Genomic DNA, 1,153,433 nt, shown 5'->3' on the forward strand with positions numbered 1-1,153,433 from the left:
TGGTAGAGCACTTGCCCGCGAAAGGCAAAGGTCCCGAGTTCGAGTCTCGGTCGGGCACACAGTTTTAATCTGACAGGAAGTTTCATATCAGCGCACACTCCGCTGCAGAGTGAAAATCTCATTCTGGAAACATCCCCCAGGCTGTGGCTAAGCCATGTCTCCGCAATATCCTTTCTTTCAGGAGTGCTAGTTCTGCAAGGTTCGCAGGAGAGCTTCTGTAAAGTTTGGAAGGTAGGAGACGAGATACTGGCAGAAGTAAAGTTGTGAGGGCCGGGCGTGAGTCGTGCTTCGGCAGCTCAGATGGTAGAGCACTTGCCCGCGAAAGGCAAAGGTCCCGAGTTCGAGTCTCGGTCGGGCACACAGTTTTAATCTGCCAGGAAGTTTCATATCAGCGCACACTCCGCTGCAGAGTGAAAATCTCATTCTGGAAACATCCCCCAGGCTGTGGCTAAGCCATGTCTCCGCAATATCCTTTCTTTCAGGAGTGCTAGTTCTGCAAGGTTCGCAGGAGAGCTTCTGTAAAGTTTGGAAGGTAGGAGACGAGATACTGGCAGAAGTAAAGCTGTGAGGGCCGGGCGTGAGTCGTGCTTCGGTAGCTCAGATGGTAGAGCACTTGCCCGCGAAAGGCAAAGCTCCCGAGTTCGAGTCTCGGTCGGGCACACAGTTTTAATCTGCCAGGAAGTTTCATATCAGCGCACACTCCGCTGCAGAGTGAAAATCTCATTCTGGAAACATCCCCCAGGCTGTGGCTAAGCCATGTCTCCGCAATATCCTTTCTTTCAGGAGTGCTAGTTCTGCAAGGTTCGCAGGAGAGCTTCTGTAAAGTTTGGAAGGTAGGAGATGAGATACTGGCAGAAGTAAAGCTGTGAGGGCCGGGCGTGAGTCGTGCTTCGGTAGCTCAGATGGTAGAGCACTTGCCCGCGAAAGGCAAAGGTCCCGAGTTCGAGTCTCTGTCGGGCACACAGTTTTAATCTGCCAGGAAGTTTCATATCAGCGCACACTCCGCTGCAGAGTGAAAATCTCATTCTGGAAACATCCCCCAGGCTGTGGCTAAGCCATGTCTCCGCAATATCCTTTCTTTCAGGAGTGCTAGTTCTGCAAGGTTCGCAGGAGACCTTCTGTAAAGTTTGGAAGGTAGGAGACGAGATACTGGCAGAAGTAAAGCTGTGAGGGCCGGGCGTGAGTCGCGCTTCGGTAGCTCAGATGGTAGAGCACTTGCCCGCGAAAGGCAAAGGTCCCGAGTTCGAGTCTCGGTCGGGCACACAGTTTTAATCTGCCAGGAAGTTTCATATCAGCGCACACTCCGCTGCAGAGTGAAAATCTCATTCTGGAAACATCCCCCAGGCTGTGGCTAAGCCATGTCTCCGCAATATCCTTTCTTTCAGGAGTGCTAGTTCTGCAAGGTTCGCAGGAGAGCTTCTGTAAAGTTTGGAAGGTAGGAGACGAGATACTGGCAGAAGTAAAGCTGTGAGGGCCGGGCGTGAGTCGTGCTTCGGTAGCTCACATGGTAGAGCACTTGCCCGCGAAAGGCAAAGGTCCAGAGTTCGAGTCTCGGTCGGGCACACAGTTTTAATCTGCCAGGAAGTTTCATATCAGCGCACACTCCGCTGCAGAGTGAAAATCTCATTCTGGAAACATCCCCCAGGCTGTGGCTAAGCCATGTCTCCGCAATATCCTTTCTTTCAGGAGTGCTAGTTCTGCAAGGTTCGCAGGAGAGCTTCTGTAAAGTTTGGAAGGTAGGAGACGAGATACTGGCAGAAGTAAAGCTGTGAGGGCCGGGCGTGAGTCGTGCTTCGGTAGCTCAGATGGTAGAGCACTTGCCCGCGAAAGGCAAAGGTCCCGAGTTCGAGTCTCGGTCGGGCACACAGTTTTAATCTGCCAGGAAGTTTCATATCAGCGCACACTCCGCTGCAGAGTGAAAATCTCATTCTGGAAACATCCCCCAGGCTGTGGCTAAGCCATGTCTCCGCAATATCCTTTCTTTCAGGAGTGCTAGTTCTGCAAGGTTCGCAGGAGAGCTTCTGTAAAGTTTGGAAGGTAGGAGACGAGATACTGGCAGAAGTAAAGCTGTGAGGGCCGGGCGTGAGTCGTGCTTCGGTAGCTCAGATGGTAGAGCACTTGCCCGCGAAAGGCAAAGGTCCCGAGTTCGAGTCTCGGTCGGGCACACAGTTTTAATCTGCCAGGAAGTTTCATATCAGCGCACACTCCGCTGCAGAGTGAAAATCTCATTCTGGAAACATCCCCCAGGCTGTGGCTAAGCCATGTCTCCGCAATATCCTTTCTTTCAGGAGTGCTAGTTCTGCAAGGTTCGCAGGAGAGCTTCTGTAAAGTTTGGAAGGTAGGAGACGAGATACTGGCAGAAGTAAAGCTGTGAGGGCCGGGCGTGAGTCGTGCTTCGGTAGCTCAGATGGTAGAGCACTTGCCCGCGAAAGGCAAAGGTCCCGAGTTCGAGTCTCGGTCGGGCACACAGTTTTAATCTGCCAGGAAGTTTCATATCAGCGCACACTCCGCTGCAGAGTGAAAATCTCATTCTGGAAACATCCCCCAGGCTGTGGCTAAGCCATGTCTCCGCAATATCCTTTCTTTCAGGAGTGCTAGTTCTGCAAGGTTCGCAGGAGAGCTTCTGTAAAGTTTGGAAGGTAGGAGACGAGATACTGGCAGAAGTAAAGCTGTGAGGGCCGGGCGTGAGTCGTGCTTCGGTAGCTCAGATGGTAGAGCACTTGCCCGCGAAAGGCAAAGGTCCCGAGTTCGAGTCTCGGTCGGGCACACAGTTTTAATCTGCCAGGAAGTTTCATATCAGCGCACACTCCGCTGCAGAGTGAAAATCTCATTCTGGAAACATCCCCCAGGCTGTGGCTAAGCCATGTCTCCGCAATATCCTTTCTTTCAGGAGTGCTAGTTCTGCAAGGTTCGCAGGAGAGCTTCTGTAAAGTTTGGAAGGTAGGAGACGAGATACTGGCAGAAGTAAAGCTGTGAGGGCCGGGCGTGAGTCGTGCTTCGGTAGCTCAGATGGTAGAGCACTTTTCCGCGAAAGGCAAAGGTCCCGAGTTCGAGTCTCGGTCGGGCACACAGTTTTAATCTGCCAGGAAGTTTCATATCAGCGCACACTCCGCTGCAGAGTGAAAATCTCATTCTGGAAACATCCACCAGGCTGTGGCTAAGCCATGTCTCCGCAATATCCTTTCTTTCAGGAGTGCTAGTTCTGCAAGGTTCGCAGGAGAGCTTCTGTAAAGTTTGGAAGGTAGGAGACGAGATACTGGCAGAAGTAAAGCTGTGAGGGCCGGGCGTGAGTCGTGCTTCGGTAGCTCAGATGGTAGAGCACTTGCCCGCGAAAGGCAAAGGTCCCGAGCTCGAGTCTCGGTCGGGCACACAGTTTTAATCTGCCAGGAAGTTTCATATCAGCGCACACTCCGCTGCAGAGTGAAAATCTCATTCTGGAAACATCCCCCAGGCTGTGGCTAAGCCATGTCTCCGCAATATCCTTTCTTTCAGGAGTGCTAGTTCTGCAAGGTTCGCAGGAGAGCTTCTGTAAAGTTTGGAAGGTAGGAGACGAGATACTGGCAGAAGTAAAGCTGTGAGGGCCGGGCGTGAGTCGTGCTTCGGTAGCTCAGATGGTAGAGCACTTGCCCGCGAAAGGCAAAGGTCCCGAGTTCGAGTCTCGGTCGGGCACACAGTTTTAATCTGCCAGGAAGTTTCATATCAGCGCACACTCCGCTGCAGAGTGAAAATCTCATTCTGGAAACATCCCCCAGGCTGTGGCTAAGCCATGTCTCCGCAATATCCTTTCTTTCAGGAGTGCTAGTTCTGCAAGGTTCGCAGGAGACCTTCTGTAAAGTTTGGAAGGTAGGAGACGAGATACTGGCAGAAGTAAAGCTGTGAGGGCTGGGCGTGAGTCGTGCTTCGGTAGCTCAGATGGTAGAGCACTTGCCCGCGAAAGGCAAAGGTCCCGAGTTCGAGTCTCGGTCGGGCACACAGTTTTAATCTGTCAGGAAGTTTCATATCAGCGCACACTCCGCTGCAGAGTGAAAATCTCATTCTGGAAACATCCCCCAGGCTGTGGCTAAGCCATGTCTCCGCAATATCCTTTCTTTCAGGAGTGCTAGTTCTGCAAGGTTCGCAGGAGAGCTTCTGTAAAGTTTGGAAGGTAGGAGACGAGATACTGGCAGAAGTAAAGCTGTGAGGGCCGGGCGTGAGTCGTGCTTCGGTAGCTCAGATGGTAGAGCACTTGCCCGCGAAAGGCAAAGGTCCCGAGTTCGAGTCTCGGTCGGGCACACAGTTTTAATCTGCCAGGAAGTTTCATATCAGCGCACACTCCGCTGCAGAGTGAAAATCTCATTCTGGAAACATCCCCCAGGCTGTGGCTAAGCCATGTCTCCGCAATATCCTTTCTTTCAGGAGTGCTAGTTCTGCAAGGTTCGCAGGAGACCTTCTGTAAAGTTTGGAAGGTAGGAGACGAGATACTGGCAGAAGTAAAGCTGTGAGGGCCGGGCGTGAGTCGTGCTTCGGTAGCTCAGATGGTAGAGCACTTGCCCGCGAAAGGCAAAGGTCACGAGTTCGAGTCTCGGTCGGGCACACAGTTTTAATCTGCCAGGAAGTTTCATATCAGCGCACACTCCGCTGCAGAGTGAAAATCTCATTCTGGAAACATCCCCCAGGCTGTGGCTAAGCCATGTCTCCGCAATATCCTTTCTTTCAGGAGTGCTAGTTCTGCAAGGTTCGCAGGAGAGCTTCTGTAAAGTTTGGAAGGTAGGAGACGAGATACTGGCAGAAGTAAAGCTGTGAGGGCCGGGCGTGAGTCGTGCTTCGGTAGCTCAGATGGTAGAGCACTTGCCCGCGAAAGGCAAAGGTCCCGAGTTCGAGTCTCGGTCGGGCACACAGTTTTAATCTGCCAGGAAGTTTCATATCAGCGCACACTCCGCTGCAGAGTGAAAATCTCATTCTGGAAACATCCCCCAGGCTGTGGCTAAGCCATGTCTCCGCAATATCCTTTCTTTCAGGAGTGCTAGTTCTGCAAGGTTCGCAGGAGAGCTTCTGTAAAGTTTGGAAGGTAGGAGACGAGATACTGGCAGAAGTAAAGCTGTGAGGGCCGGGCGTGAGTCGTGCTTCGGTAGCTCAGATGGTAGAGCACTTTCCCGCGAAAGGCAATGGTCCCGAGTTCGAGTCTCGGTCGGGCACACAGTTTTAATCTGCCAGGAAGTTTCATATCAGCGCACACTCCGCTGCAGAGTGAAAATCTCATTCTGGAAACATCCCCCAGGCTGTGGCTAAGCCATGTCTCCGCAATATCCTTTCTTTCAGGAGTGCTAGTTCTGCAAGGTTCGCAGGAGAGCTTCTGTAAAGTTTGGAAGGTAGGAGACGAGATACTGGCAGAAGTAAAGCTGTGAGGGCCGGGCGTGAGTCGTGCTTCGGTAGCTCAGATGGTAGAGCACTTGCCCGCGAAAGGCAAAGGTCCCGAGCTCGAGTCTCGGTCGGGCACACAGTTTTAATCTGCCAGGAAGTTTCATATCAGCGCACACTCCGCTGCAGAGTGAAAATCTCATTCTGGAAACATCCCCCAGGCTGTGGCTAAGCCATGTCTCCGCAATATCCTTTCTTTCAGGAGTGCTAGTTCTGCAAGGTTCGCAGGAGAGCTTCTGTAAAGTTTGGAAGGTAGGAGACGAGATACTGGCAGAAGTAAAGCTGTGAGGGCCGGGCGTGAGTCGTGCTTCGGTAGCTCAGATGGTAGAGCACTTGCCCGCGAAAGGCAAAGGTCCCGAGTTCGAGTCTCGGTCGGGCACACAGTTTTAATCTGCCAGGAAGTTTCATATCAGCGCACACTCCGCTGCAGAGTGAAAATCTCATTCTGGAAACATCCCCCAGGCTGTGGCTAAGCCATGTCTCCGCAATATCCTTTCTTTCAGGAGTGCTAGTTCTGCAAGGTTCGCAGGAGAGCTTCTGTAAAGTTTGGAAGGTAGGAGACGAGATACTGGCAGAAGTAAAGCTGTGAGGGCTGGGCGTGAGTCGTGCTTCGGTAGCTCAGATGGTAGAGCACTTGCCCGCGAAAGGCAAAGGTCCCGAGTTCGAGTCTCGGTCGGGCACACAGTTTTAATCTGTCAGGAAGTTTCATATCAGCGCACACTCCGCTGCAGAGTGAAAATCTCATTCTGGAAACATCCCCCAGGCTGTGGCTAAGCCATGTCTCCGCAATATCCTTTCTTTCAGGAGTGCTAGTTCTGCAAGGTTCGCAGGAGAGCTTCTGTAAAGTTTGGAAGGTAGGAGACGAGATACTGGCAGAAGTAAAGCTGTGAGGGCCGGGCGTGAGTCGTGCTTCGGTAGCTCAGATGGTAGAGCACTTGCCCGCGAAAGGCAAAGGTCCCGAGTTCGAGTCTCGGTCGGGCACACAGTTTTAATCTGCCAGGAAGTTTCATATCAGCGCACACTCCGCTGCAGAGTGAAAATCTCATTCTGGAAACATCCCCCAGGCTGTGGCTAAGCCATGTCTCCGCAATATCCTTTCTTTCAGGAGTGCTAGTTCTGCAAGGTTCGCAGGAGACCTTCTGTAAAGTTTGGAAGGTAGGAGACGAGATACTGGCAGAAGTAAAGCTGTGAGGGCCGGGCGTGAGTCGTGCTTCGGTAGCTCAGATGGTAGAGCACTTGCCCGCGAAAGGCAAAGGTCACGAGTTCGAGTCTCGGTCGGGCACACAGTTTTAATCTGCCAGGAAGTTTCATATCAGCGCACACTCCGCTGCAGAGTGAAAATCTCATTCTGGAAACATCCCCCAGGCTGTGGTTAAGCCATGTCTCCGCAATATCCTTTCTTTCAGGAGTGCTAGTTCTGCAAGGTTCGCAGGAGAGCTTCTGTAAAGTTTGGAAGGTAGGAGACGAGATACTGGCAGAAGTAAAGCTGTGAGGGCCGGGCGTGAGTCGTGCTTCGGTAGCTCAGATGGTAGAGCACTTGCCCGCGAAAGGCAAAGGTCCCGAGTTCGAGTCTCGGTCGGGCACACAGTTTTAATCTGCCAGGAAGTTTCATATCAGCGCACACTCCGCTGCAGAGTGAAAATCTCATTCTGGAAACATCCCCCAGGCTGTGGCTAAGCCATGTCTCCGCAATATCCTTTCTTTCAGGAGTGCTAGTTCTGCAAGGTTCGCAGGAGAGCTTCTGTAAAGTTTGGAAGGTAGGAGACGAGATACTGGCAGAAGTAAAGCTGTGAGGGCCGGGCGTGAGTCGTGCTTCGGTAGCTCAGATGGTAGAGCACTTGCCCGCGAAAGGCAAAGGTCCCGAGTTCGAGTCTCGGTCGGGCACACAGTTCTAATCTGCCAGGAAGTTTCATATCAGCGCACACTCCGCTGCAGAGTGAAAATCTCATTCTGGAAACATCCCCCAGGCTGTGGCTAAGCCATGTCTCCGCAATACCCTTTCTTTCAGGAGTGCTAGTTCTGCAAGGTTCGCAGGAGAGCTTCTGTAAAGTTTGGAAGGTAGGAGACGAGATACTGGCAGAAGTAAAGCTGTGAGGGCCGGGCGTGAGTCGTGCTTCGGTAGCTCAGATGGTAGAGCACTTGCCCGCGAAAGGCAAAGGTCCCGAGTTCGAGTCTCGGTCGGGCACACAGTTTTAATCTGCCAGGAAGTTTCATATCAGCGCACACTCCGCTGCAGAGTGAAAATCTCATTCTGGAAACATCTCCCAGGCTGTGGCTAAGCCATGTCTCCGCAATATCCTTTCTTTCAGGAGTGCTAGTTCTGCAAGGTTCGCAGGAGAGCTTCTGTAAAGTTTGGAAGGTAGGAGACGAGATACTGGCAGAAGTAAAGCTGTGAGGGCCGGGCGTGAGTCGTGCTTCGGCAGCTCAGATGGTAGAGCACTTGCCCGCAAAAGGCAAAGGTCCCGAGTTCGAGTCTCGGTCGGGCACACAGTTTTAATCTGCCAGGAAGTTTCATATCAGCGCACACTCCGCTGCAGAGTGAAAATCTCATTCTGGAAACATCCCCCAGGCTGTGGCTAAGCCATGTCTCCGCAATATCCTTTCTTTCAGGAGTGCTAGTTCTGCAAGGTTCGCAGGAGAGCTTCTGTAAAGTTTGGAAGGTAGGAGACGAGATACTGGCAGAAGTAAAGCTGTGAGGGCCGGGCGTGAGTCGTGTTTCGGCAGCTCAGATGGTAGAGCACTTGCCCGCGAAAGGCAAAGGTCCCGAGTTCGAGTCTCGGTCGGGCACACAGTTTTAATCTGCCAGGAAGTTTCATATCAGCGCACACTCCGCTGCAGAGTGAAAATCTCATTCTGGAAACATCCCCCAGGCTGTGGCTAAGCCATGTCTCCGCAATATCCTTTCTTTCAGGAGTGCTAGTTCTGCAAGGTTCGCAGGAGAGCTTCTGTAAAGTTTGGAAGGTAGGAGACGAGATACTGGCAGAAGTAAAGCTGTGAGGGCCGGGCGTGAGTCATGCTTCGGTAGCTCAGATCGTAGAGCACTTGCCCGCGAAAGGCAAAGGTCCCGAGTTCGAGTCTCGGTCGGGCACACAGTTTTAATCTGCCAGGAAGTTTCATATCAGCGCACACTCCGCTGCAGAGTGAAAATCTCATTCTGGAAACATCCCCCAGGCTGTGGCTAAGCCATGTCTCCGCAATATCCTTTCTTTCAGGAGTGCTAGTTCTGCAAGGTTCGCAGGAGAGCTTCTGTAAAGTTTGGAAGGTAGGAGACGAGATACTGGCAGAAGTAAAGCTGTGAGGGCCGGGCGTGAGTCGTGCTTCGGCAGCTCAGATGGTAGAGCACTTGCCCGCGAAAGGCAAAGGTCCCGAGTTCGAGTCTCGGTCGGGCACACAGTTTTAATCTGCCAGGAAGTTTCATATCAGCGCACACTCCGCTGCAGAGTGAAAATCTCATTCTGGAAACATCCCCCAGGCTGTGGCTAAGCCATGTCTCCGCAATATCCTTACTTTCAGGAGTGCTAGTTCTGCAAGGTTCACAGGAGAGCTTCTGTAAAGTTTGGAAGGTAGGAGACGAGATACTGGCAGAAGTAAAGCTGTGAGGGAGGGGCGTGAGTCGTGCTTCGGTAGCTCAGATGGTAGAGCACTTGCCCGCGAAAGGCAAAGGTCCCGAGTTCGAGTCTCGGTTGGGCACACAGTTTTAATCTGCCAGGAAGTTTCATATCAGCGCACACTCCGCTGCAGAGTGAAAATCTCATTCTGGAAACATCCCCCAGGCTGTGGCTAAGCCATGTCTCCGCAATATCCTTTCTTTCAGGAGTGCTAGTTCTGCAAGGTTCGCAGGAGAGCTTCTGTAAAGTTTGGAAGGTAGGAGACGAGATACTGGCAGAAGTAAAGCTGTGAGGGCCGGGCGTGAGTCGTGCTTCGGTAGCTCAGATGGTAGAGCACTTGCCCGCGAAAGGCAAAGGTCCCGAGTTCGAGTCTCGGTCGGGCACACAGTTTTAATCTGCCAGGAAGTTTCATATCAGCGCACACTCCGCTGCAGAGTGAAAATCTCATTCTGGAAACATCCCCCAGGCTGTGGCTAAGCCATGTCTCCGCAATATCCTTTCTTTCAGGAGTGCTAGTTCTGCAAGGTTCGCAGGAGAGCTTCTGTAAAGTTTGGAAGGTAGGAGACGAGATACTGGCAGAAGTAAAGCTGTGAGGGCCGGGCGTGAGTCATGCTTCGGTAGCTCAGATGGTAGAGCACTTGCCCGCGAAAGGCAAAGGTCCCGAGTTCGAGTCTCGGTCGGGCACACAGTTTTAATCTGCCAGGAAGTTTCATATCAGCGCACACTCCGCTGCAGAGTGAAAATCTCATTCTACATTCTTATTACGTAGGCTACAATTCTGAATACGTAAAGGGAATACAACTATCCCTTTTACCGGCTTCTTATGTTTATCGAGAATTACTGATGTTCATATCAGACGATAGCCTTTTATGGCAACCTTTCCGTGAAAATGCTTCGCCGTCAGATATTACTGTCAGACTTATATGAAGTTTTACTACACTGGCAGTACACAATCAATGTTGGACTGTTTAGTGCACGAATCGTAATGTAAATGAGATTTTGTGATCTTTTTCGCACTGTAATCTAGACAATCTAGAACTATTTAGCGAAATGCTTTTTTCATAAATTGTGCATAGACAGTAACGTAATACAAGGCGAGAACTAGGTGTACAACTTGGCAAAGAAAGTGCATCAATTAGTCATGACATAATAAATCATGAACTGTATGTTATCAGTCGTGCTGATAAACGACTGAACTTGCACGTTAATACACCTAAGGCAATTTAAAAAGGCAAGGGCCGATTGATTATATCAAATTACGAAACAAACTGATCAAAAATTGATTCTTATATCCACACAGAAAACGATTCCAGCATATTTTTGTACATAGCATTAGTCTGAAAACAATTTTCGTACCATGAAATAGGCTATTTGACGGACCTCTTTACTTAATTTCACAGAAGGGTTGTCCAGCGAGCCCGTTAATAAGGTTCTCGATATTATCTCCAAACTCTTGAGTACAAGTTACTTTACCTGGTGATGTAAGGAGTTTATAGGAATAGTTGCAAGCCCACGCTGTTGTATCTGTCATCTTCCCACGATACTACATCGAAAGATAATACTTGTGGCACCTGTGGAAACATTACGAAATTTCATTGCTGTAATCTGCCTAGAATCTCTAGAATTTTTCAGATTACTTTTAAGAGTAGTGCGTTACTAAACACAGCAAATAGGATCGTCCTTCAAAAGCAGTAATAAATTAGTTAAAATTTTATGTCCTACTTTTCTGTCATTTGCGTCATCGACTGGACCTACTTTCTCCTCCATTTCTTTAGGTTTTCACTTAACGGAAGCTATCAAAGTGACCACGATCATTTCATAATATCTAGAATTCCATGATCTACAGTTTACCATTACGCATATTTGTCAATCTTTCACACGTAAGCTGATTGGCATGCAGCGAGATAATCCACACTAAAAGAAGATTCTCACTCAAAACAAAGAGACAAATTAAAGCAAGTGAGATGAGTAACGGTCTATTTCTTATCTGAAAAAATATTTGCTTTCTCATAAGAAGTGCGGCTCCCATCATTAGGTCTTCTGAACTGATCGTCATGTCATAGCTGTTTCTTCTTTTTTTTTAATGGGTCTCTTTCCTTCTCTTCAACCTATCCTTGCACTCGCCGTATTTGCCTTCGCAGTCTTGCTTCAGTGCCATTTGTTGTCATGTTTAATCAACTTATAAAATGTAATTTTTATAATTTTTTCTTGTTCTTTTTTGTTTTTCAATTTATCTTTTTGTTAGTTCCTATAGAATGACAGACACTCACTGCTTGGGAACAGTCACAGCTTAGTGACGGCTTTAAGTTTAGCTTCTCGGAGATTTGGTTTTCGGTTTATTTCTCAGTCGTTTCCTGATTATTCCTGTACGCAGGTTTCCTTATCTTTGTTTTCGTTTCCATTTCAAGTTCTCATAACTTGGAGTGCAACAAAGTTATGCACTTCTATCTTGGTTGATCCGGAAGACGATGAGGATACGCTCCAGTTTTTCTATTTAATTTAATTTATTTATTTTTATTTGAGCAAATGTCCCATTGAATACTGAAATAAAATCAAATGGTAATACGGCAATTAAATACAAATGGGCACAGGCATCCCTGTTTCAAAAATGGTTCATATGGCTCTGAGCACTATGGCACTTAATTTCTGAGTTTATCAGTCCCCTAGAACTTAGAACTACTTCAACCTAACTAACCTAAGGACATCATACACATCCATGCCCAAGGCAGCATTCGAATTCGCGACCGTAGCGGTCGCGCGGTTCCAGACTGTAGCGCCTAGAACCGCTCGGCCACTCCGGCCGGCGACTCCTGTTTCCTGAGGACTGTAATGTTTCCACATATTCCTCAGAAAATGAAACACGTTCTTAGGGAACTCAAAGAGTGTTATGCACACCTCGGTGAATAAATATTCGGATGATTTAAACATAGTCTTCATGCAGGAGTAAAATAATACCGAGATAAGAAATATTTCTTTAAGAAAAGAGTGCGTGTATAAATTCAAATAATAGGGTATATATAAACAGCGCTCTTTGTATTGTCACTTTAAGAACTGCCGGTAAACAGCCGCCCATCATTGTTTTCCATTTTCTGTGTTAAGAAATTTTTTCGTACTCTTGCGTGATGCAATCCTGAAATCCCAGTAGAGACCTGCTCTACCTGCCCAACCAGAATTCAATAAACTTACCCATAACCAATTGGAGCTAATAGTTCCTCAGAAGTTATGTTTTCAGAGGTGCATTGTGGCCAATGGAAGCTACACCACGTACTCATATGACTGTTTCACCATGGGTCGATACTTTCTGCCTTGGAACCGCTTCTCTTACTGATCTGTAAATATAATCATTTCACCCACTCCATCTACACTGCAGCAACAGTAAAACATGAGTGGATTGGAGACTTCTAAAATGGGGTGCTAATTTTTTTTAGCAGTGTATTACTTATTTACTACTAACTCTATTCGCAGCAAATTTTGCTAACATTATTATTCATACGTCCTGGAGTGTATCTGTAAATATACAGCATTGACGTTCGATTCTTTGAAGGATGGCGGGTGGGAGGGGAGTGGGTTGCTGGTAGATAAGTCGAGACTAGAACGAAGGGATGGAATGACCCTAGTTTTCGGCCTGATGACTGCGACACCACTTCTGTCGGCAGGGGTGCGAGGCTCAGTGGGTAGCCACAGCGGCCACCCCGTGAAGTGGTCAGCAGGGGTGCTCGCCGCCGCTGTATCAGCACTGCATCCCCCAATTAGCGCAGCATGCATACTGCACGCGCACCTTGAGTGGCCGCCATGATGACAGCTGCGCGCCGGCTGACGGCCCATGTTAGGCCACCCCGCGACACACACAAAGGGCACCGCGGAAATGCGTGGGACGCGGCGCGGCTGGCTGTGTTTCCCAATGGGACAGGTCGCACTGCAAGTAAAAGGAAGCAACGTTGGGGTTTAATGTCTCGTCGACGACGACCTCATCAGAGACAGGGAACAAGCCTGGATTAGTTTCAGTCACTCGTCGACCACTCTGATGCGCCAATGAAAGACAGCAAAAAGAAAGCGAAAGTTTTAAATTTCGCACTTGAAAAATAATTCACGGAGCACTGTCCTAAAAATATACCATCATTTGACCGACACGTAGTCTTCCATAAGGAGGATATAGGAACCGGTTACACTCGAATTGCGAAGCAACCGAAAGAGTTTCAAATAAATACGTCGCCAAGGCTGGATAGAACCCCGTTCGGTTTTACGTAAAGCACTCTTCGACATTGCCCGATTACTTAAGTTTATCGCTAACCTGTCACCTACCGAAAATTCCCAAGTGACTAGGAAAAAGCGCAGGTAACTTCCGCATGTAAGATATTTAAATGGATAGACCCACAAACTTACAGGTCAATGTCCTTAACATCGGCTTATGGCAGAACTCTTGGACATGATCTCAGTTCGAAAATAATACATTTATTTGAGATGGAAAAACTTGTGTTCACAAATTAGCACGGATTTACTGGAGTGCCACTTGTGCGAAACTCACTTTGTCGTTCCTCACATGTTATCCTGCGAAGCATGAATGGAGGGAAAAAGGCAGATTCCTAGATTTCCGAAAAGCGTGTGACACGTTGCGTGACGGCAGACCTGTCCGAGCATATGGAATAGGATCTCAGACATGTGAGTGGCTCTAAGCCTTCGTATGAAACAGACGAAAGTGTTCATCAGACACAATGGTATCGTTAAGAGTGCCACATGGAAGTGGTATGGGACCATTTTTATTCTTATAAACGATCTAACGTATACGATTAGCAGCAACCTGTGACTCTCTGCTGGCGACAGTGTAACTGCGCGAGGAAGTGTTGTAGTTGTGTGTCTGTAGTGTGATACAGGTTGACTGAACCCAAATTTGTTTGGTGTGATGAATGGCAGCTATCTCTAAATGTACAAAAATGTAAGTTGTGCACATTACTATGAAAAGCAACCCTGTAATAATCGAAGTCATTGTTACTGATGTGTTGCTCGACAGAGTTATGAAAGGCAAATGTCTAGACGTAACATGGCAAAGGGATATGAAATGGAACGAACACGCAAGGACAGTAGCGGTGAAAGTGAATCACATACTTCGGTTTATTTGGAGAATTTGAGTAAGTGTAGCTCATCTGTGAAGGAGATTGCATAGAGAACTGCTCAAGTGTATCGGTTCCCCACCAGGTCGGATTAATGAAGACATCGAAGCAATCCTGAGGTGGCGAGCTCGAGCCTTGTTACTGGCAGGTTAAACAAACACACAAGTATTATGGAGATGCATTGTCAACTCAAATTTCTGTCTTTTCGCAAAACACAGTTGAGAACGTCTAGAGAACAGGCAATTCTGGCTCCCTGCAGTACGATTCTACTGTCGCCGACATATATTTCGCCCAGGGATCGCGAAGACAAGATAAAAGAAACCATGGCGTGTGTGGAGGAATATACATATTGTTGTTTTTCCCTCGCTCCATTTGCGAGTTGAATGGGAAAGGAAAGGAGTAGTATTAGTACGTTGCGCCTTTCACCATACACCATACTTTGGCTTGTGGAGTATATACGTAGACGTCAACGTAGATTAGGAAATCTGCCATGACCTTCCGAAGTAACGACTGCTGCATTTACTGTGAAGGATTTAAAGAAATCACAGGAAAACTAAATCTTTATTGCCAGACGTGGACTTTAAGCATCAGTCGCCCGAATGCGAGTCCACTAAGTTAATCACTGCACCATTTCGCTCGTAGCTGTACTGCAGGCGTTGACTTCAAAAGACATTTGCTGTGTTTCCCATCATGTCTCCAGTACTCTTTTTCTCATCCCGAAATTTTTAATCTCGGTGCCAAGGCTTGTAAGGATCCGAATTCAGACGGTTTACCTTCTACAAAAATCCAGTTAGATATTTTCCTTCCTGCAAACTTGTGACACCACTGTTGTGATAACCTGAGTGAAAATGCCTGAAAACAGCAAGGTAAAAACTCTATAAGTTGTAATATTTGGAGGAGATCGCATGTAAACAGTAGCAAAAATCTGGTCCACATATCCCAAATGCACAAATGTCCTACTCTTATATTTTCACATATATTGTTAGAAACAGATCTCAGGAACGATCAGTTCTAGTTCTTGTAAACGTAGGATCACGCGAGGCAATGCTGGCCCCAGTCTTGAGCAGGGTGGGATCTTTCTTTGTCTGGAATCTATTGTCTTTCATCTGTGAGGTCCATAGCACTACTTCCTACAATATATAATGTGGTTCAAACTGAAAAAGCATTTTAAAGACAGGCAAAACTATACGCATCACCAGAGTGGATAAAACGTTCTGAAGCATGACTGAAAAGAAGGTTAATTCTATTGACTCTGACAGAAGCTACGAAATTAATCGAGTTCTTCGTTAAAATGTCTGTGCTGTATTATTACTTCACCAAGTCTGCCCTAAAACACAGTTGTAGGTTTAAAAGCACACAAATGCTCGTAGTTTTACTACTCCATTCAACTGCGGAGCATATTCTTTCACTAGAACGAGCATTAGCTCAAAACCCGCATCGTACTGTCCAAAGAACCACAACTTCAACCTAAAAATAGTTTGAAATGCTACAGATACTCATCAACTTTGTGTTGCCATCCAATACCACAAAATTCATTATTATTTATTACTCTGAAGTTGCTGAAATATGAGTTCACAGTATGTTTCATGGATTTCCTTTAGCTCAGCGGACGAAGCAGTTTTCTGTAAACATAGAGAACTTTCGAAAACGTTATTTACAACTGAACTCACTAGTTCCAGACTACTCAGCTCCCAACAAAAGCAATGTAAAACGTTTTTACAAAATTGCTAAAGCAGCGGAAACTATGCCCTCGCGTTACTACAACTGAATCAAGATACCGCAAAGCGAGAGCGCGCAACTCTCTAGCCATAAGAATGCGCGATCTTTCTCCCCTCTGATCAGATGGTACACACTATACCCAATTCACTTCATAGCTTTTCTTTGACTCTGTTATTTTCCACCTTCAGCTGTCCTCAACTCTGAATTTTCAGTTTAGCTATATACCAAACTTTGCTTATTACGAATTTCTTGTAACAGTTTATTTATCAATTTCTCCTTCTAAATCAGACTTGGTACACCTTGGTACACGTATGACTTGCTGTCTGAAAAGAAAGGCTACATAAGTAAGAACAACATACCTATCAAAGGGATATGGGTGGGGATGAAAATGAAACACAAAACACCACTTGCAAATACCCAAATTACATTCAACAGTATTTGAGAATGAAAGCACTCAGCGACTTGCTACAACTTTTAGACAAATTTGAAACCATTAAGAATCTTTTTCGTGTTCACAACCAACAATAAATGATGAATGTAAAAGTGATTATCTCTTGCTACATTGTCGATGTTCATGCAATAAAATTGCCACTTCAGGCGCGACATTTTAATTTATTACTTCTTTTCTACTAATAGCGTTTGCAATAGATTTTGCAGGCAGTGCCAGATTTGTGAAGAGAATGTACATAAAGGACTATATCATTTTGTGACACATAGTTCAGAAGATACGACTCCACAAACACTGAGATGAATGAAACACTATATTTTCTTAAACCAGGGTGCAAACTGTTCATCTTGTACTTGTGCAGTATTTGGTAATAACAGAACTTTAAATGTAGTTTCGAAACCTTTGCTATGCTTTCCTATGCTTTAGAGAAAGTAGAAACAGGCTACGAACAGAGAGAATGGAAGAGAAAAGGAGGAAGAGGAGATGGATAGAGAGAGGGAAGGGAAAATGAGATGGAGAGAAATGGGGGGAGGAGGATAGAGATGTACAGGAGGGAAAGATACAGGAAGAGAGTAAGAAGTGTTGGATGAAAGATAGGAGAAGTAGATGTAGACAGAGAGAGAGAGGAGGAGATGGACAGAGAGAGGAGGAGGAAGAAATAGACAGAAGGAGGGGTAGGAGATGGAGCAGGGGAGGAGGAGTTGGACAACAGGAAGGAGAGGACCAGTTGAACAGAGTGAGGAGGAACAGTTGAACAGAGAGAGAGGAAGTAGCAGAAGGATAAGGGAAGGAGGAGTAGGACATGGACAGAGAAGAGGGAGAAGGTGATGGAAAGGAACAAGGAGGGGAAGAGCAGTCGCACAGAGGCTGGAAGGCTGGATGGAGAGAGAGGAGGATATTGACAGAGAGAGGAGGGAGGAAGAAATGGATGAGAGACAGGGGAGGAGATGGGGAAAGATGAGGTGGGAGGATAAGAACAGAAGAATAGAGACAGGGGGATGGATAGAGAGAGAGAGGAGAGGAGGAAATGGACAGAGAGAGTGGCAGTGTGGAGATGGACAGAGAGACAGGGAGAATTAGATGGTGATGTTGCTATTTTAATTTATATTGCTTGAATATTAAATTTTGGTGGTTGAAATTATATTTGTCATTATGATTTTATTTCTAGTTCTTTTGAAATAAAGCTTATGGAGAGGAGGAAAAAGAAGATAGGTTAGGTGAAGATTGGAATAACTAAATACATGGGAAAAATTTGTTTTCTCAGCTAGTAACAAATAAAACCAGAACAACTCCATATTTAATCGTTTTAAGGAGAAAAGTAAAAATTATATTTTCAAAGTACCTAAACTGGCAACTTGACAATTACTATTTCATGCCATATGTGTGATTCTCTGCATGATTACACAACATTATTCACACGCTCATTTGTCATTAATTATTAACAAATTCCAGGATTGATGCGTCACATACATACACATTCAATCCTCACAAATTACAACAGTATAATAAATGAAAATAATAATGTCTGACAACTGAAAATGATCATTACAATTTGAAAACAAAGACTTTAGGTAACATATATTTTTAGGAACAAGATACTGTTTGATTAACTATCTACCAATGAAGTTTGAAATTCAAGTTCACCTTCGCATATTCACTGCAATATATTCACATGTCAGAAAGTTCCTTGTAATGGAATTTTATAAAATTTAGGTTATATGTGATTTTGGTACCTCAGAAATTACTTGAAGTATATAAGAAGCAGTCAAATGAAAACGAGACAGACAGGAAAAAGTAAGCCAACTGTCCATTATTTCAAAAGCAATAGCCGTAACTGTTAACACATTTACCCCAATACAAGACAAAATAGTCAGTGCTCGATGGAAAGATGTTTGCAGTTCCTACCGAAGCATCATTGTACCCAACGCGTATCTCTTCATCCGAAACAAATCGACGGTATCAATATCTTTCTTCAGACTCCAAATATATGAAAATTGCATGGGAGAGATCGGGACGATGTGTAAGGGCTTCCCAGCGTATCGTTCGGAGCTAGTTGAAACAGCAGGCAGGCAAGCTCCGTGAAAGTCATGATGACCTTTTTCTTTGACTGCAATGGCCCGTTCCTCGTTTACTTTCTGGGACATGGCGCCAAAATTAACGAACAGCTGTTCGTGATCACTTTACAAAATTTGTAGAGCGCCTTCAAGTCCAATAGCCCAGGAATGACGACGGACGGCATCATTCTGTGGCAGGAAAATGCCCTCCCACATGTTGTCAAAGTTGTTTCGGCTACGCTGCAGAAGTTTCTTTGGAAGCCCTTACACATACTCCATACAGTCCCGATTTCCCTATTTTTGGAGCCCTGAAGAAACACATTCGTGGCCGTAGATTTACTTCCTACGAAGATGAGCATGCTGAATACATTCAGGCTACTGCAAGCAGCCACAAACATTTTCCATGACAGCATTGACTATCTTGTCTCATAGTGGGATAAATGCAGTAACAGTTACAGCGATTACTTCCTAAGCAATAAACAGTTTACTTACTTTTTCCTTCTGTCTCGTTTTGATTTGACCACTTCTTATAAAATCGAACCACGTACAACAGTTAGCCTCTCTTGTGCGGAGAGACTACATAGTGTTTCACAGTAATTTGTGTGTGAGAAATGGTTTCTTTTTGTTGAAATACACGTTATACAAAATGTATACCAGCATAAATAGGCATGCAGAAAGTGAGCACAGAGCAACAGATGGCAACTTCACAGGGCAGAAATGCAATTTTAGGACTCATGACTTGCGAGACAGCAAAAAGAATGCTACAGTGCCCCAGTCATCAATTATGAACCCATACCGCAGTAGTAAGAGTCGAAGGACATGAAGGGGGAGTCGTAGTTGAGAAAGGAGTGACACAGGACTGTAGCCTAACCCCCATGTTATTCAGTCTGTGTAAAAAACCTGAAATATGAGTTGAAACAACAGACAGTGACTTGAAAAGAGCCGGCTGGGGTGGCCGAGCGGTTCTAGGCGCTACGGTCGCAGGTTGGAATCCTGCCTCGGGCATGGATGTGTGTGATGTCCTTAAGTTAGTTAGGTTTAAGTAGTTCTACGTTCTAGGGGACTGATGACCTCAGAGGTTGGGTCCCATAGTGCTCAGAGTCATTTGAACCATTTTTGAACTTGAAAAGATTTATAAGACAAATATAAACAAAATTACAACGAGGCTAATGGAATGTCATCAAAATAAACCAGACGATGTTGAGAGAATTGTATCAGGAAACAACACACTAAAAGTGCACTATGAGTACTGCTACTTGTTCAAGAAAGTGAATGGAGAGGACCTAAGTACAGAGAATTTAAAATGCTTTCTCACAAATGCAAGAAAAGCGTTTCTGAAGAGAAGGACTTGGTTAACATAGAATATAAATCTAAATTGGGAGAGTCTTTTCTCAATGTATTTGTCTGGAGAGGTGAGGATGAAAGGTCTTTATGACACAACTCGAATACAAGAAGGGATCGGTTGATGCTGCCTAACCTAAGGCGTCAGGGTATCATCAGTTTAGTAACGGAGGGAATTATGGGGACTCATCGGACTACCGTGAACTTGTCGCATCTTGACTGATCCGCTAAATCACAGGAACATAGTCCCATGGAAAAGACTGCGAATATTTGGAACAGCAAGTGAAACGAAGTGATTAGCATCACCACAGTTTGGTAGCACTACGGGATACGAAAGAGACCAGTTGGCTTCATCTGGATGTGGCACACCTGACGAAACGTATGAGCTCTGTTCCTTGCCGATCTGAGACCGTTGTCCAGTTCACAGGTTCCGTTAGACAGTACTGAAGATGTCTCTCCGGAGTGTTTGTGGTAGACGTTCTGCAATGCACACCATTAACGGTTGCAATACAGGCTGCTCCTTCCACTCGCCATGATGCACCGATCCCTTGACTTTTGGCTTCTCACACAACCAGTTGCAGTATTTACCGCTAGTAAAGACCTTTTAGACGAGCTGCATTAGCAGCAGCACCAAAACATGTAAACAGTTGCCTGTTGGGCTGGTATACCGAGAATCTACTGAAATTCTGACATGTATTCGCGTGCAGGTGGCCAATGCTTATTTGGTCTTTGCATTAACTGACAACTGATCAAGTGCCAGTAGACTGACATTATTTATGACGGGTATGAAGTCATCAGTCCGCTGTATAGCACACTTTACTTTAGTCGTTTTGTTACCTCGTATTGAAGTTTAAAATCTACAGCATTAAAAGTAGAATTTATTTAAGTTCTTTGTTTACAGGTGTATAGACGCACTCAAGATTTACGAAATCGTCATTGCAACTTATAACGTGCGGTTAACGAAATAAGCCGGATGACAGTGATCAGTACGGCGATATCTTAACAACGCACTAGCGAGTGCTGGAAAGTAATGCCTCCGAACTTTTTATACGAAAACTTTGTATCTTTTTAAATAAAGAAATCGTTGTTAACATTACACATTTTTATCCTCCATGTCTACATATTTATTTCTCAATATACTCACTCTTGCGAGGAACACATTTCTTGCAATGAAAGACCAGAATGTTTGACTTCTTTGACGGAGCCACAACCTCACCTCTGACCGCACCGCTTCGACACTATGAAAGTGAAGACCTCGAATGTGTTCTTTAAGTTTTGTAAACTAATGAAAATCGTATGGTGCCAAGTCGGGACTGAATGGAGAATGCTGCAAATGTAGCGGCGCTCGTGTGTGGTATGGCATTGTCGTGCTGAAGTGGATGGTGCTCCAGAGGCGAAAAAACAATTCAATCTCGATTACAGCACGCTGTTTGTCACGCACCGACGTAAGTCCGTTACACACCGCCGTGTTACACGCTGCAATTTGGGGCCCACCAACCCTATAGATATGTAGGCACGAAGAATAAATATGTATATGTTATTATCGTTTGTTTTGTTTAAAAAGCTTTAAGACTTTTCAGATAAAAAATTAAGATACATTACTTTTCAGCACGTCTTCATAGTTGCCACATCTAGCTAATACCGCATTAGTACTAAAAGAGGGCGCACTGAAAGATTTCAAACAACGGGAAGAAACCAAGTAGCCGTACATCATACCGGCTGTTTCCTAAGTATTAGTCACTATTTACCACCAAAACTTAAAATCAAACATTTGCAGCAATAAGCACCTGACGTCTTCCCCCCCCCCCCCCCACATCGGCCCCCGCCACAACCACGTCATCCAGTCAGTACAACAACAACCACGGGAATGGAAGACTGGAAGTCCATCAGGTTTTCTACAACTGCAAGAAAACCACGGTAATAGTCGCCTTCACGAAAGCTGGCTGTAAGAGTATCTGAAATGTTGGTGTTGTCATTTACATCATTCTGCGGTCACACAACCAAACAAATTTACCGAAATATTCTCTGGACTAGAAGAAATAATCATACTTTGTGTTCAGTTCTGGATGTTTTGGTTTATTTTTCTAGAGTAATAAGTTTGTGCAGGAGCGTTACGGCCGTCCTCGGTGGACGAGTGGTTCTAAGCGCTTCAGTCTGGAACCGCGCGACCGCTACAGTCGCAGGTTAGAATCCTGCCTCGGGAATGGATGTGTGTGATGTCCTTAGTTAGGTTTAAGTAGTTCGAAGTTATAGGGGACTGATGACCTCAGATGTTAAGTCCCATAGTGCTCAGAGCCATTTGAAACATTTAACTAGAATAATCGAGTAATGTTCTCAGAATTCGGCAGAGTCGCTAAGGCCTGAGGACTAAGAAATTAGAAGTAGTTGGTAACTCCATAGGTAGTGTAGTATATTGGAAGTGTGTGACTTAGTGTGTTTGCCGGCCGGTGTGGCCAACTGGTTCTAGGCGCTTCAGTCTGGAACCGAGCGACCGCTACGGTCTGTTCTAGGGGACTGATGACCTCAGATGTTACGTCCCATAGTGCTCAGAGCCATTTGAACCATTTTTAACTTAGCGTGTTATTTGAGTTGTCGACAAATATCTGTGTAACAGGTGACATGTCATACGAGTGCTATTCGGAAAGTAAGCATCGATCGGTCGCGAGATGGAAATGGAGTGTAAAAATCAAAAATGTTTTGTTTGCAACAGTTAGCTACACTTTCCAGGCACTTCTCTACATAGTATCGCTCCAACGTACAAGGAGACAGCACGACCGTGGGGTCTGGGAATTGTCCGAAATTTTGTGTGGTGAAAGGGGACCCGTAACACCTCACGTGGTTTAAATATTAGGACGCACAACCTGGAAAATCCCGGGAAAAATCGACCCAAAGTTTCTTAGGTGTCGTATGACTATAAAACGTTGGTTCATTGCCGAGCCGCCGTATGGTCTATATGGTTAGGGCCCGGACTCTTACGACAGAGGTCTCTGGTTCGATTCCTCCTCTGGAAGATTTTTGTTTTCCTTCTGTTTCATTTTCTTTTGTTATTCCACCAATTATTCAGAAAGTTTCCCAAACCTACATTATCTTTAACAAACTAGTTTCATTATTGAATAAAAATTATTTTCTTTTTGTTCAACAACACAATTCATGGCGGTGGGTTTTCCAGTTTTCATTGTAAAGTATATGAGGAGAAACATTGGGTTGGTAATCAGAATAACAAAGACGATTGGGAAACCTTCAATTTTGTACATATAACAATTATAAACAAGAACCTTAGTGGTAATTATCGTAAAAACAAACAAAACAATAATTTTTGCGACATCATGCGCAACATATAAAAGCGGATTTTTTACAATCACAGGGCGTTTGCAGTAAATCTTCACCAAAACATGCCCCATTAACATTTACGAAAATGTTTCTAGTTGTTGATAAATTTGAGGCAAACCAGGCGTATTGAATCATGTCTCGGAATATTGGTGACGATAATTGATGGTGAATTATGGAATGAGTTTTTATACAGTCTTCTCGGGTTTTAATTTCACGATTCTCCTGTAACAATGCGCTGCAATTTTGCAAGCGCTTTATGAAATTTTTAACTTGCTTGTAAAAGTAAACATCACAAGCTTGCACCAAAGAAGTGCATTTTGGAGGTATGACTTTTACAGACCAAGTTGGCATATTTTCGTCATCTTGAAAAATTGCATCATATATCTCCTGATTCGTTTGACCTCCGCAAGAGTCAATGAGAAGTAAAAATTTATCCTCCCAGATGTAAGATTTTAAACATTTCCGGAGAAAATCCGTGTATAAAACTATTGTTAATTTTCCGGACTTCGATAATGTTACGATGACGTTCGTATAAGTATTGGCATAGCCATGTATTAATTTGTGAATACGAGGTTCGAAATGACCGGTCGCTTCTTGTAAGCATATGAAGACATGTGGGAGCAGTTTTCCGGATAATGTTATTGAATATTGTGCGGTGTACGAATGCGTCACTTTATCCAAATCCGACTTTTTCACGAAAACTGTTTTACTCCCTTTCTCAGTGAGAGTCGTGTTGAAAACAGATTGATATTGGCATCCTGAAACAATATTATTTTTAATATTAAATAATATTCGAATGTGTATGTAAATATCTTTTTCTATAATTAATTTTGAATTCATATATTTTACATTGGTAAAAACATTTTGTACGCAGAAAACATGTATTTACCTGTTTGGTCAGTATTTATCACATAATCCTTATGGTATTGTGGGATTAAATGGCACGTCTGCCAACGAAAGGTCTCCGCAGACGCCTGGATGTCCTCCATTGACGCCGCTTGTTTTTTCGAAACCAGTTTCGTGATGTTGCGTTGTGAAATTTTGTGCTTCTGTTTAAATTCCGTGACCCATCGATTAGACGCCTTAAATTTGAAATCGATGAATTCTGCAGCCGCAGCCAATGTCCATTGCTGTAAATTTCTTGTCGTGACTTGCTGATATTGCTATCTTGCTTCCACAAAACGGTTGTAGGTCCACGAATCTATCACCTCAAATTTATCCATTCGCGTACCACGACTTTTAATATCTTTCTCCCATTGTGAAAGATATTCTTTTCTCTTCAATTGGCGGCATCCTTTTCTTTGCAATGTCGCCAAGGACCATGTGGGGTGCGCTTTAGCAATATTCACGACTTTGTAGGCAATGGGAATCATGTCACTTTTAAATCTTTTCGGTGGCGGTTTATATTCGTCTGGAGAGGAATCACTTTGTGGCACTTCGAACTGTTCGTCGTTCTCCTCACATTCTTCGCAATACTCATGAGCGTGAATTAATTCCTCTTCAGTTACGAATATTTTTTCACCCAAAAGTTCCAGTGTATAATTATAAAGTTCTCCGGCCAATAACATAGCATCGCGAGAGATTTCTTCCGAAGTTGTCGATGCAATTAAATTATTTTCCGTCAATAGCTTTTCGTAATACACCACTGTGTCCTTCAATCGTAATTTTGATAGGGCACTATCAATGGACTGTTCAGGAATTCCTTCTCCTATTCCAGATGAGCCAGCAACTTCTTCAGTCGACATATTTAACCTCGGATCGGAATAACACGTTGACATTTGAAACAGGCACGTCTGTTCACGACGAAATCGAAAAACAAACCGCCGTTTACTTCTCACGGCTCGCGCACAGTCCTATGCGCAGATCACCGTTATAATCCCAAGGGGACCCGTACAAAACCCCTTTAAACCTCGAAACCCCATAAAACGATACAGAATAACGATCACGAATATTTTTCAGTGAATGAAAAACTTTACGTTATTGAGCCAGAATAATGTTTTAAAACTAATGTAGGTTTGAGAAACTATCTGAATAATTGGTGGAATAACAAAAGAAAATGAAACAGAACGGAAAAAAAAGATGTACTGGAGAAGGAATCGAACTCGAGACCTCTGGCGTAGGAGTCCGAGCCCTAACCATATAGACCATACGGCGGCTCGACAATGGGCAACATTTTATACTCATACGACACCTAAGAAACTTTGGATCGATTTTTCCCGGGATTTTCCCGGTAGTGCGTCCTAATATTTTAACCACGTGTGGTGTTAGGGGTTCTCTTTCACCACACAAAATTTCGGACAAATCCACGACCCCACGGTTGTGCCGTCTCCTTGTTAGACTTCTGTCGTAGAGTTGTACCAACTCACTAATACCCTAGTCATAGAAGGCAGCCGCCTGCGCTTTCCACACAGTCTCTACGTTGACTTCCGCAGCTCGTTGTCTCGCGGTCGTATTCTCGCTTCCCGAGCACGGGGTCCCGGTTTCGATTCTCGGTGGCGTCACCGATTTTCATTTGTCTCGAGATGACTGGGTATTCGTGTTGTCCTCATCATTTCATCATCATTCCTTAAAATGGCGAGATTAGACTGTGCAATGGTTGAGAATTTGTACGGGCGCTGATAACCGCGCAATTGAGCGCCCCACAAACCAAACATTATCTTCATCATCATCTACGTTGACCTACAGCTCGTTGTCTGTGCCAAAACGTTGTCTTCATAGTCAGTGGGCAATGTGAGCAGAGATGAAACTCAGTGAGAGCCAATTACTGGCTGTAATGTGTGTCAGGGCGCTGATGACCTCGATGTTGAGCGCCCATAAGCCCCAACACACCACCACCACCACATATTGTGGGTGACCAAACACTTGCCATAGAAAACGCTGCAGGAGTATCGTCATTGCCCCTGCCAAATGTGGCCGAGAATTGTCACAACTAATGAACCGTATGACAGTTATGTAATGTGAGCTGAATGACATGAGGCGAAATCTGTCACCAGGTCGTCATACTTGGCATGAGACACTATTTTCTAGGCATCTTTACATGCTCACAATGCGCTCAAAACTGAAAAGAGCGACAAGACGCGTCCTGGAGATACTGCCCAACACATCTGTACAAAGTTTCATCGGATTTTCACAGTTGCCTACATTTCGTGACCTATCGGAAATTATTTTCCGAATAGCCCACATCTTTCCAAATAAGTGTTTCCATCACATTAGCAAAGAACAGACTTCTGGATAAATGTGAAAACAGTCAGAGACTAGTATGGCATGTCACCCTTCTAGACGTTTGGCGAAAAAGCGCAGAAAGGAAAATTCAAGGTGTATTGGACGACGATCAGTTAAGTTTCAGGAAGGGAAATGATACCACAGCAGTGCTCAGTAAAGCGGCGTATATCTTTCAACTGAACACCACTTCGATGACTTGCGTGTTCCTAACCTAACCTAGTTACACAACCAAGGAAAGGGGGCTCACAGTTCGCTTTGAATCCGGAACATGCGTCGTTTCTGGCGAATCTCCACATCATTGAGAGATAAAAGACAGATTGAAAAATCCATTCTCCGTCCGACCTTTCGGTTTCCATAGACACGCTTTATTACGAGACCACCCGGTCCGACGTAGATTCATTTCAAGTTTCGCAGCACTCTGGAGCTATAGCGGCTACTTACTGCTTTTCCCGTCATAACCCGCCTTCTCTGTGACTACCTAGCTTAAGGCTCCCATTACCACGAAAAATGGTTCAAATGGCTATGGGACTTAACATCTTAGGTCATCAGTCCCCTAAACTTAGAACTACTTAAACCTAACTAACCTAAGGACATCACACACATCTACGCCCGAGGCAGGATTCGAACATGCGACCATAGCAGCCGCGTGGTTCCGGACTGAAGCGCCTAGAACCGCTCGGCCATCGCGGCCCGCCCCATCACTAGGGCATGCCAGTCGAAACAGCAGTTTAATATGGAATTGATAACAATACAGGGTGGTTCAAATGGCTATGAGCACTATGGGACTTAACATCTTAGGTCATCAGTCCCCTAGAACTTAGAACTACTTAAACCTAAGGACATCACACACATCCATGCCCCAGGCAGAATTCGAACCTCCGACCGTAGCAGTCCCGCGGTACCGGACTGCAGCGCCTAGAACCGCACGGCCACCGCGGCCGGCACAATACAGGGTGGGGCAGCGTTCATAGTAGAATATTAAAAACACATCATCAGACATTAACTGTAATTTATTTATTACCCCTTATGTCAATTAATAGTTACAGGTATGACATTTACTAATGTGTAAGTCATTTTCCATTGCACGGATTACTTTCTGAATATGACTCCTGTCAAATGATGCCCCTCTGCAGAACACATTCATCTAGACGGCGTTGGAAGCTTTCCATAACTCGGCGTAAGGTATTCCCTGGGACATTGCCGATGGCAGTTCTGATGCGATCCTTCAACTCAGGAATGGTGGCACAACGTGTTCGGAAAACTTCTTGCTTCAGGTAGCCCCGAAGAAATAATTCTGCACACGAAAGGTCAGGTGAGCGAGGCGGCCAGGAAATGTCACCAAAATGGAAAATTACTCTACTGGGAAATGTCTGTCCCAGGAAATCCACGCAAATTCTGGCTGTATGCGAGGTCTCTCCGTCTTGTTGGAACCATAATTGTTCCACATCCACGTCGACCATACCTAATTGCGGAAGAACGAAGTCTTGCAGCATCTGTAGGTGGCGTTCACTGGTGACAGTTACAGCCACACCGCTGTCATCCTCAAAGAAGTAAGGGCCAATAACCCCAAATGAAGCAACTCCACACTACACTGTGACACGACAGCTGTGCAAGGTTCAAATGGATCTGAGCAGTATGGGACTTAACTGCTGAGGCCATCAGTCCCCTAGAACTTAGAAGTATTTAAACCTAACTAACCTAAGGACATCACACACATCCATGCCCGAGGCAGGATTCGAACCTGCGACCTTAACGGTCGCGCGGTTTCGGACTGTAGCGCCTAGAACCGCTCGGCCACACCGGCCGGCTGCTGTGCAAGGGCTTGATATGCAGTTCATGCGGGTTTACATCACTGCAATAACGCATATTCTCTTTATTCACTGAACCAGGTAACTCGAAATGAGCTTCATCTGACACCAGGATGGTGTGCACCATTTGTGGATTTTGGCGAAGGAGATCACGCATGGTTAAACAGAATGTTTCGTATGAAACCCAATCGCGAGGCCTAATTCTCTGAACAATCTGCAGCTTATATGGGTGAAAATGGAGATCTTCGTGCAATATTCTTCTGAATGAGCGATCGGACATATGCACAGTTTTCGCATGACGACGAGCAGATCTTTTTGGGCTACGCAGTAGTGCAGCACGAACATTTTCCAAGGCTTCTGCAGAACCCGTTGTTCGAAATACACGTACCCACCTCACAATGGTCCGTCCACCTGGAACTTTCCCATGACGTCCCAAGATGAAATGCTGCCGAAACAAACGCTGGGTAGCAATAACAGAGTCGTTATTCTTGAAATAACTTTCAACAGCAAAGGCACGATGCTGTGCACTCCATCGCTCCAAATCATTGTCACAGTCGAAATGGCAGTTCATTAGTACACGAATGCGGCACGAGCTGGCGCGCATTCCTGAAGTACGCCATTGTACTACGCAAGTCAAATTACGTTACGAACGCATCCCAAATGTGCTCGATGGTGTCTCATTCGGGGAAATGGGACGGCCCGTCCATTCGCAAAATATCCTCAGGTTGGAAGGGTTCCAACACCTGCGCTGTTTTGGTGGTCCAGGTGTTATGTTGTTGGGAGGCATACACTTGCGTGGGCATATTGACCTCAAAATCTTTGAAGACGCTACACTCACCGGTTAATCTTATGGTGAGGCTGTATTCCTTCCACATTTGCGACGTTTCAGGGGTGGACTGGGCATAACACGCGTGACCGCATCGAACAGCGGAAGCGGAGGAGCACTTGGTATGAAAGCCTGTACTGGCCCACCTGCCATCCCTATTTAAGTCCCATCGAGCATTATGGAGACAAACTAAAACTGTGTGCCGGACCGAGACTCTAACTCGGGACCTTTGCCTTTCGCGGCCAAGTGCTCTACCAGCTGTGAGGTCGGGGCGTGAGTCGTGCTTGGGTAGCTCAGTTGGTAGATTACTTGCCCGCGAAAGGCAAAGGTCCCAAGTTCAAGTCTCGGTCCGGCACACAGTTTTAATCTGACAGGAAAGTTTCATATCAGCGCACACTCCGCTGCAGACTGAAAATCTCATTATGGAGACATATTGCGACCCTTCCACATGCACCAACGCTCTTTCAGCAGCAGTCAATCACGCGTGTAGAGTGGAATGCCCTACCACAAGGACTCTTTAACAACATGGTTTTCAGCGTGGGAGCTCATTGCAGAGCGTGCACTGACGTCCGGTGATCAGACATCCTATTTAAGAATCACGTCTTGCCCTTTTTATTGTCCACGGGAACATCATGAATCGGGATGGCATCAATGTAATTAGTGTTTGGGCAAAAGTGTTATTTCTGTTTGTCTCGTAGCGTGTTTCTTTCAGTGATATTTTATTCTACACCGTAACATTTCTTTCTATGTAAGAGGCAAGTTTCATCGAGATATATTATTTGGCAATAAAGCATCATGAGAAAGTTACTTTCGACCTTAAGTTTTGCACACCACAGGGTGCAGATAGAAGAAAATTTTCGATATCTGCCTAGTTCTCGTGACCTACAGGAAGGCTACGATAATACATTGTAGAATCAGAGGTTCACAATCCTTAGAAGACTGGAGTTAGGGTACACATACAGACTTATGTCGCATGACACGTAAAAAATGTAAATGGCAGTAATGTGGTGGTAGAGCATGAGATGAACGAATTAAGAACGGTTGCAGTTTATCAGAACTGTTGAGAGCTTCAACGTCTAGAAAGGATCGAGAAAATTCCATAAGAGGAAAGAAACTGCTAGGTTTAGAGCCGTCATGACCCTGCTTGTTGCATATGTGAAAGATTTAGAGATGTTGAGAGACATGAGCAGCATAGTTAGCAGAGAATTTTGCTAAAGGATGAACAAAGCAAAGACGAAGTTGATGATGAGTAGTGCGATAGACAGTAACAAGCAGCTTTGACTCAAAGTTGGGTGGAACGTACTATAGTTCAATTCTTTTATCTTGGCGGCTCGCGCATGCCCGCCCACACGCGGGAGATTGCTGCGTTGCCAGTTGCACACGACCCACGCGCCAATAGAAGCAGCGCCATAGTATAGCATAGTTCGCAAGCTTACGTGTAGGGGGGAGCGCGCAGTTCATGAAGTAAAGCCACCACGGCCGCGTTAACCCTTTCGCTGCTACAAAGATGTGCTCCATGCATTCCGCGCTGTGGGCGATTTTGTCACTGCACTGCTCGCCTGTGTAGACACATTGTGTTCCGACTGCTTTGACACTCTTTATCATTCGATTCCACAAAAACTGTTTGGCTCAAAAATTAGATTTTTACCTATCTTCTTGACTGATACCTTCCCCCCATAAATGACTTAATTTTGTTTCGATGTTCAACGCAGTTATTATGCAGCATTAAATATTGTAAACCTTTGCACGAAATTTTGAAGAGTTTGCAGAGGTAAAAGTCCATAGAGTATACTTTCCGTATGGTCGATTTTAGTTGCCACAATGTTGAGAAAGAAATGTGGACAAGATACCTATATATTTCATTTAATTTAAGTACCACATAAGTGTCGTATGTAATATTGAGAAATATTCCACCTTTCGCGACTGTAACAAAAGTTTTACTTACACTGGGCACGTTTGGCTTTATTTTACAGCACTTCAATCAATCAAAAGGAAGTAGACAAAATACATTAAACAAAACTGTGGACTTACAAAAACATTAGGACTTGAACATACTGTCTGTCAGTGAAGTGCTCAGAGCTATGTCAAATATAATTTTGTGTGTGGCACACACAAACAGCATTTATTTGCTAAAACACTGATGAGCCAACACAATCGTTGAATATTGTGATACCGCAGCACAAAACTACGAAAGGTGACTTGGCAATGGAGGACACAAAATACAGTCCTCTTATGATGCTTCAAAAGAGAGAAACGCGTCTGGTCTAAATAAGTCGCTTATTACAGTTGCAGAAGAGGGATATATTTCAATACCATTGGTAAAACTGCGACTGTGGAACAAAAACAAGAAATAGAACATGAATACCATTGTGTATGTGCCATACCTTTCACCGATGGAAGTGCTTTAAAATAAAGCCAAACGCGCCGTGTGTATATAAAACTTTTATTACAGTCGCGAAAGACGGAATATTTCTCAATATTACATACGACACCTATGTGGTACTTAAATTAAATGAGATATTGTTATACAGTAAATATTATATGAAATTTAGGTATCTTGTCCACATTTCATTCTCAACCTTGTGGCAACTAAAATCGATCATACGGAAAGTATACGCTATGGACTTTTACCTCTGCAAACTCTTAAAAATTTCGTGCAGTGGTTTACTACATTTAACGCACATCAAAACAAAATTAAGTCATTTATGGGGGGGGGGAGGTATCAGGCAAGAAGACGTGTAAAAATCAGATTTTTTGGCCAAATAGTTTTTGTGACATCGAATGATAAGTGTGTCAAAGCAGTGGGAACACCATGTGTCTGCACAGGCGAGAAGTGCAATGATGACAAAATCGCGCACAGTGCGGAATGCGGGGAGGACGTGTCTACAGCAGCGAAAAAGTTAATGAAGAGGCAAAGCACTAGAAATTTCATTCAAACGAATAAAATTCGTGAAGTAAGGCACTCCAATATTGTTTTTAAATAAAGAATATTAAGCACCGCACAAGGTTTGAACTCATGACCTTTCACTTGGCAGCCCAACACCTTAACCGTTCCGCTACATCTGCTCACCAAACAATGCAACACCATAAGGACTCTAACACCTCACGCAACTACTTATAAACACTGTTGGTATGACTATGAATTACTCACGCTTCGTCGAAGTACAATAGGAAATAAACAATTACCGCTGTTCTTTATTGCGAAAAAGCTGTTCGTGAGATTGAAACAAACACCTTTCCTTGCTATCGCCTGAATTAGGAGTCTTATTGCTTGTTTGGTTTAATTAATTAATAGAATATGACGCAATTGGTATAAAGAATGCTTTTTCCAAACTTTCTGTAAAAGAAAGTCTGCTATCAAGACATTGCTTTTGTTCTATTACTTTATTTATGACTGAACGTTTCTAAAACTGAAGACACTCGTCCGTGCTCTGCACTGCTCTCGAGATCTGGCAACGTCGTTTTCTGTTCATTGGCTGACTGTGTTTTGTGACGTCAGATGTGCAGAACGAACCTAAACTCGGCCGCCAAGATATATGACGCGCACTTTAGTGGAAGACGTGAGAGATTTATCTTGTCTATGAAGCAGTATTACACGAAAGGACCTCTGAACTCGATTGCAAACGTGAAAAAAGCTTTCTTCAGTAAAATAGGTCTACTGTTTGTAGGGAGGCAGCCTACTCACGCCGTAATAAATTCGCATCAGTCTCTCCATTGTGTGCCAGCCTAGTCCGCTGTAACTACCTCTGACGTCATGAATGTTGCGCAATACTTTAAAAAATCAAGTAAATAACCTGAAACGGTTCTAGCATGTCAGGAGTAATGCTGAATCAATATGTGTTGAATGTCAGTTCAATAACTTTAACCATTTTCGAAATTTGGACGTTTTTCTGTGAAAATCATTGGCACAACAGAAAAGAGATACAGACTTAAAAATTTATATTTAGGTTCCTTTTTCATAATAATTTAGTAGAAACAGTGTTTTTGTTGAAATTCATGATTTTCTGGTTTTTGTCTTAAAAATTAAGGAAGCAAGATAGATTAAGTAGGCTAATAAATAAGGCTAGGATGTTTAAATTTAAGTAGAAGGGAGATCCGCTATAATCATAAAGATGTGAGAAATTTCAACTGAAAGACTATAAAACTATAGCGATAGCGTGTGTCCAAAGGGCAAGTTCAGAGCTCGTCTACTGCATGTAGTGTAATTAAATTAATTCTCTCGCCCAAAATAATTGACTTAGCTACGTCAGATTTTTATTATGATTACTTACCTATGTGCTGATTGCGCATATAAATTGAGAGCTTCATCTGCCATCAGCAAAGGAAGCGATGATTTATTCAGTAACTTAATGTGGTACATTACTAGCCCAGCAGCTAGTCGGGAAAGCCGATTTGATCAGGCGTTCCCTTAGCCGTCCGTACCGCGGCTTTTTATATAAGAACGCTGCGCTAGGAAGGAAGGCCCCAGTTCTCTCCAGACGCTGAATAGCACACCACCTGTGTCGGGAGTCGCGTCGCATCGGTATCATTGCTATAAACAGCCTCGGATGCCGTATTAAGTTACTCGGGATGCGCGTAACCATGAAATCATTTTCGAGTGAAGTGTTAATTCTGGGATGACTTTAATTATCTATCTTCAGTTTGCGTATGTCGTATTTTCACATGCCGTCGCGGGACAGACATTCTACCATTATTTAGCGTGGCGTTTGATGAACCTAATCATCAAATTATGGCGAGCATTCATTTAAACATTTAATTTGGACAGTTATAGTTGCATCAGCGCATTAGACTCTGAACTGCTCTGTTAGTCAGATTGTGTGGATTCTTTTTTTTTTTTTTTTCATCTGTGGCTTTCAGAATACAGAGATAGTTTTTACACGATCGTTTTTCATTATGAATCCCAGACAATCTCCTAATTCCTCAGAGCTATAAGCTGTAGCTATAAGTGTATTTCTCAGATGAAGTGGGCACTAGGAATTCTATTTACAGGCTTCACGTTTTGCTAATCACTTTCTGGTTGCCAAAACTGTAGTTAGAGAGCCAGTGTTGAGCACGGCAAAACAACAGCATAAATAATAGGAATATTTATATAACAATTAATTCCACCCGCCGCCCCACATATGGTGAAACGGCAGGGAAATGCATTCTTTTCTACATTACAAATAACAACATAAATTTCCACTAGCCGCCCCACATGTTGTCAGGTACTAATATAGAAATGAGGAGGCAGTCTCGGAAAGTGCACGGGTGAACCACAATACTCAATAGACTGTGCTTCTAATGTAAAACGTTAAAACTTAAGGAAACAAATAAATTACGAAATAAAATAGTACTGAAAGGAACTGGGCAGGAGAAAAGTCAATGGCAGATGCGTTACAAACAGAAGGAGCGTATTAGTGTCGCGTCTGTTATGACTTGCAGTGACAGTCATTCTGGCAATGGAAGAAACGCTAGAGAGAAAATTGTTGTGAGAGATATAAAACATGCTAAACACGTTATAGGGAACTTTTGATGTACCAGCTCTGTAGAGATAAAGAGATTAGCTCAAGAGAGTGAACGTTCAGGACAACTTCAAAGCAGTACAGCGTAAAAGAAACTTTCAGTTCTGGGGGCAGCTACAAGAAGCGAGGCACGTTTTCACCTGCTAACAGGATCTGATAAAGGTCTTTCTACTGATTCAGTCTGTCGTTTGTATCAAGGGTATGCCGCAGACGAGACGTGAATAGTGGAGGACGCACACTGCCTGACAAAAAAGGTGAACCACCCTGTAGATATGGTAGCTTTGTACAGGTGCACATCAGTGGATGTGTAAATGACTGTAGTTATAATTCTCTGTGACAGGAAGACAGCCACCAGATTGCATTAATGTTGATCGTCTTTCGTTTGTTAACAGGCATGGTAAATTATATAAAGGGCATAAACAGCGTCAGAATTTGAATGATCCCTGAGAAGGGCACGGAGATGGCGCGTACTCGTCAGAGATAGCATTATCAGCACTTCACAGACTTTGAAAGGGATCTCGTGGTGAGCCTCCATTTCACCGTTTGATCGAAAGGGACTGCATGGGGACGTGAGGACAGGCATAGTCGTCGTCAACGTCCACACCGACCACGTCTCACCATTTCAAGGGAGGATCGCCGTACCATGCGCCGAGCTCATCGTAACCCCTTTACTTCTGTGTTTACGATCCGCAAACAAGTAATGGACCCGCTCTAACGTTCTGTGTCACCTTGCACCATTGTCAGAGATTAGCAGCAGCCGAACCAGTCTCATAAAGTTAACACCGCAATACACACGACTGCGTTTGGAGAATTGCTGCGACCAGGAAGCATGAAATGCTGATGAATGGCATTGCGTTGTGTTCAGTGATCAATGCACTACCCCATATGATCATCGTCAGCGAGTATAGTTGCGACCTGCAGAGAGGTTCCATTCTTCCAACGTTCGGGAGAGGCACAGTGATGTTACTTCTGGCGTCATGGTGTGGGGCCCATTGCTTATGACGTCAGGTAACTTCTGCTAGTGACTGAGGCACAATGGCACAACAGTACATCACGCACATCCTAGGTCCTCATACATCGTGGAGCAAATTTTCAACAGGATAACGCTCGTGCATACAAGGCCCAAGTGTCTATGAACTCTCTCTGTGATGGTGAGGCACTCCACTGGCCAGCAAATACCCCACATCTGTCCCGATAGAACAGTTGGACCAGTCGGAAGTCAGTTCCGTCCCCGTACCAGTATCTTGCCTCAGGAGAGTATTCAACGGTTTTATGATAACATTCCCAACCGAATAAATACATACAGTCAAGCCAGAAAGCTTCATACCGCCAAGTTCCTTGTAAATGTGACTCTGTTCTGTAATCAGTGAAATTACATCACATACCTTCCCAACCCGTTAAGTTTTATTTCGTTTCCTAGTACCCTACTGGGTGCGTCACTTTTGTTCGATCAGTGTAGTACCGATGAAATAAAGTTTTATGGTGATAATTTTCAGGACACTTGAATGGATGTCGTTTCATTACGAGCACCTTTTTACGTACGACAGGTCTGCAACACGCACGGTGTTAGTCACCTCTTGGTAGCAGAAATTCGATCCGCCTGTCGACTTGTCCACTCACGTGGTGCATCTCTCTCACATGCAGAGACGTGCGAAATCCACACCGTGACGCTTAATACTTCTGCGTCGGTCAATGGGGACACAAGGCGCGTGTGATTTCGGTTGGTTCCAGTATGCGTCCTCTGCCTGAGCAGTCATTTGTCTTTTGTGGAAGATCGAACCTATTGACCTACGCATTTCGGTGTAAATGTTGAAATGTATACAGCCGCGCGCATTGCAGTCACTTTCATGCGAATGAGCTTTTTACTAGTACAGGGTTCTGAGAAAATCGTCGCCGGCCGGTGTGGCCGAGCGGTTCTAGGCGCTCCAGTCTGGAACCGCGCGACCGCTGCGGACGCATATTCGAATCATGCCTCGGGCATGGATATGTGTGATGTCCTTAGGTTAGTTAGGTTTAAGTAGTTCTAAGTGACGGATGACCTCAGATGTTAAGTCCCATAGTGCTCAGAGCCACTGTCTACATTAATAAACAATAGAAAAAAATGAAGATCGTGAGCTTGAATGTCACTACTGAAAAAACTCTCTCTCCCTTCCCTGATTAGTGATAAATCCTGCTGGGGTCTCCAATACGCAGTTGAAAATGTAATTTGTTAACTCAGCCGAGAGCGTTATGAAGAACAGCAACCATCAGCCATTTATTAGTTGTTTAGTTTATTACTTTCTTCAGTTGTGTCTTGAATAAATATGATATTTTTACCAGAGCACAAGCTTTCGTATTCCCTCGCAAACCTCCATTTTTACGACCTACTTGTATCCGTTGTGGAACAGATGAATGTGGCTAAGTTATTTATTCAGTGTTACTCAACGATCGTAAATGTGCAGATCCGGCAACTCAGTTCAATTTAACATCAAAGATTTTTCTTTCATGTATATTCAGATACCACCATCCCACTTTCCATGTTAATAGATACCGCATTTTTCACCTTCATCACGAGAACCAATCCCCAACTGGACGACAGGGTGGAAGTCAGCAGTGTTTCCTGAAGAAAGCTGGTTCTGCCTCGTTGCGAATGATGAGCGTCTGTAGGTCAGTAGGCCAGTTGAGGGCCTCCAGCTAATCCGTCTGCTTGCTACAGTCATTGGACCTACATCTGGAGTTATGGACCGGGGTGCGATTTCATTTGACAACAGGAGCACTCCCGTGGTTATCACATGCACACTGGCTGTAAATTTGTACGTCACTCTGGTTGTTTGAGCTGTTGTGTCGGCATTCGCGAACAGCATTCGAGGCATTTCTAACAGGATAACGCTCACCCACATACTGCTCTCGTAACCTAACATGCTCTGCAGCTTGTCGACATGTTGCCTTGGCCTGCTCGATCACCAGATCTGTCTCAAGTCGAGCACATATGGGACATCATAGGACGAGAACTCCGGCACCATCCAAAAAGAGCATTAAGCGTCACTCTATTGACCAACCAAGTGCAACAGTCATGGAAGTCCATCCCACAAACTGACATCCTGCACCTGTACAACACAAAGCATGCACGTTTGCATGCTTCCATCGACATACTAGTGGTTATACCGGTTAGTATCGCACCAGCATTTTACATTTGCAATGGCTTATCTTGCGCTTGCATTAACCTGTAATCTTGCAGTGTTAATTAGTTAAATATGTTACCTAGACAAATGTAATCCCGAAATTTCTTTATTTCGCATGAATTATTTTTTGGTGTTGCGATTTATTCCAGCAGTGTATAAGATGCATCTTACCACGCTGTAAGTTGTTGTATTGTGGAGTCTAAAGTTTCAGTGTTCAAATGATATTACGACAGAGCAACTTTCTCTCGTTTTTGCGCATCGCGGAAGCTTTGGAATCTCCTCACTACTAGCCAGACGTGGGATCGCGTTGTGCATACTCAGTGCTTCCTGTTTGGGGGACATATATCAGGGCATGAATGTTGCTCATATTCAGATACGAGGGTTGGAACTTAAGTAGTGGCAACCATTTATTCACAACCGATACAAAAGATTTACATATTTGCACCTGTTACTGTCCTTCAGAGTAGTCACCAGCGTTCTGCAGAACCCGTTGTCAGCGATGTGGAACACGTAGTATACCGTTAGCAGAGCCTGTTCTGCTGATGGTGCGAACCAACAGAACAGGCTCTGCTAACGGTATACTACGCCTTCCATATTGCTGGAAACGGGTTCTACACACCGCTGGTGACTACTTTGAAGACAGTAACAGGTGCAAGCATGTAACTCTTTTGCCGCGCGGGATTAGCAGAGCGGTCTCATGCGCTGGAGTCATGGACTGCGCGGCTGGTCCCGGCGGGGGTTCGAGGCCTCCGTCAGGCGTGGGTGTGTGTGTTTGTCCTTAGGATGATTTAGGTTAAGTAGTGTGGACAGTGTCTTGAAAGGAGGGTATAATATGAACATCAACAAAAGCAAAACGAGGATAATGGAATGCAATCTAATTAAGTCGGGTGATGCTGAGGGAATTAGATTAGGAAATGAGACACTTAAAGTAGCAAAGGAGTTTTGCTATTTGGGGAGCAAAATAACTGATCATGGTCGAAATAGAGAGGATATAAAATGTAGACTGGCAATGGCAATGAAAGCGTTTGTGAAGAAGAGGAATTTGTTAACATCGAGTATAGATTTAAGTGTCAGGAAGTCGTTTCTGTAAGTATTTGTATGGACTGTGGAAGTGAAACGTGGACGATAAGTAGTTTGGACAAGAAGAGAATAGAAGCTTTCGAAATGTGGTGCTACAGAAGAATGCTATGGATTAGATGGGTAGATCACATAACTAATGAGGAGGTATTGAATAGAATTGTGGAGAAGAGGAGCTTGTGGCACGACTTGACTAGAAGAAGGGATCGGTTGGTAGGACATGTTCGGAGGCATCAGGGGATCACCAATATAGTAATGGAGGGCAGCGGCGAGGGTAAAAATCGTAGAGGGAGACCAAGAGATGAATACACTAAGCAGATTCAGAAGGATGTAGGTTGCAGTAAGTACTGGGAGATGAAGAAGCTTGCACAGGATAGAGTAGCATGGAGAGCTGCTTCAAACCAGTCTCAGGACTGAAGACAACAACAACAACAACAACAACAGTGTGTAAGCTTAGGGACTGATGACCTTAGCAGTTAAGTCCCATAAGATTTCACACACCTGTGAACATGTGTAACACTTTCGTATCGGTTGCGAATAAATAGTTGCCAATATTTAAGTTCCAACCCTCGTACAACACTAGCGGCTAGTTCAGGAAGAAGTGTCCGCTTTCAGAGTGTAGCTATTCTTTCTGCAGGACAGCTGATCGTGACAGCACGGCGGATGCTACAATTAGGCAGTGTTCGCGGGAGCCGTCCCGCCGTGCAGGCGCGTCGTGCGTAGCGCGCAGCAGCGGCAGCAGGCTGGCGCTCAGCCCGCGACAAACAGCGCCGCTGATACACGCGACGCCTCGGGCGCCTTATATTTAGAGAACTCGGAATTAACTCAATCTGGCGCGCGGCGCTCGCGGAGAAGGATTTGGAGACAATTGCAGCGACGCGGCGCGGCGCGCGGGCTCCAGCTCCAGGCAGGCTGGCGCGCCGTAATCCCACGCGGTTCTCCACCTGCCGCTGGAGCGCAGGTAGCACTACTGCCTGGGCCCACATTAAGGCCCGCGCTGCTAAGGCGATTACCGCCGGTCCCCACTCTGCCACTGCCCGTCCTCTTCTCGGGTTCTCCGGGCCCTCATCTGTTAAGCACTCCACCTGCTACGGTATTCTTCAATTAATGGAACCTCTCCGGGATTTATGTCGAATTGACTCGTTTACGCAGCACAGTACCTGAAGGGTAGCAAATTGCTTTTGTTATCGTAAACTATGCCGCCCGCTCTCGTGTGGACTGTACGTGCAGCAGAAACTGAATCAATTCCTGCGATATTCATTAGTGCCCGCAACCTCTTACGAGTAATGCCTAAAGATACAACCGTAGTTTCCAGTCTCAACATCGACCTCTACAAGTTCATAAAGTTTTTAATTATTTTAAGGTTTCTCGGAAGGAATTTACACTCGGCAGCCAATTGCAGCCACAATCCCTCAGAGTTGCTGAGATTCTGATGTGAATCTAACTATCCCGCCCGCTATGACAGATACATGAGGCAGGTGAGTTGCCTTCAGATTACAAGACGAATGTAAAAGATAAAAGTTAAGACTGTGGCGCAGGCCCATAACAAAACTGTCGATCTTAATTCAGGAAAAGTACATGTCCAGTTACCAACTTTGGAAGAGGGTCTGCCTGAGTGGGGCTATCAGGGCGTTGGCGACAATGTGGGCTGTGGTCTGCTAAGCTACCCTTAACGAGGTGAGAGGGAGAAAGCCTCCTAGGTTCCACAGGTGATTTTGGAACTGAGAGAAGCCGGCCGTTGTGGCCGAACAGTTTTAGGCGCTTCAGTCAGGAACCGCGCGACCGCTCCGGTCGCAGGTTCGAATCCTGCCGCCGGCATGGATGTGTGTGATGTCCTTAGGTTAGTTAGGTTTAAGTAGTTCTAAGTTCTATGGGACTGATGACCTTAGATGTTAAGTCCCATAGCGCTCAGAGCCATTTGAACAATTTGGAAGAGGGTCTGCCTGAGTGGGGCTATCAGGACTTTGGCGACAATGTGGGCTGAGGTCTGCTAAGCTAGCCTTAACGGAGTGAGAGGGAGAAAGTCTCCTAGGTTCCACAGGTGATTTTGGAACTGAGAGAAGCCGGCCGTTGTGGCCGAGCAGTTCTAGGCGCTTCAGTCTGGAAACGCGCAATCGCTACGGTCGCAGGTTCGAATCCTGCCTCCGGCATGGATGTGTGTGATGTCCTAAGGTTACTTAGGTTTAAGTAGTTCTATGTTCTAGGGGACTGTTGACCTCACGTGTTAAGTCCCATAGCGCTCAGAGCCATTCGAACTGAGAGAAGAAGTAGTTCGCTTCACAGCAAGTGATTACGTGTGCAAACCCGTAAGAATACAATTTAAGACTCCTAAGACTCCAGCAGTTCAAGCTTACTCAGAGAGATGTTTTACACTTTTACACGCACCTTATATCTTTAAACATCAAAGATTATACCTTGCCACTCTACATGTTAATTCCTTCCATCAACTCCCGTTTCCTGAGTTCTAGCTTTCACTGTCAGAAATGAGTCTTCACTCTCCTGGTTGTCGAGCCGTATGGCGGCCGATGGTCGGGTTGGTATTCCACCCCTGCCAAGTGCGTGTCCAGACATCTCTTCGCTGATCATATTGGGGCTCAACTCGAAGCGGGACTCATCACTGAAGAACAGTCTATTCAGAAGATACCACACCGAAGACATTGCAGCAAGGTAATGACCGTATACAGAGAGAGCTTCTACTGCTTGTATTCGTGCTTGGGAATTCCTACCCTGGCCAGCAACATCGTGGGGTCTCTCCTCATGTAAGAATGTTTCGAACACAGTGGACAGGGCCCTCCAAACAGCTCGCGATTTTGACGACAGAACGCACCAGTTGGACAGAATTTGGCACAGTATCCGTCAGGAGGACATCCAACAGCCTTGTCAATCAAAGCCAAACGGAATAACTGCTTGCATAAGGGACAGAGGTGGATCAACGCGCAATTGACTTGCTCAATTTGTGGAGCTCTTTCTCTTCAATAAATCATCCAATTTTTCTGAAATTGTAATAGCTTATTTGTCTCTACATGTATATCACCTCTACCCATTTCCGTGCCGTTCGCATAATTCCTTCGTGGTGCGTCGTTTTTTGTGTGTGTTACTGTACTTCAAACGATTCAGTGTGCTGAGAGGATTACAAAACTGTAATCGGCTTTCATCTACATAAAGTAGTACGAATATTTTTGATGTTACTTTATCGATGTGTAAACAAACAAATAGATATTAAAACATAGATTTCAAAGTGAAATTAGTCCTCAGAGCGAGGTATTTTGACCTCCTGATTCATTTAAAAAACATCATTTGCTTTGGCAGGCTTTTCTTAAAAAATATCAAAATTCATATCAGGCTTTGCGGTGTTAGTTGAAGAAAGCCATCCCCACAAATTCGATAATGTCACTGCGACATGCTTTTGTCCATATATGTTAGTAAAGCTGGAGATAATTTGTGAAAGATAAACAAAATACGAAAGAAGCTGGTAATGTAAAAGGATCACTATGAAAAAGTTGATGAAAGCCATCCCCACAAATTCGATAGTGTCACTGAGAATACGAGGTATTTTGTCCTTCAATATATGTTAGTGCCGGAGATAGTTACGGAAAGATAAACAAAATAGGCGAAGGAATCTGATGAAGGAAAAAGATCACTATGAAAATGGATTGATATTTTCAAGTAACGTTATGTAATGACCAAGTGAGTGTTGATTTAGACAGAACCTAAAACAAGGGACAGTCAAATGAAAACGGGACAGTTGGAAAATGTAAGTAAACTGTATATTAGTTCAAAAGGAATCGTCATATGTGTTAGTATATTCATCACACTGTGAGAAAAGACGGTCAGTGCCTTCATGAAAAAAACTTTGCTGTTTCCTACAGAACCATGATTGTATCCAGGCGTGGACCTCTCCGTGCAAAGCAAATCGATGACCACACGTGTCTTTCTTCAGAGCTCCAAAAATATCGAAATTGTAGTATCGTAGCTTAAGGACACTGCCGGAGCCAGATGAAAATTTCTGCAGGCGCCGCTAGTGGCACTATGAACATCTCCACCCATGAAGAACCTCCTGGCCACCGCCCAATGAAGATCACCAGGACAGTACTATAAATAGAGGGCACCTGGGCACCTTCTTCTAGTTTGAGGTTAGTTCCGTGTTACTTGTTGGTGCCGAATGTTCCGCTTAGCTCTTAATAGCTAGCTCTACCGGCAAACTCAGTGTACACAGACACATGCCTGTGTTTTCGATTTTGCAGTGCCTTTGTTATTAAGAAGTACGATGCAATGTTTCTTCGAACATGCATGCATATCCGAAGAAAATGCTGGTTCGGGTCGCGGTCCGTCAGAAAATTTCACTGTCGTTGTTCCATTATCCAGCTAACGGCTGTCAGTATTCGCAGCTGCGAATATATTTCATGTAAAGCAGTTTTCGTCGAGAGCAGACGACTTGGTCGATTGGTTGTAATCGATCTTGGATTTATGAAAAGTGAAGCGAGTTGAATAGAATTATGCCAAAACCCTCAGCGTGGTTTTCTGCATTCATCTAGGTATTGATACACTGGATATGGATATCAGACTGAATTAAGTTGTATACATATAACAGAACAACGAAAATAAACGGTTTCATCAGAATTGTGGCTCGAAGACTACTTAAGTGATAGAACCCAATACGTTGTCCTTGATGGTGAGTGTTCATCGGAGGTGTGGGTATCATCTGGAGTGCCCCAGGGAAGTGTGGTAGGTCCGCTGTTGTTTTCTATCTACATAAATGATCTTTTGGATAGGGTGGATAGAAATGTGCGGCTGTTTGCTGATAATGCTGTGGTGTACGGGAAGGTGTCGTTGAGAGACTGTAGGATACAAGATGACTTGGACAGGATTTGTGATTGGTGTAAAGAATGGCAGCTAACTCTAAATATAGATAAATGTAAATTAATGCAGATGAACGGGAAAAAGAATCCTGTAATGTTTGAATACTCCATTAGTAGTGTAGTGCTTGACACAGTCACGTCGATTAAATATTTGGGCGTAACATTGCAGAGCGATATGAAGTGGGACAAGCACGTAAGGGCAGTTGTGGGGAAGGCGGATAGTCGTCTTCGGTTCATTGGTAGAATTTTGGGAAGATGTGGTTCATCTGTAAAGGAGACCGCTTATAAAACACTAATACGACCTATTCTTGAGTACTGCTCGAGCGTTTGGGATCCCTATAATGTCGGATTGAGGGAGGACATAGAAGCAATTCAGAGGCGGGCTGCTAGATTTGTTACTGGTAGGTTTGATCAACACGCGAGTGTTACGGAAATGCTTCAGGAACTCGGGTGGGAGCATGTGGAGGAAAGGAGGCGTTCTTTTCGTGAATCGCTACTGAGGAAATTTAGAGATCCAGCATTTGAGGCTGACGGCAGTACAATTTTACAGCCGCCAACTTATATTTCGCGGAAAGACCACAAAGATAAGATAAGAGACATTAGGGCTCGTACAGAGGCATATAGGCAATCATTTTTCCCTCGTTCTGTTTGGGAGTGGGACAGGAAGAGAAGATGCTAGTTGTGGTACATGCACTGTATGGTGGATTGCGGAGTATGTATGTAGATGTAGATGTAGAATACTACCACTAGAAATTTAACCATCAGGCATCCCGTTGAGATAAAATACGCACAGTAGAACATTCACACACAAAAATTGATCATTCTGTGCTCATATTGCAAATGTTAACCACAGTATTAATACCGTACAGCACGTGCCCATAAATACTGGAAACCACAATTTTCCCTTGGGTTGGTTGTAGCTGGAATAGCACCACTGCAGATGTTAATAGGTTCGGCTGTTTACCTATTGCGAGTATTAAATCTCGCCTCCACAAAATTGAAATAAAATTTAATACCTGCACCTCCTTAAGCTGCGTGTACCTTGAAACTGACTAAGCGACCGGGATGTTTTCACATGTGTCTGTATACCAGTAATTCTTGAACTGACGCAGAAATTAAACTGGGATAGTATTAGTGCACCCCCCTACGTAGAGAAACCTGCGAAACAGGTGATAATTCTCTCTTGAGATGGAGAGCTCGGTTTCACCAGAAATAGGCCGCCGTTGTTGGAGATGTCCTACATCGTGCAGGCACGTGTTTTGTGCTAGAGAACAAACACAGGAAGAGTAGCGCTTAGTGTACCTCTGCTTCGCTTTCGAACAGAACCACACAGGACGTAAAGTTTCTATACGCGCGCCCCGCTGCCTCATCTCTGCTCGCGCACTGTGTGCCATTGTGAGGCGAGGATAAAAGCGCAATTCTTGTACTCCGGCGCTTGTTTCGCGTCCTGCCGAACGCTCCGGTTCGTCACCGCGCGCAGTACTCGCATTGTGTCCCGCCACGGGGGCGCCCGTGGTCGCTGTTTTTCTTCCATCAGCGCTGCGCCGAAGGAAAAGCCACAAAAAATGAGGAGAGGGGCTGACTGGAGGGGGACAGGGTCGGTGGCACGCCGTACGAATCCCGCTGAAAATACGCAGATACTGCGACGGCGGCAATGCGTTCGAGCAACCACTGCCCCGTCTCCAGCTGTCGTCCGGGCGGCAGCTCGGAGCTAATCCTCTCGGCATCCACTTGCGGTAACCCAGATAAAAAGCTAGGAACAAAGCTTACTGCATCTGCATCCAAGTCTTGTTGTTTTAAAAATACACTTTTCTTTGTTTTACCTCCCCGATAGTCCTGTATATGCTTACTGCTTCACGTAAGAGGATTCATTTCTGAAGAGTATCTGTCATAAAGATGAAATCGACAATGAAAGAAGTCGTGGTGTGAGAGAAGATGCGCTATGGATGTGTATGATAAGGGTACATATAACACCAAACCAATATCAAATACACTACTGGCCATTAAAATTGCTACACCAAGAAGAAATACAGATGATAAACAGGTATTCATTGGACAAATATATTATACTAGAACTGACATGTGATTACATTTTCACGCAATTTGGGTGCATAGATCCTGGGAAATCAGTACCCAGAACAACTACCTCTGGCCGTAGAAACGGCCTTGATACGGCTGGTCATTGAGTCAAACAGAGCTTAGATGGTGTGTACAGGTACAACTGCCCATGCAGCTTCAACACGATACCACAGTTCATCAAGAGCAGTGACTGGCGTATTGTGCTAAGCCAGTTGCTCGGCCACCATTGAGCAGACGTTTTCAATTGGTGAGAGATCTGGAGAATGCGCTGGCCAGGTCAGCAGTCGAACATTTTCTGTATCCAGAAAGGCCCGTACAGGACCTGCAACATGCGGTCGTGTATTATTCTGCTGAAATGAAGGGTTTCACAGTGATCGAATGAAGGGTAGAGCCACGGGTCGTAACACATCTGAAATGTAACGTCCACTGTTCAAAGTGCCGTTAGTGCGAACAAGAGATGACCGAGACGTGTAACCAATGGCACCCCATACAATCACGCCGGGTGATACGGTAGTATGGCGATGACGAATACACGCTTCCAATGTGCGTTCGCCGCGATGTCTCCAAACACGGATGCGACCATCAAGATGCTGTAAACAGAACCTGGATTCATCCGAAAAGATGACGTTTTGCCATTCGTGCACCCAGGTTCGTCGTTGAGTACACCATCGCAGGCGCTCCTGTCTGTGATGCAGCGTCAAGGGTAACCGCAGCCAGTCTCCGTGCTCCTGCAAACGTCGTCGAGCTGTTCGTGCAGATGGTTGTTGTCTCGCAAACGTCCCCGTCTGTTGACTCAGGTATCGAGACGTGGCTGCACGATCCGTTACATCCATGCGGATAAGATGGCTGTCATCTCGACTGCTAGTGATACGAGGCCGTTAGGATCCAGCACGGCGTTCCGTATTATCGTCCTGAACCCACCGATTCCATATTCTGCTAACAGTCATTGGATCTCGACCAACTCGAGCAGCAAAGTCGTGATACGATAAACCGCAATCGTGATAGGCTACAATCCGACCTTTATCAAAGTCGGAAACGTGATGGTACGCATTTCTCCTCCTTACACGAGGCATTACAACAACGTTTTACCAGGCAACGCCGGTCAACTGCTGTTTGTGTATGAGAAATCGGTTGGAAACTTTCCTCATGTCAGCACGTTGTAGGTGTCGCAACCGGCGCCAACCTTGTGTGAATGCTCTGAAAAGCTAATTTCTTGCATATCACAGCATCTTCTTCCTGTCGGTTAAATTTCGTGTCTGTAGCACGTCATCTTCGTGGTGTAGCAATTTTTGTGTCCAGTAGTGTACTTTAATAAAGCAATGACAAAGTGCTATGCATAGTGATGAATACATGAGAAGAATATTTCCGGCATTTTGACATTTAAAATTGCAACTCATTGAAGACAGCATGCAAATAAGTCAAAATGGCAGGCAGAGATAACGCTATGTACATTCTGTATATTGTGAAGACAAAGGAAAGGGTTCTTCACTTAGGAAGCCATTGTGATTGATGGTTATTTGCGAGGAGACCACATGATGACGCGTGTACGAGAGACAAACCTGTAACAGCAAATGACGGGATTCGACATTGGAAGGGTCGTCGTGTACTGAAGTTGCAGTTTATCGTTGGTCTGAATGCTACTACTGCAGCGAATGTCGAATCGATGGGTATGGGAGGGTCGTACTCGATACCACATAAAATCTGAACGACTTCTCGTGAATACAGCCCGAGATGGCAGATATACACTGTCTGGTCAAAAGTATACGGGCACTTATTATTGAACATTAATATCGATTGCTCCTCGCTTCACCTTTATGACAGTTTGAACTCTATTGGGTATACTTCCAAACATACAAATTCTGTGGAGGAATGGTAACAGGCCAGACCGAGTGGCCGAGCGGTTCTAGGCGCTACAGTCTGGAACCGCGCGACCGCTACGGTCGCAGGTTCGAATGCTGCCTCGGGCATGGATGTGTGTGATGTCCTTAGGTTAGTTAGGTTTAAGTAGTTCTAAGTTCTAGACCTCAGAAGTTAAGTCCCATAGTGCTCAGAGCCATTTTTAAATGGTAACACATTATTTCTCTAGAGCTGAAACTACGTAAGGTAATGATTTTGGACACTGGGGCCTCGAGAGAATCGTACGTTGTAATTCATTTCGAAAGTGCTCAATTGGGCTAAGGTCGAAACACTTGGCAGGTCAGTCTATTTCAGCAACGCTGTTGTCCACAAATGATTGCCTCGCAGATGATTCTGAGCCGTGTGGCTCGATCAGCGATTTTCCCGCCTCGGGTATGGGTCATCTTTCCGGTGGTGTGTGCCGAGCGACTGGTGGCGCCACCTACCGGGCTGACCAGGGAGCGAAGAGGAAGCTCTGGCAAGTAACGAGGATTTTGCTTTGGGACGCCTACGTCGTTTGGGAAGTCTGGCGGACAGTACAGGCGCCGTGCGAGGCAGCAGGGAGAGCACATCAAAAAGGGGCTGTTTGCCCGGGTGACGGCGCCGTAGCAAATATACCCGGCGTGGAAACAGTCACGTTACTGGGAAGTCGTTCGCGTATTTCGCTTCCTGCATGTCTCCCGGGAACGGCATCTGAGGCGGCTGTCTTCATCGAACAAGCAAGAGGGTAAGGGCCTTGTTTGTGCTGAAAATTGTGGCTGGAATCGAATGCTGGGTTCAGTGCTGTTGACTTCATTTTCTTGGCCGGCCGTTGCTACTCCTACTGACGAGGGGAGGCCACGACGTTTGGACCGCGGATTTACTGCAAACTTCGTACACTCGTAGTACTCTTGTGTAAGCAGTAGCGCGTACTTCTCAAGCGTTATTGAGAAAATCGCAAGATAATTTCGGTCGTCAAATATTTACCTGTGCGTGGCCATTTTTATCATGAAGCACCGGCAGCCGAGTGGTTAGAGTTCAAGCCCGTAATCGCTGGGTCGCTGGATTGAGTCCCACTCGTCAGTTGTTTTCTTTTATTTCGAACACAGTCATTTTCTTTACTATTTGTATTACAATTGATGTAATAAGAAACGTAAGTGTATTCGGATGAACTTTCATTAAATTTACAATGTTATTTGGCAGTCTATAAATTTTTATTATCACAAATAATATAATATTCATAACTACCGACTAGTAAACGACCAAAGGCATAAAGTGATACTGAAAATGTATGCTTGTCCGTGTCTTCAAAAGTGTTCTTATTTAATCAAAAGGGAACGAACAATTGCTTCTCCTGAAGACGCTATTAAAATACACTCGATACTGCATGACCAAATATCAGCCCCGATATTTAAGGAAATGCTGCGTTATGCACGGTTTGCTTCCAAATTATCGGCTGAAACAGAGGTTTTTGAAAATGATAACGAGGTTTGTTTTTCCACGAAAAACCTCAAAAGACCTTGGGTGTGCGGAAAAATAGCATTTATTCAATGCAGCTGGTGCCGTTTAACTTTGTTTTTCACGTATTTACGAAAAATACCATCCCGCAACTTGTACTCGTAATGTAAAAGCGACGATTAGTTATACATCTTTCGAAAGCCGTGTGTGCTGGTCAAAACTTGGAGGTAATAAGTCGTTTGGGCTCCTTCCAGGTATGAGGGATTTCTCAAATCACGGACAATCATACAATTTCAGTATCACTTGATGCGCTTGGTCGTTTAATAGTAGGGAGTTATGAATATTATTTTATTTGTGATAATAAAAATTTGTAGACTATCAAATAACGCTGTAAATTTAATAAAAGTTCATCCGATTTCACGTATTTTTCCCATTACATCAATTGTAATATATATAGTAAAAAAAATGAGTATGTTAGAAAGAAAAACGAAAAATATATGACGAGCGGGACCTGATCCAGCCACCCAGCGATTAAGGAGTTCTAGGCGCTAAAGTCTGGAGCCGAGCGACCGCTACTGTCGCAGGTTCGAATCCTGCCTCGGGCATGGACGTGTGTGATGTCCTTAGGTTAGTTAGGTTTCAGTAGTTCTAAGTTCTAGGCGACTGATGACCTCAGAAGTTAAGTCGCATAGTGCTCAGAGCCATTTGAACCAAGCCACGCACAGATAAATATTTGAAGACCAAAATTATCTTGCAATTTCCTCAATAACACTTGATAGGTACGCTCTACTGCTTACACGTTTTGTGGTCCTAATGGAGTACTACGAGTGTACGAAGTTTCAAGTAAATCCGCGTTCCAAACGTCGCGGCCTCCCCTTGCGAGTCTGTCCTCAAATGTGTTAATTTCAACTTTCTTAATACGCAAGGTTTTAGTAAGAGCTGTATGTGATGTGATGAATAACATTTAGTAGGGCCTGGAGTGATGATACATTCTGTTTGTGCGTTGCTACTGTCAGTCTGTCCTCAAATGTGTTAATTTCAACTTTCTTAATACGCAAGGTTTTAGTAAGAGCTGTATGTGATGTGATGAATAACATTTAGTAGGGCCTGGAGTGATAATACATTCTGATTGTGCGTTGCTACTGCCAGTCTGTTCTCTAATATGTTAATTTCAACTTTCTTAATACGCAAGGTTTTAGTAAGAGCTGTATGTGATGTGATGAATAACGTTTAGTAGGGCCTGGAGTGATGATACATTCTGTTTGTGCGTTGCTACTGTCAGTCTGTCCTCAAATGTGTTAATTTCAGCTTTCTTAATACGCAAGGTTTTAGTAAGAGCTGTATGTGATGTGACGAATAACATTTAGTAGGGCCTGGAGTGATGATACATTCTGTTTGTGCGTTGCTACTGTCAGTCTGTCCTCAAATGTGTTAATCTCAACTTTCTTAATACGCAAGGTTTTAGTAAGAGCTGTATGTGATGTGGTGAGTAACATTTAATAGGGCTTGGAGTACTGATACATTCTGTTTGTGCGTTGCTACTGCCAGTCTGTCCTCAAATGTGTTAATTTCAGCTTTCTTAATACACAAGGGTTTAGTAAGAGCTGTATGTGATGTGACGAATAACATTTAGTAGGGCCTGGAGTGATGATACATTCTGTTTGTGCGTTGCTACTGTCAGTCTGTCCTCAAATGTGTTAATCTCAACTTTCTTAATACGCAAGGTATTAGTAAGAGCTGTATGTGATGTGGTGAATAACATTTAGTAGGGCTTGGAGTACTGATACATTCTGTTTATGCGTTGCTACTGTCAGTCTGTCCTCAAATGTGTTAATTTTAACTTTCTTAATAGGCAAGGTTTTAGTAAGAGCTGTATGTGATGTGACGAATAAAATTTAGTAGGGCCTGGAGTACTGATACTTTCTGTTTGTGCGTTGCTACTGTCAGTCTTAAGCGCCATTGAAAACAGTTTGGTTGGTCCTTGTGTAAGTGCCGCCTGGTTATTACATTTATACCACACAACGGATTTAACCTGACCGGTTGCTATAGATATACATGGATAAAATTTTCCTTGGATATATTTTGCTGCGAATTGCAGTAACATTATTGTAACGTTTCTATCTGAAGTGATAGTGTGTCTGAGAGACACGTGTCTAGCTCTAAATGAGTTGTTTTCATACAATCTTACAAGCTACGGAGAGACCAGTTGTTATTGTGTGTTTAATTAGTTTGAAACTGATTCTATTAATGAAAGTACAAGAATTACTTCAATGACAGTATATGGATGTGGTAATTTAAGACTACATTTCCTCATTAAATTTTAGTAAATTGTTCTTCAGGGTGTTCATAGTTTCTGAGTAAACAATTTTTAACTCATTTTAGTAAATGTGTAATAGGCCATAAGTACCGAGGTTTATAAACGTTTAAATTTTGATGTAACTTGCTCTCACCTAAATGGTAATTTTAAAAATGTGTGATGGTTTTATTTGTTATTTGTCTTGTTTAAAGGTGCCAAATAAATGTTAAGTGCAAGTGTCGATGGTGATTTCCTTGTGTGTCACTTGGCCCAGTCCTACCACCCCACAGCCTATTGTGCTGTGCTTGTTTCGTTGTGTAGAGGTTGAATTCCATGCTGTGCTGACAAATCAGCTCCTTTACGACAGGATCTATTGTCATGCTAGTACAAACTACCATCGTCTCCAGACCGAACCTCTCCTATACTCAGTACACAATGCTGTAAAATGTGGTAACATACTTCTACACCCAGAGTTTTCGTAAACACGAAAAGGCAACCACAACCCAACTATGAAAAATACCCCCATGCAATAACACCACCTCCGCCATACTTCACTTATGACGCTACTCATGACGGTAGCTGACATCCGCCATACCCAAGCCGTTTTCCACAGGATTGCCACAGGGTGTATCGCGATCCATCACTGCCAATCACTCTTCTCGAGAGTAATCGACCGTCCAGTGCCGTCGCTCTTTCCGCCACTTCAAGCATCGCTCAGCACTGACTACAGAAATACCTTGATTATGAGGAGCTGCTCGATCACTGTACACCATTGTTTTTAATTCGCTACCCACAGTCAGTGTGCGATCTCGACTGCTCTAAGCCTATTGGAACTTACCAGTGACTCCTTCCGCTGATTTCGTACTTTTTTTACGGCTACGCTCTGCAATGCTCGCTGGTACGTGTACGTCATGGCGTTTCCACCTCATAGTCACGTCACCAACAGTGGACATCAGCACGTTAGAAGGGTTCAGATGTTCCTTATGAGCTGATTACTCAGGTGACATGATGCAATGACGAGTCGACATCCGAAATCACTGAGTTCTTATGACGGACCCCTTCTCGATCGTGCTGCTTCGTATATCCATGTGTGGTGGAGCGGTTCCTTTCTGGGATCTAACCAGCACCTACCTGTGAACTCCTTGCAGCAGATCGGTGGTAGGAAAGCCGAGCAGAAACCCACCGTACTGCGACTCGCACCAGGCTGCATACAACGTCACTGTTCTAAAAATCGGGAAAAGGTCTTAATTTTGAATGAAAGTAGGCAACACTGGCAAAAGTTCGGTATATTCTGACGTTTAGAATTACAAGTTAACTGACAAGCCCGTGCTAGTCCTAACACAGTCATGCACAAACCCTTGCATTCACGTTAGCAAGTTTTTGGTAACGTGTTTCCCGAAATCTGAACAGTTAATAAACGCGGGTTGTTCTTAAATGAAAATGCTCGCCATTCTATTAAGTTTATCAGTGTCTAAAGCCCTCAACTTTTTAGTCACCAATCTGCTCAATATGCCACGCGGAATTACTGTCTTTTCTCATACACAAAGTGACTTAAGAAATCCGTACTTTTTAAAACAAAAACCACCAGAATAAATATGCCTTTACTATAAAGCACTTTTGAGGCATGTAGGACAACTAAACCCGACGAACTATAACTTCGTTCTGAGCTCATACTGCACACGACCGTACCTGATGATGATGTTTGGTTTGTGAGGTGCTCAACTGCGCATGAATCAGCGTCCGTACACATTCCTAATGTGAACACAATCTAATCTCGCCACTGTTCATGAATGATAATAGAATGATGAGGAAAACACTAATACCCAGTCCCCAGGCAGAGAAAATCCCCGAAATGACCTGAAATCGAAATGGCTCTGAGCACTATGGGACGCAACTGCTGAGGTCATTAGTCCCCTAGAACTTAGAACTAGTTAAAGCTAACTAACCTAAGGACATCATAAACATCCATTCCCGAGGCATGATTCGAACCTGCGACCATAGCGATCTTGCGGTTCCAGACTGCAACGCCTTTAACCGCACGGTCACTTCGGCCGGCCATGAAATCGAACCCGGGACCCTATGATCCAGAGGTAGCATCGCTAGTCACTAGACCATGAACTACGGACTACCGTAGACTGCTGTAAGCGTTCTCTGGCTCAAAGAGGAAAGACGTGCGAAGAATACTCCGTCCTGATTGGTCTGTTTTCTTTAAGGCCAATAGAAAAACATTATCCTACTGCGTTAGTCCGCGCTTTTCATAACACACTTTCGAATTTTACTTTTTCCCAAATTATCTATTTAACATTCTGATATTTTATTTATACTTTACGTTACTAACTATTTTCATTTGCACTCGACTTAGCTTTCCTTTTCCCATAAACTTACTTAACATATTACGACACAAAATTCTCCTTCGTCTCCATTCGCTCTGTCCAAAAAATTTCTCACGCTACTTCGTACAGGGTTTGTCAGTATAACGATGATCTACATAATTAGTTCAGATCCCTTTCACGAATCATTCACACTACTAAAACATATACAAAACTGTACAAACATAGATAAACAACAAACTCTTCAAGAAATAAACAAAACAATCAACAAAAACATTCTCTTGACTTCGCTACTGTACTCCGGTGGATGAAAATTAGAACTAAGTACTCGACTGAACCCGCTTCAGACCATATGTCACTGTGCGCACATGAGTCATTCTGCCGATACACAGGCTCCAGACAGGAGCGATATAAAGGCACTACGCCTCGCATTCAACATACCTAGGGTCTGGAAATTGGCTGATTTGCAGCAAAACAAGTGTCCACACGAATAACGTCACGACGTCTGCAGACCATGGACTGTCAGGACGATTGTTGTGGTTTCCTTTGCCAAGGCAGCAGAGAGAGACAGACCGATAGTGCTGCACCCAATGGCAGCACTGCGACAGTAATGGCACCACGCCGTCATTTCTGACAGAACCCATTCTGCGAGCCATATCACGATGAATGGGTACTAAGACTCTGAGGAGAACTAGAGTTACCACACTGCACTGATCAGCAAATAGGCCATTAGGTACTCAACACGTCACACATTGTTCGTGTGGCTGGTAATTTTAAGATTGGCACGTCCAAAAACAGAAAAGTTGGACTCAGTATTATACACTGCCGGAAAAGAAAATTAAGTGCATCTGGAAAAACGATGTCGACATTGATCCGATGGCAGTAACCTTGCCGATAATAGTTTCAGCGTCGTCCACCAACAGATAGCGTACTGCCATAGCTACCAGAGAGCCATAGTGTCCACCCTTAAGTAGGGAACTGTCACAGCTGAAGGCTCAGTGTGGTGCAAACGTGTGAAACAAGCAGGCAACCATACTACAGAGACACACTCGTGATTCCTACAGCCAACTGAGTGAGTTTGAAAGAGTTCAAATTGTGACCTTCAGTGTGACGAAATGTCCTTTCGGAGAACTGCTTCATAAGCTGGACGTGCTGCATCAGTTGTGCAACGACGCTGCTATGGGTGGCCAAGGGACGAGGTTCTGGACGTCCACGCAGCACAGATGCCCGCCAGGATCGTCATATTGTAAGGGCAACAGTCGTAAATTGTACAGCAGCACAGGTAAGGTGGCTTGTGAACCCAGGCATGTCAACAGGACCTGTTGCAGACCGGTTATTAGCAGCAGGACTAGGGGCACGCACACTTCTAACTCATCTTCCACTCATGTCACAGCATCGACGCGCACGGCTCGATTGATGCCGTCGGACAATCTCTTGGAATGGCGCGCCGTGCTCTTCAACGATGAAATAATATTCTGCCTCCTCGCAAGCGATTGTCGTTTCTGCGAACGGCTTAGACCTGGTAAGCGCTGTCTCCTAGAGTCATTAGTCCAAGACTCGGTGGCCCTACCTCAGGCCTTATAGTCTGGGGTTCGATAAGCTACAACTCTCGGTCAACTTTGTTGCTTCTGGAGGGGACGCTAATCAGCGCTCGGTATGTGCAGAATGTTGTTAGACCCATTGTTCTGCCGGTCTTGCAACAGTAGGGTGATGTTCCAACAGGGTAACGCTCGCCCACAAACTGCTCGCGAAACTCAAAGTGCTCTACAAGATGTGCAGCAATTTCCCTGACAAGCACGATCTCCGTACTTGGCTCCAATCGAGCACGTGTGGGATATTATGGGTCGAGAAGTTACTTGACCTACTAGTCAACAAATAACTCTTTCAAAACTACGTGAATAGTTCTAGTAGAAGTGGAATAATGTATCTCAGGGCAGTATTTGTTATCTGTGCAATAGACTGAATGCCAGACTCAAGTCCTGCATTGCCGCCCGTGGACGCTACATCACGTGCTGATATGGGTGTTTCAGAATGGGTCGGTACATGCTACCTCAAAACACCTTGTGCTATCGATCTGTAAACGTATTCATTTCATATTCTCTCTATGCACTGTTACAACAATAAATCTTGAATGACTTGGAAACCTCTAAAGGGGAGTATTAATTTATTTTCCGGCAGTGTATTGAGCCGCACATTTTGTCCTAAAAGCCGGAATATCTGTTTTAAACAGGAATAGAATCAGCTGATTTTTTTTGACTCGTTTATTAGTAATCAGTTACCACCAGCTTCTTGCAAGATGAACCTTACTCGTACTTAAACTAAAAAAAAATGAGTAAACTACCTTATAATTTGGCGTGTAACGTGTTTGTGATACTTCGTGTTTAGCTCGTTCTGCATACGAATACAAACGTAGGACGTAAGGTACAAGAACACCACTGATTGGCATGACCATATTTATCTTAACGGAATATCTCTTTATTACGCCTCACACATATTGCTCTTGTTTACGCCATTAGCTTGGAACGAACCATAGTTCTTCAGTCTCTGCTTCATCGCTGAAAATTTGAATAAAATTGGAGAGGACAGACACAACCGTAAAAAACGAGGGTTGTCTGTCTAAAGCCATACACCTGGCCACCCTACGTATTTTGAACAGAGGGTGTTACATTTCTGACGTGATACGGCAGGTGACTGCGTCATATCTTCGAGGGCAAAAAGATACCACAAGACCGCATGTCAATCGTGCTGTCCTGGCCTACCTTTGCAAACCAGCCCCGTGTTTGACACCGTGGGAACCCATAACTGATACGCAAGTTTGGGGGAAGAATCATGATGCTATGATCGCGCCAAGTGGGTTTATATCGAATCTGCACAATGTGTGTAACGCAATTTTATAACGGCCCTGATATAAATCCTACTTTAGGTGGCTAGTCTCTCATATAATTTATTCATAAAATTAATTGATCGAATGTCCCCTCCAAAAAATGATAGTGGGAAAGGATTCCGGTAAGTGTGACTGTTTAACAGATAAATACCATTACATTTATTTTATTGATGAAGAATTTGTACAAGGAACCATCATGAACATTCACGTAGACTAATCATTAAATAGTCAAATGACGTTGCATAGAATCTAGCGTGCTTCTCTACTATGAGAAAGGAGAGCAAAGAGAACAGGCGAGTTGCGTAATATCGATAAATAAGTGGGTAATAGGATGCAGTACCAGGATATCACCTAAGGAAGCAAAGTGTTTCTACAGACGCAACCGCTGAGAAACCTCAGTCCGAATTTCGGGGGGCTGAAAAATCGACTGAAACACTACAGGCTGGAGCTGCGTATATTAAAGACAGTACAGCACAAGGCGGAATACTTATGACGGCTGCTACTCGTGGTCGGGCGCTGCATGGGGATGGGCTCTGCCTTGGAAATCGATCGAAGCTCGAGTGCAAATATTAATAATAAGCTCTATTTTTGTCCGGGGGGCCGGACAACTGAAACTGTGATTGAAACTACACTGCATGAAGGGCGGCAAAGCAACGACCGCCTATTGCGGCGGACAGGAACCAACTCTCAAAACTCCCTTCCGCCCCATGACCAGACAGCGACCGTTGCGCTGAGCCAGAACTCGCCAATAAATAAGGCTTTCGTCTTTGACTCCCGGGCCGCGCGAGATTAGCCGAGTGGTCCAAGGCGCTGCAGCCATGGACTGTGCGGCTGGTCTCGGCGGAGGTTCGAGTCCTCCCTCGGGCATTGGTGTGTGTGTTTGTCCTTAGGATAATTTAGGTTAAGTAGTGTGTAAGCTTAGGGACTGATGACCTTAGCAGTTAAGCCCCATAAGATTTCACACATATTTTGAACAATTTTTTGACTCACACTAACATACTTCGTCAACCTAGGCGCCAAAACCGTTCCTTCCCACCAGTTCCGGAAGGTGACGTCAAACATGTGCTAACGTAACAATCGAGCAGCCTATCACAGCCACCTCCAGGACTTTTGGGCGGGAATCCTCCTGGCGACAGGCGCCAACAGAATGTGATAACTGGAGAGTGATGTGTAGCGCCGTTCTATCAGCTATCCTGTAGAGCTCGGCGAACATTTCTGCGAAACTTCCCAGATAATAGCACAGCTGTGGCGGCGAGCTGGCGTGTTCCTACCCAAGACGTATGATTTTTGTGAGGAAACTGCTCCCAGCCATTGTAAAGACAGCGAGCGTCCATCGCTCTTTACCCTAAGACCTGACAGCAAAAGGGAAAGACGCCAGCCAGAGGTCGGGACTATGTCCATGTTTCTCAGTGACCGGATGTCTCCCCACTCCCTGCCGTTATGAGCGGTTGGCCTTTTCACAGCTCAAAAGTTCCCACACATCTCCCATATGAAATGGGCACATCCTACTCTCGATATGTACATGCCGGTACATAGCATCCAATTACCTGCTTTGCATGAAAGTGTAATGCCGTTGAGAAATGGCGTTAATTTACATGTATGCAAATTCAGATTTTAGAAATGCAAGATAGGACGGTTTGATGCTCCTAAATAAGTGTGTGAAGAATCCAGAGGACATGCCATTATACACCTCAAAAAAGAGGACGTTCGTCCTGTTGCCTTGACCTCACGTTCTTCAAACGTTCCCTGGTTTGTGTCAACTGATCGTTTGTCGCCACGATACTGGTATACCAGCTCTCGCCGGCCGCTGCGATTAGATTAGATTCAGTTTTAGTTCTACTGACACAAAAAATAAATGATTCTCATGGGTGTGGAACATGTCAGAAACTATAACATGAAAAACAAAACGTTTGAATATAATACTTACTACCCTGATCATTTGTCAAGAGATCGTCAAAATAGGTGAACATAATACAGTAAACTGGAACAACTAATCATTACAGAATCAATACGCTGTCAAAATGAAACATTGTTATGCACTGTTAATAAGTTTATCATACACGAAGTACCTAATCTCGACTGTTGTGAAAAGTGCTTTGAAAACTGAAATTTAACAGACAGTTTCACTTAAGCTGGTCTAAGAGTCTCTGTTAAGATATTCATCTATAGAGTAGAAGGAGTTGCCTATCAAAAAAGTCTTTCAGACTCTGTTTAAACCTTGCTTTATCTGAAACGAAGTTTTTAATGATTGCTGGCAATTTATGGAAAATCTGTGTTCCTGAATATTGGACCCCCTTTTTGGATCAGTAAGTGGTTTTAGGTCTTTCTTATTCCTAGTATTGATACTATGTATTGAGCTGTTGGTAGGAAATAGAGATATATTACTTGTAAAAAATTTCATTAAGGAATAAATATACTGAGACACAGTGGTTAGAATACAAAGATGCTTGAACAGGTTTCTACATGATCTTGAATTTACACCACAAATGACTCTTAGTCCACGCTTTTGCACGCTAAAAACTTTTGCTCAGTTTGATGAGTTACCCCGCAATATGATCCCGTATAACATAGAAGAATGAAGGTAAGCAAACTATGCAAGTTTTTTTTATATTTATATCTCCTACATCTGACATAATTCTCACTGCAAATGTAGACTTGTTTAAACACTTAAGCAATTCTGTAGTTTTCCTTTCCCAACGGAATTTATTATCGAGTTGCAATCCCAGAAACTTAACTCTGTCAACCTCTTCGATCTGCATGTCTTCATATGTTATACACGTGCTGGAAGGAAATCTCTTACAGTTTCTCAACTGCATATAGTGGGTCTTACCAAAGTTTAATGATAAGGTTTAAAACATTATTAATGTCAATAAGAATTTGATTAACAGCTGTTTCTAAATCTGTACTTGACTTGCTATTTATTGCAATGTCTGTATCATGTGCAAACAAAACAAACTTAGCATCTGGCAATGTAACAGACGAGAGGTCATTAATGTACACAAGAAAAATCAATGAACCCAAGATGGAACCTTCAGGGATACCAGATTTAATTAACTCCCAATCAGATGAAGACTGATTGCTTACCGCACAGGTATTTCACAGCCACACCCGTTGCTTCCTGTTACTTAGATAAGGCTGAAACCATTCCGCAGCACCGTAATATTCTAAGTTACTTAAGACAATGCTGTGGTTCACACAGTCAAAAGCTTCTGACAGGTCACAGAAAATGCCTCTAATTTATTATATAATGAATTAAGTACATTCTCACTGTAAGTGTAAATAGCTTTTTCTATATCAGTACTCTTAAGAAACCCAAAGTGTGACTTGGACAATACATTATTTGCAGTTAGATTCTTAAGGAGACGCTTGAACACGCCCTTTTCAAATATTTTTGAGAAAGCCGGCAAAAGTGGAATTGGTCGATAGTTTGATGGTATATTTCCATCCCCATTCTTGTAAAGAGGCTTAACTTCAGCATATCTTAACCAGTCTGAAAATGTTCCGCTGATAAGAGACTGATTATACAAATAACTTAAGATGAACTTGAGCACAGAACTGAACAAGCTTGAATGACGTATCAGTATCTATTATCTGAACTCAGTTTGATATTATGTCTGCTTGGGCTAGAATCGTTGTGTCTACCAGAAGTGTCAGCTGAGCGTACTACGTTTCACACCTTGTACATTCCCAAATAATCTATAAATTTCTTACTGTACGGTATGTGCATAATAAGTAAAATTTCGTTATTTATGATCTTTCCTGGTTTGCAATCTCAGTGAACAGGAGTGTATACCTTCCTCATACAATGCGAAGAATGTGCTTTTTCAAAGCACAGCGCACATACAGCACATTTATATGGGATATGATGCTTGGGAACATTTAATTGGTTCATTATACTTCCATTTACTGAATTATGTTATACAGGGTGATTCAAAAAGAATACCACAACTTTAAAAATGTGTATTTAATGAAAGAAACATAATATAACCTTCTGTTATACATCATTACAAAGAGTATTTAAAAAAGTTTTTGTTTCACACAAAAACAAGTTCAGAGATGTTCAATATGGCCCCCTCCATACACTCAAGCAATATCAACCCGATACTCCAACTCGTTCCACACTCTCTGTAGCATATCAGCCGTAACAGTTTGGATAGCTGCTGTTATTTCTCGTTTCAAATCATCACTGGTGGCTGGGAGAGGTGGCCGAAACACCATATCCTTAACATACCCCCATAAGAAAAAATCGCAGGGGGTAAGATCAGGGCTTCTTGGAGGCCAGTGATGAAGTGCTCTGTCACGGGCTGCCTGGCGGCCGATCCATCGCCTCGGGTAGTTGACGTTCAGGTAGTTACGGACAGATAAGTGCCAATGTGGTGGCGCTCCATCCTGCTGAAATATGAATTGTTGTGCTTCTTGTTCGAGCTGAGGGAACAGCCAATTCTCTAACATCTCCAGATACTGTAGTCCAGTTACAGTAGCACCTTCGAAGAAAAAGGGACCAAAAACTTTATTGGCTGAAATGGCACAGAAAACGTTCACCTTAGGCGAGTCACGTTCATACTGAGTTGTTTCCTGCGGATTCTCAGTGCCCCATATACAGACATTGTGACGGTTGACTTTCCCGTTAGTGTGGAAAGTTGCTTCATCACTTAACACAATCTTCGAAACGAAAGATTCATCTGTTTCCATTTGAGCAAGGATAAAATCACAGAAATCGATTCTTTTAATCTTATCAGCTGCAGACAGTGCTTGAACCAATTCCAGACGATAAGGTTTCATAACTAACCTTTTTCGTAAGACTCTCCATACAGTTGATTGTGGAATTTGCAGCTCTCTGCTAGCTCTGCGAGTCGATTTTCCTGGGCTGCGAACAAATGCTTGCTGGATGCGTGCTACATTTTCATCACTCGTTCTCGGCCGTCCAGAACTTTTCCCTTTGCACAAACACCCATTCTCTGTAAACAGTTTATACCAACGTTTAATACACCACCTATCAGGAGGTTTAACACCATACTTCGTTCGAAATGCACGCTGAACAACTGTCGTCGATTCACTTCTGCCGTACTCAATAACACAAAAAGCTCTCTGTTGAGCGGTCGCCATCTTAGCATCAACTGACGCTGAAGCCTAGTCAACAGTGCCTCAAGCGAACAAATGTACAACTAAATGAAACTTTATAGCTCCCTTAATTCGCCGACAGATAGTGCTTAGCTCTGCCTTTTGTCGTTGCAGAGTTTTAAATTCCTAAAGTTGTGGTATTCTTTTTGAATCACCCTGTATAATAACCAGGAATTCAATCAATTCCTATCAGTATGCTACGTCCCGTACAAGTTGATGACATTCCTGCATCATCACACCATTCCATCCACATGTCATCGTATCACTGAGGAACCTTGATGTCCTGTGGTCGTGTGGCGTTTCTTCCTTGTCTATCATTGAGATGCCTCAACTGAATTTATCTCAAGGGGCGGCGAACAGTGAGGTGACAACAGTTATGGGATGGCGATATGCACATGTAAAAGTGCCGGTAGTACACAGCTGTCGTTTGTACTGAAGTGACTCATGTGAACAGTTTTATGACATTACTATGGATGCATGACGGGAATTAACAGACTTTGAATGCGAAATAGGAGTTGGAGCTAGACGCATGGGACACTGTATCCCGGAAATCGTTAGATAATTGTATATACCGAGATCCACAGCGTCTAGAGTGAGCCGAGGATACCAAATTTTAGGAATTACCTCTCACCAATTTGTACAGAGTTGTCTGTGTTAACTCAATGCACCTCTATTTATGTATTCGTTAGGACAGAGCGGCGAAGTTTGGTGCTAATGGGCTAAGAGGGCAGATGACCGTCGAGTGCCTTTGCTAAGCAGCGCGAAATCACCTGCAGCGCCTCTCCTGAGCTCGTAACCATACCGATTGGATCCTAAATGACTGGAAAACTTGTAATCTCCCCCTCACTTATCTACCTCAATGACAGTGAAAAATTAAACCGCATGTACCTAATGGAAATTTGGGAAAAGCAATCGTCACCGAAGTTAATCTGTCGGTAAAGAGGGAGGAAGGGTTACATCTAAATGAAAGCAAAAATGCAAATGAAATTGGTGGAAATTAATTTTGAAAAAGGGTAAAGTTAATAAACAAAGTAAATGTGCGGTCGTTACGTTAACAATTAACTGGCGTTAATTAGATATTTGAGATTTGGGGAAAACTACGGTCGCCAGTCCTATGGACAACTACTATAATAACTGAAAAAGAAAGGTTAATGCACAAATAATTAGCACTAAAAGCGTGCAACTGAAAGTTGACACGTGTTGTGTGAAAACTGAATGTTTGTCAGAAGTAATAAATTTCGCTACACTCTGACTTAATTTACCAAAATAATTAATAAAACTGGAAAACTGGAAGTTAATATAGTGACTGAAATTAACAGTGAACTTTATTTCTGAAGCACTACTAAATTCAATAAAATAAGGTTAGTCTTGGGCCACCTCAACAATCATTTCAAAAGCTACTTGAATCTACACAATGTAGAAATAAGAGATTTAACTTTGAACTTGAATTATATGATTCTGAACACTTAACAATAGTAAAATTCAGTATGTACCAAGCAGAGCTACAGTCACAGGTAAACTAAAATATGCTAACAAAACTCGCACTCTTAATTTGTGCTTGTGTAATCTAAATATTGTAGCCAGCTATGAATACTTTGACTGAACTTTGAAATTAAAGCAGTGAAATGGAATGATATTACTTTAATGCTGGCGTTTGAATTTTAACGACACTCACGTTCATTTCGGAAAAGGAAGGGACCCTGCTTGGGATTGCAATTGGGACAATGAGCAACAAAGGTTCATGCTAAGTTGCTGTATTTTAGTGATGCAAATGGAACAGTTTGAAAAGCTTAGGTCTGCCATACAGTTCTAAAACTTTACGTTCTTTCAGTCTTCCTTGTTGGTTTATTGAAGGTTTGAAGTTGTCGATCGAGGAGATGGCGACAATCACTTATTGTCGGCCGTCGCTGTTGCAGAAGCTGGATGTTGGCGCGCCTTCTTCTCGACACGGTCACCAGGCGAAACGGGCTCTTGAAGTGTGCCAGCTAATGTTTTCCTTCCCGTCTGCGACACCGTGCCAGAAACTATCATAACAAATTAAGCGCAATTACATGCTGCCAAACCCCGAAAGCGCAGCAACTCGCGGGAGCGTCACTCAACACACCTGCTCCACCGGGCCTACTCCAGTCAGAATCCTTTCTGCCCATGCACCACGCGGTAGAGTTAACACTACCCAAGATCCTAAACACTTTGGTTCTCCACACGACCTATCGATGTAATCGTTCGATAGCATAGTTTTCCCTAGGCAAGACCCAGCGTAAAATTAGAAATAATATTTACAAAACAAACCAATTATACATCGACATAAATGCATAAATATATACATACAAATTTTAAAACATTTACAATACATAAAGACACAGAAAAGTCATATCTTCAGATAACAAACTAAGGAAAAAATTTATGGTGCAATAGATGGAAATTGGAGGATATGCATTTCCGGCGTTACAAACTGTGACTTGTTTAGATGAGTCGCGATTTCAGTTAGCAAGTGCTGATGTTAGGGTCTGAGTGTGGCAGAGACCTCCACGAAACCATAGACCCTAGTTGCCAACAAGGCACTGTGCAAGTTGGTGGTGACTCCATAATGGTGTGTGCGGGTTGTGTTTATATGGAATCGAACCGATTGTTGACTGTAAATGATTACGCTGTGCTATTTGGAGACCTTTCGCAGTCGTTCGTGGACTTCACATTCCAAAAAACGACATAATTTGTATGGAAGACAATGTTCCATATAACTGACTCATGTATTCGGAGGGTCACAAATGTTTTGATTGGTTTGAAGTATATTCTGGACAATTCGAGCGAATGATGTAGCATCCACATCGCATGAGTTGAATCCTATCGTACATTTATGGGATTATAATCGACAGGTCAGTTCGTGCACAAAGCACTACACTGTCGACAGTTTCGCTATTATAGACTGCTATTGAGGCAGCATGGCTCAGTAGTTCTCGAGGGTACTTCCAACGACTTGATGAGTCCATGCCACGGCTAGCTGCTGCACTAGGCTGTGAAAACCGAGATCCTACTAGATATTACAAGCTATCCTATGGCTTTTGTCACCTCAGAGTAGATTAGCAAATACTAAAGTAAGTTATCTTTATATAAATGAACTGCCGCGAGATGGAACGAACACACATTGATGATGGACTTTTAAAAATTTCGGAAATTCGTGGTAAGTTCTTACGGGACCAAACTGATGAGGTCATCGGTCCCTAAGCTTACACACTGCTTAATCAAACTTAAACTAACTTGCGCTAAGGATAAGACACACACCCATGCCCGAGGGAGGACTCGAGCCTCCGACGGGACCAGCCGCGAGGACCGTCAGACCGAGAGGCTACCTCACGCGGCGTCGTTTAACTTCCGGGGAGCCGCAACGATGAAAATGACAAAATTAACGTTTTTTGTTTTTTCTCATTATAAAATTATTTGGAGTTTTCTGACTAAAACAAATCAAGTTGCACCCTTCTAAGTGAATTCTATGTGCGTTTTTTATTGCTGCAAAGTTGACGCTCCGCGTAAATGGTTGAGAAACTTTGTGTGTCACCACTGACGGCGCCGCTCGCTGGTTGCAAGCAGGGTATCTTCGCGTAATTAGACAGTGTTTTGTTTCCCAACGTTTCAAATCAAATGGCTCTGAGCACTATGGGACTTATCTTCTGAGGTCATCAGTCCCCTAGAACTTAGAACTGCTTAAACCTAACTAACCTAAGGACATAACACACATCCATGCCCGAGGCAGGATTCGAACCTGCGACCATTGTGGTTGCGCGGTTCCAGACTGTAGCGCCTAGAACCACTCGGCCACCCCGGCCGGTTTTCAAACATTTGCTTCACAACATTCACTATGTTCGTCCTTGGTGTTGCCTTTACATCTAAAATGTTTTGAGAGACTAGCAACATCAATTACTTTGCAACTGTCTCCACTGGTAGCTGTCACAACTCCATTTAGAGATTTATGACCTTTACGTTGCAATGATCCATGGTATTATGGTATTATGGGTGTGCAATTAGGCAAAATACAAGAAGCACTTAGCAAATGAGGAGAGCAGTATGGGCACTACTTTTTCATACTGCATCAACAAATGAGCACCCACAACATGCACTGTGCCCCACAGGTCATGACTCATGTTGTAAATACCAATCAGGAAAGGAATATGCCCATAAAAACAGTTTGCCAAATGCTGTAATTGATGTAATTAAGCCCATATTCTGAGATTTATCACAGCCAAGTTTATTGGAAAAGTGTTTACATGAGAAAACACAAGATCCAAATGAAAGTGTAAATAATTTCCTTTCGATTTGGATTCCCAAAAGAGTGTTTGTACAGATAAAATCATTGCATTTTGTAGTGTATGATGCAGTGGCAACATACAATGAAGGAAACATTATCAAATGTGATGTGCTGAAACGTTTAGGTTTCCAACCAGGACACAATACCATTTCCACAATGCGCCTAACTGATGAAGAAAGACTAAGAGGTGCAGGAAGAAGTGACAAAACCCTACAACATGCAGCAAAAGGGAAGAAAATACCAATGTAAAGGAAACTAACACTGGAAAAAGAAGAGGATGCTGATAATCCATCATATGGGGCAGGAATGTATTAAGAAACTGTGGAAGCCATTTCCTGTAACTTTAAAATTTTCATCTTTGAGGAACATTTTCTCAAAAACTGCTAACAGTATATCAATGAAATTTATACACATTATTTTTTTACTTTTTCTCCTTCATTTTTATAACAAATTTTACAAAATTGTATAATTCAGGACTTATAGAAGAAAAAGTGCAAATTTTAAAGAAAAAATAAGCATCAGTTTAAAAAAATTGTGAAACAAAAATCAATAAATATTTCTTAACATGGCATTATAACTTTCTAGACAAATATTCACTGAACATGTAGTCAAAATTTCAGAGCAATATGTTTAATAGTTTTAGAAAAAAATGTTTCTTCTATTTGCTAAAATTAACATGGAGGAGATGGATCGTTCTGGCTCCCCCTCATGAAAGTGCCGTATGGCGCAATTCACTAAATTTGTGTTATAGTTATATACACACTAAATTTCATAAAAGGTAGTGTAACAGGCCTTTGAGCAGGCTGGTTTCATTGTTTGGAAGTAGAAACGGATTAGATCCACACAGTTTTCATAACACGTTACGTACGATAATGGCAATGATCTAATAAAATACCTCATGGGGTTCTGGCTTCGGAAAGTGAATCAGTTAACGAATGAACAGATGTAGTAGTGTTCGGTTGATGACCTCCAAACAACCGGCCTCTAATTCAGATTAGGTATGTAACAAGGAGACATGGTGGTTGTTCTTATTAAATAATGAACGCGACAAAACATTACGAAATAGGAATCATTTAGCCATAAATGTTACACTTAACTTACGTCTGTTCAGCAGTAGATTCCAATGAAGAATGATAACAAGGGATAAAGATGACAAATGAACAGAACCTCTTGTTTCAGCGACGCTACCTTCAGAACTCGTAGTTTCTGGAAGTTTCGATGCATTAATACAGTTAGAAAAATGTTCTTTGTTATTCGACGAGTAATGTCATTCCTTACAGGTTTTCTTATATAGCCGACAGATGTGGCCGTGCGGTTCTAGGCGCTTCAGTCCGGAACCGCGTGACCGCAACGGTCGCAGGTTCGAATCCTGCCTCAGGCATGGATGTGTGTGATGTCCTTAGGTTAGTTAGGTTTAAGTAGTTCTAAGTTCTAGACCTCAGAAGTTAAGTCCCATAGTGCTCAGAGCCATTTGAACCATTTTTTCTTATAAACAAATTAGTTTCCTCTTACCATGCATTATCTCATCATCAGTTGAATGAGGAGAAAATGAAGGGAAAAAGTGAAAGGAAGCGCTTCAGTGGCTCACCAGCACGCCAAAAAGTGTCGGTATTTCTGGGACCAATATACGAAGCAGACCCAGAGATCCTAGAGTATCACACTTGTAGAGATTACCTTTCTAAAACTGCTGTTAGTTACGATAACTATCTTTATTGTATACTATGCGTTTGCAGAGATGTAACTATTCATAAAACCTGGATTACAAACTTTTAAAAGTAAATTAAACCCTGTGTCGACACGAAATTTGCCTGGAAGATGTGAAAACAAATAACTGATCTCCGATACCGCTCCGGATTAAACACTTTTTCCTTGTGGCTGCGGCAGTGTCCTTTTTGTAACAGTGAATATGTAAATGTACCCCCTCTTTCTCCGACTGATGATTGCTGGCCGGCCGGAGTGGCCGAGCGGTTAAAGGCGCTACAGTCTGGAACCGCACGACCGCTAAGGTCGCAGATTCGAATCCTGCCTCGGGCATGGATGTGTGTGATGTCCTTAGGTTAATTAGGTTTAAGTAGTTCTAAGTTCTAGGGGACTTATGACCACAGCAGTTGAGTCCCATAGTGCTCAGAGCCATTTGAACCATTTTTTTGATTGCTGGAATTTACGCAACGCCGTTTTTGCTACCACTGCGACTGTAGCCATGTAAAGCTGTCTCTATATGGAAAGAAAGTGAAATATGGTAGGGAGCTCGTGTTGAGTGGAAAGGTACTGAGGCATAATGAATTTATTAACGTTTCCAAAAAAAACTAATGAATTAATTTTTAAAAGTCAAAAATCCAAGAATAACGTTAAGAAATTGCCTCCGGAACACAAAAGACTAAATTTCAATAACACAACTGATAGCTAACACCTCAAAACGGCACAGTATAAAATCACTTCCTTTTAATAGAGAATAATATTAACACTGCAGAACATACGATCAAATAACTATGTCACAAACATCAACCATCGGCTATTGCCAGTAATTATCAAAACGCCATTGCCTTCGAAGTAGCCAAAATGACTGACAAGTGTGGTTCAAATTTATGATGATAGAAGCAGTGGCAGAGGCAATGCCAGTACCAATCATTCCTCCTTCTCTACTAACATTAAGACGGCGGCTGCCGCTGCTACAGCACTAGAAACCTTCATTAAAAAATTTCAGTTATGGTACACAGGCATCTTTAACTAGACCACAGTTAACAATAGATACAATAACCTATACGGTAACACAGAGACAACTTGTAAATTATTTAGTAAACATTAAACATACTACAAATGCCAAAAAATACGAACGTTATGGTGGAAACTATGACTTGACTACTGAGGCATAAAATTTTTCTTTACGTTTCTTTTTTGTAGATGCAAACAAATTAGTAGAGAGCTCGAGCTCGTGACAGCAGCCAACAGGTAACTATAGACTGCCTCGGAAATAAGGTAGCTACATTAAACAATTTTCACTGACCATTAAATCTCTCTCTCTCTCTCTCTCTATTCGTTTAGTCGGTTCCGACTCTTCGTGACCCCATGAACCAAATCACGCCACTTTTTCCTGTCTTGCACTTTCTCCCGTAGACCTTCCAGGTTGGAACACATTGCTTCTGTGATGCCATCGATCCATCTCATCCTCTGACGTCCTCTTCTTCTAGTTCCTTCAATCTTCCACAGCATTAATGTTTTTTCCAGCGAGGCATGCCTTCGCATTGTGTGTCCAAAGTAGGTCAGCTTTTGTTTTAAGATTATACCTTCCAGGGAGAAATCTGGTTTAATTTGCTCCAATATTGATCTGTTGGTTCTCTTTGCAGTCCATGGAACTCTAAAAAGTTTCCTCCAACACCACAATTCGAAGGAGTCAATTCTTCACCGTTCAGCCTTTCTAATTGTCCAGGTCTCACATCCATACATCACAACTGGAAAGACGATAGCCCTCACAATACGGATCTTTGTTGCTAGTGTTATATCTCTGGACCTTATAACCTTGTCAAGGTTTGACATCGCCTGTCTACCGAGCAACAGGCGTCTCCGGATTTCATGGCTGCAGTCACCGTCAGCAGAGATCTGGGAACCGAGATAACTGAATGTGGTCACTACCTCCATGGTTTCTCCTGCTATATCCCACGAATCGGTAGGTGTAGTTGCCATAATTTTCGTTTTCTTCACATTCAGCATAAGACCAGCCTTTTCACTTTCGTCTTTCACCTTCAGTAAGAGTGTTCTCAATTCTTCTTCACTTTCTGCCAACAGGATCGTATCATCCGCGTACCTGAGGTTGTTTACATTTATTCCAGCTATTTTAATTCCTGTTTCTCCTTCATCTAGCCTCGCATTCCTCATGGCATGTTCTGCATACAGAGTGAATAAGTACGGTGACAGTATGCAGCCTTGCCGGACCCCTTTCTGAATCTTTATCCATTTCGTTGTTCCATACATAGTTCTCACCGGGGCTTCTTGGTCAAGGTATAAACTCCGTATCAGATGAATGAGGTGATCTGGTACACCCATGTTTTTCAGTACGTTCCATAATTTGTTGTGATCGACGCAGTCAAAGGCTTTGGCGTAGTCAATAAAGCAGAGGTAAACATCTTTCTGGAATTCTCTCGCTTTTTCCATAATCCACCGAATGTTAGCAATTTGATCTCTAGTTCCTCTTCCTTTCCTAAATCCAGCTTGTTCTTCTGGCAGCTCTCGATCTAGATATTGGCGAAGTCTGTTTTGTAAGATTTTCAACATAACTTTGCTAGCATGTGAAATAAATGCGATTGTTCGGTAATCTGAGCATTCTTTAGAACTTTTCTTCTTTGGAATGGGGATGAATACTGATCTTTTCCAGTCTTCTGGCTACTGCTGCGTGATCCATATTTTTTGACATATTGAGTGCAGCACTTTCACTGCATCCTTTCCAGTGACTTTAAACAATTCTGCTGGTATTTCATCATGTCCACTAGTTTTGTTATCAGCCATATTTTCAAGGGCCCACTGGATTTCGCTCTCCAAAATATCTGGCTCTAGTTCTAAATTAACATTAACATCAGCGGTAGGAGCCCTGTCATGATGCAGTTATTTCTTGTATAGGTCTTCTACATATTCTGCCCATCTTTCCTTAACATCCTCTGCTTCACTCAGATCTTTCCCGTTCCTATCTTTTATCATTCCAATTTTTGCCTGGAATTTTCCTTTAATTTCTCTAATTTTCTTATAAAGATCTCTTGTCTTCCCCATTACGTTACTATCTTCAACTTCCTTGCACTGTTCATTAAAGAATGTATTTTTATCTCTTCTAGCTAATTTCTGAAAATCTTTATTTAATTCAAACATAGCTGATCTATCTCCCTTGATTTTTGCTTTCCTTCGTTCTTCTGCAACTTGCAGTGCCTCAACTGATAGCCATCTAGCCTTCTTACTGTTCCTTTTCTTGGGAATGTGTTTCTCTGCGGCCTCCTTGACAGTATTAGCTACTTCCGTCCACATCTCTTGCGAGCTTTTGTCCTCCAGCTATAATACATTAAATCTGTTTTGTACCTCTACAGCATAGTCGGAGGGTATAGAGTTAAGGTCGTATCTGCAAGTTGGGATACTTTTTGCTACATTCTGAAGTTTCAGCCGAAATTTTGCAATCAGGAGCTCATGATCTGATCCGCAGTCAGCCCCAGGTCTTGTTGTAGCTGACTGAACCGCGCTCTTCCACCTCTGATTACAAAGTATGTAATCAATTTGGTTCCGATGTTGGCCATCTGGCGAAGTCCAGGTATATAGGCGTCGTTTTGGTAGTTGAAACAGTGTATTAGTAATTATCAATGAATTTTCTTGGCAGAATTCTAGGAGTCTCTGTCCAGCTTCATTTGTTGTACCAAGACCATATTTCCCTGTTATACCTTCTACAGCTTCATTTCCCACTTTTGCATTCCAATCTCCAACTGTGAAGACGATATCCTTTTTTGGTGTTGACAGTAGTAAGTCTTGTAAATCTCCATAGAACTGGTCAATAATTTCCTTTTCAGCATCGGTTGTTGGTGCATAAACTTGAATTACTGTGATGTTGAGGGGCTGACCTTGAAGTCTGATGGACATCATTCTATCATTTTTATATTTGCATCCCATCACTGCTTTTCTCACTTTATCACTAACTATGAAGGCTACTCCATTACTTCTGTTGTTATCGTGCCCAGAATAATACACCATATGGCCATCCGAAGCAAATTCTCCCATGCCAGTCCACCTCATTTCACTTATTCCCAATATGTCGATGTTAATTTTCTCCATTTCTCTTTTCACTATGTCTAGTTTTCCTTGATACATGGATCTTACATTCCATGTTCCTATGCAGTGCTTCTCTTTGCACCATGTTACTCTTCGTGAAGCTCCTCTCAACCTGGTTCCCCCCAGAGATCCGATCGGGGAATTTGAAACTCCGGAACATTTTGAGCTGAGCGAAGGCATGGGGTTTTCTTGGGATAGTTCAGTGGTGGTTTCCCGTTGCCTTCCACTGTCCTCCAACTCCTATCTGCTCACCGACTCAGTTCCCCGCATTAAGTACAATTCGTAAATCAGAAGAATCACATCTGCATTCAATCCCCTTAGATTCTAAAATCAGTTTGGAATAGTGACAGCCACAAGCACACACACATTGACAGAACTCAAGTATTACCAGGCACAACCTTCATAAATAACACACACACACATATATATATATATATATATATATATATATATATATATATATATATATATATATATATACACAACAACGGGCAATCAGGATACAGAATCAAACTAGCCACCACACAACACTAAGTGACGTGCACACTTATCGCATGCTCACCTTGATTCCTCGTAAAATCCAAAGACCATTGGCAAACGCTTGCTTACAGAGCGCCGACAGAAAGATGTAAGGAAGATTACTCGTAGACGGAAACCCACGGGTAACATCCAGCAGAGGCCGCCGGGTCCAGAACTTGCAAGGGACAGACCGGAGTACAACCCGGCACCACAATGGACACAAACTGCTTGCAACTTCAACAGTAGGGGACAAGCCAAATACTTTGTGTTGTGACTTGGCATGACAGCCAAGCCACTAGGAGGTAACCGAAAAGCACGCGTTTAAGATCACGCAGGCTGGCGTGAGGTCTGGAACAGTTAAAGGTCTTTATAGTAGCAAAAATAGTACGTAGCTTCTGGAATACTTAACTTTAATCCATAATTGGTGAATATCGGTCTGACGGTACATGCATCACAAGATAAATAGCAATTGATAATGGCGCGTTGCTAGGTCGTAGAAAATGACGTAGCTGAAGGCTATGCTAACTATCGTCTCGGCAAATGAGAGCGTAATTTGTCAGTGAACCATCGTTAGAAAAGTCGGTTGTACCACTGGGGCGAGTGCTACGAAGTCTCTCTAGACCTGCCGTGTGGCGGCGCTCGGTCTGCAATCACTGATAGTGGCGACACGCGGGTCCGACGTATACTAATGGATTTAAAGGCTACCACCTAGCAAGTGTGGTGTCTGGCGGTGACACCACACTTTGTCCTGCCGAAGTAGCTTTTAACGAGCAAAGTTCACATCCGTGACTAACACTCGGTCTTCCGACGTAACCACAAGTACCGGAACGAAGAAGAAGAACGCAAGACCAGAGGAGGCGGTGAAACGAAGTGGGCTAATAGCGTACTGACCAGGACGTCACCACGATATGAGGGGCTAGCGCCGCTTCTGCCAGCCGCGGTCGGACATTAGTAGATTATTAGCACGGCCTAGTAGAGAGTACTACGAGAACAGTATTGGTGACCCACAAACTGTGTGTCAGACTTGCAGAAACGTTGCATACATTCAAGGACTCTGAATTATATTGCCTGTCGCCATCGCTTGTGACAACATGTAGTACGCTGAAGTTAAGTATTGTCAAATCAGCTTTATTGATATAAAACTATTAATGTTATTTGCTTGAATTTTTGTATAATATTCCGAGAACGCTGCATCCTTTAGGCACCCTATACGAGACGAGTGGGCAAGACCCCGCATACGGCGACAAGGATTCAACAGTTTTGCCGACGAAAATCCTCTGCACCCAGTGCCTTTTGGCCACGAACGTTTCGTTTATATTGTGGTGGCACTTTAATTCTCTCTTGTCTTTACTTTGCATGGACGCTCGTTTGCTTTAACAGTTTCTTGTCGTGTTTGCTAATAAGTGGTGAGCATTGCAGAACTTTCCTTTTTTTTTTTTTGTCTGTCTATTGCATTTCTGTCTTCCAACATGTCCACCCCACCTGTCCTACCCCCTGATCAGGTGCCACAGCCGCAAGCATTAGATGCCACACAGCTAATGGAGATGTTTCAGTTTCAGACGCAGCAAATATCTACACTGCTCAACATGGTGCAGCAGCTACTGGCCAACGCGGCGCGCTCGACAGGACAAGCACCTTCCACTACAGCTGCTATACAACCTTTCAGACAGTTTTGTGAACATGAAGAAGAATGGCTCGAGTTTTCAGGCACACCTACTAGCCCACAACGTTGCAGGTACTGCAAAACTTCCCTGTCTATTATCCACTGTAGGAAGTGCAGTATTCAGGTGGTTTTCCATCTGCCTCGGCGAATGCGGGCTGGTTCCCCTTATTCCGCCTCAGCTACACTATGTCAGCGATTGCTGCGCAAATAAGTTCTCCACGTACGCGTACACCACCGTTACTGTACCACGCAAACATAGGGGCTACCCTCATCTGGTGTGAGACGTTCCCTGGGGGGGTCCACCAGGGGTCGAACCGGACAATAATCTTAAAAGAGTGGTTCAGTGTGAGGCAGCGGATGGGTGAAGTGGACTGCCGTAGTCGTCGTGGGGTTGTGGACCACTGCGGCTGCGGTGGTGACGCAGCCTCTCGGTCGTTTCTAGGTCCCCGGTTAACATACAATACAATACAACTGTTATGATCAACAAGTGAATATGGTAGCAGCTAGGTATCAATTCTTCAACTGCAAAATATGGTCAGAACAATATTATCGTGAGTGCGTAACAGATTTTCAAGGTATCACAAGGAAATGCAAATTTAAATGTGCTTGCAGTGCTTTAAATTCAGATATTATGTTGCGTGGTGCGATCGTGTACAATGTACCTATTGTCAAACTCAAAGAACAGATGTTGAAAGAGTCTGCTCCATCATTTCAGCAGGTAGTGCAAATACTATATCAATACGATTCCGGTGCCTTGTCGGCTCATACATCTCAGCAGCCTGGTATTCGGCGGGTTGAGTCCCTTGCTTGCAGTCACCCCATTCCACACCGGCGGCTTGCGCTAACTACGCCGAGTAAACGAAGTTCCACACCGCATAGGCAGTTCGCTAAGCAGGCGGCTACACAGGCGAACAGAATTAAGTCTTGCCCTCAATGTTATTCATGGTACAAACGCCACGACTGCCCCTCCCGACAAGCTCAGTGTTATGTTTGGGGTAGAAAAGTAGATGTACAATCTGTTTGTTTGCAATGGAACAACCATAAGATTTCAGCATACTCACAAAAATGTAATCACTAGGGCCATGTCATTAGTGCAGTATATTTCAACTAGCAGGCATGCATTTTCGTCAGTGGTACGTCAGTAAAACATACTTTTTGTTCATTTACTTTTTTGTGGGAAATGTGGGAAATTTCAGTTGGACATGGGTGCCTCTGTCACATTACTAAATCGACACACACACGAACTGTTAGGCTCCCTACGCCTGTCTAAAACTAACACGCAACAGACGGCTTATAATGGACAAGACATTCCCATTCTCACAACATGTACTTTGCCTGCTACGTATCGCTCACATATGCGAACAGTGTTACTTTTACAGTGCTACAATCGCGTGTGTGAGAATACACTTCCTCTTGATTCATGTCATTTGTTTGACTTCAACATTCAGGACAATATGTTGTCAATGTCTGCATTCAATGCAAAAGACAGTGTAGCTTGCTTGCTAACAGAATTCCCAGAACTCTTTCCTGAAGGTTTAGGGAAGACAACACTCAGCCAAAATTTTGCCAGGCCAGACCTGTTCCCTTTGCATTACAGGACAAAGTCGCTGCTGAACTTAAAAAATTGCAAGATAACGGAGTTATTGCGCCCATATCAGCTAGTCAATGGGCACACCCACTAGTTTTGCTCCCCTAACCTTCAGATTGCATTCGCCTCTATGTTGACTTTAAGTCTGCAGTCAACGCACAAACTGTAATTGGTACGTATCCATTGCGACGCCCCGAGGATCTTATGGACAAATTAGGTGCAGGACACTGCTTTTCAAAAACTGATTTGCGCGATGCGATCTTCAAATACCGCTCGATGAAGAATCTAAAGCCGGCCGCGGTGGCCGTGCGGTTCTAGGCGTTCCAGTCCGGAGCCGCGCTGCTGCTACGGTCGCAGGTTCGAATCCTGCCTCGGGTATGGGTGTGTGTGATGTCCTTAGGTTAGTTAGGTTTAAGTAGTTCTAAGTTCTAGGGGACTGATGACCACAACAGTTGAGTCCCATAGTGCTCAGAGCCATCTGAACCATTTGAAGAATCTAAAGAAGTGTGTGTAGTAAATACTCATTGGGCTTGTTTAAATATTTGCGTTTGCCTTTTGGCAGTGCTTACCCATCCGCCATCTTTCAATAGTATTTCGAACAGCTGACTGCATAAGTGCCAAAGTGTTCAAACTATTTGGACGATATTGTAGTCGCAGATCGTTCACCAGAAGAACATATTCCAAATTTACGTGCTTTGTTTCGTGTGTTATCTGATGCAGTATAGATTGGAAAGTGTGATTTTCTTAAACCTGAGTTGCAGTATCCTGGTCATGTCATAAACATTCAAGCTGTACATCCTCTTCAGTCACATTTGTTAGCCATACGTGACCTGCCAGTTCCTCGCAATGTCACAGAATTGCAGACAGTTTTAGGGAAAATATTCGGTTCATACCGAATGCTTCACAAATCGCAGCTCCATTGCATCACTTGCGTCGCAAGAATGTCCCCTTGTTTGGACAGATGAGTGCCTAGCAGATTTTCAAAAACTTAAAGATGCTTATTTCACTTTGATCCTGACAAGCAGTTGTATTGCAAGTGGCCGCTTTCTCTTAAGGAATCGGTGCAGTGCTTTCGCACAGAATTGGTGATAAAGACAGACCTATCGCTTTCGCATCAAAAACGTTGTCCAAAGCTCAGTGTATCTATTCTCAGATTGGCAAAAAGAGGCTTTGGCTATTGTGTATGGTGTCATCAAGTTCACCACTATTTGTACACCAGAAAATTCTACTTAGTAGCAGATCACAAGCCTTTTCAGTCCTTGTTTCCTCCGACGAAAACGGTTCCTGTACGAACTACCCAAAAATTGCCAAGATGGACTTTGTTGTTGTCCCAGTACCAGTACGAGATTTTGTATCGTCCGACGGCTCAACATGGAAATGGGGTCGCGCTTTCACGTCTTCCGATTGTCTCCGATACTGACTTTGACGTTTCTGCTACGTCTTGTTGTCGCGGCTCTGTGCACTATGCGACTTAACTTCTGAGGTCATCAGTCGCCTAGAACTTAGAACTACTTAAACCTAACTAACCTAAGGACATCACACACATCCATGCCCAAGGCAGGATTCGAACCTGCGAGCGTAGCGGTCGCTCGGCTCCAGACTGTAGCGCCTAGAACCGCACGAAGGACGAAGGGGCTGCGGCCTCACCAAATGGGCCATTTGTGAACTAGAGGTCGACGAACTCACTCAGAACACGCCGAACCTGAGGGTCGCTGGTTCGATTTCGAGACGGAGCACTTGCACCACGCCATAGCCACCTGTTTATAACGCAACGAGCGAATTCACAAGGATCAGACCGCGCAGCCGCCGCAGTGGGTCACGGGTACGGTATTGAGTGGAAGAGTACGCCCTCTGGCGTTCCGCCGCTACACGAACCGTCGCCGCGTTAAGTAGTCACCGGAATCTGCACGCTACGACTCCGCGCCGCACCGCCGCCGTGAGGAATTGAGCGAGTTAAAACACAATGTATTACTGAGTATGTTTACAGAATCTTACTTGTCAGTAAATGACTGATAGTGGAACCGCCAATGTTCCACTCACACCTCACCCACTGAGCCAAGGAAAGAACCCACTCCACTGCCCACAATGTCTCGCTTTGACACCCCTGAAAAACAATGGCCTTTGCTACCCTCTGTCACTGACGCTCAATGTCCATTGTTACAAAGTCCTGACTCGCTACGATACGGATAACTGCTACTGTGTCTGACACACCTATTAAGTTAATTCAGCATTTACAGCTTCAGCGCGTTAGTGTCCAGTGTATCTGCCATTAAAAAAAATGTTAGCAGCTACACAATCTGGAAAAGACTCAGATATTCGTAGATCTTCATGTTCTTTACAGTGTTACTCAAAGCTGTTAAACGTTACAGGCGCAAGTCTCATACTATAATCACAACTGAGGTCAGCTCACAATTGCTCTAGTGAGTCAGTATCCTGTGCATATAGAGCCAGGTAACTGTTCTGGAGTCTTGATTGACCTCTTGCTGACACATAGCTACGTCTCCTGGCATATTGTTTCGCTGGAGAGTACAATCTTCCTCTGCAGACACAAGTGTCATGCACAAATGAGCGATGACTCCAAGTGTAGCTGCAAGCAACCACCATGCGTTTTGTGCAGTGGTTATGGGCTAGATTGGATCCGACGGTACGTAATGATTAGTGCTGACTAGTCGCTCTTCTAAAACGCATCCCATATGAGCAAACCAACTGCGAATTTGTCTGATATTGCTCGTACCATACTTACTTGGGCTATGCACGGCACTGTTTGGATAAGAACAGCTCGATATAGTCATAGGCTAGAGTCGTGCACCTTGCAGAACTAGCACTCCTGAAAGAAAGGATATTGCGGAGACATGGCTTAGCCACAGCCTGAGTCGTGCTTCGGTAGCTCAGATGGTAGAGCACTTGCCCGCGAAAGGCAAAGGTCCCGAGTTCGAGTCTCGGCCGGGCACACAGTTTTAATCTGCCAGGAAGTTTCATATCAGCGCACACTCCGCTGCAGAGTGAAAATCTCATTCTAGCAACCGGGTGTTGGCGTCTGGAAAAGGCTGTTCGGATAGCAGACTCGAGGCCACAAGCTTATCAGTGGTAGAGTGACCCTGGCGGGAACCTCGCTGGCATGGAGCCAGTAGGCCGCGTGACTCCAGGACCCAACACAACCACCGGCTCGCCAAACGTTCTAGCAGCTTAGAAAGAACGTTGGTGAGGCTGATGAGCCGATAGCTATCCCCATCAAGCTTGTTTTTACCTGGTTTGAGCACGGGAATGATGGTGCTTCCCGCCATTGCGATGGAAAGACGTCGCCGCACCTGAAACGGTTGAAGATGACGAGGAGTTGTCGCTTGTAGTCGGACATGAGATGTTCAGTCATCTGTAGATCCGATCTGGTCCAGGAGCTGTGTTGGAGCAATGTGCAAGGTCGCTGAGGAGCTATCACTCTGCAAATGGGGCGTTATAGGGTTCAAATAATGGCTTTGAGCACTATGCGACTTAACTTCTGAGGTCATCAGTCGCCTAGAACTTAGAACTAATTAAACCTAACTAACCTAAGGACATCACACACATCCATGCCCGAGGCAGGATTCGAACCTGCGACCGTAGTGGTCGCTCGGTTCCAGACTGTAGCGCCTAGAACCGCACGGCCACTCCGGCCGGCGTTATAGGGTTCACTTTGGCGTGTAGTGAACAAGAGAACTTTCCCTTCCATCCGACGACTTAGGTTGCTAAAGACTGTGGGGTAATTCTCCGACGCAGAGGCGCGAGCATGGTGCTCAGCAGAGTGCTCGGCAATCTCGTAGATAACACGCCATCGATGTTAACGCCAGGGACACCTGTTGGGGTCTGGTACCCAAAAACACGTCTGATCTTCGTTCAGACATGGGAAGGTCACATATGGAACCCAATGGTCTAGACATACCTCTCCCCACCCCTCAGTTTCCGTCTTTTTATAAGCTAGCGAACGCGGGCACGCAGCCGTTTAAAGGTTATTCGGAGCTCCGGGGAAGGGTGCCGCTTACGTCGCTATAGAGCCCGGCAATGCTCTTTAATGGCCTCAGCAACTTCCAGCGACCACCAAGGTACTGTCTTTTGCCGGGGCACCCTAAGGAACAACAGATCGCAATTTACGCCGCAGAAACGATCATCCTGGTGACACACTCAACCATCGCATCGATATTACCGTGTGGGAGACATTCAACAGTGACCACAGAGGTGAAAGCTTCCAAGTCTGCCTTGTTTAAAGCCCATCTGCGTAGGCGTCCGTGGGCATGATGCTGGGTCATTGATAGGAAGATGGGGAAGTGGTCACTACCACACAAGTCATCGTGAGCAGTGGACAGACGGGAGAAGTCCTGGGCTGCAAAGTGTTAAATCAGTGGCCGAGTAGCTACCGTGAGCCACACAGAAATCTGTGGGGACCCCAGCATTTAAGAGGCAGAGATCGAATTGAGACAGTAAAGTTTCTCTACCATGGCCAGTAAGTACAGTTCCACCCTACAAGCGGTAATGGGCGTTCAAATCTTCCGAAAGGAGGACAGATTTAGGGAGTTGATCAGTCAGTGCGGCCAATACGTTCAGGGGTATTGCACCATCTGGAGGAAGATATACATTGCAGACAGTGATTTCCTGCGTCATCCTTATCCCGACAGCCACAACTTCAAGAGGGGTTTGAAGGGGCACAGTCACCCTACATACTGAGTTCAGGACATAGACGCAAACTCCACCTGACACTTTATTATAGTCCCTACGGTTCCTGAAATATCTCTTAAAGCTGCGGAGGGCAGGGGTCCGCAGTGCTGGGAACCAGGTTTCCTACAAGGAAATGTAGAAAGCAGTTGTAAAGCTTAACAGTTGCAGTAGCTCAGCCAGGCGGCGGAAAAAGCCGTCGTAATTCCACTAAAGGATGAGGTGGTCATGAGGCTGGGAAGGCATGGAACATTCGATGAGGCAGTTTACGCCTCCAGGTCACATGCTGCCACGGACTTAGTTCCTGAACAGTCTATATCCATTGTGTCTGAGCTTATGGCGAGATATAGGTCCTCATTGGACGCCAGAATCTCCATCTCGCCGCCAGATGCAGAGCTTGTAGGGAGTGGTGGTGTGGCTGCCACCGCAATTCGTTGGCTTTGGGGATCTCCTTTTTGGATTTCCGTTGCTGATACTTGGGTTTCACTAGCTGGAAGGGCTACACTGATTCAGTCTCCAGGACTGAGGAGGATCATGAAGCCCTACGACCAGCTGCTTTTGGGCACTTTAGCTACTGGCGGGTGTCATCTTTCGCACTAGTAGAAACCTAGGGAGGAAGAGACACAAGCGACCCCTTCCTAGTGAGAGGAGCTAAAGACGACGCACTGCTCTTGCTGAGAAGTGGGGAATAATATCCCCGATCGTTGGGGGCCAGTGCTCCTAAGGCAGATGGTGCGGTAAAAACAGGGAGGGAAGTGCTCCCCTCCATCAAGTGGGCAGGTATAGTCTTGTGGCTCTGGGAGCCAACTGGAATAGGCGAAACGGAAGGAGCTGGAACTGTTGTTTTAGCAGCGGTGTAGGTGCATGTTATATGCACAGAATGTAGCCTCTTATCTTTTCTCTTAGCCACAGTGAAGGTCAGTCGGTCCAAGGTCTTGTATTCCATTATTTTCCTTTCTTTCTGTAAACTCCTGCAATCTGGCGAACCAGGCGAATGGTGCTCTCCACAGTTGACACAGATGGGAGGCGGGGCAAACGATGTAGTGGGGTGTTATGCTGCAAGTACAGCAGGAAGACATATGCCCAAACTTCCAGCACTTAAAGCACCACATTGGGGTGGAATATATGGTTTGACACAACAGCGATAAACCATCACCTTGACCTTTTTGGATAATGTGTCACACTCAAAGGACAAGATGAAGGCACCAGTGGCCACCTGATTATCCCTCGGGCTCCCGTGGACACGCCAGACGAAATGGACACCTCGTCGCTCGAAGTTCGCGCACAGCTCGTCTGTAGACTGTGAAAGAAGGTCCCTGTGTAATATAATACTCTGGACCATATTTAAGATCTTACGAGGTGTGATCTAAACAGAAACAAAATGATTCAAATGGCTCTAAGCACTATGGGACTTAACATCTGAGGTCATCAGTCCCCTAGAACTTAGAACTACTTAAACCTAAACAACCTAAGAACATCACACACATCCATGCCCGAGTCAAGATTCGAACCTGCGACGGTAGCGGTCGTGCGATTCCAGACTGAAGCGCCTAGAACCGCTCAGCCACACCGGGTGGCGAAACAGAAACATTGACATGAAAGATTCCCCATCAACTGTCGTACATACGATGTACCTGGGCGAATAAGCTTCACTGTTGTCGTTAGCCTGGCGTCCCTCTCATAATTTGGCCAGGGAGTGGAACGATTTGGGGTCGTATTTCGAAGCACTGAAGTTAGATCTCGATCGCTTAGAGACTGCTGGTGGTGGACCACCAGCATGGAGTGTCATCCGCCGATGCCATCCACTCTGATCAGGGGCCCTCCCCACAGGCATCATCATCCAGTCGCAGCAAAGACCACCTGGCAGGATGGCCATTGCCGTATGTTCCAATGCCCCAAGGTGATGGGCATCTACTACAACCAACAGGGTACATGGTGGCCCCACCACAAAAGACGCTACCGACCTAGATATCAGGTGCAAACGAGCAAACAAGTCCATTATAGTCATCAGCGCAGAAAGCGATACTGCACAGTGGATGGGGGGAAACGCACCCCAGAGGGTGACCTCGCCCAACAGCTGGAGAATGAGAGGAAGTGCAAATCCACGCCGACAAAGGATGCGAGAGATCTCACTGCATGATGGACATGGTGCACTATGTAAGGCACCCTTTCCCAATAGGTTCGCTCTTCGGGAATTTAGAAGAATGGAGGTCAAACCCTACAGTGGACTATCACATAAAGGCCGAAACATGTGAGACACCTTTTAGTCGTCTGTTACGATAGGCAGGAATACCTCAGGCCTATTGTAGCCCCCGGACCCGCATAGGGCTTTTTGGGGGTGTCCTGATACTTTTGACCACATAGCGTACCAATGTGTGGCATAATGCTGTCTTAAGGATCAATGCAGCCCCCAGCCTCGCTGTGTCCCACGACTCTGGTCTAGCCATGTTAACGGTGTGGGAGATAATGTGCAGGGTAGCTAGAGAGCACTCCCAAAGAATCGCGATGCGTCTGTGGAGTAATGTCTCCTTTACTTAAAGAAAGTGGCAGTTGGAAATTTTCCGTGGGAACCTCAAGACATAACACCTCAACAGCTCCACTGGAACATGGATACAAAGACGATTAGTTTCTGCTATTGCCACTTCGTTTTTTGATCATGGAGACTTTAATTTTGCGTCTTAGTGGTATACTATACCGCCTCACAAAAGGATCAGTCTAGATACAATGTGCGTCAGCGAAGTGAAAGAAGATAGGGAATTCTGGTCAGGCGCACATAGGGCGATATCAACAGCAGCAGAAAATGGTATAGCGAGAGTAGCATTCGTTATAAATAGAAATGTAATGCAGAGCGTCAGTTACTGTAAACAGTTCATTGACAGGGTTGTACTCATAAGATTTGACAGAAAACCATCGTCGACAAGGATAGTTAAGGTACATATGCCGACGGCGCAAGCAGAAGATGAAGTGACAGATATAGTGTAGGAGGATATTGAATGTGTAATTCAGTATGTAAAGGAAGATAACATCTAATAGTCACGGAAGACTAGAATATGGTTGTAGGAGAAGGAACATAAGAAAGGGAATATAGTCTAGGTAGTAGGAATGAGAAAGTAGAAAGATTAATTGAGTTCTACAATAAACTTTTGAAGGTAATAGCGAATATTGTATCCTAGAATTACAAGAGGAAGAGGTATACTTTGTAAAAACGCACAGGCATGGGAAGATTCCAGTTTAAATCATAGACAGAGATTCCGATATTAGATATTTATTCGTAAGGTGTACCCAGGAACAGATACAGGCAACTCCGATCAAAATTTAGTAATGATGAAGAGTGCGCTGAAGTTTAAGAGAATCGTAAGAAATGAAGTGGAACGAAGGGGAATACTGAAATACTGTGCAATGATGACACGTGTTGAAAGATCGCTAATGAGTTGCGTACTACAGAAAGGACTATCATAGTAGGCTATTCAGTTGTACAGGGGCACAGTTAGACGCAGGTTCAAGGAAGGTAACTCCAAAAACAGTTTGGGTAACAGAAGAAATACTTCAACTGATCGACGACGGGAGGAAATGAGAAAATGTTCAGAAACAGGCAGCAATACACCAATACAAATCACTCAGGAATCAAATAAATTGGAAGTATAAGACAGCCAAGGCGTTTTTAAATGCTTTTTTTCAAAGGTGAACTGAGATGAATTGATCCAATTTTATCCTTGTTCCACTGGAAAGGTGAGTGAAATAATTGTTAGTTTCAGTGACGCTGAGAAAGGATTGAAATTATTAAAACTGAACAAATTTCCACGGCTCGATAGAAGTCCTATCAGTTTCTACAGTAAATTTTCGGCTGAGTTAACCCCTCTTTAGCTACACTCAAGCGACAAAAGTAATGGAATGGCGCTATGCCCATATACAGATGGTGGTGGTATCACGTACACAAGGTATAAATGGGCAGATCAGTGGCAGAGCTGTCATGTGTACTCAGGATATTCATAAGGAAGTGTCCGACGTGATTATTGTCGCGCGACAGGAATTAACAGATTTTGATAGTAGGAATGTAGACGCATGGGACATTCCATTTCGGAAATCGTTAGGGATTCTAATATTCCGAGATCCATAGCGCCAAGAGTGCGCCGAGAATATTAGATTTCAGGCTTCACCTGTCACTAGGGACAACGCATTGTCCGGCGATCTTCGCTTAACGACCGAGAGCAGCGGAGTTTTGCGTTGAATTGTCAGACAAGCAACATTGCGTGAAATAACCGTAGAAATCAATGTTTGATGTACGACTAACGTATCCGTTAGGTCAGTGCAGCGAAATTTGGCGTTAATGGGTTATGGCAGCATAGGACCTACGCGAGTGCCTTTGCTAACAGGACATCTCCTGCAGCTGCGCTCCTGGGCTCGTGACCATATGGGTTGGACCCTAGACGACTGGAAAACCGTGGCGAGGTCAGACAGTTCCTTATTTCAGTTGGTAAGAGGTGATAAAGGGTTCGAGTGTAACGCAGACCCAACGAAGCCATAGACGCAAGTTATAGACAAGGCACTGTGCAAGCAGGTGGCGGGTCCATAGTGGTGTGGATCTTGTTTACGTGGAATGGACTCGATCCTCTGGTCCAACTGAACCAATAGTGAAAAATTTGCAGCCATTCATGGACTTCAAGTTCCCAAAAGAGAATGAAACTTTTAAAGAGTTTAGTGCGGCATGTAACCGGGTCACAAATTGCTGCGATTGGTTTGAAGAACATTCTGGACAATTCGAGCAGATGATGTGGCCATCAAATTCGCCCGATATGAATCCTACCAAAATTTATGGGAGATAATCGAGAGGTCGGTTCGTGCACAAAATTCTACACCGGCAACGCTTCAGCAATTATGGACAGCTATTGAGGCAGTATGGCTCAATATTTCTGCAGGGGAATTCCAACGACTTGCGCATGTGAGCAGTCGAGCAGCCGACCCGAGCGGATCGCTGCTCTCTGCATATGGTGTAGCTGCCGGGACCCCGTTCACGTTGGTCATTCTGGCATGCTGCAGGTCTTCTTTCTTCCTCCCACGGTTCCTTCAAGGGCCACGCATTGCACTCTGTGCAGGCAAAACGTAGGGACTTCCCACTTACATACTGCACATTTTAAATCTATCTTCTTCTCAGAAAGAAGCAAAAGATGTCGGATCCCTCCTTACCTAATAAAATTTGTTGCACTGGGGAGATTTTGGATCCCCCTCCCCCCACCAATCCCATCCAATTACCCGCAGCATGGCTACAGCACAAGCGGTGGTGATACCGGTTGACCTCGCCAGTGTCTCAATTCCACTCGCCACTTCCCATGAGGCAGTTGCCTTGAGGGATTGGCAGCACCTGATCGATCTGGTCGTGGACGGTGACATTACACAAAAATTGACCCTGCCGAAAATGCTCTAGACACGCCCTCTCTGTCTCCTCAGGCGGCTCAGGCGCCGAAAGAGCTGGAGCCGGAGCCGAAAGAGGACCCACACGACTGAGGAGACGGACCGTGGCAGCAGGTCCTGCCACGCCACAGGCACTGCAAAGGCGACACACAGACAAGCGAACCCACAAGATCACGAGGCAACTGCCGAGTGCTGCTGCCTACTCCATCAACCTCAAAGAGTAAAACAAACAACACAGGGAACAATACAAACAACAGGCTGGGAATGTATTCCCGTAAATCACACGATTGAGTTCAGCATGGTTAGACCTTCGCAGAACTAAATGGTTGAGGTGACCGACATAGTCAGATCGCGAGACCTGCTGAAGATGAAGTTATTTCTTCATATGATAATAAAGGTAGAGATCTGCAAAACGCCGCACAGCCCCCCAACAATATCACAACTGCCAGCGTTTTGTGCATGCGGGTATTCCATGCGGTCTCGGTCCCTAGTGCCACAAATGCTATGGTGGCCACACAACACAACAGTGCAAACTCCACCAAACGGCGCCACGCAAATGCACCAGCTGTGGTGGGCCCCATCTGGCCAACTACACGGGGTGCATCGCCTACAAGAAGGCGCTGAGGCGCAAAATAGCAAAACACGCCCAACCTATCGCCATCACAACTCCGAAACCGCCACCCCTCGCACACCCAGTAAGGAGTGGAACATCTTTTGTTGGAGTGGCAGCTGGCACCCCCAGCAACGTGGGGAGGGCAGAGGAACCTCAGATCTGCGAACCCACACAGCAAACCCCCTAGCAACAGACACACAGCCAAGTCAGACAACACCCAGCACCACACTCTCGTTGGTTATACCACAGGACACCAATAAAAATACAACCCTACCCCCCCGAGAACATGGATTGCAGCCCATCACAAGCCAAAGAAAATGCACGCACACAGGGACAGTCACCGCTACAGAGAAGGTGGAGAAGAGAAACAGTTCGAAAACAGGGGACACGACTACATGACAAAAAGAAAACACAGAAACGAGACACCAATATGCAGTCACATAAGTCGGACTCCAACCCAACGCCTCACAGAACACACCCTCTCACTACAGGGGCCCCACAAGCGCCCGCAACAACTCAACAAACAGCAGACTCACAATCCAGACCATACCCGAGGCCGCTACCGAAAACCCACAGGCTGACACTCCCAACATCAACACAACAATCCAAGGAATAGTGGAGACATCATTGCTCAGACTCACAGCCCTGATATAGTTATGAAGAATATTGGGTGTGTCTCGCTACTCTTCACGCAGTTCATGTCGGGCTCACTCAACTGGACTAACATACAAACACTCAGGTAGATGGAGTGTTTCTCGCTTTCCGAGAAGCATGAGATTCAGCAATACACTTGCGCTTGTTATCAAAAGTGTGATCATATGGGATACTAAGCGTAATTTGTGGGTGAACTGAGGATTTTTTTGTGAGAAGGTTGCATCAAGCTCTCTTGGATGGAGAGTCATCGGCTGATGTCGAAGTAACTACGAGTGTACCCAGGAAAGTGTGTTAGGTCCCTTGCTGTTCATGTTTTTATTAATAACCTTGTGAGCAAGGTTTTTCGCAAGTGACGCAGTTGTCTGTACACAAGTACTGGCTGAAAGAAGCTGCAGATATATTCAGTCAGATCTTGATAACATTTCAGCTTGCTTCATATGTTCAGAAATGTAAAATTGTTCACTTCACAAAAAGAAAAGCCGTAGTCAACGGGTCACAGTTGAAAATGGTCAACTAATATAAATACGTCGGTGTAACACTGTGTAGGGATGTGAAATGGGACGAATACATCGGCTATGTCGTGGGTAAAGCAGGCGGCAGACACAGGTTTATTGGCAAATGTTAAGGAAATGCAATCAGCCTCTAAAGGAGATTGCTTACAAATCGCTTGTGTGACTCATCGTAGAATATTGCTCAAGTGTTTCGAACCCATACCAAATAGAACTAATTTGAGTTACTGAACGTGTACAGAGAAGAACAGTACGGATTGTGACAGACTTTTTTTAGTCGTGGGAGAGTGTCACAGAGGTACTGAAGGGACTGAACTGGCTGACTCGTGAAGACAGACATGAACTACGCCGAGAAAGAATGCTTAAAATGTTTCGAGAACCAGCTTGAAATGGTGGAATATGCTACAATCACATACATATCGCTCCCGTATGGATCGTGAGGACAATATTAGATTAATTATAGCGTGCACGGAGCTGTTTAAACAATCATCCACATTTGAACTGAACGTGAAGAACCTCTGGTAACAAGTACAATAGGGCTTCTCCTCTGACGTGCACTTCACAGTGGTCTGCAGAGTATAGATGTGGATGTAGGAATTACATAAAATGGATTCCTCATACCTTTAGCTGACTCAACAACGGTCGAGAGGCAGCACCGACTATACCAAAACAAGTACCCTCACAGTCACCAACCACATCACACGACATTTCAAACCCTTTATGAGCGTTTGTTTGAACATGGGTCCTATTTGTGTCCAGCAGTGCTTCCATCTTGAGTTCCAAATGCATTACGACAACGTCTCCTCCATTTACTTGATGTTCTATGTAGTGTTCCTGTAAACCATTGTAACAATTTAAAATACTTGTAACGGAAGAAGAAAGCTTTGGTTTCGAAAAGAGTTTGTTTTCACTTAAATTCGTAAGTTTGGGGCTACTTATACATAAGAAATTTGCCATCTAGCTTGACAACTATATAGTAAAGAAAAAGAAGAAGAGAGAAGAAAGGAAAGAGTAGCACAAAATTATGTTTCTGGTAATCCTGGGATGGTTTCAAGAGATAACACACAAGTGGTTGGTGAGTTGTCATAGTTTTCTGAGCTGTGTCAGACATTTTGAAACTATAGAGGAAGTTATCAGACGAACGTGCAGGGACGCTGGGGATAGTGCGTACACCAGGTATGGAGGGCCATGTTCTACAGGATACTGAGACAAACCTTAGAACAAGCTCCAGGCAAGGGACCTGCCAACCTGGTGTAAGCCCAAGTACTATTATGTGTATCCTGTATGATAGGCATGTGTGAACGCGTGCATTGCATCCCACGGAAGCCACTCTAAGCATCTAGATAAGTGTTGAGTGTGGGTCAGGGATTTTCTCTGCCTCGTGATGACTGGGTGTTGTGTGAAGTCCTTAGGTTAGTTAGGTTTAAGTAGTTCTAAGTTCAAGGGGACTGATGACCATAGATGTTAAGTCCCATAGTGGTCAGAGCCAAGTGTTGAGTGTCAACATATTATAATTCCCACATTTTTCGGTTGCAATAATCGTATCATTTATCACCTGTTCAGAACCAAACTCATTTGTGACAACCCGTCACAATAGTGGGATGGCTTGGCATCGGTTTACATCGTAGTATCCTACAGGATGACAATTATTGAACTATATGAAAGAACCGCAAATTAGTTACTACGGCCTGCACGCAGTTTATACAACATGTAAAAGTCACTACAGATATTCGGATTTAGGTTACGAAATGTTACACATGGCTGCAATAGTTGGTGATGATGTGGCGCAGACTAATAGCGAAATTCTGCATGTCACACCGAAGTGTCGTATCATCGATGCTGTCGATGACTTCCAGAATGGCTATTTTCAGCTCCGCGATAATTTTGGGCTATTGCTGTACACCTCGTCTTTAATACAGCCCCACATAAAGGAGACGCATGCGTCTGGATCCGGAGAATATGGTGGCCAATCGAGGCCAATGCCAGTTGTCTCTGGGTACCCCATAGTGCGGTCCCCAATATGCTCCTCCAGAACATCAGTCTCCTGCTTCGATGGCGTCGAGCTCCGACTTGCATGAACGACATCTTGTCGACATCTGGGTCACTTTGGATTATGGGAATGAAATCACCTTTCAAAATCTCGAGATACCGTTCGGTAGTCACCGTGCCATCAATGAATACCGCGTCGAATGTGCCGCGACTAGACATTGCACACCACACAGTAACCTGTTGAGGGTGAAGAGACTTATCGATAGCGAAATGCGGATTCTGAGTCCCCCAACGACGCCAATTTTGCTTATTGAGGAACCTATCCATATGAAAGTGGGCTTGGTCGCTAAACCAAACCATACAGCGCATACTAATTCCCATCGTGCCCCGCAGCCAACCGTGTGGTTTTCACGTCCTAACGCAACCCGTTCAGAAGTTATGACGATACTATTTCATATACACTACTGGTCATTAAAATTCCTACACCAAGAAGAAATGCAGATGATAAACGGGTATTCATTGGACAAATATATTATACTAGAACTGACGTATGATTACATTATCACGCAATTTGGGTGCATAGATCCTGAGAAATCAGAACCCAGAACAACCACCTCTGGCCGTAATGAAGGCCTTCATACGCCTAGTCAAATAGAGCTTCGATGGTGTGTATAGAAACAGCTGCCCATGCAGCTTCAGCACGATACCACAGTTCATCAAGAGCAGTGACTGGCGTATTGTGACGAGCCAGTTGCTCGGCCACCATTCACCAGACGTTCTCAACTGGTGAGAGATCTGGAGAATGTGCTGGCAAGGGCAGCAGTCGAACATTTTCTGTATCCACAAAATATCGTACAGGACCTGCAACATGCGGTCGTACATTATCCACCTGAAATGTAGGGTTTCGCAGAGATCGAATGACGGGTAGAGCCACGGGTCGTAACACATCTGAAATGTAACGTCCACCGTTCAAAGTGCCGTCAATGCGAACAAGAGGTAACCGAGACGTGTAACCAATGGCACCCCATACCATCACGCCGGGTGATACGTCAGTATGGCTTTGACGAATACACGCTCCCAATGTGCGTTCACCGCGATGTCGCCAGACACGGATGCGACCATCATGGTGCTGTAAACAGAACCTGGATTCATCCGAAAAAATGACGTTTTGCCATTCCTGCACCCAGCTTCGTCGTTGAGTACACCATCGCAGGCGCTCCTGTCTGTGATGCAGCGTCAAAGGTATCCGCAGCCATGGTCTCCGAGCTGATAGTCCATGCTGCTGCGAACGTCGTCGAACTGTTCGTGCAGATGGTTGTTGTCTTGCAAACGTCCCCATCTGTTGACTCAGGGATCGAGACGTGGCTGCGTGATCGGTTATAGCCATTCGGATAAGATGCCTGTCATCTCGACTGCTAGTGATACGAGGCCGTTGGGATCCAGCACGGCGTTCCGTATTACCCTCCTGAACCCACCGATTACAGTTTCTGCTAACAGTCATTGGATCTCGACCAACTCGAGCAGCAAAGTCGTGATACGATAAACCGCAATCACGATAGGCTACAATCCGACCATTATCAAAGTCGGAAACGTGGTGGTACACATTTTTCCTCCTTACACGAGGCATCACAACAACGTTTCACCAGGCAACGCCGGTCAACTGATGTTTGTGTATGAGAAATCGGTTGGAAACTTTCCTCATGGCAGCACGCTGAAGGTGTCGCAACCGGCGCCAACGTTGTGTGAATACTCTGAAAAGCTAATTTCTTGCATATCACAGCATCGTCTTCCTGGCGGTTAAATTTCGCTTCTGTAGCAAGTCATCTTCATGGTGTAGCAATTTTAGTGGCCAGTAGTGTAGTTCAGTAATTGTCACCGTGTATTTATTGCCCAAGGTTGGTGTCCGTAGGAGATTTTACGAGGCAATTCCCGTAGACCAATGAGAGGAAGTAGAGACAGCCACGTGTCCGGAGTCAGTCAGTGTCCCGGACAGGTGGAGCCTCCTCCTACCGCAGAAGCGGCCAGACTGCAGCTACTCGGAAGCCACCCTACGCTCTGCCGCGCTGTTTGAATTACTGTGTATTGACAGCGCATCAGGCGAATTAATCGAATTGCCGCGACCGTAATGACGCGTTCCGGCGCGGCTGGGATATGGCGGCGGCTCCCCCCGCCACACCTCCTGCTCATCGTCCTGCTCCCGCCTGTAGCCGGCGACCCGGCGCAAAGCCCACCATATCGGCTATTTATGGGCGCCGGGCCGGCCGTTGCGCGTAGAATCAATGCCCGCTACAGATAAACCACCACCACCGCTGCTGCTGCGGCAATACGCTTGTTCCTTCCTGCCGACAAATCCTGCTGCCGGCCTGTTGCCTGATAAAGCCACATTGCCGGGGCCTCGCGCCGCCCCTATTGTTTCGTCCGGCGCTCTTGTTAGCCGCCTAGCCAATTTCTCGCTTCACTTGTTACTCGTATTTGATACGGTAACTCGGTACTTAGCAGATTCCTTTTATTTACTACTTCTTATGATGCGATACTCCTGTACAGTAGCTGCAAGCAAATTGTCTCCTTAGGTATCACCTACTCTCACGTGATAAACTGATCAGCAGCTAGTGTAAATACACTGAAGAGGTAAAAAAACGGGTAGACCTGCTAATATCGTGTAGGGCCCCTACGAGCACGCAGAAGAGTCCCAACATGACGTGACATGAACTCGACTAAAGTCTGAAGTAGCGCTGGAGGGAGGGAATTGACACCACGAATCCTGCAAGGCTGTCCATAAATCCGTAAGAGTACGAGGGGGTGGAGATCTCTTCTGAACAGCACGCTGCTAGGCATCCCAGATATGCTCAGTAATATTCATGTCTGGGGACTTTGGCGCCAACGGAAGAGTTTAAACTCCGAAGAGTGTTCCTGGAGCAATTCTGTACGTGTAGAGTATCGCATTGTCCTGCTGGAAATGACCACGTCCGTCGGAGTGCACAATGGACGCGAATGGGTGCAGGTGATCATAGAGGATGCTTAAGTACGTATCACCTGTCAGAGTCGTATCTAGACGTATCAGGGGTCCCATATCATTGCAGCTGCACACACCTCACTCCGTTACAGAACCTCTACTAGCTTCAACAGTCCCCTGCTGACATGTAGGGTCCTTGGATTCATGAGGTTGTCTCCATACCCGTACACGTCCATTTCCTCGACAAAATTTGAAACGGAACCCGTCCTACCAGGCAACGTGTTTCCAGTCATCAACAGTCCAATGTTGGTGTTGATGGTCACAGGCGAGGCGTAAAGCTTTGTGTCGTGCAGTCATCAAGGGTACATGAGTGGGCCTTCGGCTCCGAGAGCCCATAGTCCGCACGTTGACACTTGTTAATGGCCCAGCACTGAAATCTGCAGCAAATTGCGAAAGGGTTGCACTTCTGTCACGCTGAACGATTCTCTTCAGTCGTCGCTGGTCCCGTTCTTGCAGGATTTCTTCCCGGCCGCAACGATGTCGGATATTTGATGTTTTACAGGATTTATGATATTCACGGTACACTCGTGAAATGGTCCTACAGGAAAATCCCCACTTCAAATGGTTCAAATGACTCTGAGCACTATGGGACTTAACTTCTGAAGTCATCATTCCCCTAGAACTTAGAACTACTTAAACCTAACTAAGGACATCACCCACATCCATCCCCGAGGCAGGATTCGAACCGGCGGCCGTAGCGGTCGCGCGTTTCCGGACTGTAGCGCCTAGAACCTCTCGGCCACCCGGCTGGCGAAAATCCCCACTTCATCGCTACCTGGCAGATGCTGTGTCCCATCGCTTGTGCCCCGACTATAACACCACGTTCGAACTCATATGGTAACCTCCCATTGTATGAGCAGTAACTCATCTAACAACTGCGTCAGACATTTGTTCTCTTACATAGGCGTTGCCGACCGCAGCGCCGTATTCTGTCTGTTTGCAAATCTCTGTATTTGAATACGCATGCCTATACCAGTTTCTTTGACGTTTCAATGTGTTATTTACGCATTTGTTCAATCTGAAAACGTTAGTTCCTTCAGGCCTTCTCTTACATCTAAACATGCAGCGCTGTAGAGATTTGTAATTATGTTCCTGTCGAATTACAGCAATTGCATAATGCAACAGAATTAAAGGATCACTTCTTCCAAACTTTGCAGTTTTCTCCCATTCTGATGTAGTAGTTTGCGTGTCGACAACCTTCCTCCGTAACAAAGCGTGGCCCCCTACGACGTCATCCTCCGGTTCGGTGATGCTTCAAACAACAAGGCGTCGACACATATGAAAAATTGCCAGAGCTCAAACGTTCATGTGAGATGTGAGTGAATGATATCACATTCGCACCAAATTTCACCAAGTTTATGTCCAACGCCACCATGGACGTGTCACACGATGGCAAGGTCGTCACACACATTTCATCCATTATTTTGATGCATCTGCGATGGAGGTCAAAACCGCGACGCCCAGCGTTCAAATCGAGCAGTTTTCTTGTTGGTGGCTGAAGAAAACAGTTGAGACACGCTGACTCTCAGAATCAGCACGAAAAGCCCTTCGCACTTGCCATAAAGAGTGTCAATGACTTACTTCGCTTGGGTCTTGTCTGGCGCCACTGGCTCGAGTTTAGTATCGATTTACTGTTTGTTCAGTAAGCATCTTTGGTCGCAGTCGGCCTAGGAGGAAGTCCTGGCTTTGTGGCGTGTCTCTGGGTGAGAAGATGAGAAGACAGTTGGTCTGAGACAGTGGACTGGCACCGTTAGAGGCGAGTTGTTTTGTGACATCGGGTTCCTATGAGAGAGGTGAGTTTGGCTGTTTGAGCCCAGTTGGTCTGCGAAAGCCGCATCAGTCCGACACAGGAAATTTCCTATTGGACGAGTAGCGTGTGGGGCGCGTCGATCGGTTGGTGGGGTCTGTCTTCGATACATCAACCAGCTGGCGCGGGCCTCTGGCTGCGGAAAGGTGCAAATTTGTAGCCGTCCGATCGTTGGTTAGTGACACAGCAATTCATCAGGCTGTGTGGACTACTGCTTCATGTTACTTGCAACCTGGTTCATCCGCTTAACCCTGGAGCGATCTGCCGTATACGCCATCCCACTGTCTGTTTAAAACTTGCAATCTCAAGGCATCTCTTGCATCCACGCAGCGCCGACACCTTACGCAATATGAGTATTAATGTGGCTGCGTTTGATTACAGTAGTCTGAAGAGAATAACATTGTAGTTATATTGCTCTAAACTGTGGCTTTAAGATTTAAATTGCAAATTTCACCTGATCTTTAATATTTTTAAAAGTATGTAATACTACTTCCGTCCGCAGCTCGTGGTCGTGCGGTAGCGTTCTCGCTTCCCGCGCCCGGGTTCCCGCGTTCGATTCCCGGCGGGGTCAGGGATTTTCTCTGCCTCGTGATGACTGGGTGTTGTGTGATGTCCTTAGGTTAGTTAGATTTAAGTAGTTGTAAGTTCTAGGGGACTGATGACCATAGCTGTTAAGTCCCATAGTGCTCAGAGCCATTTGAATACTACGTCCAACTATGGGCTTAAGATTTCAATCGCAAATTTCACCTGAACTTTCGTGTAGATGGCCCTTTTATTATTATCATTATTACTAGTAAAAGCATGTTACATTTGTTTAAAAGTGTGGTCTTACACCCCTTTCGTTGGCGCCTCGACTGGCGCACATTTTGCTTTAGAAAATGACAGTTCGTAGGGTGATGAGCCATATGATGACCTTCTTGACAACCTCTGACGCTGCTGACCCCCCCCCCCCCCATCCCCACCCATCCCATAGATATTCATACCTTCTCTAAGGACATCGTGAGCCATCAACTCTACTGAAATTGGGCTCGCCCCTTTGTATCGTAGTACGACTACAGTTTTAGCTGTTATGTACACGGTGGAAACAGTAGGGACCCCTCAAACTATCCGAAGGATTTCGAACGCTATCCCACGCAGCAAAGGGTGCTTATGCTAATCAGTCCTCCTGCTTCTCGCCCTCCTGTGGCGTGATCACGAAGGGGTGTGACATTGACACATGGTGACCGAAATGTCAAAGGGTACCTAAGACCCCACCCGATCGGCGACCTCCTCAGTGCCAAATGCACCCATTTGTTGAGGAACTTAAAAATGTGCCTGTACAGAGGCAATGTGCGGTGACGTCCTAGACACTTGCAGACAGGCAACCCGTTGACACCCCTCCGATTCCACATGCCTATCAGGCGGCGCAAGAGCAGCAACATGCCTGTCTGCAGCTGCCTAGGTCTCTCCTCACAGTTTGACTGTGTACAGGTTGTAGGCACCATTTAGCTGAATTTCAAACGTTTGTGTACCAATGATAAATAAGGACGGTGTTTCGAAAACGTGATCCTTTAATTGTGTTACATAGGGTAGAAGAAATGCATGGGCATAGTGTAGAAGAAATGCATGGGAATAGTACAGAAAGAATCATACTTGGAGATAAGGTTGCTTGGTGCGGAAAGAGAGTGACAAATAATAGCTTAAAGTTGCCAAACGAGATATGTAAAACGTCAAATGGAAAAGGAAACGGTAAAATTGGATAGCGTCGACAGTGTGACAGAAATACTAGTTTTATATTGAACAGAAGGAAGACATATTGAATATGCCGAGAGAAAAACTATGCTGTTAATAATAGCTGAAGCTTTAATCTCTTCTTAAGTGCATTGGACATTAGCGGGTACTTTGTTCCAGACTGACGGCCGTTGTGGCCGAGCGGTTCCAGGCGCTCCAGTCCGGAACCGCGCTGCTGCTACGGTCGCAGGTTCGAATCCTGCCTCGTGCGTAGATGTGTGTGATGTCCTTAGGTTAGTTAGGTTTAAGTAGTTCTAAGTTCTAGGGGACTGATGACCACAGATGTTAAGTCGCATAGTGCTCAGAGCCATTTGAACGATTTTTTTTTTTTGTTCCAGACCCGTGTAGTTGAAACTGAGGAGTAAATGGAGAAGGACAGTATTCTATAGGTACACACAAGATGGTGGACGTACAGACTGGTAAAGAAATATCTATTCACAGGAACTGACCAAGCTCTGAGCCACCTACCTTATTTAGCAGAAATTCATATTGCAATTTATCAATTTCTAATAAGATAAATTATATTTCTGAAAAACGATTATCGGTTTTCCGAAGATACAGAATGTAGTGATTCATTTATCATCTACCACTCTGATAAACGTAGCTTTATGTATGACACCGTTCAACGTTAACAAAACAATAGCACATAATAATGGAAGAATGAGAGAAGAAATACCACTAACAGGTGGGAGGGCAAACAGTACTGGAGGGTAAAGAGAAAGTATGGTACATTGGGAAAAAAATAAAGGTTTTCGGGTGATGAGAGAACAATAAATTCTAGAATTACTTGTATGGAACATGTGATAAGAAAGGACTGAACAGTAAAACTGAAGATAATGCTGAACATCCATTCAGTATTCGGGAAAAGCGAACGTGAGCAGTTAAAGGAAAGTTTACTGGCTAAAGACGTCAGCAGATGGACAAATTAAGTCTCGACATTGATGATGATGATAATGACGATGATTATGATGAGGACAAATGTCGCCACTCCTACTACAGTTACAGATGGTTGCAGAGTAAACAACATTTGACTTGTCTCTATACATTACTGCCCGTTAAAAAACACCTTGCAGGCAGCATGCAAAAAGAATGGCACTGTACATCAGGAAATGATTTATCTGTGCCTACTCCTAGAAGAGTCAACTAACATGCTGCTTCCTTCTACGTATATGAGACTAAAGACCATTAAGTTAAACTTAGGGAGAGTCGAGTCCGCGTGGAGTCTTACTACTAATCATTATAGTAACACACCATTCGCGACTGGAGCAGCAACCGGGGGCGAGGACGAAAGGAGGGACGGTATTACCCAAAATTCCTTCCGCTACACGCCAAAAGGTGGCTTGTGGAACGTAGATGTACATTTTTTTATTTTTAGGGTTAACTGCCAGTCCACGCACCAACAGTCGATCCTATGCATGTCTTCTTGTTTTTCGTTACAGTTTTCTAGCATTGCACTTTCTCTATACGCAATCGCGTCAACTACGAACAGTCTCATGAAGTTTCTCAAAAAATGGGTAAAATGGCACTATGGGACTTAACATCTGAGGTCAATAGTCCCCTAGACTTAGAACTACTTAAACCTAACTAACCTAAGGACATCACACACATCCATGCCCGAGGCAGTATTCGAACCTGGCCACCGTAGCAGCAGCGCCTAGAACCGCTCGGTCACAGAGGCCGGCCGAAGTGTCTCACGTTATCTGCTATGTCATTCACTTGATGGCTCCCCACACAAATTAATTGCACACCAACATAACAAGTGAAATTGGTGGCCAGCTAGAATGACCTCTGCTAACAATTCTGTCAGGCGTGAAGACTGTGCAAATGTTCTCCAAATTTCGGTCCCCTGTATCTGCAGTTGCTCCATCCTGTTGGAAGTAACTGTAGGTCTTTTCCTCCCGCTGCCACAAATGGTTTCAAAATTTTGGCGGTGTAACCCGCCGAAGTCTGCGTCTTATGAAAGAAGATGGGACCAATAACGCGGCGTAAAGACACTGCAACCAAATCCCAAACTTCTGATTATTCATTAGTGTTTCGAGGAAGTTATGCGGATTCTTTGCTGCCCAGTCTGTGATTCTGTGGGTTGATATAAACACTCAGATGAAACCAGGCTTCATCAGACATAAAGAACAAATCCATGTCCCAGCGAACAACCACACTCACAACTAAGACGCTGAGGATATTCTACTGGTTTTAATCCATGAACAACAGACACTCGGTAGGAATGCATGTGCAGTTCCAGGTGGAGTATTCGTCCGCATGATCGACATGATGTGCCGGTCTATTGCCAGAGACGTTGGGTTGGTTTAGTATGACTCTGAAGCATTTTCTGTCGAACTGCAGCCACATTTTCTGGTGTGCGGACACGTTTCGGAATGTTTTTTGCCTTGTTCCGAAAAGATCCTGTCTGGTGCCTTTTTCGCCACTCATTGCTGTCACTTTGACACCATTAAATTCTCAGAAATCAACTGACCACAGCCTTTCCACGACTTTGTTGTCATGTAACTTTCCACAACGAATATACACTCGTCCAATGTGAGCACCGTCGTTCCCTTTCCACTGTTCCACTCACACTGACACAGCTCGCACTACTCTCTGAACCGGTGTGGATCACGTGTCAGGAGTACACTTGGTGTGGGCGTCATAGGGTGTGGTTATACGCATACCTTCACGTTCAATAGTATCCACTTCCGGGGAACTTTTATTTGACACCTCTGTATTTGCCTAAAGCGTTTAGTACAGTGCTCTTAAACTCTAATCATTTACACTCAACATCATGATCGTTTCTAAGTGTAATTTGATATCTGTTTCTTGTCGGACTCAAAAAAAAAGAAATATCATCCTACCATTCCTTACACTCGTGTTGACACTCTTAATCAACGACGCAATAACGGGTTCAAGATTACTGATTCCCTGCTTTACTCTGAGTCAAAAGGTTTAATATTTAAAACATTTTCCTGCCTGAACAGAGGGAAAAAAACTTGTGTACCAGAACTACTGAACGACGTTCTAGCCTTGTCAGTTTCTTGAAAACAATCCACATCCAAGTTTACATAAGCATGTAAATCTACTTTACTACTCCGAATCTACACATAAGTGCATGTCAGAGGGCTCACCGAACCATTTTCACAATCTTCCTCAACCGTTCCACTCTCAAACAGCGCCCGGGAAAACGAACGTTTCAGTCTTTCCTGCGAGCTCTGATTTCTGTTATTTTATTAAAATGACCGATCCTTCCTATATAGGAAGGCGTCAACAAAATATTGTCTGGTTCGGGGAAGAACGTTGGAGTCTGAAATATCGTGAAAAGATCTCACCGCAAGGAAAAACGCCTTTGTTTTAATGATAGCCACCACAACTCGCAAATCCATGACTCTCTCTACTATATTTTGCGATTATAGAAATCGAGCTGCCCTTCTTTGCGCTTTTTCGACATCTTGCGCCAATCTGGTCTCGTAAGGATCTAAATGGCACAGAAATACTCTAGCGGAGGAGGGACAAATGTAGTGCAACTAGTTCCTTCACTCCAATTTCAGTTGTTCGTTATTGTTATCCCTAGGTATTTACTTAAATTGACAGCCTTTAGATTTGCGTGAGTAATAGTGTAAGCAGTGTTTAATGGATTCCTTTCAATACTCATGAGGATAACCTCAAAATTTTCATTATTTAGTGTCAACTGCCACTTTTCGGACAATACAGATGTCTTATCTAACTAATTTTGCAATTCGTTTCGAACTTCTGATGACTTTACTAGATGGTTAATGACAGCATCATCAGTAAACAAACCAAAATTCTAAGAAATTTAAATTGTCTCCTAAACCATTTATGTAGATTAGGAATAGCAGAGGGTCTGTAAGACTTTCTTGAGGAACGCCAGATATCATTTCCGTTTTACTTGACGACTTTCCGTCAACTACTGCGAACTGTGACGTTTCTGACAAGAAATCCCAAATCCAATCGTACGACTGAGATTATGTTCTATAGGCACACAATTTGATTTGAATGTACTTCCACTGATCAGACAGAACGTTGTGACCAGCTACCTAATAGCAGGTATGTTTAGCTTTGGCATGGTCAACAGCGGCGATTCACCGTCGCATAAAAGCCGTGAGGCCATGGTAGGTCGCTGGAGGGTGTTGGCACCACATCTACAAGTCACCTAAATCCCGTAAATTCCGGGCAGGGGAGCGACAAGCTCTGACGCCACGTTCAGTCACATCTCAGATGTATTCGGTCGGGTTCAGATCTGGCAAGCTGGGTAGCCAGCACATCAATTAGACCTCGCCACGGTGTTCCTCTAACATCACACTCCTGGCCTGGTGCACCATTTTGTTGAAAATTGCCGTTGCTGTATTGAAGCATTATCGTCCTCAAGGGGTGAACGAGGTCTGCAACCAGTGTACGATACTCTTTTGCCGTCATGATGCATTGCACGAAATCCACTAGATCAATGGATTCCCACATGAAGGTTCCATAGAGCATAATGCAGCAGCCGCCAGCTTGCCTCCGTTCCACTATACAGGCGTCAACGACCTGTTCGCCTGGAAGACGACGGATTCGCTCCCTACCATGGGCATAATGAAGAAGGTATCGGGATTCATCAGACCCTGCAACGCTCTGCCATTGCGCCAACATCCAGTGCCCACGGTCGCCTGCCCACTTCAATCGTAGTTGCCGATGTTGTGGTTAACACTGAGACACGCTTCGGTCGCCGGCTGCAGAACCCATCGCTAGGAGTGTTCGGTGAGAAGTGTGTTCCGATACACTTGTACTCTGCCCAGCATTAAATTCTTATCTTAGTTCACCCGTTTTACAAGTTTGCCCAACCTTCGCCGTCCGACATCTGTAATGACGAGTGGCCGCCCAGCCCCTTGACCTTTGGAAAAATCTGAATAAATTGCCAAAAGGTAGGAATTTAAGAAGATGGGACCTGGTCAAACCGAAAAAACCAGAGGTTCTAGAGAGTTTCAGAGAGAGCATTAGGGAACGATTCACAAGTACAAGGGAAAGATATACAATGGTAGATGAATGGGTAGCTTTGAGAGATGAAATAGTGAAGCCAGCAGAGGATCAAGTAGATAGAACTACCAGGGCTAGTAGAAATCCTTGGGTAACAGAAGAGATATTGAATCTGATTGATGATAGGGGAAAATACAAAAAAGAAAATAAATGAAGCAGGCAAAAATGAATACAAACGTCTTAAAAATGAAATCGCAGGAAGTGCAAAACGGTTAAGAAGGGATGGATAGAGGTCAAACGGCAGGATGTATAAGCATATATCACTAGCGGTAAGATAGATACTGCACCCAGGAAAATTAAAGTGACCTTTGGAGAAAAGAGAGTCACTTGTATGAATATCAAGAACTCAGGTGGAAAACCAGTGTTAAGGAGTGAACGGAAAGTACGTAGAAAGGTGAAAGGAGTATATAGAGGGTCTATACAGGGGCGATGTACTTGAGTGCAATATTATGGAAACGGTAGAGAACAAAAATGAAGACGAAATGGGAGATATGATACTGTGTGAAGAATTTGATAGAGCACTGAAAGACCTAAATGGGAAAAAAGGCCCCGTGAGTAGAAAACATTCCATTCGAACTAATCATAGCCTTAGGTGAGCCAGCCATGACAAAACTCTTCTATTTGGAGAGCAAGATGTATGAGACAGGCGAAATACCCTCAGACTTCAAGAAGAATATAATAATTCCAATCCCAAGGAAAGCAGGTGTTGACAGGTGTGAAAATTATTGAACTATCAGTTTAATAAGTCACGGTTGCAAAATACTAACACGAATTCCTTAGAGATGAATGCAAAAACTGGTGGACGCCGACCTCACGGAAGATCCGTTTGGCTACCGTAGAAATGTTGGAACACGTGAGACAATACTGACCCTACGACTTACCTTAGAACATCGGTTAAGGAAAGGCAAACCCACACTTCTATCATTTGTAGACATAGAAAAACATTTTGATAATGTTGACTGTGTAACACTCCGGTTTATTTTTACTGACTTATCCCGCTCGATCGGGATCTGATAGCAGCCCAAATAGATAATAACTAATGTGACCGTGTACCTAATGGGGCTGGCATCGGATTGGACTGCTACGGAGTTGTTACATTCCATTTTGTCCTTCTCGAATGCTGCAATAATGAATGTCTGGTGCCAAGAAGAACAGCAACACAGCTTCATTAATCAACAACCTATATTTATCACAAAAACACCAAAATAAGGAGACAGCCACTGCCTTCGTCAATACACTGTTAATAACGGCTAATCTCAGCACAGGCCTCTTCGTTATTTATTATCGTCACACGTAATTTCAATCACTGTAATCCAACACTGCAATCTAACACTGCATCCAAATAATGCCGGCGCGGTAGACGCGAAAATACAAATATCGGCACTGAAATATCACTGAATCACACTAGTAATTGTACTTGTTCACTTTCCCGTATATTACTAACACAAAGGGGTTGAACCGCGGCGATGGCCACTCCCTTTGTCGGTAATTTCTATCAATTGCTGGCTTCTGCTCAGCTCTGCCCGCCTCGCGGGAACCTACAACAAGCACTGACTTGACTCAACTCTCGCTCTCGCGACCCGGCACACTAATCGATAGTTGCCCTGTCGACCTGTGTGAGTGCAAACCTAGTAGTAAGGGCCTGCGGACCCCTTACATCCCCGCCCTCGAAAACTTCTTTAGAGCCGCAGGCGAAAAAGAATCGGCAAGGGAATGAAACACTGCTACATTTGAACAAACACACAGTGTAAATAATTAATGAAATTACAATTCATCAAATAATCCCTCGACTCCGGTAGTGGGCTGCCTCCACAATAATTTTTACAAAAGGTTATACATCTCATAAACATGGCATTGTCCAAATTACAATTTTTATATCAACCAGCAATAGTCCTCTCTAGTCCAATATTGAATGAAACACACAACATATACACTCAAAAATTATTGCTTAAACACGGGACATATGAATTACTATACTACAAATTAGTTGTTACAGGTTTTACACTCATTCTTAGATAATCTTCGACATGAAATATGCAATTCTAATTGTAATACATCACAAAACACAATATAAATAAACCCTTTCCCTCTTTCAAATGTCCATTTTACAGCTAATGTCCTAAATATATCTTAGCAGGTTTATTCGGGTCCTGGTAGCCCTCACTCTTGACCGGACCTCACCTGGAGTGTCATTCAGTTTTTCGGTTCCTCCGCCTCTTCCTCTGTAATCAGACGAATGATTAAAATGAATCCTTGGGTCATTACTTCCCTCTCGGTTTCGATCATTAGCTTGATTGTGTCCGTGTGATCGAACAGATTCCAACTGTTCCAGTATCTCCATCAAGGCCTCCCTATTTTTAATTAGGCTCCCAGATACAGTTTCTTGCATCTTCTGATTCAGTCTTCTTTTTATCGCAGATATCATTACGTCATCACTCAGGGGTTGTTCCAAGGTCTCGTTCAATTCCCACAAATGCTCGGCAAACTCTTTCGACATTCCTCTCCATGTAGTAAGTGACTTGCGTTGTAGTAGGTTCTCAAGTGCTGCACATTGATGACCTTTGGACCAGTAGTTTTTCAAGAATCCTCCTTCAAACTGATCATAATTAGTAGTCCCTTTCTTCTTCTTGATTTCACAAGTGAAGGCCTCACCTTCTATTGCAACCCACTGGTTATCTTCTCCTCGTTGCACGGCTACAGCATTTCTAAGATAGACAGGCAATGGGTTTTGCTTATCTCCCATCTCCTTAACCGCATCATTGCATTGTTTCTGCATCTGCATCACCTCGGTGATCCTTTCTCCCAATTCGGTTTTAGTTTCTTCAACATCGTCTTCTATCTTCTTTGTTAACTTTCCTTCCATCTTCTCCACGTCTTCCTGGACCTGGTCTATATTTTTCTGTAGCTTACTCTCTCTCTCGTCGACGTTCATCTTCAGTCGTTTTGGTAACTCCTGCATTTCCTTCTTCAGATTACATTCCATCTTTGTGTACGATGTTCTGATATCTGTACTATAGTTTCTTGTAAATCTTCCTTTAATGATTTGCGAAAAATTTCTTCCCTTTCTCTAGCTTCTTGTGCACTCTTCTCTAACGATGCGTTAGTTTCTTGTAAACGCTTCTCTAACGATTCTCTTGTTTCTTGTGAATTCTTCTCTAACGATGCGTTAGTTTCTTGTAAACGCTTCTCTAACGATTCTCTTATTTCTTGTGAATTCTTCTCTAACGCTTCTCGGGATATTCTTCCCTCTTCTCTAGTTTCCTGTAACTCTTCCTTTAACGATGCGCTAGTCTTCTTTATCAAGTCTACCAACGTCGACCATCTATCGGCATCCTCTGAAACTGGCTTATTTCTCGTCGTTTGTCCCGGTGTCTCGGGATAACTAGTTGAATGTGCTAATGGGCTATCTAATGACAATCCACAATCACTGATTCCTGAATCATCTCTGTCCTCCTGTCCTATCCCTTTCCTTTCAACTACTGCCTCACAAACCTGCTTATCTTCCGTAGACATGTTTGATTTATTTTCAATGCACAGGCAAGTAATACAAAATAACCTCCAGTAACCCAAAACACTCCTAATTACCATAAAACTAATCAAACAGTACCTGAAGTATTTTTCAATTAATCCCTAAATTGATACAATATGCAGGAGCATCGAACATAACAACTCTCAAAAACCTAATAATTTCCAATAACAACTTCCACATACACAGTTTATGTAAAAATGTTTTAAACAAAATAATCACAACACTCATAAAATCTATAAATGTAAAATCCCCAAAAACGATGAGCATATCTGTATAATTACCATTTAGACAGTGCAGTGTGCATAAATAAGTATGCTATATTTCAGAGTATGCTTCGCAAATTTTTCGGAAACTACTACAATTGGGCACTTGTCCTAATGTAAATATCAGTTAAAAATTGTTTATTTATCGCGAAGACTGCACACCACAATTTAATGCTATGTCAACCAGTCGTCTTAACTCACCAACTGACGTTACCGCGAGTCACGATGTTTTGACGTTTGAGGTGGGCATGGCGCTGTACTGCCGCTGGAGCTGCGTGAGGTTGCGCTGCTGTTGCAAGTCGTCGTAGTTCTCCGTCGGCCGCTCCGTGGCGCTGCAGGCGGGCGTAATTTGTAGTTTGGCCGCTAGGTGCCGGGACTGCGCTCGGTGTCTCGAAGTCGTGTCGCTCAGCCGGCCGCTCCGTGGTGGGATGTCGTGTGAAATCACCTCGCGGATCGAAGCTCTTTGGTGCAACTGCTACACGGGTCTGCGTGACGTCACTCAATAATTGCGTCGCCACAATACATTGTCGTCCGCATAGCAGTTTATGGGTCCACACGAAGCTGTCCGATTTTCACTATTCAAAAAGCAATTTCAGTCAAAATACTACCGCTAAACACTTCTTTAAAAACCTTCGTGACGAATTCTTGGCTCGTTTTGCTATTTTACTGTTCACACGTGTCTTTCTTTGACGTTCACTTTTCACAGTTTTTCGCGCGGATTTATGCATTTGCACATTATAAAAGAGGTTATTGACACTATTGTTCTATTTAATATGGCAAGAAAAAACAGTTTAGTCACAATCGTAAGATATTATTACTTCGTATTGTTCAAAAATGCACTGTTCCTTGTCGCGATTTTACAGTTCCTACTCTGTCTCGATCCAAATTGAAAAAACACTTTCTTGCGTTAAGCAAGGTAAAATTATCTATTGTTCTTTACTACTCGTCCGAAAATTTTACTAGTCCTTTCACGGTAAGCCAAGGGTGTAACACTCTGGTTTAACCTTACTGACTTATCCCGCTCGATCGAGATCTGATAGCAGCCCAAATAGATAATAACTAATGTGACCGTGTACCTAATGGGGCTGGCATCGGATTGGACTGCTACGGAGTTGTTACATTCCATTTTGTCCTTCTCGAATGCTGCAATAATGAATGTCTGGTGCCAAGAAGAACAGCAACACAGCTTCATTAATCAACAACCTATATTTATCACAAAAACACCAAAATAAGGAGACAGCCACTGCCTTCGTCAATACACTGTTAATAACGGCTAATCTCAGCACAGGCCTCTTCGTTATTTATTATCGTCACACGTAATTTCAATCACTGTAATCCAACACTGCAATCCAACACTGCATCCAAATAATGCCGGCGCGGTAGACGCGAAAATACAAATATCGGCACTGAAATATCACTGAATCACACTAGTAATTGTACTTGTTCACTTTCCCGTATATTACTAACACAAAGGGGTTGAACCGCGGCGATGGCCACTCCCTTTGTCGGTAATTTCTATCAATTGCTGGCTTCTGCTCAGCTCTGCCCGCCTCGCGGGAACCTACAACACGCACTGACTTGACTCAACTCTCGCTCTCGCGACCCGACACACTAATCGATAGTTGCCCTGTCGACCTGTATGAGTGCAAACCTAGTAGTAAGGGCCTGCGGACCTCTTACAACTGGAATACTCTCCTTCAAATTCTGATGGTGCCAGGGGTGAAATACAGGGAGCGAAAGGCTATTTGCAGATTATTCGGAAACCAAATGGCAGTTATAAGAGTCGAGGGGCACGAAAGGAAAGCAGTGATTGAAGAGAGAGTCAGATAGGGTTGTAACCTATCCCCGATGTTATTCAATCTGTATATTGAGCATGCGGTAAAGGATTCAAATGAAAAATTTGGAGTAGAAATTAAAATCCATCGAGAAGAAATAAAACTTTTGAGGTTTGATAACGACAATGTAACTCTGTCAGAGACATCAAAAGACCATGAAGAGCAGTTGAATGGAATGGGCAGTGTCTTGAAAGGAGGATATAAGATGACTATCAACAAAAGCAAAACGAGGATAACGGAATGTAGTCGAATTATATCAGGTGATGCTGAGGAAATTAGATTAGGACATGAGACACTTAAAGTAGTACACGAGTTTTGCTGTCTGGAAAACAAAATAACTGATGATGGTCGAATTAGAGAGGATATAAAATGTAGACTGGGTGTGGTAAGGAAAGCGTTTCTGAAGAAGAGAAATTTGTTAACATCGAGTACATATTGAAGTATCAGAAAGTGCTTTCTGAAAGCATTTGTATGGAATGTAGCTATTTATGGAAGTGAAGCATGGAGAAGAGAATAGAAGCTTTCGGAACGTGGTGCCACAGAAGAATGCTGAAGATTAGATGGGTAGATCACGTAACTAAGGAGAAGGTACTGAATAGAATTGGGGCGAAGAGGAGTTTGTGGCACAACTTGACTAGAAGAAAGGATCGGTTGGTAGGACACGTTGCGAGACATCAAGAGATTACCAAGTTAGTAAAAATGTTCAAATGTGTGTGAAATCTTATGGGACTTAATTGCTAAGGTCATAAGTCCCAAAGCGTACACACTACTTAACCTAAATTATTCTAAGTACAAACACCCACATCCATGCCCGAGGGAGGACTCGAACCTCCGCCGGGAGCAGCCTCACAGTCCATGACTGCAGCGCCTTAGACCGCTCGGCTAAGCCCCGCACGGCACCAAGTTAGTACTGGAGGAAGTGTGCAGGGTAAAAGTCGTAGAGGGAGATCCAGAGATGAATGCACTGAGCAGATTCAGAAGGATGTAGGATACAGTAGTTGCTCAGAGATGAAGAGGCTTGCAGAGGATAGAGTAGCATGGAGAGATGCATGAAACTAGTTTCTGGACTGAAGACCACAACAACATCAATAACAACAACAACTGTAATACAAACACTTTTTCATTTGCATATAAGCTGCCTACTATCCGCCATGCTGTTCACTGTCATATTTGCTTACATCGGAAAATTATGCCTATGGTTAAAGTTGGATTTGACGTATAGGTTTTGAAAGTTGTAGTGAAGACAGTTGAGTGTATAGATTAAATATTTTTCAGTTTTTGTCTGACTAAAAAATTCAGTTTAATTGTTCAGTGAGTTCCAATGTGCTACTAGCAATTCAGCTCGCACAACTGCGGTGCGTAGAGAGTTAAAATAATGCTGTATAATAGTCGAGCAGCTCCTCAGAAGCTCTACATTGCTGTAGCCAGCGCTAAGCGACTGTTGATATAAACAGCGATCCACGATGGACGAGTGGACTCAAGTGATTGGGAGTGATGAATCGCTTCATGCCGTTTGGCAAGTCGATGGAAGGTTTTTGGGTTTGGCAAATCCCTGTTGAGTGCTACCTGCCGTCATGCGTAGCGCCAACTCTGACTTACCAAGGAGGTGGCGTCACGGAATGGGAGGGTTTACCGAAGTTAGAATGTGATCCGCTTATAGAGCTTATGAGAACGCTCATTGAGGAAGCATACGAACACAGTTTACAGTATTGCGTTCTGCTTACCGAGGTGAAACGGTGATTGTTTGTATCAACGTTTATATGAACCCAATCATAAAGCAGTATCTGTAAAGCAATGGATTGTGCACAAACATTCCTCAAACTGAATGGCCTGCCCACGTCCTGACCTGAACCCATGGGCTGCCATTTCTCCACAGACATTCAGACACCTCATTAAACGTGTCTGCATTTGACATCAAGCCGTTTTAAAGGCATCCTTCATTATGTGCCAAGACACTTTTGATCAGGTAGTGTACAAGTCAGTATCGTGCTCGTGGGAGGCTCATGAACCACAGTTGGGAGGGCGTGGAGGGAGGAGGATGGGGAAATGAGGGACATGCAGACTTGGAGAATCGTATAGCTCTGGCGTTAGCGAGTACGCATTGGCTATCCCCACAGACGCAAGCGCCTCTTGGTGCTCGCTGATAACAACAAACGCAGGTGGTTTATGAGCACACTTTCGAGCAATGAGCGCCTAGCAGCTCTTCATATGTTCCGTTCGCAGTGTATACCTACCCCTACGTAAACAACTGAGGAAGAAGAGAGGAAAGTATGAGTTTTAACAACCACTAGACAAAGAGGTCATTAGAGATGATGAACAGATTCGGATCACAGAAGGTTGCGGGGGATATCGCCTCTGCCCTCTTCAAAGGAACCATCCCGGAATGTGCCTGGAATTATTCACGGAAATCACGGAAGACCTAAATCTGCATGGCCAGATGGGTATCTGAACCGTCGCCCTCCCGAGAGCAAGTTCAGTGTGGTAATCGTAGCGTCACCTCACTCCGTTGTAAACATTTCAGATGCATACTGCAGATAGGAAACTTAGGTTTTATTAAGGCTATTCGCTTTACTGTCGCACTAAAGTTAGATGAAAAGTTCTATGTACGCATTCCACACGTAACTGAAGTTCAGCAAACCTTTGTGATGAAATATTTCTCATGTTCAAGAACAAAATTGCCCTGCACCTTTAATTACGTGGTTGTTTATCGTGTTGCATTCTTGCCGTGTCCGCTTAGGATAGATGAGTGGTCAGCGCGACAGAATGTCAATCCTAAGGACCCGGGTTCGTTTCCCGGCTGGGTCGGAGATTTTCTCCGCTCAGGGACTGGGTGTTGTGTTGTCCAAATCATCATCATTTCATCCCCATCGGCACGCAAGACGCCGAAGTGGCGTCAAATCGAAGGGCTTGCACCCGGCGAACTGTCTACCCGACGGGAGGCCCTAGTCACACGACATTAAAAAAAAAAATCTCTTGCCGTACCACGATCGTAGCTCTTCCCCGGCCAGTGGCCGCAGAAACCGCCTGCAGGTGCCGCAACCCGCAGCACAGGGTGGGAGCTCACGGACAAGGAAACCGATAGCGGTCGAGTTGTGGCTGTGCGATGCTATTGTGTGTACGCGTCGTGATAAGTGCTGAGTTACTCGCGCCCTGCAGAATCTGAGCACCGTTCCAGGGACCGCTATCTGTCCTCGCTCATTGTTCGCGCCGCATCTAATTTTCGCGCTTTGGTCGCCATCCAGGATTTTGTGTATATATGTGAAGGTCAACTTTGTTCCATTCTGTAGCAACTGACGCAGAAAGTGACCTGGAAAGTTGAAACAGCGTCGGAACAGAATAGCAACGTTATGAATCTTCCACGCTAATATATATTAGAACTTCTACTTTTGCACTGCCTGTTTTTCCCCTTTCCGTAGCCGATGTCGCTAACGTACACCTGTGTTGTGGCGCTGGGCTCAAAGGTAGGCAGTTCGGATCGTGTTCATAAAAGTAATTTATACCTATAGCAAGGAACAGGATGGGGATGTGTGGAATAGGTTGTCTGCCGGCGTCGGATTCCACCTCCTCCCCTCCCTTCAACAACGCAAACATCGCACCACAGTAAACACATCTATTACGGGCACTCAGCAAATACAGTAGGACATAACTGCGACACACTACACGGAGAAGTGCTACTCTTTGCGATTAGACGACAGAAAAACCGATCCTGTCTCCCGGCCAACAATGACGTACGACTGAATACACAGGTCTTCGACTAAAAAACTGCATAGGATTTTTTAACATTGTCTTATAGATTTTGACCTCCCAAAAACAGGAAAAATGTTCAAATATTTCTGTCACATAGGTTTTTATGTATATTTCACTATTTATGTTCATAAATAATAAACCTATGTGTTTTTAATTTAATAATTATAAAAATTATATCAATTATAATTGATAAAATAAACTTAAATTAAAAAATTACCGTATTAACTTTTCCTTGTTATCACTTGCAGGTTTTACCGTGAACACCTGGGCTAGCCGACCGAAGTGGCCGTGCGGTTCTGGGCGCTGCAGTCTGGAACCTCGAAACCGCTACGGTCGCAGGTTCGAATCCAGCCTCGGGCATGGATGTTTGTGATGTCCTTATGTTAGTTAGGTTTAACTAGTTCTAAGTTCTAGGGGACTAATGACCTCAGAAGTTGAGTCCCATAGTGCTCAGAGCCATTTGAGCCAACACGTGGGCTCCAGAAGCAAATGCAAAGAATCTTATTGTTCACTTTTATCGTGTTGCGACAAGTCAAATGAAATGAAGAGAAACTCTCAGTAGAAATATTGCTATTCAAGTGAACACTGCTGTTGTTTCTGTCTAGTCATGGCTACAAGAGGTTGTGTTATTTCTCCAAACAGTTTTGTTATATCTATGGTGAATACACTATTAAAAGTCAACGGAGAAACATAAGTGATTTTGTGAGGAAAGTTTATTTTGCTTACGTTAAATTAAAACTTGGTGATCAAGATAAAAAATGGGCCCCGCATAAGGTGAATAGAAGATGTGAAGAAGATCTTCGTTTGTGGTTTAAGGTTAAGAAAAATGCATTTCAATTTGGAATTCCTATGATATGGCGTGAGCAGAAAAATCATACCACTGATTGCTACTTCTTTCAGGTTGATGTAAAGGGATTCAGTTCAAAAAACAAAAGAAGTATAAGTTATCCTAATCTTCACTCAGCTATACGACCAGTGCCCCATACATCTGAAATACCTATCCCACAGCCACATTCCAGTCTGGATGAATACCCGTGTCAGTTGGAGGAGGAAGTTACATTACCTCCTCAGGGTAAATAAAGCTCAGATTTTTCTTCAGACGAAGATGAAAGGCCTCAACTATTTTCTCAAAGTGAGCTCAATAATCTAGTAAGAGATTTATGTCTTTCAAAAGATGCAGCCGAACCGTTAGGTTCCAGATTAAAAAATAAAAACTTTTTATTATCTGGCACCTCATTTTCATGGTACAGGCACCGATAAAAAGAATTTACCCAGTTTTTCTCAAAAGAATGAAATTTAGTTTATCGCAATGATGTGGAAGGACTCATTCACTGCTTTGATATGCAGTATAACTCATCTGAATGGCGCCTATTCATTGATTCATCCAAAACCGGTTTTAAAGTATTTTTATTGCACAATGAAAATAAATTTGCATTGCTTCCGATGGGACCTTCTATGCATATGGACGAAACTATAACGATTTGGCCATTACCCCCGGAAAAAATCTAATATCAGGACCATCACTGGATGGTTTGCGGGGATTTCAAAATACCCACGATGTTTTTGGGTCAGCAGGTGCGCTATACTAAATACCCATGCTTCTGATGCTTGTGGGATAGTAGAGCCAAATTGGTTCAAATGGCTCTGAGCACTATGGGACTTTACATCTATGGTCATCAGTCCTCTAGAACTTAGAACTACGTAAACCTAACTAACTTAAGGACATCACACAACACCCAGTCATCACGAGGCAAAGAAAATCCCTGACCCTGCCGGGAATCTAACCCGGGAACCCGGGCGTGGGAAGCGAGAACGCTACTGCACGACCACGAGCTGCGGACTAGTAGAGCCAGAGAACAGCACTGGACTAAAAGTGATTGGTCACCCCGAGAAACTTTAAAACCTGGAGAGAAAAATTTTATCAATACTACTTTGGTATCACCAGGAAAGGTTTCGTATCCCCCTCCCCATATTAAACTGGGGTTGATGAAACAATTCGTAAAATCGGTGCAAAAGGATGGAACTATTTTAAATATCTAGATACAAAATTCTCAAAGCTGTCAGAATCAAAGTTTAAAGAGGGAATTTTCACTGGCCCCGACATAAGAAAACTTTTAACCGATATCCTCTTTGTGGAAAGTATGAATGAGAAGGAAAAAGATGCCTGGGTATCGTTCAAGGATGTAGTACGAAAGTTTTTGGGAAATAATAAGGAACCTGAAACTTTCTGGCAGATTAAAACTGTGTGCTGGACCGAGACTCGAACTCGGGACCTTCGCCTTCCGCGGACAAGTGCTCTACCAACTGAGCTACCCAAGCACGACGCACCCCCCCTCCTCATAGCTTTACTTCCGCCAGTACCTCGTCTCCTACCTTTCAAACTATACAGAAGCTCTCCTGCGAACCGTGCAGGACCAGCGCTCCTGAAAGAAAGGATGTTGCGGAGACATGGCTTATCCACAGCCTAGGGGAAGTTTCCAGAATGAGATTTTCACTCCACAGCGGAGTGTGCGCTGATATGAAACTTCCTGGCTGATTAAAACTGTGTGCCGGACCAAAAATCGAACTCGGGACCTTTGTCTTTCGCGGGGAACTGCTCCACCACCGAGCCACCCAAACACAACTCACGTCCCGTCCTCACTGCTTTACTTCCACCAGTACCTCGTCTCCTACCTCATACTCAGGCTCATTTATGAACTTATTACATGTTGAAATGTTTCCTTGTGACGCTTTCCGGTTATTTTCTTGGCGATTATTGTTTTCCCTTTACATACACTATGTGATCTGGCGTATCCGGACACCTGGCTGAAAATGACTTACAAGTTCGTGGCACGCTCCATCGGTAATGCTGGAATGCAGTTTGGTATTGGCCCGCCCTTAGCCTTGATGACAGCTTCCACTCTCGCAGGCATACCTTCAGTCAGGTGCTGGAAGGTTTCTTGGGGAATGGCAGCCCATTCTTTACGGAGTGTTGCATTCAGGAAAGTTATGATGTCGGCCGGTGAGGCCTGGCACAAGGACGGCGTTCCAAAACATCCCAGAGGTGTTCTATAGGAGTCAGGTCAGGACTCTGTGCACGCCAGTCCATTACAGAGGTGTTATTGTCATGTACCCACTCCGCCACAGGCCGTGCATTATGAACGGGTGCTCGATCGTGGTGAAAGATGCAATCGCCATCCCCGAATCAGCACTGCCAGTGGGAAGCGATAAGGTGCTTAAAACATCAATGCTAGGCTGTGCTGTGATAGTGCGAAGCAAATCAAGAACGGGTGCAAGCCCCCTCCATGAAAAACACGACCACACCATAACACGACCGCCTCCGAATTTTACTGTTGCCACGACAGAGCCTGGCAGATGACGTCACCTGGAATTTGCCATACCCACACCCTGCCATAGGATCGCCACATTGTGTACCGTGATTCGTCACTCCACACAATGTTTTTCCACTGTTCAATCGTCCCATGTTTACGCTCCTTACACCAAGAGCGGCGTCGTTTGGCATTTACCCGCGTGACGTGTGCCTTATGAGCAACCGCTTGAGCATGAAATCCATGTTTCCACACCTCCCTCCTAATTGTCATAGTACTTGCAGTGTATCCTGATGCAGTTAGGAATTCCTGTGTGATGGTCTGGATAGATGTCTGCCTATTACACATAACGACCCTCTTCAATATTCGGCTGCCGGCCGGGGTGACCGAGCTGTTCTAGGCGCTACAGTCTGGAACCGCACGACCGCTATGGTCGCAGGTTGGAATCCTGCCTCGGGCATGGTTGTGTGTGATGACCTTAGGTTAGTTAGGTTTAAGTAGTTCTAAGTTCTAGGGGACTGATGACCTCAGCAGTTTAGTCCCATAGTGCTCAGAGCCATTTGAACCATTTTTTTGAACAGTCGGCTGTCTCTGTCAGTCAACAGACGAGGTCGGCCGATACGTTTATCACATCGGAAACAGTGGACCTAGGGATTTTTAGGAGTGTGGAAATCTCGCGTACAGACGTATGACACAAGTGACACCCAATCACCTGACCACGTTCGAAGTCCGTGAGTTACGCGGAGCGCCCCTTTCTGCTCTCTCACGAGGTCTAAAGACTACTGAGGTCGCTGATATGGCAGCCCAATGCACCTAATATGAAAAACGTATGTTTTGGGGGTGTCCGGATACTTTTGATCACATAGTGTATGTCAAAGGATTTATATGTTATGTTTTGTCGGTTGAGGGGTCTTGTCACGGTCCGCGTGGCTCCTGTCGTCGGAGGTTCGAGTCCTCCCTCGGGCTTGGGTGTGTGTGTTGTCCTTGCCGTTAGTTAGTTTAAGTTAGATTAAGTAGTGTGTAAGCTTAAGGACCGGTGACCTCAGCAGTTTGTTCCCATAGGACCTTACCACAAATTTCCAATTTTATTTTGTAAATATATCTTGTATGCTATTGTCACATGCGAGCTCACCTCCCGAAACGAACTGGAGCTGCAGCTTGTCACCGGTCATCCCTTTACACTACATCCTTTCTCTCGTGGCTGCTGATCTCACTATGGGAGAGCTTCTGCTGACGTTAGAACGAGAGAAGCTCATGGCGAGTTATGGCTGCGACTCGATCCGTATGGTTTTAACGGCAGCAACTATCCAGGTTCTGTTTCCCAGTCGATACACATTTTTAACTTAACACACGCGGTGTACGCGACATATGCTCTACTTGAAACAAAAGAAAAGGGCAGCGATCTGAATCGGCTTCCGGTCGTCTTTACAGATTTGACTTGCCGCTTAGATGCCTAACTGTTTTTACTACAAACAGCATTAGTTCTCTAAAAAGATTCATCCCGTTTCATAAGGTTTTAGTTTTTACGTGAATGAAGGTACAAACTTAGGTGAATATGAACTTACACTTGGGAATATAATGTTTTTGTGTTCATAAGGAACATCTAATTTTATGCAGGACAGAAAGAGAGTTAGCATTGATCATAACGTCATTTCCCTTTTCTGTTGTGGTACAGGTCTGGATTTCAACTGACAGTGAAGCTATTATCAGTGCGTTGTAATCATATAGACTAATGTTATTATAATCACACATAATCCAATCTAAGTCATTCATGTACAAGCATTAGTGTGAGTAGGACTAATGCACGACACATAATCCAGTCTGACTCAGACATGTACAAGCATTAGCCCAACTAACACTAACGCTTGTACGTGCCTGAGTTAGAATGGATTATGTGTCATTACGCCTCTCAGCATTTGAAGCATCTATCTTATCTCAAGCACGTAGTTCTTAATTTTATTTTTTCTCAGGTAATTCATGTAGTAAGCAAAGTCTCTTCATTACGAAAGCCGGTCCCGAACTTAGTATCATTCCTCGCATTTGACGTGTTTCTCCTTGTGCTTATGATTATTCAACGTATACTTGAGTTTTTATACTACAGTGTCGCTTTGGATCTTTCTGGACGCAACTAACAGTTTCATTTCCAGTTATTAGAACCAAAATTTAGTATCGTAAATAATGGAACCTAATAATATCAACATGAGCGACACACGTAACAGCATTTATGCGTCGGCACATAGCTGTTTGCTCGAAATCACAGCTTTAAATATAGTTAGCTAAGAATAACAGGGTAGATGATCATTCATCGCCACAGTTACACCAAAAGAATGTAGCACAGCACACGTAAATTGATATGCTCGGACGTTCCTTCCTACGCTATTTATAAAGAGCTAGAAGCAGCTGTTCTAAGAGGTTCAGCGCGTAGTTTTGTCATAACAGGAAAGCCAAAATACATAAAACCGGTGATTAAAAACGATTCGGTGAGCACACAGTTTGTTGAAAATGACTTTGAAAAATGTAAAGTAGTTTTTTAAAAACTAGGAATATTTATTACTTTCTCAAACTCGTCACAGATAAGTCGAGTTATAAGTACTGTTGCCATAAAGATTCGCGCAAATTTTATATATAAATATAGTTTTTGGGAATTCTGAAGTCATACAGCGCGTGCGTAGAAGCTATTTGACATATTTTACGAGGGGCTAACAGAGTTTGTCATACATATTACATATATGTCGTAATCATGTCTTTCAGTTGCAAAATTGATCCTTGTTTCGCACCACGCAGCGATTATATTACATCACACAAGCGGGAGACAAATTAAGCACTGCAGGCCTCATTCAGGAATAGATTCTCAAGAGTATGTTATTTTTCTCGGTATATTTACTAATAAAAGAGATGCAATACTTTTTGTCATAGTGAATTCAATAACAGCTTTATCAGTGACGTAGGCAGAGATGTTCTTGTTGTAAAAGATCAACATTACAAGTCGCGACATTTTTTATCTTCATTTAATGACTGGGGTACCATGTAACCGACAATCAGTCAGATGTTTTGTAAGTTTGACACTACAGAAAATTCGTAGGTTGACATTATCACCAGAGTTCCATTACTGCTAAGTGTTGTCCTGTCACTTCATCAGACTACGTCTACCCAGTTTTGATCAATAACGTCATGATTTTATATTGAAAAACTTCAACACGTCGTCCATATTGGTATTCTCCTACAGTAATAAGTAATACATTAAAAGAACAGGCCTATGTTGATTATTATTGTATTATTAAGTCCATCCTCATATTTTTACTAACATACGTGGCTATATCATTGATCTTAAAAGATGTTACATCCGACACTTCTGTAATGGAGTGGGCGGTTCAGACCCCGATTAATTGGCAGGTTGGCCGTCCCTCAATCCAGGATGGGCTGCGCAGGACAATCGGTACCGTAACACGAGCAGTTCGGCAGTCGCTGAACCTGTAGACCTCAGTTACAAAATATATTCTTTGTTTAGTATGACGCTTTTACAGTGGCACAATATGGAGACTTAATGACGTACGTTGTTCCCCAGGCAGCAATGGCTACCTCAGATATTCTGGGCCTTGGCGGCATATGGTCGCCTACATTTGTGCTGGCTTGGCTAAGCGGCTGCGTTAATGTGTTGCCTTGAGGACGCGGACCCGACGTCACGCTTCAGCTGGAGAGTTCGACGAGAAATACGGGCTCCCCAACGGACTTGTGACGTCACACCAGTCGCCTTGTTCGTCACACTTCGCGAACGCTTAGTTTCATGCAGGGCCCATGGGAGATCAATATTAATTGAAAAGCTACCCACTAAATATCTTAACCTCGTCGTGTGCTGTCGAAAGCTCACATGTATTTAAATGCACAATCTAGAGTTATTAAAATCGTCTGAAATAGTTACTCGCTTCCTGATGGAGACAGCTGCTGGCATTAGTAAGACCTGCAGTTTCACGTGCGCCACGGCCTGTCTTTCTGTGGGTCTCGTCGGCAGATAGCAGGTGTGTGTGTGTGAACAGCTGGCTGCTCCGGCAATTAATAATGTGTTTGCGCACTTATGAGCAGTCTCCGAACCCAAGACCCCTTGGAGACACGCTGTGACCAGATGAAGTCGCCCTACACGTGGCAGGGTATCGTAGACCGGCGGTTAGTGGATGAAGCTGAGCTGATTGCCCCACAATGGACCCAATGGTTTTTGTGATGTCTAGACGTCGGTAGTAGTCAAAGATAGGATACTGCTGAGCCTCGAGTATTGAGACTAGCTCCGGCCAGCTTTGTTATCAATGGACCCTCCTCCGGCTGCGTATGAGACCTAGACAGCATAGTGTGCATGAGATAATTCAGCTCGCCACTGTGGCAATTAGGGTCTTGCACCATGCCCTTTCAGTAATATTCCATCCGTGGTAGCAGTATTTCACAGGTAACTAGCTCACCTGCCTCGCCACGAGTGATGAAGTCTCTACATAGAGCTGTCGCCGCAACAGTTCATTATGTTTCCAGAAAATTCTCTAAAACAATATTTTTAATTAATTAAATACGTAATAAACTAGTCGTGCGGACTACTAAATTTGACACTGGTACTTAACTGAGGAATATTTCTAGTTTAAATATCAAACTTTTTTACGTTATACAACTCCCGTACAGCTGCTGTTGCAGACAACAAAATTGCTTTGTCAGTACCTGAATCAGCATTCCGATGTTAACAGACACTCAATACTCTAGTTAAAAGAATTTTATCCACAGGAAAGGCATCGCATGAAAGTCTTTATGGCAACGAACAGAGAATGGAAAATACTAGCTTCCATTTTTTAAAATAAATAAACAACGCCCTTTCTCCTCCGTGTCATATATTTTGATTACAGGGTAAAAAGCGATAGCTGTTGTACGTATCATCCCCAAGAAAAGCAAGTAAAAATAATTTCGATATACTACATACAAGGAGATATTACAAAAAAAAGCGATTGACATTTATACTTTTGAGAAACAGTGAGTTGGTAGTATCAGTCGTGCGTCCGTTTAAAATGAGTTTACATTGTAAATGCACTCGCTTTCCTCACTTTGCCAATTCAGTTTCTCTGAACGGAGTCTATTATTACATAACGTTCAGTGTGGGACTCTTCACCCATTTTTCAGAAACTAGTATAACACCAGTGTGTCAGACAGCTATACTCTAAAGACAATATGAAAAGGTAACTTTTTTTTAAATTCTAAATGATGGATCCTAAATCGACAGAACGTGAAGCTCGAACCATAATATACAGTTAAGGGATTTAATTACGAACTGGCAACAGTTGTCGGCATGTCCCTGGCACGTATGATGAACACGAGTTTTCCAATGCTGCGTAAGATACACAATCGTCCTGCATCCATCCTGCCATAGAAATCTGTAATTTAAAGATTTAGTACAGCTTTAAATTAATGTAAAACATTGCCGTCGTTTGAATCGTGTTTAACCTCATATCCACTGCCTCAGATGGACAAAAACGTCATGATTCTGATGTACTTAATAATATTTACGTAGAAAATGCAACAGATCAGTAGGCTTCGTTAGTAGTTTAAGCTTCGTGGCCTACAAATATCTGGCAGCAGTGCCAGAAATTTATTGCACACGATTAGGTCAGAGGTACGGATTTCTACCGGCAGTGCCGTATTGTAAAATATCCGGTATTTGGATAGGCTAATGGCGTGTCAGTTCCGTGTTTGTGTACCGCGCATCAAATTACAAGCGAGTGTGACACCAATCTACATTGTCACCGACTGCAGTCACAAGCCGCACAGGGATGCGGTTTGACAGTGAGACACGCCGATGCTCACAAATGGAGCTGTGATAACGTGGAAAAGAAGGGAAACTAGGGTTCAGCTTCGCGTCGTCGAGGTCTGTACAAGGGAAGTACCATACCTTCGCTACTATAACAGACCAAAAACTATTTTAAAATACGGAAGTACTTCTGTTTTGCCATCCATCAAGGTAATTTACCTGTAAAACACTGCATCTGTCTTCAATTGTCGTTTGAAGGTTAACGAATATATAGACGACAGGAGTGTTGTGTGAGACTCGGCATTTGCGTACAACCGATGTTTGAATGTTAACGAATATATAGACTATAGACTGAGGTTCGTGCAGATGCGGATATCAGTGGATATCTGCGGTAGTAATTACTTTGTGGATTAAAAACCCACGTCGTTGCTAATAACAGTGGCTACATCTGCAGGTGTTAGTAATAATAGTTACATTGCATTTGGAAAATGTCACGTTACCGCCTTGGCCTGCTGATAAACCTCTTTATTAACACAACCGGTTTCGGTCGGCTGTCCATCATCACGTTGCTGTAAACCAGTTAAAGTAATACATAAGTAAAATTACAGACTTATACTATCACAAACCTGTTAACTGATGTAACTGTTGACGTAACACACAAGTAATAAAATGTCGCTCACTTACATAAAAGTATTCCCAGCATCATGTTAGGCGAAATATAAAACCGTTAAAGCCAAATGATAAAACAATTAACTAGACAATCATAATAAAAGTATGCCATAACACAGAGGTGACTTTTCAGTCTGGAACCACGCGGCTGCTACGGTCGCAGGTTCGAATCCTGCCTCGGGCATGGATGTGTGTGAGGTCCTTAGATTAGTTAGGTTTAAGTAGTTCTAAGTGTAGTGGACCGATGACCTCAGATGTTAAGTCCCATAGTGTCGTTTGAATAGATGTGGCTCATTATGAACAACACATTAAAAAGACGTAAATGCTTCGCGTTTGTACAGAGTTACTTGTTACCATATCGCAATATAAATTACATCGCCAGTTTATAAAAACTGTTTGCTAGTGGACTCATTCATGTTATTTGCAATCGGTGTCAACGCAGTGAACAAATTCATACCACATAGGGCTTACCAAACAGCTGATCGCTGATTATTTGGTAGAGTTAAGGCTGGTCATAGACATCATACATCGATAGTGAGAAGTATGTTACCATTATCATGTTGAGTGTCGTCTACTTGATAAGTACCGTGTAATGGTCATAACAGATAATATGTATGTTCTATCTGATAGCAACCTGTCACGTGTTACAAGCACAGTTCCGGTGACAGAAAACAAAATACATATAAGTAACAGCTTAAAGGCAGTAATAGTACAGTAAGTACAGTATGAAATACGTTACAGCAACATACATGTATGCACTGCTTACATCACACAGTAACATTTATGGTTCAGGCCATACACATATATAAAATGTATGGCTTACCGAAGTGTCCAAAATTATTTCAGTGTAACAGACGTAACACGCTCCATTTCATAGACAAATAGTTATATCAACATCTCACATAACAAATTAAGGCGGCAGTTGCATGCAGTGTATGAACTTCTTTACAGAAACAGATACCCATTTTGTATTTTCTATGAATTGTACAGCTGATGCCAGTTTACTAATTATTCATATTACAAGATACACTGAAGCGCCAAAGAAACTGGTATGGGCATGCGTAATCAAATAAGGATATATGTAAACAGGCAGAATACAGCGCTGCGGTCGGCAACGGCTATACAAGACAAGTGTCTGGTGCAGTTGTTAGATCATTACCGCTGCTGCAATGGCACATTAACAAAATTTAAGTGAGTTTGAACGTGGTGCTATAGTCGGCGCACGAGCGATGGGACACAGCATCTCCGATGTAGCGATGAATCGCGGATTTCCACGTACGGCCATTTCACGAGTGTACTGTGAATATCAGTAATCCTGTAAAACATCAAATCTCCGACATCGCTGAGGCCGGAAAAAGATCCTGCAAGAACGGGACCAACGACGACTGAAGAAAATCGAGTATGGAGACAACCTTATGAATCCATGAACCCTGTATGTCAGCAGGGACACCCCACACGTCCAGAATTACTATAGAAAGGGTCCAGGAACACTCTTCTGAGTTTAAACACTTCCGCTGGCCACAAAACTCCCCCGACATGAACGTTGTTAAGCATATCTGGGATGAGGCCTTGCCATGTGCTGTTCAGAACAGATCTTCACTCACTCGTACTCCTACGGATTTATGGACAGACCTGCAGGATTCATGGTTTCAGTACCCTCCAGTACTTTAGACGTTAGTTGAGTCCATGCCACGTCGTGTTGTGGCACTTCTGCATGCTCGCGGGGACTATACACGATATTAGGCAGATGTATCAGTTTCTTTGGCTCTTCAGTGTATACATTAGGTTGTCTTCGTTTTGTTCGTGCGTTAAATCTATAGCGCCTACAAGTCCTGAATCCTTCGTGCGCCCCAGGGTAACACATTTGTGCTGGATACGGGGACGATGGAGTAAAAGCTCTGTCAAAAATAGCTCAGACGATTTAACGGTGGGAATTTCACAGTAACAGAGAAACCTGGATCTGGACGGCCACCGGTTACAGATGTGGCCATGATAGTCCACGAACGACAACGTAAATGTTAAAGTTAGAGCTCAATGTCGCTCGTACTGCTGTAGCCATAAAATTGAAGAAGCTGGGCTAGGTAAATATTCGCGATGTATTGGGTCCTCATGATCTGACTGAAGCGAATTTGATTCAGTGCGTGTCCATTTGTGACTCTGTTGAGAACCAATCAGAATGGCCCCTTTTTGGAACGGCTGGTAAGTCGAGATGAGAAGCGAATAGTGTACAACAACTCCCGGGAGAGTACATCGTGGGGCAAGACAAGTCAGCCACCACTATCGGTTCCTAAACCAGGACTGCATCCGAGAAAGATTCTGCTCTGCATTTGGTGGGATTGCAAAGACGTCCTGTATTACGAATTTCTTCCGAATAGGACTATCACTTCCTAGAAATTGTAGTCGCAGGTGTATTGACTCAAGGCAGCGGTTGATGCGAGACGACAGGATTTGGGACATGATGTCGTCTTTCACCAGGACAACGCCAGACCACATGTGTCTATGGTGACACGTCAAAAGCTGCCTTCTTGTGAGTGGGATATCTTACCATAACCGCTGTATTCGTCAGATATTGCACCTTCCGAATTTCATCTATTGCTCTTACTGAAGAATTTCCTGAATGGCAAACACCTTACCTATTTAGAGGACTGCAAACAAACTTGAAGAGTTCATCATCCTGAAAACCCCCACATTTTAGAAGAGTGGCATTTATAAGCATCCACAGAAATGGTATTATACTGTCTGTAACAATGCTGTATACTGCAGGAAATAAATAGTTTGTTTACGAAACCAATCTGCCTTATTTAATTATATTGTGCACGATCTTGGATGTGAAGTGTGTAAGCAGACAGGCTGGCAATCACTCTGTCGTAGCTGTGCTGCGGGAAGGTGCGTTCTCAGGCGTTCTTTGTCACTGCACTGTGACAAAGAGCGAACGAACTTACGAGGCAACAGACTTGGCGCTACAATGACCATGTCAACATAGCCTCTGAAACAATAAGCGTCTAAGGCTAGCTACGTGTAACTTGTATACAATGTGGTAACATAGCGATACAGATAAAACAGTTGAGTATGCAGACGTTTAAAAAAAATAAAACAATACTGCAGCTACACTACTGGCCATTAAAACTGCCACACCACGAAGATGACGTGCTACAGACGCGACATTTAACCGACAGGAAGAAGATGTTGTGATATGCAAATGATTAGCTTTTCAGAGCATTCGCACAAGGTTGGCACCAGTGGCGACACTTACGACGTGCTGACATGAGGAAAGTTTCCAACCGATTTCTCATACACAAACAGCAGTTGACCGGCGTTGCCTGGTGAAACGTTGTTGTGATTCCTCGCGTAAGGAGGAGAAATGCGTAGGCCTACCATCACGTTTCCGACTTCGGTAAAGGTCTGATTGTAGCCTATCGCGATTGCGGTTTACCATATCGCGACATTGCTGCTCGCGTTGGTCGAGCTCCAACGACTGTTAGCAAAATAGGGAATCGGTGGATTCAGGAGGGTAATACGGCCCCGTGTCACTAGCAGTCGAGTCGACAGGCATCTTATCCGCATGGCTGTAACGGATCGTGCAGCCACGTCTCGATCCCTGAGTCAACAGAGGGGCCGTTTGCAAGTAAACGACTATCTTCACAAACAGTTCGACGACGTTTGCAGCAGCATGGACTATCAGCTCGGAGAACATGGCTGCGGTTACCCTTGACACTGCATCACAGACAGGAGCGCCTGTGATGGTGTACTCAACGACGAACTTAGGTGCACGAATGGCAAAACGTCATTTTTTCGAATGAATCCAGGTTCGGTCTACAGCATCATGATGGTCGCATCCGTGTTTGGCGACATCGCGGTGAACGCTCATTGGAAGCGTGTATTCGTCATCGCCATACTGGCGTATCACCTGGCGTGATGGTATTGGGTGCCATTGGTTACACGTCTCGGTCACCTCTTGTTCACATTGACGGCACTTTGAACAGTGGACGTTACATTTCAGATGTGTTACGACCCGTGGCTCTACCTTTCATTCGATATCTGCTAATCCCTACATTTCAGCAGGATAATGCACGACCGCATGTTGCAGGTCCTGTATGGGCCTTTGTGGATACAGAAAATGTTCGACTTCTGCCCTGGCCAGCACATTCTCCAGATCTCTCACCAACTGAAAACGTCTGGTCAATGGTGGCCGAGCCACTGGCTCGCCACAATACGCCAGTCACTACTGTTGATGAACTGTGGTATGGTGTTGAATCTGCATGGGCAGCTGTACCTGTACACGCCATCCAATCTCTGTTTGACTCAATGCCCAGGTGTATCAAGGCCGTTATTACGGCCAGAAGTTGTTGTTCTGGGTACTGATTTCTCAGGATCTATGCACCCAAATTGACTGAAAATGTAATCATATGTCAGTTCTAGTATAATATATTTCTCCAATGAATACCCGTTTATCAACTGCATTTCTTCTTGTTGTAGCAATTTTAATGGCTAGTAGTGTACTTAAGAAACATCAGCAGCTATTTGCAGACGCTACAAGACGAATAAAAACAAAAACAGGTAATTAATATGCTGTGCGAAAAAATATTTCGCTCAACATGACGTTGTGAATATTTTTTGTAGCTACGTTACATTTTATTACGTGTGTGTTGTAGTCGACATTTGCATCAGCTAACTTATTTGTGGCATCTTAAGCATGAAATGTTATTTATGTATTATTTTATTGGCGTACATGGGCTGATGATTGCCATCCAACCTAAACTAGTTGTGTAAATAAACAATATTGTCAGTAGTTCAAGACGATAACACGACAATTTTCAGATGTTAAGGAGCTGCGGGACATTACCACCTAGAAATGTTAATACTTTGTACTTAAAATTACCAGTATTATGAGTACCCTGTAACTGCATTATATGCGCTCGATAATAATTATTATTGCTTTTTGAAGTTGCTGTTACTACTGATAACTTGAATAAAGGCAAACCAAGGGCAATGGAATGTAGTCGAATAATCTCCGGTGATCCTGAGTGAATAATATTTGAAACTGAGATAATGAAAGTAGTCGACGAGTTTTGCAGCAGTTGTTTGGGCAGCAAGGTAACTTATGATTGCCTTAGTAGAGAGAGCATAAAATGCAGACTGGAAATAACTGGAAAAGTATATCTGAAAAAGATGAATTTGTTAACATCAAATGTGGATTTAAGTGTACGAGGGCCTTTTCGGAAAGAATTTGCTTGAAGCATAGCCTTCTACGAAAGTAGAACGTGGGCTATCAACAGTTCAGGCCGGAAGAGAAAATAAGCTTTTGAAATAGAATGCTGCAAGAGAATGCTAAAATTAGACGGATATATCTCATTACTAACGAGGAGGCCCTGAATCCAATTGGGAAGAAAATAAATTTGTGGTACGACTTGACTACAGGAAGGGATCAACTGGTTGGACACATCATGAGCCATCTAGGATTCTCAATTTCTTAATGAGGGGTGGTGGGCCGAGGAGGGATACGAATTTGAGACCACGCCTTGACTAAAGGGTTGAGACTCAAATCGGTGTAGGGTGTAGCAGCTAAGCAGAGATGAAGAGGCTAGCACAGGATAAACTAGCTTGGAAACCTGAATGACACCTGTCTTTGGAATGAAGACCAGAACAACAACGACATATTGTTACCATTTCGGGGAGGAGTATCGTTAAGTTGGCTGGAGTTACTACAGTCCTGGAGAATTTTCCGTCGTACCTGCAGCTGTCCTTCAGGGACGAACCCTTTGCCAGAAAATGTTCGAAAGCTGTTAGAGCATACAACATTCCCGCAGAGTTATTGACATCCTTTCGAGAGCCAGCCACAACAAAACTATTCCGCCTGATGTGCAAACTATGTGAGACATGCTCTCAAATTCCACGAAGAATGTAATAATTCTCAGCCCAGAGAAAGCACATGGCTTCAGGTGTGAATATTAGCGACCTATCAGATTAATGAGTACTAGGCTCAAAATACTGACACAAATTATTTACAGAAGAATTTGAAAATTAGAAGAACTTGATCTTGTGTAGATAATTTTGGGTTCCGGAGAAATGTAGGAACACGCAAGGCACCATTGATCCCACTACGTATCTTACAAGATTTTTTGCAAAAACAGACATAATGTCTGGTGGAATACCGCAATCACTGGTTATACAATGTTACTTATAATCCGTCTTGATTGCAAAAACGTTTATTCACATTACCGGTTTCGGTTCCTCTAGAACCATTTTCAGATCTGCAATTTCGCTTACAGGGGTAACCCTTCCACACACAGCAACCTTCATGTGAAATGTGACGAAGCATGTGAAGGTTGCTGTGTGTGGACGGGTTACCCCTGTAACCGAAATTGCAGATCTGAAGATGGTTCTAGAGGAACCGAACCGAAACCGGTCATGTGAATAAACATTTTTGCAATCAAGACGGATTATAAGTAACATTGTAAATCTTACAAGATAGGTTAAAGAAAGGCAAACTTGCGTTTATAGCATTTGTAGAGAAAGTTTCAGACAGTGTTGACAGGAATACACATTTTGAAATTCCAGAGGTAACACAGCAGGAAGCGAAAGATTATACTCTGAAGCGCCAAAGAAACTAGCATAGGCATGCGTCTTCAAATACAGAGATACGTAAACAGGCAGAACATGGCGCTGCGGTCGGCAAGGCCTGTATAAGACACAAAGTTTCTGGCGCAGTTGTTAGATATGGATACTGCTGCTACAATGGCAGGTTATCAAGATTTAAGTGAGTATGAGCGTGGTGTTACAGTCGGTGCACGAGCGATGGGACACAGCATCTCCGAGGTAGTGATGAAGTGGAAATTTTCCCGTACGACCATTTCACGAGTGTATCGTGAATAACTTGAAACCCGTAAACACCAAATCTCTGACATCGCTGCGACCGGAATATAATCTTGTAAGATCGGGACCAACGACGACTTAAGAGAGTTGTTCAACGTGACAGAAGTGCAACCCTTCTGCAAATGGCTGCAGATTTTAGTGCTGTGCCATCAACAAGTGACACTGTGCGAATCATTCAACGAAACGTCGATATAGGCTTTCGGAGCCGAAGACCCAATCGTGTACTCTTGATGACTGCACGACACAAAGCTTTAAGCCTTGTCCTGGGGCAGTCAACAACGACTTTGCACTATTGATGACTGTACAACCCTCCTACTTCTACGGCTAATTATGCTTTTCTATATGACCGTGTACCTTAAGTCCCTAATCTGTTGGGAAAAAGCATCTACTCCGAAGAATAATGCAAAACCGAGAGGAGTAGATGAAGTTATAACCGAATCGCCACTTCTCAGTAGTTTAGCAATGACGCTTACTACGTACGGTTAACTTTTGAAACGTCCCCTTAGAAAAATTATACATTACTGTGCTTAAACTAATACACAATATTTTTAGCGCAACGCAATCTGATTTTTAATAATCCCTACAACAGAATGGACCTGACTAAGAATAACCTATACCTTTCACAAATCACTCACCTCACAAAAATCTTCGTTACTCGAACTACTGCAATACAGCGAGCGCCACTACTGCCAGCTAAATAAAAGATTCAAACTACTGAAGGCACTAACTACTGATAGGCATAGTTAGGAAATGAAAGATTTTGATAGAGAACAAACAATGTATTTACCTTAACAGTGTTCAAAAGTCATAATATATATAGCAGTTCATGACATCCAGTCTTACAAATGTACTGTCTCTGATGGACACACGTCCAGATCATCAGCTCTCAAAACGCCGCCATCTCACTTCCCCACATCCACCACTGCTGGCGGCTCACCTCCAACTGCGCAACGCTATGCGTTGTTAACATCCAGCTGCCCAACACTACAATGGCGAGTATTCCAACAATGCCAACCAGCCACAGACTGCACACAGCACAGCAAGTGATTTTCATACAGAGTGCTACGTGGCGTTACCAATAAGAAAACCTAAACAGCCAATGTGACACATTCACGCATTTACACACATTTCATAACTCTTAAAATACGATTCTTGGTTTCCAACATTCTTCTTCACAAGTCAGAGTCCCTAAACACTACTCATTATTCCTTACGTTATTACACGTATACATATTCGTCGACACTTCAATATTTCACCATAATAAATATATAGCATAATCAAATTTCTCATATAGCATCAGCTTATTGATCATAAACATACCTCAACAGCATACTACACACCGTCATCATAAAAAAATAACATCATAACACCTCAGTCAAATCTCTAAAACGCTGTAGTTTTCTGCAATAATGTCAAAACCTAAAAACAAAAATTTCTCTGCTCATTTCAATAGTGTCACCTACCTCAAACGTACTTTAAAAATCATGATCTCATACCAAATACATCATTCAAAGCTCTCATAGTATCACAATGGTTCTGAAAAAATACAAAGAATTTACAAAGTACATACAAAATACAGTTTCATAAGTGTGAAGTTATCCAACTGTGTAATTGCATAAACATCTGTGGTAAAAAAATGTTTGTTTCTCTGTTAAATAATCAGGTATCTGTGTAATTCTGTGTTGGAGAAATATGGTACCGATGTGTAAAGTTGTATAAGCAAATACCATATTAGCTAGGGCTCCTTGTGCTTGCCACACACATGGTACACAAAGTAAGCGTGTACCCCCCTGAGGATTAATGTAATTATACCCTCAGGTGTTACAGATTACAGTAATGCAATGAAATGTATCACGGAAAACTTTCTTTGTAATTCAAAAATCTTGAAAAATAAATGGTTTAAGTAGAAAATTAATCACTCAAATGCGTGTCCTGTAGCGTTAAATGTGCGTCTTGCTGTAAGATAATTCTGTGGATGTGTCGTAATTATCGTCCTCTGTAAGCAAAGTTCTGCTGAATTCAATGTACTTACCTCATCATAAACGAAAGTGAAATGCTTTGCGTATATATATCGTAGTTATTACGTACCCTACCGTGATCAAGAAAGTACTGTAATGTGACGTATTGTTGTGCTACGAAAAAGGCTGTCTCATTGTAGTTATACCACAAAAGTTACTACTAAAACATGTTTTACTTTCCAGAATAGTACAGAAAAACTGCGCAGATATAAAACAGATACACCGCAAAAGCAACAATGTAAATTGTGTCACATATTAATAGCGTCGTGATATAATCTTGTAGCTATCAAAGAAACCAAATGCTAAGTCAACTTTAATCTCACCGAATGTACTTCAAATAAAGAGTATCTTTTCAAGTAAACCAAAATGTTGCATTAAAATCTCATTAGCAGTATAAGTTCTAAGTATGTAAGCCTGATAGTCGTTATGTAATCGTGCAACTTGTTGCAAGAATGTACAACACCCTGTCGTCTGTTCACTAAAACAATGCATTCGTAATTACTGTCTAAATAAGTTGCCCAGGTTCTTGACTGGATATTTAACTTCAAACATTGTTGCATGGTAACAGTTTCTTAAGTCTGACAAAGCATACTAGAAATGTGAAGTGAAAAGTTTTATGGCAAAGACAAAGTAAAAAAGCAGATTATCTTTCAATAAACGGTTTTACATATGAAATGTGGTGCAGTCTTTTACTCTTTCTAGTATGCAGAGTTTCAGCTTGAAAGCAATTATCATGCAGTATACATCAGTAAAGAATACTGGAATTTTTCTCAAGGTTAGCGTCTATGTTATTTTTCTCTGAGCCAGCCGGCGCAAGTGGATGCCTGCGGTGCAAGTCATCATCTGTTTCTTTGTTGGCGCGTGTCGTTATTATGATTAGGAGACCTAACTTCTACAAATTCACCTTGTCGAGAGGGCCCTGCCCTGTTTGAATCCCGCCAGTTCTGATGCAATTCAGGTCTGTCGTTACGATTATATCGTCTGTCGTCATGTCGGTAGTTCCTATAGTTTCTTTCTTGTCGGTTAAGTAGTGGAGAATTTCTCCCTGAATTATCACTGCATGGTGGACCGATGCGTCTGAAGTTATTCTGTCTCCCGTGATACTAATAGTTCTGGTTGCCATATTGTCTGTTTCTATGATTGTCTCTGTGATAGTCACTACCATGGAGAGGTGATCTTTCCCTGTAATTATTACTACTCTGCCAGTGGTTGTCATACGGGTGGTGTCTCTTTTGGTCACGATTTGTGTTGTGAGAATAGCCTTGTCATGTCCAGTTATTATCTCTTTCATCGCGGAATTGCGACGGATGTGACCTGAAATTGTTGTGTTCCAGTTTTCGCGTTCCGCGATTGTCAGTGTCAATTTCTAATTCTTGTAAGAGTCCCTGAAAAGCTTCAATACTGCCAGATAAATAAAAGATTCAAACTACTGAAGGCACTAACTACTGATGGGCATAGTTAGCAAATGAAAGATTTTGATAGAGAACAAACAATGTATTTACCTTAACAGTGTTCAAAAGTCATAATATATATAGCAGTTCATGACATCCAGTCTTACAAATGTACTGTCTCTGATGGACACACGTCCAGATCATCAGCTCTCAAAATGCCGCCATCTCACTTCCCCACATCCACCACTGCTGGCGGCTCACCTCCAACTGCGCAACGCTATGCGCTGTTAACATCCAGCTGCCCATCACTACAATGGCGAGTATTCCAACAATGCCAACCAGCCACAGACAGCACACAGCACAGCAAGTGATTTTCATACAGAGTGCTACGTGGCGTTACCAATAAGAAAACCTAAACAGCCTACTTACACTTTATATATTTTTAATTACGTAAACTAGTTATTTAAGTAACTGTAGTTAATGGAAACTTTGGAGGAAAGGTTTTCAAATAACCTACGGTCGCTATTATCTCACCAGAACAGGAATAATTAAATTAAAACCGAACTTTATACTAGTAAGCAATCTTACGCAAGAATAGTTACTGGCCTCATGACGTAGGAACAGTACCTAACGAACACTTTTAAGTACTTCAATCCACAAATGTCACAGCAGTCAGTTAATAATTAAATAGCAAACACATGCAACATATCATATTAATTTTCAAAGATAAGTTAAAGTAAGAGTGTTTACTGGCTGTGAACAGAATCTTTTGGTTACGTTACTCACCGTAATACAGACTGTCGTAATTGTAGCAAGTAGAAAGATTGTTTGAATTTAGCAGTTATTTTGATATTTCTTTGTAATAAAAGCTACAAATTATACCACAAGCTATAAATTAGAACTGTTCTTCGACAATGAAATTCAGTGTCTAAAGTACGTGAAGGTTTAGGACCAAATTTTTATTATGAAAGTTATTTTTAGCAAATGAATTAATAGTGGCTTTTGCATCGTTCTATTTCTGACATCATTCATACTACAACCAAAGATTTCATTATTATGTAATTGTCCAAAAGTTGAAAAATTATAGTCGATAATCTATTAAATTATTATTCACTTCATTTTCAGTTCATTTTCTGATTATTTCGGTTCATACAAAGGGATAGGATGGATACTACTTGTATAATTACTTAGGAAAATTATTTATATGACAAAATACACGAAAGCAGTGTTATTCAAGCAATAAAATTCCAACTCCGCTGGACGGTCTATTACACTTCTTGTTATAAAAAGTCTAGATCTTACTTCACTTTATGATGCGGTCGGTTTGTCGAGTGGCTTCATTTAGTGGTAATAGGGCACGGGTTGATCTTCTTGCCATACCATAGCCAATAACAAGGGTCCACAGATCGATTGATGTTATGTGAATTAGCGTTGCTGCATTTGTACTGTGCCCAATCAGTTCCATAGCTTTCCCATATTAAACATCCGCCAAAACAACAATTTCAATTTTCACTGCTCCGCACTTCGGAAACAGACTTTTTGTCTCCACACTTTTCCATATCCACACCGGCGAATACACACAACCAACGACACCAATCGTCTCCTCTCGACTCCCAACTGCTACAAATTTTGGCGCGCTCGCACGCCCAGCGATAATGCATTTACAGTTTATTACATTCCTTGACAATAGCTTTTCCCTGACTAGGCCAGCGTATCTACCTGCAAACTTCACAAAAGACGTAGAAACTTTATGATCATCCACAGAGTTGTGGTGTTACAACTGGAAACATGTTACCTAGTCAGACGAGTATCGTTTCAAATTATATCGAGCGGATGGACGTGTACGGGTATAGAGAAAACCTCATGAATCCATGGACCCTGCATGTCAGCAGGTGACTGATGAAGCTGGTTGAGGCTCTATAATTGTGTGGGGCGTGTGCAGATGGAGTGATATGAGACCCCTGATACATCTAGATACCACTCTGACTGGTGACAGGTACATAAGCATCCCTTGAATCCATTCATGTCCATTGTACATTCCGACAGACTTGGGCGATTCCAGCGGAGCAATGCGGCACACCACATGTCCAGAATTTCTCCAGGAACACTGTTGTGAGTTTAAACACTTTCGCTGGCCACCAAACTCGCCAGACATGAATATTATTCAGCATATCTGGGATGCCTTGTGAAGTGCTGTTCAGAAGAGATCTCCAACCCCTCGTATTCTTGCGGATTTATGTACAGTCTTGCAAGATTCTTGGTGTCAGTTCCCTCCAGACAGTTCCCTCCAGACAGTTCCCTTCAGACATTAGTCCAGTCCACGCCACGTCGTGTTTCGGCACGTCTGCGTGCTCGCAGGGACCTTTCACGATAGTAGGCAGGTGTACCAGTTTCTTTGACTCTTCAGTGTATGTAATTTGTATAGATATCTGACAGCAATAATAAGAATCGAAGGGCATGAAAGGTATGCAGTGATAGAGAAGGTAGTGAGACAGCGTGTCCTTGATGTTATTATTGAGCAAGCAAGCAAGCAGGTAAAGACAGCAAAGATAAATTTGAAGAAAAGTTCAGGGAGAAGAAATGAAAACTTTGACGTTTACATACGACGTTGTAATTCTGTCAGAGATGGCAAAGGTACGGAATAGCCAGTGTCATCAGTGACGATACGAAAAGAACATCAAAACAAAAACAATGGAATTGGAGGTTAGGCGAATTACACTGATATGACAAAAGTCTGTGACAGCGAGATGCACATACACGTATGGCGCTAGTATAGCGTACACTAGATATTAAAGGGCAGTGCACTGGCGAAGCATTCCGACGTGATTATGGGCGTACGAGCTGAATTAACATACTTTCAACGCAGAGTGGTATTTGTACCTAGATTCATGGGCCATTCCATTTCGGAAATCGTTAGAAATATATTCCGAAATGTACAGTGTCAAGAATGTGCCGAGAATACCAAATTTTCGTCATTACCTCTCACCAAGGACAACGCAGAGGCCGATGGCCTACACTTAACGGCAGAGAGCAGCGGCGTTTGCGTAGAGTTGTCAGTGCTAACAGGGAAGTAACACTACGTGAAATAACGGAGAAATCAATGTGGGACGTGATGTACGACGAACGTACCCGTTAGAACAGTGCGGCGAAATTTGGCGTTCATAGGCTATGTTAGCAGACGACCAACGCGATAGGCTTTGCTAGCTGCACAACATGGCCCGCAGCGCCTCTCCTGGGCTCATGACCAAATCGGTTGGACCCTAGACGACTGGAAAACCGTACCCTGGTCAGACGAGTCCCGAACTGATGGTAGGGTTCGGGTGTGACGCAGACCCCACGACGTCACAGACGCAAGTTGTCAACGAGTCACTCTGCGAGCTGGTGATGGCTCCATAATGGCGTGGGCTGTGTTTACTTGGAATGGAGTTGGTCCTCTGGTCCAACTGAACCGATCAGTTACGAAATGGTTGTGTTCGGCCACTTGAGACAATGTGCAGCCATTCATGGACTTCATCTCCCCAAACAACAATGGAATATTTCGGATTACAATGCGCCATGTCACCAGGTTACAATTGTTCGCGACTGGATTGTAGATTATTCGCTACGACGTCAAACGTAGATGAATATTGCATATAGCAAGGGACTCGGATTTATATTGCATGTCGCCCATCGCTAGCGACACCATTGTTAATTCAAAGTTTGACACACAGTTTCTGGATCACTAATAACTGCTATTGTAGTGTTCTCTGCTAGGCCTGTTCGAATACTGAGTGGCAGAGGCCTGCAGTAGCGGCGCTTGTATTCTCCTTTTGTAGAGGCCGCTCCTGTCGTGATGCGGTCCTAATCAGCGCACCACTGGCCGACGTCGTTCCACTGCCTTCTTTGCTCTTGCGATCTTCGTCTTCGTTCCGGCGCTTGTGGTTAAGCCGGAACATTTACTGCAGTAACTCAGTTGTAAAGGATTCAGACGTTTGAAGCTGTTTAATACAGGGTGTCCCAAAAACAAGATGAACTTCAGGGGCTAGTTCCTTATACAGAAAAAAGTAAAAAAAAAATCTAGTAAACTGGGGCTATAAAATGCATACTTTAAGAGGTATGAACACATGGTCATCTTCCATATTATGAAACAGACCTCTTCTATTTCAAGGTCTTTGCTCTCCATATTTTGGGAGGAGGAAATATTGATCAAAACAAGAAAAAATGTCTAAAAATCATGGTGTCTAAAATGGATACTTTAAGAGCTATGAGCACTTGTCCATTTTCCCTGTTTTGAAACACATCTTCTGGACAAGGGGTCATTGCTCTTATTGTATGCATGTTAGAGCCCACGTTTACTAGACTTTTTTCCCTTGCTTTGGTCCATACTATCTCCTTCCAAAATATGGCAAGCAAAGGACTTGCAGTAGAAGAGATGTGTTTCATAGCATCTACGATGAACAAGTGCACATATCTTTCAAGTTATGAATTTAGAGCTCTTATTTACTAAACGTTTCTTTCTTGTTTTGGTGTGTGTAACATGTCCCTAAAGTTTGTCGGTCTTTTTTGCGACACCCTGTATGTGGCATTCCGATTCTTGAAACTCATGTTTGGAGGATTTACCGGTTCCATGGTGACACAGGTAAATAGTTGACAACCCGTGTCGTGTGCGCTCTGTAAGCCATATTGGCGTAAGACTTATGCATTGTGAAGGTGCCCAATGTTTGGCCGAAACCAATCATAAACACTAGTACTACGGATGCGTGTAAATGAAATGGAGTGAGCAAGGCTAATTTAACGCTGAAGATTGTTTTCTGCGTGCCTTGTTGACTTGAGTGTCAGTTAGCTATGTTTTGTTCAACTCTTAAGTACGCCAAGTAGTAGAAGCAAAAGTGTCCCAACTTTAGAGGTGCGTTAAGCCAAGCAGTATGCAACAGCGTGGTAAAACCTACACAGCAGCCAGCTTGCTACAAACTGAATTAAGTCCAAGTCGAAGCAGGGCCGATTCTCCGCCGGAAATCTCAGGATTATCCCTTCCCCCCCGGAAATGGCCTCTCGAATATTACTTAACGATTTATACATCGGGGCGGCCGACTGCGGGATCTCGCGCCGCCGGAAAATGGAATTGCACAGCAGGAAGTAATAAAAATATCGCAGGCCCCCACGGCGTCCGCGACGGAGACTGCCCGGCCGGCGCTAAATTCGCCGATATCCCTGCGGCGCCGTTCGGCGCGCGCATAAATCAGGAAATTAACGTTTTATATAATTACAGAAAGGGTCGGCGTTGGCGGGGGGCAGCAGGCTCTCGGTCCGACTGCAGATGCAACGCAATAGCACAGCGCAGGTAGGCCGGCGGCGTGGCCAGTTAGCCGTGATAAATGGCGAGTTTCATCTAATATAAGGGGCGCGCCCCGACTAATGAAGGCCGGATATGAAGATTAGTGGCACTGCGCGATCGCCCGCCGGCCGTTTATCAAAGGGATGCGGAACTTTTCGCGCCCCGTATATCGCTGTGTTCCGCGGGGTCCTTCCGGCTGTCAGCGCGCGGCGAGTTCCCTCCGATTGTCTGTTTGGCTAGACGACTGCCGCTTCCTAGGATCACAGCGAAACAAGGCCTCGGGAGTAGACAACATTCCATTAGAACTACTGACGGCCTTGGGAGAGCCAGTCCTCACAAATATCTACCATCTGGTGAGTAAGATGTATGAGACAGGCGAAAAACCCTCAGACTTTAAGAAGAATATAATAATTCCAATCCCAAGGAAAGCAGGTGCTGACAGATGTGAAAATTACCGAACTATCAGTTTAATAAATCACGGATGCAAAATACCAACGCATTCTTTACAGACGAATGGAAAAACTGGTAGAAGCCGCCCTCGAGGAAGATCAGTTTGGATTCCGTAGTAATAGTGGAACACGTGAGGCAATACTGACCCTAGACTTATCTTAGAAGCTAGCTTAAGGAAAGGCAAATTTACGTTTCTAGCATTTGTAGACTTAGAGAAAGCTTTTGACAATGTTGACTGAAATACTCTCTTTCAAATTCTGAAGCTGGCAGGGGTAAAATACAGGGAGCGAAAGACTATTTACAATTTGACAGAAACCAGACGGCAGTTATAAGAGTCGAGGGACATGAAAGGGAAGCAGTGGTTTGGAAGGGAGTGAGACAGGGTTGTTGCCTATCCCCGATGTTATTCAATCTGTATATTGAGCAAGCAGTAAAGGAAACAAAAGCAAAATTCGGAGTAGGTATTAAAATCTATGGAGAAGAAATAAAAACTTTGAGGTTCGCCGAATGAAATTGTAATTCTGACAGAGACAGCAAAGGACTTGGAAGAGCAGTTGAACGGAATGACAGTGTCTTGAAAGGAGGATATAAGTTGAACATCAACAAAAGCAAAACGAGAATAATGTAATGTAGTGGAATTAAGTCGGGCGATAATGAGGGAGTTACATTAGGAAATGAGACACTTAAAGTAGTAAAGGAGTTTTGTTATTTGGGGAGCAAAATAACTGATGATGGTCGAAGTAGAGAGGATATAAAATGTAGACTGGCAATGGCAAGGAAAGCATTTCTGAAGAGGAGAAATTTGTTAACATCGATATAGATTTATATGTGAGGAAGTCGTTTCTGAAGGTATTTGTATGGAGTGTTGCCATGTATGGATGTGAAACATGGACGATAAGTAGTTTGGAGAAGAAGAGATCAACAAAAGCAAAACGCAGATAATGGAATGTAGTCGAATGAAGTCGGGTTATGCTGAGGAAATTAGCTTAGGAAATGAGACACTTAAAGTAGTAAAGGAGCTTTGCTAATTGGGGAGCAAAATAACTGATGATGGTCGACGTAGAGTGGATATAAAATGTAGACTGGCAATGGCAAGGAAATCGTTTCTGAAGAAGAGATATTTGTTAAGATCGAGTATAGATTTAAGTGTCAGTAAGTCGTTTCTGAAAGTATTTGTATGGAGTGTAGCCATGTATGGAAGTGAAACATGGACTATAACTAGTTTGGACAAGAGGAAATAGAAACTTTCGAAATATGGTGCTACAGAAGAATGCTGAAGATTAGCTGGGTAGATCATATAACTAATGAGGGGGTATTGAATAGGATTGGGGAGAAGAGATGTTTGTGGCACAACTTGACTAGAAGATGGGATCGGTTGGTAGGCATCAAGGGATCACCAATTTAGTATTGGAGGGCAGCGTGAAGGGTAAAAATCGTAGAGGGAGACCAAGAGATGAATACACTAAACAGATATAGAAGGATGTAGGTTGCAGTAGGTACTGGGAGATGAAGAAGTTTTCACAGGATAGAGTAGCATGGAGAGCTGCATCAAACCAGCCTCAGGACTGAAGACCACAACAACAACAGGATCACAGAAAACTACTTCCACTCCTACACAGGTCGAGATCCATACTAAGCCCAGAGTCTCAATGTTTTGAGTATTTTGTGGGACCAAACTACACCTCCATTACACTACTGTCCAATTTCTCTATCGTTTGGTCCATTTAATACGAGCACTTTTTTTGTGTCCCTGCAGGTAATGATTTAGTATCCGGTTGTGTGGGTGATGCACGCTACAAGAAGGAAAGTGCGCCCAGGTAGTCAAGAACAATATAGCTTCAGGATTCACACTGAGAGTAGGCAATAAAGTTTGGCTCAGGGTAGCAACTAAAACAGTTTCTGAGTGAATGTAACTGAAATGATTGTCCTGATCATATGATAATTGGTGTAACACAGTAAGTGTTCTTGAAGGCACAAGGTGAGTACACAGTCTGTCACAGTAAGGGCAACACTGCCGTAGGTAAATTCCATAATATGCTGCGCTTAGGTTCCGACTGGCATGCACTGCATTCTCACCGAGAGACTCGCTGAATTACCAACGTCGAGTGTTCGTGTCGAGGCATCGGGGTTGCGACTGGAACGCACACTGACTGGGAAGCTGCTAGACGGAATGCTAGGAAATAATGCCAGTCGAAGCGAACTACTGCCGGCAACCGAAGCGTTATATCTGGCAGATGTGGAGCCCCCACATACTGCAGCAACTGGCATATGGAGGATGAAATAGGGTAGAGTTGCGGACGTCTTTATAGGCCAGCACTGCTTTGTGTGCCTGGTGGCCGTGTCGTAAACTCCCAGCAAAGCCGCCGCATCCCTCTTCCCTACGGCGGAGATGACAGATCCATCTCACTCCGTAACAGGCAGCTGTGACGTAGGGGATAGTTGAGCACACAGCAAATGAACTTCTGAGAAGTAACTGACTCCAGATCGCCACTGCAAGTAGTGCCCTTGGCAAGGTTCGGTCGGATCGTGACCCTACAGTGGCTAGTGAATTTGGCTGGCAGTAGGTCAGGACGTAGAGCAGTTTCATTGTCAGGGTTAGGATTGCAGTGATGGTGGATTGAGTCAAACGGTGGACCGTCAGTAAAATATCACTGGTTAAGAAAGTCTTTCATAACATTACAATGACTAAAGTGAAGCTCGAGGTCCAGACAGTAGTCTTTTGACATAATTGGTCACGGTCGCAGTTGGCGCCAGAAAAACGGTGAGTGTCGATGGCAGCGGTGACAGCGTGCTGCTTCAGCGCAGTGATAGTGTGCTGGTGCAGTGCCTCAAGGCTGCTGGCAATGGACAGTGGAAGCCAGCCCTGGGTAGTGGTCTGCTCCTGTAGTGGCAGCGTAAAGCCCTCCGTACTGAGAGGGCTACATTATGGCCTCCAGCACTGCTTGTGGCGATCACTTGTGCCTGCTCGGGATGACGAACAGCAATAATGTAGACCCACCCAGGGTAGTGGACAGCGACAGTGCGAATGGGCAACTAGATGGCCCAGACACGAACATGTGGCACACCAGGAACGTAGCCACCAGCAGAATGATTTCTCTCAGCCAGTGATACAGCAGTGAGAAGGCAAAAAATTGACTGCATACAGACAACTCAGGCAGAGGCCTCCAGCTATTGGCAGTAGAGTCTGTCGGTGGTAGCTAGCTGCTTCATCCCGGAATGCAAGTGGTCTTGCTATTGTGCTTATCAGCTGGTGTCGACTATGTCTCCTGGCATACTGTGCACAACTGAGCACTTCTGAGCAAACTGAGACTTAAGGTCTAAATTAGGTTGTGTTTGTGTGAGCTGGGCTGGCTAGTGTTTCGACAGTAATCCTCGAAACAGCAATGTGTAACTCTCTGGTGACTCTGAGTATCTGCCCTCGTTTTCCCCTCGGGTCAGCACTTCTAGAATCCCTACTTGTGCTGCAAGGTGTCGCGACTTCGGCTTTCAGGTACGCTGGATGGAGCCTTCCACATCGTCAGCATACTGAATAAGAGTTCTTGCATTCCTAACACTCACTCTTCCTCCATAGCACCTATTTATCAACCTGATAGGCGCTTCTTTCCAAATAACACTGTTCTACTGAATCGACACAGGAGCAGTTCATTTTCTTAGGTTACTGTATCATTTGACCCACTAAATACGTCCACCTTTTTGTGCGCTGGAAGTAATGGCCTTTTGTGAGATTAACTGACTCAAAATGACCACAGCATGCAGTTCCCTTTGCAAGATTCGCTCAGGAACAGGTTGAGACGGAATTGCATTCACTGACAGTAACAGTTCCTGTTTGGTTTCGACTTACTGTCACCGACAAGGTATCACACTACACTGCGATCTCTGTGAATTATGGTATTTTTACAAACATTGTTTCACGCTGTGTTACATTACTGCGAGTGGTAAGCCCTTACTTGTAGACACATACGGCAGACTGTGTTGAGATACCTATGAATAGGGCAGCACCATTAGCAGTGTGTGATTCCAGTTCTGCACAGTCAGATCGAGAGGCTTAGTAACTCTGGGATCACAATTTTGTTAGTGTTTCGTAGGTCGAGCTGGTCTACTTATGCAACCTGGTGTTTAGAAACTATATGTGTTACACAACTGACTGTTTGTGTACAGCCCGGGTTAAAAATCCTGATAATAAGGTCAGGACCGGGTCGGATACGTTAAATCGAACAAAATTTCGCAGAAAACCGTAGATCGGAAAAACACTGTTGTGGAGCTTCGGCCATGAAACCTAAGTCAATCAGCGCACACCGAAGAGATAACAATACAGTAGGACAATCGCCATGCGGCTCCGTAAGGTTCAGTGTTATTAAACAAATCTGAAAGCCACATATTTTTATCTTCTTCGTTGATCCATTATGGACCGTGGGATAACGGCTGGCATGAACTTCTTGATGCAATAATTTACCAACAGCCGTATGTATTGTAGAAATTTGTTTTATTTTGTGAACTTTTATGTGCTACTAGTTTCGGCATTACATTGATGCCATCTTCAGGCCCCACACGTCATAGTCGTAAAATCGCTATACACGGAAGGAGCCATATAACTGGATCCGTGAATCAAATCGACATGCAACAGCTCTTGGTGGCCAGGTGACATAGACCGAGGCGGAAACTGATAGCACATAGAAGTTCATAAAGTAAAATAAATTTCTACAATACATACGGCGGTTGGTAAATTATTGCATCAAGAAAAACATATTTCAGTTGTTAATGTGCAGAGAACATGAATGAACTTTCTGTTCACACAAGTATGTCTAAAGTTACTCAGTAAGCGTAGGTCAAGACAATGGCGGTACAGAAAACAGAAATTAAATTTTCAGCTCTCTTATCTTCTTCAAATCACATTTCTTTATACCAAATGCTCGGAATACTCCGCTCAACTATCGATTTTAAGTTAACATCCCAGAAATACAACCATCACAGAGTAACACAGCAACAGCTTAGGCGGACAAAATTGCACTGTTGATCCTTCGTTACTGTGCTTGGGTTTTACACTCTCCAGCGGATGGTTCTCTCTACAATGTCGCAAGATGGCACTTCAGTAGTAAGAGGAAAACTTGGTGCTGTGGCCAAAAAACCGGCACTAAGGAGTAATGGAAGAAAGTCATTATGTCAGATTTGTCTTGTTTCATACTGTTTCCAACTTCTGGCCGAGTCTGCCTTCCAAGAGTGAAACATGGTGTGGGTTCGATGATTATTTCGGATGCCATATAGTGGTACAATTTGTACAGAAACCATATGGCAGTTATAAGAGTCGAGGGACATGAAAGGGAAGCAGTAGTTGGTAAGGGAGTGAGACGGGGTTGTAGCCTCTTGCCGATGTTATTCACTCTGTATATTGAGCAAGCAGTGAAGGAAACAAAAGAAAAATTCGGAGTAGGTATTAAAATCTATGGAGAAGAAATAAAAACTTCGAGGTTCGCCGAATGAAATTGTAATTCTGACAGAGACAGCAAAGGACTTGGAAGAGCAGTTGAACGGAATGACAGTGTCTTGAAAGGAGGATATAAGTTGAACATCAACAAAAGCAAAACGAGAATAATGTAATGTCGGGCGATAATGAGGGAGTTACATTAGGAAATGAGACACTTAAAGTAGTAAAGGAGTTTTGCTATATGGGGAGCAAAATAACTGATGATGGTCGAAGTAGAGAGGATATAAAATGTAGACTGGCAATGGCAAGGAAAGCATTTCTGAAGAGGAGAAATTTGTTAACATCGATATAGATTTATATGTGAGGAAGTCGTTTCTGAAGGTATTTGTATGGAGTGTTGCCATGTATGGATGTGAAACATGGACGATAAGTAGTTTGGACAAGAAGAGATTAGAAGCTTTCGAAATGTGGTGCTACAGAAGACTGCTGAAGATTAGATGGGTAGATCACATACCTAACGAGGAGGTATTGAATTGGGGAGAAGAGGAGTTTGTGGCACGACTTGACAAGAAGAAGGGACCGGTTGGTAGGACGTCTTCTGAGGCATCAAGCGTTCACCAATTTAATATTGGTGGGCAGCGTGGAGGGTAAAAACCGTAGAGTGAGACCAAGAGATGAATACACTAAGCAGATTCAGAAGGATGTAGGTTGCAGTAGGTAATGGGAGATGAAGAAGCTTGCACAGGATAGAGTAGCATGGAGAGCTCCATCAAACCAGTCTCAGGACTGAAGACCACAACAACACAACACAGTGGTACTGCATGGATACCACGTTTGCTCTGCATGATGGCATTGGTGACAAGAAGTATGTGACCATTTTTGCTGATGAGGTCCATACCATGGTACAATGTTTGTTCCTCAATGCCAGTGCTGTGTTCCAAGACGATATGGACCCCGATCACTCAGCCTGCATCCTCCAGGACTGGTTTTAAAAGCTTGAGGATGAACTTTCGCATCTCCCCTGACCACTACAGACACCAGATCTCACTATTATTGAGCCATTGTGGTCTCCTTTCGAGACAAAGATGCGTGACCGCTACCTGAACTCACCATTATTTTACAGGAAGATCGACATCAGATTCTCTTGAAAACGATACAAGACCTATATTTATGTGTTCCGAGACGACTGGAAGCTGTTTTCAATACAAATTGTCCTCCTACACCGCATTAGGCATATCAATGTGTTCTGCTTGTGATGATTCCATTTTTCTATCCATTCCCTGTATATCCACAGTTCGGGAAACGAATGAAATACAAAAAATCAGGAAAATGAAGGAATACAGAACTATACTTTACTTAGAGATGCAATCAATAGAAAGGGTATCGTACTAAAGCGAAATGACGGCAAGTAAAATGAGAAGATATCGAAAAGGAAATCTCAGAAGAAGAAAATTGGCATGCAAAAATATAAAAATAGCATTCGGTGAGACGAAAAACAACGCCGCCAGCATTTTTAGACACAGTGTGACTGTCCGTAGACTGGACCTCTCGTGTGCAGGTGCCACAGGCGGAAACTGGTTTTCTTCCTTTCGTTTTTTGTCATCGCTGTGGTATAGAGGAGGCTTTCGACATGTATATCTCTTGCTTTTTACCGCATGTGTTCCAGGATTCTAGTGCTTTGTTGGGTTCATAACAGGCTAAGAGCTGTCATTACGTCTTCAATGAAGAGGCTTGTGTGTGCCAAGATGTAGGTTATTCTGTTTTGAGTGTATTTTGAGACGCATAGCATTCTAGACTTCCCTTAGTCGTTTCAGATTTGAGATGTGAGGTGTCTCCCTAAGAGCTGTGTGCCGTACAACGCAATGGTCGCAACCTTTGTGTTGAACAGTCTCGGCTTCTTTATTTCAAGGGTTGCCTTCATTGCTCTTACTATTTTCGCTTCAATCAGCTTGGAAAACGTACGGCAAAACGCTCATTGCTCTTACTATTGTCTTCGTTGTAATTAGAGAATGTATGGCCTACCAGCTACAGGAATTACACAGCCACCGGTTTTAAGGAACAGGTGGTATACAGTATGTACGAGGGGTTGGTGAAAAGTAACGCCTCTGAATTTTTTATGTTAAAACTCTTAAAGATTTTTGAATAAAACAAATTTTATTAACGTTCTAAATCTTTATTTTTCATTTCTCAATACAGTCTTCCTGGCGACGAACACATTTCTCCCAACGAGAGACAACGTTGTTGATACATTCACTGCAGAATGTTCTCTTTGCCAACGTAGTCACAACCTCACCTCTGCTTGCACCGCTTCGTCATTATCAGAGTGAAGTACTCGAAAGATTTCTCTAAGATCTGTACATAGATGAGAATCGGATGGGTTCAAGACAGGACTGTATGGAGGGTGGTCGATGACAGTGAGTCCGAGGTATCGAATTTTGTAGATGCCGCAGCGCTCGTGTGCTGTCTGGCATTGTCGTTGTGAAGGAGAGGTTTCTCCATGTGTGGACACATTTTTTTGCGCTTAGAAACTCGTTTCTCACGCACCGACGTAGTTACGTTACAAACCAGCATGTTATTCCCTACAATTCGGAGCTCTCTAGCTGCAGAAACTTGCAGCTTGCGTAAAAGTTGACCGAGAAGTATACCTGACACGAAACACCTCAACCGATACTGAGAACAGAATAAAAATTCGAAGGCACTACTCTGCAGCACTCCCTCGTATGTGAACCAAGGAGTATAATAAGACGGAAGATTGAGGGACTGGAGTTCGGATTAGAAAAATAGGGATGCAATTTCCATCACCTACTTCTCAACCTGTGAATCGAGGATTAATATTCAGGATGAAATGTTCAAATGGTTCAAATGGAACTAAGTACTATGAGACTTAACATCTGAGGTCATCAGTCCCCTAGACTTACTAAACTAAAGACATCACAAACATCCATGCCCGAGGCAGGATTCGAACCTGCGATCATAGCAGCCGCGTGGTTCCGGACTGAAGCGCCTAGAACCGCTCGATCACAGCGACCGGCGATAAAATGTTATCATTAAGATTTCCTGATGGCATTGTTTTCCTGATGGCATTCCTAATGACGTATATCATTGCAAGCAAGGAACAATTAAAGGATTTTCTGGATATGTCAGTTTTCCTCCTTTGATATAAGCATTTCTTTTGGTTATTTATCCTGATGGTTTTCGTACCTTGTTGAAACTTGACAGGATGCTAGTCCTGCTCCTTTAACTACTCTGTGAATATAGAACGTTTCTCATAGCATTCAAAGTACCAGAACAATCGTCCTATTAACTTAGGTATGAAAATCATCAGGATAAATAATCACAGCAAATGCCTTACCCCAGTGCTGGAAAACAATGATATTCAGAAAGACATTTCTGAGAGCAAACAGGTTACAGACGATGACACATACATTAACACAACCTCTATGACAAACCTAATACAGGAAATGATAAGATACGAAAAATATTAAAATAAAATAAAATCTATATAAGCATATCACGGATATGACAAACACACTTTAGACATTTGGTAATGACATTTAACCATTGGAATCAACATCCAAAACTTAGTGAAGTAAATGAGTGTTCATTTGCTAGTGCTGTGCAAATGAAGTTGCGAATGGCAATAACCGGAAGAACAGCTATAGAATCGGAACAAGAACACATGTGGAACAGCATATACAACATTTGTACCTAGGAATTTAAAATATTATTACGTCATAAATCATCAGAAAGTACCAGAAATGTTGTTATCGTCAATGTACAATGTGGAGTACGTAAAACAAAATAGCGTAAACACAAAAATTTATATATTTCAGAGCAGTGATGATGCCTTTCAAATATAAAGCCCAAACGCTTGTAGTACATAAATTTAGTTTCGCTCATTTGAATTAGAGGAACACAAATTGATAACAACTAACATAGTATTACATTCAACTGCGGGCGACAGGCCGGCAAAAATTACAGATTTTCATGAACTGTTTTTAGTATCTGACTACGGACTATAATTCCCACAGTATTATCTCACTTAATACACTTAAACTTCATTACCTTTGTTTTACGTTTATTCAGGTTTATCTTCTAAACTCTTTTAAAGCTATAATCCTTTCATTGAAATTGATTTTGCAAGTCATTTGAACCTACTGGCAGAATTATGTTTGGTCGACAAATCTTCGAGATTTTCCACTGTCTACTTCAGTTCCTTTCCAAAATTCCTTCCTAGATTCCTTCACTGCTCACCTTACGTACGGACTGAATAAGAAAGGCTACAACCCCGACTTAATCTCTACTCAAATGTATCTTATGTTTCATGCCCTACGAATCTTTTTCTGTGCAAGTTGTAGCTAACACTGCGCTCCCTTTGTTACGTCAAACGCTAGGCTAAGCGATCTGTACAACAGGGCAAGTATAAATGGGTCCAAAGGAACATAAGACGACAGAAAGAATTAAGAAAGTCGAAACCGTCTCAATAAAGCAGAGGGAGAAATAGTCACAGACAAGTCGGGAGTAATGTAAGCAATGTTCGAAGTAACCGTCTTACTGTTCCGTCTTCCTGTGCCTTAACCTGAAGCATATATCGAGTACGGTTCTCCAAAAATACCACAAACATCCGGCGAAACTAGCAAGATCTCCAAATATTTAGCTATCGCCAAGCAATTCGGCGTTCCTAATTTGCGTGCATCAGTCTGTAGACGTGGGAGTAGAACGACGTCGCTTATCGTTGGCCACAATGGCACGCCTAATCAATAAACAGGAGGTATGAAGATTCCTCCACGAATTAAGCACATTATCTGAGATAACATGAATAACATTGTAAATACAGATTCATTTCGGAACAGGCCACATACAGAATGTGTCTCTTACTATTTCAGGCTGTAGGGCGGCCTGGGAATTTTAAGGGGAGGAAGTATGTGAATTCTCAGTCTCAGTACCGATATTTCTGGAATCTTGATGGAGCGATATCGGGTAAACAGATATGAGAGACCGGGAAGTCGCACATGGGACTTCAATGGAATCCCAAGGAATGCCAATACGTTGGAATACTCCACGTGTTTCGGAAGCGTGCTCCACAAATTATGTGTCTTTCTTACCTGTAATTCCCCTTCATACCATGTGAAATTGTTGTAGAACATTCAAAAAAAGTGCTGAACGTTCCTTACATACGCTGTTCTTATAAAGCATATACGCACTTTTCGACAGAGGGTGCACGCACAGTTCGGGTAGAGCAAGTAACAGTTATTACCAATTTTATTAGGGACTAGCCTAGCGTCCGCTGCTTCACTTGCGTTCGCTGTATGATACTCACACTTTTTTCCTTTTTCTTTAATCGAATTTTTATGTTGTTCACAAACTGCAACATTTTCTAAACCTCTCACGGCAGTTCTAAATGTACTTCTGGCCAACAAACGATTCTGGTAACTGGAGTTGGAGTTTTTGGTTATGTGTGTCTTTTGAGTTCTTGTGGTGATATTTCAATAAAAACTTTCATCCCTAACACAAATGTCTTTAGAAGACAAATACGTCCTCATAGATTTAGGTTTACTTCTGTTTTAATATAACGAAACATTTTCGTAAAATTTTTTAAACCTTATTTCATTTCCTTAGGGATTAAATTTCCAAACAAATACTGAAACACAATATTTTATTTCTAACTGAGACACAAATTACATATTTTCAGAGACTTGGTTTCAAAAGTGCTTTCGTCGTGGAATATTTCCTTAAAAATTTCACCCCATATTTTCTCCCCTTAGAGGATTTCAAAAACAATGAGAAACACATTTTGTTAATTTCTAACTGTGAAATCGAATACAAATTTTCTTAATTTAGCTTTAAATACGCTTTCATAATGAAGTATTTTCATAAAAGTTTTCACTCTCTATTTCACGCCCTTAGTGTTGAATTTACACAAACATGTTAGTACGGTTTATTTTTATTTCCATCCGAGAGGACAAATACCAGTTTTCATAGAGTCTGGCAATTTTCGTAGTTATGGATTCAAAATTTCCTTAATCTCGACATTTCTTCAAAAATCCTTTCATCTCTCAACTCAACCCTTAGGGGTACCATTTTCGAACACTCCCTTACTAAACGATGCCTGCAGCAGAAGACCAATACCGTTTTTAAATTTCAAGTTTCTATACTTAATGGTTTCGGCTGGGCGATAATATGTCAGTGAGGCAGATCCCATTTCGCCCACTTAGGGACTGAATTTTTGCAAAAACACTGAAATATGTAATTTTTTGTGTATTACCGAGAAGCCAAATTCGAAAATTCACAGATTTATCTTTAAAAATACTTTCATAATGAAATATTTTCATAAAACATTTCATCCCATTTTTCCCCCTTACTGGTGACCTTTCAAAAATACTGAAACACGTATTTCGTATTTCTATTCGAGAAGTCAAATAGTAATTTTCATGGCAGTATCTTGAAAAATGATTTAGTATTTCTTTGATTACGATTTATTTTCAAGAAACAGTCACCCACTTTTCCAGCCCCATAGGGGTTAAATATCCAAAAATATTGAAAAACGTATTTCATTATGTCTGACCGAGAAACAATATACAAATTTTTCGCAGTTCTAGCATCAAAATGCCTTAATAGCGACATATTTTCAAAAAAACCATTCATCCCCAATTTCACCCCTTTAGGGGCGCAATTTCAAAAAGCCTTGTCTTGAACGATGCCTACAGTATAAGACCAACACCCTCTCTAAAGTTCAATTTTGTACCCCCAGCGGTTTGTGTTGGGTGGTGATGAGTCAGTCAATCAGATAGGACATTTTATTTTATACTAGCTGTACCCACAATGCACTGCAGTGCCACGGAAAGAAAACGTGTTAGGGAATTTTGATACACAATATTTTTGGTTTTTCCGTCTGATGCGTAGACAAATGAGTCAGATGGTTTCCCGACGCGTGGGAAAGCCACATACAGCTGTCCATGTGAGAAGTATTGATCATCTAAATTTAGTCCTCACATTTTCTAATCGCGAATCTCGGAAAGTTATTCACTGACTGATTCGAAATTTTAAGTTACACAACGTTCCATCGGAATACGCCTCCGGTTTTACATACTTTCTTTAAAAAAATGCGTTTGCAATGCGTTTGCAAAGCTTTAGCAGTAAAGAAGCTATAAAACAACGTCATGTCTAAAGTGGCAGTTTCTCACGCATCTCAGTGTTTATCACGTCAAATACACTGAACTGTTTGTGTTACAGTGATATAAATTTTCCAGCACGTTTAGTGATATATGGCAAAATACACTGATCATCCGAAACATAATAACCACCTGCTTAATAGCTTGTCTGTCCGTCTTTGGCACGAAATACGTCAACGATCCCGCGTATCAGTGATCCAACAGTTTGTTCGTAGGTTTGTGTAAGCATGTGGCATTAGATGTCCACGCACAGGTCATGTAATGCGCGTAAATAACGGGTCACTGATTGGCGTACCCGCTGACGTCGCTCGTTAGCGACGCAGATGAATTCTATAGGATTTACATCACGAGAATTTGCTCACCGAGTCATTACCCTGTGTTCACTATAATGCTCCTTAGACCGCGGTATCTCGGTTCTGGCTCCGAGACAGGGACAATTACACTGCTGAAAAATGACACAGCCGTAGGGGAAGACATAAAACATGAAGGGATGCGGGTGGTTCACAGTTGTCAGCGTATCTTCGATTACTATCAAAGGTCGTATGTAATTACAGCGTTTGTGGAGACGACCACCGACATAATGCAGCAAAAATGTGAATTACGCGAACAGCCGACACGTTTCCACTGATTGATGGTAGAATCCCGATGGTCCCGTGCCCCGTGTCGTTTGGACAACGTGTAAGCACATAGGGTGTCTGTTGCGGAACCCCATGTTCAACACTGTAGGATGAACGGTGTGCTCCGAAACACTTGTGCGTACCCCAGCATTGTGTTCTTTCGACAGGGATGCCACAGATCACCACCTATCCTACTTCACACAGCGGAAAAGCCCTCTATCCCCACGTTCTGTGAAGGATTGTGGTTGTCCAACTATTTAGCACATAGTGATACTTTCACTGTCCTCCAACCTCTTCCCGTAGATGCTCATGACAGTAGCACCCGGACATTCGATCAGCTTCGCCGTTTTCGAGATATTCCTTCACAGTTTCTGCGTAATAATAATCTACTCTTTGTCAAAGTCTCTTATCAATGGATTTGCCAAATTGCAGTACACATCTTGGCTAGGGTGTTTTCCCGTCCTTGTCTGCTCCGCTTACGTACTTTTGTTACGGTATCACGTGCCCGCAACCCCACCAGGCGGCACACAATGTTGTGGTGGACAGTTGTCATAATGTTTCCATTGATCAGTGTATGTTCCAGAATGGAGTTAGCAGTAACGAAGTAATACAAGTGAAAGGTCATGCCTGATGCGCCAGTTTTACGCTACGTACAGCGAAAATGTAGTAAGCGCTAGCATTTTCTCCTGTTATCATTCTGTGGAGGATGTAAGGGAGAAACATTTTTTTACTGGTTTGAAATTATAAATGAAATAAAGTTTGTTGGCAGTCGCTAAGTGTCCTCATACTCGAACAGTGGATTTATAAATATGGCGTTGTGGTATCTCATCGTTTATAACGTAATATCTCCTGAACTATTAGTCGTACTCTTTCCGGGAGAAGGGGGGGGGGGAGGGGAAGTAGGGACCATCCGCGTGTGTACAGAAGACAAATCCCTCAAATTTCATGGTAAGAGGACGAATGGTTATGAACGCTTAGAAGACAAACAAAGAAACAACCATTTTTAGTTATATCGATTTCGAGGTTTATTCGAAACTCTCTTACCGCAAGTAATGGTTATACAACAGATAATAAGGATCTATTGAGAATAATATGTTAATGAATGGATGAAGGCACATTTTGTAACTTGTGTGATGCTATCCTTACAGCTCCTACCAATATAGGTCTGGTATGTGCTGGCAACCTTTTTCTCTCTCTAGTTTTCCTTCAGAGTTCGCTGAGCAAGAGATCTTTTAGAATATAGGTTTCCTCCATGAGCCCTGTGTAGTTCAGTGAAATGATATTGAAAATACACGAGCGATTCTCAAAGCGCATGTTAAACTGGATTGAAATCCGAGAAAACAGGATGCCATGGATTGCTCTTAATGTAGAGTAGTAATCGAATACTATAGCATTAGGAAGCAGTTGTGAAATGCAGGAAAATGCGATGTAGAGTTGGTACGAGTGCTAATGTAAAACATAGCCAAGCGTCAGATAAAGCATGTCTACAGGATATAACAGAAGGGTATGGCGAAACTTTCAGGAAACATTCCTCACACGGAGAGGAAGAAAATACACTCCTGGAAATTGAAATAAGAACACCGTGAATTCATTGTCCCAGGAAGGGGAAACTTTATTGACACATTCCTGGGGTCAGATACACCACATGATCACACTGACAGAACCACAGGCACATAGACACAGGCAACAGAGCATGCACAATGTCGGCACTAGTACAGTGTATATCCACCTTTCGCAGCAATGCAGGCTGCTATTCTCCCATGGAGACGATCGTAGAGATGCTGGATGTAGTCCTGTGGAACGGCTTGCCATGCCATTTCCACCTGGCGCCTCAGTTGGACCAGCGTTCGTGCTGGACGTGCAGACCGCGTGAGACGACGCTTCATCCAGTCCCAAACATGCTCAATGGGGGAGAGATCCGGAGATCTTGCTGGCCAGGGTAGTTGACTTACACCTTCTAGAGCACGTTGGGTGGCACGGGATACATGCGGACGTGCATTGTCCTGTTGGAACAGCAAGTTCCCTTGCCGGTCTAGGAATGGTAGAACGATGGGTTCGATGACGGTTTGGATGTACCGTGCACTATTCAGTGTCCCCTCGACGATCACCAGTGGTGCACGGCCAGTGTAGGAGATCGCTCCCCACACCATGATGCCGGGTGTTGGCCCTGTGTGCCTCGGTCGTATGCAGTCCTGATTGTGGCGCTCACCTGCACGGCGCCAAACACGCATACGACCATCATTGGCACCAAGGCAGAAGCGACTCTCATCGCTGAAGACGACACGTCTCCATTCGTCCCTCCATTCACGCCTGTCGCGACACCACTGGAGGCGGGCTGCACGATGTTGGGGCGTGAGCGGAAGACGGCCTAACGGTGTGCGGGACCGTAGCCCAGCTTCATGGAGACGGTTGCGAATCGTCCTCGCCGATACCCCAGGAGCAACAGTGTCCCTAATTTGCTGGGAAGTGGCGGTGTGGTCCCCTACGGCACTGCGTAGGATCTTACGGTCTTGGCGTGCATCCGTGCGTCGCTGCGGTCCGGTCCCAGGTCGACGGGCACGTGCACCTTCCGCCGACCACTGGCGGCAACATCGATGTACTGTGGAGACCTCACGCCCCACGTGTTGAGCAATTCGGCGGTACGTCCACCCGGCCTCCCGCATGCCCACTATACGCCCTCGCTCAAAGTCCGTCAACTGCACATACGGTTCACGTCCACGCTGTCGCGGCATGCTATCAGTGTTAAAGACTGCGATGGAGCTCCGTATGCCACGGCAAACTGGCTGACACTGACGGCGGCGGTGCACAAATGCTGCGCAGCTAGCGCCATTCGACGGCCAACACCGCGGTTCCTGGTGTGTCCGCTGTGCCGTGCGTGTGATCATTGCTTGTACAGCCCTCTCGCAGTGTCCGGAGCAAGTATGGTGGGTCTGACACACCGGTGTCAATGTGTTCTTTTTTCCATTTCCAGGAGTGTATGTTATTATGTGCACACGGGTTCTCAATCGCTTATTGCCACGTTACAGCTCAGTTTCCCCAACTCTCCAACGCATTAATCATTAGAGACACACAGGAAAAGAACGTTTCAGCCTAATTATGAAGTACATTTCTAAGTGAAATGTTCAAAAGTCTTCAGTTAGCTAGGATTCGTGCGTAAACCCGTCGTCGCACCGAATTCCAGATGCGTCGCGTAGGTTTAGGACCGGAGTGCATGAAAACCAAGGATTGGTCCATCTTTACCTAATTGTCTGTCACGGAATCTGTTTTCTAGGAAGCCACAAGCGTTGATTCTGAAATGAGGATGAGTTCCGTCGTGCACGAATTACATGTTTTGTCGCTCTATAAAGGCATATGTGTTAGCGGAACGGGCAGAGTATTCTCTATGAAAGCATTGTAGGGTTTCCCCGTTGAGCCTGTGTGGAAGAATATCAGGCCCTAAGAAACAATAACCAACAATGTCGGTCCAAATGATGATAGAAAATCGGTTTTGATGACTTTATTCGAAAATTTCGTGAGGATTCTCGACAGCCTATTCGTGCTGATTATGAAAATTTACAATATGATCACGTTGAAACGAAGCCTCTTTCGTGAACATCATATCTGCACCAAAGCGAGGTTTAACACATTGCTGAATGAACAATTCGCAGAAGTGTACCCGTACAAGAAAGTCATCTACCAACAGTGCCTGCACACACTATATGTGGTACGAATATAGCAGGTTCTCGTGTACCACTCTCCAGACAGTCATGTGGTCAATAATACTTGTTGCGGCTAAATGTCTTCCGCTTACGTTAGGGTTGTCGTCAACTGCACGAAGAAGTTCCTCCTCCAGTTGAGGTCTCCTCGTCCTTCTAGGCCTTCACCAGTTGCGAGCAATAGGCTTAAAGTCACATGATCCCTAAGATGGTATTCTGAACATTTCAAGTAAGAAAATATTTCATATAATGCTGGTACTTTCTGTTGCTGAATATTTCCCTTGACTGACATGATTATGAAAAGAAGTAGAAAATGAGCTCTAACATGGAATGTTCTGGACCCATTCATATAACTTTTTTTCCCTCTATGTATGAGGAATGTTTCATCAGACTTTGGATTTACTACTTTGCTACAACATGCACAGTGGCGGTAATCAGCCTTTTTTACTTTCGTAGCTCTGTTAATAGTAAAATTTTCTAATCGTCCTCCAGTTCCATGGTTCTGTTGATTTGTAAACTAGGGAAGTAACTTTATCAAATTCATGAATCAGTGTAACAGGAAGTTAAAGCATATGATAATACTTACTTAGCAAATATCTTACGTCTAAATTGTATGAAAATTTAATGAAAATGTTTTTGAAAACCCTATCGTCTGCCACCCGGTTTGAAAGCTGAAACGCCTACTTGTGCGCGGTAGAGACGAGGTTCAGCAGAAAAAAAAAAAAAAAAAAGTTCGGTGTGATATAAATGAGTAGGATTAGTAACGTGCATCAGTGACCGTACGGCATCTATTAGTAACAGTTTAACAGTGAATTATTATTTATATACTGCCGTAAATTTGTTGGAAAAATCATTTTTGTTTCTTTGAAAAATAGGGGCTGGGGAACCGAGCGTCATCAGTCTTCTGATTAGTTTCATACTACGCATCACGATTTTCTCTATTGTGCCAACCTCTTTATGTCAGTCTAACCTAACATCCTGAATTATTTGTTCGATAAATTTCAATCTCTCCCTTCACTTACACTTCTGCCCTCCACGGTCCCCTCTAGTGTGTCCTGTTGTTTTGTCATTTCCTCTAGTCAGTGTTTTTCCACATAATTCTTTCCTCGCAGATTCTCCACAGGACAACCTTCTTTCTTGTCTTATCATTACATCTAATTTTCAGCATTCTTTCGTGAAATCACATCTGATGCACGTAGATTCTCTTTTTTCCCTGCACTCCCACAGTTCATATGATACTATTATCGACACGTACTTTGACAGATATTTCTTTGTCAAATCGATGCTTACGTTTGATATTAGTATACTTCTTTTACGGAAGAATACCACCTTCTGCTGCACTACTGTTTTTTTTATCCAACTTGTTTCGTCTTGCGGCCGTTCTTTTGGTTCTGAAGTATTATAAATTAGTATTATATCTGTGGGGAAACTGCACAACTTTTTCTTAAGTCAAAAAGTCTTAATTTGTTTAGATTTGTGGCATCACGAGTCACACGTCTTTTTCAATGACTTCACGTCGGTGAGAAATTTAAAAATTACAAGGTGGCACGGGTGGTAAATTTAAAATATTGAAAGGTATCTTTCCTTTGTGTGAGATAAAAATTAGGGAAATATCTCATTTTTGATAAAATGTGCAGAGAACAAATAAAGATTTGCCTCGGAGAAAGACGCGCTACAAATGCGTTGGCAGTATGTGTTTAGTAATATTGCACACATCGAGGTACAAGCAAACATTCTATCGTTCTGAAGAAAGTCATTTAAATTTTTAAGCCATTGCATTTCATGACCTTCTAATGTATCAGGCCCTGGTGGCTAATGAGCATCATATTGTTTGAAGGTTCGCTGATCTTGAAAATGCTATACTGGCTTTCACGTAAAATTTGGTAATGAATATCAATTCGGAGTTCGTAAAAATATACCTGCAGGTTCGACATTGCGATAAGCAATCTATCGTTCTGCCTTCAAATAATGTGCGCACTACTTCCTAATACTTCTACCTGAAAAGTATAATATCGTCGAATACAATTAATCTGGTAGTAACAAAAGGTTTCTACAATAACTGCAGACACCAACTCCACCAACTTCTTTCCTTTTCCAAGGTTGCCTGTCACAAGCTAGGATAAAGGAGGAGCTATAGAGGAGTAACACATCTTAAGAAAATATTGGTTCAGCTGGCCATGCTAATAGTACTATACAAGACCCCCTTGCTAGTGCTATGGTGAACACCTCAACGGCAGAAAAGAAGGAGAAGATAGACTTCAAGTGGCAAAAGAGGCAGTCTTTCGTCCAAGGCTAAAATGGTCAGAGAGTACGATAGTTCTACATGTTAGTGGCGATGCTCCCAACATCATGTTCCACATGTTAGAGGGGACTGAATCACTAATATTCCATGCTAACAACTTGGTCTTAGGCTAGCAACTTGATTTTGGGAGTTCAAGGATGACCCTAGATTTCCTACTGTCCACAATTTACAACTTTAAATCGAAAATTGTGAAGTTGCCAGAATGGATGCAGTATCCCAGGTGGTAACACTGATGAGGAATCCACCATCACAACTTATAATGCATTGGGATCTAGGGTTCTGAGGAGTCTCAATATTTGCAGTGATGAAGATGTGGGCTATACTGCAAAGCCTTCCAAGTTTGAGTTCAAGAAGAAGTACTTCATTAAATGTAAATTCTTCTCTGAAAATTGGGAGACAGAAGGAATTGGAATTATTTCTACAGAACTATATACAACTTACAACAGTGCAAGAAACCAGATTCTTAGATCAGAATGTATCTGACACAACATTACAGAGTTTAGAAAGGGAAATTAGCAGTAATAATAATGGAAAATATGCTAGTGTTTGGAACTGCATTTTATGCAAGCAAAAACGTCGTAGATAGTGGAGCTAAAGAATTACATAGTTGAATCAAGAATTCTAGGAAGGGAAATAAATTGAATTAAACTGCGTGGCTTTTGCAGACGAATTTGCAATACATTCAGAAAATTTGAGAGACGCACATATTCAAATAAATCTTTTGGAAGAAATATCAAATAGAACTGGTCTCGAAATTTCAGCTGAAAGAAACAAAATGCATGCCAAACATAAAAAAAGCACCAAAATTCATAGAAACACAAGAAGGTAAAGTACAGCGAGTAAGTAAATTCAAATGTCTCGGAGAAATTGTACAACAGTAGGTATGAGAGTTAACAAAATGTACAGAGCATGTGGTTTGTCAAAGAATATTTGCAACAAGAAACCAATACCGAGAAGAGCAAAACTAAAACATTAAACCACATAGGTACGACCATAATGTTTATATGGATTTGGATGCCTATCAGTGAACTATAAGAAGGACAGAATTGAGGTACTTGAAAGATGGATAGTTAGAAAAATAATGGATGTAACACATACTACATATGGCCGCAAAACGAGAAGAATCATGAGATCTACAAAAATATTGAGAAAACATCTGAAGTAATGGCTAACAGAAGATTAAACTTTTTCGGACACCTCTACCAAATAATGAGGAAAGGCTCACGAGACAAATATTCCTGTATTTCTGGAAGGAGAAACCGACAATAGCATGGTTAATAGAAATAGGGAAAGATCTAGAAAGAAAGAACATCAAAGAATCATAAATAGCAGACAGAAATCTTCATTAGAAATAAAATATTAAATTTAGAAGGTTTTCAGTGCTTAAGAAATAAGAAATCGGGAACAACATCGACATAAGAAAGGAAAAGGCAACATGGGAAGAAGATGAAAGAGCATTGAAAGCATAGAAAAGAGCGAGGAAAGAAGAGGAATTGAAGTTGTTACATGATCCTAGTTGCACAATACAATAAAATAAAAATAAAAAACCTACAGACACCACTATTCATGAATAAAATTATTATTGTTCGATAAATCAGATATTACACAGAAACGAAAACACGTATCTCCTAATACATCCAATATACAACAAAAATGAGTAGCCAGAGGAGCAAGTCTCAGATTCCTAATACATCATTTGTTTCTCAAAAAATAAATGCAATATAGAAGTTACTCATTATGCCTTTGCATACTGCCTCTGAGTAACAATTAACATCTGTTTTCCAATCATTGTTATTATGTATATATATGTTGCGCTATAGGGCTGATGGTCTCTTCATCAAAGTGACAAAAAAATAAACTCGTTTTTGTATGATGCGCTTAATATGTAGGATGGTAGTGGGCGGGAAGTTAAAAAAAATACAAGATGTCACTCTGAGGAAAAATATTCAGCCAGTCAAAGCGCTTAAAAGTTGGAAACGCTATTGTTGGTCAAATTTTAAAATTTTAGTGGAGTTTTTCTAAGCAAGGACACACACACACACACACACACACACACACACACACACACACACACACACATGCACATACACACAGTTGATTTTTCTGCACTGTTTTCAAAACAATCTCTTTAACCAGCGTTAACACATAAAATTCGGTCTTATCAGTAAATTTCGTCTCTCTCTCTGTTTTAAACTCTACTAACATTTGTATCAAATTTCCTGGAAATTGAAATAAGAACACCGTGAATTCATTGTCCCAGGAAGGGGAAACTTTATTGACACATTCCTGGGGTCAGATACATCACATGATCACACTGACAGAACCACAGGCACATAGACACAGGCAACAGAGCATGCACAATGTCGGCACTAGTACAGTGTATATCCACCTTTCGCAGCAATGCAGGCTGCTATTCTCCCATGGAGACGATCGTAGAGATGCTGGATGTAGTCCTGTGGAACGGCTTGCCATGCCATTTCCACCTGGCGCCTCAGTTGGACCAGCGTTCGTGCTGGACGTGCAGACCGCGTGAGACGACGCTTCATCCAGTCCCAAACATGCTCAATGGGGGACAGATCCGGAGATCTTGCTGGCCAGGGTAGTTGACTTACACCTTCTAGAGCACGTTGGGTGGCACGGGATACATGCGGACGTGCATTGTCCTGTTGGAACAGCAAGTTCCCTTGCCGGTCTAGGAATGGTAGAACGATGGGTTCGATGACGGTTTGGATGTACCGTGCACTATTCAGTGTCCCCTCGACGATCACCAGTGGTATACGGCCAGTGTAGGAGATCGCTCCCCACACCATGATGCCGGGTGTTGGCCCTGTGTGCCTCGGTCGTATGCAGTCCTGATTGTGGCGCTCACCTGCACGGCGCCAAACACGCATACGACCATCATTGGCACCAAGGCAGAAGCGACTCTCATCGCTGAAGACGACACGTCTCCATTCGTCCCTCCATTCACGCCTGTCGCCACACCACTGGAGGCGGGCTGCACGATGTTGAGGCGTGAGCGGAAGACGGCCTAACGGTGTGCGGGACCGTAGCCCAGCTTCATGGAGACGGTTGCGAATGGTCCTCGCCGATACCCCAGGAGCAACAGTGTCCCTAATTTGCTGGGGAGTGGCGGTGCGGTCCCCTACGGCACTGCGTAGGATCCTACGATCTTGGCGTGCGTCCGTGCGTCGCTGCGGTCCGGTCCCAGGTCGACGGGCACGTGCACCTTCCGCCGACCACTGGCGACAACATCGATGTACTGTGGAGACCTCACGCCCCACGTGTTGAGCAATTCGGCGGTACGTCCACCCGGCCTCCCGCATGCCCACTATACGCCCTCGCTCAAAGTCCGTCAACTGCACATACGGTTCACGTCCACGCTGTCGCGGCATGCTACCAGTGTTAAAGACTGCGATGGAGCTCCGTATGCCACGGCAAACTGGCTGACACTGACGGCGGCGGTGCACAAATGCTGCGCAGCTAGCGCCATTCGACGGCCAACACCGCGGTTCCTGGTGTGTCCGCTGTGCCGTGCGTGTGATCATTGCTTGTACAGCCCTCTCGCAGTGTCCGGAGCAAGTATGGTGGGTCTGACACACCGGTGTCAATGTGTTCTTTTTTCCATTTCCAGGAGTATATATATATATATATATATATATATATATATATATATATATATATATATATATATATATATATATATATATATGTTGTTGTTGTGGTCTTCAGTCCTGAGACTGGTTTGATGCAGCTCTCCATGCTACTCTATCCTGTGCAAGCTTTTTCATCTCCCAGTACCTACTGCAACCTACATCCTTCTGAATCTGCTTAGTGTATTCATCTCTTGGTCTCCCTCTACGATTTTTACCCTCCACGCTGCCCTCCAATACTAAATTGGTGATCCCTTGATGCCTCAGAACATGTCCTACCAACCGATCCCTTCTTCTGGTCAAGTTGTGCCACAAACTTCTCTTCTCCCCAATCCTATTCAATACTTCCTCATTAGTTATGTGATCTACCCATCTAATCTTCAGCATTCTTCTGTAGCACCACATTTCGAAAGCTTCTATTCTCTTCTTGTCCAAACTATTTATCGTCCATGTTTCACTTCCATACATGGCTACACTCCATACGAATACTTTCAGAAATGACTTCCTGACACTTAAATCAATACTGGATGTTAACAAATTTCTCTTCTTCAGAAACGCTTTCCTTGCCATTGCCAGCCTACATTTTATATCCTCTCTACTTCGACCATCATCAGTTATTTTGCTCCCCAAATAGCAAAACTCCTTTACTACTTTAAGTGCCTCATTTCCTAATTTAATTCCCTCAGCATCACCCGACTTAATTAGACTACATTCCATTATCCTTGTTTTGCTTTTGTTGATGTTCATCTTATATCCTCCTTTCAAGACACTGTCCATTCCATTCAACTGCTCTTCCAAGTCCTTTGCTGTCTCTGACAGAATTACAATGTCATCGGCGAACCTCATAGTTTTTATTTCTTCTCCATGAATTTTAATACCTACTCCGAATATTTCTTTTGTTTCCTTTACTGCTTGCTCAATATACAGATTGAACAACATCGGGGAGAGGCTACAACCCTGTCTTACTCCCTTCCCAACCACTACTTCCCTTTCATGTCCCTCGACTCTTATAACTGCCATCTGGTTTCTGTACAAATTGTAAATAGCTTTTCGCTCCCTGTATTTTACCCCTGCCACCTTTAGAATTTGAAAGAGAGTATTCCAGTCAACATTGTCAAAAGCTTTCTCTAAGTCTACAAATGCTAGAAACGTAGGTTTGCCTTTCCTTAATCTTTCTTCTAAGATAAGTCGTAAGGTCAGTATTGCCTCACGTGTTCCAGTGTTTCTACGGAATCCAAACTGATTTTCCCCGAGGTTGGCTTCTACTAGTTTTTCCATTCGTCTGTAAAGAATTCGTGTTAGTATTTTGCAGCTGTGACTTATTAAGCTGATAGTTCGGTAATTTTCACATCTGTCAACACCTGCTTTCTTTGGGATTGGAATTATTATATTCTTCTTGAAGTCTGAGGGTATTTCGCCTGTTTCATACATCTTGCTCACCAGGTGGTAGAGTTTTGTCAGGACTGGCTCTCCCACGGCCGTCAGTAGTTCCGATGGAATATTGTCTACTCCGGGGGCCTTGTTTCGACTCAGGTCTTTCACTGCTCTGTCAAACTCTTCACGCAGTATCATATCTCCCATTTCATCTTCATCTACATCCTCTTCCATTTCCATAATATTGTCCTCAAGTACATCGCCCTTGTATAGACCCTCTATATACTCCTTCCACCTTTCTGCTTTCCCTTCTTTGCTTAGAACTAGGTTTCCATCTGAGCTCTTTATATTTATACAAGTCGTTCTCTTATCTCCAAAGATCTCTTTAATTTTCCTGTAGGCGGTATCTATCTTACCCCTAGCGAGATAGGCCTCTACATCCTTACATTTGTCCTCTAGCCATCCCTGCTTAGCCATTTTGCACTTCCTGTCGATCTCATTTTTGAGACGTTTGTATTCCTTTTTGCCTGTTTCACTTACTGCATTTTTATATTTTCTCCTTTCATCAATTAAATTCAATATTTCTTCTGTTACCCAATGATTTCTACTAGCCCTCGTCTCTTTACCTACTTGATCCTTTGCTGCCTTCACTACTTCATCCCTCAAAGCTACCCATTCTTCTTCTACTGTATTTATTTCCCCCATTCCTGTCAATTGCTCCCTTATGCTCTCCCTGAATCTCTGTACAACCTCTGGTTCTTTTAGTTTATCCAGGTCCCATCTCCTTAAATTCCCACCTTTTTGCAGTTTCTTCAGTTTTAATCTACAGGTAATAACCAATAGATTGTGGTCAGAGTCCACATCTGCCCCTGGAAATGTCTTACAATTTAAAACCTGGTTCCTAAATCTCTGTCTTACCATTATATAATCTATCTGATACCTTTTAGTATCTCCAGGGTTCTTCCATGTATACAACCTTCTTTCATGATTCTTAAACCAAGTGTTAGTTATGATTATGTTGTGCTCTGTGCAAAATTCGACCAGGCGGCTTCCTCTTTCATTTCTGTCCCCCAATCCATATTCACCTACTATGTTTCCTTCTCTCCCTTTTCCTACACTCGAATTCCAGTCACCCATGACTATTAAATTTTCGTCTCCCTTCACAATCTGAATAATTTCTTTTATTTCATCATACATTTCTTCAATTTCTTCGTCGTCTGCAGAGCTAGTTGGCATATAAACTTGTACTACTGTAGTAGGCGTGGGCTTCGTATCTATCTTTGCCACAATAATGCGTTCACTATGCTGTTTGTAGTAGCTTACCCGCATTCCTATTTTCCTATTCATTATTAAACCTACTCCTGCATTACCCCTATTTGATTTTGTGTTTATAACCCTGTAGTCACCTGACCAGAAGTCTTGTTCCTCCTGCCACCGAACTTCACTAATTCCCACTATATCTAACTTCAACCTATCCATTTCCCTTTTTAAATTTTCTAACCTACCTGCCCGATTAAGGGATCTGACATTCCACGCTCCGATCCGTAGAACGCCAGTTTTCTTTCTCCTGATAACGACATCCTCTTGAGTAGTCCCCGCCCGGAGATCCGAATGGGGGACTATTTTACCTCCGGAATATTTTACCCAAGAGGACGCCATCATCATGTAATCATACAGTAAAGCTGCATGCCCTCGGGAAAAATTACGGCTGTAGTTTCCCCTTGCTTTCAGCCGTTCGCAGTACCAGCACAGCAAGGCCGTTTTGGTTATTGTTACAAGGCCAGATCAGTCAATCATCCAGACTGTTGCCCTTGCAACTACTGAAAAGGCTGCTGCCCCTCTTCAGGAACCACACGTTTGTCTGGCCTCTCAACAGATACCCCTCCGTTGTGGTTGCACCTACGGTACGGCTATCTGTATCGCCGAGGCACGCAAGCCTCCCCACCAACGGCAAGGTCCATGGTTCATATATATATATATATATATATATATATATATATATATATATATATATATATATATTTCTCACTCTCTCTCTTTGTATCGTTTACTTGAATGAAGTGTTAATATTATAATTATCACACATCGAATGAAAGGGAAAAAATACTCTAGATAAAATTCTACTACAATTTTTTTTATGTTTTCATACAATAAGTAATATTAATTATCTCTACACTAAGATCAGAGCACAAATCGTTCTACATCTTATGCTGTCACACAGTAGAAACAAATTTAATTCGTATTTTTATTCATCTTCAACACTTTTTTGACTATCATCTATTGCAAAGAATAGGTGTTATACATGAACATTCAGTAACTGAGTCTTTCAATTTAAAATTTTCTGCAGATAAACTTCAAGCAATAATCGACGCCTCTCGAAATTTTTCTTCAGTACATATTACTTCACTGTCAAGTGAATTATTGCCTACTGCTTTCAAAACTAGCAAGAAAACTAGTCACTCTCCAAATTCATTCAGATCATTTCAGTGGACATTTCGATATCCGCTGTCGAAATTTTGGAGACTATCTTCCAGTTGTGAACGTTAGCTTCCCGACTGTAATCGTCACTTTCTTCTTCTACTACTTTTTCATTATTGTCATCATCATCATCATCCAGTTTTTCTCGATCACCTTCCACATCGTACACATCTTCTTCTCCTCCAGTGTCTCCAATTCATGCTTTTATATGTACATTGTTTTCTTTTGCGTTAACTTCTTTGCCTTGGTTTGTCTTCTTCTCCTCTTTGCGAATTGTTGTCTCAGTCCCTGAATGTGTTGAAAAATACGTCTGATGGGAAGCTGAAGTGCATGCTTCTTGAATTGGCCCTTCTCCTCTGACAAAATCTGACGAGACTTTTTGTGTCCAGCATTAGCCACAGGTGGATTATGGTCCGAAATGCGTCCCCCCCCCTCCCCCCCCCCCCCCATGCTGATGTACTGACATTATCTCTTAAGAATGGTCTGCCAGTTTTATATTACACAGGTTTAACGAAATGGGTGTATTTATATCCTTTGTTGGAACTTGCTTGTCTGTAGGAGAGCAACGGTAGCCCTAAACATTCTATCATAATTATAACAACCTCGTGTTGTATAACTCTCTCTATTAACAATAGCCACATAACATTAAGAAGCTTTGTAAATGATAATTACATCTTATGTACAAGGTGTTTATAAATGAATATCGGGGTTTTAACGCTTTATAATATTTATTACACATTGGAGCGTGCTTGTGGCGTCCAGGTCACTGTGCGCCACGTTTTATTGGACTGCGTTTTATTTTCTGACCAGCGGGCCGCGGCTGACTTGCCAGCGGACCTTCCATCTCTTTTAGGCAACACTCGGACGAATGTGGTTAAAGTTTTAAAGTTCTGTGCCATGTAAAATGTTTTTACAAAGATTTTAGGGAGAGTATCTTAATTTGATCACTGTGTGACAAGCTCGCCCATATTTTATGTAAGTGGCCAGCCAATGACAATTTATTGTGGCATTCTTGTTGCTACGTTTTCCCTTTCCTTACGTTCTACTTTCTTATGTCGCATTTTCCTTCTTTTCCTGCGTTCTTTACGTGTGTTTTTAGTTTTATTAGGTCTATCCACATTCGTTCTATTTAATGTGTGTCAGGGCGCTGATGACCTCGACGTTGAGCGCCCATAAGCCCCAACACACGCAGACAGTATTTATTACATTAAACATACAGCTATAAATGATATGTCAAATGAGAGAGCAACTTCAACAACTGTGTTTCACACTAATGCGCATGCGCAGCGCGCGATGTTTCCGCCGTAGTTCGCTAGACAGTGGTTGTAGTGAAGATGGCGACTAGTGAACAGAAAGCGTTTTGTGTTTTGCAGTTTGCAAAGACCGAATCTATAGTTACTGTGCAACGTGCGTTCCGGCTAAAGTTCGGTTGTGATCCTCCAAGTGATAATAACATTTATAGATGGTATCATCAATTTGAAGATACCGGCTGCCTTTGTAATGGGAAGAACACAGGACGACCAAGAGTTAGTGAAGAGACTGTGGAGCGAGTGAGAGAGTTGTTCACTCGTAGCCCAAAGAAATCAATCCGGAAGGCTAGTCGTGAATTACAAGTTCCTCTGTCGACTGTTTGGATTGTTTTGAGAAAACCCGCACAACTACGTCCTTACCGTTTACAGCTATTACAGGCTCTAAAGCCGGCAGACCCTATATTACGTGCCAACATCACAAACTAAATGTTGGTGACGATGAAGATTTTCTGGATCATGTTGTCTTCAGTGATGGATCGACCTTTCACCTTAGTGGACATGTTAACACTCACAATGTGCGCATCTGGGGCTCAGAAAATCCTCACGATGTGGTACAAATGCAACGAGATTCCCCTAAAGTGACTGTCTTTTGTGCCGTATCCCGGCGGGAAGTTTATGGGCCTTTCCTTTTTGGTGCACCTACTGTAACCGGGACTTCTTACCTTGATACACTAGAGCAATGACTCTTCCCTCAGTTGGCAGAAGATGAGTCAGAGAACTTCATTTTCCAGCAAAATGGCGCGCCATCTCACTGGCATAGCGAAGTATGCGATTGGTTGTACCCAAGTGCTGCATAGGCCGCAAGGGGCCCAATGACAGGGCTTGCTTTGCATGGCTTCCACGTTCACCCGACCTAACGCCATGCGATTTTTTCCTTTGGGGATTCATCAAGGATCGTGTCTACGTGCCTCCGCTACCAGCAGACCTCTCTGAATTAAGAAACTGGATTGAAGCAGCTGTTGCTACAATAACTGAAGGCACACTTATCAGCATTTGGGAAAAACTCGGCTATAGACTTGATGTGTGTCGTGTGACAAATGGTACTCACATTGAACATTTATGAGGTTCTTGGTAAAACTGTATGAGTTTCTCTTTCATTTGACATACCATTTATAACTGTAAGGTTAATATAATAAATATTATAATACGTTAAAACCCCTATATTTATTTATAAACACACTGTATATACAGGAAGTAACATAATTAATATCACAAAACTGACACAAATGAAATTATAAAGCAGAAAAGCGTTTCTAGTAAACATAGGCCTGCAGACAAACTGTCTGCAAGATGTTAGCGGATGCCTCGTTAAGGGCCGTCACTAACTTCATTTTGAAGTATTGCTCTTTTTAGTACAAATGTATGTGAAACGTCGACAATTTGATCAAATACACATTGGTTAGGGTCTATCGTAACATGAAATATAATGCTGTTTGTTTCGGTAAGGATATATATGTTAGGAGTGAACTGGAGCTCTAGAGACTTTTTATACATCAACAGTACTGACGTTGTATAACTAATTGCCCGACGGTGGCTTTCAGATGAGAGAGCTACAGCCGGCTACAGGTGGGGTTACATGTGCTACGTTATTTAACACAATAAATTAATAATAAATATACTATACATGTAGGTTAATGGCTTAACTAATGCTTGACGAAATGGTGCTTGATGTTTACACAAATCAATTCACTGTGTTACATGGCTCACGCTTTTTAGCTAGTGCGTTTGGGTTGCGTCCCAGCGTAACGTGATAACGTGAAACGCGTGATGTTTATCAGGACAGGCATCAGCAAGCTTGAACTCGCTGGCAAAGCATTTTTGCTTGTTGGAACAAGCCACAGCTTCTCGTGGCTTCTCTGTCTGAGAAAGTACACACTCAGTTTTGTCGGGTTGGTGAAACATGACAAGCTTGGAAATTGCTGCGGTATTTACTTGTTCATTCATGTCTTCAGCTTGTTGGAACAGTCTGAACCTGTCACAGGAATACCTTAATTGTCAGAACATATCGGTAACTATCGACTTAACAGGAACAAATAGGTTTAAAAAAACAGTTACAAGTACATAGCGAGTCACTGATTCTGCTTCGCCGCTGTTGTTTCTCTACATTATGTGTTCGCCGTTGAGTTAAAAAAAGGCTAAAATGCAGTTCATACCATTACAGCAAATACAGTTTATATTTCGCATCTCGATTACTCGTTGTAATTCAAGAAAACAGTGAATTTTTTTGTAGCATTATATTGTTAATTGTTGTGCATCCTTTCTTTCCAGGATGATGTAGAGTGTCCTCTTGATTCTGCACCACATACGATCTACACTCATGCTCATAAATTAAGTATAACTACCGAATTTGGTGCCACACAACGTGGCACTACACAAAACTGTCGCTAATAGCATAGGCACATAGGGAACACACATGACACAGATGTGTAAGTCCACGATATTGGTGATGAGTTGAGAAAACCGTGTGCTACAAGACGCCACTGTTTCCTGCACATGTACCCCGATATTAATGTGGGATACTATCACCATGCACACGTACGCAGGCCGCACAACGGGTTGGCATACTTTGGATCAGGTGGTCGAGCAGGTGCTGTGGTATAGCCTCCCATTCTTGCACCAGTGCCTGTCGGAGCTCCTGAAGTGTCGTAGGGGTTTGATGACGTACAGTGATACGTCGACAGAGAGCATCACAGACGTGCTCGATGGGGTTTAGGTATGGAGAATAGGCAGGCAACTCCATTCGCCTGATATCTCCTGTTTCAAGGTGCTCCTCCACGATGGCAACTCGTTGGTGCCGTGCGTCACGCAGTAGATATTAGGAGGAAGGTGGGACCCACTGCACCCCTGCACTGGTGCAAAATGACGCCCCGATACACCTGACCTATTACAGTTCTTCTTTCGAAGACATTCAGGGGTGTACGTGCGCCAATCATAATCCAACCCCACACCATCAAACCACGACCTCCATACAGGTCCCTTTCAAGGACATTAAGGAGTTGGTATCTGGTTCCTGGTTCACGCCAGATGAAAACCCGCCGAGAATCACTGTTCAGACTATACCTGGACTCGTCCGTGAACATAACCTGGAACCACTGTTCCAATGACCATGTACTTTGTTCTTGACACCTGGCTTTACGGCTCTCCTGTGACCACTGGTCAGTGGAATGCACCTTGCAGGTCTCCGGGGAATAAACTATGTCTATTCAGTCGTCTGTAAACTATATATCTGGAGACAACTGTTCCAGTGGCTGCGGTAAGGTCCCCAGCAAGGCTACATGCAGTTCTCCGTGGCCGTTTGTGGGCAATGACAGTGAGATATCCGTCTTCTTGTGGTGTTGTACACCGTGGACATCTCGTACTATAGCACCTGGACAAGTTTCCTGTCTGCTGGAATCGTTGCCATAATCTTAAGATCACACTATGAGGCACACGGAGGGCCCGTGCTGTGACCTGCTGTGTTTGACCAGCCTCCAGTCGCTCTAGTATTGTAACCCTCATAATGTCATCAATATGTGTTCTTTGAGCCATTTTCAACACACAGTCACCATTAGAACGTCTGAAAACGTCTGCACACTTACTCGCTGCACCGTACTCTGACGTGCACCAACGCACCTATACGTATGTGGACTGCTGCCAGCACCACCGTGCGACGACCGCAGGTCAAATGCACCGCATGGTCATACCCCGAGGTGATTTAAACCCGCAAACCACCCACCAGAGCGTTGTTTCACCATGTATTAGCATTATCCTTAATTTATGAGCATGGGTGTGCTTTTTTCCGAAGGAACCCGCGTTTTGGATGTCACTCGGAGCTGAAAGTAGTGTGGTTCCTTCTGGCGGTTTCATTCTAGATTGGACAACGCCTTGCTACGAGGTGGGCATAGCCCCAGCGAAACGGTTTGTGGAAAACCATCAGCATCATACTATTGGCTCAACTGCTGTGTCATGGTAAATGACGCAAAATTGTATACACTCAGTTATTTCGTCGGAGTCACGTGTCCTCGTGAAGAGTATGGAGAAAGTGAAGTGAGCTGCCAGAACATGATGTGGATAATAGTGAGGACAAGGGCAGCCCCTGTATGTTGAGCGATACAAATCAATGACCTTTAAGTTAAATGTGAAATTGCTGGGTCAGTGGTGGTGTGACAGATACTTGCAAGATTTCCCATTCGACGCGAATGAGCGGAATGGACCTTTTCTTGAATAAAAGAATGTACCTTCTTGTAATAAGATTTATATATAGTGTGTTATTGTTTGTTTCGTTTTCTCCCCTCCATATGTAATATATTTTACTGTGATAATCAGCATGTAAACTGAAGCAGTGAACAGTAATTGATGTTTACTCCATATGTGCAATTCTAGGATTCTGAACTGTTTAAGAAGACTTAGGCAAGGATCGTATCCTTCACTTGACTAGGACGTGGACCACTGACCTGTAACTGAACTTTACTGAGAAGGCAGTTCGGCATTTGACACAAACGTGTTTTGTGATGTATAAAACAAGAAGAGAGAGAAAATTTACTGACGAGACACAATTTTATATGCTAACCTTGAGAATACTTCAAAGAGAATATTTTTAAACAAAAATACAGATGTGTGTGTACGAGAGAATTGTTTAATAACTAGTAGAATACATTTGAACGTGGTACCCAATTCAGCTGAAAGGGAAGAATAAATTTGTGGGAATATTGGTGTATAATTGGGTACGTTTGAATATGATGGACTACATACTAACTAGCTATTTCGTTTTAGATAAAAACATATGCCGCTGCGACTGACAGTGTAATTTTTGAGGGACGCTAATTTTTTTTAATTATCTTGACAATGCCACTTCGTTTTGTTTCAATGTCTGGTAAAAATACTGCTGTGTGATTAGTTGTTCATTTTAGTGGAAGCTTAAAAAATTGTTTTAAATTTTCCTAACGGCAACATCTTGCATTTTAAACCGCTGTGATCGGCTGTTTAATTTTCAATGGATGCCATAATAAAATTACTGCCAGTGTTTAAATTTTCTACCATCCCCATCTTGGATTTTTAACTTCTCTACCAGTGCTGTTTCTGATTTCTAATTTTTTCACCGTTTTTCATCTTCAATTTTTAAATTTACTGCCATCTGTCATCTTTAATTTTTTAATTTGCCACCATCCGCCATCTTTAATCTTTCAATATCCCACCTTCTACCAGGTATAATCTCCCAATTTTTCACCAACTTGACACCATTGAAAAAGAAACATTGCTTGGGTCGTTATCATAATGTGGTCACAGACCATTGGGCTTTGGCTTGTAACATCACAAATGAAAACAAATTACATTTTTCCACTTGTAAACAAAGTGGTCCAGGTTCCCTATAGATACACTACTGAATTTTCCACGGTGGCGGAAATGAGAAGGTGGTGACTCTGAAGCATAGATCAGAAACACCTAGAATATTTTCAACCAAATGTGTTGGGTTGTGAATGTAGGAGTGACATTCCACAAAATCACTAGGGCTGAGGGTGTTGATGAGAATGGGCGACATGTAAATATTCGAAAATGACCTGTTGGTACTCATTTCTTGTATTTAGTAACATGGTGTAAATCAGCAGAGAATCAGACATATGTGAGAAATATATGTCACATATGTACATATCTAGTGTCTTCTCCCAACAATCTGGATCGATTTCGGCCGATATTGATACACATATTACTATTTGGAAAGAAATACTGTGGCGGTAAAAACCACCAACCTCCCATTGGGATGGATGTTGGTTTGATAACGGGGTGATGAACAGACAGAGACGGGGGACGAGGAGACGAACAGGTGTAGAGGGAGAGAAGGAGATGTATAGAGAGAGGAGTGAGGAGGAGATGGACAAGAGAGGGGGAAAAGGGATGGATGGAATAGGGGAAGGAGGAGATGGACAGCTAGCGGAGGGAGGGAGAAATGGACAGAGTTAGCTAGTTAGTCACACTTTCCATGGATCATGTTAACCATTCTTTCATCGAAGTGGTATGGAACGTGTTACCTGACAGGAGATGTGAACATGTTTAGTGTCAACATTAATTAACACATTAATTCCCTGTCGTTGGACTATGTTAATCAATTGACACACAGTCAATCGGCCATGTGGTACAACGCACTGCACGTGAGTAATCATTTCCCTCTCGTTATAGTTTTCGCTATCTCCGCTAGCACCAAAATCGTCCTATGGGACACGACTTTGGAATCGCCCTATATATGTGATCATTTTTATTCTAGTTATCAAGGAAACATGCTTGGACGCAAGAGAAATCTTCAGCCTTTACATGTGAAGTACATGTATAAATAAAGCAGCATTACAAAAGAAAACAGTCATTTTTCAAATCAACGGTACAGGCAGCCACCTAAATCATTTTAGAGGAACTACGGAAAACCCTTATCTGGATGCCCAGAGAGAGATCTAAACCCCACTATCGGCTGAATTCAAGCCCAACGCCTTTATCACTGAATCTCCTCATTCCGTAGTATGAAGATTACAGCGAACAGAAATGCTACTCAAGATAGCATCCTGAACGTGTTCTGTGGTATTCACGTCGGTAAGTCGAGCTGGCTATTTTCTAATGTGGATTGTTTCCAGTTGAAATTAAACGGCCATTAAGACGAATGAAGCGTGGAAAAGTATTGCCATATTGTAGGATAAAATCGTCACCTATTGCGGCGTCGTTATGTTGTTCAGTAGCGTCAGGAATGTGATCTCTACATATCATTGTAGTCATAATAACACGCGGAAGACATAGACATGTAGGCCCGAATTAATGCGACAGATTTTTCATTAGTGTAATTTACAGTAGGAACATCTATACAATGTGCATACGGATGCGCACAACAGAATTTTTGACTGCCGTGATACACTCTAAGACAAAAAAAGGTAATACACACCACGAAGGAATTATCCGAGTGGGACGGAACTCGGTAGATGTGCTGTGCAAGTACAGAGAAAAAAATGAAGACAGTTTCTTAAAAATTGGATGGTTTGTTCAAGAGAAAGGGCTTCACAAATTCAGCAATTCAACAACGCGTTGGTCCACCTCTGGCCCTTATGCAAACAGGTATTCGGCTTAGCATGGGTTGATAATGTTGCTGGATGTCCTCCTGATGGATATTGTACCACATTCTGTCCAACTGAATAGGTACATCGTCAAGATTCTAAGACGGCTGGACGACTGTCCCCATAACGCTCGAAATATTCTCAATTAGAGAGAAATCCGGCGATCGTGCTGGCCAAGGCAGGATTTGTGAAGCACGAACACGAGCAGTAGAAACTCTCACCGTGTGCGGGCAGGCCATCTTGCTGAAATGTAAGACCAGAATGGCTTGCCATGAAGGGCAAAAAAAAAACGGGATGCAGAATATCGTCGACGTACCGCTGTTCTGTAAGTGTGCTGCGGATAATGACCAAATGGGAGCTGTCACGAAAAGAAATGGAACCCCAAACTATCCTGGTTGTCGCGCCGTAAGATGGACGACAGTCAAATTGGTATCACAAGGCTGCCCGGGGCTTCTCCAGTCACACACAAAGGATTTATGACATCATCAAGGTAACGTCACAAGCAATACCCCTTTTTCAAAATGGTTCAAATGGCTCTGAGCACTATGGCACTTAACTTCTGAGGTCATCAGTCCCCTAGAACGTAGAACTACTTAAACCTAACTAATCTAAGGACATCACACACATCCATGTCCGAGGCAGGATTCGAACCTGCGACCGTAGTGGTCGCGCGGTTCTAGACTGTAGCGCCTAGAACCGCTCGGCCACCCCGGCCGGCACTCCTTTTTCAATGATGTCATGTTGGCGGAAAATTTAAAAATTATGCCTAGTGGATGGCGGGATATTTAAAGATTAAAGATGGCGAATGGGAAATTTAAAAATTAAACATGACAGGTAGCAGGAAATTCCAAAATTAAGGACGAAAAATGGCAGAAAAATTGAAAATCGAAGACTGAACTCGTAGGATAGTTAAAAAGCAAAGACTGGGATTGCAGTAAATTTAAACATTGCAAGATGACAAACGCAAGGATTCATTTTTGGTATCCGTTATAAATGAAACAGCCAGCCACTGCGACTTAAGTGATGAGTCCCGCTTCGAACTGAGTCCCGATGACCAGCGAGGACGTGTCTGAAGACACCCCGGTCACCAATCGGATACCAGCCTGACTGTTGCGCACTATACAATCAGGAGGACGTTTTCCTGTGCCATTTCTTTTCATTCCAGGACCTTGTTTGGTTGTCAACTGCGGTACCCTTACAGCACAGCGGTTGCGTTTCTAACAAACAGCCGGCCGGAGTGACCGAGCGGTTCTAGGCGCTACAGTCTGGAACCGCGCGACCGCTACGGTCGCAGGTTCGAATCCTGCCTCGGGCATGGATGTGTGTGATGTCCTTAGGTTAGTTAGGTTTAAGTAGTTCTAAGTTCTAGGGGACTGATAACCTGAGAAGTTAGGCCGGCCGGTGTGGCCAAGCGGTTAAAGGCGCTACAGTCTGGAACCGCGTGACCGCTACGGTCGCAGGTTCCAATCCTGCCTCGGGCATGGATGTGTGTGCTGTCCTTAGGTTAGTTAGGTTTACGTAGTTCTAAGTTCTAGGGGACTGATGACCTTAGAAGTTAAGTCCCGTAGTGCTCAGAACCATCTGAACCATTTTGAACCTGAGAAGTTAAGTCCCATAGTGCTCAGAGCCATTTGAACCATCTAACAAACAATTCGGCAAAACCATTCCAAACACATGTGACGTTAAAGTTTCGTTCTTAGAGCAGAAAGTAAACAAACTTGTTTGTACGAAAAGTAACGTCGCATTTATCATTTGATGTGGGCGACATGGGCAGTACGCTATTCGTGTTCCACAGATATTCCTGCTCTGTGATCACGAGATTTCGACAATTGACAAGGGGAGGAAGAGAACTGACAGGAGATTGTGTTCAATGTTGGATGGACTGGGTAAAAGATGCACGAAACAGTGCAAGAACAAGTAGTTAGAAAAAAATACTCAGTTAAGCGATAAAGTCTGTTGAATCTTTGTTAGTGTCTTCTGAACTAAGGTATTACAATATGAGCTATGAACTCGAGGAAGGAAGTTGCTTTATGATGGCACTTTTTAATGAATATTCTTGAGGAATTAATTAATAAAGAAATTTTGTAAGGACGCTCCCTGTCCAATGGCTTTGTGTATTTTTATATAAATGAACATCCACTATCAAGTATATTTGGTGTTGCCTATAATTTGAAAGGAAACTCGGTATTTGTAAATAAAGTGAAAATATATTTGCCCCCCATCCCCCCCCCCCCCGCCCCGCCAATCCCGTGAACAATTAAGCATATACTTTTATGAGTTCATTTGTACTTTTCAGAAAAGCTGATTGGTTCATGCCAAAGAGCGTCAGCAGTAAAACGGGATGTATTAATGCAAACTCAGGTAGGCGACTCACAGAATAAATAAGTAAATAACACCTACAGTATCGGAGAGTGAGGCAGCGTTATACAAACAGCAAGAGTACCAAACTGGCAAACACCAGATAAGGGAGCGAGTCATGTGATTCATATATCTTTGGAACTGAAGGTGACAGACGTCCCATGGTTGAGCGGGATAAAATATGACAGAACCGTAAGGAATAAAAACAGAATAAATTAGGAAAGATATATTGCTGCGACACTGGCTAGTCTTAATTAACAAATAATTAATAAACTATGAGAAGTAATAAAATTTATAAATTTGTGGTAAGATTTTGTGGGACCAAACTGTTTAGGTCATCGGTCTCTAAGCTTGCACACTACTTAATCTAACTTAAACTGACCTACGCTATGGACAAAACATTCACCCATGCCCGTGGTAGGACTCGAACCTCCGAGGGGGAGAGCCTCGCTGACCGTGACAAGACGCCCTGGACCGCGCGGCTACCCCGCGCGACCGAGAAGTAATAGAAAGTGTGCCTTATCATAGTTGAGTCAAAGTTCATATTTCAAATCAAGTTTCAAGAAATTTTTGGTTCTCAAGTGAGTAGATGACATATTCCATCATTAAACCTTCAGTGTTTATGAGTGTGACCAATGCTTTCACAGTTTTGGCGAAAAACGATAACAAAATGTAGACTAATCGAAATCTGAACAGTTATTCTGTGCCAATGTTAATGGTACCAATATGTAAACGAACTAAGCACTCCTGTTTATTGACAGCAAATTTTAACACTATCAGCACAATCATAAAAGTTAATAGAAAGTTTTACAGAAGAATCTAGGGTAGTTTCAGAAAGTCAGAATATGCTATCAAAAACTTGGACGCTTTTTCTGCTCAGTACTCCCCTTTCATGATCGAATGATGGACAGTAATAGGTTTCGATTCCTGTTTTATGGTACTTAATGACACGGCTCTTAGACCGGGTAAGTAAACCTGGTCCCCTAGTTGAAGTAAGTTTGCAGCTTAGTTTCTTTGAATAAATTTTGGAAATTTGTGGTAAGGACTATTGGACCAAACTGCTAAGGTTATCTGTCCCTATACTTACGCACTACTTAATCTAACGTAAGTTAAGCTAAGGACAACACACACCCATGCCCGAGTGAGGGCTCGATCCTCCGACGGATGGAGCCGCGCGAACCGCGACCAGACGCCCAAGACCGCACGGCTACCCCGCTGCTTCTTTGAATATGTAACAGTAAATATTGGGCTCTGCCACCAGTCACTCAATCAATGCCAAGAGGAGGGAGGGAGTACTTTATGCCTAACTTTTTAAAATACTGTAATCTAGTCAGTTTCTTTATATATTAAAGTTTTGAAAAAGTTTGGAACCTTACTTACAAATCAATATCGTCTTTAAATTATGTTTTGAGTAACAATTAACGAACCTCGCATTTTATAAGTAATTTTCTAGGGTAGACATAAAGTATCTCCCCCCCCTCCGCCCCCCGCCCTTCTTCCCTCCCTTTGGCAGTATACGTCATTGAAAGCGCGTTAGTATTGCTAAGAGTTTTCTAAAAGATAATTTTAGGTTTTGACCCCAAGTTACACATCACTATCTCTTTAAAACGAATGTCGTTAATATAAGTCAGTAACAATTAACTAATTTTGTTTTTTTTCGCATTTTTTTGGCTAGGTATAATGTACGCCGCTCCCTCACCCCCAACTCCGTCGTTGGAAATGTGCCTGATGGAAAATGTATTGAATTGCTTGGGTTAAGCATCCCTCGATGAACTTTCTCCATGCTTAAATCGTGGTTAGAAATAGATAGCACATAGTATGAAGAAGAGGAGGGTGAAACGTAACTGACTCCCCATGTTTCACTGAGTCTGACCTCCTCCTCACAAAGAAAAATATGTTCCCTTTGAATCAAGTGGCAAATGTTTGCTCTACTCAAACGTGATGGAGCAGCAGCGTAGAATAGCACTTGTTTGATATACAACTACGGCTAATATAAAACCACACTGCGCCCAAATTTCTAGATTTCCGGAAAGCATTTGAGACGGCGCTCCATTGCAGGCTGTTAACTAACGTGCATATGGAATAAGATCACTGATATGTAAATATCTTCAACATTTGGCAGCCCTTTCAGCAACTGTATAAATATTAATTTTAATAATCAACAGCCTCAGTTGCACGGTTTACCTAGAATTTACCTAGGTTTCAGTCGGGATAACCCAACCGTCTTCAGAATAACAGTAACTACAGTTTATCCGTGGTGGACATCGTCAAGCTAAAACTACAAATCCATAAATTATCGTCAGACTATAAAACTTACCTGGAACTGCCTCGGCCCCACTTCGCGACCGCGATGCGGCAGCCACGAGTTTTATAGTCTGACGATAATTTATGGATTTTTAGTTTCGGCTTGACGGTGTCCACTATGGGCAAACTGTAGTTACTGTTGTTCTGAAGAAGGTTGCGTTATCCGGACGGAAACCTAGGTAAATTCTAGGTAAACGGTGCAACTGAGGCTGTTGATTATTAAAATTAAAATTAATCACTGATATGTGTGTGGCTCGAAGACTTCTAAAGTAATAGAGACCAGTTTGATGTCCTCGAAAGCGAGTGTCCGTCAGAGACAAGCGTATTGTCAGGAATTCCTCAGGGAAGGATTTCTGTTGTTCTTGATATACACTACTGGCCATTACGATTGCTACACCAAGAACAAATGCAGATCATAAACGAGTATTCATTGGAGAAATGTGTTATACTGGAACTGACATGTGATTATATTTTCACGCAATTTCGGTGCATAGACCCTGAGAAATCAGTACCCAGAACAACCACCTCTGGCCGTAATAACGGCCTTGATACTCCTGGGCATTGAGTCAAACAGAGCTTGGATCGCGTGTACAGGTACAGCTGTCCATGCAGCTTCGACACAATACCACATTTCATCTAGAGTAGTGACTGGCGTATTGTGACGAGCCAGTTGCTCGGCCACCATTGGACCAGACGTTTTCAATTGGTGAGAGATCTGGAGAAAGTGCTGGCCAGGGCAGCAGTCGAACATTTTCTGTATCCAGAAAGGCCCGTACAGGACCTGCAAAATGCGATCGTGCATTATCCTGCTGAAATGTAGGGTTTCGCAGGGATTGAATGAAGGGTAGAGCCACGGGTCGTAACACATCTGAAAAGTAACGTCTACTGTTCAAAGTGCCGTCAATGCGAACAAGAGGTGACCGAGACGTGTAACCAACGGCACCCCATACCATCACGCCGGGTGACACGCCAGTATGGCGATGACGAATACACGCTTCCAATGTGCGTTCACCACGATGTCGCCAGACACGGGTGCGACCATCATGGTGCTGTAAACAGAACCTGGATTCATCCGAAAAAATGACGTTTTGGAATTCGTGCACCCAGGTTCGTCGTTGAGTACACCATCGCAGGCGCTCCTATCTGTGATGCAGCGTCAAGGGTAACAGCAGCCATGGTCTCAGAGCTAACAGTCCATGCTGCTGCAAACGTCGTCGAACTGTTCGTGCAAATTGTTGTTGTCTTGCAAACGTCCCCATCTGTTGACTCAGGAATTGAGACGTGGCTACACGATCCGTTACAGCCATGCGGATAAGATGCCTGTCATCTCGACTGCTAGTGATACGAGGCCCTTGGGATACAGCAAGGCGTTCCGTGTTACCCTCCTGAACCCACCGATTTCATATTATGCTAATAGTCATTGGGTCTCGACCAACGCGAGCAGCAATGTCGCGCTACGGTAAACTGCAATCGCGCCAACCTTGTATGAATGCTCTGCGAAGCTAATCATTTGCATATCACAGCACCTTCTTCCTCTTGGTTAAATTTCGCGTCTGTTGCACGTTATCTTCGTGGTGTAGCAATTTTAATGGCCAATAGTGTACATAAATGATTTGGCGGACAGGATTGACAGCAATCTGCTGTTTTTTGCTGATGATGCTCTGGTGTACTATAAGGTGTCGAAGTTGAGTGACTGTATGAACATACAAGACGACTTAGACAAAATTTCTAGTTGGTGTGATGAGTGGCAGCAAGCTGTAAATGTAGAATATCAAACCTGTAATGTTCAGATACAGTATTACTAGTGTCCTGCTTGACATAGTCAAGTAGTTTAAATATCTGGGCATAACGTTGCAAAGCGGTATGAGCTGGAACGAGCGTGTGAGAGCTGTGGTAGGGAAGGCGAATGGTCGACTTCCGTTTATTGGGACAATTTTAGGAAAGAGTGATTCGCCTGTAAAGAAGAGAGCATATAGGAAGCCGGTGTGACCTACTTTTGAGTACTTCTCGAGTGTTTGGGATCCGTACCAGGTCGGATTGAAGGAAGACATCAAAGCGATTCAGAGGCGGGCTGCTAGATTTGTTGCCAGTAGGTTCTAACAACACGTAAGTGTTACGCATATGCTTCGGGCACTCAAATGGGAATCCCTGGAGGGAAGACGACGTTCTTTTCGAGAAACACTATTGAGAAGATTTAGAGAACCGGCATTTGAAGGTGACTGCGAAACGATTCTACTTCCGCCAACATACATTGTGAGTAAGGACCACGAAGATAAACTCCGAGAAATTAGGGCTCATACGAAGGCATATACATAGTCGGTTTTCCCTCGTTCTGTTTGCGAGTTGAACAGGAAAAGAAAAAACTAGTCGTGGTATCAGTGGCGGATACATATGGGAGGTGCGAGGGTCCCCCCCACCATCCGCCCCCCTTCCGGGGTCACCGCCATTGCTACCCGATCCGCCCCTGCCTGTCAGACCGCACGCTATTCGTTCGTTTCTTTCGTTAGTCGACTCGACTGACTCGAGTTATCGAATAGTTGCACTTTCCTATGTAACACGCGCGTCCGCGTCATCGTATTATATACGTATCGGTCTGGCACATAGATAGCTAACACATACCTACGAGAAAAGTCGCGGCCATTCTAGTGATATCGTTACGTCATGGAGGAGGATAGACTTAATGGCTTAGCTCTGTTGAACACTCACCCTGACATTGATTGTCCTATTGACGATGTAATTAACCATTTTGCCAGGAAGAATAGGCGCATAGAATTCATCATTTCAGGAAGAGAACCCCAATTGCAACTTTTTTATATCGTAAGATGGCATTGTCTTTTACATGTGTATAATCAGTTTAAATAAAACTTTATTAAATTTTGCATGTGACTTGACTTTTATTTATTACGGTAAAGGTAAAGGTAGCTCAAGGTATCTTTAGCGCCCCCTCCTTGAAGTTTCTCTGTCTCCGCCACTCACCGTACCGTGGCTTATGGAGTACGTATGTAAGTGTAGATGTAGATGTAAGAGTTGAGCAGAGTTACACAACGATGCTGATCCGTAGGCAATGTCTTTGAAATTATGGTGAGAATATATGCTTAAGTTTTGTACATTGTAATTGACGGTCTAATCGGAACCTTTCTCATTGTCCTCAAATCAGTTTCTTACAGTATATTTGAGTGATACGTTCTCTCACTTTTATATACATATAAAAGCCGGTTGTTTATCTTTGAAAGGTGACTACTATAAGAACAGATGAAAATGCGCACCAAGAATCTTACAATCACTCCAACTGGTAATTTGATAAGGATGTGCAACAGAAAATCTGCTATGATCATGGTGGTCGTTATTCCAACAATTCTTGCAATGGCAGAGATCTTTTGTTATTTATAGTATTGTACGACAAGAGCTTTGTTGCGTTCCTTTCCGTTTATACGTTTTCGTCAGACGTTTGTGCTCACACAGTGGTGTCCTAAGATTCACATCAGTAGCCGAAGAGCCAACTGCACATTTAATTGAGCCACAGTATACAACCCGTACTGAAAACATATGCACTGACGTGGTGGTATTCGCAGCGCAGTACTGTTACAAACGTAACTCGAGAAAAAACTGAACTAATTACTCTGTAATTGATGAATAACATAGAACATGTTTCCACAAATAATTCAGCTAGATATTAAATGCTAATTGTATTGCGACCACGCAGTCGCTGCTGAAATTATGCAGTATTTGTAGGTATTCGCTGGGTGAGAAGAGCTAGTGTCTATTTGTGTAAAATCATTAATTACAAATACCAAAATGTATTTGCACCTAGAAAGGCAGAGTTATGATAATATTTATGTAACGACGAGAAAAACACTTGCATGAAGTATTATAGCCTATTGTGCACTGTTTCATATCCGAACACAACATGTTTAGTTTATTGAGAGAAATTTAGACAAGGGGTCTGCAGAAACCAATCAACTGTCGAGGACAAAAAGTATCATGGCTACAAAGAACAACGAAGGAGTCATTCTTTCATTTTACGGTCACGCAAATCTGTTAATAATGATATGATACATATTGCCCTAGGACGACATCTTACATTTTCGTCATTAAATTTACCAACAACTGATTATATTGCAGAGCTAATTTCACAGCAATCCAATTTCGTTGCCGCATTATGTGTATAAGTACGTTTTCTGCACGGCCTCCATTATTTCTTCACTCCGGTCTTTATCTACCGTATTTGCTCCCTCCTGTAAGCCTCCATTCTCGCACTTTTTGAGATATTCTGTTGTCGTCTACACATCTCGTAGTGATTACCACGCTGTTCTATCTGTTTCCATTGTATCCACTGTACCAATGCACAATGTATTTCCATCATTCGCTTGATGTCTACATTCCCTACACTGTGCATTCTACAGGTTTTGAAACTCCTTCTTCAACATATCATTCTCCTTCCGTCGTGACTTTCTCGTATTTTTTATGTGTATTCACAACGAGCTGAAGTGTGGACGCCAAAATATGACTCAAGCCCTAAGTATTCACTGGGTGATAAGAGCTAGTGTCTATTTGTGTAAAATCATTAATTACAAATACCGATTTGTATTTGCACCTATACCTCAACACACAATGCTGATCAGCAAGAGCTTACGGCAAAAATCAATAAATTCATATTTGCTCTATAAGAATTACCACTGATTCGCGAAAAAGAGGAAAAAGTATTGGTTTCCACATGTTTATTTCCGTTATGTGTGTAATCCGATCAGCAAACGCAATTATCTGAGTAACAGAAATACGTCGCAGGTGATGCTGGTTTAATTTGCTCCCAGTTTACATGGGGCACAATTGCTGTTAATACAATCACAACGAATAAACGGCGCGCCGGAAACGGTTACTGCACCTAATTATAATCGTTATTGAATTAACGTGTTTTGTAAAGTGAAGGTTGCAGCGGTTTTATTCTTTCCGCAGCACTACTGCAAGCCCACATTTGTACGTTCGGGAAATTTTTCATATCCACGTGACGGTAGCGTTGCGGTTTCATTAAAAGGAGATCCGAATGGATAACATGACATTTCATTTATAGTACGAGTATATTTCAGTTCCATCCTAGCTCTGAAATCTAATTCATCCCTATTTCATTCACTTTAGTTGACAACAAAGAGGTGTTACAATATTGTGATGTCTTTCTCTGATGTTCACCAGTTGTCGTGTCACCGTTAGAAAGAAACTGAGTTCGTAGCGTTCAAATCCAAAATGGCTAACAGATTCCCTTTTGGTTTTCTGGTGATTTCCTAACCTCTTTGGCTGTACTCTAGAATTATTCCTCAAAAAGATAGCCTCCGCTTCCGCCCGATCCTCTTTTTCGTTCTCGTGTGTACATTATGTGAAGGAAAGAACAGGAGTTGGACAAAAATTCATTATGTGAACAAAAGTATCCGGACAGCTGGCTGAAAATGGCTTAAAGTTCGTGGTGCCCTCCGTCGGTAATACTAGAATACAATATGGTGTTGGCCCACCCTTAGCCTTGATGGTAACTTCCACCCTCGCAGGCATACGTTCAATAAACAGGTGCTGGAAGGTTTCATGGGGAATGGCAGTACGTTCCTTAAGGAGCGCAGTCTAAGGAGAGGTATTGATGTCGCTCGCTGAGGCCTTGGCACGAAGTCGGCGTTACGAAACATCCCAAAGGTGTTCTATAACATTCAAGTCAGGACCCTGTGCAGGCCAGTCGATTACAGGGATGTTATTGTCGTGTAACCACTCCACCACAAAACGTGCATTATGAACAGGTGCTCGATCGTATTGAAAGATGCAATCGCCATCCTCGAATTGCTCTTCAACGGTGATAAGCAAGAAGATGCTTAAAACGTCTATGTAGGCCTGTGCTGTGATAGTGCCACGCAAAGCAACAAGGGGTGCAAGTCCCCTTCATGAAAAACACGACCACACCATAACACCATCACCTCCGAATTTTGCTGTTGGCACCAGATACGCTGGCAGATGAAGTTCACCGGGCATTCGCCATACTCACACCCTGCCATCGGATCTCCACATTGTGTACCACGATTAGTCACTCCACACAACGTTTTTCGCTCCTTATACTACGCGAGGCGTCGTTTGGCATTTAACGGGGTGATGTGTGGCTTATGAGCAGCCGCTCGACCATGTAATCCAAATTTTCTCACCTCCCGCCGGTCATAGTACTTGCAGTGGATTCTGATGCAATTTGGAATTGCTGTGTGATGGTCTAGATAGAGGTCTACCTATACACATTACGACCCTTTTCAAATGTCGTCGGTCTCCATCAGCCAACAGACGAGGTTGGCCTGTACGCTTTTGTGCTGTATGTGTCCCTTCACGTTTCCACTTCACTGTCGCATCGGAAGCAGTGGATGTTTAGGAGTGTGGAAATCTCGCGTACGGGCGTATGCACAAGTGACACCCAAACACCTGACCACGTTCAAAGTCCGTGAGTTCCGCGGAGTGCCCCATTCTGTTCTCTCACGATGTCTAATGACTGCTGAGGTCGATGATATGGAGTACCTGGCAGGAGGTGGCAGTACAGTGCACCTGTCATGAAAAACGTATGTTTTGGGGGGTGTCCAGATACTTTTGATCACATAGTCAAGCCTGCAGGTTGCGTTGCTGGTATTTGACCACGAACGCCACCTGTCGCATGTCAGTTGTGGTCAGAACAGTATTTTGTGTATTTGTGAATGCGTAATAACGGAACTAAGTGAATCCCAACCTTGGGACAAATGGTGTTGCTTGTATGGTGTGTGACTCCGTAACCGAGGGAGCTGAAGAGTTTGGTGTTCCAAGAGACACCTTTTAGAAGACTTATGCCGTATACGGGTCAAGAGAAAGAAAACCATCGGCAAGTCACAATGCAGACGAAAGTGTGTGCTGAGTGATCGTGACAGATCGTCACTGAAGAGGACTGCGACGAAAAATATAGCTGCAATAGTCACTGCAGAACGGAATATTGTACTCGTGAACCCTGCCAGCACCAAAACATCATGAAGACGCTCCAGAAGCAGTGAATTTCAGGACGAGCTGGAACTACAAAATCACACATCACTGATGCGAAATACCCGTAACAGGAAAACGTGGTACCGAAGAATAAACTTGGTCGATGGGGCAATGGAAGGAGGGCATTTGATCTAATGAGTCTTGTTTCACCATGTTTACAACTTCTGGACGACTTTATACCCCAAGAGTGAAGCATGGCCAAGGTTCGTTTATCATTTGTGCAGCCATGTCGTGGTATTCCATGGTTCCTCTGCACGGTTTCATTATTGCCAAGAATTCTGTGACCAATATGGCTGATCTGGTAAATCCGATAGTACAATGTTTGTTCCAAAGTGGCATCCAGAAGACAGGCTCGTGTTCACACAGCTTGTATCGTCCAGGTTTGGTTTTGTCACCACGAGGATGAACTGACGAATCTCCATGGTGTAATGCACCTCTTCCTCCGGGAGACCAATATTAATTATTATCAGTAGTAGTATATTAAGCTACAAATTATCATTTTAAACCTTTGTGATCTCCCTGGCCGGCCGGTGTGGCCGAGCAGTTCTAGGCGCTTCAGTCTGGAACCACGCGACCGCTACGGTCGCAGGTTCGAATCCTGCTTCGGGCATGGATGTGTGTGATTTCCTTAGTTAGGTTTAAGTGGTTCTAAGTTCTAGGGGACTAGTGACCTCAGATGTTAAGTCCCATAGTGCTCCGAGCCATTTTTTGGTCTCCCTGGTGTGCTTAGTCGACCACAAGTCCCCGTCATGCTGTTCACTCTAACAACAGAGTACATAAAGGGTTGAAGACATGGAGAAAGAAAGGTATCATCACAATTTGAATTTAGAGTAATATAACTTCTTACTTTTATTGGTCGTTGTTGCACACTCGTCGTCCAGTGATGAATCTCGCCATCCGCTATTTGTTAAATCAATTTGAGGTCCAGGGTGTGTATTCTACTGCGTAAGAACTGACACATATTTAAACTTCCAACTTTTATTTTATAAATGCTGATCGTGACGATATTCAATAATTTTCAATGTAACAGCTTTTCCAATACATCATTTCGTTCCCTCTATCCTTGACCTTCTCAAAGCAAGGGTATTACAATAGGTCTCAGAACCAACCGCCCATTGTCTCTACACCCGCCAACAACCGGCTCCTGTTCACAGAGCTTACAAACTGTGCAGTACTGTCAACCTTGGTTGTTTATCGAAATTTTACACATCGCACGTATACATATATGAAAAACATAGTATGAAAAATGAAAAGTGTTTACAATATAGCTCTGTGGCAATATACCTCTTGATTGTCATATTAACTGTTTTGTAACAAAATAATAATATGTTTATGTTCACGTAGTTAAAGTTCTCTTGCTCCTTCAAGTTGGTTGATGCCACCGCACACCTCGCCAGCCAGTGGTATCGGTAGTTTCAGTAGTCCGTTACATTACACTGGCCACCGTAAGCACCCTTTCTCATTACTTATGAGCATTTGGAGAGGAGGTTGTGTGTTTGCTGTCCACCTGCAGCTGCCATTATTTTGCAGGAAGAAGGGCGTAAGATTCGCTTGAAAACCAAGATCGACTTGTATTCATCCATTCTGACATGGCTTGACGCTGTTTTGAATGTCAGCGGTTTTCTTGCATCGTATTACGCACCATAGTATGTTGTATTTTTCCCTTTTGTTGTCCACTCTTCTGTATTTTTCCTGTAAACTGTCGTTACAGTTTCGTGAGAACAATATAGTGTTGTCTCTAACGTTGCTGATTTCAGTTCCCTGAGAGTCTTTCTGACAACTGTCGAACTACGAGTCAAACAGCACGTCACTGCAATCATTCGACATCCGTTTTGGAAGAGTGCTCCATGATAATTCTGTATTTGATATCTTTAAAAAATGCACTGTGCTTTCTGAGGTAAGTACCAAGAGCTGCAGTTCTGTAGTTCGTTTCTTTCTCTGGTTTTTGAACGTTGTATACTTTTCCGGGTGTAAGAGGAGTCTGTCACATTTCCTGACACGTCGAAGGATGCTACTTAATTGTATAAAACAGCATCGTTAATGAGACTGCTTTAATATTCCTCGAGTAATAAGCACATACACAAAGTAAATAGAACTGGACACTGTTCACACGTTAGCCATAATTTTATACAAACAAATTCATTTTTTTCGTGATTAATATTTGGCCACAGCGAAGGCGTTGGCTACGGCAATGGCAAGACCTTCTTCAGAGACAGACCACCCTTTGTGACGCGATCTGCTTACCAAGTATCATCGACATCCACTACATACCTATCTGGTATCGGCATCTTCACGTGTAATCACAGCGAGGTACCTCTGAATTCATTTTGTCATTATCTTTACACGGGTTCCAGTCGGACGAATAAACTACTAAATAGAGAGCAGAAGTTGAAAATAGCGCTTCAGTTGTAAATTTCTTAATTTTCAGACGACCGGTTTCGGACTGTTATAAGCCCATCTTCAGGTATCGTACCAGGCGCGTGTGCCCATCTTCAGGTATCGTATCTGTGCTGTGCTCCCCGAGCGCCGTGTGTACTAAGCGCGGTGTGCTGTCTGTGAGCGCAGAACAGGGAGTCTACGCTCACAGACAGCACACCGCGGTTAGTACACGCGGAGTTCGGAGACCACAGCACAGATACGATACCTGAAGATGGACTTATAACAGAAACCGGTCGTCTGAAAATAAAGAAATTTGCAACTGAAGCTGTATTTTCAACCTCTGCTATAATGCTCAGTTGCGGACTTTCTCCCAACAGGGTTGTTTGTAACAAAACAAAGAGTCACCAGCACTTGTAGACGAAGCAATAAGACACAGCAAATTCTGTGCAGCGTGATGCGACAAATCACTAGTTGTTCCGCTGAGATATCATTTTAGTTTTAGAAGAATGTTCAAATGTGTGTGAAATCATATGGGACTCAACTGCTAAGGTCCTCAGTCCCTAAGCTTACACACTACTTAACCTAAATTATCCTAAGGACAAACACACACACCCATGCCCGAGGGAGGACTCGAACCTCCGCCGGGAGCAGCCGCACAGTCCATGACTGCAGCGCCCTAGACCGCTCGACTAATCCCAGTTTTGGAAGAAACTGTGGGTAGGTAATGCATTTCGGTCACACAAAGATTAGAAAATGTGGGAAAATTATGGAAGGGTAGAGTCGTTTCTTTTCCTCAAACCGAACAAACGTAGCTTTTTCTCACTTAGTTTGAATTTATCACTTCCGAAAATGGCGCATTTTAGCTGGTAATGAACATTTCAGCAAATGGTAATTCACAGGCCCGCAGATGTCTCTCCTTTACTGAATGTTAGTGGGTGCAAATTCCTGAATTAGCGTGCATTGCAAAAACGAGCTTACTTTACAAAAATGTCCACATACGAGGACACGGAAATGAATATAACTCTTAGGAGGGACCTGCTTTCCTTCCTGTTGTGTATAATAAACTGTAAAGAAGCACAAAACTGAAATGGATCTTTCTGCAAATAAAAAAATGCTTTCTTGCTCTTGACGCACATCAGCTGCCCGTGTTACCCCCTCTTGCTTCAATACCCAAAGCACATCTTCGCGACACACCTTGAATTAGCTTTCGAATGAAACCCTGTGATATTTCTTGATACTCTTCCATTTATGCTCCCTGCTGCTGCTGCAGCGATTCTGGAGGAGTTGCACGATCCCTAACTCTTCCCTTCCAATAATCTCATACGTGCTCTGTGGGGTCTATATCGGGTCTACATGCTGGCCACTGTAAAACATTTATATTGTGTTGCCGAAGAAAATTTTGCACTGATGCTGCAACATGGGCACGAGTATTATCGTGCATCAGAATAAATTCCTCCCCAAATATCTTGTGCCAAAGGTCGCAGACGAGGATCAAGCATTTCGTTGATGTACCTCTCCCCTGTTAGACTTTCGCTATTCTCTCTGTGGACCACAAGCAGCCCTGTTGTAATGTCCACTGTAATGCCCCCATACCGTTATAGCGCCTCCTCTTAAATTATTGTTGGGGACACTATATCTTCCATACTACGCTCTTCACGAGTTCTCCATACCCCTCTACGAACATCACTTCTGTGTAAATTCACTCTAGTTTCGCCTTAGAACAGGACTTTCCTCTAGTGCTTTAACTGACAATGTCGGTGGTCTCTGGCAAAGCGCATTCTCCATTGTATGTATGATATGCATATACGAGGCACTTTGTTCTGGCATCTGTGCCTAAACTGATTCTTGGGTGTGTCTACTACGGATTGTTTGATCACTTAACAGTCATCCCGCAGCTTGGCAAAAGTCTTCGCGTAGATTAAGTGCTGTTTTTGTGTGGTGCCTCGATACAAAAATTCGAAGATAGCGATCATCACAACAGCTGTTATTTTCCTCCCACGATCCGAACCTTGCTGTCTAGCAAAAGTACGCCTTTCATTGTATCGTTTCCGCAACTTAGATATTGCATTATGACTTACACCAAGTTCTCTAGCTACGTATCACTGTGAATGATTCACCTGCAGAAGATTTCCTCTACAACTGTCTTCTTCCATTGTTAATTGTCTGTTTAGCCTGTTACTGACTCTGCCACGACCTCGCATGCATATGCAATGTAGTATATTGTAATTAAAAACTCTGACATGCTGCACATTCGCATTATTTTGAGCACTGTGTACTTCAGCGCACTCTCTTGACATGGTAAGTCTACAAGGCTAACAATAGTTCCATGGGAAGTTTCCCTTACCGAGTTGCTTCATATGGACAGGTAGCGTAGGGCAAGACTAGGATTTCAACGTATGAAAATACGAAGATGCAACTCTGAATAATTTTCGAGAAAACCGAGTTTGAAAATTTTAGGTGTCCTTATATATTTTGTATGTTCGCTGACGATGACTTCCCGGCACGAAAATCCGCTTCTTCTGAGATGCCACGCGAGATTCTGGAGACAGATGAGGGTTATGTTAAGGCGTGTATAGTTGAAGGCATCACCTCCATCGTTACGTCGTGGAATAAACACCATTTCATACTGATATGCCTTCGTACGAGTATTGATGCATGATAAGAAGCAGTTCAGGACAGCATAGTCATGGGTTGAGTAGTTCATTGTGCCGCTATAATAACCAGAGGTAACTTACTGAAAGTGGTTAATTTTTAGGAATTCATATCTCATTCGGTAAAAACGGAACCCTTATAGGATCACTTTCTTGTGTATCTGTGTATCTGTGTGTCCTACTGTTAGCCACTTCTCTCAGGAACAGGTAGAGGATAGTCCAGGAAATGCCGCAATGACTACATATACACTGAAGAGCCAAAGAAACTAGTACACTTGCCTAATATCGTGTAGGGCCCCCGCGATCAGGCAGAGGTGCCGCAACACGACATGGTACGGATTCGACTGATGTCTCAGGTAGTGCTGGAGGGAACTGACACCATGAATTCTGCCGGTCTGTCCATAAATCCGTAAGAGTACGAGGGGGTTGGAGATCTCATCTGAACAGCACATTCCGAGGCGCCCCAAAAATGCTCAATAATGTTCATAACTGGGGAGTTTTGTGGCCATTGGAGGTGTTTAAACTAGGAAGAGTGCTCCTGGAGATACTCTGTAACAATTATGAACGTGTGGGCTGTCGCATTGTCGTGCTGAAATTGGCGAAATCCGTCGTAATGCACAACGGACATGAGTGGATGCAGGTGATCAGACAGGACGCTTACGTACGTGTCACCTCAGTCGTATTTAGACGTATCAGGGGTCGCATATCACTCCAACTGCTCACACCCCACGCCTTTACAGAGCCTCCGCCAGCTTGAAAAGTCCCTTGCTGACACGCAGGGGCCATAGATTCATGAGGCTGTCTCTATACCCGTACCCGTCTATCTGCCCGATACAATTTGACACGAGACTCGTCCGACCAGGCAACATGTTTCGAGACAATGTCGGTTTTGACGGGCCCAGGCGAGGCGCAAAGCTTTGTGTCGTGCTGTCATCAAGGATTGTGAGCCTTCGGCTCCACCAAAGCCCATAGCGATGATGTTTCGTTGAATGGCTCGCACTCTGGCACTTGTTGATGGCCCAGCATTGAAATCTGCAGCAATTTGCGGGAGGGTTGCACTTCTGTCACATTTAACGATACACTCTAGTCGTCTTTGGCCTCTTTGTTGCAGGATCTTTTCCCGGCCGCAGCGATGTGGGAGATTTGATGTTTTACCGGATTCCTGACATACATGATACACTCTTGAAACTGTCGTACGGGAAAATGTCCACTTCATCGATACCTCGGAGATGCTGTGTCCCATCGCTCGTGGGCCGACCATAACACCAAGTTCAAACTCACTTGAGTCTTAATAATGTAATGTAGTACACGCGGGTAGAAGAGGAAACTGTCGCTATCGCAGATAGCTTCCTTTTAGCAGGGGTTGAGTAAAAGTGCTGAACTCTAACGCAATGTGTAACACTGCTGGCGGCATTGGCGTATGAAAGGCATCTGTTATTACGGTAATCAGGTATCGTTGTGAGAAATAATCAGTTTGTGTATAATCAAGCAATTTTCTGAGATTATAGTACGTTAAGAAAGACGCACTTGACGACACTGCGTAATTACAGCTAATTATGTACTTGGTCAAATTATGGTGTGTTTCGGTACAACAGCAACGCAAAGTAACATACAGAAGAAGAGGTTTAAGCTTAGATTCCTAACAAAACCTGATGTTGACTGTAAAGTATGTAGTGTTTATTTGGTAAATTGCTCGAATCTGTACCATTCGATAGGTACCATACTGTTGTTCAGTACCGCAGCCTCACAGAATTGTCGAGGAAGAATGCTCCAGTGCATCCATTCATGTCCACTGTGCTTTCCGTCTGACTTGGGCAATTCCAGCAGGATATTACGACACACCACATATCCAGATTTGCTACAGAGTGGCTTCAGGAACACTCTTCTGATTTTAAACACTTCCGTTGGCCACCAGACTCCCCAGACATGAACATTATTCAGCACATCTGGGATGCCTTGCAACGAGTTGTTCAGAAAAGATGTCCGTCCCCTCCCCCACTTGAACTCTTACGGATCTGTGGACAGCCCCGCGCAGGATTCATGGTGTAAATCCCTCCACCACTACTTCCGGAATGAGTCGTGTAGCAGCATTTCTGTGTTCCCTTGGGGTGCTCGTGCAGGTGTACCAGTTTCTTTGGCTTTTCAGTCTAGATGCCATTTTGTATGGCCGTGAATAGCACCGCCATCTATCGTAACTTCATGAAACTATAGGGGCTGAAGGGGAAATACACTCCTGGAAATTGAAATAAGAACACCGTGAATTCATTGTCCCAGGAAGGAGAAACTTTATTGACACATTCCTGGGGTCAGATACATCACATGATCACACTGACAGAACCACAGGCACATAGACACAGGCAACAGAGCATGCACAATGTCGGCACTAGTACAGTGTATATCCACCTTTCGCAGCAATGCAGGCTGCTATTCTCCCATGGAGACGATCGTAGAGATGCTGGATGTAGTCCTGTGGAACGGCTTGCCATGCCATTTCCACCTGGCGCCTCAGTTGGACCAGCGTTCGTGCTGGACGTGCAGACCGCGTGAGACGACGCTTTATCCAGTCCCAAACATGCTCAATGGGGGACAGATCCGGAGATCTTGCTGGCCAGGGTAGTTGACTTACACCTTCTAGAGCACGTTGGGTGGCACGGGATACATGCGGACGTGCATTGTCCTGTTGGAACAGCATGTTCCCTTGCCGGTCTAGGAATGGTAGAACGATGGGTTCGATGACGGTTTTGGATGTACCGTGCACTATTCAGTGTCCCCTCGACGATCACCAGTGGTGTACGGCCAGTGTAGGAGATCGCTCCCCACATCATGATGCCGGGTGTTGGCCCTGTGTGCCTCGGTCGTATGCAGTCCTGATTGTGGCGCTCACCTGCACGGCGCCAGACACGCATACGACCATCATTGGCACCAAGGCAGAAGCGACTCTCATCGCTGAAGACGACACGTCTCCATTCGTCCCTCCATTCACGCCTGTCGCCACACCACTGGAGGCGGGCTGCACGATGTTGGGGCGTGAGCGGAAGACGGCCTAACGGTGTGCGGGACCGTAGCCCAGCTTCATAGAGACGGTTGCGAATGGTCCTCGTCGATACCCCAGGAGTAAAAGTGTCCCTAATTTGCTGGGAAGTGGCGGTGCGGTCCCCTACGGCACTGCGTAGGATCCTACGGTCTTGGCGTGCATCCGTGCGTCGCTGCGGTCCGGTCCCAGGTCGACGGGCACGTGCACCTTCCACCGACCTCTGGCGACAACATCGATGTACTGTGGAGACCTCACGCCCCACGTGTTGAGCAATTCGGCGGTACGTCCACCCGGCCTCCCGCATACCCACTATACGCCCTCGCTCAAAGTCCGTCAACTGCACATACGGTTCACGTCCACACTGTCGCGGCATGCTACCAGTGTTAAAGACTGCGATGGAGCTCCGTATGCCACGGCAAACTGGCTGACATTGACGGCGGCGGTGCACAAATGCTGCGCAGCTAGCGCCATTCGACGGCCAACACCGCGGTTCCTGGTGTGTCCGCTGTGCCGTGCGTGTGATCATTGCTTGTACAGCCCTCTCGCAGTGTCCGGAGCAAGTATGGTGGGTCTGACACACCGGTGTCAATGTGTTCTTTTTTCCATTTCCAGGAGTGTATTCACGATGCTCACATCAGATTTCGCATTACTTTTTTCGACCTAAACTGGCCGAGAAAATCCAAGGTGTTACATTACTTATTGAACTCCCTCGTAATACCCAGTACATAACGAACATCTCCACCAAGTTTGATAAATATCGGGGTGGCGCCTGGTGGACTAGCAGTTCCAGTTTCTGTCAGTTTATTTCTCCTTTCCGCAATAGCTTTCCTTGGTAAACGAACAGAAGTAGCACCAGTGCAAGCCGGCAGGGGGTGTTTTCTATCGCTCGGCGGGTGCAGGCTGCGCGCGCTGCACAGTGCACCGCAGTGGCTCGCCGGGTCACGCACGGCTGCCGGTTAGCACGCGTGCCGCCGCTCTAATGGCCGGCCGCTAACCCCGTGCTAATTGCCGGCGGGGGCGGCGCCGGCTGGCGGTGGCCCCGTGCTAGTGGTGGCGGCGGCGCCAGATAGCAGCGACTCGGTAATTAACGAGTCGCGAACTCGCGGCCCGGCGCGTGTGATCTCGCCGGCATGTGTGGCAAATGAGCGGCAGCGCGCCTCTGACAGACTTTCCGTCGGGCCTTCATTTGCGCCCGAATAAAGGCCGCAGCTTCAGCCGGCTGCCGCCGCGCCGAGCGACGCGGCGCCCCAGTCGCGCGGCCTTTCTCGTTAAGTTTCCGCCGGCTCGCGATGCGCCCGCACTTCGTTACCCTGCTCCGAGGCACGCAGCGTGCGCGCGACACTGAGATGCCAGCTTCTGCCGTCTGTGTTTTCTCCTTCCGGTCTTTTCGTCTTCACTGTGCGGGTACGGATATACACTACCTTGCCATTATAATTGCTGCACCACGAAGATGACGTTCTACAGACGCGAAATATAACCGGCAGGGAAAAGATGCTGTGATATGCAAATGATTAGCTTTTCAGAGCATTCACACAAGGTTGGCGCCTGTGGCGACACCTACAACGTGCTGACATGAGGAAAGTTTCCAACTAATTTGCCATACACAAACAGAAGTTGACCTGCGTTGCCTGGTGAAACGTTGTTGTGATGCCTCGTGTAACGAGGAGAAATGCGTACCATCACGTTTCCGACTTTGATAAAGGTCGGATTGTAGCCTATTGGTATTGCGGTTTATCGTATCGCGACACTGCTGCTCCCGTTGGTCGAGATCCAATGACTGTTAGTAGAATATGGAATCGGTGGGTTCAGGAGGGTAATACGGAACGCCGTGCTGGATCCCAACGGCCTCGTATCACCAGTCGAGATGACAGGCATCTTATCCGCATGACTGTAACGGATCGTGCAGCCACGTCTCGATCCCTGAGTCAACAGATGGGGACGTTTACAAGACAACAACAATCTGCACGAACAGTTCGAAGACGTTTGCACCAACATGGCTGCGGTTACCCTTAACGCTGCATCACACACAGGAGCGCCTACAATGGTGTACTCAACGACGAACCTGGGTGCACGAATGCCAAAACGTCATTTTTTCGTATGAATACAGGTTCTGTTTAATAGCATCATGATGGTCGCATCCGTGTTTGGCGGCATCGCGGTGAACGCACGTTGGAAGCGTGTATTCGTCATCGCCATACTGGCGTGTCACCCGGCGTGATGGTATGGGGTGCCATTGGTTACACGTCTCGGTCACCTCTTGTTCACGTTGACCGCACTTTGAACAGTAAACGTTACATATCAGATGTGTTACGACCCGTGGCTCTACCCTTCATTCGATCCCTGCGAAACCCTACATTTCAGCAGGATAATGCACGATCGCATGTTGCAGGTCCTGTATGGGCCTTTCTGGGTACAGAAAATGTTCGACTGCTGCCCTGGCCAGCACATTCTCCAGATCTCTCACCAACTGAAAATGTCTGGTCAATGGTGGCCGTGCGACTGACTCGTCACAATACGCCAGTCGCTACTCTTGATGAACTGTGGTATCGTGCTGAAGCTGCATGGGCAGCTGTACCTGTACACGCCGTCCAAGCTCTGTTTGACTCAATGCCCAGGTGGATCAAGGCCGTTATTACGGCCAGAGGTGGTTGTTCTGGGTACTGATTTCTCAGGATCTATGCACCCAAATTGCGTGAAAATGGAATCACATGTCAGTTCTAGTATAATATATTTGTCCAATGAATACCCGTTTATCATCTGCATTTTTTTTTGGTGTAGCAATTTGAATGGCCAGTAGTGTACCCACATCTACATATGTACTCCATAATCCACCGTACGGTGCGTGACGGAGGGTACCCTTTACCACTACTAGTCATTTCCTCCCCTATTCAACTTACAAATAGAGCGAGGGGAAAACGAGTGTCTACACATGCCTCCTACCTCTATTATCTTCGTAATAATCACGTGAATTATACTTTGGTGGTAATAGAAGTGTTCCGCAATGAGCTTGCAATGCTGGTTCGCTACCTTGTCTGAATAGTATTCCACAAAAAGGTCGTCACATCTCCGGCAGGCATTCCCATTTCAGTCGACGAAGCATATGCGGAACTCTCGTTTGCTGATCTAACCTACTAGTAACAAATCCAGCAACGCTCCTCTGAATTGCTTCGACGTCTTCCTTCAATCCGACCGGGTGGAAACTCCAAACACTCGAACAGACCTCAGATAGCTTTCTATACGTCGTCTGCTTCATAGATGAACCACATTTTCCGAAATTTTTCCTAATAAACCGAAGCTGACTGTTGACTTTTGCTACTACCGTCCTTAGATGCTCTTTCGATTTCATATCGCTTTGCTACGTTACCCTCAGAGATTTAAACGGCTTGCCAGTATCAAGCAGTACACTACTAATGCTATATCCAAACATTACATTTTTCCTCCTACTCATCTGCATTAGTCGGCCGGGGTGGCCGAGCGGTTCTAGGGGCTACAGTCTGGAATCGAGCGAGCGCTACAGTCGCAGGTTCGAATCCTGCCTCGGGCATGGATGTGTGTGATGCCCTTTGGTTAGTTAGGTTTAAGTAGTTCTAAGTTCCAGGCGTCTTCTGACTTCAGAAGTTAGGTCCCATAGTGCTCAGAGCCATTTGAACCATTTTTCATCTGCATTAACCAACAGTTTTCTCAAATTTAGAGCAAGCTACCAAAAATCACAGTAAATAGTAATTTTGTCTGTCATCTTGTATCCTCTTACAGTCGCTCAACTACGACACCTTCGAATATTCCCCAGCATCATCACAAAGCCGCAGACTGCTTTGCACTCGCTCCGTCGGATCATTTATGTATGCAGAGCATAGTAGCGGTCCTATCACACTTCCCTTTAGCACTCCTGACGACGCCCTTGTCTCTGATGAACACTCACTCTCGAGGACAACGTTAGGACACACATTTGCAGCTCTCTGCCGCTAGGAGCCTCCGAACTGTAGTGTGTTACAGTACTGTGTGTTACGTAACTATATCTGTGCGTAAGAAATAAAGTGCTGCAATCGAGTCTGGAAGTCAAGGAGTTCCTCCACACACGGAGTACCCTCTCCATCAGCATCACAGTGCCACATCACACACGAGTGCTGCAGCGTCTGCAGCAATCCGACGCCTTGGGCTCCCTGTCATCGATCATACTACATACAATCCCGACTTCGCACAATATGATTTTCATTTGTTTCTAAAACTTAAAAAAACACTTCCGAGGATTTCACTTTGATACTGATGAAGCGATTCAAGCACGGAGGTGAAGTTGTGGCTCCGTCAACAAGATCAAAATTTCTACACTGATGATAATAGCATACTGGCCTCTCGTTGAGAGAAATGTGTTCATTGCCAGTGTGACTATGTTGACAAATAAGTAAGTAGCCATGAAGAATAAAAACGTTGAAGTATATATATATATTTTCGTACAAATCTAAAAAATAAAAATTTATGTTTTATCAACACAGAAAGAGATCTAAAAGAAATGGACATAGATCAGGAAACAATATTTAACAGAAACCTTTTTAGAAAAAAACTGAATTCATTCACGGGTTTCGGTGTGAAAATTAAGAAGACTTGTGGAACTAAATGGTCTGAAGAGAGAAAAGCCGCCTTCAGCGCAAGAATGAAAGAAGTGTGGACAGAGAGAAAGAAGACTTCCCAGAAGCGCAAGAAATAACTGTTTTCACGGTCTTTAACGGCCAAATTTGTATTATATATATATATATATATATATATATATATATATAGGGTGTTACAAAATGGTACGGCCAAACTTTCAAGGAAACATTCCTCACACACAAAGAAAGAAAATATGTTATGTGGACATGTGCCCAGGAACGCTTAATTTCCATGTTAGAGCTCATTTTATTACTTCTCTTTCGAAATCACATTAATCATGGAATGGAAACACACAGCAACAGCGTGACTTCAAACACTTTGTTACGGGAAATCTTCAAAATGTCCTCCGTTAGCGAGGATACATGCATCCACCCTCCGTCACATGGAATCCCTGATGCGCTGAAGCAGCCCTGGAGAATGGCGTATTGTATCACAGCCGTCCACAATACGAGCACGAAGAGTCTCTACCTATGGTACCCGGGTTGCGTAGACAAGAGCTTTCAAATGCCCCCATAAATGAAAGTCAAGAGGGTTGAGGTCAGGAGAGCGTGGAGGCCATGGAATTGGTCCGCCTCTACCAATCCATCGGTCACCGAATCTGTTGTTGAGAAGCGTACGAACACTTCAGTCGAATGTGCAGGAGCTCCATCGTGCATGAACCACATGTAGTGTCGTACTTGTAAAGGCACATGTTCTAGCAGCACAGGTAGAGTATCCCGTATGAAATCATGATAACGTGCTCCATTGAGCGTACATACTGACGAAACTAAAATGAGCTCTAACATGGAAATTAAGCGTTTCCTGACACATGTCCACATAACATTTTTTCTTCATTTGTGTGTGAGGAATGTTTCCTGAAAGTTTGGCCGTACCTTTTTGTAACATCCTGTATATATGTGTGTGTGTGTGTGTGTGTGTGTGTGTGTTTGTGTGTGTATGTCTGTCTGTCTGTCTGTTCGTGTCCGCGGGGTGCGTGTGCGCGTGTTTGTATGTTTTTGTATTTATCTATTTTCTAGAGGGTGGGTGATTATTAAGTTTTGCACAGCAGTCTTAGAAATGGTTACAAAAATGAATGATAAACTAAACAATTCGCTATTAGCCAAAAACACAATTTTCCATGACCAAAAGAATGAAGAAATAGTACGCATTTGTTCGCAGTGACATACAACATAAGAGTTACGTTGCTCTGTACCCTGTTTTCGTTTGACGGGGCACATACATTTTCTCATAGTGGAGGTAGAAGAAACAGGAATACCTACAACCATTTATCTGCACTGGAGAACATTTCTATGTTTTTCGTCTGAAGTGTGGACTACAGTTTCGAATTTTTTCTAGACATGACTCCTCTCCATATGAAGCAGTTCTATACACACCATCAAATAGCTTTCGTTTTGCACCCTCAGTAGTCTCACAAGACTAAGCTTCCTAGAAGGCCAAATGATCCCGTCAATCGGTCGTTTGCGCCCTACCAGGGCCACAGTACAACAGCGAGATGGTGCACTCAACTTCCTCACTGAGTGACGACTAGCCACACACTCCTGCGGGAGTGAATGTTATCTTAATAAAAATAACACATCTTGCTGTTATTCATTAAAAGTTTTGCTTACTTGCAATATAAGCTATCTGTAGGCTTACATTAACTTTCAGTATAGGAATTCGTAAACTTTGAACATAAGAAATCGACTGCGGTAATGTATTTGCAAAATATGACTGCGAGGAAGTATAACTCGAAGGTGCGTGTCTGGTTCCCAGTCCGTTTAAACAGTCGTAATGGCAAGAATACTGTCTCAATTCAACAATGTGAAAGATTAAACTTTTAAACTGATAAATGTGCCCTTTTTTAATTTTGCGCAATGGAAACACCGTGACACTTCTCTTGTCTTGAGTGCGCGTCGCATTTGCTGAACTACAATTAACTACTGTGATGCACCTGATACAATGCGCTCTTTTTTTCTTTTTTTTTTTTAAATCCAAAGCAAACTTAATTCATAACAAATATGAATAAGTAGAAATTATAACTCATATTTCAGCACATACTTTGGATGCGGACAATGACTTGGGATAAATTATAACATCAAATGTAATCAGCTATCTGATTAGAGGAGTTCTATACTGAATAATCAACGCCTACTTCGCTTCACGAACATTATTACAAAAAATTACAGTTCTTGAATAAGTAGCCTTTAACGCCAAATGAGACCTTTTCAAAAACGCAACTCCTAAAAATTACATTAAATGTTCAACAGTAATTCCTACCACCAAATTCAAATTGAAAATTATGCTTGGCTGTTTACCTTTCCCTATATTCAAGCCTCTGGATGTTTGAACCAAGAATGCGTAACTACACGCTGCCGCGATAAGATACAAAATCTGAAGTCAATTGCCTTAAATTAAATCCTCTTCAATTATTCATGAAAAGAATCATAATAAAATATTCTTCTCAAAATTCTTCAATCTCTTTTCTCATCCCAAATAATTAGTCAGTAAATCAACATGTGGCACATCCTCAGAATATGATTGCAATCGTACCACTCGGCCTATGCCGTACTACTGCTCATGACACACCACTGCCGATAACTACGTCTCCTCATCTCTCGATTAACACTGCGCATCATCTGCCGCGCATCTTGCAAAGCAGAGATGGTCCAAGCAAGCCTCCAAGGCGAAGCAGCATCTCTGATGACAATGCGCGTTTATATTTTCAAACAATACAGAGGTTCATACACTTTCGTGGCATCCAAATACTAGAGAAATGCTCATGAAACTATCTGCAGCCCCCTATCGGCATGAATTTTAATAAAAAGCGTTTCAGACTCTGTACCGCGGCTGTGGAAAGGCGTTCCACGAACCCCAAACAGCACCGAGCATCTCACCGGAGCCACCCTTAGTCTTGCGAATAGCGTTGACGTAAGAAGCTGGAGAAAGGACGGAGTCGTCTTTGAGCCGCGGTGGCGAGGCGCTGCTAATGAATGGTACGGGACGAGCCTTTGTTGCCACCGCGCTGTCGGCCGACCCTTTCACTGGGTCCGCACTAACAGGCTCGTATGGCATGTCTGTTGCCACCGGCAAACAGCTGCTGAAAACGCCAAACTCCTAATGAGGTATTACTATCTCATCAACCAGATCAGCTACACTGATAACATTTTCAGTTAAACTTTTGTGCACATTTACATGACTACCCTTCAATTCACACGTAGTGGTTGTTAAATTGTCCATAGAATCAATTGTGACACTACGCACTGATAAGCCAAAACCTCATTACCACCTGCTTCATAGCAAGTTCGTCCGTCTTTGGAACGAAATACATCACTGACTCTAGAACGAGATTTTCACTCTGCAGCGGAGTGTGCGCCGATATGAAACTTCCTGGCAGTATAGAACTGTGTGCCGGACCGAAACTCGAACTCGGTACCTTTGCCTTTCGCGGGCAAGTGCTCTACCAACTAGGCCACCCAAGCACGACTCACGCCCCGTCCTCACAGTTTTACTTCTGCCAGTAACTCGTCTCCTACCTTCCAATCTTTACAGAAGCTCTCCTGTGAACCTTGCAGAACTAGCACTCCTGAAAGAAAGTATATTGCGGAGACATGGCTTAGCCACAGCCTGGGGCTTGTTTCCAGAACGAAATTTTCGCTCTGCAGCGGAGTGTGCGCTGATATGAAACTTCCTGGAACCCAAGCACGACTCACGCCCCGTCATCACAGCTTTACTTCTTCCAGTACCTCGTCTCCTACCTTCCAAGCTTTACAGAAGCTCTTCTGCAAACCTTGCAGAACTAGCACTCCCGAAAGCAAGGAGCACTTGCCCGCGAAAGACAAAGGTCCCGAGTTCGAGTCTCGGTCCGGCACACAGTTTTAATCTGTCAGGAAGTTTCATCACTGACTCTGCTTATCGGGGATCGGACAGCTTGTTGGTAGGTTTGTGGAGGTATGTCTACGCACAGGTCGTGTAATTCGCGTAAGTAACGTGGCCCTGACGCGGCGATGGCGCCCGACAGCGATCCTTATGGGTTCCGTAGCGTCTACATCAAGCGAATTTGGTCACCGAGACATCAACGTAAGTTCACTATAGTGCTCCTCAAAACAATGCAGCACGGATCTGGCTCCGAGACGGGGACACTTTTACTGCTGGAAGATGACATCGCCGTCGGAGAAGACATCAAGCATGAAGGGATGCAGGTGGTTCACAGCTGTTATCGTGTCTTCGATTACTATCGTAGGAAACACGCAAGCCCAGGAGAAAGTCTCCCACAACGTTCTACTGCTACCACCAGCCTGCGTTCCTGGCACGCTGCACGTTTCTAGCCGCCGTTCGCCTCGATGACGGCGTTTGTTGACACGACCATCGACCTAGTGTAGCAAAAATGTGACTCACGCGAAGACGCGACACGTTTCTACTGATCGACGGTCGAATCCCGACGGTCCCGTGCCCACTGCAGTCGTACCTGTGTCGTTGGGCCAACATATAACCGCGTGAGAGGGTCTGCTGCGAAGCTCCATATCCAACAATGTGCGATGACCGGTGTGCTTCGAAACACTTCTGCGTGCACCAACATTGTGCTCTTTCGGCCGAATGCCACAGATCACCGTCCATCCTACTGAGCCATGGCGGCTCGGCTTGCTGGCCTAACTACCTATGGCATCGTTTTCGTTAGTCACCTTGTAACACCGAAAATGCAGGATGCATAGCACTGTAAGTAACCTGTTTAGTTTTTTTTATTGGTAACGCCACGTAGCGCTCTGTATGAAAATCCCTGGCTGTGCTGTGTGCAGTCTGTGGCTGGTTTGCATTGTTGTTGGCTATTGTAGTGTTGGGCAACTGGATGTTAACAGCGCGTAACGTTGGCAGTTGGAGGTGAGCTGCCCGCAGTGGTGGATGTAGGGAAGTGAGATGGCGGATTTTTGAGAGCGGATGATCTGGACGTGTGTCCATCAGAAACAGTACATTTGTAAGACTGGATGTGATGAACTGATATATATATATATATATATATATATATATATATATATATATATATATATATATATATATATATATATATATATATATTATGACTTTTGGACACTATTGTTTGTTCTCTATCAAAATCTTTCATTTGCTAACTATGACTATCAGTAGTTAGTGCCTTCAGTAGTTAGAATCTTTTATTTAGCTGGCAGTATTGGCGCTCGCTGTATTGCAGTAGTTCGAGTAACGAAGATTTTTGTGAGGTAAGTGATTTGTGAAAGGTATAGGTTATTGTTAGTCAGGGCCATTCTTTTGTAGGGATTATTGAAAGTCAGATTGCGTTGCGCTAAAAATATTGTGTGTCAGTTTAAGCACAGTCATGTATAATTTTTCTAAAGGGACGTTTCAGCACCTGCTACCGATATGTAACTTTTTTAATTGTATGTAAATATTTGTAATTTAAATGCATTCTTTTAATAAGTAAGGACATTGTTTTCACTGTATGTGTACATTTAGGTAGAAGTCTGTTGACGTTTCATTGTATTTATCTGTGTTTTACTGAGAAACTTATAAGCTCTGCGAAAAGGCCAAAGGAATTGTTATTTGTATCGACTGGCAACGATAACAGCAGTGCTTGTGATTTGTAAAATCTTTGGGGAGGGAGTTGTTGAGCAGAGCGCGCGGAGATAAGGAGAGACGGGTTCCAGCGCTTGTAGTGTACGAAGTATGGCGTTAACGCTCTCGCAGTAGAGAGTGCCATTTTCGGCGGCATCATGTACGCGCACCGGCAAGATGTCTAGAGCAGGAATACGGACAGTGGGCGAGAGGAAGAGGCTGTATTAATTACGATTGGCCGTTCCTATAATTAGCTGTGGCTCCACAATATGCTAGTCTCTTCATCAGTCCACAGTTCGTGGTCGTGCGGTAGCGTTCTCGCTTCCCGCACCCGGGTTCCCGGGTTCGATTCCTGGCGGAGTCAGGGATTTTCTCTGCCTCGTGATGACTGTGTGTTGTGTGATGTCCTTAGGTTAGTTAGGTTTAAGTAGTTCTGTGTTCTAGGGGACTGATGACCAAAGACGTTGAGTCCCATAGCGCTCAGAGTCATTTGAACCATTTCTCTTCAACAACAGCAGCAGTTCCAGCAACACAGTATCGTCGTCGGCTCCGAGTTTCGTCGTATGCACAGCACTGAAGTAAGACTGTTCATTGGTAGAAAGTATTAACGACTAACCCAGCAGCACAACTGAATGTAATTTGATTGATAAGATTTATTTAAATAATAACCAGTTAAACTCAGGGCGATTGTGACCTCATTGCCCCAGACATTGTTACCAAGCGTGATCATTGTTCGTTTATTTCCTAATATGCTAACTGAGTGTCATAAGAAACAAATTGAATAGTTACAGCCAGTTTATTAATGAATAATTTCTCTTTTAAGATTTTTAGTGTCAGTATACTTTCAATTAACTGTTGTACAACAGAGGCTTCAGTATATCACTAAAGTAAAGCAATTTCATTTTTCAAGTTTCAGAATCAATCACTGGAAAAAATCCAAACCTAAAGAAATACACAAATTAAGAGTGCGGAAGTTTTATTTATTTCACATACAGCTTGGAGCACACGGCTGTTTGGTTTGGTACGTATTCTAATATTTAATTCTGTTCAAGTCAGCAAAAAAGGCTCAGTTGTTCAGACAATAATATGAAATCCAATTTGCAAAACAAGCAACAGCAAGTAAAAAGTACTTGCTTTTTTTCTAAATTTCTTTTATGACGTTATGTGAAGTCACTGAAACTCATTGTTCACGTAACGAAGTTCAGTACTAACATAGAGTTTAATTGCATATTTTCAAATCATTACTCGGTTGCCTTTTTCAAAATTTAATGCCAAACATAACGTAAGAGTAACGAGTGACTTTTCGCTTTTCTTTATCATTACATACTCACTTAAAATTTTTAAAAGAAAGCGGCAATCTTTAGATGACACGTCAGTGTTTAATACTACATGTTTTTCTTTCTTATCATCTTGTACAGGATTTTGGTTGTAAATTGCGCTAGTGGGCTGGCGACCGTTAATTACTTCCTCTTCGTTCATTAGTGTAACTTTTGGATTCATGATCAGTGGTACTCCTTTCTGTCCAGTGTTGTTCTTGAGTGAATGCACAAAATAACTTTCATTTTCCAAATTATAGCCCTGTTCGGTTTAATAACTTTTATTTTTAGTATACTTTCCATCTCAGATGGAAACCCAGTTCTAAGCAAAGTAGGGAAAGCAGAAAGGTGGAAGGAGTATTTAGAGGGTCTATACAAGGGCGATGTACTTGAGGACAATATTATGGAAATGGAAGAGGATGTAGATGAAGATTAAACGGGAGATATGATACTGCGTGAAGAGTTTGGCAGAGTACTGAAAGATCTAAGTCGAAAAAAGGACCCCGGAGTAGACAACATTCCATTAGAACTACTGACAGCCTTGGGAGAGCCAGTCCTGACAAAACTCTACCATCTGGTGAGCTAGATGTATGAGACAGATGAGACAGGCGAACTACCCTCACACTTCAAGAAGAATAAAATAATTCCAATCCTAAAGAAAGCAGGTGTTGACGGATGTGAAAATTACCGAACTATCAGTTTAATAAGCCACAGCGGCAACGCGAATTCTTTACAGACGAATGGAAAAACTGATAGAAGCCGACCTCGGGGTAGATCAGTTTGGATTCCGTAGAAATATGGGAACACGTGATTCATTACTGACCCAACGACTTATCTTAGAACCTAAACTAAGAAAAGGCAAACCTACATTTCTAGCATTTGTAGACTTGGAGAAAGCTTTTGACAATGTTGATTGGAATACTCTCTTTCAAATTCTGAAGGTGGCAGGCGTAAAATACAGGGAGCGAAAGGCTATTTACAATTTGTACAGAAAGCAGGTGGCAGTTATAAGAGTCGAGGGTATGAAAGGGAAACAGTGGTTGGGAAGGGACTGAGACAGGGCTGTAGCCTATCCCCGATTTTATTCAATCTGTATATTGAGCAAGCAGTAAAGTAAACAAGAGAAAAGTTCGGAGTAGGTATTAAAATCCATGGAGAAGAAATAAAAACTTTGAGGTTCGCCGATGACATTGTAATTCTGTCAGAGACAGCAAAGGACTTGGAAGAGCAGTTGAACGGAATGGACAGTGTCTTGAAAGGAGGGTATAAGATGAAATCAACAAAAGCAAAACGAGGATAGTGGAATGTAGTCGAATTAAGTCGGGTGATAGTGAGGGAATTAGATTAGGAAATGAGACATTTAAAGTAGTAAAGGAGTTTTGCTATTTGGGGAGCAAAATAACTGATGATGGTCGAAGTAGAGAGGATATAAAATGTAGACTGGCAATGGCAAGGATAGCGTTTCTGAAGAAGAAAAATTTGTTAACATCGAGTACAGATTGAAGTGTCAGGAAGTCGTTTCTAAAAGTATTTGTATGGAGTGTAGCCATGTATGGAAGTGAAACGTGGATGATAAATAGTTAGACAAGAAGAGAATAGGAGTTTTCGAAATGTGGTGCTACAGAAGAATGCTGAGGATTAGATGGGTAGATCACATAACTAATGAGGAGGTATTGAGTAGAATTGGGGAGAAGAGGAGCTTGTGGCACAACTTGACTAGAAGAAGGGATCTGCTGGTAGGACATGTTCTGAGACATCGAGGGATCACCAATTTAGTATTAGAGGGCAGCGTGGAGGGTAAAAATCGTAGGGGGAGGCCAAGAGATGAATACACTAAGCAGATTCAGAAGGATGTAGGCTGCAGTAGGTACTGGGAGATGAAGAAGCTTGCACAGGATAGAGTAGCATGGAGAGCTGGATCAAGCCAGTCTCAGGACTGAAGACCACAACAACAACAACAGACTTTCCATCAGAAGGGTCGATTGTACACTTTTCTCCTACTTATGGGTACCACTTCTTCGGGAAAGATAGCCTTATACAATTAGAAAAAATCCATTAGGAATACACGTGATCCTCGTTCACATTTTATATCGTAATCAGGATAGGCCGATTAGTAAGAGGGAGGCTACAATCTCCCTTGTGACTTTTTTTTGGTTTCCCTGGTTGACGTGCGGTGGGGTGAGTTGTGAAAGACACGTGGTGGAAGGGGGAGGGCTAGAGCAGCAGTGCCTGGCGTTGGGGTTTGGTTGGGCAGGTTTCGGATGGACAACGCACGTACCCAGCCGGATCACCGAGCGGCTTGTCGAATGTTGTACAGCCGCTAAAGAAGGTGACGAAGGTCGTGCTCTGGCGCTCTGGTGACGGGAGACTCCGTCTGTTATTTGAAAAGGAGCTAAAAGGATACTGCATATTGATCTTTAATTTTTTAAAGGAAAATTAGCGCAACATATTATCTTGTTCAGTGAATAGTATGTATTTGTTCTGCAGTATGCCTTGCCTCGAGTGGCCAATGGCTTTTAGTGCGTCTTCTTGGAAGCCACGTGATTCTATTTAGAGGTAAACCGCTTGTGTGCACCCGATTGGAGTGCGATGTCATGAATTGAAGTGGTAACACCGGTGATTCGCATTGTACCCTGTGGTAATGTCATGGTACTGGGTATGAATTTGAAATCTAATTGTGATTTAGTAAAGTGTATTTATTCTAACCTACGTTGATGTGTTTTAGTCATAATTGAATTACATAGTGCTACTATTGTGAGAAATTACTGCCTTCCTTAACTGCAACTGGCTTATCATCTTACCTAGACAGAGGCGTATGTATTTATTGTGTACGTCAAAATCCATTCTAATTATCTCTGTCAATCTTAGGGAGTTTCCCCTGATCTGATCAACAGCCCAGAAGTCACGACTGCAAACGCAGAGGTAGACTCTCGTGTTTCGCAATCAACTGCGAACATAAATCACATGCGAGGCAGCACCTTCAAACAATAACAGAATGTGCACTCACAAATGATGAGACTGGCTTTAGGAAGGTTAATACAGCTCGTAACCTTAGATAAAACAACTAGTTAAAGCCAAACTTAATTATAATATTATATATTAATATTATATCTTAAATAAATAAACTATATATAATAATTAAATAAACTACATATATATATATATAGTTTATTTATATAGTTTAAATAAACTATATATATATATATGTATATACATGGTTATTACAAATGATTGAAGCGATTTCACAGCTGTACAATAACTTTATTATTTGAGATATTTTCACAATGCTTTGCACACACGTACAAAAACTCAAAAAGTTTTTTTAGGCATTTACAAATGTTCGATATGTGCCCCTTTAGTGATTCGGCAGACATCAAGCCGATAATCAAGTTCCTCCCACACTCGGCGCAGCATGTCCCCATCAATGAGTTCGAAAGCATTGTTGATGCGAGCTCGTAGTTCTGGCACGTTTCTTGGTAGAGGAGGTTTAAACACTGAATCTTTCACATAACCCCACAGAAAGAAATCGCATGGGGTTAAGTCGGGAGAGCGTGGAGGCCATGACATGAATTGCTGATCATGATCTCCACCACGACCGATCCATCGGTTTTCCAAACTCCTGTTTAAGAAATGCCGAACATCATGATGGAAGTGCGGTGGAGCACCATCCTGTTGAAAGATGAAGTCGGCGCTGTCGGTCTCCAGTTGTGGCATGAGCCAATTTTCCAGCATGTCCAGATACACGTGTCCTGTAACGTTTTTTTCGCAGAAGAAAAAGGGGCCGTAAACTTTAAACCGTGAGATTGCACAAAACACGTTAACTTTTGGTGAATTGCGAATTTGTTGCTCGAATGCGTGAAGATTCTCTACCGCCCAGATTCGACCATGTTGTGTCTGTTCACTTCACCATTAAGAAAAAATGTTGCTTCATCACTGAAAACAAGTTTCGCACTGAACGCATCCTCTTCCATGAGCTGTTGCAACCGCACCGAAAATTCAAAGCATTTGACTTTGTCATCGGGTGTCAGGGCTTGTAGCAATTGTAAACGGTAAGGCTTCTGCTTTAGCCTTTTCCGTAAGATTTTCCAAACCGTCGGCTGTGGTACGTTTAGCTCCCTGCTTGCTTTATTCGTCGACTTCCGCGGGCTATGCGTGAAACTTGCCTGCACGCGTTCAACCGTTTCTTCGCTCACTGCAGGCCGACCCGTTGATTTCCCTTTACAGAGGCATCCAGCAGCTTTAAACTGCGCATACCATGGCCGAATGGAGTCAGCAGTTGGTGGATCTTTGTTGAACTTCGTCCTGAAGTGTCGTTGCTCTGTTATGACTGACTGATGTCAGTGCATTTCAAGCACGACATACACTTTCTCGGCTCCTGTCGCCATTTTGTCTCACTGCGCTCTCGAGCGCTCTGACGGCAGAAACCTGAAGTGCGGCTTCAGCTGAACAAAACATTATGAGTTTTTCTACGTATCTGTAGTGTGTCGTGACCATATGTCAATGAATGGAGCTACAGTGAATTTATGAAATCGCTTCAATCATTTGTAATAGCCCTGTAGTTTATTTAATTAACTTTGGCTTTGACTAGTTGGTTTATCTAAGGTTACGAGCTGTATTTATCTTGCTAAAGCGAGTCTCATCATTTGTGGGTGTACATTCTGTTATTGTTTGAAGGTGCTGCCTCGCATCGGATTTATGTTCACAGTTGATTGCGAAACACGCGAGTCTACCTTGGTGTTTGAAGTCGTGACTTCTGGGCCGCTACCTTGGCGGAACACTGCCCAACGCCCGAGGTTTAAGTTACTGATGCGGGAACGCTTTGCCGCATCCTCTGCCATACCTAGCAAAAGAAGAGTAGTTGTCTTGTTCCTTGGAGGTATACCTGGGTTGAGCGACTACTGCCGACTTTGTAGACTGTGGAGTTTGGCGGGATTAATTCATTAACTTTGTAAACTACGATTCAAATTTCTTTTTTTAATGTTATAAACTTAGACCCCTTGTGTTTATTGCATACTGTTGCCTTTTGCTTATATTGGTAAATTCCAGTAGTTTGTCACTTTATATGTGGCTATAATTCTGATGGTTTTCATGTTATTAATCTGTAACGTAATTGATCAGTATGTTTTTCTTAAATAAATGGTAACGTGGTGAAAACGACGAATTATCTGGTGGGTCTGCCTTGTCCGTGTTGATATTTGATACTTTATCGAGATTTTCACAGGCTCTGTGAAATAATGATCTGCCCTGTGTCAAAGTCGCTTATGTCAATGGATTCCTGATTTTGGGCCCATATCTTCACTAGGATGATCCCTCGTCCGTGTCTACTCCGCTTACATATTTTGTTAGCGCGTCACGTGCCAGCAACGCCAGCAGGTGGCTTCCAATGTCGCGGTGGGCAGTGGTCACTGTGTTTTGCCTGATCAGTGTAATACAGATGTGATACCTAAAATTTTTGCCCGTTGTGTTTATTGTAAATATGAGGTACTTGTTTTATTCTGTAAAGCTTTAGATGAATAAAAGCTAAGAAGAAACAGAAGCACGAAACCCACTACTGTACCATGAGCGAGCGTGGCGAGTCTTCCGTCAACGAGTTGTGTCAAGTCGCCCATTTAAGGGCATTGTTGCATATTAAGGCGTAATGTGATTTTACGGTCAATTATTCTGTAAATCTTTAGATGTTGTGTGTTAATCAGAAATGTGATACGTGTTGTAACCTGTATTAACTATTTTACATGCTGATGTTTTTATTATGGGTTAATGCTGTTAGGGAAAGTTAGGGAAAGCTATACCACTGGTACAGAGTAAAGACTTTTGTAGCAGCTCTGTCTCTGGATGGGAGTGTGACGTCAGAATAGATTGCGCAAGAGACTTGATTGGTTGTGAGACGTGATGGGGAACACACTCAAGTGGCGTTTAGTGTTGCGTCTATGTGGGACGCAGTTGTTACTAGCGAGGTACCAAGAGCATGATGAGCGTGGGCACATTAAGCTCCTATAACGTCAACATTCTGCCCCATAATTGGTCCTCGCGAATCAACGTGCGCCAGCAGTATTACATGGATGATGTGAGCATTGTAGACGACAACGAAGACGACGGCTTAACGTCTGCAACGAACTGTAAGACACCTTTATTTTCATTCACTTTAGAAACGTCCTGAGCCATTACACAGTGACATTTTCAGTGAAATTTATTGCGTAATAAGTGTTGTACGTGAAAACTGTAGGTACCTGATCTTGTCATTATCCTCAGTCATTGTCACCCACCTAGGGACCTATTCCTCTCCAGTCATTGAATACCCGACTGCCGTTGTGTAAATAGCTGAAAGAAAAGTGTTGAAATAATTGTCAGTTTTGTTTGCTTGCTAAAAAAATAATTTTAAGTACTTAATAATAAAGCCTCAATAAGTTAACCGTGTTATTCAGTAATAAAGGCGAAGTCATTCTTGCTAACTGACTGAAGAAAAAATAAAGTAAAACAACTAAACTTAAAGTAAATCTGGCAGTCTTAAATTAAAGAAAAGAATAAATTACATTCACATATTTTATATATGCGTCTGTTGTAATAATGCTATTGTGTACTGACATCGTTCGTATTTCACCGTAGTTAACAAAGTAAACGCTCATAGTAATTACGATCTGTCCACAGTACGCAGCTTGCCATGTCCAGAAATGTGATGCACGCCAGTAAAATGTAATCGGAGGTTACGTAAAGTGCTATCACAACGAAAGAGCTATCTCCAGACAATCATTTACTTCTTAATAACTTTCCGTTGCCACATGTACAGCCAAATGGTTATGTCTTCATTGCTGTCGGCATTATTGATGAGATATTGGACAGACAGCGCCAGATGGGATGACGACCGTGTTAGTTAACTTCTGTATTATTTCAATTATTTTGTTGTGGACTCCTTGAATGATGTGCTACTCCTTTTCGTTTCGTATCTAATGTGAATGACGTCACTGTCTTAAGTATTGAGCCAAATCTGTATAAGTAGAATGTGCAGGATCAGAACAGGTTGTTATTTAAAAAGATTTGTTGTATAGTTCTAACGGCTCAGATATTCTTCGCATACGATAACTTCATTCAAAAGCAAGTTCATTAGGCATTCGATATTACGGCCATATTATCCCGTCAACCGACTGGTACTGGGGAGAGGCTTACACATTATCAGACCCAATCGAATAGCATGTGTGAAAAGGTAACATTTAAAAATTTCCTTGCGAGTTCAGATTTCGCTCATTTCTTACGATGATCATTATGTACTATGCACGTGAGAGTCAACACAATATTTTCGCTTTCGGATGTAGAAGTTGGTGATTATAGTGTCGTGAAAAGATCTCACCGCAAGGTAAATGTGCTTTGTTTTAATTATTGCCATCTCAGCTCTAGTGTCGTACTTGTGATACTCTCTCACTTATATTTCGATAAAACAAAACGAGTTGCCCTTCTTTCAACCTTTTCGATGTCCTACGTCAATCATTTACGGAAATGATCCCGTACTGCGTTTCAGTAATCCAGAAGAGCGCGGACAAGCGTAACGTAGTCAGTCTGCCTACTACATTAGTCGCACCTTCTGAGTGTTCTGCCAATAAAATCCAGTTTTTGGTTCGCCTTCCTCACTAAATTTTCTATGTGATGGCTGCCATTAAACTTGTTAGTTTAGTTAGTTGAATCGACAATAATTAAATGTGCATGATTTATCGTGTAGCCGAAATTTAACGGAATTTTTATGCAGCCCCTCAAACATTTTAAGATTCCGTACATCGATCGCTAAAAACGGAACCCTTGCTGGATCACTTTATTGTCCGTTTGTTTATCTGTCCGTCTGAGGTTCAAAACAGTTTTTATCAGGAATAGGTAGGCTCATCAAGTTGAAATCTGTCACATACTAAGGTCCACGGTTCCTCAGAGATGAAAGATGTGAAACTTCTACGTCAATGCAGTCAAAAGATGTGGATACATATATCACATATTTTGACACAAATTCATTCATCAAAACCTTCCCGTTGACACAGAATCATGAAATTTGACAGAATACAAGGTTTTGCACTAAAATTAAAGTAAAAAAATCCGAAAATTATTAATCTGTAATTATATTCCACTAAAAATATTTTTTGCATTTGTTATCAGAGTGTCTATGTCTTCGTCTGTCTCTTAAGACACCTTTTTCTCAGGAACGTGTGGACGAATCGAATTGAAATTTATATCACATACTCAGCTCTGGTGTAATAAATGTAAGTTTCTAAGTCAATGTAACCAAAAGATGCGGCAATTTATATCACATATTTTGATACTAGCAAACTCAGTCAACCTATATGACAATTTCCCTTAACGTACAGTCATGCAGTTTGGCAAAAAACGAGATTTCTCGGTACAAGTAAAGGAAAAAATCTGGAAATTGTGAATTTTTTGTTGTATCTCACGAATAGATACTTTCCTCATTTGTATCCTACTTGGAACTTGAAAGTCTTGGAATCCCTGAGACCGATAACTTCCAGTATCAGTATCGATAACGGGCCAAAATCGTCGAAATCCTTGATTCCCGGAATGGATGAACCATATATATGTATGGGATAGGCAAAATAAAGTGAAAATTTGTAATAATGGAATGGTTGTGTTTGACGGTCAACAACGCAGGCAAAGCGCGTGTTGCGCTGGATTGCGCGTGTTCTGTACGGGCTAGGCATCAGTGCAGATTGTTTACGAGTAGTGCACACTTCGCATTTCCATTCAGAGGCCGAGGTCGACGTGCAGTGAAAGACCAAACAGAGCTCCAAAGAGGGAAGATTGTCGGGGCCCGGTTAATTGGAGCATCAGTATCCAAGACAGCCAACTCATTGAAAGTTCCAACTGTTCAACTGTATGTGAATTGCTGAGGGACCAAACTGCTGAGGTCATCGGTCCCTAGACTTACACACTACTTAAACTAACTTATGCTATGAACAACACACACACCCATACCCGGGGGAGGACTCGAACCTCCGGCGGGAGGGGCCGCGCAGTCCGTGACACGGCGCCTCAAACCGCACGGCCACTCCGCGCGGCGGAAAGTTTCAAGAACAACTGTTTCAACAGTTATGACATTCTGCACAAAACATGGAAAGACATCGTCGTGTAAAAGTAATAGCGGTCGCAAATCAAAACTAAATGACAGAGATCGTGGTACGATTACACGAATTGTGTCAAAACACACAATCCTACAGCGGCCAAAGTGACTGCAGAGCTCAATAGACATCCTCGAGACCTCTTTTCTATCGACACTATCCTCCGAGAAATGCATAAAGTAAATATTGGTGGAGGAGCTGGTATACCGAAACCAATACGGCGGAAACGACCATTCACAACAACTGCTATACCGCTCCTAAGACGTCATCACGTAAACACGACAACAAACACGAAAACAGATCGACAAACCACCAAACAGATATTCCTCCAAAAATATAATGAAACTCACGGGAGAAGTGGCGGAAACTGGGGTTATTTGGGTGGGGACAAACCAAATATAAACACACGCCTCTACACCAAACGACGAAAAACACTAAAATAACAAGACCCACAACCTTCCCAAATTCCACTACACAAAATCCACTGGGATTGATCACTTCCCTTGACCTATATCGGTGAACCGAATCAACCGATACCACACTATAAATCTCAAAAATTTCACCACCACCACCTCAAAAATTTCACCACCACCAAACTTAATACTACCCAAAAAAACCTCAAAAATTTCACCACCACCACACTTAATCCTACCCAAAATAACCTAGAAAATCAAAATTGGAATAGACCACTTCCCTTGACCTATAAGTTATCCTTACGACATCTCCACATATAGCCGTTCCTGGTCCGAGACGCCGGAACTTTTGTAAGCCTCATTTCTTCACGACACACTGAACACTTCACGACATCAGACAACAGGCCGAATAGCTGAAGATGTTTTATTAGAAACAACGCACTGTCCCCCATCATCACCGACAACCGGTGTCAGGAGCATAAATCCTGGACGGCTGATCAGTGGAAACAAATCATATGGTCGGACGAATCAACCTTTCCGTTATTACCAACATCGGGTCAGATTCACTTATAGAGAACGCCAAAAGAAGCCTACAATCCTGATTGCTTGATTCCAGTGGTTAAGCATGGAGATGAAAGTATGATGGTGTGGGCAGCCATGTCATGGTATTCTGCTGGTCCCATCATTACTCTCAAAGGACGTGTTACAGCCAACGATTATGTAAACATTTTAGGTGATCAGTTGCACCCCATGATTCAAATGTTGTTCCCCAACAATGATTCCGTATTTCAGGACGATAATGCACCCACTCACGCATCCAGGACAGTAAAACCCCGGTATGAGGAGTATGCAACTGAAATGCAGCGTCTTCCCTGGCCAGCACAGTGCCTGAACCCTTGTGGGCGGTACTGGAGCGGAGACTCCAGAGCAGGTTTCCGCCTCCCTCGTCACTACAGGAGTTAGAAGAGATTCTGATCGAAGAGTGGCATGACATTCCACTGGAGACCGTACACTCATTATACGGTAGTAGGTAGTATTCTAAGAACCATCGCAGCTGTATTACGGGAAAATGGGGGTCCAAACCGTACAAATATATATATATATACATATATGTGTGTGTGTGTGTGTGTGTGTGTGTGTGTGTGTGTGTGTATTTTAAAGAGCCAAAGAAACTAGTATACTTGCTTAATATCGTGTAGGGCCCCCGCGAGGACACAGTAGTGCAGCAGCACGACGTGGCACAGACTCGACAAATGTTTGAAGTAGTGCTGGAGGGAACGGACGCCATGAATCCTGCAGGGCTGTCCATAAGACCTCTTCTGAACAGCACGTTGCAAGGCATCCCGGATATGCTCGATAATGTTAATATCTGGGAAGGTCTGTGGCCAGCGTAAGTGTTTAAACTCAGAAGAGAGTTCCTGCAGCTATTCTGTAGGAATTCTGGACGTGTTGGGTGTCGCATTATCCTCCTGGAGTTGTCCAAGTCCGTCGAATTGCACAACGGACATGAATAGATGCAGGCGATCAGAAAACAGAATGCTTACGTACGTGTCACCTGTTGTCAGAGTCGTATCACATCAACTGCACACGCCCCACACCATTACTGAGCCTCCACCGGTTTGAAGAATCCCCTGCTGACATGGAGGGACCATGGATTCATGTGGTGGTCTACATACCCGTACACATCCATCCGCTCGATACAATTTGAAACGAGGCTCGTCCGACCAGGCAACATGTCCAACGCGTCCAGGCGAGACGTAAAGCTTTCTGTCGTTCAGTCATCAAGGGTACACGAGTGCGCCTTCGGTTCCGAAAGCCCATATCGATGATGTTTCGTTGAATGGTTCCAGTATTGAATGGTTCCAGTATTGAAATCTGCAGCAATTTGCGGAAGGGTTGCACTTCTGTCACGCTGAACAATTCTCTTCAGTCGTTGTTGGTCCCATTCTTGCAGGATCTTTCTCTGACCGCAGCGATGTCGTAGATTTTTATGTTTTTTCCGGATTCCACCGGATTCCTGATATTCATGGCACACTCGTGAAATTGTCGTACGAGAAAATTCCTACTTACCGCTACCTCGGACATGGTGTGTCCCATCGCTCGTGCGCGTACTGTGACACCACGTTCAAATTCATTTGAATCTTGATAACCTGCCACTGTAGCAACAGTAACCATCAAACGACTGTGCCAAACAGTTGTTGTCTTATATAGGCGTTGCCGACCGTTGCGCCGTATTCTGCATGTTATTCAACTGCTACAAATACGTACACAAAACCCCCCATGGTTTTCGGTAATGGTCCAAAGATATCTACTGCTACTACTTCTAATACTTCATCAGGTTTTATTGATTGCATGGGCCCTTGATTAGTTGCATTTGTTACTTTCGCCTTTTGGCATAGATCACAAGATCTTATCCTCTGTGCTACCCTTCGCACCATGTTGTTAAAGGTAATGCATTCATCTAACTTATCGGTACACTTCCGTCCACTACAATGGCCATATGCCAAGTGAACATAATCTATCAGCACTTCAGTGTGTTGTTCCGGCCAACATACTCTCCACTTCCCTGGATTATTTATTCTTTGAAGATACAGTACACCTTCATGGATTTTATATGAAGCCCTTATGTTAGTTGCGTCCGGATTGTCAAACTTGACCTTTACCGACTTGAGTGCATCATCATCACTTTGATATCTTCGCATATTCCGACATATTTCCCTAATTTTTTCTCTTTCTTCCGCTTTTTTTAAGTAATTCACCTCAAAAACATCTTCCCTATTCTTTACACTTTCTAGTGTCTCACATCCTTCCGGTAATCTCGACAAAGCATCCGGTACTGCATGTTCTTTCCCTTTAACATACTTGATCTCTATATCAAATTGTTGTAAAAACAGCGCCCATCTGGTCAACCTGTTATGTGACAATCTGCAGTCCTTCAAAAATATTAAAGCTTTGTGGTCTGTACGGACCACAGTCTTATGTCCCCATAAGAAAAGTTCAAATTTCCTAAAACCCCATACTATAGCTAAAGCCTCCTTCTCTGAAACCGTATAGTTTCTTTCGTACTTAGACATGGTTCTACTCGCAAATGCTATTTGTCTATGAGTTTTTTCCCCATCTATCATTACCTCCTGAAATATGGATACTCCCAATCCATAATCTGAACTATCTGTTGCCATGTGGAATAGTTCACACAGGTCAGGGTGCCATAACTTTATGTTTTTAGCCAAATTGTCCTTTAGCCGGTTGAATGCTGTTTCACATTCCTCAGTCCACATATACACACTGTTCTTCTTAAGTAGGTTGTTCAGATGTGGGCTATTGAACACCTGATCATCCACATACTTACGATAAAAGGAACAAAGTCCTATAAACGACTTCAGTTGTTTTTTATTCTTGGGAGCCGGACAATTTCTTATTGCTTTGACTTTATCAGGATCCTTTTCAATTCCCTCTGGTGTTACTATGTGACCTAAAAACTTTATTTCTTTCTTCACAAACTCGCATTTTTTCAGGTTCAGGGTCATTCCTTCTTTAATTAAAGCTTTGAACACCCTGTTGCATAACTCCATGTGCTCTTCCCATGTCCTTGTAGCAATTAACAGATCATCTACATAAACCGTGATTAGAAAACTAAGTTCACTCCCTAAAATTTTGTCTAAAGCCCGAATGAACACTGAAACGGAAGTATTTAGGCCAAATGGTACCACTGTGAAATGGTAGCATTTGCCATTGAATAAAATGCTGTGTACTTCCTAGACTCCTCACTTAATGGGATTTGCCAGTATCCTGCAGTTAGGTCTAAACTAGTCATGTACTTTACACCATTAAACTTCTGCAATAAATTATGTATGTTCTCTGGACGATCCAACTCCCTCTTCACTACTTTATTCAGAGTATGAGCATCTATCACTATTCGTACACTTCCATCCTTCTTACCTACTATCACCAGTGGGTTATTATATGGGCTAGAACTCCGTTCAATGACCCCACATGAAACCATTTTATCTATTTCTTTTTGAACTGCTTCTTTCTTAGACAAGGGTACATTGTATGGTGGTTTAAAGAAAGGTTCATGCTCCTCTACCTCCATGCAGTACTCATAATTTATCAATCGTCCCGGGTTGTCCGAAAATACCTCCTGATTTTCTTTCAGAATTTGCCATAGATCCTCCCTTTGGGCATCAGATAGTCCTTCCGTTTTATCCACTACATTTCGAAGGAGTGTCTCCTTGTTTCCATCTTCAACTATCTGCCTCACCAGAAACCAATCGAATTTTTGACCTATTCCTGAATCATGATCATCTCTAAATTCTACCCATCTCAGCTGGTTCTCTTCCATTACTCTAGATGATTCAAATGGTATTTCTAATACCGCACTATCAACTTTACAAACTATTATCCCTTTGTCACAATCTATAATTACTTTCTGTTTTATTAACCAGTCAATGCCTAAAATGATCTCGGCACTGAGCTCTGGAACTACTAAAAATGCATTCGAAAATTGCTTGTTTTTTATCTTAAATTCCATCATCACTTTATGTTTAACAGGTTTACTACATTTCCCTGTCGCCCCTATCATTTTAACACCTGTTACTGGCATCATGACTGCTCCTTGTTGCTCTTTGATCATCTCAAAAAATGCGTGCGCAATAGCACTTATTTGAGCACCCGTATCCAACAATACATATAAATCGTACCCACATACATTAATGGGTAGGATTGTTTGCATCCTATTGTCCTCTTTCATACTTTCTTTATCTTCCCATAATAAATCCTTTTCCACCGCCAAGTCTTGCCATATTATTTTTCCGGTTTTTATACTGACCATTCCATCTGGAGGTTTCTTTCTCCTTTTCATCCTAAATTCTTTCACCACTTTTTCCAATAGTCCTTCGTCTATGCTTTTTAATGCCATCTCGTTCTCATTCGAATCTGCCATGCCTGAACTCTCGGTTGCGGGATCGGAAACTTCCTCTACTTCTTTTTCTCCCTGGATGCTCTCTGATGATTCTGACGATAATTCCTCCTCCTTAGAAATATGACCTTCTTCGGATTCAAATAATTCTTGCAAATTATAATCCATTTCTCTACTTTCCCTTTGTTGGATAGTGCATTCGCCACTCTTACTTTCATTATTTTCCCCTACTAATGGAATTCCAGTATCACTCAACTCATTTGCTTCAGTACTACAGGGATCACAACACTCTTTCTCTTGGTTAGATACACTTTCTCTAATTTCCTTAAAAGAATCTTCATCACAGTCATGTATTCTTGCTGTCACTAGGTACACATCATAATCGGTATGGCTCTCTAACACTGTCATATTCGGGTCCAAACTAATCACTTGAGTGGAAGATCTTTCTAATTGTGCTGGCTGGCTTTTGAGCTGATGTACATATTCTGCATACGAGGTAATTTCTGAATCGGCATGCGTCTCTGCACTATGCCCCTTTTTCTTATCCACCCTTCCCTCTTTAATTACTTCTCGATGCGATTCGTCGACTATTCGTACGAACCTTTTACCATAAGTCACATCACTCCTACCTTGCCCCTGCCTCTCTGCACAGTTGCCATCCCTACCGACAAACAACGCCTTCTCTGACTCTTCCTTCATCAATTCATCACTCTGACCTCCAATTGTACTTATTTCATTCACGTGAGCCTTCACATCCGACCGATATTCTTTTCCTACTTCACTTCCCTTAATAATTCCTCCCTGCTCTCTCTCCTCTGTTTGTATCCCTGCATTATACTTCGCAAAGTTTCGTTTGTGTAACTGCTCTTCAGGCGAACGACGCACTGTCCTACTATAGTACTGACTACTCCGATCTTCCCTATATTTGGGCCATTTCTTTCTTTCCGCGCGCGTTACGCCCTTGACCTGCGCGGTATTTAGTTTTCCTGATTTTGATAATGCATCCCGTTTCCCTGATAGTGTCCTCTCCCTCGCTGAGAGTTACCTCCTCGACCTCTTCCTCTCATCATGTTAATTTGCGGTTCATTCCTACCACCTTTTACTATTCCATTCTGATTTCTGAAACCTCGAAACTCTCTAGTTTCACGCCACCTATCTTCATTCTCGATTTTTTCTAAAAATTCATCGAATGTTCGATGAGTGCCTCCTACATAACGCTTTGAATCGTCAGGTAGCTTTTACCACAACTCCCACACTATCTCCGATTCTGATCTGCGATCTTTAAGATACTCCAAACGCTTGAACCATCCTTCACAGTATTCTTTCATGAGCCCACGCCCATGTTCTGGCATTCTGGCGACAACGAATTCTCTCCACAACCTATCTCTCTGTTGTGTGCTCCAGAATTCCTGAAGGAACTTTTCTTTGAAGTCTGTAAACTTCAAATTGTCGATATCCAAATTCAATCCCCAACGTTTAGCATGACCTGCTAAAGTATCTATTACTAAATTAATTTTTTCTTTATCCGACATGTCTGTTGGTAAGACACGTTCACAATTTTTTATAAAATCCATTGGATGCCATCCACCTTGTTTCTTTTGAGGATCGTATTTTTCCTCCCTACTCAGTATTTCCGATTTTTGCATTACCAATGGGATACCACTACAGTCAAGAAACGTCTGATTCTGAACTTGCTGCCTTAACAATTTTATCTCATTACGCAGTGTATTTTCCTGCTCCTGCACACATGCATCAAGACTCAACATGGTATTGCGCAGTGTTTCAATATCAGCTGCCGTTTCTTTAACAATCTCTTTCTATAGAACTGGTACTATCACCTGTAATTTACTTTCAATTATCGGTTCTAATTTTTCACTAACCAAAGGTTCCATTGATTTCTCTATTCTCTGAATTTCGGTATCAAATCTTTTCTCTATTTCTGTGACTTTTCTCTGAACATTTGTTATTTCAGCCCTAATGCTATTTACTGATTTGTTTACCTCTGTGATACGCTGGCTTTGCGTATTCAAAATATCTAAATTGGCTTTTATTTTACCAGATAGGCTTTCATCCAATTGGGATATATGACTAGCCATTTCTGTTTTCAAACTGGCATTCCCTTCTCGAATTTGCACCATCATCCTATTTAACAAACTTGTTAATTCCATATCCTCTCCCTTGTGACTTGCATCCACAGATACATTGGGTTCACTTTTCACTACCTTTGGTTTCACTTCCCGTTCCTCCTGTCTTGTGGGTGTGGATTCATCTATAAGATTTTCCAACCCTACAACAGTATCTATGGTCCCTAATTCTGGGTGTGACCTTGCAATGTTTTCGTCTTGCTTGTTACTATTCGACTCCATCTTATGCTGCTGTATTTCGTGCCTAATAGAAATGTTTATTAAATCAAGTATTACTTGTTTAACTCCTACTATTGGACTTTCTTTTGCTGCTTTGCAGGTTGTCGTCTTGAACTTACCAATTGTGGTATATTCGTCTATAACAGAACTTTAAATTTAAAATTTTCTTGAAACTACAAGTTTATATAAAACACTTTTATTGCAGCCATTATTCTACAAACTTGGTAAGTCCTGACACGGTCGCCACATGCGACCGAACCGCCGAATCTTTCTACCAGTAAATCGGGTATGTTCTCAACTGACTCGGTTGTTTTAACCCCCTCCACTGACGAAATGGCCCGCTTCCTACTTCCGTATGTATAAAGCCAATACGGACTTGTAGCTGTCACGCCTTTGAGCTTACTGCTACGTATTTTAACCGTAAATAGCTCAGTCCTAATGGTAAGAGGTAGTAGTGAATTCACGTTGTTAATCTTTGAATACAGCACAGCTGCCACAAGCTCAGCTCACTTTTACTCCACTCCTACCCTCGCCATTGCACCACATTAATTAGGTGCTGCATGGACCTTGCTAAATTCACTTGCGTATACATTTTTGACCGTTACTCGCCAGTATTTACCTAATGATTAGTACACTCCTAACCGGACTATTTCCGAAAGAGCTGTGATGATCGAACAGGTTCGATCCACGGCCTACATTGCCCTACAGTTCACACGGTAACACTGCCTACCTGACCTACTTAACTTGGTAGTGAGCTTATGTATCCAATCACCACTGCTAGCAACAGTGGATAATCCTATCAGCACGACGAGAGCAGCAGACTTACCGTCGAATCCTCCTGAAAATACTTATAACTACGGTCGCCAGCTCTGAAGGAGCAAAAGAATAAATCAATTTTTTGGCTCGTTTCAAAGTGAAATGGCTTGAGTTGAATTTAAATTTAATTCTGAATATTACTATTTCTGATCATTCTAGGTGATTCTACAAAGCAAATACTCTCTCAGTTTCTGTGAGTTGGCTTGGTAATTACTACCAAGACAATTTGTGCAACTTAGGTTAACAAAATTCTATCCTTCAACTTATTTAATGATTTTGGATATTACTCTTTGGACAATTGATATAGAATTAGTTAAGTGACTTTACTTGAAAGGATACTCAGAAAAATTTAAGTAACTATAAATAGGCGACTCATTCTGGTGTGACCATTGCTCTTTTCAACATTCTTATACGCTAAAGTATTCTACAACCAAAAGAATTGTAAATGAAAGAGGCGATGGTGGCCTCAGTCTGATTTCACTACACTATGTTTGAGGTTACTACACTTTACAATGAACAACATGCGTCGTAATTTTACTCATTACTATATCCTGTCCTCTGCACTTGCATAAAAGAAAACTGGTATTCTCCATTTACATGTATACAAAGTTCGACTTAACAATTGCAAGCAGTCTTGCCTTGGGTAGATGTGTCGGTGCTGGTGGTGAGATGCATGTGGCTAACGCAGCTCTTCACGCCTCATGCCCTTAATGGCGGCTGGAACTACGAGCTGTAGCACTCGTATAAGCTACTGCATTTCCGCCATAAAATCTGGGCGCAGGAACTCTTACAATCAGCACCAGTGGCATAGAGACGGCTTCGACAACGAATCGTCGCGTTCCACTCCACAAACGGCGACGATATTCGCCTCTTCGCTGTTGCACAATCACTTTTGCGTGAGCACAGTTACGCACGTCCGATCACGTCAACACTCCCCAGGCCATTTCATTGTTCAGTCCCTGTGTCTCCAGCTACCCCTAGCTACGCTCGTATCACCAAGAGTGGGGGCGTTCCCCTACCACCTTTTCACCGAAATCATTTAGTAATTAAGAATATTTATATTTATTACCCTGAAGTTCATACCAGTCATAATAATTTACTACTCGCGCTTTATAACAATAAATCATACAGTAATAACTTATAATTACCAAGAAAAAGAATACATTTGACTCTGAGAGCTTAGTGCATTGTCTGACAGGTAGCGCTAATTCCCAGTTTCGCCAATAGATGGCATCAGGGTGCACTCCCTGGCAGTCTCACACCAGCGCGCCCGTTTCCGACGCGCGGGCTCCAAATTACTGTCAGTCCACCATCATTTCAGTTCCGTTACACCTTTCCATCAGTAAATGGGGTATGTTCTCAACTGACTCGGTTGTTTTAACTCCCTCCACTGACGGAATGACCCGCTTCCTACTTCCGTATGTATAAAGCCAATACGGACTTGTAGCTATCACGCCTTTGCGGTTACTGCTACGTATTTTAACCGTAACTAGCTCAGTCCTAATGGTAAGAGGTAGTAGTGAATTCACGTTATTAGTCTTCGAATACAGCGCAGCTGCCACAAGCTCAGCTCACTTTTACTCCACTCCTACCCTCGCCATTGCACCACATTAAGTAGGTGCTACATGCACCTTGCTAAATTCACTTGCGTATACATTTTTGACCGTTACTCGCCAGTATTTACCTAATGATTAGTACACTCCTGGAGATACTAAAAGGTATCAGTTAGATTATATAATGATAAGACAGAGATTTAGGAACCATGTTTTAAATTGTAGAACATTTCCAGGGGCAGATGTGGACTCTGACCACAATCTATTGGTTATGAACTGTAGATTAAAACTGCAGAAATTGCAAGAAGGTGGGAATTATGGAGATGGGACCTGGATAAACTGACTAAACCAGAGGTTGTACAGAGTTTCAGGGACAGCATAAGGGAACAATTGACAGGAATGGGGGAAAGAAATACAGTAGAAGACGAATGGGTAGCTCTGAGGGATGAAGTAGTGAAGGCAGCAAAGGATCAAGTAGGTAAAAAGACGAGGGCTAGTAGAAATCCTTGGGTAACAGAAGAAATATTGAATTTAATTGATGAAAGGAGAAAATATAAATGGAGCAGGTAAAAAGGAATACAAACGTCACAAAAATGAGATCGACAGGAAGTGCAAAATGGCTAAGCAGGGATGGCTAGAGGACAAATGTAAGGATGTAGAGGCTTATCTCACTAGGGGTAAGATAGATACAGCCTACAGGAAAATTAAAGAGACCTTTGGAGAAAAGAGAGCCACTTGTATGAATATCAAGAGCTCAGATGGAAACCCAGTTCTAAGCAAAGAGGGGAAAGCAGAAAGGTGGAAGGAGTATACAGAGGGTCTATACAAGGGCGATGTAGTTGAGGACAATATTATGGAAATGGAAGAGGATGTAGATGATGATGAAATGGGAGATACGATACTGTGTGAAGAGTTTGATAGAGCACTGAAAGACCTGAGTCGAAACAAGGCCCCGGAAGTAGACAATATTCCATTAGAACTAATGACGGCCTTGGAAGAGCCAGTCCTGACAAAACTCTACCATCTGGTGAGCAAGATGTACGAGACAGGCGAAATACCCTCAGACTTCAAGAAGAATATAGTAATTCCAATCCCAAGGAAAGCAGGTGTTGACAGATCTGAAAATTACCGAACTATCAGTTTAATAAGCCACAGCTGCAAAATACTAACGCGAATTCTTTACAGACGAATGGAAAAAGTGGTAAAAGCCGACCTCGGGAATGATCAGTTTGGATTCCGTAGAAATGTTGGAACACGTGAGGCAATACTGACCTTACGACTTATCTTAGAAGAAAGATTAAGGAAAGGCAAACCTACGTTTCTAGCATTTGTAGACTTAGAGAAAGCTTTTGACAATGTTGACTGGAATACTCTCTTTCAAATTCTGAAGGTGGTAGGGGTAAAATACAGGGAGCGAAAGGCTATTTACAATTTGTACAGAAACCAGATGGCAGTTATAAGAGTCGAGGGGCATGAAAGGGAAGCAGTGGTTGGGAAGGGACTGAGACAGGGTTGTAGCCTCTCCCCGATGTTATTCAATCTGTATATTGAGCAAGCAGTAAAGGAAACAAAAGAAAAATTTGGAGTAGGTATTAAAATCCAGGGAGAAAAAATAAAAACTTTGAGGTTCGCCGATGACATTGTAATTATGTCTGAGACAGCAAAGGACTTGGAAGAGCAGTTGAACGGAATGGACAGTGTCTTGAAAGGAGGATATAAGATGAACATCAACAAAAGTAAAACGATGATAATGGAATGTAGTCGAATTAAGTCGGGTGATGCTGAGGGAATTAGATTAGGAAATGAGACACTTAAAGTAGTAAAGGAGTTTTGCTATTTGGGGAGCAAAATAACTGATGATGGTCGAAGTAGAGAGGATATAAAATGTAGACTGGCAATGGCAAGGAAAGCGTTTCTGAAGAAGAGAAATTTGTTAACATCGAGTATAGATTTAAGTGTCAGGAAGTCGTTTCTGAAAGTATTTGTATGGAGTGTGGCCATGTATGGAAGTGAAACATGGACAATAAATAGTTTGGACAAGAAGAGAATAGGAGTTTTTGAAATGTGGTGCTACAGAAGAATGTTGAAGATTAGGTGGGTAGATCACGTAACTGATGAGGAGGAATTGAATAGGATTGGGGAGAAGAGAGATTTGCGGCACAAATTGACTAGAAGAAGAGGCGTGGAGGGTAAAAATCGTAGAAGGAGACCAAGAGATGAATACACTAAGCAGATTCAGAATGATGTAGGTTGCAGTAGGTACTGGGAGATGAAGGAGCTTGCTCAGGGTAGATTAACATGGAGAGCTGGATCAAACCAGTCTCAGGACAGAAGACCACAACAACAACAACAACGACTCGTGGCTCTACCTTTCATTCGATCCCTGCGAAACCCTACTTTTCAGCAGGATAATGGACGACCGCATCTTGCAGGTCTGGTACGGGCCTTTCTGGATACAGATAATGTTCGATTGCTGCCCTGGCCAGCACTTTCTCCAGATCTCTCACCAATTGAAAACGTCTGGTCAATGGCGGCCGAGCAACTGGCTCGTCACAGTACACCAGCTACTTCTCTTGAAGAACTGTGGTATCGTGTTGAAGCTGCATGGGCAGCTGTACCTGTCCACGCCATCCAAGCTCTATTTGACTCAATGCCCAGGCGTATCAAGGCCGTTATCGTGGCCAGAGGTGGTTTTTCTGGGCAATGATTTCTCGCGATCCATGCACCCAAATTGCGTGAAAATGTAATCACATGTCAGTTCTAGTATAACATATTTGTCCAATGAATACCCGTTTATCATCTGTATTTCTTCTTGGTGTAGCAATTGTAATAGCCAGTAGTGTATTTTTCATTATCACTGAAGGTCCAAAATTTTTATTCCCCTTCTGAGCTTTTGAAGTCAGTAGGAACAACAAATCACCGTTTCAAACAGCTCAACGTGCAAATCACCAGCACGTAGACGTCTTCTTCTGAAGTGTGCACACCCTTCCTGTTCGTACCGTTGAACGTCGCCAACTGCCACAGGAAAAGAGTTGTCTAACGAATACCGCATCACGACGCAGAGCCTTAATTGGCGAAAACGCATCCGCAGGGGCGGCAGCGCCGGGCGCCCGGATTTTCACAATTACAGGACGAGCATTTCGCGCGCGCCCCAAAATTGTTTCGGCCAAGATCGAAATTTAATTTCACCGCGCATAAATTTATCAGCTGATTTGTTTGACCACTTTGGCAAACACGCGGCCATGGCGGACCGCGGCCGGAGGGGTGGAGGACGCGAGCGAGGGAGGCGCCAAATCCAATACTGGAGGGTTGGGAGCCGCCGACCCCACAACCGGGCGCCGCTGCGAGCGCAAACGCTGCAGCCGGAAGAATAATCAACGCCGCGCGCCGCACCGCGGGGAAAATAACACGGCAGCCACCGCGCCCTGCTGTGTGCGCACCGATAATGCCTTCATTACGTGCCGAAACGTTCCCCATTTTTCACGCTGCCCATCGGATACGAGCAAGTGTTTTTCTCCCATTACCTACACAGTATCAGACTGTTACTTATCTAGCGCTGGTAGCTGGAAGTTTATGGATAGTAAACTTAACGCGAAATGGTTTCGTTTCATCTACATCTACATCTGCGTGATTACTCTGTTATTCACAATAAAGTACCTGGCAGAGGCTTCAATGAACCCCCTTCATGCTATCTCTCTACCGTTCCACTCTCGAACGGCTCGCTGGAAAAACGAGCACTTAAATTTTTCTTGCGACCCCTGATTTCTCTTATTTTATCGTGATTATCATTTCTACCTATGTAGGTGGGTGCCAACAGAATGTTTTCGAAATCAGTGGAGAAAACTGGTGATTGAAATTTCATGAGAAGATCCCATCGCAATTCACGTATCATGTCTGTGGCACTATCTCCCCTATTTCGCGATAATACAAAACGAGCTGCCATTCTTTGTACACTTTCGATGTCATCCGTCAGTCCCACCTGATGCGGATCCCACACCGCACAGCAGTACTCCAGAACAGGGCGGACAAGTGTAGGGTAAGCAGTCTCTTTGGTAGACCTGTTGCACCTTCTAAGTGTTCTGCCAATGAATCGCAGTCTTTGGTTTGCTCTACCCACAATATTATCTATGTGATCGTTCCAATTTAGGTTATTTGTAATTGTAATCCCTAAGTATTTAGTTGAATTTACAGCCCTCAGATTTGTGTGACTTATCCCTTTATCGAAATTTAGCTGATTTCTTTTAGTACTCATGTGAATAACTTCGCACTTTTCTTTATTCAGGGTCAATTGCCACTTTTCGCACCATACAGATATCTTATCTAAATCATTTTGCAAGTCGTTTTGATCATCTGATGACTTTAGAAGACGGTAAATGACAGCATCATCTGCAAACAATCTAAAATGGCTACTCAGATTATCTCCTATGTCGTTAATATAGATCAGGAACAATAGATGACCTATAACACTTCCTTGGGGAATCATAATATTGTGGATCATAATATGATGGAAACTACTTTACACAATGAAGAAGACAGAGTAATTAAGAACAGGTTCGTTCATTTCCATTGCTTGCATTGTTGCTATCTCAGATAAAACGGCTAGAATATTTGACAGAGCTACTGTACAGATAAGTTTCCACTCAAACAAGAATTTGGGTAGCATCCTTAAGCATATCATAAACAAAACTAATCCAGTGTGTCGGTCACTTTTGTATGATACTTGTGATTGTTGCTACATTGGACAGACGGGACATTCCTTCAAAGATAGGTATAACGAACATATTAGGCGAACAGAAAGCAACACTTCAACATTTAGCAAACACCTCAGAGACACTAATCACCCAGCAAAAAAGGTTTATCAAGCTTGAAAAATTCTACACGCAGTATCAAAATGTAAGGAAATGAATACACTGGAAGAAACTGAAGTAATAAAAGTATTAACCCCCCCCCCCCCCCCCGCCCCCAAGCTATTGAGCGACAGTCTAGAACTAAAAAATTAAAAAAAAATTAGGTAACTTCAGACCAATTTTAGTAGAAAATTAATTCATCATTTTTATTCTAGATCATGCATACTGCGTTTACTATATTTACTACAATTGTTAACCTCGTACTATAGGAGGATTACCGTTCCTTCTACTTATTTGTGTAAATAATATTGAAATATCGGTGTATATATGTGTAGCATTCTGAACATTGTGTTCATAGATTTTCTCCTTCACAACGCCTCTCCCCTTTGTCTTCACTTACCTACTCACATTACACTACCTTACCTCCCCTCCCACACCATCTAAAAAAATTTCTCTGGTGTTGTGGACCCTTCCATAATTAAAGCTGTAATATTGCTCCTAGTCTTTTAAACAACAGAACAATTCTTCTCTATGAAAATTTACCAAAAATGTGAATCTTGTTCTTTTTGTTTTATTGTCTTTTTTTTTCAAAAATTTTTATGTGATGTGGCTCCACACCAAAGCAAAATCAGGAACAGCAGAACTGGTCTCAGTGGCTTCGAACATGGACGTTAAATCCAACTGGGATATTTCGATCGTGCTATAGCCGCTCAAGGTCTTTGTTGATAGTGTGATTGTGAAGTGGAAACGTGAAGGTACAACCACACCTAAACGAGGTCAGGTAGGACAACATGTACTTATTTATTTATTTACCATATGGCACTGATCGCAATTTACAAAGAACACAAGGAAAATACATAAATGCGCAAGAAGAATACAAATAAAAGTTAGACAATAGCAAATATGCAAAGAAAAATATAAAAATTAGTTTAAACGAAGATATAAGTACACATACAGGATGACAATTATTGACATATATGAAAAAAACGTATATTAGTTACTAACTGCAGCGCGGAGTGGCCGCGCGGTTTGAGGCGCCATGTCACGGATTGCGCGGCCCCTCCCGCCGGAGGTTTGAGTCCTCCCTCGAGCATGGGAGTGTGTGTTGTTCTTAGCATAACTTAGTTTAAGTAGTGTGTAAGCCTAGTGACCGATGACCTCAGCAGTTTGGTCCCTTAGGCATTCACACACATTTCAACATTTCATTTTCAGTTACTGACTACGGAGTACACACACTTATTCTACATGTAAACATCACTATAGATATTTGGATTCAGATTATGAAATGTTCGATATGGCTGCCGTCATCGGCGATGATGTGGTGCAGACGAAGAGTGAAATTCTGCATGACCCGCTGGAGTGTCGGAACATCGATGCTGTCGATAAGCTCTTGAATGGCTGTTTTCAGCACAGCAATGGTTTGGGGTTTTTGCTGTACACCTTGTCTTTAATATAGCCACTCAAAAAGGAGTCGCTTGTGTTCAGATCCGGAGAACATGGTTGCCAATCGAGGCCCATGCCAGAAGCTCTGGCTACCCCAGACCCGGAACGTGGATCCCAAAGAGTTTCTCCAGAACATCAAACACTCTCATGCTTAGATGGGGTCGAGCTCCGTCTTTTATGAATCACATCTTTTCGAAATCAGTGTCACTTTGGGAAAGGGGATGGAATCATATGTCAAAACCTTCACGTACCCTTCGGTAGACACCGTGCCATCAAGGAATATCTCACGGTTGATTCCGTGACTGGACATTGCACACCACAGAGTCAACCGTTGAGAACGAGAGACCTCTCGATCGCGGGAATTCGGATTCTCAGTCCCTCAAGTGCGCCAATTTTGCTTACTGACCAACCCATCCAAATGATTGTGGGCTTCGTCGCTAAATCAAACCAAACGATGCTATGTGCATCTTCATATTTTCGCGGTACAAAAATTGTTCCATAAAATTTCGAGCGTGCTGCGGCATAAATTCGACTTCTTCTTCTAATACTTCGGCTGTATGCCGTCCAGCCATCTTCAGAGTGAGCCGAGGTGACTGACGCTCCAGCACTTGCTCCGTCCTTTTAAACCCGAGGACCGGACCACTGCGCATGCGGCCACAGATAATACAAGGTGCCAGAGACGTTGATCGGCGACAAAGAGGTATGACAAGTGCATCGAATTAGGTCTATGGCGCGGTCGATCCACACGGTGATATCGATGTATCATTTCGAGCTGCATCGTTGGGACGTCTTCGTGAGTTTATTACAGAAATTGCAGGATTCAATGATTTGTCCAAGCCGAAGTCGCTATTTCTATTACTTAAAAGCAGCTGCACTCCTGGATTCCGTTAAAGATGATATGGTCCTTTCCTTCGTAAGCCTGGGGTTTACAAGATCCCCGCTGAGTGTGGCCGTCCATACATCGGAAAGACGACACGTACAGTGCAGGAAAGATGCACAGAGCACCTCAGGTACACCCGGCTATATGATGGCTTCAACTCTGCAAAAACACTTTCAATGAGGTGGCTGAAGGCATATGGAGGAATGGCAGCCCATTGTTCCTTAAGAGGTGACACCAGAGAAGATAATGATGATGGACGCTGGGGTCTGGAGAGGAAACGACATGATAATCCATCCGAAGGGTGCTCCACTGGGTTCATGTTGGGACTATGGGCAGGCCAGTTCGATCCAGGAGTGTTATTGTCCACAAAGCATTTCCTGACAGATGCTGCTTGATGGCATGTCGCTTTGTCGTGATAATACAGTCAAAGTCTTCGAACTGCTCCTCTATTGTACGCTACTGCTATGAAACATATCATTATTTCCCAGCATTTAATGTTTCATTTAGCACTATACAGGGTGTCCCATTTACACTCCTGGAAATTGAAATAAGAACACAGTGAATTCATTGTCCCAGGAAGGGGAAACTTTATTGACACATTCCTGGGGTCAGATACATCACATGATCACACTGACAGAACCACAGGCACATAGACACAGGCAACAGAGCATGCACAATGTCGGCACTAGTACAGTGTATATCCACCTTTCGCAGCAATGCAGGCTGCTATTCTCCCATGGAGACGATCGTAGAGATGCTGGATGTAGTCCTGTGGAACGGCTTGCCATGCCATTTCCACCTGGCGCCTCAGTTGGACCAGCGTTCGTGCTGGACGTGCAGACCGCGGGAGACGACGCTTCATCCAGTCCCAAACATGCTCAATGGGGGACAGATCCGGAGATTTTGCTGGCCAGGGTAGTTGACTTACACCTTCTAGAGCACGTTGGGTGGCACGGGATACATGCGGACGTGCATTGTCCTGTTGGAACAGGAAGTTCCCTTGCCGGTCTAGGAATGGTAGAACGATAGGTTCGATGACGGTTTGGATGTACCGTGCACTATTCAGTGTCCCCTCGACGATCACCAGTGGTGTACGGCCAGTGTAGGAGATCGCTCCCCACACCATGATGCCGGGTGTTGGCCCTGTGTGCCTCGGTCGTATGCAGTCCTGATTGTGGCGCTCACCTGCACGGCGCCAAACACGCATACGACCATCATTGGCACCAAGGCAGAAGCGACTCTCATCGCTGAAAACGACACGTCTCCATTCGTCCCTCCATTCACGCCTGTCGCGACACCACTGGAGGCGGGCTGCACGATGTTGGGGCGTGAGCGGAAGACGGCCTAACGGTGTGCGGGACCGTAGCCCAGCTTCATGGAGACGGTTGCGAACGGTCCTCGCCGATACCCCAGGAGCAACAGTGTCCCTAATTTGCTGGGAAGTGGCGGTGCGGTCCCCTACGGCACTGCGTAGGATCCTACGGTCTTGGCGTGCATCCGTGCGTCGCTGCGGTCCGGTCCCAGGTCGACGGGCACGTGCACCTTCCGCCGACCACTGGCGACAACATCGATGTACTGTGGAGACCTCACGCCCCACGTGTTGAGCAATTCGGCGGTACGTCCACCCGGCCTCCCGCATGCCCACTATACGCCCTCGCTCAAAGTCCGTCAACTGCACATACGGTTCACGTCCACGCTGTCGCGGCCTGCTACCAGTGTTAAAGACTGCGATGGAGCTCCGTATGCCACAGCAAACTGGCTGACACTGACGGCGGCGGTGCACAAATGCTGCGCAGCTAGCGCCATTCGACGGCCAACACCGCGGTTCCTGGTGTGTCCGCTGTGCCGTGCGTGTGATCATTGCTTGTACAGCCCTCTCGCAGTGTCCGGAGCAAGTATGGTGGGTCTGACACACCGGTGTCAATGTGTTCTTTTTTCCATTTCCAGGAGTGTATCTTGACCACTCTAAATAACTGTTTGTCCAGATGCAAATTACAAAATGTTTCAAGCAAATGTTCTTTAACCATCAGTGGGACATCAATCAGCATGATTGCCTTCGTTGTAGCTCTGTTTTTTACAAAGATATGAACAGCGGTATGACTGTTTCAAATGGCACCCCGAATTTTTTTTTAATTCATTTCCTCCTCTAAAGACCTATTCAAAAATGTATCACAGTGTACCATTCACTGAAACACAACGTTATTAATTACACACCACCACATTGACGTTGACGCTGCCAGCGCTTAGTGTAGGTACTCCTGGTAATGGAACACATCCACGTACTGACGTTGGTAGAAGACAAATGTAAACGTAAGTAGAATGCACAGCCGTCATTCTGTCAACGGTCGTCAGTTGGAGAGTGTGTGAGTAGAATGTAAACCAACGAAGAGAAGGTAGAAATGCTACTCATCTATGGGAAATGTAAGTTAACAGAACAGTAATTGCAAAACTGTTTTCTTATGTAGGGGTACATTTAGTACAGTAATTTAATCCTTTTAAATACTAATGTGTAGAGTAAGCATATAGTAAAGACTGTCCTTCCTAAAAACTGCATTGACATAATCTTTCCTTTATTGTTGCAGTTGAAGGTAGGCGAAATGCTACACAGGCAGCGGAACTGTACGGAGAGCGATATCCTGACAAGAACGCACCTTCCCAACGGATGTTTTCTCGTCTTGTTGCATCGTTTCAGGGACCGGGATAGTTTCAGCCCACGAAAACGCAATCGCCATAGCACTCGCACAGACGAAGCTGCCGAAGTTACTGTTCCCGCCACCGTTGCTATGAATGCACACGTGAGCACACGACAGCTTCAACACGAGATTGGCATTCATCGTATTCTTACATGTCACCGGTTCCATTCTTACCATGTACACCTACATCAAGAATTGCAACCCGAACTTCATCTCCAATGGTCTATTAACCGATGAATGTTACTTCTCAGACAAAGGACAGGTAAATACAAGGAACATGTATTATTGGTCTAGCGACTACCCATGATGGCTTAGACGGGTAGAACATCACCGTCAGTGGAGAGTTAACGTCTGGTGTCGGATGATTGGTACTACAATTATTGGCCCTTATTTCATCAATGGTGGTCTAAATGGAACAGCGTATGCCAACTTCCTCAATGGCTCTGAGTACTATGGGACTTAGCTGCTGTGGTCATCAGTCCCCTAGAACTTAGAACTACTTAAACCTAACTAACCTAAGGACATCACACACATCCATGCCCGAGGCAAGATTCGAACCTGCCACCGTAGCGGTCCTGCGGTTCCAGACTGTAGCGCCTAGAACCGCTCGGCCACCTTGGCCGACTTGGTATCAACACGATGGATGTCTAGCACATAATGCCTTGTGTGGTGTCACCGCCAGACACCACACTTGCTAGGTGGTAGTTTAAATCGGCCGCGGTCCATTTAGTACATGTCGGACCCGCGTGTCACCACTGTGTGATCGCAGACCTGGCGCCACCACAAGGCAGGTCTCGTGATACGAACAAGCACTCGCCCAGTTGTACGGACGACCTAGCTAGCGACTAGATGTACGAAGCCTTTCTCTCTCATTAGCCGAGAGACAGAATAGCCTTCAGCTAAGTTAATGGCTACGAACTAGCAAGGCGCCATTAGCCTTACAGTGATTGTAATTAAAGTCTCCTGTGTATAGTCAAGAGCGATGTACCACAATGATTGATTAAAGATAAGTATTAATCCCGCTACGTACTTTTCTTCATAGCATTAATTACGTAGCCTGTTCCAGTACCTTGACGCCCGTCGGCGTGTGTGTACGCGTGCCTATCCTACCGGCTACCTCAAGTGGCGTAACAGTCTTGTTACGTCACAACACCTTGAGTGCACGTCGTGTTCTGAACCGAATGTATCCTGCCAGATGGATTGGCCCAGGAGGAACAGTTACTTGACCTTATAGGTCTCCTGATTTAAGTCCTCTTGACTTTTTTCTTTGGGGATGCATTAAAGACGTTGTCTATCTCGATATTCAACAACTCCAGAGGACATGCAGGAACGTAGCGTGCTTGCTTATAATTCTCTTTAGCAGGCAACACTGGAAGCAGTAAATAATTCTTTCATTCAACGAGTGCAGCAGTGTATCGGAGTCCAGGGTCACCACTTTGAGCACCTTTGAATGTTATATTCCTGGGCAATGGTACAGAAGAGTCAAAGTCAATTTTCTGTTATGTTTTTACGTGGTTTTCATTTGTTTTCTGACAACTGTAGCCAGTGGATTATTTTGCGATCCCAGGCTCAAAGCTAAAGTTGTGTATCAGTGAGTGATGCACTGTGACACATTTTTGAATGGGTCTTTAGGACAGGAAATGAATTAACGAATAAAAAATACAGGCTACCATTTAAAAAAGAGCTACCGCTGTTCGTATCTTTGTAAAAAGCAAAGCTACAGCGAAGGCAATCATGCTGATTGATGTCCCCCTGACGGCTAAAGAACATTTGCTTGAAACGTTTTGTAATTTGCATCTGGACAAACGGTTATTTAGGATGGTCAAGATAAATGGGACACCCCGTGTAGTGCTAAATGAAACGTTAAATGCGGGAAAATAATGACATGTTTTACAGTAGTAGCGTACAACAGAGGAGCAGTTCGAAGACTTTGTATTATCACGACAAAGCGACCTGTCATCAAGCAGCATCTGCCAGGCAATGCTTTGTGGACAATAACATTCCTGGAACGAACTGGCCTGCCCATAGTCCCAACATGAACCAAATGGGATACTGTATAATAATAATGTCTCTGACAAGGGAACATCCCCATCGCACCCCGCTCAGATTTAGTTATAAGTTGACACAGTGGATAGGCCTTGAAGAACTGAACACAGATCGATCGAGAAAACAGGAAGAAGTTGTGTGGAACTATGAAAAAATAAGCAAAATATACAAACTGAGTTGTCCATGCGGAAGATAACCAATATCAAGGACGGTGTGAGCTCAGGAGCGCCGTGGTCCCGTGGTTAGCGTAACCAGCTGCGGAACGAGAAGTGCTTTATTCAAGTCTTCCCTCGAGTGAAAAGTTTAACTTTTTATTTTCAGTTTATGTGACAAACTCTTATGTTTTCATCACTTTTTTGGGAGTGATTATCACATCCACAAGAAAACCTAAATCGGGCAAGGTAGAAGAATCTTTTTACCCATTCGCCAAGTGTAATAGTTATGTGGGTCGACAACATATTCCTGTCATGTGACGCACATGCTGTCACCAGTGTCGTCTAGAATATATCAGATGTGTTTTCCTGTGGAGGAATCGGTTGACCTATGACCTTGCGATAAAATGTTTTCGGTTACCATTGGTGAGGCACGTCCTTTCGTCAACTAATGGCACGGTTTTGCGGTGCGGTCGCAAAACACAGACGCTAAACTTACTACAGTGAACAGAGACGTCAATGAACGAACGGACAGATCATAACTTTGCGAAAATAAAGACAGTAAAATTTTCAGTCGAGGGAAGATTTGAACTAATAACCTCTCGTTTCGCAGCTGCTCACTCTAACCACGGGCCCACGGCGCTCCTAACCTCAATCTGTCCTTAATTTTGCCTATCTGCACATGGACTACTCAGTTTGCATATTTTGTTTATTTTTTCATAGTTCCACACAACTTCTTCCTGTTTTTTCGATTGATCTGTGTTCAGTTTTTCAAGGCCTATCCACTGTGCCAACTTATAATTAAATCTGAGCGGGGTGCGATGGGGATGTTCCCTTGTCAGAGCCATTATTATTATACCGTATTCTTTTTTTTTTTTTTTTTGGTCATCAGTCTACTGACTGGTTTGATGCGGCCCGCCACGAATTCCTTTCCTGTGCTAACATCTTCATCTCAGAGTAGCACTTGCAACCTACGTTCTCAATTATTTGCTTGACGTATTCCAATCTCTGTCTTCCTCTACAGTTTTTGCCCTCTACAGCTCCCTCTAGTACCATGGAAGTCATTCCCTCATGTCTTAGCAGATGTCCTATCATCCTGTCCCTTCTCCTTATCAGTGTTTTCCACATATTCCTTTCCTCTCCGATTCTGCGTAGAACCTCCTCATTCCTTACCTTATCAGTCCACCTAATTTTCAACATTCGTCTATAGCACCACATCTCAAATGCTTCGATTCTCTTCTGTTCCGGTTCCCCACAGTCCATGTTTCACTACCATACAATGCTGTACTCCTGACGTACATCCTCAGAAATTTCTTCCTCAAATTAAGGCCGGTATTTGATATTAGTAGACTTCTCTTGGCCAGAAATGCCTTTTTTGCCATGTCTGCGAGTCTGCTTTTGATGTCCTCCTTGCTCCATCCGTCATTGGTTATTTTACTGCCTAGGTAGTAGAATTCCTTAACTTCATTGACTTCGTGACCATCAATCCTGATGTTAAGTTTCTCGCTGTTCTCATTTCTACTACTTCTCATTACCTTCGTCTTTCTTCGATTTACTCTCAAACCATACTGTGTACTCATTAGACTGTTCATTCCGTTCAGCAGATCATTTAATTCTCCTTCACTTTCACTCAGGATAGCAATGTCATCAGCGAATCGTATCATTGATATCTTTTCACCTTGTATTTTTATTCCACTCCTGAATCTTTCTTTTATTTCCATCATTGCTTCCTCGATGTACAGATTGAAGAGTAGGGGCGAAAGGCTACAGCCTTGTCTTACACCCTTCTTAATACGAGCACTTCGTTCTTGATCGTCCACTCTTATTATTCCCTCTTGGTTGTTGTACATATTGTATATGACCCGTCCCTCCCTATAGCTTATCCCAACTTTTTTCAGAATCTCGAACAGCTTGCACCATTTTATATTGTCGAACGCTTTTTCCAGGTCGGCAAATCCTATGAAAGTGTCTTGATTTTTCTTTAGCCTTGCTTCCATTATTAGCCGTAACGTCAGAATTGCCTCTCTCGTCCCTTTACTTTTCCTAAAGCCAAACTGATCGTCACCTAGCGCAATCTCAATTTTCTTTTCCATTCTTCTGTATATTATTCTTGTAAGCAGCTTCGATGCATGAGCTGTTAAGAGCTGATTGTGCGATAATTCTCGCACTGTCAGCTCTTGCCGTCTTCGGAATAGTGGGGATGATGCTTTTCCGAAAGTCAGATGGTATGTCACCAGACTCATACATTCTACATGTGGTGTCACCGCCAGACACCACACTTGCTAGGTAGTAGCCTTTTAAATCGGCCGCGGTCCATTAGTATACGACGGACCCGCGTGTCGCCACTGACAGTAATTGCAGACCGAGCGCCACCACACGGCAGGTCTAGATAGACTTACTATCACTCGCCCCAGTTGTACAGCCGACTTTGCTAGGAAAGGTTCACTGAGAATTACGCTCTCATTTGCTGAGACGATAGTTAGCATAGCCTTCAGCTAAGTCAATTGCTACGACCTAGCAAGGCGCCAATTGTCCTTTGCTATGTATCTAATGACGCATATACTGTATCAACAAGACCAATGTTCACCAATTGTGGATTAAAGTTAAGTATTCCAGCAGCTACGTACTTTTCTTTATAGCATTCATTACGTATCCTGTTTCAGACCTCACGCCAGCCTGCGTGAGTTTAAGCGCGTGCCTTTCGGTTACCAGTCACTGTGGATTGGCTGTCTTGCCAGTCCACAACACTACACATCAACGTGAATAGTCGTTTTGTTGCCACTTCCCCCAATGATTTTAGAAATTCTGATGGAATGTTATCTAACCCTTCAGCCTTATTTGACCGTAAGTCCTCCAAAGCTCTTTTAAATTCCGATTCTAATACTGGATCCCCTATCTCTTCTAAATCGGCTCCTGTTTCTTCTTCTATCACATCAGACAAATCTGCACCCTCATAGAGGCTTTCAATGAATTCTATCCACCTATCTGCTCTCTCCTCTGCTTTTAACAGTGGAATTCCCGTTGCACTCTTAATGTTACCACCGTTGCTTTTAATGTCACCAAAGGTTGTTTCGACTTTCCTGTATGCTGAGTCTGTCCTTCCGACAATCATATCTTTTTCCGTGTCTTCACATTTTTCCTGCAGCCATTTCGTCTTAGCTTCCCTGCACTTACTATTTATTTCATTCCTCAGCGACTTGTATTCCTGTATTCCTGATTTTCCCGGAACATGTTTGTACTTCCTACTTTCATCAATCAACTGAAGTATTTCTTCTGTTACCCATGGTTTCTTCGCAGCTACCTTCTTTGTACCTATGTTTTCCTTCCCAACTTCTGTGATGGCCCTTTTTAGAGATATCCATTCCTCTTCAACTGTACTGCCTACTGCGCTATTCCTTATTGCTGTATCTATAGCGTTAGAGAACTTAAAACGTATCTCGTCATTCCTTAGTACTTCCGTATCCCACTTCTTTGCGTATTGATTCTTCCTGACTAATGTCTTAAATTTCAGCCTACTCTTCATCACTACTATATTGTGATCTGAGTCTGTATCTGCTCCTGGGTACGCCTTACAATCCAGTATCTGATTTCGGAATCTCTGTCTGACCATGATGTAATCTAATTGAAATCTTCCCGTATCTCCCGGCCTTTTCCAAGTATACCTTCTCCTCTTGTGATTCTTGAACAGGGTATTCGCTATTACTAGCTGAAACTTGTTACAGAACTCAATTAGTCTTTCTCCTCTTTCATTCCTTGTCCCAAGCTCATATTCTCCTGTAACCTTTTCTTCTACTCCTTCCCCTACAACTGCATTCCAGTCGCCCATGGCTATTAGGTTTTCGTCCCCCTTTACATACTGCATTACCATTTCAATATCCTCATACACTTTCTCTATCTGTTCCTCTTCAGCTTGCGACGTCGGCATGTATACCTGAACTATCGTTGTCGGTGTTGGTCTGTTGTCGATTCTGATTAGAACAACCCGGTCATTGAACTGTTCACAGTAACACACCCTCTGCCCTACCTTCGTATTCATAACGAATCCTACACCTGTTATACCATTTTCTGCTGCTGCTGATATTACCCGATACTCATCTGACCAGAAATCCTTGTCTTCCTTCCACTTCACTTCACTGACCCCTACTATATCTAGATTGAGCCTTTGCATTTCCCTTTTCAGATTTTCTAGTTTCCCTACCACGTTCAAGCTTCTGACATTCCACGCCCCGACTAGTAGAACGTTATCTTTTCGTTGATTATTCAATCTTTTTCTCATGGTAACCTCCCCCTTGGCAGCCCCTCCCGGAGATCCGAATGGGGGACTATTCCGGAATCTTTTGCCAATGGAGAGATCATCATGACACTTCTTCAATTACAGGCCACATGTCCTGTGGATACACGTTACGTGTCTTTAATGCAGTGGTTTCCATTGCCTTCTGCATCCTAATGTCGTTGATCATTGCTGATTCTTCCGCCTTTAGGGGCAATTTCCCACCCCTAGGACAAGAGAGTGCCCTGAACCTCTATCCGCTCCTCCGCCCTCTTTGACAAGGCCGTTGGCAGAATGAGGCTGACTTCTTATGCCGGAAGTCTTCGGCCGCCAATGCTGATTATTTATCAAAACTTAGGCAGTGGCGGGGATCGAACCCGGGACCGAAGACGTTTAGATGATGAATCAAAGACGCTACCCCTAGACCAAGTGTATACAGTATATACTATTCAAAAAGATAAAATATAATTGAAGAATGATAAATTAATAAGTGTTTTTAAAATGTGTAAAAATGTGGGCATTTTGATGTTATTTATATAAAATCAAAAAGAATGAAAGGTACAGATAAAAATTACATATTTTAAATATCTTGGAGAAATGGTGAAGACTTGTAATTGGTAAGTTAGTGTTGGATTGGGAAGCAGTGGGTTGTTCGACAGTCTGAGCATAAATAAAAATGTCCGCTGGGTTGCACAGATGGTGACAAGATCGATGATTGGGTGGACTGAGGGTAGACAGAATGCGAATTAACATTGGGTCAATATGTCCCAAATCAAAATTTTAAATCTAATCTATGGGAAAGTGTATATCTTTATCTGAATACAGGATAAGAAGGACTATAGTATCAAGAGGAGGAGATATGTGAAACGATGGAGAGGGAAGAAGGAAAGGCAAGCCCTGTTGTGGAATGAAGTGGTGGGAAAGATTTATAACTGATAGGATGGATAAATATCGGGACAGATTTCATTGCCATGGAGGAAAGATGTATTAGGATATGGTTGGGATACGACATGGAAAGTGTTTCAGTACAGGGGTATTGGAGAGTGGTAGTATAGGTGTGGCAAGATAGTGGGGTTGATGATTAGAGGGAAACAATTGGGTTTGTAAGAATTTAGTTTGCAGATAGTGTAAGGTATGCAGAAGTGTTCATTTTCGGTGAAGAGGGGTGGGAATTCAGAGCATTCCTCGACGCCACTGCCTTCACCGTCAACCGCTGCCACCCTCACTGCCTCACAGCGTTACACAATGAACACTGTGTCATCGCATCCATCACCCTCACAGGTTGCATAGCCTCCGCCTGCTCATCACCATCGCTGTTGTCAGCCGTTGTCATCATCTCAACCAACCCATTTCTAAATTCCACTCTCCCATATTCCTACTCCTTTGTTCTCTCCTCTCCCTGAATTCTACGTCATTAGCTTCTGAAATTTAAAACAGAACTCACCCAACCTAAATATATCACAGATAGTTCTCAGAAAGCCCTCTGTAGTCATAAAATCCACTGACCCTGGTATCCAGACAACTCTCTCATTAAAAATCCCAGAAACCAATTTGTAAAATATGCTACGCTATATCCACTCAATCTCCCTCAGATCAAACAGCCGAACGGCTTTACTGTCCACGAATTTGAAACGCGACAGTGGTATAGCTGCCCACTGTCCTGCTCATTGAACCCCTCGTCCATGATTGGGTAAATTAAAATAATTAAAGAGGAACTGAATAAATGTAAACTGTCTAGCTGTACAGACAATTTTATTAGAATAATGGAGGTGAAAACTGCAACATGATCCGAGTCGTGGCTCACCAGATATTAAAAAAAAGTGGTTCAAATAGCTCTGAGCACTATGGGACTTAACTTTTGTGGTCATCAGTCCCCTGTAACTTAGAACTACTTAAACCTAACTAACCTAAGGACATCACACACATCCATGCCCGAGGCAGGATTCGAACCTGCGACCGTAGCGGAGGCGTGGTTCCAGACTGAAGCGCGTAGAACCGCTCGGCCACTTCGGCCGGCTCACCAGATTTCAATGTTTTAATTCAGCCACTTGAACTTACTGTGGTGGCCGAAAATTGAAAGTCATCGGGGGCGCGAACGCAGCAAGGCTTCCGGAAGTTTCGACTTGAAGTTTCAAAGGTTGGCAGACAGATATGAGATGTGTCTTAAAATTTTGCTTAGTTTTCTGAATTGTTCCACGAGTCCAGAGTGACACAAAAAAAATCAGAGACAAAGTAGGGCCTGATAAGGTTACGGATTGTAATAGTGAGGAGAGAGGTAAAATTCTGGTTGGTTTGGAGAGAAAGGGACCAAACTACAGGGTCATCAGTCCCAGTAAAATTCTGGGAGCTACCTTTTTGTAAGGGTCTCATTTAGAGCTATCGACTGAAGGTACTCCAATATCAAGCACATGCACAATTTTTAAAGAGGGTAGCGTGACGTCATTTTCGCCCTGGTGGGGCAGCATGGATGAGGAAGCCCCATCTTGCCATGAGTACTTGGCTAAGGTCTGAAGCGGGCAGACGTATCGCGAGGTAACTTTAGAATTATGGCAAAATACGCTTGTCTTTGAGCGTATTACGACAATAAACTGCTCAAAAGAATTTTGGGAACGTGGATTTTACCTTCTGCCGTATGCCACTGAGCAATAATTGAGAACTAGGCATGTTACCAAATTATACCGTTATCATTCACAGTTTAAGTACGCAAGAAACATCATTATATCCTCGGTCTTTTACATGGAAAGAACTAAAATGTCCGACAGATGTCGAAAATAAAGTTGAAAATTTCATCTTGTCACACTGCGTGCTTTTCATTCGACTCTGAGAGCTTCAGTAACGGGTATGCTCTCCGAGAGCCGTGAGTGTTTATTACTGCCTGATACCTACATGACACGCTTCGTATAAGTCCACGAGGTCACCTGGTGGTATCGCTTCCCATTCTTCAATGAAAGCCCATGAGAGTTCTTGGCGAGTCTAGGGTGGACAGGACAACAACAAACGAGTCTGTCAGGCGTGTCCCACATATACACGATGGGGTTTAGATCGGGAGTCACCGCTGGCCATTCCATTACTTCAGTGTTCAGGTTTCGCAAGACATCCCTGTTAACGCCCGCCATATGGGTCCTGAAATTAGAAAGAATTCAGGACCACAACCGTATGCCGCATCTAACACATCGTCCAACAGGCCCTGTTCGATTTCTTGAGCGACGGTAAGGCGACCATGGACAACAAGATCCATATGGCTGTCAACTCTAATGCCTTCCCACAACGTGAAAGAAAACTGCAAATCTGATTTCCTGGATAATTGAAAGATACCACGCACCACGCATCTCCACACGAGAACTCAGCCTCCACCTTGCGTTAGAGGATATCTCGACTCGTCTGCGAAAAACATGTTTTGCCAGTGACGAAGTTGCCAGTTGACATGGGAACGGCAGAACGGAAGGCGGGCTGCGAGCTGTTGACGTCTCAAGCGTCGTACTGAAACAGGACATCTGGTCGTAAGATCGTTTCTCGTAACCCGCTTATTACAGTCTGATCGGACTCGTCAGCTGCAGTGGCCCTTCTGAGATCGTCTTGCAGTGCTGTGGCGGTATGTGTGCGACGCTGCAAAGCACAAATGGTCAGATATCGGACTGCACGTGGAGTTTTAATGCGATGGCGACCTTTTCCAACTCGCTTCTTTTACTGCAGCGTGTCCACAATCAAAGTTGACAGATGGAGAGATATTGACATCTGCACCGACACGACGGGAAGCCCATCCTTTTTGGATCAAACAGACCGCCCTTGCAACTTGCATTGCATTAAGAAATCACATTGAATATTCTTGGTTGAATACATTGTCCAAACATGGCAACTCCCATCTGTGTACCTCACTAGAAAACACTGGGATACCGGTCCTTGTTTCGTTCGGAGGGGTCATCTGACACTGTAGTGCATGACACAGCCAATAGGTGGCGAAAGATTTTAATTGCTGCATACATCGAAGGCGTCGCTCTCAAGCCATGCAATAAGAACACAGGTACCACACGTATCAAAAAAGATTTATCTAATGGGACGTTGATTCATTTGTTCACCAAATTTTTTTGAACAAAGTAGGTACGTAAGCCAAGTAGCGTACAAAATGCCTTTTTTTTGGTAACTGTGTTTTTGGCTATGTGACATAGTCGCAGGCTTAGATGATGTCAGACAATGCGCAAAGTTTTTTTTTTTTTTCATTCTCAACGCCACTGCTAGAAATCAAGTAAGTTGGTTGTTTTTACTGTTCCGACGTGGGCTATCACAGTTTCGGAATTTATAGTCGCGTTTGACCATTTGGTTGCTTCTGGGAGAGATATCACTTAATTTGTGTTCTTTGAGAAAGTGACAACATTTCTAAAGCCATTGTGGTATGGCGTGCTAGCAAGATCCGCGTCTCTGGTACTGTTCCAAATAAAGTAAAATGGTGGGAGATTATTATTGTGCCTTCTGGTTCAAGTAAATTGCCTTGCGTGTAGGGAGTTTCGCCCCAAGAGGCAACACATACGAGATTGAAGGATAGTGGACATCAAAAATATGGCAAGAATTCACCCGAATTGTGTCTATGACTTATTTACAAGGGTAACCACTTCCCCAGTGAATTATTTTCGTAGTACTTTCGTACTCAGAATTAACAGGCTGGTGTGCAACGCGCTCTGACTGTTCTGGAGGTAAGTCAGGTAAGTTTGACAGGTGTGGATAGCGCATTTGGACCTCAAAATAGTAGAAACACAAAGACAGGTGTGTTACGCATGATGTGTGCATATCGACCTAGCGGTTATCGATCCCGTCTGGCGTAGTGTTTGCCTATATACCGCGCGCCTGAGGCGAGGCACAAAAAGAAAGAGAGTGAACATGGAGCTGCTAGGAGGCGTGAGTCGCGCATGTACTGTGTTTGGAAGCACGCTAGGCGCCAGTATAAGCTGGCAACGAGTAGAACTGAGACTATTAGTACTGGCGTTGGTGATTCTGACGTTCATTGGTTGACGGGACTCTGTGGAACAGCCTTGTTTCTGCTCACGACGGCATTGGAACCATGGATAGTTTTTCAAAATTCTCGTCAGCTACTTCAATCTGTGCTCTGGGTATTGCCAACTGCCAGTCCTGAACTATTGCCTTAGTAGTGAAATGCCCCTGTTTTGATGGTTTATCAATTGTGGTTTTTTTTTTTAATTTTATTTCCTGGAACAATTGGTTGCTTGAAGTTTTCCAGGCCATTGTTTAAATTGTCATTATTGTCTGGCTTGTATTCCCTGAAGCACGTATGAACATGTTTTTGAGGCTTGTTGAATTAACACCATGTGTTTGTGTGTTTTAGAAGCTTGTCCTGTTACTCTGTGTTCTCTCCCGTGTGTACAACGACCTGCCTGAGGAGACGGGCCAGCTGGGCCTGTTGATTGTAGGAGAGTAAAAGGGTTCGTACCAAGAGCAGCAGTTCAGTGCAATGAAAGGAAAGCCGTGTAATCCTGCTTCAAGTATAAGCCTCCAATTATAACCATTATCTCTTGATGCATTTGTAGTTGAGTGAGTGGTGGCTTAATTTTAAATCCACGAGCTTGTTTAATGTTGTTTAACGACCCTGTGTTGAACTATTGCAGAAGTTAACTCTAAAGTCATTTACTTGTCAGCTTGAATTTTTTTAGAGATTTATATATTTAATCAGAGTAATGTTTTTATGAGAAACATTGTCATAAAGTTTTATGCTCTGTTTTTTTTTTAATTTTTATTTTTAATCGTGAGCTCATTGGTAGATGCTGGCTTAGAGTAGGACCAAAGGTTATATTCTGGCCTAGTTATTATTCTAGTTGAAGTACCAGCCTTATTGGATTCTGATTGCTTTGGTACTGGTTGTTCAACTATTACTATTTGGTAAAATATATTTTAGTCTTTTATTATTTTAATAGCTTACCTAAAAGTTTAATGCTAAACCAGCAGATGTTTGTCTACCCTTGCTTAAGATCAAGTCTGGGAGCGTAGTGATTCTGTATGTATAGTTTTTTTTTTGTTTTGTTTTTTTTTTTTTTTTGTTTTAAGTACCAGGGAATTAAACTTAATCAGAGAGTTATATTGTAATAAAGTCAATCATGTTTGAGAATTGTGGCCTAGTCCTTTCATTAAGTGAAGCTTTCCTGTGCTTGCGTGAAGTTGCGCTACAACGCACTTGATCCACCCAGCCCTGTCATAGTGTCCTAATACAGGCAGTAGAGGTGTTATACGTTGTCAGTTAGAGCTTGTACCATCGTTATTTCCTGTCGTCACATACTACTGTTTCTTATTTTGGTAGATACCGGAAAATAAATCAGTCAAATTCACGTGAAATACATGAAGGAAAATCGAATAGTTTACTGTCTGTCATCGCTGTGTGTCGATCCTATTTCCACGGAAGAAGAACTGAATTGCCACTCTCATACGTATTCACACAACCCACCGTATCGAAAATGATTTTGATCACTCCCACTATATTCTTGTAGATACTGAATCCACTTCCACAATATAAAGCCTTCTCTTTAATGGTACTGACGTAGAACAGCTGGAATTATGCAGAACTACCCATCTCATAAGCCGAAGCCTAGAGATGTTACAAATGCTTTCAATACTATAAAAAATTGCCCACAACTTGCAGAAATTCCCTAAACTGTCCATAAAGCATCTACATAAATAGTTAGCATCTGTAACCAGTTACATTTAATGTAAAGCAATTCACTACCCATAAAACCTGCACGTACCGTACACATCTATTCCATTCATACATCCGTTTGGCCCAAATAGCTATTTGTGTCCCAACCCCACAGCTAAAGAAGCCGTCAGTTTTTTTACCACTGCCCCCAGAACGTCCACACATTCTCTAACAGATAATGTAAGCCGCTCAATTGCCTTCCATTTCAACGTCCAGCTCACCTACTCCCAAAACCAATCTCTTTTCCGCTTCAACATTCTCTAAACTATTTTAAAACCTTTACCCAACAACACAGCAACAAATCATCGCCTAAGACATCATGGCAATGAAGCAGCACAGTATCCTGTTCCGTAATATATGTTTCCTCAGTCCCAGAGAAACTCTCTTCAGCACAACATGCATGTCTCTGTCCTTCTTTCAACTATCTCACACAGTCTGAATGCCGTCCAACGACCTACAGTCCACGCGTAATTCCTTCCCTATAGCTTGAATTGAAGTAGCTGTTGACCACGCCCAAGATATCCCCATCCGGCCACAACCCTTAATAAATCTTCCTTCCGAGCATCTGATCGTTACCATTTATCTCAAGAATTTTACTATAACTTGTCTGTAGCCTGAAAAATCGAGAATAATAGTAATAATAATGAATAAGCAAGTATGAGGAAGAAAGTAGTTTAAATTAATAATGGTATCACAAAATCAGAAGATGAGTATATTACAAAAAGCACCGGAATGCAGTCAGACCGTCGGGTATTTCTTTACAGTTTGAAAATATATTTTGTTATATACGATTCTGTTGAAGACAAAAAAAAATGTTCTTCGAAGAAATTTCAATTACATACGAAATATGCGATTTCTGTAACAATCTCTAAGGATTCCCTCTGAAGAATGTTGGTTGTCGACCTAAATTTACATTGTAATCCAACATAATCATTTTATAGTTGTCTCTGGTGTTGTTTACCTCTTTCTGTAGCTCTTCTTAGCAGTCTTTTACGTATTCATCAGAACTCGAGTATACTGGTGTATAGAGTTGAATGCTCTCAAGGACTATCATATGTAAATTTTTAGTATAAATCTTTAGATTTCGCGTGATTCATGTTGGATTTCTAGTATTCTTAGTGATTTTCTGTAATAAAGTATTTGTCTCGATATGATTACGACACTATCTGCCTACTTTTTAGAGGACATTAATATAAGGTGTGTCCATTCTTCATCTTTACGACCGCTGGAACACTGCTGGGGACACATTCCACGATGTGTGAATATTTGTGAGGGAATCACAGCCCATTCTTCCTAAATAACCGAGTAGACAGTTATGTCAGAGGCTGGCGGTCGGAGTGGAGTCTACGTTCTAACTCATCTCGAACGAGTTTCATTGATCAAATGAAACCAAATATAGTTCTAGAGATCTTTTCAAGTCTCAAACACCTATGGTGTATACATACAAATTGGAGTGATGAATGAAGGTTTGCACCAAGGCTGGGATTCGAACCCCGGTCTCCTGCTCACTAGTTAGATGCGGTAACCACTACGCCACCCTGGCGCAATAGCTCTGCACGACTGTACGGGCTATTCAAACACGCCTCCATCCTCAATCCAAATTTCCATTCATGCATCAGCCCACTTAGTATTACCTCTAAACTCGAAAGACATTGCAGAGGCTCTCGAACTGTACTGGAATAGCTCCTCAGCATCGAACGAAGCTATTTGATATCCAGGCATAGATGCTTTGGTCAAATGGAACTATAAAGCTCCAGAGATCTTCCCAATTTCAAACATCTTTGGTATAGGTATGTCCGAAGCGATGAATGAAAATTTGTACCAATGCCGGGCTTCCTCAGACTACATCAAAGGAAACCAGTGAAGTACTGAGACTAATCTCGCATATATTCTGAAAACACCCACACAGTTACTGCGCCATGTGATATCTGACTACTCCTTTAATGATAAATAAGCAGTATTCAGTTGATTCAGTCTGGCCTGGCGGAACAAGGAATTAACCTCAATCTGAAAAGAAAACGGTACGATGACTGTTGCTTTTTAGAGCTTCAGTAAATTTTCTTATCTGTATGTTCTGCTCCGTCTGGCCCTTTGTTATATTGCCTTACCTGATTAAGCCTCCTCTATTCAGGTATTGTCCGACAAATATATACCAGATGTAACACGCCACGGAGTACAAAAGGATGGGGTACGTTAAAGTGGTTGTCGTTTTGATCGTGTGCCCTGTCCACACCACGTACCTGATAATCCCGCGGCGGTTGTACTGTTCTTTATAGGAAATGCTCAATATCTCCACCATCATTCCTCAACAATAGCTGTAGTCGAAGAATAATGTTGTGAAGAGCACTGTAAATCATGTCCGGAGTTATGGTGAGGCACTTGCGTCGGATGCTGTCTTTCAGCATCCCTAGAGATGTCGGTCGATCACGATACACTTGCGACTTCAGGTAACTCCAAAGCCAATAATCGCACGGACTGACGTCTGGGGACCTGGGAGGCCAAGCATGACGAATCTGGCGGCTGAGCACACGCTCATCACTAAACGACGCGGGCAAAAGATCTTTCACGCGTCTAGCAATACTTTTTTTTTTTTTTTTGTTCTAATAAAACCCCATGTCATTCCAAGCATGTGTGTCAATTTTTACCTCTCTATCCACATTATTCCGTGGTTTATTAAGTTTTCAAATTTATACTGACTTTTTGATCACCCGGTATATTCTGAGACGATTAAAGGAAATCGCAGGTTACACTGTTTACATTCTAATTCATAAGTTTTTATCCCAATTAATGTATTATTAACAGTCCACAATATCACTTGGACGAGCGCACGCGTAATCGACATAACGCGGGTGATTGATGATGATGCGGAAGCCGAATGATCGCACGAAAGTTCTTACGCTCGTCACGCATTCACAGATATTTCGTACTAGTCCTCCTTGACACCAGTAACAAATTTTAACACTGTTCACAAAGTTAAATTTACAGTTCACAATGGTACGAGCATGCGCGTCACCGTCGCGGCGCGGCTGATTGTTGATAATGCGGAAACGCGATGATCGAACGCACGTCCTCACACTCGCTACAAGAGACAATCACTTGTTTGCACTCTTTTATGGTAACTATTTTTTGCTGATTCACATTAGTTTATTCTGAGAGACAGAACACGGCGCGGATGATTGATACTGTACGGTACGACACGCAACGAGAGGATACGCAAATACGTTATCGGCGGCACTACTCATTTTTTATTTAGTTTTTGACACACTTTCATTTGAATCACTTCCATATTTCATTACTTTATTGTAATAACACTTGTAGCAACACTTCAACTTCCATACTAACAATGCCTCTCACATGCAGAGCTACCCAAAACGCAACATAACCGTTCTGTGTCCCATGCTCGACTCTGCAGACGCAGCTGCCCGCAAAGATACTCCACAACTAAACCAGCGATATGACAATACGCTTACACAGACTGTAAAACAGCGGCCATGGATCACACAAAGACTCTATTTACACTCAGCTACAACCGGCGGTACTACACGCAGAAGAGCTATTTGACAGAAAGCGCCCTCAATCCCAGAGCCACAATTCTTCAATACGTGGTACAACGCTGTTAAAAAGACCATACTACGGAAAGAAAAACTAAGTGTATAAGAAAATGAAAAGCCCACAGCCGCCCTTCTGATGGCATTTATTGTGTGGCTACCAGTTTCGGTGTTTCAGTGGACCAACTTCAGGCCTTAGCTGATGCAGAGGTGGTTAACACCATCTGTACACAAGATGCATCAGTTGCCAACATCTATAACTGGTTTTCGCAGAATATCTGTAACCTCCCTGCTGTCTCTTCAACCGTCAACTATCAACTGAGTTGATAGCCATGAGGACGGCAATTACGTAACTGAACGGTCGAAGTCCCCGAGACCTCCAGTCACATGGATAGACACACGCAAACTTGAAAAAACTAAGTGGCATACACCTGATCAAGACTCACGCCTGCGCCACATGCAGTAAACCAAATACTCAAGAGCACAGGAGTCTGTGTCGAAAAGCCGTAGGCGTTTGAAAAACAAATTCTCAGCCCGATTAATATAATCGCACCGATCCGTTTCGCTGCAACAACATTCACGGCACCAGGCTTTAAGCCATTCAATGCCTGCACGAGATTTGCCAACACATCGATAGTCGCCCACACAGCACGCTCCATCTATCACCTGCGACACGCTCAGAAATTACAATTTTTAACCTATCTGCAATATCTTTGTCGAACCCACCCACCAGGCTGCGCACCACTCACAGCTATGAGAGAGACGGCACTTTAAAATGTCTCAAGAGCGCGCTGCCAGGTGAGGTGGCTCTTCCATCGCCCACAGTCTCTGACGGGGGGCGCCGTGAATTGCGCGCCACCAGAGGATGCGGAACTGAGATGACTCTGATTGACTCAGCTCACAGCTTCACACCAGATTCAGTGCATCTATAAATCTATCAAATTAGTATGGAAGACTGCAGTCTGGGCAATACATCAGAGGTAGCACAACGCTGCCAGGCACCACTACGAAGCATGTCATGTTGTGACTCTAATGGGATATGGTTTTCTGAAGTTTGGCGACACTGAGTGGTAGAGAGGGATGCCTGACCAGAGCGAGCATCGCCGGAATACGGTAACACGTAAACTCACGTTGCAGCGTGAAAGACGTCAGTAAGAAATCTCTCCAAGTGCGAGCTACGTGCTGTCATCCGCTTCCTACTCGCGGAAGGGAAAACACATACCGAAATTTTTTCGATAATGAAAACAGTTTACGGCGAAGGTGTTACGAACAGAACGAGTGTGGTTAAGTGGTTTAGAGAGTTTAGCGGATACAGAACAAATGTTCATGACGTACAGAGGAGTGGGAGATCTTACATTTTGACTGATGAGTCATCTAAAGAGGTAAGTGCAAATCTTAGGACCAAAACAGAGACATTGACACACCACAACATGTAATGTACTCTAATCCAGTTCCGTTGCACAAGTCAGATTCTGTATCACTTATAAATTCTTATTAAAAATGCAGTCAGCTAGGTTAGGCATTCATTGTTACAGGTTCATTTGCTCCTGTAGTTTTTCATATTCAAATACGCAGTCAGATAGCTTAGCCAAATGTAAGTTTTAAGTTTTTCATGTAACGATCTGTTGGGAGGTTAAATGATAGTGAAACTGACACTCTTACAGAATATAGGTACACTTGTTGCAGCTACGTTACAGGATGCATGGTAAAAATATCTATATCAAGTTTGGTGTGCTTGGTATTTGGCGTGAACCCACAAATCGTGCATCACTTTTTTTTGTAAAGTACTTCCCTTGAAGAAAAGATTCAATACTAAGAGAAAGAGGAATATTCAATAAGCTGACATCCCATCTGTCATCCACCCTGTGGCTTATGGAGGAGGCTTGCCAGTTCGTTTTCCCACCACATGTCCGAACCTCAAGTAATGATATCGATTACCCTCAGCTGCCAAAACCATCCGAAAAAGTGCAATCATCCACTAGTGACACTGACCCTGCTTTACACAACTGTGATGCATTCGATGATGAGCAGGGGGAGTAATTCCGCCACGACTTATTTCTCAGGGAACAGCAGTATTCAGGACGGTGGACTACTGCTGTGTCGACTCATTTCTGCTGGAAGCTACAAAGAGATGCTGCAGCCACCGCCCACAAGAGGAAGGCAAAGAAATGGAGCGAATAAACTACGTAATCTCAATTAATGTATGTATCCTATTTCTTATGATAGCAATATACGTGAACCGTTGAATCTCAGAGTACTTGTAGCCCAACTAGAAGACAATTTTAGTCATGATGTTCTTATTCGGCACATTGAAATCTGTCATAAGCGTCACTTTGGCTTCCGCAAAAAAAAAAAAGAAAAAAAAGACAGAGAGAGAGGACCTCACCGACCGAGGTGGCGCAGTGGCTAGAACACTGGAGTGGCATTCGGGACGACAACGGTTCGAACCCGCATCTGGCCATCTAGATTTAGCTTTTCCGTGATTTCCCTAAATCGCTTCAAGCAAATGCCGGAACGATTCCTTTGAAAGCTCACGCGTCAAATTTCCTTCCCAATCCTTCCCTAATACGAGCTCGTTTTATTGTATTATTTATATTATAATCAATATAATAGCGCTGGCTGTACATATATATCCCACAGGCAAGGTGATTGATCTTACATTCGTGTAACTACTATTGCCATCTCAGAACGGATGCATGAATTAACTAGCTTGGTATTTCGACTACTTTCAGTTTTCAGCTTATCAGGGTTGGCGTAACACACTGTTCTTAATAAACGAAATTTTAAAAGTGTTTTTTGAATTTCGATCATGAAAGGAGCAATGGAGCAACGTGATAATACTAAGTTTTGATTTAAATTGGATAAAGATGCGGCATTCACTTTTGAAATGATACAAACTGTTTATTATAGTGCAACAATGAGTCGTAAAGACGTGTGTGCAAGGTTTAGTGATGGTAGAGAGAGCCCAGAAGATGATCAACGTCCAGTTGTATCATCGACAGATCGAGTAGTAGCAAATACTCAAAATATGGCTGAAATTCTTCGAATTCATTGTACCTCTACCACGTCAATGGAAGAATCCACTTTAATTCCTAAAACATCTGCGCATCTGATTCTAATTGATTCTGAGTAAAAGGAGGTCTGTTGTCACTTTGCGCTTCACTCATTCACTGACGATCAAAAAAAGATTGCAGAGTGGAACACTGCACAGACATGAAAATATCGACCTTTATGGACCCAGTCTCCATGTCTCGCATCGAGAGAGGTAAAAAAATACTGCTTTAAGTACGGGTCACTTACAGAGCACCAAAGCCTGGAATGGACAGATCCAGAATCTCCGACACCGAAAAAAATGCGTACGCAGAGGAAGCCCTGTCAAGACACTGCTCACTATTTTCTTTGATTCAAAAGGAATTATACATAAAGAATTCACTCCACGAGGTCAAATATTAAATGCAGATTACAACTTTGGTGTTATAAATCGTTTATGCGATCAAGAAATCAAGGAACATGATGGTTGTTGCAGGACAATGTACCGATGCATAAAAGCAAGATAGTATGTGATTTCTTGGCTCAAAAATGTAAAGTGGTGCTTGGATACACTCCTTACTCGCCTGATTTGTCTCGCGGCGACTTCTGGTTATTTCGCTATGAAAGGAAAGCCTTTCAACGGATTTAAGAAATCCGGTGGGCTACGACCATGCTACTTCAAACAATTAAACTTCGAGTCTCATAGCAATTTAGACCAACTTTTCCAACGCTTCTAGTTGTATATTGACTCACAATGATCCTGTTTTGAATACAGTGACTCACAATGAGGCTGTTTTGAGTAAAAGGTCATGTAAACTAAAATCAAACGACGTGTTAATTTTATTTCATACTAGTCACCTTTTCTGTGGGACGAACTGTGTAAAATACGTTCTCACGTGTAAATAACAATAATAGTTAAAGGAAAAAATCGATCGTTGTCAGGTGCCGAGTGATTCAGTTATTCTGTATAAAATATTTGTCAAATTATTTATTATTTCTACTTTAGAGTTTTGTGGCCTCACCTACTTCTAAGGTCGTTTGCTGAGAAATGCGTAAATATGTTCTGGAAAGACGAAAAGAGGACCTGAAGAAGAGTTACAGTCACTTGTCTTTTCTTCTGGAATCTGTCACAGATGACTCTCTCAAGATAACCCCCAACTTCAAGTGCTTGCGCATTCTTTTCGGCGAGGGATACCATTTCCGAATTCTAAGGGAAAGTTAGGCTCGTTCTCCGACCACGCATGACCGGGTAACGATAGTTGGGGAATCTCGGTGCAAACCTCAAACAGCTTCCCGCGGTGTATTGCTAAAAGGTGATGACAAAGCCATAGCCGCCGCCCGAAAAGCTGAGCAACAGTGGAAGTGTAGGGGAGAAGCGATTCCCCAATAGCCGGGCGCAAGGCGAAGGGCAAGCAGAGGCATCCGACGCGAGCTGATGGTCACGGCTTTATCGCCCGGAAATAGAAAAAGGAAAAAGGAGAAGAATATACGCCCCCTCCCGGATGCTCCGAGAGACAGAACTGGCGCTCGTAAAATGCGCCATGAAGTTTGATTGGAGCCATTCCGGAAGCGATAGCCGGCGGAGTCTGCCGTGTCGCGCGGTCCCGCCTAATTATGTGCTCTCTGCTCCGGTGCAGAGCTGCCCCTGAAGGCAGGCTGTCCTGCAACGCCTGCTACCCGCGGCCAGCCCACGCCGAGTTGCTTTACGAGTTTACAAAGCCTCTCATCAACTAGCACTCACGATAGCTTTAGAGTATTTCACATTTACATTAGGCTATTGACAGCGGCTGTTAAATACTTAAAGAAAATCATGGCACCTCTTGACATGTGTATTTACTTCATTACATCCGATATCGGTCACTGACCATTATCATGGTTTCTGCCTGGTATCCCCAAAATTACAAAAATGCTCCACAATGTGTTCTGTTTACACGAGTTTTGGCGTAAATTTTTGTACATACATCGTGTAAAAATACAAAATAGTCATACATCATTTACGTATCACAACCAATCTTAGATCTGAAAATTTATTGCATATCATCATTTTGCAGGGGTGCTAAGACTGCAATAAGAGAATACCAAGAAATGAGTAGCGATCGGGTGTACCTTGGGCAACGCCAGAAGACGCTGCTAAGTGTGCTGACGACAGATCCTTTGACAACCGGTCTCCATTCAAATGGTCTGCATTCCGACCGGTCTTTCTCAAGACCATTTGTTTTTATTTCCATAAATATCGAGGGATTTTCCCAAGAGAAAGAAGCTTTAGTAGCAAATTTATGCCAAAAATATACATGTGACATTCTGTTAGTCCAAGAAACGCACAGGGAAAGTACTAAAAACCGTCAAAGAATTGCTGGTATGGAATTAATACTGGAAAGGCCTCACGACAAATACTGCAGTGCCATCTCTGCCAGACGTAACGTGAATATCACATCAGTCTCACTGACTGAATACAACAACATCTCATAGTGCGAACTCTATTCTTCTGTGTAACATCGGTCCACAAACCACCCAATGCCAATTTCCGCATTAAAACACCAGCCAACTTCAACGATCAGGTCGTGAACTTCGTTACAGGCGATTTCAAGTGCAGAAGCAGATCATGGAGATACCCAGATACCTACACGAAAGGAACGAGTCTAGAAGCATGGGCTGAGGGTCATGACCTACATCTGATCCATGATCCGAAGCTCCCACCTTCTTTTAACAGTGGCAGGTGGAAAAGAGGATACAACCCAGACACCATCTTTGATTGTTCAAAGGTAGCTGTACAATATATGAAGACTGTAGGAGAACCCATCCCCTGTACCCAACATAGACCTGTCATGTGCACTGTGAATCCTGTAGCAGCGCCTGAAGAGGTACCATTCAGGAGGAGGTTTAACTTCAAGAAGGCTGACTGGCAGAAGTTCATTGAAGAGCTTGACTCAAAAGTGATAAACGTTCCACCACAACCTGAAATGTACGAAACCTTCATCAAATGTGTCCAACAGTTCCAAACGACACTGTGAATCATAGGAAACTGTTAAAGAAAGCATATGACCTTACAAAGGACTGCCAACTATCGTACCTTATTAGCACCTTCCTTTAGAACAGAAGACTCCAAGTTTGATTACAGGGTAAGAGGAGTAGATGGCGAACACAGAAGAACGGTCTCCCCAAAGGCAGTGTGCTCGCTTCAGCGCTGTACAATATCTACACAAATGGTCAGCCAATACCAGCAAGTACTAGGCTCTTCGTTTATGCCGATGACACAGCAGTAGCTCTTCAGGGGCCAACCTTTCAAGAAGTAGAGGGAAAACTGTCTCTAGCAATGGATGAACTCTCCAAGTACTATGATGCCAACCACCTGAAGCCCAATCCCCGTAAACCTCAAGTGAGCGCCTTCTACTTACGTAACAGGGAAGCGCAGCAAAAGCTAGACATCACGTGGCGAGGAGAGCAACTGAAACATTGCCCAACACCAGTCTATCTAGGTTTCACACTGGGCAGGGCTCTAACGTGCAGGCAGCAAATGCCTAAACTTGAAACAGAAAGTCATTGCTCGTAATGGGATACTTAAGAAGCTGATTGGCAGTAACTGGGGAGCCAATCCGCACCGTCTAAGGACTTCTGCACTTGCGCTATGTGTACCAGCCGCTGGGTATGCTGCTCCTGTGTGGAACGCTTCAGTTCATGCTAAGCAAGTCGATATTGCCGTCAACGATACTGCAAAGATGCTTGAAGCCAACACCAGTGCAGAAATTGTATCTGATTTTTGGAATAGCCCCACCCAACATCCGGAGGGCCATTGCTACAGACAATGAGAGAACAAAGCAGGAGAATGACCGCTGACATCCCGTGTTTGGTGATCAGGCAGCAAAATCCCGCCTTAAATCCCACAAGAGTTTCCTCGCTAGGACTGCGCCACTGCAGGGAGCACCAGAGGCAATTCGTCCTGCAACATGGAAGAGCTCACAGCCCGTAGACGTCTCACCAAAAGAAGAACTAGCTCCTGGCGCAAACCTACAATACCCTGTATGGAGGTCCTGCAACCGCGTAAGAGTGGGCGTCCCCCTTTGCAAGACCAACCTGAAGAAATGGGGAATCCTTCCAGCGAGCGCTGACACCTTTTGCAACTGCAGGGCTGAAGAAGATCCAAGCCATCTTCTTGTATGTCCCCTCATGGACAACCCGTGCAAAATACAAGATTACGAAGGAAATAATAAAGCTATCGCAGTTACTACTTTTTAGAAATGCTGACCGGACACGGAAGTGAATGAATGAATTATTTTGCATCTATAAAATGACAGCAATTTTATATGACTATGAACAGTTTTCAACAATTCAAAATGTGCCCTGGTTAGCCGACAGGGGTAAAGCTACATTTAATAATGAAATAGTAGTCATAAAAGTTTAAAGCCTACTAAAAATTTATAAGCAACTACATTGCTTCTTAAATATAATTTTTTTTCTTTGTGTACTTACTTATTTATTTCTACTGCCAAAATTAGTACCTTCAGGTCCTCTCTTATATCTAGTTTGACATTCTGGACCTGACGGGATACCAGTTCGATTTTACACAGAGTACGCGAAAGAACTTGCCCCCCTTCATGCAGCGGTGTACAGTAGGTCTCTAGAAGAGAGACTCAGAGGGCCATAGACACGGGTTTCCAGATAGATGCCGTGTTCTTGACTTCCGCAAGGCGCTCAATACAGTTCCCCACAGTCGTTTAATGAACAAAGTAAGAGCATATGGGCTATCAGACCAATTGTGTGATTGGATTGTAATAACAGAACGCAGCATGTCATTCTCAATGGAGAGAGTCTTCCGAAGTAAGAATGATTTCAGGTGTGCCACAGGGGAGTGTCGTAGGACCGTTGCTATTCACAATATACATAAATGACCTTGTGGATGACATCGGAAGTTCACTGAGGCTTTTTGCAGATGATGCTGTGGTATATCGAGAGGTTGTAACAATGGAAAATTGTACTGAAATGCACGAGGATCTGCAGCGAATTGACGCATGGTGCAGGGAATGGCAATTGAATCTCAATGTAGACAAGTGTAATGTGCTGCGAATACATAGTAAGATAGATCCCTTATCATTTAGCTACAAAATAGCGGGTCAGCAACTGGAAGCAGTTAATTCCATAAATTATCTGGGAGTACGCATTAGGAGTGATTTAAAATGGAATGATCATATCAAGTTGATCGTCGGTAAGGCAGATGCCAGACTGAGATTCATTGGAAGAATCCTAAGGAAATTCAATCCGAAAACAAAGGAAGTAGGTTACAGTACGCTTGTTCGCCCACTGGTTGAATACTGCTCAGCAGTGTGGGATCCGTACCAGATAGGGTTGATAGAATAGATAGAGAAGATTCAACGGAGAGCAGCGCGCTTCGTTACAGGATCATTTAGTAATCGCGAAAGCGTTACGGAGATGATAGATAAACTCCAGTGGAAAACTCTGCAGGAGAGACGCTCAGTAGCTCGGTACGGGCTTTTGTTGAAGTTTCGAGGACATACCTTCACCGAGAAGTCAAGCAGTATATTGCTCCCTCCTACGTATATCTCGCGAAGAGACCATGAGGATAAAATCAGAAAGATTAGAGCCCACACAGAAGCATACCGACAATCCTTCTTTCTACGAACAATACGAGACTGGAATAGAAGGGAGAACCGATAGAGGTACTCAAGGTACCGTCTGCCACACACCTTCAGGTGGCTTGCGGAGTGTGGATGTAGATGTAGATTTAGTTTGGATGTTGTGGTTGTTGTTGTTGCGTTTTGGAGTAGCCGACGGAGAGGTCATCAGAGGCCGTAACGCTGTAGATGCGGCTGCTTAACCTCGCGAGTAACAGGACCTGCGGCCTGGTCCGGCCATCAGACAGCGCGTTCATTAGCGACCTCGGCCCACTGTGCGCCGCTGAAAGCCGCGGCCGACCAGGGGCCACCGACTCCGGCGTCGCGACGCCTCTCGGCGCCACTCATTAGCCGCGGCGCGCAGAAGGCCGAGCGGCGCCCGCCGGCAGTCACAAAGGCGGAAAGCGAGGAGAGGCGAAAGTGTGTGAGAGAGGGCCCCAACCCCGGACCTCCGCCGAGCAACAATCGTACCGGTCAACAGTCTTTCTCTCGATCGTATTTATCAAGCCAAAAATAATGCTCAAATGGGTGTGAAATCTTCTGGGACTTAACTGCTAAGGTCATCAGTCACTTAGCTTACACACTACTTGAACTAAATTATCCTAAGGACAAACACACACACACCCATGCCCTAGGGAGGACTCGAACCTCCGCCGGGACCAGCCGCACAGTCCACGACTGCAGCGCCTGAGACCGCTCGGCTAATCCCGCGCGGCTTTTATCAAGCCACATAAGCAGCTCAAACGTGGCAGTGTCATGAGAACGATTGTCCACACTATACATTAGGTCTATTTTTAATCTGTAACATCTGTAAATAAGAGAAATCAATTATTGTAGAAGCAAACGAGGATGCTGTAGGAGCACTGAAAAAAAAGTTATAGCAAGGAGAGCGAGTCAGAATTCAGTTTGAAATCGGACGAGTGGCGAACCGGCGCGTATTCAGGGGTGGAGTTGCCGAACGCTTCCGGAGTGAGCCGAGTCTGATTTCGGTACGGGGTCGCCGTGACCTGTACGAGCCAGGAGGTTCAAGAACGCGGCCTCGGTAGGGCCGGACAGAAACGAAAACGAAGTATCCGGAAAGCTTTCTACACTGTACCACACAAGCGGGTTGTAGTGAAACTGCTTGCTTATGGAATCTCGTCTCAGTTATCTGACTGTATTCGTGATTTCCTGTCAGAGAGGTCACAGCTCGAAGTAATTGATGGAAAGTCGTCCAGTAAAACAGAAGCGATTTCTGGCGTCCCCCAGGGTAGTGTTATAGGCCCTTTGCCGTCCCTTATCTATATAAACAATTCTGGAGACAATCTGAGTAGCCGTCTTAGGTTGTTCGCAGATGACGCTGTCGTTTATCGACTAGTAAAGTCATCAGAACGTCAAAATAAATTGCAAAACGACTTAGAAAAAACATCTGTATGTTGTGAAAATTGGTAATTGACCCTAAATAGCGAAAGGTGTGTGGTCATCCACATGAGTGCTAAAAGAAATCCGTTAAACTTCGGTTACACGATAAATCAGTCAAATCTAAAGGCCGTAAATTGAACTAAATACGTAGGAATTAGAATTACCAATGACTTAAATTGGAAGGAAGACACAGAAAACGTTGTGAGCAAGGCAAACCAAAGACTGCGTTTTATTAACAGTACGGTACTCTTAGAAAATGTAACAGACCTACTAAGGAGACTGACTACACTACGCTTTTCCGTCCTCTTTCAGAATAGTGCTGCGCGGTGTGGGATCCTTACCAAATAGGATTGACAGAGTACATCGAAAAAGTTCAAAGAAGGGCAGCACATTTTGTATTATCGCGAAATATGGCAGAGAGTGTCACAGAAATATTACAGGATTTGGGCTGGACATTATTAAAACAACGGCGTTTTTCGTTGCGGATGAATATTCTCACGACATTCCAATCACCAACTTTCTCCTCCGAATGCGAAAATATTTTGTTGACGGCGAACTATGTAGGTAGAAACGATCACCATGATAAAATAAGGGAAATCATTTCCCGCACGAGAAGTTACTGGTTTCGTTTTTTTCCGTGCGGTATACAAGATTGGCATAATAGAGAATTGTGAAGGTGGTTCAACGAACCCTCTGCCGGGCATTTAAATGTGATTTGCAGAGTATCCATGTAGATGTAGATACTTCGCGGACACTCTTCCACACTGGGAAAGGTGGACTGGTCGTAACAGTAAACAAATAAGTAGTTCTATCAATAAACAACTAACGTTGAGCAGGGAGAACCGATAAAAATTCGTGTGGTAGGGAGTCCGTAAGGACGAGACAAAGATGATGGCTAACTCACAACGGTGCAGAGACAGCAAAGGATGCCAGTAGCACCATTGTTAGACACATGGACGTCTGGTGGCGAATGGGATGGAAGGGCGTCAGCGACGCTTCCTATTGCTGCCTAATGGCACTGCCACGATCATCAAAAGTGTAAAGTCCTTTTTCTATGCCCAGCCAGTACTCTTCATCTCGTCAAGATACGTGAAAGCGAGAAGACACAACACTGTCTGTTAATGCAGTCAGTATCTGTTGATTATGTTCGTTCTTTGCACTAATTTGGGTCAGAGTCTTTCGTTAATAAGTCTAGATTCAAATTATTACTATCGGCTGGCTGCCTTGTTTAGCGGTTGCCGCCAAAGATTCTCATTAACAGTTGCTGGGTGGTCGATTCGCGTTTCAAAATGAATTGCTATCGTCGATTTGCGTAGCACATGTACATCGAGTTAATTCCGTCAAAAGTCACAGGGTCCATTTAACACAGCACGATGTTTTTCCGTTGAAAATGATTCCCTTTAATACTAATGTGAGATAAAATATAATAATAATAATAATAATAATAATTATTATTATTATTATTATTATTATTATTATTGTCCAGAGAAAATTCAACATACAGTTCACTTCTGGTGCTACTCTGTTCGAAATCATAGGACACTGCAGTTTTTTCTTAACTCGGTTTTCGTTAACACAGTTTCTTTGAGGTGATTCACTACTATAAATGTGCACGCTTTAGCCCGATTGTAAATGGCCAAACAGGGTGTATAATCGAAAGTCAAGTTGCGACGCGGTGTTTGAATAGTAGCTTCGGCAACAGCTGAAGTTCTTAAACTGGAATTAATGATCCTGATCTTTTATCGATTGAGATGTTATCTCAGTGCTGTCAGTTTCAGTACTTCCGGCAATAAGTTAAACGAACAGAAATTTTGCTACTTCCGGCAATAAGTTAAAAGAACAGAAATTTTCTTTTAATCACCCCGCCTTCCAATGAAGTTAACTATTTGACGCAGTGGTGCATGAACGCAGAGACGGAAATATTCAGGACAAAGACGTTAAAAGCTCGGACGGTAAAACCTCGAACAGAAAGACTCCCAGACATTAAAGACTGTCAGGAGCTACAGACTCTAGCAGTACGTACGTTGGGTTTATATAGTAGTTGCGAAACAGAAGATACGTTCATTAGAAACTCTTTGAATAAAGCCCCTTGCTACTTTGCATGTAATAATCTAATCCATTGGATCTTATTATTATTTTATTTTATTTTATCTGCTTTAAAAGGGAATTCACGATTTTATATGAAATTCACTTTTTTTTCACTAGCTGCTTATATTTTATGACCCACCGTCTAATTTCTTATGGTGGGTCGTATATTGCCACTTAGCCGCTGTGACTGGGTTCGGGGTCCGCAGTGACTGAAAGTAATACCACACCGGCTCCCGTCCCCACTCACACCGTTGCCCGTGTCCCGCCACGTGGAGGCGGGCTCTGTTTAGATCCATTTGATATCTTTCTTTTTTTGTGCAGCATTAGAAAAACTTATAACTAATACAAAATCAAGTAAGATATTGATAAACAAAACGAAATTAAATACACTCCTGGAAATGGAAAAAAGAACACATTGACACCGGTGTGTCAGACCCACCATACTTGCTCCGGACACTGCGAGAGGGCTGTACAAGCAATGATCACACGCACGGCACAGCGGACACACCAGGAACCGCGGTGTTGGCCGTCGAATGGCGCTAGCTGCGCAGCATTTGTGCACCGCCGCCGTCAGTGTCAGCCAGTTTGCCGTGGCATACGGAGCTCCATCGCAGTCTTTAACACTGGTAGCATGCCGCGACAGCGTGGACGTGAACCGTATGTGCAGTTGACGGACTTTGAGCGAGGGCGTATAGTGGGCATGCGGGAGGCCGGGTGGACGTACCGCCGAATTGCTCAACACGTGGGACGTGAGGTCTCCACAGTACATCGATGTTGTCGCCAGTGGTCGGCGGAAGGTGCACGTGCCCGTCGACCTGGGACCGGACCGCAGCGACGCACGGATGCACGCCAAGACCGTAGGATCCTACGCAGTGCCGTAGGGGACCGCACCGCCACTTCCCAGCAAATTAGGGACACTGTTGCTCCTGGGGTATCGGCGAGGACCATTCGCAACCGTCTCCATGAAGATGGGCTACGGTCCCGCACACCGTTAGGCCGTCTTCCGCTCACGCCCCAACATCGTGCAGCCCGCCTCCAGTGGTGTCGCGACAGGCGTGAATGGAGGGACGAATGGAGACGTGTCGTCTTCAGCGATGAGAGTCGCTTCTGCCTTGGTGCCAATGATGGTCGTATGCGTGTTTGGCGCCGTGCAGGTGAGCGCCACAATCAGGACTGCATACGACCGAGGCACACAGGGCCAACACCCGGCATCATGGTGTGGGGAGCGATCTCCTACACTGGCCGTACACCACTGGTGATCGTCGAGGGGACACTGAATAGTGCACGATACATCCAAACCGTCATCGAACCCATCGTTCTACCATTCCTAGACCGGCAAAGGAACTTGCTGTTCCAACAGGACAATGCACGTCCACATGTATCCCGTGCCACCCAACGTACTCTAGAAGGTGTAAGTCAACTACCCTGGCCAGCAAGATCTCCGGATCTGTCCCCCATTGAGCATGTTTGGGACTGGATGAAGCGTCGTCTCACGCGGTCTGCACGTCCAGCACGAACGCTGGTCCAACTGAGGCGCCAGGTGGAAATGGCATGGCAAGCCGTTCCACAGGACTACATCCAGCATCTCTACGATCGTCTCCATGGGAGAATACCAGCCTGCATTGCTGCGAAAGGTGGATATACACTGTACTAGTGCCGACATTGTGCATGCTCTGTTGCCTGTGTCTATGTGCCTGTGGTTCTGTCAGTGTGATCATGTGATGTATCTGACCCCAGGAATGTGTCAATAAAGTTTCCCCTTCCTGGGACAATGAATTCACGGTGTTCTTATTTCAATTTCCAGGAGTGTATTTAGAAAGAAGGAAGGAAGAGAACTGAATAGAGAAGTTATAGGTATAATATGGCCCGTCACCTGGTTGTGGGCGGCGGCCCGGGTCTTGGAATGACCCTCAAGACGCTGGCCGTTGCTCACCATGCTTTTAACATCTACCATCCTAAAAACTACCTTAACTAGAAGAGATTAGGGTACGTTAAAGCTAGAAACTAAGACTAAGACCTCCATGTCCAGCCTGCTAAACTATTTATGATATACAATAGAGAGGTAACTGATTTTGTGCTTGGCTCAAAGTTGCTAATGAAAGGGTACTCGTGGTAAAAGTAATAAGGTAATGACGCTAACGGTTTGTGTTGAGCCTGCAAGGCTCCTAGTAGAGTACATCAGGCGCAAGCACCTCCCGGCCCCGCCGACAACACGACCTGAACGGTGGTTTTCTCCGATCTACCATAGGTATCCGTCGGGTTGGGCTCAAAAGAGAGGAACCACAATTAAGATCCTTCCATCCAGGACGTGCGCCGCCTGTTACCAGTGGGGCGTAGGTCCCTTGAAGAGGTGCCCAACTTTAAGCTTCAGATGAGAAGTTCTTAGTATAGTGGAGGTTGAGGTATAAGCTGTGTAGGTTGGTTGTACAAACAGTTCACACTGAGCCAATGAGACTTACAATGATACGTGGTGTGGCAGTTAGCACCTTCCGGCCCCGCCAGCAACACAGCCTGAGCGGTGGTTTTCCCCGATCTACCATAGGTATCCGTCGGGTTGGGTTCAAAAGAGAGGGACCACAATTAAGATCCTTCCACACAGACTGTGCTCTGCCTCTTAACGGAAGGTGTAGGTACCTTGAAGAGGTACCTAGCTTTAAGCTCTTATTGGACATGGAGATGCTGTTAACTGTTTATATATACGGTGCAATCTGTTTTTAGGATTGTGTGTGACTTGTGCACCTCTTGTCGGTTGTTCCACTCTGTTCTTTGAATTTGACTTGGTTGACACTATGGATCATCCGCGCTGGACGCTTCAATACCTGTGTTGGTGCCCTGGTCTGTATCTGTTTCTTCTTCATCACTCGTGGTGCTAATCATATCTGTATCCCCCTGGGCGTCATGACGTCTGTTTGGACCGACTTGCCTTCGGTAGGGTCTGTTGCGCAAGTATTCTATTTGTTGGATCTTCGAGATTTCGTCCGTTAGTTTGTTGAGTCCAGTCCACCTTTCCGGGTCGCGTATTATGGCATGTAGTTCGTTCTGTGTGTTCAGGCGATTTATGTGTACTGTGTGTCTTATGTTCGTGCGTTGTCCGCAGAAGAAGACAGTATGTTCAGGGGAACCTTCTTCCCCGCATGTGCATCTATTAGTCTGCTGCAGACTCACGCGGTACAGGTGCGTGAGATAAGGGCCATGTCCTGTAATGAAATGTACCATACCGAGGCTGGGATCAATATGTTTTAGTTTTAGTCTTTCCCGGATGTCAGGGAAGAAGTTGTAGACACGGCGGCCCTTATCGCTGTTGGCCCACTCGCTCTGCCAGGTATCCACTCGCCATGCTCTGAGTTGGCGTGTTGTCTCAATCGGTACACCAGTGATCTGCCAAACCTGGTCTATTCTCCCCATCCTAAGCCAGCACATTGCTGCGCGGTACCTGATGGTGATATCTATGGGGAAAATTCCCATGACGACACATAGTGCGTCATTTGATGTTGTGTTGAATGCCCCTGTTAGTCGAAGTAGAACACTTCTTTGGCCTCGACGTACAATGGTTCTGTTGGTTGAGAGATTTAACCTGTGGGCCCACGTACTGGCAGCAAAGCATAGTACTGACTCGAAGAGAGCGCAATGGTATGTTCGTGTCACTGACAGGGGTAGTCTGAATTGTTCCGAATTTAGCCTAGCCAGTTTGTGTAGTATCTTTTCTGCTTTGTTTGTGCATATTCGCATGTGTTCGTGGAAGTTCAATCGTTCATCAATGTATACTCCTAGATAGCGTGTGACTGCTAGTCTTTTTATGTTTGTGTCCCCGATTTTGACTATTGGGTTCCTGCGCAGGATACCCTTTAGCAATGTATAAGTTGTTTTGTTTCCTGCTATCTTTAATTTATTATCTGTGCACCATTGAGTTATTGTCCTAAGTGTTCCATTGGCTCTTTCTTCTTGCTGGACACGGTTATTTGCTGAAACTACGACGAGTAGATCATCAGCATAAGCGACAGCTCCATCTGTCAAGATGTGCTCCTCTAGTAACTGTAGGAGCGGTTCTATAACTATGTCCCAGAAGATGGGGCCGCAGATCGACCCTTGTGGACAGCCTTTTGTAATTCGTTTAATCACTTTCTGGTTGTCCATTTGCCAAACGACCGTTCTGTCTCTGCAGTAGTCCATGAAACTATTATACAGAGATTCCAGTACCTGCAGGTGTCTGAGCCTCTTGAACAAGGCCGGCCACCAGAGGTTGTCGAAGGCACCTGAGATGTCTATCATAATTGCAAGTGTGTATTTGGAGGGTGTGTCGTGTACTATTTGGAGTGCTCTGTTAATTGCGTCGTCTATAGATTTCCCTTCCCTGAAGCCGTATTGGTGTGGTGTCAGTCCCCGTAGTGTTCGGTGTGCTTGTAGTCTTTTGCAGAGTAGTTTTTCTTGTACTTTACCGAGTGTATTGATAAGGCAAATTGGTCTGATGGGTCTTTGTCTAGAGCCTTTTTGATGACAACCGCCTTCGAGGTCTTCTACACTGCAGGCACACGGCCCAGCCTTAATGCATCGTTTAACAACGTTGTGAAAAACGGGGTGATCTGCGGTGCAATTTGTTTCAGTACCTCAGAGTGGATACCATCCGGTCCAGGCGCCTTTTTGTTTTTGAGTTCTGAGATCGCTGTCGCCACTTCTTCCTGTGCAAATGGACAGGTGACGGTTGGTGTGGTGTATACTGTGCCTACTTCGCGTCTCAGTGCTGCATGTTGTGGTGTGTCTGTGTCTGCGATGTCGTCGGGCAGGAGTTTGCTCAGCAGGAACTCCGCTGTGCGTCTCCAGCCCTTAGTCATCTCACCATCCTCCTGTCGCAGCGTTCCCAGAACCAGTGGGCTCTTAATTTTCTCTGTCACGATTTTGTATGTTTCCCCCCAAATGTTTAGTTGTGTTTGTGCTGCTACATGGCTGTTCCAATGGTCTTTCCTGGTCTTATTCAGCTCAAGTTTATATTTATCCTTGGCAAGCCGGTAGTCGTGTAGTCGTAATTGTCTTTCTCTATCTGAAATTGCTCGTTGGTAAAGTTTACGTTTACGTTTTGATTCTTGTTTGAGTCGTGTTCATTGTGTAGTCCAGGGAATATTTTGGTGTTTTGTCATTCTTTGTGTGGGTATGCAGGTGTTCTGTGTGTGTGTAATGATATCTGTCAGCATGTGTGCTCTGTAATCAACACTGCCGGTGATGTCTTGCGGTATGTGCTCATTTATTTTTTGTCTGACCCTGTCCCAGTCTGTTTTGTCAAATAATAGACTTTTTGGTAGTGTTTCTGTGTTGACGTTTGGTGTGCCACTTAAGGTTAGTGTGATGATGTTGTGTTCGCTAACAGTGATCTGGTCGTGTACGGTCCAGTCTCGTACGTGGTTGATGGCGGCATTATTAACGAGGGTGATGTCTATGTTTGATGAATGACCGTTGTGTCCGATGTGAGTCGGGTGATGTCCTTCCTTGTTGAGTACGTGTAGTCTGTTTTCTTGGATGATGTCATTTATTATTCTACCTCTGTCTTCAGTTCTGTCTGAATGCCACAGGGTTGATCTGGCATTTATGTCTGCACAGATGAGAGGTTTTTTGTTGCCAGCGTATTGCGCAACATCTCTGATGAGGTCTGCGTATGGTTTGATCCAATGACAGAATTGGGCGTACAGCGACGCGATGATCCAAGTATCCCCCTTGTGTGTGACTTCAACTGTAACTAGGTGCTCGGAACAGAGTTCTGTAATTTTGACTGGATGTATTTCTTTGTTTAGGATTATGACAGATGCCATGCAGCCTGTCCCCTCCGCAACTGTCACCGCACTTGGAGGAAAGTTGGGGATATGCCCTTGTCTAGTGTAGGGCTCCTGTATGCACAGAATGTCACTTTTTAGTTCACGTAGGACCCGTGGGAGCTCCGAATTTACAAGTATACTCCGCATAGCATTAAGCTGTGCTATTAGCAGTTTGGGTGTTTAACTGTGGCGTAGCACTTGCTGCCAGTTTGACTGTAATCGAAGTATGTTCTCCCATGAGCCCTTACATGATCCTTGTAAAGCTTGTCCATATCGAATGGTTCCTCCCTGCGGGCGCACACCTGCATGAGCAGGTCTAGTAGGCTGTCTGGATCTGTTGGAATATTCTCCGTTTTGAGAATCAGTCTATCAGTTTGCTCTGATGTACGGAAACAGATTGGCCGTACGGGTGTAGGGTGCGGATGAGCATCCGCTGTGCCGTCTCTAAGATGTCTCTTTTTTCTAGCCTACTTAATTTTACATTTATATCTAGCTTGTCGTAACTAAAACTATCGGTGTCGATGGCGTGTGTTGGCGTCTCTGCAGCCGTGACGTGTCGTGATGGTGTAGTGGCGTTGTTGTGCACCTCTGCGGGGGGCGCTGGATTGACTTCCTCGTTGGTTGTTGTGGGGGTTTCCTTAGGCGTCGGCATTGAGGTTGTTGGTTGGGAGGCTGCGAAGGTGTTGGTATCATCAGGGGTATGCACTTTCGTATCACTAGGTTTTGAGGCAGCCTGCGATTGCCGCGATTGGTCGTCACACGCTTTCACTTTCGGGACTCTCTTAGGCTGTTTGGGTTTCCTATGCGGTTTTAGTTTCCTAAAGGCTGCGATGATTCGTTTGTTTTTTGTGTGTGTTTCGTTTGTGCAGTCTTGATGTGTATCAGATGTGTTGGTTGTTTGTGCCTCCATTCTGCATTGATTTGACGTGATTTGGTTCCCACTTGACTGCTCGTCTGCGCTACCTGTGACAGACATAACAGCTTTTGGTATGATATGCGCACTGTCGCCTCTGTTGCCAGACCCTCCGCAGACTTTTGTTGCGGTTGTTGCTGCGGCTTTTTGTGTGGCATTCGTGATGTCTGCCGGCGCTGTGGCCTGTTCAAGGTCGGTATTACTGTTTCGAATATCATTATTATGAACACTACAATCTCTGGCGTAAGGGCAATAATAGAGGTCGTCTTCTTCCTCTGTCAGTGAGTCAGAGAGAGCTATTTTGCGTTTGATTTGATTACAGTCTGAGGTGTCTGATTTGTTCATGTTTTCCGTTTGGACTACAGTTGTGCTTGCTTGCGTTACGGTTGTGTTTAGCACCGTTGGGTTCAAGGTCTCGCCTTGTATGAATTTGATTGGTTTGAAGCGTCCTTCGCATTTTATAGTGTCGTATGTGCGTCGTTGTGCTGGAGTGGATGGGTGATCTTGAGTCGTTGGCAACGCTGTTTTGTGCAGTTGCTTTGGTTGGTCATGTGTGGTATGGTTTTCTGGTCTGTCGGTATCAGGGTTTGGGGTTATCATGTCTATTCTCAGTAGTTGGTCTTCGAGTTCGTCTATCCTGTTCATAAGGGTCGTCTGGAATGTCATCCAGTACATTATTTGTCTTTTGATTAGTTTGGCGGCTTCTGGTGACATTTGTCCTGTGAGTGTTAGGTCGTCTATGTATTCAGTGATTGCATGATGGCTGTCCTCCAGGTTTGTATTGTGTATCAAGCCTGGAATGTGACCATTGTTGGGGTAGTCGTCAGGTAATAGTTTTTCCCTCTTACGCCAGAGTATTGCACGTAGATGGTTTCTGTGCCTGGTGGATGGTGACTTGTATGATCTTATTTTTTCAGGGGTTGATTTATGGAGCATGTTGTTTGACTCAGGGGGGTGTTCAGTTGCCATAGTCAGTACTGTCAATTAGTCTATCAAGCAGCTGTTTGTAGGTCTGGCAGACGCCACCCCTGCTCTTATTGCAAATTCGGTTTCTGTTCCTGCAAGGGATGCAATCGATGGGCTCTGATGCTCGACAGTCTGCGCGTTTGTGGCCCTTTTTGCCACACCTTGAACAGGTCGTACCTGTGTCTGCGCAGGCTTTGGTTGTATGGCCAAGGTCAAAACAGTTGTAACACTGGCTCACTGACGTATAGTCTTTGACAGATAGGGATTGGAAGTCTATGTACACCCTTCCTTTTTTGGTGAGGTACCAATAAATTCTTGGTGTGACTTCCAACACTTGGTAGTTGTATCCCTTTCCTTTGGGCCCTGTGCGGAATCTGATTTTCACGTCTTTGTCGAATTCGTCTTTTGTGAAATCGTCACTGAGATTTTGGTCGTATAAACACTCAAGAAATTCTCTATCCGAGATAGTGTCTATCACTCGATAGACTATCACCAAAGGTTGCCGCTTTCTGGGCCCCTCACAAGCGATATTCTCAATATCTTTCGTCTTTTCTATTATTTTCCTACAGTCCTCCTGTGTTGCTGCTTCGACAATCACAGCTGTCTTCGTGTTTCTTATTGACTTAATGTGTAGGTTGTCTCGTCTTGGGTTGATGTTTTTTGTCAACGTTTGTTTTATTGTTTTCGTGTCTTGGTTGTCGGTAGACTTTATGAAGAGAGTGGTTGCCTGCTTGGCTTTTGCCACCTCAATGCGTTTATGTTCCTTGGGTGCGGTGGAGAGTGCCGCAGCGTATGTTAGTGTCTTGGCCTGTTGCTGTGCCTCTTCAGTAACCTTTCCTGTCAGATCCCTAATTTGGTCCCTGAGCTCTTGGTTTATTTCAGCGAGTTTTGTATTGTCTTCCTCGAGTTTGTTGACCTGTTCTGTGAGAGACTCAATTCTAAGGTCCTTAACTGGGTCAGCTGAGTGCTGAAGTTCGCGCAGTAGATCTTTGTTCTGCTCTTGCAGCAGCTCGACCTTTTCTTCTGCTGACGTGAGTTGGAAAGCCAAAGGGAATATTTTATACCTTATCGTATTCAGTACGCTACTCGATACGTGTTTGGCCTTTAATTCCGCCCCAATGTCATTTAATAGCTCGTCAATTGCAGCGATCTTCTGGCTCGGTGACATAACGGCATATTCGTGGGCACCAGACGCCATGCCTATAGGCGATACTTTGCAACTGGTGCTGCTCTGCGCTCTACTAAGCGTCCCTTTCGTGGACTTGGGTGTGGTGTTAGCATCACTTAGTTGGCGTGCCCGATCCAGGATTGCGAATCTGTGTTATAGTTCTTAAAGAGTGACCTTTATTTGGTGTGTATTGCGTGTGCGGCACCACATTGTGACACATAAGTCCCAAAAGCGATACGTCACAGAACGAGGCCGAATGTGGGCTGGGTGACTTCGCCGGCGATGTCCGATCGACACCGAGCGCCGCGGTCAGCTCCGCACGTCAGCCGGCCACGTGGTTCGCGGGACCAGGTGGGGACTGTGACCCCGCGTAAGCTGCTGACTCCCGCGGTTGGGCGCGGAAACACGAGTCGTGCTTAGCAACACAGGTTTGCTGTGGCCAGCGCAGTTTGGCCTACTTGCGAAACTCACGCGTAGTGCGTGTCAGCTGGCGCACTGCGACCTACTCTCGGGACTTTGCGTTCCGTCGCTCGGCGTATCGCTTTACGTTACTCATAATCAATTTTCTTCACTATCGACAGTTTATGACTTTTACCTATAATATGTCTATAATTCAGAATTATGATCGTTTCCCTTCACTGTATGGGTATTGTTCACACTGGTTTCCTTCATATTAAGCTAGTCTTTTCTGCGAGATTTGCTACCATTTGTTAGTCTTCGTTTTTAGTCTAAATCCGTTATTATCAGTTTTTTATTCGGGACACTTTTGGAAGCTACCCTTCACTGTTCTAACATGTTATGGTGAGTTTGGTGGATATTTAACGTCTAATTACGGAGAAAAATCCTACCATACGTTACTTTGATGATTCGTCACACGGTAACTTTCCTTTCATATTGTTTTTAACACATTCACAGCACTGCGGTTAGTAATGTTAGTAATGTCAAGCGTTCCTAATCGTATTAGTAGTGTTTTTGGATATTAGTTGTAGTGAAATACCTTTGATGAGGTCCGACATTCTGTAAATGTGCCCGCGAAGTCACTAATGCACTATTTCTCTAGTCTAAACACGAGAAAATTTTGTCGGACAGCTTCGCTTCACTATTATCCATCACTGATCATTGTTTTTTTTCGTTCACTGGCGTGATTGTTCCCGAAAGAACCGACAAAAAGACCGTAGTTGCGGGAGCGCGCGCGAGTCACGTCCGTACGTGAAATATGGGAATTGTTCATGGCCAGTTCGAATGCATTTTAGTTTCAAGAACGACCGGATATATAACTAGGGTTACTCTAATCAAGCCACGCGGGGTAGCCGCGTGGTCTCGGGCGTCTTGTCACGGTCCACGTGGCTCACTCCGTCGGAGGTTCGAGTCCTCCCTCGGGCATGGATGTTTGTGTTGTCCTTGCGTAAGTTAGTTTAAGTTAGACTAAATAGTGTGTAAGCTTAGTGACCGATGACCTCAGCACTTTGGTCCCATAAGACCTTACCACAATTTTCCAATTTCCTCTAATCAAAATCTCGTAAAAAAGCTTTGCATTTTGGTCAAATAGAGCCAGTGTGTGGGCAGTCACCTGTGCAGAGATTGCTCAGATATTGAATGGAAAGTTTGATTTGGACTGTGACGATGACAGAGACATAGGCGAACGTAGTTCATTTGGCAAAGCTAGTTCTGCGCGACAACATGGATTCCGGCAGACATGTTAAATGAGTTGTCGCTCTTTCTCCTGCTGCTGTAGTTCTCTTTTGTGGTCTTGTGGTCAACCAATAATGGATGATACCCTGTTGATTACGATCGGTACCAGTTTTAATTCTGGGACTTAAGTGGGGCAGGACGGTGTCGTTACGTATCGTTCCTTTGGAAAAGATCTTGGCATTGTGTAGGGAAGACCTGTGCGGCAAAAATATCATTATACCGGTGAGAGCTCAATCGCGATTGGCCTTATTGTGATACAACTTTGAACCGAAAAAAAGACTGCACCAGGGGCATAAGTGCCACACAGTGGGATATAACCGCTAGGCCGCCATCATAATGGATTCTGTGTCGCACAGTAAGGAAGCTATGGTGTTCGTGAAACTTTATGTTAAGGTTTTGCAGAAGCCAACGTGCCTCAAGAATGTAAGTACTTTTAATCAGAACTTTGTTTCTTTCTTCAGTAGTGCCAAACCTACACTTTTTGCATTAGCCTTATGATTTTGCACAGACAGAGGATTCACAGGGCGACAAACAACGCACGAGTTGTTGCGCTGGGGGTAAAGTCAGATAGGTTATAGGTTGGGAAAGAGCAGAGGCTGACTATGCTGCTACTGTGCAGGTAAGTCAGAGATAGGGCCCGCCGCATACCCTTATAAAGACATCGCTTACTGTGCCAATCAGGCAAGCTGGTCCAGCTGTGTTGTTACTTAGGCATTGATATGCATCGTTTCTCCTGCTGGGACGCCGATGTTAGTTCTTATTTTATTTTTAGTCAACCAGAAGGAGAAGAGAGAAGGCCGTGAGGAAATGTTACACAGTTGTGATCAACATCTCTACGACGTTATCGGATCTTTTCCGTGCGGTAGTTGCATTCTGTCATGTACAATCTGATCAGAAGTATCCTAAGCAAAGCAGAATTGGCCACTAGATGTCACGAGGCGAGGATCTTCCAGTACAAAAAGAGGCGGGGAGGATTGCGTTATCAGTAGAGAAGCAATAACAGCAGAATGGGTCACATAGAAGAGCTCAGTGACTTCGAACATCGACTGCTCGTTGGATATCACGTGAGTAACAGATCTAATCAGGGACATTTCGGTCCTTCTAAACTTGCCAAAGTCGACGATGATGCAGGGAGTTAAAGAGAATGGAGTACTGTGGTCGAGTAGATCCTCATAAGCCACACATTTCGGCAGTCATTGCTAAGTAGCGCTTGAGGTGGTGTAAGGAGTGACACCACTGCACAGTGGATGGCAGGAAACGAGTTATTTGGAGTCATGAATGACAATGTATCCTGTGGCAAAACTTAGCTCTGGTGAGCGGCTGGAGAAACGTTACATGTGTTATGGAGGTGGTTTTACGGTGCGGATTGTTTTTCGTGGTTAAGATGTGGTGCCCTGGCTGGGCTTAAGAATATGCTAAACGTGGAAGGATGTGAAGAAATTTTACGGTAGTGTGATGCAAATGGTTCAAATGGCTCTAAGCACTATTGGACTAAACATCTGAGATCATCAGTCCCCTAGACTTAGAACTATTTAAACCTAACTAACCTAAGGACATCACACACATCCATGCCCAAGGCAGGATTCGAACCTGCGACCGTAGCAGCCGTGCGGTTCCGGGCTGAAGCGCGTAGAACCGCTCGGCCACAGCGGTCGGCGATGGTCGTTACTGAATGTTTATGAGGATACGGTAACAACAAGTGCTCGCAGCACATCTGGTGTAATCAGAGATATACGTCATCGTATGCCATCCTTCAGATCAGGAAGACTCCTGGTACATTCATGATGGACACGATCTTTCAGATATCCCAACACCAGGAGTCACATGGATTTACGTTGGGGGATCTGGAAGGCCAGCTATCTAGAAATTGCTAAGGGATGATGCAGTAGTTACAGAAAGCTTCTCGAAGCAAATCTTTCATCTGACAAGCGACTGTGGTGTCGCCCCATCTTGCATGAAACTAGGGGTGTGGACACAGTTGCGTTCTTACAAAGCTGGAATATAGTGTTGCACATGGAGGTCCTTATAATGCGCAGATGTCACTATACACCTTGAAGAAAAACGGACCGAGAATGAAGGAGCTTGTGAACACACACCACAGAGTCATATAATATGAGTGCAGCGGATGCTCTTATGAAACATGTGGCGGAGTGGTATCCCATATGCGACAGTTTGTGCATGCACGGCACTGTGGAGAGTAAAATACGGCTCCTCCTTCCAAAGATTATTACACAGCTACATGTCATCCATTCCCATGCGTGTCAAACAGTGAAGGGCAAAATTGTGGCATTTTTGCCTATCTATGGACTTTATTTGGTGCACATTTTGAATCTTGTAGGGGTACCAGTGAAAAATAGGCACAAAAACTGTTGACCAGAGGAGAGACCATTCGCGTGACACAGCTCGAGCACTGGCTGCAGAATTTGACGCATCCGCTGCACGGTCGGCTGTAGCTATACCAACGTCATCAACAAGCGCCATAGCAACAATCCGCCTCCCTCTCCCCGCTGCACCACCTAACCTAGGGACATCACACACAGCCATGCCCGAGGCAGGATTCGAACATGCGACAGTAGCGGCCGGCGTAGTGTGATGCTTGCTGCGTTCTGTAGAGGAACAGTTGGGACTCGATTAGTGTTTGAATCAGCGTGGCAATGCACCCTATCATAAAGCTACATCTGTGAGCCAACGATTTGTGGACAATAACATTCCTGAAATGGACTGATCTGCCCCGTGTCTCGACCTGAACCAGACTGAACACCTTTGGGCCCAGTTGGAATGTCGACTCCGCTCCAGACCCCAGATTTCATCAGCTGGTTTCGGCTCTTGAGGAAAAATGGGCTAGCATTCCACCAAAGACGTTCAGATAGTTCACTGAAAGTGTCCCCGGCAGGATTCAAGCTGTTACAGGGGTGAAGGGTGTACACACCACGTATTAATGCTCACGAATAGGGTCCGAATACTTTTAATTCGATTATAAGGCCTGAGACATCGTTTCCCTTCCAAAGGGAGCGGCAAGCAGGATGGTGCGGTAATAGTACACTGGACTCGCATTCAGAAGGACTGCGCTTCAATCCGCAATCAGCCATCCGGTTTTCCTGAGTTCCACTAAATCGATTATATTAAATGTTCCTTAAAACCCACATGACAGTCTGAGACGACTACGCTGCCGAATGTAGTACCCAGATCAGTCTTCACTGGACGTGCTTTGGGTATGTCCTCCAGCGTGCTTATTAAGGGGCTTCGAGAAGGCCTGCCGTTCCAATGTTATAATGGTACTTATAAATTACATGTTTTCTCAAAAAGTATTTGAGCTAGTAAATTGAAATTTTTACAAGTTATTCATTGGAATATTGGCTACAAATTAATGCAATGATTTTTAAAAATTAGAATTCAGTTGCTATAGATCAATTTTTTCTATTGTAATGAAAATGCACTACATTTTTCTTTATAAATTCAACAATATACAGATCTTTGGAGAAAGGCTATGTTAAGTTACGTGGAAGGGACTGTGTAACATTTCCTGAAAAGCTGAAGCAAATTGGTTTCGTACATCATGAGACAACATGTAACTTATATGAAAAATAAAGCTTTTGCGAATCGAGCGACAAAGTTTTGATTACATTTTTAGTGCAGTCCAGGTCCATAGGTTGGATTATTACCAACTCCTCCTTAAGCTTCCCCTTTTTCCTTTTCCTGTTTACTCTGGCTTGTATTTCTAGGCTATTTACAGCTTTGTCAGCAGCCCAAAGCCGTCCGCGGTGGTCTAGCGGTTCAGGCGCTCAGTCCGGAACCGCGCGACTGCTACGGTCGCAGGTTCGAATCCTGCCTCGGGCATGGATGTGTGTGATGTCCTTAGGTTAGTTAGGTTTAAGTAGTTCTAAGTTCTAGGGGACTGATGACCACAGATGTTAAGTCCCATAGTGCTCAGAGCCATTTGAACCAGCCAGCAGCCCAAAGATGTTCCTTGTCAAAAGCAAGCATCATTCGTACCATTAACTAAACAAACACTGTTTTTAGCCTTGTTTCACAATTTCTTATTAATGTTATTGCACAACCTAGGTTTCGGGTTATAAGCCCATTTTCAAGTACATTACTGATTCCCAAAGATGGTAATACATAGATAAACATGATAACAAAGCAAAGATAATCTCATCTTCTTAGGTATCGATCCATAGCTTAATGTACACTTACATCAATGAACATTTTTGAACAAATTGCATCCATTATTACACATTCACCAATTATACTACAATGACCGGACTAAAGTTATGCATCAGCTAAGATATTTTTAACTATGATGGCTCAGGTCCAAAGTTTTGCTTCTATCCTGTGGTTGTGATCTCATCTAAAAGAGATCAATAATTGAATTAGGCTTGTTCGTTTAATAATAGGTGTGGGGATATACACATCTGTTTTATAATTTCTAAAATTTCTAATTGGTCGAGTTTGGACCCCTTTTCCTCCGTGTATACGACTTTTACATCTATTGTGTATTTGTGATTATTGTTCAGGCAATGTTCTGCAAAGGCTGAATCAGGCTTCCTCAACCTCCAGCTTTTGTGATGTTCTTTAAGCCTGGTACAGGTTGATCTCCCCATCTGTCCGATGTAGCAAGAGTGACACTCCCGGCATGCGATTTTACAAACCTCACTTTATGTGATAGCTAGTTGCTTGTCTTTTGCATTGAACAGGAAACCGCCTATTGCCTGAAGAACATGGAAAAACACAGAGAAACCCTTTGCCTCCAAGATGTTACTTATGCTATTTAATGTTTTACCAATAAAAGGTAATCTTCACCACTTCTTTTACTGGTGTCTGTGTTTTTCATTTTGGACAGAAGGGACCTGACTTACTTCTTCATCTTTTTTCCTAAAATTTTTTCATTGTTGCTGGGGTCAAATTCATTATTTATGGCTATTGTTTTTATTGTGTTAAGTTCCAGGTCAAAGTCTTCTTGGGACATAGGGATAGAAAGGAGACAGTGGATCATGTTATGGAATGCTGCAATTTTGTAGGTTGTAGGATGTTGGAAGAAAGCCGGGATGAAAGTATCAGTGAAGGGATCTTTCGGTTAATTTTAAATTTATGGTTACTGTCTTCTATCTTTAGGCTAATGTCCAGGAAATTTATGTTGGGCCCCCCTAACTCCATGCGGGTTCATATTTTCCACAAATTTATGGAGTTGTCGGTTGGAACAGTGACGGTATGAACAAACTAGTCTCTTGTTTGGTGACTATGTTGAGAAATAAAGAATAAAGCTTTGTAGTGATGATAGTGCTTGTTTTATTTAAGAAGCTTTAAGAGCTTCCAGCAAAAAAAAATTCGGAAGTTTTGATTTTTAGTATGTCGTTGGTCATTTAACTTGCCGACATCATTCCTACTGGTCTTTCCCCCATACTACCCCTCGTCTTGAGCTAGTATAGTGTTCTTATTTCACATATTTATCGGCCAGAATCAAGGCAAAGACTACACTATGAGATCGAAAGTATCCGGACACACCCAAAAACCTATGTTTTTCATATTAGGTGGACTGTGCTTCCACCTACTGCCAGGTACTCCATATCAACGACCTCAGTATTGATTAGACATCGTGAGAGAGTAGAATGGGGTGCTCTGCGAAACTCACAGACTTCGAACGTGCTCAGGTGATTGGTTGTCATTTATGTCATACGACTGTACTCGAGATTTCCACACTCCTAAACATTCCTAGTTCCACTGTTTCCGATGTGATACTGAAGTGGAAACGTGAAGTGACACGTACAGCACAAAAGCGTACAGGTCGACCACGTCTGTAGACTGACAGAGACCCCCGACAGTTGAAGAGGCTCGTAATGTGTAATAGGCTGACATCTATCCAGGCCATCACACAGGAATTCCCAACGACAGTTAGGCGGGAGATGATAAAACTTGAATTTCATGGTCGAACGACTGCTCATAATCCACATCGTGCCGATAAATGCTAACCGACGCCTCGTTTGGTGTAAGGAGCGTACACATTGGAGGATTGAACAGTGGAAAAACGTTCTGTAGAGTGACAAATCACGGTACACAATGTGTAAATCCGATGACAGGGTGTGGGTGTGGCGAATGCCCGGTGAACGTCATCTGCCATCGGGTGTAGAGCCAACAGTAAAATTCAGAGGCGGTGGTGTTACGTTGTGGCCGTGTTTTTCATGGAGGGGGGCTTGCACCCCTTGTTGTTTTGCGTGGCACTATCACAGCACCGGCCTACATTGTAGTTTTAAGCACTGTGATGGGCAATTCGGGGATGGCGATTGATCTTTCAACACGATCGAGCAACTGTTCATAATTCACGGCCTGTGGAGGAGTGGTTACACGACAATGTAATGGACTGGCCTGCACAGAGTCTTGACCTGAATCCTATACAACATCTTTGGGATATTTTGAAACGGCGACATCGTGCCAGCACCATACTGAATTCCAGAATTACCGATGGAAGGCGCCACGAACTTGTAAGTCATTTTTAGCCAGTTGCCGGATACTTTTGATCACATTGTGTATCTGTAGTAGATTGTAAAGCAGTCGTCCGTTTTTACGTAATTACTGAAGTCTTGCATTCGAATCTGCTTTTTGCACATGCGTACACTGACAACACGCTAAGGCAGTGGATACGACCATTAAGATTTCATACGTATGATTTCCACAAAATAATTATTTTATGACATTACTGTTTGCTAATATTTATATTATGACTGTTGATAGCAAGAATACACTCCAAACAGGTGTTCATATTTTATCCATAACAGAAGTAGTACAGTCTGCTAACAGCTTCAAAGGAACAGGTTATGGCTTTCAGAGGCCGGAACTCCATTGCAGCAAAATAATAATAAATAGTCAATAAGTAGAAAGAGTAAACTACTTCAACCCTTCAGAAATACTATCTCATCCATGACACGAACAGACATACAAAGAAATGAAGAAAAAATTAATTACATTACGCAACGAACTTCAGAAACCTCAGACATAAAATGAGAAAGTATTCTGTACTTAAGTCCTACAAAATCATGTGTGTGCCACCCATGACATGCGAAAACGAGTCCTGGGTTGTAACTAAATTAAATGAACAAAGAATACAAGTACTGTAATGCAGTTCCTAATAAGAGTAGCTGTGGAGGCGGAATCCCAAAATCAGAAAACTAATGGGAATGAAAAACTTAAATGAGCATATTAAATAATACATGAATACCTTGAAGGATCATGGCACTAAAATGGAAGACGACAAATGCCTACCACATACAGAAAGAAGAAGAAAAGAAGTAGTTCAAGAGAGCTGCATATTTACCGAAACCATTTAGATGGTAATACTATGCATTACGACCTGAAATTGGTACTGAGCTCTATGTCACCACAATCTGCAAAAGGAATAGATGTGAGCAGCTTTCCACATAGCATTATCCGAGCCAGTAACTGCCACAGTGGCCATTACATTGTCAGTATTACGAGGCGATGAAAAGGGTGTCCAACCGCTGATAGTCATGGTAGATACAGGGGTACTTTTTCTCGTTACTCAACAGAAAAGCCAGTGCGTCGTGATGGTCTTCAGCCTACGTCATAAGTGTAATGGGTAGTTGTCGCTAGTGAAGGCAGGACAGGAGTGCTACAGCCTCTATCTAGCACACTGTTGCGCAAAACTATAGCTGTCTATAAATATTATGTGCCCGAATTATTTGGTCATGTCGGAGTGTGTACATCTTGGGAAAATACATTGGTGAAACAGAATGCCACTTACAAACCATCTGGAAGGATTGTTTCATCAACGGAATGAAGGTATTTCCTGCACTGTGTGACGGTTGTGTTCAACAAATAATTTCGGGACTAAAGACTCAATCTGACCATCTCTGTACGAAACAGACCAAGAGTGAGGTTAGTTTATCCCATGTGAGGAGGCACGGACAGATTCTTCTGAATTAAGCTTAATTTTAAAGAAACCTGGCTTACTCTCCTTAGATGGCACTTTGTGTTTAAGCCGTCCAGTTGAACACTTCCGTCTCAGATTTTGCTCCTCAGTGCTAATAAGAGAGCCGGCAGCAAGATATAGCTAATAGGTGTTCTACAAGAAATTGTAAGGGCCCATCTAAGCCTTCTGAGCTAACACTCACTGGCTGCTGACTGATGTCGATGCCACGCGTCTCAGTCTTCAGAAACGCAACTTCAACGCTACAGTAACCGTTACAAACATCTAATATCATGTGCTAGGGCTCACGAATGAACGTAAGACTGGAAATAATTTGATTGTTTAAAACCGTGGTGTTCAGAAATGGATGATCATAATAAATACTGGGGTTAGACAAAAAATGAGCGATGTGAATTCGAACTTGGGCAAATAGTTGGTGCTGTTGTGGTTGGTGCTTCGGTAAGCAAGATAGCTGAAGTGTTTGGTGTGACAAGAGCTACTATATCGAAGATGTATACCACATACTTGGAAAGCGGAAAACATCATCTGATGAGTCACAAACGGACGAAAGTGTGTGTTGTGTCATCATGACAGATAGTCGTTGAAGAGGGTTGTGAAGAAAAAATTTAGGACGGCACATGCAAAAAACACTGCAGAACTGAAAGTCGCACTATACACCAAAATAACACGAATGGTGCTCCTTAAGCGGGGAACTGTAAGGCGAAATGGAATTTCAAAACCGCTCATCACTGATGTAAATGCCCATAACAGGAAAATGTGGTGCTGAAGCTGTAATCCCTGGACTGTGGAGCTATGGCGAACACTCATTTGGTCAGGTCAGTCTTGTTTCACACTGCTTGCAGCTTCTGTCCGAGTTCAAGACTCAAGAATAAGTTCGGTTACGATCTGCGCAGTCATATTGCGATATTGCAGGAGTGCATGGTTACTCTACAATGTCACACTACTGTCAAGGATTATATGACCATTCTTGGTGATCAGGTCCATCTCATGGTACCATGTTCGCTCTCTAGTGGTGATGCTGCGTCCTAAGACGACAGAACCCCTGTTCATACAGCTCGAATGATCCATGACTGGTTTTTTGAGCACGAGGATAAATTGTCACACCTCCCCTATGATTACAATCACCAAATCTCAGTATTATTGTTGTCCAGCTGGGAGAGAAGTCTGCGCGATCGCTATCTCTCACCGTCATCGATAACTGAAGTTGCCATTATTTTGCAGGATGGGCGATATACGATTCCCTCGAAACCCAACAGGACCTGTATTTATCCACTGAGAGACGAGTAAATGTTGCTTTAATGCCAAAGGCTTTCCTACACCATATTACGCATAGTAATGTGTTGTGTTTGTGGTGTTCCCATATTTTTGTCCACTCACGGTAGCTATGGCCTAATACTGATTCACGGATAAGGGTAATGACATTATATCTATGTCCCAACCATTTATGTTGTTATTGCGGTCTTTAGTCCAGAGACTGGTTTGATTCATCTCTCCATGCTACTCTATCCTGTGCAAGCCTCTTCACCTCCGAATAACGACTGCAACGCACATCCTTCTGAATCTGCTTAGTGTATTTTTATCCTCCACACTTCCCTCCAATACTAAATTCGTGATCCCTTGATGCCTCAGGACGTGTCCTACCAACCGATCCCTTCTTCTAGTCAAGTTGTGCCACAAATTCCTCTTTCCCCGATTCTATTCAGTACCTCCTCATTAGTTACGTGATCCACCCGTCTAATCTTCAGCGTTCTTCAGTAGTTCCACATTTCAAAAGCTTCTATTCTATTCTTGTCTACACTGTTTATCGTTCAAGTTTCACTTCCATACATGGCTACACTCTAGACAAATACTTTCTGAAAAGGCTTCCTAGCACTTAAACCTATACTCGATGTTAACAAATGTCATTCTTCAGAAATAATTTCCTTGCCATTCCAAGTCTATATTTTATATCCTCTCTACTCCGACCATCATGTTATTTTGCTACTCAAATAGCAAAAGTCATCTGCTACTCATTTCCTAATCCAATTCCCTCGGCATCACCTCATTTAATTCAACTACATTCCATTATCATTGTTCTTTTGTTGATGTTCGTCTTATATTTCAAAACTCTATCCATTCCGTTCAGCTGCTGTTCTAAGTCCTGTGCCGTCTCTGACAGAAATACAATGTCATCGGCATACCTCGAGTTCTTTATTTCGTCTCCCTGAATTTTAATTCCTACTCTAAATTTTTCTTTTTCTTCCTTTACTGGTTGCTCAATATACAGATTGAGAAACATTGGGAATTGGCTGCAACCCTTTCTCACCCCCTTCTCAACCACTGCTTTCCTTTCATGCCCCTCGATTCGCATAAGTGCCACCTGGTTTCTGTACCAATTGTAAATAGCCTTTCGCTGCCTGTATAATACACCTGCCACCTTCAGAATTTGAAAGAGAGTATTCCAGTCAACGTTGTCAAAAGCTTTCCCAAAGTCTACAAATGCTAGAAACGTAGGTTTGCCTTTCTCTATCTTCCAATATAATTCGTAGGGTCCGTACTGCCTCAAGTGTTCCAACATTTTTACGGAATCCAAACTGATCTTCCCAGAGGTCGGCTCCTACCAGTTTTTCCACTCGTTTGTAAAGAATTCGTGTTTGTATTTTGCAACCATGACTTATTAAACTGATATTTCTGTAATTTTCATACCTGTCAACACTTTCTATCTTTGAGATTGAAATTATTATGTTCCTCTTGAAGTCTGATGGTATTTCGCCTGTCTCATAGATCTTGCTCACGAGATGGAAGAGTTTTGTTATGGCTCTCCTAAGGCTATGAGCAGTTCTAATGGAATGTTGTCTATTCCCGGGGCCTTGTTTCCACTTAGGTCCTTCAGTGCTCTGTCAAATTCCTCATACAGTATCGTATCTCCCATTTCATCTTCATCTACGTCCTCTTCCATTTCCATAGCATTTCCTTAAGTACATCGCCCATGTATAGACACTCTATATACTCCTTCCACCTTTCTGCTTTTCTTTCTTTGCTTAGGATTGGTATTCCATCCAAGCTCTTGACATTCATCCAGGTTGTTCTATTTTTTCCGAAGGTCTCCCTAATTTTCCTGTAGGCAGTACCTATCTTACCCCTAATGATATATGCTTCTACGTTCTTACATATGTCCTCTAATCATCCCTGCTTGGCCAATTTTGCAACTTTCTGTCGATCTCATTTTTGAGAGGTTTGTATTCCTTTTCGCCTGCTTTATTTACTGCATTTTTATGTTTTCTCCTTTCATCAATCAAGTCCAATGCCCCTTCTGTTACCCAAGGATTTCTACTAGCTCTCGTCTTTTTACCAACTTGATCCTCTGCTGCCTTCACTATTTCATCTCTCAAAGCTACCTGTTCTTCTTCTTCTGTATTTCTTTCCCCTGTTCTTGTCAACCGTTACCTAATGCTCTCTCTGAAACTCTTTACAACCTCTGGTTCCCTTAGTTTATCCAGGTCCCATCTCCTTACATTTCTACCTTTCTCCAGTTTCTTCAGTTTTAATCTACAGTTCATAACCAATACATTGTGGTCAGAGTCCATGTCTGCCCCTGGAAATGTCTGACACTTTAAAACATGGTTCCTAAATATCTGTCCTACCATTATATATCTGAAACCTTCGAGTGTCTCCAGGCCTCTTTCATGTATACAGCCTTCCTTCATGATTCTTAAACCAAGTGTTCTGTGCAAATTCTACCAGGTGGATTCCTCTTTCATTCCTTACCCTCAGTCCATAGTCACCTACTATTTTTCCGTCTCTTCCTTTTCCTACTATCGAATTCCAAATCCCCATGACTATTAAATTTTTGTCTCCCTGTGTGCTTCGTGTCTATCTTGGCTACAATAATGTTTTCACTATGCTGTTCGTAGTAGATTATCCGCATTGCTATTTTGTTTATTCGTTATTTAACCTACTCCTGCATTACCGTTATTTGACTTTTCTTAATTTAAACTGTCATTCCTTCCCAAAAGAAGTCTACTAGTGTCAAACATCGGCCTTAACTGGAGAAAGAAATTTCTGAAAATGTACGTTTGGTGCATAGTGCCGCATGGAAGCAAATAATGAACTGTGAGGAAAGCGGAAAAGAAGAGAATGGAAGCATTTGAGATGTGCTACAAAGATGTTGATAATTAGGTAGACTGATAAAATAAGGACCGAGGTGGTTCTCCTGTAGAACTGGCAAGGAAGGGAATATGTGGAAAACGTAGAAATGAGGTAGAGAGTGGACGAAAGGAGCATGTGTGAAGTCATCAATGAGTAACTTACTTGGTACTAGAGGGAGTATTGGAGAGTAAAATCTGTTGAAGAAAACAGAAATTGCAACACATTCAAATAATGGTTGAGGGCGTTGGGTGCAAGTGCCAGTCTGAGATGAAGAGGAGGGGAATTCGTGGCGGACCGCCTCAAACCAGTTATAACACTCAGGGAAAAATAAATCAATTGCCACACTGACGGTCATGTTTTAATCATGTATTAATTAACTAACAAACTGAATATTAAAATTATTTTTACCTACTAGAGAATCGACCGCTCCAAAATTGGTTGGCCATTTAGGTGCTGAATTTTCTAATTCGCATACCCTTTTCACTGCTTATTATTCGAAATGACAAGCAGTCCATTCACATTGCACTGAAATATGTCAGTCTGCTATTGTAGCGGAGCTACCTAAATTCCAATAGAGGCTGATTCAAGGCATGAACTACCAGTCCTTTCTTCCCCTCCAACCTTCACAAAACCTCGCCCACATCAATTTCAACAGTAGAAAAATGATATCTCACGAAAGTGTGCCTAGAATGTAAATTCCTCACACCGATCGGTACTGGTTCATATTGTGTACATAGATACGGAAAACGTGCAAGAGAGAAACCATTATGTGATTATGAGAGTTGATGGCAGCAGACCGTATTATTCCCTTCGGGCCTCTTGATAAGTATGGAGGTGTGATTACACACGTCAATCACGTCGCGATTACGGGTAGCATGGGATTCACGCCTGAGCCTCAGGACGTGCGCTAGCAGCGCATGTCGGGTGTTTTAAGCGTCAACTTCGCGTCTCAATATCTCGGGATGTAATGGGAATATTGCGATGCAATCAACTCCATTGTGTATGAGCTTTGTCATGCTATGGATTTCTGAAGAAAAAATATAGAAGGTCCATTAAAAAAACATAAGTTTGTGTTAAAAAACGCATATGCTTTCGTTTTAGAATGTTTCCAAATATGTACATTCATGGGCCCCAGCCCTACATTGATACTGGTGAAAGTCGTTTTCCAACAGCTGTTATTGTTCCAGAGATATTTTGGGTGGTCAAGATAGCTGGGACACCCAGTATATATTTACGGTGGACCGAGGGGCATGATAGGAATTAGTGGGCGCTGTATGATTTAGTTTAGCAACGAAGCCCACTTTCATCAGGATGGGTTCGTCAATAAGCAAAATTTGTACATTTTCGGGACGGACAATTCGCATTTCGTGATGCAGAAGTTTCTTCACCCTCAACGGGTGACTGTGTGGTGTGCAATGTCCAGTCACGGAATAATCGGTGCGATATTCTTTGATGGCACGTTGATTACCGAATGGTACGTGGAGGTTTTGGAAGATGATTTCATCCCCATTATCCAAAGTGACCCTCATTTCCACAAGATGTGGTTCATGGAAGACGGAGCTCGACCCCATCAAAGCGGGAGAGTGATGTCCTGGAGGAGCACTTTGGGGACCGCATTCTGGCTCTGGGATACCCAGACGCCACGGGCATGGGGCTCGATTGGTCGCCATATTCTCAGGAACTGAACACTTGCGACACCTTTTCGTACGACTGTATTAAAGAAAAGGTGTACAGCAGAAACCCCAAAACCATTGCTGAGCTGAAAACATCCGTTCTAGAGGTCATCGACAGTATCGCTGTTCTGAAATTTCAGCGGGTCTACGCCGCATTATCGTCAGCGGCAGGCATATCGAAAATGTCATAATTTAAATCCGAATCTCTGTAGTGACGTTTGTATGTTGAATAAAACGTGTGCAGGCCGTAGTATGGAACTAATTGACGTTTTTTCATATAGTTTTATAATTGTTACCCTGTATCAATATGTACATTATTGTGACAGCAGAGAATTTACAAGGTACAAACGTTTCGCTACATGCAATGCACATTCAATGAGAACTGATTACAACTGAGATAAACAAATAATGGTACTGAAATGACGTTATGTAAGTATTACGATGTGTACAAGAAACAGCCCGGCCCCGCTAGCTGAGTGGTCAGCGCGACAGAATGTTAATCCTAAGGGCCAGGGTTCGATTCCCGGCTAGGTCGGAGATTTTCTCCGCTCAGGGACTGGGTGTTGTGTAGTCCTAATCATCATCATTTAATCCCCATCGACGCACTAGTCGCCGAAGTGGCGTCAAATCGAAAGACTTGCAGCTGGCGCACGGTCTACCCGGCAGGAGGCCCTAGTCACACGACATTTGCATTACACGAGAAACGAAGTAGATGAAGTAAGGTGGCAGTATCCTGGTACCGTACAAAGATTCCGTCACCTCCTATACATGCGATTATATAGTGATTAGATATCTGTTGATACGGCTGGAACCGTTTATTAGAGGTAAAGGATGTAACTACCATCGTCAAGTACACCAATATACTATCACGCAGAAGGTGTAATGAGACGAATGACGAACACTAACTTCACTTAACGAAATTTTATTCAGCACTTGTACATACAAGAGCGCGGAGAGAACTGCCTCCGGCCTGAAGACAAACAGTACATATACAGCTGCAGAAAATTCCAGTACAATGCTTCTTGACAGTTGTGGATACTTCCAGAATGTACTCGAACCGAATATTGAAATTAAAATCGCACAGTGTAGGTGAGTTTTGAACTCACGACCTTCCACGCAACCGTTTAGTATCATAACCACTACACCTCTGCGATACTCAGCTTCTTCTGCAATATTGTTCCCTCCTTAAGAGAACAGGGTCTCGATGTTACCTCGTCCTAGTCTCGGAACGAGTCATCGGTCCTGCATTCTGCGACTCCCGATGACTGATGCTCGCCCTGGCGGTGTGATGATCTTCTTAGAACTTCTTTTGCCGCTACGGTCTTCATCACCTTTCCGCTTGTTGCCTGTCGCTTAGCTTCGAATTTATCCTGTGTGGCAGGACTCTTGTAGGGCTTCATTCGAAGGACGTGGACTGTATCTCTGATCTTTCGTCGTCTTGCGTCGGGGTCGAAATCTTCAACTTCATAAATAACGTCAGACGTACAACCTTATAAGGTCCAAAGTAGCTTCTCAGAGAGACCAACCTTCAGAACAGGAGTGAAGATCCAGACGAGGTCACCAGGCTGGTAGACAACAGGGCGGTGGCTCACGTCATACTTTCGGCGATCGTTTTCTTCAGCCTGCAGCGTGCGGAGTCGAGCTAACTGCCGAGCTTTCTCAGCTCTGGTTAACAACTGGCCGATGCAGTCGTCGTCCACGTCATCAGGATGTAACGGAAACACAGTGTGCATCGTCGTAGTCGCCTCACGCCCATGCACCAAAAAAAAAAAAATGGCGTAAATCCTGTGGTGTCTTGTTTGGCGGTGTTGTAAGCAAACACCACGAAAGGTAGCACCTCATCCCAGTTGTTCTGCTCAAGATTGACGAACATTGATAGCATATCGGCCAAGAGCTAATTAAGCCGTTCAGTATGCCCGTTAGTTTTCGTATGGTAGGCAGTCATGTGATGAGTAATGTTGCACAGACGGTTTATCGCTGTCACAACAATCGATTGAAAAACTTTCCCTCGATCCGTAATTAACGACCTTGGGGCACCGTGTTTTAATACAATGTCTTCTACGATGAATTTGGCTACCTCGGATGCTTCGGCTGTTTTCACGGCTTTTGAAATGGCATAGCGTGTCAGATAATCAGTGCAAACAATAATCCATCTATTGCCACTAGCAGACGTTGGAAATCGTACGAGAAGGTCAATACCAACACGCTGGAGCGGCTTTTCGGCTGGTAGAATTGGTCTGAGTCGGCCAGGTGGTTTCTGAGGAACTGCCTTCCTACTCTGGCACTCTCGGCAGTGCGACACATAGTGACGGACATTCCTAAATAAACCTGGCCAGAAAAATCTCTTGCAGACTCTATCGTAGGTCTTAATAAATCCTAAATGTCCGGCCTCAGGTGTATCATGGAATTTCTGTAGATCATCTAAGATCTTGTGTTTAGGAATCACTGGTAGCCACCTCCTCCCAAACGGTTAAAAGTTTTTCTTGCAAAATAATCCATTAACTACCTTAAATTGTCCTTTCGTATCCTCCGACCGATTTAAGGCAAGCATAATTTGAGATATCTTGGCGTCCATCTTCTGCTCAGCAGAGAGATCCTGGAGTGCAGCGAGACAGTCACTATCTTCATCAAAGTCTTGATGGTCTTGCACAGGGTTTCTTGAGAGACAGTCGGCATCTTGGTGGTTTCTTCCACTTTTGTACACTATGGTAATGTAATACTCTTGAAGATGTAGTGCCCACCTGGCGAGTCGTCCTGTCGGATCGTTAAGACCTGTCAGCCAACAAAGTGAATGATGGTGTGTAACAACTGTGAATGGCCTTCGATAGAGATACTGTCTAAATTTGCGCATGGCCCAGATCACAGCAAGACATTCTCTTTCAGTAGCTGAGTAGTTTCTCTCGGCTTTTGTAAGTGTCATGGAAGCATACGCTATAATTTTCTCTTTTCCGTCCGAAATTTGAACCAGAACAGCACAGATCCCATACTCACTGGAATCTGTGTGTAGATCTGTAGGTGCTCTCTCATCATACAGACCAAGTACAGGGTCAGTCGTCAGAGCTTTTTGCAACACATCGAAAGAATCTTGTTGAGCACCACCCCAGATAAATTTAGCATCAGCTTTCAACAACTCTTGGAGTAACCTGGCCTTGATACAAAAGTCTTTCATAAAACGACGATAATAACAACATAATCTGAGGAAGCTTCTCACATCTCTAATACTTTTAGGAATAGGAAATTCCGTTATAGATTTCAACTTTTCTGGGTCTGGCCGCACACCTTCGTTTGACACAAGGTGTCCAAGTATTTTGATTTCTTTTGCTCCAAAGAGACACTTTCTTGGATTAAGTTTCAGTCCGGCTTGTTGGAGACAATAACGGCCCTCAGTCTTTTTATGTGTTCATCAAATGTCTCTGAGAACATTATAATGTCATATAAATAACAAAGACACATCGTCCACTTCAGGTGACGTAGAAGATTATCCATCATCCGTTCAAAAGTTGCCGGTGCATTACACAAACCAAACGGCATTACCTTAGACTCATACAGGCCATCAGGGGTAATGAATGCATTTTTCTCACGATCACCCTTACTACTTCGATTTTCCGGTATCCCGAGGACATGTCCATGGTTGAGGAAAACTTAGCCCCCTTCAGACAATCTAGTGTATCGTCAATTCGTGGAAGGGGGTTAACGTCCTTTTTAGTTATCTTATTAAGCTTCCTGTAATCAACACAAAAGCGCCAACAGCCATCCTTCTTCCTGACGAGGACCACTGCTGACGACCATGGGCTCTGCGAAGGCTGAATGATGTCATTCTTCATCATTTTCTCTACCTCGTCGTGAATTATTCGACATTCCGTTGCTGACACACGGTATGCTCTCTGGCTTATTGACTGATGGTCTCCAGTGCTAATACAGTACTTCACCGTCGATTTGTCTAATTCTCTCTTCATCTGTGGCATTCAGAGAACTCCTGAAAAACGGCATGTAGCTTTTTCTGTTGTTCCTTAGTGAGATCTGGTGATAGTCGAGCTAGAAGATCTTGTCTCGTAGTGGTAGCGCTAATTTCGCCCGCAGACTTGGCATGGGAGGTTTCTATGACGCTCAGCTGTTCTTCAATTAACGGCTCAGCGTTTGCTACGCACATGCGTCTTGGAAGGATCTGCGGTTCTCGGCGACAGTTAACTATCCAAAATTCACCGAATCCGACAGAGACGAGACGACAGAGGCTGGGATGACCAAGTTATTCTTCAGTGGTATGCTTCTCTCATATTCCACTAAAAGGTCCATGGACTGATGCATGGCATGACACGTGACAGTTACCTTTCTGGCACTGACTGCAGGAATGATCACTTCATACAGCACACACAGTCTCCACACACGCTGATGCGCATCTTCCTGTCCACAGTATCTCATCTCGGCTAGCATAATCTTCAAGTGACCACAATCTATAATTGCCCGAGTAGCTTTCAAAAAGTCCCATCCGAGAATGACGACATGACTACACTCTTGTAAGAGGATGAATTCTAAAGTCTGTGTATGGCCACTTATACGCACGCGAATGGTACATCTTTCTGTAGGTTTTACACTTTTTCCATTAGCCACCTTCAGCAGTAATGTTTTGCTGTCGACGAATACGGTTTTCTGCAACTGACGACGGTACTTCTCCGAAATTACTGAATATGATGCTGCAGAATCCACAACAGCTTGGGCTGGTAGGCCATCCATGAGGATATTGACGTAGTTTGCTATCATTTTTGTAGTGATCGACGGTGAAGGATTTTTCTCTTCGGCGGCCTCACCTCCAAGGAAGGTCGCACCCTTTAGTTTTCCAGGTTACTGCGGCTAGGTGATCGGCTGCAGCTTCTAAACGGCGATGGAGACCTTGATCCGTGTGTTGGGGAGCGTCCTCTTCAGTGGCTAGCTTGCAACCTACGTCGTCCTGCACCCACATCTTCTTGCTCATCTTCGTCGTCCTGCAGTTGGCATCGGCTAAGATCTGTCTGCTGTCTTCTGGCGCGGGCGTCTTTAAATATCCGCCACCTTTCTCGGCAGTACCGCACCACATGTCCCCGTCGTCCGCAGTGGTAACATACTGGTTGGTTATCCTGGATGCTCCAGACGTTAGTCTTTCTATCATTTTTGTAGTGATCGACGACGGAGGATTTTGCTCGTTGGCGGCCTCACCTCCAAGGAAGGTAGCAGCCTTTCCTCATGCGGCATTGTAGGAGCGTAACTCCGCCTGGGTCTCGACTTTTTCACCGTTTTAAAGGGAAATGAAGGACGAGAAATTGGATTCAATGTCTGTTACACTTCCTCCCTTATGACCACTTGAAGCGTCTCGGTTTTTTGCTCGCCATGTAATCCAAGTGTCTTCTGAACTTCCTCTCTCACTATCTGACGAAGAGCACTTTGTGAAATCAGTTGCTTCCTCCATCACAGACATTGATACAATGTTTGGAATGCGTTCAAACTTCTTGCGTGTAATTCTTTTTTGATGCATTGTCTCGATATACTGGCACCATTTTATGAAGTCGTCTGCCGTCGAAACCTCCTTCAGGAGTGGGGCTTGATACATGTCCTCAGCAACACCCTTCATGGGATGTACCACCGTATCTTCCTCCTTCATTCTAGGATCCACTATTTTACACAGCTCCAAGACGTCGTGAATGTAGGATACTGTAGTTTCTCCTGGACGCTGTTCCCTGCACCTTAATTTATTTTCAGCATTGCACTTCTGTCGTTGTGTGTCGCCGAAATACTTGCGCAGTTCCGCCTGGAATACTTCCCAGCTTGTGAACTTCTCCTCGTTGTTCTCATACCATTGACCGGCCGGGATGGCCGAGCGGCTCTAGGCACTACAGTCTGGAACCGTGAGACCACTACGGTCGCAGGTTCGAATCCTGTCTCGGGCATGGATGTGTGTGATGTCCTTACGTTAGTTAGGTTTAAGTAGTTCTACGTTCTAGGGGACTGATGACCTTAGAAGTTAAGTCCTATAGTGCTCAGAGCCATTTGAACCATTTTGTTACTTTTTACGTACAGTTTCATAGTGGATTGGTGTCTGCAAGTCGTTATTGTCAAAGAGTATAGTGTTTATTTATGCCTGAAACTGAAAAGCAGGCGAATGAAATTTAGAAGAAAGGCTGTACTAATTAACTCAACCTGTTCATTGAGCATATTACCTGGTGATTTGCTTCTATGTGCATATATCTGAATATCTTCTACGTGATGTTATATCTGGAGGTGATATTTAAGGCTTTCTATTCCACGACATGCGAATGTGTATTTCTATATGTTCTCCAAATGTATGTCATCGGTGTGCTGTATAAACCCTACTTCTGTGAATCTGATTGCTGTTTTCCTCTTAGTAAGCATCAACCTGTATTTTGTAGATAGAAATGGTCGCAAAACGTCAGTCTCATTTCAGGCGTTTGCTCTCACCACGGACGATGCGGTAACCGATGGCCTTCACTTAACGACCAAGAGCAGCGGCGTTTGCGTAGTGGTGTCAGTGCTAACAGACAAGTAACACTGCTTGAAATAACCGCAGAATACAATGTGGGACGTATGGCGAACGTATCTGTTAGGACAGCGCTGCAAAATTTGGCGGGCTATGGCAGCAGACGACTGACTCGAGTGCCATTGCGAACAGCACGACATCGCCTGCAGCACCACTCCTGGGCTCGTGACTTTCGCAATTATGGACGGTTAAAGAGGCAGCATGACTCAATATTTCTGCAGAGGACTTCTAACTACTTGTTAAGTTGCTCCACAAAGCTGGGCAAAAGGAGATCCCACGCGATATTAGGAGGTATCTCATGACTTTTGTCAATTCATTGTATTATCAATCGATGATGTTGATATGTCAGAGAAATAACCTTCCATTTTCCAAGCAACCAACAAAGAACACTCCAAGAGGTTGGCTAGAATTTGCTGGGTTTTGTGACATTCTTGAGCGTAACGACCTTGTTCGGAAAACTTTTATCTGATAGAGTACGATCTTTACGATCCCTTAGACCCTGAACAGGTGATCATTCAAATATCTGTCGTAGTAAGACGCGCACTTTAGCATGCGAATGGCGCGTATCACTGTTATTGCGATGACTGATATATATTCTAAGCACATTTTCGTGCGGTTCTGGGCGTCCAAAGTGACACACATCTCTTGTCAGACGATGACCTAATAAATATTCAGACTTCAAAACTATTACACACTTCCGCAGCTGTCGTTCTAAAGCTACATGTATCTGTAAACTCTCCTATATGTATCTTGTACATGTGTGTGAAAACCATCGTACATGTGTGAAAACAGTCTTACAAATTTTTGAAATTTAGTAAACCAGAGGTTAACTTCAGGTGTGTATCATATTAAACTTTCCTCCATAAAATCTGTCTAGTAGAAGATAGATATTTATACTACAGTCATCTACTAGCGTTAAAATGCTTGCTTTCACTGTACATTTTTTTTTGGACGAATGAGTTTATAATGATTAGGTGCAGCTACCTAGTGAGACATTCAGAGCACCAAACAGAAGGAAATGAAGATTAAAATTACTTTGCTAGGCTGAGTGAAATATTTTTTGTTTCTTTTTAATGGAGAGATCAAAACAGTAAAACACTGTAAAAAAAATTAATCGCTTAACGGATTTGAATCAGAAGGAAAAGAATATTTACAGTCCGGTTTTTGTGTAACCACTACTAAACGGATTTCTTTTTCTGCTTGAAGGGAGAGCTGGGTAGCTGTACAGGACGCAAACAAACATGTGAGGCCAGGCCGTAATGAACTGATTGCTATCGAGCTGAATGCCCTGTTGCATTCCTTGTGGTTTCTCGGAAGTCCGCTAGAGAAGTTCACAAAGAGATTGGTATCGCAGATTGCTTCTGCATGGTAAGAGGTCGCAATGCGCCACAGAAACGGAAGAGGTATTTTACATTACATTTTTCATAAATGAAACACTGGTGAACTCTTTTACGTCAACATTTAACTACGACCTTTGATCATATGTTAGCCAGTACACTTCATTTGATTTCAGTGACTGATAATTTCGATTATTTATTCATTGCTTATTTAGCCTGGCCAGATTAGGACCTCCCTTACAGAAACAACGCATACCAAAACAATTACATAACAATCGCAATATAGTAACTTTCATTGTTAGTAAAAGTAATAACTCAGAATAATAGCAATAATGAACGCCACTGGAGCGTTTAGCACATTTGAAACCGTTTAGAGCATTATCAGAAGTGGAAAGGATAATGAAAGAAGAATATTGAAATGAAAGCGACACTAAATGTCAGGAAAGAATAGAATTTCGCAGCAAGTGGTAGCCGCGTGGTCTCAGGCGCCTTGCCACGGTTCACTCAGCTCCCCCCGTCGAAGGTTCGAGTCCTCCCTCGGACATGGGTGTGTGTGTTGTCCTTAGCGTAAGTTAGTTTAAGTTAGATTAAGTAGTGTGTAAGCCTAGGAACCGATGACCTCAGCAGTTTAGTTCCACACGAACTTACCAGCATCAAATAGAGTTTCACTATAAAACTGTATAAACACAGGGCGGGGGAGGGGGGGGGGGAGGAAGGGAAGAATTGTTGTCGACTAAGGCTCTTAAATTTAACAGCTTTCCACGAATTCTTTTGGAATGGAAAGAAACAGTCATAACGATTTGTTGGGTTAGGAGACCCTTACCTAATCGGAAAGGGTTTTTCTCTTTCTCCGGTCACAAAGACCCCTGTTTTCCGTATGTGAGAGCTGCGACTTAAGTGTATCGGTTCAGTGTAGGTAGCTGTTTCCGATGTGTGTACGTGTGGTGCCATGTTTGTGTTTCATGGTGACGACAGATGAGAAAGGGTGAAACTCTGAGTTGGATATAACCTATTCATTTCCAGCAGTATCAAGATGACGACCGAACTTAACGTCCTCATTCGACTGCCGAATAGGGTCAACAGTGCCACGTGGCCTCACAAGATGGGACACCGTGGGAAGTTTTGGGACTGAATCACGGTCAGTGGCGCAAAGTTTGGAGATGAAGGACATTATGCAGCCACGCCTCCTCCCCCTGCCAGCCAAGAATCGGTGAAAATGTCTTCGACCACCTGGATTCGAATCGACTTCCTCTGAGCTGACCACCATAGCACAGACGCCTCCAAGTGACCTCAACAACGGGGACGGGTATTTTTTTAATGCTATCTTCCCTTCCTTAATACCGTCAGGCTATCGCACGACGTTTGGTGGACCTGTCTAAACCATTCCAGCTGAAACCTTCGTATAGTCTTTTCCACAGGCTTAGATTTGAAATTTCTCTGGATGGCTGTGTTTCGGATCCTGCCAATAATACATCTATATGCACATGACTATTCTGCATCTCTCACAAGGGGAGGCCACAACGTCAGTATCACGGATTTACTTCCAACTTTGTGCACCTTTAGTGGGCCATTAAAACAACATCATGTGTAACTAGTAAGGCGAACTACTCTGGCAATTCCGAGAAAATCACAAAAGAAGTTTTACGCGTCTCTTATGTGACTGATAGGTCTGTGCGTAGGTGCCGGACGTTAGAATTTAGGGTGCTCGAGTGGTTAGTTTTTGAGCTTCGTAAGACGAACGTGTATGAGGTAACGGTTCCACTCCCGCTCAGACCTTATTTTTTGTAGTACAAGTCTACATTCTGTGATATTCAGAAAAACTGCACCTACACTATTCGTTTTTGCTACATTAGCAAGGTCTCACCGCTACGCAGGTTGACTGCCAAATGGAGCTGTCTCTGTGTCTGCAGCTCGAAGCGTCGAGGTGCAAAGTAGTTCCGCAAACCTTACCAGGCTGCATGTACAAGGGATTTCGTAGATCATGACAGGCATATGCATTCAGGAAAACTCTATGCGTTTCTTCATTTACTCATCCATAATTATAATTTAATTAAAAGCAGAAAGTAGTCAAATAACATGAAATTCACTAAAACTTCATGCAAATAAACTTCTTTTTTATAAATTATATTACCTCTCAAATGTCACATACATTAAATATATAACCAGTGATGAAGAAAGTATAGATTAAAATTATGTTTGAGCAGGAGTTGAACCCTTTCTGCATACACATTCGTTTTACAAAGCTCTAACGCTATCCATTTTTTATGATTTTATTTCGGTAATGTTCGTTGTATTTGGTCGAGGTGGATGCCACATGACACACGTTCAATTTCATCGTTGAACCATTCATTCAGTTTTTTATTAAAAAGAGCAGCTAGTCCTCTGACCGAACAGGCTGAGCTACCGTGCCGGCAGCATTTGGCCACCATGAAATCTAACTTGTAGCTCCTACGTAAAGGAAGCGTAAAACTTCAAGTGCGATTTTCTCGGAATTGTCTGAGTAGTGCAACTTACTACTTGCGCATTATGTTATTTTAATAGGGTACAAAGTTTGAAATAAATCTGTGCTCCCAAAGTCTTGGCCTCCATTGTCAGTTAAGAGCCTGCTAGAGGGTTCATCAAACCACATTCAGAGTGTGTCTCCAGCCTTCCAATTTCGAACAGCGCGTGGGAGGAACGAACACGTAAATCTTCTCGTGCGGTCTCAGATTTCTCTTATTTTAAATGATGATAATTTCTTCCTATGTAGGTGGGCACCTACAAAATATCTTCGCATTCGAATGAGAGAGATCTTGACTGAAATTTCTTGAAAAGCTCTCGCAGCGATGAAAAACGCCTTTGTTTTAATGATCATTACCCCAACTCACGTACTACATCCACAGCACTCTCTCCCCTGTTTCACGATAATACAAAACGAGCTGTCCTTGAATCTTTTCATTGTCCTCCATCAGTCATGTATGGTAAGGAACTAATAACGCGCAGCAATACTCCAGAAGAGGATGGACAAGTGTAGTGTACACGATCTCTTCAAGAGACCTGTTCCGTTTCCTAACTGTAAGTGTTCTGTCCATAAATCGCACCGTTTGCTTCGCTTGCCCCACAACATTATCTATGTGACCGTTCCAGTTTAAGTTGTTCGTATCTGTATTCCAAAAGCAGGCAGTTGAATTGACAGTTTTTAGATTTGTCTGATTAAAAGTATGACCGAAATTTAACGGATTCCTTTTAGTACTCATGTGGATCACCCCACACTTTTCATTATTTAGAGTGAATTGCCAGTTTTAGCATCATATAGAAGTCTTATAAAATCATTTTTCAATTTTTTTTTTACTTTCTGACGACTTTACTGACTTTACTAGGCGGTACGTGAGAGCATCATCTGCAAATAATCCCTGTTAGTTTATTTTATTTTCTGGAGGTATGTCATACTTGGACTCAAATTTCACTCTATTATTCGCTGCCAAGCCACAGGTCAATATTGGAATGGAGGCACTTACCTTACACAGGTCGTTAACTTTGTCTCTTTCGATGTCTCTCTTGTTGGTTATTTCCGCCTGATTGCCTTAAACAGATGGCATGCTGTCCTGATTCGCTCGCTAATTTCTTCTATCTTCCCAGTTGCTCCGATCATGGACCACAAGTACACAAATTTGTAGATCTGTTCTTGTTGCTTTCGTACAAGTGTGATGTAATGCCTTTCTTCCATTTTGCTAATAATCGCAATTTTCTTTCCCCGATTTTCATTCATTCTTCTCTTCGTCTCTTCCGCTTAGATACCGATAAGTTGGGTATTTTGCTCTCTACATTTCGTCGACACAAACCCAAGCTGGTTATTAAACCGGTTTTACCTGATACATTCCATTGTTAAGCTTACGAACTTTGCTGATGCTAGCGTTCGTTATTCCATTAAGGCACATTTAGGAAAGCACACGACTGAAGCTATTGTTCTGCCCGACTCATTGCCTCGTGGAAAATTCAGTTCATCGATGAATTCATCTTCTTATGTAGTTCCTGTAATTGTCTCACAGATTCGCGATGGAGTTCAATAAAGCCTGCCTAACACAACTTACAGAGGTAAGTTTTATTTCCACGGGCAGTGCTACTAATTCAACTAAGCACGTCCCTTAAAATAAAACAGAGCAAAGTCGTCGATAGTGCAGCATCACAAATGACTAACATCGACTCTACATTGATAGGCCACAACAATTATGCCGCTCCCCACCGTGAAGTTGAATGCCACCAGGCAGCCCTGCGGGCACTTAACTCGCCAACGAAAATGTATAGTTTGTAACGGGTATAAGTGCAGATGTTATTATATGTGGTACTTGAATATGTACATATATCTCTGTGTTCGTTGTTTCTTGTCTGTGTAGAGCAGTCTTCCAGAAAACATGTTACAAACATTACAACTCGATATTTTCTGCGTGGTTGTAACTGCAGTACTAAGTAAACTACGCCTGTCTGTGCCGGCCGCGGTGGTCTCGCGGTTCTAGGCGCGCAGTCCGGAACCGCACGATCGCTACGGTCGCAGGTTCGAATCCTGCCCCGGGCATGGATGTGTGTGATGTCCTTAGGTTAGTTAGGTTTAAGTAGTTCTAAGTTCTAGGGAACTGATGACCACAGCAGTTGAGTCCCATAGTGCTCAGAGCCATTTTAACCATTTGAACGCCTGTCTGTATAGACTACGAGTTTTGCCTTCAAGCGTCCGCATTCAACAATTGACCTGCTGCCCAGGTTGTTCGGAAAGTAAGGAACGATCGGTCGCCAAATGGAAACCACAGTGAAAATCAAAACTATTTTCTTTGTACATTTAGCTACATCTACTTCTCTACATAGTCGCCACTCCGACTTAGACATTTGTCAGAGCATTATATCAACTTTCCAACACCATCGTACCGAGGTGTTGTCTTCGTATCCAGTGTTTAATGTGAACAGAGATGATACTCAGGACGAGCCAATTAGGGCTGTGTTGTGGGTAATCGAACACTTCCCATCGAAAGGGCTGCAGGAGCGTCTTCACCGCCCCTACAGAGTGCGGCTGAGAATTGCTATGAAGAAGGAAGTGCAAGGCAGTTGTGTCTACTTGGCGGGAGACATTGTTGTTCTAGACACCCTTACTCGCTCACAGTGCGCTCACAACTGGAAAGAGCGTTTTGATGCGATCGAGAGGCGTACTAGAGACACTGCCCAAAACGTCTGTGAAAAGCCTCGTCGGATTATAATGGTAGTTTCCATTTCGCGACCGATCGTTCCTCACTTTCCGAATAGCCCTCGTATTAATGGCTTGCTCTTGTACTTGGAGATACTAACCAACTAAAAATATGCAACTTGTAATAGCTATAATTATTATACTGAAAATGACATAAATACTTATCTAATGTTGTTCAGTACACCGTCCTCGATGACCAATAGAAGTATCTGCACTTACACTCGTTACACCCTGTATAAGTGGAGCAGAGACGAAGACCGATCATTCTAGCAACAATACAGGCCACAAATCTCGAAATCCACTGACAAGTGCCTTTGACAAAGGACAGACTGTTATGACCTGGTGCCTGGGGACGAACATATCGCAAAGGACGGAGCTATTCGCTTGCTACTGTGATGAGCATCTGGGGACAGTGGTTAAGGGATGGTGAAACCAAAAGAAGCCGTCAATTTTGGCGTCTATGTCTCTTCACAGGACAGAGATTTGTCAACTTGGTAAAGTTGGATATGTGACGACCTGTGGCAGGTCCGATAACAGAGTAGAAGGCCGGTGCAAGCACAAGTGTTTCGGAGCAAACTATTATGCAGACTTTGTGGACTCTGTAGCAGATGACCTGCTAGGTCAGTGGTGCCCACCCTTTCTTAGACCATTGACCCTGAGTGTAATCAGACATTAGGTAGTACTTCAGCCCTCCCCTCCCCCTCCCCCCTACCGTCTGTTGTTTCCCTTTCTCTCCCCCAAATTATCACCAACTTTAGCACCTAACTAAACTGTAGAATAAGTGGTGTGTCGCAAGTGTTACCCACAACGCCTTCTCAGATAAGAAAGCTAGCTATCCACAGTGATAGTAACCATTTATTACAAAACATAAATCCCTTGCATTGCCCCTCTCCATTGTGACACTTGTTTGACCTGCACACTATTACTCATTTAAAACGTGTGCACTATACTTACTGTATGTAAATCACTTGATTCGTGCACTCATTACTTTTTAACTGGCGGAAACTGGAAGACACTGGACTGTTAATGCTTTTCGCCTGCCCACAGCCACTAATAATAATGATGATGATGATGATGATAATAATAATAATTCTGTGTACAGCACTATAGTTGCCCTTACGTAGTTACTGCTGTGTCGAGCTGTCAATTAATTCTTTTATCTGTTTCGAAGCGAATAATGAAGCAATTACTGGACTACTGCAGGTACTATCTATAACTTGGAGAAGATATTTTGTTGAGATATTTGGCATCTGTTACGTATATGCGTCACTTTTATCATCAGCGATATACGGGACAATGCATAACATATGTGTGTAGGTGGGTCGACAATGTGAGCAGCCCGCAACTTCAACCACATTAATGCCACTAATTGAGAAAATCTAATTATTGATAGCTTATATATAATCACTATTAGATTCTTACAAAATTGTGATAATAGTAACGATTATTTGAAAATAATTTAGTTTCGTGATTATTCACAGAGTCGAATCGTTTAGTTTTTCCCACTCAGAAACTTTCATTTTACACCTCAAGAGGTAATTACCCCGAGGCTGGGAACCATTGCAGTAGGTGTTCCCATGTTGACCCAACAACATATACAGCTACGACTGCAGTGATTGGGGTGATCACTGGGACTGCACCGTGTATGGACAGAAATACGTCGTCTGTTCAGATGAATTAAGTTTCTTGTTACAGCAGATCTCTACGGTCATGGCCAGACAGTACGTCATCGAAGCGAACTGCTGTTTGAAGGAAGCATCGTGCCAGTCGTTGTGATCAGTATTATGCTATGGAGAAATTTCACGTGAACACCCTTGGGAAGTGTAGTAGTAATTAAAGTCACAACGAAAACTATGGATTACGTGAGTAGTATAACAGAGCAATTGCATCCCTTCATGAGTGATATCTTTCCTGACGGTGATGGCTGTTTCCTGTAGGACAACCTGAACATTAGAATGTTCAATATTTCTCATAAACATGACAGTAACAGAGAGTATAATATACAAGTTATTTATATCTCAAAGGGACATCTCAATATTGATTACATCTTCAAAGAACATAAGAAATGTACATGATAAATTGGTAATCGAGCCGCTAGGAAAACTAGCAAGATGAAAAGAAAGACGTCACTTGCATGAGTTCGACCAAAAGCCACGTGACGTGACGGGACAAAATCAATTGCTTTGATGTTACCCTAACATAGGAATTTAGTTACGTATGCTTGACGTGAAATTATACCTGCTCGGTAACGGAGTAGCAATCACGAATCGGTCGTTCACTCATTAGTTAGAGTGATGCGACTAGTTAGATTACAAGAATGAAGCTATGTGAAACCTGATAAATTTGGCTCGGATCTAGCGTCCTATTTAGCTAAGATGTACTTACCAAATTCAACACGCACTATTGTACAAGTGGACACGTCTTCCTTTCCCACAGGCTCGGAATGTGTGCCACTCAGGGTCGGCTGCTAAGATTGACGGCCGCCAGCGCCAAATTCTCCTGGGCTGCTCTTCTCAGAACCCGTCACAAGAGTAGACCTCTGAGTGTTTCTAGCGCTACCTCAAGACTGCCTGTTCTTATCTCAGTTTCACTTAGCCTCTCTTAAGAAAAGCAGTTAGTGTGCTTCTTCCAATCAAAATTTTGCAACAACCGGCGCGCCAGTGAGGCGAGGGGAATGAGAAGTTGGGTCTCTTTCCAGATGAAGTTCAGTGAGCGGCCGGTCATATTTTACCACCCATGAGTGGGAAGCTCGTTTGTAGCAACAATGTCTATTCTATGAACACAAGAAGGTGACATTCAGCACGTCTCACCGTGTAACGCTACATCCAAGTGCTTCACGCATTCTTCAAGTTTCATGAGTTTAAAAGCATTTTTTGTAATTTTATGGACATTAACGGGAAAAAAATCACAACACCAAAAAACAATTAATATAGAGTAATGAAATTTCTGGAGTACATTTGTCTAGGTAACCTATTAAAGTGATTAAAATTGCAAGACCACAAGTTAATCTTCTCACCAGATACGCCACGGAAAATGTGAAATTCTTGTACATTAATAAGAGTGTAACCAGCAGAATGTTGAATTCAAGCATGCAAAATGTGCAAGCATCGTTTTGTAAGGCAAGGTGTCGAGACTGTAGAACTTGCAGGGTTGCAACAGCAGCGTGCAGGTGAGCGTAATCCTATTGGAAAACAGCCCCTGGAATGTGGTTCATGAATGGCAGCACAACAGGTCGAATCACCAGACTGACGTAATAATTTTCAGTCAAGGTGCGTAGGATAATCACAGGAGTGCTCCTGCTGTCGTACTAAATCGCATTCCGGACCATAACTCCTGATGTAAATCCAGTGTGCCTGGCACTCAGACAGGTTGTCTGCAGGCCCTCAACTGGCCTTCTTCTAATACACGGCCATCACCGGCACCAAAGTAGAACCAGATTTCATCAGAAAACACAATAGACCTCCAACCTGTCCTGCAATGAACTCTCTATTTACACCACTGACGTCGCCAATGGCAATGTGTTTGGGCCAGTGGACGGCGCACTATAGGGCCTCTGGCTTGAAGCTCTCCTTGAAGTAACTGATTTGTAACAGTTCGTTGTGTCAGTGTGGTACACGATGGACTTCCCTCCTGGTAGTGCCGCGTGGTCATCCGGAGCTCGGTCGTCTTGTGTCGGTACATTCCCGTGACCACCGCTGTCAGCGTTCATGTAAAGACGCTACATCCCTGCCGAGTCTTTCTCCAGTATAGCAGAAGCTACATCCACATTCTTGAAGCTCTGTTATAAGACCACGTTCAAACTGAGTGAAGTGTTATAATAGTGTCTTTGTCGCCTGAAAGTCATTCTTGACTAGCATCAGCTTACCACGTCCAGTCTCAAAGGTAATTAACGCTCACGACCGTTACAGCGAGTATTTAAAGCAAATCTGGTTTGCATCCTTGCAGTGTTGCTATTAGCGCCACTATTATACGACTGGTACGAAAACTGAACAGACATCACCTTTCAGATGTAGGAAAATGCCTACGAACTTTCGTTTATGTTGCACAACTCCTTCTTAGTGTTGCCATTTTTTCCGTAAGTGTATTTATGAATTTCGTCAACAATTAGTGTTTATGAAAATGTAATGTATGCTGAACAAATAAGTAAGAAATAATTATGTCAAATTATTGTAGTGAATACCTGGAAATGTCAGAAAAATCTGTATTGTTCGAAAAAAGAAGAATACCTTTCATGTGACAATACCATCGTTGGTGCAAGAGCGCGCAGTCGTAGCAGTGAGAACAGAAATGAGTCGCGATGCATCTGTGGTTTGGTATAGATGTGTGTGTTGACACGCGGATGCCAAATGGAGATCGTGCTGTACATGTTGTAGTATAAGGCATGGCAAAATATACGTGAGCACATGGTCGAAAGAGTATTTTGGAACTGCTGAACAATTCTGTGTGGCCCAAATTAATTAAAGCTGCTCGTTAATCAAGAAGAGCGTATTGTCAACAATGAATTTCGTAATAAACATCACATCGTACCACAAATAGATCATTGCAAAGTAAGATCCACCCAGTATTTTGATAGCTATTTAATACGCATGTCATCGTAATAGTAACTTTTTGGAACACAAGAGTGTGTTTAGTGAAAGCATAAACTTTGCGAGTGGAAGTTTATTCACACCATCGATTGGATCCTATCCTCCTCACCGTAACTTCCGAAAAGTAATGAATAATAGAAATAGTCAAAAGAAAACAGTTTTACTTACTTTTACTCTTCATTTTTAATCAATTAACGTTTGTAATAAAAAGCAGTAGATACTATAGTTGCTCATATTGTTTTGTCCTACTACTAGAGACAATCGGGTGAAACTAAAAGTGATAAATGCAGTTCATATTTTTGTGGCGGAAGTCCGCTGAATCTCTTGTAGTTTAAGTAAGTTTACGCCGTGTTCTGTAAATGATGTCATGTACATACATTTACGTAACATTAATATTGACAAACAATTATTGCCATGAATGAAAATTTTACGGCATCATTTGAAATGTAATCTATAAAGAAAAGTATTTAAGTTTGGTCACGATTATGCAAAGATCATGACAGACAGCATGACGGTGACTTACGTAATACAGTACAGTTTCTATGAAGTGTTGCTACTTCTTGCATATTGTTCGTTTTCATAATTATAATCAGCATCACTGCATGCCAAATTAATGTCTTCAGTGTAAATGTTACATGATTTTTCTATCTCTAAGCTCGTGCGAGTACATTTTATTCAGTTGCTGCATTATTCTTCTTGCTCAGTCCTTTACCTAAAAAGCCTGTTAACTGACAGGTTCTAATAGGTCGATTGCTTCAAACGCTCTGTGTCGCAAGGCCAGAATAGTGCTATGGTGGTCTCAGGAGCATGGTACTAAACTCATGTTGATATCTTGGCCACAATATTTATAGAACCGGGTGCCACTATAATGTGCCGTTTGTGTCTTCTAACGCATTGATTAGCACCATGGATTCGCATTCCGGAGGACGATGGTTTCCCGTGATTTCCCTAAATCGCTTCAGCCAAATGCAGGGATAGTTCCTCTGAAAGGGCACGGCCGATATCTCTCCCCGTCCTTCCTTCCATCGCTGTTTGATCCTCTCCCCCAAATCAACCACCCAACCAATAAACCAACTCACAAGAAATTTTAGACATTTTTCGAACAAGTCATGTAAGAATCCCGAACGCTCGAAAGATTAATTTTCAGCTGCTGCCCATGGACTGGTGTTATGAGACCTTTCCTTGGTAGGTATTTAGTAGAATTTTTGTCAACGCTGCTGTTGTCGGCTAAACCAGTACCTACCATCGCAAAGTGAAGGGACAGACAACCTGAAACCTATCCAGGTAGGTGAATTGACTGTTTAAAGGATAATGATAGACCAACCCGCCCTGCCGCACTGTGTTTTCTAAGCATGGAGTGTCTGATAGTAAACTGGTGTCATTAATCTGTATTTCTTGCTGATAACAGGCAAAAATATGACATTAACACCCTCCGCCAATGATTCCTATGCTTCTTTTAACACTCCCCTGATGATGGTATCGTACCTCATAAGTGCTATGGCCATACTTTGGTTAATTAACGTAGGAGGAATTTTTGCCCTGAAAACAAAGTAAAACAATTTCTGTAAACTATCGCAAAGGAAGGAAGCAGCATAGTAAAGCATTGTTTAGCCGTACCTCACATATTTCTGAAACTATTGCCTGATGCATCTGTAAATGACCTTGGGGGGAGTGGCCGGGGTGGCGGGGGGGCGGGGGGCGGCGGGTTGCCTGGAGAGTGAATTAAAATCTTTGCATTCATTGACACTTACTTCTACATGAAAGAAACGTGAATTCAGTGACAAGAAATTTTCTTAAATGCTATTGTCCCTGAAGACTTTACAATAATTTATCAGACAAAACGATCATGATGGGGCGTGCCTCTTTGGGAACAAGGGAAATGATGCTACATGCGGCAACAGAGGCAAACGTCGCTGAGGGCAAGGAAGAAGAGAGCAATTTGCCATTACTCATTCACAGAGATCCGCGGAGCTGATAAACTTACAAATTCGTGAACCGATTTGTGCGGGACAAAAGCAGAGCGAGAGAAAAACGGATATGAGTTGCCGTTATTGAAGCAAGAGAAAGGATATAGTGTCCATATTAAAACAGGATGGTGTAAAGAATCTATCTTACGACACACGTGGCACAGATTCCAGCAATTTGGAAAGATTTTCGTAAACTGATTTGTGACTACGAACCAGGTCTGATCGCACCCTAACTGGCAGTAATTGTGAATATCAATTAAATTCTCCAAACGTAGTGTAACTAAGATGTCATTTTATTTTATTTTGAAGGCTACCAGTTTCGGCATTTCACTATGTCACCTTCAGGCCCCATATGCATCTCTCAAAATAAATGATAATGTCATATAGTTCCACAAATCCCTGGATGTCGTGAATTCAATCATTTCAGCAGCGCTTCATTCAAAGATCTGATAGCAACCTAGAGAGATGTATATGGGGGCCTCAGGATGGCATAGTGAAATGCCGAAACTGGTAGGCTAAAAAATAAAATAAAATAACGTCTTAGTTATAAGACTGTTGGAGAATTTCATTGATATTGACAATTACCTAATCAGCCGATGTCTCCTGTCTATGGTGGATCAACAGAGATTAACTGACAGTACGCCAGCAAGCGGCAGCATTGCGTTCCACCGTCATTGCCTCGTGGCACAGCTGAACAGTGTGTCCCCAGCGGCCAACAGCATCTGTAAAAGTCCAGACTGTAGCCTGTGCCGCCTTCCACTGCCCACCGTTCATTACTCAACATCCCCGAGAGGACGCACATTTTGGCGCACATTACAGCCAATCATGGGCCCAGCTTCTGGGCGCGAGACAACGCCTCAATCGGCTCGCATCAAAAGCGCGCTCTAAGTATCCCTCGCTCGTCTATTTTAACTGACAGAACTCGAAGCTTCTATCGCAAATTTCCAGCAACCAACTGAAACTTTAGCCCACGAATTCGGCACGAAACATCGTCTCACTTTCGCGGTCCAAGTCACGTACGTCAAGATAGAGAAGGACTGGGGTACTCTCCCAACATTTATCTCCTTTTCTTCTATTCTCTCTCCTGCCCTCCTCCCACCTTTGTATAGGTCCGTGTATTCCAACGGTTCAGCCCTCCGTTTCTAAGCTCCGAGAGACTAGAAAATTTTCCTTAGCCCACAGCCAGACTAATAGAATGGATTTCATGTAAGACAGGGAGTGTTCATGAAATACAAGCTGCTGATCACAAATGGAAAGCTAGAATAAAACGAAACACGTACGCCACAGATAGGTATTGTGCCAAGTAGGATGGTATGGCAGACTCTATGAGGGAGTGATAAGGTGCCGCACTAACATTAATTCAGACATCCTCTAATACAAATTTATTAACAAACTATTCTTACTCAACAGTTATTAAAAGCCGTATTGTCTTACCCTTTCTATTTATTTTTTCTTCTTTTAAAGGAAATCCATTACAAGCCTTACTTTCAATTGATAGTATTTAGACAGATCCAGTATCAAGGATTAAATACCGGTGATACATGAGTGTCAAATTTGAGCCCAAAGCAATTGAAACATCAATTAAAATTTCAACTCAAGTTCGATAACTACTTGTGATAAAAAAAATTTATAAACCCCAATGCTATCTTAAAAATGCAAGTAGTAACCCTTAAATTAAATTTATAATAACAAACTGACAGCAATTCAAACCTAAAAACGGTATTCACATACATCCAATTTAGCAAAAGCGCTTGAAATAGACAACAAATTACAGCGGGACCCCCTTATCATAAGTTTTGTACACGCCAGTTTTTCTCGTGCCACAATATAAAATTTGCTCATTTACTGTACAGGAGTACCGAACAGTCCTAAAACAAGTTTAGGTGTGAAACAAGTTGAAATAAGTGGTTCATGTAATGTTAAAACAACAGCTGATTCCTCAAACTGGGGGGCTATCAAGTACGGGGTCCCACAGGGTTCGATCTTAGGTCCTTTACTGTTCTTGATATACATTAATGACTTACCATTCCACATTGATGAAGATGCAAACTTAGTTCTTTTTGCTGATGATACAAGTATAGTAATAACATACAAAAACCAAGAACTAAGTGATGTAATTGTAAATAATGTTTTTCACAAAATTATTAAGTGGTTCTCAGCAAATGGACTCTCTTTAAATTTTGATAAAACACAGTATATACAGTTCCGTACAGTAAATGGCACAACTCCAGTAATAAATATAGACTTAGAACAGAAGTCTGTAGCTAAGGTAGAATTTTCCAAATTTTTAGGTGTGTCCATTGATGAGAAGTTAAACTGGAATCAACACATTGATGGTCTGCTGAAACGTCTGAGTTCAGCTACGTATCCTATTAGAGTTATTGCAAATTTTGGTGATGATAATCTCAGTAAATTAGCTTACTATGCCTACTTTCATTCACTGCTTTCGTATGGCATCATATTCTGTGGTAATTCATCATTGAGTAGAAAAGTATTCATTGCTCAAAAACGTGTAATCAGAATAATTGCTGGAGCCCACCCACGTTCATCCTGCAGACATCTATTTAAGGATCTAGGGATCCTCACAGTAACCTCACAGTATATATATATTCACTTATGAAATTTGTTGTTAATAATGCAACCCAGTTCGAAAGTAATAGCAGTGTGCGTAGCTATAACATCAGGAGAAAGGATGATCTTCACTATGCAGGGTTAAATCTGACTTTGGCACAGAAAGGGGTAAATTATGCTGCCACAAAAGTCTTTGGTCACCTACCAAACAGAATCAAATGCTTGACAGATAGCCAACCAACATTTAAAAATAAATTAAAAGAATTTCTAGATGACAACTCCTTCTACCCATTGGCTGAATTTTTAGATATAAATTAAGGGAGGGAAAAAAAACAACTTAAACATTAGTGTCATGCAATATTTTGTGTAATGTAATATCTTGTACAGACATCTTTTAATAACCTGACACGTTCCACATCATTACGAAGTGTCCTATTCATGAAACTTCCTCGCAGATTAAAACTGTGTGCACAACCGAGACTCGAACTCGGAACCTTTGCCTTTTGCGGGCAAGTGCTCTACCAACTGAGCTACCGAAGCACGACTCACGCCCGGTACTCACAGCTTTACTTCTGCCAGTACCTCGTCTCCTACCTTCCAAACTTTACAGAAGCTCTCCTGCGAGCACTTGCCCGCGAAAGGCAAAGGTCCCGAGTTCGAGTCTCGGTTGGGCACACAGTTTTAATCTGCCAGAAAGTTTCATATCAGCGCACACTCCGCTGCAGAGTGAAAATCTCATTCTGGAAACATCCCCCAGGCTGTGGCTAAGCCATGTCTCCGCAATATCCTTTCTTTCAGGAGTGCTAGTTCTGCAAGGTTCGCAGGAGAGCTTCTGTAAAGTTTGGAAGGTAGGAGACGAGGTACTGGCAGAAGTAAAGCTGTGAGTACCGGGCGTGAGTCGTGCTTCGGTAGCTCAGTTGGTAGAGCACTTGCCCGCGAAAGGCAAAGGTCCCAAGTGCGAGTCTCGGTTGGGCACACAGTTTTAATCTGCCAGGAAGTTTCATATCAGCGCACACTCCGCTGCAGAGTGAAAATCTCATTCTGTCCTATTCATGATCTATGGAACAAGTGTTAATCTAATCTAATCTAATCTACGTCTTCAGATGAACTCCAAATTAAGAGACGTTAACTGTTCCATTACAAAAGATAATGACTTAACGCAGGAACAAACGTGCAGCATTAGAATTCATCCGCTACTACCTCAGTGGGTTTATGAGCCGTAACCTTGCAATCTTATTTTATTTCACACGTCAGTCTTGCGCCCACAACCTGCAATACACTACACACACCATTAAATTGGTGATAAGAGCTGAAACATAAATCACTTACCACTGGTTCCACACACGCATTTAAAACCCTACCAGGGCAAACACAATGACAGCTTGTAACACGAACAGTTAAAACAAACAAGTGACCAGTCACGAAACAGTGGAACTAATGACACCTCACAAGGGCAGACTAAAACACACAGATGGGCAAGTACTCAACAATAAAGATACTCAGCCACACATGGAGTTATCCAGCAGTCGTGTATAAATGCAATCAGGGCGCAGCGACAGTGTAGTGGCGGCTGTACAGATCTCCATACCCCCGATCTTCTTCGGGCAACACCGGTATTGTACAACCGAAACGTTCTTGTTCAAAAATGTTCAAATGTGTGGGAAATCTAATGGGACTTAACTGCGAAGGTCATCAGTCCCTAAGCTGACACACTATTTAACCTAGGCCCCACTATCACACTAGGTGCGGCCAAGTGGTTTTCCGGCACGTACACGGGCTGTTCCCAGCACAGGGCCCCGCTCGCCATCTTCCTCGTGGCACTGTTAGCTCCAGACTCCATCCTTGCCCGAGCCAAACCGCACCGCGAACGACAATCGTACCAACAGCCTCTCAGGCAAAGAGATTCTACACAACCAGTCGAAAAATACCGAAACTTTGCGAAATGTTTCAACGCACTGCACATAATAGATGATAAAGGTGTCATACAAAGATGAAAAAAATGCCGTATCTACTTCACAGAATATACTCTTATGAAATCTGTAGTCAAATAAACGTACGTCTTTCAGCATGTACTTCAAGGTACCTACCAAGTACCTGGACGTAATCAATGGCGCCTTTGAATCAATTCTTCCAAAACCCAGGCAATCATTATAGGATGTACCACCCCCTCCTTCACACTCCACGATTTCTGTCTCACCTTCTATGACAGCCCTATCAAACTTAGCCCCCCTCTCTGAAGTACCTGGGCTTCACCCTTGACTGTCACGTCACCTCACCTGGACTCCCCATCTCTTGAGCATCCAAAGTAAAGCCCACAATAGACTCCACCTCCTGAAACTCCTGTCCAGCTGGACATGGGGATTGCACCCTTCCACCATCCTTCATATCTACAGATCCCTGATCCATGCCATCCTTTGTTGCCTTGATCTCAGCCCCTCCTAGATTCTACAAAGCCTTCCAAATCCTTAAACACCATGCACTCCACCTCGCTTTCTGTATCCATTTCCCATCCCACACGAGGATCTTCTATGACCTCATCCCTTTCCCACATCTCCTCCTTCTGCTTGAACACATCTGCATCCTCTACACCAACCACCGCCGCGATCCCCCTCACCCCCTGGTGACTATATTCCACTACCCGCCTGCTGCTGCGCCTTTACCAATGCCCCCCCCCCCCCCTCTTTCCATCTCCACACCCTCCAACTCCTCTCGCAAAGGAACTTCCACAGTCCACGTTTGACTACTTGACTACCATACAATGCCATGTTCCAAATGTACATTCTCAGAAATTTCTTCCTGAAATTGAGGCCTATGTCTGATACTACTTGACTTCTCCATCTCTTAGAAACAGTAAGAAACCAATTGTTTTGCTTATAAAGAAACAGTCCTTGTTTTGCCTTGTGCTATTGAAGGATTTTATCCAGAATCTTAACTTATGATGCAGTTCTTGTGTTTAGTAATGAGATCGGTGGGAGGATGAAGACATTAGAGAGAATGGGCTTTAAGATAGGAAATGTCATTCAAGGTATCTTGAGAAAAATAGATTTACAGCGCCTCTCTGGAGCTGAAGAGTTTATTGAAGGACTGGTAAAGGAAAGAAGGGAGAAAACGAGACACCAGAGGAAAAGGCCTGAACGGTAAGGGGACACACGGTACAAATCTGGAGCCTTCAGAAGTGGAGACACAGTAAAATCATTAGGTGCAACTTTAAATTGCGTTCCCTAAAAATAATATTTTTTGGGATTGGCCGAGCGGTCTAAGGGGCTGCGGTCATGGACAGTGCGGCTGGTCCCGGCGGGGGTTCGAGTCCTCCATCGGGCATGGGTGTGTGTGTTTCTCCTTAGGATAATTTAGGTTAAGAAGTGTGTATGCTTAGGGACTGATGACCTTAGCAGTTAAGTCCCATAAGACTTCACACACATTTGAGCATCTCCCTCCTGTCCGACTTCCCTTCTCTTGGCAGTCCCTTGATATTTTAATGCAGTTTCTTTTTTGTGCTTTGGTGTTTGCCGTGTATGTAACATCAGTGCAGTGTGTGTTCAGTGTCGTCGTCCCACACTGTGAAAGCCGTTTTTAATTGTGCTGTTCGTGTCGCCAGTGTCAAAGTTCTAGATCTTCATTGAGTGTCATTTTAACAGCATGTGGATTTTATGTAAACGTGCCTCCTTCTTTGTATATTTTAACTCCAATTTCTTCCTGCTTCTCACTTCTGTATTTCATCTTTTGCCCCATATTTTTTGTATAAGCAATGCTCGCCTGTGGTACTTCATGTAATCTCTTGGCTGGTAACTGCCTGCCCAACCGTGCACCCATGGGGCAGGGGAATGAGACGACAATAGAGGAAAATAAGTACCTGGACGCAGTATCACCGACGTACCAAGTTCCAACACATAGTTAAGCTGCCGGTCTTCGTGTTTCGGCTCATCAGTCTGTGTGTGTGTGCTACTGGCGCCTCCACTGTCTGACGTCACATGGTCCTGATGTCGCTGGAGACAGGTGTCCGGCGCATCGATGCAGCTGCCGCCCCTCTTTCCCCCATTTCCCTCTTTCCCTTCGTTTTTCCATAGGCGGCGCTCCGACGGGCACGCAACCGGTCGCCGGAAGTCGTCAGCAGCGGCGAACAAGCGCCGGCAATCGATCTTAATTAGACGCTGAAAGGCGTCCCGGCCGCCCGGCCATTAGAAGCAGCGCCGCGCCGCGCCGCGCCGCCCACCTGCTCTGCTGTGAGCGGCGAAGGAGGGCGGCGGTCTAACGGTGGGCGACGCTCCCACATCCATCACGGCGCCGGAACCTGAAAAATTAGCCCGCCTCGCCCACACCGGACCCTCCAGATCCGCTTAAAAGACCGTAATGCGCGCAGCGCAGCCACGATCACGCGGTTACGCACCCGACATTAAATCCGTGAGCAGGCCTTCAAAATTATTGCTTTTGCATCCGCGTCCGCCGTATTCCGGTTGTACTGCAATATTTATGAACTTGTACGACATTGCTCTTGAGTGTCGAAAGTGGCTACACCTGTAGTTAAATATATGTTCAAACACACTACTGTGTGGACCATAGACTGTGTGTAGCAACTATGTAGCTTGAAATGTGCTCTATGCGTTGCGACGTAAGTCTGGCAATAATTGGAGGAAAAAAGTTAGTTTTAAAATTTTCTGTTCTTCTGGCTGCTTGCTTAATATGAAAATAAAAGACTACTGGTGATGTTATTAACTGTTGCTTCCACGAAAATTAAAATCGCAAGTCCCCATATGCTCCAGCACGAACAAAAAGTTAAATAAAACAAGAAAGACACTGTTCTTAAGGCTTCCCAATGCGTGATTGGATTTCAGATAACTGGCTTCGTTACCGTCCAGAGACCAACAAAGGCATCCGTCGCATTTAGACCTGAGCGAAGGCTGTCACAAGTTTATTAAAATTTCAGGCAAGAATTTGCGGTGAAATAATTTTCTCTTCTCACTTTTCACAGAGTGCATTTATTCCAGGAAAAAACAAGTGAAAAATAGTTTCACAGTATTCGTAACAGTTTATTATTAAAATAATATTTGTCAGTGCGAGAACCAGCATGACGTGTTCACGTAACATTTAGCAAAGCCATGCTCAAAATGCTTCATTTCTGTAATCGCAAGCTAATTGTTGAAAACTTCACAGACCTTTCAGCAAACTCGTCTAACCTCAATATTATTCAGAATCCTAACGCTGAACAGTATTTCAAATTCCTTTCGATCGACACTGGCGAAATATTGACAAGTCCCAACCAACCGTTCAAGTGACGTGACTTTCTTCTAAGTGCGCAAAAGCTAAAATTATTTCAGAGTTCCTCGCGATTGTCACAGGCGAAATTTTTACTAATTTCAACCTGACACTTAGAAAATATTTCGCTACACCCACGAGGCGAGTTCCAGTTGCACGCACGGCTTGTCTGCACGCGGGTTCCAGTTCATCTCAGCGCCGAAACCTAAAAGTATCGCGCGAAAATGGACGCCGATTTTTATAGCCTCGCACTGAACGTGAGTCAACTCATGTATTTCCGACATTCAAAAGTATATATAAAACATAAATTTAGTGTTGTATGGGCATGTTACACATGAATTTCGACGTAAATTTAATCAGCTTTTAAATGGTGCACTTAGCTGTCGTGCACCTTTAATGGTTTTCTGACAAATAGTGTTTCTGTTCACATGGGCGCAATTTTGCATCGTTATATCACTAACAAATATTTTAAAGTAATTACAGTCATACATCTTTAATTACCACTGTTTTCTAATGCTGCAGCTAACTTTCACTGCTCTGTGTATTATTTGCCAGAAAATTCACTTTTTTATGTGTGGAAAGTTCCGGCGTGGAATTTGAAATACGAAATAAATACAGAAAATGCATTAGAAGAGTGAGTTCGGTGATGCTCACTAAGCTCTATCCATTGATACTACGTTTGTCTGAATCACTGAAGGTGTCAGTGAGTTATTCATTTTTAAAGATTATTTTATATCCAAAATTTTCAACATTTAATAACCTTTAAATCATATCTCGTAATGATGGCGCGTCTTCGCTCACGCATGCATCTAAGTACTGTCATTAAAACCATCTGACTGGTTTCTCTGTCACTGGTTTGGTATAGTTCTTATTTAGAGTTTCCCTCATTTCATATTTTCTTTATTCAGTTTGGCCATGGCGGCTACCTTCGCTGTACAGCTCTGACAGTCGGGTTTTTCCCACCTCGTGTTCAGAGCGTCAGTCAGGACTTCTGACACTCTTAGTTCCACCAGTCATCGCGCGTCAAAAGTGCTGCCGCCTACTGACCACGCTAGAAAGCTCGTCCTGCCAGCATGGACCTCAACTACTGTATTAAAATCGCACACCTGGCCGTCACAAACCCTGCAGATTCGGCTCCCAGAATTATAACAGGACACGAGCTCATAGCCGCTTCAGTTGTTTAAGTTCCTCATAAACAGCATTCTCTCCTTGTTTATTGTGTCTTATCAAATTTGTAGAGAAATCTTATTCCGATTGTGTTTTGGATAGAGGCAAGACGTGATGTAGTCAAGTCTCTAGTACCAATACATGATTGATGAATTGTTAATTATACAGAAGAATCATTTTCTATTATGTGCTAGAACAAGCAAAACTTATATTGAGAAGAGTAGAGTAAAAGCCAGACGCACGAAACTGATATTGAGGCAACTAGAATTCTCTGAACTTTTATTCCATTAATCTTTTGTAACAGATTGCAGAGCATCGGAACGGAGTGGTAAGGAGCTTGAACGTTGCGATCGACTCTTCCGTACTCTGTCTATGTATGGCTCTACACTTTACAGCAAGCTACAAGGTGACAATTATTGAACAACATGAAATCAAATCGTCATAACACTTGAAGGGTTCCCGTTAGGACGTTCCAACTGCACGGTTCGCTACTGGGCATGATAAGAATTAGTATGCAGTATGTGGTTTGGTTTAGCGATGAAGCCCACTTTCATTTGGATAGGTTCGTCAATAAGCAAATTTAGCGCATTTGAGGGACTGAGAATCCGCATTTCGCGATCGAGAAGTCTCTCCCCCCTCAACGAGTGACTGTGTGGTGTGGAATCGTCCAGTCACGGAATAATCGGTGCGTTATGCTTGATGGCACGGTGACTACCGAAAGGTACGTGAAGGTTCTGGAAGATGATTTCATCCTCATTATCGAAAGTGATCCTGATTTGGACAAGATGTGGTTCATGAAAGACAGAACTCGACCGAAGCGAAGCAGGATAGTGTTTGACGTCCTGGAGGAGCAGTCTGGGGACCGCATTCTGGCTCTGGGATACCCACAGGCCACTGGTATGGACGTCGATTGGCCGCCATATTTTCCGGATCTGAACGCGTGCGAATACTTTTCGTGGGGCTATATTAAAGACAAGGTGTACAGCAATAACCCTAAAACCACTGATGAGCTGAAAACAGTCCTTCAGGAGGTCATAGACAGCATCAATGTTCCAACACTTTAGAGGGGTTATGCAGAATTTCGCTATTCGTATGCACAACATCATCGTCAATGATGGCAGGCATATTGAACATGTCATAACCTAAAGCCGACTATCTGTAGTGACGTTTACTTGTTGAAAGTGTGTAATTTACGTTTTTTTCATATAGTTCAGTAATTTTCACTTTGTATATGCTTCCATATTTGGTCCTCATAGCACTACTGATTTACAATCTTTCTGTATTCCAGGTCACTGTGAATATCTGAAATTAATTCTTTAATATATCGTCTTAACATACCAACAAAGACATTGTATAAATCTGGCAAATGTGGCAGAACTGAAATTCGATTGCTTGGACTCTCTAAATAGTATGCAAAATTAATTGCTGAGATGAAAAAACTTTATACAACCATACTGAAATTTTCATAATGAGCTATCAAATAATAGTGTCTAATGACATACAGAGAGCGTCTCAGATAACTTCGCCTCCTCATATGTTTTCCAAAAGAAGTAACATGTGAAAAATGCGACTGGCCAGGGATGCATCTGTCAGAGGCTCACACAGTGAGCAATAATGCACAACCCCTACAATTAAACTTACGTCACTTTCAACAAAAAGCTACGGTTTTAAATGGCACATGTGTGTTTTTTCTGCTCAAATAAAAACTAGAAATACAGTTAGTTATGGCAGACATGGTTTCACTGCTCTAAACCTTATACCCCTGAAATTTTTACACTTTAAATAGCAGAAACGGTGTCACAATTTCTGTTGAGTGCTGTAATGCCGCGATGCTGGTTGCCTACACTGTTCTGAAGCCTAATTTAGGCAACCCTTGCTATGTACTGGGGATAGGCAAAATAGTGTGAACACCTGTACTCATTCTGGAATGGTTTATTAATAATGGGTTTGACTCCCATTTGCCCGTTGTACAGCTGCGATTCTTCTTGGAGTACTGGCATATAATAATTGTATAGTCTCCAGTGAAATGTTATGTCACTCTTCGACCAGAACCTCTTCTAACTCCTTTAGTGACGAGGGAGGCGGAAATCTGCTCCGGAGTCAGCGCTCCAATACAAGGTTTCAATAATGTTCAAGTCCGGGGACAGTGCTGGCCAGGAAAGACGCTGCAGTTCAGTTGCATGTTCCTCATACCACGATTGTACTGTACTGTCAGTGTGAATGGGTGCATTATTGTCCTGAAATATGGCATCATTGATGGGGGACAACATTTGAATCATTGTGTGCTCCTGAACACCTAAAATTTTCACATAATCTTTGGCTGTAACATGGCATTTGAGAGTAGTGGTGGGATCAGGAGAATACCATGACATTGCTGCCTACACTATCACACTTCCACCCCACTGATTAACCCTTGGAATCAAGCAATTAGGATTGTAGGCTTCTTTTGACGTTTTCCAGACGTAAATCCGGCCTGATGTTGGAAATAGTGAAAACGTTGACACGTCCGACCACAAGACGAGTTTCCCTGATCAGCCGCCCAGGATTTATGTTCTTGACACCATGTTTTACGCTTCTTTTCGTTGGTTGTCGTCACTTAAGGTTTCGGTACAGCAGCTCGTCCATGAATATTCGCTTTATGTAGTCCTCGATGGACAGTGTCGATAGATGTGGGGTGTCGAACAGAGCTATTGCGCTGTGCAGTCACTTTAGCCGCCATAGTTTTGTGTTGTTTTGACACAAGTCGTGTTAGCGTACGATGATCTCTGTTATTTAGTTTTGATTTGCGCCCACTATTACGTTAACACGATGATGTCTTTCTATGTTTTGTGTAGGCTGTCATGTCTGTCGAAACAGTTGCTATTGAAACATTTAATAAGTTGGCTGTCTTGGTTACTGATGCTCCAGCTAATCGGGCCCCCACAATCTGCCCTCTGTGGAACTCTGGGAACTCTGTTAGGTCTTTCATTGCACGTCTACCTCGGCCTCTGAATGCAAATACCAAGTGTGCACTACTCGTAAACAACCTGCCTAGTCCCTACTGCACATGCACAGTCCAGCGCGACACGTGCCTTACCTGCGTTGTTGACCGTCAGACACAAATCGTTCAAATTGCTCTGAACATTATGGGACTTAATATCTGAGGCCATCAGTCCTCTAGAACTTAGAATTACTTAAACCTAACTAACCTACGGACATCACACACATCCATGCCCGAGGCAGGATTCGAACCTGCGACCGAAGCAGCAGCGCTGTTCCGGATTGAAGCGCCTAGAACCGCTCGGCCACAACGGCCAGCGCACCGTCAGACGCAACCATCCCATTACTTCCACCGCTGACATTATTTTGCCTATCCCCTGTACATTAAGGCAGAAACTGTGGCGCCGCTGCCGTCCATTAAAGTCTTCGTATTTCAGAAAATGTGAGGTTTAGAACGGTGAAAACAAGTCCGCCGTTACTAACTGTACCTCCAGTTTTCACTTCCGTGGAAAGAACATACATTTGCCATTTAGTAAAAGTGTAACTTTTTATTAAAAGTGATGTTTGCTTACAGATTCTGCATTACTATCCGTTGTGTGAGCCTTTGACACAGGTGCATCTCTGGCCAATTGCATTTTTCACACTTTGTTTCGTTTTGGAAATATATGAGACTGCAGTGTTAGATGGGACACCTGTAAACCTTCTCTAGTTGAGATTTGCTACCGATTAACGACTTATTTAAATTAAGGCCAATTTTCAGTATTTGTATAATTAATATGAATGAAACACCCTGATGACACAGGCATTAACGTTCCTCATGACTGAAGACCTCGCTCAGTTTTCGCCTGGTTTCCCTCCGAGGTGCGTCCAAATCGGAAGGTAAATTACCTTGTCTATGACTTGCTGCTATTTTTCAGTCTTGAGATGCGTTACCGAAAACGCTGGTAAGTCACAGCAACACCCACACCTATCCACAGACAGAACAATAGAATACATATGCCACTCACCGTATTCAACCAATTTACAACACAGAGTAAGAAAACATGTGGCTACCAATACGGTACTTTGAGTTTTAATCCACTAATTCATTTGTAACCTTGAAGCGAAAAACTTACAATATAAGTAACAGTTTTAAGCATGGCAAATATTATGTGGAGGTAACAGGCAATTGGCTTCCACTGTGCTGGAAACTGGGAGAACAGAAAGGACGGTTTGCCGGTCGCAGTGGTCGAGCGGTTCTAGGCGCTACAGTCTGGAACCGCGCGACCGCTACGGTCGCAGGTTCGAATCCTGCCTCGGGCATGGATGTGTGTGATGCCCTTAGGTTAGTTAGGTTTAAGTAGTTCTAAGTTCTAGGGGACTGATGACCTCAGATGTTAAGTCGCATAGTGCTCAGAGCCATTTTTGAGAAAGGACGGTTTTCGCAGCAAAGTGGAACTCTCCAACCGTCTTATCGTACTTACCTCTGCGACAATGATCACCACCATTACCTCTCTGTTAGCCATTATGGTGGAATACAGCTGGAAACTAAATTCGCTCCACAGAAGTAAGGGATTTGAACGGGATAAGATAACTGTGGGATTCTTCGGAGACTAAGGGAAAGTATTTGCTCCGCTTCTAGTAGCACATTATCGTGGATCGCTGAAACAGTGAATGCCACTAAGCGCTTGATAAAACCGAATAGCATTCCAAGATTCACGAAGGTTCAATTGGCAGATCTGCACTGTGGGGTCTTACCCACTCGTCTCGTATAGGGCGCCTAAGAGATACTGCGTTCTCGGAATACTATACAACAGTTCAAGCAAATAACATTAGTCGTTTTATTTCAGTAAAGCAGATTGACAAGATTTAACTTTGAAATAACAATGGTGCTGCAAGCAGTGGGCAACATAAATCATGGTCCTTTGCTATATATAACGTTCCTGCACGTTTGACACACAGTTTGTGGGCCACTCATAACTGTTCTCGTGGCACTCTCTGCCAGGCCGTGCTAATACTCTGGGAATACTGTCCACTAATGTCCTGCAGAGGCTGGCAGCAGCGGCGCTTATATTCACTTCGGCAGTTGCCGCTCCTATCGTGGTGACGTCCTGGTCAGGTCGCTATTGTCCGACGTCGTTTCACCGCCTTCTCTGGTCTTGCGTTCCCCTTATTCGTTCAGGCACTTGTGATTACACCAGAACATTCTTCCCCCACTCCTCTTCCCCCAAAACTACGGGCCGTGCGACCAAGGCGTGGGATGCAACGTCGGGCCGGAAGCTGTGGCTGCAGGGGACATCAAGCTTACGGCCGTACCCCGCCATCCGGCCTGCGCTCTGGCGGAAACGTCCCCCGGAAAACGACAGGAAGGCTACTCGTCCACCTCCTGCTCCCATGAACCAAATGAAGAAGGTGGCGACAGCTGCGGTGTGGGCGGGTCCAGCTCCATCGATAGAACGAGAGGAGGCGGAGGAGGCGAAGGCTCCGTCACCATGGGGTCGCCCCACGGTGTCGTGATGACACCCTCTGGCGGTTGTTGTGGCTGCACTGTCCGCTGGATCCGTGAATCTGGACGAAGAGATACTGAAAGATCATCGTGTACATGATACAGGCGCAGTTGATTTTGATGGCGGCGCTGCAAACCACCTGGACCTGAAACAACATACATGCAAGCGCCAAGTAGACGGACGATCTCACTCGCGCCCACAGTCTGCTGCCGCAAAAACCCTGTAAAAGACAACAGCATGCGACACGAAGCGATACTTGCGGTTTTCGTTCGATGCCAGATGCTGAGGAAGGTGGAGCAGGTGGAGCAGTGTCCGATGGCACCGGCCGTGAAGCAATTCCGCCGGTGATGGTCCATCTCGTAGGTGCCAACGATATGAGGCGGGAAACAGTTGCAATGCTTGATCGCTGGCGTGTGCGGAACGAAGTCTGACCATCTGCTGCTTGAATGTTCTGGCAAAACATTCCGCTTCGCCGTTTGACAGGGGCTATTCCTTTTATAGTCCAATTACCTAAAGTATGAGTAACCAAAGGTAAAGACGCAACTTGTTTATTCGTATGGGATGCTGCTTGGAGGAGCAAGTAGTCAGCAGCCGCAATTGGGGTTTTCTCGTCATGGATATGAGCCTAATCCCTGTAGAATTGCAATTGTAATTCTAACTCGTTATAATGGTCTGTTACCGAGGTTCTAAATCTGTTGCATGATAGGCACTTTGCATAGGGGCTCCTAGCATAAGATTGTGCAGCAGTTGCATGCATGAGAATTGGTAGCACAAGTTAGGTGTGGGGAAGTTCGCCCTGAAACTTCAAGGAAGAAGAAGCAGGTTACGCAGAGGCGTGCTGAGTTCGGGTCAGCAGCGGCAACCAGCAGCGGAAATCTGGACGGTGGCATAGCGGCAATGGCGAAATTTAACCGACAGGAAGAAGATGCTGTGATATGTATACACAAGGTTGGCGCCGGTGGTAACACCTACAACGTGCTGACATGAGGAAATTTTCTAACTGATTTCTGATACACTAACAGCAGTTGCCTGGTGAAACATTGTTATGATGCCTCGTGTAAGGAGGATAAATACGTACCACCGCGTTTCCGACTTTGATAAAGGTCGGATTGTAGCCTATCGCGATTGCGGTTTGTCGTATCACGACATTTCTGCTCGCGTTGGTCGAGATCCAATGACACAGAATATGGAATCGGTGGGTTCAGGAGGGTAATAACAACGCCGTGCTGGATCCCAACGGCCTCGTATCACTAGCAGTCGAGATGACTGGCATCTTATCCGCATGGCTGTAACAGATCGTGCAGCCACGTCTCGATCCCTGAGTCAACAGATGGGGACGTTTGCGAGACAGCAACCATCTGCGCGACAGTTCGACGATGTTTGCAGCAGCATGGACTATCAACTCGGACCATGGCTGCGGTTACCCTTGACGCTGCATCACAGACAGGAGTGCTTGCGATGGTGTACTCAACGACGAACCTGGGTGTACGAATGGCAAAACGTCATTTTTTCGGATGAATCCATGGTCCGTTTACAGCATAATGATGGTCGCACCCGTGTTTGGCGACATCGCGGTGAACGCACATTAGAAGCGTGTATTCGTCATCGCCATACTGGTGTATCCCCCGGCGTGATGGTATGGGGTGCCATTGGTTACATGTGTCGGTCCCCTCTTGTTGGCACTGACGGCCCTTGAACAGTGAACGTTACATTCCAGACGTGTTACGACCCGTGGCTCTACCCTTCATCCGATCCCTGCGAAACCCTACATTTCAGCAGGATAATGCACGACCGCATGTTGTAGGTCCTGTACGGGCCTTTCTGGATACAGAAAATGTTCGACTGCTGCCCTGGCCAGCACATTCTCAAGGTCCCTCACCAACTGAAAACATCTGGTCAATGGTGGTCGAGCAACTGGCTTGTCACCATACGCCAGTCACTACTCTTGATGAACTGTGGTATCGTGTTGAAGCTGCATGGGCAGCTGTACCTGTACACGCCATCCAAGCTCTGTTTGACTCAATGCCCAGGCGTATCAAGGCGGTTATTACGGCCAGAGGTGGTTGTTCTGGGTACTGATTTCTTAGGATCTATGCACCCAAAGTGCGTGAAAAATTAATCACATGTCAGTTCTAGTATAATATATTTGTCGAAAGAACACCCGTTTATCATCTGCATTTCTTCTTGATGTAGCAATTTTAATGGCCAGTAGAGTAATTGAGCCGATAGCGTTAATATGTACAAGTCTGCAGCGTCATCGTCAGCGATGGAGCTTCCAACTATTAAGGAGTCACCCAGCATGTGTGGTTCACATAATCTCATTGGGGCATATAGTCGAAAAACTGAACGTGGTGATGTTCATACGATATTATTGGGGCACGCAGACTGAAATTAGAGGCAGGAGGTATAACTGTGGATGATTTAGTGGCCTGGGTAAGGGAAATTTTGACAAATTTCAACTCTGAAATGGGGATATTGGGAACAGAGATAGGTTCAAAAAAATCCCGGATATGTTCAGTAGAGACAAGTGTAGCAGAAACGGTGAAAGCTGCGGTGAAGGGCCGGCCGCGGTGGTCTAGCGGTTCAGGCGCTCCGTCCGGAACCGCGCGACTGCTACGGTCGCAGGTTCGAATCCTGCCTCGGGCATGGCTGTGTGTGATGTCCTTAGGTTAGTTAGGTTTAAGTAGTTCTAAGTTCTAGGGGACTGATGACCACAGATGTTAAGTCCCATAGTGCTCAGAGCCATTTGAACCATTTGAGGTGAAGGACATTAAATCAAATATTGAAGGGACGATTGACGCAACATTAGGAGCTACAAGGGCAGATGCAGGCCAAATTTATGAAGAGGCTAGGCTGGTTAACACCGGAGTCGAGACAGTGGAAAAAGATTACAGAGAAAAGTTGGAAAAGATACATTAAGAGCTGAGTAGTTACGTAAATAACTGTGTATTGAGGCAAAATACGGCAGTTTTAATACATGAGGACAGAATTACATTCTTTGGCAGCCAATCAGGCTGCTGTTGTAATAGGTGTACCATGGTTTACTTCAGGGACAACAAAGTGTTTTTCAAATGATGAAGAATACCATCCAGTTGCTTTTCATGCTGCGTGTAGAGATGGTTTTGTGAGAGAAAAGTCAGACGAGGCAAAAATTAAATTCGAGAAAAGACATCTTGAGGGTAACGCAAAAGCATGGGCAAATTTAATGAGTGCTTCATTTACTACCTTTGAAGTCTTTCAGACTTGTTTCCTGAACAAATTCTGGAGAGAAGCGAAGCAAATGCAACTTCAGAATGAGTACCTAACCGGATCATGTTTCAGACATAGAAGTATGTCTGTGTGGGATTTTTGAGTGCATGACCTATCAAGATGACGCATATAAATCATCCACTGAGAGTGTTGACGACGGCGTAGCAATAATCTCGTGAACTAGTTATGAATTTTAACATGTATTGGCAGGTGTGGGTGATTTATTATTAAAAGGTGATGGAAATGATGTTTTAGATGCTGAAGTTGCGACGGTTGAAGCTACTGATTTAGATATCTCGGAGAAAGGAATTTGTGCACTTATTTCTATTGATGGAAGTGAACTGAATGTTCTTGATGAAATCATGAATCATCAGTGGGTGTTGTAGGATGAATCTGAAAGTAATGTGTTAAGCAGTAGGTTAGAATGCAGAGTGTCTGAGTAATCTAAGAGTACAGAAAATGTAACTGAGAAAAAGGTAGAGTCATGTTTGGAGCAATTCGAGTGTACTGTAAATTCTAATGTGCAACGATGCAGAAGCGACAATATATATGATATATTGGCGGAGGGTGATAGAGTTATTGGTGATGAATTCTGTAATGTATCGACGCATGTAATGGATGTTCTTAAGCAAAGTAGATTATGAGTTACCGTATCATGTTAATGGATTTAATTGTGATAAAGTTTGTAGTGCTTCGGGGGAAATAAGAGATGATTTGTTTAAAAGAGACGAAGTTTAAAATTGTGGGGTTAATTTTGAGAACATTGCAGCTAATAATAGCGTTACTTCAAAGGGATGGAACATTATATTTGATGCTTATGAGGACGATGAAACGAAGGATAAATTAGAAGTGGATCGGGAGAATATAGAAGTGGATAATGGTGAAAGTCATTACTGCCTCACCGAGGTCGCAGGAGAAATATAAAGCAGCAAGAAGTTTTGAAGGGAGGAAAGACGAAACCACAGCGAAGGAAATGCTTAATGAATTGTATGATGGTGATAATGAAACTGAAGGGCTTCCAAAGCTGTAATGTGTACGACAGATATGGAGGAGAAAGGAACCGGTATTGAAAATGATTTTTCAGGGACCAGTGTTTAAAGAGGGGAGAAATCAAAGATGCTCAACCTCTAAGTGGAAATCAAGGATGTTGATGAATAGAGAAAGAATTCGTTTCTCGAATCTAAAAGTGGTGTTCCAGTGGTAGTCATAAATTTTTTCAGCAGAGGTAAGAGTCTGTTCGTGAACGAGGAAAGAGGGCTCGAGTTTGAGCAGATGGAAAGGCGGAAAAAAGTGAGGTTCAAACGATGCTCTCTCTGGAGGGATAAATGTAAGCGGTGACGGTGGCTGAATTGCACCCTGTAAAAGGAGAAGGGCATGTGTATTAACGTAAGTGTGTAAATGAATGTATTTCATGTGTTTTTATAAGAATTTTGGAGGCTATTTCTGTTTGTAAACGGTAAACTTGGTGAGTGTAAGATGTACGTAAGAAATATGGAGGCTCAACTCAGTACAAGAAGAGTGAGTACGCTGGCCGCACAACTCTTGGTGCCCGGAGGTTGGCAGAACTTAAGTTATTTCGTTATTTGCGAAAGGCTACATTAAATTGTACTGTACGTGAGATTTGGGGGAAATTTTAAGGAGTTCTTTACACGTGTTACTTGTAGTATTTTGGATGGGTTTCTCGTACAATAAGAGTAGTTTATTTGTAATTCTTGTTCGCACGAATTTTGGGGCGTGGACATCAGACGTAACTAAAATTTTAATTGCTTGTGGGCGCATAAGCTAAGTTCTTGGGATACATTAAGCAGTTTAATTATATAATGTAAGTTATTTTAGAAGGATTATGAGTAGATTTATGTACATAAAATCATGGGGATAAGCTCGTAGTATGTTTGTGAGAATGAAGTCTGGAGATAGATCGTAATTTAGTGAAAATTGAGTGAAAATTGACTGAAATATTTATCCAGCTATCAGCAGAGTTAAAACTGAAGTTTAAAAGGGCCATTTCTGCTTTTAGTTTTAAAGTTTCTAATTAGAGGCCGTAAAATTATAGACAAACGATAAAATGTTAGTTGATTTATGGTTTCGAACAAACTTAATAGCTCGAAAGACGTGTTTTCTAGTGGGAACATGGACAGAGTGTTTGAAATGTCGAACTGATTCAAATGTGTTTTGCCTGCGCTGCAAATCAGTATTTTGCTTGCCATTCTGTTTGTGAATGTACCTGATCTACGGGGATACGGGAAGTCATGTGATTACTGTAACTACACCATACTTGTGGTGACTGCGGACTGACGCACGTTTCGGCCTAGTAAGTGGCAAAGGGTGTCATTAATTTCGGCAGAGGCGACTGGATTGCGACAAATCTAAACTGCGACGCAGAATATCGATCGTGTGCTGTGTCTGTTAAAATGAAGTGCTATGATGCAGTGGTCAAAGCGAAAGATGCTATCAGATGAACGCAAAAGCGCTAAAAAAGCTTTTGAAAAGACTGAGAGGTCTCGATGGTTACTTAAAAGTTACGTGTTTATCTGGGCATTTAATTAATATACCGTAATTTCTATAATTTTTGTTAGATATATTATTTGTTTATTTATCGTATGGCAATACATGTGCAAAGATTACAAAAGTACTACACGCCAACATTTAAGAACAGATCTCTAGCATAAAATAACACAAATAACAACTATAGATATATATCAAGGCCTTTTATGTATTTTATAACATCGCTCGTCGCTGTGAGGAAATCTTCGAAAGGGCGATTGTAAGCACGCGCGGGACATGTCGATACAACATGAGCAACTGTCTGTCGTTCCGCATCACAATCACACCATGGGGTTGAAGATTTGCGACACTTGTAGAGAGTGTCTGCACATCGTCCATGCCCCGTTCGGATGCGGTCCAAGATAGTCCAAACTGCCTGAGGCTGGTCGAATCCAGGGGTGTTTCTTCTGGATCCAAGGCAGCTTCAGGCATTGTGGGGAATAGTTTTTTTGCCAGCAGCGTTCCCATTTATCGAGGTGATTGAATTCAATTTCCATGAGAATCCTGGCTGTGATGAAGGTGGGATGTCTTGATCTTATCCTTTTCCGTTCCACATAGAATATGTCGTCCATTATTGTAAGGTAGGTGTTATTATCAATCTTCTGGTATTCACGCAATTACGCGTTCTTCCGTCTGATACCGAGAGATGGAATGTTGCTCAAGATAGGTAGCCAGTTTGTTATAGTAGATCGTATTGACCTACTAACAATGCGCATAGCCTCGTTAAGTTGCACGTCTATCTTTTTTGCATGTGGACTATTAGGCCAGACAGACGTACAGTACTCTGCTGCTGAGTATACCAAACAAAGTGCTGATACCCAGAGAGCGTCTACTGACGATTCCCAGCGAGAGCCGCAGAGTTTATGGAGAATGTTGTTTCTGGTTTTGAGCTTAGCAGATGTTCATGTCAAGTGCTCCTTAACAGGAAGTGTTCTATCTAACGTGATCCCAAGGTATTTTGGGTGCATATTATGATGAAACTTGTCTCCTTCAAAATACACATCGAATGCTCTGTGTGCCAATCTATTGGACACATGAAAACATAAAACTTTTTTGGCTGTAACCTCCATTTGCGGAAATAGTTGTTTAATATAGGTAGATCAGAAGTTATGATTTCTACAGTTCTTTCAAACGTTTCGTGTTTGACAGCTACTGCCCAGTCGTCTGCATAGCCAAACTTTCTGGGCTGTGTTGGAGGATATCAGATATATAAAGGTTAAACAAGAGAGGAGCAAGGATAGATCCTTGCGGTAAGCCATTATTCACTATCTTTGGGCTACTAGTGTCTTTTTCTGTAGTTACAGTTAACATATTGTCAGGTTTGTTGTCTGTTTGCAAGGAATAAGTTGCAACAATTTATAAAGCAGTCCATGGCTCCAAACTGTGTCACACGCTGCATTAGATCGACGGGTTTTTCTGCCTCATTTGGTATCCTGCTTCAGTAAATGTTGTTGATGATAAGACTTGATCAGCACAGCTCCGTCCTGGACTGAATCCAGCTTGCTCAAAAGGTAGGTTCTGAAAGATTAATGCACTAATCTCACTGTATAGAAGTCCTTCAAGGAACTTATAGTGCTCAATACTACTCCTGGGCGGTAGTTCTTAGGCTGCTCTGGTGCCTTTCTGGACTTGAATATTTCAATGATTTCTGATTGCTTCAGTTTTTGTGGGACTGAACCAGGTATCATAATGTCAGAGAAGTAGTTCCCACTATGCAGAAGAAATTCTGGGTGGATTTAGTCACTTCCCTGTGCCTTTCCGATTTTTAAAGTTTTTAGAGCACCAGAAATTTCAGATATAATGTTCTTGAGTAGTCAAATTGTTCATTCACGTTCTTTTTGCGCAATTTAAGTTTGCATCTGATATATCTTGTATGAGTTCTATCCCTTGGTGTTCTTGATGTGAACGGTAGATGTGATGCATTCGTATTAGCTGATATATGAGTGTTGTTCCTTACTTTAAATTCGTTTCCATCCAACTTCCTTAGTAATGACCATGCATTTCTACTTGATGTTTGAAAATGGAGTGATTCAACAGTCTCCGCCCACCTCATTCGTCTGGTTGTAATGAGGTTATGAAATTCATCATACAGTTTCTCGGTAGTTTCATTTCAACCTGGAATATATTGCTTCCGGTAGCCCCCCTAGGGATTACCTTCTTTGCTGCACTTATCATAGCTCCAACAAGCCTCTCATAGTTTTCGGGTTTTGGGGGAATTCAACCAACACTTTTGTCCAAATATATCCCACTTTGCTTTTCTGAAATTTCATCTAGGTCATGGAAAGGATGAAACGAGTGGGATATTTAACCCAATTTCCATTAAGATTGGACGGTGTTGGCTGTGTGGAAAGTCTTGTAATACGAATCGCGAACTTTGGAGTGATAATTTATTTTCATTAGTTGTTACAAAGAAATGGAGTGGCAATAGTGGTCAGAGAGGGTCTGCAGGAGGAGGTGGAAGGTATCAATGATCGAATGATAAAAGCCAGAGTACGGGTGAAAGGAAAAAGCATTGAAATCATCCAAGCATATGCCCCACAGGTGGGGTGTACAAAAAAGGAGAAGGAGGAATTTGAAGATGACATGCAAAAGCAGCTAAATGGAGGAAATCAGATTATAATAGGGGACCTCAATGCACATGTTGGCACAGACAGGAAAGGATTCGAGGAGATAATGGGACCAGAGGGCTGGGGGAACCGAAATAGAGAAGGAAAATTGTTGCTGGAATTCTGCAAGAGGAATGGGCTGGCGATCGCAAATTCGTGGTACAAGAAGAGGAGTAGTCACAAAATAACTTGGTACAGTGGGGACTGGTCCCAAACTTCAGTAGTAGACTATGTACTAGTGGATAGGCAGATGATGAGCAGCCTCACAGATGTTAAGGTCATACCATCTGAGGCCTCAGACAGCGACCATCGGCTGTTGGTAGCCACCCTAAGAGAGAAAAAAGATAGGAGGGCAACAGATATACAGGAGAAAAGGTTGAAGACATGGATGCTGAAAGAGGATGAACGGAGGACCCAGTACCAGACACTGATCAGGAAGAAGCTGCCAAAGGAAGATCAGAGAACAGTGGAAGAAGAATGGGGCGATTTTAAGAGGGCTCTAGTTGAGGCAGCTGAGACTGTGTGCGGAAGAACTAGCACAAAGAGGAGAAGTAGGGAAACCCCATGGTGGAACAACATATGTAAAGAGGCAGTACTTCGAAAGAACAAAGCCTTCAGAGAATGGTTCCAGACCCGAACAGAGGAAGCTAGGGTAAAATATAAGGAAAGCAAGAAAGCGGCACAGACCATAGTAAGGGCGGAGAAGAAGAAGTGGATGGAAAAATGGACAAGAATGTTAGAAGAGGACAGTGAAGGGAACAAAAAAGTACTTTACACCATGGTAAGAAATAAGAGGAATGACAGAAGCGAGTGCCTGAGGATCATGGATAATAATGGAAGAGTTGTGGAGGAAATGCATGAGCTCAAAAAGATTTGGAAGGAGTACTTTGAAGATCTGTTGAATGCTGCCAAGCAGGTAACTAACAGCGATGGAGAGCCTAAGGCAGCAGACGATTATAATAGTGGGGAAATTGATGATCTAACTTGGAATGAAGTGGAAGAAGCCATAAAGAGGATGAAAGGGGGCAAGGCACCAGGTTGGGACGAAGTAACAGTGGATATGATACGAGCAGCAGGAGAAGTAGGAACCCAGTGGCTATACAGAGTGCTGAGGGTGGTGTGGAAGGAGAACAGAATTCCTGAGGATTGGAAGAAAGGAATTATAGTCCCGATCTTCAAGAAAGGGGATAAAAGGAGATGTGAGAACTACAGAGGAATCACCCTGCTATGCCACTGTGGAAAAATCTATGAAAAGATGCTGGAGAAGAGAATAAGAAGCAGTATTGAAAGTAGACTGCAAGAGGAGCAGTACGGTTTCAGACCGGGAAGATCAACAACGGACCTCATATTTGCGGTAAGGCAACTGCAGGAAAGGCACTATGAGTACGGGAAGGACTTAATCATGGCCTTTTTGGATATTGAGAAGGCGTATGACAGTATCTGTAGGGACAAGCTCTGGGATGTGCTGAACGCAAAAGGGATAGATGAAGAGATTACACGAAAAGTCAGAAAAATGTATGAGGGAAGTGAGAGTTGTGTGAAAGTGGGGAGGGAACGTACTGCATGGTTCAAGCTGGAAAATGGGCTGCGACAGGGAAGTGCACTTTCGCCTTTATTGTTTATTATTGTTATGGATGAAATCCTACAGCAAGTATCAGATGCAATTGGAGATCATAAAATGAAAGCAGTGCTTTTTGCCGATGACCTGATGTTATGGGGAAATTGCGTGAAGGAGGTGCAAGAGCAGTTAGATGCATGGGAGGCAACGGCAGCACAATATGGAATGCATTTCTCTGCAAAGAAAAGTGAAATAATCGTCACAACAAGGAAGAAGAATAGGCCAAATGTGGATATAACTTGTGGAGGGGAAAAACTACAAGTGGTAGAGAACTTCAAGTACCTGGGAAGCGTGATTGAAAGTAAGGGGGGAAACGCAATGGAAATAAATGAAAGATGCAGAAAAGCAGGGCAGTTCTACAAATGCATTAGGGGGCTTATTTGGAGCAAGGAGGTGCCACAGAAATCCAAGGGAATTATATACCGAACCTACTTTGTCCCCATATTGACATACGGAAGTGAGACATGGGTAATGCACAAAAGCGACAAAAGTAGAATACAGGCTAGTGAAATGAAGTTCCAGAGGAGCAGGTTGGGTGTAACAAGACGAGACAGATTGCGAAATTTGTATGTGAGGGAAAGACTAAAGGAGGAACCAGTACAGGACAGGATAGAAAAATCAAGACTGCAGTGGTATGGACACATGAAGAGAATGGATGAGGGAAGAATTCCAAAGAGGATGTTTGATCTGCAACTGGAGGGGAAGAGGCCCAGAGGAAGACCAAGAGATAGATGGGTGAAGGGAGTGAAGGAATGTGTGATGAGAAGAGGAGAGAACTGGACGAAGGTGGAAGAGGGGGAATGGTGGAAAGACAGAACACGGTGGAGAGGCTTGTGTTCCCGACAGACCCAGCCAGTGGCTGGAAACTGTCCAAGATGATGATGATGTTACAAAGCGTAGATTGGGATTACACTCCTGTCTCCAAGCTACTGATACGAACGTTCCTTCTTCCTTTGCATCAAACACCAAATATAAGTTGTTGTCTTCTGCCCAGTTAACAATGACTTTACCATTTCCATCACTTTTCTTATACCTCTTATTAATATGATGGCTATTACAATCTCTGAGGTATATGGCGGTGTGCTGGGATACCGGGATGACCTGTGGAGGCCAAGAAATAGCTGAGCTTTGTATACATTAATTACTGTCAGTTCACCTATATTTACTGAAACTTGGTGGATGTCATTAGATCACATACAGAGCGTAGATGTGCTTTCTTGACTTACGATCTTACGTATTTTGCCACTCAATAAGCATGGCGGTATGTTGCTTCTAGTAATTCAAACCCAGGAGTATTTCCTCTCTGATTCATCTACTCTTCATTTTCAGTATTATTTTCCTAAACAACAACAACATCGATGTTATATTTTGATAAAATGTTCCGTAACACTTGGCATTTTCATTTACTTATACCTTCAATTTTTATCTGACACATCTTGATGACTGGTCCAAAGTTAACAGCTGGATGTACCTGAGAAGAACCGTGTGAGTCCATGTCTTGTGACGATTTCATTTTAGCCCGGAGATCTTTGAAATTATCTGGCTGGCTCTGATTATCGGCTTTAGATATTTGCCTTGAAGTGACTGCTCTTTAACACCTCTCAGAGGACACGTGTGACCTATAGTATGTCTCGGACGCGAACAATCATTGTCCCCCTTATGTATAGTAAATGTATCGTGATAAGATGTTATGATCTGTCCTAGGTCATGAAGTGTCATACACTGCCGTAAAGATACTTAAACGTGTTCTAACACACTTGTAGAGTGTTAATGTATGTTGTGTATTTGTTTATCATCATGTGTGACAAATTTGGTGCGACTTAATGTGCCTAAGTAATGCTACATTAAGTGGACGTGTATAATTTTACGTGTAGGTAGGTGAGTTATTCGTCCACCTAGTGGTAGTATCGAGGATAGCTGAATTTCTTGCTTGGCTAGGAATGAGACGGTGGGACGAAATTCGTGTTAGTATTTTGCAGCCGTGTCTTATTAAACTGATAGTTCGGTCATTTTCACACCTGTCCACACGTGCTTTCTTTGGGATTGGCATTTTCATATTCTCCTTGAAGTCTGAGGGTATTTCACCTGTCCCATACATCTTGCTCACCAGATGGTAGAGTTTTGCCATGGCTGACTCTTCCAAGGCTGTCGGTAATTCTAACAGATTGTTGTCTGCTCCTGGGGTCTTGTTTCGACAGGTATTGCAGTGCTCTGTCAAATTCTTCATGCAGTATCATATCGCCCATTTCATATATCTCTACGTCCACTTCCATTTCCATAGGATTGCCCTTACATACATCGCCTTTGCATAGACCTTAAATATACTCCTACCACCTTTATGCTTTGCCTTCTTTGCTAAGAACTTGTTTCCCATCTGAGCTCTTGATATTCATACAGGTAGTTCTCTAGCCTATTAGAAATTGTAAAAAGTGAGTCTTACTATGATTTAGCGTTATTCTATTTTCTATTTTCTGCAAGCCATGAACATATGTCATGAACTGTACTATTTGAAACAGAGACAATGTTGCACACAACATCCTTTACTATCAAGCTAGTGTCATCAGCAGACAGAAATATTTTAGAATTACCTGTAATACGAGAGGGCATATTATTCATATGAATAAGGAACAAGAGTGTCCCCAACACTGGTCCCTGGTGCAACCTCCATTTGACCGTGCCCCATAATGGCACAACAGTACAATGGAGTCCAAAACCCACTGTCTTCAACATGCTAGATGCAGTCATGAATTCATTCTGTTGGCCGCCTTCTTAGGTGATGCAATGGGTAAGTTATGAACTATATTCCCATTTTTCTTATCTTTCCTTTTTGTTATGTATTAGGACGTATATGGAACGTGCTATTTGCGTCCAATAATATGACACGAAGCAGCAGGGCCAAACATACACAGCTTTTGTTAAACAATGTTTATTGACTTGCACAATTTAAATACAATAAAATCGATCAACTTAACAAGCACGATAAAAAGTTTTCTTAAACACCTATTGAAATCTGAAAACGTTAAGAAAATTTCTGTTGATGTAAATACTTAATTCACTACTGTCCATTAAAATTGCTACACGAAGAAGAAATGCAGGTGATAAACGGGTATTCATTGGACAAATATATTATACTAGAACTGACATGTGATTACATTTTCACGCAATTTGGATGCATAGATCTTGAGAAATCAGCACCCAGAACAACCACCTCTGGCCGTAATAACGGCCTTCATACGCCTGGGCGTTCAGTCAAACAGAGCTTGGATGGCGTGTACAGGTACAGCTGCTCATGCAGCTTCAACACAATACCACAGTTGGTCAACAGTAGTGACTGGCGTATGGTGACGAGCCAGTTGCTCGGCCACCATTGGCCAGACGTTTCCAGTTGGTGAGACCTTGAGAATGTGCTGGCCAGGGCAGCAGTAGAACATTTTCTGTATCCAGAAAGGCCCGTACAGGACCTGCAACATGCGGTCGTGCATTATCCTGCTGAAATGTAGGGTTTCGCAGGGATAGAATGAAGGGTAGAGCCACGGATCGTAACACGTCTGGAATGTAACGTCCGCTGTTCAAGTGCCGTCGATGCGAACAAGAGGTGACCGAGACGTGTAAACAATGGCACCCCATACCATCAGGCCGGGGGATACGCCAGTATGGCGATGACGAATACACGCTTCTAATGTGCGTTCACCGCGATGTCGCCAAACACGGATGCGACCATCATTATGCTGTAAACGGAACCTGGATTCATCCGAAAAAATGATGTTTTGCCATTCGTGCACCCAGGTTCGTCGTTGAGTACACCATCGCAGGCGCTCCTGTCTGTGATGCAGCATCAAGAGTAACCGTACCCATGGTCTCCGAGCTGATAGTCCATGCTGCTGCAAACATCGTCGAACTGTTCGTGCAGATGGTTGTTGTCTTGCAAACGTCCCCATCTGTTGACTCAGGGATCGAGAAGTGGCTGCACGATCCGTTACAGCCATATGGATAAGATGCCTGTCATCTCGACTGCTAGTGATACGAGGCCGTTGGGATTCAGCACGGCGATCCGTATTACCCTCCTGAACCCACCGATTCCATATTCTGCTAACAGTCATTGGATCTCGACCAACGCGAGCAGCAATGTCGCGATACGATAAACCGCAATCGCGATAGGCTACAATCCGACCTTTATCAAAGTCGGAAACGTGATGGTACGCATTTCTCCTCCTTACACGAGGCATCGCAACAACGTTTCACCAGGCAACGCCGGTCAACTGCTGTTTGTGTATGAGAAAGCGGCTGGGAACTTTCCTCATGTCAGCACGTTGTAGGTGTCGCCACCGGCGCCAACCTTGTGTGAATGCTCTGAAAGCTAATCATTTGCATATCACAGCATCTTCTTCCTGTCGGTTAAATTTCGCTTCTGTAGAACGTATTCTACGTGGTGTAGCAATTTTAATGGCCAGTAGTGTAAATTCATACCAAGGTATAACATTAAGGCATAACACAAAGCACACAAGTAACAATACGAGAATTTCTAGGACTTGAACGCTCGGCAATGAAGGCACACGAATTTCTGACCAAGGAATAAATCAACTGATGCCAGTACCGGTAGGTACTAATTAAAAAGCATACATTTGATACAAACAGTGCCTCGGCATCTAAACACTATCTGAGAAAAGACGCGCTTGAATCCCTCCTTTATAAGAAACTTCACAATCAGCATACAGAGTACAAATATGATAAAAATGGCTGATAAGGGAATACAGAATTAATAAGACGGAGCCTCCAGCAATCTGATCGGGCACTTATTACAGAGCGACCCAATTTTAGATGCCGAACTTCACATTTCGAGCGAAAGGTGCTTCCGCCAAGGCGGCGGAGGAACGAGCTACAAAGCTTAACGTCATGACGGAGCCAGGAACAAAGAGGACAGCAATGTTCAACTTAAGAACGAGATCGAGACAGAAGGCCAGGAACGTGGAGCCCGGTCCAATGCAACACAGTTCCACTGGCAACGGCCAAGTCGTCAAGCCCCGGTGCCACATCCCACCGTAACGGAGGAAATATACTGCACTCCACCTAACTGAAATATAAATCAACTACAACAGCACACTTGCGATTGCACATTTAAAAGGCATCAAATAATAAAACGTAACACTCAAACAGGAGGGCTAGTCAAATCTCTTTTTAACTCAACCCTTAAGAATTCGTTTAAACACTGCAATACACGCTTAAATAAGATTTCTCCTTGAAACGTAATAACAACATCTGAGTATTGCCTTGAATGGGCAAGAGTCCACCAGAACTACACTTTGATGGATTCTGATGTAGTTATACAGCACAGTATTTCGTTACTTGTTAATTAAGGTGCAAGTTTTGGTACTTAATGACCAAGATTACAACGATTTTAAATATACCATCACTCAATAATGACGAGCTCACAGGGTTTCTTTACGTACAGCTGCAGATCGGTCATCAAATCGTAGGAAACTTACGATCGAACACCCAAGCCCCGGTACCATATCACGTGTGGCGTAACTTTGACATATCAGACTCGTCACTGAAGACAACATTAGTGAACCACTAACAAATATACACTACTGGACATTAAAATTGCTACACTACGAAGATGACGTGCTACAGATGCGAAATTTAACCGACAGGGAGAAGATGCTGTGATAAGCAAATGATAAGCTTTTCAGAGCATTCACACAAGGTTGGTGCCGGTTGCGACACCTACAACGTGCTGACATGAGGAAAGTTTCCAACCGATTTCTCATACACAAACAGCAGTTGACCGGCGTTGCCTGGTGAAACGTTGTTGTGATGCCTCGTGTAAGGAGGAGAAATGCGTACCATCACGTTTCCGACTTTGATAAAGGTTGGATTGTAGCCTATCGCGATTGTGGTTTATCGTATCGCGACATTGCTGCTCGCGTTGGTTGAGATCCAATGACTGTCAGCAGAATATGGAATCGGTGGGTTCAGGGGGGTAATACGGAACGCCGTGCTGGATCCCAATGGTCTCGTATCACTAGCAGTCCAGATAACAGACATCTTACCCGCATGGCTGTAACGGATCGTGCAGCCACTTCTCGATTCCTGTGTCAACAGATGGGGACGTTTGCAAGACAGCAACCATCTGCACGAACAGTTCGACGATGTTTGCAGCAGCAAGGACTATCAGCTCGGAGACCATGGCTGCGGTTACCCTTGACGCTGCATCACCGACAGGAGCGCCTACGATGGTGTACTCAACGACGAACCTGGGTGCACGAACGGCAAAACGGCGTTTTTTCGGATGAATCCAGGTTCTGTTTACAGCATCATGATGGTCGCATCCGTGTTTGGCGACATCGCAGTGAACGCACATTGGAAGCGTGTATTCGTCATCGCCATACTGGCGTATCACCCGGCGTGACGGTATGGGGTGGCATCGGTTACACGTCTCGGTCACCTCTTGTTCTCACTGACGGCACATTAAACAGTGGACGTTACATTTCAGATGTGTTACGACCCGTGGTTCTACCCTTTCTGGATACAGAAAATGTTCGACTGCTGCCCTGGCCAGCACATTCTCCAGATCTCTCACCAATTGAAAAACGTCTGGTCAATGGTGGTCGAGCAACTGGCTCGTCACAATACGCCAGTCACAACTCTTGATGAACTGCGGCATCGTATTGAAGCTGCATTGGCAGCTGTACCTGTACACGCCATCCTAGCTCTGTTTGACTGAATGCCCAAGCGTATCAAGGCCGTTATTACGGCCAGAGGTCTTTGTTCTGGGTACTGATTCCTCAAGATCTATGTGTCCAAATTGCGTGAAAAAGTAATCATATGTCAGTGCTAGTATAATATATTTGTTCAGTGAATACCCATATATCATCTGCATTTATTCTTGGTGTAGCAATTTTAATGGCCAGTAGTGTATATAAACGCCTATTTAAATCGGACACACACCACATGCCCATGCGAACGGTTCATGCCAGGTGACACTTTGGCAAGCTCTTCAGCTCTTCTTCTTAACATGTACTGCGTGGCGAGAAAAGGCAAAAGACCGCTCCTCGAGTGGAAGCCCAAAACCTTTCCGCCGTCTCCGGCCGCAGCACTGCAATAATACCACGCGCAATGAGCATGCGGACCAGGTAAGGGGAAACCTCCCGAGCGTGTTGTAACCGCAACCGACGGACCACACCGTGAGGCCTCGACGCTGCAGACTTAAATAGCCTAACCCGCTGTGAACAATCAACTCGCGGCCGGCCAAAGTGAAATCGATGGCAAAGATAACACTACAAGAAAGGGGTACTGGCGGCAGCCGCACGACGTATCAGAAAACTACTATCTCAGATATTTTCTTCAGTTTTTCTTGTTTCTCCTTCATTCATGCTATAGGGATAAGTCTGCTGCTCAGCCATTTTCATCAGTTAACAACTATAGACTTTAAAAGAGTGATGGATGCTATGAAGAACACCACAAACGTCTTAGAGCAGTAGCAAAAAGGTATGGATTCTGTTTCCCTGCAGTTGCTCTTAGAAGCTCAAGAAATTGCTGGGCAATGGGATGCGGAAATGAAAACACCACGTATAGTTTCTCGACAGCTATAACAAAATAAACACCTGATTGTTACCCCACTGTTAGAGAATATCCTATCTGATTTGTACGAGACGTTCTCCCTATATGTGACGAATCTTTCTAGTTTAAGCATATTCCTACAACGTACGATTTACAATGAAGAAGATTTTGTGATTGTGAAAGAAATAGTAGGAGTGTACAACTAGCTTCTGGGTACTTCTGTCTCTTTTGTAGATCAGGAAAGCAATCTGTGGGTGGCTGCATTGATGGAAGCATCGTCTCGAGGCTGGTCTTGAAATTCCTGAGTCTCTGTTTGATATCATCCAGATGTCAGCCACAGAACTCTATCCTTACAATGGCACGGCTCTAAAAATTCTAAGCGAGCTACCACTTAGTGGTTCTCAATCATTCGTCATGTTCAGCACTTGGCTTAGAATAACCACGGGCAAAGAATGACTCACTTGTCTTCCTTCATTCCATATTCACTGTGATATCGAAATTGATGTATTTATTACGATATTCTCAAAGAGTGAAAGGAAACGACTTGACTTTGTTCTGTGAATTTCATATATTAAAGTAACAACGTATTTAATAATTTTTATTAACATCAGAGAAATCCTATTCAGCTATAGCACGTTTTTCTCGCGCGATGTAGGAGAGGGGGGGGGGGGGGGGGGAGGAAGGGGGAAGAGTATGAAGAATCTACATGAAAAGTATACTACTGTCTGAAAAATATTGAGGAGATGTAGATGGCGTCTTTATTCGCTCTTACACCCTCCGCCACCCTGTCCCCCTACCATTCAATAGACGCGTCGACAGCGAAACATCTTGAAAATCATGAACAATTTGAGACACCCCCCTCTTCGGGAATCGACGCCAGCATATGCCCATGAAGTCACCCAGTTAAAGACTGAGTGAAACGCTGCCTAAAAATCATGGGAAAAAGTCTGCTTTCACGTGCTCTCTTCGCCTCTAGAATATTTAGGTCAGACGTGAAAAAAATTATACAAATATACCATTAGTGCGAATTTGGAATTCAGTACCAATGGACTCGAGACAAAGATCACATGAATTCATATAAAGCAACTCGGTAAGTGTTAAACACGTGGTACAACTTTACACAGCCTGTGTAGCGCTAGTGAAGAATTCGGGTGACTGCAAATTTAACTGTTCATTCAGCAGAACACCATGTTCTCGGAAGACACACCACGTTTATAACGTCTGCAGTCATTTACGTTGTAAAGATAAACTAACAACAATAACCGGTAGCAGAGAGGAACTCCTACATGTAAAAGATGGAAAGTTAGACTTAAAACGCCTCGATAGCACCTTTTTAGATGCACTGCCGCGATCTCACCAAACCTACGACTATGAGCTTTCACCACGACCAGTTCAATTGAATGACGTATCACGAGCAAGTGTCCGAAAAGCCCAGAAAGAGCGTGTAGTTTACAGAGAACATTTCCGCTGGCTGCAATCTTTGCTGCAACAGCCCGGCAGCTTTGGCAGACGACTGGCTATGGTGGGAATGCAGAACTAAAGCACGCGAATTGGGACCATTACCCACCCTTCCTTTATTTTTTGGCAATAATACATCCAGAATATTGCTATATTACTGTGAACCAGATAATCTCTTACATGTGGGACGCTTAGATCGGTAACTACCATAAATTATATGAGAATTGCCTTTTTTGTTGTTAGGCCTCATTTCAGTACTAGCAGTTATACAAGTAACGTAGATTATGTATCGTCTTTTGCGAATTTAATAAAGGTTTCATTTAGATTCTATGTGTTCCGTTTTATTTCAAAGCATCTTCAGTGGTCCGATTTTGGCTTTCATATTTCATTCCTGGACATTTGTAATCATCTTATTACCCCTGTCAGAAACCTCTAGTTGGATAGTGAGGCAATAGTTAGACTAGATAAAACTACTTCAAGTCCTTTTGAACCATGTAAGGGAACTAGACAGGGGTGCGTTCTGTCGCTGGTTCTGTTTAACATCTATGGAGAGCAAGTTATGAGAAAGTCTCCATGGTGTGACTGGTGATATCCGAATTGGAGGACGAAGAATCATTAATTTAAGATTGGCTGATTACACGACACTGTGTGCAGAATCACGGGTGTAAATGAAAGAACTACTGGATAGAGTTACGAGAGAAAGCGAGAAACTTGTATTGTCAATTAATAAGAAAAATAACAAGATCCTGATAACTGACAGAGGTGAGGCACTGCCAGCTACTGACATACTATCAGCATATGAAGAAGTTGATCAATTTGTCTACCTGGGTTGGGTTGGGTTCTTTGGGGAAGGAGACCAGTCAGCGAGGTCATCGGTCTCATCAGATAAGGGAAGGACGGGGAAGGAAGTCGGCCGTGCCCTTTCAAGGGAACCATCCAGGCATTTGCCTGGAGCGATTTAGGGAAATCACGGAAAACCTAAATCAGGATGGCCGGACGCGGGATTGAACCGTCGTCCTCCCGAATGTCTACCTGGGTTCAGCGATTCAAAGGGAGGGTGTCTCTACATGGAAAATACAACGGAGGATTATTTTGGGAAGAGATGTTGGGCACAAGCTTACAGTGTTTCGGAAAGGCCGAGCCTTAACCAGATAAACTAAATTGAGAGTGCTGAAATCTCTGGCGTTCTCAGTTTTCTTTTATGGCTGTGAAACATGGATGATAACTGAAGGGGCTCGAAAAAGATTTATGTTTTTGAGACACATAGGAGGTTGGACAAACGGACCAACAAATCAATCCTTCAAGAACTTACTGTCGAGTAGAGGTTGTTCAGTATTTGTCTCCAGCGAATCCTGCAGTTCTTTGGTCACATAATTCGACGTCAGAATGATAACTTGCAAAACATGATCAGCCAAGGGATACTCGAAGGGAAAAGGTTTCAGGAAAGGCCACAGAGAGGATGGATAGCCCAGACAAAGGAGAAGACACACCAAACATGGGGCCATCTATTCCGTGGAGCACATGAGCGGGAAAAACGGAGACAGACTGTTAAGGAGATTGAGTGATGGGTCACTAACTTTTAATTAAAAAACAGAGGTTCGATGATGACTCCATTCCTAATGCTCGCCCTCACATAGGTCTTCGATTTTAGAATGCTGCGCTTCACTGACACTGAATATATTTTCGTTTTCTTGTTGGGCATTGTTGTATTCTCGCTGCCACTGTTATCTCTTCGTTGTCACTGTAGAGTCTTGTTCTGTAGGAATCAAGGGAGAGCATGTTGTTTGGTGGCTGGCATCCCTTTTCTACAACACAATTGTACCCACATGTGAAACAGGGTTCTTTATTTACATAAACAGGAAGCTCCTTAACTTAATGAGTCCATGTGTTGTGGAAAAAACTCTTCACTAATAGACCATGTTAGCCTCACTGCTGGTGAAGTGCAAGTCCCACTAAGTGATGAATGACAGACACCAAACTAGGATGTGAGTTAGAGTGCTATTGACTGTGGTAGTGACTGAGACTGAGCTGAGAATGGGCTCTCTGGTCTGCAGCTATAATCTAAATACCTGTGTCGAGAGGGCGTTGGCGGCGCGTTGCTTGAGAGTATGTCTCTGACCTCTTCCCTGATAGGCGCACTTGATCCAGCGCCTACTGTCGACCTTTTTGCTACACCTTTGCCGACCGGTGCTCGTAACAGGTTACACCAGCACATTCACCCCCACAAAATGCCACACCATTGTCCTTTAGGGAAGATGCGAATGACAATGGGCAGGGAGGCAGGATGCTGGACGTAGAGATGAGCCAGGAGCCATGACTGTGGAGGACGGCGTACTCCCGACCGTACCCCGCTTAGGAGGCAACGGGAACATCCTCCAGAAAACTGCAACCAGGTCACACGTCCAGGCCTGAGGGCGTGTCCTGGGCCGATGACAGCGACGGCGATGGCGGGTCTGGGTCCATCGAATCAGCGAGCAGCGTTGGCGGGGGCGAGGGTGCATCATTCATCTGCTGCTCCTGGGGTGCCCTGATGGCACCAGTGGGCGGCTGCAAAGGCTGTGTGGTCCTGACGGACAAATGACACACACGAATTTTGTTCTGGTGGTGGCGCTGCAAACCACCGGAATCTGTAATAAAGTACATATAAGATCCAATGTGTTTGTGGATCACACCTCTTTCTCATCGCCTCTGGTTGCCATAAAACCTGAAAAGAACAAGATCTCACTGCTCAAAGCGATACTTGCCGACCATTGGCGGCGCCAGATGTTGCGGTGGGTGTAGCAAGTGCAGCAGTGTCCGACGGCGGCAGCCATGCACAAGTTCCACTGGTGATTGTCCGTCTCGTGGGTGGGAGCGATATGAGGCGAGAAAGAGATGCAGCTCCCGTTCCCGTGTGTGGGTAGTGCGAAGCTTGGTCATTTGTTGTTTTAAAGTGCGTACGAAACGTTCTCCTCCTCCACTGGAGTGTGGGTATTAGTTAAATGACGAAAGCCGTTTCGTTCCCAAAACTGTCCAAAATCACGGGAAGTCAGCTGTAGTCCATTGCCCGACACAAGTAATTCTGACAAAATTTCTATGCAAAATATACATGGTGGTCCATTGATCGTGACCGGGCCAAATATCTCATGAAATAAGCGTCAAAAGAAAAAACTACAAAGAACGGTACAACATTACGTAGGAAATCAGCATACATTGCACCATTTAGATTGCCATCGATAAAATGGGGGCCAATTATCCTTCCTCCCATAATGCCGCACCATACATTAACTCGCCAAGTTCCCTGATGTTCCACTTGTCGTAGCCATCGTGGATTTGCCGTTGCCCAATAGTGCATATTATGCTGGTTTACGTTACCGCTGTTGATGAGTGACGCTTCGTCGCTAAATAGAAGGCGTCAAAAAAATCCGTCATCGTCCCGTAATTTCTGTTTTTACCAGTGGTAGACCTCTACACGACGTTCAAAGTAGTCACCATGCAATTCCTGGTGCATAGAAATATGGTATGGGTGCAGTCGTTGTTGATGTAGCATTCTCAACACCGACGTTTTTGAGAATCCCGATTCTCGCGGAATTTGTCTGCTATTGATGTGCGGATCAGCCGCTACAGCAGCTTAAACACCTACTTGGGCATCATCATTTGTTGCAGCTTGTGGTTGACGTTTCACATGTGGCCGAACACTTCCTGGTTCCTTAAATAACGTAACTATCCGGCGAACGGTCCGGACACTTGGATGATGTCGTCCAGGATACCGAGCATCATCCATAGGACACGCCCGTTGGGCATTTCGATCACAATAGCCATACATCAACACGATATCGACATTTTCCGCAATTGGTAAACGGTCCATTTTAACACGGGAAATGTATCACGAAGGAAATACCGTCCGCACTGGTGATACCACGTAGTTATACGTTTGTGACTTACAGCGCCATCTATCACAAAGCCAAAAAAGTGGTCCAACTAAAACATTCATATTTCTTTACGTTGAACACGAATGTGTAATAAAAAATGGGCGTTCCTATTTAAAAAAAAACGCTGTTGATATCCGTTTGACCTATAGCAGCACCATCTAGCGGGCCAACCATAGTTCCATCTGGTTTCCCCCTTCAAGCTAGACGAGTTTCGTTCTTTGTAGTTTTTTCGTTTGATGCTTATTTCGTGAGATATTTGGCCCGGTCACTATTAATGGACCACCCTGTACAGGTCAACGCTGGAATGGTGCTACGTGATGTGGGTGAAGCCATAGGCACCGCAAGTTGGATCATGCTAAAAGCCAACAATGCTCCAGCAAAGTCAACGTACACTCGTTGCCATGGTGACTGAGTCTTAGGCCAATCTGAGAATGTCTGTGGCAGAGCGGATTGGTTTTCCGCCTATGCGCGGCACTGTGAAGTCATCTGTTCAATATGGGCGTCCATGCCCTACCAAGTACAGTGCTGCCGTGCTAATTGTTTAATAAGAATAATTCCCCAATGTCCTTGGCGGAGCAACCGCAACACATCGTTTTGCGACACTTGGGGAATAAACACACGCCATTGCCCACTGTCATTTTAAACTAGAATCACATCCTCTTGAACTGAAAGGTTATGCCGACGTGCAAAATATAGGTGCACAACTGAGTTCTGGATACTGTTTAATGAAAGAGGCCACTGCAACGAAGTCTTGAGGTCTGGGTCTGCTTCCATGGGCTGTGCTATTTTTCTTTAGTGCAAGGGATAACATTCCAGCAATTCAGAGTCCTGCACATCGATTTCGCAATAGATGCGTCGAAATCAGAGTCTGGGCCAACCGGAGGGCGTGATAGGGCGTCTGAACTGCCATGCTTTGCCGTAGGTCTGTACACAATTTCATACTGATACTGCAAAAGCAACAAAGACCAACGCTGCGATTTTTGAGCAGTGCGTGTATGAACCAGTTTTATGAAACAATGACTGCAAAGGATTGTAGCTTGTCACTAAACAGAACTTGCGACTTGATGGAATTTTGTCACACCTACACAATAGCGAGAGCTAGCTTGTTTTTGAATTTGTGAATAAGTGCACTGAGTTTAACAGCTTTGAGGCAAAAGCAGTAGGTCTGTCTTGTGCTCCAACTCTGTGCGAAAGCACAGCGCCGATTCGGTACGAAGAAGCGTCGACTTGCAAAACTACTGGCTTGGCAGGGTCAAAATGCACTGAACATCTGTTGCTAATTAAAGCATTTTTGAGTTTCTGAAGTGCGTCTTGACAATCTTTAGTCCACACAAAAGGTACATTTTTGCAACGCAAGCAATGCAATGGAGCCGCGATCTGAGCGGTATTTGGTATGAACCAAATGTAGTACGTCATCTTACTTACTCACATTGCGAGGATCACGCAAATGAGATTGTTTATCAAATGACCTATTTTATTTATTTATTTATTGTTCCGTGGGACCAAATTAAGGAGAAGTCTTCATGGTCATGGAACGAGTCAATACATGAAATTATAACACGATATTAGAAACAGATAAAGTGAAATATAACAAAACATATTCAGGTGACAAGTCGTAAGTTTAAATGAAGAAAATCAACAATGTAACACTGGAATTTGCTTAATTTTTTAGCTCTTCCAGGAGCTCCTCGACAGAATAGAAGGAGTGAGCCATGAGGAAACTCTTCAGTTTAGACTTAAAAGAGTTTGGGCTACTGCTAAGATTTTTGAGTTCTTGTGGTAGCTTATTGAATATGGATGCCGCAGAATACTGCACTCCTTTCTGCACAAGAGTCAACGAAGTGCATTCTACATGCAGATTTGATTTCTGCCTCGTATTAACTGAGTGAAAGCTGCAAACTCTTGGGAATAGGCTAATATTGCTAGCAACAAACGACATTAAAGAAAATATATACTGTGAGGGCAATGTCAGAATTCCCAGATTTTCGAATAAGGGTCGACAAGAGGTTCTCGAACTTACACCACATATAGCTCGAACAGCCCGTTTTTCAGTCAAAAATACCCTTTTTGAATCAGAAGAATTACCCCAAAAAATAATACCATACGTCATAAGCGTATGAAAATATGCGAAGTAGACTACTTTTCGTGTTGAAGTGTCACTTATTTCAGATACTGTTCTAATGGTAAATAAAGCAGCATTTAGCTTCTGAACAAGATCCTGGACATGGGCTTTCCACAACAGCTTACTATCTATCCGAACGCCTAGGAACTTGAACTGTTCTGTCTCGCTTATAGTATGCCTATTCTGTCTGATCAAAATATCGGTTCTTGTTGAATTGTGAGTTAGAAACTGTAAAAACTGAGTCTTACTGTGCTTTAGCATCCAATTATTTTCCACAAGCCACGAACTTATTTCACGAACTACATTATTTGTTACTGTTTCAATATTACACACAAGATCCTTCACTATCAAGCTGGTGTCATCAGCAAAAAGAAATATTTTTGAATCACCGACCCTTGGGGAAGCCCCACTTAACAGTGCCCCATTGGGACTGAACATCACTACCACTCTCAATAATGTACCTACGTACTGTAGTTTAGTTTGAAGAATGTCACACTTTTCGAGACGACACTTGAAGCCTGCTTCTGTCAACACTCGAAAAAGAGTACGCAAATTGGCAGTGTGTTCTTCTGGTGTACGACAATATCGTCAAGGTAGTTCTAACAAAATGGCGCTTTTGCAGTCAGCTCTTGCAGGTAACGTTGAAAACTGGCGAGTGCGGAAGCACTGTCCAAGGGCAAAAGGAAATACACTCCTGGAAATTGAAATAAGAACACCGTGAATTCATTGTCCCAGGAAGGGGAAACTTTATTGACACATTCCTGGGGTCAGATACACCACATGATCACACTGACAGAACCACAGGCACATAGACACAGGCAACAGAGCATGCACAATGTCGGCACTAGTACAGTGTATATCCACCTTTCGCAGCAATGCAGGCTGCTATTCTCCCATGGAGACGATCGTAGAGATGCTGGATGTAGTCCTGTGGAACGGCTTGCCATGCCATTTCCACCTGGCGCCTCAGTTGGACCAGCGTTCGTGCTGGACGTGCAGACCGCGTGAGACGACGCTTCATCCAGTCCCAAACATGCTCAATAGGGGACAGATCCGGAGATCTTGCTGGCCAGGGTAGTTCACTTACACCTTCTAGAGCACGTTGGGTGGCACGGGATACATGCGGACGTGCATTGTCCTGTTGGAACAGCAAGTTACCTTGCCGTTCTAGGAATGGTAGAACGATGGGTTCGATGACGGTTTGGATGTACCGTGCACTATTCAGTGTCCCCTCGACGATCACCAGTGGTGTACGGCAAGTGTAGGAGATCGCTCCCCACACCATGATGCCGGGTGTTGGCCCTGTGTGCCTCGGTCGTATGCAGTCCTGATTGTGGCGCTCACCTGCACGGCGCCAAACACGCATACGACCATCATTGGCACCAAGGCAGAAGCGACTCTCATCGCTGAACACGACACATCTCCATTCGTCCCTCCATTCACGCCTGTCGCGACACCACTGGAGGCGGGCTGCACGATGTTGGGGCGTGAGCGGAAGACGGCCTAACGGTGTGCGGGACCGTAGCCCAGCTTCATGGAGACGGTTGCGAATGGTCCTCGCCGATACCCCAGGAGCAACAGCGTCCCTAATTTGCTGGGAAGTGGCGGTGCGGTCCCCTACGGCACTGCGTAGGATCCTACGGTCTTGGCGTGCATCCGTGCGTCGCTGCGGTCCGGTCCCAGGTCGACGGGCACGTGCACCTTCCGCCGACCACTGGCGACAACATCGATGTACTGTGGAGACCTCACGCCCCACGTGTTGAGCAATTCGGCGGTACGTCCACCCGGCCTCCCGCATGCCCACTATACGCCCTCGCTCAAAGTCCGTCAACTGCACATACGGTTCACGTCCACGCTGTCGCGGCATGCTACCAGTGTTAAAGACTGCGATGGAGCTCCGTATGCCACGGCAAACTGGCTGACACTGACGGCGGCGGTGCACAAATGCTGCGCAGCTAGTGCCATTCGACGGCCAACACCGCGGTTCCTGGTGTGTCCGCTGTGCCGTGCGTGTGATCATTGCTTGTACAGCCCTCTCGCAGTGTCCGGAGCAAGTATGGTGGGTCTGACACACCGGTGTCAATGTGTTCTTTTTTCCATTTCCAGGAGTGTAGTTGATCAGTTCTAAGTGTGTATTCACAACAAACACTTTCTGTGATTCTTCATCCAACGGAAGTTGCAAGTAGGCGTCACACAAATCTACCTTGGAAAAGTAACTCCCTAAGCCAAGCCTGTCCCTGAATTCCTAGTTCTTCAGGGCGAGGTAACGGATAAGTGTCAACTACTGTCTGTGGGTCGACTGTGGACTTGAAATTAACACAAATGCGTATGAGACTAGAAAACTTAGGCAACAAAAAGAGAAGACTTGCCCATTGACTGGTTTCAGTGGATGCAGTTACACCATTATCTTCCAATTTGTTCAATTCACTGGCTACTTTGTCTCAGGCAATTGAAATGGGCACCAGAAAAAACGAAGGCTGTGCATTGTCTTTCAGTGTAACGTTCAGGGAATTCTTTAAGCAAGATAGCTATACTGTCTTTCGGATTTATAGCAGTCACTGAAATTACATTGTCTTGGATGCCAAAGAAATCAAAGGCATCCAAACCGAAAATGTTCTCACTGTGTCTTGATTCCAGCACAGTAAAATGACTGTCTTAGTGTGCTATTCGTGAGTGGCAGGCAAACTGTCCAAGCAATGGATTATCCTGTCCGTTGTAAGCAATGAGGTGCTTGATAGATTCAGAAAGGTGTGGTGAGCCTAATTGTTCGTATATGGCACGATTAAGGAAAGTTACTGAGGCGCCTGTGTCCAACTGAAAGTTCACACGATGGCCAGCAATTCGTAGTGAGACAAATGATTTGAGCTTTGTATCACAGCAGTAGGGCGAGAAGAAGGCACAACCCTGATCTTGTTGTTGGTTGGTTGGGTTGGGGGAAGAGAAAAAACAGCGAGCTCATCGGTCTCATCGACTTAGGGAAGGCAGTCGGCCGTGCCCTTTCAGAGGAACCATCCCAGAATTTACCTGGAGCAATTTATGGAAATCATGGAAAACCTAAATCAGGATGGCCAGACATGGGATTGAACCATCGTCCGCCCGAATGCGAGTCGGGTGTGCTAACCACTGCGCCACTTCGCTCGGTATCCGTGATCTTACTTTTGTCAGAACCTGCTGTAGGTTTACAGTACCTTGAACACGGTGAACCTGACAATGTGCTTGGAACTGAGTCAGGTATTCGAGCCACTTCTGTTCTGTGTCATAAAACTGCCAGAACGGTGGTATGCTGGTCGGTGGCCCTTGTTGGGCTGGTTGGGTGTTTCGTTGTGCGGTCGATGCACCAATTTGTTGGTTCTGAAACTGAAAATCATGTGTTAGATCCATCACATAGATCGCCTGCGGCTGAGGCACGTGGGCAAGGGGTGCAGGGAGCGGAGTGCCCATGGTTTACACAAATATCTTATAGCAAAAAAGCAAGCAAACCATCTGAAAGGAGAAATTTGATTAGTTCTGTGGCTCCCCTCATGGAATACATGCAAGAACAAACAACAACAAATTAGCAAACATGATCATCCCTGCAAGATAAAGCACAAGAGAAGCAAGCAAAACCTTCGGCCAAGTTGACTAACGTCGATCGCTACTGAATTGTCCTCGTCACCACTGTTGTATTCTTGCCACCACTGTTGTCTCCTCGTTGCCACTGTAGACTCTAGTTCCGTAGGAATCAAGGGATAAGATGTTGTTTGGTAGCTGGTAACCTCTTTCTACAACACAACTGCAGACACTTGTTAACAGGGTCCTTTATTTACAAGCCTCACTGCTGGTGAAGTACAAGTCACACTAAGCGATGAATGACAGAACCCAGACTAGGATGTGAGTTAGTGTGCCAATGACTGAGATAGTGACTGAGACTGACACAGAGCTGAGACTGAGCTAAGACCGGGCCCTCCGGTCTGTAGCAGCGATCTAAGTACCTGCGTCGAGAGGGCGTTGGCGGCGAACTGCTTGCGAGTCTGTCTTGGGCCCCTTTCCTGATAGGCGCGCTTGATTCAGCGCCTACTATCGAAGTTCTTGCTACATCTTTGTCGACCGACGTGCTGGCAAAAGCTTACACCAGCTCAGGCGGATCCACTTTCACCTCGTATAGTGTGTTTTGATGACGTGGGATACGATCGTCTTTAGTTTTGTATGTGGTTGTAGCGATAGACTTTTGATTTGCTCATGTGGTTGTGACATCGCATCCCATGTCATCAAAACAAAAGCACAAGAGGTTGAAATGGACCTACATAATGTGGAAACGAAAATATATTGTCAGAAAAATTATGTGTACTCACATCGAAGAGCTATATGTAGAACAACATCATGAATGCAGTAGCAAACACAAAATCTGACCCCTGAAGATGCTTTGGAATAGAGTTGTCCCCAAATAGGTTTCGAGTTGACTACCTGTATATCAAGAGCCACCATGCTATAGTACCGATTCGACTATAATTAATATGGGTATATAAAATGATTACGGAAAGGCAAAAATAAACGGAAGGAAGCACTAATCATTTGACAGGACAAACAATGTTTTCGCAAAAGTTAGATCGGTATCAGCCCGCACGGTGAGTTGGCGCAGTGGGCACGAATAGCGAAGAAGAGCCGGCACGTGTAAGACGGGAGGAGCCAACGGTCCTGCGACTCCCTTCCCTTCCCCCGGGGACTGGCGCCATTGTTTTGGGAAGATGAAGCAGGTGTGTCCTAATTACGCGGCCCGCCGGCGCGCCGGAAGCGGCCGCCCGCCCCTGCCGCAACGCAACCTTTCAGCACAGCGGCTCTGGTTGCCTACCCGGCTGGCTCTGCCTCTACCGCTGCAGCACCACAGGAAAGTAATGGTGCTTCCCGGGACAATGGGCAGGCGGCCGCCAAAGAGCGCCGTTATTGCAGGTGTAATGAACTGGCGCGCCAGTGCCGGATTAATCAGCGCGCACGCCGCCAGACGTCGCGCGCTTCTCCGGCCGGCCAGGCGGCCGGACGGCAAGCCACCGCCATTATTGCCCGCAGCTGCGCCGCTGTTTGGAATAAAGAGCCGCCTCCCTTCCGGCCCGAGACAGCGGGGCCATCTGTCCTCGGGTCTGCCCGCTTCTGGCCGAAACAGCGGGCTCGGCGGGGGAATAAAAGACTCTTTCGTAGCTTCTGAAGCAACTTGAAGACCTCAGCTGTAAACCGTGGCAACAGAACATCAAAATTTTCTAAAGCCAAGATCGAACAAGTATTTCTTTATTTACAACAACAGGTTTCGACAGACTTTGCTGTCATCTTCAGCTCTTCAAAAATTTTTTGTTATAAAATGTGTTCATTTTGAGGGAACCTCACGCCAGGTTGTCATGTAGTTAAATTGCAGCACATTACAGAAAGTTTTGCCACAAATAAAACATTGAAAATCAAAAATCACCTGATGCACATCACCATTTCCGTATATGTAGCGCTTAAAAGTGGTTATTTCGTCATAAAAAACAAGCACACAATAAAAAGCACTGTAACACATGTGTTTATGTTAGCTGGACATCTTCCAATCACTGAAGATCCACCTTCTACACATGTGTTTATGTTAGCTGGACATCTTCGAATCACTGATGATCCACCTTCGCCTAAGATGTTCCATATTTGTCTACAGTGGATCTGCAGTGATTAGAACATGTCCAGGTAACATAAACAGATGTGCTTTTTATTGTGTGCTGTCTTCTTTATGAGGTAACAATCTATGAGCGCTACATATACGGTCATTGCCATGTACACACGGTGCTTTTTGATTTTAAATACTTTAATAATGGCAAACCTTTCTACAATGTGTTACCCTTTATCTATACGACAACTTGGCACGAGGTTGCAATTCAAAATGAACACATTTTATAACAAAAAGTTTTTGAAGACCTAAAACTACAGAAAAGTCTGAAGAAAGCTGTTCTTGCAAATAAAGTAATATTTATGCGCTCTTAGGTTTAGAAAACTTTGGCTGTTGTCTTACCACGGTTTACATTTCCGGTCTTCAAGTTCCATCGGAAGCTACGAAAGAGCCCTTTATTCCGTCGCCTTGCTTGCTGATTCGGCCAGTAGTAGGAAGAAGCCCGAGGCTACACGGCCCAGCTGTCATAAGGTGAGGTTCCAATTCAAAATGACCACATTTTTGTAACAAAAGCTTTTGAAGACCTGAAGATGACAGCAACTTCTGTAGAAAACTGCTGTTGTAAATAAAGAAATATTTATGCAATTTTGGCTTTACAAAGCTTTTACTAGGTAAAATAGATCGTTCATTCTGATTTCTCAACATGATAAAATTCAATGAAGAGAACAGTCGACGAGAAACAGAATTATTGCATGTAAACCATGGCAAATCATGTGCTACATTCAACGTAATTGATAGTTCCACGAGAAACTGGGAGACAGTAGCACTATATAAAATTTCAGATAGTCCGTAATGTCAGGATGCATAGATGTAAACAGTCGTATGTGCTAAAAACGTGGCAGCCAGTAATAGTGAATCATGTGGTGTTCGTGCCGGAAAAATGCTTTTCACAGACGGTTTGTACGAATCTGAGAATTATGCTGTAATATCCAGCACTATTTTCAATGTAAATGTATGTAATTTTAGTGCAGGAAATTAATCGCTTACGATAAGAAACTACTGCTTTAAACATTATATTGCTGATGCAAGGACATTGCTTATTATATTAGTGATGCCAGAATTATTCGCCTTCATTATTCAACTTTTTGGTCTGAGTCTTCGTACGAGCAGGATGGAAAATTCCACTGTTCCCATAATACCGCATTTTAAACTACAAACAGAAGTTTACTGTGCTGTGATATCGACTCAGGGACGAGTCATTCATGTATCACCGTCACTTACGACAAAATCAATGAGTAAGGTAAAATATAATTGCACTGAACATACAGCAGACTACCTCTATTCGCTCGTTGATACAAGTCATTTTCAAGCGTTTAAGTCTTAATCTTCAAAGAAGCATCTGTTAGGTGTTTTTCCACACAGACATGATCTAAATCACTTGCGACAGAGTAAGTAAACAGTACGTATTTTCGTATTCGCAGAATAGCTGAACTGTTGCTAATCAAAGAGCCTGCGATTATATAGTTACAGATACTAGTTTCCATTGTTATTGTCATTATACATTCATGTTCAGAAAAAACAGAACACTTTGAACGACTAGATATAGGACGTTCATTTTTACAGGACATGTACATTAGTGTGATCTGCAGAAGTAATTATCATTTTAATCACCTTGTTTCAGCATAAATCCAGTTGACTGGGAGGTACTGGGTCAGCCATGGATCTTGACAACTTGTTCCAAGCGTGATGGCATGAACGCGTATAAGGCGCCGATGGCGTCCTGTGGTATAACCATCCATGCTCCATTCACCTGGTTCCAAAGTTCGTATGTGGTGGTTGAATTGGGTCACTACACTGTATCTGTCGTTTCACCACACTCCACACGTTATCGATTGGCGACAAGTGTGGTGATATGGTGGGCCAGGACAGAAGCTAGACAACCGGTGACAACAAGGAGGAGCGTGAGGTGCAGCAACACGTGGTCGTGCATTGTCTTTCTGAAACATGGCGTCTAGAGTGTTGTACAGGAAGGGTATGGCTACACGTCGCAGAATGTCATTCATGTAGGTCACACTGGTCACTCACCAAGAGCTAGGGATAACATTAGGAGTGCCCCAGGGGAGTGGAACACGACCGTTCCTATTTTCAATACACACTACTCGCCATTAAAATTGTTACACCAAGAAGAAATGCAGATGATCAACGGGTATGCATTGGACAAATATATTATATTAGAACTGACGTGTGATTACATTTTCACGCAATTTGGGTGCATACATCCTGAGAAATCAGTAACCAGAACAACCACCTCTGGCCGTAATAAGGCCTTAATACGCCTGGGTATTGAGTCAAACATAGCTTGGATGGCGTGTACAGGTGCAGTTGCCCATGCAGCTACAATACGATACCACAGTTCATCAGGAGTAGTGACTGGCGTTTTGTGACGAGCCAGTTGCTCGGCCACCATTGACCAGACGTTTTCAATTCGTGAGATATCTGGAGAATGTGCTGGCCAGGGCAGTAGTAGAAAATTTTCTGTATCCAGAAAGGCCCGGACGAGACCTGAAACTTGCGGTCGTGCATTATCCTGCTGAAATGTAGGGTTTCGCAAGGATCGAATGAAGGGTAGAGACACGGGTCGTAACACATCTGAAATGTAACGTCCACTGTTCAAAGTGCCGTCAATGCGAACAAGAGGTGACCGAGACGTATAACCAATGGCACCACATACCATCACGCCGGGTGATACTCCAGTATGGGGATGACGAATACACGCTTCCAAGGTGCGTTCACCGCGATGTCGCCAGACACGGATTCGACCATCACGATGCTGTAAACAGAAACTGGATTCATCCGAAAAAATAATGTTTTGCCATTCGTGCACCCAGGTTCGTCGTTGAGTACACCATCGCAGGCGCTGCTGTCTGTGATGCAGCGTCAAGGGTAACCGCAGCCATGGTCTCCGAGCTGATAGTCCATGCTGTTGCAAACGTCGTCGAACTGTTCGTGCAGATGGTTGTTGTCTTGCAAATATCCCCATCTGTTGACTCAGGGGTCGGGACGCGGCTACACGATCCGTTACAGCCATGTGGATTAGATGCCTGTGTTGGGATCCAGCACGGCATTTCGTATTAACCTCCTGAACCCACCGATTCCATATTCTGGTAACAGTCATTGGATCTCGACCAACGCGAGCAGCAATGTCGCAATACGATAAACCGCAATCGCGACAGGCCACAAGCCGAACTTTATCAAAGTCGGAAACGTGATGGTACGCAGTTCTCCTCCTTAGACGAGGCATCAGAACAACATTTTACCAGGGAACGCCGGTCAACTGCTGTTTGTGTATGAGAAATCGGTTGGAAAATTTCCTCATGTCTGCACGTTGTAGGTGTCGCCACCGGCGCCAATCTTGTGTGAATGCTCTGAAAAGCTAATTTGTTTGCATATCACAGCATCTTCTTCCTGTCGGTTAAATTTCGCGTCTGTAGCACGTAATCTTCATGGTGAAGCAATTTTAATGGCCAGTAGTGTACATAAATGACCTGGGAGACAGGATGGGCAACAATGTGAGGTTTTTCGCCGATGATGCTGTGGTATACAGGAAAGTGTCGAAGATAAGTGACTGTAGGTTGATAAAAGATGACCTAGACAATATTTTTAGTTGGTGTGATGAACAGCAGCTGGCTCCTAATGTAGAAAAATGTAATAGTTAATGCAGATGAGTAGGAAAAAGAAAGCCATAATGTTCGAATACAGCATTTGTAGCCTCTTGCTTGACACTTTCAAGTCTTTAAATATCTGGGCGTAATGTTGCGAAGCGACATGAAATGAAACGTGTATGTGAGGATTGTGGTAGGGGAGGCGAATGGTCGAATTTGGTTTATTGGCAGAATTTTAGGAAAGTCTGGTTCATCTATAAAGGATACCGCACATAGGACACTTGTGCGATCTATTCTTGAGTATTGCTCGAGTGTTTGCGATAGTATTGAATGAAGAACTAGAAGCTGCTAGATTTGTTACCAGCAGGTTCGATCAGCATGCATGTCTACATCTACATCTACATCCATACTCCGCAAGCCACCTTCTATTCCAGTCTCGTATTGTTCGTGGAAAGAAGGATTGTCGGTATGCTTCTGTGTGGGCTCTAATCTCTCTGATTTTATCATCATGGTCTTTTCGCGAGATATACGTTGGAGGGAGCAATATACTGCCTGACTCTTCGGTGAAGGTATGTTCTCGAAACTTCAACAAAAGCCCGTACTGAGCGTCTCTCCTGCAGACTCTTCCACTGGAGTTTTTCTATCATCTCCTTAACGCTTTCGCGATAACTAAATCATCCTGTAACGAAGCGCGCTGCTTTCCGTTGGATCTTCTCTATCTCTTCTATCAACCCTATCTGGTGTTGATCCCACACTGCTGAACAGTATTCAAGCAGTGGGCGAACAAGCGTACTGTAACCAACTTCCTTTGTTTTCGGATTGAATTTCCTTAGGATTTTTCCAATGAATCTCAGTCTGGCATCTGCCTTACCGACGATCAACTTGATATGATCATTCCATTTTAAATCACTCCTAATGCGTACTCCCAGATAATTTATGGAATTAACTGCTTCCAGTTGCTGACCTGCTATTTTGTAGCTAAATGATAAGGGATCTATCTTACTATGTATTCGCAGCACATTACACTTGTCTACATTGAGATTCAATTGCCATTCCCTGCACCATGCCTCAATTCGCTGCAGATCCTCCTGCATTTCAGTACAATTTTCTATTGTTACAACCTCTCTATATACCACAACATCATCCGCAAAAAACCTCAGTGAACTTCCGATGTCATTCACACGGTCATTTATGTATATTGTGAATAACAACGGTCGTACGACACTCCCCTGCGGCACACCTGAAATCACTCTTACTTCGGAAGACTTCTCTCCATTGAGAATGTCATGCAGCGTTCTGTTATCTAGGAACTCTTCAATCCAATCACACAATTGGTCTGATAGTCCATATGCTCTTACTTTGTTCATTAAACGACTGTGGGGAACTGTATCGAACGCCTTGCGGAAGTCAAGAAACGCGGCATCTACCTGTGAACCCTTGTCTATGGCCCTCTGAGTCTCGTGGACGAATAGCGCGATCTGGGTTTCACATGATCGTCTTTTTCGAAACCCAAGCAGATTCCTGCAGAGTAGATTTCTAGTCTCCAGAAAAGTCATTATACTCGAACATTATACGTGTTCCAAAATTCTACAACTGATCGACGTTAGAGAATAGATCTATAGTTCTGCACATCTGTTCGACGTCCCTTCTTGAAAACGGGGATGACCTGTGCCCTTTTGCAATCCTTTGGAACGCTACGCTCTTCTAGAGACCGACGGTATACCGCTGCAAGAAGGGGGGCAAGTTCCTTCGCGTGCTCTGTGTAAAATCGAACTGGTATCCCATCAGGTCCAGCGGCCTTTCCTCTTTTGAGCGATTTTAATTGTTTCTCTATCCCTCTGTCGTCTATTTCGATATCTACTATTTTGTCATCTGTGCGACAATCTAGAGAAGGAACTACAGTGCAGTCTTCCTCTGTGAAACAGCTTTGGAAAAAGACATTTAGTATTTCGGCCTTTAGTATGTCATCCTCTGTTTCAGTTCCACTTTGGTCACAGAGTGTCTGGACATTTTGTTTTGATCCACCTACCGCTTTGACATAAGACCAAAATTTCTTAGGGTTTTCTGCCAAGTCAGTACATAGAACTTTACTTTCGAATTCATTGAACGCCTCTCGCAAAGCCCTACTCACACTACACTTCGCTTCGCGTAATTTTTGTTTGTCTGCAAGGCTTTGGGTATGTTTGTGTTTGTTGTGCAGTTCCCTTTGCTTCCGCAACAGTTTTCTGACACGGTTGTTGTATCACGGTGGCTCTTTTCCATCTCTTACGATCTTGCTTGGCACATACTCATCTAACGCATATTGTACGATGGTTTTGAATTTTGTCCACTGATCCTCTACACTATCTGTACTTGAGACAAAACTTTTGTGTTGAGCCGTCACTTTTGCTAAACAGAAAAACATGTGTTACGTATGTGCTTCGGAAGCTCTAGTGGAAATCCCTGGAGGGAAAGTAACATTCATTTCAAAAAGCATTTCAAAAAGCAAATGTATGGAACCGGCATTTGAGACTGACTGCAGAACGGTCCTACTGCCGCCAACGTACACTTTGCGTAGGGTCCACGAAGATAAGATACGACAAATTAGGGCTGATCCGAAGGCATATAGACAGTCGTTCTTCCCTCGCTCTATCTGCGCGTTGAACAGGAAAGGAAATGGCTAGTTGTAGTACAGGGTATCCTCCACCATGCTTCGTACTGCGGCTTGCGGAGTATGTATGTAGATGTAGAAGTGATTTGTGGTTGTACCCAATAGCAGCCCGCATCACAAGGCATTGAGCTGGCTCTGTATGTCTTGTACAAATGCAGTCACTGCGATCCCGCTCCACCTGTCGGCGGCGAACCAAAATGCGGCTCATTTTCAAACAAACAGAACCTGGGATTCGTCCGAAGACACTATCTGCAATGACGTCGTTGAATACACTGTTGTCTTCTAGTATGATCGTGCACATTCGTCAAAGGCAGACGGAGAAATGGACGACGTACTGTCACCCCCGATAGTATACCATGTGTTACACTGTTCCAATTTGCGCCAGAGCCGAGGAGGACGCAGATGTCCTGCAGTGCCATTCGGATGACGTCGCGATATTAACAGCGAGGGGGGGGGAGGGGGCTGGGTGGTGCGATCTAACTCATCTCGTCGTGTTCTACGGCCTTCCGTGAGCCAATCTGCACACACCCGTCGCACTGCCGGAACACTTCGTCCCGTACGAGTAGCAATTTCCCGGATGGACGTGTCACATTCTCTTATAGCAATAATGTGCCCTCTTTCAATCGCAATGACTTTGCAGCATGGTTGTCACATACGTCTGCGAGACGTCCTGCACGTCTGCTCAAATCATACTGATCCAATGGCTTCGGTTTATAGTGACAACGATAGCCGTAGGTACATTTTACCGGGAGGTGGCGTTGCGCCGCGGTATGAGAGTTGACCTTGTACCCGCTGGCTGGCATGGTTCAATGCTAATCGTCTCTTCAGAACATACTTAACGTACATGTCCTGTGAATATGAACTTTCTGTCTCTTGTTTTTCAAGGTGTTCTGTTTTTTCTGAACATTCACTGAAAAACGGTCATTATTTATTTATTTATTTGTTTAACCTGGCAAGATTAGGGCCATCAGGCCCTCTCTTACATCTGACCAGGCATTCTACTTATTTTACATTCATACGTTTTAGTAGGCATGTTAAACTACATCTAGTACAAAAAGTGAAATAAACAATTAGAAAGGTACACCTGGAAAAATACATACATATAGAGTTTATATTCGTAGATCATAAGTACTGTTATAATTAGACATTATTGAAGAGACAAATTTTAGATAGGAGTGCTGGCAGCAGGGAGTATGAGGGAGACTCATGGTGAAGGGAGGAGAATAATAGACATGATGAAACATAATTAAGGAAATATAAAGGAAAAGAAGATTCCCTGGCTAATAGAGATAGATGAAGGGAAAGGCATCTCAGGAGCAAGATAGGAGACGCTAGCTTTGCTATTTGACAGATGAGGGGATTGGCCTGGTACATTAATTTTGTGGAGAACTTTATGAGGATGATAGTAGGAAATGCTTCAACTTCTTCTTAAAAGCAGCAGGAGATTGAATTTTGCGCAAGGTAAGGGGCAGTTTGTTCCAGAGGCGGACAGCGGCAACTGAGAAGGAGTTTGCAAAAGTTTTTGTTTTGTGAGTGGGCACAGTTAGGATACCAAATAAGAGTGACCTCGTGTTTCTATTATGATGGCATGACAGGTTTTTAATCTCTGAAGCAAGGTACTGGGGTGCTTGCGCGATGAGGAGTCTGTGAAGTAGACATAGAGTGTGGTAGTCATGCAATTTGTCCGGCCGCAGCCACTTTAGCTCGGAGTATGAAGCACTAACATGATCATATCGGCGAATGTTGCAGGTGTAACGCACACAGGCATTCATGGTTAGCTCTAGCCGTCTTTTGTTTTCACTACTCGTGCCTTGTTGAATCACATCACAATAGTGGAGGTTCGGTAGAACGAGTGCTTGCACGAGCTGGCGTTTCAAGTCCTGTGGAAATATGTTCCGAAACTTTTTGAGAGCATAGAGACAAGCAGACGTCTTTCGGCACACTGCGACTGTATTCTCCGCCCAGTTGAGATGCTCATCCAAAGTTACACCCAAGTTCTTCACTGTTTTCTGATATGGTATTGGAGTACCGTCGAGCAGAATAGGAAGTAGCCGTTCGCGGAAATCTGAACTTATTAATTTCTGATGGGCTATTAAGATTACTTGCGTCTTTTTTGCATTTAGTTTAAGCCCCAGGCTTTTCGCCCATGTCACTACTGAAGACAGATTATCATTCATCTGAGCGATTGCAGTGTTTACGTCTTCAGGTCTGACGCTTAGGTAGAGCTGGAGGTCGTCGGCATAGAAATGATATTTACAGGAGGACAGAACCGACGAAATATCGTTGACATATAAAGAAAACAAAAGTGGTCCTAAGACTGATCCTTGTGGCACTCCCGAGGAAACATGTTTCCAGGAAGATTTTTCATGTACGCAGACAACACATTGCTGTCTGTCTTTTAAGTAGCTTTCAAACCATCTCATTGCACTATCAGAGAAATTAAGCTGTTGCATTTTTCTGAGCAATATGTCAAAGTTAACAGTGTCAAAAGCTTTGCTGAAGTCCAGTAGCGTCAATATTGTTGCCTTTTGATTGTCGATGGCACATTTCAGGTCATCTGTTATTTAATTAGAGCAGTGTTTGTGCTGTGATGTTTACGGAAACCGGATTGAAATTTGTCATATAGGCTGAATTCATGCAAGTGTTCAGTGATTTGGTCATGAACAATATATTCGAGTGCTTTGGAAACAGCAGGCAGTATGCTAATTGGTCGGTAATCACTAGGCAGTTGCGGGTTTTGGATCTTAGGGATGGGTCGAATTATGCTTCTTTTCCATGCAGTGGGGTATATTCCGTTCACGAGGGAAAAATTAAATATGTCAGTTAAGACAGGTACTAAGATATCGGCAACATTCTTAACCATGGTTATACCGATACTGTCGTTGCCTATTGCATCAGAAGAGATTCTCATTACTGCTTTTCTTGCCGTATTTGTTGTTACATGTTTTAGATGGAAGCTATCGTTGTTAGTTATCCTGTTTGGGGATTCTTGTGGACGGTAATTATCAGCCGTGCTGGTATTCAGAGGTGCAGCGAAGAATTCATTTAATTCGTTAGCTGAGACATGAAAAGTAGTTTCCGATTTTGCCTTTCCGACCCCCAAGCTACGGAGATTCTTCCATAGAATCGTGGGCGTCAGATCGCTGCATACAAGGGAGCGAGCGTGCCTGATTTTAGCATTGCGAATGCATTGTTTCACTCTGTTCCGTAGCTTTCTGTATTCTTCGAAACGCTCGGGTTTCGGATCTGCCCTGAAACGCCTGTGGGCAGCATCCCTATTAGTCATCATTTGACGTAATTCAGCTGTCAGCCATGGAGCAGGAGATTTTCTTACATGGATTGTGCGCACAGGTGCATGTTTGTCATAGATGGCAGTGAGTTTATCACCAAGTTCATTCATTTTGCCGTCGATTGTAGGTTCTCTGATTATTTGATGCCATGAGATTTCTGAGCAATCGGCTGTTAGAGCGTCAAGGTCAATACGTTTCATGTTCCTACAAGTTATGTAACGCGATTTGATCCTTGGGGGCTGCACAGAGTAGGCCAGGAATATTACATCATGTGCTGAGAGGCCAGGGGCCGATGTTTGACCAACATCTCTTACTTTGTCAGTCTGTTTCGTTGCGATTACGTCTATAAGAGTATGACTGTGCGCCGTATGGTGTGTAGGTTGTAATGGAAGAATGTTCATGCTATTGCAACTAAACAATCTTCTTAGGTTTATTGCGGAGGGAGTGTCTCTTAGCAGGTCTACGTTCAAGTCACCCATTACGATGACATGTTCGTATTGACACTGGAGTGAATGTAATTCCGACTGGAAGGAACTCATTGAGTTTATTTTTGGCGGCTTGTACACGACGCCAGTCAAGAATTTTCGACTTTGTATATCTGTTTCAATGAACATGAATTCAGCCTCTTTTTCTTCAGCAGGATTTGACGTACATAAGACTTTCGCTTTGAGATCTGTTCGTACATACGCGCCGACCACGCCACCTCGCTTTTTTGATCTGTCTGCCCTAAGAAATGTGTATCCTGGGAGATGAATAGATGCAGAGGATATGTGTGGTTTCAACCACGTTTCGGATAAGAGGATTACGTGGTAGTTTAGTTGGTTGAAGAGGAGGCTAAGTTCTTCGTAATGTGCAGGTAAAGACTGGATGTTGCAGTGAGCTGCTAAAAGCTCTGACGCGTTCCGCTGAGCAGCCGGGAGTAGGGTGGCAGACTGGTTTTTCCCTTTGTTAGGCACTACCTGCCGCGAGGGGCACTGGCCGGTGCTTCCGCCAAGTGACATAACACAGGGGTGTCCGAGATTTTGCGCGCCCTGTTTGTGACTCCGCGAGTGCCGAGAGAAAGGCGACTGCAAGAGATTTCCCGAGGTTGCGGGAGTATATAAAATGGATTAGTGGTATTCGGTGCAAGGAGAATATGACCAATAATAGTGACGGCTGTGTGTCACTGTGTATCCTATGTCGTAAGAGGAGAAATGTAATTAGCATATTTGAAACAGGTTAGGGTGGAAATAAGGGAAAGGGGAGTGATTTAATAGGCCGATGATGCCAGCAGAGAGAAGTAAGCTTAATAAATAATAGATTATCGTAGGAAGCTAGAATTAAATTGAAATTTACTAAAGTGATACTGGTAGTGATTATCGTAGGAAGCTACAATTAGATTGAAATTTGCTAAAGTGATACTGATGGTGATTTTTGTTATGAACAATTTAAACCAAAGAGATGGGTGATTAATGAACTAAAGGAGAGACTAATAATTGCAATAAAACTATTACAGAATGGAAGAGAATAAACTGAGAAAATGAAAAAAGTATTAGCAGTAACTAAAATTAAGTAATGGTTAGAGCTACAGACACAAAAAAATAGTGAAAAGTTAATACAGTTACAAAAACAATTAGTTGAAGGTACAAATATGGGTATAATTGAAAAGTTAATACAGTTACAAGACTATATCTGAGTATAGGGCTGTTACAATTTGCAAATGGTGTTAAGTTTGCACTTTTGGCTCGAGTAGCTTCACTTAATACTATTCAGTTCTGTCATGTTTGTGGCTGTCTTCTTTCCAGCTGCTGTCTTAATGATTTCTCTGCCATCCTGAGTCCACACATTCTGAAGACCGAAATGGGATATGGCACTGTTTAAAATCTTTAGCCGTTCGTGTGTCAGATCTTCCCTTATTGTAAGCCCTGTCCTTGCTAACTTCTTCTCCTGGGTAAAGATCTCTGCCCTTTTCCGGTACGAGAGAAATTTAATTATTATTGGACGAGGTTTGGTAGCACCTGGTAGTTTTCGTCCCACCCGATAGCTCCTGTCAATGTCTGCCTTGGTCACTTCAACACCTAATTTTTCACGCGCAACCTCTAAAGCAGGTTGTCTGTGTCTTCTTCCTTATTTTCTGCTACTCCAAACAGTCGTAGACTATTTCGTCTTTGGTACTGTTCTAGCTCGTCTGTTGCGGCAGATAGTTTCACTTCTAACTCTCGTGTCTTTTTCTCGTATTCAGACACCGACTTTCTTAGTGCTGTAATTTCGGCAGTATTGGCCTCAACAGTTTCACGCATTTTGGCCAATACTGCTGCCGTTACAGTATCTGATATAGTGCCTGCTATCAGATCGAGACTGTTTTTATCGCGAAGCGCAGCGTTTACCTCAGAGCGGACCAGCTCCGCTATACCGTGAGCCGCGGCCGCACCTTCCGCCAAGAGCAGACCCGCCGCACCTGCGGCTTCCCCGCTGCTGGACGCGCTGCTGTTCACTCTTCTGTTTACCATTTTCTCGAAGATATTGGCGGAGCACAGAAAAGAAAATAGCACTACTGCATAGAACACTGTTGTTTACACGATTTCCACTTGTACTAGACAGCACCACTTGCGAGAACACCTTCGAAATCAACTAAATTTCGCGAGCCGAACTTAACACGTGTTACACTGCAGCCGCCATGATACGAGTATTTATTTACGCATATGTTGGCGGGACGCCACGACCTGGATAACTACGGATCAGACAAAGATCCTGAATATGTTCCTGAAGGCAAACGCACTTCAAACATTTTTGTTAACTAGATGAGTTGAAATTTATTTAAGCAAATAAACAGTGTTAAGTTGTATCCCTTACCACAGTTCACCTGAATTTGCATGATAAGTTGATGACAGAAATGTTAAGGGACATCTTTATATTGTTTACATGCTGCAGTGAAATGGTTGAAGAAATTAATTTTGTATTGTGCTGAATACTGGATGAATTGTTGAGGTTGGTATACGTACTTAACGAAAAATTTTTTAATGAAAATTTTACTGTCAAAAAATGAAACAATGTAAATTTGTATTTTTGAGAGGTTTCACAATATAGCTACGTTAATTCTCCTAGCACGCAAGCGATGGTAAGTTAATGCTAACAGATGATAAGTGCAGTCAGTGTGCAACTAAAAATTGTTAAGTATCTACTGCGACGAGTTTTAAGAATAAGATTTTGCGTGGAATTTACCGTTTTAAAAATGTGGTATTGTAGATATGATGGGAAACAATGACATATACGAATAAAAAAAAATACATTGCATTTACTTGAAATATGCTAGACTACTTGAAAAAATTCGCAACACCAAAAAATAATTAATGTAGAGCAATGAAATTTCGGGAATAAATTTGTCTAGCTAACGTATTTATGTAATTAACATTGCAAGTCACAGGCTAATGTTAAACGCGAGATAAGCCATTACAAATGTGAAATGCTGGTACGTTAATAACGTGTGTAACCACCAGAATGTTGAATGCAAGCATGCAAACATGTATTCATTGTGTTGTACGAATGCCAGATGTCAGTTTGTGGAATGGAATTCCATACCTGTTGCATTTGGTCGGTCATTACGGGCTGACGCTAGAGTTGACGTCCGATGATGCCCCATACGTGCTCGACTGGGGCAGAGGTGGTGATCACGCAGATCAAGGCAACATGTCGACACTGTGGAGCATGGTGGGTTACGTCAGCGGTACGTGGGCGAGCGTTATCGTTTTGGAAAACACCCCTAGGATGCTGTTCATGAATGGCAGCACAACAGTTCGAATCACCAGTCTGACGTACAAATTTGCAGTCAAGGTGCTTGGGAAAGCGACGAGCGTGTTCCTGCTGTCATACGACATCGCACCATAGACCATAACTGAGTCTAGCTCGCAGACAGGTAGGTTGCAGGCCTTCGACTGGCCTCCGTCTAACCAACACGGCCATCTCTGGCACGAGGCAGAACCAGCTTTACCTGCAAAACAAAACAGTCCTCCACCTTCACTCCAATGAGCTCTCGCTTAACACCACTGAAGTCGCAAATGGTGGTGGCGGTCCTCCCAAATGCGACTCCAGTGTGCTAGCCACTGTGCCACGTCGTGGAGTAGATGATTGCAGTACGGACGTTAGCGTCCTAACGACCGTGGACAGAACTTCACTCTTGGCTGCATCTTCATAATAGACAGATTTGCCCCAGGGGTGTAGAATATTGGTGGGTACTGTCTTTCATGCAAATGTGGCAGCATAGATGGATGAGCAACTAGGCTTAGCTAAATTTATATGAGTTACAATGTAAGTTATTTATAAGACGTCTATGCCAGTAAGGATGCAAGCTGTCCAGCGAAGGAGTCCCTGGTTTCAAAATTAAATACCTCGAAAACTAAGGTAGACAAAAAGTCTAACAAGCAGTATGTTTATTGTGAAAGCTGTGAGGATTTTATGCAGAAGTTTCGAAACAGTTCGAAAGCTGTTCAAAGATGGCACTGTAATCGCAATACGTAGTGCCTATAAATAGTGCACCGTAGTTCGAGCTGATCAGTTCGACCGTTGAAACGTGAAAGATGGTTTGCGTACCAATAGAAGAAGTTGAAATCATCTTTTCCACTATCCACCCCTGGTAGCTGAGTGGCCAGCGCGACAGAATGTCAATCCAAAGGGCCCGGGTTCGATTCCCGCCTGGGTCGGCGATTTTCTCCGCTCAGGGACTGGGTGTTGTGTTGTCCTAATCATCATCATTTCATCCCCATCGACGCGCAAGTCGCCGAAGTGACGTCAAATCGAAAGACTTGCACCAGGCGAACGGTCTACCCGACGGGAGGCCCTCGTCAAACGACATTATTGTTATTATCTTTTCCACTGAACTAAGTGTTGTTGCTGGAGTACCACGTGTTAGGACCCAGTCCTACGACAAGACTCAGTTTTCAAACTCGATTTATGCTCCAAAGGAAATCGATGCGAAAACCATTGGCAAGCTCTTCGGCGAATTCCAACTGTCCCCTGACTGATGATCTAGCGGTCCACTCTGGGCCCAGGTAAAGTGCAGTTGCTCCTAAAAAAAGTCGCCACTGTTTCCGGAATCCAAACAATCTAACGAAACCTGTACGAGCTGTGCGACAGACGGCTGACTTACGAAACAGATTCCCACAAAGATTCATAATGAAGGTTGCATGTGCTTCACGGATGACGCACATTTCCACCTAAATGGAGTCATGAAGAAACAAAACTGACGATTTTGGGGTTCCGGAAATCCGAGTTTATGTGGAGCGAAACCACTGCATTCCTCCAAAGTTACCGATACTATTTGGGCTGTGGTGTCCACCAGAGGCATTATCAGCCTCTTTTTTCATGCGATAAACGATCACTAGTGAACGTTGCGTTGCAATTTTTGGACAGTTTGTCGCCACACTGCTAGCGTTGAAGGATCGACCAGGCACGGAGTGGTTCAAGCAAACTGGGCCAGACCACATCGCATCGAACAGGTGTTTCGTTTTCTTGATGAACATCTCGGAAATAGAGGCACTGCGATGAATTATTACAAATTTACTGGCGCAGGCATCTATTGGCCCACATATTCACCCCATCTGACTACTGGCTACTTTTTGTGGGGTACACTGAAATATATCGTCTACCGGAATCATCCACCACGCTGGATGATCTTGAATCCGTAATCTGGGTGGCCTGTGACGTTTTCGTTGAGACGCTACAGGATGAAATCGGAGATTTATTGTTCGTTTGCACCACTTCCGTACTGTGAGTGGTGGACATTTCGAGAAGACTGTGATGTGAACGCAAATGCCGCTTGCAGAAGGTGAGTTTAATTATGCACGCTGAAACTGTACGTGCTGCACAACAAACATCGCCAACTCTTAGCAGCTTTTCGAACTATTTCGAAACTTCTATTTAACTTCCGTATAAAATTCTTACAGCTTTCGCAGTAAACATGCCTTTTGTTGTACTCGTTTATTGATCTTAGTTTTGAAATATCTAATTCTGAAATCAGGGACTCCTTCGCTAGATATCCTGTGTCCAGATACAGGAGTAGTACGTCAGTAACTGTAGCAGGGAATTTTTTTAGTGTACTGGGCTGTTAAAACAATTAAAACCCATTTTGCTCACTGGTAACAAATGTTTTATTGTGCTTCACACTATAACCATCGTCGTTAGTAGATGTGATAGTTCACTTTAAAGTCTCTGACATGAAGGACAGAACAACATTCTTTCATCCGATTCTAGGTGATTAAGTCTAGGGGCAGTATTATATTCCAGAGGCACCAGTTGCGCTATCTTAGTTAAACATGCACAAGCTGTGGGACAACGTGAAAGTGAAACAGAGGTGCTAAGTTGGGAACGGAGCTAAAATTCTGGATGAGAATACATGTTACAAGATTGAAGAAATGTATGATGAAATAAAATAAACTATTCAGATAGTGAAGGGAGACGAAAATTTAATAGTTATGGGGGATTGGAATTCGATAGCAGGAAAAGGAAGAAAAGGAAAAGTAGTAGGTGAATATGGCATGAGGGAAGGTAGAATTTTGCACAGAGAATAACTTAATTATAGCTAACACTTGGTTAAAGAATCATGAAAGAAGATTTTATATGTGGGAGACGCCAGGAGACACTGTAAGGTTTCAGATAGCTTATATAATGGTAAGACAGAGATTTAGGAATCAGGTTTTAAATTGTAAGACATTTCCAGGGGAAGATGTGGACACTGACCACAATCTATTGGTTATGAGCAGTAGAAACTGAAAAGGTATAAATTTGAGGAGATGGGACCTGGATAAACTGAAAGAACCAGAGGTTGTAGAGAGTTTCAGAGAGAGCATTAGAGAACAGTTGAAAAACTGAAAAGGTATAAATTTGAGGAGATGGGACCTGGATAAACTGAAAGAACCAGAGGTTGTAGAGAGTTTCAGAGAGAGCATTAGAGAACAGTTGAAAAGAACGGGGGAAAGAAATACAGTAGAAGAAGAAGGGGTAGGTTTGAGAGATAAAATAGTGAAGGCAGCAGAGGATCAAGTAGATAAGAAGACGAGGGCTAATACAAATCCTTGGGTAACAGAAGAGATACTGAATTTAATTGATGAAAGAAGAAAATATAAAAATGCAGTTAATGAAGCAGGCAAAAAGGAATACAAGCGTCTCAAAAATGAAATCGACAGGAAGTGCAGAATGGCTAAGCAGAGATGGATAGAGGACATATGTAAGGATGTAGAGGTGTATATCGCTAGGGGTAAGATAGATACTGCCTACGGTAAAAATAAGGAGACCTTTGGAGAAAAGAGAACGACTTGTATGGATATCAAGAGCTCTGATGGGAAACCAGTTCTAAGCAAAGAAGGGAAAGCAGGAAGGTGGAAGGAGTATATAGAGGGTCTATACAAGGGCAATGTACTTGAGGGCTATATTATGGAAATGAAACAAGTCGTAGATGTACACGAAATGGGAGGTACGATATTGCGTGAAGAATTTGATAGAGCACAGAAAGACCTAAGTTGAAAAAAGGCCCCAGGACTAGACAACATACCATTAGAACTAATGATAGCCTTGGGAGAGCAAGTCCTCACAAAACTCTACCATCTAGTGAGCAAGATGTATGAGACAGGTGAAATATCCTCAGACTTCAAGGAGAATATAATAATTCCTATCCCAAAGAAAGCAGGTGTTGACAGATGTGAAAATTACCGAACTATCAGTTTAATAAGTCACTGCTGCAAAACACTAACGCGAATTCCTTACAGACGAATGGAAAAACTGGTAGCACCGACAGCGAAGGACGTGGAAGAGCAGCTGAATGGAATGGACAGTGTCTTGAAAGGAGGATATAAGATGAACATCAACAGAAGCAAAACGAGGATAATGGATTGTAGTCAAATTAAATCAGGTGTTGCTGAGGGAATTAGATTAGGGAATGAGACACATAAAGCAGTAAATGAGCTTCGCTATTTGCGACGCAAAATAGCTGATAATGGTCGAAGTAGGCAGGATATGAAATGCAGACTGGCAACGGCAAGGAAGGCGTTTCTGAAAAAGAGAAATTTGTTAACATCGAGTATAAATTTAAGTGTCAGGAAGTCTTTTCCGGAAGTATTTGTGTGGAGAGTAGCCATGTATGGAGAGAAACATGGACGATAAATAGTTTAGACGAAAAGAGAATAGAAGCTTTCGAAATGTGGTGCTACAAAAGAATGCTGCAGATTAGATCTGTAGATCACGTAACTAATGAGGAAGTACTGAATAGAATTGGGGAGAAGAGGGATTTGTGAAAAAACTTGACAAGAAGAGTTAAGCGGTTGGTAGGACACGTTCTGAGGGATTTAGAGATCACAAATTTAGTATTGGTGGACAGAGTGGAGGGTAAAAATCGTAGAGGGAGGTCAAGAGATGAATACACTAAGCAGATTCAGAAGTATGGAGGTTGCAGTAGTTACTTGGAGATGAAGAAGCTTGCCTGTAATAGTGTAGCATGGAGAGCTGCATCAGACCAGTCTCTGGACTGAAGGCCACAACAACAACAACACAACGTGTTACGACTACCCAGGAAATCCGAGTAACCTCACAAGATACAGATTCATAGAAAGCTGCAGAATATTTCTTTTACTTTATGAAAACAGCAAATTCAGCTGTAATGAATACACAGAATAATACGTGTAACTTACTGTATAGGACCCCAGAAACAAATATCATTACAATTAAACAAGTAATATTAAAGGGAATATACAACTCCAGACATATATGCGTGTGTAGTGGTATAACAGGCTGACAATTAGCGAACTGTATCAAATAAAATCGTAATAACTTCTAAACGGTTTGTTTTAGGATGTTCAAACTGCACCGTTTGCCGTGGGGAATGATGGGAATTAGTATGCTCAAGTGCATGCGCAATGGGGTTGTCAGTCATTTGGACGTGAAAATGTCACGTTGCGGCGTGCCTGAGCGTGTAGCGCTTGTGAAGGCCTACTATATGAGCAATAACAGCCCAGCTGCGACTCAAAGGAGGTTTCCGACCGAATTCAAGCTAAAGACAGCCGGTCTAAGTGTGCTGACAATCAAGGATGTGATTCGTGAGAAAACGTGTAGTGTTCGTGATGACAGTTTTGGCAATGTCGGTCGTCCAAAATGGGTGACAACGCCTGAAAACATCGAGAAGACAAGCGCTGTGTTCAAACCAGTCCCAGGAAATCGATCAGACGAGCTGCACAACAGCTGGGAATCAACCAGGAGGCACTGCGACAAATTATTGTTGAAGACCTGCATCTCATCCCATACAAAATTCAAAGCCATGTTACAGGTGTTGTGTTTCACCAACACATTGTCCACAGAATTAACGAACAAGGACTTTGATGTTAATATGATTTGAGTTAGTGACGAAGCTCACTTTCGTTTAAATAGTTTCGTCACTAAGCAAAATTGGAGCATTTGGGGGACTGAAAATTCGCATTTCGCGATCGAGAAGTCTCTTCACCATCAATGCTTGACTTTGTGGAGTGCAGTGTCCAGTCATGGAATAACCGGTGTGATATTCTTTGATGACACGGTGACTATCAAACTGTACGTGAAGGTTTTGGAAGTGAACCCGATGTCGACAAGATGTGGTTCATGCAAGACGGAGCTCGACCCCATCGAAGCAGGAAAGTGTTTTATGTCCTGGAGGAGCACTTTGGGGACCGCATTCTGGTTCTGGGGTACCCAGAAGCATGGGCCTTGACTGGCCGCCATATTCTCAGGATTCGAAAACATGCGACTCCTTTTTGTGGAGCTATATTAAAGACAAGATGTACTGCAGTAACCGAAAAACCATTGCTGAGCTGAAAACAGCGGGTCATGCAGAACTTCACTGTTCGTCTGCTCCACGTCATCGCCAATGATGGTAGGCATATCGAGCATGTCATAACTTAAATCCGAATATCTGTAGTGACGTTTACATGTTGAATAAAGTGTGTGCACGCCATATTTTACGTTTTTTTACGTGTAGTTCAATAACTGTCACCCTGTATGATACACTATCTTACGTTCTGAATAGAGAGAGACTCATCGGGTCAGGTACAGCATTTCCCTTGATAATTCCTCGCTATAGGTTCGAACCAGAATTTCTTCATTTCCATCTGGCAAATACTTATACGAGTGGTTTTTGGGAGACATCGGTGTCTGATGGACCACGCCATCGCGTCCCTGTCCGAGCGATATATCGAGCTCGTGGCAGCGGCGTTTTGCGAGCAGGGGATTATTCGCATCAGGAAGTCAAATTGCCGACTGCATAATGAAGCGCCCCATACCAGGGCGGACTTCAATTCCCTGCGAAACTCTGCAGCTGAGAGAAGTCAGAACGGCGGCCGTGTTTTCCCATCGCTCCGCGGGTATTGGGACGCACTTAAGAATGGGCGCTTCACCTCGTAATGAGAAAAACAACTTTTTTTCTTTTTGCCTTCATTTTTTATTACATATAATCCTCGGTACGGTAAGAGGTCGTCGCGCTTCGGTTTGTCTTGCTTAATTGCTACCTTCACCGCCCCCAGTAGTGCGCAAAGCGTTAGCTATTCTCAGTAAATAACGGTTTGCCATTCCTTCAGACTTGTACATACTAGAAGAAAACGTCCAGCTATGGTGTTCGTATCATCAAAGAAACTATTGGATACAGGTAAATGTAGAGTACATCTGTTTTGGCACCACTACTGAATGCACTCAAACTGTTAGTCCTAGTCATTACTTTTCTCCATTCCAGTTTTAATTTCTTCAAGAAACACTTTAACAGGACTGGGGAAACGAAACTTTCTCTCCTTAGATTGTATTTCGGAAGACTATTTAAGGATCTACGTTACAATCTGTCTTTCATTACTTCTCGTAGAATCAATACTGCTACCCAATTGTCATCTAATCTAAATGCACATTTATCAATTATTCCACATTTTTGGCTTCTTAACGTTTCGTAAAATACCTTACGTTCCATATTGGTTTCCTCAGTTGACAATTATGTCTCCCTTTTGAGGATACATTTCCTTGATTCACAGAAGATATTTATTCCTGGAGACAGATTTCCCTTCTAATTTCTTATTTATGTTGCGTCACGAAATTTTCTCCTAAGCTCTCTACCACTCTAAGTGCCATTAAGGTTTAAAATAAGAATACCGTCTGTCAAAATTTACTAAGGTAGTCATTTCACGACAAAATATCTGATAAAGGACGCGATGTAGCAAAACGGCAGGACGTAGTGCTTAGTTTCATTTTATTTCACGACTCATGAAAGTTCTCAGTAATTTGCTGTAGTAGTTAAATAATAAAGTTGTCATTCCTATGTACTGTTCCTTATAGTTTGAAAGCACACATTTCCAACAGGTGTAATGATTCATAGTTTCCAGCGTAGATGTTTACCTTACTATCATTGTTTCCTTATTCGTGAGACGTAAACATATGGTATAATGTTCGATGCAATTATACACGACGATAAGCACAGCATTATGATGAAACACACTGATTCTATTTGTGTATTAGTGCAAACATTCAGAAGGGGCAAAACCGGTGGTAAGCACGGCTTCATTGAAGAATGCTGCCAGCACAAAAACGACTCTTATCCTAGGCACATCAGTGACATCAGCTGATTCCACAGAAATAAATCTATGGAATGTAAATTAGGAGATCGAAAGAAACTATCAGGACAATACTTCGGTCTGTCGAGCAGTCATTTGAATAGCGTAGTGCAATATGTATGCGCACTGAAATCAATCACTTAGAACTAAATTATTGTTGGTGTTAAACATACGCATCGTAAATCAATTCTTCTTGGGATATCTGCAGTGACAAGGGTCTAAGTGTAATAACATTCAGACAAGTTCTCTACTTGTCATGTTCTGGCGATGAAGACACCAGGTAAGAAACGTGCCGAAATAGAAATACATACAACATTCACTGAACAGTGTGCTCCGAAAATCTTGTGCCTGCGCCTGAGTGGAGAATCCCGTAACTTTCTATTTAATGAAGTGGACAGGAATCTCGACACTGCTCCATTGACTTTCATGCCCACAGTGCAGCATACTCTCTCATTAACTGATATTTTAATTACACTAATGGCCATTAAAATTGCTATACCACGAAGATGACGTGCTACAGAAGCGAAATTTAACCGACAGGGAGAAGATGCTGTGATATGTAAATGATTAGCTTTTCAGAGCATTCACACAATGTCGGCGCCGGTGGCGACACCTACAACGTGCTGACATGAGGAAAGTTTCCAACCGATTTCTCATACACAAACAGCAGTTGACCGGCGTTGCCTGATGAAACGTTGTGATGCCTCGTGGAAGGAGGAGAAATGCGTACCATCACGTTTCCGACTTTGATAAAGGTCGGATTGTAGCCTCTCGCGATTGCGGTTTATCGTATCGCGCCATTGCTGCTCGCTTTGGTCGAGATCCAATGACTGCTAGCAGAATATGGAATTGGTTGGTTCAGGAGGGTAATACGGAACGCCGTGCTGGATCTCAACGGTCTCGTATCACTAGCAGTCGAGATGACAGGCATCTTACCCGCATGGCTGTAACGGATCGTGCAGCTACGTCTCGATTCCTGAGTCAACAGATGGGGACGTTTGCAAGACAACAACAATCTGCACGAACAGTTCAACGACGTTTGCAGCAGCATGGACTATCAGCTCGGAGACCATGGCTGCGGTTACCCTTGACGCTGCATCACCGACAGGAGTGCCTGCGATGGTGTACTCAGCGACGAGCCTGGGTGCACGAATGGCAAAACGGCATTTTTTCGGATGAATCCAGGTTCTGTTTACAGCATCAAGATGGTCGCATCCGTGTTTGGCGACATCGCGGTGAACGCACATTGGAAGCGTGTATTCGTCATCGCCATACTGGCGTATCTCCCGGCGTGATGGTATGGGGTACCATTGGTTACACGTCTCGGTCACCTCTTGTTCGCATTGACGGCTCTTTGAACAGTGGGCGTTACATTTCAGATGTGTTACGACCCGTGACTCTACCCTTCATTCGATCCCTGCGAAACCCTACATTTCAGCAGGATAATGGACGACCGCATGTTGCAGGTCCTGTACGGGCCTTTCTGGATACAGAAAATATTCGACTGCTGCCCTGGCCAGCACATTCTCCAGATCTCTCACCAACTGAAAACGTCTGGTCAATGGTGGCCGAGCAACTGGCTCGTCACAATACGCCAGTCACTATTATTGATGCACTGTGGTATCGTGTTGAAGCTGCACGGGCAGCTGTATCTGTACACGCCATCCAAGCTCTGTTTGACTCAATGCCCGTTATTACGGCCAGAGGTGGTTGTTCTGGGTGCTGCTTTCTCAGGATCTATGCACCCAAACTGCGTGAAAATGTAATCACATGTCAGTTCTAGTATAATATATTTGTCCAATGAATACGCGTTTATCATCTGCATTTCTTCTTGGTGTAGCAATTTTAATGGCCAGTAGTGTATATGAGGTAGGTTTCGATTAATAATCAACTTGTGAAGTTGATCTTCTGTGTTAACATCGGGTAAGTAATGAGTAGAATCCATCACTGTGAGAGATAAGTAATCGTTTATTCCTAAATATGCGTATTTTGCTATGGGCACAGGGTGACAGTTACTGATCTATATGAAATAAAATCGTCATAACTTCTGACCAGTTTGCGTTACGATTTTCATAGTGTACTGTTGGCCGCGGGCACTACTGGAATTAGTATGGTTTGGTATAGTGACGAAGCCCACTTTGAAATGGATGGGTTCGTCAATAAGCAAAATTAGCGCATTTGCGGGACTGAGAATCCGCATTTCGCGATCGAGAAGTCTCTTCACCCTCAACGCATGACAGTGTGGTGTGCAAAGTGCAGTCACGGAATAATCGGTTGAAACTTCCCATTAGAAAAATTTATGAATTACGGTGCTGATAAACCTCTTAAATCATTTGATTTTCAGACATCTGAACACAACTGAACATACTTAGACATTTTTCTCTTTACTTATTCTGATCAACACTATACTGACACACAATATTTTTAGCGCAACGCAGTCTGACTTTCATTAATCCCTACAAAAGAATGGCCCTGACTAACGATAACCTATACCTTTCTGGAATCACTTACCTCACAAAAATCTTCGTTACTCGAACTAGTGCAATACAGCGAGCGCCAATACTGCCAGCTAAATAAAAGATACGAACTACTGAAGGCACTAACTACTGATAGGCATAGTTAGCAAATGAAAGATTTTGATAGAGAGCAAACAATGTATTTACCTTAATAATATTCAAAAGTAATTATATATATATATATATATATATATATATATATATATATATATATATATATATCAGTTCATGATATACAGTATTACAAATTTACCCTTTCTGATGGAAACACGTCCAGATCGTCCGCTCTCAAAATTCTGCCATCTCTCTCCCCACATCCATCACTGCTGGCGGCTCACCTCCAACTGCGCAACGCTACACGCTGTTCACATCCAACTGCCCAACACTATAACAGCAAAAATTCCAACAATGCGAACCAGCCACAGACTGCACACAGCACAGTCAGTGAGTTTCATACAAAGCGCTACGTGGCGTTACCAACATAAAAACCTAAACAGCCTTCTTACACGGTGTGATATTCCTTGATGGCACGGTGACTACCTAATGGTACGTGAAGTTTTTGAAAGATGATTTGATCCCCATTATCCAAAGTGACCCTGATTTCGACAAGATGTGTTTCATGCAACATGGAACTCGACACCATCGTAGCAGGGCAGTGTTTTATGTCCTGGAGGAGGCCACTGGCATGGGTCTCGATTGGCCGTCATGTCTTCCGGATCTGAGCACATGCGACTCCGTTTTGTGGGGCTGTATTAAAGACAAGGTGTACAGCAATAATCCGAAAACCATTTCTCTGCTGAAAACAGCCATTCAGGAGATCATCGACAGCATCGATGTTCCAATACTTCAGCGGCTCATTCAGAAATTTTCGTCTGCGCCAAGTCATCGCCAATAAATCTGAACATCTGTAGTGACGTTTACATGTTGAATAAAGTGTGTGCACGATGTAGTTTGTAACTAATTTACGTTTTTTTCGTATAGTTCAGTAATTGTCACCACGTGCATACCGGCTGGTTGGAATTACACTGACGGTCTTCCGAGCGCTGCAGTGCGGGCTATATAAATCGCAGGACTCTGATATATCTTACGAGGTGCACTCAAGTTCTAAGGCCTCCGATTTTTTTTCTAATTAACTACTCACAAGAAATCGATGAAACTGGCGTTACTTCTCGACGTAATTGCCCTGCAGACGTACACATTTTTCACAACGTTGGCGCCATGATTCCATGGCAGCGGCGAAGGCTTCTTTAGGAGTCTGTTTTGACCACTGGAAAATCGCTGAGGCAATAGCAGCACGGCTGGTGAATGTGCGGCCACGGAGAGTGTCTTTCATTGTTGGAAAAAGCCAAAAGTCACTAGGAGCCAGGTCAGGTGAGTAGGGAGCATGAGGAATCACTTCAAAGTTGTTATCACGAAGAAACTGTTGCGTAACGTTAGCTCGATGTGCGGGTGCTTTGTCTTGGTGAAACAGCACACGCGTAGCCCTTCCCGGACGTTTTTGTTGCAGTGCAGGAAGGAATTTGTTCTTTAAAACATTTTCGTAGGATGCACCTGTTACCGTAGTGCCCTTTGGAACGCAATGGGTAAGGATTACGCCCTCGCTGTCCCAGAACATGGACACCATCATTTTTTCAGCACTGGCGGTTACCCGAAATTTTTTTTGTGGCGGTGAATCTGTGTGTTTCCATTCAGCTGACTGGCGCTTTGTTTCTGGATTGAAAAATGGCATCCACGTCTCACCCATTGTCACAACCGACGAAAAGAAAGTCCCATTCATGCTGTCGTTGCATGTCAACATTGATTGGCAACATGCCACACGGGCAGCCATGTGGTCGTCCGTCAGCATTCGTGGCACCCACCTGGATGACACTTTTCGCATTTTCAGGTCATCATGCGGGATTATGTGCGCAGAACCCACAGAAATGCCAACTCTGGAGGCGATCTGTTCAACAGTCATTCGGCGATCCCCCAAAACAATTCTCTCCACTTTCTCGATCATGTCGTCAGACCGGCTTGTGCGAGCCCGAGGTTTTTTCAGTTTGTTGTCACACGATGTTCTGCCTTCATTAAACTGTCGCACCCACGAACGCACTTTCGACACATCCATAACTCCGTCACCACATGTCTCCTTCAACTGTCGATGAATTTCAATTGGTTTCACACCACGCAAATTCAGAAAACGAATGATTGCATGTTGTTCAAGTAAGGAAAACGTCGCCATTTTAAGTATTTAAAACAGTTCTCATTCTCGCCGCTGGCGGTAAAATTCCATCTGCCGTACGATGCTGCCATCTCTGGGACGTATTGACAATGAACGTGGCCTCATTTTAAAACAATGTGCATGTTTCTATCTCTTTCCAGTCCGGAGAAAAAAAATCGGAGGCCTTAGAACTCGAATGCACGTCGTAGATACGATCATTAATGAGCGTGCTGTCGGTGTATGTTGAAAGGAACAGTAGTTCCACTTACTGCCAGCTGGTGAAAGTATGGTGCTCTAAGCAATCAGAATGTGAAATATTTGCTGTTTTGACATCGCATGATGTTTGTCGCCTGGCGACGCGTATTGATTTCTTTTGTGAAATGACTGTTGCTGCAAAAGATGAAGAATGTTGAAGTTCTCCGTACGAAATGCGAAGGCTATTGAGAAGGAAGATCGTGACCTGCTGCTAAAGTGGATTTATGAGAATAGCAGCAACAACAGTGCTGCACTTAGAGAATATCACCGATTGAAATAGATGTGAATAGGCCCCTCGTCAATAAATGGGCTACGTATGATCAAGAAATTAGAATAAACAGGAGAATTAGGCGGTGCAGCGGGGAGAGGGAGGCGGACTGTTGCTATGGCGCTTCTTGATGACGTTGCTGTAGCTACAGCCGACCGTGCAGTGGATGCGTCAAATTCTGCCCAGGTCAACAGTTCAAAAGATTTTGTGCCTATTTTTCACTGGAACCCCTACAAGATTCAAAATCTGCACCAAATGAAGTCCAAAGATAGACAAAAATGCCTCGATTTTGCCCTTTACTTTTTGACACACATGGGAGTGCATGACATGTAGCTGTCGAATAATCTTTCGAAGAAGGGGGCATATTTTAATCACCACAGTGCCGTGCATGCACGAACTGTCGCATATCTAATTCTACTACGCCACATGTTCCATAAGAGAATCCGCTGCACTCAGATTATATAACTCTGTGGTGTGTGTTCGAAAGCTCCTTCATTCTCGGTCCGTTTCTCTTCAAGGTGTAAAGTGACATCTGCACGTTATAAGCACCTCCATGTGCAACACTTGATTCCAGCTTTGTATGGACGCAACTGTACCCACACCCCTTTCTACATGCAAATGGGCGCGACACCTCCCAAGGGACACCGCCTTATAGTAGGCACCTTCAGTGCCAGGCGGGAGAGTTTGCGTGCTTCGGTGAAGTCGAGAGCTATGCCGGCGGTAGCATAGCTACTGGCAGGGTCTCCCAAGCCGGATTGGTCTCGACAGAGGAGCCAGACAAAGTGTGTCCCACAACATAGGGCAGGGAGGGCTCTAGAGGCGTAGTGAAGCCAGCTTCCCTAGAGGAGTAAACCTCATACAAATCCTGATCCTCCAGGTTGGGGGTTGGGCATGGGGCTAATAACCCCATACTGTAAAAAAATAATATTACGGAAATTCAACAGAAGCCTCGGAAACTCGACCCCGGCAAAGGAAACGGATAAAGGATATAACAGTAGCATCATGGAATGTGAGGACAATCCTTCAGCCTGGAAAAATGAAAGAAATAGCCAATGAAATTTTAAAATTCAAATATGATATTGTAGGGCTACAGGAAATAAGATGGCAGGGGAATGGGCAGATAGATAAACCTGGGTACTCATTGGTATATAGTGGACCAGGAGAAAGAACAGGCCAACTTGGAACAGGGTTTATAATGACTAGGGAAGTTAGGAAAAGCCTTCTAGAATTTGAACCCATAAATGAAAGGATGTGCAGACTCAGACTACAAGGTAAATTTAGGAATATATCAATAGTTAATGCACATGCACCAACAGAGGAAAAAGAGGAAAAAATTAAAGAACAGTTCTACGAAACCTTGGAAAAAGTATGCTGTGCAGTACCTAAATATGACCTGATGCACGTAATAGGAGATTTTAATGCAAAAATAGGGAGGAATGAACATCCATACGGAGGTTCTGGAAAATATTCACTACATGAAGAAAACAATGAGAACGGAGACTTACTATGCCAATTCGCAGCAAGGAATAACATGATTATTAAAAGTACCTGTTTTCCACACAAAATGATCCATCTGGGTACTTGGAAATCTGCAGCCAATGGAGTAGTCAATCAGATTGACCAAATGTTAGTGATTGCACGCCACTCCACGTCAGTTACGGATGTAGGGAGCTGCAGAGGACAAAACTGTGATTCAGATCACTTTGTGATAAAATCAGTCGTGAGAGACAAACTGTCACTAACAAATAGCAACAGAATGGGAAAGATGATGAAATGGAATACAGACAAACTGAACATCCCTGATGAAGTAAAAAGAAATACCAAGTAACACTAAGCAGAAAGTTGAGCAATGAAGAGACCACAGTAATAGATGAAAGGTGGAACAGGTCTGAAAAAGCCATTAAGGATGCTGCAGAGGAAATAATAGGCATAAGAAGGAACAGAAGAACCCAGGAATGGTTTGATGGAGATGGCAGGTCAGCAATAGAGGAAAAGAATAGGGCAAGAACAAAAGTGCTACAGAGAGAAACCAGAAATAATGTGGAACAATATAGTGAATTAAGGAGAAGAGCTAACAGACTGTGCAAGAGAAAGAAAAGAGAGTGGAATAAGAAGAAATTTCAAGAACAATAAGAGCTAAAGAAACAGATTGAAATAAGAAAATTCTTTCATGCCATAGGAAACATGAAGAATAGATTCCAACCAAAAACAATGGCCTGTTCCAGTAAAGATGGGAAAATGATAAGCGGGGAAGAACAGATAGTGGGAAGATGGGCAGAGTATTTCAAAGATATAATAAACACCAGCCTAGAAGATGAAGAGACAGCCGCACAGGAGGGAAGGGCAGAGCTGGAAGTAGATAATGAAACCAATGAGGCAAGAAAGCCAACACTACAAGAGGTCTCACAGGCTGTGAACAAGTCAAAAAACAATCGAGCCCCTGGGGAAGACAGCATAATTGCTGAATTAATAAAAACTGGTGGTGAGGCTGTAATAAAGGAACTGCACACATATATGGGAAACAGAAACTATGCCAGATAATTGGAAAATTGGAATAATAGTCACCATTTATAGGAAAGGGGACAGAACAGCATGTGAAAACTATAGAGGTGTAACACTTCTAAGTACAGCTTATAAGATCTTCACAAGAATATTAAACGAAAGGATACAGAAGTGTGCAGAAGGCATACTAGGGGAATATCAGTGCGGCTTTCGACCAGGCAGAGGAAAAACTGATCAAATATTTGTGACAAGACAAATGATGGAAAAGTTCTATGAATATGATATAGATCTGCATTTCCTATTCATCGATTTCAAACAAGCCTTTGACAGCATAAATCGGCAAGAACTATACAGAATACTGAAAGAAGTTGGTATATGTGCTAAATTAATAAGACTAATCAGAATGACAACGACAGAGACAAGAGCAAAAGTAAAGGTCCTTAGTAGAACAAGTGAAAGCTTTGGCTTTAATAAAGGTGTGAAGCAAGGCGATAGTCTCTCCACTGTCCTATTCAATATAGCCCTACATAGTGTAGTAAATAAAATCAACAAAAGAGGCACCATATTTATGAAAACTAGCCAGATATGTCCATATGCTGATGACGTTGCTACAGTAGGAAGAAATACCAATACACTCTTAGAAACATAAGGGACAATGTAAACAGAAGCCTTAAAAATTGGCCTCATAGTAAATGAAAACAAAACAAAATATATTGTAATGTCACAATCTGAGGCCAGAAGAACCCCTAAAAATCTAAACATCAATGGGAAATGCTTCAATGGAGTGTCCTCTTTTTAACTACTTGGGAGCCCTAATAACTAATGATAACAGTACTGGAAAGGCTATAAGGGAAAGAATACAAGCAGGAAACAGAGCTTACTTTGCAAATATGCAGCTTTTCAAAAATAGCCTTGTTACAAGAAAAACTAAACTGCTAATATATAATTCCCTAGTCCGCCCAGTTATCACACACGGCTCAGAGGTATGGACGTTGACAGTACATGATAAAAATGCACTAAGAAGCATTCAGTGGAAAATACTTCGCAAAATGTATGGGCCAATAAGGAAGGAAGAAGGCTGGAGAATACGCAACAATGCCGAATTGCAAGAGTTAATACAAGGCAGGGACATAGTAAAATTTGTGAAACCACAGCGAATACGATGGCTAGGACACTTGAAGAGAATGGCAGATAGAATTCCAAAGAAAATGATGAAAAGTATGATCCATTCAGTTAGGAGAAAAGGGAGACCTAGAAGAAGATGGATCGACGAGGTAATAATGGATATCACCAATATGGGAGTCCGGGGGTGGAAAAGAGCATCAAATAACCGAGAAGTGTGGAGGAAGATTGTTGGTGAAGCCAAGGCCCACCAAGGGCTGTAGAGCTACTGAAGAAGAAGAAGAATGTGCAACACTTGATTCCAGCTTTGTATGAACGCAACTGTGCCCACACCCCTATTTTCATACAAAAAGGGGGCGACACCACAGTCGCTTGTCAGATGAAAGATTTCCTTCGATAAGCTTTCTGTAACTACCGCATCATCCCTAAGCAATTTCTAGATAGCCGTCCTTCCAGATCCACCGACCTAAATCCATGTGACTTCTGGTGTTGGGATATCTGAAAGATCGTGTCCATCATGAATGTATCAGGAGCCTTCCTGATATGAAGGATGGCATATGATGACGTATCTCTCTGATTACACCAGATGTGCTGTGAGCAGCTGTCGACCTTGTCGTGTTACGGATGCAGCATGTTGCTGATTCAGGAAACCATATTGAACACTTGCTGTTACCGTATCGTCATAAACATCCAGTAACAACCATTGCCTGCCGCTGTGGCCGAGCGGTTCTAGGCGCTTCAGCCCGGAACCGCGCTGCTGCTACAGTCGCAGGTTCGAATCCTGCCTCGGGCATGGATGTGTGTGATGTCCTTAGGTTAATCAGATTTAAGTAGTTCTAAGTCTAAGGGACTGATGACCTCAGATGTTAAGTCCCATAATGCTTAGAGCCATTTGAACCATTTTTTAACGACCATTATCATGCGTTTGAGCATTCCTCCCTTTTTCTTGCACCCACACCACATTCTCAGTGCTTACAGTGCCATATTTTCATTTGCTGGCAGAAACTGTAACTATTATTTTTAACAGCACACTGCGCGAGCGCACCGATAATGAACATACCTGCGATGTATAGAACCACACTGCAACACTAGGAACACCGTCAGGTCAACTACAACCACTTGGCATCTTCATTTTTACGCCTTTTTAGATATCACGTCCTGTAAAACTTCCGTGGAAATTATTTCTCTTCTCTGTTTGGAATTTATCTAGAAAAGTCAAAACAGGAATTTTCGGTGATCGCGAATCTGTTACAAGTGTAACATTGAAATAAAATAGAATATACCCTGAAGATAGTACTGCCATAACGAAGCATTATTAACTGCCAAACGCTAGGAACCAGAGGCTTATAAAGGGAGAGTCTGCTCACCATTTGTATGGCAAGGAATCACATGCGTGTCTTGTTACAGCATGAGTCGTTAGTGTGCTTGGGAAGTGCTGCGGACCTTGTAGCTGCCGCTGTTATTCGTCGCGCTCCTTCGTGGGTCGGCCGCCCGCTGTTGATGCAGCGGACTAATCCACAGTAATAAGAGAGCGGCGTGCAGTGTGTACGTAATACCAACCCGCCACGGGCACTTTTCATTGCGGCTAAAGCGCCGAGGCGGCCACGTTCCACAGCTATGCACTGGGGGAGAACTACTTTATGCGACATATCTGTGTGTATTCGGTACAGCTGTCCGTTTCAGTCGTCTCGTAATCGCTCTGAATGCGCAGTCATATAGGTCCAGTTTTCATCTGCTGTCGTTATGACAGATTGCAGAAGTAGACGTCCTAACATTGAGGACTCGTAATGACGAACTCCTGTATTATTGCGATTTATCTGCTGGCTGGTAGTTCACTCTCCCCTTGCGTTCTTGTGTGGCCTGCAGGCAAACAAATCACATGACAATATCTAATACTGCCACCAAACGTTGCAGTTGATACATGATTGCTTCAACCGATAGCAAGCAAGACAATCTGATGAACTGCTACGTCTTTCTGTCTATTACGTAATAAAGTAGATGTAATAGGCAGTGGCCAACACCAAATAAAAGTTTTGAAAATATTATTTTCACTTTATACCTTCTTCTCACATGAAAGTTTCGCGAATTACACAAAAAATAAAAATCCATAAAATAGTTGCGTATGTGGCCTGACAGCACTGCTACAGATTTATTGAAGGTTGTTTAATAATTTGACTATTTTATTGATTTATCAGGACATTAAAGAACCAGACAGTTATAATAATTTGTCTTATATAAATTATAAATGAATTTTTATACCAGACTTTTCCGTACAGATTTTCCCACTTATATGTTCGACATACATCCTCCTCCCCCTCTCTGTGCCCAACTCTTCTCCACTCTGTCCACCTCATCCTCCAACTAGTAACTGTGTACCTCCTCATTCCTGTCTCTACCTCCCCTCATTTCCGTCACCCCTCTCCTCTCTGACCATATCTCCCTTCCCTTATCCCTCTGACCATATCCTCCTCCCCCTTCTCTCTTTCTGCCTCCTACCTCCTCTTTATCCGTTTCCACCTACCAGCTACCTGTCCACACTTTTCACCTATCGTATACAGCTCTCTCCTCGTGTTCTCAGTCCATTTTCTTCTCACTCTCGCTATGTCCATCCCCTCCTCTGTCCCTTTCAACAGTCTGTCCCAGCTGCTCTCATCGACTTGTATAACCCCTGCAATGTACTTCAATAAAGCAGGCTGATACTACTCCTGCAACCTGCCTGTCATGTAGGGCAGGCCACACATCAGAGGCCTGAAAATCATTTATTTGCCCCTGACATACAGACCACCTTGCAAAGCAGATCGATAAAGCAGCCATCACTATTCCAACACAAAATGCCTGTCACGCAAGGCAGCCTACACGTTGGGGGTCCAGAAAATTGTTTCTTGCCTCTGACATGTAGGTTGCCCTGAAAAGCAGGTTGATTTGGCAGGCCCATACTGTCCCCACAAAATATGTCTGTTGTCCAGCGCTGTCTATATTCTGGGGGCTGGGGAAATACATTTTTGACTGTATCTCCTCTCCTATTGGAGCTAGGAGGCTATAAACCACACAGTGTTGATACTATTGAGGCCTGATGTTTCTGTGCCCAGTTTGGTTGAAATCGACCCAGTGGTTTTTGAGCACATCCCAAACATACACATATACACTCTGTTTTATATAGAGAGTGAATCACGAAGAATGTCACATAATTTGTGAGTTGGTTGTACATGTAAAAATAAACTGTAAAAGCCCTATGAACATGTGTCCAAATTTTGTTTATTACGGAACTAGAGTTGGTTGTAGACTACACACATCTATAAATGAATATGAAGACAAGTGTGAATAGTACTTACCAAAATCCTGGCGATGTAGTGGACAAAATAATGGTGTGACAGATGACTGATCAATCCTACAACAGGTGTGGGGGTTCTCTAACAGATGGCAGCACTGTCATATCACATCAATGCAACAGCTGCAATCATACTCAGTGTGCAATCATGAGTTGGATCACTGATCAGTCGTGAGGCCATGTGCATGTCGTGCTTGGACGTTATTTCACTGAGCAAAACCATTATGTGCTTGAATACCAATGTGCCACACACTTTCACACGCGCAGAATATTCAGACACGTTGTTTGTGTATGGGTACTGTAATGGCAGTTTCTCTGACCAACAAACCCTATGTTTCAAACATTACGTAAATCTGGAACACCATAGAGTGTACATGTAATATGAGAACGTGACGCTATCCAGTCATCTGAAGAAAGGGGAGACATTATCGTTATGGTACAATGTAGTCCCACCACTAGCACACAGTGCATTAGCTGTCAGCTCGATAGTTCACAAATACGAATGTGGTGTATGTTACATTCTGAGGGCTTCTACCTATTCCATGGGCAGACTGTGCAACATCTGCAATCCAGGTGACTCAGTAAGCAGACAAAAATTTTTTGAATGGTTGGCTGAACATAGAGACATCATGCAATACATTTCATTTACAGATAAGGCTACATCTACACACAATGCGTGATGAAGAACCCACATTACACTATGGTAACAAGATGACAAGTTAGGTTCTCAGTGAACGTCTGGCGTGGTATGACTGATGACCTGCTGATCTTCCTGTGTTCCTGCCAAATCGAAACGACGACATATGCACGTTTCTTTATAGAAGACCTACCTGTTCTCTTATAAGACATAACATCAGAGCAACGACAGCAGATGAGCTTACTACATGATGGATCACCGATTCACTGCTCCAGACAAGTATCCGAGAATCTGAATAACACTTTTCTTCAATACTGGGTTTTCGATGGCGGACCCATAAATTGCCCTACCAAATCATTTGACCTAAACCCATTAGATTTCTGTTTATCGGGCTGATTAGAGGCGGTGTGAATGCTATGAAGGTGGATACCTGTGAAGAACATGTCGCTCGCGTCACTGATGCTGTTGCTTGCATTAGAGCTCGCCAAGATAATGTTCAGTGTGTAACCCTCAAACGCATTGACACGTTCCTTGAGATGGGTGGGAGACTTCTCAAAAACCTCTTGTATGGTGGATCATTCATCTGTTCCACGATTATTCTGTGCACCACAGCGCCTACACAGCATTTTGGTAAGTAATATTGACACTTATTTTCATAATCATACATGAATACGTGTCTTCACAATCATTCATGGATGTGTGTAGTCTTTAACCCGCTCCAGTTCCGTAGCGGTAAAAAATCGGACACATGTTTGTAATACTTTCTTGGTTTATTTTCACATGTAGAATTACCTCACTTATATGTTACATTACTCCTGAATCACAATGAATATAATACATTATTTAAGAAGTTTTCTTGGTGATCTGTCTTACTATAACACCACAACTCTGTGGATGATCATTCATTTTCATAGTGTTTTACGAAGCATCACTTCAATAATAGCTAGTTGAACAACGATTCCGTGGATTGCTTTCAAGCATACTTGAATGGGCGCATTTAGAAGGTTGTGATATATACTCTGTGGTTCTATAGATCATCTGCGACTCTCTGTGCCGTATCTTTCCTCTTTCCTTTTTTTATTTATTTTTTTAACCTCTTCATCTCAGAGTAGCACTTGAGCACTAGCATGTACGTCCTTAATTATTTGCTGGATACATTCCGGTTTTTGTCTTCCTCTACAGTTTTTACCCGCTACAGCTCTCTTTATCTCTCTAGTACCACGGAAGTCATTCCCTCATGTTTTAAAAGGTGTCCTATCATCCTGTCCCTTCTCCTTGCCAGTGTTTCCCACTTTTTTTCCCTCCCTGATTCTGCGCAGAACCTCCTCATTCCTTACCTTAGCAGTCCACCTAATTTTCAACATACGTCAAAAAATGACGAAATTCCTCCAGCTGTATTAAGGTGTTGGTTTTATTGACAACTAGTTTCGATGTTGTTACAACATCATCTTCAGGCCCATGCTTGTTGACAGCAATCATATGCGTCTAACACTAGTAGTCAGTGGTGAGATAGGCGTGTTCCATGCGGAAGGCAGGTAGTAACTGATATCAGGAATTTCGTCATTTTTTAACATATATCATACTAGCTGACGTCCCAAGTCGTCCGTTTCAATTATGGATATTCGAAGATTAATTTTCAACATTCGTCGGTAGCACCACATCTCAAATGCTTCGATTCTCTTGTGCTATGGTTTTCCCACAGTCCACGTTTGACCACCATACAATGCTGTGCTCCAAATGTACATTCTCAGAAATTTCTTCCTCCAATTAAGGCCTATGTCTGATGCTAGTTGACATCTCCATATCTTAGAAACAGTAAACCAGCTGCTTTGTTTATAAAGGAACAGTTCTTCTTTTGCCTTGTGCTATTGAAGAATTTTATAGAGAATCTTATGATGCAGTTCTTGTTTGTAGTAATGAGAGCGGTCGAAGGACTAAGATATTAGAGAGAATAGGCTTTAAGTTAGGAAATGTCACTGAATATATTTTGAGAAAAATAGATTTACAGCGCCTCTCCGCAGCTGAAAAGTTAGTTGAAAAACTGGTAAAGGAAAGAAGGTAGAAAACAAGACACCAGAAGAAAGGGCCTAAACGGAAAGAGGACGCTCATTAGAAATCTGGGGCCTTCAGAAGAGGAGACATAATAAAATCGTTAGGTGCAACTTTAAATTGCGTTCCATGAAAATAATAATTTTTTAAAGTTTATGTACCTTGTCCCAGAATCTATGAAGGCTAGAATTATGAAATTTCGTACACTTATTTCTATAGACTCAATAGATATTGTCTCGTGAGTAAATCTAAATTTCTGAGTATAAGCTGAGATACTGTGCAAAGTACTTGGAATTTTGCACGAATTTTATGTTTTACTTATAGAATTATAATTAGAAATTTATTAAAATTTTTCTATTAGACATATTCAAAAAATTCGTGAGAGAACCTTACTATATGCAAAGCGATTGACCAGAGGAAATTTTATAGAAATCTCTAGAACAGTTTCTGAGGAAAAAGTATATGTATTACTTTTTGAAACTAAAGCTTTTAGATCCCACAAAAAAGTTTAAATACATGTAATCCAAGAAACGTCACAGTAAATGTGTTAATTTCAAGTAAAACATAATCCAAAATTTCATTGCTGTATCCCAAAATTTGTGGATTTGGTGCATCTTTTAAATAGTGTGTGTTTTTCATGATCATCCGCCCTTAATACAAAACGCCCTTTAAAAGCAAACCCACCCAAGCTCGGGCTATGTGTGACTTTCAACGAACAAATGAATAAAAACTTTACATCACTTAAACATGATGTAACAGATAGATTCCAAAAATGTGCAGAGATTAACACGAGCTTAAAAATTATCTGTAGAACAAACGAAACTTTAAACCAAGGCGACGAATATTGCACTTAAAATTAACAACACGGATCTAAAATTTTGGATAGCTGTATTAACTGTTAGCCTCTCTGTTCTCAAACAAATTGCGAGTAGTCGCAGTTGTGAATGAAATTAACCAGAATATGCTTTAAATTAAACACAGGCAAATGAAGCTGCTAGTGGCTTTTCACTGCTACTTTACAATTTCGAAAGAGTGATAATTTTTTTCAAAAAGTGTAATGCTGTACAGACAGCAGGAGAAGGTGCCATAATATTATATGGACACACGTTCCTAGCAGCTCATTACAGTTAAAGCGTAACACTGACAACATTATGGGAGAGAACCACTTTCAACTTTCAACCATTTACCTCATGGTGAAGGCACGATATCATCTACATGTAAACTGATCGACACTCACCGTTTCAAAGTGCAGCACTATAGAGCCCCCACAAACAGGTTCCAGTTATCCATCAACTGTGAGTATTCAACAACCGTGAAGACAGGATTTAGCAGATGCCTCCATTTGTCCAACTTCAATCTATGGTCAGTGTCACCACACACCGTGGCTATACTGGCCAGCCCCATCTGAAGTTCAGTGTGGCAATGGATACAAAACACACTGTGCTCTATTATGGGACCCACACCTGAATACGAACTTTCAGCTACCACTTCCTATCGGCAATAATGGAGTCCACTTAGAATTCTGTCACCGGTAGATGAGCAGTCGGCAGGGCACATACGAGGAGAGCGGTAGTGGTGGTGGTTACAGGCATGCATTGTAGGGGAAATGCCGAGCACTGGAGGGGAAGTGACAGACTAAACTGAATTGTACGCTCATATTTTATGTAAATGTTAAGTGGGGACCCTATACACCCACACGTCCATGGTGACTATTCTAAAAGACCTGTCACCTCTCCTTTGTTTAGTACCTAAAAAGAATTCCATGGAGAATTCATGGTTTTATTCTTGCTTGGCTGGTCAACCTATAACTTTCAGAGAAGCGTCATGAGTGGCAAATTTTGCGTAGAACGTACATATTTCTCTTTTTACCATGTTAAAATTTGCTTCTTTTGCCAAAACAAAGCGGAATTTACACAGTGTCACCTCACTGACATGTTTTTCAGATGTAGCTCTGAAACAGTGATTTATTAAGTTTATTGAATGAGAAACTGAGGAAAAGTAAGGCCAGTAGCTTATGAAAACACACGTAGTCGGTACAAAATAAAAGTGTAATGTCTTCATTTATGTTGTTCCAAAACCCACAGCATTTCTAGTCGATGGTCACTAAAAATTATATAGTCTCATCAAAAAGGCTTGTATTTGGTGGATTAACACAGTGGATAACGAAGTTTCGCAAAATAACAATATGGCAAAATACTCTCTTCCTTGCGTGTTATTGTTTGCCAAAATCTAATTTTGATATCTCAAACCATTTAAGAAATATGACGAATGTTGTGTACACTCTAGCTTTATCACTGGCGCGGCACGGTCGCAAGTGTGTGTACTATATCACATCAGTTGTCTCGAGATTGACGACCCAAGTCCAAAAAAAACTAACTAAATTTCATATGCAGCAACATACTATGTAATATGCAACAAACGCAAAGTCATATTTTTCATTGCAAACTTTATCGAATTTTGCACAGTGTCTTACTTCCATGTAAATATCACAAAACTGTGACCATCAATGAAATGATGGGCATATCATCATGAACCTGACATATAAAGCTACAAGTAACGCAAATATGAAATTTTTTACTTAATAGTTTCTGTAAAATCGTTCGTGAAAGATTGCAGGGCGTGCGCCTCCATTCTGTCATTGCCGACCGGCCGAGAGGTGACCAAATACTGTCGGCCTTTCCTGTCCAACAAACGAATGAACTCGCCCAGCACTTTGGACGAAAAGTGGTCACTGCATATCGGTCACCTTAACCTTCACGAACTCTACCAAGCATCCACGAAGTGGAAGCAAATGTTTGGGATCAACTGCAGGCTGCCTCGACATTTACGAAACACAACCCCAAGTCACTTGCCACTACAATTAGTTCCTGCGCCACATAATCAAAAAATTATAAATCACGTGTCGAACAACACCTTCTGAGGATCAATTTATGATTCTCAGCATAAGTTTACAACAACCTTGACATATTAAAAGTTCACAAACTTCCACGTGTTTATTCCTATACAGTGTTCTCTCCTACTAGCCAACTGTAAGTTTTCATCCCAAGTCTGCCATTTACTTCACGGACGTTATAGGTTGTTAATTTAATTAAATTAATTTAGTTGAAAGATAGGACTTACATACAGGGTGATTCTCATTAACGTTTAAAAAAACCCAAAGTGACGTAGATGACACTGAGGCAAGTAATTTAATCTGAGACACATGGGCTGCAAGTGTCGGGAATACCCGAAAATTGGATGACACATGCTGAACATATGACGTCACCAGGTGACGTACCTCGCTGCAAATGCAGCAGGTGAGCCTATCGGTCTGTCTCACCTAATCATCCCAACCCACGTCAAGTATTCATCTTGATATGAGTCCGGGTCCACGTGCGCGAATTTAGCGCATGGGGCTCATAGTTCGAGTCGTGGGAGTAACAGGAGTATTTTTTTTTTGTGCCAACGGCCTTGGCGCAGTAATAACACCAGTTTCCGTCAGATCACCGAAGTTAAGTGCTGTCGGGCTAGGATAGCACTTGGATGGGTGACCATCCGGTCTGTCGAGCGCTGTTGGCAAGCAGCGTGCACTCAGGTCTTGTGAGGCAAACTAAGGAGCTCCTTGATCGAGAGGTCTCGTAAACTGACATACGGCCGGGAGAGTGGTGTGCTGACCATATGCCCCTCGGTATCCGCAACCAGTAGTGACGCCTGTCGGCTGAGGAGGACACAGCGGCCGGTCGATACCGTTGGGCCTTCGTGGTCTGTTCGGGCGAAATTTAGTTCTTTAGAAAACTTTTCGTTTACATTGAAGTAGGGTTTACTATTTTATTTATCCGTCTCGCGGTCTCTATTGGTTTGTTGCCAAGTACAGCACAACAAAAACCTAGCGTATTGCGTCACAAGTAAATGAGAATAAGATACCGAACTGCATCGCTAACAGCCGGCCAGTGTGGCCGAGCGGTTCTAAGCGCTTCAATCTGGAACCGCGCGACCGCTACGGTCGCAGGTTCGAATCCTACCTCGGGCATGGATGTATGTGATGTCCTTAGGTTAGTTAGGTTTACGTAGTTCTAAGTTCTAGGGGCCTGATGACCTCAGATGTTAAGTCCGATAGTGCTCAGAGCCTTTTGAACCATTTGAGCATCGCTATGAGTAAATGATCTACGCTTTCTTTCCTGGTTGAAATCAGCAAACAAAAAAGAAGGGACAAAAGGAACAAACACAGCGACAGCATATTTAAAAATGGTTTTCGAAAACAGAGTCGCCTAGATGAGCGACATGTAGCACTGCCCCCACTGGTGAGAGCAGGATAGACAAGCCCAAGTGCAGCACGTGTAGCGAGCTATGTCATTTGGAGAGGTCACATTTGTCATCCACCACTGGAGTATTCCCAGACATCTGCGGCCCCATGTGTCTTATATCAAATACCTTGTCTCAGTGCCATCTACGTCGCTTTGAGGTTTTCTAAACGAGAATAACAATCACCCTTTGTAGGCATACACAGGAACGTTACCAAGTGTGGCGGTATCCCTCGTACCCATCCTATGTCCCTGTTTATACACACAACAAAAATGTTTTGTACAGAAAATTGGAACAGAGATCAACATAAACATCATTTCCGCCCTTTTTATTGCTCATGAAAACCACACATTGCATGTTGTACCACCATACAGCGAGACCTTCAGAGGTGGTGGCCCAGATTGCTGTACACACCAGTACCTCTAATACCCAGGAGCAGGTGCATTGATGCATGGTTGTATTCGTCGTGGCATCCTATCCAAAAGTTCATCATGGCACTGTTGGTCCTGATTGTCCCACTCCTCATCGGCGATTCGGCGTAGATCCCTCAGAGTGGTTGGTGGGTCACGTCCTCCATAAACATCCCTTTTCAATCTATCCCAGGCATGTTCGATAGGGTTCATGTCTGGAGAACGTGCTGGCCACTCTAGTTGAGCGATGTCGTTATTCTGAAGAAAGTCTTCACAACATGTGCACGATGGGGCCGCGAATTGTCGTCCAATATGCTGCCGAAATGTTTGCACTATCGGTCGGATGATGGCATACACGTATCTTACAGCCATTTCGGCGCCTTCCATGACGACCAGCGTCGTACGTCGGCCCCACATAACGCCACCCCAAAACAGCAGGGAGCATCCACCTTGCTGCACTCGCTGGACAGTGTGTCTAGGCGCCGCTCATGTATGTTTCGTTTACATCTTTAGGTGGGTTTAGTGACTTCTCGTAACAGTCAATGGGACTGTGTCTGCGATACAATATCCACAGTCAACGTCTATTATCAGGAGTTCTGGGAACCGGGGTAATGCAAAACTTTTTTTATGTGTGTATTTACAGTGATGTGACAGAAACCATGGGACTGCGATATGCACGTATAGAGATGGCGGTAGTATCACATGCAAAATTTTTAAAAGGGCAGAGTATCTAAGGAGCTGAAATTTGTATTCAGGTGATTCATCTGGAAAGGTTTCCAGCGTGATTATGGCCGCACAATGGGAATTAAACAACAGAAAACGCTGAATGGTAGTTGAGGCTAGACGTATAGGATACTCCATGAAGATCAATATTGTGAGAGCCACAATGTCGAAATCGTGGTGAGAATAACAAGTTTCTCATTCAACGCAATGGCCGACGGCGTTCACTTAACGACCGAGAGCGACGTACGACGGATGTATCCGTTAGGACAATGGGGCGGAATTTTATGTTATTAGGCTATGGCAGGAGACAACAGCCGCGAGTGCCTTTGGTAACAGCACAACAACGTCGGCAGCGCCACTCCAGGGCTCGTGGTCACATCGGGTGGGCCTGGAAAATCGTGGCGTGCTCAGATGAGTCGCGATTTTAGCTGTAAGAGCCGATGGTGGGATTCGAATGTGGTCAGACCAAACGAAGCCATGGACCAAAGTTGTCAATAAGGTACTGTGCAAGCTGTGGTGGCTCAATAATGTTGTCGCCTCTGATTACATAAAATGCACTGGGTCCTGTGGTCCAAGTGAACCGTTCACCGACTGGAAATGGTTATGTTCGGCTACTTGGAGACCATTTGCGGCCATTAGTGAATGAAATTTCCATGGATGACAATGCGCCATATCACCGGGCCACAAATGTGCGCGATTGGTTTGAAGAACATTCTGCAGAATTCGACCAAATGATTTGGCTACCCAGGTCGACTGACATGAATTCCATTGAACATTTGTAGGACATAACCTAGCACAAAATCCTGCACCGGCAACACTTTAGCACGGCTATAGAGGCCGCTTCGCTTAATATTTCTGCAAGGAACTTTCAACGACATGTTGTGTCCATGCCAATTCCAGCTGCTGTATTATGCTGCGCAAAACGGGGACTGACATGTTATTAGGAAGTATCTCATGACTTTTGTCACCACAGTGCTAATTTCGAATGAAACACAGTCACAATGTATTTATTTCCAGCACGATTTTCAGAGGTTTAACCCACCATTACAATGTAGATTTACGTGTAGTAGTACGATATGTATGCGTTGTGTTACGACTGTCGGGTAACTTGTGACACTGCGTCCAGTCATCGCAGTCTCCTTTTGCTGTCACGTTGCATCACATACATTGAAGTGCAGCAAATATGGCGTCTAAAATCGAATAATTATAGAAAACATCTTTGCTCCCCAAATTAATATAAATTATTAGTGCAAGTTAGTAATCAAGTGCAAGTTAGTAATCGAGTAAGTAAGCTTCAGCAGTTAAGAATTAAATCATGAATAACAGTTAACAGGGGGAGACGCATTCAGCGCAATTTTGGTTACATTTTCTTGGAACGAGTTAGACTGTAGTTCCACGTATCGAAATTTTGCTCTCGGTGGACTGATGAAATTTACGAAGAATTATGAAACGTGCGTAATTGGTGAGTGCTTTCGGTATATGTGCTCTGCAGTGTTAGGTTTCAATTTGCACTGGCTGAATTGATTGCAGCTTCAACTCAGTAACGAAGCTCTATCTGATGCTGGTTCCGGTAATTCCATTAATACGCCATCTTTTATTCATGAATAGTTTTGTAGCTAAATTCTGTGTCAGTTGACGCAAATTATGCCAGCAACTTGTGTTTCGAGCCCCATTTGTAGCTACCGAGTTAATACCGCCTCCAGCGATTCACTTGCTTCTTAAGCGTTGAAAGTTAACACTGAAACGTAAATACGAATGAAATGTGGAAGACGTTTCTTTAAATGTTACATGCTCCGCGCACTTTCCTCATACCACCTTCTTCTGCCGAATGTTTACAATCTGCACCGTTCTGCAAGTGTTAGGTTTTGATATTTTGGCTTAAAGCGTAGTCTCATACCCATATATTACAGGTGACGCATTTATGTGCACCTTTATGATACCCTGTTATCAGAGGATTCGCTCTATCAATCACTTACCCTTTTAAAATACCAGGCGACTTTGAAAAAATTCCAAAGTTGCTTCTGAATTTTGTAAAAACTTACAGTAGTTTTCAGGAAAAATCAAGTAAAATAGGAAACATTTACCGAGAAAATGCACTTCGTACGAATCTTTTAGTACCATATTAAGCATGTACATGTCATCTATCTTCTGCAGGACACCTTATGGTGTGTGGTGGAGGGTACGTCTCTAATTTTCATATTGTGCCCATTTCGCCAAACGTTTGTGAGAGGAAATAGTATATTACCCAACTGTTCTTGGAATTTAGGCTCTGGGAATTCAGACAGTAAACCTATCCGTGATACACAAACCTCTTCTTTTCAGTCTCCGCCTCTGGAGTTCGTTGAGGATTTCCGCAACGCTCTCGCGCCGACTAAACGATCCCATGACGAAGCGTACTGCTCTTTGGTGAATCTCGTCTATCGTTTCTATTAGTCAAAACTGGTAAGCGTTCCAGACTCGTGAGCAACAGTCAATAATCGGTATTACAATAGTTTTGTAATCTACACAAATCAAAAAAAGTTTTACATCACCCTGTTCCCCAGAACTCCTGAAGATAGACGTTGACTGTGGATATTGTATCACAAACACAGTCCCGTTTGACTGTTCAGAGACGTCACTAAACCAGCCAAAAGACGTAAACAATCATGCATGAGCAGCGCCTATTAGACGGAGGGTGTCAGACGATCAGTTCCAGTCATTTCACTAGGAAGTAGGTACACGGCTCGTGTTGTCTGTAGTTCAACCATGCCTAGACGGCCAATACCGCGGTTCGATCTCTTCCGCATTGTTAGTTTGTGCCAGGAAGGGCTCTCAATAAGGGAAGTGTCCGGGCGTCTCGGACTGATCCAAAGCGATGTTGTTCGGACATGGAGGAAATCAGGAACTGTCGGTGACATCCCTCACTCGGGCCGCCCAAGGGCTACTATTGCAGTGGATGACCGCTACCTACGGATTATGGCTTGGAGGAACCCTGATAGCAACGCCACCATGTTCAATAATGCTTTCGTGCAGCCACAGGACGTCGTGTTACGACTCAAACTGTGCGCATAGACTGCATGATGCGAAATTTCACTCCCGACGTTCATGGCGAGGTCCATCTTTGGAACCACGACACCATGCAGCGCGGTACAGATGGGCCCAACAACACGCCGAATGGACCGCTCAGTATTGGCATCACGTTCTATTCACCGATGAGTGTCGCATATGCCTTCAACCAGAAAATCGTCGGAGACATATTTGTAGGCAACCCGGTCAGGCTGAACGCCTTAGACACAAGCCGGCCGTAGTGTCCGAGCGGTTCTAGGCGCTTCAGTCTGGAACCGCGCGACCACTACGGTCGCAGGTTCGAATCCTGCCTCGGGCATGGATGTGTGTGATGTCCTTGGGTTAGTTCGGTTTAAGTAGTTCTAAGGTCTAGGGGACTGATGACCTCAGTCCCATACTGCTCAGGGCCATTTGAACCATTTCTGAACCTTAGACACACTGTCCAGCGAGTGCAGCGAGGTGGAGGTTCCCTGACGTTTTGGGGTGGCATTATGTGGGGTCGATGTACGACGCGGGTGGTCTTGGAAGCGCTTAACGACTACGATACATGAATGCCATCCTCCGACTGATAGTGCAACAATATTGGCAGCATATTGGAGAGTTATTCGTCTTCATGGACGACAATTCGCAACCCCATTGTACACACCTTGCGAATGACTTCCTTCAGGATAACGAGATCGCTCGACTAGAGTGGCCAGCATGTTCTCCAGACATAAACCCCATCGAACATGCCGGGGATATATTTAAAAGGGCTGTTCATGGACGACGTGACCCATCAACCTCGCTGAGGGGTCTACGCCGAATCACCATTGAGGAGTGGGACAATCTAGACCAACACTGCCTTGATGATCTTTTGGATAGTATGCCACGACGGATACAGGCATGCATCAATGCAAGAGGACGTGCTACTGGATATTAGAGGTACTGGTGTGTACAGCAATCTGGACCACCACCTTGAAGGTCTCGGCGTATGGTGGTACAACATGCAATGTGTGGTTTTCATGAGCAATAAAAAGGGTGGAAATGATTTATATGTTGATCTCTATTCCAAATCACTGTACAGGTTCCGGAACTCTAAGAACCGAGGTGATGCAAAGCTTATTTGATGTGTGTATTTATTTTGCGAATAAATGACATTTCCTTAAGATTCTTCAAATCAACCTTAGTTTGGGACCTGCTTTTCCTAGAGCTAGTTTTCTATCATCTTCCACTTTGTGTATCACTGGCGGTTATGCATAGTTAGTTTGTAGCATTTGTAACCGTTTCCAGTAATGTATCCTGAACAGTCTAATTAAAGAATAGTAGATACTAGCTGAAACATGCAGAACTCACGTGTTTAGTTTAGGTGTTTGACGCTGGGTACTGGCTTGCGGGCAGCGCTGTTACTGTCCACCTGACTACCTCCATTCTCATTGGTTATCGGCCACAAAATCATTTACTATTTTGTTTAAACACTGTCGCCATAAATTCACCAGCATCAAGAATGTGCTGCACAACTAATTTTTAATCCATTAATACACACTCAGAGGATCTAAAGCATCCACTAAGGGGTAAACTGAATTATAATTGGTGTCCACCCTCGACCTTCATGCAGGCATCAGGTTAAAAAAAATACTAACAATATAGATATTCATCTGCATGTTTCGTGGCGTAATGACTGCTCCATTCAATTTGCACCTTCTTCTGATATTTTGGCTGTAAATCGTTCAGCCATCTTCAGAGTGAGCAGAAAGACTGACGCTCCAGCCCTAGCTCCATCCTCATCACTTAGAGGCAGAAGTTTTGATAGAGAGTTTTTAATCCTAATTCAGATATGTTATGACCTCGCCATACTTTTTATTTAGCAACGAGTTTTTTGAACAGACCGACAGTATCGCCATGGGTAATCCCTTGTCGTCCTCGGAGGTTTACGGAGGCTCTGGAATCATCTACATTAAAGCCCACAGTATTTTGAAGCTATGTTGATGACACGTTTGTAAAATGGTTCAAATGGCTCTGAGCACTATGGGACTTAACTGCTGAGGTCATCAGTCCCCTAGAACTTAGATCTACTTAAACCTAACTAACCTAAGGACATCACACACATCCATGCCCGAGGGAGGATTCGAACCTGCGATCGTAGCGGCCGTGCGGTTCCAGACTGTAGCGCCTAGAACCACGCGGCCACTCCAGCCGGCGACACGTTTGTAGAGTGGTCTCATAGTCTTAACAAGAATTTTTGAATCATCTGAATTCCATCCATGCAAAAATCCAGTTTTCAAAGAAAAATAAGGAGGATAGCTTTCCATTTTTGTATATTTTGTTTCGACCCAAAGACGATGCTACCTTGAGATATACAGTATATCAGAAACAGACCCATTCAGATATATATTTACGTGCAAGTATCTGCCATCATCCTTCACAGACGATGAGTTTTCTCAGAAGTTTGGTTCACGGAGTGCACATCATTGCTGTCGAGAGCAGTCTGCAGGATGAGCTCCTAATCGTAAAGAGAGTTTTTGAAGCAAACTGGTATTCTCCATAGCAGGTACATAAGGCACTACAAATGAAACCAAAGCTGGCCATAAGCAATGCACAAGAAGACAGAAAGATTTAAAATCGTGGCTTTCTTGCCATATAACGAGAGCCTAGCAGCACTGCTGGATTTCGTTAAAGACGATTTGATGCTCCTGAAGGACACCCTGCGATGTAGCCTCTCATAAATCGCACAGACGTTTTGTAAAGTTCATAAAATATGTACGGAATGTAGCGAGTACACCCGTCTCTTACAGCCAAATAAATCGACTGTAGCAGAACAGTATATTGCTACTGGTGACTTTATGTTGTATGGAAACGTCGAAATTTTTGCGTATACATCATCTTCTAGGACGAGGTGGTGAAAGAGGCTATTGAAATTCACTTGGCAACGAATTTAATTAATTGAGATAGCGGCTTCAGCTTGAATAAGTCAAGCAATCCGGCGCTTTCTGTAATAAAAGACGTCTCGACAGTGCTGCATCGACATCCCAGCATGGATCGACTGCGCAGCCACAGATATAATTCATGCACACTGTACTTCTTTCCCGCCTATCAACATCTCTGACGCCTGTGTATCTGTGGCAGCATGCACAGTGGCGTCGTCCGCGACTTCGAAAAAACGGAACGAATGCTGGAACATCATTCTTCCGGCTGACATTGAAGATGGCTCAACGATGTACAGCCGAATTATTAGAAGGAGAAGCTGATATTATGCATCTGCACATCCGAAATTTAATGTAGCGATACAGATGCTGATATGTCCCTATCGATTTTTCTTGATCACGATCACTGGTAGGTAACTTGTGAACACGTACCTCGTAGCGGAGGTTTTTCCTAAGCAGTGCGCTACAGAGCAGCGGGAGGTTTCCGAACGAGCGGCGAGGTGACACTGGATACACTGGTGCCGGCAGTGGCTCTGCGGCAGTGCGAAGTAAGTGCAACATAGGGCCAATAAGTGAGCATTGCGCGTCAGATAGACGCCTTGTTTTGGTGAGATGGAGTGTGCGAACATCCTTGTGAGATGCAGGGTGTTGTATAGCACCTTTGGGCCAGAGTTAATATTATGAGCTGGAACATTCAACTGTCGGCGATTGTGCTGGGGGTTGTGGTAGCACGAGATTGATTGTGGTAGCACGAGATTGATTGTAATTGCAGGCGGCCTGGGGCTGATTTGACCACTTTTGTCCAGGCGGATCTGTAACGGTGGTACCCGAATTTTTTGGGATTAAAATTATTAGAAAGATTCTTTTCTGCATTGTATTCCTTTAATGTCAATGGGACTATTTGTCAATGATTAAAAGTTTTGATTGATACCAGTATATAATTTTAGATTGCTATTATCGTGTTTTCTGAACTCTAATGTAAGGTATTTCGTAAAAGATTATGCTTGTCTCGCAAGGTTGGTATGTCGATGTTCAATGACAATAAAAATTTTGAGTCAATGGTTTGAGTTCCTGGCAGTGATTTCACATTGCAACCGCCACGCTATATTTTTTGTTTCTGTACGTGATTTTAGCCCAACATTATCTCCCACCCTATGAAAGTATACGCATTACCCAAACTGTGGACGGCAGCGGTGGCTGTGCGGTTCTAGGCGCTTCAGTCCGGAACCCCGCGACTTCTACGGTCGCAGGTTCGAATCCTGCCTCGGGCATGGATGTGTGTGATGTCCTTAGGTTTGTTAGGTTTAAGTAGTTCTAAGTTCTAGGGGACTGATGACCTTAGATGTTAAGTCCCATAGTGCTCAGAGCCATTTGAACCATTTGAACCTAAACTGTGTACCCATAAACTGATTTCTGACTTAAATTCCTATGCTAACCTTTGACTAAACAGAACCTAATTTGAAATAAACGGTCAACCGGTCTTAATGTAGCTTATCTTTATACTAAATGCGCAACTTTCCGGAGCTCAACAGCAAATAGCAAGCAGGCAGTGGCTAAGCTAGATTTCTATTTCTAAGTAAATATTGAAACATTGTTCAATCTAAATATCCACGGGTGTACTGCCGGCAGTACACCCGTGGATATTTTGATTATCAAATACTCCGGTAGAAACTCAAGAATCACATTGTTCAATCTGATAATGCATAATGATAAACAATGGGTTGGGGACAGTAACTATTCGTATGAAATGATATTCCAAGACAACGACTTTAGAATGAAGTATACACTCAAAAAGGCAAGTAAAACTTCGCGTGATCTTCATACATAACACCAGTCTGAACAATACTATGCTTAACGAAGTGAACAATGATTTTAAAAAAAGGTGCAACGTTAACAGGGAATTTCTATAATAGTCAAATAGCTTAATCAGTTGATGTCTCAATGCACGATTCAGGTAAGTGGGGAGGCCTTTCTCCAAACTCCGAGCACTTGAAAAAATTTAACTAGCTGACAATAACCATTTCTACCAATTAGCCCGCAGTGCTTCAGTCTTACCTCAAACTTCTTGTCTTCAAAAAATAACATTATTCGATATATATATATATATATATATATATATATATATATATATATATATATATATATATTTCGCCTTTCAATATAAACATCATACTCATACTTGCTGTCCTTTACAATAAATCTTTCTTCATGTAACAGATACAAACACAAGTCAACACAGTATTAATGTCCATCACCTACCATACTTCAACTAAGAATATATCAGACTGCACAGAGGTAAATGCTGTGCCACAACAAGATCAAAGATTGTTTAACAGTAACGTAACTTGTTCTCTCTCTCTGAAGTGCACATCGATAACATACAAAAATCAAAATCACATGTCCGCCAACAGTATTACAGACAGAGATCCCATGGCAGGTTGTTTAATGTTAAGATGTTTTGTGTGGTTTGATGTACAGCTGGGTATTTAATACTTTTCCGTCTCATCCTGGCATTTGACACATGTGTGTTGACTAACATCAAACTTCTGCATAATTACACGTGCCTCAAGTGACTGGAATTATGGAGTTTTCTTATTAATTTATATCTGCATGAAAAAGATGTTAAGCACTATTGCTGACGGTGGCGCGCAAAATGTTTTTACCACAATGAAACTTCTTATGATTGTTACGTAAGAAGTACAACTAAAATTAAGAGTAACGAGCTATAAAGTAGTTAACTGATAGAAAATAGTTAGCAATAGAATACAATGGATGTCCCGTATATTTCGAACTTCTCAAATAATCTTTGTACAGAAGCAAAATGAAAACATTACGAAGCAAATGTTTTTTACCTACCAGGGTGACATTAATCAGCCTGACCGTCTTTATAGTAACTTTGTTCGTTGCGAATATATAAATAACAGTAAGCATTTTTTAAACAGCACCCTATCTTTTATTCAGCTACCCACTTCCACTTCTCAAGACTTTTTGAAATGTATCACAGTGTCATTCATATAAGCATGACGTTATTAGAAACGTAACACAAAACTAGCTTTGACTCTCCTGTACTAGAACACACAGCAAGGTACTCGGGGTAACGTAACTCGTTCACTTACTGAACAGTAAACAAATGGAAACACAAGCAAACTGCACGCCAGTCAGTCAACAGTCTTCAGTTCAAGGTTTATGTGAGTACAGTGTACGTCAACTAAGTGACAGTAGAAATGGTACTTGTTCATGGAGAATGTAGTTGACGGAACGACCGGAGTTCATTTTCCTTGTGTTTCCATTTGTTTACACTATACTCCAGCAAGTGGACGAGTCACCTTACCCCGCGTACTTGCTGTGTCTACTAGTACAGGAGACTCACTCATTTCCGTGTTATGTTTCTAATAAAGTAATGATTAAGTGAGTGACACTGCAATGCGTATTTGAAAAGGTCTTCAGAAGAGGAAGTGGATTACTGAATAACATGCTGCTTTTTAAAGAAGGCATGGTGTGTAAACTCCCCCTCACTTGTCAACCTTAATGACAGTAAAAATTAAACCGCGTGTACCTAATGGAAATTTGGGAAAAGCAATCGAAACCGAAGTTAATCTGTCGGTAAAGAGGGACGACAGGGTTACATCTAAATGAAAGGAAAAATGCAAATGAAACTGGTGGAAATTAATTTTGAAAAGGGGTAAAGTTAATAAGGAAAGTAAATGTGCGGTCGTTACGTTACAATTAACTGGCATTAATTAGATATTTGAGATTTGGGGAAAATTACGGCCGCCAGTCCTATGGGCAACTACTATAATAACTGAAAAAGAAAGGTTATTGCACATATAATTAGCACTAAAAGCGTGGCAACTGAAGGTGGACATGTGTTGTGTGAAAAATGAATGTTTGTCAGAAGTAATAAATTTCGCTACACTCTGACTTCATTTAGCACAAGAATCAATAAAACTGGAAAAATGAAAGTTAATTTAGTGACTGAAATTAATAGTGAGCTTTGTTTATGAAGCACTACGAAATTCAGTAAAATAAGGTTAGTCTTGGGCTACCTCAACAATCATTTCAAAAGCAATTTAGAAATAAGAGATTTACCTTTGAACTTGAATTAAATGATTCTGAACAATTAACAATAGTAACATTTAGTACGTACCAAGCTGAGCTGCAGTCACAGGAAAGCTAAAATATGGTAACAAAACTCGCACTCTTAATTTGTGCTTGTGTAATCTAAATATTGTATCCAGCTATGAATACCTTAACTGAACTTTGAAATTAAAGCAGTGAAATGGAATGATATTACTTTAATGCTGGCGTTTGAATTACAACGACACTCGGGTTCATTTCAGAAAAGGAAGGGACCCTGATTGGTAATGCTATTGGGACAATGAGCAACAAAGGTTCATGCTAAGATGCTGTAATTTTGTGGTGCAACAATTTTAAAAGCTGAGGTCTGCCATACAGTTCTAAGACCTTACGTGCTTCCAATCTTCCTTGTTGGTTGATTGAAGGTTTGAAGTCGTCGGTCGAGGAGGTGGCGACAGTCACTCATCGTCGGCCGTCGCTGTTGCAGAAGCTGGATGTTGGCGCGCCTTCTTCTCGACACTGTCACCAGGCGAAATGGGCTCTTGATGCGCGCCAGCTAATGCTGTCATAGCAATTCTAGCGCAATTACATGCTGCCAAACCCTGAAAGCGCGGCAACTCGCGGGAGCGTCACACAACCCACCTGCTCCACCGCCCTACTCCAGCCAGACTCCGCTTTGCCCGCGCTCCACGCGGCAGAGTTAATCCTAAACACTTCGGTTCTCCACACGACCTATCGATGTAATCGTTCGATAGCATAGTTTTCCATAGGCAAGACCCAGCGTAAAAATACAAATAATATTTACAAAACAAACCAATTATACATCGACATAAATTCATAAATACATATATATACAAATAGAAAAACAATTACAATATATAAAGGCACAGAAATGTCTTATTTTGAGGTAACAAAATAAGGAAAAAATTTGTAGTACAATAGATGGAAATAGGAGGATATGCATTTCCGGCGTTACAGGTGCTGTTATATCTTGATAACAAATAAAGTTAAAGCAAAAGGTAATCATGCGGGTGAATGTCCCGTTGGTACCTGAACAAGAAAATGTTACTTGGGTTGGTTACGATAAAAGGAAGACTCTGCATATACCAAGCGCATCCGTAATCTATAGTTCCGCTGTTGCCATTACATGGAAAGCAACATACCAGTGTCGTGTTCGTAGGACGTAGTACCATTCAGTCACTGTGTATGTGTGTTTTGGTCATACACATAAACCGTTCAGTTTTCGTCAGCTAATGTTAGTTTAAGCGGAATAGTGCGATTCCCGAATGTGAGAATACGGATCACTTTGCTACGGCTTCTCGACAGTGACGTCATGCGGAAACGGCCGATAGCTGCCGAACGCATTTGCCGAACTTTCTGTAACACACACAGTCAGTGACGTCTGGATACCATGTGCTAAAGTGCTACACCACATTGTAAATATCGCACTAACATTATGCTATTTCGCTTCGAATGCGATCCAGAAATTGCACTAAAATTACGCCATATCTCTTCGAATGCGTGCTCGTATGCAACTAGAACGAACGAAAACATGTTTTGTAGTGGTCTACCCACGAAAACTAGGAACGATTGCAGAGTGCTGAAATGAGTGACCCACGCTAGATCAACTCGGAACAGTGACACAGTTGTCAGTTTTCTACTGCGCATGCTTTTATGTGACGTCATCCCTTCTGGCACTAAAAGTGCTACATTGCTCACAGCAACATGTCAGTATTTTTTTTTAACTGTGTGTAGCGTAGTGTGCAAATTGAGAGTATTAGGGATTTTTAAGCGCCCTGTTGCGATGATTCCAGTGTGGATAAGTGGTCTGAAGTATAGAATAGTAATCTGCAGAACTTGGTAATATTCCCACCGATACTAACATTTATTCATTTTATTTTATTCCCCATAATGTTGAACTATTAATTATAAAATTTAAAACATAACGGTTCAGTTTATACACGCAAATATAAGATATTCGATTTAGTTACTTTTACTACCCTTTTGAGTCAGAAGGCTACAAACTAGATGATAGTAAAACAAGTGCATATACAAGGAAATTTAGTATGAATGTGTATGCTGTAGATGATCGGCTAAAGAGACCCTTTTCCAATACATATTTGGAAGAGAAAGTGAAATTTAAAGAATTAAGTGCATGTACTTCAAATGTAAATATAACAACAGAGGGGCGTTGGATGAGGCTCTCCAATGTGACTTGCATAGCACTAAACATTTCGAAATACTTGTAAAATACCATGATCGGCTTTTTTAATTGTCCAGAACCAATCCATAAGATCGAATACTCAAATACCCATGAAAATGTAAAAGAAGATTTAACCCCAACTTTCAAAGGAATTGAAGAAGTTATTAATGCCTTATAAAGGTAGTGCAGAGAAGTGTTACAGTACAACTTTTGAAATGTTCTCTAGCAAAAATAAAAAAAATAGTCAAGATTTTAAAACAAATAGTCTCCTAGTAAATTCGAAGGTGGTCTTGACTCACTTACTGCTAAGGAAAGCAATATCAAGATGTTAACAACACAGGAATTTCTTTTCAACCAAATGTATAAAACATATTTTTCAGGGTTGTACTAATCAGAGAAGAAACAACACTAGAGAATAAGTTAGGTGAGCATGTAGATGGCTTTAGGAAAGGCAGTTCACGTTCTGAACAAGTATTCAGTCTGAAGTCAATCCTTTCTCATAGATTACTGAATTCAAAAGGTAGGTATTGTTCTTTGAAATTGTGTGTAGTGTATTTTGCAAGCAAAAGTACGAAGGATTTTTAAAGCCCAATTGTAATAACTCCACCGTGGGCAAGCGATCTGAAGCACAATGGCAAACTTGTCTCAAGGAGACTGGAGATTGTCAAGGTCACTCGCTAATGGTCGCAACAGGTGACACGGCGGGGGCGGCACCCCTACAAAGTTAGAAATATAATCGACGACAGCGGACTGGACGGTACCACGTAACATTTGAGTACAACATCAGATGGCGTATGCTCCCGTGGGCGATAACCATGGGAAGAAACGAAGGCAAGTATATCGGCTTGCCACTGTCAATACCAATACCATACGGTAGCGGATTAAGATGTCCTTACTCAAAGATATGCTTACATCAACATCGTCGTCTTACAAGAAGTATACGCCGACGAATTTCCTGTCATGCACGGGTAAGAATCCTACGTATCACACTCCTGCGAAACTGGCAGTAGCATATCAGTACTTATCAGAGAAGGCATCGCAGCAGAGGATGTATTGTACCTGTCGGCGGCGCGGGGATTACCAATGATATTGCTTGATATACGACTCATCTTCATCTATGCACCATCCATTACAGACAGAAGCCGAGAGCGTCCCCACAGAGGAAACTGCTGCGCTTTTCCAAGTTTGACACGGCCATTTTACCCTAGTAGACGATTTTAATTATGTACTTTCACCAAAAGATCAATATCCTCTACATACCTCACGAACAGAACTACGAATGTTGGGGCGGAGTATGCATTTGGTTGACACGTGGCAGTATGTCCATAGCCTCCATCTTGGATACATCCATACAACGAGTCATTTCGTTAGTTGTCTCGATCGAATGTATTTCACGTGCAGTCTTAACCCTGACGTCCTCGAACTGGAACTGTGGCCTACAGCCTACACCGAACATACGCGTTAGTACGTACAATCTTCCTCCTGCGGCAGCAGGTGTGGAGTTACCGTGTTCCTTGGAAAATGAACGTCGCCCATGTAGAGACCCAACGTGTCGATACGTCATTGAAGATGGTTGGAGATCTGGCGAACGACGCTTTCTGGCGCATGCCATAACCCTACAATGGTGGCTAGATTAAGGCAAACGAGCGCAACGCCGTGCAGTGATTAAATATGATCGTGAGCAGGCACAGTGGCGACGTCAGATGATGGGGCTTCTACTCGTATTTCACAGTACTACGGGAATGTACCTAGCACGTGCTTTCTCCAGAGCGCAAGCGGCGGTACAGCCAGCTAAGGCCCAAATTATATCCATCATGCGACGCCAGCTAGAAGGTACAGTGGTCGGGGCACGAGTTACAGAAGAACGCCCATCGGTGTCACATCAATGAGATCTAAAGACGACGAAACCCTCTGGTACATGCCATGGACACGGATGCTTACAGACGCCTAACATCGCAGCAAGTAATAGGCAGTGTCATTTTAGAATATTACACTCAACTTGGAACCTCCCCCTTCCTAATCGGCCTACTGGACTGCGATATAACTGACGGTGATGGCATGTGCATAATGACATTTTACAGTCAGTAAGGCTATCGTTACCGAACGAAAATGACGCCGATTAGTTGGAGGAAAGTGTACAACAGACTCTTCTGAAGTAAGAATCTATTCTAAACTTAAGCTAAATAGTGATGATAATTTTGAAATGGGTGGAAAATTGTGCAATCGCTCACGAACCGCCCAGGGGGGAAAAGGGTATCACGTAATATTTACTACAAAAATCGCTAATAACACAAAGAAAATACTGATCAGCTTAAAAAAATAATAATTACACGGTCGCCAGCGCGCTAGGGCAATGAATCTCCCGAATCTTTGGAAAAGTAATAGTTCTAATGGTTCTAATGGTTCTATGCACTAAGGGACTTAACATCTGAGGTCATCAGTCCCCGAGACTTAGAACTACTTAAACCTAACTAACCTAAGGACATCACACACATCCACGCCCGAGGCAGGATTCGAACCTGCAACCGTAGCAGCAGCGTGGTTCCGGACCGAAGCCCATAGAACCGCTCGGCCACAGCGGCCGACAAAGGTAATGGCAAAGAATTTTAAGCAAATAATCACTGGTATGGCAACAGAAGCCTGTAACGTTTTTACACAGCAAAACAGTTCACGAGAAAATAAATGAATCAGAAATCACAAAGTTTGCAGTTACTCATTCTAAGATACTAAATTTTGAAAGTAACGTTAAAAGAAATTACTGGTTAAATAAGTGACTGGCTTAACTAAACTTTGTTATGTTAAAGAAATAACTCTAAGTAACCTCCGTGGAACGTAATGCAAAACTCAGAAAAAGGCAAGCAATTTACTTTTGATTATTTAAAGATTGAACTGAATTTACTTTAAGAAAATGAGCAATTGCTTTTACTTTTAAAATAACAACAATAAATTACATACCAAGTCAAAAGAAGTAACTCGCTAAGATAATTACAGAACAAATGAAATTGCGCACTCTCGATGTGTGCTGTATCTTTAGTTATTAGTTTCGCCAGTGAAATTTTATTTTAGTTTTAGTAGCCTCTGTTATGCAATCCAAGAATGAACAGTTACTGTGTCAGAAAATTTAGAGTGAAACTGGCAGTAAATAGTTAATCACTTTTCATATTGTTGCGACACTCGGTGATTGCAACGAAAGGAAATGGACGCTGCGTGGTGACAATGTCCGAGGACAACAACAACACAGACGTCCTACAAGTTCTAACTATTGCAACATATTATTCAAGTTATTCATAATTTGTGAAAGGAACGTTTCTGGGCAATGCCAACGTGAGTTTATAATTTATCACTTAACAGTGTTACAATGTTGTAGCTGTGCGGACGACGAAGAATGTAACCGACGACAATGCTGAGCAGCTGCTGTTGCTCGTGCTGCTGTTTGAGAACGCCGAGTCGTCTCCAGAGCCACGAATAATTATTAGACAGGCAACAGTTAGAACTGCAGCTGCCTCCGCTCGTCCACTCCCACCGTGCTCTAACTACTCGCAGATTAACGAAACAGGCGCGACTGCACTGGCGCGACCACAGCTGCACACCGCGTCGGCGGGAGCGCCTAACAAACACCTCCGCTCTCTTTCGTGACTCAAGCTGCTCAGTCTACTCTCTGCTCGTAACGCGACAGAGACTGTCCATACGAAAAGATAAACAACGGCACAGCTACTACCATTTTGTCGTTGCTATCGATACATTTTAACAAAGTTCACTCTGCTATGACCCAGCAATTTACAATATTTTCATTATAATTACAATCTATTATATGCAGTCAAAAATAAATACACTAGTACATCGATTACGTATTAAACATAGTTTCTGTAATACCGCTTACAGCTTCAGAAGCAGAAGTACAGTGGAAGTTTTCAACGGATATTAAATGGTGAAAATTTTGGGTGGTGCAGAAGGTACTTTTTATCTGCATTTTCGGTGTTACAAACTTTACACCACAGTAGATACCGGTATGGCGTCAATTACTGAAGTTACACATACGATTTCGGCACCACTGAACCAGAGGCGGAAGCGCAAGTGATGGAGTAGATTAAGGAGAAGAAAGTCGTGGAGGTCATTGGCAGGAGAACGGTGAATAAATCACTGGGACCAGTTGGTTTCTCTTTGAAACTCTCTAAGACCTTTAGCTACATGATGGCACCTCCACGTATTGATATCTGCCGTGAATTAATGTCTCCTGACTTTTCCTTTATCGCCACCGGCTTTTGTGGAGAGGCTGATTGTCCCGATACACAAACCTTCCGCTGGCTCACGGATATGGGACTACCTACCACTGACCCTCCTTAACTGCTACTTCAAAATATTCAGCAGACTACTAACAGTGCGCCTTCGAAGAATACTGCGCCGAGTGTGTTCACGCGATCAAACGTCGCTCGGCGGAGATAGCGACAAGTTTCGCGATTTGATCCCTCTGACGAAGACTTGCCGCCTCCATGGAGCACTAGCGTCGATAGATTTTGATGAAGCCATCGATAAACCGAGCCATACCTACGTTGCAGAAGTCCTGTCGCACATGCGATTTCAACGACTATTTATCACTCCGCAATGCCTCCTCCAAAGTGCTTGTCAACGTATGTACGACGAAATCCGACATTGCAGCGATATCGGTCTGACAAGAATGTCCCCTAGCTACGATATTACATGCACCCGTTACTCTGCGGCCTTTGTGAGGATATACAGTTAAGATCAAAGCGTACGGCGATGAGCTGTTGTAGTGGTACCGAATGAAAACTATATGAGTGTGACTTTAGATTGGATCCTCAAATGTGGAACAGCCACAGCCAGCCACATCAACTGTGCACAAATCGGTGGCGATGAATACTGGTGTTAGTCTAATGGAAGAATATGTAGCGCCTTTACGGCTCATGGATACCTTGTAGTGCCTAGAGACTGTTTTTGCTAACGACGTACCTCGCACAGTAGTGTACAGCTGTAAGAGACTACTACAATCAGTCCTAATGAGCATCAAAGTGAACATCACACGTGCTAGTAGCCCAAATATGTTAACACCTATCTGATGTCAAAAATTCGTGCCTTGCCCAAACACTCCCGATTCCGCTGATAATAGCACGACGCATACTGGTGGCGTTGGCTTCTTCGGGAGTGTAGGTCTATTATTTAAAGTACGGTGCGTGGTCCTTACCCTCCCTCTTGGTAGTGGTGGATTGGGCCTTGTACACGTTCACGATCGAGCGGCGATACAGTATATTAGCAAGAAGTAGCAGTGGAGACACATCAGACATGTCTGACAGGTATCTTAATGGAAGAATTGAAACTAGTTTCTCGAATGGCAGCAGTTACGGTTCAGCAGTTTCCCAATCACTTCACCATGTACGCCCTTTTTTTATACAGGGTGCGTCAAAAAAATGTATACACACTTTGAACTGTCATAGACAATTTATTTCCCGTTCTACAAGGTTAAATATCTGTGAGTAAGTAATGTTATGTTTCTTCAACAGGTGGCAGCAGTGGCAAGGAAGTAACTGCAACATGGCGGACGTGCGTTTGAGCTTTGAAGCGCGGAAGCAGATAATTAAGTGGTACTGGAAGTTTGAGAATGTAACTGCGGTCCGAAGACAGTGGAGAAGTGAGTATGGTACAGAACCACCTTCAAGGTTAACAATTACACGTCTACGAGACAAATTTGAAATTCATGAAACAGTGTGTGATGTGCATAAAGGTCGATCAGGGCGACCTCGTACAGCTACAAGTGATGATTCCACAACTGCGGTCTTGAACTGTTTCAGCGTTCGCCTCAAAAATCTTCAAGGCAAGCGGCACGTGAGGGTAATGTAAGTGTTAGTAGTGTGCTACACATTCTGAAGAATGGCAAGTTTCTTGTGTACATTCCAAGGCAGGTGCAACAGCTAAGTGACGACGATCCAGATCGAAAGTTAGAATTTTGTGAATGGGTTCAGGAGATGGTGAGACGTGAACCGGGATTTATGGGTAACATAATTTGGTCGGAAGAAGCCCAATTCAAACTCAATGGAACTGTCAATAGGCACAATTATGTGTACTGGGCTGAAGATAATCCTCACATTACAGTTGAAAAGGCTGTGAATTTGCCTGGTGTAAATGTGTGGTGTGGTTTGTCTGCAAGGGAACTCATTGGGCCTTTCCGCTTGAAGGTACTGTTACTGGAGAAACGTACCTAACAATGCTTGCTGACTCCATATTCCCTGCCATTCGTCCATTATACGGTAATGATGAATTTTATTTCCAACAAGATGGCGCCCCGCCGCACTATCATAGGGACGTACGAGCATACCTGGATCACAATGTGCCAGGCCAGGGGATAGGACGCAAGGGACCAATCGAGTTTCCTGCACGCTTTCCAGACCTCACGCCGCTGGATTTCTTCTTATTGGTCACAGTAAACGATGAGGTGTACAAACGTAAACCACGCATCCTGGACATACTTTGGAATGAGATTCGGGAGGTGTGCGCAGAAATCTCATTGGACACTTTGGTACGATGTACGGAATCAGTGGTGACTCGTACTCAGAAATGTATTCAATCTGAAGGCCACCAGTTTGAACATTAATCACATTTGCAAAGTACATTTACTTTTCCAATTGGACTTTAAGCTTTCCATTTCCAGAAATTTCACATTGTAGAACTGGAAATAAATTTACTATGACGCTTAAAAGTGTGTATACATTTCTTGACGCACCCTGTATATATAGAACTCAGTTACGTTCACATGGTTCTGCGAAAAGCAGACCTGCGCAGCGCGTGACATTTGTCGGGTAGTAACGATAAGACGACCTAGCAGTCCTATTAAGAGGAGGTATAAAAAAAAATAAAAAAATAGAACTTAGAACTACTTAAACCTAACTAACCTAAGGACATCACACACACATCCATGCCCGAGGCAGAATTCGAACCTGCGACCGTAAGAGTCGCGCGTTTCCGGACTGAAGCGCCTAGAACCGCTCGGCCACAACGACCGGCGGGGAGGCATCCACATTACAATTGGGATGAGATGTAGAATTGATACACCATGTGTCTAAAGACATAGAGACACGTGCAATGAGGTACCTAACAGTTCATGGTAAAAATGGCATCCGATCCAGACCCCATGCGATTCATATGACGGATTCCCCGTTGCACCCTCAGTGCCAACCTCTGGACGACACGAACTCCGCCTCATATGCGGCTACTCGGCGGAAGAGTGGCGTCTGGAGACAAAAATGATCACTTTCTTTCTTCGAGTTGGACAACACGACATTTAACCAGGGATTATATGCTTCCCGCATGGGATATACTATTCACGTACCAAACCGAATACACTAACATGGCTTCGACGCCAGACGGTGCTCTATTTGTTCAGAGATGGCCCGAAGAAAATGTAGGAATGTTGCACCTTTTTACAGGAACGACATTTGAAGAACGTGTGCAATCCGAAATACCGACAGTATTTCTCTAACTTCCTATAGACAGTGTTTCAAGACACCCTTGCATAGCTGGAACGTTCAAGGTAGGAGAGGTTAAATTAATTCTCACTGCGATGGAAGGATAAACAGAAGATAAGTATCGGTGAATATCACGTACCTATTAGAAGGCATACCGGAATGAAAGAGCTGCAGGGAGATTGGAAATCAGGTTCTTCATTATATTGCGTGCTTGTTTCTTTATGTTACGCGAGAATAGTGTTAATGTTTACACACCTTTCAAGTAATACAGAAATGTTTTTACTGGTATGACAATGAAGTGGTTGTTACCGAAATTAAAATTTACTGAACTGTTATACACGTAACAGGATAGATTTAATTTTTTGTGTGGTATGGCGAAGATGTTCGTTAAAATATGAACCATAGGGAAAGAAGTGATATTTTTTTTGAAACTCTTACCGTATTTTTCAATGTTTGTTAAATTTTCCAAGGCATACTGCTATATTACAATGTTAACTTCATGTCAGTCATATTGTAAAACTATCAAATAAATTGTTAGCCTCATTCTGTAAACTGAACCATAAAGGCATGTTTTCTTTCATTCCTTTTTAAATGTTGATACTAAAGAAAGGAAATTACATTTCTTGCAGATAAGTAAAAAGCCTCTCTCCAGTTTAAGAAAAATCATTTGAAAAATGTTATTCCCTTGAAATCGTCTGTGAACATGTAAATAGATTGGGAAAAAGGCAAAAAAAATTGTTATAAGGACCGGTGGCGAAAAGCAGAAAATAAAAAAAGGAGAAAAAAGAATAAGGAGAAAAAAGAAAACAAAATAAATAAATTTAAATAGAATAGACTGCTAGTGTGCCGACCTGCGTTCGATTGTTGCCGCTACTAACATTTAAACAAAAATATTTTTATTTTACTTTATTCTTCGCCATGTTAAAATATTGATTATAAAATTCAAATATATTTAAACAGTTCAATTTACATATGTAAAGTTAATATATTCAATTTAGTTACGATCACTACCATTGCAAGTCAAAAGGCTATAGGCCACCACATTCTAGCACATCGGTATAATTTTGTAATGTCGCTTACACTGCAACAGCAGCCCTCCAAGCGGACAGAAGGCTAGGCTTTTGGATGCGATATCTGGCGAGAGCGAATGATATCGTTTATATTAATTTGTAACATACGTTTTTACAAGTGGGAGCGTCTGTAGTACCATAAAAATCGGCTTGTAAAAAATTACACCACTTCTGTCGTTCTTTAGTCTCCCAAGAATCCTGGTGCGTTATAGGACAGTTTTTTACAACTCTCCTGTAACCCACAGATATTTACTGCACTTCCATTTTAAATCAGTGAATGTGGAACGTAGGAAACTTCCATAGAAATCAATACGTTCATTATTTAACGCAGACAAATAAGACACCCCCACTGTAGCTGGAGGCAAAACTACACATTCGCGATAATAAAACATCGAATGCAATAAAACTGTTCCCCAGCACACCAAGCATTCCACGAACCGCAAACAGCATGAATCTTCAATACATTTGCTTCTGAAGCAAAATATATTACACTTACAAACATATTCGTGTACTAGAAAGTCGAGTGAAGTGTAAGAATGCGTGAGTCGTTAGACTACATACAGTACCGCTGTGTGTCAAGGAAGAGTGCCAATCACAATAAGAATAGGCATCAAGAAAAATACATGCTCCTCATGGATGATGTATGTGTTTATATTGTGTTGCTTTCAGTGGAGTAAGACACAGTTACATACATTCCCGTAAGTATTTCGTCATGAATGAGTTGTAGGTAATTACATTGATCAATAAGTTTCGGCTGTTCTTAATTCTGTTTCAGAATCATTCGTGTCTCTTAATAATTTAGTAATGCCTGGAACCGAGGCACATAGTAACTACTTCGTTTATTAAATAGAGAAAAATTAAAGGAAAACAAACATTAATATTATGGCTGACATTTTCGCCGTTAGGGGCGCTAGTGTCGTTCCAACTGTCGGTGGTTAACAACTTTCACAGCAGTGTGTCACAAATGTATATTGTGGCGGCTCTAGTAACCTTGATATTTTTGGACTAGGCGGTAGTGATTAGTCGTCGTTAATATTGGTTTCTTTCTGATCTCAGCGAGTTGGAATTGTTAACTTCCTTTGTGAGAAGATGCCAATGTTTACTGTCTTTAAAATTCGTCGTGAAACAGGGTTCGCAGTGGAACTGAATATGTTGTAGAATCTTTTTATCTTTAACTTTGATGGGTTAATCAATGAATGGATTAATCAATGATAATATCTGTACACGTCCTGTCCAAGTTAATTGTACACCCTTTGCAAGTAAGTGAAATTCACGTCGAAACTTATTTTGTAGTGTTATTATAAGTCAATGCCCATTAATGTAGACATTCAAAGATCATATACCTACGTTAATTTTCGTTCGACTTGATGCGAAAATGATGATCGCTGCGCTACGCTGCGTAATGTAGTGACTGAAAATAATTAAATTTCTCACAGTTCCAGCTTTGAATTAATTCTTGTGCACTGAAACTCCCAGTCTCTCTTCCCTGGATTCACTTACAAATAGTTATTCTTAAGTAATCCACAGTTACATAAAACTATTAACGAAATTGTTTAAAAGCATGACTCATGACCGTATAAAAGTGTCTGCAATATACACTCCAGGACAAAAAAAAACGACACATCACGAAGGAATTTTCCGAACCGAACGGAAATCCAGAGATGTTAAGTACACGTACAAACAAACAAATGATTACAATTTCAGAAAAAAATTGATAATTTATTCAAGAAAAAGAGGTACACAAATAGAGCAAGTCAATAAAGCATTGTTCCACCTCTGGGCCTTATGTAAGCCGTTACTCAGCTTCACATTGATTGACAGAGTTGTTTGATGTCCTCCTGAGGGATACTGCGCGAAATTATGTTCTATTGGAGCGTTCGATCGTCAAAGCCGCGAGCTTGGTTGAGGCCCTATCCATAATGGTCCAAACGTTCTCAACGGGGGGAGATCTCGATGCCTTGCTGGCCAAGGTAAGGTTTGGCAAGCATTAAGACAAGCAGTAGAAACTCTCGCTGTGTGCAGAAGGGCATTATCTTGCTGAAATGAAAGCCATGTATGATTTGCCAGGAAGGTCAACAACGCAGGGTGTAGAATATCGTCGACGTACCGCTGTGCTTCAAGGTTACTGCGGATGACAACCAAAGGTGTCCTGCAAGGAAGGAAACAGCAGCCCAGACCATCACTCCTGGTTGTCGGACCATATTGCGGGCGACAGCCAATTTGGTACACCATCACTGTTCCGGGCACCTCCAGACGCATCCTCGGCCTATAATCTCAGAATCTCATTGACTGGAGTGAAATTGTCTCCAGTGATGAGTCCCGCTTCGAACTGAGCTGCGATGATCAGCGAAGACTCGTCTGGAGACGCTCTGGACAGTGGTTGGATACCATACTGACTGTGGCCCGCCATACGGCCCAACAACCAGGACTGATGATATGGGATGACATTTCTTTCATAGGAGAACCAATTGTTCTGAAACTGTAATCATTTGTTTGTCCACATATGCACATGAACCGATTTCCGTCCCGTTAGTATAATTCCTTCTTGGTGCGTGGGTTGTTGGTCTTTGTACTAGACTGTATATGTAGTAACCAAGGGGCAGACGAATTGCCTGTAAGATTAATAGTGGTATCACATTTTTGTTTTGAACATAACATCAGTTGTAACTCTTTTGTTGTTTTCGTCGTAATGAGCATTTATGTCACTACATATCATTATAGAGGCACATAGTGAAAGTGCAGCAATGTGTTTCTCTCAACAAGGAATTAAATGTGGAGTTTTCGGTACAATCACCTGCACTTGTGAATATTGTTGTGTCCTCGACATGGACGCAACCTGAGCTGGCACACTGGGACAGTTTCTGAGTGGCATCAAGGTCGTCTCTTTGAAGTTCGCCGCCAAGCACGAACGCGGCCCTATCAGCACCCTCCGTGCCGTCGCCAGTTAGATAGACTTCTGCATGGTGATAAGTAGCAGCCGCAGGCAGCAACGGAAGGCTCATGCTAGGCGTTGACGTACGGCAGTTCTAGTGTGAAGTTCCAGGGCTGCAGTTTGTCAGGCCACCGCTTAGTTGTATCTGTCAGCAAGCACATCCAACGAGTTGCTCTAAAATTCAAGTTTCGCAGCACAATAAAGTGTATATTTGTGTGTCACTCATTTGTTTGTACTGTCTCAGTTCCCCCGTCCATCTTGGTGCACCTAGACATAATAGGATGTGTGCAAGCCGTTCTACACAGACGACCCCTACATATCAAATACTATATGACATGCATTTGTGTAAGCTACCCGTGTCTCGTCAGCGAGAACTTACATGTTTATAAAAGTTTAGAATAAGTTGAAGTGCACCTAAAACACAAGAAACAATTTTAAACAATAACGCAAATCTGATTAGAATAGCTGTAGAGAGAGCAAGTTTATACAAAAGCGGCACGTGGAGAGGAAAATCTATTAATAATGATTTTTTACAAAATATTAAAGAAAAATTGTGAACTGTGAGCTCTTCGTTTCGTTGATAAAAAGCTTGACGAAAAATACCATAGCAGTCGTTCGTTACTGTTAGTGACCGACGAATATCTGTCTTTTGGCATTTACTGATAAGTGCGAGTTGTTTGTCTCCTCCACCAAAAGATCCCGGAGGAAAACGCGTCAGAATCAGACGTGTTTTAAGGTCTGTAAATCACTTACGAAAAAGGATTCAAAGGGAGCATGCTAGTGCAATGTGTACCTGAAATACGAGTTTCTGAGGATCATATGAGCTTGTTGAGAGGTTTCGTTCAAAATTCTAACGGGGATGCCGTAACCCACGAGAAGTTTGTGAGTCAGGGAAAGGGGAAAGTAAAACTGATTAATGTTTGTACGTAAATGAAATTGCCTGGAACTGTTATCGAAAAACAAAATAAATTGTACAGTTCAGTTCTGGAGGCTGGTCTCACACAATGATATTGAACTAACCTGAAGAGTATTCTAAGATAAACCACGTTTGCTACGTGTGAGAAATATCATTTAAAGTCAGAGAACCTGGGACAAACTTACTTCCCGCTTACGAATCCTTTCACTGAAATAAATTTTGGATCTCAGATGCTAGAGAATAAGTGCTGTGTCGAAAGAAGACTCACATTTAGCACACGATATTACTAGGATAAACAAGAGCTTATTTGAAACGAGACTTAAACGCAATGCATGCACACAAGTGGCTAAGACACTGCATATTGCAATTTTTTTTCTTTACTGTTATTTTAATACCTTGCAAAAGGTATGCCGGCAGCGGTCCATCTACGCTGCCCTTCGGCCACAGAAAAACAGACAGTAAACATGGAGACAGAAAAACAGACATACATGAATGGTAAAAACAGGAGACAGAGATAAGAAATGACATGAAGGCATTCGTGGAAGGCACTGGTTATACAAGTAAGTTCAGCAGTGCACACAAATGTAGGCAGTTTCACACACCAACGAGGGAGCCCACTGAAGAACACTGACGCACTTAGTTGAAGAGAACACTGTAGCACATTGGTCATGATTTTCAGCACACTGAACACACTGAGCAGATTGGGGGGGGGGGGGGGCTACCATTGGGTGCTGGAGACGGGCAGGGGGGGGGAAGGAGGGAGGAAGAAGCAAATGGGAGAAAGGGTGAGGGGGAGGGGAATGGAGAGGGCAGGGGTGCAGCATCGCAGTGACTGCATTCGCACAAAACGTACAGCGCCAACTCGAGGCCTTATGGTGTGGGATGCTACTGGGTACAACTGAAAATCACAGCTGATGCGTTTCAAGGGCGGTGTGACCAGTGTGGGGTACGTGAATGGCATCCTGCAACCTGTAGCCATCCCTTTGTGCAGGACACCCCAGACACCATTTATCTACAAGACAATGCACGGCCACACGTTGTGCACGAATACGTGTCTTTTTGGTGTCACAAGATGTCGGCCTTTTGCCGTGGCCAGCCCGATCACCCGGCTTGTCGCCAATTGAAAATGACTGGAAATGGTGAAATGACGAGTGCAGCCCTGTGATCCAGTGCCAACCACCACAGATGAACTTTGGAACCAAATGAATGCAGCATGGATGGCTCTACCACAGGACGCCATTCGCGCCTTATATGCGTTGATGGCATCACGCATGGAACGGGTTATCAGAGCACATGGCGGACCCTGTGCCAACTAGGCAACAGGACACATGCTGAACCGAGATGACTGAGATGCTAATCATTTTTGCAGAACATACTAATGTGCATACATGTCCTGCGAATACGAACTTCCTATCTCTACTCGTTCAAAGTGTTCTATTTCTTCTGAACATGAGTGTATTTTACAGACAATAACCAGACGGCAGCCATCGCACACGCCATTGGACGCCTCGTAGCTTGTGCTGACAGCTGCTCCCGTTACTGTTACGTTGGAGACTAACTCAAATAAGCGTTTCGGCTTCCGATAAGTTTGACCGTCAGCACAAGCTTCTTCCTTTCGATCAATGGTGGTCTCCAAAATATTTAAAACATAATAATTTTTCAGTGTATTTCACTAACTTTATTTTGTTCTTCAGTCCCTCCAGGATGCAAAAATTTCCCGCATAATATTTACGAGGAGCATCGTCTGTTGCTTGCAGTAGGCCTACAGGAAGATATTTTAATTGGTAGACTGAGGACAGTCCCGTTTCCTGGCAGTTGTTCCCCATTACATGGGGACTGTCCCCATCTCTTTCTCTTTTTTGTTACTGTTTCACTGATTTTTAATCAAGGATCTGTTTCTAATTCTTATTCTATTCCTTCGTTTTTAGACTGGACATTCATCACTGACGATGGTTTGTACCAATTAAGGATGGTTGATAATTTTGCTTAGCCACACCAACTGCTACTTTGCGGCATCCTGTATTATCTCCATGTACCTTATGACATTGCATTTGAGAGTAACCTCCTTTTGGTAAGAAATTACAAATCTTATTTAGTAAATACATATAGGCCCGTTCTTTGTGGAGCGTATGTGATACATACCTAGTTTCCTAACTAGATGCGTAATATTTTCTTCCTTGTTTGGTTCTATTCGCTCAGTATATTTATGACATCTCAAATAACTTCATTTCCCCTTTATCAAAGCATAAATTTATAAACTTTCCTGTACAGATATACACCAGATGATGCAACGTCAAAGTTCCGAAACATAAATACAGCTACAGCGGCCTACTGGACTTTTTATTGTTTTATATTTTAATAGTTTTCAGAGCTACATTTAAACATCTGTTGTATTGTAGCAACTGGTCAGTCAATAATGTACAAATTGTTTTACACTTTGTCCAATTAAAATGTAATATACTAAAAATTCACTTTTGTTTAAATGATTATGTAACAATAACGTCAACATTCTTTTTTAATTTAAAGTGAATGTAGCAATGTAATTGTAGACAGAAAATACGGTATATTGTAGAATACTGGAAAATAGGCTACAATGTAGGGTAATTAAATAAATATTTACTGATGTGCTGCGTTCGCTAAATGATAATAACAACTGAGGAACTGAATAATTTAGGAAGATTTAATGAAAGACTCCTATGATATCTAAGATAAAAAAGTGCAGAACAAAATTAGGAGGAATATGGGATGGGAGGTAATACGAACATTACAGCGCTAAACGGTGTTTTCGTAAAGTAAATTTAGAGACCATAGCTACAAATGTATAACGTGATAAAAAAGTATCCACAGGCGCTCCCAGGCTGCTTTGCTGACCGGCTTTTCCCGGACACAGATATTCAACTGGGGACACGATCTGCACCGAGGAGGCAGGCGAATGAGAGGCGGTCGTACGTTCGCTTCCGGCTGATACTAAGACCCACGAACCGGCCACCGGTTATTAAAAAAAACTGCCCGTGCGCATGGCTGGCTCACTGCTCCCTTTTTTTTTCGGCCCCTTGCGAATCGTTTTACCACCAATTCTGGCGCACCGTACGAAGTCCCAGGCACGTGGCTCTTTGAGGCGCTCTTAATACGAGTGGGGGAGAAAAAAAAAGGATCGCAGCAGTGGATTTGCACACCGTAAAAAGTTTATCGCTGCAGTGCAGCTCTGATACAGAAGAGAAACGGGCGACACGATTTGCCCGATACCAGCTTAAGCTCTCATCCTAAGCGTACATTTCGCTCCTGTGTTAAAGACATGTTCTCGGAAAAAGTGGCCACTTTCTGCTAATGAAGGAGAAAACTATCCGCAGTGAAACCAATATACGGTCGCTCTCAGAATCAATATTTCCATTTGGAGTTAAATATGCACTTACAGTAGCTGAATAAGAGCGTAACTACGCGAGAAAGAGAGAGAGAGAGAGAGAGAGATAGAGCTCAGTTGTTCTAAGAAAAAAGTGTAGCGGCAGCCGCCGAGCCGAGAGAGGACGCGCAGCAGAGCAGCAGCAGCACTTGTGCGATAAACTGTTATTTAATTTAGTCTTTGTTTTTTGTTCACGTGCTTCTGCAAAGAAGTGAACTGTACGTGTGTTTTTTACTCTGTAGACTAGTAGTTAGAAAATTAATCGTAGTTTTTGTTTTTTGCGTAAGTCTTTGAGAACATGTAGGGCGGCTTCCGTGTAGAGAAATTTAATTCTGTTTAATAGCTTGCGGTCTCAGAGTTCTGTGAGAAATCGGCACACCAACTTTAGTGTTACTTTCTTCTGCTGTGGTATATTTTCAAACTCAGTAGCGCCATTTGAGACCTTACATATATTCTATGTACAGTACGATACGGCTAGGGACTGTGCTTGTTGTGAGCGGACACAAGGAGAGTTGGCTGCTGTCCGTAAACAGCTGGAAGCTGCGTGGGCTACCGTCGACAAGCTTCTAGCTAATGCTCGAAGTTGCGGTGACGTCGGGACGCCGGTGACAAGACCTGAGAAGTCTTTGGTACCTCTGGAATCCCTTGGTGACCCGGACGTCACTGCGGCTTCCTATACGCAGCATGTGACCGGTCCGCCCTCAGTGGGTGGCAGACAGTGGTGGGTTCGCGTGTTACTTGGGGGGGAAGACGAAAGAGGGAGCAGGCCGTGCGGCTGCCTCCCTACTTCTTAGCAACAGGTACGAGGTGCTACAAAATCTAAACGAAGCGAAAATGAGCGTAAGGAGAGCAACGAGAGAAGCGTTCAATGATTTCGAAAGTAAGACGTTGTCTACCGAATTGAGTAAAAACCGTAAAAGATTTTGGTCGAATTCTCTCAGCGACCACACCGGCACCGAAACGGAACATAACAGAGAGAAGGCTTAAATACTGAATTCGGTCTTCCGAAGTTGTTTCACCACGGGAGACCGTAACACTGTCCCTCCTTTCAATCGTCGTGTGAACGTCAAAATGGCAGATATTGAGATAACCGATCGCGAAATTGAAAAGCAGTTACAATCGCTTAGTAGTGGAAAGGCTTCAGGACCAGATGACATACCTTTTCTATAAAGATTATGCGTAAGATCTTGCTGCCTTTCTAACAGTAATTTATCGTAGATCGCTTAAGCAACGAAAGGTACCTAACGACTGGAAAAAAGCTCAGGTCATTTAAGAAAGGCCGTAAGACAGATCCACACAATTATAGACTTACATCGTTGACGTCAATCTGTTGTAGAATTATGGAACAAGTTTTATGCTCAAGAATTATCACGTTTTTTGGAAACTGAACAGCTCCTCTATAAAAATCAACATGGATTCCGCAAACAGAGATCCTGCGAAACGCAGCTCGCTCTGTTCCTCCATAAGATCCACAGCGCAGTGGACAACGGCGCTCAGGTTGATGCCGTGTTCGCTGATCTCAGTAAGGCATTTGACACTGTCCCGCATTGCCGTTTAATGAAAAAAATGCGAGCTTACGGAGTATCGAAGCAGACTTGCGATTGGGTTCAAGACTTTCTTGCAGGTAGAACTCAACACGTCGCTCTTAACGGAACAAAATCGAGAGATGTAAAAGTAGTATCCGGAGTGCCACATGGAAGTGTGATATGACCGTTGCTGTTTACAATATATATAAATGATCTATTAGAAAGCGTCGTATGCTCTTTAAAGTTATTCCCGGATGGTGCAATTGTCTACTCCAAAGTAGCAACGCCAGAAGAAAGTAAGAATTTGCAGAACGACCTGCGGAGAATTGATGAATGGTGCAGACAATAGCAGCTGACCCTGTACGTAAATAAATGTAACATATTGCACATACATAGGAAAAGAAATCCAATACTGTACACTATTGATGAGAAACAGCTGGAGACAGTGTCTGCCGTAAAATATCTAGGCGATTTTAAGTGGAATGACCATATAAAATACACAGTGGGAAAAGCAGACACAAGACTCAGATTCATCGGAAGAATCTTAAGGAAATGCAACTCATCCACGAAAGAAGTGGCTTATAAGGTGCTTGTTCGACCGATTCTTGAGTATTGTTCATCTATCTGGGATCCCTGGCAGGTAGGACTGATAGAGGAGATAGAGATGATCCAACGAAGAGCGGCGCGATTCGTCACAGAATCGTTTAGCTGGCGAGAGAGCGTTACGGAGATGCTAAACAAATTCCACTGGAAGACGTTACAAGAGAAACGTTGTGCATCAAGGTGAGATTTACTATTGAAATTTCGGGACAGCACTTTTCAGGAGGAGTCAGACAATATATTATTTCCCCCAACATACATCTCGCTTATTGACCACGAGGAAAAAATTCTAGAAATTAGAGCCAATAAAGAGGCTTACGGACAACCATTCTTCCCACGTCCTATTCGCGATTGGAACAGGGTTGGAGGGATCAGATAATGGTACCGAAAGTACCCTCCGCCACAAACCATTAGGTGTCTTTCGGAGTATAATGTAGATGTAGATGAAAACGTGGGTAACACCAGTCAACGAGAAGAACAGTAAAAAGGATCCACAAAATTACCGTCCACTATTACCCACATCCATTTGTTGTGGTTCAAATGGCTCTGAGCACTATGGGACTTAACTGCTGTGGTCATCAGTCCCCTAGAACTTAGAACTACTTAAACCTAACTAACCGAAGGACATCACACACATCCATGCCCGAGGCAGGATTCGAACCTGCGACCGTAGCAGTCGCGCGGTTCCAGACTGTAGCGCCTAGAACCGCTCGGCCCATCCGGCCGGCTCCATTTGTTGTACCCTTAGGACATATGCTAAACTCATATGTAATACCGTATCTCGAACAGAATGACCTACTCCATGCCAACCAGCATGAATTCCGAAAACACAGGTCCTGTGAAACCCAAATCGCAATTTCCTCAGATTAGCCAGGAAGCCATGGAGTAACGTAGTCAGGTAGTTTGAATTGTCTTCGATTTCCGAATCACATTTGGCCCAGTACCTCATCCAAGCTTACCGTCAGGAGGTGGTTCGTATGAGGTATCAAGCGAAATTTGTGATTATTTTGAGCGTTTTTTGGCAGGGAGGGCTCAGCATGTTATCTTGAATGGGGATTCATCGACAGATGTTGAAACAACTTCAGGCATACCCCAGAGACCCACACTGTTAATTTCATGTATTAATTTCCTTGCAAACTGTATAAATAGAAACCTCAGACTTCCCACGGATGTTGCAGTTATCTGTAATGGACCACTCTCTGAAACAAAACTGCACAAATATTCAGTCATATCTTGGTAAGATTTTAGTGTAGTGGAATTACTGGCAACTTCCTTTAAATGTTCAAAAACGTAAAATTATGCACTTCAGTATCAATGATACACGACTGGACACAGTCAACTCAAACAAATTTCTGGGTATGAGAGTGGATGTATATGAAATGGAACGATCACATAGGCTTAGTCATAGATAAAGCGGGTGGCAGACTTCGTATTTCTGGTAGAAAACTCGGGAAATGCAACCAGTCTTCTTAGTAGTTTGCTTACATATCTCTCGTGCAACTCGTATTACAAATTCCTCAAGTGCGTGGGACGCGTGCGAGATAGGATTGACAGGGTATACTGAACATACACAGAGAAGAGCAACGCGAATGATCACAGATTCCTGTTGCCCATGACAGTGTCTTAGAGATTACGAAGAAAGTGAACTGGCAGACTCTTGATGATAGACGTAAACTACCCCGAGAAAGACCGCTTACAAAATTTCGAGGAAACCTCTTTAAATTATTTCTGTAGGAATGTACGAAACATTGCCTTGGGAATTATGAGGACAAAATAAAATTAATTACAGCATGCATAGAGGCATTTACACAGTCATTATTTCCCTGCTCCTTAGGTGAATGGTCTGGGGAGAAGTCCTAATAACTGTTGCAATGGGAAGTATCCTCTACCAAGCACTTCACTGTAGATTGCTGCGTGTGTGTGTAGATGTAGATGCAGATGTAGATGGAGGTGCTGTCACATCGAGTTAACCACTTCGGCGTGCCACCTAGTTCAGCTCTCAACAGATCTTGTGTTGTCTGTCAGCGTGACACTTGTTGCCAAGCTGGGCAGAACGAAGGATTTCTGTGATCTATTAGTCTTTGATTACATGCAGCCTCTCACCACTTCCTCTCCTGTGCCAATTCATCTCAGAATATCGCTTAAACCTGTCGTTCTAGACTTATTTGTTTGGCGTACAAACAATAATCCTAAAAAATCAACTAGAAAAAAAAGTATGAACCATATGTGCAGACTGAAACGGCCGATGAAAATTTGGGCAAAGGTCAGGATTCGAACCCACATGCCCAGCTCACTATGCAGATGCGCTGACCACTGCGCCAGCTTGCCACAGTTGGTTTTCGCAACTGCTCGGACTACCCGAGCACACCTCGCTCCTTAATCCAAGATCCCCATTCACACTTCAGCCCACTTGGTATTCCCCCCCTAAATTCAAACAAGGTTGCAGAGAATCTGCATCTGTAATGAAATAACATCGAATGAAATACGGGATCCTGCCTGAAAGGAGGCATAGATGCCTCAGTGGAATGAAATGATATGGTTCCAGAGACCTTTACAAGTCTCAAACATTTATGGTGTATACAGGCTGAAGAAAAATTCGCGCACTCGGACTTCGCAACGCGATTCCTCACACACACCGTGTGATCAAAAGTATATTAGGTGCATTGTGCTGCCACCTACTACCAGGTACTCCATATCAGCGATCTCAGTAGTCATTAGACATCGTGAGAGAGCAGAATGGGACGCTCTGCAGAACTCACGGACTTTGAACGTGGTCATGTGATTGGATGTCACTTGTGTCGTACATTTGTATGCGAGATTTCCACCCTCCTAAACAGCCATAGGTCCACTGTTTCCGATGTGATAGTGAAGTGGCAACGTCAAAGGACACGTACAGCACAAAAGCGTACAGGCCGACATCGTCTGATGACTGACAGAGACCGCCGACAGTTGGAGAAGGTCGTAATGTGTAATAGGCAGATATCTATCCAGACCATCACACAGGAATTCCAAACTGCATCAGGATCCACGGCAAGTACTGTGAAAGTTAAGCGAGAGGTGAGAACACTTGGATTTCATGGTCGAGTTACTACTCATAAGGCGCACACTACACCCGTAAGCCAGTAAATGACAAACGACGACTCGCTTGGTGTAAATAGTACAAAAATTGGACGATTGAACAGTGGAAAAACGTCGTGTGGAGTGACGAATCACGGTGCACAATAAGGCTATCGGGCGAATGCCCCGTGAACCTCATATGACAGCGTTTGTTGTGCCAACAGTAAATTTCGGAGGCGTAGTGTTACGGTGTGGTCATGTTTTTCATGGTCGGGGGCTTGCACCCTTTCTTGTTTTGCGTGGCACTATTACAGCACATGCCTACCTTCATGTTTTAAGCACCTTCTTGCTACCCACGGTTGAAGAGCAATTTCGGAATGGCGATTACATCTTCCGACACGATCGAGCACCTGTTCATAATGCACGGACTGTGCCGGAGTGGTTACACGGCAATAACATCCCTGTAATGGACTGGCCTGCACAGAGTCCTGACATGAATCCTATAGAACACCTTTGGGATGTTTTCGAACGTCGACTTCGTGCCAGGCTTCACCGACCGACATCGATACCTCTCCTCGGTGCAGCACTCTGTCAAGAAAGGGCTGTCATTCCTCAAGAAAGCCGCCAGCACCTGAATGAACGTATGCCTGCGAGAGTGGGGACTGTCATCAACGCTAAGGGCGGGCCAGGACCATATCGAATTCCAGCATTATCGCTGGAGGGCGCCCGAACTTGTAAGTCATTTTCAGCCAGGTGGCCTGATACTTTTTATCATATTGTGTATTAGCAATGTTTGTCATCAAATTTCGTATTGCGCATACTTTGAGCAGTAAGTGGATGTTAAGGATTGGCAGTCTGGCAACACTGTAATCACCTGTATGGTACGTACCTCTGTCAGGATACAGCAGTAGTACGGTGCAGTTGGTGAAGTTCTTAGCGTTTCGGGTTAGTATGCAAGAAGAAGTTGAGGATTCGAGTCTAGGTGGAGGCTTATTTGTTTTTATTTGCGAAATCTGTGTGGTACGGTATCTGGCGTCTTAACCGTCATACTGCGATTACAGGGGGTCTTCTAGAAAATATTTGCAGTTACGTTCTACGAACAGAGAAATGGAAATACAATCGTTTTCACTGGTCAGCTTTTAAAGGAACATTTTGCAGGTTATGGACGCTAATTCTTTCGCACCACTGCATCCACATTAGCCAAATTTGCTTTCTGTGTACGCTCCCCAGTGGTCCCATCGATTAATACCAACTATTATTATTCTTGCCACGTTCAGCACCTTTACATTTTGTTACAGCCTTACGTCACCAGCAGGGCTAGCAAAGTGCTTTACAGATACTTTCGATGGGACCATCCTTCACCCTGTATATGCAGACTGAAGCGACGATTGAAAATTTGTATCAAGGCCGAGATTCGAATCAGGGAGCCCTGTTCACTATACAGACGTGCTAACCACTACACCAGCCTGTCACATTGTATTTGCACAACTGCACGGGCTATCTTAGCACGCCTCACTCCAAATCCTAATTCTCATTCAAGTCTCAGCCCACTCTGTATTCCCCCTAAACTCAAGGAGGGAGGCGTGCAACGGTAGTCGGTGCAGTTGTGAAAAGCCACTGTGTCAGGGTGGTGAAGTGCATAGCACGTCTGCATAGTGAACAGGGCACCTGGACTCGACTCCCATCCATGGGACAAATTTCATTTGTTGCTTTAGTCTGCGTATATTTATTACAGGTGTTCGACACTTGAAAAGTTCTCTGGAACCATATAGTTTTACTTGTTTAGAAAAAATCTACTGAAGGCTATAAAACTTGGTGATACGTTAGTAATCCTCCACGTATTTACCCCTTGAATGCGACACACTTTTTCCAGTGATGGATGACTCGGATGTAGAAGGCTGCTCTTTGGCTGTTTAGGAAACATTTCGCCTTGAAAACGACCTTTCCTCATTCTGGAAATACCTGTCGTGCAGTGGTTTCTTCAGCTGACGGAAGACCAAGAAATCGCTTGCAGCTTTGTTAGGATAATAAGAGGGCAGGGATAAAAACTGATCGTTAAAAGAAGCAACACGTGTGACTCAGACATGGGGAGAATAAGCTGGGACGTTTCGTGCAACAAAACCAGCTTTTTGTGACCCTTCGTCTTAAAATCCTCTTATAACGTCTTTAAGAGATTTCGGTAGTACTCTCCTGTCATAGTTTACCCCTTAAAAACACAACCTGGTAGCATTATCACCTTTCTCAATGACGGTTTGTTCTTCGCCATTGCCGGAAGTTTTGAACCCACATGGCTACTTAGCTTGCTTTGCTCCTTAATCTCGTGGCCATAGTAATACGCCAAGCACTCATCTACGGTGAATACGCTTTTAAGGAAGTCATCAGGGTGGAACGAACACTGCTAACTTTTCCGCGGCTGTCCCAGTTCAGTAGCCTTTTATAATTGGTGTGAAAAGTGACCATTGCCATTTCCAAATGTGGTGCAAGATGTTGTTAACAACTTATCCATCACAGATTTTCACATTCTCTACTATCGCCTCGACCGTCACACGGCGGTGTTCAAGCTTTCGTGATTTGTCGGTTCTTCACAGGGAGGTAGTCACCCTCTTCATTCCCGGCGTTCATACTTATTTGAGAACACTGGAAGCGACTGTGGAACCTACCCACTGTGTCACAATATGAAAGTGCATTGTTGCAAAACACTTCCATTAATCAGCAGGTATTGTTGCATCGTTATTCGCCTTTAAAAATCGAATTACCACACGATACTTGAGTCATACAGATAGCCGTACCGTATGTGCAACCACAACGGAGGGGTATCTGTTGAGAGGCCTGACAAACTTGTGGTTCCTGAAGAGGGGCAGCAGCCTTTTCAGTAGTTGCAAGGGCAACAGTCTGGATGATTGACTGATCTGGCCTTGTAACACTAACCAAAACGGCCTAGCTGTTGTGGTACTGCGAACGGCTGAAAGCAAGAGGAAACTACAGCCGTAATTTTTCCCGAGGGCATGCAGCTTTACTGTATGGTTAAATGATGATGGCATCCTCTTGGGTAAAATATTCCGTGGTAAAATAGTCCCCCATTCGGATCTCCGGGCGGGGACTACTCAAGAGGACGTCGTTATCAGAAGAAAGAAAACTGGCATTCTACGGATCGGAGCGTGGAATGTCAGATCCCTTAATCGGGCAGGTAGGTTAGAAAATTTAAAAAGGGAAATGGGTAGGTTAAAGTTAGATATAGTGGGAATTAGTGAAGTTTGGTGGTAGAAGGAACAAGACTTCTGGTCAGGTGAATACAGGGTTATTAATACAAAATCAAATAGGGGTAATGCAGGAGTAGGCTTAATAATGAATAAAAAAGTAGGAGTGCGGGTAAGCTACTACAAACAGCATAGTGAACGTATTATAATGGCCAAGATAGACACGAAGCCCATGCCTACTACAGTATTATAAGTTTATATGCCGACTAGCTCTGCAGATGACGAAGAAATTGAAGAAATGTATGATGAGATAAAAGAAATTATTCAGGTAGTGAAGGGAGACGAAAATTTAAGAGTCATGGGTGACTGGAATTCGACAGTGGGAAAAGGGAGAGAAGGAAACATAGTAGGTGAATTTGGTTTGGGGCTAAGAAATGAAAGAGGAAGCCGTCTGGTAGAATTTTGCACAGAGCATAACTTAATCATAGCTAACACTTGGTACAAGAATCATAAAAGAAGATTGTATACATGGAAGAATCCTGGAGATACTAAAAGGTATCAGATAGATTATATAATGGTAAGACAGAGATTTGGGAACCAGGTTTAAAATTGTAGGACATTTCCAGGGGCAGATGTGGACTCTGACCACAATCTATTGGTTATGAACTGTAGATTAAAACTGAAAAAATTGCAAAAAGGTGGGAATTCAAGGAGATGGGACCTGGACAAACTGACTAAACCTGAGGTGGTACAGAGTTTCAGGGAGAGCATAAGGGAACAATTGACAGGAATGGGGGAAACAAATACAATAGAAGAAGAGTGGGTAGCTCTGAGGGATGAAGTAGTAAAGGCAGCAGAGGATCAAGTAGGTAAAAAGACGAGGGCTAGTAGAAATCCTTGGGTAAAGAAGAAATATTGAATTTAATTGATGAAAGGAGAAAATATAAAAATGCAGTAAATGAAGCAGGCTAAAAGGAATACAAACGTCTTAAAAATGAGATCGACAGGAAGTGCAAAACGGCTAAGCAGGCATGGCTAGAGGACAAATGTAAGGATGTAGAGGCTTATCTCACGAGGGGTAAGATAAATACAGCCTACAGTAAAATTAAAGAGACCTTTGTAGAACAGAGAGCCACTTGTATGAATATCAAGAGCTCAGATGGAAACCCAGTTCTAAGCAAAGAGGGGAAAGCAGAAAGGTGGAAGGAGTGTATAGAGGGTCTCTACAAGGGCGATGTACGTGAGGACAATATTAGGGAAATGGAAGAGGGTGTAGATGAAGATGAAATGGGAGATACGACACTGCGTGAAGAGTTTGACAGAGCACTGAAAGACGTGAATCGAAACAAGGCCCCGGGAGTAGACAATATTCCATTAGAACTACTGACGGTCTTGGGAGAGCCAGTCCTGACAAAACTCTACCATCTGGTGAGAAAGATGTGCGAGACAGGCGAAATACCCTCAGACTTTGAGAAGAATATAATAATTCCAATCCCAAAGAAAGCAGGTGTTGACAGATGTGAAAATTACCGAACTATCAGTTTAATAAGCCACAGCTGCAAAATACTAACGCGAATTATTTACAGACGAATGGAAAAACTGATAGAAGCCGACCTCGGGGAAGATCAGTTTGGATTCCGTAGAAATGTTGGAACACGTGAGGCACTACTGACCTTACGACTTATCTTAGAAGAACGATTAAGGAAAGGCAAACCTACGTTTCTAGAATTTGTAGACTTAGAGAAAGCTTTTGACAATGTTGACTGGAACACTCTCTTTCAAATTCTAAAGGTGGCAGGTTTGAAATACAGGGATCGAAAGGCTATTTACAATTTGTACAGAAACCAGATGGCAGTTATAAGAGTCGAGGGGCATGAAAGGGAAGCAGTGGTTGGGAAGGGAGTGAGACAGGGTTGTAGCCTCTCCCCGATGGTATTCACTCTGTATATTGAGCAAGCAGTAAAGGAAGCAAAAGAAAAATTTGGAGTAGGTATTAAAATCCAGGGAGAAGAAATAAAAACTTCGAGGTTCGCCGATAACATTGTAATTCTGTCAGAGACAGCAAAGGACTTGGAAGAGCAGTTGAACGGAATGGACAGTGTCTTGAAAGGAGGATATAAGATGAACATCAACAAAAGTAAAACGAGGATAATGGAATGTAGTCGAATTAAGTCGGGTGATGCTGAGGGAATTAGATTAGGAAACAAAAACTTAAAGTAGTAAAGGAGTTTTGCTATTTGGGGAGAAAAATAACTGATGATGGTCGAAGTAGAGAGGATATAAAATGTAGACTGGCAATGGGAAGGAAAGCGTTTCTGAAGAAGAGAAATTTGTTAACATCGAGTATAGATTTAAGTGTCACGAAGTCGTTTCTGAAAGTATTTGTTTGAAGTGTAGCCATCTATGGAAGTGAAACATGGACAATAAATAGTTTGGACAAGAAGAGTATAGAAGCTTTCGAAATGTGGTGCTACAGAAAAATGTTGAAGATTAGGTGGGTAGATCACGTAACTAATAAGGAGGTATTGAATAGGGTTGGGGAGAAGAGAAGTTTGTGGCACAACATGACTAGAAGAAGGGATCGATTGGTAGGACATATCCTGAGGCATCAAGGAATCACAAATTTAGCATTGGAGGGCAGCGTGGAGGGTAAAACTTGTAGAGGGAGAGCAAGAGATGAATACACTGATCAGATTCAGAAGGATGTAGGTTGCAGTAGGTACTGGGAGATGAAGGAGCTTGCACAGGATCGATTAGAATGGAGAGCTGCATCAAACCAGTCTCAGGACTGAAGACCACAACAACAACAACAACTTGAGTCATCAATCACGGAGTACAGACAGCCTTTCGAAGTACCTTTCAACACGTCTTCCATTAACTGTCTTGAGCAACTAGTTCGGGAACCCACACGCAATGGAAACATTTTAGACTTTGCAGCTACAAACAGGCCGCACCTTCTCGATGAGTTCATTATAGAGACGCGGATTAGTGATCATGACGCCATCATAGCACCTATGGCTACGAAAGTTAATAAATCAGTCTCGAAGACTAGGGGACCGTTTCTGTCAGATAAGCTGTTGTTAGCATCTTATTTAGACAACGAATTCACGTTATTTAGCTCCAGTATGATGGACATAGAGGAAGTACGGGCAAAGTTTAAAGAGTGTAGATCGTGCCATGGACAAGTGAGTCCTAGTAAGTGGGTTGAATTAAGGATGGACAAACCACTCATGGTTGAAGAATGGAATTTAGAAAATGCTGAGGGGGGAAAAGCTCCCAGCCCAAAAGAGAACGCTCAAATGCCGACAGGAAAAGGTAGTTAGAAATTCGTGGGTCTGTACTCGGAAAGCATACAACGAATACCACTGGGATACCTTTGCAAAAGATCTTGCCGAGAACACGAGAAAATTCTGCTCCTACGTAATCTCTCTAAGTGGATCTAAGGCTGTTTGATGATTCTGTAGTCACGTGTGGACGAAATAGTGATATATATCCCTGACTTAGAGAAACAACTGAAGGTGTTGTAAGCAAATAAGTCAACAGGTCCGAATGGAATCTCAGTTCGGTTTTGCAAAGAGTACTCCACGGCATTGGTCCCTTACCTAGCTTCCATTTATCATGAGTCTCTTGCCCAGCGCAAAGTTCCAAGCGACTGAAAAAAACGCGGGTGACTCCTGTCGATAAGGACAATAGAACGGATCCGCAAAATTACAGACCAATGGCCTTAACATCGGTTTGCTGTACAGTTCTAGAACACAGTCTGAGTTCGAATATAATAAGTTACCTAGAGACCGAAAAACTTATTATCCAGAATCAGCACGTTTCTAGAAACCATCGCTCGCAAAGGAGTCTAGGATGTCATAAAAAAGGAAACAGGGAGAGAGAAAGAAAGACATAATGACATACTGATAAGGGAGGGGCATAAAGTAATAAGTGATCCACATCACATACAAAACTATGTGAACGGGGTTTCTTTCAAGTATTGCAGAGAAGTTACAGCAAAAGTTTCCAAAAAAAAAAAAATATAACACCTCAAGCAATCGCGCACTAAGTACAATGATGTTACTATAAATCACACAGCATGAAGTCAGTAAAACTGTGCAAAAAATAAAGAAAAATAGTCAGTAGTCTTAGATGAAGTTCCAGCATACATACTGAAAAAATGTGCAGAGTATAAAACCTCCTTCAGCAAACATTATAAATGAATCCTTCGCATCAGGGAAATTTGCAGAACACAGTAGAGAGCTATACCTCTGACAAAGAAAGGTAATGCAGAAGACATAGAAAATTACTGGCATATTTCCCTGCTGTCACCATAAATATAATAGAATCAGTTATGAAAGACAGATCAATGATTTTCTCAGATAAATATAAATTTTGAAGCAAATAACAGTTTGCTTCCTGCAGTAGTACGAGTACAGATTAAGCCATAATATAACTCACAAAAGTGATACTGTATGCTCTTGATAAAAATGAGTGTGTCAAGGCACAGTTTTATATCTTCCTAAGGCTTTCGATACCGTTGACCATAAGATCCTACAACATAAGCTAGCAACATCATGAACAAACGGAACAGCTAATGATTGGTTCCAGTCATGCTAGCAGATAGAGTGAAAGGGGTATAGATAACACATAAGTCTAAACAAATCTAACAAATAATCTTAAACAGTTAGTAAAACACTTTTCAGAACAAAAATACACTAATATAGCAGTTGCTTGAGGTAGCATATTACGGCCAATACTTATACATCACTAACTTTCCATGTAGTGCCAGTCATGGGGGAAAAAAATTCTCTTTCCTGATGACAGCAGTGTTATATTCACTGAGAAAAAAAGAGCACTCCCTTCAGAGAAAGCAAATGATACCCTCGACGATGTTTACAACTTGTCAATAAGCAATAATGCTACATTAACGACAAAGGAACCTGACGATGTGAATTTGAATTGAGAGAAGTAAAATTACACTGCTAAATTAGATGTAGATGACACCTCTATAGACTGTTTAACACACACAGATTTTCTAGGAATGAAAATTGATTTCGTAACTGAAGAGGCATGAACACACAAAAATACTTGCAAACAGAATATCTTCAGCATGTTGTGTCCTCAAAGTCCTGACATGAATGTGTAACAGCCAGTGTCTTTTAGTTACATACCATTCACATGTGCACTCAGTTCTTACCTCTGGCATTTTTTTTCTGGAGAACAAATTCACGCCGGCCTGAGTGGCCGTGCGGTTCTAGGCGCTACAGTCTGGAGCCGGGCGATCGCTACGGTCGCAGGTTCGAATCCTACCTCGGGCATGGATGTGTGTGATGTCCTTAGGTTAGTTAGGTTTAATTAGTTCTAAGTTCTAGGCGACTGATGACCTCAGAAGTTAAGTCGCATAGTGCACAGAGCCATTTGAACCATTTTTGAACAAATTCACAAAATATTAATACAGTTTTCAAACTACAGGAAAGGGCCATATAAATAAGACAAAAAGTTGTAGTCGAGTTCTTTATAAAGATCTATTCAAAATACTGGGGATTTTAACTGCACAATGTAAGTGCATTAACAAAGTAGTTGTACACATCAAAAGTAACATTGATAATTACTGCACAAACAGGCTCTGTCCAGGACAAAGCTACACTGTCTATACTAAAATTAAATTTTCCAAGAAAAAATAAAAATAAAACTGAAAACATCTTCTACCAAGGAATAAAACGGTGTAATTGATAACCGTAGATGGTTAAAGAAACTGCTAAAACAGTTATTTAAAAGGGCAGTTAGGAAGTACCTGTTAAACAACACGTTCTATAGACAGAAGGATTACCTAGATAACAGAGTGTAGGGATTTGTTAAAAAATATAACACAGATGAATAATAATAACAATAGTAAAGTATCTATCATTTCACATAACACTCTCACACAACCTATTTTTTCTTTCCTTTTTTCTTTTCTTGAAAAACTTACTCCAATAGCTATGCGATGTATAATACTAACACTTTAGTCCTCTTTCTGAGCTCAACATCTCACTCGTTATAGACGGATGCTGACTTAGTTTTTCAGGCTAGCAAATGGGAAGTTGCGATACACAAAATCGTACTGATGTCAGCTGACAAAGACCCGGGCGGGTATCCTAAGTATCAACAGCTTATGATGGAAAGCTCTTTGGTTAAATTCTCCGGAGGTAAAATAGTCACCCATTTGGATGTCCGGGCGGGGACAACTAAAGAGATACCAAAATCCAAAAGCATTAATGTAAGAAGGATAGCAACATGGAACGCCAACTCACTTCTTAAATGTGGTAAACTGGAAAACTTGAAAATGGAAATGAAACGAATGGATATTGATGTACTGGGAGTCTCAGAAATGAGATGGCCAAACGCTGGCGACTTTTGGTCAGGGGATTGCAGAATCATACACACTGGAACAGCACAAGACAGTCCCGAGATTGCAGGAGTGGGAATTATCCTCAATAAAGAGATGGGGTTAAGAGTTAAAGGATTTGTTCAACATAGTGAGAGGATAATTTATGTCCGATTGGAAACTAAACCAAGAGACACAATCATAATCCAAGTATACATGCCAACTACGAGGCACAAGGATGATGAAATCGACATGATGTATGACCACCTTGAAGAAGTAATTGGCAGAATTAAAGGAGCTGAAAACCTTGTCATCATGGGAGATATGAATGCCATTGTTGGGGAAGGTAAAGAAGAGGGTGTGGCAGGGAATTTTGGATTAGGATTAAGAAATGAAAGAGGGGATAAACTTGTAGAATTCTGCCAAAGAAATAAACTTTGCATTACAAATACCTTCTTTAATCATCATCCAAGAAGAAGATATACTTGGAAAATGCCTGGTGACATTAACAGATACCAAATTGACTTCATATTAGTGAAGCAAAGATTTAAAAACCAAGTTAAGGACAGCAGATCATATCCTGGCTGTGATGTGGAAAGTGACCACATACTCGTTATGATGACGACTTAACTAAAATTCAAGAACATTAAAAGAAGAAGTACATGTAAATGGGATTTGACAAACCTGAAAAACGAAAATACACTGAAGCACTATCAACTAGAAACAGACAAGAAAACAAACACACAGGGCTGCAATGACACCCAAAGCAGCTGGGAAAAAATAAAAACTGGTATTTTAGAAGCAGCAGAAGAAGTAATAGGAAAAGAAAGGACAGAGAAAAGGAAGGAATGGATCACTAATGACCTACTAAATATGATGGAAGAAAGAAGGAAATTAAAAAATTCTGTGAAGAAGGAAGACCAAGAGAAATACAAGAGTCTGAAAAACAGAATCAACAGAGAGGCAAAACAAGCAAGAGAAAAATACCTTGATGATCTCTGTATTTCAGTTGAGGACAACATGAGCAAGGGAAATATCGACAAGGCCTATAAATGTGTGAGACATTGCTTTGGAGACAGAAGAAACAAATGTAGGGCTGTGATGGATGAAAATGGCAATATGTTGGATGACGATGATGAAGTTGCAAGAAGATGGAAACAATATATAGGAAAACTGTACAGCGGACCAGATCTGTCTGAAAACATCATGGAAGAAGAAACAGAAGTAGATGCACACAACAAGGGTGAACCTATATTAAAGGTAGAGTTTGAACTAGCTCTGAAAAAATTGAAAAACAACAAATCGCCTGGTGTAGACAATATCCCAGCCGAACTTCTGAAATCTGGAGGAGTAAAACTGAATCAGGAGTTGTATAATCTTGTTTTCAACATGTACGAGCAGGGTAAAATTCCTACAGACTTTGAGAAAAACATTATGGTCCCCATTCCAAAGAAGGCAAATACTACAAGATGTGAAAATTATAGGACACTCAGCCTAGTTACTCACGCCTCTAAAATATTAACCTCAATTATCCTAAAACGCATAACAAAAAGTCGAAGCTACACTCTCCGAAGACAAGTTTGGATTCCGGAAAGATAGAGGAACCAGAGAAGCAATATTTGCTCTAAAACTAATAATAGAGAAACGACTAGATAAGAACCTGAAAACATACATAGCTTTCGTAGATGTAGAGAAAGCCTTTGATAATGTTAAATGGGATAAGATGTTTGAGGTACTCAAAAAAGTAGGAATAGACCATAAAGATAGAAAAATGATATGGAACCTGTACAAAAACGAGACAGCAGTTATCCGTGGACGGACAAAACAAGAAGAGGTGCAGATACGGAAAGGTTTCCGGCAAGGTTGCGCACTATCCCCTGTTATCTTTAATGTATTCATCGAAGAGGCGCTGAAAAAAGTAAGGGAAAATTCAGAGACAGGTGTAGTAATTCATGGGCAACGAATAGATATGATAAGATATGCCGATGATATAGCTGTCCCGGCTGAAAGTGAAGAGGGTCTTGTAGTCCTACTGAATAGAATGGATAAAGTTATGGGTGAAGAATATAATATGAGAATTAATAAAGCAAAAACAAAAGTAATGGCATGCGACAAAGAAGATCAAGTGAAAGTCCAAGTTCATGTAGGCAATGAACTGCTTGAACAAGTTGATAAATTTACTTATCTGGGCAGTAATATTACTAGGGATGGAAGGAGCAAGGCAGAAGTGAGAAGTAGAATAGCTCAAGCAAAGGCTGCTTTTAACAAGAAGAAAAACATATTAACATCTAAGAGCATCAGCCTTGAAACCAGGAAAAGATTTTTGAAATCATATGTGTGGAGTGTGGCATGCTATGGGTGTGAAACATGGACTCTCGGGACAGAGGAACAGCAGAAGCTAAATTCTTTTGAAATGTGGTGCTATAGACGCATGCTCAAAATAAAATGGACCGACAAGGTCACAAACGAAGTGGTTCTGGAAAGGGCAGGTGAGAAGAGAAGCTTCTGCAGTTTCATTGTTAAAAGAAGAGTGCAATTTACAGGCCATCTATTAAGACATAAAGGACTCCTGAACACAGTCATAGAGGGATATGTCGAGGGAAAAAGACCAAGAGGAAGACCACGACTGAGGTACATGGATCAAATCGTGAAAGATGTGGGATGTAACACCTACAAAGAAATGAAGAGAAAGGCTGAAAGACGCACAGAATGGAGACAAGCTGCCATTGTAGCTGTTGCAAACCAATCCTTGGATTGACCACTACAGAAGAGGAAGGAAGAAGTCAGCTGATAGTGTATGTAATGTAGGCAGTGTTATGAAAAAACGTGTTCATGGTGTGTGTAGTGTGTGCAATGTCTTGCGTTAGGAAATGAATGAACATAATAGCATTAGCCTTTTACATTATTGAATAACTTATTTGTAAGCCAAAGATAAACTGAATGAGATAACGGTTTAAACAGAGTGGGCCTATATCCAGGAGGTTGGAGGCTCCAGTGTTTATCCAGTCTTCCTGATTTACGCTTTACATGGTTTCTCTAAATTGCTTAAGTCAAATGCCAAGATGGTTCCTTCTACAAGGTGAGGCAAATAAAAGTGACCGAGACGAGTGGATACGATTGGACGTGAATGTATGCATTCAACCACATCCCATGACGCGGACAGCACGTGTACGCGCTCCACGTGATCAACACCGGCTCAGAGCGTATTGCGGGCTGTGTCGCTGTGAGTGGAGCATTGCAGAAGGGACGACGGAGCAGTGCGTGTTCGTTGTGGAAAGTTACGTGACAACAAAGTCATGGAAACGGTAACGTCAGTTGTATGCTGAGAAGTTTAATGGTGTCAAAGTGGCAGCAAACAATGCAATAAACGGATAGTCCGAAAATGGCGTCAGACATGATCTGTTTGGAGCAAGTCAAAAAAATTCCGAAACGTGCCCTCACGTCAGAAAATATGTCTGCAGTTCACCAGGAAATGCTCCAGAATCCTACTGAATCAACCTGACGCCTGTCGTGAGAGACCAGCATACCACGTCGATCATGCGGACGAATACTCCACCTGGAGCTATTCTCTGGGCCACTTCTATTTGCCCCACCTTGTATTACATTCACGCTCGCTTCCTTTTAGATCTTGTAGATAGGGTTATTCGTAAGTACCCGCAGGGCTTTAGAAGACGACTGCTCGAAAACTTCAAGGCATACAGAAAGGTAGTTGTAGACCCTGCGACTATGGGGAAGACATGTCGGAACGTCGGAACGTGTAGACCAGTGGTAGTCAACCCAGTCCGCTAGTGATCGTTGCAGCTTTCAATGTGGGCGGTAGGTGGTAAGTGTTTTGAAAATATTTTCGTTAGGTTGTAACAAAATTTTCCCAGAAACTACACTCAAGTTCGGAAAAAAACAGAATACCCTGAACGACTAGAGATAGGAAGTTCATATGCGTAGGACTTGAACATCCGTAAGTTCTTCAGAAATTGTCATCATTAGAACCATGTCGGCCCACTGGTTCAACGCCAACATCGATATCGTGGCGAACACTACCTACCGCTAAGCCGGCCGGAGTGGCCGAGCGGTTCTAGCCGCTACAGTCTGGTACCACGCCATCGCTATGGTCGCAGGTTTGAATCCTGCCTCGGGCATGGATGTGTGTGATGTTCTTAGGATAGTTTGGTTTAAGTAGTTCTAAGTTCTAGGGCACTGATGACCTCAGAAGTTAAGTCCCATAGTGCACAGAGCCATTTGAACCATTTGCACCTACCGCTAAACTGAGCCTGTGGCTCTCGTTGTCTCTATGAACCGAGTGTAATGGATCAGTGTGACTTGAGCTGACGTGGAGGGTGCCTCAGAGACGTTTGCGCAAACCATGCCATCATCAGAGAATTTGAAAGACGCCGCATTATTGGCGTGACAGAACGTGATGCATCCATTCAGGATATTGTTGTTTGTTTGGGAAAATGTGTGTGTGTGAATTCCAAAGGGACCAAACTGCTGAGGTCATCGGTCCCTAGACTTACACACTACTTAAACTAACTTATCCTAAGACCAACACACACCCATGCCCGAGGGAGGACTCGAACCTCTGGTGGGACGGACACAGTCTGTGACATGGCGCCTGAGGCTGCGCAGCCACTCCACGTGGCGCTTGTGTGAGACGAAGTGTTTCACCAGAGCAGCAGAACAGATCTGCGTCCTCTTCTGCTGTGGCGCATCAGCAGAACAGTGAAACACATCACATACCAGCAGGAGTGACAGTCCGTCACCGTTTATTATGGCACTGGTTACGTGTGCATCGTCCGCTTCTCTCATGAATGTGGAGAAACACACTAGACAGCATTGGTGTGTGGAACGATTTGACTGGGAACAGGAATGGCATCAGACGATGTTTTCGGACGAATCCATGTTCTGTTTGTTTGAAAACGATGGGCGAATTTTGGTTCGCTGCAGACAGGGGGAGCAACATCACAGTGCCAACTAGACGCCTTATGGTGTTGGGTGGTATTGGGTGCAACCACAAATCACAGCTGGTGCACGTCCAGGGCACTGTGACAAGTGTGGTCTACGTGAATGACATCCTACGAGCTGTAACCATAATCTTTCTGCACAAGATCCAAGACGACTTTTCTCAGCAAGACAAGGCACGCGCACATGTTACTCCCCAAACACGGTGTCTTCTTGGTGTCACAGGATATAAGCCTTATGCTCTGGCCCACCAGATCACTAGACTTGTCCCAGTTTTTGAAAACCCTCCTCATAGAGGTCTGCCGCCTGACTTGTTAACCACTGCATCGCCACTGTTTTGACTTAGTCATCGTCTTGAAGACGCTGACCGTCCAGGTGTTTCTTCAAATGCAGGAACAGATGGTAATCACTGGGCGCAAGATCGGGGCTATACGGAGGATGATCTAGAGTTTCCCATGGAAAAGATGTGATGAGATCTTTGGTCTGATTCGCCATATGCAGACGGGCATTGTCTTGCGGCAAAACTATGCCCTTAAATAACTTGCCACGTCTTTTGATCTGAACTGAACGGCGCAGATTGTGAGATGTCTTACAGTAAGTGCCTCAGTATTGACGGAAATTATGCAGAAAAATAGATTAAGGTAAAGGGTTTCGTGTAAAAATAAAATTATTGAGATATCTTAGCACGTCTTTTTTTAATTTCAAAACGGTGCTTACTTAAAAAACACGCCTCGTATATCTAGACTGGTGTCCCTGAAACTACTGAAATTGATGCTGTTCCTCTTGAGGAACATATGTTTGTCCAGCCTCACCACAGATATAACTCCAATGTGGTTGTATCTATGGTATGGCTATCTGTATCGTAGAGGCACGTAAGTCACTTTAGGTTCGGCGAGGTCCTGGCTCGTAGACATACGCAGACAAAATACGTAAATAATGTATTGTCTTATTAGTTTTTCTGCGACTGTACGTACTTTCCACTTTTTTTCAAATACACAGTAAGCTGCTGAAGCAAGCATTTCGAAGTAGCAGGAGTGTGTTGAGTGTGATGAAAGTGACCGTAGTTAAGAGTCATAGAAATGTGTTTGAAGCTAAATCAGCATAAATTTGTAACATAAATATAGAATAATTACACGCGGAGAGTGTTGCATGTAGAAGGTAGTGTACCTACGAACACCGATGTTTCCTGATCGTTACATCAGATTAGTGACAATTTTAAAATCACAAGGAGGAATGCGCACTAGAAACCGTCGTAAGCAGTTTCCGACATTCTCTACGGTTTTTTTGTTCTTAGACATGTGTTAATTCTTCAAGTACAGAATTTTATGATGAGTAAAATGCTGTATATTTTTAGGAGTCTTTATGTAATATAAGAACATTCAAGCTATACTTCGATGGATGAGCACCATCTTTCATCTTCAAGCAGAGGATGGTCTTTTACCATGGCACATTGGTTACAGGCAAATGAACTGTGTGTTTTCTTTCATTCTTTTTTTATTAACTTCTTAACAGTTTTATCTGTCTTGAATATGCAAATTTGTGTCATTTCCAATAGCTTCCATTTAAAAAAATATATTTAATTTATACTGATAACGCTTCTGTTTAATTTGATTTCTCTTAACTCTGGTTGGTGTGCAGCAGAGTAACAATGCAACAGCGAAATTAGTAAATGCCTTACTGACAAGATTTTCTCGATTGCAAAGCTTTTAAATTTCAGTCGAGTAGTTGTTCCTAGAACACGATTACATTGTACCTTGGAACATGTTTTCACATACGGAAAAATCTTACTTTTCCGGAATATTTTTTCGTAATTTTAGAAAAAGACTACAACGGATAATAATCAAAAGTCTGCAAGTGTGATAAGCTAAAACGCTCTCCCGTACTTGTAATGTGCTTACATGTATATTATATCGTTTTGTGTAATGGTTTGAGGGTAGCTAAACCAATAAATAGTCCTATCACAGCTTTTGACGTTTAAAAGGTCGTAATAATAATGTCACCCGCCGTGTAAACGATGTACACTGCTAATGACTTTCTCTCTTTCTCCCTTTCTCTTCTGTCTCCATCTTTCTCTCTCTCTCTCTCTCTCTCTCTCTTCGAGAATCGGGTTAACGATGCCATTAAAACGTAATGATTTTCAGAAAGCAATTACTTTCCTTCAAGTGACGACGAATGACAATTAAAACCTGTGCCACAGTCGCGGAAACATTATCACGTGTAAATGCCGAATGGTTTCCTCTTTCACAATGCCGTTATCGCCGACGCTCCAGCCACGAACAAAAGTAAAAGACTCAATTACAAGGGAACGGCTGGAATAAAAGACACAAAAAAGGGGGCCCGCGAAGCGCGGCATTCTTACACGTGAGCCCATTACGGCCTTTTATGCCGCCGTTCTCCCCTCGGGCAGCTAGGCGTCTCTGTAATCCGGCGCCGCGCATACAACACAAATCAAAGAGCCGTCCCCTTTTTAAAACAGCTTTCGGCGGAAAGGAACGTTGGCCGTAACGGCCGGCGCACACGGAAGCCAGCCAGGCCGACCGCAGCGCCGCGCCGCGGACCCCTCAATAACAATAATAATAAAAGCGTGGCAGGCCGCTCGGTGCAGTTCGGGACTTCTCGGGCGCGCTCGGCCCGGCCGACACGCGCGCCGCGTGGTGGACCCGCCTGTAATCGCGCCAAACAATTCGCGTCACGCGACGCCGTGATTTACGTGCAAATGACGTCGCGACGCTTTGATTCGCGCCGCGCCGCCTGCCACACGTCGCAAGCGCTGCCCAGGTGGGCCAGACCAGGGAAACCGCCGCTTAAATGAATAGCGTGCGTTACTGCAGCCCACAATGTGTTACTGGGACCTCTTCCTTTACGTGAACGTACGTGTGTGAGGGAGGTGGCTGTTTGTTGTGTCCGGGACCTTTCCTTAGAAACGGAAAAAATCTAGATTACGATTCCAGATTTTGGAATCTAAATTTGTGCCACAGAAGTTATGCGTTTGCCAGAGACAGTAATCTGATAACATAAAGTTCCGTAGATTCTCCAACGAAACATAGTTAAAATAAAGCAATATTTTATTAAAGTCTTTGTTCTTTACTGTAAGATGGCTTATCTACTACAACAAACGAAATGGCCCACTACTCTACACAGGACGAAGAAAAAATGTTGCACTTGGAGACCGACATGCGAGTCCTCGTCCACATTAAAGGCGAAAGTTTATCAAGTAAAATCAGATCGGGTGCATTTTGAAAAGCTATGAGTGAAAACGAGGAGCTGCCAACACGGTCACATAGTCTAGCGCATCGGAATGAACAGAGGAACGTGTATCACCCGCACTACCGTGGCGACCATTCGTAGCTCAGTGAGACATTGAGACATTGAGACACTTCTTAAGTAACAGAACTTATTACGTTGTCCTCGATAGTTAGTGTTCATCGGAGGTGAGGGTATTATCTGGAGTGCCCCAGGGAAGTGTGGTAGGTCTGCTTTTGTTTTCTATCTACATAAATGATCTTTTGAATAGGGTGGATAGCAATGTGCTGCTGTTTGCTGATGATGCCGTGGTGTACGGGAAGGTGTCGTCGTTGAGTGACTGTAGGAGGATACAAGATGACTTGGAAAGGATTTGTGATTGGTGTAAAGAATGGCAACTAACTCTAAATACAGATAAATGTAAATTAATGCAGATGAATAGGAAAAAGAATCCTGCAATGTTTGAATACTCCATTAGTAGTGTAGCGCTTGACACAGACACGTCGATTAAATATTTGGGCGTAACATTGCAGAGCGATATGATGTGGGACAAACATGTAATGACAGTTGTGGGGAAGGCGGATAGTCGTCTTCGGTTCATTGGTAGAATTTTGGGAAGATGTGGTTCATCTGTAAAGGAGACGGCTTATAAAACACTAATACGACCTATTCTTGAGTACTGCTCGAGCGTTTGGGATCCATATCAGGTCGGATTGAGGGAGGACATAGAAGGAATTCAGAGGCGGGCTGCTAGATTTGTTACTGGTAGGTTTGATCGTCAAGCGAGTGTGGAATTCAGAGGCGGGCTGCTAGATTTGTTACTCGTAGGTTTGATCATCACGAGAGTGTTACGGAAATGCTTCAGGAACTCGGGTAGGAGTCTCTGGAGGAAACGAGGAGTTCTTTTCGTGAATCGCTACCGAGGAAATTTAGAGAACCAGCATTTGAGGCCAACTTATATTTCGCGGAAAAACCACGAAGATAAGATAAGAGATATTAGGGCTCGTACAGAGGCATATAGGCAGTCATTTATCCCTCGTTCTGTTTGGGAGTGGAACAGGGAGAGAAGATGCTAGTTGTGGTACGAGGTACCCTCCGCCACGCACCGTATGGTGGATTGCGGAGTATGTATGTAGATGTAAATGTAGATATAGAAACCTCATCCACCAAGGAGCTGTGGTTTGAATCCTCGTCAGGTTCCGTTTTTTATTTTTTAGGCATTCGTTCCCTAGTTCTCGTCGTTTATAAGCAGGACATCGTATTGTCAGATGATAATAGCTTATCACATGATAATGGGATCAATTAAACTGTGCGTGTGTGTCTACTAACCGCACAATGCAGAGTCGTAACAGGTCCAGTCAAGTTCATGTAGGACGGCTTCCCAATGCAGTACAAAAACGATGAACACGTCGATATGCTTTTGGTGTTGGGTGGATCTGCTAACCAAGCTGCTGCTGCTGCTCGTGCGTATGCTGGGTGATACCCTCAAAGGCGCCATCCCGATAAGAATCTTTTTCGTCGCCTGGAGCAACGCCTTCGGGAAAGTGATAGCCTCATCCACAAGTAACGGACAAAAGTCGTCCAAGAACTAGACGTATTCCATGAACAGGACGGGATCTTGAAACCTTTCACCAGTCAAGTCAGTGAAACACAGGTGATATTGTAAGGCAGTTCCACATATCTCAAAGACTGGGTGTTGAAGTGTTGCACGATGAAGAACAGAATCCATACCGTTACACGTTAACTCAACATCGGTGGCCATAATACCGTATTCGACGAGTACAGTTTTGTGAATAGCTTTTGCACCAAGTGGAACAAACCCAACATTTTATAAATAACGTGATTTGGGCTGGCGAGACTAGCTTCATTCTTGAAGGTATTTTCAACCTCCAGGACAGCCATTATTGTTCGGAACACAAACCACATGTCACCGAAGATCATGGCTTTTAGGCACGCTTTGGTATAAACTTGTGGTTTGAAATGGCGGGAGGGTGCTTTTGGGCACTTACCTATTTGCGGGCGAGTTGAATGCGCCCCTGTACCTACGTCTCTTGGCAATACATTAGAAAACGTCCCTCGTGATGTTCGGCGACAGCTTTGGTTTCAGCATAATGGTGAACTGCCACATTTTGGAGTAAAAGTAACTATTTAAATCTATTTAAACGAAGTGTTTCCAGGGAAATGGCTTGGTCGCGGAGGTCCAATGTTCTGGCCTCCATGCTCCCCGGACCTCAATCCACAAAATTTTTATTTGTGGAGACACTTAAAGGAACACGTTTATGGATGTACACGACCTATGCAAGCCGTTTTGGCAATGGTGGCTCCAGGGTTTTTTGCGGAGGGTCCAGGAAAGTATGATCCAGCGAGTGGCGAAGTGTTTGCAAATGTAAAGTGATCCCTTTGAACATCTTCTCTAAAGTGAAAGTTGCTCATACATGTACGTACCGGCTCTGTGAAGATAATCCTGAAGGTCTAACGTACAGAATGAAATAACTGTGTGCAGCATATTGTGCAGTCTAGAGTAGCTTGTCTGTTTTATTTTCGTGTTCATGTAGCCACTATTATTTTCTACTGGCTTTGTTTGTGTCATACTCGAATAAACTATATTAGAATCAGTGGAATCCAGCCTAGGTCAAGTAGACACATCAATAAGTACTTACGCCTCCCAAGTAAATGATATAATGAACAGAGAAGAGAAACGATTAGATCTGTGTTTTAAACATGAGGCAGAGATGCATGAATGCCTTGAAATAGTAGAAGAAAAGCTAGTAGTAAAGTAGAACATCTACATGCAAATTAAATCTGAACAGGATAAATTAACAACATGAATTATTGTTGTAGAGAAAGAGTTATTGGGAACTAAGTATGTTTAGAATGCTCATACATGTACGTACCGGCTCTGTGAAGATAAGCCTGGACGTCAAACGTACAGAATGAAATAACTGCTGTACGGTGTGGCCGTGTGCTTCTAGGCGCTTCAGTTTGGAACCGCGCGACGGCTACGGTCGCAGGTTCGAATCCTGCCTCGGGCATGGTTAGTTAGGTTTAAGTAGTTCTAAGTTTAAGGGGACTGATGACCTGACATGTTGAGTCCCGTAGTGCTCAGAACCATTTAAACCGTTTTTTTAAATACTTTGTAGCGTGTTGAGCAGTCTAGAGTAGCTTGCATATTTTGTTTTTGTGTCGCTGTAGCCACTATTATTTTCTGATGGCTTTGTTTGTGCCACACGCGAAAAAACGTGATCGTTCACATCTGTAAGAATTTCACGTTCTGTCTTAACATTTAAATACAGGCAACAATAACAGGAAGAAATACACAAGACACCGCAATGTGGAGATGTAAACTGGGTACAAATTGATGCTTTAAATGAAAAACAGTTTGGAGCGAATGCAACTCGAACAGTGGGGAGTCTGCATGTCCATTCCCCATAGCATTCCCTCGTCTCACTGAGCTGATGGGACTACTCCGGCACAGAACAGAGTTCGTGTTACCTGTTCCTAGCCACGCTGCACGCAGTTACAGAGTTGCCAGAGCCTCGTTCTTTAAATCGAATTTCTATTGAACCTTATGGCGGGACTAGATTTTGCGAGATACACTTTTGTCTTGAACTAAGATGAGGAATACCATGCCGACCACCAAGCGCGGCAGTTGTTCTTCATCCTGTGAATTTAATAATTAAATAATTAATATGCGACTCTGTTAATCGTTTTCTAAATCACTGTTTTCTCAAAAAGTAAGCCATTTGCACAGATAGCAAGTTTGTGCAACCACCTATGCTATCTACGCAGTTCGCTTGCTCATTCAAAAACGTCGTGAGGTCTTAGCATCTTCATTTTTCTGAACCTGGAAAATGCTTTCGAGGGAGTCCCACGGGACCTCATATGGTTTCTTCTTAGAGAGCATGAAGTACCCGAAAACTAGTTGACTGGGACCGGCTGCTCTACCACAATCCTGAAAGTTTTTGTATTTACATCCGTTTAACAGGAGGTCCTGGGGACGACGGTCATTTATTATTGTGAGAAAATGAAGCGGCTGCAGACGTCCTTGTGACTGTTGGCAGTTGGTTACAGTACTGACAAAGTTTTCAGACAGTCCGCGGAACCAGTTTTCTTGGCCACTGGTGCAGAACATATAGGGATCGTGTCAACCCCTTCAGCATCAACTATAGCCTGATGATAGCGCACTGAAGCGCAGAAACTGGTAGCTACAAAATAAATAAAATCACAAGGACGGCTGTAGGCGTTCCATTTTCCCACAACAATTCTGAAAGTCTAGTATACGCTACCGCTGGGATATAATGTGACTTCCCAGTATCTATGGATATCCACCAGGGATCTGCTCTTTTTCTCCTCCTCTTCATCACTATAATGGACGCGGTCACCAGGCTTCTAAAGAAATTAACACTTTGGACACTACTAGGCGCTGGTTATGTTCTACAGGCTACCGAAAACAAGAATGACCATCTAGAACAAGTCGAAGCATGGAAGAACCCCCTTGAACAGTCCAGAATACGTTTCATTACTAAAAAAAAGGCTAAAAATCTTGCAACAGGAGTAAACAATGTGGATACTATCAAGGTGGACGGTATAGATGTATGAAAGAATATCTTCAGGCACCTTGACCGAAAATTATGTGCCAATGGCTCATTTTCTCTCAAAATGACAAAACGCACTACCAGTGCATGGTGGACATTTACTGGTGTGCTTTGTGACAAGACGATACCAGAACGACTATACTCGAAAATATACCACTCTACAGTCCGCCCAGTTACCTTCCACTGTGCAGAATATTGGTCCGCAACGTAAGAAGCATAACAACAATTCGGTAGACTTGTGGCCTGACACATCATGTGGCGAATGATGAAATTTCAGGCACTACAGAGCGGTAGCTATAGCTGAAAAGATGAGAGAAAGCCATCTACTACTCCAAAACAGTAACTTGGCATCCGGCCAGCAGGTGGCATACTGTAAGCACCCAGTGTGGCCAAAATGGACCCGTGGTTTGAGCTCCTACAAAATCGAAAATGAGCGAGGCGTAGTTAATCGTCAGTTAAATATTTCCTGTTATCGAGACTGAGATCAATGTTTCTACTGACATTTAAATAAAGACACTAATTGTCAAAAATTATGCATCACTTACCAAAAGTAAATGCGAAACTGGAAGTAAATATGCCAGACCCTGCTGTTTTGCAACAATTTCTGTCAGAATTAACTGCGACACAGATTCACCCTTAAGAATCAGTACTGAATTAAATACACACAATGGATTGAATCATTGCTTTAGAAATTTTCAGCCCTGTCGGTAGGACTTCAGGTAGGCTGTTCAGTTGTATTACCCAAAACCATTGACCATGATAGAGGGTTTGCTCTCTATAATGTAAGCAGTATCATGATTTGCGTGACTCTGAATTGATTAGAATAGCGTCGTGATATAATCGTGTAGCTGTCAAAGAAACCAAATGCTAAGTCATCTTTAATCCCACAGAAAATACTTCAAATAAAGAATGTCTTTTCAAGTAAACCAAAATGTTGCATGAAAGTCTCATCAGCAGTACCGGTATATGTTCTAAGTATGTGAGCCTTATAGTCGTTACGTGATAGTGCAACTAACAAGCAAGAATGTACAAATAACAACACTGTGTCGTCTGTTCACTATAACAATGCATTCGTAATTTCTGTTTAAATAAGTTCTCTTGGTTCTTGACTGGATATTTAACTTCAAACATTGCAGATTATCTTTCAATACACGGTTTTACATGTGAAATGTGGTGTAAACCTTTACTCTTCCTAGTACGTAGAGTTTCAACTTCAACGCAATTATCATGTGGTATACGTCGGATTCTACTGAAGGCACTAACTACTGATAGGCATAGTTAGCAAATGAAAGATTTTGATAGAGAACAAACAATGTATTTACCTTAATAGTGTTCAAAAGTCATAATATATATAGCAGTTCATGACATCCAGTCTTACAAATGTACTGTCTCTGATGGACACACGTCCAGATCATCCGCTCTCAAAATTCCGCCATCTCTCTCCCCACATCCACCACTGCTGGCGGCTCACCTCCAACTGCACAACGCTACGCGTTGTTAACAGCCAACTGCTCAGCGCTACAATAGCGACTATTGCAACAATGCCAACCATCCACAGACTGCTCACAGTACAGAGAGTGATTTTCATACAGAGCGCTATATGACGTTACCAATAAAAAAACCTAAACAGCCTACTTACAAATAGACCATTCTCTAAGAGGAGACAGGCTGTAAAAGCACTGTTCCCCAGCTAGACCTCATATTTTTACTATATTTTTCCACCTTGACTCATACTGTCCGAAATTGACTGGCTGTGGACCATGGGCGTCACTTCTCACATGTCCAATCCTTTGTTTCCCTACAGACAATGCATGTGACCCTCTCTGCTTTTACCTTAATTACTCTCGGCAGTTCACAGAACACCTCGTTCTTTAGCTGTGGGGTTCTGTTCTCTTGCATTTTTCCCTGATTCTCATATCCCAAACGGGATGCACTAGTTACATTGTAGTACAGTAAAGAAAGGAAAATGTAATGGTCCTTAACATTCATTGTTGTTGCTTTATTCAATACAAAAATGTGTTTGCATAATCTGTGTTAATTTTATTACTTTAAATCACATCTACATATCAAACTGAACGGAAAGTGACCAGCCAAAACAGCTCGACACTTTTTATCATCTTCCAGCTGTACTATAATTTTTCTTGGGAGAAATGATAGTGGGGCATAAACGAGCGAAAAATTTAAATTATATGCTCCCAGCTTTATCAGCTTGTTCAACTAGATGACCCAGCATGTCATTCTCTGAAGATAAACTAGATGCCAAAGGGCAATCTTTACAACCAAAACCAGAAAAACAAATCACAAATGTTAACACACAATCATCCATAGGGAAGCCACCTAAGTCAGTCAAAATTAAAGCTCATCATATTGATCAAGACTATCAGCTGATATTGCAATACTTTAATTACAGCATAATTTTCTTTATTAGCAAACATCAATATAAGACATTACAGGCAAGGCAGAAATATTTCCAGCTTGACAAAATAGTCATTCATTTAAAGGGGCAAGAGTGAAACTTTTATTTACAATATTAGCTGCTAACTCTGTCCTCATTCAAAGAATGATTCTCTGTTTAATCTTCATTTTAAATGACACAGGAAAAACTTGATATAAGGTCCATTCACACCAACTATATACATCGATGAGTCGATTTTGCTCGCAATGATTTGGAAATTTCATACAAATATGTCATAGAAATCAAGATATGATAAAATGTACCTCTAGTGTTGGTGTTTAGTAGCCAAATATTATGACAAGCTATATATAATTCGTAATACTATGATGACAAAATAAAATCACATGAACGTACTGGTTTCATGAAATGCTGAAAATGTGCATCAAAATATGCATAACGCTGTCAATTTGATCTTAGATCAGACAGTACTAATTATTATAACAAAAACAAAAATATTATAATAAACAATCAAAAGAAATATTTTGATTCGTATTAACACTGTATTGAATATCAGAGTGTAATTGTAAGCCTTGAATATTCCTACACAAGCAAGTACCATAAAATTTAATTGTACTATGTGAACTAATAGTGATTATTTGTAGATGTGTTGTGAACATTAAACATTAAAGGAGCAAAACAAGTAAATATATCATAAACACTGTTTGTAGAGTGAGACAAGAGGAAGGGTACATGCATTGAGGGGTGATAGAATTGATTATTCTCAACGAAAAATTTCATATTACCATATGCTCTTTTCTTGGCTGTATCCTACATACAGCTCTTGCTGAAAACCACAGGCATCAGTCATGCTGAAAGTACGTGCAACGTCATGTTGCCAAAGAAATATCCTCCAAGTATTCTGGTACCACGTTCTGAAGGAAATCAAGGCTCTGTACACCATAAAGATGGTTACCTAAAACAACTGGATACATTAATTGGTTATTAATAACATCGCTCCTCATGTTCACTGAGAGACTTCGCTGAAAATTTGTTTCCATAGTTTCTTGCAGATTTTCATCTCCCCACATGTAAGAACTGCATGTGTTATTGATACCATGCTGATCATCAGTGGACAGAATATGTGGAATAGAATTTCGTGTACGAATGAGCTCAGATAAGCAACGTAACAGTTGTCTACAAGAGCTGCAAAATAGACTGAAGTTGACGGTGGACTTTCCGAACATTCTTTATGAGGAAATTAAATAAAACGTAAGACCACAGTGTCTCATTACTACCACCTGCGTTTGTGCTGTTCCCTACTGCTTTCGTTGGTTTCCTCAAAAGCTGCTAAAAAGAGGACATACGTTCACATGACGTTTCTTGTTCATAATCTGTAGTACTATCACCCTCCAAATATATACCTTTCCTTCTGACTCACTCTGATATACTTGAATGCAGTAACACCGTTAAATGATCGTTACAGTGTAAAAAATAAACCTAACCATTGTCAATGGTCCATGAGCGTTTTGTGAATACCTATGTCATTTTGTTAATCTAGATTAAATGTTTTTGTCAGCGTTCAGTGTACACAGTGCACAAGTAAGATTAATAAAGAATAAAGATAGGAATGCATCAAATTCAAGCCAAACATAAAGTATAGAAATGGATCATAAGTCCACTGAAAGAGATAAGAAAATGTATTAAAGTAGTTGATTTACTAACATGAAAGTGAAACTTTAATGTTACACGAAATTGTGTTGCATTCACGTAGTCACATGAGTAAGGTGAGTGGCGCTGTCACTCGAGTTTGTTGAAAACCCACATGTTTCAGTTTGGTGAGCGGGCTGTGCATTTATAGGTCGTCGTCAGTACATAACGCACCTGTTAGTTTCGTCATTGTGCGTAGCAATCTGGTAGTCCTCCTTCCTTGGGCACGGATCATCAGTAGCAGGGTGTCACTGTGCTTAACGACCTTGTGGCAGCAGGTGTGCATGTAATGACGAGACATCACTTATTCCACTTTACTTCAATGTTGGCTCTTAGTTTCTTTTATGGAAGTCAATCAGCACTTCTCCTATGTGTTGACATTCATCTGTACTGACAGGCCTACTACAGTTTGCTTCTGAGAAGGAAGAGGAGATAACATACCGACGACACCGAGGTCATTTGAGACGGAGCACAAACTCCATTAGGGAATGACGGAGAAGGAAGTCGACCATGCCCTTTCAATGGAACCATCATGGTATTTGCCATCAGCGATTGAGGGAAATGAAGGAAAACCTAAATCTGGATGACCAGATGTGGGTTTGAGGCAATGTCCTGCCGAATTCGATTCCAGTCTGCTAACCACTGCACTATCTATTTAGTTTTACTTCTCGATGGTATAGTTACTGCAAGGTGAGAGCTGGGCTAACAGCGGTTTTGGAGTAGCATAAACAATTTGCTATACATAGCATTTGATCAATAGGGAAGTGCTGATCAGTACCATTTACCATGACTGGTAATGTTAAGGCATTTCCCAGCAGAGAAACAGATATGGTACTGTATAAACTATCTCTTACTGCAGTGCTGCGAGATGTTACAGACTTTACTCCTATTGCCCACCAAATTGAAAAGTATACATCTAGCCATTTGCATAACGTTGTACTTCACTAAGTGCAGTGCTTAGGTACAAGGTTCTTTTTCTATCTTGGTGCCAAGAGCCAACATTTCATGTAAAGTGTCGTTGATGTCGTAGGAAGGACTGGTTGTTTATTGTCAGCAACAAACACCACACCTCCTGGTTCACACACGCACCATGTTGGGACAGGTGAGGTGAGCTCCAGTGGTGTTGTGCTTCGTCTGCTAATGTTATGGGATGACCTGTCAGACTGCCAGAAGCTGGGCTTCTCAACCTTTCTCTCCAGTTGACTGTGAGGGACCTTGAGCTGCCAGCAAGCAGGTAAATCCCCCCCCCCCCCCACCACCACCACCACCACGGCTCGCATACCCCTTGCTGGACGACGCTCATGGCCACTACACCCCATTTGGTTATGTATGTGTCATTGACTCCTACCCCCATTCATGCGCTTCTCGATCCACACAGTTCTCAAAAGTACATGCATTACAATCCTATCTCAATACAAATTCCTACAATAAACATGCATGATATCACACTTCATTGTTATTCATTGAATCATATATGCTTTCACTTCCTATTACAGATCTTTCGTTGTAACATTATACTAATGCCACTCATTAACAAAATCAGACCCAGTTCTTTTTTATACATGTTGTAACTAAATTCCATTTACTGCCATTGAGGACTTGAAGTGGGGACCAGTACACGTATATTTAGTATAGGAACTCAAATCGTTACATTCAAATACCATAACTCAGGTTTAGAACATCTGCACTTTCGCCGCCACTGACTAGGGTATTATATACGCCATTCATCGATCACCTGATGTCCTATGCCAACTACATGTTTGTTTACATCCTATTCAGCTGAGCTTGTGATCAGACCAGAGATGTTGTACCTGCTGTTGTGTTTGTGGTCTTTGTCCATACTGTGCCACTGTTCAGTGCTAATAGTTCACTACAGTACAGAATGCAAGCTGTACAAACATTTCACTTTTAATGTGTTGCTGTTGACCACTGCTGAATTATACATTTGTGGAAAACCCAGACATGATATTGTTGTCCAGAAAAGGCTGGTGAAATGGGAGAGCGGCTCGTCAGTTGTATGTGGAGCATTTTGCACACCACCAGACACCTTTCCAAACCCTCTTTGCTTGGGAGTATACCAGCAGGCCTCTGAGACTGGTACATTCACCACCAATAGGGCCTACTGGGGTACTCAGAGGAGATGCTGCACATCTGAGTTTGATGATGCTGTATTTCATGCAGAGGGAGGGGATACAAGAATGAGTACCAGAAACATAGCAGGTAACACAATATGGGTCCCCAAACTGTCTGCATGTGCAGCAGCTATATCCATACTGTTCCCAGAAGTAACAGGCAATGTACTCACACGGTATTGTGTAATGAGCCCAATTCTGCTGGGGATTCTTGCACCATTTTGTGGAGGAATCCAACTTCCCATAGCAGATCCTTTCACAGATGAATCCAAGTTCATCAGGTAAAGTGATCTCAATTCCCACAACAGTCGTGTGTGGAATGATTAAACTCCATATGCTACAAGCCTCCATGATACAGTCTGAACATTAGTCAGGGTTCCTGCAAGGATGTGTGATTGGGCCATACCTTCTTAGCCACACTTCTCATCCTGCGATTCCTTTCACAATACTGCATAGACTATTGGAAGATATGCCACTGCAAGTGCACCAAAACATGTGGTTCCAGCATGGTGGCACACCATTGCATTTTTCATGTGTGATGCAAGATCAACGAACTGGGCAACAGTGGACAGATCATGGTGTCCTGACTGCTTGGCTTGAACATTCTCGTAACTTGAACCTGCTAGACTACTCTCTGTGGAGTCACATGAAATGCTTGATTTACTGTACCCCTATGGCATCCAAGTAAGACCGATGGGCACAGGCTATGGCTGCAGTGAATGTTGGAGGATCTCGTATTGGCAATCATGTATACTGGAACATGGTATGGAATACAGTATCTGTGTTGATGTAGGTGGTCATCATAATGAGTGGACCAGGATGATAAGCAGCAAAAGTCAGAGAGCTATGTGTGTTGTGGTAGTTTGATGTACTGGGAAAAACGGTACGTTTGTGGACCGGAGTTCCTATGCAAGATTTAACCATCTTGGTCCACACTACAAGTCTTCAAAGTCTGTAAAGGAAATTTAGTTACAAGCTATATACAGTATTCTTATTGAAACTTCCTGGCAATTTAAACTGTGTACCAGACCGAGACTCGAACTCGGGAACTTTGCCTTTTGCGGGCAGGTGCTCTACCATCTGAGCTACGCAAGCACGACTTACGACCCGTCCTCACAGCTTTACTTCTGCCAGTGCCTCGCCTCCTACCTTCCAAACTTCACAGAAGCTCTCCTGCAAACCTTGCAGGACTAGCATTTACGGAAGAAAGGATATTGCGGAGTCATGGCTTTGCCACAGCCCAGGGGATGTCTCATTTAGAATATAGGGAGTGAAAGATGGTATACATTTTGTGCAGAAGCCAGGCGACAGTTAAAAGTCTAAAGGCATGAAACAGAATCAAAGTTTGAGAAGGGGGTGGGACAGGATTGTAGCCTGTCCTCTGTGGTATTCAGTCTATACAATGAGTAAGCCGTGAAGGAAACCAAGGAGAATTTGAGGGAGGGAATGGAAGAGCAAGTGAACTGAATGGACAGAGCTTTAAACAGAAGATATTAGATGAACATTAACAAAAATCAAAATGATGGTAATGGAATGTAGATGAATTAAAGCAGGGGAGGCTGAGTGAATTCGATTAAGCAACGACCCACTAGAAGAAATAGGTGAGTTTTGCTATTTGATCTGTAAAATAACCGATGATGGATAAAGTAGAGAGGATATAAGGGAAGTGTGGAGGGTAAAAATTATACAGGGAGACAAAGAGATGAATATAATAAAAAAGGTTCAAATTCATTTGGGTTATAGTAGTTATTCGGAGATGAAGAGGCTTGTTCAGGATAGAGTAGCGTGGAGAGCTGCACCAAACCAGTCTTGGAATTTAAGAACAGAACAACAACAATATCTGTGTCTTTTTCAGTTACAGGCTATGGAGTTCATTTTAAGAAAGCACAGAGTTCCTGTATTCAGTTTCCTCATTCCTATGTACTTACAAGCTTATTTAAAATATCAACCCTCCCCAAATGTACCTCTTTCCTTTCTGACTAGTGGCTACAGGTTTTTCTATCAGTTTCCAGATTCTTAGGAAGTAAAAATACATATAAGAATTCTCTACTTTATAAACACCAACTGTCACCTTTGAATAACTCAAATCTCTTTTTACTCTACTTGTGGGTCTCAAAATAGTTTTATCTTCATGATTTGCCATAACTTTTAATGTTTGAATATTTATATTGTTTAATAAATACGAAGAAAAGTTTCCCCTTTGGCAGCTGTTGCTCCCCAATAGTCCTGCAGTAATTACTTCTGGGTCATAGAGCACGTTCCACTTGAGTATTAGAATAAAGATAGTTCTTAAGAGCCGACTGTAAGTAATTCATCTCTTCTAAAAAAAAGCCAGCTCCCTTATTTCATTTGCACTATCCACTTCAGTGTCCTCCTCTCAGCACAAAAGTTTCAATAGCAGCAAACAGTAACTGTGAAAATAATTATTGTGCTGGTAAAAGTCAGAAAAGTGTATTATAAACAGAGAATAGAGTTGTAATAACGTATTTGATTCTAGTTAATTATAATAATTATTGCAATAATTAAGATAAGCACACAATATTCTGGACGTCCGTCTCATGTTTCCTCCAAACTTTTCTTTCATTTACATCTTATTGAAGCTACACTAACGTTGTTGAGTCGCATTCGAGGGGACGACGGGTCAAATCCGCTTCAGGCCATCAAGATTTAGGTTTCCCGCGACTTGCTCCAGGCAGATGCCGGGATGGTTCCTTTGAAAGAACATGGCTGACTTCCTTCCCCATAATTCACATAATTCGAGCCTGTATTTCATCTCTAATGACCTCGATGTCGACGGGACGTTACAGACAATCTTCCTTCCATCTTCCTAACTTTGTTTAAGTGTCGTAAAAAAAGGATATTTTTCATTTTGGTTCTAAGATTACATCGTATACTCCAATGATGCTATAATTTCGTAACATACAGATTGATACACACTGTTTGTGGTGAGGTAACCTCCGTCTTCTAATATAAAGTCTACTAAAAATAAAAGTAATTAAACCGAACAGCGCTAAAATTTGGAAAATGAAAGTTCACGCACGGACAACACTGGACAGAAAGGGGTACTACTGATCCTGAATCCAAAAGTTACAGTCATGAAATGAACGAAAAGGAAGTCATTAACGGTCACCAGCCCACTAGGGCAATTTACATCCAAAGTCCTGTACAAGCTGATGGGAAAGAAAAACGTGTATTATTAAACACTGACGTGGCAACTGAAGGTGGCCACGTTTTATATTTATATATATATATAGTACTGAACTTCGTTACATGAACAAAGACTTTCAGTAACCTCAGTATAACGTCGTCAAAGAAAATTAGAAAAAAAAATGCACTTTTTACTGTACCATTACTTATTTATCAAATTGGATTTCATATTATTGTCTGAGCAACTAAGCCTTTTTTACTGACTAACAGAATTAAATACGTACAAAAACAAACAGCCATGCCCTCCAAACTATATGTAAAATAAATAAAACTTGGGCACTCTTAATTTGTGCTTTTCTTTAGATTTGGATTTTTTTCCAATGACTGATTTTCAAACATGAAAAATGAAAATGCTTTACTTTAGTCATATACTGAAGCGTCCGTTATACAACAGTTAACTGAAAGCAGACTGAGGCTAAAATTCTTGAAAGAGGAATTATTCATTAATAAACTGGCTTTAACTATTCAATTTGTTTCTTATGACACTCAGTTAGCATATTAGGAAATAAAGGAACAAGGATCACGCTTGGTAACAATGTCTGGGGCAATGAGGTCACAATCGGCCTGAGTTTAACTGATTATTATTTAAATAAATCTTATCAATCAAATTACATTCAGTTGTGCTGCTGGGTTAGTCGTTAATACTTTTACCAATGAACAGTCTTACTTCAGTGCTGTGCATACGACGAAATTCGGAGCCGACGACGAAACTGTGTTGCTGGAACCGCTGCTGTTGTTGAAGACGGTAGCATATTGTGGAGCCACAGCTAATTATAGGAACGGGCAATCGTAATTAATACAGCCTCTTCCGCTCGTCCGCTGTCCGTACTCCTGGTCTAGACATCTCGCCGGTGCGCGTACATGATGCCGCCGAAAATGGTACTCTCTACTGTGAGAGCGGTAACACCACACTTCCGCACATTACAAGCACTGGAACCCGTCTCCCCTCTCTCCGCGCGCTCTGCCCAACTCCCTACCCAAAGATTTTACAACGCACAAGCACTGCTATTATCGTTGCAGTCGATGCGAATAACAATTCCTTTGGCTTTTTTCCAGAGCTTATAAGTTTCACAGTAAAACACAGATAAATACAATGAAACGTCAACAGACTTCTACCTAAATGTACACATACAGTGAAGCAATGTCCTTACTTATTAAAAGAAAGCATTTAAATTACAAATATTTACACACAATTTAAAAACAAGTTATATATCGGTAGCAGGTGCCATGCATGCTGCATTTTGGGTGTTACAGTGTCTTTCCTAACTACGGCTCGAAATGCAATACTGATCTCCAAGACAGCGATTCTGCACTGACGCTCAAATGACGACATAGAAAACAGACGACTGGGTAGCAACTCGCAGTTTCCCAGGTCTGATCGCAGGGTTATTATAATCAGTAACCTTTACTACAGGGTTATTACAAATGATTGAAGCGATTTCACAGCTCTACAATAACTTTATCGTTTGAGATATTTTCACAATGCTTTGCACACACATACAAAAACTCAAAAAGTTTTTTTACGCATTCACAAATGTTCGATATGTGCCCCTTTAGTGATTCGGCAGACATCAAGCCGATAATCAAGTTCCTCCCACACTCGGCGCAGCATGTACCCATCAATGAGTTCGAAAGCATCGTTGATGCGAGCTCGCAGTTCTGGCACGTTTCTTGGTAGAGGCGGTTTAAACACTGAATCTTTCACATAACCCCACAGAAAGAAATTGCATGGGGTTGATTCGGGAGAGCGTGGAGGCCGTGACATGAATTGCTGATCGTGATCTCCACCACGACCGATCCATCGGTTTTCCAATCTCCTGTTTAAGAAATGCCGAACATCGTGATGGAAGTGCGGTGGAGCACCATCCTGTTGAAAGATGAAGTCGGCGCTGTCGGTCTCCAGTTGTGGCATGAGCCAATTTTTCAGCATGTCCAGATACACGTGTCCTGTAACGTTTTTTTCGCAGAAGAAAAAGGGGCCGTAATCTTTAAACCGTGAGATTGCACAAAACACGTTAACTTTTGGTGAATTGCGAATTTGCTGCAGGAATGAGGATTCTCTACCTCCCAGATTCGCACATTGTGTCTGTTCACCTCACCATTAAGAAAAAATGTTGTTCATCACTGAAAACAAGTTTCGCACTGAACGCATCCTCTTCCATGAGCTGTTGCAACCGCGCCGAAAATTCAAAGCGTTTGACTTTGTCATCGGGTGTCAGGGCTTGTAGCAATTGTAAACGGTAAGGCTTCTGCTTTAGCCTTATCCGTAAGATTTTCCAAACCGTCTGCTGTGGTACGTTTAGCTCCCTGCTTGCTTTATTCGTCGGCTTCCACGGGCTACGCGTGAAACTTGCCCGCACGCGTTCAACCGTTTCTTCGCTCTCCGCTGGCAGACCCGTTGATTTCCCCTTACAGAGGCATCCAGAAGCTTTAAACTGCACATACCATCGCCGAATGGAGTTAACAGTTGGTGGATCTTTGTTGAACTTGGTCCTGAAGTGTCATTGCACTTTTATGACTGACTGATGTGAGTGCATTTCAAGCACGACATACGCTTTTTCGGCTCCTGTCGCCATTTTCTCTCACTGCGCTCTCGAGCTCTCTGGCGGCAGAAACCTGAAGTGCGGCTTCAGCCGAAGAAAACTTTATGAGTTTTTCTACGTATCTGTAGTGTGTCGTGACCATATGTCAATGAATGGAGCTACAGCGAATTTATGAAATCGCTTCAATCATTTGTAATAGCCCTGTATTTCTCTAATTCAGGTATAACTGATTCGTAATTAAACAGTTCATGAGACACCCGCTAAACCCGCTGGGCAGAACAGGTGATTAGGATTGTGGAAAGGGTCATATAAGGTCGGGGTCAGTTTCACCTTGAAATTGTAATTTATTGTAATGTAATAACACATTTACTACCAAAGCGGCACACAGCCGAATTTTTACAACTACGAGTTTCACACTGCAAATGTTTTATGGCTGAAGGCCTCCAAACAATAAATCTTAAAAATTAACAAGGTAAAGTTCAACTGACTGAAATCAGTTACAATTACAAACAAAATAATTAAAATAAATATATATCACAGCTAGGTTGAAAGCTTCAAGGCAAGGGTGGTTAGAAAAACATACAAGATGCAATACAAACGGCTGAAGGCACACAGTAAAATTTTCAAGATTTTAAAATAAATTTCCATAACCTTTCAAAGGTAGAAGGCCGCAATGTTCAGGCTTGAAACGTAATTTTAAGAGCAAGATGCCAAGCTGCAATGTTTAAGCTTGGAAGTTAATTTTAAGAATAAGGTTCCAAGGCTGAAGCCCCCCGGTAAACTTTCCAAAATTTTTAAAAAATATAACCATAAGCTTCAAGTTTTAAGTAGCTGAATGGACTAAATGAAAACACAACACAACAGCAATAACCTTTCAGCAAATATCCATTTACCAGAATTCAAACTCACATACAACATAGTACAATCAAGAATTTTTTATCATTAGCTGTGATAGATTATGAACTGACAATTAAACACCGGGGAGAAAGACAGTTAAGACAACAGCACTTAGAAGCCTCCATGGGGTCGGTCTGCCCTCGGTCGTTTTAGTGAGACAGGTGGTAACCCCAACTACACTTGATACATCGGAACCCAACCAAGGGATAGCCACGGACCGACTGACCAAGACCTGCTTGCCACCAATCGCTACATGAGAATTCAAACAAAATGTTATGGGTGTGATTATCCACAATCAAATATGTACATGTATAAGCGGTCAAAACTACACACCATGTTGGATAGCGGCAACAGGTGAGGAAAGGACACTACCTAAAATTATGTTAGTGGCCAGGGCAGGTAACTGGAACACTAATGGCCACAAGGCAGAAAATTCCGCTGGTGCATCTGAATTGTAGAAAACCAATATAGTTAATTCCACAGCATAGCAGCTAAATTTCAGCAATACAAACACTCGGTATTGCTCACAGGAAAACCTCCCTGACAACGAACCACCAAAACGAACCACACAACATGAATGGATGTGGCTTAGGTACTTGAAACCACTAATCAACCTTGACGTCCTGGGTCGGTGCAGCACGAAGCTCTTAGCGATCGGACAGCTCCACACACTTTCCGACACTGTGCAGGGACCGCCAGCAGACCCAGCCGACCGCATCGCTCGGAGATAACTACCCTGGTCCGCAGCAACCGACCTACTACCCTCAGAATGCCGACAACATCTAAAATAGTCGTCAGTGGAAATTGTAACCTCCCCCTCACTTATCGACCTTAATGACAGTGAAAAATTAAACCGCCTGTACCTAATGGAAATTTGGGAAAAGCAATCGTCACCGAAGTTAATCTGTCGATAAAGAGGGAGGAAAGGATTACGTCTAAATGAAAGGAAAAATGCGAATGAAACTGGTGGAAATTAATTTTGAAAAAGGGTAAAGTTAATAAAGAAAGTAAATGTGCGGTCGTCACGTTAACAATTAACTAGCGGTACTTAGATATTTGAGATTTTGGGAAAATTACGGTCGCCAGTCCTATGGACAACTACTATAGTAACTGAAAAAGAAAGGTTACTGCACATATAATTAGCACTAAAACCGTGGCAACTGAAGGTTGACAAGTGTTCTGTCAAAACTGAATGTTTGTCAGAAGTAATGAATTTCGCTACACTCTGACTTAATTTAGCAAAAGAATTAATAAAACTGGAAAATTGAAAGTTAATTTAGTGACTGAAATTAATAGTGAGCTTTGTTTCTGAAGCACTACGAAATTCAGTAAAATAAGCTTAGTCTTGGGCTACCTCAACAAGCATTTCAAAAGCTACTTGAATCTACGCAATTTAGAAATAAGAGATTTAACTTTGAACTTGAATTAAACGATTCTGGACAATTAACAATAGTAACATTTAGTACGTACCAAGCTGAGCTGCAGTCACAGGTAAGCTAAAATATGCTAACAAAACTCGCACTCTTAATTTGTGTTTGTGTAATCTAAATACTGTAGCCAACTATGAATACCTTAACTGAACTTTGAAATTAAAGCAGTGAAATGGAATCATATTACTTTAATGCTGGTGTCTGAATTTCAACGACACTCGGGTTCATTTCGGAAAAGGAAGGGACCCTGGTTGGTAATGCAATTGGGACAATGAACAATAAAGGTTCATGCGAAGTTGCTGTAATTTTGTGGTGCAACAGTTTTAAAAGCTGAGGTCTGCCATACAGTTCTAAAACCTTACGCGCTTCCAGTCTTCCTTGTTGGTTGATTGAAGGTTTGAACCCGGCGATCGAGGAGGTGGCGACAGTCACTCATTGTCGGCCGTCGCTGTTGCAGAAGCTGGATGTTGGCGCGCCTTCTTCTCGACACGGTCACCAGGCGAAACGGGGTCTTGATGTGCGCCAGCTAATGCTTCCCGTCCGCGACGCCATGTCAGAAACTATCATAGCAAGTCGAGCGCAATTACATGCTGCCAAACGCCGAAAGCGCGGCAACTCGCGGGAGCGTCACACAACACACCTGCTCCACTGCACTACTCCAGTCGGACTCTCTCTCTCTCTGCCTGCGCTCCACGCGACAGAGTTAACACTCCCAAAGATCCTAAACACTTTGGTTCTCCACACGACTTATCGATGTATTCGTTCGATAGCATAGTTTTCCCTAGGCCAGACCCAGCGTATAAATACAAATAATATTCACAAAACAAACCAATTATACATCGACATAAATGCATATATATATATATATATATATATATATATATATATATTACTATTTACTATTTGTATGTATATATATATATATATATATATATATATATATATATATATACAAAGACACGGAAATGTTATATCATCAGGTAACAAAATAAGGAAAAAAATTTGCAGTGCAATAGGTGGAAATAGGAGGATATGCATTTCCGGCGTTACACGTGCCCCACATTGTCTCAGGATGTTCGTGTAACCTAAACAGACCCAGAAAATGTCCCAAAAAAGAAAAAAAAACTGCAGAAATGCATATGCTCAAAACATCGAGAAAATTTAGCCTTAGGCTAATTAACCACAAACCAATTTTTAGACCATAATAATTGAGTGGAGACACTCCTAATCTTATTCCACTCTGTCATCTTACACAAAAGAAAACAGGTTGACAACACATTAAAATTCATAGAAAACAAAGAAAATGGTTTAGCTATTCTAAAATCATCAAAATTCCTAACAGTATCAAGAAATGGAATTCTGTTTACAAAATTAACCAGAGTACATGGTCATAAAAAACAGGGGTATCAAAATACGCAAATTAATAATTAATGACAGAGAATACACATTTTTATATAACCTTTTCATAATTAATATTCTCGTCATGAGAGTCTATAACACTCCCCGTCTGCTATCTACTGTACCATAACCTCAATGCCAGAATCAGGTTGTAACATAAAACAATTTTGTAAAAGTAACTATGGCACAAAGTAACAGAGCAGTGTTACCCTCTGAGAGGAATTTTGTTAAGTAGACCGTATTGTTCCTAATGGAAGTGGCTTATCGGAAATGAAAGTCAGAATTACGTTAATATTGGAATAGTGACAAACAAAATTTTGCCTAGCTATACTGTTTATAGAATAAGGGAAACGGTCGCCAGCCTAATTAGGCAAGAGAAAGATTAACATTCTCGTTTATGAAAGTAGGTATAAGTAACTATAATGGACAACACAACATACACAACCAAGACTTAGCAACACGCGAGTGCAATGAACTCTAACACACATATGTTTTAAGATTGAAGCTAACAGTTAGAGCAGCAGGAACTATTTTCAAAATTATAACAGGTACAGAAAAAACACTATCACTTTCAGGGTTTACACAAACTGAGTGGTCTTTATACTGTTAATATGCACACAAGAGAGACAAACACTTGGCATACATGAGAATGTAACGTTTCACAACTGCAGCTTTCTCACTTTTACTACAACGAAACACAATGTTGACAAAATTGCAATGAACTGACTCTCCGTTTTAGAATTTACTACAGACAACAACGTGATCATTTACTTTATAAGACTCAGCCTAAAGTTTGAAGTTGGTAACAGCACTTTAAATAACAGTTTCAATAGGAAAATTATTATTGGACAAATAACATTTGCTTTAACTCACTCTGTTACCACATTAGCTTTAACTATCTTTCTAATAAGTTCAAGAGGCATTATTTAACAAAGCTCTAGGCTTCAACGTACTTTCAGTAAGGACACTCGGTAATCACTTTACTTCAAACCGGAGAGGACCCTGAGAGGTGTTATGATGAGGAGTAAAATCAAGGTAGGTAAATAAATTCTGATATGAATTACCTTATATTTCAGCACACTAACACATCCATTAGGCTGATCCTTCACTGTACATCAATATAGTATTACGTTACAGTGATTGCGCAATGTGGTGGCAACTGCATGTTGGTAGGTGGAATTACAGGTAGAATTGCCGGACTTTATCGTATCTTCATGACGATGATTCATACAAATTCCAGAATAGATCCAGCTATTTATCCACCCATCCGAGGCATTGGAAAGAAGCAGTAAAAGCCTCTCACTGAATCAGCATGATATGCACCTTTACATTGACAGTGCACAAACTGGTAGCTCCTTTCCGACTGGTGGCTCGTCTCCGACTGACTATCAGTTCCACCTTTTCCACCTATGCCAACCACAATTTGCGCGCGCTACGCATTTCCGTTCCAGAGGGGAACCACTACACCATTTACATACAAACTAACTAAGAACCCTAAGTGAGGATCAGCAATTTACATAACAGCAAACAAATACATTAAATATAACAGAACACTTTCACATATTGACACTCCTACAAAAAAATTATTCACACAAAATTACAATTACATACAATAAGTTCTGTTCCCTCCAAATGGGACAAAGAATATAAATGGCAGATACACTACTTTGCATAGAATCAAATCACAACACCAAAGTTTAGACAAAGAAAAGAGTACACAATTTTATGTTATCGATTCAATCACATTTACAGACAATCAACAATGTAACATTAAATAAAGCAAAATAAATCCATACAGCATAAGAGCTGTGGTGTTACAAGTCCACTTAACGCTAAACTAGAAAATAATATATAGCAGGTCAACAACAACATAAACATTGACAGCAGAATTCTATCACATCAGTTGTCCGTGAAGAAAAACAACTCCGCCTTCCGTACCCGCAAGTACAAAGAATGCCGACAGCGGCACAAGAGCCGACAGCGGCTCCGCCTCGCCAGTATTGTTGCGCCCGCCTGTGAGGCACGCTTGATCTCACTCGCCCTTGTAACGGCATTTCCAGAACGTCCGTTTCACTGAATTCTTTCGGAAAAACTCACTCCCGAGTAATCTCACGGAGTCCATTAACACTATCACAGTGGATAACTCAACTCTGTCCATCATCACATAGCCTGAAACTTAAAACAGCTTCTAAGTACATCGCCAATGACTAGTAAATCGCATTTTTATGAAATCCTACAGCTAGTTACAAAATCATGTTTACATTCCTTAATCTACTGTGACTCAGCTGAAAACTTAAACTACCAGCTTGGATTTCTCAATTGGTTACTAATCAGTTACTCTTAAATCATTTAATCAAAATTAATTACTTATTAATGACAACTTCTTTAACGACCTCTAGGTCAGGCAAAAGCATCGCAACATGGCTCATCCTTAAATCTTACACTCTATATTTACATATTATACAAATTACCCTTTCTGTGGTATTAATCAATCCTTGGTTGGTACAATTTCAGGTCTACAATATTCCGTATACCTAATAGCTTTCCACAGCTTGGATACTCTAAGCAATAAGCATTTGTGTGAGGTATACCAATGACTTTATATGGTCCATTATAAACAAACTTAAATTTAGAGATTTCATTGTCTATCTCGCTCGATTTCTCATGAGCTTTTACAAGTACTAAGTCTCCAATTGCAAACTTAGCAAAACGCGCTTTAGCGTCATGACGACGTATGCGACCGCAAACGATCATTTTTCACACCAATACTAATGTCAATCCGTGGAGGGAATTTGATTATCTCTTCCACAAGTCCCTGTTTGTCTGAAAACACACTCTTATTCCTCATTATCACTTCATACAGGCCTAGTCTTTGTTCGTGTGTTACGTTTGACACACCGTCTACAATACTTTCCAATTCACTTTCTACACTATTGTCAATGCCGAGATTCCTCACATTACAGTAGTTCAAATTCATACATACGTCAATAGCATATGGCCAGTTAACAATGTGTGTGTCGGCTGGTATTGCCTACGCACACCATCTCCTGCCTCGTCAAAACTAAGTGCTATTGTTTTATCTTGTGACGTACATGTCAAAGTTTTGCTTTCGAAATTAATCACTGCACGGTACTTTAATAGCCAATCTAACACGATAATTACTTCCGTAGTTATATCTGGCACGACGACAAACTCTTGTTCAAATCGTGCCCCACATATCTCGAAGTTGACAAAAATCTGTTTTGTGACCGGTTTACTGGCCTTCCCAGTAGCACCGATAATTTTCACTCCTGTTACTGGTACAACTGGCATAACTAACTCAAATATTTTCCCAGATACAGCACTCAATTCTGCACTGGTGTCAATCAACACGTTTAGTTGTAGGTCATGGAGATTAACAGACACTACTATCTGTCTACACTTGTCCTCGACTGTTTCTTTATTTTCCCACAGTAAATCCTCATCTATATCCAGGTCACTCCAGAAAAAACCATATGCCTTTGATCCTGTATGTGGCTTATCTGGCGGCTTTTTCAGCCTCTGTTCACATACAGTTTTCATTTCAACACGTTTGTCCTGAGGCTTAGTCTGTAGCTTCGCCTCCAATACCGAAACCTTTTCCTGGAACTCGTCAACAAGTGAGTGTTGCTTTGCTATCAGTTCACTAATTGTCACCTTCGCTGATTCCTCTTTGGTCAGATTGATCTCATCTGCCAATCTACCTGGAGGAATGTGCCCAGTAGTATCTGCAATTACTTCCTCTGGATCTGCGCAACCCACACTGCTGCCGTCCGACAGTATAACGTCAGCTCTAACCTCATACACGCTGTAATGTACGTGCTTCTCTACCAATCGTGTCCAGCTATCACTAAAATTCTCGTAATCTTTCTCCTCAATACTTTCGCAATGTTTAAACTGGAGTTTTGCGTCGGATGGGTCGGCCACTTCTAACACTATAACTTTCGGTAAAGTCTGCCGGTCAGGGCCAGAACTTTCCGTTACTACTTCAACATCCAACTCTTGCGGTATGAAACACGACGAATCTTGCTCGAGCTCCCCATTAACATCAACTATTTCTGGTAAAGTCTGCCGGTTAGGGCCAGAACTTTCTATCATTTCACAAACACTATCTTCCTACGGGACGAGACGCGGAAAATCCTGCACGTACTCCCCATAAACACTTCTCCCATACAGGCCCCTATAATCTCTCAGTCCGTCGTATAAGCGACCGAACTGCCTTAACCAGACCTCATCCCTCTCTGCATCCCCTCGCTCGATGACGGACGTTTTATCCGACATCTGATCTTCTCTCAACACTTGCGAATTATTCTTAAACTCAATCTTCAGTTCCGCTGTGGGTGTTACAGCTGCCACTTTATAATCGATTTCCGGAACACTGCTTAAATTGTTCTCACTGACAGTGAATGTATTTTCTGCTGCCGCGTCTACAGCTGATCTACTACTTGTGGGTGCACTCCTTGCTCCTAACACTGGCATACTCTCCCACCGTTGATTATTCCATACAGAATTTTCATAATGACGACACCTCGGTTTTCTACTGTTATTGGGCCACCAAAATTTCTCCACGCCCGGTCGGCCCCTCACCGGCGCGGCTAATGGTTTCCCTGTCTCGTCCCAGCAGATACGCTTCCCGGATGCTGCTGAGGCGGCTGATCACACCCTCTGGCGTTATTACTATTCTGCGAAGTCCGTATCACGCTAGTATGATACTGGTTTCCGTCATTCCTGTTATTATTTGCATTGTACCGATTGTCATTACGGCCCGAGCCACTATTGTTATTGCTACCAAGATTGCGGTATGCATTATTCCCAAAGTTATCATTGTTGTGGTTGCTGTGGTACCCGTTGTTGTTACCACGGCCTCTACCACTGTCGCGATTATTGCGCCAATTGTCCTGGTCCTCAACTCTTTCCAGGAAATCATTGATTGTCCTGTAATTGCTTCCTACGTAGCGTTTTGTATCATCTGGAAGCTTCTTGTAGAGTTCCCAGACTATTTCGGATTCCGTGCGGCGATCATGCAAATATTCCAACTTGCGTATCCAGCCCTCACAAAACTCCTTCGTCGAGCCGCGCGAATTCGCATGGAAAGGCCTCGATATGACAAATTCGCGCCAGACACTTTGTTATTTTTGCTCTGACCAGTATTCAGCCAGAAACAAATTTTTAAACTCGTCAAAAGTCAGGTTCGTAATGTTGAGGTTTAAGCCCCAACGCTTGGCATCACCAGCCAACACGTCAAGAACAGCATTAATTTTTCTCTCATTAGTCCATGATCTGGGTAAAACTCTTTCACAATTTTTAATGAGATCCGTCGCGTGTATACCGCCTTTTTTCAAAGGGTCGAACCGCTCCTCTTTCGTCAACAATTCCGAACTGTGTGCGCAGATTGGCACTTAGCTCTGTTTTTCGCAAAGTTTCTTTTCTAATTCCGAAACTCTCGTAATTACTTGGCAAGTGGTTGTCGCAAGAGTTTCCACTTCCCTCTTTTTCTCTTCGCAGGTATTAGACTGCTTCCTCACTTTGGTATCTACTTCGGATACTAAAGCCTTCAAAGTTTCCACCGTCTTTTGATCCTCTTTTTTCACTAATTGAATTTGTTCCGTCACCTTATTCTCGATGATCGGAGCAACTGCTTCTCCTACACTTTTCTCGATCCTGCTAATTTCGGAATTAAAACGAGTATTTATGCTCGCAATTTCCGCCTGAACCCCTATCATTTCCTGTTTAAGATTACCGATTTGGGTATTAATTACAACAATATCTTCTTTGATTTTATCAACTTTTGTGTTAACAACTCCAACATTGTTCTGATTGCCTAGCTTCCGTTCAATTTTTTCAGACTGAGCTTCTTGCTTGGCAGACTGAGCTTCTTGCTTAGCAGCATGAGCTTTGATTTCTGCCGATTGCCTCTTGATTTCGTTAATCAAATCATTCAATAAATTAGTTAAATTATCGGAAACTACCGTTTTTACATCCGTAGCGGCTTCCTCTTCAATTGTCCCCCGGTATTCGTCATCAAGGGGTTCAGATTTGATTTTCACTTCCGATGCCGAAACATTTTCTAAAGTTTGGAATTCCATTTCTGCTCTTTCTTGCGTTTCGGCGGTCGCGTCTTTCGTGCTACCCGCCTGCCCCTGAACAATGGGTTCCGCGGTGCGCGTTTCCCACTGTTCGACCGATTGTTCCGTATCCAAGTCTACCAAATTTTGGTAATTGTTGCATTTACTCATTTTAATAATTTTCAATATAAATGCCAAATCTCAAATCTAATTAGGATTCCTCACACTAATATCCTCGCTGACGTATCGACCATTTCGTAACCAGTACTTTGTTACGAGATTTGCACAATGCAAAAGTCGTGTCCAGAACAACCTCAAATCCGAAGATTGTCCTGTCACCAGGTCACCACGTGTAACCTCCCCGTCACTTATCGACCTTAATTACAGTGAAAAATTAAACCGCGTGTACCTAATGGAAATTTGGGAAAAGTAATCGTCACCGAAGTTAATCTGTCGTAAAGAGGGAGGAAAGGGTTACATCTAAATGAAAGGAAAAATGCGAATGAAACTGGTGGAAATTAAATTTGAAAAAGGGTAAAGTTAATAAAGAAGGTAAACGTGCAGTCGTTACATTAACAATTAACTAGCTGTAATTAGATATTTGAGATTTTGGGAAAATTACGGTCGCCAGTCCTATGGACAACTACTATAGTAACTGAAAAAGAAAGGTTATTGCACATATAGTTAGCACTAAAACCGTGGCACCTGAAGGTTGACACGGGTTCTGTGAAAACTGAATGTTTGTCAGAAGTAATGAATTTCGCTACACTCTGACTTAATTTAGCAAAAGAATTAATAAAACCGGAAAATTGAAAGTTAATTTAGTGACTGAAATTAATAGTGAGCTTTGTTTCTGAAGCACTACGAAATTCAGTAAAATAAGCTTAGTCTTGGGCTACCTCAACAATCATTTCAAAAGCTACTTGAATCTACGCAATTTAGAAATAAGAGATTTAACTTTGAACTTGAATTAAACGATTCTGGACAATTAACAATAGTAACATTTAGTACGTACCAAGCTGAGCTGCAGTCACAGGTAAGCTAAAATATGCTAACAAAACTCGCACTCTTAATTTGTGTTTGTGTAATCTAAATACTGTAGCCAACTATGAATACCTTAACTGAACTTTGAAATTAAAGCAGTGAAATGGAATGATTTTACTTTAATACTAGCGTCTGAATTTCAACGACACTCGGGTTCATTTCGGAAAAGGAAGGGACCCTGGTTGGTAATGCAATTGGGACAATGAGCAACAAAGGTTCATGCTAAGTTGCTGTAATTTTGTGGTGCAACAGTTTTAAAAGCTGAGGTCTGCCATACAGTTCTAAAACCTTACGCGCTTCCAGTCTTCCTTGTTGGTTGATTGAAGGTTTGAAGCCGGCGATCGAGGAGGTGGCGACAGTCACTCAATGTCGGCCGTCGCTGTTGCAGAAGCTGGATGTTGGCGCGCCTTCTTCTCGACACGGTCACCAGGCGAAACGGGGTCTTGATGTGCGCCAGCTAATGCTTCCCGTCCGCGACACCATGTCAGAAACTATCATAGCAAGTCGAGCGCAATTACATGCTGCCAAACCCCGAAAGCGCGGCAACTCGCGGGAGCGTCACACAACACACCTGCTCCACTGAACTACTCCAGCTAGACTCTCTCTCTCTGCCCGCGCTCCACGCGACAGAGTTAACATTGCCAAAGATCCTAAACACTTTGTTTCTCCACACGACCTATCGATGTATTCGTTCGATAGCACAGTTTTCCCTAGGCCAGACCCAGCGTATAAATACAAATAATATTCACAAAACAAACCAATTATACATCGACATAAATGCATATATATATATATATATATATATATATATATATATATATATATATACAAATAGTAAAACAATTACAATATACAAAGACGCAGAAATGTTATATCTTCAGGTAACTAAATAAGGAAAAAAATTTGCAGTGCAATAGATGGAAATAGGAGGATATGCATTTCCGGCGTTACAAAATAACGCCAACTTCACACACAACCTGACAAACACTACACGAAGACTTAAACGATACTCAACAGTAACTAAGCACGCTGGAAGACAATTGGGAGTCGATGCACACACACACAGCTGACTCATGAACGATCGGCGAGCCAAAACGCGTCGTCCGGTTGGACCGTGGCCCGGCTCAAGTGATGAGCGGCGGCAATGGTCGGGCGAGCCATGTCTACGCAGACCTCGCTGCTGCTCCAACCGGACTGCACTAGTGCCGCATTGCAACTCCCGAACTGGCAGGTCCGGACTGCACTCCAGACACGTTCCAACGGACTGACAGACCCGAATACACGACCCAAACTAACTTACAACAGATAACGAGCTGGAAGTAATAGCAGTCGAGCAAAGATACTACGAGAGGGGGGGGTACTGATTCTCGCTGCTAGCGCCGCTCACGGTCAGGGAAAGCAGCAACTCAGTGACACCACTAATTTAAATTAACGTAGTGAGGCAGAAGTACGTTAAAAGCAGGGTGTAAAATACACGATGGCGGGAACATGAACTACGCAGTTTAATTTCATAAAACACTCAGTTTCCGTGTTCAGTTGTACCATTTCCATAAAATTCACATAAAATAATTTCATAAAACAGTCAGTTTCTGTGTTCAATTGTACCATTCCCATAAAAACGTCAGTTTTATACTTACACTCTTGTTTAAAATATCAGCCTTCTCTAAATGTGCATGACTCTTTTCCAGATGTTAGCTACAGCATTTATTTTCTGGTTTCGGATATTAAGGAAATAAAATATTACATATTCGCTACCAAAATTAACAAGTTCTTTCGAAAACATTTATACCACTTTTACTAAGTTGTTTTTTTGTCTCTCTGTCTGTTTAGCAGAAATTTCATAACTGATCTTAAACTAACTTCCAGATGAACGAAACACCTGAAATTTTAAGCATACCTCTGAACTGGATGACAAGGCAAAACTAACTCTCTTTCTTGTTAGTCTATTAGATACGGATGAGAGCGAAGATGAAAAAGTCTGGTAGCGCCTAACATCTCGGTTGTGGGATCTTGTGCAGGTAGTTTCAAAGTGCGTGTCAGGTGGCTTGGAGGCATGGCAGAGCGGAGAAGGAGGGGGAGGGGGAGGGGGGAGGGGGGAGGAAAGTGATGGATATCGCTTTCTCGTCGTTCTGCATGTTCAGCACTATTTTTGCAATTGGTTTTAAAGTTCTCAATTAGCTAGAGATTTGAAATTTTACATATCGCTTAGAACTGGATGAAAATGCGACATTAAATTGATTACTCGTCTGGTGTGTGGGGAGGGGTACTTTGTCTATCACGGTCATTTCCCGATTAGATAGAGACTTGAACCTTTTAACACAGCTCAGAACACGATGACAATGCAACATTAACTCGCTTTCTTGTTCTGGCGTGTGCTGGCTGATACTTTGTGCATCACTGACGTTTCCCCATTTTCCTGTTCCAGACACAAGTGGCTTATGGGAAGAACGATGGCTGGGAAGCCTCCATATGAGTTTGAATGTCTGTAATTTCTATCTTCCTGGTCTTTTCGCGAGATATACCTAGGAGTAAACAATACACTGGTTCAGTCAAGTAAAGAATAAATTTGAAATGTACCACAACTCATCTGATGAAAATGTTTGAAATCGACTAAAAATTTTTCTAATGCAGTATTAAAAATCAGAAAATAATTATTTAAATACGAATGAATTTTAATATATCAAGTTTTTAAATTGGACAGAATTTTTGTTATTTCTCCTAATCCCAAGCAAAAATTTTAGTGTGAACTTTTAATAGCTGTGAAAATACGTGTCAAGATTCAAAACGAAAAACTTGGGGCATACAGCAGAAAATTGACGCATGAACAGTTCATCTCCTTTCTATTACACCACTTGCTAACTGATGCGTGAATACTTAACCTCCTTGCTATCATCTGTTCTGGGGCCTCACGTTTTTCGTTTTAAATCTTACAAGTATTTTCATAGCTACTAAAAATTCACAGTCACAAATGTTCAGGATCATCAGTGTGGTGTTAGGAACCTCTGTGGGGCTAGGAGAAATTATTTTATGTATCTTGGTGATATTTTTAAACAATGGTACATTAAAAATTCATATTTATTTAATTAATTATTCTATCTAATAATCTCGTTCATCATGTAAGCCCTCAAAAATTGCGTGTGAAACGTACAAGAGTGAAAATTCGGAAGTTCATGAAGTACACAAAGTTTAAAAAAAATATTTAATTGACAGAAGCACCTATTGCACAGTCTGACAACTTTTTATCAGTTTCGTCAAAGTTAACTACACGAAGCAGCTTCCTAAAACGTCTATTAGTTAAAAATGCCATGTACTTCCGTTATTTAGTCTCAATGCATGATCACCTTCGCAATACCTGTGGTAAGTGTGGACATTGGCATACGCAACTGTTGAAAAAAAAAATGACGACATGTCAGTAACAGTTGAAGAGATAAAATGGGAGGACAACATACGAGAGCACACTCTTGAGCAACTAAATTAGCCGCAGCGCTGAAAAGAGGACGGTCCTGTCGTTAGGGAAGCTTCTTTTCGAAGCTGCAAAGACCATGGTAGCGGGTTTCGTTGGTATATCTGTGCGTACTATCCTACAGGCTTACCAGAAAAGCCACAAAGTTCAAGTTTAAAGAAATGACTAAATAAATGATAATTAAAACTTGTACAAAAAGACTGAAAATAGGTAAGTATTACTGAGTAGTGATTTACAATGAAACATGCTGCCGGTTATGTTGCACAATTGATTACATTAATAAATGGCTACAACGGTTCACTCGGACTCTGTTGCAGGTTGCCTACCTAACTACTTTTAGGAGAAAACAAAAATTTTATTTTCAGTATTTCATGCAGCTATCTACTGAATCTTAAAATTTAAAATACTGTCATAATTTATTCATTAAGAGGTATAATGTTATGTTAGATATGTAACACAGTAAGACAAATATTACAATTAGAAACTGAATATTTATCTTGAGGCTGTGTAACTGGGGACACGCAAATTATCCAGACTACATTTTTCCAGTTTGTGAAAATGAGTGCACTTACGGACTTACAACAAATTTTGCACCCACCCTTAGATGTTTTGAGAACTTTTTCTCGATCACCCCCCTCTCTCTCTCAAAAAACTAATGAAAGGAAAATGTTTATCACTCGCTCCGTTGTGCTACTAACTCTATTGGTTACTCATTGTGTAAATGGTTTTGGTTATGACTTTCATTTTAGTCTGTGGCGAATGACCCGAAACTAGTAAAAACGAACGTAATTACGGTTTTTCATCTTCAGCCATAAAACTTTTAAATACTTAACATCAAATGTTTAACACATTAACCAGTTCGTAAAGTAATCAGATTTCTGAAGCTGTTTTATTCATGGGAGTTTGGTTCTTTAAAGAAACGGGGATCAGAGGCCACTATTCTAGTAAGAAATGATATTCCTCGCAGTACAGTTTTTGAATAATGCTCCTGCCTGCACAGATAGTATGGTTAACACGCTAGGAGATACATTTCAAATGGACACGCACTGAGCTTTACGTGCGTGCGTTCGCCCATGCCGAATGGAACAATATTTGTTCACAAAGCCATTGCAGTATTTTACTGCCTAAGTAATTCACGATAAGGAAAACAGAGAACACGCTACGGTCCTCTCGCATACACGAAGATTATCGGTGCCTGATATGTAAATCTATAGGTCCAACTTCGCTTATTCGGTTACTCTACGCATGCGGGTCATTGTAGCTTACAACAAAGACGGAGCCGCAGCTTTGCGGAACAGACAACGCAGCACATAAATACAGCTATTTCGAGGTTTCATTGAACAAATATCTCTTCGAAAAGATGAAACATCGCTGACGTGTACAGGTTTTATGAAATTTTGCTGAAAAATAGGTATCAATTGCTAAGGGTTCCACTCCGATGATGAACAATGGCCAAGAATCGATCGAATGAGTTACTGTAAGCCATTTGATTCGTAAATAAATTATATTCTATTTAGATGTTTCCACTGAACCTAAACAAAAATGTTCAAATGTGTGTGAAGTCTTAAGGGACTTAACTGCTACTTAACCTAAATTATCTTAAGGACAACCACACATACCCATGCCCGAGGGAGAACTCGAACCTCCGCGTGGACCAGCCGCACAGACCATGACTGCAGCGCCTTAGGAATCTAAACACACCATCAACTTTACTACAGATAGTTTTATGTAGTTCTTCCACTTCACGTCGCTCCGGACAAGACTCCCATATGTTGATACGGTTGTTATTGTTTGCTGTGATTGAAAGCCAATAGTATATTCGAACAATAAATGCTCTTTTAGCAAAATGATAGTTGCGGTCAGGCTACATTTGTGGTCAGTGACTGAGCGGAATAATTACTTATTTTTCACTCTCAACATATTGATGACCCAGGAGCAGCAACCATTTCCGTAATTCACGAATCGTTTCTTAACAAACTACCACAGTTGCAGTGCACATGTTTGGCGACTAGTTTCGAACCTGCTGATTCATTCTCAAGCCTAATTTACTGAGACTACAGAAATAGTACAGAGTTGTCAACCAACAGTCAACTCGCGTTATTACAATATAAACAGTTTAAATGCAACAGACATTAAATTTTTTGAATTTAGACATTCTTGCACTGAAAGTGCCTGATATTAATGGCAAACATCAAAATGGCTTTTTAAAATGTTCACAGATGGCTGTCACAATCAACATGTGGCTCTAAGCAACTCAGAATCAAACTGCAGGCCAACACTGCCAGCAGTACTTTCGATGGCGCTGGTGTCATGCCTCATGTACAAGTACACGTCCGCAGCCAATGGGCGTGTACCGTTTTAAATGTGATTGCACTGAAGCACAGCAGTACTTTCGATGGCGCTGGTGTCATGCCTCATGTACAAGCACACGTCCACAGCCAATGGGTGTGTCCCGTTTTAAATGTGGTTACATTGAAGCATCTTTATGAATCATTTTATCAATGTAGGAAATGACAATAGCATATGTACAAGTATTGTATAAATACAGTTAAATAAGAGATTTCGCAGCGCCTTTATTAACCAGTCACAACCAATGTAAAATAACAATAAGAATTAAATAAATACAGTTGAACTTTCTTATAACGACATCGGTTACAATGACAACTCGGCAATGACGTCGTGATTTCAGTGGTTCTGCCAGATTCCTCGTAAAGAACATGATTCTCATACTTACTTAATATGATAAATGTACATGCGTATACCTCGTGTATAATGTCATATTCAGCCCCAGCTAGCAACATGATTTTCGAGGAAAAAATGCATTGTAGAAGGAAATCTGTTGTTGTAATATGGCCTCCCTGCCTATTCTTCTCTCTGCCTTTCCATCAATAACAGGTGTAGTTTAGAGTCCTCGTCTCATTGTTACCCTAGCGCATTCATACTACAGTAGTGGTGACAATCACAGAACTCGTCAGCAGTACACATGATGTCAATTTCCATACAGATTTGTTACGAAGTACACGAATTTTAGAATAGCATGGCCAGTAAAAGAAAAGTTTCAGCGGTGGAAGAAAACGTAAAAATGATTCATGAAATCGAGGATGGAGCTAATAAGGTTGACGTGTGTTGTCAGTTAGGCCTCGTGAATTCCACACTCCAAACGATTTGGTAGAACAAGGATAAAACTGTTATTGCGTTTGAACAAAATTGATCTAAAAGAGAGCGGTCACGAAAAGCTCAGGGGAGTGACTTGAATGAAGCGCTACTTAAGTGGTTTAAGCAACAGAGAAGGATCAGTGTATCCCTTAGTGGACCTCTCTTTATGGTGAAAGCAAAAGAATATGCACAGAAATTAAAACATGAGGAATTTGCGTGCAACAGTGGCTCAATTGACATATTGGAGCAGCGTCACGCCATTACTTTTGCCAAAGTGAGCGATGAAGCCTACAGTGTAAATACTGAAACAATCTAACAACGTCTCACTACTGTATGGCCTACAATTCGTGAAGGATATGCAGACTATGACACCATTAATGCAGAGGAGACATATTTTCTTGAAACTGACATCTGACAAAACTCAGAAATTCAAGGGACAGTTTGTGGCACGTTATCTAACGAACGAATAATAATTTTGGCTTGTGATTATGCAGATGGAACTGAGAAGAAAGGAACTGCTCGTGATAAGTAAATCAAGAAGTCCTAGATGTTTGAAACATGTAAAAAATCTGCCAGTGCAATAGAATGTTAACAAAAAGTCCTGTATGGCGTAATAATTGTTTGAAGTTGCCATAAGGCTTTGGGATCAGGAGCTTAGAAGTCAGAAAAGGAATTATATAATGAAGGATTTCACGACAGGATGTTTCAGCTGCTGAGAATTTTTCCGGGTTGTATGGCCGTGGTCCATCGAACTCTTCAATCCCTGACGTTTCGTCCAAGGCTACGTTGGACAGCTTTGGAGGTACTCCTGGTTGTGCTGACTCTTGACGACTCTGAATCACGGCCATACAACCTGAAAAAATTCTCAGTATAAGAAATTACTGGTTCTTGTTGACACCTACCCACCACATTCTGTACCCTATGGTCTGGAGAATATCAGGCTTGTTTTTCTTCCTGCAAATAGGAGAAGCTTATTGCAGCCCATGAACCAAGGAGTAATTAGGAGCCTGAAATGTCACTATTGGAAGCTCGTATTAGTGAAAATTATACAATACATTGAGAAAAAGAAGGATTATTCTATTACACTGATGGATGCGATCAGATGCTTTACGAAAGATTGGAGTCGGATCACAGCCCAGACCATCAAGAACTGCTTCTGTCATGTGGAAATCACAGCTGAAGGAATAAACGCCGCCCGAAACTGAAGACACGTTCTATGACACTGATGATCTGCCGCTATCTGCATTGCTGTCAGAAATCAACTGTGATATTCTCAATCTGTGCGACTATGAAATGTATGCAACAATAGATGATGACCTTGTTACGACCGAAACGAAAACTGGAGATGAAATTGCAAATGAAGTGAAGAATCAAGGCCGCAGTAACCATGAATTGAGAGCGGGAGATGAAGAAGTTGTGAGAGAAGAAAGAAATAAAGTGCCTATTCCGACTTTGAGTGATGGCTTAGAGGCCATTAGAATTGTGAATATTTTCTATGAAGCTAAGGGAGGGAGCAGTGAAATTGCAAGTGAAATAATGAACACAGAACGTAATTTAGGAAGTGCGTATAGGATAAACAGACAGCATAGTAGAATGACTGATTACTTCACTCCTAAGTAAAGAAGTTCGGTAAGTACATATACTGCTATATATACCTTATTCACTAGGGACCGATGAGCTCAGCAGTTTGGTGCCTTAGAAATTCACTCACATTTGAACCTTATTCACGTAAGCTTAAGAACGAATACTGTATGTAAAATAAAACAAGGCTAAATAAATTTGTTTTTTTCCATTTGCACCACAATAGACTGAAAATACGAATCTCAGTTTTGACGACACTTGTTTACAGCAACATAATTTTCAACGTCCTTTGTATGTTGTTATAGGTAGGTTCTACTGTACGAGGTCTGTTCAAAAAATTCCGGAATTTTGTCCACGAAATTTTTCCACATTTCCCTTTTACGTATTGTTCAAGATCTTGTGATATTATTGGATTTCAGACATTTTGCATATGAGAAAAGGACAGCCATCGAGCTGTACTTTGTAATGATACTAAGCATGACAACGCGAGAGTAAAGAAACGAAATCTGTTTATAACGTGCGCCTATACCAAGACTCGCGGCCAGCGTTTAAAAGGTACTTTTAAACACTATGACTCGCTGGGCGCAGATATTTAAAATCATTGCCGCAGCGCTTGATAGCAAGAAGCTGCGAAACAGAAGAAAGAACAATTTATCATTTGTTAGGAAAATTCTAGAGTCTTTATAGTAGTTGTACTTCTGGTCGCTGATATGTTAACATGTACTTCATTACCTTTTATGTTTGGTCGCCGACTTATTAAGACGTGTTATGTAGCACCGCTACAAGTTATATTTCATTTAGTGTGAAAAACCACGTTATCACCAGGAAAAAGAAACGCTTTTGTAAACCTTGTGAGGATAAAAAAGATACTTACGCGCACTCCAGGACATTTAATTTTTACAAAGTATCACACATACAAAAGCAGCGATTGTTGGACTGGTCCATTTGGACTGCTCCATATATGAGAAAAACATAAAAATGTCAGTTTTGTATTCATTGTAAATTTGTTAATGTTTGTAGTTTAACGCCTTTGTTCTTTGAGAATATATTGATGCTTCACTGTACAGAAAATCTATGCTTATTCTTTTCTTTAAATTAACCACAAATAATGTTTATGTTTAAATGAACTTTGTTACAGGTTCGCTGTTTATCGCGGTGTCTCGATTGTATTTGGGAGACCATTAATGTGTTCAATTTCCGATCTGACAACTTTTTTTACAAAATTTCACTGTTTTGCATTCATTTCCAGTTTTCTTTATTATTCAGATAGGTCCCTTAGGTAATTTCATTGAAGAGTCTGATTGCGTGAAAGCAATCCGGGTTAAGAGGTCATTTGAGAAACTATTATCGCGCAATCAATCTGTACGTCTCCTAAACACAATCGAGAACCGACACATCGGCGATCATTCATTAATTTTTCTCTCTTTCCAAGTCGTGCCAAAAAACGGCCAAGGAGAACTACCGTGAGTACGCAATCTAGTGTTAAATGTTGCATTCTTTATCTTATCGGCAACATTGCCATAAATTATCATCATCAATGTTATATTTGGTTAAATGTGAAAAGCAAAACCTTTTAACGCTAGAGTCTCCTGCAAGATACTCTCCTTCACAATTGATACACTGCTCCTAATGCCGTTTCCACTTCCGCAAGCAGTACTGGTGCGCCTCTTACCTACTCGCGTGAAGAGCAGTCTGTGAATTTTCTTTATCTCGTTTATCGTTGCAAATCTTCGCCCTTTTCAGCGGGGTTTTCAACTTTTGAAATAAGAAAGTCTTAAGGGGCCAGCTCTGGAGAGTACGAAGGACGATGTAGCACAGTGATTTCGTTTTTTGTGCAGTAGTCGAGCACCAACAGGGATGAACGTGCAGCAGCGTAATCGTCCTAGCAACGTCGCAACACGTCCCGATAGTACTATTGATTAACAGTCTGTCCCTGTGGTACGAATTTCTGATGAACTAATCCTTCAAAGACAAAGAAAGCTATCGGCATGACTTTATGACGTTTGACCTGACTGACGAGCTTTTTTCAGTGTTGGAGAAACTTTCCACACCCATTGTGAAGACTGAACCTTGATCTCTGCACCATAAACCGTACCCCCACGTCTCATCACCCGGTACGATACTCGTAAGGAACATCTCGTTCTCATTTGCGCGATCCAAAAGCTCTTCGCAGATTGCGAGGCAAAGATCTTTCTGGTGTTCACTCGTGTGCCGTGGTACGTACTTGCCGGCAATGCATTCTTCTGCAGTCTCTCGGACGGTCAGTCATCGATTGGCTCGCAGAGTTCAGTTGACGTTCCTGACATGAGCGTCGTCGGTAGATGTAGGTTGGCGTCCTGAATGAGGATCATCTTCAACTTCCATTCGGCCACTTTTAAACCGTGAGAACCTTTCGTAACACCGCGTACGGCTTAAGCAATTGTCGCCGTAGGCTTCCTGCATCATTTGGTGTCTCTCTGTAAAGGTTTTCTTAAGTTTCACGCAAAATTTAATGGAGACCGATTGCTACTCTGCCATCTCGAATTCGCAGACTTTGCGACACAGCGTTCTACTCAATACAGCACTGAACAACATCTAACAAACATACAACAGTGAAACTTTCGGTTGTTAGATTTTAAACAGAGGTATTTGCAGGGATGGCTCAAATGGCTCTGAGCACTATGGGACTTAACGCCTGTGGTCATCAGTCCCCTAGAACTTAGAACTACTTAAACCTAACTAACCTAAAGACATCACACACATCCATGCCCGAGGCAGGATTCGAACCTGCGACCGTAGCAGTCGCGCGGTTCCGGACTGAGCGCCTAGAACCGCTAGACCACCGCGTCCGGCTGTTTGCAGGGATGCCAACCGCATTTCACTCCAACACATTATTGGCGCCTAATTACGAATGTCCTGGAAATTTTTTGAATAGACCTCGTACATATCGTGAAAAGCTTTTTCACACTCCATTGGACTACTCCAGAAGTTATTCTCACTTGTGACAATTTTGCTCCGTCAACAACGCTTTTTTTCAACCCTGTCTGCTACAATGTTCCGAAGCCTGCCCCAAAACTGATCCACTATTCCACAAGCGCGTATTTTCTTCGCTGAGGTATAGTGCAGAACTGTATCGCAGGGTATTTAATTATCTATTGATCTGAGGTTGGTCACCTTTTGTTGTGTGATGGCACTACTTAGTTACGACGTGTGTGTGTGGTCTTTCTGGATACACCACAGTACGGTTCTTGGACGGCGTAGCCGTGCACGGTGTCGGTTTAATTTTCCTTGTACAGCGCTCATTCGTTGCATTTATGCACTGAAAATTACAGGGTGTCCACCTGTCGAAACATCTGCGGTTGTTCCATGATTTGATCTGACCCCTACCCCTGATTAGAAATCAAAACATGCGGCTCCCACAGACAATACGGCATTTCGCAACCGTCTGTATCAATCGTGTCAGTGACGGTCCACATCCTCCGCTCAGATTCGCGTGAACTTCCTTACACAGACCGTTAAGGCAGCCTCGTGATCCTGCTTGTGGTTGGCACCAGGCTACCACAGCCATCCACCACGGCCACCAGGGTTGGTGGCACCCCGCACACTATGCGACTTGCGCCCGCTGCTGTCACCGCGACTGCAGCGCCGGCAATTATCGCGGAGAAAAACACGGCGGTGTTTTCTTTCCATTCCGCGCGCCGTACACCTGCCTAATTACTGCTTTCATCTCATTTCGCCGTCGCCCCCCACTCCGCGCCGCCCCCAGAGCCCGCCACCCCACTGCCCTCGGAACCAGCCGCCAGCCGCTAGCTGCGCCTTAATTCGTTTACAGAAGGCCCAAATAATAAAACAGTTTGTGCGCGGCGCCTCTTGTAATAAGAGACCGACATTAAGGGGCAGGGCTGCCGCCCCCCTGCTGGCTGATGCACCTCGGCAGCAGTTCGAGAGACGCCATGCCCCCTACAGTAAAATAACAACTGTCTGCTCTCCTGGTCCTTCTGTGGTTTCACTTCGTGGCCTGTAAGCAAATCAGGATTGACCTGGAGGTTACAATAATTTACGAGATGCGATGAAAAAATAAGAAATGACAGAAGACTCTCAGATACACACCTACTTATTAACCCTAGGACGCCCAAGCCTTTTTTTCTAACTTGGATGCCTAAGGGGGGGGTTCAGCGAGCCCACAGGTATTAAATAAATTTACTGACGAAAAATTACAACTTTCATAATGGTTTATGTATTTTAACTAAGGCATCGGGTTATAAATGTTGTTAATTTTTATAAGTATTGGACTGAGTGAATAAAAAATTTACATATTACAATACAAAATACAGATGTGTCCATACACAATAGACTACTCTGAGTCCTCAGCTTCAAGGCAAGAGATACACTTCACAATTTTCTTCTGACTGTGTGTTACACATATGTTTATGACACTGTCCACAATATTGTTTTGGTTTACTTAGATTGTTGTACTTCTGCTTCTTTGTTTTAGCTTTTCTTACACAAATATGGCACCGACCTTTCCCTGCAGGAGGCTGACGTGCCTCTGTTGCCACTTCTTTGATTTTCTTTTGTAGAATAGTATCCATTGTTTGAACAATTTGGTTAGATAACCCTCTTGCAAAGGCACTTCTTTCTTCTACCTGCAATTTCACTAGTTCCATCCCAGCTTGCAGAAGATTCCGTTTGTTGTGTTTCTTTTCATTCCATCTTGGATGTTGCTGGATGAATATGGTGGTTGCATTGATAGCACAAATGTCGATGAGAGAGTAAAATACAATAGAGGCCATCGCTTTGTTCCCCTTTTGCAGGTGTACATATGCGCCATTTGATCAATGGCATCAGTTCCACCTTTAGTAGAATTATAATAAGCATTTATCTCGGTTTTTTTCTTCTCTCCTCCAACAGTGCCTTTATCTTGGTGCACTGTTGACAACATCAGTAAGTCTTTACTTGGTTTTGTTTTTGCTGTGTAGGACACCAAAGTTACTGGTGGCCTACGTGTTGTGAACTGCACTAACTCACTGCAAGTTTACAAGATATATAACAGCGACTGACATCAACAATCACTTCCTCTGAAAGTAAAACGATTGTTGTGAGTATCAAGAATACCAACCAACAAGAAACTAGCTTGGATTGTTGTAGAGATGAGAAATATGAAATCCTACCAAGGGAAATTTTCTATAGCATGGAAGCCTAAGGGGGGGGGGGGGGGGGTTTGTTGGACCCATAATAAGTTTATTTATTATTTCTTCCAAAGCAGCAATTTTCTATAAAATATATTGACACTAACGTTTCATAAAATAGGCGACAAACAATAACTCAAAGGGAATATGTAGTATGAAAGTTACTTGGACAAAAGAGAGGACATAAAAAAGTTGTGGGTTCAACGAACCCCTCCCCCCCCCCCCCCCCCTTAGGCGTCCCAGGGTTAAGCAATTGTTTTATTTTCAGTGACAATCGTAAACAGCTTATGCAGTTTCTCTGATGCTAATATTAGTTTATGTACTACAATGTGCAACTCAATAACTGCGGGTTCTATCTTGCCAGATATGTTTCACCTTAATTTATTGAGGCATCTTCAGTAGCAATAAGTAAGTATTTTTTGCTTGTATCCCTGCTGTTCTTCTTTTCTAAAAAATTAATAATATAATAAAGTAAAACGTTAAGAGAGAGCTCTCCCCTAGTCCCTTTATTGTTAAACAATTACCTGGAAGAAGTATTAATGAGAGGGAGAGGTAAATGTAGCGGTATGGGAATGTCAGTCAGACATGATAAACTGTCTTCTGATCGTAGTGCCAAGTCTAGCTATACACAGAACTGTTCGAAGAAATGTTGGTGATAGTATAGAAAACGGAGTAAATTATAATATAGTGGGTGATGATGGACACCATAGCTTAAAACAGGAAATTTTGGAATTACATGTTGTTCTTCTTTTAATATCGAGGTGTAGCTGTTCATGTGAATGGTTAGGGATTAGACGGGACTAAAAATAAGATTCAGCAGGGGAAGTGTGTTGTTGAATAATTTAACTCAATCCACAGGAATCCATACATATTATAAGAATTTGTGTGTGTGTGTGTGTGTGTGTGTGTGTGTGTGCGTGTGTGTGTGCGCACATGTCCGACATCTCCACCTAAACCACTGGAGCGATTTTATCCAAACTTGGTACACATATACCCTACTGTCAGGCAGCAATCCCTTTGTCGACAATAACCACTTACTTATCCAAGGGGTGGGAACGAAAAACAAGAGCAGTCCACAACGCGTGAATTCCCAAAATTTATTCACTGACTATTTGAGAATGAGAGCAGTTAGTTACTTGCAACAAACTTTGCACATAATTTCAAAACGATATGAAATCTTTTCTCGATGACAAGCCCTACAAAATGACGAAAGGAAAAATGTTGATCGCTTACTAGTTTTGTTCTTGCAGTAGAAGTACCGGATAAGGCATTACGTAATAGTGTGTTATTTGTTTAGTACAAACTGTATTGACGACACATTTTGCAGATAGTATGCACATATACCACTGAATGTAAATGAAAAATTATATAATTGTACGATACATAGTTCAGGAAATATGACCTCATAAACATTGAGATGCATGAAAACTGCCGAATCATGCATGACGTTTAAATTTCTTACTTCTTTGCTACTAACCCTATTGGCGGTAAATTTCGCAGACAGTATCCATATATGCCGCTGAATGTAACTACATTGTTACGTCATTGTACACCACAGAGTTCAGGAGATGTGATGTCATAAACAGCGAGATGTATGATGAACTACCGCATTGTTTATGACATTTAAATTTATTTCTTCATTACTACCAACACCACTCACAACACATTTTGCAGACAGTATCCACATATGCCGCATAATGTACCTACAAAATTAAACCATTGTATGACACACAGTTCAGGAGATATGACGTCATAATCATTAAGCACCCGGTCAGACGCTGAGAAGTTTGTACACAAACCTATAAGCAACATGTACAACTGTGACGAAATTGAAATTCCGATCTTAATTGTCAGCGTGAGGCTTCTGGACAAGGTGCACTACGTCTGTCATGTGCGACAAGTTGGGGATTTGAGTTGAATGTGGAACGTATACGGAGAGCCGAAGCAGTTAAGGGCTCGATGCAAACTTACACCCTGAGTCTTGAAGGTGGCGGACTGGAGTTAATAAACTTCCACTTTCTGCAGGTCCTGCAGAAAATGTCATCATTTCTGTCTCTAAGCTGGTCGTAGGTTGTGTTCCATAAATGAACAGCATAGAGACAGAAGTGATGACACTTTCTGTAGGACCTGACCATCATTTTGCAGGACAATGCTCAAGCACGTACAGTGCAAGTTGTTACTGATTTGTTTGACTGATGGGGCTGCTAAGTGCTATACCACATACTGCACTCCCCTGACTTAAGCCCTCGTTAAGTTCAACTCGATTTTTTAACTAAAGGAAACACTTCATGGCATTCGCTTCAGAACTGCTACAAATTCGTCGGGCTATAAACCGCGCAGCTCGAACTGTCAATACAACTGGCACTGCTAAGAGTATCACACGACTTCCACATCGCTGGCGACGGGCTATACACAACGCTGGTGACTACTTTGAAGGTCGATAAAACTTTGAAACACGTATCTGTTTCCTATGAGCTGTAAATAAATAGTTGCCATTATTAAAGTTCCCGTATTTTAGAAAAGGTTCTAGTCTTTGCAATCAGGTTCTTTTCTACCGTCTTTTGTTTGCTGGTGTAAAAATAGTTTTCGGAGGCCCTGTAGAAAGTATACCGTTATTGATACGTGGCGCCACCGCCAAACTTAAAGAATTCTGGCGCACTTGAGTGAAATAATGTTTAATTTCATTTTGTGTAAGCATACATGTAATGCTGCTTTGTAATTATTACCAAGATCAAAAGTACACAAAGATAATAATGTTAATGTACTATACATAAATCAGTGTATTTATGTGGAAAGATCTCTTGTTCTTGTTCTCTTGTTCTCTTATGCTATTACCTCTCGTATCATTGCCAATTCGAGATTGTCGATGCGTTTTATTAATTCATGTAAATGTCGTGAAAGTTGATTCACATTAAAAAAAATCTAAAAAATATACTTTCTGAGTATATACTACGACATTTAATCATCCTTTCAATGAAAAGTATAGTGATAGAGATTCACGTGAGTATAGTGAAATATTTGAGTACGGAGACTATTCGTTTGGTTCGCTCTTCTTTAGGCGCCATTTTGCGCCTGATTGTAATGTAATTGTTACATTGGTTAGAACCTGCAGTCATATTTATTTTACGAAATCCGATCACCTTCCTGGATAATGTTTTCCGGAGGTCAAATAAAAGACTGCCAGACGAATCATTCTCTAGGCAAACTGTGGGCCAAAGCTGTTTTCGGAAATCTAGGAAAAGAAAGTGATTGTATTGGTGATAATTTCTGCCATGCAGGTTAATTACGATAAAATCAAAGAGAAATAGCTTCATTGTTTAGCCCCAGTTCTTCTTATAACGTTACAATAAGTGATTTACGTAACTTCAAATTCGTCTATTGTTAGATGCGATACCTAAACCCAAGTTTCACTTCAAATTAGAGGCGGTAACGCTATAGAGAGACGAGGTTAATGCTCCACACCCAGAAATGAGCTTCACTCACGAGATAGTGAGTCCAGACAGGTCATTAACCACCTAGATTTGGAACTTCAGCTTACGGATAGTGGTGTTGTATTTGACATCCATCGTAAACTTACCGCAATTGAGTTAGCGATCCACGCCTATTCAAGTCACTCCCACGAATATAAAACTGCTTTTTAAATTCTGTGACCTTACCCTTAAGCCCGGCGGCTTCCAGCCAGGAGGTAAGTAACCTGAAGCATGTGGCTCAAAATAACGGAAGTAACCCTAATATAGTAGGTAAGTTATTTAAAGAAAAAAATGGCAAGAATATATAATCAAATGGTAACGAAACCTGCAGCCTCGAAATCCAAGTTCTTGGTGCTTCTTTTCTTGAGGAACGGTGAATGATACCTGTTGTCTTTTACTACTTCAAGGTACTTGTAAGATCAGCTACGCAAAATATCCCTTTTCTCATTTCCTAAATCCCAAGAATGACTCTTTAAGTAGAGGCTGCGTTTGCTTGCCTGCAACAAGTACGAAACACAAAATTTCTGATTAGTGGGCTAAATTTATTTTAATATGAATTAATTAATTAATTAATTAAACTGATAAAAAAGCGTTACGTCACGTATCATTTGATGATATAATAAAATACCAATCCATGTATTGGGTATACCGTAATCAGGATAAATTTCATTGAAACATTTCTAACAGGAGGTGCAGACGGACTGATTTTAAGGATCCTGACTAGGGAGTGGAATGGCGCTGTGAGATGTAGTAACAAAGAATTTAGCAATAATTCACATTTATTTCCTCGTAAATAGCAACACACACACACACACACACACAGAAATTAAAATACAGTAACTTGGGATGCTATCGTTTGAATATCGACACATCTGGACCGTCACATCAAGATCACACACACACCACGTTCACATTGGTCACCCAGACAACGAAAGATAGAATTTAGAGGAACAGCTTCCCTATCCCACATGTAAGCTCACTGGGTCATAGCGCGACTGCCTTCAGCTGGCAATTACAGATAACAAAGTCCACTTATAAAATTCAATACGACTCCGTAATTTTGTAAATAAGTTTACCAAACAAGAACACATATACTCCGTGATGAAACTGAGGATTCAATTCGAACCTGAGAGATGTTTACGTCTAACTGGAGCCTCATAGTGTACACAGAAACACACGTGGTGCACCAGAGTACGGGCTACTAATCCCGTGTCAATGAAACGCAAATTGGACGGTAAAATAAATAAAATGTAGCAAAAGCATTCCACAAAGCACACAACACATTCATACATAATACGCTAAACTAACTAATGCTGTACATCACGTGGTGGCACCGCTTGTCCACGCCAAGTTACAGTTGCACAACAGACCTCATCGAATAAACTGGATGCTACTGAAATTAACACCGTTCCTTGATTTAATTAATTGGTGCGGCATGATTATCAATGGTTTAAATGGCTGTGAGCACTATGCGACTTAACTTCTGAGGTCATAAGTCGCCTAGAACTTAGAACTAATTAAACCTAACTAACCTAAGGACATCACACACATCCATGCCCGAGGCAGGATTCGAACCTGCGATCGTAGCTGTCGCTCGGCTCCGGACTGTAGCGCCTAGAACCGCACGACCACTCCGGCCGACGATTATCAATGTCACGCACCAGAGTGACTACCACAAACTCAGACAAAGCTCTCACACATTTCAAATCAGCAAACAGAGATGCTACCCTGAGCATCCGTACTCACCAGCGCCCTAAGAAAGAGCAATCTAATCGTCTCTCTCCTCCGAGGTCCACGCACGGTGGCCGGAAGGCCTCACAGAGCGTAAGCGGTTTCTACCTGTTCCAACCTCACAACGGGTGTTGACCAGTGGCCACTAATGCTTCTCTGACCCAACGTAGCCGTATTCGAAGCTCTACACAATGGTAGGCTACACTGCTCATAACATTCATAACTCATTTGGAGCCGTTACTACGTCTCGTATCAATCAGCGAAACTGTTCACAATTTATGATGTTGGAACAACATTCACAACCCACAATACAACCCAACACAGCTACATACACAATAGACAGCCGCACACGGACAGATCCTCTGCCTCTGGCGTGCATAAACTGGAATGTTGTGAATGTCCAAAGGGCTATTTAGGACAGACTTGCAGAATATTTAAAACTAGGTTCCACAAACATATACTTACCATGAAGGGGAAACCAAGCGACATTAAGCATCTGCAGAATATGTGAAAGAAAGCGGGCACCAGCCACCCAAATCCTGCACAACGCTTCAAAAGGCAAGGTCTCCATGAGGAAACTGAAATAGTAAAGAATTTGCATACTCATAAAGAATCAGTTCGTAACAACCTGCTGACTGCCAGAAACCAATTCTATTACGACTCTGTCCTACCAGTTTTTAAAATTTTCGCTTGAGTACTATCCTGTTTCAAGTGCACGTAGTAAGCACTATACACCTAACTTCAGAAGGACGCATAATCAATTTAATAAATATTTTTGACAATGCTTGTAATGCAGATTATTTTTTCTTTTGTTTTTCTTTCATTGTTATTTCATCGCCCTCGCCCGTGACGAGCTTTAGGTGGGCTACCAGCGATACAATATCATGCTCTTCAACCTACAGCGTTTACAAAAATTAATGAAGATATGAAAAATCATATTTATGGTGGCAAAAATTTAAAATGGCTTTAAAATGCGCTGTAGAGGTAATCACGAACATTCTTCGCTTGATATTTAAAAACGAAATAAAATGAAACTTCCTGGCAGATTAAAACTGTGTGGCTGACCGAGACTCGAACTCGGGACCTTTTGCCTTTCGCGGGCAAGTGCTCTACCAGGAAGTTTTATATCAGCGCACATTCCGCTGCAGAGTGCAAATCTCATTCTGGAAACACCCCCCAGGCTGTGACTAAGCCATGTCTCCGCAATATCCTTTCTTTCAGGAGTGCTAGTTCTGCAGGGATCGCAGGAGAGCTTCTGTAAAGTTTGGAGGGTAGGAGACGAGTCCGGCACACAGCTTTAATCTGCCAGGAAGTTTCATATCAACGCAAACGCGCTGCAGAGTGAAAATCTCATTCTGGAAACGAAATAAAATGTCTTACAAGCAAAGATAAAAACGCAAAAATGGACATTTACAAATTTAAAATGAAAATGACTCGGCAGCGTTCGTTAAAAATGAAGCAATGCACCTTCGCTATAGAACTGAAGGACCTGCGATTGGTGAAGATGCCGTGGGGAGAGCAAACATTTGGATGATGATGGGCATAAATTTATAAGCCGTCCAGTTGTGTCTGTAGAAAGAGGGTAGACGGTGAGATGGGTATTAGGAATGACGGAAAGGAAGATTGATGCAGGTGGGTGGGCAGGGCCATGGTATCAGGAGAGAAACGGATTGAGAGAAATGGAGAGGAAGGAGAGAGATGGAGCCCTGAGGTGGAATGGATGGATCATGAATGGACATGGCAGCGGATTTCTTTGTCTGTGAGATGGAGTCCACTGAATTTGCGTTGGTATAGGATATAGCGTGTATGTAGGTGTAGAGACGGAGGGATGTGTTCGTCAAAACGCGGAATCACATCAAGCTTGGTAGTCAGAAGGGAGACAATAGTGTTGTTGGAATCTACTTTGTGGATAGTATAGTAGATGCGGACGTGTTCGATGTGGGTGAGGAGGGGCGGGAAGGTGATGAAATGGTAGAGGATCCACTCCACGTGGCGGAAGGTATTTGGAGGCAGAAAGCGAGATGGAGTGCATGCGTTCGAGGATTTGGAGGGACTTACAGAACTTCGGTGGAGATACTGCTCAGTAAGAAAGTCCTTTTTATGTCATACCTTGTGAGAACTACACACGAGGCAGTTGTAGTAGCTTAACGATGAAGTAGCTTACAACATCATATTTTGTTTCACGGCCTTTACAATCTTATTTCAATCTTTTTACTGGTAACACTAATGTAAGTACACACTCTTAGTTGGTTTACATTCCAAGCCGTCGCCCGCTTTAATCATAAATATATCTCCGAGTGGTGCTAAATGTTATTGTCTTTAAATAAAGGAAGGTACTATCTTCTCAATAACCTTCAAATCGTGAGCAACATCATTAATTTTTTATTTATGAAACTAGAGAATTTATTAATGGCACTCTCCTTGCCTATGTCTGCGGTCACTTCAAGAACTCAAATTAATGATCAAATTAACTAATTTAAGAAGATTGAACCTTGGTTTCCTGGTGTGTCCATGAGCTGCCACAAAAATAGTTGAGGGAGTGTTTAAGTTTTAAAAAACAATGACAAGTTTTTTACTCATCCTTTTATAACTACAACGAGCAGATAAAACTTACAAAAAGAAATAACAAACACAAGTCAAGAAAAGGATTGTGCTTATTGGCAAAGAATTCATTGAGGTAGAAACTATACAAATTCTCCCCTGAATTACAGCGCGATCTGAATTTGTTTACATGAATCCACTGTTGTTGTTGTGGTCTTCAGTCCTGAGACTGGTTTGATGCAGCTCTCCATGCTACTCTATCCCGTGTAAGCTTTTCATCTCCCAGTACCTACTGCAACCTACATCCTTGTGAATCTGCTTAGTGTATTCATCTCTTAGTCTCCCTCTACGATTTTTATACTCCACCCTGCCCTCCAGTACTATATTGGTGAACCCTTGATGCCTCAGAACATGTCCTACCAACCGATCCCTTCTTCTTGTCAAGTTGTGCCACAAACTCCTCTTATCCCCAATTATATTCAATACCTCCTCATTAGTTACGTTATCTACCCATCTAATCTTCAACATTCTTCTGTAGCACCACATTTTGAAAGCTTCTATTCTCTTCTTGTATAAACTATTTATCATCCATGTTTCATTTCCATACATGGCTACACTCCATACAAATACTTTCAGAAATGACTTCCTGACACTTAAATCGATACGCGATTTTAACAAATTTCTCTTCTTCAGAAACGCTTTCCTTTCCATTGCCAGTCTACATTTTATATCCTCTCTACTTCGATTATTATCAGTTATTTTGCTCCCCAAATAGCAAAACTCCTTTACTACTTTAATTGTCTCATTTCCTAATCTAATTCCATCAGCATCACCCGACTTAATTCGACTACATTCCATTATCCTTGTTTTGCTTTCTCTTCGAAGTCCTTTGCTGTCTCTGACAGAATTACAATGTCATCGGCGAACCTCAAAGTTTTTATTTCTTCTCCATGGATTTTAACACCTACGCCGAATTTTTCTTTTGTTTCCTTTACTGCTTGCTCGATATACAGATAAAACAACATCGGGGAGAGGCTACAACCCTGTCTCACTCCCTTCCCAACCACTGCTTCCCTTTCATGTCCCTCGACTCTTATAACTGCCATCTGGTTTCTGTACAAATTGTAAATAGCTTTTCGCTCCCTGTATTTTACCCCTACCACCTTCAGAATTTGAAAGAGAGTATTCCAGTCAACATTGTCAAAAGCTTTCTCTAAATCTACAAATGCTAGAAACGTAGATTTGCCTTTCCTTAATCTAGCTTCTAAGATAAGTCGTAGGGTCAGTATTGCCTCACGTGTTCCAATATTTCTACGGAATCCAAACTGATCTTCCCAGAGGTCGGCTTCTACCAGTTTTTCCATTCGTCTGTAAAGAATTCGTGTTAGTATTTGGCAGCCGTGACTTATTAAACTGATAGTTCGGTAATTTTCACATCTGTCAACACCTGCTTTCTTTGGGATTGGAATTATTATATTCTTCCTGAAGTCTGAGGGTATTTCGCCTGTCTCATACATCTTGCTCACCAGATGGTAGAGTTTTGTCAGGACTGGCTCTCCCAAGGCTGTCAGTAGTTCTAATGGAATGTTGTCTACTCCCGGAGCTTTGTTGCAACTCAGGTCTTTCAGTGCTCCGTCAAACTCTTCACGCAGTATCATATCTCCAATTTCATCTTCATCTACATCTTCTTCCATTTCCGTAATATTGTCCTCAAGAACAGCGCCCTTGTATAGACCCTCTACATACTCCTTCCACCTTTCTGCTTTCCCTTCTTTGCTTAGAACTGGGTTTCTATCTCGGCTCTTGATATTCATACAAGTGGCTCTCTTTTCTCCAAAGGTCTCTTTAATTTTCCTGTAGGCAGTATCTATCTTACCCCTAGTGAGATAAGCCTCTACATCCTTACATTTGTCCTCTAACCATCCCTGCTTAGCCATTTTGCACTTCCTGTCGATCTCCTTTTTGCCTGCTTCATTTACTGCATTTTTCTATTTTCTCCTTTCATCAATTAAATTCAATATTTCTTCTGTTACCGAAGGATTTCTCCTAGCCCTCGTCTTTTTACCTACTTGATCCTCTGCTGCCTTCACCACTTCATCCCTCAAAGCTACCTATTCTTCTTCAACTGTATTTCTTTCCCCCATTCTTGTCAGTTGTTCTCTTATGCTCTTCCTGAAACTCTGTACAACCTCTGGTTCTTTGAGTTTATCCAGGTCCCATCTCCTTAAATTCCCACCTCTTTGCAGTTTCTTCAGTTTTAATCTACAGTTCATAACCAATAGATCGTGGTCAGAGTCCACATCTGCCCCTGGAAATGTCTTACAATTTAAAACCTGGTTCCTAAATCTCTGTCTTACCATTACATAATCTATCTGAAACCTGTCAGTGTCTCCAGGCTTGTTCCATGTATACAATCTTCTTCTATGATTCTTGAACAAAGTGTTAGCTATGATTAGGTTGTGCTCTGTGCAAAGTTCTACCACTCGACTTTCTCTTTCGTTTCTTACCCCCAATCCATATTCACCTACTACGTTTCCTTCTCTCCCTTTTCCTAATGACGAATTCCAGTCACCCATTAAATTTGCATCTCCTTTCACTATCTGAATAGTTTCTTTTATTTCATCATACATTTCTTCAATTTCTTCGTCATCTACAGAGTTAGTTGGCATATAAACTTGTACTACTGTGGTAGTCGTGGGCTTCGTTTCTATCTTGGCCACAATAATGCGTTCACTATGCTATTTATAGTAGCTTACCCGCATTCCCATTTTCCTATTCATTATTAAACCTACTCCTGCATTACCCCTATTTGATTTTGTGTTTATAACCCTGTAGTCACCTGACCAGAAGTCTTGTTCCTCCTGCCACCGAACTTCAGTAATTCCCACTATATCTAACTTTAACTTATCCATTTCTCCTTTTAAATTTTCTAACCTACCTGCCCGATTAAGGGATCTGACATTCCTCGCTCCGATCCGTAGAACGCCAGTTTTCTTTCTCCTGATAACGACGTCCTCTTGAGTAGTCCCCGCCCGGAGATCGAATGGGCGACTATTTTACCTCCGGAATATTTTACCCAAGAGGACGCCATCATCACTTAACCATACAGTAAAGCTGCAGTCACTCGGGAAAAATGACGCTGTAGTTTCCCCTTGCTTTCAGCCGTTCGCAGTACCAGCACAACAAGGCCGTTTTGGTTAATCTTACAAGGCCAGATCAGTGAATCATCCAGACTGTTGCCCCTGCAACTACTGAAAAGGCTGCTGCCCCTCTTCAGGAACCACACGTTTGTCTGGCCTCTCAACAGGTACCCCTCCGTTCTCCGTTGTGGTTGCACCTACGGTACGGCTATCCGTATCGCTGAGGCACGCAAGCCTCCCCACCAACGGCAAGGTCCACTATGGAAGTGGTAAGTTCCTATGGGACCAAACTCCTGAGGTTACACACTACTTAATCTAACTTAAACTAACTTACACTAAGGACAATACAGACATCCATGCCCAAGGGAGGACTCGAACCTCCGACGAGGGTACCCGTGCGAACCGTGGCAAGACGCCCAAGACCGCGGGGCTACCTCGCGCGGACTATTTACTGTGAGGTGCAATTCAATTCAAATGAAATCAACTACGACAAAATGCACCATCAACCCACACTGCGGGAGCTGTATTCTTCTGACGCGTCCACGAAAATTTTCAAACTACGTGGACTGGCGAATCAGTCACACTGCCAGGTTGCTGCACACAGCATTTAAGGTCCGCAATCCATCTTCCTCGCTGTTCTCCGTCACCTCCATTACGGCCCCTAGGGTACAAGTCCTCTACAGGCTACACACGCAGTTACATGAACATTCTGCCCACAATTTCCTCATGTAAAAAGTCATAAAACTCACATACTAAATGTAGTACTGGGAAACACCAAGATCATTACCTAAAGTATTAATATTAATCTGACTGACAGTTTTGTTGAAGAGAGAGACTGGAATTTCACCTCTCAATGCAACCACACTCATGTTATGACAAGAAAAAAAGGAATAAAAGTGAGATACTGTTAATACTTCATCCTTCTTTACCTACTCTGCATTACTGCAGATGACGTGTCACTGAGCACATTTGTACTGTGCATGCAGTACACGTGAGGTGCCTAGTTGTCTCCACTGCCCTGTGTGGAATACATAAGTTCTTGTACACTTCACTAACCTGCTGTCTTCATGATGATGATGTCCCCAGCGCAGAAAACAGCACTCAGGTCATGGATTCTTTTTCCTGAGGCTGAAATTAACTTCGCAAGGAACTGCTGCTACGAATAAACTATAACTCATTTGGGATGCCACTCGCGTTTTTATTGATATAGACACGAGAAACTATTCTTGATCACAACGTATTGAACATATCTTTCCACAGTCATTATATCTGGCTAAAATAACATGAAATACATCCTGCCACAGACAACATGTCTGTCTACTGGAATCGTCAGAACTGGAGAATAAAAGTACATTAATCAAATACTTCTATTACAGACAACATGTCTGTACCTAGCGACGGTCGGAACTGTAGTAAATAAAATTGCATGAAACAAATGCTGCTATAACAGACAACATGTCTGTCTACTGGAACGGTCAGGACTGGAGAGCCGGACTACCCGAGACACTTCGCGCACCAAGGCAGCAAGGCGTGACCCGAACGCCACCGAAGTGCATCGGCAGTAATATCGTCAGTCTTTTGTTTTAGTAATACTTTGATTTTAATAATTTTGAAATGACTGATTGATAGCTGGCTGTTGAGAGATGTTTATTTAAAAAAATGAAGTAATTTGGAGGACAGGTTTAATTAATAATAGCAACTAAAGTTTAACGTTTTGGCGCCCTACCGCCGAACACAGCAGCCAATCACAGAGCAGCAGCATTAGGCAGGCGGTCTTTCTCACGGGAATGGTACCGAATCTACCATCTGTCACCGGTACCTCTTCCCACATTGCGTCATCTCAATGCTTCTTGTATCTCCACTGCCCTGGGAATATCTTCCTGGAGCCTAATATGATGGCTGAATAAGCCAGAAATATTACAATGTTTAGAAAAAAAAGAATTGCTTGAACGACTAGAAACACGACGCGAATATTTACAGGACACAGACAGTAGTATGTTCTGCAGAAATGATTAGCATTTCAGTCACCTCGGTTCAGGATATGTCCTGTTGCCTAGTATGCACAGGTACCGTCATGACTCATGATAACTTGTTCCATACGCAATGGCGTCGACAAGTATAAGGCGTGAATAGCATCCTGTGGTACAGCCTTCCACGCTGCTCACTTGGTTCCGAAGTTCATTTGTGGTAGCTGGCATTGAGTCACAGCACTGCGTCCATCATTTCACCATATCCCACACATTCTCGATAGGTGACAAGTCTCCTGATATGGCGGGCCAGGGCAACACCAAGAAGACACGTGTTCCTGCAGCAATACCTACTTCTACATCTACATCTAAACGGATACTCTTCAAATCACATTTAAGTGCCTGGCAGAGGCTTCATTGAACCACCTTCGTAATTCTCTATTATTCCAATCTCGTATAGCGCGCGGAAAAGAGGGAACACCCATATCTTACCGTACGAGCTCTGATTTCCCTTATTTTATCGTGGTGATCGTTTCTCCCTATGTAGGTCGGTGATGACCTCAGCAGTTAAGTCCCACAGTGCTCAGTGCCATTTGAACCATTTTTTCGTTATTACTCGATGACTTTCCGTTAATTACTACGAACTGTGACCTCTCTGACAGGAAATCACAAATCCCGTCACGTAACTGAGCCGATATTCCATAAGCACGCAATTTCACTAGTAGCCGCTTGTGTGGTACAGTGCCAAAAGCCTTCTGGAAATCCAGCAATACCGAATAGATGTGAAATCCCTTGTCAATAGCACTCAACACTTCATGTGAATAGAGAGCTAATTGTATTTCACAAGAACGATGTTTTCTAGACCCACGTTGACTGTGTGTCAATAGACCGTTTTTGTCGAGGTAATTCATTATATTCGAACACAATACGTGTTCCAGAATCCTCCTGCATATCGACTTCAACGATATGGGCTTGCAAATTAGTGGATTGTTCCTACTACCTTTCTTGAATGTTGGTGTGACCTGTGCAACTTTCCAGTCCTTGGGTACGGATCTTTCGTCGAGCGAACGGTTCTATATGATTGTTAAGTATTGAGCTAATGCATCAGCATACACTGAAAGGAACCTAATTGGTACACAGTCTGGACCAGAATACTTGTTTTTATGTAAGTGATTTAAGTTGCTTCCCTACTCCGACGATATTTACTTCTACGTTACTCATGTTAGCAGCTGTTCTCGATTCGAATTATGGAATATTTACTACGTCTTCTTTTGTGAAGGCATTTCGGAAGACTGTGTTTAGTAACTCTGCTTTGGTAGCACTGTCTTCGATAGTATCTCCATTGTTATCGCGCAGAGAAGGCATTGATTGTTTCTTGCCGCTAAGATACTTTACATACGACAAGAATGTCTTTGGATTTTCTGCCATGTTTCGAGACAACGTTTCATTGTGGAAACTGTTATAAGAATCTCGCATTGATGTCCACGCTAAATTTCGAGCTTCTGTAAAAGATAGCCAATCTGGGGGATTTTGAGTCTGTTTGAATTTGGCTTGTTTGTTTCGTTGTTTCTGCAGCAGTGTTCTAACCCGTTTTGTGTGCCAAGGAGGATCAGCTCCATCGTTTCTTAATTTATTTGGTATAAATCTCTCAACTGCTGCCGGTACTATTTCTCTGAATTCAAGCCACATCTGGTCTACACTTATATTACTAATTAGGGAGGAGTGGAGATTGTCTCTCAGGAAGACGTCATGTGAATTTTATCTGCTTTTTTGAATAGGTATATTTTTCGCTTATTTTTCGGGGATTTGGAAATTACAATATTCATTCTTCAGCGTAAGGTCCTATCCTGCAGAGTTACACTGGAAATTAAAAACAGAAAAGTATTAGAAAACTTACTTCAACATACTACGAAATTTGTATTCATCACATCTGTGGGGACCTTTATAGTTCTTGCAGGGAAAAGAACGATAAAAAACCATAAACCATGAAAAAGTTTACTCCCGCTGTAAACCTTACCCCAAAGCTTAAACACACCGGCGTCAGCTGCAAACACAATGCTGGCATAGGATCAGACTTCAGGATTTGAAACTACGTAGAACAAGCTGTACTCTTAGCAATAACTCATTCCTATCAGACTTTCAAACCAAGTAATGTTCGCGTTTTCTATGCGTCATCTTAATCTGTATTCTGCGAAAACTTTAAAGTGCTTGGGAGACGGTACGTCCCTTTGTATTGATTGTTTGGGCTTTTTCTCGCTCCATTCATGTATGGAGGGTGGAAAAAATGACTGTTTAAATGCCTCTTTGCGTGTGTAATTAAACTAATCTAATCCTCACTATCCCTATGGAAGTGATAAGCAAGAGACTATAGTATATTCCTAGAGACGTCATTAAAGATGGTTCTTGAAACTTTGTTAGTTAACTTATTTGGAATAGTTTCCACTTTTCTTCAAGAGTCTGCCAGCTCAGTTCTTTCAGTATCTCAGTGACGCTTTCCGGCGGGTCAAGTAAACCTGTGTCAATTCGTAGAGCGCTTCTCTGTATACGTTCAATTTCCACTGCCAGTCCTAAATGGTAAACGTCCCACACACTTGAGGAGTATTCAAGGATGGGGCCCACGAGTGATTTGTAAGCAGTCTCCTTTGTAAACGGATTGCATTTCCCTAGTATTCTGACAATAAACCACCTGCATTACCGATGACTGAACCTAAGACATCGTTCTACTTCATGTCTGTAATAGACGTTACACCAAACTATTTCTATAAGTTTGCAGATTCCAACTGTGACTTACTAATATTGTATTCATAGTTCAAATGGTTCAAATGGCTCTGAGCACTATGGGACTTAACATCTGTGATCATTAGTCCCCTAGAACTTAGAACTACTTAAACCTAACTAACCTAAGGACATCACACACATCCATGCCCGAGGCAGGATTCGAACCTGCGACCGTAGCAGTCGCGCGGTTCCGGACTGAGCGCCTAGAACCGCTAGACCACCGCGGCCGGCTTGTATTCATAGTACTATATTTTTTGTGAAGTGCACAATTTTACATTTTTTTACATTTAAAGCAAGCTGCCAATCATAGCACCACTTTAAAGTCCTATCAAAGTTTGACTGCATATTTGTACAGCTTTGTACAGGCTGTATTTCGTTATGGATAACTCCATCGTCTGCGAAAAATTTGAGGTTATTACTAGTGTTGTCCGCAAGACCATTAACATATAATATGAACAACAAGGGACTCAACACGCTTCCCTGGGGTGCATCTTAAGTTACTTCTCCATATGTCGATGCCTCTGCATCCAAGATAACATGCTGTATCCTCTCTCGCAAAAAGTACTCAATCCAGTCACAAATTTGAGTTGACATAACATACGACTGAACTTTTGACAATAAGTGTAGATCTAGTACTGAGTCAAATGCTTTTCGAAAATCAAGAAATACTGCTTCTATCTGACTGCCTTGATCCAAAGCTTTCAGCACGGTATGTGAGAAAAGTGAAAGTTGGGTTTCACATGATCGATGTTTTCGGAATCCATGCTGGTTGGCATTGAGGAAGTCATTCTGTTCGATACCTCATTACGTTTGTGCTCAGAATATGTTCTATGATTCTACACCAACTGATGTCAAGGATATTGGACGACAGTTTAGTAATCCACTAAATTACAGGCCCAAATCGTTAACGTCGATATGTAGCAGGATTTTAGAACATATACTGTGTTCGAACATTATGAATTACCTCGAAGAAAACTGTCTATTGACACACAGTAAACATGGGTTTAGAAAACATCGGTCCTGTGAAACACAACTAGCTCTTTATTCGCATGAAATTTTGAGTGCTATTGACAAGGGATTTCAGATCGATTCTGCATTTCTGGATTTCCGGAAGGCTTTTGACACTGTACCACACAAGCGGCTCGTAGTGAAATTGCGTGCTTATGGAACATCGTCTCATTTATGTGACTGGATTTGTGATTTCCTGTCAGAGAGGTCATAGTTCGTAGTAACTGACAGAAAGTCATCGAGTAAAACAGAAGTGATTTTTGGCGTTCCCAAAGGTAGTGTTATAGGCTCTTTGCTGTTCCTTATCTATATAAACGATTTGGGAGACAATTTGATTAGCCTTTGGTTGTTTGTAGATGACGCTGTCGTTTATCGACTAATAAAGTCAACAGAAGATCAAAAGAAAATGCAAAACGATTTAGAAAAAATATCTGAGTGGTTCGAAAAGTGGCAGTTGACCCTGAATAACTAAAAGTGTGAGGTCATCCACATGAGCGCTAAAAGTAACTCGTTATACTTCGCTTACACGATAAATCAGTCTAATCTAAAAGCCGTAAATTCAACTAAATACCTAGGTATTACAATTACGAACAACTTAAATTGGAAGGAACACATAGGAAATGTTGTGGGGAAGGGTAACCAAAGACTGCGTTTTACTGGCAGGACACTTAGAAAATGTAATAGACCTACTAAGGAGACTGCCTACACTACGCTTGTCCGTCCTCTTTTAGAATACTGCTGCGCGGTGTGGGATCCTTACCAGATAGGACTTGCGGAGTACATTGAAAAAGTTCAAAGAAAGGCAGCACATTTTGTATTATCGCGAAATATGGGAGAGAGTGTCACAGAAATGATACAGGATTTGGCTGGAAATTGTTAAAAGAAAGGCGTTTTTCGTTGCGACGGAATCTTCTCACGAAATCCCAATCACCAACTTTCTCCTCCGAATGCGAAAATATTTTGTTGGCACCGACCTACACAGGGAGGAACGATCACCACGATAAAATAAGAGAAATCAGAGCTCGTACGGAAAAATGTAGGTGTTCATTCTTTTTCGTGCGCTATACGAAATTGGAATAATAGAGAACTGTGAAGGTGGTTCGATGAACCCTCTGCCAGGCACTTAAATGTGATTTGCAGAGTATCCATGTAAATGTAGATGTTGGTGTAGAATACTGCTTCTCTATCTTTTTCTTAGAGATTTTCCTACGAGGCCTCAGAAAGGCGAAACTCGTCAATAAAAGTAGTGTTTCCCTGCAACCATAACTTGCTTTTATCGAAATACCACGCACGGTTGCTCTAGGAGACACACTATGGAATGCGAGGAACTATACAATTTCACACAGGCTAGAAATTTGAACCTAGGCTCTGGAATTTTGTTCATTATATACTGCCTCCGGTGATCAAAATCGATAAACTCAAATCGCTTACAGCACCTCTGACTTGTCTGCCTACCTACATATTGCAGGCGACGGGATTTTACTGATGCACTGGTAGGGGAATACCTTTTCTTTGAACTGGAAGATGAATACGAATTTCTTTTCAAGTTAATTGAAAATACTTAGTGCATTTAAAACTCTCACGTGAAAAATTTGTAAAATGTCTGATGAAAAATATTTGATGATGGGAAATTGCGGAAAGTATCTAATACACTACTGGCCATTAAAATTGCTACATCACGAAGAAATGCAGATGATAAACGGTTATTCATTGGACAAATATATTATACTAGAACTGTCAGCACGTTGTAGGTGTCGCCACCGGCGCCAACCGTCTGTGAATGGTCTGAAAAGCTAATCATTTGCATATCACAGCATCTTCTGCCTGTCAGTTAAATTTCGTGTCTGTAGCACGTCATCTTCGTGTTGTAGCAATTTTAATGGCCAGCAGTGTAATTATGTGCAAACCAAACAACGAGGGAAAAAAAAACTAAAAAGAAGTCGTCAGTTCCCATTTCCTCTCTTACGCATTTATCTGTGTTTTTTTTTTTTTTTTTTTCGCTGCCAATTCTATCAGTACTAACCCTAATCCCACCATTTACTACGTCATTTACGTAGTGCGCAGATCAAGCTGTAACACTTTGCCTTCCGGTGTGCTGTAGCCTAACGCTTAGGCTTCACGCGGTACAAGAAGGTCTGCCGGGATGCCTAACCGCACGGCTCTAGTTGAAGAAGATTCCACTGACGTAAAGTGATCAGCAATTACCTCCGAGTTCTATGTGCGGTTATTTACGAACTGGCTAGCTGTAGTCCTAGAATAACGTTCAAGTGACCATCGACATTTCTACTCTGGTTTTACGAATACTTACAACTGGACTACGCCCAGAAAGCCGACTAACCTGCAGTGGACTTTGTATTAGGAATATACAGGGCGTTTCAAAAAGAAAGAGCAGATTTCAAACATTTATTTCTCAAAAACTACAAATGATAGAAACACAATTCCAACGGTCCTTCACTCAATATGAGTACCAAATGTTACACAACAAATATCAAAACTGTACCTCAATATGAGCACCATTTGTTACACGACAAATATCAAACCGGTATCTCATTTCTTGCCACACACGACGCAACTGGTCTTTAGTTACCGAATTCACGGCCGCAACAATTCGATGTCGTACCTCTTGAAGAGTAGCGGGCATAGGTGGGACATAAACACAGTCCTTTATGTACCCCCACAAATAAAAATCGCAGGGAGTAAGGTCTGGTGACCTGGGAGGCCACAGACGATGACATTGATCTTGTGCTCCTGCTCTTCCAATCCACCGTCCTGGAATGGTGTTATTTAGGTACCGTCGTACTTCTGCGCGGACCATTGAAAAACTTTGAACCTTTCTCTGACAAGAAATGTTTGAATTGTGTTTCTATCATTTGTAGTTTTTGAGAAATAAATGTTTGAAATCTGCTCTTTCTTTTTGAAACGCCCTGTATAACTAACCAGTTTGGACTATGCTTCTATGTAATCTTTATTGACCTCCTGTATTTTATCTAGAGTCTCATACGCCCCGAACTGTACATATTGCGCCGTGAATAAGGGTGGTCATTTGAAGTTTCGTAGCAACCTTAGAGAACGTGCTCTTATTTCGTGCCGGCCGGGTTGGCCGAGCGGTTCTAGGCGCTACAGTCTGGAACCGCGCGACCACTTCGGTCGCAGGTTCCAATCCTGCCCCGGGCATGGATGTGTGTGACGTCCTTAGGTTAGTTAGGTTTAAGTAGTTCTAAGTTCTAGGGGACTGATGACCTCAGCAGTTAAGTCCCGTAGTGCTCAGAGCCATTTTTGTTATTTCGTATAAACAGTAACACAGGTTATAATCAGATCACCATTCGTCTTTGTTCCTTGTGAGAACCCCAATTCATTGTCCACTTGAAGTTCTGTGTAGTGTGGGCACTGGTTACACTAGTAACAGCTGTATCAATTAAGGTGCCTTTATTCAAGTTACGCTCTCTATCAGGAGACATACTACCCAAACCTTATAAGGTGGTTGTAGATGAAGCTGTTTTCTTTTGACATGGACATCAAGCAAATCTGATATAAGGAAATGCCAGTGAGTGGAAGAAGAAAAAGGAAAAGTAGGGAATACAAAAGTATTTGTTTTCTCCTATGTGATATAGCTATCATTTTGCGTTTTCATGAAAGCTAAATGGTAATGTTTCATGCAAAGTACTACACAGTCAGTAGCAGGGATTTCTGTCAACAACTTCCTGTTTGCGTCGGCTAACGAAGAGCCAGTGAGACGAAATTTTTTCTGTGCTTGTTTATTTATGTGTTTTAATGAACATTATTAATGACATGTGAAATATGTGAACCTTAAACGTCTGTAAATCTTCACACCTGGGATATTGTTATTGTAGAACATGTAATGTGAAATCTATCTCAGTGAGTGGGGCAAGATGTAAATGCAATTATCTGAACTGTAAAGCTATTGTTGTACACGTAATAAATGAAACTGTCGATGAAGTAGTTTGGACGACATTTTTGTAATGAAACCATAATTTGGTACCACATCGGCTAACACAGTCCAGATCAATTAGCTTGGTAGTGATACCACAGAACAAGATGCCAAAAATCGGGTTGTATCTTTTAATCAAGCTGATGCGCAGAGAGTGAGAGGTTGGAGCGAGGTAGAAATATAGATGAATGCCGCCAAGTGAGGCACATAAATGATGAAAGTAAGGGAAAAAGGTAGTTTATGAATGGTGACGATAATAATAAATAATAACGACGAAAAAATTTTAAATCTAGAGTTAGGTACAGGGTGGTGAGAATGTTGTGAAACTGGATAGAAAAATTGCGAAATAGGTTCGCATTGTAATGTGAAGATACAAACATTGTCTAAACAGAGACATTGTAACCATCAATGATGTTACACAGAAATCTTCGAGTGTTGTAGGTAAAAGCCAAACTAGAGTAAAAGAAGTAGCTGCATCTCCGTTCTGTGGGACGACAATGAAAAATTGAGCACGAGGATATTCCCGCAAATGCGGCGAAGTGTTGGAAGAGGCGATTACGCTGTTAAGGCTTGCGCCCGACATTGTGCGTTAATGGATGAGGCGGAGTAGCCCTGCGCCTGTGTAACAGCTCCCTCCCTGAGCCACGCCGTGGACGGAGCGCTCCATTCTGTGTTTTGTAATGCGCCAGAGCAGCCTAAGATGGCAGCACCGAAGCAAAATTCGTCGTTAAGTCTGCAGTCAGCGCCATCAACGAAAAGCGTTCCTGTGATGCGGCTAACATTACGAAACAGATTAAGTGCTGAGTACCAGATACAGATCCAGAGAATACATAGAACAAACGAAGAGACGATCGAATGTAGTCCGCGTACAAACGCGTGCTACTGTTGTGAGGCTGTACCATACAAACCGCTGTACATTTTTTATCCCGTCCAAAAATGTATGTATGTAATACATAATGTGGAAATATTACGAAGCTCTAGATAGGTAGCAAAGCATATTCAGCTCACATTCGTGAATAATTTTGATTTTAATGACGTTCATTTCAGAGGACGCAGTGTAACACAGTGACAATAGTGGAAGTAGTTGCAAACCGCAAATAGTGTTGCGGTCACAACTCAGTAGCGAATACGAATTGCCAATGGACTGCGATTGCAGATGAGCAACTAGTCTGAACTGATAACTCCGTAACTTATAACTGAAATAACATGTCTCGCAGAACATTCTAGTACCTAATGCCACACCTGTGTGGAGTAATACAATAAACTGGTTTTTATGATGTTGTTAGTGTCTGTCGACACCGGTGGGTACACTTAAAAATTTGTGGGGAAGAAAAGTTGCTAATGGTTCAGTTATAGAGAAAGTAGTTGTGCCTTTTACGATTTATGAGGTAGATGCTGTTCACTGTGTGCTAATAAACAGGATACACGTACCTTTCACTGGCCCATGTCATAACGAAAAAAATTAAAGCGCTGATTTCTAATCGAAAGTATAATCCAACCAGTGTTATTTAGTCCTAGATAGCAAAAGAAGAAAACAGAAGAAAAAATTAGATTGTAAAAGTAATACTAGAGTAGTTCACCTACAATGGTACCTTCTGATGTATTAATACTGACCAGTAAGCACACTGATGACGTGCTTCGTATTCAAAGAATGTATAGCGATATTAAGTAATAGAAGAATTTAAAGAGTGTAATAAATGCAAACCGTTCGTTAATATAGAGATTAGAAGAAGAGGTACACAAATTCGCTTTGGTATTGGGTAAAATGGTAAAGAGAAGCAGTCACAGAAATTGGAAGGTTCGTGTAAGGAGAAATGCATCTACTTTGCATGACATAGGAACATTTTATAGATACATTTACCCGTATTATAGAAGGACTTAGAAACACATTGTCTGTCACATATATGACGAAGGAATTTTATTTATAGAACTAGTTTGTCGAATGTCTTTCTGATGTATTGATCAGTGAAACGTAATTTTACATACTACGAGCTTATTAGTCATTTGCGTAACAAAGACTTTAACTTTCCTAGATACATTTGTAAACATTGGACACATGAAAGAATATACTCTCTTTGAGTATTAAGAAAGTCATTCGTGAGTAAAATAGCGGTCGCTAAGCAGAACAGCTGTAGCGGGGAGAGCTAGTGAGTCGATCTTGGGTGAGATGTGACGGTGATCGGTTGGCTTAGCTGAGGAGGTCTGGATCAGAGCAGGTGGTTCCCTTCTGAAGATGAGAAATTATGAGAAGTGGAGAATAGCTGAGAGTTGAGTATTATTGGAAGAAAGAGCTTTGGAATTTGCCACACAGCTTTGTTCCCATTTAGTGATTTTTGTAGTTCGTTAATTTTCATTATTCAGTGATTTCGAGTTTTAAGTAAAGGTGGCAATGTATCAGTCATGTGATTCCGAATTACAATTTAATGTTCCTTCGGACGTGCATGCATGTCCAAAGGAACAGGCGATTACAGCCGTTACGAAATACATGGAATGTATTCGCAATTGCGAATATGGACAACCATCAGCTGTAGAACGGAATGACGACAGTGGAAGCTTATGCTGCAGCGGGACTAGAACCCATATTTCTCGCTTATCGTGAGTGGTTGCCTTACCTCTCCTTGAGCACGACTCACGACCATGTGAGCCATGTGTGTAAAACCTGTACTCGTACATCCATTACGTATACTCCCGTACAAGCGAGACATTTTACTTGAAAGTCACTTGTCAAGCTTCGGCAGATAAACACGACATGGCAGTGCCTTTGTTATTCCGAATTACGATGCAATGTTCCTTAGGACATGCATGCACTGGGTAAGCGACTTTCAATTAATGTGTGTCGCCTGTACAGTAATATGCATAATGTACGTACGAGTAGAGGCTGTAGACACATGGTTGACGACATTTGGAAGTTTCGATCCGGCAGTGATTGGTACACGGATAGCCGAATAGTAAGGCGACCGTCCGCAAACAGCGGAAAATGAGCGTTCGAGCGCCGGTCCGGCATAGATTTTCACTGCCGTCATTCCATTATACGGCTGATGGTTGTCCATATTCGCAACTACGAATACATTTCATTAGTGATATGTCCAAGGTGTTAGCAAGTTCCATCCACTTCCCTTAGTTAAAAACAGATTTTGATTTAATACTTTAAAAGTAAAACTGATAGCAATTTTATACTTCACTAATACTTAGTGCCTGTGATAGGGTTAAAAAATGAGCAATTTTATTAAAAGCTGCATAATGATAGATTTGCAGTTTTGAGGAAATTAAGTCAGAGCTAATTTCATTTGATATTTTATTAGTAATCAACAATTTTCTTATATGACATACATTTGGAATGTAAAGTGAACTAAGAGTATTATTGGCAAATGAACAGAACGACGAATAGGACATTATCATGGCCTAATTACAGACCTCATTACAAAGGTTGCATGCAGTGACATAAATTAAACTTTAACACATTCTCGACACGCAATGTGTAGCCGCTGTGAGTGAGCATTTCCGCGGCAAGGTTAGTTCCATTTAATACTGTCAATGTTCTATGTTTCTTTCATAAGAAATTTACAAATTAAATAATTTTAATTTTACACTACTGGCCATAAAAATTGCTACAACACGAAGATGTCGTGCTACAGACGCGAAATTTAACCGACAGGAAGAAGATGCTGTGATATGCAAATGATTAGCTTTTCAGAGCATTCACACAAGGTTGGCGCCGGTGGCGACACCTACAACGTGCTGACATGAGGAAACTTTCCAACCGATTCCTCATACACAAACAGCAGTTGACCGGTGTTGCCTGGTGAAACGTTGTTGTGATGTCTCGTGTAAGGAGGAGAAATGCGTGCCATCACGTTTCCGATTTTGATTAAGGTCGGATTGTAGCCTATCGCGATTGCGGTTTATCGTATCGCGACATTGCTGCTCACATTGGTCGAGTCAATGACTGTTAGCAGATTACGGAATCGGTGGGTTCAGGAGGGTAATATGGAGCGCCGTGCTGGATCCCAACGGCCTCGTATCACTAGCAGTAGAGATGACAGGCATCTTATCCGCTAGGCTGTAACAGATCGTGCTGACACGTCTCGATCCCTGAGTCAACAGATGGGGACGTTTGCAAGACAATAACCATCTGCACGAACAGTTCGACGACGTTTGCAGCAGCGTGGACTATCAGCTCGGAGACCATGGCTGCGGTTACCCTTGACGCTGCATCACAGACAGGAGCGCTTGCGATGGTGTACTCAACGACGAACCTGGGTGCACGAATGGCAAAACGTCATTTTTTCGGATGAATCCAAATTCTGTTTACAGTATCATGATGGCCGCATCCGTGTTTGGCGACATCGCGGTGAACGCACATTGGAAGCGTGTGTTCGTCATCGCCATACTGGCGTATCAGCCGACGTGATGCTATGGGGTGCCATTGGTTACACGTCTCGGTCAACTCTTGTTCGCATTGACGGCACTTTGAACAGTGGACGTTACGTTTCAGATGTGTTACGACCCGTGGCTCTACCCTTCATTCGATTCCTGCGAAACCCTACATTTCAGCAGGATAATGCACGACCGCATGTTGCACGACCTGTACGGACCTTCCTGGATACAGAAAATGTTCGACTGCTGCCCTGGCCAGCACATTCTCCAGATCTCTCACCAATTGAAAACGTCTGGTCAATGGTGGGCGAGCAACTGGCTCGTCACAATACGCCAGTCACTACTCTTGATAAACTGTCATATCGTGTTGAAGCTGCATGGGCAGCTGTACCTGTACACGCCATCCAAGCTCTGTTTGACTCAATGCCCAGCTGTATCAAGGCCGTTATTACGGCCAGAGGTGGTTGTTGTGGGTACGGATTTCTCAGGATCTACGCATCTAAATTGCGTGAAAATGTAATCACATGTCATTCGTAGTATAATATATTTGTCCAATGAATACCCGTTTATCATCTGCATTTCTTCTTGGTGTAGCAATTTTAATGGCCAGTAGTGTAGAAACTCACATCATTCAGGGTTAATCCACTGTGTATTTTTATATCCTTGCAAAATAAAAATTACCTTTTCTAAGTAATAGAAATTAGTTCATCGTGTTAAGTTCTACGCTTTATGTAACCAAAGTAATTACTTTCGATCCTAGTGGTTTACATGCCCAAACATATAATATACATTGAAGTGACAAAGAAACTGGTATATGCATGTGTATTCACATACATAGATAAGTAAAGAGGCATAATACGGCTCTGCGGTCAGAAACTCCTAAACAAGACAACAACTGGCTGTCGCAGTTGTTACATCTGTTACTGCTGCTACAATGGCAAGTTATCAAGATTTAAGTGAGTGTGAACGTGGTGTTAAAGTCGGCGCACGAGCGATGGGACACAGCATCTCCGAGGTATCGATGAAGTGGGGATTTTCCCGCACGATCATTTCATGAGTGTACCGAGAACATCAGGAATACGGCAAAACATCAAATGTCAGACATTGCTGCGGCCGGGAAAATATCCTGCATGGACGGGACCAACGACGACTGAAGAGAATCGTTCACCGTTACAGAAGTGCAACGCTTCCTAAAATTGCTGCAAATTTCAATGCTGGGCCATCACCAAGTGTTGTATTGTATCGAGCGGATGATCGTGTACGGGTACGAGACAACCTCATGAATCCATGGACCCTGCATGTCAGCAGGTGACTTTTCAAGCTGGTGGAGGCTCTGTAATGGTGTGGAGCATGTGCAGTTGGAGCAATGTGTGACTGCTGTTACATCTAGATGCGACTCTGACAGGTGACACGTACGTAAGCTTCCTGCCTGGTCACATTGAGGCGCAGTGCCGTATAGCGATCCTGCCTTGGAGGCGGTTAAGTGGGAGATGTGTCTCAGAGCTGGATAGTGACAGATGGTGACGCGAGACAGGAAGCGCACGTAGCTTATGTATCAGCCGATAGAGGACAGTATTGGACAGGGGACTGTGATTTAGTTTCGACTGTGCCCACTAGAGTGCACTAAAGTAATAGAATGTTTTTCGTAAACTGTTCTAGTATTTTCATAAAGTGTTATTATGCCTTTTTTGTATGTAAAATGTTATAAATGTGTTTTAGCAGTATGAATGATGCGTGAGTGTGGTTTAAGGTTAATATGAAGATAATTGTTTAACAAGTTATGTAGTGGGATTTACTGTGGGAACATTTCGAAGAAGTATTGATGTGGACAAAGGGGATTTTTGTAGAAAAGATTTGTAAAGTAAGTTTATGGTAAAGGAAAAGTTAATTCAGGTATAAATAACAATAGGAAATAACTTTATGCATAAACGAAACTTCAGCATATTAGATAATTACGTCGGTAAAAAATTGCACTCGTTAGATTTACTACTTTGCGATTGGTTATTGATAAAAAGCGCGGACTGACGCGGGAGAATGTTGTTTTGCTATTGGCTATTGAGAAAACTGACCAATGGTAAAGCAATATTCTTCGCGCGCCTTTCTCTGCTGGTAGAGAATACTTAGAGTATTGATTGGCGACTCCATGGCGTGTTGTGTGCACCAAGACCAAATAGTGGATAGAATTGGAAGGAAAATCATCATTCGCCGTATTTTGTTGTTTTATTGTCAGCGAAGTCGATTTTCGGTCACTTAGTGACCATCCTCAGTGCTGTAATATGCAGTTAAAATTGGTAGGCACTGGTAACAAGCTATAACCACAACCTTAGAGCGATCACATAATACTTAGAGTATTGTAGAGAGGAGTCGGAGCCTACCCATGAAACAGTTCGGACGTGTGTAGTAGTAGTTCCGATGGAAATGATAAGTTGCCGGGTCTAGCAGTGTTTCAAACATCAAAAGTGTTGTAAAGTGACGGCACAATTATTCTGATGGGTGTGTAGAAATTTCGGATTTTTTAGTGAATTTTGTGACGAGAAAAGACATAAATTCCACGTGGCGTATTGAGCAGGTCGGTGGCTAAAAACTGTGACTGCATTAGGAACCGACAGATTTAATATTTGGCGAGCTTTCTCAATCAAAAACAATCCATATTTTTGTAGCTATTACGTTTTCGGGAAATGCAACACCACAAACTTGTTAACGTGAGTGAAAGGGATTGTGTGTGACTGTGTTGAGACTAGCAGGGCTTGGCAGTGATACTTGTTGCCGGCCGCTGTGGTCTCGCGGTTCTAGGCGCTCCGTCCGGAGCTGCGCGACTGCTACGGTCGCAGGTTCGAATCCTGCCTCGGGCATGGATGTGTGTGATGTCCTTAGGTTAGTTAGGTTTAAGTAGTTCTATGTTCTTGGGGACTGATGACCACAGATGTTAAGTCCCATAGTACTCAGAGCCATTCCTCAGTGATACTTGTTCAGATAAGTTTCAGAATATGTAAATTAAGGACAAAATTTCCAACCTTTCATTTTGTGTGAAAACTTTCTCCCGAAACGTAGATTAGTGACTTTAATTGCAGCCTGGTTCACGTCGAAGTACAGTAGGTTTCGCTCAGCTTCCCTACGGAAGACAATGTTCACAGGTAGGTGCAGGTTTGTCGTAAAGGGCCGGAAGGAAGCGCGCAGCAGCAACCTGCATCAGTTCATGCAAGAACGGGACCAACGACGACTGAAGAGTATCGTTCAACGTTACAGAAGTGCAACGGCTGCGCAAATTTCTGCAGATTTCAATGCTGGGCCATCAACAAGCGTCAGCGTGCGAACCCTTCAACGAAACATCATCGATATGGGCTTTCGGAGCCGAAAGCCCACTCGTGTCCCCTTGATGACTACATGACACCAAGCTTTACGCCTCGCCTGGGCCCCTTCAACACCGACATTGGACTGCTGATGACTGCAAACATGCTGCCCGGTCGGACGAGTCTCTTTTCAAATTGTATCGAGCGGATGAACGTGTACGGGTACGGAGACAACCTCAGGAATCCATGGACCCTACATGTCAGCATATGACTTTTCAAGCTCTGTAATGGTGTGGGGCGTGTGCAGTTGGAGTGATATGGGACCACTGTTACATCTACATGCGACTCTGACAGGTGACACGTAAGTAAGCATCCTGCCTGATCACCTGCATCCATTCACGTCCATTGTGTATTCCGACGGACTTGGACTATTCCAGCAGGACGATGCGACACCCAACATGTCCATAATTACTACAGTGTGGCTCCAGGAACGCTATTGTGAGTTTGAACACTTCCGCTGCCCGCCAGACTCTGCAGATATGAACATTATTGAGCATATCTGGAATGCCTTGAAACGTGCTGTTCAGACGCGATCTCCACTCCCCTCGTACTCTTACGGGTTTGTGGACAGCCCTGCAGGATTTATGGTGTCAGTTTCCTCCAAGACTACTTAAGACGTTAATGAGTGCATGCCACGTCGAGTTGTGGCACTTCTGCGTGTTCGCGGGGGCGCTACACGTTATTAGGCAGGTGTACCAGTTTCTTTGATTCTTCAGTGTATGTATAATTATTGTTGTTCCCTCAATAAAACGTGCATAATCATGATCAAAGGTAAGAGTTTCCAGTCAATATTGAATAGTAGTTTATGAAGAACAGGAACATGTTTTATGTAATGTTTGATCAACTATTGCAGCGATGTTCGATATATTTTTGCTTTCCTTCTTTTCGCTTCAGCTTTTTGTTGAGGAAACTGCATTTCCTAGCGCTGTACAATAATTCTGCATTGTTTTTAATTTTCACTACAATATGACTCCGTTTGATGTTACGAATCAACAGTTTTCTAACGACACCCATATTAAACAATTAAAATTTCAGTTTTGCTATAAATATTGTTTGTTCTTAAGGAACAGAGAGGAGGATAAGTACGTAGAACAAATATGTTTTGTGGGTTACTTGGCCTTTTATGAAGCCTCACTGAGTTTCTAGACGGTTCACCGCTTCTAGATTTTAGGGCATTCTAGTGAAACACTGATCGCATATGTGAAGGAATCGTTCATTATGAGGTAACGCCCAATAGGTATGCAACACACCTAACATACAGGTAATGCGAGTACAACCTCAACTGAACAAAGTTACTTGGAAAACTACTGTACCCTACGTTTACTAACTGTAGTTTTACATCTCTAGTTACAACATTCGCCTCGTCAGCCCTCATTCCCCCTGGTCTGGCAGCACGTGGCAACCTCAGGGAGTGGGGCCGACGACACAGCTCGCCGCATCCTGCGGCGTCCTTTCTCTGGCGTGTTTTTATTGAGCAGATACAACCACAGCATCACACACTCACACATTTAGAAACACACGCACATAGCGCGCCAGCCGGGACCCGGCGCGGCGCGCATCCTGCGCGGAACGGCCTACTCGCAATGAAAGATGGATGAATCAATTCAGTGGCGCCGCTGCTCTTTATACATTACCAATCCTAATTCCTGCAACGGTGCTGGCGCCTGCGTCCAGTTTCAATAACGGCAGCGCCACGGCTGCGTCTGATTGATTCCACGCCAGACTCCTGAATCTGCAGTCGCAGCGCCACACCACGGCACCGAGCGCCACCCCCACGGCCATGCAAATGTCTGCGGACGCGTCCGCCGGCCGACGTTAATGTTTCAGCCAACAACTGCGCCCCCAACCACACAGCTCCTTCGGTGCAGGCTGCCTCCCATACCCCGTCCAGGAGAGCGAGGAACGTAACTCTGGCACATTTGCGGAAGTCTACCCATGGTCAAGGCCTTACACACGTTTTGTTTTGGGGTCATCGGATATGACACTCCACTGGGAAGAATACTTGCCAGTAGCAGGACTGTACCCGATTTGTTGACGTTCTGTGCTGTATCTGCCAGTAAACTGCACAAATATCTAGTCATACTAAACGAAGACTGCCCTATTTGCCATTTCGTTAAAGGAAGTTGTGAACCTATAAATGTACTCAACCTCTGTAGTATCGATATAACCATGTTCTTTGTAAGTCTGAGTTTCGAGATCAAAGGTAAAAGAGTGAGTCAGAGAGTAGTAGTGTGTAGTCTGGCAACGTATTTGATTTAAAAGAATGGAAGCTAGCCAGCTGTGCAGTGGAGGCAACATTATTTAAAAAAGAATTTCGTAATAATATATTTTTGAGGAATACTTATGAAAGAATTACAAACTCTAGCCTTAAGATAATCCAGTTTTTTCATATTTTTAACTGTGAGGTTTCTTATTGTTAGGACGTTGCGTATGGCTGAAGTTTGCAGTACAAATTTTATAATGCGACATATGGTTTTGTGTTGTAGTTGAAACAAGCGTTAAGGATGGTGATTCTACAAGGGGAAGTTATTAGGAAATATTTTGCTGACTTGTCTAGATGTGTGAACTTTATTAAAATGTCTATCGTTGTCATCGCTCAATCAAGCATAGTTTAACTTGGAGTCTTTGTTCTCATTTATCAATCGTTAAGTTTAGTTCTTCATTTTCATTTACTTTAATGATCGTTTGCATACTCGCGTTTCACGCTGCGAGTTGTGGTTTTTTTATGAAAACTGATAAGATACCGTCTTGCATTGCACATTGGAAGTACGGTAAATGAAATTTTGTTTTGGACAATCAGATCAATATTCCTGATAGTAGCAGGTTGCAGGACAGACGAGCGTTCCGTGAACACAGGTAGGCCAACAAATTTAATTGTCAGTAAAATTCATGTCCACTGTAAGGTACAGTGATTCTCAGAGGGTACTTGTGAAAAAATACAATATCAGGTCAGAGGATTCATATCAGATTTCAGGAAAGCTCTATCTTGTGACTTTTTAAGCAGACTCATCAGAAAGTCAGATGAATTAAATTTTATGTTCATTTGCTCTGTGATTACAGTTACAGTTCTGATACAGTGACTGTTTACAAGACTAAGATAATGATTAACAATATTCAGGTCTAACATTTAAATCTGTGTCATTTGTTTTGCAGTCAAGTACCATGTGTAAATTTTATTGCAAACTGATTGCTACTTCGCAGGTCAATTGCTTGATGTACAGGCTGGTCTGGATGTGTATCGTGTGCTTCACATACTTCCCTTCAAAATTTTATTTTAATACAATTCTGTTGCGTAGAACTGAGGTTTTTATATTTCGATATCAAAATAAGTTTATACATTTTTCAGAGACCAACGAACATAAACACGAGATTAGAAGTTGGGGAAGATAAACGGATAAGGAAAGCAAAACGGAGTACATGGCGTTCGAAGATTTGGCGGGACCTATAGACCTTTTGAGGGACGGAGATCCATGCAACATTTGCATATCAGAGCATATGTCATCGTCAATAACAGACCATTTCTCTGTAGAAATACAATAACATCAGACGAATGCGAAACTCGTGAAATGATGTAAATTACGTGAAATGTTACGAATGTTAACATCATTCACTGAAATCGCTTCAAATCAGTGTTCTAGCACACTGTTTATATGTAAACTAAAGCCGTTGGCGTTAAAATATATTCACAAGTCAATACTACCTGTGCACTAATCAGAGACACTACATTCCAGCGAAAACAGTTGTAAGCTTCATATCACAACATCGTTTTACCTCTGTTGACAACGTACAGCTTTCTAGGTGATGATATAGTCTTAAGGTGTAAGAGGATCATTTTTGTAATGTACTACTGTCTACATGACATGTTTGTGAACTTCTGTGTATACGACTACCCTCTGTGTCTTATTTTTGTATTCTTTTAGTTTATGCAGTATCATTTGAAAATAGCCCAAAGGCCGAAATTGAAACGGTGAAATAAATTATTCCTACAATCAACGATGAATATGACGTCCTTTACAAATTTTGGAAAAAGTGAGGCTTGGTAAGCTGCTTTAAAATATTCAGAAACTAAAATTGTCCACATTTTAACGGCCACTAGTAGTTTTTACCAGCAATCCCCTCATCCCCCATTCTTTAATTAACCAAACGTCCATGTATAAAACAGTTTCAAACGCTTTATTACAGAAGGAGTCCCTGATTTCAAAATTAAAAATCTCGAAAAATAATTTCGATAGACAAATGGTAAGTTTATTGAAGAACTGTAATAATTTTATGCAGAAGTTTCGAAATGGTTCAAAAAGCTTCGAACAGATGGTCCTGTATCATCAATACGTAGTACCTATAATTAGTGCTCTGCAGCTCAGAGAGATCAGTTGCCGGTCGCAGGTTCGAATCCTGCCTCGGGCAAGCCTTTTCATCTCCAAGTAACCACTGTTACCTACATCCTTCTGAATTTGCTAAGTGTATTCATCCCTTGGTCTCCATCTACGATTTTTACTCTCCAAGCATCCCTCCAGTACTAAATTGGTGCTCCTTCTTCTAGTCAAGTTGTGCCACAAATTCCTTTTCTCCCAAATTCTATTCGGTACCGCCTCATCAGTTACGTGATCTATACATCTAATCTGCAGCATTCTTCGGTAACAACACATTTCAAAAGCTTCTAGTCTCTTCTTGTCTAAACTGTTTATCATCCATGTTTCACATCCAGACGTGCCTCCATTATATACAAATACTTACAGAAAAGACTTCCTGACACTTAAATCTATACTCTATGCTTACAAATTTCTCTTCTTCAGAAACGCTTTCCTTGCCATTGCCAGTCTACATTTTATATCCTCTCTGCTTCTACCATCGTTAGTTATTTTGCTCCCCAAATAGGAAAACCCACCTACTACTTTAAGTGTCTCATTTCTTAATCTAATTCCCTCAGCATCACCTGATTTAATATGACTACATTCCATTGTCCTTATTTTGTTTTTGTTGACGTTCATCTTATAGCCTCCTTTCAAGACACTGTCCATTCCGTTCAACTATCCTTCAAAATCGTTTGCTGTCTCTGACAGAATTACAATGTCATCGACAAACGTCAAGGTTTTTTTTATTGCTTCTCCCTGAACTTTGATTCCTACACCAGATTTTTCTTTGGTTTCCTTTATTGCTTGTTCAATGTACAAATTGAATAACAACGGGGATAGGCTGCAACCCTGTCTCACTCTCTTCTGAAGCCATTGCTTCCCTTTCTTGCCCCTCGACTCTTATAACTGCCTTCTGATTTATGTACAAATTATAAATAGCCCTTCGTTCCCTGTGCGTTACCCCTGAGACCTTCAGAATTGGAAACAGAGTATTCCAAAGTTTCGTCTACCTCTACAAATGCTAGGAACGTAGGTTTGCCTTTCCTTAACCTATCTTCTAAGGTACAGTATTGCCTCGCGTGTTCCTGCATTTCTACGGAAACCAAACTGATCTTCCCCGAGGTCGGCGGCTTCTACCAGTTTTTCCATTCGTCTGTAAAGAATTGGTGTTAGTATTTTGCAGCCGTGACTTATTAAATTGATATTTCGGTAATTTTCACACCTGTCACCACCTGCGTTCTTTGGAATTGGAATTATTATATTCTTCTCGAAATCTGACGGTATTTTGTCTGTCTCATACATCTTGCCCACCAGATGGAAGAGTTTTGTCATGGGTGGCTCTGCTAAGGCTATTAGTAGTTGTAGTGGAATGTCGTCTACTTCCGGGACCTTGTTTATACTTATGTCTTTCAGTGCTGTATCAAATTCTTCTCGCAATATTATCATGACAAAATAAAGGACATCAGAGGTCGCACGGAAAGATAAAGATGTACTTTTTTCCGTGGGCAGTTCGAGAGTGGAATAACAGAGAATAATTGCGAAGGTGGTTCGACTAACCCTCTGGCAGGCTGAAGTGTAATTTTCAGAGTAGCTATGTAGATGCAGATGTAGATTCGTGAGCCATGAGTAACACTGTCTCACACATATACGCGGGTTCGAACTGTAATATTCGTCTTCCTGTTAAACCTTAAAGATAATATAACAACTCTTAATGAGCAGATAATGACAGTATTATAAGTGCTGTTTTATTATTTTTTTTACGTCAGACGTGTTGTGAGTATTATCACAACTTTCTATGCTGTTATAGCTGTGCAGTAAATTTTGTGGTTACATGTGATTTGTTCGATCGCCTCGTCATATTTCTAGAGTGGATCTGAATTAGGTTCAAAGCGATGTCCTTACAATATATTCCCTCTTTATCTCTGTATCTGAGTAGCTACCTATGTAATAATTAGAGTGTGTCTAAAACGTGACCTATTCACCACTCTTAAGTCTGGGGCAACACAGTTGAATTCCAAAGATACAACGACGCACTGAACAACGACAGTTCAATTTTTATATCACCCTCTACCCGCTTAATATCCTTTAACGTCATCATAGTTTTATGGCAGGGCAGTACATAAAGGCTAAGAAAAATGCTAATAGGCCTACGAACCACTAGACGACACACCTGTAACTTTATATTGTTAAAAATGCTCCTTAAGCATGGAAAATTCTGAACGGTGTCTTTTTGCTAAAACCTTGAGAAAGCAGAAACATTAAATTTAAAACCAGTAAAGATTTGTAAAACTTTAATCATGTGTATTAGACCTGATTCTGTATACTTCACAGAATTTGCATTTAAATAACATTTCAGAATAAGGCTGAGCTCCCTTAATGCTTTATTCAGAGAGTAAGATGAGAAGAAGTTAGCTACTACAGCAATCCACATTGTACTTCACAACTATGAAGCAGCACTGGTAATTTTACAGCTCTCTGTACTGTTAATGAAGCAAATGCTTAAAGAAATTTGTCCATACACAATAATATACAGATTATGAACTGAATAACAGGGTAGTTCGCAACCAGTTAAACACGCTGAGATTGTTACGTAATATACAAGGGGCGTCCGATAAGTTACGTTCCCTACTTTATAAAAAATCACTGACAAACCTGGCAATACCCGGGCATTAATTTTGTCAATTTTCTGGTAAAAATGAATGTGTGGGAGTCGCCAGCAGAACATCCGTAGACGCACATTGAAGGATAGCATTATTCTGTGGCGGTGCGCACAAGGGGCAGATTGTTTATTCTTTGATTATATATAATAGTTCTGTGGTTATTGATTCAGTGTTAATATGAGCTTTTCGTTGCAATAGAAAAATTAAATTTTATAGCCTAACTACTTCGTGAGTCTTTCTGAAGATTGTAATAAGTAGTACGTGGCTAAAGTGGTGACCCCGTGTAAAGAATTTCGTTGTAGACGAACAAATGCAGCCCAGTTCAATTTCGTCTACCAGGAGATCGGCGAGTCCGCGCGGCACACGGGGTGTTACGGATCGGCGCGACGTTTTGCTAAAGAACACTGAGGAATTACGACGCGACATTGAAGAACAAGAAAACGCTGTGTTGAATTTTTCTGCGCCATCAAGTAACGGCCTTTCGACAGAGAACAGTAGCAAGATGAAATTAGGCCCACCTGTGGCTTGCAATGCTTGATCCGACTTTCCAGCATCATGGCATTGTAAATGAAGAGACAAAATTTTTGACCGCCGTTAGTGCGCTTGACAATAAAACAGCAACGATCAGCGCAGATATAATACTTTAGCCGCCCGCCACGCAAAAGTATACCCGTTTTAAGCAGTTACTCATTGAGCGACTACGTCGGCGGGTGGAACAACGTATCCAGCAAGTATTGCACGGTGAAAAGAGAGGAGATAAGTCACCTTCGGAATTTTGGCGGCACCTGCGAAGTTTAGTCAGCGACACCGAGTTGCCAGATAAGACACTGCAACATGTATGGCGTGTGCAGTTGCCAGAGGCAGTTAGAACGGCTGTGGCGCTCTCAGACGCACAAGATGTCGTTGATCTCAATACCCGACAAGGTCTACACCTCGTTAGACGCAGAGCATACGTCGACGGTGATGTTCGGACACAACAGGACAGACTCACAGGAAACGGCGGCGATACAACGACGCCAACAGCCGGACGTTTCTCAACAACTGCATGACCTACGAAAACAAGTTGACGGATTGAAGCAGCAGATATCGACGTTGCTCGGAGGCAAGATAGGCACAAATAAGAAGAGCAAGGAAGATGACATTGTGTCTAAGGAGCGTATCTGCTGGTACCATTGACGATTCGGAAGCGAGTCGACGCGCTGCACATCACCCTGCAATCACCCAAATGGCGACAGCGGCCGGCGTTAGGCGCCGCCGGTCGCGAGTTCGAGCACCAGCGCCTACTGTTACGCTGTGAGATGGACGAGGGGCAGCTACGGGTGAGTAACCTTTCTTCTTTACCTTCACTGGCCCATCGGCTGTTTGTTACAGACGTTAAGTCCGGCCGTGCTTATCTAGTCGACTCAGGTTCGGACGTTAGTGCGCTGCCTGTTAGAAACTGTGATGTGAAGCTCCCTCCATCTCGGTCGAAACTCACAGCAGCAAACCACACGTCGATAGCGACTTATGGAAAACGTCAGACAGAGGTAGACCTCGGGTTCCATGAAAGTTTACCATGGACTTTCGTAATTGCCGATGTGTCAGACGCAATATTGGGTTTTCTTGTTTCATTATGCACTTGTGGTATCTATTAGCTCAGTGAGCGATGACACAGTGCATTAGAGGCACGCTAGGACGAAGCCCTTTGTCCACGTATGATTGCAGACAAGTTGCAAACTGCGAATCCATGTCTAGTGGGCAGACAATGAAGCACAATACGGGACATCACATCAGGACTACACCCGGTCAACCAGTGTCTCAACGCCCACGCCGGTTAGCTCCAGATCGTTTTGCTGCAGCAAAGGCAGAGTTCGAAGAATTATTACGCTCGGGAATCGTCCGTAGATCCGACAGTCCGTGGTCATCGCCACTTCACCTAGTAAAGAAGAAAGATGGGAGTTGGAGACCATGCGGAGATTACGGGGCACTAAATACTCGTACCATCCCCGATCGTTATCCGATACCACATATCAGGGATTTTACTCACGCACTTGCAGGTGTGACCATTTTTAGTGTCATTGATTGCAAAAAAGCGTATCACCAGATACCGGTCGCACCTGTTGATAAACCGGAGACGGCTGTCACGAAACCATTCGGTTTATTCGAATACCTTCGTATGCCGTTCGGGTTAAAAAATGCGGCACAAACTGGGCAGCGTTTCATTGAAGAAGTTCTCAAAGGTTTACCATATTGCTTCGCGTACCTCGACGACATCTTGGTTTTTTCGTTGTCTGAGGAATTGCACTAACTACATCTAAGGACTGTTTACCACCGTATTGAGGCACATGGGATTTCGGTCAATGAATCAACGTGTTTACTTCGACGACGTCAGGTGCCATTCTTGGGCTACTCAGTGACAGCAGCCGGTATCAAACCCACTGCAAAACAAACTCGACCTTACCGAAGAGATGACTCACCCCATCGACTATAGCCAACTACGCCGGTTTCTTGGAGCAGTTAACTTCTACAGACATCTGCCTAATGCGGCGGCCATTGTAGTGTAACGACGTAAGTTTTGTATAAATGGTTTTCTTTTGACATATGACCATGTGCAGACTTCGTCACCTACGTCAGTTACAACACATTATTTAAATTCTTTTTAAATTGTCTCAGAATGGTTCTTGAACGAAACTGTTATTAAAAAAATGGTTTAAATGGCTCTGAGCACTATGGGACTCAACTGCTGTGCTCATAAGTCCCCTAGAACTTAGAACTACTTAAACCTAACTAACCTAAGGACATCACACACATCCATGCCCGAGGCAGGATTCGAACCTGCGACCGTAGCGGTCGTGCGGTTCCAGACTGTAGCGCCTTTAACCGCTCGGCCACTTCGGCCGGCCTGTAATTAAAACATCATCATTTGAGTCGTACGCGCAGAATTACGTCACTCAGTCCTATTGGTTTGCGTAAACTTTATCAATTTAGATGTCGTTTTGTTTCTTCTCAGAAGTTATATTAATGCAAGTTATTTGATTTAACAAATATTAGAACCACATTGAATAAACTTTCAAGACTCAAACTCGCGGTGAATATTGTCAAAAATAAATCGGTCATCCTTCTCCTTAATATAATTCTTCATAACTAAATTCTCGGAACACGTATTTAAACTTTTGTAGTATACACTACTTTATTATCTTCATACATATAGACGTGAACCTGAGCCTTGACAAGATAGGACTGAACATTTACACATGATTAAACTTTCTATGACGTCATTGTTGTACAAACATTACGAAATCTCAATTTTTTTAATTTTTAGAAGCACGACGCAACAACTCGGTTTCAGGATCTTCTGTTGCTCTTTGGCTGTCGACCCGCGACGTATGGTGGCCAGCAATTTTCTCTCTGGTCCCGGCAACGAAGATGTTGTCTCCGTTCGTTGCGCCGCCCTCTCCGTACATGAAACATAAAAAATAAATACAAACTTTAGACAATTCACAACCATTACAAATATTACAAAAAATACATAAACAAAAAACTAAATTAAACCTATATTCACCTGCAAACTGGACTGACACTGGTGGATGGGTGACGCTTCAATTTCGCGTCCCACTACATACCCCACCCACAAGCTCAGTTTGTCAGGTTTTAACCGAAAATAAAACTTCTTCTATATACAATATTTAACTGTTAATATTATACATGTTATTCTCACATTTTCAGTAATCTAAAGTCCTTGCTCTTAGATAGATTCAATCCTTTTATGACGATATTGTTGTGACTGTTGTGCTATTATGGTAATTCACAGCCGAATATATGGAGATTATTCCTTTTCATTTAATAGTTGCTAGTGAATAATAATTTAGTACGTTCTTTAACGTTGTTACATTAGGACAGAGCGTTCAAATTGTGATAGGTTAGTTTCAGTTTTATTCGTTTACTAGAGTTATTCTTTCCACAAATGTATATTACTAATAAGTTTCTCACAATAACTAATAGTACTATTTACTTTACGTCGTTCTTTTCCCTAATGCTTTATTTATGTCTGAGGTCGAGAAGAAATCAAGCAAAACTTTCTTTAGAATCTCGGCATGGCTTTCTTTACCTTCGGACACTTTGTTGGGTAATGGCAATTTATTTAGGAGAAACAACCGAGAGAGCCCCGTTTGTTGTGTTCTATATTAACACTATTACAAATCTCTATTAAAGGCACTCTGCTATGTTCTCGTGAGCCATACAGCTCTGGACGCCCATGGTCCCTAAAATTATTAACCATCCCCTTTGGTTCCTACTATCCGAGTAAATATAAAATATACAAAATTCCTTCTGACCTAATAACAAAATTTCTTCCATATAAATCCCCTTTTAGTTATCTTTCTTCTTTTGAAGTACCGGTAGATTATTGTAGAACGCTTGTTTAAACTTCCCGTTATTTCTTTAAAATAACACGTAACTATCACGAAAAACTTCACATGAATAAACTATGAACGCTCTTCCGTATGTAACATATACTAAATATTAACTTATTTAGGAATGAAGGGTTTCATTTGATCGACACTATATAATCCTTTAATGACACCTGATGAATGTTCCATAAGAAGTAACGCTTTGGGATGTACAATCTTATGTACAACATATGAACCTTCAAAGATAAAGAACTTTTAGGATGAAATCGTACTAATACAAGATCTCCTACCTGAAATGAGGGTTCTATAGCACGTTGATCATAACTTTTAATTCTCCGTTCAGCATTTTTAACAGTCTGTTCGCAAATTTTTTCGTTTGGATAGACAATTCGTAGAATAACATTTTTCTTTCCTTTACATAATACGGTAGCCTACTAATTAGGACTCTTATTACCTGACTTTCAATAATTGGTTCTTCAATTAATTTAGCACGGTTTAAATGCCATTTGAAATAATTCCTATAACCTCCCCACCGCTTAGAATATGGAGGAGGGTCTAACAACTCTAAAGTTAAGTGTTGTTGTTTTCCTCTTGACCAATAATTTTGTTTAAACTGCTTAACGAAATCATCCCAGTCCCTAAATTCAGTTCTATGCAGTACTGCCCATTCCGCAACTTCTGCTTCTAAATGTCCTATTACAAATTGAATCCGTTTCTCATTACTCCATTTAGGAGATAATGAAGTTTCAAAAGCTTTTATAAAGATTATAGGGAGAAGTTCGCCTCCTGGTTTGAATACAGGAAAAATTTGTCGTTATATCATCTAAACATTCTGCGAGAGATATAGTTGGATTTTGTTTAGATTGCAGAGACGGAGTTGCGTCGGATTTGCTTGCCATGATTTCTTTATTTGTAACTATATATATATGACGGTAGTATCTGTTCCCGAAAGAACAGTTACCGTGGATGACCATGCAGCTTTGCTAGAAATGAAATGATAATTAAATGGACACCCTAGCTGCAAACAGGCGTTGATGTACTTCATTGGGGACATGTGTGCCCTGGTCGGGGCACACATTTTCAACATGTCCCCAATGAAGTACATCAACGCCTGTTTGCAGCTAGGGTGTCCATTTAATTATCATTTCATTTCTTTATTTGTATTGTTGTCGTCCGAGCTAGCAAACACGATGCGACTGTTGTCTCTGATTACGTTATTGCTTCTACTACTTGAAATGTTTTCATTATTATCTAATTCCGATAACCGTTTAGTAATTTCCTGTATTCGCATTTCTGTCTTGGATACACGGTTAGCTAATATCGATTCTTCATTGTGTCCACGATGTGAACGCTCTGTACCTTCGTTAATGTTATTATCTTTGGAAGTCTCAAGGTTACTGCATATTTCGGTAATCAAAAATTTCATGTTTTCTATTTCAGTATGATCTTTTTCTACTCGATGAGTTAAAGTCTCTAATTCTACTTTATCTATTGAATAAATCTCTACAGGTTTGGTAGAGACCTCTTTAATAGATTCTAATAATTCTCTACGAACAGTTTCTGTTTGCATAGAAAATTCATCTCGTAACTTATTGTTATTTTTCTCTATTTCATTTACAACTAAGATATTGACATTATCTAGTCTCTCGGTTAAGTCAGTAATATCATTTCGCATGCGAGCTTTCTCCTCACGCGATTCCTGGATATGTTCTTATAACCTTTTACAATTATCAGCAATCTTATTACTAAGTCCTATTAGTTTTTCCTGCATTTCAACTTTAGAAGCCTCTATTTTATCACTTAATTCTCGACTGGTTTCATTAAGATATTCCTGTAACCTGTCTGTCGATTTTGTTAGCTCCCCTTTAAGTTCCCCTTTTAATCTAGCCGTAGATTCTTCGTTAGACTGTTTTAATTCCTGTTTTAGTTCCTCTTTTAATCTAGCAGTAGATTCTTCGTTATACTGTTTTAATTCCTCTTTTAATCTAGCAGTAGATTCTTCGTTAGATTGTTTCAATTTAGCGATCGCCCAAAAAAGGGATCTCATGCTCCTATCGGACATAGATTGGTCTTCGTCTGACATTTCACTTCCTGACATTATTGTAAGATATTAACTAGTTGCACATGCGGACTTGTAATCAACAATCCTATTAAAAGCACACTCCCTATGTACAACACTCCACTTCCAACTTAAAACAGACTCACCGGACACTAATATGGTAGTTTGTAGTTCTCAGTGATCAGTGTGCTGCTACGGGCTGTAGAAGTAACAGCCGTCGATGCAGCCGCTGAGATGCTGCGACCCCGCTTCCGCAACCGGCAGGACGCTGAGTCGAACACCGGGGACGTCACTGGCTGCAAACACGCCCGGCCGCACCGTAGACAGGCGAAGCCCTCAGCAACACCTCTAATACCAGCCGGAGGAACGCCCCCCCCCCCCCCCCCCCCCAGCTAGCTGACATACTGGGCCTGTTAGTTTAGGGAGAAAAAGGCTGTCGGGGTTTGCAGCGTTCAGCTGCTGGCCAACATATGCGCCTTCTCGTGGAATAACTGCGTGACCGTCCTACTTGGCTGCGCTCCGTCAGATGCCCACACCCACGAAGTCGCCACTGGCTGGTAAAGGCACCACCAAACTCGCGTTGACTTCCGAAGGACTCTTGATGTTTTAATTGTTTCGTACCTGTGTGCCTTAGTTACACACAAGTCCTGTTTATAAGGTCGCCACGGTGTAGTGTAACGACGTAAGTTTTGTATAAATGGTTTTCTTTTGACATATGACCATGTGCAGACTTCGTCACCTACGTCAGTTACAACACACTTCAAAATTATTTAAATTCTTTTCAAATTGTCTCAGAATGATTCTTGAACGAAACTGTAATTAAACATCATCATTTGAGTCGTATGCGCAGAATTACGTCACTCAGTCCTATTGGTTTGCGTAAACTTTTTCAATTTAGATGTCGTTTTGTTTCTTCTCAGAAGTTATATTAATGCAAGTTATTTGATTTAACAAATATTAGAACCACATTGAATAAACTTTCAAGACTCAAACTCGCGGTGAATATTGTCAAAAATAAATCAGTCATCCTTCTCCTTAATATAATTCTTCATAAATAAATTCTCGGAACACGTATTTAAACTTTTGTAGTATACACTACTTTATTATCTTCATACATATAGACGTGAACCTGAGCCTTGACAAGATAGGACTGAACATTTACACATGATTAAACTTTCTATGACGTCATTGTTGTACAAACATTACGAAATCTCAATTTTTTTAATTTTTAGAAGCACGACGCAACAACTCGGTTTCAGGATCTTCTGTTGCTCTTTGGCTGTCGACCCGCGACGTATGGTGGCCAGCAATTTTCTCTCTGGTCCCGGCAACGAAGATGTTGTCTCCGTTCGTTGCGCCGCCCTCTCCGTACATGAAACATAAAAAATAAATACAAACTTTAGACAATCCACAACCATTACAAATATTACAAAAAATACATAAACAAAAAACTAAATTAAACCTATATTCACCTGCAAACTGGACTGACACTGGTGGATGGGTGACGCTTCAATTTCGCGTCCCACTACACCATTCAAGCACATTTGACGTCAGCACTAGTCGGCAAGGATGGAGTGGGCAAACGACCTTTACAGTGGACATCAGAGATGCAGATGGCATTCGACAATATCAAAACCTGTCTACGTCAGGCAATAATGTTGGCACATCCGGTTCCTCAAGCTCGAGTGGTAATTGTTGTGGATGCGAGCCAGCAGGCAATGGGTGCAGCTCTACACCAGAAGGTGGGAAACAATTGGCAGCCCCTAGGTTTCTTCTCCCGCAAGCTTACATCGTCACAAGTAAAATTGAGTGCCTATGTTAGGGAGCTACTGGCAATTTATGAAGCCATCAGACATTTCCGACCGCAAGTAGAAGGCAAACCATTCACTGTTTTCACTGACCACAAGCCAATTACCTTCGCCTTCAGTAAGAACAAGGATGGTTGCTCACCACGACAATTTAGACAACTCGAGTTTATCGTCCAGTTTACGACAGACCTGCAGCACATAAAGGGAGCTGAGAACGTCGTGGCAGATTTCCTGTCTAGGTTGGAAACAGTCTCTCAGACTATTGACTACAAGCAAATAGCTGCAGCACAGGAAACAGACCAGCAACTTGCTAAATTTTCTCGTGATAGTACGTCCGTGTTACGCTTGCAACAAATACAACCTACGGGTGAGCACTTCCGAATTTGGTGTGACGTATCGCAAGGAAAACCGAGACCGTTCGTACCTGAGAGATTGCGACGACAATTATTTGATAGCATCCATGGACTGGCTCATCCGGGAATAAACACCAGCGTCAAACTAATGACAGACAGATTCGTGTGGCCCGGTATAAATAGAGACTGCCGTAATTGAGCAAAAACGTGCCTGGACTATCAGAGGGCCAAGGTGGGACGACACGTGCACAAAGCGGTAGGAAACGTCCCACTTACCACACAACGTTTCACACATGTGCACCTGGACATCGACATCGTGGGACCGCTTTTGCCGTCGGAAGGATACCGTTATCTCCTCACTGCGGTGGACCGCTTCACCAGATGGGCAGAGGCGATTCCGTTATCGGATATTTCAGCAGAGACAGTGGCACGCGTATTTCTTTCATCTTGGATCGCACGTTTCGGCTGCCCTTTACATGCCACCACAGACCAGGAGCGTCAGTTTGAATCGAAGCTGTTCTCAGAATTGGCCAACCTCTGCGGGTTCCAACATCATCGCACCACAGCGTACCACCCAGCAAGCAATAGGATGGTGGAACGCTGGCATAGAACATCAAAAGCTGCATTAATGTGCCATGCACAATCTTGGTCCTCAGCGTTACCACTAGTTTTGTTGGGCCTATGCACAGCATTGAAAACGGATTTAGGGGCATCCACCGCAGAATTGGTTCATGGTGAACCCTTACGACTACCTGCAGAATTCTTCACCGATAAAGAAGGGGCACGACAGACCGAATTGCCGTTTACATTGCAAATGGTACGCGAGCATATGGCCATACTTCGCCAATCTCCTGTCTCGAGACATGGAGCGATAAATACGTTCGTGCACAAAGATTTACGCTCATGTACACATGTGATGCTACGGACGGACGCTGTCATGTCACCGCTGCAGCCTCCATATTCTGGACCTTACAGAGAGCTCTCACAGGATGAACAAACCATGCAGATAGATCTAAATGGAAAGAGTCAAGTGGTATCATTGGAACTGCTCAAGCCTGCACATACGTTACCGACTAAAGAGGACACAGAGGTGAGGCACCAAGCGCCACCTTCCACACCACTGGACCAGTATGACACCACCTCACCACCACAAGAGGAAGCGGTACCGTCACTACCAGCGACAGAAGCTGAAGAAGTGCAACCAATGCCTTCAGTACACACAAGAGCTGGGCGTCGGGTGAAATATAAATACCCCTACATTCCCGGAGCTCCGCTCTATCGGAGGGGGGCTGTGTGGTAGTCGCCAGCAGAACAACCGTAGACGCACATTGAAGGATAGCATTATTTTGTGGCGGCGCGCACAAGGGACAGATTGTTTATTCTTTGATTATATATAATAGTTCTGTTGTTATTGATTCAATGTTAATATGAGCTTTTCGTTGCAATAAAAAAATATGAACTTTGTTTGTAGTGTAATGTCGAAGGAATTTCATTTCTGTAGTCATGACATCATCACTGAAATTATGGTACAGTCGTACAAAGAAATATGTATAATATTCAAATGCATAAATACAGTATCCAAATTAAGAAACATAGTATTTGTGTACTCTGGGCGAAGCTGCATCGCGAGTCTCTATGGCAACGCCTCTTCGTAGCTCTATAGACGGCTGTTGTTTTTGCCTATAGCCGCTTGAGCTTCGTATTTTAAAGCTGTCGAAAGGGCTGTAAGGTGTCACGGATTTCCTTACGTTGACTGGGCTGTTGGAGGGTCTTAGTAGTAAAGAATAAATCTATTAAAACATCATGCATGATGCGGAAGTTTTTTACGCGTCTCATTGTTTATGGCGTCATATCTCCTGAACTATGATAGCTATGTGATTAATTCCCACGTAGCGATTGTTGCCTGACAGTCAGGGATAAGTGCACCAAATTTGGTTGGAATCGGTCAGTTGGTTTAGGAGGAAATATGGAACATACACACACACACACACACACACACACACACACACACACACACACACATACACACACACACACACACACACACACACATTTCTATAATATGTGTAGACTCTGCACAATCGTGTTGAAATAATTTTACTGATACTATACAATGTTTCTCTTACTTTTCTACATAGTTGTTATGTTTTTCCAAAAAATTTTAAGAACATGAGGTAAGTTTTTCCGGATCAGTGCTGTAGCAAGTCAAGTTCAGTGGTCGCAACCAACTGTTCATTACTGCTGGTAAGCCTTTCGGGATATAAAGTCATGATCCAAGAAACTCTTCTGTTCCTGATGTTTCCCCCATGTCTGCCAGGACATTCTCAGAGGTGCTCCTCCGCTGAGTCTTGCCGAATGAGCGGTCGGACGTCCGAGAGCGACATAAATATTGTAGGAAAGGGGGCGTGGCCTAAGTAACACGTGATAATAAGAGATAATTCTTGCCAGAGATAAAACTTGTCAAAATTTTATCTCTGACAAGGATTATCTCTGCTCATCACATGTTATTTTCACACGTCCCCTTTCCTACAGTATGTCGCTCTCGGACATCCGACCGGTCAGTCGTCAGGACTCAGCAGAGGAGCGCCTCTGAAGATGTCCAGCGCAGACCTGGACGAAACGTCAGGAACAGAAGAGTTTCTTGGACCACGACTTTACATCCCGAAAGGTTTACCAACAGCTGTGTCATCCGGTCGTGAAAGTCTTCATATTATGATCAACTGTTCATTGTTGATATGGCTCCATCATAGTTGTTGAAATGCTTACATTCAAGATGATCTTTGAGTTTGGGGACGATGTGATAATCAGTTGGGAAAGATTTGGTGAATATGGAGGATGCGGAAACATTTCCCAGTTAAATCTCCCGAGGTCCGCCTGGGTCATTCGGGATTTATGAGGCCGAACATTGTCATGAACGAAGAGAATTTTGCGAGGCAAAAACGCAGGACGTTTGCTTTTGACGGTGGCTCTTAGATGCCTCAAGACAATACAGCACCTCTGTGCACTAACTGTGGTGCTGCGAGGCAGGTAGTGAATGAGCGGAACCCCCTGGCAGTCTCAAAGGACGATTTCCATAACCTTCCCTGCCAAATGTGTGACCTTTGCCTTTTACGGGGCACCGCCTCCAGGTTTCTTCCACGTCATTCCGTGACATTTTGTGCCAGGAGTCTAATGATGAACTCACGTCTCACCCCAGTAACAAGCCGTTTGAATAGCAAATATGCCTCTCTCTTGTGCGTTTCCAGAAACATTCCGGCCTAATTCACCTGCTGCTGCCTCTGGACGTAACTCAGAAAACGTGACACCCACCTTGCAAAGATTTTGCGGAAGTAAAGATGATCTGTCGGAAACTTTGCGATGGACGAGCGTGGTTGTGAGCGGTCGTGACTTCTTTGGATGCGGTCTCGCAGTGCACTTCTAGTTGTAAGTAGGTTGTTTAGGTTTCTATGTTGGTAACGCCAGGTAGCGCTCTGTATGAAAATCACTAACTGTACTGTGTCCAGTCTGTGGCTGGTTTGCGTTGTTGGAAGTTTTGCTATTGTAGTATTGGGCAGTTGGATGTGAACAGCGCGTAGCGTTGCGCAGGTGGAGGTGAGCTGCCAGCAGTGGTGGATGTGGGGAGAGAGGTGGCTGAATTTTGAGACATGACGATCTGGACGTGTGTCCATCAGAAAGAGTAAGTTTGTAATACTGTATATCATGAACTGATATATATATATATATATATATATATATATATATATATATATATATATATATATATATATATATAAGCAATCAAGCAAAATCATTCGCAGTGAAAAACGACAGTATGATAAATGGTGACTGATGGAGATCGAATCGGACTTCATGAAGAACAATACAAGAAACTTCTACAGAACGTTCAGAGAAAATATGACTGGATATCAACCACCCAACTTGTGCTTCAGAAGACCGGATGGAATCCTAGAAATCAATACCAAAAACAATTGTGACATTCTGGCAAAATACTTTGAAAAACTGCTCAACATGGACCCCCCCTATGGAAGAAATGATGACAGAAACGAGCACGTACAATCCAGATAGTGAACCTCCAACTCTAGAAGAGGTTAAAGAAATAATCAAGTCACTCAGGAATCGTAGAGCACCAGGAGAAGACGGCATCATCGCAGAAATCTGGAAGTTACAAGACCCAGAACTCACCAAAGACATCCACAGGATCTTGGAAGATATCTGGAAGACCATGAAAATTCCTGACGACTGGAAAACTGCCCTGATACACCCACTACACAGAAAAGGTGACAAGACTGACCCGAACAACTACAGAGGAATATCCCTACTGCAGGTCACATACAAGATCCTCTCTAAAGCTTTACTAAACAGACCAGAATGCCAGACCGACCACTTGATAGGGGAATACCAAGCAGGCTTCCGTAAAGGGCGGTCTTGTGCAGAACAAATTTGGAACCCGAAAATGATTTTGCAACACAAACAGAACCTGATCATTACCTTTGTCGACTTCAAAAAGGCGTACGACTCTATCGACCGGAAAACTCTCTTCAAAATTCTAGCAGAATACAAAGTAGACAACAAAACACGGGCTATCATAGAGCAAACTTTAACCAACACGACCTCCAAAGTAAAGTTCTGTGGGGAACTATCAGAGCCCTTTGAAATTCGCACAGGTGTCCGACAAGGCGATGGCCTCTCACCTCTCCTTTTCAATCTGGTGTTACATAAGGTAATAAAACAATGGGAAACATCACAACAGGGGATAACCTTAGGAAACCTACAGATTAAATGCTTGGCTTTTGCAGACGATTTGGCAATGTCACGAAAGGTATAAAAGAAACAAATGACGCTATTGAAAAACTGCACGAAATCGCTTCCAAAACTGGACTACAGATCTCTTACGAAAAGACAGAGTTTATGAGCACAAAGAAACTCTCATCCCGAACTCAAAGTATGGCACGATTTACAAAACGGCAAACTTCAAATACCTCGGTGAAACACTTCAAATGAGTGGACATAACAGAGACTCAAATGAAGAAAGAAAAACTAAACTGGACAAGGCATACAAAGTAGTTTGGAATCATTACAACAAGAAGTGTATCTCACAAAAAGCCAAATTACGCCACTACGACACGGTGGTGCTCCCCGAGGCTCTAAATGCAGCAGACCACACTAATCCTATGGCATACACGTATCAGACAACTAGAAAAATTAGAACGGAAAATACTTAGGAAAATATTTGGCGCAACTAACAACAATGGAATATGGATCAAGAAACCTACAGAGGAACTATACAAACATACGGAGACAATCACAGAAAAGGATAGAAAACGCAGACTATAATTCTATGGACAACTATACAGAATGCCATCACACAGACTGACCAAACAGATCTTTGACTGGGTAACCGGCCGCGGTGGTCGTGCGGTTCTAGGCGCTGCAGTCCGGAACCGCGGGACTGCTACGGTCGCAGGTTCGAATCCTGCCTCGGGCATGGATGTGTGTGATGTTCTTAGGTTAGTTAGGTTTAAGTAGTTCTAAGTTCTAGGGGACTGATGACCTAAGATGTTAAGTCCCATAGTGCTCAGAGCCATTTGAACCCAGCGCACACTCCGCTGCAGAGTGAAAATCTCATTCTGGCGTTTGAACCCATTTTGAACTGGGTAACCACTAGAAACAACAAATGGGTGGCAGAGGTAAAAAACGACCTGAACCAACTCAACATAACAGCAGACACAATAAACGACAGAATAAAATTCAGAAATATCATTAAGAAAAGTAAACTACATGAGATACAATGTGACAACAGGCGTAAAATGGACCGAAGAGCGCAAGCAAGATCACAGCCGGAAGATGAAAGAAATATGGGCAACCAAAAAGGCAATCAAGATGAAGCCGAAGACACAAAGCCGACCAAAAGCATGGACAGAGGACCGGAATCAGAAACACAGCGAGCGAATGAGGGAAGTTTGGGCAACAAGGAAGGCAGCAAAAGGAACTGGCCATGTAGTTTAGTCCAAATGCGCTCTTTAATGGCAAAACACCAATAATAATAATAATAATAATAATAATATGATGACTTTTGAATATTATTAAGGTAAATACATTGTTTGTTCTCTATCAAAATCTTTCATTTTGCTATGCCTATCAGTAGTTAGTGCCTTCAGTAATTAGAATGTTTTATTTAGCTGGCAGTATTGGCGCTCGCTGTATTGCAGTAGTTCGAGTAACGAAGATTTTTGTGAGGTAAGTGATTCATGAAAAGTATAGGCTACTGTTAGTCAGGGCCAGTCTTTTGTAGGGATTATTGAAAGTCAGATTACGTTGCGCTAAAAATATTGTGTGTCAGTTTAGTGTTGATCAGAATAAGTAAAGAGAAATGTCTGAGTACGTTTAGTTCTGCTCAGGAGTTTGAAAATCAAATAACGTTAAGAGGTTTATCAGCACAGTAATTCATAAATGTTTCCAAGGGGATGTTTGATATGTCGACCCTTGGCCGAGGGTACCTCACTGAATCTTCTGATTTTTTCTTGTAGTTTGTGTAATTAGCGTTTATTGCTAGCGCATAATTGTAGAGAGAATCTTCTTGTAGTTGTAGTTTTTCATTGTTGTACAGTAAAACAGATGTGGCATACACTTAGATTTGCACCAAGTATTTCGCAGCTGTGCTTGCAATTAATTAGATATTATTTTCAGTGCTATCTTAATGTGTTTTCTTATTTTACTCTTCAAATTGTGCTTTTCTGTGTTACCGTGTGAAATATTGTGACAATTATGGCGTGTGAAAAACGTAATATTAGGCTCCAACGTAAACTGAGAAATGACAGTGAAGACGAGAGTATTGTGTTAGCGCCATCGTGTAATGAATTAACTAATGTTCAACATTGTAATTTGGTAATTGTGCATAGGGAAATGGACCAGGCGGCAAATAATGGTGTAGGCAGTGAAACAATTAGTGAACAGGGAAGCATTATCGATCGATTGGTCGGAAACAGCTCGCCTCAGGAATCCGAAATGACAGGACACAATCTTGCAAATACTGTAGATTCAGGTTTTGCGTCCTCCCCGTTTTCTCAAATAAGTCAAGAAACATTTTTTGCTTTTCAAAATGCGAATATTGCCGGTTCAAATGCACTGGCGAATAGCACTGAGGAACATGTATCAGACACCAGTGCATTGTTATTACGATTAATGCAACAAATGGGACAAAATGGTCAAAAGTTAGACACAATGAAACAACATCAGAGACAAACACAGCAACAGTCAGACGCAATGGAACAAAATCAAAAAGTCACAGCAACAAATGGAACAAAATCAGAAACAAATTAAAGAAACACTTCAACAAACAAGTGAAGATTTAACTACTGAGTTACATAGCAGCGAATCGAAATGTCAAAAAGGCTGTAATGACGTAAAAACACAAATTTGTGAGCATTTTCAAACTATTTTTTCGCGGCATGAAAATGCATTACAGAATCACGAAGCAGCCATAAAAGAACTGCAAAATATTGTTCACGAAAATAACGAGACCTTGCGGGCTAAAATTGACTCAGTTGCATCTACCGATTCGGTTACGCAACTTGCTAAAACTCAGGAAAGCTTAAAGGACACAGTAGATACTTTGAAAATTGGTTCAGAAAGACACATGGAGGAAATTAGTTCATTATCAGATAAAGTAGTCGAACATTCGGATCAGCTAAATAATTTATCTACGAAGGAAGATGATAATCTGAATGACACAAGACCGGTAATCTTTAATCACACAGAAGAGTACGAACAAATTAGGAAATACAAACAAAATCAGAATCAAATTCATACGCAACACAAATGAAATCCGGGAAGTACAAGATCAGTTGGCACAAGTAATACAAGATTTACGTATTTCAGAGGAGACTCGCGCTCCAACACGGTAAGAGGGACTTAGAAATACGGAAAAGCCGCAAAATAATAACACAGGGCATTTCGGAAATTATGAAAGAAATTGGCAAGGTGCACCGAATTTTGAGATGGAACCGCCGACACTATGACTTTGACAATAAGCTGTTCATTACTATACGTAAATTCAAAACATTTAAGAACTCTGGCAAATACATTCATCCACAAGCGTGGCTTGTGGTCATTAGAGCACAGATTAGAATTTATGTGTGGCTATTTAGAGAATGAACCAGCTGAAAGAATGCGATCGGTCTTTCACGATTGTCACAGTCAAGGAGAATTTTATCATGCCTTCCTTCTAGCATATTGGTCTCAAGCTACTCAAGATCGCGTAAAACATAGCATCATGACGATGAAACACTTTGAACAATTATGAATTTTCCAGTCTTGTCACATATTTTGAAGACATGTTGCACAAGAATCAGTACCTGTCAAACCCATACAGCCCCTCAGAACTCATCCGCATTTGCTTAATGAAATTGCCTGAACATTTAAGACATATTATTTTGGCAGGACGTTGCAAAGACGACATTGAAGCTTTTCAGGGACTCTTACAAGAATTAGAAATTGACACAGACAGTCGCGGGATGCAAAAACAGGAAAACAATCATTACAGGTCACATCCGTCACAATTCCATGACGACAGAAACAATAACAGGACACGACACGGCTATTCTTACAACGCAAATCTTGACCAAAACGGACACCACACATATAACAACCACTGGCAGAGTAATAATAATCACAGGGAAAGATCATCTCTCCGTGGTAATGACTATGACAGAGACAATCAGAGAAACAGACAATATGGGAACCAAAATAATTATTATCAAGGGTAGTCAGAACAATGTCATACGCAACGGTCCACCGCGCAGTTATGATTCCAGGAGAAATTCTCCACCACACGACTGACAAAAAAGAAACTATGGAAATTACCGACATAACGACAGACCTGAAGTTCATTAGAATTGGCCGGATTCAGACAGGGCAGGGTCCTCTCGGCAAGGTAAATTTATAGAAGTTAGGTCTCCTAATCCCAATAACGACGCGCGCCAACAAAGAGACAGTAGGCAATGACTCACACCGCTGGCAGCCACAAAACGTACTTATGAAGCTAACGATGTAGCTGCCGTGGCTAGTAATTACGTAAAAATGGAAGACATTAGGGACATATTACTCCAGGAACACGATGTAAAACAGAACGCCGGCTGGTTTGGCCGTGCGGTTCTAGGCGCTTCAGTCTGGAACCGCGTGACCGCTACGGTCGCAGGTTCGAATCCTGCCTCGGGCATGGACGTGTGTGATGTCCTTAGGTTGGTTAGGTTTAAGTAGTTCTAAGTTCTAGGGGACTGATGACGACAGATGTTAAGTCCCATAGTGCTCAGAGTCATTTGAACCATTTTTAAAACAGAACAACACTGCATATCCAGTCATTCACATTACAGTAAATGACGTAAAATTTACGGCAGTACTTGACTCTGGCAGTCCCATTTCAGTAATTAGTGAAACAGCCTATAGCAAATGCAACAAATCGAACGATTGGCCCACACTTCCGTTACGTAAGATTAAATTACAAGGTGCAATCTTTGGAAAAATTGTAGATGTACGCCAACAAACCAACTTAGAATTCTTTTGTCAAAGCCACAGTTTCTCTATGAACTTCCACATCGTTCCATTATTGTCAACAGAAATTACATTGGGATTGGACGTTTTGAAGGAATACAAAGCCATCTTAAACTTTCACGATGCTGAAATAAGTTTAGAGAAAGAAAGTAAGTCAATAGCATTGAAATTTGAAGATTGGCTCTCAAACCATGACGAGGAAATTAATCGGCTTTATCTCCTGTTAGACAACAGTTCGGAATTTTCGACGGAACTTGACACTAACAATCACTCTGCAACTACTGATAGGGATGATATCGACGCCATATTTGATACTAATGAGTTAATTCACTATAAAATTCAAACAATTGAGAATTGTAATGACACTGATAGGCAGGACCTTTTTGAGATTTTACAAGCAAATTCCACAGTTTTTGCTCACAAAACAGGAACGATCAAGGGATTTCAATACCAATTTCGTGTTCGTGAGCATACTAAATTTTGTGTTAGACCATACGTAATTCCGGTACATTTTAAGGACCGTGTTAGAACAGGAATACAATCTATGCTTGACGAGGGCGTTATTGAACCTACAGAAGCTCATACAACAATCCATTACATGTTGTCGAGAAGAAAAATGGATCGATCAGGCTTGTCTTGGATTCGAGACAAATCAATACTATCATCATTCCTGAAACAGACAGGCCGCAAACGTTGGAAGAAGTTCTTCAAAATTTTAATGGTGTAAAAGTGTTGTCTCCCATTGATCTCAGATCCAGCTTTTATCAGATCCAACTTCATCCAGAATGTAGAAAATACACAGCTTTTCTTTGTTTCGGCGTTTGTTATCAATTTCGGAAATTTCCTTTTAGTTTGAACATTTCTTCGGCAGCATTCATTCGCAGGCTAAATTCCATATTACCTTAGTTCTTAAAACGTCACATCATCTTATTTGTGGACGATATTCTAATAGCAGAAGCCTCATGGGAACAACATAATCGCATCCTCAACAGTTTGTTACGTATTTTTGCAGAATCTGGAATTACAGTTAACTTGGAAAAGTCTGAATTCGGTAAGTCAAAGGTGAAGTTTTTGGGATATATTACTTCTTCTGAAGGCATTTAGCCGGATCCTGAAAAGTTAGAAGCAATCAGAGCCATTCCAGTTTCATCCACAAAAAAACAAGTCCTCAGTTTTCTAGGTCTCGTAAATTTTTACCGTCGTTTCCTGAATATGCAAATTCTAATTACACCAAAAATATGTTCTCTCACTGGAAAAAATACTATTTGGAACTGGGACGAACAGCACAGTTGGAATTAAATTCTTTGAAAGAATCGCTACTTAACGCGCCAATACTAGCTCATCCAGACCTGTCACAAGAATTCTGCCTTTGCAAGGATTCTTCTAAAGTCGGTCTTGGTGCCCATTTATTTCAAGAAGCCATAGAAAACGACACTACTGTTCAGAAAACCATTGCTTTTGCTAGCCGAGTGCTAACAAAATCTGACAAAAATTATTCCGTTACTGAATTAGAAGCTTTAGCTATCGTTTGAGCATTTAACAAATTCCGTTTCTTTCTTTCTGGTAAGCACGTAAAAGTATACAGTGATCATCGTGCATTACAATTTCTTATGTCTTCAAACTTAAATCATGGATGGTTAAACCGTTGGGCATTGTTTCTGCAAGAATTCCACTTCACAATAGTCTACATTCCCGGCAAGGACAACATTGTTGCGGACGCAATGTCACGCGCATCGGCTGGGCTTGAGAAACGTAACACAGAAGGCAGCAACATCGACACGTCTGTGGCTGGTTTGCATTGTTGGAATTTTTGGTATTGTAGTGTTGGGCAGTTGGATGTGAACAGCGCGTAGCGTTGCACAGTTGGAGGTGAGCCGCCAGCAGTGGTGGATGTGGGGAGAGAGATGGCAGAATTTTGAGAGCGGACGATCTGTACGTGTGTCCATCAGAAAGAGTAAGTTTGTAATACTGTATATCATGAACTGATATATATATATATATATATATATATATATATATATATATATATATATGTATATATATATATAGACTTTTGAATATTATTAAGGTAAATACATTGTTTATATTATAGAACCAGAAAGCTACGATGTGAAACGTTTAGTAACAGTTAACATGAGTGGACTGAGTAGAATGGATTATGTTATTTTACATCATTATCAGTTGTTTATAAAACTTAATAATCGTTGGAAGATGATTACACAGATGAAATTCCTAAGGTAAATACATTGTTTGTTCTCTATCAAAATCTTTCATTTGCTAACTATGCCTATCAGTATGCCTTCAGTAGTTAGAATGTTTTATTTAGCTGGCAGTATTGGCGCTCGCTGTATTGCAGTAGTTCGAGTAACGAAGATTTTTGTGAGGTAAGTGATTCATGAAAGGTGTAGGTTATTGTTAGTCAGGGCCATTCTTTTGTAGGGATTAGTGAAAGTCAGATTGCGTTGCGCTAAAAATATTGTGTGTCAGTTTAGTGTTGATCAGAATAAGTAAAGAGAGATATGTCTGAGTACGTTTAGTTCTGCTCAGGAGTTTGAAAATCAAATAACGTAAGAGGTTTATCAGCAGAGTAATTCATTAATTTTTCTAAGGGGATGTTTCAATGTGACTGAACTCGTGATTTCCTGTCAGAGAGGTCACAGTTCGTAGTAATTGACGGAAAGTCATCGAATGAAACAGAAATGATTTCTGGCGTTTCCTGTGGTAGTGCTATAGGCCCTCTGCTGTTCCTTATCTATATGAACGATTTAGGAGACGATCTTAGCAGCCGTCTTAGATTGTGTGCAGTTGATGCTGTTGTTTATCGTGTAGTAAAGTCGTCAGAAGATGAAAACAAATTGCAAAACGATTTACAAAAGATATCTGTGTGGTGCAAAAATTGGAAATTGACCCTGAACAACGAATAGTGTGAGGCCATCCACACGCGTGCTAAAAAGAATCCATTAAACTTCCGTTACACGTAAGTCAGTGAAATCTACAGGCCATAAATTCAACTAAATACCTAGTAACTACAATTAACAACGATTTCGGTTGGAAAGAACGCTTAGAAAATGTTTTGGGGAAAGCAAACCAAACACTTCGTTTTACTGGGAGGACAGTTAGAAAACGTAACAGATCTGCTAAAGAGACTTCCTATATTACGGTTGTCAGTCCTCTAATGGAGTACTGCTGCGGAGTGTGATATCCTAACCAGATAGGATTAACGGAGTACATTGATAAAGTTAAAAGAAGGGTAGCACGTTTTGTATTATGGTTAAATAGGGGGGAGAGTGTCACTGAAATGATACGTGGTTTGCGGTGGACATAATTAAAACAATGGCTTGTTTCGTTGCGGCGGAATCTTCTCACGAAATTTCAATCATCAACTTTATCGTCCAAATGCGAAAATATTTTATTGAAGCCGACCTACATAGGGAGAAACGATCACCATACTAAAATAAGGGAAAGATTAAGGAGTTGGTTTTTTCCGCGGGTTGCTCATGACTGGAATAATAGAGAATTATTGTAAAGGTGATTCGTTGGACCTTCTGCCAGGCACTTTAATGTGATTTGCAGAGTATCCATGTAGATGTAGATGAAAATTCACTGTAGAACTGAATGTCACATTCGCGTACCGTGTCAGCTCGAAAACAATACGAAGAGAGATCCATAAGCAGGGAAGTGGAGGGCGAACTGGAACTCCAGAACCATCCATCAGTAATGCAATAGCTCGTAATGGGAAATCGTGGTGCCGAACCCAGGATGCTTGGAGAGATGACATCACAGATACAGGTAGTCTGCGTAAGCCAGTTGTTTGATACTGATGCATCGTATATATGCATCGTGATAACCCCTTCAGCATCAACCAAGGCCTCAAGATGATGCACTGAAGCGCCGAAACTGGTAGCTACGCAATAAATGACACACAAGGACGGCAGTAGGTGTTTCATTTTCTTATAATAGTGAACGGCTATAGTATCCCAGACCTCCTGGCACAATGACCGAGTTACAAAAAAATTTTCTGTATTGATCAACACCTCTTGAAACTCCGTGGACTTTTAGCAAGGTGCTGCAGATCTATGCTTCAAGGGAACTGATAATTATGATGGTGCACAATCAGCCCTAATAGCCACAGTATTCGCATACGTAAATGTTCCGCTGCAAGTAGCATGTTTCGTGATCTTGCTGCTCGATCCAGTTTCTGAACTCGTACCGTGTACAGCACTTTCTCGTGTGTCTGATTGTGTGCAGGGAAGACTCTGGTTCTGCGATTATTCCACCTGCTTCCTATCGGATTAATAGATCGAGACGAGATATAGCGAGAAGCCCGGCCCAGAATGCCGTTGGCATTGCAATAGCACATTACTTGGTTGAGAGACGGGCAAATTAAGAAGGGAGGAGACCGCCACTTGGCTGGAGGGAGATACGATACGAGCCCCTCACGTACGGAGGGGAAGAGAGAGAGAGAGAGAAAGAGAGAGAGAGAGAGAGACGGAGCGGCAGGATCAAGGCCCGTAATCCAGCCGCGCAATATGCATGTGAATAAGCCACGCCGGTCGCGTGTAGTGGATTCCGCGGGTGACGCGCTTTGCGCTGGCCTGGGCTGTGGTGAGGTGAGGTGAGGTGTGCCTTGTGGGTGGGCAGATTACCGCACCAGCGCCGCACATCGCCGCCAAGTTGACTCAGTCGCGGGGCGCCAGTAACTGGATCACCCCAGGTTGCGGGGTTGCATTAAATAATACAAGCGGAGCTCAAGATATAGTACAGGCCTACTACAACACATCCGACATCCAGACCAGCTTCACTCCTGCCTGGCAACGCGTACAGTGTCTCAGCTCCTCAACAGTGAAAGCTACACACCACCTTGCGGCCGTACGACGGACGTAGCATTGTGGTGGGTGGTATGCTTCCTGCGATTTATTGACTGCTCAAAAGTTGGAAGTGTTGGACCGAAATGAAGATTAAGTACCATTTGCAAAACACATATCACAATTTATTTAAAACTACATAACAAGACTGAAATGCTATCTTCAGAGAACGTTTAATGCAACTTTACTAGTCATAACAATACGTCGATTAATAAGAATCAAATAAAAACAGTCTCGATCGCGTTTTCAGATTTTTGTTTGTTACCAACCGGTTTCGGCCTTTTCCTCAGACCATCTTCAGGCTCTTCCCCGCTGCAATACAGTAACAATACATATTCAGCATAGAGAGATAAAAATACGGCTAAACAACGTCTGAAATATAAGCTACAATAATTAAAAAGTTGGATTTTATGCCCATTATGGCTGATGGTGGCGGCAGAAGGAGCGAGACACGTAGGCGTATGGTTGTCACTGCTGAATAAGACAGCTTTGGTAGAGATTATACATACTGAAATCTCCGTCCATCACCTATAGCACTACATCATTGATGGCCAATCATGCGTGAGATTAAACCAATCAATGTGGCATATCTCATATATGATTGGTCATCAATGATGTAATGCTGTAGGCGATGGGCGGAGCTTTCAGTACATATGATCTCTGCCAAAGCTGCCTTATTAAGCAGTAACGTCCTTACTTCTACGGATCTCGCTCCATCTGCCGCTACTAGCAGCCATAATCGTACTTTTTAATTATTGTAACTTCTATTTTAGATGTTTTAGCCATATTTTCAACCCTCTATACTGAATATGTATTATTACTGTATTGTAGCTGGGAAGAGCCGGAAGAAGGTCTGAGGAAAAGGCCAAAACCGGTCTGTAACAAGTAAAAAAATCTGCAAACGCGATCGAGTCTGTTTTTATTTGATTGTTAGCATTTTATACCGATCGCTGTGTTTCAATTACAGAATGCTTTCCAAAATTTATAATTTCGATTAGTACAGAAGAAGAGCCTTTACGCTTTGTTAGAACTTTCAAATAACAATTTAACAATAAATCTGAAGTGCTAATGGGAAACCAACGCCCAAATTGAATGTAATTTAACAAGCCTTATTCAGCAGCTTTTCAACTTTACGGGATTGATGACTAACTTTACTAATCATATACCTAAAATGGGAAAGATCAAGTGCTCTAAGAGCTGTACCAAAGTAAAAATAAAATTTTACCAACAAGAGCAGTTACAGAATAATAGCCGTATCTCAAATACAGCAACATCAGTATCATTGCCAGCCCAGCTGCCCAGGCGGGAGTGCACAATCACAACTGACCCGCCGCACCTACCTTTGGAACATGTCTATAGCACACAAAATACTCTCTTAGACATACACACCTCAGTTAAATACCAATTGAAGGCTGCCGGACCAATACCGGGCGCGAGTTCACCTTAGGACAGAACGATGAAACAAAATCATGAGGTGACTGAGTTAAGAACGCAATGAATAATTATTGTTAAGATGTTATTTACTTCTCCTCCCCCCCCCCCTTCCCACTCCCACCGAATAGAAAACGACTCGCGAGAAGCTCTCGAAAGTGGTCAAGTTAGACTAATGACAATATTTAACACGGGAGAAGAAAGCGCACGAAAGTAGCAGAAAGTGGCAGCAAATTTAAGTAGGCTCGCTCACACTGCTTTTGAAATTGGACAAGCACGCCACGGACGAATGCGTTACTATTCTAATGGCTAATTTACACTTTAATCTTCCCGTGAAAAGGAAGCAAGTTACACAACAGAGCAGTCCCAAGCAAGTCGGCCGGCCGAAGTGGCCGTGCGGTTCTAGGCGCTGCAGTCTGGAACCGCGAGACCGCTACGGTCGCAGGTTCGAATCCTGCCTCGGGCATGGATGTGTGTGATATCCTTAGGTTAGTTAGGTTTAACTCGTTCTAATTTCTAGGGGACTAATGACCTCAGAAGTTGAGTCCCATAGTGCTCAGAGCCATTTGAACCATTTGAACCCAAGCAAGTCGGCCCGCTGCGTTTCACAGTCTAAGATGCACAAATATAACAGTAAAAATTAGTATCCACAGCACTAACGTCTTACACAGACAACAATCAGCAACTTTAACACGACCGGGACCCGGAGGTTAACGGCCAGGCTACCGCTAATCATGGAACACTTCTATAATACGGGGAGGGTGAGGAGAACCTCTCTATAGAATTTGGTCAAATATCGGCTACCGATAGTACAATTAGCGACCGTTACGATTCCGGCGGGAGCCGTTACTACAGAGCAATGAACTAACGGTAGACTTCACGGTAACTGATAGCAGCCAGACAGTTGCAGGATAAAGATTTATTGAAATCCTTGACCACGGTTTCGGTATATCTAAATATACCTTCATCAGAAGCAAAAATACACTAAAATCACATCCTGCAGTGGAGATGCATAGAACAACCGTGTCAAAGCGCCTCGTCAGTCTCAGATAGAGGTGATATTTTAATTTTAACTACTGACGACGCGCTTTGGCACGGTTGTTTTATGCATCTCCACTGCAGGATGTGATTTTAGTGTATTTTTGCTTCTGATGAAGGTATATTTAGATACACCGAAACCGTGGTCAAGGATTTCAATAAAGCTTTATCCTGCAACTCTCTGGCTGTTATCATTTACCGTGAAGATTTTCAACAGTTGCTGCTTCAGCCATGTTTAAAATTTTGACTAACGGTAGAATTAGCCTGCATCGACCACCACTTAAATGCAGCACAAAAACGGAACAACATTTCGAATAATTCCATACCAAGTATGGCCTCACCACGCCAACGGCCTTGCCGCAGTGGTAACACTGGTACACGTCAGGTCACCGACGTTAAGCACTGTCGGGCTTGGCTAGCACTTGGATGGGTCACCGTCTGTGTCTGCCGAGTGGTGTTGGCAAGCAGGGTGCACTCAGCCCTAGTGAGGCCAATGGAGGAGCTACTTGACTGAGAAGTAGCGACACTGGTTACGAAAACTGGCAACGGCGAGGAGGGCAGTGTGCTGACCATGTGCCCCTCCATGTCAGCATCCAGTGACGCATTTGGGCTGATGATGACACGGTGGCCGGTCGGTACCATTGGGCCTTCAAGGTCTGTTCAGGCGGTGCTTTTTTTTGTGTATGTCCTCACCGGATCCTTAGTCAGCGTTGAAGACAGTTGATCTGGGTAGCGGCGGCAGGAAGGACAGACGACGTAATTACAACAGGTCACACCTCCAAGAACAGCTCCTACTGAAGACACACCAGACCCTTCGGGCCGCCCTGGTCCGTTCCAACCAGACATCCCAACCAGCGTCATTCTCTCCATGCCCTGCCCTACATGTTGTGTGACCACGGCGCCTTCTATAGGATGCAGGAGCCTTGGAAACCAAAAGACCACAGGCTAATACCGCATCGCTCCATTCCACAACAGACACTCAGCTCCCTCTTCTTGGCCCTACTGTCAAATTCCTCCATTCCAGCACACGCACGCACTCTGGCTTAACGGCTCCGCACACCGAAATCTTTGCCTCAAAGGTGTGCTACGGTTTATCGATAAGTGGTGCCACGTCTCAGTGTCGAATAAATGTTTTGTAAAACTTACCAAAATTAGAGTCAGTCAGTTCACCTTTTCCCTATAAATCAGCTTGGAGCCCGCAACTCAGCATAGCAGAGTTAAATAGGACACCGTGAAATGTGGTTCGACTTAATAATGTAGTTGCCTTTTATGTCTAAGGGCGTCAGCTCATATCTGTCACAAAGTATGCATAACACTTTTTTAAATAAATATAGAAAGGAAATCCTGCACTATAAACTGGATACGCACTCACAGTTGGTTAAAGTATTTTATAACTGAGGTTTATTCTTTCTCCCATATACACCAAAAATAAAAATAAAAATAAGAAACTTAGTTCACAGTTTATCCTTGAAAAGTTACAGTCCAATCATGGGTTTGTACATCGTTGGAGTCTATCACATAATTCACTAGAAATCCTGTGAGCTTTCCCTTAGAAAATAGTTAAATTTCCACAGCACCTGCTCAAACTGCAAGTTCCACACTGGCTTGCCACTAGGGGACAAAAGCTGGGTGAGTCGTTTGGCGAGGCGTCTGTTATTATCGCAATAAGTTTGCGTAAATCTGTCCGATCTCCCGCATGGCCACACGCAGCTATGAATCCTATAATTTTGGAATGTGTGAACGCTCTTATTCGAGGTGATCGACGGACCATAATAAAACACTTCGCTGCATAACTTGACGTCCTGTTGCACAACACATTCATCTAGGTGGCGTTGGAAGCTTTCCATAACTCGGCGTAACGTATTCCCTCGGACATTGACGACGGCAGTTCTGATGCGATCCTTCAACTCAGAAATGGTGGCATACCGTGTTCGCACCACTTCTTGCTTCAGGTAGCCCCAAAGGAAAAAGTCTGCACATGTAAGGTCGGGTGAGCAGGCGGCTAGGAAATGACACCAAAACGGGAAATTACTCTACCGGGAAATGTCTGTCCCAAGAAATCCACGCAAATTCTGGCTGTATCCGAGGTCGCTCCTTCTTGTTCAAACCATAATTCTTCCACATCCACGTCGACCATACCTAATTGGGAAAGAACGAAGCCTTGCAGCACCTTTAGGTAGCGTTCACTGGTGACAGTTACAGCCACACCGCTGTCATCCTCAAAGAAGTAAGGGCCAATAATCCCAAAGAAAGCAGCTCCACACCATACTGCGAAACGAGAGCTGTGCAAGGTCTTGATGTGCAGTTCATGCGGGCTTAAATCATTCCAATAACGCATATTCTGTTTATTCACTGAACCACATAACACGAAATGAGCTTCATCTGACATCAGGATGGTGTGCAAGATTCGTCGATTTTGGCGAAGGAGGTCACACATGGTTAAGCAGAATGTTTCGCGTGAAACCCAAACGCGAGGCCTAATTTCCCGATCAATCTGCAGCTTATATGGCTGAAAATGGAGATCTTCGTGTAATATTCTCCTGAATGAGTGATCGGACATATGCACAGTTTGCGCATGACGACGAGCAGATTGTTTTGGGTTACGCAATAGTACAGCACGAACATTTTCCACGGCTTCTGCAGAACCTGTTGTTCGAAATACACGTACCCACCTCACAATGGTCCGTCCACTTGGAACTTTCCCATGACGTCCCAAGTTGAAATGCTGCCGAAATAGACGCTGGGTAGCAATAACAGAGTCGTTATTCTTGAAATAACTTTCAATAGCAAAGGCACGATGCTGTGCACTCCACCGCGCCAATCACTGTCACACCCGAAATGGCAACTCATTAGTATACGAATGCGGCACGAGCTGGCACGCATTCCTGAAGTACACCATTGTACTACGCAACTCAAATTACGCTACGAACGCTGCCACGCCCTGTATGATTACTTACTGGTAGAAGATTATATGCACAAACCTTCGTCGTGAACCTGTCTATCTGTTAGTGAAAACCGTCCGAAAATTCGTAAAACATTTCCTGAGATAATCCTGATCATACAGACAGAAACCGAGGAGGCGACTTTATTTTTTAAATCAGTGGTTCGCAAAACCGAACGATAAAAGTATCTTTCGCATGATGTGTCACTGGCAAGTAACACAGCTCGATGGAACTTGGACCATATACAGAAAGCGTAGCTTAGGTATCGTACTGAAGGTAACGGAAATAAATACGCAATGAGACATACAGAAATGACATTTGATTCAAAGGCAGTGATTACACTGAAGTTACCGCTATTCGTGATGGTCCCCTGAACGTTACAAAAGATGATGACATTGTTGTTAATAGAGCGTGATCACCACAGACGGTAGTGCATGCTCTGCAATGTGCTCCCATGCTGGCCAAAAGGTTTGTAAGGAGCTGTTGTGGCAGGGCGCTCCATTCCTCCAGCAGCGCAGCTGACAACTGCTGGATGCCAGTTGGTGTATGTCGTGCTGGAGTTCGTCTCCCCATTCATCCCACAAGTGCTCGATGGTGTCTCAGTCGGGGAAAGGGGAAGGCCCATCCATTCGTAAAACTTGGTATGAAAGCATATTCGATGGATGTACTGTCACGATCAGCCTCGTAGCGAGCAAGCAATTCCACACAGATGATCCTTCATTGCTTTTTATGGTCTTCAGGCATGCAGCGAGGAGTCCAGCAGACACAGCCGTCCGGGAAGGACCCACCAAACCAACCCCCTATACCGCCCTCCGTGTTGATACACATACACAATGCTGTTGAAATATACAGTACTTCATTAGTATTATGATAGATCTGTTAATTTTTATCAAATTGTTGCATCCTTGAGTCTGATGTACGCTTAGCGGTCAATGACGTCACAATTCGGAGATTAAGGCAGCAAAGTTAAAGTTCTTATACATTGGAGAATAGGGGAACCAATGTTTACATTACTGTAATTTCATAATAGACTTCATTTAAAGTGCAAAAAACAAAAAAAAAAGATGCTCAAGTTAAACAGAGATAAAAATGAAGGGTACACGCTGTTGTTAGTTTTTCAAAATTAGACAATTTTTGTTGTGGATCTTCGGGTCAATACCACAATGCCACGTCTTGTAGGCGATGACATCTCGATCGGCGAATGATTCAAGTCTAGGAAGGAAGGCGTTTTCACAACGAACGATGGCAAGGGTAAACCAACCTTTACCAGAATTTCCAGTAGCGACATCCAAAGTAAAATTAACCCTTCAACCACGGAAGAATATAGGTCCATTTAATATGACTGCTTGGTCTGTTCCATTTCCTCCAAGTTTATTCTCGAGGCTAATAATATGTTTGTAGACAGGCATGCGGTGACGGCGTTGACGATACACACGTTGACGAGGCATAGTGCTTCAATGTTGTTGCAGATAGAGCTCACAGCGGAATGGTTCCGCTGGCGTGCACTGCCTGCTTATATCATTACTACTTATATGTACACACGCTCCTGTAGAAAAGTTAGTAATGATGAAAAAATTTATGTATGGATGAAAGGACTTGGTGTACTTGCAGAAAATGTAACTGTAACTGGAGATATTACTTGGTGGGCGAGTGTGTCAGCACTAGGAACAGAAACGTCAAGTTATGCAGCGATTGTGTTTTATTATGGTCCGTCGATCATTTCGAATAAGAGCGTTCACACATTCCAAAATTGTAGGAGTCATAGCTGCGTGTGGCCACTATTCGGGAGATCGGACAGATTTGCGCAAACTTATTGCGATAATAACAGACGCCTCGCCAAACGACTCACCGTGCTTTTGTTCACTGGTAGGTCTTCGTAGCCATGCATGAATGTCTGCAATGCACTTGTTTTCCGCCAAAAGATATTCAGTGACAGCTCTTTGCTTAGCACGCACTTCCACTTCAGACGCCATTTTGAACGCTATATGTAGCGCCGAAACCTATAGGGACTTCATGAAACTATAGGGGCTGATGCAGGAATTTTCCACAATGACGCACAACAAATTCCGCATTTTTTCAGCCGAAACTGGCCGAGAAAAAAATTGCGTTGCGTTACTTATTGAACGTATGATTTTATAACGATTGACTTGACAAGTGTGGAGATATTCAGGTAATGTTGTCACTGCGTTGCTTGCTCGCACCTAATTTATTATGAATTTGAGAGAGGCAAATATTTAGAATAATCTTTTCTTTATTGGTTTGGGGCAGTTTATTTGATTGTCGAGACGTAATAAAAAAAGTTATCTCCTCACATAGCTCGACTTGGAGTTACTGATTAACCCCTCCGTTACCACATCATTAACTAGTTTCATGACAGAGTTAGTGGTTTATATAAAGTTGGTTGCAATTCTTACAAAATGAGGTTCGTTATAGAGTTTCGAAAGTTAGTCTATTTTCAGTTGTTCAGTAAAATCAGTTTGTTCCATCATCTCCTCTCGAAAATTTTGTTTTGTAATTGTGTGGTGCCGCATTGCACTGAGCGGAACAGTCACTCAAAGTAAAGCAAGATGTTCTTAGCATAGCTGTTTTTTCTTGCATTGCACTTGGCAACTTTTTTCTTTATATGATTTGAATAGTAGATGATTTTGAGCAGTAACCGAGTTTATGTTGCCACAAAGTAAGAGATAAAAATTTGTTAGGAGCAGGACGTAGTAAAATCGTTCACATTCAAGCTTTGCATTTCAAGACCGTTATCAGTGACAGTTCAGCTAAAGTTCAGTTAAGATCTCATTTACTTTGTCTTATGCGTTACAAGTTTGCGCGTGCATCATTTAATGTTGGAAAATTTTATTTGATCAATTTGCGTACGAAAAATTACAGGGTATTTATTCTTTCCAAATTTAACTTGTAACGTTGTCTAGAATTTTTATTGTGTTAGTTTTTTGTTTTGGAACAATGTGACGTCACGCATTGTAGCACTGTTTACTGCACTGCAACACAGAATTTCACAGGATAGCTAATTTAGTATACAATTTCTCATCTTCTAATTATCTTTGCTAAAATTTAATTGCAATACAGTCATACAGTTTCAAATGGTGTGGCGACTCTATCAGCCAGTGTTTACGTAGGCACACCACTGCATTGTTCAGTTTCACGTTACAACATAGACACACACAAAAGTTAAACAATAGGAAACCAGTTCTTGCGTGCGTATTCAAATACAGAGATATGTGAACAGGAAGAATATGGCGCTGCGGTCGGCAGCGACTGTACAACACAAGGGTCTGGCGCAGTCGTTAGATTGATTAGTGCTGCTACAAAGGCAGATCATTAAGATTTAAGGTAGTTTGAACGTGGTGTTACAGTCGGCGCACGAGCGATGGGACACAGCATCTCCGAGGTAGCGATTAAATGGGGATTTTCCCGTACGACTGTTTCACGAGTGTACTGTGAATATCAGGTATCCGGTAAAACATCAAATCTTTGAAATCGCTGCGGCCGGAGAAAGATCCTGCAAAAACTGGACGAACGATGACTGAAGATAATCGTTCAATGTGACAGAAGCGCAACCCTTCCTCAAATTGCTGCAGATTTCAATGCTGGGCCATCAACAAGTGTCAGGGTGCGAACCATTCAAATAAACATCATCGATATGGGCTTTCGGAGCCGAAGGCCCACTCGTTTACACTTGATGACTGCACGACACAAAGCTGTATGCCTCGCCTGGGCCCGTCAATTACGACATTGGACTGTTGATGACTGGAAACACGTTGCTTGGTCGGACTAGTCTCGTCTCAAATTGTATCGAGTGAGTGGACGTGCACGGGTACGTAGGCAACCTCATGAATTCATAAACCCTGCAAGTCAGCAGGGGACAGTTCAAGCTGGCGAAGGGCCTGTAATGGTGTGAGGCGTGTGCAGTTGCTGTGATATGGGACCCCTGATACGTCTAGATATGACTCGGCAGGTGACACCTACGTAAGCATCCTGTCTGATCACCTGCATCCATTCATGTCCATTGTGCACTCCGACAGACTTGGGCAATTCCAGCAGGATAATGTGACACCTCACACACGTCCAGAATTGCTACAGAGTGGCTCCAGGAAGACTCTCCTGAGTTTAAACACTTCCGCTGGTCACCAAATTCCCAAGACATGAACATTATTGAGCATATCTGGGATGCCTTGCAACGTGCTGTTCAGGAGAGATTTACCACTCCTCGTACGGATTTATGGACAGTCTTGCAGGAGTTATGTTATCAATTTCCTCCAGCATTACTTCAGTCATTAGTCGAGTTCATGCGACGTCGTGTTGCGGCACTTCTGTATGTCCGAGGGGGCCCTACACGATATTAGACAGGTGTACCGGTTTCTTTGGGTCTTCATTATATATATACATACTAGTTCAGGACGCATACAAATTTCTATCAGCCTGTCCTCTTCAAAGGGTACAGGTGGCTTTTGCCTCAGTACATCCTGCACACAACAAATTTTCAATGTAAAGACCGTACTAAAATACAAAATAGTCAGAAACAGCCCAATAATTTGCACACCTGTTAACTTTAAAATGGCATACGACTCAGTTGACAGACAAGCACTTTTTGATGTCCTTAAAGAACAAGGGTTACATCCAAAATCCCTTAACCTCATCAAATAAACATTGATCGGTACTAGTTTCAAGGTGAAGTTAATGTGTGAAATATCCGGGCCCTTCCTGATCAAAACTGGGTTACGACAAGGTGATGATCTGTCTCTATTCAATCTCGTGCTGGACACAGTCGTCCTCGAATGGGAAAAGGAGCTGAAGAATAAAAACTGCTGGAAACCTATACAGACGGGACGAGTCAAGGATGATATAAGAATTTCATGTTTAGCTTTTTCTGACGACTTAGCCTTTGACAAACTGCCTATTGGCTTCTGTCTCGGGTTCTTCGGCCAACGTTCATCTAATGATTTTTCTGACGTTTCGCCAGCACGAGTGGCTGGCATTGTCAAAGCTTCACCCTCCATTGCCGGTGATGAACTGGAGGCGAGCTCGCGGCCGCAGACTATATGTACCTGGCGCGCCAACGTCCGAGGGCTTCTCCGCGGTCATTTCCGGTGCGGTTCTCCTCTTGCTACCTGTGACGGTCGTTCGCTGCAGTACGGGAAGCCAGGATCCGTTTACCTTAAGGCTTTCCTCTTTCTTGTTGAAACTGTTCGCGTGTTTTTGGATTTCTACAGCTTCTCTGAACAAGCGCGTGTGATAGTGCTTCTCTACAGTCAGAACTTCCGTGTCGGCGAATTTTATTACGTGGTCGGTCTCATTCAGTGCGTGCTCTGCCACGGCCGATTTCTCCACCTGCCCCAACCTGCAATGTCGCTTATGCTCTTTGATCGTGGTGTTAATTAATCGTCCAGTCATTCCGACATAAACTTTTCTGCATGTGCATGGTATACGGTATATTCCCGACATTGCAGGTGGGTCTCTTTTCTCCTTCGCCGATCTAAGACACTCTTTGATTCCTGAGACACTTGAACAGCCTCCATGCCAACATAACATTTACCATGGAAGTAGAAAAGGACAAGAAACTGCCATTTCTAGATGTGCTGGTCACAAGGGACGGCGAAAACCTGGGACACAGCGTGTATCGAAAACCGACACACACGGACCGATACCTGCACAAACTGTCAAACCACCACCCGAGCCAGAAAAGAGGCATGATTAGTACGCTCGTAACGAGAGCAGGACGAATATGTGAGCCGCAACACCTCAAACGAGAAATGCAACACCTGGAAACTGTTCTGAGGAGCAATGGGTACCCCACAAATTATACTAGAAGTGTAACAGAGCCAAACACTCGGCGAATTAAGGAACCAGAAAAAGAAATGTCGGGTACGGCCTTTCTGCCATACATTCCCAGAGTGACGGACAGAATCGGCCGTATATTGCGCAAACACGGCGTAAAGACGATTTTCAAACCGACAAGGAAGATCAAAGAGTGTCTTAGATCGGCGAAGAAGAAAAGAGACCCACTTGCAATGTCGGGAATATACCGTATACCATGCACATGCGGAAAAGTTTATGTCGGAATGACTGCACGATCAATTAACACCACGATCAAAGAGCATAAGCGACATTGCAGGTTGGGGCAGGTGGAGAAATCGGCCGTGGAAGAGCACGCACTGAATGAGACCGACCACGTAATAAAATTCGCCGACACGGAAGTTCTGGCTGTAGAGAAGCACTATCACACGCGCTTGTTCAGAGAAGCTGTAGAAATCCAAAAACACGCGAACAGTTTCAACAAGAAAGAGGAAAGCCTTAAGGTAAACGGATCCTGGCTTCCCGTACTGCAGCGAACGACCGTCGCAGGTAGCAAGAGGAGAACCGCACCGGAAATGACCGCGGAGAAGCCCTCGGACGTTGGCGCGCCAGGTACATATAGTCTGCGGCCGCGAGCTCGCCTCCAGTTCACCACCGGCAATGGAGGGTGAAGCCAAGGCCCGTAAAAAAATAAGGTTGAGCAGTAAGCGTTCTGTCCTGCCATTGGCTGAGGCTGTGACGTCACGAAGGAACCGCCGCTGCCTCTGGAACAGCGCTACAAGACGCAACCCGCGCATTTAAGCGAAGTATTTGTGAAATGTTTCAGTTTCTACAGAAATAGTAAAAGGTAAATTGTTATTCTGCTATTTCTAGAAAGTTACTGCTATATTCTGTAACTTGTCCAGCTTTTAAACAGACACTGCTGAGTGCTGACTTTAATAAAATCAAGCGTCTATAGATCAAACTATACAAAAATAAGTGCAAATTGCAGTTCTCTACGAAGTAAACGTTCGAAATGAGCATTCAATTTTCTAACTTTGGCTCTGGGAAAAGTGTTATCTTGTTGACAAGCTTTATGTAACGCTCATTTATATTCTATTTACATCATGTCTACAAAAACACTGTCGTTTTCACTCAAGAAATTATGCAATTGCCTTATTTGTAGGAAGCATTTGAATTACCTACCTGAACTGCCACAAACACACACACACACACACACACACACACACACACACACACACACCTCAAACCTTTGGCTTATATTTTTATCAAGGTGGATGTATAATGTTTGCCCTAGTTGTTAAAATTCACTTATATAAAAGGGCATTGAATTAAAAAAAGTGCTGCAAAATACGATTTACAGGAAATAGTGGTAAATTAACTTGCCGAGTCCGCCGTTCAGCAAAGTTGGTATGTAGTGTGGGAAACAATAAGCCAATCCTTGACACTGTCAGTGTAGAGTCTTGCTAGTTGTGAAACAAACACAGTCAGAGGACCTTCACTTCTATCACTAAGTTTATATATTATTTAACTTTAACAAATATTGTTTACTTACATTCTAAAGCGATGACAAATACCACTTCCTTGCTTTCCGTTGCTGAGCGGCAACTGCTTTCTTCGACTTGTCCTTTGCAGACAGCCAACGCAGTCGGATAAATGTTCTCGTCCTAGCGTAAATCTTAATGATTTCTGGGTGAATAGTGGGGAATCGCTCGGTAAGTATAGCGCACAGGTTCTTGATGACACCAGTTTCCCTGGACAAACTGTCGTGTCCATGGATCTGGGCAAAAATTAATTTAAATTTGCTAATTGTTTCGAACCACGTTTCTGAAGGCACAAGCGAACTCCCACGAGAAACCATGCCCAGCCATCCTCTCGATGTCTCCTCAGGCAGTGTCAGTAACTCTCCAGTGGGTGTGGCCAGTGATCTGTCATACTGTCTGCATCGATAAGCTACATATCCAGCAAGATATTTAAATCCTTCAGTGCTGCAATCAGAAGCCAGTGACATTGGAGGCACATCCGATTCTCCTACTCCAAAATCTAAATCTTCTATCTCCTTCTCTCCTTCAACCATTACCAACGCCTCAGACATATCAGGCAGGATATTGCCAAAAACAGTTGCAGTCACGAATCTCCCTTCTTCACCTGGTTCAACAGACCATGCATTTGAAAGAGGAATATCATGAGCGTTTGCTCCCAACAACAACAGTCTTATCCGGCTCTTTACCTCGACTGGCGATGGATGATCATAAAAACGTCCAAGGTCTCTTATATGAGAAAAAAGTTCTCCAAGCAGTCTTGATTTAACCATGCTGTAAGAATATATTCAATATTATAAACAGCTAAGTCACTGTACAGACCCAAAAGTGACCGAACAGTTTTCAAAAATCCTTTCTGGAGGGGTAGGAGATGCTTTGAGTTGCCAACACTCATCTTCTCACAACAGTTAGAAAATTTACGTAGGCACTGTTCTTGGGTTTGAAAATTGACACCAAATCCACAGGCTAGTGATTTATTACTTTCTTTTGTCCTTGAATTAAGTACATCGAAACTCTCATCCACCATCTGTATGAAATCACTGGAGTGTCCTTCTTCAGGCATCAAATACCGAATCGCCTGTGCAGTTGTATTTGATAGCAGCTGAGCTGCTGAGCATACTCGCTGTCGCTCTCTGCCCTTCACTGTAATGTGTTGCTGAGATTACTTAGGACATATTTTCATCACGCCACTGTCCAAAACTAACAGTTTCTCGAACACAGTTTTTGTCACAGCCTTGTTTTCCAACATTATTCCTTGATACAGCAAGTGGTTCCTTAATAGTTTGAGCAAATGGGGAGCGTCAGCAAACACCCACACACGTCTCAGAGAATCACACGGGTGTGGAAAACAAGTATTTTCATGAGTAATGCCAAGTTCCTTCCAGGCAGAACTATTCTTTGCACCCATGTCTGATACTGCAGCCACAACATTGAAGCAAATGCTGGCCAGGGAAACAATTACTTCGTTCAAGAGTGCTGCTGTCATCTGAACGTCAAAATTGAAATAGATAGGCTGATTCCACGTTGCAAACAAGCCTCGGGCCATGACAACAAGGACATTACTGTGAGGTCCAAGAATCCTGTCATCTTGCTGATCGTAACAAATTCTACTGTCAATGTTCATTTCATCAAATGACAAAACACAAATACGTTCCCTGTCAGTCAGTGTTGCAGCCTGCATTTTCATCATCACTAAAACATCCTTCGAAGTTCCTGGTTGGCAACTGAAACTGCGATTAATCCAAGAACGCAAGGTTGACACTGCAGGTAGAGGATATCCGATTTTTTCTCTGAGGAAATTGTAACTCTTCTGCGAAAGAGCACGTAAAGTAATAGACTTACAAATGTCCTCTTTGCCCCATCGAACCCGTTTTGAACCATGCAACAAACTTCTAATTTGATTGGGTGAAAATATTTTGCCCAATATTCGATTAGTTTCACGAGACACAAGTTCCTTTTTATTAAATTCTTCTTCGTGCAGACGTCGTTTCATTGAGGACAGCTGACCTCTAAGATCTTTATTACGTGCTCGCAATTTCATGCACGTGCTCCTTAGATGAGCATTTCTCCTCTGTAGTGACGCTACAGAATTCTGTAAAGTGACTTTATGTGGATCACTACAAAGAACTTCATCTGTAAATGTATACTTGTCAACATTCCTCTTCAATGGTGAAAGCTTCTTTAAAGTCTCTAGGCTTCTTCTACGAATTTCACGTTTGTTAAAACGTTCTTTCCTTTCTTCTATTGCAATCGGTGTGTTATCACTGGCGCTACTACCACAAGGCAAATTGCAAGACGGATACGCATCACTCTTAAGGATCAGTTTCCGCGATAAATTTAACAATTCTGAACGTAAGTCCCGGATATAATCCGTTTCCTTGAAATGACGAGAGCATATTCTAGCGTTCCCTACGTTCACAGGATCTTTCCTAAAACATTTTGAAAGCCAAACCTTTTGCAGACTTTCACCGCGTGGGAAACAATGCAACACTATTTCAGTCCCTTTTGTATTGCGATTGTGAGAGTTACAGCCAACAACAGCACAACCTGGCATTGCTTCCACACACTCAAATACTTCGGACAAACACTCACTGCACAAATATAACGAAACGGAAACGACAACACGCACGAAACACAACACGGACGAACCACGACAACACAAAGCTCAGACGTACACTTCGCGCGCTCGCGCCAAGAGCTGTTCCTCAGTGACGTCATGCGCAGAACGTCAGAAACGGGTTTGCTTCTGCGCAGCAGTTACTGCTCCCTCGTGGGTGAAGCTTTGACAATGCCAGCCACTCATGCTGGCGAAACGTCAGAAAAATCATTAGATGAACGTCGGCCGAAGAACCCGAGACAGAAGCCAATAGGCAGTTTGTCAACAAGTGGCTACGAAAGCCTTAACAATTTTGACTTAGCCTTTCTAGCAAATGATGAGCTAACAGCAATCGAACAGGTTGAAACACTTAAAGAATGCGCAGAGAAAGTTGGTCTGCAAATATCTTTCCTAAAGTCTGAGTTCATCGCCACAAAAACAGACACCCAAATCTTGACTACAATATACGGTTACATCAGTAGCGTCGATTTTTTAAATACTTAGATGAAATCCTTGTATCTACTGGGCGAGAGAAAATAGCACAAAATATTCGCTTTGCGTGATCCATCAGGGTCTAATCGCATATAATAATAATAATAATATACACTTCTGGGATTAGCTCTTCTAGAAGAAACGATACTGTGAAAACATGGCCTAACCACAGACAAGGATATTACTTCCAGAATGAATTTTTCTTAAGCAGTAAACCACTAGGTTACACAAGACGCGGACCCGCCGTTATAAAAGGAGACGAGGTGGGTTGTGTTGTCGGTACAGAACCACTAACAGCATAATGGGTCGGTCACGAGGTAGGTCTCAGTAACTCGAATGTTGGCTAGTCACAGGGTCGTATGAATAAAACGAAGGAATCACTTCATGCTAGAAATTTCAGAGCACCTTCTCAGATTAACATGGATAAAGCGAGTGGAGAATATACATCAACCGAGAATGTTCTCAGCTTGAGTGAAAGGGTGCGAAAGTTGCTCAGAGCAAAGGACATTCTCCGATTTTGTATGAATAAAACTAGAGGAGCTTGTCACAAGCGTTTATTAAAGTGAGCCCTATAGCATACTTCGAGCTGAGTAAGATTTGTTGACGTTAAGATTTACAGAGTTTTTTTTAGTAAAAATGGCAGAATTTATGTTGCTTGGAAGGCAAAAAACAAAAAAAGATAAAAGATGTACGTAGCCAGAAGAAATACTGAAGAGAGAAACTGTAGAAGTTCACATGGTTTTAAGGATAAAAACATTATCTGTCTGGCGACCTTCCTTCCGGAAAATCATGGAAGAAGAGGGGACGACCTTCCAAACGTAGTGAAAACTAAAATATTATTGTTCGCTATTTAGCGGATCCAAGTTTTTAGACTGATGTACGATAAGACTTAGGTATACATCATACAACTGTGTCTCTGACATTTCAGATGTTCATCATCATGTTTTCTCACGGCATGAATCTTACATTTTATTATGTTAGAAATGAGCAGGCGGATCAGAAAAACTAATAACTGGTTTATTAGAAACCAAGCGATCTGTTCCTCTTAACGAACCGCGCGGGCGGCCGCATAGTACTTGCCGCGCGAGCGGAGCATTACGCCTCGTACATAATCAAAATTATCTTGTGTTAGAAAACTCTGACTGAGTTCCGGTTTGGAATAGGATAAAATGTCACGTAATCTTAACATTTCGTTCCCATAAAGTGTTCACGTAACTTACAATAACAAGAAAAGTTTCCCGCATATCGAAAATTCAGTAACATCGCAAGCAAATGCATTTTCGTAAACTGTCCCTAATCACCTTAATAATTTGTTGTCGCACATAAAACTAAAGTCGGAACGTCGTGAAACTCGTCCAGAACGCCGTGACGCCGGTTCCGTATTTGTACACTAAATAGTTTGCCTGTTTGAGCCCTCTGAATGAAACTTAGCATTACGCATGCGTTGTGCGCCGAATACGGCAGACGACACACTCCGAGATCTTTCTCAAGAAGGAGGGCGGATAATGAACTCTTTCGTCAGGGAAAATGATTCGAAGTTTTTGTTCAGACGAAATTCAGAACTTTCTCAGAGAATATTCTTTTCCTTTGAAAACCTTCGGCCGGCCGGGGTGGCCGAGCGGTTCTAGGCGCTACAGTCTGGAACCGCGCGACCGCTACGTTCGCAGGTTCGAATCCTGCCTCGGGCATGGATGTGTGTGATGTCCATAGGTTAGTTACGTTTAAGTAGTTCTAAGTTCTAGGGGACTGATGACCTCAGAAGTTAAGTCCCATAGTGCTCAGAGCCATTTGAACCATTTTTTTGAAAATCTTCTCAGGACAATGCTCTCTTTATTCATACGATCTATTTGATGTAACCTGAGTGACAAATACGTCAGAGATATATCAACCATTCTAAATCCGCCCAAATCGACTGTTGCAGAAGTGTTTGTGACGTGGAAACGCGAAGTAACAACTGCAACTACACCAAGACTAGACGAACTTCGTGTGCTGACGGACAATGACCGTCTAGCAGGGCGGAGAATGGTTGCAAAAAGTTGCATGAAATCAATGATAGAGTTTCTCCTCATGAGCCACTCATTTTTGTAGTCAAGCCTAAGTGATGTCTTAGGTGACACGGCAATGGACAGTGGAAGGCAGGAAGCAAGTGTTTGGGAGTGATGAATCATGTGAAGGGCTTTAGTCCTTCGCCTCTGATATAATTTTGGTGGTTTTCCCTCGTCAAGTTCGTCAGAGCATCTTTTCTCCACCTGCAGTCACTGACCCGTGGTAAAAATTGTTGTTTTGAAGAGCGCGCCGCAGCGCGTTGTGTGAAGCAGTCGCCCTCCGTTTCTGGCGGTGGCACCGCTGTGGCAATCGCAGCTTTGGTGGGAAAGAGGAAAGGTTGCCTGTTCACGTGCATTTAAGGGGTGCTATGAGCTCGCCAGTTAGTCTGTGTGAGTCTGGAGTCAGTCTGGGGCCAGTCTCTCGTCGCCAGCTTGCTAGTCTGTCTCTCGTCCGGATTGTGGGGCAGTTAGTTTCTGTCTGTCTGTCGTCCGGAGTGTTAGTGTGTCTTTCGTTCGGATCAATTTTAAAGCCGGATAAATGAGTCTTTCCACTCCGCCCGTAAGAGGACTCAGCGAGTGGTCGCCCGGTCGGGGCTTAGTTCCTGCATCCGAGTCTGCGCGTTAGGCCGCCAGTCTGCTCGAGTTGCACAGGCAATGGTCTTCGCGGTTGGATCGATCGGTTGGTCGGTCGCGCACTGAGACACAAGATGACTTGTCCGCCTTGAGCATCGGCGCATGTGAGGTCGCCACGTGAGTCCAGTGGGCCGCGCGTATAGCGAGGGGTTGTGGCTTCGCGGTCGACACGAGAACAAGAGGAGTCAACCCACGACGTCAGTCTGGCCGGTGCGAACTGCGACGCCGTGGTGTAACTGGTTCTCCGAACGCTTGTGCACCCCTTCAGTTATCATCTTGTGGAGCTTGGCTCGGTCCTTTCCTGGTGCAAGGATGTCGTTTTGCCAGTGGGCGTGTTTCCTCTGCATGGTTGGGTCCGAGCCAGTATATCCGCCGTCGTGTGTGTGGAAGTGAGTGGGAGACGCACCACCAGTGCAGTCGCGACGGAGCAGCAGTCGCAGACGGAGTAGCGGCCAGTCGGTCGTTTGTTGCGGACCAGGAGAGACGGGAGATCGGCGCGCCTTCCTGCGTCCGTTGAAGCGGCTGGCAGCGGACGGTTCGGAAGAGCGATTTGGGGGTGCTGCGCCAGGTCTTCTCGAGAAATCGCAGTTTATTCGCAGTTAAGTGATTGGTGATATGTTGTGTGGTTTACTCTTGTTAAAATTCTACTTGTTTTCTTGGTCAGTCTCTCGTCCCCAGCTTGCTCGTGTGTCTGTCGTCCGCATTTGTTAGACAGTTAGTGTCTGCCTGTCGTTCGGAGCAGCCTCTGTCATGTTTGTCAGATTTGGTGTTAATGAATTTATTGCTTGGAGTATAACGGCCTAATTCCTGAAATATGTTTTGATCTTGCATATCAAGTTGAGAGGCGGTATCTGTGTACTGTACAGCACGTTAACTTGTTTGGCCAGCCTTGTATAATTTTATATAAGAATGCATTTCATGGGCTCTTATAAATGGCCATTTTAGTGTGTAAAGCTGCCACCCTTTCACCGTAAGACTTTTCTTAGAAGTTAAAAGCAAGTTGCATCTTCGGTGTCAAAGGTAGTATTTTAATTTTAGTGTTTTGTGCCATTTCCATCCCTCCTACGGGGTGCATAGTTTGTGTGCTTCTGTGAATTGTTAAAACTTTTAGTTTAAAGTAATCTAGTGTGTTGCAGATTTGCACCAGTGTAGTCTTTCAAAGGTTGTTGTGAGCGATCGTAACTACGGCCGTGTCAAAAGGGAGCGGCAAGGTTCTCAGCCCGAAAGCTCATACAGTCAAATATTTCTTTCTGCCTCTGAATAAATTGTAACTTGATATTTAGAGGGTGCTTTCTGATTATAATTTTAAATCTGTTTCTTTTAAGAAATGCTTTTAGGCACTAAAGTGAATAAAATTCCCATTTGTTAAAAGCAATTTGGTTATGATTTCATCAGTTACTCCCTGGCAACTACTTCCACGCTTACATGGTGTGATTAAACGTGTTAATGTTCTTGATGAATCGCTAGTAAATAAAATAAATTCTTAAGTATATTCTTTGAAAATAAATCCACGATTCAGTCACTAGTATATTCCAAGCTCATGTTTTTCGCGCCAGGGAGGAACATTGCGCTGGGTGCATGAATTTCTATGTCTTTATTCTCACCCTTATTAAAATTGTCAGCCACAACAAAATGTACCTTTTACCACCTGTCCCAAACATGAATGTTTGTTCACTTTGAATGAACGTGGACGTAATAGCAAACGCATTCAACTTGGCAACTTTATGTGGAGACCCTTGGCTTTGCTTTCCAGTAGCAGCCTGGGCAGCCAGTTGAACGCTTTTTTCGAAACCAGCTCGGGGCGTCAAGATGAGCGGCTGCGTGTGGAACTTTTGAGGCACGGTGATGCGTTTATAAATGGTATTATTCAATCCCAACTGACTACCTCGGTAACTGAGAAAATGGTATTCTAATTTTACAACCTAAAGATAAATGTGTTTGAATCGTATCGGTTGATTGCCAGTGACCAGTTACCTGTGTGTAAAGGTACCGCTCTCTTCAGTTACAAGGGTGAGCAGCATATCAGCTGCCATCTCAAGGTTGTGAGACGACGCCTGCGCCAAAAACCCCGACGTTTCATCATATGGACCAAAGGCACACAAGCATAGCCCTGTTCGTCGACTTTTATAGCTATATACTGTAATTATCAAAATCATAACTGAAGTTATGGGACACCTTCAGGTATCGTGTCGGACGTCCTTTTTCCCAGTGCAGTGCAGCAACTCTACGTGGTATGGACCAACGGGTCGTTGGAATTCCCCTGCGGAAATATTGAGCCATGCTGCCTCTAGTTGTCCAGAATCAGGGAGAATTGTGCCCCGGCGATATGGAGAATCGTCCTCCAAAAATTTTATGGTTGCTTGGAAACATGAAGTCCATGAATGGCTGAAAATGGTCTCCAAGTAGCCGAACATAACCTTTCTTGGTCTATAATCGGTTCAGTTGGGCCAGAAAATCCAATCCATTCCATGTAAACGCAGCCTCCACCGCTATGGGCCACCACTAGCTTGTGCAGTGCCTTGTTGACAACTTAGGTCCATGGCTTCGTGGAGTCTGCGCGACTCTCCGACCTTACCATCAGCTCTTACCAACTGAAATCGGGACTCCTCTGACCAGGCTTCGGTTTTCCAGCCGTCTAGGGTCCAACCTACACTCCTGGAAATTGAAATAAGAACACCGTGAATTCATTGTCCCAGGAAGGGGAAACTTTATTGACACATTCCTGGGGTCAGATACATCACATGATCACACTGACAGAACCACAGGCACATAGACACAGGCAACAGAGCATGCACAATGTCGGCACTAGTACAGTGTATATCCACCTTTCGCAGCAATGCAGGCTGCTATTCTCCCATGGAGACGATCGTAGAGATGCTGGATGTAGTCCTGTGGAACGGCTTGCCATGCCATTTCCACCTGGCGCCTCAGTTGGACCAGCGTTCGTGCTGGACGTGCAGACCGCGTGAGACGACGCTTCATCCAGTCCCAAACATGCTCAATGGGGGACAGATCCGGAGATCTTGCTGGCCAGGGTAGTTGACTTACACCTTCTAGAGCACGTTGGGTGGCACGGGATACATGCGGACGTGCATTGTCCTGTTGGAACAGCAAGTTCCCTTGCTGGTCTAGGAATGGTAGAACGATGGGTTCGATGACGGTTTGGATGTACCGTGCACTATTCAGTGTCCCCTCGACGATCACCAGTGGTGTACGGCCAGTGTAGGAGATCGCTCCCCACACCATGATGCCGGGTGTTGGCCCTGTGTGCCTCGGTCGTATGCAGTCCTGATTGTGGCGCTCACCTGCACGGCGCCAAACACGCATACGACCATCATTGGCACCAAGGCAGAAGCGACTCTCATCGCTGAAGACGACACGTCTCCATTCGTCCCTCCATTCACGCCTGTCGCGACACCACTGGAGGCGGGCTGCACGATGTTGGGGCGTGAGCGGAAGACGGCCTAACGGTGTGCGGGACCGTAGCCCAGCTTCATGGAGACGGTTGCGAATGGTCCTCGCCGATACCCCAGGAGCAACAGTGTCCCTAATTTGCTGGGAAGTGGCGGTGTGGTCCCCTACGGCACTGCGTAGGATCTTACGGTCTTGGCGTGCATCCGTGCGTCGCTGCGGTCCGGTCCCAGGTCGACGGGCACGTGCACCTTCCGCCGACCACTAGCGACAACATCGATTTACTGTGGAGACCTCACGCCCCACGTGTTGAGCAATTCGGCGGTACGTCCACCCGGCCTCCCGCATGCCCACTATAGGCCCTCGCTCAAAGTCCGTCAACTGCACATACGGTTCACGTCCACGCTGTCGCAGCATGCTACCAGTGTTAAGACTGCGATGGAGCTCCGTATGCCACGGCAAACTGGCTGACACTGACGGCGGCGGTGCACAAATGCTGCGCAGCTAGCGCCATTCGACGGCCAACACCGCGGTTCCTGGTGTGTCCGCTGTGCCGTGCGTGTGATCATTGCTTGTACAGCCCTCTCGCAGTGTCCGGAGCAAGTATGGTGGGTCTAACACACCGGTGTCAATGTGTTCTTTTTTCCATTTCCAGGAGTGTATATAGTCACGAGTCCAGAACAGGCACTCTGGCGATGGCGTGCTGTTAGCAAAGGCGCCGGTCGTCTGCTGCCGTAGCCTATTAACCCAAATTTCGTCGCACTGTCCCAACGCATACGTTCGTTGTACGTCCCACATTGATTATGCGATTTCTAGAAGTCTAGAAATCTATCTCAAGAATTTGGTAGTTTAACATAGTTACAACATGGAAAAAAAATGTAAAGAAACTTCCCCTTGCATTAACTAATTTTGCACTGACATGCGCGTCTTTCAATAATGATTCTAAATTATGCTATTTCTCGTCTGCACATAATAAATGGAACAAAGGCTCGCTTCCATCTCGCGACCAATAGACCGTCCGCGTGGTTAAACTTTCAAGTCACAAACATCAGAAACCTCGCAAACGCCAAGCCATGCGCCGCAATCACTTACCCTTCACGTTGAGTCAGCATAATCACTTGAAAACGAGGTCCTACCATCTTTTTAATAATCATCACAGTTGCAAATGGTAGTTGTACACACATTGCACCTCACCTCTTACTAGTATGCGTCACCGGGTGTACTATTGGCGGAATGACCTGTCATACTCAGATGATGATTTCGACAGTCGGAGCTGCGTCAGAAAAGCGATAGTACTCCGAAAGTATGAATTACTGCGTACAGTATTTGTCGAATAATCGGTCGTTCCTCAGGTGGTACTTCGCGCCCTCCGAACAGTGTCCGAAAAGATATAGCACTCCGAAAATACTGTATTACATCAGAAATCAACATTTTTGCCGAGCGTTCATCTATGTGACCTGACTTTCAGGCAGCCCAATACCGACTTAATCTTTCGAGTGCGCCAATACCTTAGCTCCACTGAACACATGGCTCCGCCCTCGTGAGTCACAGTAGATGTGTCCGCTTTTGAGAATGAATGAAATCGTAATATGAGCTGAAAACGATGAATCTGATCCATTAGGTATTGTCCACTACTACCGACTTTAAATAACAATTACAATAAATAGTTATTAAGCTGAAGGGATAAGAACTCCTGGGACTATCTTATGGCTCTGTGTGATATCTTGATCTATTGCATAGCAGACCAGTATTAGGATTCCCATTTGGCACAGGCGTTCCGCGCTCTTTTAAGCTAACGGAAAGGACTATCTATGAGGTATCCTGGACTTGGAACACTTCCACACCGGCCGTCGTGGCTTAGCGGTTCTAGGCGCTTCAGTGTGGAACCGCGCGACCGCTGCGGTCGCAGGTTCGAATCCTGCCTCTGGCATGGATGTGTGTGGTATCCTTAGGTTAGTTAGGTTTAAGTAGTTCTAAGTTCTAGGGGACTGATGACCTCAGATGTGAAGTCCCATAGTGCTCAGAGCCATTTTTTGAACACTTCCACAAACACATGAACTTGTAGTTCATCCTCTGCATTAAAGAACACAATGAGTTCAACACAAATTGTCTTCGTTGGCGGTCACACAGAAGTAACAAACTATGTAACTTGTTCCTAACAGAAAAATAAATTCACAACTAAATCCAAGTACTTGGAATACAAGGCTTGGTTGGAGAAACAACACAATGAAAGCTTATACAGTCAAGAGTTCTTTCTCCACTAGTTTGACTACCAGATGCTTAAGTCATTGCTCTCCTTGAGCGGATCACACTGGAACAGACTAACACGTAAGTTACGATCTGTACAGATCCACAGTATCTACAGTCATGCCAAATGAGTCTGACAGAATACCAACAGGCCCGCAAGCACGTTGCCGAGGTCCCTTGGCGGCAAAGGCGACGTGCAGTCGAGACGACGCTGGATCCGCAGCAGACTTCTTCCCTTGGCTGGCTGCGTCGTAACTGCCGTGATCGACAAACAAAGGATGGGGCCCCTCCACGCCCGCACCAACGTGGTGACCAACACAAAAGTTCTACTGTCACCTCCGTATGCATGTTAGTTTTGAATCAGGGGTCACAGGATGCAGGCTGTGATGTTATCCATGCGTCTGGGTAAGACTACTCATTAACATGGTCCATCAGGAGATAGAAGTGGTCGAAAACGATCGAAGGGTAGCGGTTGTCAGAGTAGAGGAAAAAAAGTGCCAAGGCCAGCGCCAAGGGAAGAAAACCTCTGCGACAGTAGGACGGGTAGTAAGGGCAGTAGCGGCTTGCTAGCTGCGACAGGGCATGCAAGGTGAGGGGGGTTAGCGAGAGGTATCGTGCAACGTTACCTATGTACTGCGTGGTCGTTAGCTGGGTCAGTCCGGTGCTGCGGCTGCGCTCCCTCGTAGTCTCCTGGGCCGGCCGCAGTGGCTTACTCCCTGTAACATAAAAGTTCAGCGCGGCGACGCTTGCGCGATGAAGACTGCCCTATTGGCTTCTCGGTCCCTTGCGGGGCCCGGTCCCGCAGCAGTCGGCGTTAACACCGGTTCCGCTGGGGCGGCGGTTTTCCTCTTTGCACCTTTCACCTGCGGTGCTGCTGGGGCAACCGCTGGGAGAGGCGCGCGAACGTCCTTCTGCGAGGTCGCATGAGTGTTCGCAGGTACGACTGCACTGAGGCCTTGGGCGAAGACTGCTCGCAGTTGCCTCAAGGCCTCTTCCTTCTCTGCAGCCACGGCGGCTGCGAAGGCAGCCCTCTCCGCCGCCATGACGGCTTTGAGGGCTGCTGTGGCCTCCTTCACGGCGATGCCGAGCTCGAGGTCACATCTCTTCGCGGGAGGGCGAGCTGCGTCCTGGCTGCCCGTTTCCGAGCGGCCGTCCCCGCCCCTGGCAGGTGGATCTGCTGCTGCGCCGTCCCTCAGCTGCACCGGGCTGTTCTCCGCCCTACGCCGTTTCCGACGTCGTCTTCTCTTCTGCTGCTGCGTCGGTGCGGCCGCGGCCGCTTCGCCGCCCCCGGCACGGTTGCGGCTAGAGAAAGCCGCACAACCGCGCCAACTGGCGACGTGCGGGCCGCCACACCGGACACAAGTCGGCAGAGCGTTGCTGCCGCGGTCGCAGGCGCGGCTGTCGTGCTCACCTGAGCACTTGACGCACCGCGCCGCGTTGCGGCAGTACTTCGCAACATGGCCCTCGCCCTGGCACCTGAAGCACTGGGGCTGAGGATCCATGGCGGTCGGGAGAGCCTCCGTCGTAACCGGGAAGCCCAGCAACTTCCGCAAGTCGAAGATGTCGCTCCCGCCGTCGACCGTTTGCACGGTCACGGCATAGAGCGGCGCCCTCTTCCTGTTGGTCCGGTTGTGCAACCTTGCGGCTGCATTACCAAACCCGGCTCGCAGCAGCCCTTCCCGGACCGCTGCCTCGTCACAGCACCAAGGCAACCCCCTGAGGAGTGCCTTGGTCGTCTTCATCCTTCCTACGGAAGGTGCCTTCTCACGCGCCGGCGGCGCGTCGACGATGTGGTCGGCCGCTGCGACCTTGATCGCCCTGTGGTCGGCCACGTTTGCGGCTCGAACGCAGATCAGCGAGTCTGTACCGACAGACTCGTAGACCACCTCGTTCCGAGCGCAATTCGTGATGGTGTCGAACAGCGCTGTCCACCCGCCTTTGCACTTGACGTACAAAGGGGGGACAGGCCGCGACTCGTCTTCTCGGGAGTTCCTTGCACGGTCGGCAGACTCAGAGAGTTGCACAACCGAAGGACCCTTCGTAGCGGCAGGTTTCCTCTGCGCACCCTTCTTTCCCATGCTGCGAGGCGCGGAACACGACAACTTGCACGCGTTGTAAAAACAACGCACGACAATTTGCTCTCCGCGGCGCCCACAGCACAGAAAACCTCTTCACGAGCTCTCAACGGCCGAGTAAGCGAAGCGCGCAACGCCAGCGATGCGCTCGCCTCGCCAGCTCAGGCCGCTCTGTGCTGCCGCCGTGATCGGCGCTGGCGCAGTACCAAATAACCGCACGGCGGAGGTACACTTCCTCCTGGTTCGCTGCGCGTGACATTGGCGGATACAGCAAAATGTTCGTGACAGGTGCGACCTCTCTTGCTGATTTACACACCCTCTGTGCTTTGGTCCGGTGCACGCGAAGGTCCTCTGTAGGTCGCGCTGCAAATGACGGAACCGGGACGTCGTGTAGTGGCAGGGGCTGTGCTGGCAACCACCCCGACGGCGACGTGTTTGCAATGTGGCGACACACTAACCAACGCGAGGGTCCTTCTAGAACAATCGTTTTCTGTGTTCCCAAGCAAGCTTCATGCGCATATAACTTCTGGCTACTTCTTTCTCACCTTCCCGCGCTAAACAACTCACCGCCTTCTGTATGCAACGTTCAGTCGTCCGCCTGCCTAGTGTCATTTAACTGAAGTAAAATGCAAATAGTTTATTTCAAGTTACGTTATGGCAGGCGTGAAATTCTTCTCTTTAAATTTTGGTGAAGCCGTTAGTTTTTACTATTATTATCAAATGTAAGTAAAAATAAAAACAGAGGATGATGAATTCATACATTACTATGTAACGTAGTTCCTACGTTGTACGTTGTTTCATATCTACACGTCGCAAAGTTGTCAGCCGTTGAAAGAAATGAAAATCTTTAGGTCGAGAGAAGCGGCGTTATGTCTCCTGTCTTCTGATTGGAGGAAGCGCTGGCTCTCTCTAAAAGAAGCAGTCTTGGGATTGCTCAGCAGTCGCCCCACCAAGTTTTGTCGATCTCTGTACGCAGACGAGAGGAAGTCTTAGAGAGATTTTAACGGGGTATAACAGAAGAGCCGTCGCAGCGAACAACCGTTGCTCCGTGGTTAGGGAAGTAGTTATTTGTGGATAAGAATGAGATGGATTTCCAATAGGGTTTCAACTCCATCGTCAGAAGCAGTGTGGAATTTTCGCGAGCGAAGATTTGAGAATCGATTTTATGTTTTTGTTAATCATGTCTTTTGCGTTATTGTGTAGATATTTCCATTACAGCTTTTATCCAATGACAAATATTTCTTTATATCTAACCGAGAAGTAAAATACTGGTTTTCATAGATTTAGCTTTAAACTTTTTTTTAATGTAACGAAATATTTTCTTAAAAATTTTCATCCCCTATTTCGCTCCCTTAGTGATTGAATTTCGAAAAACACTTAAACGCGAAGCTCTTAATTTCCAACCGACGAGTTAAATACAAATTTTCATATATGTAGCTTAAAAATGCTGTAGTAGTTCTATAGTAATGATTTACTTTCAAAAAACATACACCAACAATTTTACCCCTTTAGGGGTTGAATTCCCAAAAACAGTGATAGACATACTATTTTTAATTTCTAACTGTGAAATTTTCATAGCTACAGCTTCAAAAATGCTTACATAATGAAATCTTTTCATAAAAAATCGCATCGCCTATTTTACTCCACTAGGGTTTCAACTTTCAAAAACACTGATACACAAATTTTTTAATTTGTAACCGAGAAGTCAAATACCAATGTTCATAGATTTAGCTTTAAAAACACTTTAGTTCTTTAGTAATGACATATTTTCGAAAAAAGCTTTCAACCACTATTTCACCCCCATAGGGTTAAATTTCCAAAAATACTTAATCAAACATTTCTTTGTTTCTAGCCAATTTTGGTAGGTCTAGCTTGAAAAGTGCCTTAATAGCGACATTTTTCAAAAAACGCTTTATCTCCTATTTTATACCCTTACAGATAGAATTTCGAAAAATCCATCTAGGGTCAACACCCTCCGCAAATTTCAAGTTTCTGTCCTTAGTGGATTGGGATGGGCATGATGAGTCAGTCAGTCAGTCAATCAGGACAATGCCTTTTACGTACAGATTCAAGAAACAAAAAAGAAATTGGATTGGGGTTATATTGACCCCAGCGGTAGTCAGTGCAAGAAACTATTGTAAAAATTTTAGTGTTGTAAATATAAAACTGAAGAAAACATCATTGGATAAAAATGACTCAGAGAGAGAAAGTCATATATTTAAAAAATAAATAGTTTCTAAAACAAGGTGTACTTAAAGGATCATGTTGACCACTATGATACTATAGTGGCTGGCACGAAAACAGGGCTTCAAAGTCATTTCGCCGTCTTACAGCATTGCCGGTTTTTTTTATAGTGATAATTTCAAATGTTCGTAAAAATTTAAAAAAAAATGGTCAACTCTATTTTTAGTCTAGAATATGATGGAGTACCTTCTAAAAGAAAAGTCTCACTAGCTGCTAGGGAAAAAAATGAAAACCAACGTTACAAGAAATTTTGGAGGAAAATAATTTCTTACTTCAACCTTTCGAAGTAACAGACTCGCTAATGTAAATTGGCTGAAAAAAATATAAGTGAATATCCTCAAAGTGTACAGATGCGTATACTGCGTCTTTTATTTCGGAAACATAAAAGCTTACTGAGGTAAGAAATAAAATATTATAAGATGTGTGGAACTGTACCGACTGCGTAGCGAAACATGTAGTCAAAAATGGTTCAAATGACTCTGAGCACTTTGGGACTTAATTGTTGAGGTCATCAGTCCCCTAGAACTTAGAACTACTTAAACCAAACTAACCTAATGACATCACACACATCCATGCCCGAGGCAGGATTCGAACCTGCGACCGTAGCGGTAGCGCGGCTCCACACTGTAGCGCCTAGAACCGTTCGGCCTCTTCGGCCGGCAAAAATGTAGTCGCTGATGAATTTTCGTTCTGTAGGACTGCGAAGAAACTTCCCGCGAGAAAGTTGTTAAGAAAACTACAAAATTATTTTTTGGTAACATTTCAGACATCATTATTGTATTGTATAACGTTCAGAGGCAAATTACTACCGCGATATTCCATGCGCAGTAGCGCGCGAGTCGTTGCAGGCCGTCGCCAAGAGTTTTGTTCGGACGGCTTGCTTTAATATGACCGAGAATATTCCCTACTTCCCCAAAATATTTTACTGGCTGCTAATACATATCCCTTGACATTGCATCTCCATGACTCAAAACACCAATATACGCTACGTAAAAGTAATTGTTAATTTGAAGCCAATATTTTCACTGAATTCGAGCAAAATATTTTTTCCAAAGGTTTTTTTGAAAACCAAGTATTATCTAAATTTGTTGTAAACCTATTATTCTCAGCACGCAGTACGTGCTTGGTACACGAAAACCTCGTTCTTACTACTGCAATGTCCCTGTCGTGTGTCCATATTAACAGTTTCTGAATCAAAAAACAAGTGGGTGGAGAAGACAGTGCATTGAAGTGGCTGGCCAGAATAATCAATTTTATCACGGACATCACCCTGTATTTCTCTAGCCATCGAAGACTATCCTCTGTCACACTAAAGTAAAACAATTCTATGTTCTAGCTTTTTGTAATAGTCGTCAAATATGATAGATTTTTATGCTCTTCTCAGAGAATCAGATGTTAGTGCACTGTTTATATATACAGTCGATACAAAAGCACCAGAACGTTTTGTCAGTTTATGAACTGCATTACCCTTACTACGAAACAGCCAGTAAATCCTTCTATGAAATAAAAGGAGTTAAATTTCTAACGTACAAGTAAACGAATGCAGTAAGTTTATATCCGACTGTAAAGACATTCGATACAGGTTTTTAGGAAAAACTGTTGTTAATTAATGCAGAATTGACAATCTTATTTGAATTTACAGTTACTGGCGAGTAAACTAATCACCACCACTTGTCATGAATTTATCACAGAGACGGCACTTACCTACACTGAAGGATCTTCTGGCTTCGTATCTTCAGAGTCACTGTCTCTTGTTTCAGCCAGGTGTATCTTCACAGATTCCACTATGGTGTCTCTTAAGCCCTGGTTCAAGAAATCAGTTTCTTGCTATGCTTCTGCGTGTTTTACGCACCTCTCCCAGTCCTGCTGGCCACTTAGTGTCCCATTTCGTTTGCCAGTTGATCTAATTCGTAAGTATTTTTGGCACCTACGATTTCTTCCTTAGACAGGAGTTCAGTCTTCGTTTCATCGACTGAAACTGAGACATTCTTTCTCTTTAGCCAGTACATAATATCTTCCTTGCGCCAATTTGAGCATGGCAGCTTTTCTGTCGGAATGGTGTGGTAGCTGGCGTTATCAATCACGATAATTGACCCTTCTTCCATCGCAGACAACTGTCGAATAAACTAATTCTTAAGAACTTCTTAATTCATTTTTGAATGGTAATCGGATTGGCAAGAACTTTCACCACCATAAAAAACAAGTTTGGCCTCTGGTACGAAGCCTGTTGCTAATGAACCAGGGTAGGCGATGATTAATCGGCCACCTCTACCAGCAGGCACTTTCAAACCACCGTTTCCTTTGGAGTCGTGCCACATATACTTATTGCTATGGTTCTGTGAAACCCAAGTTTCATCCAAGTACACTACAGGCTTGGTGTCTTCAGCACGCAAGAAGTACATTGTACGCAAAAACTTCGCTCTTGCTGCTGCAGTGTCTCTGCGTTCCATTAAGAATTTCCGTCCGTCATTACACTTCTTGAACCGGAAATCAAGGGAGCGGAGAAGACGAAGAACGGAGGCCACTGAGCCCGAGCAATTAATTTTTTCACAGAGGTCAGCCTATATTTTTTTAGCCGTTAGCTATTCTCCTGTGTCGTAATATTCAAGTACAGCTCTACGCACGAGCTCTTAGTTAAATTCGTCAAAATGATCAATTACAGCTTCGGGCGGTTTGGCACTCAGTTCCGAATAAATAATGTTAATGCCCAAAAGAGCGGACACTTCATATGCAATTAACAGTTAATTACTATGTGTGTTCATATTTAGCGCTCAGGTACCCAAGCTCCTTGTTATGAGGTGAAATAACCCACTTATATCAGAAGTGTGGACCACTTTCAACGCTATATACTGTTCAATCCAACGGAAGGGTTTGAGTTTACGTTACCTGCCACTATGGGTGGCATCAATAGTAAATTACAGAGGAGACAATGTTGCGGTAGGAGGATGTCTTCCGTGGGTAGGGAGTAGTCCCCTTACTGTGCTTAAGAAAACGCTCAACGTCGATGGATATGATTACATTTTACAGCATAATGTACATCGTACGGTACACTGAAAGTTCAGAGTGGCAAATGTTTATTCCAGTATAACAATGCAATCCGTAAAAAGGACTGGATTGGATTGGATTCTTTGGGGGGAGGAGACCAAACAGCGAGGTCATCGGTCTCATCAGATTAGGGAAGGATGGGGAAGGAAATCGGCCGTGCCCTTTCAAATGAACCATCTCGGCATTTGCCTGGAGCGATTTAGGGAAATCACGGAAAATCTAAATCGGGATGGCCGGACGCGGGATTGAACCATCGTCCTCCCGAATGCGAGTCCAGTGTGTTAACCACTGCGCCACCTCGCTCGATGCAACCCGTAAAAAAGCAGCATCTGTGAGGAAATAGGTTGTGGACACTAACACTCCTGAAATCCGCTGCCCTGCCCTGAATCCCTACCTGAATACAATGGAACACGTTTGGCATGAGTTAGAAAGTCGATTTCGTGCTATTCCCTAGCGTCTAAAATCGAACCAGCTACCTCCAAGTCCATGGTCGCAACACTGACGTGTGCGTAATGAACACATCATGTCGTATATGTGGTGCCCGTTCTTTCGACCTTGTCCAAAAGAACAGACACAATTGCGATCCCGCGGACACTGTGAATCAAGACATAAAGTAATTAACCCTTTCAGACCTCATTTTTTCTGGAGGAAGGAAAATGTTTCATTATGTGGTAATGCTCTTAGACTATTTTGCAATGTTTTTAGATGCAACCTTTATACAAAAACATGTGCCCATTTTCGAAACATACTTTGTACCCTTTGCTTCATTTTATGGGCTAAGAAAATTAATTAGGATATATATTGGAACATATAAGCCCTCGGTCACAAATATTAAGTCAAAATTGATCTGGTTTCGACGCTACTATGTGCGTCGTCTTCAGAATCAGAATGGCTCTCAGCACTATGGGACTCAACTTCTAAAGTCATCAGTCCCCTAGAACTTATAACTACTTAAACCTATCTAACCTAAGGACATCACACACATCCATGCCCGAGGCAGGATTCGAACCTGCGAACGTAGCGGTCGCGCGGTTGCAGACTGTAGCGCCTAGAACCGCTCGGCCACCCCAGCCGGCTCAGAATCAGACTAACTGTACTAAAACATATTAGGTATATAGTGCATTAATAAAATTAAAGTTTCTACTGATTCGAAAAGATGCAGTACTTACAAGTCACATATTAAAAAAGATCTAAGCCGGAAAGGCGACGTCATGAGCAGTGTACATTCAAAATTAGACACATGAAATTGTGATGCAGCTGATGCAGGCATAACGTAAGCATTAATAATAACAGGATGAAGTTACATATTTATCTGCTTTAAATAGAGATACATTTTGTAACGTAAAAAACGTTAGTTATGACATACAAGAAAACAGCAAAGATGTGACAGGAAAACATCATTTCGGTAAACTGCATGAGGAAATCTGAATCAAAGATCAAGCAATGGCTTTATATAGTCAAAAAAGTTTTTATTTGGCAGCTGTAGCTGTTCATTGAGAATGAGGCCATCATGACGAGTGAGATGTTTGAAAATCTACAATTCCTCTAAGACATCTAACCTTCGCCCCTTCTTTTCGGTATGCAGAATATTGTTATCGCCTATGGCTTTAGGCACGTGTCCAGTAATTAAGAGATGATCGGCAAAGGATGAATTTAGGGGACTGGTGCCGTTCTTTCTCAAAAGATGTTCTTTATACCTGATGGTGAAAGCACGTCCGGTTGCCCTATATAATAGGAGGAGCAGGTATCGCAGATGATCTTATAAACGCTAGAACTTTCTGTAGGGGAGCGAATGGATTTCAAATTATGAATGAAGTTTCTCTTTAGATTATTATTAGTAGAGAAGGCAACATTGCAGTTGTATTTGTTGCGAAGCATGCGCTGAATCTGATTGGAAATTGGTCCTATGAAGGAATAGAAAAACGTTTCTTTGGGTTAATTTCAGTGCATGAGGTTTTGAGCGTGGTATTTCTTGCAGTTTTCTTTTTTAGGGTATCGTCCATTATGTTAGGCGTATATTCATTATTGACTGCTATGCTTTTAAGTAAATTAATCTCCTCATTAAACGTTTCTGTTCAAAGTGGTATGGAGGTGGCTCGATGGACGGCAGAGTGAAAAAAGGCCATTTTTTGAGACTGTGGATGAAAAGAGGAAGCAGGCACGATTTGGTCATTATACGTTTCTTTCCGAAAAATGTTGAAAGTGATGTTATTGTCTTCTATTGTAAGCGTCAAGTCTAAATAATTTAATTGGTGGTTATCGTTTACGAGTTCAATAGTGAAAGAAATTTTTTCATGGAGGTCGTTAAAAAGTTTAAATATATGATCAGTTCTATCGGCGCGTCCGTTATAGATGACTAGAATATCATCAACGTATCTTGTGTAAGAAAGGATACCTAGTGAGCGTTGCCGCTCCACAAACAGAAGAACCAGAGACATGGAGATGGAAAACAAGCCCCTGACGGACTTCCAGGCGCACCAGACCGAAGATGGAACACTCAGAAGTGGGACTGGTGGGCGCGGACCGCAGAGGGAACATCCAGAGCCGCAACGGACAAAAAACGGAGCGGCAACGCTCCAACAGGTCGTGGTGAGCGGGCGCGGACCGCAGGGGGAACGCTTGGTACCCCAGACCGTAGATGAAATCCCCAGGAGCGGGGTTGGTGGGCGCGGACCGCAGAGGGAACACCTAGAACCGCAGCGGACGGAAAACAGAGCAGCAACGCTCCAGCAGGTTGCAGGGAATGGGCGCTGACCACAGAGGAAGCGCCTGCAGCTGGTGGTGGAGGGGGAAGGCCATAGGCATAAATACTGGACCAGGTCCACTCGAGGAGCAGCCTCAGGTCGCACCTGATGAAGGTTACGAGCTACGTGACCGAAATATCGTGCAAGTACGACGCTGATATCCGGCAGAGCACCCGACAACCCAAGATGTCATTAGATCGCCGGGAAAGCCTTAAGAGTTACATCTTGAGTCTTACGTTTCGTGCTATATTTTGTAGGCTTTTTATTTTATTTCTAGCTTTTTTAATGTTATTAGCAAGCAGCTAGGAATTTATAAGCTAATATTTCATTCACACAAGAAGTTGATGATTGCTTTAAAATTAATTTATTAGTTCTATGAAGGGTAATTATGATATTAGTGGATATGATTGATAATATCTAACTGCTGTTTGGCTACATCCAATTTGGGAAGAAAATGTGATTTATAATGTATATTGATGCTCCATCCCATTCACAGTAAGGGGCACTTCGGGTTTTCGGTGAAAATGACAACACAGTGGGAGCCGGCCAGTGTGGCCGAGCGGTTCTAGACGCTTCAGTCTGGAACTGCGTGACCACTACGGTCCAGTTCGAGTCCTGCCTCGGGCATGGACGTGTGTGATGTCCTTAGGTTAAGTCCCATAGTGCTCAGAGCAATTTGAACTATTTTTGAACACAGTAGGAGAACTATTGAATTTTAATTCGTTTTAGCTGCGTGGAACCAGAATGTTCAGTTTCCTTTGTCCATAATATTTACCAAAAACAATCCTTGGTCATCCCATAACTTCGCGGCGTACCACGCATATCGAGGCACTTCGCCAAATATTGGTACATATAACTGATGGTATACGATTTATTGAATTTTATGCAATCTTTTCTAGAAACAATCTCTCTAGTCTTCTCGATAACGTATGCGTATTTTTGTAGTCGTTTCATAAGGTTCTTCACATGCGTGTAAAAATATACGCCGCATGGCTACACAGTGGAATAACTTTTGGAGGAATTACTTTAATACTCAATTTGACAGAACATCTCCGTCTTGAAAATTTTAAGTGGGAATAAAAAAGAAAAGGAGTATCGGCAAAAGGATTCGATCAAGAGACCCCTCTCTTATGGAACCAAGCGGTTACTCGTTCAGCAATGGGCCCCTTGAATCTTAACGTCCATACAACGTGTATGAGTAGGCTTAAAAATCTTCAAACTAGATTTTTTTCGAAAACTATTGAGATTTGTGCCTTATTGTTTCTAAATTGTTTCTAAATGTTTAAGTACAAGTCGTGCCTTTGCCCTCTTTTACTATGAATCAAATCGGTGAGAGGAAGTTCGCATGGTCACCTCGTCGGTGACAATGTCATTTGAGTAACAAATCCACCAGGAACATTCATACCATTCTAAAACTGGAATGAGATTTTCACTCTGCAGCGGAACGTGCGCTGATATGAAATTTCCTGGCAGATTAAAACTGTGTGCCGGACCGAGACTCGAACTCGGGACCTTTGCTTTTCCCGGGCAATGACTCCCGCCCCATCCTCACAGCTCTACTTCCGCCAGAACCTCGTCTCCAAAGTTCCAAACTACACCAAAGCTTTCCTGCAAACCTTGCAGAACTAGCACTCCTGGAAGAAAGGATATTGTGGAGACATGGCTTAGCCATAAAAATGGTTCAAATGGCTCTGAGCACTATGGGACTTAACATCTGTGGTCATCAGTACCCTAGAACTTAGAACTACTTAAACCTAACTAACCTAAGGACATCACACACATCCATGCCCAAGGCAGGATTCGAACCTGCGACCGTAGCAGCTTAGCCATAGCCTGGGGGTGTTTCCAGAATGAGATTTACACTCTGCAGCACAGTGTGCACTGATATGAAATTTCCTGGTAGATTAAAACTGTATGCCGGACCGAGACTCGAACTCGGGACTTTTGCCTTTCGCAGGCAAGTGCTCTACCATCTGAGATACCCAGTCGCGACTTACGCCCCGTCCTCACAGCTTTACTTCAGCCAGTACCTCGTCTCCTACTTTCCAAACTTCGCAGAAGCTCTGCTGGGAACGTTGCAGAACTATCACTCCTGGTAGAGCACTTGCCCGCGAAAGGCAAAGGTCCCGAGTGCGAGTCTGGGTCCGGCACACAGATTTAATCTGCCAGGAAGTTTCATTCTAAGACTGCCGAAACCGGCCGTTGGTAATCTCCTTGTGAAGTGGAAACGCGAAGGAATAACCGCTGCTTAACGAAGACCAGGAAGACCTCATGTTCTGGCGGACAGGGACCGTCAAGCACTGCGGAGGGTGGTTGTAACAAATCGCATGAAATCAGCACAAGGAATCACTCGTGCGTTGCAAAGCGCAGTCAGCAATTCAGCTAGCACAATGACTGCGCATAGCGTAGTCAAAAAGACTGGAATACAATGGCCGGGCAGCTCCTCATAAGCCACACATTTCTGTACCTTTGATAAGTGATGTGTGTGGTGGTGCAAAGAGCAACGCACTGGACGGTGGATGGGGAAACGAGTGAATTCCAGTGATGAATTAAGTTGTACCTTGTGGCGATACGATTTGGGTTTGGCGAATGAGCGAACAACTTTACTTGCCAACAGCGACATTCAGAGGAAGTTGTGTTACGGTGTGACGGTGTTTCCTGTGGCTATGGTGTGGTCTCCTTATTGTGTAGTAGGAGTATTCCACTAAATTACACGCCCTTATCGTTAACGTCGATATGCAGCAGGATTTTGGAACATATATTGTGTTCAAACATTATGAATTACCTCGAAGAAAACTGTCTATTGACACACAGACAACATGGGTTTACAAAACATCGTTCCTGTGAAACACAACTATCTCTTTATTCGCATGAAGTGTTGAGTGCTATTGACAAGGGATTTCAGATCGATTCGGTATTTCTGGACTTCCAGAAGGCTTCCACACTGTACCACACAATCGGCTTGTAGTGAAATTGCGTGCTTATGGAGTATCGTCTCAGTTACGTGACTGGATTTGTGATTTCCTATCAGAGAGGTCACAGTTCGTAGTAAGTGGTGGAAAGTCATGGAGTAAAACAGAAGTGTTTTCTCCCGTTCCCCAAGGTAGGGGCCTTGGCTCTTCCTTATCTATACAAACGATTTGGGAGACAATCTGAGCAGCAGTCTTCGGGTTGTTTGCAGATGATGCTGTCGTTTATCGACTAATAAAGTCATCAGAAGATCAAAACAAACTGCAAAACGATTTAGAAAAGATATCTGAGTGGTGCGAAAAGTGGCAATTGACCCTAAATAAAGAAAAGTGTGAGGTCATCCACATGAGCGCTAAAAGTAACTCGTTATACTTCGCTTACACGATAAATCAGTCTAATCTAAAAGCCGTAAATTCAACTAAATACCTAGGTATTACAATTACGAACAACTTAAATTGGAAGGAACACATAGAAAATGTTGTGGGGTTAGAAAATGTAATAGACCTACTAAGGAGACTGCCTACACTACGCTTGTCCGTGCTATTTTAGAATACTGCTGCGCGGTGTGGGATCCTTGCCAGATAGGACTAACGGAGAACACCGAAAAAGCCAAAGAAAGGCAGCACGTTTTGTGTTATCGCGAAATATGGGAAAGAGTGTCACTGAAATGATACAGGATTTGGGCTGGACGTCATTAAAAGAAAGGCGCTTTTCGTTGGGACGGTATCTTCTCACGAAATTCCAATCAGCAACTTTCTCCTCCGAATGCGAAAATATTTTGTTGACATCGACTTACATAGGGACAAACGATCACCACGATAAAATAAGGGAAATCAGAGCTCGTACGGTAAGAAAATGTTGTTTATTTTTTCCGCGCGCTATACGAGACTGGAATAATAGAGAATTGTGAAGGCGGCTCGATGAAGCCTCTGCCAGGCACTTAAATGTGATTTGTAGAGTATCCATGTAGATGTAGATGTAGAATGAATGCCGGTGGATATTGACATATTTTACGGAATTCTGCACTGCGTACAGTACACTGATAGCTCTGGGACGATAACTGTTTGTGTCAGCTTGACTCACCATAATGCAGTATCTGTGAGAAAATGATTCTTGAAATATACACGCCTGTCCAGATTCCTAACTTGAACACAATGTTCAACCTTGGGAGAAGATAGTGCTTCGACCCCGCTGCAGATTCCAGTGTCCAACAACACTATCTTCTTTGGATTCGAGTCTAGAAGAAGACTTGTCTGCCATTCCTCCACAGAAATTCAGACAACTCACCGAAAGCGGCGCCAGCACAGTTCAGCCAGTCATAAACGTGAAACGTGGACACACCTCATATTCATATCCACTATTAGGGTTCAAAATACTTTTGATCAACGAGAATGTATTCGCATTCTATATCTACATAGATACTCCGCAAGCCGCAGTACGGTACGTGGTGGAGGGTACTCTGTACCACTCCTAGTCACTTAATTTCCTGTTCCACTCGCAAACAGAGCGAGAGAAAAACGACTGTCAATGTGCCTCCGTATGAGTCCGAATTTCTCGTATCTGGTCATCGTGGTTCTAAGGCGCAATGTGTGCTGGCGTCAGTACAATCGTTCGGGAGTCAGCTTCAAATGCTGGTTCTCTAAATTTTCTCAATAGTATTTCTCGAAAAGAACGTAGCCTTCCCTCCAATGATTCCCACTTGAGTTCCTGAAGCGGCCCCATAAGATTTACGTGTTTTTCGAACCTATCGGTACTTAATCTAGCAGCACGCCTCTGAATTGCTTCTTCGGATATTAGATAAAATTTCCTTCAAGTCAAGTTGTATACACATCAAAAAAGTTTTGCATCACCCCGGTTCCCAGAACTCCTGAAGATAGACGTTGACTGTATCACAAACGCAGTCCCTTTGACACTTCAGAAATGTCGCTAAACCCGCCCAAAGATGTAAACAACCATGTATGAGCAGCGCGTATTAGACGGAGGGGGTCCGACAGCTGATCAGTTCCAATCATTCCACCAGGAAGGAGGTACACGGCTCGCCTTGTCCATAGTTCAACCACGCCTACACAGTCAACACCGCGGTTCGATCGCCTCCGCGTTGTTACTTTGTGCTACAAAGAACTCTCAACAAGGGAAATGTCCAGGCGTCTCGGAGTGAGTCAAAGTGATGTTGTTCGGACATGCAGGAGATACAGAGAGACAGAAACTATCGATGACATGCCTCGCTCAGACCGCTCAAGGGCTACTACTGCAGTGGATGACCGCTACCAACGGATTACGGCTCAGAGGAACCCTGACAGCAACGCCACCATGTTAAAATAATACTTCTCGTGCAGCTACAGGACGTCGTGTTACGACTCAAACTTTGCTCAATAGGCTGCATGATGCTCAACTTCATTCCCGACGTCCATGCCGAGTTTCCTCTTTGCAACCATGACACCATGCAGCTCGGTACAGATGGTCCCAACAAGATGCCGAATGGACCACTGAGGATTGGCATCACGTTCTCTTCACCGATGAGTGTCGCATATGCCTGCAACCAGACAATCGTCGGAGGCGTGTTTCAAGGCAACCCGGTCAGGCTGAACGCTGTAGACACACTGTCCAGCGAGTGCAGCAAGGTGTAGGTTTCCTGTCGTTATGGGATGGCATCATGTGGGGCTGACGTACGCCGGTGTTGGTCATGGAAGGCCCCGTAACGGCTGTACGATATGTGAATGCCATCCTCCGATCGATAGTGCAGTCATATCGGCAGCATATTGGCGAGGCATTTGTCTTCATGGACGACAATTCTCGACCCCATTGTGCACGTTTTGTGAATGACTTCCTCCAGAATAACGACATCGCTCGACTAGAGTGACCAGGATGTTCTCTAGATATGAACCCTATCGAAAATGACTTGGATAGGTTGAAAAGGGCTGTTTATGGACGACGTGACCCACCAACCACTCTGAGGGATCTACGCCGAATCGCCGTCGAGGAGTTGGACAATGTGGACCAACAGTGCCTTGATGAACTTGTGGATAGTATGCCACGACATACACAGGCATGCATCAATGCAAGAAAACGTGTTCCTGGGTATTAGAGGTACCGGTGTGTACTGCAATCTGGACCACCATCTCTGAAGGTCTCGCTGTATGGTGGTGCAACATGTAATGTGTGGGTATCATGAGCAACAAAAAGGGCGGAAATTATGTTTATGTTGATCTCTATTCCCACTTTCTGTACAGATTGCGGTACTCTCAGAACCGAGGTGATGCGAAACTTTTTTATACGTGTGTATATGCTTCAACATTCTCTAGAGAACGTAGCTGACCATTGTGCAAAACGTTGTTCGAACGACTAAGGGGTCACAGTCTCTAGGAACAACTCACTGTTCATCAGTGCACGCGCAGCATAGTTTCTCGCCGACGCAGATTACCCGGACCGGGACAATCCCGCTACGGGAGGCGCTTTCCGCATCGTCCATCTTCCACCGCTCGTCCCGCGTCCCGTTTTACGAACACGAGTCTAACCACGAGAGATTTTATGGTGCTGTTAAAATTCTTGCGATAAAATAACAGACCTTTTTGTGAAAGAATGGCTAACGTGACGGTTTAATCTCTCGCACGGTTGTAGATTTTAATCCGAGCGAACTACGGCGCGCGCGGCGGGATGCATAAAACACTTGCCGGTCGGCGCGCCGACCGCAGCGAGGTCTGGCGGCGGAGCGCCGCACTAGCTGGCCGGCGCGCGGCCAATTACCGCTCGTTTCTCCGCCCCGCGCGCAATATAGACGCGCGCATTTTTTATTTATTGTTCTAAAAGAAGGGCGTAATTTGCAGTCGAGACTCGAGCGCGAGGTATCCGCCGGGGAACTCCCGACCATTTATAACTTCATTGCACGCTTTCATGTCAGGTATTCAGTGACTATACGGACCAAATTTCTTGGTATTAAACTGTGTTACAAAGCTCCTTCATTTCTCGACTGCAGACAGCATTACCGGGAGATTCTGTAGCTTTCACAAATGAAAAGGATGCGCAATATTTAATTTAATTATAAAATAATAATGTTATTTGTAACAGACAATGTTGGTACCTTGTTCTTGTACTCCTCCTGATGTCAATATGTACACTGACAAAAAAAATTGCAGCACCGAGAAGGAGTTGTGTGACATAAACGGAAGCTAGTAGGCGTGTTTTTGCGCCTGAAACATGATGTTTATTAAAATTTCGCGCCAGTTGCATAAGATTGGTGTTAGTAGCGCCGCTATGAGGATGTAAATCAGATATGATTATCTTTGGGTAGGGTGGATAGCAACGTGCTGCTGTTTGCTGATGATGCCGTGGTGTACGGGAAGGTGTCGTCGTTGAGTGACTGTAGGAGGATACAAGATGACTTGGACAGGATTTGTGATTGGTGTAAAGAATGCCAGCTAACTCTGAATATAGATAAATGTAAATTAATGCAGATGAATAGGAAAAAGAATCCTGTAATGTTTGAATACTCCATTACATCGATTAAATATTTGGGTGTAACATTGCAGAGCGATATGAAGTGGGACAAGCATGTAATTGCAGTTGTGGGAAAGGAGGATAGTTGTCTTCGATTCATTGGTAGAATTTTAGGAAGCTGTGGTTCATCTGTAAAGGAGACCGCTTATAAAACAGTAATACAACCTATTCTTGAGTACTGCTCGAGCGTTTGGGATCTCTATCAGGTCGGATTGAGAGAGGACATTGAAGCAATTCAGAGTTGGGCTACTAGATTTGTTACTGATAGGTTTGATCATCACGCGAGTGTTACGGAAATGCTTCAGGAACTCGGATGGTAGTCTTTAGAGGAAAGGAGGTGTTCTTTTCGTGAATCACTACTGAGGAAATTTAGAGAACCAGCATCTGAGGCTGACTGCAGTACAATTTTACTGCCGCCAAATTACATTTCGCGGAAAGACCACAAAGATAAGATAAGAGAGATTAGGGCTCGTACAGAGGCTTATAGGCAGTCATTTTTCCCTCGTTCTGTTTGGGAGTGGAACAGGGACAGTGAAACGTCCCCTTTGAACAATTATACAAGACTGTGCTTAAACTGACACACAATATTTTTTAGCGCAACGCAATCTGACTTTCAAAAATCTCTACAAAAGAATGGCCCTGACTAACATTAACCTATACCTTTCACAAATCACTTACCTCACCAAAAATCTTCGTTACTCGAACTACTGCAATACAGTGAGCGCCACTACTGCCAGCTAAATAAAAGATTCAAACTACGGAAGGCACTAACTACTGATAGGCATAGATAGCAAATGAAAGATTTTAATAGGGAACAAACAATGTATTTACTTTAATAGTCATAATATATATAGCAGTTCATGACATCCAGTCTTACAAATTTCAAAACTCCGCCATCTCTCTCCCCACATCCACAACTGCTGGCGGCTCACCTCTAAATGCGCAACGCTACGCGCTCTTCACATCCAGCTGCCCAACACTACAATGGCCGACAACAATGCAAACTGGCCACAGACTGCACACAGCACAGCCAGTGATTTTCATACAGAGCACTACGTAACGTTGCCAATAAGAAAACATAAACAGCCTACTTACATAGCCCCCATGCTCCCCACAAAAAATTTTACAAATTGTTTTGGGCAGTGGCCAATAATGATTTGATAAAATTTTTCATAATTACAATAACAAAGATATCAAATGCACACACTTATTGATACAATGTTGGTCAAAAGCTAAAATTTTCTCACAGTCTATAAAGATAGTCCTGATCATTCATCACAGTAAAATTGCAGTGTTTTTCTCAAAGGCTGAGCAGTAAAAGAAAATGCACACGGAAGTCGTGGATTTCCATGCAGTCTTGAAGAAGTAGTGTTGTCCTTCGAACGGAAAGACAGTGCTGACTCTCGACATGCAGACAGGTAATGGGCCACAACAGAGCAAACCCACAGCAGAGTCAGTCGAAGTTTTGAAGAGTATTGGTAGGTAGGTCATCACTGAGCAGACCCACTGTAGTCCTGCTAGAGATTATGGTATTGGTGGGCTACCAGAGGTGCAGACCCACTGTAGTCCTTGTAGAAATAATGGTATTGATGAATCATCAAAGGTGTAGACCCACTGTAGTCCTTGTAGAGATGGCCAGCAGCCATCTGCTGCGACTGTGGAGGTGCACAATCACCATCGAAGAGTCTTGTGGACAATATAGGAAGTCCATAACCACCACTTGTGCACTCACAAAGTTTTTGGAATTGTCCTTAGAACCAGAAATGCTGTTATCCAGTCCCTTGCTGAATTATTAACACATGTGCAAGCACTAACAGTCCCTACTTCTCACATATTGTGCATTACTATGACCAACAGAAACGTGTGCAGTGAAATGTAACTTAATTTGAAGAACTGGTGTCTATACAATTACATCATAAGAATACAATTACAAACGTACAAAATACATCATTAAAGAACATAATAATACAGATAACATTTGTAGTACAGGCTTTACAAAAGAATCGAAATAACATTTACATCAGTGTTACAGGAATTATGACATGAGTACATACATAAAAGATCAGAATAACTTTCGAAACATCAGCTTCACACATGAGCATTAAAACAGAACAGAATACATAATGTCTAAACATTTTTACAAAGAAAATAACATATTATCAGAAAAATTCTACAACATAACTCTTATTAGCTAAACACATAAAGACAGGAAAAACACAAATATACAGGAGTACACAAACACATAGGGGGATAACATAATGGAAAGGACAGGGTTCGTTTTCAGTGTAACATTTGGTACTGCAATCCAACCAAAAACTTCATTCAGCATATCGTCCCTCTTATTTCAACATTTGCTCCAGCCAAAAAAAAAAAAAAAATTCCTATCTAAGCATGCTTTCTGTATTCTGTTCACATCCTCTTTCAAAAATATTTTTTCTCCACTGTGCACTACTTTTTTAGCCAAACCATTTTCTTATAGCTTCTCAATGCATTTTTCCAATTCATCATAGTTAGTTTCTTAAATAGTCTGCCCCCTCTTAAGCTAACTTAAATCTACTGAGCTCAGATATATATACCAAGGGACGAGGCAATGCAGCAGCACGTAACAAATTAACACAAACAGCAAGGACAAAAAAATACGAATTGGCAAAGTAAGCAACAATATTACAACTACTATAAGGCAATGAGCAGCAAACAAGAAAAATAAATCAGTAGTAAACTGGCTTAGCAGAGTAACACAAAGTCAAATTCTGTAACACTATGCCTGGCAAACAGCAGCAGCAAATGAAATAATTTATATCTAAACATGACATAGCTCAAGCAGAAAAAAATATTACACTAAAGACAACAATGCAGACAAGGGAAATGTATATTCACATCATAATGTCTATGTAATTAAAGTGGTGCACCATAAAAACTAATTCTACAAAAAATTACCAAGTACTTGAAAAGAAAATTATATATGCAGTTACTGTTAGTAGTCCCTTCTTATTGTTCTTTCCATTCCAAGAGCTCCTTTTTCGAAGAATGTGGATCATAAAATAATTATTTAATAGATCTGTTGACAGAAAGTGTTCACATTAGCAAATTCATTTCATTTTATTTTATGAAACCAATGCTGCAAGACAGCTGGAAACCAGATATCAAATGAAATAAGCAACTATGTACAAAGTAAAGCATAAGAACATCATTCAGTAGTCATGAGGCATTTCATAAGTTAGTAGAAAAATCTCTCAACTAGAAAGACAGTAGTCATAATCAGTTGTATAGACATAAAAATATTTCTCGTCATTTCATTAGGCATTTCAGTAAATATCATAAATTAAGAGCTCCACAGTGTTATCATATGTTTTCAAGTTTGAGCGTGTCGTATTTTCGATGCTTTCTACAAAGGAATGTCAATAGCGAGGATAATGGCCCCCTTTTTCTTTCACCTGTGCCTCTGAAAGGCACACCCTAATGGCTTTTTTCCAGGCGACTGTCGCGCAGCAGGGTGCCCACGACTCATTATGTGAAGGTGGTCACTTAACTTTCTTACTGAAACATTTATGACATCAGTTTGCATTACAGTGACAGTCTCATATAAAAAATTTCACCGGTCAAGAATTTGCGTTGTAAATGTGTAGAAACAAAATCCTATGAATATAACAGTGTTCAAAAAGTTTTCGTCGGCATTGTGATACATTCGCGCATTTACACACATTTCATAACTCTTAAAGTACGATTCTTGGTTTCCAACATCCTTTTCCACAAATCAGAGTCCCTAACCACTACTCATTATTCATATATGTATTCGTCGACCCTTCTTCAATATTTCATCAAAATAAATATGTAGCATTATCAAATTCCTCATTTACAGTAGCATCATCTTATTGATCATAAACATACCTCAACAGCATAATACACATTGTCATCGTAATAATAACGTCAAAAAAACTCAGCCAAATCTCAAAAACGTCGTAGCTTTCAGCTATAATGTCAAAATCTAAAAAAATTCTCTGCTCATTTCAATAGTGTCATCTACCTCAATCGTACTTTAAAAATCGTGATCCCATACCAAATATATCATTCAAAGCTCTCATAATATCACAATGGTTCCGAAAAAACATGAACAGTTCACAAAGTACAGACAAAATACCATTTCGTGAGTGTGAAGTTACCCAACTGTGTAATTGCGTAAACATGTGTCACTGATGTAGTAAAAAAAATGTTTATCTCTCAGTTAAATAATCAGATAGCTGTGTAATTTGTGTGTTAGAGAAATATGGTACCGATGTGTAAAGCCGTATAAGCAAATACCATATTAGCTAGGGCTCCTTGTGCTTGCCAAACACATGGTACACAAAGTAAGCGTGTACCCCCCTGAGGATTAATGTAAGTATACCCTCAGGTGTTACAGATTACAGCAATGGAATGAAATGTATCACGGAAAACTTTCTTTGTAATTCAAAAATCTTGAAAAATAAATGGATTAAGTACAAAATTAATCACTCACATCCATGTCCTGTAGCGCTAAACGTGCGTCTTGCTGTAAGATAATTCTGTGGAAGTGTCGTAGTTATCGTTCTCTGCAAGCAAAGTTCTGCTGAAGTCAATGTACTTACCTCATCATAAACGAAAGTGAAATGCTTTGCGTATAGATATCGTAGTCATTACGTACCTTACCATGATCAAGAAAGTACTATAATGTAACGTATTGTTGTGCTATGAAAAAGGCTGTCTCATTGTAGATATACCACAAAAGTTACCACTAAAACATGTTTTACTTTCCAGAATAATACAGAAAAACTGTGCAGATATAAAACAGAAACACTGCAAAAGCAACATTGTAAATTAGTAGCGTCGTGATAAAATCGTGTAGCTGTCACATAAACTAACCACTGTGTCATCTGCTCACTAACAATGCATTCGCAATTACTTTTCTAAGTTACCTATGTTCTTGACTGGATAGTTAGTTAGCTTTAAAACGTAGTTGCATGTTAACGGTTTGTAAGTGAGACAAAGAGTACTAGTAATGTGAAGTGAAGTGAAAAATTTTATAGCAAAGACAAAGTTAAAAAGCAGATTATCTCTCAACAAACGGTTTTACATGTGAAACGTGGTGTAACCCTTTGCTTTTCCTAGTATGCAGAGTTTCAACTTTAACGCAATTATCATGTGGTATACGTCGGTAAAGAATACTGGAATTTTTCTCACGGTTAGCGTCTATGTTATTTTGCTCTGAGCTAGCCGGCGCACGTGGCTGCCTGCGGTGCGAGTCATTGTCTGTCTCTTTGTTGGCGTGCGTCGTTATTGGGATTAGGAGACCTAACTTCTACAAATTCACCTTGTCGAGAGGGACCTACCCTGTTTGAATCCCGCCAGTTCTGATGAAATTCAGGTCTGTCGTTATGATTATATCGTCTGTTGTCATGTCAGTAGATTCCATAGTTTCTTTCTTGTTGGTCACGTGGTGGAGAATTTCTCTCTGAATCGTAACTGCGCGCTGAACTGTTGCGTTTGAAATTATTCTGTCTCCCTTGATAATAACTGTTTTGGTTCCCATAGTGTCTGTTTCTATGGTTATCTCTGTCATATTCATTAATACGGAAATGCGATCTTTCTCTGTAACTACGAGGGCGATTCAGAAAGTAACCTCCGATTGGTCACAGTGCGGGTTGTGGGGGGAGTAGCGACGCCATCTGTGCGTTCACGCACTCAACAGGTCAGTCGGCATCAAGCCGTGGTCGAGTGAACGTCGTACCTGCGCTAGTTTAGTTTTTGTGGCAGTTTGAAATGTGTGCTGCAATAGAAAACCCCGCCAAATGTGAAGTGCGTGCTGTCGTAAGGTTTTTTACAGCCAAAGGATATTCTGCAGCAGCTATTCATCGTGAGCTTTGTGCTTTGTGCCGTGTACGGACCAAGAGTTATGAGTGAAGGAGTTGTCCATGAATGGGTACGTTTATTTAAAAGTGGACGAGAAAACGTTCATGATGAAGAGAGGAGTGGTAGACCATCATTGGTGACTGACGAACTCGTTCAGACAGTTGATGCAAAAGTTCGTGAAAATCGACGTTTCTCAATGTTGGAGTTGTCTACTGGTTTTCCACAGATTTCTAAGACTCTCTTGTACGAGATAGTGACAGCAAGATTGGGTTACCGTAAGTTCTGTGCACGATGGGTGCCCAAAATTCTTACCGACCACCACAAAACTCAAAGAATGGCCTCTGCATTAGACTTTCTGTCACGTTATGAGGACGAAGGAGAACCATTGTTAAACAGAATCGTGACCGGTGACGAAACCTGGATTAAGTACGTGAACCCTGAGACAAAAGAACAATCAAAGATGTGGGCACATTCAAATTCGCCTACCAAACCAAGAAAAGCCTCGCAAGATTTTTCTGCCAGAAAACTGATGGCAACGGTGTTTTGGGATGCCAAAGGGGTGTTGTTGGTTGAATTCATGGAACGTGGTACGACCATTAATCAAGACGTGTACTGTGAAACAATAAAAAAGTTGCGACGGGCTATACAGAACAAACGCTGTGGTATGCTGACTTCCGGTATCGTTTTTTTGCACGATAACGCCCGTCCTCACTCTGCTCACAGAACAACGGCCCTTCTTGAGTCCTTCAAGTGGGACGTTATCAACCATCCACCTTACAGCCCAGACCTGGCGCCAAGTGATTATCACCTCTTCATGCATTTGAAGAAATGGCTCGGGTCACAGCGGTTTGATGACGACGAAGAGCTCAAAGATGCAGTCACAGGGTGGCTCCAGGCACAAGCGGGTGATTTTTATGCAGAAGGAATTTCAAAGCTTGTGAAGAGATACGATAAGTGCCTCAATCGCTATGGAGACTATGTAGAAAAATAGTGCAAAGATGTAGTTGTAAGATGTATATATTAAAATATTTTTATTTAACTTGGTGTATTTTTTTAAATCAACTGGAGGTTACTTTCTGAACGGCCCTCGTATTATTACTCTGCCAGTGGTTGTCATACGGGTGGTGTCTGTTTTGGTCACGATTTACGTTGTAAGAATAGCCTTGTCGTGTATTATTTCTGTCATCGCGGAATTGTGACAGATGTGACCTGTAATTGTTGTGCTCCTGTTTTCGCGTTCCGCGATTGTCAGTGTCAATTTCCAGTTCTTGTAACAGTCCCTGAAAAGCTTCAATGTCGTCTTTGCAAAGTCCTGCTAAAATAATATGTCATAAATGTTCAGGCAATATGATTAAGCAAATGCGGATGAGTTCTGAGGGGCTGTATGGGTTTGAAAGATACTGATTCTTATGCAACATGTCTTCAAAATATTTCATAAGACTGGAAAATTCGGATTGTTTGGAACGTTTCATCATTATGATGCTATGTTTTACTCGGTCTTGTGTAGCTTGAGACCAATACGCTGAGAGGAAGGCATGATAAAATTCTCCTTCACTGTGGCAATCGTCAATGACCGATCACATTCTTACAGCTGGTTCATTCTCTAAATAGCCACACATAAATTCTAACCTGTGCTCCAATGACCAGTTGGGAGGAAAACAATGAGAGAATTGATGAAGCCATGCTTGTGGATGAATGTCGTTGTCAGAATTCTTAACTGTTTTGAATTTACGTGTAGTAATGAACAGCTTATAGTCAAAATCATCGTGTCGGCGAGTCGCACATCGCTCATTGTTACTTCGTTTCGGCGGTTCCGTCTCAAATTCCAATGCGCCTTGCCAATTTCTTTCATAATTTCCGAAGTGTCCTGTGTTATTATTTTGTGGTTGTTCCGTATTTCTATGTCGCTCTTCCCATACTGGAGTGCGAGTGTCCTCTGAAATATGTAATTCTTGTATTACTTGTGCCAACTGATCTTGTACTTCCCGGATTTCTCTTTTATACTGTGTATTGATTTGATATTGATTTTGTTTGAATTTTCTAATTTGTTCATACTCTTCAGTGTCCGTGAAGGCTACAGGTCTTGTGTCATTCAGATCATCATCTACCTTTGTAGATACGTTAGTGAACTGATCTGAAAGTTCGGCTACTTTATCCGTTAGTGAAATTATTTCCTCTGTGTGTTTTTCTGAACCAAGTTTCAGAGTGTCCATTTGTGTTGAAATCGTATCTACTGTGTCTTTTAAGTTTTCCTGAGTTTTTGCAAGTTGCATAACCGAATCGGTAGATGCAACTGAGTCAATTTTAGCTTGCAAGGTCTCATGATTTTCATGAACAATAGTTTGCAGTTCTTTTATGGCTGCTTCGTGAATCTGTAATGCATTTTCATGCCGCGAAAAAATAGGCTGAAAATGCCCACAAATTTGTGTTTTTACGTCATTACAGGTTTTTTGACATTTCGATTCAATGTTGTGTAACTCAGTAGTTAAATCTTCACGTGTTTGTTCGAGAGTTTGTTCCAGTGAGTCTAACTTTTGAAGGCTTTGCTGTGTTTGTCTCTGATATTGTTCCATTGTGTCTAACGGTTGCTGTGTTTGTCTCTGGTGTTGTTCCATTGTGTCTAACTTTTGAAGATTTTGTTCCATTGTGTCTAACTTTTGAAGCTTTTGTCCCATTTGTTGCATTAATTGTAATAACAATGCACTGGTGTCTGAAACATGTTCCTCAGTGCTATTTGGCAATGCATTTGAACCGCCAATATTCGCATTTTGAAAAGCAGAAAATGTGTCTTGACTTATCTGAGAAAACGGCGAGGAAGTAAAACCTGAATCTACAGTATTTGCAAGATTGTGTCCTGTCATTTTGGCTTCCTGAGGCAAGCTGTTGCCGACCGATCGATCGATAATGCTTCCCTGTTCACTAATTGTTTCACTGCCTTCACCATTGTTTGCAGCCCGCTCCATTTCCCTATGTACAATTACTAAATTACTACTTTGAACATTACTTAATTCATTACATGGTGGCGCTAACACACTGCTTTCTTCACTGTCATTTCTCAGTTTACTTTGGAGCCTAGTATTACGTTTATCACACGCCATTATTGTCACAATACTTCACACGATAACACAGAAAAGCACAATTTGAAGAGCAAAAATAAGAGAACACATTAACATAGCACTGAAAAAAATCTAGTTAACTGCAAGCGCAGCTGAGAAATACTTGGTGCAAATTTACATGTGTGCCACACCTGTTTTACTGTACAACAATGAAAGACTGCAACTACAAAGGAGATTCTCTCTACAATTACGCGCTAGCAATAAACAAAGTCTACACTAATTACACAAACTACAACAAAAAAATCAGAAGATTCCAGTGAGGTATCCTCGGCTAAGGGTCGACATATGAAACGTCTCCTTTGAACAATTATACAAGACTGTGCTTAATCTGACACACAATATTTTTTAGCGCAACGCAATCTGACTTTCAAAAATCTCTACAAAAGAATGGCCCTGACTAACATTAACCTATACCTTTCACAAATCACTTACCTCACCAAAAATCTTCGTTACTCGAACTACTGCAATACAGCGAGCGTCACTACAGCCAGCTAAATAAAAGATTCAAACTATGGAAGGCACTAACTACTGATAGGCATAGATAGCAAATGAAAGACTTTAATAGAGAACAAACAATGTACTTACCTTAATAGTCATAATATATATAGCAGTTCATGACATCCAGTCTTACAAATTTCAAAAATCCGCCATCTCTCCCCCCACATCCACCACTGCTGGCGGCTCACCTCCAACTGCGCAACGCTACGCGCTGTTCACATCCAGCTGCCCAACACTACAATGGCCGACAACAATGCAAACTGGCCACAGACTGCACACAGCACAGCCAGTGATTTTCATACAGAGCGCTACGTAACGTTGCCAATAAGAAAACATTAACAGCCTACTTACATAGAAGATGCTAGTTGTGGTACGAGGTAATCCTCTGCCACTCACCGTATGGTGGATTTCGGAGTACGTATGTAGATGTAGATGTAGATTTCCTTTAAATACGCGCTGTAACGGTCGAGTGCGTCGTTTACCTTCCAGATTGGACGTGATGATGTTAGACAAGAATGCCTTTAAGGCGACAAAGGCGCCATTGGGAACATCTCATTCAGCTTGAGCGAGGTCATGTAATGCGGCTACGAAACGCTGGATGTTCCTTCTCTTATACTGCAGAAAGACTTGACAGGAATGTAAGCACCGTACATGATTCCTGGCAGCGGTGGTCACTAGAATGTACAGTCGCAAGAGGACCGGGCTCCGGTCGACCCCGTGGCAATGCTGAGAGGGAAACTAAGGCATTCGGTGTGTGGCTCTGACACATCGTACTGCATCTGCAGCAGCAATTTGAGCAAAGGTTGACACCACAGTGACACAACTAACTGCTAACAATCGGTTACTTCAAGGACAGCTCCAAGCCAGATACCCTGCAGAGCACATCCCACGGACACCAAACCACAGCCATTTTCTACATCAGTGATGTCAAGTGAGAGCTCATTGGAGGGCGGGGTGGAGGTCTATTGTGTTTTCTGATGAAAGCCGGTTCTATCTCGGTGCCAGTGATGGACGTGTGTTGGTTAGAAGGAGGCTAGTTGAGAGCCTGCAACCAGTCTGTCTGTGTGCTAGACACACTGGAACTATCCCTGGAGTTATGGTAGGGGGTGGGGTTTCATGTGACAGCAGGAGCACTCTCTTGCTTATCCCACGACTCTGACTGCAAATTTGTACGTCAGTCTGGTGATTCGACCTGTTGTGCTGCCATTCATGAACAGCATTCCGGGGAGGGGGGGGGGGCGGTTCCAGTAGGAGAACGCCAGCCCATGTACTGCTTTTGTAACCCAAAATGCTCTACAGAGTGGGCGACATGACATGTTGCCTTGCCCTGCCCGACCACCAGATCTGTTTCCTATCGAGCACATATGGGACATCAACGGACGACAGCCGGCCGGTGTGGATGAGCGGTTCTAGGAGCTTCAGTCTGCTGGAACCGCGTGACCGCTACGGACGCAGGTTCGAATCCTGCCTCGGGCGTGGATGTGTGTGATGTCCTTAGGTTATTTAGGTTTAAGTATTTCTATGTTCTAGGGGACTGATGACCTCTGAAGTTAAGTCCCATAGTGCTCAGAGCCATTTGAACCATTTTTGAACGGACGACAATTGCAGCGTCACCTACAAACAGCATTAACCGTCCCTTTATTGACCGGCTAAGTGCAACAGGCAAGGAACTCCACCTGTACAGGGCTTGCATGCTAACATTCAATAATCCGGTGGTTATATCGGTTATTAATGTACCAGCATTTCACATTTGTAACGGTTTATCTCGCTCTCCCCCTCCCCCCCCCCCTGAACCATGGACCTTGCCGTTGGTGGGTAAGGATTGCATGCCTCAGCGATACAGATAGCCGTACCGTAGGTGCCATCACAACGGAGGGGTATCTGTTGAGAGGCCAGACAAACGTGTGGTTCCTGAAGAGGGACAGCAGCCTTTTCAGTAGTTGCAAGGGCAACAGTCTGGATGATTGACAGAACTGGCCTTGTAACACTAACGAAAACGGCCTTGCCATGCTGGTACTGCGAACGACTGAAAGCAAGGGGAAACTACAGCCGTGATTTTACCCGAGGGCATGCAGCTTTACTGTATGATTAAATGATAATGGCGTCCTCTTGGGTAAAATATTCCGGAGGTAAAATAGTCTCCCATTCGGATCTCCGTGCGGGGACTACTCAAGAGGACGTCGTTATCAGGAGAAAGAAAACTGGCGTTCTACGGATAGGAGCATGTAATGTCAGATCCCTCAATTGGGCAGGTAGGTTAGAAATTTTAAAAGGATGTAGGTTGCAGTAGGTACTGGGAGATGAAGAAGCTTGCACGGGATAGAGTAGCATGAGGAGCTGCATCAAACCAGTCTCAGGACTGAAGACCACACAGCAACATCTCGCCCTTGTGCTAGATGCTGTTTATTTTCAGATTAACGTAAGTTATTACGAAACCGCACATTCTCCTCTTTCAAGCAAATGTTTCACCTTTTCTGAAAACCTCCTATTTCAAAAGTTATTTGCATTTAATATTTTCGTGTTCCAGAATGTTCGTATTTTAAAACTTTATTCTTTCGAAAATCCAGTGTTATAATTTTATAGCCTCGACTTCCCAGTTTCTAAAACTACACACTGCAACCAAAATTACTTAGTTTATTAGTTTCTCAAATTAGAAAATTTCACTTTGTAGAAAATTCTTGTTGAACTTCATGAATCGCCGCATGCGTTAAGCCTTCGCTCTCATAAAATAGTATCTATTGTTCTGTCATTTTCTAATTATACAGCTTTTTGTTATACCAATGCACTTCACTGCCTGTTCTATCTCTGTATCTTTTATGATAACATCTGAAATGTAATACAGGGTTGTTGTTGTCATTGTTTTTGTGGGAGGAGACCAGACAGCGAGATCATCGGTCTCATCAGACTAGGGAAGGACGGGGAAGGAAGTCGGCCGTGCTCTTTCAAAAGGAATCATCCCCTCATTTGTCTGGAGCGATTTAGGGAAATCACGGAAAACCTAAATCTGGATTGCCGGACGCGGGATGTAATACAGGGTGACACAGAATAACGGGAATGTTTGAAATGAGTGGTGGCAGCCATGAGCAGGTGGCAGCACTGCGGGTTCGTGACAGTTAGCGAGCAAACAGTCCGCCATTTCAGTAATCATGGATCAGTGGAACGGACAACAGCGTGCGTTAGCCATAAAAATGTTTCACAAAAACATTTATAGTTTAGTAGCGGCGCAGAGGGACATTCCACGTTTTTATAATTTAGGACGACATGATGCCGTTCCGTCGAACCACGCAGCAAAATGTTGGATTAATAAGTTTGAACAGAATGGATCTGTCCTCGAGAACAAACCAACAGGACGACCAAGGAGTGTGCGTTCTCCAGCGAACATTGGTGTTTTACGCAAGTCTGTCTTACGGAGCCTACGGCGTTCAATTCGTAAGCAAGCATCAGTGGTTGGAATGTCCCGGGAGAGTGTTCGCAGAATTCTTCATCCTGATTTAAAATTCCATACCTACATCTGGTGCAACAATTGAAGGACAACTATTACCGTTTACGATTAGGATTCTGCCAACAAATGATAACAAAGGTAAACAACGATGATGAATTTCACAACAAGTTTTGAATGTCAGATCAGGCACATTTTGATCTCGCAGGTTAAATGAATAACCAGAACTACCGTTTCTGGGGAAACACAAATCCTAATGACGTTCATGAGCGCTCTTTACACGTTAGTAAAGTGACAGTATGGTGTGGTGTTTCATCACATGTGATTATCGGACCGTATTTTTTCGCAAATGAGAAGGGAAACACAATAACTGTCAATGCCGATCGTTACTTGGAGATGTTATAAACTACCGTTACACCTGCATTGAACATCTTTCCAAACGTTCAGGAAGCCTGGTTTCAACAGGACGGAGCGACATCACACACTACACGGCAATCAATGGCATATGTGCGAGAATTGTTTGGCAACCGTGTGATCTCAAGATTCGGTAACATTTACTGGTCCCCTAGGTCGCCAGATTTATCCGTTTGTGATTTTTTTTCTTGTGGGGCTACCACAAGAGCAAAACCTATACGACTCAACCAAGAATCCTGGATGAGTTGAAACAGAGAATGCGGGATACAATTCACAGTATCCCAGCTGAGATGTTACAGCGCTTAATGAGGAATCTCAACAGGAGATTCCACGGATGTATTCGTACAGGAGGACGCCATTTAAAGGACGTATTTAAAAAAAATGGTAAATGCTATTGATGTTTCGTAAATGGCGAAGTTGTAAGGTTTCAAGTACTATGACTGCAATGTCTTTCCTTCTTCACTTCTAGTTTTATTGCATTGTGGAAATGTTCCCGTATTTCTGTATTTTACCGTATTGTAAATATTGCAACACGCGCGTTTGTAAATAAGTATTCTGTATAAACCAGCAGGACTGTTAACGTGCAGACTTTTAAGTCCTTCGTTGTGTTTACCACTTCAGAATTTTTTCAAACCAGTCATAGCATTTGTTTAAGGTCAGTACCTCCATTAGACTGTTGTTTATTTACAGTGTTACATTTACACTTATACAATCATGATTTCGGCTTCAAAGTGCCATTGTCAAGATGGTATACTCACTGATGAAACAAATCAGTAGGCTCTGTCAGAAATATCGACTCTTAGACAATGTGTCTAATAGTGTATTTTTATACGGCAGTATGCTAGCTTAGGCAATTTATAAGACTTGATAATGGCACTTTGAAGCCGAAATCCTGATTGTGTAAGTGTAAATAAACAACAATCTAATGGCGGTACTGACTTTAAGGAAATATATTATAACTGTGGCCCTGCATTATGAAAAAAAAATTATCAGTCATTGCAGGTGTAACTTACCGATCCGTGTTGCGTAATTTATATTATAGAACCAGAAAGCTACGATGTGAAACGTTTAGTAACAGTTAAAATGAGTGGACTGAGTAGAATGGATTATGTTATTTTACATCATTATCAGTTGTTTATAAAACTTAATAATCGTTGGAAGATGATTACACAGATGAAATTCCTAAGGTAAATACATTGTTTGTTCTCTATCAAAATCTTTCATTTGCTAACTATGCCTATCAGTAGTTAGTGCCTTCAGTAGTTAGAATCTTTTATTTAGCTGGCAGTATTGACTCTCGCTGTATTGCAGTAGTTCGAGTAACGAAGATTTTTGTGAGGTAAGTGATTCATGAAAGGTATAGGTTAATGTTAGTCAGGGCCATTCTTTTGTAGGGATTATTGAAAGTCAGATTGCGTTGCGCTAAAAATAGTGTGTGTCAGTTTAGTGATGATCAGAATAAGTAAAGAGAAAACCGTCTGAGTACGTTGAGTTTTGCTCAGCTGTTTGAAAATGTAATAACGTAAGAGTTTTTCCAGCACTGTCATTCTTTACGTTCAAAGGGAACGTTTCAAACTTATGTATATCAATGAAAAATTATCGGACTTTGTGTGCAGTAAGATGCAGGTATTTTTGTGAAGTATAAATCGCTATGGTACACCACACAGCAGGGCTTGAGCACAGTCCTAGATCACATCGACGAATTGCTATCCAAATTACTGTTCAGTTCTCCATAAAAGAAATGATGTTTAAGATTTAGATTTCACTACGAAACGATCCTCCCCCCATGAACCATGGACCTTGCCGTTGGTGGGGAGGCTTGCGTGCCTCAACGATACAGATAGCCGTACCGTAGGTGCAACCACAACGGAGCGGTATCTGTTGAGAGGCCAGACAAACGTGTGGTTCCTGAAGAGGGGCAGCAGCCTTTTCAGTAGTTGCAGGGGCAACAGTCTGGATGATTGACTGATCTGGCCTTGTAACACTAACCAACACGGCCTTGCTGTCGTGGTACTGCGAACGGCTGAAAGCTAGGGGAAACTACAGCCGTAATTTTTCCCGAGGACATGCAGCTTTACTGTATGGTTAAATGATGATGGCGTCCTCTTGGGTAAAATATTCCGGAAGTAAAATAGTCCCCCATTTGATCCCCGGGCGGGGACTACTCAGGAGGACGTCGTTATCAGGAGAAAGAAAACTGGCATTCTACGGATCGGAGCGTGGAATGTCAGATTCCTTAATCGGGCAGGTAGGTTAGAAAATTTAAAAAGGGAAATGTATAGGTTAAAGTTAGATATAGTGGGAATTAGTGAAGTTCGGTGGCAGGAGGAACAAGACTTCTGGTCAGGTGAATACAGGGTTATAAATACAAAATCAAATAGGGGTAATGCAGGAGTAGGTTTAATAATGAATAAAAAAATAGGAGTGCGGGTAAGCTACTACAAACAGCATAGTGAACGTATTATTGTGGCCAAAATAGACACGAAGCCCATGCCTACTACAGTAGTACAAGTTTATATGCCAACTAGCTCTGCAGATGACGAAGAAATTGAAGAAATGTATGATAGAAATTTGTTAACATCGAGTATAGATTTAAGTGTCAGGAAGTCGTTTCTGAAAGTATTTGTATGGAGTGTAGCCATGTATGGAAGTGAAACATGGACGATAAATAGTTTAGACAAGAAGGGAATAGAAGCTTTCGAAATGTGGTGCTACAGAAGAACGTTGAAGATTAGGTGGGTAGATCACGTAACTAATGAGGAGGTATTGAATAGGATTGGGGAGAAGAGAGATTTGCGGCACAACTTGACTAGAAGAAGAGGCGTGGAGGGTAAAAATCGTAGAGGGAGACCAAGAGACGAATACACTAGGCAGATTCAGAAGGATGTAGGTTGCGGTAGGTACTGGGAGATGAAGAAGCTTGCACAGGATAGATTAGCATGGAGAGCAGCATCAAACCAGTCTCAGGACTGAAGACCACAACAACATCAACAACAACAACGAAACGATAGTCTAGGTCCAATTAAATTGATTATTATTGTTTCGATATTACCACGCACATAACCAGAACGAACTTACAACTGATCAATGTCAAGAACATAAAACAAACAAAACCTTACCTGTCAGAAAACACAGAGATTAATCATATAGCGTTAAAGGTCACATGTGAAATCCTTTTCGTAGATATTCAAATGTACTAAACACAGAAAACCTAAACATAATAATACCAATTCTTACCCTTTTCTTGTCTTTCAGTAACGTAAGTATTAGTATTTAAACCACAGTTTAAGTATAATGTTATGTTATGCTCTGTACTAGGTATTATGCCTTATGATCGCTACATCACTGTGAAGTATCTTTGTGTACAGCAAATATTGTTTTAAATATTTACTCTTATTTGTCCAAGAATGAACGAATACAATATTTTCAATCGTTAATTAAATCTTAAATTTGTCGAAGTGCAAAATGTTTCTCAGCCATACAATACATTTATAAAACCCTCATTCAGTACTGTTAAATGCTTCGCTGGTTTTAGGACAATTCACGACCAACGTGGAAACTGGCAAAGACTTTTTAGGCTCTTAGGAACAGTTGCCGTAATTAATAGTTAACCCTGTTCTCAGTCAAAAATGGAGTTGGCACGCAGTTACACTGTTTAGGGTTTCAAACAACGCCTTCTGCAAAACATAATGTGTTTTTGTTTCTATTTATCCAAATGTATTTTGACAGCTATGTATCATCTTCTGTGACTCTCGATTTATTTTTGTAAAATTTTCATATAAATTTCAATTTTGTTTTCTTTTTGAGGCCTGAAAACTATAACGTGGGTTTTATGTATATTTTTTTGACTGTTCACCTCAAACTACATTAATTGTGAAAGTGGATTTGTACAGATCGGTTTTTTCTACTCCTTTTTACAGTATGACGGCATTTCTATGAAAACTAGTTAGAAGAATTTGCATAAAGAGTTATTGAATTTTGAAACGCTTTTTCGAGAGTAATCTTTGATCAATTCCTTAATGTATGTTTTTCGTCCAGTTTCGGATTTTTAGTGTGTTTTCTTTGTCTCCTGTAATTAAATAATTTGTTCTCCACACTTCATTCTCACCTGTTTTCACACTACTTTTACCCAGAAAAACGAGTTGAGAAAACAATTCTGTCGCCATACTCATCGAGTGACGCTACGTTACTGTCGCTGTTCACTTGTTCATCGTCTTCTTTCTGTTCAGGGTAGCGCTAATTTGGAATGTTTGGTGAATCTATTTGTGTTGAATCTGCTGGGAGACAATCTATTTAATGCGCACGCGCTCTCGCACGCGCGAGCGTTTGTGTGTGTGTGTGTGTGTGTGTGTGTGTGTGTGTGTATGTGTGTGTGTTTGTATGTGTGTGTGTGTGTGTGTGTGTGTGGTTGGGTACGTGGGTGGAATGAGAGAGAGTGTTACTGATTGAAAATTAACCCTGCACTGAACACAAACAAAACGATGAACAAGTGAGCGGTGACAATAACGAAGCGTCTCGCGATGAGTGTGGTGATAGAAGTGTTTTCTCAAATATCGTTTATGTGAAAAAATAGTATGAAAGCAGGTGAGAGTGAATCAGGAAGGGGTGTGAAAAACAATTCACATAGTTACAACAGAAAAATAAAAACTCACCAGTGATGCACAAGTGGACGAAAAACGTAGGTATAGGACGTACATAACCGCTGTTCTTTAAAAAGCATTTCAAAATTCAACAACTCTTTTAGCAAATCCTTCTGACTACTTTGCATACGACATCCCGTCAAACGATAAAAAGGCGTAAAAAAGCCACCTGTACATATTCGTTTTCAGTATTAATTTAGTTTAAAGTGAGCAATTGAAATAAACAAATAAATAAAATGCACATGTTTTTAGGCCTGAAATAGAAAAATAACCATGAACTCTGTATGACATTCCTATAGAAATAAATCTAGACCCACAGAAGATAACTCATCGTTGTCGAAACATTTTTGGGTAAATACAAACATTGTAGAAAATGGAGTTCAAAACCAAAAATTTGATTCGTAAAAACAGAAAAAACGTCAACAAGAACTTCAAACCTTAGCAGTTCCATTATTTTATATTTACTAACATCTCTCTGTTAACAGATTACTTCATGTCTTCCTGTTGTTGTTGCTGTGGTCTTCAGTTCTGAGACTGGTTTGACGCAGCTCTCCATACTACTCTATCCTGTGCAAGCTCCTTCATCTCCCAGTACCTACTGCAGCCTACATCCTTCTGAATCTGATAAGTGTATCCATCTCTTGGTCTCCCTCTACAATTTTTACCCTCCACGCTGCCCTCCAATGCTAAATTTGTGATCCCTTGATGCCTCAGAACATGTCCTACCATCCAATCCCTTCTTCTAGTCAAGTTGTGCCACAAACTTCTCTTCTCCCCAATCCTATTCAATACTTCCTCACTAGTTATGCGATCTACCCACCTAATCTTCAACATTCTTCTGTAGCACCACATTTCGAAAGCTTCTATTCTCTTCTTGTCCAAACTATTTATCGTCCATGCTTCGCTTCCATACATGGCTACACTCCATACAACTACTTTCAGAAACGACTTCCTGACAAATCTATATTCGATGTTAACAAATTTCTCTTCTTCAGAAACGCTTTCCTTGCCATTGCCAGCCTACATTTTATATCCTCTCTACTTCGACCATCATCAGTTATTTTGCTCCCCAAATAGCAAAACTCCTTTACTACTTTAAGTGTCTCATTTCCTAATATAATTCCCTCAGCATCACCCGACTTAATTCGACTACATTCCATTACCCACGTTTTGCTTTTGTTGATGTTCATCTTATATCCTCCTTTCAAGACACTGTCCATTCCGTTCAACTGCTCTTCCAAGTCCTTTGCCGTCTCTGACAGAATTACAATGTCATCGGCGAACCTCAAAGTTTTTATTTCTTCTCCCTGGATTTTAATACCTACTCCAAATTTTTCTTTTGTTTCCTTTACTGATTGCTCAATATACAGATTGAATAACATCGGGGAGAGGCTACAACCCTGTCTCACTCCCTTCCCAAAAACTGCTTCTCGACTCTTATAACTGCCATCTGGTTTCTGTACAAATTGTAAATAGCCTTTCACTCCCTGTATTTTACCCCTGCCACCTTTAAAATTTGAAAGAGGGTATTCCAGTCAACATTGTCAAAAGCTTTCTCTAAGTCTACAAATGCTAGAAACGTAGGTTTGCCTTTCCTTAATCTTTCTTCTAAGATAAGTCTTAGGGTCAGTATTGCCTCACGTGTTCCAACATTTCTACGGAATTCAAACTGATCTTCCCCGAGGACGGCTTCTATCAGTTTTTCCATTCGTCTGTAAAGAATTCGCGTTAGTATTTTGCAGCTGTGACTTATTAAACTGACAGTTCGGTAATTTTCACATCTGTCAACACCTGCTTTCTTTGGGATTGGAATTATTATATTATTCTTGAAGTCTGATGGTATTTCGCCTGTCTCATACGTCTTGCTCACCAGATGGTAGAGTTTTATCAGGACTGGTTCTCCCAAGTCTGTCAGTAGTTCTAATGGAATGTTGTCTACTCCCGGGGCCTTGTTTCGACTCAGGTCTTTCAGTGCTCTGTCAAACTCTTCACGCAGTATCGTATCTCCCATTTCATCTTCATCTACCTTCTCTTCCATTTCTATAATATTGTCCTCAAGAACATAACCCCTGTATAGACCCTCTACATACTCCTTCCACCTTTCTGCTTTCCCTTCTCTGCTTAGAACTGGGTTTCCATCTGAGCTCTTGATATTCATGCAAGTGGTTCTTTTTTCTCCAAAGGTCTCTTTAATTTTCCTGTAGACAGTATCTGTCTTACCCTCACGAGATAAGCCTCTACATCCTTACATTTGTCATCTAGCCATGCCTCCTTAGCCATTTTGCACTTCCTATCGATCTCAATTTTGAGACGTTTGTATTCCTTTTTGCCTCCCTCATTTACTGCATTTTTATATTTTCTCCTTTCATCAGTTAAATTCAATATTTCTTCTGTTACCCAAGGGTTTCCAGTAGTCCTCGTCTTTTTACCTACTTGTTCCTCTGCTGCCTTCACTACTTCATCCCTCAGAGCTACCCATTCTTCTTCTACTGTATTTCTTTGCCCCATTCCTTTCAATTGTTCCCTTATGCTCTCCCTGAAACTCTGTACAACCTCTGGTTTAGTCAGTTTATCCAGGTCCCATCTCCTTAAATTCCCACCTTTTGCAGTTTCTTCAGTTTTAATCTACAGTTGATAAACAATAGATTGTGGTCAGAGTCCACATCTGGCCCTGGAAATGTCTTACAATTTAAAACCTCGTTCCTAAATCTCTGTCTTACCATTATATAATCTATCTGATACCTTTAAGTATCTCCAGGATTATTCCATGTATACAATCTCCTTTTATGATTCTTGAACCAAGTGATAGCTATGATTAAGTTATGCTCTGTGCAAAATTCTACCAGACGGCTTCCTCTTTCATTTCTTACCCCCAATCCATATTCAACTACTATGTTTCCTTCTCTCCCTTTTCCTACGCTCGATTTCCAGTCACCCATGACTATTAAATTTTCGTCACCCTTCACTACCTGAATAATTTCTTTTATCTCATACCGAGCGAGGTGGCGCAGTGGTTAGCACACTGGACTCGCATTCGGGAGGACGACGGTTCAATCCCGTCTCCGGCCATCCTGATTTAGGTTTTCCGTGATTTCCCTAAATCGCTTCAGGCAAATGCCGGGATGGTTCCTTTGAAAGGGCACGGCCGATTTCCTTCCCCATCCTTCACTCACCCGAGCTTGCGCTCCGTCTCTAATGACCTCGTTGTCGACGGGACGTTAAACACTAATATCCTCCTCCTCCTTTTATCTCATCATACATTTCTTCAATTTCTTCGCCATCTGCAGAGCTAGTTGGCATATAAACTTGTACTACTGTATTAGGCATGGGCTTCGTGTCTATCTTGGCCACAATAATACGTTCACTATGCTGTTTGCAGTAGCTTACCCGGACTCCTATTTTTTTATTCATTATTAAATCTACTCCTGCATTACCCCTATTTGATTTTGTATTTATAACCCTGTATTCACCTGACCAGAAGTCTTGTTCCTAATGCCACCGAACTTCACTAATTCCCACTATATCTAACTTTAACCTACCCATTTCCCTTTTTAAATTTTCTAACCTACCTGCCCGATTAAGGGATCTGACATTCCACGCTCCGATCCGTAGAACGCCAGTTTTCTTTCTACTGATATCTTCCTAAGTTGTCCTAATCATTTCATCCATACCTGCTGCACCTCCACATCCTCTTCAATTTGTTCTCTGTAGTACAGTGTTTGAAAGACCATACAATTCTCCACAGCACCGTCAACAATTTTCACTTCGCAAGCATTAATCGCGTCCTACTACACGACATGGGTACTTCATTTATGTGTTAAACTGAGAGAGAGATAATGATGCCGTGCTACAATATCTATGCATTTTTCACAAACACATATGAATATGGATCTCAATGGTACTTTAGTAGTAATGTCTAGTCATTCACAGCATTATTTGTTGCAACAGAACTCCAAGAAAATGTACAAGTAAAGAGCATTTTCCAATTAGCTATGGCTCATTAGTAAAATACAATCCAATGTTCATCAACCTCTGCATATTTTTACTTCTGAACGTAATGATACTGTACTTGTGAAAACCTCAAAGATATAAATACGGAACCAGAAAGAGGAAGAGTTTGAGTAAAGAGACTACTCCTATGCAGATATTTATTTTTTCACTTTTCTGACTGGTTTGGTGATGTGTAATATTTCAGGCTTCTTCAGCCATCATATTAGGCTCCATGAAACTATTCCCAAGGACAGTGGAGATGCAATAAGGATAGAGATGACACAATGTGGGATGAGGTACCGCTGACAGATGCTAGATTCGGCACCATTCCCGTGAGAAAGGCAGCCTGCATAATGCTGCTGCTCTATGATTGGCTGCTGTGTTCGGCGGTAGGGCGCCAAAACGTTAAACTTTAGTTGCTATTATTAATTAAACCTGTCATCCAAATTACTTGATTTTTTAAATAAACATCTCTCAACAGCCAGCTATCAATCAGTCATTTCAAAATTATTAAAATCAAAGTATTATTAAAACAAAAGACTGACGGTTTTACTGCCGATGCACTTCGGTGGCGTTCGGGTCACGCCTTGCTGGCTTGGTGCGCGAAGTGTCTGGGCAGTCCGGCTCTCCAGTCCTGACCGTTCCAGTAGACAGACATGTTGTCTGTTATAGCAGTATCTGTTTCATGCAATTTTATTTACTACAGTTCCAACCGTCGCTAGGTACAGACATGTTGTCTGTAATAGTAGTATTTGATTCGTGTAATTTTATTCTCCAGTTCTGACGGTTCCAGTAGACAGACATGTTGTCTGTGGCAGGATGTATTTCATGTTATTTTAGCCAGATATAATGACTGTGGAAAGATATGTTCCATACGTTGTGATCAAGAATAGTTTCTCGTGTCTATATCAATAAAAACGCGAGTGGCATCCCAAATGAGTTATAGTTTATTCGTAGCAGCAGTTCCTTGCGAAGTTAATTTCAGCCTCAGGAAAAAGAATCCATGACCTGCGTGCTGTTTTCTGCGCTGGGGATATCATCATCATGAAGACAGCAGGTTAGTGAAGTGTACAAGAACTTATGTATTCCACACAGGGCAGTGGAAACAACTAGGCACCTCACGTGTACTGCATGCACAGTACAAATGTGCTCAGTCACACGTCATCTGCAGTAAAGCAGAGGAGGTAAAGAAGGATGAAAGTATTAACACTATCTCATTTTCATTCCTTTTTCTTGCCGTAGAGGCCATCACGACTTCTTCTCCGGTGCTAAAATCTTCATCTCAGAGTAGCACTTAAACCCAACGTTCTCGATTATTTGTTGGATTTATTCCAGTCTGTACCTTCTTCTACAGTTCTTATCCACCACGGCTCCCTCGAGTACCATGGAAGCTATTCCCATGTTGCCTTAACACATATCCAATTGTGAGGGTAAAAAGACGAGAATTAATAATGCGGAAGTTCGTTAAACACCTGCTCCCATATTAGCTGATACGACAGAGAAATCTTGGATAGCTGGTAGGCAATCAAGTTTAAGTCAAGTTATTAAGGTCAGTCGAAGTATTGAAACGATTCTGGGTTCGTTGTGTTTGTATTTTTTGTTAGAGGCTGTGGCGCCTACTTTGCACTCTTTGAATAATTTAAGAAATATTCGCATTTCCAAAATCATTTTAAGTGCATATTACGGAAATAAAGTGCTAATAGTTCGTGTAAAGCAGTCGGCCGGTGAGGCCGAGTGGTTCTAGGCGCTTCAGTCTGGAACAGCGCAACCGCTACGGTCGTAGGTTCGAACCCTACTTCTGGCATGGATGTGTGTGATGTCCTTAGGTTTGTTAGGCTTAAGTCTAGCGGACTGATGACCTCAGATGTTAAGTTCCGTAGTGCTCAGAGCCATTTTTGTGTAAAGCATCATTCTCTTTGAATAAGCATACAATATGGAGCTAGTGCTCCTGGCTTGTTTTACTATATATACTATTACACGCTCATGTGTCGTTTATTATTCTTTCATTATCTTGTCTGGTCTGACCTTAAGTTGGTCTGTAAAGTGCCGCCTTTGTTCTGATGAATGCAAGTGTAAATACCGATTGAAATAATAATTATTGTAGACAGCCTCTTGCTGCTGAGGTCTCAGCACCCTCTGATTGTGGTCATGCGTGTGTGAGTTGCGTTTGCGTGAATGTGGATGTGTGTGTGTGTGTGTGTGTGTGTGTGTGTGTGTGTGTGTGTGTTGTCTCTTCCCAACAAAGGTCTCGTTGGCCGAAAGCTCACTTTCTGGCAGTCTTTTTGTTGTGTCTATCTTCGACTCAGTATCTCCGCTGTATGGTGAGTAGTAACTATCCTCTTCACAATATTTTTACATTCCATCCTAGATTTTCCATTGTATAATAAATTGAGGAATTTTATTGACTACTATTCTCAAATAACACATGCTGATATATATTTCATTATTACCCTGGACAAAACATTTTGTCACTGAAAGGATTCAGGACTTTTTTATTCAGGTAGTGACCTCTCCCCCTTTGCCTGTGATATTCTGCTTCTTATGTCATCCTTGCCACGCCATTCATGCATTATTTTGCTTCCAGAATATCACAAATACTTCACTTTGTCTGCTGCACGGGCTTCAATTCCGAAGTGAAGCTTATGGCTAACCTCATTTCTATTTCTGCTCATCACTTTTGTCTTTCCTTCGTTTTCTCTCAGTCCATATTCGGTGATCGCTAGACTGTCATTCCACACATCATTTAAGCAATTTTACCTCTACCTTTAAGTTACACACATACTCTGCCAGCAACCATACTGTGAATGGTGGAGGGTATCTACTTCCATTGATAGACATTTTCTGCAGTTCTCCTGTTCTATGAGGATGGCAGCGTAATCAGTGAATTTTTCGATTGATGTAATTTTATCCCTAATTTTAACCCCTCTTCTGAACCTTCCTTTAATTTCCTTCTTTGCTTGTTCGATGTAGTGGTTAAGCAATAGCTAAGAAAACCTGCATCTTTACCATCAGCCTTTTTAAATCCAAGCATAAATTCACTATATGGTCAATGACGAAGGCGAGTATAAACTGAGTGCTGACTTTAATCAAACAGTAGGAGAGAATGTCATAATATAGCAAAATGGTAGAAATAATAAGGGAAAATAGTGAGACGAAAGTGAAATTTGGGAAAAATATGAGTCCACATGAGAGGATAAACGGAAATTGGGAAAGTTAAGCCCCGCAATTTTCAATTTTTTTTAATGTTGTGGTCAGTGAGGATCAGATTTTCCTATGATTTCAATTTGAAGACATAGACTGTCTGATCATTAATTACAGAGAAATTGACAATTTAACAAAAACAAAAGTGTACCCCACAATCTACTTCTACATGGTTACTCTGCAATTCAGACTTAAGTGCCTGGCATAGGGTTCATCGAACCATTTTCATACTACTTCTCTACCATTCCACTCTCGAATGGCGGGTGGGAAAAAGGAACACCTAAATCTATCCGTTCGAGCTCTGATTTCCCTTATTTTATTATGATGATCATTTCTCCCTATGTAGGTGGGTATCAACCAAATATTTTCGCATCCGGAAGAGAAAGTTGGTGATTGAAATATCGTAAATAGACCTCACCGCAAAGAAAACCGCCTTTGTTTCAGTGACTGCCACCCCAATTCGCGTATCACATCAGTGACACTCTCACTCCTATTGAGCCATAACACGAAACGAGCTGCCCTTCTTTGCACTTTTTCGATGTGCTCCGTCAATCCTACCTGGTGAGGATCCCACACCGGGCAGCAATATTGCCCGCATCTCGTGGTCGTGCGGTAGCGTTCTCGCTTCCCGCGCCCGGGTTCCCGGGTTCGATTCCCGGCGGGGTCAGGGATTTTCTCTGCCTCGTGATGGCTGGGTGTTGTGTGCTGTCCTTAGGTTAGTTAGGTTTAAGTAGTTCTAAGTTCTAGGGGACTGATGACCATAGATGTTAAGTCCCATAGTGCTCAGAGCCCCCTATTGAGAGCAGCAATATTCCAGCAGAGGATGGACAAGTGTAATGTAGGCTGTCGGTTTAATGGGTTTGTCGCATCTTCTAAGTGTTCTGCAAACAAAGCGCAGTCTTTGTTTCGCCTTCACCATAATATTATCTATGTGGTCTTTCCAATTTAAGTTGCTCGTAATTGTAATTGTAATTCGAATTGACAGTCCTCAGATATGTGCGATTTATCGTATACCCAGAATTTATCGGATTTTTTTTAGTACCCATGTGGATGACCTCGCACATTTCTTTGTTTAGTGCCAATTGCCACTTTTGGCACCATACGGAAATTCTCTCTAGATCATTTTGTAATTGGAATTGGTCGTCTGATGATTTTACTAGACAGTAAATTCCAGCGTCATCTGCAAACAATCTAAGGGGGCTGCTCAGATCACCTAGATCATTTACGTAAATCGGGAACAGCAGTGGGCCTATGACACTACCTTGCGGAACGCCAGATATCACTTCCGTTGTACTCGATGATTTACCGTCTATCACTACAAAATGGTTCAAAAGGCTCTGAGCACTATGGGACTTAACAGCTGTGGTCATCAGTCCCCTAGAACTACTTAAACCTAACTAACCTAAGGACATCACACACATCCATGCCCGAGGCAGGATTCGAACCTGCGACCGTAGCAGTCGCACGGTTCCGGACTGCGCGCCTAGAACCGCGAGACCACCGCGGCCGGCGTCTATCACTACAAACTGTGACCTCTCTGAGAGGAAATCACGAATCCAGTCACATAACTGAGAGGATACTCCACATGCACGGAATTTGATTAATAGTCGCTTGTGAGGAACGGTATCAAAAGCCTTCTGGAAATCTAGGAATATGGAATCGATCTGAGATCCCTTGGCGACAGCACTCATTACTTCATGGGAATAAAGAGCTACCTGCGTTGCACAAGAACGATATTTTCTGAATCCGTGTTGCTTATGTATCAATAAGTCATTTTCTTCAAGGTGATTCATAATGTTCGAGTACGGTATATACTGCAAAGTCCTACTGCAAATTGTTGTCAGTGATATGGGTCTGTAACAATATTGGATAAAGCCCCGCACTGCGGATCTTTGCCGCATTTGGGATAAACATTGATAAAAATGGATGACTGCCTACTAAAAACCCTTGAAACAACCATTTGTAACATCGTTAAAAATTGTAGTTCAGTTACTCTACACAATATTGAACTGAAAATTCTCGTGAATTTGAACATAATGCTTAAAAATATTTGAACAAAAATAGGGAAACCTGAATGAGAACAATTACTGAGGCTAAGCTGCCTCAGGCCCTTCTTCTTTTTCCTGGTCTTCTTCGGATACTTTGCCAATTAGCATGTCCATTTCTGTATCTTAGGTACTGTCATGATGTGCGAAGTTTGAATCTGATTCTGAAGAATAATCAATGGGCTTTTTGATTTATTTTCTTGCTTTTTTGGAAATGATGTAATGAATGTAGCTTACATCGTTTGTTTATGTGATTTTTTGTCACGTTTTTCCTACTCAGTAGCAAGCTTTTCTTTTCCCATGCATTCTTCTTCCATTCGTTCTTAATTGGGTGTCGACGTTAGAAGTACAGATTTCAATGCTATACCAGAAATTTCCCCTAAATCTTTAGTTTAGATGGAGGAATTATATCTTCAGGCGTGATAATCTCACACGGTGTGTGCTGAATGTCATCTTTTGCGAGGTTCTCATCGAAGAACTCTCGTGACATTGTTGGAGTAGCGGGGATTTATCCCGAAACACCTGCAAGGATTTGCCCCATTTCGCCATTTTTGACAAATGCGCTATTGTTGATTTTGGAAGCCAACGGGATCAACTATTTCCACGTTAAAGTGAAGCTCAAATGCAGTAATGTCAGCGAGTAATTGATTGATTCTTCTTTATTCTTCTTTTGAATTCTTAACTTATTCAGTGTTCAAGTAAAATATCACAAAAGTTACGTGTAACTAGTAAAAAAAAACAGACTTACCTCATTTTATCACCTCTTGACTGACCTGCCGGGACTGACTTTCATGGAACAATAAGTTACAATAAGACAAATCTGCCACTGGTAGTCGACCCCTGAATCGATGCCAATCACTGAAAAAACTCGTTTTGGGTTTTTACCCCACTTGGGGTTTTACCTCCACTTATGTAAAATTGTAGGTAATAATTGTGACAAGAATATTCAATAATGAAACTAATTTGATTAAAAGTCCTTGATTCACGTTCTGGAGCGGGAGAGCTGCGCGTAATATATATTTAACTCTAGCGACGAAAGAGAAAGATAAGCAAGAAATATACTGTGAAATGTTCCATTATCTGAGCTACGTTAGTATAGATGAACAGAAGAAAGCAAATGAATGCTTGACTTATGAATGTGATGAGCGCAGGATGGGATGGATTTAAATGAAATAATGTTTTCAGAATACTGATGTATAGTACATTTACTGAACCTATAGTGTTAAAAAAAAAGGTAAATCTACAGATAACTGTCGAAAATCTTTTCATAAAATACAGTTTATTGTCTGTAACACTATTTTTGACGCACTGTTTTGCTAAACGTTCGTATATGTTTCACTATTATGACTTCCTGTGCATATTTTAGCACGGAAGTGCAGTGTCAGTCGTTAAAGTAGACATCCATGCTCCCGATTTTCTATGGGAGCGCAGACTACACGTCTTAACGTAATTAACCACGGGCATCCCAATTTATGGCGCCCCCGTATCAGATTCGTGATTTATCTCAGACTATAATAAAATTTTAACAGCCCTTACCTCACGTATCACGACAATGTACCGGTTAATAAAGCAGACGAAGCTGCTCTCAGTAGCAATCGATAAACTCCAAGCTTATACCAAGAATTTACGACCGATAGAATGCGATATATTGGCTATCGCGTTGTAAGGTAATTTAAGTTCATCGGCTTCTGAGTAACGCCTACTCTTAGACAGGGAGAGAGAGAGAGAGAGCAAAATGTCGCGACAACATAAAGCTTTTGATAACCTCAACGACAGCCTTACTATATATGTACACATGTTCAAGGTGAAGATAAAGCGTTTTCCTGACTACAGAAGTTTATTTCTAAGGTAATATGTCAGGTACGGCTGTGTCGTTTGTTCCAAATAGTAGTTCAGCTTATAGAGTTTTTCGTCGATATAATTCAACCTGTGCTTTGTTTGTTTCTCGTAGAACTACTAGGCGATACCCAATTTCTCTCTGTATGTTTGCCAATATCCCTTCCGTCACTGCCTATCCAGTATCCGGTATTAGTGTCGTAGGATTTTACACATCAGGAACTGATGAACTGAATATTTTATTATTAACGTAATACCATAGAAAAGTCACCGAAGGTAAGCGCTGTCGGGCTGGGCTAGCACTTGGATGGGTGACCATCCGGTCTGCCGAGCGCTATTGGAAAGAAGGGTGCACTCACTCCTTGTGAGACAAACTGAGGAGCTACTTGATTGAGAAGTAGCGGCTCCGGTCTCGAAAACTGGCATACGGCCGGGAGATCGGTCGGTACCTTTGGGCCTTCATGGCCTGTTCGGGAGGAGTTTAGTTTAGTTTAGTTTTATAGAAAAGTCAGGAGGGGTTATGTCTGGTGAATCTGGCGGCCATAATCTTGAACCAGCTCTACCAATCCCTCCGTCCGGAAAGATTTCATCCAAGAACTGCTACCGAAGTGCCCCCAGTGTGTCGGTGTACCATCCTGTTGAAACACTACCCATTGTTAAAATATATGTAACTGAGGTAAACGTTCAGTTCCAACATGTCGAGCTAAAGCGTCCCCGTAATGGGCAGCTCACTGAAAAAGAACATTCCAATAACTGTGTTGTCCACTAAGCCACACCACACATTTATTTTCGGGATGTTCCTTATCTGTTGTACCACGATATGTGGCTTCTCCAAACCCCTGACCCGGACATTATGCCGTCTTTTCTTTACCGGTGATGTGAAAAGTAGCTTCATGGTACGTGGGGAGTTGGAAAATAAGTTTCCCCCGTCGACTGTGGTCAGAGTTGTGCGTGAAAGGAAAAAAAAAAGAAAATGAGACATTAAAGACATATCTTTACTTTTCTACATAATTTCTAAGTACATTGAGACATTTGTCATACCACTTTATAAGCTTCTACGCGTTCCAGGAAAAAATCAGGGCGTTGCATAAAGAAGAAGCGTTGACCGGCTTGTTTGACAGCATTGCTGAGAAAAGGGGCCTTCAGTCGAGAGTCTTCTTCAAAGCAGCAAACAGATGGAAGTCACTTGGTGCGAGATCCGGACTGTAAGGCGGATGGTGTAGGCGCTCCCAATCAAGAGTTGCAATATGGTTTAGCGTTGCCGTCACCGTGTGTGGTCTCGCATTGTCATCCAACAGCAGAACGCCGGATCTGAGAAGGCCAGGCCGCTTTTTCCGAATCACCTCATTCAATTTCGACAGAGTGGGACAGTAACGCGCAGCATTGATGGTTGCATCCTCCAGAAAGTCCAGTAGCAAAACTCCTTTGGCGTCCCAGAAAACGGTGAGTAGCACTTTACCTGCAGACGGAGTGATTTTGAACTTCTTTCGGACAGGTGATGACAGATGTTTCCACTCCATGGATGCGGCCCTCGATTCAGGCGTGTAATGGTGGGCCCATGTTTCATCCCCCGTCACAGTCCGAGACAGGTCATTGCCAGATTCATGGTAATGCACGAGCTGTTCCAGGCTGAACGCCATGTGTGTCGGGGTCAATTGGCGAGCCACTCATCGTCCTGACAGCTTCCTGTATCGAAGAATGTCGTGGATGATCTTGTGAGCTCGCTCAAGTCCGATTCCTAGTTCTGGCGCTACTCCATCGTTGGTGATACGCCGGTTTTCTTTAATCATGACATCCACCTTCCTGACATTTGCATTTGTGGTGACCGTGCGTGTCCGTCCAGGTCTCGGTATATCCTGCACTTGCTGACGTCCATCACTGAATTGCTTGCACCATCTCCTCACCAACTGCCTCGACAACACACCTGACCCATACACCTCAATACGGCGGTTATGAATTTCTGTGCCCGATACTCCAAGTGCCCATTCATAGCGGATAACAGCTCTCACTTCCGCCTTTGACCACGACTCCAAAACGCACCTTCTCTACATAGCTTCGGGAAGAGACTGAGCGCTGGCCTCCACTTTGTGCAGGCGCTGCGACAGCGCCATCTGCTTGATCGCGGTCGACCTCTACCCAATGGCGTATCGGTGTCTTGCAAGTGCGCGTTCACCTGCCGTGTCGACTTTCGCCCATATCACACATACCTGCCCACAGTCGACAGGGAAAACTTATTTTCCAACTCCCACTCGTAAAAACAACAAACTATTAAAGTAGTCATGGTCTGCCTCGATTCGTTCTAGCATGTTCCTAGCAAACTGAGCACGTCTTGGCCCAACATCTGGCTACGAAACTTTCAGGAGCTGTCCTTCGTATACATTGAAGTTCAAGCATTTGTGTAAAATTTTCACCAGAAACTACATCTACATCGACATTCCGCAAGACACAGTACGACGAGTGGCGGAGGGTATCCTGTCATTTCCTTCCTGTTCCACTCGCAAATTGTGTGAGGGAAAGACGACTGTCTATATGCCTCCATATGAGCCCTAATTTCTCGTATGTTATCTTCTTGGTCTCTAAGCGCAACGTACAGGGTGACAGTTATTGAACTATAGGAAATAAAGTCGTCATAACTTCAGGTCAGTTTGCGTTAGGACGTTCAAACTGAGCGGTTGACCACGGGGCACGATGTGAATTAGTATGGTTTGGTTTAGCGACGAAGCACACTTTCCTTTGGATGGGCTCGTCAATAAGCAAAACTGGCGCATTTGGGCTTCTGAGAATCCGCATTTCGCGATCGAGAAGCCTCTACACCATCAACGGGTGATTGTGTGGTGTGCAATGTCCAGCCACGAAATTATCGGCACAATATTGCTTGATAGAACGGTATGTGAAGGTTTTGGTCCACGATTTCATCCCCATTATCCAAAGTGACACTGGTTTCTCCAAGATATGGTTCATGCAAGACGGAGCTCGGCCCCATCGAAGCAGGAGAGTGTTTGACGTCCTGGAGGAGCACTCTGGGGACCGCATTCTATCTCTGGGCTGCCCAGAGGCCACTAGCATGGCGCTCGATTGGCAAGGTGTACATAAATAACCCCAAAGCCATTGTTGAGCTGAAAACAGCCATTCAGGAAGTCATCGACAGCATCGATGTTTCGACACTTCAGCGGGTCATGAAGAATTTCGCTATTCGTCTGCGTCACATCATCACCAATAGTAGCAGGCGTGTCGAACGTATCATAACCTAAATCCGAATATCTTCAGTGACGTTTACATGTTGAATAAAATGTGTGCATGCCGTAGTTTGTAACTAATTTACGGTTTTTTTTCCCTGTAGTTCAGTAATTGTCTCCGTACGTTGGCAGCAGTAGAATCGTGTGGCAGTCAGCTTCAAATTCCGGTTCTCTAAGTTTTCTCAATAGTGTTTCCCGAAAAGAAGGTCGCCTTCCCTCCAGGGATTCTCATTTAAGTCCCTGAAGTATCTCCGTAACACGTGTTGTTCGAACCTACCGGTAACATATAGCAGCATACCTCTAAATTGCTTCGATGTCTTCCTTCAGTCCGACCTGTTGCAGTAGTCAATAATAGGTCGCACCAGCGTCCTATATTCTTTCCTAAAATTCTCCCAAAAAACTGAAGTCGACCACTACAATCCTTAGATGCTCGTTCCATTTCACATGGCTTTGCAACGTTATGCGCAGATATTTAAATGATTTGACTGTGTCATGCAGGACGCTGGTAATACTGCAACCGAACATTACAGGCTTATTCTTCCTACTCTTCCGTATTAACTTACACTTTTTCGCATTTAGATATACCTGCTATTCACCGCACCGGCTAGAAATTTTGTCTAAGTCGTCTTGTTTCTTCCTACAGTCACTCAACTTCGACACCTTACCATACACCACAGCATCATCACCAAACAACCGCAGATTGCTGCCCACCCTATCAAATCATTTACGTATCCAGAGAACAACAGCAGTCCTATCACACTTCCCTAAAGCACTCCTAACGATGGCGTTGTCTTTGATTAAAACTCGCCGTCGAGGACAACATACTGGATTCTATTACTTAAGAAGTCTTCGATCCACTCACATACCTGTCATCTTATTCCATATGCTCGTACCTTCTGTAACAGCCTGCAAAGGGGACGGTGTCAATTGTTTTCCGGAAATCTAGAAACATGGAATCTGGCTGTTACCCTTCATGCGCAGTTTGCAGTATAGAATCTGAGAAAAGGGCAAGTTGAGCTTCATACGAGCGATTCTTTCTAAAACCATGCTGATTCGTGGACAGAAGCTTCTCAGTTCTCTGAGGTACTTTAATCTGGAAACACGACTCGTTAACCTCTGCTGAGAGAGCTGACACGCTATATGCATGGTGTCAATTGTGTAGTCACACACTCCCGGTCTACCGCTTGTCGCCTTGTCACGAATATGTCAGTCTCTTTCCATACCATCCTTTGATGCACTTCACATCTGGCAGAACTCGACCACAGGCCCTTGGAAATTGTCGCAGTACTGTAATAGGCGACTGTGGTTCATGATACTATATAACACTTGGCGCTTTCTCCTCCACAATAGCCAATGTGACAGCAGCACTCCGGAATTACGATGCCTGTCACAAGAGAGCTATAGATAACGGAAATCAGATGCTGTCAGAGCACGTGTAGAAGTGTGTCCATGAAGATCTCGTGAGTTAAATGACCACTTCCAAGGAAACATGGCACGTGGAAGCGTATCCATAAAAAAAAACTCTTCGAGTGAAGCTACCATTTCCAGCAAACCGCACTCGTTCAATTAGCATCGTAGTTCCTTAGAAATAATTTTTACATAATTAGGGGAAGAGCTCATGCAAACCCTGTATTTCACTCATTTGATAACACTCCAGGTGTGCACAAAGGTACAGTTGTTGAAAATCGCGTTACGAATAACATTATCAAACTTTCGATACTGATTCACCAAAGAAGCTTAGTCATCCTTCGTGATTTTTACAAAACTAAAAGACTTTCCGAGACAAAATAAAGCAGAACAGTTTTCATATTACGTATATACAACCAGAATACATTTCATCTAAACCCTTATTGGAAAAATTAATTTAAGCAATCTACTAACGTCGCGCTTGTGTACACCGTACACAGTAAAGACGCGCTCCAGTGTGATAACGCTTGGAATCCGTTGAACTACGATTTACTCTCTACATACTGCGACCAGAAATTTCTGATACAGCTCATAGTTCAGCAATGTCGGTAATCTGGCTCAAATCTCCTATTTGTTCTAACATTTTAAATTTTGTTCAGTCAAGTAAAGTTTCTAGAGTTCATATTTTAAATCTCTCTTCCTGTCCAGTAATGTGCATTCAAACATTGCATTAAAACATGTGCATTGTTGCTTTTGCAGTGTTTCGTTAGCCTGCAACGGTTATTCCCGTAAAGCAATATTCACACCACAATCGCAAAGATAGACGCCCGTTTAGTTATCAAAGCTCCGCCTTGCTTGTGCTACACAGATACTACAGTTTTTGGAAATTTAGTGCTGACGTCTTCTTTGTAAATACACTCAATGTCTCGACGTCAACCAAGGGAGGTGGCGCAGTGGTTAGCACACTGGACTCGCGTTGGCAGGACGACGGTTCAAACCTGCGTCCGGCTATCCTGATTTAGGTATTCCGTGGCTTCCCTAAATCGCTTCAGGCAAATGCCTGAATGGTTCCTTTGAAATCACTAATCCGATGGGATCAATGAGCTCGCTGTTTCGTCCCCTTCCCCAAATCAACCAACCAACCAATCTTGACGTCTTTATAAGACTTATTTGATCCGTTCTGTTGATTGGTCATTATAAGTGTCATAGCCTGTCCTAGCTCACCTGCTGTGGATGTAATACTTTATTTAAGAATTCTCATGGTATGATTCCATGGCTGTACTTATTATCTATTTTAACAGTCGATTTCGGTCAGTTTTAAAACCGCATCCTGGTGATAAAGAAGATAATGTGATTTTAGAACCAAAATAAGATATTTTACAGAGTGAAGTCAAATGGGCCCTAGCAAATATTGCTAGAAACCAGCTTAGTGGACATCGCAGAATTCCAGCCGAGTCGTTAAAAGTCATTGGAGCGAAGCGGGGAAAGAGTTGCATTAAATTCGTCGGTTAATATGGAGAACCCAACAGTGGTCAAAGATCGGGAAAGTTCAGTGTTCATCCTCATTTCAAGATAGGGAGTATTTAAATTGTCTCTTATATGCTAGTAAAGCCATGCTTAGAAGCTTACAAAAAAGACTTCACAAGTATAAAGGCCGAGAGCTACTACAAGAATAAGCTGGAGTTCATAAAGGATGAGTGACCAGAGATCAAACTGGCAGCATCCAACGAGATTCAGGTGAAGGGAAGAGAATTCCAAAAAGATGTGTATGTCTGCTTTACTGATTAGGCTAAACCCTTTGACTGTGCGGACCACGACAAATTATGGTAGGTGCTCAAAAACATAGGAGTACCAGTTCACTTCATCTACCTCATACACAGTTTATACTCTGACAAAGCAGCCACGGTGAGAACCCTATATGAATCAACTACGTGAGTCAAGATTCAGGAAGGAGTACGGCAAGGTTGCATATCGTCACCTTATTTATTTAACCTGTATGCAGAGCAGATTACGAGAAATTACAGGATAGATGGAAAAGATAAACGAAATTAAATTGTTTGGATAAATATAAACAAACTTAAATATGCAGATGATGTCCTACTGATGCTAGGAAGTGAAAAAGAGCTAAGTATCCTCTTACATAAGGTGAAAGAATAAACTGCCAAAGCTGGTCTGAATTCGATTGTCAAAGAAAAGAAAATTACGACAGTTTCATTGGATATAGGAAATGAAATAATGGAGATAGTTTCTGTGCCCAGTTATTTCGACTCACATAACTTCTGCTAATGTGACGGCAGATACGAAATCAAGAAATGCTTAGTACTTGCTAGAAACGTAATGTCGAATGTTAACAACATTTGAAGGATTAGAGACATAACTTTAACAACAAAGAGCCATATGCCAAGGGCTATGGTGTTTCCAGTTGTGACGCACGGATCGCAGCACTGCGCCATAAGAAAGACTGAAAAGTGTAGAATAAATTTCTGTGAATAGCGGTGTTGGAGGAATATCTTGTAGAGTTCACGGATCGCAAAGACAACAAAAAGTTCAGTATTACAGCAAATAAAACCAGATTGTTCCTTGGAAGATCGCCGGCCGATGTGGCCGAGCGGTTCTAGTCGCTTCAGTTCGGAACCGCGCTGCTGCTACGGTGACAGGTTCGAATCCTGCCATGGACATGGATGTGTGATGTCCTTAGGTTAGTTAGGTTTAAGTAGTTCTAAGTCTAGGGGACTGATGACATCAGATGTTAAGTCCCATAGTGCTTAGAGCCCTTTTTTTCCTTGAAAGATCTGATACTGAACAAAAATTTACCCACTTTGGGCACTTCATGAGAAGGCATGATCCGCTGGAACAAAAATTAATGTTGCGGAAGGTCGAAACCACGGGGAGGAAACGGCGGCAAAGGATGAAATGGATCGATGGCATCACAGAAGTAATGGATTCCAATCTGGAAAGTCTACGTGAGATTGTGCAGGACAAAAGACATTTGCACGCTTTATTTCATGTGATCACACAGAGTCGAAATAGACTAAACAATTAGAGAGGGAAGAGGCTATGTGGAAACTAATAAGATGAGCCCACACGCGTAAGATTTTCATTAGAGAATGCGAACTACTTCTTAGTAGGATGAAGGCGTTATGAGTTATATCAAATCTTTTGGCAATTGCGGATATGGACAACCATCAGCTGTATAATGGAATGACGACAGTGAAAATTTGTGCCGGATCGGGTCTCGAACCCTGATTTCCCGCTTATCGCGAGCTACACCTGGTGGTTGTCCATATTCGCAACTGCGAATTCATTTAATACATATTAGTTCCTCCGACATACTTCACAACGAGAAAATTCGAGAAATTAGAGCTAATACAGAGGTTTACCAACAATCATTCTTCCCACGCGCCATTCGCGAATGGGACAGGGAATGGATTATCAGAAAGAGGTTCCAGAAGCTCCTTCCGCCACACACCGTCAGGTGGCTTGCGGGGCATTAGTATAGACGTAGATTAATCTTGATGCAGTTTTTAATTGAGGTCTTCAGTATACACAATACAGGGTGATTATAATTAAATTTAAACTTTCAAAACGCTGTAGAAATAACAACTCTGGTCAGAATGTCTCAAATTGCAACTGAATATTACAGGACAAGGGGGAAACGTATGGAAGAAGAAAAAAAAGTGTGAAAATTGATCAATAGATGGCGCTGTATGTGTCAACATACATAAATGAAAACGCCTTTCATGCGCACAACCCACTGAAGTTCGTATAAACACGCCGGGTACACGGCTTTTCCTCCTTTCGCGTCTCCGACGTTCGCCATGACTGTCTCAATACAGCATCGTGCTCTGCTTGTAAAGCTGTATTGCAAGAATGATGACTGTGCACAGATCACTCTGCGGAAGTTCCGGACACTGAAGGGTGTCAAAAAAGGCGCTGGTCTGATGACTGCCGTGGGTCTGGAGAAAATGATTCGGAAACTGAAAAAAAATCGGATTATTTTGGTATGCAACCTGCTAGAGGGAGGAAACGAACTGATTCGGCGTCAGTGGAAGCAGTGGCCACAGCGATGCAGGAGCAGACGAGTGGTGGTGTGCAAGCGTGTAGTGCACGGAGAATTGCCCAAACAATGGACATACCGGTCAGCACGGTGGGTAAAATCCTACAAAACATCCTATGCTATCCATTCAAAATTACCCATGTGCACGAGTTGCTTCCTGTTGACCTGCCAGCAAAAGAGACCTTTGCTTTAGAATTTCTTGCTCGCATGGAAATGGACAATGACTGGCCGTGGAAGATCTTGTGGACAGACGAAGCCCACTTCCACGTGACAGGATTTGTTCGTACACAGAGTTGTCGAATATCCACACGTAAATCAAACAGTGCCACATCATCCTGAAAAGGTCACTGTGTGGTGCGGGTTTACGGCATCATTTACCATAGGGCCATATTTTTTCGAAGAGATGGGTGCTTCCAGTCCTGTTACCCGTATGGTCGCTGGCAAACTTTATGAGTGTCTTTCGTGCAACTACGTCATTCCAGCTCTCCAACAACGTACATTGCAAATCCAGCTAACCAGCTACTGAAGCGCCATTTCGAAAATGCTAGACTTATCAGCCGCCATTTTCCTACAGCCTGGCCGTCCCCATCATCTAGTCGTAATCCGGGTGACTTCTGGCTGTGGGGCTGTCTGAAAGATGTTGTGTTCAGTGTTCCGATTGCAAACGTAGCTGCACTGAAGGCATGCATTGCGCAACACATTCTCAACGTGACCCCGGAAACACTTCGATCAGTTGTGGAACATGCTGATTCTCGATTTCAACTTGTTTCAGAAAACGGTGGACAGCATATTGAACATGTTTTGCGCCAGTCACACGGAAATTAATAATCGGATTTGATTTTGATTGATGCTTTTTATACGGTTTTTGGCCTCAAGACAATTGAAAACCAATTTTTCTCTTCCGGTTTGATATGACCTTGCCGTGTTGGATGGGCTTACGTAACTAAGAGTATCACACCAGTACACCCATGCACATTGAGTAGTAAGGTTTGTTTAACGTCAAACGTACAGCTTAGGCACTGTTGTATGATTCATTTGTCATTTGTAGTCGACCACTATTAAATTGTGATGCTTGCAGCACCATCTATTGCTACATTTTGTAACTATTTATTTTTCTTCTGCCATACGTTTTCCCGCTTCTTCGATAATATTCCGCTGTAATTTGACGTCATTCTGACCCGTGGTGATTTTTCTACCGCGATTTGGAATCACCCTCTATATCATACAGAAGTACTGTACCGCTGTCGTTCTCATCTGCCACCATAGCTATCGGTAATGCATGCGATAGCATGCGTACCAGGATTTTCCGGTGTTCATACCTCGGATTTTATTGGGTACGGTCAAGTGTTCTGGATAACCCTTGGGCTAGGGAACATTTGGATGTCCAACAGAAGATTTGTCTTAGTTGGCTCTGAGCACTATGGGACTTAACATCTGTGGTCATCAGTCCCCTAGAAATTAGAACTACTTACACCTAACTAACCTAAGGACATCATACACATCCATGCTCGAGGCAGGATTCGAACCTGCGACCGTAGCAGTCACGCGGTTCCAGACTGAAGCGCCTAGAACCGTCTTAGTGACTGTTCTACAGCACAGGGTAAAAGTATGAATATTACACACTTCGCCGCGCGGGATCAGCCGAGCGGTCTAAGGCGCTGCAGTCATGGACTGTGCGGCTGGTCCCGGCGGAGGTTCGAGTCCGCCCTCGGGCATGTGTGTGTGTGTTTGTCCTTAGGATAATTAGGGTTAAGTAGTGTGTAAGCTTAGGGACTGATGACCTTAGTAGTTAAGTCCCATAAGATTTCACACACATTTGATTTTTTCACACACTTCGTCGTGCTTAGGCAAATAGATCAAATCGGTTGGTTCTTTTTTCATTTCATGTCGTCCACGGAGGACTTGAAGGCACTTATGAAGGCGGGTCCGAAAAAACCGGGTTCTTTAATATATTTTCTTGCTAAAAATCATTCAACAGCGAAGGTTTCATTAACATTTCTTTATTTCAAACAACTAATTTCGACAGATTTTGCTGTCATATTCAGGTCTTAAAAAAACTTTTTGTTATGAAACGTGTTCACTTTTACGTTGGACCTCACACCAAGTTGTCATGCCGAGAAAAATCAGCTCACTATAAGAGGTTTGCCATAACTGAAATATATAAAAACATAAAGCGCCTTGTGCAGATGGTCATGTGCATATACACTGAAGCGCCATAGAAACTGGTACAGGCATGCACATCCAAATACAGAGATATGTAAACAGGCAGAATATGAAGCTGCGGCAGGCAACACCTATATAAGACAAGTGTCTGGCGCAGTTGTTACTGCTGCTACGATGGTAAGTTATCAAGACTTTTGTGATGTGATTACGTAGGCTTTCCCGCCGTAATAAGTCTTGAAAGTCTCTTCGGGTTTGCTGCCGAATCCTAATATTAACTTGACTCGATATTTCGGCAATCCAACTGGTCGCCATCCTCAGGAAAATGCTGCTTCCTGAAGATGGCGACCAGTTGGATTGCCGAAATATCGAGTCAAGTTGATTTTAGGATCCGGCAGCAAACCCGAAGAGACTTTCAAGATTTAAGTGAGTTTCAACGTGGTGTTATAGTCGACGCACGAGTGAGCGGCCACAGCATCTCCGAAGTAGCGATGCAGTGGGGATTTTCCCGTACGACCGTTTCACGAGTGTACCGACATCGCCGCGGCCGGGAAAACATCCAGTAAGAACGAGACGAGCGACGACTGAAGAGAATCGTTCAACGTGACAGAAGCGCAATCCTTCCGCAAATTGCTGCAGAGTTCAGTGTTGGACCATCCACAAGTGCCAGCGTCCAAAACATTCAACGAAACATCATTGACATTGGCATTCGGAGCCGAAGGCCGACTCATGTACTCTTGATAACCGAGCCGTGCACCTTGCCTGGCCCGTCAACACCGACATTGGACTATTGATGACTGGAAACATGTTGTGTGGTCGGGCGAGACTCGTTTCAAATTGTATCGAGCGGATGGACGTGTAAGGGTATGGAGACAACCTCATGAACCCATGGAAACTGCACGTCAGCAAGGGACTGTTCAAGCTGGCGGAGGGCTATAATAGTGTGGGGTATGTGAAGTCTGAGTGATGTGGGATCCCTGATACGTTTGGATATGACTCTGACAGGTGACACATACGTAAGCATCCTATCTGATCACCTGCATCCTTTCATGTCCATTATGCATTCGACGGACTTAAGCGACACCATCAGGACAATGCGACACGTCCAGAATTGCTGCAGAGTGGCCCCAGGAACATTCTTCTGAGTTTAAACGTCTCCGCTGGCCAACAAACTCCCCAGACATGAGCATTATTGAGCATATCTGAGATTCCTTCCAACGTGCCGTTCAGAATAGCTCTCCATCCCCTTGTACTCTTACGGATTTAAAGACAGCCCCGCAGGATTCATGGCGTCAGTTCCTTCCACAATTACTTCAGACATTAGTCGAGTCCATGCCATGCCGTGATGCGGTACTTCTGCCCGCGCGGGCCGTACACGATATTATACAGGTGCACCAGTTTCTTTGGCTCTTCAATATATATACTGCTCACAAATCCTAGTTACATCACAAAAACGCAGAACACAGTAGCACATCTGTTTACAGAAGGTGGACATGTTCTAAACACTGAAAATCACTACGCCGTTTAATGTTGATTTTCAGTGTTTAGAATATGTCCATATTCTATAAACAGATGTGCTACTGTGTACTGTGGTTTTGTTATGCAACTACCATTTGTGAGCGGTATATATATGGACATGGCCATTTGCACAAGGTACTTTATGTTTTTACATGTTTCAGTTATGACAGAACTCTTATAATGAGTTGGTTTTTATCCACATGACAACTTGGCGTGTTGTCCAACGTAAAACATAACAAAAAGCTTTTTTCAGAACTGAAGATCACGCAAAAGTCTGTCGAAACTAGTTTCTTTTTACGTAAAGAAATATTTATGCAATTTTGGCTGTTAAATGTTTTTAGCAAGTAAAACAGATCGCTCCTTCGCTCTTCTCAAAATTACAAAATATTATATTTTTTGCCTTCACCAGCGGACCAAAACCCAGCTCATGATTCCGAGACGGATAAGCACCCAAAATGCCTGAAACTTTTGCTACATATTTTTAAGCTCCCGATCTCGAACAACGATGAATATTTCCTTGATCTCCTTATCCGTTTCCGAGATACATGGGTTCATTGGTGCCCTACTTCTACACGATAAATCCGTATAAGACAAAATCTAAATAATAAATAACCACAGAAAATAGCTCAATTTTTAACAGTTTGTTGTCTAAGCATTTATCAAGAAAAGCCATCTCACCGTTTCTATAAATCTTCATACGCTATGGAGAAACATCCTAAAAAATTTTCTTTTGTGGGTACCAAAACACAGCAGCGGATTCCGAGTCGGTTGTGCACATAAAACGGTTGTAATTTTTACTATGTATCCTCAAGATCCCGATTTGTAACAACCTTGAATTTTTGCTTCACATCTTTATCCGTTTACAAGACAGAGATGTTCAAATTTACCCTACTTGTACAGGTGAAATAAGCACGTAAAATCTGGTGTGGGGCGCGTTATCATCTACGAACATCGTGTTGTATTACTGGAGTACATGCAAATAAATTTAAGTAGGTCTGAGGTGTAAAATTAGTTTTGCGTTATTTCACTTTACATACACCATGTGATCAAAAGCATCCGGACTACCCCAAAACATACTTTTTTTATATTAGGTGCATTGTGCTGCCACCTACAGCCAGGTAATCCATATCAACGACTTCTGTAGTCATTAGACATCGTGAGAGAGCAGAATGGTGAGCTCCGCGGAACTCAAGGACTTCGAACGTGGTCGGGTGATTGGGTGTCACTTGTGTCATACGTCTGTACGCGAGATTTTCACGCTCCTAAATATCCCTAGGTCCAGTGTTTCCGATGTGATGTTGTTGTTGTTGTGGTCTTCAGTCGTGAGACTGGTTTGATGCAGCTCTCCATGCTACTCTATCCTGTGCAAACTTCTTCATCTCCCAGTACTTACTGCAACATACGTCCTTCTGAATCTGCTTAGTGTATTCATCTCTTGGTCTCCCTCTACGATTTTTACCCTCCACGGTGCCCTCCAATACTAAATTGGTGATCCCTTGACGCCTCAGAACATGTCCTACCAACCGATCCCTTCTTCTAGTTAAGTTGTGCCACAAACGTCTCTTCTCCCCAATCCTTTTCAATACCTCCTCATTAGTTATATGATCTACCCAACTAATCTTCAGCATTCTTCTGTAGCACCACATTTCGAAAGCTTCTATACTCTTCTTGTCCAAACTAGTTATCGTCCACGTTTCACTTCCATACATGGCTGCGCTCCATACAAATACTTTCAGAAACGACTTCCTGACACTTAAATCAATACTCGATGTTAACAAATTTCTCTTCTTCAGAAACGCTTTCCTCGCCATTGCCAGTCTACATTTTATATCCTCTCTACTTCGACCATCGTCAGTTATTTTGCTCCCCAAATAGCAAAACTCCTTTACTACTTTAAGTGTCTCATTTCCTAATATAATTCCCTCAGCATCACCCGACTTAATTCGACTACATTCCATTATGCTCGTTTTGTTTTGTTGATGTTCATCTTATACCCTCCTTTCATGACACTGTCCATTCCGTTCAACTGCTCTTCCAAGTCCTTTGCTGTCTCTGACAGAACTACAATGTGATCGGCGAACCTCAAAGTTTTTATTTCTTCTCCATGGATTTTAATACCTACTCCGAATTTTTCTTTTGTTTCCTCCACTGCTTGCTCAATATACAGATTGAATAACATCGGGGATCGGCTACAACCCTGTCTCACTCCCTTCCCAACCACTGCTTTCCTTTCGTGCACCTCGACTCTTATAACTGCCATCTGGTTTCTGTACAAATTATAAATAGCTTTTTGCTCCCTGTATTGTACCCCTGCCACCTTCAGAATTTGAAAGAGAGTATTTCAGTCAACATTGTCAAAATCTTTCTCTAAGTCTACAAATGCTAGAAACGTAGGTTTGCCTTTCCTTAATCTTTCTTCTAAGATAAGTCGTAGGGTCAGTATTGCCTCACGTGTTCCAACATTTCTAAGGAACCCAAACTGATCCTCCCCGAGGTCAGTTTCTACCAGTTTTTCCATTCGTCTGTAGAGAATACGCGTTAGTATTTTGTATCCGTGACTTATTAAACTGATTGTTCGGTAATTTTCACATCTGTCTGCACCTGCTTTCTTTGGGATCAGAATTATTATATTCTTCTTGACGTCTGAGGGTACTTCGCCTGTCTCATACATCTTGCTCACCAGATGGTAGAGTTATGTCAGGACTGCCTCTCCCAAGGCCGTCAGTAGTTCTAATGGAATGTTGTCTACTCCCGGGGCCTTGTTTCGACTCAGGTCTTTCAGTGTTCTGTCAAACTCTTCACGCAGTATCATATCTCCCATTTCATCCTCATCTACATTCTCTTCCATTTCATTTCCATAATATTGTCCTCAAGTACATTGCCCTTGTATAGGCCCTCTATAAACTCCCTCCACCTTTCTACTTTCGCTTCTTTGCTTAGAACTAGGTTTCCATCTGAGCTCTTGATATTCATACAAGTGGTTCTCTTTTCTGCAAAGGTCTTTTTAATTTTACTGTAGGCAGTATCTACCTTACCCCTAGTGAGATAACCCTCTACATCCTTACAGTCGTCCTCTAGCCATCGCTGCTTAGCCATTTTGCACTTCCTGTCGATCTGAGACGTTTGTATTCCTTTTTGCCTGCTTCATTTACTGCATTTTTTATTTTCTCCTTTCATCAATTATATTCAGTATTTCTTCTGTTACCAAAGGATTTCTACTAGCCCTCATCTTTTTACCTACTAGGTCCTCTGCTGCCTTCACTACTTCATCTCTCAAAGCGACCCATTCTTCTTCTACTGTATTTGTTTCCCCCATTCCTGTCACTTGTTCAGTTATGCTCTCCCTGAAACTCTGTACAACCTCTGGTTCTTTCAGTTTATCCAGGTCCCATCTCCTTAATTTCCCACCTTTTTGCAGTTTCTTCAGTTTTAATCTACAGTTCATAACCAATAGATTGTGATTAGAGTCCACATCTGCCCCTGGTTCCTAAATCTCTGTCTTACCATTATGTAATCTATCTGAAACTTGTCAGTATCTCCAGGATTCTTCCATGTATACAACCTTCTTTTATGATTCTTGAACCAAGTGTTAGCTATGATTAAGTTGTGCTCTGTGCAAAATTCTATCAGGCGGCTTCCTCTTTCATTTCTTAGCCCCAATCCATATTTCCTTACTATGTTTCCTTCTCTTCCTTTTCCTACTACCGAATTCCAGTCAACCACGACTATTAAATTTTCGTCTCCCTTCACTATCTGAATAATTTCTTTTATTTCATCATACATTTCTTCAATTACTTCGTCATCTGCAGAGCTAGTTGACATATAAACTTGTACTTCTGTTGTAGGCGTGGGCTTCGTGTCTATCTTGGCTACAATAATGCGTTCACTATGCTGTTTGTAGTAGCTTACCCGCACTCCTATTTTTTAATTCATTATTAAACCGACTCCTACATTACCCCTATTTGATTTTGTATTTATAACCCTGCATTCACCTGACCAGAAGTCTTGTTCCTACTGCCACCAAACTTCACTAATTCCCAGTATATCTAACTTTAACCTATCCATTTCCCTTTTTAAATTTTCTAACCTACCTGCTCGATTAAGGGATCTGACATGCCACGCTCCGATCCGTAGAACGCCAATTTTCTTTCTCCTGATAACGACGTCCTCTTGAGTAATCCCCGCCCAGAGATCCGAAGGGGGACTATTTCTCCTCCGGAATATTTTACCCAAGAGGATGCAATCATCATTTAATCATACAGTTAAGCTGCATGCCCTCGGGAAAAATTACGGCCGTAGTTTCCCCTTGCTTTCAGCCGTTCGCAGTACCAGCACAGCAAGGCTGTTTTGGTTAGTGTTACAAGGCCAGATAAATCAATCATCCAGATTGTTGCCCTGCAACTACTGAAAAGGCTGCTGCCCCTCTTCAGGAACCACACGTTTGTCTGGCCTCTCAACAGATACCCCTCCGTTGTGGTTGCACCTACGGTATGGCTATCTGTATCGCTGAGGCACGCAAGCCTCCCCACTAACGGCAAGGTCCATGGTTCTTGGGGGGGTCCGATGTGATAGTGAAGTGGAAATGTGAAGGGACACGCACAGCACAGTCTGTTGACTGGCAGAGACCGCCGACAGTTGAAGAGGATCGTAATGTGTAATATTCAGACATCTGTCCAGACCATCACACCAAATACTATGACAGTTAGACGGGATTTCATGGTCGAGCGGCTGCTCATAACCACACTTCACGACGGTAAACGCCAAACGACGCCTCGCTTGGTGTTAGAAGCGTAAACATTGGGCGATTAAACAGTGGAAAAACGTTGTGTGGAGTGACAAATCACGGTACATAATGTGGCGATCGGATGGCAGGGTGTGGGTATGTCGAATGCCCGGTGAACGTCATCTGCCAGCGCGTGTAGTGCCAACAGTAAAATTCGAAGTTGGTGGTGTTATGGTGTTCCATGGAAGGGACTTGCACTCCTTGTTGCTTTGCGTCGCACTATCACAGCACAGGCCCACATTGATGTTTTAAGCACCTTATTGCTTCCCACTGTTGAAGAGCAATTCAAAGATGGCGATTGCATCTTTCAACACGATCGAGCGACCGTTCATAATGCACGGCCGGTGGCGGAGTGATTACATGACAATAACATCCCTGTAATGGACTGGCCTGCACAGAGTCCCGACCTGAATCCTATAGAACACCTTTGGGATGTTTTTGAACGCTGACTTCGTGCCAGGCCTCACCGACCGACATCGATACCTCTCCTCAGTGCAGCACTCCGTGAAGAATGGGCTGCCATTCCCCAGGAAAGCTTCCAGCACCTGACTGAACGTATGCCTTCGACAGTGGAAGCTATCATCACTTTTAAGGATGGGCCAACACCATACTGAACTCCAGCATTACCAATGGAGGGCGCCACGAACTTGTAAGTCATTTTCAGCCATGTATCCGGATACTTTTGATCATATAGTGTAAGCAAACTATCTAAATTTTACTGACAATACATTACTATTTATTTGAGTTACATGCCCTGCTGCAACATAAAGAAGCGGAACCAGCGGAAAAATACGCCCATCGGAGGACAAAAAATGAGAATATGTTTCTCTTTATTTAAAAGACTCTGACTGATAAATGGGGCTCCAGCTGCCTCATTCTACATTCGTCAGCTCTTTCAAAAATTTTCCCAAAAATCTTGTACTCGAACATATTCGCGCTTTTTTTACACTGAGAGAGAAGGAAGCAGTAGCAGTGACAAAGAGACGTAAATATAATAAATTCTAGAAGATGCTAGAGAATGGTTGTTGTGTTATAGAAAGAGCAAAGAAGACAACGGAAGTGCGAGAGAAAAGAGGGACACAGTGGCTGTGGACCATAGTTGACAGTGACAGAACAGTAGTGGGAACACAGTGAAGCAGAGAGTGCCAGGGAGTGAGCTCAGAAAGGGGGGAGGGGGGTAAAGAAAGAGAACGTGGTAGTGGTGAGTGACAGTGATAATGAGAGACAGAGTATATGACAATGATAACGTGGAAGGAAGACTTAGTCGAAGTGACAAGAGTCATGTCACTCAGAAGGAAGAAATGAAACATTAGCAGTAAGAGAGAGTAAGAAGGAGACAGCGACAGTGAGAAGAAACTGTAGTGGTAGGACAGAACGAAGGGGGCTGTGGCTGTAACATAGGAGACAATGACCGATAAACACAAAGAGATAATGACAATGAGATGGGCTGGATGAATGAATGAGAAAGTGAAACTGTGAACGGTTGGCTATGAACGACTTACAGCGATGGACTAGTGGGTCGGAGTGAGCTACAGTTAGGAGAGAGTGTGGGAGTTTAAGGTGAATTGCATGTTAAAAAAGCGCGAATGTGTAAGCATGCCAGAGCTTTTGGGAAAAATTTTAAAAGTGCTGAGGACGTAGAATGAGGCAGCGGGTACCTCACTTTTCAATCGAAGTCTTTTAAATCTACATCTATGTGATCACTCTGCTATTCACAATAAAATGCCTGGCAGAGGGTTCAATGAACCACCTTCAAGCTGTCTCTCTACCTTTCCACTCTCGAACGGCTCGCGGGAAAAACGATACCACAGTTCATCAAGAGTAGCACTTAAATTTTTCTGTGCGAGCCCTGATTTCTCTTATTTTATCGTGATGCTCATTTCCCCCTATGTAGATGGGTGCTTTCGCAATCGGAGGAGAAAACTGGTGACTGAAATTTCATGAGAAGATCCCGTCGCAACGAAAAACGCCTTTGTTTTAATGATTGCCACTCCAATTCACGTATCATGACTGTGACACTATCTCCCCCATTTCGCAATAATACAAAGCGAGCTGCCCTTGTTCGTACTTTTTCGATGTCATCCGTCAGTCCCACCTGATGCGGATCCCACACCGCACAGCAATACTCCGTAATAGGGCGGACAACCGTGGTGTAAGCAGACACTGCACCTTCTAAGTGCTCTACCAATGAATCGTAGTCTTTGGTTTGCTCTACCCACAATATTATCAATGTGGTCGTTCCAATTTAGGTTATTTGTAATTCTAATCCCTAAGTATTTAGCTGAATTTACAGTCTTCATATTTGTGTGACTTACCGCGTAATCGAAATTTAGCTGACTTCTTTTAGTACTCATGTGAATAACTTCACACTTTTCTTTATTCAGGGTCAACTGCCACTTTTCACACCATACAGATATCTTATCTAAATCATTTTGCAAGTAGTTTTGATCATCTGATAACTTTACAATACGGTAAATGACAGCATCATCTCCAAGCAATCTAAGACGGCTACTCAGATTGTTCCGACGCCGTTAATATAGATCAAGAACAATAGAGAGCCTATAACCTTCTTTGGTCAACGCCGCATATTACTTCTGTTTTATTCGATGACTTTCCGTCTATTACTACGAAGTGTGACCTTTCCGACAGGAAATCACGAATCCAGACGCACAACTGAGGCAATACTCCGTAGGCACGCAGTTTGGTTAGAAGACGCTTGTGAGGAACGGTGTCGAAAACCTTCTGGAAATTTAAAAATGTGGAATCAGTTTGACATCCCCTGTCGATAGAACTTTTAACTTCATGAGTATAAAGAGCTATTTTCTGAATCCGTGCTGACTATATGTCAATAAATCGTACTCTTCGAGGTACTTCATAATGTTCGAATACAGTATACGTTCCAAAACCCTACCGCATATTGACGTTAGTGATGTAGGCCTGTAATTCAGCGGATTACTCCTACTTCCCTTTTTGGGTATTGGTGTGACTTGAGCAATTTTCCAGTCTTTAGGTACGAATCTTTCTGTGAGCGATTGATGGTATACACACTACTGGCCATTAAAATTGCTACACCAAGAAGAAATGCAGATGATAAACGGGTATTCATTGGACAAATATATTATACTAGAACTGACATGTGATTACATTTACACGCAATTTGGGTGCATAGATCCTGAGAAATCAGTACCCAGAACAAACACCTCTGGCTGTAATAACGGCCTTGATACGCCTGGGCATTGAATCAAACAGAGGTTTGATGGCGTGTACAGGTATAATTGCCCATGCAGCTTCAACACGATACCACAGTACATCAAGAGTAGTGACTGCCGTATTGTGACGAGCCAGTTGCTCCGCCACCATTGACCAGATGTTTTCAGTTGGTGAGAGATCTGGAGAATGTGCTGGCCAGTGCAGCAGTCGAACATTTTCTGTATCCAGAAAGGCGATGGTGCATTATCCTCCTGAAATGTAGGGTTTCGCAGGGATCGAATAAAGGTTAGAGCCACGGGTCGTAACACATCTGAAATGTAACGTCCACTGCTCAAAGTGCAGTCAATGCGAACAAGAGGTGACTGAGACGTGTATCCAATGGCACCCCATACCATCACGCCGGGTGATACGCCAGTATGGCGATGAAGAATACACGCTTCCAGTGTGCGCTCACAGCGATGTCGCTGAATACGGATGCGACCATCATGATGCTGTAAACAGAACCTGGATTCATCCGAAAAAATGACGTTTTGCTATTCGTGCACCCAGGTTCGTCATTGAGTACACCATCGCAGGCGCTCCTGTCTGTGATGCAGGCTCAAGGGTAACTGCAGCCATGGTCTCCGAGCTGATAGTCCATGCTGCTGCAAACGTCGTCGAACTGTTCGTGCAGACGGTTGTTGTCTTGCAAACATCCCAATCTGCTGACTCAGGGATCGAGTCGTGGCTGCACGATCCGTTACAGCCATGCGGGTAAGATGCCTGTCATCTCGACTGCTAGTGATACGAGGCTGTTGCGATCCAGCACTGCGCTCCGTAGTACCCACCTGAACCCACCGATTCCATATTCTGCTAACAGTCATTGGATCTCTACCAACGCGAGCAGCAATGTCGCGATACGATAAACCGCAATCGCGATAGGCTACAATCCGACATTTATCAAAGTCGGAGACGTGATGGTACGCATTTCTCCTCCTTACGCGAGGCATCACAACAACGTTTCACCAGGCAACGGCGGTCAACTGCTGTTTGTGTATGAGAAATCGGTTGGAAACTTTCCTCACGTCAGCTCGTTGTAGGTGTCGCCACCGGCGCCAATCTTGTGTGAATGCTCTGGAAAGCTAATCATTTGCATATCACAGTATCTTCTTCCTGTCGGTTAAATTTCGCGTCTGTAGCACGTCATCTTCGTGGTCTAGCAATTTTAATGGCCAGTAGTGTAATTGCTAAATATGGAGCTATTATATCAGCACACTCTGAGAGGAACCTGACTGGTATACAATCTGGACCGGAGGCCTTGCTTTTATTAAGTGAGGAACATATTCGCATAATTTTTTTTGTTTTTTGTGCTCCGATAGCAGTATTTTTCCAGTGGTTGTTGTCTGTCTTGATGGCACTGCCTATGGAGTCATTCGTCATCCGTGCTGCTAGAAAGTGAATGGCGCGTGTAGTGGGTACAAGCTGACAGTCGGCCCACGGCAACAGTGTCGCGACCGCGGGCTGCGGGTCGCTTATCGGATTACAGCAGTCGGACGGCGCGTGGCGCAGAGGCGGCTGCGGAGGAGGGCGAAGCAGCCGAGAAGCGGCGGGCGCGTGGGTAGCGCATTAAACATTCAGGCGGTCGTCTGCAGATAAGTGTCCGGCCCGGGCGGGTCGGCGGTCATCCGGCTTAGGAGGGGCCGTTCCGTTCCGCGAGGCAGGCCGAGCCCGCGGGCCGCCAGCGCGGGCCGCGGGTTCTGGATTACTTGCCTGCGCCCTCTAGCTGGGCATTAGACCCTACGCTGAGTCCACCACCGTCAAGAGAGCGAGGCAGCTGCTTCGAAAGAAAGAGAAAAAAAAGCGTATAAAGCGTAAGCAGCTCCCGTGTCTCGCGGACGATTTCATCCGCCGAGGAACAAACATCGGCGCAAGTTCGTTCCCCCGCCCCTCGCCAAAGCCGTGAGCAATTCTTTTACTGCGAAGTTATTATTATTCGCTCTCAATGTCACAATATTACTGCAAAGCTTGCCTTGCCTAAGTAATTTCTTCTGGACATACACTGAGGATCAAACGGCTCTGAGCACTATGGGACTTAACATCTGAGGTCATCAGTCCCCTAGAACTTAGAACTACTTAAACCTAACTAAGCTAAGGACATTGTAAGTAGGCTGTATAGGTTTTTTTATTGGTAACGCCACGTAGCGCTCTGTATGAAAATCACTGGCTGTGCTGTGTGCAGTCTGTGGCTGGTTGGCATTGTTGTTGGAATATTCGCTATTGTAGTGTTGGGCAGTTGGCTGTTAACAGCGCGTAGCGTTGCGCAGTTGGAGGTGAGCCGCCAGCGGTGGTGGATGTGGGGAGAGAGATGCCGGAGTTTTGAGAGCGGATGATCTGGACGCGTGTCCATCAGAGACAGTAAATTTGTAAGACTGGATGTCATGAACCGCTATATATTATGACCTTTGAACACTATTAAGGTAAATACATTGATTGTTCTCTATCAAAATCTTTCATTTGCTAACTATGCCTATCAGTAGTTAGTGCCTTCAGTAGTTTGAATCTTTTATTTAGCTGGCAGTAGTGGCGCTCGCTGTATTGCAGTAGTTCGAGTAACGAAGATTTCTGTGAGATAAGTGATTTGTGAAAGATATAGGTTAATGTTAGTCAGGGCCCCCGTGTGAGGTTGCTAGTCCCCCATCGGGCGCCTCCCCAGGTGGCGGATAGGGGAAAGCCTCCCAGATATGGGTGGCACCGGGGAAATGAAATACCCGGGGTGGACCAAAACTAGCAGCGTGGTGGCGTCTGTACTCTGGTGGAGCGGCCTACCAAAGGCGTCTGTACCCCATGTCAGGGGCGGCCTGGAAATTATATCGCCAATCCGTTCTGAAGCAAGCGTGGCGATTATGCTTCTCACCTTCGAGTCAGGGCCACTCTTTTGTAGGGATTTTTGAAAGTCAGATTGCGTTGCGCAGAAAATATTGTGTGTCAGTTTAGTGTTGATCAGAATAAGTAAAGAGCGAAATGTCTGAGTACCTTCAGTTTTGCTCAGCTGTTTGAAAATCAAATAACATAAGATGTTTACCAGCACAGTAATTTATTAATTTTTCTAAGGGGACGTTTCAACATCACATCCATGCCCGAGTCAGTATTCGAACCTGCGAACGTAGCAGTCGTCCGGTTCCGGATGAAGCGCCTAGAACCGCTCGGCCACCGCGGCCGGCTACACTGAGGAGACAAAAGTCATGGAATATCGATATGCACACATACAGATGGCGGTAGTATCGCGTACGCAGGTTATAAAAGGGCAGTCCACTCGCAGCGCTGTCATGTGTATTCAGGCGGTTCATGTGAAAAAGTTTACAACGTGACTACGGCTGGACGATGGGAATTAACACGGAGTGCTACTCGGAGCTATACGCATGAGACATTGCAATTTCGAAATCGTTAGAAAAATTCAGTATTCCGAGATACACAGTGTCAAAAGTGTGCTGAGAATACCAAATTTCAGGAATTACCTCTCACCATGGACAAGACATTGGCTGACGGCCTTCACTTAACGACCGAAACAGAGCCGTATAACCAGAGCTGTCGATGCTAACAGACAAGCAACAATGCCTGAAATAACATAGAAATTAATATTCCGTTAGGACAGTGCGTCGAAATTTGGCGTTAATCTGCTACGGCAGCGGACGACTGATGCGAGTGCCTTTTTTGAGAGCATGATTTCGCCTGTAGCGCCTCTCCTGGGATCATGCCCATGTCACTTAGACCCTAGACAACTAGAAAACCGTGGCCTTGTCAGATGAGTCTCGATTTCAGTTGATAAGAGCTGATAGTGTGGTTCAAGAGTGGCGCTGCGGGCTTTCAAATAAAATAATGAAGTGTGATGTGGTGTGGCCCTCAACTACGTACCCTCAGACTCAGAGCTGAAATATTAAAAGTTTTGGCTGGTTTCGTTGTCTATGGGCAGGGATACGTAGTTGCCGCATTACAGGCCAAATACTGCTGAGTCTACAGCATACAGATAGACACATGAATCAGATGGTCGAAGGTTCCTATCACTCGGCAATTGCGAATTTTTAATGCAACATAGTAATTTATAAATAAAAAAAAATGTCGTGTGGCTAGGGCCTCTCGTCGGGTAGACCATTCGCCTGGTGCAGGTCTTTCGATTTGACGCCACTTCGGCGACCTGCGCGTCGATGACGATGAAATGATGATGATTAGGACAACACAACACCCAGTGTGTTCAAATGTGTGTGAAATCTTATGAGACTTAACTGCTAAGGTCATCAGTCCCTAAGCTTATACACAACTTAACCTAAATTATCGTAAGGACAAACACACACACCCATGCCCGAGGGAGGACTCGAACCTCCGCCGGGACCAGCCGCACAGTCCATGGCTGCAGTGCTTTAGACCGCTCGGCTAATCCCGTGCGGCCAACACCCAGTCCCTGAGCGGAGAAAATCTCCGACCCAGCCGGGAATCGAACCCGGGCCCTTAGGATTGACATTCTGTCACGCAGAACACTTTTTTTTTTTTTTTAATCTCATTTTGTTCGTTTTCGTTCGTTGTATCTGCTAGGGGCGGACGTCACAAGATACTCGTTTCACTTCATCGTTGATCTATTAACTCAGTTTTTTTATTACAGAGGGTAGCTAACCCACTGACCGATCACGCTGAGTTACGCGCCGGCTAGTGCCTCTTCAACTTATTAGTCGCTCGAAAAAAGACCTAATTGTTTGGAAAAAGTCCTACACCAGCATCTGCTGGCTCTTGCAGACCAATATGATTTAGATTTATTCATGAAACAGCTGGTGTTACTAATGAAAAAATCGGTTATATCAACAGGCAAATTGAAACATTACGAAAAATAGACTGCAAGAACAGAGGGTGTTTTATCCAAAAAGCACGCTCTTCCGATGAGTATTTTTGTATCCCGCGTGGAAGGCGGCGCTTGGGTCTGCTCCTGAAAACTGAAAGGTTGGCAGAAAGAAGGAAGCGACCAGGAGCAGATGAGGTAAAACACGTCGGTACTGCGTGTAAAATTATAGATGTTTACTATAGACAAATACAAGTTAATAAATGGTTATATAACTTTGCACAGATGGGCGAAGCCTTAGACCCGTCGTAAGTAGTACAAAGTCTCAATAGCAAGCCAACACCCTCTGAAGTTGAAGCGATGTTTCCATGCTGTCTGCTCTTGATCAAATGGGGCCACTCAGCTACCGGGGGCGGACAATTTATAAATGAAAGTTTGCAATTAAATAAAATCTGCAGGTACTATCTTAACGACTTTAAATGTTGAGTACGATAGCGGAAGTACCTTTAAGAATGCCATTTATTACTGCAAAACACTTATTGTTGTCGATGGTCCAGCAATATAAGTTGAATAACAGGGAAACAATAGATTCCTACTTCACGTAATTAGTTATGAACAACAATATAGCTCGCAAGATATTCACTTCCAAACGCATATTACGTCTTCACTACAGAAGCTACGGAAATTTCACAAGTGCACAAGGCGGCACTACGAAATATTTCTATCTCCCGCTACCACGCATCAAACTGCTCCACTCTCCAAGCCTTTCCCACGACTGTGCGTCCGTCGGGCCGTACTGTCCAGGACTCTCTCGTGTCCTCTCCCGTAGTGTCCAGAACTCTCCGTGTCCTGTGCGACTGTCCTCGCGCCGCCTTGTTCAGAACTCCCCACCATTCACTTCGGTAGTCGCCTCCCTTAGTAACGAGCGCTGTGATTGGCGATGGCGCTCCCGTCATATCTCCAAGCCATCGAACACTCACAGACATTTTGAAACACATTGGAAATACTGGATTTACATTTAAATAACTTGAAATTAAATAAATATTCCTATGGCTGGACCATAAACACTCTCTAACACACACTATTAAATACGTAAACAAATTAAATAAACCTATATCACAGGAATAGAACAGCAATAAGCCAGTAGCCTAATGTCTCTGTGCTTTCTAAAACATAGTAAATAATTGACCAATTTCTTCATGAATAGTATATATGGGACATAAACAAAGACATAGATGAATAAATATATTTATAAGCATGCTGCTACCGTTTTTTCGTGTAACTGTGGAGTACTTATGGCCTGAAGCAATCAATAGTACTCGGACACTTTTACATCCAATAACTCATGAACTATTCAAGTTACATGCCTGTAATTTATACCAATTTAGGTTTTCACTAATAGCCTTCTAAAGAGACGTCCATCGACAAAATCGAATGAACCGTTTAGATTTTGGAAATGCATTACTGGGTGTTACTTGTATAATTTATTGTCAGACATTAAACTTTAAACTAATAAAGATATTGAAACTCTGATTACACCATCAGAATCGTCGTGGAAATAATGGTAATGTACATGTTTCTTTTTGAGGTATCATGATTTCTCTGGCTACTATTAATTTCTGTAAGTCCTGTGAAAAGTCTGCTATTAAGGTTTCACAAAGTCTGCCATCTTCGCCACTCCTGGCATGTCTCGTTCGTCGACACAGCGTCACCATGGAATTTCCAGCCATGCTGTCCCTAGACCACCTGGTCCTGCCATTGTGCAGCATCACGCAGTTGCTAACGAGCCGCACACCCCACGAAGCCATGGACCAAAGTCGTCAACCAGGAGCCGTTTAAACTGGTGGTGGCTCCATAATGGTGTGAGCTGTTTTTACATGGATCGGGTACTTGGAGACCATTTGAAGACATTCATGGACTGCATGTTCCTAAACAACGTTGGAATGTATGGATTACGACGTGCCATGTCACCACGCCACAGTTGTTCGCGATTGGTTTGAAGCACATTCTGGACGAGTCGAGCGAATGACCTGGCCACCCAGATCGCCCGACATTAACCCCGTCGAACATTTGTGGGACATAATCGCGAGGCCAGTTCGTGCTCAAAATTCTGCACTTTCGCAGTTACGGATGGCTGTAGAGGCGGCATGGCACAATATTTTTGCAGGGGACTTCCAACGACTTGTTGAGTCCATGCCACATCGGGTTGCTGCACTACGCCGAGCAAAAGGAGATCTGACATGGTATTGGGAGACATCACACGACTTTTGTCACGTCAGTGTATATTTTATGTAGGTATGATACGGAACCAGTCACTCTTTGCATTTAATACGATTTATGGTTCCGTTAACTAGTTTCCGTGCCACTTGGGACTCATCATCAGAAGGAGCTATTACGGTAGAGTTACATTCCGGATCAAGGTTCTGATGCTGGTGAAAACAGCGGAAAATTAAGGAAAAGGTAAAGGTATGTGAAAGTAACGAAATACTTGGAATACTTAATTTACATTTCATCTTAGTATTCATTGAAAATTCATTTCGATAATTTGCATGTTAGCTAGCTCACACACATGCACGCTCACCCATATGCATGCACACACATAGCATTTAGGTGTACTTTTATTTTATATAAATAAACATTGAACGTCAATGTGAAGAGTACGAGGATGCTAGATACTAATTAAACTTTGCCAAATCACGATCTTTGATATTAGATACGTTAAATTACAGAATAAAATATTTCAAGCACAAGTAATAAACGCAAGTAAAAATCACAAGCTGTAGGCATCTACATATGTTGTCAATATACACGTTATTTTAACTAGAAAGTTGCAGATAAACCTATGGAGTGTACAATTTATTGCATAATGAAGGAGCGAATGAGGTAATAACGTATATGTCGAACATAAATGATCATGGAAAGCAGTTGCTGTATACATAAACTGATCTTTTGTTCTGAATATTAAACAAGAAAGCAACAAATAGTTACAGGTAATCTACCAAAGTGAAGTGGCTAATTGATCAAGGAAATATAAAGTCTCTTTAGCAAATAAAAAAGTCATTACACAGGGAAACTAAAAGATATAGGAGAAAGTAGAGAAAGAGTTTGCACTTAGTATTTAACCGATCATATCTAGTAGATGAGAAGGTTAAACGAAACTTTTCTTAAATCAAATTATTTCTCGTTTATTTGAGAACAACATATACCAGTTACAGCCTCCTGACTTTTAACACAGAGCTTAAATGTCAACATAAGTAAGACACTGCTTATTCGTAGTCTTAGCCACATCGTCTGGTAAGAGTACGTGACATGTTGTCAAAGAGTACACACTAACATAATAACAAAAAATTCACTATACCCTTCTTAACCTGTGCATTCTTCATGCCAACATCGGAATCACAACCCTCCTTGGATTGGGACCTCATTATTCCTGAAGGTCAAGGTGCAGTTAAGTCCAGATTAGCCTTAGAGATTACGCATTGTTGGTACTAGTATTTTGTCCCTTCTTGGTTTTGACTGGTTGAGCTTGTTTGTCTAACAATGCATTTTTGTACGATGATCCAGGAAAAATCTCGGATTTTTTTTCCAATTTTCTTCTTTGTTGTGGGGTCGAGCATACTTTTGCAGTGGATAGATATTGGACAGGCCTACACCTGTTCGTAAATCAGCTCTCTGAACTTCATTTGTGTAACGTTCTTAGTTTTTTTCCTGGTGACTGCAGAAACATATCATCTGTCACAGAGGAGCAGTATTTGTTCGTGTGCTCCTGCTAAACTCCTTTGCACTCTTCAGTCGTTGGAAATTCCGCTCTCTCAGTGATTTCTGATGGAGTAAAGTCTTCTGCTGTGAAGACATCCAGATTGAACGGAAATATTCCCATTGACTCGAAGGATCTCTCAGCTGTTTGGATAGCGGCTACTCTAGAACATGCAGATCGAAATAAGGCATTCACATGTGTCTAACTAATGAGTCTCCCTAGATTAGTAAACGTTAAAAACGAAGAGGGAGGGGTGGGGGGTTACGAATACGGACGTAGTCTTTCCCGCTATCAAACAGCATACTCATGACAGATACTCCACACGGTTCAAAAAAATATCACAAATGACAGTCACTACTTGGTTCCGCTGTTTGTCGTGCCGTGGTTTATTCCTCACGGAACGGTGAGTCTTTTGACAAATGATTTTATTTTCTAGTCCATATCTAGATAGTGCTTATTGCTTACGATATACTACTTAAAGATCACAAAATTTGAAATATAGACTCATATTTACCTCGTACAACCAAGAAATTTGGTTTGCCTTTCTTTTTGGACTTTGACTTCTGAGTGTTTTGCTACACGAGAGATTTTCTCGATTACATTCATGAAATGGAGGATACTGAAGTAGAACGAATAGGAGTGTTCACATTTGACAGAGGAGCGAGTGATAATGACTGGAAGATTGGGGTGGTGCCGGAATATTTTTATTGGCATTCTCAGGCCACAAATTGGTTGAAGTAGTTGCTGAATTTCCTGCTTTATATGCGTTGCCTGACGAAGGTCCCAGTTTGGAAGGGATAGCTAAGAAGTTCCTGGTTATGAGCTAACAGCGCTGAAGTTCGGATCATTCATATCAGCAATAAAATCTAAATCAGTGAACATGCTTGGGTTGAAGAGCCAAAGACGTATGCAAGTAAATGTGGACAGCACTAGATCCCTTCTGCAGATGGAAGAGCAGGCAGCGTTCACCAGCCCAGCGACATCTTTTTGTGAGATTTTCAACGGATCGTATTTTCTCATAGACACATTACAGGCTTGATTGTATGTTGCATTAAATGGTCGCATTATTGCTCGATCTAACAGCTGCAACTTGCGCGCTGTGTTAAAAGGCAAGCTGATCACTTGTATGTGATGTTGTCTTGCGTACAAGATTACGTCGAGATCTTTGTGGGTTGCGTAGCCATCCAGTATGAGAAGCACTGGTTATTAGAATTTGTCGTCCTTTCCCCAAACAACGTTAACGACTTCAGAAATCATTTCGCAGGTATCCAACCACTTTCTCCAGCTGCGAAAATACTTTCTGGAGGAGCATCCTTTTTCAGCCCTTCGTCTATTCTCGATTTATTGGGGAAAACAGAAAGAGGAGGAACAAAAATATCTGCAGCAACATTTACACGTAAGACAATGGTCACGTTCTTTCCTCTCTCTCCTGACGTGATTTTGCTCACTTCTTGTTCCCCCTTTTGTTATATGGCATTCATGTAATTCGCATGAACTACTGAAATTCCAGTTTCGTTGCAGTTATGAATTCTGCTAGTAGAGAAATTGTATTTCGAAATCTGCTCTTCGTGTTTCATAAAGAAGAGCTCAACTTGATGTCTGTTGAGAACCAAAATTCGCTGAAGGCTACTAGATTCAGAACATCTAAGGGTTGTCACCTCATAAACGTGTACCGCAGTCTTGAAGCTAACTAACTTCTTGCACACTCCTCTCACAAAAACAAAATAAACGCTAACAACTCACCAACAGCTAAACGCAGGACGAAATGAGTGGAACCCCCCCACTCCCGCAAATAACACAATAACGTTACAAGACTTGAAACACAATATTTGTAATGAAAGTTTGAGAACTGATACGGCAGAGCTCCGAAAAGTATATACTAACTTGTTAGTGCGCGCGCAAATAAACATTGAAGCACAAGGAGATCATTTACATCACCTAACGTAATGAATTGTGAAAGATAAGGTGAGTTGGGAAAATGTAGATCTTTGCCTTAGCTTATTTGTTACTTCTTTAATACCTAATTATTAGATGTTTATCTATTTGTCGCTGTATCTGCTCGTGGTGAGCAACAGTTCGTGCGTAATTGAGGCGCACTCTGCACTCGGGGTCGGTTTTTCGTGCACCACCCTGTATTTAACGTAACTCCGAAGAATCGCTACAGATAACCTCTTTTATGCGTCCCCAAAGGAAAAAGTCCAGAGGAGTGAAGACAGGAGATCGAACAAGCCTTCGGTTCAGAACACAGAACACACGCTATGCATTACGTGATGGATATCCATCATGTGTCACATAGACATTCTGATTCTTAGAAGCACTTCATCCAGAAGATGAGAAAATATTCGTGTGAGAAAGTTCGCACTACCCCTGCCGTTTAGCTTTCCACTGATGAAATAGTGACCAGTAATTACAGCACCAAGCATCCCGCAACAAACATTAAGTTTCTGTGATGGTGATGTTCCACCTGCCTAAGCCATCGTGGGTTTTCGCTGAACCAATCCTGCGTGTGCGGTAAAAATAACATGGGGGGAAAAATTTCGTGCTGTTTACTTCTATGTTCACTGATAGAGCTATGCACGGCTCTAGAAAACGTTCTCATGCAATTATTGGCGTAAGCGTGAGTGGTAAGGATGGATGGATGCTAGTCTGTGAAGTACACTTGTTTTAGAAATTCCCGTCTCCATTTCAAGCTCTCGTGTGTCCACGTGTGAGTACGTTTGCAGCGGAAGCGGGAACAGCGATTTCGGCGGTTTCTTCTGTGCTAGTTTTACGACGCTTGCGTTGCCTTGGGTTGAAGCTCCCCGTCACAACAAAACGAGAAAATATCTGTCGAAAGGTCGGTTCTTCTGAGGGTATCGCCCTCTGTACAGTTCCTCTGTCTGAGCAGACAAAATAAATGATGATGCAGTTTTTAAACAAGGACTTCCTTTACAGTGTAAACACAGCGTTTGAAGCACTACAGTTCTGTACTACATGAAGGCGTATTGTAAATAAGAACCGGTTATGCCGCTTATTGTTCCGTTACATCACATTTTTCATAGATGAGTAGCATTTCTACCTTCTCTTCGTTGGTGTGCATTGCTCCCACACAAGCCTTCAACTGAAGACTGTTGGCTAAATGACTGCTCTGCATTTTCCCTCTTTTTCCATTTCTTTACTGCCAAATCCAGTAAGTGGACGAGTTACGTTATTTCACGTATCTGCACAGGACAATGTGTAAACCCCCCCCTCCCCCCTTACTAATCGCTTAATGTGATCATATGACCGTGCACGCTTATGCGTAATGAATTTGACTAATGACAACGCAATCATTTCCGAAAAAAATTGGCTGGTTCGTGGAGAGAAGTGTACAAGTTATTCTAATGAAGGATCTATTTTACTGCAGCATTTTCTATTCATATGGACTTCGTTCAACACTTAAAACAATGCTATCACTCATCTAATGTACGGAACAAAAAGAGCCACCACGTGACTCAGAGACCACAAAAAATCTAACTGAAACAATACAGAAATTAATTAATACATTCGCCAGCCCAATTGAGCACTGTCTGCTCAGTATATAAGCGATAATGCAGACACCACTGAATACGTAACTATTCAACCGTACGTGCGGCAACAGAAGGATGACACGAAGGCCGCTAGTAAAATGTCGATGCATCGATATACCTATATTTTCTACAGAAAGTGTCTTTATATATAGGCGATACTACTCCGATTTATCGATATATAGATATCAAAATAGCAATATACACTGCCGACATTTCTATTTCATGTTATATTTTTTCGCGATTTTTGGTAAATATTTGAAATTGTAGTAGAATATAATTTTACTTTCACTCTGTGAAGGAGTCTTATAACTTTTTAAGTCTTCCTCTTCGATTGTGTGAAGCAAATAAAGGTGGCACAAAAAGGAAGTCCGACTGCACTCGGCGGTCGAGGTGTGAATGGGTTAAGATTTCCGATGTGAAGAAATAGCACAACAGTTGCGTGAAAACCAAAAAATTAACTTAATGCAGCTATTCTTCATATCGGCAGTCTTCGGAAACCGTTGTGAAAATGATGAACAAACATCTAAATGACAAGATTCGTCCTTTGCGGTGGACGGAGATATGTCAGCGGAAATGCAGACGTAATCGCCGTTCGGCGTTACCAACAGAAACAGCAACGTTTACCTTCACCACGCAATTTTCGCACTACAGCTGCCAGGTCGCTAACGTCTGCAGAAATGAAAAAACAGGGAATTCGACATGAAGTGTTCTGGACGAATCCGATATGTGATGAAATCGAACGTCGGACCCATGGGACACCTTTTATTGTGCCCCTTAGATGCGGTTGCCATTGTTAGTAAAATGGTTATCGCCAAGCGTGAACGTGCTTGGTTTTCCTTTCAGTTCTTGCTCTAAGAGGGATAAGCAGGCTGCTAGCCTGTTGAGGTACAGAATATCTAATAATAAGTTAATACTTAAATATACAGCTCTATAACCAGCAGTATATTTACAAAGTGCGGCCGATATTTTTATAGGCGAATGCGTCGTAATTTTTTTCGTCGATGTATGGATTCACCGACACATTTTTCGATATGTCGATATCCAATAATGACATATTTTTAAAATATCGATAGCCTATACCGGATTCCCGATATTTTAAAAAATACAACTATCGACAGTCCTAGTTGACACACGTTTCTGACAACACATTACGAAATAATAATGAACAAAGAGAGCAATTGCCTTATATCGTTAATACACAGGTACCTCAGTTTGGAAAAGGAATTTAAACGAGTAGATGACTGACTGAAGGTAGCTATTTTGTTGCGACAATAATGTACGTAACCTCAGATAACGTTTACTCAGATTCACTAGATTCGTGGATTTTGAAAGCTTAAGTACATTGAATGGATTGTAATTGCTATGAAAATCTTGCTGGCTTGAATAAATAACTATTGGCTTCCAACACGCTGGCAACGCCGAAGTACGAACAAAGCCGGCACACAACAGCATTATTACAACACACTCAGAGGTGAAATATATAAACTTAATTATTCTTTTCTTAGGTTTGAGAGTGCCATAATTACTTTGTTACTTTACGTACTTTGTTTTCAATTAATTAACAAGAATAACTTTGCCTGTGAATGTTATTGAACAACACAGTTATCTTATTGAAGCTTCATCATTAATTACTTTCAGTTATATTTCCAGCCCTAGTGTCAACCTGCGCCGGCCGAAGTGGCCGAGCGGTTCTAGGCGCTACAGTCTGGAACCGCGCGACCGCTACGGCCGCAGGTTCGAATCCTGCCTCGGACATGGATGTGTGTGATGTCCTTAGGTTAGTTAGGTTTACGTAGTTCTACGTTCTAGGGGACTGATGACCACAGCAATTAAGTCCCATAGTGCGCAGAGCCATTTGAACCATTTGTCAACCTACTGTTGCTGCACGTACAGTCGACGAGTTACGCATTCAGTGCCGTCCTCATTACTGCTTATATATTGAACAGACAGTGCTCAATTGGGCTGGTGACCACATTAATTAACTTCTGTATTATTTCAGTTAGATTTATTGTATACTCCTTGAGTCACGTAGTGGCTCTTTTTGTTTCGTACATTACGTGAGTGAGAGCACTATTTGAAATGTTAAACGAAGTCCATATAAGAAGCCAGTGCTGCAGTAAAATAGTTCGTTCATTAGAATAATTTTTATATCCTTCTCTCCACTAACCAGCCATTTTTTTTCTGGAGGCGATAGCCTTGTCCATTAGGCAGACGCAATCATGGTCATATTATCACGTTAACCGAATAGTAAGGGGGGGATTACAGACTCTCCTGCGCATATAAGTGAAATAACGTAACTAGTCCACTTGCTGGAGTCGACAGTAAACAAAGCTAGCAATGATAGCCTTTTAATGGTCTTCTGTTAGCCTTAAACACCGGCACTCGAATATTCAATAACTGGAAAGGAACTGGAACCTAATTAGGTGGCGATGACTGAGGAAAATGACAAGATTAGGTTCCTACATTTTTTTACGTATGTTACTTATTATTCACGGACTACTCATCACGGACTATCACCTTAACGTTGGTGATGAGGTCTGTGTGTCTCAGTGATCCACAGAGCTACGCTGTTTGCAGCTAAGCTGCTGACGGGTCACCCATGCCAGATTAGCCTGCTGGTGAGAGACCACACAAAAAGTAGTTCGCATAGGGGGCTCACTTCTTGGGAGCATACGGGTTGCAACCACATGGGTCCTCCTTAACTTGGGAATGGGGAAAACCGTCCATTTGAAACCGATACCGGTATTTTAGTTCTGAATAACCGGTATTTTCCGGCATTTGTTTGGTCTTTTTATAACAGGTTTTCTTCTAACACAAACCGAAATATCACTTAGCCATAGCATCACTGTATTTTTTTTCGTTTTTAGATAAGCGTTTTGAAAGAAGAAGTAATTTTTATTCGTTAAATCTGCTTTGCTTTGAAATATTGTTTTATTATAGAAAATGGGGAAAGCGAATAGAGATATTTGAATAACAATGCCTACAGAAACGAGCAACAAACACATGACATAAGAATTGGTGCGGCATTGCTGAGACAGTATGTATCTGTTACCATGTGGCCTCAGCTTTCACATTTCAGCAGTGATTATTCGTAATGTCCTAATAGTGATACGATCCCCTATTACAACTTGATTTTTAAGCAGAATTTCAAAAAATTAGAGTCGGTAGGAGAATGCTGGTAATTTTATTTACAGTATTCAACCACTTATCGCTCTTCGAGAAAAGCAGCGATCGGTGAAAGGACTAAGTTTGGTTTTATTTGCCTAGTTAATTTAATATTTTGATTCCGTGTATCTTGAAAGTGAAGGAGTCAAAAATTTTCAATCTTTTTTAATTTCTACATTTATTACAGAAAGTAGTAGAAACAAGAAAACCTAAAACCGGTTATTGCAAAAATCGGTTATTTTGAGCAGTTTTAATAGTCCGGTTAAACTGGCGTTGAGAAAACCGATATAACCGACAACTAGTGGTTTCAGCGATAACTTGGCAATGTCTGCCATTGCTTCGATCTATCTGTATCATACATCTGTTTTCTTTCGTATCGGCCTCTCACGCCTAATTCTTGCTTTTTCGATCCCTCTCACATGACGGAAGAGAATAGTATACAGGCTGTTTCCGTAAGAGCTTGCAAAAATTTAACAGGCCATAGAGGATGTTCCACTCCTGAAGAATTTGAGGTAGGGAACCTGGGGTCAGAGAAGCCAGCTTCAGGACATAACCGGAATGAAATCACAATACTGTGTACTTTTTTATTTACATTAGTTACAGTTATTTGTAAATACCAGCGTTGACCCATTCAACGTACCATTTGTACCGTGTCTTACAAAATGTGCAGAAATGGCGGCAGCAGCGAACTAGATTCTGACGCACCCTGACAAATATCCCTGCTGTGTTTCAAATCACATCACATTGAGCTATAATTGTGGCAACTAATTCCATCTCTGTATCCACAGCGGTCCCATACACAAGTGGCTTTAGACATCCCCATCGTAAATAATCAAGGGGAGTCAGGTCAGGTGACCTCGCAGACCATGGAATAGGACCTGCTCTTCCAATCCAGCGACCAGGAAATACTGTACCAGTACTGCTCCATCGTATTGTACTATACGTCTCTGAATAGCACTGAGTAAAGAATGTGTCTGTCTTTGATTCATAACACGTTCTGTCATGGGACAATGTTAATACGATACAACAGAGCTACCTTAGGGACGATTTAAGCAAACAAAACGTGCATCATGACTTCTTGGTAATTAAGCTAGTTCTCCTTGTTTCCTTGCAGGAATTAAAGAATTTGCATGTAAATAAACAGTACAGTACGTGTAAACGTGTACTCATGTTAGTTATAAATAAGCTGGAAAACAGTAATGCTAGACAAAGCGGTAGACTAGTTTACTTCCAAACCTCCTTAAGGTAGCTTCTCCTACCCCAGGTTCCCTAACTCAAATTGTTCAGCGGAGCATTCTCTATATTCTATTACATTTTTACACGCTCTTATGGAAACGCCCTGTGTAGCATCCCAGTGATAGAAGAAGCGGAACACATCGTTTCAAGGCAGACATGGGCTTCACCCAGGATAATTACACCATTTTACAAAACAATTTATACAGCTTACAATACATATTACATTTCTCATTAACATATAGTATCTAAAGGTTTAAATAATAGAACGAGTACACTATATCTGCAATAAACCTAATCGTTAAAAGAATTTATGTAGCACATCTGCATTATAATGTCATAAGTCGAGTCAGTTTTATGTTACGTTTTTAACAAAGTTATGTTCATGCGAATGGCACATTGTGATACGTTTTTGAACAGCTGTTCAGGAAAGGAAGTGGATTAGAGTACAACCAACGTAAAACATCCGAAAACTGTAAATTTGTATTTATATCACACGATTTGTTTTGTCATTTCTGACTCTCTGGCTGTTTGTTGGTCTTTTAAGACCTATTTTTCTTTGGAACGGATAGACGGATCGAGTTGAAATTTATGTCACATACTAAGGCCTATAGGACCCTGGCGATGTAATAAACGTAAGGTTCTAAGTCAAAGGAAATTAAAGGTACGGCCATTTATGTCGCATATTTTGATACTAGCAGGCTCACTCACCAAAACGCGAACAGTAAACAGTTGTGAAAACACACTTGACCTCTTAGGAACAAATAATCCTGACTTAATAACGAGCATAAAAACTGATATAGGGATTAGTGAACATACGGTTGTCGTAGCGAGATTTAATATTGTAATCCCCAAATCCTCGAAAAATCTGCGAAAAATATACGTTTCCAAAAAAGCAGATAAAAATTCACTTGTCGCCTTCCTGAGAGATAATCTCCACTCATTCCAAATTAATAACATAAGTGTAGATCAAACGTGGCTTAAATTCAAAGAAATAGTATCGGTAGCAATTGAGAGATTTATACCAAGTAAATTAACAAACGACGGAGCTGATCCTCCTTAGGCGGTGGCCGAGCGGTTCTAGGCGCTTCAGTCCGGAACCGCGCGACTGCTACGGTCGCAGGTTCGAATCCGGCCTTGGGCATGGATATGTGTGATGTCCTTAGGTTAGTTAGGTTTAAGTAGTTCTAAGTTCTAGGGGACGTCGTGAGATGTTAAGTCCCGTAGTGCTCAGAGCCATTTGAACCATTTGATCCTCATTGGTAAACAAAACGGGTCAGAACACGGTCGCAGGAAAAACGAAGCAAACATGCCAAATTTAAACAGATGCAAAATCCCAAGATTGGCGATCTTTTGCAGTAGCTCCAAAGTTAGTGCGGACTTAAACGCGAGATACTTATTACAGTTTCCAAAATGAAACTTGGTCTCGAAACCTGGCAGAAAATCCAAAAAGATTCTGGTCGTATGTGAAGTATGTTAGCGGTAAGAAACAATCAATGCCTTCTCTGCGCGATAACAATGTAGATACTATCGAAGACAGTGCTGCCAAAGCAGAGTTACTAAACACACCCTTCCGAAATGCCTTCACAAAAGAAGACGAAGAAAATATTCCAGAATTCGAATCGAGAACAGCTGCCAACAAGAGTAACGTAGAAGTAGATATCTTCGAAGTAGTGAAGCAACTCAAATCACTTAATAAAAGCAATTCATCTGGTCCAGACTATATACCAATTAGGTTCCTTTCGGGGCATGCTGATGCATTAGCTCCATACTTAATAATCTGATACAACCGTTCGCTCGACCAAAGATCAATACGCAAAGACTGGAAAGTGGCACAGGTCACACCAATATTCAAGAAAGGTAGTAGGAGTGATCCACTAAATTACAGGCCCATATCGTTAACGTCGATATGTAGCAGGATTTTAGAACATAGATTGTATTCGAACATTATGAATTACCTCGAAGGAAACGGTCTATTTTTCTCTGCCTCGTGATGACTGGGTGTTGTGTGACGTCCTTAGGTTAGTTAGGTTTAAGTAGTTCTATGTTCTAGGGGACTGATGACCATAGATGTTAAGTCCCATAGTGCTCAGAGCCATTTGAACCTTTTTTTTTTTTTTTTTTTTTTTTTTTTTTTTTGGAAACGGTCTATTAACACACAGTAAACATGGATTTAGAAAACATCGTTCCTGTGAAACACTAGCTCTATGTTCACATGAAGTGCTGAGTGCTGTTGACCAGGGATTTCAGATCGATTCTGTATTCCTGGATTTCCGGAGGGCTTTTGACACTCCAAGCGGCTCGTAGTGAAATTGCGTGCTTATGGAACATCGACTCAGTTATGTGACTCGATTTGCGATTTCCTGTCAGAGAGGTCACAGTACGTAGTAATTGACGGAAAGTCATCGAGTAAAACAGAAGTGATTTCAGGCGTTCCCCATGGTAGTGTTATAGGCCCTTTGCTGTTCCTTATCTATATAAACGATTTGGGAGACAATCTGAGCAGCTGTCTTCGGTTGTTTGCAGACGACGCTGCCGTTTATCGACTAGTAAGGTCATCAGAAGATCAAAACAAACTGCAAAACGATTTAGAAAAAAGATCTTAATGGTGCGAAAATGGCAGTTGATCCTAAATAACGAAAAGTGTGAGGTCATCCACATGAGTGCTAAAAGGAACTCGTTCAACTTCCGTTACACGATAAATCAGACTAATCTAAAAGCCGTAAATTCAACTAAATACCTAGGTATTACAATTACGAACAACTTAAATTGTAAAGAAAACATAGAAAATGTTGTGGGGAAGGCTAACGAAAGACTGCGTTTTATTGGCAGGACATTTAGAAAATGTAACAGACCCACTAAGGAGACTGCCTTCACTACGCTTGTCCGTCATCTTTAAGAATACTGCTGCGCGGTGTGGAATCCTTATCAGATAGGACTGACGGAGTACATCGAAAAAGTTCAAAGAAAGGGAGCACATTTTGTATTATCGCGAAATATGGGAGAGAGTGTCAAAGAAATGATACAGGATTTGGGCTGGAAATCATGAGAAGAGTGGCGTTTTTCGTTGCGTCGGAATCTTCTCACGAAATTCCAATCACCAACTTTCTCCTCCGAATGCAAAAGTATTTTGTTGACACCGACCTACATAGGAAGAAACGACCACCACGATAAAATAAGGGAAATCAGAGCCCATGCGGAAAGATATGGGTGTTCGTTCTTTCCGCGCGCTATACGAGATTGGAATAATAGAGAATTGTGAAGGTGATTCGATGAAGCCTCTGCCAGGCACTTAAATGTGATTTGCAGAGTATCCATGTAGATGTAGATGTAGAAAACCTATATCGTGCATGCTGTTGACATAGAACCATGAAATTTGGTAAGAATCATGGTTTCACAGTACAAGTAAAGCAAAAATTTGGAAAACTGTTAATCTGTAATTACATCACACGAGAAAATATCTCTTTTGTCGTTTGTTATTCGATGTCAAACTTTAAATTCAAACAATCAGTAGTTCTGCGTTCAGGCTGACTGGGTCCTCACGGTAAGGTCAATCATCAGACAAGGAATGACTTCATTGCTCATGCGACGCGTTTCGGAATTTATCAATCCTCAGGTTCCCAGTAGCAATTGCCGTCCGTAGATAAGGCGTCTCAAGTTGGGCGATTGGCAAATTCCATATTTCTATATTTCCGAAAGCGTTTGACACGGTGCCCCATCGCAGGCTTTTAACGAAGGTGGAAGATACAATACGATTTAGTCAAAATTTCCAGTTGGTCTGATAAATGACAACTTGTTCTAAATGTGAAAAAATGTAACTTAATGAGGATGAGCAGGAAGATGAAACCTATAATGTTCGGATACAGTGTTACTAGTGTCCTGCTTAAACATCTGGGCGTAACGCTGAAAAGCGATATGAAATGGAACGACCATGTGAGAGCTGTGCTAAGGGGAGGCGTGTGCTCGACTTCGGTTTATTGGGAGAACTTCAGAATTGATTGGTTCACCTGGAAAGGAGTCCGGATATAGGACGCTGGTGCGACCTATTCTTGAATACTGCTCGAGTGTTTGGGATCCGTACCAAATCTGACTGAAGGAAGGCATCGAAGCAATTCAAAGGCGAGCTGCTAGTTTTCTTACCGGCAGGTTCGAACAACACGCAAGGGTACGGAGACGTTCTTTCCGAGTAACACTATTGAGAAAAGTTAGAGAACCGGCATTTGAAGCTGACTGCCAAACGATTCTACAGTCACCAACATACATTGCGCGTAAGGACCACGAAGATAACGAACGAGATATTAGAGCTCATACGGAGGCACATAGATAGTCCTTTTTATCTCGCTCTATTTGCGACTGAGACAGGAAGAAAAATGACTAGTAGTGGTACAGAGTATCCTCCGCTTGCGGAATATCTATGTAGATGTAGATGTAGATGCAGATGTATGTGAAACAAACACTCGCAGATGTTGGAATTTTATCATTCAGACCCGTTCAGCCCGAATGCAGAACTACTATTATTGTAATAATGGTAGCCTGCCTCTTGTGTGATTATGTTGCGGATGTATTATTTAAATTAAAACATTGTAGAAGAATTTTGAAATCCATAGGACCGATGTTTTGCCACTATCAATGTCGATAAAAGGCAAAAATGGTCGAGATTCTCTATTCTAGGAATGTATGCGCTGTCTGTATACAAATTAAGTTTGTACTGATCCCTCACTTCAAGAGTCCTACTAGCACCTGGCCAATTTTTTTCCCTATCATGTAGCTGATGTATTTAAACTAGCCGCGTACAAATCAGTTTAAATCGACTTTGTACCAGTTTTAATTTTGAAGCTAGAAACGTCCACATTATTAGGAGTGGATGCAACATGCAGTACGTAATTGGCTCTATTCAGGTGGATGTTCTGAGAGTGGAATGTGAGATATTCAAACTACGTCCATTTTCGTCATTGCACAATATGACTTCTAAACGACCTGCGGACGAGTCGTAAATTTTCAGGTCCCACGGAGCGACAATTTTTTTCGATGCACTGTTTGTAGTCATCTGTCGTTGTTGGTTCGGTGACATAAATAAGATTCCATAGATATTCCCACAAAAAAAAAAATCTGCTGGTGTTAAAACTGGCGACCATACAGGCGCATGGCATCCGAACCATCTTCCAGGAATTTTGCTGTTCAGTTTCCGCATAATATCACGAACAGAATGGACTGAGCTACCATCGTGTCGTATCCACACATGGCTTTTATTGGCCATACACGTAAATTGGCGGCGATAGAAGGTCAATGCATCAAACTTCTCAGAGTACTTACGACGTAGTGCAAGCCGATGATTCAGTCTCCAAGGGTTCCACACCACACATTAATGGACCGTCGCCTTTTGGCAATCGACAAGTCGTACCCACCTAGAATTTTCTATGGTCCATTGTTGCATCTGTTGGTTTACTGCACAATAATTTGTGAACGTTCATTCATCAGTGAACATACCACTTTTTAAGGTTTCCAGAGTGAAATCATTCACGTCCCAGTCGCAGGAAACAGACATCCATGTGCTCACATCTTGCTGGTCTTTGTCTAGCTCCCCAAGTAAAATTGACAGAAATTTGATTTAAATTGATCTTTAATTATCTGGTTTAAATGCATCAACTGCCTAATAGAAAAAATAACTTTATAATTAAAAAATTATAGCTTCCAGCTTTAACTCTCAAGAAAATAACTAAATGAAATTGTTCAAAACTTTGCAAAAAGAGTGTGTTTCTTACACTAAGCTATGTAAATAAATATCCCTTTCACTTCTGATTTTGTTTGACACATACAAAGACGTCTTGTCTGAAACACCCTGCATATAAAAATGCTCTTTATGTACCTTCCACAATTTGCTGCTCACACACACAGATCCATATATCAGCCTAGCCGTTTCGCAGTCGTAATTATCGCTGGCTGAATTCCAATAGCGGTAACTGCTGTTGTTAAAAGTCAGTTTCATTAAAATAACGAGATAGTGAACTGCCAGTCATAATTTCTCATCCTAATTGATTGTTATGTCTGATAGTTCCAGTTTATAAGCTACTACAGCGAACAAATTGAAACTGAAAACCTGCCAGTGTGCTGCGACGCAATTACCCTGCTGTCTGTTTCACTTATAACAGCAACACCGTTCATATTGTATTGTTGAACATGTAACTCTGCAACAGAACAAACCTAAGTGTTCGTCTGTTGACCCAACGACATCGTCAGTTACCATTGTACTGGGCACGGAACCATCGGGATACGATCGTCGATCAATGAAAGCGTCTCGGCTCTTCGGCCTGTTATTTATGCGAATTACATGATCTGTGCGTAGACATCTAATGCCACATTCCTCCACAGACCTACCATCGAACTGTAGGATCCCTGGTACACAGTATCAGTGATGTACTTCGTTCCAAAGACGGACAAACAAGCTATTAAGCTGGTGGTCATAATGATTTGGCTCATCACTGCAAATCTTAGGTTTCTTTTTCCTTTGGTGCATTGGTTTTTGATAAATGTAGCTATCTATTTTGACGCTTCCTTTTATAGAGAATTTCTTTTATATTACATTAACCTGTATTGGTTTAACTACATATTGTTATCTTTGTGAAAGTTGTCGGTTTTATTTTAAATACGATTGTAGATTTCTGATATGGTTAGGGATTAATCGAGATTCAGAGTCATTTGCCATATTTTCTGCTGTGAAGTGTGATGGTCAAAAATAGCCGGAAACCTATTAGTGGACATTAATATCGGGTGTTTGCACGCTAGCCGGCCGGGGTGGCCGAGCGGTTGTAGGCGCTACAGTCTGGAGCTGCGCGACCGCTACGGTCGCAGGTTCGAATCCCGCCTCGGGCATGGATGTGTGTGTGATGTCCTTAGGTTAGTTAGGTTTAAGTAGTTCTAAGTTCTAGCGGACTGATGACCACAGCAGTTAAGTCCGATAGTGCTCAGAGCCATTTGAACCATTGTTGTTATGACAGCTTGATCTTTACTGTTGACACTTCCAATGAAGTGCCTGAATATCTGTGGAGGGAATGGCAGACCATTCTTCCCAAAAGCAGTAACTGGAGAGCTGTTTATGTCGGTTGCTGGTGTCTGGAGCGAAGGCGACGTTGTGACTTATCCAAACGGTGTACCATCGGTTTCAGGTCGAAATACTGGGCAGGTCAGTCGATTCCAGGTATATTATTCTCCACAACACATTGTATCATACACAACTGCTCCTTTATGTCAACATGCTTTGTCATGCTTATACAACCGTTGTTTCCGAACTGTTTCTCGAACGTACGCAGTGCACAATGTAAAATGTTGTTTTGTTCATAGCTGTAATTTTCAGCAACTGTAGTGCTATTCTTTCAGGATAAATTTCAGTCAACAGTTTCAAATAAATTTTAGTATGTTTTACCGGATTTGACAAATTAATTTGTGCTCTTCGGAAGCCTACAAAATTAGAGATATTAAAATCTTTATGCCTTGGCTATACAGTTATGTGAAGTACTGGTATAAAAAGTGTATTACAGAAACTTACTTTGTTTAGTAGAAGGTAAATATCTAAAGATTTATAAAACCCCTAATTTTGTAGCCTTCTGAGGATGCCAAATTAATTTGCTGAAACCGGAACTGCATAATAAAATTTATTTGCAGCTGATGACCGAAATTTAGCCTGAAAAACTGTAAAATATGTTCATGACCTTCTATATTTAGCGTTTTCTTAATCGAAATAATGCGACCACACCCTAACCACGAAAAACGCTCCCACAAAGTTACACTACCTGCCCTGTGCTTCTCTGCTGTCACTATACATGGTGGCACGTAACGTTCTCCATTCATTCGTCAAACCCAAGCTCTTCCATCGGATTGCCACTGAGTATGGCGTTATTCATCACTCCAAATCATTCGTGTCCAGTCATCCGCTAGCCGGTGGCGTCTTTACACCATTTCAAGCATTGCTTTAGCTAGAGTACAGAAATATGTGCCTTATGAGCAACTGTGTGACGTCTCCTGGAAAGCTCTACAAAAATTATAGTAAACCCATACCAGACGTGTAAGTGTGAAGTTGAAAGAAAGTTTAAAACTGAGCATACGTCTGACGATAAAAACCGTTGCTAATACGATAGACAATTATAAAGCCTGTAACTCGTTAATATATTTCTGTGTTAAAAATGTTAGAAAAATATGTTATCATTATTTTTTATTATTATTTATTTTATGGCCTCCATTGGACCACTCTAGTCAAAAATACAAAGTTGTAAACAAGTTGTTACACAGGGATACAATTTGGCTCAACAATAACATAATATGATATTTAGGTAATATAATTATTAGAGTCTGCTCTTATATGAAAGGTGTTTTGCTCTTCTGTCTACCCAATATTTCTTCATTCTTTCAGGTATTTTCTTTCTTTCTTCATCTGAGACCACTCTTCCTGTACTCCTTTTATTGATTTTCATTTGTAGTCTGGTTTGCGGGTCTTGCAGTATTCTGGTTTTCTATGTCTTGTTTTTTAGGCTATCGACTGAAATTTGGAGTTCATTTGTATCTTCCTTAATTTTTGTGATCCATTTAATGTCGCTCTTGCTATTCCACAATTTTTGTATTATTTTTTACTAATTCTGTTTTCTGGAGTTCTCATCAGATGTCCAAAGAATGAGATGCGTATCTTCCTGATTGTGCTCATGACTGATTCTATTTTCTTATATACTGTTTCATTTGATGCTATTCTCCAATGTCCATTTATTTTATACTGTTCATTTATACATGTCCTAATTATTCTTCTATCTATTTTTAGTATTCTGTCAATTTCTGCTGGATTAGTTGCTTTGAAGATAGTTTCAGCTGCATACGTTATTTCTGGGTGTGTAACTGTTTTATAGTATTTAATTTTGCATCTATAGATAGGATTTTTTTGTTGTATGTAGTTTTGGTAATGTAGTTTGCGTAGTTCAGGTTTTTTATTCTGTTCTGCCATGATGGCTTCTCATTTAGATTGTATGTTATTATTTCGCCTAAATATTTAAATTTATCAACAATTTTGATTTCCTGTTCTCCTATTGTAATTTTGTTTGCAAGTGGTGGATCAGTTAGCATAATCTCTGTTTTTTTCAAATGACATTCTAAGGCCTACTTTCTCTGCTATTTCTTGTAGTGATTTCACTTGTTGCCTGGCTTCTTGAACGGTGTTGGCTAGGACAGAAAGATCATCAGCGAATCCCAAGCAGTTTAAGCTAATATCATCTTTTGCACTTCCAGTTCTTATCATCTTTGGATTGTCCTTATACCATTCTCTCATTATGTATTCCAGTGCACAGTTGAACAGTAATGGTGATAGGCAGTCACCTTGTCTTAAGCCTGTTTTTATGAGGAATGGTTCCGACATTTCTCCTCTAAACTTCACTTTTGATTTAGTGTTGGTTAGAGTGAGTTGTATTACTTTAATTTGTTTCGTATGGAGCCCTAGATTTCTTAAAATTTTTAATACTGAAGGTCTGGGCAGAAAATCATATGCCTTCTTAAAATCTACAAATGTTATTTCCAGAGGTTTGTTCCGTTTCTTGTAGTACGCCATAATCTATTTTAAACGAATTATCTGCTCTACACAGCTTCTCCATGGTCTGAAACCTCCCTGATATTCCCCTAACTCCTGTTCTAATTGCTCCTTGATTCTTTCATATAGAATCTTGGATAGAATTTTGTATGTGCAATCTAGGAGAGAGATTCCTCTGTAGTTGTCTGGGTTGCTCTTATCTCCCTTTTTGTCTAGTGGGTGGATGATAGCTGTGGTCCTATGTTCGGTGAATCATTCTGTTACCCAAATTTTTGTTAGAGCCATGTGTAAGCAGGTCTTGACTGTGTCACTTGCATATTCCCACATTTTAACAAAAACCTGATCTTCTCCACATGCCTTATAATTTTTTTGTTATTTAAGAATTTTTCTACTTCTTGGAAAGTTGGAGTGTCTAGTTAGTTACATTTGGTTTTTATTGGGGTATTTATGTTGATTTGTAAGGGTTCTTTGGGTTCCCCGCAATTCAGAAGTTTGTTAAATGCTTTTGCCATGATTTCTGCATTTTCCTTGTTACTGTGTGTCATTCTTCCATCTTCAACTTTCAGTATTAATGTAGGGGCCTCATATTGTTGTAGTTGTTTCCCACAGATTTTATAGTAGTTCCTGGAGTTGGTTTTATGATAATTACCTTCTATAGAGTTTATAATATCTTTATGGAATCCTCTCTTGATTCTTCTAATATTTTGTGTGAATTCTTTTCTTTCATTTTTTAGGTTGATGCCATTTTCTTCAGTTTTATGTGTTTGAAACTTTAAGCATGCTTGGTGTCTATCTTCATGGAATTTGTCACATTCTGATGTCCACCATGCATGTTTCCTTCGTGGGTTCAAGGGAGCTAGATTCTCTGCTTCTTTTTTAAGATTAGGCACTAGTTGTTCTAGATCATCTGTTAATTTGATGGTTTGTGTTATTTGTTGGTATTCATTATTTTTAATTAGCTGATGTGGGTCAAACCTCCTTTTTTTATTAGTTTTTCCGGTCCTCTTCTGTAACAGGGCGAATTTGATTTTAATTTTAACTATATAATGGTCTGAGCCTGTGTCTACTCCTTTCATTACTTTAACATTGTGGATCTCCTTATGAAAATGTTTGTCCATACAGACATGGTCTAGCTGCCACTCCCCCTTCCTCCAGTCTGATTATTTCCATGTTTTAAGTTTACCTGGCTTCCTCTTAAAGTATGTTGATTTAGATATAAGGTTGTGTTCTCTACAGAGTTCTACAAGTCTTTGACCGTTTTTGTTCGTAAATTTATGTGGACTTGTAAGATGTCGTGGTCTCCTGACCTTCATTGCTTGCATATTCCGCCCCCACAATCATATTCCACACATTAAGACGATTCATTCGAACCCAAACTCGATAAGATAAAGTCAATGCTGTATGAATTCATGTAAACGATATGCAAATAACTAATAAATCGCAAGTGCGCACCGTGGTTGAAATACTCAAGGCTGGCGTACACACACACATTCCAGACACAATGGTCACAGGAGCTTTTAGTTCGAGAGAGGCAACCGCACGCCAGGAGGCCAGTCCCAACCCATCTACATCAGTCGGTGGACGCCCGTGCAATGGACAGCGTTTGCCCGAGGGAAAGGAGGAACGACCCCGTGTTCGACTTAAAAGCAAATTCCACTACATTGTGTGGGAGTGGCCAGCCTACACATTCTTTACACATAGCACGCAGTTTCAGAGATTTTCACAGGAAGACAGCAAACGCCAAACGCCAATACTGCAGGGTTCCGGATTGGTCGCCTGAAACGAAACGTCATTCCCCCATTTTAGAAGAGCAATGCTGATTGTCAGACGATATTTATGATGCCTTGAGCTGAAGGAGTAGTGGAAGAGACAGAAAGATATACCCCTTCACGTCTGGCGTGGAGAGGCGCCGTTCTGTGGGTCGCTCTTGGAGCGAGGAACAAGTCTCTCCTCAGTACTTCACTGGGAGAGCACCTCTGTCGAGAGCGAATCGAAGTGCTACTCTATATTGAGTCCTTGTGATTAAGCATTGTTCACTGTGTTGGCCGACACACTTATTGTGCGGTGTGAACGGACAAAGTTATAGTTAAACGCCTGTGAACGAATTTTTGAGTGGCATTGCGGTGGACTGGTTATCTGACAGGTGTACCATGCCAATAGTTAGGCTAGGGGCGAATAGCAATCCTTGGCTTCATCAAGGCATAGGGAGAATTTGATTGACGATGGTCAATCCAAATAGAACGAGAGTTATCTTATTTGTCAGCAGCTAGCGGAGCAGACAGCAGTCATCGCAGCTTACGGTATTGTGCGCTACAGCTATTGCAAGCCCCATATTTCCTCCACAACAGTACACTTCATTGCATTTCACATGCAACAGCCTCAACTGTACCTAGCAACATTCTAAAGGATAATTATTCAAGTTGAGTAGGCGCCCCTCTCAACCATTCTGCCAAGTCAACAGCCATCTTAAACTTTGTATAGAAATTTCATTAGCGAATCCTATCCTTGAGAGGTAACTTCATATTCGGAAAAGACCACGATATAACTTGTTCAATTCATAACTGAAAGTGCCATTGTGATTTCTCAGAATTTTTGCAAAATAAATAATAACTTAGTTTCATGTTTTTCTTACACTAACTAGCACTGCTCCAGTACCCAAGTATCCCACCAGTTACGTAAGAAATTTTGTGAATTTTTGTGTCATTTCCTTACAGTGGACGACTCCAGGAGATATTTATTGCTGAAAGTTCTCCAGGCACTTCTCTTTATAACGTTAGTAGCGTCTGTCTGACTTCTGTAGTAGTGTGGGGGTGGAAATTGCATATTGCAGGAGGCACAGGGTAAAGGATACATCTCAGATTAATCCGTTGCGCAGAATAACAGAATCTCAGATCAACCCCACGCTCACAGACTCCATTTTCCAATTATATCTTTATATTTCCTTTCTTTTCCCAACTGAACATTGAGATCTCCCAATAAGATTTTTACATTCTTTTTATTTACTCTGTTTACAGTTTGTTCTAGAAGGTCTCAAAATTTATCTACCTCTTCCTCTGTTTCTGTTAGACAATTTTTTTTTTCATTTGTTGGGGCATGAGCATTTATTATTGTATAGGTTTTATTTGTTGTTTTAAAGCTTAGAGTCGCAATTCTTGGTGATACTGCTGGGAAATCCGTTACTGACTCTATAATTTTTATGTTTACTAAAAACCCTGTTCCAAATTGGGGACATTGTTTCATTACCCTCAGTCCTGGTTTCCCATTATAAATTCTGTATCCTTGTGATTCGAATGGGTCCTCTGTGGTGTTTCTCATTTCTTGGATCCCTGTTATTAAAATTTTTTGTTTATTTAGTACATCTGTGAGCTCCTTGAGTTTTCCAGTCTGAAGTAGTGAGTTTATGTTGTGTGTTGCTATATAATTTATCTGCTCATATTTAATCTTTTATTGTGTGTTTCAGTCTGCATTTTGATACTTGCAAACGCTCCGATTCGTTGCTGTCTTCTAGTTGACTACCCACCGAATCCAATGTAGACTTTTCCTGCCTTTTTGAGCAGGACGGTGGAATTTTTTTCCTAAAAGACCTTTCCATTTTTGACTTTCGAAGGTTGTCAACCTTAGTTGGAGCAAGCTCTGATTTCGACTACGGTTGTTAACCGCAGAGGGTGTGTTTGGTCCGCGAGAGCTACTTTATTTCACTCAAGTCCGCCAGTAAACCGGCGAGGACTTCCCTATCCACCACCTGGGACGCGCCACGTACGAGTATCACCTCTCCTCCTACTATGACAGCATAGTAGGTTCGTGGTAGTAAAATACATTAAAAAATTAAATAGTAAAATATGTATTTTAGTATCAAATAGTAACTATACAATGTAAAGACATTCTTTGTAACCATGAAAATCCTATCTCATTAACGTCAAAAAGACTTGGTTCAAAGATCTAAAACTACTGTTGTCTCTGCTGCTGAAGAATTAAGTCGCTTCGCAGTTCTGGCGCACTAAGTACTAGATGTACGTATTTTCTGTTACAGTGTATGGTAAAACATGTATTTCTCCTGTTCTTATTCCATACATCCCCTCCCTGTGGAAATATTTAAGCGAAAATAATTATTTAAAACGAGTTTAGCAGAAGACTGCCCATTTGGGTTTCCATTGTGGTAATGGCGCACAGGCGGCCATTACATGGAATTTAATTAAAATATTAAATATTGGGCTTCATCACCAAGTTAACATAATAAATACTTGGAACAGTGATAAAAATTTCAAGGCATTAATATTTGGAAATTTCATTTTATCAGAATTTTTACGGAATTGCATAGATAAATTTAACTGCAGTAGGCAACAAGGCTTACGTTTGCTTTACTATAGCTTTGAGTTTCCAATGAAATTTATTTCTCTCAAATAAATGCTTAACCAAACTGAAGCCTGTGTGAGACAAATGAAATTATTTGTTGTGAGTACAAATCCTTACGCTACGCAGTTGGTTATATCGCGTATCTCTTTGCAACAATTAATTTTACGGGCAACAACAGTAATAGTTTCATGCTATTTCTGATTATCTTTGAGCTAGCCTCGAGTTTCGGTGACTTACTTAAGTCACTGAAAGCAAAAGTGTACCCATTTTTACTAATATTTTTGCTTGGGTAGCCAATTTGATTATCTTTGGAGTATATGTAAGTCGCATTTACGAGCGTGCAGAATATGTGCGACGACAACAATGTATCAAATATCCTTTACCTTTTTCCAAACAATCCCGACCACATCTTACATTAAAATCAAAACTCTTTAATACCAAAGAAGAGAAAGAGAGACGAGATAAATGCTCGACCGTGTTGACCCATTCTTTTTATCTCACTACGCTCATTCGTTGCACTAGATGGACTTCCGGTACCACATTGGAAGTGGCGATTAATTCCATCGGGTTTTTAAGAAAACCCTCTGCAATTCTCGATGGTCCCTGTCCATCAGTACATGAGGTCTGCCTTGTCTTGGTTCAGCTGTAACTGTCCCTTCACGTTTCCACTTCACAATCACGTCACCAACAGTCGCCATGGACGCCTTTAGAACGATCTGAAATGTCCCTTATGGATTTGTTGCTCGGGCGACATCCAGTGACAACCATGTTCGCAGCGACAGAACTCTGCTCACAGATACATTCTGGTGTCACTGCTTCTCAGCTGACAAACAATATTCCCCATCTCCTTTTATACCAGCTGGTCTGCCTCACTTGGTATCTGGTAGTTAACTGTGAAAAGCATAGGGTGTCTGGATAGTACTGACCAGAGAGTGTACATGGGTTTGGCTTCTATACAGCATTGCTAGTAGGTGGCTCTCAATGATGCTGTCCAGCACAGAATTGGCGAGCGGTTTCCTGTTCTGTGACCTGTCTATCGACTGTTAAAATCCGCCGTAGCTGACAGTAAACCCTGTCATTGACAGTTGCTGACCACGAAATTCAGTTCCAGCGGCAGTGGTTTTCCCTGAGAGCCCAGTACTGACCTAACCTACCACACATGTAGCGAAGTGGGAAATATTCCACAACACCACTGATTTGCTTCCAGATCCGCAAGGTTCTGGAAGTTATCGGGAAAGGAAACTGGATGTGGGATATTGTAGCATCTGGGATTGCGTTAGCTCACTCATAGTAGTTGCCAATTCCTCCACAAATTGGTGTATTGATTTTATATATATAGCTATTTCTGTTCTTCCTTCAGTTTCCTCCCTCTCAGTTTTTTGTTATTAATTCTGCTATTCCTTAGAGATTTGTGTGTTGTAAATTTTTGTGCATATGGATAACCGGCCTATTCCACTAAATAAAAAAAGCTGCTGGCCACGTGGAATAAATATTGAATTAGTTAAGTGCGAAGGAATCATTTTAAAATTTTGGTTTCTCCAGTTTTTTGAATATGTGTTTGGTAATACCTGCTCCGTACCTAAAGAAAAAACACAGCTAAATTTATTTCTATGTTTAAAAAAAAGGAGATAGGAGAGAGACAGGAAATTATAGAGGAAAAAGTTTACTAAATTATGGATATAAAATGTACGGAAAAATACTTAATCAATGATGTTTAAATCATTTCTGAAGCACAGTCAGTCTTTGGGAAGGGATAATCGTGCAATGATAACATATTTATAATAAGATATATACTGAAAAACGTCGGCAGTTTGGCTTAGAATCTCATTTAGTATTCACTGATTACATGAAAGGTAAAAAGAACGCTTTCGTTGAAAATATTAGAAATATAAGTTTTTCCTAAACGAGTTATTAGCACCATAAAGCGTCTGAATTCAAATACAAAAATAGTTCATAAGTTTAGGTTCGAAAATTTCGAATGAATTTTTAATGAACTAGTGTGTAGTCTACCACCGACTTTATTTAATTTAAATATTTACGTCCACGTTATGAAGTGGTAAGTTGAAATATAGTAATGAATCAAAATTGGATGTAGCGTAACATTAAATACTCTATTACATGCTGATGATCCGGTAATTATACAGGAAACAGAAGATAATTTTCAAAGAGCAGTATATATATAGAGCCAAAACACAACACACTATAATTCAATTCTGTCTGTAAATAATACAAAGTTCATGGCTTTTAACGGGAGTCCGCAGCTCGTGATCGTGCGGTAGCGTTCTCGCTTCCCACGCCCGGGTTCCGGGGTTCGATTCCCGGCGGGGTGAGGGATTTTCTCTGCCTTGTGATGACTGGGTGTTGTGTGCTGTCCTTAGGTTAGTTAGGTTTAAGTAGTTCTAAGTTCCAGGGGAATGATGACCATAGATGTTAAGTCCCATAGTGCTCAGAGCCATTTGAACCATTTGAACCATTTTAACGGAAAGACTCCAGTCAGATCGAAAACAATAATAAATGAGAAAATTTTAGAAGAAGCATCCTAGTTCAGTTATCTAGAACGTTGTATTAGCTTCAACTACGACAAAGACTTTGAGAAGAACGTTAATAAATATCAAGTTGTCTACAAAACAATTGGAAGAATTTTGAGAAGAAACACGAGAAAGCAAACACAATCGAAATTCTATTCTTGAAACGAGATGATGATGATAATCAGTTCTCTTTTTTTTATTATTAAAGTGAGATTGGTGGTAGTTTTAATTGACATACTGTAATACTTAAATATAGCAGGCCATTAAAATTAGAAAATCATGAGGGATAGCAAGAAAAAGGAAATATTATTTACTTTGTATATACAGTATTGTACGAAGAATTCATTGTTAAATCTGTACATGTTTCTGGTGCGAAAATAGTGCGCAACGCTGCCACCCCTGGCAACAAGGCGGGCTCTAACATGGTGGTAATGAGTTTCGATGACAGATACGGGTAACAGTATAGAGATTGTCGAAAATGTATGATTTATTTAACATGACATGTTTCGGGAGCATTATTCCACTATCAATTTCTTAAAATTAAAGTGACTTAAGGAGCTGTCATCAACGGTATATTAATTTTATGAACTTGATAATGGGATAATGTAGTCCCGAAAACGTTTCTGTTAGATAAATCACAACATTTCAACAACTGATCTTGTAAGATGCCAAGGGATAAAAGCAACGTACTTCATCTTGTCTTCTTACTTCGTACACTGCACAATTCACATAAACGTGGAGACGAAGGTCGGATATTTTACAATCGCGTACCTAAACACCGCGCGCCCGGTTACTCCGCAGCTCTCTTCTTGCTTCTCCCACGAATCCTCTAATGTGTATAGTTTAACAAGTTAAGGTGATACTCACACAATGAGCTCCAAGTGTATCTGACAACGTCCAAATATACTGCGTTAATTCAACACTTTATGTTTTAGGTTGCACTGTTCACAACTAATCGATATAATCATTCATTGATACTTCTGACATGTAGTCCGTTGGAATGTCTGCAGTCGAAACACAAGAAATTCGGTTCAGATGCTTGGGGCACGACCAGACAAATCCACTGTTCAAACGATGAGTGATACAGCGCTTGAAATTACGATTAATCCGTTGTCTCCAGTTGTTAGTATTTTCACGAGCATACGCGTGACCGAACGTAAAGCGGCTGTTTGATGATTCAGCGGCACGACATCTGGACGAGAAGTACACGCTTATGATACTTCGTCAGCCCGATTTTATGTCTCTCTCTCTCATTTCTAATGTTCGCACGGATATTATTCAGTACACGTTACTTTGTCCCGTAGCCGTCCCGACGTGGTTGGAGTGTTGTTCTCCCAATACGACACACGATCTCGGAATTAACATCCTCAAATAAATTACCAATACTGAACGATCAACACTCATATATGTAATACACAACTTCTGTAGCAAGAATTTCAGTTACTTTGACAAGTTCAGGGTTAATTCGCATTCTGCAGCCGCGGCATCAACACTTCATGAAACATGCACCACGGAAGTTAAGCCACTATTCGCCAGACAGGTGACTATCGATGTCACAGTGAGCGATACGCCTACAGTGTATAATTATATCTACTAATTTCGTGTCGATGGTACCACAAGAGATACGGGTAAGTCAATCGTAATGACTGGCGAGTGATAGTTTGCAATCTCTCAGCAACCCATGACCAGACAATCTGCAGAATGTACTGGCCAGGTTACACTCAGACACTTTATCGACGTAGTTCAGGACAGTAAGGGCAACACGTAGTCTTCCGTTAATGATGAGTGCTGATTCGTCATTGTCCTCGTATGTGCAATCGGAGCTGTGCATTCAGTATAAGCTCCTTACTAGTTACCTCCGCAAAAAAAAAAGAAAAAAAAAACAATCACACTGGTCGCCTCGGAGCGCTGAAGATTGGGTCAAACTGATATCAGCTGTTCATGTGACCCTCCACCTCTGCAGCAGTAAGTCATGGCAATGTAACGGAGTAATCACGAAGATATTCGGTGACCACTCGTCCTCACAGATCTTGTCGTACGTTTGGAGAGTACACGTCGAATAAATAGAGGTCAACGACAACCATTGAAATATGTATGGTACAAAGCGTGTGTGCAACAATCTTTGAATGTCTCCATCATTCGTTTTCCGCATAGGGGCCTGAAGATAACCCTAATGAAGGGTCAAAACCGACTGCTTAAATAATAAAAAGTTTTAAGAAGAATTACGGCTGTTGGTGTCCTTTTCTTACGAGTTACTTGTCAGCCGCAATCCTGCATCCTTGTCTGTATGATGGATCTACAAAAAACGATCGTAAAAACATCACAGGCAGGGACCAGAGACGCTATTGACAACGATAATCGGATTCCACTTATTTGACTTAATTCCTTTGGCCTCTACGGTGGCATATCGCATGCGGGAGAGCTCACAATCCATCTCTGTCTTTGGCCATTCCTCTCAGTTCTCTCCAGGCCTTGCCAACTTTCTCCTTTCTTTCCCTTCCATCGTCACCTTCCTCTAGATCTGCTTCTCTTCCTTGTTCCTTACGGATTCCATTCCAATGGTTTGTTTTCGATTCCACGTGTGACAGATTCGCCTGCGTATTTTAAATGTCCGAGCCGCGTGTAATCGAACTGGTTTCATCGTTACGTTGCAACGGAAATAATGCTTTTCAACTACGAACGTGACAATATTTAGCTGGATGACTACACTGCTTAATATGTAGATAATAATGTGCAGAATAATTTCTGCGTCGTTGTGTAGCGTTGGCAGCGCTACAGAAAGTGAATCCATTTAACAGTTGGGTTTACGGTACTTCGCGAGAGTACGGCTGCCTGCCGGGACTACCTCACAAAAAAAACGAACTTTCGTCCCTGCCACGCTGAGACTACGTATCGCTCCTCAGAAGAATACATCTTTTTTTTCCTCCCAGTAGATCATTGAAATTGCACTATATTACACTGTTTTTTCTAGCATTAACAACAATCTATAACACAAATTTTGACATGTGTTACCTAACAGAATACCATTACTAGCAAGGCACCTATTAATGTTTTAAACTTCCCTCCAAATCGAGGTGCTGATAACGAGGTTCGATTTTGAGGATTGGTACACCACACGAATTGTCACACCGCAACCCTTTATTTGGCTACATGGATTTGGTTTTATACACATCAGCAAGCAACGGCTTGTAGATATGTAACCTTACCTTACAATAGCAGATCCACTGAAAGAATACCATTTGTACGAAAACCGTTTCGGTCGCCATCTCTCAATCTCAGTACTTTATTTCGGTTTATGTTCTTTTAACGTGCCAGAAGTAAATTTACTTTAATGACTTGTGTGATAACAATTTTACTTGGAAACAATATGGAGGCAGACTGAGATGTTCTTACACGGCCTAATGGCTGTCATTTTTGCTTCTAATAATTAAATAAAGTTAATAGTCTGATACAGCAAATTTAAAGGTAAAAAATCACATTAAACTGAAATTTATAATGACATATCAAAGCGACCACATTTCTTATCTCTTCAGATTGAAAGTAAACAATTATTCTTGGAAGTTGATTTAATATGACACTGCAAGATTATCGTAACACCAATCACTACGATATTTTGACGGTACAGAGTGACACCAATGTACGTTTAACAAAACGAACAGAGGACTTTGGGTCGGTATATGACTTTGGGACAGTGATTCTAACAAGTTATTTTAACAAAACTGTATTAGAACTTTGGCAAACCATGGGGTTGATTGTAACATTCTGATACACTGCTAAAGACTGTTTATACGGAAATATCTTACCTCGTTCATTGCAGTCGTTGAAGTTGGTGCTTGCTGTATGAAAATTTGGATATGCTCTTCACGTCTCCAGTGATGGAATTAGTTAATAATTACCACCCACTTCCGGTAGCCATGTTAACTTGCGGTATCGTCAGCTCCCTGTTCCATCAAATAAAACCAGTCGGATTTTCTTGCTTTCCGACTCAAAATAAACTGAAGACGCCTTCAGGAACCACACTGAAGCGCCAAAGAAACTGGTATAGGTATGCGTACTCAAATACAGAGATATGAAAACAGGCAGAATACTGTGCTGCTGTCGGCAACCCCTATATAAGACAACAAGTGTCTGGCGCTGTTGTTAGATTGGTTACTGCTGCCACAATGGAAGGTTATCAAGATTTATGTGCGTTTGAACTTGATGTTATAGTCTGCGCACGAGAGGTAGGACAGATCTCCGAGGTAGCGATGAAGTGGGAATTTTCCCGTAGGACCATTTCACAAGTGTACCGTGAAGATCAGGAATCCGGTACAACACCAAATCTCCGACACTGCTACTGCCGGAAAGAGATGCTGGAAGAACGGGAACAAAGACGACTGAAGAGAATCGCTCAACGTGACAGAAGTGCAACCTTCCGCAAATTGCTGTAGATTTCACTGCAGGGCGATCAACAAGTGTCAGCGTGCTAACCATTCAACGAAATATCATCAATATGGGCTTTTGGAGCCGAAAGCCCACTCGTGTACGCTTGATGACTGCGCGAAATAAAGCTTTACGCCTCGCCTCGACCCGTCAATATCGACATTGGAATGTCGATGACTGGAAACATGTTGCCTGGTCGGACGAGTCTCGTTTCAAATTGTATCGAGCGGATGGACGTGTACGGGTATGGAGACAGCCTCATGAATCCATGGACCCTGAATGTCAGCAGGGGACTGTTCAAGGTGGTGGAGGCTTTGTAATGGTGTGGGGCGTGTGCAGTTGGCGTGATATGGGACCCCTAGATAGGACTCTGTCAGGTGACACATATGTAAGAATCCTGTCTGATCATCTGCATCCATTCATATCCGTTGTGCATTCCGACGTACATTTGCAATTCCAACCGGATAACGCGACACCCCACACTTCCAGAATTGCTACAGAATGGCTCCAGGAACACTCTTCTGAATTTAAACGCTTCCACTGGCCATCAAACTCTCCAGACATGAATATTATTGAGCATATCTGGGATGCCTTTGAACGTGCTATTCAGAAGAGATCTCCACCCCTCGTACTCCTACGGATTTAACGACAGCCCCACAGTATTCATGGTGTTAGTTCCCTCCAACACTACTTTAGACATTAGTCGAGTCCATGCGACGACGTGTTGCGGCATTTCTGCGTGCTTGCGGGGGCCCTGCACGATATTAGCTAGGTGTAGCAGTTTCTTTGCCTCTTCAGTGTATAAAACACTACCACACCAAATATTAAGCCCTTGCACTCCGAATTGTTATTGCGTAAGGATCATATCGCTGGGCATCGCACGTCATGATACGTACACTGTCAAAGCTCGACTGTAACTGCTCTGACGGGTTCCCGGGTTCGATTCCCGGCGGGGTCAGGGATTTTCTCTGCCTCGTGATGACTGGGTGTCGTGTGACGTCCTTAGGTTAGTTAGGTTTAAGTAGTTCTAAGTTCTAGGGGACTGATGACCATAGATGTTAAGTCCCATAGTGCTCAGAGCCATTTGAACCATTTGAACTGCTCTGGTTTCCCGTTTTTCTTGCCTTGCGGTGCTCGCCCAAAGGCCTTCCAAAAAAAAAAAAAAAAAAAAAAGACTGGCGGTCGAAAGCCCACAGTGGATTCCCTAACTTCACGATTTCATTTTGTTTAAATGAATTACATGTTCTAATACTCTTAAAATGTTACACTCTATACATTTATAACTTACATTCATTTCTATATTCACAAAACTGTTAATTTTTCATAAAATACTCTCTCCTTCCAATGAAAATTTATCACAGACGTTACATTTTTAGATTTTGATAGAGTATTTTATAGAAGTTTCCTTAACACTGACTTTTAGTGTAAGATCGATCATTTTACTCAGTCGATTTTCAATCGATACTGTTTAAATAAATACAAACCATTTTTAGACATTGCAGTTTTAATTTAACTGTATCATTACATGCTCCAACCGAGCCTGTCAATGAGTGCCCCACCCATCTTCACTTTCTCTAAGGCATCTGTTCTTGCCGGCCGGGGTGGCCGAGCGGTTCTAGGCGCTACGGTCTGGAACCGAGCGACTGCTACGGTCGCAGGTTCGAATCGTGCCTCCATGGATGTGTGTGATGTCCTTAGGTTAGTTAGGTTTAAGTAGTTCTATGTTCTAAAAGTTCTAGAAGTTAAGCCTCATAGTGCTCAGAGACATTTTGAACCATCTGTTCTTCTGTTGGTGTCTGTTTACTTTTCTTCCATAGATCCTCATTACTGTTTTTTTCTGACCACCAGATACTCATTATGCGCCGGAGACTCCTATTCATGAAGCTCCTTAACTGATGATGTTATCTTTTTATGTACTTTCCAAATTTCACTGGCGTGCAGAACCACAGACTTCACATTTGTATTAAAAACACGAATTTTGCTTTTGCGTCTTATGTTTCTGCTTCTCCATATTGCATTCGGTTGTATGAAGGCAGCATTTGCCTTCTTTATGCGGTTCTTCAGATCTTCTGCGGCTCAACCATTTTCTGTCACCAAACTACCCAGATACAGGAATGAACTGATAGTCTTCACTTGCTGCTCCCCTAAAAGCAGCGGAACTTCCATGTTTCCAGAATTTATTCTCATTGTTTTTGTTTTACGTATGTTTATCTTGAGCCTGGCAATCTGTGCTTGTTTTTTCAATGAATTTAATTTAGCTTTCATATCCGTCAGCCTATGAGCTAATAAAACTGTGTAGTTTGCGAAATGCCAGTCCTCCCGACCTCTATCGGTCCCCCATTGGATTCCTTGTCTCCCGCCCGCTGTGGATCTTGTCATAACTGTGTCAAGTACATGTAGGAAGAGCGTTGGTGACGAAATACAACTCCGATTGGTTCCTCTATTGGATCTCTGAGGTTTCCCTTGTGGAGCACACAACATCTATAGCTGTCATAGTATCTTTGATGGTGTTTAGAATCTTTTGTGGCATACCATACTTCCACAACACTAGCCACAGCACTTTGTTTCACAGAATCGAAGGCTTTTCAAAATCAATGACTGCAAAACCAGCCTGTTCATTAGGCAGTTGATTTTCAACTTAATCTGAAATCCTATTTAAAATAACCCTGGTGAGGACCATATAGAGCACTGACAGCAACGTAATACCACGCCAGTTGTTGTAGCCTGACAAATTTCCCTTCTTTGGGGAGCTTTACCCCTAATTCACTTTTCCGCTCCTTTATGAATTGCTCTTCGAGGCAAATATGCTTCAGTAAGAGGTGGAGCATTTTAACAGTACTTTCGATATCGGTTTTTAACAGCTCGGGTGCTACGTTGTCTCGGCCTAGAGCCTTTGCCTTTTTTAGGCTTCTCAAAGCATTTCTAATTTCACCCAATCGGATTCAAACCAGACACGAATTGCTGCTGTCGGCGAATGCACAGCCATTTCACCCAGTGTGCCATTTCTCTGGCGCGTTGCGTATCCGGCACTATCGATAGCGACTTGTATTTCTGTTTCCGTCTGGTTCGGCCTGCGCAGGCGCTGAGGCGGCTGCTCCCCTCTGGAGCGTTTTTCGCGGGGGCCGCGGGCCCTCGGCTCGGCAGTTGGATTCGCACCGAGCTGGTGGTATTTTGCCCTCCGCCCCGGCACGGAGGTGTGGTCTTGCTGTTGGCGGGTCTCGTTGATTTGGCCGTTGGCCGATCGCTCGAGGTTCTCCGCCTCTGAAAAGGGTGCCACTATATCGCTTGGGTTTCCGCACCCAGGAGTTGTTCGGACTGCAGGGCAGGGTTTCTGTGTGTTTGCTGTGTCCGGTCTGCGTGGCGGGGTTCGTTTCACCTTACTTCAGCTGTTGTTTATATTTTCTGCGTGATTCCGTTTTGGCCGGAGTCTAGGTGTCGAGTTTTCTGCTGGTGTGTACCCGGTCGTCGCCCCCGTTTCCCCGCCCGGGGGGCAACCGTATCTGTTGGTGGGAATTATCTGGCAGTGTGTGCTTTTGCGTGGACCCGGTGTGCTCTCGCGCCCTGATTCTGAGTTGAAATTACTGTAGTCAGGCTGGCTCGGTTGCTGGAATGTGTGTTATTGGTTTTCTGGCTTGCTGGGGACTGCGCGCGCGCCTGTTCCGTTTTGTAATGTGGCAGCAGTCTCATATTTTTATGTATGCTTCTTAAGTTGCTAGCAATTGCTTTTAGCCTTTTTCTTACTTATTTTTATTTAAATTGCTGGGCATTGTCATTTGCCTGTTCTTTTACCTTTATTTATTTGTAGTCTCAATTAAGCCTAAGACGATGTCCATGGTGCTAGCAATTGATTTTAGCCTCGTGTGTACTTAACCCTATTTAAATTCTTGGGCATTGCCATTTGCTTGTTCTTTTAATCTTATTTATTTTGTTGTGCCAGTTAGCCCTAAGACGATGTCAGACCTTGGTATCTGTCAACCTTATTTTGGCTACTAGCGCTCAGATGCAATATTGCCGGGCCTACCCCGGATTTTGTCATTAATTGAGATACTTTTATGCTGTATTTTTAGTAGTAGGTTTGGCAAGTGCACTTGCGTATGGTATTTCTTATGTCCCCCCCCCCCCCTTCCTCCTTCGTGTAAACTGATTTTGGTAAGATTGCTAGGTGGCCTGTGTTCTTTTATTGCCTATGTAAGTTTCCCCGCTGCCGTAGTCGTAACATATTGTGACCGGCAAGCGGCCCATGTTGGGTAGAGTTTGAATGTGGTCTGCGCTGTTGAAATCAGCAAACATTCTGTATTATTTGAGCTAGTCACGTACGTGTTGTTGTGTTAAGGGTTTTAGGGCTTTTTTTAATTGAGATACCTTTTGGAAATTTTATCACACTTTTAAAGAAGGTATAGGAAGGAGTAACTTCGACTGAAAATTTAATTGTAAATTATACATTTGTGCTTCACATTATAAGATTTAACTGTATTAGGTGAAAGTATGTAGTTTAATGCAGAATGATTATTTGTTAATGTATCAAATTGTAAAGTTTGTTTGGCAGTGATTCAAACGACACAAATAAGTTTCTCTGTTCACCTGTGGCATATAACATTTTTATTACCTCATATTGTAAGCAGCTTGATTTGTTTGTGTCTGTAATTTGTAAGCCACAGTGTAATTTATTATAATTAATTAATTGTTTTGGGGAAATAAACCTTGAATTGTATGTCCCCTTTTCATTAACCGAATCCCATCCAAATCGTCCGCACACCTAGAGTCTCGAGCGAACATTTCGAAAAGAACTGGATGCAATGGGCATTTGGAGTCGGTTACATCGGAAAAGGACATTGCTGGCAGCGCCACATAAAGTAGCACGCCTGCAATGAGCAAATAACACAGAAACTGTACAGTAACTCAGTCGGGGATGTAGTGTGGTCTGACGAGTCGTAATTTCACCTGTTTTACAATAATGCAAAGAGTCTAATGCACCAGCTGCCGAATGAGCCCCTCAACCCACAGTGAGTAGACGATGTGTTTAAGGCTGTAGGTAATTCTGTGGTGTTTTGAGGCTGTTTTTTTCTTACCATGAGTTGTGCCAACTCGTTCAGGTTCCAGGGACATGGACCAGGCTGTTTACTTCAACTTACTTCCTGAGCAGGTGTTGCCATTCCTTCCACATATCTTCTTGCTGAGTATGCTGTGGCCACTCCCGCAGACAAAGATGACAACAGCCGTATTCGCAGGACTACAGACGTATGTGCCCAGCTTGACTACCACTCAGACACCGAATCGCATCTCGATTGGGTCCGTAAATCGACAGATCTTAACCACAGGAGGAGAACACAGACGTTCAGTCGTCTGGCCGTCGCACAGACGCCAATATGGAGGACACAGTAATAGGCACTCCAGACGTAGAGAAGAAACTGAAAGAACTGAAAACAAATAGTTCGCCAATTCCGGGCGAAATCCCAATCCGGTTTTACAGAATAGTCTTCGACGTTGGCTCGTTATTTGTCTTGCAATTCATCGGTCATCTCTCGCCCAGAGCGTAGTACCAAGCGACTTGAATAAAACAGAGACCACTCACGTATGTAAGAAGGGTAAAAGAACGGGTCCACAAAATTACGGACCAATATCCTTAACATCAGTTTCCTGTGTAATTTGGATCATATTCTAAGTTCAAAAATATACAATAAATTTCGTAGAGAGAAAAGCTTCTATGTAAACTGAAGACGGAGACGGGAGGAAACGAAAGAAAAGGGAGAGGAGGGGATCACAGCTGTCAGCTGCACTGGAAAATTATGCGGAATCAGCTGCGACGAGTGAAAATGTGTACCGGACCGAGATTAGAACCAGGGATCTCCTGCTTACTTGGCAGCTGCGGGGACACAGCGTTATAGTAACTGCACGGAATATCTCCGCACACCTCATGGCCGATCCACACTCCCATCGAGCGCCACCTATCCGCAGTCCCTGTCCATTTCCTCCATATTCGCTCTCTGGGGTTCCAAAAGGAGGTCGGACATATCTGTGCATCTTCACTGTAGAAGGTGGATTCATTCCTCAGCTAGCCGTATCAAATTATATGAATGCATGGTGTCTGTTCTTTCAGACACATCCGAAAGAACAGACACCACACATATAGAACGCAATACGTTGTCCTAGACGGCGAGTGTTCATTAGAAACAAGAATATCGTCAAGAATGCCCCAATGCCCCAAGGAAGTGTGATGGAACTCCCCAAGTTCTCGATAAACATTCACATTCAGGGAAAAAAAGAACAGAATACCTTGAACGACTAGAGATAGTACACTCGTATTCACAGGACTTGTACAGCAGTAATTTCATCAGAAGTGATTAGCATTTAAATCACCTCGGTTCATGATGTTTCCTGTCGCCTACTAGGCACAGGGTCTGCGATGGGCCCTGACAACGTTTTCCATGCGTGCCTTTATGGTTCAAATGGCTCTGAGCACTATGGGACTTAACATCTGTGGTCATCAGTCCCCTAGAACTTAGAACTACTTAAACCTAACTAACCTAAGGACCTCACACACACATCCATGCCCGAGGCAGGATTCGAACCTGCGACCGTAGCGGTCACGCGGTTCCAGACTGAAGTGCGTGCCTTTATCGACGGTATAAGGCGCTAATGGCGTCCTGTGGTATAGCCGTCCATGCTGCAGTCACCTGGTTCCAAAGTTCACCTGTGGTGCCTGACACTGAGTCACAGCGCCGCAACTATCGTTTCATCATATCCCACAAATTTCCGATTGGCGATAAGTCTGGTGACGCGGCGGGCCGGGGCAAAAGCCTTACATTCTGTGAAAACAATAAGGCATGGGACGGCCGGGGTGGCCGAGCGGTTCTAGCCGCTACAGTCTGGAACCGCGCGACCACTACGGTCGCAGGTTCGAATCCTGCCTCGGGCATGGATGTGTGTGATGTCCTTAGGTTAGTTAGGTTTAAGTAGTTCTAAGTTCTAGGGGACTGACGACCTCAGAAGTTAAGTCCCATAGTGCTTAGAGCGATTTGAACCAATAACGCATGTGTTCGTGCAACAACACGTTGTAGTTCATTGTCTTGCTGAATAACGACGTCTGGAGGGTTGTACAAAAAGAGTATGGCTGCAGGTCGCAGGATGTCAATCACGTGGGCCACATTGGTCACATTGCCCTGGAAACACACCAGCTGTGATTTCTGGTGCACGCAATAGCACCCAACACCATAAGGCCTTGACTTGGAGCTGTATGTCTTGCGCAAATACGGTCACTGTGATTCCGCTCCCCCTGTCTGCGACGAACCAAAATATGGCCATCATTATCAAATAAGTAGAACCTGTATTTGTCCGAAAACACTGTCTGATGCCATTCCTGTCCCAGTGACGTCGTTCCATACACCACGGCTGACTAGCATGTTTCTGCATATTCGTCAAAGGTAGCCGGAGAAGTGAACGACGAGCAGGTAACCCATGACGTAACACTGTGCTCACTAGTGCGCCAGAGCCGAGGAGGACGCAGATCTGTCCTGCAATGCGATTCGGGGAGGAGATTCGGGGAGGAGATGTCGATCTCCTCGGGAGGTGGTCTGGGTGGTGCGACCTGACCCAACTCGTCGTGATCTACGGCCTTCGGTCAGCCATTGTGCACACACCCTTAGCACTGCCGAAACACTTAGTCCCCAACGAGCAGTGATTTCCCAGATGGATGATCACATTCTCTGATGCCAATAATGCACCCTCTTTCAAACTCACTGATTTGACGTTACGGTTCCCGCATACATCAGCGAGGCATCCTGCGCGTCTGCTCAAGTCACACGGATCCATTAAATTCGGTTTATAGCGTCAACAAGAGCCGCAGGCACATTTTACCGGTAGGTGATGTTGCGCAGCGATATCGTTGTTGACCTTGAACCTGGAGTCCGACATTGTTCAAATGCTAATCATTTCTGGAGAACATACTAATGTACATATTTACATGTCCTGTAAATATGAACGTTCTATCTCTAGTCGTTCAAGGTGTTCTGTTTTTTCTGAACATGAGTATTCATAAATGATTTTAGGGGTATGTTGAGCAGCAATCTGGAAATATTTGTCGATGACACTGTGGTATACGGGAAAGCTGTCATTGACTGTCTGTAGAAAGATGCAGGACGACTTAAAAAGATATTCTATTCGGTTTGATGAATGGCAGCTTGCCCGTAATGTAAAAAAATATAAGTTAATACAAATGAGAAGGAAAAAGATTCCCGTAAAGTTCGAATACAGTATTACTGGTCTTTTTGCCTTGCACAGAATAGTCGATGAAATATCTAGGCGTAAGGTTGCAATGTGATATCAAAAGGAACGCGCACGTTGAGACGTTAGTAGGGATGGCGAATGGGAGACTTCGCTTTATTGCGGGAATTTACAGAGGAGACCGTGTACAGAAGGTTAGTGTGATCCATTCTTAAATACTGCTCGAGCGTGTGGAATCCCCACCAAATTGGATTAAAGCAACATTTGATACCAGCAGGTTCGATCGACAAGTTTGTATTATGGAGATTGTTCGGATTTCGAATGGGAATACTTGGAGGCAAGACGACGTTCTTTTCGCCAAACACCATTGAGGAAAATTTGGAGAACCAGGATTTGTAGCTGACTGCAGAACGATTCTATTTCTACCAATGTATATTTTTCATAAGACCGCGAAGACAAGATAAGTGAAATTAGGTTTCGTACGGAGGCATATAGACGGTCGTTTGTCCCTCGCTCCGTTTGCGAGTGGGGCAGGAAAGGAAATGACTAGTAGTGGTACTTGGTACCCTGCGCTATTCACCATGACTTGTGGAGTACGTATGTAGATGTAGATATAGACATGGAAAAGGTCTGGGACTACTCTCAACAGCGGATGGAACTAACAACTAAAATCTCCGCAGTCTGGTATCAGTACAGGGTCCCATCGGGGATGAGTGCCTTTAGCTGGACACTGCATACCTGAAGAAAGTCAAGGATTCTATTCCTTAGGAAACTGAAGCCATTACCAAGGCTCTATGTTGTGTTACACTGTTCTAGAGTGATGTCGGCTGAGGTGTCTAACATTTTGTTCAGTTTGCTTGCTATACGTACCAGATTATTTTCCATGTAGACTCTAATGGCGGAAGTCAAAATTGTTGCAGCCGCAGGGAGTTACATCAGTCTTCTATAATAACTAAAATGACTTCCCTTTGTGGCCAACTGTTAGCAGAAAACACATGGGAGTAAATCGTTGTGAACAGTGAACTGCCTGTCGATTATTAATCAAACAAATACACTGACAGAAAGAAATCGCACTAGCAAGAAGGAGTCGTGCGACATAAACGAAAGTTGGCATGCGTGTTTCTACATCCGAAAGACGATGTCTACTGAAATTTTGCGCCATTCGCATGGGAGTGGCACTAGTAGCGCCGCTATGAGCAGGCAATTCAGGTTTGATTTAAATACACGCTGTAACGGTTCTGTGCATCGGTTACCTTTCAGATTGGACGTGATAAGTTGACATTAGTTCTGAAAGCCTTCGAGGCGACAAAGATGCCATTATGAACACCGCACTGAGTTTGAAAGAGGTCGTCTAATATGGCTACGAGACACTGGATATTTCTTCTGCGATACTACAGAAAGACTTCGCGGGAACGTAGCCACTATACATGACTGCTGGTACCGGTGGTCCCTAGAATGTACGGTCGCAAGAAGACTAGACTACAGAAGACCACGTATCACTACCGAGAGAGAAGACCATCGTGTTCGATGTATGGTCCTGACGCATCGTACTGCATCTGCAGCAGCAATCTGAGCAGCAGTTGGCTCCATAGTGACACAACGAACTGTTACAAATCCCTTACTTCAAGGACAGTTCCGAGCCAGATGCCCTGTAGCGTTCAACCCAAACGACCGCCACTTGCGACTTCAGTATTGCCAAGAGAGAGCTTTCTGATGAAAGCTGTTTGTGCCTCGGTGGCTGTGTCTGGGTTAGGAGAGGGGCAGTTGAAGGCTTGCACCGAACCTGTCTGCGTGCTACGTACACTGGACCTTCACCTGTAGTTTTGGTCTGGAATGCGATTTCGTATGACAGCAGGGTCATTCTCTGTTAATGGTTACTATTAAAATCAATCTTGACCACAAATTTATTTTTTATGGTAACCGGTTTCGACCACGCCTGTGGTCATCTTCAGACCAAAATGCAGTATGAGCAGGAGCCTCCTTCTGGTGGTAAATCAGGAGTAGTGATTTGCCACCAGAAGGAGGCTCCTGCTCATACAGCATTTTGGTCTGAAGATGACCACAGGCGTGGTCGGAACCGGTTACCAAAATAAACAAATCTCTGATCAAGACTGATTTTAATAGTAACCATTAGTAATAACTTTGATCACTGTCTGCTCCCACGATGTATTCAAAAGTAATTAACTCTCTCTCTGTTACACCACGCACCCTGATTGCAAATTTGTACGTCGAACTGGTGATTCGACCTGTTGTGTTGCCATTCATGAACAACATTCCAGGGTGTGTTTTCCAACAGGATAACGATCGCGCACATACCGCTGTTGTAACCCAAAATGCTTTACAGAGTCTCGACATATTGTTTTGGCCTGCTCCATCACCCGAACTGTCTCCAACCGATCACGTATGGGACATTATCGGACGACAACGCCAGCGTCATCAATAACCAGCACTAACCGTATTGACTGTACTGACCGACCAAGTGCAACAGGCATGGAACTCCAACCCCAAAACTGACGTCGGGCACCTGTGCAACACAATGCATGCGAGTTTGCTTGCCTGCATTCAACATTCTGGCGGTTAGACCGGTACAAGCATTTCACATTTGCAATGATTTATCTCGCGCTTATATTAACCAGCGACCTTGCAATGTTAATCAAAAATGTTACCTCGACAAACGTATTCTCGAAATTTCATTACTCTGCACTACTTATTTTTTGGTGTTGCGAACTTTTCCGTCAGTATATTTTCCTTTTGCGTCTTTTTCGTCACTGAACACCATGTCGCCAGGTAGTGAACTGTACATTCAACATTCATGCTGATCTCACGTGGGACACCCTATAGAGTAATCGATTCCACAGTTCCTTCGAAAAAACCTTCATTTGTCATTGTGTTGTGCCGTCTCACAGGGGTCGAAAAGAAAACAGCGGCTCAAATCGATGAGTCGGAAGCCTCGGGCCTGATAAGGGAATTCGAGATGAGCTCGTGACGTGGCTTATTTGATCAGCATCGCGACGTCTTAGGCACGCCACCCGGCGATTAGCGGGGATCGACTTTAGGCTGCCCCGAATTACCGCCCACTCGGTTTCAGCATCAGAGCCACGATGGCTCCTTACTACCCTGGCTCGTTATTATCGCTCTATACATCAGCGATAAGTGAAAGCAGACCTCCTTAGGTGATATCTGTGCACGCGGTCTACTTCCGCAGGAAGACTTACGTTGGAACATTAATGCAGCGACAGGAGATCATAATCGTTTGCGTCACGCGTAGGTTTAGACGTCATCAACGAGACATCTGCATTACCTCTTCATCCTCACTCATTTACTACGCTCAACAGGCTCTACATTTCGGTTACACATTCTAATCATTCTTTTCTTTGTATGAAGGCCACGTTATCTGAGCTTAGATGGCAAACCAAATGTCTCCTGTAAGAATTTTCCATAAGTTCGACTGACCGTCTATTCTTTTTAATAGCTCCCATTTTCTCAGATTATATGTTCAATTAATTTCTAATACCTTACTGCTGGCTCATATGACAAATGCTATCAGATAGGTCTTCGCCGAATTTCTCTCATACCTCGTTTCAGTTCTATAAAACGTTTAGCTACATGCACGGTGAACCATTTTTTAAATCACTTTGCGCTAATGTCTAAATTAATGCATGTAAAAACCATTAGGACAGTGTTTACACTGAGGTGTCAAATATTATTGTACCGGGTGATCAAAAAGACAATAAAAATTTTGACAACTTAAGAAACCGCGTAATAATGTAGATAGAGAGGTAAAAATTGACACACATGCTTGGAATGACATGGGGTTTTATTAGAACAAAAAAAACACCCCATATTGCTAGACGAGTGAAGGATCTCTTGCGCGCATCGTTTGGTGATGATCGTGTGCTCAGCCGCCACTTTCGTCACGCTTGGCCTCCCAGGTCCCCAGACCTCAGTCCGTGCGATTACTGGCTTTGGGGTTACGTGAAGTCGCAAGTGTATCGTGATAGACCGACACGTCTAGGGTTGCTGAAAGATTACATCCGACGCCAATGCCTCACCGTAACGCCGGACATGCTTTACAGTGCTGTTCACAACATTATTCCTCGGCTACAGCCATTGTTGAGGAATGATGGTGGACATATTGATCATTTCCTGTAAAGAACATCATCTTTGCTTTGTCTTACTTTGCTATGCTAATTATTGCTATTCTGATCAGATGAAGCGTCACCTGTCGGACATTTATTGAACGTTTGTATTTTTTTGGTTCTAATAAAACCCCATGTCATTCCAAGCATGTGTGTCAATTTGTACCCCTCTATCTACATTATTCCGTGATTTATTCAGTTTTCAAATTTATACTGACTTTTTGATCACCTTGTTTAACTCCTAATATCGTGTCTGACCTCCTTTTACCGGCATAGTGCAGCAACTGAACATGCCATGGGCTCAACAAGTCGTCGGAAGGCCCCTGGAGAAATATAAAGCCAAGCTACCTCTATAGCCGTCCATAATTGCACAAGAGTTGCCGGTGCAGGGGTTTTGTGCAGAAATTGACCTCTCAATTATGTCCCATGAATCCACGATAAGATTCGTGTCTGGTGATCCTGGGTGGACAAACCATTCGTTTGAATTCTCCAGAACCTTTTTCAAACCAATCGCGAACAACCGTGGCTCGGTGACTTCGCGTATCGTTATCCATAAAAATTCCATCGCTATTTGGGCACATGAAGTCAATGAATGGCTGCAAATGATCTCCAATGAGCCGAAAATAACCATTTCCTGTCATTGATCGCTTCAGTTGGACCAGGCTATCCATTCCATGCAAACAGAGCCCTCGCTACTATGGAGCCACGTGCAGCTTCCACAGTGTCCTCTTGACGCCTTGGGTCCACGGCTTCGTGGGGTCTGACCCACATTTGAGCCTTACCATCACCTCTTACCAACTGAGCTCAGGACACATCTGACCAGGTCACAGTTTTCTAGTCGTCTAGGGTCCAACCGATATGGTCACGAACCCATTTGTCTTAACGGATACGTTCGTCGTACATTCCACATTGGTTTCTGCGATTGCTTCTAGCAGTGCTGCTTTTCTGTCAGCACCGATAACTCTGCCCAAACGGCACTGCTAACTGTCGTTAAGCCAAAGCTTTCGGCCACTGTTTCTTCCTTGGTGAGGTATTCTCGGCACACTATTAACACTGTGTATATCGGAGTGTTGAATTCGGAACTGGAATGCCCCATGTGTTCAGATCCAGCTACCATTCCGCGTTCACTGTCTGCTAATTCCCTTCGTGCGGCCATAATCACGCCGAAAACCTTTTCACATGAATCACCTGAGTACAAATGACAGCTCCGCCAATACACTGCGCTTTTATACATTATGTACGCGATACTACTACCATCTGTATATCTGCATATTGCTATCCCAGACTTTTGGTACCTCAGTGGAGAAATTACCCTGTCGTAATTTCAGGACCTTTCTGAGTTAGCTTCGTATTACGCTAGTTTCCATTTAGAAAATAATATTAGAACAGGGGGACTTCTACAGCAGTACGTCAGAAATTCGATATTATCTTCATATATATATATATATATATATATATATATATATATATATATCATTACTTACCTCCATCCGTGGCCTTCCCAACAAGAATGCAGGGAATTAGCAACATATCAGTAAATTATATTTACATTGTTTCGTTTGATTTATACGTTCAGCACAGAAGTGGATTCAGAACATGGGGAAATAATCTACAGTGCTAGGAAACATTAACAGAGAACTATACAGATATTCAAGAAATGTAGGCTCACCGTCTCACTTGCAGAGGAGTGATTTGTTCGGATATCGAAGACATATCTGTGGCGGTAGCTGACCAGTGCACAAAGCTTGGAAGTAAACAGAGCGTATTCATGAAGACTAATTACATTTCATGAAAACTCTTATTTATTAATTTTCACACAAGCACGAAACACTTCACTGGTGTGCACACACACCACCACATAATCTTCAACATCATGTTCACTGAGCAGGTTTTCCGTTGCAGAAGGCAACAAGTGAGGCTAACACGGGTCGTTGAAATCTCGTGTAAGAGAAAGCGGATACTGTATTTAAGCTTACAGCTCTATCATGAAACATCTGAATCAGCTCATTAGAGAAAATACTGCAAGGTCTCAGAAAATATTGTTAGAGAGGCTACAATTAAAACTTCGGCAATTAGTTTAAATAAATGTCAATGTAAAACGAAATCCATGTCTCTACATGTGAAGGGCAACGTCCTCACTGGCTGACTGGCTGGCTGACTCACTAGCGCCCAGCTCAAACCGCGAAGATCAGAAGCTTGAAGTTTGGAGTGGGTGTGGATATTATACTGTAGGCATCGTTTAAGAAATGATTGTCCAAAAGTCCAATTCTAAGGGGGTGAAATAGGGGACGAAAGACTTATTGAAAGTACGTCTTTATTAAGACAATTTTGAAGTCAGAACTTCGAAAACTGGTATCTGGTTTCTCAATCAAAAGAAAGTGTTTCAGCATTTTCGGAAATATAAATACTAAAAGGGGCAAAATAGTGGATGAAAGTTTTCTTGAAAACAAATAATTACTAAAGAACTACTGATGGATTTTTAAGGGTAGATCTATGATAATTGGTATTTGACTTCTCGATTAGAACTAAAAAAAAATACAAGTTTCAGCGCTTCCGAAAATTCAACCCCTCAGTGAGTGCAGGAGGGGATGAAAATTTTTAAGATAATATTTCGTTACATTAAAAAAAATTTTAAAGCTAAATTCATGAAAATTGGTATTTCATTCCTCGGTTTGTCATGGGATGGAAGTTGTTATGGAAGTATCTCCACAAGAACGCAAAAGGCATGACTGACAAAGACTTAGTACTCCGGCTACCAGAATCGCTTTTTGGTCAGAACACATTCGGAGAAGACCGTGTTTATGTGGCCTTAATTAGAGTGAAGAGGTTAGGAGGTGTTGCAATTTGTGAACACGTAAAAAATCGATTAAATAAAAATCAAAAAATCTCTGCAGACCATACAGTCTGCGCGAGCCAAGCAGCGAGCGTTAAGCTACTGATACAATGAGTATAGCGTCAGGAAAAACGACGGAAAAATTCAGTTATTAGCTCACAGAGATGTGAGAATAAAAATGATACTGACATTTCTGAGTTATTGAAATCTCCAATGGTCATTCGTATCTATCATAGGTAAACTGATTGTACAATATCTTTCGCATAGGTTTCCTACAGAACACTTTCCTGAACTAATAACAGGAGTTGGACCTGCTGGAGGCTGACGAGAGCGAAACCGACGTCAGAATTAAATCTTCGGAGCGTATCAATACATACGTGTGTGAACAGATACCATACAGCTCGTGAACACTTGTCCGCCCTACATCCATAGTGTACCTTCTCAGGTAGGTATTTTCTCAGACATTAAAGGCATCTCTGCACAGCAAAGGAGAAGTAGATAGTATTGATAACTGCTTGCCTATATCACAGATCAGATACTTGTGTTTTTCAAAAATGTATTGATATCAATGTGCAAATTGAGTAGTATCCTATTCCTAGGGGCGCAGGCTATTGACGAATTCACAGTTCGTTTTTGGGAATGGCTCTTCAATCGAACTGTCAATATTTTTTCTTCTTACAAGTGTTGATGTCAGATGTTGATAAAGAAATTACTGTCATAGAGTATCTTTTTTGAGTAAACAACCGCCTCTAGACCCTGACATACTGCTGAATATGCCACCTGACATTAAAAGTAAGGGTAAGGATACAAATATCGATCCCTTACGCATCTTTACTACAACGCAGCGCCATCGCTGACGGGGATGCCCCATAGTTCTAGAAGGGGACTGGTACCGGAGATCGTTTGGTGTAGTCATTCGCGCCAGAGCCACCACGCGAGTAGGATGCATACGTATGTGTGTGTGAAAAGCGATCGTGATTAACGTCGTTTCTGGAGAGTTTATACAGAGTGGGGCAAATAAAAGTGGTCGGAGAACAGAGTTCCTGGGTACAAAGAAACACAACAGAGGAAAGGAAATTCAGTACTAATCTGACTGTAGCAGAAGCTGAAAGTGACCACCATTCATCTCTTGGTATTTTTGAGTCTGGTCAGCAAGAAGCTCATGGAGGATAAAAGCTGGACCTCTGGAATTGCTGCAGTCTCATTCGAAATGTTCTGCTGCAGCTCTTGAAGCATTGTTCCGATACACGTTAGATTTGAGATTTCTCCACACACAGTAATAGCACACTGACAGATCAGGTTACCTGGGTCGCCAGTTAGGACAGCGACCAGACTGCAGGTCCATGAGGAATACTAGTGCGAATGATCGACGTAATGTGCCGCCCTCTTGCAAAAGGCGTCAGACTGATTTAGTAGAACTCTGAAGCATTTTCAGGGGAACTGGAGCTACATTTTCTGGTATGCGGGCACGTTTCGGAATGTTTTTTGACTTTTTCAAAACACTTTCTGTCTGACGCCATTTTCACACTAAGCATTGCATGATACTCTTTGCTGTCGCTTTGACACCATTAAACTTTTCAAAAAACAATTGATCACACCGTTTCCACGACTTTGTTGTCACTTAACTTTCCACAACGAGCCCCCGCTGCTCCACTATGAATGCCACCCATCATCTCCTTTGCACTGCCCCACTCACACTGACGCAGCCCGCACTACGCTCCGAACGGGTGTAGACCAATTGGCGGGCGTAAACGCGGCGAGCGTATGCTTATATGCACACATTCACGTCCAGTCGTAGCCACACGTCCGGGCCACTCCTATTTGCCCCACCCTGCATAATTAAAAGACGATCGCACGTTAACGAATCGGCAATGGTAAACTCATGTCAGTTCGTGATAGATGAGTGAATGTAATTGTAGTATGAGTGCGGTCATAACAAATAGGGGCGTTATAACTGAATTTAAAGGGAAATAAAGTAACTGTGATGTACAGAAGTGTCCACACATTGTAATCTTTCCATTGTTACAAGAATATTTAGGAGGGAATGAATTATGGCGAATTATAGGACACTGTGGGAGAAGGCATAGGGCATGCCTCGTAGGCTCACGGTCAGAACTTTGGTTATCAGCGCTTGAACCTTGAGAGTAAGTTTGCCCTCCAAAACTGGCGACTTATGAATCTCCGATACCTAGGTTTCCATCCAGCCAGGCTATAGCAAGTGATGTAAAAAAAAATATCGTGTGACTAGGGCATCCCGTCGGGTAGACCGTTCGCCGGGTGCAAGTCTTTCGATTTGATGTCACTTCGGCGACTTGAGCGTCCAAACAGCAAGTAATAATCAAGTGCAAATCAATAAATAGTACGGAGTGGCGACTTAGAGCACCCAGGAGAACACGAGGAAACAAAATGAAACTTCAGAGGTTGACAGGGTATGCGACTTTATTTCAGTGATTGCAGAATCGAGTCAATTTACGAAGAACTTGGTAGTATAAGCCCACTTCATTCTCTGGCTTGCAATGATTTGGCTGGAAAGAGTGTCACAAAGCCGTTGTATCCTCTCTAGAGGCAGCTGGTCCTCAACTACTGTAAGGGGTCCTTGATATGCTGCACATTGGCGTTAGGATGGGGTTGACGTCAGAGGTGATACCAAGCACGTGCTATCCTGGACAGATCTGGAGATCTTGGTAGCCACTGTAGTACCTAAACATCACGTGCCATGTCACTATGAGCATCGTACTGTTGAAAAACGGTACCACTACACCGTCGCATGAGTGCTGACAGGCCGGCCGGTGTGGCCGTGCGGTTCTAGGCGCTTCAGTCTGGAACCGCGTGACCGCTACGGTCGCAGGTTCGAATCCTGCCTCGGGCATGGATGTGTGTGATGTCCTTAGGTTAGTTAGGTTTAAGTAGTTCTAGGTTCTAGGGGACTGATGACCACAGATGTTAAGTCCCATAGTGCTCAGAGCCATTTGAACCATTTTTTTGAGCGCTGACATGTAAGGAGGCTGGGTGTCAAATGGTTCCACAATTTCCGAGAAGCATTTGACACAGTGCCCGACTGCAGGCTGTTAACGAAGGCATATGGTATAAATTCAAAGATGTGTGAGTGCCTCGGAGACTTGTTAAGTAATAGAGCCCAGTATGTTGTCATCCCCCCCATGAACCATGGACCTTGCCGTTGGTGGGGAGGCTTGCGTGCCTCAGCGATACAGATGGCCGTACCGTAGGTGCAACCACAACGGAGGGGTATCTGTTGAGAGGCCAGACAAACGTGTGGTTCCTGAAGAGGGACAGCAGCCTTTTCAGTAGTTGCAGGGGCAACAGTCTGGATGATTGACTGATCTGGCCTTGTAACATTAACCAAAACGGCCTTGCTGTGCTGGTACTGCGAACGGCTGAAAGCAAGGGGAAACTACAGCCGTAATTTTTCCCGAGGACATGCAGCTTTACTGTATGATTAAATGATGATGGCGTCCTCTTGGGTAAAATATTCCGGAGGTAAAATAGTCCCCCATTCGGATCTCCGGGCGGGGACTACTCAAGAGGACGTCGTTATCAGGAGAAAGAAAACTGGTATTCTACGGATCGGAGCGTGGAATGTCAGATCCCTTAATCGGGCAGGTAGGTTAGAAAATTTAAAAAGGGAAATGGATAGGTTGAAGTTAGATATAGTGGGAATTAGTGAAGTTCGGTGGCAGGAGGAACGAGACTTCTGGTCAGGTGACTACAGGGTTATAAACACAAAATCAAATAGGGGTAATGCAGGAGTAGGTTTAATAATGAATAGGAAAATAGGAATGCGGGTTAGCTACTACAAACAGCATATTGAACGCATTATTGTGGCCAAGATAGACACAAAGCCCATGCCTACTACAGTAGTACAAGTTTATATGCCAACTAGCTCTGCAGATGATGAAGAAATTGATGAAATGTATGACGAGATAAAAGAAATTATTCAGGTAGTGAAGGGAGACGAAAATTTAATAGTCATGGGTGACTGGAATTCATCAGTAGGAAAAGAGAGAGAAGGAAACATAGTAGGTGAATATGGATTGGGGGGAAGAAATGAAAGAGGAAGCCGCCTGGTAGAATTTTGCACAGAGCATAACTTAATCATAGCTAACACTTGGTTCAAGAATCATGAAAGAAGGTTGTATACCTGGAAGAATCCTGGAGATACTAAAAGGAATCAGATAGATTACATAATGGTAAGACAGAGATTTAGGAACCAGGTTTTAAGTTGTAAGACATTTCCAGGGGCAGATGTGGATTCTGACCACAATCTATTGGTTATGAACTGCAGATTGAAACTGAAGAAACTGCAAAAAGGCGGGAATTTAAGGAGATGGGACCTGGATAAAGTGAAAGAACCAGAGGTTGTACAGAGTTTCAGGGAGAGCATAAGGGAACAATTGACAGGAATGGGGGAAAGAAATACAGTAGAAGAAGAATGGGTAGCTCTGAGGGATGAAGTAGTGAAGGCAGCAGAGGATCAAGTAGGTAAAAAGACGAGGGCTAGTAGAAACCCTTGGGTAACAGAAGAAAATATTGAATTCAACTGATGAAAGGAGAAAATATAAAAATGCAGTAAATGAAGCAGGCAAAAAGGAATACAAACGTCTCAAAAATGAGATCGACAGGAAGTGCAAAATGGCTAAGTAGGGATGGCTAGAGGACAAATGTAAGGATGTAGAGGCTTGTCTCACTAGGGGTAAGATAGATACTGCCTACAGGAAAATTAGAGAGACCTTTGGAGAGAAGAGAACCACTTGTATGAATATCAAGAGCTCAGATGGCAACCCAGTTCGAAGCAAAGAAGGGAAGGTAGAAAGGTGGAAGGAGTATATAGAGGGTTTATACAAGGGCGATGTACTTGAGGACAATATTATGGAAATGGAAGAGGATGTAGATGAAGATGAAATGGGAGATACGATACTGCGTGAAGAGTTTGACAGAGCACTGAAAGACCTGAGTCGAAACAAGGCCCCGGGAGTAGACAACATTCCATTAGAACTACTGATGGCCTTGGGAGAGCCAGTCCTGACAAAACTCTACCATCTGGTGAGCAAGATGTATGAGACAGGCGAAATACCCACAGACTTCAAGAAGAATATAATAATTCCAATCCCAAAGAAAGCAGGTGTTGACAGATGTGAAAATTACCGAACCATCAGTTTAATAAGTCACAGCTGCAAAATACTAACGCGAATTCTTTACAGACGAATGGAAAAACTGGTAGAAGCGGACCTCGGGGAAGATCAGTTTGGATTCCGTAGAAATGTTGGAACACGTGAGGCAATACTAACCTTACGACTTATCTTAGAAGAAAGATTAAGAAAAGGCAAACCTACGTTTCTAGCATTTTTAGACTTAGAGAAAGCTTTTGACAACGTTAACTGGAATACTCTCTTTCAAATTCTAAAGATGGAAGGGGTAAAATACAGGGAGCGAAAGGCTATTTACAATTTGTACAGAAACCAGATGGCAGTTATAAGAGTCGAGGGGCATGAAAGGGAAGCAGTGGTTGGGAAAGGAGTGAGACAGGGTTGTAGCCTCTCCCCGATGTTATTCAATCTCTATATTGAGCAAGCAGTAAAGGAAACAAAAGAAAAATTCGGAGTAGGTATTAAAATCCATGGAGAAGAAATAAAAACTTTGAGGTTCGCCGATGACATTGTAATTCTGTCAGAGACAGCAAAGGACTTGGAAGAGCAGTTGAACGGAATGGACAGTGTCTTGAAAGGAGGATATAAGATGAACATCAACAAAAGCAAAACGAGGATAATGGAATGTATTCAAATTAAATCGGGTGATGCTGAGGGGATTAGATTAGGAAATGAGACACTTAAAGTAGTGAAGGAGTTTTGCTATTTAGGGAGTGAAATAACTGATGATGGTCGAAGTAGAGAGGATATAAAATGTAGACTGGCAATGGCAAGGAAATCGTTTCTGAAGAAGAGAAATTTGTTAACATCGAGTATAGATTTAAGTGTCAGGAAGTCGTTTCTGAAAGTATTTGTATGGAGTGTAGCCATGTATGGAAGTGAAACATGGACGATAACCAGTTTGGACAAGAAGAGAATAGAAGCTTTCGAAATGTGGTGCTACAGAAGAATGCTGAAGATAAGGTGGGTAGATCACGTAACTAATGAGGAGGTATTGAATAGGATTGGGGAGAAGAGAAGTTTGTGGCACAACTTGACTAGAAGAAGGGATCGGTTGGTAGGATATGTTTTGAGGCATCAAGGGATCACAAATTTAGCATTGGAGGGCAGCGTGGAGGGTAAAAATCGTAGAGGGAGACCAAGAGATGAATACACTAAGCAGATTCAGAAGGATGTAGGTTGCAGTAGGTACTGGGAGATGAAGAAGCTTGCACAGGATAGAGTAGCATGGAGAGCTGCATCAAACCAGTCTCAGGACTGAAGACCACAACAACAACAACAACATGTTGTCATCGACGGCGAGTGTTGATCAGAGATAAGGATGTCGTTAAGAATTGCTCCAGGAAAGTGTGATAGGACCGCTCTAGTTCTCTATATATTGTGCATACACTACTAGCTATTAAAATTGCTACGCCAAGAAGAAATGCAGGTGATAAACGGGTATTCATTGGACAAATATATTATACTAGAACTGACATGTGAATACATTTTCACGCAATTTGGGTGCATAGATCCGGAGATATCAGTACGCAGGACAAGCACCTCTGGCCGTATAAACGGCCTTGATACGCCTGGGCATTGAGTACAGGTACAGCTTCCCATTCAGTTTCAACACGTTACCACAGTTCAACAAGAGTAGTGACTGGCGTATTGTGACGAGCCGGTTGCTCGGCCACCATTGACCAGACGTTTTAAATTGGCGAGAGATCTACAGAATGTGCTGGCAAGGGCAGCAGTCGGACATTTTCTGTATCCAGAAAGGCCTGTACAGGGGGTCGTGCATTATCCTGCTGAAATGTAGGATTTTGCAGGGATCGAATGAATGGTAGAGCCGTGGGTCGTAACACATCTGAAATGTAACGTCCACTGTTCAAAGTGCCGTCAATGCGAACAAGAGGTGACCGAGACGTGTAACCAATGGTACCTCAAACCATCATGCCGGGTGATACGCCAGTATGGCGATGAGGAATACACGCTTCCAAAGTGCGTTAACCGCGATGTCGCCAAACACGGATGCGATCATCATGACGCTGTAAACAGAACCTGGATGCATCACAAAAAATGACGTTTCGCTATTCGTGCACCTAGGTTCGTCGTTGAGTACACCATCGCAGGCGCTCCTGTCTGTGATGCAGCGTCAAGGGTAACCGCAGCCATGGTCTCCGAGCTGATAGTCCATGCTGCTGAAACGTCGTCGAACTGTTCGTGCAGACGGTTGTTGTGTTGCAAACGTCACCATCTGTTGACTCATGGATCGAGACGTGGCTGCACGATCCGTTACAGCCGTGCGGATAACATGCCTGTCATTTCGACAGCTAGTGATACGAGGCCGTTGGGATCCAGCACGGCGTTCCGTATTACCCTCCTGAACCCACCGATTCCATATTCTGGTACCAGTCATTGGATCTCGACCAACGCGAGCAGCCATGTCGCGATACGATAAACCACAATCGCGATAGGCTACAATCCGACCTTTATCAAAGTCGGTAACGTGATGGTACGCATTTCTCCTCCTTACACGAGGCATCACAACAACGTTTGACCAGGCAACGCCGGTCAACTGCTGTTTGTGTGTGAGAAATCGGTTGGAAACTTTCCTCATGTCAGCACGTTGTAGGTGTCGCCACCAGCGCCAACCTTGTGTGAGTGCTCTGAAAAGCTAATCATTTGCATATCACAGCATCTTCTTCCTGTTGGTTAAATTTCGCGTCTTTAGCCCGTCATATTCGTGGTGTAGCAATTTTAATGGCCAGTAGTGTATATGATTTGACGGACAGGGTGGGCAGCAATCTGCGGTTGTCTGCTGATGATGCCGTGGTTTACATTTAATGTGTCGTAGTTGAGTGACTGTAGGAAGAAGCTCACCACTCATGGCACCACTCCAAACTGAGCCGTCGGTATGGTGGTGTTAACCGTAGCCTACGCATGGGACGGTAACAATCTGCTCTCGTTGCTGTTATTCTGTGACCAGTTATGCAAGATGTCACAGAATGTTTTAGGGAGTCCATTAATTGCTGTCGGACGGCAGGCGCAGGTGTGAAGGAGTTAGGATGTGTTTGGTGCACAATGCGGCGAGCCTCCCTCGTGATGGTCAGGCGTGGTCATCTGGAAACTTGGTGACGGGTGTGCCTCCCATCACGTTCCCATGCAGTCCAGCATCAGGCCACTGTCACATCTGAAAGCCCTACAAATCTGGATGTTGCACGATTCAACCAAGTGGCCAAACAGGGACCCACAATGAATCCACTTTCAGACACTGTCAGGTTCTGATAACGTTGTCTCACTCGAGTGCACGGCATTTCTATCTCACTCACAGTGATCACCCTACGTCTGTTCCTGTTCACACAGCTTATATATCCTACAAGGCATGGTAACAACACTACTGCAATCTGCTGTCAGTTCTACATGTCAGCGAGAATTGGGACTCTGACCTTTTACATATCCGCCGAAGGTATATATAAGTACGGAGTTACATTGTCATCCGTCCACGTCTTCTGGATGCTTCACAATTTTTCTCAACTTGTGTGGATTCGAATTATAGAAATCAGGAATAAAACAATCAGTTTCTTGTATTCTTATCTTAGCAGTAGGAAGTAGAAGATTACTTTATACCCTCAGAAACTAAATCAATTTACAGATTTACATGCTACTGAAGTACATTGACATGGAAAATTATCCACGGTTCCATACTAGGGCCACTTCTTTTCCATTTATACATGAATAACGTGCCTTAAACTGGATCGTGTACCTCTACATATTCTATGCGTATAGTTGTTAGCGATTCAGTCAGGAACTAAATAATGCTACCAAACATTGTCCAGAGAGAACAGCTTTGGATTACCAGCTGATAGAGAGAACCTTAACTCAATAAAACTCAATACATCTACTCACTTACACGCGCGGTATGACAGTCAACTTGCAACGGTGGCACAATAAATGAAGCAGACGTCACCAGATGCTATTAATTTTCGAGTAAGACATATATATTCATAACTCCCTGGGTAATCCTAATGCAGTTCCATTAACGATTTAAAGACTGTGCGCTGTCGCTAACAAGTGAAATTAGAGAGAAGATCAGCATTGGCCGTAATATTGATAGTAAGTTATATCGATAATAAGTTATTGTGATCGTTTCATAAGCTTTCGTTACTGATAATAACTTGACACCAGTACCTACGGGTTTAATTTGTACACTACAGCACTGAAGATGTTCACTATGTGATTGAAAATCGATTTTGCTGTCAATAAACCATTAATATTACGGCCAAGCTGACCTTCTCTCTAATTTCACATATATGATCGTTGTGCACACAGCACTCTATGGAGTCACCAATCAATTATACAGTGATAACTGATTCGCATATTTTCACTCCTTACTGTCATATGGGATAATATTTTGGTGCTTCACAGTTTGGTGTAACATTTTTAACAGAAAAGAGACTCATTTACAACACAGAAGGCGTTAATTCACGAAGCTCACATGAGGCTATATTGAATTAGATGGAAATTATTGCAATGACATCGCAATATACAACAAACAATATCCTCTGCAATTTATTCACATGGAATTACTCCCTTTTTACTTGTGGCCTTCAGACAAGTAAATAGGGAGTAATGCCATGCGAATAAATTTCACAGGATTGAGATTCCAAAGAATGAAAACGATGATTTATCTCCCTGTACATACAGTTCTCAAATTAAAGCAACTACTGTTACATATTAAGAGTGCTGCAATACCGAAACAGTGGTAAGTGTTTATTAAGCATACATGCATAGTCTACTGAAGTACAGAATAGTGTTCTGGGAAAATACCTCTTTTGCAGAGCAGTCTTTTAAGGTCCAAAAGAAAGCTTTAAGATAAATAAGTGATGTTGCTTATAGAGCACCATATAGAGGTATCTTTAAGGAATTAAAAATCATGACTTTACCATCTATATTTATATTTCAAAGCATATGATTAATTAAAAACCATCAAGTTTCACCTTTGAATAGTGAGATCCACCATTATCAAACAAGGAACATGGATGACTATCATAGGGATCTACACAGAAAATCAATGTATTAGACAGTGCTATTTACAAACCAAAAATTCTGTAGAGTGCATTGTCAGATAGCATAAAAAATACCAAATAATAATACATTCAAAAAAATAACTAAAAAGTCTACTAATAAAAAACAGGTTCTACAGCATTAACGAATATATGGAATTTTGCTAAAATCTATAGATCTACTTCATAACTCTCTAAACAAAAATTCGTGATTATCAACCTTACCTAGACAAAACCAAGCTTCTTTCATCCATGTATGTATGTAATTCTGCACCTAGCTTTTGTGATGTATGTTACTGTGCCTAGTTAACTAAAGGACTGGTATTTCATTGCTTTAGTAAAATCAACCAAGGGGCTCAGCAAGCCTTTCTGCTATCTGTATGTAAGTAAGTAGAATAATGTTTTTGTTATAAAGTTGTGTTGATACCAATGATACGATTTTGTACATGATGTAAACATGTAATATTTTCTACTGTTCTGTACTTTGACAAGTCCAATATCATGAATGTGATAATACGACGCAAAATAAATAAATAAATCTTTTGTCCATACATAAGGGAGTAAGTGTGCATCTTTTAAAAATTATAGCAGCATTTTATATTAAATAAAAAACAATAAATACCAGCGTCATATCATTCATGCGAAGGAACAAAAGCATTAAAATATTTAAATACGTTTGTCGTTTCCTTTTTGTGAATATTATTAAACCCACTTCACATTGCAGATGCAATGCTTACCTTGCTCACGTGACTGTGTCCAGAGTCTCTGGTTTGCATCGTTGGCGTTCTGTCCCACTTATATTTATTAGAAGCAGGTATATCAATATTTTCTTGGGCTGAGATAAGCTGTCATCCTACATCATTCTGCGGGAAAATAGAAGCAAACTAAAATTCACTATTGTTCATCAAATACCTCTAATAACATCAGTGCGCTAAGAAACACTTTGATCCTGAAAAAATAATAAGCATAATTAAACTGAGCATATTGGTCAGCGTTAGGACAGATGTGGATGTTAAAATGGTCGCCCAAGTAAATGCGGGTTGGCCATATCAGAACCCCTGTGCTCCGTAGTTCTGTGGTCGTTTTGGTTGACTGCCGTGCGTGGGACCCAGATTCGGTTGTAAGTAGGCTGTTTATGTTTTCTCTATGTAAGTAGGCTGTTTATGTTTTCTTATTGGCAACGTTATGTAGTGATCAATATGAAAATCACTGGCTGTGCTGTGTGCAGTCTGTGGCTGCTTTGCATTGTTGTAATACTCGCCATTGTAGTGTTAGGCAGCTGACTGTGAACAGCGCGTAGCGTTGCGCAGTTGGAGGTGAGCCGCCAGCAGTGGTGGATGTGGGGAGAGAGATGGCGGAGATTTGTAATTTGTCATGAACTGCTATATTTATATATGATGATATCAAGGTAAATACATTGTTTGTTCTCTACTAATATCTTTCATTTGCTAACTATCCCTATCAGTAGTTAGTGCCTTCCATAGTTTGAATCTTTTATTTAGCTGGCAGTAGTGGCGCTCGCTGTATTGCAGTAGCTTGAGCAGCGAAGATTTCTGTGAGGTAAGTGATTTGTGAAAGGTATAGTTTAATGTTAGTCAGGGCCATTCTTTTGTAGGGAATTTTGAAAGTCAGATTGCGTTGCGCTAACAAAATATTGTGTGTCAGTTTAAGCACAGTCATGTATAATTGTTCAAAGGGGACGTTTCATATGTCGACCCTTAGCCTAGGATACCTCACTGGAATCTTCTGATTTTTTTCTTGTAGTTTGTGTAATTAGTGTAGCTATTGTTTATTGCTAGCGCGTAATTATAGAGAGAATTTCCTTTGTAGTTGTAGTTTTTCATTGTTGTACAGTAAAACAGTTGTGGCATGCATGTAGATTTGCACCAAGTATTTCGCAGCTGCGCTGGCAATTAAGTAGACATTATTTCCATTGCTATGTTATTTTATTTTGCTCTTCAAATTGCGCTTTTCTGTGTTATCGTGTGAAATACTGTGACAATAATGGCGTGTGAAAAACGTAATACTAGGCTCCAAAGTAAACTGAGAAATGACAGTGAAAATGAAAGCAGTGTGTTAGCGCCACCGAGTAATGAATTAACTGATGTTCAAAGTAGTAATTTGGTAATTGCGCATAGGGAAATGGAGCGGGCGGCAAACAATGGTGTAGACAGTGAAACAGGTAGTGAACAGGGAAGCGTTATCGATCGATTGGTCGGCAACAGCTCGCCTCAGGAATCGGGAATGACAGAACACAATATTGCAAATACTGCAGACTCAGGTTTTGGGTTCCCACCGTTTTCTCAAATGAGTCAAGACACATTTTCCACTTGTCAAAATGTGAATGTTGCCGGTGCAACTTCACTGCCGAAAAGCACTGAGGAACATGTTTCAGACACCAGTGCATTGTTATTACAATTAATGCAACAAATGGGACAAAAGCTTGAAAAGTTAGACATAATGGAACAACATCAGAGACAAACACCGCAACAGTTAGACACAATGGAACAAAATCAGAGACAAACACAGCAAAAGCTTCGAAAGTTAGACACAGTGGAACAAAATCTTAAAAAGTTAGACTCATTGGAACAAACACTTGAACAAACACGTGAAGATTTAACTACTGAGTTACATAACATTGAATCGAAATGTCAAAAAGTCTGTAATGACGTAAAAACACAAATTTGTGAGCATTTTCAACCTATTTTTTCGCGGCATGAAAATGCATTACAGAATCACGAAGCAGCCATAAAAGAACTGCAAATTATTGTTCATGAAAATCATGAGACCTTGCAAGCTAAAATTGACTCAGTTGCATCTACCGATTCGGTTACACAACTTGCAATAACTCAGGAAAAATTAAAGGACACAGTAGATTCGATTTCAACACAAATGGACACTCTGAAACTTGGTTCAGAAAAACACACTGAGGAAATGTGTTCACTATCGGAGAAAGTAGCCGAACTTTCGGATCAGGTCACTAACTTATCTACAAAGGTAGATGATGATCTGAATGACACAAGACCTGTAGCCTTCACTGACACAGAAGAGTATGAACAAATTAGAAAATTCAAACAGAATCAAAATCAAATCAATACACAACACCAAAGAGAAATCCGGGAAGTACAAGATCAGCTGACACAGGTAATGCAAGAATTACGTATTTCAGAGGATACTCGCGCACCAATACGGGAAGAGGGACACAGAAATACGGAACAGCCACAAAATAATAACACAGGGCATTTCGGAAGTTATGAAAGAAATTGGCAATGTGCACCGAATTTTGAGATGGAACGGCCGCCACAACCTAACAATGACCGATATGCGACTCGCCGACATGATGATTTTGACTATAAGCTTTTCATTACTACACGTAAATTCAAAACATTTAAGAATTCTGGCAACGACATTCATCCACAAGCATGGCTCCATCAATTCTCGCATTGTTTTCCTCCCAACTGGTCGTTAGAACACAGATTAGAATTTATATGTGGCTACTTAGAGAATGAACCAGCTGTAAGAATGCGATCGGTCATTCACGATTGCCACAGTGAAGGAGAATTTTACCATGCCTTCCTCTCAGCATATTGGTCTCAAGCCACACAAGACCGAGTAAAACATAGCATCATAATGATGAAACGTTTCGAACAATCTGAATTTTCCAGTCTTATGAAATATTTTTAAGACATGTTGCATAAGAATCAATATCTTTCAAACCCATACAGCCCCTCAGAACTCATCCGCATTTGCTTAATCAAACTGCCTGAACATTTACGACATATTATATTGGCAGGACGTTGCAAAGACGACATTGAAGCATTTCAGGGACTCTTACAAGAATTAGAAATTGACACTGACAATCGCAGAACGCGAAACGAGGAACACAACAATTACAGGTCACATCCGTCGCAATTCCGCGATGAAAGAAGTAATAACTTGTCACGACAAGGCTATTCTCACAACACAAATCGTGACCAAAACAGTCACCACCCGTATGACAACCGTTGGCAGAGTAGTAATAACTACAGGGAAAGATCACCTCTCCGTGGTAATGACTATCACAGAGACAATAAGAGAAACAGACAATATGGGAACCAAAATAAATACTATCAAGGGAGACAGAATAACTTTAGACGCAACGGACCAGCGCGCAGTTACGATTCAGGGAGAAATTCTCCACCACTTAACCGACAAGAAAGAAACTACAGGAACTACCGACATGACGACAGACCTGAATTGCATCAGAACTGGCGGGATTCAAACAGGGCAGGGCCTTCTCGTCAGAGTGAATTTGTAGAAGTTAGGTCTCCTAATCCCAATAACGGCGCGCGCCAACAAAGAGACAGACAATGACTCGCACAGCAGGCAGCCGCGTGCGCCCGCTGGCTCCAAGAAAAATAACATAAGACGCTAGCCTGGAGAAAAATTTTAGCATTCTTTACCGATGTATACAACATGATAATTGCTTTGAAGTTGAAACTCTGTGCACTAGGAAGAGTAAAGGTTTACACCACATTTCACATGTAAAACCGTTTATTGAAAGATAATCTGCTTTTTAACTTTGTCTTTGCCATATAACTTTTCCCTTTACATTACTAGTATGCTGTGTTAGACTTAAGAAACTGCTAACATACAACAATGTTTGAAGTGAAATATCCAGTCAAGAACCAAGAGAACTTATTTAAACAGAAATTACGAATGCATTGTTATAATGAACAGACGACACAGTGTTGTTAATTGTACATTCTTGCTTGTTAGTTGCACGATTACGTAACGACTATAAGGCTCACATACTTAGAACATTTACCAGTACTGCTAATGAGATTTTAATGCAACATTTTGGTTTACTTGAAAATACATTCTGGGTTTAAAGTACTTTCTGTGAGATACCAGACGACACAGTGGTTAGTTTAAGTGACAACTACACGGTTTTATCATGACGCTACTAATGAGTGACAATTTACAATGTTGCTTTTGCGGTGTATCTGTTTTATATCTGCACAGTTTTTCTGAATTCTTCTGGAAATCAGAACATGTTTTATTAGTAACTTTTGTGGTATAGCTACAATGAGATTGCCTTTTCCGTAGCACAACAATACGTTACAGCACAGTACTTTCTTCATCATGGCAATAAGCGTAATAACTAAGACATTTATACGCAAAGCATTTCACTTTTGTGTATCATGAGGTAAGTACATTGGCTTCTGCATAACTTAGCTTTCGGAGGAAAATAACTACGACACTTTCACAGAGATTATCTTACAACAAGATGCACATTTAGCGCTACAGGACACGCATTTCAGTGATTAATTTTGTGCTTAAAACATTTATTTTTAAAGATTTTTGAATTACAAAGAAAGTTTTCCGTGATACATTTCATTCCATTGCTGTAATCTGTAACACCTGGGAGTATAATTACATTTATCCTCAGGGGGGTACACGCTTACTTTGTGTACCATGTGTGTGGCAACCACAAGGAACCCTAGCTAATATGGTATTTGCTTATACAACTTTACACATCGGTACCATATTTCTCTAACACACAAATTACACAGCTATCTGATCATTTAACTGAGAGATAAACATTTTTTTACTACATCAGTGACACATGTTTACGCAATACACAGTTGGGTAACTTCACACTTATGAAACTGTATTTTGTCTGTACTTTGTAAACTGTTCATATTTTTTCGGAATCATTGTGATACTATGAGAGCTTTGAATGATGTATTTGGTATGAGATCATGATTTTTAAAGTACGTTTGAGGCAGATGACACTACTGACATGAGCAGAGAATTTTTTTAGGTTTTGAAATGATTGCAGAAAGCTACGACGTTTTTGAGATTTGACTGAGGTGTTATGATGTTATTATTATGACGACGATGTGTACTATGCTGTTGAGATATGTTTATGATCAATAAGATGATGCTACCGTATATGAGGAATAAGAAGTATGTTGTAAACCAAGAATCGTACTTTAACAGTTATGAAATGTGCGTAAATGCGTGACTGTATCACAATGCTGACGAATATTTTATTTAGACACTTATATTTATAGGATTTTCTTTCTACAGATTTGCAATGCTAATTCTTGACCTGTGAAATATTTTTATGTGAGACTGTCACTGTAGCGGAAACTGCTGTCGTAAATATTTCCGTAAGAAAGTTAAGTGACCACCTGCACGTGCGTCGTCGGCACACCGCTGTGTCAGACACCTGGAGAACAAGCCATTAGGGTGTGCCTTTCCGGAAGCAAAGGTAGAAAAAAAAAAAAAAGGGGGGGAGGCCATTATCCTCCATATTGACATTTCCTTGTTGAAAGCATACTGTGGAGCTCGTAATTTATGATATTTACTGAAATGCCTAATGAAATGACGAGAAATATTTTTACATCTGCACACCTGATAATGACAAGTGTCTTTCTATGAGAGTTGAGAGCTACTGACTTACGAAATACCACATAGCTATTGAATGATGTTTTTATGCTTTGGTTTGCGTAATTGCTTATTTCATTTGACATCTGTTTTCCAGCTGTGTTGCAGCATTGGTTTCATAAAATAAAATTAAATGCATTTGCTAATGTGAACACTTTCTGTCAACAGATCTATTAAATAATAATTTTGTGATCCACATTCTTCAAAAAAGGAGCACTTGGAAAGGAAAGAACAATAAGAAGGGACTAGTAACAGTAACTGCATACATAATATTCTTTTCAAGTACATGGTAATATTTCTTTTACAATAAGTTGTTGTGGTGCACCACTTTAATTACTTAGACATTAAGATGTGATTATACATTTCCCTTATCTGCATTGTTATCTTTAGTGTACTATTTTTTTTGCTTGAGCTATGTCATGTTTAGATATAAGCTGCTGTTTGCCAGGCATAGTGCTACTGAACATTAACTTGTGTTACTCTGCTAAGCCAGATTTATTTTTTTGTTTGCTGCGCATTGCCTCATATTAGTTGTAATGTTGAATTGCTTGGTAATTTAGATTTACTGTAGCTTGCTTTGCGATTTTCCATTTTTTTTTTCATTGCTGTTTATATTAATTGTTTTATGTGCTGCTGCATTGCCTCGTCCCTTAGTTTAGCATCTGAGCTCAGTAGATTTAAGTTAGCTTAAGAGGGGGTAGCCTATAAGAGAATGAGTTGCGATGAATTTGAAGAAATGCACTGAGAGGCTATACAAGAAAAATACAGAAAGCAGGTATAGATAGGACTTTTGGAAATAATGAAGAACGAAGGGAGATCTCCGAGAAGTAAAGAAAGTTTTGTTTGCAAAATACTGCAGTAAAACAAACCCTGTCCTTTCCTTGTATTATTCTGCTATATGTTTGTGTACCCTTGGGTATTTATGTTTTTCCTGTATTTATATGTTTATCTGATAAGACTTGTATTGTAGAATTTTTCTAATACTAAGCTACATTCACTATGATGAGGAATACTGTTATCCTCAAATATAATTTGCATTTATAATATGTTATTTTCTTTGTAAAGATGCTTAGACATTCTTTATTCTGTTTTGTTTTAATGCTCATGTGTGAAATTGATGTTTCAAAAGTTATTCTGATCTTTTATGTATTTACTAATGTCATAATTCCTGTAACACTGATGTATATGTTATTTCGATTCTTTTGTAAAGCCCATACTACTACAGAGTTATCTGTATTGTTATGTTTTTAATGATGTATTTTGTACCTTTGTTATTGTATTCTTATGTTATAAAATTGTAATGGTCACCAGTTCATGATATTATTAACTTGTTAGTTACATTTCACTGCACACGTTTCTGTTGGTCATAGTATATGGACAATATGTGAGAAGTAGGGACTGTTAGTGTTTGCACGTGTGTTGATAATTCAGCAAGGGACTGGATAACAGCATTGCTCGTTCTAAGGACAATTCCAAAAAGCTTTGTGAGTGCACAAGTGGTGGTTATGGACTTGCTATATTAACTGCAAGACTCTTCACTGATGATTGTGCACCTGCACAATCACAACAGATGGCTGCTGGTCATCTCTACCAGGACTACAGTGGGCCTGTCCACACTTTCTACAAGGGCTGCAGTGGGTCTGCACCTCTGGTGGCCCACCAATACCATACTCTCTACCAGGACTACAGGTCTGCTCTTTGATGACCTACCTACCAATCTTCTTCAAACCGTCGAATGACTCTGCTGTGGGTTTACTCTGTTGTGGCCCATTACCTGTCAGCATGTCAAGAGTCAGCACTGTCTTTCAGTTGGAAGGACAACAGTACTTCTTCAAGACTGCATGGAAATCCACTACTTCCGTGTGCATTTTCTTTTACTGCTCAGACTTTGAGAAAAACTCTGCATTTTTCCTGTGATGAACAATCTGGACTGTCTTTATGGACTGTGAGAAATTTTTAGCTTTTGACCAACATTGTATCAATAAGTGTGTGCATTTGATATCTTTGTTATTGCAATTATGAAAATTTTTTTCAAATCTGTATTGGCCACTGCCCAACCCAATTTGTAAAATTTTTTGTGGGGAGCATGGGGGCTATGTGAGTAGGCTGTTTATGTTTTCTCTATGTAAGTAGGCTGTTTATGTTTTCTTATTGGCAACGTTACGTAGTGCTCAATATGAAAATCACTGGCTGTGCTGTGTGCAGTCTGTGGCTGCTTTGCATTGTTGTAATACTCGCCATTGTAGTGTTAGGCAGCTGGCTGTGAACGGGGCGTAGCGTTGCGCAGTTGGAGGTGAGCCGCCAGCAGTGGTGGATGTGGGGAGAGAGATGGCGGAGATTTGTAATTTGTCATGAACTGCTATATTTATATATGATGATATCAAGGTAAATACATTGTTTGTTCTCTACTAATATCTTTCATTTGCTAACTATCCCTATCAGTAGTTAGTGCCTTCCATAGTTTGAATCTTTTATTTAGCTGGCAGTAGTGGCGCTCGCTGTATTGCAGTAGCTTGAGCAGCGAAGATTTCTGTGAGGTAAGTGATTTGTGAAAGGTATAGTTTAATGTTAGTCAGGGCCATTCTTTTGTAGGGAATTTTGAAAGTCAGATTGCGTTGCGCTAACAAAATATTGTGTGTCAGTTTAAGCACAGTCATGTATAATTGTTCAAAGGGGACGTTTCACGGTTACCGGTACTGCCAGAGATTTTTCTTTTTTGGGAGGACTGGGAGGCATTCATTCTCCCTCGTGAGACCAACTGATGAGCTGTTCAACCGTTTTAATAGCGGTTCAAGGGTCAAGAAAGCCAACAAAGACGGTGAGATAGGTATGAGGACCGCACGCCCCTCTATACCGCAACCTATGAAGCCATTGACAGAGGATCACACAGCGGTCGGTCAGTTACATTGTGTATACATACCCCCTGGATCTCGTACGTCTCGAGTGCGTACAAGGTTTATCTTCTCTCAAATTCTTACCCCTCGTGTTTTTGATTAAATAGCTTTACGTCTGTCCAGCTCATTAAAAAAGCGTTTTCCAGTACGTCCTGGCAACCAAGTGTTCATAGTACACGCCGCAACAATGTGGTGTTGTATTACATGAAGGCCTTACCAGGCAGAGGATTCCGCAAACAGCAAAATGCATCTCAAAGCACCGTAGGCGAAGGCACTCAGGGTAATACCGTGTTCTCTGATTTACGAACGGCATTGTATGCAGTTCTGAACTATCGCTCAATGAATGAAATTCGAACTTATCGTTTATCGGACCAACTCTGTGATTGGATACAGGATTCCTTGCAGGTAGAATTGAACACGTTATTCTCAACAGAACAAAATCACAAATCAATAACAAAAGGAGGATTAGCATTGGTCGTTGAAGTATAAATATTTATTTCTGTTGCAAATCGATTTCAATGACTGCGTGACTATCAGCAGTGCTAGCACTAAAGCACTGTGGACTCGTAAATACAGACAGTAAAATTGCAATATCTGCACATATTAATGAAGAGCTCAGCTTTACGAATACAACTAAAAACGAATTTACAATGATAGGCTGTACAGATTACAGATTTCATTTTCTCTATTAAAAACTCAACGACATTACTTTACTTCTTTCGATAAGCTTTATCAATATTCTTTGCTAGGAAAAGCAAATTAAGTTCACTTCGCGATTTGGTTGCCTCCTCACTAAGTGTTGATTTCGTTTCGCTTATGAATAAAAATGTGTAGAAAACGGTCGAATCTTTCTGAATACCAGAATAGCTGAAAGAGTAAGTGCTATATGGGCTCAAGAATCCAATGAAGATCGTGAGAAGAGACTAGCTGTGGTTCGATAACATCACGCTAACTCGCTCTTTGGAGCCTCATCCAAAAAGCGAAGCGCTGTGTACCTGTGACTGAGCGCGTCATGCATTATCTCATGTCACATAACCCTTCAATCACAGAGGCTTACAGCTACTTCTATCCAATGTAACATCGTAGTAGCGAACATATTGACAGGAAGTGGCACAGGTTAGCGAATTTGTATATTCTGAAGCCCGCTGGTTACTAACAGTTTATCTTTTCGCTTTAAACGTGTACAATTCCCGGTTAGCTTGTGGTATGCCATGACCAGAAACAAAGCACAAGGCCAGGTGCTGCAGGGCTTAGCGTCAGTTGCATTTCAAATGATGTTGTTGTTGTCGTGGTCTTCAGTCCAGAGACTGGTTTGATGCAGCTCTCCATGCTACTCTATCCTGTGCAAGCCTCTTCATCTCCCAGTACCTACTGAAACCTACATCATTCTGAATCTGTTTAGTGTATTCATCTCTTGGTCTCCCTCTACGATTTTTACCCTCCACGCTGCCCTCCAATACTAAATTGGTGATCCCTTGATGCCTCAGAATATGCCCTACCAGCCGATCCCTTCTTCTAGTCAAGTTGTGCCACAAATTTCTCTTCTCTCCAATTCTGTTCAATACCTCCTCATTAGTTATGTGATCTACCCATCTAATCTTCAGCATTCTTCTGTAGCACCACATTTCGAAAGCTTCTATTCTCTTCTTGTCTAAACTATTTATCGTCCACATTTCACTTCCATACATTTCACATAGCCAACTCTGTCTCTCTCGCATTTAGTGAATCAAGCTAGTTCTTCATTCACGTCCCCAGCCATACTAATTCAAATATTGCACACAAAGAAGCATTAGGAGTCAGAAATAAATTCCACGTGTACGAAGTCTCGGGCACAGCTATAAGTAAATACCCAGCCAAATGTTGTGTGTTGCGGGTGTGGATCTTAGTCAGCTAGTTTCGTAATACGATTTTCAAAATTAGATAACCACGCTTTAATCATTTCAAATGAAACGTCGGACACATTTTTTGCATTCACAAAAACAATGTTTTGATTTTAGAAGAACGTTTTAAAAACAGCAGTCCAGCTTACCAGTCCAGGGTGACTGAGGCCAGTCTAGAACGTGTTAAACCAGCTCTACCAACCGAACCTATGGGTTGTCATAATAAACTACCCATTGCCAGCATGCATTTGAGACATAACTACAGCTTCCATCCCAGCGTTGTACGTGTCGACTGATTGGCTTTCCATGAAGAATGGAGTGGCGACTCGCTAGTGTTAACGTATGCTACTGGGTTTGATTTTGAATGTTACCTTATTGTCGAATCGTTTAGTAAATCGGAAGTCGAGGATAGATGAACGCAATCTGAGTGATAGAGGCACACCTAGAGCCAACAATAACTGACGTACGTATACATGGTGAATCAAAAAGAAGGAACACACTTCAGTTTTTTATTGCAGACAAAATATAAAAATAGAAACACACTGCCCATATCTATAGATAGAGCAGCGGTCAAAGTTTTGACACAGCTGCGCTGTTGTTGTAGCAACATGGCGGCTACACCACAAGAAAAATCATTTTGTGTGTTTGAATTTGTGCGAAGCCAATCCATTGTTCAACTGCAACGTGCAGTCCGCCAGCGATTCCGCAAGAAGTCGCCTCTGGACAAGCAGATTTATGACTGCTTAAAAAAATCTTGGTAGTTGGTTGCATATGCAAAAGGGAAGAGCACTGGTGGGCAACGAACGTTTCAGGAAAATGTCGAGCGCATCCGAGTCGCGTTCACGCAGAGCCCTCGGAAGTCCACAAGACGGGTAGAACAGGACCTTCTACTTACTGAAACTGCGGTGTGGTGTGTTCTAAAACGACGTTTTCATACGAAGTCTTTTAAGTTGCAGTTACTGCAGCAATTGTGTCCGAGCGACCACAACAGAAGGGACGAATTTTGCTTTTCATTTCTCCAGAGTATGGCAGAGCACACTTTTTCGAACGAGTCATCTTTTCAGACTGATCGACGTTTCATCTATCTGGTAAAGAAACCACCATAATGTGAGAATTTGGAGGTCACAAAATCATTACGTCGAAAATGAAAGAGACTCACCGAAACTGAATGTGTTTTTGTGCTGTGTCTGTTCAAATGGTTCAAATGGCTCTGAGCACTATGGGACTTAACATCTATGGTCATCAGTCCCCTAGAACTTGTTGTTGTTGTTGTGGTCTTCAGTCCTGAGACTGGTTTGATGCAGCTCTCCATGCTACTCTATCCTGTGCAAGCTTTTTCATCTCCCAGTACCTACTGCAACCTACATCCTTCTGAATCTGCTTAGTGTATTCATCTCTTGGTCTCCCTCTACGATTTTTACCCTCCACGCTGCCCTCCAATACTAAATTGGTGATCCCTTGATGCCTCAAAACATGTCCTACCAACCGATCCCTTCTTCTGGTCAAGTTGTGCCACAAACTTCTCTTCTCCCCAATCCTATTCAATACTTCCTCATTAGTTATGTGATCTACCCATCTAATCTTCAGCATTCTTCTGTAGCACCACATTTCGAAAGCTTCTCTTCTCTTCTTGTCCAAACTATTTATCGTCCATGTTTCACTTCCATACATGGCTGCACTCCATACGAATACTTTCAGAAATGACTTCCTGACACTTAAATCAATACTGGATGTTAACAAATTTCTCTTCTTCAGAAACGCTCTCCTTGCCATTGCCAGCCTACATTTTATATCCTCTCTACTTCGACCATCATCAGTTATTTTGCTCCCCAAATAGCAAAACTCCTTTACTACTTTAAGTGCCTCATTTCCTAATCTAATTCCCTCAACATCACCCGACTTAATTAGACTACATTCCATTATCCTTGTTTTGCTTTTGTTGATGTTCATCTTATATCCTCCTTTCAAGACACTGTCCATTCCATTCAACTGCTCTTCCAAGTCCTTTGCTGTCTCTGACAGAATTACAATGTCATCGGCGAACCTCAAAGTTTTTATTTCTTCTCCATGGATTTTAATACCTACCCCGAATTTTTCTTTTGTTTCCTTTACTGCTTGCTCAATATACAGATTGAACAACATCGGGGAGAGGCTACAACCATTTCTCACTCCCTTCCCAACCACTGCTTCCTTTTCATGTCCCTCGACTCTTATAACTGCCATCTGGTTTCTGTACAAATTGTAAATAGCCTTTCGCTCCCTGTATTTTACCCCTGCCACCTTCAGAATTTGAAAGAGAGTATTCCAGTCAACATTGTCAAAAGCTTTCTCTAAGTCTACAAATGCTAGAAACGTAGGTTTGCCTTTCCTTAATCTTTCTTCTAAGATAAGTCGTAAGGTCAGTATTGCCTCACGTGTTCCAGTGTTTCTACGGAATCCAAACTGATCTTCCCCGAGGTTGGCTTCTACTAGTTTTTCCATTCGTCTGTAAAGAATTCGTGTTAGTATTTTGCAGCTGTGACTTATTAAGCTGATAGATGATAGAACTTAGAACTACTTAAACCTAACTAACCTAAGGACATCACACACATCCATGCCCGAGGCAGGATTCGAACCTGCGACCGTAGCAGTCGCGCGGCTCCGGACTGAGCGCCTAGAACCGCTAGACCACCGCGGCCGGCGCTGTGTCTGTTCTCAAAGTTTATGAACCTTTCTTTTTTGAGGAGGAAACTGAAATAAGAATGTCATACGCGGATATGCTGCAAAATCGGTTGTTTCCTCAACTTCACGAAGATTCGAATGATTTCATTTTTATGCATGACGGCGCTCTGTCCCACTTTCAAACTGAGATGCGGCGCTACCTTAACAACACCATACCACAACGTTAGAGAGGTGGACAACAAGATCTTGTTCATTGTATTTGGCTTTCCAGGTCACCGTACCTCACATCTTGAGATTATTTTTCTGGGTGGGGGGAGGGGGGTGGGGGTACATAAAAGACAGTGTCTTTGTCCCACCTGTGGCGGCTATTATTCAAGAGCAGGGAAGTAGAACTGTTGAAACTGTCGATTCAATAAACAGGGACCTGTTGATTCGTGTATGGTATAGTGTGAGTGAGAAAATAAAACTTTGAATCCTCCTCTACCCGGTGACTAGCACAACGTACTTCTATTTTTCACAGTTCGTCTCTAACAAAGAATTGTACTAGGTGAGATCAAAAAGTAATAGGACTTTTTTTTTATTCCACTGATTGTGTACAGGGTGTCTCAAATGAAAGTTTACATTTCATGTGTCAAAATAAAATAGAGGTTGAAGCCTTTGACAAATTCATTATTTATTACTGAAATATACAGTTTAGGAATTTACTTCTTCCAAGTAATGTCATTTAAGTGCAATCTACGACGCCTACGGCACTAGTTTAAACGATGAACGAAATTTTGCACGACCCCTCGGCATATAGACACTGGGATGGCTCCCACTTCGCTACGGATATTTTCTTTCAGTTGCTCCGTAGAAGTTGGGTTATTGACAAACACTTTAGATTTGACATATCCCCGAAAGAAAAAATCCATAGGGCTCAAATCCGGACTGCGTGGAGGCCAATTTATGCAATTTATGTCACCCCTCCCGGAAATCAATTTTCCGGGGAAAATTTCACGAACACGCAGTGGACGTGTGTTTGCGCAGCTTTGTCTTGCTGAAACTAAGTTACATAGTTATAACCGTTTAACCACGAAAGTTTTGCAGTTCAGGCACCAAAAACTCATTTAACATACATAACACACATAATGTTCCGAATTCACTGTAACTGTACGACCGCCTTCGTCGTTGAAAAAGTAAGGGCCAATGTTTTCTCGACATTGCAACACATACAGTAACTTTTGGCGAATGAAGGAGTTTCCCAAGCTTCTGTTTAGGATTCGTTACACTACAGTAGCGGCCATTTCACTTACTGACTTGACTGTTCAGGTGAAAATGAACCTCGTCAAAAAATCAAGATATTGTTAAATGAAGGGCATTCAGCCACGTCATTAACCAACTGCAGTCTATGACTGGCATCCTGAGACTTTAATTCTTGTAGCAATTATATTTTGTAAGGGTGCAGTTTAAAGTCTTTGTGCAGAACTCGGTGCAGTGATGATCTCTGAATATTTAAAGAACTTGCACGTATACGAATGGAGAGGTTAGGATCGTCAAGAACACACCGATTTACACTCTCCACGGATTCGCCAGTTCTTGACGACCAGGTAGAATTAAAGAAAGACATCGAAGCAATTCAGAAGTGGGATGACAGAAATGTTACAGGCAGGTCTGAATGACACGCAAGTGTTACGGAGATGCATCGGGAACTCAGATGGAATCCCTGTAGAGAAGGCGACGTTTTTTTCGAGGGACACTATTGAGAAGATTAAGAGAACCGAGATTTGAATCTGACTGCAGAACGATTCTGTGGCCTCTAATATATAATGCCCATAAGGGTGACGAAGATAAAATACCAAAAATTAGGGCTCATATGGAGGCATATAGACTGTCGTTTTTCCCTCGTTCTATTTCCAGATTTCGGTTTGGCCAGTGTTGAACTAGTCCCCTTAAACGTTCTGGTCGATTTCCGGAGAAAGAGAACACTTGGCGCATCATTTACACTATGCAGTTTACGATCACTGCAAAATTTCCTCCGTGTTGCAGTCGCCGACTCACCACTTTTGTAAATTCTCGCACACAGAACACGCGCTCCATGTCAAATGACTTCGTAAAGGCCCAGCAAGTGATGAACATACCCTTCACTCTCCTCCGATTTCTTGCACATGCGGAGAAAGCTTTTCAAATATAAACTTTCTTTTGAAACACCTTGTAGTCCGATTTTCAGTTTTTTTTTATCTTGTTGGTACACATGTTCCTGAGGTATGACTTTATTTTCAGCTGTTGTGAATATTTAGTTTCTTGTTGACAGTCAGAAAAGTTGTACGTGTTTTCACTTTAGAAAAATATGAATCAAAGAATTAGCATTAAATATTGCTTGAAAAATGGAATAAAATGGAGCACCGCATATGTCTCTTGACTTTGGTTTTCGGCGAACCTACTAAAAGTATGACAAGAGTTTACGAGTGGTATAAACGTTTCAAAGAGGGTCAAGAAGACGTTGGAAACGACAACCGCCGTGAACGCCCTAGCAGATCAGTTACTGACAATAATGTGGAAGAAATAGAGAAAATGGTTCTGGAAAATCGCTGAATCACCATCAGAGAGACTGATGATGATGTCGGCATATCCTTTGGCTCGTGTTAAGTAATTTTTTCGGATGTTTTGAGCATGAAACGTGTAGCAGCATAGTTTGTTCCGAAATTGTTGAATTTCGACCAGAATCGAGATGGCGCAGTCATCGCTCATGAATTGCTGAATAAAGTCAACATCTACCCAGAACTCGTAAAGAAGGTTGTAACAGGTGACGAAACGTGGGTATACGGGCATGATTTCCAAAATCAAGGACCAGAAGTTCGAATGGAATATTTCGGAAGAGACAAGAGCGAAAAAATTCGACCAGTTCTTTCACACGTGAAGGTACTTCTCACTGTTTTCTTCGGTTAGAATGGGATGGTGCACCATGAGTTCCTGCATGATGGTCTCACAGTCAATAATGAATACCGTCTGGAAGTTACGCGCCGTTTCCGAAGGAAACGACCAGAATTGTGGGAAAACCACTCGTGGAAACTACATCAAGATGATGTTCCCGCTCACATCACGATGCTTGTTCGTGATTTTTTTTTTGGCAAAAAACAAAACCGTTATGTCGTCTCACCGGAAATGATCTCTTACGACTTCTTTCTATTCCTGAGGCTGAACAGAACCATGATAGGACGTCGTTTTTCCACCTCTGATGAGGTAAAAAAAGTTGAACTGCTGAAGGAGTTGAACACCATATCGAAAAGTGAGTTTCATGAGTGGTTCCTGGATTGGATAAATCGCTACTAAAAGTGTATTACATCTGACGGCAATTACTTTAAAAGGGGAAGCTGATGTTGATGAATAAATAAAGACCTACGCCAACATGTACACTCCGCAGTCCACCTTAGAGCACGTGGCAGAGTGTACTCAGTACCACTACTAGTCATTTCCTTTCCTGTTCCACTCAAAAAATAACGAGGCGAAAACAACTATCAGCATGCCTCCTTATGAGTCCTAGTTTTTCGTACCTTATCTTTGTGATCTTTACGCGCAATGTATGCTGTAGGCAACAGAATAGTTCTGCAGTCAGCTTCAAATGCCGCTTCTCTAAGTTTTCTCAATAGTGTTCCACGAAAAGAAAGTCGCCTTACCTCCAGAAATTCCTATTTGAGTTCCCGTATCTCCGTAACACTTGCGTGTTGTTCAAACCCACCGGTAACAAATATACCAGCTCGCCCTTGAATTGCCTCGAAGTCTTCCTTTAATCCGATCTGGGACGGACCCCAAACACTCGAACAGTGCTCAAGAATAGGTCGCACTAGCGTCCTATAAGAGGCCCCCTTTACAGAAGATCTACACTTTCCTAGGATTGTCCCAATAAATCGAAGTCGACAGTTCGCCTCTCCTACCACAATGCTCGTTCTATTTCATATGGCTTTGTAGCATTACGCCCAGATATTTAAACGACTTGACTGTGTCAAGCACGACGCTACTAATGCTGTATCCGCACATTACGGGTTTGTTTTTCCTCCTTATCCGCGTTAATTACGTTTATCTATATTTAGAGCTAGCTGCCATTCATCACACCAACTGGAAATGTTGTCTGATTCATCTTGTATCCTCCCTCCTATAGTCACTCAACTTCGACACTTTACCGTACACCTCAGCATTGTCAGCACACAACCGCTAATTGTTGCCCATCCTCACCGCCAAATCATTTACGTATATAGAGAGTAGTAATGGTTCTATTATACATATTATACATCCCTAGGGCACCCTTATTTCTGATGAACGCTCACCGTCGAGGACAAAGTACTGGGTCCTTTCTTCTTCTTCTTCGCGGATGGATCACTTAGGACCACGCGTAATCAACATTTGTTGGCCTTCCTTTTCTCCCAGTATTCCTTCATAAGCAACGAATGGGCTAGCTTTCGTTGCGTAGACCACGTATGTCGGTTAGTTTTTCTCTTTTCTTCCTCAAAACCCCGTGTGTTTGTGATTTTTCTGATTTCATTTCTGGCATGTAGATTTGGAGACCTTAATTCTCTCAGGTCTTTTTCCACCTGTTTGTACCAGCTCGGTCTTGTAGTTTTGTTCTTTAAAAATGATTGGATTTTGTGCGTTAACCTGTTTGAGTCCATTCTTTCTAAATGCCCCATGAATTGGATTCTTCTTATGCGCATTGTGTCTGTTATTTTGGAGATATTTTTATATATTTCTGCATTGGGTTTTGGACAGTGCACACCATCTTGGTCCTAGGATTTTCCTCATTATTTTACGTTCTTTCACTTGTAATTCCCCTTTTAGTGGCGTTGAAAGTTTAGTGTCTCAGATGCGTAGGGAGCTTCGGGTTTAATTACTGTTGTGTAGTGTCGTATTTTGCAGTTCCACGAGAGACACTTTTTGTTGTAAACATTTTTTGTTTACTGAAACGCCGTCTCCATTTTCTGGACTCTTGATCTGACAGATTTCTTTTCATTACAATTTTCTGCAATCCATTCACCTAAATATTTAAATTCTTTTACTCCAGAGATGCAGTTATTTACAATTTTGAGATCAGAAGGTGCATCTTTGATGTCATGATAAAATTTGTTTTTTCAAATGAAATTTGTAATCCTATTTTTGCTGCCTGCTCTTGTAATAATTCTAGCTGTTTCTGTGCATCGGTAATGTCTTGTTCGATCAGTGCCATGTCATCAGCAAATGCTTAACTGTCTAATTCTATGCCCTTACGTTTTGGTCCCAGTCTGTGTGCTGGTGCACCTGCTTTTCTCCATTCTCCAACAACTTTTTCAAGAGCACAATTGAAGAGAACTGGGTTCCATTATTTAAGAAGTCTTCGGGCCACTCACATACCTATGAACCTATTCCATATGCTCGTACCTTCTTTAACAGACTGCAATGGGGCAACATGTCAAACACTTTCCGGAAATTTAGAAATATGGTATCGTTAAGGAAAACAAAAACTCCCATTACTTTTCGATCACGCGTCGTATACAGGATGTTACAAAAAGGTACGGTCACACTTTCAGGAAACATTCCTCACACACAAAGAAAGAAAATATGTTATGTGGACATGTGTCCGGAAACGCTTACTTTCCATGTTAGAGCTCATTTTATTACTTCTCTTCAAATCACATTAATCATGGAATGGAAACACACAGCAACAGAACGTACCAGCGTGACTTCAAACACTTTGTTATAGGAAATGTTCAAAATGTCCTCCGTTAGCGAGGATACATGCATCCACCCTCCGTCGCATGGAATCCCTGATGCGCTGATGCAGCCCTGGAGAATGGCGTATTGCACCACAGCCGTCCACAATACGAGCACGAAGAGTCTCTATATTTGGTACCGGCGTTGCGTAGACAAGAGCTTTCAAATGCCCCCATAAATTCAAGTCAAGAGGGTTGAGGTCAGGAGAGTTATGGAATTGGTCCGCGTCTACCAATCCATCGGTCACCGAATCTGTTGTTGAGAAGCGTACGAACACTTCGACTGAAATGTGCAGCAGATCCATCGTGCATGAACCACATGTTGTGTCGTACTTGTAAAGGCACATGTTCTAGCAGCACAGGTAGAGTATCCCGTATGAAATCATGATAACGTGCTCCATTGAGCGTAGGTGGAAGAACATGGGGCCCAATCAAGACATCACCAACAATGCCTTCCCAAACGTTCACAGAAAATCTGTGTTGATGACGTGATTGCACAATTGCGTGCGGATTCTCGTCAGCCCACACATGTTGATTGTGAAAATTTACAATTTGATCACGTTGGAATGAAGCCTCATCCGTAAAGAGAACATTTGCACTGAAATGAGGATTGACACATTGTTGGATGAACCGTTCGCAGAAGTGTACCCGTGGAGGCCAATAAGCTGCTGATAGTGCCTGCACACGCTGTACATGGTACGGAAACAACTGGTTCTCCCGTAGCACTCTCCATACAGTGACGTGGTCAACGTTACCTTGTACAGCAGCAACTTCTGTGATACTGACATTAGGGTTATCGTCAACTGCACGAATAATTGCCTCGTCCATTGCAGGTGTCCTCGTCGTTCTAGGTCTTCCCCAGTCGCGAGTCATAGGCTGGAATGTTCCGTGCTCCCTAAGACGCCGATCAATTGCTTCGAACGTCTTCCTGTCGGGGCACTTTCGTTATGGAAATCTGTCTCGATACAAACGTACCGCGCCACGGCTATTGCCCCGTGCTAATCCATACATCAAATGGGCATCTGGCAACTCCGCATTTGTAAACATTGCAGTGACTGCAAAACCACGTTCGTGATGAACACTAACCTATTGATGCTACGTACTGATGTGTTTCATGCTAGTACTGTAGAGCAATGAGTCGCATGTCAACACAAGCACCGAAGTCAACATTACCTTCCTTCAATTGGGCCAACTGGCGGTGAATCGAGGAAGTACAGTACATACTGACGAAACTAAAATGAGCTCTAACAAGGAAATTAAGCGTTTCCGGACACATGTCCACATAACATCTTTTCTTTATTTGTGTGTGAGGTATGTTTTCTGAAAGTTTGGCCGTACCTTTTTGTAACACCCAGTATAACCAGATAATAAGCACTTTCTTTGAAAGTCTATATGATTGTCGCCACTTCCGCAGTCTTTAGGACGAGCGCACCACTTGACCTACTCGAGTAAACTAGCGGGGCAGTGCCGCGCCTCGCGTTGTCTCGCCGCGCAGTCAAATTTGAATATCATTAGCAGCCCAGATCGCTCCACGAGCGGCGCCAGTGTACCGGGGCTGGCCGTGCAAACAGATCCGGGGCGCGTTCTTTGAGGCGAGCGGCATTCAATTACCCGCGGTCGGGCAGTGGAGTAGAGCCGCTAAAGGCCCTTCATCCCGGCCCCGCCGGCAGGTGTAATATCTCAGGCGCCCTTATTCCTCCCCTCCCCGATCCCCCCCACCCCCAACCTCACCCACCACCCCTGCCCGACACTCCACACCCCTGTTCCTGGAAAAGCTACACCTCTTCCTCCGCGCGCTCCGCATGTTTAAAACATGAGCCGAGGCGCTTAAGAAAACAGGGGCTAAAACGGTAATAATCGAACTGTGGCTTATGCTAAAACTGTCGCCCCTCCTGCGCGTCTTTCGTTTATTCTCGACGCGGGGTGACGCTGTCCTGCGGTCGCGGTGGGTGGCCGCATGTTGCCGGGAAAAAGTTTCCGTGTGCGGTCATTAACCACGGACCCGACCCAGGCGCGCTGGTAAGCCCTAGAATGGGTCACGACGCGAGGCAGCGAAAATTAAATCTGCATTGTTAATGTCGCTGCGGCCCCGCTGGCTGTTTTCGTCGAAATTAAACTCATTTCTTCCTCTTCGCCAGCACAACATATCTAAGATTCTTTCCCTACTTTCAGTACTTCGGAGACAAAAAAAAAGAATTCTTGCTTTGCTGGTCGAAAGAATTAAGGTGCTTAAAAATGATTTTTGTTTCGTTTGCAAGGTTTTTCCTACTGAGCGATCTATAAGTGGCTACGCAACAAATTCTGTTTTCAGCTGGTCTCGGAAAGGAGTCTAAATTTCGCTACCTATTAAGGAAATAGGCGTGGTTAATGCTCTTGCTACACGACTGGCCATTAAAATTGCCACAACAAGAAGAAATGCGGTTCATAAACGGGTATTCATTGGACAAATATATTATACTAGAACTGACATGTGATTACAGTTTCACGCAATTTAGGTGCATAGATCCTGAGAAATCAGTATCCAGAACAACCGCCTCTGGCCGTAATAACGGCCTTGATACGCCTGGGCATTGAGTCAAACAGAACTTGGATGGCGTGTACAGGTACAGCTACCCATGCTGCTTCAACACGATACCACAGTTCAAGAGTAGTGACTGGCCTATTGTGACGAGCCAGTTGCTCGGCCACCATTGACCAGACGTTCTTTTCAATTGGTGAGAGATCTGGATAATGTGCTGGCCAGAGCAGCAGTCTAACATTTCCTGTATCCAGAAAGGCCCGTACAGGACCTGCAACATGCGGTCGTGCATTATACTGCTGAAATGTAGGGTTTCGCAGGGATCGAATGAAGGGTAGAGCCACGGGTCGCAACACATCTCAAATGTAACGTCCACTGTTCAAAGTGCCGTCAATGCGAACAAAAAAGGTGACCGAGACGTGTAGCCAGTGGCACCCCATACCATCACGCCGGGTGATAACGCCAGCATGGCGATGACGAATACAGGCTTCCAATGTGCGTTCACCGCGATGTCGCCAAACACCGATGCGACCATCATGATGCTGTAAACAGAACCTGGATTCATCCCAAAAAATGACGTTTTGCCATTCGTGCACCCAGTTTCGTCGCTGAGTACACCATCGCAGGCGCTCCTGTCTGTGATGCAGCGTCAAGGGTAACTGCAGCCACGGTCTCAGAGCTGATACTCCATGCTGCTGCAAACGTCGTCGACCTGTTCGTGCAGATGGTTGTTATCTTGCAAACGTCCCCATCTGTTCACTCAGGGGTCGAGCCGTGGCTGCACGATCCGTTACAGCCATGCGGATAAGATGCCTGTCATCTCGACTGCTAGTGATACGAGGCCGTTGGGATCCAGCACACCGTTCCCTATTACCCTCCTGAACTAACCGATTCCATATTCTGCTAACAGTCATTGTATCTCGACCAACGCGAGCAGCAATGGTCGTGATACGATAACACCCCAATCGCGATAGGCTACAATCCGACCTTTATCAAAGTCGGAAACGTGATGCTACGCATTTCCCCTCCTTACACGAGGCATCAGTACAACGTATCACCAGGCGACGCCGGTCAACTGCTGTTTGTGCATGAGAAATCGGTTGGAAACTTTCCTCATGTCAGCACGTTGTAGGTGTCGCCACCGGCGCCAACCTTGTGTGAATGCTCTGAAAAGCTAATCAATTGCATATCACAGCATCTTCTTCCTGTTGGTTAAATTTAGCGTCTGTAGCACGTCATCTTCGTGGTGTAGCAGTTTTAATGGGCAGTAGTGTAGCTTCTTTTCATGGGAGATTATACTTGCCTCTCATTGTCTTCAAATTTGCAACTGAAATTTAGTTAATACGAAATAAATTAGATGTATATAATCAATTGCGATCTTTGATAAGTGGTAAGGCCAGAATACTTCATGAACATGATTATTTAACAATGAATTATAAGGTGGACAGAATAGAGGTACTTGAAAGACGGATCATTAGACAAATAACGAGTTTACTACAATCTAAAGGTGATTGGAAACAGAGACATGAAAGATCTACCAAAATATACAGAATACGTCACATATAATGGCAAAGGCTAAGTGGACGAGAACAAGGTAATGAAACAAATTTTCGGTATTTAGTCTACGTTAAAAGGAATCGACAACAACATGGTCTATAGAAATAAGATAAAAACTAAAAAGAAACATCAAAGAATAGGAAACAACAGAAGGACATCCTTTGAGATAAAACGCGAGGTTAAGAACTCTTTCGAAGTAGAAAAAATATATCAGGAACAACGCAAACTCAAGAAAGGAAAATACAGCATGGGGAGAAGATGAAGACATATTGGAAAAATATGTAATAATGAAGAAACAGCAGGAACTGAAGGTGTTACACGATCCTACACTGCGCAACGCAATTAAACAGCCACTTTTTCGAAACGCCGTAATTGCCTCTCACTCTGTCAGTTTTCAGACAAGTAGCCCCAGGCCACCCATCAGATTCTGCATACTTACTAGCAGGTTCAAAAGCGGCAGAGCAGCCTACCTGCAGGTGCCTGGGACTGTCATCTTAGTTTGTCTCTCTACAGGTACATTTTTAAAGCGCCCAACAAAGGCAGACGAGTGGCACCGAGGGTATTTATGAATTGGGGGACCTTAGAGGAACTCTTTGCAATTTTATTCATGCATGTGTCACACCTCTCTGACAACACCACTGGAGGGCACAAAGCTGGAGGGTTAAAAAAGAAAATCACCCTTTGCCGCTTCAGATGCGTTCAGATTTCGCCGAATGGTTTGGACGGTCCCTAGTAGTTCCACCAGAGCAATAACTGTGGTTGCACTACGCTCCAAAGGGTGGCAGTCACATTCAGTGGGGTTGTTGGCCTGCAATGACCTTGTAGAAGAGAATTGTCTGGAAGGTCTCAGCAGTATTATAAGTGGTCATTCTGCTGGCCATAAAACTGCGAAATGTCATTTTCGGCCTCGAAATGTCAAAGCCCAAGGAAAGGAGTGGTTTCATTGACGCATTTATGTCACCACTTGAGGCCTTTTTGGGTCCGTTCTGAGCGCCAGTGTGTCTGAAATGTTTTCCACGGCACCCGTAAGAAAACCACGTGATTTCAGCGCTGGACGTCTCGGTTCTGATCTCCATCGTAGAGATGTCAAAAGAAGAGGTGAAACGTGGGTAAGAGGGAGTGTGACGATCTTCACAATGTGTGACACGTTTACGGTACGATGGGCAGAATTGTGGTGAAATTTAGTCCCAATATGACATCATTAACGCACTTTACGCATCACATAAACTTCTGAGCTCCGGTCCTTCATTCGCATGTGTCGACACCTAGCTGTTTGAAGCGTTGCCGAGCGCGAGGGAGACGTCGCAGGAACCAAATTACAGGCTCCTATTTCCCAAATAATTTCACTAGCCGACCGATATTAACACGAAGCCCGTCTTCATGGAATAAAATACACTACTGGCCATTAAAATTGGTACGCCACGAAGATAACGTGCTACAGACGCAAAATTTAACCGACAGGAAGAAGATGCTGTGATATGCAAATGATTAGCTTTTCAGAGCATTCACACAAGGTCGGCGCCGGTCTCGACACCTACAACGTGCTGACATGAGGAAAGTTTCCAACCGATTTCTCATCCACAAACAGCAGTTGACCGGCGTTGCCTGGTGGAACGTTGTTGTGATTCGTGTAAGGAGGAGAAATGCGTACCATCACCTTTCCGACTTTGATAAAGGTCGGATTGTATCCTATCGCGATTGCGGTTTATTGTATTGCGACATTACTGCTCGCGTTGGTCGAGATCCAATGACTGTTAGCAGAATATGGAATCGATGGGTTCAGGAGGGTAATACGGAATGCCGTGCTGGATCCCAAAGGCCTCGTATCACTATTAGTCGAGCTGACAGGCGTCATATCCGCATGGCTGCAACGGATCGTGCAGTCACGTCTCGATCCCTGAGTCAACAGATGGTGACGTTTGCAAGACAACAACCATCTGCACGAACAGTTCGACGACGTTTGCAGCAGCATGGACTATCAGCTCGGAGACCATAGCTGCGGTTACCATTGACGCTGAGTCATCCATGGCGAGGTCCATCTTTGCAACCGCGACACCATGCAGCGCGGTACAGATGGTCCCAACAGCATACTGAATGGACTGCTTAGGATTGGCATCATGTTCTCTTCAACAATGAGTGTCGCATGTACCTTCAACCAGACAATCATCGGAGACTTGTTTGGGGGCAACCCAGTCAGGCTGAACGCCTAAGACACATAGTCCAGCGAGTGCACCAAGACGGAGGTATTGGGGTGGCATTATGTGGGGCCGACGTATGCCGCTGGTGGTCATGGAAGGCGTCGTAACGGCTGTAAGATACGTGAATGCCATCCTCCGACCGTTAGTGCAACCATATCGGCGGCATACTGGCGAGGCATTCGACTTCATGGACGACAATTCGCCCTTCCATCGTGCACATCTTGTGAATGACTTCCTTCAGCATAATGACATCGCTCGACTAGAGTGGCCAGCATGTTCTCCAGACATGAACCCCATCGAACATGCCTGGGCTAGATTGAAAAGGGCTGTTTGTGGACGACGTGACCCACCAACCACTCTGAGGGATCTACGCTGAATCGCCGTTGAGGAGTGGGACAAGCTGGACCCCCAGTGCCTTGATGAACTTGTTAATAGTATGCCACGACGAATACAGCCATGCATCAATGCAAGAGGAGGTGCTACTTGGTATTAGAGGTACCGGTGTGTACAGCAGTCTGGACCACCACCTCTGAAGGTCTCGCTGTGTGGCTGGTACAACATGCAATGTGTCGTTTTCATGAGCAATAAAAATGGCGGAAATGATATTTACATTGATCTATATTCCAATTTCCTGAACAATTTTCGGAACTTTGTGAACCGAGGTGATGCAAAATTTTTTTTTGAAGTGTGTAATTCCATATGATTAAGAGATTCGTTGAAAAGATTCATGAGACATCTTTTCCAAGTATGGTTCATAGAGAACACACTGAAGATAAGAAGAAGAGCAGAGTTTTTCGTCATGGATTGCCATCATAGGCGTGACTGGTACGTCGCAAGTGCCTGTACAGGTCATCAACGGGGCAGTGTACCACAGTATGGTTATGGCACCACTATCAACGCATTTAATCATGAACGTAATAAGCTACACTACTGGCTATTAAAATTGCTACACCAAGAAGAAATGCAGATGATAAACGGGTATTCATTGGACAAACATATTCTACTAGAACTTACATGTGATTACATTTTCACGCAATTTGGGTGCATAGATCCTGAGAAATCAGTACCCAGAACAACCACCGCTGGCCGTAATAACGGCCTTGATACGCCTGGGCATTGAGTCAAACAGAGCTTGGCTGCCTATGCAGCTTCAACACGATACCACTGTTCATCAAGAGTAGTGACTGGCGTATTGTGACGAGCCAGTTGCTCAGCCAACATTGACCAGACGTTGTTTTCAATTGGTAAGAGATCTGGAGAATGTGCTGGCCACGGCAGCAGTCTAACATTTTCTGTATCCAGAAACGGCCGTACAGGACCTGCAACAAGGGTCGTGCATTATCCTGCTGAAATGAAGGATTTCGCAGGGATCGAATGAAGGGTAGAGCCACGGGTCGTAACACATCTGAAATGTAACGTCCACTGTTCAAAGTGCTGTCAAGGCGAACAAGAGGTGACCGAAACGTGGCGACCGTGCATGGGGGCTTAATTATTAATTTTGAAAATAATTTTTATTTTTCGTAGCTGTATGTCCGATTACACTGTTTCGTAAACGGTTGGCCCTGACTAGTATTTGTACGCAATCTGACTGCATAGAACAACAACAAAGAATGAAATGAAATTTCCGTTAACACAATTAATTAATTAAGTCCCCAGCAACTATAAAACCAACGAACCCAACAAGCACAAGTATAACTGTTCTGTGTGTGGAAGTGTTATTCAACGTACACATCTGGCACGGTTCTTCATCAATAAGACAAGAAATTTCAAATACCATTTATACTGAAGTAATTAAAAAATAGAAATACTATAATTGCGCAAGAAAACCAGAATTACACTCTAATACAAGAACACAAGCCAGATGCTTTGTTGACTGAACCTGTAATGACGCATTATTCAAGACATTGAAATAATGAGAAAAAAACCGGTTTTGTTACCTTCATATATATTGACGAAAAGCACTCCAATCATTACAACATCTCCATTAGAACAACATCTGCTATCTAGCCCATCAAATAACTGCATAAAACATGGAACAAGCACTCACTACTACGACATCTCGACAAGAGCTTTTCACTACCACATCTCAGCAAGCACTGCCCACTACGAGTTCTCGACAAGCACTGCACTCCGCTACTTCTCAATAATCACTGCCAGTGGAGGCGGCTGAACAAAACTCTCTGGGGCGATCTCTGGCGCTGTGGCTCAGTGTAGCCACCTTTCATATGCCCTTCCTCCACGGGCTAGAATTTGATGGTATTTTTGCCAGCATTGGTGGTGAAAATACCACCAAATTCGTCCAAAAAAAAATACAGACAAAAAATAAAAGATAAAATTAATACATAAATATCACATAACTAGATAAAATTTTGGCTTTGCACTGACCTTTCAATAACCTAATATATTAAATACAGTAAGCAATACAAATTCTTTCATACATGTGACTTTACATAATAGTTTACACAATACACAAAAAATCAGTTTATACAAATGTTCACATAAAATGTTTTTAATTATCAAAAAAAAAACAAGTAGTTGATAGTTCCAGCAGTAGCACCCAGCAATGGTCAACAGGTGCAAACACCAACAAGTGACATCATTTTAGTAGAAGCAGTCCATCAGTGGCACCCAGCAATGTTGAACAGGTGTAGACGCCAACAAGTGACATCATTTCAGTAGAAGCAGTTCCATTAGTGGCACCCAGCATTGTTGAACAGGTGCAGACACCAACAAGTGACATTATCTCAGTAGAAGCAGTTCATCAGTGGCACCCAGCAATGTTGAGCAGGTGCAGACAGCAACAAGTGACATCATTTCAGTACAAGCAGTCCATCAGTGGCACCCAGCAATGTTGAGCAGGTGCAGACAGCAACAAGTGACATCATTTCAGTACAAGCAGTCCATCAGTGGCACCCAGCAATGTTGAACAGGTACAGACACCAACAAGTGACATTATGTCAGTAGAAGCAGTCCATCAGTGGCACCCAGCAATTTTGAACAGGTGCAGACACCAACAAGTGACATTATGTCAGTAGAAGCAGTCCATCAGTGGCACCCAGCAATGTTGAGCAGGTGCAGACAGCAACAAGTGACATCATTTCAGTACAAGCAGTCCATCAGTGGCACCCAGCAATGTTGAGCAGGTGCAGACAGCAACAAGTGACATCATCTCAGTAGAAGCAGTCCATCAGTGGCACCCAGCAATGTTGAGCAGGTGCAGACACCAACCAGTGACATCATTTCAGCAGAAGCAGTTCATCAGTGGCACCCAGTAATGTTGAACAGGTGCAGACACCAACAAGTGACATTATGTCAGCAGAAGCAGTTCATCAGTGGCACCTAGCAATGATGATCAGGTCCAGACAGCAGTCCATAAGATTCACTATCACTAATCATACTGTTCATCAGAGTTTATAAGCAGAAATTAAACATGTCCTAGTGGCACCAATCATGTAGAAAAAGTGCAAGTAACAGTCCATAATATTCACTATCACTAATCACACAGTTCATCAGCAGAAATTAAACATTTCTAAGTGGCACCTATTATGATGAAGAAGTGCAGGTAACAGTCCATAATATTCACCATCACTAATCAGACAGTTCAGGCATGAACAATAGTTTGAATGCACACACAATTGCTTTTACAAAATTTTATCAATGCTCTTACACTAAACATACAAATTATAAGAAACACACAAATGATATCAGATAATTGTCATATTAACTATTACAAATGCACAAATATCAGTAAACCTATAATATTTATGAGTGTCAGTGCAAGCCACTACAAACAAGTAAGATAATATTTAGGAGATAGGTCGGTACCAATTTGGGATTGGGAAAGGAAAACACACAAAACACACTCACTCATCTTTCGTCCACATTAGTGCTACTGTGTAGTTGAATAGTGTTAACTGTGTGAATGCAATTCTGTCAAAATTTGATGTTCATCATGTGTATCAAGTAGTAGTGGCAGCAATGTATAACAGTCAATAATAGTTAGTCAGCGTCATAGTGATCATGTCAAGACCAATGTTTGCCAAGCCAAATCAAAACGTACGGTTGCTGAACAACTGTCAGTGTGCCAAGATATGCAATTACTTCCTCTCTCCAAAAAAAAGTATATACTGCTTAGTCATTTAACAAAGTGTGTGTGTGTAGACTATCTTCCTTCTACTTGAGAGTTCTAGTCTGCCAACTTCATCTTCCTTGTTCCATATAAACCAACAAAAAAATATGGTCCTCACTTACTTCACCTCTTATCCATCAAAACTCCAATAATCATTATCATCACATAATCTCAATACTTCAATAATACCTCTTACGTCGATACATATAAACCTTATCATCAATATCATTTACCTTACCTCTTGTCCACTAAAACTCCAATAATCATCAACTTCACACAATCTCAATACCTCAATAATACCTCTTCAATACGTCGATACATATAAACCTTATTACCAATATCATTTCACTTCCATAACAACTCTTTCCTCTAGTCAGTCTCCTCGAACAAGTACAGATAAAATCCTAGTGCAAACTTCAATTCATCATCCCATACAATCCGAAGACACAATGTCCACAGACAACCTCTGTGTAATCCATCTTACCCAAATCTTCTACTCATTATGAATTATGAAAAACATTTTGGTTACCTTGTCCATCATTAAATAAAAGAAATGCATACATGACCTCTAACAGACATTAGTTCGAATAACTCTCAGTAATTAAGTACGATTAGGGAGTGTGAATGATCATAATATTTCACAGTGTGTACACCACTTCAAGAATCATGGCAGAAGCAACACATGTGGAGTATTTTTTGTGTCAAGTGTCACTTCCTATTTCAATTGCTCACGAAGAATGCAGTGTAATAACTGTCAAGGTCCAAACCTAGTATTGGTATGTCATGTCGTTAGCTTCCTTCCTATTAGCATAAATTTATATAGCTTCCATAAAACCTCCAGCTCATGTGACCTCAATGAAGTTTCTTGTACCAATGTCGTTCGTAGAATTATAGCAGTTCATTTTCTTATCTTAAAATATAAAGCACTGAGCGTAAGCAAAACATGCAATAGCGAGTAAATATACCAGTAGAGAACAGAATGTCAATAAGTGGATGCAGCTCAATCCCTACAACGAGGCTCTGCCAAGCAAACAATCTATAATTAATACCATAGTGTGACCTAAACTCCATGTTTGTACACAGTTTATCAGCATTTCTATATACCAAATTAAAGAGTAGTTATGACAACAAAACAGAAATGTGTAAATATGCAATCCATAAGCAAGGCAGCAGATATGTTATCTAACATAATAAACAGGTCATTAGCATCATATCAGCATAAGCAAATAAATGTTCGTATGTAATCTTAATAAGTAAACATGAAGCGTAACTTACATACATAATCACAGTCAGCACAATTAATCAGGTGACAATTATAATTTAAATAAATAGGCACAGCAGGCACATAATAAAAAAATATGACATCAGTGAAAAAGCATAGCAGCCAATCGATGCATAATATACATAATTAACAACCCTGTTCATTAATCAATCATTGTCAATATCAGTTAACACGAGATATGAATCACGTAATCGCGAGCAGCAAATTACGTCTAAAATACGTTACCTGAAAAATAAACTCAATTAATAGTTACCTTTTTAGTTTATTAGTTTCTTCTTCGAAATTACATTCTTCCTGAAATTTTCTCGATAGCAAGTCGTCTTAACGTCGGACACGCACAGAATTTACCTGAAGTTCTTAAATATTTTATAGAACCATATCCTGAAAAATACTGAACGTTAATAACATAATTCATCAAGTCACTATAGCTTTATACTGAATGTAATCGGAGAAATTAGACTGTGTATTTGTTTACGGCTGTCAGTGCATTCGCACTGAGCACTAGATCAGCTGTAGCCGCGTGACGTGGGAAGTGATTGTTTGCGGTCAACGACTGCCTTGTGCGGCGCGCAGACTTGACTGTTGCTTTGAGTATGTGCCGCCGCCAAAACACGGCGCGGTATCCTTGTACTCTCCGCATGTTTACATGTAGCTGTTAGTTTCTCAAAAGTATGTCATTCCACAAAAATTTTAACGTTAGATATATGATGTATTCCCTTAGAGCGTCGAGATTTAAGAGTTTCTACTTCAACAGTGTTATCATGAATAATTTTGCGAATTCTATATGGACCGTTATAAAGCAGAAAAAATTTGCGACACAAGCCTTTTACTTTGTGAGACAAACGATGAGACTTAATTAACACCTTTTTACCAACTGACAAGATTTTTAAACGACCGGGACATTTAACTGATTTCTCTCTTCTAGCAGCCGCAGATGCAATATTTCGTAGAGCCAGGTTGACAACTTCAGAATGCCGCAGTTTCCGTGTAGGTGGAAAAGGAACGATTTCAGAAATGAGATTTGTCGGTGCTTTGTTTTTTAATATCAGTATATGCGGTAAAGAAGTTGAGTCATTAGGAAATTCATTCAGAATGTTTTGAAAAATATGAAGATACTGATCCCAAGTTCTGTGATTCTGATGACAATAAAGACGACACAATTTATTGATTTCCTTCATCCATCTCTCTGAAGCGTTAGATTGAGGGTGAAAAAGTGAAATGAAGATTGGTTTAATCTTACGACGCCGTAGAGCACGAAGCCAAATTTTAGAGCGAAACTGTGATCCATTATCTGATATAACCATATCAACATGACCCACTTCTTTAAGAAAATGTTTGATGAAAGCATTAGATACTGAACGAGCTGTTGCTTTGCGTAAAGGTGTAAAACACACATATTTTGATGTCAATTCCACTGCTACAAAAATGTACGCAAAACCATTAGTAGAACGTACCACTGGACCGAACAAATCGACTGCAGCTATGACCTTTAATTTCGCTGGAATGATAGGAAACAACGGTGCTCTATGAGAAATAGTTGGCGGCTTAGCCTTTTGACATAATTTGCATTTGGCAAGAACAGATCGAATACGTTTTTCCATATTACTGAAGTAGCAATTTTCTTGTAATTTATGGAAGCATTTTCTGGGACCAAAGTGTGCATAACTGAAATGTGTGTACCAAATCAGTTTATTAACCCACTCATCAGGAATATAAACTAACCAAACAGAGTTGTCGACCGATTTTCGTTTAAAAAGAATGTCATTGCGAACTAAATAATGCTGTCTAATCGCTACGCTTTCCTTTCTCCTCCACTTCTCCTTAATGTCCTTCCAGATTGGATCCTTATTTTGCTCCTTAGCGATGTCCTGGAGCGAAGACGAAATAAAGTTCTCAAACGCAACATTTTGAATATACATCAGACAATAATTGTTTTCTTTGCAGTCCTCTTCAGCACTTTGTTTCAAACCCACAGGTGCACGTGATAAAGCATCAGCAATAATATTTGAAGAACCCTGTATGTAAACATTTCTAAAATCAAATTCCTGTAGGTACAGCGCCCATCGTGACAATCTTCCAAGTGTTGATTTTGTTAACATAAGAAATTCCAGAGCTCGATGATCGGTGTAAACCTTAGTATGTCTGCCATACAAAAATATGCGAAATTTTGTGAAAGCCCAAACAACAGCCAAAGCTTCAAGTTCCGTAATCGAATAATTCTTTTCTGATTTAGAGAGAACACGACTTCCAAATGCAATAGTCTTCTGTACTACAACGCCGTTTTCCTGTATCTCTTGAAATAAGTGTGCACCTAGGCCCTTGTATGATGGATGAGTCCGGCGCCAAACAAAAATCTTTAGATAAATCCGGATGTGAAAGAAGTGGAGCAGCAACTAAAGCATCACGAAGTTGTTCAAATTCTGACGGAGCTTCCTCATCCCAACACCAGTTAGATTTCTTTCCAGATAGTTCACATAAACGAGGTGTGGCCAAATCGTCCAATTTAGCAAAACGTCTAAGAAAATTACAGACACCAAAGAAACTACGAACATCACGTTTTGTGGTAGGAACAGCATAATTACGAATAGCGTCTAATTTTTCTGGATCAAGAAGAATACCTTCTGTAGAAATAATGTGACCGAGAAATTTCACCTGAGAACGACCAAATTCAGATTTTTCCAAGTTCACTGTAATGCCAACTCTTGTAAAAACACGTAATAATGAATCCAAAATTTTGTTGTGTTCACTCCAAGAACGTTTAGCAATAAGAATGTCGTCAACATATGAAGTAATATTGTCACGAAGATAAACAGGTAAGATTTCGTTTAAACTACGAATGAATGCTGCAGAAGATACAGTAAGTCCAAACGGTAATTTCCGAAACTGATAACAGTTACCAAAGGCTAAAAAGGCAGTATATTTTCTACAATCAGGGTGGAGTTCTATTTGCCAAAAACTTGCGCGCATATCAATCGTGGATAAAACTTTAATTCCATGGAAATGTTGAAGAAGTTCATCTAAATTTTGTGGACGGTCAGTTTCAGGAATGATGATATTATTTATCTGTCTGGAATCCAGAACCAAACGAATTGACCCATCCTTTTTAAGAACGACATGTAATGGGCTGGTATAAGGACTGACTGCTGGCTCAATAATGCCCTGATCTAACATGTATTGAAGTTCATTCTTAACCTTGTCTCTGTAAGCCAAAGGAATAGCGTACGTTTTTCCTCGAAATGGTGTGTGTTCTTTTACTTTAAATAAATATTGTAGGCCTTGTATAGTTCCTGTGTGATGACTAAATACTGTAGCATGTGAAGTCAAAATGTGGTGCAGCTCTTCTCTTGCAGCGTCATCTGGCACTTCAGCTTTCTTAACCTTTTCATTAATTAATTCTTCACTATTAATTATATCATCCATCGCGTCTCTGTATCTATTGTCATTGTCGTGAATAAACACACTGTCGTCATAATGCTCAACGAAAACATCAGAAGTAAGAAACCTTAAACATTTTGTATCTGATTCAGATCTTGTTAAACACTCGAAAAATTTCAAACATTTCGGCATTCCGGCAACAGTCAAATTCACACTTCCTTCTTTAAAGTTTAAAATTGCCGTATGTGTGTTAAGAAACTCCATAGCTAATATAATTTGTGTACTGAGTAATGGAACAATAATAAAATTAGCAGAAAATTCGTATCTTTGACAAATGAAATTTAAGTTGGTCTGTTGTTTGACTTCCACACTTTTTCCAGAAATCGCTCCTCGAATTGTAGTTTTAGAAACAGGTAACACAGGACAAGCAATAGTTCTTACACATATACGAAATACTGATTCACTAATGAGATTCAGTGGGCTCCCAGAATCTAAAACTGCAGTGAACTTATTCTTACCCACACATAACAGGATGTAAAAATGCGTCTACATTATTTTCCTTTTCCTCTAGCAAAATGTCTCTCATGTCTTCCAGGCGTACGTAGTGTAAAGTCGTAGTGTCATTACTTTCTAAACCGTCTATATTTCTGCCAGAAGCCGAAGCTGCAAGTCATTGTCGATTGTTTGCGTCACGTCTTTGATTATTCCCGTCATTTCGCGGATCAATTTCTACTATTTGCACTTGTCTCTCTTAAGTTCTGTCACGTGGAGGATGCCAATTAGGTCCTTCCTGTCTGTTAGATGCGAATTCTTGGTTGTGTCTGTTATTAAAATTTCTGTTTTCCTGTCTGTCTGCATAACTACTTCTTGTGTAATTTCGACTGTCACTTCTGAAATTATTGTTGTATCTACTACCCTGGTTATTTCTGTAGAAAGAATTTCTATTACTGTATGAATAATTTCTGTCTTGATGATACCGATTACTGTTTCCGTATGATTGATCATTCCGGTAGGAATTACCGTTATTATAATTGTCTGTGTAATTTCTGTTAGAACATCTGTTATTGTCATAAGGCTGGTATCTATTGTCCTGTCTGTTTCGTCTGTCATTCTCAAAATTACCGCTATAACGTCCGTTCCGATCACTATCCCTTTTCTCTGAAAATCTATTGTAATTAGTGTTACTGAAGAAATTACAAGAAGTTCCGTCTACGTTGTCATACTTAAGTTCTTGTAGCAAAGTTTTAAAAGTCTCAATGTCGTCTTTACATCTTCCGGCTAAAGCAATTTGTCTTATTGATTGTGGCAGCTTAGTTAAACAAATGCGAATTAATTCAGTCGGGCTATAAGGGTTGGACAGGAACTGATTCTTTCGAATCATGTCTTCAAAGTATTCTGCCGGCGTGCGGAACTCAGACTGTTTAAAATTACGCAGCATAATAAGACTGTGTTTGACTCTGTCTTGTGTGTTTTCGGACCAATATGCCGATAGAAATGCATGATAAAAATCATTCAGATTATTACAATCTCTAATGAGCGCGCATCCGCGTCGCCGGTTCGTTTCCTAAATATCCACACATAAATTCCAGTTTGTGACTTCGTGGCCAATTTGGTGAAAGTGCGTACATAAATTGATCTAACCATGAACATGGATGTATGTCATTCTTAGAATTGCGGAAGATCTTAAATTTCCGAACAGTCAAAAAGTGTTTATATTCAAAGTTTTCGCCTCGTGGCGACAAAGACCGACCGCGTCTGTCCCAGTCCCAATGTCGATTATTGTCAAGTTCGCTCGCCTGACGCTCTCTTGTTGCATCCCGTAAATGAAACACATTATTTTCTTCAAACCCTTCTGGTATCTGTGATTCTAAATTTCTTTTGCTGTCTTTTCCTACGATTTCGCCTTCAATTTGTTTAGTTTGCTTTTTTAATGCCTCAAATTCCCTTTTCACGCGTTCATTAAATTTTCCCTGATTTTCAACATGCTTATTTATGTTCTGGTACTCTTCGGTTTCTGCAAATGGTAATGGAGCTGTATCATCCGAATCTCTGTCCCCATGTAAACTAAGATTTGTCAATTTATCTAAAATCTCCTCAAATCTTTCCGATAAGTCACCTATTTTTTCTTTCTGTTTATTTACGTCTTCCGCAAGTATCGCGACTCGGGTTTCAGTAATAACACATTTAGTAGTTAACTGTTCATACTGTTGTGTTAGGTTATTTAATCTGTCATTTGGTACGGATTCCTCGATTCTCTCAAATATTTCTTCCTTATCTTTTGCACGTTGTAAATTTAACTCTGAAAATTTCTGTACTATCACGCGATCTCTTTCTTCCTGTTCTCTATCCTGTTCCCTTTGTCTAATCTCTACTGCAACTAATCTATTATTGTGAGCATTCAAAAACGGTTGTACTTCTTCTCTGATTTCTTTCTTTAATTCATCTTTCATATTTTTGAAACATGTTCCTATTCGTGAATCTAACCATGTTTCCAAAGTTCCCATATCAGTTTTTAATTCCGATCGTAAAGTTCCCATATCTGTTTTAATTGTTCCTATCTCTGTTTTAATCGTTCCTATCTCTGTTTTAAATTCGGATCGTATCTGTGATCCCACTGTTTTTAATTCAGATCCCAAATTTAATATTACACCCATCAACTGCTCCATATTAAATGGTTCAAAACTTTTTTCGCCTCTAACATTTCCCGCAAAACCAACGTCTTCCGTCAAAGCTGTAAAGCTATTTGTGTTCGATACTATTCCAGAATTTTCTGTCGTTAATCTCGGATTCTGTGAATTTTCTGATTGAGAAAAATTTTGAAATGGTTCCGGACTATTTTCCCGACTTATTAAATTGTTTTCCACTTCATTATTCAACACACTGTTCTCCTGTGTTGGCGAGTTCGCCATGTTAACAATTTCGTCATTCTCACTATTCATCATTTTTGCCTTTTTCATCGATCGCGTAATCATTTACAAAATATACAAAACTCGTCACTATATGAAAATTACACACAATGACACTTTATCATCAACAATATCATTCACACGAAATGCTTCCCTCAAACACGATTAACGAACAATAGAAGAATGACAATTACCAAATCTACACATGCAATATAGACTACAATTACTAAACTACAAATTACTACAACAATACTACTGTCTACTATTTTTACAATCAGAAGAATTCCAAGGGACGATCCGAAGCAGCGGTCGCCACGTGCATGGGGGCTTAATTATTAATTTTGAAAATAATTTTTATTTTTCGTAGCTGTATGTCCGATTACGCTGTTTCGTAAACGGTTGGCCTTGACTAGTATTTGTACGCAATCTGACTGCATAGAACAACAACAAAGAATGTAATGAAATTTCCGTTAACACAATTAATTAATTAAGTCCCCAGCAACTATAAAACCTACGAACCCAACAAGCACAAGTATAACTGTTCTGTGTGTGGAAGTGTGATTCAACGTACACATCTGGCACGGTTCTTCATCAATAAGACAAGAAATTTCAAATACCATTTATACTGAAGTAATTAAAAAATAGAAATACTATAATTGCGCAAGAAAACCAGAATTACACTCTAATACAAGAACACAAGCCAGATGCTTTGTTGACTGAACCTGTAATGACGCATTATTCAAGACATTGAAATAATGAGAAAAAAATCGGGTTTTGTTACCTTCATATATATTGACGAAAAGCACTCCAATCATTACATCATCTCCATTAGAACAACATCTGCTATCTAGCCCATCAAATAACTGCATAAAACATGGAACAAGCACTCACTACTACGACATCTCGACAAGAGCTTTTCACTACCACATCTCAGCAAGCACTGCCCACTACGAGTTCTCGACAAGCACTGCACTCCGCTACTTCTCAATAATCACTGCCAGTGGAGGCGGCCGAACAAAACTCTCTGGCGCGATCTCTGGCGCTGTGGCTCAGTGTAGCCACCTTTCATAGTACCTCTACATTAATGAAATCAAATCTGAATGTTGTCACAGAAATATGTTAACTATTTTACAGAAACACAGTAGAATATTGCTGGTATCGAGAGGTTGAGGTGAGGTGTCGTAATGCTTACGTAATTCAAGTACCGTTACATGTTGCAAAAAATGGGTCTAAGCACTATGGGACTTAACATATGAGGTTGGGTTGGGTTGTTTGGGGAAGAGACCAAACAGCGAGGTCATCGGTCTCATTGGTTTAGGGAAGGATCTGGAAGGAAGTCGGCCGTGCCCTTTCAAAGGTACCATCTCAGCATTTACCTGAAGCGATTTAGGGAAATCACGGGAAACCTAAATCAGGATGGCCGGACGAGGGATTGAACCGTCGTCCTCCCGAATGCGAGTCCAGTGCATCTGAGGTCATCAGTCCCCGAAAACTTAGAACTACATAAACCTAACTAACCTAAGGACATCACACACATCCATGCCCGAGGCAGGATTCGAACTTGCGACCTTAAAGCAGCGCCGTTCCAGACTGAAGCGCCTAGAACCGCTCCGCTACAGCGGCCGGCTCTGACGGTACACTTCTCAGCCTTGATGCATGCACTGATTCCTTTTGCGAAGGCTGTCATAAAGTCTTTGTATCCTCTCCTGAGGCAAGCTGACCCACAACTGTTGTCTGCTCCTTGATATCCTCGATACTGACACCGTGACGGAGTTGTCCGAGCTGATATTACACTGTTCTATAGGAGACGCATCTAGGCATCTTTGTGTCACGAAAATACATAACCACCACACAGACAGCTCATACAAACCAGTGTCATTTGTGTACTAGCATTTTCCTGTTGAAAAATAACACGATGATACTATCGATGAAAGATAACGCATGAAAACGTACAGTTTCCATGACGTGCCATGCTGCTGTCTGAGTTACCTCAGTAACAATCTGCCATGACCTGAGGTCTTACCCGATCACTCCCCAAAGTATTGAGACTAGGAGGAACACCGCTGTGCTTCTCCAAAACACTGGAAGAAAGGTCTTCGCCATACTCGCCAACGAAGGTCATCTGGCGTAGTGCAAAACTGTGAATCGCTGCTGGACACATATGATTGCCATTCATCATCAGTACATGCTTCCCCGCCAAGGCACCATTCGGAACGAGCCGTTTATTTTGTGGTGTTAACGTCAGCTAATGCATTGGGTGGTAATACCTTAGCCTAGCGGCTGCTAGTTTCGGGCCAGGTGCAAGGAGTCCGTTTTTTTTTTTTTTTTGGCATCGTAGATACGAAGGTGTTAAGATTGGTGCACAACACAGTGATCCTCTCTTCCAGTGTTCAGGCGTATTGGCAGGAACGTTGACAAGGAGTATGTCTTCTCTTACATTCTCATTCAGGCCAACACGGTGCCACAGTCACATTGGAATGCTTATAAATCTCGACATTGCAAGATTCGACCGGCCAGCCAAATGGAGACCCACAATGAAGCCCCTTTCAAACTCAGTCAGGGGCTTATGCCGCTGTCTCACACGAGTACGCGAAATATCAATGCCATTCACACAATGTCTAACGCTGCACACGTCCCTTATATACCGCATCAGGCATAGCAATAACACTAAACACGAACAACACTAATGCAGTCTGGTGGCCGTTCTACATGTCACAGAGAACTGGAACTCTCACCATTCACATACATTTACATGAGGATGGTGTGTACGTGTACAAAGTTTAACTGACACGCATCCATGTCTCCTGGGTGCTTCACTTTTTGTCAGGCATACCTTAATACACTTCATTGTTGCTCCTACTTTACTTGCCCACACTCCGCAGACACCAGTGTGACACCATAGTGGTGGTTGGAGCTCCTGACACTTACAAGGGGAGGCCGCCAATTGTGAAATTCAGATTCGATTCATACTGCGCATAATAAAAGCTCATGGCCAGAGGTGTAATGTGGCAAAGCACCAAGACGCACTTCTCAGCCGTTGTCGAGAAAATCGACAGTTAAAAGAAACCGTTGCGGTGAAATACTTTCTACGATCAATAATTTTCCACACCGTCGTGGCGCAGCGGTAAGCCCTCGGGTTTGTAATCCGAAGGTCGCCGGATCGAATCTCGTACCATGCGACTTTTTTTTAGTATTTGTTTTTTGTAATTCAAATATATATATATATATAATTCCCGGCAATCAGTTGCAACAATTATGCATATAATAAGTTGTTGAAAGTCGTTTGTCGTGGAAAAACTGGCGACTTCGAATATCATTATTTTTTCCGCAAACAAAGTTGTGTTTCACAAATGTTATTAATTGTCTTCATAGTGTTAACCACGTATAGTTAACGGAAGACGTAGAAACGATATTCCGAAACGAATACGTATAGCGTAAGTCAGACGTTCGAATTAGAATAGAGACCCCACGAACACAAATTCGCTGTGGCAGGTATGAAATATAAACTCCGTTACTCGCTCGTTACACTTGAAGGACAGATGTTGAATGGGCCGAAACGAGCCGCCGCATAACAGAGTAGTGGCCTGCTAACTTCGAAAGAAGGTAGATGCGGTCCCTAGCGCAACTTATAACATCGTCGAAAATCAGTGCGGACGGGAGAGCTTTGGTACACCCTGTTGAAAAAACGGAAAAATGGAGGCGGTACAATTGGAGAGCGATCCGCCTTCACCAGCATGCATAAGGAATTCATTAATAGTTTATATTATATATATATATATATATATATATATATATATATATATATATATATATATACACTCCTGGAAATGGAAAAAAGAACACATTGACACCGGTGTGTCAGACCCACCATACTTGCTCCGGACACTGCGAGAGGGCTGTACAAGCAATGATCACACGCACGGCACAGCGGACACACCAGGAACCGCGGTGTTGGCCGTCGAATGGCGCTAGCTGCGCAGCATTTGTGCACAGCCGCCGTCAGTGTCAGCCAGTTTGCCGTGGCATACGGAGCTCCAACGCAGTCTTTAACACTGGTAGCATGCCGCGACAGCGTGGATGTGAACCGTATGTGCAGTTGACGGACTTTGAGCGAGGGCGTATAGTGGGCATGCGGGAGGCCGGGTGGAAGTACCGCCGAATTGCTCAACACGTGGGGCGTGAGGTCTCCACAGTACATCGATGTTGTCGCCAGTGGTCGGCGGAAGGTGCACGTGCCCGTCGACCTGGGACCGGACCGCAGTGACGCACGGATGCACGCCAAGACCGTAGGATCCTACGCAGTGCCGTAGGGGACCGCACCGCCACTTCCCAGCAAATTAGGGACACTGTTGCTCCTGGGGTATCGGCGAGGACCATTCGCAACCGTCTCCATGAAGCTGGGCTACGGTCCCGCACACCGTTAGGCCGTCTTCCGCTCACGCCCCAACATCGTGCAGCCCGCCTCCAGTGGTGTCGCGACAGGCGTGAATGGAGGGACGAATGGAGACGTGTCGTCTTCAGCGATGAGAGTCGCTTCTGCCTTGGTGCCAATGATGGTCGTATGCGTGTTTGGCGCCGTGCAGGTGAGCGCCACAATCAGGACTGCATACGACCGAGGCACACAGGGCCAACACCCGGCATCATGGTGTGGGGAGCGATCCCCTACACTGGCCGTACACCACTGGTGATCGTCGAGGGGACACTGAATAGTGCACGGTACATCCAAACCGTCATCGAACCCATCGTTCTACCATTCCTAGACCGGCAAGGGAACTCGCTGCTCCAACAGGACAATGCACGTCCGCATGTATCCCGTGCCACCCAACGTGCTCTAGAAGGTGTAAGTCAACTACCCTGGCCAGCAAGATCTCCGGATCTGTCCCCCATTGAGCATGTTTGGGACTGGATGAAGCGTCGTCTCACGCGGTCTGCACGTCCAGCACGAACGCTGGTCCAACTGAGGCGCCAGGTGGAAATGGCATGGCAAGCCGTTCCACAGGACTACATCCAGCATCTCTACGATCGTCTCCATGGGAGAATAGCAGCCTGCATTGCTGCGAAAGGTGGATATACACTGTACTAGTGCCGACATTGTGCATGCTCTGTTGCCTGTGTCTATGTGCCTGTGGTTCTGTCAGTGTGATCATGTGATGTATCTGACCCCAGGAATGTGTCAATAAAGTTTCCCCTTCCTGGGACAATGAATTCACGGTGTTCTTATTTCAATTTCCAGGAGTGTATATATATATTTTAATCACAAAAAACTAATAATAAAAAAATTGCATGGCGCGAGATTTGATCCGGCGACCTTCGGATTACGAACCCGAGCGCTTACCGCTGCGCCACGACGCTGTAGGAAATTATAAATCGTAGAGAGTACTTCACCGTAACGGTTTCTTTTAACTGTCGATTTTCTCGACAACGGCTGAGAAGTGCATCTTGGTGCTTTGCTACATTACACCTCTGGCCATGAGCTTTTATTATGCGCAGTATGAATCCAATCTGAATTTCACAATTGGCGGCCTCCCCTTGTTAAACCTACATTGACTTACTTGATGTATAAAAAAGTTGAACTCTAAAAGTAAAGTCCCTTGATCCTTTAAGTTTTGAACCCTAGTGAGGATCATCACAATAAGTTTTGAGCTGTCACGAGAATTCACACCAATGTCGTTACATGAGAATTCCTGCTATTGAATCGCTGCAATGGGGATTTAAGTAATTTCAACAGAAAACATAAAACATAAGAAACGTAATCTTGGTTGGAGTTAATCCAGTTACACCTGCAATTCCAAGCTATTCTATAGTATTAAGAAATTACGAAAAGCATGATCATTGCACAAAATGAATGTCATAGTGATTCCCTGTCCTTTAGTGCGACAGAGCATCAAATGTTTGCTGTGCTCGTCCCATCTGAAGGCGCAATGGTTCGAATGGCAGGTAGCAGATACAGAGGTCAGAAGTCAGAAGTCTGGGGTCTTTCCAGTGGCAGAGGATGGAGTAGTAGGGCCAGTCCATTTGTAGCGCACTTTTTTAGTGTGGGTTGTCTACATGGGGGGCAGGTATGCACTCAGGGGAAAACACATTGTTCTCCTTTGATTGACAGGTGCTTAACCTATTGTTCTCATTTGATTGACAGGTACTTAACCTATTGTTCTCCTTTGATTGATAGGTACTTAACTTATTGTTGTGCTACAAGGGTCCTTCATTTTGATTGACAGGTAGTTAACCTATTTTTCTGCTAAAACGATCTTTCCTTTTGATTGGCAGGTACTTAACCTATTGTTCCCTCCCCCCTTCCACTCCACTCCCCCCTCAGGAACCACACCCCTCACTGCTACAGGTACACTTACAGGTCAGAGTTATTGTACACTTACAGGTCTGAGTTATTGTAATAGCCCCTCTCACTTTTATCAGTCTGATTGACTACTTAATTAAACTGATCAATCAATTAACCTCTCCCCCTCTGTTAAGCCACCTTCTGTCCCACCCCCCTTCCCATAAATTTGTGGGAAGTTCAAATTCCATCAGAACAATGCAATACACCATCGGTACCTGGACTAACCTAAGAAAATGGCGGGAAAAAAGGTCACTTTGGCTACCTGTACTAATGTAAGCCATCTGACCACCATCTACTCCTGGGAACTGGTTGGCTAAAGGACTTGGCCTGTGTTGGACATAAGTCTTTCTTTTCGGTCTTTATTTAAACAATCTGAGGCAGCACTGCCATCAGTGTGTTCACCTCAAGGTCCAGAGTCCAACTGACCTAGTACACAGTATTGACGCCAGAGGGTGCTGTCACCCCCTTCTGTGACTTAATCAAAGACGGCAGTCCGGTGGTGGACAGGAAGTGTCTCGTAACAGGAAATTCAAGGGTATATTGTTTATTTATAAAAAAATCAGTTTGTAGGGGTTGGATTTCTCTTGCTCATCTTTCTCTGCTGTTTGGAAACATGTAGGTTTTGTAAGAAGTAATTACATGGAGCAAACATGGTCCATAATCTAATGTTTGGCACTGGACTCTGGGTGTCTTAACCTAATGTTTGGCCCTGTGTTGGCACTTAACCTATTGTTCTGTTAAGTTGTTTTCCATGTCACTCCCATTTCCTTAAATTATTCTACCGCCTGTGATATCAAATTAAGTAATTAGTTACGACCTCCCACCATTTTCTGGTACACTTTTCGAATTTCACATGCTTTTGAACGCCATTAAACTATTATTCTGCATTTTATATGAAAATTATGTATATTAACCTAGTGTCCTCCATGTCACCCATTCACACTCACCTTCCCACTAACTATTGTACCACTAAGACCATGTTGACATAAAAGTTTATGAAAATGAATTAAATCGACATTTTTCACATGTATGTGGTAGTTTTTTTTTTATTCACTGCATCCTATTGGTCAGTGAAATCCATGGAATACAGTTTCAACAAAAGATCGCTAGTAAAAATCACATCCTGCCACTCGATGCCCAATGCAGCAGCCGCCGCCCCCTGCCCCTGACCCTGCCCCGGCCACGGCCGCCATTTCATCGCTCTGGGGTCCATGGTCCGCCCTCCCTCAGGCTAGTGGGTTAGGGCTGCAGCAACCAGGGTGGTCGCAGTAGCCCGATTCCACAGGTTCTCCTCCTTTGCATCACGTCCTCGCCGATCACGTGAGGTACAGCACACACCCCTGTCCACCTCGCCACAGAACTCCGAGGTGCGCTCACACTGATCACATATGCGAAAGGCCTCTGGGCAGCACGTGTGTTTACCGTTGCTGACGAAATAGATTGCGCTATCGAAAGCTATACGACCACTTTCTTCCATCGCGATCCCAACAGGACAGATAAGACGCATCTAGACATGCATGCAAAAAGTCCTTGTGGCTACTCACCATCTAAAAGGTTCTCAATGTTATACTGACATCACATGGATAGTCGACCTCTCGGAAATTGTATAGCATCCCAGAAAAAGTTAACGGTCGCTTCTGTCGGAGCTTTTATGATGTCTCAGCTTGTCTGCATGGAAACTCTTGTCCTAACAGAACCTGTTAACGCAAATAGTGCAGACTAACACCAATGCATGATGGTCCTAACGTGACACCCTGTCCATCACGTGTTACCCTTCCTGGAAATCGTTAACTTTTGCTTTCAACAAACATCTCTGAAACACAAACGTTCTCACCACTATGTAGAGACTCCTACGGCCAGGTACAAAGGATGTCTTGTGAAATGAATGGACCATTACGATTGGTTCTTATTGAATTTACCCACCAAATTACTGATGCTGCAAATGTGGAAGCACTGTCTGCCTTTCTTTCTTTCTTTCTTTCTTTCTGCAGACAAGACTCAGTGAGAAAAAGCTATTTTGCACAAATCACCATATTGCATCGACAATTACACCTTGCAAAGTGGCCTACAGATCGTCAAATATAAAAGATTCTTGCTCAATTACACTGCTCTGCCACTGAGCACAGGAGCTTGAATATTAGAACATGAAATCGATCCCCAACCCAGCAATATATCACCATGTACTGTGTCTATGTAGTAAACATACAATTCGTATCCTGCACCATATAAAAATCGCCCCTTTTACATCATTCGTGTAGCTATTGACAACCAGACACTCGTAAATATACTGCGAAGACAGACAGCACAGTATATACTCCTCACAGCACTAAATATTTTCCCACAGCCGATGGTCACAAGTCATCCACTCGCAATGCATGACCAGAGCACCCTCAGTGGACTGAAGTCACTATAAGAACTGTTCTACAAATACGGGCTTGTTTCCTCCTTGGTAAAAACGCGTTAACAGTTTCTGGTCTGGACCTGCTTGCTTTTTTACACCCATCTCCAGGCTCTGGGATCACAAGAACACATGTATTTTTGCATGGTTTGCCATAATATTATACAATTATCGTGGTACTTCTCAATATCAAGCACACAGCAGTATCCTACCGATCACTCGCGCAACATAATTCAGAAGATATAGACTGGATATTATTTCTCTACAAACCCGAAACTTCAGCAAGGTGGAGCGTGCTGTAAACCACTGAGTAACCAGAATCGTATCCTGTCTGCGAAATAAATAGAGGAAACTGATTTTCCACTCGTAAACACTGATGTCGGCGATGTAGCAGATTCCAAATCACCCCTATAATTTACAAAGTCAACTAAGGTGTTTCTCATGTCTAGAGAACCAGCAAATGTGACTTTCATCTTCTAGATGCACACACCACAATCGATGTGCCCACAACTAAACAAAGGCGCGAAATGCGCAGAAGCAGTCAACTGGACATTTTACGAAAAGTGATAAATACTTGAATGTGGTATACAGTGGTTGTGGTATAAAACGAGGGAAGACTATGCCAGTGTGGCAGAAAGACAGGGACGCAGTAGTAGTGGAAAAAATTTGACAGTGACAGAACTGTGCTAGGAAAAGAATGAAGGAGACAGAGTGAGTGGAACTGAGAGGAGACAGTAGTAGTAGGGTGGAACGAAGGAGACTATGGCTGTGAGACTGTGACAGAGAGACATAAAGAGAGAAGTCAATCAGTGGGTCAGAACGAGTGAGTGAGAATGAACAAGTGGGAGTGGATCGGTATGAGCGACTTACAACGCTGGACTAGCGGGTGTGAGCTAGTTACAGTTAGGGGACATTATGGAAGTAAGAGATGAACTGCATGTTAAAAAGAGCTCGAATATGTTGGTATGCCAAACATTGGGAACATCTTTAAAGGTGCTCCTCTCATACCAGTATCGTCCAGGTATTTTGTGTCATTTAGTTGAGATAATGTGTCAACTTCAATCTCTCCATACCTCAATATTTATAACGGGTTATCCACTCCTTCTCCCCTATATTACTGAAACTTTTGCAATTCTTTCCTTGTGTATTGACGGTTTTCATCATTTTATAAGCGACCACTTGTCTGCCACTTAAAATGTACTGTATAATGATGATAAAGCGTTTGCATGATTCTGCGAGTACTTTCCGAGTTGTATGTTTCGCATTAATTTTTTTGTCTTATATTAATTACAGTTTTCATTTGTGGTATTATTTATGTAGAACTTGAAAGCTTCTTGATTTTCTTTAATTGCCGTTTCCATTTCTTGCCCCCATATCCTTGCTCCTCTACGCTTCCTGTATTTCCTTTTCTCCCACAGAATCTTAGTAGCCATTTCCCTTCAAAATGTGCTAATGATTTTGTCATCCGAGGTTGGCAGAGATTTCTCCTTCAGCTGTTATAAAAAAGTACACTTCAAAAACTTGTTCTTCCTTTTGTTCGTTAATTGTTTTCTTTGGTTTTCTCCCATTTGAATTGATGTCAACTATTGACACCAATAAAAAGTGGTCTGATCCAATACGGACTCCTCGATAAATTCTAGTATTCTAACCTGTCCAGGATATTCGTCATGGTGATTCTGTGATGATGTTGGAAGCTTTCAGGGATGATGGAAAAGGGTAAATATACCAATTTGAAATGAGGGGGCCCTAGGCCGGAAATGACCGAGTCGAACTGTATAATCGAAAATCTACTTAAGTTCCACTTTAGCCTCGCGCAGCGCGCAAATTAAGAGTCCCAACTTCCAAACCCTGATCATGACGTACAGAATAGTATACCCTTATATAAATTTCCCTGGTAATGGACCAGTACCGGCGCATGTAAACGTAACGTGATGTAAGAGAGACCGAAATTCCCAAGTCTGCGATGTAATAATGATGAACTGCATTTACCTGCACAAGTTTCACCAGTTGCTACATTTACAACACTTGTTAAAAATGGCGTCCCCCAGGCGTCAATGCAGGCATGACATCGATGCACAAAGGTCGGTCGGACCTGTTCTAATACCCCCAGTGTCGTTTGAACAGTGTTGCAAGCAGTGAGAATTCTTGCCAGGAGATCCTCTTCAGCCTCGACAGATGTCTTGTACTCAAGACTTTGCACATGGACCCAGAAGAAGAAACCAAGTGGGGTGAGATCAGACGAACGTGCTGGCCACGATACAGGACCTCCTGTCCCTATCGAGTTTTCAGGGAATGTCTTATCTAGGTGCCCACAAACCCTCACTCCTATGTGAGGTGGGACTCCATCATGTTGGAACCACATCCGTTGACGAATAACAAGTGAGATATGTTCCAGATTCAAATGGCTCTGAGCACTATGGGACTTAACTTCTGAGATCATCAGTCCCCTAGAATTTAGAACTACTTAAACCTAACTAACCTAAGAACATCACACACACCCCTGCCCGAGGCAGGATTCGAAACTGCGACCGTAGCGGTCGCGCGGCTCCAGACTGTAGCGCCTAGACCCGCACGGCCACCCAGAGGTATGTTCCAGGAACCTGGGTAGTATGTCTCCGATTAACACTGTGTACAATGAAGCATTTAGGTGGGGAAGAAGAAGAAATGGGCCTATCACGTAATCATCGATTGTGTCTTCCCACACGTTGACTGATAAATCTGTGTTTCTGGTTCTTCACGGATGTAGTGTGAGGATTCTCATTGTCCCAAACGTGATTACTATGACTATTTAGCATTCCATAAATAGTGAAACAGGCTTTATCCGCTTATTCCTCCTTCAGAGGAACCAGAATGATTTTCGCTTATTACTTTCGACTAGGTCGTTTCTGGGCCATCTATACATACATCCACATGATTACTCTGCAATGTACAATTAAGTGCCTGGCAGAGGGAGCACGGAACACCTTCAAGTTATTTAGCGGTCTTCTGCTCTGGAACAGCGCTCGGGAAAACGAGCACTTGAATCGTCCCTTGAGAGTTCTGCTTCTCTTATTTTTTTATGATGATCATTTCTCCCTACGTAGGTGGGCGCCTACAAAATATTTTTACACACTGAGGAGAAAGTTAGTGATTGGAATTTTATGCTAAGCTCCCGCCGCAACGAAAAACGCCATCGTTTTTATCATTGCAACCCCAGGTCGAGTATCACATCCGTGGTACTCCGCTATTTCCCTCACCTCTAATTGATACCTTTGCCATTCTCTGTCATCACTGTAAGTGTGTAACGTTATCTTTGAATCATCCTTCATAATATACAATAGAACTATATTCTCTTGTTGACCCGGTAAATTTGTTTCTGTCTTTCTTCATAAAGAAACTGTAACCTCTCCCTTCCTAATCAGCGTACTGTATTGCCATATAGTTGACCGTGAAACTTTACAGTGAGTAAAGCTACCGTTACCAAAGGAAAATAATACCGGTTAGTAGAAGGAAAGTGTACAACAGACCCTTCTGAAGGAGGAATCCTTTCTAAACCCTCATCTAAACACTGGTAGTAATTTTGTAAAGGGTGGAATACAGTGCAATCGCTCACAAACCACACAGGGGGGAAAAGGTACCACGTAATATTTGTAATAGAAAAAATACTGATAATACAAAAAAAGACTGATTAGTAAAAATGGGATATTTAAACGATCGACAGACATTAGGGCAATGAATCTCCAGAATCTTAAGAAAGGTAATACAAAGAAAATTAAGCAAATAATCACTGCCCTGGCAACAGAAGGTTCCCACGCTTTTCCACAACAAAACTGTTCACGAGGAAATAAATGAATTAGAAACCACTGAGTTTGCAGTTTCTTAATCTGAAATTCTAAATTTTGAAAGTACAGTTAAATGAAGTTACTGCTTACATAAGTGATTGGTTGTAACTGAAAGTTTGTTACGCCAAACTTCGTTTCATTCAGTAACCTCACCGTAACTAATGCAAAATCTGGAAAAGGGCAAGCAACTTGCTTTTAATTACTAAAAGACCTAACTGAATTCACTTTAAGCAAATGAGCAACTGAATTTACTTTTAACATAAGACCAATTACGTACTTACCAAGCCAGCAGAAGTCACTCGCTAAGTTAAATGCAGATTAAATGAAATTTAGCACTCTTAATTTATGCTATACCTTTACTTATTACTTTTGCCAGTGAAATTTTACGTTACTTTAAGTGAGTGAAGTTCATACTCAAAATTGCAAATTCGTTAAACCTCTCTTACGCTATAGAGAACGAAGAGCTACTGTCGCAGCAAAATTTAGACTGAAACTGGTCATCAGCAAACAAAAAACTGGCAGTAAATAGCTAATGAGTTTTCACATTTTTGCGACGCTCGGTATTGCACGGAAAGGAAAGGGTCTCTGCTCGGTAAAAATATCGCAGAACAATGACAACACAGGTGCCCTAAAAGTTTTAATTATTGCAGATTATTATACAAGAAAATTATTAAAGTTTGTGAAAGAAATGCCACTGGTTAATGTCTGTAAAGTATTAGTATTACGCTGTCAATGACCAGTCTTGCGGTCTTGTAGCTGTGCGGGCGACGGTTAATGTAGCAGACGACAATACTAAACTGCCGCTGTTGCTGCTGTTTGCGAACTACGAGTCATTTCCAGAGCCACAGATAATTATGGTACAGGAAACAGTTGGAACTGCAGCTTCTTCCGCCTGTCCACTCTGACCCCGCTCTCAATACTCGCGGGTTGACGAAGTAGGTGCGCTGCACACCGCGTCAGCGGGAGCGCCCACCAAACACTTTCGCGCTCTTTCATGACGTAGCCTGCCCTGCTTCCTCTCTGCTCGCAGCGCGACAGAGACTCTCCTTGCGCAATGATAAACAACGGAACAGCTACTGCCAATTCGTCGTTGCTATCGATACATTTGAACAAAGTTCCCTTGGCTATATCAAACAGTTTACAATATTAACCTTATAATTACAGTCAGCTATACAGGGTGGTCCATTGACAGTGACCGGGCCAAATATATCACGAAATAAGCATCAAACGAAAAAACTACAAAGAACTAAACTTGTCTAGCTTGAAGGGGGAAACCAGATGGCGCTATGGTTGGCCCACTAGATGGCGCTCCCATAGGTCAAACGGATATCAACTGCGTTTTTTTAAATAGGAGCCCCCTTTGTTTTTACATATTCGTGTAGTACGTAAAGAAATATGAATATTTTAGTTGGACCACTTTTTTCGCTTTCTGATAGATGGAGCTGTAATAGTCACAAACGTATAAGTAGGTGGTATCACGTAACATTCCGCCAGTGCGGACGGTATTTGCTTCGTGATACATTACCCGTGTTAAAATGGACCGTTCACCAATTGCGGAAAAGGTCAATATCGTGTTGATGTATGGCTATTGTGATCAAAATGCCCAACGGGCGTGTGCTGTGTATGCTGCACGGTATCCTGGACGACATCATCCAAGTGTCCGAACCGTTCGCCGGATAGTTACGTCATTTAAGGAAACAGAGAGTGTTCAGATACATCCCTCGTCCCCCGGGCCCCCCCCTCCCCTGTCCCTATCCTCCTGTCCCCGTCTCCTAAGCCATGGCATCCTCTTTTCCTCCCCTCTCCCCCTCCTCCTCCCTGTTGCCCTCTTGGCAGGTCCCCGGACTCGCACACGCTCAGTGGACATTCGCGCGCCGGAGATCACCGCCATCAGTGTATCGTGTGTGCCGTCATGTTTAGTGTTCAGTGTTTACCGTCACACTCCATCGTTCACCAGTGCCATCGTCTCCTTCAGTGTTTGTGCGTCGTCTCAACAGTTTGCAGTGTGGCTTATCGTCGAGTGTGAACGGCTCCGTGTTTGTTTCTCTGTGTCTCCTGTTTTATTGCCCACCGTTTTGTAACTTTTATGTTTTTCTCCTGTTTTTGCTGATTGTACCTTCTATGGCTGAAGAGCAGCGTAGTATGCTGCTGACAGCCTGCCTGCTGTACAGGCTTTAAAATAACAATAAAGTAAAAAAAAAAAAAAAAAGTTCAGATACATGTGAAACGGCAACCACGACCTGCAACAAATGATGATGCCCAAGTAGGTGTATTACCTACTGTTGCGGCTAATCCACACATCAGTAGCAGACAAATTGCGCGAGAATCGGAAATTTCGAAAACGTCGGTGTTGAGAATGCTACATCAACGTCGATTGCACCCGTACCATATTTCTATGCAGGAATTGCGTGGCGGCGACTTTGAACGTCGTGTACAGTTCTGCCACTGGGCACAAGAGACATTACGGGACGATGACAGATTTTTTGCACGCGTTCTATTTAGCGACGAAGCGTCATTCACCAACAGCAGTAACGTAAACCGGCATAATATGCACTACCGGGCAACGGAAAATCCACGATGGCTGCGACAAGTGGAACATCGACCTTGGCGGGTTAATGTATGGTGCGGCATTATGGGAGGAAGTCAATCTAAATGGTGCAATGTATGCTGATTTCCTACGTAATGTTCTACCGGTGTTACTACAAGATGTTTCACTGCATGACAAAATGGCGATGTACTTCCAATATGATGGATGTCCGGCACACAGCTCGCGTGCGGTTGAAGCGGTATTGAATAGCATATTTCATGACAGGTGGATTGGTCGTTCACCATATCTGACGTACCCGGATTTCTTTCTGTGGGGAAAGTTGAAGGATATTTCCTATCGTGATCCACCGACGACGCCTGCAAAATGTGTCAGCGCACTGTCAATGCGTGTGCGAACATTATGGAAGGCGAACTACTCGCTGTTGAGAGGAATGTCGTTACAAGTATTGCCAAATGCACTGAGGTTGACAGACATCATTTTGAGCATTTATTGCATTAATGTGGTATTTACAGGTAATCACGCTGTAACAGCATGCGTTCTCAGAAATGATAAGTTCAAAAAGGTACATTTTGTATTTTAATTTAAAAAACCTACCTGTTACCAACTGTTCGTCTAAAATTGTGAGCCACATGATTGTGACTCATACAGCGCCATCTATCACAAAGCGAAAAAAGTGGTCCAACTAAAACATTCATATTTCTTTACGTACTACACGAATATGTAATAAAAATGGGGGTTCCCATTTAAAAAACGCAGTTGATATCCGTTAGACCTATGGCAGCGCCTTCTAGCGGGCCAACCATAGCGCCTTCTGGTTTCCCCCTTAAAGGTAGACAAGTTTCGTTCTTTGTAGTTTTTTCGTTTGATGCTTATTTCGTGAGATATTTGGCCCGGTCACGATCAATCGACCACCCTGTATACAGTCAGAAACAAATAAACTATTACATCAATTACATTTTAACTGTAAGTTCTGCAATAAAGCTTACAGATTCAGAATTAGCAGTTCAGCATCATCAACGGACATTAAACGGCGAAAAATTTTGGGTGGTGCAGAAGGTATTTTATCTGCATTTTCGGTGTTACAAATATATTGATAGTTTTTAAATTAACTAGGCAGCAAAACACCTCGTAGCGTTTTGCCGTTTTCATTACACACATTTTCTCCAAACGCTCCTACTATTTTTGGAACTGGTATATTGAGAATTCTGGCAATGAAATCTCCCATGAGTTTGTAATTGTTTGTCAGTGGCATTGGTCTCATCAAATTTTCCTTCTTATGGGACTTTGCTGTTATTCTTAGGATTCCTTTTGGACGATGAAGTTATCAAAGATAAGATGTCACCGATAATTCAACCATCGTTTGGTCACCATAATTTACTAAAACTAAATTCCGTCCGAGCAGGCCTCGGAGCGCCCAAACGGTACCAACTAACTGAGGTGTCAACCGCAGCCGATAGACGACACTGGATGCAGATATGGAGAGGCATGTGGTCAGTGCACCGTGTTTTCGGCTGTTATCAGTTTTCGTGACCGGAGCCACTACTTCCAAATCAAGTAGCTCCTCAATTGGCCTCGAAGAGGCTGAGTGCACCCTACTTGCCAACAGCGCCCGGCAGACCCGGGCGGTCATCCACCCATGTGTGAGATAACCCAACAGCGCTTAACTTCGTCGATTATTTGGGAGCCCATATGACCGCTACGGAAAGGCCGTTGGCTGATGATAATTTAGATACACTACTCGCCATTAAAATTACTACACCACGAACATAACGTGCTACAGACACGAAATTTTACCGACAGGAAGAAGATGCTGTGATAGGCAAGTGATCAGCTTTTCAGAGCATTCACACAAGCTCGGCGCCGGTGGCGACACCTACAACGTACTGACATGACGAAAGTTTCCAACCGATTTCTCATACATAAACAGCAGTTGACCGGCATTGCCTGGTGAAACGTTGTTGTGATGCCTCATGTAAGGAGCAGAAATGCGTAGCATCACGTTTCCGACTTTGATAAAGGTCGGATTGTAGCCTACCGCGATTGCGGTTTATCGTATCGCGACATTGCTGCTCACGTTGGTTGAGATCCAATGACTGTTAGCAGAATATGGAATCGACTGGTTCAGGAGAGTAATACGGAACGCCGTGCTGGATCCCAACGACCTCGTATCACTAGCAGTCGTGATGACAGGCATCTTATCCGCATGGCTGTAACGGATCGTGCAGCCACGTCTCGATCCCTGAGTCAACAGATGGGGGCGTTTGCAAGACATCAACCATCTGCACGAACAGTTCGACGACGTTTGCACCTGCATTAACTATCAGCTCGGAGACCATGGCTGCGGTTACCCTTGACGCTGCATCTCAGACAAGAGCGCCTGCGATGGTGTACTCAACGACGAACCTGGGTGCACGAATGGCATAACGTCATTTTTTCGGAAGGATCGAGGTTCTGTTTACAGCATCATGGTGGTCGCATCGGTGTTTGGCGACATCGCGGTGAAGCGTGTATTCGTATTCGCCATAATGGCGTATCGCCCGGCGTGATGGTATGGGGTGCCATTGGTTACACGTCTCGGTCACCTCTTGTTCGCATTGACGGCACTTTGAACAGTGGACGTTACATTTCAGATGTGTTACGACCGGTGGCTCTACCCTTCATTCGATCCCTGCGAAACCCTACATTTCAGCAGGATAATGTACGATCGCCTTTCTGGCTACAGAAAATGTTCGACTGCTGCGCTGGCCAGCACATTCTCCAGATCTCTCACGAATTGAAAACAACGTCTGGTCAATGGTGGCCGAGCAACTGGCTCGTCACAATATGCCAGTCACTAGTCTTGATGAACTGTGGTATCGTGTTGAAGCTGCATGGGCAGCTCTACCTGTACACGCCATCCAAGCTCTGTTTGACTAAATGCCCAGGCGTGCAAGGCCGTTATTACGTCCAGATGTGGTTGTTCTGGGTACTGACTTCTCAGGATCTATTGACCCAAATTGCGTGAAACTGTAATTATTTGGCCAATGAATACCCGTTTATCATCTGCATTTCTTCTTTGTGTACAACTTTTAATGGCCAGTAGTGTACATTCTTAATTAGTATGTACTCGACACTGAATAACTGTGGCAGAAAGCAGGAAGTGACCAACGAAAAGGTTTAGTCCTGGCATTAATAAACAGTTGGCTCACAGACTTCTTTCAATTCACTTGCCGGCGGAAGGAGGACTCGTAAGAGAAGAAACGGCGGTGACAGATCCTTAATCACTGGGCGAAGTTTGGCTGAGTGAGTATTTTTGGAGGCGGCTCCCCATTCCCCGAACCCTGCCACATCCGCGCCTCCCTACTCACGTCGGCCGGCCGGCTGGGGGGGAGGGAGGAAGATAATCATCAAATTGTAATCAGACGCGCCGCATCTGCCGACGCTAATGTCTGGCCTGGTTCCCCCAGCTGCCGTGCGAGATGGACGGCGCTGCGAGCGGCGAACAGTCACAGCCAGGCACTCTTCCGTCCCGGCGCAGCGCGGGCTGGAGATTCGCCACCCAGCAGACGCGCCGCGCTGCGACGCGACGCACAACTTTGCCGGTGGCAGTAATGAGGACGTCGATTCAAAAGCAAACTCACATTATTACAACTCCGGCTGGCTGGCTGCTGGAAGGCGCGCGCCAAGGAGGGCGCGGACGCAGCCGGGAGAGGAAAGTTGCCGACGCCCGGAGATGGGTTTCAATAGTAATTTTAAAACAAGTCCCCGATATGATTCTGTTTGCCGCCTGGGGGTGGGCGAACGGCGGCTAGGAAGAGGAGGAGTGGCGTCTCGCTTTGTTCTCCAGTCTCCAGTGGCGCCTAGGCGCAAAGGGCCGGCGAACAGGTTTCCAACCTCGGGTTGTCAGTTTCTGTGTGTCTGCAGCAGCCACCCAGTTGGTTTTCACGGAGCATTTTTGGAAAAGGTGCTGCTTCTGTAGACATACAGTATCTCTGGATCAATCTATAAAGCTGTCAAATCTTACGAAAAATGCGTAATTATTCACAATATAAGACAGCGAGAAAATCCACTATATAAATACGTTATAAAACCTTAACACAAGTAAACCTGGATCAGCTTAATAAGCTGTCAAAATAGAGTCATCTAGAAAAGCTTACCGACAATACATACTTCATCATTGTATGACAACAAGAAAATAATGACCAGACACTTGTAATATCTACATACCGGGTGATCATAAACTCAGTATAAATTTGAAAACTTAATAAACCACGGAATAATGTAGATAGAGAGGTAAAAATTGACACACATGCTTGGAATGAAATGGGGTTTTTTAGAACCAAAAAAAAAAAGAAAAAACAAAGATTGCCAGACGCGTGAAAGATCTCTTGCGCGCGTCGTTTGGTGATGATCGTGTGCTCAGCCGCCATTTTCGTCATGCTTGGCATCCCATGTCCCCAGACCTCAGTCCGTGCGATTATTGGCTTTGGGGTTACCTGAAGTCGCAAGTGTATCGTGATCGACCAACATCTCTAGGGATGCTGAAAGACAACATCCGACGCCAATGCCTCACCATAACTCCGGGCATGCTTTACAGTGCTGTTTACAACATTATTCCTCGACTACAGCTATTGTTGAGGAATGATGGTGGACATATTGAGCATTTCCTGTAAAGAACCTCATCTTTGCTTTGTCTTACTTTGTTATGCTAATTATTGCCATTCTGATCAGATGAAGCGCCATCTGTCGGACATTTTTTGAACGTTTGTATTTTTTGGTTCTAATAAAACCCCATGTCATTCCAAGTATGTGTGTCAATTTCTACCTCTATATCTACATTATTCCGTGATTTATTCAGTTTTCAAATTTATATTGACTTTTTGATCACCCAGTACATTATGAACAACGTAATATTGTACTATAAAATAGGAATAACGCCGAAATAAGCTTATAGTACGATAGAACAATGAAGTCTAAGCAGCTAACAGGAAATAACTATTCATTAAAATGTCATACTGTGAACTCTATTGGCTGCAGGCCCTACAATGCGGAAAATACCATAGAGAATTAAAGTTCACGGAGAGAATATAAAAAGCTCCAGGTTTGACAATGTCATTGTATTCTGTCAGAGGCAGCAAAACGCTTGAAAGATGAGCTGAACGGAATGCATAGAGTCTCTTGAAAATAGATTGTAAGCTGAATAGAAACAAAACTAAAGCAAGGTTGAGGGAATGTAGCCCCGTTAAAGAAGGCGACGCTGAGGGAGTTTGGTTAGGAAATGAGACAAGAAACATGCCAGATGAATTTTGCTAGGTGCGTTTCAAAATAATTCACGATAGCGCAAGTAGAGAGGACATAAAACGCAGTCTGGCGTTAGTATGAGTAGAACGGCTGAAAAACAGAAATTTGTTTACATCTACATGTGAATGTATGTTCAAGCTAATCTCAGATTAATACAGCGATTTCGACACGTTTTTCACAACAGATGAGAAAGGTTTGGCTATTTAATTTACTAGTGAACTTGCCATCGCTTCGTAATTGTTAAATATGTATGGGAATTTGATATGTACCCTAATCGCCTTCCCCCTCCTCCCTGTCTATCTCCTCTTCGCCCCTCTCTCTTTCTCCATCTCCTACACCTCCCGCTCTCTCTGTCCATCTCCTCCTACTCCTATACCTTTCCACGTCGTCCTCATTCTCTCTCTGTCCATTTCATTCTTCCCATTCTCTGTATCTATTTCCTCCAGCCCTCTCTGCTCATCTCCTCTCCACCCCTCTCTCTGAAACTGAGATTTGTTCGTTTTTATTGTCAATGAATCTTTTATTGCGAATTGAAGTCACTTAAAATGAAAAGGTAAACAGTATACGGGTCAGACCTCTTGTTGCTACCTATGTGAGGATAGGACCTTTAGTGACAATATTTCCCGTAGTTTTATTCTGGGAACGGGTAGGATGACAAAATTCCAGACGATTCTGATTCCGTAGTAGTATTCTAATCATAAGCCATCAATGCAGCCTCCCTGTTTTTTATTAAAAGCGACTGCAAGGGGGAAAAACAGCACATAGTTACGAATTCAATTCTTTTTTAATTATATCTAAGGAGGAATAATATGTGTGGGAGAAACAATTTGTCTAATGCCTAAATGCCTTGCTGTTGTAGTTAGAACTCACTGTGGGAAAGAAAATGAAATCACACATTTTCACAGTAGCGCATGGCTTAAGATTTTATTTCTCGCAGTACGTTTTAAGAGAAATCCTACATTGCTATATAAAAAAATGTGGTCTATATCCGTCTGAATATTTATTAATGTATCGTGTAAAATTTTCATGTAAATTGGTGAATAGCCTTTCGAGATTCTTGCTGACAACTTTTTCCATTTATACAATACGAATCACCTAAAACTTGCATCGCAAACATTGCAGAAATGGGAAGTGCAATTGATGTGCAGTTTTTACATAGTTGATTGGTAGAGGGGCTCGTGTTGTTGATGTAGAACCTTTAGAGATTTTTACTAATATCGTTTCTCCTTCACACAGCCCAAATCATCTAAAACTTGTACCGCAAATATTGCCGAAAAGGGAAGTGCTATTGAAGTTCGGTTTTCACAGAATACACTGGCAGCCAGGGACTCATACTCTTAGCCAATTAGCAGACCATAATTATACTTATAACGTGTATTTTTTGTGCACACATACACTTTTTTTTAAAGGGAACAGTACCTACTGACATTAACAAACTAAAAGCAAGGTAAATAATAATATCAGTGGTTTTTGTTGCAGGATTGTAATGCGAGTCGTTTACGAGATATCGTATTTTGAAACATTCCCACACTAACACTTTTTCAGTATCTGTGGTAGCACGCAATGTAGAACAACGCGAGTAGCTACGTAGATTCTGTCCTGTAACTTGACAACTGACCATCATAGGTCGTGTTCAAAATGACCACCGGCAGCGGCAATTCACGCTTCCAGTCTGGTATGGAACGACTGCTGCACACGCGTTGACATTTCAGCGGAGATACTCGCGCAGGCTACAATAATGCGTCTTTGCATATTATCGAGTGTAGTTTGGTATGTCCTTGTAAACAGCTTCTTTCAGCTTTCTGTTGTGGGTTGGCAGGAGAGCCAACACCGGGTTACTAGAGGAGGCCGAAAGGCACGCGTTTTAGCTCCGGAACAGGACAAGGAAATTAGAATGTAGAAAAACGGACGTAGCTGGTGGAATACTTAACTTTAATCCGTTAATGAAGAACGTCGGTCTTGCCGGTACATGATTACAGTATCAATAGTAACTGGTAATGGCGCCTTGCTAGGTCGTAGCAGATGACGTAGCTGAAGGCAATGCTAACTAACGTCTCGGCAAATGAGAGCGTATTTTGTCAGTGAACCATCGCAAAGTCGGTTGTACAACTGGGGCGAGTGCTAGGAAGTCTCTCTAGACCTGCCGTGTGGCGGCGCTCGGTCTGCAATCACTGATGGTGGCGACACGCGGGTCCGACGTATACTAACGGACCGCGGCCGATTTAAAGGCTACCACGTAGCAAGTGTGGCGTCTGGTGGTGACACCACACTTTCCACGTAGAAAAAATTCTGCAGGTGTCAAATCTTGGGAACTGGCTCGCCAAGGTGCAGGTCCTCTGCGTCCAATCCAACTATTTGGAAAAAATTCGTGCAGACATGCTGAGCACTTCCTGCACTTTGGGCTGGACAGCCATCACGTTGGCACCGCAAGTACGTCATAGTCTGCAGCGGAATGTCTCATAGCATCCGGGGAAGATGGTCTGTTAGCAGGCTGTGATACTTGTGCACGATAAGTATTCCGTCTATGAAAAACGGGCCTGTGAGCTGATGGTTCACTATCGCACACCACACTTTTACACTCCATGGACGCTCACGTTCCACCTGACGAAACAAGGGGGAGTTGTTAACATACCAATAGTGCATGTTTCGTCGGTTTACCTGGCCATGATTGGTAAATGTAGCTTCGTCCCTAAACAAGATACGTGATACATCTTGACTATTCTAATACCCATGTACAGACGTTAACACGATCCTCATAACCTTTCCCAAACAACTCTTGATGGAGAGAGATAGGATGGGGATGGAACTTAATGTAGATGGAGAATGCGTTGGACACTTGTCTGACTCATGCCACTTCCTTCATGGTACCGCGTGGGAGCCCACGTGCGGATCAACTACAACAGCAGCAAGAACATTAATTTCCCACTCTTCTGCCGTCACTTGCTTCCTTATGTTAACGTTGTCTAGGTGATAAGCTACCACATTCACGCAACTGCTTGAAGAGGCTGATAACTAACTCCCAATATCGTTGACATCTATTGTAATATCTTGCCACATACACTTTACAACAACGAACTTCATTCTTCCTACATACACCATGAGAACGTCGGCTTTCTCTGCATTGGTAAACCCCATTGTCCACTCACGACCTACTGCTTGGACTGTCACACACTGACTAACGAGTCACAGTGGACTCAAGGAGCACACAAACGCATTGCAAGCAAACATGGCAGCATCGTACTCACTAACTACGTAGGTTGAATGGTACAAACATGTGTCGGTATGGGAACTTTCCGAAATACGAACTCTCGTAAATGACTCACACTAGAATCTTGCAATAAACACCACTGACAATCTAATTTACCCTACTTTAAATTTCTTAATGTCAGTAGGCATTGTTCCCTTTAAGAAAGTGTATCTTTGTGCAAAAAATACACTTTCGAAACATTATTACAATCTGGTTATTGGCTAACAGTACTACCAATCCATTCTGTGAAAACCGTACATCAATAGCACTTTCCATTTCTGCTATATTTGTGGCTTTTATGTCTTCATCATCATCAACATCATCAAATCGGCGATCGAGGACCCTATAGATCATGCGCCGACCTCACAATGCTCCTCCATATAGGCGATCTTGTGCACTTTGCATCCAGTTGTCACGGACTCCTAGCTGACAAAAGTCTTTCTGTACCTCATCCTCCCATCGCATTCCGGGTCTTCCAGTTGGACGGGTACCATCAAGTCTTCTCATAAATACGAGTTTTGCCCGAGAGGTGTCTAGTCTCCTAGCAATGTGGCCTGCCAAGCGTATTCTCCGCGCTTTCAGTTCTTGAACAATGTTCGATTGCCTCATCAGCTCATAGAATTCTTGGTTTTATCTGCGACTGCACAAGCTCCCTTCCTGGACCGGCCCAAAGATCCTTCTCATAATTTTTCTTTCGAAAACCAACAAGTTTTCCTCATCCTTCTTTGTTGTGCTTACGATTTCTGTCCCATACAACAATACTAGCACTATCGCGGCATTGTATGCTTTAAGTTTGGTGTTATTAGACAGATTCCTGAATGACAGTACCTACTTTAGACAGAAATTCATCCTATATATATATATATATATATATATATATATATATGTATATATATCCTCTTCAAGGATTTTGCCAACGGCCCTTCGACACAGTGTAAGAGTAAACAGGGCAAGAACTTTTTGAGATTTTTGGTAATAACGTTAACAATAATTTGTCTTTAAGTTGTATAGGTTACCAGTATGTAGTAATAAGTGTATTATACGTACTTCTATCTGTTATATCTTTGACTGGCGTTTGGAGTGACATCTCATGGCTACAGGAGAGGAGGCATCTGGCGGGAAAGTATACAGCCGCCTCAACTGCAGAAGCTTGACCAGAATCCATGTGAAAGTCTAGTGATACATCAATAAAGTACGTACCTGCAAACTGAAATGTAGCGAGATCGAAAGCCGTTTGGACCAGAAACTTTTCTGTCTCCCTTTTAACCTTGCTATCACCTCTTAATGACGTGAACATTCGCCAGACACGGCACATGGTTCAGATTCCATGCCAAACTGCTGGTCGCCATTCCCAGATGGATAACGGGGGTCAGTTAGGGACACGCAAGACGCGGAAGTGACGTCCAATCGAAAGACTTTCATCACGTCATTTAACCACACGAAATTATCATCACCACAATCTACACGTCTATGCATATCTTCTTCTACTGGGTGGTCCACTTAAAAGTTTCAGTACGAATATCTCTGGAACAACAACAGACATTTAAAAACGACGTTCACAAACATGAACGTAAAGCAGGGACTCATAAACGTAAATACTAAGAAATAAATACTATTAGACATTCCGAAATGTAAGCAAATATTATTTTCAACACAAACTAATGTTCTTTTTTTTAAAAAAATGGACACCCCATATTATTTCTTACGCAATCAATGACACGAAACATTACTAGAAGAATGGCATTGGATGCATCACAATTCATCAATTAGATACCGAGAAATTCCAGATCGAAGTTAGCGCTTGAACTACACGACACACGCCGCTATTGCATATCCAGAAATGTAACCATGAGCCCCACGTTGTTCTCAGCATAAGTTTGTGTTTAAATTAATATTTGCTGACGTTTTAAAATGTCTCGTAGTATTTACTTTCTCTGGTATCCTGCCCATTCGTGCAATATAGGGTGCCTAGGAAGCTGTTTTCTCGGATACCTAGACAACATACAAGCAAATCATGTTAACGGCGTTTATTACCGTATTTGAACTGACAATGCTTAACTTGCGTATGTACAAGGTGGGTCGCAATCAATTGGCGACATGCAAATAATCAATATCCTTCGATGGATACAATTTTCATGCAAGCTAATCCCACAAGTTCATACCTCACGGCTCTTCCAGCACGGCTCTTCTAGAGCGGCCGAGACTATGCGGTGCGTCGCCTTTATTCTCTTCGTGTTGAGGCCGCTCCTGTCGTCGTGACGTCCTGGTCAACGTGCTATTGGTTGACGTCGTCTCACAGCCCTCTCTGTTGTATCGTTCTTATTCTTCTTGCCGGAGCATGTCATTACGCAGAATGAGCCCCTGCCTTATATTCATACTCGTGGAAGTCGTTTTTCAATATCTGTTGTTGTTCCAGAGATATTTGCGCTGAAACGTTTAAATGGACCATCCTGTATATATGTTATAAACTGAAGTCGTCAGCAGCGCTTTTCTGCCTGCTTGTGACAGCTAATTTCAGGATCTGTAGGGATTTTAATATGATTTTCCGTAATAGAAAGACATTCACGAGGAAGGTTTGTGTATGTAATTTATTACCGCTGTAAGGTGTCAGGCAAATCCAACACCTTCCATGAAAACCCTGACATGATAAGCAAATCAAATAGTATGTCACATAGCTCCGAATAAATCGTGATATTAAATTAACCAAAGTAATACGAGTAACGAGTGAGCAAATGGAATACCACAGACTAACACAAGAATGCCTAAATGCATGTCATACCTTCCCACCGTGAGACAGACGCAGTTCCGAGGGGAGAAACGAGAACAGAAGCCGAGAGCAGAACCGTGTTAAGCTAGAAGGACCTACGATAAGGGACGGACACTCATGTTGCCAGCTAACCGCTAGGACCACACCCCATCCGCAAATTTTAGCGTGAGACTTTTTCGCGTCTCTGTTACGTCAGGACCACCCCCCAGCCCATGTTAAAAGATAGAGCCCTCCAGAAGAACAGTATAGATCTTACGATAACACTAAAAGGACCACACCAGCTGCAAGTTTTAGCGCGAGACTTTTTTCGCGTCTCTGTTACGTTGCAAACTTTAAAAACATTGCCCCACCACGAAAAGTATAACGTTTCTCATTGGATAGACAGAATTTTTGTAGGCGGAGCTTAAGGTTAACATTGAGACCCTGATTGGTCAGATGAAAACACAGCCAGATAGTTTTTTTAAACCAACTTCGGTAAATTGTAGTAAGGAGAAGTTAGGAGAGAGTTGCTTCCGAGACGGCTAGGTGAGCGGAGCTGTGCTGTCTGCCGCCCCCTGACAAACACCGACAAGGTAATGAACGCACGCGATGCCGCATAACAGCGCATAAAGCTTCACTCATCTGTTACACCCCCTTTTTGCGTAATACTCGTGTCGATCGTCAATTAAAGCTCATGGTGTTCACATTTGCCACTTGAAGTAAAAATCTGAAATGCGATGATTTTTCTGTTTATAGTTATTGAGAACCCACATCAGCCACTGTAATTTACGACAAGTTAGATAAGTAATTAAAGATAATTGAGGGTCATTGTAGACCATTTTGTTAGTTTTCTCTTTTGTGAAACTTAATTTAAACCTAGATTATAGATGTGATATGGCATAGGTCATCCTTCGATCCAGTGTAGAACTTGGAAACCCATTCAGGGAATATTCGTTCACATTTTTGTTGAACGCAGTTGGTTTTTACCATCCTGTATTAAAACATTTCCTTTTATCAATAGTGCAATTTATAAACAATGTTTTGTGAGTAGAATAAAATTTCCAATGGTAAACTTAGCTGCTTTTTCGATGTTATTTTACCAGCTAACTAAAAATAGGAAAGCCTTGAACCCCTTCCACTAAATTTAGTTTGTATTAAGATTCTTTTACAGGGAGTGCAGTGGAGCTGACGCTGAAATCATTAAGTATTTGGTTATATCATCGCTAGTCTCACTGAACTCTTCTGAACTCTATATGTCACGTGTGGTCTGACGTCTCCTTACCAGCAACAGGTCCCAGGTTCATACTAGGCAATTCCCAGAGCGTCGCTGCGCGAAAGTGGCAGGGAGACACGATATAGAACAAACAGACACCACGCAGAATGTTAGACCGCTGTACCAAACAAGTCGTCTGGCTGTAAAGACTTAGTGCTACTCGTGCAAAGCTGGGACGGGTCGCTAGTCTAATGAGCATCGAAGGGATATGAAGTTATCTTCTAAATGTATTAGTCTGCGGTGTAGGCTTATATGGAAGTGAAACATGAACGGTAAGCAGCATAAACAAAAAGACAATAGGCGCTTTCGAAATGGTAACAAAAGCTTTTCTGAGAAAGGTAAATTTGTTGCATGATATAAATTTAAGTCTTAGGAATATTTTTCTGAACGTATTTCTCTGGAGCGTAGCCATGCATGGATACGGAACACGGCCAGTAAGCATTTCAGACAAGTAAAAAACGAAACTTTTAAAATGTACTGCTGTCGAAGGATGTTGATGACTAGATAAATGGCCGGCCGGAGTGGCCGTGCGGTTCTAGGCGCTACAGTCTGGAGCCGAGCGCCCGCTACGGTCACAGGTTCGAATCCTGCCTCGGGCATGGATGTGTGTGATGTCCTTAGGTTAGTTAGGTTTAATTAGAACCTAAGTTCTAGGCGACTGATGACCTCAGTAGTTAACTCGCATAGTGCTCAGAGCCATTTGAACCATTTGAACTAGATGAATAGATCGCCTAACTAATGAGGAAGTACTGGATCAAACTGGAGAAAAAAGAAATTTATGGCCCAAACTGACAAAAAGTATGGATCGGTTGATAGGATACGTCCTGCAACATCAAGGTATTGTCGGCTGGGTTATGGAAGGAAGTTAAAAAAACAAAGGCTTGAATACAATAACTATTTGTGAAAATCCGCAACGGAGGAAGTTATTTATAGAGTAAACATCCGCTTCATTTGCGAGTAATTTCTTAATTTATTTCACGGCCGGTTTCGGAGCATGAAGTTTCGTCTTCAGGTGGCACCAAATAATCGTGGGAAATTAAATGTGTGGCGGTCGGACTAGTCAGTCACTGGGAGGGCGGAGGTTGTCACACCCACGTCAAACAAACGAATGTGATAGCAGGACCAGCAACCACAGCATCTGCCTGGACACCAAGACACGGAGGTGACGGTCCTACGCTCTCATGTGTTTGTTTGACGAGGCAGTGTCCTCCCAGTGACTAGCTGGTACGACCGCGCATACATTTATGTCCCCATAATTATTTGGTGGCGCCTGAAGATAAAGCTTTATGCTTCTAAATGTCCCGTGGAAGAAATTAAGAAATCACTGGCAACTGAAGCGGATTTTTATTCTATAAATATTTTCAAGTCGTTGTAGGTTGCAGTATATATGCAGACTGTAGGGAATAGACTAACGCGGAGACTTGCATGAAATCAGTCCTCAAGCTAAAGATCACAACAATAAGAACCATCTTTAACAATAATATTATATGTGCGTAGATTTTCATAATCAGTGTCAATTTTTTATTGGCTCTAGCTATTAAATCGCAATACACTGCAGCACTGAAATAACTACAAAACTAAGAAATTGCCCCACATTAATGAGACTGTAAGTGCCATACGCATGTTGGTACTGGCGGTAGGTCACAAATTCAAGACATAGAAAAACAAGAAGACAAAAACTAAGGGAAATTTTGGACCCAGTCCATACAAGTGGTATCTGGGTATAAACGAAATGTAAATAATTATATCAGCGTACTGAGATAGGTACAACAGAAAAATGCATTCTACCAGTGTGTGAGGGCTTTATTCTTGGAAAGGAGGTGTCAATGAAGTGTTAGGAAGTTGTGTACAAGACGTACTTCACACCTGTATTGACGTAAGCACACTAGGACAGTGACGAGAAGAGGAAGAGGAAGAGGAAGAGGAAGAGGAAGAGAAAGAGAATCCAAGCTAGTGAAATGAAATTCCTAACAGGTATGTTAGGCAAAACGAGGAGAGAGGGTAAGAAATGCAGATGTTAAAAAGGAGAATGATAGAGCTAAGAAGAGTAGGTTAAATTGCTGTGAACATGTAAAGAGAATGGAAAACAAAGGAATAACATGACGAATAATGATGGCAAAATTCTGGGGCAAGAGGTCGGGCTCGGCGAACGACATTGGCGTTCGAACGAGCTGGAGATTTTCGATACTTCGCAGAGCTCGATACAGAATCGAGAGCTGCTGGAAAAATCACATTTGACGATAGCGAGAGGCTAAAGAACTGCCGCAAGAAGGAGCTACAATTCTGCTTTAAATCCGACCGTTTAGTGAAAAACAGTTACAAAATGGTAATAAATCCTGTCACCATACAAACTCCTGTTGTATTTGAAGTAATTTACAATTAGCATTCTCATAGAGTATTTGCTGATATCGTAAATAAATAGTTATGGTTAAATCAAATAGCGGAAAGTCCAAAATGAAGTGTAACAACATTATGAAAATGGTAGTTGCTACTCACAATATAGTGAAGATGCTGAGTCGCAGAAAGGTGCAACAAAAAGACTGTCTGGAAGTTAGCTTGCGGCCAACAATGCTTTTGTTAAAAACAGGCAGCTCCAGTTGCCTGAGACAGTGGTCATATGTCTCCGAGTTACGTTTGCGTGAATGTGTTTGTATGTTGTCTGTTTTCGACAAGGGCCATGTTGGCCGAAAGCTAAATTTCCGACAGTTTTTTTGTTGAGCCTTTCTACGACTCACCATCTCCGCTATATGGTGAGAGGCAACTTATCATTTTAACAATATTGTAGCATTTACGGTTACTGTTTTATGTAAAACTAACAGCCAAACGCAAAAGTATTGTTATTCAAAAATATTACTGAACCAACACAATGTTTTATTTGGTTATTAGAGACTACAATAACTTACCAAGCGATTTGCAAAAGAGCAATTAGATTCTTGCTCACGTATTAGCATAACGTGCAAAAAGTAACCAGTTTTTAATCAGTCTTAAAAGAAGATGGTAACATTTAGATGAAACGAGGAAGAAAATTAGTTGGGAATTGAATTAAAAAGCTCAACAAACAAATCACTTTACACTGAATGTAACTGCACTTCCGAGAATGAATAACAACGGCAAAACCCGTTGTGGAGACAGTACAGGGTGGTCCATTGATCGTGACCGGGCCAAATATCTCACGATTTAAATGTCAAACGAAAAAACTACAAAGACGAAACTTGTCTAGCACGAAGGGGGAAACCAGATGGCGCTATGGTTCGCCCGCTAGATGGCGCTGCCATAGGTCAAACGGATATCAACTGCGTTTTTTTTTAAATATGAACCCCCATTTCTTATTACATATTCGTGTAGTACGTAAGGAAATATGAATGTTTTAGTTGGACCACTTTTTTCGCTTTGTGATAGATGGTGCTGTAATAGTCACAAACGTGTAAGTACGTGGTATCACGTAACATTCCGCCAGTGCGGACTGTATTTGCTTCGTGATACATTACCCGTGTTAAAATGGACCGTTTACCAGTTGCGGAAAAGGTCGATATCGTGTTGATGTATGGCTATCGTGGTCAAAATGCCCAACGGGCATGTGTTATGTATGCTGGTCGGTATCCTGGACGACATCATCCAAGTGTCCGGACCGTTCGCCGGATAGTTACGTCATTTAAGGAAACAGGAAGAAGTGTTCAGCCACATGTGAAACGTCAACCACGACCTGCAACAAATGATGATGCCTAAGTAGGTGTATTACCTGCTGTCGCGGCTAATCCGCACATCGGTAGCAGACAAATTGCGCGAGGATTGGGAATCTCAAAAACGTCGGTGTTGAGAATGCTACATCAAGATCGATTGCACCCGTACCGTATTTCTACGCACCAGGAATTGCATGGCGACAACTTGGAACGTCGTGTACAGTTCTTCCACTGGTCACAAGAGATATTACGGGACGATGACAGATTTTTTGGACGCGGTCTATTTAGCGACGAAGCGTCATTCACTAACAGCGGTAACGTAAACCGGCATTATATGCACTATTGGGCAACGGAAAATCCACGATGGCTGCGACAAGTGGACCGTCAGCGACCTTGGCGGATTAATGTATGGTGCGGCATTATGGGAGAAAGGATAATTGGCCCCCATTTTATCGATGGCAGTCTAAATGGTCCAATGTATGCTGATTTCCTATGTAATGTTCTACCGATGTTACTACAAGATGTTTCACTGCATGACAGAATGGCGATGTACTTCCAACATGATGGATGTCCGGCACATAGCTGGCGTGCGGTTGAAGCGATATTGAATAGCATATTTCATGACAGGTGGATTGGCCGTCGAAGCACCAGACCACGGCCCGCACGTTCACCGGATCTCAAGTCCCCGGATTTCTTTCTGTGGGGAAAGTTGAAGGATATGTGCTATCGTGATCCACCGACAACACCTAACAACATGCGTCAGCGCATTGTCAATGCATATGCGAACATTACGGAAGGCGAACTACTCGCTGTTGAGCGGAATGTCGTTACACTATTAGCAAATGCATTGAGGTTGACGGACATCATTTTGAGCATTTATTGCATTAATGTGGTATTCGCAGGTAATCACGCTGTAACAGCATGCGTTCTCAGAAGTGATAAATTCACAAAGGTACATGTATCACATTGGTACAACTGAAACAAAATGTTCAGACGTACCTACGTTCTGTATTTTAATTTAAAAAACCTACCTGTTACCAACTGTTCATCTAAAATTGTAAGTCATATGTTTGTGACTATTACAGCGCTATCTATCACAAAGCGAAAAAAGTGCTCCAACTAAAACATTCGTATTTCTTTACGTACTACACGAATACGAGGTGTGGCTAGAAAAAAACCGGACTAGTACTGGTGAAACAATAAAACGAATGCAATAAGGCTGAAAGTCGCGTGGCCTGTCACGTGACTCTCGCTCCGCCTACTGCTCGAGTTTCATCTGCCTCCTGCACTCAGTCTGCCCGTGGCGTCTGTTTTAAGTAGTTGACGTTTTGTCTGTGCGTCGGAAAATGTTGAGTGTACAGAAAGAACAGCGTGTTAACATCAAATTTTGTTTCAAACTAGGAAAATCTGCAAGTGAAACGTTTGTAATGTTACAACAAGTGTACGGCGATGATTGTTTATCGCGAACACAAGTGTTTGAGTGGTTTAAACGATTTAAAGATGGCTGCGAAGACACCAGTGATGACACTCGCACTGGCAGACCATTGTCAGCAAAAACTGATGCAAACATTGAAAAAATCGGTAAACTTGTTCGACAAGATCGCCGTTTAACAATCAGAGCAGTGTCTGAGTTAACAGGAGTTGACAAGGAAAGTGTTAGGCAGATTCTTCATGAAAGTTTCAACATGAACAAAGTGTGTTCAAAAATGGTTCCAAAGTGTCTCACAATTGAACAGAAGGAACGCCGAAGAATGATTTGTTCTGACATCCTGGAAAACATTGAAAGTGATCCCACCTTCTTACAAAATGTTATTACTTGCGATGAATCGTGGTTTTTTACTTACGATCCCGAAACTAAACGCCAATCGATGCATTGGAAAACTCCTGGTTCTTCACGACAAAAGAAAGCACGAATGTCAAAATCGAAATTCAAGGCAATGATGATTTTTTTTTACATCAAAGGGATTGTGCACATTGATTGGGTACCAGAGGGAATCAGCATTACTACATTAGCGTCCTGGCTACCCTACGTGAGCGAGTACGGAGAAAACGGAACGATTTGTGGAGAAAAAAGTCATGGATCCTTCACCAAGACAATGCCCCAGCTCACAGTGCGTTGTCAGTGAAGACGTTTTTGGCAAAACACAACATTCCCATCTTAGTTCATCCACCCTGCTCACCTGATTTGGCCCCCTGTGACTTTCTTCTTTTCTCTAAAGTCAAGTCAGCTTTGAAAGGAACTAGATTTGAGACTGTTGAAGCAGTAAAAGAAAAAGCGACGGAAGTAATGTATGGACTTACCGAAAAAGATCTGCATCATTGCTAGGAACAGTGGAATATTCGTATGGAGCGGTGTAGAGACCGAGAAGGAGAGTACATGAAATTGTAAATAATTGTAAATAAATGTTTTTTCCAGCATCAGTCCGGTTTTTTTCTAGCCGCACCTCGTATGTAATAAAAATGAGGGTTCCTACTTAAAAAACGTAGTTGATATCCGTTTGACCTATGGCAGCGCCATCTAGCGGGCCAACCATAGCGCCATCTGGTTTCCCCCTTCAAGCTAGACGAGTTTCATTCTCTGTAGTTTCTTCGTTTGACGCTTATTTCATGAGATATTTGGCCCGGTCACAATCAATGGACCACCCTGTATAAGGGGCGATCAACAAGTTTCTGTTTGAGTGCGTTGCTGCAGAGTGTTATGGAACCAGCATGAGTACGATGCGGGTATACAAGCACCGACATCTAGGCAAAGGGTTAGTGTGCCCTTCGAAATGAAACATGTTGATCGCCCCTTATACATTAACAATGGTTTGACATGTCACAGAGATAGTACCAAAAGAAGTCACTAGTCCACGCGAAGATCGAAAGCGTGAACAAAGGTCGAGATATCCCGAGCTTTGACATCAATAGCTCGAACAGTTCGGATTGAGCTCAAGTGGAGCACTATCAAGAGGAAGACACAGAGCAAGATGGACTGACTAGATCAAGACGAGTTTAAGAAGAAGGATTCTCGGATGCAACAAAAGGTTATAGGAAAACAATGGTGGAAAGACACAGGAAAGTGGTGAAGTATCATAAATGTCTCAACCCGGCCTGACGCTGGGTAGAGGGGAAACGTGGACGATTACGACCGAGGAAACCTCTGACTCCTTCAAGAAGGTGATATTAAAATTTCACTGCCACATTCTCTCAGTAAATGATGACTGCCTGACCAAAAGACTTCTGTATTGTCATCCCTTTGAACGTTAACAGTAATTAGCTGCTTTAGGAAGTTCGTATCACATATGCCATGTTACACGACAGATCTGCATTTAGAAAACATGTCGAGAATCATTAGTTTGCAAACAAGTCGAGGGCTGGAATCAACATAACTTGGACAAAAGAACGGAAGAAAAAGTTGACGTAGAATGAGAAAGCGAACACATCTGGTAAACTTGTAAAAACGCAAAATAGGCACTTCTACCGTCTTTGTAAGGGTCATTTTCATTGTCAACGAAACAGTTATCGATTCCTGATGAGGACGGATCGAAAGATGGTCGAAACATCGGTTTTATTTTGTAGTTTACCTGTTTTTAGTATAACAAAATAACGAAAGCTAAAAACACGAAAGTTTTATTCGGAAGCAGCATTATTTGTTAAACTGAAGTTTAGCTGACTTGAACATTTCCGAAACGAGTGCTTCAATTAACTTATTGGTGCTCTTATGTTCGAGGAAGAGTGCAGGATGATGAGGAATATGACTTTCCATTTGGCTATGAGTTCGTGGTAACATATCATTTTTGGAAACTAGATGTAACCTACTGTGTCCTCATACCGTGGTCATATAATCAAATGCTCGTCAATCTATAGCAGCCTAAAATTTAACTCTAGACCCAACTACACTTTTTTTCTCTTTTGTATTAAGACAGTTTTTAAAACGTGTGTCCCATGAGTCGAGGGCGCTGCATCAGTTACCGACAGTTCACGATGGGAAGCTGGAGAATCATTTTCAGAATTATATTATGTACGAGAGATGTGTAGCCCAGCAAAAGTCATGTTTGACAATGGAACACTGTATGTTGTGAGTAGCAATGGTGCAGAAGCACGTGCATCGAGAACAGTCCAATTATATTATGCTCGTTCCCAGGTTACCTTCTTCAAGTAGCTATAACGCAGGTTCCGTAAGTGAGAATAGAATACGTTTCAAAATACTACTTCAATCGACATCAACGAAAAATATGCCATGTGCTGAACCTTTTCAATAACTAAACTTATCACCACTCTCCTCCAGACACCTGATAGACTCTCTTGCTCTGTCGCTCTACGTGAAATAAAATCTAGAACTAGTAGTGCGAGCAGTTGGCTAGCGTTTCGGTCGAGATACAATTTCTCCTGTGAACAGGTTCCCACTGACGGGCTAAGGTCGTTCCCCACAAATGGGCTACCTGATGGAATGAATCTGCTTTCCCTGCAGCATGCGACAGTCCATTTTACTCGCAGATCCGGTCGGATACAGCCTGGGGCATTTCTGGCGTATTCAGCAGGACAGAATTCGTTTTCTGGGTTGCGGTTCTGGAATGGGCGTCTGGGCTGCTATTGCTAAGCCACCCAGGGCAATTCCGAAAATTTAAATGTAAAATGAAACCAGTATCGTACAAAAGCCTCTTTTCTGTCACAAAGGGCTCTCTATTTTTCAAAGTACATAAACTTCAGTTAATAGGGACGTACGCCCTATATTTTTTTTATAGTCGCATTAAAATTCCGAAGGACGTTGAGAAAGGAGTTGCGTGGGAAGGATATAAGTAAACAATGGAACACTCGAATGGATGATTCCATTCGGCAGGCTATGCAAATACAAGATATTAAAAGTATTGTAATTCTATCCGATCAGATATGATTAGACAGTTTCAATAATTAAATACACAACGAAATCAGAGAAGCATCTACAGCTACATCTATATCTACGATGGTTGCCCAGAAAGTAATGCACAGCATTTATTTCTTCGACAGTTCTTTATTGTGCATAATGAGAATTACCCACACGAAAGAATTGTGTTTTATCTACACGCCCTATTTTTCCACGTAATCTCCATCCCATTCTATGGCCCTCCTCCAGCGCGAAACAAGAGCGTGTTTGCCCTGTCGGTACCAATCCTTGTCCTGGGTGCGTAGCCAGTGCTTCACTGTGTGAATCACGTGCTCATCGTCTCAAAATGTCTTCCCCCTCTTCCGAGGGGCTAGGTGAGATGTGTTAGATGTGACAGCCGTGGATGGTCTCCCCGATGGCTACAAATCGTGGAGCTCCGCCGAACCGCCTTCTGATGACCTCATCTTCCATGCCCAGCAACTAACTGTACTTCTGTTGACAACAGATGCTGCATAGACTTTGGACAAGCGTTTGTGAATATTCACCATAGTTTCTTTCTCTGCAGAGAGAATTTCAATGACGGCTCGTTGCTTGTAACGTACATCACCTACAGACGCCATTTTGAAACTGTCCTGCAGCTACGCTATCTGTCGGAAGTGACGGAAACCTGGCGCGCAAATTCAGGAGACTTCAAACAATACACACGTAACTTTCGCATTCGTAGAATTTTTTCCGTCTGAGAAAAAAAGTGCGGTGCATTACTTTCTGGGCAGCCCTCTTATACTCTGCAAACCATTGTGAAGTGCATGACAGAGGGCACGTCCCAGTGTACAAGGCTTTTCCCCGTTCCATCCACGTATGGAGCGCGAGAAGAATGATTGTTTGAATGCCTATGTGCATGCAGCAACTAATCTAATCTCACGATCCCTATAGAGTGATGCGTAGAAGGTTATAGTATATTCCTTGAACCAATTTACAGCCAGTTCTAGAAACTTTGTTAGTGGACATTCGCGATAATTTCGGGCTATCTTCAAGAGTCTGTCAGTTCAGTTCTTTTAACATCTCAGTGACGCTCTCCTGTGGGTCAAACAAACCTGTGACAGTTCGTGCTGCCCTTCTCTGTAGAAGGTCGGCCGCAGTGGTCTAGCGGTTCTAGGCGCTCAGTCCGGAACCGCGCGACTGCTACGGTCGCAGGTTCGAATCCTGCCTCGGGCATGGATGTGTGTGATGTCCTTAGGTTAGTTAGGTTTAAGTAGTTCGAAGTTCTAGGGGACTGATGACCTCAGATGTTAAGTCCCATAGTGCTCAGAGCCAGCCATTCTCTGTAGACTCTCAGTTTTCCGTGCTATTCCTATTTGTCAAGGATCCCACACACACTAACATTTTTTCTGGATTGGTCGCACGAGTGACTTGTAAGCAGTCCTCTTTGTAGACTGACTGTATTTCTCTAGTATTCTACCAATAAACCGAAGTTTTCTACTTACTTTACACACGACTGGGCATACTAAATGTTACACCCAAGTATTATTATGAGTTTGCGGATTCCATCTGTGACTCACTGATATTACATTCATAGGATACTACCTTATTTCTTTTTGTGAAGTGCACGATTTTACATTTCTGAACATTTACAGCAAGGTCCCAGTGTTTGCACCACTCTGAAATCTTATTAAGCACTGACTGAATATTTGTGCAGCTTCTTTCAGACTGTACTTTACTGAAGATAACTTCAACATCTGATAAAAGTTTGAGGTTAATACTAATGTTGACCACAAGGTCATGAATATACACGAACAGCAAGGGACCCAGACAATTCCCTGGGATACACTCGAAACTACTATTACATTTGTCAGTGACTCTTTATCCAATACAACATTCTGCGCCCTTCCTACCAAGAAAGCCTTAATCCAGTCACAAATTCCGCCTGATATCCCATATGATCGTACTATTGATAATAATCGTAGGTTTGGTACTGTTACAAACGCTTTTCGGAAATCGAGAAATACTGTGTCTATCTGACTGCGTTGACCCGTGGCTTTCAGGATGTTATCTGCGAGTTGCGTTTCATATGATCGACGTTTTCGAAATCCATGCTGGTTGGAATGGAGGAGGTCGTTCTGTTCGACATATGTCATTGTCACTGTAGTGGAGATAATTTTCTTCAGAGATTCAGCAAATGATTAGATAATTGAGATAATGCTCTGATATGCGGTTCTCATAGACAAGACGGGTTTTGAAGCGACTACTTTTATCTGAACATGATCCAGAGTGATGTAACGAAATTAAAAATGTCCAGCTGTGAGGGGAGAGTGAATGAGAACTATCTTAATTACATTATATCTGAGTTCGTAAGATATTCTAAGATTCTCCAACAAATGAAAGTCATGGGTACTGGACGGTAGTTTTGTGGATCACTTCTACTACCATTCTTGTAGACAGTGCCATTCTCCCAGCTACTGAGCACTATTTTTTGTTCGAGAGATCTACGATAGATTATAGTTAACAGAGTGGATAATCCAGCAGCAAATTGAATAGAGAATCTGATAAGGTCTCCATCACACCATGCAGCTTCGTTCAGTTTTAACGGTTTCAGCGCTTTCTCGACACCATTGACACTAATTCCACTTCACTCATCTTTTCAGTAGCACGAGAATGAAATTGTGGCACCATTCCTGAGTTTACCTATGTAAAGGAACACTTGGAAACATAATTAAGCATTTCTGTTTTTATTTTGCTATTCTCGCTTTCAGTTCCTGTCTCACCCACAAGTGACTGACACTAACTTTAGTGCCATTAACAGCACTTAATTACGACCAGAAATTCTTTCGCTTTTGTGAAACATCATTTGACAGTATTCTGCTACAGCAATCGTTGAAGACTTTAAGTATTGCTCTCTTGTCTGCCAAGCACATGTCATACAGCATATTTCTCACTATAGCCCTAAGCTTTGTTTTCAATCTATAATGAAGTAGTCCCTGCTTCTTTAGACTTTTCTTTACAATGGCTGTATGCCATGGAGCATCTATCCCATTATTTACTGTTCTACTAGGTACATTTGCATCCAATACATGACCAACTAGTATTTCAATCTTGAGCCATAGCTCTTCTACACTCTCCATTACTGTATATCTTATGTTCCCTGATACCAGTTTCAACGTGGACACTCTCAAAGAGATCATGTCTGTTTGTTGCCACTAGATTCAACATATTTCCACCGTCAGTGGAGTTCCAAATTATCTGTTCCAGGCAGTTTTCAGATAAGGCCTCACAAATGTTTTATAGAGTGTCTTTTCATGCCCACCACTAACAAAACTGTAATTATCCCAGTTGGTCGTTGGATGATTAAAGTCTCCTCCAACAATTACAGTTTGATTGGGAATTTATGTACACGCGAACTGAGGTTTTTCTTTAAGGTTTTGGGCTACATCAGGAGATGGGCCTCGACAAAGGATCCTATTATAATTCTATAGCAGGCTCGTCCAAACTGTGCCCCTGGGGCGTCAGCACCCGCGATCGCCCGCGGCCAGCGCCCCGGGCGAATTCGTGTGTTGTCGCAGTGGCCGAGCCGTGTAGCTTAGCTGGCCGTGCGGACCGCCCGCCGCACCTCGCCATGCCGCTGTAAGCTCGCTTCTTACGGACGACAGACTGCCGCGCCAGTAGCGGTCAGAAGCATTGATACGACACAAAGCCGTCAGTAAAGAGACTTAAGGCTACAGTGGATCGAGATGGATGGTGAACAGCAGCAGACAAAAAGAAAGAGGAGCGGTGCGTCCGCACTATTTAAATCCGAGTGGGAAATTAATTTCCTTTGCACTGCTGTCGAAAATCATGCCAAATGTTTAGTATGTCATCGGAACCTCATGTATTTAAAAAAAGTACTCGATTGAACGGCACTTTAATACCTGTCACAAATATCAGTTCGAAAATTTGTCGCAAGAGGAACGCCAGTCAAATCTTGAAGAACTGAAAGAAAATTTCAAGCAACACTACAGTAAAGTAATGCCTCTTTATTATTTATAAAGATGATAAATAAAACCATATTTTATAATGTGATATGTCACGTAGCAATGTGCCAGCTGTCGAATATCAGATTGTCAGCAACAAGGAACATTACTTTTCCGTTAATTTTTTATATTTGGGTTGCATTAAATCGTGTCGCACAGACATAAGAAAAAGTTTCAAATGGCTCTGAGCACCATGGGACAACATCTGAGGTCATCAGTCCCCTAGAACTTAGAACTACTTAAACCTAACTAACCTAAGGACATCACACACATCCATGCCCGAGGCGGGATTCGAACCTGCGACCGGAGCGGTCGCGCGGTTCCAGACTGAAGCGCATAGAACCGCTCGGCCACACTGGCCGGCGAAAAAAGTTTCAGGTGCATTATTTTTTGCCACTTTCTGAAAAGCAATCACAAACGCTCTCTCGGGCAGCAAAGTGTCATTAAGAGTCATTCTTTGTTTTTGTCTATTTGTGTTTCTATGGATGGGAAAACATATGTTGTAGTTTGATCTATGTTTTCAATTAATTAAAATGCAAATATTCCAACAGATACAAAATTTTTTTACGATCACATTTCGCTGTCCTTGCTAGCGTCTAAGGCCGCTTTTCAGAGGAACTGGGGGAGAACGCACCTAAAACCAATATTTTTTGTTAGTTTTTATTTGAGTTTCAATGAATGAAACAATTAATTGTTAAAATGGCAAAAGTGTTTTAAAAAACAGGATTGTACAAAATTAATTGTATGTTCTTTTTTTGCCGTGGTAGAAGCAGGAAACAGGTGGGCAAAATTTGCGCGCAAGCTACAAAAGCTCGCTGAGAATTGCGAAAGCAGAGAAACCATTTTCGGCTGGGAATCTCATCAAGGATTGCTTGGTCGACTCGGCGGCTTGTATTTGTCCAACAGACCTCACGGAAAAATTTGAAAAACTAGCTCTTTCGCCTCAAATTGTTGCTCGCCGAGTCGAAGATATGTCCTCAGATATGGAGCAGCAATTAATGGAGAGAACGGCAAACTTCATTTTCCATCGCATTTTCTATCGCTCTTGATGAGTCCGCGGACGTTGTGGACATATCTCAGCTCGTCATATTCATTCGAGGTGTCGACGACAATCTGCGTGTCACAGAAGGATTTCTCGACTTTATACCATTAAAAGACACAATCATGGTTTGGATATTTTTCTAGCCGTGGAAAACATGTTCGAGTCAGTGGGTTTAAAATGGGAACGCCTGACCAGTGTAACAGCGGATGGAGTCCCTGTGCTACGAGGAATACGCACTGGATTTCTGAGTTACGTGAGGTCGAGAATGGCTGAAGTTGGTTGCTCCTTATTCGCGGCAGCCCATTGTCTGACACACCAGCAGGCGCTTTATGGAAGATTATCAACATAAAAAATGTTATGGACACAGTTCTTCGAACGGTTAATCATCGTCGATCGCATGGACTCACACATCGCCAGTTTAATGAATTTCTGGCTGATATCGAAGCGGAATACCCGGACATCCCCTACCACGCCGAAGTAAGATGGCTGAGCAGAGGAAACGTGCTTCATCCGTTTTTCTCCTTAAGGGGCGAAATAAATACTTTTTGGAAATGAAAGGACGTCCAGAAGAATTACGTTGTGACCCTAAGTGGGTGGCGAATTTGACGTTTTGAGTGACCTTACTTGTCATTTAAATACTTTGAACATTTCACTCCTGGACGAAAATCACTCTGTTGTTGATTTAGTGCAGACGATTCCATCATTTAAAAAAAACTTATTTTGTGGGAAAAATAGTGGCGCGAGAAAAATTGTGGACACTTTACTGCACTAGACTGCGCTAAGGAAGATGTGAATTTTCAGATTATGTTCAAATGATTTGCGAATTACAAGAACAGTTTGAAAACAAATTTTTGGAGATAAGTGAGCTTCAACCGGCCTTAGATATATTTGTTAGCCCGTTTTCCCTTCGGGCAGAGGACTTCTCACAAGTGCTTCAACTAGAGCTGATTAACCTGCAGTGCGATATCCGCCTGAAGGACCGCATTCTTATGTGTAAAACTCTGGATGAGTTTTACAGCTGTCTTCCACGAGAGAAATATCGTATTTTGCACAATCACGCGGCCAAAGTTCTCTCAGTGTTTGGTTCCACGTATATTTGTGAGTGCTTTTTCTCTTTTGAAGTTCGCTAAAACTAAGAACCGTTCATTACTTTACTAATTCTTTGAGGTGAGCAGTATCACGGAATGTTGTACCAAACCTAGACAAATCGTTTCCTCGAAGAAGAAAAACGTGTAAAATGTTAATTGTCTTCTTTAACAATGTTGACTGTATGAATTTAAGAGCTTTATAACCTTTATTTTATTTTTTAATGTTTTCAAACTTGGTCAGTTAAAATTATTACGTACAAAACAGCAAACTAAGCATCCGATTTCTAAACTCTGAGAAGGGATACAAAAAGTTGTACCACGAAGTACAACAGAAAATATTTACTTGTAACTATTAACAGTAAGAATGAGACTCTACATGCCTTACATAAAATTATTTCTAAAATAGAATATTTATGACTAGTTCATTTAAGAAACTGATAATTTTTCAGAAGACGCCTATGGTACATACGACGAGTGTGCATGTGCAGTACTAATAGAATCAACCTGTAGGTCAGAAAACTAGTAAGTTATTCTTCGATTCTTGTTTTGGATATTGTTTTCTATAGCTTTGCGTAGTAATTCTGCCACACGAACACTAGTTGTTACCTAAACGGTAAATGGTTTGCTTGTTTTACCGCTCATGGACCTCTTTTACAGAGGTGCGCTCCCTCCGTTACTTTGTTTACGTTTGATCTGACAGCGGGACAGTCCAGGGCAGAGCAGTGCTGTGCGGTCTCACTCGCTCCTCAGCTCTCTCTCTCGCTCCTACGCCGACACTAGCGACACACGCTCGCGGACGGGGCGCTAAACTACACTGCCCTGCGAATCTTACATCTGGCTTCAATTTCTATCTCAATGGATTCGAATTTCTTGTCTGCTGCGACAAATACACCACCTCCATTCTCCTTTTCCCTATACTTTCGGTATAGGCTTAATGTTTCGCCAAAGGTCTCGCTATTGCCAACTTCACGTTTTAAAAAACTTCCTGTGCCCAGTATTACGTGAGTTTCAGTGTATTTTAGGAGGTCTTTGAAATATGACACTTTGTTTCAAATGATTCGGTAGTTAACCACTAGGATTTTAATATTCTCACATGCGGGAGGCATTTCTTTGGGTCTTACACACATACTTATTAGTTTTCTACAGCTATCGTTTTGTTGATTGAATGGAGTGCTACCCCTTCTTTAAAAAAAAATAAAATTCTTTTGTGTCCACTGACACAACAAGTTACTTGGGCAGCAGCCTCTAATGTGTAGTGCACGCTTGACCCGTTTAGGGGGTCCTACGACATTCATCTCTACGGCTCAAGTCTAGGAAATCACACCCTAGCATGTCGCAGAATGCTCAGAGTCTCTGGTTCAGTCCTTCCACTTGACTCAGAACCAGAGGGACTCGATCAGTTCTGGGGCTATGCTGCAAACCGTGAGCTTAGTTGAAACTCTGTGAGCAAGGCTGATATCATCAACCTTCTCTGCTAGCCGCTGGAATAATACAAGTATGACCTCGGAGCGCAGACAACAGGCATCGTTTGTTCTAAAGTGCGCCACCATCTCTTAGTTATACCCTGTTCCTTCCATGGCTGCTAGAAAAGCCTCTTCAACACGTTCGGTGAGGCCTCTAGGCAAATACATTGAGTGCATATGGTGTTCCTTCCCAGAAATTCATTATTGAACAGCTGCACTATTGATGATAAATTGCTGGAAACAATATCTACCGTAAAATATCTAGGTCCAGAGCGACCTTAGGTGGAATGACCACATAAAACAAATAATAGGAAAAGTAGATGCTAGACCGAGATTTATGTGAAGAATCTTAATAAAATCCAGCTCATGCATGAAAGAAGTTGCTTACAAGGCGCTTGTTCGACCGATTCCCGAGTATAGTTCGTCAACAGGGAATACTTACCAAGTAGGACTAATGGAAGAGACAGATGAGATACAACGAAGAGCGGCCCGTTTCGTCACGGGATCGTTGACGAGAGAACGTTACAGAGATGCTCAACAAACTCTAAAAGGCAGACACTGCAAGAGAGATATTGTGCACCACGGAGAGCCTTACTATTGACATTTCATGACAGCATTTTCCGTGAAGACTCAAACGATATATTACTTCCTCGTACATACACCTCGCGATAAGACCATGACGAGAAAATTCTGGAGATTACAGCTAACACAGAGGCTTAACGACAACCATTCTTCCGACGTGGCATTCGAGAGTGGAACAGGGAAAAGGTGATCAGTTAGCGGCAGCAGAAGTACGCTCCACTACTCGCCTTTAGGTCGCTTATGAAGCATTGTATAGATGTCTTGCTGATATTTCCCCAAGGGTACTATTATTCGCAGTACGTTTGAAATGCCAGCTGTTAACAGAGCCCTTGCGTTTGCTGCTCCATAACACAAGACACAACAGGTTCCTAACTGGTGAAGCGAGTCTCCCTATCTCTGTTTCGGTTTCAGTGGAAGACAACAAATCCAATATGTCGGTTAGTGGCATGGGTGCAATATCATGTGTTTATTCTTATCTGTCTCCCCTACACAGGATGCCTAGGTCGACCATTGACACACCGCTCACAGTGATGTGGAAGAGTAATCATAAGGCCTTCTATTTCCTGCAGAAGGGACAAGTATCCACAAGAGAGGATAGTACTTTGGACCTACGGTTGTCTGCTACACAGTTCCAACCCACCAATTTGCTACAGATTCTAACTACTTGCCAATACTAAGGGCGAATTTCCAGCTGCAGGCCGAAGACATTCTCTCTCTCTCTCTCTCTCTCTCTCTCTCTCTCTCTCTCTCTCTCTCTCTCTCACACACACACACACACACACACACACACACACACACATACACACACACACACACACGCACACACACACACACACACACACACTCACACACACACACACACAGAGAGAGAGAGAGAGAGAGAGATAGAGATGGAGAAGAGAGAGAGTAGGAGAAGAGAGAAAGAGAGAGAAGAGCGAAGAGAAGGATGTGGAAAAGAGAGAGAGGAGAAAGAGAGAAGAGAGAGCCAGTCATTCCTTCTCTCAGTAAATAACACGACCTGAGGCAGCGTGAGACTGAATGGAACGAGTCAGTCAGTAAAGAGGGGTGATAGGATGTAATCGATTTAAATCATGTGATTCACAGACAAATTATGAAATGAGACATTAAAAGTGGTTGCAAAATAAAGATGATGGCCGACGCAGAGAGGATATAAAAAGTAGGCTGCCAGTAGCAAGAATGTAAGTATTTCTTGAAAAAGATAAATATGCTTCTAATGTAGGTGTAAATGCTATAAATATTTTTATCAAAGTGTTTGTGTTGAGTGAACCCTTTTATGGATGTGTAACGTGGACGATAAGCAGTTCACACAAGAAGAAAAGAAGAGCTTTTGAAATATGATGCTACAGAAGAATGCTCTGAAGATTAGATCGCTAGATCTACTAACAAATGAGGAGACACTGAATCGAATTGGGAAAAAAAACGATTAGCGTCACAATTTGACTAACAGGAGGGATCGATTGATAGAACACAACATGAGATACCAAAAAGTTGTCAGTTTGGTCAGGCAAGGAAATGAAGGAGCTAGAAATTGTAGAGAAAGACCTAGCTTGAATACGTAAGCACATTCCAAAGGATGTATGTTGCCGAAGCTATTCAGATTTCAACTGATTGCACAGCTTAGATTAACATGGAAAACTGTATGAAATTAATCTTTGGACTTAAGAACTCAACAACAATAACATCACCAGCAACAGAAAATTGTGTAACAGAGATAGAATTCGTATTGAATAAGTAGGGAGGGCAGAGAGTGAGTTACTATGAACAGTAAATTGAATATTATACCCATCAAAACAGACAGCAGTCCCACGCCAACGACAATCGTTCAAGTATACATGACAATGTCAGAAGCAGATGAGGAGATAGAGAAAGTAATTCAGAACGTAAAGGGTGACAATAATCTAAAAACCATGTGCGATAGGCACGGTGAAGTGGGAACGTAACAGAAGACGGAAGTTACAGGAGAATATCGGTTCAGCAGTAGGAATGAGAGAGAAGAAAGGTCAATTGAGTTATGAAAAAGCTGGATTATAAGGTGTATCAGAGGCAGATATAGATTCATATAACAATTTATTAATATGAAAAATAGGCTAAACTGTAAGAAATTCATCCAGAAGAACGAATATGAGGGGAAGGGTGATACTAAGCATTGCAGCATTGAGGAATGATGAGGTGCGTTTGAAGGTCTCTATTGTTCTGTGACAATGAACATCACAATAGACAGTTCAGTTGAGGTGAAAGAATGGAGTGCTCTAAATACGAAATCACTGATGTTGGACAGTCTAATGTTATTCCAAATAATGTAAGTTCGAAGAAAGCTTGGGTATCAGACGAAATATTTTTCCTCGTAGGCGAAAAAAGGCAGTACGAGAACGTCCAGGAAAAGGTAGGAATATAACAATAGAAGTGACTCAGGAATTAAGGAAAAAGGGAATGCGTGGAATCCAAGGCGAAATGTGCTCTACCGAGCACGCTTCAAATATTATTACCAATTCTGAGTACAAGCTCACTACATTTGTTACTTAATGAAGTACATTTGTGTGCAAAACTTAAGAAATAAAGGTACTTTCGCAAGAAGCGCTTCTGTTGAGTATTGTAGCTCGATGATCCGATGAAATTTGGACCATGCATAGAGAACTTCTATCGCACAATGCAGGCAGTACCTGAAAGAAATATACTATGAGATAAATATAAATGACACTTTTATTCAAAGGTAGTAATTACACTGAAGTCACCACAGTTTATGATGGCAGCATTGACAATACGAATGACGGGGCACGATTCTTAACAGGATGCGTCATCACTACAAACGGCAGTGGTTGCTCTGAACGTGCTCCCAAGGTGGCCACAATGTCGGTGAGATGTTCTTGTGATGGGGGGTTCCATTCCTCCTCCAGAGCAGTGGACAAACGTTGGTGCTGGTGAACATGTTCCAATACGTGTCTCCAACGCGTCCCACAAGTGCTCGATGGGGATTTAGCTCAGGCGAACGGCCAAGCCAGTCCATCCGCCGAAGGCCCGAAGTCTAAAATGAAGTCAGGGCCGAATGCACTCCTGAAAATACGCACATGCGGAAGGAGTACAGTGTCGCAATAACACTGACGGGTGAGCGTACCGTGTTCAAAGATTTGCAGGCCAGTGTGCCCACGGAAAACTATGCTCCCTTCGTCGTGACACATGGACCAGCAAAACGATCGTGTTGGACAACGTTCCTTAGTGCATTACGTTTTCCCACCTCTCGAAATATGAAGGTACGTGCAACATCTCCTAACGCCCGAGTAGGTCACGCCACCCCCACCTCGTAGGTCCAGCTGGAATGCTCTGGAAACCATTGCAAACGGCGACGCCGATGTGCAGGTGACAATGGAACAAAGCGTACTGGTCGACCGGCAAAGAGATCATTCCAAGCAGTCACCGTGCCACTGTGAAGCGTGGGTGCCCGTGCCTGGCAGTCCTGTTAAATATGGTTACAATTGCACCCGCTGTTTGACGTGGGTCTCTTCTTGCCTGTTACACAATGTAGCGCTGATCTGCTGCTGTAGTTGACCGTGGTCGACCATCTCCTCTCCTTCAAGCAGTAGCGCCTGTGGATCGGGACGTTCCTCATGCACGTGAAACAATGCTGTGAGGAATAACAAACTCCTAGGCTACATTCGTCACACTTCATCTTTCCACTAGTTTCTCGATGATTCTTCCCCATGTGAAGTAATACATACGTTGTCTCCGGGCCCTGATGTAATGAAGAACGACAGCACAGTGCACCATAAATGCCCACTGATTGGCGCATACTTTTTTTTCCGCCTCCTCAACTGCCCCGTGTTGCAGGGCGAGCCCCGTTTGGCGCTACAATCACGCTTACGTCACCTTATGTGAGGTTCAGCTTTCTGTGCATGACTGGGAGACCTGTGGCAACATGTTCCCGCACTGCCATTCATTTCCACTTAATAGGTAAAATGTTATGTTGCTTTATAGACTGAAGCGCCAAAGAAACCGGTATAGGCATGCGTATTCAAATGCATTTGTTAGCGGACACCACAGCAGAAAAGGGAACGAAAAGATGCTTCTGTTAAGAAGGCATAAATAACGTTAAACAATACTTAATACTTAAAGTCAGTCTGCTGTCATTTATCGTGAGCATACTTGGGCAAGAACATTGGTTTATTTATTTACGAGCCAACTGTTACTTATATTTTTTCTAAATGATCTGAGTGTAACCGAATGTTCATGACATTTCTTTATTTAAATATAGTTATAGTACGCTGAAATGATAAAGACACTGGTATAGGCATGCGTATTGAAATACAGAGACATGTAAACAGGCAGAATATGGCGCTGCGGTTGGCAACGCCTATATAAGACAAGTGTCTGACGCAGTTGGTAGATCGGTTACTGCTGCTAGAATGGCAGATTATCAAGATTTAAGTGAGTTTGAACGTGGTGTTAGAGTAGGCGCATGAGCGATGGGACACAGCATCTTCGAGGTAGCGAGGAAGTGCGGATTTTCCCGTACGACCATTTCACGAGTATAGCGTTTATATCAGGAATTCGGTAAAACATCAAATCTCTGACATCGGTGCGGCTGAAAAAAGATCCTGCAAGAACGGGACCGACGACGACTGAAGAGAATCGTTCAACGTGACAGAAGTGCAACCTTCCGCAAATTGCTACAGATTTCAATGCTGGGCCATCAGCGAACGATTCAACAAAACATAATTGATATGGGCATTTGGAACCGAAGACCCACTCATGTAAACTTGTGTGACTGCATGACAGAAAGCTTTGCGCATCGTCTGGGCCCGTCAACACCGACACTGGACTGTTGATGAGTGGAAATATGTTGTCTGGTCGGATCGTAGTCAAATTGTATCGAGCGGATGGACGTGTATGGCCAACATTCTCCCTCAAACAAAAGTTGTGACCTATAGCCTAGACATCTGATGCAAAGACTGAAACATCACGTATACATGGTTATTGCCTATCCTTCCTGGTGTTGCATTACATTGTGACCGGCAGTGCATATTTTTAAAAAAAGGGAAAGAGAGAGAGAGAAAGTTTGTTTCTTGTGCTCATAAAATCTTCTTTAACTCGTCTTGCACAGCTTTTGTAATAATACATTTTGACGAAAAACCGCCACAAGCTGCTATTTATTCCGTGATTAGTTTTGGTATCTCTCATTAGTGGTACAACACATTAATTTTTATCGATTCAGTATCTCTCATGTACCTTTGCTCCACGTTCATTCGCCTTTTTTTCCCTTGTAAAAACAAATGAAACAGAATTGAGTGTTTCAGACTCGCCATTCTCTATTCTGCTGTCTTAAAAGTAAGACGTCCTTCGTAGTACTCTTAAGTCAACTATTAACATTTACAATAATTTTGGCAGATTATGAGTTTATGTTTACTATGCATACCTCTTCTGTATCTATAAATATTTGTATGATCACATTTTATGTTTCAGCTGTTCGTTTCCGCAAAAAATGTTCAAATATGTGTGAATTCCTAAGGGTCCAAACTGCTGAGGTCACGGTCACTAGACTTACACACCACTTAAAGTAACTTATGCTAATAACAATACACACAGCCATGCCTGAGGCAGGACTCGAGCCACCGGCGGGAGAGGCCGCGCAGTCCGTGACACGGGGCCTTTAACCGTGCGGCCACTCCGCGCGGCTCATTTCCTTAGGGAAGCACACATTTATTGATGTGATGGCTACGCGCCATCAGCGCACTATTACATGATTAATTCCTTCATTTATTTTAGAGCCTGCAGTCTGATTTACCTTAAATTCGCAGTCCGATTTATCTGCGATATATTTCATCGCGTGTTACTGCCATTTCAAACTGTCGCACATCACTCAACTTATTGCTATCCAACAGCGTATTCTGCACCTGTATTCATCCCAACACAACGAAGAAAAGAACGTCAACAAGTGCAGAATTGGCTACAGTGGAACTTTTAATCGCACATATATCATTTTAAAATTATTCACACTCATTTCCTCTCCCACTGCCGCTCTTGTAATACATCGCGTCAACGAGCAAATAACAATCTATCTTGTCACGTTGATTTACCAGACTTACGGAATACATTACTGTAGTTATTGTTGATGGTTCAGCTGTATGTCATATTTGTGTTTAGGGCCACCTACATTCTGGGTGATAAATAGCTTTAAATACGTTTTATAATTGTATACACGTGGTATACACCACAAAAATATGACATTATGCCTTTTGTGCTCTTATTATGTACTACCGACCCTCCTCAGATTCACATGGGTAGCGGCCAGTATGTACTGTTTTAGCATAATAAATTATGTACATAAAAACCTTCCTCATAAATCTCTCTATGTATTAGTGAAACACGTATCAAAATCCCTACAGTAGTTAGCAAACAAACACACACACACAGACACACACACACACACACACACACACACACACACACACACACAGAAAAACACAGCAGGGGATTTTAATTCGTTATAGTTCGGGGAATTTGCACACACAAATTATTCATGTGAATAAGTCTGTCTATTCCTGTTAACGATACCAAAAACTATACAGTAGTTCTTGAGATCACCCTACACATTTAGAGAGGAAAATGAGATGGGGGAGTTTAATTTATAATACCAGGTGGTTATGATTAATCTGGTGGTGCTCCGCGTGGAGTAGTGTTGGCTGCATACATCGCATGATGCTAAAACATGGTATTTTTTATTCATTAATCGGTATTCTCGCGGAGTACTGAAGAAATAATAGTTTCCCTTTCTGCCACCATGCGAAATTATGGCTCTGTAACCAGTCAGAATGTGAAATGTTTCCTGTAATGGCGTCAGTATGCTATTTGTCACTTGGCGACACGTGTTGATTTCGCTAGTGAAGTAACGGTTGGTGTAAAGGGTTAATAAAGTTGAGGTTTTCCGTGCGAACCGTAATGGCTATTGGTAAAGTTTTATCAGAACGTGTGACGGTACCCAATTGTTACTGCTAGTGTAGTTGTACTTCTGTACAGCAGTCCATGCGAGCAAACTAGTTGCGTCTTTACCTGCAGTTACTCGTGCTTTATGCACTTTGGCTGTGGATGGCTCCGTTGAAAAAATATACCTCGACGTAGTCACAGGATTCAGCCACACAAATCTGTTTTCATGCCTTGTAGCTAATCTACTGCAAATAATATCTAGCTGCGATCCTGCAGTCAAACAGTCTGTACATTGGGTAGTATTGAGAGTTGATAAAATACACGGAAATACAAAATAAACGTTGATGGAATAATTTTATAACAAGGTCTGTATTCTAACATCTGTTATTGACACTGACGACATAACATTATATCGAATTATGTTTATTCAAGAAAGGACATCTCAAATAAATGGGAAGTGGTCCTCCGATATTGAATTAAAACACAGTCAGAAAATTCCCTCGTATCAAATGCAGAAAAGTTACATTGAGAGAGTTATGAGAATGGTAATAAAATTCTCCAGATTAAAAAGTCATCGAATATACGTGAAAGCTAAGTCCATAACGTGATCACAATACACGAAATATTCATCAGCTCAAAACAGCTCAGAGTTCGACATAATGAGTCCCAAATTGACACACTCGGTGTAAAGAATAGTTAACGCATACTCTGTCAAGCCTATCTGGAGCTCATTCTGATTTCTCGAAATATAAAGTCCCTTCAGAAGTTGAAGTATGGTAGCAGCCGTCTAACACACAGAATTAATCACCTCCACAGTCAGATACCTCAAGCAGGTCTGCCCCCATCCAGATCTCATGTCAACGTGTCCAGCATTGCTCCCCTGATCTCATCCATCGAAAAGTCCCAGTCCCACTTGGCTCCCTTACTGTTCCACTATTGTCTGCTTCACCATTATCTGAAGGCCGTCCCCACCAAAAGCACATCGTCCTTATGGGCTACAGACCTGACTTGACTAATGTTGGCACTTCCCAGACTGAAGGGCCAAAGAACCGGTACACCTGCCGAATATCGTGTTGGGGCACCGCGAGCACGCAGAAGTGCCCCTACACACCATGGTATGGAGTTGACTAATGTCTGAAGTAGTGCTGGAGGGAACTGACACTATGACTCCTGAAGGGCTGTCCATAAATGCGTAAGAGTACGAAGAGCTAGGGATCTCTTCTGAACAGCACGTTGAAACGCATTCCAGATATGCTCAATAATGTTCATGCCTGGGGGGTTTGGTGGTCAGTGGAAGTGTTTCAACTCAGAAGAGTGTTCCTGGAGCCACGCTGTAGCGATTCTGGACGTGTGGGGTGTCGCATTCTCCTACTGGATTTATCCTAGTCCGTCGGAATGCGCAGTGGATATGAATTAATGCAGATGATCAGACTGGATGCTTACGTACGTGTCAGCTGTTAGAGTCGCATCTACACATATCAGGAGTCTCATGTCACTCCTACTGCACACGCCCCACACCATTACAGAGCATCCACCACCTTGAACAGTCACCTGATGACATGCAGGGTCCATGGATTCATGAGGTTGTCTCCATATCCGAACACGTCCATCTGCTCGATACAATTTGAAACGGCCAGGCAACATGTTTCCAGTCATCAACAGTTTTGATTGACCCAGGCGAGGCGTAAAGCCATGTGTTGTCACACACGAGTGGTAATTTGGCTCCGATGTTTCATTGAATCGTTTTCACGATGACACTGGTTGGTGGCCCAGCATTGAAATCTGTAGCAATTTGAGGAAGGGTTGCACTTCTGTCACGCTGAACGATTCTCTTCAATCGTCTTTGGCCCCGTTCTTGCAAGATCTTTTTCCGGCCGCAGCAATGTCGGAGATTTGTCGTTTTACCGGATTCCTGATATTCTCGCCACATTTCGTGAAATTGTCGTACGGAAAAAACCGCACTTCATCGCTACCTCGGAGATGCTGTGTCCCATCACACGTGCGCCGACTATAACACCACGTTCAAGCTCAGTTAAATCTTGATAACCTAGCGCTGTAGCAGCAGTGACCGATCTGACAACTACGCCAGACACGTATTGTCTTATATAGACGTTGCCGGCCTCAGCGCCGTATTCTGCCTGTTTACATGGCTCTGTATTTCAATACGCATGCGTATACCAGTTTCTTTACCACTTCAGTGTACTATAACTGTATTTAAATAAAGAAACGTCGCCGGCCGTAGTGGCCGAGCGGTTCTAGGCGCTATAGTCTGGAACCGTGCGACTGCTACGGTCGCAGATTCGAATCCTGACTCGGGTATGGATGTGCGTGATGTCCTTAGGTTAGTTCGGTTTAAGTAGTTCTAAGTTCTAGGGGACTGATGGCCTCAGAAGTTAAGTCCCATAGTGCTCAGAACCATTTGAACCATTTTTGAAAGAAACGTCATAAGCATTCGGTTACACTCAATCATTTACAAAAAATACAAGTAACAGATAGTTCGTAAATAAATAAAGCAGCATTATTGCGTAAGTATGCTCACGATAAATACGGACAGACTGACCTTAAGTATTGTTTAAACGATATTTACGTCTTCTTGACAGAAGGATCTTTTCGTTCCCTTTTCAACTGTGGTGTCCACTAACACATCAAACATTTGTACAATGAAACAGACATAAAAGACGTCGTAAATCAATAAATAATGTAGACACAGACACATAGCTTTGAGGGAATATAGCTGTAGTGCAAATACCTTAATCGGAGATAACGTTTGTTAAAATCGCATGAAGTGATTAAATGTTATTAATTCATATTGTGAAAATGTGTATTCATTGTGGGGTATTAACTTCTGTTGTTTTTAAAGATACTGAGATATTTTTGCATCATTTGATGTGCTTCATTTTTCTAGCATCTCTGATGTGTTCAGATTTGCATTAATATTTGGTTGTATGAGGGTCATTAGAAAAGAAATGCACACTATTTTTGTAAATATACAGTTTTCATTTTGCATGTGTGAAAGTTTTACAGTGTGTAGATACATACTTCCCGCTTGTTTTCAAATTTAGTTGCACCTGTTCCCGTGAGTGGCGCCGTCACAGCGTCTCTTCAAGATGGCTGCAACACTTGACGATCGTCAGGAGCAACGTGCTGGCATAGAATTCCTGTGCTGTGAAAACGAGACAGTGGGAAACATCCACAAGAGGTTGAAAAATGTGTATGAAGATGCTACTGTCGATCGCAGTACATTTAGTCGGTGGGCAAGCAGGTTACGTGATGATGGTTGGTTGGTTGTTTGGGGAAGGAGACCAGACAGCGTGGTCATCGGTCTCATCGGATTAGGGAAGGATGGGGAAGGAAGTCGGCCGTTGCGGTGTAACGACGTATTATTAGGTTTTCGTTTGATATTTGACCATGTGCAGACTTCGTCACCTACGTCAGTTACAACCCACTTCAAAAATGATTCATATTCTTTTAAATTGTCATAGGATGGTTCTTGAACGAAACTGTAAAACATCAGTTGAGTCGTGTGCAGAAAATTACATCACTTGGGCCAATTGGTTTTCGTAACTTTTTCGAATTTAAAGTTCGTTTGTTTCTCCTCAGAAAATTATATCGACACACGTTATTTTGACCTAATCGATATCAGATTCACACATTAAATAAACTTTTTAGATTCAAAGTTTCGGCCAACGCTGTCTGAATCAATAATCTTGTCAAATATATTATTAATCTGTTCACATAACTCTTCATAAATAAATCTTCAAGACACGTGTTTAAACTTTAGTAGCATACACTATTTTATTAGCTTCCTACACATACAGATGTGAACTTGAGCGTTGACAGACAGTGACTAACATTTCAATAAGACTAAGATCTATTTGATGTCATTGTTGTACAAAAAGAGTATAAAAATTCATTTTTAATTTTTTAGAAACACGACGCAACAACTCGGTTCCAGGATCTTCTGTTGCTCCTTGGCTGTCGACCCGCGACGTATAGCGGCCAGCAATTTCCTCTCTGGTCGCGGCAACGAAGATGCTGTCCCCGTTCGTTGCGCCGATCTCTCCGTACATGAAACACATAAAAAAAATACAAAACTTTTAGATAATTCACATCTATTATAAATAATAAGAAAACACATAAGCAAAACTAAATTAAACTTATAGTCACCTGCAAACTGGGCTGACTTTGGTGGATGGGTGACGCTTAATTTCGTCCCACTACACCGTGCCCTTTCAGAGGAACCATCCCGGCATTTGCCTGGAATGATTTAGGGAAATCACGGAAAACCTAAATCAGGATGGCCGGACGCGGGATTGAACCGTCGTCCTCCCGATTGCGAGTCCAGTATCTAACCACTGCGCCACCTCGCTCGGTACGTGATGAAAGCGGACACCGCAGTATTGAGGACTGTTCTCGCAACGGCAGGTCTCGTACTGCACACACTCCAGACACTGTGCAGAGAGTTAACGAATTGGTGACTGCTGACAGACGCATCAGAGTGAACGAATTGTCACGCTACGTTGGGGTAGGGGAAGGAAGTGTTTGCAGAATACTGAAAGAGTTGGCGTTAAAAAAGGTTTGTGCCAGGTGGGTTCTCAGGATGTTGACAGTGGCTCACAAAGAAACAAGAAAAACGGTATGCAGCGAACTTTTGGAACAGTACGAGAATGGTGGAGATGAATTTCTTGGAAGAATATAAAAACAGTGAAGCACATAGCATCACTATCAAAGATAATGACAAACTATAATGTTACATGAATATATACACAAATATTTTTAAGACTACCCTGAGACATAAGTACATGATGTTTACAAAAATGATAAATACATGGGAAACTATTAGTTTTTGGGTGTAACTGTTCAGTATTCACCAAATTATAAAATCTTTTTTATCAAGAGTCACACACTGATTCGGATTTCACAACACACTTTCATCTTCATTTGTGTACAGGGATGGAAGCTACAGTTTTTGTGAAGTTTAGGAAGTGGGGATTGATTCAAAAGCTAGTTTGAGATCGGTCATAGTTGCTTTGCAAGTCAGTCTTTGGACTCTCAGCCCATTCTTGATCCTGTCAGGTTAAAAGTCTCTTGCAGAGTTGATGATGTGGAAGGATCCTCGGAATATACAACAGGGTAAGTGGGTGCATGTTTTGAAAAAGTCAAGTTTTCATCGAATTTTCATACAGTAAAAGGGAGGTAGAGTCAGGTAGGATCTTTATAGGTCACCTAAAATTCTTCTGCATCTGCTGAGAGAAGTTTAATAGTATCTATTCTTCAGTTCTTCGTGTTTCTTCTTTTTTTACTATGTTTGTGTTACTACTCTTGTGTTCTTCATGTCACTTCTTTCTCTTGATATAAATACTGTTATTTTGGATAATGATATCGGTAATTGTGGAGAGGTAGATTATCTATTTGGTGACGTTATACATGGAACTAGAGTCATACATGACTCAGATCCCTCAGAAGTCAGTGCCAGATGACTGAATGCTACAGATTATGATGTTTATCAGTCTCTGTCTGGCAGAGAACAGCAGAAGGAAAAGCAAATAGAGTTCACAGCCCCATACTCCTATTAGCATTTGCGCTGTAGAGTTAACTGACTGTATAATGTGTGCATTTTTTTTATCTCGTCTACCTCGTGTAGTACAATAGTGGAGACACGTCAGTAGTGGACTTTTAAACACCCATCTTTACCTGACCCAGCAGCTCTGCTGTGGATGGTGGCTTGCTCCCTGCTCTGTCTGCGCTGATCTCCAGGCAGCCGCATTTGAATAGGCCTGCTGTTTGCCCACGTCCATGACATGGCTTTGGCTTACCGACGGCATCCCTTGCTTCCGCTTTTCTCTGCAACTGTGCCGTTAGCCTCCCTTCCATCCACACATCACGTTGTTGATCCAGTGTGTCTCGCAAAGTTTTTTTTTTTTTTTTTTTGTGAATCTATACCCACTAATACATACAATTAGTTTCCGATTTACACAAATACAATACAATACATAAAACAAAATAATTGGCATGTTGTCATGTTCCTGTTATGAAATATATCTATATATATATATATATATATATATATATATATATATATATATATATATATATATATATAAGGCAAAGCCCCAAACTCTTTGCCTTTACAAATGTCTGCTTGTGTCTGTGTATGTGCGGATGGATATGTGTGTGTGTGCGAGTGTATACCTGTCCTTTTTTCCCCCTAAGGTAAGTCTTTCCGCTCCCGGGATTGGAATGACTCCTTACCCTCTCCCTTAAAACCCACATCCTTTCGTCTTTCCCTCATCTTCCCTCTTTCCTGACGAAGCAACCGTTGGTTCCGAAAGCTTGAATTTTGTGTGTATGTTTGTGTTTGTTTGTGTGTCTATCGACCTGCCAGCGCTTTTGTTTGGTAAGTCACATCATCTTTGTTTTTAGATATATTTTTCCCACGTGGAATGTTTCCCTCTATTATATTCATATCATTAATTTGAACCCAACAATTACGTTTGATATTGTCACTGTTGCATTTCGAAATCTTTTCTGTCGTCTTATTTTCTCTTTCTGTTTTTGCCGGTAGTTTCACTTTGTATTCACCTTCTCCTTTTTACCGTAATCTACTCTACAATTTTATCCCGCCTATATATACTCAATAATACGTAACCCACTTCCAAACCATAACCAAAAAAAAAAAATTTTTCCGCTTTCAACACCACCGCTGCTATAAAATCCACCGTTTCTAGTTCACAAACAGTTCCTTTCACCTATTAAACAACCATTTCGGCTAGTTCTAATAACTTTTGTTTTATTTCCATTTCCGTTTCTCCCACATCACTGATCATTTTTAGCCGCTTTCCACAGGTTTTAACGTCATTCTTTCTTCGTCAGACAATTGTTAGCCTCATTTTCATAATCTGCCACCACAAAACTACTCCTTTTAATACATTTACACGTAGTTCTTTCGAAATTTTCCCGAATTTCTCCACCCTTTAACGTGTTTTGGCGGCAACACGACCACCTAACCTTTATGCACATCGTTGTCTACCAACCCAAGTTAGGCCCAAATTCTTTGCCTTTACAGATGTCTGCTTGTGTCTGTGTATGTGCGGATGGATATGTGTGTGTGCGTGCGAGTGTATACCTGTCCTTTTTTCCCCCTAAGGTAAGTCTTTCCGCTCCCGGGATTGGAATGACTCCTTACCCTCTCCCTTAAAACCCACATCCTTTCGTCTTTCCTTCTCCTTCCCTCTTTCCTGACGAAGCAACCGTTGGTTGCGAAAGCTTGAATTTTGTGTGTATGTTTGTGTGTCTATCGACCTGCCTGCGCTTTTGTTTGGTAAGTCACATCATCTTTGTATATATATATATATATATAAAGATGCACTCAGCAGTAAGGTCATTTATCTTTAGATTTACTATTGTTCTAGTTATACAATCAGCCAAGATGCTCACTTATTTACTCTAATTATTCTGATCAAAATTTCGTGTAGGAAGTTAGTGTTAGTTATAAAGGAACTTATCGCTCAACCTATGTAATTTAATTATTAAATATCTGTCTGCACCTGTATACCTATAAAAAATACATTTTCATTAGTTACCCACTTAACAGTAGAATTATGACCATCACCAGATCCCAATGTTAATAACTGCAAATACTACTCATTAAACTACTTGTTAAAATACTGGCCAGTAGGATGTTTATACTAGTCTAACTACAACCCTATTCAAAGTACTGCCCTGTCGTTGAATATAATAAGATCGTCCGATCTCATGGCTCTTGGTTTCGTCGTGGATGTCGTCTTGGACGTCTGTGAACAATAAAGTGCACGTCTGCACAAAAACATACATGAATGAATGATTAGGCGGGCCTCTTCTTCATTTCGTGCTTCGGCGCGCTTCTTGTGGACAGTCATAAACTACATAAGCAAGTTTAGTACAAAATTACTGATACTTCCATTAATCATACTGTCACATACCTTCTTTCATGTTTTTGCTCAGTAATACCTTCCCTGTCACTGTCCATTTTCCGTAAACCTTCCCTGTCACTGTCCATTTTCCGTAACTGCTGCTATTACCTTTATCTGTCGTTAACTCTTCCTTTTGTGTTAACGAAGCTACATTTTATTTTACTAGTGGTACCTGCAAATATAAAGATTTTAGTACACCATATATAATCTCTGCTCATCAACACGGCTGTCATGCCCTTATTAATTTCCCACGGTGTCATGTGCTTTGAACGTAAAGCATTTCGTACTTTCCTTTATTAATTTTTATGTGTCTCTATCACCTCATTATACTTTCATTTCATGTCGCTATAACACTCAAACAATATTTCAGTGCGCTCATATGGTATGCCGCAGAACTGGCTACCATGTACACAACTGTTCGGTCTCTCTAAACAACATAAACACAACACTTTCATATACAAATAACGGTGCAGTCTCGCGTTGCCACATGAAGCAGGCCACCTAGTGAAATCTCGTTTCTCTGAATGGAGACAAATCGTACTTGGACAACACGCCTGCATGTCGCAGCAATCCATTACTAGCAAATCATTCATTTATGATCCCATTGCTAAACATGGAAAATAGACACTCATTTCATGAAGTAGCTCTAAAATCTTCTCAAAATACTGACTTCTCTGCTAGTATGTTCCACATCAAAAAATGGTTCAAATGGCTCTGAGCACTATGGGACTTAACATCTATGGTCATCAGTCCCCTAGAACTTAGAACTACCTAAACCTAACTAGGCAGAGAAAATCCCTGACCCCGCCGGGAATTGAACCCGGGAACCCGGGAGTGGGAAGCGAGAACGCTACCGCACGACCACGAGATGTGGGCATGTTCCACATCAATCGGATAACAAATTTACCTATTCACACATCTTTATAACATTTTTTACAGTACCAAACGTTTCTCATTTTTACTTTAATCATTCATGGACAGATAACACATCTTAAACTCCAGACACCTTTTAAATTGTATGCTCAGCTTGCTGTGCGCATAGTTATAGCCTACACACAGAAACATGCCCCAATTTTATCTCACTCTTGACATCCTGTCCTTTTGCGTCCTGTAGTACCTCTTTTAACATGACAATAGTGCAGAAAATATTGTTAAATCTACGTATCCCTTCAGTGCAGTAACTTAATTGCTAACTATTTACAATGTACTTTACTTCCGCCATACTCTTCTTCTTTCTTCTTTTCCTTCTGCGTTTGTCCCGCGTGCCTGTGGGGTCCATTACATGGGTCCATTGTCTCCATTTCGCTCTGTCGCGGGCTGCATCTGGGTGGATGTTCACGCATCTAAGGTCTTTATGAATTGTATCAGCCCAACGTTGCTTAGGTCGTCCTTTGGGTCTCCTGCCGACGACTTCAAGTTTGTAACCCGTCTTGACAATAGAGTCACCACTGGCCCGTAAAACATGCACAAACCATCGAAGACGACTCTCGCGCATCTTGTCTTGGATCGGTGCAACACCAGACTGTTTCCTAATGCTGTCATTAGAAGCGTGATCTAACTTAGTGAGGCCCGCTGTCCACCTTAGCATCTTCGTTTCCATTACACTTAGGTGGCGTTCTGTCTCAACTGTAGTCGGCCAGCACTCACAACTTTAAAAGACGACTGGTCGGATAACAGTGCGATAGATTTTTGATTATAATTATTTTTCATCCTGCACTCGTAAGTGACTCTGGTTGTTGTTGCCTGAGTTCTGGTGATGACCTATTCGGTGACTCGTCCGTCAACGGTGATCTTGGAACCAAGATACTTAAACTTACTCACACGAGTCAGACCTTCACCATTAATCGTGATGCTTCCCATTTCATGTCTGTCTGATGACATATACTCGGTTTTCTTCAAAATAAGGCGGAAACCGTGTTGCACCAATCGGTCACTCCATTCTTGAGTTAGGCTCTGCAGATCAAGCTTGTTTTCTGTTGCCAGCATCAAGTCATCAGCATAATACGGTAATGGCCAGTGCAGATCAGCTGTCACGGTGTCCATTACGAGAATGAACAGAAGTGGTGATAACGCAGAACCTTGATGGATGCTGACTGTGAAGGGGAAGTCCTTGGATAGTCCTGAGGATGCACGGACATCACTTCTCGGCTGTGCATAAAGTAACTGCACCCAGTTAATAAGCTGCTGCGGCACGTCATGCTGTCGAAGTGCTAGCCAGATGAGACTGTGTGGCACTTTCGCAATACAAGCTCCTTTTAATTATTCCTACTTATTCTGTGTCATCTTGGCGTACTCTCCCAGGGTTAGGTGGTCTAACTGATTGTTCCTGAGTCCTGTTGTTATTCATTCCACCCCATCCTTGGTCAGACCGTCGACGAGTTTATCTGTTGTCCCCCCATGATGCGCCATTATTTTGTGGCTCCCATCTGCGTTCACTTTGTTGCCTACATACTCTGCAACAATTCTTCCACTGTACATTGTTACCACTTCGATATCTATGGTTCATGTTTTGGTGAGGCGGCCGATTTACATTGTTTTGCCATTTATGGCCGCTATTACCCTCCCTCCGTTGTTCTTCCTTCTTTCACTTCGCACATCTCTCTGCCTACGTTTTTCTCACGCCTGATGCTCGTTGAAAGCGAACTCCAACTCTCTTAGGGTTCCCTTGAATCCTTCTACATCACTTCCACATCGGCCGACAAGTGTTTGCTGGCAGGAAATTGGCAACTTCATGTAACACAATCTTATGATCTCAGCCGGTGTGAATGGGCCGTCCAAATACTGATTTTTCTTGGTCAAGTTTCCGAAATACTTCACCGGACTGTGGAACCCTGAACTTTCATAGTCTTTGCTCGTCATTATTTCCTGTTTGATCCTATCCTATGTCTCCTTGGACCAGTATTTGTTTAAAAATGCGTCACGAAACTCTTCGTATGACGTGGACGTTTTTGCAATGTTCCGCATGCATTCGGCCGATGTTCCCTCGATATGTGAACATACGAAGTCCAGTTCATACATCAGAGGCCAGTGAGGAGGTAATGATAAATAAAATTGTCCAATGAAAGTTTTTGGGTGTAAAGCATTACCCTCGTCTTTGTAATTTTGGAATTTCCGTACAGAGACAAAATACTTAAAATTGAAAATTTCATTAGAATTTCTTCCCGCTCGGGCTACCACATTCTCACTTGGTGCTAACGTTTCCTGTCTACCGTCACCTTGGGCATCATCTCTTCTACGCCCTGTCACATTTTCATTACTGGAAAAATGTCCCGTGGTGGACATTGTCGGGTAACAATTGTAAGTAGGCTGTTTAGGTTTTTATATTGGTAACGCCACGTAGCGCTCGGTATGAAAATCACTGGCTGTGCTGTGTGCAGTCTGTGGCTGGTTTGCATTGTTGTTTGCTATTGTAGTGTTGGGCAGCTGGATGTGGACAGCGCGTAGCGTTGCGCAGTTGGAGGTGAGCCGCCAGCAGTGGTGGATGTCGGGAGTGAGATGGCGGAGTTTTGAGAGCGGGTGATCTGGACAGAGACAGTAAATTTGTAAGACTGGATGTCATGAACTGATATATATATTATGACTTTTGAACACTATTAAGGTAAATACATTGTTTGTTCTCTATCAAAATCTTTCATTTGCTAACTATGCCTATCAGTAGTTAGTGCCTTCAGTAGTATGAATCTTTTATTTAGCTGGCAGTAGTGGCGCTCGCTGTATTGCAGTAGTTTGAGTAACGATGATTTTTGTGAGGTAAGTCATTCATGAAAGATATAGGTTATTGTTGGTCAGGGCCATTCTTTTGTAGGGATATTTGAAAGTCCGATTGCGTTGCGCTAAAAATATTGTGTGTCAGTTTAAGCACAGTCATGTATAATTTTTCTAAGGGGACGTTACACAATTATGCATATGAAATAGTTCATTGCTATTCTCTGTATTTGCAATCTGCGACCCAGCGGTGTCTTGTGTAGACGCAGGGGCCATATCTCTAGCGATATTTCGTTGTTCTGCAGGTACGCTTTCCGTCTGTAGTTTACGAGCAACTCTTGCATTCGAGCACATTCTAGTATCGTCTGGGCTTGGACATGATCGTGTTGAGTTTCAACTGGCTCTTTCGGTTTCTATTGTTTCCTACTATTTCTTTTCTGATATGAGTTTTGACTATGTTGCATCCTGACTTCCTGAGGTAATTGCTTAATTTCAATTTGTGTGTTTTGTTTAAATTGGAAGAGCTCCGCGGTCAATGCCTTATTTGGCGCAATTTCTGTCTTTTGCAGTTGCGTTATTTCTACTTGTTTCAAGCGGCTTTGCAACTTCGTTAATGCACCTCTACCTATCTTTATCGTATTTTCTGTCTTCTTAAATGTTCCAAGAGTAATCCGCTTCACGCCTCTCGCTAATAATCGTGCCTCGTTCGCGGTTCTTCTTACCTCCGCATTCTTTCGTTCTAGTTTTGTTCGGAGCGTCACTACCTCATATTTCACGTCCCTCGTTTCATGCTTTATCGGCTGAATCTCGACACTAAAGTTTTGAATTTTACTTCTCATTTCAGCAATAACGTTTTGAATTTTACTTCCCATTTCAGCACTAACGTTTTGAATTTTATTTCCCATTTCTGTTCCCATTGCTTTTAGGTATGCAAGGATGCCCAACACACCTGTGTTGTCTAAATCTTCTCTCCTATTGTAATTTTCTCTTCTTCTACTCTTAGGTGATCTTGTGCCCTTTTCCCTTTCCATTTCTTGGTATTCAGGAAACTCATTACCACGCGCAGCTGATATACTGCCTCGTGACGATGTCACTGACGGCGATCTACCACGATTCTTATTTTTTCCGCGTTCACTTGGACTCCCTACATTGTAGTCCCGTATCTTTACGATTGCCACAGTGTGTCTCTGTTCCTAATCTACTCTATCAGATTGCCCACGACGGGCTTGACTGTGTCTATCATGCTTAAAACATTCCCTTGAATTGGTATTCCCCTTACCTGTGTCTTGTGCTGCTAAAAAGCTAACTCTTTCTCATCCCAAAGGCTTTCTTGACTACCCCGTGTATCTGCCGTTTCTATATTGTTACAACTAGTGATCTGTTATACGATTAAGCGCGTTTTCGCCCTAGTTATCATGGGGTGATCCCAGATAACAGTTCTCTCTGAAAAGTACACACAATTTACACTACCCACATTTATTATGTAATGGGCACGTGTAAGTAGGCTGTTTATGTTTTCTCAGGCTGTTTATGTTTTCTCTATGTAAGTAGGCTGTTTATGTTTTCTTATTGGCAACGTTACGTAGCGCTCAATATGAAAATCACTGGCTGTGCTGTGTGCAGTCTGTGGCTAGTTTGCATTGTTGTCTGCCATTGTAGTGTTGGGCAGCGGCAGCTGGATGTGAACAGCGCGTAGCGTTGCGCAGTTGGAGGTGAGCCGCCAGCAGTGGTGGATGTGGGGAGAGAGATGGCGGAGATTTGTAATTTGTCATGAACTGGTATATTTATACATGATGATATCAAGGTAAATACATTGTTTGTTCTCTATTAATATCTTTCATTTGCTAACTATCCCTATCAGTAGTTAGTGCCTTCCATAGTTTGAATCTTTTATTTAGCTGGCAGTAGTGGCGCTCGCTGTATTGCAGTAGCTTGAGCAGCGGAGATTTTTGTGAGGTAAGTGATTTGCGAAAGGTATAGTTTAATGTTTGTCAGGGCCATTCTTTAGTAGGGAGTTTTGAAAGTCAGATTGCGTTGCGCTAAAAATATTGTGTGTCAGGTTAAGCACAGTCATGTAGAAATGTTCAAAGGGGACGTTTCATATGTCGACCCTTAGCCTAGGATACCTCACTGGAATCTTCTGATCTTTTGTTGTAGTTTGTGTAATTAGTGTAGATTTTGTTTATTTCTAGCGCGTAATTGTAGAGAAAATCTCCTTTGTAGTTGCAGTCTTTCATTGTTGTACAGTAAAACAGTTGTGGCATGCATATAGATTTGCACCAAGTATTTCGCAGCTACGCTTGCAATTAACTAGATATTATTTTCAGTGCTATGTTAATGTGTTCTCCTATTTTTGCACTTCAAATTGTGCTTTTCTGTGTTATCGTGTGAAATATTGTGACAATTATGGCGTGTGAAAAACGTAACACTAGGCTCCAAACTAAACTGAGAAATAATAGTGACGACGAGCGTAGCTTATCAGCGCCGCAGAGTAATGAATTTACTAATGTTCAAAGTAGTAATTTGGTAACTGTGCACAGGGAAATGGAGCGGGCGTCAAACAATGGCGTGGACAGTGAAACAATTAGTGAAGAGGGAATCATTATTGATCGATCGGTCGGCAACAGCTCGCCTCAGGAAGCCGAAATGACACGACACGATCTCGCAAATACTGTAGATTCAGGTTTTGGATCCTCACTGTTTTCTCAAATAAGTCAAGACACATTTTCTGCTTGTCAAAATGTGAATGTTTCCGGTGTAAATTCACTGCCGAAAAGCACTGAGGAACATGTTTCAGACACCAATGCATTGTTATTACAATTAATACAACAAATGGGACAAACACAGCAAAAGCTTCAAAAGTTAGACACAGTGGAACAAAATCTCAAAAAGTTAGACACAGTGGAACAAAATCTTAAAAAGTTAGACACAATGGAACAAAATCTTCAAAAGTTAGACACCACACTTGAACAAACACGTGAAGATTTAACTACTGAGTTACATAAAATCGAATCGAAATGTCAAAGAGTCTGTAACGACGTAAAAACACAAATTTGTGAGCATTTTCAACCTATTTTTTCGCGTCATGAAAATGCATTACAGAATCACGAAGCAGCCATAAAAGAACTGCAAACTATTGTTCATGAAAATCACAACACCTTGCAAGCTAAAATTGACGCAGTTGCATCTACCGATTCGGTTACGCAACTTGCAAAAAGTCAAGAAAACTTAAAAGACACAGTAGATACGATTTCAACACAAATGGACACTCTGAAACTTGGTTCAGAAAAACACACTGAGGAAATAAGTACACTATCAGATAAAGTAGCCGAACTTTCAGATCAGTTCACTAACTTATCTACAAAGGTAGATGATGATCTGAATGACACAACACCTGTAGCCTTCACTGACACAGAAGAGTATGAACAAATTAGGAAATTCAAACAAAATCAGAATCAAATCAATACACGGTACAAAAGAGAAATCCGGGAAGTGCAAGATCAGCTGGCACAAGTAGTACAAGAATTACGTATTTCAGAGGACACTCGCGCTCCAACACGGGAAGAGGGACTTAGAAATACGGAAAAGCCGCAAAATAATAACACAGGGCATTTCGGAAGTTATGAAAGAAATTGGCAATGTGCACCGAATTTTGAGATGGAACGGCCGACACGACCTAACAATGACCGATATGCGACTCGCCGACATGATGATTTTGACTATAAGCTGTTCATTACTACACGTAAATTCAAAACATTTAAGAATTCTGGCAACGACATTCATCCACAAGCATGGCTCCATCAATTCTCTCATTGTTTTCCTCCCAACTGGTCGTTGGAACACAGATTGGAATTTATGTGTGGCTACTTAGAGAATGAACCAGCTGTAAGAATGCGATCGGTAATTCACGATTGCCACAGTGAAGGAGAGTTTTACCATGCCTTCCTCTCAGCATATTGGTCTCAAGCTACACAAGACCGTGTAAAACATAGCATCATGATGATGAAACACTTTGAACAATCTGAATTTTCCAGTCTTGTCAAATATTTTGAAGACATGTTGCATAAGAATCAGTATCTTTCAAACCCATACAGCCCCTCAGAACTCATCCGCATTTGCTTACTCAAATTGCCTGAACATTTACGACATATTATTTTAGCAGGACGTTGCAAAGATGACATTGAAGCATTTCAGGGTCTGTTACAAGAATTGGAAATTGACACTGACAATCGGGGTACGCGGAAACAGGAGCACAACAATTACAGATCACATCAGTCGCAATTCCGCGATGAAAGAAATAATAACTGGACGCGACAAGGCTATTCTCACAACACAAATCGTGACCGAAATAGACACTACCCGTATTACAACCGTTGGCAGAGTAGTAATAATTACAGGGAAAGATCACCTCTCCGCGGTAGTGACTATCACAGAGACAATCAGAGAAACAGACAATTTGGGAACCAAAATAATTATTATCAAGGGAGACAGAATAACTTTAGACGCAACGGTCCAACGCGCAGTTACGATTCAAGGATAAATTCTCCACCACGTGACCGACACGAAAGAAACTGTGTAAACTACCGACAAAGCGACAGACCTGAATTGCATCAGAACTGGCGGGATTCAAACAGAGCAGGGCCCTCTCGAGGAGGTGAATTTGTAGAAGTTAGGCCTCCTAATCCCAGTAACGACGCGCGGCAACAAAGAGACAGACAATGACTCGCACCGCAGGCATACACGTGCGCCGGCTGGCTCCGAGAAAAATAACATTATATCTGGTACTGCTAATGAGATTTTAATGCAACATTTTGGTTTATTTGAAAATACATTCTGAATTTAAAGTGCTTTCTGAGAGATATCAGATGACACAGAGGTTAGTTTATGTGACAGCTACACGATTTTTATCACGACGCTACTAATGAGTGACAATTTACAATGTTGCTTTTGCGGTGTATCTGTTTTATATCTGCACAGTTTTCTAAATTCTTCTGGAAAGAAAAACATGTTTTAGTAGTAACTTTTGTGGTACAGCAACAATGAGACAGCCTTTTTTGTGGCGCAACATTACGTTACTGTACAGTACTTTCTTCATCACGCCAATAAGCATTGTAACTACGATATCTATACGCAAAGCATTTCACTTTTGTTTATCATGAGGTAAGTACATTGGCTTCTGCAGAACTTAGCTTTCGGAGGACGATAACTACGACACTTCCAAAGAGATTATGTTGCAACAAGACGCACATTTAGCGCTACAGGACACGCATTTCAGAGATTAATTTTGTACTTAAAACATTTATTTTTAAAGATTTTTGAATAACAAAGAAAGTTTTCCGTGATATATTTCATTCCATTGGTGTAATCTGTAACACCTGAGGGTATAATTACATTAATCCTCAGGGGGGTACACGCCTACTTTGTGTACCATGTGTGTGGCAACCACAAGGAACCCTAGCTAATATGGTATTTGCTTATACAACTTTACACATCGGTACCATATTTCTCTAACACACAAATTACACAGCTATCTGATCATGTAACTGAGAGAGACAAACATTTATTTTACTATATCAGTGACAGATGTTTACGTAATTACACCGTTGGATAACTTCACACTTACGAAATTGTATTTTGTCTGTACTGTGTGAACTCTTCATATTTTTTCGGAACCATTGTGATACTAGGAGAGCTTTGAATGATGTATTTGGTAAAGGGATCATGATTTTTAAAGTACGTTTGAGGCAGATGACACTTTTGACATGAGCAGAGAATTTTTTTTAATTATTAGAGGAAGCTACGACGATTTTGAGATTTGACTGAGGTGTTATGATGTTATTATTATGACGACGATGTGTATTATGTTGTTGAGGAATGTTTATTATGCTACGTATTTCTCACGATGAAATATTGAAGAAGTGTCGACGAACATGTATATGTATAATGAGGTAAGGAGTAATGAATAGTGGGTAGGGACTTGTGAAAAAGGATGTTGGAAACCAAGAATCGTACTTTAAGAGTTATGACATGTGTGAATCATGTGTGAATGTATCACAATGCCACTGAACATTTTTTGGACACTGTTATATTCATAGGATTTTGTTTCTACACATTTGCAAAGTAAATTCTCGACCTGTGAAATTTTGTATATATGACTGTCACTGTAGCGGTAAATATTTCCGTACGAAAGTTAAGTGACCACCTGCACGTAATGCGTCGCGGGCACCCAGCTGTGTCAGACGCCTGGAGAAAAAGCCATTATTGCAAGCCCTTTTCAGCGGCACAGGTAGAACAAAAAAAAAGGGGAGGCCATTATCCTCGGAAATATTTTTACATCTGCACACCTGATTACGACAAGCGTCTTTCTACGAGAGTTGAGAGAATTTCTACTAACTTATGAAATGTCACATGACTACTGAATGATATTTTTATACTTTGCTTTTCGTAGTTGCTTATTTCATTTGATACCTGTTTTTCAGCTGTGTTGCAGCATTGCTTTTATAAAATGAAATGCATTTGCTAATGTGAACACTTTCTGTCAACAGATCTATTAAATAATTATTTTATGATCCACATTCTTTAAAAAAGGAGCACTTGGACAGGAAAGAACAATAAGAAGGAACTAGTAACTGCATTCATAATTTTCTTTTCAAGTAATTGGTAACTTTTTGGTAGAATAACTTCTTGTGGTGCACCACTTTAATTACATAGACATTAAGATGTGAATATACATTTCCCTTATCTGCATTGTTGTTTAGTGTAATATTTTTTCTGCTTGCGCTATGTCATGTTTAGGTATAAGTTGCTGCTGTTTGCCAGGCATAGTGTTATTGAATTTGACTTTTGCTAATTTATACTGTAGCTTGCTTTGCAATTTTCCATTTTTTTCATTGCTGTTTATAATAATTGTTTTACGTGCTGCTGCATTGCCTCGTCCCTTAGTTTAGCATCTGAGCTCAGTAGATTTAAGTTAGCTTAAGAGGGGGTAGCCTCTAAGAGAATGAGTTGCGATGAATTGGAAGAAATGCATTGAGAAAACAGGTTTAGGTAGGATTTTCTTGGAAATAAATGTTGAGGTAAGAAATGTGTGAACATATAAACACAGAAAGCATGCTTAGTTAGAATTTTTTTTGGTGGAAACAAAGGATGAAATAAGAGGAAAGATATATGAAGTTTTGGGTTGGACTGCAGTACCAAATGTTACACTGAAAACGAACCCTGTCCTTTCCTATTGGTGTTATCCTACTATGTGTTTGTGTACCCTTGAGTATTTGTTTTCTTCCTGTCTCTGTGTACTGTTTCATAGAATTTTTTTCTCTTCTAATACTAAGCTATATTCACTATGAGGAGGAATACTGTTATCCTCAAATATAAGTTGCATTAATAATATGTTATTTTCTTTGTAAAGTTGTTTACAATTCTGTTCTGTTTCAATGTTCATGTGTGAAATTAATGTTTCGAAAACTATTCTCATTATTTTATGTATGTACTTATGTCACTATTTTTGTAACACTGATGTATATGTTTATTTCTATTCTTTTGTAAAGCCTGTACTACAAATGTTATCTGTATTATTATGTTTTTAATGATGTATTTTGTACCTTTGTAATTGTATTCTTATGTTATAAAATTGTAATTGTCACCAGTTCATGACATTATTAACTTGTAAGTTACATTTCACTGCACACGTTTCTGTTGGTCATAGTATATGGACAATATGTGAGAAGTTGGGACTGTGAGTGTTTGCACGTGTGTTAATAACTCAGCAAGGGACTGGATAACAGCATTGCTGGATCTAAGGACAATTCCAGAAACTTTGTGAGTGCACAAGTGGTGGTTTATGGACTTGCTATATTCTCCGCAAGACTCTTCGATGGTGAATGTGCACCTGCACAATCGCAACAGATGGCTGCTGGCCATTTCTACAAGGACTGCAGTGGGTCTGCACCTCTGGTGGCCCACCAATACCACAATCTCTACCAGGACTACAGTGGGTCTGCTCTGTGATGACCTACCTACCAATATTCTTCCAAACTACGACTGACTCTGCTGTGGGTTTGCTCTGTTGTGGCCCATTACCTGCATGCATGTCGAGAGTCAGCACTGTCTTTCCATTGGAAGGACAACACTACTTCTTCAAGACTGCATGGAAATCCACTACTTCTGTGTGCATTTTCTTTTACTGCTCAGACTTTGAGAAAAACACTGCTATTCTCCTGTTATGTACGATTAGGACTGTCTTTATGGACTGTGAGACAATTTTAGCTTTTGACCAAGATTGTATCAATAAGTGTGTGCATTTGATTTCTTTGTTATTGTAATTATGAAAAGAAAAATTTTTGTCAAATCTGTATTGGCCAGTGCCCAACACCATTTGTAAAAATTTTTTTGTGGGGAGCATGGGGGCTATGTAAGTAGGCTGTTTATGTTTTCTCAGGCTGTTTATGTTTTCTCTATGTAAGTAGGCTGTTTATGTTTTCTTATTGGCAACGTTACGTAATGCTCAATATGAAAATCACTGGCTGTGCTGTGTGCAGTCTGTGGCTAGTTTGCATTGTTGTCTGCCATTGTAGTGTTGGGCAGTGGCAGCTGGATGTGAACAGCGCGTAGCGTTGCGCAGTTGGAGGTGAGCCGCCAGCAGTGGTGGATGTGGGGAGAGAGATGGCGGAGATTTGTAATTTGTCATGAACTGGTATATTTATACATGATGATATCAAGGTAAATACATTGTTTGTTCTCTATTAATATCTTTCATTTGCTAACTATCCCTATCAGTAGTTAGTGCCTTCCATAGTTTGAATCTTTTATTTAGCTGGCAGTAGTGGCGCTCGCTGTATTGCAGTAGCTTGAGCAGCGGAGATTTTTGTGAGGTAAGTGATTTGCGAAAGGTATAGTTTAATGTTTGTCAGGGCCATTCTTTAGTAGGGAGTTTTGAAAGTCAGATTGCGTTGCGCTAAAAATATTGTGTGTCAGGTTAAGCACAGTCATGTAGAAATGTTCAAAGGGGACGTTTCACACGTAACACAAAATATCAACAACAAAGAAGCTAAAGTAATGGCAGCGTCGTTCCCTTACAATACAAACAAAATACAACGACAAAGTACATAACATAAATTCAATAAACTGCGCAGCCAACGGGCTGAAGCGCAACGCTTCTGAAAATAAATACAATAAAACAAACAAATATTATTTTTAATGTTATCGCGTCACTTTACCACTGCCAACTACACAAAAAGCTGGTGATCACTATCAGTAACTCCTAATCATTAAAAAATGGGAAAAAATTTTGAAAATTTCCGAGGTTTCAAACCACTTTTTGACTACTGTCAGAAGACTTTAAGTAGGATCCTGGTAGGGTAAGCCATATCCAAGATGCAGATCCAGGCGGGTGTAAAAATGAATGTGTGCAACGGAAAACACTGATCGCGAAAATGAAGATTTGGCCCTGTCTAACTACCCCCTGAAGCAGATCTTAGGATCTCTTAATGGTGGTATTATTTTCTCCTTCTTGCCCTTTAACATGTAAATTACAAATAAACATAAATGAATGATTAAGAGAACTCGCAACTACTGAATGATAAAAGTTGTTCCTGCTTATACATTTATAGTAGATTAAAACTCCTTTAGATATTATAAATGTTTCTATATCAATCACCAATGGGCATAAAGAGATAAAAATGAATTTCCTAACTAATATTACTGATCAATTCCTCAAATCTGTACCATTTATAGTTAGGCGATCTAATATAAATAACGCGAGATGACTGACATCATCTACGTACCAAACACTAGAAGACACTAGTTCCAAAGATGATCTACAGTGGTATGGAACCTCAGTGGAAATAAAACTTACGTGATCACAGCTGTTTAGCTTTATAGCCATAATAAGCCAATATCGCGGTGTGTACCGCATCCAGTGCGTCGGAGTGATGGTTCTCGTACACGCCTGTGACGATGGAAGAACTCCAACCACAACATATAAAAAAGAAACTCTATTCAAACACTAGGGCGGCAGAAGACGGTCCTCTGACTAATATAATCTAATACTGTCTTGTCCTCTCTGCGTTCTATACACGTGAAACGCGAACTCCCAACCACAAGGATGGAGTTCAGATAACGTCTCAACATGAGTATAGGCAGAAGAAATGCTGTCAGTCACTCCCTACCAGGAAGCAAAGTCCAGAATCGTATAAGATCGCAACAGTACAGCGTCTAACCGTTCTAATTATAAAATCTCCTGAGAGCAAAGACAGCAAGTCCGTCTGTAGCGCTGGCCGAAGTGGCCGTGCGGTTAAAGGCGCTGCAGTCTGGAACCGCAAAACCGCTGCGGTCGCAGGTTCGAATCCTTCCTCGGGCATGGATGTTTGTGATGTCCTTAGGTTAGTTAGGTTTAACTAGTTCTAAGTTCTAGGGGACTAATGACCTCAGCAGTTGAGTCCCATAGTGCTCAGAGCCATTTGAACCATTTCCGTCTGTAGCAACTCCTTCTGTAGCAACAAATCTGATACTGAGCGACCGTCAGACATGGTCGCTCAAAATAGAAGACCTCTTTCTGTCCATCGCTGGCTTCCCAGATAATCTCGGCTCCCCTCCCTCGTAACTGCAGAAGGCGAATCATATTCTCGAAGCCACGGAATATTCTCCCTCTCTACAGATTCTTCCAAACGCCGACCAACCATATTTCAGTCTTTTTGTCATCCAGCGCGGAAAGTTAGCGAGGAAATACCTATACCCATTAATTAGGAATTCATACAGTGGAATCCTTCTCAGAGTAAAAATCCTTGGAAATAACCCAGCCTGCGTGATTTCCGAGGTAACGTTTCCTCGTTCCTCTCTGCTGCATCCAAGATTTTCAGAGCTTCTGAAGTATTATCCGGTTATCCTTTCAGACCATTACAATACTGGCTGGCCACAGCTGTATTGTGCTTCAGCGCTCAGGCGCCCCAACTGTCTGTCTTGGGCTACTTCCTGTATGAAGCAGTACCAACACACCTGTGTGGTCTTTTCCACCCAGGGCCTGAGTTACGCCTGCCGTTTCCTTTCCACTGGCGTTCCAACCTCTACTAGTATAGGCAATCATTCATTACGCTGTTTCGATTACAAAGACATTCCATCACCTTTCATGCAATTAGCGTTAACAACTATTTACAAGGTGTACTTGACAGTGTCAGTCTCCTTTAAAGATTCATATATACGATGTAAAACTTATCAAATGATACCTAATTTCGGACGTAAATCGCAGCAAAGTATGAAGATGAGTGCTTGTAAGGTGCGAAATTATAGCCACGTTACAAGTCTAATGAACTAACGTCTGGAAGTGAATGGTTTCCATGCTAGAGATCATTTATTCAATCATACACAGTCTAATACGAGCTGTACCAGGCAGCCACAGTTACAGGACGTGTTGAAAATGGTTTCCATGTGCCTCAACACATGCGTGTGCACCCTGTAGCATGTTCTGTCTCACACGTTCACATCAGCCAGGCTTCATCTGAACAGTGTCAAAGGCAGCTTGAATACGCTGCTCCAGTGGCTCCACACCTGGAATGGGCTCTGCATACATGATGCTTTTGAGATGGCCTCATAACCAGAAATCGCACAGGTTGAAATCCATTGAACGAGCAATCCATGCAACTGGACGCCCTTATCCAGTCCATCGACCAGGGAAGACACAATTGAGATGCATCAAGACGTTAACAGCGGAATGGGCTGAAGCGTCATCATGAATCAGCCACATAACCCTTTGAATCATCATTGGCACTTCTTTTAGCAGGTTAGACAAAATCACCCACTGGAAATGCTGATAGTTCTGGCCTGTTAGATGACATGGAAGGAAGACTAGTCCCAAAATACTGTCGCCAATTATCCCGGCCCATAAAGTCTGGCAGCACGGATGCTGATGATTTGCTGCCATCATACCATGGGGTTTTGTATACTGTCTCACAGTTAACTGTTATGAAGTTGAAGATACCACTCCACGTAAAGGTGGCCTCATCTGTAAATAGGTTGGATGACACAAATCCCAGAATCATGGATTCCTGGTGACGAATTGTAAGTAGGCTGTTTAGGTTTTTTTATTGGTAACGCCACCTCTGTATGAAAATCACTGGCTGTGCTGTGTGCAGTCTGTGGCTGCTTTGCATTGTTGTAATACTCGCCATTGTAGTGTTAGGCAGCTGGCTGTGAACAGCGCGTAGCGTTGCGCAGTTGGAGGTGAGCCGCCAGCAGTGGTGGATGTGGGGAGAGAGATGGCGGAGATTTGTAATTTGTCATGAACTGCTATATTTATATATGATGATATCAAGGTAAATACATTGTTTGTTCTCTACTAATATCTTTCATTTGCTAACTATCCCTATCAGTAGTTAGTGCCTTCCATAGTTTGAATCTTTTATTTAGCTGGCAGTAGTGGCGCTCGGTGTATTGCAGTAGCTTGAGCAGCGAAGATTTTTGTGAGGTAAGTGATTTGTGAAAGGTATAGTTTAATGTTAGTCAGGGCCATTCTTTAGTAGGGAATTTTGAAAGTCAGATTGCGTTGCGCTAAAAACATTGTGTGTCAGTATAAGCACAGTCCTGTATAAATTGTTCAAAGGGGACGTTTCATACGTCGACCCTTAGCCTAGGATACCTCACTGGAATCTTCTGAATTTTTTTCTTGTAGTTTGTGTAATTAGTGTAGCTATTGTTTATTGCTAGCGCGTAATTATAGAGAGAATTTCCTTTGTAATTGTAGTTTTTCATTGTTGTACAGTAAAACAGTTGTGGCATGCATGTAGATTTGCACCAAGTATTTCGCAGCTGCGCTGGCAATTAAGTAGACATTATTTCCATTGCTATGTTATTTTATTTTGCTCTTCAAATTGCGCTTTTCTGTGTTATCGTGTGAAATACTGTGACAATAATGGCGTGTGAAAAACGTAATACTAGGCTCCAAAGTAAACTGAGAAATGACAGTGAAGACGAAAGCAGTGTGTTAGCGCCGCAGAGTAATGAATTAACTAATGTTCAAAATAGTAATTTGGTAATTGCGCATAGGGAAATGGAGCGGGCGGCAAACAATGGTGTAGACAGTGAAACAGGTAGTGAACAGGGAAGCGTTATCGATCGATTGGTCGGCAACAGCTCGCCTCAGGAATCGGGAATGACAGAACACAATATTGCAAATACTGCAGACTCAGGTTTTGGGTTCCCACCGTTTTCTCAAATGAGTCAAGACACATTTTCCACTTGTCAAAATGTGAATGTTGCCGGTGCAACTTCACTGCCGAAAAGCACTGAGGAACATGTTTCAGACACCAGTGCATTGTTATTACAATTAATGCAACAAATGGGACAAAAGCTTGAAAAGTTAGACACAATGGAACAACATCAGAGACAAACACAGCAACAGTTAGACACAATGGAACAAAATCAGAGACAAACACAGCAAAAGCTTCAAAAGTTAGACACAATGGAACAAAATCAGAGACAAACACAGCAAAAGCTTCAAAAGTTAGACACAGTGGAACAAAATCTTAAAAAGTTAGAGTCATTGGAACAAACACTTGAACAATCACGTGAAGATTTAACTACTGAGTTACATAACATTGATTCGAAATGTCAAAAAGTCTGTAATGACGTAAAAACACAAATTTGTGAGCATTTCCAACCTATTTTTTCGCGGCATGAAAATGCATTACAGAATCACGCAGCAGCCATAAAAGAACTGCAAATGATTGTTCATGAAAATCATGAGACCTTGCAAGCTAAATTTGATTCAGTTGCATCTACTGATTCGGTTACGCAACTTGCAAAAACTCAGGAAAACTTTAAGGACACAGTAGATACTCTGAAACTTGGTTCAGAAAAACACACTGAAGAAATAAGGACACTATCGGAGAAAGTAGCCGAACTTTCGGATCAGGTCACTAACTTATCTACAAAGGTAGATGATGATCTGAATGACACAAGACCCGTAGCCTTCACTGACACAGAAGAGTATGAACAAATAAGAAAATTCAAACAAAATCAGAATCAAATTAATACACAACACCAAAGAGAAATCCGGGAAGTACAAGATCAGCTGACACAGGTAATACAAGAATTACGTATTTCAGAGAGGACACTCGCGCTCCAATACGGAAAGAGGGACATAGAAATACGGAACAACCACAGAATAATAACACAGGACACTTCGGAAATTATGAAAGAAATTGGCAAGGCGCATTGGATTTTGAGATGGAACCGCCGAAACGAAGTAACAATGACCGACATGCGACTCGCCGACATGACGATTTTGACTATAAGCTGTTCATTACTACACGTAAATTCAAAACATTTAAGAATTCTGGCAACGACATTCATCCACAAGCATGGCTCCATCAATTCTCTCATTGTTTTCCTCCCAACTGGTCGTTAGAACACAGATTAGAATTTATGTGTGGCTACTTGGAGAATGAACCAGCTGTAAGAATGCGATCGGTAATTCACGATTGCCACAGTGAAGGAGAGTTTTACCATGCCTTCCTCTCAGCATATTGGTCTCAAGCCACACAAGACCGAGTAAAACATGGTATCATAATGATGAAACATTTCGAACAATCTGAATTCTCCAGTCTTGTGAAATATTTTGAAGACATGTTGCACAAGAATCAGTACCTGTCAAACCCATACAGCCCCTCAGAACTCATCCGCATTTGCTTAATCAAATTACCTGAACATTTACGGCATATTATTTTAGCAGGACGTTGCAAAGACGACATTGAAGCTTTTCAGGGACTGTTACAAGAACTAGAAATTGACACTGATAATCGCGGAACGCGAAAACAAGAACACAACAATTACAGGTCACATCCGTCACAATTCCGTGACGACAGAAGCAATAACTGGACACAACAAGCCTATTCTTACAACGCAAATCGTGACCAAAACAGACACCACCCATATGACAACCACTGGCAGAGTAATAGTTACAGAGAAAGATCGCACTTCCGTAGTAATGAATATGACAGAGATTACCTTAGAAACAGACAATATGGGAACCAAAACAATTATTATCAAGGGAGACAGAATAACTTCAGACGCAACAGTTCAGCGTGCAGGTACGATTCAGGAAGAAATTCTCCACCACATGACCGACAAGAAAGAAACTACCGACATAACGACAAACCTGAATTTCATCAGAACTGGCGGGACTCTAACAGAGCTGGGCCCTCTCGGCAAGGCGAATTTGTAGAAGTTAGGTCTCCTAATCCCAATAACGACGCGCGCCAACAAAGAGACAGACAATGACTCGCACAGCAGGCAGCCGCGTGCGCCCACTGGCTCCGAGAAAAATAACATAAGACGCTTACCTTGAGAAAAATTTTAGCACTCCTCACCGACGTATACCGCATGATAATTGCGTTGAAGTTGAAACTCTGCGTACTAGGAAGAGTAAAGGTTTACACCACATTTCACATGTAAAACCGTTTATTGAAAGATAATCTGCTTTTTAACTTAGTCTTTGGTATAAAACTTTTCACTTCACATTTCTAGTATGCTTTGTCAGACTTAGAATCTGTTAACATACAACAATGTTTGAAGTTAAATATCCAATCAAGAATCAAGAGAACTTATTTAAACAGAAATGACGAATGCATTGCTATAGTGAACAGACGTCACAGTGTTATTGTGTGTGTACATTCTTGCTTGTTAGTTGCACGATTATGGAACGATATAAGGCTTACATATTTAGAACATTTACCAGTACTGCTAATGAGATTTTAATGCAACATTTTGGTTGACTTGAAAATATATTCTGGATTTAAAGTACTTTCTGTGAGATACCAGATGACACAGTGTTAGTTTATGTGACAGTTACACGATTTTATCACGACGCTACTAATGAGTGACAATTTACAATGTTGCTTTTGTAGTGTTTCTGTTTTATTTCTGCACAGTTTTTCTGTTTTATTCTGCAAAGTAAAACATGTTTTAGTAGTAACTTTTGTGGTATAGCTACAATGAGATTGCCTTTTCCGTAGCACAACAATACGTTACAGCACAGTACTTTCTTCATCATGGCAATAAGCGTAATACCTACGATATCTATACATAAAGCATTTCACTTTTGTGTATTATGAGGTAAGTACATTGACTTCTGCAGAACTTAGCTTTCGGAGGACGATAACTACGACACTTCCACACAGATTATGTTGCAACAAGACGCACATTTAGCGCTACAGTACACGCATTTGAGTGATTAATTTTGTACTTAAAACATTTATTTTTAAAGATTTTTTGAATTACAAAGAAAGTTTTCCGTGATACATTTCATTCCATTGCTGTAATCTGTAACACCTGAGGGTATAATTACATTAATCCTCAGGGGGGTACACACTTATTTTGTGTACCATGTGTCTGGCAACCACAAGGAACCCTAGCTAATATGGTATTTGCTTATACAACTTTACACATTGGTACCATATTTCTCTAACACACAAATTACACAGCTATCTGATCATGTAACTGAGAGATAAACCTTTTTTATTACATCAGTGACATATGTTTACGCAATTACAGAGTTGGATTACTTCACACTTATGAAATTGTATTTTGTCTGTACTGTGTGAACTGTTCATATTTTTTCGGACCCATTGTGATACTATGAGAGCTTTGAATGATGTATTTGGTATGGGATCATGATTTTTAAAGTACGTTTGAGGCAGATGACACTTTTGACATGAGCAGAGAATTTTTTTAGGTTTTGACATTATTGCAGAAAGCTACGACGTTTTTGAGATTTGACTGAGGTGTTATGATGTTATTTTTTTACGACGACGATGTGTATTATGCTGCTGAGGTATGTTTATGATTAATAAGCTGGTGCTATATGAGGAATTTGGTTATGCTATGTATTTATTATGATGAAATATTGAAGTGTCGTCGCAAGATTGACGTGTCGACGAATATATATATGTGTAATAAGGTAAGGAGTAATGAATAGTGATTAGGGACTCTGACTTATGGAAAAGGATGTTGGAAACCAAGAATCATACTTTAGAATTATGAAATGTGTGTACATGTGTGAAATGTGTGACTGTATCACAATGCTGACGAATATTTTTTTTTGGACGCTGTTATATTTACAAGATTTTGTTTCTACACATTTGTTACGCAAATTTTCGACCTGTGAAATTTTCATATGGGACTGTCACTGTAGCGGAAACTGGTGTCGTAAATATTTCCGTAAGAAAGTTAAGTGACCACCTGCACGTAATGCGTCGCGGGCACCCACCTGGGCGACAGCCTCCCAAAAAAAAAAAAAAAAAAAGCCATTAGCCTTTCAGCGGCACAGGTAGAAAAAAAAAGGGAGGCCATTATCCTGGCTATTGACGTTCCTTTGTAGAAAGCATCGCAAATATTACACGCTCATTACCTGAAAACATATGGTTACTCGTACTTTGTGCTAATTACTGAAATGCTTATGAATTGATGGGAAATATTCGTACATCTGCACACCTGATTATGACAAGTGTCTTTCTACAAGAGTTGAGAGCTACTGACTTACGAAATGCCACATGACTATTGAATGATATTTTTATGCTTTGGTTTGCGTAATTGCTTATTTCATTTGACATCTGTTTTCCAGCTGTGTTGCAGCATTGGTTTCATAAAATAAAATTAAATGCATTTGCTAATGTGAACACTTTCTGTCAACAGATCTATTAAATAATAATTTTGTGATCCACATTCTTCAAAAAAGGAGCACTTGGAAAAGAAAGAACAAGAAGAAGGGACTAGTAACAGTAACTGCATACATAATATTCTTTTCAAGTACATGGTAATATTTCTTTTACAATAAGTTGTTGTGGTGCACCACTTTAATTACTTAGACATTAAGATGTGATTATACATTTCCCTTATCTGCATTGTTATCTTTACTGTAATATTTTTTCTGCTTGAGCTATGTCATGTTTAGGTATAAGTTACTGCTGTTTGCCAGGCATAGTGCTGCTAAATTTAACTTTGTATTACTCTGTTAAGCTTTTCTTGTTGCTGCACATTGGCTCATATTAGTTGTAATGTTGAATTGCTTGGTAATTTAGATTTACTGTAGCTTTCTTTGCGATTTTCCATTTTTTTCATTGCTGTCTATATTAATTGTTTTATGTGCTGCTGCATTGCCTCGTCCCTTAGTTTAGCATCTGAGCTCAGTAGATTTAAGTTAGCTTAAGAGGGGGTAGACTATATAAGAAACTGACTAGGGAGAATGGGTAAAGAATGCATTGCGAAGTTATATGAAAATGATTTGGGCCCAAATGAGTATTTACAATCAGAAATAATTATTTTGAAAGAAATATGAACAGAATACAGAAAGCAGGCTTAGATAGGACTTTTTGGGAATAATGATGAACAAAGGGAGATTTCCATGCAAAATACTGCAGTAAAACAAACCCTGTCCTTTCCCTTTTGTGTTATCCCACTATATGTTTGTGTACCCTTGTGTATTTGTTTTCTTCCTGTCTCTGTGTAGTTTCATAGAATTTTTTCTTCTTTTAATATTAAGCTACATTCACTATGATGAGGAATACTGTTATCCTCAAATACAATTGGCATTAATAATGTGTTATTTACTTTGTAAAGATGTTTAGACATTATTTATTCTGTTTTGTTTTAATGCTCATGTGTGAAGTTGATGTTTCGAAAGTGATTCTGATCTTTTATTTTTGTACTCATGTCATAATTCCCGTAACACTGATGTATATGTTCATTTCTATTCTTTTGTAAAGCCTGTACTACAAATGTTATCTGTATTATTATGTTCTTTAATGATGTATTTTGTACCTTTGTTATTGTATTTTTATGTTACCAAATTTTAATTGTTACCAGTTCTTCAAATTAAATAACATTTCACTGCACACGTTTCTGTTGGTCATAGTACATGGACAATATGTGAGAAGTAGGGACTGATAGTGTTTGCACGTGTGTTAATGATTCAGCAAGGGACTTGATAACAGCATTGCTGGATCTAAGGACAATTCCAGAAACTTTGTGAGTGCACAAGTGGTGGTTTATGGACTTGCTATATTGTCCGCAAGACTCTTCGATGGTGATTGTGCACCTGCACATTTGCAACAGATGGCTGCTGGCTGTCTCTACCAGGACTACAGTGGGTCTGCATCTTTTATGGCCCACCAATTGCTACAAGGACTGCAGTGGGTCTGCACCTCCGGTGGCCCACCAGTACCGTAATTTCTACCAGGACTACAGTGGGTCTGCTCTGTGATGACCTAACTACCAATATTCTTCAAAACGTCGACTGACTCTGCTGTGGGTTTACTCTGTTGTGGCCCATTACCTGTCTGCATGTCGAGTCAGCACTGTCTTTCCGTTGGAAGGACAACACTACTTCTTCAAGACTGCATGGAAATCCACTACGTCTGTGTGCATTGTCTTTTACTGGTCAGACTTTGAGAAAAACACTGCAATTTTACTGTGACGAATGATGAGGACTGTCTTTATGGACTGTGAGAAAATTTTAGCTTTTGACCAACATTGTATCAATAAGTGTGTGCCTTTGATTTCTTTGTTATTGTAATTGTGAAAAAATTTTTAACAAATATGTATTGGCCAGTGCCCAAAAAAATTTGTAAAATTGGGTAGCATGGGGGCTATGTAAGTAGGATGTTTAGGTTTTTTTATTGGTAACGCCACCTCTGTATGAAAATCACTGGCTGTGCTGTGTGCAGTCTGTGGCTGCTTTGCATTGTTGTAATACTCGCCATTGTAGTGTTAGGCAGCTGGCTGTGAACAGCGCGTAGCGTTGCGCAGTTGGAGGTGAGCCGCCAGCAGTGGTGGATGTGGGGAGAGAGATGGCGGAGATTTGTAATTTGTCATGAACTGCTATATTTATATATGATGATATCAAGGTAAATACATTGTTTGTTCTCTACTAATATCTTTCATTTGCTAACTATCCCTATCAGTAGTTAGTGCCTTCCATAGTTTGAATCTTTTATTTAGCTGGCAGTAGTGGCGCTCGGTGTATTGCAGTAGCTTGAGCAGCGAAGATTTTTGTGAGGTAAGTGATTTGTGAAAGGTATAGTTTAATGTTAGTCAGGGCCATTCTTTAGTAGGGAATTTTGAAAGTCAGATTGCGTTGCGCTAAAAACATTGTGTGTCAGTATAAGCACAGTCTTGTATAAATTGTTCAAAGGGGACGTTTCAGAATCAAATCACAAACCGCTCCCAACGCGGAAAGTCTGTCGCTAGTAAGCCCTGCACATGCTGTAAGTGATAAGGGTAGTAACAACTGTCATAGAGAGTGTTCCACACAGTCATCTGGCTTACCCTGTACTGGGAGGCCATCTGCTCGGTACTGACACGGCAGTCGCCTTCCACATTGTTAATCACATATTCCTCAAAGTCTGATGTCCGAACGTCTCAGGTACATCTTTCATGATTTCCTGCTTCCTGAAACGATCCCGTCTCAGAAAACAGTGAAACACTGTTGCAAACATTGAATGCTGTGGTTGTTGTCGGTGCGGATAGGTCTCCTGATACAACCTTGCTGCCCTTCCATAAGTAAAACAACAGGCTCTTGATTCGAATACGTAACCATTGTGTACAACACTGTATCACATCCACTACAAGGTGAGTCAGGAAGAGAAATGAATCGGACACAGCATTACCAATTACTATGGCAGCAGAGGGCGCGAGGTTATGACGTCTGAGAAACAGTACCATCCTCTAGGAGCAAACTATGCATACGCTAACAGTGGCTGTTTGGTACAGCACGTATTACACAACAGTCTCTGTAACAAAGTAACATGTGAACCATGCATTTCCGGACATAAGTTCATTAGACATTCTTTGTTCCGTATCCTCTCATCGATCAATCCCTAGCGGTTGTACGTGGTGGAAAAAAATCACCCTGTATAGAGACGTAGCTGGAAATTGTAGCTAAGTGTTGCACATAAAACATCTTAGATTTCATTGTGGTGTCCATTTCACGACCGATCGGAGCTCGAAAACAAAAATAGCCCTTATACGAGGGTCACTCCAAAAGAAATGCACACATTTTTTTTTAATCCATCTTTTATTCTACATATTTGAAAGTTTTACAGTGGTTAGATACATCCTTCATTTCTCCACATAATTTCCATCCGTCTCAACTGCCTTACGCCACCTTGGAACCAGCGCCTGTATACCCACGCGGTAAAATTCTGGACCAACCTGTTGGAGCCACTGTTTGGCAGCGTGCACAAGAGAGTCATCATCTTCAAACCTTGTTCCACGAAGAGAATCTTTCAGTTTCCCAAAGAGATGGTAGTCACATGGAGCCAGGTAAGGACTGTAAGGCGGGTGTTTCAGTGTTGTCCATCCGAGTTCTGTGATCGCTTCCATTGTTTTTTGACTGACATGTCGCCGTGCATTGTCTTGCAACAGCAAAACATCCTGATTTTGCCGATGTGGTCGAACACGACTCAGTCGAGCTTGAAGTTTCTTCAGGGTTGTCACATATGCGTCAGAATTTATGGTGGTTCCACTTGGCATGATGTCCACAAGCAAGAGTGTGATGTCACAGCTAGACACCACACTTGCTAGGTGGTAGCCTTTAAATCGGCCGCAGTCCGTTAGTATACGTCGGACCCGCGTGTCGCCACTATCAGTGAATTGCAGACCGAGCGCCGCCACACGGCAGGTCTAGTCTAGAGAGACTACCTAGCACTCGCCGCAGTTGTACAGCCGACTTTGCTAGCGATGGTTCACTGTCTACATACGCTCTCATTTGCAGAGACGACAGTTGAGCATAGCCTTCAGCTACGTCATTTGCTACGACCTATCAAGGCGCCATATTCAGTAACTATGAATGTATTCTGAACAGATAATATTGTGAATCATGTACCGTCAAGAGCGACGTTCATCATTAATGGATTAAAGTTAAGTATCATCTAATTACGTCCGCTTTCTGAATTCTAATTCCTTGTCATGTTCCAGACCTCACGTCAGTATAGTCCTTCCCTCCTCACGCCAGCCTGCGTGAGCTAAAATGCGTGCATTTCGGCCTCCTCTCGTAACACGGTGTTGGCTCTTCTGCCAACACAACAAAGAGTCTTTCGGAATCGAAAAGCACTGTAGCCATAACTTTTCCAGCAGAAGGTGTGGTTTTGATTTTTTTGGGGGGGGGGAGGGGGGGTGAATTTGCATGATGCCACTTCATTGATTGCCTCTTCGTCTCTGGTGAAAAATGGTGGAGCCATGTTTCATCACCTGTCACAATTATTCCAAGAAATTCATCTCCACCATTCTCGTACTGTTCCAAAAGTTCGCTGCATACCGTTTTTCTTGTTTCTTTGTGAGCCACTGTCAGCACCCTGGGAACCCACCTGGCACAAACCTTTTTTACGCCAACACTTTCAGTATTTTGCAAACACTTCCTTCCCCTATCCCAACGTAGCCTGACAATTTGTTCACTGAGAAGCGTCTGTCAGCAGTCACCAATTCGTTAACTCTCTGCACGTTGTCTGGAGTGTGTGCAGTACGAGGTCTGCCGCTGCGAGGACAATCCTCAGTATTGCCATGCCCGCTTTCATCACGTAACCTGCTTGCCCACCGACTAACTGTACTGCGATCGACAGCAACATCTCCATACACCTTTTTCAACCTCTTTTGAATGTTTTCCACTGTCTCGTTTTCACAGCACAGGAATTCTACAACAGCACGTTGCTTCTGACGAACGTCAATTTTTTTTTTCTTTATTGAATTTCGATTCCCCCCGAAGGGGGCGGGCTGGCAGCAGCTAATTACGCTGCTCTGCAGCCTACAGACTTTTAAAAACGTAAGAAGAAGTTAAGAAACAATAAAAGCAGGCGATAAAACGGGGACTTAAATTGTAAAACGGCGGAAAATTGTGGAAAGTTAAAACATAAAGCAAAGTGTTGGCAAAGCGAATAAAATACACAGGAAGCAGACAGGTAACATTGTAGACAGACAATTAAAAATCGTGGCGACAGTCTGGTTCCTTTTCGCAAGAGATATAAAATCACGCCTAGCGACAGTATGATGGCCATTCGCAACACTTCGGAAAAGACACACAACACTGAACACTCACTGTAAACACTGCACTAAAATGGCAGCACAAAGAGGACACACCATAGCCTATGGCAGATGGGGGGGGGGGGGACCTGGACAGATGAGGGGGAAAAGAAGGAGGGAGGAGAGGAAAACGAAAGGGGGGGGGGGAATCAAAGGAGGTAGAGGACTCATAAGGGGGAAGGGCAGGGCAGACGCGAGAGGGAATTGGAAAAGGCAGAGGAGGGAAATGCAAAAGGGCTTGGGAGAGAGAAGGGTGGCAGAGAGAGGGTAGGTGGGGAAAAAAGAGGATGTAATGGGGGGAGAGGGAGCCCAGGGAAAGGATGGAGGAAAGGAGGGAAGGAGGGGGGGGTGAGGATCAGAGTTGATAGGAGGGATAAATGGAGGGAGAGAGGGCATCACCCAGGAGGGGGAGTTGATGGAAGCCACCTTTGGAAAGATGAAGGGTGTAGAGATGGAGGGTTGCGGGTACACAACAGAGAAGACGTGGCATGGGGCGGGGATGGGGGAGGAGAGGAGCAACCAGGAGGTGAGGGGATCAAGGTGGCGGGAGGTGTAGAGTATGTGGATAAGTTCGAGGAATAGGAGCAGATGGGGGAAAGGAATGAGGTCATAGAGGATCCGCATGGGGGACAGGAGGCATATAGGGAAGGCGAGGTGGAGTGCATGATGCTCAAGGATCTGGAGGGACTTATACAATGTGGGGGGGGGGGGGGCAGATATCCAGGCAGGACTGGCATAACAGAGGATGGGACGGATTAAGGATTTGTAGGTGTGGAGGATGGTAGAGGGGTGCAACCCCCATGTCCGGCCAGAGAGGAGTTTGAGGAGGCGGCTGTGGGCTTTGGTTTGGATGGAGTGGAGATGAGGGATCCAGGTGAGTTGACGGTCAATGGTGAGGCCAAGGTAGGTGAGGGTGGGGGTGAGGCGGACAGGACGGGCGCAGACGGTAAGGGAGAAATCCAGGAGTCGGAAAGAGCGAGTGGTACGACCTACGATTATTGCCTGAGTCTTGGAAGGATTGATTTTCAAGAGCCACTGGTTACACCATGCGGCAAAAAGGTCAAGGTGATCCTGGAGAAGGCGTTGGACCATTGGAGGGTAAGAGCGAGGGCGAGGAATACGGTGTCATCGGCATATTACAAGAGGTGTACTGGATGGGGAGGTTGGGGCATATCTGCCGTGTACAGGAGGTAGAAGAAAGGGGAGAACGAACGTCAAGTGTAGCAGCCTTCTTGAAGAGACGCTGTGACGGCGCCACTCATGGGAACAGGTTGAACTAAATTTGAAAACAAGCGGGAAGGATATATCTACGCACTGTAAAGCTTTCACACATGCAGAATGAAAACTGTATTTTTACAAAAATAGTGTGCAGGAGTGACCTTCGTATGTGTTACAACATCATTGCCACACTTCTGTGAGTAAATTCGGACTCGGTTCTCATGACGACTTCTCAGGGAGTGTGTTAAACACCGTCGAGAACACGGCGTCTGGGGCAAAATTCCTCGCGACAAGTGGCTGCAGTAGGAGTGGCGCGTCCTCTGGCGTCGCCGCGAGGGAGTAAATCACGCGGGGCGGCCGAGACGCCGCCGCCGCTATTTACAAGACACAATCCCGCCAGCCTCGTCGCAGCCCGCGCGCCTGCCCGCTGCGGGGGGCAATAAATAACGCCCTACTCAGCGCGCCCCTGCCCGGCCTAGGGGGTGTGGGGTGGGGGTTGTGGCGTAGGAGTTGCGAGTGCCGTCCTATCGACGGCGTCCGCTTGTTCTCGCACGGACGCGCGGTGCATCACGGCGCGCTATCAGATGTCGGCGCTGAGCGGATGAGGAACGTCCCCGGCAGGGTGCTGGCTCTGCAAAGTAGCCGACGCAATTTCCTGCCTGCAGACGGCCAGTTTATGCGCCGCGAGATGCGCTCCAGATTAACAGCCCGCCGCCCACGTTGCGTGCATTATTAAGACGCCGGCTAGCCACGCATCTCTGTTTCCCTCCTCTCTCCTAATTTTCTCTTCTCTTATTTCTCTCATTGATCCCCTCACTCTCGTAGTCTCTACTTCCGTTTTCTAGTGATGAGTGAAATGCTACAGGAACGGACTGGTAGCTAGTGCACATATCTCTATGGCCGGTCCAACATTTTCGACGGCTTCAGTTGTAGTTTTACCTGATCGTGCATTATTAAAACGCCAGCCAGCCACACATCTCCATCTCACTCTCTCCTATATTTCTCTCCTCTCATTTCTCTCATCGTTACACTCAATTCTTATTTTGTACTACTCCCCTTTCTGCAGATGATTTAAGTGCCAGAGCAATGGGTAGGTAGCTAGTGCACATACCTCCATGATGTCTTTAACATTCTTCGCTTGCTACAATTCTAGAGTGGTCTGGTCACACATAATTAAGACTTCAGCTGTCCACACTACTCTATCTTCCTCTCTCCTACGTTTCTGTCCTCTTATTCCTCTCACTGTACCTCTCACTTTCTTAGTCTCTACTTCCCTTTCTTGTGATGAGTTAAGTGGCAGGGAAATGGGTTGGTAGCTAGCACATATGGCTTCATGCCATATCCAACATTCCTCGGCCGCTACAATTCAAGAATCATCTGATCCTCCAAGTTATCAACTCTAGTAAGGGAGGACGTTAATGAAATTGATCGACAACAACAATTCTGAATTTAGTTTTTATTTATTCGTAGAACTCATGGACAATAATTTCCCAAAGATTTAATGATGAAATCGCATCCGAAGCACCTGAAAAATAGTTAAATGTATGACGCGACCGTCCTGTCAGAACTACTTTTTGAAGCAAGATATCAATACTAGCTCGGTGAATAACTATTCTGGGGATTTCTTTCAAACAAACTTGCACAGGATACATACAGAAGACTGTGATATATGCTCACTGGTTTTACAGATCATCTGTGACTCTGTTCCATGTCTTATAAAGAATAATAAACCATTAGGTTTGTTTATCAGGAAGCAATTCTTGTTTTGTCTCGTGGTACCGACGTGTATTTACGCAAGTGTTCGATTCTTTCCTCATTCAATAATGCCCCTGTCATAAAGAGTGTATAGAAAACGGGATAAGTTGGTATTTGCTATTAAAAACTGTCTTGATCACGATTTATTTAACAAGGTGACCGGTTTCGACCACTACTGTGGTCATCTTCAGACAATTGAGTAGGAAATTCTTTCTGTTGGTGAATCAGTGATTCTCCAACAGAAAAAGTTTCCTACTCAATGGTCTGAAGATGACCACAGTAGTGGTCGAAACCGGTCACCTTGTTAAATAAATCGTGATCAAGACTGTTTTTAATACTAAATATTTGTAAGACATTGATCACTGCCACTCCCGTAATGTATTCAAAAGGGATAAATTGGGTTTGCAGAAGTTAGTGAATGCAAGATGTGACAAACATGAACATCCCTTTCATCATCTGTGTTACATTAGCTAGTGTAAATATTTACTGGCTCAGAGAGATAACTAAACCGGCATTCACAAGGAGAGGCTTCCAAATTGTATCCTGGATGTTGTCACACGCATGTACAGGTTTCTGGTAAATTCTGAACTTCTAAACAGTGTGTTCACGGAAAAATTCAGGATCCAAATGAGTCTCTAAATTCACTCATATGGACAAGATGCCCCAGAACCACATTTTCATCTACTACAGTTATCAGAATTGCAGCTTATGATGTAGTTCTTGTATTTAAGGACGGGGACCTAGGGAGGTTGAAATTATTAGGAAGACTGGGCTTAAAATAAGAAATTTCACTCAAGACATCTTGAGCAAATTAGATTTACAGTGCCTCTGTGCAGCTGAGAAGTCACTTGAAAGCCTAGTGAATGGAAGAAGGCAGATAATGTAACTAACCTGTTTCTACGGGTTATTACGTTAAGAGTGCGAATGGAAATGCTTATTGATAGTGAAATTAACGTGAGAAGATTAGGGTCGCCATCGACTCTAACCATACAACTAATCAAAGGTTTGGCCGAGTCGGAAAATAAATTAATTTGATCATAGACCAAAAACTCATAAAAATACGTACGTCGTGGTATCGCTCATAGGGGATGCGACGTAATTAATGGTATTTCCCGTGCACTGTCCACGAGAATCAACCATTTAAAATAAAATAGCAAATGCATGAACACTGTGCAGAAGATCAGCTCCCAGCAACACATATGAAAATAAGATTTAATCTAAAGCGTTTGTTTTAAAATAAAAGGGGAAACTAATCACTGGTCCTGTGCGTAAGGAAGCGCGTTGGATGTGCTAGCAGGAAAGCTACGAGGTGAGTGGCTTAGGTGCAAAAACGTAACCTCGGAATGCAAGATAAAATTGTGTATAAAATCATTTATTCCTATGATATGGATGTGAGTCATGTACACAATTCCTGATAACATTAATTCCTAAAACATTAAAGAAAAGCATCGATACATACACCGCTATAATCTACACCTAAAATCATTGGTGTGAATTATTCATACAACTGCTCTTGCCTGATAACTGATCGCAATAACTCGTGAAACGGTACACGTTTCGCAGTACACCCGCATGCCCACGTGGTTTGTGGAGACGCAATTTCTAGGTATCCTGCCCAAATTGCAACAATATCACATCACACAATCATGAACCGTTAACATTCTTTAAAACAAACATGAGACCAGACAGTTAGTGATGACGGTAGCCCAACAACTCTAATGTTCAACCACGTGGTCGGCTCCCCACGGACGAAAGATACATAAAGCAAGGAAAATTTACGAGAAGGCAAAGCTATAAATATTTAGAAAGATGAAAGCTTATACAAGTACAGCTGAAGGCAAACAGACATTCATACAGAAGCGAGTGCTCACTTGTTATCGACGCCTTTGTGTGGTACTCTTCCGGTGGAGCCAAGTCTGCTATAGAAACATACTAAAAGAAAAATCTGCCAAAGTTTTGCATTCCTTGCTGCGACAAGGCAAAGCAATCTTTCAGAGCTGAAAAGCGAGACCAAAAGCTAACAGCTCTCCCTTTGCCAAGTAACAACGAGCCACGCGGTCAGTCTAACTCACCCTTCTTCGACTGGAGCTCAGCTGTGGACGCTTCCCGTATCGGCGGCAGACTGCCTTCCTTTCTCATCTCCAGCCTCCTCCACGCTCCGCGTGGCCCGGAAAACCCAAGGATGCCATTTTCGCCACCAACCTAACGCAGGTGGATTTCTCACCAGTAGCGCAAACCTCTTGCCTACTTGACCACAACGAGAGTTGGCTATTCTGTACAATTGCTGCTGAATCTGTATCCCTATCGCAGACTTTCTGCAGCAGACTACGCCACCGTCTAGCAGCGTGACTCGCAACCACATTCATTCAATCACACCACTATGAGAGTTATGAGAAAAGATAAACAAGGAAAAGAAAGAGAAATGCTAGCGAAAATGGGCTACCGGACTAATGAAAGGTGGCTACAGGACCTTTTCAATAACAAGAAACCAGAAAAAAAAACTTTGAAATGAGAGAGGACCCTGAGAACAAATCTGTGTCCTTCTGAAGAGGGGAGAAAAGAAAAAACGTTTCGTTGGGCTTTTAATTACATTTCCTGGAAAATTATACTTTTTAAACTTTATATACTTTTTTCTCAAAATCTACGACAGCTAGAGTTATGCAATTTTGCATTTTATTTCTGTAAACTCAATAAATGTTTTCTCAAGAGCAAATTTTGAAATTCTGCGTGCATGCTGAGAAAGAGGGCCAAGTGTTTGGTATTTTGCATGAATTTTATATTAGACCAACAGAATATAATTTAAAAATTATTAAAATTCTCCTATTCGACATATTTTAAAAAATCATGACAGAAGCTTAATACACAGAAAGAGGTTAAACAGGGAAAATTTTGTAGTAATCTCTTGAATAGCTTCTGAGAAAAAGGTACATACGTTATTTTTTGAAACCAAAATTGTTAAAGTCTATAGGAAGTTAACAGTAAATGTTTTAATCTCTTGTAAGGCATGGTACAAAATTTCACTGCCGTATCTTCAAAAGTGTGGATTTGGTTTGTCTCTTAAATAGTTTGTGTTTTTCATGAAAGTCTAAATAATAAACCTTCACCGTACCTTAAGGGTAATAGGAATGGTGGCAAAATGCATCCTTGTCTGACACCTGTCAGAATACCACAAACTTTACAACTAACGATTACCAAGCTGGATAGCGTGGCCAGTTCTGTAGGACTGAAAAGAAATAAGTCAAACACAATGTACATAAAAAGTGGAGATGTATCTACCCAAATTGTAGCGCAACAGAAGACAGGGGAGCGGGATACTCCTGGGGGGTAGTGTACCTAGGCCCATACGATGTTTCCCGGTGGGTGTTTCAATAAGATGACTTATTTTAAAATCACACGAAGGAATATGCATTGGAAACCACCATTAGCAGTTTCCGGAGTTTTCTTCTGTTTTTGTTGCCGAGAGACATCAGGTTGTGTTTTGCACATCATTTCTAAAGATTACGACATCTACATATTTGAGACTGTATAACATATTAATGATATTTAGAGGATTCGATGCAGGCATTAATTTTAGGATTGACAAAGCTTCTACAGCCTTGCAACGAATGCGATACATATGGCTATTAGATTCCGTACGCATGTCCACAAAGCGTCAACTGTACTCGTCTGTCATCCCTCCGATGACCACATACAACTGTGAGACTTGGAAAAGTCAGTAAAATCGGAATACAATCTCAATCATTTTCACCTACGATGCTTAAATAGAATTTCTGAAGATCAGTTATCTCTACCACGTTTCAGACGATGATCTGCTGAGAAGTCATCTACGCAGCTTGCATAAAATCGTTGCTGAAAGATAATTGAAGCTTCCGGACCATGTTCTGCGCACTGGAGTTGGGAAAATCCGCAACTCAGGACTGTTGTGGGTGTTTCAATAAGATGACTGATTTTAAAATCACACGAAGGAATGTGCATTGGAAACCACCATTAGCAGTTTCCGGAGTTTTCTTCTGTTTTTGTTGCCGAGAGACATCAGGTTGTGGAACAAACAGATGGGTACAGTGGTAGAGGACGACGGTGTAACACCTGAAAACTAACTTCTGGAAAGGATATTCACTGCAAGGACGTGAAATGGGAGGAAGCTGAAATCCTGACAGTTGCTCCAGATCGCTGGAGGAAACTTGTAACCACGTAAGGATAACAGAGTGCAGTAAAGTTCAGTCAGGCGATGCTGATTGAATTAGATTGGGAAAAGGGAAACTAAAAGTAGTAGAGATGTTTTACCATTTGGTCAGAAAAGTAACTGACGATGGCCAAACTACAGAGGATAGACTGACAATAGCAAGAAACCCACTTCTGAAAAAGGGAACCACATTTGATGCAAATTTATATGTTAAGAAGTCTCTTCTGAAAATATTTTTATGAACTGTACCCTTTTATGAAGCTGATAGGAGAACAAAAGCAATACAGGATGGTCAGAAAAAGTCTCGAAAATTAGTAAGGATGTTGAATGGGAGGTTAGGCTGAGGAATAACTGTTCGAAAAAAAAAATTGACGCATTGAGCCGTTTTCGATTTATTTAGCATTGAAGTTAGACAATCAGAACGTTGCGCACGCAAATTCAACAACTTGCACGCGTTAAAATGCGGTACTGCATAGATATCTCTGGGTCCGTCAGTTACCACTTGCTCAAATGCCCATTACCAGTTAAGCGGTAAATGTAAGCTAAGTGAGCCAAAGCTACGTTTCTTCGGTCTGAGGAAACCAAAGAAAGAACCAGTGTGGCGACGCTGTCTCTGACAGGCTGTTTGAATTTGCGTGCTTGACGACGTGACCTACTAACTTCAATGCTCAGTAAGTCGTCAATGGCGCACACTATCGAATTTTTTTCTTAACAATTATTTAGCAGTATAACCTCCGCTACAACGCTCTTACAAACTTTTCGGATTGTTTCTGAGCATCAAGAATATAACAAGAGGACAGAATCTTTGGAAATGTGACACTATAGAAGAATGATGATGATCTTATGAGTCGATGAGGCATCAAATGAGGAAGTACTGAATCAAATTGGCGATAAAAGAATGTCATTACACAATCGGCTGATAGGACAGATTTTGAGAGATAAGTAAACAGTCAATATGACTGCAGAAAAATGCGGCAGTTACAAACTGTAGAGTGACACCAAAGCTTGACTACAGTAAGCACCTCAAGTGGATGTAGGTGGCAGTAGTTGTGCATAGTTGAAGAATCTTCCACAGGATAGATTAGCATGGAGAGTTTAATCAAACCAGTCTTCGGGCTGACTCCTTCATTAAATGAAAGTCAGTGTTGCATCGTCGTTACGTCACAGTGGCATCAAGGAATACCCGCGCTGTGGGATATTAAGTAGATAATTAGTCGACTTCCTTCGCGGAAGACTCTAAGCATACAGGATCAGTTTCCATCCATCTACATTGATCCGTACATATTTTTCTTCCAATCTGGGAAAATTATAACCGTGGCGGTGCACAGGCTTACAAAGTAGCATGAAGATATATTTGATTACACTGATTGACAATCAGATTTTTTTTCTTCAAGGTAAGTGGTTTTTCCGGTGCATTTTTGGGTGCGATTTCAGGTAAAGGATGTTCAATGACATGCAGTTTTGACACGGATTTAGAATTTCTGTGAGGTGTGCAAAATGTGACTCGTTATAATAACGCTAATATTATTTTCAGAAGGTTTACAATGTAACCTGCTAATGTTTAATTTTATAGATTGTAATACACCTGATAAACAGGGTGCATCAAAAAGAATCATTCAATTTGGCACATCCATATTTCTGTAACTAATAAACATATTGAAATCTGATTTCACAGGATAGAGCGGATCAGGTTATGGCTGTGGAGGGGGCCGTAATCAGTTACTGTCACTTGCACAAAGCACACAAACTTTTATTTTTCTAAGAACCACTTAATTACACATTGCCTTAAAAGGATCAAAATAAAACAATATGGCTGAAGGCCTAGTTAAGAAAACTTGAGATAAATCCTGGGCTGAAGGCCCAAAACCACACGAAAAACAAGAATGGATGAAGGCCTGAACACAAGTTATAAAAAAAACTGCTTTAAAGAATGCACATGGCTGAAGGCCACACTAAAAAAAAATATTTCACGTAAGTACTCGGCTGAAGGCCACACTCAAGACATTGAACAACTCAGGGCTTGAGGCCCGAATAACAAGAATTTCAGATAGAACAAACGTTCAAAATTTAGTTTTTACACAAATCAATCTTCAGATTTTAATTTAAGTCAGCTGAAGGCTTTATTTTAAAATTAAAACAAAGTAAATTAATAGACGGCTGAAGGCCTCGGACAGTACTTCAGACCAAAATGAAAATCGCAATCTAAAACCAACAGAACAGCGGAGCTCAGAAGTGTTCTAAGGGTCAGCCTGAGGAGGTAGCTCTAACGTAAGGTGAGGTGAGACAGGCAGCCAAAAGTAAGGTTAAACAATCGGATGGCAGCCCGACCCAGGGATGGCTGAAGGACCTACCAACAACCTAATCAGTTCCCTTCTGCCCGACCAGTGGCACAACAACGGAAAGTATCAGCCGAGGCCAAAGGTACCAGCAGCACCACATCTTCAAAATTGGCGCCTAAAAACAGCCAAGGTGCAATAACCACTCTAAGAAAAAAATATGAACAAACAACTAAAAGGCTGTCGAATTACACGCCGTGCCGGACAGCATCAACACGGTGAGAAAAAACACACTGCCGGGAGACTAACGCTAACGACCAGGGCAGGTAACTGGGGCATTAATGGCCACAAGGCAAAAAATACCACTGGTGCACTTCACTGATAAGCAACAACCAATTTAACAGTTAAAGTCCATACAAGAAGATGGCTGCAAAATTTCGCCGACTCCAACATACCATATGTTGCTGCTAGCCAGAACGGCCCAGGAAGCAACAACTGGCAATGAACGATGAGATGTTACAGCAGTTGAGGTTCCATAACAGGTTAACTGATCACTCAACTTTAGTGTCCAGGTTCGGTGGACAACGAACTTTGTAGCTCTCGCAGCTAGCGCCCCACAATCTGACCACGCGTGCACCCTGCCAGCGGTCCCAGCCTGACCTCGCGTCGCGGAGACTTTCTCGCTGCTCTGTCGCAACCGACCGACTCTATGCAGCATGCACACAGCATTAAAATAGCTGCTCAGTCAAAACCACACAAGTTACACACGGTTCCACGAAAACACCTTCCACAAAGAACTCAAACAATACTAAAACTAGTGATTGTGGAACAACAAAGACGAATCACAAGTCGACACACACGATGAACGCAGAAGCGGTCGGCGACCAAATACACGTCGTCCGATGAGACGACCGACCGAACGACAACGACCAACCAAGGTCGTCCCCACTCAAGTCATGTGTGTCGGCAACGATCGGGGGAGTCATGGCTGTGCGGACCCCACTGCTGCTCTGTCCCAACGCAAAACCAGATACATGACGACCCGAAAATACTAGCGGTCATTCCTTAGATAACACGACAGTGCTCTTATCGATAAGCGCTGCTGCTGCCACTCACGGGCAGGCAAGCCAGCAACTTAGTGACGCCAGTAAATCGAATAAGAAACGAGGGGGCAGTACCGTAAGCACAAGATGACAAGCAATAAACGGCGTGAACACGAGCCGCTCAAAGCTCACATATACAATGAACTTTGTTTTTTATGAACGGCAGACTCAGACAATTTTTTTCATACCTTTTCATGTGTGTTCAATGTGTCCTCCCTGAGATGCACTGCATATGTCAATGCAGTGTTCAAATTGTTCCCACAATGCGGCGAGCATGTCTTCAGTTACAGCTTCCACAGGTGCTGTTATGCGATGTCTCAGTTCACTCATTGTTGTTGGTAGCCCCCACAAGAAATAATCAGATACAGTCAGGTCCAGTGACCTTGGAGGTCAGTAAAGTAAGGCTGAATCATTTGGTCCAGTGTGACCGATCCACCATTCAGTGACCCTTTGATTTAAAAATTCCCGCACTTCCAGATGACAGTGTGGCGGTGCCCCATCCTGTTGGTAAAGGAAATCATTCTAATCAAGTCTCCTACTGTGGCAAAAATGGATCTCAAGCATATCGAGATATATGCTTCCTGTAACATTGTTCTTGGCAAAGAAAAATAGACCATACGCCTTTTCCCGTGAAACTGCACAAAACCCATTCAATTTTGGTGAGTCCCTCTCATGTTGTACAACTTCATGCGGCTCTTCCGTAGCTCATATTCGCACGTTATGAAGTTTCACCTTTCCATTTAAATGGAATGTTCCCTCATCACTAAACGCTAAGCGTGGAATAAAACTGCCATCCTTCATCTTACCAAGAACGAAATTATAGAGCTCCACACGTTGTTGTTAGTCGCCTTCACGAAGAGCATCCAATATTTGAATTTTGTACGGTCTCGTGTGAAAACGCAAATCACGCCAGACGTACGTGGGGGTTTGTTGAGCTGTCGAGCTCCACGGTGAATAGATTTCTGCGGACGCCGTGCGAAACTGTGGCGCACGCGTTCGACGTCTGTGTCAGACACTCGGGTACGGCCCGGCGATTTGCCGTTACACGAACAACCTGTTTCTCGGAATTGTTCATGCCATCGAGAGTTTTCCATTTCCAGCAGTTCGTTGTTCACATACATATCTCAAATAACATACTAGTTATGATTTTTTTTTTAAATCGGGTGATTCTTTTTGACACACCCTGATTTGCGTTAAATTGAAATGTTGAGACGTATATGTTCGTTTACACGTCGTTTTTCACGTAAACGTCGGCAACGAGTGATAAATCGAGTATGTTCAGGTTATGAGGCGGGACCCCTGCTTCCTCAGTAAAGGGGACAATCGTGCAGTAGACAAGCATTGGTTCCAAAAAATCTGGGCAAACAGAATGCCAAAACTTGGAGGGGAAAACATACAATCCTATTCAAAGGCAGATACAAAAAGAAAATTGCCTCCACTTCACATAAAACTCAACCATGTGAAACAATTTATTAGATCCCTACCAGGATATGATTAGTTACTTCGGTTACCAGAAGCTAAGACAAATAAGCGGGTTTTCGTCATCCCTGACGTTCTGAAATATTTTGAAGACAAAATTAATTAAATTTGAATATCACCTTGAATATCCTTTAAACAAGATGTCGACAATTATCTCGGTAAATACAGGGACCTTTTCTACGTAAATTAGTAAGAAACATGTTGGATAATTTCAAGCTGCTCTTTTCGGGACTCCCGCGACATTTCCAGCAAATCTAAGCGCTGTGTGTGAGGGATAGGTAGAAGGGCTTCATTAAGACATTAAACAAGTGAAACAGGGGTACTAGAACTGATGTGATGTCAGTCTGATAGCTGACTACTGCTGGACGCTGCACTTAGCTTGTGCTCAGGTAGCTCACAGAAGAAAATGCAACGAAGATGTGACAGGAAAAAGAAGAGTCATTCAGACTTATGCCTTTGTTTTAGTGTTGAAGAACTTAACCATTATGATGTCAGCCGAATCATGCTTATGTTATTAATTTTTTGAATTCATGTGTTTTGTATAAATTTTCTGAGACTTCATTATTACTTCCTGAAAAAGGCTTATGTGGTAGAGGGAAACCCTTAACATTTCTGAACTCAGTGTGTTAAAGAACATTAGAATCATCTAAAATCACTGAGAAAAAATTATTACAGTATAAATTTGTAGACTTGCACATCATTTCGACCCTGACGGAGGGTCCACGGAACCGACAGAGATGGTGGGTGCACGTCTACATCTACATCTACATACATACTCCGCAATCCACCATACGGTGCGTGGTGGAGGGTACCTCGTACCACAACTAGCATCTTCTCTCCCTCTTCCACTCCCAAACAGAACGAGGGAAAAATGCCTCTGTACGCGCCCTAATCTCTCTTATCTTATCTTTGTGGTCTTTCTGCGAAATGTAAGTTGGCGGCAGTAAAATTGTATTGCAGTCAGCCTCAAATGCTGCTTCTCTAAATTTCCTCACTAGCGATTCACGAAAAGAACGCCTCCTTTACTCTAGAGACTCCCACCCGAGTTCCTGAAGCATTTCCGCAACACTCACGAGATGATCAAACCTACCAGTAACAAATCTAGCAGCCGGCCTCTGAATTGCTTCTATGTCCTCCCTCAATCCGATCTGATAGGGATCCCAAACGCTCGAGCAGTACTCAAGAATAGGTCGTATTAGTGTTTTATAAGCGGTCTCCTTTACAGATGAACCACATCTTCCCAAAATTCTACCAATGAGCCGAAGACGACAGTCCGCCTTCCCCACAACTGCCATTACATGCTTGTCCCACTTCATATCGCTCTGCAATGTTACGCCCAAATATTTAATCGGCGTGACTGTGTCAAGCGCTACACAACTAATGGAGTATTCAAACATTACGAGATTCTTTTTCCTATTCATCTGCATTAATTTACATTTATCTATAATTTGATTTAGCTGCCATTCTTTACACCAATTACAAATCCTGTCCAAGTCATCTTGTATCCTCCTACAGTCACTCAACTACGACACCTTCCCGTACACCACAGCATCATCAGCAAACAGCCGCACATTGCTATCCACCCTATCCAAAAGATCATTTACGTAGATAGAAAACTACAGCGGACCTACCACACTTCCATGGGGCACTCCAGATGATACCCTCACCTCCGATGAATACTCACCATCGAGGACAACATACTGGGTTCTATAACTTAAGAAGTCTTCGAACCACTCACATATTTGGGAACCAATCCCATATGCTCGTACCTTAGTTAGGAGTCTGCAGTGGGGCACGTCAGCTCTAAATGGCATCTGTAACATGACAAGTCGTATATAAGTCTGCAAGCTTTCGTGGTCATTGACACTGATAATGAAATCTTCTCAGATTTTAGGCCGAATCGTTTTCCTCCGAATACTTCTTCACTACTCGACATTTAGATTGTGAATCACAGACCTTGTTCAGGATTCCACTGCTGTGTCTGGTGTTCAGCCATCCACAGACATCAGTGGAATCCTGAACAACATCCATGATCCACACTCTAAATGTCGAGTAGTGAAAAAGTATTCTGAGGAATATGATGCTGCCTAACGACTGAAATGATTTTATCATCTGTGACAAGTCGTCTTCCAATCTGATTCTTATCATGTGGAATTCAACAAAGAATTTCCTTGGTCAGTTTTTCAGCTGTCCATATTTCTGCATGCCCTGAACATACCCATTTCAGTTTCTTGGCATTCACCATCTTATATTAAAACTGGGAAGGGCCAAAATGAGCATAATGCGTCACATAAGAAACGTGTCACACAATTTTGTGTAGGTAAATGCTAAGTTGAATACTTATAAAAATGATTGTCGTTTAAATTGTGTGGATTGTGCTTTTTTTAGGTTGGTGCATGAGTCATAGGGTTTTTAATTTGCATGTTGGTGTTTTTGTTGCTTTGGGTTTACTTCACGATTGTCATTTTTTATTTGAGGTTGCTATTTGGGTTTTCCGTTTCTGTAGCAGTGATTTTAAGCTATATCGCGGTTTCCAATATTATTTTCATTATTCATACAGTGCAACAATACAGTTTTATTAGTTCACAATGTGGTCGACCGTACTTATGTGCAAAGTAATATGGCGTGCAGCCATTCAAAATTCCACCATTACTTACAACAATTATATTCTTCCTCATACATTGAGGGACAGCGAGATTAATTTTTACATTTATTCTGATTACTTATACGAGTTTAAATTTTTTATTGTGTCATACATTACGTGTGGCATGGTATTGACCACAAAATAATTAGCAAAGATGGAGAACCAGAGACTGCAAACACAGAGGAATCCGACTCTGACATGCCATTAAATAATGAAAGTGGCGTTACGGTTGACTCGAATACTAACGAGCGACATATTATTGACTATCCTGGTGACACAAATTTAGGAAATGCACCGTCCACCAGTAATATGCCTAAATCTAGTTCCGAACACATTTTGGTCTCTGACGTCATGTCTAACGACATGGCGGGGGCCGAACTCTTGCACATCACTAGTATTGCCAGTATGTTCGATGATATTCGGAATTCATTGTATTGTCTCGATCACAGGCCAGGGTGTCTGATTTACAAACAAAATGCTCGCTTGTTTTGCACGCAGAAAGTCACTAGGCATGAGTAGTAGAACAAAGTATGTTCCACCCCACTCACCATTGTTGAAAAATTTATTCAAGATGGCTGATCGAAGATTGTGGCAATAGATATGGAAAAGTCAGAATGACGACATGGTCGAAGTTCAAATTTTGGTGGGAAGATAGGTCAATTTGGCTACTTCCACTCACCTAACCCCCTCCCCTCCCCGCCCACCCCCACCCACAGAAAATGGCTATTCAAACGCTCTTACAACGCTTAAACACCCGATAATAATGTCGTGCACAAACACTCAGTGCACATAAAAAACGCAACATATCAGCGAAGCGCTCCAACACTCACACATGCTATGCGGGGCCAGCTGGACGCAAGACAGCACAAAAGCGTGAGCAATTGCTATCGTGCCATTGCCAAGGGCAGGTGAAAGTCACATCTGTTTTTGGGTGTACAATTACAATTCTTCGGGTGTTATACTGATGTCACTTGGCTATGTAAATAAGCACCTAGTCAGCCTCTGGACTGCATGGATATATTCAGCAGTGCTGGCACGATCTCTCTCTCTCTACCTGCAGATGCTGCAGAAATCTGATCCATTGCTTCCCAGAATAGTACAGACTACATTGACCCTAGCGATCATAATGGGCCATGCGAGCTGCATCTAGCCGTGTACACGTGCTTATTTGCCCAACGTGGCTGTCGTATCACCGCAAAATGCTTGTGTACCTACACACCATTGCAAGTGCATCTAAAAGGTTCTCAATGTTACAGTGATGTCACATGTATTGTGTCCCAGAAATAGTTAACGGTCGCTATTGTAGGAGCTTTCGTGATGTCTCAGCTTGTCTGCATGGAAATTCTTGTCCTAACAGAATCTGTTTACGATAATAGCGCAGAATAACGGTGAATGCATTCCTCCTGATGGACTCTAATGTGGGACCCCATCCATCGTGTGTTACCCTTCCTGAAAATTGTTAAGTTCTGCTTTCAACAAACGTATCCGAAACGCAAACATTCTCACCACTATGTAGAGGCTCCTACGGCTCAGCACAAAGGATGTCTTGTGAATGAATGGAGCATTATGATTGGCTCTTATTGAATTTACCCATCAAATTACTGATGCTGCCAGTGTGTAAATACTGTCTGTGGTGTCACCGCCAGACACCACACTTGCTAGGTGGTAGATTAAATCGGCCGCGGTCCATTTAGTACATGTCGGACCCGCGTGTCGCCACTGTGTGATCGCAGACCTAGCGCCACCACAAGGCAGGTCTCGAGATACGAACAAGCACTCGCCCCAGTTGTACGACGACATTACTAGCGACAATACGGAAGAAGCCTTCCTCTCATTTGCCGAGAGACAGTTAGAATCGCCTTCTGCTAAGTCCATGGCTATGACCTAGCAAGGCGCCAATTGTAACAGTGCATGTATCTTACGAGTCGCATTTGTATAGTCAAGAGAGATGTATCACAAGGATTATTAAAGTTAAGTATAAAGCAGCTACGTACTTTTCTTGCTACCATTCAATAGTTATCCTGTTCCAGACTTGACGCCCGTCGGCATGTGTGTACGCGTGCCTTTCAATCGGCTACTTCAAGTGGCGTAACAGTCTTGTTACGTCACTACACTGTCCACCATTTTTTCTTTCTGCAGACGAGACTTTCAGTGGCAAAAAACTACTTTGTACAGATCACCATATTGCACCAACAATTAAAGCCTGCAAAGTGGCCTACAGATCGTCAAATGCGGAAAGACTCTTACTCAATTACACTGCTCTGCCACTGAGGACGAGAACTTGAATATTAGAGCGTGAAACCGATCTCCAACCTGGCAATATACCACTACATACTGTGTCGATGTAGTAAACATACAATTCGTATCCTGCACCATACAAAATCGCCCCTTTTACATCATTCATACAGCTATCGTTGGAGACCATCAGGAGGAATGCATTCAGCGTTATTCTGCACTATTAACATAAACAGGTTCTGTTAGGACAAGACTTCTCATGCAGACAAGCTGAGAAATCATGAAAGCTCCTACAACAGTGACTGTTAACTATGCGCTTCCAATGGTGTGCAGCTACGTGAGCATTTTGCAGCCATGTGTCAGCCACACTGGGCAGATAAGCAATCGTGCACAGTTAGAAGCCACTCGAATGTCCCATTAGGATTGCTAGGAACAATGTAGCCTGTGCTATTCTGGGAAGCAATGGACCAGATTTCGGCAGCGTCTGCGAGGATGAGTCACTCGGCAATTAGGTATTCGCTGGACCACAGGTAGAGAGAGGGATCATGCCAGCAATGGTGAACATATGTGTGTGGTCCAGAGGGTGACTTGGCGCTTATTTACACAGAGATGTGACATCACTATAACGCTTGAAGAACTGTAACTGAATACCCAAAAATAGACACTAATTTGACTTGCCGTCGGCAGTAGAGCTATAGCAATGGCTCATGCTCTGGCACTGGCTTGTGTCTGGCTGGCCCTGCAAAGCACGTGTGAGTGATGCAACTGTTTGCTGATACGTTGCACTTTCTACGTGCTCTGAGTGTTTGTGCACTACATTATTTTCGGGTGTTTAAGCAATGTGAGCATTTTTTAATAGCGTTACACATGCATTATTTTTTGACAATTTACAGTTTGTTTTCGTGTCTGTTGCTTTGTTTTCTGAACAGGTGCACAGGCTGTGCAAGGCATGATTTTGACAGTTGACAATTAGCAAGAGTGTTTGGAGAGCCTTTTACAAGCATTATTTTGACAAATTAGGAGTTGTTTCAGTCTCTGCACATCAGTGTAATGCATTAATTCCATGATTTACGAGTAGTTTGCAGGTCTGTAGACTATTTACGGCCACCTCAAGCATGTGAGGGTTTTTGTTTTGTACCAGTGCAATAAATAAACTGCATGAACTCCGTCCCTAAATAAATTCTATGCATTATTTCGACAGTTTATAATTAGTTAGCATGTCTGCACAACAGCGTACTGCATTATTTCGGTGATTTACAAGTAGTTTGTAGGTCTGTAAACTGTGTATTGCCACCTCAAGTATGTCAGAGTGAGTGTTTTGTATCAGTGTAATAAATTAACGTGAAATCTGTCCCTAAATAAATTGTTCCAAAATAAATAAAGTACACTCCTTACTCTCTCCAGCAGACCTGCACAGGCTGAGTCCTTCCCTCGCCATTTTTCCCATCCAGACCGCCATCTTGGATTACGTCACAGGAAACGATGGCGCCCTCTGGTTGCAGTACTGTGTACTAGGTCAGTTGGACTCCGGACCTGATGGTGAACACACTGGATGGAGGTACTGCCTCAAACTTTTTAAATAAAGACTGTTTAAATAGAGACTAATGTCCATCCTATCCAGCACAGGTTGAGTCCTTTTCCCACCAATTCCTAGGAAGAGGTGACTGTCAGGTGACTTAGGTCAGTTGAGGTAGCCCAATTGACCTATTTTCCTGCCTTTTCTTAGGTTAGTGGAGGTAGCTGGGAGGCGACTGGAGGGGTTTGGGTTAGTGGAGGTAACCCAATTGCCCTATCTTTCCACCAAAATTCGAACTACCCACCATGACGCCATTGCGATGTTGCCATATCTGTTGCCCGTATCTTGGATCCGCCATCTTGAATAAATAAAGAGTGGGGTAGAACATACTTTGTTCTACTACTGGCATGAGGACCAAAACGAAAATAGAAAAATATGCTATCTACATAGGAGACACACTGTCAGCAAACCCACTGTGAGGGTCGAGGTTTTGCTTGGAAACGGAAATTTCACAATGCCTGCAGATACAAATCTCTGAAGCCAGGCTTTTGTCCATTCATTCCCGAAGTGCTGGGAGAGTCTGAAAACAGTTATTTTCCAGCATGAAACGTTTTGTAAGGTTCCTCCCAGGCATTGGGCGTGACCCCTGTGGCTTGCTACACATACTGGCCAGCTGTCGGAGAAGGCTGTCAGCCGTCGCTCACAGTCACCACCAGGCCCCTTTTGCCCAAGCTACTGGCTCTCTCCCCTTGCATGAGGTCCACTTTGAGTGAAAGAGCCACCCAGTCCCCACCTGCTGTGCGGATGACCAGTCCTTCTGCGAGTACTTGCACGATTGTCCCATTCTGAAAAGACCTTGCAGCAGCCCACTTCCCTCTGCATATGGCAGCAGCGAATCAGACTAAGGTAATAACAGTCAAATGAAGCAACGATCTGTAAGCCCCTGATTAACCACATCAACTAAATGCCAATCCTCTCACTGCACAATCAGTGCTAGATCCAGCATACCTCATCACAGTATTGCTAAGCAACCCCAAAATGATAATAATTATGAAAGAGCTGCAGTCCAAATGGACCAGCCATCTTTCACTATCAAAGCTGACACCATCAGTAATACTGAAGAAGCTACTCTTCCTGTTATGTTTACAGTACATACATGAAGTACTATAGTAAATAATGTGTGTGTGTGTGTGTGTGTGTGTGTGTGTGTGTGTGTGTGTGTGTGTGTGTGTGTGTGTCCTAATAAACCATTAGATAGATTTCAACCAAATTTGGTACATATGGTGCTTGTTATATGAAAATAAGAACGGTGGGGATTAGAATGATCTAGCTCTCACACGAGTGGAGAAGTGGTCAAATTTTTTTTATAACCCCTTACATCCAGAGTGCCATTTGAAAAGTCGCATGGTGCAGGTAGTAACAGCATGCCTTGCAGGGACTGCATGTGCCATTTGGCACAGCTGAGCAGAGAGAGAAGAGGATCGATAGTGAGAGGGGGGTGAGAATGAGAGAAAAGGGAGGGGGGGAGAAGGAGAAGATGAATTGACAGATGGTGTAGAAGATGCTGGGCAGACAGGAGGAGGAGGAGGCACTGAACAGCATGAGAGGGGGCGGAGGATATGAGTAAAGAGAGGGTGGGGGATGGGATGCACAGAGAGAAGCAAAGGAGGAAATTGGCAGATATTGTGGGGAGGAGAACATAGAGAAGTGGAGGACGAGTTGATGTGAGAGACCGTGGAGGAGGGGGTTGGCAGTTAGAGTGATGAGGAGGAGATGCTCAGAGAGAGGGGGAAGGAGAGGAACAGATGGACGGCAGAGGAAGGAGGAGTTGCACAGAGAGACTGGGTGGAAGAGACACAGAGAGATGGGGGATGAGAGAGAGTTCGAGATGTACAGGGCATCAGTTCGAAGAGTGGTAAGGAGTATTTTCTCTGTGTGTCAGCAGATATTTGCAGTTTCATTTATAATCACGCAGTTGGAGGCAGACCAAATAAATGCTGGTCACCATGTCTTTTATGCGACGCCCAGTGTCGATGGAAAGCGTCATTTTGTTTCCCCTTACAAACAAAATGATTTTTAAAGAGGAATTTTAGGTGTTTATTCTATATAGCGGTTCCAGATTAGAGTGTTATTCCTTTATCGGTATGTGGGGTCAGTTAAACTCGAAGAGCAGACCAGTAGCGACGCAGTAGCGCTGTACGTCTGGCGGTAGTAGTCAGCTGGGGCCAGGGCGGTGATGTCGCTGCTGCAGTACTGGTTATTCTTGCAGTTTTATTTTCTCTGTCGTAACATATCGGTACAACAAATATCACAATAGACTATTCTGGGACCGCTCCATCGAATGGGTACTTAAAGTTATGCTTTAAAAATGTTTTCGCTTGTAACGGGAGACAAACCGACGATTTCCGTCACATAAAGTGATGAGCAGTACTTGTTAGAGTTGACTCCAGCGAACCAAAGAGAATGGACCTCAGGACTCTTAAGAGAACCATCCTGTGTAGAGCGGGGAGGATGTGATGGACAGAGAGGGGAAGCAGGAAGAGATGGACGGAGAGGGATGAGGACGAGGTGGACAGAGAGAGGGCATATGGACACAGAGGGATGGTGAGTAGGATACAGGCAGAGAGACGGTGGAGCAGCAGACAGACACGGAAACATGGGTGGAGGACATGGACAGCCACATGGTACTCGTATAAAATGGAGCATCGATACATACACCGTGGCGATGTAACACCCCAATAGTCAATACAGCGCAAGGAAAGTGCTGACAGCTGGGAACGCTTCGGTCAGCTCTCAACTGCGAAACACTGTCGACAGCAGAATCAAAACCTTAGCACTTTAAATCGATCATACGAGTCTCGTGGCGGACGTTATGAGTAGGTTTTACGGTGGTCACTACAGCAACAACAAAAGAAGACCGTTAAAAAATTCTTGTAATTCCAAAGGAGACGACTTACGTTACTCGTCGTCGGTGTTGTCATCATAAGAAAGTCCATGTGATGTGTACGCTACAGGGACAATTCCCTTTTTGCCATAGCCTGGGTAACCTCTGCCAATATCACGCAAGAATATCGGCATTGTGTCACATGCGTTAACTTTTCCCTGCAAACGCAAGTTGTGGAAATAGAGGTACTGAGAGAAGTACAGTTCGTCTCTTTGGTCTGGACGCCCTTCTCTTTTAATTGTAGACTTGACAGATTTCCATAGGTGCTCGATATTCTGTGTGTGGACACGGGTCATCCGAAGACGCTAACTACACAGTCCCTCCTTACGTGGTCCGGTAGTACTCCATATATGCGGCAATAAGTCAAACAATTTTCTACGTTGGATAAGCATGGGATTAGATTTTTCCTTGTGAGAGAATCCGCCGAAGAAACGTCAGGAACACCAGACATCACACTCACTATCGACAGAAATCGTCTGCGTTTTCCAAGCAACTCAGAAATAATTCGCGGAGGAATGTCATTTAGAGTGACTAAAGGAACGACGGAAAACAGATAAAAATGACGATCACAAATAATTGATCATAACGCCTGCCACAAGACTCGCATGATCGATTAACAATATGCGCGTTCGATATGTGTCGTTTGGATCCCGCGATTTCGATAGGCAATCATTCTTGGAAATTACCATAAAAAGCAACACTCCACACCTCCAGAGAGGCTGGTAGGAAGAGATGAACATTGAGCGGGGTGGTGGTGGGAGGGAATTGCGTGCAATGGATCTGCAGCATAATCATAAATGCTATTAACGTGACACTCTTTTCAGCCATGGTTAGAAATAAGGTAGTGATAAACGGAAGTTGCTTTCAAATTACAAGTTATTTTTTACTTCTGATAATCTTTTTGCATTTAAAAGTTTGACAAATATTCATGATATTATTTACAGGAGGTCAGATTCGAGAGTCTATTTCACATTATCTCACCTGCGAGTTACAAGCCACGTTGGCTTCAATTTGCATAGCCCTGTGGGGAAGAGAAAGTTTTGGAGAGTACGTGGTCACTATTCAATTTGAACGATAGATATTTACATGCACTAAATATTCAACACGGGCAGGCAAATATCGACAGCATTATGGTGAGAAGATTTTTTTTAATATAGGAATTTGTGGCGACGTTTTGCTAGCTTGAAGCTTTTATAAAGAAACGGACTCGTCTCACAAAAAGCGCAATCGGTACAAATTTTGAATAAAACATTTCAACATAGACACAAGATAATTTAAAAATGTTCATCAATAATAAAAGGAACATTTATTACTAAGTTTAATGGAGCTTTAGATTCGAATTTATGGACCGCGTCGTCGCACCTAACGGAAATCCCATTCTCAGATTACTCTGTATCCGATTAATACGACTAAAAATCATAACCGGTCCCTAAATAGTCACCACTGAAACATCTATCAAAAGGAAATTGTTGAATTTAAGAAATAGGTGAAATTCAAGTACCGTATTCGATACAGCCGTTCTGAGGGAACGTCCAGTCGCTTCCCTGTCCCACTCCCCACTACCAAGGGCCGCGCGGAGATCTTTCAGAGCAGCCTGAGGTGGTGGTGGTGGTGAGGGAGGGGGGGGGGGGGGGAATGACCAACCTCTGCTGGGAAAACTTTTTAGCTTTTACACACCCTCCTGTTCCTGCTCTTTTCCTCCCACTGACAGAATTTAAGTTGGTAGAAGATTCAGAAACCCACCAGTTCTCTGGTTCGTCTGCAACGACATTCAGAACATTCATACATGACCATACACTTTAAGGAGGGGTGAAAAAGGCAGAGGAAGACACAGGACGTCCACAGTGGAATGGAAAGAAAGTACGTCGACCCATAATTATTCCACAGGCATGCGGTAGTTGAGACTGAGATTACTCCGCAGTTAGTTAATAACGTAAAAGATGAATTTATTCTGATTTTTGTGTATCAGCATGAACATATATTGGAGCACTAATTTTAATCGTGGAACGGCACCTATTGTGACGTTACAAACTAAAGAATAGAAGCGCACTTGCTCCTCCAGATGGCCATACGCATTTATAATTTTACGTAATTTCTAGTAAAAACTGTAAAACCACATGTAGGCAGGTATTGAGAATTTCGTTTATGATTTATTTAATACTGTGTTCTTTTTCCAATGACATGTCGGAAAGTGGCCGTAATAATTTTAATTGTATTCTGACATCTTGTTTGTATGAGTAACTAAATTTTGATAAGAATCGTGATTATTATTTGTCTAACGTGATTCAGCAGCGTGTGAAGCCACGGACAGCATTTAAGGACCAGCTGTAGGGCGCAAGTAGTCTTTCGATGATTGGTGGTCGTTGTGCTGTGGTCACTCGTTGATTGTGAGGCTGTTGAAAGGACTGTGTGCCCTAAGGATGTGCTTTAACTTTTCGCCGGGCTTTGAATAATTTTGTGAGCCAGAGTTCCGTGGTTTAACTTTTCATTTGGATTTAGAATAGTTAGAGTGAGTGCAGCTCTGTACTTCGACTTTTGACTGGACGTAGATTATTTGACTTTGTTTGCTCACAAATGTTACTACATTCGCAATACAAACATTATTCCTTAACTGTTTTTCGTTTGAATCTGCCACTCTTGTAAGGGCACCGTTCATACATACGTGCATATCATTCAATAAACATTTATCTGTTTTAAATTACAACCCTCCGGTTTTGTCATCGTTATTGATCTTACGAGATTTCTTCAGTGATTTCTGATACATTTTATTCACGAACTTGCCTACTATTTTAAAAGCCGGTCGCTGTGACCGAGCGGTTCTAAGCGCTGTTGTTCGGAACCGCCCTGCTGCTACGTTCGCAGATTCGAATCCTGCCTCTGGCATGGATGTGTGTGATGCCCTTAGGTTAGTTAGGTTTAAGTAGTTCTAAGTCTAAGGATCTGATGACCTCAGATGTTAAGTCCCATAGTGGTTAGAGCCATATGAGCCATTTGAGCTATTTTAAAAGGCTAAGGATCAATTCCGTAGTAAATATAAGTGCATGACCAATCCCTATAATGTCATAACGAGTAAAGCCAACATATTAGGTCGCGCATTATCCGCGCCGGTAGCGGCCAATAAAACCGCTGGTGCAGTCCTAACTGACAAATTTATATTAATTGATTTGAAACTATTGGTTTTTCATAACAGCTATTTTTTCTGCCTTATCATAAGCAGTTTCAGCGTGAATCATAATTTAGAAGGATTCATAATCTATAACATTCCTACTATATTCTGGTCATTCTGTGTATGTGACGTTACCAAGGACTGATAAATACATTAGCGCCAGGGTACCCCCATTGGGCATCACAAACTGATACCTTTTCTATAACCCACTTATTTATCTTCGTGACCTACGTCATCATTCTCAGCAGGCTCTTTTTATTGTCCCTGACCAACTCCAAATGGCTGGTTGGCGTACACATTTTACGTTCTTGCCTGACTGTAGTGTGTTAAAACTAGTAGTATACACAGGTTATAGACTTCTCAGTCCAACATTCATTTTCCCAAACGATTTGAAGCCCCACCAGCAGATGGGACGGAAACTGAACACAGCTCGCGGGGGCTGTCGCAGTTGTTGACCTCACAGCTAATCGTCAGATCAAAGTATTCTGAATATCACTTGCAAGTTGGTGCTCTCTGTCCAAAAACAGTTCCTCCTACGACTTTCTTTGTGGAACATACGTCTCAGTCCTGGCGACAGTATCTCAATGAAAGAATATGCAAACTAAACTGTAGGAAATCTATCTTTTAGAACGACGAAGGTGTGAATACTATTTTTAAATATTCTTTGAACAGGTAATCGACAACTCACACCCCGATAGGGTACCAACGCAGTAAACCAATTTAGGTTATTACAATAACTCTACATTTAAAGACGCTCTGCTCAGCCGCGTCACATAACGGAATGTTTTACAGAGAATGTGGGGTCCCCTCCTCTTTATATCGCCGTCTGCTTTTTGTTACGTTTGAATGCTGGGAGATGGCGCAGTCTTCACGCTCATGTGCCAGTGCCTGGTAACTGACGCAGCATCACAGGTAGCACAGGCTTACTGGCGGACACTATTATACTTCATTCTGTACTTATTTTAATTACGTTTCGTGCGGTAGCGTTCTCGCTTCCCGCGCCCGGGTTCCCGGGTTCGATTCCCGGCGGGGTCAGGGATTTTCTCCGCCTCGTGATGACTGGGTGTTGTGTGATGTCCTTAGGTTAGTTAGGTTTAAGTATTTCTAAGTTCTAGGGGACTGATGACCACAGATGTTAAGTCCCATAGTGCTCAGAGCCATTTGAACCAATTACGTTTCAAGAGTACTTCCACGCTTTCTCTGTTTTCATCCATACTCTTTCACACTTGTTTGCCATACAGACATGGTCCGTGTAAGATCCATTTCTAGGTTCTCCACCTATTAACACCAGCCCACTAATTTTATGACCTGTTCCAGGTTTACATGACATACTTTTGTTTACGTGGCATCATCTTATCTATCTCACATAATATATGAATATTTCTCAAAGGCTTTCATCTAGACTTTTAGTAACGTATCATAATATACTTTTCGGAATTAATAAGTCATATTTTGATACATATTTCATTCTGTGTTTGCTATAACCTTGGTAACAATTTATAGCTGGTCCACGGCGCTACAAGCGGCTATAAAACGATTTTGTCATCTTTTATAGTAACTGTTTTCTGTCTAACATTCTGTACATCTCTGACAATAATATAAGGTTTCTTTACACTTCTGCGTTCCTTGACTTGAAAATCCATACTCCAGTGGTTGTGTTCCAAATACCACTCTCTTACGTACGTATTCTGCAAATAATACTGCAGTTTCCACTGTCGCCATTTCTCCAAGCATTTTTTTCAACTGGTTTTTTTCTTTCGAATTGCGTCTATCAAATGGCTTCAACTACAATACGTAAACTCTCAACATTACTGCAAAGTAAGGGAGAGTGTTGAACTTAGAGGAAAGTATACCTAGGAACACACGACGTTTTCCGGTCGGTACTTCAGTCTAGAGACAGATCTTACAATAACATGAAGTAATGCGTGCTAGAGACCGCAAAAAAAGTTATTTCTTACATTTTTCATTGTATTTGTTGATGTTAGGCATTAAATTGTATTTGCGCAGCATTGGTAAATATTTTGCGTTCATCACACTGAACTGGTTTACAAAATCTTGAAACTGTTTGAAATATGTTGTTAATTTTCCAGGTAGAGAATTTAATGATAAGTAAAATGATACATACTTCTAGAACTACAATGGCGTGCAAACCTCAACTACGAAAGTAAATTTCGCATGATGTGTTAACGCTAGGTAAAACAGCTCGATGCAACTTGGACCACACGCAGAAAGAACTGCTACAGTGAAGTACAGAAGATAACTGGAAAAAATACGCAATGAGACGGACAGAAACGACACTTTAATTACACTGAAGTCCCCGCGATTTGTGGTCGTCCCCAGGACATTACAAAAGGCAGGAGATGATAGGATGTGCGATCACCACAGACAGAACTGCATGGTGTGCAACGTGCTCACAAGCTGGCCACAACGTGGGTAAGACGGTGGTGTGGTAAGGCATTCCACCCATCCACCAGCGCGCTTTGACAACTGCTGGATGGTCCTTGGTGCATGTGAACGTCCTGCAATATATCGGCCCAAAGCGTCCCGCACTTACTGGAGGTGACTGCAGTCGGGAAAACGAGTAGGCTGACCCATTCGCTGAATACCCTCTCTTCCCAAGAGCTCCTCCACCTGCGCCGTTTAAATCGGTCGCCCGTTGTTATCCTTAAGAATGAAATCAGGACCGAATGCTCCCCTGAAAAGACGCGCTTGAAGAAGGACTACGACGTCACAATAATGTTGACTGGTGAGTGCTGAAAGTTTTGGTTGGTAACACGCCCATACAAAATTATGCCTCCCCACAGCATAATATACGGACCAGCAAGACAATCAAGCTGGCATACTATGCTTGCTTTCATTCCATAACGTCACATGGGATTACTTTTTGGGATAATTCATCAAGCCAAGCTAAAGTTTTCCGGGTACAAAAATGTGCAATAAAAGTTATATGTGGTCTGAACTTAAGAACATCCTATTGACTAGACGTTCTCAACTGGTGAGAGATCTGGAGAATGTGCTGGCCGGGGCAGCAGTCAAACATTTTCTGTATCCAGAAAGGCCCGTACATGACCTGCAACATGCGGTTGTGCATTATCCTGCTGAAATGTAGGGTTTCGCAGGGATCGAATGAAGGGAAGAGCCATGGGTCGTAGCACATCTGAAAGGTAACGTCCAGTGTTCAAAGTGCCGTCAATGGGAACAAGAGGTGACCGAGACGTGTAACCAATGGCACCCCATACCATCACGCCGGCTGATACGCCAGTATGCCGATGACGAATACACGCTTCCAATGTGCGTTCACCGCGATGTCGCCAAACACGGATGCGACCATCATGATGCTGTAAACAGAACCTCGATTCATCTGAGGAAATGACGTTTTTCCATTCGTGCACCCAGGTTCGTCGTTGAGTACACCATCGCAGGGCTCCTGTCTGTGACGCAGCGTCAAGGGTAACCGCAGCCATGGTCTCCGAGCTGATAGTCCATGCTGCTGCAACCGTCGTCTCCTGAACCCACCAATTCCATATTCTGCTAACAGTCATCGGATCTCGACCAACGCGAGCAGCAATGTCGCGATACGATAAACCGCAATCGCGATAGGCTACAATCTGACCTTTATCAAAGTCGGAAACGTGATGGTACGCATTTCACCTCCTTACACGAGGCATCACAACAACGTTTCACCAGGCAACGCCGGTCAACTGCTGTTTGTGTATGAGAAATCGGTTGGGAACTTTACTCATGTCAGCACGTTGTATGTGTCGCCACCGGCGCCAACCTTGTGTGAATGCTCTGAAAAGCTAATCATTTGTATATCACAGCATCTTCTTCCTGTTTGTTAAATTTCACGTCTGTAGCACGTCATCTTCGTGCTATAACAATTTTAATGGCCAGTAGTGTATGTATTCCTTAATGAAATTTGTTATTAAAAATATATCACTTTTCAAACCAACAGCTCAATTCATAGAATCAATACTAGAAATAATAATAATCTTCACAAGAATTTAAAGTCCCTTACTCTTGTACAAAAAGATGTGCATTATTCAGGAACACGCATTTTCAGTAACTTGCCAGCAGCCATAAAAAGCTTAAAAACCAATGAAATTCAGTTTAAGAGAAGCCTAAAGGATTTATTGGTGGCCAACTCCTTCTACTCCATTGATGAATTTCTCAGTAGAACCAACTGATTTCTGTGTCTGTATATAATCTAACTTCTGCGCCATTTCAGTGCAGTAATGTGTTCATTGTAAATAAGTACTGTAATAGTTCCATTATATGTTTATTACCTTATATATGAAAAATACTTTTATTTTAGTTTTAAATTCAGTGCATTAATGCGATCTTAGTAAATGAGTGTTTTTAAAATTATTCTTTCATACCGTGTTCATTTAAAAAAAATGACGATCATTCCACTTGGGACCTGTGGAAGGTACATTAGCTTATTTGTTCCAGTTGTAAATATTTGTCATGTATTATTGTTTTTCTGACGTGTTCTACATCCTGGAGGACCTCTTCAGTGTGGATCAATTGGAATAAAGTAAATCTAATCTAATCTACAATGGTCCTAGGTGTACCACGTGTTCTCCTACCTCGCTACATGAGGATTCACCTGACATTGTCAAACATCATCGTTTGGATGTTCGGGGTGTTGTGGTGTGGGGAGTCATAATGTTGCATGATATTACTGACCTCTAAATTTTGAACACGGTACACTCACCGTGTAATTTCCCCCTTCCTAATCTAGCTAGTGGACTGTCACATGACCGTGATCGCGTATGCCTAATGAAATTTTAAGTGAGTAAGGCTATCGTTACCGAAGGAAAATAATACCGGTCAGTTGTAGGAAAGTGTATAACAGATCCTTCTGAAGGAAGAATCTATTCTAAGTATTGATAATAATTTTGAAATCGGTGGAATTTAGGGCAATCACTCACGAACCACACAGGGGGAAAAGGGTACCACGCAATATTTTAATACAAAAAATACTGATAATACAAAAAATATTGATTAACAAAAAAGGGATAGTTAAACGGTTGCCACCCCACTAGGGCAATGAAAATTCAAAGTCCTAAGGAAAGTGATGTGAAAGAGAATTAAGCAATAATCACTAGTGTGGCAACAGAAGGTTGGCGTGCTTTCGCTCAATACAGCAGTTCACGAAGAAATAAATAAATCAGAAAGCACTGAGTTTGCAGTTAATTAATCTGAAATACTAAATTTTGAAAGCAAAGTGAAATGAAGCTGCTGGTTAAATAAATGACTGTAACTGAAACTTCGTTTCGTAAAAATGTGACTTTCAGTAATCTCAGCATAACGTAATGCAAAATGTGGAAAAAGGCTAGCAATTTACTTTTAATTATTGAAAGATTAAACTGAATTTGCTTTCAGAAAATGAGTAATTGATTTACTTTTAACATAACAATACTGTATGTACCAAGTCAACAAAAGTCACTCGTTAAGCTAAATACAGAGTAAATGAAATTACGCACTCTTAATTTGTGCTGTCTCTTTAGTTATCAATTTTACCTATGAAATTTTACGTTACTTTAAGTGAGAGAAGTTAACTCAGAATTCCAAATTAGTTAAGCTTCTGTTGTGCAATACAAGAATCAACAGTTACTGAGGCAGAAAATTTAGACTGAAACTGGCCATTAGCAAACAAATCAAAACTCTTAGAAAATAGTTAATCACTTTTGATACTTTTACGACATTCAGTGATTGCATTGAAATAAAACGTACCCTCCTTGGTACTAATGTCTGAGGACAATGACAACACAGGTGCCCTACAAGTTTTAACTATTGCAGGTTATTATTCAAGAAAGTTAAACTATGTGTAAGAAATGCCACTGGGCAATGCCTGTACAACATTAGTTAAAAGCCTCACGATGCTGCAGCTGTGTGGACGACGGAGAATGCAGCCGACGAAAATGCTGAGCTTCCATTGTAGTTACTGTTGCTGGTTCAGAACCACGAGTCGTCTCCAGAGCTACAGATAATTATGGGACAGGCAACAGTTAAAATTGCAGCTTCCTCCGCCTGTCCACTCCTACCGCGCTCTCATTAACGAATTAGATGTGCCTACACTGAAGCGATCATAGCTGCACACCACTTCTGCGGGAGTGCCCAACAAACACTTTCTGATTCTTAATGACTCAAGTTGCTCTCCTTCCTCCTTGCTCGCAGCGCGACACAGACACTCCATACGCAAAGATAAACAGCGGGACAGCTACTGCCATTTTGTCGTTGCTATCGATACATTAAAATAAAGGTCCCTTGGCTATTACCGAGCAATTTACAATATTTACCTTATAATTACAGTCAATTATATGCAAGGTGATTATAATTAAACTTTCAAAACCCTGTAGAAATAACACCACTAGTCAGAATGATGTCAAATTGCAACGGAATATTACCGGAGAGGGGAAAACGTATGGCAGAATAAACAAAATAGTGTGAAAAACGATCAATAGATGGCACCGTATGTGTCAAAGTACATAAATAAAAACATCTGTCATGCGCACAACCCATTGAAGTTGATATAAACACTCTGGGTACACGGCTTTTCCTCCTTTCCCGTCTGCGACGTTCGCCATGACTGTCTCAATGCAGGATCGCGCTCTTGTAAAGCTGTATTACAAGAATGATGACTGTGAGCACGTCGTTCTGCAGAAGTTCCGGACACTGAAGGGTTTGAAAAAAGGCGTTGGTCCGATGACTGCCGTGGGTGCGGAGAAAATGATTCGGAAATTCGAAAAGACGAATTCTTTTGGTACGCTACCTAGTAGAGGGAGGAAACGAATTGATTAGACGTAAATAGAAGCAGTAGCCACAGCAATGCAGGAGGAGACGAGTGGTGGTGTGCAAACGTGTAGTGCACTGAGAATTGCCTGAACTCTGGACATACCCGTGAGCACGGTGCGTAAAATCCTACGAAACATCCTTCTTTGCTATCCATTCAAAACTACCCACGTGTACGAGTTATTTCCTGTTGACCTGCCAGCAAGAGACACCTTTGCTTTAGATTTTCTTGCTCGCATGGGAATGGACAATGATTGGCCGTGGAAGATTTCGTGGACAGAGGAAGCCCACCTCCATCTGACAGGATATGTCAATACACAGCATTGTCGAATATGGGCAACGAAAAATCCACGCGCAAATCAACCTGAAAAGGCCACTGCGTGGAGCGGGTTCATGACATCATTTATCATAAGGACATATTTTTTCGAAGAGACAGGTGCTTCCGGTCCTGTTACCTACACCACTGGTTAGCGCTATGAGTGTATTTTGCGCAATCACGTCATTCCAGCTCTCCAGCAGCGTGGATGTGAGGATGGAATTATTTTTATGCGAGATGGCGCACCTCCGCACATTGCAGATCCAGTTAAGCTGCATTTTTGATATGTTAGAATTATCAGCCGCCATTTCCCTACAGACTGTCGGTCCCGAACACCTCATCTCATCCGTGTTACTTCTGGCCGTGGGGCTATCTGAAAGATGTTGTGTTCAGTGCTCCGATTTCAAAATTAGCTGCATTCAAAGCACGCATTGCGCAACACATTCTGAAGTTGATCCCGGAAATAATTCGATCAGTTGTGGAACATGCTGTTTCTGGAGTTCAACTTGTTGCAGAAAACGGTGGACAATATATTGAACATGTTTTGCGCCAGTCACACGGAAGTTAATAATCCGATATGATTTTGATTGATGCTTTTTATGCGGTTTTTGGCCTCATGGCAATTAAAAACAGATGTGATTGATGCTTTTGATGCGGTTTTGGGCTCAGGACAATTAAAAACAGATTTTTCCCATCCGATGCGGTATGACCTTGCCGTGGCGGATGGGCTTACGTAACAACAGCATCACGCCTGTACACCCATGCACACTGAGTAGTACAGTTTGTTTAACGTCAGACGTACACCTTAGACATTGTTGTGTGATTCATTTGTGATTTGTAGTCGACCACTATTGAATTATGATGCTTACAGCGCCATCTATTGCTACATTTTGTAACTATTTATTGTCCTTCTGCCATACGTTTTCCCCCTTCTCCGATAATATTCCGTTGCAATTTGACGTCATTCTGACCAGTGGTGTTATTTCTAAAGCGGTTTGAAAGTTTAACTTTAATTATAATTACCCTGTATTGTAAAACATCATTACATGTGTTCTGTTTGGTTCCAAACATTGTTTTCTGTGAATAATTTCATAATATGTTACTCACTATATTTCACAGCGTGGATTTACTATTGTAGTCGCTGTTTGCGGCATACTTTCTATGGTTTTTTTTCCATTTTTCTCGGCGTGCATTGATGTGACAATCTAAGATTATTCAGGGAAGCTACAAAGAAATAATCTATCAAATTTAATCGCGAGTTCAGAATCAACTGATAATGAAGAATAAGGAGGCAATGATACCCCTAACTGGAAACGACAGCATTCCTGGTCGTTACGGCTATCACTGGCGGTTCACAATGACGTGAATTGCCTTACGTCGTAAGAAGATGACGTCACGTTGGGGCTATTGCTTAGCATTCGCTAGGTGCTGTACACCTTCCATCCCTTAGTGCAACGGGTCCAGGAAAGTTGCCATTTGCTCTCTCTTGATGGAGTCACTGTGATGTTTATGTGGGTTCCTGGTCACGTCGGTCTGAATGGAAACGAGGCCGCTGACGCTGCTGCCAAGGCTGCAGTCCTCGTACATCATCCCGCTAATTCTTACATTCCGATGATCTCTGTGTTGCCGTCTGTCAGCAGGTGGTGTCATTTGGCATCACCAATGGTCCTACCTACAGGGGAACAAGCTCCGGGTTATTAAGCCTCTCCCAGCGGCTTCGACGACCTCCTATCGGCTCTCTCATCGTGAGGAGATCATTATAGCTGGGTTGCGTATTGGGCACTGTCTTTTTAGCCATCGCCATTTCTTAAGTTGTGTTCCCCCACCACTTTGCACACATTGCGCTCAACTTTTGACGGTCCACCTTTTCCTGACGGAATGCCATTTTTTAACCGCTTACGTTCTCGTTTGTGTTTGCGGTATGAGTTATAGGCCGTTATAGCGAACGACGCGCGGGCTGTCGAACGCGTTTTACTTTTTATCCGTCGTAGCAATGTGGCGAAGGCCATTTAATTTTTAGTTCTGGACATCCGATTCTCTATGTCTCATTTCATAGACCTTTCTCCACGTCCCTGTTTTTAGCTATCTTCTCTTCCGTCGATTGGGATTGACGTGTACTCGTTTATAACTCCTCTATGTCTTCGTGTTCTACATGGGCGCGGATGAGCCTAGTTGTTTTTCCACCCTATAACAATTCAAACAAACAGTATCATCGTCGTCACAATTCGTGACAAGTAATGCAGTGCTAAATGAACACTGATTCTGAATTCATGCATTTCCTTCTTTTAAAAAAAGATTTTCTAGCATCAATGTTTTGTCTTCCCGAGCCAGACAGAGCACATGTGGCACATGGTATGGGCCCTGCACTTTGAGGATTCCCGCACCCCGCTGGCTATTTCTCGGAACTAAATTAACCTTTAGCCGTTTTAAATTGAAAATAATAAGTGTCTAGAATTATGTGCCCATGATCGTACATTATTTCTTAAAACACTGGAAATGTAACACCACTAACATAGAACAGTGTGTATTACTTAACAGCTGAAGGTGCTCTCGGCGTAATTTTATCAAATCACATTTTAAATATTACACATTGGCACTAAAGATTTATCTACTTCTCTGTGGCAAGTTGCGGATTATTACGATGTTGACGCATAATACAGAGGGGTCCAAAAAAAATGTAGCCACTGTTTAAAAGTCCATAACTGGCAAACTACGAGTAATTGACGGAGTTGTCTCATCTTTGGTAGTGTAATAGTTTCTAGTTCCGGCAATCGCCACACAAGCGTTGTATTGCGTTGTTTTGTTTTGTTAGATGACAGTCGCCAGATAGTGTTTTGTTCTTATTGCACCTAGTTACTCGAGTAAACATGGCTGGCGCAAGGCTTACATACGATGAAAGGAAGTCAGTTTTGAAGTGGTATTTTAAGTACGAAAACATTAATGAGGTTCAACGGCAATGGTGAAATGAGTATCAAACAGAGCCACCGACACGTTTAACGATTCGTCGCATTCCAGACAAATTTGAAGCCGAAGGCTGTGTTAAAGATGTACGCAAACAACGATCTGGACGACCTATAACTGTAAAAAGTCCAGCTAACTCCCGTCGTGTGTTACAACAATTCACTCTCTCAACACAGAAGTCTGTGAGACAGTGTGCCCGTGAAACTGGAGTGAGTCGCTCAAGTGTTCGGCGAATTTTGAAGACAGCAAAGTGGAAGTGGTACATCCCACGATTGCTGCACGCAATGAACGAAGACGACCCAGATTGCAGAATGGAGTACTGCGAGTGGTTTACTAACGTGGTGAGCAACGACGAAGAGTTTGCAGAGATGATTGTGTGATCTGATGAGGCACAGTTCAAACTCAATGGTACAGTAAATTGCCACAATTGCATCTACTGGGCCGCCGAAAATCCGAACATCCATGTAGACAAAGCCGTGAATTTGCCAGGAGTAAATGTGTGGTGTGGGTTATCTTACCGGGGCTTGATTGGGCCATTCTTCTTTGACGGCACATTTACCGGCAAGGTGTACCTTCAGAAGCTTCAGACATCCATTTTACCTGTCATCCGAGACTTGTATGGAGACGGAAGAGTTTACATTCAACTAGATGGTGCCCCAGCCCACTACCAAAATCGTGTTAGGGCGTATCTCGACGAAAATCTTCCAGGAAGATGGATAGGCCGCGGAGGTGCCGTGGAGTATCCACCACGTTCTCCAGGCCTAACTCCTCTGGACTTTTACCCGTGGGGAACACTAAAGGACGTCGTTTATCGACAAAAGCCACGCACATTGGATGAACTTCGAGAATCCATCGTACATTCAAGTGCAAATATCCAACTGAACCCGTTGCAGTCAGTAGTTTTTGCTTCAGTTCGGTGGCATCGTTTGTGTGTAAGATGTTAATGGCGACCATTTTGAACACCTACAGTGATATCTTTAAGTTGGACTTTACGCTACACTTTCAACAAAAATGAGATAACTCTGTCAATTAGTTAACAAGTTATGGACTTTTAAACAGTGGATACATTTTTTTGGACCCCTCTGTATTGTCGACAGGGACGATTTGCATTACAGTATTGACAAATCTCGCCACAATATCGTAGGCCTTTCAACGAAACTGTTGACAGCCAGACTACTCTCGAATCCTGACTGATTTGTTTCTATTAAGCGTAGTGATAATATTGCTTACTCAATGCTGTTTTTGCGACTCTTTCTTAGATGCCTTACACTAATGTTAAGTTCAGCCGCCATGTGTCTTCACAATACACCACTCACTCAAAAAATACCGAGCCTGATTTTATTCCTGACGTATAAGCGACGACAGCAGGTTGAACTAACACCTGTAAATAAGATATGTGTAATCGGCCATTCTGTTGCGAGCAGACAGTGTTAAGTAGTGGACGTGCGACTATAATGTATCACCTTCGATGTGTCAAAATCACAATGGAGTGGAGACTTAAGGATCTACAAAACAAGTGTTCAATGCGTTCTCCAAAATGTTTTCAAGGAGACAAAACCATATGTTGACGCCCAAACAAGACAACGACACTTGGACGTCTGTGGTGGCTCAATTGAAATAAAAAACACAGGCAATTCTTTTCTGGAAAGAAACCAACACGAGTGACGAGACTTGGTGTTATCTCCATGAACCTACCTCGAAACGTCAAAGCGCACAAATTCCCGTGAAGGTTCAACGTCTTGACGGCATGACCGACAATCAAGCCATTGTGATGTGCGAATTAAACAACATCCCAAAGAAGGACCTTTCTTACACTTTCATTCTGTTGTATGAATCGTTCGATGATCCTTTGATTGTCATCCATGGGGAGTCAAATAAGACAAAAGGACGACAATGTATTTTTTTAACTTAGGTTTTTTATTCCGGCCTTCTGCCTTAGTACATTAGGAACAGCTTGGTGGAGGCATCCAGTTGCCTCTCATTCGAAACAATAGACATCCCGCATTACTGACAGCACAAAGAGCAAGGCCAAGCATGATGTTACATCAGCGATGTCTCTGACTGCGACCATGATGACAGCGTGGTGGTGCAGCTGGCAATGACCGTGACCTCCCTCCAGCGAGTTGGCTGCTCTCTGCACTGGAAGCGACTGTCTCGTAAGTCAGGGCAGGCTGCCCCGTCCCATGGTCTAACGGTGACCCTGTACTGCATTCGAGGATGTCACTCAGGGTGTCACAGACTCATGGTGTAGGCTGTGATACTGAGATGGGAATAATTTAGTACACAAATAGCTGAGTACTTATACACTCCAGACTATGTTCGTTTAGGGCTTAAGGAAAGTACTCTAAACTCTTCCATGCTGGCAAATGAGGAAAGGCTTCCACTTTCCACTAGCACATTGCAGTGTAGGCTGTTGATATACCACGCCCAACTGGCTCTGCCGCACAATGCCTGACGGTAGTGTTTTGCTTCGCAATGTATAACACTCTTGCCTGCCTTAGCTTACTTTCTTGCAACGCACTTTCGTTCTCGAGTAGTTTTTGACTCAATGTGGTCGATACGCTACAGAATTTTCTGTGCGTTGTGCTCACACAAGCAGAGAATATGTACACACCTAAACCATTGAAACGAAAATTGTAGCTTTTCTTTATTTTTTATGATCCCAGTTTCGACGCATCCACCTACAGTTGCCATTGATACTTTGTTTAACGCACTCATAAATGACAGAGCACTCTCCCATCGAATGTGGCAGTATCATGTTTGCAGTTTGAACCGTTAAACACGAGGTAGACCAAGCTTTTCAAGCGGTATGTCATGAGGTTACACTGTGCGGCTTTGTCCAGTGTGTCAAATTTAAATTTTTTACTTTAAAATTTTATAGTACGATGCATTTTACATTTTAATTTGAGCTCTAATAATTTCTAATGGCTTTAGATATATTTTGCTCAATACGGCGTCTGCAATGGCGAGCAACTGTCAGTTCAGCTTCCCAATAATTCCTGCAACGGCAAGAGTGAAATCACCCTGGATCATAGGTTAATTTCAATATACACACAGCTCATGGTATAAAAAACATAATTTCATGACGAAGAGACTTACTGTTCGTAAAACAGTAAATTTTCCTACTATATGAAAAGAATTCATAATACTCATAGTCGACTGCGATGGGTTATTTTACTGTTTTAACAAATGGCCATCATAATACCGAGTTCAAAAATCGAAGTACGTACTATCTGTTAGCGCTCATACTGGTGAAATTAAATTCATTTACAGTAATTTATTCATCCATCTTCTGGGATTATACATTGTATTGTCACAATAATATGACCACCGCCTATCTTATATCTGAATGTGCAATAACCACTCACAGATGGCAGGTGGCAGCACTAACACTGGAAAATACACTACTGGCCAATAAAATTGCTACACCAAGAAGAAATGCAGATGATAAACGGGTATTCATTGGACAAATATATTACACTAGATCTGACATGTGAATACATTTTCACTCAATTTGGGTGCATAGATCCTGAGAAATCAGTACCCCATAATAACGGCCTTGATACGCCTGGGCATTGAGTGAGAGCTTGGATGGCGTGTACAGGTACAGCGGTCCATTCGGCTTCATCAAGAGTAGTGACTGGCGTCTTGTGACGAGCCAGTTGCTCGGCCACCATTGACCAGACGTTTTCAATTGGTGAGAGATGTGGAGAATGTGCTGGCCAGGGCAGCAGTCGAACATTTTCTGTATACAGAAAGGCCCGTACAGGACATGCAATATGCGGTCGTGCATTATCCTGCAGAAATGTAGGGATTCCCAGGGATCGGACGAAGGGTAGAGACACGGGTCGTAACACATCTGAAATGTTCAAAGTGCCGTCAGTTCGAACAAGAGGTGATACGCCAGTATGGCGATGACGAATACACGCTTCCAATGTGCGTTCACCGCGATGTCGCCAAACACGCATGCGACCATCATGATGCTGTAAACAGAACCTGGATCCATCCGAAAAAATGACGTTTTGCCATTCGTGCACCCAAGTTCATCGTTAGGCGCTCGTGTCTGTGATGCAGCCATGGTCTCCGAGCTGATAGTCCACGCTGCAACAAACATCGTCGAACTGTTCGTGCAGACGGTTGTTGTCTTGCAAACGTCCCCATCTGTTGGCTCAGGGATCGAGACGTGGCTGCACGACCCGTTACAGCCATGCGGATAAGATGCCTGTCATCTCGACTGCTAGTGATGCGAGGCCGTTGGGATCCAGGACGGCCGTTGGGATCCAGCACCGATTCCATATTCTGCTAACATTCATTGGATCTCGACCAACGCGAGCAGCAATGTCGCGATACGATAAACCGCAATCGCGATAGGCTACAATCTGACCTTTATTAAAGTCGGAAACGTGATGGTACGCATTTCTCCTCCTTACACGAGGCATCACAACAACGTTTCACCAGGCAACGCCGGTCAACTGCTGTTTGTGTATGAGAAATCAGTTGAAACTTTCCTCAAGTCAGCACGTTGTATGTGTCGCCACCGGCGCCAACCTTGTGTGAATGCTCTGAAAAGCTACTCATTTGCATATCACAGCATCTTCTTCCTGTAGGTTAAATTTCGCGTCTGTAGCACGTCATCTTCGTGGTGTAGCAATTTTAATGGCCAGTAGTGTATATAAAGCATGTCGGGAAGGGGGGGCAGTGGTTAGGGGGGGGGGGGGTTATGTGGAACATAGTGGAAACATTGCAATAACTCGGAAATGGAGAGATTTATATGACGTCCAAAAGGCATCATCATTAGCTTTCCGGTCAAGGCTCGAAGTATTTCCGAAACGGCTAAGTTGGTAAATTGTTCACTTGCCACTGTGGTTAAAGTATACTATGCATGACAAAATGGCGCTGTCTAAAATGGGCACCGAGACAACTGTGCGGTACACGGATCATAGGTGACAGTGCTGAACACAGCTGCAGAGATGCATAAGGGCGTATAGATGTGCAACTGTTGAGCAACTGACCGCCTATATGAACCAAGGCGCTACCAACGGAGTCTCCTCAAGACCGCCCAGTGAGCATTTCTGCGTATGGGGCTCCGCAGCAGGCGCCTTATTCGTGCATTCATCCTGACTGCTGTTCATTGACGACTAAGGTTGGAATTTGCACGCCAGTAGTGCAACTGGACGTCCACTGAATGGCGACAGGTGGCGTTTTCAGATGAATCACGCTTCTGCTCTATCCGACATACGGCCGTTGGCGTTTACGATCCTACAACAATCGTCGTAGGGGTCAAGGTGGTAGGAAGAAGCGTTATGGATTGGAGAATGTTCTGGAAGGCCCAATGGATCAACACAAGTATGCATCTATCCTTAGGGATCGTGTTCATCCCCACACACAGTTTGTTTTTCCTCAGCGCGATGGCATCTATCAGCAGGACAACGCAACGTGTCACATAGCTGGCAGTGTACGTGCGTGATTTGAAGAATATCACGGCGTTCCACTGGTCACCAGACTACCTGGATTTAAACCAAATCGAGAATCGATGGGACCGTCTCGACCGGACTGTTCGCACCAAACTGCAAAGCGAGAGATCCATATTCAAATCTCACTCGTGCCCAATTTTTTTAAATAAAATTATTGACTTTCCTTCCATAACAGACAGGTCAATGACCTGACGAAGAGTTCATTATTCTGTGAATGAAAAAAAAACAATAGCGTGCAAGGGAGATCTCCTCCTTCGCAGTCCAAACAGCGTTACCACACAACCACGACATTGGGCTATTAAAATTCACTCGGTGTTGCACGTCTTGAGCTTGGAGCGTTCACTGCTTCCATTTTGCTTCTTTTTACACAGTTCAGTACACCTTCTTCCCGTTTTCATGCTTGGTCTGTGTTTAGTTTTTGAGGGGCTATCGACTGAACTAAATATGACTGTGGTGTTGTGGGAAGTTTCCCTTTTTAGATGTACAGTCTGAAGAAGGGATTATAACCAGGACGCTGTAGCTATTTACATTCGCTCAATGTTGCACATCTTGAACTTGGACCGTTCGCTGCTTCTTTTTTCACAGTTCAGTACATCTTTTCCTGTTTTCATGCTTGGTCTGTGCCCAGTTTTTGACGAGGTATCCAATACGCTATCTTATCATTAAATATTAGTGTGATGTGATGCGACGTTTGCCTTGTTAGAATCTGAAACAGGGGTTATCCTTCATGTACACTACCTGATCAAAAATATCCGAACACCTGCATTATTATGGGTTGTGTCCTCCCTTCGCCCTTTTTGACGGTCTGAACTCTTCTGGGAACGCTTTCAGTCAAATGACTAAATGTCTGTGGAGGAATGACATCCCATTCTTCCTCGAGAGCCCAAATCAGAGAAGGTAGTAATGTTGGATTCTGGGGTCTGGTGCGAAGTGTTCTAACTCATACCAAAGGTGTTCCACCGGCTTTAGGTCGGGACTCTGGGCAGGCTAGTTCATTACAGGAATGTTACTGTCCGCAATTCACTGCCTCACAGATCTGCATCTACATCTACATAGACACCCCGCTAGCCACCGTACACTGTGTGGCGGAGGGTACCCTGTACCACTACTTGTCATTTCTTTTCCTGTTCTACCCACAAATACAGCGAGGGAAAAACAACTATCTATATGCCTTTTTATAAGCCCTAATTTCTCGAATCTTATCTTCATGGTCCTTACGCGTAATGTATGTTGGCGGCAATAGAATCGTTCGGAAGTCAGCTTCAGATGCCGATTTTCTAAATTTTTTCAATAGTGTTTCTCGAAAAGACCTTTACCTTACCTCCAGGGATTCTCATTTGAGTCCCCGAAGAATCTTTGTAACACGTGTTGTTCGAACCTACCGGTGACAAATCTAGTAACTCGCCTCTGAATTGCTTCCATGTCTTCCTTTAATCCGACCCGGTACGGATACCAAACACCCAGGCACTACCCAAGAATAGGCCTCGCCAGCGCCCTATATGCTTTCTCCTTTACTGTTGAACCACCCTTCCCTAAAATTCTTTCATTAAACCTAATTCGAACATTCGCCTTCCCTACCACAGTTTTCACATGCTCGTTCCATTCCTATCCCTTTGCAACATTTCACCCAGATATATGAACGACGTGACTGCGTGAAGCAGGACACAAGTAATTGCATGCTTGTTCTTCCTAGTCCTTCGCACTAACTTACGTTTTTCCACATTTAGGGCTAACTGCTATTCATCACACCAACTGGAAATTTTGTCTAAGTCGTCCTGTATCTTCCTACAGCCACTCAACTTCGACACCTTACCGTAGACCATAGCATCATGAGCAAACAACCGCAGATCACTGCCCACTCTGTCCGCCAAATCATTTATGTTTATAGAGAACAACAACAGTCCTATCGCACTTCCCTAGGGCGCCCCTGTCGATATCCTTGTCTCTGATGAACACTCGCCGTCGAGGCCAACATACTGGGTTGTATTATTTAAGAGGTCCTCGAGCCACTCATATATCTGTGAACTTATTCCATAAGCTCGTACCATCTTTCACAGCCTGCAATGGGGCACCGTGTCATACGCTTTCCGTAAATCTAGAAATGTATGGAATCTGCCTGTTGCCCTTCGTCTATAGTTCTCAGTATATCATGTGAGAAAAGGGAAAGCTGAGTTTCGCACGAACGATGCTTTCTAAAACCATGCCGATTCGTGAACGTATGTTTCTTAGCTTCAAGAAAGTTTATTATATTCGAAATGAGAGTTTGTTCAGGGATTCTGCAGCAAACAGAAGTTAATGATATTGGTTTGTAATTTTGCAGGTCCGTTGTTTTACCCTTCTTATATACTGGAGTCACCTGCGCTTTTTTCCAGTCGCTTGGAACTTTGTGCTGGACGAGAGGTTTACGATATATGGAAGCTAGGTAAGGGGCCGTAGAGTACCCTTTGTAAAACCGAACTGGGATTCCATCTGGACCTGGCGATTTATTTGCTTTCAACTCTTTCAATTGTTTCTCTATGCCAGGGACGCTAATTACTATGTCGCCCATATGGGAGTCTGTCCGATGGTCAAATGATGGTATGTTTGCAGGATTCTTCTGCGTGAACGATTTCTTGAACATGAAATTTAAAACTTCGGATTCCGTGTTGCTATTTTCAACTGCCACCCGAGACTGGTGAACAAGGGACCGAATGGAAGCCCTAGACCCGCTTGGCGATTTTACATAGGACAAGATGCTGATTTATGACAATGTGCTTTGCCATGCTGACGCAATCATCGTTTCCTAACTGCTCCTCTACTGTGTAGAGTACAGTAAGCTATATATCTGAACAAGTTCTTCCCCATTTATTTCTCTTAAGCGCTATATGGCGACAACTTCTTAATCACTACAAATACTCCCATACCGTACGATCACCACCTTTGTACTTCACTGTTGGCACTACACATGACCGTTACACAACGTTCTCCAGGAATTCGCCAACTCGGTCGCTTTCTCTGGATAGGCAGAGAGTATAGGCTGATTCATTACTCCAAATGAATCGTTTCCAGTCAGTCACTGGTCAACGGCGTCTCTCTTTACACCTCCTCAAGTGTCGCTTAGCATTGACCACAGAAATGTGTGGGTTAGTCGGAGAGCTGCTCCACCATTGTACATCATTATTTTTAACTCTGTCTGCCCACGGTGTTAGCTTGACTGCTAGAAACACTTTGGAACTGACGAGAGATTCCTCCCACTGATTTCAGGCGATTTTGTTTCGACGTCTCTCGGCAGTGCTCGAGGTCGCTGTACGTCGGTACAGGAGGCCTGCCTCGCACTGGTTTGGCTGTGACTGTTGCTTCGCGTTTCCACTTCAGAATCGCCTCACGAACAGTCGATCTGGGCGCCTATAGAAAAGTTGAGATGTCTCTGATGGATTTGTTACTCAGCTGACATCCGGTGACTAGTCCACGTCCGAAATCACTGAACTCTCCCGATCGACTCATTCTGCTGTTACCACTTGTCTATAGACAACGCAATGTAAAATATAAACTTTCACGGCAGGAAATGTCACAATTACTAAAATGTTTCGGGTTATTATGTCATGGTCGAATGTACACATATGCTCATAAATTAAGGATAATGCTGATACATGGTGAAACAACGCTCTTGTGAGCGGTTTACGGGTTTAAATCACTTCGGGGTATCACCATGTGGTGCATTTGCCCTGCGGTCGTCGCGCGGGGCGCTGGCAGCAGTCCACATCCGCAGAAGTGTGTTGTGCATGTCAGAGTACAGTGCAGCGAGTAAGTGTGCAGACGTTTTCAGACGAGCTAATGGTGACTGTGTGTTGAAAATGGCTCAAAGAACACATTTTGAACACGTTATGAGGGGTAGAATACTAGGGCGACTGGACACTGGTCAAACACAGCAGGTCGTAGCACGAGCCCCTTGTGTCTCACAAAGTGTGATCTCAAGATTATGTCAACGATTCCAGCAGACGGGAAACGTGTCAACGCGCTACAGTACGGGAGGTCCACAGTGTACAACTCCATAAGAAGATCGATATCTCACCATCAGTGCCCGCAGACGGCCACGGAGTACTGCAGGCAGCCTTGCTCGGGACCTCACCGCAGCCACTGGAACTATTGTCTCCAGACACACAGTCTACAGACGACTGAACAAACATGGTTTATTCGCCCGGAGACCTGCAAGGTGCATTCCACTGACCCCTGGTCACAGGAGAGCCCGTAAAGCCTGGGGTCAAGAACACAGTACATGGTCATTGGGACAGTGGTCCCAGGTTATGTTCACGGACGAGTCCAGGTATAGTCTGAACAGTGATTCTCGCCGATATTTCATCTGGCGTGAACCAGTAACCAGATAGCAACCCCTTAATGCCCTTGAAATGGGCCTGTATGGAGGTCGTGGTTTGATGATGTGGGGTGTGATTATGATTGGTGCACGTACACCCCTGCATGTCTTTGACAGAGGAACTGTAAGAGTTCAGGTGTATCGGGACGTCATTTTCCACCAATATGTCCGCCTTTTCAGGGGTGCAGTGGGTTCCACCTTCCTCCTGATGGATGATAACGCACAGCCCCACCGAGCTGCCAACGTGGAGGAGTACCTTGGAACAGAAGATATCAGGCGAATGGAGTGGCCTGCCTGTTCTCGAGACCTAAACCCCAGCGAGAACGTCTGGGATGCTCTCGGTCGACGTATCGCTGCACGTCTTCAAACCGCTAGGACACTTCAGGAGCTCCGACAGGCACTGGTGCAAGAATGTGTGACTGTAACCCAGCAGCTGCTCGACCACATAATCCAGAGTATGCCAACTCGTTGTGTGGCCTGTGTACGTGTGCATGGTGATCATATCCCATACTGATGTCGGGGTACATGCGCAGGAAACAGTGGCGTTTTGTATCACATGTTTTTCGGGACGGTTTTCTCAACTTACCACCAATACCGTGTCATGTGTGTTCCCTATGTGTCTACGCTATTAGCGCCAGGTTTGTGTAGTGCCACGTTGTGTGGCACCACATTCTGCAATTATCCTTAATTCAGATAAAATATCTTCTGCACCATCAAAAATTTTTCACTGTTTAATAACTTGAACTTCACTGCTAAATGTGAATCTATAAACTATCACAGAAACTATAGTTAGTATGTAATGGATGTCAGAGTGCTTTTATTTGTCAATATATATACAGGGTGTTACAAAAAGGTACAGCCAAACTTTCAGGAAACATTCCTCACACACAAATAAAAAAAAGATGTTATGTGGACATGTGTCCGGAAACGCTTAATTTCCATGTTAGAGCTCCTTTTAGTTTCGTCAGTATGTACTGTAGTTCCTCGATTCACCGCCAGTTGGCCCAATTGAAGGAAGGTAATGTTGACTTCGGTGCTTGTGTTGACATGCGACTCATTGCTCTACAGTACTAGCATCAAGCACATCAGTACGTAGCATCAACAGGTTAGTGTTCATCACGAACGTGGTTTTGCAGTCAGTGCAATGTTTACAAATGCGGAGTTTGCAGATGCCCATTTGATGTATGGATTAGCACGGGGCAATAGTCGTGGCGCGGTACGTTTGTATCGAGACAAATTTCCAGAACGAAAGTGTCCCGACAGGAAGACGTTCGAAGCAATTGATCGGCGTCTTAGGGAGCACGCAACATTCCAGCCTATGACTCACGACTGGGGAAGAACTAAAACGACGAGGACACCTGCAATGGACGAGGCAATTCTTCGTGCAGTTGACGATAACCCTAATGTCAGCGTCAAAGAAGGTGCTGCTGTACAAGGTAACATTGACCACGTCACTGTATGGAGAGTGTTTCAGGAGAAGCAGTTGTTTCCGTACCATGTACAGCGTGCGCAGGCACTATCAGCAGCTGATTGGCCTCCAAGGGTACACTTTTGCGAATGGTTCATCCAACAATGTGTCAATCCTCATTTCAGTGCAAATGCTCTCTTTACGGGTGAGCCTTCATTCCAACGTGATCAAACTGTAAATTTTCGCAATCAACATGTGTGGGCTGACGAGAATCCGCATGCAATTGTGCAATCACGTCATCAACACAGATTTTCTGTGAACGTTTGGGCAGGCATTGTTGGTGATGTCTTAATTGGGCCCCATGTTCTTCCCCCTACGCTCAATGGAGCACGTTATCATGATTTCATACGGGATACTCTACCTGTGCTGCTGAACATGTGCCTTTACAAGTACGACACAACACGTGGTTCATGCGCGATGGAGCTCCCGCACATTTCAGTCGAAGTGTTCGTACGCTTCTCAACAACAGATTCGTGACCGATGGATTGGTAGAGGCGGACCAATTCCATGGCCTCCACGCTCTCCTGACCTCAACCCTCTTGACTTTCATTTATGGGGCATTTGAAAGCTTTTGTCTACGCAACCCCGGTACCAAATGTAGAGACTCTTCGTGCTCGTATTGTGGATGGCTGTGATACAGTACGCCATTCTCCAGGGCTGCATCAGCGCATAAGGGATTGCATGCGACGGAGGGTGGATGCATGTATCCTCGCTAACAGAGGACATTTTGAACATTTCCTGTAACAAAGTGTTTGAAGTCACGCTGGTACGTTCTGTTGCTGTGTGTTTCCATTCCATGATTAATGTGATTTGAAGAGAAGTGCCGGCCGCGGTGGTCTCGCGGTTCTAGGCGCTCAGTCCAGAACCGCGGGACTGCTACGGTCGCAGGTTCTAATCCTGCCTCGGGCATGGATGTGTGTGATGTCCTTAGGTTAGTTAGGTTTAAGTAGTTCTACGTTCTAGGGGACTGATGACCACAGATGTTAAGTCCCATAGTGCTCAGAGCCATTTGAAGAGAAGTAATAAAATGAGCTCTAACATGGAAAGTGAGCTTTTCCGGACACATGTCCACATAACATATTTTCTTTCTTTGTGTGTGAGGAATGTTTCCTGAAAGTTTGGCGGTACCTTTTTGTAACACCCTGATTGCAATTATAATGTAAATATTGTAAATTGCTGGGTAATAGCCAAGGGAACTTTATTTAAATGTATCGATAGCAACGACGAAATGTGGGAGCTGTGCCGTTGTTTATATTTACGCGTGGAGAGTCTCTGTGGCGCTGCGAGCAGAGGGGAGGCAGAGCAGCTTGAGTCATGAAAGAGTGCGGAAGTCTTTGTTGTGCGTTCCCGCAGCCACGGGAGCTATGATCGCGCCACTGTAGGCGCACCTGATTCGTTAACCCGCGAGTATTGAGAGCACGTTCGGAGTGGACAGGCGTAGGAAGCCGCATTTCCATTATATTTCCCACAATCATCCGTGACTGTGGAGACGACTCGTGATACTCAACCAGCAGTAGTAACAGTAGCAGCTCAGCATTGTCGTCGCCTAATTCTTCGTCGTGCGCACAGCTGCAACATCGTAAGTCTGTTAACTGACAGATATAGTAATGTAGTGCCTTTACCCAGTGGCACTTCATTCACAAAGTATGACTAACCTGAATAATAACTTGCAATAGTTTGAACCTGTGTTGTCATTGTCCTCAGTCATTATTACCAAGTAGCATCCCTGTCCTTTCCATGTAGTCACAGAGTGTTGTAAAACTATAAAAATAGTTTAATTACTTACTGCCAGTACTGTTTGTCTGCTAATTAACAGTTTGTCTAAATATTTTTGTCTCAATCCTGTATTTCATACTAGGGACTTGACTAATTTGCAGTTTTGAGTATTAACTTCAGTCGCTTAAATTAACGTAAAACTTCACAGGAAAAACTAATAACTAAAAATTCAGCAAAAACTAAGATTGCGCAATTTCATTTTGCCCTCATTTAGCTTAGCGAGTGACTTCTCCTCGCTTGGTATATATGTTTTTGTTATTATGTTAAATGCAAAATCAGTTCAAAAATGTTCAAAGGTGTGTGAAATCTTATGGGACTTAACCGCTATGGTCATCAGTCCCTAAGTTTACACACTACTTAACCTAAATTATCCTAAGGACAAACACACACGCCCATGCCCGAGGGAGGACTCGAACCTCCGCCGGGGCCAGCCGCACAGTCTATGACTGCAGCGCCTCAGACCGCTTGGCTAATCCCACGCGGCCAAAATCAGTTGCTCATTTGCTTAAAGTAAACTCAATTCAATCTTTCATTAACCATAAATAAATTGCTTACCTTTTTCTAAATTTTGCATTACTTTAAGCTGAGGCTACTGAAAGTCATTCTTTTACGTAACAAAGTTTCTGTTACAGCCAGTCATTTATTTAACCGGCAACTTAATGTAAGTTTACTTTCAAAATTGAGTATTTCAGAATAAGTAACTGCAAACTCATTGCTTTCTGATTCATTTATTTTCTCGTGAACCGCTCTGTTGTGGAAAAATGTAGCAACGTTATGTTGCCATCCCAGTGATTATTTGCTTAATTTTCTTTGCCGTTACCTTTCTTAGTATTTGGGTATTCATTGCCCTAGTGGGCTGGTGACAGTATGATTATCCCTTCTTCGTTAATCAGATTTTTTGTATTAAATATTACGTGGTACTCTTTTCCCCACTGTGTGGGTCCTGAGTGATTGCACTAAAATTCCAGCCATTTCAAAATTATCAACATTATTTAGATTATGTTTAGGATAGATTCTTCCTTCAGAAGGGTCTGTTGTACGCTTTCCTCCCAGTAACCGGTATTATTTTCCTTCGGTAACGATAGCCTTAATGTAATATTTCAATAGGCATACGCGATCACGGTCAATTAGATCGCAATCAAAAAAAAAAAAATTAAAAATTGTGTGAAATCTTATGGGACTTAACTGCTAAAGTCATCAGTCCCTAAGTTTACACACTACTTAACCTAAATTATCCTAACAAGGGAACCTCCCCATCACACCCCCCTCAGATTTAGTTACAAGTTGGCACAGTGGATAGGCCTTGAAAAACTGAACACAGATCAATCGAGAAAACAGGAAGAAGTTGTGTGGAACTACGAAAAAAATAAGCAAAATATACAAACTGAGTAGTCCATGCGAAAGGTAGGCAACATCAAGGAGAGTGTGAGCTTACGAGCGCCGTGGTCCCGTGGTTAGCGTGAGGAGCTACAGAACGAGAGGGCCTTTGTTCAAGTCTTCTCTCGAGTGAAAATTTTAATTTTTTATTTTCAGACAATTATCAAAGTTCAGACACTCACACATAATCAATTTCGCTCTCCAAAATTCCAGGACATGTTCAGATTTGGCGGTCTACACACGGAAACATTTGAAAACGTAAAAAACATATGTTTTGACAGAGCACAGGGAAAACTGTGCGACTGTGAAACTGTTGCATTCATTTACTGCAGTTTATGTGACAAACTCTTATGTTTTCATCACTTTTTTGGGAGTGATTATCACATCCACAAGAAAACCTAAATCGGGCAAGGTACAAGAATCTTTTTACCCATACGCCAAGTGTGCAAGTTAGGTGGGTCGACAACACATTCCTGTCATGTGACGCACATGCCGTCACCAGTGTCGTATAGAATATATCAGACGTGTTTTCCTGTGGAGGAATCGGTTGACCTATGACCTTGCGATCAAATGTTTTCGGTTCCTATTGGAGAGGCACGTCCTTTCGTCTACTAATCGCACGGTTTTGCGGTGCGGTCGCAAAACACAGACACTAAACTTATTACAGTGAACAGAGACGTCAATGAATGAACGGACAGATCGTAAATTTGCGAAAATAAAGAAAGTAAAATTTTCATTCGAGGGAAGACTCGAACCAAGGACCTCTGATTCCGCAGCTGCTCACGCTAACCACGGGACCACGGCGCTCCTCATCTCAGAATCTCCTAGATGTTACCTATGTTGCGCATGGACTACTCAGTTTGTATATTTTGCTTATTTTTTCACAGTTCGACACAACTTCTTCCTGTTTTCTCGATTGATCTGTGTTCAGTTTTTCAAGGCCTATCCACTGTGTCAATTTATAACTAAATCTGAGGGGGGTGCGATGGGGAGGTTCCCTTGTAAGGACACACACACACCCATGCTCGAGGGAGGACTCGAACATCCGCCGGGACCAGCCGCACAGTCCATGACTTCAGCACCTTACACTGCTTTTTTTTTTAATTAATATCATTTTGTTCGTTGTATCTGCTCGGGGCGGACGTCGCAAGACACCCGTTTCAGTTCGTCGTTGATCCATTAACTCAGTTTTTTTATTACTGAGGGCAGCTCACCCTCGGTCCGAACACGCTCGGTTACCGTGCCGGCGTCCGCTCGACTAATCCTGCACGGCGGATCGCAGTCCAGTAGGCCAGTTAAGAAGGGAGAGTTTGCAAGGAGGGTGTGAAATGAATGGCATCTGGATTCTAGTGCTGAATAAGATGTGTACTGGTCTTCCACGATGGGGTGATAACAACAGCGGACGACAGCAGTCGACAACGGCCAGTTGCGCTCACCTATTCAAAACATGTGACGTTTACTCACTGTGCGGGGCAGAATTTTGTTGCACTCAGTAGTCAGCCATGGTGGGAATCGGACATTCAAAGAAGTTACGATGACCCTTTAAAAAGGACCACAGCAGATGGGGACGAAATGGTGGGATTTAAGGTGAAATCCATTCGGCCATGGCATAATAGCCCTGAACTTTTATTAACTGAGACAACACAGAACTCCCTGCATTTTTTTTATATATATACTGGCAGGTCCACTTCTCGTGAATCTATTCTTTAGTTCTGTATTACATGGGGGAATCTGCATACTTCTGATCGTTTAGTGTACAGGCTACTGCTTCCTCTACGCACAGCACGGGCAGAAGCAGCAGCGGGAACCAGCACAGCGGCAGCGTGCGGCGACAAGTGCACGCCAGCGCGCTGGCGCCACAGATGCCCTGGGGCGGAAGCTCTGCCCGACAACTGGCGCCAGTCGAGTTCGCCCGACGCCAGCAGCTGCGACCCCTCTCCGCGGCGGATGAGTTATTTCCAAAGTTGGCGGAACATTATTTCAGAGAAAATTAAAGACCGTTAAAAGTTATCGAAAATTACGCGGCAGCTGTGACAGCGCGAATCTGCTCCGAGGGCGACGGAAGCAGCAGTCGCGGGACAAATGAGCGACTTGTCTCCAGCCATTTTAAGACGCTTCACTGTCCGAGTGCGCCTTTGTAATTACGTCCCTATCTCAAATCTGCGTAAACAGGTGACAAGGAGGTTAAGAAAGTGCACAAAACTACAGATGTTCAAGGCGTAATGTAACGCCACTTCGCTTACTTTTAGGTGAAGTACCTCTGTTTTGGCACCTTCATTAAACGTGATTCACCATCCACGCTTCTATGAGGACAAACTGATAATTTGGAAGAACGCTTGCAAGCGAAATATATCGAAGATGAGACTGTTACGGAACCAGATATCGATTTTATTTACAGCGATGGCAGTTGCAACGACAAAAGGTGAACGATGTAGCCTGCCAAGCAATCTCCGTTTCAAATGATCAATGTTTCAAAATTTTTTAAAGTAAATCATGGGAGTAGGTGGTTGGTTGGATGAAGGTAAGTGCATAAAAAAAAATGGTTCAAATGGCTCTGAGCACTATGGGACTTAACATCTGTGGTCATCAGTCCCCTAGAACTTAGAACTACTTAAACCTAACTAACCTAAGGACATCACACACATCCACGCCCGAGGCAGGATTCGAACCTGCGACCGTAGCGGTCACGCGATTCCAGACTGAAGCGCCTAGAACCGCACGGCCACACCGGCCGGCGAAGTGTATCAGTTTTTATTGTCAAAAGTAATAATACATTCAAGGGGAGAAACAAGACTGTAAATATGATTACTGTTGTATTCAGTCACAACAGTATGTCACCATCTTCGAGGACGCGGTTAAGGCAGGAATCTAATAGCACAGCTTTAATTGCTGCGACTCAAATGAGCAGTAATCATATTTATAGTCTTTCTTCTCCTCCGGTGTTATTAATTTTGACAATAAAAACTGATCCACTTACCTTCACCCATGCTCCTACCTAGGCCCATGACTTAATTAAAAAAGAAAAAAAAAACAGAAAATCATTTGAAAGATCGAACATTTAAAACGAGATTCACTGGCACGACGGCTGCGTGGTCTTCATTGTATGTATGCGGTATAGAGGCTTATTAATGAGGTCTTCTTTCGGAGTTAATTACGTCACTGTACTTTGTAGACGCAATTAAAAATACCTCTCAACATTGAAAAAGCCATGTCTATTTTTAAATATATCAGATCGATGCAATTATTATTGTATTTTGATGTTAACATAATACGAAATATTAGTTTCATGTAGTGGAAAAATCGCTACCTTCGCCGCACATTAAGTGTCGCTGGCTGGAGTGGCCGAGCGGTTCTAGGCGCTACAGTCTGGAACCGCGCGACCGCTACGGTCGCAAGTTCGAATCCTGCCTCGGGAATTGATGTGTGTGATGTCCTTAGGTTAGTTAGGTTTAAGTAGTTCTAACTTCTAGGGGACTGATGACCTCAGAAGTTAAGTTCCTTAGTGCTCAGAACAAAAATGTTCAAATGTGTGTGAAATGTTATGGGACTCAACTGCTAAGGTCATCAGTCCCTAAGCTTACACACTACTTAACCTAAATTATCCTAAAGACAAACACACACAACCATGCCCGAGGGAGGATTCGAACCCCCGCCGGGATCAGCCGCATAGCCCATGATGCTCAGAACCATTTGAACATTAAGTGTCGATTCTCACAGTCGATACCTGGCTCCGTAATAGTCGTACTGTAGATATATATCGCTTGCAACCGCTCTTCCGAGTTACCGACCATTTTACTGATTTGCTTGTTTTTTAAGTGAGAAATGCATTTGGTCTGTGCCAATTGATAACTATATAGTAATGCTGGGCTGTTGTTATTAATGTTATTCCAAAGGCGGAAATCATGATGCAGGATAATTATTTATAATTACAGGGTCATCAATTTTATTTAATGTATCTACGATCCAGGGACACTGTCACAAAAAAAGCAAAAAATTATTTAAATGTAAAGTTAATTTAAATCAGACACGAACACTTGGGGTTGAATTACATTGAGTCAAAATTTATTTCAACACGTGAATCAGCAAATACGACGATTTGAGATTCACTTTTTGTAGCGAGAATTCTATAGTATTCATCGCTTTGCCACAATGTTGCGTAAAGATATTGGTTGGCTGGTTGATTTGGGGGGAGAGGACCAAATAGCAAGGTCATCAGTCCTATCAGATTAGGGAAGGATGGGAAAGGACGACGGCCGTGCCCTTTCAAAGGAACCATCCCGGCATTTGCCTGAAGCGATTTAGGGAAATCACGGAAAATCTACATCAGAAGGGCCGGATGCGGGTTTCAACCGTCGTCCTCCCAAGTGCGACTCCAGTGTGCTACGTAAAGATATTGTACGTTATCGCCACAGCCATAGTCGCACACGTGGTAAATACTTCTTCACACGCTACACAGTTTATGTATATTTCTCACACGATCTGAATGAAAGCTCCATGCTCATGATTAAATTGCACTGGACCGTGACTAGATGGAGCGTCCTCGACTTGCATCCTCTTAAGTTACTCGATCCCCATCCAGTCCACGTTTTTTGGTGCAAGTAAATTAAGAAACCCATTCCATACCTCCTCATAGACTGCAGCTCAAGTACCGAAAGCACCTTGTTCGCTGAAGTACAGTATCTAAATGGTTCAAATGGCTCTGAGCACTATGGGACTTAACTACAGTGGTCATCAGTCCCCTAGAACTTAGAACTACTTAAACCTAAGGACATCACACACATCCATGCCCGAGGCAGGATTCGAACCTGCGACCGTAGCGGTCACGCGGTTCCAGACTGTAGCGCCTAGAACCGCTCGGCCACTCCGGCCGGCGAAGTACAGTATCTCTACGCTCAACAAACTTATCCCAGCTCTGTCTCTCTACCCTACACAAATGGCTAACATTTGAAGGAAATTTATGCTTGATTTTGCTCCAAATTTCCTGTGGTGAGAGCCCACATTCGCGTAGCTGGAGCTCCTGCCTGGAATCGAATCCAAGTGTCCCATGCAGCTAGTCGCTGGCTGGCCACTGTGTCGCTCACTATGAAAGTAATGGTTCTCCACAACAGCAGACTCTGTGCCCGTCGTGTTGCCGTAACAGATATGAAATAAAAACTCACGCTAGACCAAGCGCTGAGTACGTACATCTGACGAATACAGATACGAGAAGCAACTTGGCTACTGCAATTCGTCGAAAGATCTAGCCACAACGAAACACACCTTTGTTTCAATGTTTGTCATCTCAGCTTTCTTATCGTTTCCATGACACTGTTGAGTTCTCTCACTCAATTTTGCTGCTTGTAATGACATCTGACGTAGTCTTCATAATTGCACAAGCAAGTATGCCCATTGTAGCCAACTCCCTGTCGGGAACCTGATAACAATTTTGGGAGCTTCCATCTGAGCATACGGTACCTTTGTTAAGCGTGAGCAAATAGTTAGCTTGGAAAGACGGCAGCAAGTAGATGTGCGTCTCAGCCAGCCAAGCGCTGCAGTGAACTGAATGCATTTTACCGGGTGATCAAAAAGTCAGTATAAATTTGCAAATTTAATAACTCACGGAATAAGGAAGATAGAGAGGTAAAAATTGACACATATGCTTGGAATGACATGGGGTTTTATTAGAACGAAAAAAACAACAAATTTCACAAAATGTCCGACAAAATGTCCGACAGATGGCGCTGGACAGCAAAACGCCAGTGACTTCGCATGACAATCGTGTATAAAAGGAGCTGCTATGAGAGAGAGAATCAGATGCGCCAGCAGTCGCAGCATGTTGACGTTACCTGAAAAGGCGCTTTTAGTGAAGCTGTATTATCAGAATGGGGAATGTACTAGTTCAGCGTTACGATCCTATCGCCATAGGTAGGGGATTCGAACGGGTAAAGGTCCGTTGACAAATGCAGCTGTGGAGAGAATGATTTCGAAGTACGAAGCCATGGGTTGTTTAGACGATAGACCCCGTAGTGGCTGACCGAGCACAAGGCTTAATGCTGCTGAGACAGTTCAGGAAGAACTAGAGACTGTAGCAGGTTCGTCTATGCACGGGGAAGTCAGCGCTCGTGCAGTCGCACGTCACACCGGCATTCCATACACTACTGTTGGTTGGCACTTAGGCGTACCCTCCGATGCTACCCGTACAAAATCCATCGGCATCATGAACTGTTACCTGGCGATTTAGTGAAGCGGAGGGCATTTGCGGTGTCGGAGTTTCAAAAGATGGCGGAAGATGGCGATTGGTTGAGTAACGTGTTGTGGACCGACGAAGCTCATTTCACGCTCCGAGGGTCTGTCAACGCCCACAACTGCAGAATTTGGGCTACCGAAAATCCTATAACTGTCGTGGAAAATCCATTGCACGACGAGAAAGTCACAGTATGGGTTGGATTTACCACATCTACCGTTATCGGGCCTTTTTTCTTCGAGGAAATGCGTGATTCTGGTTTTGTTCCTGTAAAGAACATCAGCTTTGTTTTGTCTTACTTTGTTATGCTAATTATTGCTATTCTCATCAGATGAAGCGCCATCTGTCGGATATTTTTTGAACTTTTGTATTTTTCGGTTCTAATAAAACTCCACGTCATTCCAAGCACGTGTGTCAATTTGTACCTCTCTATCTACATTATTCCGTGATTTATTCAGTTTTCAAATTTATACTGACTTTTTGATCACCCTGTATTTTTCCGTGTGTTGGGACAGGGGTAGTCAACCTTTTCTACCTACCGCCTACTTTCGTAGTTATGTTAGTAGTGAAATTTTCTAACCGCCCTCTGGTTCCATAGTAATGGTGACTTATAAAGCAGGGTAGTAACTTCACCTTATGAAATTTACGAAGAAGAGTTACAACAAGTTAAATCATACAATAATAATTATCTAACAAATACTTTATGTCAAACTTTTATGAAAACCTAATGAAGATTTTTTAAAACCGCTACCGCCAGCCGTCCGCCATGGAAACTGGGACACCGACTAATGAGCGTTAAGAACCAGGCTGACTGCCACTGTGTTAGGATAAGAGCAGCATGACGATGCCGCAGCGAACGGAATTGTTCTCAGAAAGCCAAAGGAATAGGTTTGTGCACTTTTTCAAACTTTACGTCAATAAATGTATTTTTATTTCTTATATAATTGAATTTTCCTTGAGACATATGACACTCAACTTTATCTACAATAATGATAGACGCTGAAGAAACGAATTAAAATTTCTGCTACAGCGGGGACTTGAATCTACGTCGCCTGCTTGATAGACAAATAGGTTAGCCTTTACACCATCGTAGAAATTTAGTTAGCATACCTGCAAGGACTTTCCTACTGCCAAGCAAAATTTAATTATAAAAGACCTATAGATCGCCTGGGCAGAATTTTCCCATTATGTACAAAGCTGGGGTGCTATTCCAGTGCCGGAGAGCCTTGGCAATACTACACGATTTAAATAGGGGAAAATAGGCTGAAAGGTGAACTGAAGTTTGTTAAGGAGGGCACTAGACTACGATAGTCCGTGCAGCTGAGTCAGCTAGTCTGCTACGGTGGTATAGTTCATAACACATCTGCCTAGTAAACAGAAAAGCTGGATACAAGTCCCATCTCTAGCACAAATTTCAATTCATTTCTTCAGTTTCTATCATTCTTGTTGATAAATGTCGAAGTAGATAAAGAGTTGTGTTCTGCCTAATCAGTGGAGGGAAAGAAGATGATGGCAGTGAGCACTGTACACTCCAAACTCTATTGTATCTTTAGCCCTCATTAGTTAGATTAGTAATTTATGGCTTATGTGATCCCTCATAGCTGGAATACAGTGCTTATGTGTACATCAATTGTCTTCTTTGTGATAACAGTGTTGTAGTCTCATTGGCTGCAGCCAAATCTCGTGTAGCCCCCGTCAAACAACAATCTCTTGCATCCATCAAATTGTGTGGTGCTTTGCTTCTTGCTCCACTCGTTCATAAAGTGGCCAGTGCTTTAGACATCGTGAATAATATTCATATCCATCAGTGGACGAACTCCACAAAAGTTCTCTGCTGGCTGTAACGTAGTCCTGATCTCTGGAAAACCTTGGTTACCAGCAGGGACTCTGAAATTCAGGAACAGAGTTCAGTTCCCAGCTGCAGACATGTCAAGCCGGGAGAAAGTTCTGCTTATCACCTACCGCGTTATTACTCCAACATCTTTGATCTCACTTGCTCACTGGTGGTCTGACCCTTCTTGGCTACCTCACTACAACTTGCTCTGCATCACTTGCGTCTCATTACTGTAGAAGATGCACCGGAAAGAAGGTTTATATAAGTCTACTTGGTGTCAGTCATTAAACATAAGATGAACTGCTGTGCAGACATTCCTGGTCTATGCACCAGGATTCAAAAAACAGGATGACTGGGCCACTCACCCCACAAGAATGCCAAACCACTACCAAAAGCGGTTTTAGGACCGTTCAACACAGTGAGTATGCTAATGAGGTCGCCTTGTTACAGGCCAATTCCTGTATTCCATATAATAGCAAATTAATGATTTCCACCTGTTTGTTGATGCAAAAGTTTCTTTGGATGTGATGGGCAGTTTAATAAATTCTTAAACGAAGCACAGCAAACCTCTCAACGACTAGAACATCTGAGACTTAAAGGTGCAATTCCGTAGCACCTAACCTGAAAATCTTTCCTTGAGATTCCCCCCAACAGTTCTTCTGGAGAAAGTGGTACACGGAATATCTGCATCAGCTGCAGCGACGCACTAAATGGACGTCAGCAGGAGCATGCAGCCCTAGATCGGTGATGATGTGCTAGTCAGGGACGTCAACTTGCCTCCCTTTGCCTGAAGACTAAGTCTCATCAACCAGCAGTTTCCTATCAGCGATAAAAGTGTTGAAATGGTGATGGTGAAAACTGCCATGGCCATTTTAGTAGAGCCTATAGTAAAATTGTGTTCTCTACCTAAGCAGTGAAACAGTGATGTGTTCCACCTCATTTATATGGTGATACACTGTGAAAGCCCATCGCCAAATTTATATCTCCAACAACAAAACCGTAGCTCACAATCTCAGCTTGGGAAACGGCAAATGTTTTCTTGTGGACTGACACGCTGTGATCAATATTGATTTCTTAACCGTCATATATTTTGTGCAGCAATTTTTTGTTTTGTTTTATGTATCCTAAATGTTAGTGTAGCCATATTTAATATGCCATGATATTGCATTGTCTATTTGTACTTAAACTGTCGTTCATAACCCCACAACAAGACACAGCAGTCCACCCACCCTACCGCCGCCCCACACAGAACCCAGGGTTATTGTGCCGTTCGACCCCCAGTGGACACCCCTTCCCCACCCCCGCCCCCAGGAATGTCTCATACCAGACGAGTGTAACCCCAAATGTTTGCGTGGTAGAGAAATTATGGTGTACACGTAAGGAGAGACAGTGTTTGTGCAGCAATTGCCGACATAGTGTAGCTGAGGCGGAATAAGGGGAACCACCTCGGATTAGCTAAGGCAGATGGAAAACCGCATTAAAAACGATCCACAGGCTGGCCGGCACTCCGGACCTCGACACTAATTCGTTGGGTGGATTCGTGCCGGGGACCGGCACGCCTTCCGCTTGGGAAGCAGAACGTTAGACCGCGCGGGCCCATGATACTGTAAGTAATTATAGTTATTTTTATTGTTTTCGTGATTTGGAATTTATATTTTCATTTTTGTTGTTTTGTTAAATTTATTGGTAAAAGGAGATTTTAGACTGGTAGTACGTTGGGTTCTCTCACTCACTTTTGACACTAGTAGTGAAATCTGGCGTAGTACGTGCAACTGTACAGGCAAGTGCGTCCAATTAAACCAGCAACCTTTCGGGAACTTTGTAGCTGTACCAGGGGGGGGGGGGGGGAGGGGGGGTTCAATATGAAATACAACACATTTTTTCTCGGCCAATTTCGGTTAAAAAAATGCGGAGTTTGTAGTGGGACATCGAGGAATACACCCGCGTCATGAAGTTCGGATAGGTGGCTATGCGTAACCTTCAAAATGGCGTCTGTAACAGAGATGCGTTCCAAGCGGAGAACTGACATTGAGTTTCTTCTGGAGGAAAACCAGAGCACCGCAGATATTCATAGGTGCAGTGAACAAAAGCACGGTGAGTCGTTGGGCGAGTCGTCTGTCTTTACACACAACAAATCGCGCAAACCTGTCCGATCTCCCGCGCGCCGTCCGACGGCGCACAGCTGTTCTTCCCTCAGGCCGGCCGAAGTGGCCGTGCGGTTCTAGGCGCTGCAGTCTGGAACCGCGAGACCACTACGGTCGCAGGTTCGAATCCTGCCTCGGGCATGGATGTGTGTGATGTCCTTAGGTTAGTTAGGTTCAAAAATGGCTCTGAGCACTATGCGACTCAACTTCTGAGGTCATTAGTCCCCTAGAACTTAGAACTAGTTAAACCTAACTAACCTAAGGACATCACACACATCCATGCCCGAGGCAGGATTCGAACCTGCGACCGTAGCGGTCTCGCGGTTCCAGACTGCAGCGCCTAGAACCGCACGGCCACTTCGGCCGGCGTTAGTTAGGTTTAACTAGTTCTAAGTTTTAGGGGACTAATGACCTCAGAAGTTGAGTCCCATAGTGCTCAGAGCCATTTGAACCATTTTTTCTACCCTCAGGAAATTGAAGAAACAACTTCATCATGTTCGTCACCCTAAAAATACTGACGAACTTTTTCTCCATTACAACGCAAGCCATTACACAAGTCTGCGTACCCGAAAGGAAGTAATAAATCTTCATTGAACTGTCCCTCCACATCCACCCTCCAGCTCGGATCTCACACCTTACGACTTCCAGCTGTTTGGCCGATTGACGGATTCACCCCGCGGGAAGCAGTACTTGTATAATGGGAGGCACATTGATCAAGCAAGACGCTGGCTCCGATGTCGAACAGTATTCTACATCTACATCTACAGAGATACTCCGCAAGCCACCGTAAAGTGCTTGGCAGAGCGTACCCTGTAGCACTACTAGCCATTTTCTCTCCTGTTAAACTCGCAAATAGAGCGAGGGAAAAACGACTATCTCTACGACTCCGTATGAGCCATAATTTCTCGTGTCTTATCTTCGTGGTCCTTACGCGCAATGTATGTTGGCGGCAGCAGAACCTTTCGACAATTAGTTTCAAACGGTGGTTCTCTAAATTTTCTCAATAGAGTTTTCCGAAAAGAACGCCACCTTCCCACCAGGGATTCCCGTTTAAGTTCCCGAAGCATCTCTGTAACACTTACGTTTTGTTCGAACCTACCAGTGACAAATCTAGCAGCCCTTTTTGATGTCTTCCTTGAATCAGACCGGGTAGGGATCCCAACAACTCCAGCAGTTCTCAAGAACAGGTCGCACCAGCGTCCTATATGCGCTCTCCATTACACTTGAACCACTCTTTCGTAAAATTCTCCCCTCAAACCGAAGTCGACCATTTGCCTTCCTTACCACAGGTTTCACATGCTCGTTCCAACTCTATCGCTTTGCAACGTTACATAGATGTTCAAACTACTTGACTGTGTCAACTTGGACATTAGTAGTACTGTATCCGAATATTACAGGTTTGTTCTTCCTACTCATCCGCATTAAGTGCTAGCTGCTATTCATCACACCAACTGGAAATTTTGTCTAAGTCCTCTGGTATCTTCCTACAGTCACTCAACTTCGACACCTTATCGTACACCACGGCTTCATTAGCAAACAACCGCAGACTGCTGCCCACTCTGTCCGCCAAATCATTTATTTACATAGAGAACAACAGCGGTCCTATCACACTTCCCTAGGGCGCCCCTGTCGATATCCTTGTCTCTGATGATCACTCGCCGTAGAGGACAACGTACTGGGTTCTATTATTTAAGAAGTCTTCGAGCCACTCACATATCTGTGAACTTACTCCTTTAGCTCATACCTTCTATCACAGCCTGCAATGGGGCACCGTGTCATATGCTTTCCGGAAATCTAGAAAGGTATGGAATCAGCCTGTTGCCGTTCATCTATAGTTCTCAGTATATCATGTGAGAAAAGGGCAAGCTGAGTTTCGCACGAACGATGCTGATTCGTGGATATATGCTTCTTAGCCTCAAGAAAGTTTGTTTTATTCGAACTGAGAATGTGTTCCTGGATTCTGCAGCAAACTGAAGTTAGTGATATCGGTCTGTAATTTTGCAGGTCGTTCTTTTACGCTTCTTATATACTGTAGTCCCCTGCCCTTTCTTCCAGTCGCTTGGGACTTTGTGCTGGTCGAGAGATTCACTATAAATGGAAGCTAGGCAAGGAATACCGTAGAGTACTCTTTGTAAAATCCAACTGGGATTCCATCCAGACCTAGTAATGTATTTGTTTTTAATTCTTTAAGATGCTTCTCTACGCCAGGTACGCTTTATTTCCATGTCGTCCATAAGGGATTGTGTCCGATTATCAGATGAGGGTATGTTTTAGCGGTTCTCCTGCGTGAAAGATTTCTTGAACGTGAGAGTATTTTGGTAACATGCGGCCATACAGGGCCCCCTAGAAAGGTGGTGTAATGTCGTAGCATTGAACGGAGATTATGGTAAAAAGTCGTTTTGTTACCAAAAATTAGGGAATAACATGGTGTATTGGAATCGTGAATAAAACCAACCCGCTTTCAGAACAAAATGCGTTGCATTAGTTACTGAGCGCCCATCGTACCTACCTGTAGCGTCCGGTCCCATTGTTAAGGGCGAACTGGTAGTTACCTTGGAAACTCTGCAGCGAGCAGATGTATTTTTGAGCAGGCAAGCGAAGCAGTGAGCGGAACGCATTCTGTGTTCTGGAATAAGGTTAGTGTGACGATCCCACAGCGAACGGCAAGGTCCCAGACGTAGAGAGCAGATTTTTGCACTTTGCAAAATCTTACGTGAACAATGGTATTTTTGTATCACATGTTGTGTTCTGTCTTATCAATGGAGTGGGGATGAGGGAGCCCAGCGACTCCTCTCGAAGACGCACTCAAAACTTAAATGTACCAATGTAGTACCAGAAGACTGCAGGTAAAGTGTATTCACGACTGTCCTGTTTCGTCACAATACTCCTCTTCGAACCGTTTTCACTAACTTTAGCATACACACTTTAGTGGACATGTGTGTCAAGAAGCGGCTTAGGACGATGAGATCGTATTCGTTAGACCCTTTTGGGCGTTTGTGTGATTACGGGTTACACCATGTTGGCGGACCACTTGCCTGGAGCTTGTTCAAAGTTTCTTCTCAATATCCTGCTGAACTCGGTCCTCTAAATCTGGCGTACGTACAGTCCACCACCTCCCTGCGCGTTCGTCTGACTGCTGTCTGAAAGGACCCATGATCACACAAATGCCCAAAAAAAAGGCTTGAAATTTTGTGTGGTGTGGTTGGTGTCTGTGAGGGTACTTGTTTTGATATGGGCGTGCTGCCTCTCGACCAAAAAATGTTCAAATGTGTGTGAATTTCTAAGGAACAAAACTGCTGAGATCACTACTTTAACTTATGCTAAGAACAACACACACACACACACACACACCCACGCCCGAGGGAGGACTCGAACCTCCGGCGGGAGGGGCCGCGCAATCCGTGACAAGGCGCCCTAGACCGTTCGGCCACTACGGGCGGCGCCTCTCGACCGTTTTCATCTGCTTGTCCGTACACAAAAACCATCTCGGCTTGTTCCCGGCAGGAATACCGGACTATTCAGTTGCTTACAGTACGCCGCGTCAATCACACACAAGGAACACACGGCACGTGGTCAGAGGAACTTCCATTCATCAGCGCCATCTACCGTAGCAAGGATGCATTTCCAGATACATGTTCATATGACCCTTTTTCCTCCACTTCCAGTCAGAAATTCGTCCCTGCAGTTTGTCAATTTCTTTAACGTTCATTCTGTTTACATAAGTGGTCAGGTGACAATACACACAGGTTGAGAGAAGCGGGTAACATACGATCTTGATCTGTCAAGATGTGGTGAGCACTTTTGAAGAATTGGGTCATTGAACCAGTTTCATTCGTGGGACTTTGAACAGACCAGGTAGGGTAGGTAAGACACACTGATGGTGATGGAAATGAGCGTTTGGCGTCATTGGCCGGGAGGCCCCTTACGGGGCAGGTCTGGCCGCCTTGGTGCAGGTCTTATTACATTCGACGCCACATTGGGCGACCTGCGCGCCGGATGGGGATTAAATGACGATGAAGACAACACAACACCCAGTCCTTGAGCGGAGAAAATCCCCGACCCAGCCGGGAATCGAAGCCGGGCCCCTTAGGACGGCAGTCCGTCACGCTGACCATTCAGCTATCGGCGCGAACAGAGATACTGATGAATAATATTTTTGTATATGTACATAGACAAGTTTCGTCTATTTTTTTATTTTGGCCGGAACGGTATCAGAATGAAGATGAGGATCTTCAGCTGTCATAAAAGATATTATTATGCTCTCATAGACCTTCTGTAGTTATTTTATGAGAGTTTTATTTTTAACTAGTTTTCAGCACGTCCCTATTGTGGTACAGGCTAGGCAGCGTGCTCTACATTACGAGCGATGTATTTTACCGTATGTGTATACATCGATATACATACTGACTGACAAGAAAAATGAAGCGTGCAGAACGGGAATAGGAAACGGAACTACACTGTGATATTTAGGGTGTGAGGAGTTGGTAGTGGGAGTTGCCAGACCAAGAAAATAATTATTCCACGACATAAAATTATTTTACTTCCTCACGCCAGTACAGCACAACTGTCTTACCACGAACCTGTACCTGATAGAAAGACAGATCAAAAAGTTCATTCCTATCTTGACTAGATAAATTTTCTTTGACAACCCTTTCTCATAAACTCTTCAACGTACCCTCATTATGCAAAACTGCGCCAAGAACTTCAATCAAGAAACCCTGAGTTGAAGGATATATCATTCGAAGAATAATTCTTACATATATCTGCAAGATGTCGTAACTGAATGGAGAACCACAGGAATTTAATAATTTCTTGTCCATTCTCAGTAGATAAACTATCAACTCTCTGAAGCATGGGTGGAGTGGGGTTACGTAACTTATTAAATTGTTGAGATATCTCACCACCGCCAACCCTCAGATCCCTGTCAGCTATCCATAGATTTACAACTTCACTCATGGAAGAGAATTTCTTCGTATTATCAAATTATAGGCCCTGCCATTCTAATACACTGAGTCTTAACTTTCAGCTACATGACTTTATTCCGTAATTCATCAATTACCTGGATCTGCTCCTTGTTCATATTCATGGACTCAGTAACACAAATGATTAATTTGAGCCTGCGCTCGGTAGATCTGAGCTCAGAAAGGACTGCTACATTCCAGGAAGTCAATATTCTCCTGTACGCCGGTGAGAGTGGCGCAACAAACTATTATCGCAGTACTTACGTCGCATACATTGGCCGCAGTGACTTGTAGCAGAAAGTACAAGGCTCCATGTAGTCGCACACACAGCTCGACGATGCTGTCTTCGCTTGGCTGGCCACATATTCTCAGCTAGTACTGCATATACTCCTTTATTAAACTGAAAATTCCCAATATGCCACTTTCTTCCATTACTGGTAAAAAAGCGAGTAGACCAAAAATGTAAAAGGGCAGATTCTGCATATAATAAATCTCAGTTCTTAACCTACAACAACTTATTAAGAGTGTTCTTTACAGCTTTTTTTGTCTGCGCCTGGATATGCATCCTCTGCTACCATTGAAGAGTGGGGAGCAAGGTCCTGGGAGTGAGAATTGCCAGGGCAAGAAATTCGCCAACAGCGAATTGTTTTATTTTGTCAGGCCAGTACTGCACTAACAGAATAAAATTCATTAATTAGCTGCCAAAAAGCTTACAATAAATACAACAAGACATACTTAATGACAAACAGACATTAGTTATTTTTACAACAGTTGAACTCAGCCCATACAACCTAGAACCACACCCAGCCACCAGTACTGGACACACAATCCACCTGACGCCTTTGCTCAGTTCACACAGTAACCGGCCATACCACAACATTCAAAAAACGACTTATTAAAACCTAGTAATAAGAAACTTGCACCGTAGAATAAAGAGTAAACACCTCCAAGAATATTTGAAAGCCAGAAGTATCAGAGCTCTGACAAATTTAAAATATTAACAAGACTTGGGAATGCAGAACAGAAATTAATAATATCAGTAACAGTATCAATATTAACTACTAAAATGAATAAAGTGATTAAGCCACAGAAAAAACAGAGCAGAAATTAATGCAGTTACAAGTATGAAGTTTATAAAATACAATGTGAAATTAATAATTTTGTTAGGCTCCGAAAACATGAATCAGGTTTCTATCAAACTCAAGTCCAAAAGGCCTCTGTTATGACCAGAAAGGAATAGAAAGGCTTTGCGTCACACCTTTATGATGTCAGAAACAGTATTAAGACAAGGTCTTCTGTCCTTACAGAAACTCGTGGAACTTGGCAACCAAATAACACTATCCAAGATTAGTCTCTTCAGAATACCAGGCACTGTTTTCAGAGCACAATAACGTTGAAGACAGATGTTCAGGAATATTCTCACCAAATTTACTTGCTGATGGCAGTCGGCACTTGAGATAGAGTTGGCAGCAGCAGGTTCCTTAGTCCGTCCACCCACTGTCTACCACCGGCCCGCAATATTGGACTGGCACATGTCTCCGTAAAGAATAATCCAGCCAGAGCGTCACCTTCCACTTGCTCGTCTGCCAGCTGACAACGATCACCAGCCGCCAGCTTGCACTCGTCTGCTGCAGCCCGAACTCCAAAACATAAATGGGCGTCAGACTCGCGCACTGAACTCTACAAAAGCTGGCTGGCGGATAGGTCTACACTCTGGTGGCACGAGACTACACTAATTTCTAGGTAAGTGTCAGATACAACAGAGGACAACCCCTATCGACATTAGCCACCATGGCTCACATGGGTTGAGGTAGTATGTGATGTTAGTGGAGTTATTACAATTTCAAGTCAAATTTGCAAGGAACTTAGCAGTATGAGCCGATTTATTGGAATAACTTTGTGCCCTGCCTAGCCTGAATGCATGTACTGATTCTGGTGGGAAATTGTATCCTCTCCTGTGGCAAGTCGACCTACAGATGTCGCAACTGTTCTAAATATCCTGCACATTGGCATTAGGACATAGTTGACGTCCGAGCTGGTACCATATACTAAGGAGCCCATGTCTGGGGCTCTTGCTGGTCACAGGACTAGCCAACAACACGTAGGCATTTCATAGCAAAACTGACATCTGTGGACGAGCATTGTACTGATGGAAAATGGCACCAAGATACTGCCACCTTGCATGTAACACAAGAAAACGCAGAATGTCAGTGGCACACAAGCGTGCCGTCAGAGTTCCCTCCATCACTACCATTCGTGACCTGAAATTATTCACGATGTCTTCCCGTCCCATGAACCAGCGGTAACTCTGCTGTGCCTCTATATAACACTGAGAGTTTGGGACCTATCCCCAGGTCACTGCCATACTTGGCAATCACGTCTTCTTTGGGCTTCACTTCAGCCAGTGAACTTGATCAAGTTCCACACTTCAGGTCCTCTTCGAAGGGTCTTCCCAATGCCACAGAAAGCAGCATACAATTCCATTTAAACAAAACAGTCAGTGTTAAATTTGCTTATATCAGAAAATTAGCCACACTGTCCGCCATATCTGAGGAAACCGCACCTTGATGTATTTACTCTGTATAATAATGTTTTACTTCACGACCGCTTAGATAGACAGGGTGTTTGTTTTAACTTGGAACAAGTAAATATCTCGAAAAATACGCATATTACGAAAAAAATCTTCTGTCAGATGAGAAGATAATGTTTTCAAAGGGGCCATCTGACTGTAAAAACTGGCTACCTCCTCATCCCCAAACCTATTGTTCTCCTTTGACTGGCAGGTCCTTAACCTATTGTTCCCCCATCCCTCCCCCTCGTCTTCCTCCCTCTGCAACTCCACTTCCTCCTCCCCCATCTCTCAGGGAACTCCCTTCACCAATAGAAGCACACTTTTGATATCAATTTGATTATGTAATTAATTAAATCGATCATTAATTGAATCCACCGTCTGGAAAAACCCCCAGCCCTCCCAGAAATTGGTTGGAAAAGGACTCAGTTGATCATTCATTTGGAGGGAAATCGATTGCAGTGCATGAAATATTGTTTACACAATTTAGACAATGTGTGGAATATTGTTTATTTAAACAATTTATGGGTTTCTAGGTGGTATATGGAATACAGTTTATTTATTTAGTTAAAGAATTTGTCAGGAAATTGATTTCAGTGTTTGGGATATTGTTTAAACGATTTAGACAATGTCTGGAATGTTGTTCGCTTAAACAATTTTTCGAAGTACAAGGCAGTGTTTGGAATATAGTTTAATTATTTAGTTAAAGAATTTGTCAGGAAATTGACTGCAGTGTATAGAATACTGGTTATTTAAACAATTTACTGGATACAAGGTGTTGTATGGAATATAGTAATATAGTTTATCTAAAGAACTTGTCAGGAAATCGATTGCAGTATGGAACATTTTAACAACTGCGACTTTTTTATTCTGATAGCGCCTGGAAACGCTGAGTAGGCTTAGTTTATGTTTGCTGCCAAAGTCAGGGGTGTTAAGGTTTTTATTATTTATTTTCCTCACTTTTCAAAGCACACTGGTATTTAAGCACAGATGGGAAAATCAGAACAATTACATACCTATAAGTTCATGACATATTTCGAAGCCCACCGTGACTTTCTGCAGACGAACAAATTACTAGAAACTCATAGGCAGACTATTTTGTACAGGTCGAGAAACATACAGAAATCATATTGCACTGACTTTAAACCCTGCAAAAGTAGTCTACAGATAATGAATGGAACGAAGTATGGTATAGTAGCCACCGTTTGGGGTCTCCCGTGTGTGTGTCTACCATTAGGACACTGCAGTGAAGTTCAAAGCCGCCCAATGTCCTAATTACAAATCACGTTACTAAATACCACCGACCATGGACCTCATATCGGCCTCCTTTGATCTCGATGCCCCCAAAGCAAGCTTCAAGTGGTGGCATTCTGTTGATCAGGAAATTCCAGACTCGCTTCTTCTGTCTTTCTCGAGAGGCCACTCCCTAATTGTCTGTGTCAACCAACGTCCCGAAACATGCAGAAAGAAGTTTGCATCTCTCCTCAGAATACAGGGTTTCTATTGGCTAATTCTGGAGACAAAGGGAGAGATAATGCAATTTCGATATCAAAAATAGATTGAAATAAACCATGTGCACTACCATTTAAAATTAATTACAGGAGTCAAATATATCGCTTAAAACACTCACCTGCACCTGACTATGATCCTTCTTCGTAATAAAACATATTTTCAACGTTTGAGTATCACACACGAACAATATGCAAGTCAAGTAATGAAATTTACACCACAAATAGATCGTAACGCTAAATATATCCAAGGTCTTGTACACACCAATGTCTGAGAGCATGAACACCCTCCAGCACCACAAAATTCCACTAAACATATCTGATTAACAACAACAACAAAAAAATTCCTGCCGATCACACAAACTAGCGACCGCGAGGTGCGCCATTCACCGTCTACAGTGTAGCCCCAACCGCACTGGCGAGAAGAGAGACCCTCACCCGAGCGAATGCATGCACGCAATAGAACTATCGGAAACAACAAATTGGCCAACTGGGAATCTGATGTCGCGATAGCGTTTTTAAAAGTACTGTAGAATTCCTACGTTGGTTCTCTCCGCTACATTCGGAAGGAGGGAGGAAGGTTCTAGTGGGTGATAGGACAGAAGCAACAGCAAACATCACTGCAAGACAGAGTCCTCTGCAATGTACTGAGAAGCACTAAACAGGACACACTTAAATTAGGGCCGCTCGATGTGGCCGAGCGGTTCTAGGCGCTTCAGTCTGGAACCGCGCAACCGCTACAGTCGCAGGTTCGAATCCTGCCTCGGGCATGGATGTGTGTGGTGCCCTTAGGTTAGTTATGTTTAAGTAGTTCTAAGTTCTAGGGGACTGATGACCTCAGATGTTAAGTCCCATAGTACTCAGAGCCATTTGAACCATTTTGAACTTAAATCCGGATCCAGTCCGCAGCAGTAATTGCCATGACTAGATGTCGGAGATAGCTGAAAACACTCACACGCACCCTGCGCTCCTGTCCCGAGGTCTACACACAGCATGCCAGTCCCCATGTACACTGCCAGCGCACCATAAAGAGGTCGGTGAAAATTATCGCCGACGTCGCAGCCGCAGCCGTGGACGCGTGTGTTTGCTAGAGTGCACCACCCCTGGCCATGGAGAACATCCGGGGATGATTGGAGTGGCAGGAATTCGGATGTTATCAATACCTCCAGCGTAAATGTCCATCATTTTGAATCTTCTCTCACGTAAAACACACACGTCTGCTTCTGTCGCGCTCACCGAGCACACTGGTCACTTCGCCAGCCCTCGCTGCCGTGGGCAAGATCAGACACAGACCGGCCCATTCTTTGTACCTGTCACAGGCTGAGCTAATCCGTTGCTTCCGGTTGCCAACTCCTCGTTACCGCCACTGCAGCCAGCTGCCGCGCACTGCAAAAGAAGCAACAGCAGTTCTAAACAATTCCACCCCGACATAGACCACACAGTTTAAAAACCCACTTTACCCAATCCGAGGCAGCGATTTTGTTGACAATACGCCTCGAATTTCACACTAAATGTGGATTCCTCCCACTTATACGAGTTATTTTCGAAGGTAGAATAAATCGGACAATACACACGTTTTCACGTCTCTAAAGTATCTTTACTTGTTGTGAAAATCCTGTACAGTACTATGGCATAGACTATATTCCCTCTAACTATTCCTTCATCTAGTAGAAAAATATCTTTGCTTATATATCACGTCCTGCGTCACAGGACTAGAATATTAAACTAACTTTTCGCTCGTTCTGGAGCGCTAAGATCTACCACTGTCACAAGGCGCTTCCTCAGTTTCGGTTTCTTGAGGTAACAGCACAGAGAATTTGTAAATATAAGGTTTATACTACGTATCACTTTATAAATTCCGTAATACATCTGATTTTATTACGATGATCGTCTCTCCCTGTGTAGGTGGGAGATTCAAAGAGATTCAAATATCGTTAAAAGATATCGTCGCACTTTCACCGAGGACTTCAATGTCATCAGGAAATCTTATCATTGATATCATTTCACCTTTAATTTAAATTCCACTTCTGAATATTTATTTTATTTCCGTCATTGCTTGTCCAATGTATAAACTGAACACCCCTGTCTTACACCGTTTTCAATCCGGGCACTTTGTTCTTGGTCTTCCACTCTTATTGATCCCTCTTGGCTCTTAAACATACTGTATATTACCCGTCTTTCCCTGTAGCTTACCCCTATTTTTTCACAGTACTTCGAACATCTTGCCCCATATGACATGGTCGAACTTTTTTCCTGGCCGACAAATCCCATGAACGTGTCCTGATTTTTCTTTAGTCTCGCTTCCATTGTCACACGTAAGAGCAATATATCTCCTCGTTCTGACCGAACGTAGACGCGGAAGCACGCCAGCTGGCCCACGCCCCTGCAGCGTCCCGTGAACAGCCACCCCTCCCTGCTCTGTTGACACAGACACTTTGCACAGTGTCTCTGAGACGTCGTGGTCGCCGGCGCTCCAGAACGGACAACGGTGACGGATCTGGCCGGCGTGGCGCGGCTTTAATAACGCCCGCCCCACCGCACAAATCACGACCGACGACCGGGACCGGTTTTCAATTTACGCGTCCGGTTCCGCAGTGGCGCCGGCGCTGCGCTACATCGGGAGATATGGATGGACTGCCCGCCGGCCGCTACCAGCGACACATAAACAACGCCCCGCCGATATTATCCGGCGCGAGGCCGACTCTGTCAACAAACCGGACTTTATTTGGCGCCACACGCCCACTGGTGCCAGTCCGTTTCCAGTGGAACCCGCCTCTCGCTGTCCGCCTCGAGATGTTTTTTTTTTTCCTGACACAGATATATCCGAGGCAACAAGTTATACCAGATCGCGGAGAAGAACACGACAGTTTACGCCATAAATATATCTGTCGCCTTCCAGGAAACCGATCTCTGATTCCGACCATCTCATAGGTCCAATTACAGTGCCTTGCCATCATGACAGCGAGTACACTACTGGCCATTAAAATTGCTACACCAAGAAGAAATGCAGATGATAAATGAGTATTCATTGGACAAATATATTATACTAGAACTGACATGTGATTACATTTTCACGCAATTTGGGTGCATAAATCCTGAGAAATCAGTACCCAGAGCAACCACCTCGATACGCGTGAGCATTGAGTCAAACAGAGCTTGGATAGCATGTAAAGGCACAGCTGCCCATGCAGCTTCAGCACGATACCACAGATCATCAAGAGTAGTGACTGGCGGATTGTGACGAGCCAGTTACTCGGTCACCATTGACCAGACGTTTTCAGTTGGTGAGAGATCTGGAGAATGTGCTGGCCAGGGCAGTAGTCGAACATTTTCTGTATGCAGAATGGCCCGTACAGGACCTACAACATGCGGTCGTGCATTATCCTGCTGGAATGTAGGGTTTCGCAGGGACAGAATGTGGGTAGAGCCACAGACCGTAACACATCTGAAATGTAACGTACAGTGTTCAAAGTGCCGTCATTGCAAACGAGAGGTGACCGAGACGAGTAACCAATGGAACCCCATACCATCACGCCGGTTGATACGCCAATATGGCGATGACGAATACACGCTTCCAATTTGCGTTCACCGCGATGTCGCCGAACACGGATGCGACCATCATGATGCTGTAAACAGAACTTGGATCATCCGAAAAAATGACGTTTTGCCATTCGTGCACCCAGGTTCATCGCTGAGTACATCATCGCAGGCGCTCTTGTCTGAGATGCAGCGTCAAGGGTAACTGCAGCCATGGTAATCGAGCAGATAGTCCATGCTGCTGCAAACGTCGTCGAACTGTTCGTGCAGATGGTTGTTGTCTTGCAAACGTCCCCATCTGTTGGCTCAGGGATCGAGACGTGGCTGCACGATCCGTTACAGCCATGCGGATAAGATGCTTGTCATCTCGACTGCTAGTGATACGAGGCCGTTGGGATCCAGCGCGGCGTTCCGTATTACCCTCCTGAATCACCGATTCCATATTCTGCTAACAGTCATTGGATCTCGACCAACGCGGGTAGCAATGTCGCGATACGATAAACCGCAATCGTGATAGGCTACAATCCGACCTTTATCAAAGTCGGAAACGTGATGGTACGTATTTCTCCTCCTTACACGAGGCATCACAAAAACGTTTCACCATGCAACGGCGGTCAACTGCTGTTTGCGTATGAGAAATCGGTTGGAAACTTTCCTCATCTCGGCACGTTGTAGGTGTCGCCACCTCCGCCAACGTTGTGTGAATGCTCTGAAAAGCTAATAATTTGCACATCATAGCATTTTCTTTCTGTCCGTTAAATTTCGCGTCTGTAGCACGTCATCTTCGTGGTGTAGCAATTTTAATGGCCAGTAGTGTAAGATACTTCAAACCGGCATGAAACTTACTACGTCCTTTGATATGCACATCATTAATGTTTCACCTCAGCTATACAGAGTGCACTCTGAGACAAAGAACGACGCACCATGAAGGAATTATCCGAATGGGTCGAAAATTTGGCTTGGCATTGATTGATACAGTTGTTGTAAGTCTTCATGATGGATATCGTCCCAATTTCTGTCCAATAGGCTCGTAAGATCTTCAAAGTCCTACTCTCAACTGGGGAGACATCCGGCGACCTTGTTGGCCAAGGCAGGGTTTAGCAAGCACGAAGACAAGCAGCAGAAACTCTTCCAGTGTGCGGGCGGGCATTATCTTACTGAAATGTAAGCCCAGGATCACTGGTCATCCAGGGCAACAGGATGGGCCGTAGAATATCGTCGGCGTGCCGCTGTGCTGTAAGGGCGCCGCGGATGACAACCAAATTGGTCTTGCTATGAAACGAAACAGAACCGCGGAGCATAACTCCTGGCTGTCGGTTATTATGGCGGATGACAGTCAGGTCGGTATCTCACTGCTGTCGAGGGCATCTCAAGACACGTCTTCGGCCTGGAATCTCACTGACGCGAATAGAACTGTCTTCAGTAATGAGGCTCACTTCGAACTCAGCCGCCGTGGCCACTGTAGGCTTGTCTGGAGACACCCTGGGCAGCGGTGGCATACCAACGCGACTGTCGCCCACCATACTGCCTGACAAATAGGAGTGATGGTCTGGGGTACCCTTTTGTTTTCATAGCAGCTCCCCCTTGCTTGTCAGCCGCTGCATCCTTACAACACAGATGTATGTCGACGATATTCTACACCCCGCTTTGTTGCGCTTCATAGCAAGCCATTCAGGGCTTACATTTCAGCTTGTCAAACCCTACCTTGGCCAGCGAGTTCGCCGGATCTCTCCCCAATTGAGAACTTTTGGAGTGTTACGGACTGGGCCCGCCAACCATCTCGGGATTTCGGCGATGTAAGGCCCCAGGAGGGCACAATGTGGTGCGATATTCGTCAGGAAGACATCGAACAACTCTATCAATCAATACCAAGCCGAATAACTACCTGCATAAGAGTCAGAGGTGGACTAATGCGTTATTGAAATGGTTCAAATGGCTCTAACAAGGGGAGGCCGCCAATTGTGAAATTCAGATTCCATTCATACTGCGCATAATAAATGCTCATGGCCAGAGGTGTAATGTGACAAAGCACCAAGATGCACTTCTCAGCCGTTGTTGAAAAAATCAACAGTTAAAATAAACCGTTGCGGTGAAATACTCTCTACGATTGATAAATCTCTACAGCGTCGTGGCGCAGCGGTAAGCACTCGGGTTCGTAATCCGGAGGTCGCCGGATCGAATCTCCCGCCATGCAACCTTTTTTTTTTTTTGTAATTCAAATGTGTGTATACATGCACACACACACACACACACACACACATATATATATATATATATATATATATATATATATATATAATTCCCGGCAATCAGTTGCAACAATTATGCATATAATAAGTTGTTGAAAGTCGTTTGTCGTGGAAAAACTGGCGACTTCGAACATCATTATGTTTTCCGCAAACAAAGTTGTATTTCACAAATGTTATTAATTGTCTTCATAATGTTAACCACGTATAGTTAACGGAAGACGTAGAAACGATATTCCGAAACGAATACGTATAGCGTAAGTCAAACGTTCGAATTAGAATAGAAACCCCACGAACACAAATTTGCTGTGGCAGGTATGAAATATAAACTCCGTTACTCGCTCGTTACACTTGAAGGACAGATGTTGAATGGGCCGAAACGAGCCGCCGCATAACAGCGTAGTTGCGTGCTAACTTCGAAAGAAGGTAGATGCGGTCCGTAGTGCAAGTTATAACATCGTCGAAAATCAGTGCGGACGTGAGAGCTTTGGTACACCCTGTTAAACAAACGGAAAAATGGAGACGGTACAGTTGGAGAGCGATCCGCCTTCACCAACATGCATAAGCAATTCATTAATAGTTTATATATACATATATATATATATATATATATATATATATATATATATATATATATATATATATATATATATGAAATACAAAAAACTAATAATTAAATATAGCATTGCATGGCGCGAGATTCGATCCGGCGACCTTCGGATTACGAACCCGAGCGCTTACCGCTGCGCCACGACGCTGTAGAAAATTATTAATCGTAGAGAGTATTTCACCGCAACGGTTTATTTTAACTGTCGATTTTCTCGACAACAGCTGAGAAGTGCATCTTGGTGCTTTGCCACATTACAACTCTGGCGATGGGCTTTTATTATGCGCAGTATGAATCGAATCTGAATTTCACAATTGGCGGCCTCCCCTTGTAAGCACCATGGGGCTTAACATCTGAGGTCATCAGTCCCCTAGACTTAGAACTGCTTAAACCTAACTAACCTAAGGACATCACATACATCCATGCCTGAGGCAGGATACGAACCTGCGACGGTAGCAGCAGCGCGGTTCCGGGCTGAAGCGCCTAGAACCGCTCTGTCACAGCTACCGGTTGCGTTATTAACTTGCTCAACTTGTGAAGCTTTTTCATACCATTGAACCAAGAAAACATGCAACAAGAAATAAACACAGTGAAAAAGATTGCAGTTGCCATTGGGTACATTGTTTCCATGGTTGACCCAATACTGGACAAAGTGAAGAAAGAGCCAGGTACAAAATGCACTACAGAAGAAAAAGAGAAAAACAAATGTATATCTAGTATCCCATACATTGGCAATGTATCGCAGAAGATATTTTCAAAAATCTCAAAGTAAAAATTGGGTTTTCTACGTGTAATAAACTAAAACAAAAACTAATATACAATATAAAGTGTAAGCATGATCCATACTCAGACTCTGGAATATACAAGGTCACATGCCAGGAATGCTCCATGTTCTACCTAGGACAAACAGGCCGAAATTTCAACAACAGGTATACAGAGCACATAAAAGTCTACACACACAACAGACACACTACATCAGCCATAGCAACTCATGTACACAATACAGGAGGCCCATTTAGAAAAATAGAGCAAAATGTCAGAGTACTCCACCGACTAAATAAAGGACATAAAATGGATTTGTTAGAAGAACTGGAGATACATTCACATTACAGTAAATATGAAGATAAAATATTAAACGAAAAACTTAAAAGAGAATCAGTGAATTTCTTCAGATGTTTCGATAGTATACTTAAATAAAAATAGTATCACATAGAAATAAGCACAATTGTAAAACAGACATAAGTAAATTATGATCCAAATTGTTAAGGTAAATAACCTCTGTACAAAAGCATATCACACTCTGTGAAAGACCTATAATATCATCTCTGTTGACTACTTATAAGAATATCTGTGTCACTCTTTTGTTTATGTAAAATGTTTTCGATGTTTAAAAGTGTACAACAAGTTGTGTGTGATGCTTAGCGTGTGTAAGACTCGGCACAAATGGACCATAAGGAAACTTCAAGTACAAATTCTTCTAAATTTCGCCACTAACTCCACAAAAAGATCGACAACCAACTAAAAATCGCGTGTTTTCTTATATATTGCAGTAAAGTCAACAAAATGAAGCAAAATCTCACACATCGACAACATCACAAAACAAACACAAAAAATGCACTCCACATAGACAGTGCGACGACGTCTGAGGACAACGAACGGTCTTTATAGTGACCACCATTGCAGCTTTCCTTGAGACGGCAGCAGTAAGAGGCGGGTCGAAAGTGGCGCACCAACGGCACAACCGACACATCTCCTTTTCAGATAGATTCCTATTCTGCATACAGAATCACAATGCACGTATCCACGTGTAGAAGCACTGAGGAACAAAAACATTGCCAGACTGTACCTGTCAACTTCGTATGGACCCGCTACCTCTTGTGATAGAATGGCGTGTCTTTGGGAACAACACAATCGCCTCTGGTTCACATGACCGATAATCTGGATAGCAGCCATTATATTTCTCACGTGTTAAGGCCGGGAGACGTGCTCCCCCTTTGAAGTCTCTGTGACATCATCTTTCAACAAAGTAACGCAACACCACATGTTTCCCCTGAGGTCCTGATCTACTTCGATACGAAGGCTGATCGAATGTTGTCTTGGTCAGCACATTATCCACATCTCTCATTCACTGCAAGTGTCCAGTCATGGTTTACCGAGACACTGATAAATCACCACTCACCAACACAGCAGCTACTATGATCAATGGAATGTGGCGCATAGTTGAAGCTGTATGATGTACTGATATGTCATCCGAGCTCAGTTAGTCATTGTTACTGTAGGAGTCTGGCGGCACTGTGTAATAAATTACATCCCTGATGCACCTCCAAATCATCTACAGATTTAATCATATATTTGTTCTACTGTCTTCTTCCTTCCATAGATTTCATCCGTCTGTGGTCCACGTGTGGTAAGTTTTCAGGAGGGCTTTTCAACTAAAAATGCTATATACGCTTTCACTGATCAAATATTAAATGCAATGAATAACCGAACATCACCCATTGGGACATTTTGTGATCTCTCAAAGGCTTTTGATTGTGTGAATCATGAAATTCTTCTAATTAAGCTTAATTATTGTGGTATGAGTGGGGCAGTGCACAAATGGTTTAATTCATACTAAACTGGAAGACTGCAGAAGGTTGAAATTAACAGTACAGATAGTCTACAAAAACCAGCAAAGTCGTCTAACTGGGGAGGTATCAAGAATGGTGTGCCACAGGGTCCAGTCTTGGGTCCCTTATTGTTCTTAGTATATATTAACGACTTGCCACTCTATATTCATGAAGATGCAAAGTTAGTTCTTTCTGTTTATGATGATACAAGAAGCAAGAATCAGCTAATGAAATTGCAAATAACATATTTCAGAAAATTATTTAGTGGTTCTCTGCGAATGGACCCTCACTAAATTTTGAGAAAACACAGTTTATACAATTCTGTACCGCAAATGACATAACATCATTGATAAATATAGACAATGAACGGAAGTCTGTTGCTAACGTAGAATACTCAAAATTTCTGGGTGTGTGCATTGATGAGAAATTGAATTGGAAGAAACACATCGATGATCTGCTGACACGGCTAGGTTCAGCTGCTTATGCTATTAGGGTTATTGCAAATTTTGATAATAAACATATCAGTAAATTAGCCTACTATGTCAATTTTCATTCACTGCTTTCATATGGCATCATATTTTGGGGCAATTCGTCATTAAGACAGAAAGTATTCATTGTACAAAAGCGTGTAATCAGAATAATAGCTGAAGCCCACCCAAGATCACTTTACAGACATTTAGTTAAGGAACACGGGATATTCACAGTACCTTTGCAATACATATATTCACTTATGAAATTTGTCATTAATAAACCACCCCAATTCAAAAATAACAGCGAAGTGCATAGCTAAAACATTAGAAGAAAGGAGGATATTCACTATTCTGGATTAAATCTCACTTTGGCACAGAAAAGTGTGAATTATGCTGCCACAAAAATCTTCGGTCATTTGCCAAATAGTATTAAAAGTCTGACAGATAGCCAATCAACATTAAAAAAATTAATTAATTATTTTGTGTAAAGAAAACATATGTTAGAGAGACACGTTCCATGTCATTACGAAATGTCGTATTTATGGTGTATGGAACAAGGATTACTGTATGTAGGTATGTACGTATGTTCCCCATGATATTGTCTTCTTTCTGGGTTTTCGGTTCTTCCAATATTTCTCCATTCTTTGACCGCATCCTTTTTCTTCTTTCATCTGTCCACACAACAGTGCCCTTTCTGGCGTTTTCCTGAAAACCTCCGAAATTCCTAATCGTGTTCTGAAAAGTTTGCCTGTCTAGAATTTCCCCTTTAGTAACGTTGATTTCCGCTAAGTTCTTTTTCACTGGTCTGCAACAACTGATTTGTGTTCTGAGATTTTTGTCGAAATGGTGAAATACGAGTATTCTTTTAGTCATTGTTTCCACAAAACTAAATTCTCATTTCCCTAGAGCATCAGATACTTTTCCAGTTTACATGTAGATTTCTTCTTATTTCTTCTCATCCACATACTCCCCACTTTTTTTTTTTTTTTTTTTTTTTTGCCCGAGTATTTTCCGTGTTACTTTCCTTTTCTTAATCTCCAACTTTTCAATCTCTCCATTTCCTTTGAGGACCAAAGATTTCGCTGTATAAAGGCACTCTTATTTGGTGATAACGTTGTAGTGTTGGATTTGTTTTACCGAGAGTCATTTTGTATTGTAAATATCCTTCGTTAACTGGTGAACGATCTCCATTTTCTAGGCTCCATTTTTGTTTGCTTCTTTGTATAGACTATTTGGCTGTATTATTTCCAGTAGGAACTTAAATTTATTCTCTGTGTTGATTCTACCACACCTTGTGCTGTTGAATTCTGAAGCATTTTTAAAGTTCGTTTTGAATTCTGTCTTAGCGAAATAAATTTGCAATCCAGCCCTTTTCCACCATCTCTTTCAAAAGGTTGATTTACTCATTTTCTGTGTTAAAGTTTTTCGAAAATATTGCTAAATCACCTGCAGAGACTAGACAGTTGAGCTTGACGTTCAGGTTTTTATATCCCAATCTGATTTCATGGGTTCCTTTTTCTTGCAGTCTAAGGTTCCATTTTCTTACTATCTTTTCCAAAACGCAGCTGAAGAGCAACGGGGAATGGCCATCAGCTTGTCTTACAGCAGTTTCAGTTTCAAATGGTTGAGAAATTTCTCCACGGAATTTTACTTTGAACTCTGCTTCTTTCAGTGTTTCACTAATTATTGCCACATTTTTGTTGTCTGTGCCAACTTCTTCGAGTGACTGATGAACGTTTCTCTGCCTATGGGGTTATAATCTTTCTTGAAATCTATAAAAGTTACGATAAGCTTTTTCTTCTCACCTAGACAACAGTTCCTTATTCAGTCTCCAATGTATGATCCGTTCTTGGTAGGACTGGCACTTTATAAATCTAATAAATCTACTATACTGTCTAATTAGTAAATATTCGTTTTTGGGTTTAATGTCTAGCAGTGTATTTACAGAGAGAAAAGGCAAAAGGTCTTGTCGACATTTAAGTCATACAAATAATGCACTAAGTCAACTGAAAAAGGATGAAGGATGAAATCACTAGCGGAATTTCTGGTGGAGCCATCCAAGAATTCATCTGATGTTTATTTTCTCTCGGAATATGCTCTGGAGTAATCATACACTGGCGGAAAAAATCGCAGCACCAAGAACGAGTTGTGCGACATAAAAGAAAATTGTTGAGCGTGTTTCTACATCTCAATGATGTCTATTCAAATTTTGTGCCAGTCGCACACGAGTGCGGATGCAGATCTGGTTTCCTTTAAATACACGTTGTAATGGTCGTGAGCGTTAATTATGTTTGACTTTGAAAATGTGTAGTTGAAGTTGGTCAAGAATGCCTTTAATGCGACAAAGATGACATTATCAAAACCTCACTGAGTTTGAGAGACGTCGTGTAATAGGGCTACGAGGAGCTGAATGTTCCTTCTGCGATATTGCAGAAAGACTTGGCAGGAATGTAGCCAGTGTACATGATTGCTGGCTGCAGTGGTCACGACAACGCACGATCGCAAGAGGACTGGTCTCCAGACGGCTCCGTGACGCTACCGAGAAGAAAGACCATCGTGTTCAGAGTACGGATGTGACGCATCGTACTGCGCCTGTAGCAGCAATCTGAGCTGCAGTTGGTACCACAGCGATACAACAAACTGTTACAATTCAGTTACTTCAAGGCAGCTCCGAGCCAGACGCCCTGTAGTGCCATTTGCGACTTCAGTGGTCTCGACCGGGAGCTCAGTGGAGGGCAGGATGGAGGTCTGTCTTGTTTTCTGATGAAAGCTGGTTCTGCCTCAGTACCAGTGATGGCCGTGTGCCGGCTAGGCCAGTTGAGGGCCTGAAAGCAATCTATCTGTGTGCTAGAGACACAGGACCTCCACCAAGAGTTGTGGCCCAGGGTACGATTTCGATTGACAACAGCAGCATTCTTGTGGTTATCCCACGTACCCTGACTGCAGTTTTTATGTCAACCTGCTGGTTCGCGCCGTCATGCTGCCATTAGTGAAAGGCATTCCAGGGAGTGTTTTCCAACAAGATAACGCTCACCTACATACTGCCGTTGTAGCCCAACAAGCTCTACAGAGTGTCGACATGTTACCTCCGTTTGCTAGATTACCAACTTTCCCACGGTTCGTTCGTACAAGGTTTTACGAAAAATGAAATATTAAATTTTAACCTATGACCCACATACACTCTCTCAATCGTTCTCACGCGCTCACACTCAAATAATCATTTTGACCTATTTTTGTATTACGTAATGCACAGTGACTAAATTTTTAAAAAGAAAATTCTAATCAATTGATTTTTACGCACTGATAACTTTGGAATGGCTTCAAATGATAATGAAAGGCAATCTGTTATTGTTCCTAGCTTGGTTTTAAAAAACTAGCGTAGGTTTTAGGAGTTTTAGGTAATTCTCTTTATCTCCAGAACTGTAACAAAATATAAATCTGAAATTTTGACAGCATCATTCCATTAATAACAAAAGGCTGTATACCAAATTTGAACAAAATCGGATAATAACTAATATGGATTATTTAGATTCGTAGAGGGTATGAATATTCGTATCGACTAAACGTTGCGCTATGCAGTTCTCACGGCAGGCAGCGTCAGCTGTGCTGTGAGCAAAGCGGAAAAAAAAAACTTAGCCATCCTGCAGCCACCGTACTAGAAGGCAGCGTACCTTGCTACAACGAGTATCATCTCGTAATAACTTGCTGTCTTACACCCAGTGAGACTGTTTACAAGTGGAAGAGGAGTGTGTCTTCAACGAAGTCTGTCGCTTCTGAGATCAGGGATCTCAAAATGCACCTGTATCCCAGAACCTGTTAAGATCTTCCTGATCACAACTTCTGTCATTCACTGGTTTGGGGGCAGTATGTGGCTCAGGACAGGCATCCAGATAGTGGGAGTAGACTTAATCTTTTCTGAAATAATATGCAACGTTTTATTAAGTTGGACATTGATTTTGTTTACATGAGCGCTGTTCAACCATGCGTGTGCACAGTACTCCGCCGCAGAGCATACCACGTCCGATACGGAAATCCGTAGAGTTGTTGCTGATCATCGCCATTCGGTTCCACAAGTATCTGAACGAGATTATTTCTTGTCCTCAGCTTAGCGGCAGTTTTGTGAGGTGTAGTTTAAAAAGGCAGAGTTCTACGAGGGCGGGCTGATAAGTAATGCCTCTAAATTTTTGATGTGAAAAACCTTCAAGCATTTTAAATAGAACAAGCGTTATTAACATTCCACATGTTTATTCTTCACGCCTACATACTTGGAGCCCTCTGGCGCTACAGGACTCCGAATTGTGTAGCGTGTAACATAGCGGTGTGTAACGTAACTATGTAGGTGCGTGTGAAACAGTGTTCTGTAATCGAGTTTCAAATATTCGAAGAGTTCGTCCACTCATGGAGCCCTCTCTTCTTCAGCATGACAATACCATACCACACACGAGCGTTGTCACACCTGCAACCATCCGACGCCTTGGGTTCACTGCTATCGTTGATGCTCCATACAGTCCCGATTTGACCCCAACCAATTTACATCTGTTTCCAAAACTTGAACACCTTCGAGAACTTCACTTTGACAAAGACAAAGCGCTGGAACCACACGTGACATTGTGGCTCTCTCATCACAGTCAAAAATTGTATAGTGAGGGTATCAACAAACAATTCTTTCGTTGGCAAAAATGCGTCCGTCACCAGGGTGACTAAGTTGAGAAATAAATGTGTAGACGTGAAGAATAAAGATGTAGAATTTTAATAACATTTGTTTAATTTAAAAAACTATAAGAGTTTCGAGGTAAAAAATTCAGATGCATCACCTTTCAACATGCCCTCGGATCTCCCCGGATGGGATGGTTCCTTATTGTGGCTACGATGTGTCTCATCAATGACTTCCAGAGCTCTGTGGCTTGCCTCTTACAAGATAGAAGCAAGTCAGTTTTCTCTTAGCGGCATTAGGTCTAAGCCTGCATTTGCGGAAGTATTTTGCCGGCACAGACATAGTTGATGTCAGTATTTCTTCCATAGTCTCAGAAAGAATCTGCTACGTCACTATCACCAGCATAAAATTTCTTACGAACTGTTTCTAGCATATTGGCAATGTAAAAGCTAAAGAGCAGATGGCTAATACCGAGCCCAGTGCTAAGCCACTTTAGAGGACTGTCTGGCAATTTCTTTTGTTTCCCATAATGACCTAAAATCGTCTGTTACCAGTCATGCTCTCAATAAGTTTTGTAAGTTTTTGGCAGTTTCTAACATTTTGGCAGTTAATTATCTTCATCAGTATGCAGAGTAGACCTTGTCCCCAGACGCTGTCGTCACAGATGTTTCCGTCTTCCTCTGAAAGCTCCGTCCAGTATCTGATGTGAGACCTAGGACTTGTTCAGCACAGCTTAGGTTGGGGCGAAAGCCAACTCGTTCTGCAAGGATTGCTGCGTGTATTATTTGACCGGTCCTCATAATTAGTATCTGTATCTTTCTATTTCTTGATTTATCATGTTTTTTATATCCCTACATTATTCAAATGTTTGTCAGAACATCGTATCCTCCACATTTACACAGCAAATGAATACAGCATGAATACCTGACATTTTGTCATATTTGTGTATTTATATAATGAACAGTTTGCTATTTTGCCAGTAACTTTAAATAAATATTAATTACAATTTATAATCCAAAATCAAGGTAATTTAATAAGTGGCCTGTCGCACGTGCTAGTTGACACCACCTTTCTAAAGGAGTGCCATAGAACCCTTCTGACAAGCAGACACATATAATTGTTTAAACAATATTTAACGACAGTGTGTTGTCATTCATTGTGAACGCATTTGCGCAAGAATACTGGGTTATTCGTTTATGGAAAACCTATATTTATATTTATTGTGAATCGTCTTAGTATGACCAAAAGTTTATAATATTTCTTTACTTAAATATTGTTGTGATACATTAGTTTAGTCCAGAAAATTGTCATGTTGAGTCAGATGATAACAGTAGAATGTAAGAATGATATGTTTTTGCTGGGTACGGCCTTCAGCCAATATAAGAGCAAACAGTACTGGAACGCTACAAAAGCCAAGTGGTGGCTGCGACATTTCGAGTAACGAGCTCAAGAGTGCGATTCTAGACACGTTTACGCCAATTCCAGTTTTCAAGAAGGGTCGTCGAGCAGACGCGAAAAACCATAGGCCTATATCTCTGACATCGATCTGTTGTAGAATTTTAGAACATGTTTTTTGCTCGCGTATCATGTCATTTCTGGAAACCCGGAATCTACCCTGTAGGAATCAACATGGATTCCGGAAACAGCGACCGTGTGAGACCCAACTCGCTTTATTTGTTCATGAGACCCAGAAAATATTAGATACAGGCTCCCAGGTAGATGCCATTTTCCTTCACTTCCGGAAGGCGTTCGATACAGTTCCGCACTGTCGCCTGATAAAAAAAGTAAGAGCCTACGGAATATCAGACCAGCTGTGTGGCTGGATTGAAGAGTTTTTAGGAAACAGAACACAGCATGTTGTTCTCAATGGAGAGACGTCTACAGACGTTAAAGTAACTTCTGGCGGGCTACAGGGGAATATTATAGGACCATTGCTTTTCACAATATATATAAATGACCTAGTAGATAGTGTTGGAAGTTCCATGCGGCTTTTCGCGGATGATGCTGTAGTACACAGAGAAGTTGCAGCATTAGAAATTTGCAGTGAAATGCAGGAAGATCTGCAGCGGATAGGCACTTGGGGCAGGGAGTGGCAACTGACCCTTAACACAGACAAATGTAATGTATTGCGAATACATAGAAAGAAGGACCTTTTATTGTATGATTATGTGATAGCGGAACAAACACTGGTAACAGTTACTTCTGTAAAATATCTGGGAGTAAGCGCACGGAACGATTTGAAGTGTAATGATCATATAAAATTAATTGTTGGTAAGGTGGGTGCCAGGTTGAGATTTATTGGGAGAGTCCTTAGAAAATGTAGTCCATCAACAAAGGAGGTGGCTTACAAAACACTCGTTCGACCTATACTTGAGTATTGCTCACCAGTGTGGGATCCATAACAGGTTGGGTTGACGGAGGAGATAGAGAAGATCCAAAGAAGAGCGGCGTGTTTCGTCACAGGGTTATTTGATAAGCGTGATAGCGTTAGGAGATGTGTAGTAAACTCAAGTGGCAGACTCTGCAAGAGAGGCGCTCTGCATCGTGATGTAGCTTGCTGTCCAGGTTTCGAGAGGGTGCGTTTCTGGATGAGGTATCGAATATATTGCTTCCTCCTAATTATACCTCCCGAGATCACGAATATAAAATTAGAGAGATTCGACCGCGCACGGAGGCTTTCCGGCAGTCGTCCTTCCCGCGAACCATACGTGACTGGAACAGGAAAGGGAGGTAATGACAGTGGCACGTAAAGTGCCCTCCGCCACACACCATCTGTTGTACAGTTGATTCTGGACGGTGAAGAGCCGCTACCACACTTTAGCTTCTGAAGGGATTTTATATTGTGAGAGGTCTGAATGTGCTCCAGTATACGACTCTTAAGTTTTTCTGCTTTTATAAGGAAACTCATGGTAGACACCATATGAGTTATTATTCTTTGTAAGGCATGTGTCAATTTGTGTATCATCGTGTTGAATTCTGAACTTCTTTCAGCTGGTGAAAATTTCGTGTATTGTTATTACGAAATGGGTTTAGTCCTCGCTTATCTCTGATGACTATTCTGACTTTTCTGTCATTCTTGTAATGCTCTCAACGCAACTTTACTGTATTTAATAAGGTTTTTTTCTATCTCTATTTGAATTGAATAACGTAGTACCACTTCCCGTTTATTTGTGGCGACCTGTCTTGAATAAATATTATTTATGTTCATTTTCCACCGTTTACATCAATTACGGATGTTAAAATAGAATCTTTGTTATTTATTAATTATTCATTTAAATTTTGTTTTCTATTTCTGTGTGTTTTATTAGCTCGCAATTCTAGACAATGAATAGACTATTTAACTGAAACAGGTATAGGTTATTATGTGCAGAGAATTAGTTGCGGAACGTGAAAGCAGACAGGGATGACTACATCGAACTGTTCTCTTAAAGAAAGCCGGGCATAGCCCTAGTACCTCAGGTAAGAGTAACCACTGTTAAACACACAACTTCTTTGGTGGTATGCGATACTGTTTGAAAGAGCAACTCTAGCACTAACCGTTATGTGCCGTCGCATATGGAAGATGTGCAGATTCACTTTTCAAATTGGAAATTCTGTCTTCACTAGCATACGAAATCAGGGAAGATTACAGAGCAATAGCATCTAGAGACCGTTATGACTAATTCCTGATGGGAAACCTAAATAGCATCAAATATTTCCAAGGACTACATGTTTTCAAATGACTGAGTATTAAGTGTTTACAAATAATGTAATATATTTCAATATTAAAAGGTTCTTAGACACCACTTCCTAAAGAAATAGAATAAAACCATATATTCTGTGTAAAAGTATCAAATTTCAAGTACGTATGCTGCACTAATTATATGCTTTAAGCAATGATTAAATATGTTGTGGATAAACGGTAGCAAAATACCCAAGAAAAAAATCTATACTCAGCATACTACAGACTCTGCCAAAGAAACTGGTACACCTGCCTAATATCGTGTAGGGCCGCCGCGAGCACGCAGAAGTGCCGCAACGTGGCAAGCACTCGTAGTGCTGGAGGCAACTGACACCATGAATACTGCAGTGATGGCCATAATACGTAAAGAGTACGACGTGGTGGGGATCTCTTCTGAACAGCACGTAGCAAGACATCCCAGATATGCTCAATAATGTTCATGTCTGGGGAGTTTGGTGGCCAGCGGAAGTGTTTAAACTCAGACGAGTGTTCGTGGAGCCACACTGTAGCAATTCTGGACGTGTGAGGTGTCACATCGTCCTACTGGAATTGCCAAAGTCAGTCGGAATACACTATGGACATCAATGGATGCAGGTAATCTGACAGAATGATTACGTACGCGTTACCCGTTAGAGTCGCATCTAGACGTGTCACGGGTTCCATATCACTCCAACTGCACACGCCCTACACCATTACAGACCCTCAACCAGCTTCAACAGTCCCCTGTTGACATGCTGAGTCCACGGATTCACGAGGTTGTCTCCATACCCGTACACGGCCATTCGTTCAATACAATTTGAAACGAGACTCGTTCGACTAGGCAACATGTTTCCTGTCATCAACAGTGCAACGTTGGTGTTGACGGGTATAGGTGAGGCGTAAATCTTTGTGTCGTGTAGTCATCAAGGGTACATGATTGGGCCTTCGGCTCCGAAAGCCCATATCGATGATGTTTCGTTGAATAGTTCGCACACTGACACTCGTTGATTGCCCAGCATTGAAATCTGCAGCAATTTGCCGAAGAATTGCACTTTTATCACTCTGAACGATTCTCTTTAGTCGTCTTTGGTCCCATTCTTGCAGTATTTTTTCAGGCAGCAGCGATGTCGAGATCTGATGTTTCACCGGATTCCTGTTATTCGCGGTACACTCGTGAAATGATTGGACGGGAAAATCCCCACTTCAGCCATTCCTTGGAGATGCTGTGCCCCATCGCTGGTGCGCCGACTTTAACACCACGTTCAGACTCACTCACATCTTGATAACCCGGCATTGTAGCAGCAGTAACCGACCTACCAATTGCACCAGACACTTGTTGTCTTGTATAGGCGTCGCCGACCGCAGCGCCGTATTCTGCCTGTTTACATACCTCTGTATTTGAATACGCATGCGTGTACCAGTTTCTTTGGCGCTTCCGTGTAGTACGAACCCAAATCCGTCCACTCTTTACGCGCACGTTCAAAATCGCGGAGTGTAAAGGCGTTAATAGTACTTGCTGGGGGTGAGGTCACAAGAGAGCGTGCAGTTATTCGCCCACCATGGAGGCTGTTGTGAGAAGTTGGCGGGCAGAGGCGCTGCATTATTTACCGTGCAGACAATACGAGGCGCGGCCGTAATATAGCCCCACGTCAATAGTGACCAGACAAAGATCAATAGAATGCAATATCGGACTCGGCTTCAGTCGTCTTATGAAAGAAGTCGTCCTTCGCAGCCCTTCAGCCCAACCTTTAAAAGGGGCGCGCCGTTCTCATTGTGGGAACACTGCCGGAGAAAAGAAGGCAAATGCCCGGCATTCCAGAACAAACATCAACTTGGCGATTAAAAAATCTGTTTCACCAAGTAGAGAAGTGGTGTTACACGCCACAATAAGCAGTGAGATGCCGTTCATTTGAACTTATAAGCTGCTTTTCTCGTCTGACTTCAGAGTACCTCCAAGAGGATCTCCAGTGTTCATGAAACTTACTAACATAAATATGCTACTAACACACACAGAGCCGGCCAGAGTGGCCGAGCGGTTTCTAGGCGCTACAGTCTGGAACCGCGAGACCGCTACGGTCGCAGGTTCGAATCCTGCCTTGGGCATGGACGTGTGTGATGTCCTTAGGTTAGTTAGGTTTCAGTAGTTCTAAGTTCTAGGGGACTGATGACCTCAGAAGTTTAGTCCCATAGTGCTCCGAGCCATAACACACACAGAAATAGCACATGTAGTCCAATCGAAAAAGGAAAATTAGGGAAAAAATTAATGTAGAATCAAATTTTTGTACACTGTTAGGGGTGTGAGCGTGATGGTGGGGGAGGGAGGGGGAGGAACGTTAAAGGTCACTTTCTTATGTTTCTCTTGACTATTGTGCTAATAGTTTCCGCGCTACAGGGGATGGAAAAATCGCATATTAATAAAAATAGGTTTTCAAAAGATACCAACGGCCTTGCCGTAGTGGTGATACGGGTTCCCGTCAGATCACCGAAGTTAAGCGCTGTCGGGCTTGACTAGCACTGCGGTGGGTGACCGTCAGATCTGTCAAACGCTCATGGCAAGCGGGGTGCACTCAGCCCTTGTGACGCCAATTCAGGAACTACTTGATTGGAAAGTAGCGGCTCAGGTCACAAAAACTGACAACGGCCAGGAGAGGGTTGTGTTGACCACATGCCCCTCCACATCCGCACCCAGTGACGCCTGTCGGCTTAGGATGATACGGCGGTAAGTAGGTAGGATTGGGCCTTCAATGCCGGTTCAGACGGAGTTTGGTTTTTAAAGTACAAAATTAATGTTTACTGTTAAACGGAATGGATTACAAACAAATATTAAATATTTATATAGCACGTGTAAGTGCAGTACAGCCGTGTTAAATTGTCTTCTGGGGATGTAACAGGCTGGGGGTGGTGGTTATAAATGTGAGGGAAGATAAGTCCCCAAATAGTGGTTATGCACTTTTCTCCTTCAAAGGGCTGCAAAATGAAGAGAAAGCAGGAAATTGCCCACTCTCTCCACCGCATTACGTCACAAACAGCAACTCTTGAATGTTTCACAGTTATATCGACTTTGCCACAGATCGCCTTACCAATCACTAGCGACGCAGTGATCAGCCATTTACAGCGGGGGGGAGGGGGGAGGCGGGGGGGAGGGGGGTGGTATGTTGACGACTCCCCTCTAGTCGCTTCCTTTTGTGAAGAAGAGTCAGAGGCACACATACAGCAGGTCTTCGACAATAAGCCTTCTGCACGCCATTTGCCTCAGTACAACGTCTTCATTGGATGCTGCGAGCTCACATGGTAGTTGCTGTGCAGTACTAAGACAGTACCGTCGTGCCCTTACAGCCAAATAATGGTCCTCTCTTTCTGACGTCACACGTGGTCGGTCCTGCCCTGATCTCCGGGATGTAGTTTAGGTCTCTATAAACTGTCGCCACGTCCGAGAAACAACAGAAGATTCACATTAAGCCGTCGCGCCATTTCAGCTTTGGGCTGTTCTGCTTCCATTCTTCCTATGGCCCTCCACCGCAGAGTGTGGTAGGCGTCTTCTCTATGCCATACTGCACTGTAGATGCGGAACTGTTCAGTGTACGCTACCCCGTTTTATAGGTGTCCCGACGTCATCTCTGGCGTGGTTGTCCGTTGACCAGAATGCCATCTTCTGTGTAGAACACGATCGTACAGACATATGTTGACAGTCTGTATGATTATATCATGAATTAGAAGCAGGACAGGAAGACAGTGACTTGTTCTTCTCCTGGAAGAATCGTGAAATTGAAGAAATGAAATGACATGGAAGATGTACACTGGCCATGCTTATGCTCGGAAGAAAAGTGGTACCAGTAATCTTCATCTCTTGTTCGTCCGTAGAATAGCCAACTTACAAGGGTACTCTCATGTGACTTGGCATGACATTATTTCTTGGTCAAAGATGTTTGATCTTCAGAAGTTCAGCTCCGAATATTGGAGATTCAAATAATGAAAATTTCCTCCGAACACTAGAGCTCTTGAGTCACAATGATTCAGTTCTTGAAAAATACATTAGCAAGGTCTAAGACCGACAAGATCTGAGAAGCCTTAAAAGTGTACTAGTGTTACTAATGATACTAAGAATGAATTTATTCCTATTTGTGCCCTTCATTTCAGGGATGCCATCTTGGAACCTAGAGAACATTAGAAGTATTATTCAATTATTACTGAAGCGACAATATTGACCAAACAACATTCTTCTTGCGTTCTATTTACTTCGAGAATGAAATGGATAAATATGAAGTAAATGAAGGGTTTTTGGAATTCGTAGACTGTAAGCAGATAACGAGAGCTACTACTGCACATTTAATTTCGTTAACACTTGTGAGACACTCTATTCCAGTCAGCGAATGCCTCGGACAGGTATATAATAATCAAAGTAATATTAGATGTTCATGTAAAGAAGCTCAGATGCATTTTATTCAATGAAATCCTGTTGCTAAATTTTTTCTGTGTGGTTGTCATAGCCTTATGTGGAGTACATGCAGCCGAGAGTTGTCATGGGGCAGATACTTTCTACTACTTTATAGTCTGTTCAGTAGCAGTCCATCTGTTCTAAAACTGTGTTGGAAGTTCTTTATATTCCACGTCCGATACGCGTTGGAGTCCTAGGGTTGATGCTTCAATACAACTGCAGCTCATTCGGATAAGTTAAATTTGTCAGCTGAAGAACGTTCTGTGATACTGGGTGTTTGGATTATATTGTATCATTAAGATATGCTAAAGTTATTGGTAACGACTGACTACAGATGCATATAACTATAAGCTCGAAATACTACCATTGAAGTTGAGGTAAGACACTTTTTCACGCAGGAAAGATCAGGCATTTCAAATATGCTAAAAACTAAAAACCGAATTTTTGAAGCCCACTTGCCTTCAATCTCCCCTTAATGTGACACATTCAGTGCAATATGATAAACTTTAAGACTTTCTGAGTTAGATTCGATTGGATACATGAATAGTTTAGAACATTAGACATCAAAAAGTGGGTTAAATGAGAGGTACTTGCCAACAACTAGATCTCCAAAACAAATTTATATTTTCTGTATAAAATAACAAACAAACAAACGCCGAACAGGTCTTGAAGACCCAACGGTACCGGCAGGCCGCCGTGTCATCCTCAGCCCTTAGCTGTCAGCAGATACAGATACGGGCAGCATGTGGTCACCACACTGCTCTCTTGGCTGTTGTCAGTTTATATTTATGTAAATAGTTTGTTCTGATCTGGTAGCTCCAACCTTAACGTGAACATACTGTATTCAGGTGCCAGAGTTCATTGCACTCGCGTGTGGCAAAGTATAGGTTGTGTTTGTCCATTAAAGTTACTCATACTTATTTTCAGTTCTTGAATAAGAATGTTACTCGTTCTCTTGCCTAATTAGGCTGTCGACCGTTTTCTTTATTCTTTGAACAGTGTAAATAGGTAAAACATTTTTATTACTGTTTAAATATTTACGTAATTTTGACTTTCATTTCCGATAAGCCACCCCCGTTAGGTACAACACGGTCAACATAACGAAATTCCTCTCAGAGGGTAACACTGCTCTGTTGCTCTATACCATAATAGCTTGAATAAAAATAATTTCATTGTACGAACTGCCTCCAACTTTAAGGTTATGGTATAGCAGTAGCGGACAGTAGTGTTATAACCCCACTTCCCAACAGCTTTCGGCAGACCCAGACGGTGACCCATCCAAGAGCTAGCCAAGCCGGACAGAGCTTAACTTCGGCGATCTGACAGGAACCGTTGTTACCACAGCGGAAAGGGCGTTAGTAAACGTGGTATATGCATAATACAAATATCCTTTGAGGTCAAAAATGAAATAACTAACTATCCCACCATATTTCACCACCCCCTTTTCTGTCGACGTTTGTATCTTTCATCTGTAAATGTGGGTGTACGAATGTATTTATGTAGGAAGATGAATAACTTCTCTAAACTTTACCAGTAGTTTTTCTGACAGTCAAAAACTGCCCATTACAGCGTGAAACATGGAAAATTGTTTTGTCGCATGGTTAATTTTCTGCAAAAGATCCTACAGAATTTTGTTCGTTCCACCTCTCTAAATGTGGACTTAAATGTCTGAGGAGATTCACCTGTCACCCTAACGATCTCGAAAACCATCGCTTCGATACAAGTACTGATCGTGTTGAATTAGTGTTATATGTCACCTCCTTATCCCCTCCGCCCACAGCCAATTATGTCTTATTAACAACTTCACTTTTTTCGTGTAGTGGATTGTTATGTGTACCAGATTTGGTTCAAACGTTTAAGACATTCTGGTGTTCATTCACACACACACCGAGGTCCGTCCTACTTCCACAGTACTAATAAGACTCAATGAACGGGGCAACTAGCCCATAGAAACTTGTCAGCCCTACGATCCTGGTGGCTTAGGATACATACATTAGTTGCATATCAGTTCAGCCGACATACCTGATTATAGAGTGGACTACCTAACTCCTAGATAACCATATATTCGGCACGAAAAAATCCCATTTCTTAATTTATGGCGAGTATCAGTACACAGTACGGAGGTGATCATTTTTATTGTATTCTACATGTTACTTTCCTAGCACGTGTCTAAACGTGCTTCAAGTTCAGTATTACAAAGTTCTAAGCAATTTCAGGAAGCAAATCCCTTTTTAATGCACGCGCAGGCTATTTTGTGTAAGTACCGTGTTGTGTGTGATAACATACCTTATGAACATTTACCTCTAACCCAATTTTGTTGTTTTATTGTAAAGTTGTTCCAATTTATCTTTATTTAACACATTCCGAGTCAGAAATTCTGTAAGCACCTAGCTTCCCCAAAATTTTCTTTAGTCCTATTATTGTTTATATTGAATGTAGAAATTCCGCTTTTGTCTGTTAAAAGTATCTGTAGAGACAGTTGCAGTATGTCATGACTTAACATTGTGGAGTGGACTTCAACATCCCAGAATGCTGAAAATGACAAAATGCCGAAATTGCAATCTCAACAGATATATTTATCGCTCATAAGCGGAACGGCTACATTCAATATTATCAGTTTTTGGACTAAACTGCATTTTGAGGAAGCTAGGCACCTCCACAGGTTGTGACCTGAAGAGACTCTTCTCTTATGTACAGCATGTGCCCTGCTAAAACCATGGTCGTATTTTCTCCGTTGGTGGCATTGTACGTGCAATGAAATCTCCTCAGCCCACACTGGCAGCTATTGAGTTGAAGATCGTAAGTTAGTCTGCAGTTCAGAAAGCGTTCAAAGATCTTCCCTGTGCAGCTAGTGACACCGGCGCTGTTATAGCTGCTTGGAGACATGGGTCGTTCGCTAGTTTAAGCAGGGAAAGTCTGCCTTCGGAAATCTGTATACTGTCCTAAGAGCCAGATTTGATTAAATAAGCTCAGGAGGATTTCCTTTTCTCGTCTTTTAATTAACCAAAACTTGAAAGGGACTGTCAAGGGGACGGTGACTAGAAGAAAAATACTGTTTAATCAACGAGTCTCAGTGTGGAATGTCAGAAGTCTGAATGTGGTAGGTAAGCTAGAAAAGCTTTAAAGGGAAGAGTAATGGCTCGGTCTAGATATACTAAGTATCAGTGAAGTGAAATGGAAAGACTGAAAGGATTTCTGGTCAGAAAATATAGAGTAATATCAACAGAAACGGCGTAACATGAGTAGGATTCGTCTTGAATGGTAGAGTGGGGAGTTCACGGATAGAATTATGCTCATTAAGTCGACAGCAAATCAATGCCGACAACAACATTTCAAGTAAATATGCCTACGTCACAAGCAGAAGGTGCAGAAAATGTATGATGACATTGAACGTAGCACGGAAAATGACATGAAAATCTAATAATACTGGGAGATTGGAACGCTATAGTATGGGAGGGAATAGAAGACGTAGTTATGGGGAACTAAGAGTTCGTAGTAGAGAGAGTTCAGCAATAAATTAGAACTAATAATAACGAATACAGTGTTCAGAAATCACTAGAGCGGGAGATATACTTGGAAACGGACTCGAAACACAGGAAAATTCCAGCTGCTGAGAAACGGGTTCGGAAATCAAATAGCGGAGTGTATTGTGTACCCAGGAGCATACATTGATTCAAATCACTACTTAGTAATGATGAAGAGTAGTTTGAAGATGCCATTTTGTCTAAAACTGACATTTTGAGACCGTGGCTGTGTACAAAATAAATGTTGATTTTTGCAAAGAAGAAAACAGCGACTTACCACTCTTAATAGAGCTATTTATTTACACAAATAGTGCTGTTACCGGTTACAAACCGATAGTTACATCTCCGGACGGTTGTTCACGTCAAGATCAAATGTATAGTTATTTACATCCCTAGCGAAATTTCCTTGGGGTAGTGGTGCCTTACAGCAAAACCGACGTAAGTAAAGTTCTATTTAAGTGTAACTGTCATTAATAACGAATGAAAACAATTTGGAAAAGCGCTAAGGTAAAACTGGATTAGTTTTAGATTACTTACTGTACATCGAAATTCCTTTGTCGTAATGTTGCACTGTTGGGTGCTTGTGTTCACGACATAGTAACCTACAGGGTGACAATTATTGAACTACATTTTAAAAAACGTAAATTATTTACAAACCACGGTGTGCACACATTTTATTAGACATGTAAACGTCACTACAGATATTCGGATTTAGGTTATGACCAGTTCGGTATGCCTGCCATCATTGGCGATGATGTGGCGCAGACGAATAGCGAAATTCTGCACGGCCCGCTCAAGTGTCGGAACGTCGACGCTGTCGATGACCTCCTGGATAGCTGTTTTCAGATCGGCAATGGTTTTGGGGTCATTGCTGTACCCTTGTATTTAATGTAGCTCCACAAAAAGTAGCCGCATGTATTCAGATCCGGATAATACGGCGGCCAATCGAGGCCCATGCCAGTGGCCTCTCGGTACCCCAGAACCAGAATGCGGTCCCCAAAGTGCTCCTCCAGGACATCGAACTTTCCTGCTTCGATGGGGTCGAACTCCGTCTTGCAAGAACCTAACCTTGTCGAACTCATGGTCGCTTTGAATAATGGGGATGAAATCATTTTCCAAAATCTTCGCGTACCGTTCAGTAGCCACCGTGTCATCAAGGAATATCGCACCGATTATTCCGTGACTGGACATTGCACACCACATAGTCACCCGTTGACGCTGAAGAGACATATGGATCGCGAAATGTGGATTCTCAGTCCCCTAAACGTGCCAATTTTACTTATTGGCGAACCCATCCAAATGAAGGTGAGCTTCGTCGCTAAACCAAACCATACAATACAAAACATACTCAATCCTATCATTCCCCGCGGCCAACCGTACAGTTTGAACGTCCTAACGCAAACCGTTCATAAATTATGACAATTTTATTACACATAATTCGAGAACTGTCAGCCTGTACAACACTACTATACAGGGAGTCCCAGAAGTGTTGCGACAAACTTCGGGGGGTTGTAGAGGGTGTCCTGAGGAACAAATCGAGGATAGGAACCCGTATCTGGAAGCGTAATGTAATGACGGTACAGATCGGCGAAGTTATGGGTGCCGTGGCCTACCGTTAGGCCATCGCTTCGTCAGTAAACGTGATTTTGTATGCTGTCGGACGTTAGGTGAAACGTCTCGCAATATTATTTGTTAATCAGTGAATGCGATGATTATCACGGTTGCCAGTGGAGAGGACAGAGCTAGCTGCCGCGTAGAAATGCCTTGTTTCCTATAAATATGACGCTCTGTTGCCTCAGTGGATGATGGTTCTGGATACATGTTTCCATCCACACTTTTTTTTTCTTCTTGGAACCGTCTATAATCTCCAATGTTTTTCGCTATACAGGAGAAAAATAAACTGCAGATGGAAACCTGTGGACGAAAACATCATCCACATAAACAACAGAGCATGGCGATCGTGGAAGACATCTCCTCTACTGTCGAACATGACAACCAGTCACGATCACTGAATAACAAACAACATTGCGAGACGTTCCACCTACGGTCTGTCAGTATACCACAACGCGATTGCTGCCAAAGGGGTGGCCTAGGGAAGGGGCTGGCGCCTATAATTCAACGCTCTGTAGCGTCGTTGGACGATATTTCCGGACACGGGTTGCTGCCCTCGATATGTTCCTCAAAACAGCCTCTACAACGTTTTGTCGCAACGTTTCTGGGATACCCTGTATAAAGACAAGCTGTCAAATCCCAAAAATTTCTTAAAGTTCTTCATCGATTTTCGTCGTATTTTCATAAGGAATTCTTATGAACATTCGGACTGACACATACTATCTATTTTTAATATATATATACACTCCTGGAAATTGAAATAAGAACACCGTGAATTCATTTTCCCAGGAAGGGGAAACTTTATTGACACATTCCTGGGGTCAGATACATCACATGATCACACTGACAGAACCACAGGCACATAGACACAGGCAACAGAGCATGCACAATATTGGCACTAGTACAGTGTATATCCACCTTTCGCAGCAATGCAGGCTGCTATTCTCCCATGGAGACGATCGTAGAGATGCTGGATGTAGTCCTGTGGAACGGCTTGCCATGCCATTTCCACCTGGCGCCTCAGTTGGACCAGCGTTCGTGCTGGACGTGCAGACCGAGTGAGACGACGCTTCATCCAGTCCCAAACATGCTCAATGGGGGACAGATCCGGAGATCTTGCTGGCCAAGGTACTTGACTTACACCTTCTAGAGCACGTTGGGTGGCACGGGATACATGCGGACGTGCACTGTCCTGTTGGAACAGCAAGTTCCCTTGCCGGTCTAGGAATGGTAGAACGATGGGTTCGATGACGGTTTGGATGTACCATGCACTATTCAGTGTCCCCTCGACGATCACCAGTGGTGTACGGCCAGTGTAGGAGATCGCTCCCCACACCATGATGCCGGGTGTTGGCCCTGTGTGCCTCGGTCGTATGCAGTCCTGATTGTGGCGCTCACCTGCACGGCGCCAAACACGCATACGACCATCATTGGCACCAAGGCAGAAGCGACTCTCATCGCTGAAGACGACACGTCTCCATTCGTCCCTCCATTCACGCCTGTCGCGACACCACTGGAGGCGGGCTGCACGATGTTGGGGCGTGAGCGGAAGACGGCCTAACGGTGTGCGGGACCGTAGCCCAGCTTCATGGAGACGGTTGCGAATGGTCCTCGCCGATACCCCAGGAGCAACAGTGTCCCTAATTTGCTGGGAAGTGGCGGTGCGGTCCCCTACGGCACTGCGTAGGATCCTACGGTCTTGGCGTGCATCCGTGCGTCGCTGCGGTCCGGTCCCAGGTCGACGGGCACGTGCACCTTCCGCCGACCACTGGCGACAACATCGATGTTCTGTGGAGACCTCAGGTCCCACGTGTTGAGCAATTCGGCGGTACGTCCACCCGGCCTCCCGCATGCCCACTATACGCCCTCGCTCAAAGTCCGTCAACTGCACATACGGTTCACGTCCACGCTGTCGCGGCATGCTACCAGTGTTAAAGACTGCGATGGAGCTCCGTATGCCACGGCAAACTGGCTGACACTGACGGCGGCGGTGCACAAATGCTGCGCAGCTAGCGCCATTCGACGGCCAACACCGCGGTTCCTGGTGTGTCCGCTGTGCCGTGCGTGTGATCATTGCTTGTACAGCCCTCTCGCAGTGTCCGGAGCAAGTATGGTGGGTCTGACACACCGGTGTCAATGTGTTCTTTTTTCCATTTCCAGGAGTGTATATATATATATATATATATGTGTGTGTGTGTGTGTGTGTGTGTGTGTGTGTAACATGAAAAGGAAAAACGTTTTTAACAGAAATCTCAAAAGCTTCCTGACCAACTTAATTCAAATTTTTACAATTTACTCTGGTAAAGGTTTGTACGGACAAATTCTTTGTGTTGTTTCAATAAATTTTATTTATAAGTACATATATGATGTATAATAGAGAAACTTTGTTAGACAAAGTCACGAAAAGTTATTGACCGAATAGCTTCAGTTTCTTACGCAATAGTCTAATAATCATTCAGATGGACATACGCTGTATATGTTTTTAAACGATGTTCAGGTTTTCTTGCAAAACCGACTGTGAAAAAGAGAATTCATTGCTGTGCTTTGCTGTAAATATGTACAATTTTGTTTCCTTCCTCGCAGTTAGTTTGCACAGAAAAGAGGAAAGTTGCATTTGTAGTTTATCGGCTTATGATTAAAATACTATTTGGGAATATTACTTTACAGTAGCAATAAACAAAGCTCGATGTCAAGGAGAGTGTGGAAGAGAGATGGACGGGGGGGGGGGGGGGAGGGAGGAGATCGAAATAGAGAGGGGATAGGAAAAAAATGATAGAGAGAGGGGGAAGGAGGATATGGAGAGGAGAGGAGGAGCTGGATAGAGAGGGGGGAGGAGATGACGGACAGAGAGACGGTTTAGAAGGATGAGATGATCTAAGAGTGGTGAAGCGACGGAGTGGGTGAAGGAGATTAGGACACGTATCAATTCCCATACATATGTAGCAGTTGTGGCATACACAACCAGTTTTGATGTGGGAGACTACATACAAGGACGGCGATACCGCAGAGAAAACAATTCCAATGAATTTCTCTCTGAGATGTTACAATATTTGTACTTGACAGAAAAAGAATTGTTCACCCCTCAGAATTTTAAGTTCGGCCATCAGCGCCATCTTCCAACACTGCCGGTTATGGTAGTGCCTGGAGTGTCTTCCTCTCGACACGTTTCAGTATTATATCCGCTCGTAGTGAAGTGGTAAACGTCGTACAGTATAGTCACGAAGTCGCCACTTCGAGCTCGCTCGTTCATCTCTTTTTCTAGCTGAATTTCAGGAGTCTGCTACAGGTATCAGACTGATGGAACCTCAAGATAATTTGCACTGCTTTCTAAACCATCACTAAGTGTGGAATCTTCGGTGAAAGCGATCGTGACTGGGTCAAGACCCGAATGGTTTACGCTCGAGAGTTTTACGACGTGACGCACCGATGCAAACCATCCGCCACATCATGGAAGATTGCAGTGCCAGAGCATATAGACTAATTCCTGATGTGAACACTAAATAACATCAAATATTTCCAAGGACTACATGTTTTCAAATGATTGAGTATTAAGTGTTTACAAATAACGTAACATATTTCAATATTAATAGGTACTTAGACACCACTTCCTAAATAAATAGAATAAAACCATATATTCTGTGTAGAAGTATCACATTTCAACCTCTGAACGCTGCACCAATTATGTGCTTTAAGCAACAATTAAATGTGTGGTGTCACCGCCAGACACCCCACTTGCTAGGTGGTAGCCTTTAAATCGGCCGCGGTCCGGTAGTATACGTCGGACCCGCGTGTCGCCACTATCAGTGATTGCAGACCGAGCACCGCCACACGGCAGGTCTAGAGACACTTCCTAGCACTCGCCCCAGTTGTACAGCCGACTTTGCTAGCGATGGTTCACTGACAAATTACGCTCTCATTTGCCGAGACGATAGTTGACATAGCTTTCAGCTACGTCATTTGCTACGACCTAGCAAGGCGCCATTATCAATTGCTATTTATCTTGTGATGCATGTACCGTCAGACCAATGTTCACCAATTATGGATTAAAGTTAAATATCCCAGAAGCTACGTACTATTTTTGCTACTATAAAGACCTTGTCCTGTTCCAGACCTCACGCCATCCTGCGTGAGCTTAAACGCGTGCCCTTCGGCCTCCCGTCCTAGTGGATTGGCTGTCTTGCCAGTCCACAAAAAAATGTATTATGGATAAACGGTTACAAAATACTCAAGAAAAAATCTAGATTCAGCATTCTACACTTGAAACGTCCCCCTAGAAAAATTATAGATGACTGTGCTTAAACAGACACAATATTTTTAGCGCAACGCAATCTGACGATCAATAATCCCTACAAAAGAATGGCCCTGACTAACATTAACCTATACCTTTCACAAATCACTTACCTCACAAAAATCTTCGTTACTCGAACTACTGCAATACAGCGAGCGCCACTGCTGCCAGCTAAATAAAAGATTCAAATTACTGAAGGCACTAACTACTGATAGGCATAGTTAGCAAATGAAAGATTTTGATAGAGAACAAACAATGTATTTACCTCAATGGTGTTCAAAAGTCATAATGTATATAGCAGTTCATGATATCCAGTATTACAAATTTCGAAACTCCGCCATCTCTCTCCCCACATCCACCACTGCTGGCGGCTCACCTCCAACTGCACAACGGTATGCGCTGTTCACATCCATCTGCCCAACACTACAGTGGCAGACAACAATGCAAACTAGCCACAGACTGCACACAGCACAGCCAGTGATTTTTCATACAGAGCGCTACGTGGCGTTACCAATAAGAAAACCTAAACAGCCTACTTACATAGCCCCCATGCTCCCCACAAAAAATTTTACAAATTGCTTTGGGCAGTGGCCAATAATGATTTGATAAAATTTTTCATAATTACAATATCAAAGATATCAAATGCACACACTTATTGATACAATGTTGGTCAAAAGCTAAAATTTTCTCGCAGTCCATAAAGACAGTCCTGATCATTCATCACAGTAAAATTGCAGTGTTTTTCTCAAAGGCTGAGCAGTAAAGGAAAATGCACACGGAAGTAGTGGATTTCCATGCAGACTTGAAGAAGTAGTGTTGTCCTTCCAACGGAAAGACAGTGCTGACTCTCGACATGCAGACAGGTAATGGGCCACAACAGAGCAAACCCACAGCAGAGTCATTCGACGTTTTGAAGAATATTGGTAGGTAGGTCATCACAGAGTAGACTCACTGTAGTCCTGGTGGAGATTACGGTATTGGTGAGTCATCAAAGGTGCAGACCCAGTGCAGTCCTTGTAGAAATAATGGTATTGGTGAGTCATCAAAGATGCAGACCCACTGAAGTCCTTGTAGAGACGGCCAGCAACCATCTGTTGCGACTGTGCAGGTGCACAATCACCATTGAAGAGTCTTGCAGAGAATATAGCAAGTCCATAAACCACCACTTGTGCACGCACAAAGTTTTTGGAATTGTTCTTAGGAGTCTTGCAGACAATATAGCAAGTCCATAAACCACCACTTTTGCACTCACCAAAAATATTTTTTTTAAATGTCCTTAGAACCAGCAATGCTGTTATCCAGTCCCTTGCTGAATTATCAACACACTTGCAAGCACTAACAGTCCCAACTTCTCACATACTGTGCATATATTATGACCAACAGAAACGTGTGCAGTGAAATGTAACTTACAAGTTACTTAATTTGATGAACTGGTGTCAATTACAATTTTATAACATGAGAATACAATCACAAAGTTACAAAATACATCATCCAAGAACATAACAATACAGATAACATTTGTAGTAAAACAGGCTTTACAAAAGAATAGAAATAAGTACATACATTAAAGATCAGAATAACTTTTGAAACATCAACTTCACACATGAGCATTAAAACAAAACAGAATAAATAATGTCTAAACATCTTTACAAAGTAAACAACACATTATTAGAAGAATTCTACAACATATCTCTTATCAGATAAACACATAAAAACAGGAAGAACATAAATACACATGGGTACACAAACACATAGTGGGATAACACAAGAAAAGGACAGGGTTTGTTTTACTGCAGTATTTTGCAAACAAAACTTTCTTTACTTCTTAGAGATCTCCCTTCATTCATCATTATTCCCAAAAAAGGTCCTATCTATACCTCCTTTCTGTATTCTATTAATATTTCTTTCAAAATAATTATTTGTTGTATAAGCAAATACCATATTAGCTAGGGCTCCTTGTGCTTGCCAGACACATGGTACACAAAGTAGGCGTGTACCCCCTTGAGGATTAATGTAATTATACCCTCAGGTGTTACAGATTACAGCAGTAGAATGAAATGTATCACAGAAAACCTTTGTATCATTGTACTTCAAATATCTTTAAAAATAAATGATTTAAGTGCAAAATTAATCACTCAAATACATGTCCTGTAGCGCTAAATGTGCGTCTTGCTGTAAGATAATCTCTGTGGAAGTGTCGTAGGTATTGTCCTCCGAAAGCTAAGTTCTGCAGAAGCCAATGTACTTACCTCATGATAAACAAAAGTGAAATGCTTTGCGTATAGATATCTTAGTTATTACGCTTATTGCCGTGATGAAGAAAGTACTGTGCTGTAACGTATTGTTGTGCTACTGAAAAGGCAGTCTCATTGTAGCTATACCACAAAAGTTACTACTAAAACATGTTTTACTTTCCAGAATAATACAGAAAAACTGTGCAGATATAAAACAGAAACACTGCAAAAGCAACATTGTAAATTGTCACTCATTACTAGCGTCGTGATAAAATTGTGTAGCTGTCACATAAACTAACCACTGTCTCATCTGGTATCTCACAGAAAGTTCTTTAAATCCAGAATGTATTTCCAAGTAAACCAAAATGTTGCATTAAAATCTCATTAGCAGTACCAGTATATGTTCTAAGTATGTGAGCCTTATAGTCGTTACGTAATCGTGCAACTAACAAGCAAGAATGTACACACACAATAACACTGTGTCGTCTGTTCACTATAACAATGCATTTGTATTTACTGTTTAAATAAGTTCTCTTGGTTCTTGATTGGATATTTAACTTCAAACATTGTTGCATGGTAACAGTTTCTAAGTCTGACAATGCATACTAGAAATGTGAATTGAGACGTTTTATGGCAAAGACAAAGTTAAAAAGCAGATTATCTTTCAATAAACGGTTTTACATATGAAATGTGGTGTAAACCTTTACTCTTCCTAGTACGCAGAGTTTCAACTTCAACACAATTATCATGCGGTATACGTCGGATTCTGTAAGGTCCATCGTAAACTAGAAAGAATTTGTGACTCAAATGTTTCTTCTTATGTGACAATGAATGAGCTTTAATGAGAACTTTCTGACCAATATATAATTTCTTTGCATTTGCTTTACTGTGTAGTTTGCCCCTTTTGTCTGCTGCAGATTTTATATTTTTAAGAGCCAAATCAATTATGTCTTTGTGTCGAAGTTTACGTGTATTCGGGAAAGGTACAAGCTCTCTGATTCTGTTCGGTGGTTCTTCATTCTTCAGTACTAGGGTAGATGGTAAAGCAGTGGAATCATGAGGCATTTCATTCAGCACATTTTGAAATAAGTGTAAATATCTGTCCCAATGCTGATGCTTTCTGTGACAATAAAGTCTGCAAAGCTTATTGATTTCTTTCATAATCCATTCAGACGGGTTACAATGTGGTGAGTATAATGAAATAAAAACAGGTTTGATTTTATGATTCTGAAGCATGCGTGACCAAACAGCAGATCTGAATTGCGGTCCGTTATCTGAAATGACTTTACCAATGAGTCCAACTACACGTAAGAAATTTTTAACAAAGGCGTTGGATACAGACCGTCCAGTGCCTTTACGTAACGGTGTGAAAGAAACAAATTTTGAAGTAAGTTCAACAGCGACTAGAACGTACGAAAATCCATTAGATGTTCTGACAAGTGGTCCCAAGAGATCAACAGCAGCAAATTCTTTTAATTTAGAAGGAATAACAGGAAACAACGGAGCACGATGTGAGATAGTAGATGGTTTCGCCTTTTGACAAAGTTTACAAATAGACATGACTCTTCGAATTCTCTTTTCCATATTGTTAAAATAACAAGTCGTTCGAAGAATATGATAACATTTTCGTGGACCAAAATGTGCGTAGCTGAAATGAATGTACCAAATGAGCTTATTAACAAAATCGTCGGGAATGCAAAGTAGCCAAAGCTTGTCATCAACAGTGCAGCGTTTGAAGAGTATGTTGTTTCTAACCAGGTAATAATGCCGAATCTGAGCGTGTGTCTTTTCATGCCATTTACTTTTGATGTCTTTCCAAATCGGATCTTTATCTTGTTCATGAGCAATGTCCTTTAAAGATGTGGCGATGAAGTTTTCAAAGGCGACTTTCTGAATGTAAAGAATACTGAAATTTTTTCTCGAGGTTGCCTTCTGTGTTACTTTTCTCAAGCCCAGCTGATGCGGGTGACAGTGCGTCTGCAACAATGTTCTCATTGCCGGGAATGTAGACTATTGTGAAATGGAATTCTTGCATAAACAATGCCCAACGGTTTAACCTGTCATGATTTAATTTTGAAGACATAAGAAATTGTAATGCACGATTATCACTGTATACTTCTACGTGCTTACCAGAAAGAAAGAAACGGAATTTGTTAAATGCCCAAACGATAGCTAAAGCTTCTAATTCAGTAACGGAATAATTTTTTTCAGATTTTGTTAGCACTCGGCTAGCAAAAGCAATGGTTTTCTGAACGGTAGTGTCATTTTCTATGGCTTCTTGAAATAAATGGGCACCAAGACCGACTTTAGAAGAATCTGTGCTAAGGCAGAAATCTTGTGACAGATCTGGATGAGCTAGTATTGGCTCGTTAAGCAGCGATTCTTTCAAAGAATTGAATTCCAACTGTGCTTGTTCGTCCCAGTTCCAAATAGTATTTTTTCCAGTGAGAGAACAAAGTTTTGGTGTAACAAGAATTTGCATATTCAGAAAACGACCGTAAAAATTTACGAGACCTAGAAAACTGCGGACTTGTTGTTTTGTGGATGGAACTGGAATGGCTCTGATTGCTTCTAACTTTTCAGGATCCGGCTGAATGCCTTCAGAAGAAATAATATGTCCCAAAAACCTCACCTTTGACCTACCGAATTCAGACTTTTCCAAGTTAACTCCAATTCCAGATTCTGCAAAAATACGTAACAAACTGTTGAGGATGCGATTATGTTGTTCCCATGAAACTTCTGCTATTAGAATATCGTCCACATATAAGGTGATGTGACGTTTTAAGAACTCAGGTAATATGGAATTTAGCCCGTGAATGAATGCTGCCGAAGAAATGTTCAAACCAAAAGGAAGTTTCCGAAACTGATAACAAACGCCGAAACAAAGGAAAGCTGCGTATTTTCTACATTCTGGATGAAGTTCGATCTGATAAACGCTGGATCTGAGCTCAATGGAAGACAACACTTTTACACCATTAAAATTTTGAAGAAGTTCTTCCAACGTTTGCGGCCTGTCTGTTTCAGGAATAATGATAGTATTGATTTGTCTCGAATCTAAGACAAGCCTGATCGATCCATTTTTCTTCTCAACAACATGTAATGGATTGTTGTATGAGCTTACTGCAGGCTCAATAATGCCCTCGTCAAGCATAGATTGTATTTCTGTTCTAACACGGTCCTTATAATGTGCTGGAATTACGTATGGTCTAACACAAAATTTAGTATGCTCACGAACACGAAATAGGTATTGAAATCCCTTGATTGTTCCTGTTTTGTGAGTAAAAACTGTGGAATGTGCTTGTAGAATCTAAAAAAGGTCCTGCCTATCAGTGTCATTACAATTCTCAATTGTTTGAATTTTATTCTGAATTAACTCATTAGTTTCAAATATGCCGTCTATATCATCCCTGTCAGTACTTGTAGAGTGATTGTTAGTGTCTAGTTCCGTAGAAAATTCCGAACTGTTGTCTAACAGAAGGTAAAGCCGATTAATTTCCTCGTCATGATTTGGGAGCCAATCTTCAAATTTAAAAGCTGTTGACCTACCTTCTTTCTCTAAACTTATTTCAGCATCGTGAAAGTTTAAGATTACTTTGTATTCATTCAAAAAATCTACTCCCAATATAATTTCCGTCGACAATAATGGAACAATAAGGAAGTTCATAGAGAAGCTGTGGCCTTGACAAAAGAATTCTAAGTTGGTTTGTTGGCGTACATCTACACTTTTTCCAAAGATTGCACCTTGTAATTTAATCTTACGTAACGGAAGTGTGGGACAATCGTTCGATTTATTTCATTTGCTAAAAGCTGTTTACTAATTACTGAAATGGGACTGCCAGAGTCAAGTACTGCCGTAAATTTTACGTCATTTACAGTAATGTGAATCACAGGATATGCAATGCTGTTATGTTTTACGTCGTGCTCCTGGAGTAAGATGTCCCTAATGTCTTCCATTTTTACGTAATTACTAGCTACGGCAGCTGCGTCGTCTGTTTCAGAAGCATGTTTTGTGGCTGCCAGCGGTATGAGTCATTGCCTATTGTGTCTTTGTTAGCGCGCGTCGTTATTGGGATTTGGAGACCTAACCTATACAAATTCACCTTGTCGAGAGGGCCCTGCTCTATTTGAATCCCGCCAGTTCTGATGCAATTCAGGTCTGTCGTTACGATCATATCGTCTGTCGTCATGTCGGTAGATTCCATAGTTTCTTTCTTGTCAGTCACGTGATGGAGAATTTCTCCCTGAATCGTAACTGCGTGCTGGACTGTTGCGTCTAAAGTTATTCTGTCTCCCTTGATAATTATTTTGGTTTCCAAATTGTCTGTTTCTCTGATTGTCTCTGTGATAGTTACTACTGCGGAGAGGTGATCTTTCCCTATAATTATTACTACTCTGCCAACGGTTGTCATACGGGTGGTGTCTGTTTTGGTCACGATTTATGTTGTAAGAATAGCCTTGTCGTGTATTATTTCTGTCATCGCGGAATTGCGACGGATGTGACCTGTAATTGTTGTGTTCCTGTGTTCGCGTTCCACGATTGTCAGTGTCAATTTCCAGTTCTTGTAACAGTCCCTGAAAAGCTTCAGTGTCGTCTTTGCAACGTCCTGCTAAAATAATATGTCGTAAATGTTCAGGCAATTTGATTAAGCAAATGCGGATGAGTTCTGAGGGGCTGTATGGGTTTGAAAGATACTGATTCTTGTGCAACATGTCTTCAAAATATTTGACATGACTGGAAAATTCAAATTGTTCAAAGTGTTTCATCATCATGATGCTATGTTTTACTCGGTCTTGTGTAGCTTGTGACCAATATGCTGAGAGGAAAGCATGATAAATTTCTCCTTCACTGTGACAATCGTGAATGACCTATCGCATTCTTACAGCTGGTTCATTCTCCAAGTAGCCACACATAAATTCTAACCTGTGGTTGGTTGATTTGGGGAAGGAGACTAGACAGCGTGGTCATCGGTCTCATCGGATTAGGGAAGGATTGGGAAGGAAGTCGGCCGTGCCCTTTCAGAGGAACCATCCCGGCATTTGCCTGGAGTGATTTAGGGAAATCACGGAAAACCTAAATCAGGATGGCCGGATGCGGGATTGAACCGTCGTCCTCCCGAATGCGAGTCCAGTGTCTAACCACTGCGCCACCCCGCTCGGTTCTAACCTGTGCTCCAATGACCAGCTGGGAGGAAAACAATGAGAGAATTGATGAAGCCATGCTTGTGGATGAATGTCGTTGCCGGATTTCTTACATGTTTTGAATTTACGTGTAGTAGTAAACAGCTTATAGTCAAATTCATCATGTCGGCGAGTCGCATGTCGGTCATTGTTACGTCGTTTCGGCGGTTCCATCTCAAAATTCGGTGCACCTTGCCAATTTCTTTCATAATTTCCGAAATGTCCTGTGTTATTATTTTGTGGTTGTTACGTATTTCTATGTCCCTCTTCCCGTACTGGAGGGCGAGTGTCCTCTGAAATATGTAATTCTTGTATTACTTGTGCCAACTGATCTTGTATTTCCCGTATTTCTCTTTTGTACTGTGTATTGATTTGATTTTGATTTTGTTTGAATTTTCTAATTTGTTCATACTCTTCAGTGTCCCTGAAGGCTACAGGTCTTGTGTCATTCAGATCATCACCTACCTTTGTAGATAAGTTAGTGAACTGATCTGAAAGTTTGGCTACTTTATCGGATAGTGAAATTTTTTCCTCTGTGTGTTTCTCTGAACCAAGTTTCAGAGTGTCCATTTGTGTTGAAATCGTATTTACTGTGTCCTTTAAGTTTTCCTGAGTTTTTGCAAGTTGCGTAACCGAATCGGTAGATGCAACTGAGTCAATTTTAGCTTGCAAGGTGTCGTGATTTTCATGAACAATAGTTTGCAGTTCTTTTATGGCTGCTTCGTGATTCTGTAATGCATTTTCATGACGCGAAAAAATAGGTTGGAAATGCTTACAAATTTGTGTTTTTACGTCATTACAGACTTTTTGACGTTTCGATTCGATGTTATGTAACTCAGTAGTTAAATCTTCACATGTTTGTTCAAGCGTGGTGTCTAACTTTTGAAGATTTTGTTCCATTGTGTCTAACTTTATAAGATTTTGTTCCACTGTGTCTAACTTTTGAAGATTTTGTTCCATTGTGTCTAACTGTTGCTGTATTTGTCTCTGATTTTGTTTCATTTGTTGCATTAATTGCAATAATAATGTACTTGTGTTTGGAATCTGTTCCTCTATGCTTTTCGGCAGTGAATTTGCACCGGCAACATTCACATTTTGACAAGCGGAAAATGTGTCTTGCCTCATTTGAGAAAATGGTGAGAACCCAAAACCTGAGTCTACAGTAGTTGCAATATTGTGTTCTGTCATTCCCGAATCCTGAGGCGAGCTGTTGCCGACCGATCGATCGATAATGCTTCCCTGTTCACTACCTGTTCCACTGTCTACACCATTATTTGACGCCCGCTCCATTTCCCTATGCACAGTTACCAAATTACTACTTTGAATGCCTGTTAATTCATTATACAGTGGTGCTGGTAAGCTACGCTCGTCGTCACTATTATTTCTCAGTTTACTTTGGAGCCTAGTGTTACGTTTTTCACAATATTTTACACGATAACACAGAAAAGCACAATTAGAAGAGCAAAAATAAGAGAACACATTAACATAGCACTGAAAATAATATCTAGTTAATTGCAAGCGCAGCTGCAAAATACTTGGTGCAAATCTACATGCATGCCACAACTGTTTTACTGTACAACAATGAAATACTGCAACTACAAAGGAGATTCTCTCTACAATTATCCACTAGCAATAAACAAAAGCTACACTAATTACTCAAACTACAAGAAAATATCAGAAGATTCCAGGTTCGAATCCTGGCAGGGTCGCCATATGAAACATCCCCCTAGAAAAATTATACATGACTGTGCTTAAACTGACACACAATATTTTTAGCGCAACGCCATCTGACTTTCAATAATCCCTACAAAAGAATGGCCCTGACTAACATTAACCTATACCTTTCACAAATCACTTACCTCACAAAAATCTTCGTTACTCGAACTACTGCAATACAGCGAGCGCCACTACTGCCAGCTAAATAAAAGATTCAAACTACTGAAGGCACTAACTACTGATAGGCATAGTTAGCAAATGAAAGATTTTGATAGAGGACAAACAATGTATTTACCTCAATAGTGTTCAAAAGTCATAATGTATATAGCAGTTCATGATATCCAGTATTACAAATTTCAAAACTCCGCCATCTCTCTCCCCACATCCACCACTGCTGGCGGCTCACCTCCAACTGCACAACGCTACGTGCTGTTCACATCCATCTGCCCAACACTACAATGGCAGACAACAATGCAAACCAGCCACAGACTGCACACAGCACAGCCAGTGATTTTTCATACAGAGCGCTACGTGGCGTTACAAATAAGAAAACCTAAGCAGCCTACTTACACACTGAAGAGCCAAAGAAAATGGTACACCTACCTAATATCGTGTAGGGCCGCCGCAAGCACGCAGAAGTGCCGCAACGTGACGTGGCGAGCACTCGACTAATGTCTGAAGTAGTTCTGGAGGAAACTGACACCATGAATACTGCAGGGATGGCCATAATACGTACGAATACGACGGGGTGGAGATCTCTTCTGAACAGCACATTGCAAGGAATCCCGGATATGCTCAATAATGTTCATGTTTGGGGAGTTTGGTGGTCAGCGGAAGTGTTTAAACTCAGACGAGTGTTCCTGGAGCCGCTCTGTAGCAGATCGTAACGTGTGTGGTGTCACATCGTTCTGCTCGAATTGCCAAAGTCCGTCGGAATAGAAAATGGACATGAATGTATGCAGGTGATCTGACAGAATGATTACGTACGTGTCACCCGTCAGAGTCGTATCTAGACGTTTCAGGCGTTCCGTATCACTCCAACTGCACCAGCACCACACCACTAGAAAGCCTCCACCAGCTTCAACAGTCCCCTGCTGACATGCAGGGTCGATGGATTCACGAGATTGTCTCAATACCACAACACGTCCAGGATTAGAACCTGCGACCGTAGCAGCAGCGCGGTTCCGGACTGAAGCGCCTAGAAGCGCTCGGTCACAACGGCCGGTCCGGCCTGGCCTGGACCCTTCAGACGATTGTTGCGGGGTATTTGCTTTCTGACGTTTCATGCCGTACACGTCATAATTCCGATGGAGAATAAAATTTGATTCAGCCTGAAATATCACATGTCACTCGGTAGACGTCCAATGTTCATGTGGGACGTGAGTTGCTCAACAGTTACACATCTGTTCACCCTTACACATCTCTGCAGCCATCAGTTACCCTTCTCATCTATGTTCTATGGTGCACCAAAGTTGCCTTGTAGCCGGTTTTGAATAGCTCCAGTTTTCCATGCACAGTATATTTTACCGACGGCGGCGCGCGAACAGTTTACAAGTCAAGTGTGTCTTGGGTGCTCCCGCAGACGCGGGGTTTAGATATGATCGCACCAGTGTAGGTGCGCCTGATTCGTTAAGCCGCGAGTATTGAGAGCGCCGTAGGAGTGGACAGACGAAAGTATCTGCAATTCTAACTATTGCCTGTCCCTTAAATATCTATGGCTCTGGAGACGACTCGGGGTTCTCAAACAGCAGCAGCAGGAACAGCGGCAGTTCAGCATCGTCGTCGGATACATTCTTCGTCCTCCGCACAGGTACAACATCGTAAGACTGTTAACTGATACAGCATAACTAATATTGCAAAGGCGTTACTCAGTGTCATTTAATTGACAAAATATGACTAACTTGAATAATAACCTGCCACAGTTAAAACTTGTAGGACATCTGTGTTGTCATTGTCCTCAGAAATTATTACCAAGCAGGGTCTTTTCCTTTCCATGCAATCACCGAGTGTCGCAAATACATGAAAATTGAAAAAATATTTACTGCCAGTTTTGTTTGTCTGCTAATGACCAGTTTCAGTCAAATTTTCTGCCTCAGTGACTGTTCATTCTGTATTGCATAATACAGGCTTAACTAATTTGCAGTTTTGAGTATTACCTTCATTCACTTAAAGTAACATAAAATTTCACTGGAAAAACTAATAACTAAAGATACAGCACAAATTAAGAGTGCATAGTTTCATGTATCCTGTACTTAGCTTAGCGAGTGACTACTGCTGCCCGTGTATGTTTTTTATTGCTATTATATTAAAAATAAAATCAGTTGCTCATTTGCTTAAAGGAAATTCGATTCAATCTTCCAATAATCGAAAGTAAATCGCTTTTCCTTTTCTAAATTTTGCATTATATTACACTGAGGTAACTGAAAGTATTTTTTTTTCTCAACCAAGTCTTAGTACACTTATTTAACCAACAACTGCATTTACGTTTACTTTCAAAATTTAGTATTTCAGAATAAGTAATTGCAAGCTCAGTGCTTTCTGATTCGTTTTCTTTCTTGTGAACTGTTGTGCTGCGGAAAAGTGTGACAACCTTCTGTTGCCACGCCAGTGTTTATTTGCTTAAATTTCTTTGGAATTACCTTTCTTAAGATTCTAGAGATTCATTGCCCTAGCGGGCTGGCGACCATTTCATTATTCCCTTTTCAGTTAATCAGTGTTTTCTTTGTATTATCAGTAATTTTTGTAGTAAATATTACGTGGTAGCCTTTCCCCCCTTGTGTGGTCCGTGAGCGATTGCAGTATATTCCACCCATTTCAAAATTATCATCGCTTTTTAGATTACGGTTAGAATAGATTTTTCCTTCAGAAGGGTCTGTTGAACACTCTCATCCAACTAACAGGTGTTATTTCCTTCCAGTAACGATACTCTTACTCACAGTAAAATATCATTAGGCATATGCCATCACGGTCAGTTATATCGCAATCCAGTAGCCCGATTATGAAGGTTGCTTATTGAGCAACTCAAATGCCTCCATATAGACTGACAAAGTAAAGTATATATCTCACAATGAAACAGCAACGTTTCTTGTAGACACAAAGTATGCAAAGATTGAAAACTGAGGCACAAGGAACCAAGATACTGTGGGCACTCTTGAGCTCAGACAACTGCCATATAATAGTCAGTCCTTCTAGTCACACCCTTGGCTTGATAGCATTAAAACCGTTCGCACAAAATACGCATCGATAAGTGCAAGCAAATTCGTCTATAGGTTGAATGAAATGAAGAAGCACTACAAAGAATAGGTGGAGATAGATGTATGTGGAATATCCTTACCAGAACAATGAACAGTTTAGCAGGACATACGTAACGGGCATCTAGAAATAGATCACTTGGCGCTGGAAGGAGGAGTTGAGGGTATGAGTAGTAGGAGCGGATCGAGACTAAAAATTGCTAAATCGATAATAGAGGCATAGCTATAACCATTTCTTTGAGATGAAAAGAGTAGCACAAAACAGGAAAAGCTGGTTCAAATGGATCAAATGGCTCCAAGCACTATGGAACTTAACATCTGAAGTCATCAGTCCCCTAGACTTAGAACTACTTAAGCCTAACTAACCTAAGGACATCACACACATCCATGCCCGAGGCAGGATTCGAACCTGCGACCGTAGCAGCAGCGCGGTTCAGGACTGAAGCGCCTAGAATCACTCGGCCACAACGGCCGGCCGGAAAAGCTGGAAAATAGTATCAAAGGAGTCAAAAGGCTGATGACATAAAAAACTTCTAGGCATACAAGTACACAATCCGATCAAAACTATCCGGACATCGACTAGTGGACATTATATAGGATGTCTGTACTCTTAGGCTCTATGACGGTTTGAACTCTATGGGAACACTCTCAATGAAGTGTGTTCAATGTCTGTGGAGGAATGGCAGCCCAACTTTCTCAGAAGCTGAAACCAGAGAAGATAGCTGGGGAGTGGAGTAAGGTCTACATTTTCACTCATTCAAAAGATGTTCCATTGGGTTCCAGTCGGGACTCTCGGAAGGCCATTCCGTTTCAGGAATATTATTGTTCACAAATTATTGCCTCGTAAATGCTGCTTTCTGACAAGTCGCATAGTCTTGTCGATATAGGCAGTCATCGTCTCCGATCTGTTTCTCTCTTGTAGGCAGAGCACAATGCTGCAAAATGTATTCATATCCTTCCACATTTAGCGTTCCCTTAGGCGCAGTAAGGGAACCAGATCAACCACGAAAAACACCCTCATGCCTCTCACCTTACCTATACTTCCGTGTTGGGCCTATACACAAGCTTTCCACCAGATCACCACAGGGTATAGCGTGATTCATCACCCTAAATCTCTCGTGTCCAGTGATCTACTATCCAGTGGCTTACCGTTTTACTCCACCCCAATCTTCGCATAGCACGGAGTACAAAAATGGGCCACCTGTGAGGAGCTCCTCGATCTTTCTGCGCGTTTCCTTTCACCGCCCTAAGCACAGTCGCTGTTGTAGCTGGACTGCTGGCAGCACTTTGGAAATCACGAGTGATTCCTTCCGCTGCTTTCAGGTGATTTTTACAACCATCCCACGCAACACTCCCTACTCGTCAGATCACTGGGTCTGCCTGGTCTTGGTTTAGCTCTGGTTGTCCCTTCGCGTTTCTAATTCACAGTCGCTTCACCAACAGTCGACCTGGGCAGCTTTAGAAGGGTCTAAAAAAATGGTTCAAACGGCTCTGAGCACTATGGGACTCAACTGCTGAGGTCATTAGTCCCCTAGAACTTAGAACTAGTTAAACCTAACTAACCTAAGGACATCACAAACATCCATGCCCGAGGCAGGATTCGAACCTGCGACCGTAGCGGTCTTGCGGTTCCAGATTGCAGCGCCTTTAACCGCACGGCCACTTCGGCCAGCGAAGGGTCTAAATGTCCCTGATGGATCTGCTACTCAGCTAACGTCCAGTGACTAGTGCTTGTCCGAAGTCACAGCTCTCCTGACTCACCCATTGATCCGTTACTGTCATTTTGTGGTTATTTTATTGAGAATATTGGACTTGTGGGCTTGGGACAAAGGCTTTGCGCTTTTCGCGCTGGGAAGGTGCACCCTCCGTGTGGTTCCAGGGTTCTGTTGTCGGCGGAAGGAAATCAGGAAATCTTATTAGCAGAGTCGAGTCTCCCGAGTGAGACAGGCCTGCTTCGAGCCCTAGTTCAGGGTAGGAGACGCCATGCTGCCACTGTCATCATTACAGAATAACTGAGTATAACATTTTCCTTTTCCCCACGAACTTCAGAGGTCGAGATACCGCGGAGCCACATGGCCAGCGTGAGAAAGATGGTTGCTTCCACTCCAACAATTTACTCGTCCAGTCTAGTCGCCCCACCACTGAGCAAGACACGGAGAGCCCAGCCAATTGAGGAGACACTTCTGTTGCTCAGTTCTAACCTGGTGTTTGTTAATGTGCGTTTGTACGCCAAGGGCGGATAATTTTTGCTGGGTTCGCCTGGTTTGTTCATGAAATGAGCGGCGGTCTTCTCCATCGCATTGAATAGTGTGGAATTTTTTGAAAGTAGAGAGTTGAGGATGAGAAAGTAAGTTCGAGGCATTCGCATTCGGGCTGGTGTGGGATTGCTCTACAGACTCCCGTCTGGTGCTGATTCTGGAGAAAAGTAAGTTCTGCAGTCTGCATTAATGCATTCTGTACTGTGAGCAGCTTGCTTCATAATTGTCTTAGCATGCAGTTTCAGCTATCTATTTGATTATAATTTGTGATTTCGACCCATCAACGTTGAATTCTCAAGCTGCACAGAAGAGGATAACTTCTCGCTTTTCCTCCGAGCAGTTTCCGTTTAATGTGGTACCTTCCCACAGTGTTTGCGTAATATTGTAAGGTGTCAGGCAAATCCCACACCTTCCATGAAAACCCCAACATGATAGCAAATCCGGCAGTATGTGACATAGCTCCTAATAAATCCTGACATTAAATTAACCAAAGTAATACGATCAACGAGTGAGCAAATGGAATACCACAGACTAGCACAAGAACGCCTAAATGCATGTCATACCTTCCCACCGTGAAATAGATGCAGTTCCGAGGGAAGAAACGAGAACAGAAACCGAGAGCAGAGTCGTGTAGGCTAGGAGGCCCTACGATAAGGGACGGACACCCACGTAGCCAGCTGACAGCCAGGACCACCCCCCAGCCCATGTTAAAAGATAGAGACCTCCAGAAGAACAGTATAGATCTTACGATAACACTAAAAGTACCACACCAGCTAAAAGTTTTGGCATGAGACTATACGCATCCATGTTATGTTGCAAATGTTAAAAACATGCCCCTCAACGAAAAGTATAACGTTTCTCATTGGATAGACAGAATTTTTGTAGGCGGAGCGTAAGGTTAACATTGAGACCCTGATTGGTCAGTTGAAAACAAAGCCAGATACCTTTTTTTTAAACCAACGTCGGCACATTGTAGTAAGGAGAAGTTAGGAGAGAGTTGCTTCCGAGACAGTGAGGTGCGTGGAGCTGCGTCGCCCACCGCCCCCTGACGCTGCCTAAACACCGACAAGGTAATGAACGCACGCGATACCGCATTTTTGAGTGCATAAGGCTTCACTCAGAACTGCAGAAGTCTCATCTGTTACATCCCCTTTTTACGTAATACTAGTGTTGATCGTCAATTAAATTTCATGGTGTTCACATTTGCTACTTGAAGTAAAAATCTGAAATGCGATGATTTTTCTGTTATATAATTACTGAGAAGCCACATCAGCCACTGTAATTTACGACAAGTTAAATAAGTAATTAAAGATAATTGAGGGCCACTGTAGACCGTTTTGATAGTTTTCTCTTTTATGAAACTTCATTTGAACCTAGATTATAGATGTGATATGGCATAGGTCATCCTTCGATCCATTATAGAACTTGGAAACCCATTCAGGGAATATTCGTTCACATTTTTGTTGAACGCAGTTGGTTTTTATCATCCTGTATTCCAATATTTCCTTTTATCAATAGTGCAATTTATAAACAATGTCTTGTGAGTAGAATAAAAATTCAAATGGTAAACTTAACTACTTTTTTACCAGCTAACTAAAAATAGGAAAGCCTTGAACCCCTTCCACTAAATTTGGTTAGTATTAAGATTCTTTTACAGGGAGTGCAGTCGAGCTGACGCTGAAATCATTAAGTATTTGATTATATCATCGCTAGTCTCACTGAACTCTTCTGAACTCTACACGTCATGTGTGGTCTGACGTCTCCTTACCAGCAACAGGTCCCAGGTTCAAACTAGTCAATTCCCTAAAAAACACCTCAGAGCGTCGTTGCGCGAAAGTGGTAGGGAGACATGACTTAGAACAAACAGACACCATGCAGAACGTTAGAGAATGGCGACCCTGCCCAACTAGGTCAGAAAAATATCCTGTTGAAAAATTTTCGTAAAAAATTTTTTTTGGAAGGCATAAATAGTTGAAAACAGTAGCTGCAGCGATAGATAGTGAGAAAGTATTCAATAGAAAGTGAGACATTTTAGCAGAGACAATAGCATAATTTGGTTATGAATTTTAATATTGTTAGAATTAAGTTTTCTCTCCAATGCAAGCGCACAGGTGGCGGATGCATCGTTGACAAGTTGGTTCTGCCCCAGAAGTAAGTGGATGGATTGTCAGTCTTGGGTATAATAAGTGTCAAGTCGTGTGAGCAAAAAGTTTATGAAACACGTGAGATCGTATGAGCGCATATTGACACGAAGTAGGGCGCGTGAATTGCTTTTAAAACAGAAAATAAGGGATTCGGAAAGATTAGCAATGGCAGATCGAGACATTGACCGAATTGAGGTAGAGACCCAGCATGAAGATGGTCAGAGAATAGAGGAGAGTACAACAGACGATGCAGCATCGCGAGAAATAGGACAGATAACGCACCATAACGAGGATAATGTACGCCAAGGCATAGAAAACGTAGATCACCATACGACAGAGGAGCAGGAAAGTAGAGAGACAGTCGATGAGGATTCTAACTTGCGTCTTGAATACGTAGAAGCCATAGTACAAGTAATCAGAGCTCCCTCACCACAGAGTACTAGGAATTCGAGCAGAAACGTGTCACCGCACAGTTCAATGCAATCGGTTGCAAACCAACACTTGGGCGAAAGTACAGAGCGTAGGACGTCGGAAGAAAACGCAATAGAACCCACCAATCTGGCAGAATTATTACAACAAATGACGGAAACCATGACAAGACAGAATAAAGAAATTGCGAACCAAATTGAAATTCAGAATGCAGTAACGTCGAAACAAATTGCAGAAACCACGAGACAAATGCGTGAGATTAAAGAAAAAAAAATTCAGTTACACCTAAGTCATATTGAAGACGAGGCAAAAGAATCTAGAGAAGTGATAGGAAACTTAATAACAGGTCACAATCAATTGAGAACAGACATTGACAAGGTACAAGCGGACGTACAAACATTGCGTAATGACATTCAGGACGAGATCAAAACATTACGTAACAACACCCAGGGAGAAGTCAAGAAACTAGAGAAACAGATAAACGTAATGACTAGACAAGCAGCAGGTACAGCGCGTAAAATTGTTGAAAACAGTGTGTTACACAAACGTATCACAAAAGCGGCGCTGAAAAGATATGGTAATCGCATAGTCAAAATACAAGCGCAAAAGAAGTAACAATTTAAGAAATTGCGAACAGAGTTGTTGCAAACTATTGAAGAGCGTAGTCAACAGGATCGAACAAGCACTTAGTCTGCAACCACATCCGTATCTGCAACAGCACCGGAAAAACAAGCAATTAACGAAGATATTACGCATTTGCGATTCCAATCACAGGGGGAAAGTAACATACGTGAAATCAGACAGCCTGCACAGCAACAAACACATTTCGAAATTCTTGATGAACAAACGGCACCACAAACACATGCAGAACCACAAATGTATGTTTCAAGACAGTCTGGATCGTGCAATGAAGCGGCAAGGTTATCCAGACAAGATACCGAACCAATACGTGACAATGGAGAGACAGGTTGCGAAGAGTACAGTGCAATGCATTCAGCTACACGTTCACAACCGATGGAAGGAAATTATTGCGTACCACTCCAACGATACTACGCAACGGTAGACGAAAGTTACAGTGAACAATATCCAATGGATCTACCACAACCGGAAAGAACGACGGGAGAAATGATCAGAAACAAAAGTGGCGAAGAATCGCGAATTTCATATGGAACTATGACGAAGTACAACAAAGATCATTTCCTCACAGTCAGAAAATTTCAGCACTTTCGAGAAGGAAACTCATTACATCCACGAACTTTTATAGATCAATTCCGAGTAGGATTACCAGTACACTGGACGCTAGCACACAAATTAGACTTTATATGTGCACACATGTCAGGAACCGTCGCAGAAACCATGCAGAATGTTGCAGCGACATGACGATCTACGGAGATTTCAGAGAGAAGTTTCTCTCACTATATTGGTCCAGCGAAGCATAGAACAGAGTGATGTACGAATTATTACAGAACCCATATTTTGAAAATTCAGGAGAGAAGAGTCTCGTGAAATTTTTCGAAGTAATGGCAAAGAAAAATCAATGCTTAGATGTACCATACAGTGACGAAGAGTTGATTAAATTATGCGCGATGAAATTACTATTGAAATACCAGCAATCATTAGTAGGTCGCGGAGACAACGACGTCGAAGCATTTAAAGGAATTCCAAGGGAACTAGAGTTTATATTTTCGGAAGATGACGCAAGAAAAAGACGAAGCGCACGTGAAAACGAAAGCAAAAAGCAGTGGAATCCACAAGACACAGTACGAAGAAACAATAATTACGAACCACGTGATAACTTCACACCAAGAAACGACAACAGATTTCAACAAAAAAACGGTTATGGATTTAGAAGAGAATACGGCAATAACTATAATTCACCCAGGAAAACGGCAACAACTATTACAGAGGGAACAATGACAACCGGAACGGGTATTGGAGAACCAATAGACCGACAAATTATCAACAAAGAAACCAATATCAACAAGCGGAGCAAGAAAAGAGAATACAGATAGAAGAGGTGGAGGTAAGACCACCAAACCCCGAAAAACGTTCGAATTGACAGCTAAGCGCCCATGTCAAAGAGAATGACGCACCGACCCAGGATAATTGCAGAACCTTGAACAGAGAAGTAAATACCTTATCACGAGAAGAGAAGAAGGAAGAAACAAAATCGCAGGGACCAGATGAAAACGAAGACAGGAAAATAACAATATCGTGTTGGGACGAAATTAATTGGGAGAATACTGACGAGGAAGATGAATTGCCAGAGGCATGCACAACGAATGTAGGAGGAAAGGACGAAGTAATGAGTATTGCAGAGCTATTTGAGATGGAAAACAGGGAAAGCGAATTCAATGAGGATAACGCGCAGTCGACAGAAGTTGAAAATAAGTTACGAGTGGGCGCACAACCCAACGTATATAATGAAGGAAGTTATGAAGTGATAATTAGAGCATTTAAATGCGATTATGTGGAAGTAGCGACGAAGAAGGAGAAGATAGACGAGGATGAAGAAAAAGTAGAGGATGTTGAAGAAAGCGTAAATGAAGGAAGAAATAGAGAAGAGGAAATAAAAGAGAGAGAAGTAGCAGTCGAAGCTTATCCTACAGAAAGTTCCAATTCACAAGGGAAATTCCTGAAAAGACTCATGTATGATTCAGTGGAGGATTCGTTGACGCAAGAAGAAGAAGAACAGAACCAACCCTTTCAAGTTCAACCAATTGTGAAGGCCATGGTAAAGCATATCTCAGTCAATATTGTAATTGATAGCGGAAGTGAACTGACCACGATCTCAGAAAATTTATTCATGCAGTGTAATGCCAATGAGGAATTGCCAGTTCTGAAAACATGTAAGATTAAAGTAAGAGGTCCTATTAGAAGCAATGCTGCGGAAGTTATGAGACAAACAAGATTAACTCTTTCGTGCCAAGGTGAAAAGATCGAAGCCAACTTCGTGATTATACCTAAACTAACTGTGGATTTGATTATAGGTGCAGATTTTTTAAATGAGAGACGAGCGATAATAGATATGGGGAAAGGTAGCGTAACATTCGCGAATGTCACACTTCTCTTTGAGCAAAAGCTAAAATTAGAAGAAATACCAGTTATAAACAAACAATTAAGAATGATGCGAGATAAACAGGATGAAGAATTAGAATGGTAAGCACAAAAGGGGGAATCGCCTCAACTCATGTTAGAAGTCCATAAAGAAATCGACCAAAAATTGCAAGAAGTTCAAGGTATTTCGGAACACAGTAAAAGAGAATTAGAGGGTATTTTACGAGATAAAGCAGGGATATTTTTATTGATTGGCGACTCCATGTTTTTACCTAAGACTGGCAGTATTCAACACTTTCAGTACAAGTTTGACGTAAAACAGCACAAACCATTTAGAGTGCCACCCTATACAATCCCATTAAGCTATAGGAATAAAGTATTCCAGGACATATCTAAAATGTTCAGATGATAATATTATTGAACCAGCTACATCAACATATAACAGCCAGCTCCATATTGTACAAAAACGAGAGGGGAGCATTAGGTTAGTACTTGATACCAGACAGATCAACACAATCATAATCACTGAGACAGATCGCCCAGAAAAATTAGAGGAATTGATACAAAACTTCCACGGTGCTAAGATATTTTCATTAATTGATTTACGGAGTAGTTTCTGGGAAATGAATTGGCCCCAGAATGTAGAAAATTTACAGCATTTATCGTATTCGGTAGATGTTACCAATTTAAACGATTGCCATTTGGTTTAAACATATCATCAGCAGCGTTTATTAGGGGATTTAATACTATACTCAGTCCTGAAATTTTACAAAAAATTACTTGTTATGTTGATGACGTGATTACAGCAGAACCCTCTTGGGAACATCACAACGACACATTAAATCAGTTTTTACAGATCATGAAAGAGCATGGGGTCACAGTAAATGTAACAAAATCCAAATTTGGAAGGCGAGAGGTCAAATTTGTAGGACACATAATTTCAGAGAAAGGGATAATGCCCGACCCAGAAAAACTAACAGCAATCAAAGAATTCTGTACTCCATATAATAATAAAACTCTCAGAGGATTTCTGGGTCTCACCGGATTCTATAAAAAATTTATTTGGTTCGACTCTCTCGCAACACCACGCCTATGTGCATTGACTGGAAAAAGCACGCCATGGGTATGGCATCAACAAGCCAATGAAGAATTTTTAAAAGTGAAAAACGCACTAACAACAGAACCGATTTTAGCACATCCTGATCTAACACAAAATTTTTGTATGGCCATTGATAGCACGAAAAGAGGTTTAGGAGTTGTTTTATTCCAAGACTACGAACAGGCAGGGCTAAGATCATATAGAACAATAGCATTTACCAGTCGTGTACTCACAAAAAGGGAGAAAAAGTTTTCAGTCACGGAGCTTCCTATTCGGAAGAAAAACAAATGTCTACACTGACCACAAAGCATTAGAATTTCTGTTTTCCGCCTAACTAACTCATGGGAGGTTAGCCAGATGGATGTTAATACTACAAGAATTTGACTTCAGTATTACATACATACCAGGACCAGCGAATGTATTAGCAGATGCTTTATCACGATGTTCACAGGGTGCATCCAATAACATAGGTTTGGAAGCAGCAGAAGATCAGTTTACAATGTACTATATGAAACAAGCATCTTTCGAAAACTACATTACGACAGCATTGAAAAACATAGGCAAAGAACAGGACAAGGATCCCGAAATATTACGAATCAAACACAAGTGGAGAAGTAAGGATTTTCCAGACATTCGATAGCACTATCTCGCAAAAAACAATGTTTTATTTTTTAGATGAAATGTTGCAATGAGTGAATGGTTAATTTATATCCCAGATGAACTAATTAATAAGTACATATGGTATACACATTTCAGTAATGGCCACATTGGACCAAAGAAATGCTTTTTAAAAATAAAACAAACAAGCCATTTTCCTAATATGGAAAGACGAATTAGAACAGTATTAGTCAAATGCAAAAAATGTATGAGGGCTAAACACGTCACTTTCCAAACCAAACCACCTATGTTTCCAATAATCCCTACAAAATTAAAACAAATAGGCAACAGATTTGATGGGGCCCCACCCACGCACAAAAAATGGATATATTTTCATATTTGTAGTTTTGGAACTTACTTCTAAATATGTTACCTTGACATCATTAAAACGGGCAACAGGTCATACTGAAAGTAAAGCATTTAGACAAGATTTTCTCAGACAAGTAAGTCGAGTGGAACGAATAATTTCGGATAATGGCCCACAATACAAATCTACAAATCAGTGCAATGGCAGAACACGTTAAAACAACACAAAATAAAACCCATCTACATATCTGAGTACAAACCTAGCGTAAATCCAGCAGAACGATCTATGAAGGACATAGGCACTTTGTGCCGATTATATGCAGGCAAAAGACACAACACTTGGGATATATACCTTAAACATTTTCAAGAAGTAATAAATGAAATGCTACATAGCACTACACTACTACCTCCAGTTACTGTACTTAAAAATATTGAACCCCCAAACATAACCAGAGAATATGTTAGATTTTTCCATTGTTCCACGTAGACAGCACAAACAAGTCATAGCAACAGCACTCTCCAACATCAGAAAGGCAGCCATTAAAAGAAAAGAAAGACGAAATAGAACAGCAATTAAAAGAACATTCACAGTAGGCCAGAAAGTATTTGTAAAAACACACCATCTCTCCAGCAAACAGAAACACAAAATACATATGTTTTATGCTGCATACAAAGGACTGGTCATAATTAGCCAAATTGCTCATGATAACGCTGTGGAACTAATGAACCCAAAAACAGGCAAAACCTTAGGATTTCACCATGTGAGCCATATCAAAAAGTTTGAAGATTAATTTTATTACTGGTAAATAATTAGAACAATATTTCAAGTTTATGTTGCAGATAAGATCGTCAGGAGAAAAAAGAATGAAGAGAGAGGAAAGTGGGGAAAAGAAAGTAGTTCCAATAAAAACAAAAGCAAAAATAGATTAAGGTGAAGGGATAAAGCATAGATAGTCTAACAGCATGAAATACTAAAATGCTATACACTACGACACTACACAAAAATAAAAAACGAATTTGAGGATTCTTGTAGAAGTTAAGACTCAAAATATCTTAGAATTGTATCATGGAAAGGGCACCGAAATTTGTAAAGCTTTTTAAAAAGGTGTAAAACAATGTAGGTACTAGACATATGTTATATGATTATAAGTAAAACTCTTTGTAATAACCATTGTAAAAACTCCAGCAAGAAGCAAATGCAACGACCCAGAAGTTGCAACAAGAGAAGTATCAAGAAAGGAAATGACGTAATTAGCAAGACACGATTCCTACAAGGCAGAAGCGTCGAGAGAAGGGAAAGGACAGTGAAACCAACAAAGGGCACTTGTATCCGAAGTCGGCAGTAAATCTACAGCTAAGGCGAACCCTGCTGGGACACGACACGACACAGAAGGCCAGAAAGGTCGCGGGACGCCCCGACTCAGCAGAGCAAGCAAAAAACGGCCCGACGAGAAGACCGCTTGGGCAAGCCATCACTGGCAAAAAATATGTGTAAAAGTCACACTACTGCTATTAAACAGCACGCTGATGCATGAAATTGAAGAAAACTTCCACAAAGTAGAACTGACATGTCCAAACAATTTAACAAACTATTACTAAGGGGAGAACTTCAAAGCGACTAGTTATCAATCAATATTCCCATATCCTGCCCAGAGAAGAACCAAGAATCAAGTAAGAAGCAGAGAAAAAGCAGGAAGAACAGATGTTGAAGATGTGCAAGATTGAGACCAAGAAAGAAGATGGGTGAAGAATAGACGACATACCTTCCCAAATTCCTATCCTATTGTAAACTAGTCATCTGCGAAGTATTGCAACGAAAAACGACCGCTTTCAGCGACAGATAACGATGACTTTCACGCATACAAAACCAGTAAACCACGAAATTCTGAACTCACAGCTCCATTCCATTATGGGACCTCCACAACAGCAACACACAGTTGCAACACCAACAAGGAATGACGAAAGAGGTTGTACATCAAATACTTGCCCACATCCATCTCACTCAAGTCCATCAACTTTGTGCAAAAACATTCGTCAACCTCATGCATAAACATTCATTCAATTATGAAAATTGTAACCTCCCCACAAAAAATATAAAATAAATAATATCAGTATGATTCTGATTTAGTGTAACCTCCAAACAGAATTCTTTCTCATTTGTAACCTCCCTACAAAATTCTTTTCACATTAACCTCCACACAAAATTCTTTCTGATTTAATCTAAGCTCAAAATTCATTCACATTTAGCGTAACCTCAAAACAGAAAAATTCCTAAATCTCTCAACAGTAAAAATTATAATTATGTCGTTCACATTGAGTGTAACGTCCCAATAAAAAAATAAATTCAGTAACCTGGCAATAAAACAATGTAACTAACCTCTCAATTAAATTGTCGCTCACTTATGACTTTTCAATAATTCACTGTGAATTTAACCTGGTAAGATTTGGACGACAGCAGTGCTGCATCATGGCCCTGAAAGTTCATTCTGAATGAAAAAAGGAAAAATTCTTACCTCAATGAAGTCGCCGGATATATCTGCTCTTACAATAAATTTTTCCGGCACAGCTCTGTGCAATGCTGGCCGACCTATCTGTCATTTATGAAAGGAAGCAACTGATTTTTCTATTGCAATAAGCGGGATGATCATGGATGGGAGAAAATAGTAAATTCTTTAAATTGAAATGAATGGTTGTTAAAAGTTACTTTTTATGAGCAAGATTATTATTGCGAGATTTTTTAAAACATTTACATGGGACTTGAGATAACATTATTACATATGAGCGAGGCTGCTTTTCACCTTATACAATAATACCCAGGCTCCGACATCGCTGCACCGTGACCGGGCCAGCCAACACGATACACCAGACCAGACCAGAGCACACTCCAGACTAGGAACAACTTACTGCTATAGCTACACAGTTCCTACTGCAGTCAACACTGCTCTCTGGTCAGAGACCTTGCATATCGCAGGCAGTGCATGAGCAATACATCGAAATTACATCTGCTCGGACCTCTTACATAACCCTCCACTTGGGGGGGGGGCAAAAATTTGGCAGCAATGGTGAATCAATTGGACTTGCCATGAGCAACAAATTTTTCTAAAATCTACTTAATTACCTAAGTTTACAGTCACAGTGTATATACATATATATATAAGTGCAGAACATTAAATGAAATAGAGTGCACATGTACTGAGTACAGAACATATCATGCAATGACAAAATGTATACGCAATGAGTACAAAACACATCAACAAATGACTTAAAGTGCACACGCACTATATATATCTCTAACATTTTAGAAGAACTAGGATACGTAATGAGTACAAAACATATTAACAAATGACATTAAGTGCACACGCACTGTATACATTTTTTACCACTTTACAAGAACTAGGATACGTAATGAGTACAAAACATATTAACAAATGACATAAAGTACACATGCACTGTATATATATTTTTTTACCATTTTATAAGAACTTAGGAAAGGAAAGGGAAGCATTGCATCATGGTTGTAGCACAGTAGGTTGCACGTAGCTGCACTGAAAGTCCATATCTTTCTACAGAAGCACAACACCAAGTGAGACAATCTGAAGTTCTCTTCCCTGAAGTATGAATCACTGTAGCCAAGACACTGAAATGTCGTATTAATATTCAATGTTATCATTTTGGTAGTACATTAGATACACCAAACAGTGGGACCATAATAACATTTCCATCGTTCAAGGTGGTGGACAGCATGATGTGTCAACACCACATTCTTGTAAGGTACACCGACGTAGAATTAGTGAAAAAACCAAATATGGTGCTCCATGATCATGAGGATGGACAGGACAAACGGATATTGCAGTAATTTCTGGTAATTAGGTCAGAAGGTGAAGGACATTAAGTCTTATGCTAATCATCATAGAGAATTACACTAGTCTATTAACCGATTTGAGTAATTGTTGGCACTCATTGCCTTGTTACTAAACATTTCTGTACTATGTATGGAGTATTACAGAACATTATTCATAAGTCATCTGATTACACTAAATATTGGCACTCATTGGCCAGTTACAAACCATATTTATGCATTGTTCAGAAGTCATCATTCAAAACAAGAGTTAATTAATGGCATAGCATTAACATAATTCATCTAGTTATAGTAATCATTGGCACTCATTGGCCAGTTACTAAACATTTTTATGCATTGTTCAGAAGTCATCATTCAAAACAAAAGTTAATGAGTGTAGCATCAAGCTACTGGTATTCATATATAATAGCATGTAAGTGACATTAGACAAATTTAAAATATAAGAAACAGTGGCATTCATTGGCCAGTTACAAAGTATTCATATAGTTTTATAAAACATTATTCAGTATTATTGAGAAGTCATCATTAAAAATGAGAGTTAATTATTGGCATAGCATTTATAGAGTATAGCAAAAATATTATTTACAGAAATTTTTGGCGTAGTATTTATGCGTCATTACAAAACATCATTCAGTATTACTCAGAACTCATCATTCAAGTGACATAGGACATATTTAAAATGTAACACACTATAACTATTACTCAAGGTCTGTGGCTAGAAAACATCATTCAGTATTACTCAGAACTCATCATTCAAGTGACATAGGACATCTTTAAAATGTAACACACTGTAAGTATAACTCAAGGTCTGTGGTCCAATAATAAATAGATATTGCATTATATTTAGTACTAGAAATATATCTTAAATTAGTAGCATTATTTGGGACTGGTAATACATTTTTTTTGTGCTAGCAATGCATTGCGTTGGGATCGATAATTAATCGCTGGGGCATGAAAATATTTGCTTTTGACTTATTGCTGCAAATAAGGATTAGTAACGTCATTCGTCATGAGTCAACTGTAGCAAGGTTAGGAAACAAGTAGAGTATATGTGATCACATTCATGAGTGACACACACAAATGGGTAAAAAAAATGCAAGTACTAGAACAGGTTTAATAACTAACTGCTTATAGCACATTAATTTCACGAATAGCTTCTCCTGTAAAAAATACAAAATGGATTATTAAGCTGAAAGGAGAAACGTGTATTATGCTGAAAAGTAGTGAACTTGGAATTAACACGTAATGAAACGTGTACTCAATATGTATGTATTCTAGCTGTCCTTTCCAAAACATTCAGTCATTATACCTTGCGACGTAAGACATACTGTCAAAACGAACTGCAACAAATACTTAAATAACTACATAGCATTTCTTAACTAACAGTAAACATATAAACTTCATCATTATCCTCATCTGCAAAGAAAAACTTCATTATTCATATTACCATAACTTCATTACTATCATCACCTGCAACGAAAAACTTCATTATTCATATTAGCACATTCTTCATATAACTATTCATTATCATTCATTATCATCTGCAAAAAAGACACTTCATTATTCATATTACCATTTACTCATACAACTATTCATAGTATAAAGTTTCTGATTTCTACCATATTTCATCACTAAAACTAAGAGGTGTAGTTCTGTCTGACAGCCTGCATCAATCGCCTCGTATTCTGAAAGAAAAAATTAGTTAAGACTGCTATCATACGATGTGTATAGTATATTCTTGTTAATGCTTGTTAATTCTGATCCATTTACTCTTCATCACAAGGCATTCCATTTTCTTTCGTTCATTCCAAAGGTCAAATTCCCATTTCATAGTAATCCACTGTGGTTTGTTTAAGTTATTTCTTTTACACGTTATTGCTTTCTGAAAATGATGAAAAAGGATTACTATTTTGGATTTAAATCATATACCCTTTAAATAAAAACTTGTTTCTAGTGATATAATTAAGGATACAGCATAGCATGAAAGTAAACGTATTATGTCAAAAACATAGACAGTGTTCAGGTGCAAAATGTACACACAGTTTCATAATGCAGTAGCCAAAAGTGTAGAATAGCCAAGATATAGAGATATCATAAGGAAAAATGTCAAAGTCATCTTAAAGATTTCGTAGTGCATACAAACAAGACAGGAAAACAATCATACATATACGAAAAATGGAAAATGTGCACCGCCTCATATATAACGACAAGAAAAGCGACCTGTTAACCTTACCTTGCCAGACACTTGCCAAGAAAAAATACGATAATCATCAGTAAGTAGTCACATAGATAGAATTGCATAAGTGGTCATAAAATATGCAAGTTTATCTGGAAAAATGTGCACGGTCTGATGTGTAACGACAAGAAAAGCGACCTGCTAACCTTACCTTGACGGGCACTTGCCAAGAAAAAAATATAATAATAATCAGTAAGTAGTCATATAGATATCTGCAAATGGCGTTACAGTGCGACAAATCATAAAGTATGTTCATTCAATAAAGAGTTTAATATCGGAGACATGGTGACTGCCTTTACTTTTTCTGGTTCTCAGAGTTTCGACGTGTACTACATCGGGGTGAGGAATGCTGTGAAATCTGTATGCATTCAATAAAGGGTTTAATATTGGAGACATGGTGACTGCCTTTACTTTTTCTGGTTCTCAGAGTTTCGACGTGTACTACATTGGGGTGAGGAATGCTGTGAATTCTGTATGGACCTGCGTATAGAAGCTCAAATTTACTGCATCTATTCTTTCCTCTGTTGGATAAATAGTGTGTACGAACTAATATCTTCTGTCCAACGTGAAAGTCACGGCGTGTACAAACCTGTTTCTGCTGTCTTCTCCGGCGCTCTGCGGCACGTTTGATGTTGTTCAGTGCAATGTCAATTATTTCATGGTGTCGTAGTCGACGAGATGTAGGAAAGGATACTAATTCTTTAATTTTGTTAGGTGGTTCAACATTTTTTTCAGTATAACAGTCGGAGATAGCATAGTAGATTCATTTGGTATCGAGTTCATTACATCCTGGAATGACAGTATGTGTGTGTCCCAATCAATATGTTTTTTATGGCAGTATATTCTACATAGTTTACCAATTTCTTTCATTAGATGTTCACAAGGGTTCGAAGAAGCGTGATACTTGGATATATAGATCGGAGAAATGTTTCTTGTCCGTAACATACGTGTCCATAACGCAGATCGAAACTGTGATCCATTGTCGGAAATTACTTTCAATACATGCCCTACATGAAATAGAAAATGTTTTACAAATGCTTTCGAAACAGATTTAGCAGTAGCTTTGCGTAACGGTGTGAAGGTTACAAATTTCGAAGTGAGTTCAACAGCGACAAAGATGTAACAAAAAAACCTCTATTAGTTCTGGGAATCGGACCAAAAATGTCTACAGCGGCCATGTGTCTCAATTTAACAGGTACAATTGGATGTAACGGAGGAATATGTGAAGTCGTGTCTGACTTAGCTTTCTGGCAGATTTTACATGACGCTAAAACTCGTCGAATACGTTTCTCCATGTTGGCAAAATAACAGTTCTGTCTCAGTATAAGAAAACATTTTCTGGCTCCATAATGTGCGTAACTTAAATGAGTATACCAAATTAATTTGTTAACAAGTTCGTCAGGAATGCATAGTAACCAATTGTTGCTGTCAGGGTGAGAGCGGCGAAACAGAATATTATTGCGTACAGTGTAATGGTTTCTGATGGTAACATTATTCCTATCTTGCTAAAGGTGTTTAATTTCTTTCCATACGTTGTCTTTACTCTGCTCTTGTGCTATGTCTCGTAATGATGACGAAATGAAATTTTCAAATGCAACTTGTTGAATATACATGACGCTGAAATTTGCTTTGCAGAAGTTGGTTGCGATGTCTTGCTGATTGTTGCTGAGAGAACGGGATAGTGCGTCTGCTACAATATTTTGTGTACCGGGAATGTGAACAATTGTAAAATTAAATTCCTGTAAATAAAGTTTCCATCTGCTTAATCTGTCGTGTGTAAATTTAGCGGAAAGTAAAAACTGTATCGCTCTATGATCTGTGTAAACGGTCGTATGTCTTCTATAAAGAAAATGCCGAAATTTCGTAAATGCCCATACAACACATAATGTTTCAAGTTCTGTGACAGAATAATTGCGTTCAGCAGGTGACAGAATGCGACTCGCAAAGGCGATGTTTTTAATTACTGTAGAACCATCTTCTTCAATTTCCTGAAAAATGTGTACGCCTAAAGCGGTGTTAGAACTGTCGGTGGCAATGGAAAAATTTCTAGTAAGATCTGAATGTGATAAAAGTGGTGCAATCAACAAAGGTCGTTTCATATTGACAAATTCAGAATGTGCTTGGCTATCCCAGGACCAAATAGTGTTTTTACCCGTCACTTAGCGGAGAGAGCGGCCTGAGCTGGCGAGGCGAGCGCATCGCTGCTGTTGCGCGCTTCGCTTACTCGGCCGTTGAGAGCTCGTGAAGAGGTTTTCTGTGCTGTGGGCGCTGTGGAGAGCAAATTGTCGTGCGTTGTTTTGACAACGCGTGCAAATTGTCGTGTTCCGCGCCTCGCAGCATGGGAAAGAAGGGTGCGCAGAGGAAACCTGCCGCTACGAAGGGTCCTTCGGTTGTGCGACTCTCTGAGTCTGCCGACCGTGCAAGGAACTCCCGAGAAGACGAGTCGCGGCCTGTCCCCCCTTTGTGCAAAGGCGGCTGGACAGCGCTGTTCGACACCATGACGAATTGCGCTCGGAACGAGGTGGTCTACGAGTCTGTCGATACAGACTCGCTGATCTGCGTTCGAGCCGCAAACGTGGCCGACCACAGGGCGATCAAGGTCGCAGTGGCCGACCACATCGTCGACGCGCCGCCGGCGCGTGAGAAGGCACCTTCCGTAGGAAGGATGAAGACGACTAAGGCACTCCTCAGGGGGTTGCCTTGGTGCTGTGACGAGGCAGCGGTCCGGGAAGGGCTGCTGCGAGCCGGGTTTGGTAATGCAGCCGCAAGGTTGCACAACCGGACCAACAGGAAGAGGGCGCCGCTCTATGCCGTGACCGTGCAAACGGTCGACGGCGGGAGCGACATCTTCGACTTGCGGAAGTTGCTGGGCTTCCCGGTTACGACGGAGGCTCTCCCGACCGCCATGGATCCTCAGCCCCAGTGCTTCAGGTGCCAGGGCGAGGGCCATGTTGCGAAGTACTGCCGCAACGCGGCGCGGTGCGTCAAGTGCTCAGGTGAGCACGACAGCCGCGCCTGCGACCGCGGCAGCAAAGCTCTGCCGACTTGTGTCCGGTGTGGCGGCCCGCACGTCGCCAGTTGGCGCAGTTGTGCGGCTTTCTCTAGCCGCAGCCGTGCCGGGGGCGGCGAAGCGGCCGCGGCCGCACCGACGCAGCAGCAGAAGAGAAGACGACGTCGGAAACGGCGTAGGGCGGAGATCAGCCCGGTGCAGCTGAGGGACGGCGCAGCAGCAGATCCACCTGCCAGGGGCGGGGACGGCCGCTCGGAAACGGGCAGCCAGGACGCAGCTCGCCCTCCCGCTAAGAGATGTGACCTCGAGCTCGGCATCGCCGTGAAGGAGGCCACAGCAGCTCTCAAAGCCGTCATGGCGGCGGAGAGGGCTGCCTTCGCAGCCGCCGTGGCTGCAGAGAAGGAAGAGGCCTTGAGGCAACTGCGAGCAGTCTTCGCCCAAGGCCTCAGTGCAGTCGTACCTGCGAACACTCCTGCGACCTCGCAGAAGGATGTTCGCGCGCCTGTCCCAGCGGTTGCCCCAGCAGCACCGCAGGTGAAAGGTGCAAAGAAGAAAACCGCCAGGGCAGACTTCATCGCGCAAGCGTCGCCGCGCTGCCGCGCCGAACTTTTGTGTTACAGGGAGTAAGCCACTGCGGCCGGCCCAGGAGACAACGAGGGAGCCCAGCCGCGGCACCGGACTGACCCAGCGAACGACCACGCAGTACATAGGTAACGTTGCACGATACCTCACGCTAACCCCCCTCACCTTGCATGCTCTGTCGCAGCTAGCAAACCGCTACTGCTCTTACTTCCCGTCCTACTGTCGCAGAGGTTTTTTTCCCTTGGCGCTGGCCTTGGCACTTTTTTTCCTCTGCTCTTACAACCGCTACCCTTCGATCGCTTTCGACCACTACTATCTCCTGATGGACCATGTTAATGAGTAGCCTTACCCAGACGCATGGATAACATCACAGCCTGCATCCTGTGACGCCTTGATTCAAAACTAACATGCATACGGAGGTGACAGTAGAACTTTTGTGTTGGTCACCACGTTGGTGCGGGCGTGGAGGGGCCCCATCCTTTATTATACCCGTCACTTGACATAATCTAGGGGTGTCTAAAGCTGAGTAATGAATAAATTTGCGAAAAAAGTTAATTAAACCCAAAAAGCTGCGTAGTTGTTTCTTCGTCGTAGCTACAGTAATGTCACGTAAAGCTTGAAGTTTTTCCGTGTCAGGCGCAATGCCTTCTGCTGAAATTACATGTCCAAGAAATTTTATAGAAGTTTTGCCAAAGTGCGATTTACCGAGATTAACTGTGAGTCCTTGTGCACCAAAAGTTTGCAACAGTTTTTCAAGAATCAAATTGTGTTCAGACCAGTTAGCTTCTACAATAAGAATGTCGTCTACATACGTTGTGATTCTGTCTTTTAATTATGTCGGAAGTATAGTATTCAAACCGCAAATAAATACTGCTGAAGAAATAGTTAAACCGAACGGTAATTTACAAAATTGATAACAGTCTCCAAAACAGAGAAAATTTGTGTATTTTCTGCAGTTCGGATGGAGCTGAATTTGCCAAAATCCCGATTTCAAATCTAACGTGGAATAAATAGCAGTACCATGAAATTTCTGTAGAAGTTCTTCTAGTGTCTGCGGGCGATCTGTTTCATTAATAATAATGTCATTGATGTGAACCATCCTTTTTCTTAACAATATGGAGCAGGTTTATGTACGGACTAACTACCGGATCAATAATTCCTTGGTCAAGCATAGCTTGCAATTCTTTCTTAACTTGTTCTCTGTGAATATACGGAATGGGATAATGTTTGGCTTTAAACGTGTCGTGCTGTTTAACTTGAAATTCATACATAAATCCGGACATAGTACCAGGACGTTGTCAAAAACTGTAGCTTGCTGTAAAAGAATTTTGTGTAGTTGAGTACGTTCGTCGTCTGTATTTGCATTGCTCTGTTTAACTTTATCAGAAATCATCTGTATAACGTCATAGTCGACTTCGTCTGGAGTATTATAGTTGTGTACGTACGTATCTGTGAACAACGTGGAATGACAGTTTATGTTACGTGATGCAGAAATGACCTCTGCACGATTAATTATTTGTTCTTCTGCAGACAAAGAGTGCTGAAATTCTAATGCCAGTTGTACATTTTCATCCTTTAACATTAAATAGGAATTTTGAAAGTCAATAATAGCGTCGTGTTGTACCAGAAAATTCGTACCTAAAATAACGTCTGTTGTTAATAAGGGAACAATCCAAAAATTTGAGTGAAACGTATGACCTGCAATACAAAATGATAAGTGTGTCTGTAATTTTATATCTACTCCTTTACCAGATACTGCTCCTTTTACTTTATTTTTGCCTAATGGTAACGTAGGATGGGTATTCTCTTTGTTACATTCGTTGAAAGTTTCTTCATTTATAACTGACATAGGTGATCCAGAATCGATTACTGCTGAAAATTCGGATGATCCAATCTTTACTTCAATGACAGCGTGTGAAATGGTTTTTTGAATAACTGGTTTTTCCTACAAAAGAGTGTCTCGGGTGTAGTCAAAAGTAATAACATTTTCGTGAACAAGATTCTGTGTGTCAAAAGTATTGCTTGCGTTGCTGGAAGATGCAACCTGTACTGTATCTAGTCAAATTCTATCTGACGTGCTGTTATTTGCGGGAGGATACTGTGGCATTTCAACTACACTCCTGGAAATTGAAATAAGAACACCGTAAATTCATTGTCCCAGGAAGGGGAAACTTTATTGACACATTCCTGGGGTCAGATACATCACATGATCACACTGACAGAACCACAGGCACATAGACACAGGCAACAGAGCATGCACAATGTCGGCACTAGTACAGTGTATATCCACCTTTCGCAGCAATGCAGGCTGCTATTCTCCCATGGAGACGATCGTAGAGATGCTGGATGTAGTCCTGTGGAACGGCTTGCCATGCCATTTCCACCTGGCGCCTCAGTTGGACCAGCGTTCGTGCTGGACGTACAGACCGCGTGAGACGACGCTTCATCCAGTCCCAAACATGCTCAATGGGGGACAGATCCGGAGATCTTGCTGGCCAGGGTAGTTGACTTACACCTTCTAGAGCACGTTGGGTGGCACGGGATACATGCGGACGTGCATTGTCCTGTTGGAACAGCAAGTTCCCTTGCCGGTCTAGGAATGGTAGAACGATGGGTTTGATGACGGTTTGGATGTACCGTGCACTATTCAGTGTCCCCTCGACGATCACCAGTGGTGTACGGCCAGTGTAGGAGATCGCTCCCCACACCATGATGCCGGGTGTTGACCCTGTGTGCCTCGGTCGTATGCAGTCCTGATTGTGGCGCTCACCTGCACGGCGCCAAACACGCATACGACCATCATTGGCACCAAGGCAGAAGCAACTCTCATCGCTGAAGACGACACGTCTCCATTCGTCCCTCCATTCACGCCTGTCGCGACACCACTGGAGGCGGGCTGCACGATGTTGGGGCGTGAGCGGAAGACGGCCTAACGGTGTGCGGGACCGTAGCCCAGCTTCATGGAGACGGTTGCGAATGGTCCTCGCCGATACCCCAGGAACAACAGTGTCCCTAATTTGCTGGGAAGTGGCGGTGCGGTCCCCTACGGCACTGCGTAGGATCCTACGGTCTTGGCGTGCATCCGTGCGTCGCTGCGGTCCGGTCCCAGGTCGACGGGCACGTGCACCTTCCGCCGACCACTGGCGACAACATCGATGTACTGTGGAGACCTCACGCCCCACGTGTTGAGCAATTCGGCGGTACGTCCACCCGGCCTCCCGCATGCCCACTATACGCCCTCGCTCAAAGTCCGTCAACTGCACATACGGTTCACGTCCACGCTGTCGCGGCATGCTACCAGTGTTAAAGACTGCGATGGAGCTCCGTATGCCACGGCAAACTGGCTGACACTGACGGCGGCGGTGCACAAATGCTGCGCAGCTAGCGCCATTCGACGGCCAACACCGCGGTTCCTGGTGTGTCCGCTGTGCCGTGCGTGTGATCATTGCTTGTACAGCCCTCTCGCAGTGTCCGGAGCAAGTATGGTGGGTCTGACACACCGGTGTCAATGTGTTCTTTTTTCCATTTCCAGGAGTGTATTTGTACTGTCCTGTTATTTCGTCCTGACGCATTAGGTTCGGGATGATACCGACTGTCTGGTTCAGTCATGATAATCTGTTGTTGCGGATGATTTCGCTGCTGGTAAGACCGACTGTTATTAAACGTACGCTGAAAATTGTGCTCATTACTTTTACGTCTGTCATGATAGTCATTTCTATATGGTGCATTGCGATATGAGTTAAAATGGTGTGTTTTCTGTACGTATTGATTTCCTTGTTGCTGTGAGTTACTATTTGGCGGATCCGACGCTATAAGTGTAGGCGGCGAAACATTAAAGCTTGGTTGACCTTGTACATCACATTGTTGGTTAGGTATGCTAACCGGCTGGTTTTGTTGCTGTTGTTGGGAAAAACCTGTATTGTTACCAAAATGTGTCTGCGATTGCTGAAAATTTTGACGATACTGATGATTAAAATTTTGCCTGTTATTAAAATTATACTGGTATTTCTTGTCATTTCGGGAGCGTCTAATGAAAACTGTCACTTTCGGTAAAACTTGTCATATCAGGTTTTCTTTACTCATTCTTAACTCTAGATAGATCGATAGTTGACGAGCTGTTTTGATAGATATAAAGGATAGTAGAAGAGAAGGCAGCAGTGCAGAAAACTATAGATGAAATAGCACTACTATGGCTCGGGGCCCTGTGCACGCTATGGCACATATTCATCGAAGCGTAGTGAATCCCCTGAGGTCAATTACGCGCTGCAAATAAATTTTAGTTTCTGCGTTACAGGCAATGGCGGTGAAAATTCACAAGTAAATTGTCGTATCCAGTCCAGTTTTAGTTTCTGCATTACAGGAAATGCTGGTGGAAATACAAAAGCAAATTGTCGTATCCAGTCCAAAGGATGTATTTGCGTTCTGTCATTTTTAAATACTTTGAATTTCCTAACGCATAGAAAGTGCTTATTATCAAAATTGTCTTCTCTGAATGTCTGAACTGGTTCAGGATTGTATGATAATCCGTTTGTCCGTGTCTCTTCGGATTCTAAATTGCGTGGTCTCTGTAAATTACTTAAGTTATACTGGCTATGTGAGTGTGACAAATGTTCAGAACGTGGCGTATGCTGTGACGTGTTAGCGACTGAAACCTTTTTCATTTCTGTCACTTTAAAATGTTCGTCAATTTGGCTGTTCTGTTGTTCAAATCTCTTATCGACTTCCGCATCAAGCGTGTGTGAAAGTTCTGGTGACATTAAATTAAACTCGTCGCATAACTGTGTTGCGTTTTCAGAACATTGTTTAGCGACTGCACTACTTTCATCTGTAAGTAATTTCATTGTGACTACATGTGTATTACTTAATTCTTGTGCAACAGATCTAATTTCTTCACTACTGTTCCTAGCACAAGTCTTAATTTCCTCACATAATTGTTCTTTAGTGTCATGACATTGCACGGTAACGGCTGTAATCTGTTCACTAAGATGATTGTTCTGTTCATTAAGACTGTCGTGTCTTTTATTCGTCTGTTTGACACTTTCATTAAGTTGTTTGCTCGATTCATTAAGTTGTTTATAATTGTTGTCTAGTGTTTCACTGAGTTGTTTGAAATAGTTGTCTAGTATTTCACTCTGCTGTTTGAAATGGTTGTCGAATATTTCATTAAGTTCTTGTTTGAGATTTTCATTATTTTCATTAGTTTGTAGCAATAATGCCGTAACTTGTGTTCCGTGCCAAAATTAGCTGCTGTATTCTCTGTGCTGTGTGATGGTGTATATGCATTTGTCACGTTTTGTGTACCAGTAACCACTTAGTCATTCTGTGATTCTTGAAAACGTTTGCCAATCGGATGTGCACTGTTGGCCACTACATCGGAATCAAATAAATCTGACGTATTTTGTGTATATTGTTCACCTTCGTTAAAAACAACTATCTGTTCGTTACGTAAATTTTGCAAATCGTGTGTGTCAAGCTGGGCAGCGTTCATTGCAATGGAACGTGCCGCGTCATCAATTGTTACATTTACTCTGGACATAATTGCATTTGTTTGCTCATCATTAGCATTAAAATCATTACTAGTGGTCGGTACGTACTGATTATCTGTAATTAGAGGATTATCACTATTGCACTGAGTGTCGCAAGTACTATCGGTCAAATTATTCGAGTCGGCTATTTCACTCATTGCACATCGCGATGTACTGTTAACAGTTTTTCGCGGCATTTTTCACAAATCAAAATTAAGCACAAAATGAAACAAAGACAAAGCAAAAATGGAACAAACACAATTACAACAAAGAGCAATAAATTGTCGATGATCTGCGAAAGAAAGAGTGACAAATTAGTAAATGCGTTGCGCCAGATGCAAACTACATTTAAGTAAATAAGAGCAGATATATATCTACTTCTCAGAGATTCACAAAGAAATACGATCCTGGCCGGTTGTCGCCAAGTGTAACCTCCCCACAAAAAATATAAAATAAATAATATCAGTATGATTCTGATTTAGTGTAACCTCCAAACAGAATTCTTTCTCATTTGTAACCTCCCTACAAAATTCTTTTCACATTAACCTCCACACAAAATTCTTTCTGATTTAATCCAAGCTCAAAATTCATTCACATTTAGCGTGACCTCAAAACAGAAAAATTCCTAAATCTCTCAACAGTAAAAATTATAATTATGTCGTTCACATTGAGTGTAACGTCCCAATAAAAAAATAAATTCAGTAACCTGGTAATAAAACAATGTAACTAACCTCTCCATTAAATTGTCGCTCACTTATGACTTTTCAATAATTCACTGTGAATTTAACCTGGTAAGATTTGGACGACAGCAGTGCTGCGTCATGGCCCTGAAAGTTCATTCTGAATGAAAAAAGGAAAAATTCTTACCTCAATGTAGTCGCCAGATATATCTGCTTTTACAATAAATTTTTCCGGCACAGCTCTGTGCAATGCTGGCCGACCTATCTGTCATTTATGAAAGGAAGCAACCGATTTTTCTATTGCAATAAGCGGGATGATCATGGATGGGAGAAAATAGTAAATTCTTTAAATTGAAATGAATGGTTGTTAAAAGTTACTTTTTATGAGCAAGATTATTATTGCGAGATTTTTTAAAACATTTACATGGGACTTGAGATAACATTACTACATATGCGAGAGGCTGCTTTTCTCCTTATACAATAATACCCAGGCTCCGACATCGCTGCACCGCGACCGGGCCAGCCAACACGATACACCAGACCAGACCAGAGCACACTCCAGACTAGGAACAACTTACTGCTATAGCTACACAGTTCCTACTGCAGTCAACACTGCTCTCTGGTCAGAGACCTTGCATATCGCAGGCAGCGCATGAGCAATACATCGAAATTACATCTGCTCGGACCTCTTACAAAATGTGTGAAAGTATGTGATGTAGGAATTGTGCAGAATATGTATGTGAGAAACTAAATAAATAAAGCACACCATACAGCTAATAAACTACAAAATAACAGTCATTGACTATGGACTTAAGCAAAAAATAGACTATCGATAAAAATAAGTCATTAGTTCTGAAATGGACAGTATATAAAGAACAAAAGTAAGGCATAATAAACACTAAAACTATATGCCACTTATTTTCTCCTCATAAAAATAAAAGAATAACTACATTTTACTTATTTTCTCCTTATGAAAACAAAGAATAAAAAATTATCTTGTTGGATTTTTCCCTTTTTTTAACATTTGTACCGTTTGTTAGGATAATATCTCAATAGTTGTGTACGTATATTTCTTTGTCAAAGCAATTCTTGGAAATAATTCTTATTTGTTAGTGTAACAATGTTGAAATGAATGTCTAGAAACAAAAACATTTTACTTGTACATGATATTTAGAAAATTTGTTAGGAATAGATTTTACTTAATTACTACATTTCTAAAAAAAACACTTCTAAGAAAATCGATGTGAAAGACTCCTCACTTTCGATAACAAACTTCTTACAAAACAAACTTCACACTTAAATAAAGAAAGAAAATAATTAAAAATTAATAATGATAATAGCATAAACATATTCTTCTCTTGTCAATATAAACATATTTTTGAGAATAATGTGGAACAATATAAAAATTTAAATTAGTAATACAAACTAGCATAGAACTAGAATAACGTGGCTGAACAGTAAGCAACAAAATTTAGATAAAGGAATAATTTTTGACTGACTTAGACAACGATTCAATCATTGCCTAACTTCAATGCAAAAATTAAGTTCGAAGAGTGGTTATATGTAAGGTGTCAGGCAAATCTAACACCTTCCATGAAAAACCTGACATGATAGCAAATCCGGCAGTAAGTGACATAGCTCCTAATAATTCCTGACATTAAATTAACCAAAGTAATACGATCAACGAGTGAGCAAATGGAATACCACAGGCTAACACAAGAACGCCTAAATGCATGTCATACCTTCCCACCGTGAAATAGACGCAGTTCCGAGGGAAGAAACGAGAACGGAAACCGAGAGCAGAGTCGTGTAGGCTAGGAGGCCCTACGATAAGGGACGGACACCCACGTCGCCAGCCGACCGCCAGGACCACGCCCCAGCCCATGTTAAAAGATAGAGACCTCCAGAAGAACAGTATAGATCTTACGATTACACTAAAAGTACCACACCAGCTAAAAGTTTTAGCATGAGACTATACGCGTCTCTGTTATGTTGCAGACATTAAAAACATTGCCCCACCACGAAAAGTATAACGTTTCTCATTGGATAGACAGAATTTTTATAGGCGGTGCGTAAGGTTAACATTGAGACCCTGATTGGTCAGTTGAAAACAAAGCCAGATAGCTTTTTTTTTAAAACCAACTTCGGCAAATTGCAGTAAGGAGAAGTTAGGAGAGAGTTGCTTCCGAGACAGTGAGGTGCGTGGAGCTGCGCTGCCCACCGCCCCCTGACACTGCGTAAACATGAACGAGGTATTTAACGCACGCGATGCCGCATTTTTGAGCGCATAAGGCTTCACTCAGAACTGCAGAAGTATCATCTGTTACATCCCCTTTTTACGTAATACTAGTGTTGATCGTCAATTAAATTTCATGGTGTTCACATTCGCTACTTGAAGTAAAAATCTGAAATGCGATGATTTTTCCGTTATATAATTACTGAGAAGCCACATCAGCCACTGTAATTTACGACAAGTTAAATAAGTAATTAAAGATAATTGAGGGCCACTATAGGCCATTTTGATAGTTTTCTCTTTTATGAAACTTCATTTGAACCTAGATTATAGATGTGATATGGCATAGGTCATCCTTCGATCCATTATAGAACTTGGAAACCCATTCAGGGAATATTCGTTCAAATTTTTGTTGAACGCAGTTGGTTTTTATCATCCTGTATTCAAATATTTCCTTTTATCAATAGTGCAATTTATAAACAATGTTTTGTGAGTAGAATAAAAATTCCAATGGTAAACTTAACTACTTTTTCGACGTTATATTACCAGCTAACTAAAAATAGGAAAACCTTGAACCCCTTCCACTAAATTTAGTTAGTATTAAGGTCTTTTACAGGGAGTGCAGTGGTGAAGACGTTGAAGTCATTAAATATTTGATTATATCATCGCTAGTCTCACTGAACTCTTCTGAACTCTACATGTCATGTGTGGTCTGGGGTCTCCTTACCAGCAACAGGTTCCAGGTTCAAACTAGTCAATTCCCTAAAAAACACACTCAGAGCGTCGTTGCGCGGAAGTGGTAGGGAGACACGACTTAGAACAAACAGACACCACGCAGAATGTTAGAATATCTGCGTAAATTTAATCCACCGTGTTAAAAGAATTGCTCTCTATTAAATATTTGTCTACTGTATCTAAAAACTAGAGTAAATAAATGTCTGTTCTAGATTTGATTTAAATTATGAGATCCTTTAAATATTCCTACAACTTTTGCATGGTTAGGTGACTTACAGATAGTAAACATAATCTGTTACTTACACACTTACGCTCGTTGTTCTTAGTGCGAAGGTGTCAGCATCGTGCACAAAGGCCAAACCCAACGACGATTCTCTTATTATTCAGTGGAGGCAAAAAGAACTGCATTCGGCCATCTTGTCTGATTGTAAGTCCGTTTATTGGCTACAGAGAGGTGTGTCTGTTTCCCCTAGGATTGTACAATGAGGTTACAAAAGTCATGGGATAGCGGTATACACATATACAGACAGCGGTAATGTCGTGCACACAAATCATTAAAGGACAGCAATTTTTAGCGTTCCACAACATAATGCTATAGGCCCTCTGCTGCTCCTTATTTACATAAACTACTTAGGAGACAATCTGATCAGTCGTCTTGAGATTTTTGCAGACGATGCTGTCGTTTATCGTCCAGTATAGCCATCAGAAGATCAAAACAAATCGCAAAACGAATTCAAAAATAGCTGTATGGTGATTAAACTGGCAATTTATCCTAAATCACGAAAAGTGAGGTCATCCGCACGAAAGCTAAAAGGAATCCGTTAAATTTCAGTTAGACGACAAATCAGTAAAATCTAAAGGCCGTAAATTCAACTAAGTACCTAAGAATTAGTATTACAAACAACTTAAATTGAAAAGATAACATAGAAAATTTCCTGGAGAACGCAAACCAAAGACTATTTTTTATTGGCAGAACACTTAGAAATTTAAAGATCTACTAAAGATACTCTCTACACTACGCTTTGGAGTACTGCTGCGCGATGTGGTATCCTTACCAGAGAGGATTAGCGAAGTACAACCAGAAAATTCAAAGAAGAGTAGAACGTTTTGTATTATCGCGAAATAGGAGAGAGTGTCACTAACGTGATACAGGATTTGGGGTGGACATCTTTAAAATGAAGGGGTTTTTCGTTGCGGTGGAATCTTCTCATGAAACTTCAATCACCACCTTTCTCCTCCGAATGCGAAAATTTCTTGTTGACGCCGACCTATAGAGGAGGAAACGATCATCATAATAAAATAAGAGAAACTAGAGCTCGCACGGAAAGATATAGGCGCTGTTCGAGACTCGAGTAAACGAGAATTTTTGTGAAGGTGATTCGATGAACCCCTTACCAGGCTCTTAAGTGTGATTTACAAAGTATCCACGTAGATGTAGATGTATATGTAGACAGTGCCTTGGCGGAGCAACCGCTTGTACTTAGGCGATTCATGTGAAAAGGCGTTCGACGCGTCTTTGACCTCAAGGCGGAAATTAACAAACACACAATGGTAGCTGGAGCTAAACGCATAGGACATTCCATTTTGGAAATCGTTAGAAAATTCAATATTCCGAGATTCACAGTGTCAAGAGTGCGACGAGAATACCACATTTCAGGCATTACCTCTCACCACGGACAACGTATTGGACGACGACGGCCTTCACTTAACGACCGAGACCAGCGGCGTTTGCACAGAGTTGTCAGTGCTGACAGACAGGCAACACTGCGCGAAATGTCCGCAGAAATCAGTATGGGATGCGCGATTAAAGTATCCATTACGGCAGTGCTGCGAAATTTGGCGGTAATGGGCTATGGCGGCAGACGTCGGTCGCGATTCCCTTTGCTAAGAGTACGACATCGCCTGCAGCTCCTTTCCTGGGATCGTGACCATATCTGTTGGACACTGGGCAACTGGAAACTCGTGGATTTGTCAGATGAGTCCCGATTTCAGTTGGGAAGAGCTGATGATACGGTTCGAGTGTGGCGCAGACTACACGAAGCCGTGGATCAAATTGTCAAGAACGCACTGTGCAAGATGTTGGTGGCTCCGTAATTATGACGACTTTGTTTACATGGAATTCACAGTGTCTCCTTATCCAACAGAACCAATCATTGAGTGAAATGGATATGTTCTGCTACTTGGCGACCATTTGCAGTTATTTATGGACCACAGGTTCCCAAACAACGATGGAATTTTTGTGGGTGACAATACTCCATGCCATGGGCCACAATTGTTCGCGATTGGTTTGAAGAACATTCTCGACAATTCAAGGGAATGATTTGGCCCTCTAGATCGTCGGACATGAATCCCATCGAACAAAATTGGGATATAATCGAGCGGTCAGTTAGTGCACAAAATCCTGCTTCGAAAATAATTCGTTATTATGGACGGCCATAAAGGCAGCATGGCTCAGTATTTCTGTATAAGACTTCCAACGACTTGTTGAGTCCATTTAACGACGATTTGGTGCACTATGCCGGGCAAAAGGAGGTTCGACACCATATTAGGAGGTATCCAATGACTTTTGCCACCTCGGCGTAAGTTTCCTGTATGTTGTTTATAACCATTTCTCTAAATAGCTTGCAGTATTCGGACCTAATAAGCAGCAACAATATTGCAACGTCATAGCATACCAAATGTCAGGGCCGGTTCCCACGCTGACGACTTTTATACTTTTCCCATTTTGCTGTTACTACTTTTCTATTGACAACCCAATATGCTCAGCTTCCTTTTGCACTATAGTGTCTACTTCTTGTGACGTCTAGTTTGCACAGTATTAGTGTTTCCTTTTGATCACCGTGTGAGTCTGAAACAGATAAACAGTCTTAGAATGAAATTTGTAAATGGTGACATCAATCACTCCAGCTATGTCCCATTCCGAAGCTGAGTGGTCAGCGTGGATAGCTGCCATGCAGAGGACACGTGTTCGATTCCCGGTCCTGCTAGGGACTTTTCCCCGGTTGGAAGACTGGTACATGGGGAGGAGGGGGGTATTCATCCCCGTAACGCCAATTGAGGAGCTACTTGACCGAACAGCAGCTGCCCCACATTCTAGAAAGTCTGCAAAACGTTCGGGAGAGCTATGTGCTGATCACCTGCCTCTCCACGCTCCACGCGTAAGACACCGCAAGACTGAGGATGACACGGCGGCCGGTTCACATTCCTTGGGCCGTCATGGCCTGAACAAGAAGCTCGTTAATTATGCTAGCTATGATCTAAAGCCGATATTTTTTTGTGGAAATTAAAAAATCGTAGTGTACTCTATTGGTGCACTTAGTCCTTCAATTTGATACTAATGACAAATTATAGTACTTATTGCAACCATTTTCGTGATCAATAATTACTGTTGATGTAAATAAGTTCGGCAACTGTGGAGCTGTCTATACTACTGGCCATTCAAATTGCTACACCACGAAGATGACGTGCTACAGATGCGAAATTACTAGCATTTCAGAGCATTTACACAAGGTTGGTGCCGGTGGCGATACCTACAATGTACTGACATGAGGAAAGTTTCCAAACGATTTCTCATACACAAACAGCAGTTGACCGGCGTTGCCTGGTGAAATGTTGTTGTGATGCCTCGTGTAAGGAGGAGAAATGCGTACCATCACGTTTCCGACTTTGATAAAGATCAGATTGTAGCCTATCGCGATTGCGGTTTATCGTATCGCGACATTGCTGCTCGCGTTGGTCGAGATCCAATGATTGTTAGCAGGATATGGAATCGGTGTTTTCAGGAGGGTAATACGGAACGTCGTGCTGGATCCCAACGGCCTCGTATCACTAGCAGTCGAGATGACAGGCATCTCATCCGAATGGCTGTAGCGGATCGTGCAGCCACGTCTCGATCCCTGAGTCAACAGATGGGGACGTTTCCAAGACAACAACCATCTGCACGAACAGTTCGACGACGTTTGCAGCAGCATGGACTATCAGCTCGGAGACCATGGCTGCGGTTACCCTTGACGCTGCATCACAGACATGACCGCCTGCGATGGTGTACTCAACGACGAACCTGGGTGCACGAATGGAAAAACGTCATTTTTTCGGATGAATCCAGGTTCTGTTTACAGCATCATGATGGTCGCAACCGAGTTTAGCGACATCGCGGTGAACGCACATTGGAAGCATGTATTCGTCATCGCCATACTGGCGCATCACCCGGCGTGATGGTATGGGGTGCCATTGGTTACACGTCTCAGTCACCTCTTGTTCGCATTGACGGCACTTTCAACAGTGGACGTTACATTTCAGATGTGTTACGACCCGTGGCTCTACCCTTCATTCGATCCCTGCGAAACCCTACGTTTCAGCAGGATAATGCACGACCGCATGTTGCAGGTCCTGTACGGGCCCTTCTGGATACAGAAAATGTTCGACTACTGCCCTGTCCAGCACATTCTCCAGATGTTTCACCAGTTGAAAACGTCTGGTCAATGCTGGCCGAGCAACTGGCTCGTCACAATACGCCAGTCACTACTCTTGATGAACTTTGGTATCGTGTTGAAGCTGCATGGGGCAGCTGTACCTGTACACGCCATCAAAGCTCTGTTTGACTAAATGCCCAGGCGTATCAAGGCCGTTATTACGGCCAGAGGTGGTTGCTCTAGGTACTGATTTCTCAGGATCTATCCACCCAAACTGCGTGAAAATGTAATCACATGTCAGTTCTAGTATAATATATCTGTCCAATGCATACCCGTTTATCATCTGCATTTCTTCTTGGTGTAGCAATTTTAATGGCCAGTAGTGTAGTTGCACACGATGGAATAACGTTCCGTCATGGGACCAGGAAGCTTTTCACATAGTGCGCATTACATATTATTGGAGGTGAGGCACAAGTTACGATATATTAAGGATGGGGAAAGAAATCGACCATGCCCCTTCCCCGGAAGTATTCCGAAATTAGCGTCAAGCTATTTAGGAAAACGTGAATGAGAATGGCGAGAAAGGGATTCACTCAGTCCTCACAAATACGTCTAGTGTTTTATCCCTGCTGCGTTTCGTTCAGTTTTAGACGTTTAGTCCTGTTGGCAGCGAGATACCGAGAAATTACGCCGATACACTTCTTCACCTAAAATATTTTGAAGAGAACATCGACATGGGTATCGAATGGAGTTTTTAAACCCAAGTTGGGATATGGACGCTGTATCAGTGACATTCTTTGGAATTGCATGTGGACCATTCGTGGTCATCGAGCTTTCTGTTGCAGTCCACATTTCTCTTAACGATTATTGTCCAGTACCACAAAACAAGCGGTTTTCACCTCATGGTTCTCACGACAAAAGTTTAATTTCTTTTCCTAGTTGCGATTGTTTGTCTCACTATACATCATATTAGAGTTGTTGGTTGATTTATTTTCACTTCAAAATCTGTGACGGTGCTGGAACAGTACGCACCTTAGTAAAACTAGACACCATTGGTTCACTGCACAAATTAGCTATCTAAAATTCCTGAACAACCCGAAAGTTTATCAGGTGAGTTCGTAATCGGCGTTATAGGAGTTTCGGTGCTATACTGAATGTGAAATTTCACCAAAGTACATAAGTGATGCTAATCTTAGTAATACACACACATCAAAAATTTTTGCACCACCCCGGTTCCCAGAATTCCTGAAGATAGACGTTGATTGTGGATATTGTATCACAGACACAGTCCCTTTGACTGTCCAGAGATGTCACTAAACCCGCCCAGAGATGTGAACAACCATGCATTAGCAGCGCCTATTAGACGGAGGGGTCCGACAACTGATCAGTTCCAGTTATTCCGCCAGGAAGGAGGTACACGGCTCGTGTTGTCTGTAGTTCAACCATGCCTAGACGGTCAATACCGCAGTTCGACCGTGCCCGCATTGTTACTTTGTGCCAGGAAAGGATCTCGACGAGGGAAGTGTCCAGGCGTCTCGAAGTGAACCAAAACTGTATCATTCGGACATGGAGGAGGTGCACAGAGACGGGAACTATCGATGACATGCCTCGCTCAGGCTGCCAAGGGCTACTACTGCAGTCGATGACCGCTACCTATGGATTATGGCTCGGGGTAACCGTGACAGCAACGCCACCATGTTGAATAATGCTTTTCGTGCAACCACAGGACGCCTTGTTACGACTCAAACTGTGTGCAAAAGGCATGATGCGCAACTTCACTCCGGACGTCCATGGCGAGGTCCACCTTTGCAACCACGACACCATGCAACGCGGTACAGATGGGCCCAACAACATACCGAATGGACCTCTCAGGATTGGCATCACGTTCTCTTCACCGATGAGTGTCGCATATGCCTTCAACCAGACAATCGGCGGTTTGGAAGCAACCCAGTCAAGCTGAACGCCTTAGACACACTGTCCAGCGAGTACAGCAAGGCGGAGGTTCCCTGTTGTTTTGGGGTGGCATTATGTGGGGCCAACGTATGCCGCTGGTGGTCATGGAAGGCGCCGTAACGGCAGTATGATGCGGGAATGCCACCCTCCGACTGATACTGCAACTATATCGGCAGCATATTCGCGAGGCATTCGTCTTCATGGACGACAATTCACGTCCCCATCGTGTAAATCTTGTGAATGATTCCCTTCAGGATAACGACATCGCTCGGCTAGAGTGGCCAGCATGTTCTCCAGACATGAACCCTACCGAATATGCCTGAGATAGATTGAAAACGGCTGTTTGTGGGCGACGTGACCCACCAACCATTCTGAGGTATCTACGTCCAATCACCGTTGAGGAGTGGGACAATCTGTATTGATGTGAATTTTCTGAATTGCCATTTGCTGTGTAATGAGCTTTTCTTGTTCTCAGATCATGATGAGTCAGCCAACTTTGGCGTACTACAGTACGACGCGGCGTATTCAGACGAATATTTACAATAATTACTGTTTCTAACCTAAGAGCCCAATGGAGATGAACGCAGTTTCGCAAATGAACACTGGTCTCGCATTCGAATGGATGACAACTCAAATCCCCGTCCAACCACCCAGACTTAGATTTTCCGTGATTTCTGTAAATCGCATAAAGCAAATGCTGGGATCGTTCCTTTGAAATGGTTCAGCCGATTTCTTTCCCCAGCCGTCCCTAATCCGAGCTTTTAATACGTCTCCAATGACCGTGTCGTTGATGGGACGTTAAATTCTAATCTTCTTCAAAAATATTTCCATTCAGTTGTGGCAGGCTGCTACAGCAACAAGTTTCGAATTATTTCATTACCGCAGGATAAAAACATTTTTGTTTGCGAAGTTACATGAACTCAATGAAGCGTTTCACCCTTTTGAGCCATCATCAGGTTTTCGGTAATGTTTTCTGGAATCAGTGACCTTGTGTATAAAAACAATGAAAAAACAGTTTAGATCGCGATGGCACTTTATTAAAATGACCGGTTTCGGCCTATGCTTAGGTTATCTTCAGACAGCACCATCAGCCGGAACTGACGATGCGTACAACAGCCAGCTGACCTCAGTCTCTGAAACTGCTAAATTCAGCCTAAGTATGGGCCGAGATCGGTCATTTTAATAAAGTGCCATTGCGATCTAGATTGTTTTTTCAATTTTATGTGTCAACAGATAGTCTAAAAAATTAAAAAAATTAAACCACAAGAAACCAATGAATTAAGAGCAAATAGAGAAAGGGGCATGGTCCTATCTTGTACGACTACGCAGATACGGCGAAGTAAAAGTAATAGGAACTTATACTGAGGGTATGAATTAAAAAACGCCTTCAGCCACAACTTTTTGTGTTTTATTAAGTACAAGACGCATTTCGGATCCTGTGGGTCCATCAGCAGGTGCTTCATATTTTCTCTTGAATGAGGTGAAATGCATATTCCTGTCACGAAAAGGTATGATGTTACCTCATTCAAGAGAAAAAATGAAGCAAGTATTGAGACAAATTACACCTGATGATGGGCCCACAGGGTCTGAAATGCGTCTTGTACTTAATAAAAAACGAAAATTTGTGACTGAAGGCGTTTCTTAATTCATACCCCCAGTGTATTGAATACAGTCACGTTTGAAGCTGCGAAATATGGATAAAATTAAACGGGAACTTACGTAAAAATAGCTGGATATGTAACCCGTCAGCCAAAAAGCCACACATGATAAAAGACGCGTCATTGATATTAAGTAACTTCGCAACAAAGACTTTTTATTCTGAACTAATACTCTTTTCTTCTTCCAAAAAAAACGTACTATGGGCGATGTGGTGGATAGCTGGATATGTGGTTGATTGGTTGATTTGGTGGCGAGGGGACGAAACAGTAAGGATATCGATCCAATCGGGTTTGGGAAGGATGTAGAAGGAAGACGGCCGTGCCCTTTCAAAGGAACCATCCCGGTATTTGCCTGAAACGATTTAGGGAAATGGCCGGCCGAAGTGGCCGTGCGGTTAAAGGCGCTGCAGTCTGGAACCGCAAGACCGCTACGGTCGCAGGTTCGAATCCTGCCTCGGGCATGGATGTTTGTGATGTCCTTAGATTAGTTAGGTTTAACTAGTTCTAAGTTCTAGGGGACTGATGACCTCAGCAGTTGAGTCCCATAGTGCTCAGAGCCAGCACCTGGATTCATACGTTGTAATAAAATCCTGTAAAAGGGAGAAGGTGATAGAAGAACACTCACAAAACGAGGCGTATCGTGTGTGAGGGTTATTGATGTCCGTCAGAGACACTTGAGTTTTAGAGAATACTCATCGGCAGTGATCGTATATGGTCGCGTTTCTTTGACGCAATACGACACTCAGGAGCGTAAGCCCGTGGTGTCCTTCACGGTTCTAACGAAAAGCAATGAACCATCACTCAGACGACATCCTGCGAAATATTCCCTCGGGCAAAGGGTGACCACCCGTGAGGACGCGAAACGGCGGCTCACGAGGAAGAGATGAAGCAAAGAAAACGGCCTCGCGATCCGGCGATGTGTGATTCCGACCGACACCAGAGCGCAGACGCGGCAATAATCCCCGTACTTGTCCGCTTTCGGACCCACTCAATTTTTTAACGCGGACGACAGTAAACTAAATCATGGCCGCGGGTCGCAGTCCGGGCGGTGATTGGAGGCCTAGGGCAGCGCCTTATGGGGCCCATAAAGCCATGGGGCCCGCCCCGGGGGCTCTTCGCGGCCGACCCGGGGCGGAGGGGTGAGCTCTGCATCATCGGTCAAACGGGCGGGCCCCGACCCGCTGCTCAGGCTGGCGGTGTTCCGCTGGTGGACACGGGCACACAGCAGGGGACTGGCTCATAGAAACGATAATGGCGTGGAAAAACACAAAGCGTTTACAGTGGTATTTGTTGGTATACTTCTACCCTACGACTTACCTTATAAGCTAGATTAAGGAAAGGCAAACCTACGTTTCTAGCATTTGTAGACTTAGATAAAGCTTTTGACAATGTCGACTGGAATACACTCTTTCAAATTCTGGAGGTGGCAGGGGTAAAATACAGGGAGCGAAAGGCTATTTACAATTTGTACAGAAACCAGATGGCAGTTATAAGAGTCGAGGGACATGAAAGGGAAGCAGTGGTTGGGAAGGGAGTGAGACACGGTTGTAGCCTATCCCCGATGTTATTCAATCTGTATACTGAGCAAGCAGTACAAGAAACAAAAGAAAAATTCGGAGTGGGAATTAAAATCCATGGAGAAGAAATGAAGACTTTGAGGTTCGCCGATGACATTGTAATTCTGTCAGGGACAGCAAAGGACTTGAAAGAGCAGTTGAATGGAATGGATAGTGTCTTTAAAGGAGGGTATAAGATGAACATCAACAAAAGCAAAACGAGGATAATGGAATGTAGCCGAATTAAATCGGGTGATGTTGAGGGAATTAGATTAGGAAGTGAGACACTTAAAGAAGTAAAGAAAGTTTGCTATTTGGGGAGCAAAATAACTGATGATGGTCGAAGTAGAGAGGATATAAAATGTAGACTGGCAATGGCAAGGAAATCGTTTCTGAAGAAGAGAAATTTGTTAACAGCGAGTATAGATTTAAGTGTCAGGAAGTCGTTTTTGAAAGTATTTGTATGGAGTGTAGCCATGTATGGAAGTGAAACATGGACGATAAATAGTTTGGACAAGAAGAGAATAGAAGGTTTCGAAATGTGGAGCTACAGAAGAATGCTGAAGATTAGATGGGTAGATCACAAACTAATGAGGAAGTATTGAATAGGATTGGTGAGAAGAGAAGTTTGTGGCACAACTTGACTAGAAGAAAGGATCGGTTGGTAGGACATGTGTTGAGGCATCAAGGGATCATCAATTTAGTATTGAAGGGCAGTATGGAGGGTAAAAATCGTAGAGGGAGACCAAGAGATGAATACACTAAGCAGATTCAGAAGGATGTAGGTTGCAGTAGGTACTGGGAGATGAAGAAGCTTGCACAGGATAGAGTAGCATGGAGAGCTGCATCAAACCAGTCTCAGGACTAAAGACCACAACAGCACTTCTAGTATGCAAACTTCTAGTGTCCTACACATTGAAATTCTGAAGGGAGCTCACATAACATTGTTTGCGAAAGGTTATTTACAACTTGTACAGAAACCACACTGCAATTACAAAAGTCAAAGGACATTAAAGGGAAGTAGTGGTTGAGAAGTGAGGGCTGTAGCTGATTATGATGTTATTCGATCTGTACACTGAGCAAGCAGTAAAGCAAACCAAGCAGAAATTGCGAAAGGAAATCGAAGTTTATGGAGAAGAAATACTCGTAAAAGCTTTAAGATTTGCCAGTGACAATGTAATTCTGCCATGGACAGCAAACGAAAATCTCTTGAAAAGACGTTGTAAGATGAACATTAACAAAACTGCAACAGATACAACAGAGAACTATAGAAATATATCAGGCGGTGCTGAGGGAATTTGATTAGGAAATGAGAAACTAAGAGTAGTAGATGAGTTATTCTATTTGGGTTTTAAAATAACTGATGATGGCCCCTAAGCGACGGGGAAAAGCGCAGGTGACTCCTGTATATGACAAGGGTAAAGGAATGGACCCGCAAAACTAAAGGCCAGTATACCTGACATCGGTTTGCTGCAGAATACTTGAGCATATTCTTAATTCGAATATATTAAATATTCTCGAGACCAAGAATCTTCTGTCCCACGACTCAGCACGGTTTTAGAGAGCATCGCTCGTGTTAAACTCAGCTTGAGCTTTTCTCACGTGTCAGCTTGCGATCTATGGATTAAGGCCAACAAATGGATTCCATATTCCCAGATGGCCGCAAAGCATTTGACATGGTGCCACGCTGCCGAGTATTAAGATGGTACAGCGTATGGAATAGGTTCCCACACATGGCTGTGGCTCGAAGACTTCTTAAGTAATAGAACCCAGTACGTTGTCTTCGACGGCGAGTGTTTATCAGACACAAGGCTATTGTCAGAAGTGCACCAGGCAAGTTTGATAGGACCGCTGATGTCTGCTGTTGTTTGCTGATAATGCTATAGTGTATGGTAAGGTGTCGAAGCTGCGTGACTGTTGGAGGATGAAAGATGACTTAGAAAAAACTTCTAGTTGGTGTATTGAATGGCAGCTAGCTCAAAATGAACAACAATGTAAGCTAATCCAGAATGAGATTTTCACTCTGTAGCGGAGTGTGCGCTGATATGAAACTTCCTGGCAGATTAAAACTGTGAGGCGGACCGAGACTCGAACTCTCGAACTCGGGACCTTTGCCTTTCGCGGGCAAGTGCTCTACCAACTGGTAGTTTCAAATGTAAGCTAATGTTGATGAGTAGGAAAAAAGAAACCCGTGATGTTCGTATACAGCATTATTAGTGTCTTGCTTGACACAATCACATCGTTTAACATCATTTGAGGATTATGGTAGGGAAGGCGTATGGCCGGATTCCGTTTATTGGGAGAAGTTTGGGAAAGTGTGGTTCACATGTAAAAGAGACCACGTATAGGATCCTTGAGAGGTGCTCGAGTGTTAGGGATCAGTACCAGCTCTGATTAAAGGGAGACATGAAGCAATTCAAAGGCGGGCTGCTAAATTTGTTGCCGGTAGCTTCGAACATGACGCAAGTGTCAAACAGATGCTTCAGGAGAGAAGGTAACGTTCTTTTCGAGGAAAACCATTGAAAAAATTTAGAGAACCAGCATTTGAAGCTGACTGCAGAGTGATTCTACTACCGCCAACATACATTTCGCCTAATGATCACGAGGATAAGATCTGAGCAGTTAGGGTCCCACACTCTATTTACGAATGGGACAGGAAAGGAAATGAGTAGTTGTGGTACAGATTACCCCCCGCCAAGCACCGTACGGTGGATTGCGGAGTAAGTATGCAGATCTAACTGAAGTAGAGAGGATATAAAACGCACTTTGAGAATAGTAAGGGAAAGTGTCTCTGATAAAGAGGAATTTATTAACATCTACGACTAACTTCGATTTAAGTGTTAGGGAGTATTTTCTTGTCTGAAGTACAGTCTTGTACCGAAATGAAACATGGATGATAATTAGTTTCCTCAAGAAGAGACTAGAAGTTTTTTAAATGCCGTGCTATAGAAGAATGTTGAGTATTAGATGGGTATATCACGTAACTAACGAGAACTGGGGAAAAAAAGAAACTAACTGCAGAACTTGACTTGAAGAAATGTGCTGTGTCGAGCGACACAGCTCATTTCCTTGCCTCCATGGGTCATTTTGTGTGGATTGTCATACTGTGTCACTGACAGGCTGGACGTTGGAGACAGGTGACTAATGTGAGAACCTCCACAGCCGATGGTGGGTAGGATGGTGGGCGGAAAGAGTCTGTAAGTGACACAGCAACATCTTCTGGACGTTGGAGACAAGTGACTACCCTGAGAACCTCCACAGCCGATGGTGGCCAGGATGGTGGGCGGAAAGAGTCGGGAAGCTAAAGCCGGCCGGTGTGGCCGAGTGGTTCTAGGTGCTTCAGTCTGGAACCGCGTGACGGCTACGGTTGCAGGTTCGAATCCTGCCTCGGGCGTGGATGTGTGTGATGTCCTTAGTTTAGTTAGGTTTAAGTAGTTCTATTTTCTAGGAGACTGATGACCTCAGATGTTAAGTCCCATAGTTCTCAGTGCCATTTTCAGGAAGTGAAGAAGCAACATCTTTTGGATGTTGGAGACAAGTGACTACTGTGAAAACCTCCACGGCCAATGGTTGCCAGGATGATGGGCGGAAAGAGTCAGGAAGTGACGCAGCAACATCTTCTGGAGGCCAGCCCCGTCGCCATAATGGGAGAATTGGACAAGGCTCCGGCACATCGGCAGCAGGTGGATGGGCACAACGGCTGTGAGGTCCGCGATGGTGGGCTCGACCTGTAGGTGCTGGGAGTAGTCAGTTGCTACACGGAGAAGAACAGCAGAGTTCTAGGCACAGCTGAGAGTGAGATCCTCGAAAACCTGCTATGCTGCAGTTTCGTCAGCCGGACGTCACAACGGTCAGTGTGGGACGTGCCCACAGTGTGGTCACAACAGCCTGGTGCAGCAATTGGTGTCTTTTTCTGGCCGGACAAACAGTGATCCCAGTGGAGATGGGGAAATGGGCTTCTGCATGGCAAGACGAGCACGACCTGAATGCTTTTGCCGCTGACACTCTTGTGGTTGATACAGTGCACAGTGCGGTATACAGCGACTGCACTGGGTATACTGGCAAGCGTCAACATTTTGAGCAGAATTTTGTAGTTGTCGAGTGACAAGTTACGATTACACAGACATGCAGGTGTGTGAGCTGTGAGTGAGAACAGTTCTGGTTGTTAACTACATGCTGCGAGAAAATGATTAATTGTATTAATCCTAAGGCGTTGTTTATTCTGTGCTTAGAGCATAACAGAGTTGTTGACAATTCTGCTGATGATTCGTCTTGTTACTTGCTCTACAACAGTAATCAGTCGTTTATGTTAATAATAATGAGCGTATGGCATTGGTGGCCGGGAGACCCCTCGCGGGGCGGTTCGGCCGCCGCTCCATAAGTTCTTTAACGCCACTACGGTGACTTGCGAGTGAATGAGGATGAAATGATGGTGAAAGACACACAACACCCGGTCATCTCGAGGCAGAGAAAACCCTGACCCCGCTGGTAATCAAACCCGGAACCCCGTGCGCGGGAAGCGAGAACGCTACCGCAAGACCACGAGCCGCGGACAGTCGCTTATGTTAACGTGTAAGTATTCATTAAAACACATGCATAGGTAAATTAGTACAGAGTTGTATGTAGCTCGTTGTGGTATCAGTCTGACGATGGTGTTAGGAGTAAAGCAATGCCTAGTTATGTATTATGATCGTAGCTAAGTCTAAAAGTTATTTTACCATCTTACATTTCGCTTCTGAAGTTAACTCAAATACTTTTATTGTTTGTGGCCGAGGGGCAGGTCTTGTAAGTTGTTATTAAAGCTGCCAAGTTATGTACAGGGTGATTATAATTAAACTTTCGCTACTTGAGCCAGTGTAGACGAAAAACTATTTACTGTATGGCTGTCGCTGCAGCATTTGCAGGATTTGCTTCTCATGTCTTTCCGCCGGTGGTGGTACAGTGACGTAGCTTCATGTGCATTACAGCTACAAACAGTCAACGTGAGTCTGGACAAGATGAGCAGGGTTTTACTCGGAAAGCAGTTTTATCAAAACAACATCAACAGTACTGCTGCTCTTCGTGAGTATCGGCGCATTGCTTGTGGGGTCACTTGATTACTCCGTAAAACATTTGGAGAAAATCAAATCATTGCCCGATAGTTCCAAACTGCGTGGCCATCAAGATCAACAGACTTGAACCCGCGTGAATTCTGGCTCTGGGGTACCTGAAGCACACGGTTTATCAATGGGGACACTAATAAATGTCGGTGGTTGACGATGAGTCTACCTAAGATGTCTACCTAAGATGTTTCAGACAGCAGTACAACAATTCCTAGTTTGGTACCAAAGTGTCTTGGGTGCAGATGGTCATCTGGAACGTAAACATGGTACGCAATCAACAAATACTACCCCCTTATGTTGAAATTAAAATGTGATTCTTTCAACCTTTTATTCGCTATTTCTCTCCCACATCTCCTTAGAAATGTTTATACGAAGTTTTATTGTACTACGATCGCTGTTTGTCATGGGGCCTCCTCTCAAACATAGAAAGTTTAATTATAACCACTGTGCATATTCGATAAAGATTGGATTTCATTTTTGCAGCTAGATGAGCGCCCGGAGTTGCCTGGTTATGTGTTCATTCTATTCTTCTATTAAACCATCTGCACCTTCCCCTTCTCTCTTCATCCACTCCTTTACCTCCTCTCTGTCCATCTCCAACTCCCCCCACCTCACCTCCTATTCTCTCTCTCTCTCTCTCTCTCTCTCTCTCTCTCTCTCTCTCGCTCTCCACCTTCTCCATATCCCAATCTCTGCCTATCTCCTCCTGCCCCTTTCTTTGTCCATCTTTTCCTCCCACCATATCTCTGTCAATCTGGTCCCTCCACCCTCTATCGATCTGCTCCTCCCCCTCAATCAAATTTCCTTCTCCTCCTCCTCTTCCTCTCCTTCTCAATCTTCTCTTCCCCCCCTCTTTCTGTCCATCTCCTTCTCCCCCTCTCACTGTCCATCTCCTCCTCCCCCTGTTCCTGTTGATCTCCTTCCCTTTCCTTTCTTTTTTCATCTCATCTTCTTTCGGTTCTCTGTCCATCTTGTCCTCTCCCCTCTCGTTGTCCATTTCACCCCTCATTTTCTCTACCCATCTTGTCCTCGTCCTGTCTGTGCCTATCTACTCCTTTCCCCTCCCTGTCTATCCATCTTCTCCTGCTTCTTCTCTCTCCACATTATCACTCCTATAGGAGGCTGGTGATTCTTACCCCTAGAGTAATTATTTCCAGATCGTAACTAAAATGCGTACGAAATTTGATTGAAATCGTTCCAGGGGTTTCGCATGAACTTTTTACCGGTGGATTTTCCCACATATGCACATATCAAACGCATTGCGCACATATTTAACATATTTCATACGTATTTGTACACATATTTCACCTGTAAGTCAAGAGAATTTCGTCCTGCAGTGTCATTTTCGGACAGCTCAACGTTTATGACGTCGTATGTTCAGAACTATGTGCAGTACAATGATACAACTTTGCAGCCACATCCACTGTTATATGTGGCTACTGTCTGTCGAATGTGTTGTGAATAGAGTAAGTAGTAAAGAAGTAATAAATTAAAACGTCAGGCATGATGAGGAAGTTTTTCAATCATTTCAGTATTTGACGTTGTCTCTCCTGAACTGTGCGTTGTATAATGATACATTTTTGTGGGTACGTTCAGCGGCATATGTGGACACCGTCTACAGAGAGAGCTGCGAATGGAGTTTGTATGAACGAAATAATAAATTTAAACGTCATGCATGATGCGGCAGTTTTCACATATCTCGGTGTTTACGACGTCATATTTCTTGAACTAAGTGTCGTACAACGATATAATTTTTCTGGTACGTTTATTGGTGTATTTGAATATTGTCTGCAAACTGTGTCACGAATACAATATGTAGTGAAGAGGTAACACATTAAAACGTCATGCCTCATGCGGTAGTATTACTGCACGAACTACGAAAATGTAGTAAGCGACAAACTATTTTTCCTTTTATCATAAACGAGAAAATGTTTCATTAAGGTTTGAAATTACGTGTGAAGTTTGTTACAACTCACTACGTACTCTCATTCTCAAATATTGGATGAGTAAAGCGTAGGTATTCATGAGTTGTGGGTTACACTGATTTTTCATCCCCATCCCTCGATAGGTGGGTGGTTCTTACCCCACAGTGATTCTTTACACACAGTAAGTGGCATGTGTACCAAATTTGATTGGTATCTGTTGACTGGTTTAGGAGATGTCAAACAGATATTCACGGATACATACGTGCATCCATTTTTATATGTAAGATATTTTTCTATTGACTGCATCGAGCCCAGTTTAAGAATCTTTACGGGCAACAGAAATATTTCGTTTTACTGAAAGTGTATTTCTTTTCTGTTAGCAAAAGTATTTAGATGTTAAATAAAGCAATGGTTAAATTGAGCCCCACATCTACACAGTCACCAGCCCGAAACCGACTCCACCTAAATTCTATGCTACAGAAGGGATTAGTTGACAGGTCACGTTCTGAGGAATGAAGGAATCGTCGGTTTGGCAGTGGAGGGAAGTGTGTGGGAAAAGGGCGGGGAAGTAAAAATTGAAGACAGAAACCAGGGCTTCAACACAGTAAGCTGGTTCAAATATATGTAGAATGAGATAGTTATGTAGAGATGGAAAAAGCTTGCACAGGATGGCCTAGCATGGAGACCTGCACCAAAACAATCTTCAGTCTGAAGACCACAACAATAACCATATTAAGTTCAAAAATCGTTCAGATGGCTCTGAGCACTATGGAACTTAACTGCAGTGGTCATCAGTCCCCTAAAACTTAGAACTACTTTAACCTAACTAACCTAAGGACATCACACACATCCATGCCCGAGGCAGGATTCGAGCCTGCGACCGTAGCGGTCGCGCGGTTCCAGACTGTAGTGCCTAAAACCGCTCGGCCACCCCGGCCGGCCCAAATTAAGTACGAAGAGCTTCACAAGCATCAACGAAGTCGCTGGTAACTCAGAAGCATGACTGCCCTTCACGGAAAAATTATCAGATATCCAAAGAACATCGCTCAGCATGACTACACCAACTGCCTTCCGCACCCAGATGAAGAACCTCACACAAACATGAAGAAAAATGCTGTCGACTGGTTAAAGGACAGACAGTATTTTATGTATTACCAAAAAGGAAGAGGGGCGAATGAGATTTCTGTATGTACATGACCACAGGCGCCAACTCATTGGGGCCTGAGGGGGCCCAAGCCCCCTCAAATATTCGTTTTGGGGGACGAGGGGTGCAGAGCCTACGCAATAATTTAAGAAAATTATTAGTTATATTATGCTTTGTAACACGGAATCACAAACTCCGCCTGGTATTTTAAAAGACGGTTTTGCTCGTCTTGAATCGTCAATGAATAACTTACGAGGACAGTGCTATGACGGTGCTTCGAATATAAGAGGTAAGTTCAAAGGACTAAAAAAGTTAGCTCTGGATATGCAACCAAAAGCACATTATGTGCACTGCACTGCTCACAGTTTAGGCTTGGCAGTTGTAGACAGTCTACGCCATCTTCCGTCTAAGAGGGATATTATGGCTTTAACCAAGGACTTAATAAACATCGTAAGGGAATCCAACAAAAGGATGGGAATTTTCAGAAGCTTACGCTGTGAGAGCGCCAACGACCAAGCTGGTCTACGACCCCCTTGCCCGACTCGATGGACTATGCGAGCTTCTAGTATCTTGAGAATATTGAAAAACTTTGAAGAACTTCCAGAGTTTTTTTGAAACATTTTCTGCACAGGACAAAACAGAAGCATGTTATAAATTTGCAGGCTACCTTGAGTCAACGTTACAATTCAAGACTTATTCTTTTTACGTCTTTCTTGCCATGCAATGAACCCAGAGGGGGATGTCAAAGAAAAAATTCAACGCCCTCATCTAAGTGTTTCTGATCTGGAAAAAATATATGAGGGCTTGATTTGTATATTGAATTGAAGGCGTGATTGTTATGAACACTTTTGGGAATTGTGTTTCAAAGAAAAACCTTCACAAATTGATGATCCTTCACTTCCCCAGAGTCGAAGTCGAAGTATACCAAAGAAGTATGGAAATAAAGAAGCCAGCTCACCGCACACTATCAAAACCCCAAAGGAATACTACAAATCTATTTACACTCAAGTTTGTGAAACGCTGCAAACTTGCGTTACTGTGCGGTTTGCTTCAGCTGGACTCATACAAGTCATTGCAGTTCATACAGGTCATTGCAGTCAAACAAGAGTGCTTGCTTTTAGTAAACAGAGGTGAAACAAATTAGGAAAAATCAACTGAGTTTTTCGAAAATGACTTAGACATTGAGAGACTGCTCTTACACTTGAATATGTTGGCCGATACCGCTATAAAAAACAACTGGCCTTAAAAAACATGTTTGATGTAAGAAAATACATTACACAAGAACCTGCAGTTGGAGAAATGCTATGTGAAGTAGTGAAGTGCATTAAGCTTCTCCAAGTAGTTCCAATCACGACAGCAACAGCAGAACGGTCATTTCGCACCCTTACACGTCTGAGGTCATACCTCTGATCAACAATGGGACAGAAGCGATTGAACAACTTGGCTGTTCTTAATGACCACCGAGTTGTTTTGGATGAACTGGATATCCGACCAGTCATCAACGATTTCATATTCAATAATGCAGTCAGACGATCGACATTTTCACCTTTCTAAAGACACTTTAGCCCTAATAAAGACATTTAGAGTGGGAAAACCGGAACAGAAGAGAATCGAAGCATTTGAGATGTGGTGCTATAGACGAATGTTGAAAATTAGGTGGACTGATAAGGTAAGGAATGAGGAGGTTCCACGCAGAATCGGAGAGGAAAGGAATATGTGGAAAACACTGATAAGGAGAAGGGACAGGATGATAGGACATCTGCTAAGACATAAGGGAATGACTTTGTAAGACGTATGTGTTGCCGGCGATGGGCGAGGCATGGCAGAATCTCTGACTAGAGAGCAGTATGTCGTTATTTGTTGCTTGTCGCGAGTCGGCGTCAGTCTGCGCGTGTCGGCAGTAGCAGTCAGTCGGCAGTAATAGTCAGTCTGCTTTAGTCGTCAGTCCGTGCTAGTAAGCTGTAGTTCGCAGTGGTCGGCGCGTGCCCGCGCGTGTCGGCAGTCTGCTCTGGTCGGGACTCTGGAGGATGAGTATTATTATAGAAGGTAAAGAAGCAGCCTTGCGCATATCTAATAATGTATGTTAATTTTCATTTAATTTGTTCCAAAAAAAATGCTCCAATAATAATTTTTACAATATAAAGTAACTTTTTTAAAGAAAAGCATTCATTTCAATTTAAAGAAAATTTCCAATGCATGATCATTCCTTCCAACAATCAAAAAAAAAAAAATACGCCAGCATTGCACGAAGCTGTGCCAAAAAATTTCTACATAAGAGCAGATATATTTGCAGTTTTTTATTGAGGTAAGAATTTTTGTTTTCTTTTATTCAGAATACAGGGACGTTGGGCAGCGCTGCTGTCCTCATAAAATTTATCAGGTTACTCAATTTTTTTTATTATTTCCTTATTTAGAAATTGAATTTTGTGGTTACATTAAACGTGAATGCATTTCTGCACAGAGATTACATTAAAATTAATTTTATTCACAGGTTACAATATTAAAAAATTCATTTTAATTAATATTTTTGTAGATAGGTTACGTCTGGTTCATCACTTTATTATTTAATTTTTCTGTGCGGAGGTTACACTTGGCTCATGGTTCATTAAGATTTTTTGTGGGGAGGTTACAACTTCCATGGTACTAGAGGGAGCTGTAGAGGGCAAAAACTGTAGAGGAAGACAGAGACTGGAATACGTCAAGCAAATAATTGAGGACGTAGGTTGCAAGTGCTGAGATGAAGAGGTTAGCACAGGAAAGGAATTCATGGTGGGCTGCATCAAACCAGTCAGTAGACTGATGACCAAAAAAAAAAAAAGAGCAATATTAAAAATCTTTATGAAATAGAGAATTAAATACACACATAATGTTAAATTTTTATTTTCGAAATATTAGTACTAATTTAGTAGTGTATTATTAAATTACTACATACTGTATTAGTTATTTTCAAATGCTTAAATATTTTTAGGGTGTAAGATCCAATTAAAACCTGCTATTTACATAATTTTTGACTGAAAGTATTAGGCATACTGTATTAATTTGATTAACTGTATTAAAGCATTAACTCTGAGATATGTTTTTTTTCCAATGAACCCTGAGCCTTATTTAAAGTAACCTTAAATTAGCTATTTCACTTACTAATCAAAGTGCTATTACTGTGCGACAGCAATATTTTATGTTTTATCCTTTTAATGATAGTTTAGGATTTATTTGAATATAATTTCAGTCTTTTCAGAGTTATATATTCACTCCTCTGAAATAGTCTATAAGCATGATTATTACTGTAAATTAAATTACGTTTTTTCCGAAAATACTGTGTGTATTTATGTTTTGTTTCTTTTTGCGAAGCCAGAAAATGTGTCAGGCTTGTCGTATTTCCCGGAGTGTCGAGTTATCGAGAGTCCAGTTCTCGGGGTTCTAATTTTGATCATATGACTCTAAAATGCTTAAGCATTTTAAAACTCACTATTTTTCATCTAAAATTTAGAAAATGTACATGACTTCACAATACTATAAACTATAACAAATTAACCTTGTGAACTTTGCAAACCTGTCACCAAAGAAATTACTCAAATTGACAGTTTCTTGCAGTCTTTTCATGTTATTGAATGATGTGTAAATGCGTTTTAGTGTACAAAATTATTTAAAAAATTGAATTTATTTTCTGTTATGTGATGTGGTAGTGAGGAAGCGTTTTTTGTGTGTTAAAGTTTTGTAATATAAAAATAATGTCGATTGTGTAGCAATTTTGCTGGTTCGATTCTCATTTGTAGCAGCGTTTTTTATTTTTGTTTCAATTCTGTATTTTTTGTCAAATGCAAATGTTAATTACCAACAAATGAATCATAATTTTTAATAAAAAAACTTTTTTAATTACTGTTCATCTGGAAATAAATTAAAATTTGACACAGACATTCTCATTACTTTTGCCTTCTCAATGCATATTTTGTACTTATTAGACTGTTCATTCCATTCGATACATCCTGTAATTCTTCACTTTCACTGAGGATAGCAATGTCAACAGTGAATCTTATCATCGATATCCTTTCGGTGAATTTTCAACTTATTTTTAAACCTCCCTTTTATTTTTGTCATTGTTCGTTCCATTTAAAGATTGAAAAGTAGGCTGCATATATGTCTTACACCATTTTTAATCCTACATCATTTTTAATCAGAGCACATCATTCTTGTTCGTCCATTTCTTTTCCCTACTACTATGTATCACCTATCGTTCACTGTAACTTGTTCCTGTTTTTGCTAGCATTTCGAAAATCTTGCACCATTTCACATTGTCAAATGTTTTTCTAGATAGATAAATCCTATGAGCGTGTCTGCATTTTTCTTCAGTCCTCCTTCCATTATCAAGTGCAACGTCAGCAATGCCTTTCTGGCTCCTTTGCCTTTTCTAAAGCCAAACTGGTCGTCATATGACAGGTTCTCAATTTCCTCTTCCATGTTCTCTACATTATTCTTGTCAGCAAGTGGGCTGCATGAGCGTTTAAGCTGATTGTGCGATAGTTCTCGCACTTATCAGGTCTTGCTATCTGTGGTACTGTGTGGATGATGTCTTTCCGAAAATCTGATGGCATATCGCCAGTCTCATAGATTCTACACAACAACTTCATTTCCTTGCCATTTTCCCCAGTGGTTTTAGAAATTCTGATGGAATATTATCCATCCCATCTTCCTTGTTTGATTCTAAGTTTCCTAAATCTCTTTTAAATTCTACCTCTAATATTCGATACCCCGTCTCTTCCATATCGATTCCAATTTCTTCTTCTACCACGACGTCACACAATTCCTTCCCTCATGGAGTCCTGCAATGTACTTTTACCAACTATCCGCTCTCTCTTCTGCGTTTAATTGGGAAATTCCCATTCGACTCTTAATATATCCACCCTTGCTTTTAATTTCACCGAAGATTTCTTTTTACTTCTCCATATCCCCATTCGGACCTTTCCATAATCATTTCTTTTTTTATTTCTTCGTATTTTGCTACACCCAATTCGCCTTGATCGCCCACCACAGTTTATTTCATTCCTAAGTGGTTTATACTGCTGTATTCCTCTCTTTCCCTGACAATTTTCGTGCTTCCTTCTTTCGTATATCGGTAAAAGTATTTCTTCTGTTAACCAATCTTTCCTCGGAGTTACCTTCCTTGTACCTATGACTGGCTGTCCGACACCTATGACTGCCCGTTTTAGAGACGTCCACTCCTCTTCCACTGAATTTCCTACTGTGATATTCGTTTTCGCAATGGCCACATTCTTAGCGAACTTTGAACGTGTCTCGCCATTCCTCAGTACTTCACTATCCAGCTTCCACACTGATTCTTCCAGACGATTCTCTTTAAACTTCAGTCTACTCTTCGTCATTGGTAAATAGTGATATGGGTCTGCATCTGTTCCTGGATATGCTTTACAATCCAATATCTGATTTCGGAATCTCTGTCTGACCACGAGTTAATTCAGCTGGATCCTCCACGTGTCTCCAGGCCTCTTCCAAGTACACCTCCTCCTCTTGTGATTCTTGAGCACAGTATTCGCTAATACACCTCAAAATTTATTGCAGAACTCTGTTAGTCTTTCTCATTTCTACTGTCAGGCCCATGATCTCCTGTAATCTTTTACCCTGTTTGTTACCCTAAAACAGCGCTCCGATCCCTCATGATCATTAGATTTTCATCTCCCTTTACATACTGAATTACCTCATATAGTTTCTCCACCTCTTCACCTTCTGCTTCCGATGTTGGAATGTATATCTGAACTATCGTTGCTGGTTTGCTGTCGAATACGATGGGGAAAAAAACGTATTACTAATGTGTTCACCGTAGCTCGCTCTCTGCCCTAATTTGCTACTCATAAAGAATGATGAAAGGAGAAAATATAAAATTACAGTAAATGATGCATGGGACAGGGAATGAAAATGTCAAAAAAATGAGAATGACGGGAATTTTAAACTGGCTAAGAAGGAATGGCAAGAGGACAAATCTAAATATTTAGAAGCATATTTCACCAGGCCTAGATATACACTGCCAGCAGGAAAATTAAAAAAGTCCTTGGAGAAAAGAGAAACTGCTGTATGAATATCAAGAGTTCAGATGGTAAACCAGTCCCAAGCAAAGAAGGGAAAGCTGATAGGTGGAAGAAGTTTATATAGGGGTTCTATACAAGGGAGTTGAACTTGCAAGCAATATTACGGAAAGAGAAGAGGACGTAGATAAAGGTGAGATGGGATATATGACACTGAAAGACCTAAGTCGAAACAAGGATTTGGGAGTAGACGACATTTGATCGGAATTACTGACAAGCTTGGAGGAGCCAGCCATGACAGAAGTATTCCATCTGGTGTGCAAGAGGTATGAGACTGGCGAAATAACCACAGACTTCAAGAAGAATGTAATAATTCCAATTCCTAAGAAATCAGTTGCTGACAGGTGCGAAAATTATCGAACTATCAATTTAAAAAGTCATGGCTGCAAAATATTAACACGAATTCTTTGCATAAGAAGGGTGGAAAACTGGTAGAAACCGACCTCGGGGAAGACCAGTTTGGATTCTGGAGAAATGCAAGAACACGCGAAGCAATACTGATCCTACGACTTCTCTTAGAAGAATGGTTAAGGGAAGGCTAACCTGCATTCGTAGGTTTAGAGAAAGCTTTTGAAAATGTTGATGGGAATACTCTCTTTGAAAATCTGAAAGTAACAGGGATAAAACACAGAGAGCGAAAGGCTATTTACAACTTGTGCCGAAACCAGATGCCAGTTGTAAGAGTCAAGGAGCATGAAAGCAAATCAGTGGTTGAGAAGGTAGTGAGACTAGGTTCTAGCCTATCTCCAATGCCATTCAATCTGTACGTTGAGAAAGTAGTAAATGAAACCAAAGAAAAAATTGGAGTAGAAATTATAGTTTGAGGAAAAGATATATAATCTTTGAGGTCCGCCGATGACTCTGCAATTCTATCAGAGACAACAAAGGACTTGGAAGAGCAGTTGCACGGAATGGCTCAAATGGCTCTGAGCACTATGGGACTTGACATCTGAGGTCATCAGTCCCCTAGAACTTAGAACTACTTAAACCGAACGAACCTAAGGACATCACAAACATTCATGCCCGAGGCAGGATTGGAACCTGCGACCGTAGCAGTCTGGCGCGGTTCCAGACTGAAGCGCCTAGAACCGCTCGACCACTGAGGGCGGCTGAACGGAATGAACAGCGTCTTGAAAGGAGGGTGTAAGATGAACATCAACAGAACAAAACAAGTTTAATGCAATGTAGTCGAATTAAATCAGTTGTTGGATAGGGGATTAGATTAGCAGACGGGATACTTAAAGTAGTAGATGAGTTTTGCTATTTGGGCAGTAAAATGACTGATGATGGCGGAGGGAGAGAGGTTATAAAATGTAGATGGCAATGGTAACAAAAGTGTTTTTGTGGAAGAGAAATTTGAAGATACTGAATACAGATTAAAGTGTTAGAAAGTCTTTTCTGAAAGTATTTGTCTGGAGTGTAGCCATGTATGGAAGTGAAACAGGAACAATAAACAGTTAAGGCATGAAGAGAATAGAAGTTTTTGAAATGTGCTGCTACAGAAGAATGCTGAAGAGTAGATGCTCGAATAGCTTAGCTAATGAGGAGGTACTGAAAAGAACTTGGAGACAAATAATTTGTGGCACAACTTGACTGAAAGAACGGCTCGGTTGATAGGACACTTTCTAGACATCAAGGCATCATCAATTTAGTACTGGACATAAGAGTGAGTTGGGGGAGGGGTAAAATTGGTAGCGGAAGACCAAGAGATGAATACAGTAAGCATAATCAGAAGGACATAGGCTGCAGTAGTTATTCGGAGATGAAGAGGCTTGCTCGGGATAGAGCAGCATGGAGAGGCGAATCAAACTAGTCTTCGGACTGAAGATCACAACAACAACGAATTGTACGCCTGTTATATCATTTTGCGTCTAGATAGAGCCTTAGCATTTCCCTTTTCAGATTTTCTAGCTTTCCTACTACATTCAGACTTCTGATATTTCATGCTTCGAATGTTATCCCGTCGTTAGTTATTCCATCTTCTTACCATGGCCACTTTCGCCTTTGCAGTCCCCTCCTGGAGACCCGAATGGGTGACTAATCCCGCATCTTTTGACAACAGAGAGATCATCATGACATTTTTTTCAGTTACATGCCATATGTGCTGTCGATACAAATTATTTTTTTAATTCAGTGCTTTCCGTTTCCTTCTGCATCTTCATGCTGTTGATCATTGCTGATTCTTCGGCCTTTTAGAAGCAGTTTACCACCCCAAGAACAAGAGAGTGCCCTGAACCTCTGTCCGCTCTTCCGCCCTCTTCCGCCCTCTTTCACAAGGCTGTTGGCGGAACAAAGGTGGCCACTTACGCTAGAAATCTTCAGCTGCCATTGCTGATGGTTTTTAAACATCTCCTTATGATCCCTCCATTCGCTCACCATAGTTGCCATCTTGGCCTGACACCTGTGCCTTTTATCTTGTGTGTTAAAATATAATACGTCTCCTCAACGATGAAAGAAATAAACTAATAACTATGTCATTTGATGAGAGAGCTTCTTTTCTTTCCTTTAAATTTAAATTAAATTTCTTCCCAACTGTAAATTAAATACAGAAAAAAGTTCATTATATGGCACCGAAAACACGTAATAATATAACAAAGTTATTTAAATTTCTTCTGAAATTCTTCATATCTCTCTTTGTCTTCTTGTCCCAGAGCACTTCGGCCGCACATTGATGATGATTTTTATTCAAAATTTAAGCAGTAGTAAGTTGGATCTAGAAGGCTTATAATAACATGGCAAAGAGCAAAGGTTCTATCCCCTTTTTCTCTCTCTCTTCCTTTTGTTCATCATTCTTCTCACCATTTTTTTTTTCGAAGTGCAGCCCACCCTCTGACCGAACACACTGAGTCATCGTGCCAGTCCCCTAGATCCCTGTGTCCCCTAGATCACTGTGATATAAAAAAAAATGTAAGTAACTGGACCATTAGGATACAGACAATATACTTTTTCCAACAGGTCTGTGCTTCTCCCCACCGTTATTTCCGCTGGTTATGCGAAGTGTATAAGATGCGCTTGAGATCATCCCATGCCCTTAGGTAGGAACAGATAGACTGACCGTTTTCCCTCTACGTTCCATGGATATCGTGCAGTAAGACTTTCTCTTGGGAAGCTTTGTTAAGAACAGAAGTTCAAGTTGTGAAGTGTCAATAATTCAAGACTTAAACCCGGTTCTACAACCTCTGACAAAATAAAGTTAGGTGAATAGTCCTGTAACATTAATGTAGATGAACTATGAACTACAGTTACCTTACTGTCCTTCAAAATAGTCACCCCCCATAACCATGCACAGCTGAGTTACACGATACGTGTCCTGGAAACTTTGCACGAAGTCTTCCTTTGCGATGGTGTCCAAAAGCTGTGTCACGTTTCGTTGTATATTAGGAATATCGTCAAATCTCTTTCCATTCAAAGCGAGTTTGAGTCGAGGGAATAGGATGAAGTCTGGAGGATTAAGATGTGGCGAATATAGTGGATGTTCAAGTTGCACCACCGCCTTGTTTGCCAGGAACCTTGTTGTGCGTACTGGGGGCGTACCCTGCGTAGACATAGCATGAAACGGATCAAAATTTCAACTTACCATGCAGCGTTCAACGTCGTTCCGTCAGGTAGAAATTCCTTGTGGATAATGCCTTGACAATCTAAAAACGTGATGAGCATCGTTTTAATGCGTGATTTTTTTGCTATGACCTTTTTCTGACGAGGTGATGTCGGAAAACGCTATTCCGTGCTTTGCCGTTTCGTTTCAGGGTCGTGCTGGAGACACCAGGTTTCATCCTCAGTGACACTATGGTTCAAGAAATTGAGTGTCGCATCCACTGTTCCGACAAAATTCTGTGAAGCCTCTAAACGTGTTGCTTCTGATCTTCAATCAAGTGATGTGGCACAAGACGACGACAAGTTTTCCTCTTCCCTAATTGATGGGTAAGGATTTGACGCATGATTTCACGGTTCATCTGTAGTTCATCCGCTATCATACACACAGTTAATCGACAGTCGTTCGTGATTAGTATCCTCACTTTCTCAATGTTTTCGTCACTGACGACGGTCGCCGGTCGTCCTCTACAGGGATTGTCAGAAACACTTTCCCGCCCTCCTCGAAAACGAGCAAACTACCCGCAGACACACTCCACGGACAGTGCTTGATCCCCATAAACACTTACCAGCATTGCATGCGTTTCTTTCGGTGTCTTACCACGCTTAAAACAAAACTTTAAATTGATCTTTTGCTCGTTCATTGTCCTGTTCTCAGTTCAGAACCGACGCACTGAACAAGCACTTCGGCCAACAAGTCTAACACGGAACAGAGACGATGCTCAACCGAACTACGGTGGGGCAGGTTGTCAACATCTGCCGCTACGCAAGTGCAGCGTTTTGAGTCACCAGCGTTGCCCGATCGACCGTTCTGACTTCATTCACCGAACTTTATTGTCAGAGGTTGTATTTGTCGGCTGTCTGGATAGATCTTCCGTTTGATTTTATCTCAACCATTCCAATAACATACACATTTCACGTACTTATAATCGACTAGAAAGAGCTTCACGTATTTTTTGCCTGTCATAGGGCGTACGCATAAAATCGTTTATTCAAGGTGTACAACTTTTAATAAAGAGCTTGTAGTTTGCAGTATATAATGGGTGCAGTGAAAATAGTCCTCCAGACGTCGAGCACCGACTGAAATACTTGAACTTCAGTGTTAATGAAAGTAGTACTACTTCACCAGACTCACTAAAAACAATGAAGCATCGTAACAGTAAATTCGAAAATACGATGTATAAATGAGAGGCGCTGAACAGAGTTCTAGCAAGAACCAGATACTCCCCCTCTCCCTCTTTTCCATACCTCCGCCCAATTCAGCCACTCTCTAAATTTCGGTGACAACTATCTTTGATATATATAACTATTTAGATGGAAAACCTGTATAGTTAAATGCATAAAATACAGTGCCTTTCAGGGAATAGGTTTCTGATTCTACGGCATGTCATGCGTGTAAGAACATCTAACAACAGTACAGGGAGACCTCTCACTTTCTTTTATTTTTTCTTACTTAATTGAAAGTGTTAATAGTGAATAGTGGACCGTAGTTCTAACACCTATTTTTTACCTATTTTGTATCTGTATCGACATTTCTATGTCAGTTTGTAATATTGCTTATGTATAATGTTGTAGCTGTCATGGAAATTCTTTGACTATGTATACATGTTTCAGTTATTTGAAACTTTTGAACGACGTTTTTTAAATTAATGCTTGCGGATGATTGTTATGTAATGTACTGTAAATGACTTATCCATAGTTAGGGAACATGGTGTTGAATGTGAAGGATGTGGGGAAGTCCCGCAGCTACGGAAGTAGGCTGGAGGGGTGAAAAAGGTGTGGTTGGCGCGCAAGTAGCAACTCGTCCTTCGTGACGTGAACAGTCTGGGCTGAGCAGTGCTGTGGTTAACTCTATTCTAGCAATAATGGATCATTGTGGCTCATATTCCTGAAGTTTTGAGGCCAGATGAACTTCAGGGCAATATTTATGGACCTCTGATGCTGCATTTGGTGATACCATTATCGTGGCATGGTTTTTGGCCCTATAAAAATATAATTCCGACGCCAAGAAGATATGCAACAGGGCGAGGCCAACAGTATTGCTAAGACTGCATCGCAGTGGGGTTACTAGCCACTGCATATTGCACCACCAGTACCACCAGCCTTCCACTAAATTGTTTATATTTGGCACTCTATAAATCAGATATTTGTGAAATTTGTTTGTTTTTATAATAAAATATTGCAGTGCTGCTAAAAACTCTAGCTTATATCCCTGATTATCCCAAATCATAAACCTGGACAGGAATCCTATCCTAGTGAATTTAATTTCGAGTGTCCTAATTTACTATGAGAAAGTGGTGGAACTTGAATTTAATGTTGTGTTTTCTTTTGCACAACCAATTATGTTTTTGAGTTGGTCAAAAGTCTGCTTATCAAAGCACATTTGTTATTTAAAGAGTTATAGTCTCTTGTGCTTTACTTAATTAATAATTAATGGTAAGAATACTTACCATTCCTCATAAATTCCGGTGTAGTTTTGTTAATGAGCATGGTTCTACAGACCATGAAAGTTTTAAGGGCCCTCATGTACTAGGCTAGTTAGTTATTGAAGCAATGCAAAGGCTCTTTCAGAGCCACTGTAGTTAAATCTGCATTCTGTTTGGTTGCTTCAAACTGAGTTTAACATAGAACTATTTACTGTGTTCTCTATTCCAATGCACGCTGGTTAATGAACTGACATAGAGACGCTGTATTAAGCAATGAAGTTATGGTCTTTAGCAGACCTCCTGATTTAAATTCAGATTCATTTCAAGTTTTTCCCTGTTCAGTGTTGCTACTAGTTTTATGTGTGTCTGTAATTACTTTGATAAACTGTTACACTCAGTTCATTTAAGGTAAGTGTTGTTGAGAGGCAAGTGTTGCTGTGTACTATTTCATTCGCCATTTGTTTGTTAGTAGCACATTTAGGTGCAAGGTTAGGTTACTGTGTTGTAGTGTGCACAGATACAAGGAAAGAGTCTATTGTGTGTGTCAAGGAAGGTTAGGTTAGCCTTAGCACTGACTTCTGCTTTATCATTTTGCTTGACACAAGAATGCCTAATTAGGTTGGCGACAAGTTTTAATATGTAATGTTACAGTTTGCTTTTATGCTGGGAGAAGGTCTGTTCCTGACCCACCATTTACTATTGGTTATACTCTGCTGGAGTGTTTCAGAAATGAATCCCAGTTTGATTGTTCTCTTTCCATTAGATTATCTCACGGTCACAACTTTCAAAAATTCCTCGCAGAGGTAAAACGTTAGCATCGACTGCCGTCTTAAGATGGTCAGTGGTAGCGTTACACAGTGTCCTTTAATCCCACGTAATTCCCTGACCTAAAAGTTAGTTTAAAAGCTACGCGTTGATTTTTAAGGAGTGTAGCCTGCTCCAACTACTGCTCATTACAAGTTTTCTGTTCATAACTACGAGCGTGTCGTTTACTCTTCAATAGGCTTCGTTGTTTTGGCTTTCTCTTGCTGCTGAATGTCATGCAGGGAACTGGAAAAGTATTTCCTATCGCCAGTATTTCCAATTTTGGTTGTATCAGTCAGCTGTAGCAGACACATAGGCTAATAAGGGTACTTGTTACCCACAATACTTTGCTGTAAGAAGCTGTCCGTGCCTTTTGGCACCCTGGTGAATGAATAATCACGGTTAATAGCAAGATGTGTTTGAGAATGGGTGTGTCAGCCAGAAACTAGTAATCACTGCAGCAGAATTTTACATCAATGCAACAGAGACGGACTAAACAAAAGAATATCCAATTTCCTCAGTACTGAATAGTTGCGGATCTACCATCCCGTGGCAGCATGCCTCGAAAAAGGAAGGAATGGTACCACTCTTCTCTCATAGTACTATTAGAATATTTTGACATCTGAATTAACTACGTGTAGCTCAGGAACTTGTATGTTTCATCACCCCCTCTTTTTTTCCTTTGTATCCTTGGAACACTATGTAAGTAGTCTCGATTTTCTATTTTCATTATTGGTGGTTACTGGCTGATTGATACTTGAAATATTGTTTTCCTTCAACCAAAGTTTTGTTAATCCTCAGAAAACGGTTCAACTTTCAAGTAGTACATAGCTAAATTGATCTTCCGGTGTCAATCGCCGTAGCGTTTTCCACTTATCGCCTTAGCATCGAATAATATTGTTGTTCTGTGTTTCCTTGCCTCTCTTTGAACATTCGGTGAGCGCGTTAACAGCACCATATTGGAAGTAACGAGGGCAACCGCTGATTGAATTGTGAGGGAACGCCACTCTCCGTCAACATATTTGCAGCAGGGCTCTTTCATTGATGTGTTTTTCTTGTCTCATAATCCAAATTCACAAACAAACTGGCACTCTGAAAGGCTCTCAACAAAGTTCTCTTCACTTGATGAGCGCAACATATCGTGTTGTTCAAACATTACTCCTTCGGGTGATAGCAGTCTGTGCGTCTGTTAAATGTAGAAAAACTGAAACTAATTACAATGAAATGGAAACATGCGCTGAAAAATATTTGCGTTGTTTGTTTCGGATGCACTTCGAAATATATGGCTTCCTTCCTTTCATTAATTTTGAAAGCAAACATGGCCGTGCCCCGACAGTTAATTACATTTTAGGTAAAGGTCTGCATCAGGTCAGCATCTCGATGCTGTGATTATTCTAGTTTACATTACACGCCAACGGAGAAATCAACAAACCTCTCTCTTGCCTACAAGAAAAATGAGTTTACTCATCACAAGACCAAATTTTTTTAACAGCATTGTGCTATGGAGAGAAATCCACCTTCTGCGTTTACTGCAATGACCGAGATTTTTTGCAACGAAGTAACAGCTGTAGTCCTCGTTCGTACCACTTTCTTACTAGCCGACGATTAAAAACCAAACATAGTGTTTTACTGGCCGAGAAAAAAGACTAAAAAGGAATTTTAAAATTGTGTCCCTTTGATGTAAAGTAAGAATAACCTTTACCTCTAGGCAAGCGCTTCCACCACCTCTAACTCACAAATCCACCAGACTAATACACATGATAACACAGCAGTATTGTGCAACTTTGAACAAAACCAAAATCAGAAAAATAAATTCTCCATCACATCTAGAATAGTTTTAACGATCGAACAACTCCTTACCAAGATGTTTCTCATTTTTAGAAATATTAAAAGAGCTCAAAATTAATGACATAAAAACAAACGAATGTAAAAGAAAAACATTACAGAAGGCACTACTGTGTGAAAACATTAATTCTAGCCTGTAAATTAAATAAATTACTACATATTCTTATAATCATTGCAGAAAAACTGCCTAAAGAGAGGGGAATTAAACGTTGCCCTATTTTTAATAACTGTGTAGTTGTGCACGAGAACATTGTCATGCAGCGTATCTCAAAATCCTTACACCAACATCAGGGGGAACAACTTTTGTTAGAGACAAAATATTGTGAACACTTCTCGGCGATGATAGGCGTCCTATAGTGACCTCGTTGGCCCTGGGACGAACTAACAGGGTCTACTAGCCAGGTGTGCTGGATCCTACATTCCTCAGTAAACTGATGGAGTGATGTTTAACAAGGAAATCTTAAGAATGTCCATAAGCAGAGTAAAATATTTTACAAGCGAATGAGGAACTTCAATTTTGCTAGCCCTACCCCGTCTGACACAGAGAAGGTAACTTAAATATAGGCAACCCACAAGACACACACATGCCGCAGACTGCCTATGGCCGGCTGGTGTGGCCGAGCGGTTCTACGCGCTTCAGTCTGGAACCGCGCGACCGCTAGGGTCGCAGGTTCGAATCCTGCCTCGGGCATGGATGTGTGTGATGTCCTTAGGTTAGTTAGGTTTAAGTAGTTCTAAGTTCTAGGGGACTGATGACCTCAGATGTTGAAGTCCCATAGGGCTCAGAGCCATTTGACTGCCTATGCTCTGCCGCCTTTCAGGGACATAACCAGTACAAAAGGACTCCTATCGATACCAGAATGCCTCAGCTAACATGCAGTCTCTGACGAAAGCTACTCCCCATGACGTAATCTGCCACCTCTAAACCCTTGATACAAGGACTTTGAAATACGATGCATAGTATAATGGTGAAGTACCGGACCTACATTTCAGTGCAATCCCATTTATACCTTGTCCATAATTTGTTCAGAAGTTAATGATTTCACTTGATAGATAGTTAACATTGGAAGTTTATAAAAGAGAAACTCCCTAAGTGATGTGCTAAACAATAGTTTGAGAGAATTTAGTAATTTATGGTACTACTTGTACTTATAAAGGATGCTAAGTGGTAAAAAAACTAACCGAAGTTTTCTTAACTTATTTCTAGGTGAACACCATTTCTGAAAGCCTATGTATGCTTCTTGAAGTGCGATTTGTGTAAAGTCGATCTACTAAATGGTCTTCTTATTCAGGCATGTCGTTCAAGAAACCCAATTTTTAGTAGCCTACAGATTCTTCACGACTACTGCATTCAAGAACACTTTACATCTAGTAACCTATTTTTTTTTATTTTCAAAAAGTACGCTCTGAGAAGAACACCAAGACATTTCGACGATACTCGCCATTCTAAAAAGCGAAACCTTACTGCTGATGGCAAAGCGCTCAAAAGAAACGTTTTTTCGGATCTAAGAATTTGTAGATTTATCTTTGACACTGCTTCAGAAAGCGAAAATGCGAGTTTAATCATGAATGCTGCCATCTACTGCAAAAAACTGAAACACCTTCAGATAGATCTAATATTTTGGAAACTGGAATACTATACTACAAATAAGCAAACACGTAAGACTTCCAGAAACGTTGTATCAAAATCCTTAATATCGAGAACAATAAAAGATTTGGCGGTAGATTACAAATCATGGTTAAATTGATTCATTATTTTAGTCACAGCTGCGATTGAAAAGGTTTCGGCAGTTAAATGCAATCTTCGGATCTCTACATTTTAGCTACAGTGTAACTCTTCAACATCGACGCCGTGTGTGGCTACCTCAACAGTAAAATATTACACTGCATAACACGGTTAAAGGGTCACTTCCTGAAACCTCGCGATTGTCTCTCATTGCTGCGCAGAACTTTGAAATTAGGCTCAATGATGCTTCAAACCTTCCTCTGTCATTATCTGACATTTTTGGAGTGTAGCGTAACCGCAAGCTTTGCTTAGGTATACAAGGTGGAAAAACTAGGGACCGCACAAAACCGTTCGATGATATTTGAACGTGATCCAAAGCAGAAAAGGGTGGTTTATACTTTTACATCCCTCCTTTTCCGTATTCCCCTGTGACGTGCGTATTGCGGGTGTGATACTGAATTGCACGTGAATGAAATGCAAAAAGGGTCCCTCCAAGAAGCCGCATTTGGCAACACCGTCGGTGTTACCTGTGCTCCTTTGTTGGGCATTTTAAAAATGTCTCTGTATGGAGACATCCTTCTACCAATCTCTACCCGCTAGGTAGATAGGCAACATTTTCGACACCCCTCTGATTTCGTATGCGGTCACTAGGTGCTGCCGGCCGCGGTGGACGAGCTGTTCTAGGCCCTTCAGTCCGGAACCGCGCGACTGCTACGGTCGCAGGTTCGAATCCTGCCTCGGGCATGGATGTGTGTGATGTCCTTAGGTTAGTTAGGTTTAAGTAGTTCTAAGTTCTCGGGGACTGATGACCTCAGATGTTAAGTCCCATAGTGCTCAGAGCCATTTGAACCATTAGCCGCTAGTGTTGATCGGGCTGACTATTGCACCTGCTGATAGGGATCGTGAATGAGTATCTCTGTACAAGAACATTTTTTAAAGTGTCCTATATGCTGCTTGCTTATCACCAAGGATGCTGCCAAACTGAGAGTTCTTATAACATTCAAGTTTCATGAAATGGCTTTGAATGGTCCCTGGTAGTTCCACTCTGTATACCAAAGAAAAACTTGCGATCATGCTACATTCCACAGGGATCATATCAAGTTCAGTGGGGTTGCAGTACCAAATTTTCGTAGAAAAACGTTGACTCGACCGGACTGTGTCAGATGTGGCAAAATTTTTCAAGAACGTCATCCTATTCTACACCACGCTGAAAACTGTTGTTCTCCAGCGCGAAATGAGAGACAATTAATGCCTTAAGGAAAGGAGTGGTTTCTTTGACGCTTTTTGTGCAGGCTCCTGCGGCCTTTTCGAGTAGATTCTGAGCTGCGGTGTGTCTAAAATACACACCTCAACAAAAGTTTGGAATATAATATAGTTTACTACAATGACGTCTTGCAATACACCTATTGAGGTTTATCCAATACCATACTAACAAGATGAACATAATTTCTTCCGAAAACAAGCACGATTTTCGTTAGTTACAAAAAAAATCATCACAAAACAAAGCAGGCTTCCTCCTAAGTATATATTTTGAAAACAAAAAAAAACAGTGAAATTCTTTATCTCATGATGATGGTTATCATTTTGTAGTGGTGACTATGTCGTCCCCACACATGGATGACTTGTTCCATTCTGCGAGGCATGCTCTGGATGAGACCATCATGTTTATCGTAGACTATGAGGTCCTAATCGTCAATGGCAGCTTCACTGAGGTCCTGAAGATTCAAAAAATGGTTCAAATGGCTCTGAGCACAATGGAACTTAACATCTGAGGTCATCAGTCCCCTAGACTTAGAACTACTTAAACCTAACTAACCTAAGGACATCACACACATCCATGCCCGAGGCAGGATTCGAACCTGCGACCATAGCGGCTCCTGATGATTGTCAGGTGAATTTGGACTCAGTGCAATGGCCGCCTTCAACAGGTCCCATGCATTCTCAATTGCATTCATGTCTGGGGACTGTGGTGGTCAATGAATTCGATTGGTGTTACATCTTTGAAGACATTGAGACACTTCTAGAGCAAGTGCGGCCTTGCATTGTCATCGACTAGCATGAAATTATCACTAATTTTACGTCTGTAGGGCCTCACAGTCTTTTGTACGATCTCATGGAGGTGTAGGGGACCAGTCAAACCGCAGTAGATGGGAATCAGAGGGGTCCGCCTTGCGAGCATTGCTACAGCCCAGAACGTCACACTTCCACCTGAAAGTGGTTGTACTTCCTGAACGTATCGGCGTTCCTGGTGTCGTCTAGTGCTTCTCCAAACCCTAACATGTCAAGTGTCCGGTCACAAACCAATCCTGGTCTCGTCAGCAAATATAACGTTACTCCATTCTTCAATGGTCCAATTCGGTGTGCAAGAGCCCAGGCCCTCTGGTTGCTTCTGTTCTGTTGGTTCAGTGCAAAACTTCTGAAGGGTCTTCTGGAATGAAGGCCACCCTGGTTCAATCTTCTACGCACTGTTTGGTCTGAGATACAATTCCCCGTTTCCTGGGAGAAGTAATTTCCACTATTTTTGTCAATTCACATTGGGCGCCTGCGAGCCGACAGTTGGAGGAAACTATCCTGCAATGGTGTTGTCATACGAGGACGACCACTGCGAGGTCTGTCGTTCGCATTTCCCGTCCCTCTGTACTTTGTCCACACCTTAGACACCCCACTTTGAGTGACATGTAACCGATCGGCAGCATCTTGCTGTGTATAGCCTGCTGAAAGCAAAGCAACTATACTGACTCTATCAAAGTGTTGTATGCCACTACGTGACACGTTACTGCAATGCTGAAAACAAACTGAATGAGTCTGTTGTTGATATTGGATTGCTCGCGGTGTGCCGGTGCGGCAGCGGTATGTTCACATGACTGGTTAATGGCCGCAAAGCATGCCTGTAGTAAACACCGTCCAGTATATGAGCTTTAACTGGGTAATGCATACTTTTGATGTGCAGTGCATTTTCCACGGCCATCCTTAAGACATCTGTGTGATTTGAACGCTAGAAGTCGCGGTTTAGAGTTCCATCACGGAGGCATCAGACGAAGGGGTGATATGTGGCGAACAGGTGGTGTGACGACATGCCTAATACGTGTATCATGTACCCCAAAATGCTGCGTCGAATGTTAGCCCATGTAAACTGAAGCGCCAAAGAAATTGGTATAGATATGCGTATTTAAATACAGAGAAATGTAAACTGGCAGAATACAGCGCTGCGGTCGGCAACGCCTACGTAAGACAATAAGTGTCTGGCACAGTAGTTAGATCGGTTACTGCTGCTACAATGACAAGTGTTGTGTACATAGTTCCGCGTAGTCAGCGCGTACGCGACTTTCCCAATAGAGCGCGCCCCGCTAAGCAAAACGGCGCAGGCGCAGCGCTCGTCCGTCTCCGCACTACGAGATGGCGCTGTGTTAGAGGCGGACCAAATTCTGCATCCGCCGATCCGCGTATTAATATGTAACGCAGCCAATGAGATTGCTGCTAACGTAGAACCTTTTCTCCTCGCGGATCACACTCGCTCAGTGATACCTGAACGCTCGAGGTATTATAACGAGTGTACAGACCTCCGATTAGTCAGTCTGCAATAGTCTGCATTAGTCTGTAGTCAAGTTTCAGTCTGCGCCTAATAAGATTATCATATTCCTGTACATAGCCATGAAGAGAAATGTATAGACACTTTGTCAAGTATCAGAGATATGTGAGAATAAGATTAACGTACCAAGACCCAAAGGAACTTCAGATTGTCAATTGTAAACAGCATCCAGAATCAAGTTACGTAATATCTATGCTTTTTATTATTTTAATAAATGTGTGTGAAAATTAATCAAGTACTGTTTAAAGTTAGTCACCCTCAATCTGCTACTCTAAGCGTGCAAGTGGCATTTCTATCGTCTGACCTAACGGCAGAAGATAAACATGCCACGATAAGACCACGAGACATATTGCTGACACTCGCCTACTTTGTTAGAGCGACAAGTCAACTAATCTGATGGTGTGTGTACCGAAGATCTTACAGTACGCACACCACAACAAGTTATCAAGATTTAAGTGAGTTTGGACGTGGTGTTACAGTCGGCGCACGAGTGATTTGACACAGCATCTCCGAGGTAGCGATGAAGTTAAGATTTTCCAGTAACACCAATTCACGAGTGTGCCGTGAACATCAGGAATTGGGTAAAACATCAGATCTCCGACATCACTGCGACTGAAAAAAGATCCTGCAAGAACGGGACCAACGACGACTGAAGAGAATCGTTCAACGTGACAGAAGTGCAACCCTTCCGCAAATTGCTGCAGATTTCAATGCTGGACCATTAACAAATGTCAGAGTGCGGACAATTGAACAAAACTTCATCGATGACTGGGTGTTGTGTGACGTCCTTAGGTTAGTTAGGTTTAAGTAGTTCTAAGTTCTAGGGGACTGATGACCATAGATGTTAAGTCCCATAGTGCTCAGAGCCATTTGAACCAAAACTTCATCGATATGGGCTTTCAGAGCTGAAGGCCCACTCGTGTACCCTTGATGACTGCATATCACAAAGCTTGACGCCTCGCCTGGACCCGTCAACACCAACATTGGACTGTCAATGACTGGAAGCATGTTGCCTGGTCGGACGAGTCTCGTTTCAAATTGTATCGAGCGGATGGACTTTTACGGGTATGGAGACAACCTTATGAATCCATGTACCCTGCATGCCAGCAGGGAACTGTTCAATCTGTAATCGTATGGGGCGTTTGCAGTTGGAGTGAGATGGGACTCCTAGATACGCCTCTGACAGGTGACACGTACGTAAGCATCCTGTCTGATCCCCTGCATCCATTCATGTCCATTGTGCATTCCGACGAACTGGGGCCATTCCAGCAGGGCAATGCGGTATCCCACAGGCTCAGAATTGCTACAGAGTGGCTCCAGGAATGCTGTTCTGAGTTTAAACACTTGCACTGGCCACCAAACCACCCAGTCACGAACATGATAGAGCATATCTGGGATGCCTTGCAACGTGCCGTTCAGAAGAGATCTCTACCTCCTCGTACTCTTACGGATTTATGGACAGCCCTGTAGGATTCATGGTGTTAATTCCCTCCAGCACTACTTCAGACATTAGTCGAGTCCATGCCACGTCGTGTTGGGGCACTTCTTCGTGCTCACGGAGCACACGATTATAGGCAGGTGTACCAGTTTCTTTGGCTCTTCAGTGTATAATAAGTGTGTGAACATTTTCTAAATGTTTGTGAATCGTGCAGTTGACATGGGACGGGGGTACCAGCCCACTATTTTCCCAATCTAATGTGGGAAACCACGTAATAAATCACATTCAGGATGTCCGACACACTGGCACTCATCGTCAATCCGTTGAGCGAATTCGATCAGGAGCCAGCTTACTCGTCACCGACTCACGGAAGTGGCGTGCTAACGCTCGCGGCTGTGCAGCCAGATATCTCTTTTCATATCAACACCACTAAATGCCCATAAGATGTGATGCAGTCAAGACGTTCACCACTAATATTATGATCTGATACTATCGGGTACTTTTCCTTTTTTATAAGTTCCTTCTTGTACTTATCTGCATTAGAAATTGCTGCCATTCATACGAAGTAAATTTTTTTATTTATTTTCTTAGCGTATGGCTACATCACAAATAATACGTGTCAAATTGCAAACTAGAGGATGTCCGGGAAGTAGGGACGAATATTAAAGTGCTATCGAACATAAAAAGGTTATTGAGACGTCTTTTTTTGCAAACATATTAAGTAACTTCTCCAATTTATGTATGAAAAATTATATCCTTCATATGTTCACTCAAGGCCACGTGGCAATGAGCTATGCGGTCATTGAAGTTCTCAATGACGCGTTCAGAAACATTTGGTAGGATGCCGTTGATAAGCCTTATAATTTCGTCCTTCAATTGACGTGTTTTTTCTGGTCTGTTCACGTACACTTTTGATTTCACAAATTCCCACGAAAAAAAGTCACAAGACGTAAGATCCGCATGATCTGGTAGGCCAAAGAGATAATTTTTTTCAATAAACTTTTCATTGAGCAGAGAAGTCGTTTCACGGAATGTGTGACATATCGCACCATCTTGTTAAAACCAAAAATTGTCATTTTCGTCAATGCGAGGGAAAAACCAATCAGAAAGTTTGTTTCGGTAACGGTCGCCGTTCACAGTGACGGCAGCTCCCTCATCATTTTCAAAAAAAAGTACGAGCCGACCACTCCTCCTGAACCCGCACCAGACAGTCGTGCGTTGTGGATGCCTCTCACCTTCCACAATCACTCGAGGATTTTCGTTACCCCAAATTCTGCAACTCTGCTTACCGTTGTACCCACTGCGGTGGAAGTGCGCCTCATCTGAGAAAATCATTCTTTTTGTGAAGTTCTCGTTTTACGTTTGTCGAGCCAAGACCCACTCTTTCCATGATCGGCAGGTTTCAACTCTTGTGTAAGTTGAATCTTGCACGCATGCATTTTCAGATCTTTTGAAACGATTTCATGCAGTGAAATTGGTGATAAATTCAACTGTTAAGCTCATCGACGAACCGATTTTATGGGACGTGGCCACATTGTACGCACGACAGCAGTGTTTTCTTGTGTTCGAGCAGAACGCGGTCGTCCTGTTTTCTTAACCTTTGAAACAGAACCCGTGGCCTCAAACTTCCGGATCAACTTCCGGACCGATGATTCGGTTGGAGCAGCATTACTTTCGAGCGCCACACTCAATTCACGAACAGTTACCGTGGGACCTTCATTGTTTTTGTATTAACTTTTTATCTCTTGGATACGTTGCTCAGTTGTCATCTGCTCCATGACAAAAATAAACTACAATGCTCACCACCCTAAAGCTATCAGGATGGGAAGGATCGCAGGCAACAGACATGAAAAACCACGGCTGCCAACCATCATACGAGAAAATTGCGCAAAATTCAAATTCGTCCTTACTTCCCGGGCACACAATAGTATCGAGGCCACGAATGTAGTCTACTGACTCCTCCGTCACCACTAGGAACTCCGCTGGATAGCCAGCGACAGCTCTCAGAGGACATTCTTAAGTGAAATGGCGAACAATCTGCTACTCAGCACCATAGTCGCAACGTGGAGAAGTTGTCTTCCACTTGTGTAGAGAGTCGGCCCACATTCCCGTATTGGTTCATCTTCGGTTAAGAACCGACGGGATCTTACGTGGCAGTTCAAAGCCTTGTGGCTTTGTCGATGCACAGAATCTTTAGCTTTGTCGGTAGCAACATTAATCTGGGAAGTGTATCTCCAGTAGCTGTTACTATTAAGCCGTTATCAGCTAAGATCCTTGCAATTTCCAGAGAGGAGTGATGAGTCTGAAGACTTCCTCTGCTAATAGTCGTAGTGTCTGTGTGAACAGGGGGGGGGGGGGGGTAAGGATTTTGCTGTCGTTTATTTGTATTCACGTACAAGCACACTCTGCCGCCGCAGACATGGAAGGTGTATGTGGCTAAGTAATGGTAGCCATAATGTAGGTGTACACTGATGAGCCAGAACATTATGCCCACTGCCCACCGCGAAATTCTAACTGCCTGGTAGCGCCGAGGTCACGTGACGCTGTAAGAGAAGTATATGAGTGGAGTAGAGATGAATGGGGAATGATTCTAGCGATGGTAAGTGACGCGGAAATTCACCGATTTGAGCGACTTTGACAAAGGCCAGATTGTTGTGGCCCAGTGCCCTGAAGCGAGCATCTCGAAAAAAGCAAAGCTGATTGACTGATCGCGTGCTACTGTCATGAGCGTCTATGGAAAGTGGTTGAAGAACACTGAAACCACGAGTAGCCGACAGGTAGTTGGACGTCCATACCTCATCACAGAACGTAGGGATCGGAGGCTTGCCTGCTCTCCTAAGCAGGATGGGCGGCGATCTGTGGCAGATCTGGCGACAGAGTACAGTGCTGGGGCAAGCACGAGTGTTTTGGAGCACACCATTGAGCGCGCAGTGCTGAACACGATGTTCCCCTCAGACGACTCCTACGTGTTCCCATGTTGACCCAACAACATAGTCAGTTATGTTTACAGGGGGCACGGTATCATCAAGATTGGACAGTGGACCAATGGAATCGTGTCGTCTGGTCTGATGAATCCTGTTTATTGTTGAACCAGGTCGACGATCTTGTCCAGATACGCCGTCATCCAGGCGAACGGATGCACTAAACATGCAGCGGGCCACAGACACAGGTCGATGGGAGCAGTATTATATTATTGGAGACATTAACATGGAACTCCGTGGGATCTACGGTAGTAATCGAAGGCACCATGACAGCTGTAGACCACGAGGACATCGTTAGGGACCACCTGTTATCCCTTATGTTTGATGTCTTCCACAACAGCGATGGCATTTTACATCGGGATAACTCTACGTGTCACAAGGCCAGAATCGTGATGCAATGGTTTCAGGAGCATGATAGAGAACTCATAGTGACGTGTTGGCCATCAAATTTGGCTAATCTGAACCCGATGAAACCCAGTTCGGTCGTTATCGGGTGCCAGATCCACGCCCACAAACCAACCGTCCATAAATTGTGATAAGTGTGCGATCTGTGCGTAGGCATCTGTGCCAGAAACATCTGGAAGTCTCTGAAGAACTTATCTAATCCATGGTACACATAATCACTCCTGAATTACGTGCCAAAAGTGGACCAACCTGCTTTTAAGTACACTACTGGCCATTAAAATTGCTACACTAAGAAGAAATGCAGATGATAAACGGGTATTCATTTGACAAATATATTATACTAGAACTGACATGTGATTACATTTCACGCAATTTGGGTGTATAGATCCTGAGAAATCAGTACCCACAACAACCACCTCTGGCCGTAATAACGGCCTTGATACAGCTGGGCATTGAGTCAAACAGAGCTTGGATGGCGTGTACAGGTACAGCTGCCCATGCAGCTTCAAGAGTAGTGACTGGCGTATTGTGACGAGCCAGTTTCTCGGCCACCAGTAACCAGACGTGGTGAGAGATCTGAAGAATGTGCTGGCCAGGGCAGCAGTCGAACATTTTCTGAATCTAGTAAGGCCCGTACAGGACCTGCAACATGCGGTCGAGTATTATCCTGCTGAAATGTAGGGTTTCGCAGAGATCGAATTAAGGGTAGAGCCACGGGTCGTAACACATCTGAAATGTATCGTCCACTGTTCAAAGTGCCGCCATCTGTTGACTCAGGGATCGAGACGTGGCTGCACGATCCGTTACAGCCTTGCGAATAAGATGCCTGTCATCTCGACTGCTAGTGGTACGAGGCCGTTGGGATCCAGCACGGCGTTCCGTATTACCCTCCTGAACCCTCCGATTCCATATTCTGCTAACAGTCATTGGATCTCGACCAACGTGAGCAGCAATGTCCCGATACGATAAACCACAATCGCGATAGGCTACAATCCGACCTTTATCAAAGTCGGAAACGTGATGGTACGCATTTCTCCTCCTTACACGAGGCATCACAACAACGTTTCACGAGGCAACGCCGGTCAACTGCTGTTTGTGTATGAGAAATCGCTTGGGAACTTTCCTCATGTCAGCACGTTGTAGGTGTCGCCACCGGCGCCAACCTTGTGTGAATGCTCTGAAAAGCTAATCATTTGCATATCACAGCATCTTCTTCTTGTCGGTTAAATTTCGCGTCTGTAGCACCTCATCTTCGTGGTGTAGCAATTTTAATGGCCAGTAGTGTAGACGGTGACAATATTTTGACTCATCAGTGTATGTCTGATCGCACCATTTACAAGACACATGGTATGGTTGAGCTATGTGTCAACGTGTGCAAATTTTTCCATGTTCTGCAATTCTTTACGATAGTTCAACGAAAAATGCTTTCCTGTACACAACTGCATCGTCAGCGAACAAACAGTATTGCTCATCTAAACTGGTAAATCGTTTATTTATATTGTAAACATTAGAGGTCCTTATAATCATCTTGAGGGCGAAGCTCTTCTGTCCGTGTTTGCTTACAAAGAAGCCTAAATTTGTTTTTGGAAAGGGTTCACCTTGAGCGAAACACATATTTTTCTTTTCTTTTACTACCCAGGCATGTTTCGCTGAAGTATGATCATCATCTTTAGAAATAAAATAAAACCCCACTGTTGATGTTGAAACTTCAGCGAAACATGTTTGGATAATAAAAGAAAAGAAAAAAATTGTCTTCTGCACAGAACGGACGCTTGAAAAATGAAATTTGTCACTGGTCCTTTTACACTGTCTTGGAGTGCGCCAGCTGTTACTTTAGTTTCTGTGGAGCATTCGCTATCCAGTGTAGAGTACTCGGCTCTAATAGAAAAATCAAATGTTTGTGAAATCTTATGGGACTTAACTGCTAACTTCATCAGTCCCTAAGCTTAAACACTACTTAACCTAAATTATCCTAAGGACAAACACACACACTCATGCCCGAGGGAGGACTCGAACCTCCGCCGGGACCAGCCGCACAGTCCATGACTGCAGCGCCTTAGACCGCTCGGCTAATCCCGCGCGGCGGCTCTAATGGACAAATTTTCCTCGAACAAATGGCATATTTGTCAACACGACCGCAGCATTGGTAGTAGTCGGCAAAGTGGTACGACGTCGATCTTATCGGTAATCTGGGAAGGTGGAATCTACTTTTATCACCTATTTCGTGCACGTCAGTTTTCGAAAAAAAATCACATAGAAAATGGAATTATTTATTGATAAAAAATAAGGATTTTAAATCTTATTGAAAGCAGATTTTAGCACCACAAATCTTATACACTGAAGAGCCAAATAAACACGTACACCTCCCTAATATCGTGTGGGGCCCTCGCGAGCACGCAGAATTGGTGCAACACGACGTGGCATGGACTCGACTAATCTCTGAAGTAGTGCTGGAGGGAACTGACACCATGAATCCTGCACGGCTGTCCATAAATCCGTAAGAGTAGGAGGGAGTAGAGATCTCTTTTGAACAGCACGTTGCAAGGCATCCTAGATATGCTCAATAATACTCATGTCTTGGGAGTCTGATGGCCAGCTGAAGTGTTTAAACTCAGAACAGTGTTCCTGTAGCCACTCTGTAGCAATTCTGGAGGTGTGGGGTGTCACGTTGTCCTGCTGGAATGACCCCCGTCCGTCTGAAAGCACAATGGACATGAATAGATGCAGGTGATCACACTGTCAGAGTCGATCTGCACGTATCAGGGGCCCCAAATCACTGAACTGCACACGCCCCACAATATTCCGGAGCGTCCACCAGCTTCAACAGTCCCCCACTCACATGCAGGATCCATAGATTCATGAGGTTGTCTCCATACCCGTACGCGTCCATCCCCTAGATACCATTTGAAACGAGACTCGTCCGACCAGGCAATATGTTTCCAGTCATCAACAAACCAATCTCGGTGTTGACGGGCCCAGATAAGGCGTCAAACTTTGTGTCAGGCAGTCATCGAGGGTACAAGAGTTGGCCTTCGTCTCCGAAAGCCCATATCAATTATGTTCCGTTGCAGTAATTGGCGGGAGGGTTGCGCTTCTGTCACCTTGGACGATTGTCTTCAGTCGTCTTTGGTCCCGTTCTTGCAGGATCTTTTTCCAGCCGCAGCGATGTCGGAGATTTAATGTTTTGCTGGGTTACTGATATTCAGGGTACACTCGTGAAATCGTCGTACGGGAAAACCCCACTTCATCACTACCTCGGAGATGCCGTGTCCCATCGTTCGTGCGCCGACTATAATACCACGTTCAAACCCACTTACATCTTGATAACCTGTCATTGTAGCAGCAGTAACTGATCTAACTAGTGCGCCAGATGCTTATTGCCTTTCTAGACGTTACCGACCGCGGCGCTATATTCTGCCTGTTTACATATCTCTGTATGTGAATACGCATGCCTTTATCACTTTCTTCTGCGCTTCCGTATACAATCTTATGTATGGCAGAGAATACAGGGTGATTTTTGAGAGGATTCTATAGTGACACGACACTTTTAGTAGAAGGTAATTTGAGTGAAGTGTTATTTGACACAAGCGCTAGATGAGTAATTATTACAGTGCAAAGCTTCCGTTGCGTTCAATATTATCTACGTTTCGGTACGCAGAATGAACTATCAGCCATGTTTTCAGAATTTTAACTATCTTCATCCTTTCACTGTTAGTTTAAAGTATGTCATTAGAGCAGCAAAGAATAAATTCACGTGATTGGAATATTGTATGTTAAGTAATTTTTATGGAATTACAATGAAATGAACACTCTCAGTTGCTTACCGGCGTTGACATACGTCAACGGGGAAAGATGAAAACGTGTGCCCCGACCGGGACTCGAAACCGGGATCTGCTGCTTACAGGGCAGATGCTCTATCCATCTGAGCCACCGAGGACACAGACGATAGCGCGACTGCAGGGATTTATCTCTGGCACGCCTCCCGCGAAACCCACATTCTCAACTACATTCGTAGTGCCCCCGCCCATTATACTCATTAGTCACGGCGCGTTGCCGATTCCCGTAAGAGTTCGGGCACTGTTTGTGCATTCGCACAGAAGAAGAAGATGGTCAAGTGACCGGTGAGCCTTAACTGTATATATACTAAGATGGTCTCTGTTCTTTCGCACATGCCCGAAAGAACAGATACCATCTTAGTATATATATAATTTTTATGGTATGAGAATGCTGAGGAATGATCATGGTTTCTGTTAGTACGAGTCACTTCTGTGTTATTTAATATAATTTTATAACAACCTTTTCATTCATCTGCAACATTTCATTGAAGGTAATCCTCACCATTAAACGAAAATTAAAATTTCACTGTGACGCCTTGCACTACTGCGTGGACAGTGAGATGCATTTCTAAAAAGATAACGTAAGTTTAATTTACGGAAGCAACTCCAAATAACGCAAGATAATGCAGTTTCCTACGCAGTGATTTATTTCAGGTCATGCAGATCAACACTTCATATTCTCGTAGTGCGGAGATAGAGTAGATCCTAGTTACCCGTTGCACGGCAAGAAAGAATTGTAGGGGCTAAACGAAGTTTTCGAGAGAAAATTAGAAACACTGTTCATTTACAAAATTTTCATATAAATTCAGTAGATGTGTTTTTTCAATGCGCAACAGTTAGCCGATGTGTGTGATTGTTTCATGACAAATTCGTTCTGAGTATTATTGATAACCACTTTTTCTGTTCAGTTTCATTTACTGACAGTCAAATGCAGTATCACACACATTGAAAGTAATTTGCACAGATATGTTCGTATTCAAAAGCAGGGTAGCTAAGGCTGTTCTAGATCAGAATACAAGGACGACGCTGTAATCGGAATTTAAAAGTATCTCTTCTACATTGCTAGCTATTGGTTTTGTCACAGACGAACAGTTTCCAAATATACTAAGCAAAAGCTTTAGAAAGTTTCACAGTGCATTCCTCACGATGATAACTATCATAAAAATATTCAAGTCATAAAAATTCGGAGCACCACGAGCAAAGTGCGAAGATTCAAATGAGACAGTCATTACCTATAGAATGAATTTCGTTAGGAAAAGCTGCTTCGTTAGCGTTATTACTGACAATCTGCCGTAAATTTCGTGGGAAATCATGCATATCGAAAGATTTGCTCCAAAGCTGGAGCACTCGACAGATGATGGATCGAGGCGTCTGTTTTAATTGTATCGCTTCAGCTAGTGATGACCGTTTGCTGCGCGTTCAGAATGCAGTACTTCGGTAAAAGTATACGTTGCAGGCTTGACAGAACGACGTACACTTCTGCGGTATTACTTTCCGTGAACATATCGGTATTTTGCTTTAATCGACAAACAGCCCATCGTATAAGAGGGTATCGCTTTACTCACCAGACGGATCAATAGTGTACAGAAACAGCTTAACTTTTAGGTAAGGTCGCAAAACTATGTTCAGAAATTGATGATAGATTGCTTTTGCGAGCCTTAGAAATTTCTTGGTGGTTGCGTACATATTCCGATGCATTACCAATAATTGGTTTGTTCAAAAATGGTTCAAATGGCTATGAGCACTATGGGACTTAACTTCTGAGGTCATCAGTCCCCTAGAACTTACAACTACTGAAACCTAACTAACCTAAGGACATCACATACAGCCGAAGCATGATTCGAACCTGCGACCGTAGCGGTCGCGCGGGTCTAGACTGTAGCGCCTAGAACCGCTCGGCCACCCTGGCCGGCTTAATTGGTTTACGTACTTTTAAACTCGAGGACCAAATTTGCCACTGACTTATTTCAGACAAATACGATTCTGTTGGCTCATAGTTATTTCCGTAATATGCTCATCTCTAAATGGTAACTTTCTCACTAGAAATGTGATACCCGCATCCAGTTTGATCTGTAAAAGCCGTTTTATCGGACTGAGGAAGTGGCTTCGCATTTTCGACCGCCATTTTCTCGGAAACTATTGAATGTCGACACCTAATCCAAAATAGGAGCCCCTTTATTTTCGACTGTGTCACAGAGCGACCTATGAAGGGTTACCCTTGTGAGCTGTTTCTCGCTCAAACGACCCTTGCGGCACCAGCTAGAGATTCGTCCCACTCATAGGCTCTACAGGGGAGAAATATTCACACAGACAGAAGTCGCTGTAGGAACTGTACCTGGAGGGAAAATCTCGAGTTCTTAACATAAAACTCGTAAGTGCAGTGAGCAATATAATTTACTTCAAAAAAAAAAAAAAAAAAAAAAAGAAAAGGACAAGTATAAATGCTTAACGTAGGGAGACGTACATCTCGAGTAATAATGAATTACATAACTTAACTTCTGTGTAGAATGTTGTAACTGAATGCCGCTATTAATTCAGTCCAAACATCTCCGGCAGCAGAAAAAGTTGTTTTACCGGTTTAGCTCTTAAGAGGTGCGTGATAGTACGGCACTAAAGCATGACGATGTTGATGTTATTGATGACAGTGCCACTAAACCAGAGTTAGCAAAAACGGCATTCCGAAATTCCATCACAAAATAAGACGAGTAAAATATTTTAGAATTCAAATCAAGTACAACGTATATCGGTATAGTGAAGCAGCTTAAAACACTTAAGAAAGCCAAGGCTTCCGGTCCAGATAGCAAACCAGCCAGGTTCCTCTCAGAGTAGGCTGATACAATAGCTCCATACTCAGCAGTCGTATACAACGGCTCACTCGTAGACAGATCCGTACACAAAGACTGAAAAGTTGCACAAGTCACACCAATATCCAAGAAAGGAGGCAGAAGTAACCCGCTGAATTACAGTCCCATATCATTAAAGTCGATTTGCAGTAAGAGTATGGAACAAATACTGCGCTCGGTCATTATGAATCACCTCGAAGAAAATGATTTATTGACAAATAGCCAACATGTAATTTGAAAATATCGTTCTCGTGAAACTCTTTATTTCACGAAGTAATGAGTGCTGTCGACAGAAGACGTCAAATAGATTCCACATTTTTTATTTCTCGAAGTCTTTTGTCACCGTTTCTCACAAGAAACTTCTAATTAAACTACATGGTTATGGAGTATCGTCTCAGTTGTGTTACTGGATTCGTTATTTCCTGTCACCTAAGGTCACAGTTTGTAGTAATAGACGGAAAGTCATAGAGTAAAACAGAAAGTGACAATTGACTCTAAATCGAGAAAAGTGTGGAAGTCATCCACATGAGCACTGAAAAGAATCCGCTAAATTTCAGTTACACCATAAACCACACGAATCTAAACGTTGTAAAATGAACTAAATACTTAGAAATTACAATTACGAAAAACTTAAACTGCAACGCTTGCAGAGATAATCTTGTGGGGAAAGCTAAGAAAAGACTGCGGTTTATTGGCAGAACATCTAGAAAACGTAAAAGGTGTACTGAAGAGGCTGCTTACACTATGCTTGTCCGCCTTATTCTGGAGTACTACTGTGCGGAGTGGAACCCGCATCAGATCGAAAAAGGACATCGAAAAGTTAAAAGAAGGACACCTTGTTTTGTATTATCGCGAAATAAGGGAGAGAGTGGGACGGATATGATACACGAATTGGGGTGACAGTCATTAACGCAAAGGCGCATATCCCCGCCGAAGGAGCTTCTCATGAAATTTCAATGACCAATTTTCTCTTCAGTGTATAAAAATATTTTGTTGGCGCCCATCTACAAAGGAAGGAATAATCGTCTTAATAAAATAAGAGAAATCAAAGCACGAGTGGAAAGATTTCAATGTTCATTTTCCCCTCGCTCTGTTCGACAGTGGAACGCTGGGAAAGTAGCTTAAAGGTGGTTCTACGAATCTTCTGCCAGGCACTTTATTGGGAATTGCAGAGTAATCATGTAGATGTGGATGCGGATGTAGAATTTGGCAAGACAATAATAAATAATCAATAACATTTATTATGTACAGATCACAAAATGGTACCTCATTTGAGTACATTTGATGCGTGGCACATGGTGTCCTATACATAACGTGCAATAAAATGTAATTAATTCTGCTGTCCCTTGGCGGTCTGTGAAATAGTCTCTAAAACTGATAGAACTTTGCAGGCACTCTTTATTGTCCTAATACTGCGTAAATCGCGGCTGCTAAGTCGTTTGTAGTCTTACAGACAACTGTACTGACACCCAAACCTTCAGATCTCAGACACACAGGTCAGTACCAAACGTTGTATGCCGATAGAGTATCAACCAAAGCTCCGTTTTAGTTCGTACTATGCGCCGTCGTCCAGCAGAACGGGCGTCAACGTTAATTAAAAGTAACACCAGAACTACGGAGCACAGGAAAAGCAAATCTGTGATTAATGAATGCGAATTGTTTCCTTGGGTTGGTTAGCTCTTCGTATAAAGGTCCCGGGTTCAAGTCCCAATAACGAGAACATTTTTTTAACTGTTTACGAGTGAAACTTACGTGGGAGAACATTTATCTGACATGTAAAAAGACTTTCGGAGTTTGTAGCAATGTTCTTTTGGCAATCTGCTTTCGCTTCCTTAGTTGAAAGTAGCAAACCTACAGAGTACATTTGTATAGATAGAAGCGGTGTTCTGACGGACATGTGCGACGGAACAGACACCACGTGTGATGAATTAGCTAGTGCATTTGTAGTTTCACAGAATAAACATAAGCAATGGGACAATAGAATAAAGAAACAATTACATAATATGTGCGAACGTATTAATAGTAACAGTAATAATAATAATAATAATTATTATTATTATTATTAGTGCAGATGGCAGCGCCGAGTAAATTAGATCTGCGAGTGTGTGTGTGTGTGTGTGTGTGTGTGTGTGTGGAGCGGCGGAGTTGAGGGGGGTCGTGCTTGCAATGATTTTGGAACATTATGTACTTATTATTATTATTATTATTCTGGTTATTATTGCTACTATTAGTTTTATTGTTATCATTATTATTAATACTATTACTTCTGCACGTATGATGCAGTTGATTCTTTATTTTTTTGTTCCGATTGTGTAGTCTGTGAAACGAGAAACTACAAATGTACTTTGCAGATTTACTGCTTTCAAAGAAACATATCGAAAGCAGACTTCCAAGAAGACATTGCTGTAAACTCCAAACAGTCGTTTTATATGTCTTAAACATGTTGTCCCATATAAAAAAAATCTTCATTGGGATTTGAACCCGGGACCCTTGGTATGAGGATCTAATGCTCCACGAAGTTGAACTTAACCTCGGAAGCCATACGTATTATGTAATCACAGATTCCCTTTTCCTGTGCTCCATAATTCTGGTGTTACTTTTCATTAACGTTTACGCCCGTTCTGCTGAACGACAGGACATAGTATGTACTAAATCGATGTTTTGGTAGATACTCTATCGACATACAACGTATGGTACAGGTTTGAGTGTCTGGCATCTGGAAGCGTGGGTGTGAGCTGGTTACAGGTACGGAGCTGCACTGTTTAGCTGCTGGTCTGGAATTTTGAGAGTGTCCGTGGTGCGCCGTGTTTTCGCCAGTCGGCGGGAGTGTTGCCATGTCCACCAGTTCAGAGGAGAAGCAATGTAGTTCAAATGGTTCAAATGGCTCTGAGCACTATGGGACTTAACATCTGAGGTCATTAGTCCCCTAGAACTTAGAACTACTTAAACCTAACTAACCTAAGGACATCACACACATCCACGCCCGAGGCAGGGTTCGAACCTGCGACCGTAGCAGCAGCACGGTTCCGGAATGAAGCGCCTAGAACCGTTCGGCCACCGCGGCCGGCTCGCAATGTAGTCTCCAGTTGACAGCACTCCCTTTGGTGGCTGTTTACATTATCTGCGGACGAGTACGGCGCGCTGTTGGACTTAGCACAGAAGGAGAAAGAGGTTCAGTGGTGAGTGACGTATGGAGACTGCTTGCACGGAGCTGAGAGGCGCCAGGCGACGGTCTCTCTTGGTATTTTTTGCATACCTCTTCAGCGTGGTACACAACAGTTTTGACATAAGGGGAAGGTTATACGAATGCGTGGAAGCTATTATTTTGGACGTGTCTGAAATAACAGACACCATCATTCGTATAATTGATTCGCCTCGATGGGCAATGAATCCACCACCTTCAATGCATGATGCACACTTACGTTCGACCTCCAGCGGAAATCTAAAATTAGCAAACGTGGAGGATACAGACAGGGACTGCAGATAGGGGGCGCTAAATAGGAACGCGAGTCGACCGGAGACAGTGCCGAGATAGTCCACGCATTTGCCATAAACATTGTGTCTCGATCACGCAGTGCTTAACGCTACTGCCTAGTAGTCAGGAGATTCCAGTGTGAAGTGTACGGGCACTTCTGACTCCACCTGTAAAGTTTATACCACATCTGACGCCAATTGTAAATGTTTACTGGGTTTGGGAAAGGCTGGAGGCGGTTGTTACGTATTCCTCGTGACGACAGGGTGCAGGAGGTCGAGCGGTCAGGATTAGAGACTCGGCATCCAGGGCCGCCGTTAAATGACAAAACAGGAAATTAGGTACACTAACGAGAACATATTTCAATTTACGGTGTACAAGGGGCGCGCCTAGGGTCGGCAGTTACCAGGTTTAGCCCAGTGTAGGAGGTCGAACAATTAATTGAAATGGGCAACGGAAGGGAAAACGGTTCATTTACATCTGCATCTACCTACATACTCCGCAAAATGCGTGGCGGAGGGTACCTCGTACCACAACTAGCATCTTCTCTCCCTGTTCCACTTCCAAACAGACCGAGGGAAAAATGACTGCCTGCATGCCTCTGTACGAGCCCTACTCTCTCTTATCTTATCTTTGTGGTCTTTCCGCGAAACGTAAGTTGGCGGCAGTAAAACTGTACTGCAGTCAGCCTCAAATGCTGGTTCTCTAAATTTCCTCAGTAGCGATTCACGAAAAGAACACCTCCTTTTCTCTAGAGACTCCCACCCGAGCTCCTGAAGCATTTCCGTAACACTCGCGTGATGATAAAACCTACCAGTAACAAATCTAGCAGCCCGCCTCTGAACTGCTTTTATGTCCTCCCTCAATCTGACCTGATAGGGAGCCCAAACGCTCGAGCAGTACTCAAGAATAGGTCGTATTAGTGTTTTATAAGCGGTCTCCTTTACAAATGAACCACATCTTCCCAAAATTCTACCAATGAACCGAAGACGACTATCCGCCTTCTCCACAACTGCCATTATATGCTTGTCCACCTTCATATCGCTCTGCAATGTTACGCCCAAATATTTAATCGACGTGACTGTGTCAAGCGCTACAATACTAATTGAGTATTCAAACATTACAGGATTCTTTTTCCTATTCATCTGCATTAATTTACATTTATCTATATTTACAGTTAGCTGCCATTCTTTACACCAATCACAAATCCCGTCCAAGTCATCTTGTATCCCCCTACAGTCACTCAACGACGACACCTTCCCGTACACCACAGCATCATCAGCAAACAGCCGCACATTGCTCTCCACCCTATCCAAAAGATCATTTACGTAGATAGAAAACAACAGCGGACCTACCACACTTCACTGGGGCACTCCAGATGATACCCCCACCTCCAATGAACATTCACCATCGAGGACAACGTACTGGGTTCTATTACTTAAGAAGTCATATTAACTCACTTTGGTGGCCGGGAGTGAAAAGCAGAGACAGAGGCTCTGCCTTCCAAATAGACTTCTGTTCTGCTCGAGGTCTGGATTACAAGAGAGAGAAGCAACTACGTTCAGCTCCGTAGACCACTCCAGCGTCCACACACGTGATCGGTAGCCCGCGCACGCTATTGGCTAAAACCAGTTGCGTGAATTCGATAGCAGTTTCAGCAGAGGTCTCAGGGTGTCTCCTGTCAGCAGCTTTAACTGGACGGAACTGCCTCGGTTTTGAAAGACAGGCAACTTGTGTCACCTAGGCACAGCGTAAGTTACTCTCGGAGAAAACTTGTAAAGATTCCACTGGGTCTTTCAAATACATTTTTTTAAACCAATTCCCTAAAATATTCCTTGACTGACTACCATCCTGTACACCAGGTTCCAGTCCCTGTCTGGTACACGTTTCCAGTCGTCGCCACTGATTCCGCATAAAGTCCCGATATAGTTCCTATCGTTAGTTCCTTCCCTTTCCTTTCTCCTCCCCTCCTTCCTCCACCTTCAATTTACAAAACAACGGAAAGAGTCCTGGCTTGTTGTAGATGATTTGGCAGTCGTCTGTTGTCTAATTTCGAAACAGAACAGTTGGTTGTAATCCGAACACCAGCCTGCTGCAAACTGAGAGCCAGGTGCTCACTCACAGTGACGCCTTGAGGGACATCGGACGTGCCAAAGAGCAGCGCAGCTCGTCCTACGGATTGCATTCCAGGGAAGTGACACCCATGGACGTGTAAGTAGTTGTACACACACTGAGTGACAAAAGTCACTTGATAACCCCTAATATGGTGTCAGGCCTCCTTTTGCCCAGCTATTGCAAAAGCTGGACGTGGCGTGGACTCAACAAGTCGTTGGAATTCCCCTGCAGAAATAATGAGCCGTGTTGCCTCTATAGCCGTCCACAATTTCGATAGTGTTGCCGGTGGAGGATTTTATGCATAAACTGACCTCTCGATTACGTCTCATTATTTTTAGATGGAATTCATGTCGGACGATCTGGATGGCCAACTCAGGATTTTCTTGAAACCAGCTGAGAACAACTGTCGCCCGGTGACGTGGCACATTGTCGTCCATAAAAATTTTGTAGTTGCTTGGTAGCACAATGTCAATGAATCGCTGCAAATTGTCTCCAAGTAACCGAACGTAACCATTTCCAGTCAATGATCGGTTCAGTTGGACCAAAGACCCAGTCCATTCCATGTAAACACAGTTCACACCATTATGGAGCCACTACTATCTTGAAACTTCCTGGCAGATTAAAACGGTGTGCCGGACCGAGACTCGAACTAGGACCCTTTGCCTTTCGCGGGCAAGTGCTCTACCAACTGAGCAACCCAAGCACTACTCACGCCCCGTCCTCACAGCTTGACTTCCGGCAGTACCTCGTCTCCTACTTTCCAAACTTCACGGAAGCTCTCCAGCGAACCTTGCAGAACTGGCACCCCTGGAAGAAAGGATATTGCGCAGACATGGCTTAGCCAGAGCCTGGGGAATGTTTCCAGAATGAGATTTTCACTCTGCAGCGGAGTGTGCGCTGATATGAAACTTCCTGCCAGATTAAAACTGTGTCCCGGACCGAGACTCGATATAGGGCTATTTGCCTTTCGCGAGCAAATGCTCTACCAACTGAGCTACCCAAGTACGACTCACGACCCATCCTCACAGCTTTACGTCCGCCAGTACCTCGTCTCCTACCTTCCAAACTACTAGTTCTGCAAGGTTCGCAGGAGAGCTTCTGTAAAGTTTGGAAGGTAGGAGGCGAGGTACTGACAGCAGTATAGCTGTGAGGACGGGTCGTGAGTCGTGCTTGGGTAGCTCAGGTGGTAGAGCACTTGCCCGCGAAAGGCAAAGGTCTCGAGTTCGAGTCTCGGTCCGGCACACAGTTTTAATCTGCCAGGAAGTTTCATATCAGCGCACACTCCGCTGTAGGGTGAAAATCTCATTCTGGCAGTACTAACTTGCATAGTGCCTTGTTCACAGCTGGGGCCATGGCTTCGTGGGGTCTGCGCCTCACTCGAACCCTACCATCAGCTCTTACCAACTGAAATCGGGGCTCACCAGACGACGCCACAATTTTCCATTCGTCCCGGCCGGTATGGTCACAAGCCTAGGAGAGGAGTTGCAGGCTATATCGTGCAGTTAGCAAGGGCACTCTCTTCGGTCGTCTGCTGCCATAGCCATTAACGCCGTATTTCGCCACACTGTCGTAAAGGATCGTTCGCCGTACGTCCCACACTGATTCCTGCAATTATTTCACGCATTGTTGCTTATCTGTTACTACTGACAACTCTACGCGAATGCAGTTGATCTCAGTCGTTAAGTGCAGGCCGCTGGTCAGTGCTTTGTCCGTGGTGACAGGCAAGGTCTGAAATCTACTATTCTCAGCACACTCTTCACACTGTGGATGGCGTAATATTGATTCCCTAACCATTTCTCAAATGGAATGCCCCATGTTTCTAGCTCCTACTTCCAACCGCGATCAAAGTCTGTTAATTCGCGTCGTACACCCGTAATCACGTCGGAAACCTTACCACATGAATCACCCGAGTAAAAATACCAGGTACGCCAATGTACTGCCCTTTTATAACTTGTCTACGTGATGTTATCACCGTCTGTGTTACTGCGTAAAGTCAAGTGCCGGCATACCACTCGGGAACGATATAGCAGAGAGTGCTGGGACAAAAGTCAGCCAATTGCACACTGAGCGACCGCTCTCCAGGACGGCAACGCGACAGCAGCGGCCTCAGTGTGAAGAGGACATAAATGCCACGCCCAGCTGGTCACGCGATCATCAACTCCCCCTCCCGGATGATGCCCTCTCGCCCTCCATTTATCCCTCTTATCAACTCTGATCCTCACCCCACCTCCTTTCCTTTGTCCTTTTCCTGGGCTCCCTCTCCCCCCTTCCATCCTCTTTTTTCCCCACCTACCGTCTCTCTGCCCCCCTACTCTCCCCAGAGTCCTTTTGCATTTCCCTCCCCTGCCTTTTCCCATTCCCTCTCTCATCTGCCCCTCCCCCCCTTTTGCGTCCTCTACCTCCTTTGGTTCCCCCCCCCCTTTCGTTTTTCCTCTCCTCTCTCCTTGTTTTCCACCTCATCTGTCCAGGTCCCCCCCCCCCATCCGCCCTTGGCTATGGTGTGTCATCTTTGTGCCGACATTTTAGTGCAGTGTTTACAGTGAGTGTTCAGTGTTGTGTGTCTTTTCCGAAGTGTTGCGAACGGACACCATGTTGTCGCTGGGTGTGATTTTTATATCTCTTGCGAAATGAAACCATACTGTCGCCATGTTTTTTAATTGTCAGTCTGCTATGTTACCTGTCTGCTTCCTGTGTATTTTATTAGCGTTGCCAACCCTATGTTTTATGTTTTAACTTCCCACAATTATCCGCCGTTTTACAATTTAAGTCAGCGTTTTATCACCTGCTTTTATTGTTTCTTATCTTCTTCTTACGTTTTAAAAAGTCTGTTGGCTGCAGAGCAGCGTACTAAGCTGCTGCCAGCCCGCCCCCTTAGGGAGGAATCGAAATTCAATCAAGGAAAAAAAAACTGGTCGCCACAGTCGAAGAGAAGCTTCAAGACTAGCGACCTGAACAGAAGTGTCAAAACTCATTACTTTGTTTGTATTAGAATTGTTATACTGAAGAAGCATTTCGGATGTCGCCCTTTGTTTGCAACACATCTGTGTAATTCTCAAAGTTAAGTATTGTCATTTACTTTTCGTAATAAAACTCATTAATACTATTTGTTTGAATTGTTGTCTAGCGATCCGAGAAAACAGGTTCCCTAGACACCCCATATTCGACAGCTAGAAAGTATTTAACATTTTGCGATGAATTATAAGAAGAACACAGTGCTTGGTGGCCTCGGGTTTTCTTTTGTATTTTGCTGGCGCCTTAATTCTACCTTGTCTTTTCTTTGCAGGGGTGTGTTTACATTTTTAGCAGTGTCTCTTATAATGTTTTTGCTAATCAGTGTTTTCAGGAGGGTAATGTGGAGATTTCCTTTACTTGTGTGCTTTTTTTATTGCTTGCCTTGTCTGTTCATTGCATTTGTCTACTCCCAAATGAACAATCCACGTCTCCCATCCCCTCCTCAGGCACCGCAGGTGCAAGCGATAGATGCAACGCAGCTCACACAGACGTTTCAGTTTCAGACCCAGCAAATCTCAACGCTGCTAAAGACAGTACAGCAGCTGCTGGCGAATCAAGCCACAAATACGGTGCAAAATACAACTGTAGCTACAGGTGCCATACCGCCATTTCACCAGTTTAATGAAAGAGACGAGGAATGGCTCGAGTGGTTGCAACAGTTTGAAGCCCACGCAATTGCTAACAACATACCCAGTACTGTGGAACTACATTATTTTTGGTTAACGGTAGGAAGTGCAGTGTTACGCCTCATTCAGAAATTATTCCCTAACGCCACTCCGAGTGAACTTTCCTGTGATCAGGTTTTAGATTCGCTAACTAACTATTATGACCAACAAGCGAATGCTGTATCAGCTAGGTACCAATTCTTTGATTGCAAGAAAAGGTCAGAACAAATGTATTGCAAGTGGGTAACATACACTCCTGGAAATTGAAATAAGAACACCGTGAATTCATTGTCCCAGGAAGGGGAAACTTTATTGACACATTCCTGGGGTCAGATCATCACATGATCACACTGACAGAACCACAGGCACATAGACACAGGCAACAGAGCATGCACAATGTCGGCACTAGTACAGTGTATATCCACCTTTCGCAGCAATGCAGGCTGCTATTCTCCCATGGAGACGATCGTAGAGATGCTGGATGTAGTCCTGTGGAACGGCTTGCCATGCCATTTCCACCTGGCGCCTCAGTTGGACCAGCGTTCGTGCTGGACGTGCAGACCGCGTGAGACGACGCTTCATCCAGTCCCAAACATGCTCAAGGGGGACAGATCCGGAGATCTTGCTGGCCAGGGTAGTTGACTTACACCTTCTAGAGCACGTTGGGTGGCACGGGATACATGCGGACGTGCATTGTCCTGTTGGAACAGCAAGTTCCCTTGCCGGTCTAGGAATGGTAGAACGATAGGTTCGATGACGGTTTGGATGTACCGTGCACTATTCAGTGTCCCCTCGACGATCACCAGTGGTGTACGGCCAGTGTAGGAGATCGCTCCCCACACCATGATGCCGAGTGTTGGCCCTGTGTGCCTCAGTCGTATGCAGTCCTGATTGTGGCGCTCACCTGCACGGCGCCAAACACGCATACGACCATCATTGGCACCAAGGCAGAAGCGACTTTCATCGCGGAAGACGACACGTCTCCATTCGTCCCTCCATTCACGCCTGTCGCGACACCACTGGAGGCGGGCTGCACGATGTTGGGGCGTGAGCGGAAGACGGCCGAACGGTGTGCGGGACCGTAGCCCAGCTTCATGGAGACGGTTGCGAATGGTCCTCGCCGATACCCCAAGAGCAACAGTGTCCCTAATTTGCTGGGAAGTGGCGGTGCGGTCCCCTACGGCACTGCGTAGGATCCTACGGTCTTGGCGTGCATCCGTGCGTCGCTGCGGTCCGGTCCCAGGTCGACGGGCACGTGCACCTTCTGCCGACCACTGGCGACAACCTCGATGTACTGTGGAGACCTCACGCCCCACGTGTTGAGCAATTCGGCGGTACGTCCACCCAGCCTCCCGCATGCCCACTATACGACCTCGCTCAAAGTCCGTCAACTGCACATACGGTTCACGTCCACGCTGTCGCGGCATGCTACCAGTGTTAAAGACTGCGATGGGGCTCCGTATGCTACGGCAAACTGGCTGACACTGACGGCGGCGGTGCACAAATGCTGCGCAGCTAGCGCCATTCGACGGCCAACACCGCGGTTCCTGGTGTGTCCGCTGTGCCGTGCGTGTGATCATTGCTTGTACAGCCCTCTCGCAGTGTCCGGAGCAAGTATGGTGGGTCTGACACACCGGTGTCAATGTGTTCTTTTTTCCATTTCCAGGAGTGTATTTGCAGGGTATGATGAGGACATGCAAATGCAAATGTGCTTGTGGTGCTATGTGTTTAGATGTGATGTTGTGTGATGTGATAGTGTACAATGTAACTGATATCAAACATAGAGAACAGATTTTGAAACAGTCTGATCCATCATTTCAACACATAGTGCAAATACTAGATCAGTATGATTCAGGTTCCATGTAAGCCAATAAATCTGAGTAGCCATTAGTTTGTTTGGTTGAATCGTCCCTTGCTTACGATCGGCCCAGTCGACAGCGACAGCATGCATGTGCCACACCACATAAACAGCTCTCTAAAAAGGCGAACGGAATTAAGTTATGCTATTTGTGGCACAAACGCCAAGACTGCCCATCTAGACAAGCACAGTGTTACACTTATGGGGAGAAAGGTCACGTACAATCCGTGTGTTTGCAATAGAACAGATATAATTATGCCCCTCACAAAAATCTAGACACAAGGCCCATGTAATCAACGCAGTGTATTCAAAGCCTGCTGCAGGCACTAGCAGAACTAGCAAGCAAACCTGTTCTTCAGCGCTACACCAGTCCAACAAACTTTTTGTTCACTTACATATTTGTGGAAAACGTGTGAAATTTCAGTTGTACAAGGGTGTCTCTGTTACATTGCTGAATCATAACACATATGAACTGTTAGGCTCCCCACGCCTGTCTAAAACCAGCACACACCTGATGGGTTATAATGGACAAGACATTACCGTTCTTGGAAAATTTACTTTGCCTACCATGTACCACTATCATGTGCTAACTGTAACTTTCACTGTACTACAATCGCGCGATTGTGGGAACATATTTGGCCTTGATTCGTTTGATTTGTTTGGCTTTAAAGCTCAGGACAACGTGTTGGCAGTGACTGCATTCAATGCAAAAGACAGTGTAGCTAGCTAGCTTGCTGAAAGAATTCCCTAGACTTTTTCCCGATGGTTTAGGCAAGGTTAACAATCTTTTTGCGCATATTACTACGAAATACAATGCTCAGTCGAAATTTTGCAGGGCCAAAACTGTTCCCATTGCATTACGGGACAAAGTCGCTGCTGAGCTTAAAAAATTGCAAGATAGTGAAATTATTGCGCCCATACAAGCTAGTCCATAGGCAAGTCCACAGGTTCTGCTCCCCAAACCTTCAGGTCGCATTCGCCTCTGTGTTGACTTTAAGTCTACAGTCAACCTACAAACTGTGATTGATACTTATCCACTGCCACGCCCAGAGGATCTTGAGAGATTAGGAGCGGATTGCTAAGTTTCAAAAATTGATTTGCGTGATGCGTATCTTCAAATATCACTAAATGAAGAATCTCAGAAATTGTGTGTTGTGAGCACTCATTTGGGCTTCTTTAAATGTTTGCGTTTGCCTTTTGGCAGTGCTTCCGCAGCCACCATTTTCTAACGGTATTTAGAACACCTGACTGCTCAAACTGTTCAAATTATTTGGATGATAGTGTCATAGCAGGTCGTACACCTGAAGAACATTGCAAATTTGCATGCTTTGTTTCGTGTGTTATCTGATACAGGACTAAAGTGTACACTGAACAAGTGTGATTTTTTTAACCCTGAGTTGGTATCTTGGTCATGTCATAAACAGCCAAGGTGCACATCCTCTTCAGTCACATTTGTTAGCCATACGTGTCCTGCCAGTTCCTCGCAAAGTCACAGAATTACAGTCAGATGTAGAGAAAATGAACTCTTATATTCAGTTGATATCGAATGCTGCACAAATCGCAGCTCCATTTCATCGCTTACGTCGCACGTACGTTCCCTTTGTTTGGACGGATGATTGCCTAGTAGCTTTTCAAAAACTTTGATGCATTTCTCAGTGATCGATGCTTGGCTCACTTTGATCCTGACAAACTGATTGCGTTTTAAGTCGACGCTTCCTCTTACGGAATCGGTGCAGTGCTTTCGCACAGATTTGGTCATAAAGACAGACCTATTGCTTTCGCGTCAAAAGTGTTGTCCAAAGCTTAGTGCAACTATTCACAAATTGAGAAAGAGGGATTGGCTATTGTGTATGGTGTCACCAGATTCCACCAGCCGTGCCATTTCAAAGGAACCATCCCGGCATTTGCCTGGAGCGATTTAGGGAAATCACGGAAAACCTAAATCAGGATGGCCGGACGCGGGATTGAACCGTCGTCCTCCCGAATGCGAGTCCAGTGTACTATTTGTTTGGCATAAATTTCTACTTAGTAACGAATTACAAGCCATTGCAGTCCTTGTTTCATACGACGAAGCCGGTTCCTGTGCGAACTGCCCAAAAATTGCAAAGATGGACTTTGTTGTTGCGTCAATACCAGTACGATATTGTAGATCGTCCGACAACTCAACATGGTAATGCGGACGCAGTTGCACATCTTCCGATTGGCCCTGATACAATGACGCATCTGCTGCATCTTATTGTCACATCGATGCTCACGATTCTGAATTGCTTCAATCCTTTCCTCTGAACTATAGGAAAATTGCACAGGCCTCGGAAGCTGATTCGAATTTGAACATTTTGTTAAAATACATTCGCACATCTTGGACTCGCTCATTGCATAGCATAAAGAACTCTGTAGTGCGCCGACACCTTACGCGTCTGCATAGCCTCGCTATACAGCAAGGTGTGATCCTTGTTGAGAATGACAGTGGTAAGTCAGCTCTGTTGATCCCCAAAACTTTGCAAAAAATAAATAAATAAATAAAAATGCTGCAGTTACTTCATCAAGGACACTGGGGGGATTGTTCGAATGAAGCAGTTAGCGCGTCGACACTGTACTTGTCAGAATATGGAAACCAAAATAGAACAGATGACATCACAGTGTCATGCATGTGCCGACAATCAGTCCGCTCCACCACAAAAATTCTCTTCTTGGCCTAAATTGCAATCACGTGGCAATTTGTGCTCATAGACTTTGCCGGACCTTTCCGGAACACTCGTTGGTTGATTGTGGCAGACTCTTATAGCAAGTTTCCTTTTCCTATGCCAATGAACTCGAAAACGTCACATAGCACAATTCAAGTGTTGTCCTCTATTTTTTGCCTCGAAGGTTTGCCTGAAGTTGTCGTGTCGGACAACGGCCCTCAGTTCACATCAAAAGAATTTGAAACATTCTGTGAACGCAATGGCATACAGCATCTAACTAGTGAACCGTTACATCCACAGTCAGGCGGCGAAGCGGAACGTTTTGTCGGAGCCTTCAAGCAGCAGATGACCAAACTTAGCACCGCACACACCCGGGATCAAGCACTGCAACTGTTTCTTGCCTCCTACCGTTCGCATCCACGAGATGGACCATCGCCGGCGAATGCCTTCACGGCCGCCGCCATCGGACACTGCTCCACTTGCTCCAACCCTCCTCAGTATCCGGCGCCAAAGAAAGGCCGCAAGTATCGCTTCGCGCCGCATGATGTTGTGTTTTTCAGGGTTTTTAGCGGCATCAGACGTTGGGCGCGAGGCGAGATCCTTCGTCGACTTGGCGCATGTACGTATCTCGTTTCCGGCCCAGGCGGATTGCAGCGCCGACATCACAATATAAAATTCGCTGTTGTCATGTGCACAGTTATCCTTCTGTAACTCTTCCCCCAAATTCACAGATCTCGAGGACAGCGCGGCCACAGCAGCCGCCAGAGGGTATCATCACGACACTGCGGGACGACTTCGTGGAGACGGAACCTTCGCCTCCTCCGCGTCCTCTCGTCCTGTCGATGGAGCTGGATCCGCCCACACCGCAGCAGCCGCCGCCTTCTACATCTTGTTACGGGCGTCAGGAGGTGGACACATAACCTTCTGGTCGTTTTCCCGGCGAAGTTTCAGCCAGAGCGAAGGCCGGATGGCGGGGTACGACTGGAGGTCTGCCGTCCCCTGCAGCCACAGCTTCCAGTCCATCGCAGCATCATACATCTGCCCCCCCCCCCCCCTCCCCGCCGTCGTCGTGCTCCCTACACGACGACACTCCATCGCTTTGGGGAGAGGGGGGACGGGGGTAGAAGAATGTTACATCGTAAAGTCAGCGCCGGCACGCCAGTCGGGAACGACAGAGCCAATCGCACGCTGACAGAACTCCCTTCAGGACTACAACGCAACAGCAGCGGCTCGTAGGTGAGGAGGACATAAGCGCCGCGCCAAAATGGTCACGCCCCAGTCCAAGAGAAGCTTCAAGACTAGCGATCTGAATAGAAGCGTCAAAGTTCATTACTTCGTTTGTATTAGAATTGTTATACTGAAGAATCCTGTTAATTTCGGATGTCGCCCTTTGTTCGCGACACATTTATGTAATTCTCAAAGTTAAGTATTGTCATTTACTTTTAGTAATAAAAGTAGTTAATAAATTTGTATGAATTGCTGTCTAGCGATGCGAGAAAGGAGGTTTCCTAGACACCCCATATTCGACGACTAGGCAGGATTTAACAGTCTGTATATGTGCATATCGCTATCCCATGACTTCCTCACGCTAGAGTAGATTGAATCGTTATGAGTAAACTATTTATCGGATGGTTTTACCTGTCTATTTGTTTAGTTACTGTTATTAAATGTAAATGTGGTAGAGTGATATGATGTAATCCTAAGGTAATAAATAAATTGTTAATGTGCCCAATGGCACAACTATTGCAATGTCACTTCAACTGAAATTTTGCTTCAGTTTTAGGACCTCAAAATGAAAACAACCCGAACTTTCTTTCATTGTCTGAGACAGAAGAGAAACCTTTTATGCACTCCCCCCCCCCCCCCCCCCCCCGTCGAAGATTCGAGTCCTTCCTCGGGCATGGGTGTGTGTTTGTGTTGTCCATAGCGTAAGTTAGTTTAAGTTAGATTAAGTAGTGTGTAAGCCTAAGGACCGGTGATATAAGTAGTTTGGTCCCAAAGGGAACTTACCACCACCACTAAGCAATTCGTTTCTAACACCGGGCGGTTATAATTAACCTTATTAAATTTTTCCTATTTAATACGTTATAACACGGAAACTAATTGCCGTGCGAGTACCAAACTTGGTAGCGTTAATGTCAAGGACATGGGGAAGGAAGTAACGCAGAATAAATTCAATTGAAACACTTTTAATGTCTTGCTACGGCACATCATATCATTACATACCGGTACCATTACTGCTACAAAAGCGGCTCAATATGGCGCCCATCTGTGTCCAGAAGAGTCTGAAAGCTCAGGATTGCATTCTGCACAGCAGAATGAAGCATGTCCATACGTATGCTGTCTACCTCTCTTGATATGCTACGCTTCAGATCAGCACATGTGTGAATGTTCTCCTGGTAGATCGTGTCCTTCAGGTAGCCTCACAACCAGAAATCACAGGGAGTGAAATCTGCTAATCGTTCCGGCGGAGCATTTGGAAACAATCGGCTGGTAATTAGATCGTTTCCATCTTGCATGAAAACTGTTGAGTTCAATGCGTCTCTCTCTCTCTTCTGTAGGGCGGGTATGACATGCTGGCGAAGCACACTGCAGTAACGCTGGCCAGTAACTCTGTAGGTCTTTGGTCCTTGAGCGCCAGCCCGTTCAAAAAAGAATGGGCCAATGATGAACGGAGCCGTAAAAAGGAACTTCATGAGCAGTGACTGGAGGTGAAGATCCCCACAGTCGGCAGTTCTGTGTGTTCACCTCACCCGTCAGAGAAAAATGAGCATCACCTGTCCATAGGATGGTCCAGAACCAGTCCTCGTCAACTCCAATCCTCGCGAGGAAGTGGAGAGCGAAGTCAACACGTCGCTGTGCGTCCTGTGGTGCAAGCTGGTATACAACATGGATCTTGTACCGATACCATTTGAGAATGGTACTGTCCTTCCGTAGAGTGGAGCACGGGATGTTCAACTGTTGTGACAAAGCACGCGCACTGCCTGACGATCGGGAATTTCGCGCAGCGTTGTCTGCCATAGCAACAGCGATTTCATCAACCACCTGTGGTGCAATCGATCGTCGGCGTCTTCTCGGAGCGACGCCCAGTTCTCCGGTTGATTCGAACGTCTTCATCGTGCTCCGCATAGCACGTGGAGAAAGAGAAATCTTCCGTAATTCTTTCAGCCAGCAATATTCTCGAAGTGCAGCTGCAGCAATACTATTATTTTGCTAATAGAACTTCACCAATAATGCCCTGCTCCTTTTGTCCAAGCTCATGTTGACACGTCAACAAGTGCATTGCGACCGGTCAGGTGTGTGAGACTATGAATCACAGTGACTGATCACGGCACCTGGTGCCCATAGTTGGGAACTGTACGGTGGCGCTGTGATGCATGGAAATCATGCACCCCATATTCCAGACATTAATGATACCAGTTCTGGTACTCGTACGGTAATTACTTTCCGTGTTAGAACGTGTTAAATAGGGAAAGTTTAATTATAACCACCCGATTTATTCCAGCAGCACCTGTTGCCTCGTATCAGTGCAAAGTGAACTCTGCTGCTGATAAGAAGTGGGGCAGTGTACGAGAGAAATCAGTCAGTTCAGAAAACATCTGTTAATAAACAAGGAAACCAGTAACACACAGCTGCAATCCTGACGGTAGGAGCTTTGTTCATTTTAGTAATCTTAATTGCTTTTGAGTATGGGGGTACCAATACCGAAATCACTCGTTTGTGGGCCTATGTGGATGTCATACATCGGCATAATACTGAATCAGACAGTCTTTTCCTCATAAAAATTATGGGACTATGTGGTTCTGTCACTTTTAAAAGTAACTACCGTTGATAGTTGTTTGTCCTTGAAATCGACTATGACCCTAATCTACTTTCAACGTATCAAATGTTTTTATGGTTCTTTCCTATTTGAAGGTGTCAGCCGGAGTCGATATTGATATTTGGTTACTCAGTGGGAGCAGAAACTAGTTTTGAGGCTGATCTGCAAGCAAACATGAAGGCAGAGCTCACCATCTGCAGCATCGTCGACAGGACCGATTGCGGACCTTTGGAACAGAGCCGAGTGGAGGATCTGAATCAGAGGCTCAGACGGTTCTGCTACTGTGTGGGCTGCAGATTCCTCAACTTGCGCCATAGGATGGTGGGGTCTCGGGTTCCGCTAAGTAGATGTCCACTACACACGGGAGGCGGCTACACGGGTAGCAGGGTATGTGGCATGGAGTGGGCAGTATTTTAGGTAAGACAGTCTCGGGAAAGATCAAAAAGAGCTCCAGTCTCAAAGAGTACAGGGCAAAGAAACGACGAGAATCTACCAAGCAATAGTCAGTATTGTAGTCGTAATTTGTAGCTGTGTTGGAAAAGTACCAGAGCTTCAAGCGCTGATAGAAAGCACTGAAGCTGAAATCTTTATAGGAACAGAAAGCTGGCTAAAGCCGGAGATAAATTCTACCGAAATTTTTACAGAGGCGCAAACCGTGTTCAAAGAGGATAGATTAAATAAAGTGGGTGATGGTGTATTTGTGTGTATTGGTAGTAGTTTATCTTGTAGTGAAGTTGAAATAGATAGATCCTCAGAATTACTATGGGTAGAGGTTACACTCAACAGCCGTACCAAAATAATAATTGGCTCCTTCTACCGACCCCCCCCCCCCCCCTCCCCCGACTCAGCTGATATAATAGCTGAAAGGTTCAAAGAAAACTTGAATCTCATTACAAACAAGTACCCCACCCATACAGTTATAATTGGAGGCGAAAATACATGTTCAAAGCCGGTGGTAGACAGAAAACATCTTCCAAAATTGTACTAAATGCTTTCTCTGAGAATTACTTTGAACAATTAGTTCATGAGACCACACAAATTGTGTTTGCGAAAAGACACTTGACTTCTTAGCCACAAATAATCCTGATCGAATAGAGAGCGTCATGCCATATACAGGGATTAGTGAACACAAGGTCATTGTAGCGAGGCTCAAAACCATATCAACCAAAACCATTAAAAATAAACGCAAAATATATCTATTTAAAACAGCAGATAGAAATTCGCTTGATGCCTTCCTAAGAGAGAGTCTCCATTCCTTCCAAGCTTGTTATGTAAGTGTAGACCAGATATGGCTCAAATACAAAGATACAGTATCCACAGAAATAGATAGATTCATACCGCATAAGTTAATAAGAGACGGGACTGATCCACCATGGTACACAAAACAGTCAAAACACTGTTGCAGAAGCAACGAAAAAAGCATGCCAAATTCAGAAGAACGCAAAATCCCCTAGACTGGAAAAGTTTCACGGAAGCTCGAAATTTAGTGAGGACGTCAATGTGTCATGCTTTCAATAGTTTCCACAATGAAACATTGTCTCAAAATATAGTAGAAAACCCAAGAGATTCTGTTCGTATGTAAAGTACACCAGTGGCCAAAAAACAGTCAATACCGTCACTGCGCGATAGCGATAGAAATGTTATCGACGACGGTGCCACTAAAGCGGAGTAACTAAATACAGTTTTCCGTAATTCCTTCACGAAAGATGACGAAATAAATATTCCAGAATTCGAAACCAGAACAGCTGTTAGCATGATTGACATAAAAGTAGGTATCTTAGGTGTTGCGAAACAACTCAGATCACTTAAGAAAGGCAAGTTTTCCGGTCCAGATGGTATACCAATCAGGTTCCTTTCAGAGCATGCAGACACAATAGCGCCTTTGTAAAATCATATACAAACGCTCACTTGACGAAAGGTCCGTTCCTAAAGACTGGAAAGTAGCACAGGTCACACCAATATTCAAGAAAGGAAATAGGAGTAACCCATTGAATTACAGACCCATATCACTGACCTTAATTTTCCGTAGGTTTTTGGAGCATATACTGTACTCGAACATTATAAATCACCTTGAAGAAAATGACTTATTGATACACTACGAACACGGATTCAGAAAATATCGTTCTTGTGCAACACAGCTAACTCTTTATTCCTATGGAGTAATGAGTGCTGTCGACAAGGGATCTCAAATCGATTCCATATTCCTAGATTTCCAGAAGGCTTTTGATACCGTTCCTCACAAGTGACTATTAATCAAATTGCGTGCATATGGAGTGTCGTCTCAATTGTGTGACGGGATTCGTGGTTTCCTCTCAGAGAGGTCACAGTTCGTAGTGATAGTCGTTAAATCATCGAGTAGAACAGAAGTGATATCTGGCGTTCCGCAAGGTAGCGTCATAGGCCCTCTGCTGTTCCTGATTTACATAAATGATCTAGGTGATAATCTGAACAGCTCCCTTAGATTGTTTGCAGATGACGCTGTAATTTACAGTCTAGTAAAATTATCAGACGATCAGTTCCAATTACAAAATGATCCAGAGAGAATTTCTGTATGATGCGAAAAGTGGCAACTGGCACTAAACAAAGAAAAGTGCAAGATCATCCACATGGGTTCGAAAAGAAATCAGAGAAATTTTGGGTATACGATAAATCGCACAAATCTAAGGGCTGTCAATTCGACTTAATACCTAGGAATTACAATTACGAACAACTTAAATTGGAAAGACCATATAGATAATATTGTGGGGAAGGCGAAACAAAGACTGCGCTTTGTTGGCAGAATACTTGGAAGATGCGACAAACCCACTAAAGAGACAGCCTACATTACATTTGTCCGTCCTCTGCTGGAATATTGCTGCGCGGTGTGGGATCCTTACCAGGTAGGATTGACGGAGGACATCGAAAGAGTGCAAAGAAGGGCAGCTCGTTTCGTGTTGTAGCTCAATAGGAGTGAGAGTGTCACTGATATGATACGCGAGTTGGGGTGGCAGTCACTGAAACAAAGGTGATTTTCTTTGCGGCGAGATATATTTACGAAATTTCAAAAAAATGGTTCAAATGGCTCTGAGCACTATGGGACTTAACAGCTGTGGTCATCAGTCCCCTAGAACTTACAACTACTTAAACCTAACTAACCTAAGGACATCACACACATCCATGCCCGAGGCAGGATTCGAACCTGCGACCGTAGCAGTCGCACGGTTCCGGACTGCGCGCCTAGAACCGCGAGACCACCGCGGCCGGCACGAAATTTCAGTCACCAACTTTCTCTTCCGAATGCGAAATATTATGTTGACACTCACCTACGTAGGGAGAAATGATCATCATAATAAAATAAGAGAAATCTAAGCTCGAACGGAAAGATTTAGGTGTTCCTTTTTCCCACGCGCCGTTCGAGAGTGGAATGGTAGAGAAGTAGTATGAAAATTGTTCGACGAAACCTCTGCTAAGCAATTAAGTGTGAATTGAAGAGTAACCATGTAGATGTAGATGTAGATGTAGAGATTCAATTGAAGCTACACTGCGACGACAATAATTCCAGGTATCCTTAATGGTACTGCATATAACGTCAACGTGCAGGAAAGTAAAGTTTTTCATGGGAGTTAGCTAGAAATTGCAGATTATTCCCCTGATTTTCTATATTCCAGCAAGTCATAATACTATACAATTGAAACTACAGGGTGTTTCAAAAATGACCGGTATATTTGAAACGGCAATAAAAACTAAACGAGCAGCGATAGAAATACACCGTTTGTTGCAATATGCTTGGGACAACAGTACATTTTCAGGCGGACAAACTTTCGAAATTACAGTAGTTACAATTTTCAACAACAGATGGCGCTGCAAGTGATGTGAAAGATATAGAAGACAACGCAGTCTGTGGGTGCGCCATTCTGTACGTCGTCTTTCTGCTGTAAGCGCGTGCTGTTCACAACGTGCCAGTGTGCTGTAGACAACATGGTTTATTCCTTAGAACAGAGGATTTTTCTGGTGTTGGAATTCCACCGCCTAGAACACAGTGTTGTTGCAACAAGACGAAGTTTTCAACGGAGGTTTAATGTAACCAAAGGACCGAAAAGCGATACAATAAAGGATCTGTTTGAAAAATTTCAACGGACTGGGAACGTGACGGATGAACGTGCTGGAAAGGTAGGGCGACCGCGTACGGCAACCACAGAGGGCAACGCGCAGCTAGTGCAGCAGGTGATCCAACAGCAGCCTCGGGTTTCCGTTCGCCGTGTTGCAGCTGTGGTCAAAATGACGCCAACGTCCACGTATCGTCTCATGCGCCAGAGTTTACACCTCTACCCATACAAAATTCAAACGCAGCAACCCCTCAGCGCCGCTACCATTGTTGCACGAGAGACATTCGCTAACGATATAGTGCACAGGATTTATGACGGCGATATGCATGTGGGCAGCATTTGGTTTACTGACGAAGCTTATTTTTACCTGGACTGCTTCGTCAATAAACAGAACTGGTGCATATGGGGAACCGAAAAGCCCTATGTTCCAGTCCCATCGTCCCTGCATCCTCAAAAAGTACTGGTCTGGGCCGCCATTTCTTCCAAAGGAATCATTGGCCCATTTTTCAGATCCGAAACGATTACTGCATCACGCTATCTGGACATTCTTCGTGAATTTGTGGCGGTACAAACTGCCTTAGACGACACTGCGAACACCTCGTGGTTTATGCAAGATGGTACCCGGCCACATCGCACGGCCGACATCTTTAATTTCCTGAATGAATATTTCGATGATCGTGTGATTGCTTTGGGCTATCCGAAACATACAGGAGGCGGCGTGGATTGGCCTCCCTATTCGCCAGACATGAACCCCTGTGACTTCTTTCTGTGGGGACACTTGAAAGACCAGGTGTACCGCCAGAATCCAGAAACAATTGAACAGCTGAAGCAGTACATCTCATCTGCATGTGAAGCCATTCCGCCAGACACGTTGTCAAATGTTTCGGGTAATTTCATTCAGAGACTACGCCATATTATTGCTACGCATGGTGGATATGTGGAAAATATCGCACTATAGAGTTTCCCAGACCGCAGCGCCATCTGTTGTTGAAAATTGTAACTACTGTAATTTCGAAAGTTTGTCTGCCTGAAAATGTACTGTTGTCCCAAGCATATTGCAACAAACGGTGTATTTCTATCGCTGCTCGTTTAGTTTTTATTGCCGTTTCAAATATACCGGTCATTTTTGAAACACCCTGTATGTACTTGCACTTATCGAACTGAATTAATTATAACTTAGCTTAAATTATAATAACAAGCCTGCCAATGAATACTGTGTAAGCTTGATATACACAGTGTTAGGAATGTCTTTGTCGTTGAAGTTTAACCAAGTCAGCAATTTTGGTACAAACAGTTCATATTTCATTTGAGAAACCATTCATAAATTGTAAGTGTTGTAAGTGACTATTCTTTAGCAATTAAGGAGGTACATTTTGTAGTTACATCAGATACGATATATCCACTCAGGCAGAGTAATCTCTCCTGTAGTTCATTCAATTCCTTTAAATATAAATGCAATTATTAGGAACATATGGATGCCACACAGCTGCTGTACATTTTCCAGTTCTTAAAAAAAGTGAGAGAAATAGTGTAAACCATCAAAGGCAGGCGTCACGTACCAAAATTGTTTTGAGAGGCAAAACAACAGGTATCTAGCGGCTAGTTGCTCCATTCCAAATTCTTAGTACACACCATTGGCCACAAAAATGCGATATAGGCGTATAATTGTACGTAAATTCTGTAGTTGTGTGAAGCACGTGAAACCAAATCTGAAAGCAAACGCCGTCCACAGAAGATTTACATTGGCTTTTACATGATGTCTGATTTAGAAACGGAAAGATTACAGCACTACCATAAAATACGAGTAGTATTTTAGGTCTATCATAACATGAAGAAAATTACTAAACACTGGTTGACGTCAAGTAACACATGTTACAATAAAACTGATAAGAATACTATGTTTACTTCTAATATTCAGTACTGTGAATTGTACATGTCCTTCGACGAAACTAATCGACAGTCATGTTTGCCTTGAAACACTAAACTAGCTCACTCGAACGCCTGAAAATTTATCATTATGGATTAAATCTTCAGAGACTATACATGTAAATAGTAATTTACTCCATCAACGTGATGTGGTTCCCGTTTCTTAGCGTGAAGAGACCAGATTTGGCATCCAATACACACACTATGCTGCCAAAAAATAGTCACAAGTACGCTGTAAAGAAATGGGTGATTCCTATGCCAATTCCAGCGCCATCTGTAGTCAAAAGAAGTTACAAGTAATACTCGATTCTATTAATGCTTTATGTCCTCAATCTGGAAGATTGGCATATAAAGTGTTTTGTTTCTGCTATTACAGTGGTAGGTATCCCAACATTCCGCACCCCCTGACTCTCTGGAGGGGTGCCCGTTGTAAAACCACAAATGCCCTGCTGTTCTCCCTGTGAGAGCTCCCCAGATGGAGTCATTAAGACGCTGAAATGCGTATATTCCTGGTGATGCGCTATATACGCTGTTTGATACCTTTGCTAAAAGGAAGAAGAATTCTTTTATGAAGCATATATCAGCCGTATTTAAGAGTCCTTTTAGTTATGTGCTGGAAATACGTAAAATGTCATTGTTTTGATATGTTTAAAAGGTCGTTTCTGTCTTCCCTCTTTGTCAGTTTGCTATTTCTGTGGGAATGGCATATAGTTGTGAACATCTGATAAGTAAACGGATAGTCTGAAACGGATTACGCACCGGAAATAATTTTTGATGACCTATTGTCATTAAGGTATTGTCGTTTCTGGCCATTTTGTTATATCGCGTGGTTTACTTCCCTCTTCTTTGCTTCCTTATCTATCTTTTACTACTGCCATCTTTCAAAGAGTAGTACGTAGGGTTCTAATTGTGTTACATGATAGAGTGTGTGATTTTAAAATGATTACTGTAACTGGATTACTTAATTCTCCTGCTACTACTTAACATGTAATTGTTATCACTGGTATGAACAACATTTTATCATCTTTTTATCGTACTAATGACACACTTCCTTTTCCAGTTTTGGTAGGCTACTGATTGCTGGCTGGCTCCCATCACAAATTACAACTTTTAATAAAGAAAGCCAGTTGCATGTCATCGTAACAGAAGACAAGAAAGCGTAGGCTTCCGCGGACGTTGGCACTGTCAACCTACCTACTGTTACCTATCTTAAAGAAATTATGTATTTATGTTGGTAGCTAGTCCGCTACACAATCTACAACTTTCCATCTGCGTACAGCAAAACGTAATTTTTATTTTTCTGTTTATTATGCATTTACGAACGGAAATGAGCATATATCAATCTTCTTTGGGTATAACTTACGGCTTTGAGGTTGTAGTGTTTCCTCATATGTTTCGACAAGGTGAATAGGCTGATTTCTGTGACTTATGGTTGTTTGACAACTCACTTTCTATGAATTTTCAAACATGGGCAGAGTTTCCGCCACCATTACGTGTTGTTGTAGCTGTGTACTATTCATTTGTTTCGTGGAGTGTTTGTCTGGGTGAAGCGCACAAGTCTGCAGTGTATCTGGAGTTTGTGGTGTTTGGTTTGTGTGTGTGTGTGTGTGTGTGTGTGTGTGTGTGTGTGTGTGTGTGTGTGTGTTCAGGACTGCGGCAGAGAGAGAAAGAGAGAGAGAGAGAGAGAGAGAGAATGGATGTTTTCTTTTCGTGAGTAGTTTAGTATGGGTGTTATTTGTATAGTTCTTCAATTGTGACAAAGAGGGTTTTATTGCATAGTGATGTGCATTCATTTAGTGCTTTCTTTTCTTCGGCTACTGATTTTTGGATGTAATAGTTTTCTCCTATAGTAAATTTTTTGTTTCATTTCAGCATTTTGTAGGGAATATGAACAAGAAAAAGTATAACAAAATTTTGAAATTGTATGTAAAGTTTGTAGGATGTCTGTAAGTGCTCTCATTCTCAAATACTGGATTTATTCCAGGCCATTTGCAGACTGTGAGTTACTTTTGCCTCCAAACATGCGTAGAATTTGTAACTGTGGGTAATACTCGACTTACTACGTTAAGTTTTATATCGTAAGATTGTACTTCTTAACGAGTTGATTATGATAGAATTTTAATTTTTAAAATTCTGTCTATATTTACATGAAATAGTTAAAATTAAATGTTTCTCGCACTCGGAAGCCGTTAGATAGGCAACCTGCAAATCGCATCGAGTGACCGCTTCACCACTTAAAAGGAGAACAATCCAACTGCCATAACTCGATTTCTCAGTAACTCCACTCAGTGGAAGAGAAGTCAAAATAAGAGAACATGTGTTTCGGCTTATCCATAGATACTAGACCGTTTCTTAAAAAAAAGTTCGGTCAGAGTCTTCGAGTTATTTTTCAGGTACTTTATACGCCTCTTATCAGGCTCTTTTTTTCGGACAAAATGGTAGCAGAGCGGTTAGAGTCGCGGCTTTTTAATTTTGCTCTCCGCGTTCGAAACCCTATCATTATTTTTATTTTTGTTTTTCGTCTATATACCCATGTCTGTAGAAGATTTTACACTAACGTTTTCCAGTGCATAAACTTGTCCTTACTCACCTAATAAATTTAAGTCACATTAATGAAGTTAAAAAAAAGGAGAAAAATATTTCAATTTTTTTTTGTATGACTCCTGTGGTGTATCATGATTCGTAATCAAATGCAAGCGCCTGTTTTCGGAAAAGTGATCCGTTATACATGGTTTATCGCGAAATTATTGGCAATGCGCAAAATCTTCACCAATGTTATCGACGTTTCTTTCCGGAGTGACATTCATACAAATTTATCCCATTGTCCAACCCGTTTAGCGCGATGTTCATGTGTTCGGAATATCTGTGTTTCGAAAGTTTCTATGATCGACGTCTCTAGTGAAATGCATCAAATCTTCCTGAATTATAAACATATGAATAAAATATAAAAATTAGTATAAAAACATACATGAGAATGATATATCTGAATATAATCATTTAAAAAAGATTGTAATCCGTCAACTAATCATACATAAGTACAATTACACTGAAGAGCCATACAAACTAATACACCTGCCTAATATCGCGTAGAGCTCCCGCGGGCACGCAGAAGTGCCGACACACGACGTGGCATGGACTCGACTAATGTCTGAAGTAGTGCTGGAGTGAACTGACACCAAGAATCCTGTAGGGCTGTCCATAAATCCGTAAGAGTACGAGGGGGTGGAGATCTCTTCTGAACAGCACTTTGCAAGGCATCCCAGATATGCTCATGTCTGGGGAGTTTGGTGGCCAGCGGAAATGTTTAAACTCAGAACAGTTCTGTAGCAATTCTGGACGTGTGGGGTGTCGCATTGTCCTCCTGAAATTGCCAAGAATGCACAATGGACATGAATGGATGTAGCTTATCAGACAGGATGCTTATGTACGTGTCACCCGTCAGAGTCGTATCTAGACGTGTCAGTGGTCTCATATCACTCCAACCGCACACGCCCCACACCATTACAGAATCTCCACCAGCTTGAACAGTCCCCTGCTGGCATGCATGGTCCATGGATTCATGAGGTTGTCTCCATACCTGTACACATCAATCCGCTCGCTTCAGTCTGAAACGAGACTCGTCCGACCAGGAAACATGGTTCCAATCATCAACAGTCCAATGTCGGTGTTGACAATCCCAGGCGAGGCGTAAAGCTTTGTGTCGTTCAGTCATCAAGGGTACACGAGTGGGCCCTCGGTTCCGAAAACTCTCACCTATAACGTTCCGTTGAATGGTTCGCACTCTGACACTTGTTGATGGCCCAGCACTTCTGTCACGATGAACGATTCTCTTCAGTCGTCGTTGATTCCGTTCTTGCAGGATCTTTTCCCAGCGGCAGCGATGTCGGAGATTTGATGTTTTACCGGATGCTGATATTCACGGTACATTCGTGAAATAGTCGTACGGAAAAATCCTCTACCTTGGAAATTGTGTGTCCCGTCGCTCGTGCGCCGACTATGAGGGCACGTTCAAACACATTTAAATATTGACAACCTGCCACTGTAGCATCAGTAACCAATCTAACAACTGCGCCAGACACTTATTGTGTCATATAGGCGTTGCTAATAGCAGAACCGTAGTCTGTCACTTTACATATCTCTGTATTTGAGTATGCATGCCTATACCAATGTCTTTGGCGCTTCAGTGTATATAATAAATGTGTGACACTTATTGTAATTTTACAAGTACTAAAACGTCCTTGTATTCCCTAATTTGATGAGAAATATTCGTGTAGTAACCTCCTAGAGACATGTTAGATAAATAAAAGAAATGAAAACAATAAATGGGTTTCGAACACGAGGCGCAAAATTAAGAAACCGCGATGTTAACCACTGAGATATCTCTTCGACGAACGAGATCGCGCGGTAAAAATGGATAAAGTACCCCGAAAACATTGACCGTCGTTTCTTCTGAAAGGATGGGGTATCTACGGATAAGCGAGACTTCTTTTGACTCCTTTTCAACTGAGCAAAGTTCCTGTGAAATCGGGTGATGGCATTTGCAGTGTTGTCCTCGTTAGTAATACCAATATTCAGTGTACAGCCACAAATGGCCTACGAATTTAATAATTTATTTCTCTTACTGTGCTGTACACGCAGGGTAAGCAGAATTTCGTTACTTGCCGTCTTTCCAGGGCTGAAGTTTTAATGGGCAGCAGTGTAGTAATGAGATGTCGAACAGTTCGGCGTGTATGAGAGCTACCAGTGAGTCACCGGCGCCTCTTCCCCCAGCGTATCTCCCGTATTGGTACCCCGCTCGCCCTCTGCGCCGGTGGCTAATGCGTGGGGTCCCGGCCGGGGCAGCGCGCTGCTTGTAAAAGTGGCGACGGGCCGAGTTTACGATCTGCCGCATAAACGCGGCCCATACGCCGCCGCCTTTATGGTCACGCATTGTTCCTGCGAGTGTTTGCTGCATCTGCAATCTTTAGCAGGCCGCGCCCGTCGCGTTTATGTTACACATTCATTGCGTCCGTTTTATGGTTATCTTTATTACGGCCGACATATAAGGTACATGCGGAAAACATTAAGCAACCCAAGTGGTATCTTTTGCATGCCCCGATATGCGTGTAGCTGAGGAGCACTAAACACAGTAAATCCTCTGGCCGCAGGGTGGCTGGCGGTAGGGCCCGGAGCACTGGACCAGAAAGAAAAGGCCCAGTAACGCCCGGCATGATTCCTAACAGGTGCCTGAAAGCCTTCTAGCACCACTCCATGTGTCCCCTCCGGCAACAACTAGCGAAGACGTAATCGACGCTCCACATATTTCCTCTTCAACAAGTTATCCACCGTAGAAGATATCACAAGCACGTTGTTTCATTCCGTTCGCATCGCCATTAACGACGTACCACGTAATGATTCTCTGGTATCGCTCGTTTCGTTTTATAGGCCTGTAAAATCGGGGCAGACTGTAGATTTTCACGTCTTGTCTCTTTAGTGAAACCTGACATTGTCAGAAAGGAGACAGTGGTGATACCGTAATTTAACAAATAAAAAAATTTTACTGTAGTAAGCTTTTAATGCACAGACCGCAGTTTTCATTTTACAATTAAAGCATGATGACTAGTATTTATTGCTTTCTAGAACCATCTTCAGATTTGTAGCCATCCGCTGTGGCCGAGCGGTTCTAGGCGCTTCAGTCTGGAACCGCGCTGCTGCTACACAGGTTCGAATCCTGCCTCAGGCATGGATGTGTGTGATGTCCTTAGGTTAGTTAGGTTTAAGCAGTTCTAAGTCTGGATGACTGATGACCTCAGATGTTAACTACCGTAGTGCTTAGAGCCATTTGAACCATTTTGAATCAGATTTGTAAACAAGTAGAGGAAATATATCCTAAGCAAATATGGCAAAACAACTATATAAGGCTACTAGCCGTGCCCAGCTACACTTTGCTGTGACCTAGTCTGTTTAACCCTGGAGTCCGCCCCAGTAGCTGAGTGGTCAGCGTGACGGATTGCCGTCCTCTGGGCCCGGGTTCGATTCCCGGCTGGGTCGGAGATTTTCTCCGCTCAGGGACTGGGTGTTGTGTTGTGTTCATCATCATTTCATCCCCATCCGGCGTGCAGGTCGCCCAATGTGGCGCCGAATGTAATAAGACCTGCGATATGGCGGCCGGACCTGCCCCGCGAGGGGCCTCCCGGCCAATGACGCCAAACGCTCATTTCCATTTCCATTTAACCCTGGAAAAACACACGCCTGAGGTCTTTTTTGACCCCAAAGTGATTCAAGCAACTTTACGGCAATAAAATTTTTAATAAGTCCACAAAAGGCATTATAATTTATTGAGAAATGTGTTCACGATGTTGATAGTGCAACTCCATAATTTCTTTATATAATTAAGTCACACATAAGTTGTGATTATTCACTGCATTTATTTGAAATATGAAAACATATTTTGTTTAGTTCCAAAAATTATTTTAACACAAAATGTTCATAACCCACACAATACGTAACAAAACTGTAATTTATTAATATTATGTATAATATCACTTACATGGAATCTTATTATAAATACAATCCCACTCACTCTCCGTGTCATGTGACGAACAATCATTACACAACACACTTATCCTAGCATGTTCTTTACAGACACACTTGTGACACCCATCACATTGTTAATTCACTTTCTTGTCATTTGACCTATGGCAGGAATCACACCGTTTTCTTTTCAGATTTGGAACATCGGCTTCCTAGTTATCGTGTTGTTTTTCCTTTAGAAGATCCTTGAAGTCCGAAGATATTATTGTTCAATGCATGCACCAACGAACATTTGAAACACAGCCCTTATAGGTTCACCCTTTTGATCCAGAAGCAGCTTTTCTTTCTTCCTTTGTAAATTTATCACCGAATCGGAGGCACATCAAAATATCACGAACGCTTGAAAAGCTCATTGTGGGTATAAAAGTAGGTAAGCCATATTCTTCTGACTAGAATTCACTCAAAGGCTTCCCACGCGCCTTATGCAAGCCCCCTATTATTAGTAGACCAAAGAATGCCTGCATCTCTGTAGAATCAAGTTCAATCCAGCGTTCGAGTGTTGGGTACAGAATTTTATTATCTTTTGCATGATTATTTGCATACATTATCGCTGCCACTCTTCTGTAAATCTACCAAAGCCTACTCGAGACTGTAGCCCCTTGGACAACCAATGTCACCATCCATGAAGAATAAACTATAACACCACGCCTTCCTTCCACAAAACTCAATTCCAAACTGTGAATTTGTCACAACAATGCACATGGATGTATTTTCTATTTACTGTTTACAACAATGTACAAATTAATATTGGTTTATAAGGTGCATTGTTGCCAAGATTTATTTTCGTAACAAAACTTTCATGTAACACTGAAAATCACATATTGTATACCTGGGGTGCTTACCGACCCCACTGAAAAAATTTCAAATTGTTGTACTACAAACTGCGATATAATCATAAATATTTTACCCAGTTACAATAAAAAGTCCGTATATAGCATATCTGGAGGATGAGTAGTCTACGCCCACATTAAAAATGTTTATTTGTAGTTAAACGAGTCTTGGTTTCTAGAAAGACCCCACACATCATGCGATGGTTAAATGTAAAAAATAAAAGAATGCACACGTTTCTAACATGTTACGGCAATAGGATAGACAGGTACATCCTTATCTCCTTCTCTCTCCTATCTCTGTCCATCTCCCCCTCCCCTTTTCTTTGTCCATCTCCTCCTCCTTCCCTCTCTCTGTCCATCCTCCCCCACTCTCTCTCTCCATCTTCTTCTCCTGCTGTTTCTCTCTTCATCTCCATCTTCCCCCTCTCTTTCGCCCTTTATCAATCAGTCCATCACCTCCTCCCCCTTTCTCTATCCTACTTTCCCTCCCTCCCTCTCACTCTGTCTTGTCTCCTCCTACCCCCTCTCTCCCAGTTTCTTTGTCCATTTCCTCCCACCTGTCTGTCCATCTCCTCTTCCCCCCCCCCCCCCACTGTCTCTGACCTTGAGCTTTTTTCATTGTTATTGCAAACTCAGATTCTGTAGTAGTATTTCAATTATAGAACCAGTAAGCCAGAAATACAATTTTCCTGTTTGCTAACAACATTTCACTATTGTATACATGTATTTACTATTAAAAAGTATATGGTCTATATGTGTCTAAATGTTAGTTACCATAATCTGGAGTAAATGTTTTCCTCATATGTGTGTATATATATATATATATATACATATATATATATGTGTGTGTGTGTGTGTGTGTGTGTGTGTGTGTGTGTGTGTGTGTGTGTGAAATAGGTACCTGAAAACACGCTTGTATTAGAAATACAACATTGTGTCAAAATCTCAAATCAGTGAGGCAATAAATTTTGGAGATACACCATTTTGAACAAATGAGCATTTACATTTTTATTTATTTCGATACAATACAGCTTCTGTGTCTTGTAATTTTAACTTAATTCCCTTGTTCTTTTTATTGTTTTAAAATTATTTGGAATTAGATACAAAATTTTTATATTATTTCCTCAACTACTGAGTTACAGAGCATGTCTTTTACATACAGCATATAGCCAGTTAACCATATAACATAGCTTCTCTACCATGCAATTTCAACTTCACTCCCTTTTCATATTCATAAATTTTAAGTTTCTTGGATTTAGGTATAAGCATTTTAAGAGTTGTGTCCTTGAATTTTTTCAGCAGGTTTATAATATGGCTTGCTCATATCAAGCCTTTAACTACAGACTATCCTAGCCTTGTTGGCCCATAATGCGAACGCATATCACTGTATGACTGTAGATAATGACAACATTTTTCAGTGTATATTCAACTCTCTTTTACGATTGAATGGTAGGTCATCTTACAAGCAGTAACATCTTACTTATGCACCGCTGTTAAATGGATACATTAATGATCACATTTACTACTGAATTTGGTTCTCCTAATATATTTTTGTCACATGTTTTATTTAAAAAACCTTGTCTCTTTGTTACGAACAGCTCCCCACTTTCTAAGGTAGTCAAATGCCTAAAATATATTTTAAGTGACCTGACAGCCTAAGGAATAATGATACAATTTGTCTATGGTCTTATTGATGATATCTACGGCTGTTCCTGAGACTACTACATAAAATTAGATAAATAACAGACCACACTTATATATAATCCAGTCTGCAGCATTGAATAACTTATTGTACATTAAGACTTGGTGTCATTTTATTCCTCTTCACATAATTTTTGCCCAATACTGCTTTGCTGCTACTTTTTCTGTCTTTGTTCTTGTCAATCTTAAGCAACATTTAGATCTTCCTGACCATGTCTGTCACTGGGCAGGACCATACAGTAGTTAAGCCAGTAGAGTTACATTCGACAGGTCCATGGTTCAGATTTCTGTACCGTCATCCAGAGCTTTGCTTTTCCTGGTTTCTGTAAACACCATGAGACAAATATGGAAATGGTTCTTTAGGAAAGAGCATTGTAAGTTTCCTCCCTCAATTTCCCTCAATCCTGTCTTGAGTTCCGTCTGTAATGACCTTGTTGTGGGTGAGACATTGAAACTTAATCTCCCTTCTCCATTGCTTCTCTCTTCTGCTTGATCCTGTCAGTCAGTTAACATTCCATACCGAGACGAACATATGCGTGATAAGGGCACAGCAATACATCACCCAAGGGATATCAGTTGTTGAAACACTGGATGTTTTATCACCATGTTGCGGTTGACTGCCCAAAGTAAAATGTTTGTTCATTGAACAGTTTCAATAAAATTATACACGTTCGATGTACGTCACTGAAATTGCATCACATTTGAAAGCATTGCTATCAGTGATTAACTGCCCCAAATAGATTAGATGAGGTCTACATCTTCATATTTTCGACATTGGCTCTGAGCACTATGGGACTTAACATCTGAGGTCATCAGTCCCCTAGAACTTAGAACTACTTAAACCTAACTAACCTAAGGACATCACAAGCAGGATTCGAGATGCGACCGTAGCGGTCGCGCGGTTCCGGACTGAAGCGCCTAGAACCGCTCGGCCATTCCGACCAGCTTTTTCGACATTAGTTGGAACATACTCTGCACAACGAAAACATCCCATAAGCTATCTAAATTAAGTAATATGAAAAATTAATACAAAAACACACACCTGATTAAAATGTCGACCCTCCATCATCAATATGTACACAGGATGAAGAGATTGCCATATCCATACTGCATCGCTGGCCTGGATGGACGTGCTGGACAGACTTTACATGGCATTACCCAACGCAGGAACACTGTGAATGCTAACCGTTGTCTCCAGATTTTAACCTAAATATTGTTTATTTAGTTTTTTCCGTCACAGCTGCATAAAATCTGTAATGGTGGGTAGTTCTGAATGCTTGCATTCATTTTGAAAGCATTACCCATCTCTCTAATATTTGACTGAACATACTTCCATTGGAACATTTGAGAAACTTGTTCAAACACTATGTCAACATAAGAAAAACTTACATGTTCAACCTAAAATTCTGAAACATCTTTTAACTGATTTGTAGCCATTTGTCATGCAAACCCTTGTGATACCGTAGTTTGACTCAAAATTACTCAATGACAACGATTAACTTTGGCAGGCAGACTTAAAATTTGTTTATGTGTTTCAGAAAGAAACATACTGCATAAGAATTAAAGGATCACTTTTAGAAACCCCATAATTGTCTCCCACTGCGACGCAAACATATGAAATTTGGCGCAAAAATGATCACAACCTTCATTTGTAATGGTGCAAAAACTTAGAGCCTTGGGACATCACCCTCGGGCTTGACAACGTTTCAAACAGCAAGGTGTCGACACACGCGAAAAGAAGTCCAGAGCTCAGAAGTTCATGCGACGTGTAAAGCGGATGAATGATGTCATATTGTCACCGAGTTTCACCACAATTCTGCCTAACGCCCTGTGGACGTGTCATACGATAGGAAAGTCATCACAGTCCCTCTTGTGCTGGCGTAAGCTGTCACCAGCACACCAGGCTGCAAAGAGGTTGCGGGAAGATCGATAGTAGGCGCAAGCACCGTGCCTGTCAAGAGAAAGGACAAAAACCGACTCGAAGGCAACGTGCTGCCAACGCCCTGTCGACCGCCAATATTTATGTCGTCACTGCGGTCTGGAGTGTCCAGTCAGCCATCCAGTGAGTGAACAAGTCGAGTCACCAGTCGAAGCCCAGTGGGAGTCGTAGTCACAGTTAGCTCAGCCTCTAGCTCAGAATCAGTCAGTACCTAGCGACCAGAGTAGTGCTCATAGTGGGACTTGTACTTCACCAGCAGCGAAGCTAACGTGGATTATTACGGAAGAGCTTGTACCACAACACCTGGACTATTTTAACTTAAGTAGCTCTCTGTTTGTGTAAATAAAGAACCCTATTAACACAAGCGAGCAGTTGTGTTACAGAAAGAGGATACAGGCCACCAAACAACATCCTCTCCTATGCTTCCCATGGACCAAGCCTACAGTGACAACGAGGCGACACAAAACCTCTTACCCACATTTAAACCTTTCTTTTAATATCTGCACGATGGAAGTCAGAGCTGCAACGTCCAGCGTTTCTTATGAGTGACCGAGGAGAACATTTCAGACACAACCGCCGCTCAGAATCGACACCAAAAGGCCTCAGGCATAAATGGAACCGCCCCTTTCCATGGGGCATGGATTCCCACACATTTCGCGGTCGAAATCGTCAGTTCATAGTCTGACAAGTAACAGCACTACGTTGTTGACATCCTTTGACGCTGCAGACAGCCTCGGCCGCTCCAACGCTTCTCTAAGAAAATTGTGGTGCTGCGTCTCTGCTGTAGTATAGTGCGACCACATTTTTGCTCTCGTGTACATATCACAACCTAGTGAGCACTCAAAACCCTTTGACAAAATCTGAAAGTGATCTGTAGCAGCAAGTGGTGCATATGCATTTTCAGACCTCCTGTTTCGCGGCCTCCTGCAGCATGATCACGGAGAGAGGTGAAAGCGCTGAGACATTCACACATGCTTGAATACAATGATAAAGGGTCCCTCTGAGACCGCCCTCAGTGTGGCAAGACCCTCTGTGGCACCCACTTACGTAACACCATAACTGTAGTGCTCTACTGACCTATTTTGCTTTTGTTTCATTTAATGTTACATCGTTGAGCTTCTGTAAATATGTTTCATTGAATCGATAACACAAAATTGTATACTCCTTTCTTTGTAAAAACTTTGGATGTCATGGTTTGATTCTATGCAATGTACTATATCTGTCATTTAAATTCTTTGTCCCAATTGGAGGGAGACAAAACTTACTGTATATATTTGAAATTTGTTTAAATAATTTTGATTAGAACTACCTATATGTGCAAATGATATGTTTTGTTTAAAATGTTTATTTGTTGTTATGTAAACTGCTGAACTTCACTTAGGGTTCTTAATTAGTTTGTATGAAAAAGTTGTAGTGGTTCCCCTCCGGAACGGAATTGTGCAGCCCGCGCAAATTGTGGTTGGCCTAGGTAGAAAAGGTGGAACCAAGAGTCAGTCGGGGACTAGCTACCAAACTGTGCACTGCCATGTAAAAGTCGTATATTGTGCTGATTCCGAGAGAAGATTGTTCTGCCACTTTCCAGTGCCTCGGATGGATGGATAAATAGCTGGAACGATTCTGGAATTGGTACCCATCATCGCCACCAAGAAGGGACAGAGTCCAGCAAATCTGCCTGCAAATCCACCTACCAACATGCAGATGCCACCACATTGCGCAATCATTATAACAGAAACTATAATAATGTACAGTGAAGGATCAGCTTATTGGATGTGTTAGTGTGCTCAAATATAAGGTAATTTATAACTGAGTTTATGTACCTACCTAGATTTTTTCCTTATCACAACACCTCTCAGGTTCCTCTCCATTTGAACTATGATTACCAAATGTCCTAGTTTGTGAAAAAAAATGAAAGCCTCCCAGTGATGGAAACAGTCCAATTTAAAGTTTTTTTGGAGTGTTAAAGTCACCTATTTAATCATGTGCTTGAAAGTAGAAGACTGTGGTAATAAAGACAATTTGCTGTTTCTTTTAAAGATTAAAAATTCTTAAAACTGAGGCTTATAAAGTTTTGCTTAGTTAATGATCATAGTGTAGCCTGTAGTAAAATTTAAAAAGTGAGTCAGCTTCTTGTAAATTTATCAACATTGTGTCTCACTGCAGTAAAAGTCATGAATAGCAGTTGTGGAAAGTTATGTACTCATACTTGCTAAGCACTTGTTTCTTTTGGGTATTGAAAGTGCATATTAATAGTGTAATAAGATCCACAGGTTATCTTTTACCACTATTTATGAAAACAATAATTTCTTTATTCAAAAGACAGTGAGAAGTAACCTGTTAGTGAATTCCATTTAACTTTCATTTTAAATAGTAAAGTATTTAACTGAGAGAGACTTAACCTCTGACTAGTTCATAATTTTGCAGTGAACTACATTTATAATTTTATTTCAACTAGGAAAGTGTTTGAAAAATAATACTTAACCTATGTCCAATTTATGATTCTGCAGTGAATATTAATAGTAATGTTATAAAACTTATTCGGTTTGAATAAGCCCTGAAAGTAATAGTGTGTTCCGTTATCTGTAATGTTTATGCAAATAGTCTGTCCTGCTCTGTCAGCTTCCAATCTTAACTGTGAACATATGCAGGTGACAGAGTTCATTGCACTCCTTTGTGGTAAAGTATAGGTTGTGTTTGTCCATTAAAATTACTCATACCTACTTTCTTAAACAAGAACGTTAATCGTTCTCGTGCCTAATTAGGCTGGCGACCGTTTTCATTATTCTTTAAACAGTGTAGCTAGGTAAAACATTATTTGTTACTCTCTGAACGTTTATGTAATTCTGACTTTCACTTCAGATAAGCCACCTTCGTTAGGTACAACACAGTCAACATTACAAAATTCGTCTCAGAGGGTAACACTGCTCTGTTGCGTTATACCATAATTGCTTTAATAAGATAGTTTTATTTTACGACCTGCCTTCAACTTTAAGGTTATGGTACAGCAGTAGCAGACGGTAGTGTTATACGTGGCTTTTCTGTGACAGGACTATTTGTTCTGTTGGGGCATAGTACGTAATAAGCCAAAACTTGGTATTTGATTATATAAGCTACGTAAATACTGTTGCAGTGTTATACTTACCTTTATTGGGAACTTCAAAATTGAACTTGTCCAGAGACAATCTGCGAAGCAGTCCTAGGCAAGCAGGCAACCTCTTGACGCTCCACCAACCAAAGTCATCTGCCTTCAGGCGCCTGGATCAAATTCACAGTAGGTACATTTGGTACGTTTTGGCTCACTTTCTAGAAAAAAATAAAAATAAAAAAATCATGAAAATGACAATTTTTTATTTTCTTATTAAAAAGTTCCCCAAAACCTGCAAAAATGTACCTACTGTCCCAATAATCCAGTTCTGGCTCACTTATTTTATTATAAAAATTATAATAAAATAAAATATACACTCCTGGAAATGGAAAAAAGAACACATTGACACCGCTGTGTCAGACCCACCATACTTGCTCCGGACACTGCGAGAGGGCTGTACAAGCAATGATCACACGCACGGCACAGCGGACACACCAGGAACCGCGGTGTTGGCCGTCGAATGGCGCTAGCTGCGCAGCATTTGTGCACCGCCGCCGTCAGTGTCAGCCAGTTTGCTGTGGCATACGGAGCTCCATCGCAGTCTTTAACACTGGTAGCATGCCGCGACAGCGTGGACGTGAACCGTATGTGCAGTTGACGGACTTTGAGCGACGTGTCGTCTTCAGCGATGAGAGTCGCTTCTGCCTTGGTGCCAATGATGGTCGTATGCGTGTTTGGCGCCGTGCAGGTGAGCGCCACAATCAGGACTGCATATGACCGAGGCACACAGGGCCAACACCCGGCATCATGGTGTGGGGAGCGATCTCCTACACTGGCCGTACACCACTGGTGATCGTCGAGGGGACACTGAATAGTGCACGGTACATCCAAACCGTCATCGAACCCATCGTTCTATCATTCCTAGACCGGCAAGGAAACTTGCTGTTCCAACAGGACAATGCACGTCCGCATGTATCCCGTGCCACCCAACATGCTCTAGAAGGTGTAAGTCAACTACCCTGGCCAGCAAGATCTCCGGATCTGTCCCCCATTGAGCATGTTTGGGACTGGATGAAGCGTCGTCTCACACGGTCTGCACGTCCAGCACGAACGCTGGTCCAACTGAGGCGCCAGGTGGAAATGGCATGGCAAGCCGTTCCACAGGACTACATCCAGCATCTCTACGATCGTGTCCATGGGAGAATAGCAGCCTGCATTGCTGCGAAAGGTGGATATACACTGTACTAGTGCCGACATTGTGCATGCTCTGTTGCCTGTGTCTATGTGCCTGTGGTTCTGTCAGTGTGATCATGTGATGTATCTGACCCCTGGAATGTGTCAATAAAGTTTCCCCTTCCTGGGACAATGAATTCACGGTGTTCTTATTTCAATTTCCGGGAGTGTATATGATATATTTTACTCTACATTTACCTGTTATTTTCCTAAATTTTTGTTCTTTAGCGAACATAAGACCGTTATGAACTGATGTTTTTACATGTTTTTTAGTGCATGCTTGGCTGCACTTTTTCCACATTCACATGTAACTTTAACTTTTTGTCTTCACTTGTCACATTCCTTATATATATTATATCTATCTTTTCGATGTTAATACTTATAAAATTTATTAATATTTTTGACCAGACACTGGCTATACCCCTTAGTTTGTGTATTTAATGATTATAAATATTATTAGGAAAAATAAAATTTTTAATTAGAAAAAAGTAGGGGAAACTGAGTAGCTGAAAGCATAATTATGTGATAATCTTACCTATATGAAGATTTCCATGGGAAGGGAGACATGCATCCCCCATGGAATAATACAGATTGAAGATGTATATAATTGTCTACTGCATAGACCCACTTAAAATTTTTAAACTAGAAGTTCTAGGTCTTGAAATTCATTACTATTATTTTTAAGTTTCTTGATTAATTTGTAATTGAGCTTAACCTGTCCATCAGAAAACTGAACATTCCAGTCAGTTATTGTTTCAAATATCTGTCTTGCAAATTAATCTTAAACTCATTACTGAGCTTAATAAAAATTTTCCACCATATCTAGTGCTTAAACATTCACAGGCAGTAATGTACTACAAAAAACTTACCTGTATTTCATTAATATTTTTAAACAAATTAGAATTGTTAGCATTGTTTAGCTTGTTGAGCAAGGACTTCATTTATATATTTATATATATATATATATATATATATATATATATATATATATATATATATATATATAAATTGATTTTTTCTATATAAATGAACAACTCAGGAAACAACAACCACAAAACCTTATGGGTATTTTTGTTGGACAGCTAATAAGAAGATACGTAATGATATGAAATTATATTATTCATCAACTTAAAAAACTAATGACCAGAGTTCCATATGAAGAATACAGTGATTATGAAGAACACAGTGACAACGAAGGATACAGTGATCAAGGACATAGTGATGAATGATATGGGAAGGATATAATTATGGGTAATGTTGAGTCTTGCCTACTCGTTTCTTATAGGGAGCCTAAAGGATGCTGCATTCTCGGAATGCTACACAACAGTTCAAGCAAATAACATTGGTAGTTTTATTTCTATAAAGCAGAATGACAATACTTAACTTGTATTTACAAACTTGTCACAAGCAAGAGGTGACATGCGAACAGTAAATGATGTTCGCTGTTGACAAAGTCCAAGTAAGCACTTGATACAGATCACTACTATCTGTTCTGTGAGTGCCAGTCTACAACCATGCACCACTGTCTGTATATGGAGCCCAAATAGTTCAAATGGCTCTGAGCACTTTGGGACTTAACTTCTGAGGTCATCAGTTCCCTAGACTTAGAAGTACTTAAACCTAACTAACCTAAGGACATCACACACATCCATACTCGAGGCAGGATTCGAACCTGTGACCGTAGCGGTCGCGCGGTTCCAGACTGTAGCGCCTAGAACCGCTCGGCCACCCTGGCCGGCTGTTTTGTTGTCAACTTAATAAGCATCATTTTTGCTCTCAAACCATAAAATGCTTCCATTATTATTCCATTACATTCATCTTTCATTTTTCCTAAAACTTGAAAATTTAGTGTAAGAACTTAAACTCATGTTTGTATTTGTCGAAACTCGTATTTGGAAGTGTGTGGTTGGTATCTGAAAAATGACATCAATACATGTAAATCTCAGTGTAGAGCAATAGAACTATGTGAAAAATTAATTTTGAGTTCACACTACATGATGTGAAATCCAGACTATCCAAATGGCTCTGAGCACTATGGGACTTAACATCTGAGGTCATCAGTCCCCTAGAACTTAGAACTACTTAAACCTAACTAACCTAAGGACATCACACACATCCATGCCCGAGGCAGGATTCGAACCTGCGACCGTAGCAGTCGCGCGGTTCCGGACTGCGCGCCTAGAACCGCTAGACCACCGCGGCCGGCAACTCCAGACTATCCAGTTTTTTAAACAATTCATCAGTGACAAAGTAATCCATTTTCAGTGAGATTTACATATTCCAAGTGACTGCAAAACAAAAATGGCTCCAATTAAAAATGTTGGCTCTGAAAATTACTTGCAATTATAGAACAAAACCATATTTTGCAATAATAAATTTCTGCTCCATATTCAGCCATATGCAATGTTCTAGCGATAAGAAACTACATAGTTTCAATCGTATTAAAAAACTGAATTACCTTAAAAATTGCCTTTTTGACATTCTTCTGTTGATATAATCTCGTTTGCTTTCCTCAAGACATATTAGCACAAAATCGTTATTAAATAATGCTGCCTCCACAACATGGCAGGCCAGATTCCATCCTTTTCAAGCCAAGTGAAGGACCATGATGTACCACATTTTTACAATATTTGCAAAAATAATGCTGCCAAACCAATGGGCTCATGAATTGCACACACATCAAAAGAAGTTTTGCATCACCCCAGTTCCCCGAACGCCTGAAGATCGACGTCGGCTATGGATATTGAATCACAGACACAGTCACTTTGACTATTCAGAGATGTCACTAAACCCGCCCAAAGGTGTGAACAACTATGCATGAGCAGCGCCTATTAGACGGAGGGGGTCCGACAGACGATCAGTTCCAGTCATTCCGCCGGCAAGGAGGTACACGGTTCTTGTTGTCTGTAGTTCAACCACGCCTGGAAGTTGAATACTGCAGTTCGATCGCGTCCGCATTGTTAGTTTTTGCCAGGAAGGACTCTCAACAAGGGAAGTGTCCAGGAGTCTCGGAGTGAACCAAAGCGATGTTGTTCGGATATGGAGGAGATACAGAGAGACAGTGTCGTCGTAACTGCCGTCTGCTTCACGTCTGCTGTGCAGCGAGCTACCTTAATTTAAGTATTAACTGTATTTTTCTTACTTGTCACTTCTTCTTCCGTGTGTTTTTGCTTTTAGGAAGCTTCAATTGTCGACTGCTAGTAATAGTGTTCCATAGATTTCGTGTTTGTTTTGAATACAGTCAGAGAGAGTCCCATTAGTCAGCCATAGTACCAGTAGTGCTATTGTTTGTTTTCAATACAGTCCAGAGACAGGTAGTGCTATTTTCATCGTTTTCTACAAGAAGTGCCTAGCAACCACAGTTTAGTCAACAATCGGCCGCCTTTAGTGAATTAGCAGTCTAGTTAAAAGTTGATTAATTCTCTACAGTAAATTGATTTCTTACGATGGATAGGATGTGTGACTGCTGCGTACGGACGCAGGAGGATCTGGCCACTGTTCGCGACCAGCTGAACGTGTTGATGGCCGCGGTCAGCCGTCTTCAGGCTGCTGCCTCGGAGTGTAGCGGCAGTGGGGAGTCTGGTGCGTCGCATGGTACACCCCACGTGTTACATGCTTCACCCACTGTCCCTGCTGCCGAGACATCTTCGCGGGTACCGGGCGCGGTTAGGCCACCCTCTCCCCAAGGGGAGTGGCGGGTTCAGCGGCGTTCGCGCCGCACGAGGCGGAGGGTCAATGTGGGGGCTGGCGGTGTGGCGTCACCCGCTCTGCCTGTGAGGGGACATGTGGCCGCTCCTTCGGCAAGGTCGGAGCAGGAACACGGGGGGAGGGGTTTATTAGTGATTGGGAGCTCCAATGTTAGGCGGGTGATGGAGCCCCTTCGTGAGATAGCGGAAAGGTCGGGGAAGAAGGCCAGTGTTCACTCTGTCTGCTTGCCGGGGGGTCTCATCCGAGATGTGGAGGAGGCCCTGGCGGCGGCGATAGAGAGCACTGGGTGCACCCTACTGCAAATTTTTGCTCATGTTGGCACCAATGACTCCTGCCGTCTGGGTTCAGAGGTCATCCTCAGTTCGTACAGGCGGTTGGCGGAATTGGTGAAGTCGGAAAGCCTCGCTCGCGGGGTGGAATCAGAGCTAACTATTTGTAGTATCGTTCCCAGAACCGATCGCGGTCCTCTGGTTTGGAGCCGAGTGGAAGGCTTAAACCAGAGGCCCAGACGATTCTGCGGAGATCTGGGGTGCAAATTTCTCGACCTCCGCTATCGGGTAGAGAAATGTAGGGTCCCCCTGAATAGGTCAGGCGTGCACTACACGCCGGAAGCGGCTACAAGGGTAGCGGAGTACGTGTGGAGTGCACATGGGGGCTTTCTAGGTTAGAGAATTCCCTCCCTAGGCCCGACAAGACGCCTCCTGAGTCGCGGCAAGGTGGGAGTAGGCAAAATGCAACAGGGAATAACAATATTAATGTGCTAATAGTAAACTGCAAGAGTGTCTATAGAAAGGTCCCAGAACTGCGCTCATTAATAAGCGGTCACAACGTCCATGTAGTACTAGGGGCAGAAAGTTGGCTGAAACCAGACGTAAACAGTAATGAAATCCTAAACTCAGATTGGAATGTACACCGCAGAGACAGGATGGACAGCCGGCCGCGGTGGTCTAGCGGTTCTAGGGGCGCAGTCCGTAACCGCGCGACTGCTACGGTCGCAGGTTCGAATCCTGCCCGGGCATGGATGTGTGTGATGTCCTTAGGTTAGTTAGGTTTAAGTAGTTCTAAGTTCTAGGGGACTGATGACCACAGATGTTAAGTCCCATAGTGCTCAGAGCCATTTGAACAGGCTGGACAGTGAAGGGGGAGGCGTGTTTATAGCGATAAGAAGTGCAATAGTGTCGAAGGAAATTGACGGAGTTCCGAAATGTGAAATAATTTGAGTGAAGCTCACGGTTAAAGCAGGATCAGACATGGTAATTGGATGTCTCTATAGGCCCCCTGGCTCAGCAGCTGTTGTGGCTGAGCACGTGAAGGATAATTTGGAAAATATTTCGATTACATTTCCCCACCATGTTATACTTCTGGGTGGAGATTTTAATTTGCCGGATGTAGACTGGGAGACTCAAACATCCATAACGGGTGACAGGGACAAAGAATCCAGTGAAATTTTTTAAAGTGCTTTATCTGAAAACTACCTTGAACAGTTAAACAGAGAACCGACTCGTGGCGATAACATATTAGACCTTCTGGTGACAAACAGACCCGAACTATTTGAAACAGTTAACGCAGAACAGGGAATCAGCGATCATAAAGCAGTTACTGCATCGATGATTTCAGCCGTAAATAGAAATATTAAAAAAGGTAGGAAGACTCTTCTGTTCAGCAAAAGTGAGAAAAAGCAGATTACAGAGTACCTGACGGCTCAACACAAAAGTTTTGTCTCAAGTACAGATAGTGTTGAGGATCAGTAGACAAAGTTCAAAACCATCGTTTAATACGCGTTAGATGAGTATGTGCCAAGCAAGATCGTAAGAGAAGGAAAAGAGCCACCGTGGTACAACAACCGAGTTAGAAAACTGCTGCAGAAGCAAAGGGAACTTCACAGTAAACATAAACATAGCCAAAGCCTTGCAGACAAACAAAAATTACGCGAAGCGAAATGTAGTGTGAGGCGGGCTATGCGAGAGGCGTTCAATGAATTCGAATGTAAAGTTCTATGTACTGACTTGGCAGAAAATCCTAAGAAATATTGGTCTTATGTCAAAGCGGTAGGTGGATCAAAACAAAATGTCCAGACGCTCTGTGGCCAATATGGTACTGAAACAGAGGATGACAGACTAAAGGTCGAAATACTAAATGTCTTTTTCCAAAGCTGTTTCACAGAGGAAGACTGCACTGTAGTTCCTTCTCTAGATTGTCGCACAGATGACAAAATGGTAGATATCGAAATGGACGACAGAGGGATAGAGAAACAATTAAAATCGCTCAAAAGAGGAAAGGCCGCTGGACCTGATGGGATACCAGTTCGATTTTACACAGAGTACGCGAAGGAACTTGCCGGGTTATTGCAGCGGTGTACCGTAGGTCTCTAGAAGAGCGTAGCGTTTCAAAGGATTGGAAAAAGGGCACAGGTCATCCCCGTTTTCAAGAAGAGACGTCGAAAAGATGTGCAGAACTTTAGACCTATATCTCTAACGTCTATCAGTTGTAGAATTTTGGAACACGTATTATGTTCGAGTATAATGACTTTTCTGGAGACTAGAAATATACTCTGTAGGAATCAGCATGGGTTTCGAAAAAGACGGTCGTGTGAAACCCAGCTCGCGCTATTCGTCCACGAGACTCAGAGGGCCATAGACACGGGTTCACAGGTAGATGCCGTGTTTCTTGACTTCCGCAAGGCGTTCGATACAGTCCCCCACAGTCGTTTAATGAACAAAGTAAGAGCATATGGACTATCAGACCAATTGTGTGATTGGATTGAAGAGTTCCTAGATAACAGATTGTCCAATTCTGACTCTTAGTTTGGCTACGAAACTTCGAACAAAAATTCATTGTGTAATTTTCTCTGAAGTCAGTAATTAAGTTTTCCTTGGTTACTGGGATTACTTTAATGCAAATAAATATTTTTGCCGAATCTAGACCTCAGACTGTTCAATTTTATATCCCATTTGTTCATTACCCACTTTTCGTTTAGCTGTGAAAATTCGGACAAAAACCTTCCTTTAACTCTCTAATAATTTTGTTTCTTAATCACCATGACTACTTTCAAGCAAATAAATCCTTTTTCGTAAGACTAGACGTTACAACGCTCAGTTTGATTCCACGTTTGTCCATTTCCGATTTTTCATTTGGCTACGAAAATTCGAAATCAGACTTCAAGTCCTTATAGAGAGGTATGCAAGCATTACGAATACAATTGTTGGAAGGAATTTAAATTTTCGTCATATCTTGACAATCTCACACATTTATACAAAACAATTGTAAAATTTTTTATATGCTGGTTTTATTTGAATTTGTATTAGAAAGACAGGGTTTTTCCCCTGTGTGGCCAAGTAGTTCTTAAATATTTTATTTATTGATAAGCACTTTCTGCCATTGTCTCTTGAGAATTTAAACACAATATTTACATTGGCCACGAATCTGTGTGGTGCTGTTTAAACGTGCATCGAAATGGTTACGCCACCTAGCATGACCGAGTCTTACTGCCAGCACAGAGAGTTGCACTGGCCATTGCTTTTACTGAACTTAAACAGTTAGGGTCAAACTGTACAATTAATAGTGCTACCTTTTTTTCTACATTTCGGTAACAACAGTCTTTGATGTCTGCTTCAAAGTCTAACGTTTATGTATGAAAATTGTATTCCTTGATCAAAAAGTGTTTGTGGTCTTGAATATTGTTAAGGTAGGACCGACTATTGTATAAGACGTTTACATTTCTGTAAAAATTTAAAAAAACGAAAACGTCCCAAATTTTGTGTGTATATTATCATTACAATTTTTTTCAATTCACTTGGCTGAAGAGCGGAGAATTGTACCGCTGACAGCCCACCGCTGCTTGTATGGGGCGAGCGGGATGAAATAACAATAAGGAAAAAATGTAAAAAACTTGTAACATAACATCTGTTACTTTGTCTGCTCGTAATACATCATAATATGATGGGTTGAACCCGAGATGGATCATGACAGTTATAAACAAATTCGAAGAAAACCAACGACTGTTTTCAAGCAACCTCGCTGTTTTTCTTTTCTTTTCTTTTCTTTTCAGATTCCTTCAATAATTGTGTGAAAAACATATGACCAAAAATAAAATGACCTCCAACCACAAAAACGAAAACAAGCAAAATAACAGGGTATCACGAACGATGACAAAGGAAAGCAGGCCACCTAGGACTGAAACAGTGTAAGAAGTAAGTTTTGTGGTGGTGGAAGTAAAGGTCTAGCAACTGCGGGTAGTTGCTGCGGCTACAGTTCTCGTAGGATAGGCGGACTGCGTGCCGTGCCTACCGCCCGGGCTTCACCCCGCTACTAGACTCCGCGCAGAATGCCGTGGCCGGTGGATGCGCAGACAGCAGAGCACCCGTGGAGAGAGCGGTGGTGTTGGGGGTTGTGGGAAGGCGCTGTAGGGGGAATGCGGAGCGCTGGAGGGGAAGTGCCGTTCTAAACCGAAGCCTACATTCGCATTTTTTGTGAATATTAAGTGGGGCCCAACAATGTCACCTCTGCTTCGGTTAGCATCTAAAACGAATTCCCCTAAAAATGCGGCGGTTTATTTTCACCTGACTTGTTCACCATTTGTAATTTTCAGAGAAGCGCCATGAGTGGCATATTTTCAGTAAAACCTACACGTTTGTTTCGTTTCGGCGTTAAAATTTGATTCTTTTCCCAAAACACAGTGGGGTTTACACCGTCTCACCTCAGTAACTTGTTGAGCAGACGCAACTGCGAGAGAATTCTGAAACAGTGGTATATTAAGATTATTAAGTGAGGAACTGAGGAAAAGTAAAGTCAGTAGCTGAAGAGAAATCACATCCTCGGGACAAAACAGACGTATAACGTCTTGACTTAAACTGTTCGAAAACCGACAGCATTTCTCGTATCAACAGCTATCGATGACCCTTAAAAATTACAATCATTCATCGAAAAAGTGTCCGCCCCGGTAGCTGAATGGTCAGCGTGACGGATTGTCAATCCTTTGGGCCCTGTTCGATTCCCCGCTGGGTCGGGAAATTTTCTCCGCCCAGGGACTGGGTGTTGTGCTGCCCTCATTATCATTCTGTCATCCTCATCGACTGCAGGTCGCCGAAGGGGCGTCACCTTGAAAGACCGGCACCCGGCGAACTGTCTGCCCGACGGAGGGCGCTAGCCATACGATTAAATAAATACATCTAAAAACTGTAATTAGTGGAATAACACGTTAGATAAGGATATTTTGTGTAATGGCTCTGAGCACTATGGGACTTAACACCTATGGTGATCAGTCCCCTAGAACTTAGAACTACTTAAACCTAACTAACCTAAGGACATCACACAACACCCAATCATCACGAGGCAGAGAAAATCCCTGACCCCGCCGGGAATCGAACCCGGGAACCCGGGCGTGGGAAGCGAGAACGCTACCGCACGACCACGAGCTGCGGACTGTTTTGTGTAATAACCATACGGAAAAACACTCTCCTCTTTGTATGCTATCATTTGCCAAAATCTCATTTCGATATATCAATCCGTTTATGAAATAAGAGGGATGTTGAGGCTATTTGACTCTTATTGCTGGCGCAGCATAATCGCAGGTGAGAGTGCTACGTCAGGCAAATTTTCTTGAGATCGGTGATAGAGACGTCCACCGAAGTACAAATAAAAATTCAATATGTTACTTAAATTTCATACACGGCACCATATTACGTAATATGCGCCAAACACAAAATCATGGGGACACCTATTTTTTAATTGAAGACTTTTCCGAATTTCGCGCTGTATCTTACTTCCACGTAAATATCACAGTAACTAAGACCATTAACGAAATGATGGGCACATCATCATTAACCCGAAGTATAAAGCAACACGTAAAGCAAGAATGGATTTTTTTTTAACGGAATACTTTCTGTAATATAGGTTGAGAAAGACTGCGGGACGTGCGCCTTCTTTCCGTCATCGCCGGCCGGCCGAAAGGCGGCAGACACTGACGGCCTGCCCTTCCGAACAAACGAATGAACTCGAGCAGCGCCTTGGACGAAAATTGTTCACTGCGCATCGGTCACCGGATCCTGCGCTGACTCTACCGGTACAGCTGACAATCCCTAAGTAATTCTCAAGAGGCTAGAGGCCCCCTTACTGCCGTAATGAGATTTGAACGACGGCCAGTGCGGCTCCGCATCAAGCGCAGCTGCTGGGCTCAGAAGGGCTCGCCAGTCGGTCAGGTGTCGTCGTCGCTCTGCACATTTAATAAGGCAGGAGCGGCGGCTTCCCGGAACAGCGAATGCATCGGGAAAGCCGCGCCTGCGATCCCGCGCGCTCGTCTTTTATTTAGGCGCGCGGAGGTGTCGCGGAGGGGGAGGGGGGGGGGGCGCCGCCTTAATTAAATATTTTCCGCCAGTCCTCGTCTCGGTCGCTGCGAGAATGAGACGGCGACGGTCCGGTGTCTTATATTGCGCCGACTGCACCCCCTCTCCCCCTCACTCCGGCCAGTTCCACCCCCGGACGAGCGCACTTTTAAAAATTCCCCAGGCGCGCCGCCGCCTCGCGATCACTTGCTAACTATTTCCCAATTAGGCACCGCTTTCCGATACTGTCTGTCCTCCCCCTGGCCTCCTACGGAGGAATATCTGACCCTTCACCGCCTCCCTCACTCCACACCGAAAATTCTTCGACGCAGAAATTCCGCTGCCAATACGTCACCCCGTTTCTTAACAGAGAATGTCACCGTATTAAAAACTTTCTTGCAAAATCGAAGCTGCGCAAAATTTACGTCACTTTAATTTCTCAGTCTCTTCAAAGTTTTTCTCTAACTCTCTTACAGCTAATTTCTGTGAACGATCTTTTGCTCTTACTCTCAGATCACGGGACACCAAATACTCCTTTTTCACCTATCTCGCAGTACTTTAGTGTTTTCATCAAAAAACAAAATGTGTCAGAAAATTAGACATTTCACACCAGTAAAGACAGTTTCTCTGTGCTCATACAAAAAATATTCAAATGTGTGTAAAATCTTATGGGACTCAACTGCTAAGGTCATCAGTCCCTAAGCTTACATACTACTTAACCTAAATTATCCTAATGACAAACACACACACCCATGCCCGAGGGAGGACTCGAACATCCGCCGGAACCAGCCGCTCGTACGTCAAGTTGTGCGTGTTATTTGAATTTTTTCGTTTTTTTGTTAAATACTTTTGACTCTCTTTACTTTCTCCGCACAAAGCCATAAATGTAACTGTCAGTGATTTGATCCTATGGTGTCTCTAATTTAAAGTGTACTCTTTCACGACACAAGATCTCTTAACCTTAGCATTGCGGAGAAATGTTGTATCAAATACAGGACCCGTCAATTCGAGGGAGCCAAAAAATATGTCGACGCATTAATAGGTGTAATATTTTCAGTAGTTTGACAGAAATAAGCGTCACGTTCAAAATCATTGTCGTGCGATGCTAAACTAATAAACCAAATAGAGCTCTGATTCTAAGAGCGACTTTTAATTTTTAAATTTTTATTCGGCAAGTGATAATGTTGTCAAACTGAGAAATTTCTGTCTGTAACACAGTCACTAATTCGATTGTGGAGTTAGGAGCTCTCGGACAACAAGTTTTGCTACCTCGGTTACAATGTCTGAACTTTTTGCACACTCACCAAAAACATGTACGAAATAATGTGCACCTCACGCTGTATTTAGCAGAACAACAGTTAATCGCATCCTTTAAAAAAAGAGAACATGAAGTGTACATCTCCCGTCACTCATTAGCTCTCTTGATTGCATTAGCTCATCGTTATTACGGGGAAAATGAAGATTTTTAATTGTACGTTTAACAACCCCAAGTAATTCTTACTGTTTCTAGGCCAGGAATATACGTACATGTCGTAATCTATCTTCTGTGTTTCGTAAATCGCTTATGTAAATTCTTTGGGCTCAAAATCTTTGGCATAAACTTCTTTGTTACGCAACAAGAACACTGTGTGACTGATGTACAGTGACAAGCATATGGGATTATAGACGTCGGAATGCAGCACACAAGCTCTCCTTCTTTCTCTGAAAATCCATTATATATCCTTAAATTATATGCTACCTCACATCTAGAGGCGCTGCGGCTGATTCAGCTAATTACTAACCTCTCGACCACTTCACATGTTGCTGCAAGAAATCGACGATTGATGGTAGCATCAACCTCGAAACGCATAGTCGATGAATTAGACTTTGTGATTGATGCAAACTACACTTTTTTATTTTAATTAACAGTCTTATTCCTCACAACACTACCCATGATGTATGTAATTGTTAAAACCGTCTCAAACGGAGTAAAATTTGCATTAAGTTTAGTTGCTGGTTCCCAAGCTAAAAATGTTATGCTGTGTAATTTGCATAGTGTTCATATTTCTCAGTGAGATGTAGAAATAAAATCCTTTGGCACATTTCAGTCGCAGGTATTCAATATTAAAAATGCTCCGGGCTGTATGATACCGCCGAACTTGCAGCAGAAGAGCGAATTGCTTTACCCACGTCGCTAACTCCCTCTTTTTACGTCGAGAGGTGACACCAGTGACGAGTTTTGAGTAACACCTACACTTCCCTCGTTGCCATGTTAAAATTTGCTTCTTTTGCCAAAACACAGCAGAGTTTAAAAAGACACATTTCACTAAGATCCAAATATACACTACTGGCCATTAAAGTTGCTACACCAAGAAGAAATGCAGATGATAAACGGGTATTCATTGGACAAATATATTATACTAGAACTGACATGTGATTACATTTTCACGCATTTTGAGTGCATAGATCCTGAGAAATCAGTGCCCAGAACAACTACCTCTGGCCGTAATAACGGCCTTGATGCGCCTGGGCATTGGGTCATACAGAGCTTGGATGGCGTGTACAGGTACAGCTGCCCTTGTAGCTTCAACACGATACCACAGTTCATCAAGAGTAGTGACTGGCGTCGTTGACGAGCCAGTTGTTCGTCCACCATTGACCAGACGTTTTCAATTGGTGAGAGATCTGGAAAATGTGCTGGCCAGGGCAGCTGTCGAACGTTTTCTGTATCCGGAAAGGCCCGTACAGGACCTGCAACATGCGGTCGTGCATTATCCTGCTGAAATGTAGGGTTTCGCAGGGATCGAATGAAGGGTACAGCCACGGGTCGTAACTCATCTGAAATGTAACGTCCACTATTCAAAGTGCCGTTAATGCGAACAAGAGGTGACCGAGACGTGTAACCAATGGCACTCCATACCATCACGCCGGGAGATACGCCAGTATGGCGATAACGAATACACGCTTCCAATGTGCGTTCACCGCGACGTCGCCAAATACGGATGCGACCATCACGATGCTGTAAACAGAACCTGGATTCATCCGAAAAAATGACGTTTTGTCATTCGTGCACCCACATTCGTCGTTGAGTACATCATCGCAGGCGCTCCTGTCTGTGATGCAGCGTCAAGGATAACAGCAGCCATGGTCTCCGAGCTGATAGTCCATACTGCTGCAAACGTCGTCGAACTGTTCGTGCAGATGTCTGTTGTCTTACAAACGTCCCCATCTGTTGACTCATGGACCGAGACGTGGCTGCACGATCCGTTACAGTCATGCGGATAAGATGCGTGTCATCTCGACTGCTAGTGATACGAGGCCGTTGGGATCCAGCAAGGCGTTCCGTATTACCCTCCTGGACCCACCGATTCCATATTCTGCTAACAGACATTGGATCGCGACCAACGCGAGCAGCTATGTCGCGATACCATAAACCGCAATCGCGATCGGCTACAATCCGACAGCAGTTAGCGCGACTGCATGAACCAGACGTCTGCTGCGGAGTCCCTATACGCAGCAATATTCTCTGAACAGTCGTTGACAAAACACTGTTGGTAGCCCCTTGGTTCATGTGGGCGGTCAGTTGCTCAGCAAGTTCACGTGTATTCGCGCGTACACATCTCGGCAGCTGTCGTTCATTCCTGTCATCTATGGCCCTTGGTGCACCGGTTTTCGGTGGCGCCATTTTGCCATGCACTGTACTCTTTAACCACGGCGGCACCTGAACAGTTTGGAGGCTTACCCGTTTTGGAAATGCTTGAACCGAAAGCCAATGATCGTGCCCTTTTGGACGACAGATAAATCGCTCCGTTTCCGCATTACGACAAGGACTGCTCCGTTTTTCCACATCCCTCAGATACACTTTATATCCCCTCCACTGCTACTGGTTATCGCAAGCTAACGTCGAACATAGGTGATAGTCACATTAATGTGACTGGACCGTGTAGTTTCCTCCTTGCACGCTATAATTTGCCAAAATCTCGTTTCGATGTATCAGACCGTTTATGAGATATGAAGGATGTTTTGAATCTTTCAGTATCACGTTATCGTTTGTCATAAAGCAAAGAGACATCACGTTTTCGTATTAGGCAAGACGGTCAAATTTATTTCGCAACGAACCGTGTGCTGTCTGTTAACTACTCCGTGTCTGTGTCCGATCGTCGCAAATTTAAACTACAAAACGGGGTACAAAGATGTCATACGCTTCATTTTATGTATCAGTAATGTATTCTGATCTACCCATATAATCTTCAGCATTAGTAGGTCTCCTTATCTAATGAGGAGGTAGTCAACAGAGTTGGGGAGAAAACAAATTTGGGTTACAGAAATTTATGGCACAATCTAAACGATCGGTTAATACGACACATTTTGAAACGCCAACGGATCACCAATTTAGTACCCCAGGGAAGTGTGTGGGGTAAAAATCGTAGTGGGAGAACAAGAGATGAACACAGCAAGGAGATTCAGATGGATGTAGGTTGCAGTAGTTGTTATTCGGACATGAAGAGTCTTGCACGAGATAGAGTAGCATGGAGAGTTGCATCAAACCAGTCTTCGGACTGTTAATGTTTACGATTCCACTTCTGGTCATCAATGTTAATGTATACGGGCAGGGAAGGGGGGAGAAGGTTGTTACATATGCCTCATGATGTCAGTGTGCAGGAGGTCGAGCGGTCAGGATTTGAGAGTAGGGATCCAGGGCTGCCGTTAAATGACAAAACAGGAAATTAGGTACAATAAAGAGGATATATTTCAAAATACAAGGGGCGCGCCTAGGGTCGGAAGTTACGAGGTTTAGGCCAGTCTAAGTGGTCGAACAATTAAATTAATGGGCAACGAAAGGAGAAGCAGTTCATGTTAACTTACGTTGGTGCCTGGTCGTGAAAGGCAGAGCCAGAGGCTCTCCCTTCCAAAAAGACGTCTGTTCTGCTCGAGGTCTGGATTACAAGAGAGAGAGGCAACTGTGTTCCGCACTGTAGAACAATCCAGCGTCCACACACGTGACCTGTATCCCACGCACGCTATTAGGTAAAACCAATGGCGTGAATTCAGTAGCAGTTTCAGTAGAGGGCTCAGGGCGTCTCCTGTCAATAGCTTTAACTGGACAGAACTGCCTCGGTTTCGAAAGACAGACAACTTGTGTCACTTAGACACAGCGTGAATTACTCTGGCAGAACAACATCTTCGGTGACCTCCATTTATCTGTGTTGGGTTGCTATCACTGAGTCAGCATAACCAAACTTCCTGGACCGAGTGGCTGGCCTATTTGCAATATACAAGCTAAACAGTAGCGGAGCTAGGACAGAGCCTTAGGGTAGCCCATGGTTGAGGTTTCTCTGGCCACTATAAAGTCGAGACGGATGAAGAAGATCTCTGAAAGCTCGCAGCACTGCTTCCAGCTTTCAGCTGTGAAGCACTCACGCCTGCATACAAGAACATTGGCCATCTATACCAGGTGTAGAAGTATGAAACCGGAATTTCCCTATAGATGGTGCTGGCCGTCAGTGTAGAGCCCGTGTCACAGCGTCTGCAGCGCCATCTGCTTCCTGTAACGGCTGACGACGAATGTCAACGCACAGTAACGCAAGTTCCATACACCGGTATCTGTTTCAAACCCGTAAACATTTGGAGTTTTGCGCCTACGTCCTACGATTTGCCGACAGCTTTGGTTTTGTTATCATTTGAAGAAAACTACTGCAGAATCGCATCGAATGCTTGTCGAAGCTTTCGGCAAACATGCTCTTGGAGAAACACAATGTTTGGAGTGGTTCAAAAAATCAAGAAGTGGTGATTTTGACGTGAGAAACGACGAGCGCGGGAAACCACCGAAAAAGTTCGAAGAAACGAACTGCAGGCCTTAATAGATGAAGATGATACTCAAACTCAACAGGAACTAGCGGAACAACTGAACGTGACGCAGAAAGCCGTTTCTCTTCGGTTGAAAGCTATGGGGAAGGTGGTGCAGAGAGTGGGAAAATAGGCTCCGCATGAACTGAATGAAAGACAGCAAGCAAATCGAAAGACCACTTATGAAATGCTACTCGCCAGATACAAATGAAAGTCGTTTCTCCATCGAATTGTGACAGGTGATGAAAAATGGATATATTTTGTGAATCCTAAGCGGCATAAGTCGTTGGTGAATCCAGACAAACCATCGACATCCACTGCAAGACCAAATCGTTTTGAAAAGAAGACAATGCTCTGTGTTGGGTGGGATCAGAAGGGTGTCATCTATTATGAGCTGCTAAAACCTGGTAAAACCATTAACACTGATCGCTACCAACAGCAAATTATCGATCTGAATCGAGCATTACTCGAAAAACGACAGAAATATGGAAAAAGGCAACACAAATTGCTCCATAATAACGCCCCATCACACAATCAAAACCGGTCAGGCAAACGATGGGCGCGTTCAGTTGGAAAATACTAGGGTATGCAGCTTATTCTTCAGACTTGGCTCCGTCCGATTATCATCTATTTGCATCACTGGAACACGCTGTCGCTGAAGAACTCTTCACTTCGTATGAAAATGTACAAAAATGGCTCGCTGACTGATTCGCTTCAAAAGAAGAACTGTTTTTTTTTTTTTTTTTTTTTTTTTTTTTTTTTTTTTTTTTTTTTTTTTTTTTTTTTTTTTTTTTTTTGGCGTGGCATTTATAGGCTGGCAGAGAGTTGGGAGAAATATATCGACAGCAACGGAGATGATTGTGAATAAAATATTGTTCCTCAATTTCAAACAACAGACCAGTAATTATTGCAACTAAATTCCGGTTTCATACTTCTACACCTTGTAGAGTTGTGACAAACACTGAGGCGTTTACGTAATCGCGTTGCGTTATTGGTTGAGGCAGACCCATGAAGCTGCCACGCCCCGCCCATTGAGAGTGTCAGTGATTAACTTACGCCGACCCAACTACAATAGTGTGTCCTATAATTACCTAAAGTGGTATGTCAGTCAGTATATTTTGAAGAAGGTGTGCTATTCATCCGCAGAGTTTTACATGAAGCAACTCATAGACAACACCCTACTTCCACACGGTATCATAAGCTGCAGGCAAATCAATAAATACAGCAGAAATCTGTAGTTGTTTCTGGAAGCCAGTTCCTATGTAAGTTGTCAATGAAAATACTTGATCCACACAGCTATGGGTTGGTCGGCATTCGGCCTGTTCATAAGGAATCTTTCCAAGAATCTCGATACGTATTCTTCTGTACAGCAGTCTCTCAAGAGATTTGTACATCATCCTCAGGAGGGCTATAGGACGATAACTTTGAGATTTGTTATTGGGTTTACCTGGTTTTAAGACGCCAATGATCTTCGTCTGTTCCGTAAGTTGTGGAATGTATCCTGATTGCAGAATGTTGGGAAAAAAATGGGGCTAGTCATATTATAGCTTATTTACCACAGCGCAGGAGGAATCCTCGGTGTATAGCGAGACGAGACATTTAAAGTAGTAGATGAATTTTGCTATTTGGGCAGCAAGATAACTGATGAAGAAGTAGAGAGGATATGAAATGTAGACTGGTAATAGCAAGAAATGCATATCTGGGGAAAAGCAATTTTTTAACAACGAATATAAACTTAAGTGTTAGGAAGTCTTTTCTGAAGGTATTTGTCTGGACTGTAGCCATCTATTGAAGTGAATCATGGATGGAAAACAGTTTAGACAAGAAGAGAATAGAAGCTTTTGAAATGTGACGTTACAGAAGAATGCTAAAGATTAGATGGATAGATCACGTAAGTAATGAGGAGGTGCTAAATCTAATTAGGAAGACCAGAAATTTGTGACAGAACTTGACTAAAACGAGGGATCGGTTGATAGGACACATTCTGAGATCAGTAAATTAGTACTGGAAGGAAGTGGGGGGAGGGGGGTAATAATTGTAGACAGAGACAAAGAGATGAATTCAGTAAGAAGATTTAGAAGGATGTAGCGTGCAGTAGTTGTTCGGAGATGAAATGGTTGAAATGGCTCTGAGCACTGTGGGACTTAACATCTGTGGTCATCAGTCCCCTAGAACGTAGAACTACTTAAACCTAACTAACCTAAGGACATCACACACATCCATGCACGAGGCAGGATTCGAACCTGCGACCGTAGCGGTCACGCGATTCCAGACTGAAGCGCCTAGAATCGGACGGCCACACCGTCCGGCCTATTCGGAGATGAAGAGGCTTGCAAAACATAGAGTAGCGTGGTAAGACGTATCAAACCAATCTGAGGACTGAAGACTACAATAACAACAACAATGTATTCTGAAATTATGCTGTATTTTGTATTTAGTAGTTATCACTGTTTCCACGATCATTAGTTGGAAAACTTAAATATGATGGCAAATAAATAAATAGATAATAAATAAATTCTGTAGGCTTCTGTAGCAGTGGCGTCTGCGTATACACTGAAGTTTGCTGCTGAAAGGGTGGCCTAACGAAAGGCGTTAGCACTGCCAACTTCGACAATCTGTAGTTTCGTTGGATGATCCTTCTGGATACGGAGTTGTCTTCAAACCGTTCCTCCATAAACTCTCTACAAACCCTCGAAGATAATCGGTATCGTTTCGCCACATACTGTATAACCTGCGCCATCAGACTACACGTAATTCCTTTCTTGGCGTTATATTTAGCCGCCAAGTACTGGACTGGTGTTCCTAAAACTGTTGCGGACCGTGAGACGCCCAGCGCCCTTGGCTGACGCGGGTGCAGCGGCATCTTAATTGCTAGCTAGCTCTCTGGCTGCGTAGGGACGCGTCACGACGCTGACGTGCGACGCGGCTGCCGGCGCGCCGTAAACTGCCAGCGCGCTCGCAATAAATCCGCGTTAATTCCGGAGACAGCCGCCAGAGCACAGCACAGCACGGCCCAGTGCAGCGCCGCTCGTAATTACAGCGGGTCACACTCCGACGCCTCGGCGGCGCGCAGCCACCTGCCTGTACCCGGACGCTGCGTTCGCTCGCGAGGGACGCCAGCAGGAGCGCTGCCATCGGCTTCCTTCCGCTGAAGGCGTCGACCGAGACAGCTCAGCAGCCTCTTAGAGGAATGTCTTGGTAAGTCGCCATTGTCACAGGAAGATCGCTCTCTGGAGGGGGACGGTTAATTAGCGACGCTCCACAGGCTTCAGTTTTCGGATCATCACTATTCTTGATAGACGAGGGGCGTTCAATAAATAGCGCAACTTTTTTTTTTCTCTCGGCTAGTTTCGGTTGAAAAAATGAGGAGTTCGTTGTGGAACATCGTGCGATATTCCCGCTTCAGCCCCTATAATTTCATGAAGTTCCGATAGGCGGCGGCGCTTTACGTAGCTTTCAAATTGGAGTCTGTAAACAAGGTGCGTTTCAAGCAGAGAGCTGTGATTGAACTGCGTAGCCTTCAAAATGGTGTCTTTAAACAAGGTGTGTTTCAAGCAGAGAGCTGTGATTGAATTTCTCTTGGTGGAATACTAGAGCATCGGAGATATTCATAGGCGCTTGCAGCATGTCTGCGGAGACCTGGCAGTTAACAAAAGCGCGGTGAGTCGTTGGGCGAGGCGCCTGTCATCGCAACAAGATCGCGCAAACCTGCTCAATCTCACGCGTGCCTGCCGACCGGGCACAGCTGTGATCCGTGCAGTATTGGAACGTGCGGACACTCTCATTCGAAGTGACAGACGGATCAGACTCAAAAACATCGCTGCCCAACTGGGCGTCTCTGTTGATAGTGCTGACACATTCGTCCACCAGTAGGGGTACTCAAGAGGGGTGTGTTCTCTGGGTTCCTTGCCGCATAATATAAGACCGTAAAGCAGGCTGTTCCAACCGAGCTCCAGGGAGCCGGAGCGCTCCGGAGCGCTCTCTACCTCTATTGGAGGATACCTTTCTATTCATTGAGAGGGATGGTCGTCCGCAGTGTCTTGTATGTCATAAAGTATCTAATTCTGCGAAGAGGTACAATATACAACGACATTATACACGTCTTCACGCAGCGCAGTACGATCAGGTAGAAGGTGTTGCACCCAGAGAATTGGTAGCCAGGCTTAAGAACTACATAGGTACGAGGAGATGAAAGTTTAAAAACGGTTTCGTAATACGGAGGGTATCAAAACATGCAACAAAGATATGGAAGTGGAGTATGATGATATACCTTACCACAGTACAGTTCGTTGGCTGAGTCGGGAGAAAGTTCTTGACGTTTTCTTTGCCATTCGTGAGGAAGTATCCCTCTTTCTCGAAATGAAAGGGGAAGAAATGCGTTGTCTGAAAGATATAAAATGGATATCAGACCTGGCGTTCCTAGCTGACATAGCTATGCATCTGAATAATATTCATCTGTCACTGCAGGGCAAAGGGTAGCTAATTGTTGACATGCACGACCACATCAAAGCGTTCATGGAAAAGTTACGTTTATTTGAGAGGCATGTGAGAAATGGACATTTAACGTTCTTCAATCGTCTTGATTCTTTAAAACTACCTAAGGGTACTACTTTCGGCGATTACCAAGCACAGTTAAAGCAGCTCATCACGTCGTTTGAAATACGATTCCGAGACCTTACCAATTTGGAAATGGAACTTAAGGTGTTCAGCACTCTTTTCTTCAGTTTCCCCCGATGACTTGTCATCGTCACTTCAATTGGAGATTATTGATCTGCAAAATTCAACTTTGTTGAAAGAGAAGTACTACAACGCGTTGGATTTGTCATGATGGTGTCGTTCATTACGGCAAAAAATATTTCCCAGGCTTCAGAACAATGCCGCTCAGATCATGTGCACGTTTGGATCTATGCATTGTTGTGAGCAGCTTTTCTCAGCAATGAAAAGAGTAAAAAGTAAGGAACGATCGTTTCTTCAGGATGCAACAATGAAAGCGATCCTTTGCATTAACGCTCCGAACACTTCGACGCCTGATATTTCCGATCTCGTAATGAAAAGAAAATGTCAAGCTACAGAGGCCCAATAAATTTAGTATGTAGTTTCTTGTGAAACAGTTGTTTCTTATTTATTTCCTGAATATCGTATTTCCTGGTGTAGCATGTCACCACGTCTTAGCAGCTGAGAGTATGAGGTTGTCGATCTTGCAAGACGCAGCTGGCACATCAAAACGCTCGCCTTGCCGCCTGCCTCAGCCAGCCGTGCCACGTGCCGGCGTGCCGGCCCACTTGAATGGTCACAGCTAGCGACACGGCTCCCTGGAGCAGGGAGCGCTCCGCGGCTCACAACGGAGCCGACGAGCTGGAACAGCCTGCGGCGTAAAGAGTAACGTTGGACCATCTGTGCGGAATTGCTTGCGCGTTACCAGGCTGATCGTGACAGTTTTTTGTCGGACATCGCCACAGGCGATGAAACAGCCGGGAATCCTGGCTGTAAACTCTGCCGCCACCGGACCGTGAAGGAGGGACCTCTGTCCAACCCAGCCCACTGCAGTGGCCGAGTGATTCTAGGTGCTTCAGTCCGGAACCGCGCGACTGCTACGGTCGCAGGTTTGAATCTTGCCTGTCAGATGTTATGTCCCATAGTGCTCATAGCCATTTGAACCATTTGTCCAACCCAGGCAGTCCAGACTTCGACTCTGGGCACCGCCATCGCCGCGCCACTGGAACGACACGACCTTCCGCATTAGAGAAGACATGGTGGCCGCCCGTGACCGCAGTGGTGTCGCATCCTGCCATCTATGCTCGCCTCGCATAGCGGAGACGCCGGCGCAGCTGTGTGCCTTCCAAGCAGCGCCATAAGTCAATGTCTACAGCTACGACGCTGGAATATAACGAGCGAACTCCGGACTGCGCTGGAGAATGAAGCACAATCAGAAGAACATCTGAACTGTGTGAATTAATAAAGAACTAATAAAGAGTTGTATCTTCACAAGGACCAGCCTCCGCTGGTGACCACATCCCCAGAACCCAAACCAGCCCACACCCAGACAGCCTACCTCTCCCACCTTTACAGCAGGTTGTTGACGCATAGTGGACGACATACAGAAGTTTCTGACCGTGAGCCGTGCGTAGGGAGCTGAATGCAGTCGGCTCTCAGCCGTGTTGCGAAGCGGACGTGCGCGGAGTTCTGTGCGGCGCTCCGCAAGTGGGACGTTGTTTACTCGCGCGAGTAGTGGTATTGCAGTGCAAACAGACCAACTCGAAGGACGATGGCGCTTTCTTATAGAAAGGCCACGATTAAATTAACGTTCCATGCAGAGTACGCAAGACCTAAGGCATACAAAGTAGAGCGTTTCCTGCCTGACATCTTCGATCGTCTCCTGCACAGTTTACCTGAAATTTGTCGATGAAGCAGCGTGCGAACGGCTTACTCGCCGTTCCACCGATGGATCTCGTTTCCACCACTCGGACGGCAACGTGTGTGTAGTGACTGTCGACCACGGAGGACTGGGTGTTCGGAACATCCGACTCTTCGAGCTGCCGTGAACGCGCTGTGGCCTTACGGGGAAGTGCTAAGTCACGTGGAGGAAAAGTAGCAAACATTCGAGACGTATCCTGTACTGAATGGAGTGTGTCAGGTACGAATCGAACTGCGCAAACACGTCCCATCGTACGTAACATCTGCTTGCTCTCGAGCGATGGACATTTATGACTGTCAACCGCGGACTTGTTCAGGGTGCGGGCAGAAAGGGCATGTACGCTATGAATGCCTGCAGTAAAGCCTCGTCCAGATACCACGTGCAGACACGACGCCTACATCGCAACCCACAACACTGCCTGCTATACGTTGAGGCAGCGAGGAAGATGACGGGCGCGGACGTTGTTCCGTTCCAGTTAGAGATCCCGTGGGACCGGTTTCCGCGACTACGACGACGTAGCCTCCATCGGAAACGTCGCCATGCTCGACAGAAGCGACCACACCTGCACTCCAGCCGTGTGAGGAAGGAGAACACCAGAAGATCTATTCGAGTTCGGACACGGAGATGCGGAAGGTGCCTACTGCTTGTCGTGATTCACACGACGCGGACACGCGTTCCCGCAAGCAGAAGTCGACCAAACGACGAAAGAAGAGGAGGCTGTCTGCAGGAAATGCTTCGCGAGATGGTGACACGTTGCAGGAGGATGAGGAAAGTCCATCAGTCCCGGGCTGTAGACCTCACTCCAACGGTTCCTGGTTCGCTGCTGGCAACATCCGCCCAAGGACAAAGCCAAATTGACGATGCTCAATTGACCGACGAGTCCCCTGGCGATTTTGCTCCTAAGACACCAGATGAACGTCATGCGTCGCCGAACATACCATCCCTCAAACTTGGTATTGGACGTCCGAGATGGTGATGGAAAGAACAATGTCAGACTCGAGCGACAACCAGATGTCCGCGGCCGGCGGATCGTAGGACGGACATCTTGTCTTAGCCGATCAATAATATATACGGTGCGGGTGGCAGGGACCGTCGGACTTAAACGACAGCAGGATACGTCATCGTACCGTCAAATGACCCAAGTGTATAGGATAGGTACAGTCAATGTCAACGGCATTAGTTCCACGATCAAAACCCAGTTATTAAACGACATGATTCGAGCGGCGGGCATTCATATAGTGCTCCTTCAAGAGATACGGCCTGATCAGCGCCTGGATGTTTATGGATACGCCTCTTACGTCAAACCAACTTCTGACGGTGGTAGTGGTACGACCATACTACTATGCGATGCCAACGAAGCAACGGACATTCAGTATCTGCCATCAGCGAGAGGCATTCACAATCGGCGCAGTCGGCCTTGTGAATCTGTATGCCCCGTCTCGTACAGCGAAGCGTCGAGAGCGAACACTCTTTTACTCTCCTCAGGTAGGTCCATTATTTCAAGGCGCTACAGAACACTTCGTGGTGGGCGGGGACTTTACAGCGTCTTACGCCATGAGGATCAGATCCCTCACCATGTTCCATGTCCAGCCCTTCAAGCTATGGTCAGGGATCTCGCTTTGAAAGATACATGGACACTAATCCACGGTGACCGACGGGGATACACACACTTCACCAACCGCTCGGCCAGGATTTATGTCTCCCGAGATCTTCGGGCAGCGACTGTCTCTGCTGAGCCGTGGCCCACTGCACCCACCGACCATCAGGCCTTCATCTGCGCCGTGACTCTGCCACGACAATAGACGAGCCGTAGTAGAGGATTTTGGACTTTAACATTCTCCGGGAAGAGGCTTGCCGTCTAGCCGTCACTGCTACGAGTACCTGGCACAAATGTGAGAGACGACGTCATACCAATGATCCCACAACCCGATGGTGGACATACTACGCCAAACCAGCTCTTCGCCACACGCTCATGGCGTATGGACGAGACAGGGCGCTTTGGCTCCTATCGACCTCTGAGTTTTACTACACGGTCTTGCGAGAACTAGCGTCGCAACAACCTTCGCCAGAGCGCCAATGTCCGTCAATCGGGCACAGGCACGGCTTCTGCAGATTACAACTGACGGATTGGACAGCACGCCGCTTCGAGCGAGACTGCAAGATTCCATCCCAGAGTAACGTGCTTCTCTTTATCACATCGTCTGAGAACGGAGACACCGTAAGAGACGACTCATCACGGCACTTATTTCTGCGGACGGGTAACGCGCAGAGACACACAACGCCATCTCCCGTGCCCTTACAGATTATTATCGCACTCTCTATCAAGCAGATCAACGGCGTGACAGAGACATTGAGGACGTCCTGCACGACCTGCCACCTTCGAGTAGGGCGCAAGGCGACGCTACATTCTTGGAGGCCGTCACGTGGGAAGAAGTGCACATGACCCTGTTGCGGGGCGCGGGAAACAAATCCCCTGGACCTGATGGTCTTCCGATTGAATTTTATAGCACTTTTTCTGACCTGATGGGGGAAGTTTGGCGGCAGACCTGCCGCGAACTCCTGGATCCGGACTTTCGCACTCCACCTCCCCCCCCCCTCCCAGCATTTTTGGAGGGCATAACTACCCCTTGTGCCAAAACCAACCGGGGGGGGGGGGGGGGGTGCGTGCCTCAAGACTTCCGGCCGTTGACGTTAGTGAAATCGTTTTACGAGCTGTTCGCCCCCGTTCCTCGTGCTCGCCTCCTCACTATTGTCAAAGATGCCATTCATGCCGACCAAACATATCTGAGAGGTGGCAGTAATATACACACAGCGTTATGCTCGTATAGAGATGTGGTGACGCTCATGTCGGCATGCCGCTTAGAAGGCGCCCTCGTGGCAGTTGACCCAGACCACGCATTTAACCGATTTGAGCACCATTTCCTGCAGGCTGTCTTAGAGGAGATAGGACTGTCTCCAGTATCGGCAGGTGTGGTTCTCCGTCTCATCCATGGAGCCCCTTCCACAGTCCTGGTCAATGGCTACCGCTAGCCAAAGTTCACTATTGAGCGCTCAAGCTCAGTGCGATAAGGATGTCCTCTGTCAGCCTTTCTCTTCGCAGTTGACCTCGAGCCTGCACTTCATGGTCTACGACAGAGTTTGGAGGGCATTCGCTTCCGCAATGTGGATTTTAAATGTTGTGCCTATGCGGACGATATAGTTTTCTTGGCGAGGTCGGCAGACGATATAAGTAGAGCGATCGCGTGGCTTTTGCGATACGGCCAGGTGGCCAGAAGCTGTATCAACCTTCTAAAGTCGCACTACATGGATGTGGGCAGACTGAATATGAGTACGCCAGTACCCATTACCGAAGTACAGGCGATGAAATGTCTGGGAGTGACCTTCCGTGGGAACGTGCAACATACAGCAGCAGAAACGTATCGCAGACTACTTAATGTGATCCGCACGCAAGTTAGTCTCCATAACTTTCGAACACTTGACCTGATCATGCGGGTACATTTTGTCAACGTCTACCTCGCTCCGAAACTTAATCATTACACACACGTTCTCCCAATGGCCGTTACGGTATCTGCCAAGTTCCAGGTCGCCTTAGGTCATTTCGTCAGCGAGGGTAGGGTGTTCAAGAACCGTTGTATTGTATTGTATTGTATGTTAAACAGGGACCTAGAAACGACGGAGAGGCTCCGTCCTCGCCGCAGCCGCAGTGGTCCACAACGCCACGACGACTACCGCAGTCCACTTCACCCCTCTGCCGCCCCACACCGAACCCAGGGTTATTGTGCGGTTCAAAAAATGGTTCAAATGGCTCTGAGCACTATGGGACTTAACATCTGAGGTCATCAGTCCCCTATAACTTAGAACTACTTAAACTTAACTAACCTAAGGACATCACACACAGCCATGCCCGAGTCAGGATTCGAATCTGCGACCGTAGCGGTCGCGCGGTTCCAGACTGTAGCGCCTAGAATCGCTCGGCCACCTCCAGCCGGCTACTGTGCGGTTCGGTCCTCGGTGGAACCCCCGGAGAACGTCTCACACCAGACGAGTGTAAACCCTATGTTTGCGTGGTAGAGTAGTGGTGCTGTACGCATACGTGGAGAACTTGTTTACGCGGCAATCGCCAACATAGTGTAACTGAGGCGGAATAAGGGGAACCAGCCCGCATTCGCCGAGGCAGATGGAAAGCCACCTAAAAACCATCCACAGACTGGCCGGTTCACCGGACCTCGACACAAATCCGCCGGGTGCATTCGTGTCGGGGACCAGGCGCTCCTTCCCGCCAGGAAAGCCGTGCGTTAGACCGCACGGCCAACCGGGCGGGGTCAAGAACCGTTACGAGACGTTAACGTTGCCCACACATGCAGGCGGCATTGGAATGATAAACGTACACGACAGGGCGCGCGCTCTCTTCCTGCGGACACATCGCCTACGTACTTTGGACAAGGACACCCTCCCTGGTACACTAACTCAGGAGGTGGTACCTCAATCCCTCCGGCATATCACGCCAGCACTGTGTCACATTCGCACCTATCTGGTCGACATGAGTTATCTGTTGGATGTCTTGCCGACCACGCGGGATCCTAGAACCGAGGACTTCTACCGCTACTTTCAACAGACGCTGCCTGTTAATGTGGTTGAACACCACCATCCGGCGGTTGGCTGGAGACGGGTGTGGAGTAACGTACACTCGCCTTTCCTTCCCAACATGGTCAGGACACTGCGGTATGTGATAACGACTGAAAAATTCCCCACCCGACAACGCTTACAGTGCTCCATCTTGCCGAGGACCCTCTCTGCCCCAGATACGTCGCTGTCGATACTGACATGCACCGTTTCGCTTGTGGTACGGCTGCCGACTGCTGGCTTCTCGCACAGCGTATGTTGGCATTGTTGCTGCGACGGACGCCTCAGTCCATAGACCCCACCGAACTCATCCATCTCGACGTCACTTACTTCCAGGCTACTCGTCATAACGCCACGGTGTGTGTTAAGGGTATGGCATTGTCATACTTTTTCTAGTGGGAGCGTTGCTGTGTTGTTCGATTTTTAGCATTATTTAATGAGCAACTACACGGTTTTGCGGCGCAAAGCGTCGTACGGTGCGCTTTTTGCGAATTACTTGGGGTCGTTGTTTACGCGCCCCCGGTGGGGTGTACCGGGTGTGAAACGAACCTGAGATGTAGCACATGATGGACTGATGAGAGACATCAACGGTAATTATGGGGTGTTTCACCTTCGCTGTACGAGAAGACGACCAGGACATCCCGCCGTCTGGCTGCTGTGGACACCCCCGGAAGAAGACAAATAAATAATTAAAGATAACAAAGAATTACAGATAAGAACATAACAAATAAATAAAAAACAAATAAAATATAATAAAAGTGTTGTACTGCTTCCTTTATCCTTTTCTTTTTTTTAACAAAACGTTCAGAGGCTTATTTAATTTTTCTTCGTGGGCGGACTCTGAAGTGGTGGTAAACAACCATCTAGTTAGCTTTAGGGTGAAAGTGGTGGTGGAACTAGCTTTGTTTTTGTTTTTAGGTTAGATAGATTTTTGGGGGTGGTATGGGTGATAGGGGCCAATGCCTGAAGTAGAAGAGGTCTAAGGAAGAGAAAAGAAAAATGATAAGGCAACCGCTCGCGGTAGGCGAGAAATCCGGGTTCGAGTGCCGGTCTGGCAAAAATTTTTACTGTCGTCATTCCATTCTATAGCTGATGGTTGTTCATATTCGCAACTGCGAAACATTTAACGGACAATCTAACTGAGGAAGGCAGGAATGATGAACTCGGCCAGGTTCCTCCTGAATATCAGCCAATGTGTCATACAGTCCGTGACATTGCAAGAGATCCCGTCACTGTGCAGCGACTCTTACCTCTCTTATTCGGAATGTCAGTAGCGTCAAACAGACTCACATAACCCACATAATCTTAGCGAGGCGCGTCCCGCGGGACAGACGTATATAGGGGAGATAGGGGCACGTTTCAACAAAAAAAAACTATTAATTTTTATTATTCTTTTTAATTGTAAACTGTTTAAATTTGAAAATGGAAGTGAGAAACTACTTACTTTTACACATAGAAATCACAAATAGAACGTCCAATTAAACCATTATAACGGCTACTATAAAGTATAGAGAAAAGGTTGACATGTTTTATCAATTTACCCCACCAACGGGGCACGTTACAACATACCAAAAAATTTTTGAAGTGTCATGACTGAATTGTGTCCACATTGTGCACACATGTAGAAAGGATCATTATTCGCACATGACCAATGTGAGACCACAAATTGCATTTAGTACACTGTATCCATTCCTCTCCCTTTCTATAAACATCGCCACAGATCAAACAATAATTTTCTGTTTCATCTACATCTACGTGGATACAGTTAAGTGCCTGGCAGAGGGTTCATCGAACCACCTTCACAATTCTCTATTATTCCAATCTCATATACCGCGCGGAAAGAATGAACACCTATATCTTTCCGTACGAGCTCTGATTTCCCTTATTTTATCGTGGTGATCGTTCCGCTCTATGTAGGTCGGTGTCAACAAACAACAAAATATTTACGCATTCGGAGGAGAAAGTTGATGATTGGAATTTCGTGAGAAGATTCCGTTGCAACGAAAAACGCCTTTCTTTTAATGATTTCCAGCCCAAATCCTGTATCATTTCTGTGACACTGTCTCCCATATTTCGCGATAATACAAAACGTGCTGCTTTTCTTTGAACTTTTTTGATGTACTCCGCCAGTCCTACCTGGTAAGGACCCCACACAGTGCAGCACCATTCTAAAAGAGGACGGACAAGGGTAGTTTAGGCAGTCTCCTTAGTAGGTCTGTTACATTTTCTAAGTATCCTGCCAATAAAACGCAGCCCTTGCTTAGCCTTCCCCACAACATTTTCTGTGTGTTCTTTCCAATTTAAGTTGCTTTTGATTGTAATACCTAGGTATTTAGTTGAATTTACGGCTTTTAGATTAGACTGTTTTATCGTGTAACCGAAGTTTAACGAGTTCCTTTTCGCACTCATGTGGATGAGCTCACACTTTTCGTTATTTAGGGTCAACTGCCAATTTTCGCACCATTCAGATATTTTTCCTATATCTTTTTGCAGTTTGTTTTGATCTTCTGAATACTTTATTAGTCGATAAACGACAGCGTCATCTGCAGACAACCGAAGACGGCTGCTCAGATTGTCTCCCAAATCGTTTATAGATAAGGAACAGCAAAGGGCCTATAACACTACCTTGGGGAACGCCTGAAGTCACTTCTGGTTTACTCGATGACTTTCCGTCAATTACTACGAACTGTGACCTCTCTGACAGCAAATCGCAAATCCAGTCACATAACTCAGACGATATTCCAGAAGCACGCAATTTAACTACAAGCCGCTTGTGTGGTACAGTGTCAAAAGCCTTCCGGAAATCTAGGAATACGGAATTGATCTGAAATCCCTTGTCAACAGCACTCAGCACTTCATGTGAATAAAGAGCTAGTTGTGTTTCACAGGAATGATGTTGTCTAAACCCATGTTGACTGTGTGTCAATAGACCGTTTCCTTCGAGGTAATTCATAATGTTCGAACACAATATATGTTCTAAAATTCTGCTGCATATCGACGTTAACGATATGGGCCTGTAATTTAGTGGATTACTCCTACTACCTTTCTTGAATATTGGTGTGACCTGTACAATTTTCCAGTCTTTTGGTACGGATCTTTCGTCGAGCGAACGGTAGTATATGATTGTTAAGAATGGAGCTAATGCATCAGCATACTCCGAAAGGAACCTAATTGGTATACAGTCTGGGCCAGAAGAGTTGCTTCTATTGAGTGATTTATGTTGCTTCACTACTCTGAGGATATTTACTTCTACGTTACTCATGTTGGCAGCTGTTCTCGATTCGAATTCTGGAATATTTACTTCGTCTTCTTTTGTGAAGGCATTTCGGAAGGCTGTGTTTAGTAAATCTGCTTTGGCAGCACTGTCTTCGATATTATCTCCATTGTTATCGCGCAGAGAAGGCATTGATTGTTTCTTGCCCCTAACATACTTCACATACGACCAGAATCTCTTTGGATTTTCAGCCAGGTTTCGAGACAAAATTTCGTTGCGGGAACTGTTATAGGCGTCTCGCATTGAACTCCGCGCTAAGTTTCGAGCTTCTGTAAAGGATCGCCAATCTTGGGGATTTTGCGTCTGTTTAAGTTTGGCATGTTTGTTTCGTTGTTTCTGCAACAGTGTTCTAACCCGTTTTGTGTACAAGGGAGGATCATCTCCGTCGTTCGTTAGTTTATTTGGTATAAACCTCTCAATTGCTGCCGATACTATTTCTTTGAATTTAAGCCACATCTGGTCTACACTTATATTATTAATTTGGAATAAGTGGAGATTGTCTCTCAGGAAGGAGTAAGTGAATTTTTTCTGCTTTTTTGAATAGGTACGTTTTTTGCTTATTTTTCGAAGATTTGGGGATTACAACATTCAATCTCGCTACGACAACCCTGTGTTCACTAATCCCTATATCGGTTTTTATGCTGGTTATTAACTCAGGATTATTTGATGGTAAGAAGACAAGTATGTTTTCACAACCGTTTACCATTCGCGTGGGCTCATGAACTAACTGCTCGAAATAATTTTCAGAGAATGCGTTTAGCACAATTTCGGACGATATTTTCTTCTTCGGAAGATGGATGAAACTGCAATTTTCTTTTGGTGCTAGTTGTTGCTTCCCTATCTCCTTCTTTTCTCTTTCCATTCTGCGGTGCCATCGTATGATTTTTCTCCTCCCTTTCTTTTTCTAGAGCCTGTTTTTCTGGTGTGTCTGTTAAGCTAGCACACTTCCTCTTCTTTCTTCCACTTTTCCTTGGTCCATCTTTAGGGAAAGGATGAATGCGTTTAGGGGAAAATGTTTCTCTGCTCAAGCACGTGGAATAAAATTGCCAACATTCACCACATTCTCGGATCTAGCCAGAGCATCTGAAAGTTTTTCTTCCGGAACTGGCCTGTCGCGCACAAAAGATGCAGAAAGATCGCTTCCTTGGAATTTGTCTGGGTCACTTGGGGCTATGCCTGTAGCTGAGAATCCTCAAGTGATGTCTGCTGGTGTGAAAGTTGTGAGAAGTCCTTTGTTTATAATGGAAGGCAAATCATAAATTGTTAGTGTCTTTCCTGGATTTGCTTTCAACCATACATCGATTCACCTGGAGCACATGTTCTTGAAAAGAACGTAAACGCTTACATCATGGAGCTGTAATTTGTGAAAACAGTGGAGAGGAAATGAAAGCAGCGCTACACGACTGTTCTTACATTTATTAAGGGCTTCTATACTGAGATGGGAGGAATGGTTGTCCAGGAGTAGTAGGACGAGAGCTTCTTTTGTTGCTCTGGTTTGCCTCATAAAATGGTCGAGAAATGTTACAAAATATTACTCCACAATCCATCCAGAACCTGAGGCAGCACCGATGCATCAAATGGGCCCGTCACGGATAAAATGATCTTTAAATTTTTTCCTGGAAAAATAATCATGGGTAGAATGAATATCCCTTGTGCACATACAACAGCTGCTACTGTTACCAGTTCTCATAACTCACAATTCCAACTTGTTTCACACCTTTGTGCACAACTACCCTGTTTCGCTTCAACGCTGCAGCTACACCCGTTCCTTGTAAGTTCCAAATTCTGGAAGAGGGAAGACGGTACCGAGAATAAACATCTCCTAACTTTTCGAAACTCTCCAACATCATTTTCTATTAAATGCTGTCATCGTTCCCAAACTTTTGCTTTTAGGTTGTCTGATGGAATGATCATTATTTCTCTCCAAAAACCATGAAAGACAATCGTACTGAGCTATTTCCTTTTGTGCCCAAGATGATGACATTCTCAAGTTAAAGTATTTTACACAATGATACCCCAGTTATTGTACTTTCTCTTTGGTCAACTCGAACATAATTTCGCTGGATCTCACGATATAATCCCTGAGTATTTTTTCCTGACGGTCTGTAAACTCTTTCTTGTGTTTAAGAGTACCCGCGAGTATCGTTTCTGTCTGTTTACTTTTTGTTTTTGGTTAATCGAGAGAGGCTACAGTAGCAAATATTAAATTCTTTTGCAGTTTTTCTAATAGGATAATCGCCGTTTCCCTTATTTTCCAGAACAAAAGTGGCTACTCTGTGCATCACGTCTAAGGGTGTCAAATCTTTTTTCTGTTTTGTGTTTGTAATGTCGCATTTTCTTCACTTGAAAGAAAACCTTTAGCCTGAGTAAACGTAAAATACAAGAACAAGTAGAAGAAAAGCATTACATTATCCAACAGTCATAAAAATTCGGCCTGACCAAGAGCGGGATATGCTGCAACGCCTTGTTGCAACATGCCCACTTCGCACCACCATATAAATTACAAGTAAACAGGCTGACAATGACTTTAAACTGAAATCAGTTATTACGTTGTTAAATGACAAAAAATAACTGCCGGCCGCGGTGGTCTAGCGGTTCTAGGCGCTCAGTCCGGAACCGCGCGACTGCTACGGTCGCAGTTTCGAATCCTGCCTCAGGCATGGATGTGTGTGATGTCCTTAGGTTAGTTAGGTTTAAGTAGTTCTAAGTTCTAGGGGACTGTTGACCACAGATGTTAAGTTCCATAGTGCTCAGAGCCATTTGAACCAAAAAAATAACTATTCATCACTTGTGAAATCTAATGTTTGTCACCGAACTTGTTATTATATCTACAACGTTTTTGAAACTATAAATAGTTACTCATCAATCACGATTTCGATCAAAGAAAGAGAACACAAAGGAAAACGTCTTCTCGCGCCAACTCTGACCATCACAGTGAGGATACTAGGCGATTGAAAGTGCCTGCACATGACGGCAGCACCTGATGGGATACTTCATGAAAAAATGTAGATGTTGCGCTGTACCCTTGTTGCAACATGCCCCTATCTCCCCTACTGCTCTACTACTCAGGTGATTTGTGTGAAAAGGGTTCCGACGTGATTGTGGCCGCACGACGGGAATTAAAAGACTTTGAACGTGGAATGGCAGTTGGAGCTAGATGCATGGCACGTTCAGTTTCGTAAATCGTTAGGGAATTCAATATTCCGCGATCCACAGTGGCAAGAGTGTGCCGAAACGGGTATCAACTCTCACCACGGACAACGCAGTGGTTGGCGGCCTTCACTTAACGACCGAGAGCAGCAGGGGCTGCGTAGAGTTGTCAGTGCTAACAGACAAGCAACACTACGCGAAATTACTTCATAAATCTATGTGGGACGTACGGCGAATATATCCGTTAGGACAGTGCGACGAAATGTGATGTTAAGGGCTACGACAGCAGACTACCAATGCGAGGCCTTTGATAACAGCACGACATCGCCTGCAGCGGCTCTCCTGGGTCTGTGAGCCTATCGATTGGACCCTAGACGACTGGAAAACTGCGGCCTGGTCAGATGAGTCCCGATTTCAGCTGACAGGAGCCGATGGTAGGGCGCAGATCCCATGGAACCATGGACAAAGGTTGTCAACAAGGCACTGTGCAAGCCGGTGGTGGTTTAGTAATGGTGTTGGATGTGTTTACTTACGAACTGGGTCCTCAGGCCCAACTAAATCGATCATTGACTGGAAATAGTTACGTTCGGCTACTTGGAGACCATTTGTAATCATTCGTGGACTTAATGTTCCCAAACAACCATAGAATTTTTATAGATAACAATGTGCCATGTTACCGGGCCACAATTGTTTGCAATTGATTTGAAAAACGTTCCGGGCAATTCGAGTGAATTATTTGACCACCCATCGAACATTTATAGCACATAATCGAGAGGTCACTTCGTGCGCAACATCCTGCACCGGCAACACTACCCCAATTATGAACCCGCTCGGGGTGGCCGCGCGGTTTAGGGCGTTTTGTCACGGTCGCCGTGGCTCGCCCCTTCGGAGGTTTGAGTCCTCCCTCGGGCATGGGAGTGTGTGTTGTCCTTAGCGTAAGTCAGTTTAAGATAGATTAAGTAGTGTGTAAGCTTAGGGACCGATGACCTCAGCAGTTTGGTCCCATAAGGCCTTAGCACAATTTTCCAATTTTTTCTCAATTATGAAAGGATGTAGAGGCAGCATGGCTCAGTATTTCTCCAGGAGACTTCCAGTGACTTGTGGAGTCAATGCCACGTCGGGTTGCTGCAATACGCCGGGAAAAATGATGCCTGACACCATATCAGGAGGTATCCCATGACCTTTGTTACCTCACTGTCAGTGGAGGCCGTGTCTGTTATATGTTATGTTGTTGGCTGTGGACAGCAGCAAGCAACCACAAATTGGTTTTAGGTTACGTTACTAAAAAAGTAGCGTTGCCTGTTAAGAACTTTAGATACGCGCTTGTAAAAGAGAAGCGCTAGATTTTGGCTGTAGACCAATGACCAATGTCCTTCCAGATTTTCACCATTGTCATTTTCATTATATCATCGTACTTCATTTGTTTCAAACCGTATTTGATACTGATAGATACACATACGTGTCCGCAGCTCGTGGTCGTGCGGCAGCGTTCTCGCTTCCCACGCCCGGGTTCCCGGGTTCGATTCCCGACGGGGTCAGGGATTTTCTCTGCCTCGTGATGACTGGGTGTTGTGTGATGTCCTTAGGTTAGTTAGGTTTAAGTAGTTCTAAGTTCTAGGGGACTGATGACCATGGATGTTAAGTCCCATAGTGCTCAGAGCCATTTGAATCATTTGAACACATACGTATTTAAGATAAAGGTTAATATAGATTAGCGACTGTACAACCTCTTTTCCTGTAGGTTTAATTAAAACACTAATACTAAATTAGGTGACAAGTTCCCTCCCATTTGGGAGAAGACGCAGTATGCCTACTTCTAATACGTACAGATGATTATCACAACAATCAAACTATCAGTCAACATTAATGTTTTCATTACTATGCGTTAGAATACATGTACGACCTCAACAAACAGCCTAATCACATTACAAAAAATCAAAATGAAAATTACTTCTGACTGCATAATCAGTACATTGAAATACATCAATAAAAAACAGCGCACTAATGTGTCTTTGTAAATATCAGTACTGTGTTACAATTGTGGGCATATTAAAACCCATTGCATTAGAAAAATATATGCAAATGAAATAAGACTTTCTCAAAACAATTTAAAATGTGAAACTGATTTAGGAGTATGCTCTTTCTCCATATTGCACGTAATTTCCACTGGTTCACTCGCTACACAACAGAATGATGATCTTTTAGTTAAAATTTGTTTTCTAGGAACATCACTCGTGGACGATGTAAATTTGCTTGCACGTTACTCGTACTTAAAGAAAAAAATCCACATCACTTCTGAGATGTTTTTTACCTTATATGTAGCTAGTGCTTGGTGAAGGTTTGTGCCGTACAGAAGGGACGTTATCGTAGTCACATTTCGGAAAAAAAGGCAAATTCAATCTATATATACAAATATTCAAGAAAAATTCCAATACTGTAACCGTTTATTTCAATTGACAAATGAAACACAATTGCGGGTAGTATTTCACAGAAAGCTTTCAATAAAGTGCTACTAAGCGCTAGATTGCAGTCGAGGTAATGAAAGTTTATTCTTTAATAGTTCAGTCTCGGACGCTGAAGCTAATTAGCACACCGAAATTAGATTGACACACGTCAGCACAGAAGTCCATTACTCTTCATTAATCGTGCCGTTATAGACTGCCATCACAGTCTATAACGCATGATGGAAGTTTTAAGTGCGAAATAATAACAGACAAAACATATATTCCGCAAATATCTTTGCATAAAAACCTCAGTCACTTTTGTCTGTATACCTATTAAAATTTTCCCATATCCTCATTTGTTGTTGGAGTATTAGTTATTCATCGCTCAGTCGTGCTGCAGCCTTTAATTTCAATTAGACGACACGTACACCGTCTTACATGACGCCATACTTTCTCACTTCCTCATCTGCAGCACCTATCGCAATTTACCTTCGACTTTCTACACAAAGACTGTATTTTATTGGTAAAATACTCATAATATGCAACAAATCTACTAAACAGACTGCCTACACTATTGTTGTCTGATCTCCGTTAGAATACTGCTGCGCCGTATGGTATCCTCATCAAACAGGATTGACGGAGGACATTGAAAAACTTCAAAGAACGGTAGCTTGTTTTATATTATTGCGAAATAGGAGAGAGAGTGTCACGGACATGATACGGGAGCTGGGGTGGCAATCACAAGAACAAAGACATTTTTCTTTGCGGCGAGATCCCTTCACAAAATTTCAAACACCAACTTTTGCCCCCGAATGTGAAAATATTTTGTGGACTGCCGCCTACGTGTGAGGTACGTCCATCGTAATAAAATAACAGAAATCACAGTTCGCACGGAAAGATTTAGGTTTCCGTTTTTCCCAAATGCTATTCTAGAGTGAAACGGTCTAGACAGAGTGTGTAAATGGCTGCGTGAACACTTTGAGAAGAACGTAATTGTCAACTGCAGTATAGTGATGTATATGAAGATGTAATTGTAGACCAGTATACAAATATTATTTACATCTGCAGTATTCACACATTTCAGAAATAGTACTTCATTTAATTCCTGAACTCTAAAGCACAAAATATAAGTCCAGACTGAAAATAATATTTGGCATTAATAATAATTACCAGTACTTAGGCAGATCAATAAGACTGACTACGTGACTATCGGTACTGGGACTGAAGACCCTGTACTATGGTCCCTTTACTGAAAAACCAACCAACCACACTTCGGTATAAGTCTTATGTATCTATGTTTTATATGAATTATTGGTTGCTCAGTCTCCACTTTTTTCTCCGTTGTTTCCCAACGCCACTCGTATAAATATGGAAATGCAAATTTTCGTCACTATGTTACAGAACGGTGGATGCATTTCTCGTAGAAGTGATTCGCAGATGGATCCGTTGGGTAACAATTTGGTTTAGATTAATCGAGACGATATCTAGTTCAGATGAATGTTCTCATAAGGGCATTAACATAACGGTCGAGTCACATTAATGTCACAACCCCCTATGATCGACGTCAACGTGCAATAGTCACTCACAGACGGAAATGGTAGCACTAGACGTGGAGGGTATACAAAGCGTGTCGGAGAACGCCCAAAACAGTGCAGTCGCTGTCGGAAAGATTTATCTTGCGTCCAAAAGGCCATAATCTTTCGATTTCGGGGCAGGGGTGGAAGCGCTTCTGAAACGGCTAAGTTCGTAAACTGTTCGCGTACCGCCGTGGTTTAAGTATACCGGCGTGCATGGAAAAATGTCGCTATCCAAAACCGGCACCGAGGGATCTCTGGTGCAACAACGGGCCGTAGATAACAGGTGTGAACGATGGCTGTGGACATGTGTACAGACAGGTAAATAGACGTGCAATTATTGAACAACTTACCACTAAAATGAATCAAGGGGCTACCAACAGTGTCTCCTCAATGACTATTCAGCGAACATTGCTGCGTATGGACTTTCGCAGTGGGGGTGTGTTTCGTGCATCCATGTTGCCTGCTGTTCACCAGCGACGAAGGCTGGAATCTGCACTCCACTAGTGCAACTGTACTACCAGTGAGTGGCGACAGGTGGGCTTTTCAGGTGAATCGCGTTTTATGCTTCATCGAGCAGTCTGCAAACACCCTGCAGCAATTGCCGCATGGATCTGAGGCGGAAGAGGGAGTGTTATGGTCTGGGGAATGTTTTCACGGCATTCCCTCGGTGATCTTGTCATTCTGGAAGACAGAATTGATCAACACAAGTATGCATCTATACTTGGGGACCATGTTCACCCTTACATACAGTTTGTTTATCGTCGGCACGATGGCATCTATCAGCAGGGCAATGCAACGTGTCACGTAGCTCGTTGTGCGCATGCGAGGTTCAAAGCACGCGACGATGAGTTTACCATACTATCCTGAACACCAAACGCCCCGGATTTATGACCAATCGAGAATCCATAGGAGCACCTCGATCAGGCTGTACGAGTCATGGATCCTCATTTCTTTTTTCTTTTCCCCCAACTTTAATTCCTCCACAGGAAGGGTGGGACGGGTTTACGGAGGGCTTTGGAGCCTTAGCGTGGAACTGTGTATTGCTGTTTTGGAGTCATTTATTTTTCAATTTCGGAAAGAATCTAATTTTTCTTTTAGTTTTCTTCTAATATTTTCGTATTATTTTCGTTTTTGTTATTTTTCTTTTTGTTTCTGGGGGATATACACAACTTCGGAATTCGCCTTACAGATGAAGGAATCCCTCTTAAAACCTCAGGTAGAGTTGGGTAGCATTCCTTTGTTATTGTAGTTTTCTATTTTATAATTTAATGCGTTTTTAGATATTGTGGTAATTGCCTGTCTTGGGTGATTGTCTTGATTTCTTCGTGCTTTCCTAGGTGTATGATTTCTGTTGCTATGTTTGTGATGTGTGGTATGGGTATTTGCATCTTGGCCTATTGAGATGGTATGGTATTTTCAGGAAGAGTTGCTTACTATTGTTGCTGATGATGACTCATGAGTCTATTGTCTCCATGTGTTGCCATTTGCCTTACTAATCTTACCTCCATTGGGTCTGCTTCTAGTGTGGCGTGTAGTGTAGCTGTTAGTTCATACAGTAGTTCTGCAATTAAATGCTTTTTTATTCCAGTCTCTGATCACATTATCAATTCTTTAGACGATGACCGGTTTCAGTCCGTAATGACCATCCTCAGATCTTTTATACACCATGTCCTAAAGTGATATGGCCATAATGGCATCGTCAAAATTATAATTATATTTATATGTTTTGACGATGCCATTATGGCCATATCACTTTAGAACATGGTGTAAAAAAGATCTGAGGATGGCCATTACGGACTGGAACCGTTCATCGTCTAAAGAATTGATAGTGTGATCGGAGACTGGAATAAAAAAGCATTTGACAGTATTGGATCACTGTTTGTATACGCGATTATGTCGCAGTTGGTGAAAGTTCTGCAGTTGTTCTCAACATTCTCTGGTCCACGGATTTGATTTTATTACATTGCGTTTCTGTACCACGCCGTGCTATCGCTACATATTCAAATATTCGCCTAACAAATATTTTGTAGACGTGTAGGACAATATGAGTTGCGGTACTCCGTTTTAGTGTTGTAGTGGTTTTGTTCGCGATAATTTTGTGCTTGCTATTCCAATTTTTGTGTCGTGGTTTCCTCCCAATTTAGGAGGTTGTCTGTTTCCAGTCCTAGATAATTTGCTTCCACGGTACTGGTATGCTGCGTATGGACTTTCGCAGTGGGGGTGTGTTTCGTGCATCCATGTTGCCTGCTGTTCACCAGCGACGAAGGCTGGAATCTGCACTCCACTAGTGCAACTGTACTACCAGTGAGTGGCGACAGGTGGGCTTTTCAGATGAATCGCGTTTTATGCTTCATCGAGCAGTCTGCAAACACCCTGCAGCAATTGCCGCATGGATCTGAGGCGGAAGAGGGAGTGTTACGGTCTGGGGAATGTTTTCACGGCATTCCCTCGGTGATCTTGTCATTCTGGAAGGCAGAATTGATCAACACAAGTATGCATCTATACTTGGGGACCATGTTCACCCTTACATACAGTTTGTTTATCGTCGGCACGATGGCATCTATCAGCAGGGCAATGCAACGTGTCACGTAGCTCGTTGTGCGCATGCGAGGTTCAAAGCACGCGACGATGAGTTTACCATACTATCCTGAACACCAAACGCCCCTGTAGGTACGAGGGTAATCCCAAAAGTAAGGTCTCCTATTTTTTTTATAAGTAAATAAACCTGTTTATTTCTACGATGGTTTACACCAGTTTATAGCTTGAACATTTAGCTATTTTTCGACATAATCACCGTTTCTGTCGGTCCATTCTTGTAGACGCTGTGGCAGTTTTTGTATGTCCATGTCATACCAGCTCGCCGCCATGCTGTTCAGAAAGTTATGAACCTCTTCTTTCACCTCGTCGGGAGATGAATCGCTTTCCGGCCAAATTTCCTTTTAACCTAGGGAACGGGTGATAGTCACTGGGCGCCAAGTCAGTACTATATGGTGGGGGGGGGGTGATTATGTTCCACTGAAACTGTTGCAGGAGAGAAACGGTTTGCCGAGCGATGTGTGGGCGAGCGTTGTCATAGAGAATGCGTTCGCCCGTGCTCAATATTCCTCTTCTCCGGTTCGTAATTGTCCGTTTGAGTTTTTTCAGAGTCTCAGAGTACCCGTCAGCGTTAATTGTGGTTCCAGTGGCTCAACCTTCAACACTGTCTCCTCAGAAATTGGTCTCCTGCTCCTCTGTTCGCCGTGAATTTCGGTCCGACCAGCTGCAAACTCTCTACACCGCTTACGAATATTTTTGACATCCTTGCACGAATCACCATACACTTCCGTCAACTGGCGATGGATTTCAATCGGCGCAGTCCTCTTTGCGTTCAAAAACCGAATAACTGCGCGCAACGCGCACTTGACGGTAACATCCAACGGGAGCTCCATTCTCAATGGCTGCCAAGCCAAGACTGAGCGCCTCAGAGCGGCGTACGCTTGTTTGCACACAGCGTGTGAAGCGCTCGTCATAACAGTGTGACCAACTACCACACAAACAGAGTTCTGTACTTATAAAAAAAATAGCAGACCTTATTTTTGGGATTACCCTCGTACCTTCCAGAAATTTGCTTTCCGGCTTGTATCGATACAGTCAGTGCTAGTAGGGATTCTAGACTTAGTCAAGCCGTTTTATTCTCATACAGTCCGCAGCTCGTGGTCGTGCGGTAGCGTTCTCGCTTCCCGCGGCCGGGTTCCCGGGTTCGATTCCCGGCGAGGGCAGGGATTCTCTCTGCCTCGTGATGGCTGGGTGTTGTGTGATGTCCTTAGGTTAGTTAGGTTTAAGTAGTTCGAAGTTCTAAGGGACTGATGACCATAGATGTTAAGTCCCATAGTGCTCAGAGCCATTTGAACCATTTTTTATTCTCATACATACAGGTTTGACTTAGTGCAATTAAGTACAGGCTTTACCCTTAAGTCACGAACGCATGCTTGCTTTATAAAGGTAGCGAGCGGAGCGTACACATGCATCTAGCACGTGGCCAGTCAGTTCGCAGTAGGAAAAAAGTGACAACAGGTAGCTTCCTAACTGAAGCGTCTCATACTCCTCCTCTCCCTTGCTCTTTCCCCTGAACGACACCTCTTTCACCTTTTGCACTCTCAGGAGAAGCGAGAAAACACAGCGCAGGACCAAGAAGGCGGATAAGAGGCGGTGGAACAGCGAGGGGTCAGCCGGCCGCGCGAGTGCGAACTGCAAGATCGAATTTCCGGGCCGCGATGAAAGTTACACGCGCCGCTGGAATTCCTGATGCCGCTTGCACCCAGGTGAGCTGCCAGCAACTTTCTTTGTCTTCCGTTCTCGGAGTCGGGGAAAGGACGAAAGGGCGCTGTAACGCGCGGGACACCACGACGTGCTGCCTCAACTGTTTGGCGGCGTCTCGCAGCAACTCGGCCCTTTATTTGAAATGCATCGAGCAAGTGACCTCCAACAGTGTGTCCATCGTGCTATGGAAATAATGGGTCAGAGCAGGCTGTGAAGGAACCTAAGGAGAAAGTCATAAAGCGAATTAGAGTTTAGGGGGAAAAAATTAAAACTATGAGGTTTGCCGATAGCATTCTTATTCTGTCAGAAAGGGCAAAGGAAATAAAAGAGTAGTTGAATGTACTGGATAGCACCTTGAAAAGTGGTTATAGGAGGAGCATCCGCAAAAGTAAAACAATGTAAGTTACCAAAACAGATGCTAAAAGTACTAGATGAATTTTATTGTCTGGGAATTAAAAAAAAAAAAAAGAAAAAGAAAAAAACAGTGCACGAAGTAGCAAGGATATAAAATGCAGGTTGGAAACAATAAGAAAGATGTTTCTGAACAAAGGGTAATTTCCGACAAAAAAGAGTTACAAGTTTGCACCCGTTACTGTCCTTCAAAGTGGTCACGAGCGTTGTGTAGAACCGTTGTCAGCGATGTGGAAGGCGTAGTATTCCGTTAGCAGAACCTGTTCTGTTGATGGTGCAAATGGAGCGGTCTACTACCTGTCGAATCTCTGGAACAGTTCTGAAACGAATGCCACGAAGTGGTTCCATCATCTTCGAAATCAAATCAAAGTCACAGGGACTTAGGTCAGGGGAGTATGGTGGCTGGTAGAGTACTTCCCAGTCCCATCGACCGAACAGAGCAGCCACAGCTTGCGCTGTATGCGCCCCCACATTGTCGTGAAAAATGATGGGCGGATTGCGCAGAAAGTGTCGCCGCTTCTTTCGCAGAGCTGGTTGCAGGTGATGCTCCAGAAACGAAGAGTAATACTGTGCATTGACGGTCTACCATGGAAGAACGTAATACTTTAGGATAACACCATCACACTATTACACGAGAATCACCATAACTTTAGACCGCTCCATTCGCACTATCAACAGATAAGGCTCTACTAACGGTATACTACGCCTTCCTCATCGCTGGCAACGGGTTCTGCACAACGATGGTGACTACTTTGAAGGACAGTAACTGGTGCAAACATGTAACTCTTTTGTATCGGTTGTGAATAAATAGTTGCCACTATTTGAATTCCAACCCTCGTAAATTTAAGTTCTTTCCTAAGTTAATTGTCTGGAATGTATTCTTATACGGAAAGGAAACGTGGACCGTGAACAGTTCAGACAATAAGAGAAAAAAAAAACTCTTGAAATGTGGTACTACAGGACAACGCTGAAGATCATATGTGTACTTCAAATAATTATAAGAGGAACTGCTCAACTGAAGAACGGAAAAAAGAAGGGATCGCATGATACATCCTGCGGCATCAAGCAATCGTCAACTTCTTAATGGAGGGAAATGTGCGGGAAGGATGGAGAGCGAGGAGGGGATAAAATAGCATATGTAATATTATAAATTAGTAATCACCTAATTACTTGTGAATTACATAAAAGAAAGCACACAAATACGGCACTGTGCAAGATTTGCATGAAGTGTAGGCAACACACCAAAAGCCTAGAAATCCACACACCTGCAACACCCTGAGATACAGCCCTCTCAACGACACTCCCGACGCATTCCCAAAACACAATAGTGTCCATAATAAATTACCCAAATACCTCAGCGTGCAGTAGAGAGAGGATAAAAGGGGGGTAGGAAAAAGGGGTGATTGGTGGCTGAGGGGAGGGTTGTAGGAAAGAAAGGGGAGAACAGACAAAAGATGAGAAAACGGTAGGTATGTAATTTGGGGGTGGGGATAGCAGGGGTGTTGTAGGGTTGAGGAGGGGGCTCGACAAAAGAAGGTACAGCGTTGGATATGGGAGTTGGGCGGGTGGAGGATGGAAAGTCCTGTAGGGGAGTTATGGGGTGGATGGAGGTTCAGAGGAGGTAGGTGGTGCTGGGGGAAGGGATAGGCAAAATATGGTCCATCAGTATGCTATATTTTGTGCCTAACAATACACTGCAGTATTACATGAACATTCATTAATTTCATATTAATTTCGTCTTACTAATTACAGCATGTGAATATCTGAAGATAGGTAATAGATTGTATATATATATTTTCAATTATTAAGTTGGTGTATAGGTTCGTAGCGTTTTTGTTTCGTTTGTTGGTGTTCCGGTTGCTATGGGTTTATTTATCGATCGTAATTTTTTATTTGAAGTACACTGTTGTTATTTGAGTCCACACAGTTATTTTGTCATTTTGAGATGGTGAGTGAAGCTGTGCACGGTATAAAATGTACTGCCTAGTGGAGAAATCGAAACAGTTACTACATACTCTTCAGTTAGTTCAGTAGAGGTTGGCGGCAGCGGAGACAGCCAGAAACATTTGGGCCGTGTATGGGGATGTTGCCAACGGACAGAGAACGTTAAGCAAATACTTTCTCGCTTTAGGGAGGATAGTTTTGCCACTAGTGCTCTTCACATTCAGGAAAACGTTCGGGATTTGATAAAGATCGTTTAAACGCATTAATTCGCAATGATCCACGTCATTAGGTAACACCAAAAATGCAGGATGGCTCAAAATGGCTCTGAGCACTATGGGACTCAACTGCTGTGGTCATCAGTCCCCTAGAACTTAGAACTACTTAAACCTAACTAACCTAAGGACATCACACACATCCATGCCCGAGGCAGGATTCGAACCTGCGACCGTAGCAGTCGCACGGTTCCGGACTGCGCGCCTAGAACCGCGGCCGGCAATGCAGGATGCATGGCACCTTCTACCGAAATATAATTTTTTTCTGAATTGTATGTAAATAAATATTTGCAATATAAATGCTTTCTTTTAATAAGTCAGGACATTGCTTCACTGTATGTGTAAATTTAGGTAGAAGTCTGTTGACGTTTCATTGTATTTATCTGTGTCTTACTGTGAAACTTGTAAGCTCTGGGAAAAAGCCAAAGGAATTGTTATTTTCATTCGACTAACAACGATAATAGCAGTGCTTGTGCGTTGTAAAATCTTTGGGTAGGGAGTTGTTGCGCGGAGCGCGTGGAGAGAGAGGGAGACGGGTTTCAGCGCTTCTAGTGTGCGGAAGTGTGGTGCTAACGCTCTCGCAGTAGACAGTACCATTTTCGGCGACATCACGTACGCGCGCCGGCCAGATGTCTAGTTGCAGGAGTACGGACAGTGGACGGGCGGAAGAGGTTGTATTAATTACGATTGCCCGTTCCTGTAATTAGCCTTGGCTCCACAAGATGCTACCGTCTTCAACAACAGCAACAGTTCCAGCAACACAGTTTCGTCGTATGCACAGCACTGAAGTGAGACTGTTCATTGGTAGAAAGTATTAACGGCTAACCCAGCAGCACAATTGAAAGTGATCTGATTGATAAGATTTATTTAAATAATAATCAGTTAAACTCAGGGCGATTGTGTCCTCATTGCCCCCAGACATTGTTACCAAGCAGGATCCTTGTTCCTTTTTTTCCTAATATGCTAACTGAGTGTCATAAGAAACAAATTGAATAGCTACAGCCAGTTTATTAATGAATAATTTCACTTTTAGGAATATTAGCCTCAGTTTACTTTCAATTAACTGTTGTACAACAGAGGTTTCAGTACATGACTAAAGTAAAACAATTTCATTTTTCAATTTTGAGAATCAATCACTGGAAAAAACCAAATCTAAAGAAATGCACAAATTAAGAGTGCGGAAGTTTTATTTATTTTACATATAGCTTGGAGCACATGTCTGTTTGTTTTGTTACGTATTCTAGTGTTTAATTCTGTTCAAGTTAGTAAAAAAAGGCTCGGTTGTTCAGACAATAATATGAAATCCAATTTGTAAAATAAGTAACGGCAAAGTAAAAAGTGCTTGCTTTTTTTCTACATTTTTTTGATGCCGTTATGTTGAGGTCGTCACCCCTCGTGGTCTCGCGGTAGCGTTCTCGCTTCACGAGCACGGGGTCCCGGGTTCGATTCCCGGCGGGGTCAGGAATTTTTCCCGCCTCGAGATGACTGGGCGTTATTGTGTCGTCTTCATCATTATCATTCATCCCCATTACGGTCAGAGGAAGGCAATAGCAAACCACCTCCACTAGGACCTTGCCTAGTAAGGCGGCGCGGTTCTCCCGCGTCGCTCCCCTACGCTCTGTAAAGAAGTATGGGACTCATCATCATCATCATCATGTTGAGGTCACTGAAAGTTATTGTTCACGTAACGAAGTTCAGTATTAACATACAGTTTAATTACATCTTTTCAAATCATTACTCGATTGCCTTTTTCAAAATTTAATGCCAAACATAACGTAAGAGTGACTTCTCAGTTTTCTTTATCATTACATACTCACTTAAAATTAGTGTCAAAAAACGTGACAACCTTCAGTTGCCACATCAGTGTTTAATAATACAAGTTTTTCTTTCCCATCATCTTGTACAGGATTTCGGATGTAAATTGCCCTAGTGGGCTGGCGGCCGTTAATTGTTTCCTTTTCGTTGATTAGTGTAGCTTTTGGATTCATGGTCAGTGGTGCCCGATTTTGTCCAGTGTTGTTCGTGAGTGAATGTACAAAATAAGTTTCATCTTCCAACTTATAGCCCTGTTCAGTTTAATTACTTTTTATTTTTAGTAGACTGTCCATCAGAAGGGTCGGTTGTACAATTTCCTCCTACTTATCAGTATCACTTCTTCGGGAAAGGCAGCCTTATCCAATTAGAAAAAATCCATTAGGCATACATGCGATCCACGGTCATATTTTATATCGGAAGCAGGATAGGCCGATTAGTAAGAGGGATGTTACAAGTGTACACGAGAACTGGCAGATGTGATGAACTGCGATCATTCCACCATCGTGCGACATACGCTTGCAATGGGGAAGGTTCAAAAATCAGGTGTATGGGTACCGCATGCTCTAAGCCAAAACGATAAAAATCAGTGGGTGGCCGCATGTGCATCACTGTTTGCTCGTCATCAACTGGTTCGTGAACAACACCGGTCAGTCCAATCCTATATCGTTACTCGTGACGAGAAAAGGTGTCTTTATGCTAACATAAGGAAAAGAAAGGAATCTTTGAACCCAAACGAAGTAGCAACTCCCCGTAAAGAGTTGCAGGCATCCACAAAAGGTAACAACGATGGTGTGGTGTAGCACAAATTGCTTCCCCGAGGCGTAACCGTCACTGCTAACAATTATTGTCAACAAGTGAGACGTCTTGCAGAGGCAGTCGAAGAATAACGACCAGGAAGACTGCTACTCCGCGATAACGCCCGCCCACATTCTGCTAGACTGACAAAAAACGTTGTACAGGAATTGGATTCGGAAGTCATTCCGCACCTATCTTATTCACCTGATCTTGCACCCTCAGGTTTTCACCTTTTCAGCTCTCTGTCGAACAACCTTCAAGGAACTTTCTATAAAGATGAAAATGTGCTCCAAACATGGCTGGACTATTTCTTTACCTCAAAGTCACGTGACTCCTACATTAGTGGAGTCGAAAACTTACCCGAGTGTTAGCAGACTGTTGTAAATAATAAAGGAAAATATGATATTATTGATGACCAAAGACTCTGTTATGTGTATCTGTTTTGTTTATTAAACTTACGTAAAACCTTTACGAGCTTATGCACTAACCCAACATATAGTCATTGTTTTTGGAGGCGATCCACAGAACACCATTTTATCTAATTTTCTGTTTCCCAGACATGTTTCACTAACGTTTCAGCATCATCAGTGGGCTTTTATTTTCCTTCTATTAAACAGTAAAAATGCTCTGTGCAACTTGTACACTCATAAATTTGAGTTTTTAAGACAGTATTCACAAATTTGAAGAACAGACCATATACTGTGTCTTTTATGGTTTTTTTTTTTTTTTGTTTTGTTTTTGTTGCACTTATTTCTTTCACAGTTTGTCATCTGCAAACATATAGAACTTAATGTAGAAAAGTTATGTACTTCTACATTTTACGACTGGTATTGTTTTGGTTAGGCCTCACATCAACTAATTCTATGTGGAAGATTGTGTGTGTATGTGTGTGTTTGTGTGTGTGTGTGTGTGTGTGTGTGTGTGCGCGCGTGCGCGCGTGCGTGCGTGTGTATTTACTACAGAAAGCAAACTCACATTGTGGAATAAATTCGCAAATTGTGAGCTGTACAGAGGAATAACAACTCAAATGCTAAGAAGACACCAACTCAAAAAAAAGCAGCCGAAGAAGCGACGGTCTTGGCCGGACATCTGTCGATATCTTCGCGACGAAACGTCTATCTTCCAACCCGGTCCGAAATGCCACCGGTTGGAGGGGAGGATTCGCGAGTTTTGCCACTGTGATAACAGAGAAGTTCTCTGCACATTCTAAAATGTGATTAACTCTCCCAATAATCTGCTGAATGATCAACTAGAACTCCACAATAGGAAGGTTTTAGGTAATTCAGGCTCATATTGTTAAAATAATTATGTCATTAAACCAATGGCTGTTCTTCCCTGGTGAATAATCGTCACACATATCAAGCCAGAATTAGTGTATCATATTTCCTACTACAACTGTATACCTTTTAGGTCAATATAATGTTTTCTTTACTAAACATAAGTTTCAAAAACAGATATTATTTTTGTGATATTTTATGAATGTGTGTAACCCGTATTACATATGTTACAGTTTCCTACATTATGTAGCTATATTGTAAGGATAGTAATATGAAATTTATTAGATAATTATACAGTTCCATACGGAATTCCATTGCACACTGTTAAATAAGAAATACAGTAAGTCATTATGACGCTCTTGCCTCTGTCCCATTCCAACCTCACCGAACCCTCCAAGCTCTCTTTGCCCCCTTCCCCGCCCATTATTTTTTGGGATCACGGTTTGTTGTGAATCTAAATATGGTTATGTTTACACTTTTGGAATGGGGAGATTTTTATGGGCATTGTAAGGAGTGTGTCAGAATTCTCCATTACACTGAGAACAATACAGCCAACTTAACGCTATTCTTTGCATTGTGTAAGCACTCAGATATCTATAGTAAGAATCTGAGTGCGAAACATGGGAATGTGATTCTAAGCATTGTAGTGAGGCGAGTTCCGTCTGCGAGAGTGGAAGTAGTAGTGACGGTCGAGAGCTCAGACACAGAAGACGTGTCACGCTAGCCTCCCGTCGGTGATGGCAGATCTTACCACACTCAAGGCCTGATTTCATGTATACAGCCAGCAGAGATTTAGGTGGCCTAACTACGCTTGAAGATGGAATTCAAGGTAAAATTTGCAAGCATAGCGCAAAAGCAATTGCAGGGTTAGGCTCGTGTTTCTTAGTCCGAGTTTGCAATAATCCCATCTTTTGCTTGTCAGTTAAAGAAGCCTCCTTATCCTCCAAATAATAATTATTATTCTCCACACCTAATTAAAACTAAATACCATGGTTATTAAATGTTAATGTAACTTGGAAATTTAAAAAAATTGTTAATATAGCACTCAGCCATTATTGATACATATGCCATTGTAATTGTCATTGTCTATTATTGGTTATGGGTTATGATGATTCTGAAGTGTTAAATAGACGTAATTTATGAAATCACTTCTCTCAAGTTATTTAGTAGTTGACAGGACCCAAGAAACTCAGTTTTATTAAATTCATTCTTAGTAACAATAAGCTTCAGCCGCTGCTGCTGCATGCCACTGCGAATTGCTGTAAACCACCTTGAAAAAGGCAGCCATCTAAAGAGGTGAGTGCAAACCTTAGGGCCAAAACAGAGACACTGACACACCACAACATGTCATTATAGCGTCCCCAGCGAAATAATAAGAAAAGACTTAAAAACAGTATTTATAAAGAAGAGACATTTAAAAATTGAATAAGATACAATTTTCTCATGTATCCGTATTATAATAATTTCTCTGTGTAAGTTTCGAGGGCAAAGAAACATAACAAAATGATCTAAAGAGACGACAAGATACGCTCTTTTGTTAATTTTTTAGTCGTCTTCACTACTTCTCTTGTCTTGGTTGCGTGTAGACGGACATCTTGCGAGTGCTGGCAAATATAAGCATATTTGTACTAATTAAGCAAGTAATATACTTATTTAATATTATTGTTCACTTTTAATTTGTAAGAGGTGATCCCGATTTCATGTCCGCCTTTCTTGAATTAACCTGCATTCGAGTACTTTACAGTGCAACAATCGCAGCGGCCGATGCAGCCAACGACGCCATTACGCGGCGATATTAACTTATCAAAAATTAGCGGAAGCGAAAAACTCGCCCGCTATTAACATAATATACATTTTTCTCCACAGCCGCCCGACGTTGCAGAAAATACGTAGCTTTAAGACTCTTATTTTCAGTACAACAGCCGAGAGCCAGAGCCAGGTCTCCGACTACAATGCAATGGTTAACGGAGGTAAGAAGAAATACACTCGCGTGTGTGTGGGCCGCAATTGTAATTAATCACTAAAGATTTTTTGCTTTAAAGTGAACTGACTAGGCGAGGAAATTAATATGAAAAGTTTATTCCATTGTTCAACTTATATGCTCATGTTTTAAGATTCAACGAGTCTAACATTCATTAACATAACAAATAATGTAAGATTAATATTGTTAAAAAGGAGAACTTCACCAAAGCATTTAACTGTAAATCAAAATAAAATGAAATATCATTTTTATTAAGGCCCACCACGTAAGTCGGCAACAATCAACATAATAATAATATATTAAATTACGATGGCCGACGGACGCGAGTACTCCAATCCAGTCAATTCCGTTGCAAAAGGCAGATTATGTTTCACTTGTAAATCCTTGTTCAAAAACGCAGTCAGATAGATATTCATCGTTACAGGTTCATTTATTCCTGTAGTTTTTCATATTCAAATACGCAGTCAGATAGCTTATCCAAATGTTAGTTTTAAGATTTTCATGTAACGGTTTGTTGAGGGCTTAAAGGACAGTGAAACCGACACTCATACAACACGCACACAGTGTTACGCAGGTGAGATTCCGTTTACTGATAGCTCATGTTGCTAATCAAGTCTCTTTTCACAGAGGAACATAGGCATATTTGTTGTATCAACGTTACATATACGTTGCATATACGTTACACATACGTTAAGGAAATGTTAAACACTTCGCCAAATAAATAATCCCGTTCCTCTTTCCTAGCAACGCCTTTGGCAAACCAAAGATCATGCACCTCATGCAGTGGTGCGGCTTTGTAATGATCTTTACTGTCGTTTTTACTAATGTTAACGTCAGTTGATGTATGAGTATGAGGAATGTAAGCTATAGCAATGTATTGGCTATCAAATACGCACTGTTTGTTAATGTTTATTCCATGTGCATAATGTGAGCATTATTGTGTATATTGAAGAGCCAAAGAATCTGGTATGCTTAGTTAATATCGCGTATAGCCCCCGCGAGCACGCAGAAGTTCCGCAACACGACGTGGCATGGACTAAGGACTCGACTAATGTCTGAAGTTGGGCTGGAGGGAATTGACACCATGAATCGTGCAGGACTGTCCACAAATCGATACGAGTAGGAGAGTGTGGAGATCTCTTCTGAACAGAACGTTGCAAGGCATCCCAGATACTCTCAATGATGTTCATGTCTGCGGAGTTTGCTGGTCAGCGGAAGTGTTTAAGCTCAGAAGAGAGTTTCTGCAGCTACTCTGTAGCAATTCTGGACGTGTGGCGTGTCGCATTGTCCTGTTTGAATTGCCCAAGTCTGTCAGAATGCACGTGGACATGAATGGATGGAGGTGGTCATACAGGATGCTTATGCATGTTTCGCCTGTCAGAGTCGTATCTACACTTATTAGGGGCCCCATATCAACCCAAATGCACACGCCCCACACCATTACAGAGCCCCCACCAGCTTGTACAGTCCCCTACTAACATGCAGGGTCAATGGATTGATGAGGTTTTGTCCATAACCGTACACTTCCATCCGATCGATACAATCTGAAGCGAGACTCGTCCAATCAGACAACATGTTTCCATTCATCAACAGTCCAATGTCGGTGTTGACGGGGCCAGGTGAGGGGTAAAGCTATGTGTCGTGCAGTCATCAAGGGTACACGAGTGGGCCTTAGGCTAGGAAAGCCCATATCGATGATGTTTCGTTGAACGGTTCGCACGCCGATACTTGTTGATGGCCCAGCATTGAAATCTGCAGCAATCTGAGGAAGGGTTGCACTTCTGTCGCGTGAACGTTTCTCTTCAGTCTTCGTTGGTTCGGTTCTTACAGGACCTTTTCCAGCCGCAGCAGTGTCTGAGGTTTGATGTTTTACCGGATTCCTGATATTCACGGTTCACTCGTGAAAAAGTCGTACGGGAAAATCCCTACTTCATCGCTACTTCGGAGATGCTGTGTCCCATCGGTCGTGCGCCGACTATAACACCACTTTCAAACTCACTTAAATCTTTATAATCTGCCATTGTAGCAGCAGTAACTGATCTAACAACTTCGCTAGACACTTGTTGTCTTATATAGGCGTTGCCGGCCGCAGAATCGTATTCTACCTGTTTACATGTCTCTATATTTGAATTCGCATGCCTATACCAGTTTCTATGGCGGTTCAGTGTATCTTTGGTGTGTAATCATGTCATTTAATAAGACGACTGATTTATAACACGAGATATATATGTTATTTTGAATATGACATGTCATATAGGCATACTGAATATTATGTAACATGTGAGTAATGTTCTTAAATTATGTAAAGATTTTTGTTCCTCATATTGCGGCCTCCACCGTGTGATCCGTACTGAACCGTGGATTTTACTTTCAAAATATTTCTTAAAGAATTTACTTTATTTACTAGCGATTCATCAAGAACATTAACACACTATGTGAGCGTGGAAGTAGTTGCCAAGAAGTAACTGATGGAAACAAATTAAATTTCAACCAATGGAAATTTTATTCATAAAAGCCTTTCCAAAAACGGATTTAAAATTAATAAGCAGAAAAGCACCCTCGAAATATCAAGTTACAATTTAACAAATGTGAATTTTATTCCTAAAAGCTTTTTCAAAACAGATTTAAAATTATAAGCAGGAAAGCACCATTGAAATATCAAGTTACAATTATTCAGAGACAAATTTTTTTTTTTTTTTTTTTTTTTTTTTGTTACAGAAGGAGCCTTCGGGCTGAGAAGCTTCCGCTTCCTTTCAACACGGCCGCAGTCACGGCCGCTCACAACTACCTCTGAAACACTACACTGGTGCACATCTGCAACACACCAGATTACTTTAAACTAAAAATTTTAACAACTCACACAAACACATTAACTATGCACCCCGTAAGAGGTATGGAAATGGTACAAAGACTCACACTAAGAAATTATTTTCCACCAAAAGTGCAATTTGTTTTTAAAAGGGCTCTTACGGTGGAAGGGTAGCAACTTTACAAAAATGACTATTTAGATAAAACCCATGAAATTCAGACTTACATAAAGTTACAGCATCCTCTACTTTACACATATACCGCCGCGCAAGATGATAGGCAAGATAAAAACATATTTCAGGAATTCGGCCTTTGCCTTATTTCTATAAATTCGTTAATACCGAATCCGACAAAATGACAGAGGCAGCTATTAACGTATGGCAGACCGACAGACAGACAATAACTGCCTAACAAATGCGGACGGGAGACAGACGAGCAAGCTGGGGACGAGAGACTGACCAAGAAAACAAGTAGAATTTAACAATTAAATGAAACAACATATCACAACTCACTTAACTTCTAAAACTGCGATGTCTGGCGAAGACCTGGCGCCGGACCCCCCAAAACGCACTCCCGCATCGCCCGCTGCCAGCCGCTTCAACGGACGCAGGAAGGCGCGCCGATCTCCCGTCTCACGGCGTCGCAGCTCGCACCGGGCAGACCGATGTGGTAGGTTGGCTCCTGTTGATCTCGTGTCGGCCGCGAAGCCACTACCCCTCGCTATACGGCGCAGCCCACAGGACTGCCGTGGCGACCTCACACGCGCCGACGCTCAAGACGGACAAGTCATCTTGTGTCCCAGTGCGCGACCGACCAACCGATCGATCCAACCGCCAATGTCCATAGCCTAAACAAACTCGAGCAGTCTGGCGGCGTAACACATACTAGCACTCCGGACGACAAATAGACACTGACTACCGCGCACTGAGCCGGTTGACCAACTGAACTCGCCGAGACTGACTGACTGACCCAGCCTCATTACGACTGACCAACTGCCCCGACTCGCTTCGACTGACCGACTCACCCCCCGCCGAGCTCATAGCGCCCCTTAAATGCACGTGAACAGGCAACTTTTCCCCTTTCCCACCAGAGGGAGACACCAAAGCTGCGATTTCCACAGCCCGCGCCACCGCCAGAAACGGAAGGCGACTGCTTCACACTACGCGCTGCGGTGCGCTCTTCAAAACAGCAAATTTTACCACGGCTCAAGTACGTTTTAGTAATTTTCAGTTCTACTTTCACTTGCGGATGGGCGAAATCATGACTGTGTGAGATATATGAATAGTCATTTACAGTCAAACGGCGGAAATTACTGTCAAAAAGTTGTACATGACTGTGGTGTCCCATGAAGAAAAAAAACAATAACAAGAATGTCGTTACTGAATGATCGTTGTTATATCCGTTCTCGCTGTAGTATTGGAAGATCCCAATCCACATATCCCGAACACGCCATTCTGGGGGAAAAGTGAACGTCCTGGCTAGTGATGCCTAGTAATGTTGACTTTCACTATTACACGCCACTGCACAGTGATGGATAACTGGCGTATGATTTGCTTTGAAACGCTAACTGAGCAGGTCCGTTTTGCGACTCTTAGCTGAGTTTGTAATTGCAAGTAATATCATAAGAAGAAAATCTACCCAGAGCCTCAAGTATCTCATTTTTACGAACGGATACACTCGTAGCATCGCCGGCCGCGGTGGCCGAGTGGTTCTATGCGCTTCAGTCCAGAACCACGATACTGCTGCGGTCGCAGGTTCGAATCCTGCCTCGGGCATGGGTGTGTGTGATGTCCTTAGGTTAGTTAGGTTTAAGTAGTTCTAAGTTATAGGGGACTGATGACCTCAGATGTAAAGTCCCATAGTGCTCAGAGCCATTTGAACCATTTGAAACACTCGTAGCATCCTAGTCAACTGTCTCTCCAAACGATGACGCACCTGAGATCAAACAAACCGATAGGTCGCTATGCGAAACATAATGGAAAACGAAAATGTATGGATCAAGACAGTTAAACAAGTCTATGACCAGACGTTAGCAGAACGGTGGACTGGCAGGTGTGTCCTGATTCCCTGGCCTCGCAGGACACCTCAATAGCACGTTTCCCTATGTCTCGTTTTTCTATTTTATTCAAAATTCGCTTTCCAAACGCCTGTGTACGACATTAGTCATTTGAAGAACCGAATTACTTATACAATCGCCACAATACGCGCATAAAGGATAAATAAAACTAAAGTGCAGATTATAAAACCGAAAACAATCGATTTTTTACAGAATAATTGAAATGGATTAAAAAATTACTCACCGAGTGGCGGCAGAACACACTCATAAAAGAGGGCTGTAATTAGCAAGTTTTCGGAGCCAGTGGCTCCTTTTTTCAGGCAGAAGGGTTGAAGGGAAGGAGTAGGGGTGAAGGAAAAGGACTGGAGATGTCTAGGAAAAGGGGTAGATTTCGGGAAAGTCACCCAGAATCGCGGATCAGGGGAGACTTGCCGCACGGGATGAGAAGGAAAGACTCATTGTTGGGGACTGCATCGGACGAGATACGAAAAAGGTCTCATGCTTTCAAATCTCGTCCAATGCATTCCGCAACAATCACACTTTCCTTCTCATCCCGTGCGGTAAGTCTCCCCCTTCGTTCCCTTCAACCCTTCTGCCTGAAGAAGAAGCCACTGGCGCCGAAAGCTTGCCTAATTATAAACTTCTTTTATGTGTGTATTCTGCCGCCGCTTGGTGAGTACATTTTTTTATCCATCTAATTGAAGTACAGATTAGATGTGGGTACAACCAAAGCGGCACATATTGAAATGTACTCAAAAATTGCTTGAGTCAATTAAACAGGAAACGTTTCTCATACTGGGTGGTCAGAAACAGTCTCGAAAGTCTGCAAGGGTGGCCGGCCGGCGTGGCCTAGCGGTTCTAGGCGCTGCAGTCTGGAACCGCGCGACCGCTACGCTTGCAGCTTCGAATCCTGCCTCGGGCATGGGTGTATGTGATGTCCTTAAGTTAGTTAGGTTTAAGTAGTTCTAAGTTCTAGGGGACTGATGACCTGAGAAGTTAAGTCCCATAGTGCTCAGAGCCATTTGAACCATTTTTTTCTGCAAAGGTGTTGTAGCGGAGGTTTATCGGAGAAAGAATTGTGAAGGGGGGCAGGACGTCAAACTGGCCGAACTGGAGCAGGAGAGGCACCACAGGACATTTTATTTTCCACTGTCTATACTTTTACAAATAAATTCATAACACTTCGTCAGCATGACCAGGAAGGATTCAAGATTCACACTCATAGCAGTTGAAGTTCAAAAACATAACAAAATAATTTTTTTACATGTGAAATTTCATCATTTTTTCACTTAATATTGGCTGCATTTGTTGCTATAGATACATTTTTCTTATTAAGTGAGAGAAATCCTTCGATGAATTTTGCACAGCATACAAACCATACTTACAGGTGTATGATACTCTAGAATTTATTTAATTTATGAAAAAAATGAATGAGCTGTTACGTTTTAAACTTCATTTTTAGAAAAAAAACTCAAATTTTATAGTTAATTACTTCAATTATTACCATAGTCTTTAATATATTTGGAAAATTCTAGAGTTTTGCATTAAGGAGGTTGATTTTAATAAGCGTACTAAGTTTGAAATAAAATACAAAATTTATTTTGGATGTTAGATGTACCTAAGCACGGAAATTTTTTTGTTTTTGCGGAAAATGTCACTTAAAGTTTCTGCTTGTATTTGACATTCTTTTAGAACTGTCCAGCACCATAAGCAGGTTCTTTTTCATTTTCTAAATCAGTTTTCTTCCTTTTCACGTTCCTATGATGAACTCTTCTTGAATTTATCATCTCCAAAAATAATTTATCTGCTTTCACTGCACGCTGTCTATCGCATACAAAGCTTTGATGCAGTTCACTCCAGGCTTAATTCCCATTTTCTCTAAAATATATTTCCTGTTTCACACACCATATTAAAACACGAAACTCTGTCATAAACAACAATATCAAGTGCATTTCTGCCCCACAAAAATGATTTTTGGCAATCTTTCCCATACATATTGGATAAAAATTTCATGAATATTGGGTACTGCCGTGAAGACACTTCTTCAATAAGTTTTCACTTGCAGGGTCCCTGAATACAGCTTTAATGGCTTCCATTACAGCAGTTGGTAGAGAATTCCTGTGATGATATTCTTGACCGCCAGCAATTGACCTTTGGTAGCCACACCATGATTCGCTTCTTTTTGGGCACAAGTTATGGATGCAGTTATTGCCTGTGGACATGTTGTAGCAGTATAAGGCCCAAACTGCTTGCGTCCCCTGTGTTCATTCTTATTGCCAAGCAATAATATGCCGCCGGCCGGTGTGGCCGAGCGGTTCTAGGCGCTTCAGTCTGGAACCGCGCGACTGCTACAGTAGCAGGTTCGAATCCTGCCTCGGGCATGGATGTGTGTGATGTCCATAGGTTAGTTAGGTTTAAGTAGTTCTAAGTTCTAGGGGACTGATGACCTCAGATGTTAAGTCCCATAGTGCTCAGAGCCTTTTGAACCATCTGAATAATATGCCAGTAGCATCTCAATTTCTACATCCGTCAGTCGCCCTCTCCCTTTTATTCCCTTCCCATCAGGTAACTTTTTCCTAACAAATCTTGTCTCAGCCTTCTAAGTCTAGTGCCTAGTCTTTTCTGCACATGTGCCACACATTCTATTTTCTGCACAATAGTCTCAGCTCGATATGGAGCACAGTTTTGAACCTCAAGGAAAGCTTTACTACCACCACCACCAAGGTACTTCACATATCGCAGGCCGCGGTAGGCAACAGATCTGGCAAACAAGCTCACAACTCCCTGCACTTTCACACCTTCACTTAAACCTTCGTGGTTCATATTACATTCATGACCTGTCATCCCTTTCACACAACCATTACAAAATTTGCTCAACACTTCAACATGTAACAACACCGTTCAGGAAAGTATGCCCTCTTTTTGCCAGGTATCATCAAAAGCAGCCACTATGTCTTCTGCAGCACTTTCCATTGATGACTCTGCAACTTCTTTTACAGACCCAAGCAGGTAGCCACAATATCTCTCAAATTTTGCTGGAAGAGACGGAAGATTCATCACTGCACGAAGTGTTCTTGCTGCCTTCTGTCCCCTATCAATACAACACATGCCATATGCTACTCTCAAATACACACCATAACCTTTGTTTACGATTTTAGATGTCATGTAAGATGCACAACGTTGCATTTGCTGCATATCACAGATAAGTTCGTAGCAAGGCCTTTCCTGGCACTCTCATCTTCCACCACAGAAACACACTGCACACGAAAGCAATTCTTGCACATAACACTGTCCAATATTAACTTTGACAGTATGTTAACATCAACAATAATATTAACGAACCTTCAGATTCACAGCCTCCGTTTTCATTAGCACCATAAACAAGTTTCCTTCTTGAAGCACCCGGCGTTGCTTTGTTTACCGGCTCAGAGAGATTGCAGTCTTGAGCCACTAGTGAAGCATCTGTTGTAGCGCTCTTTAATGTGTATCTGTTACCCTGGTGACGTTGTTTACGGTAGAAGCAACGAATTCTAGGCATCTTGTGCGATAATATGCCACAAACGACGAATTTAAGTTAGGTGAATAAAAGCTATGTCTATTTGGTGTGAGGAAATCAAGGGAAGAACACATTTGGCGACACAGCCTCTGGTAGGCTGCTTGAATTTGCGCACGCGACGACTTGATTGACTAACTTCAGTGCTAAATAACCCGGGAACATCGCAACGTATCGATTTTTTTCCTAAGCATTATCATTTCTCAGCACTACATCCCTTGCAACATCTTTTACAAGCTTTTTAGACTGTTTCTGACCACACAGTATAATGAGTCTGACGCTACAACACATTGGAAGGATAATGCAACTTTTAAGGCACCATATACATAAAGTGTGCTTAAGGAAATCGAGTGACATCCGAAACTAAATGAAATCTCGCGGTTGCTTAGAGCAAGACACGTGAATCCCACTCAGTGATCGGTGTTACACCTACCAAAGGATATCTAGCATTTCCGTGTTACAATAGTTTATCACAGCGTATGGATTAATCAGACCCGTACGAACAACGAAAGTAAATACATTTTTACTGTGCACTGGCAGTTAACAACATTAATTCGTGTAAAACGAGTGTAATTTTGCTGTAGTCCTCACATGAAACAATACAATCTTGCATAGCAGGAGTTAATGCCTCTAACAGAATAAATACGACCAACAGAAATACAGCAGTAGGGGGTAAGCCACATTTACATAAAGTGAAGTATACTTAATTGAGAAGGTTGCATAAGTAACGGAATTCAATAGAGATTACCTGCGATATAGCTTTGTTATGTTTGAATCTTATGCATGTGATTGGCTCTCAAATGGCTCTGAGCACTATGGGACTTAACTGCTGAGGTCATCAGTCCCCTAGAACTTAGAACTACTTAAACCTAACTAACCTAAGGCATCACACACATCGAAACTGCGACCGTAGCGGTCGTGCGGTTCCAGACTGTAGCGCGTAGAACGGCTCTATTCCAGAGGTGTGATTGCAATCTGTTCCATTACAAACCCTCGATTCTTTTTAGGCTAATACTGGGCGAACTGGTGCTGGGGAAGGGCTCACAGTTGGCTTCCCTTGAGAGAGGGACCGAGGGGATTAGCGGAAACTAACACAGTAATTAGATTTAATTATTCAAGACTTGCCTCAAGAAAATATTTACTCCGTAGGCCTACTACTTTTGATGAAAGTCCACTTTCTATTTACACATCAGTGTTTAACAGATCACGTTGATGGGACTCGCAGACGGCGCTGTGTTGAATTAATTATCCGATATAACTGCATTTGATTTAGAGCAGAGTATCGGTTAAAAAAAGAAGAGAAAAAAATATAAGCGGCACGGGAAAGGATCGAGTGCTGCAAATATTGCACTTCATTGTAATCACGTACATCAAGCACACTCAATAACATGAATAGTAGGGGGTGGTCTTTTCAGACTTTCACCCCTAGCCAGACCTGTAATAGAAGCTTAATTTATTATTCGATTTCGAAATGACAGCATTCACTTTATGTGTGCTGCAGTCTTTCTCTGAAATTATAAAAAATACTCTGGAAAAGTTAAGTTTATCCAAAGGTGAAAAAGTGTCACATATCATGTACCTAGAAAAAGTATTCTATTGAAATTTAAAAGTGCTCGGCCGAGAAAATCTGGTCAATACTGTATTTAATAGTCTATCACTGATATTATCACTCTGCTAAACACCGTTAATCAAGTGAGTCAAATGAAAAAGAAGTTCTTTTTAAAAAAAAAAACAGTTACAAGTTAAAAACATTTTGAATTAGACGCTATTAGCAACTAACACAAATTTCCATTTTCAAGACACCGGAAAATTGTTAACATATGAAAGAAACTCAGTTAATTTCCAAAAGCATGAGTTTCGTGTTCGAAGACGTTCTTCCATTTCAAGGCACAAGATGGTGCACAACTGGCGAAGTATGGCTTAACCGTGTAAGTAGGCTGTTTGTTTTCTTATTGGCAACGTTACGTAGCGCTTTGTATGAAAATCACTGGCTGTGCTGTGTGCAGTCTGTGGCTAGTTTGCATTGTTGTCTGCCATTCTAGTGTTGGGCAGCGGCAGCTGGATGTGAACAGCGCGTAGCGTTGCGCAGTTGGAGGTGAGCCGCCAGCAGTGGTGGATGTGGGGAGAGAAATGGCGGAGGTTTGAAATTTGTAAGACTGGATATCATGAACTGCTATGTATATTATGATTTTTCAACACTATTAAGGTAAATACATTGTTTGTTCTCTACTAAAATCTTTCATTTTCTAACTATGCCTATCAGTAGTTAGTGCCTTCAGTAGTTTGAATCTTTTATTTAGCTGGCAGTAGTGGCGCTCGCTGTATTGCAGTAGTTCGAGTAACGAAGATTTTTGGTGAGGTAAGTGATTTGTGAAAGGTACAGGTTAATGTTAGTCAGGGCCATTCTTTTGTAGGGATTTTTGAAAGTCAGATTGCGTTGCGCTAAAAATATTGTGTGTCAGTTTAAGCACAGTCCTGTATAATTGTTCAAAGGTGACGTTTCATATGTCGACCCTTAGCTGAGGATACCTCACTGGAATCTTCTGATTTTTTTCTTGTAGTTTGTGCAATTAGTGTAGCTTTTGTTCATTGATAGCGCGTAATCATAGAGAGAATTTCCTTTGTAGTTGCAGTCTTTCATTGTTGTACAGTAAAACAGTTGTGGCATGCATGTAGATTTGCACCAAGTATTTCGCAGCTGCGCTTGCAATTAAGTAGATATTATTTTCAGTGCTATGTTAATGTGTTCTCTTACTTTTGCTCTTCAAATTGTGCGTTTCTGTATTATCGTGTGAAATATTGTGACAATAATGGCGTGTGAAAAACGTAACACTAGGCTCCAAAGTAAACTGAGAAATAATAGTGACGACGAGCGTAGCTTATCGGCACCGCTGTGTAATGAATTAACAGACATTCGAAGTAGTAATTTGGTAATTGTGCATAGGGAAATGGAGCGGGCGTCAAATAATGGTGTAGACTGTGAAACAGGTAGTGAACAGGGAAGCATTATCGATCGATCGGTCGGCAACAGATCGCCTCAGGAATCCGAAATGACAGGACACAATCTCGCAAATACTGTAGATTCAGGTTTTGGGTCCTCACCGTTTTCTCAAATAAGTCAAGACACATTTTCTGCTTGTCAAAATGTGAATGTTGCCGGTGCAAATTCACTGCCGAAAAGCACTGAGGAACATGTTTCAGACACCAGTGCATTGTTATTACAATTAATACAACAAATGGGACAAACACAGCAAAAGCTTCAAAAGTTAGACACAATGGAACAAAATCTTCAAAAGTTAGACACAATGGAACAAAATCTTCAAAAGTTAGACACAATGGAATAAAATCTTCGGAAGTTAGACACCACGCTTGAACAAACACGTGAAGATTTAACTACTGAGTTACATAACATTGAATCGAAATGTCAAAAAGACTGTAATGACATAAAAACACAAATTTGTGAGCAGTTTCAACCTATTTTTTCGCGGCATGAAAATGCATTACAGAATCACGAAGCAGCCATAAAAGAACTGCAAACTATTGTTCATGAAAATCATGAGACCTTGCAAGCTAAAATTGACTCAGTTGCATCTACCGATTCGGTTATGCAACTTGCAAAAACACAGGAAAACTTAAAGGACACAGTAGATACTCTGAAAATTGGTTCAGAAAGACACATGGAGAAAATTAGTTCATTATCAGAGAAAGAAGTTGAACTTTCGAATCAGTTAAATAATTTGTCTACGAACGTAGATGATAATCTGAATGACACAAAACCGGTAGTCTTTAATGACACAGAAGAGTGCGAACAAATTAAGAAATTCAAACAAAATCAGAATCAAATTAATACGCAACACCAAAGAGAAATCCGGGAAGTACAAGATCAGCTGACACAGGTAATACAAGAATTACGTATTTCAGAGGACACTCGCGCCCCAATTTGGGAAGAAGGTCATAGAAATACGGAAAAGCCACAAAATAATAACACAGCGCATTTCGGAAATTATGAAAGAAATTGGCAAGGTGCACCGAATTTTGAAATGGAACCGCCGAAACGACGTAACAATGACCGATATGCGACTCGTCAACACGATGATTTTGACTATAAGCTGTTCATTACTACACGTAAATTTAAAACATTTAAAAATTCTGGCAACGACATTCATCCACAAGCGTGGCTTCATCAATTCTCTCATTGTTTTCTGCCCAACTGGTCATTAGAACACAGATTAGAATTTATGTGTGGCTACTTAGAGAATGAACCAGCTGTAAGAATGCGATCGGTCATTCACGATTGCCACAGTGAAGGAGAATTTTACCATGCCTTCCTCTTAGCATATTGGTCTCAAGCCACACAAGACCGAGTAAAACATGGCATCATAATGATGAAACATTTCGAACAATCCGAATTTTCCAGTCTTGTGAAATATTTTGAAGACATGTTGCACAAGAATCAGTACCTGTCAAACCCATACAGCCCCTCAGAACTCATCTGCATTTGCTTAATGAAATTACCTGAACATTTACGACATACTATTTTGGCAGGACGTTGCAAAGACGACATTGAAGCTTTTCAGGGACTCTTACAAGAATTAGAAATTGACACTGACAATCGCGGAACGCGAAAACAGGAACACAACAATTACAGGTCACATCCGTCGCAATTCCGCGATGAAAGAAATAATAACTGGACACGACAAGGCTATTCTCACAACACAAATCGTGACCAAAACAGACACCACCCGTATGACTACCGTTGGCAGAGTAGTAATAATTACAGGGAAAGATCACCTCTCCGCGGTAATGACTATCACAGAGACAATCAGAGGAACAGACAATATGGGAACCAAAATAAATATTATCAGGGGAGACAGAATAACTTTAGATGCAAGCAAAGGTCCAGCGCGCAGTTACGATTCAGGGAGAAATTCTCCACCATGTGACCGACAAGAAAGAAACTATGGAATCTGCCGACATGACGACAGACGATATGATCGTAATGACAGACCTGAACTGCATCAGAACTGGCAGGATTCAAACAGAGCAGAACCCTCTCGACAAGGTGAATTTGTAGAAGTTAGGTCTCCAAATCCCAATAACGACACGCGCCAACATAGAGACAATAGGCAATGACTCATACCGCTGGCAGCCACAAAACGTACGTATGAAACTGGCGACGCAGCTGCCGTAGCTAGTAATTACGTAAAAATGGAAGACATTAGGGACAGCTTACTCCAGGAACACGACGTAAAACATAACAACATTGCATATCCTGTGATTCACATTACAGTAAATGATGTAAAATTTACGGCAGTACCTGACTCTGGCAGTCCCATTTCAGTAATTAGTGAAACAGCTTTTAGCAAATGCAACAAATCGAACGATTGCCCCACACTTTCGTTACGTAAGATTAAATTACAAGGTGCAATCTTTGGAAAAAGTGTAGATGTACGCCAACAAACCAATTTAGAATTCTTTTGTCAAAGCCACAGCTTCTCTATGAACTTTCTTATTGTTCCATTATTGTCGACGGAAATTATACTGGGAGTAGACTTTTTGAATGAATACAAAGCAATCTTAAACTTTCACGATGCTGAAATAAGTTTAGAGAAAGAAGGCAAGTCAATAGCTTTGAAATTTGAAGATTGGCTCTCAAACCATGACGAGGAAATTAATCGGCTCTACCTTCTGTTAGACAACAGTTCGGAATTTTCTACGGAACTAGACACTAACAATCACTCTGCAAGTACTGACAGGGATGATATCGACGGCATATTTGAAACTAATGAGTTAATTCAGAATAAAATTCAAACAATTGACAATTGTAATGACAGTGATAGGCAGGACCTTTTTGAGATTTTACAAGCACATACCACAGTTTTTACTCACAAAACAGGAACAATCAAGGGATTTCAATACCAATTTCGTGTTCGTGAGCATACTAAATTTTGTGTTAGACCATACGTAATTCCAGCACATTATAGGGACCGTGTTAGAACAGAAATACAATCTATGCTTGACGAGGGCATTATTGAGCCTGCAGTAAGCTCATACAACAATCCATTACATGTTGTTGAGAAGAAAAGTGGATCTATCAGGCTTGTCATAGATTCGAGACAAATCAATACTATTATTATTCCTCAAACAGACAGGCCGCAAACGTTGGAAGAACTTCTTCAAAAATTTAATGGTGTAAAAGCGTTGTCTTCCATTGATCTCAGATCCAGCTTTTATCAGATCGAACTTCATCCAGAATGCAGAAAATACACAGCTTTCCTTTGTTTCGGCGTTTTTTATCAGTTTCGGAAACTTCCTTTTGGTTTGAACATTTCTTCAGCAGCATTCATTCGCGGGCTAAATTCCTTATTACCTGAGTTCTTAAAACGTCACATCATCTTATATGTTGACGATATTATGATAGCAGAAGCCTCATGGGAACAACATAATCGCATCCTCAACAGTTTGTTACGTATTTTTGCAGAATCTGGAATTACAGTTAACTTGGAAAAGTCTGAATTCGGTAGGACAAAGGTGAAGTTTTTGGGACATATTATTTCTTCTGAAGGCATTCAGCCGGATCCTGAAAAGTTAGAAGCAATCAGAGCCATTCCAGTTTCATCCACAAAAAAACAAGTCCGCTGTTTTCTAGGTCTCGTAAATTTTTACCGTCGTTTTCTGAATATGCAAATTCTAGTTACACCAAAACTTTGTTCTCTCACCGGAAAAAGTACTATTTGGAACTGGGACGAACAAGCACAGTTGGAATTCAATTCTTTTAAAGAACCGTTACTTAACGCGCCAATACTAGCTCATCCAGATTTGTCACAAGATTTCTGCCTTAGCACGGATTCTTCTAAAGTCGGTCTTGGTGCCCATTTATTTCAAGAAGCCGCAGAAAATGACACTACTGTTCAGAAAACCATTGCTTTTGCTAGCCGAGTGCTAACAAAATCCGAAAAAATTATTCCGTTACTGAATTAGAAGCTTTAGCTATCGTTTGGGCATTTAACAAATTCCGTTTCTTTCTTTCTGGTAAGCACGTAAAAGTATACAGTGATCATCGTGCATTACAATTTCTTATGTCTTCAAAATTAAATCATGACAGGTTAAAACGTTGGGGATTGTTTCTGCAAGAATTCCACTTCACAATAGTCTACATTCCCGGCAAGGAGAACATTGTTGCGGACGCACTGTCACGCGCACCGGCTGGGCTTGAGAAAAGTAACACAGAAGGCAACCTCGAGAAAAATTTCAGTATTCTTTACAATCAGAAAGTCGCCCTTGAAAACTTCATCTCCACATCTTTAAAGGACATTGCTCACGAACAAGATAAAGATCCGATTTGGAAAGACATCAAAAGCAAATGGCATGAAAAGACACACACACAGATTCGGCATTATTATCTGGTTAGAAACAACATACTGTTCAAACGCTGCACTGTTGATGACAAGCTATGGGTACTTTGCATTCCTGTTGATTTTGTTAATAAGCTCATTTGGTACATTCATTTCAGCTATGCACATTTTGGCCCCGAAAATCTTATCATATTCTTCGGACGACTTGTTATTTTAACAATATGGAAAAGAGAATTCGAAGAGTCTTGTCTATTTGTAAACTTTGTCAGAAGGCGAAACCATCTACTATCTCACATCGTGCTCCGTTGTTTCCTATCATTCCTTCTAAATTAAAAGAATTTGTTGCTGTTGATCTCTTGGGACCCCTTGTCAGAACATCTAATGGATTTTCGTACGTTCTAGTCGCTGTTGAACTTACTTCAAAATTTGTTTCTTTCACACCGTTACGTAAAGCCACTGGACGGTCTGTATCCAACGCCTTTGTTAAAAATTTCTTACGTGAAGTTGGCCACGTTGCTAAAGTCATTTCAGATAACGGACCGCAATTCAGATCTGCTGTTTGGTCATGCATGCTTCGGAACAATAAAATCAAACCTGTTTTTATTTCATTGTACTCACCACATTGTAACCTGTCTGAACGGATTGTGAAAGAAATCAATAAGCTTTGCAGACTTTATTGTCACAGAAAGCATCAGCATTGGGACAGATATTTACACTTATTTCAAAATGTGCTGAATGAGATGCCTCATGACTCCACTGCTTTAACACCTACTCTTGTACTGAAGAATGAAGAACCACCGAACAGAATCTGAGAGCTTGTATCTTTCCCGAATACACGTAAACTTCGACATAAAGACATAATTGATTTGGCTATTAAAAATATAAAACCTGCAGCAGACAAAAGGAGAAAACTATACGGTAAAGCAAATGCAAGGAAATTATATATTGGTCAGAAAGTTCTCATTAAAGCTCATTCATTGTCACATAAGAAGAAACACTTGAGTCACAAATTCTTTCTAGTTTACAATAGACCATACAGAATCCAACGTATACCACATGATAATTGCGTTGAAGTTGAAACTCTGCGTACTAGGAAGTGTACAGTTTTACACCACATTTCACATGTAAAACCGTTTCTTGAAAGATAATCTGCTTTTTAACTTAGTCTTTGCCATAAAACTTTTCACTTCACATTTCTAGTATGCTTTGTCAGACTTAAGAAACTGTTACCATGCAACAATGTTTGAAGTTAAATATCCTGACAAGAACCTGGGCAACTTATTTAGACAGTAATTACGAATGCATTGTTATAGTGAACGGACGACACAGTGTTGTACATTTTTGCAACAAGTTGCACGATTACGTGACGACTATCAGGCTTACATACTTAGAACTTGTACTGCTAATGAGATTTTAACGCAACATTTTGGTTTACTTGAAAAGACATTCTTTATTTGAAGTACTTTCTGTGGGATTAAAGATGACTTAGCATTTGGTTTCTTTGACAGCTACACAATTATATCACGATGCTACTAATGTGTGACACAATTTACATTGTTGCTTTTGCTGTGTATCTGTTTTATATCTGCACAGTTTTTCTGAATTATTCTGGAAAGTAAAACCTGTTTTAGTAGTAACTTTTGTGGTATAGCTACAATGAGACAGCCTTTTCCATAGCACAACAATACGTTACAGTACAGTACTTTCTTCATCACGGCAATAAACGTAATAAGTGAGGTATCTATACGCAAAGCATTTCACTTTTGTTTATGATGAGGTGAGTACATTGACTTCAGCAGAACTTTGCTTACAGAGGACGATAACTACGACAGTTCCACAGAATTATCTTACAGCAAGACGCACATTCAGCGCTACAGGAGACGCATTTGAGTGATTAATTTTGTACTTAAACCATTTATTTTTCAAGATTTTTGAATTACAATGAAAGTTTTCCGTGATACATTTCATTCCATTTCTGTAATCTGTAACACCTGAGGGTATAATTACATTAATCCTCAGGGGGGAACACGCTTATTTTGTGTACCATGTGTTTGGCAAGCACAAGGAGCCCTAGCTAATATGGTATTTGCTTATACAACTTTACACATCGGTACCATATTTCTCTAACACACAAATTACACAGCTATCTGATCATTTAACTGAGAGATAAACATTTTTTTTACTACATCAGTGACACATGTTTACGTAATTACACAATTGGATAACTTCACACTTATGAAATTGTATTTTGTCTGTACTTTGTGAACTGTTCATATTTTTTCGGAGCCATTGTGATGCTATGAGAGCTTTGAATGATGTATTTGGTATGGGATCATGATTTTTAAAGTACGTTTGAGGTAGATGGCACTATTGAAATGAGCAGAGAATTTTTTTTAGGTTTTGAAATTATTGCAGAAACCTACGACGTTTTTGAGATTTGACTGAGGTGTTATGATGTAATTTTTACGACGATGATGTGTATTACGCTGTTGCGGTGTGTTTATGATCAATAAGCTGATGCTATATGAGGTATTTGATTATGCTATGTATCTGTTATGATAAAATATTGAAGAACTGTCGACGAATATGTATGTGTGTAAAAAAGTAAGGAATGATGAGTACTGGTTAGGGACTCTGGTTTGTGAAAAAGGATGTTGGAAACCAAGAATCGTACTTTAAGAGTTATGAAATGTATGTAAATGCGTGAATGTATTACAATGCTGACGAAAAGTTTTTGGATACTGTTATATCAATAGGATTTTGTTTCTACACATTTGTAACGCAAATTCTCAACCTGTGGAATTTTTTTATGAGACTCAAACTGTAGCGGAAACTGCTGTCGTAAATATTTCAGTAAGAAAGTGAAACGTCCCCTTTAAACAATTATATACGACTGTGCTTAAACTGACACACAATATTTTTGGCGCAACGCAATCTGACTTTCAAAAATCCCTAATAAAGAATGGCCCTGACTAACATTAACCTATACCTTTCACAAATCACTTACCTCACCAAAAATCTTCGTTACTCGAACTACTGCAAAACAGTGAGCGCCACTACTGCCAGCTAAATAAAAGATTCAAACTACGGAAGGCACTAACTACTGATAGGCATAGTTAGGAAATGAAAGATTTTAGTAGAGAACAAATAATGTATTTACCTTAATAGTGTTGAAAAATCATAATATACATAACAGATCATGACATCCAGTCTTACAAATTTCCAAACTCCGCCATCTCTCTCCCCACATCCACCATTGCTGGCGGCTCACCTCCAACTGCGCAACGCTACACGCTGTTCACATCCAGCTGCCACTGCCCAACACTACAATAGCAAATTCAAACAATGCCACCCAGCCACAGACTGTACATAGCACATCCAGTGATTTTCATACAGAGCGCTATGTAACGTTGCCAATAAGAAAACATAAACAGCCTGCTTACACAGCCCCCATGCTCCTCACAAAAAATTTTACAAATTGTATTGGGCACTGGCCAATACATATTTGTTAAAAAAAATTTCACAATTACAATAACAAAGGAATCAAATGCACACATTTAAAGATACAATGGTGGTCAAAAGCTAAAATTTTCTCACAGTCCATAAAGACAGTCCTGATCGTTCATCACAGTAAAATTGCAGTGTTTTTCTCAAAGTCTGAGCAGTAAAAGAAAATGCACGTGGAAGTAGTGGATTTCCATGCAGTCTTGAAGAAGTAGTGTTGTCCTTCCAATGGAAAGACAGTGCTGACTCTTGACATACAGACAGGTAATGGGCCACAACAGAGCAAACTCACAACAGAGTCAGTCGAAGTTCTGAAGAATATTGGTAGGTAGGTCACCACAGAGCAGACCCACTGTAGTCCTGGTAGAGATTATGGTATTGGTGGGCCACCAGAGGTGCAGACCCACTGCAGTCCTTGTAGAAATAATGGTATTGGTGGGCCATCAAACGTGCAGACCCACTGTAGTCCTTGTAGAGACGGCCACCAGCCATCTGTTGCGACTGTGCAGGTGCACAATCACCACTGAAGAGTCTTGCGGATAATGTACCAAGTCCATAACCACCACTTGTGCACTCACAAAGTTTTTGGAATTGTCCTTAGAACCAGCAATGCTGTTAACGAGTCCCTTGCTGAATTATTAACACATGTGCAAGCACTAACAGTCCCAACTTCTCACATACTGTGCATATATTATGACCAACAGAAACGTGCGCACTGAAATGAAACTTAATTTGAAGAACTGGTGTCTATACAATTATAAATTTACAACATAAGAATACAATTGCAAAGGAACAAAATACATCATTAAAGAACATAACAGTGCAGATAACATTTGTAGTAACACAGGCCTTACAAAAGAATAGAAATAAACATATACATCAGTGTTACAGGAATTATGATATAAGTAAATACATAAAAGATCAGAATAGCTGTTGAAACATCAACTTCACACACGAGCATTAAAACAGAACAGAATAAATAATGTCTAAATATCTTTACAAAGAAAATAACATATTATTAGAAAAATTCTGCAACATTACTCGTATCAGCTAAACACCTAAAGACAGGAAAAACACAAATATACAAAAGTACACAAACACATGGCAGAATATCAGAAAAGGAAAGGAGTGTGTTTGTTTCACTGCAGTATCTTGTAAAAAAAACTTTCTTTACTTCTTGGAGATCTCCCTTCATTCATCATTATTCCCAAAAAGTCCTATCTACACTTGCTTTCTATATTCTATTCATAATTCTTTCAAAATAATTATTTCTCAGTGTACAATACTCATTTTGGCCCAAATCTTTTTCATATAACTTCTCAATGCATTCTTTCCCTATTCTCCATAGTTAGTTTCTTATATAGTCTACCCCTTCTTAAGCTAACTTAAATCTACTGAGCTGAGATGCTAAACTAAGGGACGAGGCAATGCAGCAACACATAACAAATTAACACAAACAGCAATGACAAAAAAATGGAAATAGGCAAAGCAAGCAGCAGTATATCTAAATTAGCAAAGCAAATGCATCATTATTACTAATATAAGACAATGTGCAGCAAATAAGAAAAATAAATCACTAGTAAAACTGGCTTAACAGAGTAATACAAAGTGAAATTTAGTAGCGCAATGCCTGGCAAACAGCAGCAGAAAATGCAATAATTAAAATCTAAACATGACAAAGCTCAAGCAGAAAAAATAGTACAATAAAGACAACAATGCAGATAAGGGGAATGTCTATTCACATCTTAATGTCTATGTAATTAAATGGTGCACCACAACTTATTCTACAACACAAATTACGAAGTACTTGAAAAGAAAATTATGTATGCAGTTCATGTGAAGGGAAATGTCTTTTTGTGCTCCCTCAGTTTTTTGGAAGTATATCTTAAAAGTATTATTTACTGGATTCGTAGACAGAAAATATTTATATTAGTACATCCATTAAATTTTATTTTAACCAATGCTGCAGTGCAGCTAGAAACTAGATATTAAATGAAATGAGCAAATATACATATATAAAGCAACATATGAAACGTCATTCACTAGGTAAATGGCGTCTCCAAAGGCAAAAAAATCTCTCAGCTAGAAAGACAATAGATGTAAAATGTTTCTCATCATTTCATTGGGCGTTTTAGTAAATATCATAAATTAAGAGCTCCACAGTGTAATCATATGTTTTCAAGTTTGAGCTTGTTGTACTTGCGATGCTTTCTACAAAGAAATGTCAATAGCGAGGATAATGGCCTGCTTTTTTCTCCACCTGTGCCTCTGAAAGGCACATACTAATGATTTTTTTCCAGGTGACTGTCGCTCAGATGGGCCTCCACAGCACATTACGTCAATGTCATCTACCTTCTTTAGTGAAATATTTACGACAGCAGTTTCCACTACAGTGACAGTCTCATAAAAAATAAAAAAAATTCAAAGGTTAGAAATTTACATTAGAAGTGTGTAGAAACAAAATCTCATATATAACAGTGTCCAAAAAGTTTTGTCAGCATTGTGGTAACTAACATTCACTTATGTACACACATTTCATAACTCTTAAAGTACGATTCTTGGTTTCCAACATCCTTTTCATAAATCAGAGTCCCTAACCACTACTCCTTATTCCTTACCTTATTACACATGTACATATTCATTTTCATCACTACATCTTCAATATTTCATCATAATAAATACATAGCATAATCAGATTCTTCATATAGCATCATCTCATTGATCATAAACATACCTCAAAAGCATAATACACATCATCGTCGTAATAATAACACCATAACACCTCAGCCAAATCTCAAAAACGTCGTAGCTTTCTGCAATAATTTCAAAAACTAAAAAAAATTCTCTGCTCATTTCAATAGTGTCATCTACCTCAAACGTACTTTAAAAATCATGACCCCATACCAAATACGACATTCCAAGCTCTCGTAGTATCACAATGGTTCAAAAAAAAATGAACAGTTCACAAAGTACAGACAAAATACAATTTCATAAGTGTGAAGTTATCCAACTGTGTAATTACGTATACATCTGTCACTGATGTAGTAAAATAAATGTTTGTCTCTCTCAGTTAAATGATCAGATAGCTGTGTAATTTATGTGTTAGAGAAATATGGTACTGATGTGCAAAGTTGTATAAGCAAATACCATATTAGCTATGGCTCCTTGTGCTTGACAAACACATGGTACACAAAGTAGGCGTGTACCCCCCTGAGGATTATTGTAATTATACCCTCAGGTGTTACAAATTACAGCAATCGAATGAAATGTATCACCGAAAACTTTCTTTGTATCTTTGTGATTCAAAAATCTTTAAAAATAAATGTTTTAAGTACAAAATTAATCACTCAAATGCGTGTCCTGTAGCGCTAAATGTGCGTCCTGCTGTAAGATAATTCCTTGGAAGTGTCGTAGTTATCATCCTCTGTAAGCAAAGTTCTGCTGAAGTCAATGTACTCACCTCATCATAAACAAAAGTGAAATGCTTTTCGTACAGATATCTTAGTTATTATGCTTATTGCCATGATGAATAAAGTACTGTGCTGCAACGTATTGTTGTGCTACAGAAAAGGCTGTCTCACTGTAGCTATACCATAAAAGTTACTACTAAAACATTTTTACTTTCCAGAATAATACAGAATAACTGTGCAGATATAAAACAGATACACCGCAAAAGCAACAATGTAAATTGTGTCACATATTAGTAGCGTCATGATATAATCCTGTAGCTGTCAAAGAAATCAAATGCTAAGTCATCTTTAATCTTACAGAATGCACTTCAAATAAAGAATATCTTTTCAAGTAAACCAAAATGTTGCATTAAAATCTCATTAGTAGTATATGTTCTAAGTATGTAAGCCGTATATTCGTTATGTAATAGTGCAACCAACAAGCAAGAATGTACAAATAACAATACTGTGTCGCCTGTTCACTATAACAAGGCACTCGTAAATACTGTCTAAATATGTTCCCTAGGTTCTAGACTGGATAGTTAACTTCAAAACATTGTTGCATGTTAATAGTTTCCCAGTGTGACTAATTGTACAAGTAGCGTGAAGTGAAAAATTTTATGACAAAGACTAAGTTAAAAAGCATATTACCTTTCAATAAACGGTTTTACATTTGAAATATGGTGTAATCCTTTACTCTTCATAGTACTCAGAGTTTCAATTTGATCGCAATTATCATGCGGTATACGTCGGTAAAGAATACTGGAATTTTTCTCAACGTTAGCGTCTATGTTATTTTTCTCTGAGCCATCCGGCGCACGTGGCTGCCTGCGGTGCGAGTCATTGTCTGTCTCTTTGTTGCCGCGCGTCGTTATTTGGATTAGGAGACCTAACTTCTACAAATTCACCTTGTCAAGAGGGCTCTGCCCTGTTTGAATCCCGCCAGTTCTGATGCAATTCATGTCTGTCGTTACGATTATATCGTCTGTCGTCATGTAGGTAATTTCTGTAATTAATTTCTTGTCAGTCACGTGATGGAGAACTTCTCCCTGAGTCGTAACTGCGCGGAGGACTGTTGTGTCTGAAGTTATTCTGTCTCTCTTGATAATACTTATTTTGGTTCCCATATTGTCTGTTTCTCTCATTGTCTCTGTGATAGCCATTACCGCGGAGAGGCGATCTTTCCCTGTAATTATTACTACTCTGCCAACGGTTGTCATACGGGTGGTGTCTGTTTCGGTCACGATTTATGTTGAAAGAATAGCCTTGTCGTACATTATTTCTGTCATCACGGAATTGTGACGGATGTGATCTGTAATTGTTGTGCTCCTGTTTTCGCGTTCCCCGATTGTCAGTGTCAATTTCCAGTTCTTGTAACAGTCCCTGAAAAGCTTCAATGTCTTCTTTGCAACGTCCTGCTAAAATAATATGTCGTAAATGTTCAGGCAGTTTGATTAAGGAAATGTGGATGAGTTCTGAGGGGCTGTATGGGTTTGACAGGTACTGATTCTTGTGCAACATGTCTTCAAAATATTTCACAAGACTCGAAAATTCGGATTGTTCGAAATGTTTCATCATTATGATGCTATGTTTTACTCGGTCTTGTTTAGCTTGAGACCAATATGCTGAGAGGAAGGCATGATAAAAATCTCCTTCACTGTGACAATCGTGAATGACTGATCACATTCCTACAGCTGGTTCATTCTCCAAGTAGCCACACATAAATTCTAACCTGTGCTCCAATGACCAGTTTGGAGGAAAACAATGAGAGAATTGATGGAGCCACGCTTGTGGATGAATGTCGTTGGCAGAATTCTTAAACGTTTTGAATTTACGTGTAGAAATGAACAGCTTATAGTCAAAATCATCGTGTCGGCGAGTAGCATATCGGTCATTGTTACGTCGTGTCGGCGGTTCCATCTCAAAATTCGGTGCACCTTGCCAATTTCTTTCATAATTTACGAAATTCCCTGTGTTATATTTTGTGGCTTTTCCGTATTTCTAAGTTCCTCTTCCCGTGTTGGAGCGCGAGTGTCCTCTGAAATATGAAATTTTAGTATTACTTGTGTCAACTGATCTTGTACTTCCCAGATTTCTCTTTTGTATTGCGTATTAATTTGATTCTGATTTTATTTGAATTACTTAATTTGTTCATACTCTTCTGTGTCAGTGATGGCTACAGGTCTTGTGTCATTCAGATCTTCATCTACCTTTGCAGATAAGTTAGTGAACTGATCCGAAAGTTCCGCTACTTTCTCCGATAGTGTACTTATTTCCTCAGTGTGTTTTTCTGAACCAAGTTTCAGAGTGTCCATTTGTGTTGAAATCGTATCTATTGTGTCCTTTAAGTTTTCTTGAGTTTTTGCAAGTTGCGTAACCGAATCAGTAGATGCAACTGAGTCAATTTTAGCTTGCAAGGTGTCGTGATTTTCATGAACAATAGTTTGCAGTTCTTTTATGGCTGCTTCGTGATTCTGTAATGCAATTTCATGACGCGAAAAAATAGGTTGGAAACGCTCACAAATTTGGGTTTTTACGTCATTACAGACTTTTTGACATTTCGATTCGGTGTTATGTAACTCAGTAGTTAAATCTTCACGTGTTTGTTCAAGTGTGATGTCTAACGTTTGAAGATTTTGTTCCATTGTGTCTAACTTTTGAAGATTTTGTTCCATTGTGTCTAACTTTTTAAGATTTTGTTCCACTGTGTCTAACTTTTGAAGATTTTGTTCCATTGTCTCTAACTGTTGCTGTGTTTGTCTCTGGTGTTGTTCCATTGTGTCTAACTGTTGCTGCGTTTGTCTGTGGTGTTGTTCCATTGTGTCTAACTTTTGAAGCCTTTGTCCCATTTGTCTCTGATTTTGTTCCATTTGTTGCATTAATTGCAATAATAATGTATTAGTGTCTGGAATCTGTTTCTCTATGCTTTTTGGCAGTGCATTTTCACCGGCAACATTCACATTTTGACAAGCAGAAAATGTGTCTTGACTCATTTGAGAAAACGGTGAGGACCCAAAACGTGAGTCTACAGTATTTGCAATATTGTGTTCTGTCATTCCCGATTCCTGAGGCGAGCTGTTGCCGACCGATCGATCGATAATGCTTCCCTGTTCACTACCTGTTTCACTGTCTACACCATTATTTGACGCCCGCTCCATTTCCCTATGTACAGTTACCAAATTACTACTTTGAATGTCTGTTAATTCATTACACAGCGGTGCTGGTAAGCTATGCTCATCGTCACTATTATTTCTCAGTTTACTTTGAAACCTAGTTTTACGTTTTTCACATACCATTATTGTCACAATATTTCACACGATAACACAGAAAAGCACAATTTGAAGAGCAAAAATAAGAGAACACATTAACATAGTACTGAAAATAATATGTAGTTAATTGCAAGCACAGCTGCGAAATACTTGGTGCAAATCTACTTGCATGCCACAACTGTTTTACTGTACAACAATGAAAGACTGCAACTACAAAGGAGATTCTCTCTACAATTACACGCTAGCAATAAACAATAGCTACATTAATTACACAAACTACAAGAAAAAAATCAGAAGATTCCAGTGAGGTATCCTCGGCTAAGGGTCGACATATGAAACGTCCCCTTTAAACAATTATATATGACTGTGCTTAAACTGACACACAATATTTTTAGCGCAACGCAATCTGACTTTCAAAAATCCCTACAAAAGAATGACCCTGACTAACATTAACCTATACCTTTCACAAATCACTTACCTCACCAAAAATCTTCGTTACTCAAACTACTGCAAAACAGCGAGCGCCACTACTGCCAGCTAAATAAAAGATTCAAACTACGGAAGGCACTAACTACTGATAGGCACAGTTAGCAAATGAAAGATTTTAGTAGAGAACAAACACTGTATTTACCTTAATAGTGTTGAAAAATCATAATTTACATAACAGAACATGACATCCAGTCTTACAAATTTCCAAACTCCGCCATCTCTCTCCCCACATCCACCACTGCTGGCGGCTCACCTCCAACTGCGCAACGCTACGCGCTGTTCACATCCAGCTGCCACTGCCCAACACTACAATAGCAAATTCCAACAATGCCACCCAGCCACAGACTGCACACAGCACAGCCAGTGATTTTCATACAGAGCGCTACGTAACGTTGCCAATAAGAAAACATAAACAGCCTACTTACTAAAGGTAAGTGACCTTGACGTAATGCGGTTTGGGCGCCCAGCTGAGAGGTAGTCGTCTGACAAAAGAAAGCCATTAGGTGAAAGAAAAAGAGGCCGTTATCCTCGCTATTGACATTTCTTTGTAGAAAGCATCGCAAATACGACACGCTCATTACTTGGAAACATGATTACTCATACTTTGTGCTACTTACTGAAATGCTTATGAATTGATGGGTAATATTCGTACATCTGCACACCTGATTATGACAAGTGTCTTTCTACGAGAATTGAGAGAATTTCTACTGACTTATGAAATGCCGCATAGTTGTTGAATGATGTTTTTATGCTTTGGTTTGCGTAATTGCTTATTTCATTTGATATCTGTTTTCCAGCTGTGTTGCAGCATTGGTTTTATAAAATAAAATTAAATGCATTTGCTAATGTGAACACTTTCTGTCAACAGATCTATTAAATAATTACTTTATGATCCACATTCTTCGAAAAAGGAGCTCTTGGAATGGAAAGAACAATAAGAAGGGACTAATAACAGTAACTGCATATATAATTATCTTTTCAAGTACTTGCTAATTTTTTTGTAGAATTAGTTTTTGTGGTGCACCACTTTAATTACATAGACATTAAGATGTGAATATACATTTCCCTTATCTGAATTGTTGTCTTTAGTGTACTATTTTTTCTGCTTGAGCTTTGTCATGTTTAGGTATTAGTTATTGCATTTGCTGCTGCTGTTTGCCAGGCATAGTGCTACTAAATTTCACTTTATATTATTCTGTTAAGCCAGTTTTACTACTGATTTATTTTTCTTGTTGCTGCACATTGGCTCATATTAGTTGTAATTTTGCATTTTATCTGTTAATTTAGATTTACTGCTGCTTGCTTTTCAATTTTCCATTTTTTTTTGTCATTGCTGTTTGTGTTAATTGTTTTGCGCTGCTGCATTGCCTCGTCCCTTAGTTTAGCATCTGAGCTCAGTAGATTTGAGTTAGCTTAAGATGGGGTAGGCTATATGTGAGAACGAGTAGTGATAAATTGGAAGAAATGCATTGAGAAGTTATATGAAAACGATTTGGGCCGAAATGAGTATTGTACAATGGGCCATAATTATTTTGAAAGAAATAGGGTTAGAATACAGAAATGAGGTATAGATAGGACTTTCTGGGAATAATGATGAACGAAGGGAGATCTCCAAGAACAAAAAGGTTTTGTTCACAAAATACTGCAGTACCAAATGTTACACTGAAAACGAACCCTGTCCTTTCCATTGTGTTATCCCCCTATGTGTTTGTGTACCCTTGTGTATTTGTTTTCTTCCTGTCTCTGTGTACTGTTTCATAGAATACTGTTTCATAGAATTTTTTTCTCTTCTAATACTAAGCTACATTCACTATGATGAGGAATACTGTTATCCTCAAATATAATTGGCATTAATAATATGTTATTTACTTTGTAAAGATGTTTAGACATTATTTATTCTGTTTTGTTTTAATGCTCATGTGTGAAGTTGATGTTTCAAAAATTCTGACCTTCCATATATTTACTTATGTCATAATTCCTGTAAGACTGATGTATATGTCTATTTCTATTCTTTTGTAAAGCCTGTTTTACTACAAATGTTATCTGTATTGTTATGTTCTTTAATGATGTATTTTGTACCTTTGTAATTGTATTCTCATGTTATAAAATTGTAATTGACACCAATTCATCAAATTAAGTAACCTGTAAGTTATATTTCTCTTCACACGTTTCTGTTGGTCATAGTATATGGACAATATGTGAGAAGTAGGGACTGATAGTGTTTGCACATGTGTTAATAATTCAGCAAGGGACTGGATAACAGCATTGCTGGTTCTAAGGACATTTCAAACAAATATTTTGTGAGTGGACAAGTGGTGGTTTGTGGACTTGCTATATTCTCCGCAAGACTCTTCGATGGTGATTGTGCACCTGCACAGTCGCAACAGATGGCTTCTGGCCGTCTCTACATGGACTACAGTGGGTCTGCATCTTTGATGGCCCACCAATACCATTATTTCTACAAGGACTGCAGTGGGTCTGCACCTCTGGTGGCCCACCAATACAATTATTTCTACAAGGACTACAGTGGGTCTACACCTTTGATGACTCACCAATACCATTATCTCTACAAGGACTATAGTGGGTCTGCATCTTTGATGGCCCACCAATGCCGTAATCTCTACCAGGACTACAGTGGGTCTGCTCTGTGATGACCTACTTACCAATATTCTTCAAAACTTCGACTGACTCTGCTGTGGGTTTGCTCTGTTGTGGCCCATTACCTGTCAGCATGTCAAGCGTCAGTACTGTCTTTCCGTTGGAAGGACAACACTACTTCTGCAAGACTGCATGGAAATCCACTACTTCCATGTGCATTGTCTTTTACTGCTCAGACTTTGAGAAAAGAAACGGCTGTTTTACTGTGATGAATGATCAGGACTGTCTTTATGGACTGTGAGAAAATTTTAGCTTTTGACCAACATTGTATTAATAAGTGTGTGCATTTGATATCTTTCCTACTGTAATTATGAAAAAATTTTTTAAATCTGTATTGGCCAGTGCCCAAAACAATTTGTAAAAATTTTTGTGGGGAGCATGGGGGCTATGTAAGTAGGCTGTTTGTTTTCTTATTGGCAACGTTACGTAGCGCTCTGTATGAAAATCACTGGGTGTGCTGTGTGCAGTCTGTGGCTAGTTTGCATTGTTGTCTGCCATTCTAGTGTTGGGCAGCGGCAGCTGGATGTGAACAGCGCGTAGCGTTGCGCAGTTGGAGGTCAGCCGCCAGCAGTGGTGGATGTGGGGAGAGAGATGGCGGAGGTTTGAAATTTGTAAGACTGGATGTCATGAACTGCTATGTATATTATGATTTTTCAACACTATTAAGGTAAATACATTGTTTGTTCTCTATCAAACTCTTTCATTTTCTAACTATGCCTATCAGTAGTTAGTGCCTTCAGTAGTTTGAATCTTTTCTTTAGCTGGCAGTAGTGGCGCTCGCTGTGTTGCAGTAGTTCGAGTAACGAAGATTTTTGGTGAGGTAAGTGATTTGTGAAAGGTATAGGTTAATGTTAGTCAGGGCCATTCTTTTGTAGGGATTTTAGAAAGTCAGATGGCTTTGCGCTAAAAATATTGTGTGTCAGTTTAAGCACAGTCCTGTATAATTGTTCAAAGGGGACGTTTCAACCGTACACACGTTATGTACCTAGTTCAAAAAAATATATACAAAAATTTACTCAGCATAAAATTCTGTAACTGAAGAGTTAACAATATCTTCTAAACATGTTTAGCGTATTATACAGTACTTAAATATGTGAAAATTCCTGACATTTAAAAACGATGGATAAAAGACAACTTCATGACTCACAACAAAAAAAAAAACTGTAGAAAATGTCGGAATCCGCTTATGGCTGTATATAGTGCAAATTCCTTCATGTGATTCTAAAATCAGTCACTAGATCGGAACACCAACCAGGCAACGTCATGTGTTCCTAGGTACGCTATACTCTAGGTACAACATACACTCCTACTACACTGGTACAAAAAAATCCCAACACCAAGAAATAATTAATGTAGGGTAATGAAATTTTAGTAATCCATTTATCTAGGTAACATATTTAAGGGATTAACGTTGCCAGCTCGCAGGTTAATTTATGTAAGTGCGAGAAATGCTATTGCAAATGTGAAGTGCTGGTACGTTAATATCCGGTGTAGCCGCCAGAACGTTAAATACAACGATACAAACGTGCATGCATTGTGTTGCACAGGTGCCGTTTGTGCGATGGAGTTCCATGCCTGATGCACCTGATCGGTCAATATAGGGACGGTTAATGCTGGTTGTGGATGACGCTGGAGTTGTCGCCAGATGATGTCCCATATGTGCTCGATTGGAGACAGATCTGGTGATCGAGGATAGCCAAGACAATACGTCGACACTTCGTAGAGCACGTTGGGTTACAACAGCAGTATGTGGGCGAGCGTTATCCTGTTGGATAACACCCCCTGGAAGGCGGTTTATGAACGGCAGCACAGCAGGTCGAATCACCAGACTGACGCACAAATTTGCGGTCAGGACGCGTGCGATAACCATGAGAGTGCTCTTGCTATCATATGAGACCGCATCCCAGAGTGTAACTCCAACTGTTAAGTCCAGTGTGTTTAGGCCGCGGTCAGGTTGGGTGTAGGCACCTTACCTGGCCTCCTTCTAACCAACAGGCGGTTATCGTCAGTTTTCACCCCGCCCTCCAATGAGCTCTCGCTATACACCACTGAAGTCGCAAACGGCGGTGGTTTGTAGTCAGAGGAATGCAAGCTATAGGGGTCTGGCTCGAAGCTGTCCTTGAAGTAACCGATTTGTTACAGTTTGTTGTGTCATTGTGGTGCCAACTGCTGCTCGAATTACTGCTGCAGATGCAGTACGTTAGCGCCAGAGCCGTACGCGGCACACGATGGTCCACTCTCTTGGTAGAACCACGTGGCCGTCCGGAGACCAGTCTTTCTGCTACCGTACATTCTCGTGACCACCGCTGTAGCAGTTATGTGCAGTGGCTACATTTTTGCTCTTTCTGTAATATTACAGAAGGGAAATCGATCTTATTGTAGCCGTATTGTATGACCTCCTGCAAACACAGTGAGCTGCTTATAATGACGTCTTCGTCACCCTAAAAGCATTCTTGGCTAACCTCTTCTCACTATGCCCAATCTCAAAGCAATTAACACTCACGACCGTTCCAGTGCATAATTAAAGCACGCCTGATTTAAATCCTCATGCTTGAACTTCTAGCGGCACTCACGTGCGATAGATGCGACATTTGAACAGACGTCATCTGTAGGATGTAGAAACACGTCTACCAACTTTCGTTTATCTTTGCACAACTGCTTCTTGGTGCTGGGATTTTTTTTTCCGTCAGGGCAGCTTGAAAGTAAGTAGCGTAAATCTTACTTATTCTTTGAAGAAACGGGAAAAAGAAATTCTCATCCTTTTTGAGTTCACTACCAATACCAAATAACTGATGATGGTCGAAGTAGAGATGATATAAAATGTAGACTGGCTCTGGCAAGGAAAGCGTTTCTGAAAAAGAGAAATCTGTTAACATCGAGTATAGATTTAAGTGTCAGGAAGTCGTTTCTGAAAGTATCTGTATGGAGTGTAACCATGTATGGAAGTGAAAAACGGACGATTAACAGTTTAGACAAGAAGAGAATAGGAGCTTTCGAAATGTGGTGCTACAGGAGAATGTTGGAGATTAGATGGGTAGATCACGTAAGTAATGAGGAGGCACTGCTAGAATTGGGGAGAAGAGGAATTTGTGGCACAATTTGACTGGAGGAAGGGATCGGTTGGTAGACCATGTTCTGAGCCATCAAGGGATCACCAATTTACTATTGGAGGACAGTGGAGGGTAAAAATCTTACAGGGAGACCAAGAGATGAATACAGTCAGCAGATTCAGAAGGATGTAGGTTGCAGTAGGTACTTGGAGATGAAGAAGCTTTTACAGGATAGAGTAGCATGGAGAGCTGTATCAAACCAGTCTCTGAACTGAAGACCACAATAACAACAACAATAACCAATGCCTTACTAATTTGTATCTATGCAGTCAAGCGCTTTGGTAATCTCTGCTTCTGCATTAGCACTCTGTACGAGTTGTACTCGATTCTCAGACAGAAAGTCCTTTGGTTATCTCTGCTGTTACATTAGCGCTTTGTTCAAAGTTTATATGAGTCTCAGACAGCTAGTGCATATTACTTCCTTTCCTTAGATTAAATAACGGCTGTGGCGACAAAAAGGCATTGGCCACGAAGTTGTAATAAAATAAATTTTCCATACCATGGAAACAGCAGATCCCAAACGCTAAGACAGAGGGAGAGAGACTGCCAAGGAATGAATCACCCCTCTCATCTTTTCACCAGTTACCAAATACTATTATGTGATGGTGCATGTCATCCCATATAACGTTTTCAGTATATCTGCAACTAATATTTTTAGGAGTATTAAAAAAGTCATCAAACGGCACGCCACTTTCTGTACTTCCAGTCACTTCAAATTTTGCTATCTTGTCTTCAAACCTTTATCATATAACATTGGTGTGCGTGATACATCCGATCGATTATCTGGATCCAACTCTGAATCCGCAAACGAAGACGGTAACTTGCGGTCAAATCAGATGAAGCTGTTGGTTCGAATGTAATGAATTTTCTTCAGAGTTATAGAGATATAGTGTACATTTCCTGGTCGTTGTATTGAGTCAGTATCCTGAGTATATGTTCCGAGTGATCCGGGACGTATGGTAGTTTATTAGGTATTGCTGATGACGAATCGGCCATTGGTGAAGCTGACAGGCTTCACTGTTCGTCTATTACATATTTTTACGAGCTTCAAACAGGAGCGACTTATTTTCAGTTACCAGTGTAGTTACTAGTTTAGTTTTGTGATTTCTTTCTTGTTTGAGTGCTTATTAGACACAATCTTTTATTTTAATAACAGTGTAGTGTAGAGTACTGCCTTTGCTATCGACCCTTGTATAGACCCTCGTATAGTGCAGGCTTTTATTTGTATTGGTTAGAATAGCTCAGTGTCGGTTAGGCCGTCAGTGAGAGTACACCACGAGTTCCTGCTGCTAATAAGGTGAGTAAACCATTAGTTTATTACATATTTTTACAAGCTTCAAACAGGATAGACTTCAGTAATGGATAGGAACTGCGATTGCTGTGTACAGATGCGAGCTGAGTTGTTGACCCTTCGCTCACAGCTCCAGGCTGTGTTGGCTTCCGTCACACAGCTTGAGGATGCTGTCAAGTGGCATCACTGTTGGGGGTCGGTCGCGGGGATGTAAAGGATGTCAAGCACATCCCACTTGTCCACCAGTTGGTTCATTGCTGTCGCTGCCCCGGGTACTGTCTGCACTGAGATTGACCCCTCACCCATGGTCGAGTGGAAAATCATTCCAAAGTCTGGCAGGCAGCAAAAGACTTTCTGAGGGGCTGATCATAGGGCCTCCCCAGTTCGTTTGACGAACAGGTTTCGAGCGTGATCTGTGGCTGACGAAGTCTCTGAGTCGGATGCCGTCGTCCACCCTGTTCCAGAAGAAGCTTCTCTGCTCACAAGGTCTGAGCATTCACAGAGGGTGAGTTTGCTGGTAGTTGGGTGCTCCAACGTTAGGCGCATAATGGGGCCCCTTAGGAACATGGCTGCGAAGGAGGGGAAGGAAGCTAGTGTGTACTGTGTGTGCGTACCAAGGGAAGTTATTCCGGATGTGAAAGGGGTGCTTGCAGATGCCATGACGAGTACAGGGTGCAGCCAACTGCAGGTGGTGTCCCATGTCGGTACCAATGACGTGTGTCACTTTGGGTCAGAGGAGATTCTCTCTGGTTTCGGGTGGTTAGCGGGAATGGTAAACACTGTCAGTCTTGCTTCCGAGATTAAGGCGGAGCTCACCATCTGCAGCATCGTCGACAGAACCGACTGTGGTCCTTTGGTGCAGAGCCGAGTGGAGGGTCTGAATCAGAGGCTCAGGCGGTCCTGTAACCATGTAGGTTGCAGATTCCTTGGCTTGCGCCATCGGGTGGTGGGTTTCCGGGTTCCACTTAATGGGTCAGGAATCCACTAAACACAGGAAGTGGCTACACGGGTAGAGGGGGCTGCGTGGAAGGGTCTGGGAGATTTTTTAGGTTAGAGGGTCCCAGGAAATCACAGAAAGGGCGTCCTTATAAAAGGGGGCAGGTAAAACACAGTAAGGTAGTTGTAGAAATGATCGGTATTGTAGTTGTAAATTGCCGTAGCTGTGTTGGCAAAGAACCAGAGCTCCAGGCCCTAATAGAAAGCACTGAAGCTCAAATAGTTATAAGTACGGTAAGCTAGCTAAAGCCGCAATAAGTTCAGCCGAATTTTTTTCAAACGGCCTAACAATGTTCAGAAAGGATAGATTAAATACAGTTGGTGGTGGAGTATTAATTGCTGTCAGAAGTAGTTTACCTTGTAGTGAAATTGAAGTAGTTAGTTCCTGCGAAGTAGTATGGATAGAAGTTATACTTGACAATCGATCTAATCAATTAATTGGATCGTTTTACCAAACCTCCCCCCCCCCCCCCCCCCAGGACTCGGAAGATATAGCTGCTGAACAGTTCAAAGAAAACTTGAATTTCATTTCAAATAGGTAGCCCACTCATGCAATTATAGTCGGTGGTGATTTCAATCTATCCTCGATATGCCGGAAAAATTATACGTTTAAAGCCGGCGGCATAAAACGTCATCCGAAATTGTACTGAATGCCTTTTCAGAAAATTATTTTGAACAATTACTTCATGAGCGCACTCGAAGCGTAAATGGTTGCGAAAGCATACTTGATCTCTTAGCAACAAATAATCCTGGACAAATAGGGATTATCATGATGAATACAGGGATTAGCGACCACAAGGCAGCTGCTGCTACGCTGAAAACCGTAACACCTACAACGATAAAAAAGGAACGCAATGTACATCCATTTAAAAAAGTTGATAAAAATGCTCTTAACGCCTTTTTAAGAGACAGTCCCCATTCCTTCCGATCTGATCACGTAAGCGTAGAAAAGATGAGGGATGATTTCAAAGAGATAGTATCGATGGCAATTGAGATATACACCACATAAATTAATAAGTGATGGTACTGATCCCCCATGGTACACAGAATGGGTCAGATCGCTGTTGCAGAAGCAACGAAAAAAGCATGCCAAATTTAAAAGAACGCAAAGTCCCCAAGATTGCTAAAGTTTTGCAGAAGATCGAAATATAGCGCGTATTACAATGCGAGATGCTTTCAATAATTTCCACAACGAAACTCTGTCTCGGAATCTGGCAGAAAACCCAAAGACATTCTGGTCATACATAAAGCACACCAGGGGCAAGACACAATCAATATCTTCACTGCGCGATAACAACGATGATGTCACTGATGACAGTGCCACTAAAGCGGAGTTATTAAACATAGTTTTCCGAAACTCCTCTACCAAAGAAGACGAAGTAAATATTCCCGAATTCCAGTCAAGAACAACTGCCAAGATGAGAAACATAGAAGAAGATATCCTCGGTGTAGCAAAGGCAGCTTAAATCACTTAATAAAGGCAAGGCCTCAGGTCCACATTGCATACCAGTCACGTTCCTTTTAGAGTATACTAATACAACAGCTCCATATTTAGCGACTACTCATATATACAACCGCTCACTCATAGAAAGATATTTACCCAAGGACTGAGAAATTGCTCAAGTCACACCAATACCCAAAAAGGGAAATAGGAGTAATCTGCTGAATTACAGGCCCATATGACTAACATAGATTTGCAGTAGGGTTTTGGAACATATATTGTGTTCGAACATTATGAATTACATCGGAGAAAACGATTTATTGACACATAGTCAGCACGAATTCAGAAAACATCGTTATTATGAAACACAACTAGCTCTTTATACTCATGAAGTAGTGAGTGTTATCGACAGGGAATGTCAAATTGATTCCATATTTTTACAGTTCCAGAAGGCTTTCGACACGGTTCCTCACAAGCGTCTTCTAACTAAACTGCGTGCCTATGGAATATCACCTCAGTTGTGCGACTGGACTCGTGATTTCCTGTCAGGAAGGTCACAGTTCGTAGTAATGGACGGAAAGTCATCGAGTAAAACAGAAGTAATATCCAGTGTTCTTCAAGGAAGTGTTATAGACCCTCTATTGTTCCTGATGCATATAACGACAATCTGAGTAGACCTATTAGATTGTTTGCAGATGATTCTGTCATTTACTGTCTTGTAAAGTCTTCAGATGTCCAAAACGAATTGCAAAATGATTAAGATAATATATCTCTACGGTGCGAAAAGAGGCAATTGACCCTGAATAAAGAAAAGTGTGAAGTTATTCACATGAGTACTAAAAGAAATCTGCTAAATTTCGGTTACGCGATAAGTCACACTAATCTTAACGTTGTAAATTCAACTAAGTAAGTACTAAGGGATTACAATCACAAATAACTTAAATTGGAACGAACACATAGACAATGTTGTGGGTAGAGCAAACCAATGGATGCGATTCATTGGCAGAAAACTTAGAAGGTGCAACAGATCTACTAAAGAGACTGCTTACACCACGCTTGTCTGTCCCGTTCTGGAGTACTGCTGTACGGTGTGGGATCCGCATCAGGTGGGACTGACGGGAATCATTAAAACAAAGGCGATTTTCGATGCGACGGGACCTTCTCATGAAATTTCAACCACCAGTTTTCACCTCCGATTGCGAAAACATTATGTTGGCACCCACCCACATAGGCAAAAATGGTCATCACGACAAAATAAGAGAAATCAGGGTTCGCACAGAAAAATGTAAGTGCTCGTTTTTCCCGCGCGCCGTTCTAGAGTGGAACGGTAGAGAGTCAGCTTCATTGTACCCTCTGCCAGGCACTTTATTGTGAATAGCAGAGTAATCAGATAGACGTAGATGTTGATTAAATTGTGTGCATTAAACCAGTCGTGTTGTCTTCACGGCCTCTTACGGTGCGATACGTAGAGGGTTTATAGTCTCAGATTTCTCGCTTAAAGATGGTTATTAAAACTTTCTAAGGAGTCTTTCGCGGGATGGTTGGCGTCCGTCTTGAATCGTCTTCCAGTTCTGGTTTTTCAGCGTCTCCGTGACGCTATTCCCTGGTTCAAACAAACCTGTGACCACTTGTGCTGCCCTTCTCTGTATACATTCAATATTCCCTAATAGTCCTGTTTGGTATGGGTCTCACACACTTGAGCAGTATTCTAGGATGTATTGTACGAATGTTTTGTAAGCAATGTCGTTGGCAGATGATTGTGTTTACCCAGTATCCCACCCTTCCAATGAACCGAACTCTGCTGCCTGCCTTACCTACGACTGAGACTGTGTGTTCACCCATTTCATCCTCCTCCCAGTTCTCAAACGCAAGTATTTGCATGCGTTAAATTGGTTCAAGTTGAAACTCATTGTCATTGTTGTCATAGAATATTAAGTTTTTTTTCGCTTTGTGGAGTGCACAGTTTTACATTCTTGAAAATTTAAAGATAGTTGCCAATCTTGTACCAATTTGAAATTTTATCAGTGTCTGAGTCAGTGTCTGTATAGTTTTTTTTTTTTTTTTCCACACGATACTCCGTTTCACTTAACGAAACTCTAAGGTTACTGTTAACATTACATGAATGCGTGAAAGAAAAAATACCTCTTCATTCATAAAATTGATAAGAATCAATGGGAAATTAGTCCACTACCTTCAGTGTGGATGTACAATGACGCTCGACCTCTTGTGGGAATCTCAAAGTAGCGAGCATGGAGTCCATGGACGGGGACTGTGGATGGGTGATGCTAGGTGAGAGTGTAGGTTAGCTGGGGAGCGTACCGAAATAGTCCGCCAATTGCTATAAACACAGTGTCTGGGTGGCGCAGTGGTTCATGTTACTGTCTACTAAGTAGAAGATCATGGATTCGAGTCCCGATTTGGCACACATTTTTTACTCGTCGCTGCTGGTTCGCATAAAGTCCCAATGCAGCTGATGTCATTAGTTCCTTCTCTTTACTTTACTTTCTTCCACCTCCACCTTGAATTACGAAACACTATTAATATCGTGTGCGAGATCGTTAATATAGGAGTCAATCAGAGCTCCACAGAGAAATTTTCGAATGTTCTTCAGGGATACCTACTGGTATTTTGGTGTAAGTCTCCGGCAGCTCGTTACAGAATAATAATGTAATTTCGATTTATTCAGTCTGTTACTGCAATCACCCTTATTTCTTTGAAAATATCTTCATAACAATAAAGAAACATGCAATATGCAATACACAAAATGTACAACAGACAACACAGAGTGGGAATTAATTTGGCCTACATATGGTGTTCCTCAAGATTCCACCTTAGGTCTGTTGCTTTTCTTGTGTGCATTAATTACCTCTCGTCTGTTACATTGCCAGTAGCTAATTTTGTTTTGTTTTACAATGAACAAACATTACTACAAGCTGCAAGTAGAGTGCAGATTTAGAAATGGCTGCTAATCAAATTTTCATTGACATTAATAAATGGTTTAAAGCTAATTCACTGTCATTGAACTTTTAAAAGAGCCACTACATGCATTTCAGAATCTGTAAGAGATTTCGTTCCACCATGTGTATAACACATGAAACCATGCAGATCAAAGAGGTGGACGGAGTTAAATTTCTGGGATTACAACTCGATAATACATCCAGCTGGGAAGGGAGTATCACAGAAGTGCTGAAGTGTCTAAACAAGTCTGTATTTGCAGTGAGAATTATGTCAGATGTAGGCGATATAAATATAAAAAACTTGCATATTTTGCTTACTTTCAGTCTATTATGTCATACGGGATTGTATTCTGGAGTAACTCAACAAAACGAGCAACAGTTTTTAGCTTGCAAAAGCACATAATAAGAATCATTTGTGGTGTAAATTCAAGAACATAATGTAGAAAGCTGTTCAAGGAATTTTGTATTCTAACCACTGCTTGTTAGTATATTTACTCTTTAATGAAATTTGTTGCAAGTAATATATCACTATTTCCAACTAATAGCTCAATACACAGTATCAATATTAGGAATAAGAACAATCTACATAAAGACTTAAATTACTTACCTAGCTCCAAATAAGAGCCCAATATTCAGTAACACTATTTTCAATAAATTGCTGGCAATCATTAAAAACTTTGTTTCAGATAAATCACAGTTTAAACAGGGTTTGAAAGACTTTTTGGTAGGCAGCTCCTACTCTATAGATAAATATCTTAAAATGGACTGTCAGACCAGCTTAAGTAAAAATTTCTGTTTGATTTCCATTTTGACAGAACATGGTCACAACAGTCAGGATTAAGTGTTTTGTGTATGATAAATTTGTTAAAAGTGCATAAACATGTTTCATTCTGACAGTGTATTAATTCTGTACATATTAGCCGTTCCAGTTTACTGTAATATTTTCACCTATTTTGACGATCTCCTGACAAACGATCTGGATATTGAGTATTATATTCAAATATTTTATGTTTTTTATGTAATACTTTCGGACATGTTCCACACCCACGAGAATCATCTCATTTTTGGATCTGTGGAACGCAAACTGAATCCAAACTAGTCTATTGAAACAACCCTTAACAAAACATCCACATTTTCATCACAGTGAGTTCAATCTCTTCTGCCACTGTACAGTACACCACGCAACAAATCGACAACTGTTCCTATACAGAATCTGTTAAAAATATAGATCACCATGATCAAGGCATGGTGTACAGCGCCGCACCATCAACTGTCTTACTCGCTCAAGAGTTGCAGCAGTTTGACGCCCTGCTTCCGCGGCTGCGAGAATTCTAGCAACCAGGTCCGAGCGAGTATCGACTGGACTCTCGGAAACTAGGTTCTTCTCGTGCCTCCAGAAAAACAGGTCCATTGGTGTCACGTCTGGTAACCAACCTGGACGTGGAATAGGGCCGCCGCGACCAATCCATTGTTGCCCAAACTGTACTTCAGTGGGGTTCCTAACATCGAGTGCTAAGTGTGCCGGCGCCTTGTCATGTTGAAACACACATAAGCTGACGGCGTACAAGCTAACTGGGTCAAGAAACCAAACGAAAAGCAATAATTCTGTAACGAAGCACCCGGAGATCGTGGATCGCTTCTGTCAAACTACTCAGAAGGTCAAACTCCCTGGCAGATTAAAACTGCGTACCGGACTGAGACTCGAATTCGGGACCTTTGCCTTTCCCAGGCAAGTGCTCTACCGTCTGAGCTACCCAAGCACGACTCACGACCCACCTTGACAGGTTCAATTCTGCCAGTGCCTCGTGTCAGAAGGTATCCCTGAACAAACTCTGAAATTTTGTCTGATGAGTTCTAGTTCACCCAGTACAACTTGGACAACCAAGGTTAAAACATCGTTATGGGGGCTTTCCAACAAAGTTACATGGTGCATTCCTGAATTAATTCTTTTTTTCTTTTCTTTTTTTATTTTGCGGCGACTCTCCACCCAAGATAATATGCTGCGTCCTCCCTACTAAAAAAATTCACAATCTACTCACAAGTTTCGTTTGGTACCCCACATGATTGAAGTTTCCATAATAAGCTTAGGGTGGTAATGAGTCAAATGCTCTTCGTATATCAAGAAGTCATTCCTCTAACAGACTTGCTTGACCCACAGATTTTACAACGTCATGTGAGAAGCGTGTTGTGACGTGCTGGCATCGGATTTCATCAATTCTTTTTAATTGTTGCAACTAAATCTATGTTTATACTTCGCAAGTCTCCTTCGGGTGCGTGGCGAAGGGTACTTCTGGTTATACCATGAATTACTCCATTTCCTTTTCCAGTCGCAAATAGTGCGTCGAAAAAATAATAAATTAGCGGCATGTAACATAACGAACTAGAATTTTCCCAATTTTCCAGGCACACTCGTTTCGAAAGACGTGCGTTGTAGAAGTAATAGGCTGACTTTCCTATCTCCTCTACTAATACTACGTGATAACGGTTCCATTTTGACGAGCAGTATTCAAGAACGATCGAATGACGATTTTGTAAGTTGCCTCTTCCGTCGGTCGGTTCCATTCCCTTCGTATTCATGGAATGAACCTCAGTTCGATGTACGCTTTTCCTATAGATAGCTTTACGTGTTCCTTCTACTTTACATCGCTGCAGACGATTGCTCCCAGATATTTGACGACTGTTAATGTCCTCACTGATTTACAGCCAATAGCGTAATCGAACAATCACGCGTCCTTCCGGCTATTTATGGCCAATACGTTAAAGTTATTTACGTTGATGGTCATTTGTCAATCACCGGACCAAGTGCGGAACTTCTGTAGAGCTTCATAAATTTCGCTACGAGTATCTTTCGTTGCGTCTACCCCTACCCTACATATAACAGTACCATCTACGAACGACCTTTATAAACCGAAACGACACAAGCATGACAATGTCCATGAGGTATCGACATAATAATTATTTCCTTTCTTCTAGGAGTTGTAGTACGCAGGAGAACTTCTGTGAAGTTTTGGTAAGTAGAAGAGGGGTACTGGTGGATGGGGAGCTGGGAAGATGGGGGTAGGGGGGGGGGGGGGAGGGTAGGGGAGCGTTCGCGAGTCGTACTTGGGTAGCTTAGTCGGTAGAGCACCTACCCGCAAATGGCAATGCTCCGATGTTCGTATACCCATCTGGTATACAGTATTAGTCTGCCAGTAAGTTTCAAACGAGCACAGACTCCACTGCAGAATGAAAATTCATTCTGACAATACTTTTATTTAATATTCGCGTCCTGTTGTAAAGTAATTCAGTCTTCCGTTGCAATATTGCATGTTTGGGGTGATCGCACAAACTCAGTACGTTTTGCAGAGTGAAACGGTCCTCAGCAAAAAATGCCTCTTTCCTCTGTCGGACTGATAAAATCCTCGAGTGTCAAATTCTCGGTTCAGTTACCGAGTAACATGACAATCGGTACTGTCACCAATGAGTCTAGTGAGCCTGAAAACTATGGTTCCGGTACTAATATCGTTCGTTATCAAACATTTTTACTTGACAAAGCTCCCCACTCCCACCACCACTCATAGGGGTGGTCAGAAACCTTAATGAGTGCGCGCAACTCACCGAAGTTTCATCGCAATCTAATCACGCCGTGTGTGTGTAGCCCTGTGATTGCTTTACAGTGTGATCTACGGTTTATTCATTCCAAGTCAATATGCGTGGCGGACCGAGCCTCGTTTTTTTGCGCCTTCTGGCCAGCTTTGTGTACGGCTGTGTAAGGGTACATTATAAAATCTAACCGAACATGACTTCATACAGAATGTCGAGGTAGCTTGTTACTGCATGGCACCAGCAGCTTTATATCTCGTCTGACTGTTGTTTAGAAGGTGCACTGTGCCTCTTATTTCGATTATACTTAAAAGATTTCGCTGGGGAGACCTTACACACCCTCCATATAGTTCCTGTCTCTCCCCGTGCGATTTCCATATTCGTGGCCGTCAATTTGCTTCGGATGAAGAGGTGCACGCCTCGGTATAATCGCAGTTCCGCAGGCAACCGCAGATATTTTTGCATGTAGGCAATGGGCGTCTTGTCTCTCATTGGTATAAATGTACTAACAGTTGTGCGATTACTTTTGAAATAATAAAGTTTGCTTGCTTCTTTTCCATCTGCCTCGTTTTCATTTGCCTACCCTTATGATATATATAGCCTCCAGGCATTCACCAAACCCGAACCCTTCAGTCGGATTGTCACAGGGTATAGCGTCGTTCATCACTCCAGATAACTCGTTTCCAATCATCCACTGTCTACAGCTCTTTATACACCTCAAGCGTCGCTCACAACTGTTTACAGAAATGTGTGGTTGATTGAGGGCTGCTCGACTAGTGTACCTCATTCTTTTTAAATCCTTACACACAGCCATTCTGCTAGCTGAACTGGTGTTAGCACTTTAAAAGTCATAAGTTATTCCTTCTGTTGATTTTATGCCATTTTCGTAGTAGAGGAGAGCATTCCTTATACATGAATGTGTAGCTATAAATAAACTACTTTTTTTTGAGCAGGTACTTCAATCTAATAACTGATTTTAGAATCACATTAAGGGAAGGCGCACTAGACACTGCTGCTGTTTCTATAAGTTGTGTTGGTGTTAGACATGGGGCTGTGTTTAGTGTACAGCATTTGTAAATATTTCGAGTTCTACACATTTAAATACTTACAACAAACTCAAGCTATTTGGAATATATTGTTAATTTTTCCACTATAGATTTTTCATGACAAGTAAAATTCTGTGTACATACATTTGTGACATCGTCGGCGTGGGGCCGATCTGTAGTGTTATGAGCACTGAATAAATTTTCGACTGCCAAGATCGCTAAAGTTATTTGTTCATATAGATGACAGGTTTCGGTAGTTCGCTGTTGCCATCTTCGCACCTGCAACAGATGAGACCGAAAATTCTAGGATACAGCAACTAACATAACAGCACGCATAATTATATCCAAAATTTGCGGTACGTGGTATAGTAACATACCTATGTTTACACAATCTTCTCCTTCACTACAGTTAAGTAGTGCTATTAAATGTACAATATGTCCATATTGGTATCGTGAGCTATATTACAAGTCGGCATGTCAGTTTTAAAATAACAACTATGCACACACATGTTACTATGTCAATTACAAATGCTCACATTCATGACTACTTTACAACTGATAGATCGCAGCGTAAACATTCATAGTGATACGTAAGTACCTCATATGACGTTGTGGTAGTTCAAATTGATACTGTCATCACATTAGATTAACGAATGGGTCTACTATTCCATATAACTACAAATGCCTAACTTATTACCGTATCTTATAAGCAAGTCAGTAGTCTAAATTATTAAAAAACTGTCTGTAAAATTTAGAATACTGACTTGGCTTATATATTATGATGATAATTTAGGCATATCTAATTATATGGAATTGTAAATCCACGCCTTAATCTATTGTGAGATGATAGTATCGATTTGCACTACCACTGCGTCATCTGTTGCACATGTGTATCACTAAGAATGTCCACGCTGGGATCTGTCAATTGCAAAGTGGCGATGAATGTGAGCACTTGTAATTGACGTAATAACATGTGTATACATACGCGTATCTGTTATTTTAAAACTGACATGCCGACTTCTGATATAGCTCACGATACCGACATGTACATACATTGCATAGCACCACTTACTGTAGTGAAGGAGAAGATTGTGTAATATGTCAACATAGGTATGTTGCTATTCCATGTACCGCAAATTTTGGATATAATTATGTGTGCTGTTATGTTAGTTACTGTATCATAGCGTTTTTGGTCTTATCTTTTGCAAATCTGAAGATGGTAACAGAGAACTGCTGATCTAGTCATCTATATAAATAAATGATTTTAGCGATTTTGGCAGTTGAGAATTTATTAGTGTTCACAATTCCATCTATTTTTAAAACTAAGGTCTATAACATGTGTACACTTAAGCCATACTTCATCGGTCATGCACCACCTTGTACTTTGAAACAGAAGCTCTTTTACCATGGAACCTGTAATATTTGCAATTTAACTGAGTGTAGTTAATGTCTTAACAATATTACCTGTCTTGGAAATGGGAATTTGTGTTAGTTTCCAACAATGTCCGTTTCAAAACGTATTTCAGTTGTAACACGGTTTTGATCATACTTACGCTTATTTGATTTCACTTTCTGATTATTGGTGTGTCATAGAGTAATAATGTAACATTCTTTGGTGTGACGTCACGTGTGCTGGAATGCTGTTGAAATTGCTCGTCAATACCTTATAAAGTTTTAGTTTCAATTACTTATTTTAAAGTTTATTTGTGTTAATATTTGCTTTAAAAGTAACTTATTAGTGGATTTTCATTAACCTCAGTCTTTCTTCCTGTGTTATTGACTCGAGTGGTTTGTTATTCCTGAGTGTGCTTGCATCGTTCGTTCAAGTCTCACGCCTCAGTAGTGTGTTTACATTTTGCGGCGTGCAGTTGCAGCTGTAGCGGTTATAAAGCTAAGTACTGACAACGTTACAGTTAGATAGTTATTAAACTTAATAGTTTTCAGCGGTGTTTTGTCCTGTTTGTGGCTAAATAACGATTTAATACACTTCTGTAAACGTTCGCTTGCTGTGTTTTTTAGAGTTTTCTGGGCGTTAAAGTTGTTTATTAAATTTCGTGCTTTTGTTTTCAGCTGACGATTCTTATTGTTTCTAGTGAAATATTTCAGTAAAATTTTCATTCAGTGTTTTAACTTCGTTGAGTGTTCCATTGGCAGTTTGAATTTATGATTTTAGCTAGTAATTTTGTGAAGTTTTGTTGGTATTAGCTGTGGTGTAGTAGTATTAATATAAGTAGTTGCTTTCTTAGTAGACAAAGAATTTCGATATTTCGATACCGCTATTGTTACTTCTACAAATAGTTCTAATGGTGTAACTGAACTTAGGTAACGTAGACGTATAGTTTTTCGAATTTCGATATTTCGATACCGCTATTGTTACTTCTACAAATAGTTCTAATGGTGTAACTGAACTTAGGTAACGTAGACGTATAGTTTTTCAGTAACTGTAAAATTTTACCATGAGTGAGAAGTGTGGACTCTGTTGTAAGTAGTGGGTTACGGTGTGGGATTTCTTTGAAGTATTTTCTTAGGGGGGGGGGGGGGGGGGGGGGGTAAACGCAGTGGGGAAGCCAGTGGGCATTCTAACGAGATCATCTCCTGGGAATGCAAAATCTGTAATAGAAATGAGTCTATAGAGGAGCAGGAGCGTAAGATCTGTGCCGCTCAGGTGCAGTTACAACGCACAAAGGAGGAACTAGACAGGTTGAGAAGGGTGAAGGGTGGTGCGGAATGGAAACTGGGAGGTGGCAAGAAGGCAGCTAGGAAGAGAGGTATTCAGACAGTTGTACTTTTCGTATATGCAATATATTTGACCAACTGTCAGAGTTCAAAGGAGCCTCCTGTAGCTGTAGATGTAGGGAACATGCAGCAGTCCTCAGAAGTTACGAGGCGTAGGTCAGTTGCAAACAAAGAAGGTTCTGCTTCTACGTAGTTCGCACGGTAGAGGTGTGGGCCAGAAGTTACAGGAAGTGTTGGGGAGTGAGTACCAGGTCACCAGCATTGTCAAGCCTAGTGCAGGGTTGACTCAGATGGTTGGCAGCGTAGGGGAATTATGTAGGAATTTTACGAAGGAGGAGTAGGTAGTGATAGTGGGTGGTGCAGGGAACAGTCTTGATAGGGACGGGGAATATGATGTAGCTGGTGACCTGGTAAAGATAGCTACTCAAAATGGTGGCACTAATGTGCATTTCGTGCAACTGTTTCAGCGTCATGACCGGCCTCATCTTAATGCGACTGTTAGGCGCGTTAACATGGGGCTGGAGTAGGCACTGATGACAGAGGGCATGCGTTACATTGCAGTGGTGCCAATTGAGTCTATCAGTAGATAGATAATTTCACCAGACATGGCCTGCACCTCAATAGGTATGGGAAGGGGAGGCTGTCAAAGCATATAGGTGACAGTGTAATCGGTGGTGGAGGGATCATTCATGGAAAAATTCCTGTAGTAGTTGGTTTTTGAGCCACAACTTTGTTAGATTAAAGTAAGCTGATAGGTATACCTGCTTAAAAGAAGCCCCTCTAACTAAGGGCTCACCTTCAGAGGATGTAGTGTTTCCAAGTAGAGAAGGAATTAGTATATTTTATCAAAATATAAGAAGTACTAGAGATAAAGTTAATGAACTGCTTATAGATGTTAGGTCTCAAATTATTGGTATATAGGAGCACCACTTAAATAACTTGACAATTCAGAGGTTTCCTTTACCAGGATACAGATTAGCTGGCTGTTTTCAGGGAGTTCCTTGCGTGGTGGGGGAGTGGCTATGTACTTAAAAAATAGTATTCCATTTGAGTCCATAGAAGTATCACTGCACTACACTGAACAGATATTTGAATATTGTGCAAGGGCAGTTGAATTTAGTGAAACTAAACTTCTATTTGTTGTTGTTTATAGGTCCCCTAACTCTGACTTCAGAGCATTTCTGCTCAAGCTAGAGAGGGTTCTTGATTCACTCTGTAGGAAGTATCAGAAATTAGGTACATGTGGTGACTTCAATATAAATTTTGTATATGATTGTGCAAGAAAAAGGATGTTGGTAGATCTCCTAAATTCATATGATCTGATGTAGACGATGTTTTTTCCAACCAGGGTGCAAGGGAACAGTAGTACAGCCATAGACAATATTTTTATTCATTCTTCTATACTAGACGGGCATTCTGTGAGTAAAAGGGAGAGTGACCTTTCAGACTATGATGCACAAATTTTAACACTAAAAGGCTTTTGTACTCAAACCAATGTCACATATAATTACAAACTATGTAGGAAAGTTAATCCAACAGCAATAGATCGTTTTTTAAACCTTGTCAAGGAACAAGAGTGGCAGGATGTTTATAGTTCCGATAAAACATATGATAAATATAATGCTTTCCTTAACACATTCCTCATGCTCTTTGAGAGTTGTTTCCCATTAGGACGTTCTAAATGGGGCACTAGCAGTTATTGGCAGCCCAGGTGTCTGACTAGTGGGATAAGGTTATCATGTAGTACAAAGTGGGAATTATATCAAAATGTTAGAAGTGGTCACAATCAAGCTACAGTAGTCCATTACAAACAGTATTGAAAGGTGCTTAAAACGTTATTAGAAAGGCAGAGTATGTGGTATGCAAACAGAATAGTTAATTCACAGGATAAAATTAAAACCATTTGGTCAGTTGTGAAGGAAGTGTCTGGTCAGCAGCACAAGGTCGTCGATATAAAGTCAGTTCGTTGCAAAAATATTTCTGTTACTGATAAATCATATACTTGTACAGTATTTAACAATCATTTTCTGAGCATTGCTGGTGAATTAAATAAAAATTTAGTTTATACAGGGAATCACACAACTCTCTTGGCAAATGCCTTTACGAGACCTGTCTGAAATACTCCTCTGTGATACAGATAAGGGAAGATTGAGTCAATAATTAAATCACTGAAGACTAAGGACTCTCATGGATATGATGGAGCGCCTAGCAGAATATTGAAGTACAGTCCTGCACATGTTAGCTCTGTATTTCAATTTGTCGGATATAGACTGGGAGACTCAAACGTTCATAACGGGTGGCAGGGACAAAGAGTCCAGTGAAAATTTTTTAAGTGCTTTATCTGAAAACTACCTTCAGCAGTTAAGCAGAGAACCGACTAGTGGCGATAACTTATTAGACCTTCTGGTGACAAACAGACCCGAACTATTTGAAACAGTTAACGCAGAACATGTAATCAGCGATCATAAAGCGGTTATTGCATCGATGATTTCTGCCGTAAATAGAAATATTAAAAAAGGTAGGAAGATTTTACTGTTTAGCAAAAGTGACAAAAAGCAGATTTCAGAGTACCTGACGGCTCAGCACAAAAGTTTTGTCTCAAGTACAGATAGTGTTGAGGATCAGTGGACAAAGTTCAAAACCATCGTACAATATGCGTTAGATGAGTATGTGCCAAGCAAGCACGTAAGAGGTGGAAAAGGGCCACCGTGATACAACAACAGAGTTATAAAACTGCTGCGGAAGCAAAGGGAACTTCACAGTAAACATAAACATAGCCAAAGCCTTGCGGACAAACAAAAATTACGCGAAGCGAAATGTAGAGTGAGGAGGGCTACGCGAGAGGCGTTCAATGAATTCGAAAGTAAAGTTCTATGTACTGACTTGGCAGAAAATCCTAAGAAATTTTTGTCTTATGTCAAAGTGGTAGGTGGATCAAAACAAAATGTCCAGACACTCTGTGATCAAAATGGTACTGAAACAGAGGATGACAGACTAAAGGTCGAAATACTAAATGTCTTTTTCCAAAGCTGATTCACAGAGGAAGAATACACTGTAGTTCCTTCTCTAGATTGTCGCACAGATGACAGAATGGTAGATATCGAAATAGACGACAGAGGGATAGAGAAACAATTAAAATCGCTCAGAAGAGGAAAGGCCGCTGGACCTGATGGAATACCAGTTCGATTTTACACAGAGTACGCGAACGAACTTGCCCCCCTTCTTGCAGCGGTGTACCGTAGGTCTCTAGAAGAGCGTAGAGTTCCAAAGGATTAGAAAATGGCACAGGTCATCCCCGTTTTCAAGAAGGGACGTCGAACAGATGTGCAGAAATATAGACCTATATCTCTAACGTCTATCAGTTGTAGAATTTTGGAACACGTATTATGTACGAGTATAATGACTTTTCTGGAGACTAGAAATCTACTCTGTAGGAATCAGTATGGGTTTCGAAAAAGACGATCGTGTGAAACCCAACTCGCGCTATTCGTCCACGAGACTCAGAGGGCCATAGACACGGGTTCCCAGGTAGATGCCGTGTTTCTTGACTTCCGCAAGGCGTTCGATACTGTTCCCCACAGTCGTTAAATGAACAAAGTAAGAGCATATGGTCTATCACACCAATTGTGTGATTGGATTGAAGAGTTTCTAGATAACATAACGCAGCATGTCATTCTCAATGGAGAGAAGTCTTCCGAAGTAAGAGTGATTTCAGGTGTGCCGCAGGGGAGTGTCGTAGGACCGTTGCTGTTCACAATATACATAAATGACCTTGTGGATGACATCGGAAGTTCACTGAGGCTTTTTGCGGATGATGCTGTGGTATATCGAGAGGTTGTAACAATGGAAAATTGTACTGAAATGCAGGAGGATCTGCAGCGAATTGACGCATGGTGCAGGGAATGGCATTGAATCTCAATGTAGACAAGTGTAATGTGCTGCGAATACATAGAATGAAAGATCTCTTATCATTTAGCTACAATATAGCAGGTCAGCAACTCGAAGCAGTTAATTCTATAAATTATCTGGGAGTACGCATTAGGAGTGATTTAAAATGGAATGATCATATAAAGTTGATCGTCGGTAAAACAGATGCCAGACTGAGATTCATTGGAAGACTCCTAAGGAAATGCAATCCGAAAACAAAGGAAGTAGGTTACAGTACGCTTGTTCGCCCACTGCTTGAATACTGCTCAGCAGTGTGGGATCCGTAGCAGATAGGGTTGATAGAAGAGATAGAGAAGATCCAACGGAGAGCAGCGCGCTTCGTTACAGGATCATTTAGTAATCGCGAAACCGTTACGGAGATGATAGATAAACTCCAGTGGAAGATTCTGCAGGAGAGACGCTCAGTAGCTCGGTACGGGCTTTTGTTGAGGTTTCGAGAACATACCTTCACCGAGGAGTCAAGCAGTATATTGCTCCCTCCTACGTATATGTCGCGAAGAGACCATGAGGATAAAATCAGAGAGATTAGAGCCCACACAGAGGCATACCGACAATCCTTCTTTCCACGAACAATATGAGACCGAAATAAAAGGGAGAACCGATAGAGGTACTCAAGGTACCCTCCACCACACACCGTCAGGTGGCTTGCGGTGTATGGATGTAGATGTAGATGTAGATGTAGTTGTAGATGTACATGTATTTAGCCACATTTGTAGTTTTTCCTTTGTGAATGGTCAGTTTCCTGAACGGTTAAAGTACTCAGTAGTAAAGCCGCTTTATAAAAAGGGAGAAAGGGATAATTTTAGATCTATTTCTATGCCATCAGTATTTGTTCAAGTTATTGAAAAGGCTGTTCATGTAAGGATAATTGATGATTTTATGTTGCACGATTTGCTATCAAATGTACAGTTCTGCTTTGGAAGTCGTTTAACAACTGAAAATGCTATATTCTCTTTTCTTTGTGAGGTACTCGATGGTTTAAACAAAAGGTTTCGAACGCTAGACATATTTTTTGATTTACCTAAGGCGTTTGGTTGAGTTGAACACAAAATATTGCTCCAGAAGTTGGATCATTACGGAATACGGGGAGTAGCTCACAATTGGTTCACTTAGCTCACAATTGTTTCACCATTTACTTTAGCAACAGACAGTAGGTCTTTATTCACAGTGTTGAGAATGGCTGTGATATGGGGTCTAAGTGGAGTACAATCAAATGGGGGGACACTCCTGTTCCTTATTTATATAAATGATATGCCCTCTAGTATTACGGGTAACTCTAAAATATTTCTGTTTGCTGATGACAGTAGCTTGATAGTGAAGGATGTTGTGCGCAACATTGGCTCGGTTTAAATAGTGCAGTTCATGATCAAAGTTCATGGCTTGTAGAAAATGAACTGACGCTAGATCACAGTAAGACTCAGTTTTTACAGTTTCTAACACAGAATTCAACAAAACCTGGCCTTTTAATTTCACAGAAAGGGCATATGATTAGTGAAACTGAACAGTTCAAATTTCTAGGTGTTCAGATAGATAGTAAACTGTCGTGGAAAACCCACGTTCAGGATCTTGTTCAAAGACTTAATGCTGCCATTTTTACTATTCGAAAGGTATCTGAAGTGAGTGACCGTTCTACACGAAAATTAGTCTACTTTCCTCACTTTCATTCGCTCATGTCGTATGGTATTGTATATTGGGGTAACCCTTCCCATTCTAAAAGGATATTTTTGGCTCAGAAAGGGGCGGTTCGGGCAATAAGTGGTGTAAGTTCACGAACCTCTCGTCGACCCCTGTTCACGAGTCTGGGTATTTTTGACATTGGCCTCTCAATATACATATTCCTTACAGTAATTTCTTGTTAACATTATTAGCTTATTCCCAAGAATAAGTAACTTTTACACAGTTAATACTCGACAGAAATCAAATCTGCATTTGGATCGGACCTCCTTAACTCTTGTGCAGAAAGGTATACAGTATACTGCTGCATCAATTTTCAATAAGCTACCACTCGAATTCAAAAATCTTAGCAGTAATCCACGCGCATTCACATCAAAACTGTAGAGTTTCCTCATGGGTCGCTCCTTCTATTTTCTCAAAGAGTTCCTTGAAAAATTAAGCTGATTCTTGTTGTATTGTTGATTGCGTTCACTTAAAATTATGGATAGATTTTTTTCGGCTTCATAAACATTTTATTTTTAATTGTTATTACTTGTATGTTGTAATTTCATGTACTGACACGTTCCATGAGCTTGTAGATTTGCTCCTCAATTAGGTCCTACGGAACTTGATGTGTAAATAAAAATAAATAAATAAATATGGCACTCAGAAGATTTTCTCGATTGCAATGCTTTTAAATTTCAATAGAACATTTTTTCCTGTGTGCACGTCCACGTTGCACCTTGGACCATGTTTCCACATTTGGAAGAGCCATACTTTCGTGTAGCAGATTTTCTGATTTCAGAAAAAAAAGACTGCAGCACATAACGAGTGAATGCCATCATCTAAAAATGGAATGAGAAAATGTGGTGTCACCGTCAGACACCACACTTGCTAGGTGGTAGCCTTTAAATCGGCCGCGGTCCGGTAGTATACGTCGGACCCGCGTGTCGGCACTATCAGTGATTGCAGACCGAGCGCCGCCACACGGCAGGTCTAGAGAGACTTCCTAGCACTCGCCCCAGTTGTACAGCCGACTTTGCTAGCGATGGTTTACTAACAAAATACGCTCTCATTTGCCGAGACGATAGTTAGCATAGCCTTCAGCTACGTCATTTGCTACGACCTAGCAAGGCGCCATGTTCAGTTACTATTGATATTGTATACAATGTACAGACAAGAGCGATGTTCACCATTTATGGATTAAAGTTAAGTATTCCACAGCTACGTACGTTTTTTGCTAGTCTCATTTCCTTGACCTGTTCCAGACCTCACACCAGCCTGCGTGAGCTAAAACGCGTGCCTTTCGGCTTCCTCTCATAGTGGGTTGGCTGTCTTGCCAATCCACAACAGAAAATATATCAGATGTATGTTTCAGGGCTGAAAAACATAGGTTGAGATGTCCCTGATGAATCAGTTTGAGCCGGCCGAGGTGGCCGTCCGGTTCTAGGCGCTACAGTCTGGAACCTAGCAGCCGCTCCGGTTGCAGGCTCGAATCCTGCCTCGGGCATGGATGTGTGTGATGTCCTTAGGTTAGTTAGGTTTAATTAGTTCTAATTTCTAGGTGACTGATGACCTGAGAAGTTAAGTCGCATAGTGCTCAGAGCAATTTGAATCAGTTTGTCAGGTGGTATGCAACGCCTGCTTGACGTTCGAGGTCAGTGAGCTCTGCTGACCGACCCATTCCGCTCTTACTGCTCCTCTGCTGACAACACAACTCTCCACATCTACTTTTATTCTGGAGGGTCCGACTCTCGTAACATCTAACGGTCAATTCCGCGTTACATACGAGTGTCCAGATATTTTTGATCGCTTAGTTTATCCTTAAAGCTTTTCGCAGGTCGCTAAGTACTCTCATTCTCAAATATTGGGTAATTTGCTGCCAAGACTACACTGCCTCAAGAAGCACGCTCAGTTCAGTATTTTGGTCGGTTGGTTGATTCGGGGGAGGGGACCAAACATCGAGGTCATTGGTCGCATCGTATTGTGGAATGATGGGGAAAGAAGTCGGCCATGTCCTTTCAAAGGAACCATCCCAGTATTTGCTTGAGGCGATTTCAGAAAATCACGGATGGCTGTACGCGGGTCTGAACCGTCGTCCTCCAGAATGCAAGTCCGGTGTGCTTACCACTGCGCCACCATGCTCGATTCCAGTATTTTAATACTTGTGTTATTGTGTTAATTCCTTGAATCCCAAAAATATGAAACAAACATAATTTTAAAATTTTTCGGGAAGTAACAATTTTCATCATAGTAAGCAATGAATATAAGAAGAAACTGCCAGAGAGTAAACAAACAATTGTTTTAAGGACGTCCTTTCACTTTTGAAGCACTAGGACCTACACTTTTCAACCTCCCATCATTCCATGTGACATATCTGAAAGCAAGATGCAGTATCACATCTCGAAACATCCATTGAAAGGATACAGTACCGCCCGACATTGAGAATAGGTACAACATACTTCATTATTCTTGTCAGAACAACATATTTTTTCTAAAATTACTCAATTTCAATTAATACAGCGAAGCCGGATGCCAGTGGGGGAAAGAATGACAATTTATTTATTTAATTGATCACATGTGCACTCCCACAAAATAAATGCCTACATTCAGTTTGGTGATATCTGTGAAATGTATGAATGTATGGTCGTCTGCTAACCGCAGATAGTGAATGTGAATATATGATCATCTTTGAGATGATCCTTTGGCCACCTTTGGTGGAACCAAAGAGATGAAATTTTACCGGAGCTTTGAGCGCCTGAAATGTGGCTGACCAATACGGTAACAAGGTGCTCCCCGACAGAGGTGCGAGAGGACCTGAAGAACGGCCATGTTTCAGCACTCTGCCGCTGGATCTAGTGTTGGTAAGACCTGTCTTAGGTGTGCTCCGTAAAGACAAAAGAGTGGAGACATGGTATGCATGTGAAATACTTAAGAGTAGTTTGGAATGATAATTTCTCTATTTCAGGAACTTTGGTGGGGAGAATGAAATGTCAGGCAGGTAATATTAAGGGGATCGTAGTAATCTTCGGAAGTGACCAACGGTCACAGTGAAACCACGTGTAGCAATAAGTTGAAATACTTCCGAGTGCTTAAGTTAAGCTGAATTACTAGCGTGTGTACTATAAGTTGGAAATATTTAAGAAATGGCGTGTGCAGGACTTGAAATTAGAGACGAGTACTTCCACGTGGTGAGTACTGTGTGAGTCTCAATCTGTCTATGAGACAAAGGATAAAGAGAAGTACTCGTCCACGGTATCAGTTGAGGACTCGCGTGTGTGATGAATATGTTCTTAATATTACTTTGCGTGTTATGTTTCCGTGTGACGCTTGATTCAAACTATAATACTCTGAGAGAGAAGCAAGGTGAGTCAGCCGTCTATCCAGCAACGCCACTTGGCTTGCATTGCACAGGAAGACGTGCATATATCCTCCAGAGTTCATAGTAAGAGAGAAAAATTACGAAGTGGGGCAGTGTCGTGTGAAACTGGGATAAATACTAATTGAAGTGGGAAAGCTGAAAGTGATGTGATTATAACGTTGTGACTATTCTTTGTATTGTATGTTGCCAGTGTGGTGTATTTCAT

The 1,153,433-nt window shown here is 42.6% G+C and overlaps 2 pseudogenes; one reads left to right on the forward strand and one right to left on the reverse strand.

The window, feature by feature from the left end:
* Positions 1-69,867: 69,867 nt before the first annotated feature.
* LOC124788984 lies at positions 69,868-70,560 on the reverse strand (annotated as a pseudogene).
* A 473,094-nt stretch (positions 70,561-543,654) lies between these two features.
* On the forward strand, positions 543,655-543,773 carry LOC124790425 (annotated as a pseudogene).
* Positions 543,774-1,153,433: the final 609,660 nt, after the last annotated feature.

This window comes from Schistocerca piceifrons, chromosome 3 (genome assembly GCF_021461385.2).
Source record: "Schistocerca piceifrons isolate TAMUIC-IGC-003096 chromosome 3, iqSchPice1.1, whole genome shotgun sequence".
Taxonomy (NCBI): Eukaryota; Metazoa; Arthropoda; class Insecta; order Orthoptera; family Acrididae; genus Schistocerca; species Schistocerca piceifrons.